The 1027131-nt window shown below is 47.4% G+C and overlaps 1 protein-coding gene and 1 long non-coding RNA gene across 3 annotated transcripts; both read right to left on the reverse strand.

The window, feature by feature from the left end:
* Positions 1-61869: 61869 nt before the first annotated feature.
* LOC138548087 (cytochrome P450 4B1-like) lies at positions 61870-942279 on the reverse strand. 2 transcript variants are annotated; one of them, XM_069642254.1, is made up of 12 exons: positions 942044-942279; positions 898893-899037; positions 735143-735187; positions 684907-685034; positions 640373-640497; positions 477509-477660; positions 454600-454709; positions 335237-335427; positions 281568-281701; positions 165955-166019; positions 160511-160593; positions 61870-62233 (listed from the first exon to the last, which is right to left on the reverse strand). In XM_069642254.1, the coding sequence occupies exons 1-12, from the start codon at positions 942236-942238 to the stop codon at positions 62065-62067; spliced, it is 1542 nt and encodes a 513-aa protein (XP_069498355.1). In that variant the 5' UTR covers positions 942239-942279; the 3' UTR covers positions 61870-62064. The 2 variants fall into 2 exon arrangements, with proteins under 2 accessions (XP_069498355.1, XP_069498356.1); XM_069642255.1 differs by lacking the exon at positions 61870-62233 and having other exon boundaries at positions 160510-160593; positions 165942-166019.
* On the reverse strand, positions 93045-93951 carry LOC138548113 (uncharacterized). The gene is made up of 2 exons (XR_011291933.1): positions 93870-93951; positions 93045-93508 (listed from the first exon to the last, which is right to left on the reverse strand). It is a non-coding gene; the product is annotated as an uncharacterized lncRNA (long non-coding RNA).
* Positions 942280-1027131: the final 84852 nt, after the last annotated feature.

Genomic DNA, 1027131 nt, shown 5'->3' on the forward strand with positions numbered 1-1027131 from the left:
CCTGCACTGCTGGGGGGTGGGGGTGCAAGGGGACTTGTGTGGGACATGAGTGGGGGTCTGCTGGCAGGTGCCCTGCACTGCTGGGGGAGGGGGTGCTGGGGGACATGTGTAGGGGCCTGCTGGCAGGTGCCCCTCACTGCTGGGGGGGTGGGGGGGCTGGGGACATGTGTAAGGGCCTGCTGGCAGGTGGCCCTCACTGCTGGGGGCGTGGGGGTGCTGGGGGACATGTGTCGGGGCCTGCTGGCAGGTGCCCCTCACTGCTGGGGGGGTGGGGGTGCTGGGGGACATGTGTCGGGGCCTGTGGGTGCTGGGGGACATGTGTCGGGGCCTGCTGGCAGGTGCCTGTCAATGATGGGGGGTGGAGGGGCTGGGGGACATGAGTGGGGGCCAGCTGGCAGGTGCCCCTACACTGCTGGGGGGTGGGGGTGCTGAGGGACATGTGTCGGGGTCTGCTGGCAGGTGCCCTGCACTGCTGGGGGGTGAGGTTGCTGGGGAAATGTGTCGGGGCCTGCTGGCAGGTGCCCTGCACTGCTGGGGGGTGGGGGTGCTGGGGGACAGGTGTCGGGGCCTGCTGGCAGGTGCCCCTCACTACTGGGGGGTGGGGGTGATGGGGGACATGTGTCGGGGCTTGCTGGCAGGTGCCCTGCACTTCTGGTGGGGTGGGGGTGCTGGGGGACATGTGTCGGGGCCTGCTGGCAGGTGCCCTGCACTGCTGGGGGGTGAGGGTGCAAGGGGACATGTGTGGGACATGAGTGGGGGCAGGCTGGCAGGTGCCATGCACTGCTAGTGGGTGGGGGTGCTGGGGGACATGTGTCGGGGGCTGCTGGCAGGTGCCCCTCACTGCTGGCGGGGGTGGGGGTGCTGGGGGACATGTGTCTGGGCCTGCTGGCAGGTGCCCTGCACTGCTGTGGGTTGGGGGTGCAAGGGGACATGTGTGGGACATGAGTGGGGGCCTGCTGGCAGGTGCCCCTCACTGCTGGGGGTTGGGGGTGCTGGGGGACATGAGTGGAGGCCTGCTGGCAGGTGCCCCTCACTGCTGGGGGGTGGGGGTGCTGGGGGACATGTGTCGGGCCTGCTGGCAGGTGCCTGTCAATGATGGGGGGTGGGGGTGCTGGGAGACATGAGTGGGGGCCTGCTGGCAGGTGCCCCTCATTGCTGGGGGGTGGGGGTGCTGGGGGACATGTGTCGGGGCCTGCTGCCAGGTGCCTGTCAATGATGGGGGCTGGGGGCTGGGGGAAATGTGTCGGGGCCTTCTGGCAGGTGCCTGTCGATGATGGGGGGGTTTGGGGGATGGGAGACATGTGTCAGGGCCTGCTGGCAGGTGCCCCTCACTGCTGGGGGGTGGGGGTGCTGGGGGACATGTGTCGGGGCCTGCTGGCAGGTGCCTGTCAATGATGGGGGGGTGGAGGGGATGGGGGACATGAGTGGGGGCCTGCTGGCAGGTGCCCCTCACTGCTGGGGGGTGGGGGTGCTGGGGGACATGTGTCGGGGCCTGCTGGCATTTGCCTGTCAATGATGGGGGGTGGGGGGGGTTGGGGGACAATAGTGGGGGCCTGCTGGCAGGTGCCCCTCACTGTTGGGTGGTGGTGGTCCTGGGGGACATGAGTGGGGGCCTGCTGGCAGGTGCCCTGCACTGCTGGGGGGTGGGGGTGCTGGGGGACATGTGTCGGGGCCTGCTGGCAGGTGTCCCTCACTGCTGGGGGGGTGGGAGTGCTGGGGGACATGTGTCGGGGCCTGCTGGCAGGTGCCTGTCAATGATGGGGGGTGGGGGAGCTGGGGGACATGAGTGGGGGCCTGCTGGCAGGTACCCTGCACTGCTGGGGGTTGGGGGTGCTGGGGGACATGTGTCGGGGCCTGCTGGCAGGTGCCCTGCACTGCTGGGGGGTGGGGGTGCTGGGGTACATGTGCCGGGGCCTGCTGGCAGGTGCCCTGCACTGCTGGGGGGTGGGGGTGCAAGGGGACATGTGTGGGACATGAGTGGGGGCCTGCTGGCAGGTGCCCCTCACTGCTGATGGGTGGGGGTGCTGGGGGACATGTGTCGGGGCCTGCTGGCAGGTGCCCTGCACTTCTGGGGGGTGGGGGTGCTGGGGGACATGTGTCAGGGCCTGCTGGCAGGTGCCTTGCACTGCTGGGGGGTGGGTGTGCAAGGGACATGTGTGGGACATGAGTGGGGGCCTGCTGGCAGGTGCCCTGCACTGCTGGGGCGTGGGGGTGCTGGGGGACATGTGTCGGGGCCTGCTGGTAGGTGCCCTCACTGCTGGGGGGTGGGGGTGCAGGGGACATGTGTCGGGGCCTGCTGGCAGGTGCTCTGCACTGCTGTGGGGTGGGGGTGCAAGGGGACATGTGTGGGACATGAATGGGGGCCTGCTGGCAGGTGCCCCTCACTGCTGGGGGGTGGGGGTGCTGGGGGACATGTGTCAGGGCCTGCTGGCAGGTGCCCCTCACTGCTGGGGGTGGGGGTGCTGGGGGACATGTGTCGGGGCCTGCTGGCAGGTGCCTGTCAATGATGGGGGGGTGGAGGGGATGGGGGACATGAGTGGGGGCCTGCTGGCAGGTGCCCCTCACTGTTGGGTGGTGGGGGTCCTGGGGGACATGAGTGGGGGCCTGCTGGCAGGTGCCCTGCACTGCTGGGGGTGGGGGTGCTGGAGGACATGTGTCGGAGCCTGCTGGCAGGTGCCTGTCAATGATGGGGGGTGGGGGAGCTGGGGGACATGAGTGGGGGCCTGCTGGCAGGTACCCTGCACTGCTGGGGGTTGGGGGTGCTGGGGGACATGTGTCGGGGCCTGCTGGCAGGTGCCCTGCACTGCTGGGGGGCGGGGGTGCTGGGGGACATGTGCCGGGGCCTGCTGGCAGGTGCCCTGCACTGCTGGGGGGTGGGGGTGGAAGGGGACATGTGTGGGACATGAGTGGGGGCCTGCTGGCAGGTGCCCCTCACTGCTGATGGGTGGGGGTGCTGGGGGACATGTGTCGGGGCCTGCTGGCAGGTGCCCTGCACTTCTGGGGGGTGGGGGTGCTGGGGGACAAGTGTCAGGGCCTGCTGGCAGGTGCCCTGTACTGCTGGGGGGTGGGTGTGCAAGGGACATGTGTGGGACATGAGTGGGGGCCTGCTGGCAGGTGCCCTGCACTGCTGGGGCGTGGGGGTGCTGGGGGACATGTGTCGGGGCCTGCTGGTAGGTGCCCTCACTGCTGGGGGGTGGGGGTGCTGGGGGACATGTGTCGGGGCCTGCTGGCAGGTGCTCTGCACTGCTGTGGGGTGGGGGTGCAAGGGGACATGTGTGGGACATGAGTGGGGGCCTGGTGGCAGGTGCCCCTCACTGCTGGGGGGTGGGGGTGCTGGGGGACATGTGTCGGGCCTGCTGGCAGGTGCCTGTCAATGATGGGGGGTGGGGGTGCTGGGAGACATGAGTGGGGGCCTGCTGGCAGGTGCCCCTCATTGCTGGGGGGTGGGGGTGCTGGGGGACATGTGTCGGGGCCTGCTGCCAGGTGCCTGTCAATGATGGGGGCTGGGGGCTGGGGTAAATGTGTCGGGGCCATCTGGCAGGTGCCTGTCGATGATGGGGGGGTTGGGGGGATGGGAGACATGTGTCAGGGCCTGCTGGCAGGTGCCCCTCACTGCTGGGGGGTGGGGGTGCTGGGGGACATGTGTCGGGGCCTGCTGGCAGGTGCCTGTCAATGATGGGGGGGTGGAGGGGATGGGGGACATGAGTGGGGGCCTGCTGGCAGGTGCCCCTCATTGCAGGGGGGTGGGGGTGCTGGGGTATATGTGTCGGGGCCTGCTGGCAGGTGCTCTGCACTGCTGGAGGGTGGGGGTGCTGGGGGACATGAGTGGGGGCCTGCTGGCAGGTGCCACTCACTGCTGGGGGGTGTGGGTGCTGGGGACATGTGTCGGGGCCTGCTGGCAGGTGCCCCTCACTGCTGGGGGGTGGGGGTGCTGGGGGACATGTGTCGGGGCCTGCTGGCATTTGCCTGTCAATGATGGGGGGTGGGGGGGTTGGGGAACATGAGTGGGGGCCTGCTGGCAGGTGCCCCTCACTGTTGGGTGGTGGTGGTCCTGGGGGACATGAGTGGGGGCCTGCTGGCAGGTGCCCTGCACTGCTGGGGGGTGGGGGTGCTGGGGGACATGTGTCGGGGCCTGCTGGCAGGTGTCCCTCACTGCTGGGGGGGTGGGAGTGCTGGGGGACATGTGTCGGGGCCTGCTGGCAGGTGCCTGTCAATGATGGGGGGTGGGGGAGCTGGGGGACATGAGTGGGGGCCTGCTGGCAGGTACCCTGCACTGCTGGGGGTTGGGGGTGCTGGGGGACATGTGTCGGGGCCTGCTGGCAGGTGCCCTGCACTGCTGGGGGGTGGGGGTGCTAGGGGACATGTGCCGGGGCCTGCTGGCAGGTGCCCTGGACTGCTGGGGGGTGGGGGTGCAAGGGGACATGTGTGGGACATGAGTGGGGGCCTGCTGGCAGGTGCCCCTCACTGCTGATGGGTGGGGGTGCTGGGGGACATGTGTCGGGGCCTGCTGGCAGGTGCCCTGCACTTCTGGGGGGTGGGGGTGCTGGGGGACATGTGTCGGGGCCTGCTGGCAGGTGTCCCTCACTGCTGGGGGGGTGGGAGTGCTGGGGGACATGTGTCGGGGCCTGCTGGCAGGTGCCTGTCAATGATGGGGGGTGGGGGAGCTGGGGGACATGAGTGGGGGCCTGCTGGCAGGTACCCTGCACTGCTGGGGGTTGGGGGTGCTGGGGGACATGTGTCGGGGCCTGCTGGCAGGTGCCCTGCACTGCTGGGGGGTGGGGGTGCTGGGGGACATGTGTAGGGGCCTGCTGGCAGGTGCCCTGCACTGCTGGGGGGTGGGGGTGCTGGGGGACAGGTGTCGGGGCCTGCTGGCAGGTGCCCTGCACTGCTGGGGCGTGGGGGTGCAAGGGGACATGTGTGGGACATGAGTGGGGGCCTGCTGGCAGGTGCCCCTCACTGCTGGGGGTGCGGGTGCTGGGGGACATGTGTCGGGGCCTGCTGGCAGGTGTCCCTCACTGCTGGGGGGGTGGTGGTGCTGGGGGGCATGTGTCAGGGCCTGCTGGCAGGTGCCTGTCAATGATGGCAGGTGGGGGGGCTGGGGGACATGAGTGGGGGCCTGCTGGCAGGTGCCCCTGCACTGCTGGGTAATGGGGTGCTGGGGGACATGTGTCGGGGCCTGCTGGCAGGTGCCCTGCACTGCTGGGGGGTGGGGGTGCTGGGGGACATGTGTCGGGGCCTGCTGGCAGGTGCCCTGCACTGCTGGGGGTTGGCAGTGCTGGGGGACATGTGTCGGGGCCTGCTGGCAGGTGCCTTGCACTGCTGGGGGGCGGGGGTGCAAGGGGACATGTGTGGGACATGAGTGGGGGCCGGCTGGCAGGTGCCCCTCACTGCTGGGGGGTGGGGGTGCTGGGGGACATGTGTCAGGGCCTGCTGGCAAGTGCCTGTCAATGATGGGGGGTGAGGGGGCTGGGGGACATGTGTCGGGGCCTGCTGGCAAGTGCCTGTCAATGATGGGGGGTGAGGGGGCTGGGGGACATGTGTCGGGGCCTGCTGGCAGGTGCCCCTCACTGCTGGGGGGGTGGGGGTGCCTGGGACATGTGTCAGGGCCTGCTGGCAGGTGCCTGTCAATGATGGGGGGTGGGGGGGCTGGGGGACATGAGTAAGGGCCTGCTGGCAGGTGCCCCTGCACTGCTGGGGGGTGGGGGTGCTGGGGGACATGTGTCGGGGCCTGCTGGCAGGTGCCCTGCACTGCTGGGGGTGGGGGTGCTGGGGGACATGTGTCGGGGCCTGCTGGCAGGTGCCCCTCACTGCTGGGGGGGTGGGGGTGCTGGGGGACATGTGTCGGGGCCTGCTGGCAGGTGTCTGTCAATGATGGGGGCGTGGGGTTGCTGGGGGACATGTGTCGGGGCCTGCTGGCAAGTGCCTGTCAATGATGGGGGGTGAGGGGGCTGGGGGACATGTGTCGGGGCCTGCTGGCAAGTGCCTGTCAATGATGGGGGGTGAGGGGGCTGGGGGACATGTGTCGGGGCCTGCTGGCAGGTGCCCCTCACTGCTGGGGGGGTGGGGGTGCCTGGGACATGTGTCAGGGCCTGCTGGCAGGTGCCTGTCAATGATGGGGGGTGGGGGGGCTGGGGGACATGAGTAAGGGCCTGTTGGCAGGTGCCCCTGCACTGCTGGGGAGTGGGGGTGCTGGGGGACATGTGTCGGGGCCTGCTGGCAGGTGCCCTGCACTGCTGGGGGTGGGGGTGCTGGGGGACATGTGTCGGGGCCTGCTGGCAGGTGTCCCTCACTGCTGGGGGGGTGGTGGTGCTGGGGGGCATGTGTCAGGGCCTGCTGGCAGGTGCCTGTCAATGATGGCAGGTGGGGGGGCTGGGGGACATGAGTAAGGGCCTGCTGGCAGGTGCCCCTGCACTGCTGGGGAGTGGGGGTGCTGGGGGACATGTGTCGGGGCCTGCTGGCAGGTGCCCTGCACTGCTGGGGGTGGGGGTGCTGGGGGACATGTGTCGGGGCCTGCTGGCAGGTGTCCCTCACTGCTGGGGGGGTGGTGGTGCTGGGGGGCATGTGTCAGGGCCTGCTGGCAGGTGCCTGTCAATGATGGCAGGTGGGGGGGGCTGGGCGACATGAGTGGGGGCCTGCTGGCAGGTGCCCCTGCACTGCTGGGTGATGGGGTGCTGGGGGACATGTGTCGGGGGCCTGCTGGCAGGTGCCCTGCACTGCTGGGGGGTGGGGGTGCTGGGGGACATGTGTCGGGGCCTGCTGGCAGGTGCCCTGCACTGCTGGGGGTTGGCAGTGCTGGGGGACATGTGTTGGGGCCTGCTGGCAGGTGCCTTGCACTGCTGGGGGGCGGGGGTGCAAGGGGACATGTGTGGGACATGAGTGGGGGCCGGCTGGCAGGTGCCCCTCACTGCTGGGGGGTGGGGGTGCTGGGGGACATGTGTCGGGGCCTGCTGGCAGGTGCCCTGCACTGCTGGGGGTTGGGGGTGCTGGGGGACATGTGTCGGGGCCTGCTGGCAGGTGCCCTGCACTGCTGGGGGGTGGGGGTGCAAGGGGACATGTGTGGGACATGAGTGGGGGCCTGCTGGCAGGTGCACTGCACTGCTGGGGGGTGGGGGTGCTGGGGGACATGTGTTGTGGCCTGCTGGCAGGTGCCCCTCACTGCTGGGGGGTGGGGGTGCTGGGGACATGTGTCGGGGCCTGCTGGCAGGTGGCCCTCACTGCTGGTGGTTGGGGGTGCTGGGGGACATGTGTCGGGGCCTGCTGGTAGGTGCCCCTCACTGCTGGCGGGGGTGGGGGTGCTGGGGGACATGTGTCGGGGCCTGTGGGTGCTGGGGGACATGTGTCGGGGCCTGCTCGCAGGTGCCTGTCAATGGTGGGGGTTGGAGGGGCTGGGGGACATGAGTGGGGGCCAGCTGGCAGGTGCCCCTGCACTGCTGGGGGGTGGGGGTGCTGAGGGACAAGTGTCGGGGCCTGCTGGCAGGTGCCCTGCACTGCTGGGGGGTGAGGGTGCTGGGGGACATGTGTAGGGGCCTACTGGCAGGTGCCCTGCACTGCTGGGGGGTGGGGGTGCTGGGGGACAGGTGTCGGGGCCTGCTGGCAGGTGCCCTGCACTGCTGGGGCGTGGGGGTGCAAGGGGACATGTGTGGGACATGAGTGGGGGTCACTGCTGGGGGGTGGGGGTTCTGGGGGACATGTGTCGGGGCCTGCTGGCAGGTGCCCTGCACTTCTGGGGGGTGGAGCTGCTGGGGGACATGTGTCGGGGCCTGCTGGCAGGTGCCCTGCACTGCTGGGGGTTGGGGGTGCAAGGGGACATGTGTGGGACATGAGTGGGGGCCTGCTGGCAGGTGCCCTGCACTGCTAGCGGGTGGGGGTGCTGGGGGACATGTGTCGGGGCCTGCTGGCAGGTGCCCTGCACTGCTGTGGGATGGGGGTGCAAGGGGACATGTGTGGGACATGAGTGGGGGCCTGCTGGCAGGTGCCCCTCACTGCTGGGGGTTGGGGGTACTGGGAGACATGTGTTTGGGCCTGCTGGCAGGTGCCCTGCACTGCTGTGGGGTGGGGGTGCAAGGGGACATGTGTGGGACATGAGTGGGGGCCTGCTGGCAGGTGCCCCTCACTGCTGGGGGTTGGGGGTGCTGGGGGACATGAGTGGGGGCCTGCTGGCAGGTGCCCCTCACTGCTGGGGGGTGGGGGTGCTGGGGGACATATGTTGGGGCCTGCTGGCAGGTGCCTGTCAATGATGGGGGGGTGGGGGTGCTGGGAGACATGAGTGGGGGCCTGCTGGCAGGTGCCCCTCACTGCTGGGGGGTGGGGGTGCTGGGGGACATATGTTGGGGCCTGCTGGCAAGTGCCTGTCAATGATGGGGGGTGAGGGGGCTGGGGGACATGTGTCGGGGCCTGCTGGCAAGTGCCTGTCAATGATGGGGGGTGAGGGGGCTGGGGGACATGTGTCGGGGCCTGCTGGCAGGTGCCCCTCACTGCTGGGGGGGTGGGGGTGCCTGGGACATGTGTCAGGGCCTGCTGGCAGGTGCCTGTCAATGATGGGGGGTGGGGGGGCTGGGGGACATGAGTAAGGGCCTGCTGGCAGGTGCCCCTGCACTGCTGGGGAGTGGGGGTGCTGGGGGACATGTGTCGGGGCCTGCTGGCAGGTGCCCTGCACTGCTGGGGGTGGGGGTGCTGGGGGACATGTGTCGGGGCCTGCTGGCAGGTGTCCCTCACTGCTGGGGGGGTGGTGGTGCTGGGGGGCATGTGTCAGGGCCTGCTGGCAGGTGCCTGTCAATGATGGCAGGTGGGGGGGCTGGGGGACATGAGTGGGGGCCTGCTGGCAGGTGCCCCTGCACTGCTGGGTGATGGGGTGCTGGGGGACATGTGTCGAGGCCTGCTGGCAGGTGCCCTGCACTGCTGGGGGGTGGGGGTGCTGGGGGACATGTGTCGGGGCCTGCTGGCAGGTGCCCTGCACTGCTGGGGGTTGGCAGTGCTGGGGGACATGTGTCGGGGCCTGCTGGCAGGTGCCTTGCACTGCTGGGGGGCGGGGGTGCAAGGGGACATGTGTGGGACATGAGTGGGGGCCGGCTGGCAGGTGCCCCTCACTGCTGGGGGGTGGGGGTGCTGGGGGACATGTGTCAGGGCCTGCTGGCAAGTGCCTGTCAATGATGGGGGGTGAGGGGGCTGGGGGACATGTGTCGGGGCCTGCTGGCAAGTGCCTGTCAATGATGGGGGTGAGGGGGCTGGGGGACATGTGTCGGGGCCTGCTGGCAGGTGCCCCTCACTGCTGGGGGGGTGGGGGTGCCTGGGACATGTGTCAGGGCCTGCTGGCAGGTGCCTGTCAATGATGGGGGGTGGGGGGGCTGGGGGACATGAGTAAGGGCCTGCTGGCAGGTGCCCCTGCACTGCTGGGGGGTGGGGGTGCTGGGGGACATGTGTCGGGGCCTGCTGGCGGGTGCCCTGCACTGCTGGGGGTGGGGGTGCTGGGGGACATGTGTCGGGGTCTGCTGGCAGGTGCCCCTCACTGCTGGGTGGTGGGGGTGCTGGGGGACATGTGTCGGGGACTGCTGGCAGGTGCCTGTCAATGATGGGGGGGTGGGGGGTTGGGGGACATGAGTGGGGGCCTGCTGGCAGGTGCCCCTTACTGCTGGGGGGGTGGGGGTGGTGGGGGACATGAGCGGGGGCCTGCTGGCAGGTGCCCCCACTGCTGAGGGGTGGGGGTGCTGGGGGACATGTGTCGGGGCCTGCTGGCAGGTGTCTGTCAATGATGGGGGCGTGGGGTTGCTGGGGGACATGTGTCGGGGCCTGCTGGCAAGTGCCTGTCAATGATGGGGGGTGAGGGGGCTGGGGGACATGTGTCGGGGCCTGCTGGCAAGTGCCTGTCAATGATGGGGGGTGAGGGGGCTGGGGGACATGTGTCGGGGCCTGCTGGCAGGTGCCTGTCAATGATGGCAGGTGGGGGGGCTGGGGGACATGAGTGGGGGCCTGCTGGCAGGTGCCCCTGCACTGCTGGGTGATGGGGTGCTGGGGGACATGTGTCGAGGCCTGCTGGCAGGTGCCCTGCACTGCTGGGGGGTGGGGGTGCTGGGGGACATGTGTCGGGGCCTGCTGGCAGGTGCCCTGCACTGCTGGGGGTTGGCAGTGCTGGGGGACATGTGTCGGGGCCTGCTGGCAGGTGCCTTGCACTGCTGGGGGGCGGGGGTGCAAGGGGACATGTGTGGGACATGAGTGGGGGCCGACTGGCAGGTGCCCCTCACTGCTGGGGGGTGGGGGTGCTGGGGGACATGTGTCAGGGCCTGCTGGCAAGTGCCTGTCAATGATGGGGGGTGAGGGGGCTGGGGGACATGTGTCGGGGCCTGCTGGCAAGTGCCTGTCAATGATGGGGGTGAGGGGGCTGGGGGACATGTGTCGGGGCCTGCTGGCAGGTGCCCCTCACTGCTGGGGGGGTGGGGGTGCCTGGGACATGTGTCAGGGCCTGCTGGCAGGTGCCTGTCAATGATGGGGGGTGGGGGGGCTGGGGGACATGAGTAAGGGCCTGCTGGCAGGTGCCCCTGCACTGCTGGGGGGTGGGGGTGCTGGGGGACATGTGTCGGGGCCTGCTGGCGGGTGCCCTGCACTGCTGGGGGTGGGGGTGCTGGGGGACATGTGTCGGGGTCTGCTGGCAGGTGCCCCTCACTGCTGGGTGGTGGGGGTGCTGGGGGACATGTGTCGGGGACTGCTGGCAGGTGCCTGTCAATGATGGGGGGGTGGGGGGTTGGGGGACATGAGTGGGGGCCTGCTGGCAGGTGCCCCTTACTGCTGGGGGGGTGGGGGTGGTGGGGGACATGAGCGGGGGCCTGCTGGCAGGTGCCCCCACTGCTGAGGGGTGGGGGTGCTGGGGGACATGTGTCGGGGCCTGCTGGCAGGTGTCTGTCAATGATGGGGGCGTGGGGTTGCTGGGGGACATGTGTCGGGGCCTGCTGGCAAGTGCCTGTCAATGATGGGGGGTGAGGGGGCTGGGGGACATGTGTCGGGGCCTGCTGGCAAGTGCCTGTCAATGATGGGGGGTGAGGGGGCTGGGGGACATGTGTCGGGGCCTGCTGGCAGGTGCCCCTCACTGCTGGGGGGGTGGGGGTGCCTGGGACATGTGTCAGGGCCTGCTGGCAGGTGCCTGTCAATGATGGGGGGTGGGGGGGCTGGGGGACATGAGTAAGGGCCTGCTGGCAGGTGCCTGTCAATGATGGGGGGTGGGGGGGCTGGGGGACATGAGTAAGGGCCTGCTGGCAGGTGCCCCTGCACTGCTGGGGAGTGGGGGTGCTGGGGGACATGTGTCGGGGCCTGCTGGCAGGTGCCCTGCACTGCTGGGGGTGGGGGTGCTGGGGGACATGTGTCGGGGCCTGCTGGCAGGTGTCCCTCACTGCTGGGGGGGTGGTGGTGCTGGGGGGCATGTGTCAGGGCCTGCTGGCAGGTGCCTGTCAATGATGGCAGGTGGTGGGGGCTGGGGGACATGAGTGGGGGCCTGCTGGCAGGTGCCCCTGCACTGCTGGGTGATGGGGTGCTGGGGGACATGTGTCGGGGGCCTGCTGGCAGGTGCCCTGCACTGCTGGGGGGTGGGGGTGCTGGGGGACATGTGTCGGGGCCTGCTGGCAGGTGCCCTGCACTGCTGGGGGTTGGCAGTGCTGGGGGACATGTGTCGGGGCCTGCTGGCAGGTGCCTTGCACTGCTGGGGGCGGGGGTGCAAGGGGACATGTGTGGGACATGAGTGGGGGCCGGCTGGCAGGTGCCCCTCACTGCTGGGGGGTGGGGGTGCTGGGGGACATGTGTCGGGGCCTGCTGGCAGGTGCCCTGCACTGCTGGGGGTTGGGGGTGCTGGGGGACATGTGTCGGGGCCTGCTGGCAGGTGCCCTGCACTGCTGGGGGGTGGGGGTGCAAGGGGACATGTGTGGGACATGAGTGGGGGCCTGCTGGCAGGTGCACTGCACTGCTGGGGGGTGGGGGTGCTGGGGGACATGTGTTGTGGCCTGCTGGCAGGTGCCCCTCACTGCTGGGGGGTGGGGGTGCTGGGGACATGTGTCGGGGCCTGCTGGCAGGTGGCCCTCACTGCTGGTGGTTGGGGGTGCTGGGGGACATGTGTCGGGGCCTGCTGGTAGGTGCCCCTCACTGCTGGCGGGGGTGGGGGTGCTGGGGGACATGTGTCGGGGCCTGTGGGTGCTGGGGGACATGTGTCGGGGCCTGCTCGCAGGTGCCTGTCAATGGTGGGGGTTGGAGGGGCTGGGGGACATGAGTGGGGGCCAGCTGGCAGGTGCCCCTGCACTGCTGGGGGGTGGGGGTGCTGAGGGACAAGTGTCGGGGCCTGCTGGCAGGTGCCCTGCACTGCTGGGGGGTGAGGGTGCTGGGGGACATGTGTAGGGGCCTGCTGGCAGGTGCCCTGCACTGCTGGGGGGTGGGGGTGCTGGGGGACAGGTGTCGGGGCCTGCTGGCAGGTGCCCTGCACTGCTGGGGCGTGGGGGTGCAAGGGGACATGTGTGGGACATGAGTGGGGGCCTGCTGGCAGGTGCCCCTCACTGCTGGGGGGTGGGGGTGCTGGGGGACATGTGTCGGGGCCTGCTGGCAGGTGCCCTGCACTTCTGGGGGGTGGAGCTGCTGGGGGACATGTGTCGGGGCCTGCTGGCAGGTGCCCTGCACTGCTGGGGGGTGGGGGTGCAAGGGGACATGTGTGGGACATGAGTGGGGGCCTGCTGGCAGGTGCCCTGCACTGCTAGCGGGTGGGGGTGCTGGGGGACATGTGTCGGGGCCTGCTGGCAGGTGCCCTGCACTGCTGTGGGATGGGGGTGCAAGGGGACATGTGTGGGACATGAGTGGGGGCCTGCTGGCAGGTGCCCCTCACTGCTGGGGGTTGGGGGTACTGGGAGACATGTGTTTGGGCCTGCTGGCAGGTGCCCTGCACTGCTGTGGGGTGGGGGTGCAAGGGGACATGTGTGGGACATGAGTGGGGGCCTGCTGGCAGGTGCCCCTCACTGCTGGGGGTTGGGGGTGCTGGGGGACATGAGTGGGGGCCTGCTGGCAGGTGCCCCTCACTGCTGGGGGGTGGGGGTGCTGGGGGACATATGTTGGGGCCTGCTGGCAGGTGCCTGTCAATGATGGGGGGGTGGGGGTGCTGGGAGACATGAGTGGGGGCCTGCTGGCAGGTGCCCCTCACTGCTGGGGGGTGGGGGTGCTGGGGGACATATGTTGGGGCCTGCTGGCAGGTGCCTGTCAATGATGGGGGGGTGGGGGTGCTGGGAGACATGAGTGGGGGCCTGCTGGCAGGTGCCCCTCATTGCTGGGGGGTGGGGGTGCTGAGGGACATGTGTCGGGGCTGCTGCCAGGTGTCTGTCAATGATGGGGGCGTGGGGTTGCTGGGGGACATGTGTCGGGGCCTGCTGGCAAGTGCCTGTCAATGATGGGGGGTGAGGGGGCTGGGGGACATGTGTCGGGGCCTGCTGGCAAGTGCCTGTCAATGATGGGGGGTGAGGGGGCTGGGGGACATGTGTCGGGGCCTGCTGGCAGGTGCCCCTCACTGCTGGGGGGGTGGGGGTGCCTGGGACATGTGTCAGGGCCTGCTGGCAGGTGCCTGTCAATGATGGGGGGTGGGGGGGCTGGGGGACATGAGTAAGGGCCTGCTGGCAGGTGCCCCTGCACTGCTGGGGAGTGGGGGTGCTGGGGGACATGTGTCGGGGCCTGCTGGCAGGTGCCCTGCACTGCTGGGGGTGGGGGTGCTGGGGGACATGTGTCGGGGCCTGCTGGCAGGTGTCCCTCACTGCTGGGGGGGGTGGTGGTGCTGGGGGGCATGTGTCAGGGCCTGCTGGCAGGTGCCTGTCAATGATGGCAGGTGGGGGGGCTGGGGGACATGAGTGGGGGCCTGCTGGCAGGTGCCCCTGCACTGCTGGGTGATGGGGTGCTGGGGGACATGTGTCGGGGCCTGCTGGCAGGTGCCCTGCACTGCTGGGGGTGGGGGTGCTGGGGGACATGTGTCGGGGCCTGCTGGCAGGTGCCCTGCACTGCTGGGGGTTGGCAGTGCTGGGGGACATGTGTCGGGGCCTGCTGGCAGGTGCCTTGCACTGCTGGGGGGCGGGGGTGCAAGGGGACATGTGTGGGACATGAGTGGGGGCCGGCTGGCAGGTGCCCCTCACTGCTGGGGGGTGGGGGTGCTGGGGGACATGTGTCGGGGCCTGCTGGCAGGTGCCCTGCACTGCTGGGGGTTGGGGGTGCTGGGGGACATGTGTCGGGGCCTGCTGGCAGGTGCCCTGCACTGCTGGGGGGTGGGGGTGCAAGGGGACATGTGTGGGACATGAGTGGGGGCCTGCTGGCAGGTGCACTGCACTGCTGGGGGGTGGGGGTGCTGGGGGACATGTGTTGTGGCCTGCTGGCAGGTGCCCCTCACTGCTGGGGGTTGGGGGTGCTGGGGACATGTGTCGGGGCCTGCTGGCAGGTGGCCCTCACTGCTGGTGGTTGGGGGTGCTGGGGGACATGTGTCGGGGCCTGCTGGTAGGTGCCCCTCACTGCTGGGGGGGGTGGGGGTGCTGGGGGACATGTGTCGGGGCCTGTGGGTGCTGGGGGACATGTGTCGGGGCCTGCTGGCAGGTGCCTGTCAATGGTGGGGGTTGGAGGGGCTGGGGGACATGAGTGGGGGCCAGCTGGCAGGTGCCCCTGCACTGCTGGGGGGTGGGGGTGCTGAGGGACAAGTGTCGGGGCCTGCTGGCAGGTGCCCTGCACTGCTGGGGGGTGAGGGTGCTGGGGGACATGTGTAGGGGCCTGCTGGCAGGTGCCCTGCACTGCTGGGGGGTGGGGGTGCTGGGGGACAGGTGTCGGGGCCTGCTGGCAGGTGCCCTGCACTGCTGGGGCGTGGGGGTGCAAGGGGACATGTGTGGGACATGAGTGGGGGCCTGCTGGCAGGTGCCCCTCACTGCTGGGGGGTGGGGGTGCTGGGGGACATGTGTCGGGGCCTGCTGGCAGGTGCCCTGCACTTCTGGGGGGTGGAGCTGCTGGGGGACATGTGTCGGGGCCTGCTGGCAGGTGCCCTGCACTGCTGGGGGGTGGGGGTGCAAGGGGACATGTGTGGGACATGAGTGGGGGCCTGCTGGCAGGTGCACTGCACTGCTAGCGGGTGGGGGTGCTGGGGGACATGTGTCGGGGCCTGCTGGCAGGTGCCCTGCACTGCTGTGGGATGGGGGTGCAAGGGGACATGTGTGGGACATGAGTGGGGGCCTGCTGGCAGGTGCCCCTCACTGCTGGGGGTTGGGGGTGCTGGGAGACATGTGTTTGGGCCTGCTGGCAGGTGCCCTGCACTGCTGTGGGGTGGGGGTGCAAGGGGACATGTGTGGGACATGAGTGGGGGCCTGCTGGCAGGTGCCCCTCACTGCTGGGGGTTGGGGATGCTGGGGGACATGAGTGGGGGCCTGCTGGCAGGTGCCCCTCACTGCTGGGGGGTGGGGGTGCTGGGGGACATATGTTGGGGCCTGCTGGCAGGTGCCTGTCAATGATGGGGGGGTGGGGGTGCTGGGAGACATGAGTGGGGGCCTGCTGGCAGGTGCCCCTCATTGCTGGGGGGTGGGGGTGCTGAGGGACATGTGTCGGGGCTGCTGCCAGGTGCCTGTCAAGGATGGGGGGTGGGGGGCTGGGGGACATGTGTCGGGGCCTGCTGGCAGGTGCCTGTCGATGATGGGGGGGTTGGGGGCTGGGAGACATGAGTGGGGGCCTGCTGGCAGGTGCCCCTCATTGCTGGGGGGTGGGGGTGCTGGGGGACATGTGTTGGGGCCTGCTGGCAGGTGCCTGTCAATGATGGGGGGTGGAGGGGATGGGGGACATGAGTGGGGGCCTGCTGGCAGGTGCCCCTCACTGCTGGGGGGTGGGGGTGCTGGGGGATATGTGTCGGGGCCTGCTGGCAGGTGCTCTGCACTGCTGGGTGGTGGGGGTGCAAGGGGACATGTGTGGGACATGAGTGGGAGCCTGCTGGCAGGTGCCCCTCAATGCTGGGGGGTGGGGGTTGCTGGGGGACATGAGAGGGGGCCTGCTGGCAGGTGCCCCTCACTGCTGGGGGGTGGGGGTGTTAGGGAGAATTCTCTGTTTAGGCTGAATTTCCTAACCTAGTGAGTCCCCCAGCGGCTTTGCTGGATTTCTGGAGTTTTTTTTCCATCCTGCCAAGAGTGAGACTCTTTTCCTCCCACTCTTGGACATGTATGTGTGTAATTCCTTTAAATGTCAATGTGTTCTATGGGCTATGGGGTCTTTTACTCCATAGGGTCTCATATGTTTTTCTATGTGTTACACCGCACCCTACGTGCCGTAACACTGGGGCGTCCTAGCGGACCTCCACCATAGACTCCATACCCGGGGACTGACTACTGTCTCCCCGGGCATGTAAAGTCACCATTGGCTTTACTAGACCTAAATTTACTAACAGAACTAGTACCAACCATCTTATTGTGGACGTGCTAGTAGGGGTAATTCGATAACTCCTGGGTCTGTTACTCGAGGGGGCACTGTCCCGTCCCCCCTCGTCGAGTTTTGGCTGGTGGCAGTGGAAACTACTTGTTATGTTCGACCCCGGACATAACGCTATGGGATTCGTCCCATTGTTGGAGATTGATACTTTTCCTCGTTAATCTCTAACGTACCACCGGTCTACTTATCTTAAATAAGTTTATCGGATGGTATTTTCTGCCAGAACTCGGTTTTTTAAAATGGCGTCTGTGTTCGTCTGTGTGACTCCTAAACCAAAGGTTGAGCCCTTTGTTCCACTTTTGGCGGGCCTCTGTACAGAGACCCTCCAAAGTGGGGCCATTCTGTCTGGGTTACCACAGGGGTGTGGGAGGGGGTTTAGGCACCCTGGACCGAGTTGCCTTGCCAACTCCGGTCACACTCTGAAGTGATTGGCCCAAGTGGTGAGCCTCCCCGCTCACCACTTAGCGAGTGTTGATTGACAGCTAGGCTGAATGAATGGGGGTTTTCTGCATAAAAGCAGGGTTTTTGGGACTGGATCTTCAGAAGTCGCCACAGGACCTAAGAATCCGACGAGGGTAACGCTGAGCCGACCTGCAACGACGACACCTCCGGTGGAGCCCTGCTGAACCGACTCACCACTTCCCGACGACAGAGGAGATCTCCCTGCCGGAGAGTCTCTTCCCCTGACTGGTGGGAACAACCAGTCCCCTTTGCTTTTTCTTCGCCTCAGGACGCGGTGGTCGAATTGCCCGTGCAGAGCTCCCCAGCAACCGGATAGCCACTACCCCTGTACCGCGACCAAAAGGTGGTGCCTTGTGACGGAGCACTCCGCGGCTGGTCTTTTCCCTGGTGGTGCACCGGACTTCACTTTTCTTCGACGACGAGATCATCTCTACTCTTGGCAAAGACCCGACGTGCATCCACCACCAGGAACAACTGCCCCCGCCGGAGCTGTCTCTCCACAACAAGGTACCGTGTCCGCCTGGCTTCCCTTTCGATCGGTTCGAGTGAGGTGTCTTAATCCTCGCCTTTCCGTTGGGTCGCCTCCAAGCTTTTTCTAGCGTGTTGTTCTGAACTGGTTCAATCTGCCGATAACAATTTGCTACAAAGACTCGAACGCATTTCCACTAGAGACTTTGTGGGACATATCGCCTTGCCCCTCTCCGAGTGGGCCTGGCCTCTGAACTTTATGATCTATTGTGGTTCTTGCCTTCTTGCCTTGCATTTTATCCGTGAAGTATTGAACTGTGTTGATTTCGTAACCTGCCTATTTTTCTCTCCCGTCCTAACTAATATTAGAGTGCCATCTAGGTTGAGGTATACACCTCTGTCTGAAAATAAGTAATACCGGTAGAACCTAGACTTGTCGAAATATTGTTGGGGGATTGATCGTTTTCTTCTGCGTAGAGGAATTGTAATTGAAGTGTTTGCCGTGATAGTGCCATAGTGTTTTCTATAGATGTTCCGTTATAAATAAATACCTTAATATCTTTACACTGAAGCCTTGTTGCGTGTTTGCTTGTCTTACTGTGAAGAATTGTCCTATATTGTATACTCCACATACTGCTCAACTTTTCTTGAGGGAAGTCTGACTGCTCAGCCACAGGTACCTATGTGAATCTGTGTGGTACAGACTGCTATCAAGTGGGTTCACCGCCAAACACCTGTAGTCCTAAATCTTTTGCAGTGGTCCCAGAGGGAACTGCACAGGTTTCTGCCTAACACTGGTGTACAGCGGTGGGATTTGTATTGAGTATTCAGTTTAGAGTGCTTTTCGACGCCTTAGGATAACTAACCACAAAGCTTAGCACTAAAAAGCAACTTTCACAAACATGTCTACGATGGAAACTTACAGTCAAGAATCCTTGTCAGGTGAAAATACTGAGAGTTTGCGAGCTCTCTGTAGGCAAGAGAATCTTTCTGTAAGAGGCAAGAAGTTAGAACTAATAGAGAGATTGCTGGCGAACCAAAGTCTGGGTACTGGTTCAGAGGAACCAATTTCTCCAGCAAATGTAGATAACAGTGATGGTGTTGATCTAAATCGTAATTTTGATGATAGCGATGAAGAGGCTGACGAGGACAGAGAGGCTAACTAAACTGTCTCCCCTGCTCCTCTACCTGCCTTACCAGCTGTACCCACGGGGCCCATACCAGGTCCCACAATTAACCCTGCTTATTTTGAACTTGAAAAAATGAAGCTCGAATTAGAATACAAATGGTTCTTGGCTCAATCTGAACGAAACCAAGAGCTCGAGTTCAGACGGATGAAGGCCCAGGCTGAGCAGAAGCAAGCTGAGTTAAGACTCAGGGAAATAGAACTTAATCACGAGTTAGAAATGAAAAAGCTGTCTATGGAAAATGCTTCTCTCTCCTCTGGTTCCTCTAGGAGCTCCAGTCCCTAAAGACCCCGGATGCCGAAGGAATTAGTGGGTATGTATGAACCGAGATTGGATGTGTTGGATTGGTTAAAACTGTTTGAGTACAATCATGGGCTCCAGGACATCACCGGGAATGCTTTACTTCCCTGGTTGTTCTCTAGGCTCCCTCCTATTGCGACTGATGTGGTAATGGAGTTGGGGGAGGCGGATAAGACGGACTACGAAAGTGTGAAACTAGCTTTGATAGCTAGATTCGGGAAGACCCCTTCCCAGTATCTTAAGAGGTTTAGAACCCTCAAAAAGCATGATGGTACCCCTTGGGCTACCTGGGTGAGTGAAGGGTTGAAAAACTTAGAGGGATGAATTAAGGGTTACAAAGTGAACACTTATGAGGGTATGAGGAATCTTTTTATGTTGGAGTCGATTTATGATGCCTGTTCTCCTGAGCTCAGACAGCACTTGGCTGATTCAAAGGAATTGGATTCCCGGACGCTAGCTAAGGCCGCTGACTTGTGGGTTGCCAACAGGGCTACTCATAAGGATTCTGGGGCAACTCAGAAAAAGGATGAGGGAAAACAGCCTAAAAAAGACTCAAAAGAGAATTCGAATAACTCAAATTCCAAAGAGGGCCCCAAACAAAACCAGAAGGGTAAGCCACCGAGAAAACCACAACAGAATAGTGTGTCTTCTGGTGCCAAACCAGAAGGAGGTCAGAACAAGCCACCATTCCAAAAAGCGTTCGGTAAATGCTTTGTTTGTGGCTCGACTGACCACGTGAAAGGAGATCCCAGATGTAAGGGTAAACCTTCAGGGGTCCAGCTTGTCTCCTTAGCCTTCGCTCCAGAGGAGGAAGTCCAAATGGCAAGTGGAAACTTTCTACTGCTAGCTGACGAACCCATGGGAGTCTCAGCCAGCGTTTCTTTAGTATCTCTGGGGTTGTGGGAACAACAGAATTTAGATGTCTATAATTCTATCCCCGATAATACTAAAGAGTATTATAAGGACAGTGTCCAGGTGAATGGCCAGGAGACTCCTGGCATTAGGGACACTGGGCCCAGCATAACTGTGGTGGATAAATCGCTTTTTCAGGCTGAGGATGTTGCTAAGGCACCCAAACGCCTCACCAAGTTAGCTGGAGGGCCTGTCAGATGCTTCCCCAATTACCAGTTCTCATCCAGTGTAACGACATGACTGTAAAGATACCTGTCAGCATACAGTGTGAGGTACCAGGATGCGTACTGTTGGGTAACGATTTGAAAACTCTCGGAGTTGTATCGCATACTCCCAGACCTCCTAGTAAACGGTTACAGGAGCTAACCAGACCCGCAAGAGAGAGGACCATGCGCGGTACTCTCCAGGAGATGATGAAGACAGAAATCACTCCTGCTCCACTAGAATTGTCGGCAGCTGTCTCCAAGAAATCAGAAGCGAAAGGGAAACCTAAGACTTCTATCCCGAAACCAGCAGCCAGCATTTCAGTGCAGCCAACACGGACTTCCCCGCGGTTGTCCAAACGTACACCCGTAACTCCACCTCCGGCTGAGGCTGAGAGGGAGGTACACCCCTGTGTGGTAGAATTAGACTCTGAGGAAGAGCTAATGGAAGGCCAGGAACTCATGAGATCTGGATCCTGTTGACCATCCTGAGCTGCAGTCTTTACTGGCAGAAGGTGGACCCAGCAGGGCAGACTTCAGTAAGGGACAGAGAGAATGTCCAACTCTGGAAGGTCTTCGCCACCAGGCAGAAGCTCAGGCTGAAGGGCAAGAGCCTGGGAAATACAGGTTGCACTTGGAAGATGGCCTCTTCTACAGTGAACCGACCGAGTCTGCCCCTGGAGACTACAAATGACTTGTAGTACCCCAAGAGAACAGACCACAGTTCTTGCAGTTAGCCCACGAGATTCCTTTGGCTGGTCACTTGAGTTTCAAGAAGACTAAGGAAAGGCTCTCTCTCTACTTCTGTTGGCCAAAGATGGGGGCCGAAGTATAAAAACACTGCAGGAGCTGCCACACCTGCCAGACCTCTGGTAAGGTTGGCTCCAAGAATGTGGCACCTTTAGTGCCTCTCCCAGTTGTGGGAGTCCCATTTGAGAGAGTAGGGATTGACATTGTTGGTCCCCTTAATCCTCCAACCTCCTCAGGCAACAGGTTTATACTTGTTGTAGTAGACCATGCTACTAGGTGTCCTGAGGCAATTCCTATGAGGACTGTTACAGCTCCGGCTGTGGCTAAGGCCCTCCTTGGTATTTTTACTAGGGTCGGGTTTCCTAAGGAAGTAATCTCTGACAGGGGGTCAAACTTTATGTCCCACTACATGAAAGCCATGTGGAAAACCTGTGGAGTTACTTACAAGTTCTCAACGGCTTACCACCCACAAACCAATGGGTTGGTAGAACGGTTCAACCGAACCATGAAGAGCATGATAGGTGCTTTAGAAGAACCCCTTAAGCGTAAGTGGGACCTTCTACTGCCATGCCTTCTCTTTGCTTATAAAGAAGTCCCTCAGGAGGGAGTAGGTTACTCTCCCTTCGAACTTCTCTATGGTCATCCCGTCAGAGGTCCATTGGCCCTGATTAAGTAGGGGTTGGAGAGTGCTCCTTCCCCCAAGCCAGTCAGAGTGACTGACTACGTGATAGGTCTCCGGAGGAGAATGTCGCACATGATGACGGAAGCAAGCGATAACTTGAAAGCTGGACAAGCATTGGTCAAGCACTGGCACGATCAAAAGGCTAACATGGTTGAGTTCGCTCAAGACCAGCTTGTTCTTGTTATGATCCCAACAAGGCAGAGGGCCTTGCAGGATGAGTGGATGGGACCCTTCCGAGTAGTGGGTAAACTCGGAGAGGTTAACTATCTGGTGGACTTGGGCAATCCCAAGGAGGCTCTGACAGTCTTTCACACCAACCGACTTAAAGAGTATGTCTCGCGACCTGATGTAGGAGCGTTGCTTCTAGCGTCATCCTAGGAAGAAGAAGAGAGTGAAGCTCTTCCGGATCTCCTCAGAGGCTTACCTTTAGATGAAAAAATTGAAGGAGTGAATCTCTCCTCCAATCTGACACCCAAGCAACAAGAAGAGTGCAAATCTATGTTGAATCAGTTTGCCTCTCTGTTCTCGCTTTCACCAGGCTTGACCCCTTGGGGCCAGCACGACATACTCACTGGTGACTGTCTGCCAGTCAAAAGCAGAGGATACCGCATGTCAGAAAACGTACGAACCCACATCAAAGGTGAGGTCAGCAAGATGCTCGATCTCGGGGTAATAGAGCCCTCTACTAGTCCATGGTCTAGCCCAGTTGTGTTAGTACCAAAGGCCGGATCTAAAGAGCGTAGATTCTGCGTTGACTATAGAGCACTTAATGCAGTCACCAAGACTGATGCCCACCCTTTGCCAAGAACAGATGAGTTGGTGGATAAACTTGGCGCCGCCAAGTTCCTCAGCACATTTGACTTGACGTCAGGCTATTGGCAAATAGCCCTGACAGACCATGCCAAGGAGAAAACTGCATTTTCTACCCCCGTTGGCTTATACCAGTTTAAGGTAATGCCTTTCTGACTGAAGAATGCGCCTGCTACGTTTCAACGGATGGTAAACCAGGTTCTAAATGGGATGGAGGACTTCTGCATGGCATACTTGGATGACATCGCAGTGTTCAGCAATTCCTGGAAAGAACATGTAACCCACCTGAGAGATGTTTTGCAGGCTCTTGGACGAGCCAATCTGACCATAAAGGCAAGCAAATGCCAAATTGGACAGAGTAAGGTAGTCTATCTTGGGCATGAGGTAGGCGGTGGAGAAATAAGGCCTTTGCTCAGTAAGATTGAATCTGTGAAAAATTGGACAACACCGACTACTCAAACCCAGGTGAGAGCCTTCCTAGGCCTCACTGGGTATTACAGGAATTTCATAGAGAACTATGGGACCATAGCTTCTCCACTGAATGTCATCTCCTCGCCCAAATTTCCTAAAAAGGTTAAATGGAACGAGGAGTGCAATCAGGCTTTTGAAAACCTGAAAAAGGCTCTTTGCCAAGCCCCAGTACTCAGAGCTCCTGATTACCGTCAACACTTCATTGTGAAGACGGATGCTTCAAATGTAGGAATAGGTGCCGTACTCAGTCAACTGGATGGGAAAGGTAGGGAGCACCCCGTTTGCTTCATCAGCCGCAAGCTGAAGGATCCTGAAACAAGGTGGGCAACAATTGAAAGAGAGTGCTTTGCTATCGTGTGGGCTCTGAAGAAGTTTAGGCCGTACTTGTATGGTTCTACTTTCCTCATTCAGACTGACCACCAACCCTTGAGATGGTTAATGCAAATGAAAGGGGAAAACCCAAAACTACTGAGATGGTCGATCTGCCTGCAAGGGTTTGATTTCACCATTGAGCACAGGTCAGGGTGTCACCACCAAAATGCTGATGGTCTCTCTAGGATGTATGTCATCGACTAGAAGTATGAGATTCATCCAGGAGTGGATTAAATCCTCCTGTCCCTTAGTCTGGGGGGGGCGAGTGTTAGGGAGAATTCTCTGTTTAGGCTGAATTTCCTAACCTAGTGAGTCCCCCAGCGGCTTTGCTGGATTTCTGGAGTTTGTTTTTTCCATACTGTCAAGAGTGAGACTCTTTTCTCCCACTCTTGGACATGTATGTGTGTAATTCCTTTTGAAATGTCAATGTGTTCGATGGGCTATGGGGTCTGTTACTCCATAGGGTCTCATATGTTTTTCTATGTGTGTTACACCGCACCCTACGTGCCGTAACACGGGGGCGCCCTAGCGGGTCCCCCACCATAGACTCCATACCCGGGGACTGATTACTGTCTCCCCAGACATGTAAAGTCACCATTGGCTTTACTAGACCTAAATTTACTAACAGAACTAGTACAAACCATCTTATTGTGGACGTACTAGTAGGGGTAATTCGATTACTCCTGGATCTGTTACTCGAGGGGGCACTGTCCCGTCCCCCTCGTCGAGTTTTGGCTGGCGGCAGTGGAAACTACTTGTTATGTTCGTCCCCGAGCATAACCCTATGGGATTCGTCCCATTGTTGGAGATTGATACTTTTTCTCATTAATCTCTGACGTACCACCGATCTACTTATCTTAAATAAGTTTATCGAGTGGTATTTTCTGCCAGAACTCGGTTTGTAAAATGGCGTCTGTGTTCGTCTCTGTGACTCCTAAACCAAAGGTTGAGCCCTTTGTTCCACTTTTGGCGGGCCTCTGTACAGAGACCCTCCAAAGTGCGGCGATTCTGTCTGGGTTACCACAGGGGTGTAGGAGGGGGTTTAGGCACCCTGGACCGAGTTGCCTTGCCAACTCCGGTCGCACTCTGGAGTGATTGGCCCAGGTGGTGAGCCGTCCCGCTCACCACTTAGCATGTGTTGATTGACAGCTAGGCTGAATGAATGGGGGTATTCTGCATAAAAGCAGGGCTTTTGGGACTGCATCTTCAGAAGTTGCCACAGGACCTAAGAATCTGACGAGGGTAATGCTGAGCCGACCTGCACGACGACACCTCCGGTGGAGCCCTGCGGAACCGACTCACCACTTCCTGACGACAGAGGAGATCTCCCTGCCAGAGAGTCTCTTCCCCTGACTGGTGGGAACAACCAGTCCCCTTTGCTTTTTATTCGCCTCAGGACACGGTGGTCGAATTGCCCGTGCAGAAGCACCTCGGCAACCAGATAGCCACTACCCCTGAACCGCGACCAAAAGGTGGTGCCTTGTGACGGAGCACTCCGCGGCTGGTCTCTTCCCTGGTGGTGCACCGGACTTCATTTTCTTCGACGACGAGATCATCTCTACTCTTGGCAAAGAACCAACGTGCATCCACCACCAGGAACAACTGCCCCCGCCGGAGCTGCCCTCCACAACAAGGTACCGTGTCCGCCTGGCTTCCCTTTCGATCGGTTCGAGTGAGGTGTCTTAATCCTCTCCGTCCCGTTGGGTCGCCTCCAAGCTTTTCTCATTCGTTGTTCTGAACTGGTTCAATCCACTGATAACAATTTGCAATACAGACTTGAATGCATCTCCACTAGAGACTTTTTGGGACATCGTGCCTTGCCTCTCTCCGAGTGGGCCTGGCCTCTGAACTTTACGATCTATTGTGATTCTTGCCTTCCTGCCTTGCATTTTATCCGATAGGATCAAACTGTGTTGATTTTGTAACCTGCCTATCTCTTTCTCTCCCGTCCTAACTAATATTCGAGTGTCATCTGGGTTGAGGTATACACCTCTGTCTGAAAATAAGTGGTACCAGTAGAACCTAGAGTTGTCAATATTGCTAGGGGGATTGACCGTCTACTCCGTAGAGTAATTGTGTTTGATTTGTTTGCCGTGATTTGCCTTAGTGTTTTGCATAGACATTTTGTTATAAATAAATACCTTAATATCTTTACACTAAGCCTCGTTGCGTGGTTGCTTGTCTTGCTGTGAAGAATTGCCCTATTTTGTATACCCCACATACTGCTCAACTTTTCTTGAGAGAAGTCTGACTGCTCAGCCACAGCTACCACGTGAATCTGTGTGGTGCAGACTGTTACCAAGTGGGTTCACCGCCAACGCCTGTAGTCCTAAATCTTTTGCAGTGGTCCCAGAGGGAACTGCACAGGTTTCCGCCTAACAGCTGGCAGGTGCCTTGCACTGCTGGGGGGTGGAGGTGCAAGGGGACATGTGTGGGACATGAGTAGGGGCCGGCTGGCAGGTGCCCCTCACCGCTGGGGGGTGGGGGTGCTGGGGGACATGTGTCGGGGACTGCTGGCAGGTGCCCTGCACTGCTGGGGGGTGGGGGTGCTGGGGGACATGTGTCGGGGCCTGCTGGCAGGTACCCTGCACTGCTGGGGGGTGGGGGTGCAAGGGGACTTGTGTGGGACATGAGTGGGGGTCTGCTGGCAGGTGCCCTGCACTGCTGGGGGAGGGGGTGCTGGGGGACATGTGTAGGGGCCTGCTGGCAGGTGCCCCTCACTGCTGGGGGAGTGGGGGGGCTGGGGACATGTGTAAGGGCCTGCTGGCAGGTGGCCCTCACTGCTGGGGGCGTGGGGGTGCTGGGGGACATGTGTCGGGGCCTGCTGGCAGGTGCCCCTCACTGCTGGGGGGGTGGGGGTGCTGGGGGACATGTGTCGGGGCCTGTGGGTGCTGGGGGACATGTGTCGGGGCCTGCTGGCAGGTGCCTGTCAATGATGGGGGGTGGAGGGGCTGGGGGACATGAGTGGGGGCCAGCTGGCAGGTGCCCCTACACTGCTGGGGGGTGGGGGTGCTGAGGGACATGTGTCGGGGTCTGCTGGCAGGTGCCCTGCACTGCTGGGGGGTGAGGTTGCTGGGGAAATGTGTCGGGGCCTGCTGGCAGGTGCCCTGCACTGCTGGGGGGTGGGGGTGCTGGGGGACAGGTGTCGGGGCCTGCTGGCAGGTGCCCCTCACTACTGGGGGGTGGGGGTGATGGGGGACATGTGTCGGGGCCTGCTGGCAGGTGCCCTGCACTTCTGGTGGGGTGGGGGTGCTGGGGGACATGTGTCGGGGCCTGCTGGCAGGTGCCCTGCACTGCTGGGGGGTGAGGGTGCAAGGGGACATGTGTGGGACATGAGTGGGGGCAGGCTGGCAGGTGCCATGCACTGCTAGTGGGTGGGGGTGCTGGGGGACATGTGTCGGGGGCTGCTGGCAGGTGCCCCTCACTGCTGGCGGGGGTGGGGGTGCTGGGGGACATGTGTCTGGGCCTGCTGGCAGGTGCCCTGCACTGCTGTGGGTTGGGGGTGCAAGGGGACATGTGTGGGACATGAGTGGGGGCCTGCTGGCAGGTGCCCCTCACTGCTGGGGGTTGGGGGTGCTGGGGGACATGAGTGGAGGCCTGCTGGCAGGTGCCCCTCACTGCTGGGGGGTGGGGGTGCTGGGGGACATGTGTCGGGCCTGCTGGCAGGTGCCTGTCAATGATGGGGGGTGGGGGTGCTGGGAGACATGAGTGGGGGCCTGCTGGCAGGTGCCCCTCATTGCTGGGGGGTGGGGGTGCTGGGGGACATGTGTCGGGGCCTGCTGCCAGGTGCCTGTCAATGATGGGGGCTGGGGGCTGGGGGAAATGTGTCGGGGCCTTCTGGCAGGTGCCTGTCGATGATGGGGGGGTTTGGGGGATGGGAGACATGTGTCAGGGCCTGCTGGCAGGTGCCCCTCACTGCTGGGGGGTGGGGGTGCTGGGGGACATGTGTCGGGGCCTGCTGGCAGGTGCCTGTCAATGATGGGGGGGTGGAGGGGATGGGGGACATGAGTGGGGGCCTGCTGGCAGGTGCCCCTCACTGCTGGGGGGTGGGGGTGCTGGGGGACATGTGTCGGGGCCTGCTGGCATTTGCCTGTCAATGATGGGGGGTGGGGGGGTTGGGGGACAATAGTGGGGGCCTGCTGGCAGGTGCCCCTCACTGTTGGGTGGTGGTGGTCCTGGGGGACATGAGTGGGGGCCTGCTGGCAGGTGCCCTGCACTGCTGGGGGGTGGGGGTGCTGGGGGACATGTGTCGGGGCCTGCTGGCAGGTGTCCCTCACTGCTGGGGGGGTGGGAGTGCTGGGGGACATGTGTCGGGGCCTGCTGGCAGGTGCCTGTCAATGATGGGGGGTGGGGGAGCTGGGGGACATGAGTGGGGGCCTGCTGGCAGGTACCCTGCACTGCTGGGGGTTGGGGGTGCTGGGGGACATGTGTCGGGGCCTGCTGGCAGGTGCCCTGCACTGCTGGGGGGTGGGGGTGCTGGGGTACATGTGCCGGGGCCTGCTGGCAGGTGCCCTGCACTGCTGGGGGGTGGGGGTGCAAGGGGACATGTGTGGGACATGAGTGGGGGCCTGCTGGCAGGTGCCCCTCACTGCTGATGGGTGGGGGTGCTGGGGGACATGTGTCGGGGCCTGCTGGCAGGTGCCCTGCACTTCTGGGGGGTGGGGGTGCTGGGGGACATGTGTCAGGGCCTGCTGGCAGGTGCCTTGCACTGCTGGGGGGTGGGTGTGCAAGGGACATGTGTGGGACATGAGTGGGGGCCTGCTGGCAGGTGCCCTGCACTGCTGGGGCGTGGGGGTGCTGGGGGACATGTGTCGGGGCCTGCTGGTAGGTGCCCTCACTGCTGGGGGGTGGGGGTGCAGGGGACATGTGTCGGGGCCTGCTGGCAGGTGCTCTGCACTGCTGTGGGGTGGGGGTGCAAGGGGACATGTGTGGGACATGAGTGGGGGCCTGCTGGCAGGTGCCCCTCACTGCTGGGGGGTGGGGGTGCTGGGGGACATGTGTCAGGGTCTGCTGGCAGGTGCCCCTCACTGCTGGGGGGTGGGGGTGCTGGGGGACATGTGTCGGGGCCTGCTGGCAGGTGCCTGTCAATGATGGGGGGGTGGAGGGGATGGGGGACATGAGTGGGGGCCTGCTGGCAGGTGCCCCTCACTGTTGGGTGGTGGGGGTCCTGGGGGACATGAGTGGGGGCCTGCTGGCAGGTGCCCTGCACTGCTGGGGGTGGGGGTGCTGGAGGACATGTGTCGGGGCCTGCTGGCAGGTGCCTGTCAATGATGGGGGGTGGGGGAGCTGGGGGACATGAGTGGGGGCCTGCTGGCAGGTACCCTGCACTGCTGGGGGTTGGGGGTGCTGGGGGACATGTGTCGGGGCCTGCTGGCAGGTGCCCTGCACTGCTGGGGGGCGGGGGTGCTGGGGGACATGTGCCGGGGCCTGCTGGCAGGTGCCCTGCACTGCTGGGGGGTGGGGGTGCAAGGGGACATGTGTGGGACATGAGTGGGGGCCTGCTGGCAGGTGCCCCTCACTGCTGATGGGTGGGGGTGCTGGGGGACATGTGTCGGGGCCTGCTGGCAGGTGCCCTGCACTTCTGGGGGGTGGGGGTGCTGGGGGACATGTGTCAGGGCCTGCTGGCAGGTGCCCTGTACTGCTGGGGGGTGGGTGTGCAAGGGACATGTGTGGGACATGAGTGGGGGCCTGCTGGCAGGTGCCCTGCACTGCTGGGGCGTGGGGGTGCTGGGGGACATGTGTCGGGGCCTGCTGGTAGGTGCCCTCACTGCTGGGGGGTGGGGGTGCTGGGGGACATGTGTCGGGGCCTGCTGGCAGGTGCTCTGCACTGCTGTGGGGTGGGGGTGCAAGGGGACATGTGTGGGACATGAGTGGGGGCCTGGTGGCAGGTGCCCCTCACTGCTGGGGGGTGGGGGTGCTGGGGGACATGTGTCGGGCCTGCTGGCAGGTGCCTGTCAATGATGGGGGGTGGGGGTGCTGGGAGACATGAGTGGGGGCCTGCTGGCAGGTGCCCCTCATTGCTGGGGGGTGGGGGTGCTGGGGGACATGTGTCGGGGCCTGCTGCCAGGTGCCTGTCAATGATGGGGGCTGGGGGCTGGGGTAAATGTGTCGGGGCCATCTGGCAGGTGCCTGTCGATGATGGGGGGGTTGGGGGGATGGGAGACATGTGTCAGGGCCTGCTGGCAGGTGCCCCTCACTGCTGGGGGGTGGGGGTGCTGGGGGACATGTGTCGGGGCCTGCTGGCAGGTGCCTGTCAATGATGGGGGGGTGGAGGGGATGGGGGACATGAGTGGGGGCCTGCTGGCAGGTGCCCCTCATTGCAGGGGGGTGGGGGTGCTGGGGTATATGTGTCGGGGCCTGCTGGCAGGTGCTCTGCACTGCTGGAGGGTGGGGGTGCTGGGGGACATGAGTGGGGGCCTGCTGGCAGGTGCCACTCACTGCTGGGGTGTGTGGGTGCTGGGGACATGTGTCGGGGCCTGCTGGCAGGTGCCCCTCACTGCTGGGGGGTGGGGGTGCTGGGGGACATGTGTCGGGGCCTGCTGGCATTTGCCTGTCAATGATGGGGGGTGGGGGGGGTTGGGGAACATGAGTGGGGGCCTGCTGGCAGGTGCCCTGCACTGCTGGGGGGTGGGGGTGCTGGGGGACATGTGTCGGGGCCTGCTGGCAGGTGTCCCTCACTGCTGGGGGGGTGGGAGTGCTGGGGGACATGTGTCGGGGCCTGCTGGCAGGTGCCTGTCAATGATGGGGGGTGGGGGAGCTGGGGGACATGAGTGGGGGCCTGCTGGCAGGTACCCTGCACTGCTGGGGGTTGGGGGTGCTGGGGGACATGTGTCGGGGCCTGCTGGCAGGTGCCCTGCACTGCTGGGGGGTGGGGGTGCTAGGGGACATGTGCCGGGGCCTGCTGGCAGGTGCCCTGCACTGCTGGGGGGTGGGGGTGCAAGGGGACATGTGTGGGACATGAGTGGGGGCCTGCTGGCAGGTGCCCCTCACTGCTGATGGGTGGGGGTGCTGGGGGACATGTGTCGGGGCCTGCTGGCAGGTGCCCTGCACTTCTGGGGGGTGGGGGTGCTGGGGGACATGTGTCGGGGCCTGCTGGCAGGTGTCCCTCACTGCTGGGGGGGTGGGAGTGCTGGGGGACATGTGTCGGGGCCTGCTGGCAGGTGCCTGTTAATGATGGGGGGTGGGGGAGCTGGGGGACATGAGTGGGGGCCTGCTGGCAGGTACCCTGCACTGCTGGGGGTTGGGGGTGCTGGGGGACATGTGTCGGGGCCTGCTGGCAGGTGCCCTGCACTGCTGGGGGGTGGGGGTGCTGGGGGACATGTGCCGGGGCCTGCTGGCAGGTGCCCTGCACTGCTGGGGGGTGGGGGTGCAAGGGGACATGTGTGGGACCTGAGTGGGGGCCTGCTGGCAGGTGCCCCTCACTGCTGATGGGTGGGGGTGCTGGGGGACATGTGTCGGGGCCTGCTGGCAGGTGCCCTGCACTTCTGGGGGGTGGGGGTGCTGGGGGACATGTGTCAGGGCCTGCTGGCAGGTGCCCTGCACTGCTGGGGGGTGGGTCTGCAAGGGACATGTGTGGGACATGAGTGGGGGCCTGCTGGCAGGTGCCCTGCACTGCTGGGGCGTGAGGGTGCTGGGGGACATGTGTCGGGGCCTGCTGGTAGGTGCCCTCACTGCTGGGGGGTGGGGGTGCTGGGGGACATGTGTCGGGGCCTACTGGCAGGTGCTCTGCACTGCTGTGGGGTGGGGGTGCAAGGGGACATGTGTGGGACATGAGTGGGGGCCTGCTGGCAGGTGCCCCTCACTGCTGGGGGGTGGGGGTGCTGGGGGACATGTGTCAGGGCCTGCTGGCAGGTGCCCCTCACTGCTGGGGGGTGGGGATGCTGGGGGACATGTGTCGGGGCCTGCAAGCAGGTGCCTGTCAATGATGGGGGGGTGGAGGGGATGGGGGACATGAGTGGGGGCCTGCTGGCAGGTGCCCCTCACTGTTGGGTGGTGGGGGTCCTGGGGGACATGAGTGGGGGCCTGCTGGCAGGTGCCCTGCACTGCTGGGGGGTGGGGGTGCTGGGGGACATGTGTCGGGGCCTGCTGGCAGGTGTCCCTCACTGCTGGGGGGGTGGGAGTGCTGGGGGACATGTGTCGGGGCCTGCTGGCAGGTGCCTGTCAATGATGGGGGGTGGGGGAGCTGGGGGACATGAGTGGGGGCCTGCTGGCAGGTACCCTGCACTGCTGGGGGTTGGGGGTGCTGGGGGACATGTGTCGGGGCCTGCTGGCAGGTGCCCTGCACTGCTGGGGGGCGGGGGTGCTGGGGGACATGTGCCGGGGCCTGCTGGCAGGTGCCCTGCACTGCTGGGGGGTGGGGGTGCAAGGGGACATGTGTGGGACATGAGTGGGGGCCTGCTGGCAGGTGCCCCTCACTGCTGATGGGTGGGGGTGCTGGGGGACATGTGTCGGGGCCTGCTGGCAGGTGCCCTGCACTTCTGGGGGGTGGGGGTGCTGGGGGACATGTGTCAGGGCCTGCTGGCAGGTGCCCTGTACTGCTGGGGGGTGGGTGTGCAAGGGACATGTGTGGGACATGAGTGGGGGCCTGCTGGCAGGTGCCCTGCACTGCTGGGGCGTGAGGGTGCTGGGGACATGTGTCGGGGCCTGCTGGTAGGTGCCCTCACTGCTGGGGGGTGGGGGTGCTGGGGGACATGTGTCGGGGCCTGCTGGCAGGTGCTCTGCACTGCTGTGGGGTGGGGGTGCAAGGGGACATGTGTGGGACATGAGTGGGGGCCTGGTGGCAGGTGCCCCTCACTGCTGGGGGGTGGGGGTGCTGGGGGACATGTGTCGGGCCTGCTGGCAGGTGCCTGTCAATGATGGGGGGTGGGGGTGCTGGGAGACATGAGTGGGGGCCTGCTGGCAGGTGCCCCTCATTGCTGGGGGGTGGGGGTGCTGGGGGACATGTGTCGGGGCCTGCTGCCAGGTGCCTGTCAATGATGGGGGCTGGGGGCTGGGGTAAATGTGTCGGGGCCATCTGGCAGGTGCCTGTCGATGATGGGGGGGTTGGGGGGATGGGAGACATGTGTCAGGGCCTGCTGGCAGGTGCCCCTCACTGCTGGGGGGTGGGGGTGCTGGGGGACATGTGTCGGGGCCTGCTGGCAGGTGCCTGTCAATGATGGGGGGGTGGAGGGGATGGGGGACATGAGTGGGGGCCTGCTGGCAGGTGCCCCTCATTGCAGGGGGGTGGGGGTGCTGGGGTATATGTGTCGGGGCCTGCTGGCAGGTGCTCTGCACTGCTGGAGGGTGGGGGTGCTGGGGGACATGAGTGGGGGCCTGCTGGCAGGTGCCACTCACTGCTGGGGGGTGTGGGTGCTGGGGACATGTGTCGGGGCCTGCCGGCAGGTGCCCCTCACTGCTGGGGGGTGGGGGTGCTGGGGGACATGTGTCGGGGCCTGCTGGCATTTGCCTGTCAATGATGGGGGGTGGGGGGGTTGGGGAACATGAGTGGGGGCCTGCTGGCAGGTGCCCCTCACTGTTGGGTGGTGGTGGTCCTGGGGGACATGAGTGGGGGCCTGCTGGCAGGTGCCCTGCACTGCTGGGGGGTGGGGGTGCTGGGGGACATGTGTCGGGGCCTGCTGGCAGGTGTCCCTCACTGCTGGGGGGGTGGGAGTGCTGGGGGACATGTGTCGGGGCCTGCTGGCAGGTGCCTGTCAATGATGGGGGGTGGGGGAGCTGGGGGACATGAGTGGGGGCCTGCTGGCAGGTACCCTGCACTGCTGGGGGTTGGGGGTGCTGGGGGACATGTGTCGGGGCCTGCTGGCAGGTGCCCTGCACTGCTGGGGGGTGGGGGTGCTAGGGGACATGTGCCGGGGCCTGCTGGCAGGTGCCCTGCACTGCTGGGGGGTGGGGGTGCAAGGGGACATGTGTGGGACATGAGTGGGGGCCTGCTGGCAGGTGCCCCTCACTGCTGATGGGTGGGGGTGCTGGGGGACATGTGTCGGGGCCTGCTGGCAGGTGCCCTGCACTTCTGGGGGGTGGGGGTGCTGGGGGACATGTGTCGGGGCCTGCTGGCAGGTGTCCCTCACTGCTGGGGGGGTGGGAGTGCTGGGGGACATGTGTCGGGGCCTGCTGGCAGGTGCCTGTCAATGATGGGGGGTGGGGGAGCTGGGGGACATGAGTGGGGGCCTGCTGGCAGGTACCCTGCACTGCTGGGGGTTGGGGGTGCTGGGGGACATGTGTCGGGGCCTGCTGGCAGGTGCCCTGCACTGCTGGGGGGTGGGGGTGCTGGGGGACATGTGCCGGGGCCTGCTGGCAGGTGCCCTGCACTGCTGGGGGGTGGGGGTGCAAGGGGACATGTGTGGGACCTGAGTGGGGGCCTGCTGGCAGGTGCCCCTCACTGCTGATGGGTGGGGGTGCTGGGGGACATGTGTCGGGGCCTGCTGGCAGGTGCCCTGCACTTCTGGGGGGTGGGGGTGCTGGGGGACATGTGTCAGGGCCTGCTGGCAGGTGCCCTGCACTGCTGGGGGGTGGGTGTGCAAGGGACATGTGTGGGACATGAGTGGGGGCCTGCTGGCAGGTGCCCTGCACTGCTGGGGCGTGAGGGTGCTGGGGGACATGTGTCGGGGCCTGCTGGTAGGTGCCCTCACTGCTGGGGGGTGGGGGTGCTGGGGGACATGTGTCGGGGCCTGCTGGCAGGTGCTCTGCACTGCTGTGGGGTGGGGGTGCAAGGGGACATGTGTGGGACATGAGTGGGGGCCTGCTGGCAGGTGCCCCTCACTGCTGGGGGGTGGGGGTGCTGGGGGACATGTGTCAGGGCCTGCTGGCAGGTGCCCCTCACTGCTGGGGGGTGGGGGTGCTGGGGGACATGTGTCGGGGCCTGCTGGCAGGTGCCTGTCAATGATGGGGGGGTGGAGGGGATGGGGGACATGAGTGGGGGCCTGCTGGCAGGTGCCCCTCACTGTTGGGTGGTGGGGGTCCTGGGGGACATGAGTGGGGGCCTGCTGGCAGGTGCCCTGCACTGCTGGGGGGTGGGGGTGCTGGGGGACATGTGTCGGGGCCTGCTGGCAGGTGTCCCTCACTGCTGGGGGGGTGGGAGTGCTGGGGGACATGTGTCGGGGCCTGCTGGCAGGTGCCTGTCAATGATGGGGGGTGGGGGAGCTGGGGGACATGAGTGGGGGCCTGCTGGCAGGTACCCTGCACTGCTGGGGGTTGGGGGTGCTGGGGGACATGTGTCGGGGCCTGCTGGCAGGTGCCCTGCACTGCTGGGGGGCGGGGGTGCTGGGGGACATGTGCCGGGGCCTGCTGGCAGGTGCCCTGCACTGCTGGGGGGTGGGGGTGCAAGGGGACATGTGTGGGACATGAGTGGGGGCCTGCTGGCAGGTGCCCCTCACTGCTGATGGGTGGGGGTGCTGGGGGACATGTGTCGGGGCCTGCTGGCAGGTGCCCTGCACTTGTGGGGGGTGGGGGTGCTGGGGGACATGTGTCAGGGCCTGCTGGCAGGTGCCCTGCACTGCTGGGGGGTGGGTGTGCAAGGGACATGTGTGGGACATGAGTGGGGGCCTGCTGGCAGGTGCCCTGCACTGCTGGGGCGTGGGGGTGCTGGGGGACATGTGTCGGGGCCTGCTGGTAGGTGCCCTCACTGCTGGGGGGTGGGGGTGCTGGGGGACATGTGTCGGGGCCTGCTGGCAGGTGCTCTGCACTGCTGTGGGGTGGGGGTGCAAGGGGACATGTGTGGGACATGAGTGGGGGCCTGCTGGCAGGTGCCCCTCACTGCTGGGGGGTGGGGGTGCTGGGGGACATGTGTCAGGGCCTGCTGGCAGGTGCCCCTCACTGCTGGGGGGTGGGGGTGCTGGGGGACATGTGTCGGGGCCTGCTGGCAGGTGCCTGTCAATGATGGGGGGCTGGAGGGGATGGGGGACATGAGTGGGGGCCTGCTGGCAGGTGCCCCTCACTGCAGGGGGTGGGGGTGCTGGGGTATATGTGTCGGGGCCTGCTGGCAGGTGCTCTGCACTGCTGGGGGGTGGGGGTGCTGGGGGACATGAGTGGGGGCCTGCTGGCAGGTGCCACTCACTGCTGGGGGGTGGGGGTGCTGGGGGACATGTGTCGGGGCCTGCTGGCAGGTGCCCCTCACTGCTGGGGGGTGGGGGTGCTGGGGGACATGTGTCGGGGCCTGCTGGCATTTGCCTGTCAATGATGGGGGGGTGGGGGGGTTGGGGGACATGAGTGGGGGCCTGCTGGCAGGTGCCCCTCACTGTTGGGTGGTGGGGGTCCTGGGGGACATGAGTGGGGGCCTGCTGGCAGGTGCCCTGCACTGCTGGGGGGTGGGGGTGCTGGGGGACATGTGTCGGGGCCTGCTGGCAGGTGTCCCTCACTGCTGGGGGGGGTGGGAGTGCTGGGGGACATGTGTCGGGCCTGCTGGCAGGTGCCTGTCAATGATGGGGGGTGGGGGAGCTGGGGGACATGAGTGGGGGCCTGCTGGCAGGTGCCCCTGCACTGCAGGGGGGTGGGGTGCTGGGGGACATGTGTCGGGGCCTGCTGGCAGGTACCCTGCACTGCTGGGGGTTGGGGGTGCTGGGGGACATGTGTCGGGGCCTGCTGGCAGGTGCCCTGCACTGCTGGGGGGTGGGGGTGCTGGGGGACATGTGCCGGGGCCTGCTGGCAGGTGCCCTGCACTGCTGGGGGGTGGGGGTGCAAGGGGACATGTGTGGGACATGAGTGGGGGCCTGCTGGCAGGTGCCCCTCACTGCTGATGGGTGGGGGTGCTGGGGGACATGTGTCGGGGCCTGCTGGCAGGTGCCCTGCACTTCTGGGGGGTGGGGGTGCTGGGGGACATGTGTCAGGGCCTGCTGGCAGGTGCCCTGCACTGCTGGGGGGTGGGTGTGCAAGGGACATGTGTGGGACATGAGTGGGGGCCTGCTGGCAGGTGCCCCTCACTGTTGGGTGGTGGGGGTCCTGGGGGACATGAGTGGGGGCCTGCTGGCAGGTGCCCTGCACTGCTGGGGGGTGGGGGTGCTGGGGGACATGTGTCGGGGCCTGCTGGCAGGTGTCCCTCACTGCTGGGGGGGGTGGGAGTGCTGGGGGACTTGTGTCGGGGCCTGCTGGCAGGTGCCTGTCAATGATGGGGGGTGGGGGAGCTGGGGGACATGAGTGGGGGCCTGCTGGCAGGTGCCCTGCACTGCTGGGGGGTGGGTGTGCAAGGGACATGTGTGGGACATGAGTGGGTACCTGCTGGCAGGTGGCCTGCACTGCTGGGGCGTGGGGGTGCTGGGGGACATGTGTCGGGGCCTGCTGGTAGGTGCCCTCACTGCTGGGGGGTGGGGGTGCTGGGGGACATGTGTCGGGGCCTGCTGGCAGGTGCCCTGCACTTCTGGGGGCTGGGGGTGCTGGGGGACATGTGTCAGGGCCTGCTGGCAGGTGCCCTGCACTGCTGGGGGGTCGGGGTGCTGGGGGACATGTGTCGGGGCCTGCTGGCAGGTGCCTGTCAATGATGGGGGGGTGGAGGGGATGGGGGACATGAGTGGGGGCCTGTGGCAGGTGCCCCTCACTGTTGGGTGGTGGGGGTCCTGGGGGACATGAGTGGGGGCCTGCTGACAGGTGCCCTGCACTGCTGGGGGGTGGGGGTGCTGGGGGACATGTGTCGGGGCCTGCTGGCAGGTGTCCCTCACTGCTGGGGGGGTGGGAGTGCTGGGGGACATGTGTCGGGGCCTGCTGGCAGGTGCCTGTCAATGATGGGGGGTGGGGGAGCTGGGGGACATGAGTGGGGCCCTGCTGGCAGGTACCCTGCACTGCTGGGGGTTGGGGCTGCTGGGGGACATGTGTCGGGGCCTGCTGGCAGGTGCCCTGCACTGCTGGGGGGTGGGGGTGCTGGGGGACATGTGCTGGGGCCTGCTGGCAGGTGCCCTGCACTGCTGGGGGGTGGGGGTGCAAGGGGACATGTGTGGGACATGAGTGGGGGCCTGCTGGCAGGTGCCCCTCACTGCTGATGGGTGGGGTTGCTGGGGGACATGTGTCGGGGCCTGCTGGCAGGTGCCCTGCACTTCTGGGGGGTGGGGGTGCTGGGGGACATGTGTCAGGGCCTGCTGGCAGGTGCCCTGCACTGCTGGGGGGTGGGTGTGCAAGGGACATGTGTGGGACATGAGTGGGGGCCTGCTGGCAGGTGCCCTGCACTGCTGGGGCGTGGGGGTGCTGGGGGACATGTGTCGGGGCCTGCTGGTAGGTGCCCTCACTGCTGGGGGGTGGGGGTGCTGGGGGACATGTGTCGGGGCCTGCTGGCAGGTGCTCTGCACTGCTGTGGGGTGGGGGTGCAAGGGGACATGTGTGGGACATGAGTGGGGGCCTGCTGGCAGGTGCCCCTCACTGCTGGGGGGTGGGGGTGCTGGGGGACATGTGTCAGGGCCTGCTGGCAGGTGCCCCTCACTGCTGGGGGGTGGGGGTGCTGGGGGACATGTGTCGGGGCCTGCTGGCAGGTGCCTGTCAATGATGGGGGGGTGGAGGGGATGGGGGACATGAGTGGGGGCCTGCTGGCAGGTGCCCCTCACGGCAGGGGGTGGGGGTGCTGGGGTATATGTGTCGGGGCCTGCTGGCAGGTGCTCTGCACTGCTGGGGGGTGGGGGTGCTGGGGGACATGAGTGGGGGCCTGCTGGCAGGTGCCACTCACTGCTGGGGTTGGGGGTGCTGGGGGACATGTGTCGGGGCCTGCTGGCAGGTGCCCCTCACTGCTGGGGGGTGGGGGTGCTGGGGGACATGTGTCGGGGCCTGCTGGCATTTGCCTGTCAATGATGGGGGGGTGGGGGGGTTGGGGGACATGAGTGGGGGCCTGCTGGCAGGTGCCCCTCACTGTTGGGTGGTGGGGGTCCTGGGGGACATGAGTGGGGGCCTGCTGGCAGGTGCCCTGCACTGCTGGGGGGTGGGGGTGCTGGGGGACATGTGTCGGGGCCTGCTGGCAGGTGTCCCTCACTGCTGGGGGGGGTGGGAGTGCTGGGGGACATGTGTCGGGGCCTGCTGGCAGGTGCCTGTCAATGATGGGGGGTGGGGGAGCTGGGGGACATGAGTGGGGGCCTGCTGGCAGGTGCCCCTGCACTGCAGGGGGGTGGGGGTGCTGGGGGACATGTGTCGGGGCCTGCTGGCAGGTACCCTGCACTGCTGGGGGTTGGGGGTGCTGGGGGACATGTGTCGGGGCCTGCTGGCAGGTGCCCTGCACTGCTGGGGGGTGGGGGTGCTGGGGGACATGTGCCGGGGCCTGCTGGCAGGTGCCCTGCACTGCTGGGGGGTGGGGGTGCAAGGGGACATGTGTGGGACATGAGTGGGGGCCTGCTGGCAGGTGCCCCTCACTGCTGATGGGTGGGGGTGCTGGGGGACATGTGTCGGGGCCTGCTGGCAGGTGCCCTGCACTTCTGGGGGGTGGGGGTGCTGGGGGACATGTGTCAGGGCCTGCTGGCAGGTGCCCTGCACTGCTGGGGGGTGGGTGTGCAAGGGACATGTGTGGGACATGAGTGGGTACCTGCTGGCAGGTGGCCTGCACTGCTGGGGCGTGGGGGTGCTGGGGGACATGTGTCGGGGCCTGCTGGTAGGTGCCCTCACTGCTGGGGGGTGGGGGTGCTGGGGGACATGTGTCAGGGCCTGCTGGCAGGTGCCCTGCACTTCTGGGGGCTGGGGGTGCTGGGGGACATGTGTCAGGGCCTGCTGGCAGGTGCCCTGCACTGCTGGGTGGTGGGTGTGCAAGGGACATGTGTGGGACATGAGTGGGGGCCTGCTGGCAGTTGCCCCTCACTGCTGGGGTGGGGGTGCTGGGGGACATGTGTCGGGGCCTGCTGGCAGGTGCCCCTCACTGCTGGGGGGTGGGGGTGCTGGGGGACATGTGTCGGGCCTGCTGGCAGGTGCCTGTCAATGATGGGGGGGTGGAGGGGATGGGGGACATGAGTGGGGGCCTGCTGGCAGGTGCCCCTCACTGCTGGGAGGTGGGAGTGCTGGGAGACATGTGTCGGGATGAAGTCATGCCGGAGGATAAGGGACGCCCTCGCCTGTATTTGTCTTTCTATGAGCGGGCAGATTGAACGTTGCAGCGGCGGAAGGAGGACATGCGCGGCTGCTATGGGCTACACAAGATTACGTCCGGGAAAGCTTGCGAGCTTCCTGGACGAAAGATAAGTGCGGGAGGGGCTTTGTTGAACTCAATGTTATGCGGGCAACATGCTGGTGATATTTTTAATTGAATTTGCATTGCTAATGGGACATACCAGTTGACGTGCAGTTCATGTGAGATCAGAGTATTATCAGTTATAAGCAAAATTGCCTGGAGAGAAAACGTTTCTCTCGCCACATGGTTTTCAGAGTACTAGTGCTTGGACACAGGTTGCGCTTGCACTGGGGAGAATCACAGGTTTTACTAGAGTATCAGTGATGTTAACTAGAGTACTCAGGGTGTGTCAAGAAAAAAACAGCACAGTGGTTGTGTTTGTTCCATGTCTATAACTCTTTATGTTTTATGTTTGTAATTGTTGCTAACCTTTGCCACTTGGACCACGTGTCATGTTCTTCATAGTGGGAAAACATCCCATGTGTATGTTTCATTTTGCTTGCTTTATATGTAATCCATGCAATCGTGTGACAACATGTGCCTGTATCAAGGGGTGCTATTGGTGTAATTGATCAAGGAAAAGTACATCAGTTGCCTGTATCAAGGGGTACTACTGGTGTGATCGAGTAAGGTATTCATGGCATATGTTATTTTCTAAGGTATTAGACAGAGTAGGGTTTTCCCTGTTACTTCCCCAGTCCTATCCAAAATAGGTATTCACCAACCCTCTACCTGGTGTTCCTAACATCCCCCCTCCCCGTCCACAACCTCTCCCTAACCCTCTTCCCCCCACTGGCTGCCATTTGGTATCCTGTTGTTTGCATATCAGGTACCTGTGCCAACCACGGGTGGAGGGTCAACTTCATTCAGCTTCTGTGGTTCGGGGGAGAGTGTCGACACACCTTCCCCCAATATTGTGTACTTGATTTTGACATAATAAGCCACCCCCAGATTGGGATACTTACAACCACCCAAGCCAAATGGAAGCAACGTCTCCGGCCTTGGCCGATGTGCTAAAGGTGCTTCAAGATATTCAGGTGGAGTTAGTACAAGCGAGACAGGAATCTGATCATTTAAAAACACAAGTACAGAGTTTAGTGGTCCAACGCACCCCGTTGGAGGGGGCTAGTGCAATGGGAGGTTCCACGAGTCAGAATTCCATAGTAATTGTTCAGCCTCCTAGTAGTGTACCTTTGGCAGTGCCAGAACGCTTTTCAGGGGATCCTCGAAAATACATGACATTCCTTACCCAATGTAGACTTCATTTTTTTTGTGTAAACCCACAGCGTTCGAGACAATTCAGGCCAGGACGGCCTTTGTAATTTCATATTTGACAGGAGATGCAGCTGCATGGGCTATGCCGCTGGTACAGAAAGATGACCCTTTATTATACAATTGGGAAGGTTTTCTAGCAGAATTTGGCAGGTTATTTGACCGCCGAGAGGTGTCATTAGCACAGGATAAAGAGTTGTTTGGATTAAGGCAGGGAGGCTGGGATTTGGTAACATATGTAACACAGTTTAACAGATTGGTAATTGAGACAGAGTGGCCAGTGGCTAAACAAACAGTGTTATTCTATCAGGGATTACGTGAGGAACTGAAAGATGCTATTGCCCAAGATGAGCCGCAACCAAGAACTTGCACTGCAATGATCGATTTAGCCTTAAGGTTGGATCATCGCACGAATTAGAGGAAGGGAGATAAAAATAGACCGGAAGCAGTGCCCTTTGTGCGGTTAGACAGGAGTAGAGGAGGACGGACTAGTGAAGTGGAACCAATGCAAATTGGTAGTGTACGAGGACCTTTGTCAGCAGCAGAGAAGGAACAGCGTAAGGTTAATAAATTGTGTCTCTATTGCGGACAAGCAGGACATTTTATACGTACATGCCCCAATACACCTCAGAAAAGTGTGGGAGGTGAGAGGAGTATGAAGGAGGCAGGAAAAGAGAAGGGCCGGCCTTAGGGGCAACACAGGTGCGAGGCCCGATTGATGTAGGGTTCCCCAGATAGGTGGCAAAAACAGTGGGGGTAAAACTTCTCACTTATACATTTTGGTGAAGTTATGTTTCACTTTAACTAAGCAGGAGGTCATGGCGATGGTGGATTCAGGCAATTCTGTGGATATTACCTTGGCTGCGCAGTTAGGATTACCCTTGTTGGACGAAACCAAGGTGGAAGGATTTCAACCGGTAGATGGTTCACCTTTGGTTTCAGGGCCCATACGAAAGCAGACAGAAAAATTGAACATGATTTGTCTAAATGGTCATAAAGAGGAAATCACATTTCACTTAATAGCAGCACCTCAGTTTGGATTGATTTTGGGAATGCCCTGGTTGGTTCTTCACAATCCTAGAATTGATTAGAATTGATTGGGAAAGGCAGACAGTGTGGTTTGATGAGCACAGGTGTCAGGAACACATTTTTTTCGGAGGTAGGACCAGCAGCATTGCTAGTTGAAAAGAGGCCAGTGGACCAGGTTGTGGGAGCGGTGGTGGAGGGAATTCCCTCACAGTACATGGAGTTTAGTAAAGTTTTTGACAAGATTATTGCTGAGCAATTACCCCCGCATAGACCCTATGATTGTGTTATTGACTTGGAGGAAGGAGCAAAATTGCCTTGTAGTAGAATTTATGCTCTCACAGAAAATGAAAATCAGTATCTACGGGAATATTTAGATGAGATGTTGGCTAAGGGGTTTATTAGACATTCCACATCCCCAGTCTCCTCACCTTTATTTTTTGTTCCCAAGAAAGAAGGGACTTTACGCACCTACATTGACTATTGTGCATTAAATAAGGTAACAATCAAGAACAGATTTCCGTTGCGCTTGATCTCAGTTCTGTTAGATCAAGTTGGATTTAAGGGGCGCTTACCATCTGATATGGTTAAAAGAGGGGGATGAGTGGAAGACAGCTTTAAGAACTAAGTTTTGTTTGTTTGAATATCTTGTAATGCCTTTTGGTTTATGTAACGCCCCAGCAGCCTTTCAGTTTTTTATGCAAGAAGTATTACACAATTTCATTGATATTTTTGTCATTGTCTATATTAACGACATTCTGATTTAATCAGAATCTCCCAAGCAGCATGTAAAACAAGTGAGGACTGTGTTGAAGCGGTTACAGGATTGTCAATTGTGTGTCAAATTGAAGAAATGTGCATTCCATGTGACGCGGGTGGAGTTTCTGGGATTTATATTGATTTATACAGGAATTGTGATGGATCCCAACAAAGTGCAGGCGGTTAGGGACTGGCCGTCTCCACAATGCATAAAAGACATACAATCTTTTCTAGGGTTCGCCAACTTTTATAGGAGCTTTATCAGCAATTTCTCTAAGATTGTCACTCCAATCACGCAACTATTCAAAAAGGCGGTGCGGTTTACTTTGAGTTCTGAAGCAGAGAAAGCCGTTCAAGAGTTGAAGGTAGCCTTCACTACTTCCCCTGTGCTAAGACATCCCAACACAGAGAGTGCATTTCAATTTGAAACAGATGCTAGTAATGTGGCGATTGGGGCCATTTTGTCGCAGAAAGATGAGAAGGGAGTATGGCATCCTTTAGCATTTTATTCTAGGAAACTGTCTGGGTCTGAACAGAATTACTCCATCAATGATAAAGAGTTGTTGAAGATTCGGTCTGCATTTCTTGAATGGAGACATTACTTGCTGGGGGCAAGGCATCAGGTGGTGGTGGTAACTGATCACAAGAATCTGCGGTATTTTAAAATGGGCCAAACCCTTAGCCCTAGACAACTATGATGGTCTCAGTACTTCAATGAATTTGATTTCGTGGTTACCTTTAGGCCGGGGAGTAAGAACGGAAAGGCTGATGCTCTATCAAAGCAACAAAATTTGGACAATTCAGTAGGTGAAGTGAAGGCCATCATCTCGCCAGAAAAAATTGTTGGGGCTATTACAAAACAGGTCATTGAACTGGTCAAGAAAGCCTTAACATCAAAACAATTGCTAGAGTGGCAGAACAGTCATCCGGCACGAACAATACAGGAAGTGCTGCCCTATCATCAGGATCGGTTGCATTTACCAACTAAAGAGTTACAAGACAAGGCTTTTTATTGGTGTCATAAGTCTCCCTTAGCAGGACACGCAGGTCTGAGAAAAATGCAGATTATGTTGGAAATTTTTTTCTGGTGGCCCACATTAAGACAGGATATGGAGAGATATGTGGAATTATGTGAGAATTGTGCATGTAACAAGGCACAGCATGTTAAGAAAAGAGGCTTACTACAACCATTACCAACTCCTGGGAAAGCATGGACGCACATTTCTATGGATTTTATCACAGATCTGCCCCCCGATAGTCAATTTGATACCATTTGGGTAGTGGTGGATTTTCTGTCAAAACAAGCCACTTCATTCCTTGTGTAGGGATACATGGGGCAGGTAAATTGGCTGAGTTATTTTTACAACATGTGGTGAGGCTGCATGGGTTGCCAAAGAGTATTGTCTCAGACAGGGTCTCGCAATTTACCTTCATATTTTGGCGTGCCTTTTGTCAAATGTTGGGAATCAACTGTGCTCTTTCCACCAGTTATCATCCTCAAACAGACGGCCAGACAGAAAGAGTGAACCAAACACTTGAGCAATATTTATGAGGTTATTTGGGTGACATCAGGGATTCTTGGGTGCAAGCTTTATGGTTGGAAGAATTTACCTATAACAACACATACCACACTTCTTTGGGAATGGCACCCAATGAAAGTTTGTATGGTCATGAACAGAATATGATACCAGAACATTTGCCAGAAATGGAAAACATGCCAATGTTACAGGAGCGCAAACAGTTGCTTCTCGAGGTTAGGCAGAAGGCACAAGCAAATTTGGAGAGAGCCAAGAGACGGTACAAGAACCAAGCTGATAAGCATCGACGTGAAGGTCCTAAATATCAAGTGGGGGACAGGGTTTGGTTGTCTACTTGGAATTTATCTTTGGTAGGCTCACGAAAATGTATACCTCAGTTCATTGGGCCATATGAGGTTATTAAATGTATCTCTGCAACTGCTATGAAATTGCGTTTGCCTAAATCATTACCTATACACCCGGTGTTCCATGTATGTTTACTTAAACCCGCAGCTCCGGGAATGACTACTAAGCGGCCTCCGGCGGTCATGAAAGAGGATCAGATGGAATATGAATATGAACGCATTCTGGATGTAAAGAAAAGGAATCATCACTTCTGGCATCTGATTCAATGGAAGGGTTATGGTCCTGAGGATTGTTCATGGGAACCGGCAGACGCAGTATATGCTCCAAGGTTGGTCACACAATTTCATCTGCGACATCCGGATAAACCAGGTCCTGGGAAGGGCCCTGGGAGAGGAGGTAATGTCAGGAGTATGGGGTGGGATAGGTGGAGAAGGTGCCTTGGACTCCGGAAAGGCTAGATACGGCAATACGGGAAATAAACTACATTTCCCAGCAGTCCTTGGGACAACTGGTAGTTCTTTGCCGTGCACGCATGTGGCCAGCTGACACTAATTAGCAATAGCTTATTAATAGCCAACGGCGCACGGCAGGTGTGGCTTATTTTGGTTTTCGGGACGAAGTCAAACTAGAGGAGTGAGGGACGCCCTTGCCTGTATTTGTCTTTCTATGAGCGGGCAGACTGAAGTTGCAGCAAGGAAGGAGGACACGCGCGGCTGCTACGGGCTACACAAGATTACTTCCAGGAAGGCTTGCGAGCTTCCCGGATGAAAGATAAGTGTGGGAGGGGCTTTGTTGAACTCAATGTTATGCAGGCAACACGCTGGTGATATTTTTCATTTAATTTGCATTGCTAATGGGACATAACAGTTGACGTGCAGTTCATGTGAGCTCAGAGTATTATCAGTTACAAGAAAAATTGCCGGAGAGGAAACGTTTCTCTTGCCACATGGTTTTCAGAGTACTAGTGCTTGGACGCAGGTTGCGCTCGCACTGGGGAGAATCACAGGTTTCACTAGAGTATCAGTGATGTTAACTAGAGTACTCCGGGTGTGTCAAGAAAAAAACAGCACAGTGGTTGTGTTTGTTCCATGTCTATAACTCTTTATGTTTTATGTTTGTAGTTGTTGCTAACACTTGCTAACACTTGCCCCTTGGACCACATGTTATGTTCTTCATAGTTAGAAAACATCCCACGTGTATTTTTCATTTTGCTTGCTTTATATGTAATCCATGCAATCGTGTGACAACATGTGCCTGTATCAAGGGGTGCTATTGGTGTAATTGATCAAGGAAAAGTATATCAGGTGCCTGTATCAAGGGGTACTACTGGTGTGATCGAGTAATTCATGGTATATGTTATTTTCTAAGGTATTAGACAGAGTAGGGTTTTTCCCTGTTACTTCCCCGGTCCTATCCAAAATAGGTATTCCCTAACCCTCTACCCAGTGTTCTTAACATCCTCCCTCCCCTCTCCCTAACTCTCTTCCCCCGACTGGCTCCCACATGGTATCCTGTTGTTTGTATATCAGGTACCTGTGCCAGCCACGGGTGGAGGGTCGACTTCATTCGGCTTCTGTGGTTCCGGGGAGAGTGTCGACACACCTTCCCCCTTTATTGTGTACTTGATTTTGACACGCGGGGAGTTTTCCACGTGTTTTCGCTGGAGTGAGCAGGGTACGCATATTCCGAGGGGTGCGCAGGGTGTTTTACACGTGATTTCGCTGGCACGAGCGGGGCACGCATATTCCGAGGGGTGCGCAGGGATTTTTCCACGGATTTTCGCTGGCGCGAGTTGGGTACATGTATTCTGAGGGGTGCGCAGGGTGTTTTACACGCGATTACGCTGGCGCAAGCGGGGTACGCGTATTCTGAGGGGTGCACAGTGGTTTCTCATGCGGTTTCGCTGGCGTGATTGGGATACGTGTATTCAGAGGGGTGTGCAGGGAGTTGTCCAAGAGATTGGGCAGTGTGGGCCCTCCCAATGCCCTTCACCCCTGACCATGCCCCGCAGGCAGCCCTTCACCCCTGATCATGCCCTGCAGGCAGGCCACATGTCACCATGTACTTGGTAGGCCCGATTCATGTCCTCCCAAATTGACGGGCACCTGCCAGCAGGCCCCGATTCATGTCCCCCCAGACACCCACCCACCGCCCATTGATGGGCACCTGCCAGCAGGCCCCAACTCATGCCCCCCATACACACCCACCCACCCACACCCCATTGTTGGGCACCTGCCAGCAGGCCCCAACTCATGTCCCCCCACCCACCCTCTATTGACGGGCACCTGCCAGCAGGCCCTGACTCATGTCCCCCCAAACACCCACCCCCCATTGACGGGCACCTGCCAGCAGGCCCTGACTCATGTCCCCCCACCCCCTATTGACAGGCACCGGCCAGCAGGCCCCGGCACATGTTCCTCACCCAACCACCCACCTCCCATTGCCGGACACTTGCCAGCAGGCCCCGACTCATGTCCCACACCCAACCACCCACCCCCCCATTGACGGGCACCAGCCAGCAGGCCCCGACTGATGTCCCGCCACCCACCCCCCATTGACGGGCACCTGTCAGCAGGCCCCGACTCATGTCCCCCCACCCACCCCACATTGACGGGCACCTGCCAGCAGGCCGCAACTAATGTCCCCCCAACCCACCTCCCACTGACGGGCACCTGCCAGCAGGCCCCGACACATGGCCCACCAAACAACATGTCCTAACAAAACAGACCCATGGCCCTAATGCCAACCCAAATCCCCCCTAACCCCCAGTACAAGCACGCAACCATCCACTGCACCCACTCCCATATTACCCATGCCATGAGAGTCTTAAAAGAACCACCATGGCCATGCATAAATGTACAACAGAGCCACACAGTGGCAACACATGACTGAGGCAATGTTCATTGAGACATGCACAAAACCAATGATAGTAAACAACACCAGTCATGAAGTAATATGAAATGTATTAAAAACCATAATAAACTAACATAATGAAAATCAAACTTGCAAATTAAGAAATAATGAAAGCAATTCCAAACAAAAGTATAATCCAATGAAAAATAAAAATCCACGACATGAAAAAAGAAAAGTAGTCCATCGCCAATATCAATATGAATTAAATCATCAAAAAAAATAAAACCATTGATCCATGGGAATTATAAAAAATGAAAGTATGTACAAGTCTTGAACTATATACAATGCAAGTCCAAAGGGTCCATGATCGCAAAACAAAATGAAACCTACAAAAAAGTCCTATGAATAAAAAACTATATACATAAAGTGGAGCAAAGTCCATGAACTCCAAAAAAAATATAAAAAGAAGGAAACCTAAGCCTAAAGAACTATGTACAAAGGTGGCGGGCAAGTCCTACGGCTCACTTTTTGATGTTCCGGGCCAGGGCATCATTGAACTCCACATCGAAGTTCCAGAGGCAGGCCTCTTCCCTGCCTCGAGGTCTCGCAGGGATGCAGCTATGGCCTCCTCCAACTCCCTGCGAGTTGCCTCGAGGCACTCAGCTCGCCTCAATGCTCTGCGCATAGAGTTCTCTGCCCTGACCATAGTGAGCCATGCCTCCTCTGCCCGCCGCCGCTCCGCATCTATCTGCTGGCCCAACTGCTGCCACACGGAAGACACTCCCAAGCCAGGGTCCTCCTGCCCTCCAGCCGATGCCTGTCCCTGTGATGTTGATGGCCCCGAGCCATCACCGCTCGCATCCTGAGCCTGCTGCTGCCTTCAATGCAAATGCCTCTGGCACCACGACGGCCTCCAGGCTGATGGAATCCGCTGGGGCCGCCGTGGACATGCCCTGCTCGATGATGCCTGTACGTTCTCCATCTGCTGGCTTCCAGTTGGTGGGGTGGCCACCCCTGCTGGACCTCCGACTCCCGACTGTAGCAGGGATGTGTCCTCCACCAGCCTGGCCGCTGGCTCAGGGGCAGCTCCACAGGGGGCCAAGGTGATACTTGGGCAGGAAGATGGCACGGAGGATGACTGACGCATAGGGGGTTCAGTTGAGGAGGGGGTCACAAGGAGTTCCAGCACACGGATGAACCCAGTGCCGACGACCTGTCCTAGTAGGTCGAGGCGGCAAATGAGGGATTCGAAATGACGTGCATTGTCCTGACGAGAACCCTGCACGTCATCCCGAGTCCCACATTGGCGCAACGCCACCCCAACTAGGACAGGCTCAATATGGTTACGGATTACAACGTCCGCAGGGAGAGGAAGGCCAGTTGTTGTACGCGGATCTCCTCCCTGAAAACGGGTCTGGACGGAGGCATCCCTGCTGGTGCCGAATGATGCAGTCACAGGATCGGGGACAGGATTACACACAGGCACCTCCGTGGCGACCTGTGCTGTCTCCTGTCCCTGCCCCTGGACTGCACCTCTAGCACCAGTGGAATCCCCCATCCAGGCCCTGTGCGTGGGCCTTTTGCGGCCTCCTCCTCAACCAAACCCACCACCAACCTGGATGACTCTGTGCCATCTTCCTCCATAGACCCCTATGGGGGCTCAGCTGCCCCTACTGCTGCGGCCACAGACGCGGCACCAGACTCCTCACTCCCCGAAGAGATGACAACCCGGGAGGGGATCTGGGCCCTGCATCTCAGGCTGGCGGTGGGATCCCTGCCGCTGTGCTCCACAGCACCGTCTCCGCCCTCTTCATCAGTTGACGCTGCAGACAGGGAGAAACAGAACACAGGCATCAGGGCACTGTACAATGTTCGTATACACACATAACAGTTGCACATGAGTGGCAGTGTCAAAATTCACAGATGGCATCACATTCCCCAGCACACATATCATTTGAACCCACACACATGCACAAATTAACAGGAATGGTGCATCAGGCAGCAGCATCCATACGCACACAACAGCATGAACATACAAAGGTCAGCCAGATGTCACAAGCAACACGGGGAGTGCCAAACACATGCACACACGCCACCAGACAGACATGCGTCACAATGCAATCACTGGCAACTATGTCACATCTGCCAATCAGCCTCACTACATCACTACATGTCTGTGTCACATGCATCCATGGCGTATCACAGTCACACACATGTCAAACACACACACACACACACACATGTACACCGTGCACGTGCATGAAGGTGGAACCAGCATCCATGTATCACACCCCAACCATGGCATAGTACATACACAGAAATGCTAACATGTGTGCATCTCTACGTGCATTTGTGCATCATTCTTTGGAACACATATACCATTGTTGTGCATCACACATGACTGGACTCACATGTGGCAGACTCATGTCCCTGCATATACACATCCATACATGGGCCTTTCCAGACATATGTCCATGCTGCACACTCCTGCACACCTCAACATGCACTGCGTCCAATCAGTACACATTGAAACTTACCGCTCGACTCCGGACGGGTCTGCCTCTCAAGGACCTGGAGGTGAAGCGCTGGGCGTATGCATTCCTGGACCCTCATCTGGTCGTCGGTAAGGCGGACCCGGTACCCTTCTGCATCCGCTGCGTCCAAGAGGTGCTGGGTCTTCCTGAGGGTCCTGGACCTGAAGTCCTCCCAGCACTTACGGCCGTGTCGTATGTCGCTGGTTGCCACCCCCTCCGCGTTGACGGCAACCATGATGTCCGTCCAGATCCTTCTCTGTCCATCCTTGTCGGCACGTGTTCTTCCGAAGAAGGCATCATGATGCACCAGGATTTGCTCCACCAGGATGCCAACCTCTCCTGCTGAGAAGCTGGCAGCCCTCTGCCTCTCTGGCTGGGGGTTGCCAGTGGTCTCAGATGTTGTTTCCCCCGACATGGCAACCCCCGAGGCAGGTGTGGGTGGGCAACTGGGTCCTGGTGCTGGGCTGTGGAGCGATGGAACTGCAGTTGGGAGTCTTCTGTTCCAGCAGGGGTGGTCACATCAACTGGACCCCTGCAGATGGCTGACATGCAGGCACCAAATAGCAGGGAACATGGCCAGCAGGCAGGCAGGCAGCACCAGATGGATGGTGGGAGTCGGCTCAGGGCTCTGGGGGGCAACATGGTCTTCCGTGTGTTGTCGCGTGGCCAGTTTGATACGGAGTGATTTGGCACGTGAAAAAACAGCACGTGAGTGTGTAATTCGAGGAAAGGCCCTTAGCGCGTAAGCACGTATGTGACGTAACGAGCACGGGCGTTTCCCTCCAATGTGTGCATAGTAATTCAGCATGTGAAAAAACTGCATGTCCGCGTGTTAATGCATGTAATTCGAGGAAAGGGCCTAAGGGCATATGTGACGTAACACAGGTGGGCGTTTTCCTCCCACGGGTGCTTAGTGATTCACCATGTAAAAAAACTGCACGTCCGCATGTTAATGCATGTAATTCGAGGAAAGGGCCTAAGCGCGTAAGTGATGTGACGCGCTGGGGCGTTTCCCTTGGCACGGGTTAAAGGTGAGTGGGGCCAGCAGTTCGCTGTATGTGCTTTTCGTGGAGACGACACGTGTGTTGCTACTTCTGGTTGTTTCACGCGCTATCACTACTTCACAGCGGATCAAGGACGTATCTCTTCTTTTGGTGGGGGTATTGGCTACGCGTGTTTTTCATTACCACGCTAGTCAGACAGTCAGTCACGCACGCTATTTTTCCCACTGCGGGTCCCTCTGTGTATTGCAGACCCATTTTTGAGGTCATAGTAGCCTGCGTGTCCCACGTGCAAGTGTTTTTCATGTCCCTGGGTGCCACTGCGTACTGCGGGAGGTTAATTCCACACACGTGGGCTACCGGGGATTGCCTGCACAGTTTTACTGCAGTTTTGGGGTGCCTATGCATTGCGTGACCCGTCACTTCATCACCGGGGTCACATACAGCCTTGAAGGTGCACACGGCTGCTGTTAACATCTAGTACCCCACCCCATTCACTCCAATTGCCCAGGACAATTGTTGTGTACACCTCCCATTGGCATTACGACTACATCTGTGCCGGCACTACTACATCTGTGCCATGGTTGGGAGGCCACGAAAGGTGAGGGGCGCCTCAGCTGGGCGTCCTCCACGTGGCAGGCGTGGTCAGGGACGTGGCCGGGATGACCAGGGAGTAAGGGTACTCCAGGGTGTCCTGGGGTGGCTGCAGAGGGGGAAGAGGCAGGGGTGCGCCACTTCGGCAGGATGTTCTGCCATGTGTTGGTGCAGTCATGCCACCACCCCCTGTGGTTCCGGGTGATGCAGCTCTTGCATCTGGCACTGGCACCCATGTGACCCGGCAGCCCATTTCATCGACTGCCACTGGCCCAAGGGTAGTGGTAGCTGCAGGTGCAGATGTGTCCACCACCACCCAGGCTCAGGGTCAGCCAGCGCATGTTGCGTTGGCACCTGAAGAGTCCCAGGATGATTTCCAGGAGGTCAGGAGGCACGTGGTAAGTGCACACAGGGCTGCCCTGACCGAGGCACATGTCCCTGGGGCAGTATTGTCATCTGCTGCCCTGAGCAGCCGGGTGTTGGCAAGTGCATGGGCAGATGCAGCGGACACCACCCCGGCTGTGTGTCTACCATGCAGAATAGTCCCAGTCAATGACCTTGGCACAGCAGATGTTGCTGCACAGGATCCAATCAAGGGCACCCAGCAGCCACTGATGCAAGTCAGGGCTTCCGTCCTAGTTCCACCTGCCACTCCCTCGGTTCAATCCACCAGCGCCACTGCCCATACTGATCAGGGTGGCATTTGCCAGTCAGGGTCTGGATCACTGCCCAAGAGGAGGAAGGTTGCACCTGCACAAGAGGCTGGGACCCCAGACATGGCTCCGGCCTCCGGCACGTTGAGGAAGAAGCCTTTCGGCAAGCAGGAACTGGACTTCCTTGTGGGCTACATGTTGGAACACGAACGTGATATGCTAGTGGGCCCAAATTGTCACACTACGGCTGCCCAGCGTTGGGACCACTGGAAGCGTGTTGCGGAGAGTGTTAGTGCATTCGGACATGAGGTGCACACAGCTCAGGAGTGCAAAAAGTGTTGGGATGACCTCCGATGCTGTGCTAAGCTAAAGCATGCCTCCAATTATGCCATGACTGTGGTGACTGGCTCACTCCGCACGAGTTGATCGCTGCAGAGTTCATACCGGCAGAATTGGTCGAAGGAGTGGGAGGGATGCTGGATTTTGACGCCCTGTCCAGTGAGTGTTTTGCGTGTTTGTCCAGGCCATGTGTGGTTTGCTTGTGCGATGTGTTGTGCTTGACTGTCAATACATGCTATGTGTACATGGTTCTCATGTGCAAGTCATGCAATGCTTCATTAATACGTGCCTGCTGTGCATCATGCTGGACATGTAGTGCAGACAGGGACTGTCCTCATCACCACACTTGCACCCTACTCACATGCTTATCACCTGGCTGCCCCTCTGGTCCATGTTCAAGCTCACCGGTCCTTCTGCATGTAGCATGGGGTGTCTTTCCACTCAGCACTCGGACTATGACATCACATGACTGACATGCATGTGTCTTCTGCCTACATGCTGATACTCCACATAGGCATGCTCCCTTGCCCCTCCACCCCCCTGCACCACTATTACACCATTGCACTGGTGGGTAACATGTTGGCCTACTGCAATGGCCTGTTCAAGGCTCCTATGTACATGCACACTTCCCCCTGCCAACCTGCCAGACACATACTGTGGGATACATCAAAAGTCCTTTATGCAGGGTGTCTCACTCGGACTGAGCAGATGGCAGATGCTCCGCAGGGACATGAGTGCCCATTCATGCTCCATGTGCATTACATGCATGCCCCTATGTGTCCTTTGCAGGATGATCATTGTAGTACATGTCCAGGATGACATACATTTAATGGCAGTTCATCATCCATTACATGCTCACTGTGACTCAGTCCGGCATCACGCACATGTTTAGGGTGTCATAGTCTGTGTGGGGCACAGGCCCCTCCCCCTGTGTCAGGCCCCCTGACTCTGTTAAACTGGTGTAGTGCCTTCTGCACAAATGGGTGTACTACAGAGGTGTCCTGCTCACTGTCCCATTCTCATCGGCTGTGTTGTCAGTTGACTCAGATGATGCGATTGACGCTACTCAACACTGTCTGCCAATACAGTTATCTGGTCAACCTTTCACTGCCATGCAATGCCTCCCTGTATTTCCACAAAGGGGGTGGGGGTGCCTGTATTCATGTAACCCATTGCATGCACATTGCACGTGATGCCTGACCTTGCACTTATACTGCCTTCTTGTTTATTGTTAGACATCATAATGTACTTGTTGATGTAGCTATTCGGTAACGTGCACATGCTCTGCACTGCACCAACCCACTTCTGAGCTATGTTACACCATTCTACATGCCTACTCACTGATGCAATGTCAAAGTGACCTGGCATGTATGGTCAGATTGTCATCCCTACACTGTCATGAAAGGCACAGCACAGGTGCATCCTGTGACACATGTACTCAGTATTGGAACACCCTAGTGGGTGTTTAGCAAAGTTGATAGGTCAATCTGTGGCCTATACTAACCGGTAGTAACCGAATGTAGCCTGACAATCGGGTTGTAATGACTGTGGATCTTCCTGCACGTGTGTATGTGTACACTTTCACATACATCAAAGCAAGCAACGTTGTAGCTGCTTGCTTTGCTGTATTGGTTGCTGTTCATGTTCACAATACGGGTGTATAGGGAAACAAGGTGTTTTTGAACACTTTCACATGTATATATGCAAGCAGCTTCAACGTTGTGTACTGCAACATTGCGGCTACTCACTTATGTGTGTGTGGAAGTGTTGATTTACACATGTGTCTTCTGCAGCTTTTTTGTTCACTGATTAATATGTAGTTGATTGATGTTAATGCTGGTGAGATTTCAGCTTTGCGCCCATTATGTGCAACGGGCATAATCCTGAAGGTGCACTGTTGTGCAGTATGTGTAAGCCTGGCCCCACTTAGCGAATCTGGTGGGGCCTGGCCGTGATGATTTGACACACTGAATAATGGTTTAGGGCACATTCATAGCACAATGAGCTCAACCAGGCCCTGAGGGGTGTTCTGGAGGGTTCATGGCCAGCAGCTCGGACCATACTGGGCGTTATTGTCCCTCATGCCTGTTTGCAGGCCCTTGCTTTGCTCGGGACATTCACTATGTCTACATGGCCCATGACACCCGGTACGGGCCGAGCTGCAGATGGATGAAGCAATATTGGTGATGATGATTTAGTGATGCATGTGTACATGCACATTACGTGAGTCATGGTGTGTTTGGAATCACTTGCAGCTGTGGCCATTTGGCAGTTCAGACATGCTTATGGTATGTGCCATCTCTTTGTTGCCATCTGTCATTTCTGCCTGTGACATGTGCCTGGCAGAGGTGGTGTGTGATGGAGGTGATATACTACATTCAGTACATGTGTAGGCTTCGCTATTTACACACATCCATTTCTGCTTTTGGGGTGTGTTTGCATATCGATGCCACTGGATGCATGCCGGAATTTCATTTGTGTGTGACATGTCTGCCTCATGTGTTGGCTGTCAATGTGATGTTTATGTGTGTGTGTGTTATGTGCATCTGACATGTGTACTCATGTTTGTTTTTTCAACATTACAGATGATGCAATGGAGCCAGAGGATGGTGATGTCAATCCTGACACAGGGATGCTATTGCATCGGCAACCCAGCACAAGTGGGGGTCGTGGGGTGGTAGGCCACGAGAACCCACTTGTGTTGCAGACCATCGTGTGCAGGGCTGGCAATGGGTCTAGCTTGGATGATCACTCTAACAACAATGTTGTGTTGGATGCGCGTCATGTCCATTCGTCGACGGTGAATGATTCTGATGTGGACGATCCTATGTCCACAACACCTGCACTGAGGGGCCAGACGATGTTGGAACCTCCGCCTGTGGTGGATCGGGACGCATGGTCACACTCCACACCAGTTGCTGATGTGCCTGGGGCATAACGTCAATGGAGGCCCCGCAGGTGTCAAGCCCAGCAACGCGGTGGCCGTGCACCACCAGGGTATACTGAGTGGGAGCAAGCCATGGTTGCCAATTTCAAACAACAGGGGGCTGCAATTTATAAGATTTATAAGATCACTCAGAGCATGGAACGTGTGGCCCAATCCGTGCTCCCCCCTGCTACGCAGGTCGATCTCCAGCAGCGGGCAGCACAGTCCGTGGCCCGTTCGCTCAGGCTGGGCATGGCGGCCTCAGACAGGGCAAGCCGGGCTGAAATGGTGTCTCTCCATAAAGCACTTACATCTCACGCAGAGGCACACAGGGAGGCCCTGAGGGATGACCATAAATCCCTCAGATCTACTCTGGGTGTGCTCAACATGTCCCAGAGGCAGCGGACAGAGGACAGGTTGGAGCAACTTCAGAATACCATCTCGGCTGAGCTACGTGCTTGCCGGGAGGTGCTCCAGATGTCATGCCAGGCCATGCAGGAAGAACTCCTTGTTACACGTGCTACCTTGCAAGAGAAGCACACGTATCACGTGAGGTGCTGCATGCTGACCTATGTGTCATCGCTGCACAGGACCAGGCCTACCAGTCCTGCAGACTTGCTGCCAACGAGGGGCAAGCTGCGCATAGGCGTGGTCAGGGTACTTTGCCACGTCCACCTTCTGCTTTCCATCCAGAGGGTGACTCGGACGACGATTTATCTCCCACACAGGTCAGGCAGTCCAGGCGTTGAGCCCATGGAGGTTTTTTATTTTTATCTCAACATCATCGCATATGGGTGTTGAGGTGCACCCTGTACCTTCCCCCTCCTGGGTGCCACCCCGCCCCGGTCGTATGTGGCCATTTTTTATTTTTATAGTTAGTTAATTCGTTAGTATAGTTTAGAATTGTTTGTCTATTGTGCATTCATGTGACGGTGTGGTGCTTTGAAAGCATCCACTGTCTGTTCCAGCTGGGCCCATTCAAGCTTGTCTCGTGTATGTGTTTGCAGCTTGGGACCCTGACTCACATATGCCACTCCTGCTTCCCCTATCCATGGGCTCGCAAGGATGGTTCGGTGTGACAACCATTTACACAAGGGCATTTGACTTTTGTCATATCTGTGGCCTGTCTGCTGCTGTACTACTTGTGTTAACACCCCTAGTGGGGATTATGGATGTTTTCTCCACGGCATGTCTGCAATCAATTTTGGTGAGTACATTATTGAACTGTCCATTTATTGATGTTGATTGTGATGTATATTCATTTCTTGCCTGTATACATGCTTGATGCACTTCATGCTGTAGACGGTAGCTTGCACGCTTTAGTAAATGGATAGGCATCGGTACATGGCCAATGTTCACATGTGATGTGTACAAGACACTGAGGGTCACTTGATTTCACATGCATGTATTGAGTGCATGTCCCTACTGACACACACACTTACACAATGCTCCACCACACATACAACCTTGCACCCAGATTGCCTTCTCTGGCATGCTATGTCCCTGCAACGCATGATCACTTACCATTTGGGGATCATGTACATGCGTCAATAGGTTATTTTTGTTGCTTGTCCTTTTTATATGATGCTCAATGTGTATCCCCAACACAATGGCTGCTCACTGTGCTGTGTGCTGAGCAGTTGTGTTGCAGGAGACACACACAGCACACGGGTTAGGGATTTGTGGATTTGGCTTGGCCAATGTGCATGCCAACAGGCATTCTGTCTTTTGTAGAAGGTACCACTGGTGGCATGCATTTGTGTATGACTTTGTATGTGTGGGAGGTTGTTGGTCAGTCATTTCATCTGATTCCATGTCAGGTGTGATTGTGTGAGGCCTCTTTCCATTTATCACGTGTCACTTCGTATCTAATTGGTCATGTGTTGTGCTTTTGGTTTGCACTTTTGCGGTTGCATGCCATGTCATGGTGTGGCGGACAAGGGTCCACCGGTACGCCCCGCCGTGTTGCAACATTGTGAAGGACACATGCTGCCACAACGATCCTGCACACTACTGGGGGTGCATATAGTAGCTGCCCGCCAGAGCAGTCAAGGGAGCAGAAGCGTGACTTGAGCACTCCGAATGTGCGTTCCACTATGCCCCTGGATGCAATATGGGCAGCGTTGTATCTTACCTGGGGTGGTGTGGATGGTTGTCATTAGTTGGGTTTGTGTATTTGTCTGTGTGTGACATGCATTCATGTGCACAGACATTTGTACTCACCAATGAGCCATGTGTCACCATGCTTCCCAGCTTCCAGGTCCCGGCTCAGGGCGGACATTCTGTATATGAAACTGTCATGGGTAGACCCAGGATAGTTTGCATAGACAGAGGTGATGATTCCATGGGCATCGCATACAACCTGTACGTTGATGGAATGCCAATGCTTGCGGTTTCGATAGATGTGCTCAGTGGCCCTAGGTGGACGTAGGGCCAGATGGGTGCAATCTATGGCACTGAGCACTTTGGGGAAAAGTGCCACCCTGAAAAAGTCCTGGAACACGGCCTGCCTTTGTGCGGGTGTTCTGGGCATGTATATGTGCCTGCGGACTGAGGGGCGCGCAGTCATGATTGCCAACACCTGGTGTAGGCAGCGTGACTGCGTGGCCTGTGAGACACCCCCAACTATGGCAGTTGTCCACTGAAATGACCCAGTGGCCAAAAGATGCAGGACATTGAGCACCTTTTCCAAGGGGCTCAGTGCTTGGGAGCACAAGGTGGGTGATGTGAGGTCATCCTCCCACTCAGTGACCAGGTCTAGGATGATACGAGGTGGAAACCTATACCTGCTATAGACCTGGTCATCAGGCATCCCAAAAAGGCTGGTCCTGGGCAATAAAATGCAGGGCCTGGCTATTCTCCTCCTCCTGCGGTGTACCACGATCAGTGCTGCGAGAAATGGGACATTCATCGTAGCTGTATATACGTGTTGGTTGTTTGCATGCACTTTTATACTGTGCGGGGACGCTTCCGCCTGCCTTCTTGTGGTGGACGTGTTTACGCCTGTGCATCTCTTTTGGCGTGCGTGGGTTTCCCGTATTTGAATCCATGAATACATGTTGTTAGTGCATGTTTTGTCTATTTCCCAGCAGTACTTCCCCAGTTACGCCTTCATTTTCACGCGTTGTTCCCCATTCTGCTTCTTCCGCCCCCTTTTTGGTGTGTGCGCTACATGTTGCGTGCTTTCAGCGTTTGGGATGTTGAAGTGATGTGTGCGCCAGTGTGCGTCACCCACAGATTTGGCGCACATCCTGGGGAAAATACGTGCAGGCACTTCCGTGAATCGCATGCGTGCACTTGCTTTTTCACGCTTACGCCACAAATTTCGGTGCACCTTTGTTCCATGAATCGGCCAATGGTTTTAACACACATTCATTATTTATTTGCTCATTTCCGAGTGTCATTTCATAACATTGCAAGGGGTTGAAAATCTCTTATTTGGGGAGGGAAAGTCAGATCTGTATTCTGTTTCCTGTTTCTTATTCCTGATTATCTGCTGCTTCTGTTTATCCACTCAGAATTGATTATTTGTGGGTTGAGGGAACATTACAGGGGGAAATTCTAACTTGGGTGCTATCTTTCCTAAATCAAAAAGTGCTCCTATTCCACTAGAAGGTTAAACCCAGTGCATTGCTCACATTCTCAATGTAATTATCACCCCATTGGTGATTGCTGCCCCATATTAAAAAGTGTATGATTTCTTTTGAATTTTAAAATAAATAAATAAATATTGCATTTTACCAACCAGCCTGGTTCATGGTCCATTGTGACCCGGGGTTTTTGAAAAGGGGGCGTGATATGAGTGGTGTGCCATCTCAAAATTACATCTGCATAAAATAAGAAGAAAATCATCTCTATTGTGCGCTACATACTAGGCTGAGACCAAGGTGTGTGTTGCTTGATTGAAATCCTTAACACTTTCACAGAATCTGAAACAGCTTGACTACTATCTAATAAGTCTAAAAAATTGTATATATTTGTATGCCTATATACATTTTCCTTTGAATTCAGAAAGGTCTTAGACACTGTTCGATCCAGGAGGCCTACGAGCAGGTAAGGAATCACTTCTGAAGGTCTGTGAGTGGTGAAGAACGTGATAAGTAACTGGAAACATGGTATGCTGGTAAATGCACCTTAATGTCACTTTGCTCGCAAGGAAACATTCCAGAAGTAAATGAAGACCTGATTTCAGGAGAGTTGATACCAAGTAAGAAGTGGAAAAAACTCTGTGATTGTGCCACGATCTGAGAATTAGAATTCATGGCAGCCAGGGAAATTCTATGATGACTCTGGAGTGAAGAAAACCTGTGGAAAATACAACTCTAGAGAGAGAGGTTATCAGAAATAGTCACATGTGCAGAATTTAAGCCAATGTAATATGGTATGGTAGAGAGCCAAGGCAGTATTGAGGTGTATATGGAGTGATTTAACTAGCATTAGCACTTTACACATTATTTAAAGGTCACTTTGAAAAAATGAACTGCTGAGTTGACCCAGCTGGGATTCAAACTTGTGACCACACGTCTGTTATATATAGTCTTGTACTTTGTCACTGGCCTGGAGTGATTGCCAATAGAATGTGATGTATGATGCAGCCAGGAGAATGTTGAGTGCATCAGTGTATGAATGTTCTTAGTGAGTCAGTTGGGGGCCTGAGCTGGAGTGAGTGGATGGCCGGTGGGTCTTCTCCTTCATGTGTACTGTACTACCTATCCCTGTCCTTGTCCTGTCATCCAGACTACTGTAAATACCTGAGAGTAACTGGAACTGTACATATTGTACCAATAAAGCATACCTGGAACAACATCAGTCTCCACAGCTGGTCTGTGTGTCCCTTGTGACTAATAAGAGACTTTATTACAACGTCAAACTCAACTCTCAGAAGCAATCTTTTAACTCTCACCAGCATTTATTTTCCACTGAGTGATTGGTCTGGATCAATTTACCTGATTTCGCTTTCTATTTTGCGGTATATCTGTCTGTTTTCTCTTACTGTACCTAGGGGCCGATGCTCTTTCATCCCGCCCTGGGGTCTCCGAGCTTCCACTCCTGCTTGGGGTTTGTTTTTACCCGCCTAGGGATTGGCGTTCTGTCACCTCACCTTGAGGGTCTGTGGTTTCCCTTAGCCCATCTTGGGATAGCAGGTTTCTCATCCGCCTTGGGGGTTGGCTTCTCTTAGCCCACCTTGGGATTTCAGCTTTTTTACCCCACCCAGGGGTTTGGTTTTTCGCAGCCCTCCTTGGGCTTTCAGGTGGCAGGGTCACTACCCCGCCGTAGTGTTTGAATTCTCTCACCCCGTCTTGGGCTTTCAGCATTCTTACCCAACCCAGGGGTTTGGTTTCCCTCAGCCAGCTTTGGGCTTTCAGGCTTTCTACCCGGCCATGGGGTTTGGCTTCTCTCAGCCCACCTTGGGTTTTCTCTTGGCATTGCCTCTCCCGATTTCCTGGAGTCACCACTTACCTCTTTTCCATGGGCAGTGTTCCTTGATTTAGCCTATGTGCCACCACTGCTTAGGTCTCTTAGGCTCCCATTGGAGTCTGGGTACACACGTCTCCATCCGCCGGAGTTACACCTTGTACGAAATGCAATTTGATTCTCTAAATGCCATAGTCTTTCCCTTTATTGCTATTCTGCTGTTTAATGTATGTTATACAGTCGTCTCTGCCAAGAGTCTGCTTTCTATCGCCATAGTGTTTGGTTTCCTTCAGATGGAATTCGTTGACTTGGTTCTCTCCTGGTACGCAGATTGTTCTTGTATCTTCTCTGTCTTTGTTTTGGGCTTCTTGGTAATCGTCGTGCTGTTTGGATCTCATGCCAAGATGTCTAGCTGTATGTATCATGTAACATTGTTCTGTTTTTTGTGGGGCCTATAAGCCTTCGGGTACCCTGTGCGCGGTTTAAATAATAAATCAAAAATCAAATCAAAATCAAATCAAATCAAATACGCGGTGGGTGTTCATGAGGGTCGGATGTTTCCGCTCTTGCTCCGGCAGTGTAGTGAGTGCTCCGTGGGATCTGCCACAGATCCCTTCACCATGCCCGGTGTACGTTCATGCGCTTCCTCCCACACCTCCCAGGAGGAGGTCTCACTCCTCTACAGCTCCGCGGGATACGCTGCTCCCCACCACCAATGCAGAGTGGACCTTTCTCTCTCTCTCTCTGGTCCTGGTGAATGTTGTGCACACAGAGGGTCAAAAACCACACCAACCATCCTTACAGGAAGCTTTAAGTCATTACACAAGTCAAGTACCATTTAGTCAACAAAAGATATTGGGGTCTTGAAAACAGAGATGATTACTGATGTCCCTTATATGGTATCTCCTGTACTCAAAAGCCCGGGGGTGGAGGGTCACCCACAGTGAGAAACCGCTTGTCCTATCACCTAAGGGCTGTTAAGCTTAGGTGGCACACCCCGCTGTAGTTCCAAATGGGGTGGCTCCAGGGGTCAAGTCCTAAACCAAAAAGTGGGGTAACTCATTAACATACCAATTGAATGTGGTATCACCAGAAATTAGCATATCAAGGTGCCCTCTGAAAAATGTGGGGGACTCCTGAAAAAGAGGGGTTTTCTGTCCACCCGCCTGTACCCTCGACTTGAGCCCTGGGTGGCTCCCAGTTGGGAGGAGGAAGCAAATTCTTTGGATTTGTCACTTATTGTATACTATGAATCATTTTGTCCCATTTTCCGACCTTACACCGAAAGGCACACAGGCACATCGGAGACTCATTAATCACTGTTTTGCATGAGATTAATCACACAATGCTTGGCACTTAATTAGTGGATGGAGCAAGTACCTGGTGGTCCAGGTCCTTTGCGTTCCATATACTCAAAACATGGACTTCTGTATCCTAAGCAGTTAAGTGGTTAATGTTGTCAATTTGATATGTTAGAGGTAAACAGTTGTAACCAATGCATTCTTGTTTTTATATATAATCTTTATTCATAGACGGTTCAATTTCTCAAATTAAATACAATTAAACAAAATTATGTTTTTAAACTGCAAGTCTGGGTCCTACCTCTTTTCCAATGATACACCTGGTTAACACATGTACAGATGTGAACAATTGGTAATCAACGATAAAAGAGTCAATGGTTTATGCATGAAATAATTAATTAATTTTCTTTAGATGCAAGTGTATTCCATTCTTTGATTTTAGGACTAGTAGAGGTAGTTTGATGGGCGGTTTTGTTGTATCCTGCGATAGTTCAAAATGGCGCAATGTGAGAGCGACAGCTACTTTTATCTCATTCATGGCGAAGATCTGTCCAATGCAGTTCCTGGAAAAGTTGAAGGGTGGAAATAAATATCGAGGAAATATCAGCAAGAAATATCAGCTTGGTGTTCATAAAAGATATATATCAGATTTCCTGTAATGTCTGGTCTGAAACTCCCCCCACCTACTTCATCATTGTTTTGTGGAACAAGTGACGCATCTGTAATACAAGATACCCAACAAAATTCACCTCAAAAAAAGTTACAAACTTACAATACCCCCAATGATAGGTATAAGATTGTCTATGAATACCTATTCGGAGATGCTTTGAGCACATGGGGCATGACATCTTAGAAAGGGTCTTTGTCATCAACCTACCAAACCAATCTCCACAAAGAGGTTATTTTAAATTGTTTAACTTAACTTTTCAGCTTTGCATATTTGCAAAGTTGGTAACTTTGCATAACTTCGCAGAGAGGATTTAATCATCACAAGCCCCTTGCAATGTGCAGTTTAGCCGACACATGTTTCAAGCCAACAAGAGTCTTTTTCAAGGCATAGGTGTGGGTGCAGGTAAGGTAGGCTTTACAAAATAATGCTCTTAATTCGAGCCTCCGAATGGGAGCTTTTGATGGCCCGGGGCGCCTCTGCAACCAGTTGAGCGGTCTTGGCACAATCACTTTGGCGAGATCGCTCAATTATTTGCACAGGCCCCTCCGGGCCTTAAAAACGATCCCATTCTGAGACTCGAATTAAGAGCATTATTCTTTAAAGCCTACCTCACCTGCACCCACACCTACACCTTGAAAAAGACACTTGTTGGGTCGAAACACTTGTTGGCTAAACTGTGCAAATTAAAAATGACTGCTATATACTACAACATTGAGTGTTTTTACTCAACACAGTTTCCTACAACATCACAAACACCATTAAAGCTTATGTTGACAATTCCACTGTACTCTTATGATGCCATGTTCTGTCTATGTGCAGACTTATCTCCCTGACAAATCTCAGACATGTATGTACACAGCAGCAATAGGGGTCAGTAAATCCCCCGAGATGAAGGCAGCTAAATGTTGGGACGCCAAATCAATTACCCTGTGGATTGGTAACTATGAGATGGACTGAAATGGGAAAATATCCACGTGTCTAGGTTTTAGCTGGGTGTCTGGTATGAGTGCTGAATAAGCATTGGTTTTGTATGTATACACATGATTTAGGATTGCAGGTCCCCACTTGATTAGGCCAAAGTTGAAATTCCTACTGTTACCATAAAAACTATTTCTTAAAAAAGTGTCATTCTTTTCCTTTTATTCTTCATCAATGCACCACCGAAAGAAGTTAGAAGATTATATTTGTCTCGTGGTGCACCCCAATATGTCTCAGTGGGCATTGTTTCCCTTCCCAACATTTTCACAAAAGTGTGGTTTCTACTCCTTTGATTACTGACATAGAGTTGTTGGGGGGTGAATCATCCATTACATGCTCTATCAGGTAAAAGGTAAGAAAAGCAGCTAGGTTGAAGGCTTGGCATGTATATTTGCAGTCACTACTGATTCAATGAATAAGCTTCCAGGAAGATTTCAGTGGGACCTTGGAATACAAGATGCTTGCGCCCTTTCCCCATCATAACCAACAACTCTTGTGGACTATGCCACTCCAACATGGCCACGTAGGAGATTTTCAACCAAGCAGTAAGAGGTTCATTGTACACACATGAACAATGTAGCTAGTGGCTTGCATCATTGCTTCTGTGCACATGTATATACATGCACTTTCAGCGCAAGATTTCATATTATTAAATTACGCACTGCCAGCTGCAGAAGCGAAATCTGTAAGATTTCTTTTATGCCCGAATCCTCCGTTCTGCCATCCCTGCATATTGAAAAGAGCGGCACAACGTTTCTCATGCCAGTTCATGAACCTGGCACAATTTGAAAAGAGTGGCACAACGTTTTGCATGCGCTGAGCGAACCTAGTACGAAACGAACCAAAAAGCTCTGGGAAGTTACTCAAGCCATTATGCAAAACTTGTACAAATCGAACAAAAAGCCTAGCATGGTTTGAAAAAAACAAGCAAAGTTTCACATGTCGCTGCGCGAAATTAGCACTGATCGAAAAAGACCTGCACACATTTTCTCATGTCACTGTGCAAAACTAGTAGGGATCGAAAAAAGACCTGCACAAACTTTCTTGTGTCACAAGCCTAGCACGGATCACAAAAAGACCTGCACAAAGTTTCTCGTGTTGCTGCGTAAACATGTCACGAATCGCAAAACGGGTGAAAAACGGGCAACGTTTCTCGTAGCACTGCACGATACTAGCACAGTTTGGACAAAAACATCTGTACGAAGTTTCTCGTTGTGCTACATGAAACAAACATGGGACCGAAACAGCACGTTTCACGTGAGACCGCTCAAAGCCGGGCGAAATTTCAGTGGCAGTGGAACCGCAGTGCTGATTTCATGGAATGTGCAAAAACGGATTCCAGTCCGTATTTGACACTTTTTACCTAATTGGGAAAAGTAGCTCACCCGTAGCATTCAGCTCCTCGCCCTGCATAAGTGTTCTGTTTTTTTACTCTCAGAGTCTGTCTGCTTAATGCACACAACCTCTCTGATGTTCCTAAGTCACTCCTTTCTTTGGATCTGCCAAAAGTCCTAGGACCCTTACTTTGGATCCTTAATCCCAATCATAAATGCCTCAACTACAAGGGTCTGCAGCCTTTTGCTCTCTAGTTTAGTTTAGTTGTTTGGTTATTATTAAACAAGTTTAGTTTATTTACTTATATAGCGCACCTAACCCAGGGGTATCTGGGTGCTTTTACTTCAGTATTCAGTATGTTTTCAACTTACAATACAGATATGAACATAATTACAATATACAACGTATCACATAATTACGATATATGATATAACAGACTTGCAAACTTATAATACAATCGGAATTCTGGGTACATGATATCATAACAAATAGTGTAAATGAAGGATTAGAGAACACTTGTCGGCAGCTGACTTGGGTTACAGAACAGAGTCAGGACATGCCTGGTACGACACTGAGGGAAAGATTGATACAATTATATACAGTATGCTATGTGAGTGAAGTGAGATCTTGGGAGACGACTGTGTTTAGGATGGTCGCTGAGCAAAGAGCCAAGTTTTTACTTTGGTTCTAAAGGCCCAGAAGCAAACTTCTGCTCTAATGGCTGAGGGGAGTGAGTCCCAGCATTTGGCTGCTAACACCGGGAAACTAGAACCTCCTGCAGTCTTTAGTTTGTATTTTGGTATGATGAGGCGATTGATGTAGAGGGATCTGGTGGGTTTGTCTGATTCCTTGAGAATTTGTCAGTCAGGTATTTTGGAGCCGTGTTTGAGAGGCATTTGTGCGTGATGACAAGCAAACGTAAGGTGATTTGGTCGCGCACAGGTAGCCAAAGAGCAACCCGTCTGAAGGCTGAGATATGACTAGAGCGTGGGATATTCAATGCTGATCTTAGGGCATTATTCTGAAGTAGCTGTAGTCTATTTAGATTCTGTGCCGAGGAGCCAAGGAATAGGGTGTTACAATAATCCAGCTTACAGAGAATCAGTGCTCTGGCTAGCGTAATGCAACTGTTGGTCGATACATAGGGTTTGCAGGCATTTATCAGTTTGTTAGTGTAGGCTGTAGTTGAGGCTGTGGCATTAACTTGTTTTTTGAGGGATAGAGTGGAATCTAAGCAAACCCCTAGTGTTTTTACCTTGCTCACAACTTTGATGGTATTCCCATCAATATTGAAGATCTTGTGGCATTTTTCCAAATTGTTTAGACAAGCTTGTGAACCGATGATGAGAAGTACGGTCTTATCGTCGTTTAAACAAAGGCTGTGGGTAGCCATCCAGGCTTGAAGTTCCAGGTAGATATCATTTAATTTTTTTGTTTATTTTTTTTTGTTTATTTGTTTTTAGTTTTACAGAAAAAACCTTTACAAACAGAATCATTGTCTAAAATTATCAGATGAACAGAAAAAATGATTACACCAAAATAAAACATGGATAAGCTTACAGAAGATGGTCCGAAGCACCAGGGGTTTATTATTGTTGAGTGTAGCGCTCACCTGGTATCCACGGGGACTCCACTCAGCCTGTTTGGACCTCCTACGACCTTGAACCCTTCCCTGGAATGTGTTCGATTGGTGACTGGGCCTGAAACACAGGATTGCCAGAGTTTAACTCTATTGTCTCTGCTTGCTTGACCCCCTCTTCCCTGGGGACCAAACCTTCCCCTTTGTCCACTCCTCATCTTGCTTTCTTGTGTAGCGCGCTCTCCGTCCTGCTCTTCGATGCAGGGGTGTATCGACTGATGCAGGCTCTATGCTGCCTAGTTGCTTCACTGGTGCGGTCCAACGGACTGGGCTTGCTGTAACTTCAGCCCGACCGGTAAATTGAATGATTTTTCTGAACTATCCTTTTGACTCTTGTCCCTTCTATAACATGTCTCTCCTCCCTTAGGTGTTGGAGGGGGTCAAAGATGGCGTCGTGCTGCTGAGGGGAGTTGAGCACTAACAGTGAGTGAGAGTGCAATACGCGAGGCTGCCCGCTCTTCCTTGTATTGACCAATGTTTGTCTCTGTGTCGCTTTCAGGTGCTGCAATATTCCAGCGTGGCTGCCGGCTGAGAGGACAAGGTACGGTGAGTAAGCGCGATGTGCAGCGCCTCCTTATGCTGTCCGTGCTAACCTGGAATGTCTTTTCCCCTTGCAGGTCGATGGGATGCCCCGGAGTTCAAGTTACCCCGAGCGGCTTAAGTTCAGGTAAGCGTTTGACTCATCTTACTGTTTTAGAGTAAGCTAAGATATGAAGAATGCTTACTAATGTCTTTTCTTCCATTCGTTTATCCTACCCTAGGATGCAGCGTGCTGAGATGGAAATGACACCGCCGTAGCTGCCCACAGGACCGGAGGAGCGATGGATGGAAGCTGGATGCTCTTCAAGGTAAGTATAATATTAATGCTGTTCTTGTTCTTGCAGGAGCGCGGATTGCAGAGGAAAGGCGAAGGCCTTCAGGAGATCGATCCGAGCACAGTGAGTGTCACGCTGCAGGTGCAGAGAAACGCAAAGCATGTTTCTCGGCCCGGGCGTGGTTTAAATAGCTTTCAGGTATCCCAGGTATCCCTGGGTTGAACCACACCCAAAAGGCTAGACCGCTTACTAGTTCAAGGAACTGGGTTATGTGGGGGCATCCATCTTGCCAACAATACATTACAAGTCCAATGCCAAGTGGTTCTTAGAGCTATGTGTGAGCCTGGCTAGGATGGAGAGGCCCTTAGGGGCCATATAGGGGATCATGGCCTGGCTCCAGCCAGATGTCTCAGGGGTTTGGGGGCAGGAATCATGACATTGAGTCATTATCATAGCAACCAGAGAGCGTGATGAGGACCTGGGGGTCATCAGCATAATTTGTGTAGGTGACACCCAGGTTGTCAAGACGATCAAAGAGGAGCTTAGTAAAAATGTTTTAGAGTCTAGGTGATACACAAGATGCTTGTGGGACTCCACAATGGATTGGTACAGGGAGAGGAGAAGCGGAAGGGGCAATGACCCTGGTTGTTCTGTTGAGTGGAAAGATTGGATCCAACTGGCAGCATTCGGAGAGAAGGCTGCAGCTGAGGTTAGATGTTTGGTCAGGATGTGATGGTCGACAAGATCAAATGCTGCTTAGAGGTCTAATAGTAAGAGAATGACCAACTTGCCCTTGTCTTTAGTTTCGGCCATCTGGATTTTAAGGTCTAGGAGAGCGGTTTCAGTGCCGTGTCTGGGTCTGAAGCCGGACTGACGAAGTCATAGTAGGTCATTATCTTCCAAATGTTTTTGTATTTGGAGATAGGCAGCGTGACCTAATATTTTTAAGAGAAATGGTGCAGTTGTTATGGGTCTGTAATTGGTTGGTACATTTGGGTCTAGATTGGGTTTTTTGAGAAGCAGCATGACCCAGGCCTCTTTTAGATTGCTAGGGAGTGAGCAGCTTTTGAAGGAGGAATTAATTAAGGCTGTTATAAACGGTGCTAATTCTCTTGCTCCATCCTTGATGATTGGGGCTGGGCAGATATCTCCCTGGCAATTGGAGGGTGATGTTTTCTACTTCTTTGGTGGTGACCGGAGAGAAGTGGAAAGGGGTACATGATGGACCTGCGTGAGGATCCGGTAGTGTGTGGGTGTTGGCACTCAAAGTTAGGCTGTTTTTTTTTTGTTTCAATTTTAGCTCGTAATAGGGCTATTTGTCTGACAAAGCCTTCTGAATATTGGCACACCAGGCATCATCTTTTGAGCAGGTTTCTGTGGGAGGTGCAGGGGACTCTAGTTCCCTTAGTATGGTAAAGAGTTCTTTTGTATTTGACTTGGCATTCTAAATTCTATTATTGAAGATTTCTCTTTTGGTGCGGGGAATAGCTAATCTGTAGGTAGTAGTGGCTGTGGAAAATGTCTCTTTGTTGTGGATTGAAGGAGTTTTTCTCCAGATAGTTTTTTTCATTGCGGAGCAGTTTTAGGTCTGATGTAAACCATTTGTTTAGGTGTGCTGAGGGTTTAGGCTTTCTAGGTTTTAGTGGTGCAATTTTGTTTAGTGCTCATTCTAGGGTATTATTATATATTTCAACCAGCGAGGAAGGGTCATTGTCTGAGTTGTATGGTATGCTGGCAATAGGCTGTAATAGGCTGTAATAGGGGCCATAGGTTGTCAAGAGTTATGTTGTGCTTATTTCTGGACAGGGTTTGAGGAGCGATGGATGAGCAGGCGTTGAGGCTGACCTTCTCTTGTATGGAGAAGGTGCTGCAGTGGTGATCCAACCAAGCACATTATACATTGTTGAGGATTGTGGTGGATCAATTGAGGTCTGCCAACCATTCCAAGGTTCTGCCTTTAATGTGGGTAGGTTCATTAATACAGTGTTTGAAACCTAATTGTGAAATAGTATTTTCAAGGATTGTGGCATTCACGTCTTTAGGGTCATGGAGGCCTAAGTTCAAATCTTCCAGCAGGATGATTTGTGAGCCAAGTCTAGTATTCTGAGTCAGGAGGAATGAAATGTCTTCGTCGAAGGAAGAGATGGGGCCGGAGGGCCTGTAGATAAGATGGATAAGTATCGTCCGGGTAGCAGAGAGCGAAAGTTTAACTGAGAGGAGTTCCGCTGATTGGAGGGGAGTGCTTGTGAATTCTTGAAGGTAGAGTTGAGATTTGGCTATAAAAGCCACACCGCCCCCTTTGCCAGAGACTCTGTCTTCTCTGATAATTGTATAGTTATCAGGGAGGGCTAGCCCTAGGGAAGGACCGGCAGCTGGGTATAACCAGGTTTCTGATATGGCCAGAAGGTCTAGTTGGTTGGTGGATATGAAATCTAAATGTCGAGAGCATGGGCAACCAAGGGCCGAGCATTGATAAGAGATCCTTTGATGGTTGGACTGTCTAATGGTAGAACTTGTGAGGGTAAGGTGGAGGCAATGCATGAGGATATGTTATCAATAAGGAGGGTGGGGCAGTGGTGGGGTTGACAGTCTGCGCAATGGTGGATTTGATGGTAGCCTGATGATTGACTGAGCTGATTGCTATTCTCTTATGTAGGACGCGCAAACCTAATCTTGCATTCCTCATAGTGACAGGGCAAGGGATAAGTGGCGTCGGTGGGGAGGCGAAATGATGGATTCATTCAGCTGAGGTAAATGGGCATAATGAACTAGGAGTTGCAGGCAAATAGGGACCAGCAGTTAGTAAGTCAAATTGGATAGAAGGTAGGAACGTTGTGGGTGTAATGGTGTGGAATAGGGGTAGAAGGGTAGCCATGTTGAGAGTTACTCTGCTACAAAAGGCCATTTGGGTAAAATAGGCAGTACTAGTAATCAGCACAGGGGCTGGGCATGATAGGTAGTACTAATAATCAACACACACTCTAGATGAATTGGACTACAACTGCCATCAGACCTAGCCAGCATAGTCAATGGTGAGGGATCATTGGAGCCGCAGCTCAAAACACGTGGAGATCCATATGTTGCAGACTCTTGCACTAAAACGTGATGAGAAATAGTTTCTTTGTCTGCAGATCACTTAATTTTCCTAGTTTAATTGGTGCTTTAAGTTCTCTTTTTCCAACATTGTAGAGCTAAATGTCCCTCCTACAGCCAACCACGCAGAGTAAACATAAATCTGATGTTAGCGTTGAGGCCAGCAGAAGTTTGTGTGCTGTTTATTGCATCATTAAATCCAGTTAAGCTCTATTTTAATGGTTCTCTGTTTACAGTGAAATGGTGAATGACATTTTAACTAAGGGCAATCAGGCCCTGAATGTGACAGTAATATTAGCTGCAGGCCGAAAGCAGTGTTGCCATGTTTGCCTCTTTATTGGTTACTGGTTTAATCCCAATGTTAACACAACACTTCTACCACACATTTAGATGATTGTATTATCCAATCATCAGTACTACCACACTCTATTGCAGGGGATAGGCCCCAACAATAATCAGGTGATATGTCATAACTCAAAGGGAGTTAACTGGAGCATCCTGAAGGCATCTCACAACTGGCTCCTCCTATATGCTGTTTAATATACAATCAATCAATATGTTTTTTCAGAATTCAAATATTACATACAACAAACAACAATTCATCTACAAAAATCCAATTATTTAAAGATCTATATATATATAAAACGCTTAGGTATGTTTCCATACTCAGCTGATGAAATGTATCATAGTTAGGTTGCCCTCTGCTGTCCAAATGGCAAAGTGCACCTCTGGGTGCCCTGCCAATTCAACAACAGCTATCATTTTAACAAACAGAATGAGCACGGTCCTAAGCAGTCACCTTCACTGTCCACTATCGCAAACATTCGGAATAATTTCAAGTTACTTCTCTCTACCCCCACTTCTCTTCACACGGGGCACAGCAGTTCCAGTGTGAATGAACAATGAATTACTGGCTCAAAGTTTCAGTCTCTAAAGAGCGAAATGCTGTAGGACAAATGCCTCCTCACGAGCTAAAACTGAAAGTAGGTGCTGTAATTATCCTACTACGCAATCTTATGCCATTACAGGGACTCTGCAATGGAACAAGGTTAGCAATTACACATCTACAAAGACACATCAAAGAGGCCCATGTAATCAACAGAATTTAGATACTGTTGTTATACCGCAACATTGCAACAGTTAACTAATGAAACACCAGGGCCAACAATGAAAGCAGAGCCCTCTTTAAAGCCATCTAGCACTGCATTAGCTCTCTGCCCAACCCACCCGTAGCACGCACCATTGAAAAATCCATCACCATAAACTCTTTCTGCGTCTTAGACAATGATGTCAGAACTGATAGCACACTACACATCCCTTCTCGCAAAACCACAACTACCTGGACAACTTTCAAGACACTAACCATAGAAGACCTTGCTGCTAAACAGGCATCCCTCCGCCCACATCCTATCCTCCCTGCCTCTGTATTCAAGACCCTTCCAAGTGAAGCACTCCTCCGTTCCCTGACAATCATCAACAGCTCCCTATCTCAAGGCACCTTTCCCTCGACCCTCAAGACTGGACAAATCCACTTGTTTCTTAGGAAATTAACACTGGACCACCCCCCACTCCCAATCACCCATCTTCTCATCCTAGGTAGGATCCTTGAGATAGCAATACCTGCACAATTACTCCAACACACATCAAAGCCAATAACCTCCTTCGGTAGTAGATCCAGATGCAGCACTGAAATTACTACCATCACGATGCTTGATGATGCCCTTAAAGTCCTCGTGATGGCCATCCTTGCCTCCTGGTTCTCCTTGACCTCCCAGTGGCATTTGACACAGTAGACCACCAGACACTCACCGACATTCTACATAGCTGCATGAGCACCAGTGAGATCGTCCTCAGCTGGTTCAAATCCTACCTTACTAATCGCTACAGTTCATAAAAATGGATTCCTATAGATCACCACTTCTACCCATCACTGTGGAGTCCCACAAGGATCCATCCTGCCTCCTGTGATGTTCAATCTTTACATAGTACCACTCAGTACCCTCTTTGCTTCACACAACATCCACATCCACCAATACGCAGATCCACCTCAAGATATCCTCCATCGAAGACATCCACAGGCTCAACGCCTGACTCACATTGATCCAGTCTTTGATATCCATTGCCTACCTGAAGCTCAACCCCTCTAAGAATGAATTCCTACTGCTGACCAACAACAACAAACACCCTGACATCCAGATCTGGCTATCTGCCATGAACCTCGAAGGCTTCACACCCCAGCTGGCCACCTATGCCAAGTCCTTTGGGTTTGACATTGACATTGACTGACACCTCATGTTCAAATAGCACATAGCAAGGAAGTCAAAATGGCTAAGTAGCACCTTTCTCTCCTGCGGAAAATGAAGCTCTTTATCCCAGAAAACAACTTCAGATCTGCTATCCAAGTCTTGGTCTTCTCCCACCTGGATGGTGGCAATGACCTTTTGGAAGAGCTTCCAGCGACTACCCTGACACCCCTGAGATGTGTCCTTCATCCTGCAGCATGACTCATCAAAGGAATCTGCAAATTCTTACATTACCCGGACCCACATCGAACTGCATTGGTTGCAGCTGCAAGCCTGTATCATATTCAAATCCTGTTGCATGATCTACAAGGGTGTCACCCTGAAGTGCCCAAGCTACCTCAATAAGAAACTCATCTCTGGACACCTACGAGTCACCAGAATTAAGGAAATGCGCAGACTTGAACTCAGACGGTGCAGGACGGAAAGAACCAGAAGGCAGGCCTTCTCTGTTTACGCTTCAGGACTCGGTAAACTACTCCCCATCAAAATCAGACATGCCCCTTCACTTCTACAGTTCGGCAAAGAGCTCAATACCATCATCTTCAAAGAATAGCTACTCCCTAACTCATAGGTAGACAACTCCCGTGCTCGCCTTTCTCTGTCAGCATCCTGCTCCCTTTTTCTCTGCTTCCCCTACTGTGTTCTTCCCCTTATGATGGTAAAACACTCTGTTGCTTCCTGAAGATAGGTCCATGCTCAATAAATACCCTGATAATAATAATAAGTATGGCATTGTAAAACACAGGAGTCTCTTAACACCGGGCAATAAAAAACAAGATGCAATAAATCTTCTAAATCACCAGTAAACAGAATACGTTTTTGGCAGAATTCAAAGCCAGGCCTGACCACCAAAAGAGCACCCACCAAACAATTAAAACACGCTCTGCTAATGAGGAATCTATCTGAGATATGATTGATCGCTAGGAGATAGTCTTGGATTTTAGTAAACAAAACAATCATATAACTATGATCAGAAACATTGGTCATTTCCAAACTCTTCCTAGGGTCATGCATAAAATACTTGAGGCTAAATATTTGCATAAAAGTGAGTAAGCAAAGTGAAATTAATGTAATAGGAACCAGCATTACTTTTGGTAAATTAACATTTATTGTTTCAGCCATGTTATTGCTATGGACCCTGTCTTAAATATAATGTTGTTTAGAAAGGATTGTGTCAAGTCCGCCTTAGGATTGGACCAGATGCGCAGCTAATGTAACCAGCATTACATGTCAATGTGCCACTTGTATCTCTTGATAGGTTCTTAGATCTTATTGTTTATTGCCTGTAATTCTTGTTCTAACACTTGTATCTTTCGCCCAGTTTTCTAGTAATTTCTTGCAAGTAAGATTCCAGAATGGACTAGGTGTGTCTGGAATGGAGGGGCTTACCTTTTTTCATTTTATTCCCTTGTGCAATCTCTTGGCTATTGTTGGCCTCCAGTTTACTCATTTCGCCAACTGACACAACGGCCATTAGTTCAAAGATATTGATTAAGTCATCAATCATAGGGCCAGGTCTACAGAGCTACCAGTGTTGAGCCACGAGGAATGGCCGGAGGACACAAAATGGGGCGTCAAGAAAAAGAGTGCAAAAGAACGGTCACCAGACATAGAGACCCAAATTCTCCAATGTATCGCAATCAGCGTTAGCCCGATAGACACAAGACGAAGACCTGAGCATTTATAGTTTCCAGAATGTCCCTTTTGTTGGTTCATATTACAGATACAACTCTCGAAGATGGGTCAAGGATTTTTATTAGATGTTTTAGTATAGTTTTACTAAAGGCTGTCCCTCTCTCTCTCGTCTTCCCTTAGGCTCGCTCCACCCTAGTCTGAATCTCAAGGTGGTCGCTAGAGATCCGTACCATCTCCTGTTTAAGATCTGGCTGGCTGTGTGAGGGCCTAGTGGCAAGCATATTATCTCTCTTACACCCCCTACAGGATCTCTAGTTAGGTCATAACCAGGAGCCCCACGAGTAAAACTATCTTGAGTATTCGTGCCATCCACTCACCCAAGCCTTACATGGTCTTTACTCCTCTCCGTGATGTTTCTTCCTTCCTTTCCATGCTTCCCCCTTCCTCCCACTAACTTCTCTCTCTCCCTCCAATGTTCTTCCGACTACTGCTACTTTCTCTCTCTATACTATTTTCCACCCCCTCTCTACTACTCTCCACTGCCCTCTACCTTCCACTACAGTGCACTCCACTACCTTCTACTACACTCTCCTCCTACTATCTACTGCAATCTCTCACCACTATTCTCTACTACACTCTCCTGCCACTACACTCCTCTACACCACACTGCACTCCAACCCCCTTTCTCTAACTGCCACCCTATTTTCACTCTCACAATCACCTTGTTCACTCACTCACTCTTCCTTACACCTCTGTCAGTCTCTTTGCTTCCCATACACACACTTTCACACCCAAGCAAAGCCTTCTCTCCCCAACAAATACATCACCTTGCCCACGCTCATTGTGATTCTCCCCACTTCCACTGCACCTTCCTTTCTCTCCCTGGTCTCTCAGTTCATCTTCTCATCCCTTGAACACACTTTAACAACCCACACTGTCCTGTTCCCTACACCCAATTTTATTCTCCTCTTCACCCTCCCATTGGTTTTAGCACCCACCTAACTCCCTCCACCAATCTCTGTCTTCCTCTTTCCCAGGGTCAGGTCACACAGGTGCTTACTTTTAAAGTGCCTCTTAAGCCTCTCCCCCTTCTAAAACGTGGGTCAGCAGTTTCATAATGGCACACAATCTAATTCTAGGTTCTTGTTTTGGTGGTCTAGAGCATCCTGTTAACCGGTCTGCAGTTTGTCTCACTCAGCAGGTTCAGGCTTAGTCACTGCTTCTCTCACTGGGGGCGATTACGCAGTTCCTCATCCACTGCACGGCAGGTATAGGGTGATGATAACTGGTACTCACCAACTGTAACCAGGTACGTGCAGAGGGGACAGAGACTGGGGCCCTCAAGTCCCTCATCACATACCTGTGGCAGGACTGGCTCTGGCAAATACCCTGCATAAACCTGCCCAGGAACCCTCAAGTCATTAATGTGGACATGCTAGATTGTGTTACTTAACCAAAATGGTGCTCTCTGCTGATCGAGTTTTTTTCCGTACAATTAAACATACATAGATGATTTTTGTACTCTGTGGACTTGTCCCCTTTTCCTTCTGCTGCACTTAACTAAACAACAATGCACCAGACTCTGAATGATCAGATTGTCCTTTCTCCCTGCAGACTGGCTCCTTCCTAGCCCCCCCTCTTTCCCTTGGGGCACCACAGGGTGAAAGTATCACAGTGGGGACACTACAAGTGATCAATACAAAAATTAATACATCAATAACCATATGAATAAATACATAACCAGATAAATAACAAGTTTACAATTGAATGTAAAACCAATCCTGAACAAGGTAATAGATTCACCAACTGCTTTTGCTTTCTGAGCTAAATTGATATTGCTGGTGGTGAAAGGAAGGCATGGTATCAACAGTAAGACAGACAGAAGTGACCACAGTTCAAGGGTGTTTATTGAACTTCAACAAGGGTATGACAAACTCCTATTAAATCGTAAATCAACAGATGGGAGCAAGCTACAACGGTCAAATAATAATTACACAGTCCTAGTGGTGTCTTTCCAAATAAAAGGCCCTATACAAAACTATTGCCAATCCCTACCTCTAAATACAAATACTGTGGGGAATAATGTTATGAAAATGAAAGAAGTGTTCAAAATTATATGTCAGGATGTTCAGGCCAGGCCGTTGGCCTCCCTTCCCCATGTTTTTAGCACTGGACAAGGCAGTTCACTCGAGTGTAGCACAGTCTTTGCCTTCTTCAGCACAAGGATACAGTTTGATCATTAGCATCAGGACCTTCTGTATGCAAGTCTCTTTACTTTCCCAAGTCTCTTCAATCAGAGGGCAACCAAACAAAAAAAGGATGATTCTTATCCTGTTTGGAATTTTCAAAGTGTTCACTTTTAGATGATTCACTAGTCACCCGGTTCCCCTCAATCGGGCTCAGATCTTTTTAATGCAATGTTCGTTCTCTTTGGATCACCCCCCATCCGGGCTCAGATCCCTTTCTTTCACAATGTTCGCAAGATATTCTTTTCGGGTGGCTCACGGTCCACCCGGTTCCCCCTCAGCCAAGCTGAGACACCTTGGTCTCGGACCAATTTCAATCAAATATTGAAGACTTTCGAATGTGCACAGGTTTTGGCTTGACCCGTCATAGGACCACTTCGATTTTTACAATTCCCTACCTTTACATTTGTCCCCTTTTGGATTAGATACCTAACATAGACTTTCGAATGAGCACCCACGTGGTGCCGGACTACTCTGTTTACAGTATCTGTCTTAGATTCAAACTTCCGTCACTCATTTAGTGCATTAATTATATTTGCATCACTTTCCACATACGCTTCATGCACTGTTCTCTTCAATTTCTTTCATACAATGTTGCCGCTTGCAACCTTGGGTTCCAGACAGAACGGGCTGTATCAGTCTCCCCAAATCACTGACTGTGCTGACTTCACTGGTGTTTCTTTGTCGTAGGAGCCAAGGACAGTACCACAGCAGCAAACACTTATCCCCGCCTTGACTATTGAGGCGGGAGAGCCCCAGGTACCTCTGACACACAATGCAGGACTCTTCAGCTTTGATTCCAGTACTTACATTTCCTATTCTCGAAGGCTCATAAAAGTTATGGTCTTTCGGTGAAAATGTCAAGGGCACTTCCCTCCTTGCAATCCTCTTCAGTCTCGCCGTTTTTCATCTTGTATTAAACTGCCATCTTGGAACTGCTGCTTCCTCGTGTGCTTTGCCTCACTCAGTGTGTGCCTTTATGCTCTGCCTTGTGGGGAAGTGTGATGGAAGTCAGGTGTGTGTAATGATCAGTAATTGCCTGACCCTGACTGACCATTGTATTGGGACATGTCAGGTATACGGCTCAGGTGTTAGTCCGTTTTCTCTCACAGTGAGTTGTCGTGAGAATGTGTTTGTGTCGGGAAAGAGGGGAGGGTTGAGTCCCTAAGTATCCTACCTGGTAGGGGAAGGGGAAACTGCTCTTTCGCCATCCGGTGTCCCACTTCCACTACCCAAGACCCCCCATACAGGTGATACTTCTGCACTGGCCCACCCCCAGGAACTGGATCCAATAGTGATGGCCGTGTCCTGGCCACCTGGATGACAGATCCCCAGGAACTAGTAGGTGAGCCACCTTCAGGTTTCTCACACCGGGTACAACCTAATGGTACAGTTGCTTATAGTTTCTATTGAAAGCAGTTACCCTCCTCCTTTTTAGGCGAGGCACGCATCACCCTTGAGTATTCCTTTGACCACTCTAGCACGTTAAGCTCCACAGTTTGAAGTCCACTGGTCTAGATGAAAGAAAGCTTGTTGTGCCCAAACGCCCCCAAGACAAGATCAGGATGTTTGGAGAGTTCATGAAAAACCTAGCACTGTTCCTCTGACCGAAGGAAGTGAAAAATCTGGAGTTTGACTTGTACCGAACTTTCACAGCAGACACTGCAACTGCCATCAAGAACACACACCTATAGCATATGATGCTGAAAGAGGTCCTCTCCCACCTGCACTGAACCTAATGAAATCAGTCATGAAAAAAAACTCTACTGGCTAACAATGGAGAAAATCATACTCACCTACAAATCCACTAATGGTTCCCTGAATAAAAATGGAATCTAGTTTCCCACTAAATTCCATGCCACCATCTAAGGTCATGCTCGCATGACCCAGTCCAAGCATCAATGGAAGAAACATGTTGTGAAAAAAACCCATCAAAGTACTAGGGCCACAACTGAGGAACGATATGAATCCTCTGCCTCCACAGCCTGCCAGACATCAAGAGAACAGAAACCTCTCAACTCCTAAAGAATGCTTCTGGAGACCAACCAACCAATACCATGACAACGCTTCCCTCCATATTGAAACCACTTTGGTAGCCAACCATGGATAGAGCCTAGTAACCCTCAAAGGCAGTCCACGAAGACATTGATGTAACCCACATCCCTTTCCAATGGATTTCTCAATCTACTGCTTAATGGTCAGATCTACATGTGCTAAGAAGTTGCAGTAAGGTGACATGCCAGAGACTTCTCTTTATAGGGAGTTCTATATTGAGTTAACAGTTGAAACAGAAGCTAAAACAACATCACCATATATCTTTCTGAATACAATATAACTTTAACTTTTAGAATCCTGTGCATGTGTGTGTAGCATCTTGATCCCAGCCAGCACAGTGCCTATGATGTAATATAGGGAATGTTGAGTAGTGAGGGATCGAGGTTGGAAGGATGACTCATAGATAGCGAGCCTGCTGGAAGGAGGCACACTGTTCTGCTGGTGGGACTTCAGATGATACTTGAAGAATAAACTAAAGTTTGTGAAACCTGCCTGGCTCCTGTATACTTCAATGTGTATCCTTCATTAATGCCTGCTGACAATTACAAAGTAGTCCACCAAGCTTGAGTTCGCTATCTATTGTGACCAGAAGAACCTATTATTCACAATAACCCAACCACTGTTCAAAAAGAACATCACACATTTTCGGAAAACAACTGCATGTCATCTCATGCCACACTTCACACATCTGTATCATCTTCAAAAACATCTTCCCCACTTTCTAACATGTTTCACTTAAACTATTGCCCCCTGGGTACTGCCTCTTGTTCCTAAATATTTTTTTCTTGAGTGTCTTTCCTCTGTCCCAGTCTCCTATTCACTTAACCCTTTTCCTTGGGAATTAAACCTACCCAATTGTGGAAGTTTAACATCCCTCTGTTTCAAGATCTTCAAATCTACACTCTTCAAAAACGTATTGTCTCCCCAATCCATAAAATAGGAATATTTTTGATATCTTCATTACTTCATCACCTGTAATTGGGGAATAGTTTAGTTGTACTACATTGCGTTTCCCAAAAGACCCTTTTACTGATTAACTAGTGGAACATTTTGCTGCAATAGCCATTTCCCCGCGGGCTACTTTAACCTGATTTACTGCGCAAGAGTGCGTCAATTAGTAGTGGAGTCCAGCTTCATAAAAATGAAAACCTCATGAAAGAACTTTTCTAATTTCTGGTGTGGGGAGCCATAGGGGCATGGAAGTGTTAGAGAAAGCTGAAGCAGAGATGTGCCGCCCAGAGGCTGGCCATGGCTCGGGATTAGAGGCATGGGATAAAGGAGGGAAGTGACAGGAAGAGGGGATGTGGGGGTCTCCCCAGACGCACATGAAAGAGCATTACGGTTGGGTGAGAGCTGGCACAAGAGTGGGGAAGGGTGGCGGGAGACTCTACACAGGCAGGAGACAGGGTGGGTGCAGCGTCAAATGGAGGTCTGAAGCCCTTCCGGACAATGTACTCTCTCTAATAAACACCATATATAAAATAAATAAAACCTGCCATCATTTCCTTGTTTTCTGCAATTAATGGTATTGTATTAGCATACAGTTCCATTATCTGGTATATTACCTATGGTTACCTACAGTTAAGGCAAGGCCTTTTTACACTGACTTTCCCCAACATTCTTTTGATAATACCTGTTAACTTTCTGAATGGATAATGATGAAATTGTCAAAAACGGAATGCATACAATGAGCAGCTTCAAAGTGTTCAAACGTTATTAATAGAACAAAAACATAGTTTTCAGCTTTCTCCCATTAATTTGTTCATAGCGAAAAGGGTGCTACCATTGAACACAGCTAGCACGAAAACAGCTGGACGTATTTGCACCAAAGAAGAAACAACTTGGGCACAAAAGGCTGCAGATGTGCTTTGTGTTGGTTTGTGTAAAACCATGCAGTAGTATTGAAATAATTTGATGGAGAAGGGGGTACAGCAGGTTCTAAAAAAAAAAAAAAAGTTTACATAGGTCCCACGGTGCATTGAATCAGTGAATCTTTTCAAAAATGAAAAGTCACCATTTTATTGGGTTTGAAACAAGCAAGTCTCACGGGAATCCTGAGGTAAGCCAGAAACAAAATGTGCTCAAAATTATATTTGGAGGAGGGCAATGGCGGTTTCATATTTGGGTAAAGGTGTGGAGTGGGAAAGTGGACCACATATGAAGTGGGAGAATTGGAAATAGACTTGGGAGCCCATTTCTTCCAGTTTTCGTCTTATCAGGGATATCCTGCAGGCTTTGGGAAGGCTTTCTCTGGGATTCCTGCAGAAATGTCACAAGTCGTGCTCGTAAAAAAATGCATCACATGGTTCTGCAAAAGAAAAATAAGAGCGGGGTCAGAGAGGGTTTGATCTATGGTGGGCTAGGAAGGAGCAGGTGGCACATGGAGAGTTGCAGTGTGATGGGGAAGGCTTTTAAATTGTCAAGGAATTTCCCATTCCAGCTAATTTTCCTTCCATGAAGGAGAGATTTTCTTTGTCGTAAAATCGGGCTCATTTTTCAGTAATTTCACTGAAAAATTACTTGGGAACTAAGGGAGGGTCAGAAAAATACTTTATAAAATGTATGCTGAAACATGCAGGCAACCCCAACATTAGTACAGCACCCAGGGCCAGTGATATTTGATCATTTAATTCTGAGGGGAATATGGGCCACGGCTTAAGACCTAGCCTATAGTTTCTTCACCTGTTTGGTGCAATGGGGGCACGTAGGAGCTGGTAAGTTTCTAGGCAGCTGGATAAGGGTTATGGCTGAGTGTTGGGATGCATGCTACGGGCAGGGAGATATGGGTCGTGCCCACAGGCAACACACTGCAGTCTTTTTGCCTTATTACTGCAATGTGGATAGTGAACACAGTAGGACACATGGAAGAAGGTCATGGATGGTGGGATCTGGTACTTTCTAGGCAGAAGGCTGTGGGCTGCTGCCATAGGCCGAGACTAATGACCATGTTAAGGCCATGTCTATTGGGCCATGGTCTTTTATAAAATTTGGCAGTAAAAGGACAATGGCCAGTGGGCCCTGGAGAAGATTTAGCATAACAAAACCCTTGAAAAGCAATGAAAAAACGTAACAGACTTGAGATTAATCGATTTATCAAAACAAAAACCAATACAATTCAGTGGGTGACAACCCTCTTAACTCATGTGCACAAAAATGACATCACTGCAGGAATTAACAATGAGCTGAAAAATAAACTCATGGAGAACATCTACGGACGGGTCTCAGAGTTAAGAAGGTCATCACTTTCCACACCCACTAAACTTCATAGGTTTGTGATAAATCATATCTTCTTAAATCTGGGTGAAGTCTATATATATATTTACTCTTCTGCAATTATACTTTTTTCCTTCTTATGAAATGTTACAGAATGCTAATTCTGTTTCTTAAGTGAGATCTGTGAAAACCTGCTCATCAGACCCCAATTTCATAATACTCCATGTCGAAAAGCACAGTGCAACTATGTACCTTGCTGTGACAGTCTACTGATGTCCCCAGAAGCTGCTCTGCACTGGCAAGAGGGCAGATTCAAAGGTCACATATGCATTTCTGAACACAACTGCTGCAACCCAATGTTTCAACAGGCAGATGTAGTTTTTTAACTGTGCACACCTCTGGTTCAAGATATCATAATTGTGCATCCCAGCAGCCTGGTTGTAGTTGATTAAAAAAATATATAAGCCATGTCTAGTTTTTACATGGTGGCTACTGAGATTACATAACTATAAAGCCACAAGCATCTGATGTCATATTATAGTCAGATTGGTGCACAGTGATTCATTCATGACAGGGCCCGGTAGGTGCATTAAGCTTCCTGGGTTGGCTGCACCCACAACAACAATGTGAGTTCCACTCAGAAAGCTGCCCCTATGATTGCCCTGAGAAAGCTTGTCACATCCTCCAGTCCAAGCAACAAGAACCCTCCCTCGGGGTTCATCTGGGACATGTACTTTAAAGGCAGGGTGCTGATTACTGGAGTCATTTTGGCGTAGAGAGACTGACAAAGAGGGTGGAGTTAGAGTAGCCAAGGAGAGAGGTCCAGTCCAGAAAGGGATACCACCATCTTGTATTTTGCATAGGCTCCCTTACTTTCTATCCACCTTCCCACTTCCTGCAGACAAAGCACTCTGAGAATGACTTCCTAAGGCAAAGGACAAGTCTTACAACTGTAGTCAATCCGTTGTCGCATTTTGCCTATAAAAGGGACACACCCACACCTTAGTTTATTTAGCTTTGGACACCACTTGGAGATGGTGTTTCTGGAACCTGATTTGGAGTATCGTATACCTCAAAGTCCTGTGCCAAACAGGTGAAGACAAGGAGTTCCCAGGAAGAGGTAAGCTCTTCTCCCTATCATCCAATGACCTATTCGGATGCCGAATTGGCTAGGCAAGGCCTACTACAACTGCAACCCTGATAAGCATTAGGATACTACTCACAGTATGTACATAACACTGGAAGTGCTCTCTATGAACCCTCCTTGTCCCAAAGATCAGAACAATAGACTAACCTTCCCCTGAGAGCCTGTGCTGGGTCCTTTAACAACCACGGAAGGAAGTGACTTCTGGCTGTCACTGCATTTCCAAAATGGTTCAACGCCAGTTTCGGCACCTTCAATGCCATCTAAACTGCTGCAAGAGAATCACCAGAGTCATTTTAGCTCACAACGCTCATCAGCCTCCACATTCCCCAAGTCTTTTTTGACACTGATGCCGAAGCACTGTTGTCTCGACATCAGAGAACCACTGAGAGTTCTAGTGTCCCCAACTCAACACCACCTGCTTGTTTACTACCTTCTTCGAGCTTCGAGCAGTCACTGCAGAAGTACCACTTTGCTGTCTTCAGCCAGTCAAACCCACTTGCTGCTGAAGATCAGTCTATTGTCCTGGGAGGATAGCTTAACAGCAACGTGCGCGCCTTGGGAGCAAGATGACACGAAGCAACACAGGTTTGATCCCCGGGTCCGCGCTTAGAAACCTCTGGGTGTTTAAGCGCGTTATAAATACGCAACTAAGACAAAAAAAAAAATCAATTACGCAATTGAAAAAAGAAACAATTCCTGTAACAGCACCTCGATGCCCGCGGGCTGTGTGAGCGCTTTAAAAATGCAAACTAAATAAAATAAAAATGCTTCTCCGCACCCAAGGCCACCAAGTGCTCCAGATTTAATAAGACAACAAGCCTCAACTGACACAAGCTTCATGGGCCAGATGACCGAGAAAGTGGGTGGCAGTGCTGGGTTTGGCTTCACTAGAGGGACAGAGAGCGACATGTGAGAGGAGGGAAGAAAGTGGTCAGTCAAGGAGAGAGGTGTGGTAAGAAGTCGAAAGACTTTGATCTACAAACAGGAAGAAAAAGGGAAGTGAACCCTGCTTGGTGAAAGTAAACGGGAAGTGAATCCCGCCAATATTGAAAGTACTGAAATGGCAAGAGTGAACCTGAAGGAGGGATGCCAGAGAAGAGGGGCAAAGTCTAAAATCCCAAGAAACAGTGTGTTGACAGACGTGAACCCAGCCGAGGGATGTCCACTATGAACTGTTTGAAAAGACATTGAAAAACCAAGGGAAGTGAATACTGCTAAAGAGAAGAGAAAGCCATACTGAACCCAGAGGAGGGAGGCTGAGATTCGAGAAGGGTCATCACCCAGAAGAGGGGGATTAAGTGGTTGAAGTTGTCACCCAATGTGTATGTGGAAAAGCCATAGTAACCCCGGCAGAAGGGTACTGGCAGTCAAGAGGGGTCCGAGCCAGGACGAGGGAGATCCAGGGTTGAAGCTATCACCCAAAGTTTATTGAGAAAAGAACTGTTATATAATTTGTGGAATATGATACGTGAGTTGTCGGCGCCTGGAAGATGGGGACCAAGGGCTGAAGACATCACCCAACGTGAACTGTGGCTAAGATTTGAGATGGGTCAGCGGCTGAAAGAGGAGGACCCAGGGGTGAACCATTATCACTGTAAGGAACTTTCATTTGGTTAAAGGAACTTTTTTTTTTACTATTTGAACACGTCAAGCCCTCAAAGGCAAGAGGCTTTCAAAGGAAACTAGACTTGACCATCGACGGCCCTGATAGCTGGAACGGAACAATCGGCTTGTGCTGAGACAGCTTGAGCGTGTACTTTGCTAGCTGAAACAGAACTGTTGGCTGGTGCTAAGAAAGACCCTGGCGTGTGCTGTGCTCCAAGATTCCACCTTACCCCGTGCTCAAAACGTGGGGCAGGGGGACCCAAACTGCTCCATCCTGACATTTATTTATGAACACTTCTTTCTTTCTTGAAAACTATCCCACCCCCTTTTTGTACTAGTTGTAAGGTTTGGCAGTATTTTTCTTAGTATAGCCCTTTTTTATTTGACACGACGCGCTAGGACTGCTTTATCTTTCATTTGATGGTTGTCACTTGCTCCCATCTTAGATTTAGGGTTAGATTAGGTGTTTTTCCAAACTGCATGCAGTTTAATAAACACCCTTGAATGTGATCACTTATGTCTGTCTTTATTGTTGTCACCATGAGTTTCTTACATGCCCGACCGAGGGAGATCTAGCTGTAAAATGCCATCACCCAAAGTCCATTTGGAAAGGAAATTGTTTTTTTTTTGTTTTGTTGAATACATCAGGCTCTCCAAGGAAAAATCATTTTTATTGAAAAGAGAGTTAATCATGGAAGAACCAGAAAATTGGTACGTAACTGTTGGCTCTTGCTGGGAAAGCTCGAGCATGTGCTTTGCTCAGGAGATCCACTTTGTCCCATGCTCAAACGTGCCCATCACTTTTTCCCCATCCTACCACATAGGATATTCCAAAACACTCCCCACACTTTTACAACACAAACACTTTCGTACAACACACAAGACAATGCACTAACACCAGAGTCGTTTACCTGACATGTCCCGGTACAAGGGTCAGTCAAAGTCGGTATTGACCAGAATCACACACACCTGAGGCCCTTTTCCCCTCCCCACAGGGATAAAAGGCAGAGCACGAGAGTACAGGACGAGCAAGAGAGACCGTACGACAAGAGAGTTAACTCAGCACAGCAGTTCAAGAGGAGGAGAAAGACGGCGCATACCGAGAAGGTGACAAGGAGAGAAGCAACCTTGCCCTTTCCGACCAAGGCCTGTGAAACCACAGCAGAAGGAATCATACGACCGCAAACAATAGCCAGCATGTGTTGCAGCAGATATCAGTTGTACACGAGACCCTCCTCCGCTGATTACCAAGCCGGGGAGAGATGCTTGTCTCTGTGGTACCAACTTTGATTCCAAAGAGAAAGAAAACCAAGCGGTGCATCACAGCCGGTGAGTCGAGGGGAGTGTCGATAAGAAACCGAACTGTGTTGAACGAAAAGTAGCAAATGGCTAATTTGAACTATAAAAGGCTTAAAGGGCTTTGATGGAAAAGGGGGAAAACCAGCAACAGAGGAGTCCAGCACCACATGGGTGCTCATGCAGGAATCTCTGGGCAATTACCCAATGATAGAAACTACCTTAACCAGAAGACCTTGCGAAAAGGTGAGAAGAGGTCAACGTGGTCACACAGGGGTCTTGTGAAATCCTCTGTACTCCCAAAAGTCTTTGACCGACAGATGATAGTGAAGTGAAGCAAAATGAATACCGCTTGGTGAAAGTAGTGCATGAACAGTGTGTTGAAAAGGTTGGTAAGAGTGAACCCGGTGGAGGGATGCTAACAAGAAGTGGCAAAGTCTAAAGTCCCGAAATAGAGTTTGCTGACAAGAGTGAACCTGACCGAGGGATGTCTACAGTGAAATGTTTAGTACAGGTTGGCAAGAGTGAGCCCGGCAGAGGGATGCTAACAAAAGGGGACGAGGCCTGAAGCCTGTATGAACAGTGTGCTGACAGGAGTGAACCCGACCGAGGGATGTCCACAGTGAACTGTTTAGAAAAATTTGGCAAGAGTGAACCTGGTAGAGGGTGGCTGACAAAAGGGGCAAAGCCTGAGGAGCTGTTTAAAAAGACATTAAGATTGGTGAGTGCAAGAAGTATTGTAAGACCAGGGGAAGTGGATTGGATCCAAGTCCAGCAGAGGGAGATCCCGAAAGAAAAATCTGAGCCTGATTGTAGGCAGCTTAGGGATCCGAGCCCAACCAAGAGAGATCCAGGGGTGAGAAGTCATCAACCAAAGTCTATTTGGAAAGGAACTTGTTGTTTGTTTGTTTTGTTGAATATATCAGGCCCTCATAGGCAAAATACATTTTATTGAAAAGAGACTTAACCATTGAAGAACCTGATAATTGGTACGTAACTGTCGGCTTGTGCTGGGAAAACTCAAGCATGCACTGTGCTCAGGAGAACCACTTTGTCCCATGCTCAAAACGTGGGGAAGGGGGACCCCTGGCAATCACAGTCTGACTTATTATGTGTGAGCACTTCTTTCTTTATTGAAAATACTATCCCACACTCTTTCTGTAATTAGTTGTAAGGATTTGGCAATATGTTTTTTCCTCATAGGCCTTTTACTTTGATAAGACGACGCCACAAGGACTGCCTTATTTTTCATTTGATGGGCAAAGCTTGTTCCCATCTTAGATTTAGGTTTAGGTTGGGCGTCTTTCTACCCTGCATTTACAGTTTAATAAACACCCTTGAACTCTGATCGCTTGTGTCTGGCTTTACTGTTGCCACCATGAGTTCCTTACATATGGTGTCAGCAGTAGGATATGATCCAATTGACGATAGTTGGAGAGCCCTCTTACATGTAGAGAATCCGATTAGAGATTTCTATGTCTTATCCTCAGAAATCTCAGAGTTGAGAAGCAAACCCTATTGAACCCCTTTTTCCATCGAAGGGGGGAAATCTATGGAAAGCATGTCACTACCCGTCCAGCCCTTGGAACAGAGAATGGGAGTCCAATTTCTTTCCCCTGATGTCTCTAACCATTTCACCCATCTGAAAGGATTTTGAGGGAAACACCTACTATCTTTTTTTAAACACATGATTATTTTCTACAATGAAGGGACAAGGCTCTAATTTCTTTACAAATAAGAATAACATATCCATGGGTTGGTCTTTTTTTTTATTTTGCCTTGCAAAGAAATTAAGGTAAAAATATTAGCTCTTATCTCCCACGAAGACGAATTAACCTTCGTTTTTCGGAACTTGTTGACAAGCCCTTTAAAAATCTAATGGGGAGACCGAATAGGGATCCTAGCATAGGAAACCCGGTGGAGAACACCTAGAGAGAACCTCCTATGTGAGATCTTAAGGGAAATATCACCTGAGAAAGCATTAGCGGAGACCTAGAGCAAACGTTTACAGGAAATAAAGCCCCAGAACCCCAACCTTATTCCTTAAAGAGAGAAAAAGAGGACGAACCAGGGAGAGAGATGATGAGAAACCCAAATGACAATACGCAAGAAGAACCCTATATTAACCAGGAGAGTAAAGACCTTGGGACCGGTGACGTCATCAAACTTATTTTAGCCCCTGAGTAAGGATAGGAGAAGATCTACATCCACTTGCTCTCTGAGTAATTCAGAAACCTCTCAAGATGAGCAATGAATATTTTGTGGGGAGTGGGGCCATGTTTTGGAAATCTGCCCCAACAAACTAGAGGAAGAGTTAATGGATGGCCAAGAGAGAGAAAAAGAAGTGAAAGAACTCCTAAAACCATCTCCTCTGCAAAACCTGAACAACCAGACAAGGGTGGAAAGCCCCAGCCATAAAAATCTTTGGATATTTGAGGGGAAGATCAATCCGTGTTCTATGCTGGAAAGCTTGGACCAACAATCTGGATGTTCCACAGAGAAATTTCTCGGTGAAACACCTCCACCCAACCAGCATAGGCATAGGGGAAACGTATGTCAGAAACCTGAGGGTATTCTTCCAATTAGATCCTAGGAATCCCTTATTCAGGTGGCCAGGAAAAAACTGGCCCTCTCTTACCCAAGCCCTAAAGGCAGACGAGTGGAGAAAGATCACCTAGGTAGGGGAACCCAGGGTTGTGCTTGGGGAAATAACCAAGTGGAGATGCGGTATTATACCGGATGAGAAGGGGAGGAGGGTGAAGTCCATGAAGCTTTTGTAGGCTGCTCTGGATCTACCCCCCCCTTGCTCCCAATGAATCTACCTTAGCCAAATCCAACAAACCAACCCTTTAAGAACCCAAACTCCAATGCCATGAGAAACTATACCTTCCAGAATCCCTGTCTTTCTGTTACATACCAAAATACTCCCAGTCATTCTTCTTCATGTCCCTTTGATTATTCTTTTCCAAAACCCCAGTATACTGCAATAACAACACATTACCATTTCTACAATCCCCCGAGTTCAGGTCACAATAAAAGCTCTGGTCATTTTTGATTCATTCCACACCCCCTACCAATCTCACTCTTCTGAATTTACCAAAACCCCTAGGACGAGAACTACAATCCCATAGAACACCTCTTCCTCTCTACATCCCGCAGGATACTTTAACACTCTAACCCCCCCTCTTCCGACAAGAACACTTTTCTGTGCCACGGAAAACAACAGACTAATTCCAGAGCTGTTCACCTGACGTGTCCAAACCCAAGGGCCAGGCAGAGTCAGGCAATTGACCAAAAACACACAAACCTGACAGCCCTTTCCTTTCCCCACAGGGATAAAAGGTGGAGCACGAGAGCACAGTACGAGCAAGGTAGACCACACAACGTAAGAGCTAACTCAGCACAGCAGTTCAAGAGGAGGGGGAAGATAGCACATACCGAATGGGCGACAAGGAGAGAAGCAACCTTGCCCTTTCCGACCAAGGCCTGTGAAACCTCTGTAGAAGGAATCATAAAACCACAAACAATAGCCAGTGTGTGTTGCAGCAGATGTCAACGGTACATGAGACACTCCTCTGCTGATTACCAAGCTCGGGAGAGACGCTTGTCTCTGTGGTACCAACCTTGACTCCCAAGAGAAAAAAAGCCAAGCGGTTCGTCACAGCCGGTAAATCGAGGGGAGAGTTGATAAGAAAACAAACTGTGTTGAACGAAAAGTAGCAAACGGCTAATTTGAACTGTGAAAGCTTAAAGAGCTATTGATGAAAAAGGGGTAAGCCAGCAACAGAGGAGTCCGGCACCACGTGCGTGCTCACGCAGGAAACTCTTGGTGATTACCCGATGGTAGAAACTACCGTAATCAGAAGGCCTTGGAAAAAGACGAGAAGAGGTCAAAGTGGTCATACAGTGGTCTTGAAAAATCCTCTGGACCGTCATAAGTCTTTGACTGACAGATGATAGTGAAGCAAATGGAAATAAATCCTGCTTGGTGAAAGTAGCGCATGAACAGTGTGTTCCAATGGTTGGCAAGAGTGAACCCAGCGGAGGGATGCTAACAAGAAGGTGGAATTCTAAAGTTCCGAAATAGAGTAGGTTGACAAGAGTGAACACGACCAAGGGATTCTAACAAAAGGGGGTGAGACCTGAAGTCCCTATGAACAGTGTGTTGACAGGAGTGAAACCGACCCAGGGATATCCAAAGCCTGAGGAGCTGTTTAAAAAGATATTAAGATTTTTGAGTGCAAGAAGTATTGTAAGACCAGGGGAAGTGGAATGTCACCCTTGGCATTTGGATCCGAGCCCCGCAGGGGGAGATCCCAAAAGAAAGGCCTGAGCCTTATCGAGGGAAGCCTAGGTGCCCGAGCACGACAGAGGGAGATCCAGTGGTGAAAAGTCATCAAACAAAGTCCATTTGGAAAATAACTTGTTTGTTTGTTTTGTTGAATACATCAGGCCCTCAAAGGCAAAAGACTTTCTATTCAAAAGAGATTTAACCATCAAAGAACCTGATAAGTAGGGAATTATCAGCCCGTGCTGGGAAACAAGAGCGTGTACTGTGCTGAGGAAATACTCTTTGTCCCGTGCTCAAAACGTGGAGAAGGGGGACCCCTGGCAATCACATTCTGACTTATTACTTGTCAACACCTCTTTCTTATTGTAAACCCTACCCCACACTCTTTCTATAATTAGTTGTAAGGATTTGCCAATATTTTTTTTTTAGTATAATCCTTTTACTTTGACAAGACGCCACAAGGACTGCCTTATTTTTCATTTGATGGTCGAACCTTGCTCCCATCTTAGATTTAGGTTTAGGTTAGGCGTTTTTCCACCCGGCATTTACAGTGTAATAACCACCCTTGAACTGTGATCACTTGTGTCTGTCTTTACTGTTGCCACCATGAGTTCCTTACACTCGCCCTTAGGGTACAAGCACTCTCATTCCCACAGGGTACTCCCTATGCAGGCTGCCTTATATTCATTGATGGGACTGCCTTCAGTAATGGAAAACATACCCTCCTATTGTTTTGCTCCAGGCAATGCCTAATTAAACAAGACACCTGAAGGAAAGGGGATATCACTTTATGTAACCAGGATATATGATATGATATGGAATGTATAACACCTACACACAAGTGTTTCAAGTGAAGTGGATGAGTGGAACACAAAGGAGGAGAGAGCACCATACACAGGGGAAGCCCTCTGACGTAGCTATGCCATGGAGCAGCAGAGCAGATTGGAGCTGCGGAGCCTGCAACAATCCAAGAAGCAGAGCATGCCAAATCGGGACACCAGAGATCCGGAAACTTGAACAACAGAACAACTGCTCTGAGGACAGAGAGTAGAGGACCGTCTGACATGGTGGTGTCACCACGGAAGCACTGTGGTGGGCCTTGGGCCTGCCCAATGACGATGACACTTGAAACATCGGAGAACCTTAACAGAGTATGGCAAGCTACATAAGTACTGAAAATGGAGTGGCTGGGGAGGCTGGAGTGCATAGAGGATCATCCGATGCAGGAGACTCGAACGAGTGCCAACACCTGAAATGGCACCTCTGACGAACAAAGGCATCGTTGTGGAACAAAGAAGGGGAAGGCTGTCTGGGGAGCCTGTCCTAAATAAAGGAACTTTAAAAAAACTACAATATTGAAGTTGGGACATTGAAAAAAACATAAAAATATATGTCCCAAGAAGCCAAGGAAAGTGAGTCATGATATTAAGCATGAGGCTTTAGGATGGCCTGAAAGAATATCCTTGAAAGGATGGAAGAAGTGGCTAAAGTTAAATGTTGAAGAGTGAGCTCATCCCTTAATTAAAGACTGTGAGAAGCTGTGTGAGTCAAGGTTATATGTTATGCCCAGGGCTCAGAGAACACGCCTAGCAGAGAGATCCCAGGAGTGGTGGTGTCTAACACATAATAAGAATATACCAAAGACCAGAACGATCAAGTGGAAAGAGCGTGATATAGTCAAAGTCAGAGGAAGGACTAGAAGAGACTATCTTAAGAAAAACATTAAGAAAAGTGTTGAGAATACAGATGAGCAATACACCAACAGGAAAAACAAACCTATGAATAGATGGCAGGAGCTACAGGAGCTCATAAATCAGACGGAGAACCAGAAGAGACAATCGTAATGAACATGTTTCTACAGGATGACCTTTTTTTCATCTGATGCATACATGAATTAAGTGAACCCTGAAGTAATAGCCTTGAGATCGATGGCCGACAGGAAGCAGAGAAGAAAGAGACATTCTTTCGGCAAACTTTAGTTAGTAGATTTAGTGGTAGGGTTAGGTTGATTAGGTTTTGGACGGAGGACATTTTTTTGAGTTGGACTTCCTGGTGACAAACGAGCACCTTAGTTTGGATAGGTAGGGAACATTCCTATAGCGATAGGGCAAGATAGGTAATATTCATTTTTTTGAAGAACCCTGATAGAAATGTTCAGTCTGTGTCCAACTCCTTCTTCCAGCCCACCACACCAGTTTATTAGGCCTTGATGAATCCCACTTCTGACGGCCTCAAGAACACACCAACTCTCAAAGGCAGTTAATGGGCTTATATTTGAGGTTTTGCAAAGGGTCTTGCTAATGGCAGTCCCTCTACCTCGTCTAGTGCTGGGTGTTCCATCTATTGCCCAGGTGTCACTCAACCCCAGGATGGTCTCTACAGATTGGTAACCACTACTGTCTAAAGGTCTGCCTGCTTGGCCTAATGGTAAACACCCTTTCTGACTGTTATCTTGGTAGTTTCCAACCAGGGTTCCACAATGCAATTCATTATAAGGAAGGATGTCTTCCAGACACACAGATCCCACTTGGTCCATCCAGTCTCCTTTACCTCTCCATCTCTAACACTCTTCCCTTCTATCCCTCTGATGTTCTCTCTCTTTATCTACTCCTCACTTCTCTCTACCACTCCTCTCTCCTCTCTGCACTATTAATATCCCCAGGCTACTTTTAAGACTGATTTCCTATACTCTGGCCTGGTGGACAGATGTATAGAAGGCCAACCTGTATTGTGACAGGGGCAACTTTGGGAAGCTGTAGCCAAACCAGTTTAAGGTAGCAGTGACAGGCGGTCTAGGCTAAGACCTTCAGAGGGGTGAGATTGTAAAGGGTCCACAATGAGGTCACACAATGGGAGTCACAAATTACCCTTAAACAGGATGTATAAAAATACAGTTATTTAATTATGGCCAAATATAATATAAGAAGAATGAACACAAGCATGTAGACTTATCAACCAATGCAAACACTGAAAAGAGCAGGGTAACTCTAGCCTCTGGACCAGAGTATTATAATAACATCAAGAAACAGAAAAGATATGTCCAGAGCAAAGTATATTTAGAAAAAATGTATCCAAATTTATTAAAGAAGATACAAAAATTGAAAACTGGTGAATAAATCACACAAAATTATTGTACACTAATCATTTTAACATAACAAAACAGCAGCAACAATATGCCGAAAATCGGCTAAAACTTCATCACTCATAATCAACATACCCAGTTCATTCATACGCACACAACTCATCATACCATGGCACTCATCCAAAGAACTAAAAAACACCAAAAAACATGCTAAAAACCAATGGGGAAGAGGAATTCATAACTAATCCCCATAATAACACACATTATTGCGGTGTTTTACAAACAATAGAAATAATTCACAACCAATCTATTGTCAGGGTGGATAGAAAAAACAGATGCAAAGATCACATCCCTGTAAAATTTTTTCTCTCGACCGGTTTCGACGTGTAGTAATGGTTAACTGAACGTCTTCTTCAGGAGGTGGATGTTACCATTCTGCAAAACAAATACGCAAAAGGGACTATAAGCTACTACATGAAAAGGTCTTTGCCGACTGCTTATAACATACAATTAAAAAAGAGAAACAGGACTGCTGGCTAGCAGCCTGAATTATTCAAAACAATTTAGGAACCGCGTATACCATAATACAAATAAGCATACACGGCCCCCGCTACAACAGCTGTGTAAACCAGAGCAAAAGGGTAAGTGACTCCCAGAAGAGAACCGTGCAAGATGAGAGGGAACCTTCAGGACCATGGTGAATCGGCAACAAGAATGTGTATATATAATATAATAATATATATCTGAATCTCACTGGCAATATCTGTGTCTAAAAAAGGACTAATAGTGGACTAACCTGATGAAAACCTTACTACTGCAACAATCTATGCAGTGTAGTGTGGCCAGTCACACGAAACAATTCAGGACTGAAACATAACCTGAAACAAGAAACAAGACCAGAATGCACTAGGTCAGGTGAATGAAAAACCTAAATTCAAAGTAGAGTGTCTATAACTGAGGCAAAAGTACTAATATCTCACCTGAAGGGTGCCCCATGCAGTTTAAGATGATCCAGCAATACATGTATTTGAAAAGTGAAGAGGCAGCGCCACTTAGCCTTAGCCTTCAACGCCGTCTGCAAATCACTGCAAAAAATTGTACAAGTGCTCCATTACAATGCTAAATGGCAAGCAGTGACCCACGGCTTACCAGAATGCAAGGGCACTGCATGGAATGCATCTAAAGAACACCAATAGAATGGGAGGCAGCCGACGGACAACCACACCATTCTAAGGAATCCAAAAGGTGTTTAAATATAAATATAAAAACACGAAAAGCCCAATAAATCAGATGGCACTACGAGCACAATTGAAATAAGAAGGTAAACTTAAAGGCAAATGACAGCAATCTAAGATAAACGGTGCTATATTTAAATATAAACACACGAAGTGCCAAATAAATCAATTAGAACGGCTCGTACGATTAAAATGTGATAGCGAGCTCAAAGGACAACAAACAGCAGTCTAAAGGGCGGCGCTGCAAAGTTAATTGTGCAGAAGGCTGTAGCTGAAGAGCTATTAACATTGCAGGAAAGCTAGCCACACGCTTACCTGCAAGACGGTTGTTATACAATGAAATTGTCCAGCAGAAAGAGAGACCAGATGGTAATCTCTTAGTTTCAAACTAATTGCAAATACGAAACGCTACGCATGCGTGTAGGGACCTGCAAGAAGTGACTGGCTACAGCCAATAGTACACAGAAGCCTTTTTTAAAGGCAAAGCTAAAAACTGACTGCGCATGTCAGCAAGTGCTGCCAGTAAAGACATTCCACAAGCAAAGCAAAGCGCAAATAATGCAGCCCAAATTAGAAAAGAATAATAATGAAGGGCGCCGCTGTTGATAAAAAAATAATAATAAGTAAACACTAAAAATAAATATATATCAGACAAAAAACAGCGTAAATAAATTTTGGGCTGCCGTCACCATACTAAGTGAATTCTGGGAGTTGTAGTCCAATATAGGCGTGGTGTACAATCCAATAGTTTACTAGTTGGTTCTAAATATTACAGAACCATGTAACGAGCACCATATCTCTAAGCAATTCTAGAGCTACTATGCAATAACAAAAAGAGTATTTATAGACCAGAGATAGGCAAGAAAGATGGTAAGAAAGCTTTGGCTGAAAGACGATAATCTAATATAAATGATGTTAAATTGTATCAATTAGACTAAATAGCTAAACAATCGTAATAGCCATAGAGGGCAAATAGAGAAATGCAGAACAAACTTGCTAACGACTATTGAAGTCCCACGACTCCAATGTGTTCAGGCCTTTGTGGAGTGTTTTTAAATTGAACATCCACATTTGTTCCTTGTAGGACAATTTATTAGCTAGTTGTATTGTGTTATTGGCAAAACATTTTTCCAGACAAAACCAAATTAAGGAGTCTGGGTTGTGTCCCATTTCTACGCAATGAATGACTAGTGGAGCCGAAAGGTTGCGTGTTCTAATTTTAGACCGGTGCTCATTGATACGTAGATGGACTTCCCTAGAAGTTTTACCTACGTACAAGAGCTGACACGGGCACTGGATAGCATAAATAACATTCTTACTTTTGCACGTAGTGAATGTACGTAGTGCCCAAGATCTACCATTATAAGAAAAGTCTGTAATTCTTTTAGAAAATTTACAAGCTGCACATGAAGTGCATGGATAGTGGCCTTTAACCTGATTCAGGTTAATATCTCTGACCTGGTTAATGCGTACAGGAAGTCTAGAGGCCCGGGTTAGTTTCTGCCCTAAATTTTTGCTTTTTTTAAAAGCAAATAAAGGTTTCTCTAACTGAAGATCTGTGGAATTCAGGATCCTCCAATTTTTCAAAATAATAGCTTTAATTGTCTCACTGTGTTGGCAGAAAGTGGACACACACACCAACTGTTCTTTGTCCACAGTTTTGTTTTTAGGTCTTAAAAGGGCATCCCGATTGGTATATCGCGCTCTTTTTCTTGAATGTTTGATAAGTTTACGCGGATAACCGCGATCTAGCAATCTAGTCTGTAATACGTCCGCATGAGTATTAAATTGTATAAGGTTGGAACAATTGCGGCGTAACCGTAAAAACATCCCATAAGGGAGATTACGTAAAAGACTTTTGGGGTGTTGGCTTTCAAACTGTAGTGTCATGTTCCTTTCTGTGGGTTTTCTATAGAGCTCAGTCTGCAGGAACCCATCTTCGCTGTAAATAGATAGATCTAGGAACGCGATACGGGAGGTAGAGTATTCCAGGGTAAATTTGATGTTAATATCTACTTGATTGAGCCACTGCACAAAAAGTTCAAGTGTGGTAATATCACCCTCCCATAGCAATAAGATGTCGTCAATATACCGACGGTATAACTTGATGTTAGTGATATAGGGATTACCATCATTTAGAACAAAATTCTCTTCAAACAAGGCCATGAAAATAATAGCCAAGTTGGGGGCAAACGCACAGCCCATTGACGTGCCTTTAGTTTGTGTGAAAAACTCATCCTTGAACTTAAAGAAACTGTTGCAAAGAACCAATTCCACATATGTGGTCAAAAAATTAGTGGGAACCACATGTGCAGATGGTCGGCGATCCAACATAATTTGTAAACACTGAATAGCCTTATCTTGGGGAATATTGGTATAGAGAGCCTCTATATCTAGGGCCACCAAGATCTGTTTGGAGGCATCAAATGGAAGGCCTTCCACCAAATTAATAACATCCCTAGAATCTAGCAGAAATGTAGGCGTCGCCATTGCCAAAGGTTTAATGAACACGTCTATATATTTGGATAGCGGCTCTAAAATAGAGCCGCAACCCGAGACTATTGGACGACCAGGCGGGTTAGATGTGTTTTTATGAATCTTAGGGATGATATAAAAAAGGGGAGTTCTTTCCTCTGAGAAATTAATAAACTCAAATTCTTTTTTAGACAATATTCCCTCTTCAAGTGCTTTTTCAGAAAGGCTAAAAATCTTCTTTTTGATCAAAGCAGTAGGATCGGCAATCATTTTACGGTAATGACCTGGAATGTTAAGAAGTCGAAAGACCTCTTGATCGTATGACCCCGAATCCCAAACAACTATACCTCCGCCTTTGTCAGCACTCTTTATCACAATGGATGGATCTTGTGAGAGAGATTCAATGGCGTGAAATTCAGCTAGTTGAAGATTGGGCCTCATGCTATTTCTGGGATTCTCGAGACATTTGGCAAGTTCCTTGAGCACAATCTTTTCAAAGACAAGGACTTCAGCCGGAAGTTCCGCTATAATAGGAGTGAAAAAAGAAGGCCAAATATACTATAAGAAGAAGAATGAACACAAGCATGTAGACTTATCAACCAATACCATCAAACTAAAATGCATATATACAATCACAGGTTCAAGTGCATAATACAAATCAGAATACTTCTGCAAGGGAATGAATAGGCAAGTATTACACACGAAAAGGTCCACAGAGAATTAACCCCTAACTAATCTTGTCCAACCCTAAGTTGCCTGGGGCCTTGTGCCCTATTGTTCAGGATACAAAGATACAGCACTCAGGAAAAAATGTAGGTAGGGTCTCTGGGGTACAGTGATGGATTCTTAGAGCCAGGGTTCAAGATAGACAGAGTCCAAAATTCCCCCAAACAGTTAGAAGTCTTGCCAAGGCAAGTATTGGCAAAGCCAATAGGTTTAATAAAAAGAGTATTGACTTACAATGGGAGTGTAGGGGTATGTTAAAAGCTCAATAACTTACCCCCCTCACTCGGAATCTTCCCATGGCTTTCCAGAACAAAGGAAGGGTGTCCTGGCTTGCTTGTCCCGCCGAATTTCGCGGCCCACGATTTTCACGGGTTGCAGGTTCGAGTGATACTCTGATTAGGATCTTTTGCTGGTGTAAGGACTCTTGATGAAGAAATGCAGAAACAAACGATGCAGCGCCCTTCTTGGGACTGGAGGCTGGTCAGAAAAGTAGGTTTCGGGCCGTGCACGCCGCGCACAGCAATGCAGCAGGACTCAGAAGCCACGGTCGGACTTTCTGCTATTTCTCGGGTCCCCTTGGTGCTAGGATGCCGAAATTTCGCAGAGGGTGTCATTGCAGTGGCAGCTGAGGGTGTGCAAAGTTTCAGGTGGAAACTTGGAATGGCAACGAAGACAACTTGGTAGCCCAAAAACAAAGCTGGTCAGCCACAGGACGATTCCAAGGCACTTCCGAAGGCGGTTTTTGCATTGGGCACCGGGTAGGCTTCGGGGATGTATGGTCCCTCCAATCCAGGGGTCGTAGCACCTTCACAGGCCTACTGGAGATCAAGAGACAGACAGGGCTCCAGCAGGACTGCAGCAGAAATTGTTTGCCAGGCCTCCTTCAAACAGGTTACAGGTTTCTTTGCGGGTCTTCTCAGCTGGACGGATTCTTGGCTCCTTCAGATTCTTCCAGGATCTTTGAGAATTGCATGCAGGGGCCCTCTTCTTATCCTAAAAACCTGGTAGTAGTCGAAACTCCCACTAGCCAATGGCAGAACTAGCCCACACACACAGTGGTCCAATCAGGATCACTCGCAGGAACACTCATGCATACCACTCAGACACACAGAAACCGGGATGTGTATTAGGGTCAGACTGACCCAGCCCACATCCTGCCTGCAACTACACAAAGCCCTCCAGTAGCCCGCCAAAAGCTGCTGCATTCCCACTCACTGGAAGTCCTTATAAGGATCTTTCTGACCTCTGAGGCCAGGAAGAAGGCAAAACAACAAGATGCAAAAAGAATGGGCGAAAAACCTCGTGGCACGGCCATGTTTGGCCAGTAGCCACAGTAAGTAGCCAAACGCGGTAAACGCGGTTAAGCTAATACAAAATTCCCCAAAAAGTGGGGAAAAGTCACTGCTGCCACCAGCCCATCTTCTAAGCACCTCAGAATAACCAAACAATCCTCTGAGTGTTAGTCTAGGGCAAAACAAAAACGAACCCCATTCCACTGCAGTGTAAGCTGCTGTGTGCAATGATTAAAAGTTACCACAGGTGATACAAAAGTAACCACAAGTAGCAACAGAGTCACAAGACTAAGGGAAACACTGTTTCCCAGTATTGATAGCCTTAAGGACATATCAGTTTCCCCATAACATGTGAGCAAAGGCCACTACAGTGAAGTTTAAGGCTTCACTGTACTGCAAAAAGTACAGGTCAGATTGAAACATCAAAGCAAAAGGTTTAGGGGTTCCATAAAGATGGAAGGAAAGGTGCAGTAAAGAGAATCTTTCCTAACAGCTACTACTTCTATTACTACTACACTCTCCACAATACACTACTATTGTACCTCTCTCTCCAGACTACACTACTACTGTTACACCCGTGATTTCACAATAATCATACACTCCCTTCTCCACACTACTACTCTCCACTATACTACACTCCACCCACCCCTTCTCCGACAGTCACTCTCCTCCACCCAGTCACCCTCTCATCCACTACCTACTCTCCCTCTATTAGCCCACTCACTAACCTTGCACAGACACAACACCAAGAACCACTTTCTTTCACCAACCAAAACCTTTTCTTGAGCAATTCTCCTAGATACTCCAATGTTCAGCCCTTCATCCACATGGTTTCTTGGTCCTCCTGCGGGATCTCCTTGGAGGACACTTGACCTCAACAGAATAGCCCACAACTTCCTATTTCCTGTTCCCCTTTTTTATCCTTTCTCCTGATTCCCCCTCCTCTGGCTGTCTCTCTTCATCTGATTCTCTGGGCCAAATGTTGTCTTCCTTTTGCCCAGGGGAGGTGCTACAGTTGAGATAAAACATAAAAGTGGTCTTATGCCCCTCCTTTCCCATACGCGGGTCTGCCGGCTGTAGCAATCACACTCAGTGTCCCAGTTTGTAAGACCTATTCTGAGCCTTGTGATGGCCACTTTGTGGTGCGGCCTGGTCGATGCTGAACAGAATGTCCATAGCACATAGAGCTCAGAGATGGTTGCCTTACTGTGCAGACCACTCTGCGGTCTCGTTGCAGGTAAGTGCAATGTCTTTGGCGCGTAGAGTGCAGGGCCCTCCTCCTCTCTGTTGTGCAGACCACTCTGCAGCTACGTTGATGATACACTGCCAGCCTGTGTCACGGTAAAGGCTAATTTGATTTGCAGAAAGGTTAACCACCTCTCTCTGTCTCCTTGGGTTGGTTTGCTTGTTTTTTCCTCCCCGATCGTGTATTCAGGGGACTGGAGTCGTAGGGGATAAGTAGAAAGAGAATGGCCAGCATTGTGCAGTACATGTATGGGGCAAGAAGACGTGGTAGTAATTTCAGACATGCAGGCACATGAAGAAGGGACAGGGATTGGGTCCTCCCAACTCCCACACCCTGCCTCTGTGGCAGGGCTTATTCTGATGAGAACATGGCATGCCTCCCACCCCTCAGTGAATGTGGACCCTACCCCCTCTTGACAGGAACACGTCTCTAACCCTGTGCCACTAATAATAAACACATACAAAGTTAATAAAAATGGATTCACAATTGTATCTTACCTAACATTTTGCACTGATCTAGACATAAAACCTTTCCTTTGTCTTCAAACTTGAGTAAAATTTTGCAGGTTGTAGTTGCTACCTTGGGTGGCTATCCATTCTAATCACGCAGTCCTGCTATTAAAGCAAGTGTCAATTTCACATCTTGATATTTTTGTTATTTAACATTACACTTAAACGACACAAGAGCTGGACTGAAAGTCGTAATGTGGATATTTAACCTTCCTCTGGTCTTATCTCACTGATTATGGTCTGCTTTATTGGGCTGCAATGAGCACTTGTTATGTCACTGCTTAGTACTTACCCCAGTGAACACAAGCTGTTTAGTTCATGTTTACACTTTAATGATCAAACAAATGCATGATAAGACAGGGTTATTTAGGCTGCTTCTTATCTTTAGTCATTGGGTGCTGTAGAATGTGAATTTATACCCATAAACAGCACCAACAAGGGCCTTGCGCTATCTCTTAAGCAAAGTAAGGGCGTTGTTGGTGGTGCAGCGCTAAAGCTTGTGGGAACTATCACTTATAGAAGAAAAGCCAGAGGACTTATATTTCAGGAAAGATTCCAGTGGCCAATTACTCCCTGATTATTACTGCACAACATTATCCAATTCTTGAAAGTAAATGCGGCGCAGCTGGAGCCACCTAAGGAAGGTCTACGTAACAAAGTGTATGATGGAAATGCTATCCTGCAACCTTAGTTGCATCACCCACATAGTCTTTATCATTTTGATGTGCCTGGTGCATGACTTACATCTTTCAAGCTCTGGTTCCAGACCACGATGGCCCCAAATATCCCATTGTGCAGCTTCCAGGACCGCACAATGTACCCCTAATCCCTCCAAGTATGTGTCCTGTCTAGTGACCTGCCAAGAGCATCCATGGATGCGGGGAAGCTTCTTAAAATCCATGGCATTAAGGACATATCTGTCAGAAGCCCTTTCTCAAATTAAGGGCAGGCACCGGCATTCGGACAAAGGGGCTACAAAATATGTGTGGAATAAGGATGCTGCCATATATGTTCATGGTTTGCCTGCCTAGGACTTACACAAGGCACAGTAAACCAAGACAACCACTGATTGGGTGCCCGTTGAGAGTATGAATGGCTGCAGCCCAGTTATTTGGTCCCTGGGCCTTAACTATGATTTGAATTTCCTATAAATATAGAAGACCTGCACCATTGCTTTGTCAATCTACAGAAGAAGATGCCTACTCAAATACGCATTGAAGAAGCTCTGCTAAAGAATCAGCAAGAATCTCCAAGACCACCCGACAGCACTGGTCTACACTGCACTTGGGGGTGGGGAGTTGCTACCTTCCAAGCGCTCATCTCTCTTGTAACTCACTGGGATTAGACTATGGGCATTATTACACGGACGGTGGTGAACCAAGGTGCTATTAGCACCTTGGTCTCATGCCGGTAAAATACCGGCACCGCCTTGGTGGAAAGGGGAATTACCGCCCTATTCCAAGGTTGGTGGGGCGGTAATTCCCCCTTCACCATTGCCCTTCCCCATTCCCATTTTTTCCCCATAGGGCTCTATGGGAACGGGGAAGGCGCTAATTACGGTACCGCAAATTGCGGTACCGTAATTAGCTCCCTGGTCCCTTTGCGGGTTGGTTTTTAATGCCTGCAAAAAGCAGGCATTAAATTCTCCAACCCGCAAAGGGACCTCGTAGTAAGGCGGTAAGGGTTTACCGGTACCGGTAAAATACCGGTACCGGTAAACCCTTACCGCCTACCGTGTAATGAGGCCCTATGTTTATGTATGTGTACCTGCACCTGATCTATGTCCTGCAACTATAATAAAGCTTGAATGGCTGTCATGATGAAGTGTAGAAGACTGGTATCCTGTCATATTTTCGAAAAAAGTTTCTACATACAAAAGTTTAGAAAACATTTTTCGGGAATGTTTTATTTTCATGTTACAGGTTTTATTTCAGTTTCGTATAGAAAAGAAAGTTTGCTTTAAAAAGAAAACGGGGAGTTTGGGGGGAATCCCCCATTAAACATTTAAAAAATGTAGAAACTTTGCCTGTCGAAAAAATCACTATAAACCTAGAAGACTATAAGGATGTCTATAAAGGTACAGAAGAAGGCAACTGACCAGGTGGCGTCATGGTTTTTGCAAAACCTAACTATCCGTAACTGTTAGAGGGGTTTCCCTGCCTCGAAATAAAAACGAAGGAACTGTCAGAAATGTTGTCAACTGAAAACCACCATCCTGTGTCAAAACCCTAATTCTGTCCTTTACACTACAACTAAGACTCCTCAGCAAAATTAAAGTTCTTTTGCCAGGAAAATGACTTCCTTTTCCTGGTGCATTAAAAGAAAGTCTCTGTAAATCAAAGAAGAGTACACATCACCTTCGCTCCTAGGGCACTGCACTGGCTCCCGTTAGAAGATTGCCTGAAATTTAGAATCCTTGCCATCACACATTAATGTATTTATGGCAAAAGTCCTATCTACCTGAAGAATAGGATCCAGGAGAGGCAATGCTCTAAATTGCTGAGATCTAGTCAAGGTATGCTGCTGCTGATACCACAAGCCAAACCTGAGAGAGCAGGGAGATGCTCCTCCAGCTTTCTAGCTCTGACACTCTGGAATAAATTACCTGTCAACCTGAGATTGGATTTCTCTCATCTTTTTAAAAGGCCTTGATGTCCTTCTTTTTTACTTAGCTGTACGGTCTGTTCTATTGCTTTTATCCTGCTAGTATCCTGCTGTATCATAACTTTCTCTGTTTGTAGTCCTGCGGCTTTAATCTGTTACTTTACTGTGTTTTATTGCTTTGTATCTCTGACCTGTATTTGTATTGATTCTGTGTATTTGTTTGGTATTTTGTGTGCACCCGCTTGCCTTCGGGCCTAAGTACTGAAACATAAACATAAACATTCATCTTCACCAGGGGGAATGACTCCCTACCCCTGGTCTTAACTCTCGCATAGTTCAAACAAAACATCACCAGGGGGAATGAATCCCTTCCCCTGGTATATGGAAAATGTCCTCTTGAAACAGAACTGTTATTATTTTATTCTTTACTGGGGATCGAACTTTTAGATTTAGCGAACCTAATCTGTTATATCCACAAAGTGGTGATGAAATATATCATATCCATATATGATATGATATGATATTTGTAACACGTTTAATACCCAGAGATTTCTAAGCGCAGACCTGGGGATCGAACCCGTGTTGCTTGGTGTCATCTTGTTTCCAAGGCGAGCACGCTGCCCCTGAGCTATCCTCCCGAGAATGTATTTTTTGTTTTTTGTTTTATGCTGAACTTGATGTATTGTTCTGAATACCTTATGATGAAATTGGAATGGTTTCCTGTCTGTTCAATGTTTGTTAAAGGTTTGAAAAATAACCAAAGGACAAGAAAAAAAAAAAGAAAGAACTGGTCATGGTGGATTGACTTCCTTCTGCTGGTTGATATCAAAAGAGTTCTCATAAAACAAAGCTGTCCAGGAGGAATGACGCCCTTCCTCTGAAGTACTGAAAAAGTTCTCCTGGGACAGTAGAATGGCTCCCTTCTCCTGCCTTTGATTAGTATTCTTTCACAACTCAGCGGGGAAATGACTCCTTTCCCCGGAAGCCCATATCTTATTCCTCAAAAATTCATGCAAAGTAAATAGATCCTGAACCAGGAGAATGACTCCCTGCTCCTGGAATGGGTTTGGACTTCCCCCATTCTTTGACAGGGACAGGGGGGATAGCTCTCTTCCTTTCATGTCCTTCGGTTGACCTGGTATGTTACATAGAAATAGAATGGATTTTCCCATTCTTTCCAAGTGTGTGCAAACTTACACTCTTTCTTATTTGTATTCTCTTTGTCTGGGTTCCAGACCCTTTTCACCCTTCCTTCATCGGGGTCCCAGACCCTTGTATTGCGTTTAGCGGGCTTCGCCTCCCCACTGAATCGTGGACGATTTTCTTCCTGACTCAGTTCTTTATTGTTGAGGTCCTTCACCCTTCTCTGGTGGTCAGTGGTTTTGGGTTTGTCACTGACGTGAGGAAGCTTTCCTCAGATGCACGTCACTTTGCTTTATGTTGGGGTCCTCGACCCCTCTCTTATGAGTACTGAGTGGGCATATGCCTGTCACAATGATGTGGATGGTCTCCTAGGTTGCTTATCTGGACTTGGTTGGGGTCCTTGACCCTTCCTTGGTGGTCAGTGGGCTTATAAATACAGTCACTGGGATGAGGAAGAATTCCTCGGGTGCAGTATTCTTGGTGATCGGGGTCACCGACCCTTCCCTGGTGGTCAGTGGACATATTGGTTCGGCCACTGTTATTATTATTATTATTATTATTATTATTATTATTATTATTATTATTATGGTATTTATTGAGCGCAGACCTTTTTTATAGAAGCAACAGAGCACTTTACAGAGGTATACACCAATACATATACATAACGGAAGTTGTAACAATAGAACAGATATACAGCAGGGGTACAACTGTACCGGGTGGCTGTGAGGAGAGGATCGGGCTGCGTCCAGTGAGTCAGGTGGCGCAACGCAATGGCCTAGGTGTTGAGGAGGAGAGACTCCTTGAAGAGGTGAGTCTTGAGTTCTTTTCTGAATTGTAAGAGTGTGCGGGCGAGTGTGATGCCGACGGGAGACCTTCGAGGAGTGCATTGCCCCCATCCAGGTGGGACGGGACCAGTGCTTGAACAGTGGATCTAAAGCTGTCCGGAGGGAGGAAGGGCTTGACTTTTCGCAGGAGGGAGAGCTGATATTAAGCAGTCTGAGTTTTCTTAGCTGTGTGTGTCTTGATGGAGAGGTGTTTGTCGATGTAGAACCCGAGAGACCTGGTGCACGAGGTGAGCTTGGGTGTGAAGCCTTCAGAGGTCAGGTTTGATAGCCAGGTCTGTATGTCTGAGTGTTTGGTGTTGTTGGTGAGGAGTAGGAATTCGGTCTTGGAGGGGTTGATCTTCAAGTATGCATGGACAGCCAAGAATGAATCAGTGTGAGGCAGTTTTGAGCCAATGGATTTCCTTGATGCAGTCGATCTTGAGGTATAGCTGTCTGTCGGCAGCATATTGGTGGATGTGGATGTTGTGTGTTGCTCAGAGAGCTACCAGCGGCTCCATGGATAGATTGAAGATCACTGGGGAGAGGATGGAACCCTGCATGACTCCACAGGTGACGGGTAGCATTGAAGATCTAGAGGAGTCCATCTGAACAAACTGCTTACGGTTGGCGAGGTAGGACTTGAACCAGCGTAGGACAAGGTTGCTGATCCCCATGAGCTCATGTAGGGTGTCTGTAAGCGCCTGGTGGTATACTGTGTCGAAAGAGGGAGAGAGGGCGAGTAGAACCATGAGGCAGCAGTGGGCTTTGTCAAGGATGTATGGTTGCTGTCTCTATGCTTCATGTGGGTCTGAATCTGGATTGGTAGGTTTGGAGGATATTGTTGGTGTCGATGTCTTGCTGCAGTTGTGCGGCTACCGCTTACTTGCTTTTACCTAGGAAGAGAAGAAGGGTGATGGGATGCGTCATGTTCATATTCATTCCAGTCCACATTGTTATGCGGAAGGGGGGGGGGTAGGGTGGGAGTGGGACCCAGGGACTGACGTGACGGGGAATGTGGGAGGAAGGGGAAGGTGAGACAGTTAATAAAAAGTTGGATTTGAGACCAGCGTATCATGGCGCTTCCGCTGCATAGAAAGCAGAGCCTATTCACTCTGTAACATTGGCGACAAGGGAAGCACGGACCCGGTGTGAAACTGTCAGACCAGGCATTCATCCTTGAAAGGAGCGGGAGGTGTGGTCTGCCTTGGCCGCTCACACCCACCAGGCCGCCAAGATGATTATGACCGAGGGGATGGGATACATGCACTCATCAATGTGGCTGAGACTGGGCGTGATGCTTGCACAATATGATCCGAGGACCCCACACCTCAAGAAAGTTGTGTCATATGCAAGCTGCAGCCTCACCGCTACTGAGCAGAAGTTTTTGCAGGCAGAAAAGGAAAGCCTGGTGGTCGTCTTGGCCTGCAAGCACTACCATCTATTTCTATTTGGCAAAGCATACCAAGCCCTTCTCACCATCTATGGCAAGCCCTATGCCACCACGGGTAGAAAGATGGGGAATCTGTCTCCAGAACAAATTCTCTATCCGCTGTAGACCTGGCAAAAACAAGTACACGGCAGACTACCTCTCACGCCACCCCACAGGACCCTTGCATCCATAACACTCAATCGCTGAGGCATAATTACAGTAGGTTATTCACCCTTTTAAACTGTTCCCAATAGCATGGAAGATGTTCCATGGAAGAAGCTCCAACAGAACGCTCCAACAGGAGTCGGCAAGCAATCCAGTGCTGGCCATCATATTGCAGTTCATCAGCCAAAGAAAAATGAGACATGCTAGGGAAAGAGCCAAACACCTAGGCAAGAGGTTGCAGGGTGAGATCAAAGCAGTGTTACTGGTCCAGGATGAATTCACCACCACTGAGGATCAAATCGTCATGAAGGGCTGCTGAATTGTGCTGCCCAACTCGTCACACCAACAAGTAGTTGACCTGGCCCATGAGGGACACCAAAGAAGATACTGCTGTAGAAAACCGGGTTCCCAGGATTAGACAAACAAGTGGAGGACACCCTAAAGAATTGTGCCATCTGCAGCACAATAGCTCCAACACCACGCCCAAACCCACTGCTGATATATGGGAAGAACTGGAAGTTGACTTCTTTGGACCCCTGCAGGACGGCACGTATGCCTTAGTCATGATCGACGATTACTCAAGGTACCCGGAGGAACAAATAGTGCTGTTCACAGCAGCGACAGCAGTCATCCCAGTTCTGGACCATATACTCACGGCCTATGGTGTCCCCAGATAATCAAGTCCGACAATGACCCACCCTTTACCAGCGTAGACTTTGCCAATTTTGCCCAATACATGGGGTTCAAGTTCAAGCACCTGAAAATGATGCCTCTCTGGCCCCAAGCCAAGGCCACAGTTCAGCGCTTCATTGTGAACATCATGAGGGCACTACAAGTGGCACAGCTGTCCCACAAACCTTTTGAACAGACACTGTACCAGCTCCTTTGCGATTATCTCCACACTCCCCACAGCGGCACTGGCAAATGTCATGCAGATCTCTTATTTGGCCACAGGTTACGGAGACGGCGGCCGCATGGACCCCCGGAAGGCAACACCATACCGGAGGATGAGGAGGTCCGAAACCAGAGATGCCCGAGAAAAGCGGAAAATTAAGATTGCAGCGGATGAGCGGAGAGGGACCCGAGAACACAGCTTTGAGATAGGTGACAGAGTACTAGTACGCCAGACCCAGAGAAGGAAAGAGGCCTCCCATTTCGCACCTAGACCTGGCACCATGATCACGGCCGCGGATGAGAAAGGACAGGAAATTACAAGGAATGTGTCACACTTCAAAGAATGTCGTGGCGAAGTGACACCCTGGGAAGCCTCAGAGGAGGAACCTGAGGACTGTGTGGACACATGGGTCAGGGAAGACTCTGATGACTCATACGGGGGAGACGAGGAAGTCTCAGGGGACGAGGCCTCAGATGATGATGGTGAGAGGGCGGCAGGCAGGTCCCCTCTTCCCAGTCCCAAGCTGACGAGGGAAAGCCACCGAGTGCGAGCTAAAAATTAAAACCCAGAAGACTTATTGATGAGATGGGTTAGTACCAGACTAACGACCTCATCACGAGTTTGTCAGTAACCCTTAAATGCGACAGTAACGCTATTACCGCCGCATTTAAGCATCCGCCAAATCACGCATTTGGCTGCATTTACCCACAGCTCTGAGCTGGGGATAAATGCGCTGTGAATTTGCCGATTTTTGGTGCAATTACTGCGCAGTAATACCGCTGGCGGTAATTGCGCTGAAAATTCACCATTCAGTCCAATGGGGAATGGGGAGTTCCTGAATGGGCCCAATGGGGAATGTTGAATTTCCGTTCCGCCAAACCCGTGATCCAGCGCTAATAGCACCGGTGGGTTTGGTGGTAACGCTATTAGCCCCAGCCGGGATACCGCCCAACTCATGATGAGGCCCTAAGTGTTTAAAGCGGAGGAAGGTTGTCATGCTCATATTCATTCCAGTCCACATCGTTATGTGGAAGGTGGGGCTAGGGTGTGGGTGGGACCCAGGGGAAGGACGCGACAGAGAATGTGCGAGGAAGGGGAAGTTGAAACAGTTCATAAAATGTTGGAGTTGAGACCGGCCGTGACTGTGTGGGCCTCCCTTTAGTTGTGAAGTGTGCAACATATCCCAGCGCCACTGCTGCTTAGAATAGAGAGCCTATTTACTCTCTAACAGGGTGATAGTTACCTAGGATGCCGGAATCCAGAGTGGGTTTCTTTAGTAGAGGGAGGATTTGTCCTGTATTTATAGAAGATGGGAAGGTTTGTTGAGTTAGGGCGCTGTTGATGATCTCCAGGTAGGGAAGGAGTGCTTCTGTGGGTAGGGTCTTGAGGATGGATGCTGGGAGGATGTGATCTGTATACGTTGTGGCTTTGAGGGCAGCCAGGGATAACACAGTATTCTTGATGGTAGTGGTCCACCACCTTTACCTGCTAATTACTGTGTTTATTAGTACGGCCATTGAGATGTGGAAGAACTCTTCAGATGAAGTATTCTTGATGGTAGGGCTCCTCGACCCTTCCCTGGTGGTTAGTGGTCTTATTGGTATGATATGATATATGATGTGATATTTTATTTATATCGCGCCCATACACAAGTGTTTCAGGGCGCGACGAGGCAAGGGAGGAGTACAAGGGAGGACAAAACAACAATCTTACTAGGCCCAGTGACATTGAGAACGCACAAGTGCAGGGGAGAGGGACGGGGAAAGTTGAAGAGGTACAGGGGAATGGACAGTGCTGAACACATGATCTAAACACAACAGGTAGTGCGGCCAGCTGGTGGCAAGTACAAAAATAAAGCGCAGACAAACGGTGTCTGAGAAGTGCAGGAAGGGCACTGTAGGGTTGTATTTAAAGACCAAAGTGCAAGGGTTGCCAGGAGGCAGTGCGTGTATGCGGCTGGGTGTACAGGGATCTGGGTCCGAAACCAGAGGGTAGCTAGATGCCCAATGCCGAAACAGGCAGAGATCATCAGGGGAGAGGAAGAGAGAAGGCAAAAGCAAAGGGGAAGTTCTTGAGGTGCTTCCAGAACCGAAGATGGTTCGCCTCAAGTTTTAGAGAGACTGGGAGGCTGTTCCAGAGGGATGCCCAAGTCGAAGAGAGAGATCTACCCCCAACTCATTGGATGGAGAAGCGACTGACCCTGAGGGAGTTAGAGGTGGAGGAGCGAAGAGCTCGAGTAGGAAGGTATTTCCGAAGGGAGAGTTGAAGGTAAAGCAGACCCAGGCCCCATAAAGCCTTGTGGACAATGCAAAGGGTCTTGAACTTAATCTTTGCAGCCACTGGGAGCCAATGACGAGATTTTAGGGAGGGATAGATACGATCCCAGGGCTTGAGGCCAAGGACAATTCTCACAGTCCTGTTCTGGATGAGTTGCAGACGGTGGAGAGTAGTAGCAGGCAGATTTAGAAAGAGGCTGTAGCAGTAGTCCAGCCCAGAGAGAAACAGAGCTCTAGAGACAGTGAGCTTCTGGAGGAAGGAGAGGAAAGGAAGAATACCTCTGAGAAGGTGCAGTTGGTAGTTTGGAGACATCACAGATGTGTGGAGAAAAGGAAAGCGTGGTGTTGAAGAGGACCCCAATGTTCTTAACCTCACAGGTGGGAGCATGGAGAGGGCCAAGGGAGGCCAGCCAGAGAGTGACAGGAAAGGAAGGTGTGGGCGTACCGATGAGGAGAATCTCGGTCTTACAAGCATTAAGGCAGAGGTCGTTGTCGACACACCATTCCTGGATTGCAGACAAACAATCAGAGATGAGAGAGGGAGAAGAGGTGACAGAGGAGAGCCTGAAAAACGAGCTAAGTGTCATCAGCGTAGCACTGAAAGTTAGATCAGAGCGCAGCAATGCGGTGGCCGAGGGGTGCCAGGTATTGGTTAAAGAGCTATGGGCACTGGGACGAGGAAGAGTTGTTGTGCTATACATTGGGCCTTTTGGGGTCCCCATGGCACTGTGGTTAGTAAGCGGTGAGTGGAATTAGCCTTAACGTGCTTTAATTGCGTCACCGCGTCCCGTCTGGGTCTCCCGCACCACCCGTTACCTTGATTTGGAGGTAGGTGCATCGCCTGGGTTTCCAGGGACAGCAGTCTTCCAGCTTGCTTCTCCAGGCTCTTCATGATGCTGTCTGCTGTCGGGTGGCACCTCCACTGACAACTCTCCTCCGCTCGCCTTCCCTCTGGCCAGTTGTATAGGCTCGTTCCCAGGGTCCTGTCTGTCTCATACGGCCGGCTGCCGGTGTCCTCCATACTCTCCTTCCTCTGTTCTGCCAAACGAGCTTGAAACTCCAGCGTCTGACGAGCTGCCCTCTCCACGCTTATCCCTGCGTGGCGTGACACATTTCTTAGTCCATTGTCCGTTTTTATAAAATGTAGCAAGATCTCATTCGACTCTGGTCCTAATCCTCCTGCCTCCGCAGGACTAACTCATACTAGTACTTTTATAAATATTGATCTTCATTGTTCCCATGCTCCTCTTATTCGTGGTACTCGGTGTCACACTGCGGTCTTCAGTATTTTAACAGTACAAGGGTCTACTGTCGAAAAAGAGGACAGCAGAGAAAAGAGGAGCTAGAGTTAGTATTGGTGCAATGGTGTTTACCGGGCCATACCCAAAGTGGCCGTTCTTGTCCCCAGGCGGTGATTTCCTCCCCATGAGGTCCTCCCACATTGAATCATCCGTAAGGGGAATATTTGGTAGCAGAAGCATCTCCCTAGCCTCATGGGAACGATCTCCCTCCTGGGGAGAAGTGATGGCACCTAGTGACCCACCACAGGTCCCAGGAAGGCAAAAGGATTTCCCCCCTAAATAGAACACCCCATTGACCAGACTCACTAGTGTTTAGTGGCGTCAAGTGAAGAGGTGCGAGGAATATTGCACAGCTGTCTCCCTGGCTATAAAGAAGTATCAATGACAAGTTATTAAAGATCAAGCAGAACAATTCTCCAGTCTCCCCCTTCTGGTTCCCAAACTAATCAGCAAACCTAAGAGAGAGCAGCAGACAGTGTACCTAATGTTCAAACAATGTAGGTAGAGGCCACAGACCAAGTAACCCACCCGTGGAGATTCATCTGCACCACAAGTCATCAAAAGGCCTACCCAAGCGGAATTAGTCTAACACTAAACAGGAATAATTTCCTAGCAGTGCCAGGATCCATAGTAGACTAAATGGTCCGGATGATCAAAGGTCCTATAAACGGTATCCCGTTGTGTCAAAAAAGAAAAAGAAATTATATTGTGCCTCCTATTGCAATAAATATATGTATATTAGCCTACGCCAAGCTGCTCGAAAGTCGTTTGCGAAAGAATCCGTGTTGCAAGGTCCTGACCTTAAAATCAATGTAAGCCGCCATTTTGGGTCAATCCGCCATTTTAGGATTCCTTTGTAAAAGTCACCCTGTGAGTTAAAATGGTGGACGATGTCATTCCAAAAATACAACATGGCCGTCTTGACCTCTGTACATAACTAATATGTAACTTGCCTGCAGGCCACTTGTTGAGGTCGTGAACTGAGACCTTGTCTTTCGTTGACCAGTGTGTAAGGGATTACTCGTGCAATGAAAATAATCCACGAGAATACTATAAAGACAATGTATTTAAATACTGAACGTAGAACACTTGTTTAACCACATTGTATTAATGTTTAAGAAGACTAACATGGAAAATCCCAGAATACAAAGTTGCTGTATAGGCTTGTTGATACATGTATTCAAAGCAAACCAGTTATATGCGGTTGTTCGAGACTTGGCATGAACCCTAGATCGATGATGTATTAATGGAATATTAACCCGAAGTGAGGCTGGACATCGTGCTCACGAAATGTATAAAAAGCCAATGCATTCTAATGCACAGCGTCTATCACTGAACACATTGAACCACGCTGGAGTTCGTTGTGTTGTACTGAGGGCCGATAGCTATCTGATTTTGCTCTGTTTTTGTAACTGGATTCAGTATAAAATAAAGTACTTTGTATGTTCTTTTATAACCCGTGTTCGGTGTACTTCCTTTTGGGGTACTCAGCCTCGATATTTTGATTTTGTTTTCACAGTTGTTTCCACAAAGTAAATTAGTTTGTTGTAATTTACATTGTGGGTATAACTTCGAAATACTTTGAATTTGTATATGGATTTGTAGGGTAAGGGGTAAAAGAGTGCTGGGGACGGGTTTGAGGTGGTGGTGGTAGTGAAGGTGAAGAGGTATGGGGGCAGCCTACCAAATAAAAAATAACAATATTTGTAGTGAAACTTCAAAATAATACCCACAAAGTCAATTACAATGAAGTAATTTTATTTGTATTGTTTATTTGTAATGCGCACTATACAGCAAAATTGTGTTCCGAGGCTCATCAAGACAAGGAGGGGGAGGAGGCATAGGGAAAAGGAACAATGTACAAAATAACAACAAAAACTTCTTAAAAGGTCTTGAAACATTTGGAACGGGCACGTGCTAACGCATGAGAGTAGGGGCGATGCAGGCAGGGTAGAGGAAAGGGAGAAAAACAAAAACATTTTGACTAGCTTGTGAGATGATTTGGAATGTGCAAGTGCTGAAATGAAAACGCGAAATGGGGGAAGAAAGTGAAAGGAGGGGAAAAGTGAGAGGTACAATACATGCATGTAAAAAGTGCAGCGAACGAGTAGGCAGATTGCGTTAGGAACCCATAATGCTATTATGAGAATCAGGTAATAATGAGTGCAGGCAGGGAAAACCCTACCTCATGGAATGAGGGGCTAAATCAGCCATGCAGACAAACAATTTAGACTAAGCAGGTAAGTGACCGATGACTGGAAAATCCTCATCTTGTGGAATGAGAGGATACATCAGGCATGTAGACAAACATTTAGACTAAGCAGGTAAGTGACTGATGACTGGACACGCCTTGCCTCATGGAAGGAGGGGCTACATCAGGCATGCAGACAAACAATTTAGACTAAGCAAGTAAGTGACTGAAGAGGTTACAGTAAAAGAACAGACGGTATAAGTGAAGGGTCAAGAAATGAAGGAAACAGTGAGCATATGGTTAACGATGCAGGATGTGGCATGAGAAATAGAAGAGTCAAGAGATTACTGGAGATAAGGGTTTGGGAGCTTACAGTCACATAATGATGTGTGCAAGAGAAAGTCACACCTACACGAAGGGTGGCTACATCAGATATGCAGCAAAAAGGCAAGAAAAACACTGTGCTGTGTGAGCAAGTGGGAAAGCTGAATGGGAGTAGACAGCAACAATAGGCAGGTAAACATTGAAGAAATCCCAAGGAGAAGGTGGAGGACAAAAGTGGTGATCTTGTCTCACTAAGCAAGATGCAGGTAGTGTTGCAGCAGGGGAAAAGGAACGACCCACATCAGAAGGAGTGCCGGTGTAGAAAAGGTGAAACGGGAGAATTAGGGTGGAAGGGGCATAGAGAACCACCGAGCTGCCGGAAGTCCCGGACAGGCCCAGACAGGCGTTAGGCCTTAAAAAGGGGCCTTGATAAGGGGACGTCGGCCAAGTCTGCCATCTTCCATTCACTGAAGGCATTTCTTCGTGCAACCTCCAATCCGAAACCAGAAAGGCTGCCATAGATGCAGCTGAGGAGGCAAGAGCTTCGCGGGCAGCCACCTGGGAGACTTGATGGAACAGAGTCATCATCAGGCGGCCATCTTGAAAGGAGCAAGTGCTCTGTTGTAGAAAAAGATCTGTCACGCTCACCTGGTCTCCACGGGGGCGTAGCACGTAGTCGTATGACCGGGAACTGCACTGGTGTAGTTTTGATGGTATAGCGGTGTCTTCTCCCTTGTTATCTCCCCAGAAGACGTTAGCCTGTAATGTTGAAACACGAAGTTAGCTATGAGTGGGTTGGATTGGCCCCACTACCTGCCACCTCCTGGTGCCCGACTCCTCTCCTGCTCACCTATGAGTTTGGTGAGGTTGGCGCTCCGTCCTGCTTGACCTTCAGCAGGGGCGCGGTAGGCTCAGTCTTTCTCTGGGCGCAGTTACTTCACTGTTCCAGAGTGCTGTTGCTGCTTTTTCGGAAATTCTTGGATAATCAGGTGAGTCTCTATCTCAATAACAGCTTGGTATAGATGCTCATATTGTCCCAAGGCTTTAAACGTGTTTATCTTTCTAACAGGTGCAGTTTCGTGCTTCGTCCGGGAGAAGATTCGGCCCTCCTCGGATGCTGAGCTGGTTGCCTCCAGGTGAGTATTGGTGCGAATGAGTGGCGCCGGATCACAGAGTAAATGTTCGTTTGTATGGTGCGCGACTAACCTGCTGTTTTCTGTTCCCCTTTTGCAGGCGCGACCCCAAGATGAAGAATGGAAGAACCGCTCCAAAGAAACCCAGAGGATGAGGAATCCTAGGTGAGTATCGGAATCTGCGTGGGAGTCCTTTTCCAACAGGGGCGCCGATCAGAGAACCCGCCGGAGATGAGACCGATGGCCGGAATTGCAGGTAAGGGCTTGTCGCTGTAGTACCTCCTGTTCTTCTCCTTGTCTTGTTCCAGGCACCGATGGATAGAAAGCACCAATGGGCGTGGCTGAAGAAGCTCGAGGGCAGAGCAGACACGGTGAGCGTTACGCTGCAGGAGTGCAGAATAACGCAAATCGTGTTCTGCTTGCAGGGTGTGGCTTATATAGCCTTGTAAGTAGTTCCAGGTAAAGTAGTCCCTTTACCACACCCTGTCTCTCAGGAAAAATAGTCCCTCTGCCACACCCTGGATTAAACAGAAGACTCAGCCCCACAGGCAGTTTAAATAGTTCCATAAATTCAGCCCATTTCATGAGCCTGGCGCCAACGGCGCCAGGACTGAGTCCATGAGACTCTGGGGCACTTCCTTGGGGCCTGCCAAGTCCTTCTGGTTGGCAGGGACTGGGATGGGCCCAACAGCTCCAGGGGTTTTGGAGCACACACCATGACAGCCTTCCCCCCCAAACGCCCCCTAAAGGCGGGGTCTCCCCTTGTTCCTGGTTTGTGCGGGTGACTATGATGAAACCTTTTCAACAATCGTGGTGCATGAATGTGTTCACTGGGTTCCCATGATCTTTCGTGTGGTCCATATCCTTTCCAGTCTATTAGATAAAACAGTTTTGATTTGACAATTTTCGAGTCCAGAATATCCTTGATTTCAAATTCGGGTTCTCTGTCGACCATGATCGTTTTTTGTGGTTTCAGATCTCGGGTTCCTGGTTGTACTGGTTTTAGAAGTGAGACATGAAACACGGGATGAATTTTCATGTGTGAGGGTAAATTCAACTTCAATGCTACTGGATTGATGATAGCCTTAATGGTGTATGGACCTATGTATCTGGGGTTGAAGGTTGGGGTTCCTTTCATGGGTATGTGCTTAGATGCCAGCCAGACTTCATCTCCAACTTGATACTTTGGAGCTTCACTCCTGTGGATGTCTGCTGACTTCTTGTACCTTTCCTTGGCTTGTTTCAGCTGATCCATTGCTTGTTTGAAGGCTTAGGTGATGGTAGAGTGCAAACTTTTTACTGCTGGCATTTCCAAAGGTTGAGGTGAGTCAAGATTGGAAGTTCATGGATGCAAACCGTAGATGGTGTAGAAGGGGGTCTGTCCGATGCTGGAGTGCAGAGAGCTGTTGTAGGCGTACTCGGTTATCCATAAAATGTCTTTCCAACCGTTTTCAGACTGGTATAACATACATCTGAGGTATTGTTCTAGAGTCTGGTTGGTCCTCTCAGTCTGACCATCAGTCTGGGGATGATGGCTGGTGGAAAGTCTTACATCGATTTGCGCTAATTTGCAACACTTTTTCCAAAGGCGCAAGATAAATTTGGCTGCCATGATCCGAAATTAGGATGGAAGGAAATCCATGTATTCGGACTATCTGCAGTAAGAATTCTTTAGCCAAGGTTGCGACTGAAGGTAGGCCCTTCAGTGGAATGAAATGAGCCATTTTCGAAAATAAGTCCACCACCACCAGAATTGTGTTGAACCCGTTACAAGGGGGAAGGTCAGTTATAAAATCAAGAGACAACGTATGCCAAGGCGTAGGCGGAATATCCAGTGGTTGCAGTTGACCTGGTGATCTTTTCTTCGAGGCCTTGTTTTGTGCGCAAATTCCACAGGATAATACAAATAGCTTGATGTCTTTATGCCATGTTGGCCACCAATAGTATCGCTTGATCTTGGCTTCGGTCTTAGCTATCCCAGGATGGCCTTCAACCAGTGATTTGTGGTAAATCGAGATGACCCTCTCCTGAAGTTCTTTACTGGGTAGGTAGAGACGTCCCTGAAAATATGGTAAGTGGTTTGAGACCGAATGATGAACACTTTTAGTAGACCAGTCTCTCAGAGTGTCTGTATCAATGAGATGTGTGATTTCTTTGTGGATGTCGTCTAAGGTTAGAGACGTTGTCACTCCTAATATTTTTTCTCCGGGAATGATGGGCACTGGGTCTGGGTTGGTGGATTCCTTGTCTACCCCAATGCGAGATAGGGCGTCAGCCTTGCCGTTTCAACAACCAGGTCGGTAAGTGATCATAAAGTCAAATTCGGCAAATAATAATGCCCATCGGAGTTGGCGGGATGATTGGGCCTTTGCCACCTTCAAATACTGTAGATTGCGATGGTCAGTGATTACTGTAATTGTATGTCTTGCTCCCACAAGGTAATGCCGCCAAGCTTTGAAGGCCGCCTTAATGGGCAGAAGTTCCTTGTCCGTAATGGAGTAATTGAATTCAGGTGCCGTTAATTTTCGTGACCAGAAGGCAACTGGATGGAGTTGACCCATTTCAGGATCTTTTTGGGAGAGGACCGATCCCATTGCTGAACTGGAAGCGTCGGCCTCAACCATGTACGGTAGGTCTGGACGTGGGTGTTTCAAGATAGGGGCTGAGATTAATTTTTGCTTCAAGTCCTGAAATGCCTTCTCGGCTTCCTCTGACCATTGTAAACGTTTGTTCTTTCGTAGTATAGAGGTAATGGGATGCACTAGCTGTGAGAAGCCTATAATGAAGCGGCGATAGAAGTTTGCAAATCCGAGCATACTTTGAACTCCTTTAATCGAGGTTGGGGAAGGCCAGTTGAGTATGGCGTTGACCTTCCGGGAATCCATGCGTACACCATGTGGGGTTAGGAAAAACCCAAGGAATTCGACCTCCGTAACATGGAAGAAGCATTTTTCCAGTTTTGCGAACAGTCTATGTTGCCGAAGTTTATCCAAAACTGCACGGACGTGTTTCACGTGTTCCAGTTCAGACGATGAATATACCAGGATGTCATCTATGTATACTATGACACAGACATCAATCAATTCACGCAGGACGTCATTCATGAAGTACTGGAACGCCGCTGGGGCGTTGCAAAGACCAAAGGGCATCACCTGGTATTTGAATAATCCATATTTGGTGCGGAAGGCGGTCTTCCATTCGTCCCCTTTTTTTATTCGCACCAGATGATATGCCCCTCTGAGATCGAGCTTGGTATAGATTCGGGCATCTTTAACTTGGACCAAAAGTTCAGGAATTAGCGGCAAGAGGTAACGGTTTTTAACTGTGACTTGGTTTAATGCACGGTAATCGATGCAAGTCCTAAGGTCTCCTTCCTTTTTAAGCACGAAGAACAAAGGCGAGGCTGCAGGGGACTTGGATGGGCGGATAAAGCCGATAGCCAGGTATTGGTCCAAATACTTTTTTTAATGCAGATTTTCAGGCTCTGTGAGTGCGTAGATTCGGCCACATGGAATCTGAGCACCAGGTATAAGGTCGATTTGACAATCGTATGATCTATGGGGAGAAAGGGTATTTGCTTGATCTTTCTGGAAAACGTCCTGATAGTCTTGGTATTCTGGAGGTAGCGGATTAGGCGGATTCGAGACAGTTGCGACTTTCTTAACCAAAGGTTCCTTTGTTTGGTAACAGGTACAAGCACATTCGACTGAGAAGGTCAGCCTCTTAGCACGCCAGTCGATGCAAGGATTGTGAGATTCTAACCATGGCATTCCCAGAATTATTTGAAATTGTGGAACTTTGATTAGATCGAATAGGATGTCTTCCCGATGTCCGTCTTGGCACAAAAGTGTCATTTCTGTTGTCGAGTGCGTTACTGGCCCTGACGTGATCTCAGTTCCATCGACAGTGGTGACTAAATCTGTAGTTGCCTTTTCGCACAGAGGAAGATTCATCCTTGTAGCCAAATCGTGATCCATATAATTTCCAATGGCTCCGCTATCAATATATACTCTGACCGCATGCATTTGAGAAGGCTGTTGGTGATTTATGAGGATCATTGGCAAGACAAAGTGCGAGGTCTGAGAGTCTTTCTTTTCGCTCGACAAGCGGACCTCTGCGCTTGTCGGACGAGGAAGTTTTCCGACTCCGGCTCCGTTTCCACTTTGCCGGCAACTCCGACTGCCTTCTTGGGTGGCTTTACAGGACAGTCTTGAAGAAACTGGCCAGCAGAGCCGCAGTACAAACATAGCTGTTGTTGTCTTCTTCTGTCTCTTTCTGCTTTGGTTAATGGCTCTCACACCCCCCAATTTGCATAGGTTCGGCCACGTCGGAAGTCTTGGATGCATTCTCCTTTGGGCACACAAACACCTGAGTGTCCATCCTAGCTCAATCCGCCTTACGGTTCTGTAGTCTATGATGAAGCTGAACCACCAGATCTATGTATTCCGCAAAATCACTAGGGGGGTTGACCACTTGGGCTAAAACGTCCTTCAGCTCCCCTCTTAAGCCCCGGTGAAACAGAGTTGTTCTCTTATCATCTGGGCAATCGGTTTCTACTATTAGTCTATTAAAGGTTGCAATGTATGACAACAGATCCTGGTTGCCTTGGCGCAGTGACAAGAGTTCATTATCCAATGCCTGACCCTGAGAGTGGCGGGCAAACAACTTCTCCATGTTCCTTTGGAACTCCTGGAAGTTTCGCAAGATGGGATCGTCCCGATTAACTAGAGGAACCGACCAGTCCGCAGCACTGCCACTGAGGTAAGACAATACAAAGGCTACCCTTGATTGGTCATTTGGAAAGGCCCCTGGCCTACATAGAAAATGAAGTCGGCACTGGTTCATAAAAACCGCATACCTTTTTGGGTCTCCTGCAAAGCGTTCTGGAGGTGCCAAAGGTACGGCCCCTGGAAGGACCACTTGAACTGGATTTCTGTGTGTAGTCGGAACCGTTGACCCCAATCCAGGCAACGGTGTTTGCCCCGCCTGGGATTGAAGCAATTGTTTAGCAAGCTTATCGGTTCGGTCTTTAGCCACGATCAATTCCTTCCTTAAAACATTGGTCTCCTGCTGGGCCGAATGGACCTCAGCCCTGAGTTCCCCCAAAAGTTGGGCCAGTTGGTCAGTCTCTGAGGTTTCCATGACGCCCAGGTAGAGAATTTGTAGAAGGCTTTGCGTTCTGTTATGCTCACCTGGTCTCCATGGGGGCGTAGCACGTAGTCGTATGACCGGGAACGGCACTGGTGTAGTTTTGATGGTATAGCGGTGTCCTCTCCCTTGTTATCTCCCCAGAAGGCGTTAGCCTGTAATGTTGAAACAAGAAGTTAGCTATGAGTGTGTTGGATTGGCCCAATACCTGCCACCTCCTGGTGCCCGACTCCTCTCCTGCTCACCTATGAGTTTGGTGAGGTTGGCGCTCCGTCCTGCTTGACCTTCAGCAGGGGCGCGGTAGGCTCAGTCTTTCTCTGGGCGCAGTTACTTCACTGTTCCAGAGTGCTGTTGCTGCTTTTTCGGAATGTTTGGATAATCAGGTGAGTCTCTATCTCAATAACAGCTTGGTATAGATGCTCATATTGTCCCAAGGCTTTAAACGTGTTTTGCTTTCTTACAGATGCAGTTTCGTGCGTCGTCCGGGAGAAGATTCGGCTCTCCTCGGATGCTGAGCTGGTTGCTTCCAGGTGAGTATAGGTGCGAATGAGTGGCGCCGGATGACAGAGTAAATGTTCGTTTGTATGGTGCGCGACTAACCTGCTGGTTTTCTGTTCCCCTTTTGCAGGTGCGGCCCCAAGATGAAGAATGGAAGAACCGCTCCGAAGAAACCTGGAGGATGCAGAATCCCAGGTGAGTATCTGTGGGAACTTTCAACCCACGCATCCAAGCCATACAACATCATTGTGCATTACTGACATGGGAAACATCATAATGGCTGCCGGAAAGCATGCTGCTGGCTCAAAACCAGCCAAAAATGCACAGTAAAAATCTAAAGAATAGGCTGCCACCCACTTTTGCCTATATTAGTGAGCACAGGAGGTCACTGCCTAAAACCACCATTGGACAACACACACAGTAGCCTGAAACCATTTGGGAATAGCAATACCGATTGCTGAAAGCAATCCAGAGCTGTGGGGAATTCATTTTTATGTCAAAAATTGCTAAAATTAGGGCTCACCAAAACCACTAAAAAGAGCCCACCTCCTTGTTGGGGGGGGGGTCAACATCATTCTCCCGCAAGAATCTACATGTATCTGAGGTCCACAGAAGTGCATCCATATTTGAACAAAGTATATTTTGAGGATTGGTTACTAGTAAGGCAGCTGTTAAAAATGGGTGCAATACCGGTGCTTGCCACTGACCGGCGCTGGTGATCTAAATTCCGACAGGAGACCTGTATTTCTGAAGCTAAACTGTAACTTGAGTTAGCTGAGACTTCAAAGGCTGGCTGTCCACGGGAAGCTTTCACACCTAGCCTTCCCAGCAACAGCACAGGAAATCACACCGTCATGTTAATCAGATGGAGAGTGGTACCCTGGTCTGCTGACCTCAATCAAGACAATAAACTCTTTCAATTGAACAGAATATGCTGATTTGGGTGTGCCTGAACAACTGCTCTGGGGGAAGCCAAGACATCTGATCTCTCTGAGTCAGAGCCAAGTTTCTAGGGGTGGGGACAAACAAATGGGTGTACTGCAGTGGAGGCAAATGTATGTTTTATTAAATTGCTTATAAAATATTGTATCAAGTTGACAGAAATGTACAATTTGGGGATTCTTAATATAAAAAATGCACCCACAATTTTAGACGAAGCTGGACGCTGTAGGTTGTTCTGAGGCCAAGCCCTATAATTATTAATATTGTAACATCTGTATTTGTGCTAGAGACCTCAAAACGTACTGTAATATGCCCAGAGAGGGTGTGTACCTCCGTGTCAGATTTGATGAAAAACCAATATTGTGAAACCCATCAAAAGATGTCTTAATTCATCTGTGATGTGTACATGTAATTTCAACAACTTGTGTATCTGGGAAGCATGTTTGGTTATGAAAAATTGTTTTTCTAAGTAAATGCTAAGGGGAGGGACTTCAGTCAAGCCATAAACATAGCATCACTCTGACTCATTCTGACTCACAACTCCATTCTCCAGTCAGGGCACAGAAAATCCTCTAACCTATCAGGATCCTCAGAGGGTTGGGCATAGAAAGTCAGCCTTCCCACCCACTTTCAAAAGACATAAAAAGAACCACTGAAACCCAGATAGGGACTGCTCTTTCCACTTTCTTGCACAGCACTTTGCCGGACCAGACAATATCCAGAAGGACCACAGGCTCCAGAACTTAGACCCCAGATTCCAGATAGATCCAGAGACCAGACTCTAGAACCCAGCTCTAGAACATAAAGCAGGGGCCCAACCCAAAAAGCTGAACTCTTCTCAGCAGGCCTCAGAATCCAGCAACCTAACCAAACTATTCAACAGCCGGGCGAGCTGTTTGATTCTGGCTAGAACCCCGTGCCAGAACCAGACCAGACCGCTGTGCAGTGCCGATAGCAGACCCAGACCAGACCGCTGTGAGCAGAACCAGTGCCAGAGACTGTCCGGAGAGAAAACCAAAGCCCAATCCTGACCAAATCCGTGACGAAGTCGCATTCCAGTCCAAAACTAGGAGTGAGTATCAACAACTGTACAGAACCAATCTCTTCGTTTAAAGTAATCTTATCCCATCCATTCAACCTGTCTAGTGTTTCCATAATCGCGATCGACACACTTGGAAAAAGTGCCGTAAATTGCAAACTAGCTCAATTTCAACGCTTGTAAAAAAAATAGCTGCTTCTTGCTTGCAACTGCTGAATTTCGTTTCAACCTGATAATCCCTTGTGAATCATTGCTAATGTTGACCTGAACTAATTCAAAGTAGCTGTCACCTATCCTGAATCTCCTATAGGGACTTAAATCATTTTTAGCATATTTTTCACTTCATTGCAAAACACATTTAAAAGTATTTTTGACTGTTTAAAAGCATACCGGTTGCTATCTAGGGGGGAACTGGAATGTGAACTGCATTTTCATTGTATTCCTGAAAACCTGTGTGCCCTCATTTCCATCTCTTCATATTGCAATGGGCGGGGGAGTGAGTTGTCACAAGGCAAAAAGTGATCATATTATCTCTTGTTGAATCCATATCGAGTTTTATTTCTGTGAATGCATTCTTTCTCATCATTGCTTTTCCTTGAAACCATACAAAGTATTCTCTGCTACCTTATCCTTTCTATACCAACTCCTAAGTAATAAAAGAATTGTGCTACTGTAGATTATCCATTGTTGATCACTGTTATATTCATAAGTGTGCTATCAAATATTAATTTATTCATAAAAGTGTGATATATATATATATTGTTTAATTTTTCCAATAAACCATTTAATTTGCAAAACAAGCTACATCTTGGCTCAGTGAGGTCAGGGGGATTCAAAGAGAGGGGAGTTATATAAGGGTTCATCATCCAGATTTAAGAACTTGACATAAAAATACATAAATAAGGGCTTCCATTGGACCTCCCAGTGTTACGCTCACCTGGACCCCACAGGGGTGTCGATCAGACCTGGACAGCTGCGGTCTCCTTCAACGTGATGCGTAGTGCAGAGATGACCGTCTGGACTGGCCCGCCTGGTCTTGTCTGCTGGACCCGAAGAAGGATTTTCCTGCAAGTGGAGACAGGGATTAACCACCTGTGGGTTTTAGTGATGGCCTCCCAACTCTTCTCGCTCTCCCCCACTAATCACCTCCGATATCCCCTTAGTAACCTCACCTTATGTTCGTAAAAGATGAGCTCTCCATCCTGCGTGTCTTTTAGGGGCGCGTAGATACCAGTTACTTCACTGGTTTGAAGGCGTTGGGAGAGTTCCGGTAAGTATTGACTCTGAAGTCCCTGGCGGGATTGATAAGTATCAAGTTCAAAGAGTTCAATGTGCCCGATGTTCACTCTTGTCCCCTTTCTTCCTTAAGTTGCAACTGAGTTCGTGAGAAGAAGGTCTCGTAGCTGCTGCTGGCGTTCAGGTAAGAGTCTGTGTTACCCAACGCTGTCCGGTAACTATTGCATGCGTTAACGTGTTGTTTTTCTCCCTCTTTACAGATGCGGCATATGAAAATGTGGAGACTTATGGAATAATATCGCCGGTGGTAAGTCTATGGTGGTAAGAGGTTGTATTTGTTGATTCCCTTGGCTCACCTTGTTTTTTCTTGTGTCCCCTAGGTGCCGGATTACGGCGAAGAAATGGTGGAGACAGTGCCAGATCGAAAGATGCTGTGAGAATTGGTGAGTATGGCGCCGTGCTGGAGCTGGCGAAGCGACGCGTGCCGGACTGATGTACTTTCCAGGTCTGGAGATGAAATGGTTCCGGAATTAGGTGAGGAATTTGAAATAAGTTTGTTTTCTAACCTTGTCCTTTTCTTCTTCTTTATTCTAGGAGCTCCGGATTAGAGGCGGGCGTGGCAGAAGACTGGATGCTGGCTGCAGGCAAGCGTGCGTGGCAGAAGACTGGATGCTGGCTGCAGGCATGGTGAGCATCACGCTGCTGGATGCAGAATAACGCGAAGCATGTGCTGCTGTTCGGGTGTGGTTTAAATAGCCTCCAAAGTAGTTCCAGGTAAGAAGTTCCCTAGAGACACGCCTGAGTAAAAAATAGTCCATGTAACAAAATAGTCCCAACCAGGCCTCATGTAGGCTTGGACTCTTTTGCAGCATGGTCTGCATCAGGTAAGTAAAGTCTACATAGGCGCCAGGACTGATTTCTATGATAAGCCTGGCGTCTAAGGCACCAGGACTGAACCAAGACAGCCCCTAGCCGGGGCTGCTGAGGTTTAAACAAATGTCTGGATGCCTGCTCCCGGAGCTGAGGGCCTTGGTCCTGATGCCCGGGGGTAGGCATCATGACACCCAGACTAGGCATTGACTTAGTTGGATTGCTGAATTGAAGTCACTTACAGAGTGGGGGCTCCTAACGGGACATCTCGATTAGATCTACCACTTGTGCAGCTTAATACAGTGTGCTAACTGACAGGATACATAAACCCTGTTGGATCACCACGCTGTGTTACGCTGTAAAAGCACTCCTCAAAGGAACGCTCTAAGTAAACGGTCTGTTTTGCAAAATAAAATACTAACTTCTGTAAGTCAGGAAGGAAATCAATTTCCAGAATGACGACACTAGTAGACATCAAAATAGCCAGAGAGCACCTCTTACATAAGCTATTTGTGAGAGGCGAATGGATGGAACAGGATCAGACGGTGTGATTGCAGGCAATCACACCTCAGATCACTGCAACAGGGTCAGATATATGGAGAAATCAGGGTCCCTTACATGTGGCCCTGAGTGAACTATACATGGCCCCTAAAGCCAAAGATGAGCACGACAAGATTGGCAGGATAGCGGCATATTTATATTTATATATGGGAGCCATACAGGACAAATGTGCTGAAGGCCAAGATCTGGCAAATAGGCAACTGATGGCATTAGAGAAGGCCCAATCTGACCTGGACTCTTCTGAGCAGAGGCTGCACAGGAGCCAGGAGTCAGAAGATAATAGTAGACAGTATCTCATTAAAATAAAAGAGGATATGGGTATCCTGCAACAGGAAAAGGCAGGCCAGGATACCAGATTTCTGGCCTTGCAGAAGGAGTACCAAGAAGGTTTGGACTCCCTACTGCAGAGCCAGAAAAAGCTGGAGCAACAACTGGACTTCAACAGGGCATGCGCAGAGCAGGTAGTCACCCTGCAAAGCCACCTAGATAGGGAAGAGGCAGAGAGCAATAAACTGATTTTGAAAGACCTGGATACCCAGGCAGAGTTTGATGAGGAGCGCCATAGAGCTGGTGCCCTTCAAAGGCAGAGGGACGACCTGGCGGCACAGATGCAGGCTCTTACTCAGGAAAGGGATACTGTAGGCCATGAAGTCTGCCACTTAAAAAAGAAAATGGAAGAAAATCACCTGGCCCTCCAGGGACTGGGTGAACTCTAAAACGAGCATCAGAACTTGTTAGAGCACACCAGGAGGGTGGAAGATGCTCTGGCAAGAAAGGAGTAGGCCAGTAGGGACGGTACTCAGGGGGTAACCCTCCTGCAGGAAAAACTGGCCCAGTACTCCAAGACTAACCAGGAAGCACAGAGAGAGAATGAGGCTCTCTGCCAGCACAATGATAGGCTCCAGCAACAGGTAGCCATGCAGGAGAGACTGATAGAGTCTAGTAAGGCCTTGATTGAGGAACTGAAAGCGCAGGTTCTGGCAGGGCAACAGGGAGCAGGGGCTGATAGAGATGAGGTTCGCTGGGAATGGGAAACACCTGAGCATAACCTCAGAAGCCCTAGTACCAGAGGCCTTCATCTCTCCCAGTCCTTGGACTCTGCCACCCCACAGGAGCCCAGGGCAGATTACTATCCAGCCAAAAGTATGGGGCTCATAGGCCAGTACCTCCCAGGAATGGATGGGTGGGCATCCGGGTATGGGCACCCAAGTACAGTGCAATTTAATGGGGAACCCCGAGAGAGTAGGCCCTCTAAGGGCATCCTAAAAACCTCTGCCCAGTTAGGTCAGTGGGGGGGGTACTCATCAAATCCTGGCAGCAAGGAGGAATCTGAAGACTCCTCTGAACGTAATAGGACACAGGAGACCAGGTCACCACATTCTGCCAGCCATACCCAGGCTCGCAGAATCCGGGAAAACCTGGAAGATCAGACGGGCACCTCTGGGAGCAGTGCTTCTGAGTCAGAGGATGAATGGACCAGGGTTACCCGAACCAAGAAGGCCAATAAGGCAAAAAAGGGCCTTGCTTAAGGACTCCTTAAAACAGATTAAGGCAATTAGGAGTGTCATCACGCCAAGTATTCTGTGTGGGAACACTTGAGCTCTTTCAGCAAATTTGAAAGACAGCAGTAGCTGCATGCAGTACGTCAAATGGACATTCTCCCCAGGGCGGCCATCTTAAAGCACTTTTCTATTCACAGAAATCCCCAAGAGGCTCGCAAGGCAGCCTACAATTTGCAATGTGGGGAGGTTCAGGCCCCACAAGAATTTGTGCAGGAGTTGAAGCATGCCTTTGCGCAGACTACCAAAAGGGTGCACAAGGACAGCAAAGAATTTGTTAACACTTTTTTCCATGCCTTGCCTAAATACATCATGACCCAGCTAGTGAGAGATTTTCATGAGAAAAGGTTGCTAGACTGGGTCATTGAACAGGCCACCCGAATCTATGAGGTGCAGAAGCCCATAGAAAATAAAAGTAATGCGCAGAAAAGCCCCAAACCGACCAGCACCCCTGCTGCTGCCAAGGTGGCAGAGGTAAAGGTTGCCCCTGTTTTAGATTTGGAGATGGTGGGGCCTAAAAACTTGCCTGCACAAAATAATTCCAAGCCAAGAAGGCCCTCGGGCCAGTCACAGACAGGGAGTCAAGGAGGTAGTCCCACAAATGGGATCCCTCACTCCCCTGATTATGTAAGTCCCCACTACAAGGGAAACCGACACATCCTGGATTATGTGTGGACTCCTCCAGCCCAAGGGGGGAATCCAGCCAAGCAGCTAACCCAGGGAACTTCCCTCCTAACTTCCCCCAGGAGGGCAGAAATTCCCCAAATCCTGGGCAGAACTTTTTCCCCAGGTATCCACCCAACTTCCAGCCCCAAAATCATCCATCCTTCTTTCTCCAATTCCCTGAGCCCAGACAACCTAATGCGGGAGAGGGGAGGCCAAGGGTGGAGGGGTACCCAAATCTTCCCAACCCGGGGTACTACCATAGAAGGGAAAGCTACCCTTCCCGGGATCAGCCCAGGGGAGAAAACAGAACCCCGTAGTATCAGCCTGAGTGGGTTTCACAGTTAGCGCGCCAGGTCCAAAATATGGCATAGGATCTGGGTTGCATGCTGAGGGCGCAGCAGAACCCTCAGATGGGCATGCTGGTGCAGAACGCCCCAAACTCGGGACCTGGTGCTCCAGAATAATGACCGGGGCAGCACCCCGATAACCCACCGGTTCACCGGGAGGAGGCACAAGGGGAAGGGGGTGTAAAACCTTGGAGGAAGCTTCCTTCCCACTTGTAAACAGCCCAGGAACCGGAAACAAAATCTCCTACCCCTGAAAGTCTGCCACCCAAGGAGCAGAGAGGAGGTCGGAGAAACAAAGGACCCAAACAGACCCATTTTGTGGAGGAGGTACAGATCTTCCAATTTGAGGGAGAGGGATCCTCAGAGGATCCTGGAAAAAGGATCTTCTCTTTCAGAGATGGGGGAACTCCTCCCAAGGAAAAATGGGTCCCAAGGGATTCACAGACAGACTTGGAAGATGTGGGGACTAAGCTAGCGCCGCCCATCATCTCATCCCAGAACCAACAGCATCAAAATCCCCTGGTTCAAACCCATTCTGGTGACTGCCTCCAAAAAGGGGGGTCGGCACAGAACCTGAACCAGGGGAACCCACAACATCTCCCATTTCTAGTTGCCAACTTTTTCTTTCAGATTCCCAAGACTCTTCACAGAATTCTGCCCAAATCTCTTCTCTTTCCTTGTCCAAATCCAGAAAATTGGCCCACCAGTTGTCCAAAATGTGCATTATCTGTGCCCCCTTGAGGAGATGGAGGGAAGATACTATGCTCCGGTAGAAGTACAGGGGCAAGGTACAATTTTGGCACTGGTGGACACTGGATCCCAAACTACCCTTCTGTCCAGAAGGGACTTTGACAAACTAAATGCAGGAAGGGGGGAGAATTACCGTATTCCTCTCACCTCTCTTCCTGGCCAACTTCAGAACTTTGACGGGAAGGAAATTCCCGTCGAGGAGACAGCAGATTTGGACATTAAAATTGAGCGACACAAGGTGAGACACCAGGTCATAGTAGTGACTCCAGAGGGCACCCCTTGTTTACTAGGGAATGACCTCCTGAGAAGGTTGTCACCCCTAATAGATTGCATAAACAAGGTCCTCTGGACCCAGACTAGCCGACCAATAAAATTAAAACAGAGTGTCAACCATGTTAGTTTAAACGGCACATGGTTGAACAAAAATCTGGCCAAGTAGAGTTTCACTTCCAGAACAACCAAATTCCAGATGTGACAGTAATAGCAGTAGGACAACAGACTGGTGATGGGGGGTCCTCTCTATTTCTGAAAACCAACCTTCCTTCCAGTTTAAGGTGGTATTCCACACTGGAAGGAAACACGCTGAAATTCTTTACCAATTCACAATCAGACATTCCCACTCCTATAGTCCAGAAAGATGTGAAATCAGCTCAGAGCCTGGCTGATATTCAACAAATTGGGGAGCAGTTGTCCATCCCTGTTCAGTTAAATGATGGGAAGGACTCTGTTCTCACCCGAGTGTGTGTGAACAACGGTAAGAGCTTCATCAGCGAAGCCATGTTCCGCCAACTCCCAAAAGATCCAGCCATTCCCACATTCAAACTGATTGACAAATGGGAAATGGATCTGGAAACACCCAATTCCAAACATCTCCTGCATAGCAGGTGTATGCTCAAAATCTCCGTTGGCAACAAGAGCATAGTCCATAATTGTTGGGTCGTGCGAGACGTCACTGCCGCCTTTTACTTATGCAGTGACATTCTCAATCGCTTTGCCATTAGTTTGGACCTAATAAACTTCAAAGTTTGGTCCCGGTTAGCGGATAATCCCATGGGCTTTGATGATCCAGAAAAAGCATTTAGGTCAGCTCAATTGCTAATTTATGCAGTTGAAATTCAGATTAAAGAGGAAGTCACCATCCCAGAAAGGACCCGACAATTCTCCCTGGAAGTGAAAGTTAAAAGAGGACAAAAATTGAAAAACCCTGATGCTTACATACATCTAAATGCTTCTCTCCAACAGCAATGGTTGGGGATAAACCCAACACTGTTAGCCAATATAGAACATGACACCATTCCAATAGAGGTGGATAACAGCAACTTAAAGAGTATTACTCTAGCCGCAGGCACCATTATTGGAATGGCGGTTGATGACCGACATTTTTTCATTGATTTAGGAAATTAACTGTTAGGACCAATCCCCAAGGACTGTTTTGACAGTGACAGTGATGACAATACAACACCAGACAGGATCTTTACTCGGCATGGGGGGAACTTCCTGATGTATACTTCCTGCCCTTATGGTAAGGAAGATGTGACTTGTGACTTCAGAGGGGATGAGGTGATTTTCCAGGTCCATGAGGACTGCCTTTTCCACCTGAAGCCACCAGTCCAAATCAGCACTCTGACCAGGGACTTCTCCACCCAGCTGGAGGAGGCCGCTGAGATAGCGAAACCAGAAGTCATTCCAGGCTTCAGGCAGATGGTTGAAGAGAGAGTCAACCTAGCTCATGCCTGTGTGACTCTGGAGCAGAAGCAAAAGTTGAAACAAGTTTTCTTGGATTTCAAGATCTCTTTGCGGTGGACTCAAATGACTGTGGGTGCACCGACATCCACACAACAACAATTCCCACGGACCCTGGCATGACTCCAGTGTTTGTGAAGCAATATCGCTTGCCTCTCGCATCCATGGAGTCCCTTACTGAAATAATTAAGAACCTTGAGTCCCGGGGGATAATCCGTCCAGTACACAGCACCTTCAATAATCTGGTGCTGGGAATATTGGTGCCAAATGGCCAGTGGAGACTCTGCGCTGACCTTATGGAGCTCAACAAACGGGTCCATACTTCCCGATGGCCTCTTCCCTACATTGACCAAGGGCTGGCCCAGATCCAAGGGTCACAGGTATTCACTGCAATAGACCTAACCAATGGATACTGGACTGTGCCTGTCAGTAGGGAGGACCAATACAAGCTGGCTTTTACCTTTGGGGGCCAGCAGTACACATGGACCCGGACTCCCTTCGGATACCTCAACTCCGGCAATGAATTCAAAATTTTCCTACACAAGGCCATGCCCGACCTGAGTGCAAGGGGTAACCTGTCTTATGTAGATGATGTCCTCATCAAAAGTTCATCTGTGGAGGAACACACAGCGGAGATCCGTTATGTTCTGACCCAGTTGAGGGCCGCCCGAGCAAAACTTTCCTTTCAGAAAGCACAGTGGTGTAGAACCCGTGTTAATTTCTTGGGGCATGAGATTACTCCTCAGGGTCTCTGTCCCCAGGAAAAGAAAGTGGAAGCACTCCAGAAACTGAAAGACCCCATAACTCTGCGGGAAATAAGGAGCCTCCTTGGACTGACTAATTACAGCAGAAAGTTCATTGAGGGCTGCGCAGAGATCACCAGACCCCTGATTCCTCTCTTGAAGGGGGGGTCAAGTGGGAATGGGGTCCAGAAAAATCCGAGGCAGTAAGACAGCTCAAAAGAAGCCTCTCACAAGCACCTTGCCTAGCTTACCCTGTCAGAAACAAGGAGTTTTTCTTGGAGACAGAGTTCTCTAATACATGCTTGACTGCAGTATTATATCAAAAGCCTGACAAGGTCAATAAAGAAATCTCCTATGCGAGCAAAGCTTTATACTCTGTGGAGGAAAAATTCAACGATTGTGAGAAGGCACTCCTGGCAACGGTGTGGGCATTGAAGAATTACCGCCCGTTTATCCAGGGGGAACACATCATAGTGGAGACTCCACACCAGCCTCTGCAATATCTCCAAAGTGACAGAATCCGGGCCGGAAATGTGAGTAATTCCCAAATTACTTCCTGGATTCTGTCAATGCAAGGCTTTCCTGTGGAGTTCAGATATGGCTAAAACAAGAAGAGTCCCCTCGCGCAAGGTCTGGCTGACTTGCATGATTGTGCCAGAGAAAACTGTCTCGAGGACGAAAGTCTAAAAATCAAGGACAACATGGAGGCATACCTTAATTCCCCACACAAAGTCTTTGAAGAAGACAAGTGTGAGGGAATGTCAACTGTCTATGTGGATGGATGCTCTTGCCATGTTGACAACAGCGGTGAAAAAGAACTTGTGGCCGGCGTAGGGAATGCATGGGTGAATGAGTCCCCAGAACCCTCCGCTGGGTACAAGATTGGTCCCCGAAGTAGTCAGGTGGCAGAGTTGATGGCTGTGCATCAAGCCATCCTCACTGCTGTCCAACATCAACTCCACGAACTGGTCATAATCACAGATTCGGATTATGTATGGAACGGGTTCGTGGAGCACCTGGTTAATTGGAAAACCAGAGGCATGTTATGTGCTAATAACAAACCCTTGAAATATGGGAAGTTAATCCAAAATATTGATGATCTGGTCACCTCGAATGGGATGACCATATACTGGAAAAAGATCAAGGGTCATTCCAAAGTAGAGGGACCAGACAAAACTGGAAATGACTTAGCTGATCAGCTGGCCAAAAACGGGGCCCTCCAAGGGAATCTAATAGAGATTGAGTCCCTGTTGGGGGAAATCCAGGTCACTGCGATCACTAGGTCCCAGACAAATGCTCACAATGATCTTTCAACTGCACAATGGAGTAAGGAGACTCCAGATGATGATTTGATTACGGCTCAGAAGGGGGATCCAATAATTGGTAAGTTTTACCAACACATTGAGGACCCTGAGAACTTTCCCCTGACGGATACCAATTACATTGGGAAAGAGGACCTTAGAGTGTTGATGAAATGTCCAAAAATGTTCCGAATCCAAGATGGTTCGTTGGTAAGGAAATCCCAAGCTGGCCATGATCAGTGGGTGGTTCCTACCTCATTCTGAAGCCTGATGTTAAGTCATGCCCATGATGCGGCCACAGCCGGTCATAGGGGGTTTCATACAACACTTCAGATCTTAAGAGAGGTTGCATACTGGCCACACATGAGGCAGGACTTCGACCAATACTTGAAGGGGTATCTTGTGTGTTAGGGAGAATTCTCTCTTTAGGCTGAATTTCCTAACCTAGTGAGTCCCCCAGCAGCTTTGCTGGATTTCTGGAGTTTGTTTTTAAATCCTGCCACGAGTGAGACTCTTTTTCTCCCACTCTTGGACATGATTTATGGTATTCCTTTGACTGGTAATGTGTTTTATGGGCTATGGGGTCCTTACTCCATAGGGTCTCATGTGTTTTTCCTATATGTGTTACACAGCACCCTCCGTGCCGTAACACAGGGGTGTCATAGAGACACCCCCCATAGACTCCATACCCTGGGACTGAATATTGTCTCCCAGGGCATGTAAAGTCACCATTGGCTTTACTAGTCCCAAATTATTAACAGAAACCAGTACAAACCATCATATTGTGGACGTACTGGTCGGGGCAATTCGATTGCCCCGGGGTCTGTTAGTCGAGGGGACACGTCTCCATCCCCCCTGATCGAGTTTTGGCTGGTGGCAGTGGAAACTACTTTTTATATTCGACCGCAAATATTTTCCTATGGGATTTTCCCATTGTTCGAGGCTACCAACTTTAATTATTTAATTCTCATAGCCTCGAACATACCGCCGGTTTATTTAATTAATATTAATTCTCCGGTTGGTATTTTTTGCCAAGACTCGATTCTAAAATGGCGTTTGTGTTCTCTTCTGTGACTTCAACCCAAGTCGAGCCCTTTGTTCCACATTTTGGCAGGCTTCTCCACAGAAGCCTCCAAAAGTGGTGCCACTCTGTCTGGGTACCACAGGGGGGGTGAGAGGGGGTTTAGGCACCCTGGACTGAGTTACCTTGGTAACTCAAGTCGCACTCTTGTGTGATTGGCCCAAGTGGTGAGCCGGCCGGCTCACCACTTAGCATGTTTGAGTGACAGCTAGGCTGAGTGAATGGGGGTTTTCTGCATAAAAGCAGAGCTTTGGGGACTGGAACTTCAGAAGTCGCCACAGGACCGGAGAATCTGATGAGGGAGAAGCTGAGCCGACCTACCATGACGACACCACCGGTGGGGCCCTGCTGAACCAACTCACCACTTCCCGACGACAGAGAAGATCTCCCGGCTGGAGAGGCTTCTTCCCCTGACTAGTGGGCACAACCAGTTTACCTTTCTTTCTTTGCACCCCAGCCCAGTTTGTGGTCGAACTGCCCGTGCCAAGCACCCCGGCAGCCGGATAGCCACTTACCACTGAACCGCAAATCACTGGACCGCTCCTTGTACCTGAGAAACTCTGCGGCTGTTTTCTTCCCTGGCAGTGCAACGGACTCCTGTCTTCCTCCACGACACGATCCTCTCTTCCCCCGGACGAAGCACCGACTTGCAACCGCTGCCAGGAACAACTGCCCCCGCTGGAGCGTTCTCACCACTTTAAGGTACCGTGTCCGCCAGGCCTCCCTTTCTAAAGATTGCTACAAGGTAATAATAACCCCTTAACCTTCTGGACTGGGCTGGCCGCCTTGACCCTCTAACTGGTCCCTTTCTTTGGTCCAACTCCTTTTTGAACCTTTACAAGACTTTTGTGCACTGCAACCGTGTGACCCTGGACACATTTCGTTTGGATCCTCTGAAAGTGGATCTGGCCTCTTGAACTCTAACTTCACGGTTTTACTTTGCCTTCCTCTCTTGTTATGTTCTGGTAAAAGTGTTGGGATCTGTTTCAACTTTTTCTCTGCTTTTCTCTCCCTTTTTTAAAAACAAATTATTAGAGTGCCATCTACGTTAAGCGCTCACCGCTGTCTGAAAATAAGTGGGGCTTTACTTAAGACTTGTCTAATATTCTTTTAAGGGAGTGTATATCTTTTAGTGACCGTGTTTTTGAATTGCTTATTATTAGTGCCTGTGTGTTTTTCTAGATGTGGTTTTAAATAAATAATTATATCTCTTTTACACCAAGTCCTGGTCAGTGTTTACTTGTTCTACTGTGTCCTCTTGACCTATTGTGAATACTCTGTATACTGCCTAACTCTTCTTGAGGGAAGTCTGACTGCTCAGCCACAGCTACCAAGTGAATCTGTGTTGTACAGACTGCTACCAAGTGGGTTTATTGCCAAATACCTGTAGTCCTAAATCTTTTGCAGTGGTCCCAGAGGGAACTGCACAGGTTTCTGCCTAACATTGTGTGTGCACAATTTCAGCCAACATCCCTCACACACCGTGCGCCTCTCCAAAAGAGGGGGATGACACTGCCATGGTCAGATTTACAAGTCGACTTTATCGGGCCCGTGATTCGCTCCTCTAGGGGGAATAAGTACATGTTGACAGTGACATGCTTATTTACTAAATGGGTGGAATGTCTCCCGGCCCCAAACTGCAAGGCAGAAACAGCAGCTGCCCTGATGATCAACCACATCTTTTCGCGTTTTGGACTACCCCAAAGGATTGAGTCAGACAGAGCTAGCCATTTCACCAGCGAAGTAATGACAAAGATGTGGGAGATACTGGGGGTTAAAATGAAGCTACACATTGCTTACCAGCCAGCCTCTTCGGGTGCAGTAGAACATTACAACAAAACCATTGTGAGCATCTTAAAAAAGTTTGTGGCAGATTCTGGGCCAAGTTGGGATATTCGATTACCTCTTGCCCTAATGGCCATCAGATCTACCCCTTCATCTGCAACTAAAATGTCAACGTTTGAGCTAATGACTGGATGCAGGATGGTGCTTCCCCAGCATTTGCTCTACAGGACCCAAAAGCAAACATTGATCAATGCCTCCACAACTCATGAGTATGTTAAAAATTTAAGGAAACACCTTCAACATGCTTTTGCCTATGCTCAGCGAAACCTAGAAAGATCAGCCGATAGCATGAAGACCCACTATGACTTGAAGACTACTAGTAAAGAATACAATGTAGGAGACCGGGTCTATCTATACAATTTCCAAAGGAACCAGGCCAAACAGCGGAAATTTCTGCCTACCTGGAAGGGACCTTTTGAAATTGTAGACAAGATCTCACCAGTCGCCTACAAGATCCGCATCCCCAACGGCAGTTCGGAGGGGGAAGACAAGTGGGTCCATATTAATCACCTAAAGTGTTGCCATCCCAGACACACTCTGCAGCAACTGGAGGAGTCCTCTGCAATCCCAGAGGGGGCCGCTCCAGAATAATACATTTCCAACCTAAATTATTTCACATATAGTCTCTAAAATATTATAATAAGAATGCAAATGTCTCCTGATTAAAGTGTGAAATACCATAATAAGAATGCAAATGCCTCCTGATTAAAAAAAAAAAAAAAGTATATGTTCACATCACTACATTAATAGTGGTGGGGAAATATCTACGAATATGTTTCTGCCGCTTTTGCTTTGTCATCCTAGGAGAGATAAACCACGGAGACTGACCAAGGAGGACGACCCGGGGACCGGGAGCAAAGATCCGAGAGGCCCGGGGTACCGGCCAATACTCCCATCAGGACCGGCGAGGAGAACCGATCGATCCACCCCTGATGGAGGAGAAGATACTGAACTTTGCCATCTGCAGAATCAGAAGAAGATGAGGCGAATATACCAGTCTTGCGAGTTCCATCAATGAAAGATCAGAATGGCCATCGCAAGAGGGGGGCTTGTGGGATGTTTCAACCCACGCATCCAAGCCATACAACATCATTGTGCATTACTGACATGGGAAACATCATAATGGCTGCCGGAAAGCATGCTGCCCGCTCAAAACCAGCCAAAAATGCACAGTAAAAATCTAAAGAATAGTCTGCCACCCACATTTGCCTATATTAGTGAGCACAGGAGGTCACTGCCTAAAACCACCATTGGGCTACACACACAGTAGCCTGAAACCATTTGGGAATAGCAATACTGATTGCTAAAAGCAACCCAGAGCTGTGGGGAATTCATTTTTATATCAAAAATTGCTAAAATTAGGGCTCACCAAAACCACTAAAAAGAGCCCACCTCCTTGTTGGGGGGGGGGCTCAACATCATTCTCCCGCAAGAATCTACATGAATCTGAGGTCCACAGAAGTGCATCCATATTTGAACAAAGTATATTTTGAGGATTGCTTACTGGTAAGGCAGCTGTTAAAAATGGGTGCAATACCGGTGCTTGCCACTGACCGGTGCTGGTGATCTAAATTCCGACAGGAGACCTGTATTTCTGAAGCTAAACTATAACTTGAGTTAGCTGAGAGTTCAAAGGCTGGCTGTCTTCAGGAAGCTTTCACACCTAGCCTTCCCAGCAACAGCACAGGAAATCACAGCGTCATGTTAATCAGATGGAGAGTGGCACCCTGGTCTGCTGACCTCAGTCAAGACAATAAACTCTTTCAATTGAACAGAATATGCTGATTTGGGTGTGCCTGAACAACTGCTCTGGGGAAAGGAAAGACATCTGATCTCTCTGAGTCAGAGCCAAGTTTCTAGGGGCGGGGACAAACAAATGGGTGTACTGCAGTGGAGGCAAATGTATGTTTTATTAAATTGCTTATAAAATATTGTATCAAGTTGACAGAAATGTACAATTTGGGGATTCTTAATATGAAAAATGCTCCCACAATTTGAGACGAAGCTGGACGCTGTAGGATGTTCTGAGGCTAAGCCCTGTAATTATTAATATTGTAACATCTGTGTTTATGCTAGAGACCTCAAAACTTACTGTAATATGCCCAGAGAGGGTATGTACCTCCGTGTCAGATTTGATGAAAAACCAATATTGCAAAACCCATCAAAAGCGCAAAATGTTGTCACTTCTACACCCAAGCTCTTAGAAAGATCAGGGTTGAACAGAGACCTGTCTTAATTCATCTGTGATGTGTACATGTAATTTCAACAACTTGTGTATCTGGGAAGCATGTTTGGTTATGAAAAATTGTTTTTCTAAGTAAATGCTAAGGGGAGGGACTTCAGTCAAGCCATAAACATAGCATCACTCTGACTCATTCTGACTCACAACTCCATTCTCCAGTCAGGGCACAGAAAATCCTCTAACCTATCAGGATCCCCAGAGGGTTGGGCATAGAAAGTCAGCCTTCCCACCCACTTTCAAAAGACATAAAAATAACCACTGAAACCCAGATAGGGACTGCTCTTTCCACTTTCTTGCGCAGCACTTTGCCGGCCCAGACAATATCCAGAAGGACCACAGGCTCCAGAACTTAGACTCCAGATTCCAGATAGATCCAGAGACCAGACTCTAGAACCCAGCTCTAGAACCTAAAGCAGGGACCTAACCCAAAAGGCTGAACTCTTCTCAGCAGGTCTCAGAATCCAGCAACCTAACCAAACTATTCAACAGCCGGGCGAGCTGTTTGATTCTGGCTAGAACCCTGTGCCAGATCCAGACCAGACCGCTGTGCAGTGCCAATAGCAGACCCAGACCAGACCGCTGTGAGCAGAACCAGTGCCAGAGACTGTCCGGAGAGAGAACCGCAGCCCAATCCTGACCAAATCCGTGACAAAGTCGCATTCCAGTCCAAAACTAGGAGTGAGTATCAAGAACTGTACAGAACCAATCTCTTAGTTTAAAGTAATCTTATCCCATCCATTCAACCTGTCTAGAACTGCATTTAGAATTTTGTGTCCATCCTGTGATTTCAACCCTGTAAAAACGCCACATGTCATTCTGAAAACTTGACATTATTTCTGAAAATCTACCTCCACAAAAACGTCCGTATCTTTTGAACCGCACGTCCTAGAAGCGAAATTTAACTGTCATCTTAAAGCTAGGAATATAAGCTTTCCAACAAACCCAGAACGTAGTTTTGCCTTAATCGCGATCGACGCACTCTGAAAAAGTGCCGCGAATTGCAAACTAGCTCAATTTCACCACTTGTAAAATAATAGCTGCTTCTTGCTTGCAACTGCTGAATTTTGTTTCAACCTGATAATCCCTCATGAATTATTGCTAGTGTTGACCTGAACTAATTCAAATTAGCTGTCACCTATCCTGAATCTCCTATAAGGAATTAAAATCATTTTTAGCATATTTTTCACTTCATTGCAAATCACATTTAAAAGTATTTTTGACTGTTTAAAAGCATACCGGTTGCTCTAAGCTTTCTAGGGGGGAACTGGAATTTGAAATGCATTTTGATTGTATTCCTGAAAACCTGTGTGCCCTCATTTCCATCTCTTCATATTGCATAGGGTGGGAGTGAGTTGTCACAAGGCAAAAAGTGATCATATTATCTCTTGTTGAATCCATATCGAGTTTTATTTCTGTGCATGCATTCTTTCTCATCATTGCTTTTCCTTGAAACCATACAAAATATTCTCTGCTACCTTATCCTTTCTATACCAACTCCTAAGTAATCAAAGAATTGTGCTACTGTAGATTATCCATTGTTGATCACTGTTATATTCATAAGTGTGCTATCAAATATGAATGTATTCATAAAAGTGTGATATATATATATTGTTTAATTTTTCCAATAAACCTTTTAATTCGCAAAACAACCTACTTCTTGGCTCAGTGAGGTCAGGGGGATTCAAAGAGAGGGGCGTTATATAAGGGTTCATCATCCAGATTTAAGAACTTGACATACAAATATATAAATAAGGGCTTCCATTGGGCCTCCCAGACTAGGCATTGACTTAGTTGGATTGCTGAATTGAAGTCACTTACATATCGGAATCTGCGTGGGAGTCCTTTTCGAACAGGGGCGGCGATCAGAGAACCAGCCAGAGATGAGACTGATGGCCGGGAATTGCAGGTAAGGGCTTGTTGCTGTAGTAACTCCTGTTCTTCTCCTTGTCTTGTTCCAGGCACCGATGGATGGAAAGCACCAATGGGCGTGGCTGAAGAAGCTCGAGGGCAGAGCAGACACGGTGAGCGTTACGCTGCAGGAGTGCAGAATAACGCGAAGCGTGTTCTGCTTGCAGGGTGTGGCTTATATAGCCTTCTAAGTAGTTCCAGGTAAAGTAGTCCCTTTACCACACCCTGTCTCTCAGGAAAAATAGTCCCTCTGCCACACCCTGGATTAAACAGAAGACTCAGCCTCACAGGCAGTTTAAATAGTTCCATAAGTTCAGCCCATTTCATGAGCCTGGTGCCAACGGCGTAACCCAATGCCTCACTCCCTGATGTTGCTGAGGGTATGCGAACTGCCCAGACAGGCACTCGGCCTTAAAAGAGGGTCTTGATAGGGTAACGCCGTCCAAGCCTGCCAGCTTCCATTCACTGGAGGCATTTCTTCATGAAACCTCCATTCCAAAACCAGAAAAGCTCCCATCGATTCAGTGTAGGAGGCAAGAGCAACCAGGGAGACTTAATAGAACATCCAGCGGCCATCATGAAAGGAGGAAGTGCTCCATTGTAGAAAAAGATCCTACAGTAATTTTGGCATTGGCCTCCCTCTGCTGCACAGAGTGCTGCAAGAGGAGTCCGATGCCTCACCACCTGATGTTGCTAGGGGTATGATAACAGCACAGATGGGTGCTGGGCCTTAAATGGGGTCTTGATAGGGGAACACCGGTCAAGCCTGCCGGCTTCCATTCACTGGAGGCATTTCTTCATGCAAACTCCAATCCAAAACCAGAAAGGCTTCCATAGATACAGCTGATGAGGGAAGAGCCTTGCGGGCAGCAACCCGGGAGACTTCATGGAACAGAGTCATCATCAGGTAGCCATCTTCAAAGGAGCAAGTCTGGCATTGTAGAAAAAGATCTTACAGTCATTTTGGCATCGGCCTCACTCTGCTGCGTGGAGTGCTTCAGGAGGAGGTGGATGCCGATCTCCCTTGATGTTGCTGGGTGTATGGTAACTGTCCAGACAGGCACTCAGCCTTAAAAGGGGGCCTTGAAAGAGGGGTGCCGCCCAAGCCTGCCGGCTTCCATTCACTGTAGGCATTTCTTCATGCAACCCCCAATCCAAAACCAGAAACGCTGCCATAGATGCAGATGAGGAGGCAAGATAGTCGCGGGCAGCAACCCAGGAGACTCGATGGAACAGAGTCATCATCAGGCATTCATCTTGAAAAGAGCAAGTGCTCCGTTGTAGAAAATGTTGGCTTCAGCATCCCTCTACTGCACAGAGTGCTGCAGGAGGAGGCCGATGCATCAGTCCCTGATGTTGCTGGTTGTATGGTAACTGCCCAGATAGGCTCTGGGCCTTAAAAGGGGGCCTTGATAGGGGGACACCAGTGAAGCCTGCCGGCCTCCATTCACTGGAGGCATTTCTTTGTGCAGCCTCCAATACAAAACCAGAAAGGCTGCCATAGATGCAGCTGAGGAGGCAAGAGCGTCACGGGCAGCAAAACGGGAACTCGATGGAACATAGTCATCATCAGGCAGCCATCTTGAAAGGAGTAAGTGCTCCGTTGTAGAAAAAGATCTTAGTCATTTCGGCATCGGCCTACCTCTGCCACACAGAGTGCTGCAGGAGGAGGCTGATGCCTCACTCCCTGATGTTGCTGGCTGTATGGTAACTACCCAGACAGGCGCTGGGCATTATAAGGGGTCCTTGGTAGGGGGACGCCGGCCAAGCCTTCCAGCTTCCATTCACGGGAAGCATTTCTTTGTGCAACCTCCATTCCAAAACCAGAAAGGCTGACATAGATGCAGTGTAGGAGATAAGAGCGTCGCGGGCAGCATTTCGGGAGACTTAATATAACAGGGTCATCATCAGGCAGCCACCATGAAAGGAGCAAGTGCTCCGTTGTAGAAAAAGATCTTACAGTCATTTCGGCATCGGCCTCCTTCTGCCGCGTGGACTGCGGCAGGAGGAGGCCGATGTCTCACTTCACTGTTCTTACCATACGTTTATGACACTTTAGCCCCCAATCATGTGGGTAGCGCTAACCCTGAGATAAGCGATCATCTAATGAAATACACTCAAATCTTTTCCACCTCAGCATTTTTCATTAATTTACTGAACACTCCCCCCAGCGTGTGATTTATTGCTATGTCACTGTTCTTAGATGTGCTCTCAGAGAAATCCACTGACCATGGTCAGGTGGTGTCAGTTCCAAAGCGTTTAGATCAAAGGCCATTGCCCTTGTATGTCCAGTATCCCCTTCACTCCTCCCTGGCTCTAAGGTACTTGGGGGCCGGAGGAGTTGACACTGTGCGGCTGCCAGCTTGGCTCAACTTCTTGGAATCCAACAGAAGGAGATACTTTGTGTGAAGACTGCGAAGGACTCAAGGGAACGATGTTGTGCTGGAGCTGGAGAGGCGCGATATTCCATCTGCTTATTCACACTGTGTGCATAGTCACAGTTGTGGTGCGAGTAAGGTAGTATGACCAGCCTATAAAGGTACCAGCCTGGGTGCCAGCTAATTAGAAAGAGGTGTATTCATCCCGGGGCACACTAGCCAGGAGAAATGCCTTAACCCATGGGAGACAGGTGTGTGTGAGGGGCACACTGAGACTGGCGTTGCTCATAATGGAGATGCCTACTGGTGTGTGCAAGCGGGCTTGGTCATGTGTTTGCAGGCCAGTGGCTCAACCTTTAGCCTAGTTCACGTTAGCCACTTGGCCAAAGCACACCCGAGCCCTATTTGCCTCGCTCCGAACAATACACATGTACACCAATGATGTAGATCTTTATACACAAGAGCCAGAGAAGAATGGCTTCAATGAAACAGCTGATCACTGCAAAGTCATTTCATGGGTTTCTGTACAGTAAAATGGATTATTGCCTAAAAAAGACAATCATTAAGGTCTGTAAAAACACACTGGATTACTGTTTCAAGCAGTGGTTGAAGTGTGTAAAGAAGTAGTGGAACTATGTTCCCTGCTGCCCTTCCCAGCTCCCCACAAACTCCATTGCTACGCCATGTCCCCTCGCACGCAAAATACAAACCCTAAACAAATGCACCTACTGTTTAAGGAAACGTTCAGTGCAGTGCAATGAAAGTGCAAGTTTCAACAGCTACAAACACTTTCATTTTAAAACAAAAGCCTTCCAGAACAGTTTCTTTTGAAAATAAAGGTGTAGGCACAGTAAACCTTAATTTTAATAAGTAGAGTAGCACCACTCCTAACCGCTCACGCCCACTTCGACCACTGGCTTCAAGAGACAATGACACAGGTCCGTAATGTACACTGGACTACTACTTTAAAAGAGACAGCAATGTGGGGTTGTAGAGCAACTCTAGATGATCACAAGATGTATCTTCTTAATTGGCAGATATGCAACAACCTCTGTTTGCCCCCTGACATGTCCTCGGACTGACTTTTGCTGTGCCACATACATGGCCAAAATGTAGCTTTTGCAAGATAACCGTTTGAAGAATTATTCAACCAAATTTAAAAAGGGCAAATATGGAAATGATGTTGTAATGCAATACATATCTTGTACTATTTAAAAAAAAGTTAAGACTGTGTAGGAAAGAAACAAATACAAGTATTCTTTACATTTTAGCGCCAATACTAAATGTTCTTGTACAACTCTTTCAAACACTTGTTTTAATTATTTTAAAAACAGGTGCGATTGAATGCCAAATCATTACAAAAGTAATTTATATTTTCAAACTATCCAAACAAATTTGTTTAAGATAGTACCCAAAAGTGTGTATACCATTCTGGGAAAAATGAATCAAAAATGATATAGGAATGTTTACAAACCATTCACATGTCAACTATGACTCTCAGATAATCGTATGCAAATTACTGTTTTGGTGAAATTAATTAACCACCATTTATTATGCTGAAATAATATTCCTATTTTTATTATTATATGAAAATACTGTGCATTTGTTTTTATATGTAATGTAATATTAACTTTTACCTTTTGTAGTAGAAGTTATTTGTATGCAATAATACATTGATGGGTTTCTTTTTTTAAATGGTATTTATTATTTTAGTTACTTTAGTTAATTACATACAATAACATGCTGACATTTCGCAGACAACTATGTTAAATTTCAACTGCGTGGTTATTTCGGCCAGTACTGTTTTAGAACTAAACCCAACTTCTTCACTACCATATATATCTAAAATCCTATCATTGAAAATACATGGCATTAGTCTAGGCTCTGACATTCCCAATATAATAGCTATCTTTACTAAATGCCAGGTGTCGTCAATAGACACTCTTCTCTACTACGCATCACATTTTAGGAATGTAGGGACTATTATTTATTTTCCCATACTACCAACTCTGATATAGTTAAGGAATTAAATATATCTTTTTTAGATAACTAATCCAATCTGTATATATCTATAAAATCTTTGTTTAGATATTTTTCAGATTGACAAACAGAAGTTAAGCTTATCTCCAAGATAATTAGAGATCAATACCAATCATCATATTTAAATGCAAAAATTAAATTGGGCTTGGTCCAGCTTCTAAACGCAGGTCCGGTTATCAATCCCATACTGCTCAGTGTTGTCTTGCTTCCAAGACGAGCAGGTTATCCATGAGCAATTTAGAATGTCTTCTTGTCTTGTTTGGAAAGAAAACAATTCTAATTATATTTTAATGTTAGAAAACAAGTTGTTTAACTTTTTAATGCCCATACACAAAACTCGCGAACTAGATCTATCTTTATCAGCAAAATATGCCAAGCTTCATAAATAAGCTACTTTGAATTTGTGACTTATTTTGCTGGGTAAGTAAATTGTCTCCAATCTACTTGAATGTTATAAGAGTTGTAAAGACACCTCTATTTAATTTTCTCAGAGAAAATATACAATAGGCCTCATTACGAGGTAGGTGGTAAGGGTTTACCGGTAAGGACACCGGTGCCGATAATCCCTTACCACCCTATTCCGAGGTCCCTTAGCGGGTCCTTTCCTTAACGCCTGGTCTGACCAGGTGTTAAGGATGGGACCCGTTTAGGGACTTCAGAGCTAATAACGGTACCGCAAATTGCGGTACTGTTATTAGCTCCATCCCCATTCCCATTGAGCCCTATGGGGGCTCGAATGGGAATGGGGAATATTTCCCGGAATGGGGATTTACCGGGTCCTCCAAGGTTGGAATCACCCGGTAAGTCCCTATTTGGGGAACCCGGAACCCCGGAATGTGGTAAGGGGTAGCCATGGTGCTAATAGCACCATGGCTACCTCCTACTTCGTAATGAGGCCCAATGTGTTATTTTGAAGCAAGGTTTTTATAGAAAAATATCCATGAGTTGCAATTTAACAGACATGTTCATAACTTTGACTGTTCAATAAATTCTTCCAATTCGCATTTGATTCTGTTTGTAGAGAGAGACTCTGGAACAAACCTGAGGCATAGGCCCTCATTACGACCCTGGCGGAAAGGGGTTTACGCCGGCGTAAAGCATGGCGTACCTTTCCGCCCGACTACGAGTTCCCGTAGCGCCATGGTGATTTTTACGCCTGCTTTTTGCAGGCGGAAAAATCCATGGCGCTACGGGACTTGGCGTTAATTACGCCACCGTAATTTACGGTGGCGTAATTAACGCCTTCCCCACTCCCATTATACCCTATGGGGCAAAAATGGGAATGGGGAAGGGTAAATGGGGATTGGGGACTTACCGCCCCGCCAAGGTCGGAATGGGGCGGTAAGTCCGCCAACCCCCATGGCGGAGTTGGCAGCTTTGCGCCATGGACCATGGTGCAAATTGCACCATGGTTCTCCGCCAGGGTCGTAATGAGGCCCATATGGTTTACAGGGTACTTTTTAAATTTGTTGAGGTTGCTCCACAGGGAACCAAGCATGCAGATCAGGCTTGATAGTGATCTAGCTTTAACAGACTCTGTCCGTACTTTTAAGGGGTTAAGGCAGGGGTACCTCTTGGTACCCCTGCTTTTTAATCCATATCTACCTGATCTGCCCTCTTATCTGAGATGGATCTCTAACAGGCCCCCCAAGGTTGACTCCCTGCACGTTGCTTGTTTGTCATATGCAGATGTCTTGGTGGTTCTCGATCATACTTTCTCTGGTCTTTCAGGCCAGCTAGAGAATTGTGGAAGTATGCTGAGGAGAACCACCTTGTCATCAATAGGAGTAAAATTCAGAGCATACTTTTTTCCCATGGGACTGTCAAAAGGCCTAAACCTGTGCTTCCAGCTGGAGCTATCGAATAGACTAGCTGCTGTAAATACTTGGGTATTTAAAATCAATGGTTGACATGGAAACAATGATTGCATCTGTTAGGGAGAATTCTCTGTAAAGGCTAATTTCCAAAACCTAGTGAGTCCCCCAGCAGCTTTGCTGGATTTTTGCGGTTTATTTTTTTCTCCTGCTAAGAGTGAGACTCTTTTTCTCCCACTCTTAGGCATGATTTAAGAATGTCCTTTGACTTTGTAATGTGTTTTATGGGCTATGGGGTCTTTTACTCCATAGGGCTTCATGTGTTTTTGGTATGTGTGTTACACAGCACCCTCCGCGCAGTAACACAGGGGTGTCATAGTGACCCCCAAACATAGACTCCATACCCTGGGACTGACTACTGTCTCCCAGGGCATGTAAAGTCACCATTGACTTTACTAGTCTTAAATTGTGAACAGAACCAGTACAAACCATCATATTGTGGAAGTACTGGTAGGGGTAATTGTTTGTTTGTTTGTTTAGTATTTATTATGCGCACCGGACCCTGGGGTATAAGGGCGCAGAAAGTAAGAAGATGTACAGCTTAGAGCATAAGTTACGGGTTACAGTTACATGTTACAGATAATTACCAGTTACAGATGCGAGTTTACAAATACAAGTTTACAATCATATGGTACAGATGCTGTGTAGCAAACAGGCGTGAGCATTTTCATATATTCATTTGGCAGTAGCTGTCGTCAGCCAGTTAATTACAATTTGCCTGAATTTGGATAAAGAATGTTCTAGCCTCGCGGTAGTAGGTAATTCGTTCCACAATTGAGCAGCTTTGACTGGGAAGCTAGCTCCGCCTATGGTGGTCAGTTTAAAACGAGGTACTTGGAGGCGATTGGAGTAAGCAAGTCTGGTTTGTCTTGTGGAGTATGATCTGGTGAATCTGTCCTTAAGGTATTGTGGGGCTTTGTTGTGTAGAGATTTGTATGTGAGAGATGCAGTTTTAAGTCTGATTTTCTCATGGGTGGAAAGCCATTTGTGTTTCCTTCTTGTTTCTGTAATGTGTTCTCTCCTGGGGATGTTCAATGCTGCTCGGAGGGCCTTGTTTTGCTGTATCTGGATTTTGTTGATGATGGATTTAGTGGCTCCTATGTACAGTGCGTTACAATAATCTAGTTTAGAGATGATAAGGGCTCTGGCTAGTGTTAGACAACTGTGCTGGGATAGGAATTGTTTTCCTGCTCTAATGAGCTTACATGTGTAGGCTGTTGAGGAAGCTAGGGAATTTACCTGTTTGGAGAATGATAAGGTAGAATCAAGGTAGATCCCTAATGTTTTAACTTCTTTAGCAACTTGTATGCAGTTCCCATCTATGATAAAGGAGGAGTAATTTGTGCTTAGTTTATTGATGAGGGGTGCGGTGCCTAGGATAAGAAGTTCAGTTTTATCATCGTTCAGGCATAGGCCATGGGTTGCCATCCATGCCTGAACGATGCTGTATATTTTGTTCACCAGTGCTAGATCCTTTTCGTAAACCCCCGTGAGTGGGAGGAGGATCTGGGTATCATCAGCGTAGTTAGTATACGTGATACCCAGATGGTCCAAATCATCAAACAGGGGCTTAGTGAATATGTTATATAGCGTTGGTGAAACGCATGATCCCTGTGGCACACCGCAGGTAATGGGGATGGTGTCTGCAGCTGCTGTAGGTGAGAAAACCCTCATGGTGCGGTCACTAAGGAAAGATTGTATCCATGCTATGGCCTCAGTGGAGAAGTGTGCTGCAGAAACTAGGTGGTTACATAGGACTTTATGGTCCACTAAATCAAAAGCGGCCGATAGGTCTAGTAGCAGGAGGAGTGCTGGTTTTCCAGAATCTCGTACTTTGTCTATTTGAGCTTTAAGGTCAATCAATGCAGTTTCTGTGCCGTGAAGAGGGCGGAAGCCAGATTGTCGGGAGCCTAATAGTTGGTTTTGTTCCAGGAAATTCTGGATTTGGATATATGCCACCTTGTCCAGGATCTTCAAAAGGAATGGTACCGTAGTAATAGGTCTATAATTGGTGGGTATAGTGGGGTCTAAAGTAGCCTTTTTTAAGAGTGGGAGCACCCAAGACTCTTTTAGGTTACTGGGGATAATGCCTGTGGTAAAGGAGGCATTAATTAACTTAGTGATAAATGGTGCTAGATCTCGTGCGGCATCTTTGATGAGTTGTGCTGGACATAGGTCTCCTTTGCAGTTGGAGGGTTTTAGACCGAGTATTACTTTCTCTGCTTCTAGTATGGAGACTTTGGAAAAGTAGAATTGCGTAGTGGGTTTGAAGTTAGAGAGTGTCTTAGTAGGCGGTAATATATTGGACGCTAATGTCTCACGTTTTAGTTCTATTTTCTTTTGAAGGTTTCGGACTTTGTTAGAGAGAGCGTGCTGGATTTCAGAGCACCATTTTTTATCTTTAAGACAGTTGTCTTGAGGTGTTATTGGGTTTTCCAGTTCTCTGAGTATGGCGAACAGTTCTTTTGTGCTTGAATTAGCTTGTGTAATTCTGTTATTGTAGGACTCTTGTTTAGCTAAAATGATTTCTTTTTTATAATGAGAAGAGATGTTAACTAGTTTCAGTTTGTTTTCTGGAGTGGGGTTAGTTTTCCACGCATTTTCCCATTTCCTTTTTTCTAATCTCAGATTTTTTAGGAGAGGGGTGAACCAGTTGTTGAGGTGGCTCTGTGGTTTGCTGTTTCTGAGCTTTAGTGGTGCGATGTCGTCAAGGGTTTTGTTCATGATGTTGTTAAATTCTTCCACTAGACTGTTCGGGTTAAGGTTGTCAGTTAAAGCGTCCAAAGTGGGCATGATGCCGGGAAGTAGTTTGTCTAGTGTCATGTTTTTTTTGTTTCTGGTAAGTGCAGGTGGTGCACACGGGTGTTGCAGTTTAGGGGTGACAGTGTCCAAGGAGAATGAGATTAGATGGTGATCTGACCAGATTTGGGGTGAGATGGTGAGAGTGGATATATTGCAGTTGTGGTCAGCAAACCAATCAAGGGTTCTCCCTTTGATATGGGTAGGCTCAAACACTCTTTGGGTGTATCCCAGTTCTGTTAGGGTGTTGGATGCTGCTGTGGCTTGTGAGTCGTTGATATCATTGAAGCCAATATTGAGGTCACCTAGTAGTATTGATTGAGTAGTATCTTTGAGGTTTTCTGATAGGATGGTAGTTAAGTCTTCTATGAAATTCTTGATAGGACCTGGAGGTCTGTATATCAAGTAAAGGTTAAGAGTTTGAGAGTTAGCTGTAGAGGTCTTGGTAGACATTATCTCACAGGATTCAAAGGTTGGTGAAGGGGTGAGTCTCATCCCAAGTTTAGTTTTGACGATGATGGCTAGTCCGCCACCTCGAGCTCCGCACCTATCCGTTCTGAGGATAGTATAATTGTTGGGCACAGCTAGGGATAGTGCTGGGCCTGATGCCTCATGCAGCCAAGTTTCTGTAATGGCTAGGAAGTCGTAGTCTTCAGTCGAGATGACTTCAGATATTTCTATGGCATGGGCGACTAAGGATCTAGCGTTTATTAAGGCTCCTTTGAGTTTAGGTGTGCGGTTTGGGTGTGTAGCAGTATTTATTGCTGCATTAGGAGTGGCACTTGTTTCTTTGTTTGCTTGGTAATTGTTGTGCATAATGTAGTTATGGGTGAGAGGTTTGGGAGTAGGTTCCTTTTTGGCTCGAATGGTGTTAGTTTCGTATTTGGTGAGAGGATCAAAGATTCTGGGTAGTCTTGCTCGTAGTCTTAGGTTTCTGTCGGCTATGTTACATTGTGTAGTGGATTGTTGTATTGTGGTTGCTATAAGAGGCGACATGGTGAGTCGTTCCAGTAGGGCGAGTGAGGTGGCCAGGTATACTAGATAGGATAGTATAAGGAACATTATATAATGTGTGAGAGTCCTGTATCTAGATGAATGGCTAGAGTTCTAGTTCTAGTTTCTGGGTAGTGCGCAGGCAGAGTAGCTGCTAAGTCTGCTGTGTTATTATCTAGTGAGTGAGGTCAAGCACACAGTGTTGAGTTGCAGTGACCATAGGGCGCAACACAATTACTGTAGTCTATAAGCGACCATAGGGCACAACACAATTACTGTGGTCTATAAGCGACCATATGGCACAACACAATTACTGTGGTCTATAAGCGACCATAGGGCACAACACAATTACTGTGGTCTATAAGCGACCATAGGGCACAACACAATTACTGCCGTCTATAAGCGACCATAGGGCACAACACAATTACTGTGGTCTATAAGCGACCATAGGGCACAACACAATTACTGTAGTCTATAAGCGACCATAGGGCACAACACAATTACTGTAGTCTATGAGCGACCACAAGGCACAACACAGTTGCAGTGGAATCAGTGAGGTGCAGCGCGATATGGCGCATAAGAGCAGTAGCAATAGCACCATGCACATGAGCAACAATCAGTTAGCAAAAGTGAATTAACCAAGTTTGTGTGTTTATGCTAGCAATTAGCAGTAGACATTCCCATGAGGACCGTAGGGTAGACTAAGGGTATTATGCTTTACTCACAGTGAGTTGAGTCCAGACAGTGCAGGTAAAGAGTACTGGTTCCACGGCTCCGGAGGCGAACAGGGGCAAACAAAAAGGGGCCTTACTCTCGAGGGCCTTCCTCGAGTGGGCCGGCTTCGATTGCCCCTGGGTCTGTTTTTCAAGGAGGCACTGTCCAGTCCCCCATTGTCGAGTTTCTGGCTGGTGGCAGTGGTTACCACGTGAAAATTTCTATGGGATTTTCCCATTCATTTTAAACGCACCACTTTTTTGGTGCAATGTTAAAGATACCGCTGGGTTATTTATTTAATATTTATTCCCCGGTTGGGTCCTTTTGAAAGGACTTTTAAAATGGCGTTTGTATTCGCCTCTGTAACTCCAACCCAAGTCAAGCCCTTTGTTCCACTTTTGGCGGGCTTCTCCACAGAAGCCTCCAAAAGTGGTGTCACTCTGTCTGGGTCCACAGGATGTGTGGGAAAGGGGAATAGGCACCCTGTACTGAGTTGCCTCTGCAACTCAAGTCGCACTCTTGTGTGATTGGCCCAGTGGTTAGCCGCCTGGCTCACCACTTAGCATGTTTGAGTGACAGCTAGGACTGATGAATGGGGGTTTTGCTGCATAAAATCAGGGCTTTGGGGACTGGAACTCCAGAAGTCGCCACAGGACCTAAAGAATCCGAAGAGGGAGAAGCTGAGCCAACCTGCAACGATGACACCACGGGTGGAGCCCTGCTGAACCGACTCACCACTTCCCAACGACAGAGAAGATCTTCTTCCAGGAGAGTCTTCTTCCTTTGAGCTGGTGGGGTTAACCAGTTCACCCTTTTTTTGCCTTCCTGGATCGTCTCGTGGTCGAATCACCCGTGCCAAGCACCCCGGTGGACGGATAGCCACGCTTCACCACTACCGCAAATAAAAGAGTAGTACCTTTTAACCGGGAAACTCTGCGGCTGGTTTCTTCCCTGGCAGTGCAACGACCTCCAGCTTTCCTCCACGTCGAGATCTTCTCTTTCTCTGGACGAAGCACTGACTTGCACCCGCTGCCAGGAACAACTGCTCCCGCTGGAGCTTTCTCACCATTTCAGGTACTGTGACCAGCCTGGTCTCCCTTGCAACAGACCGTCCAAGGTGTCCCGTAAATCCTTGACTCTCTATCCTGGGGTGACCTCAGACCTGTTAACTAACTTTTCTGAACTGATTTAACTCCTTTTTGAACTATCTGCAAAGGCTTTTAAAGTGTACCTCAACTGTGTGATCTTGGGCACATTCCGCCTTGCTCTCTCCAAGAGTGGCCTGGCCTATGAACTTTTTGCTCTACAGTAGACCCTGCCTTTCTTGACTTGCTGCGGTTCTTTAAAAGTGTTGGTATTGTGTGCTTTCCTATTTCTGCCTTTTCTCTCCCTTTTTAAATAATTATTGGAGTGCCATCTAGGTTAAGCGCTCACCTCTGTGTTGATAATAAGTGGTGTTCTCTTTCTAAGACATGTCGAATAATTAATCAGGGAGGTGTATATATTTCTAGTGACTGTGTTTGAACTTGCTTGACATATTAGTACCAGTGTATTTTTACAAGTGTGTTTTTAAATAAATAATTATATACTTTTATACCAAAGCTCTGGTCAGTGTTTGCTTGTGCTACTGTATTTTTGTACCTATTGTGTACACTCTATATACCGCCTAACTCTTCTTGAGAGAAGTCTGACTGCTCAGCCACAGCTACCAGGTAAATCTGGGTGGTACAGACTGCTACCAATTGGGTTTACTGCTAACACCTGTAGTCTTAAACTTTTTGCAGTGGCCCCTAAGGGAACTGCACAGGTTTCTGCCTAACAGCATCTATTCACAGGTACAAAATTTGGTCCAATTAATAATGTTAATTAGTAAATTCACACAACAGGTGGCAGGCTTCAGTTTGGAGGGCACTATCCAGTTGTACAAACAATGTTTCTGCGCAGCAATCCTATATAGCCTTGCAAGCCTGACTATGCATGATCTTACTTGGTTACGGGCCATCGAGGGTTGCCTTTGGAGGAGAGTTTTGGGATTACCTCAATGCATTCCAATGGAGATCTTGAGATTCGAACTTGGTCTCATCTGCTTGGAAGCTAGCATATTGTTGAAGCGTGGGCTTCTCTATCTCTAGATTACAGCATTATGTGCTGTCCTCTTCAGGTATGGAAATTAGGTCTCATGGCAATGATGCTCATGCTGAATCTGTTATAACGTTTTTTAAGATAATTGATTGGCTCCCTGATTTGGGCGTGGGTTTTATGAATTAAAGAGATCAATTGTATTGAAAACAGAAAAATGGGACTGGTGTCAGAATTTTGATCATCTGGCTAAATGGAAAAAAATACCCATGTTCCTCAAATGCTTTATACCTATACAAAGGCTCAACCCTATCTTTTATTTTGTCCTTCTCCGTTGTTACGTATATTTGTATTTTTACTGCACACTAATCGTCACCCTGTGATATCAGTAATTGGTCCAGCACTCAATCTACCTTCAGACAAGAGAGCCTGTCACATTTGTAAAGTGAATAACATAATGGAGACTGCTAAACATGTGCTGACTGAGTGCAATCGACTGGGGACCACTTACATGTGCCATCTGAGACCCTTTTTTATAATATAGACTCCATTAAAGAACCAAACCTTCTGGTTCTTTAACGTCTTGCCTCAACTCTAAAAGCACTGCTCTGCACCTTACACTTTATTGAAAATATGGATGATAGTGCGCAAAAGCTGCCATAACTAAAGAAACAATTAATTGATTTTAGTGAATTCTGAATTTTTTTCTATTCTTTTTTTATTATATTGTATTTACATTGTAATTGAATGGTATTTTGGATATGTTTTAACTTATTTATTGTAATTTGAGTTTTAATACATCATTTTTCCGGATATTCAGTCAAGTGAGACTTCACTTTCTTTGGATTTGGCCCATGAATCGTTCTGTTATTAAATAATCACCACATATCCGGCGGGCGCTGTTCAGCAGCCAAGCAAGATGGCTGCCTAGCCAGTGAGCTCCGTCCCTGCCCACCAAACTCCGTTTTGTATCGGAGCTAATCCTTTCCACCCCCTAAAACTACTGCCACGTTTCTGCTGCTGCTGCTCCCCTCACCCTGTGGCAGTGATCTGGGGATGAATCGGTGCCAGGATCCTGAGCACTCGGTGCCTGGGCCGGCTGTGGCGTCCGGTCTCCTTGTGTTGCAGTCCTCGCCCACTGAGCATCGGCCGAATGCTGCTTCCGCGCCCTGTCCCCGGGCGCCGTCATCAGCAAACTGCCTGCGTCCCCTCAGCTCTGCCGGGATCTCCTCGCCCGCTGGTGCCTGGCAGGGTGGAGCCTTATAACATCCCCCGCCCCAGTGGTGAGCTTACTTCTGCCTGCTTGCCGCGGCTGTTCCGACTGAGTCGGCGGCTGCTCCGCCAACTGCTTGCCGAGTGGGGCGCTGGGTTGTTCCTGCAGCCTTGGACTGTGCTGTGCCCCCGGCGCCCACTTGCATACATGCGTGGCCCCCCCCGCCTGGAGGAGCGGGGGCCGCTGGGGCTTTGCTGAGGAGCGGCGCGGCTTTCCCGCGTTGACTGGAGAAAGCATATGCGGGGTCGCCGTGTGAGCGTACCTGCTTCTCTGTCGCCTGTGCGGCTGCATCTTTGGCCTGCGGCGGCCGCGGGATGTGGGCGCTGCCCTCCCACAGCACTCCACGAGATTGGCTACACCGCCCCACCGAGGATCCACCAACACCACTTCCCCCTCCGTGGTGCACCCGTGCTGGGCTGCGGGTCACTTGTCTGCTGTGCAGCCCGTGGCGGCGCAGATCACACCACTATCCCCCGGCTGGCTGCGGCTCCTGTGCCTCGTGGCCCCTGGCTCTGGTGGCGGTCCCAGTGGCTCTACCGCCGCCCTATACTGTGGCAATCCCGCGCCAAGGAGCACACGGTTTGACCGCCCCAATGGCCATAAGGTGAGTGCTGTAAGCGGCTACTTGTCCTATGGTGGGACCTCCACCCACTACTGATACTTAGCCTAGTGTGTGTGATACACCCCAAGAGAGACTGCCTATACATAAGCCTGCTCTGCTTCCCTCTGGCGATCTGTGTCCATAGTGACTGTGGGCCCCGCGGTCCAGCCGTGGTGACCTTCCACCTTATCACCTCTATTGACACTTATGAAGAGGCGCCCGCTGGGCCACCTCGAGCGGCCCGCCTTGTTGCACTGCAAATACTCAAGTACTGGGGACAGCCCACCGCTGTTTCTGGGGGTCGCTGGGGCGGAGACCCATCCCAATATCTCACCGCATGTGGCTGTGAACAGTCTCACTCGCTCATCCCTGTACATCTCCGTCAGGGCCCTGCACTGCCCCCCCCCCCTATTTTGTTGTGGCAAAACCAGCCCCACCGACCTTGTATTGCCTACAAGCAGCAACCTCTGTCCTCCTACCATCCCCCCTGTGGGGACCCAACCTCTGGCCACCGCCATCCACACCAAGTCAATCATCTCTCCTCTCCATAGCAATGCCCAACAGGGCGCGAAGAACTAGCAAGGTGGGTGCCATGGACAAGTTTACCAAGGCGGCGCCGAGGGCAGATCAGGCATCCTCCTCGGCAGCGCAGGAGGAGGGTGAGATCCTTCCGGACCCCCCACAACCAGACTTGGCTGCTATGATTGAATCCATGGTCAAAAACTTTGCAGCCTTCCACGAAAAGCTGGATGACATCAACGCGAATGTAGCTTCATTAAGGGCTAAACTTGACCAACACGGGACCAGGATCACCGAGGTCGAGCAGAGAACAAGAACTAATGAAGACAATGTGCATACCCTAAAAAACACAGTCTCGGAGCTCGTCCGTGACATGAGACAGGTCAAGGCCAAGTGCGACGACCTTGAATCTAGGTCGCGAAGAAATAACATTCATATAGTGAGGGTCCCCGAATCCGCACTGAAGGGGCGTATGGAGCTCACAGTAGAAATACTCATCAAGGATCTCCTTGAGAATCCCGACCTTTCACCATTCTTCACAGTTGAAAGAGCCCACTGCTCACTTGCGACCTTCCCTAAACCAGGCGACTTCCCCAGACCAATAATTGCAAAACTACGCAGCTACAAGGACAGAGACCACATACTGCGGTTGGCCAGGGAGAAGTGGGAGCTTAGGCTGGATTCACAAACCATCAGGATCTTCCCTGACTTTTTGGTGGGGGTCCAGATGGAAAGACGTCGATTCGAGGGGGTGAAGAAAATGCTAAGAGAGAGGAAAATTGAATATGCAATGCTCTTTCCCGCTCGTCTAAAGTTCACCCATCGCAATAAGCTCTACTTTTGCACTGTCCCAGAGGAGGCCGTCAAATTCATTGAGGCACAGATCCCACTGGCAGATCCCCTGGAGGACCCGATGGAAGACGACTGACACCAGCATTCCCAAGCCCCTTTTACACATGCCAGTGGCCCTGCAGGTCGACCGTCTGCTCCCCCGGTGGGTGGATGTGCTTTCCCCCCCCGACACCCCACTCCGGACCTGACGTGGCTACCACCGCCACATTTTGAGTCATACTCCAGGAGGGGGATGCATCCTTAATCCATTAGAATATACCGCCATACTCCGGGCCTAACTTTTAAAGCTAAATTGTACTATCAAACACTGGCCTGGGCAGCATCGGCCTAGACCTTGCCACCCTTCATCATTTGTGTCCTCTCTTTGTAACCTAAGTGTCATATGCCGTTCAAAAATTGATGATGTAGTGTCATAAAATGTATCAACAAAGGTGGGTCGGCTGGCAGCGGCAGCCCCCACTGCAGCTGCAATGACGTATAAGTTGAAGTGTTTATGTTCAGGCCCCGGTTGGGCCATTACCCAAGAGGTGCCGAGTTGGGGATGGCACGCTTTGGTTCGTTCCGAGGGTGGGTACCATGGCACCGCCAGTGTTTTCCGGGTGGTGAAGTTGGGGAATGTTATATACAAAATGGCCGGATGGTTGTGACAGGCTTCAGAGAGAGGCGTTGTGACGCCACTAAAGCATACATTGCAATGTTCAGAGGCAGATTCTATGATAGGGATGTCCCATGAGCTATTTGCATGGCTATTAGAATGCTGATGTGGAATGTTCGTGGGTTGACCAACTTCACAATGGCACGTAAGATCACAGCATATGCACAACGGCATGGGATCAAGGTACTCCTACTCCAGGAGACACACGCTATGAAACACCTATCATCTAACCCTGCACAGTCATGGGGCCCCAACAGATACTATACCCAATACTCCACACAAGGCAGGGGGGTCCTTACTCTCATTCACAAGTCAGTGAAATTCGCCCTCCACACGTCTCACATTGACACAGAAGGAAGATATGTGATTCTACATTGTACCCTAGCCAACGAAGAATGCTTGCTTGTTAACTCATACGCGCCCAACACCGACTCCCCCGAATTTATGGACGCAATGTCCGCAATCCTCATGAGATATGTTGAAGTCCCCATTATATGGGGGGGCGACATGAATCTTATACTGAATAATGTCCTGGAAAGAACGACCACTACCCGCAGGACCAGATCTCGGGCTGCCAAACAACTCCATACACACATGCGCTCCCTGAATCTACATGATGTGTGGAGAACGCTCCATCCCCAGGAAAGGGACTATACTTTCTATTCAACGGTACACGACAGTTCCTCAAGAATAGATATGTTCCTCCTGTTTGGTAATCTGGTGGGCAGGGTTTCGGAGGTCGGGATCCTCCCGCACACTATTTTGGACCACTCCCCTGTGCTGCTGCAGATTCAGCTGGCCCCGCCTGGTGCTTCAAATCCAACGCCCTATCTGACATTGTCTTTAAAGCCGAGATCCTTTCGGACATAAACACATTTTTTGCAAATAACAACACGTCCGACACTCCTGAAGGGACCCGCTGGGAGGCATTTATAGTATACATCAGAGGGATGTGTATCTCCCGAAAGGCCGGGGTCCTCAAAGCCATTAGGCAGACCTTAAATGGCTCCGAATCCAGGCTCAAAACCCTGGAACAGGAGTACGTATTGACACCCGCCCCAGAAACCCTTGCTAAGATTAGAGCCGAACTTGAACAATTTGAGTGACACGCGCTAAGTGAGGTGCGATATCATGCCCATCCCATGGCCGCCCGAAAGTATGGGGAGGGGGACAGACCGAGCAGAACTCTGGCCAGGTTGGTACGTGCGGAGGGAGGGAGGACCCATATCGATAGCATCATTGATGAAAGGGGACATAGGTCGGACCAAAACATCCTGGATGCCTTTGCCAGCTTTTATGCCAACCTATATGATCCCCAGCCAGAGCACACGGCCCACGACCTGGATAACCTACTGGAATCCATCCCTATGACCCTTATCTCCCAGAACACCAAGGAGCAGCTCGATGCCCCTTTCTCCCTGGAGGAAATAGTTCAGGTAATTTTAGATCTACCTAAAAACAAGGCTCCGGGCCCCGATGCCAGGAGTATGTTGCCATCCTGGCACCCGTACTGCTTGGGGTCTGGACCGAATCACTCTGAATTAACACCCTCCCCCCCACCTTAAGAGAAGCCATAATAACAGTCCTCCCCAAACCAGGGAAACCCCCAGACAAATGCGGGTCCTATAGCCCCTGTCGCTCATAAACTCAGACATGAAAATCTTTGCCAAGATAATCGCCAATAGGTTCCTACCATTTATGCCCCATATGGTCCATGCCGACCAAAGTGGATTCATCCCTGGTCGCTCTACGGCACTTAACATCCGCCGCCTATTCAACGTACTGTCCCGGATTGACCCTAATGCTGACGCAGTTGCGGTCACGCTATACGCCCAAAAGCCATTTGACATGGTATCAAGGCAATATCTATGGGCCGTGTTGGGGAAAATGAGAGTAGGAGCAAACATGATCTCATATATAAAACTGCTATATACGGGACCTATGGCCAGGGTGCTGGTCAACTCTGTTTCCTCCTCCCCCTACGCGCTACATAGAGGAACCCGTCAGGGGTGTCCATTCTCCCCCATACTTTTTGCGCTCGCCATTGAGCCCATGGCCGACCACGTCAGAGATCGACACACCCACAAAGGCATTTGCCTACGGGACACGCCGGAGATCATCTCACTGTACGCAATGACGTACTTCTGTATGTCAGAAACCCCTCCTCATACCTTGACCCGATCATCCGAGATATAACCAAAAAAGGCACCTTTTCTGGCTTCACCATTAACTACTCTAAATCAGAAATGTTCCCCCTCACCACAGCAAGCCAACAACCGGCATGTGAATTCCCCCTGCAATGGTCCCCGAGTGGCATTCGGTATCTTGGGATACGGGTGTCTCTCACCAAAGTTTCCTTGCTGGCGGACAATTGCGAGACAACGGCACAATTTATTGTATCCAAGATGCTTAAATGGCGTAATCTCCCACTGTCCCTTGCAGGCAGACTCTCCTTAATAAAAATGATTGCGGTCCCCAAGCTCCTCTATATCTTTGCTAATGTACCGGTGTGGCCCGGGAGGCAATACTTCAAAAGGCTACATCTGGCGTGTGCCCAGTTTCTCTGGCATTCCGGTGCGGTCCGTAAGAAGTGGCAACATATGACTTTACCCTATGAGAAGGGGGGGTTTGGTGCCCCAGATCTAACACTGTACTGCAACGCGGCACAGGCCCAACATGCCACCCACTGGTACACACACCTGAACCCGCCCCCACATGTTAAAATAGAGAAACTACCTAGGAAAAGACTAATATCATGACCTTACTACTACACCGTACATTCCATACTGACGCCACGTCGGATCCGGTGGCCACTACGATCAAAGCATGGAACAATATCCTGTATTCCGAACAAGAGCAACGCCCATACTACAAGTGGCTTCCCATTTGGCAGTTCCCTGCACTCTCCACTACTTACGACCTACAGTTCTCGCGACACTGGGCAAGCCTGGGCTACCGAGCACTGACCGACCTGTACCCTAATGGTACGTTTATCACCCCTCAAATCTGGCGGCCGGGACATTCCAACTCTGCGCTCAAACTGCTACAATACGGCAGGCTGAGAGTGGCGGTATGGGTGATCTGGCCCTCGTTCCCAGATGAACCCCCAGACTCACCTGAGCTCCAATTCATAGCAAACTCCTCGGGCAGTAGGGGCATAGTATCCTCCCTATATAAAATGCAGCTGAGTAAACTAGTGGATATATCCTCCAAACCACGTGAGGCATGTGCCAAGGAGCTGGAAATAGATATTACTGATGAAATCTGGAACAAAATGTGCGCTCACACTCGCAAAGTCTCCCTTAATGCCAGATTCCGTTGCATACAATACAAGCTCCTCAACAGAATCTATTACACACCGCACAGAGTTGCGAAATTCACACATATTCCGACACACACATGCCCGAAGTGTAAGCATGATGAGGCCGATCACATACACATGTTTTGGTCCTGCACTGCGCTAAATACGTTTTGGATTGAAGTGACAAAAGCGCTCTCAGAGATAATTGGGTCCAAATTATATCTAGACCCACTGGCCTTGCTGTTCGGCGTCTGGGTGGGGGAGAGGGAACGGAAAATGTCAAAATTCTTAAATGTAACCGCTATTGTGGCCAAAAGATGCATATTACTATGCTGGAAGCGTCGCTTTCCCCCCACTGTCACAATGAGGTTGAAAGCCCTCACCTGGGTGCAAACGTGTGAAGAAGAATATGTCGGAGCATTGCCCATAGTATCTCGCCCCAAAAATGTGTGGTTGGAATTCTGCAGCTATCTGAACAATAGAGATGGAGCCGACTGGAGCTCCACCCCTCCGCCGGCCCAACTTGACTCACCATAAGTAATGTGTAAGCTGCGGTTCCCTTTGATTTTTGTCTTCCACAATGTCATCCCTCTCCAATCCAAGATGTTTGAAATGGTTATGATGCAATGCCTATTTGTACTATCATATTGTCGGTTTCTCTGCGTAATCTATGCTGTACTTGTCTCAACTTCCTGCCAATAAACAAAAGTTTTTAAAAAAATAATAATAATAATAATCACCACACATCCAAATGCAAATCATTATCTGCTCGGTTGATGTATTGTCTATAGCAGTTTTCACTCGTTCCCCTACAGAACCAATTGTTAATTGTATAGCTTTTTTTAGAATTTCACAAAAGTGTTCCATAGAAAACACCATTTCAATCTAATATTTAAAAATTATCTGGGGGGGGGGTAGAACTCCCTTGTCCCCCTTCATTGGCTTTGCCACTCTCCCTATGCTCTCTTGCACAACCCAATTAGGGGGAAATACGGCCTGCCACTACAAAAATGGGCATCCCCTGATTAGCTCCAGTACAAATCTAGGAGAATTTGGACTCTAGTCTTGATATCAATGTATCCTTAAGTAAATGAGCCTTTACTGTAGTATACCTTGGTCCAGCAGCAAAGGGCAGGAATGCATGCGAGTGTCTTTGGGCAGAGTTCTCTGGTGAAAATCTCAATGGATCAAACACCTGAAAGAGAAAACAAAAGGCCAACATTGAATAGAAATGTCACATATTTGTAAAGAAATAACGGAAGGCGAAAGAGCACTTCTTGTATTTACACCTATGCATGTTGCACTTATTGAGGTTTTATAGAGCTCTTCCTACTTATGGCCTGCAACGTCATCGCTCTGCTGGTTTTGCTATCATGATAGAAAGCAAATTTTCATGTTACTTTTTAGCTAACTACCGATCTTACTATATAAGTAAACTCTAACCCACTTATGGCAGCATTTGGTATTAGTTGCGGATGTGCCCAGTGCAATCTCTCCTCCCATCTTCCCCACCCTGGGAACTGTACCCGGGAAGAGAAGATCAAGAGGAACCACAGCCGTGACCCCAATGTGGGACTAATTGGCGGTATTGAAGTGCCAATAATGGTCAGCATTCCAGGATAGACGACACACGTGGAAGAAGTATGCTACAAAGAGTTGGGGAAAAAACATTAATCTATGTCCAGAACCAAACAAGGTCATAAAACCTAATTAATAAACCCTGAAGATGGTGCTGGGGGCGGTTGGGCTTTAATGCCTGGTATGGGCCCGGGGACCAAGCTACATGCCAGCGTAAAGTGAGGGCTTTAATGAGGTTACCGATGCAGATTCCAGATGGTAATACCTATCACTGAGGGCTTATACTGATTAGTAACCCGGGAGGGATTCTGTGAGGCACATCAGTCACGGCGTACTGTGAAGCGGGTGGCAGCTGTAGGTTGGGCCTTAGAGGAAATTCATATCACCAGCATAAGACAATGTGACGGAGGAGGTGGGCAATTGGTGGAATTATGAAGCCATGCAGGAGAACTGTGCCTTACTTCACCTCAGGTTCAGGTCAGAAGAGTCAGACAGTGGAGGGCAGCTGCTAGACAGGTGGATCGGGTAAGTGGAGGCTGAAGGAGGAAAGTGATGTTGGTGAAACTTCACCAAAAGATAAGCTCTGAGGTTCAGCAATCAGAAATTGACACATCCTAAACTCGGGTACCAACAAGAGACCGACACAACTAAATTGCAAACCAAAGGACAATATCAATGCTAGTCATAGCTGGGCAATGCAATTGGAAACACTAAAATGCAAAGCGAGACCCAGGGAGGAATAAATACAATGGGTGAATGAAAGAGCATAGCAGGGGGTGAAGCCGAAGGGGCAGGAGGTGGATGAAACAAACAACGGCATGTGGTTGGTGAGGAGGAGACAGTGAAGTTGTAGCAGAAAGATAATTGGGCCTCATTATGAGTTTGTCGGTCCCAGAACTACGGTACTGGTAAGCTTGCCGGTACCATAGTTCCCGGACCGGCAAACTCTGAGTTGTGCTCGCGGATGCCTTTCTGCCCGCCACGTTGGACCTGCACAGCATGCTGGATGCACCGGCACCATTATAAACGGTGCCAGTGCATCCGACCTCCCCATTCCCATTCAGCCCTATGGGGCCAAATGGGAATGGGGAGCAGCTTTTTTCCCACGCCCGCGAATGGGCAATTACCGGGTCCGCAAGGGCCGGAATGCCCCGGTAATTGCCCATTCACGGGCGTCGGAAAATATTGCAAGTTTGGCGGCAGCCTACCGGTTTTACCGGCAAGGCTACCGCCAAACTTGTAATGAGGCCCAATGAAAGTAGGTGTATGGGTGTTAGTATTGTGTTATTCCCTTTCATTATTGCTCCCATCCATTCTTCCTATCTGCCTTTGTATACCTCGTCTATCTTTAATCCCCTATTTTCAATTTCCCTCAGCAGACTAAGTTCTGGTTTTCCCTAAGTGGGAACACCATGCACCTTAACATCTCAGACAAGCATAGGCGCTTTGAGACCAGTACAACGGTAACTGAGCCGTGTATAAAAGCGTAATATTGAATTAATGCAGAAATAAAAAAGAAAATGCACCCTAAGCAAATTATGAAAACACATTTAACACAAAATAGAGTACTAATTTTATCCGAAAGAATTTCACTTGTACAGTAGGGTCTAGGAAAGGTTAGCTGGTTTGTGATCTATTTATAGCACCTGTAGGTTGTGTAGGTCAGCAATTAGGACACTTCTCCATTCCTAACAGGGTCCAGGAGAAATGTGAGGAAGGGTGCCCAAGATACGAAACGAACTGCAGAGGGTCCTATAGCCAGCGCGAACTATGAGCGAAATATGTGGCAGCGTAACACGGCTGGCAAGTGTTCCCATGATCCTTAATGTTTTCCCCGGCCATGTGGGCCTTCCAACTATGCGTAGACTCATACTCAGTCCACACTGCAATGTGCATTAGTTTATCTGCCCATGTGCAGACATGGCAATCATGATTCCAATGGATTCTGCTTGCTTTCTTATCGTGGTAGAATCCATACGGATTCCAGCCTCTCCACTTGCACCAAACTGTGTGTGGGAGGTGACTGTTGTTTCCCTGCATGGATAGGAGAAATGCACAGATCATGCAAATCGCCCTCATGCATTTGTTCTAACGATTCAAAATCTCAAAAGAAAGATGCGGTCCCAAATTCGATATGTGCTTACATCTTTACTGTCAAGTGTGTATAATTAAAAAACAAATATGTTTAATTCACCAAACTTATCAAAAATGATCTAAATGCCAATCAGGTTAACTTTTTGCAGGTGGTTGGGGAAAGAATGTTGAATGCAATTATAAAGAAATCGGACATACATTATTGGAAAATGGTTAACTTCCTGGGAGCATGACAATTAACCTCCCAAGAAAATCCTATTCTGGAATCCACTTGGGTGGAATATTACATTAATCTTTATTCCTCACCATCTAGGATGCCGATTGTATGTGACTCTAAGAGGGCCTGGTTTTTTACCTATGATGTGGAGGATATTGATTCCTTTATTTTAAAAAGTGTTAACTCTCGAGTACCTGGTCCCAATGGTCTTTGCAATAGGATTTGTAAGCATGATCCTCTGATATGGGCAAACATTTTAAACATATTATTTGCTCAAATTCTAAAACAAAGGTTAACCCAAAAACTGTGAAGACGTCTTATGTTGTCACTATTTTAAAAAAAATAGATACATTGGACCCTATGAACTGCAGGCTTAAAGTCTTGCCAGATGCCGATGCAAAGTTAATCTTGGCCCTGATCTTGAGCAAACTTGATACCTGGGCCATTGAAAAGGGTATCCTTAAAATCCATCAAACAGGGGTTCGTAGATGAATAGGCACTAATCTTAATGTCCGTGTGGTTGACCAAATACAACAATCGACCAGGGTGAAAAACGTGCCTTTGGTTTACATGGCCAGTATAGATTTCTTTATGGCCTTTTATAATGTTAACAGAAACCTACTTTGGGCCAAACTTAACCATTGGGGTCTTCCATTCCATTTACTCAACATTTTAGTACATTTACATCAAGAGATTACCCTTAAAAGTAGATTATATCTCTTAGGGAATTTTAGAAATCAAGAATATTAGGGGTCTCAAGATTGTATTTTATCTCAAGCCTTTTTAATTTATATTTAGCAGACTTGGGGAAGCCTTAGAAAACAAAGCATTCATTTTGCCTAAAGTGGATGCTGAAAAGATATCAGGGATTGCGTACTTGGATGATGTTATGCTATTTCAGTGCACCAAACTGGGATCACAGCGTCTGTTGATTACATTCCAGGAGTATACTTTGGAAAACAATTATTTATCAATTGCAACAAAACAAAAATCAGGTGCTGTGCATCAGGAAAGTAACATGTTAGAGACTATTGGTGATTAGGCAAGTACAAATTGAAGAGAGTTGATGATTTAAGATATCTAAGTTTCACCATAATGGCTAGACCGAATAAAGGGTCCATTGAAAAACAAAGCATGATCTTTAATAGCAGACTTGGGAACTTTTCCCTGTTACCTGTATTTAAGATGTATGAAGGGAAAATTATTCCCTCCCTTATTTATGATGTAGAATGAAATCATCTTTCAGAAGATCTTGATCTCTCACCCTTTAAAGTTATCATTTGTAGAAAAGTGCTCTCCTTGCCCAAATGGATTCCCATGTCTATCACTCATTTACAGTTGGGTATCTTTTGAGCCAACATGAGACTTTCTAGGAAACGTCTATTAATGTGAACAGATTTCTTATACCCACCTACTAATCACCTCCCAACCCTTTATTTGAAGAATGTTATGAAAATCTTAATGGAAAAGCAAATAGGTCTGTGGAAAAATGTGAGAAACTTAACAGATAAAGCCCTTTGTTTTGAAAACATCATGAGTAATTTAGAAGTATCTAAAAAATGCTAAGGCAGACTGATTGGTGTGAGACTTGCACACCTAATACGATATATACGTTGTTCCCTATTTTAAAAGAAACACATAAAGGGTTAAGGGTGCAACCCATTTATCTTATAAGGTTTCCTTGACCATACCTGCAAAATTCTGTCATGAGGTTCAGACTAAATCTCCATATGACTAGGGAGAACATATGTCGTTGGGAAAGATCTGATACATCAAATGCAATTTTTCGATTTTATCTTTCTCGTACTGAGACCCTAAAACACTTGTATTTATCGTGAGACTTTGAGAAATCTGTGTATATATATTTAGACGGATTTGTACATGATTGGGCATATGTTTTTAGCATATTCTTATGGGAACGGATTACCCAAGGTCATTTGTTAGCCTTAACTCTTGCCCTGTTGGGATTTCTATACAGATTGAATTTAATACATCTATAAAGCTACAACATGGTAACACAAGGGATCTCTTTCTCTGAGAATTATTGTTTTGAGAATCTCTATTTTAAGGTTACATCAATTTTAAGCATGTCTGATAGGCCCCTTTTATACACCGTGAATGACAGTTTCAAAATCCTATTGTACAAGCACTTTATGTTATAATATGATTAATTTGTTGAGTTGTATTTTAAGATGGTTACTGATAGGCATACGTTTAAGGAATTTTTAATATATTTTCTAAAATGTTATTTTTTATAGTGTGTTTTGGATGTTTTGTACTTTGAATTTATGAATTCATCTTAAAGTGTAATGTTATATTCTGTTTAATATTTTAAGAAAATAATTGTGTAAGCTTTGATTAAAACCAAAAGAAATGTGCACAGTGGATTTCCCAAATTACACCCTGCTGGTTCATCTAGGAAAACCATTTAAAAGTGGCAAGAGTGCAGAGAAAACTGCAGAAATTGTGCCCCAAGTGAGGGGGCATAAAAACCACCCAAGCTAGTTCACAAGGAACGGTTTGGCTCAGAAAATTGTATTCTGCTAAACGTCCCTGGGCTTGATCTCATAAAGGCAAAGTAGACTAATGTTTCTCGAATAAAGGTGTACTTCTGGCCTAAAATTCAACTTTTTAGGAATAAAGGTTTGAAATACTTGTGACTGGCACCTCTGGATCCTTCCATACGGTGGGGTTTCTGTGAAGAGCATAAATGCTTACTGATGCTAGACAACCTGTGAAAAATGGAAAGAAAAAGAATAAATTCACAGTTACATTTTTCATCTCTCATATGCAATCTGGTCTAAATGCATGATATACATATAACCAATGTTTACGAGAGGATGTGGGCAGTGCAGGTCCATTGGGGGGCTATGTTATCATATGTGACAGATTGGCATTTGCCAAGGGTGTAGAAGCCCTGGCTTTTTTGATTTTTATTAATTTAATAAAATAATGCGGGTAATTCCATCTCTAAAAGGGTAATCTGTTGATCAGATTCCCCTTTCATATGCTCCATGCCAACAGCATAGTGCATTTTTCCACCAATAGCCTGATTGCAAGGTTAGGTCACAGGTGCTCTCTTGACTGCTGAGGTGACATCTAAAGTCACTGCCCATAGGGCATTGGTACAAACAAAAATAACATACAATTGTACAATATCTATATGTGAAAAAGGAAAATTCAAAATTGTTTTCGGTCAGTATACAAATTATTGCTGGAGTGTTTTTTCTACATAAATTATTTTTTCAGAGGAAAATGTTGGTCGACTCACGTTTCAGCTAGATGGAGACTGCACGATGATCGGGCCAAGACTTTTTTAAGACAGGGTGGTTTTAGCTCTGCCACGTCTTGACCATGTTTTGGTTAAAGCTATAAGGTCAAATGAGTAAAACAAAGGTGCATATTTAGTTTGCACTTCAATATTGCAATGTTTTATATTTTCATAAAGTATAATTGGCAGAGCAACCTATGTGATGCGATTGAGACAGGTGTGATGAATCCAATGGAGTCATCATGGAAGCCTCCTCACATGTGGCCAGGGGATGGCAGCCGCTACCTGGTCCTGACCATGGGGGCGGCTATATAGGGAGGATCACATGGGAGCAGATAACCACCGGGGAGATGTCATGGCTTCATTGGATGAGGTGTGGTATCCCCCATGTTCCAATGAGGAAAACCTCTGTTGCCCAATACCCTAATGGCCTGTTGCTGTGCTAGTTTTCCATCATGTAAAACTGAGCTTCCATGTGGCATCTTTGAGAATGACCCTCCAGATTATGCATCAGAACCAAGACTGGACTTCAATGCCCACAACCACCTAAGTACTGAGACAAGGAGAATGAAGGAATTGATACAGAGCAGCAACCTTAATGAGCGTGCTAGTTGTTGGATGTAAGCATGTATGTGCAAGACCTTTAAAAATGGTAACCAAACTAAGAGAGAGAGCTCAGGAGAAGAAATGGCATCTCCATTGCAGGCAGATGGAGGCTGGAGGCACAAGCCGGTATGCGAAGGCTGGAGGCACGAGTCAGTAAGCAGAAGCTGGAGGTCCAACCAAGTGTGGTGGAATGGAAGAGATTGCTGGCAGAGAAATAAAGAAATGTGGTGCGAACAAGTCGTGCTGTGGAGATGCCTGGCACCGTGAAAGGGACCCTGGGCATACAGCAGCCAGGAAAAGCAGCATTGTCCTTACTGGGAGCTGAAGAGGAGCCAAAGTGCAGGAGTTTAGCCACAAGAGAAGCTGGAGAGACATCAGAGTTATCCAGAGTGGGAAGCAAGGGCCAAAGGAACACTGCGTAAGTGCAAGCAAGACCGAAGACACTACACAGAGCCAGTTAGTCTGGGACCCTGGGGTGTTTCAATGACCGTACCAAAGAGAATTTGAACATTGTGAAGTTACTTAAAGTTAAATAATAAGAGCATCGTTTGTAAATCGAAAGAGCAGAAGAACTTTAACATTATGAAATTACGGAAATTAAAGTGATAAGAAGATTGTTTGTGAATTGAAAGGGCAGAGTGCCAACCCGAACCCCAATAAGAAATCAATAAAAATGTGTTGTCAAACAAAGAAGGAACTTCTATTAAAAGAAGGAATATTTGTTAAAGAAGAACAGTTTTCATCCAACAGGATTGTTGTGGGCCAAGAAGGACACAGAGAACTGTTAAACCCAAATACATTTGTGATAACAGTAAAGAATCCATGGGAAGGAAATCGACCTCTGGAACAAAGGTGTTTTTCCATTTTGGATAACATTTATGTTGGGGCTATTCTATGTTTATATAAGAACACTTTTGCAAATACCAGGTTAAAGACATTTCCCTTGTCGCTTTATTATTCTGTTTGTAGTGTTAGGATAGAAAAGGACAGCTTTTAATTTATGACGTCCTGACAAAGATAGATCCTTTGTTTTTGGTTCATAGATAGGGAAACTCCTCTTAGAGAAGGGTCAGAGAGGCATTTTCCCAATCCGTTTAAGTTAATAAAAGTCTTTAATCAAAAACATGACAAATTTGTGTCCGGCTTTCATTTCTGATCCCTCACACAGGTGCTAGGGAAAAATCATAGGAGATACACAGAGCAACCCAAATCGGGGCTGACTGACGGGGAATGCCAAGTTTTCAACATTTCTGTGACTTCATATGGTAATCCTAAATGAAAAATGTAAGTAGCATTTGTGTCTGACACAAGGATTTAAAGGCATGAGGCATAGGTCTTAAGTGCAGACAGAGAGAAGGATTTACATATGTCATGGGTACACGGAATGGTTGAAGTTATGGAGACAGGCCATGAATGGCAGTTGCTTCATGTTATACAAGAGGGGGGGAGAAGGGGAGGAGAAGGAGAGGGATGAATCGAAAAATATATATAACTATGTTGGAAAAAAGCAATGGACATCGAAATAAAAAATGTTCCTTGGCAGCTAAACAAAAAAAGGACCCATAAACCAAGAAGCCCAAGTGTAAACAGTGGAGAATGCCTCGATCCGCGTATTATATTAATTCAGAAGCAACAGGGAACAAACTTTGGTCGAGTAGCATCCACCTTTGAGGAGGCTGCCATTGAATTTTTAAAAAGAAATTGGAGTTGGGGGGATGGGATGGGATGGCGTCATAACACTTAGGGGGATGTGATGTGGTGATAAGATTGCATAGGGCCTAACTCATCATGCATTCTATTATGGCACCCGCTGTCAATGTGGGAATACATCACATGGGTAAAGCAGCTAAGCCAACATATAATACTAAGCGCAACTGGATAATGTGACAATATTAGGCATTAACAGGCAGAAGCAATGACTAAGTTCTCTTTGCAGTCATTTACTGTGGTGACTTAAAGAAGCTCCCCATGTTTTGTATGAAGGGGCAGAGTAACAGGAGACTGAGTGGGTCCTGTAACGCTCACCTGATTCCCGCAGAGGCGCCGGTCTTGACTGGGTGAATGCCGTATCTTCAAAGGTGATGTGTGACACACGGTTGGCTCTTTGGGCTGGCCCTCTGTGCACTGTATGTCTGACTCGAAGAGTAAGATGTCTGCAGATAGAAAATATGGGATTAAAGAACTGGGGTTATTGGGTGCCTCTCTCCTCTTCCCTTTCTCTTCTCCTGTAGAACCCCAAAGGTTAACACCCTCACCTTAGGTAAGTGAACGCCAAGCTCTCCATCTGCCTCGGGGCATGGTGCCGTAAACAGTTTCTTCACTGGATAAGGGTGCAGGCCTCTTGACCTCAGAGGACTGCTGTCCGTCGTTAACTGCACGAACGGTAAGTTCTGGGCACTTCAAATGTCTTAAAAGTCTTTTGTAATGATATCTCTTGTTTTGCAGGGTTCCGGCGATGGCGGATGGCAGGCTGATGAGAGTTGAGGATCGAACCCGCGTGAGGAATAGAAGCGCCTGGAAGCACGTAAGTAAGCGCTTGTAGCCTGCTTCACGATGCGCACTAACTGTCCCTTTTATCTTGCAGGTACAAGTTCGGAGCTTTAGAGAAGCTGAAGGGTGCTGGAATACCCACTGGATTCGGCGTGGGAAGGAGTAATGGCACGTGATTAATAAAGTTGCCCAATGTCTTTAAACGCACCTTCTTTTGTCTTTCAGATGCGGGATGCAGCGCCGAAGGCCTCCGGAGCGTCCGAGGAGCTGGTAAGCTTTTGTCTTTCAGATGCCGGAATGCAGTGCGAAGACCTCCGGAGCAAGCGAAGAGTAGGTAAGCCTTTGTCTTTCAGATGCCGGAATGCAGCGCGAGGCGTTGGTGACAGCCGATGGACCAGGTAAGAGATGCACTGCCACTGAAGACCGTAGTGCTAACCTGTTCTTTCTTTGTCTTTACAGGTGCTGCTGAAGACTGGATTCCAGGATGGTAAGCCTTTGTTCCCTTAGGCCCAGGATCAGAAGCAGAAGACACGATGAGCGTTCTGCTGCAGAGAATGCAGAATAACGCAAAGCAAGATTCATCCATCGGGTGTTGTTTAAATAGCCTCCTGTAGTGCTTAGGTGTCTCCTTCCACAGCCACGCCTAGGTAAGAAAAGAGTTCCTGCTTTCCAGAAGAGTTCCAGTGTTCTGAACCTAGGGAGTGGCTCCTGCCCCACCCAACAGGAAAAGTAGTCCCAAACAGAAGAGGATCAGGGGTTCAACTGGCAGGTAAGTAAGCAGCATGGTCTGCTGCAGGTAAGTCCACCCAAGCATTATGAGCCCGGCGCTTCCAGCGCTGGGACTGGGCATCTTTATGAGCCTGGTGCCACTGGCGCCAGGACAGGGTCCAAAAGGTCCCAATTGGGACTGGCTGGCACTCTGAACCGGGGTTATGGGTCTGCTTCCAAGGGAGTCGGGCAAGTCCTGATCTTTTGGAAGCAGAGATCATGACAGCTCCAGCCGCTATCTGGTGCTCCTTCAAGAGAGTGGATGGAGAGCATATCTTGGGCCTCTCTTCCCCGGAGGGATGGTATCTATATGAAGTAAAAAGAATCAACTTTCTCTGTACGGAGGGTGCAGCATTCACTAGTAAAGAGGGTCTTCACAGAATGCAAGGTCTTGTTTCGACCCATGAGAAAACTGAGCAAGACCAAGGTTGTAGTGAGGCCTGAGAAGGACTTCAGAGATGTCTGAGAAAGCCCAATCTCGTGGAGAGACCTAGGAGAAGGTTGGCAAATTAGTGGTCATGAAAAAACCCAAGTGAGTCCTAAAATCCTAAATGTCATTGAAGAGACGTCTCTTCAAGACAAGAGAGAGGACTGTAAACATATCTAATATTGTGGAGAGACCTGGGATACAGAAACCAGGAAGAGAATCTCATGGATGATGTTGAGACAGAGACCTCTAAAGAGATGTGAGAGAACTTTGCTAAGAGATGTCTGAGCTAACTCAAAGTCGTTAACGAGAGAAAGCAACAAAAAGCACAGGTGAGGTCTAGCGGAGCTGTGTTGACTAAAGAGTTCCTGCAGAAGGCGGAACCGTGAATATCCCCAGGAGAGGACTGCATAGGGAGATATTTTGAAATGCGGTCCATGGAATAGGGATGGACTTTAAAGCATAGGTTTTTAATCCTTTTTGGTGACCAAACTTGGAGATCTCGTCTTTTGTAGATTAGGGCTGGCCTGGAAGGCATATAAGAATAGGTTTTGATGATTCTATTGGCCATCATTGATTGAACTTTGATTACTAGAACTGGACATCCCTAGAAAACCGGACACTTAAGAAAGTAGTAGTTAAGCTAGATGGACTGCTCTTCCAAATGTCAGAGTTTGCCGATGTGTTAAATGTACTTGCATGACACTCCATGGCACGTGTTATGCTTTTCACAATGGCTGGGCCAGTGTCCATCTTTTTGAAAAGAGTTGCAGCTGTTGTCTTTTCTTTTATCATATTTTCATTGTGAATGCCATGTTTTGTTGGATAACATTTATTCTGATAATTAGCCTCCTTCCTGTGGACCTCAAGTACATTTAAGTACAAACCTCTACAAGCTGCTTAGCAAATGATCTTCTGCTGCCTCTATTCGCTAGTTGTATTTACTAATTGTAAAAAAGACTAAACTTTCTGATATTTGGCGGGAAAAGGATTGTTCTGGATAAATATGTCAATATTTGATAAGTTGTTGCTTTATGTCACATGTGAGGAGAAAAAATGTTAGATGTCAGGGTTACCTCTGAAAGGCACGAGGTGCCACTACACACCGACATGGCTGGGATATGTCTCGGATATGGCTGGGATATGTTGTGAGGACTGGAAGAGTAGGGGAGGGGCCAGCCACATACCAGGCTCACCTCCGAAAGCATGGCATTGGTATGGCAGACTCGGGTATGCGCATACAACAGCACATTCTTTTATCAAGGCATTCAATGCCATTGAAAGTTGTTTGTTTCAAAAATATTTTTTTTAAAACATATGGCATGGTGGGTGTGTTGAAGGTTGCAGCACAAACCATAAGTGTGCGCAGCGGATGGGCAGATTGTAAGACAACTCAGGCTACAATGTTATTTTCAGGGAGAGCCACAGTTTGGAAAAACCTATCAACACATAAAAATGTTATTTAAAAAAAATGACTTTGGAAACTGCTAGTGCTGCAAACTTCCAGGCAGTGGGTGTTAGAGGTCCCATACCAACTAGCCTTAAAGGCATGGTCTAGCAGACATTTTTATTGTCCCTACGGGTCAGCCATGTTTTTTTAAGCCTAAGTGGCTCGATTTTAGAAAACTTTCCTATGGACCTTACCCGAGTTTTCGTCCATTAAACGCACGCGAAAACAAGCACCAGGGAGCCGCCATTTTCTGATAATCCTATCATTTCCCCCATCGCCCTGGCTGACCTGCTTTTGCAGCACTAAATCAAATCCCCCACCCCTGAGCCTGTCATCAGCAGACTCGTACCGCCCATTTCCCAACGCCAAAGCACGTCTTGTGTCAACATTCGCTGCGCTTCAGCTAATGACGTGTCGCCATGGAAATGGCAGGACGCCTCTTTCCTCAATAAGTATAAACAGACCGTTTCAGAACACACAGCAGCAGATTTTCGATTCCATTCCTCTCTCTGTGTTACTTTGAGTATTCTGTGACTCGTTTTAGTGCTCTGGTCAGCTACCTTCGCCGCTTGTAGCCCGTGTGAACAGATACCAGTACCACTGCTATAAATTCTTTTAGTTTGTTTAACACACAATGGCTACAATAATGCCCTACATGTATGAGCCCGAGTATACTGAGGAGGAACTACTGGAAAGGGAAGCACGCGAAAACGATGGGGATTCGGACGGCAGTTGGCAGGACGAATCAACAGATGAAGAGCCTGGGCCTAGTCGAATGGACGGCGTCTCCACCTGGTGCACATGCAATCGGTGCAAGCTAATGCCAACTGAGGACGAGAACTGCTGCTGCCGAGAAAACTCGGGATTCCTGGCCTACATTTCGGAAGGCGAGCCACGACCGCAATGCATCACCGAGCTGCCAGACTTCAGGGCAGCCTGCCTCACACGGGCCGTGTTGAGAATAATGATGGTGCTTATGCACGAACTTCGCGCAACTGTTCGTCCTCGTAATCCGAGTAACGAGTACGTATAGTCTGCTTGTCATGCCACTCCTATTTCATGTTCTTCTACTATATCCAAAATTAAATCTACATATCATTGTAACGCATGTAAGTCGTTCAATAGTGTGCATTGTCTAGATAGCATTTGTCCGTGCAGAATGCCATTAGTTACAAGAATTGTCATTGACAACAAACGTTTATTAAACTTATCTTGGTCATTTAAAAACAGTTTGTTTCATTCCTTTTCACAGGTGGTACAGGCTGGTGGCCTATCGTTCCTTTACATGGTGGCTCCACGGGAGGCTTGGACACCGCGTTCGAAGAGTGATACCCGCCTGTGCCGTTCGTGCCATTAGAGAAACGTTCCCGTGTGACAGCGGTCAGTACAGGGGATTTTCTCTCGCTATGCTGTAACCTGACCTGTATAATCTTTAAAGTCTTGTATTTTTGTGTCATGAAAATAAGATACAAAATAAAACACCACATATATTTTAACAACGGTTGTTTCGCTTTTTTAAATGAATCAAGTGTGTCTCCATTCAAGGATGGATGTCAGACATCAGTGCTCCGAATGGGTGAAGGTCTGGTTGCTGTGAAGCAGGGTGGTCACTATATATCTAAGCTAACATAACATATTCTCGATAATGCATGCACTAAATAACACTTGTTCAAAGTCTTTCAGTGGGTTATGTATCTATAAAAGTCACACATATATCTATACTAACAATTACCATTGGATTATACAGGCCTTAGGGTCTTGACCACTATAATACACCGGTTGAAGTGTGGGTCTGTGCTCACATGAATCTCCGGTATGTGGCATTTGTTATTGATAAGCAACGATATACTATCATTGATATAAAGACGATATACTATATATTGATATAAAGGCGGTTCGCGCCAGTGGATGAGTGCTGGCATGGGGGGATGTCAGGGGCGCGAAAGGCCAAGGTGCCAAAGTACATGTACACTTCAAAAGGTATCCCACGCCAAGGGGCCATCAATCACATGGCCTCCTCAGACCCCGTGTCTCCAGCCAGGCCTCCTCTTGAAGCAGGCCACCCCCTGCAATCCACATAAGTGTGTCTCCATTCAGCAGTCTTCCTGTGCCTTATCTGCACGCCCCAGGCCCATCCATCCCACCCCCCTCTATCAAAGGCGGTTCGTGCCAGTGGATGAGCGCTGGCATGAGGGGCTGTCAGGGGCGCGAAAAGGCCAAGGTGCCAAAGTACATGTACACTTCAAAAGGTATCCCACGCCAAGGGGCCATCGGTCACATGGCCTCCTCAGACCCTGTGTCTCCAGCCAGGCCTCCCCTTGAAGCAGGCCGCCCCCCTGCAAGCCACATAAGTGTGTCTCCATTCAGCAGTCTTCCTGTGCCTTATCTGCACGCCCCAGGCCCATCCATCCCACCCACCTCTATCAAAGGCGGTTCGTGCCAGTGGATGAGCGCTGGCATGAGGGGCTGTCAGGGGCGCGAAAAGGCCAAGGTGCCAAAGTACATGTACACTTCAAAAGGTATCCCACGCCAAGGGGCCATCGGTCACATGGCCTCCTCAGACCCCGTGTCTCCAGCCAGGCCTCCCCTTGAAGCAGGCCGCCTCCCTATGACCACGACATACATACGTCATTCATTCACAAACACACCCCTGTTTCTAATACTTTATAAACCACTTGATATGTCTCATGAGAACATCTTTGTGCTTTGCAAGTCAACTCCTGAACGTGTTACCTGGCAACCACTGAGATCTACGCTAATCTGCTCGTCGTCGTGCTATCCGTGAAATTCTGTGACCGCTTAGAGCAAACCCATCAGTGTGCTACCTGTGGCCACCCACCTATTCTCCTGCAACATACTGCTCTGCTTGCTGAATCCAACTGTTTGTTGGTCAAGGTAAGGCCATGTATCCTAGTCATATTTCACAGATTTTTAAATTTCTATCTATTTGCGAGTTGAGTACACAATAGTGCTAGGTTCATTGGTCTCATTGCTATTGACTTGAGTTTCCATTGCTATGCTATCAATAGATCTATTTATTTTCATCTGTGTCTATTGTCATCGAATTGCATCCTTCGGGTCCAGTCTATAATGTAAGCATGTTTCCTTCTCGTGCAATACAGAACATCCAAGGGATGAGTCACATGTTCAGTTTTTAGTCACATCATTTATACATTTCTGCAACTTATGCAAATACTAAGCCGCACATAATGAACTGGTATAGTTCCTGCGACCAAAACAAACATTGCATTGATCATTGTATGATTCATTTACTTTTGTATCAAATCTTTATTCTTGAAGATTGTATAATAATGTCGATATTTACTTTTCAGATTTATCAACAATGCCTGCCTGTTCGATTAGCGGTTGCCCTTCGAAGACCCATGCGAAATCTGAAGGCACTAAAATGCATGTATTCCCGAAAACTGTTGATCGAATAAGAGAATGGGTCAGACATTACGGATATCCACTGGATGAGCTGGAAAGTCTTAGAGGACAAGAGGGGTAATCGATACCGCATCTGCAGCCGGCACTTTTCCTTGGACATGTACACAACATCTTGGGTAACAAAGAAGAATAAACGGCGAACGACACGGAAATTGCTCGAAAACGCTATTCCCACTCTATTCGTCCCCATTCCGCCACCGGTGAGTCAAGTGTCGGGATTTAGCTTTAGTCCTTGCGGTAGTGTGTAGGTATCCGAATGGATTAATTGATATTGTAGGTGTTGTATCCCTTGTAATAATTTCGATATTGATATGAGTGTATAGTTTTTTGAATAATGACATTTATCAATATATTCTTTTTCGATTTCATAACCCATAAACGCAATGTATATATATGGGAACAGGGAACTGTGCTGTATTGAGCATTTTTCAATTATTCTGTCGCCTTACATGGCTATTTTTAATATTGGCATTTCATTATCAATCATTAATTTACCTTTACAACTTCTTGACTATCCCTTGAATCTGAAGCAAGAACATTCTACATCCTTGACGTGGTCGCAGTTATCAACCACTTCTAGCACATATCAGGTAATCTTACTATGCTAATCCGCTACAGACTTGTTTTAGGCATGTCAAGTAATAGTTTTATTTTATCGTGTCATTATTTTACCGAATGTTTGGTTAGTGCTTTCCAATTGATATACACCTTAGTTATCGTCCACTGGTGTTTGTTTTCAGTTATAATTAGTGTTATCCATACTAATGCAAGTACTGTCTTTCAAGGAGATGCTGAAGCGTCCGCCACATCTACAACATTTCTAGATGTTCTTCACCAGCAGGAGGTATGGATACTGACAGCTCCATCGAGCGTCATCATCAGAGCTGGAATTCTTGTTGTTTGATTGTTCTACACAATGTTTCATTTGTGGTTAGCCGTTGATATGTACCTGTGCTGTCGACCCCAGGTGTGTGTTATGTTTTCACTATTGTAATCCTCACTAATGCAAGTACTATGTTTCAGGCAGTTGATGGAGCGTCAAACCCTGCACTTGATACAGAGCCTGACATTCAAGTAATTCCAGGGGAAGTGGAAGCGGGACCATGCGTATACGAATCGGCGCAACAGCTTTCGGAAGTGCAACATCCATAGATATTCTTCAGCAGCACGAGGTATGGATAATGACAGCCCCATCATGCCTGATCATATAACGTGATTCCACTTGCTATACTTTCTTCCCTATTAACGCAAGTGCTGTGTTTCAGGGAGACAACGAAGCTTCCACTACAATCACAACATCCAATTTAGATGATGCAGATGTAAAGAAATCGGAGAAATAAGTCGATGAAATGTGATCATATTTAGATTTTCCTTGATTCTTTTGGACAATGCATCATTTGTGGTTATCTCTTTATATGTTCCTGTGCCGTCGACCTCAAGTGTGTGTTGTGTTTCCAATATTGAAAACCATACTAATCCAAGTACTGTGTTTCAGGTAGATGACGGAGCTTCCACCACAATCACAACATCTCATTTAGATGATGCAGATGTAAAGGAATCGGAGAAATAGGTCGATGAAATGTGATCATATTTAGATTTTCCTTGATTCTTTTGGACAGTGCATCATTTGTGGTTATCTCTTTATATGTTCCTGTGCCGTCGACCTCAAGTGTGTGTTGTGTTTCCAATATTGAAAAGCATACTAATACAAGTACTGTGTTTCAGAGAGATGCGGATGCCTCCTCTCCAATACAACCATTCATGGCAGTCCATGCAGAGCCTTAGGTATGGATACTGACAGTTCCATCGAAATAGATCATCACTGGTCGAATACTTCTCGTTTGATTGTTGCACACAATGTTTAAATCGTGTTTGGCTATTGAGAGGTACCTGTGTGTTAGTCCTCACGTGTGTTTTATGCTAACAATATTTTGATACATAGTAATGAAAGTACTATGTTTCAGGGAGACGATGGAGCCTCAGTCCGTGCTGTCTATGTGGATACAGAAAATATAGTCGTTGCAGCGCAAGAGGAAGGGAGGACATGTGGAAACGAATCGGAGCTACAGCGTGCAGATGTTGAAGGTCGAGTCAAAAAAGTTGCAATGAAAAAAAAACAAAAAAAGGTTAGTTACAAACAGTTCATAACTTTAAAAAAATGTTTGTGCTGGGGACTATTTTATGTTTTTTTCCAGTCAATTCTACTACACTCCATCTTGTGTTTAAACTGAACATCCCTTTTCCAATCTCTCCTCCAGTTACCCGTCAGTGTCAGAACTATACATACACAGACAGTGAAGCGAATGAGAGATGTGGCTTGCCAGACCATGTACACTATGGAGGAACTATTAATTGAGGCGAGGCGTGTTCAGGCTCGAGATGCTCATGTCCAATGGCCAGAACATGAATTAACTGTGTTTGGAGACTACAGCAAAGTTGCATTGGACCATAGCTACAGTTCGACTGCACCACCACAAGAAGATGGTATTGAATGTATTGAAGATAGCTCTGAAGTAATTGCAGATCAATTCACACAATCTACACCCGCCAAAAATTTGCCACCAAAAAACCTGTCGACATTGTTGTGTTCTCCCATCAATGTTGAAGTAATAGATGACGAAATGACAGAGAATGAACCAGCCGCAGCATCCATAGACGCATCAGAACTTGATATCAGCGATATTACTTTCCAATGTTGTGGGATGTTTTTACCCATGCATCCAAGCCCTACAATAAAACTGTGCAGTACTGGCATGGAAAACATCATGATGGCCAGAACTCTCCAGAGAGTGCACAGGGAAAACATGAAGAATAGGCTGCCACCCATTTTTGCCTATGTTGTGAGCACAGGAGGGCACTGCCTAACCACCATTGGGCTACACACACAGTAGTCTGAAACCATTGGGAATGGCAACGCTGATTGCCAAAAGCAACCCAGAACTGTGGGGAATTCATTTTCGAAATCCCAAAAATGGTTGCATTACCAGTACTCACCACTATCAGAAAGCCGGCGTTTTAAAACCACCAGACTTTTGTGTAAAACTCAACAAATGAAACAAAACCAATCCAAGGAAAGACTTGCTAAGAGGTGGATACAATGTAAAACTATATTCTGAAATGACTTGAAGGAAGTAATTATTTAATGTATAGGTAAAAATTGTCAGTTTGATTTGAATGTAGAAAACTGGGAACAAAAAGTGACATTTAGCTGAAACCTGGCTTAATGAAACTGAATTCTGCCTGACAACTACCCCCGACAGGAGTTGAAACTGGATGCACAGCCACTCTGCCCCTGGCCAAAAGGAGTTAACACCTCTCTGATTAGATTAGGGGTGGAGCAGCTGGGGACTACAGGGAGTTGAACAAAGGCCTGTCCTGGACTCAGGCAAATGTTATATTGGGGGCTTCGTAAAATAGCTTCCTCTTGGGAGAAACTGGGGGGCAGATGTGCCTCTTGAAACAAGCTGGCTTGGGGGAAGTGGATAAACCAGTTATTCCACCCTGTGATGTGGGAAGCCACACCCCTCTTTGACCAGAGCATAATTTTAAAAAGATAGATAACTCATAGGGCGTACTTGTCAGAATTATATAAGTAATGTCATTATTTTTGTGATTTTTCTGTGAACATTTTAAGAGGCGTTAGGACCCTGTGGTGTATTCTGGGGGGTTGCTAGTGGAAAATAGGGTCTTACTCCAAATGTCTGCATGTTAAAAATCTGACACTTCATCAATTAATGTCCATACTCCTTGAGCACATGTGTGTAATTTTGGGTAAATGTCCGATATTGCAAAACCAGTTAAAAAGCGTAAAATGTTGTCATTTTTGAATGCAAGCCCCCAGGAAGATCAGAGGCGGACAAGCATGGACCATAAGGAATATATAATGTGTACATGTAATTTCAACAAATTGTATATCTGGGAAAGATGTATTTGAATCAAATATTGTGGGCAAACTGACCAGGGGAGGATCCTCTGACCCATAAACAGACCTCATCATGATGACAATCCATTTCCTTCCCCCAATCATGGGAGAGGGGAGAATTGGGCCAGTGACAAGTAGAGAGGGGCAGGCTTAGCTAGGCCCAGGCACACACCCATTTTCAAAACACATAAAAAGAGACTGCTGGGACAGGTAGAGACATTCAATTCCATTTGCTGCGGAGCATGCTGACCGACGACTTCACATCCAGAGATCCAACACTTAGACTGCCAAGCTAAACAGAGACTACAGAACTTTGAACCAAGAAGGCCCACTGCAAGCAAAAGTATTTGTCAGCAGGCCTCAAAATCATTTGCAAACTATTCCACGGCAGGGCGAGCTGTCTGAATTCTTTTGCCAAGAACTCTTGCCAGTACCCAGAAAGCAGTGTTACATCCAGAATCCACTTGATCCGGACCGGAAAGCAGAGCAGTATCCAGAACCAGAGGCCGCTGAATCCAGAGAGGCTAGACCAGCAGAGCAGTGCTGACCCAGATCGTTGTGAGCAGAACCGGTGCCTGATTGACCCGCCGAGCAGACAGAACCGCAGCCAGACGTGTTGACCAGATCCGTGACGAGGCCTAGTTCAAATTTATATTGTGAGTACCTAGCAGAACTGTGCAGAACCAATCTCTTAGTTAAAATAATCTAATCCAAACTATTTTAACCTAAGTAGAACTACCTCTTAGAAATCGTGTCATCTGTCATTTTTAAAGCTGCACAACTGTCCCCTGTCAATTCTGCAGCTGCAAGCTGTCACCTGTCATTTTGAGTTTACTTTAAATCCGAAAAAACTACCTTTATTTAATCGTCCGTATCTCTGGAACCGTTCGGGCTAAATTCAACTTTCCTCTGAAAGCTTAGAATCTAGGCTTTCCAACGAACCTAGAACCGACTTCCTACTCCTTATACTTTTTCCGCAATCACGATTTACGCACTCGCGAAATTTACCGCGATTTGCGATTTTGGCTCAATTTCTCCACTTGTCAAAATAGCAGCTCCATTCTTTCTTTTGTTAAAATCCGTTGCAACTTGGTAATAAATCATAGAGCATTGCTAAAGTGAGCCTGAACTAATACCAACACGCATCTCCCACTTACCCTGAATCTCTAGAGGGAATTAAAATCAGTTGGCACATTTTCCCATCCATTGCCATCACATTTAAAAAGCATTTTGGGCCTGTGTTTCAAACTCCTACCTGTTTCCTCTAAGCTTGCTGGGGGGGAACTGAATTTCGTATTGTATTTGATTGCATTCCTGAGAACTGTGTGCTCCTCTTTCCATCTCCTTCCATTTCTTACATTGCATAGGGGAGGGAGGTGAATTGCCAGAGTAAAAGTGATTATCTTATCTTTTGCTAAATCATATCAAGTATTTCTGTACTGCATTTTTTTCCTCATTGCTTTTCCCTTGAAATCATAAAAGTATTTTTGCTACTTTATCCATCCTATACTAACCCCTCGTTGATTGTAAAGAAGTGTGCTAGTGCCAGATTACCCATTGTTGATCAACATCACATGTCTAAGTGTACTATCAGATATTAATTTATTTATAGAAGTGTGATATATATATTGTTTAAATTTTCAAATAAACCTTTTAATTTGCAAAACAAACCTACTTCTTGGCTCAGTGGGGTCAGGGGGATTCTAAGAGGGGGGTGTTATACAAGGGTTGTCATCCAGAGTACTGAACTGGATATAAAAATACATCAATAAGGGTTTTCCTCAGCATACCAGACTAGGCATTGACTTCAGTGTTGATTGAATATCGCTTACAAAAGTGGGGGCTCGGAGCCGGGATATTCTGGGTTAGATCTATCACTTGTGCAGATTAATACAGTGTGCTAACTGACGGGAGACATACATCCGGTCGGATCACCACGCTGTGTTACGCTGTAAAGCACTCCTCAAAGGAACGCTCTAAGGAAACGGCCTGTTTTGCAAAATAAAACACAAACCTCTGTAAGTCGGGAAGGAACTCAAATTCCAGAATGACGACCGTGGTAGACATGAAAATAGCGAGGGAGCACCACTTACATAAGCTATTTGTGAGAGGTGAGTGGACTCATCAGGACCAGGCGGTCTGGTTACAGGCAATCGTGCAACAGGTCACTGAAACAGGGTCAGATATCTGGAGAGATCAGGGCCCTCTACATGTGGCCCTGAGTGAACTAAATATGGCCCCCAAGGCAAAAGATGAACACAATAAGATTGCCAGGATAGCGGCATATTTGTATCTATATATGGAAGCCATGCAGGACAAATGTGCTGAAGGCCAAGATCTGGCAAATAGGTGTTAGAAAAGGCCCAATCTGACCTGGTCTCTTCTGAGCAGAGGCTGCAGAAGAGCCAGGAGTCAGAAAATGATAGCAGACAGTACATCACTAAAATAAAGGAGGATATGGATGTGCTGCAACAGGAAAAGTCTGACCAGGATATCAGATTTCTGGCCTTGCAGAAGGAGTACCAAGAAGGTTTGGACTCCCTACTGCAGAGCCAGAAAAAGCTGGAGCAACAATTAGATTTCAATAGGGCATGTGCTGAGCAGGTAGTCACCCTGCAAAGCCACCTAGATAGGGAAAAAGAGGAAAGCAATACATTGATTCTCAAGGACCTGGATACCCAGGCAGAGTTTGATCAGGAGCGCCAGAAAGCTGGTGCCTTCCAAAGGCAAAGGGACGACCTGGTGGCACAGATGCAGGCTCTTAGTCAGGAAAGGGATACCTTAGGCCAGGAAGTCTGCCACTTAAAAAGGAAAATGGAAGAAAATCACCTAGCCCTCCAGGGACTGGGTGACCTCCAAAAAGACCACCAGAACTTGTTAGAGCACACCAGAAGGGTGGAGGAGGCTCCGGCAAGAAAGGAGCAGGCCAGTAGGGATGGGACTGAGGAGGTCACCCTCCTGCAGCAGAGACTGGCCCAGTACTCCAGGACCAATCAGGAGGCACAGAGAGAAAATGAGGCTCTCTGTCAGCACAATGATAGGCTCCAGCAACAGGTAACCATGCAGGCAGGAGAGACTGATAGAGTCTAGTAAGGCCTTAACTGAGGAACTGAAAGTGCAGGCTCTTGCATTGCAACAGGAAGCAGGGGCGGATAGATATGAGGTTCGCTGGGAAAGAGAAACTCCTGAGCATAACCTCAGGAGCCCTAGTACCAGAGGCCTTCATCTCTCCCAGTCCCTGGACTCTGCCACCCCCATGTTCCCTCGCGCACATGAGCCCAGGGCCACGGGGATGGCAGATTACTATCCAGCTAGATGTATGGGGCTCATAGGCCAGTACCTCCCAGGAATGGATGGGTGGGCATCCGGGTATGGGCACCAAAGTACACTGCAATTTAGTGGGGAACCCCAGGAGAGTAGGCCCATTAAGGGCATCCTGAAAACCTCTGCCCAGTTAGGTCAGTGGGGAGGATACCCAGCAAATCCTGGTAGCAAGGAGGGATCTGAAGACTCCTCTGAGCGTCACAGGACAAGGGAGACCAGGTCCCCACATTCTGCCAGCCATTCCCAGACTCGCAGAATCCGGGAAAACCTGGAAGATCAGACGGGCACCTCTGGGAGCAGCGCTTCTGAGTCAGAGGATGAATGGCCCAGGGTTACCCGAACCAAAAAGGCCAATAAGGCAAAAAGGGCCTTGCTTAAGGACCCGTTGAAACAACTAAAGGCAATAAGGAGTGTCATCAGGCCTTATCATAAGAACGCCAAGTATTCTGTTTGGGAACACTTGGAGCTCTATGAGAAAATGATGGAGACTTTCCATTTGAAGGACAGCCAAAGCTGTATTCAATATGTAAAGTGGACCTTCTCACCAGAATACTCCAGTTTGTTTGCGGGGCTGGAGGATCAAAACCATTCAAGGTGGTCCACATACAGGGCGGCCATCTTGAAACATTTTTCTGTGCACAGAAATCCTCAAGAGGCTCGCAAGGCAGCCTACAATTTGCAATGTGGGGAGGATCAGGCCCCACAAGAGTTTGTGCAAGAATTAAAGAGTGCTTTTGCGCAGACCACCAGAAGGGTGCGCACGGATAGCAGAGAATTTATCAATACGTTTTTCCATGCCTTACCCAAATACATAATGACCCAGCTAGTGAGAGATTTTCATGAGAAAAGATCTTTAGACTGGGTCATTGAACAGGCTACCCGGATCTATGAGGTGCAGAAGCCCATCGAAAATAAAAATAACGCGCCGAAAAACCCCAAAACCAACAGCACCCCTGCTGCTGCCAAGGTGGCAGAGGTAAAGGTTGCCCCCGTTTTAGATTTCGGGATGGGGGGCCTAAAAACCTGCCTGCACCAAATAATTCACAGCCCAGAAGGCCCTCGGGCCAGTCACAGACAGGGAGTCGAGGAGGTAGTTCCACAAATGGGGTCCCCCGCCCCCCTGAATCCTGGGTTATGTGTGGACTCCTCCAGCCCAAGGGGGGGGGATCCAGCCAAGCACCTAACCCAGGAAACTTCCCTCCCAACTTCCCATCCTGGACAGAACTTTTTTCCCAGGTATCCACCCAATTTCCAACCCCAAAACCATCCATCCTTCTTTCCCCAATTCCCTGAGCCCAGACAACCTAATCCGGGAGAGGGGAGGCCAAGGGTGGAGGGGTACCCAAATCTTCCCAATCCGGGGTATTACCAAAGAAGGGATAGCTACCCTTCCTGGGATCAGCCCAGGGGAGAAAATAGAGCCCCGTATCAGCCTGAGCGGGTTTCACAACTTGACCGCCAGGTCCAAAATATGGCACGGGGTCTGGGTCACATACTGAGGGCTCAACAGAACCCTCAGATGAGCATGCCACCACAGAATGCCCCAAACTGTGGACCTGGTGCTCCAGAACAATGACGGGGGCAGCACCCCGATAACCCACTGGTTCCCAGGGAGGAGGCACAAGGGGAAGGGGGGTGTAAAGCCTTGGAGGAAGCTTCCTTCCCAACTTGTAAACAGCCCCTGGAAAACCAGGAACCGGAAACCAAATCTCCTGCCCCTGAATGCCAGCCTCCCAAGGAGCAGAGGGGGGGTAGGAGAAACAAAGGACCCACACAGGCCCACTTTGTGGAAGAAGTACAGGTCTTCCAATTTGAGGGAGAGGGATCCTCAGAGGATCCTGGGAAATGGATCTTCTCCTTCAGAGATGGGGGAACTCCTCCCAAAGAGAAATGGGTCCCAAGGGATTCCAATCCAGACTGGGGAGATATGGAGACTGAGCTACCACCGCCCATCATCTCATCCCAGAACCCACAATACCGAAATCCCCTGGTTCAAACCCATCCTGGTGACTGCCTCCAAAAGGGGTGGCGAGGGGGCGGCTCAGAACCGGAACCAGGAGAACCCACAATGGCTCTGATCTCCAGTTGCCAACTTTTTCTTTCAGATCCCCCAGGCTCTTCACAGAATTCTGCTCAAATCTCTTCGCTAGCAATGTCCAAAACCAGAAAGTTAGCCCACCAGTTGTCCAAAAATGTGCATTATCTGTGCCCCCTTGAGGAGAAGGAGGGAAGATACTATGCCCCGGTACAAGTACAGGGGCAGGGTACAATTTTGGCACTGGTGGACACTGGATCCCAAGCTACCCTTCTGTCCAAAAGGGCCTTTGAGGAACTAAATGCAGGAAGGGGGAAAATTACCGTATTCCTCTCACCTCTCTTCCTGGACAACTGCAGAACTTTGACGGGAAGGAAATTCCCGTTGAGGGGACTGCAGACTTGGACATTAAAATTGGGTGACACAAGGTGAAACACCCAGTCATAGTAGTGACTCCAGAGGACACCCCTTGTTTACTAGGGAATGATCTCCTGAGAAGGTTGTCACCCCTAATAGATTGTGTAAACAAGGTCCTCTGGACCCAGATTAGCCGACCAATAAAATTAAAACAGAGTGTCAACCATGTTAGTTTAAACGGCACCTGCCACATGGTTGAACAAAAATCTGACAAAGGAGAATTTCACTTCCAGAACAACCAAACTCCAGACGTGACAGTAATAGCAGTAGGACAACAGACTGGTGATGGGGGGTCCTCTCTATTTCTGAAAATCAACCTTCCTTCCAGTTTAAGGTGGTATTCCACACTGGAAGGAAACACCCTGAAATTCTTTACTAATCCACAATCATACACTCCCACTCCTATAGTCCAGAAAGATGTGAAATCAGCTCAGAGCCTGGCTGATATTCAGCAAATTGGAGAGCAGTTGTTCATCCCTGTCGCTCGAGTGTGTGTGAACAACGATAAGAACTTAATCAGCGAAGCCATGTTCCGCCAACTCCCACAAGATCCAGCCATTCCCACATTCAAACTGATAGACAAATGGAAAATGGACCTGGAAGCACCTAATTCCAAACATCTCCTGCCAAGCATGTGTATGCTCAAAATCTCCATTGGCAACAAGAGCATAGTCCATAATTGTTGGGTTGTGCGAGACGTCACTGCCGCCTTTTACTTAGGCAGTGACATTCTCAATCGCTTTGCCATTAGTTTGGACCTAATAAACTTCAAAGCTTGGTCCCGATTAGCGGATAATCCCATGGGCTTTGATGATCCAGAAAAAGCATTTAGGTCAGCTCAATTGCTACCTTATGCAGTTGAAATTCAGATCAAAGAGGAAGTCACCATCCCAGAAAGGACCCGACAATTCTCCCTGGAAGTGAAAGTTAAAAGAGGACAAAAATTGAAAAACCCTGATTCTTACATACATCTAAATGCTTCTCTCCAACAGCAAGGGTTAGGGGTAAACCCAACACCATTAGTCAACATAGAACATGACACCATTCCAATAGAGGTGGGTAACAGCGACTTAAAGAGTATTACTCTAGCTGCAGGCACCATTATTGGAATGGCGGTTGATGACCGACATTTCTCCATTGATTTAGGAAATGAACTGTTAGGACCAATCCCCAAGGACTGTTTTGACAGTGACAGTGATGACAATACGACACCAGACAGGATTTTCACCCGGCATGGGGGGAACTTCCTGGTGTACACTTCTTGCCCTTATGGTAAGGAAGATGTGACTTGTGACTTCAGGAGGGATGAGGTGATTTTCCAGGTCCATGAGGGCTGCCTTTCCCACCTGAAGCCTCCAGTCCAAATCAGCACTCTGACCAGGGACTTCTCTTCCCAGCTGGAGGAGGCCGCTGAGATAGCCAAACCAGAAGTCTTTCCAGGCTTCAGGCAGATGGTGGAAGAGAGAGTCAACGTAGCTGATGCCTGTGTGACTCTGGAACAGAAGCAAAAGTTGAAACAAGTTTACTTGGATTTCCAAGATCTCTTTGCGGTAGACTCATATGACTGTGGTCGCACCGACATCCACACCACAACAATTCCCACGGACCCTGGAATGACTCCAGTGTTTGTGAAGCAATATTGCTTGCCTCTCGCATCCATGGAGTCCCTTACTGAAATAATTAAGAACCTTGAGTCCCGGGGAATAATCCGTCCAGTCCACAGCACTTTCAATAATCCGGTGCTGGGAATATTGAAGCCAAACGGCCAGTGGAGACTCTGCGCCGACCTTAGGGAGCTCAACAAATGGGTCCATACTTCCCGATGGCCTCTGCCCTACATTGACCAAGGGCTGGCCCAGTTTCAGGGGTCACAGGTATTCACAGTAATAGACCTGACCAATGGATACTGGACTGTGCCTGTCAGTAGGGAGGACCAATGCAAACTGGCTTTTACCTTTGGGGGCCAGCAGTACACATGGACCCGGACTCCCTTCAGATACCTCAACTCCGGCAATGAATTCAACATTTTCCTACATAAGGCCATGCCCGAACTGGGTGCGAGGGGTAACCTGGCTTATGTAGATGATGTCCTCATCAAAAGGTCATCTGTGGAGGAACATATAGCGGCGATCCGTTATGTTCTGACACAGTTGAGGGCCGCCGGAGCAAAACTTTCCTTTCAGAAAGCACAGTGGTGTAGAACCCGTGTTAATTTCTTGGGGCATGAGATTACTCCTCAGGGTCTCTGTCCCCAGGAAAAGAAAGTGGAAGCACTTCAGAAACTGAAAGACCCCACAACTCTGCGGGAACTAAGGAGCCTCCTTGGACTGACTAATTACAGCAGAAAGTTCATTGAAGGCTACGCAGAGATCACCAGATCCCTGATTCGTCTCTTGAAGGGGGGGGTCAAGTGGGAATGGGGTCCAGAACAATCCGAGGCAGTAAGACAACTCAAAAGAAGCCTCTCACAAGCGCCTTGCCTAGCTTACCCTGTCAGAAACAAGGAGTTCTTCCTGGAGACAGGGTTCTCTAATACGTGCTTGACGGCAGTATTATAGCAAAAGCATGACAAGGTCAATAAAGTAATCTCCTATGCGAGCAAAACTTTATCCTCTGTGGAGGAAAAATTCAACGATTGTGAGAAGGCACTCCTGGCAACGGTGTGGGCATTGAAGAGTTACCACCCGTTTATCCAAGGGGAACACATCATAGTGGAGACCCCACACCAGCCTCTGCAATATCTCAAAAGTGACAGAATCCGGGCCGGAAATGTGAGTAATTCCCGAATTACTTCCTGGATTCTGTCAATGCAAGGCTTTCCTGTGGAGGTCAGATATGGCCAAAACAAGAAGAGTCCCCTCGCGCAAGGTCTGGTTGACTTGCATGATTGTGCCAGAGAAAACTGTCTCGAGGACGAAAGTCTAAAAATCAAGGACAACATGGAGGCATACCTTAATTGCCCACACAAAGTCTTTGAAGAAGACAAGTGTGAGGGAATGCCCACTGTCTATGTGGATGGATGCTCTTACCATGTTGACAACGAGAGAAAGAACTGGTGGCTGGCGTAGGGAATGCATGGGTGAAGGAGTTCCCAGAACCCTCCGCTGGATACAAAATTGGTCCCCGAAGTAGTCAGGTGGCAGAATTGATGGCTGTGCATCAGGCCATCCTCACTGCTGTCCAGCATCAACTCCAAGAACTGGTCATAATCACAGATTCGGATTATGTACGGAACGGGTTCGTGGAGCACCTGGTTAACTGGAAAACCAGAGGCATGTTATGTGCTAATAACAAACCCCTGAAACATGGGAAGCTAATCCAAAATATTGATGATCTGGTCACATCGAATGGGATGACCATCTACTGGAAAAAGATCAAGGACTTCGACCAATACTTAAAGGGGTGTCTTGTGTGTGCACAATTTCAGCCATCATCCCTCACACACCATGCGCCTCTCCAAAAGAGGGGGATGACACTGCCATGGTCAGATTTGCAAATCGACTTTGTAGGCCCTGTGATTCGCTCGTCTAGAGGAAACAAGTACATGTTGACCGTTACATGCTTGTTTACCAAGTGGGTTGAATGTCTCCCGGCCCCAAATTGCAAGGCAGAAACAGCAGCTGCCCTGATGATTAACCACATATTTTCCCGTGTTTGGTCTACCTCAAAGGCAGAGGTAGCCACTTCACCAGTGAAGTAATGACAAAGATGTGGGAGATACTGGGGGTTAAAAGGAAGCTACACATTGCTTACAGGCCAGCTTCTTCTGGAGCAGTGGAGAGATATAACCGAACCATTGTGAGCATCTTAAAAATGTTTGTGGCAGATTCTGGGCCAAGTTGGGATATCCGATTACCTCTGGTCCTAATGGCCATCCGATCTACCCCTTCATCTGCAACTAAAATGTCACCATTTGAGTTGATGACGGGACACAAGATGATGCTTCCCCAGCATTTGCTCTACAGAACCCAAGAGCAAACGTTGACAAATGCCTCCACAACTCATGAGTATGTGGAGAATTTAAGGAAACACCTTCAGCATGCTTTTGCCTATGCTCAGCGGAATCTAGAAAGATCAGCCGAGAGCATGAAGACCCACTATGATTTAAAAACTACCCGAAAGGAAAATAAGGTGGGTGATCGGGTCTATCTATACAATTTCCAAAGGAACCAGGCCAAACAGCGAAAATTCTTGCCTACATAGAAGGGACCGTTTGAAATTATAGACAAGATCTCCCCTGTTGTCTATAAGATCTGCATCCCCAAAGGCAGTCTAGCGGAAGGGGACGACAAGTGGGTACATATAAATCAGCTAAAGTGTTGCCATCCCAGGCACACTCTGCAACAACTGGAGGAATCCATTGGAATCCCAGAGGGGGCCGCTCCAGAGTAATTCAGTTCCAACTCTAAAATATTCCACATATAGCATATAAAATTCTGTGATCCTTGTATATATATATGTTCTTGTCTCCTAATTTAAAAAAGAAAATGTATATGTTCATATCTTCTGATTCATAAAATGTATATGTTCGCCACACCATTAATAGTGGTGAAGAAATGTCTACGAATAGGTATTGCCGCTTTGCTTTATCATCCTAGGAGAGATGAAACCATGGAGACTGACCAAGGAGGACGACCGGGGACCGGGAGCAGAGACCCGAGGGGCCCGGGGTACCGCCCAATCCTCCCATCAGGACCAGCAAGGAGAACTGATTGATCGACTGGAGGGAGGAAAAGATGCTGCACTGTGCCATCCATGGAATTGGAAGAAGAGGAGGCTAACATCCCAGATCTTGCGAGTTCCATCAGCGAAAGGACAGAATGGCCATCGCAAGAGGGGGGGCTTGTGGGATGTTTTTACCCATGCATCCAAGCCCTACAATAAAACTGTGCAGTACTGGCATGGAAAACATCATGATGGCCAGAACTCCCCAGAGAGTGCACAGGGAAAACATGAAGAATAGGCTGCCACCCATTTTTGCCTATGTTTTGAGCAAAGGAGGGCACTGCCTAACCACCATTGGGCTACACAGACAGTAGCCTGAAACCATTGGGAATGGCAATGCTGATTGCCAAAAGCAACCCAGAACTGTGGGGAATTCATTTTCTTAATCCCAAAAATGGTTGCATTACCAGTACTCACTGGTTTTAAAACCACCAGACTTTTGTGTAAAACTGAACAAATGAAACAAAACCAGACCAAGGAAAGACTTGCTAAGAGGTGGATACAATGTAAAACTATATTCTGAAATGACTTGAAGGAAGTAATTATTTAATGTATAGGTAAACATTGTCAGTTTGATTTGAATGTAGAAAACTGGGAACAAAAAGTGACATTTAGCTGAAACCTGGCTTAATGAAACTGAATTCTGCCTGCCAACTACCTCCGCTGGATGCTCAGCCACTCTGCCCCTGGCCAAAAGGAGTTAACACCTCTCTGATTAGATTAGGGGTGGAGCAGCTGGGGACTACAGGGAGTTGAACAAAGGCCTGTCCTGGACTCAGGCAAATGTTATATTGGGGGCGTCATAAAATAGCTTCCTCTTGGGAGAAAAGGGGGCAGCTGTGCCTCTGTGAACAAGCTGGCTTGGGGGAAGTGGATAAACCAGTTATTACACCCTGTGATGTGGGAAGCCACACCCCTTTTTGACCAGAGCATAATTTTAAAAAAGATAGATAACTCAGGGGGCGGACTTGTCAGAATTATATAAGTAATATCATTATTTTTGTGATTTTTCTGTGAACATTTTAAGAGGCGTTAGGACCCTGTGGTGAATTCTGGGGGGTTGCTAGCGAAAAATAGGGTCTTACTCCAAATGTCTGCATGTTAAAAATCTGACACTTCATCAATTAATGTCCATACTCCTTGCGCACATGTGTGTAATTTTGGGTAAATGTCCGATATTGCAAAACCAGTTAAAAAGCGCAAAATGTTGTCATTTTTTAATGCAACCCCCCCAGGAAGATCAAAGGCGGACAAGCATGGACCATAAGGAATAGCTCACTCGAGGAGAGGGCAGGAGCCCCTCCCCACGCGCAGCAGCATCCGCATCCAGCGCCAGCACTCCACGTGCTTCGACCTCATCTACGGCTCCGCGCACGCATCGATAGCCACGGAAGGGCTGAGCTGCTCGGGGTAAGGCCTAAACCCCCCTACCTCACCCTCCCTCCACCTGCATCACCGAAAATCTGTTGCCAACGGCAGAACCCCCTCGATCCTGCACTGCCTGACCCTCCTGCCTGACCTTATTATGCCGGGCGCCGTGCGGCATGAAAGCGAGGCTGAGGCCTCGTCGCTAGGATACTAGCACCTACAACTTCCCCACACATCCGCCGGCAGGCGGAAGCGCCGGCCACACGAAGGCCCATACAAAGGCCCCTGTTTGCCCCTGGAGCACAGTCACCTCGCCAGGAGCTCACTCGAGGAGAGGGCAGGAGCCCCTCCCCACGCGCAGCAGCATCCGCATCCAGCGCCAGCACTCCACGTGCTTCGACCTCATCTACGGCTCCGCGCACGCATCGATAGCCACGGAAGGGCTGAGCTGCTCGGGGTAAGGCCTAAACCCCCCTACCTCACCCTCCCTCCACCTGCATCACCGAAAATCTGTTGCCAACGGCAGAACCCCCTCGATCCTGCACTGCCTGACCCTCCTGCCTGACCTTATTATGCCGGGCGCCGTGCGGCATGAAAGCGAGGCTGAGGCCTCGTCGCTAGGATACTAGCACCTACAACTTCCCCACACATCCGCCGGCAGGCGGAAGCGCCGGCCACACGAAGGCCCATACAAAGGCCCCTGTTTGCTCCCTGTTCGCGCCGTGGAGCGTGAGGGAGTGCCTTCTGCTGAACCCACCACGGTGTTGGTCTCCGCCCCGCAACACACCTCATTCCCAGCTGCTGATGTACTGTCGTTCCCCAGAAATGCGGTAAGACTCTTCGTGGACCTGACCTAGCTGAACTTAGTATGACCAACTCACCCAGCCTATCGTCCACTGCTGCCCAGACTGGATATTAAGGCCCTTCCCCTCTTTCATTCGGGTGCACCCTTAATACGCAGTGCCACATCTATCATCACAACCCACATCACGAACCACCGCTTATTGTAATTCCTCTTATGTACGACTTGCACCCCCTTTATGTTCTATATTCGTATAGCGTATGTTGTTAAGCTAATTGCTCGTAACCTGCTACACTCAACTTGTCAGACTTGCTGAATTTTTGCCTTTTGAGTCACTGCTTGCATAACTGCACATGTACTTACCCATTAGCTGAACTTTGCCTTTGAGTAATTGAATGCATAACTGCACATGTACTTACCCATTAGCTGAACTTTGCCTTTGAGTAATTGAATGCATAACTGCACATGTACTTACCCATTAGCTGAACTTTGCCTTTGAGTAATTGAATGCATAACTGCACATGTACTCACCCATTAGCTGAACTTTGCCTTTGAGTAATTGAATGCATAATTGCACATGTACTCACCCAGCAAGCTGCACTTGGACGGCCACTTCCTGGCTGATCCAACCTCTGCCCAGCGCACAACTCCTCCACGTCCCCTCCAGTGCACGCCTACACTACCGCACAGACGGTTAGAGCACTTGGCTCACGATATGCGGCCACTGCCAACTGCCAGCCACCTTTCTCTCGCCATCATCGTAGGTCTCATCACTGCCACATCCCTTTATACCCCTACCCCTTCCAGCACTGTCAAGACCAACCCGCATCACCTTACTTCTCACCTTACCACAATGCCCTTTAGTAACCCATACCTCAATAACCCTGCCCTTTGGCTCCATCACTTTGCCACCAAACCCACACCTAATCAACCTTGCACACTCCAAGTCAGGAATCTTAGACTTGGATCCAGATTACCTCGTGCCCACTGCATTCAGCACACTCACGTCACCACTACTTCACAGAAGTTACCATCTTCCCACAGCACTATCTCCGCCAAAGAACTCAAGGGTGCCCTCATTAACGCCAGATCTATTACGGCCCACGCATTGGACATCTCTGACCTCATCACCACTCATAACCTCGATTTTCTGGCCATTACCGAAACATGGTTACACGCAGCCTCTGGCCCACTCCTCTCCCTCGCTATCCCCAACGGCTACTCTATCCTTAGAGCTGACCGTCAATCAACATCCAAAGGAGGTGGAGTCGCATTCATACATAGAAACAACATCATACTTAGAATCATCCCCAACACAGAGCTCAGCTCTGCAGAATCCCTCTCCGTGAAACTCACCTTATCTCCAACTAACACTGCTACCCTCCACCTCATCTATAGACCTCCAGGACCACTTAGCTCCTTCATAGATGAGATCACAGCCATTCTGACTGTCAATACGAAACCCAACTCTCAGGTACTACTTCTAGGTGACCTTAACCTTGGCCTACATGACACTAATGATCATCTGGCCTCGGAAGTCGCTATCACATTAGCTAACTTAGGATTCCAACAGCGCATCGACAAACCCACTCATATTAAAGGTAGAACGCTCGATTGGATTTCGGATCTCAATTGCAACACTACCGTAAGCTCCAACCACGCTTGTGCCTGGTCCGACCACCACATCATTATCTTCCACCTACCAGCGACCAACCCTCTCACCACTCCCACGATAGCTCCAGCCACTCCCACAAGGAACAAAAAAGACATCACCAGGGATAAACTCCTCCCACTCATCCTTCCTATCCTGAACAAATGTGTGTCCCAACACAATGACCCCACAGTCTTAGTAGATATCTTCAATCAAACACTGCTCAAAGCCATTGATAATATAGCTCCGCTTAAATTACGGAAAGCTAAACAACAAGCCCATTTGAATTCTTGGTTCACCCCGCAGTTACGAGCCTTACGCAAAGAAAAACGCAAGGCTGAATCACTCTGGAAGAGCCACCCATGCAACCCCAACAATGAACGCCTCATCATCGCCACCCACAACTACAAGGAAGCGATCTTACAAGCTAAAAAGGAGACCTATAACCAACGTATTATACAAGCAGAATCCAACACTAAGGAGTTGTTTAAAGTCCTTAAAGAACTGGAAGCCCCTTCCCCTGCCCCTGATACCTGCACTAAAGACAGGCAATGGTGCAATAACATACAAAACGCTCTCTTCAACAAAATCACCACCCTGCAATCAAAAATTAACGCCAAACAAACTACCCTACTCACCAACCCCCCCACTAAACCCTCCACCACGCCAACGGCCTCCTTTACTCACACCCCTTTCAGCTTCACCCCACTCACCATCCTCGAGGTCGAAAACATCATTCGCAACCTAAAACCCTCTAACTGCCAAGGTGACTCTTGCCCAGCACCTATCATTAAGGAAGCGGCACATGACCTTGCTCCGTTCATAACCACCTTCATCAACTCTTCATTCCTAACTGGAACAGTACCCAACAATTTAAAGGACGCCTGGGTTATCCCTCTCCTAAAAAAACCGAATCTAGACCCTGAAACACCAACGAACTATAGACCTATTACCACTGTACCGTTCCTACTTAAAATACTTGACAGAGCAGCATACCTGCAGATTCAGAATTACTTAGAAACTTATAACCTCCTCGGCTCAAGACAGTCTGGCTTCAGACCCAAGCACGGGACTGAAACAGCTCTTCTTGACCTAAAAACTCAAATTGAGGACCTTAAAGACAACGGTAAACTGTCCCTTCTACTACTACTGGACCTATCTGCTGCCTTCGACTTGGTAAACCACCAAATACTATGTCGGCACCTGAAATCTGCTGCCCACTTTTCTGACAATGCATCCAACTGGATCAGCTCATTCCTCGACAACAGACACATGAGAGATTTCTCACCCACCGCATCGGCCGACCCTACACCAGTCCCATGTGGAGTCCCGCAAGGGTCCTGTGTCTCCCCTACTCTCTATAATGTCTTCACCAAACCATTATTTGATGTGCTTGACTATCTGGGTGTCACCTACACGAACTACGCCGATGACACCCAGATACTCATACCCATCACTGGTGACTACATTGCTGATTCCAAAGCCCTCAATGACATTTACCTTGTCATTCAAGCTTGGATGGCCCAGCACGAGCTGTGCCTCAACGATGATAAGACTGAGCTTCTCATCTTAGGCACGCAACAGAGACTTAACAAACTAAGTCCCCTGTTCGGCTCCTTTAACATTGACGGTAATCTAATTAAAGTATCTAAAGATACCAAAACCCTGGGTATCTACCTGGACGCCTCCTTATCTCTCACCCGACAAACCAATGCAGTGGCTGCCGCGTCTGCCTACACCTGCAAATTGATCTCAGCCTGTCGCCCATTCCTCACCGCCAAGAACTGCATTACCCTGGCCAGGACCTTGGTTATGTCCAAATTGGACTATTGTAATGCATTGTACCAAGGCACTAACCAGGGCAATCTCAACAAACTTCAGACTACCCAAAACAATGCCATTAGAGCGGCCCTTAATATCCCTCGATCTGCCCACATCTCAGAAACAAGGAAGAACCTCAACTGGCTCTCCGTCGCCCAAAGGATCTCACTGAAAGCACTCACTCTTACATACAAATGTGTCAACCAACAGGCCCCCTCATATCTAGCCTCTCGATTCACTCAACATATACCAACGCGAGTACTCAGATCTGCACAGTCCCACGGTCTTGCAATCCCTAGATTCAAGCTTCACACAGCTGGTGGTGCCAGCTTCCCTGTCCTGGCAGCCAAGCTTTGGAACACTGTACCACTCACCATCAGAACCTTACCGTCATTCAACCTATTCAAACACAAAGCCAAGCTTTGGCTAGTTACATCTCACTGACTCTGACGGACCATCCGGCTTTGCTTTGCTCCGACATTACTGTCCCGCTCATTGCTTTGCTTTGTAAACGTCAATTGTATATTCTGTATATTCTGATCGCAATCTGTTGGTACCAGTGCGATGATTTGTCATACCTGTAACTTTCTGTCAAGATATGCGCCCGGTTGCCTTTGGGCCTGGTCTGCGCTATATAAATAAATAAATAAATAAATAAATAAATAAATAAAGTACATGTAATTTCAACAAATTGTATATCTGGGAAAGATGTATTTGAATCAAATATAGATTTGTGGGCAAACTGACCAGGGGAGGATCCTCTGACCCATAAACAGACCTCATCATGAAGACAATCCATTTCCTTCCCCCAATCATGGGAGAGGGGAGAATTGGGCCAATGACAAGTAGAGAGGGGCAGGCTTAGCTAGGCCCAGGCACACACCCATTTTCAAAACACATAAAAAGAGACTGCTGGGACAGGTAGAGACATTCAATTCCATTTGCTGCAGAGCATGCTGACCGACGACTTCACATCAAGAGATCCAACACTTAGACTTCCAAGCTAAACAGAGACTACAGAACTTTGAACCAAGAAGGCCCACTGCAAGCAAAAGTATTTGTCAGCAGGCCTCAAAATCATTTGCAAACTATTCCACAGCCGGGCGAGCTGTCTGAATTCTTTTGCCAAGAACTCTTGCCAGTACCCAGAAAGCAGTGGTACATCCAGAATCCACTTGATCCGGACCGGAAAGCAGCGCAGTATCCAGAACCAGAGGCCGCTGAATCCAGAAAGGCTAGACCAGCAGAGCAGAGCTGACCCAGATCGCTGTGAACAGAACCGGTGCCTGATTGACCCGCCGAGCAGACAGAACCACAGTCGGACGTGTTGACCAGATCCGTGATGAGGCCTAGCTCAAATTTATATTGTGAGTACCTAGCAGAACTGTGCAGAACCAATCTCTTAGTTAAAATAATCTAATCCAAACTATTTTAACCTAAGTAGAACTACCTCCTAGAAATCGTGTCATCTGTCATTTTTAAAGCTGCACAACTGTCCCCTGTCAATTCTGCAGCTGCAAGCTGTCACCTGTCATTTTGAGTTTACTTTAAATCCGAAAACTACCTTTATTTAATCGTCCGTATCTCTGGAACCGTTCGGGCTAGGAACGAAATTTCATCTGAAAGCTTAGAATCTAGGCTTTCCAACGAACCCAGAACCGACTTCCTACTCCTTATACTTTTTCCGCAATCACGATTTACGCACTCGCGAAATTTACCGCGATTTGCGATTTTGGCTCAATTTCTCCACTTGTCAAAATAGCAGCTCCATTCTTTCTTTTGTTAAAATACGTTGCAACTTGGTAATAAATCATAGAGCATTGCTAAAGTGAGCCTGAACTAATACCAACACGCATCTCCAACTCACCCTGAATCTCTAGACGGAATTAAAATCAGTTGGCACATTTTCCCATCCATTGCCATCACATTTAAAAAGCATTTTGGGCCTGTGTTTCAAACTCCTACCTGTTTCCTCTTAGCTTGATGGGGGGGAACTGAATTTCATATTGTATTTGATTGCATTCCTGAGAACTGTGTGCTCCTCTTTCCATCTCCTTACATTTCTTACATTGCATAGGGGAGGGGGATGAATTACCAGAGAAAAAGTGATTATCTTATCTTTTGCTAAAATCATATCAAGTATTTCTGTACTGCATTTTTTTCCTCATTGCTTTTCCCTTGAAATCATAAAATTATTTTTGCTACTTTATCCATCCTATACTAACCCCTCATTGATTGTAAAGAAGTGTGCTATTGCCAGATTACCCATTGTTGATCAACATCATATGTCTAAGTGTACTATCAGATATTAATTTATTTATAGAAGTGTGATATATATATTGTTTAAATTTTCAAATAAACCTTTTAATTTGCAAAACAAACCTACTTCTTGGCTCAGTGGGGTCAGGGGGATTCTATGAGGGGGGAGTTATACAAGGGTTGTCATCCAGAGTACTGAACTGGATATAAAAATACATCAATAAGGGTTTTCCTCAGCATCCCAGATTAGGCATTGACTTAGCTGTAGTGTTGATTGAATATCGCTTACAAAAGTGGGGGCTCGGAGCCGGGATATTCTGGGTTAGATCTATCACTTGTGCAGATTAATATAGTGTGCTAACTGACGGGAGACATACATCCGGTCGGATCACCACGCTGTGTTACGCTGTAAAGCACTCCTCAAAGGAACGCTCTAAGGAAACGGTCTGTTTTGCAAAATAAAATACAAACTTCTGTAAGTCAGGAAGGAACTCAAATTCCAGAATGACGACCGTGGTAGACATGAAAATAGCGAGGGAGCACCTCTTACATAAGCTATTTGTGAGAGGTGAGTGGACACATCAGGACCAGGCGGTCTGGTTGCAGGCAATCGCGCAACAGGTCACTGAAACAGGGTCAGATATCTGAAGGGATCAGGGTCCCCTACATGTGGCCCTGAGTGAACTATATATGGCCCCTAAGGCAAAAGATAAACACAATAAGATTGCCAGGATAGCGGCATATTTGTATCTATATATGGAAGCCATGCAGGACAAATGTGCTGAAGGCCAAGATCTGGCAAATAGGCAACAGATGGTGTTAGAAAAGGCCCAATCTGACCTGGTCTCTTCTGAGCAGAAGCTGCAGAGGAGCCAGGAGTCAGAAAACGATAGCAGACAGTACATCACTAAAATAAAGGAGGATATGGATGTGCTGCAACAGGAAAAGGCTGACCAGGATACCAGATTTCTGGCCTTGCAGAAGGAGTACCAAGAAGGTTTGGACTCCCTACTGCAGAGCCAGAAAAAGCTGGAGCAACAATTAGATTTCAATAGGGCATGTGCTGAGCAGGTAGTCACCCTGCAAAGCCATCTAGATAGGGAAAAAGAGGAAAGCAATAAATTGATTCTGAAGGACCTGGATATCCAGGCAGAGTTTGATCAGGAGCGCCAGAAAGCTGGTGCCTTCCAAAGGCAAAGGGATGACCTGGTGGCACAGATGCAGGCTCTTAGTCAGGAAAGGGATACCTTAGGCCAGGAAGTCTGCCACTTAAAAAGGAAAATGGAAGAAAATCACCTAGCACTCCAGGGACTGGGTGACCTCCAAAAAGAACACCAGAACTTGTTAGAGCACACCAGGAGGGTGGAGGAGGCTCTGGCAAGAAAGGAGCAGGCCAGTAGGGATGGGACTGAGGAGGTAACCCTCCTGCAGCAGAGACTGGCCCAGTACTCCAGGACCAATCAGGAGGCACAGAGAGAAAATGAGGATCTCTGTCAGCACAGTGATAGGCTCCAGCAACAGGTAACCATGCAGGCAGGAGAGACTGATGGAGTCTAGTAAGACCTTAACTGAGGAACTGAAAGCGCAGGCTCTTGCATTGCAACAGGAAGCAGGGGCGGATAGAGATGAGGTTCGCTGGGAAAGAGAAACTCCTGAGCATAACCTCAGGAGCCTTAGTACCAGAGGCCTTCATCTCTCCTAGTCCCTGGACTCTGCCACCCCCATGTCCCCTCGCGCACATGAGCCCAGGGCCACGGGGATGGCAGATTACTATCCAGCTAGAAGTATGAGGCTCATAGGCCAGTATCTCCCAGGAATGGATGGGCGGGCATCCGAGTATGGGAACAATGCAATTTAGTGGGGAACCCCAGGAGAGAAGGCCCATTAAGGGCATCCTGAAAACCTCTGCCCAGTTAGGTCAGTGGGGGGGATACCCAGCAAATCCTGGTAGCAAGGAGGGATCTGAAGACTCCTCTGAGCGTCACAGGACACAGGAGACCAGGTCCCCACATTCTGCCAGCCATTCCCAAGCTCGCAGAATCCGGGAAAACCTGGAAGATCAGACGGGCACCTCTGGGAGCAGTGCTTCTGAGACGGAGGATGAATGGCCCAGGGTTACCCGAACCAAAAAGGCCAATAAGGCAAAAAGGGCCTTGCTTAAGGACCCGTTGAAACAAATAAAGGCAATAAGGAGTGTCATCACGCCTTATCATAAGAACGCCAAGTATTCTGTTTGGGAACACTTGGAGCTCTATGAGCAAATGATGGAGACTTTCCATTTGAAGGACAGCCAAAGCTGTATTCAATATGTAAAGTGGACCTTCTCACCAGAATACTCCAGTTTGTTTGCGGGGCTGGAGTATCAAAACCATTCAAGGTGGTCCACATACAGGGCGGCCATCTTGAAACATTTTTCTGTGCACAGAAATCCTCAAGAGGCTCGCAAGGCAGCCTACAATTTGCAATGTGGGGAGGATCAGGCCCCACAAGAGTTTGTGCAAGAATTAAAGAGTGCTTTTGCGCAGACCACCAGAAGGGTGCGCACGGATAGCAGAGAATTTATCAATACGTTTTTCCATGCCTTACCCAAGTACATAATGACCCAGCTTGTGAGAGATTTTCATGAGAAAAGATCTTTAGATTGGGTCATTGAACAGGCTACCCGGATCTATGAGTTGCAGAAGCCCATCGAAAATAAAAATGACGCGCCGAAAAACCCCAAAACCAACAGTACCCCTGCTGCTGCCAAGGTGGCTAGGTAAAGGTTGCCCCCGTTTTAGATTTGGAGATGGGGGGGCCTAAAAACCTGCCTGCACCAAATAATTCACAGCCCAGAAGGCCCTCGGGCCAGTCACAGACAGGGAGTCGAGGAGGTAGTCCACAAATGGGGTCCCCCGCCCTCCTGACTATGTAAGTCCCCGCTACAAGGGAAACCGACCAATCCTGGGTTATGTGTGGACTCCTCCAGCCCAAGAGGGGGGATCTAGCCCCCTAACCCAGGGAACTTCCCTCCCAACTTCCCACAGGAGGGCAGAAATTCTCCAAATCCTGGGCAGAACTTTTTTCCCAGGTATCCACCCAATTTCCAACCCCAAAACCATCCATCCTTCTTTCCCCAATTCCCTGAGCCCAGACAACCTAATCCAGGAGAGGGGAGGCCAAGGGTGGAGGGATACCCAAATCTTCCCAATCCGGGGTATTACCAAAGAAGGGATAGCTACCCTTCCCGGGATCAGCGCAGGGGAGAAAATAGAGCCCCGTATAAGCCTGAGCGGGTTTCACAACTTGAGCGCCAGGTCCAAAATATGGCACGGGATCTGGGTCACATACTGAGGGCTCAACAGAACCCTCAGATGAGCATGCCACCGCAGAATGCCCCAAACTCTGGACCTGGTGCTCCAGAACAATGACGGGGGCAGCACCCCGATAACCCACCGGTTCCCAGGGAGGAGGCACAAGGGGAAGGGGGGTGTAAAGCCTTGGAGGAAGCTTCCTTCCCAACTTGTAAACAGCCCCTGGAAAACCAGGAAGCAGCAACCAAATCTCCTGCCCCTGAATGCTGGCCTCCCAAGGAGCAGAGGGGGGTAGGAGAAACAAAGGACCCAAACAGACCCACTTTGTGGAGGAAGTACAGGTCTTCCAATTTGAGGGAGAGGGATCCTCATAAGATCCTGGGAAATTGATCTTCTCCTTCAGAGATGGGGGAACTCCTCCCAAAGAAAAATGGGTCCCAAGGGATTCCAATCCAGACTGGGGAGATAGGGACACTGAGCTACCGCCGCCCATCATCTCATCCCAGAACCCACAATACCGAAATCCCCTGGTTCAAACCCATCCTGGTGACTGCCTCCAAAAAGGGGGGGGCGGCCCAGAACCGGAACCAGGAGAACCCACAATGGCTCTGATCTCCAGTTGCCAACTTTTTCTTTCAGATCCCCCAGGCTTTTCACAGAATTCTGCCCAAATTTCTTCGCTAGCAATGTCCAAAACCAGAAAGTTAGCCCACCAGTTGTCCAAAAATGTGCATTATCTGTGCCCCCTTGAGGAGAAGGAGGGAAGATACTATGCCCCGGTACAAGTACAGGGGCAGGGTACAATTTTGGCACTGGTGGACACTGGATCCCAAGCTACCCTTCTGTCCAAAAGGGCCTTTGAGGAACTAAATGCAGGAAGGGGGTTGAATTACCATATTCCTCTCACCTCTCTTCCTGGACAACTGCAGAACTTTGACGGGAAGGAAATTCCCATTGAGGGGACTGCAGACTTGGACATTAAAATTGGGCGACAAAAGGTGAAACACCCGGTCATAGTAGTGACTCCAGAGGGCACCCCTTGCTTACTAGGGAATGACCTCCTGAGAAGGTTGTCACCCCTAATAGATTGTGTAAACAAGGTCCTCTGGACCCAGACTAGCCGACCAATAAAATTAAAACAGAGTGTCAACCATGTTAGTTTAAACGGCACCTGCCACATGGTTGAACAAAAATCTGACCAAGTAGAATTTCACTTCCAGAACAACCAAACTTCAGACGTGACAGTAATAGCAGTAGTACAACAGACTGGTGATGGGGGGTCCTCTCTATTTCTGAAAATCAACCTTCCTTCCACTTTAAGGTGCTATTCCACACTGGAAGGAAACACCCTGAAATTCTTTACTAATCCACAATCAGACACTCCCACTCCTATAGTCCAGAAACATGTGAAATCAGCTCAGAGCCTGGCTGATATTCAGCAAATTGGAGAGCAGTTGTTCATCCCTGTTCAGTTAAATGATGGGAAGGACTCTGTTCTCGCTCGAGTGTGTGTGAACAACGGTAAGAGCTTCATCAGCGAAGCCATGTTCCACCAACTCCCACAAGATCCAGCCATTCCCACATTCAAACTGATAGACAAATGGGAAATGGACCTGGAAGCACCTAATTCCAAACATCTCCTGCCGAGCAGGTGTATGCTCAAAATCTCCATTGGCAACAAGAGCATAGTCCATAATTGTTGGGTCGTGCGAGACATCACTGCCGCCTTTTACTTAGGCAGTGACATTCTCAATCGCTTTGCCATTAGTTTGGACCTAATAAACTTCAAAGCTTGGTCCCGATTAGCGGATAATCCCATAGGCTTTGATGATCCAGAAAAAGCATTTAGGTCAGCTCAATTGCTACCTTATGCAGTTGAAATTCAGAGTAAAGAGGAAGTCACCATCCCAGAAAGGACCCGACAATTCTCCCTGGAAGTGAAAGTTAAAAGAGGACAAAAATTGAAAATCCCTGATGCTTACATACATCTAAATGCTTCTCTCCAACAGCAAGGGTTAGGGGTAAACCCAACACCATTAGTCAACATAGAACATGACACCATTCCAATAGAGGTGGATAACAGCGACTTAAAGAGTATTACTCTAGCCGCAGGCACCATTATTGGAATGACGGATGATGACTGACATTTCTCCATTGATTTAGGAAATGAACTGTTAGGACCAATCCCCAAGGACTGTTTTGACAGTGACAGTGATGACAATACAACACCAGACAGGATTTTCAGCCGGCATGGGGGGAACTTCCTGGTGTACACTTCTTGCCCTTATGGTAAGGAAGATGTGACTTGTGACTTCAGGAGGGATGAGGTGATTTTCCAGGTCCATGAGGCCTGCCTTTCCCACCTGAAGCCTCCAGTCCAAATCAGCACTCTGACCAGGGTCTTCTCCCCCCAGCTGGAGGAGGCCGCTGAGATAGCCAAACCAGAAGTCTTTCCAGGCTTCAGGCAGATGGTGGAAGAGAGAGTCAACCTAGCTGATGCCTGTATGACTCTGGAACAGAAGCAAAAGTTGAAACAAGTTTTCTTGGATTTGCAAGATCTCTTTGCGGTAGACTCATATGACTGTGGTCGCACCGACATCCACACCACAACAATTCCCACGGACCCTGGAATGACTCCAGTGTTTGTGAAGCAATATCGCTTGCCTCTCGCATCCATGGAGTCCCTTACTGAAATAATTAAGAACCTTGAGTCCCGGGGAATAATCCGTTCAGTCCACAGCACTTTCAATAATCCGGTGCTGGGAATATTGAAGCCAAACGGCCAGTGGAGACTCTGCGCCGACCTTAGGGAGCTCAACAAATGGGTCCATACTTCCGATGGCCTCTGCCCTACATTGACCAAGGGCTGGCCCAGATTCAGGGGTCACAGGTATTCACAGCAATAGACCTGACCAATGGATACTGGACCGTGTCTGTCAGTAGGGAGGACCAATACAAACTGGCTTTTACCTTTGGGGGCCAGCAGTACACATGGACCCGGACTCCCTTCGGATACCTCAACTCCGGCAATGAATTCAACATTTTCCTACATAAGGCCATGCCCGACCTGGGTACGAGGGGTAACCTGGCTCATGTAGATGATGTCCTCATCAAAAGTTCATCTGTGGAGGAACACATAGCGGAGATCCGTTATCTTCTGACACAGTTGAGGGCCGCCGGAGCAAAACTTTCCTTTCAGAAAGCACAGTGGTGTAGAACCCGTGTTAATTTCTTGGGGCATGAGATTACTCCTCAGGGTCTCTGTCCCCAGGAAAAGAAAGTGGAAGCACTTCAGAAACTGAAAGACCCCACAACTCTGCGGGAACTAAGGAGCCTCCTTGGACTGACTAATTACAGCAGAAAGTTCATTGAAGGCTACGCAGAGATCACCAGACCCCTGATTCATCTCTTGAAGGTGGCGGTCAACTGGGAATGGGGTCCAGAACAATCCGAGGCATTAAGACAACTCAAAAGAAGCCGCTCACAAGCGCCTTGCCTAGCTTACCATGTCAGAAACAAGGAGTTCTTCCTGGAGACAGGGTTCTCTAATACGTGCTTGACGGCAGTATTATACCAAAAGCATGACAAGGTCAATAAAGTAATCTCCTATGCGAGCAAAACTTTATCCTCTGTGGAGGAAAAATTCAACGATTGTGAGAAGGCACTCCTGGCAACTGTGTGGGCATTGAAGAATTACCGCCCATTTATCCAGGGTGAACACATCATAGTGGAGACTCCACACCAGCCTCTGCAATATCTCCAAAGTGACAGAATCCGGGCCGGAAATGTGAGTAATTCCCGAATTACTTCCTGGATTCTGTCAATGCAAGGCTTTCCTGTGGAGGTCAGATATGGCCAAAACAAGAAGAGTCCCCTCACGCAAGGTCTGGCTGGCTTGCATGATTGTGCCAGAGAAAAATGTCTCGAGGACGAAAGTCTAAAAATCAAGGACAACATGGAGGCATACCTTAATTCCCCACACAAAGTCTTTGAAGAAGACAAGTGTGAGGGAATGCCCACTGTCTATGTGGATGGATGCTCTTACCATGTTGACAACGATGGGGAGAAAGAACTGGTGGCTGGCGTAGGGAATGCATGGGTGAAGGAGTTCCCAGAACCCTCCACTGGATACAAAATTGGTCCCCGAAGTAGTCAGGTGGCAGAATTGATGGCTGTGCATCAGGCCATCCTCACTGCTGTCCAGCATCAACTCCAAGAACTGGTCATAATCACAGATTCGGATTATGTACGGAATGGGTTCGTGGAGCACCTGGTTAATTGGAAAACCAGAGGCATGTTATGTGCTAATAACAAACCCCTGAAACATGGGAAGCTAATCCAAAATATTGATGATCTGGTCACATCGAATGGGATGACCATCTACTGGAAAAAGATCAAGGGTCATTCCAAAGTAGAGGGACCAGACAAAACTGGAAATGACTTAGCTGATCAGCTGGCCAAAACCAGGGCCATCCAAGGGGATCTAATAGCAATAGAGTCCCTGATGGGGGAAATCCAGGTCACTGCTATCACTAGGTCCCAGACAAATGCTCACAATGATCTTTCAACTGCACAATGGAGTAAGGAGACCCCTGATGCTGATTTAATTACAGCTCAGAAGGGGGTCCAATTATTGGTAAGTTTTACCAACACCTTGAGGCCCCTGAGAACTTTCCCCTGACGGATACCGATTACATTGGGAAAGAGGACCTAAGAGTGTTGATGAAATGTCCAAAAATGTTCTGAATCCAAGACGGTTTGCTGGTAAGGAAATCCAAAGCTGGCCACGATCAGTGGGTGGTTCCTACCTCATTCCGAAGCCTGATGTTAAGTCACGCCCATGATGCGGCCACCGCCGGTCATAGGGGGTTTCACACAACACTGGAAATCTTAAGAGAGGTTGCATACTGGCCACACATGGGGTAGGACCTCGACCAATACTTGAAGGGGAGTCTTGTGTGTGCACAATTTCAGCCATCATCCCTCACACACCGTGCGCCTCTCCAAAAGAGATGGGATGACACTGCCATGGTCAGATTTGCAAATCGACTTTGTAGGCCCTGTGATTCGCTCGTCTAGAGGAAACAAGTACATGTTGACCGTTACATGCTTGTTTACCAAGTGGGTGGAATGTCTCCCGGCCCCAAATTGCAAGGCAGAAACAGCAGCTGCCCTGATGATTAACCACATCTTTTCCCGTTTTGGTGTACCTCAAAGGATTGAGTCAGACAGAGGTAGCCACTTCACCAGTGAAGTAATGACAAAGATGTGGGATATACTGGGGGTTAAAAGGAAGCTACACATTGCTTACAGGCCAGCTTCTTCTGGAGCAGTGGAGAGATGGGCATGGCACAGTCGCAATGTTTGGTGGCAATGGATCACTGCTCTGCACAGAAACATCCAAAATTCCATATATGTGCTTCTCTAACACAGCAACAATAAGGCCTTTCACAAAGTCGAACTGCATTTCATCACAGACTGGTTTGATCACCCATTGCTTACTTCGTTTTGAAAACACCTTAGTGTAGCGAAGCATCCTTACTTTACCCCTAGTCCTAGATTGTTCACGTCTGACATTGCTGTTATGGGCCCAGACCGCTAGTAGATTGCGATGTTTCATGCCCCGAAAGCTAAAATGCAAGCGCTTTGGCCTGTACTTTAGGCACATATTGTGGAACACCTCCAAATCTCCTGTGTGACAGAATTCTGTCAGTCCTCTCAAATCTCTTGATAGAGTTTTGTCAAAAACAATCTTCTCAATGGCTTTGTGTGTCGGTAAGATGGAATCAACCACTTCTTCTTCCGTGCCTCCTCTGGGGACAAAGGGCCATGTTCACATTGGTGGAAATGTTGATTTGCTGTCCAGCGGTGAACGTTGGTACAGTGGTGCATCAGTGACCGCCATTTTTCAAGTAGTATTTCCACTGACCCTTCACAAGTTTTTGAGCTCCACCAAAGATGGTTGGTGATAGAATGTGGCCACTGCAAAATACTTTCAAAACCTTTTTTTTTCCCTGCAGCCGAGATTTTCTTATTGATTGATTTAGCAAGATGCCATACGTCAAATTGATGTTTAATGTGTGGGAACTCCTCTCTCATTGTCTTTGCAATTGAAACGTGTCTATCCGTGGCTATGAGGTCGATGTGCATTCCCCTTGATTGTAGATATTCCACTGATTTTATAAATCCTAGTTTCTCCATGGCCACTGACAATGCACATTGTGTTACCTGCACAACCACCGAACTCACAATTTTCTTACTATCCATGTCCTGAAAGTGGTAGGTGCAGTACTTGGCAGAAAATCCAGGGCTGTCGCACTGTCCATCGCCGGCTAGCCTGAATCGTTTTCCTTCGAATGTACTTACTAGAGACAATTGTTCAATTTTCCAAGCATCACTAATGGCCGGAAACAGATAATCACGTTGGTATATGTAGTACAGCGCTTTAGAAATGAAATGGAGTCCCACAAACTGAAAGAAAGCCTCTAACTTTCTAAAACTGGAGCCACTAAAAAGTGATGCAGCTGCACGCAGTAGATTGCAGCATCGGTTGTGCAGACCATGAGAACCTATGATTTAATCTACAGGCGGCATTTAAACAGCTGATTGTGAAGTACAAATCCCGGTTTAAATAATTGCAATATGATTGTCTTTTTGTAAATAAATGTTATTGTACAGTGTACCTGTAAACCTAACCCCTACCTTCACCATCATGGGTGGCGAACAAGCTGGGTGTCATCTTTGAATTCTCTCTCTTCACCTCATATATGTGTATGTATATATTTTTCTCATGTCTCATCTCATGTAAATGTAAATGCTGCACACTGTTAATGGAGGGGAGGCTTGCGTATTGCAAATAATAAAACAAACAAACAAACAATAAATCTCACTTTTAACTCAACTCCTGTGGTACTTTATACTTTCCCTGACCTTCCGCCAAAAATTAAATGTCTCAATTTGGGTTGGAAAGCTCGCAGACAACGGGGACAAAATTGGGGCACTTAGAACGCGCCAGCCAAGTGGGCCGTGGCATTTGTGAGAGAAGCCAGTTCGCATTTGCACATTGAGGCGCACTACATAGACGGATTCTAAACTTCAAGTTCTCAAAGATGCCTATACTACGTGATGTTGCAAATAAAGAATGCGAAGGACAGCGGCTTTGATTTTCATCTCACGCCCAGGTGAAGCCCACAAGTCGCACTGGAAGTATAAGGGTTTATTGTTTTTTGACCTTGAGACAGGGACCATGCCGAAAGAACTACATTTGAAGGGGGTGTGCAATAACGTAAGAGACGATAAGGCAGAAAATTCAGAAACTAGACCGAGTTTCATTTTAGTTCAGTATACGAAAAATCGTTGTCAAGAGCACGGTCCGTTTTACAGACTGCATTACGAAGAGACACAATGGAAATTTCAAATATAATGTAAGTAAATCTTTACACGCTTTTATACCGGAATGAAGATTTAATGAATGGATGCATGAATAAATGAATGAATGAAGAGCTAGGAAAAGCAAGGAAAACATGTTCGTAGTGGGCACATGGGCATGCAGGTCTACTGGTCTCACTGATCTGGGTACTTGGCCCAGCCACTTTTCCCTGCACTGCCTACCTGCACTACGGGACTGTCTATGTATCCTTCAGCCCCTTCTCCTGGCATTTACCTTGCACTTGCCACCAGCTGGCCATATTATTTAATTTGTATTCAACTAACCATGTACAGCACTTTCCCCCCCTTCCCCATGCGCGATCAGAAAGACACCTGGCCTAGTAGGATCGTTGTCTGTCTGCCCTTGTTCCCCACCTGCCTCGTCGCGCCTAGAAACACTTGAGTATAGGCGCGTTACAAATGCCATATCATATATCATATCATTCCTCACGCATGTAGACTAACTGTCGTTTATCATTGTGTGTTGGCCTCGATTTATTTCGTTACTTTTCGCATTGATTTTAGAGCCGAACATACTCCATTGAACTATCCTTGCAAGCAAATAGTTTCTGATCTGCTGTAATAAATAAAATAAGTAATATTAATGAAGATCGGCTGGCGAGACTAATTATAATTTTTTGGTTTTCATAACAGGTATTTGCTCCCCTTCTGCTACTGCCATCGGTTTGAGACACCAGCAGATGGCTTTTGCAGTAGACACCTGCAGCTTCGTGTGAACAACTGGAGCACACTGACAATTTTATGGGACGATCGCCAAGGGCCCACATGCCCTTACGCTGTACTAGTGGCTAGAAGCAACATATCAACCTTTACGATGGACTAGTGCCTAGTTGATGGAACAGCCTTGCGGTTCACCGTGCTTCTAAAGTGCTTCTTTTAACGAAAAGCAACACCCTGTGTACCATGGCGGATACAGATAAAAGAAAATAAATGGCTTTCGGAGTTCATATGGCAATTGCTGAATATTCTCTAAACATTTAATGTAAAATAAATGTACTTTACCAAATGTACCGTGTTGCTGTTTGATTTTAAAGTACAGTTTCATATTCCGAATTGTGGCGCGCTGTGTTGTGAGATGGTCTGTGTTGGTTTCCGGGTTCTGTGTGGAGTCGCGTAGAAGACGACTGGGCGCGTTTGCCTACGCAGCACAGTAACGTCACGGAGAGAGGCGGGGAATATGAATGTTTTGATAATGTCAGGCTCAGGGGCAGGGGAATTGATTTAGTGCCACAAAAGCAGGTCAGCCAGGGTGATGGGGGAAATGATAGGATTATCAGAAAATGGTGGCACCCTGCTGCTTGTTTTCGCATGCGTTTAATGGACGAAAACTCGGGTAAGGTCCATAGGAAAGTTTTCTAAAATCGAGCCACTTAGGCTTAAAAAAACATGGCCGACCCGTAGGGACAATAAAATATTTTACTAGACCATGCCTTTAAGCATTTGTATTTGTATTTATTGAGTTTTATATAGCGCTTTTAACCAAAGCGCTTTACAGAGTCCCTTATCCGAGCCCCTCGGCCTTCATCCATAGTCTATCATCTTCATTCCAGTCCATAATCCCTAGGCATAGTCTCCCAAAGTCTCCTAGGCCCAATCGGATGTCTGAGTCCTTGTCTTGTATCCTAGTTTATTTTCTTAGTGCCTAGTCTTAGTTTCTCATACTAGCCTGTTATCTAAGTTCTAGTCCACCATCCTAATCGCTTGTCCGAGTACCTTGTTCCAGTTCTAGCCCCTCATTCTAGTCCCTCATTTCATCCCAGTCACTTATACCCATTTAAGTGCCTCATCCTAGTCCCTCATCGTGCTCTTATTCCCTCATCCCAGAACTAGAGCCACTTCCTACTTTTCATCCTAGTCCTAGACCCTCTGCCTATTCCCTAGTTTCTTCCCTCATTTCTAGTTCCAGGTATCTCATTTTAGTTATTCATCCCTCATTCTAGTCTCTCATCCTAGTTCTAGCCTCTCACCCTCTTCTAAGATTCTTATCCTAGTCCTTTTTTCTCACTGTGTCTTGTATTTTAGTGTATTTTAGTCTTAGTCCAGTTTTCCAGTCCCTTAGGTCTAGTCCTTCATCCTAGTCCCTCTTCCTAGATCCTTGTCCTAATCCTTAACTTACAAACTAGTCCAACATCCTAGCTTCCCTTTTGAAACACTTGTCCTAATTTCTTAGTTTAGACCCTGATCATAGACTCCATTCCTATACACTCGTATCAGTACTTATCTTTTCTCCTCCTAGTCTCTTGCATCCGGCTCCTCCTAATCCCTCATCTTCATCCTAGTCCTAATCTTATTGGCCTCCTAGTCCCTGAACCTAGTGCCTCATTCTAATTTCTTGTCCTAATCCCTCAGGTAGTCTATTATATGTGTCCCTTGGCCTAGTCTCTCATCATTGCATTTATCACTCATTCTAGTCCCTTGTCCCAGTCCCATTTCCAAATAGAGCATCCAGTATCATAGGCACTCCTCACTCATCTCATTTCCTAGGTCCTAGTATCTTACTCCTAGTCTCTCGTTCTAGTTCTAGTCTCTCATCCCTCAACCCTCATCTAGTTCACATTTCAAGGCTTAGTCTCTCATTCAAATCTTAGTTTCTTTGCATAAACCTAGTCTCCCATACTAGTCCAGGTCCATCAACTAGGAACTAATCCCTGTCCCAGTCTCTGTCCTAGTCCTAGTTAATGTTTCAGTGAGAGGCCTCAGTCAGTCACAGTATCTCTCTCTCTCTCTCTCTCTCTCCCCTCTGTGTTTCTTCATGTACTTTTGCCAGTTTTGCTCCTCCTTGTTGCCCTCTTTTTCTATCTTCCTCTCTCTCTCTCTCTCTGTTACTCTCTTGCTTCATCTCTCTTTACAGTCCTATTGAAGAATGTGGTTCTGATCAAAGAGAACAAAGCTCTAGAGAAGGAGATAAAAGTGTTGGTAAACTGGGGCTGATTCTTTGTACAGCAAACAAACTATCAAGCACTGCATACCCTCGTATGATCAGGGTCACACATGGTCTCATATATCATATAGACCTATATTCTATTTTGGAGTCATTCGTGTGTGACCATGCAGTAAATAAATTGTTTACAGCCCTGGCAATTTGGAGCCTGGGGGGGTTGTTTGTAACTTAATGATGATGCCTTGTCAGATTGCACATGGATCAAAAGTATGTCATTAGCCTCAGTAGCAGGCTGCGCTAACTGCAGGCTTCCAATGCCACACGTTAGAAGTGTTTAATCAGCCAGCAGGAGCTAACAGTAGTCACGTAATGACCAGCCCTTCAGGTGGATATTCATTGAGGTAGGACCGTTCCTACCGGGATGAGACAAATGAATGCCAATAAACATAAAATGCAATACACCACTGCCAAAGGTAAAACCGTGGCTTTGCCAATGGCTCTGTTTGTCACTGGAAAATGTTGCTATCAATTTGGCAACAACAGTAGCATCCATTCAAAACCTAATAGCAATCTGGAGACTAGGTAGAATATACAATGTGGTGGGCATGGAGATAATTGGTTATCTTTAATTTCCAAGTATATGTAGTTAGGTATGCATATATACATACTGCTAATATAAATGTAAATCTACAGCTGGAGACTAAGTGGAGTGGATTGTAGTGTTAAAGACAATTCACTGGGAAGAATGACTGGGTACCCTAAAAGAGTAAAGAGTGTGGAACCTCCATTTATCCCCTGCATTAAGTTCCCTTTACATGCACAATAAGAGAAATAAATTAAATATGATCTTGACTTATCACATGAGAAGCATGTAGACTTTACATACGATGGAACAGCTTCCACATGTGCTAAACTTGCATTGCATAGCCCGTGTGAGGACTTTCATGTACCGCTGTGATTGCTGGAACTACGTTGAATGCAGCACTCTTCAAGATCCTCCACCTTGACCTCCTGGTTATGCTTGTGACCCGTGGAAAGGGACAGGAGAAGGATACCTGAGGGGCGATGGAACAGCTTCCACACGTGCTAAACTGGCATTGCATAGCCAGCGTAAGGACTTTCATGTACCGCTGCGATTGCTGGAGCTACCAAGAATGCAGCACTCTTCAAGGTCCTCCACCCTGCCCTCCTGGTTGTGCTTGTGACCCGTGGAAAGGGGCAGGAGAAGGATACCTGAGGGGATATGGAACAGCTTCCACATGTCCTAAACTGGCATTGCATAGTCCGCATGAGGGCTTTCATGTACCGCTGCGATTGCTGGAACTACGTTGAATGCAGCACTCTTCAAGATCCTCCACCTTGACCTCCTGGCTATGCTTGTGACCCGTGGAAAGGGACAGGAGACGGATACCTGAGGGGCGATGAAACAGCTTCCACACATGCTAAACTGGCATTGCATAGCCAGCGTAAGGACTTTCATGTACCGCTGCGATTGCTGGAGCGCCGATGAATGCAGCACTCTTCAAGATCCTCCACCTTGAGCTCCTGGCTGTGCTTGTGACCCGTGGAATGGGACAGAACAAGGATACCTGAGGTGAGATGGAACAGCTTCCACATGTGCTAAACTGGCATTGCATAGCCCGCGGGAGGGCTTTCATGTACTGCTGCGATTGCTGGAGCCGCGATGAATGCAGCACTCTTCAAGATCCTCCACCTTGACCTCCTGGCTGTGCTTGTGACCTGTTGAAAGGGACATGAGAAGGATACCTGAGTGGAGACGGGCCAGCTGCCACATGTGCTAAACTGGCATTGCAGAGCCCGCGTAAGGACGGTCATGTACCGCTGCGATTACGGGAGCCCCGATGAATGCAGCACTGTTCAAGATCCTCCACCTTGACCTCCTGGCTGTGCTTGTGACCTGTTGAAAGGGACAGGAGAAGGATACCTGAGTGGAGACGGGCCAGCTGCCACATGTGCTAAACTGGCATTGCAGAGCCCGCGTAAGGACGTTCATGTACCGCTGAGATTGCTGGAGCCCCGATGAATGCAGCACTCTTCAAGTTCCCCCACCTTGACCACCTGGCTGTGCTTGTGACCTGTGGAAAGGGACAGGAGAAGGATCCCCGAGTGGAGACGGGCCAGCTGACAGAGTGAGCTGCATTTGCTTTGAAGAGTGGGAAAATTGAATTAAAAATCAAGCAAACGTAATTTGCAGCCATCTGGGTTTGCATTGGCGAGTGTGTGGTGATGCTGCATCATTTATGTATTACATGATGAAGATTAACTATACCATCGTTTTTTGTCACATTACACTGATTTTTCCAGCCCTGAATGTGTTCCTTTGTTTCCCTTCCAGGCATAGGCTCTCAAAGATAATAAGCTATACAGTATACATTGTGACCATGCTGGGCACGTGAAGGTCTTATCGGGCTTTGACATGTGACATCCGATACCTATTTGCATTGCCATAGATTATTTTAATAGAGTGCAGCTGGTTGATGTTCATACTATACATGTGAATGAATACTTGAAATTATATTTACAACGCTCAGAAAATGTTAATTTTAGGGAGTACGAATGCAGGTAGGATAGTTTAAATTGGATATAGGGCACCTGGCAGAACCCTGAAAAACCCAGGCGGGAATTCCTAGATAAACTAAACCAAAATTTCAGGGTGAGAGGTCAAACAATTCCAATCTAATACTGGAAGAAACAGTTAGTCGTACTGCATTCCATTCTTCACAAAATTTATTTTAATAACATCTGGATAGTATTAGTGGGGATAGAGCACCCAGGAATAGTAAGACACAACAATACAGATGAGTGTGATCCAGTGGACAACAACCGGATCTCAATGCAACAACAACAAAGAGGAACTGCTACTTTTGATGAGTCATTTCAATTATGCAGTCACTAGAATAAACATACACCCACATTAAGTGGACATATATACAAAAGACACATGAACAATGCTTCCAATGTGCATTGTTTGAATGGTGATATCGTCGACACAACAGTGTTTCGGCCTAAAGGAGCTGTGCAGTGCAGCTCTGTGAGAAGGCCTTCATCAGGACGTGTGATGACCTTACAGGTGGTCCTGGGTTCTCTATCTAAGAACAAAAGAAATGGGGGATTGTCAGTGGAAACGTGACCTCAAATTAAGATGATAATTCAAAAAGCTCCCATAGGATGCTTCAATAAAAGAAGTGGGGACTGCTTGGTGTAGGAGCCTAAACGCTTACCGGAGATTTATCCAGTGTAGGGGTAAACGAGAAAATCCATCACAGGTATAGATTTCTGGGGAGCACTGAGTGCATCGTGGAGGGACATAGACTTGTACTTGTAAAGACATTATTGGTACTCTGTAAGACTTCTAAACAGATAATGGTGCCATTTGGTTGTAGAATCAAATTAAAACATGGAACACTCTTACTTCGGGAGGTAAGATGAAACTTGCTGGAGAAAGTTGAAAAATCCACTGTAATTAGTGGTTCCTCAGCCCAGATTGTCCAAAGCATGACAGATCTGTGGGAGAGAGGACATCATGAAAAATATATAGCGTGCCACATGCACGTGTGTTAAGCCTAAAATAGCGGCTCGAAAAATGTTCAGAACGGAGTCTCAGTACGAACCATAAAAGGCAGGACTCTAGGTGATAGTTCAAGTTCGTGCGCTTAGGCAAGTACTTACAATGGTATTTCTAGGTCTGGGAACAGCAGAGTAACGCAGCGTCTCAGGACGCGAGCGTTGTGGAAATGGATGCATCTCCGGGACGACCGCGGGTAAACAAAACTCGTCAATTGTTCGCATTGGTTAGCAGGTGGTGCTCCCCTTGCGAAGCGTCACCGCCGGGAGGACCAATGGGAAACAGCCACGGATGCTCACGGGGACGTGAGCGCGGGCGGCGTCTATACGCCGAGGCTGAGTGAAGTGCCTGTCAAGGGGGCCTCAGGGGAACGTGACCTCTGGAGGAGTGAAAGCTGCGTTGTGAGTGGCTGGAAGCGTGATAACGCGTCGGCTGTCACATCGGAAAAAATGTGCCAAAGTAATGCTGGCTATGGCGGAGGACACTAGAGGAAAGGTGCAATCCTGAGGTCAGCCAGAATGGCGTCCGGGGTAGCATGAGAGGAGAACACTTGGTAGTGTGTGTGAATGCAGATTATGACAATGGACAAAACGTGTGTAGGTCGGCTGTTGGTCGATTTTGTGTGTGCAGAAACCCAGCAACACTGTTTGCATGGTCAAGGCACTTTTAAAATACAGTTTCGACACATACCATTATGGTATTATGTATGCTAGCGTACATATGTAAACATATCACATGGGATCACATGTTCAACAGAAATATGGACCATAGCAGTTCTGTTATATACGCCCCAGCATGATGTGAGCTTAGTCAAATGATGCAGTCATTCCATAGGATGAAAATGTCCAAACCCACCCGAGACTCCTCTACAGCTAGATCCCAATGCAAAGAGATCAATAGGGGTGGACTACACTATGTTGAATTTGCCTATGGCTATGTTGAGCTTGGGTAGAGCTAATGTCTAATACGTGGAAATCAATATGTATTACAAGGGTGCAGAAGTAAGAGATCAGCACAATTGTAGCAGGCTGATTGCTATAGACATTTATTAAAGAAAAATGAGGTTTGGGAAACTTCCATTACTAAGAGGGGTTTCCCTGCCTCAAAAGAATAGCAAAGGGATCTGTCAGGATGTCTAAAGAAAGAAAAGTCCACCATCATGTCAAAATCTATTTCCAACCCATACACTAGGAACTCAAACTAAAGCAAATGGCAATATTCCTCTTGGATGTGTGATTCAAAAGGTCTGTTCCAGTTTGTAAAATAAAGTTCAATAACTGGTGCAAAGAAAAACATCCGAAGGGCCAAGAGAATGGCTTTTTATAGTGTTCACAAACACCAGAGGGTATGACTCCCTTCCCCTGGTTTCTTTTCATGTGTCCACAGCCAACCTGGTTCACTTCTCTCCCAGGTACAGGGACCATGAAGTACACTCCCAAGGTCGTGATTGTCTTTATCCAATCCACCTGATAAACTTGCCTGCCAGGTACTGTGACTGTGATGATTACTTGGGAGGCCTTGGCGGCTCTTATGGGTGCAGTCCCAGACTCATACTTGCTTCTCTTTGTATTTAGTCCACCTGATATACTTGCCTGCCAGGTACTGTGACTGTGATGATTACTTGGGAGGCCTTGGCGGCTCTTATGGGTGCGGTCCCAGACTCACACGTTGTGGGATGTTTTTACCCATGCATCCAAGCCCTACAATAAAACTGTGCAGTACTGGCATGGAAAACATCATGATGGCCAGAACTCCCCAGAGAGTGCACAGGGAAAACATGAAGAATAGGCTGCCACCCATTTTTGCCTATGTTGTGAGCACAGGAGGGCACTGCCTAAAACCATCAGTGGGCTACACACACAGTAGCCTGAAACCATTGGGAATGGCAATGCTGATTGCCAAAAAAAAAGCAACTCAGAACTGTGGGGAATTCATTTTTTTAATCACAAAAATGGTTGCATTACCAGTACTCACCACTATCAGAAAGCCGGCGTTTTAAAATCACCAGACCTTTCTGTAAAACTGAACAAATGAAACAAAACCAATCCAAGGAAAGACTTGCTAAGAGGTGGATACAATGTAAAACTATATTCTGAAATGACTTGAAGGAAGTAATTATTTAATGTATATGTAAAATTTGTCAGTTTGATTTGAATGCAGAAAACTGGGAACAATAAGTGACATTTAGCTGAAACCTGGCTTAATGAAACTGGATTCTGCCTGACAACTACCCCCGATAGGAGTTGAAACCTGCTCAGCCACTCCCCTTGCCAAAAGGAGTTGTCACCTCTCTGATTAGATTAGGGGTGGAGCAGCTGGGGACTACAGGGAGTTGAACAAAGGCCTGTCCTGGACTCAGGCAAATGTTATATTGGGGGGCCGTAAAGTGGCTTCCTCTTAGGGGAAACTGGGAGGGGCAGTGCCTCTGCTAGCAGCTGAGCTTGGGGGAAGTGGATAAACCAGTTATTCCACCCTGTGATGTGGGAAGCCACACCCCTTTTTGACCAGGGCATAATTTTAAAATGATAGATAACTCATAGTGCGGACTTGTCAGAATTATATAAGTAATATCATTATTTTTGTGATTTTTCTGTGAACATTTTGAGAGGCGTTAGGACCCTGTGGTGTATTCTGGGGGGTTACTAACGGAAAATAGGGTCTCACTCCAAATGTCTGCATGTTAAAAATCTGACACTTCATCAATTAATGTCCATACTCCTTGCGCACATGTGTGTAATTTTGGGTAAATGTCCGATATCACAAAACCAGTTAAAAAGCGCAAAATGTTGTCATTTTTGAATGCAAGCCCCCAGGAAGATCAGAGGTGGACAAGCATGGACCATAAGGAATATATAATGTGCACATGTTATTTCAACAAATTGTATATCTGGGAAGGATGTATTTGAATCAAATATAGATTTGTGGGCAAACTGACCAGGGGAGGATCCTCTGATCCATAAACAGACTTCATCATGCTGACAATCCATTTCCTTCCCCCAATCATGGGAGAGGGGAGAATTGGGCCAATGACAAGTAGAGAGGGGCAGGCTTAGCTAGGCCCAGGCACACACCCATTTTCAAAACACATAAAAAGAGACTGCTGGGACAGGTAGAGACATTCAATTCCATTTGCTGCGGAGCATGCTGACTGACGATTTCACATCCAGAGATCCAGACTTCAAATCCATCAATCTCCAAAGACCAGAACTTTACTTCAGAACTTAAAGCAAGGGCCTAAACCCACAAAGTGAGAACTCTTCTCAGCAGGCCTCAGCAACCTTAAAATCATTTGCAAACTATTCCACAGCCGGGCAACTGTTTGAATTCTTTTGCCAAGAACAATTGCCAGAGACCAGACCAGAGATCCAGAGTGACCCAGACCGCTGTGAGCAGAACCAGAGAGCTGACCCAGATCACTGTGAAGTGCTGAGACCAGAACCGGAGTCCAGTCCAAAACCTGACCAGATCCGTGGCGAGGCCTATTTCAAATTTATATTGTGAGTACCTAGCCGAACTGTGCAGAACCAATCTCTTAGTTAAAATAATCTAATCCAACTATTTTAACCTAAGTAGAACTGCCTCCTAGAAATCGTGTCATCTGTCATTTTTAAAGCTGCAGAACTGTCACCTGTCAATTCTGCAGCTGCAAGCTGTCACCTGTCATTTTGAGTTTTACTTTAAATCCGAAAAACAACCTTTACAAAATCGTTCATATCTCTCGAACCGTTTGTCCTAGGTGGTTTAACTTTCCTCTGAAAGCTTAGAATCTCAGCTTTCCAACGAACCTAGAACCGACTTGCTACTCCTTATACTTTTGCCGTAATCACGATTCACGCACTCGCGAATTTTGCCGCGATTTGCGATTTGGTCTGATTTCTTTACCTGTAAAAAGATAGCAGCTTTTTGCTTTCCTTTGCTAAAAATTAATTTGCCTCTTAATAACCATCCCTGAATCATTGCTAAAGTGAGCCTGAGCTCATCCCAAGTATCTCTCACTCACCCTGAACCTCCTAAAGGGAATTAAAAGCATTTTCAGCATATTTCTCACTTCATTGCCACCACATTCAAAGCACTTGGGCCAGTGTTTTAAAACTCATACCGGTTTTCTCTAAGCTTGCTGGGGTGGGAATTGAATTTCGTATTGTATTTGATTGCATTCCTGAGAACTGTGTGTGTTACTTCCATCTCCTTCCATTTCTTACATTGCATAGGGGAGGGGGGTGAATTGCCAGAGAAAAAGTGATTATCTTATCTTTTGCTAAAATCATATCAAGTATTTCTGTACTGCATTTTATTCCTCATTGCTTTTCCCTTGAAATCATAAAAGTATTTAGCTACTTTATCCATCCTATACTAACTCCTCATTGATTATAAAGAAGTGTGCTAGTGTCAGATTACCCATTGTTGATTAACATTATATTTATAAGGGCGATATCGATTATTAATTTATTATAAAAGCGTGGTATCTATATTTTATTTTATTTCTCAAATAAACCTTTCAAACTTGCAAAACAGAACTACTTCTTGGCTCAGTGGGGTCAGGGGGATTCTAAGAGAGGGTTGTTATATAGGGGTAGTCATCCAGAACTCATGAACTGGACATAAAGATATATCACTAAGGGTTTCCATTCAGTATCCCAGACTAGGCATTGACTTAGCTGTAGTGTTGAATTGAATCCTCTTACAACGTGCTTCTCTTTGTATTTAGTCCACCTGATATATTAGCCTGCCAGGTATTGTGGCTGTGATGATTACTTGGGAGGCCTTGACGGCTCTTATGGGTGCCGTGCCAGACACACACTCTTTTCTTTTTGTATTTAGTCCACCTGGTATATTACCCTGCCAGGTACTGTGGCAGTGATGAATTGTTTGGATGCTTTCACGATATATGTTTTCCCAGTCGGGGTCCCAGACCTGTGACTCTTGTTTTCCTCCAGATTCCCAGCCTCTACACCATTGCCTTGGGCCCCTTTTGGTTCGGCTCGCACCCACTTACCTGTTTCTTATGGTCCACATGGTCTCGGGGTTCCTTCTGGCATGCTTCGGTTTTCTTCGCCGGTCAGCATCTCCCCTTTGCCTGCGGAGGCACCGTGAGGGAAAGTTTTTTGCGGCGGTCGTGCATCCCGTTCCGTGCGCTCGTCATGGGATGCCAGGAGCTTCTTCCTCCTGCTCCCTGGAGCGGCCCTCCACACCAGTCCCTCCTTGCAGTGGTGTGGTCTCGCTGCACCGTCCCGGTCTGCCTTCTCTCCACTTCCTTTTTTTCCGAACTCTCAGTTCCTTGAGGGAGGGCTCGAATCTGGTCTGAGTGCTCCCTCGGTTTATATACATAGATTAGGTCCATTTTGACTAGACTGTTCTTTCAGCTTCTGCTCCGTGACCTGCATCACTCCGCACCTCTTCCTCATTGCATTACCTTTGATGTTTTCTTACTTTAGGTAATCGTCACTCTTCCTCGATTCATTCTTACAGTATTGCAAGGAATGGGCATTATCTACCTTACATAGATACATGTAAAAGGGATGAAATGCGCTAGAGGGTGGGGGGGTGGGCAAATGGGTATTCACATCACTTGTTCTCCTTATAATGTCGTCCCTCATCCCACAAGGGACTTCCCCGCCCATGTAATCATCCCGCGGTGCACCAGCCCCAGGGGGACTATTGGACTCCTGCCGCACTACTTTGGCCCCATGGGAGGGATCCTCCCCTATGGGAGAAGGGACGAGATGTAAGGAATTAATTGATTCAGGGGAAGCTGCTATCGGTAAACTAATGTGTTGGTTGGGACTAGAGCACAACACGTTCAGATGAAATGAACTCTCAATAAATCTATGTGGGTCATGCGGCATCGCTGAAAAATTGGGTTGCAGACGTATGTTATGGTGTGCACTGCCTAGGAGGAAGCCAATCATTGGCTGGGATTCCAGCGTCATGACTTCCAATGGCCTGTGGCCAACATCTAGTGTTGACTATTCAACTTGAAATTAATAGTTAACCAGGCGAAAGGTCACTAGAACCACAGACTCAGTGCTACGGAAAGTGCATTTGAATGGGAACAAGCAGAAAACTACATTCCAACTGGGGTGTTTTTCAGATATTATCGTAGAGTCCAAAACTTGTATAAAGGTCTGAATGATTTCAATGAATTTCACTGTGTTTAAAACATGACTTGCAACCATGGTGTTTGAAAAGTATTCTTCCATAGGCTTAAAACGTGCATCATGATTAGACTTTGGAGCAGGGGTCCATAGTATACTTGCAGTGCTAATGAATGTACTTGAACAAATGTGTGTTAGCTGTCAATGGTATACTCATATAATGAGACAACCCCAACCTGTTTTCAGCATAGGCCGTCAGCAGAGAGAGATGATAGGGTTAATTAAATAGCATATTATACTACCAGCTCTGCTAAACATTGATACAGCACAAGCAAATGGAAGCAGCAGGTGAAAATTGGGGAGAGCCAGTCAATGTGTCTCTCTCGCAGACACAAACGACGCTGCTTGCCTTAAAGCAGAGGAGGCCACCACATCTCGGTGGCCTTGAAAACTTCACATTGATTAGTAATTTAAGAGCACATCAAGTCTATATCCAGAGCACTTGGTATGAAGCATTAGGGGGCACCGATGCTGACCATTTACGGAAGCCAGCCCCTCCTTCTAGATCATCTACGAAACTCTGGAACTCAATCATACTAGGCCAGGGGTACCTTTGGCTCACCAGATGTTTTGGACTACCAGTCCGACCAGGGGCACCACCAAGGAGTCGCCAAGGGGGGGGGGGGCACAGCCACCTTATAAAAAAAAACAAAGCCCCCCCACTCAATGAATGCAACTTCACCCGGGCCGGACAGGCCACCCCTATGAAAAATGTCTGGGGGTGTCAGCACAGTCAACCGTGAGGGATGTTGGGAGTCGTAGTCTAGAACATCTGGAGAGCCACAGGTTGCAAGCCCCTGACCTAGGCAAATTCTGCCAAAAGAATAATGGAGGAAAAACCAGTGCAGCACAGGCCTCCAGATTCAGGAGTGTGGTGGTGTCCCCAAGTAAGAACCCTATGCAGCCTATCCCCTTCAAAAAAGCTAGGGCCTCTTCATAGTGCATAAGCTTGACCACCAGAGAATAACGTACCCCTCCCCGTAGGTGGCAGGCTTCCTTGAGGGTCTGTGCCTCACCCTCAAACCTTCGGAAACGGCTAATTGTCACAATTGTCATCCCAGCAAGTTTTGACACTAGAACATCTTATTAAAATGTTTGCACAACATGTGCTTTGGCTAGAGCCTAACAAGCCCGTGCCATCACCAGTGCCACAAAGTGTTTGAAAATGACCAACTACAGCAAGTAGCAAAACAAATGAATGGACACAACCTTCAGTGTGTGCAGCTGCCTGTTCACGGAAGGAGTCTGGCTAAACAGGAAGAGATCCGCATCTTGCTATTGCTTCTATGCGATTTCTCGTCAATTTCAATATTGCCTGAGTCATTGTCACCATAGGAAGTGGAGGCAGGGCCTCTACTTACAGCCTTGCTTTTTTTGTGTGTATATGGTTGCTCAAACCAGTGTTACCGTTATCATACAATGAGTTAGTAATGTAATGAGTTAGTGTTTAGGCTCATGGAAATACTACTGGTTGCCAAAGCTCTAAGAACCAGCCCACTCGGCCATGCCATGGTGTGCTCAACCCAGAAGGATCCTGGTCTTTCTTCGTGTGTTATTATGGAAATGAAGCGCTGTGTGGAGGTGCAATATGTGGGATGCCTGCAACATTAATATATAGGGGTGGACTGGCCTATAGGGAACTCTGGAGATTTCCTAGCAGGCCTCTGGATCAAAGGCCTCTTTTGTGTGGTTGCCTATTTTATTTCCAAATTTTCTCAAGGGAAAGGGGTTGGGCTTCCTCAAAATGTGTAATATGGGACCACTTTGGCGAAACTTTGAAAATCATTTCCGGGGCCTCCTTTGGTTCACAGTCCACCCCAGATATTATATGGGTAGGGGGACACACTTATCTGATTCCCGGCAAGGGAAGATGGGGGCCTCCCGCTCTGAGGAAGCTCGGAACGGAGCATTTACCATGTGGCAAAGACCCTGTTCTGAATCTCCTAATTGGCTGGTAGACCGCCACACTCTTCTCACCGGTTACTAATAAGAATTATTTCCAGGCTTTTATATGGATATTGCAGGCCATCATATATAATGGGTGATATAAAAGTTAATTGAAGATGCAATATAAATAGGTCAAGTACAGTTTGCATACCTGTGTTTTCCATTTGCCCAAGGGCTATGTGGGGAGTGGCCCTGTTTGGTTAATTATCAATTCTGTATTTCCCTGGTTTCCGTGACCCTCCACTGGCTTCTCCTTTTGAAAGCACGTGCCATAATCTACCTTGCTGACAAGAACACATTTGCCATTTGTATATTTTGCAAGAATGCAAACATGGATGCCCTAGGTCGTTATTTACATGTTCAAAGGCTAAAACCCTGGCTCTCATTCGCAGTAGGTTTTTTTTTTAAAGCACATTTTCCAACTTGACAAATGTCCATCAGATAACGCTCACTAGAAAAAAAACAAGCATTGCCAATGCCAACCGTTTGAGCTTTTGTATAGGCATGGGTAAGGCACTTGCCAGGCACTGCCGGGCACTGCCATAGTGGTATTAACTGGCTATTGATGGCAGCAGGTGCAAAATGGTGCGAATACCTGGGCATCTGGCTAATGCCTAATACTTTGAACCAAGCCACAAATGTTGCCAATGCTTGTCTTTAACACAACTTCAGTGAAGGACACGCCTAGTGCTTATAAATCAAGTGCCTGAAGGCAGATCTAGCTAAGACATGTTTATTATATTAATAATGTGTTTGCAGCTCCAATTAAGTCATTAACGTTCAGAAAATTGCTTTGAAAAAACACCGTCAGCACTTCGAGTGCAACGTTTGATGGTAATACTTGATTACAGCGGGCTGAAAGAGTTCCCATTAGGAGGTGTTTTGGGCGGGGAGGGACCGGAACTTAGTGTGAGTGGACATAAGGATTGGCATGACCATGGGCCGTCAATGGGTGGGCAAAAAATCAAACATCTCCTACAAGCTGTGTGTCCCTCCTCATATGCCTTTTCTCCCTATCTGTACTTTAATGCAAAGGTTTCCACTTATAGGTGGCGCTAATGTGACACCTAATAGCCCAAACTAAAAATGGGCCATATAGAAAACATGCTTTGCTCCTTGCTTACATCCTGTATCACTGAACAAGTAACCACCCTCCCTCTAAAACAGGGGTCTGCAACCTGTGGCTTTTGAGCGGTGTAGGACTACGATAACCATGATCTCTCACCTTTGACTATTATGGCTGTCATCTGGAGATTAGGTTGCAGACTGTTCTATGACATATTACCGTATTTCTCGGTCCCATTTTACAGGGTGCCATTCCTCCATGTGCTCCATCTTGTCTCCAAGCCACACTTCATCCAAATACTCTTCCGTGTGTTGTGATGTAGTGCTCAGACCGCCCACCTCGCTTTGACCTGCATTCTGTAATTGTAATAGCGCTTAATATCCAGAGGTTTCTAATCGGGAACCCGGGGATCGAACCTGTGGTGCTCCGCGTAGAAGGCGAGCACGTTGTCGATGAGCTGTCCTCCCAAGACTCTGCAGGTCACTTGCCCTGATGCCCCTTTTCCTCTGCAAGTGCACTGGCCCAATTGCAGCACACACTCCCCATATTGTTAGACCCACTCCTTTTGCTCGTCCCTTCTTGTGTTTAGGACCATTACCCGTAGGGTTTTAAATCTGCCTTTCCTGGTACCTTTCCCAAAAATCTGCAGCTGAGCTCCAACTGTCTATCATCGCTGCTACACATGCTCTGCCAGCGTACATGGCAATGCAATGTTCCCATGGGCTCAACACGGCAGACCGTGGCAGTGCTTTAAGTGGCATGTGAAATCGAGAGGGGATCTGTGAGGGGGCGTGGCCTAGCAGGGGGCACGCCCTAACGGGCTGCAGGCAGCTTGGATAAGTGCCACCCACCCTCTGCCACGCATCCATTTAGCGATCATCACTCTCTCACCTGGGAGGTGAGGATGCTGATCTCTGCATCTCTTACCTAAAGGGATGTTGGCGTGGGTAGGCGCTACACCTTCCCGTCCTTCATTTTGGTGACAAACCCTGCAAGGTACCTGTGATGCTGGAAATGCATCGGAGGGACAGGGCCTCCGAATCCTTGTCCTTTATTGTTTTTTATCATGTGTTCTGACTTGTTTTCCGCGCGGGAGTTCATGTGGGACTCCTGGCGGTGCAGCTCTTCCTGTATTTGGTTTGGTGAACAGACCTTGGGATACCCTTATGGCACCCATGGGTGTGAGTATGACCCTGTACTCCTAGAGTATGTTTTTGGGGACCTGTGTGTGGCCCACAGAGCAGGGTACAGGCTGGTGGCAGCTCCGTGCTGAATTGACAGGTGCCCTGAGCGTCCTCCATTTTGGGATGTCCAGACCCTGTCATTGGAATCAGTGGATTCCTGATGGGAAGCAAGATTTCCCCTGTGGCCTCTTGCTTTCTATAGCCTGTTGCCTTACTTTTGCCAAAGTACCGGGAAGCCCTGACTCTGTCCCTGCCCCCTGACTGGCTGTTGGGTGGAAGTTCCGTATGGTGTTGTGGGGAAGTCCAGGTCAGACTGGCTGGAGCCTTCCCAATGACTGTATGTTGTGGGTACGCCCCTGGGGTGGGACCTGGGTGAAAGGATTGTGTGACAAATACGTATTCTGTGTTATGGGTGTCTAGTATCTGGTGTTTGACACAATGACTGAGACAGCCCTGCCCGAAAATGGTATGAATGCAGTGTGTAGTGCTGAATGGCAGAGTACTTGTCCGAATCCACATTCTGTATTGTGAGTGTCTGGATGGAGAAGAATGGCCTGAATGCACTGTGCACCTGATTGGCTGCCTGAATGCCCTTCTGAGTGATTAGTTGCCTGAGTGTGACCCAACAGAGTGAATGGGAGATCAACAGTATATCTGGGGGCCTCTCATTGCTAGAAATCGTTCAGAAGCTGAAGTTGATACTTGATGCTTATGCTCGAAGCTGAGCTGGAAGAAGAAGGTGAACCGCTGTTCCCTTCCTTGCAATCTGAAAGCTGCTGTGTCTTCAAGAACTGTTCCAAGAGAGGACCTGGCTAGGAGACCTCTTAACGAGCTGCAAGGGACCATCATGCACCAGCTGATCTTTGCCAAAGCTCCCTTTGTCGATAGACCTATGAAAGGCTGCCGACCAGAGAAGGGGACTACCAAGGAGAACGAAGAGAAGCACCGGACAGCCGTCCACCATCGATAACAGCCGTCGCTGATCGGAGCCACCATGCTCTCTTTGCCTAAGAACATTTGATCCAAGGCTCTATTGTTTATCATCGTCGACTGCTTTCATCCTATTGGGAAAAAGTCGAGGCCGCCGATTACTGAGGAGAATCCGCTGGTGGGTTTCCCGCCACCCGAAGACCTCAGAGACGCTGATGAAGCTACTGAAGACAGCCGTTGTCACGTCCCGTTTGCCGATGCCAGACGCCGATGACCCAACGCCCTTGCTGGGCCAAAGTTCTTCACTGACTCTTTGCGACAATGAACCATCGTCGTAGAGGTGCACCGCACACCTCCCCTGTTGCAGGACGTTTTTTCCCAATCGTCAACGAGCATCGCAAGGACCAAAGCTGCTTGCTCAATGTCAATGTTGACCCTTTTCTTCATCTCGGACGTTCGACGATCCGTGGCTCCTACCTGAAAGGGAGTGCAATCAAGAAGGGCCCATCAATTCCTAGACGAATGTCACGCTCACCTGGTCTCCATGGGGGCGTAGCACATAGCCGCACGAATGATGTCTGCTGGCGTTGCACAGCTTGAGTGATGATGCCTGCCCGCGTCTTCTCCCTCGATATCACCCCAGGAGGAATTTGTCTGCAATGTCAAAATAAGATATTAGCTAACTGAGTGGGGCTGGATTGGTTCCACCTCCTTTAACCTTCTGATGCTCCTTTTCCTCTTCTGTCTCACCTTGGAGTTCTTATTGGTAGGCTCTCCGACCTGCAATCTCTAGCAGGGGTGCGGTATGCACAGTCTTTCCCAGGACCAAGTTACTTCACTGATCCTGCAGGGCTGTTGCAGAGTTTTTGAATAGCTGGATTAAGCAGGCAAGTCTCTATGCCAACGCATGCTTGGTATAGGTGCTTAATGTCCTTATTGGCCAAGTTTTAACCGGTGTTTCTCTTTTCTTTCAGGCACGGTCTTGAGCAGTTTTCGGATGAAGATTAGACTCTTCCTAAGATGCTGAGAAGATTTCCTGCAGGTGAGTATTAGCGTGGGTGAGTGGCGCCGAATGTATGTATAGCAGTTTCTTTTCCGTGCAAGACTAACCTACTGTTTTCTTTTCCTTTTCTGCAAGCGTGGCGCGGCTCCAGGACGGCGAAGGGAAGAACCGCTTCAACGAAATTCCTGAAGAATGCAGACCCTGGGTGACTATTGGGTGTCTGTACAGATAGCTTCTTCTCTGCAGGTGTGTCGGCCCCGGAGAGCAGCTGACGGTGCGGCCGATTGGATGGAATACTGCAGGTAAGGCCTTTGTTGCTGTGCTAACTCCTGTTCTCTTCTTTTCCTTCTCTCAGGTGCTGCTGGATCGGGATCTGAGGACGGGCATGACTGTAGAAGTTCAAGTACTGAGCAGACACGGTGAGCGTTACGCTGCAGGAGTACAGAATAACGCGAAGCGTGTTCTGCCTGTAGGGTGTGGCTTAAATAGCCTTGTAAGTAGTTCCAGTAAAAATAGACCCTTAGCCACACCCTGCAGTCTCAGGTAAAGTAGTCCCTCAGCCACACCCACGGTATACAGACAGGCTCAGCCCTATCGGGCTGTGAATGTAGTCCCATGCAATTAGCACATGTTATGAGCCTGGCGCCAACGTCACCATGACTGCGTCCAGGAAATCCTAGGACACACTTTTGGGGCTTGATAAACCCCTAAGGGTGCCAGTGACTGGGGTAGGCCCATAAACTCCAGAGGTTTGGGAGTTTGTACCATGACAACGAAGAACTCTACAACACAAGGTACATTTGGGTTGCAGAACAATAGAAGAAGATAAGACTCTTATAGACAATAGATGGACTGGGCTTGTAGTGCATCTTCGTTTAAAGGTTGCCCAGGTGGGGGATCCTCATACAGAACTGTGTCTGGTTGGCAGGGACCCAGTATTCTGCCAATTGTCTAACCAACTTATTTTCCTCCTATGTCTATGTTTGATATTGTTTTACTGTGTTGATTCGTATGCTATTTGATCCTGAGTGCAGGAATGCATCTTAATGGAATCAAAGTAATCGTGGTACCACCTACAACTGTATATATTTACCATTTTAGAATTGTCGGAGCACAACATGTATTATCGTGATAGTGTATATAACATTGAAGCTTATTTATATAAAGTGTTGTGTTTTAACTAACATAGTGTGTGGACATTCCTTTGTGGGAGCTTGGGGACTACACTGTACTTAAGAACCAGCCCGCATCACCTCCTGAAAATCTAGGCCTTGATTGGTCGTCCATTGCTACCGTAATAGAGAATCTTGGCTGGGGTGCTCTGTGCCTCTCCTCTACCATATAGCGAGCAGGGGTACAGACACCCCTCTCTGGTCTTTCAGACTGGTGGCACTTACAAAATATCTAAACTTTGTTGAATTGAGGTTTAGTTGTGTACAAGATAACTACATTACAAGCAATGGAATCTACTGCAAATGGTAAATTGACTCGAATGAGCTTAGAGGCTCTCGAGAGTGCTTGTGAATTCAGAGAGTTAGACTTTTTAGATAAATCTAGGGCTGAGCTGATAGCTGCCCTGGTGGACTACCAGATTGACTGTGAAGCTCTTGAAGGGGGGGGTGTAACCAATGAGGGCCATACCCCTGGGAGTGTTGTTGTTTCTGGGAATGCCACCACTCCTGCTGCCTCTGTTCCAACTGCCAGTGATGTTTCTTCAGGGAATTCCGTGGAACTTGTGTTATTAAGGATAAAGTTAACCTTTGAATACAAAAAGTTGGAAATAGAAACTGAGCTTAAGAAAGAGGAGTTGGCACAGCAGAGTTCTGGAACTATAGGATAGGGATCTTGAACTCAAAGACAAGGACACTGAATGTCAACGAATCCAGCTAGAGAAAGCTAGAGTGCAGACTTCAGCGAAACCAGTTGAGAGTGTCAGGTCCCCAGCCACCAAGTTTATGAACGATTTGGTTGGTGTGTATGTGGAGGATTCTGATATCCTCCAATGGATTGAAGCATTTGAGATGGCTTGTGCAATTCATGATGTTGATAAGAGAGATTGGGCTAAGTGATTATTAAGTAGAGTGCCTCAGACTGGATATGACTGTGTTCTGAAACTGGGTGTGGAAGAAAGGAGTCAGTACGAGTGCATGAAGTCTGCTTTGATTGGCAAGTTTGGCAAGATATTGCCCCAATACCTTAAAAGATTCAGGGAATGTAAGAAAGAAGAGTATGTGTCTTGGGTTGACTGGGTGAGTCCTGCGCACATGAACATGATGGGGTGGATTGATGGTTACAAAGTGAAAACGTTTGTTGAATTGTCCCACCTTTTGTTTTTTGAGCATTTTTCGGAAGCCTGTTCACCGGAGCTGCGACAGTATGTTGCTGACCAGAACATTTTAGATCCTTTTAAACTGGCCAGGCTGGCTGACAAGTGGGTCTCCCACCGGGTGCCTCTAAGGACTCCAGTGGGAAGGACATGGACAAAGAAAAGGAGACCTCTCAGAAGGCTGAGGAGTCCCAGAAGCAGTCACAGTGGGGTAAACCAAAACCTTCCTCTCCTAAAACCCAAAAATCTAGTGTGGATAAGTCATATGTGGGTGGGAGTAAGAGTAGTGGTCCTCCTGCTGCAAAGCAGTTTCCCAGTGGTTCCAATACCGTACCCAGCATTCCTGGCACTTGTTGGGAATGTGGGGCTCTGGATCACAAAAAGGGTGACCACAAGTGTAAAGGTAAGGCACTTGGAGTCCAGGCTGTCAGCCTGACCTACCCTTACCCCATGCCTGAGGTGGAGGCCACTGTCCTCCCCTCCTCTATAGGAATCACATTTGGTGCTCCTGTAGAAATTTCCCAAGTGTCCCTTGGGGCCTGGGACCAGTACGCGGAAGTACTGGCGACAATCCCACAGAACACCCATAGGTTTTTGAGAAGTGTCCTCTTGAATGGCCAGCCTTCTAATGCTTTGAGAGACACTGGGGCGAGCATGACAGTGGTGGACAGGACCCTGCTGAAGCCAGAGGACTATGTAGGTGCTCCTCTGAGAACCACCAGGTTAGCTGGAGGGCCTCCCAAATTATCACCTGTAGCCTTAGTTAGCATTATGATTGGAGACAAGACAGCAAAGCTTCCTGTCGTGGTTCAGGACTACGAACCTGCTAACGTTTTGTTAAGAAATGATTTGGTGGAAATGGGCATGATCTCGTATGGTCTACCCATGGATGCTGTGGCGTTCACCCGATCACAGGTAACACCAGGTCCGGCTGCGAGTCTGGTACCCTCGCCAACAGGGAAACCCAAGGCACGAAGACAGAAGAGTAAGAAGGTCGCCTCTGCGAAAGGGACCCCTTCTCTTCCTGCTGCTTCAGCAGCACCCATTGAGATTCATGCTCCAGATGGGCTGGGTTCAGTGGAAAACCCAAACTCAACTCCTGAGGGAGAAGAGGCAGAAGACCCTCCTGCGGGAGAGGGGCTCAACCCGGAGGACCACCCCGACCTTCAATGCCTGTTGGCTGAAGGGGTACCCTCCCGGGCGGACTTCTGTAAGGATCAGAGAGAGTGCCACTCTCTCAAGGGTCTGAGGAAACAGGCCCTGCCCCAGGCACAGGGAGAAGTGCCTATGACATTACGGATATATTGAGAGTAGTGGCTCCTTGGCAGTGAGCCCACTAAGCCTGAACCTGGTGCCCTCAAGAGGTTGGTGGTACCCCAGGTTTACAAGCCCTTCCTACTGCATTTGGCACATGAGGTGCCCTTGGCTGGTAATCTTGGGACCAAGAAGACAAAGCAAAGCCTCTCTGCCCATTTCTACTGGTCCCGGATGAGAGTACAAGTGGAGTCCCACTGCAGGACCTGCCCAACTTGTCAGTTATCTGGCAAGACTGAAGGCAGTGTCATTGGCCCACTGCAGCCGTTGCCAGTGGTCGGCACACCGTTTGAGAGAGTGGGCATTGACATCGTCAGTCCCCTTGACCCTTCCACTTCAGGTGGACATCGGTTCATTCTGGTCTCGGGTGATCATGCCACCAGGTTGGACTATTACTGCCAAGGTGGTTGCCAGGACTCTCCTGGGCATTTTCTCCCGTGTTGGATTCCGTAAGGTGGTTGTCTCTGACAGAGGATCCAACTTCATGTCGAGTTACATGAAAGCCATGTGGAAAGAGTGCGGGGTAACCTACAGGTTCTCCACCTCTTACCATCCCCAGACGAATAGTCTGGTCGAGAGATTTAATAAAACTCTAAAGGGCATGCTAGGTGCTTTGGAAGAGCCCCTAAGGAGGAAATGGGATCTCCTCCTGACATCCCTGCTGTTTGCTTACAGAGAGGTACCTCAAGAGGGTATTGGTTTCAGTCCCTTTGAGTTACTCCTTGGCCATCCAGTGAGGAGGCCCCTTGCCTTGATCAGAGAAGGTTTAGAAGCCACCCCTCCAGGTGCTGCCAAGCAAGTGGGGGACTATGTGTTAGGCCTCAGACGGAGGATGGCTCACATGATGGGTCAGGCGACAGCGAATCTCAAGGCCAGCCAGGAATTGAATAAATACTGGGATGAACTTAAAGCCTCACAAGTGAATTCGACTCCAGGACAGGAGATCCTTGTGATGGAGCCTACCAAGCCTCGAGTTTTGGCAGATAAGTGGACTGGACCCTTCAGGATCATCTCCAAGATGGGAGAAGGCAATTATCTGGTTGACCTGGGAGTCCCTGGGGTAGCCCCTCAGGTATTCCATATTAACAGGCTTAAACCTTTCCACAGGCGAGCAGAAGTCTCATGCCTCTTGCTGGCTTCCGAGCAAGAAGAGGATGAGAGTGAGGCCCTTCCTGATTTGCTGCATAGCAACCCTCAGGGTGGCTCAGTGGAGGGAGTGCATCTCTCTCCAGATCTTATGACAGAGCAGCAGAGGGCCTGCAGAGCTTTACTCCGGCAGTATGCCTCTCTGTTCTCACTGACACCAGGCCTTACACCGCAGGAAATTGACACTGGTGACAGTGTGCCTGTCAAAAGCAGGTGCTACCGTATGTCAGATACAGTTAAGAACCACATCCAGTCTGATGTCACCAAGATGTTGGATCTGGGTGTTATTGAACCCTCAACTAGTCCCTGGTCCAGTCCAGTGTTCCTTGTCACCAAGGCAAGTTCCCAGGAAGGTACCAAGGATTGGCGGTTCTGTGTGGACTACAGAGGGGTCAATGCTGTCACCAAAAGTGACTCATTGCCCAGGGCTGATGAGCTTGTGGATACCATAGGTGCTGCCAAATTTATGAGCACCTTTGAGCTTACCTCAGGTTATTGGCAAATAGCTCTGACGGACCATGCCAAGGAAAAGACTGCATTCTCAACACCTGAGAGGCTCTACCAGTTTAGAGTCATGCCTTTTGAGTTGAAAAATGCACCTGTCACTTTATCAACCATGCACTCAGTGCCTGGAGGCCTTTTGTGTAGCCTACTTCGACGACATCACTGTCTACAGTTCCACTTGGGAGGAGCATTTGACTCACTTGGATAAAGTGTTGTAGATCTTGAAAAGGACTAACCTCACTATCAAGGCCACCAAGTACCAGATAGCTCAGGGGAAAGTCACATATTTTGGTGATGAGGTAGGAGGGGGTAAAATCCAACCCCTCCCCAGTAAAGTACAGGATATACATGGCTGTGAGACTCCCACTAGTCAACCCCAGGTGAAAGCCTTTTTGGGCCACACTGGGTATTATCGCAACCTCATGGCGGAATATGGAACCATAGCTGTGCCTCTGACAGCTCTGACTTCGATCAAACAACCAAGGTAGGTTAATTGGACAGAAGACTGTCAGATACCTTTGTTAGCTTGAATGAAAGTCTGTGTAGGACACCTGTGTTGTGTGCACCTGATTACAGCAAGACCTTTATCGTCCAGACGGATGCCTGCGACACCGGAATTGGAGCTGTCTTGTCCCAGTTAAATGACAAAAGGATGGAACAATCATATTCATCAGTAGACAACTCAAGGGTAGAGAAATTAGGTGGGCTACTGTTGAAAAGGAATGTTTCAGTATCGTTTGGAGCCTGTCATGATGCCTACCCCATGGGCGCCAGGCTCATAAAGGGAAGTGTTTGGTGCACTTACCTGAAGCAGTCCATGTTGCACACTCACCTGATGCAGACCATGCTGCATGAAGAACCAAGCCAAATGAGGCTTAGGAGGGACTATTTTCCTGAAGGAACTATTTTGTTACTTGGGTGGGGCTGTGGAAGAATGCTCACCTGGAACTTCTTCCAAGGCTATTTAAGCCACACCCGGACAGCCTCACGTGCTTTGCGTTGTTCTGCATCCCAGCAGCTGAACGCTCACCGTGTCTGCTCCTGCACCTGGACTCCAGCCACGCCCGCCTCGAACCTGGAACACCTGTAAGGGAATAAGAGAAGAGAAAGGTGAAAACCAAGAACTATTTCAACCTTCTTACCTGCATCCGGAATCTTCACACCAGCATACCTGAAGAAAGACTTCCATTTAAAAGCACTGCGTTGCTCGCTGCAGCGCCGCGCTTCACTCACCTGTTCCCAAGACGCCGCCCGGCTCCATCGCGGCTCTCCGTGCCGGTCGCCACATCTCTGCACCGCACCTAAGGAGAGAAGAAGAGACAAAAGGTGAGCAAGGGAACACAAGAGGAAAGCCGGATTTTCAGCCATATTACTTACCGGCTATTCTTGGTGAGCCATTCCACATCTCGGGTCGGTGCCACATCTCTGGCAGGTACCGCACTCCGGCCCCTATGGGGAAAGGACAAAAGACATTACTGGGGAATTATAAAGACATTTAGAGGGGTCGCCCTCTTCATTGACTCACCTGATTTTACCCCGGCAATTTAACCCTTCAACGCATCGCCTTAGTTCTGCACCTGAAATAAAGGACAGAAAAAGACAACATAAAAGGAGGCTCACACTTGAACTTTTGCATCTTCATACTTACGGCGTATCGCTCAGTAAAGTCAAGTGGATTTGCCAGCGCCATTCTGAAAACCAGTGAAGTAACTGGACGAACGCGCGCCCCTGCAGCAGAAGCAGGATGGAGAGTTCATCCTTCCAAACCATAAGGTGAGCTTAAACCGGGGGTTTTGGAGGAAGTCAGAGGAGAACGAAGGGGGAAATGGGGGAGCAAGCACATTATTCAGCAGACAGTTAATCCCCTTTCTCATCTGCATAAGAATATTCCTACGGGCCAGACAAGCAAGATTTGGGGGTCCTGTTCAATCGGTGGTCCGAATTCTGCGCATCACGCTTGAAGAGGCCACAGCAACCCAGACCAGACCAGCGCCTCCGTGGGAGCCAGGTGAGCGTTACAGAACGCAAAGCCTTCCTACAAATTCCCACCCAGGCGCTACGGAAACTTCCGAGACTGACCAGTTGGCCCAACTACTGGGGGAATTACGGGCCGAAGTACACGCCGCTCGTCAAGAGACTAATGCTCTCAGAAGGGAAGTGATTGTAACAAAGGAAAGAGCTGATGACCTGGCTAGACAGCTTTTGCAAGGTCAAGCTGGACAAACTCCTTTACCCGGTTCCGGAGTTTCCAGTAACCCGGTGCAGATTAATCTACCTGGAAACATGCCGCTTGCCCCACCCGAACGCTTTGCTGGGGACCCCAAACGATTTGCCGTATTCATGAATCAGTGTCGGTTGCATTTCCTGTGCAGACCTGGGGCCTTCCCTAATGACCAGACCAAGGTAGCCTTTGTATTGTCATATCTCAGCGGCAGTGCTGCCGATTGGTCAGTTCCACTGGTAACTCAAGATGACCCGATTCTTTGTGATTTTCAAAGATTTCAAGCAAGCATGGAAAGGTTATTTGCTCGTCACTCCCAGGGGCAGGCTCTAGATGACAAACTTCTATCTCTGCGACAGGGCAATCAAGACCTCCTTTCCTACATTGCAAACTTTAATAGACTAATTGTGGAAACTGGGTGGCCAGAGGATAAAAGAATCACGTTATTTTATCGAGGTCTACGCGGAGAACTTAAAGATTTCCTGGCTCAAGTTGTAAATCCGCCCCAAGAGTGCTCTGAATATATAGACTTAGTGGTCCAATTGGATCACAGACTGCAAAACAGAAAAGCAGATCGGTCCAAGTTTGAGACCCGGGTGTTAGTCAAGACCCACGCAAACCTCAAGGGGGCTGAAGCCTCAGAGCCAATGCAAATCGGAGGAGTTAAAGGACCTTTAACGCAAAAGGAATGTGAAAGAAGACGGCAGATGCACTTATGTCTTTATTGTGGATCCTCTGGACACTTTCTTCGAGATTGCCCGGCAAGGCCGCCCAGGGAGGTGGTAGGAGCCGCTGAAAAAATCCATGAAACCTCTGTATCGGGAAACGACCCCGCCCGACAAGCGTAGGGGTACGCTTGCCGAGCTTGAAAATGAACTCTCAGACCTCGCATTTCACTGTGCCAATGGTTCTCGTAGATCCGGAACAGCCTAAGCGGTTGCATGCAATAAAGGCATACATCGATAGTGGGGCTATAGGAAACTACGTGGATCGTGAATTGGTCTTCAGGATTAACCTCCCCCTGCGTCCTAAAACCAGCAAAGATGTCATCACCACAGTCGATGGAAACGAAATTGCCTCGGGACCGGTAACACATTCCACAGCTGAGGTAACACTTGTAGGTCCGGGCGGCCATCGGGAGGCAGTTGTGTTTGATGTAATCAAGGCTCCACAGTTTCAGGTTATACTCGGAATCCCTTGGTTAGAGACACATAATCCTCGAATTGATTGGCGAGCGAAGAGAATAACCTTTCCAGAGTGTGCACGAACCTGCTACCCAGAAAATCTGAAGGTCAGTCTAGCATCAGTAACCTCTGTCTCCATGCAACTACCTCCGGAATACCAAGACTTCCAGGACGTCTTCCAAAAGGAACAGGCCAACATGTTACCTCCTCACAGATCGTACGATTGCCAAATCGATCTGGTGCCCGGTGCACAACCCCCTTGTAGCAGGATTTATGCCCTTACTGAGCCAGAGAAACTGCATTTGAGTCAATATTTAGATCAATACCTAGCCAATGGTTTCATTCGCCCGTCAAAGTCTCCGGCATCCTCAGCTTTGTTCTTCGTGCCAAAAAAAGAAGGCGACCTTAGAACTTGTATCGATTACCGCGCATTGAACCAGATAACTGTTAAAAATTGTTACCCTCTGCCTTTGATCCCTGAACTCCTTGACCAGGTGAAGGACGCTTGCATATACACCAAGTTAGATCTCCGGGGGCTTATCATCTGGTCCGAGTTAAAGAAGGCGACGAATGGAAAACGGCCTTCCGTACAAAATATGGACTATTCGAATACCAGGTGATGCCTTTCGGGTTGTGCAACGCGCCTGCTGCCTTCCAATTCTTCATGAACGATGTCCTTCGGGAACTCATCGACGTCTGTGTTGTCATGTATATCGATGACATTCTGGTGTACTCCTCTTCGGAATCTGGAAAAAGTGTTGTCAACTGGCACAAATTGACGTAAGACTCTCAACCAGTCACCACCCACAGACCGATGGTCAGACAGAGAGAACGAACCAGACCCTTGAACAATATCTACGATGTATGTTGCACCAATAGGAGGCTAATTGGAAGGACATTTTATGGGTGGCTGAATATGCATACAATAACTCGATACACTCTGGAACTGGTCAGAGCCCCTTTTACACCCTATATGGACATCACCCTCGTACTTCAGACCTGGACTCACCTTTGAGCCTCGAAATGCCCGCAGTCGACCATTTGCATTCTACGATTACTCAAGCCTTCAAGGATGCTACTGCACACTTACAACATGTGAAAGAGAAATACAAAAAGAATGCGGATCTGCATCGCAAGGAGGCGCCTCCATACCAAATAGGGGATCAAGTATGGTTGGCTACCAAACACTTATCACTCAAGGGACCTCAGACTTTTAATCCAAGGTATTTAGGCCCTTACTCGATCAAAGCTATAATTAACCCAGTGGCAGTCAAGCTAGATCTACCAGCTAACATGCGGATTCATCCTGTCTTTCATGTGTCGCTTTTGAAACCAGTGCAACCAGGAACCAGATTAAAAAAGCCACCAGAACCAATCCAGATAGATGGGGAGCCTGAATTCGAGGTGAAGAACATTTTGGACTCTAAGATCTCAAAATCAAAACTTTTCTATCTAATTGATTGGAAGGGGTACGGCCTCAGGAAAGATCTTGGGAACCCAGCGACCACGTACATGCACCTCGGCTAGTAAAAAGGTTCCATCGGAATATCCCGAACAAACCGAAACCTCCTGGGGAAAAGGCCTTGGGAGGGGCCTTGGGGGGGAGTGCTGTCATGATGCCTACCCCCGGGGCACCAGGCTCATGTTGGACATCAGTCCTGGCGCCATAGGCGCCAGGCTCATAAAGGGAAGTGTTTGGTGCACTTACCTGAAGCAGACCATGCTGCACACTCACCTGATGCAGACCATGCTGCATGAAGAACCAAGCCAAATGAGGTTTAGGAGGGACTATTTTTCTGAAGGAACTATTTTGTTACTTGGGTGGGGCTGTGGAAGAATACTCACCTGGAACTTCTTCCAAGGCTATTTAAGCCACACCCGGACAGCCTCACGTGCTTCGCATTGTTCTGCATCCCAGCAGCTGAACGCTCACCGTGTCTGCTCCTGCACCTGGACTCCAGCCACGCCCGCCTCGAACCTGGAACACCTGTAAGGGAATAAGAGAAGAGAAAGGTGAAAACCAAGAACTATTTCAACCTTCTTACCTGCATCCGGAATCTTCACACCAGCATACCTGAAGGAAGACTTCCATTTAAAAGCACTGCGTTGCTCGCTGCAGCACCGCGCTTCACTCACCTGTTCCCGAGACGCCGCCCGGCTCCATCGCGGCTCTCAGTGCCGGTCGCCACATCTCTGCACCGCACCTAAGGAGAGAAGAAGAGACAAAAGGTGAGCAAGGGAACACAAGAGGAAAGCCGGATTTTCAGCCATATTACTTACCGGCTATTCTTGGTGAGCCATTCCACATCTCGGGTCGGCGCCACATCTCTGGCAGGTACCGCACCCCGGCCCCTATGGGGAAAGGACAAAAGACATTACTGGGGAATTATAAAGACATTTAGAGGGGTCGTCCTCTTCACTGACTCACCTGATTTTACCCCGGCAATTTAACCCTTCAACGCATCGCCTTAGTTCTGCACCTGAAATAAAGGACAGAAAAAGACAACATAAAAGGAGGCTCACACTTGAACTTTTGCATCTTCATACTTACGGCGTATCGCTCAGTAAAGTCAAGTGGATTTGCCAGCGCCATTCTGAAAACCAGTGAAGTAACTGGACGAACGCGCACCCCTGCACCAGAAGCAGGATGGAGAGTTCATCCTTCCAAACCATAAGGTGAGCTTAAACCGGGGGTTTTGGAGGAAGTCAGAGGAGAACGAAGGGGGAAAGAGGGGAGCAAGCACATTATTCAGCAGACAGTTAATCCCCTTTCTCATCTGCATAAGGATATTCCTACGGGCCAGACAAGCAAGATTTGGGGGTCCTGTTCAATCGGTGGTCCGAATTCTGCGCATCACGCTTGAAGAGGCTACAGCAACCCAGACCAGACCAGCGCCTCCGTGGGAGCCAGGTGAGCGTTACAGAGCCTTAGGCGTTTTAGGCCCTACTTTACAAGGTCTACCTTCAAGGTCCAAACAGACCATAAGCCCCTGAAGTGACTTATGCAGATGAAGGGTGAAAACCTGAAACTGCTCAAGTGGTCCATTAGCCTGCAAGGGCTAGACTTCACCATAGAGCATAGACCAGGGAAGTCATGACAATGCAGATGGTTTTCCAGAAGGTATGTTGACTGTCTAGATGAGAGTGTCTATCTCGTGGGAGATTAGGCACTCTAACCTCAGTCTGGGGCGGGGTGTGACTGTAATGCTGTAAATGAATCGGAGTGACAGGGCCTCTGAATCCTTGTCCTTTATTGATTTTTATCATGTGTTCTGACTTATTTTCCGTGCAGGAGTTCGTTCATGTGGTACTCCTGGTGGTGTGGCTCTTCCTGTATTTGGTTTGGTGAACAAACCCTTGTGATAGCCTTATGGCACCCATTGGTGGGAGTACAACCCAGTACTCCTAGTGTATGTTTTTGGGCACCTGTGTGTGGCCGACAGAGCAGGGTACCAGCTGGTGGCAGCTCTGTGCTGAATTGACAGGTGCCCTGAGCGTCCTCCATTTTGGGATGTCCAGACCCTGTCATTGGAATCAGTGGATTCGTGATAGGAAGCAAGATGGCCCCTGTGGCCTCTTGCTTTCTATTGTCTGTTACCTTACTTTTCCCGAAGTCCCGGGAAAACCTGACTTTGTCCCTTCCCCCTGACTGGCTATTGGGTGGGCGTTCCATATGGTGTTTTGGGGAAGTCCAGGGCAGAGTGGCTGGAGCCTTCCCAATGACTGTATGTTGTGGGTACGCCCGTGGGGTGGGACCTAGATGAATGGAATGTGTGCCGAATACGCATTTTGTGTGATGGGTGTCTAGTATTTGGTGTTTGACAAAATGATTGAGACAGCCCTGGCCGAAACTGGTATGAATGCAGTGTCTAGTGCTGAATGGCAGAGTGCTTGTCCGAATCCATCTTCTGTGTTGTGAGTGGATGGAGAAGAATGGCCTGAATGCACTGTGCGCCTGATTTGCTGCCTGACTGCCTGAATGCCCTTCTGAGTGATTGGTTGCCTGAGTGTGACACTGCATAGTGAATGGGAGATCAACAGTATATCTGGGGGCCTCTCACTGCTAGAAATCGTTCATAAGCTAAAGTTAATACTTGATGCTTACTCTCGAAGCCGAGCCAGAAGAAGAAGGTGAACCACTGTTCCCTTCTGTGCAATCTGAAGGCTGTTGTGTCTTCAAGAACTGATCCAAGAGAGGACCTGGCTAGGAGACCTCTTAACGAGCTACGAAGGACCATCATGCACCAGCTCATCTTTACTAAAGCTACCTGGTAGACAGACCTACGAAAGGCTGTCGACCGGAGAAGGGGACCGTCGTGGAGAACGAAGAGAAGCACCGGACAGCCGTCCACCGTCGACGACCACCGTCGCCAACCGGAGCAGCCGTGCTCCCTTTGCCTAAGAACATTTGATCCAAGGAGTCCCTTTTTCATCATCGTCGACTGCTTTCATCCTGCCGGAGAAAGTGAAGGCCGCCAACGACTGAGGAGAATCCACCGGTGGGTTTCCCGCCACCCGAAGACCTCAGAGACGCCGACAAAGCTACTGAAGCCAGCCGTGCTCACATCCCATTCGCCGACGCCAGACGCTGATGACCCGATGCCCTTGCTGAGCCAAAGTTCTTCACTGACTCTTTGGGGCAATGAACCATCATCGTCGAGGTGCACTGCACACCTCCCCTGTTGCAGGACATTTTCGACCGATCGTCAACGAGCAACGCAAGGACCGAAGCTGCTGCCTCAACCACAACATTCACCAGTTTCTTCATCTCGGAAGTTCGACGACCTGTGGCTCCTGCCTGAAAGGGAGTGCACTCAAGAAGGGCCTGTCAATTCCCCGACAAAGAACTCTACAACAAGGTACATTTGGGTTGCAGAACTATAGAAAAAGATAAAACTCTAATAGGCAATCGGCCTCCCGGATTACTACTACGTGGAGTCGGCCCTCGAGTATCAGGTTTCATGGCACTCCACGGCTTTGATCACCAGACGGGGTAAGCATCTGTTTCCCCCCTTTCGCTGCTCCTACTTTTGTTTATATGCATGGTATAACATATAACGTTGCCAGTGCTTTACCATACTCGACGAGTTAGAGTGAGAAAACGGATTAGAACGATTGATCATTTCATATATTCCTCACGCTTTGTGGGACACTGTGTGAATCAGCATCCTGGTGCATGGTGTATGGTGTGTTTCTTTACACCTGTCGGTTAATTAAGACCATCGGCCCACAGCAAGGCGGAAATTAAGAAGTGCAGCTTGATAAGCGCACCGGCTGGGACGCAGGTAGAAATAAATGCCACCCCTGGCCCAAGAGCGGTTCTTTTATGGACTGGAGTTGGATTAGCACCTGCTTCCCCTTTGTTTAACAGTGACCTTGTTTATGAGATCCTTGCTCTGGGCTCCCGTAGGAGACAGACTGCAAGGGAGAAAATCTACAGATTATAGTGAACAATTCAATATGCATAACTCCGCCAGTAAAAGCCTAAATAGGGACCTGGATGCAACATCAGCAATACCATATACTATGGGTCTACTTCCCCCTGATCGCTTAAAGAGAAGGAATCTTGTTGACCATATGGAGCCCAATTTCTCCCCAGCTGTGGCCTCATTAATGGGTGGAATAACGAAATACGCCAGTAGGGAGACTGGTTCTCCAACACCACCATTATCTGACTTAACAAAAGATAAATGCAGTCTACTCCCCTGACTGCTGATATTGCTTCCACTCAGTTTCTGCATCTTAAGGCTTGTATTTCTCAAGAGCTTCTCCAATGTTACTGCTTGTCGGATTTTTGCTCTTTGATGGACACATTAAATGAGCTTGGCTCTGTTACATGTTTGCACAGAGAAAACTTTGTAAATCAGACCGAATCTCAAGCCCTAGCAGTCAAGCCTAATCACCTGTTAAATCCGGGGAGTGGTGGCCTTGGCCAAGTCAACATTCAAGGGTAGAGAAGGAACCAAGCAACTCAAACTTGACCTATAACGTGTAGCCCCTCGATACTTGCCTGGACTACACCTGTTCCTAAAGAACAGGTCAATTTACTCATTTCTGACATTATGGGCCTCATTACACGGATGGCGGTAAGAATTTACCGGTACCGGTAAAATACTGGTACCGGTAAATCCTTACCGCCTTACTACGAGGTCCCTTTGCGGGTTGGGGGATTTAACGTCTGCTTTTTGCAGGCGTTAAAAACCAACCCGCAAAGGGACCCAGGGAGCTAATTACGGTACCGCAATTTGCGGTACCGTAATTAGCGCCTTCCCCATTCCCATTGAGCCCTATGGGTCAAAAATGGGAATGGGGAAGGGCAATGGTGGAAGGGGGAATTACCGCCCAGCCAACCTTGGAATGGGGCGGTAATTCCCCTTTCCGCCAAGGCGGTGCCGGTATTTTACCGGCATGAACCATGGCGCTAATAGCGCCATGGTTCTCCGCCATCCGTGTAATGAGGCCCTAAGAGTCATATTATGGAAACTCCGAGCTCAACCAAGGCCCTCAATCATAATCCTGAGCAAATCCTCACATTTCAAGATGTTGATCGCAATATTTACTCAAGCAGGGGTCAGCGCGAAATGTGAGATTATGGAAATCCAAAATGCCAGGTATTAAAGACTCTAGCAATCAAGCCTTTATCGTGGACCAACGAAACTTTGTCATATCCTATATCAGTAAGGCAGTAGGAAGAGAGACTAGAGAATCGTTGAGAAATAAGGTGCTTGCCATTGCATAATGATGGGAGTCCGTGTTGTCCGTTATAAAACCATAACTGAAATGGGAGCGGAGCTACCATCATATATCATCACGTTTTGCCAATAGAAGGGGACATTTCACCCACAGCATGCTTGTTTAAACTGCACCATATCGTCTCTATAATTGCATAACAATGCCCCTGGTAAATGTTCAGCTCAATTATAGTGCCACTGACCACAGTAATAGATTGAAATACCGACCCCACAAAACAATGTTACAACCCCTCTCACAAAAGCCCTTCACACCTAAGGCAATAAAGTGGCGCTCCATAGGTGAACACAGGAGTCCATGTTTATTGAAGCAGAGGGCCAGCCTGACATATCACCTGCTTATGCACGTTGTGTGTACTGTGCAAACAAGAGTGACTGTTATACCAAATAATAATAATGATGACATATAGGGTAAAATGCCCCTCGAAATATCCAATTATATTGCAAGCTCTGAGTATGCCATTCCTATAGTCGTACCATGCAATAGGGTGAGCTTTTATTCTTAAAAATATATGGGAACCTGTAGATCCCGTCCTTCCCCACTCATCTGTGATTAAGCCCTTGGTACCTGTGATGGCAGAGATGTATAAGCCACCAAGGAAATTTCTTATTCTCATACCATCAAAAAAAACCCCTAATAACAAACATTACGATAATGATAATAAAGACTGTGCCTTTGACGTGGCTGCACACAGCTGGTGCACTAAATTCCTAACGAATTGCCCGTAAGTAAGTGCCTAGGGAGTTAGTCTCTGGAATGTTTTTGTTGACTTTTTACACCGTATAATAGTTTAATTAAATGTTAATGGGGCTAACTGTACTAATAAGAGGAAAATGATTTAACAACAATTAGAAGAATTGGGGGCGGATGTTGCAATGCTCCAGGAGACACATTTGTTGGAAGTGGATGTAGATAAGTGGAAGAGAATGGGTTGGTTATGTTTATTGTTCATCCTTCACTTCTAGTTCTGGAGGGGTTTGCATTTTGATAAGGAAGAATCTTCTGGTTACAGAATTGAAGTGTGAAAAGGATCTGAACGGTAGAATTGTCTCTGCAAATATGAAAATTCAAAAATGTTGCCTACTGTATGTGTAATGTTTATGCTCCTAATGGTGGGGACGGGAGTTTTTTTAATTCCCTTACACAGTTTTTGCATAATGTAAATGTGAATGTGAGAAATGTTATAGTGGGGGGAGACTTTAATGTTACTCTAGATCCACAGATGGATAAAAGTGGAAAATACAACGAACAATGCGAATAATCTGAAAAGAGAAGCCTTGAAGAAATGTATGATCCAATGGAATCTTTCAGATGTGTGGAGACTAAAGAACCCTTTGGTAAAGCAATATACCTTCTTTTCTGCAAGACACAAAGTGTACTCATGGATTGACCTCCTTTTGACTTCGGGCTTGTGCACACAGTCATTCAAAAGGGGATACATTAAAGCCATCCTAAAGTCTGACCATACACTAATCAGTCTTGAAATGAAACTTACTTTTCCCCTACCTAAGTCAAACACTTGGAGGATGAATGTTACACTTCTTGATGACAATGCTATGGTGGATAAAATAGTAAAAGAAGCAAGGTTCTTTGTGGCTCAAAATTGGACTGGTGAAGTGAAAGTAGAATTTGTGTGGGAAGCCTTTAAGTCTGACATGAGAGGAATGTTGATTGGTATGTCGAGCAAAAAGAAAGACACTGAAATTAAGACGCGGAATGAGGAAATTGAGACTCTTGAAAAATAAAATATGCTGAAATTCTCTATGTGTTCTTTTGGTTCCATGCATAAGAAAAAAGAAAAGGTAGAAGATCTGCTTACGTCAAAGGCTGAAAGACTCCTATTTAGGACAAAATGCAAGTACTATGAAAAGGGCGAGAAATGTGATAGACTCCTTGCTTATCACTTAAGGTCTTTGGAGAATGAAAGAACGATCAATGATATAGAAAAGTGAATGGGATTATGACCTTTGAACTGGCTGAAATTAATGATACTTTCAAGGATTACTACACTAACCTGTATTCTTCATAGGTTCATATGCCCCAAGGGGAAGTGAAACATTTTGTTACTAATTGTCATTTGCAAAGTATTAAATCGAAATACAAAGATTCTCTTGGGAAAGACTTGGATGTAGAGAGCTGCTGCTGGCGCTTTAAATTCAGGGAAATGTCCGGGACCGCATGGTTTGCCAGCTGAACTGTATAACATTTTCCCGGAAGAGGTTTTTGATCTAATGTTGGCCATGTTACACTCATCTTTAATAGATGGTCGTCTCCAAGAATCTATGAGACATGCATTGATATCCGTTTTTTTGAAAGAAGGGAAATCTCCAGTCAAAACAAGTAGCTATCGGCCAATAAGCTTGTTGAACGCAGATAATAAAATCTTTGCAAAAGCATTGGCTCTGAGAATGGAGGCCTCTCTATCGGATATAATTGACCAAAGTCAGACTGACTTTGTAAAAGGGAGGCATGCCTCAGATAATATGAGAAGACTTTTGTTGACTTTGTTTGAGAGTAAGGAACATATGGAAGATGTGGTGGTGTTGTCACTGGATGCGGAAAAGGCTTTCGACCGGATAGAGTGGAAATATCTTCTGGCAGCCTTGGACGGTTTCGGATTTGAGAAAAACATGATAGATTGGATAAGGTTATTATATTCATTACCTACAGCCAATGTGAACACTAATGGTCTGGTCTCGGACAAATTTGAACTTGAAAGGGGGACAAGACGAGGCTGCCCCCTGTCGCCCATTTTATTTGTCATCGCAATGGAATTATTGGCTGTGAAGATACGAGAAGACATGGCAATTGAAGGTATTTCTTATGGAGAAGCATGTCAAAAAGTCTGGCTTTATGCAGATGATATGTTGCTGGTTGTCCAGAATGTGGAGTCCTCCATCCCAGCGCTAATTAACCAAATAGACATTTTTCATAAAGTTTCTGGTTATAAAATCAATTGGTCGAAATACGAGGCATCGTCAGCATCGAATTCATGCTCGACCTTGACATTGAAAAATGTTGCCTTTAATTGGTGTCCGGACAAGATGCACTACCTTGGAATTTGGCTGACTAAAGATGTAGCTAAAATGATGGAAATGAACATTACACACGTTATCCAAAATATGGAGTCAGACTTTAAAAGATGGAGTGAGTTAAGATTAAGTCTATGGGGAAGAGTGCATGCAATCAAAATGACGACAACTCCGAGAGTTAACTATGTCTTAAGCATGATTCCCTTGCAGCTTAAAAAGTGTTATTTGAAGAAAATGGAAAGCTTGATCCAGTCCTTCCTGTGGGAGGGAAAACAACCGCGTCTAAAACTATGGAAACTTCAACTTTCACAAGAATGTGATGGTCTCGGGGTCCCGGATTTTGAAAATTATCATTTGGCATGTGGGGCTTGCCACTTGGTGCCTTTAATAGAAGATTCTTCTGATGTCTGGACAATGGCGGAACCAAGTAGATCTTTGCCTCTTTCCCCAAGGGCAATTCTATCAACAGTGGATGGAACGGGATATAAATCATCTCCACTAATAGCTTTTGTGAGATCATGCTGGAAGAATCTTTGGAACAAGAGCTGAAAGAATGTTTCAGAGGATGGATTTACTTCGCTCTGGTTGAATCCAGCCATTGCGTTGAAGGGAAAACCTCTTTTCTGGTCAAACTGGCTATTGGGTGGTGTGCAGTGGCTAGAAGATCTTGTTGAAGAGGGAAAATGGATCATCTTTAAAAGACTGAAGCTAGTTAAAGATCTTAGAGATTGCACAATGGGGGAATATAGGAACTTGACAAAAGCTCTGGTGAACAAGATTCCAGATGGGTGCAAGAGGTGGCATGTTTGGCTGAAAGATTATAAATCAGAAGGTGGCATGGCTTCAAAAGTGTACAAGAATCTTGAACAGTATAAAGAACCAAACTATGGTCCTCATTCCGAGTTTGGAGGTAAGTACCGTCCCTTACCGGCATGGTGTAAATAGCGTGCCGAGCTGGCAGTAGCCTGCTAAAAGCACACTATTACGAGTTCGCGGGCACGAGCTTTGCGCCATGCCAGTAAGGGACCTAGCGCCATGTCGTAAAAGGCCCGAAAAACCCCCTACCGGCATGAATCGCACCGTAGACAACACTACCACCATAGACCAATGCAGCATTAGCGGTGACCGTAAATAGCGGCCACCGCTATTTACGATCACTGTTAAGTTGCGGAACCGGAAACAGCGTCATCGCACAGGAACGGGAAGGAGCACGGTGGCCATCTTTAAAAACACAATCCATTACCCAGGAATGCCCAAAGCACCAAAGATGGGAGATGACCACCTCTGAAAGGAGCGGTTCAGCCCAGATGAGCTGCAAATGCTTGTAGATACCCTACACGAGCATGCTGGGACTGTTTCTAGCAGCAACATGCGGAGGGAGGTGGCGCAGAAAAAAAAAGAAATCTGGGCGCTAGTATGCCAGAAGGTGAGCGCAGTGGGCAACACCATTAAGAATTGCCGCAAAAGGTGCGATGACCTGCGGCTGAGGGTGCAGAGCATCCTCTCTGGGAAAAGAAACCAGGCCTTGGAGACCGGACGAGGCCTAAATTCGCCAATAAAACTCATGCCGTGGGAGGAGACATGTCCGGCCATGATAGGGGCCGTATCCATTGAAGGGGTTGGAGAAATGGAGTGTGGCGCGACGTCATCCGCTGATGGAGGTGAGTGTCCAAAGTAAATACTGCTAACGCAAATGTTATGAAAGTCACTGCTAACGTCTGGCCAAAGAGTCACGGCATGGTCGGCCACTGTTACGCTCACCTGGCTCCCACCGGGGCGTAGATCTGAACTGGCCAGCTGTTGTTTCCACCAGTGAGATGCGTAGTGCCGAGATGATGGGCAAGACTGGCCCACCCAGCTTCGTCTTGTTTGGCTCGTAGGAATATCCTTCTGATGGTTTGGAAAGATGAGCTCTCCATCCTGCTTCGAGCACAGGGGCGCGTAGATGACCAGTTTCTTCACTGGCGTGGAGGAGTTGGGGAGTTCTAGAACGGTATTGACTCAAAGAATGCCGGCGAGACGCCGTAAGTTTGCAGTTCGTAAGAGTTCAAAAAACGTCTGACCTTCACTCTATCCAATTCCTTCTAGGTTGCTGAATTGCCCTTATGAAGAGTTCCACGTGGCAACCGGTAAGATGCAGGTAAGGGTTTATTTTATCCGGCTCAGTTCAATAAAATGGTGTCAATGTATAACATGTGGCTTTTCCCCCATTTAGGTGCTGAAGTGGTATGAAGTCTTGGGGATTGATGCCTCCTGCGGTAAAACGAGGTAAGTCTATTGGGAAAAAATCGGTTTCCCCTTATTGCGACTTGCTGTTCTATTGCTTCCCCATAGGGGCCGGGGCACGGCAGAGATGCAGCGGAGGCTGCGCCGACCCGAAATGAGGTAAGTACCCCCTGTGGTAAATCAGGTAAGTTTTGGGGGGTAGCTTGTACTGTCTTAGAGTATCCCCTTGGCTCACCTTGCTGTTTTTGTCTCCTTAGGTGTCGGAGAGCAGCCGCGAGATGGAGACGAGCGTGATGGAATGCTGAAGTGCTACAAGGCAGGTGAGTACAGCACGGCGTTGCAGGATGCGAAGTAAGGCGTCTTTAAAGACTTCTTCCCCAGCTCCGTGGCGTGATGGATCAGGATTCAGGTAAGGATTAAAGGTAAAACTCCTGTTCTGACCTTTCCTCCTTCTTTCTTCTTGTTTCCAGGAGCTCCGGACCCGAGGCGGGCGTGGCTGAAGACTGGAAGCTGCTGCAGGCACGGTGAGCGTTACGCTGCTGGATGCAGAATAACACGAAGCGTGTGCTGCTGTCCGGGCGTGGTTTAAATAGCCTTGGAAGTAGTCCCAGGTAAGTATTCTTCCGCAGCCCCACCCGAGTAAAAAGTAGTCCCTTAGGTAAAATAGTCCCTCCTAAGCCTCATTTGGCTTGTGGCATCTTGCAGCATGGTCTGCATCAGGTAAGTTTGCAGCATGGTCTGCATCATGTAGGTTTTCTACTATGAGCCTGGCGCCCATGGCGCCAGGACTGACTCTATTCTTATGAGCTTGGCGCCATAGGCGCCAGGACTGCACCCAAACAGCCCCTAGCTGGGGTTTTTGGGCTTGCTCCAAATGACATGATGCCTGCTTCTGGGGTTGCTGGGCCTGGTCTGGTTTCCCGGGGGCAGGCATCATGACAGCCACACACCCCCCCCCTGTAAATCATGCCGAAGCAAGTGAGACCCAAGCCAGTGCCAGGTGCAAAGCCGTAACGTACATGACACATACCACACAAAGTTGCCCATTCCATGAGGCACACAGGGTAGTTGATGTGCATGTTAGACAGCACAGTACTTGGCCAACATGAGTGACACCGTCATATGCATGCATTGACCACCCAAGTATGGAATGACGTGCCGTGCCCTACACAAATGCTGATTACCCACAATTGTCTGAAGGTGCTATCGTAGCCATGTATGAATGCTGGCTATGCAAACATCACTCATGCTGTCCCTCTCTTCCACCCCCACAGACAGTGAGCATGACAGTGAGGAGCAGGAGAGCAACCGTCCCAGCACATCCAGGGGCCAAGGCAGGGGCCGCCGTCTCCCAGCGACAAAGACAACACTGGGACGTACACCACCAGCACCAGCAAGGCCCGTGGAGGCTGCACCACCCCCACCCCTCCCTGCACTGGCTGCAGAGACCTGCCCAACGCCACGGTCCGAGGAGTCCAGTTTGGCTGGGGAGGTGGCAGCCACGGCCCCCCTTGAAGTTGAGGACAGCCCCAATGACATCTGGGGAGCGACTGAGGACAACACCGTGGAAGTCGTGCACACCCCTGAAGACTTCTCAAACCCCCAGGTATCCTTCAGTGACTCTGGTGAGAACGACACACTGGAGCAGTCTGGCCAAGGACAGACACAGGGACATGGTAGTCCTGTGTACAGTTCCCTTGAGGAAGCGCCGGCAGGACATGTCAGCCCGATCCCCAGCAGGGCCACTGCTTCATCCGTCGATGCACAGCGGGCTGACCAGCTCACAGCCCTGATAACAGAATTATTTCAGGACAATCGCCAGGCCAGGGAGGAGTGGCATGCCGATTTGAGGGCACTGGGCCAGTCCATAACGGAAAGCACCAACTGCCTCTGCGAGGTGCTCGGCCGCATAGCCGATGCTCTGGAGGCTGCTCATCCTGGCCAACAGCCTCAGCATGAGGACACACCTTCAACGAGCAACTCCACCCAGATCAGCCCACTCCGTTGGTCGCTCCGTGTGCTGCGCCACCGGGACATGCCTCCCCCTGGCTCCGGGAGTGCAGAGTGACTTTACTGCCAGCCACATGTGGGCTATGTGGACCCTATATGACTAGTGTGGGGTTGTTGTGGTGGGAGGGGGAGGGGGTGAGGATGTGTGGGGAGTTGTGGGGGAGGGTGAGGGGGTGAGGGTATGTTGGGGAGTTGTGGGTGAGGGGGTGGGGGGTGAGGGTGGTGGAGGGTTTGTTTTTCACGTTGATATTTTCACTTTTAATACACTGGTTGTGTTACAAAAAAATAACCAGAGTGGGCATGCATCATTGCGCATATGTCATTTAATCTTGCACAGTGCATAGTGTACATGGATCCCCACACCCAGTGCCCTACGTCCTAACATTATGTCACCCTCTGCTGACTTGTGTGTCAGAAATATTGTGCAATCAATGACTGCCACACGGCACGTCCCTCCTCTGCATCGGCACCGTGATGATGTCCTGCCACATCTTCCTCCTCCCCTTCATCATCATCAGGTGGTAGCAGTTCCATGTCAGGGGGCAGGGGCATGTTCTGGCGGATGCACATATTGTGCAGCATTACACATGCCATGGTAATCTTGGCCACCTTCTCATGGCTATATTGGAGTGCCCCATCCGACCGGCTGAGGCATCGAAATCGTGCCTTCAACAGGCCAAAGGTCTGCTCTATCACCACACGTGTACGGGTATGGGAACGATTGTAGTCCTCCTCGTGCCTGTTCTGTGGGTTTCGGTCATGAGCCACGGCTTCAAGGGATAGCCACCATCACCTGCATGAGAGTGGAATGAAGCTACGTTTTTGCACATTCATGTAGGACAACTGTACTGGTCTCACATGGAAGCAGGTAATTCGTGCCCACACGCACATGCCCCTGGATGCATTGACCCCATTTCTAGCCCCGCTATGTGTCCTGTGCAATGGACTAATGGTGTGGGTTCCATCTTCAAGATGGGTCATGGTATGCACTGACATCCTGTTGCACGTGCATCGTATATGCATACAGCAGTGTTGGTGTAAAATCAGTGATGAGTAGTGTTCTGTGGAATTTGGTAGTAGGGAGTGTTGGCTGTAGTCAGTTCTATATTGGGCATTCTGCACTGATCAGTTCCATGGTGACATGCAGCACTGCTATGGGTGTGCCGAACCAGTGACACACTGTGGTATACCTGGTCGACTCAGTTCAATGCACGGCCAGGGATGACTGTCCTGTGTGGTGATATGCTGGAGACAGCAACATAGTGCATATGCAGTGCATAGTGCAGGATGTCCTTATGGTGTGTGAGGGCCGCTGATGAGTGGTCATGCAGTGATAGGTGTCGGCCTTACTTCGTCACTATGGGATTTGGTTGTCATGCACCATTTCAGTTGCTTTGGGGCACAGTGTTCGGTGATGTGCACATTGTGCACTGACGTCAACATTCCCACCCAGGTAGAGTATTCGCCCCCCCATTCCCACCCAGGTGGAGCCTGCATCCCCCCCCCATTCCCACCCAGGTGGAGTATGCATCCCCCCCGATTCCCAACCAGGTGGAGTATGCATCCCCCCATTCCCAACCAGGTGGAGTATGCAGCCACCAACCTAACAACCCTGATGCACTGCCATGGCCCAGTCCAGCAACTCACCAAGCAGCCAAGCACGTCGTCCAGCATGTCGCTCCATGTAGCATGGTAGCGTGGAGTTCCGCAGTACCAAAGAGTCATGAGTTGATCCTGGATATCGGGCACAGCAATGTGTGATGATCTTGCTGGCGTTGCATACCATCTGCACATTGATGGAGTGGTATTGCTTGCGGTTGCGATACACCACCTCCATGGCATGCGGGACCACCAACTCCACGTGCGTGCAGTCGAGGGCACCTACACAATTTGGCATGCCTGCCAGTGCATGGAAGGCAACTTTTGTGTCGAATATCTCCTGGGGAGTCCATGGTAGGGATATGTAGTCCCTTGTGTGCTTGAGAAGGGCATCCAGCACTTGGTTCAGTATCTGGGAAAATAAGGGTTGTGATATGCCGTGCATGTGCCCCACTGTGTGCTGGTAGGTGCCTGTGGCAAGGAAGTGGAGCACAGACACTACCTTCAGTAAAGGGGGGATGGCAGTGCGTATTTCTATGAGGCTCACTATGTTGTTGTGTATCAGGTCCACTATGGTGGTGATGGTGTCACGGTCAAGCCGGTACAGGGTGTGGATCTCCTCAGGCATTAGGTTGAAGGGGGTGGCTCTGATGCGAGGGATTGGGGGCTGCCAGCGTGGTAATGGTGGCTGCACTGGTGGGACAAGCTGGGCCTGTCTCACCCTCCTTCTCCTCCTGCGTCTCCTGTGTTGTGGCGGCTGTTGTTGTGTTGAGGCATTGCAAGAAGGGCCTCCAGCTCCAGTAATGCTACTACTATTGGTATCATCTTGGTGTGGGAGGGGGTGTGGTGTGTGGGTGTGCTCCTTTTGTCCTGGCCCTGACTCCATTGCCTCCACCTGTGCTGATTGTGTGCACCTGTGGCTCTTGGAAACACTGCTCAGGGTTCTTAACGCCTGGTAGGCGATGCCGGTATTAGCAACATACCGGTAAGCACTTTTTCGGCCTTCAGGAGACCGTTATTTGCATGTCCGCATCACTTATGATCTTATCCTGTTTACGGCATGCCGCTAATGCAGGCATGGTGTGTCACATGCGCGCGCCCAGACCGCTATTAATGACATTGTACTTTACAATGCCGTTAATAGCGGTCTGGTTGGTCAGAATAGCCCGTAGCGGTAAGCGATGCCGGTAATCCTTTAAGGCATCGTTTTTCCCTTACCTCCAAGCTCGGAATGAGGGCCTATGACTTACTGGCAAAATGGTCAGACATATTAGACTCAGAGATGTCGGAGGGCAGATGGAGGAATCTGTGCAAGAATGTGGCTCTAACATCCTTGAATCTAGGAGAAAGGTGTAGACAGATCAAGATTCTGAACAGAGTTTTCTGGACGCCACAAAGATTGCGTGCAAGAGGTTTGGCAGATTCGAGTGCCTGTTGGAGGTGCAAACATGCTAATAGTTCTTTTGAGCATATGATTTTGGATTGTTATGAACTAAGGTCTTTCTGGAGTGAGGTCACTACGAGGTTGAATGAAGTTCTTCTGATACATCTGGACTTTGATTATACAACTGTAATTTTGGGTGGAGATGACATGGTGGAGGATCTCTCTTTTCCGCAGAGATGCTGGTTTTTCAGGGCATCAAATTCTGCCAAAAAAATTATATTGAGGAAATGGAAAGGTGATGACAGACCGACAATTTCAGAATGGATGGATGATCTGAAACAAGTATCCAGAATGGAAAGATTAATTTTATACAGGGATAAGAAAATGAATTTGTTTGATCAAATCTGGGGCAGATTTTGGGATTTATAAGACTGTTGTCTTCCTGGTTTAGATCAAATCCGTAATTTTCCTCTCTATAAGGAATGTGTAATCATAAATGTGATGATCCTGGCTTTTATGTTGTATTTTATGTGTTGTACAATATTTAAAATCAATAAACATGTACATAAAAAAAATTAAAAAATTAATATAGTGCTCGCCTGGCTGCGTCAATGTACAGGACCAGGTGTAGTTAGACTGTCCGACCTGAAGTTCACACACAGAATTGATTTGAGTGACTGACTGGTGCATTGTACCAAATAGTGACTGTGTCATTGTGGGCTGTGGGGCCAACACATTGCCATACTATTTAAGTAGATGCAAATATCTTCCCAGAGGGGCTTCAAGCTGTAAATTAATATTGTAAATTGCTTCTGTTAGAATGCCTTTTGGGTTAAGTGTACTGTTTTAGTATGGGACGATTAGCACCTCATATGGGTTACATAGTGTGGTTTTTAGGTTGTATTTTTATTATGCTATATGTTTTTTATGTTTATATGTTAATTGCGTTTTTGTTCATTTTGTACACGCCATCATGCCTGCGGGTCCATTGTGCGCTATATAAATAAATTTGAATGGAATTGAATTAAGAGTTGTGTTTTAACTAACATACAGGCCGATTCATGGAATAATTAGCGCGGCGCAAGTGGCCAAAAACGTGCGATTCGCAGTGGAATAGCGAAAATCACAGTGCAAGTGTGAAAATCGCACGAAAAGCAGCGCACATCGATTCATGGAAGGCCGTGCGCGAGAAAACCATCGGATGTGCGCTTAAAAGTGCGCGGCGCACGTTGGCGCACAGGCCATCTAACGGCGTGCGCCAGGTCACAGCGAAAATCGCACAGGCCACAGCAAAAATCGCACATAGCGCGGCGCACACAACAAAAGTAGGCGGAACACGGGGCGTAACACTCGGAATGGGGAACAACTTGCCAAAATGTGGGTGTCACGGGAGAAGTACAGGGTGCAAGTGCGCGGAACGCCCACACGCTCGCCTACAACACGTAGTCATGGAATCGAATAGGGCAAAAAAGCGCACGGTCAAACCAGCGCACAGGCACAAACACGACCGCCACAAGAAAGCAGGCGGTAGCGTCTCTGCGCCTGTAATAAATGTGCGCCAAAAGGTGCGCCAACAAATAGCACCTATATACAGCTATGATGAATGTCCTATACTGTGGCCCTCCAGGACAAATGACGTGCAAAGGGGTACCCACAAACACGGACACCCGCTGACTGAAAAATAATGTGTGCGTGTATTCCGGGGTGCGCGGGAAGTTTCACATGCGATTTGGCAGGGTACGTGGATATCAGGGGTCCGCGGGAAGTTCCACACGCGATTTGGCTGGGTACGTGCGTGGGAATTTCCACATGCGATTTGGCTGGGTACGTGGATCTCAGGGGTGCGCGGGAACTCTCACACGCGATTTGGCAGGGTACGTGGATTTCAGGGGTGTGCGGGAAGTTCCACACGCGATTTGGCCGGGTACGTGTGCGGGAATTTCCACACGCGATTTGGCTGGGTACGTGGATCTCAGGGGTGCGCGGGAAGTCTCACACGCGATTTGGCAGGGTACGTGGATTTCAGGGTCTGCGCCGGAAGTTCCACACGCGATTTGGCCGGGTACGTGCGCGGGAATTTCCACACGCGACTTGGCTGGGTACGTGGATCTCAGGGGTGCGTGGGAAGTTTCACACGCGATTTGGCAGGGTACGTGGATTTCAGGGGTGCGCGGGAAGTTCCACACGCGATTTGGCCGGGTACGTGCGTGGGAATTTCCACACGCGATTTGGCTGGGTACGTGTATTTCAGGGGTACGCGGGAAATTCTACACGCGATTTGGCTGTGTGCTCCCAGGTATTCCCTGTACACCCTCCACGGCCCCTGCAGGCAGCCAACACCACAGGGGACTACCCTGCACACCTGCTCATGTCACCCAGCACCCCCACCCCCCAGCACTGTGGGGTACCCTCCACCAGGCCCCCACTCATGTCCCCTATCACCCCCACCCCCCAGCAGTGCAGGGGCAGCCTCCACCAGGCCCCCACTCATGTCCCCTATCAACCCCACCCCCCAGCCACCAGGGGCACCCTCCACCAGGCCCCCACTCATGTCTCCCACCACCCCCACCCCCCAGCAGTGCAGGGGCAGCCTCCACCAGGCCCCCACTCATGTCTCCCACCACCCCCACCCCCCAGCCACCATGGGCAGCCTCCACCAGGCCCCCACTCATGTCTCCCACCACCCCCACCCCCCAGCAGTGCAGGGGCAGCCTCCACCAGGCCCCCACTCATGTCCCCTATCACCCCCACCCCCCAGCAGTGCAGGGGCAGCCTCCACCAGGCCCCCACTCATGTCCCCTATCACCCCCACCCCCCAGCAGTGCAGGGGCAGCCTCCACCAGGCCCCCACTCATGTCTCCCACCACCCCCACCCCCCAGCCACCATGGGCAGCCCCCACCAAGCTCCCACACATGTCTACCACCACCCCCACCCCCCAGCCACCGGGGGAAGCCTCCACCAGGCCCCCACTCATGTCCCCTATCACCCCCACCCCCCAGCAGTGCAGGGGCAGCCTCCACCAGGCCCCCACTCATGTCTCCCACCACCCCCACCCCCCAGCCACCGGGGGCAGCCTCCACCAGGCCCCCACTCATGTCTCCCACCACCCCCACCCCCCAGCAGTGCAGGGGCAGCACCACCAGGCCCCCACTCATGTCCCCTATCACCCCCACCCCCCAGCAGTGCAGGGGCAGCCTCCACCAGGCCCCCACTCATGTCTCCCACCACCCCCACCCCCCAGCCACCGGGGGCAGCCTCCACCAGGCCCCCACTCATGTCCCCTATCACCCCCACCCCCCAGCAGTGCAGGGGCAGCAGCACCAGGCCCCCACTCATGTCCCCTATCACCCCCACCCCCCAGCCACCATGGACACCCTCCACCAGGCCCCCACTCATGTCTCCCACCACCCCCACCCCCCAGCCACCATGGGCAGCCCCCACCAAGCTCCCACACATGTCTACCACCACCCCCACCCCCCAGCCACCGGGGGAAGCCTCCACCAGGCCCCCACTCATGTCCCCTATCACCCCCTCCCCCCAGCAGTGCAGGGGCAGCCTCCACCAGGCCCCCACTCATGTCTCCCACCACCCCCACCCCCCAGCCACCATGGGCAGCCCCCACCAGGCTCCCACCCATGTCTACCACCACCCCCACCCCCCAGCCACCGGGGGCAGCCTCCACCAGGCCCCCACTCATGTCTCCCACCACCCCCACCCCCCAGCAGTGCAGGGGCAGCACCACCAGGCCCCCACTCATGTCCCCTATCACCCCCACCCCACAGCAGTGCAGGGGCAGCCTCCACCAGGCCCCCACTCATGTCTCCAACCACCCCCACCCCCCAGCCACCGGGGGCAGCCTCCACCAGGCCCCCACTCATGTCCCCTATCACCCCCACCCCCCAGCAGTGCAGGGGCAGCAGCACCAGGCCCCCACTCATGTCCCCTATCACCCCCACCCCCCAGCCACCATGGACACCCTCCACCAGGCCCCCACTCATGTCTCCCACCACCCCCACCCCCCAGCCACCATGGACAGCCCCCACCAGGCACCCACCCATGTCTACCCCCACCCCCACCCCCCAGCCACCGGGGGCAGCCTCCACCAGGCCCCCACTCATGTCCCCTATCACCCCCACCCCCCAGCAGTGCAGGGGCAGCCTCCACCAGGCCCCCACTCATGTCTCCCACCACCCCCACCACCCAGCAGTGCAGGGGCAGCACCACCAGGCCCCCACTCATGTCCCCTATCACCCCACCCCCCATCCACCAGCGGCACCCTCCACCAGGCCCCCACTCATGTCTCCCACCACCCCCACCCCCCAGCAGTGCAGGGGCAGCCTCCACCAGGCCCCCACTCATGTCTCCCACCACCCCCACCCCCCAGCCACCATGGGCAGCCTCCACCAGGCCCCCACTCATGTCTCCCACCACCCCCACCCCCCAGCAGTGCAGGGGCAGCCTCCACCAGGCCCCCACTCATGTCCCCTATCACCCCCACCCCCCAGCAGTGCAGGGGCAGCCTCCACCAGGCCCCCACTCATGTCCCCTATCACCCCCACCCCCCAGCAGTGCAGGGGCAGCCTCCACCAGGCCCCCACTCATGTCTCCCACCACCCCCACCCCCCAGCCACCATGGGCAGCCCCCACCAAGCTCCCACACATGTCTACCACCACCCCCACCCCCCAGCCACCGGGGGAAGCCTCCACCAGGCCCCCACTCATGTCCCCTATCACCCCCACCCCCCAGCAGTGCAGGGGCAGCCTCCACCAGGCCCCCACTCATGTCTCCCACCACCCCCACCCCCCAGCCACCGGGGGCAGCCTCCACCAGGCCCCCACTCATGTCTCCCACCACCCCCACCCCCCAGCAGTGCAGGGGCAGCACCACCAGGCCCCCACTCATGTCCCCTATCACCCCCACCCCCCAGCAGTGCAGGGGCAGCCTCCACCAGGCCCCCACTCATGTCTCCCACCACCCCCACCCCCCAGCCACCGGGGGCAGCCTCCACCAGGCCCCCACTCATGTCCCCTATCACCCCCACCCCCCAGCAGTGCAGGGGCAGCAGCACCAGGCCCCCACTCATGTCCCCTATCACCCCCACCCCCCAGCCACCATGGACACCCTCCACCAGGCCCCCACTCATGTCTCCCACCACCCCCACCCCCCAGCCACCATGGGCAGCCCCCACCAAGCTCCCACACATGTCTACCACCACCCCCACCCCCCAGCCACCGGGGGAAGCCTCCACCAGGCCCCCACTCATGTCCCCTATCACCCCCTCCCCCCAGCAGTGCAGGGGCAGCCTCCACCAGGCCCCCACTCATGTCTCCCACCACCCCCACCCCCCAGCCACCATGGGCAGCCCCCACCAGGCTCCCACCCATGTCTACCACCACCCCCACCCCCCAGCCACCGGGGGCAGCCTCCACCAGGCCCCCACTCATGTCTCCCACCACCCCCACCCCCCAGCAGTGCAGGGGCAGCACCACCAGGCCCCCACTCATGTCCCCTATCACCCCCACCCCACAGCAGTGCAGGGGCAGCCTCCACCAGGCCCCCACTCATGTCTCCAACCACCCCCACCCCCCAGCCACCGGGGGCAGCCTCCACCAGGCCCCCACTCATGTCCCCTATCACCCCCACCCCCCAGCAGTGCAGGGGCAGCAGCACCAGGCCCCCACTCATGTCCCCTATCACCCCCACCCCCCAGCCACCATGGACACCCTCCACCAGGCCCCCACTCATGTCTCCCACCACCCCCACCCCCCAGCCACCATGGACAGCCCCCACCAGGCACCCACCCATGTCTACCACCACCCCCACCCCCCAGCCACCGGGGGCAGCCTCCACCAGGCCCCCACTCATGTCCCCTATCACCCCCACCCCCCAGCAGTGCAGGGGCAGCCTCCACCAGGCCCCCACTCATGTCTCCCACCACCCCCACCACCCAGCAGTGCAGGGGCAGCACCACCAGGCCCCCACTCATGTCCCCTATCACCCCACCCCCCATCCACCAGCGGCACCCTCCACCAGGCCCCCACTCATGTCTCCCACCACCCCCACCCCCCAGCCACCATGGGCAGCCCCCACCAGGCTCCCACCCATGTCTACCACCACCTCCACCCCCCAGCAGTGCAGGGGCAGCCTCCACCAGGCCCCCACTCATGTCTCCCACCGCCCCCACCCCCCAGCCACCATGGGCAGCCTCCACCAGGCTCCCACTCATGTCTACCACCACCCCCACCCCCCAGCAGTGCAGGGGCAGCACCACCAGGCCCCCACTCATGTCCCCTATCACCCCCATCCCCCAGCAGTGCAGGGGCAGCCTCCACCAGGCCCCCACTCATGTCTCCCACCACCCCCACCCCCCAGCCACCGGGGGCAGCCTCCACCAGGCCCCCACTCATGTCCCCTATCACCCCCACCCCCCAGCAGTGCAGGGGCAGCACCACCAGGCACCCACTCATGTCCCCTATCACCCGCACCCCCCAGCCACCATGGGCACCCTCCACCAGGCCCCCACTCATGTCTCCCACCACCCCACCCCCCAGCCACCATGGGCAGCCCCCACCAGGCTCCCACCCATGTCTACCACCACCCCCACCCCCCAGCAGTGCAGGGGCAGCCTCCACCAGGCCCCCACTCATGTCTCCCATCACTCCCACCCCCCAGCAGTGCAGGGGCAGCACCACCAGGCCCCCACTCATGTCCCCTATCACCCCCACCCCCCAGCCCCCAGGGGCACCATCCACCAGGCCCACACTCATGTCTCCCACCACCCCCACCCCCCAGCCACCATGGGCATCCCCCACGAGGCTCCCACCCATGTCTACCACCACCCCCACCCCCCAGCAGTGCAGGGGCAGCCTCCACCAGGCCCCCACTCATGTCTCCCACCACCCCCACCCCCCAGCCACCATAGGCAGCCCCCACCAGACTCCCACCCATGTCTACCACCACCCCCACCCCCCAGCAGTGCAGGGGCAGCACCACCAGGCACCCACTCATGTCCCCTATCACCCCCACCCCCCAGCCACCAGGGGCACCCTCCACCAGGCCCCCACTCATGTCTCCCACCACCCCCACCCCTCAGCAGTGCAGGGGCAGCCTCCACCAGGCCCCCACTCAAGTCTCCCACCACCCCCACCCCCCAGCCACCATGGGCAGCCTCCACCAGGCCCCCACTCATGTCTCCCACCACCCCCACCCCCCAGCAGTGCAGGGGAAGCCTCCACCAGGCCCCCACTCATGTCCCCTATCACCCCCACCCCCCAGCAGTGCAGGGGCAGCCTCCACCAGGCCCCACTCATGTCCCCTATCACCCCCACCCCCCAGCAGTGCAGGGGCAGCCTCCACCAGGCCCCCACTCATGTCTCCCACCACCCCCACCCCCCAGCCACCATGGGCAGCCCCCACCAGGCTCCCACCCATGTCTATCTCCACCCGCACCCCCCAGCCACCAGGGGGCAGCATCCACCAGGCCCCCACTCATGTCCCCTATCACCCCCACCCCCCAGCAGTGCAGGGGCAGCCTCCACCAGTGCAGGGGCAGCCTCCACCAGGCCCCCACTCATGTCTTCCACCACCCCCACCCCCCAGCCACCATGGGCAGCCTCCACCAGGCTCCCACCCATGTCTACCACCACCCCCACCCCCTAGCCACCAGGGGCAGCCTCCACCAGGCCCCCACTCATGTCTCCCACCACCCCCACCCCCCAGCAGTGCAGGGGCAGCACCACCAGGCCCCCACTCATGTCCCCTATCACCCCCACACCCCAGCAGTGCAGGGGCAGCACCACCAGGCCCCCACTCATGTCCCCTATCACCCCCACCCCCCAGCCACCATGGGCACCCTCCACCAGGCCCCCACTCATGTCTCCCACCACCCCCACCCCCCCAGCCACCATGGGCAGCCCCCACCAGGCTCCCACCCATGTCTACCACTACCCCCACCCCCCAGCCACCGGGAGCAGCCTCCACCAGGCCCCCACTCATGTCCCCTATCACCCCCACCCCCCAGCAGTGCAGGGGCAGCCTCCACCAGGCCCCCACTCATGTCTCCCACCACCCCCACCCCCCAGCAGTGCAGGGGCAGCACCACCAGGCCCCCACTCATGCCCCCTATCACCCCCACCCCCCAGCCACCAGGGGCACCCTCCAACAGGCCCCCACTCATGTCTCCCACCACCCCCACCCCCCAGCCACCATGGGCAGCCCCCACCAGGCTCCCACCCATGTCTACCACCACCCCCACCCCCCAGCAGTGCAGGGGCAGCCTCCACCAGGCCCCCACTCATGTCTCCCACCACCCCCACCCCCCAGCCACCATGGGCAGCCCCCACCAGGCTCTCACCCATGTCTACCACCACCCCCACCCCCCAGCAGTGCAGGGGCAGCATCACCAGGCCCCACTCATGTCCCCTATGACCCCCACCCCCTAGCCACCAGGGGCACCCTCCACCAGGCCCCCACTCATTTCTCCCACCACCCCCACCCCCCAGCAGTGCAGGGGCAGCCTCTACCAGGCCCCCACTCATGTCTCCCACCACCCCCACCACCCAGCAGTGCAGGGGCAGCCTCCACCAGGCCCCCACTCATGTCCCCTATCACCCCCACGCCCCAGCAGTGCAGGGGCAGCCTCCACCAGGCCCCCACTCATGTCCCCTATCACCCCCACCCCCCAGCAGTGCAGGGGCAGCACCACCAGGCCCCCACTCATGTCCCCTATCACCCCCACCCCCCAGCCACCAGGGGCACCCTCCACCAGGTCCCCACTCATTTCTCCCACCACCCCCACCCCCCAGCAGTGCAGGGGCAGCCTCCACCAGGCCCCCACTCATGTCCCCCTGCACCCAGGTCCTCACAATCCCCAATCATGTGCGTTATGGTCAGCCTCCACAGCCAAAAGGCCCTACCAAGTAACCCATTCACCCACATGGAAATGGAAATTACATGTTACACCCCCAATGTTCATAAAGCAAATGAACCCATGTCCGTCACACACAATGGTTGCAATTGAATGGGAAAACACCCAACATAACATGCATGAAACCTATGAGATGATACCACACAGTGAAGTATGAAAACAAAATTGTATTAAAAAAAATTGAATGCAAATTAAATGAAACAAACTACAATGGCAATGAAAAAAAGATAAGCTGCATGTCCGTCAAAAAAAATTAAAACTACAAATCCAAATTCAAAAAAATGTTGTCCAAAGTCACATTAAAAATAAAATCAATCCGAGAGAGAAAAATAAATGCAAAGACCATTGCTCCATGGTGAATAAATAAAAACAAAAAAAATAAAACAATCCAATGAAGAACTATGTACAAAACATCCAAGGGTCCATGAGCCCAACTGAACAAAGGAAACCTACAAAAAACCCTAACTAAAATATAACTATATACAAAAAGTGGAGCAGTGTCCGTCGACTCCAAATCATAAGAAGAAACAAAGGAAACCTAAAACTAAAGAACTGTATACAAAGGCGGCGGGCAAGTCCAGCGGCTCACTCCGTGGTGTTCCGGGCCAGGGCATCATCAAACTCCTCTTCCATGTCCCGGAGGCGGTCCTGTTCCATGGCCCCGAGGGTCCGCAGGGACGACGCCATCTGCTCCTCCAACCCCCTGCGGATTGCCTCGAGGCACTCGGCCCGCCTCAGGGCCCTCCGCATGGAGTTCTCCGCCCTGACCATCGTGAGCCGCGCCTCTTTTGCCCGCCGCCGCTCCGCACCTATCTGCTGGCCCAACCGCAGCCACACAGAAGACACTTCCCGTCCTGGGTCCTCCTGCCCTCCGGCCGATGCCTGCCCCTCCGATGTTGATGGCCCGAGCCATGATGCCTCCCACGTTGACTCTGCTGCTGCCTCCAACGTAACCGCCTCTGCCAGCACGACGGCATCCAGGCTGATGGAATCCACCGACGCCGTGTGCACGTGCCCTGCCTGATGATGCCGGCACATCCTCCATCTGCTGGGGTACAGTTGCTGTGGTGTCCACCCCTGCTGGACCTCCGACTCCCGACTGTGGCAGGGATGGGATCCCCACTGAGCTGGCTGCATTGGTCAGGGCAGGTCCACAGGGGGCCCTGGTGGCATCTGGGCCGGAAGACGGCAAGGAGAACGACCGGCGTATAGCCTCCACAGAGGAGGAGAGGGCCGCCAGATTGGCCGACACATGCAGGAAACCCCCGAACATGAAAGATCCCAATTGGGCCACGTCGGCACAGTGCTCTTCATGATGACGTGCATGCTCCTCCCGGGAAGCACGCACGTCATCACGAATTGCACCCGCGCGCATCACGACCCCAATCAGGACCTTCTCCATATGGCCACGGGTCCCCTCGTCCACAGGTGGAGGGGAGTCAGGTGACATGGACATCCCCTCTACCTGCGGACGGGCCTGGGACGGGGCATCCCTGCTGGTGCATGGTGGTGCACTCACAGGGTCAGGGACAGCGACATGCACAGGCCCCTCCACGGTGACCTGTGCTGCCTCCTGCCCCCGCCCCTGGACTGCACCACTTGCACCAGCAGGGATGCCCCCACCAGGCCCCATGTGTGCCTCAGTGGCGGCCTCCTCCTCCTCTGTGGAAACCACCAACCTGGATGGCTCCTCACCGTCTTCCGCTGTAGCAGGCCCCTGTGGGGGCTCACCCACCCCTTCCGCTGCAGCCGTGGGGGCATCCCCGCCGCCTTGCTCCACAGCGCCGTCTCCGCCCTCTTCTTCACTAGCCGCTGCGTAGAGGGAAACATAGAACACAAGCATCAGGGTACTGTACAATGGTCCCCTAGACAGGAAGCAATAGCAGATGAGTACCACTGTCAAAGTACACTTCCATCATGTCCCTCCACAACACATGGGTCAGTCCAGGCAAAACACACACAGTAACAGGCATGGTGCATGCCATGGACATTTCCATACATGTCCAATGGACTCTTGAAACATACAATGATATGGAACTCACATGCATCATGGTCATGCCTATCACATGCACACACTTCACCTCAGTCACATCCATCTGGCCTCATACACCCCAAACACAGCGGATACAAGGATAACTAGGCTGCATCAGTGAATCTGTGCATTGTCACACACATGTGTCATGCATCCATGGCATTCACAAGTCACAGACACGCAGGTTAGGCACACAGACATGGCTACCATATATGTACCTGGCATCAGCACCAATCCCTCACCCCCCACCCATGTCCAGGAACAGAGACTGGCATGCTCCCATGTGTAAAATCTGCATAGGGCTCCCCATGTCGCATTTAAACACATGCAACGACCATGTGGTTCACACATCACTGGTCGCACATGCATTACCATGATGTCCCTGCACACATACATGCGTACATGGCCTATGTCACACATACAGGCAAGTATCAGACAACCAGCACACCGCAACATGCCCTGTCTCACACAGCAATGCTTGGCCACTTACCGTTCAACTCCAGACGGGTCTCCCTCTCAAGGATCTGGGCGTGGAGCGCTGGGCGTACGCGTTCCAGGACCCTCATCTGGATGGAACTCATGCGGCCCCGGCCCCCCTCCACGAGGCGCCGGGCCTTCACGAGGGTCCTGGACCTCAAGTCCTCCCAGCGCTTCTTGATCTTCTGGACGTCGCGGGTTGCCACCCCCTCCGCGTTGATGGCAACCACACAGTCGGCCCAGATCCTCTCCCGTCCTTCCTTGCTGGCGCGGGACGATCCAAAGAGGGCATCATACTGCCCCAGGACATGCTCCACCAGGACACTAACTTCGGTGGCAGTGAAGCTGGTGCCCCTCTGCCCCTCTGGCCTGGGGTTGCCACTGGTGCCAGATGTCGAAGTGCCCGACATGGCAACCCCAGAGGCAGGAGTGGGTGGGCAACTGGGTCCTGGGGCTGGGCTGTGGAGCGATGTTGTGCCAGTCGGGAGTCTTCTGTTCCAGCAGGGGTGGACACAGCAACTGGACCCCTGCAGATGGCTGATGTGCAGGCACCAAATGGCAGGGCACGGTGGCAGCAGGCAGGCAGGCAGGCAGGCAGCAGCAGATGGCACGTGGGAAGCTGCTCGGGGCACTGGGGGGCAGTAATTCGGCCTTCTGGGCAGGAGCGTGGTCTTCCGTGTGTTTTCACGTGGCCAGCTTGATACGGAGTGATTTGGCACGTGAAAATCCTGCACGTCAGCGTGAAATTCGAGGAAAGGCCCTTAGCGCGTAAGCGCGTCAGCATGCATACGCGATTCTATTGGACCAAAGGCCCTCAGCGCGTAAGCGCATCTGTGACGTGACCCGCACGGGTGTTTCCCTCATAGCACGTGATGACGTAGCACACGTGGAAAGACTGCACGTCAGAGTGTCATCGCGTGTAATTGGACAAAAGTGCGTGTACACGCGATTGGCCTATGTACGTGTATTTCAGGGGTGCGCGGGCACTTACACACGCGAGTACATCAGCGCACGTGTATTCCGGGGTACGCAGGAATTTCCACACGCTATTGGCCTGGGTACTGGATTTCAGGGGTGCGCGGGAAGTTTCACACGCTTGCCTACAACACGCGCAAAGAAACACGTACGCCAGTAGGAAGCAGGCATACGTCGACCCGCGACGCATCCATTTTCGCACAAAAAACGAACAAGCTCAGACGCCAGGATGAATATACCGTTCCTAGCAGCAGTGGCCGTGGGCTACCAAAGGAGGAGGAGGAGGATAGTCAGGGCCAGAATTTTCACACCCAGAGCCAGCCTTTTCGGGATGCCTGATGACCAGGTGTATGGGAGGTACAGGTTTCCACCACACATAATACTGGACCTGGTGAGTGAGTGGGAGGATGACCTCACATCACCCACCCTGTGCTCCCAAGCACTCAGCCCCCTGGAGAAGGTCCTCAATGTACTGCACTTCTTAGCCACTGGATCATTTCAGCGGACAAGTGCCATAGTGGGTGGGGTGTCACAGGCCACGCAGTCACGCTGCCTACACCAGGTCTTGAACATCATCACTGCACGCCCATCAGTCTGCAGGCACATATACCTGCCCAGAACACCTGCAGAAAGGCATGCTGCCGCCCTGGATTTTTACGGTGTGGCACGATTCCCCAAAGTGCTAGGTGCCATCGACTGCACCCATGTGGCTCTACGTCCCCCAAGGGCATCTGAGCACATCTATAGGAACCGCAAGCACTGGCATTCCATCAACGTGCAGGTAGTATGTAATGCCAAGGGAATCATCACCTCAGTATATGCCAACTATCCCGGGTCCACCCACGACAGCTTCATTTACCGAATGTCCACCCTAAGCTGGGACCTAGAAGCTGGGCAGCATGGCGATACATGGCTGCTTGGTGAGTATGAATGCCACTGCACATGCATGCATGTCAGATACTGAGCAAGGTCACAACCCCACCAATGATACCCATCACCACCTCCACAGGGGACAGTGCCTACCCTCTCAGCCCCCACATGATGACGCCAATTCGGAACCCCACCACGCCACCCGAGGTAAGATATAACACAGCCCACATTGCAAATCGGGGCATAGTGGAGCGCACATTCGGAGTGCTTAAGTCACGCTTTCGCTCCCTTGACCTTTCTGGCGAGCAGCTGTTATACGCTCCCCCAGTAGTGTGCTGAATCATAGTGGCAGCATGTGTCCTGCACAACGTTGCAACACGCCGGGGCCTGGCCGTGGACATGGTGGTGCCCCCACATCCCCAACCACATGCACGCCCGCTGCGCATGGGAGGGGAAAGGGCATGGGGGGAGGCAGCCCGTATACAGCTAGTGGCTAATTACTTCACATAGAAATCACACCCCTGTGGACTGCACACTGCCCTGGCACATACCATCTGACAATCAATGATGACTCAACCTGACAATGATCCTGAATGTCTGGAGAATCAACCGTCAAAACCATATCAGCCTGAGATTGTTCACCTGGAAGTGTTACAATGTATGCATCCCTACCTACACATACACCACCAATGCAGTTTCGTGAAAAAACATATTCATGCAGCTAAAATGAATACCCACTTGCAAAATGCAACATGAGGACAGTGCCATGTCACCCAACCCATCCCCAGCACCGCCACACGACACACCATGCCTTGTCATGCAATGTGCGGGTAAACAAAGTAATCCCCACAACATGACACAAGTGTCACAAAGTACAGTGTCCCTAATTGAAACTCGCGACACATGAAATGCTCACAGTAATGCAGGACTAACAACACACTTGAGCAGGTATTTAGCAATAACACTTATCAGCTACTGACCCTCAAAACTACCATTAACATGACATTACGAATGTAAGGAATTAGTAGTGTCACCACCTGGAAATGCCTGCACTCCCACCACTTCCAACTGTACAGTGTTGCCGCCATGTAGAGTTGTAGGTGCACTGCTGCCAACATGGACTCCATCTCCAAAGTAGAGGGCCTTGTGTAGACATGAGGAAAGGACCTGCAAATTAGGAGGTAGACATGGATGATGAGTTACACATCAATGCAACATGCAGTGTACAACACAACAGCAATATGCACTAGGAATGTATACACAGTATTGACTAGACTACCCACACATGTAGTGGGAGTCCAATGTCACCATGTATGTCAATGTCACTTGGGCACACCCTTTGCAAGCCCATGGAAACGGGAAGCAGGAGGGGTGTGTGTGACAAAAACCCAAGCATCTGAACCAAATACATGCCAAGCCTGCATGTGCCCAGCCACAATGCAGCGTATGCCCACGGGAGCCACACAAGGCAACACACTGTCCCAAAAAAAAAAAAAAAAAAATCAAAAATGGCCATTAATGGGCCCGGGGGGGTTTGGGGAGGCCACCCAGGAGGTCCGAGGACAGGGTGCACACCAAAACCCACCTGTGTGGATCTTGCGAAAAAAAAACACCTCCATGGGCTCATGGCCCACACGGCTACCCTATTGTGGGAGTATCACTGCTGTCGCTATTCTCACCCTGTGCAGCTGCATCCGGAGGTGGTGGCACTATGGGAGGCAGCCCACGCAAGGCCCTAGTCTGTTCCTCCATGGCTGCAAGCATGCGGGTGTGGTAGGTCTCGTTCTGGAGGATGAGTGTGCGGAGGTCCCCATGCAACAACTCACGGGATGCCCGGACCTCCGCCCTAGTTGCCTGCATCTCAGCTGAGAGCGTACGGGTGAGACGCTCCAGCTGCTGTTCTGTCCTTCGGTTTGTTGAAGCCTCAAGCTCAACAAGAGTCGTCCTGAGGTGAAGGAGTTCCAGCCTCAGGGCTTCCCTGTGGCCCTGGGACTCTATGGAGATGGCTTCCTGCAGAGTCGCCAGTGCGCCCGCCTGTCCCTGTTGGACGCCAACATGTCCTCCCTGTGTGACTGGCAGATGGAGTCGGTTGCCTGCTGTAGTCGCTCCATCAGCCTTTCGGGGGGGACAATGGAAGTGGCCACCCTATCCATGGCCTGAGCCATCATCTCTGATGATGCTGCCTGTTGGGTTGCCATACCGTAAATGGATTGCTCCCATGCGGTATTGCCAGGTGGGATACGGCCACCACGTCGGCGGGCACCACACCTGTCTGGGGCAAGGCGAACTGCGCCTTGCTGTGCCGGCACTGCCTGAGGCTGCAGGACTGCATTCCCCCTCTGATCTGCTGGCCCAGGAACAGGATCAGATGTCGCAGAGTGTGACCCTGCATCCGTAACCACCAAAGGCGTAGCTGCTAACACTGACATCCCCATTGAGGGTTCTGACCCTGGTGCAGGTGGGTCGGACAGAACAGAATCCCTCCCAGGACCACTCACCTGCGACGGCACGTAGGTCTCATCATCCGAATCAACACCTGAGTACAGCTCGGGGGAGGTGCAGCCAGAGACACCCCTTGAGAGCACGACCTGCAGCAGTTGTGGGTTCTCAACCACCACCACACCACGTCCCTCACTGGTGGTCGGTCGGCCCTCAGACCCCTCCTGGGTCTGCACCATCTCCACAACCCCAGCACTATCAGGTGCGTCTTCCCCTGCAAAGACATAAAAGAAAACAAATGGAAACAGGCATTAGCACCATGGCACACAATGAGGGCTGAGAAGCAACAGAACCAGTACTTGATTGACACATGTCCCACATGACTAAAACCCTCCCATGCATGCACCCTCACTGCGTATGAAGGGGAGGCAAATGGCACACATTGATGACACCAAGATGGAAGATGAACACATTTGCTGCATGCTGCCTAGCAGTGGCATCACACATTGGCCTGTGATTGCCAGGTGAAATACACATGCCATCACACAGATGGCATGTACCATTGCTATTGAGTGAAGATGGAGAGGAGGGCAGCACTTATTCATTCAGTCCAGTTCCCTGATGTAATAGCTTTTCTAATTCAAACAGGTCTGATTTTTCACCTGGAGCTGCCAGTCCAAAATGGTCCGATTGCACAGGGACATGTCTAAACAAATGATATCCAGGTAACAAAGTCACTCCACTTTACCATAGCCATGTCAGACATGTGACTAGAGGACTGAAAAATGCCTAGTAAAAGTGGTGGAATGCAAACAATCTGCCTGAATGAACAGAGAAAAATAAGCAACAATGTTGTGGCAAGGTGACACTTCAAGGGCAACTGGCGTGCTGTTGGGCTACATGTCTACTGTTGGCAGAAGGGATACTGCTATGGCCAAATGCTGCTGCGCAGAATGTATTGCATGAAGCACATGGGTGACCCAAACAACTCAGGCGCACACACCCTCACCTGGCACACAAACAGAAGCCCTCACACACACACCATGCACATGGATGACACACACATGCATGTGCACTCACCGGACAATGCCTCATAATCAGGCAGATCTCCCACGCCTTGGATCTGTTCCTCCGTGACGTAGGTCCCAGCGACTGACTCATGTGGAGTGAGTTCCATGTCTTCTACTGGAGAGCCACCTCCAGTCACTAGAGTTGCGGCATGACTTGAGGCCAGCTTATTCTTTGCCCTGCGCTTTAGGTCATTCCAGCGCTTATAGCAATCATTGGCTGTGCGCCTCACGATTCCAAGGGCACTTACGATGTCCGCAACGGTCTGCCAGTGTGCCTGGCGTTGTGCAGGTGTGGTCTTGGATCCTGCAACAATGACCATTTCGTTATCATGTGCGGACACATACTCGACAAGTGCATTCAGTTCGGCATCCGTGAAGCTGGGCTTCCTCGACGGGCCGGACTGTGTAGCCGTGTCTGGGGCATCAGCCTGTGCCGGACGAGCACTCTTCCTCTTCCACTTGGAAGGTGGTGGTGATCCTGAGTGTTCTACGCCGCTCTGGACACTAGGGGCAGGAGCCCTGGTGGACTCTGTATCAGGAGTGTGGGATTGCACACTCAGCATGGGAGTTGGTGCAGGCATTGGCTCAAGTGTAATGGTGTCAGGGGGAATGTCAGCATGATGGACTAGGACCGACACTGTCCTGGCTGGGTGTGTGAGAGCTGGGGTGGATGGAGCCACAGCTGCCCCTGCAGCCTCTCCACCCTGCCTACTTGGGGCAGCAGATGACCTTGCTGCCCCTGATCCATGTGGCCTGATGACATCAACGTGCACCAGCGCACGTGTCATAGGCCTGCTGACCTGGAAGTCAGCCATGGAGTCAGCCAGGTCTGGTGCCACAATGGGCTGGTCCAACAAGGGCTGAGCATGGATGGTGTCAGCCACATCACCCTCAACCAGAGGGGGCGGGGGGGATTATGGGTGCCCTTGACTGGTCCTCCACACATGGGGGGACTGGGTCACCCTGCAAGTAACGACCACGTCCCCTACCGGATCCACCACGGCCACCACTTGTGGCTCGTCCACCTTTGCCATCCTTACGGATTCCTCGCCTCCCAAGCATGGCACTGATGTTAATGTGCGTATGGGAGTGGCTGTAAACTATTGTCCTGGGCAATTGGGGGTCAAAGGGGTTGGGTACCAGGTGGTAATCGTACCCTAGTGCTCTAGCAAGGCTGAATGTGACCCCTGGGGAAAGATGACGGGTCACGCAACGCACAGGAAGCCCAAAAAAGGGAGATAACGTGCACGCAACCCCTCCTAGACCACGTGTGCGGAAAAAAAAACCTGCACTACGCTGTGGCACCCAGTAACACAAGAATGAAGGTATGTGTGTCACACGCAGCCTAGAATGACCTCTGAAGGGGTAGGCTACACACGGGGCAAGCACAGATGTTAGATACGTGCGTGACTCACCGTCTGCCAGGAAAAAGAGCGTGAAAAAGAAGCGCGTGTGCGCGTTGGCAACACCCCCGCCAAAAGAAGAATTGTACGCTGTCTGAGGAGACAGGACAACAGTAGAAGGGAACGCTGTTTGAGGGAACAGGCCCAGGAAAACCAGAAAAAGAGAAAAAAGAGAAAAAGCTGTCAGAGGTAACAGGGAGTACGAACTTGAAACGCTCTGAAGTAAATCGCGTGTGAAACGACAAGAAGTACATATTTCACCCACTCGCTCTCCACGAAAAGCACGTAGAAGGAAATGGTGTTCTACACGTACCTTTTATGCAGGCCCACACGTCCAGCGTCACTTCCGCGTGTACGCGCTAGGGCCATTTCCACCAATTACACGCTTTGTCACTTCCGCGTATACGTGCTAAGGCCATTTCCACCAATTACACGCTTTGACACTAGGACGTGTCTTTCATTTTTTTAACACGCAACATTTCAAACGTGTGCCATATTCAACGTGCACGTGACTTCATAGACGCGCATACGCTGGTGGCCTTTGGGCCAATGAATGTACAGACGTGTGCTGACGCGCTTACGCGCTAAGGGCCTTTCCTCGAATTACACGCAGACGTGCTGGATTTTCACATGCAAAATCACTCCGTATCAAGCTGGCCACGCGTTCACACACGGAAGACCACGCTCCTGCCCAGAAGGCCGAATTACTGCCCCCCAGAGCCCTGAGCACGCTCCCACCTGCCATCTGCTGCTGCCTGACTGCCTGCTGCCCACGTGCCCTGACATTTGCTGCCTGCACATCAGCCAGGGGTGCTGTTGCTGTGACCACCCCTGCTGGAACCGAAGACTCCCGACTGCTTTTCCATCGCCCCACAGCCCAGCCCCAGGACCCAGTTGCCCACCCACTCCTGCCTCTGGGGTTGCCATGTCGGGCACTGCAACATCTGGCACCAGTGGTAACCCCCGGCCAAGGAGGCAGAGGGGCACCAGCTTCACTGCCACCGAAGTTGGTGTCCTGGTGGAGCATGTCCTGGGGCAGTATGATGCCCTCTTTGGAAGGTTGCGCGCCGACAAGGAAGCACAGACTCGGATCTGGATGGACATCGTGACTGCCATCAACGCGGAGGAGGTGGCAGTCCGCGACTACGAACGTGTCAGGAAGCGCTGGGAGGACTTCAGGTCCAGGACCCTCAACAAGGCCCGGCGCCTCCTGAAGGCAGCGGATGCTAATGGGCGCCAGGGCCACTTGTCGGAAGATCAGATGAGCGTCCTGGAACGCATATCCCCAGTGCTCCACGTCCAGGTCCTTGAGAGGCAGACCCGTCTGGAGTCGAGCGGTAAGTGTACATGCATACTGATTGTAAGCTGTGCGTGTGGTGTGCCAGGAGTGTGCAGGCTGAACATGTATTTTTATGTGGGCAAGTAGGGGGGGGCGTACAGGGCCGTGAGGGTGACACATGCGAGGGGTCTCATGTGTGACACATGGATGGTGCTTGTGTGTTTGGGCTTGCATGGCACAGGATGTGGAGGAATGATTGTCAGGTGTGACATGGATGTCGATCGGAACACTGCGACAGTTGGCGGAGGTGTACACATGCATGCAAGTTTGGTGGTGTGTGTGCATGTGTAGTGTACTCCCTATGTTGCATGTGATGTGTGGATGACCTTTGGCTGCTCATGCTGTTGTATGTGAATGGATGGTGCTGGCTGTTGCAATATGGCTGTGGTATGGCTCATGTGTGCAAGTTGAAATGACATGTGTGTTGGGGATTGTGATGCCATGTCTGAGGTTTACCAATGCCACTCATGTATGACTGTCATGTGTGTATGAGTCCATTGTACAGTGCCCTGATGTCTGTGTTTTCTTTCTCCCTGTCTGCAGCGTCAACTGATGAAGAGGGCGGGGAAGGAGCTGTGGAGCACAGCGGCAGGGGTCGCACCACCAGCCGGAGACGCAAGGCCCGGATCCCCTCCCAGGTTCTGATCTCGTCGGGGAGTGAGGAGTCCGGTGCCGTGTCCCAGGCCGCAGCTGCCGAGGGGAGGTCCAAGAGGCGGAGGTTGGAGTTGGACTCAGCAGAAGGGGCAGCTGGGACCCCACAGGGCCCAACGGAGGAAGATGGCACGGAGTCATCCAGGTTGGTGGGGAGTTTGGAGGAGGAGGAGGCCGTGCAAGCGACAGAGGCGGGGTCTGGAGGTGGGGATTCCACTGGTGCTAGTGGTGCAGTGCAGGATCAGGGACAGGAGGCAGCACAGGCCGCCGCGGAGGTGCCTGTGTGCAATCCTGTCCCTGCTCCTGTCACTGCATCATCTTGCACCAGCGGGGATGCCTACCTCCAGACCCGTTCTCAGGGAGGGGATTGGCTTACAACACCTGGCCTTCCTCTCCCTGCGGATGTGGCTATCCTGCACCAGGTTGAGCCTGTCCAGGGTGGGGTGGCGTTGCGTCAACGGGCCATGCGAGCTGACCTGCAGTCTTTTCATGATGAGTCTGCACGTCTTCTCGCATGGCTCGTTGACCGCGTTGACCCACTGGGACAGCTCAGCAGGGCTGGATTCCTCTGTTTCCTGGACCTTGTTCCGACCACCTCCTCCACGGAACCCCCTATGCCCCAGTCGTCCTCCATGCCATCTTCCCACCCATGTGTCACCTGGGTGCCCTGTGGAGCTGCCTCCGACCGTGCGGCAAGGCTGGTGGACAACAGATCCCTGCCACAGTCGGGAGTCGGACGTCCAGCAGGGGTGGCCACATCAACGACTGCACCCCAGCTGGAGGAGGATGTGCAGGCACCATCGGACAGGGCACATGGACAGCAGCAGCTGCAGCAGCAGGAGGCTGTAGGTGGGAGCCACGATAGCTCGGAGCCTTCAACATCGGAGGGGCAGGCATCAGCCGGAGGGCAGGGGGACCCTGGACGGGAAGTGTCTTCCGTGTGGCAGCGGTTGGGCCACGCCATAGATGCGGAGCGGCGGCGGGCGGAAGATGCGCGGCTCACGATGGTCAGGGCAGAGAACTCCATGCGGAGGGCCCTGAGGCGGGCCGAGTGCCTCGAGGCAATCCGCAGGGAGTTGGAGGTGAATATGTCGGCGTCCCTGCGGACCCTCGGGGCCATGGAACAGGACCGCCTCCGGGACATAGACGAGGAGTTCGATGATGCCCTGGCCCGGAACACCACTAAGTGAGCCGCTGCACTGGCCCGCCGCCATTATATATAGTTATTTAGTGATAGGTTTCCTTTATAGTTTATTTTTATTTGGAGTCGACGGACACTGCTCCACCTTTTGTATAAAGTTCCATTTTAGATAGGTTTTTTGGTAGGTTTCATTTCTTCTGTTGGGATGATGGACCCTGAATACTTTGTACATAGTTGGACTTTGGATTTGGATATTTTCTTTACTATGAATATTTTTTTCCATGGAGCTATGGTTTTCTATTTCTTTTTTCCCTTCATTTCCTTTTTATGGACTTGAACTTTGGAAGAAATTTTTTTGGATTATCATTTATTGATTTTAATTTGAAAAGGGACAGCCAGCTTAATTTTGTTATTTTTTTACTTGTGTATTTTGTTTAATTTTGATTGCCATTACTGTTGTTTTTAATACATTATTTTGATTTTTTCATTCTTCAATGTGTGGTTTCATCTCATTGTTTTCATGCATGTCATGATATGGGTTTTCAGGTTCACTTGCAACCATTGTGTGTGTGTGAGGCACATGTGTTGATTTACATTGCTTCCATTGGAGTAGTATCATGGGCGCATGTAATACTTGGTTGTGTCTTTGGGCTGTGGTGGCTGGCCATGAGGCCCATGCTTGAGGATTGTCAGGGCCTGTGGGCAGGGGGACATGAGTGGGGGCCTGGTGGAGGCTGCCCATGGTGGCTGGGGGGTGGGGGTGGTGGTAGACATGGGTGGGAGCCTGGTGGAGGGTGCCCCACAGTGCTGGGGGGTGGGGGTGGTGGTAGACATGGGTGGGAGTATGGTGGAGGCTGCCCATGGTGGCTGGGGGTGGGGTGGTGGGAGACATGAGTGGGGGCCTGGTGGAGGCTGCCCCACAGTGCTGGGGGGTGGGGGTGATAGGGGACATGAGTGGGGGCCTGGTGGGGGCTGCCCATGGTGGCTGGGGGGTGGGGGTGGTGGTAGACATGGGTGGGAGCCTGGTGGGGGCTGCCCATGGTGGCTGGGGGGTGGGGGTGGTGGGAGACATGAGTGGGGGCCTGGTGGAGGCTGCCCCACAGTGCTGGGGGGTGGGGGTGGTGGTAGACATGGGTGGGAGCCTGGTGGGGGCTGCCCATGGTGGCTGGGGGGTGGGAGACATGAGTGGGGGCCTGGTGGGGGCTGCCCATGGTGGCTGGGGGGTGGGGGTGGTGGTAGACATGGGTGGGAGCCTGGTGGGGGCTGCCCATGGTGGCTGGGGAGTGGGGGTGGGTGGGAGACATGAGTGGGGGCCTGGTGGAGGCTGCCCCTGCACTGCTGGGGGGTGGGGGTGGGTGGGAGACATGAGTGGGGGCCTGGTGGGGGCCGCCCATGGTGGCTGGGGGGTGGGGGTGGTGGTAGACATGGGTGGGAGCCTGGTGGAGGGTGCCCCACAGTGCTGGGGGGTGGGGTGGGTGGGAGACATGAGTGGGGGCCTGGCGGAAGCTGCCCATGGTGGCTGGGGGGTGGGGGTGGTGGGAGACATGAGTGGGGGCCTGGCGGAAGCTGCCCATGGTGGCTGGGGGGTGGGGGTGGTGGTAGACATGGGTGGGAGCCTGGTGGAGGGTGCCCCACAGTGCTGGGGGGTGGGGGTGGGTGGGAGACATGAGTGGGGGACTGGTGGGGGCTGCCCATGGTGGCTGGGGGGTGGGGGTGGTGGTAGACATGGGTGGGAGCCTGGTGGGGGCTGCACATGGTGGCTGGGGGGTGGGGGTGATGGTAGACATGGGTGGGAGCCTGGCGGGGGCTGCCCATGGTGGCTGGGGGGTGGGGGTGGTGGGAGACATGAGTGGGGGCCTGGTGGAGGCTGCCCATGGTGGCTGGGGGGTGGGGGTGATAGGGGACATGAGTGGGGGCCTGGTGGAGGCTGCCCCTGCACTGCTGGGGGGTGGGGGTGATAGTGGACATGAGTGGGGGCCTGGTGGAGGCTGCCCCTGCACTGCTGGGGGGTGGGGGTGGTGGGAGACATGAGTGGGGGGCCTGGTGGGGGCTGCCCATGGTGGCTGGGGGGTGGGGGTGGTGGGACACATGAGTGGGGGCCTGGTGGAGGGTGCCCCACAGTGCTGGGGGGTGGGGGTGATAGGGGACATGAGTGGGGGCCTGGTGGAGGCTGCCCCTGCACTGCTGGGGGGTGGGGGTGGTGGTAGACATGGGTGGGAGCCTGGTGGGGGCTGCCCATGGTGGCTGGGGGGTGGGGGTGGGTGGGAGACATGTGTGTGGGCCTGGTGGAGGCTGCCCCTGCACTTCTGGGGAGTGGGGGTGGGTGGGAGACATGAGTGGGGGCCTGGTGGGGGCTGCCCATGGTGGCTGGGGGGTGGGGGTGGTGGGAGACATGAGTGGGGGCCTGGTGGAGGGTGCCCCACAGTGCTGGGGGGTGGGGGTGATAGGGGACATGAGTGGGGGCCTGGTGGAGGCTGCCCCTGCACTGCTGGGGGGTGGGGGTGGTGGTAGACATGGGGGGGAGCCTGGTGGGGGCTGCCCATGCTGGCTGGGGGGTGGGGGTGGGTGGGAGACATGAGTGGGGGCCTGGTGGAGGGTGCCCCACAGTGCTGGGGGGTGGGGTGGGTGGGAGACATGAGTGGGGGCCTGGTGGAGGCTGCCCATGGTGGCTGGGGGGTGGGGGTGGTGGTAGACATGGGTGGGACCCAGGTGGAGGGTGCCCCACAGTGCTGGGGGTTGGGGTGGGTGGGAGACATGTGTGGGGGCCTGGTGGAGGCTGCCCATGGTGGCTGGGGGGTGCGGGTGGTGGGAGACATGGGTGGGGGCCTGGTGGAGGGTGCCCCACACTGCTGGGGGGGGTGGGAGACATGAGTGGGGGGCTGGTGGAGGCTGCCCCTGCACTGCTGGGGGGTGGGGGTGGTGGTAGACATGGGTGGGAGACATGAGTGGGGGCCTGGTGGAGGGTGCCCCACAGTGCTGGGGGGTGGGGGTGATAGGGGACATGAGTGGGGGCCTGGTGGAGGCTGCCCCTGCACTGCTGGGGGGTGGGGGTGGTGGTAGACATGGGGGGGAGCCTGGTGGGGGCTGCCCATGCTGGCTGGGGGGTGGGGGTGGGTGGGAGACATGAGTGGGGGCCTGGTGGAGGGTGCCCCACAGTGCTGGGGGGTGGGGTGGGTGGGAGACATGAGTGGGGGCCTGGTGGAGGCTGCCCATGGTGGCTGGGGGGTGGGGGTGGTGGTAGACATGGGTGGGAGCCTGGTGGAGGGTGCCCCACAGTGCTGGGGGGTGGGGTGGGTGGGAGACATGAGTGGGGGCCTGGTGGAGGCTGCCCATGGTGGCTGGGGGGTGCGGGTGGTGGGAGACATGGGTGGGGGCCTGGTGGAGGGTGCCCCACACTGCTGGGGGGGGGTGGGAGACATGAGTGGGGGGCTGGTGGAGGCTGCCCCTGCACTGCTGGGGGGTGGGGGTGGTGGTAGACATGGGTGGGAGCCTGGTGGGGGCTGCCCATGGTGGCTGGGGGGTGGGGGTGGTGGGAGACATGAGTGGGGGCCTGGTGGAGGCTGCCCCACAGTGCTGGGGGGTGGGGTTGGTGGTAGACATTGGTGGGAGCCTGGTGGGGGCTGCCCATGGTGGCTGGGGGGTGGGGGTGGTGGGAGACATGAGTGGGGGCCTGGTGGAGGCTGCCCCACAGTGCTGGGGGGTGGGGGTGGTGGTAGACATGGGTGGGAGCCTGGCGGGGGCTGCCCATGGTGGCTGGGGGGCGGGGGTGGGTGGGAGACATGAGTGGGGGCCTGGTGGGGGCTGCCCATGGTGGCTGGGGGGTGGGGGTGGTGGTAGACATGGGTGGGAGCCTGGTGGGGGCTGCCCATGGTGCCTGGGGGGTTGGGGTGGGTGGGAGACATGAGTGGGGGCCTGGTGGAGGCTGCCCCTGCACTGCTGGGGGGTGGGGGTGGGTGGGAGACATGAGTGGGGGCCTGGTGGGGGCTGCCCATGGTGGCTGGGGGGTGGGGGTGGTGGTAGACATGGGTGTGAGCCTGGTGGAGGGTGCCCCACAGTGCTGGGGGGTGGGGTGGGTGGGAGACATGAGTGGGGGCCTTGTGGAGGCTGCCCCACAGTGCTGGGGAGTGGGGGTGGTGGTAGACATGGGTGGGAGCCTGGTGGGGGCTGCCCATGGTGGCTGGGGGGTGGGGGTGATAGGGGTCATGAGTGGGGGCCTGGTGGAGGGTGCCCCACACTGCTGGGGGGGGGGGGTGGGAGACATGAGCAGGTGTGCAGGGTAGTCCCCTGTTTTGGGGGCTGCCTGCAGGGGCCGTGGAGGGTGTACAGGGAACACCTGTGAGGACCCACCCAGCCTAATCGCGTGTGTAACTTTCCGCGCACCCCTGTAATACACGTACCCAGCCAAATCGCGTGTGATTATTCCCGCGCACCCCTCTAATACACGTACCCAGCCAAATCGCGTGTGATTATTCCCCCGCACCCATGTAATACACGTACCCAGCCAAATCGCGTGTGATAATTCCCGCGTACCCCTGTAATACACGTACCCTGGCTAATCGCGTGTAAAACGTCACGCGTACCCCTGTCATACACGTACCCAGCCAAATCGCATGTGATAATTCCCGCGTACCCCTGTAATACACGTACCCTGGCTAATCGCATGTAAAACTTCACCCGTACCCCTGCAATACACTTACCCTGGCTAATCGCATGTAAAACTTCCCGCGTACCCCTGATATGAACGTTACCCGCTTTGCGTTCCTTGTTTGGCAGCCCTGTAAACTGGTCAAGGGTTAGCGCAGCCCTTTGCGATGATTTAGCGATTTTGATGGCTTTTCCTTGCGTGAGGGCGTTCTTGGGGGCGTTACTGGCGCTGCTGCAGGGTCGCTGCGATACTCTGCGCCACGGCTGGTTTGGGAGCCTAAAATCCATGAATACGCTGTGCGCGGAAATCGGTTTTGGCGCACGCGCCTGGCGCAGACAATCGCACGCGGACACTCTGCGCCAGCCGCTTGCGACACTTTTCTGCGAAATTCTATGAATTACCCTGATAGTGTGTGGACATTCCTTTGTGGGTGCTTGGGTACTACAGTGTACTTAGGCTCCAGCCTGCATCACCTCCTGAGACGCTAGGCCTTGGATGCTAGACTAGGCGTGCGGCATAACTTGAAACTGAGTTAATCAGTTCTATATGGTCATGCCCCTGTATTTGTCCCTCTGACCTCAACTGCGCTTTTTGCTGTGTTTCACCAAGAAACAGATACTACAATTATTTGGAGGTCACGGCACATCTCAGTCCCACTTGGTGCCCACAGAACCTATGAAAAGCCACCATCTGCAAACTAGCAGCCACCTCATGCTGTATACCTCTCAGAGTCATCTTAAATTCATCTCTACAGAGAGGGATGTTATAGAGCCATCATGAAGCATGCCATGCCTGCTCCCGGCTCATAGGGCAAAACACAGGCCTATTTCCAATCTGTCATAATCAGTTAAAGCCTTCGGGAAGGTTATGAACACCCACCTTTGAGCACATGCCAAAATCCAGTGACATTTCACTGCCTGACAATCAGATTTCCCCAACAGCTACTGCAAGATAGATTTAATTGAAGTCCAGCGCTAGTGGATAAAGGCGAACAAGCTATGAAAGTCTGGCCGCTTCCGTTCGCTGGTTGCTATGGTGGAGACTATCAAGTGCCCATGAAAGGCTAGAGAAGTGATTTCCTGTGCCTGATCGAGCATTCAGGCAGTGCCACTTCTTGCTGAACAGGCGAAGCACATAACCAGCCAGAAAAACTATCATTCCCGCCTTCTCCCCCTGGTGCTGCATGGCTGTTTTACCCTGGCTCTCTGCCAATCTGTGGGTCCTCAAAAGACTTCAGACTCTCCCTTAAACCATAGATAATACCCCTGGTAAAAAAAAAAAAACATGTTCTTTTCTCACACACCTTCAGTAATTTGAAACTCTTCTTCAGTAATGTGCATAGAGGTTCCTTTGTTCAAGTCATGGTGTTCTCATTAGGCGATGACTGCGGAGAGCTGTACAATCGGCTTTCTCGGATATCAGATTGCCAACAACACGGTGTCATTGAAACTTGATCTGAAATTCTTGCAGCATATCTCACCCACCCTGTAAAAGGCCCAAAGGCCTTGGTGCAATGTGCACCGGATGAGAATAGCAGATGCCTGCCCAATGGGGTGCTCCTTAGTCAGGGCCCATGAGATTGACAGACATCTATCTAACAATCAAACGGAAGAGTTAACTATATGGCAAAATCTGGATTGGTCACTGTAACTATTTTGTAAATCTTGTGCTTGGGTCAGTTTTAACTTAGCATAATATATAAAGACAAGCCATGTATATTGGTGCCCTAAGGCTGAACACTATAATAGTCCCATTTGGTGGTATGGTAAAAAGTGGCAAAAATTCTGTTACAGCTACTTTTTTGGGAAGTGATGGAATTACTGACAGATTTACTGCACCACCAAAATGTTGAGGTTGGCATTGAGGAGCAGCCATACAATAAATCTGCCGAATCCAGTGTGGGGTCCTAAGGGCACCGCCATGCCACCTGTCGTAATCCACAGGTTTTTCTGCTGGAGCGAGTAGCAGTAATGCATGGTGTCAGGGGGAAAGATCATGGATTGTAAATCTCATTGTTATGCTCAATCATTACATAGTGGGTTGCTGAAACGAGACGCTAAACAATGATGGAATTAGGGACATCCTCATTCTAAACAAGACAGCAAGAAAGGGATCTAGAATGGGTATTTAGAAGTGCCTGGAAACACTTGTCTATAGGCACGTTACAAATGCCATATCATATCATATCATACCTCCATTATAGAAAAATTGACAGCCGTTGCTGCTAGACCTGTGTGCATAGTATTGGAAACAAGGGTTGTTTTTTCGTGGAGAAATACACTTTGTCTACTGTTGCATAAGCTAAACGTATGGCTTCATGAGCCAGAGTAAACTGACCTTCTGGATATGTCCGTCCATCGAAGAACGTGATTGGTTTGCTAAGCTGTCGAGCGATCATAGGCACCGGTGGATAGAGACGGAGGCTCTCCTTAATGCACGTAGTGGTGTAGGTCATCTTACTTAAATCATCCCTGCAAAGAGTTTATGGTTTAAAAAGCATTGGAGCAAGCAACATACTCTTGCAAAAGTCAGTCATAATATCCTGCAGAAGTCTTCTAGGCTGCCTACAAATTCACCAAATATGTCTGCATCTCTGAATATCATCTGCTAAAGGCCTTTTCTCAGTACAAATACATTGAGTGCCACAAGTCATCAACTAACAACTTACTGCGTACCCAACAACATTTATAATACCCATAAAACGCTGTCATATCCCATAACAAATAAAGATCCTGTAACAAGCAAATAGATCAAGCAATCAGTGCAAATCCAAAATCCTCAACAATTGATGTTAAAGTCATACATGAATAAACATGAGCCTGCGTAGGTTAGCAGGCTACCATGATCCACCAGATGGGGCCAGAGGCTACATTCAGTAAACCTCACAGTCCTCTGATGAGGAATGCCCTCCCCACATGCAGTATTCTTCTATGACCCCAACTCTCCAGCTAAATTGGATATGCTAAACATTATTCCTGGGTCTGTTGTATATTTTTCTCAGGTGGGAGCTTCTTGTGTATTTTTTAGCAATGGTTTACACACTCGAGAAACAAGTCATCATGTTCAGCAACATGTAAATGGCTCTGATTTGTGCCATGAATCTGTTGCAGTCTTTGCAACGGGAATACCCAAGCTGAATTTGCAGTTCCTTACAGTTCAATATTTCCAGGCATCCACCCTAGGCTTCCTCTTGCTGTGTCAGAATTCTATTTGTTGAGACAGGGCAGTCTGCATTATTTTTGTAGGTAGGTTTCTAAAATGGAGGTCTGCTAATCAGATCCCTCTTTCATAATGCTCCATGCCAAAATCATAGTGCATTTGCGTCCCTCTGCTGTGACCGTCTCCAGCAACTGCCCTGCAGGAGAAGCAGGGAAGTTCAAAGGTAATGTGTGCCTTCCAGACAGCTGCTTGCTGGAACAAAAAGCTAAAACAGGCCAAGGTGGCTTTTTAATCATCTGCACCTTGATTCAAATATAATGATAGTGCATCTTAGTCAGCCTACTGACATGTAAAACTGTAAATGTTGATGATGGCTTGGTGGCTCCTGGGGTCACATAATTATATAGCTGCAGAATTTGGAGGTCTTATTAGTGTCAGCTTTGTTAGCAGTGCTCTAGTCATGATGGTGTTGTATATTTTCCTTCTGGCCTGGTTGACATCACAACCTCCATCTGTGACCCAGAAAGATGCTCTTTTGTATGCCCTCCGGAAAGTGACACCTTTCTTAAGGGCACAGCAACTCTTGCCAGGAGGTCCACTGGGAAAGAGTGATTTAAAGATAGTCCCAACATAACACTCTCACAACAGGATTCAGATCACTATAATCCTTTTGAAGTAGGTAGAGCTATAGTAGGCACTTCCTACCTCCCTCCATTTCTTGCAGACAAAGGACTCGGTATGACATTAGATAGCAAAGGACACTTGTTATAGTAGCCTGGATCTGACACCTGGCAAGAGGCTTATTCAGACCAAGCCGCCATAACAATTCGTCTTCATAATGAGAAGGAAATCCTACCCTTAGTTGATTCATCTCTTGACACTCAGGAGGATTCACTGGAGCTCTGTTGGGTATACAGTCCATTACAAAGCCCTCCAAAATAGAAGTGAAGACAGACATCTCTAAGACAGAGGCAAGCACTGCTCCCAACGCATCCCAGGGGAAGCTCTGGGGTGACCAGCTGGTTGTACCAGGCCTACTGCAACTAGAACATGGGTATCCAGAACCGTGCTCCCTGGAGGTGGCAGAATGCAGCAAGTATGCCCTGCCACCCTCCTGACTTGGAGGTGCAGAAAGAAAGTACTCACCTGCACCGCAGGGATCCTGGATTTGGTCACTCCAGAACCAGAATGTCAAGGGACAGCTCAAGGTGTGATTTCCTTTTTTAAATGTGTTTTCGATCCACTTCAAGACACCTTTCGAGCTGCTGAAAGCAATAGTATCTGCTGTTGACACTCACTGTTTCTGTACTGCTGTTGAGCTGCTGACTCACCCATCCTCTTCCTGTGCCACAGCACCTCCGAGCCAATTGCTGAAGAAGCACCACAGCTTGCCGTTCAACCTCCTTGATCTGACTTGACTGATTCAAGATGAAGATTCGGCCCATTGCTTGCCTGCTTCACCCAATCAAGCAGTTTATTACTACAGAGCCTGAACCGCACCTGTGGACCGCTTCAAAACGTTTTGACATGTGGCGATGTGCCTAGTCGACTGGCAACCACTGATTTGAAATGCTTTAACACCAACTCAACCCAGTAAAACCACCAAGAAGCTTGGATCAACAATGGTGAGACCTAAAAATAAGAGAAAAAGGTATTTGCAAAGGGCATGCCAAGAGTGGCAATGGAAGTATACTTATCGGGCTCTGCCGGTTTCACTTTATGATTGGAATCACTGCTGGATTAGTAGTAGTGTGGGACTGAGTAGACAATTTAGCCGCTACTCATCCCTGTACGTCTACAGAGCAGATACCAATTTGTCTCACTTGAAACATAAATCCAGTTCCATCCTATGGTTCTTGCTAATTGCGACCATCACTTCTGTTTCCTTTGTGCCCAAAGACATGACCTTCCTTCTCTATATCACTACTAAAGGAGAGCTATGAGTACTCCCATAACATTGCCCGGCTCAATGTCTCCAGCAATAGTTAAATATGACTAAGATTGGGCAGCCTAGTGGCTCCATCCAGGGCCTTTGGCTCCTGAATATTGCTGATTTAAAAGGGGGGTGGCTTGAAGTGACCCAAATATGGAGCTATAATAACATTGTTTTTAACTCTGCCTGTCCTATTATGCTTTTATCCTACATTCTTACTAGACTGGGATTCCATGGCATAAGGTCAGGATTGATTTCAATGTCTTCTTCTGGCAATCATCAGTGGTCTTCAATTCCATACAATTTGCTCCTCTATGGGGCACCGGCCAATGATTTGCCCTGCTATGCCCTGAATAGAGTGACGTGTGCATCAATCTGTCAATATTCGCCTGACCCTGCAGTTGACACTCAATGCCACAAGTTCAGGAGTGATTCCAATTTCCTACTTCTGGCAATCATCACTGGTCTTCCCTTCCACACAATTGTCTCCCATATTGGGCACCGCCAACGCTTTGCCCTGTTATGCTATGAATAGAGTGACGTGTGCATCTATCTGTCCATTTTCTGCTGACCCTGCAGATGACACTCAATGTCGTAAGTTCAGGAGTGATTTAAATGCCCTACTTCTTGCAGTCATCGGTGGTCTTCCCACCCATTCAATGTGCTCCTCTATGGGGCACCAGTCAATGCTTTGGCCTGTTATGTCCTGAACAGAGTGACGTGTGCATCAATCTGTCAATATTGGGCTGCCCCTGCATATGACACTCAATGCCGTAAGTTCAGGAGTGATTTAAATGCCCTACTTCTGGCAATCATCAGTGGTCTTCCCTTCCACACAATTTGCTCCAGCAACGCTTTTCCCTGTTATGCCCTGAAAAGAGTGACTTGTGCATCAATCTATCAATTTTCTGCTGACCATGCGGATGTCACTGTAAATGTCTTCAATATGTTAGAACTTAAAGCTTCCTGCTCTGTCTGATGATCCTATAATCGTATCAGGAAACTAGCGGTAAAGGCTCCCCTAAAAGCACTTTTGTCTTGGTAGAGGTGATCCTAAACTTTTCATAGTGATAGTATGCCTCAAAAACCCAGAAGGGTCTGATTAGGTCATCCTTTATCCTTCTCAAGATCAGTGCATTACTGGTCAGAAGGGAAAGAGGAACATCAACTCTTCCAATTTGGCGAACATCTATTCCAACCCTCATCAGATAAACACATGCATCGTTAGAAAAAGGCTGAAGAGTGTTGGCTCTAGTGAACAGTGGTGTCTGCAATCTCCCGGAATCTCAAAATCTCCATTAGCTTTGCCACTACCGACCCCAAACCAGAACAGCCAAATCGGGGGCGAAGCTTGCATCAGGTCTCCCACCCAGGGCTCAATCGTGATAAACCTCTTATTGAGCAAGCTGCATAGGTTCAGGCATTGGTACATTCAACCGCACCAACAAATGTAGATGATAGTGAATGAGTTCTTTACTGACAGAAACAAATGACCATACGTACAAATTGGTCGCACGTTCCGTTTTCGAATGTGGAAAAGGACCATGGGCCTCATTACGACCCAGGCGTTAACCATGGCGCTGTTAGCGCCATGGTTGATGCCGGATTCCGCCATGATGAATGGCGGAATTACCGCCCCATTCCAAGGTTGGCGGGGCGGTAATTCCCCATTCACCATAGGCCCTTCCCCATTCCTATTCTTGCCCCCATAGGGTTCAATGGGAATGAGGAAGGCGGTAATTACGGCACTGCAAATTGCGGCACCGTAATTACCTCCAAGGTCCCTTTGTGGGTTCCTTCCTTAACGGCTGGTAAAACCAGCTGTTATGGTAGGGACCCGCAAAGGGACCTCGTAATTGGCCGGTAAGGGATTACCGGCACCAGTGCCCTTACCGGTACCGGTAATCCCTTACCGCTCGGGTCGTAATGAGGCCCCATATGTACAACATGCACCAATTGCGAATTCCCACACAGGTCTAATGGTGTGTTCCCTAAGTTGAGTTTAGTGACAGCAACTGGACATGTCACAGACCTCAGGTCAGTCAGTCTGGTGTGACTGAAATAAGGTAATATGCTATTTTTAATCTCAGTGTTTGCAGTTAAAAATCCATTGAGCATGACCTGGTGTTAATATGAAACACTATTCATAAAAGAACCTTAAGCCAACAGCTGTTGCCATTATATTGGGCTGGTGTGAGATTTCGAGGTATCATGAGTTGTAGTCTCAAACCTGTGAGTGACAGAGGCCCTATACAACGCGCAGGATATCACGTTACACCTTAGATTCCCACTTAGGAGCTAGAAAAGGTCGATCCACGACTAAAGGTCACATGTGGTGGCTATGTCAAAGGGCTGCAAGTTACGAACAGCCTTGTGTTTACCCTGCACAAAAGACAAACTGCTCAGAGCATATCGAAAAGACAATTCCCACCGCTCACTCTCACCAATTCTGTAATTCCATTTCATTTTATTTAATGGGCCGGTGCCCCTTTAATTCCTCCCACCTCTCCACCTCTTTGTTGCCACTCTTCCCATATTTGCGCCCTTAGCCTTGCCTATCATGAGCAGTTGGTAAGATCATTTTTGATATTGATATTGAGCATTTGTACCCCAAGGAGTGCACCTCACCTTTTATTACAGGGTGCAGAAAACCAGAGGGAATTATTAAAGCCAACTAGGCTTTTGGCAGCGTTTACTTAGTTATAAATATAGGTCTTCAACAGATGTGAGTTTGGATTGGTTCCCCTATTTTGTATGTTGGGCTTTCTAAGGTGTTTGTGCCTGTAAGGTTCTGTTTGGGAAAAGCTCTCTGGCCGTGTTAACAAGGCCCCGTTTCCCATTTCCTCTGTGCAAGGGAAGAATACCTGGGTCCTCTTCACAGACACCTTGGACCAGTGCAAGTGTTATATACGAGGGCAACAATTACCATAGCGCAAAACATGTTCTTCCAATGCATGCTTGAACCAGGGAAATGTCTGCCGTTGTATTGATGCAGAATTGCATTATTAGTAGGTTGAAACCTACAAATAAATTAGATTTATCCATCGACATATCTGTGGCTGAATACATGGGTGATATAAGAGACACTTTATCCACCCCTTGCCACCTAGATATTGATACCTCTACCTTCTTTGATCAACAGATTGACAAAACACAAGGATAAGTGGATTGTCTTGTTGGTGATATGGTAGAATGTGAGCGCTAGAAAATGCATTTGGATGATAGTGCTGGTATAATCGAAGGTCCTGCCGGTACATTTGACATTCCCAATAAAAGTGTAAACAGCTCGGTTAGTATGACGTCAAATGATATGTTTTGGGCACTTGACAATGTGTAGTCACCTTTAGTCGCTAAATGCGAGCGACTTGAAAACAAATTGGATGTGCAATCTGTGCTCCTCCACAAGAGCTTTAATCGGAATCGTAAAACGATTAAAGATCAAAGCACAAATACGGCCCCGTTAGAAACTAGGGTCGACAAATTTGATGAACAGAAGACATCTTGTAACCTACATATCTCAGCGGATATGAGGATGAATATGGCAAATATTGGAAAGTAAATAAAGGCCATTTTGGAAAGTATGAAATAAAGCTACTTCCCAAGCATTTATGTATACACAACGCCTAAGATCACGTAAGAACGTAGGTGCGGTGGTTAATAAATCTCGCATGCGTAATGAGATTGTGCATGAACCTTTGAGTACTGAACAGGCCCCTCTGATCTCGGCTAGTCTGGTCAGTGATTTGCCTAAAAAGCTTGATACCCCTATCCCTTAGAGCGGCATACGGCATACGCACAACAGTGAATGCTATTTCTAATACTACGTCAGTAGCGGCATACGGCATACGCACAACAGCGAATGCTATTTCTAATACTACGTCAGTAGCGGCATACGGCATACGCACAACAGCGAATGCTATTTCTAATAATAGGTCAGTTAATGTGGAGCTGGTGGAATCTCACGCAATGTAACTGTAAATGTACAGTCAATACACGCCCGCAGATACAAGCTAAGTTATCAGATATGTGGGCAGCTAATATAGTGAACCCTATCATACCTATCCCCATACTAGCTGATACTGTAAATACTGGTTTATTTAAGGCATCGCAACTCAAACCGATGTCCCGCATTGATACTCTTCCGCCACACAAAAGGGCAGCAGTGCTGTCCATTTATCAGACAGTGCCTTCGAGGGGGATATCCTCTGAAGATATCAAGATTGTCGAACAGGCTGAACACACTCAAGAATATATCACTAATGTGTGGTTCAACCTTGAGGCCACTTTGGACTATGTACTTAGATATGAGGACGAACTTTATAGGCTGGGCTATACCTGCAAAATAGTGATGATTCCCCAAGTTAAGCCTAGGCATATCACTGCTGTTGCGCAGAATAGTATAAATCTCTCACTACGACTGCCACTGTAACTGGCCTTGGGGGAGTCCAGCGGAGTGGCAGTATAGTACTAAGTCAAGATGGCAATTTTATAGCTGAGGGCGAGTCTGGACGAAGTCCAAGCAAACCAACAGGCCTGACGAGGGGTGGTGTTGTGGATAACACAGGCACCGGCTTTTGGCAATGGTTGCCATTTGCGTTTAGACAACACTCTACCTCTCAGTCTCAATGATGTCAATGTAGTATGCTCTTGGAACACGCATGTTTTTGTCCATCTATTTGGTGACGATGGACTGGTAACACACATTGATACATTTACTGTCATCGTACTTCAGGAAACTTGGTGGTAGAGGATATCCAATTTGATGGTCATAATACGGTTCAACAACCGGCATCAAAGGGGCTGAGAGGCCGTCCTAAAGGTGGTCTCCTGATTTCTGTAAAGCAGCCATGGAATATCGAAGTCCTTAGGGAGACTACTAACACAATAGAGGCAGTGATTGTCTCCCATGCACGGCTGAGGGTGTTGTTGGTAAATATTTATGGTCCTTCAAATTATGTGACGACAGTAGCAAATGTGAAACTAGTGGGAAAAACCTTGAAATTATATTCTCATTGCCTTCCTATTTGGCTCATGGGCGACTTTAACACCGAATTTAGACCCTAATATGTGTGTGACATCAGCAGCGTCCAACCGTTTCACTACCAATCGCCAAGGTAAACCCTGGCCCAAGTTACTGGATTAGTATGGGTTTACCATATTAAATGGTATTTGCCCAGGCGATGCTCATGTGGCATATACACATGTCCATGGGAGAAGTGCATCGATGATAGACTATGGGCCTCATTACGACCCAGGCGGTAAGTTACCGCCTGGGTCGTACCTTTACCACCATGGCGTAAACTATGTTTACGCCATGGTGGTTGGCGGACTTACCGCCCCATTCCGAGGTGAGTGGGGCGGTAAGTCCCCATTAACCTATTTACCCTTCCCCATTCCCATGGGAGTGGGGAAGGCGTTAATTACGCCACCGTAAATTACGGTGGCGTAATTAACAACAAGGTCCCTTAGCGCCATGGATTTTAACACCTGCTAAAAGCAGGTGTTAAAACCTCCATGGCGCTAAGGGACCTCGGAATCAGGCGGTAAGGGCCGGCGCTGTTTACGCCGCCGTAAACCCCTTACCGCCTGGGTCCTAATGAGGCCATATGTGTTTGCAAACAGCTCTGGGCTCACATTGATTGCAGACATGGCCATTGTTCCATGGGAGGAAAGCGATCATCTCCCTTTTTGTGTCCTGCTTAAAACGTTTGACGTTCAAAGCAAACCTAATGAGTATGATGAAAATGGCAATATCTATCTCAACGAAGATAACAACTGTATACAATGGCATAGGCAGAATCTAACTAAAGCAAATCAGGCATTTAATGCCAATGTAGAGATTGAGATAGTGCAAGCTTTCTCCTTATTAATGTCTTCAATAAGAGAGATTTTTGCTACTAGACGATCCTATAAAACCCCTATCAAGCGTTCCAATAAGGTCATTAATCAAAGACATTCGCATGATAGAAGGATAGCTGCTGCGAAAAAACAGATGTGTCTTAAAATAGCTTCGATCTATCCTTCGTTTGGAAGTAAACAGGCCGATTCATGGAATTAATGTGCGCTGAAAATTCCGGCGCAGAGGTGCCAAAACGTGCGAATCGCAGTGCAAGAGCGAAAATCGCAGGGAAACCAGCGTACATCGATTCATGCGCGAGAAAAATATTGGATGTGCGCTGGAAAAGTGCGCGGCGCACGCCGGCGCACAGGTCATCCAACGGCGTGCGCCACGGCCACAGCGAAATCGCACATAGCGCGGCGCATATAACAAAAGTAGGCGTAACACGGGGCGTAACACTCGGAATGAGGAACAACGCATGAAAATATGGGCGTCCCGGGGGAAGTACAGGAGGCAAGTGCGCGGAACGCCCACACGCTCGCCTACAACTCGTATTCATGGAATTGAATAGGGCAAACCGGTGCACGGGCAAAGACGTGCACAGGGCCAAACAAGTCTGCCACAAGAAAGCAGGCGGTAGGGTCCCTGCACCTGAAATAAATGTGCGCCAAAATGTGCGCTAACAAAAAGCACCTATATACAGCTATGATGAATGATCCATACTGTGGCCCTCTAGGACAAATGAGGTGCAAAGGGGTACCGACAAACACGGACACCTGCTGTGTGAAAAATAGCGTGTGCGTGTATTTCGGGGTGCGCGGGAAGTTCCACACGCGATTGGCCTGGGTACGTGTATTTCGGGGTGCGCGGGAAGTTCCACACACGATTGTCCTTTGTACGTGTATTTCCCGGTGCGCGTGAAGTTTCACACGCAATTTCAGCAGGGTACGCGTACTCCGGGTGCGCGGAAAGTTCCACACGCGAATCCAGCAGCCTACGTGTATTTCGGGGGTGCCGGGGAGTATTACACGTGAATTGGCCGTGTGGGTCCTCCCAGGTGTTCCCTCTACAACCTCCATGGCCCCTGCAGGCGGCCCACACCACAGGGGACTACCCTGCACCCCTGCAAATGTCCCGCAGGCAGCCCATCCACCATGGCCATGCCCCCCAGCCAACCCACATGTCACCTTGCACTACTGCCTACCAACGCATGTCTCCCAGCACCCCCACCCCCCAGCATGCAGGGGCACCCTCCACCAGGCCCCCACTCATGTCTCCCTGCACCCCCAGCATCCAGGGGCACCCTCCACCAGGCCCCCACTCATGTCTCCCTGCACCCCCACGACTCAGCAGTGCGATTGGCCTGGGTACGTGTATTTCAGGGGTGCGCGGGTAGTCTTACACGCGATATCAGCAGGGTATGTGTATTACGGGTCCGCGTGAACTTCCACACGCGATATCAGCAGGGTACATGTATTATGGGTCCCCGGGAACTTCAACATGCGATATCAGCAGGGTACGTGTATTACGGGGTTCGCGTGAACTTCCACACACGACTGGGCCTGGGAGAGTGGGGTATGTGTATTCCTGGGGTGGGCGGGAATATTTATATGCGACTGGGCCTGGGAGAGCGTGTTACGTGTATTCCTGGGGTGGGCGGAAGATTTACACGGTCGCCTACAACACGCCAAAAAAAAAGTTCCAATCCGGAAACACGTACACCAGCATGAAGCAGGCGCACGTCCCGCGCAGCATAAAAGTGTGCGCAAACAACAAACAAGCTCAGACGCCAGGATGAATATACCGTTCCTAGCAGCAGTGGCCGTGGGATACCGCAGGAGGAGGAGGAGGATAGTCAGGGCCAGAATCTTTACACCCAGAACCAGCCTTTTTGGTATGCCTGATGACCAGGTGTATGGGAGGTAAAGGTTTCCACCTCACATAATACTCGACCTGGTCAGTGAGTGGGAGGATGACCTCACATCACCTACCCTGTGCTCCCAAGCACTCAGCCCCCTGGAGAAGGTCCTCAATGTACTGCACTTCTTGGCTACTGGATCATTTCAGCGGACAAGTGCCATAGTGGGGGGGTGTCACAGGCCATGCAGTCACGGTGCCTACACCAGGTGTTGGCCATCATCACTGCATGCCCATCAGTCCGCAGGCACATATACCTGCCCAGAACACCTGCAGAAAGGCAGGCTGTCAGCCAGGATTTCTACAGGGTGGCACAATTCCCCAAAGTGCTAGGTGCCATTGATTGCACCCATGTGGCTCTACGTCCCCCCAGGGCATCTGAGCACATCTATAGAAACCGCAAGCACTGGCATTCCATCAACGTCCAGGTAGTATGTGATACCAAGGGAATCATCACCTCAGTATATGCCAACTATCCAGGGTCCACCCACGACAGCTTCATTTACAAGATGTCAACCCTAAACCGGGACATGGAAGCTGGGCGGCATGGCGATGCATGGCTGCTTGGTGAGTATAAATGCCACAGCACACGCATGCATGACAGATAGAGAGTAATGTCACTACCCCACTAATGATCCCCATCACCACCTCCCCAGGGGACAGTGCCTACCCTCTGAGCATCCACATGATGACGCCAATTCGGAACCCCATCACGCCTCCCGAGGTAAGATACAACACAGCCCATATTGCAACCCGGGGCATAGTGGAGCGCACATTCGGAGTGCTCAAGTCACACTTTCACTCCCTTGACCGTTCTGGCGGGCAGCTGTTATACGCTCCCCCAGGAGTGTGCAGGATCATAGTGGCAGCATGTGTCCTGTAAAATGTTGCAACACGCCGGGGCCTGGCTGTGGGCATGGTGGTGCCCCCACATCCCCAACCACATGCACGCCTGCTGCGCATGGGAGGGGAAAGGGCACGGGTGAGGCAGCCCGTACGCAGCTGGTGGCTAATTACTTCACATAGAAATCACACCCCTGTGGAGTGCACACAGCCCTGGCACATACCATCTGACAATCAATGATGACTCAATCTGACAATTCTGATGAATTAAGGGACAGTCAACTGTCAGAACCATAGCAGCCTGAGATTGTTCACCTGGAAGTGTCACAATGTGTGCATCCCTACCTACACAAACACAACAATGCAGTGTCATCAAAAGACACACTTCTATGCAGCAAAAATGAATACCCACTTGCAAAATACAACATGAGAACAGCGCCATATCACCCAACCCCTCCCCGGCACCGCCACACAACACACCATGGCATGTCATGCTATGTGAGAGCAAACAAATTAATCCCCACAACATGACACAAGTGTCACAAAGTACAGTGTCCCTAATGGAAACTGGCCACACATGAAATGCTCACGGAAATGCAGGACCAACAACACACATTACCAAATATTTAGCAATAATACGAATCACCTACAGAACCTCCAACCTACCATAAACATGACAGTACGGATTTAAAAAATTGGTAGTCTCACTACCAGATAATGCCAGTACTTCGACCACTTCCAACTGTACAGTGTTAGCGCCACGCAAAAGTGTAGGTGCACTGCTTACAACATGGACTCCATTTCCAAAGTAGACCGCCATGTGAAGACATGAGGAATGGACCTGCAAATTAGGAGGATGAGATGGATGCAGAGGCACATATCAATACACCATGCAGTGTACAATACAACAAAATGCACTAGGAATGTATACACAGTATTGACTACAGACTGCCCACACATCAAATGGGAGTCCAACGTCACTGTGTAAGTCAATGTCACTTGGGCACACCCTTTGCAAGCCCATGGAAACGGGAAGCAGGAGGGGTGTGTGTCACACAAACCCAAGCATCTAACCCAAATTCAGGACAAGCCTGCATGTGCCCAGCCACAATACAGCATATGCCCACGGGAGCCACACAAGGCAACACACTGTAAAAAAAATCAAAAATCAAAAATCAAAAATCAAATCAAAAATCAAAAATGGCCATGTATGGGCCAGGGGGGTGGGGGAGGCCACTCAGGAGGTCCGAGGACAGGGTGCACACCAAAACCCACCTGTGTGGATTTTGGGAAATGGCCTTCACGGCTACCCTATTGTGAGAGAATCGCTGCTGTCGCTCTCCTCACCCTCTGCAGATGCATCAGGAGGTGGTGGCACTATGGGAGGCAGCCCACGCAAAGCCCTAGTCTGGACCTCCATGGCAGCAAGCATGCGGGTGTGGAAGGTCTGGTTCTGGAGGATAATCGTGCGGAGGTCCCCGTGCAACAACTCACGGGATGCCCGGACCTCCTCCCTAGTTGCCTGCATCTCAGCTGAGAGCGTACGTGTGATTCGCTCCAGCTGCTGTTCTGTCCTCGTGTCAGTTGAAGCCTCAAGCTCAACAAGAGTCACCCTGAACTGACAGAGTTCCACCCTCAGGGCATCCCTGTGGCCCTGGGACCCAATAGAAATGGCTTCCCGCAGAGTCTCCAGTGCTGCCCGTCTGTCCCTGTTGGACGCCAACATGTCCTCCCTGTGTGACTGGCAAATGGAGTCTGTTGCCTGCTGTAGTTGTTCCATCAGCCTTTCTCGGGGGACAATGGAAGTGGCCACCCTATCCATGGCCTGAGCCATCATCTCAGATGATGCTGCCTGTTGGTTTGCCATACCGTATATGGATTGCTCCCATGCGGTATTGGCAGGTGGCGTACGGCCACCGCATCGGCGGGCACCACACCTGTCTGGGGAAAGGCGAACTGCGCCTTGCTGTGCCGGCACTGCCTGAGGCTGCAGGACTGCATTTCCCCTCTGATCTGCTGGCCTAGGAACAGGATCAGATGTTGCGGAGTGTGACCATGCATCCGTAACCACCAAAGGCGGACCTACCAACACTGACATCCCCATTGAGGGTTCTACCCCTGGTGCAGGTGGGTTGGACAGTACAGAATCCCTCCCAGAAACACTTACCTGCGACCGCACATAGGTCTCATCATCCGAATCGACACCTGAATAGAGCTCGGGGGAGGTGCACCCAGAGACACCCCTTGAGATAATGGTCTGCAGCAAGTGTGGGTTCTCACCCACCACCACACCACGTCCCTCACTGCTGCCCGGTCGGGCCTGAGACCCCTCCTGGGTCTGCACCATCTCCACAACCCCAGCAGTATGAAGTGCGTCATCCCCTGCAAAGACATGAAAGAAAAGAAATGGGAACAGGCATTAGCACCATGGCACACAATTAGGGCTGAGAAGCAACAGAAACAGTACTTCATTGACACATGTCCCACATGACTATAACCCTCCCATGCATGCACCGTCACTGCGTATGAAGGGGAGGCAAATGGCACACATTGATGACACCAAGATGGAAGACCAACACATTTGCTGCATGCTGGCTAGCAGTGCCATCACACATTGGCCTGTGATTGGCATGTCCAATACACATACATGACACATGCCATCACACAGATGGCATGTACCATAGCCATGTCACACATGTGACAATAGGACTGAGAAATGCCTAGTGAAAGTGGTGGAATGAAACAATCAGCCTGAATGAACACAGAATAATACGCAACAATATTGTGGCAAGATGACACTTCAAGGGCAACTGGCGTGAGGTTGGGCTAAATGTCTACTGTTGCCAGAAGGGATACTGCAATACCCAAATCCTGGTGCGCAGAATGTATTGGATGAAGCACATGGGTGACCCAACCCACTCAGGCACACACACCCTCACCTGGCACTCAATCAGAAGCCCTCACACACACACCATGCACATGGATGACACACACATGCATGTGCACTCACCGGACAATGCCTCGTAATCTGCCAGTTCTCCCACGCCTTGGATCTGTTCCTCCGTGACGTAGGTCCCAGCAACATACTCATGTGTAGTGAGTTCAATGTCCTCTGCTGGAGACCCACCTCCAGTCACTAGAGTAGCGGCATGACTTGAGGCCAGCTTTTTCTTTGCCCTGCGCTTCAGGTCATTCCAGCGCTTGTAGCAATCATTAGCTGTGTTCCTCACGAATCCAAGGGCACTTATGATGTCCGCGATGGTCTGCCAGTGTGCCAGACGTTGTGCAGGTGTGGTCTTGCATCCTGCAGTAATCACCATTTCGCTGTCATGTGCGGACACATACTCCACATCAAGTTCGGCCTGATTGAAGCTGGGCTTCCTTGGTGGCCGGATTGTGTAGCCGTGTCTCGGGCATCAGCCTGTACTGGACGAGCACTCTTCCTCTTCCGCTTGGAAGGTGGTGGGGATCCTGAGTGTCCTAAGCCGCTCTGGACACTAGGGGCAGGAGCCCCGGTGGAATGTGGACTAGGAGTGTGGGAATGAACACTCACCATGGGACTTGGTGCAGGCATTAGCTGAAGTGTGATGTAGTCAGGGGGAAGTCAGCAGGATGGACTGGGACCGACACTGTCCTGGCTGGGAGACTCAGAGCTGGGGTGGATGGAGCCGCAGCTGCCCCTGCAGCCTCCCCACCCTGCCTACTCGGGGCAGCAGATGACATAGCTGCCCCTGATCCACTTGGCCTGGTGACACCGACGTCCACCGCCACACGTGGCCTAGACCTGCTGACCTGGAAGTCAGCCATGGAGTCACCCTGTGCCAGGTCTGGTGCCACACTGGGCTGGTCCACAAGGGCTGAGCAGGGATGGTGTCAGCCACGTTACCCTCAACCAGGGCGGGGGCATGGGTGTCCCTGACTGGTCACCCACACATGGGGGGCTAGGGCACCCTGCAAGTCTCGGTTACGTCCCCTACCATATCCACCACGGCAACCTCTTGAGGCTCGGCCACCTTTGCCACCCTTACCGCGTGCTCGCCTCCCAACCATGGCACTGATGTTGTGCGTATGGGAGTTGCAGTAAACTATTGTCCTGGGCAATTGGGGGTCAAAGGGGTAGGGTACTAGATGGAATTCGTACCCTAGTGCTCTAGCAAGGCTGTATGTGACCCCTGGGGGAAGATGACGGGTCAGGCAACGCACAGGCACCCCAGATAATGTGCACGCAACCCCTCCTAGGCCACGTGCATGGAAAAATAAACCTGCACTACGCTGTGGCACCCAGAAACACAAAAATGAACGTATGCATGTCACACGCAGCCTAGAATGACCTCTGAAGGGGACGTGACACACGATGCAAGCACAGATGTTAAATATGTGCGCGACTCACCGTCTTCCTGGAAAAGTAGTGTGAAAAAGACGCGCTTGTGCGCGTTGGCAACACCCCCGCCAAAAGAAGAATTGTACGCTGTCTGAGGCGACAGGACAACAGAAGAAGTGAACGCTGTTTGAGAAAACAGGCACAGGAAAAAGAGAAAAAGAGAAAAAGCTGTCAGAGGTAACAGGGAGTACGAACTTGGAACGCGTGTGAACCAACAAGAAGTACAGATTTCACCCACTTGCTCTCCACGAAAAGCACGTACAAGGAAATGGCGTTCTACACATACCTTGTACGCGCTAAGGCCCTATCCTCCAATTACACGAGCTGACACTCTTACGTGCAGTCATTGGACGTGTAACATGCACCCGTGTACAGGGAAATGCCCGCGCACGCACATCACAGACGCGCATACGCGCTGAGGCCCGTTCCACCAATTACACGCTATGACACTCTGACGTGCTTATTTTTTCTATGCGCCATGGAAAACGCACATGCGCGTAACCTCATAGACGCGCCTAAACGCTGGGGGCCTTTGGGCCAATGAATTCGCGTACGTGTGCTGATGCGCTTACGCGCTAAGGCCCTTTCCTCGAATTACACGCAGACGTGCAGGATTTTCACGTGCCAAATCACTCCATATCAAGCTGGCCACGCGTAAGCACACGGAAGACCACGCTCCTGCCCAGAAGGCCGAATTACTGCCCCCCAGAGCCCCGAGCACGCTCCCACCTGCTGCTGCCTGATTGCCTACTGCCCACGTGCCCTGCCATTTGCTGCCTGCACATCAGCCAGGGGTGCTGTTGCTGTGACCACCCCTGCTGGAACCGAAGACTCCCAACTGGGATTCCATCGCTCCACAGACCAGCCCCAGGACCCAGTTGCCCACCCACTCCTGCCTCTGGGGTTGTCATGTCGGGCACTGCAACATCTGGCACCACTGGCAACCCCCGGCCAGAGAGGCAGAGGGGGACCGGCTTCACTGCCACCGAAGTTGGTGTCCTGGTGGAGCAAGTCCTGGGGCAGTATGATGCCCTCTTCGGAAGTTTGCGTGCCGACAAGGAAGGACGGACTCGGATCTGGACGGACATCGTGACTGCCATCAACACGGAGGGGGTGGCAGTCCTACTATTCCATCATGTCAAGAAGCGCTGGGAGGACTTCAGGTCCAGGACCCTCAACAAGGCCCGGCGCTTCTTGAAGGCAGCGGATGCTAAGGGGCGCCGGGGCCACTTGTCGGAAGATCAGATGAGGGTCCTGGAACGCATATCTCCAGCGATCCACGTCCAGGTCCTTAAGAGGCAGACCCGTCTGGAGTCGAGCAGTAAGTGTACATGCATCCTGATTGTAAGCTGTGCGTGTGGTGGTGTGCCAGTAGTGTGCAGGTTGCACATGTGTTTTAATGGGGCCAAGTAGGGGGGGGTGTACAGGGCCATGAGGCTAACACATGCGAGGGCTCTCATGTGTGAGACATGGATGGTGCTTGTGTGTGTAGGCTTGCATGCCAAATGCAGATATGTGGGCACACATGTTCGAATGAATGTGTATATAAGTAGGCATGTTCGTGATGTCACACATGGATGTTGGTTTCAGCTACATGTATCTGCACTGTGTACATGTGCATGTGTGTGAATTTGACAAGGGGGCAACAGTGATGCAACATGGATGCAGTGATGCAACATGGATGCATGTGACACCGGGATGTGGAAGACTGATTGGCAGATGTGACATGGATGCCGATCTGAACACTGTAACAGTTGGCAGAGGTGTACACATGCATGCAAGTGTGGTGGTGTGTGTGCATGTGTAGTGTACTCCCTGTGTTGCATGTGATGTCTGGCTCACCTTTGACTGCTCATGCTGTTGTATGTGTATGGATGGTGCTGGCTGTTGCAATATGGCTGTGGTATGGCTCATGTGTGCGAGTTCAAATGAGGTGTGTTGGAGATTGTGATGCCATGTCTGAGGTTTGCCAATGCCACTCATGTACAACTGTCATGTGTGTATGTGTCCATTGTACAGTGCCCTGATGCCTGTGTTTTATTTCTCCCTGTCTGCAGCATCAACTGATGAAGCGGGCGGAGAAGGTGCTGTGGAGCACAGCGGCAGGGATTGCACCGCCAGCCGGAGACGCAAGGCCCGGCTCCCCTCCCAGGTTGTCATCTCGTCGGGGAGTGAGGAGTCCGGTACCGCGCCCCAGGCCGCAGCTGCCGGGGGGAGGTCCAAGAGGCGGTGGTTGGAGTTGGACTCCTCGGCAGCAGAAGGGGCAGCTGGGACCCCACAGGGCCCAACGGGGGAAGATGGCACAGAGTCATCTAGGTTGGTGGGGTGTTTGGTGGAGGAGGAGGCCGTGCAAGCGACAGAGACGGGGTCTGGAGGTAGGGATTCCACTGGTGCTAGTGGTGCAGTGCAGGACCAGGGACAGGAGGCAGCACAGGCCGCCGCGGAGGTGCCTGTGTGCAATCCTGTCCCTGATCCTGTCACTGCATCATCTTGCACCAGCAGGGATGCCTACGTCCAGACCTGTTTTCAGGCAGGGGATGAGCTTACAACAACTGGCCTTCCTCTGCCTGCGGACGTGGCTATCCAGGTACGGGTTGAGCCTGTCCTGACTGGTGTGGCGTTGCGTCAACGGGCCATGCGAGGTGTCCTGCAGTCTTTTCATGGGGAGACTGCACGTCATCTCGAATGGCTCGTTGACCGCGTCAGCCTACTGGGACAGGTCACCCAGGCCGGATTCCTCCGTTTGCTGGAGCTTGTTCCGACCCCCTCCTCAACTGAACACCCTATGCGCCAGTCGTCCTCTGTGCCATCTTTCCACCCATTTGTCACCTGGGTGCCCTGTGGAGCTGCCTCTGACGGTGCGGCCAGGCTGGTGGAGGACACATCCCTGCCACAGTCAGGAGTCGGACGTCCAGCAGGGGTGGCCACATCAACGACTGCACCCCGGCCGGTGGAGGATGTGCAGGCAGCAGGAGCCAGGGCACGGGCACAGGCAAAGCAGCAGCAGCAACGAGGTGGGAGCCATGATGGCTCGGGGCCTTCGACATCGGAGGGGCAGGCATCGGCCAGAGGACAGGAGGACCCAGGACGGGAAGTGTCTTCCGTGTGGCAGCGGTTGGGCCATGCCATAGATGCGGAGTGGCAGCGGGCGGAAGAGGAACGGCTCACGATGGTCAGGGCGGAGAACTCCATGCGGAGGGCCCTGAGGCGGGCCGAGTGCCTTGAGGCAATCCGCAGGGAGTTGGAGGAGAACATGTCGTCATCCCTGCGGACCCTCGGGGCCATGGAAGAGGACCGCCTCCGGGACATTGAGCAGGAGTTCGATGATGCCCTGGCACGGAACATGCAGAAGTGAGCCGTCGGACTAGCCCACTGCCCTTGTAAATAGTTCTTTAGTGTTAAGTTTCCTTTCGGTTTTGTTTTGTTTTGGGGCGCTTGGACAATGCCCCAACTTTTTGTATATATTTCTTCATTAGGTAGGATTTTATTTTATACGTTTCATTTAAAGGATTGGGCACATGGACCCTGGATGTTCACTTTGTACATAGTTTGACAATGGATTTGGATTGTTGATTTTTTTTTCGCATGGATCAATGGTTTTTTATTATTTTTGCACCTTGGATTTATTTTCTCAGACTGACACTTTGGAGACTTGCTTTTGGATTGCTTTTCATTTGGATTTCATGCGTCTTTTTCATTTATTGGACATGCTGGATTTCTTTTTTTATTTCCATTTTCTTCTGTTCCATTTCATTGCCTTGCTTTTCTGTTTAATACATTATTATTTGGTACTTCAATGTGTGGTATTCTCTCTTTGGTTTCATGCATGTCAGCCTACTGGGACAGGTCACCCAGGCCGGATTCCTCCGTTTGCTGGAGCTTGTTCCGACCCCCTCCTCAACTGAACACCCTATGCGCCAGTCGTTCTCTGTGCCATCTTTCCACCCATTTGTCACCTGGGTGCCCTGTGGAGCTGCCTCTGACGGTGCGGCCAGGCTGGTGGAGGACACATCCCTGCCACAGTCAGGAGTCGGACGTCCAGCAGGGGTGGCCACATCAACGACTGCACCCCGGCCGGTGGAGGATGTGCAGGCAGCAGGAGCCAGGGCACGGGCACAGGCAAAGCAGCAGCAGCAACGAGGTGGGAGCCATGATGGCTCGGGGCCTTCGACATCGGAAGGGCAGGCATCGGCCAGAGGGCAGGAGGACCCAGGACGGGAAGTGTCTTCCGTGTGGCAGCGGTTGGGCCATGCCATAGATGCGGAGTGGCAGTGGGCGGAAGAGGAACGGCTCACGATGGTCAGGGCGGAGAACTCCATGCGGAGGGCCCTGAGGCGGGCCGAGTGCCTTGAGGCAATCCGCAGGGAGTTGGAGGAGAACATGTCGTCATCCCTGCGGACCCTCGGGGCCATGGAAGAGGACCGCCTCCGGGACATTGAGCAGGAGTTCGATGATGCCCTGGCACGGAACATGCAGAAGTGAGCCGTCGGACTAGTCCACTGCCCTTGTAAATAGTTCTTTAGTGTTAAGTTTCCTTTCGGTTTTGTTTTGTTTTGGGGCGCTTGGACAATGCCCCAACTTTTTGTATATATTTCTTCATTAGGTAGGATTTTATTTTATACGTTTCATTTAAAGGATTGGGCACATGGACCCTGGATGTTCACTTTGTACATAGTTTGACAATGGATTTGGATTGTTGATTTTTTTTTCGCATGGATCAATGGTTTTTTATTATTTTTGCACCTTGGATTTATTTTCTCAGACTGACACTTTGGAGACTTGCTTTTGGATTGCTTTTCATTTGGATTTCATGCGTCTTTTTCATTTATTGGACATGCTGGATTTCTTTTTTTATTTCCATTTTCTTCTGTTCCATTTCATTGCCTTGCTTTTCTGTTTAATACATTATCATTTGGTACTTCAATGTGTGGTATTCTCTCTTTGGTTTCATGCATGTCGCAATGTGTGTTTTTTCATTCACATGCTGTCATTGTGTGGGTTTGACGGATATATGTTGATGTGCAGACTAGCCATTTGGGATGCATCATGTGCTGGTGATTTCTTTGTGGGGTGGATGTCATACCTGGTGGTGTGTTCGGACTGGGGTGGCGTGGGCAGTGTATTGAGGGGGTCTGGGGGCCATGATTATGAATCGTCATGAGGTGTTGGGGGGACATGTATGGGGGCCTGCTGGCAGCTGTCCTGCACTGCTGGGGGGTGGTGGTCCAGGGGGACATGTGTGGGGGCCTGGTGGAGGGTGCCCTGCACTGCTGGGGGGCGGGGGTGCAGGGGGACATGAGTGGGGGCCTGGTGGAGGGTGCCCCGCAATGGTGGGGGGTGAGGGTGCTGGGAGACATGTGTGGGGGCCTGGTGGAGGGTGCCCCTGGATGCTGGGGGGTGGGGGTGCTGGGAGACATGTGTGGGGGCATGGCGGAGGGTGCCCCGCAATGCTGGGGGGTGGGGGTGCAGGGGGACATGTGTGGGTGCCTGGTAGAGGATGCCCCTGACTGCTGGGGGGTGGGGGTGCTGAGAGACATGTGTGGGGGCCTGGTGGAGGGTGCCCTGCACTGCTGGGGGGTGGGGTGCAGGGAGACATCGTGGGGGGCCTGGTGGAGGGTGCCCTGCACTGCTGGGGGGTGGGGGTGCAGGGGGACATGAGTTGGACATGAGTGGGGGCCTGCTGGCAGGTGCCCCTCAGTGCTGGGGGTTGGGGGTGCTGGGAGACATGAGTGGGGGCCTGGTGGAGGGTGCCCCTGGATTCTGGGGGGGTGGTGCAGGGGGACATGAGTGGGGGCCTGCTGGCAGGTGCCCCACAGTGCTGGGGGGTGGGGGTGCTGGGAGACATGTGTTGTTGATCAGTAGTGCAAGGTGACATGTGGCTTGGCTGGGGGGCATGCCCATGATGGATGGGCAGCCCGCGGGACATGAGCAGGGGTGCAGGGTAGTCCCCTGTGGTGTGGGTTGCCTGCAGGGGCCATGGAGGGTGTAGAGGGAATACCTGGGAGGACCCACACGGCCAATTCACGTGTAGTACTCCCCGGAACCCTTGAAATACATGTACCCTGCTTAATTCGCGTGTGAAACTTCCCACGCACCCCTAAATGACGTGCAAAGGGGTACGTGACAAACACGGACACCCGCTGTGTGAATAATAGCGTGTGCGTGTATTTCGTGGGTGCGCGGGAAGTTTAACAGGCGATCGGGCCTGCGGGAGCGGGGTACGTGTATTTCAGGGGCTCGCAGGAAGTTTAACACGCGATCGGGCCTGGGGGAGCGGGGTATGTGTATTTCAGGGGCTCGCGGGAAGTTTAACACGCGATCGGGGCTGGGGGAGCGGGGTACGTGTATTTCAGGGGCTCGCGGGAAGTTTAACACGCAATCGGGGCTGGGGGAGCGGGGTACGTGTATTTCAGGGGCTCGCGGGAAGTTTAACACGCGATCGGGCCTGGGGGAGCAGGGTACCACTCACCGTCTGCCTTGCGTGCAGAAGAACGCGTAGCCAACACCCACCCGCTGTGAAGTAATAGCGTATGAACCCCAACGCCTGTAGAACACACGCACCGCACCCCACGAAAAGCACGTACAGAGCAATGGAAATCCACGTGAGATCTTCAAGCCCTGCCAGGGCAACGCCCGTGCGCGATACGTCACAGACGCGCTAAGGGTCTTTGGTCCAATGGAATCGCGTATGCGTGCTGACGCGCTTACACGCTAAGGGCCTTTCCTCGAATTACACGCTGACGTGCAGAATTTTCACGTGCCAAATCACTCCGTATCAAGCTGGCCACGCGTAAGCACACGGAAGACCATGCTCCTGCCCAAAAGGCTGAATTACTGCCCCCCAGAGCCCCGAGCAGCCTCCCACAAGCCATCTGCTGCTGCCTGCCTGCCTGCCTGCTGCCGCCGTGCCCTACCATTTGGTGTCTGCACATCAGCCATCTGCAGGGGTCCAGTTGCTGTGTCCACCCCTGCTGGAACAGAAGACTCCCGACTGGGATACCATTGCTCCACAGCCCAGCCCCAGGACCCAGTTGCCCATCCACGCCTGCCTCGGGGGTCACCATGTCGGGGCAAACACCATCCGAGACCACTGGCGACCCCCAGTCAGAGGGGCAGAGGGCCACCAGCTTCAGTCAGAAGGAAGTTGGTGTCCTGGTGGAGCTTGTCCTGGGGCATTATGATGCCCTCTTCGGATCATCACGCGCCGACAAGGAAGGACGGGACAGGATCTGGGACGACTTTGTGGTTGCCATCAACGTGGAGGGGGTGGCAACCCGCAACATCAAGCAAGTCAAGAAGCGCTGGGAGGACTTGAGGTCCAGGACCCTCATGAAGGCCCGGCGCCTCGTGGAGGGGGGCCGGGGCAGCATAAGTACCATCCAGCTGAGGGTCCTGGAATGCGTATGGCCAGCGCTCCATGCCCAGATCCTTGAGAGGCAGACCCGTCTGGAGTCGAGCGGTAAGTGGCCAAGCATTGCTGTGTGAGACAGTGTGCTGGTTGTCTAATACTTGCCTGTATGTGTGACATAGGCCATGTAAGCGTGTGTGTGTGCAGGGACATCATGGTCATGCATGTGAGACCAGTAATGTGTGAAGCACACGGTTGGTGTATGTGTTTAAATGCAACATGGGGAGCCCTCTGCGGAATGGACACATGAGAGCATGCCAGTGTCTGTTCCTGGACATGGGTGGGGGCGAGGGATGGGTGCTGATGCCATGTACATGTATGGTGTCCATGTCTGTGTGTCTGACCTGCGTGTCTGTGACTTGTGAATGCCATGGATGCATGACACATGTCTGTGACAATGTTCAGAATCACTGATGCAGCTTAGTTATCCTTGCATCCACTGTGTCTGGGGTGTACGAGTCCAGATGGATGAAAGTACGGTGAAGTGTGTGCATGTGATAGGCATGACCCATGATGCATGTGAGTTCAAAAACAACGTATGTTTCAAGAGTCCCTTGGACATGTTTGCTGATGTCCATAGCATGCGCCATGCCTGTTACTGCATGTGTTTTGCCTGCACTGACCCATGTGTTGTGGAGGGACATGATGGAAGTGATCTTTGACAGTGCCACTCATCTGCTATTGCTTCCTGTCTAGGGGACCATTGTACAGTACCCTGATGCTTGTGTTCTATGTTTCCCTCTACACAGCGCAAAGTGAAGAAGAGGGCGGAGACGGCGCTGTGGAGCAAAGCGGCGGGGATGCCCCCATGGCTGCAGCGGAAGGGGTGGGTGAGCCCCCACATGGGCTTGCAACGGCGGAAGACGGGGTGGAGATATCCAGGTTGGTGGTTTCCACAGAGGAGGAGGAGGCCGCTACTGAGCCGCACATGGGGCCTGGTGGGGGCATCCCTGCTGGTGCAAGTGGTGCAGTCCAGGGGCAGGGGCAGGAGGCAGCACAGGTCGCCGTGGAGGTGCCTGTGCATGCACTGTCCCTGACACTGTGACTGCACCACCATGCACCAGCAGGGATGCCCCATCCCAGGCCCGTCCGCAGGTAGGGGGGATGTCCATGTCATCTGACTCCCCTCCACCTGCGGACGAGGGGACCCCTGGCCATATGGAGAAGGTCCTGATTGGTGTCGCGCTGCACACGGGTGTCATTCGTGATGAGGTGCGTGCTTCCCGGGGGGAGCACGCACGTCATCACAAAGAGCACCGTGCCAACGTGTCCCAGTTGGGGGCGGCCATGGTCGGGGGTTTCGTACATGTGTCGGGCACTCTGGCGACCCTCTCCTCCTCTGTGGAGGCTATGCGCCAGTCGTTCTCCCTGCCGTCTTCTGGCCCAGATGCCACCAGGGCCCCCTGTGGACCTGCCCCGACCAATGCAGCCAACTCGGTGGGGATCCCATCCCTGCCACAGTCAGGAGTCGGAGGTCCAGCAGGGGTGGACACACCAGCAACTGGACCCCAGCAGATGGAGGATGTGACGGCATCATCGGGCAGGGCACGTGCACGACGGCGTCAGTGGATTCCATCAGCCTGGATGCCGTTGTGCTGGCACAGGCAGTTGCGTAGGAGGCAGCGGCAGGCTCAACGTGGGATGCATCATGGCTCGGGGCCATCAACATCAGGGGGGCAGGCATCGGCCGGAGGGCAGGAGAACCCTGGAATGGGAGTGTCTTCCGTGTGGGAGCGGTTGGGCCAGCAGAAAGGTGCGGAGCGGCAGCGGGCAGAGGAGGAACGGCTCACAATGGTCAGGGCGGAGAACTCCATGCGGAGGGCGCTGATGCGGGCTGAGTGCCTCGAGGGTATTCGCAAGGAGTTGGAGCTGGACACTGCATTATCCCTGCGAGACCTCGGGGCCAGGGAACATGCCCGCCTCAAAGCCATTGAACAGGAGTTCGATGATGCCCTGGCCCATGACAACAACCAGTGAGCCGTCGGACTAGCCCGCTGCCCTTGTAAATAGTTATGTAGTTAGTGTTAGGTTTCCTTTGCTTTTTTATTTTTTTGGACCTTTTGGACAATGGACCACATTTTTGTATATAGTTTTTTTATTAGGTAGTATTATTAGATAGGTTTCATTTCTTCCTTTGGGATCATGGACCCTGGATTGTTTATCTGTATATAGTTGACTGTTGGATTTAATTTTTTTATTTGGAATTTACTCATGAAGCAATGGTTTTCGGTTTTGATTTTCCATTGGATTTACTTTTTTGAACTGTGACTTTGGACACCTTTCCTTTGAATTATGATTTGTGGTTTTACATTATTTTACGGACATGCTGCTTTTGGTTTTTAATTCCCATTGTCGTTTGTTTATTTTTGATTCCATTTATGTTGGTTTTAATACATTTTCTTCATCAAACTTCAATGTGTAGTATCATCTCATTGGTTTCATGCATATCATGATATGGGTTTTGACATTTACTGACACCCATTGTGTGTATGTGAGGGACATGTGTTCATTTACATACTTGCCATTGGGGTTGTATCATGTAATTGGCATTTCTAAGTGGGTGGATGCAATACTTGGGTGGGTGTTTGGCATGTGGAAGCAGCCCATAAGGGCCAGGGATCTAGATTGTGATGACATGTTGGCTGGGGGACATGAGTCGGGGCCTGCTGGCAGGTGCCCCGCAATGCTGGGGGGTGGGGGTGCAGGGGGACATGAGTGGGACATGAGTGGGGGCCTGCTGGCAGGTGCCCCGCAATGCTGGGGGGTGGGGGTGCAGGGGGCCATGAGTGGGACATGAGTGGGGGCCTGCTGGCAGGTGCCCCGCAATGCTTGGGGGTGGGGGTGCAGGGGGACATGAGTTGGACATGAGTGGGGGCCTGGTAGAGGGTGCCCCTGGATGCTGGGGGTGGGGGTGCTTGGAGACATGTGTGGGGCCTGGTGGAGGGGGCCCCTGACTGCTGGGGGGTGGGGGTGCAGGGGGACATGAGTTGGACATGAGTGGGGGCCTGGTGGAGGGTGCCCCTGGATGCTGGGGGGTGGGGGTGCTGGGAGACATGAGTGGGGGCCTGGTGGAGGGTGACCCTGACTGCTGGGGTGTGGGGGTGCAGGGGGACATGAGTTGGACATGAGTGGGGGCCTGGTGGAGGGTGCCCCTGGATGCTGGGGGGTGGGGGTGCTGGGAGACATGTGTGGGGACCTGGTGGAGGGTGCCCTGCACTGCTGGGGGGTGGGGGTGCTGGGAGACATGTGTGGGGGCCTGTCGGAGGGTGCCCCTGGATGCTGGGGGGTGGGGGTGCTGGGAGACATGTGTGGGGGCATGGTGGAGGGTGCCCTGCACTGCCGTGGGGTGGGGTGCTGGGAGACATGAGTGGGGGCCTGGTGGAGGGTGCCCTGCTCTGCTGGGGGTTGGGGTGCAGGGGGACATGAGTTGGACATGAGTGGGTGCCTGGTGGATGGTGCCCCTGGATTCTGGGGGGTGGGGGTGCTGGGAGACATGTGTGGGCGCCTGGTGGAGGGTGCCCTGCACTGCTGGGGGGTGGGGGTGCTGGGAGACATGTGTGGGGGCCTGGTGGAGGGTGCCCCTGGATGCTGGGGGGTGGGGGTGCTGGGAGACATGTGTGGGGGCCTGGTGGAAGGTGCCCTGCACTGCTGGGGGGTGGGGGTGCTGGGAGACATGTGTGGGGGCCTGGTGGAGGGTGCCCCCGACTGCTGGGGGGTGGTGGTGCTGGGAGACATGAGTGGGGGCCTGGTGGAGGGTGACCCTGACTGCTGGCGGGTGGAGGTGCAGGGGGACATGAGTTGGAAATGAGTGGGGGCCTGGTGGAGGGTGCCCCTGGATACTGGGGGGTGGGGGTGCTGGGAGACATGAGTGGGGGCCTGGTGGAGGGTGCCCCTGACTGCTGGGGGGTGGGGGTGCAGGGGGACATGAGTTGGAAATGAGTGGGGGCCTGGTGGAGGGTGCCCCTGGATGCTGGGGGGTGGGGGTGCTGGGAGACATGTGTGGGGGCCTGGTGGAGGGTGCCCCTGACTGCTGGTGGGTGGGGGTGCAGGGGGACATGAGTTGGACATGAGTGGGGGCCTGGTGGAGGGTGCCCCTGGATGCTGGGGATGGGGGTGCTGGGAGACATGAGTGGGGGCCTGGTGGAGGGTGCCCCTGACTGCTGGGGGGTGGGGGTGCAGGGGGACATGAGTTGGACATGAGGGGTGGCCTGGTGGAGGGAGCCCCTGGATGCTGGGGAGTGGGGGTGCTGGGAGACATGTGTGGGGGCCTGGTGGAGGGTGCCCTGCACTGCTGGCTGGTGGGGGTGAAAGGGGACATGAGTTGGACATGAGTGGGGGCCTGGTAGAGGGTGCCCCTGGATGCTGGGGGGTGGGGGTGCTGGGAGACATGAGTGGGGGCCTGGTGGAGCGTGCCCCTGACTGCTGGGGGGTGGGGGTGCAGGGGGACATGAGTTGGACATGAGTGGGGGCCTGCTGGCAGGTGCCCCACAGTGCTGGGGGTTGGGGGTGCTGGGAGACATGCGTTGTTGATCAGTAGTGCAAGGTGACATGTGGCTTGGCTGGGGGGCATGCCCATGGTGGATGGGCTGCCTGCAGGACATGAGCAGGGGTGCAGGGTAGTCCCCTGTGGTGTGGGCTGCCTGCAGGGGCCTTGGAGGGTGTAGAGGGAACACCTGGGAGGACCCACACGGCCAATTCACGTGTAGTACTCCCCGGAACCCCTGAAATACACATACCCTGCTGAAATCGCGTGTGAGACTTCCCGCGCACCCCGAAATACACATACCCAGGATATTCGCGTGTGGAACTTCCCGCGCACCCCTGAAATACACGTACCCTGCTGAATTTGCGTGTGAAACTTCCCGCGCACCCCGAAATACACGTACCCAGGACATTCGCGTGTGGAACTTCACGCGCACCCCTGAAATACACGTGCCCTGATGGAATCGCGTGTGATAATTTCCGCGCACCCCTGAAATACACATACCCTGCTGAATTCGCGTGTGAAACTTCCCGCGCACCCCAGGAATACACGTACACAGGACAATCGCGTGTGGAACTTCCTGCGCACCCCTGAAATACACGTACCCTGCTGAATTCGCGTGTGAAACTTCCCGCGCACCCCTGGAACACACGTACCCAGGACAATCGTGTGTGGAACTTCCTGCGCACCCCTGAAATACACGTACCCTGCTGAATTCGCATGTGAAACTTCCCGCGCACCCCTGGAATACAAGTCAAGTACCCAGGACAATCGTGTGTGGAACTTCCCCCGCACCTCTGAAATACACGTACCCTGCTGAATTCGCGTGTGAAACTTCCCGCGCACCCCTGAAATACACGTGCCCTGATGGAATCGCAGGTGAAACTTCCCTTGCACCCCTGAAATACACGTACCCTGCTGAATTCGCGAGTGAAACTTCCCGCGCACCCCTGAAATACACATGCCCTGATGAAATCACGTGTGAAACTTCCCGCGCACCCCTGAAATACACGTGCCCTGATGAAATCGCGTGTGGAACTTCCCGCGCACCCCTGAAATACACGTACCCTGCTGAATTTGCGTGTGAAACTTCCCGCGCACCCCTGAAATGCACGTGCCCTGATGAAATCGCGTGTGAAACTTCACGCGCACCCCTGAAATACACGTACCCAGGACAATCGCGTGTGAAACTTCCCGCGAACCCCTGAAATACACGTTCCCCGCTTGGCGTTTGCTGTTTGGCAGCCCTGTGAACTGGTCCAGGGTTAGCGCAGACATTTGCGATGAATTGGGGATTTTGATGGCTTTTCCTTGCGCGAGGGCGTTCTTGGGGGCGTAACTGGCACTGCTGCAGGGTCGCTGTGCCACTCTGCGCCACGGCTGGTTTTGGAGGCTAAAATCCATCGCTGTGCGATGAAATGGATTTTATCGCACGCGGCTGGCGCAGTGTATCGCACGGGGACACTGTGCGCCAGCCGCGTGCGCTACTTTTGTGCGAAATTCTATGAATTACCCTGCATGTCTCTTGTGAAATTAATTCTTATATTAGAATTATCAAGAAAGCCTACCAAAAATGGTCAAAAGAACATAAATATAATCGTGATAAAGAGAATCGGCTAGGAATTTGCTAATTTAGCAGGATTGAATACTAACACCGAGCTATGGAATGTTATACGTGGTACAAAAAAAAGGGACCTGTCGATCAATTGTGTTTCTGAATTAGTATGGGCAAAACATATTGCATCGACATTGAGAGTATTTGACCCTAATGAAGCTGTGGTTACATTATCAACTAACACCTGTGAATGCAGGGCATCAATACTTGACATTGTTGTGATTATTGAGCATTTGAATAACTCACGGGTGGCGGGCCCAGATGGTATTTGTAACAATCTGCTCAAACTGTCACCACGCTCTTCATATTTTGTTCAATGAAATTGGCCGACATGGCAGGTTGCCAGAATCCTGGCGTATGAATAGGTTGTAGGTCAAAGGATCGAACCAAAAGGATCTAAATACAATAGGGTCGAATCAAAAGGACCAAAAACAAAAGGGTCAATTTTTTTGGGGGAGGGAAGCCCCCCCAAACCCTTGTTTTTGGTGTAAAGATCACTTTTGTTTCCTATTCGGAAACCCGAAAAAAATATACATTTAAAAAAAAAAATATTCGACCGTGTTGTTTTATGTGCTATTGCATTAGATCCTTTTGCATTCGATCCTTTGAACGGAGACCGTATGAATAACATCTTGCCAGTCTATAAAAAAGGAGCCTGGAACAATCCATCGAACTACCGCATGTTAGCGATGCTCCACATCCCGGCCAAAATCTTTGCTAGGGTTTTGCTAGTAGAATTAAATACATGGAATGCCACAAATAACATCCTCCCTTTAAACCAGACAGGATTTAGGCCAAAATCGAACACCTCACATAACATCTTAATACTTACATCGGCATTTGAATATGCATGGCAGCAACAACAAGCAAAAGTATATTGCGCATATATTGATTTCAGCGCAGCTTTCAACACCGTAAATCGACATAAGCTTTGGAAAAAATTGTTAGCATGGCACATGTCTTTAGGACTACTAAGAATGTTAATGCTCCTGTACACAGAAACATTGGTATGTGTCTGCCTTGATGGCAAAGGGAAACTATCTAAATCACTACCTACCCATCGTGGCGTGAAACAGGGGTGTATTGTAGCGGCAACCCTCTTCAATTTGAACTTAGCAGATCTGGACAAGCAGTTCAGGAATTTACACACTTGCCCGGTTAAAGTGGGATCTGATACTGTAAGTTGGTTAGCTTATGCGGACGATCTGCTGCTTCTTGATCACACCTCTTGATCACACCCGTAAGAGACTGCAAGCCATGCTCAACGCCTTGGGCGATTATGCAAGATCAAATGGGTTGACTGTGAATATTGATAAAAGCAAAATGATGGTCTTCTCTGTTAAACAGACAACTCCAAAACAGTTACGGTGGACCTTTGAGGGGTTCTCTCTCGAACAAGTGAAGGTTTTACAAATACCTTGGTGTTCATGTCGATGAAAAATGTAATTAGCAAAATCACTGGAGCAAAACCAAAATAAAATGCATGAAAGCAGGGAATGCAATAAGTGCATTTATAGGTAAAAATGTGGGTTATTCAGCTAAAACAATTTTGCTGCTATATACGGCAAACATATCGCTGCTGCTCCAATATGGTATTGAGAACTGGGGTCACAATTATTTGCCAGAGCTGAAGAAGTTTGAAGCAATGATCTTGAGTAAACTATTCAGAATGCCACACAATGTTGCTGTCAAATTCTTGTTATCAGAATTTGAACTAAATGGCATAGTGGCAGACTTCATCAACAGAACTGTGATGTGCTGTGAAAAACTGATGTAAGTTAGATAATGCAACCATCATTGTTATCTATATCCATGCATTAAAAAAGATTGATAAATGTAACAAGATGGACACCTTGGGCAACATTTTGTTTCTTCACAACAAATGGTCGGCAGTTTATGAACAAAATAATGTATTTAGGTTTGGTTATGGGTTTAAAAGATGGTTGAGACATAAAATCAATGATCTGAATGAAGAACAAAATGTGATCCATCTGTCGACTTCTAGTAATAGAGGTAGTTATCTTTGCTATAGAATGGAACGCAATCTGACTCTGCTATACATGACGGCATATCCATGGCCCCAGATATTCCGCCAGTATGTATTACTGAAATTTAATATATGTGACGTACTCGAGATTTAAGGAGCAAAGCTAGGCCTAACTCGCTTAGACAGAATGTGCTATGTGGCGAATCTAAAGTTGAAACACTTCAACATCTGTTAGTGAAATGTGTGAGCTTAACTGCCATAAGAACTTGCTTCCTGAAATCCTATGATAACCATTATGATTGTAATTATGTACCTACCTATCAGCTCCTGGCAAGATCTATTATGGAAAGAATGAAAACTGCACCATTTCTTTTTTATTTTGATATGGTTGATACAGTAAAACCTTACACAAGTCATTTATTTAACAATTCCAATTAAAACTGTTAATAAAATCAATGATTCTGCTTAAGATATTGGGCCTCATTCCAAGATTGGAGGTAGCCATGGCGCTATTTGCACCATGGCTGCCACCAATAGCGGGTCCGGCCCTGGTGTTGTTCAATGGGGACTTACTGGTGCAGTCCGACCCTGGCGGGACCGGTAAGTCCCCATTGAACAAACCATTTCCCATTCCCATTTCATCCTCCCTAGGGTTCAATGGGAAATGGGCCACGACATGCAAGCCCGTTATTAGCGCCCTGGTCCCTTAGCGGGACCCGTAAGGGACGTGTGGTCAGACCACATGTTCCTTACGGTCCCCGCCAAGGGACCTTGGAATAGGGCGGTAAGGGATTACCGGCACCGGTCTCCTTACCGGTGCCCGGTATCCCTTACCGCCCAAGTCGTAATGACCCCTATACTGTTATCTTACATTAAATCCACGATCGCACAAAATCGCTATAAAGTGCAAAACATATAATACTTATCTGATAAAAGAACTCATTAAATTTGAATTTGCAACATAGCAAACGTTTAGTTAATGCTATCGTTAGAACAATGTTGTTACCTTCCATCCAATGGCACTAAAGTGATTCACTGGCTTGCTCGAAATGGCTATATACATAAAAATTAAAGTGCAATTTTCTCATGTCAGTAGTTCGAAAACAGTATAAAACTAAATGTTTCATGGTTTCCAAAACGTCAGGCTTTTTGCATAGTCGGCAACATCTGTCGGTCCAAACTCATTCTAGGATAATTACCTTCAAGTGTAGATAGTTTATTCAACTTGGATCGGATGTGAATAGAACACATTCGACTACAGGGAAACAGAAAACATATATAGTCAATTTTGTCTATTTCTGATGAAGATGGCATATGCCTCATACATGGGATACAAGTCCAACTGCTCTCTAGTGTCTCTCCAATCTGCCTTATACAATTTAGTCCATGTCTTTCCTGGGTTGGTAATCAATTTGTCATGGATTGAACGTACCTCTTTCACCAAACATCGAGTTTTGGAGAAAATGGATCTATCCCTAGCAGAAGCCACTATGAACCAGTACTAGACAAAAACTGGGTGACTGTGAACCCCGAGAAATAACCAAGGAAAACCGTCACAGGGAAGAAACAACTTTTAGATTGACAAATACAGAATAGCAGACTTCCAGGAACCACATGTGTGAAGGCTCTTTTAGGATGTAAAACAGCACCCTTCCAGGAGAATATGAACATGATGTATCAAAATAACAGGGAGAAGGACAAAGGCAGGAATTCAAGAGAAAGCTGGAGGTAAGGAGCAGGAAGAATGTGGAAGGAAGAAGAGGGAACAGGCAGACAGACAAACTCCAGGAACAAGGCAAAAGGGAACGCCAGGAAGAATACAAGGAGCGTCCGCTAAGGCAAGTGTTGCAATGCAAAACTGCATCTGTCCTTACCGTATAAGTACGGGAGGATCTCCATTCCAGACGTACTGTCAGCATCCAATAAAGCATGTGAATCCCATGGTGGCTGCCATGTTGGAATGGGCAAAGAAGCCCCAAAATGCAGTGCGAACATAGTAGCCACTTCTTGCAAATAGACCAGCGTTGACGGGTCATGACACAATTCCCATCTATCAGATTCAATTTTGGTTACAATCCTACTCGATTTTTATCATTTAAATTACTAAGAGAGTTGACAGATCTCAACTTAATAGCCAGAATTAGGTCCACATAGAGAGTATTAAAAGGAGGAGCAATTATTTTTGCGTAAATGCATCCAGTTCACTATTGCCTCCAGGGAGATAAGGCCTAGTTCATGTCTAATGACAGAATTAGGCACTGCAAGAGTCAATCCCAAGGTGTTTTTCTAAATACTCTCTTCTACTGAATTCAGGTAGGATCCCAGTTCAGGCAAGTTAATATTCATTCCATCGATTATGGAAGGAACAACCTTTGCAGAATAAAAGCACAAAGCAGGCAATCAAGAAAAAGTACACAGCCTATAATAGATTCTTTTCATTTGAGCTTGCAGGGGTGTGGATGTTTTTCTCAATCTTTCTTTGATGCTACTTATAGGAATACTGTTGAATAAACTGCAACCCAGATATCATATAGAGAATACTCTTTCTAAGCTACAATCACCAACCGACCAATTCATTACCTTCGATGTCCTTTTGTTGCTATAAAGATTGACTACCAAATTATTTTCCGTGGTGTAAGCTGAAAATAGTGTCAATTTCCTCTGAAGGCCTTTTGGAGTAGGACCGATGAACAACAGGTCATCTGCTAACACTAACCAGTGCAATCTTAAACGCCCCAATTTAATTGGATATACTTTAGCAGATAGTCATAGGTCCTCAATGTCTGCTATATATATAGGTTGAAAATGAATGGTGTGAGAACGAACTCTTGTCTCAATCCCGCATGCATTTCAATTTAGATAAAATACCATCCTTAGACAATTTAATCTTATAAAAGTATTCTGATGCAATAGATATAAGATTTTTACCAAGGCATCCGGGATTTTTCAATCTAAATGTATTTGCCATAATTTATTACGATTCGCGCATCAAAAGCATAAGACATATCCATCGAAGCAATAGACGTGATACCCAATAAGCCTTTTTTGACTTCAACAAATATATGCAACATAATAGTGCCAATCTAAGTTGAACCTACTTTTTTCCAAAAGGCAACCCGAAACTTAGAAAAGATGTTGAGTTTGTCGACCCATATTTTTAGATCATTCAATAACAATGAGGCAAGTATTTTTCTTGCGTTGTCTAAGATCAACACGGGTCTATAGTAGGCTGGGTTTGGCTGGTCAATTTTTGTAAAAATAGGAATAAGGTGGGATACACTCCACGTTAGAGGTAGCTTATTAGTTTGTACAATTTACAAAAATAGAGGATAACAAATTGCAGACCAAAGGTCTGTGTAATTTTTCATTATGTATGGGGAGAGACAATCCAGCCCTGGCTGGATTTTACAAATAGCTTTTTGCGACTATGTGGACGAGACACCAACACCTGGAGACACCTTATTATGCAATGTGAAGCAGTGAGTTTACTTAAAGATAGGGGGATCAGGGATTTGGTTTCACACATAATAGTAGATCAATAACTAACCTTATGGCCTATGTTGTTTACAGGGAATAAACAAAATGCCACTATAGCATTGCTGCATTTTATCAGGGGAGTACTCCAGGTACTTGGTGAAAATATTGATTGATGGGAATGTAATTGGGACAGGCAGTAGAAATGGGAGTTTGACCAACTCAAGTGAAGTAGGGTAGCTCATTACTTTTCTCTTTTATATGACGTGAGCTATGAATTTTAATAATATTGTGTAAATGTGATAAATTAGTGGATATTGATTTGATTGCCTGATAGGGAACACAGTAGAATACTATGAATCTAAGAATATTGTGTAGAATGTGTTTTAGTAAATTAATAAGGAATTTTTTCAGGGGTAATGATGAAGCCTAACTGAAATTGTTTGTAATGAAATGTATTAGTTGTTTGAATGTTTTAATGTGTAAAGGTTTGATATAAACCATGTTTACAATTAAAACAAATAATCAAATAACTTTTCGAATGTCATCTTGTGACAATGAAAACTGAAATGGGGATACTTAGTTATCATTAGGGAGGGTAATGGTCAACTCATTCTCCAATTTCCCTTTTTAAAGAACTGTACTCAAGTATATTCTTCAATACAACAAGGATCTCCTGTATTATGATTTTCTATTTTTTTATTTATTTAGTTGATTTAATCAAATGAATGATTTTTACAAAACATTGTAGAAGAAGAAACTGTATATCAAAAACTGTATATCGAAAGAAGAAGCTGCATATCAAAGGAAAAGATTCATGTGAAGGGCGATCAATGCTTTCGAAGTGTAAAAGAAGAGAACCAAGGAAACCAAGAAGAAAAACGTTTTTGCAGAAGTCATTTCAGCGAACAACGCTCTCGTGGCTAAGTTTGTTGTTATAAGAGTCTGTGTTGTGGCGATTGTCCAAGTGTTCCTTTCTCCGCTCATTAAGCGGCTCCACCACAATTCCACTTCCTTGATATATGATGCAGAAAGGTGTGGTAGCAGGAATTTCTTGCCTATTTCTCTTGTTCCTGGACAGTTTAAGAGCAGGTGGCGTATGGTTTCCACCTTTGTGTCGTTCTTACAGAAACGGCATGTGTCTGAGTTACTCTGTCCTTTTTTTTAGTTTTAGGATCTTGTTGGTTTCCAGTAAATTTCGACGTGCTCTCAAGAACAAGTTTCTGGCTGCTTTGCTGGGGAACTTGCTCAAATAGTTTGGAACAATGTTCAATTTATTTTGATAGGGCGGGAGATGACTGACTGATTTTGCTTTTGCTGCATTGTCCAAGGTTTTGATCCAGTCAAGCTCGCCCATTTTTCTTTTTATTTTTGTCGGATTACAGATGAGATCTTGCTCTGAGGAGTGAATTTCCAGTAGTTTCGCTTTTCGCACTGTTTCCCAAGATTTTAACACACTACAACGTGCGGCCAGGGTTTCAGTACGTATAATGGCTAACAGGTGCGGACAGTCTGGGAGCAGCGTTTTCCTGTAAAGCATCATGGATTTTATCTCCGTAGTCCCTTCCAGGGATAGAAGGCCTAACTCTCTTCTGATGAGTGGCGCAGATGTTGATTTTGGGAGGCCTAATACCGTGCGCAAGAAATAGCCCTCTAACTTTAGCCACAGATGCGCTGGCGTGTGAGGAAGAGCTTCTGCTGCGTAGGTGAGTGACGGAACCACCTTCGCACGGTAACATTTGATAATTGGTAACAAGGAAAAACGTCCACATTTCTTATCAAGGGCGCGGGCTTGTGCCGCTAGTTTTTTTGCTTTGTTCATTAAACAGCTGTGGAGGGTTGCATTGATACTGGAACAGTCCAGTGTTACTCCCAAGTATTTGAAGCTCGAGACTTTTTCTAGTGCAACCCCCTCCAGGTACCAGGATAGTTTTTCTTGTGGTCGTTTGGTTTTTTCCATGATCATGATCTTGGTTTTGGATACATTGATGGTTAAGTCATTTGCTCGAGTATAAGCGGCCAAGTTATCAAGCTGGCGCTGGAGGCCAATCGGGGTCATGTCCATTAGAATTAAATCATCCGCGTATAGTAGCCTTGTGGTTTTCTGCTTCCCCATCAACGGCGGAAAGGAGCGAATAGGTAGTTCGGAATCCTTGAAATCGCCGAGATAAGCAATAAAGAGGGCCGGGGATAATGGGCCACCCTGCTTCATTATGATTTTCTATAGCTTGGTTCGTCAACTCCCAGAATTTAGATGCCCTTGTGTTCTTTAAACATTCTAGGATGTTCTGACTGTCTCTTATATTTAGCTGTATTTTCAAGCTTTTTGTATAGTTCTTGTATCGTTGACAGATCATATTTTTAAGAGCCAGTATTGTTTCGATGTCTAGATCTATCCTTCTTGAATGCCCCTAATTTGTTACGTCCTAACTCTTTTCACATTCACAAACTAGGCGATACCTCCTGAATTTGCACTTGAATACATATGGTAAATGTAACAATCGAATGATATGATAGGTTATTTTGATATGATAGGTTATTTATAACGTGCTTAATACCGAGAGGTTTCTAAGCACGGACCTGCGGACCGAACCTGTGTTGCTCCGTGTCGTCTTGCTTCGAAGGCGAGCACGTTGCCCCTGAGCTATCCTCCGAAACAGGGTCACTCAAACCCAAGTTATCTAAGTTTAGTAATGTACACGTTGATGACAAGTTCGGAGATACAAACATATGGTAAATCCAGGAAAATCGATGATTCCTTTTCCTGGTAAAGATTTCCTTAGGGGCACTTATATCTTTTAGGATCAAAAGATGAAAATCCCAAGGGTCCATATCGGACTTCCATAATTTTCCTCTGCTTTTTGTAGCCAACATTACAGTTGGTGCAGGATCAGTGAAACCAAGATTGACCAATAGAACTTCTGCACACGAGGAATTAAAATCTCCCCAAATAATTAAGTTGTTCATATAGGCCTTGCCCAGCTAATCCACAATCTGCTCATTCAATGCAGATTGTATTTCACATATTTGACATTTCTCAGGGTTCCAATACATGATGATTATGAGCATTTTAAATGCGAAATGTTCCCCAAAAATGACAATGGCAAGTAAACCCTCATTCAATGTTTCAACTAAAAAGACCTGCACTTTTAAATGTAGGTCTATTGCTATGGACATGCCTCCTGAAGAACGACCGGTATTGCGTCTAGTCACAGGTTTAGAGAAAGTTGTATATGCTTCTATGGTTAAGGGAACTGTCAACATTGTCTCTTGAAGCAGTAGGATTTCATGATTCAGGAACAAAGTTACAATTAGATACTTTCACAATGTTTAAGAAACCACAAGTCAGTATGTGTAAAGGTACATTGCTAAAGATTAGAAAAGAACCCCTTCTGTTTTGCATTCCTATTCAAGTTGGCAGTTAGCCATGACCAATCTTGATGCAACCCGCTTGATTTATCTTGGGCCCAGATGTTAGTAGCACATCTGGTAGTGTTAGTATAATCTCTCTTTATTATCAACTGGAGAAAATGGAGCAATAACAGGACCCCCTACTCTGTTATTAGAAAGAAAGTAAGTTACATAGGTCATATTGCCAAATAGTATTAATTCAAAGCCTATAGTCTTAAAAATGTCCATCTGTATTCATACCAACTGGGCCTCTACATTCAAATAAACATGAGAAACCAGTCTATCTGATCAATTTTCTGGGATTTTGACCCAATCAATGTCTTCTGAGTGCAACAATCGGAGCGCCGGAACTTTTAAGAAGATATGTAGCAACTTTCCTCTTAATTGAATTGAGCCATTCATTTGGATAATGTTTTCCAGTACCAGCACTCTGTAGTTGAACATCACGATTCAGGTCTGGTCCAAAAGATGAACTGCTATTTATGAGGATTTGGGAGATTCCTCCCTATCACTCATGTTACAGGAAGAAAAAAATACTTAACCACCCACATTGGTGATGGGTGACTGGAACCCATCATTTACTGTAGGGTTCAAGTAGAGACAAGCTATTGGCAATATATCTTGGCTGTCAATGACCCCTGATTGTGGTAAAGCCGCAACCTGATCCCCCTTGTCTAGAGGTAACAGAAATGCCGTCATCTTCTTTGTGATGTCAATTGGTTGGCTCGCTTCTTCTTTTTTGCCTTTGGGTTTGTTATAGTGCTCATTGGTGAAGCACGCTCAATTAACTCCTCCACTCTTGACACATTTGTGGGTTCATTATTTAAGTTGTGAATAGCATCCTCTACTGGTCTGGATCGTGGTTCGTAGGCATTTTCTTGACAATCTCCTCTGATTTATGTTGATGTAAGGTTGATTTATGGACTTTTCTAGTGGTTCTAAAGCTTGTATTTTCTGCATATTTTTCTTAGTAGGAATACATTCCTCCTCTTGATTACCTAATAGATCTTAAGTACCTACACTTGTAGGTGAAGTGCCCGAATCCACGATAGACACAAATAAATCAGCAGAAGAGCTTAACCTTGGTTTACTGACCATGAGTGGAGAAGGACCGTCTGCCATCATTGTTTTATCCAACTGCAGATGATCTTTGCTCGAGATACTTTCGTGTATATTCCTCGTAGGCTTGTTAAATGAATACAGCTTTTTTTCTACTGGAGACAGTTTTGAAGCGTTATCCTGTACTATGTCTTTGATATTAGCGTAAAGCCTCATTATGGATTCCAATACCAAGTCGGGCGCAGAAATCGATGATGGACCTAAAGAGTCTAAATTAGGCAGTACATTTGAGTCTCTACGTAATTGCAGGTTTCTTAGTGTAAAAAATCAAATTGTGGAGAATACCCCTGCTTAGCTTGCGGTCTGGGGGTCTGGTTGTGCGATATAGGAAGTTCATTGTAAGTTACAAGCAATCGTGCTTGTATCAAGGTACAGTATATCACTGTCAAATTAAAAGGAAAGTTATTTGAGTAAAGATAAAAAATCATAAAGCAGGAGACCTTTTTCCCCTTTATGATTCTTAATCTTTACTCAAATTAATTTCCTTTTCATTTGATTGCGATATACTATAGCTTGTAACTTACAATGAACTACGCATTTACTAATGTTAAGCCTTGAAAAAAACCTTATGGTCGAAACATGTGTTGGCTTAGTCATGACACCCCATGTCTTTGGGAGCACTGGAAAATTGTAATGAAACTTGAATATAAAATTCTAAAAAAGGACGTTGGGCTCAGCACAGTTTGATTGGTGTTCACACAAGCCTTACACTATTTCCTTAAGAGGTTAGGACATTTCCTCTTAAACACGACAATAAGCAAGGCCACCTCTAGTAATTTTCTATCACTCCTGCACCTCAGCGAGTAAGACAATTGGTTGCCCTAAAAATTGGCTATACACATTCTTACAAATGACTCATTCAATACTATTGAGTCTATGTTCTCCCTATGAACTTCCACTCATTCTGTATTCAAAGTCACACCTTTAAAAGGTATGTTCTCTTCATTATTCGAAGTCGAGTGGCAAATGTCAGTAATTTTGACTTGTTTACGGTTAGAATGATGGATAACCTCCATTGATGCGCTAGTTGAGGGTTGGTTGGCATATGAGTCTAAAGACTGGGAAACAGCCTGTATGTTCCGATCCATATTTACAGAATTAGCAATGCTTCTCAAATTATAAGTCGAGGTAGGCAGGGGAGACATAAGGGCTTTCAAATAGTTATTAGCAAGACTGCCGAGTAATAGACGGATATAGGTATCACAAACCGAATGTAACTACCGTTCAGAAAAACAGTTTGGTAGTTGGTAAATCACTGGTTGGGAAAGCCGACTTACTTTAATCACTGTCCGAAGGGTTCTCCTCACCTTCTCAACCCTCCACAGACCACAACACCTGCGCACACTTCTGCTAATACTGCACAATTTGTCTGCCTCTGCCTTAAAAGAACGTGTCCCCCCGGTCAGAGTCCAGTTAAAACACAGACATGCAAAGCAGAATTGTTAGCTCAAGGGCAGGTCTGTGGCAGGTTTATAAGTTCCTCTTTATTAATGGAGAAGAATGAGGAGGTTTTCTTAGGGCATTTGAAGTTTAGGACTTATAACTGTAATGTAACCCTAGTTGCCACAGGGATCAAGGTCAGAGAAGTTATAGGCTGGCAGCCAAGACAAAATTTCCTGAGCTCAAAAGGGACTTTAATGACGGGCTGGCTTCAGTTTGGACATTGGCTGTATAACCTAGAGAGCGAATTACTGTCGACTCTTGAGTTACAAGCAGTTCCGAAAGTAACGGCTCTGTACTCTCAAGAGAGTAATTGCATCCATTTCCTCAGTAGGAGCTACTGAAAAAGAAGACAGAGATCTGGTGTTCATTTTGCAGTAAAAAAAAAGATAATATAGATATTATTACACATCTGTCCTCCCGCTCTCCCTGCCTCCCTTGACTTCTGTTCCCTGTGATGCAACTAGCGCCTCGATGCCCACGGGCTTTGTGCGCTGATACACATGCAATAAATACATAAATAAATAAATATGAATGCCCTTGGTGAAGCATTTCCAGGAGGCCAAGGACAACACGCATCATGGGCCACCACTCCTTCGGTATGTGGATCAAGCAGAATCCTCTGCGGCAGTGGCACTGCAGAGTCTAATAAACCTAGATCTAGAGTTGACGCGCTGTAGAAGGCTGATGATTATTGTGGTGAATCTTTGCATAAAGGGATGCTTGTCCAATGTACTTCATAGGGATTCCGCAGCTACTGGCCTGGCGCAACGGACACCTTGGTGTCTAATCTACAGATTCTCTGTCATGGCCTCCTAGATGCTTAAGGAGTTAGAAGTTATTTACTAAGCAGGATTAGGTGATAATGAGATTTGCCGAGGCAGATCAGTGGCTGCTGATATATTTGCCTTTGACAGATGGTGGCCTCCCAACACTCATGATCTGGGTCAAGTCGACACCAAGTTCCCAAAGCAACTGATTGGGTTCCCCAAATGGCACCTGTAGAGTTCCTCTAGTGAGAACTTAGATTAGATAGAATAAAGGAATGGAAACTGAAACTACTGGATTGATGCACTCTAAAATGGGCAAATACTAGGGCATAGGGGTTCTGATATGGGCAAATTATGAGGCTTTTGTATTCTGATATGGTAAAATCCTGGGTCTTTCCTAATTAAGTTAATGCTCAGAGACATTTCTTCATGCACTTCTGCTCTGCATGTATATTCCCAGGATGGCTTACATTACAGATGAACTGGAAACAATTGGCAGTCTTTCAAACTGTGCCAGAAATCATTGATCAATTCCTTTAGGGAGCCCTTTAAGTAAGTTGTCTAGAAAATAATTTCCTTCTGTATGATTATCACTACGCTACTATGAAGGTGTATCTAAAGTGTAAGTAAGCTTGCAGCTGTGAATTCTATATCAAAGCAGTTAATGCATGCCATCTGGCATGACATAGGAGGTACCGTAATAATGTTTGCATTTGGGAAACTCTTTCCCCTGGAAACAATATCTACGTTCTATTGTTCTGTCCTCTGAAGCAAGCATTTCAACCTGTTCGTGATACAGGTTTGAAACACCTGTGTACAGGCGCGTTACAAATGCCATATCATATCATGCAATGTAGGCCATACGGTGTGAATCTTGTAATACAGGTTTATTCACATGTAGCATGCAAGTAATGTGCATACAGCCCCCAGCTTCACTGCCCAGCCCACTCTTCTTCCTCCTATAACTGTGTCTCTCCAGCCTTCTTTTGCAGCGCCCTTCTATATTGGAACTAAGACCCTTATACTATATATATGTTATGCCTACACAAACTCTAACGGTGGAATGCCTCATAAAGAAATAGTGCTGATAAATAAGTCTAGCACTGGTGCTAGCCTACTATATAACAGTCAGGTTTAGGCAATAAAGATCACAATAATGTTTTTTAATGCTAACAAAGGTTCCGGAATCACAGCGCTATTGCACTAACACATGTATCTTGAGTGCTGCAGAATTAGAACTTGCTAAGGGTGAGCCATTGCATTCTAGAGGGCACGTATGATACTGTTGTTGATACTGAATTCGATGTAGTAGTGTGACAGGGAACATGGGGTTGGATGCCTACCAGGGTCTTTACCAGAGCCAGTCCTGCCCCGGGGAAAGGGTGTATGAGTTGGTATGGTGCCAATCTCTATCCCTTCTAGTTGTGCCCTCATGCATTTACTAAGTGACACTTTTTCTTGCCCAATGCCTGTCGAGCACATTACTGGCATTCTTTTTATGTTTTTACAACAGAACTACCTCTCCCCGACGACCTGGCAGCAGAGGAGGGTGTGAGCAACAAGACCGAGAGCGAGCCGGTGAAGAACTACTAGACCACAGAGAAATCCTCACATCAAACCTGAACTGTAAACTTAGCTGTACTTGTAGCAGGACCAGGGAGTGGGCCACATATCAAACTGGCAATGCCAACGCTCCGGATAATCCTTACATGAACCATGGAATGTACTATGTCTTGCACACCCCACCACCAGCCGACATCGGCAAACAGACAAACTCCTTAATTGACTATATTTTGAGTGGGCCTCCATTTCCAAATGACAGTGGTCCTGCGGACAAGACATCCCATTATATGTGTTTGCATACATGTACCCAATCTGTGGAGAAAGAATCCAGTGGTTGGTCCCAGGAACGTGAAGATGAAAGGACCACAGGAAACAGAAAGTTGTTGGTTGCTAAGTTGCTAAGTTGCGGTCAAGGGTGGAGAAGGTAAGTGTTGAATCAAGAAGTCTCATTTTGTGGCCAGCAGTCTGAACAAAATTGCTATGTGTGGTCTGGCTTGAGAACAAGGACAATCGAAGAAAACCACTTGCTATGTGACTTCTTGATGACACCCAGAACGAGCATTTTCTTACGTTTTTTTTTTAACAATGTTTATTATTTTAACCAACAACAAACAACAAACAAGTCCAACAGTGCATGTTACAGATATTAAGCATCACATACATTGGTCACTGTTCTCCCTTTGCCCTCCCCCCTTAACTCAAGCTTACGCTCCATCGCTTTCCATTTTGGTTTCTTCTAGAGTTTCCTCCTCGTTTGTATTACCAGAGGAGTCCTGATCATCTAGGTGTCCTTGGGTAGACCCGTTCAGCGTGGCTACGAGGTGTCTCCAGGCCATTAGGGTTCTGTTTCCTCCTCCCCTCCTCTGTTGGCCACCTCACTCCACACAACTGTTTCCGTGTCCGCCCATTTCTGGAGATCACACCTCTATTTTGGGTCTATGGCTCGCCTTCCAGCCCATAGCAATTCTACACTTGCCCAGTATATAGGCCAGGTCCTTCAGTTTGCTCATGTGTCTCAGGTTGCAAGGCCTTACAAAACCGCCCACCATACAAGCCCATGCAGATTCCACATCCAAACGAATTCCTTTCTCGGTTAACCGGTGGGCGACTTCACCTCAGAATTTTCCAATCTCCGGGCATGCCGAGAACATGTGTACCATCTCCGTGTTCACCACCCCACATTTAGGACATGTTTTTGTTTCTGTGTTCCTAAATCTGGCAACTCTCTGAGGGGTCATGTACGCTCTATGAGTTACGTACAGCATTTTCTTGAGTTAATCTCTTATCATCTATTTTCAGGCTTTGGGGTGATATATACAATTTTAAACTGATTACTCTTCTTGGTGTGGTGTGCATCTTGTAGATGATGCCATACACTCCCCCGGGTTTGGAGGGAAAGACGTCAGCATAGCCCTCGATCTACTGGGCCGATACTTGATGTTTGGTAGTGGTTAAACCGACTTGAATGGCCACGCCCCTCACTTTAGTAGGCAATGGCGTTTTCTTGGTATGCTTGGTATAGAGAAGGAACAGTATAGGGTCACCATTTTCCTTTCACACCTTTAGCTTGTTGAAGTGGCTTAAGTGAGAGGGGTTACAGTGATCAGCATGCTGTACTTAATAAGGTAGTGGAGAGAGAACTTGGACTAAGACTCACTTTTTGAAAGGAGAGGATAGTCAAAGGTGTTGAACGTGGCAAAGAGGTCCAAAAAGACCTAAAAGACGGTCTATGTTATGTTAGTCTACTATCTTCTATCAATCAATGCAGACATTTAAACGTCACCAGAGGAGTTGTCAAAAAATAAATGATCCAACAACTAAGTTATTGTCCCCCAAAGAAATGAGCACTTAGGTGTAATGTGTAAGATGATTTACTGTTAGAAATGGATCATGTGGCAGAGTAACCGCTACAGATATAGAGCCAGGTCATTGGTCTTCTTGCGTGCAAATTATTAATGACTGCTTTTTGAGGTAAATTGTGGCTGTTTCCCACAAGCACCCTAACATGTCCTCCCACCGATTTCATCGCTAGATAATTTGCAGTGAAAACCTATGATGCTTCCTCAAATAGGCATCTCAAGCTTCAAGAGCACTCCTGGAACACTTGACATAGGCTTACTAATTTTATGATTTTGTTTTATTTTGTGCATATTTTCCTACCACTCAGTTGAATGAATTTCTCTATGTTAATAAAATTAATACATTTTACATAGCACACTTAATACCGGAGACTGGTCTATATACGCAGAACTGGGATTCAAACCTGTGCTTCTCCACTTTCTCTTGCTTCCAAGACAAACACATTGCCCCAGGTCTATTCTCCCTGCCTATGTTAACATAGATACAAAAAGTAAGTACTCTTCATTTGGATTGTAGGCAGAGGTCACAAATCTATGGGATAGTGCGATGGAAGAGGGGCACACTTAATCAGCCTATACTGTTCCGTAAATCCGATGAAATATTAAAAAGATGCCTGGTGGTAAGCCAATGGGATCAAATGGGCTTTTGGCAAAATTGTATAAAGCTTTTGGGGAACAGCGTGCCCCCTATCTGTTCAAAATATAAAATGAGGAATGTGCAAGAACCAGGTTGCTGAAAACAATGAGGGAGGCAATCCTGACAAATAAAGCCCCCTTACATTTCTCTTCAACCAGGCCTATCTTGCTCATAAATTGAAAAAGTAAGATTGTGGCAAGAATGTTGCCAGATCCACTTATAACATGCTGTGTTGCTTTGGATCAATCAGGAATTATCCCAGGTAGATCACTTATAACATGCTGCATTGGATCAATCAGGAATTAGCCCAGGTAGATCACTTGTAACATGCTGTGTTGCACTGGATCGATCAGAATCTATCCCAGGTAGATCACTTATAACATGCTGTGTAGCATTGGATCAATCAGAATTTATCCCAGGTAGTTCACTTATAAAATGCTGTGTTGCATTGGATCAATCAGGAATTATCCCAGATAGATCACTTATAGCATGCTGTGTTGGATTGGATCAATCAGGAATTATCCCGGGTAGATCACTTATAGCATGCTGTGTTGGATTGGATCAATCAGGAATTATCCCGGGTAGATCACTTATAGCATGCTGTGTTGCATTGGATCAATCAGGAATTATCCCGGGTAGATCACTTATAACATGCTTTGTTGCATTGGATCAATCAGGATTAATCTCAGGTAGATCTCTTCTAACATGCTGTGTTGCATTGGATCAATCAGGATTGATCTCAGGTAGATCTCTTATAACATGATGTGTTGCATTGGATCAATCAGGATTTATCTCAGGTAGATCTGTTATAACATGCTGTGTTGCATTGGATCAATCAGGAATTATCCCAGGTAGACGACTTATAGCATGCTGTGTTGCATTGGATCAATCAGGAATTATCCCGGGTAGATCACTTATAACATGCTGTGTTGCATTGGATCAATCAGGAATTATCCCGGGTAGATCACTTATAACATGCTGTGTTGCATCGGATCAATCAGAATTTATCCCAGGTAGTTCACTTATAAGATGCTGTGTTGCATCGGATCAATCAGGAATTATCCCAGGTAGATCACTTATAGAATGCTGTGTTGCATTGGATCAATCAGGAATTATCACGGGTAGATCACTTATAACATGCTGTGTTGCATTTGATCAATCAGGATTAATCTCAGGTAGATCTCTTATAACATGCTGTGTTGCATTGGATCAATCAGGATTTATCTCAGGTAGATCTCTTATAACATGCTGTGTTGCATTGGATCAATCAGGAATTATCCCGGGTAGATCACTTATAGCATGCTGTGTTGCATTGGATCAATCAGGAATTATCCCGGATAGATCACTTATAACATGCTGTGTTTCATTGGATCAATCAGGAATTATCCCGGGTAGATCACTTATAACATGCTGTGTTGCATTGGATCAATCACGATTAATCTCAGGTAGATCTCTTCTAACATGCTGTGTTGCATTGGATCTATCAGGATTAATCTCAGGTAGATCTCTTATAACATGCTGTGTTGCATTGGATCAATCAGGATTAATCTCAGGTAGATCACTTATTACATGCTGTGTTGCATTGGATCAATCAGGATTTATCCCAGGTAGATCAACGTTACGCAATCTCAGGAGCATATTTGGCCTACTGCGTCTTCTCCAGCATAACCTTCAAGCAGCAGCAGCGCTTCTCGAAGTGAGGAAGGCCATTGATTCATGGACTTTTCTTTTTGTAGCGTTACAAAAACTGATAGTCGGTTTAGATACCTTTTTATACAATCAGGCTACAGCTGGTATTAGCATGAATGGTCGGTCATCTGTCTGAGGAATCCTTAATGGATAAAGGTACAAGGCAAGCATGTCCACTATCGCCGATATTGTTTGCTTAAGATCGTGAGCCGCTAGCCCCATTTTACACAGATGCTTGTAGGTGTACATTCACACATAGTTTATATTGCTTTAAGTTGGGATACACTGAGTAAATCCTAGCACATGCACGCAGACTGATTGGACTGTTATTCATTCGAGCTTGCAGATGTGTGGTGAGTTTATGGGGCAAAGGCCCAGTACATCTGTAAAGACATGGCATCGTGATATAGAATTTTTTCATGACAACAAGGACATGTTTATTAGATGGATTTTCACATCCAGCCCTAAAGATATTTGTATACTGTACAACAACTACTTTTTAACAGAGACTATAACTTTGGCCTCCGAGATCGCGACTTCCACTGCTGCGCCCGTGAACGTGCTGTGGGGAACAGCTGAAGGTAGTAAACAGTCTGTATTTGGGTAAATCAATATCTTGTGGAACTGCTTGGATATGAAGATGTGGAGGGAAAAACTGATGGATGTAGTCAATGTAGGGTGATGTTGCCACATTGTACACAATTGCATGAATATTGGTAGACTGTTGTATTATGTACTCTTCCAGATCAATAAAAAGAGATTGTGGGAGGCTTGTGTTATTATATAGAAGTTAGGACAATATTAAGCCTTTGCAGACAGCTGTGTCAGTTCTGATAAGAATAACAATAGCGGTCCAATGTGTCAATCATTTGTAATGGATCCCATGTTGTGCACTTTTCGAGGTGGGCAAGTTTCTACACATAATCCTAGCTGTGTGGCCTGATTGTATAATTGGATTTACTTGTGAAATGTTTCCACTTTTATACTGCAAGCATATATGTTTCGTGCGCATTATATCTGGCTTTCAGCTGGGCCGTCTCTACTGCTTGTTGCCTTTGCTAACTTGAGCTTCTGTTCGTGGCCTTCGCTTCTTTTGCTATTCCTTGCTGCCTTTTGTATTTCTTTTTTTCACATTCTTTTTTATGCTGTTCCCCTTTTATGTATGTGGGTTTCCTGAGGATTAGTTTGCCCTTTTCTTGATGTTGGGGTTATCCTTATGCTTAGAAAAGGTTGGGCCCGGTGCTTACCTGGGTCATATCATGTTGGGCTTCGGTCTATGCTTAACTTTGCTTAATTTTGAGCAGTGGGAGTTTTCTGTTGCTTTCGGACTCATTTACTCATTCATTCCTTTCTCACGAGATTCTTTTGCCTTTTCTTTTTTGCAGTTTAAAATATATTTACGTGTTGTTTCATATTTGGGATGTGGGCAGTGACTGGTTGCTTCTTGGCCCTTCTTGCACCATGTTCCAGTTAGTCAGTGTGTGTGTGTCTTACCCCCTCTCCTCTCTCCTTTTATTTATGTATCCCCCTAACTCCCTCTTTTTTAATTTTTCTGAATTCTTTCTTTCTTTATTTTGTGTTACTTTGCTGGACTGGCCTCCTGTTCCTCATCCTATGTGCTATGGGTTTGTGTTGCTGCATGGATGGTTTTCTTGGTTGTGTTTATGGTTCGCCTCCTTCTAAGTTTCATGTGGTGGTGGCTGTGTGTGATTTTGGGGATGGCATATTCTCATTGCGGCACGCTGAATGTCTGGCAGCTTGACGTTTTTACGCTGGAATGTCAAAGGGTGTAAATGACCCTGTTAAGAGGAGAGAAATACTAAACCTCTTGAATAAGAGGAAGCCTTATGTCTTACTGCAGGAGACACATCTGAAATTTGAACATGGCGATTACATCCTGAAAAATACCTATATGATGGAATTCTCAAGTATGTTTGCGAGTAATTCTAGAGGTGTGACCATTTTATTTAGGAGGGACTTAAGGTACGCCGTGGATAAGGTGGATATAGACTCAGAGGGTAGATATGTTGGGATCAGGTTGTATGTGTATTGTTTCGCGCTTTTGAACGCCTGTGCGCCTAATGTGGGCCAGGTGGACTTTTTCAGAAAGATAGACGCAGCTATGCATACATCCAAAAGATTGCATTCTTACACAGAGGTGAAGGCAAAGGAAGTTTTAGAGAAACTTACGTTTAAATGGGACTGCATGATTGATATCTGGCGCAGTCTTAACCTGGGTTGTAGGACATATAACTTCCATTCTTCTCTGCACATGACTTCCTCACGCATTGATATGCTTTTGGTTAGTAGGGGCATTTGTGGTATGGTTCATGGTGCTTCAGTAGGCAATGGTGTGCTCTCCGATCATGCCTACATAGAGTTGGCCATGGACATATCGGCTGGTTGGTTGAATGGATTTAGGCATTGGTGATTGAATGCGTCTTTATTGTTGGACCCAGATTTTGTGAAACAGATCTAATCTAAGAACTCATTTTTTTTACAGGAACATTTTGATTCTGTGGGTAGACTATCTGTGGTTTGGGACGTTTTGAAAGCTTATTTACGGGGTGGAATGATTAGCTTTACATCTTAAAAGAAGAAACAGGGGTTGGAGGAACTTGTTCAATTGGGTAAGGCGTATAAGTTGGCGGAAGAGGTTTATAATCGTTCTCCGTCTGTTGTAAATATGTCTTCTATGTTTGGTGCTAAGTGAACTCTTGGTTTCGGCCCTACATTCTAGTGCCGAAAGAGACCTGTTTTTATTTTTACTAGGCAGGCTTTATGGGAGTGAGGTAATAAATTAGGTACGTGATTGGTCAACCAGCTTCAATTCAGGAAGAGGGGGAAGCAAGTTCTATTTATTGCTGGCGAAGATGGATCGATCTTGAGGAGGAATGAGGATATGTGTGGGGCTTTTCAGACGTTCTATGCCTCTATATAAAGTGATAAAGGTCATATTACATGGACTAGGGTATCTTGGCTACTTAGACCATGTTGATCTTCTGGAGCTGGAGGAACATGACAAGCTCAATCCTGATGCAGACATCTCTGGCAAGTGTCTAGGGCTTGATGACCTCCTGATTGAGTTCTATAAAACCTTTTGTGCTGTGCTTTCTCCGTTTTTGGTGCGGCTATACATGGAAATGATCAAGGATGGGGTGGTAGCGGAAACTATGCAGTCCGTACTTATCACTTTGATTCCTAAACCGGGCAAGAACCATTCTGTTTGCACTAATTTCCGGCCGATATCATTGCTAAATGCGGATGTCAAGCTCTTGGTGAAAATGTATGCAAGGAGACTTAATAACTTGCTGCTGAAGGTAGCCCACAAAAACCAGACAGGGTGTGTCTATGGTAGTGATAGCTAAAATAACCTGAGAGAGTTGTTGAACATTATTCATCTTAGGAAGGACTCTGCTGAAGCTTTTGTGGCTGTCTGTATTGATATAGAGAAGGCGGCAGATAGGGTTAACTGGACTTATCTAAGTTCTGCTTAAAATAAACCATGGACCTTTCTTTTAGCGATTCTTTAATGCCTTGTATAGTGGGGCTTAAGCTGCAGTGTCCATCAATGGTCTTACCTCTGACTTCTTTGCCATTAGAATGGTTACACGACAAGGCTGTCCTTTGTCGTCTTTGCTTTTGGACTTGTTCATAGAACTGTTGGCTGTTGTGCTCAGAGCGCATCAGGTGGTACGGGTGATTCCGTTTGGTGGGTGTATTTCTAAGATGCTTTTGTATTCTGACGATCTATTGGTGTTACTATCCGATCGGAAAGCTCTGATAGGGAGCTGATGTTATCTTTGCAGATGTTTGGCGAAATCTCTGACTATAGGGTTTACATTGATAATACGTTGATTTTCCCTATCTCGTATTTGTGTCACAGGGCCCTCTTTGATACCGGGCAAAGTCCTTGGGCCTCGAGCGGTTTTAGGTATTTAGGTATCCAGGTCACTCGGCATGAACATTCACTCCTTAATTTGAACATCAGGCTTGAGCTTGCAGAGATTGCAGTGTTATGTCATAAGTGGGATAGACTGAATTTGTCACTCTTGGGTAAAATGACTACAATTAAGATGAACCTGCTCCTGAAGCTGCTCTATGTATTTAGCATGCTTCCTCTTCCGCTATCAGGTAAGCTGGGCCGTGATATTAATTCATTATTTAGTCATTTTCTTTGGGGGGAGGGATGAATGCCAAGAATTCCAAAATATGTCCTTTTGAAACCAGTGCATTTAGGTGGCTTGGGCTTCCTATAGTTAGGCAATATCATGCAGCCTTCACACTGCGCAATCTAAATTACTGGTTACTGGGCCAAGATGATTTTCCAAACTGGTCAGTCATTGTGAAGGACTCTGTTTCTGCTATCCCCCTTGATAGTTTGCTTTACATGGACAGTAGACTTCAATGTGACTCGACCGCACCATTTATTAAGCATGTGTCATACCCCTGACCAACTGGTGGTTATTACCGCGTTGGCGGCTATACCGCCATTGATTGTTCCATCACGTTGCTTCAGAACGGCGAGCAACGCTCTAGTTGTTTTCCAAAAATGGCTGCCGCTGGGAAGTACTTAGCGTTTGCACTCCCAGCGGTCGGCACGATACCAACGTCCGGATTGCTCTCTTCGTTCTGGTGAATACGCTAGTTTTTACATTTTTCGCTTCATACCTAAGCTCTTTCTATCTTTGTCTTATCTGGCTCCTCGGTGCTGTTTTGTGGACTTACCTCTTTTTCCATTCTTTCGCCTTGGCGAATCCTCTCTCTCTATTTTCTTTTCCTTTCTTTTCCTTCCACCAGAGACCTTACGCTTACTCCGGAGGTTTACACCCTCCGGTCCAGTTTCTTTTGAGATCTATTCCCCACCACTCCTCTTTCGCGCTGCTCTCTCTTCCATTTCTCCTATTTTCTGTGGAGGTTCCGTTTTTCCCCTCTTGAGCTGGTACACTCACCTCTGTTGTTCCTCCATCCTGTTCTATATTTGCTCAGCCGGCTGGTGAACTGCTCAAAGTTTCTGTTCCTGGAGCTGGACATGTGCTCTTCATTCCGAATCACATTGCAAGGGTTTTTTTTTCTGCCCTTGGGCTTTTTCCCCCACACTTGACAGCCTGTCTCCGGGGCTGGAGCCATAGTGTTGGAAGTTAACGCCTTCACTGTGGCTTCTACCTGAGGCAGGCACATTCTGCAAAAGAAGGAGACGGACTACCTGGCACACCGACACGGACTTCAAGAAGACCCCAAGACAAACAACACAGGTGAGGAGAGTGGTGCAGGGAGTTGGTTGGATAAAATACATAGTGAGAAGAGTTTGGAGAAATCAAAAGCCATTGAGGACAGCATGTCATACTAGGGGAAAAGTAATGTGGCCCAAGGGAATACATTCTTGCTTTGTGCAGATTCTTGTTTGTGGAGGAACCTGGCTGTGCAGATTAATAATTGGACACTTTCCTGGGTTTCCTGGCAATGGGCTTGTATTTGGATAGTCATACTCTTCTTGATTTTGAGGTCTTGCGCTTCAAATACCAGTTGAAGTTGTCTGAGTTTAATCGTTATTCAACCTTGCAGAACCTATTTGGTGTGCTGCTCGCACCGCCTAATGCTAGTTTGCATGGTTTGCCCACAATTCTGTATTTGACTAAGAGTATGCTGCTCTCAGCTTCTTTGCTCTATATGCTTTGTACGCCTTGAGATTATAACTTGGAATCTTCGTGTGGCAGAGTCTACTGGGATTGGGACCAAGACTCTGAACTCTCTGATACTGAATCGTCTCCTATATGTGCTGGTCCATGCAGATTCAAGATTGGCTTGGATTTGCGCTTCATGCAGCAAAAGATTAATCATTACATCTATTGGTCACCTCAAAAGTTGGTGTCCCGTACATTGAGTCTAGATGGTTTATGTTGGAATTGTAAAAGTGTTGCAGGTACCATTTTGTGCATGTTCTGGTATTTCCAGAAGATCCAGTCATACTGTGGGGAGGTCCTCCAGCTTTTGGACCATCTGCTGGGCCTTTCCCTCCGCCACACTCCTAAAATGTTTTGGGGTTATTTCCAGCTGACTTAATTTGCCTGTTGGTAAACTCTCCTGCATTTATAAAGCTCTTGTGGTGGCTAATAAGCATATTTTGTTGCATAGGAAGAGCGACGCCATGACTACATTTGATGACTGGCTTCACAGTTTATAGTTGCTTTCTGGCAGGGAGAGAGTGTCCTTCAAGTATAAACAGCGACTTGATAAGTATGCAGCCGTTTTGGATGATTTTATTGACTTGTATGTTTAGCTCACACCCTCTCCCCAACCCCCTTTTTTTCCTCCTCCATTTTCCCCTTCTGGTTTTTTCCTATTTTACATTTCATATTAATGGGCCTGCTGCCGGTGTAATCTAGATGTGCTTTGAATTAGTTGCCCGTTATATATAGATTACTCATGTTCTACTAATTCAATAGTTTTTAAAAAAAGAAAGAAAGAAAGGCTCTCACCATTCCACCATCTCCCGGTCCCCCAAGATTCTGATAATCTCTTCCCTGCATTTTTCCTGGTGTTCTTGGTTCATGGCCATGGAGTATAAAATCCATGAGATGGCACTGGCTGTGGTGTCGTGTCCCTCAAACATGAAGGTGTCCACCTCGGCTCGCAGGTCTTCATCCGATAACCCTTCGCCGTTTTCATCCTGTTATGGCATAAATAATACAATTTAGTTTCTCCAATAGGACTCATCTATCCAACATGGTCCATACATCAACGACATACCACTGATTTCTGATACAAAATCTCCAGATCATAGCATCATATTTCTATTTCAAATATAGTCACAACCCAAACAACCCACAGTTTGTTTGTTGCATCGCCAATCAGATTTAAACCCTCTAAGAGTCTAAGCCACAGGTGCACAACTTACGGCCGCGGGCCAGTTGCGGCCCGCCATGCTATTTTGGCCGGCCCGCGCAGAACAAAGACTTTCCTAATGGAGGGTGGCCGATTTCATAATGGAGGGTGGCACGCAAACAGCATCGGCCACCCTCCATTAGGAAAGTCTTTGTTGTCTTCCGGGCCGGATAAAAGACTTGCCCTCATTGGTTCAATGCACATGCACCACGTCGCTCCTACGAGCCACGTAGTGCGTGTTGCACCAATGGAGGCATTTCAGCCTTGCCACGCCCACACCAGCCGTAGTGCCAGAAGCCTCGCCAGCGTTCCAGCACATCTGGTAAGTACATGGGGTGGGGTGGGGTGGGGAGGGCTGCATGTTTGTGTGTGTTCTCGGGTCTGTCCCGACTGTGTTTTTTGTTTTTGTATGAATGTTGAGATGCGGGGGAGGGGGTGTGTTGTGTCTGTATGGGTGTTTGTATTTGTATGTCTGTGCAGTGAATATTGAGATGGGGGGTTGGGGTGTGTGTCGGGTCTGTATGGGTGTTTGTATTTGTGTGTCTGTGTAGTGTATGTTGAGATGGGGGTGGGGTGTGTGTTAGGTCTGTATGGATGTTTGTATGTGTATGTCTGTGCAGTGTATGTTGAGATGGGGCCTGGGGGGTGTCTGGTCTGTATGGGTGTTTGTATTTGTATGTCTGTGCAGTGTATTTTTAGATGGGGTTGGGGTGTGTGTCGGGTCTGTATGGGTGTTTGTATTTGTATGTCTGCTGTATATGTTGTGATGGGGGTGGGGTGTGTGTCAGGTCTGTATGGGTGTTTGCATTTGTATGTTTGTGCAGTGAATGTTGCGATGGGGGTGGGGGGTGTGTCGGGTCTGTTTGGGTGTTTGTATTTGTATGTCTGCGCAGTGAATGTTGCGATGGGTGGGTGGGGTGTGTGTTGGGTCTGCATGGGTGTTTGTATTTGTATGTCTGTGCAGTGAATGTTGAGATGGGGGAGGGGTGTGTGTCGGGTCTGTATGGGTGTTTGTATTTGTATGTCTGTGCAGTGAATGTTGAGATGGGGGAGGGGTGTGTGTCGGGTCTGTATGGGTGTTTGTATTTGTGTGTCTGTGTAGTGTATGTAGAGATGGGGTGCGGTGTGTGTTAGGTCTGTATGGATGTTTGTATGTGTATGTCTGTGCAGTGTATGTTGAGATGGGGTCTCGGGGGTGTCTGGTCTGTATGGGTGTTTGTATTTGTATGTCTGCAGTGTATGTTGCGATGGGGGGGTGGGGTGTGTGTCGGGTCTGTATGGGTGTTTGTATTTGTATGTCTGTGAAGTGAATGTTGCGATGGGGGGTGGGGTGTGTGTCAGGTCTGTATGGGTGTTTGTATTTGTATGTCTGTGCAGTGAATGTTGAGATGGGGGAGAGGTGTGTGTCAGGTCTGTGTGGGTGTTTGTATTTGTATGTCTGTGCAGTGAATGTTGCAATGGAGGAGTGGGGTGTGTGGCGGGTCTGTATGGGTGTTTGTATTTGTATGTCTGTGCAGTGTATGTTGCGATGGGGGGTGGGGTGTGTGTCGGGTCTGTATGGGTGTTTGTATTTGTATGTCTGTGCAGTGTATGTTGAGATGGGGGGTGGGGTGTGTGTCGGGTCCGTATGGGTGTTTGTATTTGTATGTCTGTGCAGTGTATGTTGAGATGGGGGTGGGGTGTGTGTCGGCTCTGTATGGGTGTTTGTATTTGTATGTCTGTGCAGTGTATGTTGAGATGGGGGGGTGGGGTGTGTGTCGGGTCTATATGGGTGTTTGTATTTGTATGTCTGTACAGTGTATGTTGCGATGGGGGGTGGGGTGTGTGTCGGGTCTGTATGGGTGTTTGTATTTGTATGTCTGTGCAGTGTATGTTGAGATGGGGGGTGGGGTGTGTGTCGGGTCCGTATGGGTGGTTATATTTGTATGTCTGTGCAGTGTATGTTGAGATGGGGGTGGGGTGTGTGTCGGGTCTGTATGGGTGTTTGTATTTGTATGTCTGCAGTGTATGTTGCGATGGGGGTGTGGTGTGTGTCTGGTCTGTATGGGTGTTTGTATTTGTATGTCTGTGCAGTGTATGTTGCAATGGGGTGTGGGGGGTGTGGCGGGTCTGTATGGGTGTTTGTATTTGTATGTCTGTGCAGTGTATGTTGAGATGGGGCGGTGTGGTATTGTCGGGTCTGTATAGGTGTTTGTATTTGTATGTCTGTGCAGTGAATGTCGAGATGGGGGTGAGGGGTGTGTCGTGTCTGTATGGGTGTTTGTATTTGTATGTATGTGCAGTGTATGTTGAGATGTGGGGTGTGGGGTGTCGGTCTGTCAGTTTGTTGTTTTTGTGTGTATGGGCAGTGTATGCTGAGATGGGGGCGGGAGGGGTTCAGACCTATATGGTGTAATTGTATGTATGTGCAGTGTATGTTGAGATGTGGGGGTGGGGAGGTTCAGGTCTGTATGGGTGCATAGTGAATTGGTGTATGCTTGTGAGTTTGTGTGCTGAGTTAGGTGGTGGGGGGTTCGGGTCTTTATGGGCGCATGGTGTATTCTTTTGAGTTTGTGTCCTGAGTTGGGGGGGTTCGAGTCTGTATGGGTGCTTAGTGTATCGGTGTATGCTTGTGAGGTTGTGTGCTGAGTTGGGGGATGGGGGTTCGGGTTGGTCTGGGTGCATAGTGTATTGGTGTATGCTTGTGGTTTGTGTGCTGAGTTGGGGGTGGGGGGTTTGGGTCTGTATGGGTGCATGTGGTGGAAGCCATGGGGCCTAGAGTTTGGTTGGGGGTTGGGGGTGGGAGCCATGAGGCATAGTGGTTGGTTGAGGGGTGGGGCCATGGGGCATAGTGTTTGGTTTGGGAGGGGGCCATGGGGCAGAGTGTTTGTTTGGGGAGTGGGGGCCATGGAGCATAGTGTTTGGTTGGGGAGTGGGAGCCATGGGGCATAGTGTTTGGTTGGGGAGTGGGGGCCATGGGGCATAGTGTTTGGATGAGGGGTAGGAGCCATGGGGCATAGTGCTTGGTTGGGGGTGGGGTCCATGAGGCATAGTGTTTGGTTGAGGGGTGGGTGTCATGGGGCATGGTGTTTGGTTGAGGGGTGGGGGCCATGGGGCATAGTGTTTGGTTGAGGGGTGGGGGCCATGGGGCATAGTGTTTGGTTGGGGAGTGGGGGCCATGGAGCATAGTGTTTGGTTGGGGGTGGGAGCCATGGGACAGAGTGTTTGGTTGGGGGTGGGAGCCATGGGGCAGAGTGTTTGGTTGAGGGGTGGGGGCCATGGGGCAGAGTGTTTGGTTGGGGTGGGGGTCATGGGCATAGTGCTTGGTTGGGGTGGGGGCCATGGGGCATATTGTTTGGTTGACGGTTAGGAGCCATGGAGCATAGTGCTTGGTTGGGGGTGGGGTCCATGAGGCATAGTGTTTGGTTGAGGGGTGGGTGTCATGGGGCATAGTGTTTGGTTGAGGGGTGGGGGCCATGGGGCATAGTGTTTGGTTGAGGGGTGGAGGCCATGGGGCATAGTGTTTGATTGGGGAGTGGGGGCCATGGAGCATAGTGTTTGGTTGGGGGTGGGAGCCATGGGGCAGAGTGTTTGGTTGAGGGGTGGGGGCCATGGGGCAGAGTGTTTGGTTGGGGTGGGGGTCATGGGCATAGTGCTTGGTTGGGGTGGGGGCCATGGGGCATATTGTTTGGTTGACGGTTAGGAGCCATGGGGCATAGGGTTTGGCTGAGGGGTGGGAGCCATTGGGCATAATGATTGGTTGAGGGGTGGGGGCCATGGGGCATAGTGTTTGGATGGGGGTGGGAGCCATGGGGCATAGTGTTTGCTTGAGGGGTGGGTGTCATGGGGCATAGTGTTTGCTTGGGGAGCGGGGGCCATTGGGCATAGTGTTTGGTTGAGGGGTAGTAGCCATGGGGCTGAGGGTTTGGTTGAGGGGTGGGGGCCATGGGGCATGGTGTTTTGTTGAGGGGTGGGGGCCATGGGGCATAGTGTTTGGTTGGGGGTGGGTGTTATGGGGCATGGTGCATGGTTGAGGGGTGGGGCCTTGGGGCATAGTGTTTGGTTGAGGGGTGGGGACCATGGGGCATGTTGTTTGGTTGAGGGGTGGGGGCCATGGGGCATATTGTTTGGTTGGGGGTGGGAGTCATGGGGCATGGTGTTTGGTTGAGGGTGGGGGCCTTGGGACATAGTGTTTGTTTGAGGGGTGGGGGCCATGGGGCATAGTGTTTTTTTGGTTGGGGAGTGGGGGCCATGGGCATAGTGTTTGGTGAGGGGTAGGAGCCATGGGGCATAGTGTTTGGTTGGGGAGTGGGGGCCATGGGGCATAGTGTTTGGTTGGGGGCCATGGGGCATAGTGTTTGGTTGAGGGGTGGGGGCCATGAGGCATAGATGAGCACTCCAAGAGTGAACCCAATAATAAAGCTAAAACAGGCACAGTTAGGAGATGTACATCCTTTGCATTTTGTGGAAACCTGACTCAACGAAGGTCATACTCCTCTTGGGCAACCCAAACAGCAAAGTATAGCAGTTCAAAATAACGGAATGTCCAATCAAGGGTCAATAAAATATATATATCTTAATTAAACAGACGATATACAATAACTAAATAGAAATAAATGATAACAATGGAAAATGTGTAGTACAAAATGTAAGGTTGAAATACAAATAAAAATCGTTACTCTTCAAAAACGTATTCTTTTTCGATGTGTTTAATAAAAATTGGGGGTTGAAAAAGACTCCTGCCATGCCACACCCCGCCGCGCCTACCGCCCCACCCACATTTACTTTTTGACCCACTGTAGACATCATGTAACGTACTTTCGACCCTCTGTCAAAATCAGTTGTGCACCCCTGGTCTAAGCCGATTGACTTATCCACATTGTGCCGTGGCTGTCATGGCATTAGTGCTCTTTTTAAAAATAAATTCTGTGCATCATATTTCAAGTAATTCATGCTTTCGCATAAGTGACATTGTATCCTCATGTACAAGAATGCTCCTTCTGGAATGTGCTTATCTCTTTCTGTCTAGCCTGGAAAGACTTCAAGCGTCCACTTTTGGGACATTGGAGCTGTTTTCTTGATGTTTATGGATGAACTTGAACTTTCATTCGGGATTGATGTATCCCTGGCTTTGTATATTACTGTTATGTGTCATTACTTATGGTTTTATACAATGTTTTTGTGATATTCTTGTGTCTGTTGCATGGATTGTTGCTTTTGTAATTTGCAGTCTTTGGCTTTGTTGTTCTCTTTCTTTTTCCTTTCTTCCTTTTCTTCTTCTTTTCCCCCTTTATGAACCTCTATTCTTTTCTTATATAGGAGGTTTAGTGGTAGTTTATGATGAACTGATTCGTATGTTTTGACTTTGGTTGACAAGGAGTATGATTTAAAGATGAATGCCATATTTTGTTGTTATTTGCTGTTGTGAAATAAAAACTGTTGACCGAGAAAGCTTCCACAGAGATCTACAATCCAATGTATGTCTGCATGCTTTCAGTACAGGGATGTCCGGTAGCCTGATACTTTTATGACAAGCCACTTTCATCCAACTCCTGGAAAATCCATTCTCACGCAACAGCACACAGAGCAACAGCTCTTATAATACAAACATGAAGAAGCCAGGACAGTGGTTCAGCTGCAACCAAACCATAGAATCTAGCCCTGAGTCACCCTGTGACCTGGCTAGAGTACGATGACTCGGTTCAGGAGGACCCCTTGCTCCCTACCCCCTCAAGCGCTCTGACGCAGCTGTATACATTTTTATTAGGTGTTCTTATATAGCAGACCCTGACCCAGGACATCAAATCAATGAGGAGCAATGTGAGGGGGACCAGGGCATATCAAACTAGCATCATGAATTGAACCAAGAGACATACATCAAGATTGGAGGAGAAGGTCAGCCTGACATTGGATTTTATTGTTTATTTGAAAGAAAGCTCATTCACATTTTAAGAGTCATCTTGGCACTAAAAATTATTTGTACAGAAGTGTATCAAAAAGGAAATATAGAACAATAGGAAAGAAGGAAATAACAATAAGCAATTAGAGTCCATGCGGTCAGGGTGAGCAGAAAAAAACAATGTAGGCCGATCAGGAAGACGGGTCAAGCAGAGGAGGTTGCCATCAATTGTCTTGTCATATGAAGAAATTCATCTCGAGGAGAGTAAACCCCAATGTGCAGAACAGTCACTGCCTCTTGCTTCCAAACCCCTGGGTCCAGGAGAGGCAAAGCAATAGCAGACAGGTGGCTGAAAGAGTGTCCAGGGAGGCATGCTGTCCTAGTCCTGCCACAACCCTCCTTTGCACTCTCAATATAAGCAGCAGACCAGCAGGACAAAGGTAAAAGCGAGGGGTGGGAAGAGGGAAAGCTGAATAAGTAATTACAACCTTGCCACTGTTAGCTCCTGTGCTGCCCTGATTGTCCACAGGGTGCATCACTCCCTATCCATTCCAAAGACCACAGACAAATTACTTATCCTGCATAAGGCTTTCACTGAGCCAAACATGCCAGTTCTTAGTGATGTAAGGAAGAGCCAATAGTGTGAAGAGCACATGCAATTTCCTGCCTGAGAAACATTTCAACAGCATCCATGCCATTGTCCCGAGGGACAAATGAAGTAGCTGAAAGAGAGAGCAAGCAAGACAGAAAGAGGGACATATGAGGTGGGCAGAAGAAAAGAAAGATAAAGGTGGAACAAGAGAGAGACTGACTTACTGAGAGATTGTGCCTCAAAGACTGTGATGGAAGACTGAGTTGTACAGAGGCTGGGATTTGCAATAGGATGAGGAATGCAGACTAAAATAAGATGAGAGACTAGGATAGAGGATGAGGTAGTAGGACTGGGGACTGGGGCAAGGGACAGAGATGAGGGACCAAGATGAAGACAGGGGCGGGAGATTAGGGACAAACAAATACATCTAAGACAAGGAGCAAGAATGTAGCACAAGGATGAAGGACTACAAAATGCCTATGACTAGACTTGAGAGTAGGAAGAGCAATGAAGGACTAGGACACAGGACTAGAACAAGTGTCTAGGATGAGGATGAGGGACTTGGATGAGTGCAAGGCACTAGGCCGAGTACAACGGGCAAAGATGGGAGGTTAGAATAAGAAACATGGATTAGGACAAGTGCACATAACTAGTGCTAGACACTATGAGGGGAATGGGGGAAGAGGATGAGGGCGAGCACAAGTACTAATACAAGGACTAGGACCTGTATGAGGGACTAGGATAAGGATGAGGGACTAGAAGAAGGACTAGGATGGGGAACTAGGATAAGGGGCTAGGCACAGGTCTGAGATGAGGGTCAAAGATGGGGGCTAGGATGAGGGACTGAGATTACAACTAGTATGGGAGAGTAGGATGAGGGATTATGAATAGGACAAAAGACTAGGATTATAATGGGAGACTTATACTTAGACGAGAGACTTGCACTAAAACTAAGATGATGGTTTAGGATGACAGACGAGGATGAGAGGTTTGGACGAGGGAAGAGAGCAAGGTATTAGGACAGTGAACTAGAATGATGAATTCGATGAGAATGAGGGATTAGTGTAAGACACTATGACAGTTAGTTGAAAAGGATGAGGATAAGGGACTAGGGACTAGGGACTTGGATGAGGGACTGGGACTAGAGACTAGGGCGAGGTATTAGGACTAAGACAAGGGACAAGGATGTGGGACTAGGATTCGGATGAAAGACTGTCTCAGACCCTTAAATCACAGAACTCTGTAGTTTTCTTTTGGTTACTTGAGCCTGCACAGAGACATGCAGGGGAGGAAATTAGGGAAAACAGCAGGACACAAAAAAAGAGCAACCTGCTATGCAGCCAATGCATGCCAATGGCATCACAAGTTGTCATGTCAAACCTCTTATTCTGATTCTCTATCCTCTTTCCCTTCTCACCCCTCTCTCTCTCTCTCTCTCTCTCTCTCGTTCACGTAAAAGTCTCAACTTTTTTTTCTTTCCAGTCCAGGACAGTACAGTTCTGAACCAATCCTTGGGGTTCCCTTCCCCAAGGTTCAACACAATCAAAAAGCAAAAGGGGTCTTGAGATTCCATTCTCAAGACAACAAAGGTGGCTCTTGCCAGCCTCCGGGTCCTTTCCCCAAGACTTTAATTCTGCCACCCACATTTTTTATAGTTTTTCCAAAGGAAAAAGACCTAACAAAACAGTAGGTCAACCTGACCTTCTTTCTATTCCATTTTGCCAGCTCCGATGCAGTGGTTTCCTTAGGATGTTATTCAGAGTTATTATGGCTCACCATGCATGGCTCTCTGGTCTAGGTGCAGTTGTTAGACCACACGGTTCACCCATTACAGGTCACTCAACCAGGAACCCACGACACCTTGGGACATACACACAGGTTTACTTGGCACTTGCACCAGTGTACCAGGTCAACTTCATTTGGCTCCTTTTGTTGGCATCTTGGCTTTGGGGTTAGTTTTGCACTTCCTTGGCTTATTAGTTTCCTGGGCCTGTCACTATGTGTTCTCCCCACCTCCTGCCAAGCTCTGGCCTTGTCACACTGCATTCACTGTCAAAAGGTTCACTTGTCTTCAAATGTTCTAAAGTGCTGAGCATTGCAGTAGAAGTCCTGGGCTTCCTCAGAGGGCAGCCCCGGTGAAGAGCAGGAGGCTTGAAGTCCCAGGCAGTCTCGTCGGGGCCGCCTGGGTGAAGAAAAGCCCCAGGCTGCTACGAGGAGGCAGCCCGGGTGAAACTTCGGTTGCCGGCCACCAGCATCTCTGTGATGCCTTGCAGAGGGAGCGGGTCAGAAGAGGAGGTAGTAAATTTGTGGTTAAAGGGAACTCACGTCAGGGGAACTTTAGGAAGGGAATCAGGGATTTACTTTCAAAAAGAGAACTGTTTTTATAAATAAAGAGGGGTCCCCGTTTTGATCCCTAGAAGACGCACACTGGTGTATGTGTTTATTAGTAAGGTAAGAACTTGGGGAGTAGCCCATCTCCTGTTAACATCAATTTTATTTTCAGATGCAACGCTCGCTCCTTATCTAGCTGGCATGGGGTGGTTCCCATGGGGACTGTCCCTGCTCCAGGGAAGGGAACAATACACTGTTGCATGGACAAGGGCCGGGACACAGGGGCTACATAAAACAGATTTGTATATATTATTACCCAGAACCTTCAAGTTATTGTGAAGATTCACAAGGTGCTGTCAGTTCTCCCTAAGGGGAAGCTCCTTCTCATTAGGCTAAGGAGGTGAGGCCAGTACCCAAAAGTCCCCCTAGGGATGATTTAATGCAGGAAGACCTCATGGGGAGGGACTCCCTCCTTGAGGACAAGGACGACCATGTTGGTTTTATCCCAGAGAATATTAAGACTTCTCCACATTCTCTAGCCCATCCATCCCCAGTCTTCTTGTTGAAAGCAGAGCCATACTGCTCCCAATACAGGTACTAAGACAAGGTGGCCCCGATGAGGCATAGAGATAAACCTGTCAAGAGTAACAAGGGACTTTGACAGCCGGCCCCTCAAGAAAGAGTTACATTGTGTAAAAACTGACAATGGACTAGTTAAGTTGTCAACCCCAGTGTGTAGCTCATCTGCAGTGCCTGCTTGGAGAAGCAACAGACAAGGAGAGCTTTCGGCGTGGGAAAGCCAACATCTGGTTGCAGACCGGAGGAACTGAGGACACCGGTGGTCGGCCGCGTGAGTCCTCCCAGGGTTCTGCTGAGTGGACATGTGCACAACGCCAAGCAGAAGAATCAGGAGGCCCATCAGATGGAGATGCGGCAAAGCCGCAGAAGCAGATGGGGGAAGCCGAGCCAGCCGAGAACAAGGACCGTTATCCTGGGAAGCACCAGTGACGTACCAAAGCCCGAAAGCCGGCACGGGAGATTCGGAATGGATGTAGGGCCCCAGATAAGATGCGCGCAGGCAACTCATATACGGCTTCAGACAAGGCATACCTCTGGAAGAGTCCTGAAGGGTCGAGAGTGCATTCAACCGCCTCCTCCCCGTACCAGTGGGGAAGAAAAGCTCAGTGGCCACCAGAGAAGGGTCTGAGACCCTGGCCATCATATCAGTCGGGAAGAGGAGCCCACTGGCCAACAGGGAAGGGTCTGGGACCTTGTCCACCTTAACTGTGGGGAAGAGAACACCACTGGCTATAGAAGAAGGGTATGGAACCCCAATAAAAGTAAAGAAAAGCGTAGAGGAAGTCTTCATCAATTTACTGGCTGATGTAAGTCCACTATTTACAAGAGAAGGGTCTGGGCCCCAACTTGAATGAGAAAAACTCTTGAGGTACTGTTCCTCTTCACAATGGTCAAAAACCCAGAGAAGGACCAGGTATCCTATCAAGGTTTGGGACATTGTTCAAAACAAGTCACAGAGGCAAAGTGAATATCGAGCCAGACGCAGTAAGAGGGAACAGTATCAAGCTATACCTGGAGAAGGGAGTCATTCCCCTGGCAGCTAAGCTGAAGGTATTATATGATATGATAGGGCATTTATAACGCGCTTAATACCCAAAGGTTTCTAACCGCGGACCCGGGAATCGAACCTGTGGTGTTCCGTGTCGTCTTGTTTCCAAAGCGAGCACGTTGCCCCTGAGCTATCCTCCCGAGACATGTGATAGTAACACCAGGGGAAGGGAGTCATTCACCCTGGCTTTGTGTTGAACTGTGCCAAAGCAGACCAAGAGAAGGGAGGCATTCTCTTGGTCCTAAATCAAGAATTGAGCTAAAGAAGTCAGGGGAAGGGAGTCATTCCCCATGGCCTTGTAAATTGTGCCAAGCCATATCAGGGGAAGGGAGTCATTTCCCCTTGTTCCATTACAAACTGCGCAGGGCCACACCAGGAGAACATTGTGTAAAGACTGTCTGAAAACTTCAATCCCAGGGAAGGGAGTCTGTCACCTTGGTATATTTGTTTTGAAGAAACATTTGGTTGAACTCCATCCAAGAAGCAGGGGAAGGGAGCCATTTTCCATAAAGAAGGAACTTTCTGTTAGTAATCTTTTTAGTTGTAGTGTGAGGAACAGAAGTAGCTGTTGACACAGGACAGTGTTGTTTACTTTGATGGACATTCTGACAGACCCTTTTAGTATTAGTATTTTAGTATTAGTTTTGAGGCAGGGAAAAGCCTTCTTAGAAGTTAGGGATAGTAAGGATCCTTTTTACTTTACAATAAGTATATAACCAAAACCATGCCATCTTTGTTTCAAGGCCCTTCTTCGATACCCTTACATAATACATCTCTTAATCTCTCTTATCTTCAGATTATTTCTACTGTACTCACAGGCTGCCCTTGGCCATTGGGCTCTGTTTCACAGAGACTTACAAACCTTCAGCAATACAGTTCTTTGATTGATTCACCCAACCATGTACTCTTGGTTCCCTTGATTCTTCCGTGTACCTCAATCTCATAAGGGACTGTCAAAACCAAAACCCCAGTTACCAACAGGCATTGTACTTACACAGTCCCCGGCACTATACATTAAAATATCCAGATTACAGCTTTGCAATGGTAGCTAGCAGTGTCCTTGGTTCGTCAGTAAACAACTTCAATTGGTTTCCTCGCTGGTTATCAGCACTGCACCTCCCATCAAGCATTACACCTGGGTAGTCAATGTACCTCTACTCTGGACTTCCCTTATCGGGGAGCATGAGGACTATAACACCCATCAAGCAGTTCACTTGTCTGATGGCCATTTTACTTGGTAGGTCTGTTGGGTGCATGATGTCCAGGCTTCAGTGTTTCATTAACGTGACTGCCTGTTGACTCTTTACTTCCAGCTATTCTGTATCGCTGGCCCATCGTTCCATTCAGCATACTTCTGATGCCTCCTGTCCCCTCTCTGGACTCTTTCGTGACCTCTGCGACTCTCTCTCACTCACCATTCTCCCCTCTGGCCTGCCTCAATCTACAGGGCACACTCTTGATGTTCTGATCTCCTCTGACCTTCCCCTCTCTGTCCCTCTCTCCACTCCTCTCTCCTGGAGTGATCATTTTCTCCCATCCTCCCGCCTCACCCTCCCTACCCCCCAGGCCAAGCCACCTCCATCACTGCCACCCACCTTCTCGGTCATCTGACCCATGAAGGGCGTGTCAGTTGAGGCTTTCGCCATCACCTTCTCACCCCCTCGTCCCGCTTTGGCTGACTCTCACCCTGACAAAGCCCACTTCATGCTCCACTCTTCTATATCTGATACTCTTGATATCCTTGCCCCTGTCATGAGAATCCACCTGAAGCCCAAAGCGAAGTGTAACTCCTGGTATGACTCAGATCTTGTTACCCTAAAACGCAAATGCAGGGTGTCCGAGAGGATATGGCGTGCTTCATGTTCATCCTCTGACAAACTGGCCTGCCGCCTGCAGCAAAGGCAATACCGGCTCTCCGTCCTCACCAAGAAGAGAGCTCATATCCAAGCCTGTATCTCTGCAGCATCTAACAACTCGGCTGAACTCGTTAAAATCTGCAAGGAACTAGCCAATCCTGCGCAGTCTCTACCTCTCCTGTACCTTCCCAGGCCCTCTGCAGGGCACTGGCTTCTCACTTCATTTAAAAAACTCAGGACATCCTGTCCTCACTCTCCTCCTGTCGCGTCCCTCCCTCCATCCCCTGCTCTTCCTCTGGCCCTTCTGCAGCCACCCCCACTCCCTCCTTCTCTGCCTTTCCCCTTTTCTCTGCTGACGAGGTTTCTAGACAAGTCCGATCTATGAAAGTCTTGTCGAAAAAGGTTCACCCCTGTTCCTCCAAAACTATCAAGCATCACATTGACTCCTACCCTGGCTAATTTCTGCAATCACTCCTTCGCCACTGGAGTATTCCCATCCCCCTTGAAGCACTCCCTTGTGCACCCCCTTCTTAAGAAACCCTCTGCCGACCCCTCCTGCCTGGCTAACTATCGCCCAATCTCTATCACTCCCTTCCTGGGCAAGCGCCTGGAGAAACTGGCCATCTCCCAGCTTAATCTCCACACTGAATCTGTTGGTTGTCTTCATGACCATCAGTCTGGCTTCAGAGCTATTATACAAAAAAGGGGTGCCTGCTGATAGTCCCAAGTCCTTCAGGCGTTATATACTGAAAAGAGAGGGGTTGTACCTAACGGACAGCGAATAGCCACTTAGTACATTTATTTTTTCATGAATACCAATAAATGTTCAATTTTCGTTTCTAAAAACTTTTTATTCTCATAATAAATTCATATGCAAATGCTAAAACATTTCAATAAACAATTAAATGTAAATTCGACTCAGACTGATTCACTCCTACCTTTCATACTGTTATTATTTTTTTATAACACACTAGTGACATGTGTATATTTTGGCCTCATATATAGAAGGCCTCTTGTTCTATTGAGACAATTCCACAAAGGTCCTCCATCCACTGTTCTGATGGTTCCGTCTGTGCGTGCTTATCACACCGACATTCGTCTACACGTGTTTCAGTTGTCTATTTTCGGGACGTGAATATTCGTCGACCCTTAATTCATACAACCTTCTTCAGGACAAGCTTAATGGGAGTTTGTTTATTCCCACAGATATCAAGTAAGGTGAGTATCACCACCTAAAATACAATAAAAAACTTTAGAACGCTAAAAAACTAACAAAACATTTAAAACAAATTTCAAATTCATTCCCTGTAGGCTATTCCCTCTTATTTAGAACACATTTAATGTGAAGATATGATTCTAAAAAGTAATCATAGTACAACATCCATGAGTGATTACCTTTACACCCACACGTATTGCTACCTGGATAAATCCTATTTACATTTTCAATTAGTGGCCACCTCAATCTGCCCACCAACCTAGATGCAAACAAACAAGCCGTTCTTTTTTTATTTTTTTAGAACATGATACTTACTTAGAATAGAATCCAATTGATTCTCTCTATTTATACAATCTTTTGGCCCTTTTATTTCTTCAAGAGGGATTCTTCGCAACTCGGATAGTTACCTATGAGGGAAAAAGGAGAGTCTTACCGGGGAGTGAGTATTTAAATGTATCTCTAATTGGGCGATTAGAATGGGACTTACAACTGGGTTAAGTTCAATTCTGAATCCAGAGAATTTTTCATAGCAGGCCGCCTTTGGTAGCGACCATGAAGTAGATATTTTGATCAATTCTGTGGATGAATAGATAAAAAGATAAAAATGCGGACATAAAGGTAATCCTGTTAATTTAAATCATCCCGCATCGGGCTATTCATAGAGATTACTTCGTTATATCCCCCTACCTAGGACTTTATATTTTAGAAAAAGCCCCTTTGTGGTCTGTATCTTTTTCATATATTTACATTCTTTATGGCGCCCCCTTCGTCTACTTCCCCATGCCTTAATTTCCCCTATGCCTAACTCATCCACTCGTCGCGTTAATTTAACGTGTGGTAGATTCCTTTGTATGGGAACGGCTATCCCCGCTCGTACGCTTACCTGGTAGTTCGATTCGTTCGTTCTGGAAGCCCGCAGTGCTCTGTTTCGTTCTCTCTCTTCCGGCGCTGTTTGTTATTCTGCGGCATGTATCTATGAATGCTCGCCTCACAGTCGTGATCACGATAGAAAGGGGACTGAAATACCTAAATAATAGGTAAACACAAAGGACGGACAAGTTACTCCGTTCCTAGACATCAACGAGGGACTACTTACCTTTTTCTTGTTAGATCGTGTTCCTAAGTGCTAACGCTTTTTGTTAAATAGGGAAACAACTCAATTTTCTCTGAGATTACTAAACCTTGTGGGAGGACTACCCACATAGTTAATTGTACATATATTTATATATATACATGGTGTAGAGGTTACGTCTATTTATTTGTTTATTTATAAACTGCAAAATACAGTAAAGCCAAATTTTTGTACAGTTTGAAAAACCCTTGTTAACCCATCACTAGAATATATTAATATATTGCAAATGGATAATGGTCAGACTCTTCCCTTTAGTGTGTAATGAGGGCTCCCCATTCCACCGAAATATTGAGGCCATTTTTTACTGTGTCAAGGCGATATATCCATCGTTGTTCCAGTTTATGGAGCATAGTGGATATATCCTCTCCTCTTTTAGGTAATTTTATAGTCTGTAGCACAAACCATCTTAGGTCAATATCTTTGTGTTGTTTCAGACTGAAATGGTCCACAAGTGGCTTATCAGCCACTTTATTCCGTATACAGCTCTGGTGTTCGCCTATACGTTGGCGCACCTATCTAGTCGTTTTTCCTAGGTACATCAAATTGCAAGGGCAACTAATAATATGAATGGCATTCTTGGTACGGCAATTGGTATGCGTCTTAAATTTCCATTTTACCGACCCATGATTAAATTCATGTCTAGTCTCTGTCAATGGACAGGACACACAATTGCCACATTTATAGTGGCCAATAATGGGGGGTAACCCCCATTGGTTCAGTATAGTTTGCTCAGAATTTGAATCTCTGTAAGTGTGTACTAGACGTTGCCTAAGATTCTGATTCTTCTTAAAAGCAAAAAGAAGATTTGGAAATGGAAATTAAAAAGTTTAAACAACTGAACTTGGACCACAAAATTATAAAATTACAAAAAGATGTGCCCAACTATAAAGAAGAGAGGACTTATCCGTATTTGAGAGAGGGGTTCTTCGCAGACTTAGCCAAAACACAATCCAATAGAAGAAACAACAGATATGTATTGTTCTCCAACACCTCGGGATCCTCGAGTGGTTCTGATCCCGCTCTAAACAATCAGGGGGTTCCAATGCAGGAGGCAGAGGGGGTCCCTCTAACCAACAGGGTTTTTCCAGAGGCAACCAACGAGGACGCCCAAGACAAGGCCCAGGAATGCGTACCAGGCAGTGGTACATGAACCAGTGAGTCAAGATCTAATCCCTGTATTCAATCTATCTACTGAGACTCTGAATGCGGTGGAATTGAGTCATTTATCAAGAGGTCTGTCTTTTGTGCCATCAACAAGAGCAGACCTCTTTGATACTGAGGTGGAATTATACAGATTCTTTCGGAATATAAGACTCAAACATTATTTCGAAGTGTACCTACCCAGTCAGAAGAAAGATAACCAATCAGCTAATGCAACAGAATTAGTTCAGAATGTAACAGGTCTAAAAACCAAATCGGTGTTTAATCCACCTTTATATGCATGTCCACCTGAGATTATAACTTTTGAGAATCGGGTAACCAAGGAGGTCCTGAAAGCAATCCAGAGAAAGAATTATACTCCGGATAATCTGAATAAAAATGAGAGAGAAGCCCTAAAACATCTGTGTGATCGGAAAGATATCACGATCAAACCCGCCGACAAGGGGGGAGGGATAGTTATCCTCTCTACAGTGAATTATGATAACAAGTGTATGCGTCTGTTGGGCGATGAAAATGCCTATCTTAAATTATCTCAAGATCCTACATCGAGATTAGAAGACGAGATCAATAGCTTGACTAACCACGCAGAAAGAGAACAGTGGATCAGTAATGAGGAAGGTCGCTTCCTTAGAAAAAGTAATCCCAAAAAAGCGGCTTTTTACATCTTGCCTAAGATTCATAAGGGAATGACTAACCCACCAGGGAGACCTATAGTGGCGGCGATTGATTCACTTTTAGAACCCCTTTCGGTTTATGTAGAATTTTTTCTAAAACCTTTTGTAGGCCAGATGTCATCATATGTGAAGAATTCAGGTGATATGATAAGGATAACTCAGAACTTAACTGTAGATGACAATGATATTCTAGTCACTATGGACGTAGAGTCCCTGTATACTTCCATTCCACAGACAGAGTGTCTGGAAGTTCTAGGCACATTCTTGAATAAGAGATCAGAACCACATGTTCCACCTACTAAGTTTATACAAGAATGTGCATGAATAGCTATGACTGAGAACTTTCTTCTATTTAAACAAACCCTCTTCAAACAACGAAAAGGAGTTAGTATGGGGGCAACATTTGCCCCAGATGTGGCGAATCTGTTCATGGCTGAATATGAAGAGAAATACATCTCAGGTGAATCTGGCCAGTTAAAGCAACAAAGTGATCTGTGCAATGGTCTACGGGCTTGGTATAGATATATTGACGATGTATTTTTAATATGGAGGGGTACTAGTGAAACACTGAACCAATTCCATATATGGCTTAACACATGTAACAGTAATATCAAGTTCACTATGGAATGGCACAGAGATCAAGTAAGTTTTTTAGATCTACTTATCAAGAAGTCTAATACCAAGCTGGTTACCACTCTGTATCGGAAGCCAACTGACAAGAACACCCTCCTCCACTATTCGAGTTTTCACCCCGTGGGCCTACGCCAAAATTTACCCTATGGACAGTTTTTAAGGATACCGAGGAACAGCACAGAGAAGGATGAATATAGAAGACATGCAGAAGTTCTGAAAGCACGGTTATTGGAGAGAGGCTATCCGCATAAACTAGTTAAGAATAACCTAAAAAGGGCGCTGAATAGGAACAGAGATGAATGCCTGCTATTGAAAGAAAAGAAACAACGGGATAGATTAGTGTGTGTAACAACTTTCAATCCGGTTATTAATGAAATCAAAATGATTGTGAACCGTAATTGGGACCTAATCAAACAACCAGGAACTCTCTCTAAAAAAACTATTTTTGCTTTTAAGAAGAATCAGAATCTTAGGCAACGTCTAGTACACACTTACAGAGATTCAAATTCTGAGCAAACTATACTGAACCAATGGGGGTTACCCCCCATTATTGGCCACTATAAATGTGGCAATTGTGTGTCCTGTCCATTGACAGAGGCTAGACATGAATTTAATCATGGGTCGGTAAAATGGAAATTTAAGACACATACCAATTGCCGTACCAAGAATGCCATTTATATTATTAGTTGCCCTTGCAATTTGATGTACGTAGGAAAAACGACTAGACAGGTGCGCCAACGTATAGGCGAACACCAGAGCTGTATATGGAATAAAGTGGCTGATAAGCCAATTGTGGACCATTTCAGTCTGAAACAACACAAAGATATTGACCTAAAATGGTTTGTGCTACAGACTATAAAATTACCTAAAAGAGGAGGGGATATATCCACTATGCTCCATAAACTGGAACAACGATGGATATATCGCCTTGACACAGTAAAGAATGGCCTCAATATTTCGGTGGAATGGGGAGCCCTCATTACACACTAAAGGGAAGAGTCTGACCATTATCCACTTGCAATATATTAATATATTCTGGTGATGGGTTAACAAGGGTTTTTCAAACTGTACAAAAATTTGGCTTTACTGCATTTTGCAGTTTATAAATAAACAAATAAATAGACGTAACCTCTACACCATGTATATATATAAATATATGTACAATTAACTATGTGGGTAGTCCTCCCACAAGGTTTAGTAATCTCAGAGAAAATTGAGTTGTTTCCCTATTTAACAAAAAGCGTTAGCACTTAGGAACACGATCTAACAAGAAAAAGATAAGTAGTCCCTCGTTGATGTCTAGGAACGGAGTAACTTGTCCGTCCTTTGTGTTTACCTATTATTTAGGTAGTTCAGTCCCCTTTCTATTGCGATCACGACTGTGACGCGAGCATTCATAGATACATGCCGCAGAATAACAAACAGCCCGGAAGAGAGAGAACGAAACAGAGCACTGCGGCTTCCAGAACGAACGAATCGAACTACCAGGTCAGCGCACGAGCGGGGATAGCCGTTCCCATACAAAGGAATCTACCACACGTTGAATTAACGCGACGAGTGGATGGGTTAGGCATAGGGGAAATTAAGGCATGGGGAAGTAGACGAAGGGGGTGCCATAAAGAATGTAAATATATGAAAAAGATACAGACCACAAAGGGGCTTTTTCTAAAATATAAAGTCCTAGGTAGGGGGGATATAACGAAGTAATCTCTATGAATAGCCCGATGCAGGATGATTTAAATTAACAGGATTACGTTTATGTCCGCATTTTTATCTTTTTATCTATTCATCCACAGAATTGATCAAAATATCTACTTCATGGTCTCTACCAAAGGCGGCCTGCTATGAAAAATTCTCTGGATTCAGAATTGAACTTAACCCAGTTGTAAGTCCCATTCTAATTGCCCAATTAGAGATACATTTAAATACTCACTCCCCGGTAACACTCTCCCTTTTCCCTCATAGGTAACTATTCGAGTTGCGAAGAATCCCTCTTGAAGAAATAAAAGGGCCAAAAGATTGTATAAATAAAGCGAATCAATTGGATTCTATTCTAAGTAAGTATCACGTTCTAAAAAAATAAAAAAATAATGGTTTGTTTGTTTGCATCTAGGTTGGTGGGCAGATTGGGGTGGCCACTAATTGAAAATGCAAATAGGATTTATCCAGGTAACAACACGTGTGGGTGTAAAGGTAATCACTCATGGATGTTGTACTATGATTACTTTTTAGAATCATATCTTCACATTAAATGTGTTCTAAATAAGAGGGAATAGCCTACAGGGAATGAATTTGAAATTTGTTTTAAATGTTTTGTTAGTTTTTTAGCGTTCTAAAGTTTTTTATTGTATTTTAGGTGGTGATACTCACCCTACTTGATATCTGTGGGAATAAACAAACTCCCATTAAGCTTGTCCTAAAGAAGGTTGTATGAATTAAGGGTCGACGAATATTCACGTCCCGAAAATAGACAACTGAAACACGTGTAGACGAATGTCGATGTGATAAGCACGCACAGACGGAACCATCAGAACAGTGGATGGAGGACCTTTGTGGAATTGTCTCAATAGAACAAGAGGCCTTCTATATATGAGGCCAAAATATACACATGTCACTAGTGTGTTATAAAAAATAAGAACAGTATGAATGGTAGGAGTGAATCAGCCTGAGTCGAATTTACATTTAATTGTTTATTGAAATGTTTTAGCATTTGCATATGAATTTATTATGAGAATAAAAAGTTTTTAGAAACGAAAATTGAACATTTATTGGTATTCATGAAAAAATAAATGTACTAAGTGGCTATTCCCTGTCCGTTAGGTCCAACCCCTCTCTTTTCTGGCTTCAGAGCTGCCAGAAGCACGGAAACTGCTCTCCTGAACATCCGTGAAGACCTGCTCTCCAACCTTGACTCCAACACCATGTGTGTCCTCATCTTGCTTGATCTCTCTTCTGCCTTCGATACTGTTAACTATGCCATCCTGCTCAACCGTCTCCATGTTACACTCACCTGGTATCCACAGGGACGCCACATAGCCGGGTTACTCGCTGGTATGCTTCTCAGCTTTGCCCTGATGTGGTCTGCGGGGAAGGTTCTGCCTGAAAATACAGGAGGACTGTGTTCAAGACTGACCGACTGGGGTAAGTATCCCCCCCCCACCCCGTATGATTTCAGTCCCTCTGGTGCCCTCTCCTCACCTTGTGGTAGAATTAGGTGTGCTCTCCGTCCTGCCTTCTTTGCAGGGGCGCGTTGTCTTTCATGGGCGAGTGCGGTCCAGTTACTTCGCTGACGCCGGCCCGTTTGATATTGTTCAGGTAGGTCTTATTGCTGTTCTTTAGTTTTGTTGCTATCCTGCATGCGTTTCTTTGTTTAAAATGTCTCTTTTTTCTCCCTCAGGAATGAGCTTCAGTGCGGCGAACTGGCTTGGTTGAGCCCCGTTGGTAAATGTTGGCGCATTAAGAGCGCTATGATGCGGTAAGTAAGCGCTATGCGCAGGGCTGTAAAGTCCTGCCTTTGCTAACCTGTGTTTTCCTTCCTTGTAGGTCGCGGTGTTCTTCAGCGCGAGTGGGATGTCTGGAGTGGTGCCAGCCGAGAGGCGACCAGCCAGGTAAGCCTTTTGAGCAGTTCGTAATTTGTAAATGTCTCTACTGCTTTCTTTAATGTTGCCTCTATCTTCCTCTTTCAGGTCGTTCTGTCCGGGAGGCGTGCAGATTCGAGGAAGCTGTTCTCAGTAGCTGCGAGTGTTTAAAGATGAAGACTGCAGGTGAGATGCTGCTGCTAATGATGTTCCTTTTGTCTCCTTGCAGGTTCTGCTTCTCCAAGGTTCGAGGGAATAGCTGGACACGGTGAGCGTCACGTTGCAAGCTGCAAAGTAACGCAAAGTCTGTTGTCTTGCTCGGGTGTGGTTTAAATAGCCTCAATAAAATAGTCCAGGAAAAGTAGTCCCTAGGCTACCACACCCAAAATACTAGACCGCATAGCTTAGTTCTTAGGAACCAAGCTATGTGGATGCCTCCATTTTGGCTGACAATAATAAAGTAGTTCCCAAGCACATTGTTTATTCATGGTGTATGAGCCTGGTGACATGGGCGCCAGGACTGGCCCCATGAGGGCTTTTGAAGAGGATGCCAGGCTCTAGAGGCCCGAGTCCTGACTCCACCTGGCCAATGTTTTTGCCAGATGGGGTTTTGGGCGAGGGTCGTGACAGCACTCCCCCCTAAGGCCCCTCCCATGGTGTTCCTTCTGTCTGGCCCAGGTTTGGTTGGGAAGTTCCGATGGAATTTCCTGATTAGACGTGGTGCGTGGATATTCTCACTGGGCTCCCAGGATCTATCTTGTGGTCCAAATCCTTTCCAATTGATGAGATAATATAGCTTGGTCCTAGAGTATTTAGAGTCCAAGATATCTTTGACTTCGAATTCTGGTTCTCCGTCAACAAGTATGGGCTTAGGTGGTGTCCCAATCCGTGTGCCAGGTTGCATTGGTTTCAGGAGGGACACCTGGAATACCGGGTGAATGTGTAGATTAGGTGGTAAATCCAGTTTCTCGGCTGCTGGGTTGATAATTGCCTTAATGGTATAGGGTCCTAAGAATCTGGGATGAAAGGTCTGGGTTCCTTTGATGGGTACGAATTTAGAGACTAACCAAACTTTGTCTCCTACTTGATAATCAGGGGCCTTTTTCCGGTGTTGGTCGGCGAATCTCTTTTGTTTTTCTTTGGCATGAATAAGGTGTTCCTTTGCCCTTTTGAAAGCCTGAGTGATGGTTGTGTGTAGAGTCTTTACCGCTGGCATTACCAAGCTGGCTGGAGGTATAGTTCAGAGGTATGTGGATGTCTGCCATAAAGGGTATAGAAGGGCGTTTGTCCGGTGCTTGAATGCAAAGAATTGTTATATGCATATTCGGCTATCCATAGTAGGTCATTCCAATTCCTTTGTTGGTGGTGGAGCATGCACCGTAAATATTGCTTGAGTGTCTGATTGGTTCTCTCGGTTTGGCCGTCCGTTTGGGGATGGTGACTGGTAGATAGCCGAATGTCGATCTGCGCCATTTCACAACATTTTTTCCAGAAGTTTGAAACAAACTGGCTGCCTCGATCAGAGACCAGAACCGAAGGGAAGCCATGTAGCTTAACCACGCCCTCCAAGAACACTTTTGGTAAAGTGGCTGCATGTGGGAGACCTTTGAGAGGAATAAAATGGTCCATCTTCGAGAATAAGTCCACAACTACAAGGATGGTGTTGAACCTTTGGCTTGGAGGTAGATCAGTGATGAAGTCAAGGGAAAGAGTGTGCCATGGAACTTGAGGAATGTCCAATGGTTGTAGGAGACCAGATGGTTTTTGTTTCTGTGATTTATTTTGTGCGCAGACACCGCAGAACTGAATATACTGAATAATTTCCTTACGCCAGGTAGGCCTCCAAAAGTTCTCTTTCATCTTAGCTAGGGTTTTGGCGATCCCAGGATGCCCTTCGATCAGTGAATCGTGATAGTTTGAAATAATATGCTGTTGTAATTCCTTCTTGGGTACATATATGCAATCCCTAAAAAAGGGTAGATGGTCCTTGATGGTATATTGTTCTCCTTGAGTTTGCCATGCGAGGTAGGCATCAGGATTCATTATCCGTTGGATTTCTTTTCATAGTTCTGCTTGTGTTAAGGTTGTTGTCATACCCAAGAGTTTGTCTTCAGGTATAATAGGCACTGGGTCTGGAGTTGTATATACTATTTAATCTATGCCCATGCGAGATAAGGCATCCGCCTTTCTGTTTCAGACTCCTGGTCGAAATGTGATTACATAATCATATTTGGCGAAGAAAAAAGCCCAGCGTAATTGGCGCGAGGACTGGGCCTTGGCTGTTTTGAGATATTGCAGGTTCCGGTGGTCTGTGATGACTGTAATGGTGTGTCTGGCCCCCAGAAGGTAGTGCCTCCAGGCTTTAAAGGCGGATTTGGTAGCCAGGAGTTCCTTGTCCGTGATGGCATAATTAATCTCTGGAGGTGAGAACTTGTTTGACCAGAAGGCCACAGGATGTAGCTGGCCGGTTTCCGGGTCTCTCTGTGAAAGGACAGCCCCCATTGCGAGACTGGACGCATCAGTTTCAACGACATAAGGGAAGTCTGGACGAGGATATCTCATGATTGGAGTGGAGGTAAACCTTTGTTTAAGTTCCTGAAAGGCTTCTTCTGCTTCTTCGGTCCAAGCAAACTTTTTATTGTTTTTACGTAATAGTACTGTGATTGGGTGCACAACCTGAGAGAAGTCTGGGATGAACCGGAGGTAGAAGTTCGCAAAGCCCAGCATGCTTTTTACCCCTTTCAGAGACGTCGGTGAAGGCCATTGCAGAATGGCATCTATCTTGTGGACGTCCATTCTGATGCCTCCTGGAGTAAGGATAAAACCAAGAAATTGTACTTCAGTGATGTGAAAAAAGAATTTTTCAAGCTTTGCAAACAAACAATGTTGACGGAGCTTGGTGAGGACTGAACGAACGTGCCTGACATGATCTTGTTCCGAGGCTGAGTATACTATGATGTCGTCTATGTACACTAAGGTGCACACATCAATTAACTCCCTTAAGACGTCATTCATGAAATACTGGAATGCCGCAGGAGCGTTGCATAACCTGAAGGGCATGACTTGATATTCAAACAAGCCATACTTAGTACGGAAGGCGGTTTTCCATTCATCTCCTTTTCTGACTCGGACCAGGTGGTACGCTCCTCGAAGGTCCAATTTGGTATAAATCTGGGCATCTTTAACTTGGTCTAGCATCTCAGGGATAAGTGGCAAGGGGTAGCGGTTCTTCACGGTGATCTGGTTCAATGCGCGGTAGTCAATACAGGTTCTCAAGTCTCGTTCCGTTTTCGGTACGAAGAACAAAGGACTGGCTGCGGGGGACTTCGAAGGATGGATAAATCCATTTGCAAGGTACTGGTCTAAATAGGATTTCAAATGAAGTTTTACTGATTCTGTGAGAGCGTAGATCCTGCCGCAAGGGATTTGTGCACCAGGAACAAGGTCAATCTGACAGTCATAGGGCCTGTGCGGCGGCAATGTATTGGCTTGGTCCTTTCGGAAAACATCCTGGAAATCATGGTATTCACTTGGCAAGGCATTAGTTGCTCCCAAGGTTGATACTGTCTCTCCAGGAGTCATGGGGATACAGACATTGGGTTTCTCCTCTTGGTAATAGCAGGCAGGGGAGCAGTCACTGGAGGAGGTTAATTTTCGTGCCCGCCAGTCTATCAAAGGGTTGTGAGCAACCAACCATGCCATCCCTAGTATTAGCCTGAACTAAGGTGCCTTGATGAGATCGAATGAAATAGACTCCCGATGTCCGTCCTGGCACAGCAAGGTTACCCTGGCTGTGCACTGTGTTACTGGTCCGGAAGTGATTTCTGTCCCATCCACAGTGGTTATCTTGTCCATAGTTGGCTTAGAACACAAAGGAAGCCCCATCTCTGCTGCCAGTTCTTGATCAATATAATTTCCAACTGCTCCGCTATCGATGTATGCTTCAACGGCATGCATTCTTGACGACTGTTGGTGGTTAATTAAGATCACTGGTATTGCAAAGTGCGAGGTTAGCAGCTCTTTCTTCTAACTCGACAAACTGACCTCTACGTTGGTCGAGCTTGGTAGTTTTCCGATTCCTTAGCTTCATCCTTCTCTGTGGCCCCGGCTGTTCTTCTTGGGGGTTTTACTGGACAGTCCTTCAGGAAATGTCCTGTTTTCCCACAATACAAACAAAGCTGTTGTTGTCTTTTTTTGTCCCGCTCTTGTTTTGTTAATGGAGGCCGTATCCCTCCAATCTGCATGGGTTCTACAGCATTTTCAGGTACACGGGGTGTGTTTTCCCTTGGTTGAACATACACGGTCCGAGGGTCCGTCTTAGACCGGTCTGCCTTTCGGTCCTGCAACCGGTGGTCTAGTTGCACGACCAGATTTAAGAATTCTTCACAGTCTCTGGGTGGATCAAAAACCCGGGCTAAGACATCCTTTAATTCGCCTCGTAAGCCTCAATGGAATAACGTGGTTCTTTTTTTTTTCTGGCCATCTAGCTTCGGCAACCAGTCTGTTGAAGGTAGCAATGTACGTTAACAAGTCCTGATTCCCCTATTGGAGGGACAAGAGTTCATTGTTTACTGCTTGTTCCTGGGTATGGCGAGCAAAAAGTTTTTCCATTTCTATCTGGAACCCCCCAAAGTCATGTAATAGAGGATCGTCATGGGTTACCAACAGCACCGACCAATCTGCTGCACTACCACTCAGGTTTGATAAGACAAAAGCTACCCGAGCTTGGTCGTGTGGAAATGCTCCAGGCCTACAAAGAAAATGAAGGCGGCACTGATTGATGAATGCCGCATACTTCCGTGGGTCGCCTGAAAACCTTTCTGGTGGTGCCAGGGGCACTGTTCCAGGTAACGTGATCTGTACCGGAGTGGGTGGTATGGCGGTTCCATGTAATAATGTCGCCACAAAAATCTCGCCATGCAAAAATATCGCCGAAAAATGGGCATTTTTTGTGGCAACATTATTGCATGGAACATGCGGGGGACACCCCCGCAACCCCCAACATTTTTTTTTCTTTTTAAATTTTGTTTTTTGCCCATGTCCCCATATATATGGTCACCCATATAATATCGCCGCAACATTTTCCCGGCGATATTATTTACGGCGACCATATATATGGGGATAATATTACCTGATACCAGTATGGCAGGGTTTTGCATCATTGGATTGCTTCCAGGTAGAGGCGTCTGTCCTGCCTGTGATTGCAAGTATTGCCTGAAAATCTCTTCAGTGCGTTCTTTGGTCACTATTAGGTCTCTCCGGAGGGCATTAGTCTCTTGTCGGGCAGAATGAACCTCAGCACGAAGCTCTCCTAGTAATTGGGCCAATTGGTCCATTTCTGATGTCTCCATGGCGCCCAGGTGGATTTGTTATGGGAGGCTTCACGTTCTGTTACGCTCACCTGGTATCCACAGGGACGCCACATAGCCGGGTTACTCGCTGGTATGCTTCTCAGCTTTGCCCTGATGTGGTCTGCGGGGAAGGTTCTGCCTGAAAATACAGGAGGACTGTGTTCAAAACTGACTGACTGGGGTAAGTATCCTTCCCCCACCTCGTATGATTTCAGTCCCTCTGGCGCCCTCTCCTCACCTTGTGGTAGAATTAGGCGTGCTCTCCGTCCTGCCTTCTTTGCAGGGGCGCGTTGTCTTTCATGGGCGAGTTCGGTCCACTTCACTGACGCTGGCCCGTTTGATATTGTTCAGGTAGGTCTTAATGCTGTTCTTTAGTTGTGTTGCTATCCTGCAAGCCATTTTTTGTTTAAAATGTCTCTTTTTTCTCCCTTAGGTATGCGGAGCTTCAGCGCGGCGAACTGGCTTGGTTCAGCCCCGCAGGTAAATGTTGGCGCATTAAGAGCGCTATGATGCGGTAAGTAAGCGCTATGCACAGCGCTGCAAAGTCTTGCCTTTGCTAACCTGTGTTTTCCTTCCTTGTAGGTCGCAGTGTTCTTCAGCGCAAGTGGAATGTCCCGAGTGGTGCCAGCCGCGAGGCGACCAGCCAGGTAAGCCTTTTGAGCAGTTAGTAATTTGTAAATGTCTCTACTGCTTTCTTTAATGTTGCCTCTATCTTCCTCTTTCAGGTCGTTCTGTCCGGGAGGCGTGCAGATTCGAGGAAGCTGTTCTCAGTAGCTGTGAGTGTTTAAAGATGATGACTGCAGGTGAGATGCTGCTGCTAATGATGTTCCTTTTGTCTCCTTGCAGGTTCTACTTCTCCGAGGTTCGAGGGAATAGCTAGACACAGTGAGCGTCACGTGGAAAGCTGCAAAGTAACGCAAAGCGTTTTGTCTTGCTCGGGTGTGGTTTAAATAGCCCCAATAAAATAGTCCAGGAAAAGTAGTCCCTAGGCTACCACACCCAAAACACTAGAACACATAGCTTAGTTCTTAGGGACCAAGCTATGTGGAGGCCTCCATGTTGGCTGACAATAATAAAGTCGTTCCCAAGCACATTGTTTATTCATGGTGTATGAGCCTGGTGCCATAGGCGCCAGGACTGGCCCCATGAGGGCTTTTGAAGAGGATGCGAGGCTCTAGAGGCCCGAGTCCTGACTCCACCTGGCCAATGGGTTTGCCAGAGGGGGTTTTGGACGCGGGTCGTGACACTCCATGATAACCTGGGTATCACTGGTCAGGCTCTGGCGTGGCTGACCTCTTTCCACTCCGACCGACCCTCCCAGGTCCAACTTGTGTCCTTCCTCTCTGATATCTTTTTCTCTACCTGATGTCCCCCAGGGATCTAACCTCTCTCCCTGGCTGTTCAACCAATACCTGGCACTCCTAGCCCACCGCATCACCGCTCTCTGCCCGAATTTTCAGTGCTATGCATATGATACCTAGCTCATTTTCAGGCTACCCTCGCCTCCTCCTCTCCTTCCCTCATCTCTGACTGTCTGTCTGCTATCCAGGAGTGGTGTGCCGGCAATGACCTCTGCCTTAATGCCAGTAATACTGAGATTTTATTCATTGGCACACCCACTCCCTCCTTCCCTGCAGCTCTCTGGCCGGCCTCTCTTGGCCCTCTTCCTGTTCCCACCTGCAAGGCAAAAAACCTTGGGGTCATCTTCCACTCCACACTCTCCTTCTCTCCTCACATCTCTGATGTCTCTAAGAAGTCACACTATCAGCTACACCTCCTCAGAGGTATTCTTCCTTTCATCTCCTTCCCCCAGAAGCTCACCATCTCCAGAGCCCTGGTTCTCTCTAGACTGGACTATTGTAACAGCCTCTATCTAAATCTGCGTGCCTCTACTCTCCGCCCTCTGCAACTTATCCAGAACAGGACTGCAAGACTTGTCCTTGGCCTCAAGCCCAGGGAACAAATCTCTCCAGGACTGCAATCTCTGCACTGGCTCCCAGTGGCTGCGAGGATTAAGCTCAAAACCTTCTATATGTCCACAAGGCCGTCTGGGGCCTGGAGCCGCAATACCTTCAACTCTCTCTTCCCAAATATCTTCCTTCTTGAGCTCTTCACTCATCCGCCTCCAACTCCCTCAGGATCAGTCGCCTCTCCAAGCAACAAGTCCGTGCTAGATTTCTCTATTCGGCAGGTGCCTCCCTCTGGAACAGCCTTCCTGCCTCCCTGAAACTTGAGGAGAACCATCTCCGGTTCCAGAAGCACCTCAAAACCTTCCTCTTTGCTTCTGCTTTCTCTCCCCCTCTCCCCTGCTGAATTCCTGGTTGAAACTGCACTAGTTGCCTGGCCACCCTTTCTGATCTAGGGCCCAGGCCCTGCCAATTGCTCACCTGCACTGCCTCCCTGGCAACCCCCGCACCTGGGGACAGTTGTACTGTATCCCTACAGTCCCCCTACCAGCACTTATGTCTGCTCTTATCTGCACTTGGCACCATCTGGCCGTACTATTACCCTATTTATTCTACTATCCCATGTACTGCACTTTCCCCTCTCCCTTCCCCCACACACTTTTCCCTTTCCCCCCTTCCAATGCACTTGCGCGATCTGAAGGACACCTGGCCTAGTAAGATCGCTTTCTGTCTTCCCTCTGTTCCCTCTCCCTTGCCTCGTCGCGCCTCGAAACACTGTATAGGTGCGTTATAAATGCCATATCATATCATATCCAGTTGATTCTCTGATGCCTTCTCCAGTTCATCAGTTTGTGTTAACATGGCCAGCGTCTGTCCACCAAAATCTACATCTCGCAGCTCAACAGTCCTCCAAGTTCTCTGCATGGCTTTACACCTTCTGGGTTAACTCTAGTGCGAATCTTCAGCATGTTTACTTCTGCTTGTCTCTGTGGTTTGCAGCTTTATGACTCTCGTTGCTCCTAACTCAGAACTAAGTTCTCCGATCTGACAAGTGCAGGTATTCATAAAATGACAGTCCTTCTTCATAGCACCATCAGCTACTGTTGTCACCAGGCCACGCTCTCTCCCCAATGACTCCACTATTTGGTATCCGATCTCTATTTTCAAGACTATTTTCAAAACTTGTGACACTGCTCACATGGTCAGATGTCGGCAGAAACAAAATAAATCTATTTCCCCTGATGTCTATACTGAAAGGACCCATCCTATATAGTAGTATATAGTAGTAGTAGTTGCCGTCCAGTTTGTTCCTCAAAACAGATAGGAAGGGTAATGTACTCAGATTGGGTATCCTTAGAAATTACTGAGTGTTTTTGATCGAATTTGGTTGGGATTTTTGTATATTTTAAGTAAATAATAGGTGGGAGGTGGCGTATGGGTATTAGTTAAGGCAATGGGCTGAAGGGGAATGTGGGGGGTCTCCCCCTGCATTATCCAAAAAAAAGGTGCAAAAACCAAAAAGTAATTTCTGTTTTTCGACCAAAAATATTTGGTCATTTCTCCTTTCGTTTTTTGTATTTTTGGTTATTTCATACAACCCTCAGATAGTAGATACTGCTCAGGCGTACTTCGCAGTAGGAAGATGTTTGAAATTCCTCAGACCATATGAAATGGTTATACACATAATATACAACAGGCATAAGGGGGAGGGAACACCGGGTCTTGATTTCTATTGACAATGGGAAGTGTTTGGTTACGCAGACTAGTTCTACCTAGCAAGGCCACTGAAGGAATTTGGATTAGCAGAGACCTTTATATCATGTGGTGAGAAAGTTTCAGTTTTATGGGTCACCTGAGACTAGACATGCAGCAGAGATGTAGGTGATGAGCTGGTCTGGCGTCCCTGCCGAAAATGGGAGTCTTGAAGAAATGGACAGTACTCTCTGGATGACATCCTGCCTGGTAAGGATGACCACAGACTGGGTAGCATCTGGAGTAAATCTCCAGTAACAAGGGAAACATCCCCAATGGGGGGGGGGGAACCAAAGAGGTTGCAATAATGGCTAATCCCCCACACTAACGTGAGATGGGGATTTGGATTCTATTAAAGACAAGGAGGCAAGTATTATGCATTACAATCTTTACTCTGAAACCACAGCAGCAAAGAAAAAACTTTTACAAACAAAAAAAGTTGTAAAGAACAGAACTAAATAGAGTTCAATGTCAATGTAAGGAAGCTCCCCAATCCATCATGGAGGACAGGTCATGCCCTGCCGGAGACCAATGAGCAGGGACCCTTCCTTATATAAGTCCATTACTCTAAACCCAACTCCTCTTTCTATAGCTGTCTTGAACCAGACGTCCACTGCACAATGATGACGACAAATCCAGCGAATCTTTCGTACCACGCACTCCACATCTTGTAACTGTAATCCACACTCCTGATCAAAACCTCAACTCGTAGCTGTAAGAACAACAAGCAGGAATGGTGGGTGGGTGGCAAGAACAACAAACCAAAGAATGTTCTCTCTTGAAACACCTGTCTATATGCGTGTCATAACTGCCATATCATATCATATAAAGGTTGGTTGGTTGGCTTAATACTCGTCTCCTTATCTTTAATAGAATCAAAACCCCCATCTCACGTTAGTGTGGGGGATTAGCCATTCTATGACAAGACAGGAGGCTCATATTATGCAAGTTTGAAGCACTTGCATCCCATTAGTACAACATGATCAATACAATAGTGATAATATAATAAAAATAATAGGAGAAGAAAAGTTTTAAAATGTTTCCATTTGATCAATCAGCTGACCGCAAGAGTATTGCCCAAAGCTAGGCTGGCCGAATAACTGTCTTATAAGGCATAGCCAAACACACTGCAAGAAAAACAACTGGAAGATGTGCTAATTCCAGCGTTCCTTACAGGCCACCAAAACCAACTGGTTAAAAAGAGAGGGGGAAAAACACTGAACAAAGTTTTCCTATACTAATAGGTTAGGAAAAAACCCATCGGAGTAATAAACTCCCCTGTTGTCCAATCAAACATTTAAAACACTTAAATTCATACCATCTTTGGGGACCTAGATAGCAAACAAAAGAAGATAAACAATTAGCTCTCCTGGAGATAAAGAAAAATACCCCTTAGGGGGTGAAATCTTTGTAGGTTCCATCCCATGCGTTAAAGGAAGATATTATATTAGAAAGAGGACATGTCGCATAACTACACTGGGGAACCAAGTGGGAAAGACAAATCTTCATAAACAGGTAAAATGGGAGTAAAAGGTAATTTTATTAATCTGTAATAGGACGACCTATCCTGAGCAGAGCTGAAGCAATAGACTTAACACACAATTGTCCCCAGACATATGTGTATACTAAGAAAGATATGTCTTCTGGAGAAGCAGAATGGAAGAGAGGGGTCCCACCTGAAAAGTTAAACCTGCCAAACCGCCAAGACATGAGACCAACAGATCTCCTGAGCTCTTGAAGAAGGACTCTGCTACCCTGACAAAAGGAAGATATTTACAAAAACCTGACCCTTAAGAGACCGAACTTGGTAAGGAGAAAAAATGTATCTTACATCCAATCGCTACCATTATAGTGATATCTGAACCCCTTTGTAGATGTGCCCGTGCTTGAGCCTTATTCCCTCCTCCATGGTTGATAAATCCCCTAGAGGATCATAAACTAACCGAAGGAGGACCACTAAATTCCAGAGTCTTAGCAAAGACTCTAAACTGCAAAGAACTGATCACTAAACATTTAAAATGAAGTTGCACATCAGAAGAAGACTAACCTCTACCTTAGCCAATCTGAAGAACCTTGAAGCCCCCAGCACCCTGTGCTGGCACCTTATTGCAAAACAATCTCCTGTGAAAACCCAAATGGTCTACCTGCCATGCAGGTGACTAGGAGAAACAAGTCAATAACTAAATGTATATCCCAGCCCTCTGGAGATCGCACTGACAGACACCTTCTGAGATAGATAACGTAGAGACGTTGGAACGCCTTGTGATAGAGGGCCGTAATAACTTGGATGGGAGATTAGTAGCTCTCCCAAACCCCTCTATCCCACCAAGGAACATTGTGCCTTCCCAAAGGAGGAGAAAACCTCCCCCACTTATCTAAGGAAAAACCTTGCAACCCAGAAGAAGGCTACCCTGTGGACCACACTAAAGCCCTGCTTTACACCCTTAAAATAAATACACTCTTACACTTCTAACCAACCCCCTGACAGTGGAAGGGGGCTCCACTTAACTTAGTGAAATACCAGGAAGTAGCGCAAAGGAAAGTAAACTGACGGGAGGGAAATGCTCAGTGTGAGTCTGCACTGGTCATGAGCCAGAACTACTGTAAAAGGAAAAACGGAAACCTTCAGGAGTTACTCCAAGAGGTGTAATATTATGATGCAATCTCCCTCAAGGATGGCGGGAAGGGGAATGAGGGGGAAAAGGTCTTTGGGATAATTATCATGCCCCGTAAATGAAAGGCTGTGAAAGAATACTGGGACCACTGTCCCTTCAAACACTGAGGTCTGAGTCTCTGTATGCATGTGAGGCTGACTGGCCACTATGGGGATCAGAGGAAGGAAAAAATTAAGCACATTGCCCATAGCAAAATAGCACTTATATAGTGCTACGAACCCTCAGGTATACTAGTGTTGCTCATCACTACTAGCAACGGAGTGTGGTGTGAGGTGTTCACTTATCGATGTCAGCAGGATGAAAGACTGATTAAGACCCTCCCAAATTAGGAACCTGCATCAGTAGGCTCAGCACAGATCTGATAGCCAGCACTCTATTCGCTGCACTGTAGAAAAAATATATATATATATAAAGAAAGAGACTAAACAACTCTCTTGAAGGTACAGACGCCTGCTTGTACTCCTCGAGCAGAGGAGAAATTGTAACATACTGCTAGACGGATAGCTGAAAACAGGCCAAGCCTTGGGAGGAAAACCATGGGGCAGGCGCCAGAAAGTTATTATTTGGCAACTCGTCCCTCTGATACCAACACGTGTTTCCAAACACTCCATCCAATTAGAACATGGTTGCCCAACTTGCCTTGCAACAAAACTGAACAGATACCCCCGAGCTGACCTTGTCTCCACCAATAGTCCAAATAGTATAATGAATGTTATAATGGGACAAATAGTAAGGGAAACATGCCACCCAATAAAGAAAGCATCAAGCCCTGCAGACCTCAATAGGGGCATAATGCCTCATTTTTTCTTCCTCATGTCGAGAGAAAATTCTGCAGCTTAATCAGCACGGGTATTGGGTGGAGCAATTGTTATTGGGTAAAGCAAAACCTAAGGAAAGGACTGAGTTGTCCTGAAACTAACTAAGGTAAAAGGCGACAGAATTTTAACTAAAAGACGAAGGTTAACACCAGAGTGATGGCTAGAGAGGAAGGTACAACCCCCCCACATGGGTCTGTTTACAACTACCTCCACACACTCTTTTCTTTTAAGTACTTAATAAATAAATAAAATAATATAAAATAATATAAAATATAAAATATCCAAGGAAGAGGGGTTACACCCTCACAGGGGTCCACACCCTGACCCTTACAGAAGCTGATACCTACTGAGCTATCTGGGCTACTGACAATTCTGAAAACGCAAATGTGTTGCAGGCATCATTTAAACATATTGTTTAGCAAAAGAGTACACTGAGCAAGTGCACCTCAACCGCTCACCCTAGCAGGGTATGGAACCAGCAGTATACGAGGGGTTCACCTCCCAGAAGAACACAGACAAAGCCTGCCACAGAGCAGGTGACAGCACACCTACAGGGAAGATAATGACAACTGCCACATGCAGCACCTAAACAAAACAAAGCTGCCAACTTTAAGGGAGGAATACACTGAGCAAGTGTACCTCCAACTGCTCGCCCGAGCAGGGCGTGACAACCATCAGTACGCGAGGGGTTAACCTCGCATTAGAACTCAGGCAGAACCTGAAACCAAACAGGTTATGGCACCTACACTGAAGGCAAATCACCTATGCCCCGTGCAGCGCTTAAATAAATAAATAAATAAATAAAACAGCAGATTGGCAGCGTATGAGGCTCTTCAGTAGGCGAACTAGTGTCAATATAGCTGAAAATATCAATTTAAAAACAAAATAAAAAGTCAAATATATATATAAATACATATATATATATTCAGTGAAAAAACGTTGTTAAAGGGACGTTATGATTAAGTTGCGCTACTAAATACCTATGAAATTCAGTGAAAAAAACTTTGTTAAAGGGGATGTTATGGTTTCAAGTAAAACCGAAAAACCCTTGAAATTCGCTAGTTATGGTAAGGTAAGCAACCATAACTCACGCCACCACCGTGCACTGCTAAGACTAACACCCAGGACATCAAAAATGAAATCACAAATGTCATTGATGACATCACTGATGACATCACATGTCTGGCTCCCCCTTTTTTCCTTTACTGACATATCTAGGCCACATGGTTTTCTTCAGTAACAGTCAGGAATTAAAAGTGGAAAAGGTAGTATATTTGTAGACTTATCCTTCAAGTATGTTCTTACAATAATTCCCTTAGGGTCCAGTCATATCATATGAAACATATACATAGTGGAAGACACAAGCTTGAAAGACAGCAATCCTTTCTGTGCATTAAAATAATCAGTAGAGTTGTCAGCACTTTCTGATAGTTCTGTTGTTTTTTATTACTGTACTTTCCCTGTATATGCTCCTATTTTTATATCTTGTATTCACACTACTTTCCTTAGAGTCCAGGCACATCATGTGATATATATATACATAGGGTAAGTAGCAACTTTGAAACAGAGAAATCATTTCTCTGCATAAAGGTAATCAGTTAGGTTATGAACACTTTTTGCTACTACTGCTGTTTTTTTTCTTACTTCAATTTCCTTGTATATACTCAAATTTGTATGTGGTGTTCTCTCTTTGTGTTTTGTCTATAATAATGCAATTATGTAGTAAGTGGGTTTTATTATCTACTTATCACATGTTTCACAGTATGCAAAAGTCTAATAAGAAAACAGTTATCATTTCACTATTCAACATGGCAAGCTTATGAATATTGCACCTCCATCATGTATGCTGCACACAATGCCTATGTTTCTACATGAGCACCTTAGTATACTGGATGGACTAATTAGCACTTGATATTTATTACAATGATACTTGACACTTTTTTATTAACATTACAATAAGAAACCCTTGTACAGCCTTTTCATGAAAGGTAAATGCACATGTGATGTCATCAGTGATGTCATCAATGACATTTGTGATGTCATCTTTGATGTCCTGGGTTTTAGTCTTAGCAGTGCACGGTGGTGGCGCGAGTTATGGTTGCTTAGCTTACCATAACTGGCGAATTTCAAGGTTTTTTCGGTTTTACTTGGATCCATAACGTCCCTTTAACAAAGTTTTTTTCACTGAATTTCATAGGTTTGTAGTAGCGCAACTTAATCATAACGTCCCTTTAACAAAGTTTTTTCACTGAATTTCATAGGTTTTTAGTAGCGCAACTTAACCATAACGTCCCTTTAACAACGTTTTTCACTGAATTTCATAGGTTTTTAGAAGAGCAACTTAACCATAATGTCCCTTTAACAATGTTTTTTCACTGAATTTCATAGGTTTTTAGTAGCGCAACTTAACCATAACGTCCCTTTAACAAAGTTTTTTCACTGAATGTTATAGGTTTTTAGTAGCGCAACTTAACAATAATAACTTTGACTTTATGTACATGTAATATGGAACATACTGAACTTCTTCTACTGAACTTGATGTCCGCGAACTCTTTTAATGTCCCCGGACATGTTCGGAGGACAGTACCACTACCTAAAAACTCTGGGAGGGTATGTTTGTTTGTTATATCATAACATAGGAACATTTAACTAATTCAAAAAGCAGGATACATACACATTATATGTAGTAATACATAAGAAATGTAAGCCATATATGTAACACACTAACCATTCATTTAAATACAATATGTTCTAAAATGGAATATACCAGAAGAAGATAAATTGGCATCCAACATAATTACCTCACAGACACTACAGAACTAAGAACAAGACCAGACCTACAGAGTACTTTGAACATATCGTACCTGAAATAGTAAGTGTACTTCATTTTACTCATATATTTATAAACTCTCTGTATTAGATAAAAAAAATGTATTATCTTTTTTTTCTCACAGAAATGTCTAGTACTCTGGAATGGCTAGAGGAGCATTTCCCACATGAGGAAATGCCACAAGATAGTGAAACTAATGGTAAACACTTTACAATATAAACCATTTAATTATTATTATTTTATATACATTTAACATATATATATATTTTTTGTACACAGCATACCAAAATAGAAAATACCTCTGAAGAAACTGTTATGGATAACACGCTTGACAGCATAAAAGAAAAAATTGATTTATTGTTGACCAATTTTAATAATTTGAAAACTTTTGTTGAAGATCATTTTAAAACAAAAACCTCATACCATTGCCCCACATGTACTTGTCCCCCTCACCATATCCCAGAGTCAATATTCCTCTGGAACTCCTCCAGTACCTTCAAACCAGTGAAGTAACTGGTATCTGCGTGCCCCTGCAAGCCACGCAGGATGGAGAGTTCATCATTTAAAAACATAAGGTGAGGTTACTAAAAGGGGATATCGGAGGTGACTAGTGGGGAGAACGAGAACAGTGGGGAGGGGCCATCACTAAAATCCACAGGTGGATAAATCCCTTTCTCCACTTGCAGAAGAATACTTCTACGGGTCAAGCAGATGAGATTAGGGGGGCCAGTCCAGACTGTCATCTCTGCACTACGCATCACGTTGGTGGATACCGCAGCTGTCCGGGTCCGATCGACGCCCCTGTGGGAGCCAGGTGAGCGTAACAGAACGCGAAGCCTATCTACAAATCCCCACCCGGGCGTAATGGAAACCTCAGAAACCGACCAACTAGCCCAATTGTTAGGGGAACTTAGGGCAGAAGTGCACTCCACGCGCCAAGAAACTAATGCCCTCAGGAGAGAACTGATTATATCATAGGAACGCACTGATGATCTTGCTAGACAACTGCTGCAAAACCAAGCTGGCCAAACACCACTACCTGGACTCGGGGGGAATCCAACTCCCGTTTCATCGAGACATCCTGTGCAAGTGGTTCTACCAGGGAGCATTTCTTTAGCTCCACCCGAACGTTTTGCTGGGGACCCGAAAAGGTTTGCCATGTTCATGAACCAATGCCGCTTGCACTTTTTATGCAGACCTGGAGATTTCCCAAATGACTAAGCCAAAGTAGCCTTTGTACTATCATACCTTAGTGGCAGCGCAGCGGATTGGTCGATTCCACTAGTCAACCAGGATGACCCTCTTCTTCAGGATTTTCAGGGTTTTCAATTGAGCATGGAAAGACTATTCGCCAGACATTCACAGGGACAGGCCCTGGATAACGAACTTTTATCCCTACGACAAGGTAATCAGGATCTGCTAACCTATATCGCAACCTTCAATAGGTTGGTGGTGGAAACCGGATGGCCAGAGGAAACACGAGTTACATTATTTCATCGTGGACTTCGGGGTGAACTCAAAGATGTTTTGGCCCAAGTTGTGAACCCACCTCAGGATTGCGCAGAATATATAGACTTAGTGGTCCAGTTAGACCATCGACTTCAGAATAGAAAAGCTGATCGAGCTAGGTTCGAGAATCGGGTATTGGTTAAACCCAATGTTACCCCCAAAGGAACAGATGCATCAGAACCTATGCAGATCGGGGGGGTTAAGGGACCCTTAACTCAAAAGGAAAGAGAAAGGAGACGACAGATGCAATTGTGTCTGTACTGTGGGGCCTCAGGACATTTTCTACGGGATTGCCCTATAAAACCATCCAAGAAAGTAGTCGGAGTTGCTGATAGAAATCAAACAGAGCCTGATTCAGGAAACGACCACGCCCAACAAGCGTAGAGGTCCGCTTGCCGAGCTTGAAGAAGGACACTCAGACCTCGCACCTAATCATACCAATGGTCCTTATTGATCCAAGGCAGCCATCACGTATGCACGCAGTAAGGGCATACATCGATAGTGGGGCCGTAGGAAACTATATGGACCACAAATTGGCTTTGAGGATGAATCTACCTCCCTGCAAAAAGACCACTTCGGATGTCATCACCACAGTCGACGGAACTGAAATTGACTCTGGGCTTGTAACTCATTCCACCACAGAGATGACACTGTTGGGTCAAGATGGGCATCGAGAGACTATTGTGTTTGATTTAATCAAAGCCCCGCAGTTCCAAATAATACTGGGGATACCTTGGTTGGAAACACATAATCCTTGTATTGATTGGCAAGAGAAGAGAATAACCTTCCCGGATTGTGCACACACCTGTTACCCGGAAAAAACCTTGAACAAAGGTCTGGCCACAGTCACTAATCCAGTCGTGCAGTTACCTCAGGAATATCAAGAATTCCAGGATGTTTTCCAAAAAGAACAGGCAAACACCTTACCACCTCACAGATCATACAATTGTCAAATCGACCTCATACCCGGTGCACAACCTCCATGCAGTAGGATCTACGCCCTTACGGAACCCGAAAACCTTCACCTGCGACAATACTTGTACCAATACCTTGCTAATGGCTTCATTCGTCCATCCAAGTCCCCTGAATCCTCAGCTTTATTCTTCATACCTAAAAAGGAAGGTGACCTCAGAACGTGCATAGACTACCGCGCATTAAATCAGATTACGGTGAAGAACCGATACCCATTGCCTCTGACCCCAGAATTACTAGACCAAGTAACAGATGCTTGCATCTACACTAAATTAGATCTCCGAGGGGCATATCATCTGGTACGTGTAAAGAAAGGCGACGAATGGAAGACTGCCTTTCGTACCAAGTACGGATTATTCACATATCAGGTGATGCCATTCGGGTTGTACAATGCACCAGCAGCCTTCCAGTATTTTATGAATGATGTCCTTCGTGAACTCATTGACGTCTGTGTTGTCGTATACCTAGACGATATTCTAATGTACGCCTCCTCAGAATCAGACCATGTTAAGCACGTTCGTGCAGTCCTCGAGAAACTACGCCAGCACAAGTTATATGCAAAATTGGAAAAATGTGTTTTTCATACTACAGAAGTTGAATTCCTTGGATTTATCCTGACTCCAAAAGGAGTCCGAATGGACTCTCGAAAGGTGGATGCAATTCTCATGTGGCCATCACCCAGTTCAGTTAAAGGGGTATAGCATGCTTTGATTTGCTAATTTCTACCGCAGATTTATTCCTGACTTCTCACATGTTGTACACCCCATCACAGCACTTTTGCAAAAAAACAAATGCTTCTTGTGGACCGAAGAGGCTGAAAAAGCCTTCCAAGAGCTGAAATTGAAATTCACATCGGCCCCTGTCTTAAAGCATCCACGCCCCGAGCTCCCATACGTAGTTGAAACCGATGCATCCAGTTTAGCCATGGGAGCTGTCCTGTCCCAGAAAGATCCTGAAACTGGTCAACTTCATCCAGTAGCATTTTGGTCCAGAAAGTTCTCGCCCCCCGAGTTAAACTATGCGGTTACCGATAAAGAGTTGTTAGCCATCAAACCCGCCTTCAAGGCTTGGCGGCATTATCTTCTCGGTGCCAGGCACACCATTACTGTAATCACCGATCACAGGAACCTGCAGTATTTAAAAACAGCCAAGGCCCAATCATTGCGTCAACTTCGATGGGCATTATTCCTTACCGAATTCGATTATGTGATCACTTATCGACCAGGTTGCAAGAATGGTAAGGCAGATGCCTTATCCCGAAAAAGGGATGGGAGAAGCATATTCGAACCCAGAACCGGTGCCTATAATTCCAGAATAAAGAATTCATTCTTGGCATAACTACTCTACAGACTTTAGAAGATATTCATTTAAAAATCCAACAACTTTTCGATTCAACAGCCTTGCAGGACTGGGTGAAAAAGGGCCAAGATTATTCAGTCATCAATGACTTACCTTACTATCAAGGGCGTCTGTTTCTACCACACAAGGAACTACAAGAACTAGTCATCTCCAATTACCATGATGCTCTGATGGAAGAGCACCCAGATATTGCAAAGACTGAAGCTAAAATTAAAAGACAATTCTGGTGGCCCACCTGGTGAAAAGACGTAAAGTCATTTGTACTGTCTTGTGGAATCCGCGCCCAAAACAAAAGTCAGAAGAAAAAACCAGCTGGTCTTTTACAACCTTTGGATAGTCTACCCACACCATGGCACACTTTGTCTTTAGACTTTATCACAGATCTACCGCCATGTAATGGATTGAACACCATTCTAGTTATTGTGGATCTTTTTTCCAAGATGGCTCACATTATTCCTTTAAAAGGATAACCTTCCGCTTCAATTTTGGCCAAGGAATTTCTCGAAAACATTGTTCGAATACATGGATTTCCTTCCGTATTGATTTCTGACCACGGTAGTCAGTTCATTTCGCAATTTTGGAAAAAATGTTGTCAATTGGCGCAAATCGACGTAAGGTTATCGACCAGCCACCATCCTCAAACCGATGGTCAGACGGAGAGGACCAACCAAACTCTTGAACAATACCTACGTTGTATGCTTCACCAAACCGAAAGTAATTGGAAGGATATTTTATGGATTTCTGAATACGCATACAATAACTCTGTACATTCAGGAACTGGACAAAGCCCCTTTTATACCATATATGGACATCATCCTCGAACCTCAGAACTCGATTCGCCCCAGCATTTAGAAATTCCAGCGGTGACCCATCTGCACTCTACTATTACACAAGCCTTTAAGGAGGCAACTGAACATTTGAAACAAGCAAAAGAAAGATATAAGAAAAATGCTGATCAACATAGAAGTGAGACTCCACCATATCGGATTGGAGATCAAGTTTGGCTGGCTACAAGACACATACCTCTGAAAAGAACTCAGACTTTTAATCCTAGATACTTGGGACCTTACACCATTAAGGCCATTATCAACCCAGTGGCCGTCAAATTAGAATTACCCTCTAATATGCGAATTCATCCTGTCTTTCATGTTTCACTTCTAAAACCAGTTCAACCCGGAAAGAGATTAACCAAAACGCCTGACCCCATCCTAATAGATGGAGAACCTGAATTCGGGGTTAAGGACATCCTGGACTCTAAGATGGTTAAAGCAAGACTTTTTTATTTAATCGATTGGAAGGGTTACGGACCACAAGAAAGGTCAGGGGAACCTAGGGACCACGTTCATGCTCCTCGGTTGGTGAAGAAATTCCATTGGAACTTCCCAGACAAGCCAGGGCCAAGGGGAAGAACAACTTTAGGAGGGACCTTTGGGGGGAGTGCTGTCATGATGCCTACCCCCGGGCATCCGGATCGAGTCCATCAGCCCCGGGAGCAGGCATCCAGATACCTATTAAAACCCCAGCAGCCCCGGCTGGGGGCTGTTTGGGTTCAGTCCTGGTGCCTTAGGTGCCAGGCTCATCTTAGAAATCAGACCTGGTGCCATAGGCGCCAGGCTCATAGACATTACTTACCTCATGCAGACCATGCTGTAAATGCATCCAAGCCAACGTGAGGCCTGGATGGGACTATTTTATTGCAGGGACAATTTTTTACTCGGGTGTGGTTCTGGGGAACTTCTTACCTGGAACTACTTTGGAGGCTATTTAAACCACGCCCGAACAGCAGCACACGCTTCGCGTTATTCTACATTCTGCAGTGTAACGCTCACCGTGCCTGCAAGTCAGCATCCAGTCTTCTGCCACGGCCACCTCGAATCCGGAGCTCCTAGAAAAAGGGGAAAGAAGGAGAAAAGGTTAGATCACGGACATTATTTTAATTCCTTACCTGATTCCGGATCCAGCACGTCCCCGAGCCTGAAAGGACATTACTTCAGCACGCGTCGCATCGCCAGCAGCAGTGTCGCGTCATACTCACCAGTCTACAGCATCTTTCGACTCGGCGCTGCCTCCATCATTTTCTTCGGTGAACTCCAGCACCTGGGGGAATACAAAAGGAATAACAAGGCGAGCCGAGAGAGAGCCGACAAATACAATCACTTTTACCACCATAGACTTACCTGATTTACCACCGGAGGCATTACCCTTTAATACGCCACATCTTCTTATGCCGCACCTATAAAGGGAGAGAAAACAACCAGTTAAACTAATGCAACTTTTACCGGACAGTGTTGGGTAATACAGACTCTTACCTGAACGCCATCTGCAGCCTCCAGACAATATTTTTAGCTGCAATTCAACAAGGGAATGGAACAAGAGTGAACATCGGATATATTGAACTCTTTGAACTTTACCAACCCCAGAGTCAATATTCCTCCGGAACTCCTCCAGTACCTTCAAACCAGTGAAGTAACTGGTATCTACACGCCCCTGCAAGCCACGCAGGATGGAGAGCTCATCATTTAAAAACATAAGGTGAGGTTACTAAAAGGGGATATCGGAGGTGACTAGTGGGGAGAACGAGAACAGTGGGGAGGGGCCATCACTAAAATCCACGGATGGCTAAATCCCTTTCTCCACTTGCAGAAGAATACTTCTACGGGTCAAGCAGACGAGATTAGGCGGGCCAGTCCAGACTGTCATCTCTGCACTACGAATCACGTTGGTGGATACCGCAGCTGTCCGGGTCCGATCGACGCCCCTGTTGGAACCAGGTGAGCTAACAGATGGTTCCAGTTATAACAAAAGTGAAGATGTCGTTATTTCAACAGCACTTAGAACAGCCGGGCTTGTGTATGTGCGATTAGCCAAGGGGTGCTTTTAGGTTTGTTTATCTGCTGGAGATACCGTTAGCAGTGCATGTGCAATTTGCCAAGCTGTGATGTTGGCAATTAGAACAGCCAGGTGTGTCTGTTGTAAGTACATTTAGCAGTGCATGTGCAGTTAGCCAAGGTGTGCTGTTGGCACTTAGAACAGCAAGTTTTGTATGCTGTACAGTTAGCAGTGCATGTGCAGTTAGCGAAGGTGTGCTGTTGGCACTTAGAACTGCTAGGTTTGTTTATTTGCTGGAATTACAGCTAGCAGTGCATGTACAATTAGCCAAGGGGTGCTGTTGGCACTTAGAACAGCCGGGTTTGTGTGTTTGTTGGAGGTACAGCTAGCAGTGCATGTACAATTAGCCAAGGTGTGCTGTTAGCACTTAGAACAGCCAGGTGTGTGTATTTGCTGGAGGTACACCTAGCAGTGCATGTGCAATTAGCCAAGGTGTGCAGTTGGCACCTAGAACAGCCAGGTTTGTGTATTTGCTGGATGTACAGCTCGTGTTGCATGTGCAATTAGCCAAGGTGTGCTGTTCGCACTTAGAACAACCTGGTTTCTTTATTTGCTGGAAGTACAGTTAGCAGTGCATGTGCAGTTAGCCAAGGTGTGCTGTTGGCGCTTAGAACAGCCAGGTGGTTGTATTTGCTGGAGGTACACCTAGCAGTGCATGTGCAATTAGCCATGGTGTGCAGTTGGCACCTAGAACAGCCAGGTTTGTGTATTTGCTGGATGCACAGCTAGCGTTGCATGTGCAATTTGCCAAGGTGTGCTGTTCACACTTAGAACAACCTGGTTTCTTTAATTGCCAGAAGTACAGTTAGAAGTGCATGAGAAGCTAGCCAAGGTGTGCTGTTGGCACTTAGAACAGCCAGGTGTGTGTATTTGCTGGAGGTACAGCTAGCAGTGCATGTGCAATTAACCAAGGGGTGCAGTTGGCACTTAGAACAGCTAGGTTTGTCACCGATTCACACAGGTTCTTTACCCTGAGCTAAGAGATTCCTCTCCCTGCGCTGGCTCCGTATTTGGTATTGATGAAAGTTAATTGCTCCTGATGCAGTAACTGTATGCCTGTATTGTTTTAACTGTACCTACCTTGTAATTGCCCTGAGTTGTGTTCGCCTATGTTTTTGCTGCCAAGCTGATTAATAAAAAAAAGTTAAAAAAAAAAAAAAGAACAGCCAGGTTTGTGTATTTGCTGAAGGTACAGCTAGCGTTGCATGTCTAATTAGCCAAGGTGTGCTGTTGGCGCATAGAACAGCCAGGTTTCTTTATTTGCTGGAAGTACAGCTAGCAGTGCATGTGCAATAAACCGAGGGGTGCTTTGACACTCAGAACAGCCAGATTTGTTTATTTGCTGGAAGTACAGCTAGCGGTGCATGTGCAATTAGCCAAGGGTTTCTGTTGACACTTAGAACAGCCAGGTTTGTTTATTTGCTGGAAGTACAGCTAGCAGTGCATGTGCAATAAGGCTGTTGGCGCATAGAACAGCCAGGTTTCTTAATTTGCTGGAAGTACAGCTAGCAGTGCATGTGCAATAAGCCGAGGGGTGCTTTGACACTCAGAACAGCCAGATTTGTTTATTTGCTGGAAGTACAGCTAGCAGTGCATGTGCAATTAGCCACGGGGTGCTGTTGACACTCAGAACAGCTGAGGTCTGTTTATTTGCTGGACGTACAGCTAGCGATGTATGTGCAGTTAGCCAAGGGGTGCTGTTGACAGAACAGCCAGGTTTGTTTATTTGCTGATAGTACAGCTAGCAGTGTATGTGCAGTTAGCCAAGGGGGCTGTTGACACTTAGAACAGCCAGGGTTGTGTATTTGCTGAAAGTACAGCTAGCAGTGCATGTACACTTAGCCAAGGTGTGCTGTTGGCACTTAGAACAGCCAGGTTTCTTTATGTGCTGGAAGTACTGCTAGCGGTGCATGTGCAATTAGCCATGGTGTTCTGTTGGCACTTAGAACAGCCAGGTGTTTATGTTTGCTGGAAGTGCAGCTAGCAGTGCATGTACAATTAGCCAAGGTGTGCTGTTGGCACTTAGAACAGCCAGGTTTCTTTATGTGCTGGAAGTACTGCTAGCGGTGCATGTGCAATTAGCCATGGTGTTCTGTTGGCACTTAGAACAGCCAGGTGTTTATGTTTGCTGGAAGTACAGATAGCGTTGCACGTGCAATTAGCCAAGGTGTTCTGTTCGCATTTAGAACAGCCAGGTTTGTTTATTTGCTGGAAGTGCAGCTCGCAGTTCAAGTGCAATTAGCCAAGGGGTGCTGATGGCACTTATAAAAGCTGGGTTTGTTTATTTATTGGAAGTAAAGCTGGCAGTGCTTGTGCAATTAGCCATGGTGTACTGTTAGCATTTAGAAAAGCCAGGTGTTTGTATTTGCTGGAAGTACAGCTAGCGTTGCATGTGCAATTAGCCAAGGGGTGCGATTGGCACATGGAACAGCAAGGTGTTTGTATTTGCTGGAAGTACAGCTAGCGGTGCATGTGCAATTAGCCAAGGTGTGCCGTTGGCATTTACAACAGCCAGGTTTCTTTATGTGCTGGCAGTAGAGCCAGCAGTTCATGTGCAATTATCCAAGGGGTGCTGATGGCACTTAGAACAGCCAGGTTTCTCTATGTGCTGGAAGTACAGCTAGTGGTTCATTTGCCATTATCCAAGGGCTGCTGTTGGTACTTAGAACAGCCAGGTAGTTTTATTTGTTTGAAGTACAGCTCGCAGTGCATGTGCTATTAGCCAAGGTGTGCTCTTGGAACTTAGACACGCCAGATGTGTGTATTTGCTAGAAGTACAGGTGTGCTGGTCCAAACAGAAGCCCAGGCAAACAGAAGTACCCATATGTACCTGCTGTTGGTCTACAACTAACTGTCGCTGATTCCAATGTTCTCCAGTTGCTCACAAGCGGCAGATGGGATATTCTCACCACCCTACCTCTTTCTATCAGTCTGTTTCTAAAGCTTCTTAGCACTGCAACAATCCTGTGTCATAGCACTGGGATTGAGTAAGGTGTTTCACTGATTTCATTTCAATATATTTTACCTATTGTACTTTAGAATGCTATACCGTATTCATGCCATTGTGAAAACCTTGTATGTATTGTCACTGAGGCCAGATATAGAATACTATTATTAATTGTTGGGAGAAAATAGATTTTTACGATTTCAGATCGAGACTGAATAGGATCTATCTTCGTTCTTCAGATGTAGTTGGCACTTAGGGCCGAAAAGGTGGGGATGTGCCTGCCACATAGCGGCCGCATACTACGTGCATGCCTGTGGTACACCAGCGGCATGCCAAAGGCAATTCGGTCTGCAATCATCCACAGTCAGGATGGAGCAAGGACCCGTCCCACCTTCTATATCAATGCATAGAGTGCCTTTAGCGTTAATGGTGGCTTCAGTATATCTATGAATTATATAGTCTCACCATTTGAAAAATATATATCTGTAATGAGCCATTTCAGAACTCCGCGCCAGGTTCTCCAAGCAATCATAATGTGAAACAACTTGCCACAGTCAGCCACACCATCGACTCCTTTCTGCTTGAGAATGTATATTTGACTATTACAAATAATACAGAGTTCATATATTCTCACTGCTTAACTATTGTCTTTTTAACTGAAGCCTGGATTAGAGAAAATTCATCTCCTATCATTAGTAACTTAATGCCATAAAACTATAAAATCTCCATGGTAAAGAGGCACTGGAGGTAGCCTGATAACCTAGCCCAGGGCCCACACTAAAATATTACCCTGTAAAACTATTCTGGGTGCTGACTTATTATTATCCTCCTACTTGCTGTCACCTACTATTAGCTGGGGGAGGAGAGGCAAACAAGCAGGATGCTTGGATCACGGGCTGAATCCCACAGAACACACCTGCGTTCCAAGCAACCTGGCAGCTGCTACCCCCACCCCGCCATCAGCCCCCCCACCATCCCTTTGCCTTTGGTCCCTCCCACCTCCACTTTCCTGATGCCGTCAGTGAGCCCCTGACGCTGCTGCCACTCCGTCGTTTTGCTGCCCGTCATGGAAATGGAAGAGGGACTCTGCTTGGAGCCCCGTCTTCAAGCACTGTGGTGACCATCTTGGGTATGTATTTCGTATGAATGAACGGGACACCGCGAGGCATCCGGTTCACCATTACAAAAGACTTTAGTGTCTGCAATCCGGTTTCTCGCATTGGCACACCTGGGATTGCATGGGCTGGAACAGGTGGCAATGGTACTGGGTCCCTCGTTAAAGACCAGGGGCCATTACCACCTGTTCCAGCCCCTGGAATGGGTGGTTATGGCTTAATTACAAAATATTTTTTCATTGGTTTTAGACTGCCTGGCTATGATGCTGCCTTTCCCGGTCTGGCATACTTGCCAACATTCTGTGACCAAAAAGATGTAGGATTTTTGAAGTTTCAAAAATTAATAATTCACATAACAATGACATCACAGGAAAATACATAACATACATTAAAGGCACCATTGAAGTATTCTAAAATACACAACCTATCAAACAGTATGGAAAGATGTTTAAATGTTAAAAATGTATAATTCTGAATGGTAACTTAACACCAATTTCAATTACCTAACGTCACAGAAGGTAATTACACAGAGCTGGTAGGCAACGTTTGCCACTGCTCTGTAGCAGCAGCCCAGGCAGTACATATTTATTGCAAGTTGAACACTGAATGACATGGCGACTGATACCCCCCTTAGTCTGAATGGCAGATGTTGTGTGAAGGTGTTACGCTCTGCCACTTGCCTTCGCTGGTGATTCATCTAAGGGTTGTCCAGGCCAGAGTGCAGGACAGTCACATAGCTGTCAGGTCAGTGGATTGGTCTGATCCCAATCAAACTAATCACCTACCAGTCCACTGTACAGACAGATTAATTAATGTATTGCATGCTTTGTCCTGGAGCCTGCCTTAGTCACATAAATTACTTGCCACTATAAAAATCAGTAGGATCTGTCACTGAAATCTGTAGGCGGTAGGATTGCTTAAAAAGCAGTAGCCTACTGCCTAAATCTGTAGGATTGGCAAGTATGGTCTGGTCGTCAATCTCCTCACAAAACAGAATAATTGGACTGTTTTGTGGTGTCTGTACCTTTAAGGCAGACACACGCGGTGGACTGTCGCAACTCCGCCGCATGTGGATTAATAAAGGAGGCAGACCACGTGAGCGGCAGTGCGTCCGTGGAGCCCAGACAGAGAGCATCACGTCCAGTGTGCTCTGTTGGCCGAATGACTATAGCACATCACAACATTGGTGACCAGGTTGCTCTGATGCTTGGACCCGAAGGACCAATCCAGCTGTGATTTTGTTCAAGTGGATCTCGTTAGTTTCATGCTGCAGGATCGGCGTACACAGCGCAGACGCCCCCCTTTTTGGACAACATCTGGCGAAGGTTGCGGCTCCCTTGTGGAGTACTTGTGCGCCTCCCATGAATTTTGGGAAACCTCACATGGTGTGGGGGTGTTTATATTTCACCTACACTGATGACTTCCTTGTTCCTGGGCCCCTGACTCACCGGATGGCAAGGTGAGGAGGAGGGAGAGGCACACAAAGAAAAGAAAATACAGCAGATTTTCTTTTTTCTTTTTTTTCTTCTTCTTCTCCTCCAGTCTGTTTTTCTTCATCTGTGTTCTTTTGGCCAAAGTGGTCAGTTGGACTGGGGAGAGCACAACTACTAGACTGTGTTGGATGCTTTTTGGAAAATGGCTCTGGCAGCACGCTCAAATTTGTGTGGGAACTATTAGACTTTGTGGATCTCCTGTGTCATTTGCGGCCCCAGAGGCTATGTGGGGTGCTTGTGCGCTCACCAACATGAGTGACTAGAAGGAAGGTGGCGCAGCTGTCAGAAATGCGCAGCCAGGGCCTGCGCCCCCTGTGGGAGTCAGTGTTCCACGCCAGCAGGGGGCACTAACACTGATGGCCGAATTTGATGCATTTGGGGCCCCATCGTGCCTGGGTCCAAGATGGAAACAATGGATTGACCACCTAGACATTTACTTCAGGGCCACAGGTTGAGATGAGTTAAGAGAGCAAGGTTGCCACATTACTATACTCGGCAGGCCCGCGGTTCATCAAATTTTCCAGTCCCTGCAGCCGGTTAATGACTCTTATGCGGAGGCCAAGAATGCTTTGCGTGACTACTTTATGCCCCTCGCCAATGTGGATTATGAGTGTTTCCTCATGCGCAGTGCAAAACAAAAAGACGATGAATCCCTGGCCGCCTTTTATGTATGCCTACAGCACATGGCAGTCTTGTGTGCATAGGACAATGAAAAATCAATGAATAGGAAGCAGCTTATACAGGGCTGTTTGTCTGGGATGCTCAAGCGTCAGGTGCTGCATGAGCCTGGCTTCATGCTACCCTGCATACTGGAGCTGAGTCACTCCCATGAGGTGGCAGAAGTGAGGGTTTCAAAGATGGACGTGGCCATTCGGCCAGGAAAGGCAGTGGTGTGTACCATTGGCCAAGGTCAGTGGGAGAGAGGTGTACGTCGGACGACTGGTGCCCCGTGAGACAGAGAGAGCTGATCACCTGAGTCGTGCCTGAAATGTGGATATGACCTCCCGCATCCTGTGGAGTGTGCCACACAAGGAAAGGTGCGAAATAACAGATAACTATGCATGCATGTGCAGGGCACTAGTACCGGTGGTGGTACAGAGAGGACCAGTCCGGGCAGGATTTTCCCGACAACAACGCATGCCCAATATAGCCTTGGTGGACCAGGAGGAGGAGATGTTAGCACTAGATGTGGAAGAGGAGGACGGTGAGGAAAATATCTTTTTAATCTCCAGCGTAAGCACACTGCATACCAACACGCAGAGACAACTGAAATGGCTTGTCCGTGTAAATGAGTCGCTGGTGGTGTTGCTTGTGGACATGGGTGCATCGGTGAACATGATGGCCAGAGTGCACTATAATGTCATGACTATGGCATCCATGTTACACAAACCGAAGGCACACATCTTCACGTTTGGGGGTGAGCAGCCCATTCCACTGGCTGGAGCGTTCGTAGCAAGGTTGGGGCACGGTGGCACCTCAATCAAAGCCCACTTCTATATAACCGATGTGAGTAAGAACACTTTGCTGAGCTGTGTGGCGGCAGCAGAAGCCTTGGGCAATGTCAGTTTTGCCTACGGGGTCTATGTAGAGGATATACAAGGGATCCTCCAAAGGTATGGTCAGCTGTTTGAAGGAATTGGCCGAATGGCTAGCAAGCCAGTGAGGCTACACATAGACAAGTACATTCAACCGAAAGCCCTCAAGCACTGACGAGTCCTGTTCCACCTGCGAGACCTGGAAAACAAGAAGTTGGACAGTCATTTGGACATCATAAAGAAGGTTGATGGGCCCATGCCCTGGGTGTCGCCCATGGTCATTGCTCGCAAGCTAATGAAACCTGATTCGGTCAGGATATGTGTGGACATGAGGCTACCGAACAAGGCGATCACGACACTTCCTACCCACAACTGATGACATCATTGCAGAATTGCAAGGTGCCAAGTTCTCTTCAAAACTGGAAAAAGGGCCGAGTACCACCAGGTAGTATTGCACCCAGACTCGAGGTACATTGCATACTTTACTACACATCAAGGGTTGTACAGGTACAAGCGCCTGAGTTTTGGTGTGTCCTCGGTGGCAAAAGTCTTTCAGAACATCATCCGAGGAGCCCTGGTGGATCTGGACGGCTTTCTGAAAATCAGCAATGACATGCTGGTGTTCGCCAAAGCAGAGGTTGAACACATGGCATGCCTAGTGAAGACCTTAAAGCGTCTCCAGAACCTGGGGCTGACATTGCACAAGGACAAATGCGAATTCTTGAAGATCCTCGCAAGGTCAAAGACATTATAGAGGCGAAACCACAAGAGAATGTGACTGAGGTCTGCAGCTTCCTGGGGATGGTGACCTACTGTGGTCTGTTTATCAAGAATTTGGCATCCAGGTCAGAGCCACTGTGTCGCTTGGCAATGGGGCCCACTGGAGCATGCTGAGTTCGAGGACGTAAAAGGGGCTCTCACGGCTGAGGACACCATAGCCTTCTTTGACACCTCTCTCCCATCTGATGTGGTGCTGGACGCCAGTCCGTTCGGGTTAGGCACTGTCCTCGACAGACAGACACCCAAGGGGTGGTCAGGCCCATTGCCTATGTGAGCAGAGCCCTGTCATAGACTGAGCAACGTTATTCCCAGATAGAGCAGGAAGCCCTGGCAGTGCTGTGGGGATATCAGCATTTTCGGCTGTACATATTATTACGGCCGGTGACTGTCACGACGGACCACAACCTGCTGCTGTTGATCATGGCGAGATCCTCCTCGAAACTCCTGGCACGGATTGAAAGGTGGAAGCTGGCACTCCTTAAATACAGTGTGATGTTGGTTTATCATCCTAGAACCAATGCGGCTGACTACCTGTCACGACATCCGCAGTGCAAGGCTGAAGATGGGGAGAACATCAGTGTGGATAAGGCTGAAGAGCATGTGCAGCTGCTCGTTGAGTCGGCGGCCCCAAATGCCCTGCCCTTCCACGATTTGATGGGGGTGGCGGAGGCCGATGAGTGCTTCCAGCTGCTCAAGGGGGCTCTTCAAAAGGGCGAATGGCGGTCAGTGGTGGAGATCCTCGGGAGAAGAACCCAAGAGGCGCGGACAACATTGGAACACTGAGAGTAAACTAACGTTCGCGGAGTCATGGCTTCTTCTCCACGGAGAGCACATTGTGGTGCTGGCAAGCAAAGTCCAGCAGGTCATCGAGGTGGCACACCAGGGACAGCAGGGCATGGCCAAAACAAAAGCCAGACTGGGGCAGAAAGTGTGGTTCCCCGATCTCAGAAGAGGGTTGAAGATTTTGTCTCGCACTGTGTGTGATGCCAAGCAGCCTCCCCAGCACAGCGGGAGCCCATAATTGAAGCCATGCCCTGTGGACCACACCCCTGGAAAATCGTACATGGAGATTTTTCGTCCGCTGGCAGGGTTGTTCATTTGCTCGTGAGGATGTACGAGTGGTCTCGGTACCACAAAGGTGAGTTTGTTTAGTCAGTGTCGTTTGACAGGGTCGCAGTGGCTGTAACGCTCACCTGATTCCCGCAGAGGCGCCGGTCTTGACTGGGTGAATGCCGTATCTTCAAAGGTGATGTGTAACACACGGTTGGCTCTTTGGGCTGGACCTCCGTGCACTGTATGTCTGACTCGAAGAGTAAGATGTCTGCAGATAGAAAATATGGGATTAATGAACTGGGGTTATTGGGTGCCTCTCTCCTCTTCCCTTTCTCTTCTCCTGTAGAACCCCAAAGGTTAACGCCCTCACCTTAGGTAAGTGAACGCCAAGCTCTCCATCTGCCTCGGGCAGAGTGCCATAACCAGTTTCTTCACTGGATAAGGGTGCAGGCCTCTTGACCTCAGAGGACTGCTGTCCGTCGTTAACTGCATGAACGGTAAGTTCTGGGCACTTCAAATGTCTTAAAAGTCTTTTGTAATGATATCTCTTGTTTTGCAGGGTTCCGGCGATGGCGGATGGCGGGCTGATGAGAGTTGAGGATCGAACCCGCGTGAGGAATAGAAGCGCCTGGAAGCACGTAAGTAAGCGCTTGTAGCCTGCTTCACGATGCGCACTAACTGTCCCTTTTATCTTGCAGGTACAAGTTCGGAGCTTTAGAGAAGCTGAAGGGTGCTGGAATACCCACTGGATTCGGCGTGGGAAGGAGTAATGGCACGTGAGTAATAAAGTTGCCCAATGTCTTTAAACGCATCTTCTTTTGTCTTTCAGATGCGGGATGCAGCGCCGAAGGCCTCCGGAGCGTGCGAAGAGCTGGTAAGCTTTTGTCTTTCAGATGCCGGAATGCAGTGCGAAGACCTCCGGAGCCTGCGAAGAGTAGGTAAGCCTTTGTCTTTCAGATGCCGGAATGCAGCGCGAGGCGTTGGTGACAGCCGATGGACCAGGTAAGAGATGCGCTGCCACTGAAGACCGTAGTGCTAACCTGTTCTTTCTTTGTCTTTACAGGTGCTGCTGAAGACTGGATTCCAGGATGGTAAGCCTTTGTTCCCTTAGGCCCAGGATCAGAAGCAGAAGACACGATGAGCGTTCTGCTGCAGAGAATGCAGAATAACACAAAGCAAGATTCATCCATCGGGTGTGGTTTAAATAGCCTCCTGTAGTGCTTAGGTGTCTCCTTCCACAGCCACGCCTAGGTAAGAAAAGAGTTCCTGCTTTCCAGAAGAGTTCCAGTGTTCTGAACCTAGGGAGTGGCTCCTGCCCCACCCAACAGGAAAAGTAGTCCCAAAAAGAAGAGGATCAGGGGTTCAACTGGCAGGTAAGTAAGCAGCATGGTCTGCTGCAGGTAAGTCCACCCAAGCATTATGAGCCCGGCGCTTCCAGCGCTGGGACTGGGAATCTTTATGAGCCTGGTGCCACTGGCGCCAGGACAGGGTCCAAAAGGTCCCAATTGGGACTGGCTGGCACTCGGAACCGGGGTTATGGGTCTGCTTCCAAGGGAGTCGGGCAAGTCCTGATATTTTGGAAGCAGAGATCATAACAGTGGCTCTCAAGAAGATCTTTGCCACTCATGGGCTGCCCCAGATTCTGTGCTCAGAAAATAAATGGACCACCGTTCATGGAAGAATATGGGATCCGTCACTGAAAGATCACGCCCGTCTGGCCGCATGCGAACGGCGAGGCTGAGCGGTTTATGAGGACCCTCGATAAAGTCTTCAGAATTGCCCATGGACAGGGCCAGTTCCTTCAGTGGGCACTATACACTTCATGAGGGAGCATAGAGCTACCTCTCATGCGTCGACCAGAGTGGCACAGGTAGAGGCAATGTTTCAGTGATTCCTGAGGGGGCCCTGATACCTGATGCAAGTGTTCGGGAGCCAGCAGTGATCGACAATACTCATGTCGAACAGGAAAGAAGAGCACGGACGGACAGCAACAACGTGAGGAGGGGCCGGCGACAGCATCAGCTAGGCCCAAGAGATGAGGTACTGGTGAGAAACTGCCACCCTCAAGGAAAGCTGTCCCTGACCTATGAGCCTAACCCCCTGGATATGGTTGCAGTCTATGGTTCCATGGTGACAGCTGTTGGAATTGAAATAATATTATGCCTCCTATCGCAGTAATTGAATGTGTATTGGCCTACGCCAAGTTGTCTAAAATATCATGTGAATAGACTCAGCGGCAAGGTCTTGACCTTAACGAAAAGTAATGTAAATCGCCATCTTGGATTTAGCTGCCCTTTTAGGTTCTCTTGTAATGTGGAAGTCACCCTGAACATCAAAATGGAGGCTGAATGACATTCTGAGTGAGATTCTGGCCGTTGTGACCTCCGCACACACGAATAATTAATATGCCTGCAGGCCACTTGTCGGGGTCGCGAACTGAGACCTTGTCCTATTACTGACCTATGTGTAAATGAACAACTGTATCAGCGGAACTGATCAAAATGCATACATTATAGGATTGACCTGGCAAGGAACCCTAGGCCTGATCCCAAGAATGGTTAACCCGCGAGGGGGTTGGCCAAGGGCTGGATAAAGGATATAAAAACCCAAGTATTCCGAATGTACAGTCTCTCTACTTATGCATCGAACCTTCGTTGAAGTTCGTTACGTTACTCTGAGAGCCGAATAGCTATCCGTTTGTCAATTGACTTTGGTAATTGTTGTAGCTTTTAAATAAAGCACTTGTATGTCCCTTGTAACCTGTGTTGGTGTGTTTCTTTTGGGCTTCCCAGCCTCATATCAATTTTTATGTTTTCACAGTTGGCGCCCGAATAGTGACCCTCAAGATTGATGCCGGATCATTGAAGGTTGACGCAGACTATCGAACCGGGATCGGACGGTGTGATTCTGCGGGCCTGACCGAACGAGACGCGATACCTCGGCAGCGCTGCACGATCCGATCCTTGGACGATAGTCGTGTGGTCTGACACGGCATCTTGACGAGGGTCCATTTTTGAGGCGGGCAGATTTGTCGAAACCACCAAACACAAGGTAAAATTCGTTAGGTAAGTTCTTTGATAAACCGTACGGTCCTCCTTAGGTTTGGTCAGGTGCAGTCGTGACCCGGCTCTTAATTTAACCCTGACAATTTGAATTTGGCGTATTGTATCTGCAGACACAATTATTGACCAGGTAACACCAATTTTTTGTGAAATGCCTGAGAAATTGTCTAGCTGCTTTAGGGCTCTGTTCCGCAGCGATCGACAATCTTTGGAATTTTTGCCCCCGGCACCACAGGAGGGGTCGCCGGCATGTACTATGTACCGTAAGTATGGCATTGGTAGTATAGTATTTAATGATATTTGGCACAGACAGACCAGACATGCCTCCGAATTTCAGTGGCCAATCAATGGCAGTTTTGAGATCTCCCATATTGAATACCTAGAATCAGTCTTGCTAAAAAAGAAGGCTAGACCTGCAGCCTTTGATGTTTTACAGAATTGGAAAAAAGAAGCGTTACAGCAGCTTAAAAGTAGGGATAAACATACACGCCGTCATAAAACAAATGCCGAAAAAGCGTTGTTATATGATAAAGAAAAACATTCAGAATCAGTTAAAAATATGGATAGGGCTTTTTCACTTGGAATCCAGAAAATGTACCCCTCTAAAGATTTCCATGTTTCTGAAGAATGTATTGAAAAATTGTTAAACGAACGCAGGCCTGGTGCCTCTGCGCCACCTCCGTATGATCCTTCTTGGGCGCTCTGCCCATTCCTGCTGTTGTTCCTGCTGTTATTCCTGTTCCCCCTGTACAACCTATTGTTCCTATTCCTCTAGTCGTTGTCCCTCCACCTATCGCACCGCCCCTTCCTTCTGCGCCGATAGTTGCACCTTTATTAAATTTACCTGCACCTCCGCTCCCGATCAAAGATCGTCACTCGTAATATCGTTTCTGCAGATGAGAAACAGGAATTGTTTGCTCGGGCTAAACACTGTATGGAGAAAGGTGATCAAGTTAATGTTTTTTCCACATTATCTAATTTGAACAGTTTTCCCGAGAAAAATGTTTTTATCGAAGGTTTGGGGACTCATTTATGAGTGATGTGGGGTAGATTACAAAATTCGGATCTTCCACAAGGGGTGAGAGATCTAAATGCTTTGGCACTTTCGAGGGACACAGAGCAGAAAGTATATGGTCATGTTGAAAAATTGTTTGAGTATAGGAAGGACTTTGAAAAGTCACGAGATGAGGATGACGAAGACGATAGTATGTATGTACAGAAACGGTTCCTTCCGTGTCGTAGATCGGCACCTGAGGAAGTACGAATTTGTACCAAAGATGCGATTCGATGGATCTCGGATTCATCGATTCCGCCAGATGAAGTATATGACACGTATAGTCAGTATACAGTAGAAATGCAAAGAAAGGTAATTCAGGTAATGGTACAGTACCTGCAAGAAGAATGTGTAAGAAAGAAGGTTAGTTGCCCCATAGAATTGTTGGGGATTTGTAAAAGGGCTTTTTCGCCCGACACTTCTTCGGCCGCCTTAGCGCTCGACCTGGCTCTGTTGCTTAGTAAGCGGCCGGAGTTACCTATATCTCAGTTGCCTATGAGAGAGGTTCCTCCGACCTTTGTCCCAAAAGTTGAGATTCCCGCCAACGCTGGGACTGGTGCCCCCGCTGTGGATATCCCTGCACATTATGTATCGCAATTCGTTCACGTCCCGTTTTCACGACAGGAAGTGAACACTATTAGACAATCAGTTCCTGATATCAGGAAAAACCCGACGGGGTTTTACAAAGAGATAGAGTCCGTCTTGCAGTCCTCTGTGTTCACCTTAAGTGATATTGACTTGCTATTCCCTGTATCCTACCCGTAGATGTATGGAAGCAGGTTCAGACAATAGACGATGTGCCAGGGTTGGGAGATACGTGGGCTACTATGATTAGGATTGATGGGGAAAGACCAGCAGGTGAGAAACCACCTCAGGTAATACTTACTTTGCCTGATAGAATTGTCACAAAATTTAAAACTATAATTCCAGAGAAAAGAATTATTTGGGACAAGCTTACGGCCTGTGTTCAAGGGAAAACTGAAGGCGCCACCGAATTCTTTAACAGATTCGAGCAGATATTTTCTGACTTCAGTGGGCAGGATTTGGGTACAGAGTCTGGGAAAAGGTTGTTTGTGGACAAATTTGTACGTGGATTGTTGCCCGACATCCAGTCACAGATTTTGTCCTCTGAGAGCGCTTGGTAGGCAAAATCTCAATCTGAGGTTTTGCACATGGCTCAGTATTATGAGAACCGTGTTAATAATGAGAAGGAGAAAATAGAAAAGAGGAAAGGAGATTTGAAAACCAAAGTATTATTACAACAAATTGTTAGAAACCCCAGAGGAGGCACAACACAGACCAGAGGTCAGTATGTCCCAAAAGGAAATGCTCCTTTGGGTTCTGTGAATATTAATCAATGTGCTTATTGCCGCCAGGAAGGTCATTGGCCAGCACAGTGCCCCGTCCTTCGACAAAGGTCAAACAGTGCATTTGGGAGTATGGGTAGATGACCTAGGGGCCGCCCTGGAGCAGGGGGCCCTGATAGAGGTCAGTTTTTGCAAGATCCTCAGCAACCTTTTTCACGGGAAAATCAGACCTCGAGTGTGGACTCGAGGAACATATTTGATCACCCTTCTGCTGCCTACCTTTCTGAAGAGCTTCCTTCTGACGATACTCTATTTCATTAGGACTGCCCGAAGCAGGGTTTGGAACCTTCACCGATTCCCGTTAATCAGAGAGGCCCCTACGTTGAGTTATTAGTGGGGAATAGGAAACACCAGTTTTTGATAGGCACTGGAGCACAGAAGTGCTCCATTGATCATTCTCGGGTTCCAAACATTCCACTGTCAGGGCAAACAAATGTTTCCGTGGGGTTTTCTGGTATACCAATTGTCTGTCCGGTTTCTTCACCAGTGTCTGTTTCTTTGGGTCCCTTTACGGACCATTGCCCTTTTCTTCTGACTTCGAACTGTGGAGAGAATTTGCTGGGGTTGAATTTGTTAAAGAAATTGAATGCAGTAATTCATTGTTCCTCTGATGGAGTACGGCTGACGGTTTCACCACAGCAACTTCCTAATTCTCAGTTTCTGATTCGACCTTTACCTCCTGAGTTTAGCATTGTCCCGGAATGTTTATGGGCGGTTGACGACAATGATGTCGGGGTACTACAGATTGAGCCTGTTAAAATAGTTTTGAAACATGGAGTTAAACTACCACGCGTTCCGCAGTATAAAATATCAGTTGAGGGCGAGCGTGCTTTAAAATACATTGTCTCCGATTTTGTGCATCGTGGGGTGATCGAGGAGATTACAGGTAGTTTGTGTAACAGTCCGATCTTGCCTGTATATAAGAAAGGCGACAATGCAATCCCATACCGGTTCATAATTGATCTTCGTGCTATTAACAGAGTTGTCGCCCCACAATTCCCAATCGTGCCTGATGTAACGACGATATTGACAATGATCCCTGCTACGGCTACGCACTTCAGCGTTGTGGATCTAAAAAATGCTTTCTTTAGCATTCCTATACATAAGGAAAGTAGATATTTGTTTGTGTTCACCTTGGGGGGGCGCTCATTTACATTTACTAGGGCACCTCAAGGGTATACTGAAAGTCCAAGCATTTATAGTAGAGCTTTGAAAGAGCAGCTCGACACCCTTGAATTGCCACCTACTTGTACGCTGCTTCAATATGTTGATGATATGCTTTTGGCTGCAGACTCTGAAAGTGCTTGTAAAGAAGGCACTGTACTGTTGCTTGTTCATCTAGCTAAAAATGGTCATAAAGCTTTGCTAAAAAAATGTCAATATTGTTATCAGGAGGTCGCCTATTTAGGCTACCTCCTGTCAAAGGAGGGGAGAAGATAGACACCTGAAAGAATAAAACACATTTCTGGCATGTCTGTTCCAAATACACAGAAGGAAGTCAGAGCCTTAATAGGTATGGCTTCTTACTGTAGGTTGTGGATCCCGAACTTTTCGCTAGTGATAAAACCGATGTTGGCTTTGACGAAGAAGGGCATTTCTCTGCCACTGCCATGGGAATCGGAACATCAACGATCATTTGAGCTTCTCAAAACCGCGTTATGCTCTGCACCGGTTCTGGGTACTCCAAATTATGACAAGGCCTTTGTGTTGTTTGTGCATGAATGTGATGGATGTGCTTTGGCTGTGTTAAAACCGGAACATGGAGGGAAGAATAGGCCGTGCAGCTACTACTCCTCCGCCCTTGATCCTGTCGCATGCGCTTTGCCAAGATGTTTGCGAGCTGTCGCTGCTGCTGCCGCGTCTGTAAAACAGAGTGAGGGAATGGTCCTAGGCCATGATTTGATTTTGATGGTACCTCACTCTGTAGATATCCTATTGAACAAAACCCAAACGCAACACCTCACCTCTGCACGGTTAACAAGGTATGAATTAATTCTGTTTGCCCCTCACATTCAAATTAAGAGGTGTTGTGTTCTTAATCCGGCTGAACTCTTACCTTTCCCGCAAAACACTGTTTGCGGTGACGAAGAATTACATGACTGTCTGTATACCACTGAACAAGAAACGAAGGGAAGGATAGATCTTATAGATACTCCTTTGGACAATGCAGAAGGGGAGCTGTTTTGTGATGGCTCCTGCTTCAAACTTTCAGATGGTACATCTACAGCTGCTTACGCAGTTACTACATTGAGTAAAGTTGTTGAAACTAAGAGAATTTCGCATAACTCCGCGCAGGCCCGCAGAGATTATAGCATTGACCCGAGCTTGTGAACTCTCCAAAGGGCGTATAGTAAATATATATACTGATAGCCAGTATGCCTTTGGGGTGGCTCACAACTTTGGGAGGCTCTGGTCGGAAAGAGGGTTCCTGATCTCACATGGGACCAAGATTTAGCATGGCCCCTTGATAGTGCAATTGCTCTCGGCACTCTCGCTCCCTAGGCAGTTAGCGATCATGAAATGTGCAGCACATCGTAAGGTCATAGATGATATGGGAAAAGGGAACGCCTTTGCGGACCTGATAGCCAGGCAAACGGCCACAGACCTTAGCACAGACATGTACGCGCTAAGAAAAACAAAAGATGCCTATGTAATGGATGAAGGTATTGGGTCTGTGCGGGATATTCAAACTTATGCTACAGTAGAAGAATCTAAAAGGTGGGCCGAAGGAATGGGGAAACTAGATGATGATGGGTGTTGGGTGGATACATCTGAAGGAAAATGGTTGCTCCCTGATTCATATGTACTGGCAATGGTTACGCTGGCACACGGTCATACACATGTGTGTGCTCAGCAGATCACGAAAATGTTAGAACAAGTTTGGGTGAATAACAAGATTCTGGAGACTGCAAAACATCATGTTCGGAACTGCATGATCTGCTTACAGCACAATGTGGGTAAGGGGACAGTAACTCCAAGGGGAAGCTTTGGGCCCCCTTCTGTTCCCTTCGAGGTCATTCACTTTGATTTTATTGAGATGGAACGGTGTAACAATCTGAAATATGTTCTTGTAATTATTTGTGCCTTCAGTAAATGGGTCGAGGCTTTCCCCGTTAAAGATGCTACCGCCATGACCACTGCAAAGATTATGGTAAAATAATTCTTTCCTCGATTTGGGCTCCCAAGGGTAATTTGGTCGGACAATGGTCCTCATTTTGTTGCAGCAGTAATTTTGCAGATATGCACAGCATTACATATTTAGAAACGATTTCACTCAGCTAGACATCCTCAAAGTGCTGGGTTGGTGCAAAGACATAATGGTATCTTAAAGAATAAGCTTGCAAAAAAATGTGCCGATACCAAACTGAAATGGCCAGATGCCTTACCTATTGTATTATTGGCTATGCGTACCACACCTCAAACTAAGACTGGGCTTTCTCCATTTGAGGTAGTGATGGGGAGACCTGCTAACATTTGGGGTCTCCCAAAACCTAAAACCCTGAGAGAGGTGGAAAATGTATTGCTTGTAGACTACTGTAACCAGTTAACTAAAAACCTGTATTTCATTTATCACCAGGTGTATTCAGCTTTACCTGTACGGTTCACGGGCCCAGGACACGATATACAGCCTGGAAGTTGGGTCCTAGTGAAGGCCTACGAAAGGTCTTCCTGTCTCGCTCCTCGTTGGAAGGGACCCTACCAGGTGCTGTTGGTCACCCGGACAGCAGTGCGGGTGGCTGGGAAGAAACACTGGATCCACGCGACGCATGTCAAGAAACTTCCTCACCCGACGCCACACGTTACAGAAGAAGCAGATCCCCTCGCTGATGCTACAGTCCCTGATCTTGGAGTAGCAAACAGCGCTGTGAGTGCGTCGGAGAATTTCTCTGAGCCCGTGGAGCTTGGGGAACAGTCCATTTCGTCTCCTCACTCTTTTGAAAAATCACTTCCGGAAAACACTGTTTCAAGTTCTGCGACTTCCGTCGCCTCCGATACGTCGCTTCCCTCAGGAAGTGACGACACCTTATTTTCGGATAAAGCAATCTTGGGTACCACCAGGTACAACCTTCGACGAAGAAAATAGAACTACGGCACAGGTTTTTCCGTGCATTTGGGAAAGAGAAGTGATTGAAAGTTTTCTTTTGTATGAGAAAGTTTCTGTTGAACAACAGGAAGAAAAAGGGATTCTTCTGGCTAGGGTTGGGAAGGACTAAGAAATCACGCGACCGTAGCGTCGCCAGCAACAAACATTGGGGTCGTCGATTGAGGAACTACAATGCCTGCCGCCTCCACTGCTGCTCCCCGCACTGGACTTGTGAATAAGGGGGTGACCAACTTGGACAATGAACAATGTGCCTGGGCCCCGAAAACGTATTACTGTGTTTTGATAACGATAATTGTTATTTTTGCAATTACTGCTGTAGGACTTTGGTACTTTGAAGAAATCTATCCTCTAAAACCTCTACTACCGACCGAGATTGTACCAACTGCTTTGACTCCCTCTGTACACCTTCACACTCTATCCCCTAGAGACTCCCAACATAGACAAAAGTATCATAATAACACTCTAATGATAGTAATGAATGCAACGCATGCCATTTTTAATAAGAGTAATTGTTGGATTTGCACTCATTTACCGCAACATGGGAACAAGGGGCTAGGATGGTATATTCACCCTTTACCTTTAACGACTGCTTGCTATGCCTCTCTTAGAGCACTATTCTTTGGCCGTTGGAATGATAGCATCTCAGGGAACTTTGATGGAACTAATTTGAATGATTTCGAGAAACGTGAATTAACTCCCCTGGGATGCTCGCTTTTTGCAAATAGAAGTAAACCTAATGTCGCTTCTATTAGGCTGTCTGATAAACTGTCTCTTCCTTTTTCAAACTTTAATTTCCTTTAAAATGGCTCCGATAGGCAATAAGGACGCCGTGCCTCCTTCTTACTCTATAAATCATAGCCCTGACTCGGTCCCCTTTTGTGTCCAAAGAAATGGCACTCGGCCAATGGGAGATTTTGAAGGTTGTATGAACATTGTAAATTTGACGGGAGAAAACAGGCCTCTGTATGTAGGGGGGCCTGTTTATTTTGTTTGTGGTAGTTTAGCATTTCCCTGGTTGCCCAAGGATTGGCAGGGAACCTGTTATTTAGGAATCCTGTTACCCGGGGTATTTGTAGCTAGTACATTGTCGGTTTCTAAGGCTCGTCCACGGCGGGACAAGAACGGAGATACCCCTGGGCAAGTATTGGGAGATATAGCAAAATCAGTTGTGCCCTTTTGGGGACAAATAACAAACTCTGAGAACATTAGGGGATTAGCAAGGGTACTGGAGAGAACGATCAACCGGACCACGGACATACTCTACAATATGACACTAGAACAAAAAGCAATAAGATTGGTAGCACTCCAAAATCGGAGGGCATTAGATGTCATTTTGGCAGAACGAGGTGGAGTATGCAAATTGGTGGGGTCCGCTTCCTGTGTTTTCGTACCAGATTCCTCGCCGACAATTTTTAAAGCAATACAGAACTTGCATATCCTTAGTTCTGAAGTATATATCCCTGTAGGAGATTGGAATCTTAGCACCTGGTTCTGGGATTCTTTATGATCTTGGGGTTGGAAGGTGCTTTCTGTTATTCTGGTTATTTCGGGGATCCTGCTATTTCTTTGTTGCTGTTTTCAATGTCTTCCGAGTATATGTGGAATGCTAGGGGGATGTTGTGCCCAAGCAGTGAGCACAATAGGGCATAGAATGTATGCCCCAGATACAGCATCCAAAGAGTTTGTGTTACAAGAGGTTCTGATGAATGACCTAATGGCTATAGATATTACAGAAAATGATTCGGGATGTACGGATAACAATACATGGAGTTATTTGCAAAAGTATTAGAAATGATATTAGCACTTGGCATAGGCCAAAAGGAGGGTTTGTTGGAATTGAAATAATATTATGCCTCCTATCGCAGTAATTGAATGTGTATTGGCCTACGCCAAGTTGTCTAAAATATCATGTGAATAGACTCCGCGGCAAGGTCTTGACCTTAACGAAAAGTAATGTAAATCGCCATCTTGGATTTAGCCGCCATTTTAGGTTCTCTTGTAATGTGGAAGTCACCCTGAACATCAAAATGGAGGCTGAATGACATTCTGAGTGAGATTCTGGCCGTTGTGACCTCCGCACACACGAATAATTAATATGCCTGCAGGCCACTTGTCGGGGGGCGAACTGAGACCTTGTCCTATTACTGACCTATCTGTAAATGAACAACTGTATCAGCGGAACTGATCAAAATGCATACCTTATGGGATTGACCTGCCAAGGAACCCTAGGCCTGATCCCAAGAATGGTTAACCCGCGAGGGGGTTGGCCAAGGGCTGGATAAAGGATATAAAAACCCAAGTATTCCGAATGTACGGTCTCTCTACTAATGCATCGAACCTTCGTTGAAGTTCGTTACGTTACTCTGAGAGCCGAATAGCTATCCGTTTGTCAATTGACTTTGGTAATTGTTGTAGCTTTTAAATAAAGCACTTGTATGTCCCTTGTAACCTGTGTTGGTGTGTTTCTTTTGGGCTTCCCAGCCTCATATCAATTTTTATGTTTTCACAACAGCATCTGACGGAACTGCAACAGTCACACATAATGCCAGCTTCCTCAGGAAGGTGGGAGACCCCAGCCGAGCAGAAGTGACTGTGAATGCCAGGCCGGAGGTGACCCCGAGGAGAGACTGTCATGAGGTGCCCGACAAGGGCGGGGGGTCTGGCCACCCGCCAAGTTTCCTGGGTCGAGAGGACACAGGTGAGCAGAGTCTGAGCCAGGAAGGGGGCAGGAGATATACCTAGAGAGTAGGAAGGGCAGGGCTCAAGTCGAGGGTACACGCGGGTGGACAGTGTCCACCCACTATTTTCAGAGGGTGGACGCCGTCCGCCCTGGGTATTTTAGAGGCAATGGATGGATGCGTATAATAATAAACATTATAGTTAACACACTGATAGGTGCGGGTGGGTGCTGTCTGTGGAGTGCGGCAAGAGAGCCATATTCACCACTTCGGAAGCCCTTCTCACCCTGTGCCCTTTTCAACATTGACTGGGACATGCCTCTTGAAGTGTGCCAGGAAAACGTAGGACTGTCCTGCCAGCACCGTGCCTTTACTTTGTTTTTTTAACCTCACGGTACTGAGACCACAGGAGCAACTGTGCCTCCACTGGTGCAGGGGTCCCTAACTAAGGACAGGACTGACACCGTCCCGAGTAGGGCTGCCCGTTACACCTCCATGAGGTGAGGTAGAGCCTGCTGTTTGAACAATGATTAAATCACCACGCAACTGTGCGGATCTACGAGTGGCTGCAGGCTTCTTCACACCAAGTCCTGAGAGCTGTTCTTTCTCTGTTCTCCCAGTATAGTTACCGGGGCACGTGAACAAGAACTGCCCCGCACTGTAAGGTCGGACTCATACTGGGAAAGGGGGAGAGAAAATGTGGACTGTGAAAATGGACCATTTTAGATCATCCCAGAAATGGCGATCACTGGTTGTTGTGCCTGGGGATGCGACCCGAGGGCATATCGACCCAGAACTGGCTTGGTACACCGCCCCCTAGGACCCAACGTCCCCCCATTCTACCAGGTGCTAAGTATGCCCCCGACAGAGTGGATTCTGGAGTACCACACTTTGCCTTTCAAGGAAAGGAAAGGTCTGTGTGAGTCTTGGATGTAGTGAAGTGTATCCCAAGTACGGAAATGTTACCAGATGACTCAGTGTAATTTGGTGATGCACAACTGGGTCCTGGGCTTTAAGTAGTCGACAGTTGCATTCTGGGAGTTGTAGTGTTGTTGCCTGCACATTGAATACAATGAAACGAATTAAAGTAAGTTTAAAAAAAGGAGAAGTGGGCAAAAACTAAGCACAGGTTTGATGTAGATGGTTCCCGAGGACATGGGTCATCTCATCTGGTAGCCTCCTTCATTCTAGCAGCTATGGTGCTTCTGTTGTCCACTTTCCCCTGCCCAACTCGGCACACATCCTTTCTCTGCCCGCTGCATTATATTCGAGTTCTCAAATTGCCCCACGACTCTAGTTTTTACATCAATACCAGTTATGTGAAGGGGAAAACGGGAACTGGACGAGCACATTGTACTTGACCTGGGACACCCCTTGCTGCTCATCCACTCTTCCGCCGTCCCCTCCCAGGGGAGTATCCAGCATTGCAAGAGCCACGGTAAAAAGTCCTGCTACTTTCCCCCCAAATGCAGTGCCCACAATTCCTTACGGTCTCATTCACACCCACAAACAGACCACCCCTGCCCCAATCTACTTTATGGATAACATTAGTAGCAGATGTCATTTTAACACATAACAACAAAAATGAAACTCTAGAATCATTACAGATGCAGGAAACTCATCTATTAGAGCTCCGTCCAAAACATTGCACCAACAGAAATGACTTCACAGAAAAGGACATTGCATGGATCATCATCAGTCTTTGATACTTGGAGGCGCCATGGAAGTGACTTTAGAATAAATTGCCATAAGCAAGCCAAGTGGCAAATAACTTTGTGGTGCAAAATACCTACATTTGGACTATTGTTATATATGTTATGTTATGTTACTTTGCATTTATATAGCGCCTTATGTACCATTGGTATGGTCTGAAGGCGCTGGTAGGTTGAATGCCCTTGGGAACCGGAGTTCAGGTCAGTAGAGAGAGTAGAGAGAGTCAAAGGTGCGTGTGAGCACCGGATATGTGTGCAGCTGGTGTTGCATACGTGTAATAGCTGCTTCTTAGCAGTAGGTGTGGTGGTTGAGAGATCAGGAGTATGTGTTCGTTCTGGCAGGATTTATCCAGACCGAATGTGTCTGTGTTAGGCCTGAGGAGAACGCCTGGCTGGGGAGTGTGTAACCAGCAGTGTTTACTTAGAGTGATGGGGAGTATGCGGCAGAATGTTAGTATGAGAACAGTTATACCGAATGGTGACATAGTATCTCTTTGTTCTAGTTGAATGGTGGTGTAAAGAAGAGAGTAAGCGTGGTGATGTGATATGATGGGTTACGTGCTCTTTCAAACTTTTCATGCACTCCAAAACGTTCCATGTCAGTCACGCGCTCCATGCACTCCAGTCCGCTCTACGCACTTCAGTCTGCCCCACGCACTCAAGTCCACCCCACGCACTCCAGTCCGCCCCACGCACTCCAGTCTGCCCCACGCACTCCAGTCCGCTCCACGCACTCCAGTCCGCTCCATGCACTCAGTCCGCTTCACGCACTCAGTCCGCTCCACGCACTCCAATCTGCTCGACGTGCTCCAATCTGCTCCATGCACTCCAATCTGCTCTACGCACTCCAATCCATTCCACGCACTCCAATCTGTTCCGTGCACTCCAATCTGTTCCGTGCACTCCAATCCGTTTCATGCATACAAATCTGTTCTATTTACTCCGATCCATTCCGGGTATTTCAGGTTGTTTTATGCACTTTATCCACATATTTCACCAGTACCATCTACATACTTCATTCGTTCCATTGATATTTTTTACACGTTCCATCCATATACGCCACCCGTTTCATCCTTATATGTCGCCCGTTCCATCCACATACGTCACCTGTTCGATCCACATACATTGCCCGTTCCATCCACATACGTCACCTGTTTCATCCACATACGTCACCCGTTATATCCACATACATCATCCGTTCCGTCCTCTCTATGCATTCAGCGGCTCTACGTACTCGTCCGCTCTTCGCAATCATCCGTTCTACGCATTCTTTTGCTCTAGGCACTCATCCGCTCTACGCAACTCATCCGCTCTAGGCACTCGTTTGCACTAGGCACTCGTCCTCTTTTATGTCCTTGCACGCTCTATGTGTTCACATAGAGCGTGCTCTACTCACTCACCTGCTCTACATACTCACCAGCTCTACGCATTCATCCGCTCTATGCGCTCACTTGCTCTACGCATTCACTCGCTCTACGCACCCCTCCTTTCTTATGCACACAATCGGTCATACTTACTCGTCTGCTCCATACACTTGCTGGCTCTACCCACTAGTTTGTACTACGCAAGCATCTGCTCTACACACTCTTCCATTCTTACACACTCTTTCGCTCAGCGCACTCTTCTGCTCGGCGCACTCTTCCGTTCTGCTCACCCATCATGCTCTGCTCACCCATCACGCTCTGCGCACTCATCCGCTCCACGCACTCATCCACTCTCTGCACTCATCTACTCTCCACACGCATCCACTCTCCGCACTCATCCACTCCCTGCACTCATCCACTCCCTGCACTCATCCGCTCTAGGCATTCGTTCTTTCCATGCATTCATCTGCTATATCCACTCATCTGCTCCACCAAGTCGTTCGCTCATACGTAGTCATCTGCTCTGTACACTTACCGCTCTATACACTCCTCCGCTCTATACACTCATCCGCTCTATACACTCATTCGGTCTGCACATTAATTTGCTCCAGCGTTCTACACATTCTTCCACACTTCCGCACTCATTACCTCTGCACATTCATTTGCTCTGCGCATTCCTGCGTTCTACACACTTCTCTGTACTTACGCACTCATCCGCTCTACACTCGTCCGCTCTACACATTCATCCGCTCAAACATACTCATCCGTTCTACACACTTATCCCATCTACACACTCATCCCATTTACACACTCATCCAATCTACACACTCATCCAATCTACAACTCATCCTGTCTACTCACTCATCCCACCTACACACTCATCCCACCTACATACTCATCCCATCTACACACTCACCCGATCTACACACTCACCCAACCTACACACTCATCCGACCTACACACTCATCCATTCTACACACTCATCCGATCTACACACTCATCCGATCTATACACTCATCCGATCTACACACTCACCCGATCTACACACTCACCCAACCTACACACTCATCCGACCTACACACTCATCCATTCTACACACTCATCCAATCTACACACTCATCCGATCTATACACTCATCCGATCTACACACTCATCCGATCTACACACTCATCCAATCTACACTCTCATCCGATCTACACACTCATCCAATCTACACACTCATCTGCACAACGCATTCATCCGCTCAGCGCATTCATCCGTTCCGCACGTCATGCATTTTATCCATTTCATTAATTTAAATCTTGTTACTGTTTTTGTACGATTTATTCTTATTATCCACTTCACTGCTTTGATCTACATTACTCGTTCTATACTGTTTGTCCTTTTATTTTATATTAGTGGTTATTAGATGTTAATTTCTTGCATCTAGTAGATTGGTGTCTTTTGAGATGCTGTTATTCTGGTTGGGTTAGTTTGCATACGGGTTGGTTTTAGGGGAAGAGCCAGGTTTTCAGTAGTTTGCGGAAAGACATTAGATCTTCAGTTAGATGGATGTGAGGTGGGAGTGTGTTCCACAGCATGGGGGCCAAGGCTGAGAATGACGACCCTCCTAACCTGACTGAGTTTGTCTTAGGTGTGGGATGTTTTCACCCATGCATCCAAGCCCTACAACATCGCTGGCAGCAGAAACATTAAAGTGGCCACCGGAAAGCACTGCTCGCCAGAAATCATCCAAAAATGCACAGTAAAAATCTGAAAAATAGGCTGCCACCCACTTTTGCTTACATTAGTGAGCACAGGATGTCACTGCCTAAAACCACCATTGGGCTACACACACAGTAGCCTTAAACCATTTGGGAATAGCAATACTGATTGCCAAAAGCAACCCAGAGCTGTTGGGAATTCATTTTCTTGATGTAAAAAATTGCTAAAATCATGGCTCACCAAAACCACTAAAAAGGTCCCCCCTCCTTGTTGGGGGGTCAACATCATTCTTCTGCAAGAATCTACATGAATCTGAGGTCCACAGAAGTGTATCTATATTTGAACACAAAGTATATTTTGAGGATTGATTACTGGTAAAACAGCTGTCAAAAATAGGTGCAGTACCGGTGCTTGCCACTGACCGGCACTGGTGATCTAAATTCCGACAGGAGACCTGTATTTCAGAAGCTAAACAGTAACCTGAGTTAGCTGAGACTTCAAAATGCTTGCTTTTCTATGAGAACTCTTCACACCTAGTCTTCTCAGCAACAAGGCAGGAAATCGCATGGTCCTGTTAATCAGATGGAGAGTGGCACCCTGGTAATACAATTTTGAGATTCTTAAAATGACACCTTCACTCACAGTTGAAGACAAAGTTGGATGCTGTGGGATGTTCTGAGGCCAAGCCCCATAATTATTAATATTGTGGATGCGGTGTTTATGCTAGAAACTTACGAACTTACAGTAATATGCGCAGAGAGGGTGTGTACCTCCGTGAAAGATTTGGTGCAAAACCAATATTGCGAAATCCACTGAAATCACGAATACGTTGTCATTTCTGAACCCAAGCTCTTAGAAAGATCAGGGTTGAACAGAGACCTGGCTTCATTAATTTGCGTTGTGTACATGTAATTTCAACAACTTGCGTATCTGGGAAGCATGTTTGGTTAAATTGTTTTCTAAGTAAATGCAAGGGGGAGTGTTCTTTCCTTCAGCCATAAAGATGATACCTGATGACTCATTCTGACTCACTACTCCCTTCTCCAGTCAGAGGACAGTAAATCCTTTAACCTATCAGGATCCTCAGAGGGTTGGGCGTAGAAAGTCAGTCTCCACACCCCCTTTGAGAACACATAAAAAGAACCACTGAGACCCAGACAGAGACACTCACTTTTCCACTACTCATCGATTCCTGTGCAGCACGCTGCCCAACCATATCCAGACAAAAACTCCAGACTCCTGAGGCTCCAGGCTCCAGAACTTAGACTCCATATAGTCTCCAGAACCAAACTCTAGAACTAAACTCTAGAACCTTGGAGAAGAAGCCTAATCCACAAGCTGAATCCTTTTCAGAGGCCCCAGAATCCAGCAACCTAACCAAACTATTCAACAGCCTTGCCGTTCTGTTCGCTTCTGGCCTAGGACCCTGTGCCAGAACCGAGATCCAGAGAGAGCAGTACTGTATCCAGACCGACCAGACCACACCGCTGTGCAGTGCTGATAGCAGACCAGAAAGCGTGCTGTGAGCAGAACCAGTGCCTGACCGTCCGGTGGCGAGAGTGCAGTCCCAGGCCCATTCCAGTCCAAAACTAGGAGTGAGTATCCAGTTTAAGAACTGTACAGAACCAATCTCTTAGTCTAAAATAATCGTATTTAAACCATTTCAACCTGACCAGACTTGCATAGAAATCGTGTGTCCATTCTGTGATTTCAAATCTGTAAAAGCGCCATCTGTCATTCTGAAAGATTTACTTTATTTTTGAAAATCTACCTCCACAAAAACGTCCGTATCTTTTGTACCGCACGTCCTAGAAGCGAGGTTTAACTGTCATTTTATATCTAAGATCCTAAGCTGTCCAACAAAATGACATTCCAAATCCTTATAGTTTTTCGGTAATCGCGATTTACGCACTCAGAAAATAGCTGCGAATTGCCATTTGGCACAATTTCACCACATGTTAAAAATTGCTGTCTTTTGCTTGCAACTGCTGAATTTCGTTTTCAATCTGATAATCATTCATGAATCATTGCTAGTGTTGACCTGTACCAAGCTAAAGCAACTATCCCCTAACCTGAATCTCCTTTAGCGAATTAAAATCATTTTTAGCATATTTCTCACTTCATTGCAATCACATTTAAAAGTATTTTGCCTGTTTAAAATCATACCGGTTTTCTCTAAGCTTGCTGGGGGGAACTGGAACTGAACTGCATTTGATTGTCTTCTGGAAACCTGTGTGCCCTCCTTTCCATCTCTCCATATTGCATAGGGGGGGAGTGAGTTGTCACAAGGGAAAAAGTGATCATACTATCTCTTGTTGAAATCATATCAAGTTTATTTCTGTGTTGCATTCTTTCATACCTTACATTTCCTTGAAACCATAAAAGTATTCTCTGCTACCTTATCCTTTCTATACCAACTCCTCATTGATTAAAGAGAGCATGCTATTGTAATAATACCCATTGTTGATCACTATTATATTCATGTTTGCTATCAAATATTCATTTATTCATAAAAGTGTGATATATATATATTGTTTAATTCTTCAAATAAATCTTTTAATTTGCAAAACAAACCTTCTTCTTGGCTCAGTGAGGTCGGGGAGATTCAAAGAGAGGGGCGTTATATAAGGGTTCATCAGCCAGATTTAAGAACTTGACATAAAAATATATAAATAAGGGCTTCCATGGGCATCCCTGACTATGCATTGACTTAGTTGGATTGCTGGATTGAAGTCACTTACAGAGTGGGGGCTCGTAACGGGACTTCTGGATTAGATCTACCACTTGTGCAGCTTAATACAGTGTGCTAACTGATAGGATACATAAATCCTGTTGGATCACCATGCTGTGTTACGCTGTAAAAGCACCCCTCAAAACGGAACACTCTAAGGAAACGGTCTGTTTTGCAAAATAAAACACAAACTTCTGTAAGTCAGGAAGGAAATCAATTTCCAGAATGACGACATTGGTAGATATCAAAATAGCCAGCGAGCACCTCTTACATAAGCTGTTTGTGAGAGGCGAATGGACGGAACAGGATCAGAAGGTGTGGGTGCAGGCAATCACACAACAGGTCACTGCAACTGAGTTAGATATCTGGAGAGATCAGGGCCCCTTACACGTGGCCCTGCGTGAACTATACATGGCCCCTAAAGCCAAGGATGAGCACGACAAGATTGTCAGGATAGCAGCATATTTATATTTATATATGGGAGCCATACAGGACAAATGTGCTGAAGGCCATGATCTGGCAAGTAGGCAACTGATGGCATTAGAGAAGGCCCAATCTGACCTGGACTCTTCTGAGCAAAGGCTGCACAGGAACCAGGAGTCGGAAAATGACATTAGGCAGTATGTCATTAAAATCAAAGAGAGACTGAAGAAGGTGGGCAGACAAATATGAAGCTCAAATCGGTATATTCATTTTATTAAGATTTGTCTAAAAAAACATATAGACACATATTGATTTAATTCATTCTAAAAAGCATTGTACTAATCACACATTCATACATTCACTCTCTAATGCAATATTTAAATAATATATTGACATGCTAAGAAATTACAAAAGCTGATCATTTCATTAAACCACTTCTTTTCCATTGTGCTGTAAATCATTCACAATGTTATTAATCACAGTTCATTCCCAATATAATATCGACTATTGGTGCCTAAGACTATTGGTGCCTAACAATATCAATCTTCTTTACAATAAAAGGCTTCCCAGTTGGTTAATAGTTTCGACTCGACAAGTTATGTGTGTCTTCATCAGGATTGGATGAACAATAGCAACGTTCTGCGAACCTCATTAGGTTCGCCTAATAGCTTGTGTCCCAGTAGCTTCTGGTGTAAGTCCAGTAAGGCTGGGTTTTCACAAAAAACAAGATCTAAACTGATCCGTTCCAAACACAGGTCAGAAACACTGGAGACTAGGTCACTTCTTGCTCCAGCCGAACGGGAAGAAAAATAACTCTTCTCAAGTTTTCAAAAAACCGTCTTCGCTATAGTAACGCTATCCAAATGGAGTAGCACTTGTCTCCCTTCTATCCCGCAGCACAGTTTGTACGCTAACGGGCGTGTACGCTGATGCGTGAATCTTGTTTGCAGCAGTCGGAGCCCGCAGTCTAACGCCGTGTGTCTCTGAAAGCACTTGTTAGCTTGAGAAGAGTTATTTTTCTTCCCGTTCGGCTGGAGCAAGAAGTGACCTAGTCATCCAATCCTGATGAAGACACACATAACTTGTCGAGTCGAAACTATTAACCAACTGGGAAGCCTTTTATTGTAAAGAAGATTGATATTGTTAGGCACCAATAGCCTTAGGCACCAATAGTCGATATTATATTGGGAATGAACTGTGATTAATAACATTGTGAATGATTTACAGCACAATGGAAAAGAAGTGGTTTAATGAAATGATCAGCTTTTGTAATTTCTTAGCATGTCAATATATTATTTAAATATTGCATTAGAGAGTGAATGTATGAATGTGTGATTAGTACAATGCTTTTTAGAATGAATTAAATCAATATGTGTCTATATGTTTTTTTAGACAAATCTTAATAAAATGAATATACCGATTTGAGCTTCATATTTGTCTGCCCACCTTCTTCAGTCTCTCTTGTTCTCCTGGTACCATTTTTGTTCATATTACTTGGTGTTACCTCTAGGTATCAGTGAAAGTTGAGGTTCCCACTTTGGGTTTGTTATTAAAATCAAAGAGGACATGGGTATCCTGCAACAGGAAAGGGCAGACCAGGATACCAGAATTCTGGCATTGCAGAAGGAGTACCAAGAAGGTTTGGACTCCCTACTGCAGAGCCAGAAAAAGCTGGAGCAACAACTAGACTTCAACAGGGCATGCACAAAGCAGGTAGCCACCCTGCAAAGCCACCTGGATAGAGAAAAAGAGGAGAGCAATAAATTGATTTTGAAAGACCTGGATACCCAGGCAGAGTTTGATGAAGAGCGCCAGAAAGCTGGTGCCCTTCAAAGGCAGAGGGACGACCTGGCGGGACAGATGCAGACTTTTACTCAGGAAAGGGATACCTTAGGCCAGGAAGTCTGCCACTTACAAAGGAAAATGGAAGAAAATCACCTGGCCCTCCAGGGACTGGGTGACCTCCAAAAAGAGCATCAGAACTTGTTAGAGCACACCAGGAGGGTGGAAGATGCTCTGGCAAGAAAGGAGCAGGCCAGTAGGGATGGGACTCAGGGGGTAACCCTCCTGCAGCAAAGACGGGCCCAGTACTTCAAGACTAACCAGGAAGCACAGAGAGATAATGAGGTTCTCTGCCAGCACAATGATAGGCTCCAGCAACAGGTAGCCATGCAGGAGAGACTGATAGAGTCTAGTAAGGCCTTGATTGAGGAACTGAAAGCACAGGCTCTTGCAGGGCAACAGGGAGCAGGGGCTGATAGAGATGAGGTTCGCTGGGAAAGGGAAACACCTGAGCATAACCTCAGGAGCCCTAGTACCAGAGGCCTCCATCTCTCCCAGCCCCTGAACTCTGCCACCCCCATGTCCCCTGGCGCACATGAGCCCAGGGCCACAGGGATGGCAGATTACTATCCAGTTAGGAGTATGGGACTCATGAACCAGTGCCTCCCAGGAATGGATGGGCGGGCATCCGGGTATGGGCACCCAAGTACAGTGCAATTTAATGGGGTACCCCGAGACAGTAGGCCCTCTAAGGGCATTCTGAAAACCTCTGCCCAGTTAGGTCAGTGGGGGGGTACCCATCAAATCCGGGCAGCAAGGAGGAATCTGAAGACTCCTCTGCGTGTCCCAGGACACAAGAGACTAGGTCCCCACATTCTGCCGGCCATTCCCAGGCTCGCAGAATCCGGGAAAACCTGGAAGATCAGACGGGCACCTCTGGGAGCAGCGCTTCTGAGTCAGAGGATGAATGGACCAGGGTTACCCGAACCAAGAAGGCCAATAAGGCAAAAAGGGCCTTGCTTAAGGACCCCTTAAGACAGATCAAAGCAATAAGGAGCGTCATCACTCCTTATCATAAGAACTCCAAGTATTCTGTTTGGGAACACTTGGAGCTCTTTGAGCAAATGATGGAGACTTTCCATTTGAAAGACAGCAGTAGCTGCCTTCAGTACGTAAAATGGACATTCTCCCCAGAATACTCCAGTTTCTTTGCAGGGCTGGAGGACCAAATCCATTCAAGATGGTCCACATATAGGGTGGCTATCTTGAAACACTTTTCTGTTCACCGAAATCCCCAAGAGGCTCGCAAGGCAGCCTACAATTTGCAATGTGGGGAGGATCAGGCCCCACAAGAATTTGTGCAGGAGCTGAAGCGTGCCTTTGCGCAGACTACCAAAAGGGTGCGCACTGATAGCAAAGAATTTGTTAACACTTTTTTCCATGCCTTACCCAAATACATCATGACCCAGCTAGCGAGAGATTTTCATGAGAAAAGGTCACTAGACTGGGTCATTGAACAGGCCACCCGAATCTATGAGGTGCAGAAGCCCATATAAAATAAAAGTAATGCCCAGAAAAACTCCAAACCGACCAGCACCCCTGCTGCTGCTAAGGTGGCAGAGGTAAGGGTTGCCCCCTTTTTGGATTTGGAGATGGGGGGGCCTAAAAACTTGCCTGCACAGAATAATTCCAAGCCCAGAAGGCCCTCGGGCCAGTCACAGACAGGGAGTCAAGGATGTAGTCCCACAAATGTGGTCCCTCACTCCCCTGACTATGTAAGTCCCCCCTACAAGGGAAACTGAACCATCCTGGGTTATGTGTGGACTCCTCCAGCCCAAGGGGGGGGGGGATCAAGCCAAGCACCTAAACCAGGGAACTTCCCTCCTAACTTCCCACAGGAGGGCAGAAATTCACCAAATCCTGGGCGGAACTTTTTCCCCAGGTATCCACCCAATTTCCAACCCCAAAATCATCCATCCTTCTTTCCCCACTTCCCTGAGCCCAGTCCATCTAATTTGGGAGAGGGGAGGCCAAGGGTGGAGGGGTACCCAAATCTTCCCAACCCGGGGTACTACCAGAGAAGAGATAGCTACCCTTCCCGGGATCAGCCCAAGGGAGAAAACAGAACCCTGTAGCAACCTGAGCGGGTTTCACAGTTAGAGCACCAAGTCCAAAATATGGCACAGGATCTGGGTTGCATGCTGAGGGCTCAGCAGAACCCCCAGATGAGCATGCCGGTGCGGAATGCCCCAAACTCTGGACCTGGTGCTCCAGAACAATGACGGGGGCAGCACCCCGATAACCCAACAGTTCCCAGGGAGGAGGTACAAGGGGAAGGGGGGTGTAAAGCCTTGGAGGAAGCTTCCTTCCCCACTTGTAAACAGCCCCTGGAAACCCAGGAACCGGAAACAAAGTCTCCTACCCCTGAAAGTCTGCCACCCAAGGAGCAGAGAGGAGCTTGGAGAAACAAAGGACCCAAACAGACCCACTTTGAGGAGGAGGTACAGATCTTCCAATTTGAGGGAGAGGGATCCTCAGAGGATCCTGGGAAAAGGATCTTCTCCTTCAGAGATGGGGGAACTCCTCCCAAAGAAAAATGGGTCCCAAGGGATTCACATCCAGACTGGGTAGATGTGGGGACTGAGCTAGCACCGCCCATCATCCCATCCCAGAACCAACAGTCAGAAAATCCCCTGGTTCAAACCCATTCTGGTGACTGCCTCCAAAAAGGTGGTGGTGGCCCAGAACCGGAACCAGGGGAACCCAAAACATCTCCTATTTCTAGTTGCCAACTTTTTCTTTCAGATTCCCAAGACTCTCCACAGAATTCTGCCCAAATCTCTTCTCTTTGCATGTCCACAACCAGAAAATTGGCCCACCAGTTTTCCAAAAATGTGCATTATCTGTGCCCCCTTGAGGAGAAGGAGGGAAGATACTATGCCCCGGTACAAGTACAGGGGCAGGGTACAATTTTGGCACTGGTGGACACTGGATCCCAAGCTACCCTTCTGTCCAAAAAGGCTTTTGATGAGCTAAATTCAGGAAGGGGGGAGAAATACCAAATTCCTCTCACCTCTCTTCCTGGACAACTTCAGAACTTTGACGGGAAGGAAATTCCCATCGAGGGGACTGCAGATTTGGACATCAAAATCGGGCGACACAAGGTGAAACACCCGGTCATAGTAGTGACTCCAGAGGGCACCCCTTGTTTACTAGGGAATGCCCTCCTGAGAAGGTTGTCACCCCTAATAGAGTGTGTAAACAAGGTCCTCTGGACCCAGACTAGCCGACTAATAAAATTAAAACAGAGTGTTAACCATGTTAGTTTAAACGGCACATGCCACATGGTTGAACAAAAATCTGACCAAGTAGAATTTCACTTCCAGAACAACCAAACTCCAGACGTGACAGTAATAGCAGTAGGACAACAGACTGGTGATGGGGGGTCCTCTCAATTTCTGAGAATCAACCTTCCTTCCAGTTTAAGGTGGTATTCCACACTGGAAGGAAACACTCTGAAATTCTTTACCAATCCACAATCCAACATTCCCACTCCAATAGTCCAGAAAGAGGTCAAATCAGCTCAGAGCCAGGCGGATATTAAACAAATTGGAGAGCAGTTGTTCATCCCTGTTCAGTTAAATGATGGGAAGGACTCTGTTCTCGCCCGAGTGTGTGTGAACAACGGTAAGACCTTCATCAGCGAAGCCATGTTCCCCCAACTCCCAAAAGATCCAGCCATTCCCACATTCAAACTGATAGACAAATGGGAAATGGATCTGTGTTAAGATGGATTTCTGAACTCCGTCCTGGAGGGGCAGAGGTTCAGAAGGCCAGCCTAGTTTCTTGGAACAGGGTAACCTCTGGACAAGCCAGACCAATTAGGGTAGCGATGGTGGCGGTCAAGACTAGAGGCCTCATTACGACCCTGGCGGTAAGTTCCATAAATTACCGCCATGGCGTAAATTACGTTAACGCCGAGTAGCGAAGACGTAAATAGCACCTAATTCCGACCCATCGGGCACGTGCTTTACGCCATGGCGGTAATGTAAAGTACGCCATGGCGCTAATGGGCCAAAAACGGCCCTTACCGCCATCGCACACCGTCCATGGAGCACTACCGCCACGCACACCATAGCGGTCACCGTACTTAGCGGTCACCGCAGTTAGCGGTCACCGTAAATAGGCGGAAGCGGAAATAGCGCCATCGCGCAGGAACGGGAAATGGCATGGCGGCCATCTTTAAAAACACAATCCATCGCCATCCTCCACTACCATACCTCATCCGGCCCCCATAACCATCCACACCCATCACCCACCCCAAAACCACATCCAACATGCCCAAAGTTGTAAAAAATGCATGTGACAGGCAGCGCCAAGACCGCTTCACCAAGGAGGAACTTAACATGCTGGCAGAGACCCTGCAAGAGAATGCGGAAGTCGTATTCTCGACACAGATGACAAGGGCGGCTATCATGAAGAAGAAGGCGATATGGGCCCTAGTGGCACAGCGAGTGAGTGCAGTGGGGGCCGCACCCCGCACAGGCCAGCAGTGCCGGAAGCGCTGGGACGATCTGAGGCTCCGTGTCCGTAGCATCATTTCGGCTAACCGCAACCTAGCCATGTCAACTGGCGGAGGCTCAGAATCACCTATCAAGCTCCAGGCGTGGGAGGAAATATGCGCATCCACCATAGGGATGGAGAGCATTGAAGGTGTCGGAGCCATGGAGAGAGGAGTGCCGACCCCAGGAGACGCAGGTAGGTGGCCAGAGCTATGCATGCCACACTCAACAAAGCCCCACTGTGCGAAGTACCCAGTCGCCCCATAGTGCTCATGCAACACATCGACAGGTGAACGTGCACAGACACATCCCAACACCACCCTGCAAACAAGCAGCATGCACACCCTAACTGCTGGAACACACATAGCACCATGCTACCTCCACACAAAAGCCACCAAACCTGTATGAAATGCGCTGCATGCACCGACTGTATAGATGTCATCCCCTAATGCATGTCCAATGTCCGCGGATCCATCAATAACACATCCCTCCTTTGCTCCACCACAGATTCCGACACAGAGCCCCAGGAAGAGGGCAACACCGCATCCTGTTCCTCCAGAATGGCCAGGCCGCAGGCATCCACCCCAGCCGTCCGGAAGGGAACCCACCGGCAGCCACCAACCCTGCCTGGGGTAGAGGACAGGCAAGTGCCAGCCCCCACTACTGCTGACACAGACACAGCAGCAGCAGCAGCCATGCCACTAGTTGTGGCCACTGAGGGGACAGCCTCTGCCGCAAGCAGCACCCTTGGGGAGAGTGCAGCCATAGCGGCAGACTCTGACAGCGGGCCAGGCAGCATTGAGGACATTGATGTTGAAGGGCCCACTGCCCATCCACATTCCCCCGCAATTTCCCTAAGCCCCCTGCAGGCGGATGCCACACAGGGGCAGTCCGACTCCGACGAATGGCCAGCCACCCCCTCCCCCCAGCCTGAGGTGGGCATCGCACCGGAGATGCAAATGGCACTGGCCATAGGCCAGCAGAACCAGCAGGCACTACAGGACATTGCAACACGGCAGCAACAACTAACTGACCTCCTCAATGCACATGTGGCACAGTGTGGTGGGGCAAGGGATGCCATGGAGCGGTCAGCTGACCGTGTCACAGCTGCCATAGAGAACTCCACAAGGAGTATATGCACTGAGCTAGCGGCTGTGCGCAATGAACTCAGTGAACTTGTGCACACCATCAGGGACATGCGACCGGATGTGGGGCGTGGAGCCTCATCAACCACCAGCTCAGCACAGAGCAGCCCCGTCCGTAGATCTGGGCGCACTCTCCGCAGCACGGCCAGGGGTGCCCCAGGGGCCATGGGAGGGGATACACATCCTTGACTTGCCTGTTCAGCAGGACTACTCCGCACCTTGTAGCACGGACACTACTGCACCATTGTTGGGGTGTTCAGGGGGGAGGTGGGAGGGGGTTGGGGGTGTGTTGGGGTGTTCAGGGGGGAGGTGGGAGGGGGTTGGGGGTGTGTTGGGGTGTTCAGGGGGGAGGGGGGAGGGGGTGTGTCACAAGATTTCACTGTTGCAATACACATTTATCATTACCACAAACCAAATGTGTTGACATCTTTATTGCGTCCATGTGCTACATTGTTGTAGAGTCCACAGTGTGCATGTCCCACACACACACAGTGCGCCGAGTGCCGTCTCCATGTGACACGCATACGCTGTGTGTGCTAGAAGCATTGGTCAATGAGAGTCTGACGCATGACACGCCCCTCCTGTGCATCGCTGCCTCCTTGAGGTGGTGCCCCATCCCCACCCTCATCATCCTCATCGTCAGGTGGTAGCAATTCTACGTCAGGGGGCAGGGGCACATTTCTTCTGACGCACATATTGTGTAGCATGACACATGCCATGACGACCTTTGCAACCTTCTCATGCCGGTACAGGAGTGCCCCGCCAGACCTGCTGATGCAGCGGAAACGTGCCTTCAGTAGGCCAAAAGCTTGCTCGATCACTACACGCGTACGGGAATGGCCATGGTTGAAGTCCTCCTCATGCTGGTTCTGTGGGTTTCGGACTGGTGTAAGGAGCCACCTCTTCAGGGGATAGCCTGCATCACCTGTATGTGGGCAAGAATGTATGCGTCAGGGATGAGCTTGAGTGATGTACATGAAATGCCACCATGAATTGCATTGAACATTGATTTTGCACCAGTTTCTTCTGTGCTACTGGTTTCACACCGTGCAACCGCTATATTGTTATTGTTATTGTTATTTTGCACTTATATAGCGCCTTATATACCATTGGTATGGTCTGAAGGCGCTGGTAGGTTGAACGTCCTTGGGAACCGAAGTTCAGATCAGTAGAGAGAGTAGGGAGAGTCAAAAGGTGCGTGTGAGCACCGGGTATGTGTGCAGCTCGTGCGGAACTTGTGTAATAGCTGCTTCTTAGCGGTAGATGTGGTGGTTGAGAGATCAGGATAATGTGTTCGTTCTGGCAGGATTTATCCAGGACGGATGTGGCTGCGTTAGGCCTGAGGAAAACGCCTGGCTGGGGGTGTGAAACCAGCAGTGTTTACATAGATTGATGTGGAGTAAGCGGTGTTAGTATGGGAACAGTTATACCGAATGGTGTCATAGTATCTCTGTGTTCTAGTTGAGTGGTGATGTAAAGGAGAGAGTAAGCGTGGTGGTGTGATTTGATGGGTTATATGCTCTTTCAATGTGCACATTTATAAATGCAACTTTTCCCAGAGAGGGTACCGGGCAAACTACAAATTTCATTTTCCCATGAGAGGCTAATGGGCGGTTTTCTAAATACTATTTTCCATAGAGAGGCTATTGGGCACACTTCTAAATTGAGTTTTCCACAGAGAGGCAACTGGTCGCACTTGTAATATCAATATTCCAGAAAGGCAATTGGGAGCATTTCTAAATTCAGTTATCTAGAGGCTATTGGGTACATTTCTAGGTGCAACTTAATGGAGCGTCTATTGGATATACCTCTATAATCGACTTTCACAGAGTGTGCCACATGTCTCACATGTGCCGCTTTTGAATTCCAAGGCACGAGGTATGCAGGGGTGACATGTGCCTTGTGAGTGCCGATCCACTGTGTCCGTTCAGGCTGTTTCTGTAGGTGACCTGGCACGTGTCCCGTGAGGGTTGCATTCACATGATAGCGGGAATGCAGTCTGGCTCATCATTACCCCAGTGAACAAGACTGTTGCCCATGGGGACAGTCTGTGGGCCTTGCTGTCTGTGTTTTGGTGCATTGTTGTTCCAGTCCATCATGTGCCTCCTTTGGGCACAGTCATGGGGAACAGGCCTTTCAGTAGGAGCTGTTGGTGACGTGCATGGACGTACATTTCTTTGGAGTGTATGTGGTCACGGTATGGTCAATGCACTTGTAGGTGGTTGTGTCAGGGTTGGGTGACACCTTCATTGACATGTCAGGTCTTCTTAGGTCAGGCCTCATGTATGCAGGTGTCAGGTGACGTGAGTGCTGCCTCAGGGTGTGTTGTGGCTAATGCTAGTCGCAGCCTGATGGAGCATGCATCATTCCCCCCCCCCTTCCCGCCAGTTGGAGTATGCATCATTCCCCCCCTGCATTGGTATGTCAATTACCCACCCACTTCACATTTCAATGCCCATGACATTGGACTCACCGAGTAGCCAGGTTCTGGGCCCTGCCTGTTGCTCCATGTAGCGTGGTAATGTTGAGTTCCTCAGGACCATTGAATCATGGGTTGATCCGGGGAATCGGGCACAACAATGTGTGAAGATACTGTTGGAGTCACAGACCATTTGCACGTTGATTGAGTGAAATTGTTTGCGGTTCCGGTACGGTACCTCCTGGGCACATGGGACCGTCAATTCCACATGGGTGCAGTCGATGGCACCGATGCAACCAGGTATGCCAGCTAGTGCATGGAAACCCACTTTGGTGTTGGCAATCTCCTGGGCAGTCCGTGGTAGTGAGATGTGGTCATCTGTGTGCTTGAGGAGTGCATCCAGCACTTGCGTCAGTGTACGCGAAAACGATGGTTGTGATATGCCATGCAAGTGCCCTACTGTGTGCTGGTAGATGCCTGTGGCCAGGAAGTGGAGCACGGACACTACCTTCAGTAGGGGGGGGGTGGCGGTGGGTGTTTCAATCATGCTGGCGATGTCGTTGTGTATCATGTCCACGATGGTGGTGATGGTGTCCCGGTCCAGTCGATACAGGGTGTGGATCTGCTCAGCGGTGAGGTTGAATGGGTTGGGTCTGACGCGTGGGATTGGGGGCTGCCTGCGTGGTAGCACTGGCTGTGCTGGTGGGGCATGCTGGGCCTGCCTTGCCCTCCTTCTCCTCCTGCGTCTCCTCTGTGCAGCCTGTTGTTGTTGTTGTAGTTGTTGTTGTTGTTGTTGTTGTAGTTGTTGTTGTTGTTGTTGTAGTTGCTGTTGTAGCACTCGCATTGCTATCAGGTCCTCCAGCCCCAACATTGCTAGTCCTATCGGTAGCATTGTGGTGTGTGGCTGGGTGTGGGCAGGGGTGGGGTGTGCTCTTTTTGTGCTTCCTGTGTCTGTATTGCCTTCACCTGTGCTGTTTCTGTGCACCTGTGGCAGCTGCATTCACTTAACATGTCCCTTTGCGGTTGATTCGCGATGGCGTTGTTAGCGTCATGGCGGTAAGGTACTTTACGGGCTGGGTGATGGCGTAAGGTGCATGTCCGCTTGGGTCGGCATTCGCGTACCTTACCGCCATGGCGCTAGTTACGGTGTGGGTGGTCGCGTGCACGCGCCCTTGGCGCAGTTAGCGGCAGCGTTGACTACGATGCTGCTAATGGCATCGTAGTTAACGGTCAGGGGTCGTAATCGGCCCTAGCGGAAAACGATGGCGGTAATCGTTTACCGCCATCGTTTTACGCTTAGCGCCAGGGTCGTAATGAGGCCCTAGGTCTCAAGAGGGGTGAGGGTGACTGTAAGCCCACAATGAGCACACAAAGCAAGGACGCTTACAAATTACTCCAGACAGGTGTTATATTAAAAATATAGACACATTTATTACAAGGCCTTTGTAACATCGACCATAGTAAAGAATCACGGTAAAACTCCAATAAACCAACACATCACAAGCAATACAATATATATACAAGACCATATGCAAGTAATCGTTAGACCCAGATCGACATCAGAGGCCGCCTAACTAGAAGAAAGTCAGAGCCCTATGAAGAGTGGAGCCTTGTGCTCAAAAGTACCTGCACACGCGGGTGCCAACGGGCAAAGGAGAGTCTCTTCAGGGAGATCAGGCAGTTCAGAGAAGTGAACAAAACGATGATGAACAGTTCCCCGCTACTCAAACATGGCCTCCACTTGTGGGAGGAGGCAGGGCGCGAGTGCGGAAAAGGGTTGCAGTTTACGCCAGCGGTGGAGAGCCACAGGCTCCTGGGGGAGGGCAACCGGTTAGTATTTTGACTACTCACCGGTCCCCGATGCAGGCAGACCCAGGCTTCTCCGGTTCCGTTTCGGTACTGGCAGGTTCAGATGCGATCAGCAGGATGTCTCGATGCCGTGTAGATTCCGTGACAGCAGGAGTCAGGGTTGAGGGTGTCCCAAATGCAGCGAACACGCACAGGTTTGTTACCACAGCAGGGCAACTCGGAAACCGTAGGTATTCCGGTCCCAAAGCACACGTCTCACTTCAGACCTGGGAATGCCACGTGTACGAATCGTGTGAGAGTGCCGAGGACACGGGATTAGCAGTAACCAGACGGCGGTGACAGAGCAAGGTTCCTGTGTAGGCTGGTCAGTCCACTGTATGGCCTAGGGACGCTTCCGAAAGCTTACGTACAGGATTTGGTGAAGATGCCGAGAATAGCTGTTCCCACTATTCTAAAGGGTTGAAGCGCCTGTACAGGCCTTCTCGTTCAATCAGAGGCAGAGGGGTCTCACAGGACGACAGCAGTGCAGGGTGCCAAACCTTCAGCGGGTCACCAGCGATTCCTCGACTCAGCATCTTAGTTGCAGGATACTTGGCTCCTTATCCTTTGTTCGTGAGAACTCAGGAGATCGACATGGTAGTGGTGTTTCCAGCCTCCTCTTATCCAGAGTTCCCTTCACGCCAAAACGGAGAGAACCCAATGGGAGATCTGCTCACAAAACATTCACACCATACGTGGACCTATCACGGACCACGGTGGTCCCAGGCATTCAAGACACTCTAAATCTCTGGCACCCTGGATGTGTATTGGGAACAGACATCCCAGCACACATCCTGGAGGCACACACAAGGCATGCAGAAGCCCGCAAAAGCGTTGTGTTTCGTGGGAAAGTGCATGACCAAATAAGGACTGCCCCGGGTCGGCTCTACCTGGGGGAAGGTGAAGGGGCAAGACGGTCAGCGGACAGGACAAAGAACCTTGTGGCATGGCCATTTTGGAGGCCAGGCCACCCATTTGGGCCAAATGCGGGAAGCGCGGTTAACATGGCAAAAATGTGTTCAACATACAAAGAAATGATAGCTGCCACCAGTCCCGTCCGTGACACACTTGCACATTTCATGATAAGTCCAGCGAGAGTTTCTAGGGCCATTGGAATGACTAGAGACCCAGGAGCGCGGTAATGTAAGTTATGGTGCACTCTTGTTTCATGTTGCTCAACAGCTGCAACATGAGGAAAGGACAAAGGGAAACAAAGTCTCCCGGTACTGACTGTCTTAAGGGCATGTCAGTTTCCCCATAAGAATGGAGCGAAAGCCCAGAGGAGTGCGGCGGAAGGCTGCACTTCTCCGGCAAAGTCTAGATCAGGGTGTAAAACTCCAGCAAAAAGTTTGGGGGTTGCCACATGGAAGGAAAATTACCTACAATTATGAAATCTTTCCTAACAATCTGGAAACACCCAATTCCAAACATCTCCTGCCAAGCAGGTGTATGCTCAAAATCTCCATTGGCAACAAGAGCTTAGTCCATAATTGTTGGGTCGTGCGAGACGTCACTGCCGCCTTTTACTTAGGCAGTGACATTCTCAATCGCTTTGCCATTACTTTGGACCTAATAAACTTCAAAGCTTGGTCCCGATTAGCGGATAATCCCATGGGCTTTGATGACCAAGAAAAAGCATTTAGGTCTGCTCAACTGCTGCCTTATGCAGTTGAAATTCAGATTGGAGAGGAAGTCACCATCCCAGAAAGGACCCGACAATTCTCCCTGGAAGTGAAAGTTAAAAGAGGACAAAAATTGAAAAACCCTGATGCTTATATTCATCTAAATGCTTCTCTCCAACAGCAAGGGTTGGGGGTAAACCCAACACCATTAGTCAATATAGAACATGACACCATTCCAATAGAGGTGGATAACAGCGACTTATCAATCTCGCCGCAGGCACCATTATTGGAATGGCGGTTGATGACCGACATTTTTTATTGATTTAGGAAATTAACTGTCAGGACCAATCCCTAAGGACTGTTTTGACAGTGACAGTGATGACCACACAACACCAGACCGGATCTTCACCCGGCATGGGGGGAACTTCCTGGTGTACACTTCCTGCCCTTATGGTAAGGAAGATGTGACTTGAGACTTCAGGAGGGATGAGGTGATTTTTGTTAGGGAGAATTCTCTGTTTAGGCTGAATTTCCTAACCTAGTGAGTCCCCCAGCAGCTTTGCTGGATTTTTGGGGTTTAATTTTTCTCCTGCCAAGAGTGAGACTCTTTTACCCTCACTCTTGGACATGACATGAGAGTGTTTCTGTGACTTGCTATGTGCTTATGGGCTATGGGGTATTTTTTCCCCATAGGATATCATTGGTTTTTGAATGTGTGTTACACAGCACCCTCAGTGCAGTAACACATGGGTGTCATAGTGACCCCCAAACATAGACTCCACACCCGGGGACTGACTACTGTCTCCCTGGGTCTGTAAAGTCACCATTGACTTTACTAGTCTTAACTTAGGAACTTAACCAGTACAAACCATCATACTGTGGAAGTACTGGTAGGGGCAATTAGATTGCCCCTGGGTCTGTTGTCGAGGGGGTACTGTCCCGTCCCCACTCACCGAGTTTCTGGCTGGTGGCAGTGGATACCACGGAAATATTCCACCGGAATATTTCCCAATGGGATTTCCCATTGATTTTAATGCACCACTTTTTGGTGCAATGTTAAAGATACCGCCGGTTTATTTATTTAATATAAATTCACCGGTTGGGATTTTTTGCCAGAACTCGCCGCCAAAATGGCGTCTAGGTTCACTTCAGTAACCCTGAACCCGAGTCGAGCCTTTGTTCCACTTTTGGCGGGCTTCTGCACAGAAGCCCTCCAAAGTGGTGCCATTCTGTCTGGGTACCACAGGGGGTGTGGGAGGGGGTTTAGGCACCCTGGACTGAGTTGCCTTGCCAACTCATGTCGCACTCTGGTGTGATTGGCCCAAGTGGTGAGCCGCCCCGCTCACCACTTAGCATGTTTGAGTGACAGCTAGGCTGTATGAATGGGGGTTTGCTGCATAAAAGCAGGGTTTTTGGGACTGGTTGTTCAGAAGTCGCCACAGGACCTAAGAAGCCGAAGAGGGAGAAGCCGAGCCGACCTGCCAAGACGACACCACCGGTGGAGCCCTGCGGAACCGTCTCATCACTTTTCCCAACGACAGAGGAGATCTCCAGCCGGGAGAGTCTTCTTCCCTTGACTGGTGGGGACAACCAGTTTCTGCCTTCTTTTCGCCTCCCTGAAGCATCTCGTGGCTGCCTTGCCTGTGCCAAGCACCCCGGTAACCGGGATACCACTTTTTACCTCAACCGCTAAAGAGGGGTAACATCCTTTTAACCGGAAAAATCCACGGCTGGTTTCTTCCCTGGTAGTGCAACGACCTTCAGCTTTCCTCCACATCGAGATCTTCTCTTCCTCTGGACGACGCCGCAACTTGCACCCACTACCAGGAACAACTGCCACCGCTGGAGGATCCTTTCCATTCTAAAGGTACCGTGTTCCGCCCGGCTTCCCTTGCCACCGATTGTACGGGGTAGATTTAGCCCTCGGCTCTCGAACCTGGGTAAGCCTGGGACACCCTAACTAAACTTTTCTAATCTTAGTAAAACCTTTCCTACTCACCTGTAAAGACTTGTGCCATTGTGTGATCTTGGACATCTTTTCGCCTGGCTTTCCCTAGAGTGGGCCTGGCAACCGAACTTCCTTGCTCAACAATAGACTGCCTTTCTAAACTTACTGTGAATCTCTGAAAAGTGTTTTACCTTGCTGTTTTCATTACTTCTGCCTTTTCCCTCCCTTTTTAACTAACTTGTTGGAGTGTCATCTAACGTTAAGCGCTCACCTCTGTTTGGAAATAAGTGGTATTAACTTAGACTTGTCCAACAAATAACTAGGGATGTACATATAAGTAATAGTGACTGTGTTTTGACTTACTTACCTTTTCTGTGCTAGTGTAATTTATGAGTGTGTCTTTTAAATAAATAATTATATACTTTTACACCTAGCTCTGGTCAGTGTTTGCTTGTACTACTGTGCCTCTGTACCTATTATGTATGCTCTATATACTGCCTAACTCTTCTTGAGGGAAGTCTGACTGCTCAGCCACAGCTACCAGGTAAATCCGGGTGGTACAGACTGCTACCAAGTGGGCTTACTGCCAAACACCTGTAGTCTTAAATCTTTTGCAGTGGTCCCAGAGGGAACTGCACAGGTTTCTGCCTAACACTGGTGTACAGCGGTGGGATTTGTATTGAGTATACACTTTAGTGTCCTTTTGAGATACTTTAGTGCAACTAACTACAAAGCTTAAGCACAAAAAGAAAAAGTCATTTTCTAACATGTCTGCTATGGAAAGTTATAGTCAAGAGTCCCTTGCTACAAAAACTGCTGATTGTTTAAGAGTTCTCTGTAAGCATAAGAATCTCATGACTAAAGGCAAGAAAATAGAAAGGTTGTTAGGAAACCAAAGTCTGGATGATGGTTCAGAGGAACCTACCACTCCAGCAAATGTAGAGAACAGCAATGATATTGATATTGAACAAAGTATTGATGATCTTGGGTCAGAACCAGAAGAGGAAGATGAAACTGCTGTAGATGTTCTCTCTAGGCCTCTCTCTGCCTTACCAGCTGTACCTACTGGACCTTTGCCAGGTCCCACATTTAGTCCTCAATACTATGAACTAGAGAAAATGAAACTGGAATTAGAGTACAAGAAACTTAATACTCAAACTGACAAAGAACTAAGGCTAAGAGAAATGGAGCTCAAGTATGAGCTAGAAATGAAGAAATTGTCTGTTGAGAATGCTTCTCTCTCTGGCTCCTCTAGAAGTTCCAGTCCTAAAAGACCCCGGATGCCTAAAGAATTGATTGGTATGTATGAGCCTAAGTTGGATGTGTTGGATTGGTTGTCTATGTTTGAGTATAATCATGGGCTCCAGAACCTCACAGGTAATGAGTTACTCACCTGGTTGTTCTCTAGGCTCCCCGCTGTTGCAACTGATGCGGTAATGGAGTTGGGGGAGGAGGATAGGAAAGAGTAGAAATGTGTGAAACTAGCTTTGATAGCTAGGTTTGGGAAGACCCCTTCCCAGTATCTTAGGAGGTTTAGAAGCCTCAAAAAGCATGATGGTACCCCTTGGGCTACCTGGGTGTGTGAAGGGTTGAAAAACTTAGAGGGATGGATTAAGGGTTACAAAGTGAACACTTATGAAGGAATGAGAAATCTTGTAATGATGGAGTCAATTTATGATGCCTGCTCTCCTGAGCTCAGACAGAACTTGGCTGATTCACAGGAATTAGATCCTAGAAAGCTAGCTAAGGCTGCTGACTTGTGGGTTGCCAACAGGGCTACTCACAAGTCTTCTGGGGTAACTCAGAAGAAGGATGAGGGGAGACAGCCTAAGAAAGATTCCAAAGAGAATTCTAATAATTCCTATCCCAATGAGGGCCCCAAACCACAAAATAACCAGGGTAAGCCACATGGGAAACCCAGTCAGGCTAGTGTACCTTCTGGGCCCAAACCAGAAAGAGGTCAGAACCAGCCACCCTTTCAGAGGGCATTTGGACAATGCTATATCTGTCAGGGTACTGACCATATCAAAGGAGATCCCAGGTGCAAGGGTAAACCTGCAGGGATCAGCACAGTCTCCTTAGCTTTCACTCCTGAGGGGGAAGTACAGATGTCTAGTGCTCACTTTGAACTCTTTGCTGAAGATCCCTTGGGACTTCAAGCAACTGTATCTATAGAGTCCATGGATCTGGTTAGCTCCCAGAATAGGGTAGTGTATAACTCCCTACCTGCAAACTCTAAAGTGTACTATGTGGACAGTGTTCTTGTCAATGGCCAGGATACTCCTGCCAGGAGAGACACTGGGGCCAGCAGAACAGTAGTGGATGAAAGCTTCTTTCAACCTGAGGATGTGGCCAAAGCACCCAAAGGTCCCACTAAGATGTCTGGAGGCCCTGTCCAAATGGTTCCTATTCTACCCGCCCTCATTCAGTGTAACAACATGACAGTGAGGATCCCTGTCAGTATTCAGACTGAGGTACCTGGGAAAGTCCTGTTGGGGAATGACCTAAGACCTCTAGGAGTAGTGTCACATACCCCCAGGCCTCCCAGAATGGAGAAGCAGAACTTAACCAAATTGTCCAGAGAGGCTACCTTGAAGGACCCTTCTAAGCCTGTGGGACCCTCTACTGAGAACCCCACAACAAGCACTGGTGTTAGTAAGTTGACCTCTAACCCAGGCACCTTTCAGGCTAGTACAGTAGGGAAAGGGGAGCCCCAACCAAGCTCCATCATTGTTCCCCCAGTTGCAGAGTCTGTGACTCCCCCTGCTTCTGAGGAAGAGGAGGATAGACCAACTGGACCCCTACCTAGGCCTAGGAGAACTGGTAATTCTCAATGCTGGTGGAAAACCAGAAAAGAAGAGTCTAAGGCCAAAAGCCTTCAGACCGTTGGACCTTCCACTGAAGACCCCAACCCAAAGCCTAGTATTGGGAGTAAAACTCCTAAAGTAGGTAAGGTTAGATCTAAGAGGAAGGGGAAGCAGGTATATTGCCTAACCCCATCCCCTCCAACCAAGAGGCCTAGGACCCAACCTGCTCCCTCAAGAGAGGTGGTGAGGAACCTTGGAGGCCCCTCTAGATCTCAGGAAATCCTTTTTAAGGACCCTTTGAAAAAGCCTAACACAGGTTCAGGAGTTGTACCAACTTCTGAGGGACTAGTCAACCAGTTCCCCTATAACATTAAAAAGACTGATGTTCCTCAAAAGGTTTGTAGGACTTATAGCTTACAAAGGAAAGCCTTTGGGTTACCCATTGAGCACAGGTCAGGGTGTCACCATCAAAATGCTGATGGACTCTCTAGGATGTATGTCATCGACTAGAGGTATGAGGTTCATCCAGGAGTGGATTAAATCCTCCTGTCCCTTAGTCTAGGGGGGGCGAGTGTTAGGGAGAATTCTCTGTTTAGGCTGAATTTCCTAACCTAGTGAGTCCCCCAGCAGCTTTGCTGGATTTTTGAGGTTTAATTTTTCTCCTGCCAAGAGTGAGACTCTTTTACCCTCACTCTTGGACATGACTTGAGAGTGTTTCTGTGACTTGCTCAGTGCTTATGGGCTATGGGGTATTTTTCCCCATAGGCTATCATTGTTTTTTGAATGTGTGTTACACAGCACCCTCAGTGCAGTAACACAGGGGTGTCATAGTGACTCCCAAACATAGACTCCACACCCGGGGACTGACTACTGTCTCCCTGGGTCTGTAAAGTCACCATTGACTTTACTAGTCTTAACTTAGGAACTTAACCAGTACAAACCATCATACTGTGGAAGTACTGGTAGGGGCAATTAGATTGCCCCTGGGACTGTTGTTGAGGGGGTACTGTCCCGTCCCCCCTCGCCGAGTTTCTGGCTGGTGGCAGTGGATACCACGGAAATATTCCACTGGAATATTTCCCAATGGGATTTCCCATTGATTTTAATGCACCACTTTTTGGTGCAATGTTAAAGATACCGCCGGTTTAATTATTTAATATAAATTCACCGGTTGTGATTTTTTGCCAGAACTCGCCGCCAAAATGGCGTCTAGGTTCACTTCAGTAACCCTGAACCTGAGTCGAGCCTTTGTTCTACTTTTGGCGGGCTTCTGCACAGAAGCCCTCCAAAGTGGTGCCATTCTGTCTGGGTAGCACAGAGAGTGTGGGAGGGGGTTTAGGCACCCTGGACTGAGTTGCCTTGCCAACTCATGTCGCACTCTGGTGTGATTGGCCTAAGTGGTGAGCCGCCCCGCTCACCACTTAGCATGTTTGAGTGACAGCTAGGCTGTATGAATGGGGGTTTGCTGCATAAAAGCAGGGTTTTTGGGACTGGTTCTTCAGAAGTCGCCACAGGACCTAAGAAGCCGAAGAGGGAGAAGCCGAGCCGACCTGCCAAGACGACACCACCGGTGGAGCCCTGCGGAACCGTCTCACCACTTTTCCCAATGACAGAGGAGATCTCCAGCCGGGAGAGTCTTCTTCCCTTGACTGGTGGGGACAACCAATTTCTGCCTTCTTTTCGCCTCCCTGAAGCATCTCGTGGCCGCCTTGCCTGTGCCAAGCACCCCGGCAACCGGGATACCACTTTTTACCTCAACCACGAAAGAGGGGTAACATCCTTTTAACCGGAAACATCCACGGCTGGTTTCTTCCCTGGTAGTGCAACGACCTTCAGCTTTCCTCCACGTCGAGATCTTCTCTTCCTCTGGACGACGCCGTGACTTGCACCCACTACCAGGAACAACTGCCACCGCTGGAGGATCTTTTCCATTCTAAATGTACCGTGTTCCGCCCGGCTTCCCTTGCCACCGATTGTACGGGGTAGATTTAGCCCTCGGCTCTCGAACCTGGGTAAGCCTGGGACACCCTAACTAAACTTTTCTAAGCTTAGTAAAACCTTTCCTACTCACCTGTAAAGTCTTGTGACATTGTGTGATCTTGGACATCTTTTCGCCTGGCTTTCCCTAGAGTGGGCCTGGCAACCGAACTTCCTTGCTCCGCAATAGACTGCCTTTCTAAACTTACTGTGAATCTCTGAAAAGTGTTTTACCTTGCTGTTTTCATTACTTCTGCCTTTTCCCTCCCTTTTTAACTAACTTGTTGGAGTGCCATCTAACGTTAAGCACTCACCTTTGTTTGGAAATAAGTGGTGTTAACTTAGACTTGTCCAACAAATAACTAGGGATGTACATATAAGTAATTGTGACTGTGTTTTGACTTACTTACCTTTTCTGTGCTTGTGTAATTTATGAGTGTGTCTTTTAAATAAATAATTATATACTTTTACACCTAGCTCTGGTCAGTGTTTGCTTGTACTACTGTGCCTCTGTACCTATTATGTATGCTCTATATACTGCCTAACTCTTCTTGAGGGAAGTCTGACTGCTCAGCCACAGCTACCAGGTAAATCTGGGTGGTACAGACTGCTACCAAGTGGGTTTACTGCCAAACACCTGTAGTCTTAAATCTTTTGCAGTGGTCCCAGAGGGAACTGCACAGGTTTCTGCCTAATAATTTTCCAGGTCCATGAGGGCTGCCTCTCACCTGCAGCCACAAGTCCAAATCAGCACTCTGACCAGGGACTTCTCCACCCAGCTGGAGGAGGCCGCTGAGATAGCGAAACCAGAAGTCTTTCCAGGCTTCAGGAAGATGGTTGAAGAGAGAGTCAACCTAGCTGATGCCTGTGTGACTCTGGAGCAGAAGCAAAAGTTGAAAAAGTTTTCTTTGATTTTCAAGATCTCTTTGCGGTGGACTCATATGACTGTGGTCGCACCGACATCCACACAACAACAATTCCCACAGACCCTGGCATGACTCCAGTGTTTGTGAAGCAATATTGCTTGCCTCTCGCACCCATGGAGTCCCTTACTGAAATAATTAAGAACCTTGAGTCCCGGGGGATAATCTGTCCAGTCCACAGCACCTTCAATAATCTGGTGCTGGGAACCTTGAAGCCAAACGGCCAGTGGAGACTCTGAGGAGGCCTTAGGGAACTCAACAAACGGGTCCATACTTCCCAATGGCCTCTTCCCTACATTGACCAAGGGCTGGCCCAGATCCAGGGGTCACAGGTATTCACTGCAATAGACCTGACCAATGGATACTGGACCGTGCCTGTCAGTAGAAAGGACCAATAGAAGCTGGCTTTTACCTTTGGGTGCCAGCAGTACACATGGACCCGGACTCCCTTCGGATACCTCAACTCCGGCAATGAATTCAACATCTTCCTACACAAGGCCATGCCCGACCTGGGTGCGAGGGGTAACCTGGCTTATGTAGATGATGTCCTCATCAAAAGTTCATCTGTGGAGGAACACATAGCGGAGATCCGTTATGTTCTGACACAGTTGAGGGCCGCCGGAGCAAAACTTTCCTTTCAGAAAGCACAGTGGTGTAGAACCCGTGTTAATTTCTTGGGGCATGAGATTACTCCTCAGGGTCTCTGTCCCTAGGAAAAGAAAGTGGAAGCACTTCAGAAACTGAAATACCCCACAACTCTGCGGGAACTAAGGAGCCTCCTTGGACTGACTAATTACAGTAGAAAGTTCATTGAGGGCTACACAGAGATCACTAGACCCCTGATTCATCTCTTGAAGGGGGGGGGTCAAGTGGGAATGGGGTCCAGAACAAACCGAGGCAGTAAGACAGCTCAAAAGAAGCCTCTCACAAGCGCCGTGCCTAGCTTACCCTGTCAGAAACAAGGAGTTTTTCTTGGAGACAGGGTTCTCTAATACATGCTTGACTGCAGTATTATATCAAAAGCATGACAAGGTCAATAAAGTAATCTCCTATGCGAGTAAAATTGTATCCTCGGTGGAGGAAAAATTCAACGATTGTGAGAAGGCACTCCTGGCAACGGTGTGGGCATTGAAGAATTACCGCCCGTTTATCCAGGCGGAACACATCATAGTGGAGACTCCACACCAGCCTCTGCAATATCTCCAAAGTGACAGAATCCGGCCCGGAAATGTGAGTAATTCCCGAATTACTTCCTGGATTCTGTCAATGCAAGGCTTTCCTGAAGAGGTCAGATATGGCCAAAACAAGAAGAGTCCCCTCGTGCAAGGTCTGGCTGACTTGCATGATTGTGCCAGAGAAAACTGTGCGAGGACGAAAGTCTAAAAATCAAGGACAACATGGAGGCATACCTCAGTTCCCCACACAAAGTCTTTGAAGAAGATAAGTGTGAGGGAATGCCCACTGTCTATGTGGATGGATGCTCTTACCATGTTGACAACAACGGGGAGAAAAAAATTGTGGCCGGCATAGGGAATGCATGGGCAAATGAGTCCCCAGAACCCTCAGTTGGGTACAAGATTGGTCCCCGAAGTAGTCAGGTGGCAGAGTTGATGGCTGTGCATCAAGCCATCCTCACTGCTATCCAACATCAACTCCATGAACTGGTCATAATCACAGATTCGGATTATGTACGGAACGGGTTCGTGGAGCACCTGGTTAATTGGAAAACAAGAGGCATGTTATGTGCTAACAATAAACCCTTGAAACATGGGAAGTTAATTCAAAATATTGATGATCTGGTCACCGTGAATGGGATGACCATCTACTGGAAAAAGATCAGGGGTCATTCCAAAGTAGAGGGACCAGACAAAACTGGAAATGACTTAGCTGATCAGCTGGCCAAAACCGGGGCCATCCAAGGGGATCTAATAGAAATTGAGTCCCTGTTGGGGGAAGTCCAGGTCACTGCTATCACTAGCTCCCAGAGTAATGCTCACAATGATCTTTCAACTGCACAATGGAGTAAGGAGACCCCAGATGCTGATTTGATTATGGCTCAGAAGGGGGATCCAATAATTGGTAAGTTTTGCCAACACATTGAGGACCCTGAGAACTTTCCCCTGACGGATACCGATTACATTGCGAAAGAGGACCTCATAGTGTTGATGAAATGTCCAAAAATGTTCCGACTCCAAGACGGTTTGTTGGTAAGGAAATCCAAAGCTGGTCATAATCAGTGGGTGGTTCCTACCTCATTCTGAAGCCTGATGTTAAGTCACGCCCATGATGCGGCCACAGCCGGTCATAGGGGGTTTCAGACAACACTTGAAATCTTAAGAGAGGTTGCATACTGGCCACACATGGGGCAGGACCTCGACCAATACTTCAAGGGGTGTCTTTTGTGTGCACAATTTCAGCCAACATCCCTCACACACTGTGTGCCTCTCCAAAAGAGGGGGATGACACTGCCATGGTCAGATTTAGAAGTCGACTTTATCAGGCCCGTGATTCGCTTCTCTAGGGGGAATAAGTACATGTTGACGGTGACATGCTTATTTACTAAATGGGTGGAATGTCTCCCGACCCCAAACTGCAAGGCAGAAACAGCAGCTGTCCTGATGATCAACCACATCTTTTCACGTTTTGGACTACCCCAAAGGATTGAGTCAGACAGAGGTAGCCATTTCACCAGCGAAGTAATGAAAAAGATGTGGGAGATGCTGGGGGTTAAAAGGAAGCTACACATTGCTTACCGGCCAGCCTCTTCTGGTGCAGTAGAACGTTACAACAAAACCATTGTGAGCATCTTGAAAATGTTTGTGGCAGATTCTGGGCCAAGTTGGGATATTCACTTACCTCTTGTCCTAATGGCCATCAGATCTACCCCTTCATCTGCAACTAAAATGTCACCGTTTGAGTTGATGACTGGACGCAGGATGGTGCTTCCCCAGCATCTGTTATACAGGACCCAAGAGCAGACATTGATCAATGCCTCCACAACTCATGAGTATGTTGAGAATTTAAGAAAACACCTTCAACATGCTTTTGCCTATGCTCAGCGAAATCTAGAAAGATCAGCCGATAGCATGAAGATCCATTATGACCTGAAGACCACTAGAAAGGAATACAATGTAGGAGACCGGGTTTATCTGTACAATTTCCAAAGGAACCAGGCCAAACAGCAGAAATTTCTGCCTACCTGGAAGGGACCTTTTGAAATTGTAGACAAGATCTCACCAGTTGCCTACAAGATCCGCATCCCCAAAGGCAGTTTGGCGGAGGGGGAAGACAAGTGGGTCCACATTAATCAGCTAAAGTGTTGTCATCCCAGGCACACTCTGCAGCAACTGGAGCAGGCCTCTGGAACCCCAGAGGGGGCCGCTCAAGATTAATAAAGTTCCAACCCTAAAATATTCCACATATAGTGTATGAAATACCATAATAAGAATTCAAATGTCCCCTGATTAATAAAATGTATATGTTCACCCCACTACATTAATAGTGGTGGGGAAATGTCTACGAATATGTTTCTGCCGCTTTTGCTTTGTCATCCTAGGAGAGATGAAACCATGGAGACTGCCCAAGGAGGACGACCCGGGGACCGGGAGCAAAGATCTGAGGGGCCCAGATTACCGCCCAATACTCCCATCAGGACCGGCGAGGAGAACTGATTGATCCACCCTGATGGAGGAAAAGATGCTGAACTTTGCCATCTGAGGAATCAGAAGAAGATGAGGACATCCCAGTCTTTCGAAGTTCCATTGATGAGAGATCAGAATGGCCATTGCATGAGGGGGGCTTGTGGGATGTTTTCACCCACTCATCCAAGCCCTACAACATCGCTGGCAGCAGAAACATTAGAGTGGCCACCGGAAAGCATGCTGCTCACCAGAAATCATCCAAAAATGCACAGTAAAAATCTGAAAAATAGGCTGCCACCCACTTTTGCCTATATTAGTGAGCACAGAAGGTCACTGCCTAAAACCACCATTGGGCTACAGACATAGTAGCCTGAAACCATTTGGGAATGGCAATACTGACTGCCAAAAGCAACCCAGAGCTGTTGGGAATTCATTTTCTTGATTTCAAAAATTGCTAAAATCATGGCTCACCAAAACCACTAAAAAGGTCCTCCCTCCCTGTTGGGGGGTCAACATCATTCTCCCACAAGAATCTACATGAATCTGAGGTCCACAGAAGTGCATCTATATTTGAACAAAGTATATTTTGAGGATTGCTTACTGGTAAGACAGCTGTCAAAAATAGGTGCCGTACCGGTGCTTGCCACTGACCGGCGCTGGTGATCTAAATTCCGACAGGAGACCTGTATTTCAGAAGCTAAACAGTAACTTGAGTTAGCTGAGACTTCAAAAGGTTGCTTTTCTATGAGAACTCTTCACACCTAGTCTTCTCAGCAACAAAGCAGGAAATCGCATGGTCCTGTTAATCAGATGGAGATTGGCACCCTGGTATGCTAGCAGGAACACAAGACAATGGATTTTTTCAGCTGAATAGGATATGCTGATTTGGGTGTAACTGTCCACACTGGTCTAGGAAAAACAAGACATGTGACCTCCGAGTCAAGCCAAGCTTCTAGGGGTGGGGACAAACCAATGGGTGTACTGAAGTGAAGGCAAATATATGTTTTATAAGAATACTGATAACTAATTGTAACCAGCTGATAGAAATGTACAATTTTGAGATTCTTAAAATGACACCTTCACTCACAGTTTAAGACTAAGTTGGATGCTGTGGGATGTTCTGAGGCCAAGCCCCATAATTATTAATATTGTGGATGCAGTGTTTATGCTAGAAACCTAAGAACTTACAGTAATATGCGCAGAGAGGGTGTGTACCTCAGTGTAAGATTTGGTGCAAAACCAAAATTGCAAAATCCACTGAAATCGCGAATAAGTTGTCATTTCTGAACCCAAGATCTTAGAAAGATCAGGGTTGAACAGAGACCTGGCTTAATTAATTTGCGATGTGTACATGTAATTTCAACAACTTGCGTATCTGGGAAGCATGTTTGGTTATGAAAAAATGTTTTCTAAGTAAATGCAAGGGGGAGTGCTCTTTCCTTCAGCCATAAAGATGATACCTGATGACTCATTCTGACTCACTACTTCCTTCTCCAGTCAAAGGAGATAGGTTAAAATCCTTTAACCTATCAGGATCATCAGAGGGTTGGGCGTAGAAAATTAGCCTCCAAACCCCCTTTGAGAACACATAAAAAGAACCACTGAGACCCAGATAGAGACACTCATTTTTCCACTACTCATCGATTCCTGCGCAGCACGTTGCCCGACAAAAACTCCAGACTCCCGAGGCTCCAGGCTCCAGAACTTAGACTCCAGATAGACGCCAGAACCAAACTCTAGAACTAAACTCTAGAACCTTGGAGAAAAGAGGCCTAATCCACAAGCTGAATCATTTTCAGAGGCCCCAGAATCCAGCAACCTAACCAAACTATTCATTATTATTACATTCATAAGTGTACTATCAAATATTAATTTATTCATAAAAGTGTGATATATATATTGTTTAATTCTTCAAATAAATCTTTTAATTTGCAAAACAAACCTACTTCTTGGCTCAGTGAGGTCGGGGAGATTCAAAGAGAGGGGCGTTATATAAGGGTTCATCAGCCAGATTTAAGAACTTGAAATAAAAATATATAAATAAGGGCTTCCATTGGGCATCCCTGACTAGGCATTGACTTAGTTGGATTGCTGGATTGAAGTCACTTACATAGGTATGACTAGGAGGCCGGCTGAGCTTGATCTTAGAGTGCGTGGAGGGTGGTAGGGTTTTAGCTTATCTTGAAGAGATTGAGGTCTGGTCTTATGCAATGCTCAATGGGAGATGCATAAGGTTTTGAAAGTCACCCTTCGGGCCATTGGAAGCCAGTGCAGAGTCTTAAGGGCTGGGGAGATGTGGTCTCTTGGGCCGAGTGCAAGTAGCAGTTTGGCTGCGGCGTTTTGTGCCCTTTGAAGTTTATTCAGTTGGTAGGCGTGGACTCTGAGGTAGAGGGGGTTTGCGTAGTCCAGTCTTGATATAATAATTGATTGGACCGTGGAGAGTCTGTTGGGAAAGGAGAGATATGGAAAGATATGGAAAGATGTGTCTAAGGGTTTTAAGGTGGTAGTGGCAGGACTTTGAGACGTTGTTGACTTGGCGCGAGAGTGTTAGGTCAGAGTCTAGGGTGCATCCCAGGTTTTTCACTGAGTAAGAGGGGGTCAGTGAGTTGCCCATTGCGGATGGCCAGGGCAGTGGGTGTGGAAGAAGTTCGGAATTGACACATACCATGATTTCAGTTTTGGAGGGGTTTAACAGGAGGTAGCTTCGTCCTGATCTCTATTTCAAGGAGCCAGGCGGTGAGGTCAGGTCGGCAGTTGGGTTTTGAGTTCAGGAGTTTTAGAATTAGTTGATTGATTGTCATCAGCGTAGTTGTAAAACAGGATGTTGTGTGAACTAATTATTGGTGGGAGGGTGATCAAGTAGAGATTGAACAGGAGGGCAGATAGGCATGCTCCTTGTGGGACTCTCATGCCAACTGGTCAGGCTTGCGAGGAAAAGGTAGAGAGTATCGTTATTTGGTACCTATCTTTGAGGAATGAAGCTATCCATTTAAGAGCGGTTCCACAAATTCCTAGGGAGTGGAGGCGGTCAAGGAGGATTGAGTGATTGATTGTGTCGAAGCCGGCGGATAGGTCAAGAAGGATTGATGTGTCGCATCCCGCGGAGTCTGCGATCTTTTTAAGGTCATCCCAGATTGAGGTTAGGGTGGTTTCAGTTCCGTGACGGGCTCTGAAACCTGATTGTGCGGTGTCTAGGAGATTATTGGCTTCGACAAAGGAATTTAGTTGGGAGTAGGCGGTTCGCTCAATGAGTTTGGCAAGGAACTGTTGTTTGAGATGGGGCGGTAGTTTTTTGGGTTCAAGAGGGTCGAGGGAAGGTTTTTTTTATTAGAGGTTTGACATGAACCGTTTTGAAAGCGTCCGGAAAGATAATCGAGGAAAGGGAGTCATTTATGATGGATCTTGCGTGTTCTCCTGCGCAGGTGGAAGTGAAAATTTCTTTGAGGGTTGTGGCCGGGCAAGGGTCTAGAGGAGAGCCGGATGGTTTGCATTTGAGAAATTGGTCTGGTGATATTGGACTAAAGTATTTGAATGTTGGTTGCGTAGTTGTCGCAGGCAGTGGGTTGGTCGGTATGTGAGGAGGGTTCCCTGGTGGATGTATGAGAGCCAGTTTGGTGGTTAGAGCATTTGTTCTTTCGAGAGCCGTGGCGTAAAAGTGGAGAGAGAGAGAGTTGCACAGCGATTGTGAGGGGGTCGGGACGGTCGTAGTGCATGCCGGTTTGGTGAATTCGGAGATGATTTTGTGAAGTTCTTTGCTGGGGTTTTTGCAGTTTAGGATTCGGGAGTTGTAGTGGGCTTTTTTTGCTTTCCGGATTTCGGCCTTGTACTGATGAAGGTGTCGGGCCAAGGTGGCTCTGCTCTCATGGGTTTTGTCTTTCTGCCATTTGGGTTCAAGGTATTTATATAGTTGTTTAGTGGTCTTCAACTCAGGTGTGAACAATCTAGGGAACAGGCCATGGCGGGCTGATGGTTTGCAAGAGGGTGTGAGCCGCAATACTGAGGTGTTGAGCCATGAGTAAAAGGCGTCTGGGGTTAGTTGTTTATTGAGTTGGCAGGTAGGTGGTGGGGACTGGAGGAGTGCATCAGCTAGGTCAGGAACGATTATTAGTTTTTTCCAGCATTTGCATAGCTTCGGAGGTTTAGGTTTGAGTACGGGAGGGGGGTCGGGTGAGCGAATGGCGAAATTAACAATGAAGTGATCGGACCAGATGATAGGGGTTGAGGGGTTTAGATGTATCCGGTTGTGTGAGCTAAAGATGGCATCAAGAGTGTGTCCTTTGTAGTGAGTCGTGCCGTTTATGTGGGGTTGGAGGTTTATTGCGTCTAGACTCTCAACCAAAGAGTGTGTCATAGGGTTGGTGGGGATGTCGAGCCATATGTTGAAGTCTCCAAGGAGTGTGAGGTTGGGATGGTTTAGTTGAAGGATGGCAATAGAATCATAGAGGTTGTTTGAGAATTGTCTATCGTAGCCAGGGGGTCTGTAGATTATTAGGAAGCTGTGTGAGAATGACGGGGAGAGGGATAGTTTAATGAGGAGTGATTTGCAGGAAGGAATGGAAGGTTGGTTGTCGATGATTGAGGCGTAGAAGTGAGACTTGAAGACAAATTCTATTCCCCCATCTCTAGAGGGACGGTTCAGTGGGATGAGGGAGTAGTTAGAGGGGAAGGCTTCATTGGCAATTGGGGCAAAGTCGTCAGAGAACCAAGTTTCGGTGATGAAAACCAGGTCCGGTTTGTCAGATGCGAGGAGGTCAAAGATGCAGTGTCTGTTTTTTGCTACGGATCGGGAGTTAAATAGGATGCAGTTCACTTCGGTAGATGCGGTTGGTGTCAGAGCTGGAGTAGGAGGGGTGGAGGGGGAGTGGAAACTGGAGAGGAAGAGGGGTAGGTATTGATGATCGATGGGAAAAGTGGGCGAGCAGAAAAGTTGGGGGGTTTCAGGTGGGAGTGGGTGGATGCGTGTGTTAGGATGATTGGGTTTGGCCCTGGGGATTTGAAGGTGGGGTGTGGGCGGTTCGGAGTTTCAGTTGCAGTTGGTGAGAAATTGAGGGAGAGGGGTTTCATGAAAGGTGAGGGGAGGGGAGAAGGTGGTGATTGGGGGAAAGAAGTGGAGGGTCGAGACAGGGGAGGTGAAGAGTGCTGAGAGATTGAGGGGGACCAGGTACGTTTCCTCTTTAGTGTCTTTGTTGCGATTGGTGTGTGAGAGAGGGTAGGAGGGTCAGAGGGGGTGAGAGATGAGGCTTCTGTTCTTGCTAGGGCTAGGCGTGCAGTTTTTAGGGAGGGGAAAGGGTGTGGTCTGGGGGGATGATGGTGGGGGTTTATGGGAAAGGCGGGGGGTGGCTAATTGCAGGGCGGGGTGTGTCCGGTATGATGGTGAGAGGAGCGGGCATGATCAACGTAGGCTAGTCGGTGGTAGGGTTCGGGGAAGCAGTGGTTTTAGGGTGGTTGGCTCGCCATCGTGCCCCTCTGGCTTGGTGTTTGGAAAGGGGAAGGGTAGGCGATGTGAAAGGGGGTGGGATGATTTGGGAAGGGTGGGGCGGGAGGCGAGGCAGACCGGAGAGTGGGGGCGGTCCACGGTGGTCGTTTCTGGCAAACCCTGGTGGGGTGGGTGCACTCATGGTTAGTACGCGCTATTAGGTGTAGTTTCAGGTGCAGCTTACACTTTATTGGACTTTATAAGTTTGGCTATATCACTGGGAGAGATTAGTCTTGGTTTCAGGTTTCAGCTAAGCAGGGTGTTATTATTCACTTATTCTAGGTTTTAGTGTATTAGTTGTACTAGGCTGTAGATATTAGGTCGATATGAAGTGTAGCTAGACCCTAGGATATGTTGATTAGGTGGACTATTTAGTTGCAACTACAGCACAGTTACGCTATTGGGTAGGGTTTCTTCTAGTAAGCTGGAATACAGGTAAGCTATTAAGGAGAAATTGATGCAGCAACACCACGGGTATTGCTTTTAGGCACATTTCTAGATTTAGCTTTACATAGATGACATTAGACTATTAGGTACACTTCTAAATTCAACTGTACACAGAGATGATGTTAGGTTATTAGGTACGCTTCTAAGTTCAACTGTGCACAGAGATGATATTAGGCCTACTTCTAAATTCAGTTTTGTACAGAGAGGAATTAGACTATTAGGCAGACTTCAAAATTCTACATTACACTGAGGTGATATTAGGCATACTTCAAAGTTAAACTTTGCACAGAAGGGATATTTTAGGTATTTCAACTTTGAACAGGGAGATTATTAGTGGTACAAGTCAGTTCGACTAGGGAACACTATTGGGCACACTTCTAAATTCAACATTTCACAGAGGATATTGGGCACACTTCTTAAATTCAGGTTTTCACAGAGGATATTGGGCACACTTCTTAAATTCAACTTTTCACAGAGAGGCTATTGGGCGCACTTCTAAATTCAACTTTCACAGTGAGGCTATTGGGCGCCCTTCTAAATTCAACTTTCACATAGAAGCTATTGGGCACACTTCTAAATGCAACTTTTCACAGAGGCGATTGGGTGCACTTCTATGGAGAAACTCTATAGTCATTAGGCTTTTTAAAAAATAATATAATATATTAACATAAGCTATTAAGTGAATCAGAATCACTTACGGAGCCGCAGGCGAGACACAGTTCTATTAAAGGATTTGCCCAGGATCACACACTTTGGTTGGTGAAACCGGAATGTGGACAATTTAAGCAACTGAGCACATTTTCACTGGTTTAGTTGACATAGGGCCTCATTACGACCCTGGCACTAATGGGTTAGCGGCACCGTAAAAAGCTGCCGCGCCGTTAACCCATTAGCGCCTTACTACGAGGTCCCTTTGTGGGACCCGACCTTAACGGCTGGTCTACACCAGCCGTTAAAGTAGGGACCCGCAAAGGGACCTTGGTGCATAGTACGGTACCGCAATTTGCGGTACCGTACTTAGCGCCTTCCCCAGTCCCATTGAGCCCTATGGGGCAAAAATGGGAATGGGGAAGGGCCATGGTTCAATGGGGAATTACCTACCGCCCCCCAACCTTGGAATGGGGTGGTAATTCCCCATTGAACCATGGCGGACCTGTTACAACACCGGCACCAACCATGGTGCTAATAGCGCCATGGTTTAGCGCCGGTGTTGTAATGAGGGCCATAGACATTTATTAAAGTTTTTATGCTCCAAGGCTGGTTGTATTTTTGTACACATTAGGTTTCATTTTTTTAAAATTTGGTAAGCGCCCTATTGTTTAAACGGCAATCAGAGGTTAGCACAACAAAAGTAGACATTTAGAAAATTACAATGCCCATACAAAACCACGACAGTCAGAAACATTTACATAATTGCCCCCCATCTAAAGGCTCACTGAAGGGATCATTAGCCGGCAGCTTGTTTGGAAGAGTGTTTGCAACTGCTTTCCTACTGCAAGCAAGCGAATGCTACATCGCACGCCGGGCAATATATTCACTGCCCTAGGAGCCAAAGGGTAGAATCAGTGGGGAACACTTTTGCGGACACTAGTTTGAACAGCTTCATGTTAGGAAGACCAGGAGGGTCGGGGCATTAGCCACATATTTCAGATGTTGTATTCACCTGTCAATTCCCTCTATTAAAAGCCAGATTAATACTGTAATCTTCAGCAAGCAGAAATGTTTAAACTGACCCCTCCCTTTCATGCCACTCCTTCTCAAACCTGAAAAGGGAATATATGCATATAATCTGTCACCCTCATCACCAGACTGTAACTTCATCACAATAGCTTTGTCATTCTTTATCTGTCCTGATATGTACTTCAATAGGGCTCATAAGGTATTCTAAATATAGTCCTAGTGAATTTGAGGGCAAGAGTCATGTTAGGAAAGTCAAGCTGAAGATCAGGTCAATGTTAAGAGTGAAGAAGTTGGTGTGCTGAAGTTGTCTTACAGAGTAGTTAGTTGGGCAAAGCAATGGTATTTTCACATAAAAGTACTTAGCATCACCTTCCAAGACTTGGTTAAATGTACACTGATTCTCACAATCTCCATAATGCAATAGTTATTTTTTTCTCTTGGGGTGAGTGATTTTGTCTGCTGAACTGTAATACATGCCAGAGTCCCAATTCCTGCATAAAGCCTTTTTTGGTTTGGGTGAACCAAAACAGAGTCCGTGTCAACTGATGTTTTCTCTGGCTTGGATGCACCACAGAAAATGCAGTCTTCTGTGGCGAGGTGCGTGGAGAAATCCGTAACAAGCACACAGTGCAACTGATGTCACTTCCGCCGAAGTCACTTCCGGCGAGGTCACTTCCCGTTGGCTATGCTAATGAGTCCCCCCGCTTCTTTTTTTAGGACTTGACCCCTGAGGAAGGGGGAAGCCTGCACACCTCCAGGACTATATATTGGACCCCTGAACTTGCACAGCCTGTCCATCGAACCGAGTGGGGGACAATGAGTGCCTGATTGAATAAAACAATGGAGGGTGGGGGGAATGTTTGCAGTGAAATGATGTTATGGTTAAATGTGTTATACCCGGTTTGTACCTCCTGTTGTGTTTGTTGATATGAAAAAGGAGGAGTGTGGTGTCTGTACTTTTAAGGCAGACACACGCGGCAGGGTGACGCAACTCTGCTGCATGTGGATTAATAAAGGGGGCGGACCACGTGTGCAGCAGTGCGCCCGTGGAGCCCAGACAGAGAACATTGCGTCCAGTGTGCTCTGTTGGCTGGGGGGGCTCACGGGATGCCGGATGACTATGGCACATCACAACGGCCTTCATTACGACCCTGGCGGAAAGTGACTGACCGGACCGCCACAGCGTAAATAGCGTTTCCGCCATTGCACGACGGAGCAAAGTGCGGCTAATTCCGACCCATCGGGCACGAGCACTACTCCATGGCGGAAGTGCAATGTCCGCGATGGCGGAAATGTCCCCAAAACGCCCCCCACCGCCGTCGTACGGCGCCCTAGGTGCAATTCCGCCACCCATCTTAGCGGTCACCATAATGAGCGGCAATCGGAAAGTACGGTGACAGTAAATATACGGAAACGGAAGTAAAAACATGGTCCCGGAACGGGAAACAGCACGCCGTACACCTATAAAATCAGAATTCCCACACAACCATTAAAAATACTACCCTGAGACACATCACAACCCGTCATCCACCCTAGTGAAAACAATAACAATGGGAAAAGTAGCGAAAAAAGCGTGCGACCGCAAGCGGCAGGTCCACTTCTCCCGTGAGGAACTCACCGTGCTCACAGAGACCCTCCAGGAGAATGCTGCCGTCGTCTTCTCGACGCAAATGACCAGGACGGCACTTGCGAACAAGAAGGCCATATGGGCCCTGGTGGCACAGCGGGTAAGTGTGGTGGGGACCGCACCCCGCAACCCACAGCAATGCAGAAAGCGATGGGACGACCTGCGGATACGCGTCCGGAGCATACTTTCTGCCAACCGAAACATTGCCACAGCCACCGGGGGAGGATCGGAATCACCCATCAAGTTGACCCCCTGGGAAGAAATCTGTGCCTCCACCATTGGAATGGAGAGTATAGAGGGAGTCGGAGGGATGGAGAAAGGAGTGCAGACATCCGAAGAATCAGGTAGGTGGGCCAAATAAAACACTGCTAAAACCACAATGTCCAATCATGTGAAGTACCATGTGTCCACATAGTGCAACAGTAACACATGTCCATGAGAACGTCCACTTACATTGGCCTGATAGCGCACTTTAAAACTCACAATAAATACATAAATAATTAAAAACCCTAAAAACACCCTCTACACGTGCAGCATGCACACCCTAACTGCAGGCTGCAAAACAACTGCATCCTCAATCCACACAAAAATGAAACCACCTCCAAGGCCCCGACCCAAATCACCCTCAGGTACCACCCCAATGCATGTGATACATTGCCATTCCAATTTCAACAGACCCATTAATAACGCTCGCCCTCCTTTACTCCACCACAGGGTCCAATTCAAACGACGAGCTCCAGGACACCCCTACCAGCACACCTGCAAAGAGGGCCAAGACCAACGGCCAAAGACCCTCCACCTCAGCTGCACGCATCAAGACACGGCAGCAGCACAAATCATCAAGTGACAGCACACAGGAGGGAACTTCAACAGGCACCCCAGCAGCCAGCATGCCCACAACAGCACCACCACAGGTCCCCCCAATGGATGCCACAGAAGGCACTGCTTCTGGTGGCAGCAGCACCATAGGTGACACTGCATTAATGGCAGCATGCTCCGACACAGAAAACGGGGATGTCGAAGTAAGATCCATCCATGACCTGTCTCAATCCCCCTGTTTGTTCCATCCCATACACCATGAGGATACCACGCAGGGGCACCCACAAGACGACGACTGGCCATCCTCCACAAGCCCTGTGGCAAGGCAACATGAGGTCACCAGCCCCTCTGTGACACCACCGCAAATGGCCATGGCCCAGCAGAGGCCCTCGACCAGGTGATCGTGCAACAGCAGCAACTGGCCACGCTCCTCAAGGACCATGCTGATGAATGTGGGGGTACTAAGTCAGCCATAGAAACATCAACTGAGACACTTAGGGCAGAAATGGAGAGAAGTACAGAGACACTAAGGGCACAAATGGAGAGAAGCACCGAGAGCCTGAGAGTACAAATGGAGAGAAGCACCGAGAGCCTGAGGGGGAACTGCATGCGACGTCCAAAGACGTATGTGCTGAACTTGCCGCTGTGCGCCGTGTGCTCACTGAGCTCTCACAAACCCTCAGGGACATGCATGGACGTGAGCAGGCAGAGACATCATCCGTTGCAAGTTCCGTCCAGGGCAGCCCCCAACGTAGATCTGGGAGGAACCTGCGCTCCACAGGCAGGGGTGCCCCTGATACCCGGAGAGGGGGCTTGCAATAGCGTCTGCCCACTGACAATGAGCACCTTTGGACACTGGTGTTCGGGGGGGAGGTAGGAGGGTGGAGGGGGTATGTTGGGCTCACTTGGGTGGCGGGTAGATGGGGTGTGTAACATAATTTCACATATGCGATAAACATTTCACTATCATCCAATGAGATGTGTGGACATTGATCTTTGTGTACGAGGCCATTATAGGCGTACAGTCCATATTGTGCATGTTCCAGACACACACAGTGCCACAAGTCCCGTGTCCATGTATCAGCCACCAGGCGTGAGTGCTAGAAGCATGAATCTATGAGAATCTGACGAATGTCTCGGCCCTCCTGTGCCTCGCGGACTCCTTGAGGTGCTGCCACATCCCCACCCTCATCATGACCATCTACAGGTGCTTGCAGTTCTGCGTCAGGGGGCATGGGCACATTTCTACGTACGCACATGTTGTGTAGCATGACACATGCCATGACCATCTTTGCCACCTTCACATGGCGGTACAGGAGTGCCCCGCCAGACCTGCTGAGGCAGCGGAAACGAGTCTTCAGTAGGCCGAATGCCTGCTCTATGACTACACGGGTACGTGAGTGGGCATGGTTGTAGTCCTCCTCAGGCTGGTTCTGTGGGTTCCGGAGTGGTGTAAGGAGCCATCTCTTCAGTGGATACCCGGCATCACCTGTATGTGGACAATAAAGGATGTTTGTGGAATGACATTGCTACGTACGGCCCCCCCCCCCTTCCTGCCAGGTCATTGCCGCATCACATACCCCACATTATCATGCATGAAATGAGACTCACCGAGTAGCCAGGATCTGTTCCCTGCGTGTCGCTCCATGTAGCGTGGTATTGTAGAGTTCCTCAAAACCATAGAATCATGGGTTGATCCAGGAAATCGGGCACAACAATGGGTAATGATCCTGTTGGAGTCACACACCATTTGTACATTCAGAGAATGAAATTGTTTTCGGTTGCGGTACTGGGCCTCCATGGCATGCGGGACGACCAATTCCACATGGGTGCAGTCGATGGCACCAATGCAACCCGGTATGCCGCCAAGTGCATGGAATCCCACTTTTGTGTTCGTAATTTCCTGCTCCGAGCGTGGTAGAGAGATGTAGTCGTCTGCGTGCTTCAGGAGGGCATCGAGCACTTGCAATAGTGTCCGTGAGAACACTGGCTGTGAAATGCCATGCAACTGTCCGACTGTGTGCTGGTAGGTGCCTGTGGCCAGGAAGTGGAGTACAGACACCACCTTCAGTAGGGGTGGAATGGCGGTTGGGCTATCTATCATGCTGACAAGGTCAGCCTGTGTCATATCCACAATGGCGGTTATGGTGTCCCGGTCCAAACGGTAGAGGGTGTGGATCTGCTCATCCGTGAGGTTGAACGTATGTGCTCGGAGGCGTGGGATTGCGGGCTGCCTGCGTGGTGGTAGTGGCTGTGCTGGCGGGCCTTGCTGGCCCTGCCTTGCCCTCCTCCTCCTCCTGCGTCTCCTCTGTGCGGCCAGTTGTTGTAGTAGTTGCTGTTCGTCTTCTTCTTGAAGTTGGAGTACTTGCAGTGCAATCAGGTCCCCCAGGGCCAACATCGCTAGTCCTGCCGGTAGCATTTTGGTGTGGGTGTGGGAGGGGGTTGGGTGTGCAATTTATGTGTTTTCAAGCTCTATTGCCTCCACCTGTGGTGATTCATTCCACCTGTGCAAGCTGCAATCCCCTTTGGGCGAGCACGTCCCGCACACAACGCTGCAATTCGACGCATGGCATCTTGCTATTACAATCATGTATATGATCCCGATGGCAGTGAAATATTGGTTCATATGTTCATTCTGCTATGGTTCCATTGTTTCACATACTATCTTTGCAGTCGCGAACAAACTTGTGAAGGGTCAGTGGAATGTAGTGCTCGATTAACGGTGGACCCTCATGCAGCACTGTACCGCGGTTCACCGACGGGCGGGGCGTCCCATTTGTGAGTGAAGCCAGTTTGCATTTACACATAATGCCGCACTACATGGATGAATTTGTGATTTCGAGCGGTCACAGATGCCTTTCCGACGTGATGTTGCAAATGAGGTATTCGAAGGACGGCGCTTTCGGTCTTCAGCTAGCGGCGAGGAGACGCCCACAGGTCTGACTGCAAATATAACGTTCTATTGTTTAGTGTCCTTGGGACAGGGGCCATGGCGAGAATGCAATGATTGATATGAATAGTATGGGATGCGCAATAGCGTAGTGGACGATAAGGCAGGACGCTCCCAAATACATCTTACTTCACAACACTGGAATCCCGGCCTGGAGCACAGTGGATTTTGCAGACTGCATTACGCACAGACTCAATGGAAATTTCACATGTGATGTGAGTAAATAATCAGGCGTTTTCATACAGGGATGAGGAAATGATGTATGGATGCATGGACAGATGATTTAATGGAGAGTTTGCCATGTACAGGGCTTTTTGGAATCTATCCACCTCCCCTGCGCTATGTGATGCAGAGCTGCCATAGTGGGACCATCGTCTATCTGCCCTTGTTGTACCCTCCCTGTCTCGATGCGCCTTCATACACTTGTGTCTATGCACATTACTAATCCCATCGAATGGATTCTGTTTAGACAGACGCATGCACACAAGCACTCGTGTGTAATAGTGTTTCCAGCTCGATTTTCATAGTTATGATTCGCAAGTGATTTTTGGGTGGGAATAATCCTTTGGAGTGGGCTAGCATGCATATGGCTGTAGATTTAGTGTGATCATTGAAGTGAGTAATACGAATCAAGTTCTGATGGCCTACTATTCTTTTTCATTTCATTTGGGTGACAGGTATCTCCTCCCCTTTTGCCGCTGCCATCTGTATGCCACTCCTGCAGATGGCTTTTACTCCCGGCACCTGCTGCTTCGAGTTAATCAGTGGAGCACCATTACGATCTTATGGGACGATCGCCAATGGGCCACATGCCCTTACGCAGTACTAGTGGCTAGGAGCAACATTTCGAGCTTTCAGCTGGACTAGTGCCTACCTAATGGGACGGCCCTGCCGTTCTAGGCGCTTCCATGTTGCCTTTTTGAACGTGAATGTAGCCCCTGTGTACCATGAAGGAACAGGGTGTCACACAAGAAGAAGCTGGTCATTTATTGCGGATGCAGCCCACAATGATGAAATGTATTTTGGGGTTCATGTCCTAATGGCTGTATGGGCTTGGTGATTTTGTGGTGCATTAAATGTCTATTCTGGTTTTAACCGTGTAGCGTTCTTCTTTGCAAGTAATGTAGCATATTCCTATTTGTGGTGCAATGTTTTGTGAGAAGATCTGCATTGGGTTCCGGCTTCTGAGTATAGTTGCGTGGTACTGTACTGGCCGCGTTTGCCTACGAAGCCCAGTGTGGTCAGGGATAGGGGCTACCATTGTGACTGTTTTAATGATGTCCTGCTCATGGGCGGGGGATTTGCTTTTGTGTAACAGATGCCGGTCAGCCAGGTGGATTGGTGGAATGATGTGATTATCAGAATATGGCTGGTCACAGGTGCCTGTGTTTGCGTGCGTTTCTTGGAGGGAGACTGAGGTCATGTCCATTGGAATGGCTTCTGTATTCGTGCCATCTGTGCCCTGCAGCTCCCATTGGCCCCTCTTGAGATGTGCCTGGCTGCTCAGTCACTCTGCCAACTTGTGTGGTCCATGCTTATGCTGATGGTTGGTTGGTTTACTGGCAGGAGTACAGGGCTGGTGCAGTCTCCCTCAGGATACTGCTTTGTATGTTGCCTTACACTGGTGTCAGTCGATGGGGGGGCCTGTTTTTGTTTGTCTCATTTTTCTGCTCATGTTGCTGTACTTGAACCTTCACATGCCTGTGCTGCATCAGTGCGGCAATGGTGCCATGGCCTGAATGGATGGCCACTCACAAGGCACTTGGAGCCCCTAGATTCATTTGTTCGTTGGCATGCATGGGTGGCTTGTACATTTCACTGGTTGCATTTGTGTCTTCATTGCACCTACGAGGAGTTGTGCAATGTGGCCAGGGAGTGGTGTACAGGCACTCAGTAGGGCCGTTTACGGTTGATTTGCGAAGCCGTACTTCTCACCATGGCGGAATGGTACATTCCGCCATGCTTGATGGCGTTAGGTACATGTCCGCTTGGATCGGAATTCGCGTACCATTACGCCATGGTGGTAATTACGGTATGGCATGGCGCGCGTGCGCGTACTTGGTGCAGTTAGCGTTGGCGTTCACTACGGTGTCGCTAATGGCATCGTACTTTACGGTGACGGGTCATAATCGCACCGAGCGCTATTCGATGGCGGTATTGCATTTCCGCCATCGTTTTTCGATTTCCGCCAGGGTCGTAATGAGGGCCAACATGTTTTAGCAGTCCTGTATATGCATAACAACCTGGTGAATCCCCTCTATCACAAAGAGGGGATGGAAGACCTCTTATTGTTTAAAGAATTTAAAGACACCAACGCATACACCTGGACACATGCTGGCATCGGTTTATTGCTGTACAAACGTGTTCCCTTTGCACCTTTGACATGGCGAGAGCACTTTGCCATCAGATTTTACTGTTCAGCATTCTACTCCGGCAGCTACACCTGTTAAGCATATGAGCTAGTTATGAAAGAGTTAAGGCCTTTCTGCCAGGTTCACAGTTGTTATCACTACTGATAAAGGAATTGATCATGCTCAGCCCGACGCAGAGTATTAATACCTCAAGTTAGTTAATGAGTTGGAGATACATTTGGATATTCTAAGACCACTTAAAGATGTACCATAGTCTGGGATTGGGCAGGTTTCCATTCTTAGCTGGAATTAGCAGCAACACTGTGGTGTTGTCACTGTATTGTTGAGTAGAGGAACAGTCCTCTCTCTGTTGTCACTTGTCAAGTGGGCTGCGTCCCACGTATTAGGAAGGGGAGGGGTTACCGCGCAGAGCGGCAGTTGGTGTCTGAAGTTAATAAAGATAAGAGGTGTTGCACCCCAGCTCCTGCGTCGGCCCCTTCATTGAATGAAAGCGAGTGCAGCTGGAAGTGTAAGGAGGTCCACCTGCAATATACTACATTTGGCGATGTAGCGGACACGCGCCCCGCCGTGCCCGCCATCTCAGGTCATAGCACTCGTGGCGTGTGGATAAGAACCACCGTAGCCGCGAGTTTTCCATCACGGTCGGAAACCCCGAGGACAGCGGGGCGGAGCGAGAAGGCTCCCCGCTGCTAGAAGGGCCGCACGCGAGTGCGAAGAGGCACCGAAGCGCTCACTCCACGGGTGGAGCAGGCGTAGCAGCTCCCCGTGCAACAACACTCTGGGCGAGAGGGAGAGAAGACCTCTTCCCGCCAACGGCAACAACGCCGGCAGGCGTGACCCGAAACACCTGCGGGTGGAGCAGTGGCTCCCTGCATCAAACCACCGGGCGGTCGAGGAGCACTGGCCTCCCGCCAACGGCAACGCTGGGGAAAGAAATCCAGCATAGCTCCGGGCGGTTGAGGAGCACTGGCCTCCCGCCGACGGCAACGGCTAAAAGGACGGCCAGATAAACGACTGAGGCACAGTCCTTTTCACTCTGCGCCTGCACACAAAAGGGTAAGCACAAGCGCCCCATCGCCCCCAAAAAAAATCAGGCCCACAAATCTCCGCGCAGCTAATCCCCGGTTTCAGCAAGTGGAGCACGAACTTTGCAACACAGCGCCCCCTGGTGGCAGCCAGATACCACTGCACTCTTTAGAAATAAGAAAGCAAAGGTTATGTTAATGAGTGGCTCAGAAGAGGAGTCGTTCACAGCCACAGACTCCAGCGCGAAGGGAGTTACTCACAGTCCCAGTGACACCAGCACAAGAAGAGGCACCCTCAGCCCCAGTGACCCCGGGCAGACAAGAGTGCAGAAGAATGATGGACAGCCTTCTAGCCCAGCTACCAGCAAATTTTGACCTCACAGAGACACGCACCCTGGGGTCAAGGTGGAAAAGATGGCTGAGAGACTTTGAAGTATGCCTAAAAGCAGCCGGACCACTAGAGGATGAACAAAAGTTAAACCTTCTAAACCATGCGGTAAGTCCCAACGTGCGAGACATCCTTGAAGAAATGCCGGAAGACAACATAGACACTTACACCAAACTAAAGACAACGCTCACGGAATACTTCACACCCCACACAAACGTGGACTACGAACGACACATATTCCACACTACCAAGCAGAACAAAGGAGAAACCATAGACGCTTTTGTCATGAGACTAAGATCAAAAATGAAACACTGTGATTTCAACAATTACTCAAACGAGGAGGCCCTCAGATCACAGATCATAGGGGGGTGCGAAAGCGCAGACTTTCGGAAACGACTACTACAACAGCCGAGAAATCTAGAGGAAATCCTGCGTCTAGCGAGCATTGCCCTCGCAGCGCAAGTGGAAGGCCTGGATGACATAAAGATCACGCACGGCAAGCAAGAGATCATCAACAAGTTGGAGGGTACAGCGAGAACCAACACTGATCCTTTCTGCTACAGATGCGGCCATGAATACCCGCATGAAGGAACGTGCCCTGCCATGGGACAGACATGCTCTGCATGTGGCGGTGACAACCACTACAAGTCCGTGTACCTGATATTTCACAGCAAAATGAGGGGAGCCGGAAGAAGTGGAAAACCCACAATGGAACTGGAACAGAACCAGCCCACCCACCACAACAGGGCGGCGCACCAATTCCAGGAACAAGGACGGCACCGTCACCACGATGAACAACCGGAAAGAAGACAAGAGAGGAGAGAGTGGAGGGAGAACAAAACCACCCTGTTAAAAGCAAGAAGGCGACCCAGGAGATATGTAAGGTGCCTTATAGAACAGTCACAGTCAGACAGCGCGTCAAACGCATGATCAGAAGAGAGATCCCGCAGACCGGAAAAACAACAAGAAGCACAGCGAAGAAAGGGATATTTATACGCCCTTGGAAATAACACGGCAAAAGAACACAGCCCAATGTTAAGAATGCGAATCAATCAAACAGCTGCAGAATTCCTAATAGATACAGGAGCAACTGTGAACGTAATCAGTGAAGAAGTATATCAAAGCATACCAAACGCTCCTCGCCTACAGCCAGCACGAGCCCTCATCTACCCATATGGCTCAAAAACACCCCTAGCATGCAAAGGGTTCTTCATGGCATCATGCCAATACAAGGAACACGAGAAAAGCATCCCCATGCATGTGTTAGAAGCCGCCACTGAGAGCGGATGCATCTTAAGCTATCGGTCCGCCATAGAGATGGGACTCATTCACATATCATTCACATATTGTACCGCCTCATGGTGCACAAATACTTAGATCCAACGGCAAGCATCGATCAAATCTTCCCAGCACTGTTCAAAGGCCTCGGAAAACTGAAGGACAAACAAATTGAACTTCACATCAATGCCCGCATCACACCAGTAGCACAACACTACAGGGGTATCCCCATCAACATTCAACAGCAAGTTGAAAACGAACTGACCAAGCTACTAGAGGCAGACATCATTGAGCCCGCGGAAGGCCCTACACCATGGGTCTCCCCCATAGTGCCGGTACCTAAGAGAGACTCTCTTGACATCCTGATATGTGTAGACATGAGGAAACCAAATGAAGCCATCCTAAGAGAATGACATCAAGCTCCTCGAATAACGGACATGGTGCACCTCTTAAATGGAGTGACAGTATTCTCCAAGTTAGACTTAAACAAAGGCTACCATCAGCTGGAGCTCAGCAAGAACTCCCGATACATAACAACGTTTGCCACTCATCTAGGCTTATTCCGCTACAAGCGACTTAGTTTCGGAGTATCCTCAGCGGCAGACATTTTTCAAGCAGAAATTCACAATGTCATCAAACACGTGCCCAACTGCTTGAACTACAGCGACGACATCTTGGTATTCGGCCAGACTCAGGAACAACATGATGACACGTTAATGAGAGTCTGCATGGCCTTGGAAGAAGCTCAGCTAACACTCAACAAAGAAAAGTGTGAATTTCGCAAGAAGAAACTCAGATTCTTTGGACACATATTTTCAGAGAAGGGCATGACGACTGACCCTGAAAAGGTTAGCGCGCTCCGTGAAGCTGAGCCACCCACAACAACCTCAGACCTCAGATCATTCCTAGGACTTGCAAGTTATTGCACAAGGTACATACGGGACTTTGCGTCCATCAGTGAACCCCTGAGAGCTCTCACCAAACTCAACACCGAATTTGCCTGGTCACCCAAATGCCAAGAAGCATTCCAGATCATCAGATCATCAAAGACCGCATCTCCGATGCCCGAAACCTGGCGTATTTTGACCCCAAGAAGACAACAGAACTCGTCGTTGACTCCAGTCCCGTGGGACTAGGTGCCATTCTCACGCAATTGGACGACAAAGGGGGAGGTGGGAAGCACATAGTATCGTACGCCAGTCGAAGCCTCTCCAAAACTGAACAAGCCTATTCTCAAGCAGAAAGGGAAGGACTGGCGGTTGTCTGGACCTGCGAGCACTTTCATCTCTTCTTGTATGGAAAACCTTTCAGAGTCGTGACGGATCACAAGGCACTCACTTTCATCTATGGCAACCCTCAAGCAAAAATGCCACCAAGAATAGCCAGATGGGCACTTAGACTGCAAGACTATCGATTCATCATCATACACCGGCCAGGGAAGGAACAAAACCCTGCAGACTTCCTCTCCCGGCACCCAAGGGAAAAGAGCGGGCCAGAACAGTCCATTGCTGATCAATATATTAGATATGTCATCCACAGCAGCACACCACAAGGACTTGACATGGAACAAATAACAAGGCAATCCAACACAGACCAAGGAATACAAACCATTCTAAAGTGCCTAGAAACAGGGCGATGGAAACACGCAAAGCAGATCCGTGAAACAATGAACGAGGACACCAAACAAGACATCAGGTGCTTCTTAGCTGTAAAGGAAGAACTTGAGAAGTCAGAGGTAGGACTACTACTGAAAGGGACAAAACTAGTAATCCCGCGAAGCCTACGACAGAAGGTGCTAGAACTAGCACACGAAGAACACAGGGGAATTGTATCCACCAAGAGGATGTTAAGGCAAAAACTTTGGTTTCCCCAACTAGACATATCCGTGAAAGAGCTACTGCAGAACTGTCCCACCTGTGCCATCGTGAAGCCACACACGGTACCTGAACCACTAAGAATGACTGCAATACCCGAAGGAACATGGGAAGAAATAGCCATCAACCATTTTGGGCCCATGGAAGGGGGTGAATACATCTTGGTAGCTGTAGACGAATACTCAAGATATCCTGACCTACAGATTGTCCCATCCACCTCTGCACATCACACCATCCCAGCATTGGATCGGATGTTCGCAATCTATGGAATACCAAAAGTAGTCAAGTCTGACAACGGACCGCCATTCACGGGACAAGACTTCCAGAGATTCGCAGAATACATGGGTTTTCGTCACACGAAGGTAACACCGTTGTGGCCTCAAGCAAACCGTACAGTAGAAAGATTTATGAGCAACATCAAGCACATGACACAAATCGCGTGCCTCACAGGAGAACCCGTCGAGAAACTGTTGTACCAACTTATGCGAGATTATAGGAACACCCCACACAGCACCACTGGGAAGTCACCATCAGAGGTAATGTTCGGACGAATGATCAGAACGCGGCTACCTCATGCAGCAGACAATGAGGACCAATATGAAGACGACGCTGAGATGAGAACAAGAGACTCTCTCATGAAAGAACACATGAAACAAGCGGCCGACAACAAGCGCAGAGCCAAGGAGAGCGATCTGGCGCCAGGGGACATGGTAGTGGTCCGACAACCTCAACAGCGCAAAAACGTAGCTCCTTTCAATGAAGAACCACTCATCATCGTTAAGAGGAAAGGATCACTCGTCACCGCAGAAGGGGACCGCCGGTCCATAACAAGAAACTCTTCTCATTTCAGGAAAATGCCTGGCACCCAGCATGCAAGAGACTCAAACATGAGTGACACTTTCTATCAGTGGGACGCCCCCTATGAGGGAGACAGGGAAGACTCTGGAAATGACATGGCACCTGATGCCTGGGTGGAGCCATCTACAAGAGTGGACTATCGACCACAGAGAACAAGAAGAAAACCAAATCGCCTCATCGAAGAAATAGATTGAGGACGTAACTGAATGTTTAGTGACGGGAGGGTGTGGTGTCGTCACTGTATTGTTGAGGAGAGGAACAGTCCTCTCTCTGTTGTCACTTGTCAAGTGGGCTGCTTCCCACGTATTAGGAAGGGGAGGGGTTACCGCGCAGAGCGGCAGTTGGTGTCTGAAGTTAATAAAGATAAGAGGTGTTGCACCCCAGCTCCTGCGTCGGCCCCTTCATTGAATGAAAGCGAGTGCGGCTGGAAGTGTAAGGAGGTCCACCTGCAATATACTACAAACACCTTTGAGTCCTTGTGTCTTGGGGGTAAACTGCTGACAGTTCAGCTCGATGCATGAAGATATGTTTGCAGAAACAGTTGTTTTGAGCCTTTGCTCCAAGGGCTATTGTTTTATGCACAGTTTCATTTGGCAGGCTGGCTTCTATGTTGCTTGTATCGTGGGTCGATTGCCATTGGTGTCCTAGTGCCCAGCTAGAGCAGCAGCAATAACCACCAGTGGAAGCATATGTTGCTAGGGCAACAGGAGTTATTTACCTACATGGTGGTACTCATTTCATTGATGTCAGAAGGTTAAAAGGCTGATTCCTATCTGCCGGCATTATAGGGCTTGTACAGTAAATGTACTATTTACTAGACTACAGAGCCTGCTCAGAAAATTAATTATTGCACTGATAAATCACTCATTAAGCAAAGCATATCATGATCCTGAACTATGGCTTTCATTGCGGCAATTTCTTGTCACTTCTATTTTCACTGCGGTGTTATCACCCAGGACGTTTTTGGCTAATTTCTTTTTTTAATGGGGCTTTTCGCCCCTCATCCCCACAACAAACCCACCCCCACCACTCCCAAAACCCCTACAAAAACATACAACACAAATATTTCTTTTTAAAGGCCCAAAATGGGCGGGGATGAGGAGGTTACAGGGGAGGTACACTGCGGTGAAAATAGCCACAGTGAAAATTGACGCGATTAAAACACGGTAACCGTCAAATAGACCCCGCAGGTGTTTTTACCATGAATTTGTTGACAAAAAAAAATAATTTTTTATTTTTTGATGGGGTTCCCCTCTCTCAAGCACCCATCCCCTTTAATTGTTTTGCTAATCTAGAACAACCATACCGCATATATTTATTTGTCTAACCCCCCCTAAAAGTTCAATACCTTTCTTTCGTTAAAAAAACGCTCTAAAACCCCCTGTGAAAAAACATCCAGCGATGAAAGGACATTGTACCAAATTCAATACATTTAGCATACAGGTTCTAAATATTGTTATTATTATCAAAACTTATTCCTTTGAAAAACGTTTTCGTTACTGTCAGCTTCTTTTGCGAAGGTCTGCCCATGACTCATTTAAATGCTGCTAGCTCACTGGGACGCACGTGTGCCGCTGTCACGTGTCGCGTGTGCCGCTGTCACGTGCATGTCTGTCAGATACTCACTCTGGCGCATAAGAGAATATCCAGGAAATCCAAATGCCTCTTTGACCGCTCCTTTTCAGGATCTGCCACGCCTTCCTTCAATGATTCCTTCCTCTGTTTGATCACTTTTCCTACAATGGGAAAGAGGTGAAGAGATAATTGCCTCCGGATGGCTGTTCCAAATCACAAAAGCTGAAAGTTGTATGCTCTTCATCCATGATTGCTCTACTCGGGAACAATGGGCCTCATTACAACCCAGGCGTTAAGGGTTTAACGGCGCCGTCGGTGGCGTTAACCCTTAACGCCTGATTACCATTTTAACGCCTGCTTTTAGCAGGCGTTAAAATGCAAGGCGCTAACCCGCCTTGGTGCTAATTACGGCACCGTAATTTACGGTACCGTAATTAGCGCCTTCCCCACTCCCATTATGCCCTATGGGGCAAAAATGGGAATGGGGAAGGGTAAATGGGGAATGGGGATTTACCGCACCACTCACCTTGGAATGGGGCGGTAAATCCGCCATCCACCATGGTGTAAACAGAGTTTACACCATGGTGGTAAAGTAGGGAACTTACCGCCTGGGTTGTAATGAGGCCCAATGACAGGGGGCCTCATTACGACCCTGGCGCTAATGGGTTAACGGCGCCGTAAAAGGCTGCGGCGCCGTTAACCAATTAGCGCCTTACTACGAGGTCCCTTTGCTGGACCCGACCTTAACGGCATGTCTACACCAGCCGTTAAAGTAGGGACCCGCAAAGGAACCTTGGTGCTAAGTACGGTACTGCAATTTGCGGTACCGTACTTAACGCCTTCCCCATTCACATTTAGCCCTATGGGGCAAAAATGGGAATGGGGAAGGGCCATGGAGGAAGGGGGAATTACCGCCCCACCAACCTTGGAATGGGGTGGTAATTCCCCCTTTCTCCATGGCGGAGTCGGTAAGTTACCGGCATGGACCATGGTGCTATTAGCACCATGGTTTTCCGCCTGGGTCGTAATGAGGCCCAGGGCCACTTACAAAGTTTACTAGATGGGCTAACTGCAGGTACTTCATCTATTTGTTTATGTGTTTTAGTTTTTAGAACGTTTCACATTATAATTATTTAAATTTCAATTAATAACATTGTACACTTATTGTACCTATAAATATATCATACACTACAATAAAACAGATTTCATTACGCGCTGATAATATTCAATTAAAACAACAGATTCATATAAATAAGAAGATCACGTTAATCATCTCTCCTTGTCCATCGCAGGTAGCTTCTCCAATAGGATCTGCCGCATCCCAAACAGCGCCATATTTAGCGAAAGGCTTTTGCCATCTAGACACCAGAACGCTGTCCATTTAATCCAATCCGGGTTATACACAAATGTTCCCCTATAAGTCCTATAGACTGACCCAAGGGTTTGGCATCTCGTCATTATGTGCCGATTTGATTCTATCAAATGAGCATCTTTGCACAGCCGACAGGCTCTCTTTTCTAGAGTAAGGGCCATCCACGTACCAAGTACTCCTACTGTAGGGAGCTGATTTAGGCATTTGGTTATGTGTGATATTATCATTGGAGAAAACATTGAGGGTGTCTCGGCATTTTTTAAAGGCACTAAACACCCTCCCCAACATATTTTGGGACTGGTGCAATTATATAACCAAACTTCAGTCCTAGAATATTTGGGGAAAATTTGGGGAAAATAAAATCTTGTCACCCTCAATGTTATTTCCAGGGATAATATCACTATACATCATTTATAATACAAATCTCCTTAATTCAGGAGAAGGTCATTATAATGTGAACATTTCTAAGAACTAAATAAATATATTTTAAATATATTTCCTATATACTTCCATTTATAAACAAAAAACTACACTACCTTAATGCGTTCCTGAACCCATGACCCGACCGTGCATGCATAATAGTGCACAACAAAACCCATTCACACACTGAGGTATTTGTGCCCGTGGCAAATTATAGCCGAAACGAGATTGTGATTCACAAATTGGGCATATTTCCCAGGAGCAAGTGCCTAACTGGGATGTGGGAGCATAGGAATTATAGCATCTATGCCATGCCCAGTGCCCCTTGCCCCCCTTGCACAAGATTCCCACCCCTCTCTTCTCCTTTAGAGACGTTTCAGAAACAGAAGTCATAGGGCCTCATTACACGGATGGTAGAGAACTATGCTGCTATTAGCGCCATGGTTCAGGCCGGTAAAATACCGGCACCGCCTTGGCGGAAAGGGAATTACCGCCCCATTCCAAGGTTGGCGGGGTGGTAATTCCCCCTTCCACCATTGCCCTTCCCCATTCCCATTTTTGGCCCGTAGGGCTCAATGGGAATGGGGAAGGCGCTAATTACGGTACTGCAAATTGCGGTACCGTAATTAGCTCCCTGGGTCCCTTTGCGGGTTGGTTTTTAACGCCTGCAAAAAGCAGGCGTTAAATCCCCCAACCCGCAAAGGGACCTCGTAGTAAGGCGGTAAGGATTTATCGGTACCGGTATTTTACCGGTACCGGTAAATCCTTACCGCCATCCGTGTAATGATGCCCATAGAGTCATAGAGCCCCTCCAACCCCTTTAAACGATCCACGTGTAAAGGAGACATCTGCTCACCTAAAATCATCAAGGACTGCGCTGGCTCCCTGGCTCCTCTCATCACAGCTTTCATTAATGCCTCATTTACCACAGGTACTGTCCCGCCCAGCCTAAAAGAAACCTGGGTCCGCCCCCTTCTTAAAAAACCCTCCCTAGATCCATCATCCCCTAATAACTACCACCCTATCACCAACGTCCCTTTCCTTCTTAAAATCCTAGATAAAGCTGCCCTCAATCAGATCAAACACTTCCTTGAATCCAACACCATTCTGGGTAAAAGGCAATCCGGATTCCGCAAATGCCATGGCACCGAAACCGCCCTCCTAGACTAAACAATAACCAAATAACCGAGATAATGGACAAACATTGCTACTCGACTTGTCAGCCGCATTTGACCTCATGGATCACAAAATTCTTACCTCACACCTCACCAATGCAGCCCACTTTTCTAAACATGCCTCCATTTGGATAACTTCCTTCCTAGAAGGTAGAGCCATGAACGTTTTCTCGGACCTGGCAAACACAGATCCTATTACCATCCACTGCGGTGTTCCCCAGGGCTCGTGCACTGCGCCAACCCTCTTAAACCTGTTTACCAAGCCTATTTTCAACAAACCTACACCAACTATGCTGATGATACACAAGTTCTCCTCCCTCTCACTTGCTGGTACGACCAAGAGTCTGCAGCCCTTCTCCAAATATATTCCACCATCCAAGCCTGGATGGCAGCCAATGGACTATGCCTTAACGGAGATAAAACAGAGCTCATTCTCATAGGTCCCAAAGAAATACTGACTAAATTTAACCATAAATACACCAACTTCATCATCGACAATACCATCATCTGCCTGTCCTCCTCATTGAAGACCCTTGTCTATCAAGATTCCACCCTGTCTATGACCCGACAGGTCAATGCCATTGCCTCTGTCTCTGCCCACACCACTAAACCATTCCTTTCCAACCAAAATTGCCTCTCCATCACCCGAGCCACCATTGGCGCTAAATTAGATTACTGCAACGCTCTTCTTGCAGGTACCTCAGTCAAAAACCTAAACCGGCTCCAGGCAGTCCAGAATAACGCGCTCCGAGCAACACTCAACATTCCCAAAAGAGACCACATCACACAAGCCAGACGAGCTGCCCCTTGGCTCCCGGTTATCGAAACAATCACTTTTAAGACTCTCACCATAACACATAAATGCCTTAGCCTTTCGCCCCCCCCCCCGACCTATCCGAAACCATCATCAGGGATACCTCCTCCTGCCCCAAGAGGTCTCACTACTCCAACCAACTGCGCATCCCGACCGTCAAAAGGGCCAAAGCAGGGGGATTGGCTTTCATTTAACACCAAAACTTTCAAATGGTATCCCTACATATTATCCCCACCAAAAATATTGCCGTACATATGGTCGTTTGACTCGCCATAGGTGCTATTTTTGTGGGGGATAATTTGTGGGAGTGGGGTTGTGGGGGTGTCCCCCGCACATTTAAAAATAATGCTGGGGTTGCAGGGGTGAACCCCCGCAAGGTACATGGCTCAATATCGCCAAATAAATATTTTTGTATCACAATATTTTTGCAGGGATATTAACACATGGAACCTTTCAAATGCCCTGCCCAATGCCCACCGTGCTGAGACATCCCTCACAGTTTTCCGCAAAGGCCTTAAAACCACTTTGTTCAACTAACACTCCCCATCCCTGCTTCTCTGACGTCTGCATCGCCTATGTTTTGCCTGTAACTAAGTATGTATTGCCTAACACACTGTCATGTATTCTAGTATGCTTGTTTCTGTAAACAGTTATGTCTCTGCAACCAATTATGCTCACCTGTAACAGCGCCACGATGCCTCAGGGCTGCTGTGCGCTATACAAATGTTAATCTATGCATATAATGCTAAAATGAGTGTCAAACAGCTCATTAAGGGGGTAATTCATAGAATTCAGCGCACAAGTGGCGCACGCTGCTGGCGCACAGTGTGCGCGTGCGAATCCCTGTGCCAGCCGCGTGCGCTAAAATAGATTTCCGCGCACATCGCATTCATAGATTCCAGCCACCAAAACCAGCCGTGGCGCACAGTAGCGCAGAGACCCTGCAGCAGCGCCAGTTACGCCCCCAAGAACGCCCCTTGCGCAGGGAAAAGCCATCAAAATCCCCAATCCAGCGCAAAGGGCTGCGCTAACCCTGTACCAGCACGGCAACCGGGGAACGCGTATCACTGGGGATCGCGGGAAGTTTCACACGCGATTGGCCCTGTGCGAGCGGGGTACGTGTATTACTGGGGTGCACGGGAAGTTTCACACATGATTTCAGCAGGGTACGTGTATTACTGGGGTGCACGGGAAGTTTCACACGCGATTTCAGCTGGGTACGTGTATCACTGGGGATTGTGGGAAGTTTCACACGCGATTGGCCCTGTGCGAGGGGGGTACGTGTATTACTGGGGTGCGCGGGAAGTTTCACACGCGATTTCAGCAGGGTACGTGTATTACTGGGGAGAGCGCGAAGTTTCACACGCGATTTCAGCTGGGTACGTGTATCACTGGGGATCGCGGGAAGTTTCACACGCGATTGGCCCTGTGCGAGCGGGGTACGTGTATTACTGGGGTGTGCGGGAAGTTTCACATGCAATTTCAGCAGGGTACGTGTATTACTGGGGTGCGCGGGAAGTTTACACGCGATTTCAGCTGGGTATGTGTATTACTGGGGTGCGCGGGAAGTTTCACACACGATTGGCCCTGTGCGAGCGGGGTACGTGTATTACTGAGGTGCGCGGGAAGTTTCACACGCGATTTCAGCTGGGTACGTGTATTACTGGGGTGTGCGGGAAGTTTCACACGCGATTGGCCCTGTGCGAGCGGGGTACGTGTATTACTGGGGTGCGCGGGAAGTTTCACACGCGATTTCAGCTGGGTACGAGTATTACTGGGGTGCGTGGGAAGTTCCACATGCGATTGGCCCTGTGCGAGTGGGGTACGTGTATTACTGGGGTGCGCGGGAAGTTTCACACGCGATTTCAGCTGGGTACGTGTATTACTGGGGTGCGCGGGAAGTTTCACACGCGATTGGCCCTGTGCGAGCGGGGTACGTGTATCACTGGGGTGCGCGGGAAGTTTCACACGCGATTTCAGCTGGGTACGTGTATTACTGGGGTGCGCGGGAAGTTTCACACGCGATTGGCCCTGTGCGAGCGGGGTACGTGTATCACTGGGTGCGCGGGAAGTTTCACACGCAATTTCAGCTGGGTACGTGTATTACTGGGGTGTGCGCGAAGTTCCACACGCGATTGGCCCTGTGCGAGTGGGGTACGTGTATTACTGGGGTGTGCGGGAAGTTTCACACGTGATTTCAGCTGGGTACGTGTATTACTGGGGTGCGCGGGAAGTTTCACACGCGATTTCAGCTGGGTATGTGTATTACTGGGGTGCGCGGGAAGTTTCACACGCGATTGGCCCTGTGCGAGCGGGGTACGTGTATCACTGGGGTGCGCGGGAAGTTTCACACGCAATTTCAGCTGGGTACGTGTATTACTGGGGTGCGCGGGAAGTTCCACACGCGATTGGCCCTGTGCGAGCGGGGTACGTGTATTACTGGGGTGTGCGGCAAGTTTCACACGCAATTTCAGCTGGGTACGTGCATCACTGGGGTACGCGGGAAGTTTCACACGCGATTTCAGCTGGGTACGTGTATTACTGGGGTGCGCGGGAAGTTCCACACGCGATTGGCCCTGTGTGAGCGGGGTACGTGTATTACTGGGGTGCGTGGGAAGTTTCACACGCAATTTCAGCTGGGTACGTGTATTACTGGGGTGCGCGGGAAGTTTCACATGCAATTTCAGCTGGGTACGTGTATTACTGGGGTGCGCGGGAAGTTTCACACGCGATTTCAGCTGGGTATGTGTATTACTGGGGTGCGCAGGAAGTTTCACACGCAATTTCAGCTGGGTACGTGTATTACTGGGGTGCCAGGGAGTCCCACATGTGATTTGGCAGTGTGGGTCCTCCCAGGTGTTCCCTGTACACCCTCCACGGCCCCTGCAGGCAGCCCACACCACAGGGGACTACACTGCATCCCTGGTCATGTCCCGCAGGCAGCCCACCCAACATGGCCATGCCCCCCAGCAAAGACACATGTCTCCTTGCACTACTGAACACCAACTTATGCCCCCTTGCACCCCCACCCCCCAGCATTGCGAGGCATCTGCCAGCAGGCCCCCACTCATGTCCCACTCATGTCCCCCTGCACCCCCACCCCCCAGCATTGCGAGGCACCTGCCAGCAGGCCCCCACTCATTTCCCATTCATGTCCCCCTGCACCCCCACCCCCCAGCATTGCGAGGCACCTGCCAGCAGGCCCCCACTCATGTCCCACTCATGTCCCCCTGCACCCCCACCCCCCAGCATTGCGAGGCACCTGCCAGCAGGCCCCCACTCATGTCCCACTCATGTCCCCTTGCACCCTCACCCCCCAGCATTGCGAGGCACCTGCCAGCAGGCCCCCACTCATGTCCCACTCATGTCCCCCTGCACCCCCACCCCCAGCATTGCGAGGCACCTGCCAGCAGGCCCCCACTCATGTCCCACTCATGTCCCCCTGCACTCCCACCCCCCAGCATTGCGAGGCACCTGCCAGCAGGCCCCCACTCATGTCCCACTCATGTCCCCCTGCACCCCCACCCTCCAGCATTGCGAGGCACCTGCCAGCAGGCCCCCACTCATGTCCCACTCATGTCCCCCTGCACCCCCACCCCCCAGCATTGCGAGGCACCTGCCAGCAGGCCCCCACTCATGTCCCACTCATGTCCCCCTGCACTCCCACCCCCCAGCATTGCGAGGCACCTACCAGCAGGCCCCCACTCATGTCCCACTCATGTCCCCCTGCACTCATACCCCCCAGGATTGCGAGGCACCTGCCAGCAGGCCCCCACTCATGTCCCACTCATGTCCCCCTGCACTCCCACCCCCCAGCATTGCGAGGCACCTGCCACCAGGCCCCCACTCATGTCCCACTCATGTCCCCCTGCACCCCCACCCCCCAGCATTGCGAGGCACCTGCCAGCAGGCCCCCACTCATGTCCCACTCATGTCCCCCTGCACCCCCACCCCCCAGCATTGTGAGGCGCCTGCCAGCAGGCCCCCACTCATGTCCCACTCATGTCCCCCTGCACCCCCACCCCCCAGCATTGTGGGGCATCTGCCAGCAGGCCCTGACACATGTCCCCCAGCCAACACGCCATCACAATCTAGATCCCTGGCCCTTATGGGCAGCCTCCACATGCCAAACACCAACCCAAGTATTGCATCCACCCACTCAGAATTGCCAATTACATGATACAACCCCAATGGCAAGTATGTAAATGAACACATGTCCCTCACATACACACAATGGGTGCAAGTGAATGTCAAAACCCATATCATGACATGCATGAAACCAATGATATGATACTACACATTGAAGTTTGATTAAAAAAATGTATTAAAAGCAACATAAATGGGAATAAAAATAAACAAACGACAATGGGAATTAAAAACAAAAAAGCAGCATGTCCGTAAAATAATGAAAAACCACAAATCATAATCCAAAGGCAAGGTGTCCAAAGTCACAGTTCAAAAAAGTACATCCAAGGGAAAAACAAAACCAAAAACCATTGCTCCATGGGTAAATAAAAAAAAAACATAATCCAACTGTCAACTATATACAGATAAACAATCCAGGGTCCATGATCCCAACTGAAGAAATGAAACCTATCTAAAAATACTACCTAATAAAAAAACTATATGCAAAAATGTTGGCCATTGTCCAAAAGGTCCAAAATCAAGAAAAAAGCAAGGGGAACCTAACACTAACTATATAACTATTTACAAGGGCAGCGGGCTAGTCCAACGGCTCACTGGATGTTGTCATGGGCCAGGGCATCATCGAACTCCTGTTCAATGGCTTGGAGGCGGGCATGTTCCCTGGCCCCGAGGTCTCACAGGGATAAAGCAGTGACCAGCTCCAACTCCCTGCGAAGACCCTCAAGGCACTCAGCCCGCCTCAGCGCCCTCCGCATGGAGTTCTCCGCCCTGACCATTGTGAGCCATTCCTCCTCTGCCTGCTGCCGCTCCGCACCTATCTGCTGGCCCAACCGCTCCCACACGGAAGCGACTCCCATTCCAGGGTTCTCCTGCCCTCCGGAAGATGCCTGCACCCCTGATGTTGATGGCCCCGAGCCATGATGCCTCCCACGTCGAGCATGCCGCTGCCTCCGACGCAACTGCCTGTGCCAGCACGACGGCATCCAGGCTGATGGAATCCACCGACGCCGTTGTGCACGTGCCCTGCCCGATGATGCCGTCACATCCTCCATCTGCTGGGGTCCAGTTGCTGGTGTGTCCACCCCTGCTGGACCTCCGACTCCTGACTGTGGCAGGGATGGGATCCCCACCGAGTTGGCTGCATTGGTCGGGGCAGGTCCACAGGGGGCCCTGGTGGCATCTGGGCTGGAAGACGGCATGGAGAACGACTGGCGCATAGCCTCCACAGATGAGGAGAGGGTCGCCAAAGTGCCCGACACATGTACGAGACCCCCGACCACAACCGCTCCCAACTGGGCCACGTTGGCATGGTGCTCTTCGTGATGACTTGCGTGCTCCCCCTGGGAAGCATGCACCTCATCACGATTGACACCCGTGCGCAACGCGACACCAATCAGGACCTTCTCCATACGGCCAGGGGTCCCCTCGTCCGCAGGTGGAGGGGAGTCAGATGACACAGACATCCCCCCTACCTGCGGACGGGCCTGGGATGGGGCATCCCTGCTGGTGCATGGTGGTGCAGTCACAGTGTCAGGGACAGTGGCATGCACAGGCACCTCCACGGTGACCTGTGCTGCCTCCTGCCCCTGGACTGCACCACTTGCACCAGCAGGGATGCCCCCACCAGGCCCCATGTGTGGCTCAGTAGCGGCCTCCTCCTCCTCTGTGGAAACCACCAACCTGGATGGCTCCACACCATCTTCCGCCGTTGCAAGCCCCTGTGGGGGCTCACCCACCATTTCCGCTGCAGCCGTGGGGGCATCCCCGCCGCTTTGCTCCACAGCGCCGTCTCCACCCTCTTCTTCACTTTGCGCTGTGTAGAGGGAGACATAGAACACAAGCATCAGGGTACTGTACAATGGTCCCCTAGACAGGAAACAATAGCAGATGAGTGGCACTGTCAAAGATCACTTCCATCATGTCCCTCCACAACACATGGGTCAGTGCAGGCAAATCACATGCAGTAACAGGCATGGTGCATGCTATGGACATAAGCAAACATGTCCAAGGGACTCTTGAAACATGCAATGTTGTTTTTGAACTCACATGCATCATGGGTCATGCCTATCACATTCACACACTTCACCGTACTTTCATCCATCTGGACTCGTACACCCCAGACACAGTGGATGCAAGGATAGCTAGGCTACATCAGTGGATCTGAACATTGACACAGACATGTGTCATGCATCCATGGCATTCACAAGTCACAGACACGCAGGTCAGACACACAGACATGGACACCATACATGTACATGGCATCATCACCCATCCCTCACCCCCACCCATGTCCAGGAACAGAGACTGGCAGGCTCTCATGTGTCCATTCCGCATAGGGCTCCCCATGTAGCATTTAAACACATACACCAACCGTGTGCTTAACACATTACTGGTCTCACATGCATGACCATGATGTCCCTGCACACACACACGCGTACATGGCTTATGTCACACATACAGGCAAGTATCAGACAACCAGCACACTGCAACATGCCCTGTCTCACACAGCAATGCCTGGCCACTTACCGCTCGACTCCAGACGGGTCTGCCTCTCAAGGACCTGGACGTGGAGCGCTGGGGATATGTGTTCCAGGACCCTCATCTGATCTTCCAACAAGTGGCCCCGGTGCCCCTTAGCATCCGCTGCCTTCAAGAGGCGCCGGGCCTTGTTGAGGGTCCTGGACCTGAAGTCCTCCCAGCGCTTCTTGACATGATGTAATAGTCGGACTGCCACCCCCTCCGCGTTGATGGCAGTCACGATGTCCGTCCAGATCCTGTCCCGCCCATCCTTGTCGGCACGTGATGATCTGAAGAGGGCATCATAATGCCCCAGGACATGCTCCACCAGGACACCAACTTCCTTCTGACTGAAGCTGGTGGCCCTCTGCCCGGGGGTCATCAGTGGTCTCGGATGGTGTTTGCCCCGACATGGCGACCCCCGAGGCAGGCGTGGGTGGGCAACTGGGTCCTGGGGCTGGGCTGTGGAGCGATGGTATCCCATTCGGGAGTCTTCTGTTCCAGCAGGGGTGGACACAGCAACTGGACCCCTGCAGATGGCTGATGTGCAGGCACCAAATGGCAGGGCACGGTGGCAGCAGGCAGGCAGGCAGGCAGCAGCAGATGGCTCGTGGGAGGCTGCTCGGGGGTCTGTGAAAATTCTGCACGTCAGCGTGTAATTCGAGGAAAGGCCCTTAGCGCATAAGCGTGTCTGCACGCATACACGATTTCATTGGACAGAAGGCCCTTCAAGCGCAAGCGCCTCTGTGACGTGATGCGCGCAGGCGTGCATGGGCGTTTCAGCGCGCGTGAAAAACTGCACGTCCGCGTGGGAATGCGTGAAATCCGAGGAAAGGGCCAATGCGCGTAAGTGACGTGACGCACGGGCGTTTCCCTCAGCATGGGTTAAAGGTGAGCGGGGGCAGCAGTTCGCTGTACGTGCCTTTCGTGGAGACCGACGTGTGTTGCTGCTTCCTGTTGTTTCGTGTGCCATCACAACTTCACAGCTATCAAGGACGTATCTCTTCTTTTGGCGGGGGTATTGGCTACGCGTGTTTTTCTGCATCGCGCTAGTCAGACGGTGAGTCGCACACGCTATTTTTCCCACTGCGGGTGCCCCTGTGTATCGCACCCATTTTCGAGGTCATAGTAGCCTGGGTGTCCCACGCATACGCGTTATTCGTGTTACAGGGTGCCACCGCGTACTGCGGGAGGTTGATTCCACGCACGTAGGCTGCAGGGTTGCGTGCACCGTTTTACTGCAGTTTTGGGGTGCCTGAGCGTTGCGTGACCCGTCACTACATCACCGGGGTCACATACAGCCTTGCAGGTGCAGGGGGGCTGTTAACATCTTGCTTCCCACCCCCTTCACCCTAATTGCCCAGGTCAATTGTGGTGTACACCTCCCATTGGCACTACTCCATCTGTGCCGGCACTATTCCATCTGTGCCATGGTTGGGAGGACACCAAAGGTGAGGGGCGCCTCAGCTGGGCGTACTCCTCATGGAGTGGTCAGGGACGTGGCCGTGGTGACCAGGGAGTAGGGGGACTCCAGGGTGTCCAGGGCGGCCACAGAGGGGGAAGAGGCAGGGGTGCACCACTTGAGCACAATGTTGTGCCATGTGTCGGTGCAGTCATGCCACCACCCCCTGTGGTTCCGCGGGATGCAGCTTCTGCATCTGGCACTGTCGCCCGTGTGACCCGGCAGTCCGTTCCATCGACTGCCACGGGCCCAAGGGTAGTGGTAGCTACAGGTGCAGCTGTGGACACCGCCACCCAGGCTCAGGGTCTGCCAGCGCAGGCTGCCTTGGCACTTGAGGAGCGCTTGGTAGATTTCTAACAGGCCAGCAGGGAAACCATAGGGGCAGGCAGGGCTGCTCAGACCAAGACACGTGTCCCTGGGGCAGTTATGTCATCTGCTGCCCCGAACAGCCGGGTGTTGGCAAGTGCAGGGGGAGATGCACCGAACAACACCCCGGTTGTGAGTCTGCCAACCAGGACCGTTGCGGTCAATGACCCTGCCACAGCGGATGTTGCTGAGCAGGGTCCATTAGAGGGCACCCAGATGCCACTGACACAAGTCAGGCCTTTGGTCGTCCCTCCACCTGCCACTCCCTTGGCTCAATCCACCGAACCCACTGGCCATACTGGTCAGGGCGGCATTAGCCAGCCAGGGTCTGCGCCACAGTCCAAGAGGAGGAAGGTTGCACCTGCAGCACAGGCTGGGACCCCACACACAGCCACGACATCCTGCACGTCGAGGAAGAAGCCTTTCTGCAAGCAGGAACTGGACTTCCTCGTGGACTACGTGGGGGGCCACAGCCGTGACATGCTAGTGGGTACCAATAGTCAGACTACGGCTGCCCACCGTGACACCCACTGGAAGCATGTTGCGGTACATGTCAGTTCATTCGGCCATGAGGTGCGCACGGCGCAAGAGTGCAAAAAGCGTTGGCATGACCTCAAACGCAGCACTAAGGCTAAGCGTGCCTCTAATGACAACTTGACTCTGGTGACTGGCGGTGGGCCTGCACCAGAGGAGGAAGAGCTCACTCCGCATGAGGCACTCGTTGTGGAGTTCATACCACCTGAATTGGTCGAAGGAGTGGGAGAGATGCTGGACTTTGATGCCCAGTCCAGTGAGTGTTGATGCGTGTTTGTTGAGGACGTGTGTGTTTCACTTGTGGGATGTGTTGTGCATGATTGCCACTACATGTGACGTGTACATGGTTCTGATGTGTAAGTAATGCAATGCTTCCGTGATGCACGTCTGCTCTGCTGGATGGTGGACATGTGGAGCAGACGGGGACTGTCCGCATCACCACTATTGCACCCTACTGATATGCTGGTTACAAGTATGACCCTCCGGTCCATGTTCCAGCTCACTGGCCCTTCTGCATGTGGCGTGGGGTGACCTTCCTCTCAGCCCAGGCACAATATCATTGCATGACTGACGTGCATGTCTCCTCTGCCTGCATGCGGGGACTCCATGTAGGCATGCTCCCTTGCCCCTCCTCCGCCACTCTGCACCCCAGTTCCACCTTTGCAATGGTCTGCTTCAATCTTGCCAATGTGTACTTTCCTGTTCATGCCTCCTGTGTAGATGCTAACTTCCAGCGTACAATCTGCCAGACATATGCCGTGTGGTACAGCCTTAGTACTTGATGCAGGGTATCTCACTTGTACTGTGCATAGGTCAGATGTCCCGCAGGGACATGAGTGCCCATTCATGCTCCATGTGCATTGCACACATGCCCCTATGTGTCCTTGACTGGATGATCACTGTAATACAAGTCCTGGGTGACATACATTGCACAGCATCTCATCAGCCTTCCCATGTCAACTGTGGCTCAGTACTGCATTACACACATGTTTAGGGTCTGACAATCTGTGTGGCTCACAGGCCTCAGCCTGTTTAATGGCCAATGACTCTGTCCAACTGTTGTAGTGTCTTCTTCACACGTGGGCGGCCTCCAGAGTTTTCATCATGTGTCCTGCTTACTGTCCCATCATCATTTTCAGTGTTGTCACTTAAATCACATTAAGCTGTTGATGCCAGTCAACACTGCCTGTCAATACACAGGTGTATGGTCAGCCTTTTGATACCATGAAAGGCATCAATGCTTTTGTACTTGGGTGGAGGGGTGCTTGGCTTGTAGATATGCTACACATTGAATGCACAGTGCACGTGATGCCTGAATTTGACCTTGCACTGCCTTCACATTTCCTGACACACACCATGGAGTCCTTGTACATGTAGGTAGTGAGTGGCGTACATATTTTCTGTACTGCATAGACCCACTTCCATGGAAACTGCCACCTTTCAACAGGTCTGATCACAGAAGCAATTCAAAGTTGACCCAGCATGCATGCAAGGTTATATGTTGTGTGTCACATGTCTGCCTGATGTGTTTGTTGTCGGTGTGTGTGTGTGTTGTGTTCTTCTGACATGTGTAGTGACCTCTTTTCTCTCTATTTTTCAGGTGATGACGCAATGGAGGTGGAGGATGGTGTTGTTATGCCAGACACAGGGTTGTTACCACTACATCAACCCGGCACAAGTGGGGGTCGTGGGGTGGTAGGCCACGAAAACTCCCAAGTGCTACAGTCCATCTTGTCTCTGGCTGCCTATGAGTCCAGCCTTGATGACGACTCTGACGTCCATGTCGAGTTGGATGAGCATCAAGTCCATGTGTCAGGGGTGAGTGATTCTGATGTGGACACTCCTCTGTCCGCGACACCTGCACTGAGGGATCAGACAGTCTTGGTTCCTCCGCCCGTGGTGGATCGAGACGCAGGGTCACCCTCCACACCAGTCACTGATGTGCCTGGGACATCACGTCGACGGGGGCATGTAGTCGTGCAGCCGCGGGCGGTGCCAACACAGCGAGCACACCCGGTCCTTGGGTCCCGCAGGGGTCAAGCCCAGCAAAGCGGTCACCACGCGCAACCGCAGTATATACTGAGTGGGAGCAAGACATGACTGCCAATTCAGAACGGCAGGGGGCAGCAATGGAGAACATCGCTGAGAGCATGGAGCGTGTGGCCCGATCTGTGCTCCCCCCTGCTAGGCAGGTGCTTCTCCAGCAGCAGGCGGCACGGTCCATGGCCCGCTCGCACAGGCTGGGCATGGCGGCCTCAGACAGGGCACGCCAGGCTGAAATGTCGTCTCTGCGTCAAGCAATTGCTGATCACGCAGAGAACACTTTGGGTGTCCTTATGATGTCCCAGAGGCAGCGGGCAGAGGAGAGGTTTGCACAGCTTTAGCGTACCATCTCGGCTGAGCTACAGGCTTGCCGGGAGGTGCAGCGGTTGTCCAGCCAGGCCTTGCAGGAGGAACTCCGTGTTACATGTGCTACCTTGCAAGAGGAAGCACGTGTATCACGTGAGGTTCTGCATGCAGACCTACGTCACATCGCCACACAGAACCAGGCTCACCCGTCCAGCAGACTTGCTGCTGACGAGGGGCAAGCTGCGGCTAGGCGTGGCCAGGCTACTGTGCCACGTCCTCCTTTCCAGGATGAGCCAGACTCGGACGACCATCTATCTTCCACATAGGTCGGGCTGTGCAGGCGTTGAGCCCATGTAGGTTTTTTTTTTGGCTCAGCATCATCGATGTGGGTGTTGAGCAGCACCCTGTACCTCCCCCCTCTTGGGTGGCTCCCCCCCCGGGTCGTATGTGGCCATTTTTGATTTTTCTTTTAGTTTAGTTAGTTAAGTTTCTGTTTGATAGTTAGTTTAATTAGGTAATGTAGGTTTTTCATAGTTAGTGTAATTAGTTAGTTAGTCAGGCTTGTCTTGTGTATGTGTTTGCTGCTTGGGGTCCTTGACTCACATATGCCACTCCTGCCTCTCTTATCCATGGGCTCGCAAGGATGGTTTGGTGTGACAGCCTATTACACAAGGGCTTTGGACTGTCATATCTGTGGCATGTCTGGTGCTGTGTAACTTGTGTTGACACCCCTAGTGGGGATGATTGCGGTGTTATTGACCACTGTTCAGCTTTTGCTAGATGGGGTGTTTCATTATTAATGTGTACATTCATTGCTATGCATTGTGTAGTATGTTTCTTATCTTTACTGTACACGTGCTTGTTGCAATTCATGCCGTAGATAGTGTGTTCCACACTTTGGATGTGAAAGAGGACTAATGGTGTGATTTCTGATGTAAGTCTCTGACATGGTCCAGTAATGAGATGCCTGAAGAGACACACACAGATGACTTTAAAGCATTAATCATGTGTTTCATGCCCTTTCTGCAGGGGGGATGAGCCTCCAGACCACCTTTGCCAGCAGACATGGCCCATTGGACGTCTGAATTCTGGACAAGTTTGTTGGTGCCCACATGCACATGTGTGCACAAGCAGAGGCACAGGGATTGCAGACCTACATCCTAGAACTGCTGACGTGTTCCAAGGAACTCCAGGCAAGGTGAGCAGCACAGGGGGGCCACAACACAGCAAAGCTTGCACCAAGCCAGTTGCACATGCAGGCTTAGTAACAGCACTGAGGGTGAGCTTGGACGAATATTGGTGTTGAAGCACACAATACAGCTCAGATGTGTTGGTGGACTGATGGCTGTTGATTGTAAGGTTGTCTGGGGCACCTGCAGGGGCAGTGGCACATACCCTCCGGTACACCAAGGTCCATTGAGGCACTTGTATCAACCATGTAGCCTTCCGAGACATGGAAAGGGGCAGCTCACAGGGATATACAGCAAGGGACATACTCGGGTGCAGTGCATTTCATTTCCATGTACATTTTGAAACATGCACTGCCTACTTTGTTTTGGTCATGGTGGCACATGACTTGTTCTGAAGTCATGCCTTGCTATATGGGTCTGTCTGCTTACCCAGGGAACATTGTATGTTGTGTGAATTGTGACACATTGGTGTTCCATTTGCCACGCACCCACCGGCGGCTGACTTACTGCATTGACTGTGTATGACCCATCACAGGGGTAATGTTACATATGGGTACGAAGCATGTACACCAGATTGTCTGTTTGTAGAGTAGTTTGTTGCTATGGGGCATGTTTGGTGGTGTGTTTTTGTATTATTGGCACGTACAGGTTGTTGACTGTGGCTCTCTTTGCAGCATTGAAGTGCTCCTGTAACCGGACCTGAGAGTGCACAGGCAGGAGGCCACCACTCAAAACCAGAGCTAAGTGTCTTGTTGTTTTTCTTTCAAACTGCTCTGCATAGGCTTGCTGGGGGGTGCACTAATGCATGGATGAATGTGTAATTCAATTTGCTATGTTTTTTTTCCCCTAATCACCCGGAGTCCTATCCAATTTTAAACCCTGTACCCTCTACCCAGTGTTCCTGCTTCCCGTACCTATCCAAGCAAAGTTCCCTAACCCTCTTTCCCAGCTGGGGTTGCGGATGCCTGTGTTAGCCCCAAACTTGCAGACGCCAAAACCTAGAGGGGGTGGTTGGTTCGTGCCACTTCTAAGCCTGGACTACAGAAGGCCATGACAATGATGTCCAAGTTTGTTCGGATTGTGTATGTGTTCATGCAGGTAGTACATTTTCGTGCATTCCCTACTTTCATGTGTCATTCCTCCTCCACTCACCTGCCACTCATTCCAGTTATCCAGTGTGCCAACACCTGTCCCAACTGCATATCCCTGACCCTCCTTCCCCACCAGGGTCTCAGAGGCCTGTGTGAGTTTGACCTTGCAGGCACCCGGGCCACGGTGGGGGTGGTTGTTTCGTGCCACTCCTGCGCCTGTACACGGGACCTGTGACAGTACACATCCGTTCATGGTGCATCGTTCTATGTTATGTACCACACATGGTTCACATTCTGTTGTGACATTGTTTTACTGTGCTACCTTGGTTGTTGCATCATTGTGGTAGTACTTGGCCTTTGTGAGGTACTGCTACGTCAAGTCATCTACTGGAGGGTGGTCTGGTTCGTTTTTCTGGCTTGGATTTTGTGATTGTGCAAATGAGGGTGGACTCTGAGGGTGCAGGCACCATTTTACACACAAGGTGGGAGATGGTGACGAAGGGGAAGGGTGATCCTGTGGCCAGGTGAAATTGAGGGTTGAAGGCTCCATGACCCAGGTGCAGTTGTTCAGTGGGTCATGGTCCTTTGTGAGGGAGGGGGGGTGTTTTGTTGTTGATAGTTGCCTTGCCCTGCAGTGTGATGGGAACCCTGACATTGTAATTGTGGTATCCTATGTACATGTTGTGTTCTGCTGATCAATGCCTGTTCATGTGTTGTGTTTACCTTTCAGGTGTGAGGGGATAGTTGTGGTTTGACATGCTGGGGTGTACACATGGTGAATGTTCACATGTGATGTGTAGAGGACACTGATGGTCACTTGATTGCACATGCATATGTTGAGTGCATGTCCTTACTGACCCACACACTTGCACTATGATGCACTACATGTACAACCACCCTTGTATATCCACGTGTACACTCTGTTTGCCTTCTGGTGCCCACTGTGTCCCTGCAGCACATGTTCTGTGACCAATTATGGATCCTGTACATGCCTAATTTGCTTTTTGATGTGGTTTGTCGCTTAGATGTGATGCTCAGGGTGTGCATCACACACAATAGCTGTTCACTGTGCTGTGCGCTGAGCAGTGTGTTGCAGGAGTTGGACACAGCACACAGAAGCTGCAGTGTTGATTTTGCAATGCACAATGTGCATGTAGACAGGCATTCATTGTTATGTTACGTCTACAACTTTTGTAATGCATTTGGGAATTATTTATTTTGGGTGGGAGGTTGTTGGTCAGTCATTTCATCTGATTCCATGTCAGGCATCATTGTCTGATGCCACTGTACATTTTTGACATGGCAATGTGTACCTTATTGGTACTGTGTTGGTGTATGGCTATTGCTTGCCATGTTGTGGTTTGGGAGGGTTTGAGTGACATAACAGTGATGGTCATGGCCTGTTTTGCAGGTGTGTGTGATTCACACCTTGCATGTCAGGGTCATCCGCTTCTCAAAGCAACTAGCTGGGGGTAGATCTCTCTCCGTGGCAGGGGCCTCCCTCTGGAACAGCCTTCCTGCCTCCCTGGAACTTGAGGGGAACCATCTCCGGTTCCGGAAGCACCTCTAGACCTTCCTCTTTGCTTCTGCTTTCTCTCTCCCTCTCCCTTGCTAAATTCTTCACTGAAACTGCACTGGATCTGCAACTGGGCCACTCTCACCGACCTCGGTCCCTGGCCCAGCCCCTCTCAACTTGCACTGCCTCCCTGGCAACCCCTGCACTGCGGGACTGTCTCTCTATCCCTAAAGCCCCCCCTTCCCAGCACTTGTCTGCACTTACCTTTGCAGTTGCCACCAGCTGGCCTATTTATTTTTTTATTCTACTTACCCTGTACTGCACTCCCCCCTCCCCTTCCCCTTGGACTTTTCCCTTCCCCCTACCCCTGCACTTGCGTAATCTAAATGACACCTGGCCTAGTAGTATTGTTGTCTGTCTTCCCTTGTTCCCCCCTCCCTGCCTCGTCGCACCTTGAAACACTTGTGTATAGGCACGTTACAAATGCCATATCATGTCATGTCATATGTCATATGTGTGCCTTTTGGTCAAACAGGATAGCTTGGGTTTAAGTAGCTAGGGATGCAGACAATGTGGCACTTCCATGGCAACTATCTCAGGGTGGTAAGGTTGTGACAGTTGACTGTCTCTATGTCATCATCGATTGTCACCTGGTATGTGCCAGGCCTGTGTGCACTCCGCAGGGGTGGGAGTTTAGGTGAAAAATGTGGCCACAAGCTGGGTCCGGGCTTCCTCGCCATGTGCCCTGTCCCCTCCCATGGGCAGCGCCTGTGCCTGTGGTTGGGGATGTGGGGGCACCACCATGTCCACCGGTACGCCCTGCCGTGTTGCAACATTGTGCAGGACACATGCTGCCACAATGATCCTGCACACTACTGGGGGTGCATAGAGTAGCTGCCCGCCAGAGCGGTCAAGGGAGCGGAAACGTGACTTGAGCACTCCGAATGTGCGCTCCACTATGGCCCTGGTTGCAATATGGGCGGTGTTGTATCTTACCTGGGGTGGTGTGGTGGGGTTCCAGATTGGCGTCATCATGTGGATGCTCAGAGGGTAGGCACTGTCCCCTGGGGAGGTGTAAATGGTTGTGATTATTGGGGTTTGTGTATTTATGTGTGTGTGTGACATGCATGCATGTGCAAGGGCATTTGTACTCACCTAGGAGCCAGGTGTCGCCATGCTGTCCAGCTTCCAGGGTCCGGCTCAGGGCGGACATTCTGTACATGAAACTGTCATGGGTGGAGCCAGGGTAGTTTGCATAGACAGAGGTGATGATTCCCTTTGCATCGCATACCACCTGTACATTGATGGAATGCCAATGCTTGCGGTTTCGGTAGATGTGCTCAGTGGCCCTAGGTGGACGTAGGGCCACATGGGTGCAATCTATGGCACCGAGCACTTTGGGGAAGTGTGCCACCCTGTAAAAATCCAGGACAATGGCCTGCCTTTCTGCGGGTGTTCTGGGCATGTATATGTGCCTGCGGACTGAGGGGCGCGCTGTCATGATTGCCAGTACCTGTTGTAGGCAGCGTGACTGCGTGGCCTGTGAGACCCCCCCCACTATGGCAGTAGTCCGCTGAAATGACCCAGTGGCCAAGAAATGCAGGACATTGAGCACCTTCTCCAAGGGGCTCAATGCTTGGGAGCAAAGGGTGGGGGATGTAAGGTCATCTTCCCACTCCCTGACCAGGTCTAGAATGATATGGGGTGGAAACCTATACCTGCCGTAGACCTGGTCATCAGGCATCCCAAAAAGGCTTGTCCGTGGTGCGAAAATGCGTGCCCTGGCTATTCTCCTCCTCCTGCGGTGTCCCAAGATCAGTGCTGCGACAAATGGGGCATTCATCGTAGCTGTATATACGTGTTTGTTGTTTGCGCGCACTTTTATACTGTGCGCGGGGACGCTTCTGCCTGCCTTCGTGTGGCAGACACGTTGACGCCTGTGTGCGTCTTTTGCCGTGCGCGGGTTTCCCATATTCGAATCCCTGAATACGGATTGTTCGCGTGCGTGTGGGTGTTCCGTGTAGTTCCCTGCAGTACTTCCCCAGTTACGCCTTCTTTTTCACACGTTATTCCCCATTCCGTGTGTTACGCCCACTGTTCCGCCCACTTTGGTTGTGTGCGGCGCGCTATGTGCGCTTTTGCTGTGTGCGTAGCGCACGCCGTGTGAGCCCGCGTGTGCCATGGCAGGATTTGGTGCACGGACAGCGGGAAACACACGCAGCGTCTTCCTTGAATCGCACACGTGCGCGTGCGCTGGGTTTCTCACGCTTGCGCCACCTTGCGCCTGCTTGCGCTGGGATTTTCGGCACACGTTTGCTCCATGAATCGACCCCTAAGTTACATCCTTTCAAGAAAAATCGTAAAAAGTAAGAAAGTAGAATACGTGTCGGAAGATGCCTATGAAAACTCTATTACTGATCTGTGATCCTTCAGGTGCGGCTTGGCACATATTTTACGCTGTGTCTGGCATTCATAGGTTCTTTTGTCTGATTTTTTCCGCTTTGGAGCTGTGAGATATTGAAATCGATTGTGTGATTGGAACCAGGATCGGGACCAGGACCGGAAAGCAGCCGGGTGCAGTCTGGGCGGAGTGCTGTGTGCCGACAATATTTCTGTTACCGCGCAGCAGCGGGTCTGCAGTGGGTCTGCAGCTAAAACGGCAGGAGCGGCGTTTCTAGTATACAGACTACAACCACCTCTCCGACAGCCTCCCGTAGCCTCTCGCTGTCCACCACTGCCCACCAGCACCTCGGCTGTAGCTCCCTGTACTAGAGTTTGAGCCGAGAGCTAAGTTGTGGTAAGTTGGGATGTTGCTAGGTCTGGAAAAGATCCGGGGCTACACTAATGTCGGAATTGTCGGGACTCAGGGCTAGCTAGCCTTTTGGTTGTAGACCCTGATATTCTATCTGGGGCTACAACCAAAAGACCCGAGGCTATAGCCCCTTAAGCCCCCCTCCCACACCCACCCCAGCAACGGCTCTGTATGAGCTGCCTGCGTTCGGTGTAGATTCCTGGTCTGTCATTAGACTAGAGAGAAGAATGGGTTTGCTCTCAAACTGCGCTCACACATGAAGTAATAAGCAAATTGCAAATTAATTAAGTATTTTTAATCAGTGCCGATGCAGCCTGACACGTGTTTCGAGCTTCCAGCTCTTCTACTGAGGCTTAAACTTGGCTTATGTTAAATCTAGTTACAGCGGTGAGGCTAAATGTTTGGGTTAATTAACCGTGGGCTCCCATTACTTTGCAGTTGCACGAAAAACGTATCTGTAAATTATTATATTGCAGCGCGTTCACTGCTATGCGGGGAACTGGAGCCTCACCACTGTAACTAGATTTAACAGGGAAATAGCTTGGATGGATGACAGGGTAGCTTTCCAGTGGAGTGGGGCAAGAAAGTAAAAAGTATGAAAGCGGGAGAAGGCTCAGGGGAGCAGGTGATTGAGAGATTGTGGAGAGGCAAGGAGCAGAGAGTCAGAGTGGGCGAGTCTAGTGAGATACAGTCAGCGAGGTAGTGAGGGACAAGACTATGGGCACATTTAAAGACGAGGAGCAGGAACTTAAAAAGTGAGAAATTTTACACCTTCTTCCTGGCTACCAGACCCAGTCAAATATCCGTCCTAGAAAACACCCCTTCTTTGTTTGTAATTAAACTAATTTCCGCTACTGTCTGCATGACTTGAATTGGTGCTAAAGTAATCATACTTCAGAAGGGCAACCAGTAATTGAACATCTGAAATGGTAAATATCTTCTATGACGTAGCGGATAGCTCGAGATGAAAGTTCAGGGGCAACGCGCTCGTCTTGGAAGCAAGACGACGCGGAGCAACCCAGATTCGATCTGCAGTTCCGCGCTTAGAAACCTCTGGGTATTAAGCGCGTTATAAGTAACCAATTACAATTAAGAATGAGGGTCCTTTTAAGTTTGTCAAGTTGTTGTAAATCAGACTGGGCCGGAACATTACTGTGCTTTGAAGGCCCAACCCTTCAAAGCACAGGGCACAGTACCTGTGTGCTGGTGGGCAATCTCGCAGGCTCTTCGGAAGCGATATCCAGCTGGGCTGAGGTAGAAGAGAAAATCGTTGTGATACAGGAAACATTTGAGCTTGATGTTCGCCAGGGCCGAGAGATTGAAGACAGCTTGTGTATAGGCATTGTCACTGAAACAGGAAGCAACAAGTTAAACGTCAGCTGTCATACAGCTGTGGTCCAACCATGGACATTATCCTTTCATTATTTTCATACTATGTAGGGCTAGGCCAGTGCAAAGCACAACGCAGCCGATTCATGACATGAACTATTGCTTCAAAGCATACCAACTCCCAATTAAGGTGAATATGTTAGGGAGAAGTTAATTGTGCTGATTCACAACAGGGAAAGGAAGTGGACATTATGAGCAGAAAGGTGTCACTTATCATGCATAGCATATTTATGCTTCAAAACCAAAAATGTTGGAATATGTCAAAATGCCCATGGAGTGACCAAAGGTGGGCGATGGCCACCACGATTCTCTCCCACGGAGGATCAAGTACCAAAATATTTTGGGGATTCCTAAGGAGAAGCACAATATTTGCTGTTTTTTCATAGTAATTTATATAAGTTCCGAAAAAAATATTTTTTCAATTTGTATTCAGCAATGTTTACTGTGGCCAGAATGCTTGTTGTTTCTGTAAATCCCAGAAAGGTGGGTGATCAAATTACACCAATCATAATTTACAGAAAGGGGTCAATTACACAGTTGTATCCCCACATGTCTCTGAGCTGTTATGAATCTGCTACAATATGAATGTTGGACCAGGAGCTGATATTTAATGTATTTGTGCAAAAGAAGTCAATGGGGGTCATTACAAGTTTGCTGGTCCGGGAACTACGTAGCTTGCCGGTACCGTAGTTCCCAGACTGGCAAGCTACAAGTTCTGCTCGCGGGTGCCATTAAAGCCGCCAGGTCTGTCCTGGCGGCCGTACCGGCACTCGCGAGCAGAACTACATGGTAGCACCAGCACCGTTGCTCCCCATTCCCATTTGAGCCCTATGGGGCTCAAATGGGAATGGGGACTGACTCTGACGGCACCCGGCAATAAGTAATTACCGGGTGTGGCAAGGTCGGAATACCCCAGTAATTGCCCGTTGCCGGGTGCTAGTATTTTCACGAGTTTGGATTAGACTGGGATGGGGCGGTTTCAATGGAGCAGGGTAGGGGGAGTAGGCCTGCGGTACAGTGGAGAGAACGTATCCATCTATACACCTTAGACAACTCAATGAAAGCCATTTCAAAGACCCCCATCTCAAAGAAATCCCAACTTTTTTCAATGCCAAATTGCATGCATTGGTTTTAGTAGAAAACGCACTAAAATTTGAAACAAGCATTGGCAATGCCAACAGTGTGGCCTTTTCTGTCAGCAAAGGCACTTGCCAGGCAAACCTGTGGTGGCATTAACTGCCAATTAATGGTAGCAGGTGCAACATTGTGTGAGTACCTGGGCATCTAACAGCAGTGCCTGGCAAATGCCTAATACTTATACACAAACCAAAACTGCTGGCTTTGCCAATGCTTGTTTTTACCAGGACTTCAGTGAACGACACACACAGTGCTTATAAATCGAGCGGCTGAGCACCAACCTGGTTGTTTAAGACATTTTTATTACATCAATAGAGCATTAACTCTCAGAAGATTACTTTGAAAAAACAATGGTAGGCACTTCGAGCGCAAAGTGTGATGGTAAGGTTTGATTGAAGCGAGATCAAAGAGTTCCCTGTTATGTCCAAACCTTGCTTGTAAATCCCACAGCTTGAGCCTTTCACTTTGGAATTTCTGAAACACTTCATTAGAACCCGCTGATAGGTTCCTCTGACCTACAAGCACTTGGTATTTGGGGTATGGCTCCACACCCACTATGAACAAAACGGTGTCCTTTTTTTAAAGAAACCAGAATCTTTGCAGTTCTTGTGCACAAGTTCCAGCACGCACACATCTCCCCACCAGCTTATGTTAACTCGCAAACATTGCACTCTGGCACACCAGGCATAAAAACAGGACGAGTGCTGTACAAATACCTTAGGGGTTACATAACATCCTTGTTTACACAACCTGCTATGCGCAAATGCTACAGCAATTAAGCACCCTTAGGCGGCCTCCTGTTGAAGTGATGCTCAACCAACATAGCGCTATCTGCGCACAAAACCTGCGTCTGGGCACTTCCTTCTGCTAATCATCTTTGGATTTGCAGAGCACCCAGTGAAAATTGTAAACCCTCCTGGTGCCTGACAGCCCACACTTCTAAGGAAAAACCAATACATTTCACTGAAATAACTATTTAGACCCTAGGACCAGTGTGGTGAGTAACTTCACAGGGAGATAATGACACTTATTGATACATATATATAAATGGCAACTGCCCCACGTCAGGCTGTTCTGCACATTTCAGGCACAGTGCTGTGCATTCTGGAACTTGTAGTTTTGTTTATCACCATATCATGTATTTAAAAAAAAACGTGATCTGTGTCGCTTCTCTGCTAGACAACTCTGCCGCGAGAGCATTAACCTGCTGTGCTCTGTTGTCAGCATACTTTATTGAATTCCAATGTATTGCCCATAGATTGAAGGTTTTGTGGCACTATTAGCAAAAAGACCTATTTCAGATGTTAAGTGACAGAGTGAGACGGCAGGCAGCCATTGCGTAATGTGACCTTTCATAACTTGCGTTGCCCCCATAAAGACCAGATTTCCTGGTGAAAGCAGCGATTTGCTTATATTGAACAGGACTTCAGTGGTTTTGCCAATGCTTGTTTTTAATACCACTTCAGAGGATTCGGGGCAAAACAGGGGGTATCTAAACATTCTGACACAGTGAAAGTGATTGAAATGTCCCTTAGTGCCAAACACGAGCATCTGGAATTTGAATAGGCTGATAAGGTACGAAGCTGCTCCCCACAGTGCCGCGGGTGAAGAGCGTACCATCAGATGGGAGGCAGGGGCAGAGGGAATATGGTGAAGTAGGGAACCCGGCCCATTCTGAGGTGGCTATGCATTACAGGGCCTGGCAGCTGACAGCATCAGAGTCACCCAGGGAAAGGCGAACCCTCCAGGAACAATGTCCCCTCAGAATCGAAGGATGCCAGGGCACCTCCGAGATTACTGGTTGGATGGGAATTCTCTTAACTGACTTCTTAGAAGATGGTGCTGTTTTCTCAGCAGTTCCCATCTCACCATGACGTCATGTCGACCTCAACTCAGTCCAAATGTTGGGCCTCATTACGAGGTGGGCGCAAAGGGATACCGGGCACCGTTAAGGACATTGGTGCCGGTAATCCCTTTGCGCCTTATTCCGAGGTCCCTAAGCGGGTCCCTTCCTTTACCAGGCGTTATGGACGGGGCTCGTTAAGGGACTTCAGAGCTAATAACGGTACAGCAATTTGCGGTACCGTTATTAGCGCCTTCCCCCTTCCCTTTGAGCCCTATGGGGGCTGAAATGGGAACGGGGAATGGCTTTTTCAATGGGGACTTACCGGTCCCGCAAAGGTTGGAATAGACCGGCAAGTCCTCATTGAACGAGGGCGGAATCGGTACCGGTATTGGAGGTAGTCATGGCGCTAACAGCGCCATGACTACCTCCAACCTCGTAATGAGGCCCATTGGGCCTCATTACGACCCTGGCGGAAATCGAAAAACGATGGCGGAAATGCAATACCGCCATCGAATAGCGCTCGGTGCGACTATGACACGTCACCGCAAAGTACGATGCCATTAGCGACACCATAGTGAACGCCAACGCTAACTGCACCAAGTACGCGCGCGCGCGCCATGCCAAACCGTAATTACCACCATGGCGCAACGGTACGCGAATTCTGACCCTAGCGGACATGCACCTAACGCCATCAAGCACGGCGGAAAGTACCATTCCGCCATGGTGAGAAGTACGGCATCGCGAACCAACCGTAAACGGCCCCACTGAGTGCCTGTACACCGCTCCCTGGCCACATTGTACAACTCCCCGTAGGTGCAATGAAGTCACACAATGCAACCAGTGAAATGTACAAGTCATCCATGCCTGCCAACGAACAAATGAATCTCAAGAGGGGCCAATGGGAGCTGCAGGGCACAGATGGCACGAATACAGAAGCCATCCCAATGGACATGACCTCAGTCTCCCACCAAGAAACGCACGCAAACACAGGCACCTGTGACCAGCAATATTCCGAAAATCACATCATTCCACCAATCCACCTGGCTGACCGGCATCTGTTACACAAAAGCTAATCCCCCGCCCCTGAGCATGACATCATTAAAACAGTCATATTGGCAGCCCTCATCCCTGACCTCACTGGGCTTCGTAGGCAAACGCGCCCAGCACAGTACCACGCAACTATACTCCGAAGCTGGAACCCAATGCAGATCTCCTCACAATACATCGCTCCCCAAATAGGAATATGCCACATCACTTGCAAAGAAGAACGCTACACGGTCCATATCAGAATAGAAATTTAATGCACAACAAATTCACCAAGCCCATACAGCCATTAGGCCATGAACTCCAAAACACATTTCACCATTGTGGGCTGCATCCGCAATAAATGACCAGCTACTTCTTGTGTGACGCCCTGTTCCTTCATGGTACACAGGGGCTACATTCTCGTACGAAAAGGCAACATGGAAGCGCCTAGAACCGCAGGGCCGTCCCAATAGGGAGGCACTAGTCCAGCTGAAAGGCCGAAATGTTGCTCCTAGCCACTAGTACTGCGTAAGGGCATGTGGCCCATTGGCGATCGTCCCATAAGATCGTAATGCTGCTCCACTGATGAACACGAAGCAGCAGGTGTCGGGAGTAAAATCCATCTGCAGGAGTGGCATACAGATGGCAGTGGCAAAAGGGGAGGAGATACCTGTCAACCAAATGAAATGAAAAAGAACAGTATGGCCATCAGAACTACATTTGAATTACTCACTTCAATGATCACACCAAATCCACAGCCATATGCATGCTAGCCCACTCCAAAGGATCATCACCACCCAAAAACCACTTGCGAATCATAACTATCTATATCGAGGTGAAAACACCATCACAAACGAGTGTAACTGTGCATGCGTCTGTTAAAACAGAATCCATCAGATGGGATTGGTAACGTGCATAGACACAAGTGTCTGAAGGCGCGTCGAGACAGGGAGGGCTCAACAAGGCCAGATAGACGATGGTCCCACTATGGCAGCCCTGCATCACATAGCGCAGGGGAGGCGGACAGATTCCAAGAAGCCCTGTACATGGCAAACTCTGTATCAATTCATCTGTCCATGCATCCATTCATCATTCCCTCATCCCGTAATGAGAACGCCTGTTTCCATACTCACATAACATGTGAAATTTCCATTGAGTCTGTGCGTTATGCAGCCTGCAAAATTCACTGTGCCCCAGCCCGTAATTCCAGTGTTGTGAAGTAACATGTATTTGGGAACGTCCGGCCTCATCGTCCACTTCGCCATTGCGCATCCCAAACTATTCATATCAATCATTGCATCCTCGCCATGGCCCCTGTCCCAAGGACATTGAACAATAGAACGTTATATTTGCAGTCAGACCTGTGGGCATCTCCTCGCCGCTAGCTGAAAACCGAAAGCGCCGCCCTTCGAATTCCTCATTTGCAACATCACGTCGAAAAGGCATCTGTGGCCGCTTGAAATCACAAATTAATCCATCTAGTGCGGCTGTGTGTGAAAATGGCAACTGCCTTCACTCACAAATGGGACGCCCCACCCGTCGTTGAACCTCGGTGCAGTGATGCATGAGGGTCCACCGTTACTCGAGTACTACGTTCCACTGACCCTTCACAAGTCTGTTCGCGACTGCAAAGATAGTATGTGAAACAATGGGACCATAGCCGAATGAACATATCAACCAATGTAACACTGCCATCGGGTACAAATACATGATTGTAATAGCAAGATGCCATTCGTCGAATTGCAGCGTTGTGTGCGGGACGTGCTCGCCCAAAGGGGAGAGCAGCTTGCACAGGTGGAATGAATCACCACAGGTGGAGGCCATACAGCCTGAAAACACATAAATTGCACGCCCAGTCTCCTCCCACAACCACTCCGAAATGCTACCGGCAGGACTAGCTATGTTGGCCCTGGGGGACCTGATAGCACTGCAGGTACTCCAACTTCAAGAAGAAGACGAACACCAACTACAACCGGCCGCACGGAGGAGACGCAGGAGGAGGAGGAGGGCAAGGCAGGGCCAGCAAGGGCCGCCAGCACAGCCACTACCACCACGCAGGCAGCCCGCAATCCCACGCCTCCGAGCACATCCGTTCAACCTCACTGATGAGCAGATCCACACCCTCTACCGTTTGGACCGGGACACCATAACCGCCATTGTGGACATGACACAGGCTGACCTTGTCAGCATGATAGATAGCCCAACCGCCATCCCACCCCTACTGAAGGTGGTGTCAGTACTCCACTTCCTGGCCACAGGCACCTACCAGCACACAGTCGGACAGTTGCATGGCATTTCACAGCCACTGTTCTCACGGACACTATTGCAAGTGCTCGATGCCCTCCTGAAGCACGCAGACGACTACATCTCTCTGCCACGCTCGGAGCAGGAAATTACGAACACAAAAGTGGGATTCCATGCACTTGCCGGCACACCGGGTTGCATTGGTGCCATCGACTGCACCCATGTGGAATTGGTCGTCCCACATGCCATGGAGGCCCAGTACCGCAACCGGAAACAATTTCATTCTCTGAATGTACAAATGGTGTGTGACTACAACAGGATCATTACACATTGTTGTGCCCGATTCCCTGGATCAACCCATGATTCCATGATCTTGAGGAACTCTACAATACCACGCTACATGGAGCGACACGCAGGGAACAGATCCTGGCTACTCGGTGAGTCTCATTTCATGCATGATGATGTGGGGTATGTGATGCGGCAATGACCTGGCAGGAAGGGGGGGGTGCGTACGTAGCAATGGCATTCCACATGATTCGTTTATCGTCCACATACAGGTGATGCCGGATATCCACTGAAGAGATGGCTCCTCACACCAGTCCGGAACCCACGGGACCAGCATGAGGAGGACTACAACCATGCCCACTCACGTACCCGTGTAGTCATAGAACAGGCATTCGGCCTACTGAAGACTCGTTTCCGGTGCCTCAGCAGGTCTGGCGGGGCACTCCTGTACCGCCATGTGAAGGTTGCGAAGATGGTGATGGCATTTGTCATGCTACACAACATGTGCGTACGTAGAAATGTGCCCATGCCCCCTGACGCAGAACTGCAAGCACCTGAAGATGGTCATGATGAGGGTGGGGATGTGGCAGCACCTCAAGGAGTCTGCGAGGCACAGGAGGGCCGTGACATTCGTCAGCATCTCATAGATGCATGCTTCTAGCACTCACGCCTGGTGGCTGATACATGGACACGGGACTCGTGGCACTGTGTGTGTATGGTACATGCACAATATGGACTGTACGCCTATAATGGCCTCGTACACAAACATCAATGTCCACACATCTCATTGGTTGATCGTGCATTGTTTATGGCATATGTGATATCATGTTAAACACCCTATCGACCCGCCACCCAAGTGAGCCCAACAGCCCCCCCTCCACCCTCCTACCTCCCCCCCGAACACCAGTGTCCAGAGATGCTCATTGTCAGTGGGCAGTCGCTATTGCAAGCCCCCTCTGCGGGTATCAGGGGCACCCCTGCCTGTGGAGCGCAGGTTCCTCCCAGATCTACGTTGGGGGCTGCCCTGGACGGAACTTGCAACGGATGATGTCTCTGCCTGCTCACGTCCATGCATGTCCCTAAGGGTTTGTGAGAGCTCAGTGAGCACACGGCGCACTGCGGCAAGTTCGGCACATACGTCTTTGGACGTCGCATGCAGTTCCCCCCTCAGGCTCTCGGTGCTTCTCTCCATTTGGACTCTCAGGCTCTCGGTGCTACTCTCCATTTGGACTCTCTGGCACTCGGTGCTACTCTCCATTTGTGCCCTTAGTGTCTCTGTACTTCTCTCCATTTCTGCCCTAAGTGTCTCAGTTGATGTTTCTATGTCTGCCTTAGTGCCCCCACATTCATCGGCATGGTCCTTGAGGAGCGTGGCCAGTTGCTGCTGTTGCACGATTAACTGGTCGAGGGACTGCTGCCTCTGCTGGGCCATGGCCATTTGCGGTGGTGTCACAGAGTGGCTGTTCGCCTCATGTTGCCCTGCCACAGGGCTTGTGGGGGATGGCCAGTCATCGTCTTGTGGGTGCCCCTGCGTGGTATCCTCATGGTGTACGGGATGGAACAGACAGGGGGATTGGGACAGGTCATGGATGGATCTGACTTCGACATCCCCGTTTTCTGTGTCGGAGCATGCTGCCATTAATGCAGTGTCACCTATGGTGCTGCTGCCACCAGAAGCAGTGCCTACTGTGGCATCCATTGGGGGGACCTGTGGTGGTGGTGGTGTGGGCATGCTGGCTGCTGGGGTGCCTGTTGGAGTTCCCTCCTCTGTGCTGCCACTTGATTTGTGCTGCTGCCGTGTCTTGATGCGTGCAGCTGAGGTGGAGGGTCTTTGGCCGTTGGTCTTGGCCCTCTTTGCAGGTGTGCTGGTAGGGGTGTCCTGGAGCTCGTCGTTTGGATCAGACCCTGTGGTGGAGTAAAGGAGGGCGAGCGTTATTAATGGGTCTGTGGGAATTGGAATGGCAATGTATCACATGCATTGGGGTGGTACCTGAGGGTGATTTGGGTCGGGGCCTTGGAGGTGGTTTCATTTGTGTGTGGTGTGAGGGTGCAGTTGTTTGGCAGCCTGCAGTTAGGGTGTGCCTGCTGCACGTGTAGAGGGTGTTTTTAGGATTTTTAATTATTTATGTATTTGATGTGTGCTATCAGGCCTATGTATGTGGACGTTCTCCTGGGCATGTGTTACTGTTGCACTATGTGGGCACGTGGTACTTCACATGATTGGACATTGTGGTTTTGGCATTGTTTTATTTGGGCCACCTCCTGATTCTTCGGATGTCTGCACTCCTTTCTCCATCCCTCCGACTCCCTCTATGCTCTCCATTCCTATGGTGGAGGCACAGATTTCTTCCCAGGGGGTCAACTTGATGGGTGATTCCGATCCTCCCCCGGTGGCTGTGGCAATGTTGCGGTTGGCAGAAAGTATGCTACGGACGCGTATCCGCAGGTCGTCCCATCGCTTTCTGCATTGCTGTGGGGTGAGGGGTGCGGTCCCCACCGCACTTACCCGCTGTGCCACCAGGGCCCATATGGCCTTCTTGTTCGCAAGTGCCGTCCTGGTCATTTGCGTGGAGAAGACGGCGGCTGCATTCTCCTGGAGGGTCTCTGTGAGTACGGTGAGTTCCTCACGGGAGAAGTGGACCTGCCGCTTGCGGTCGCACGCTTTCTTCGCTACTTTTCCCATTTTTCTTGGTTTCACTAGGGTGGATGACGGGTTGGGATGTGTCTCAGGGTAGTATTTTTAATGGTTGTGTGGATTTAGTGGTTTTATAGGTGTACGGCGTGATGTTTCCCGTTCCGGGACCATGCTTTTACTTCCGTTTCCATATATTTACGGTCACCGTACTTTCCGGTTGGCGCTCACTGCGGTGTCCGCTGAGATGGGTGGCGGTATTGCACCTAGGGCGCCGTACGGCGGCGGTGTGGGCCGTTTTGGGGTCATTTCCGCCATCGCGGACTTTGCACTTCCGCCATGGCGTGGTGCTCGTGCCCGATGGGTCGGAATGAGCCGCACTTTGCTCCATCGTGCAATGGCGGAAACGCTATTTACGCTGTGGCGGTCCAGTCAGTCACTTTCCGCCAGGGTCGTAATGAGGGCCATTGTCTTGATATTAAATATAAGATGTATTATTGCATGTTATGTTTGCCTTTTTCTCCTTTTTTTCTTCAGAGTTATTGTTTGTGTTCTCATTAAGCTTAGTAATGATAGAGCTCCTCATAGTGACCTCATTCTCGCATCCATCCCTTTCCGGCACCACATCACAGATAGTAGATTTGTGGAAGTTGATTTAGGAGCTAAAAGTGTCGAAGAAAGAAAGTCAAAAGCACGCCTCTTTTCTTTTATCAAAGTAATGGAGGCTCCCTAGAAACTGGGACAAAACACAGGCGATCACGAGTGGCACAGGGTTTTACATCGATAATATATCCAAGAGGAAGGGGTGTTGCCTCAAAAAATGTGTTTACTTGCCAATCTCTTAATAATGAAACAATCACATAGAATACTTATACATTTTATTTATTTATTTGCATTTATTTCAGCGCACAAAACACTCAGGCATCTAGGCGCCAGTTACAGAAAGTGCATAGTACATTTAGCAAAATGCAAGAATACGCATATTAGTTAAAGATTGAATAGGCGTGCCTCACCTCATGGTATGGGGGCTACACCAGGCATGCAAACAAGCAAACGAGACATAGTAGGTATGAGTGCAAAAAGACAGGCCAAGCCTCACCTCATGGTACGGGGGCTACATCACCTCATGGTACGGGTGCTACACCAGACATGCAAACAAGCAAGTGAGATATGGTAGGTATGAGAGTATACAGACTGGCAGAGGCTCGCCTCAGGGTACGGGTGGCAAAACCTCACCCCATAGTACGGGGGCTACACCAGGCATGCAAACAAGCAAGTCATAGTATGTATGAGGGTATACAGACTGGCAGAGCCTCACCGCAGGGTACGGGTGGCAAAGCCTCACCTCATAGTACAGGGGGGGGACTACACCAGGCATGCGAACAAGCAGGTGAGACATAGTAGGTATGAGTGCAAAAAGAATGGCCAAGCCTCACCTCATGGTACAGGGGCTACACCAGGTATGCAAACAAGCAAGTGAGACATAGTAGGTATGCGTGTATACAGACTGGCAAAGTGTAACGCTCACCTTGTATCCACGGGGACGCCTTCTCGACTGGCCGGGATACTCTTTGCTCCCTTCCCCTTCCCTGGAGTTCGTGATGTCGAGGGTTGGCTCTAGAAGACAGGAGATGAGGCTTAACTGTTGTTCTTTCCCTGGGAACCCGCCTCTCAGGCTCCCGATTACCTTGCGGTTCCCCTGGGACGTCTCTCACCTTGGTTTCTATAAAGGTGTGCTCTCCATCCTGTCGCGCTGTGCAGGGGCGTGTCGTCAATGGCACCGTACAGCCGAGTTTCTTCACTGGCGAGGGCCGGAGTCCAGACCGGCTGCGACTCCGCACTTTCAGGTAAGTCTTTGAAGATGAAGTTGAGAGAATTTCTTTGGTGATGTAAGCACAAATAACCTTCTCCCCTTTTCTTGCAGGTGTTGGAGGCCGAGGCGGAGGCCACAGCTGGGAGTGAAAAGGTAAGATGAAACGCCAAGCGGCGCAGAGAGCGTCCTTGCAAATGGCTAACCTGTGCTATTGTTGTCTTGCAGGTCGAGAAGAATAACCAAGGGATTCGAGGGGGGCCGAACACAGTCTTTAGGGCCCTGTGGACACTTGGTGGGGACAAGGTCGTGACAGCACTCCCCCCCAAGGCCCCTCTCAAAATGGTCCTTAGACCTGGTCTTAGCTTGGAAGGAAATGTTCGATGGAAATGCTGAAGTAAGCGTGGAGCATGGATGTATTCACTGGGTTCCCATGTCCTGTCCTGTGGTCCATACCCCTTCCAATCCACAAGATAGTAGAGTTTAGTCCTTACATACTTAGAGTCCAGAATGTCCTTCACCTCGTATTCAGGTTCCCCTTGAATGATGACAGGCTCAGGAGGGGTAGTTATTCGGGTACCCGGCTTGACTGGTTTCAGGAGAGATACATGGAATACCGGGTGTATTCGCATGTGGGTTGATAGGGTCAACTTCACTGCGGCAGGGTTAATTATGGTCTCAACAGGGTATGGTCCCAAAAACCGCGGGCGAAACGTTTTCTTTCCTTTTATTGGTATGTGCTTGGAGGCTAGCCACACCATATCTCCAACCTGGTAAACAGGGGCCTCGGAGCGAAGCTGGTCCGCACACCTTTTCTGGCGCTGTTGTTCTTGTGCTTTAGTGAAGGCCTGAGTGATGGTTGAGTGCAGGTTCTCGACAGCCGGCATTTCCAGGGTTGCGGGGGCGTCTAATTCAGAAGTGTGTGGGTGTCTCCCATACACCGTAAAGAATGGTGTTTGTCCCGTACTACTATGTAGAGAATTATTATAGGCGTACTCGGCGACCCATAGAAGATCTTTCCAATTCCCTTCTCCCTGGTGAAGCATGCAGCGTAAGTACTGTTCGAGAGTCTGGTTTGTTCTCTCCATTTGTCCGTCGGTCTGGGGGTCGTGACCAGTGGACAGACAGATGTCTATCTGTGCCAATGAGCAGCATTTTTTCCAAAAGCTGGATACAAATTGGGTTCACCTGTCCGATATTAGGACTGAAGGGAATCCATGCAGGCGCACAAAGTATTCAAGGAAGACTTTGGCGAGGCCTAATGCAGTCGGAAGACCATTGAATGGAAAGAAATGAGCCATTTTGGAAAATAGTTCCACAATTACCAGAATGGTATTGTATCCTTGACACGGAGGGAGATCAGTGATGAAATCTAATGATAAATTATGCCACAGGGCTGGTGGAACGTCCAACTGCTGTAGGAGGCCGGCGGGTCTTTACTTGACGGACTTATTTTGGGCACAGATACCGCAAGATAACACAAACTCCATTACATCCTTGCGCCAAGTGTGCCACCAGTAATTCCTTTTGACCTTGGCCAAGGTTTTGGCGATTCCCGGATGTACTTCAATGAGGGAGTCGTGGTATTAGGAGATTACCTATTCTTGCAATTCCTTCACAGGTACGAATAGCCAGTTTTGGTAATACGGCAATTGATTCTTAACACAGTAATGCTCTACCCTTGAACCCCTCTCCTGCAGTTGTTCCTGGGTTAAGACCTGCCGAATTTCATATAGGAGCTCGTCCTGGGTCATGGTGGTTGTGATGCCTAGGATTCTATTCTCAGGAATGATGGCCACCGGATCCAGAGGCGTGTGTGTCATTTCGTCAGTGCCCATGCGGGACAGCGCATCAGCTTTGCCGTTTTTGACCCCAGGTCTGTACGTAATCACAAAGTCATATTCTGCAAAGAAGAGGGCCCAGCGCAGCTGTTGTGACGATTGAGCCTTAGCCCCCTTCAGATATTGGAAGTTTCGGTGGTCCGTAATCACGGTAACAGTGTGCCTGGCCCCCAGCAGATAGTGTTGCCAGGCTTTGAAGGCAGCTTTAATGGCCAATAGTTCCTTATCTGTAATGGCGTAATTGAGTTCTGCAGGCGTGAATTTTCATGACCAAAAGGCCACCGGGTGTAGCTGGCCAGTTAGCGGGTCTCTTTGAGACAGAACCGCCCCCATTGCCAGACTGGATGCATCAGTTTCCACAATATAAGGAAGGTCTGGACGTGGGTGTCGCAAAATGGGAGCGGTAGTGAACCTCATTTTGAGTTCCTGGAAAGCCTTCTCAGCTGCCTCAGTCTAGTTAAATGTCTTGTTGCATTTCCTTAACAAGGACGTAATCGGGTGTACAATTTGGGAGAATCCGGGGATAAATCGACGGTAGAAATTTGCAAACCACAACATGCTCTGGACGCCTTTGATTGAATTGGGCGCTGGCCAATTGAGGACAGCATCCACATTGTGAGTGTCCATCCGTATCCCCTTGGGAGAGAGGATAAAGCCCAGGGATTCCACCTCTGTAACATGAAACAAGCACTTTTCCAGCTTGGCATAAAGATGGTGTCCCAGGAGTGCCCGCACATGCTCAATGTGTTCTTGCTCAGATGTTGAATATACCAGGATGTCGTCTATGTATACCAGGGCGCAGACGTTGATGAGTTCTCGAAGGACATTGTTCATGAAATACTGGAATGCCGCGGGAGCGTTGCATAGGCCGAACGGCATTACTTGGTATTCAAACAGGCCGTACTTGGTACGAAATGCCGTCTTCCACTCGTCCCCTTCTTTTATGCGTACCAGATGATAGGCTCCTCTGAGGTACATCTTAGTATAGATCTGGGCTTCCTTAACCTGGTCCAGTAACTCCGGGATCAAAGGCAGAGGGTAGCGATTTTTGATAGTTACTTGGTTCAGTGCACGGTAGTCAATACATGTTCTCAAATCGCCTTCCTTTTTTGGCACGAAGAATAACAGCACCGCAGCCGATGACTTGGACGGGCGGATGAAACCATTGGCCAGGTACTGTTTCAGGTACGTTTTCAGGTGTTGGTTCTTAGGCTCAAGTGAGCTCATAAATGTGCCCACAAGGAATTTGAGCCCCAGGTAGCAGATCGATTTGGCAGTTGTAGGGTCTGTGGGGGGCAGCGTATTAGCCTGCTCCTTTTGGAATACATCTTGGAAGTCTTGGTAATGAATTGGTAGGGTAGCAATCCCTCCGTGGGCATGGGCCGTTCCCTCCAGAACTGGAGAACTTGCGTGTTTAGCCTTCCGACCCTCCGGGTAACAGGTGTACGTGCAGCTATGGGCAAAAACCAGTTCGCAAGTTTTCCAGTTGATTTGTGGATTATGAGTGACCAGCCATGGCATTCCCAGGATCAGACGGAATGGGGGCCTTTAATCAGATCGAAGGTGATGATTTCACGATGCCCATCTTCACACAGGAGGGTGAGCTCGGTGGTGCATTCTGACACAGGGCCCGAGGCAATCTCAGTGCCGTCGACGGTGGTTACAGTTTCCGTGGTTGGTTTAGGGCAAAGGACTAGCCCCATCTTTGCTGCAAGGTCTTGAGCTATGTGGTTTCCCACCGCACCGCTGTTGATGTAGGTTTCCAACGAGTGCATATCGGACAGCAGCTGATGGCGAATTAAGATCACCAGTAGCGCAAAATGGGAGGTCTGTAGCTGTCATGCCGCCGGCGTCTAGTCGCCGGTGGAGGCTATGGAACGCCTGGCGTTGGCGGCGCCATTAGGTCATCCATTGCTTTTCCCTGTTCCTTTCCCAGGTTGCCGCTCTAGTCTTTCCTTTTCATTTTCCCGGCTTCACTATTTAAGCACCGCCCACTTCCGGGTTCGGTGCGTTGCAACTTGTTTTCTTTCCGAGTTGCTTGCTCCGTTGTGTTTTTTCCTCGTTCCATATTTGCTACCCTTTGATCTCCAGTCGGCGTCACTTCGCTGTTCGCCTTCCTTGTTTCTTTCCCTTCCGTGGCGCTCCGCTACATACTGGTTTTCTCTGTTCCCCTTCTCCTTCATTTTTCACTACTGGATTCTTCCAAGGACCTGCCTCGCTTTCCATCGCCTGCTCAAGACCCTCGATCCAGCCATCTTGCTTCTTACATCGGGTCTACTGAATTGCTGCACTTCGCTCTCTAAAAGCTACAGGATCGTGACTTTGTTCTCCGAGGGTTTTTTTAGGCAGCCGCCTTTTTCCCTCTTTACCCGGTCCCTGCGGGAAGGAAGCCTCTTGCTTCCCTGCTTGGCAGGGAATCAGGGTGGCTTCCCACCGCGGACGACCATACCTCTTCTCTAAAAAGAAGAAGACTGGAAAAAAGGTATTCCGCCACGACACTTCGCCAGAAGACTCAGGTGAGGAGGAAGCCAAGGAGGTAGTTAATATCATTGATAAACCTACCGAGGTCCCGGAGGATGACAGTTTGCAACGCCCACAGTCAAGAACCATGGCCTCACCTGAGCAGGTGCAAGAACTGCTAACTGCTGTTCATAACCTCACTCAAGAGTTACAGGCAGTAAAGACGGAGAACACTACCCTTAGACAGAGGTTGGACCGCGTTGAGCAGTCACGCAGTGATCTCCCTCCTATGCCATTATCCTGTGGCAAATACGACGGAACACCTAACAAATTTAAGGAATTCATGGAGGCTTGCGTGATCTATTTCACATTTAGACCTCAGTCTTACGCCTCAGACCAAGCCCGCATAGGGTTCCTCATTTCCAATTTGACCGGGAATGCCCTGGCTTGGGCAGCCCCTCTGGTAACCAGTGCCAGTCCTCTTCTTCAGGATTATGCTGGATTTACCGCCCAGTTCAAACTTGCGTTTGAACAACAAGAGACTACCTTAGTAGCCAGCGAACAGCTACTGGACATCCGTCAGGGAAGCATGGACCTTTTGTCTTATATTTCCCGATTTAAAAGGGTGGCGGCTGATGCGGGTTGGCAAGAGAATGCCCAATACACAATCTTTCGTCGAGGCCTCAGAGAAGACCTTAAGGATGAACTTGCTAGGGTTAGCCGCCCTTCTACTCTCACGGAGCTTTGGGCCACTGTACTCCAGCTCGACTTTCGGTTATCGGAAAGACGGTCTGAGCGGCGGAGACAACGTGGTTTTACCTCTAACCCGGCGACGTCCTGTTCCGTTCCCTCGGGTTCGGTAAGAGACGAGCCCATGCAGATCGGTACTACCAGGGGACCGCTTGCCCCCGAAGAACGGAAGCGTGGCAGAGACCTCAATCTGAGCATGTACTGCGGTTCCAACACCCATGTTCTGAGGGACTGTTCGGACGTACCTCCCCGCAGGTCGGGAAACGCCATACCTCGGAACTAGTAGGGACCAGTTACCGAGGGGGCTATCCTGGTCCCTATGTCTCTTTGTCCATAACACCTACCATCAACTCCTCCGAAGACAATCGGCTCATGGTCATTGCAGTCCAGTTGAACCACCTACATCAGACATTCGAGGTCCTAGCTCTATTAGACTGCGGAGCAGCTGGATGTTTTATGGACGTCGTCTGGGCTGACAAGACTGGTATCAGTCGTCTGGAGAAGGAGGAAGATCAAAAGGTTGAGGGCGTTGATGGTACACCGCTAAGCTCCGGTCTTATCACTCATGCCACCGCACCCATGATCATGAAGGTTCTCCATCACACTGAGACCATCCAATTCGACTTGATTCGAGCTGCTCACTTCCCTGTCATCCTGGGGGTTTCCTGGCTCCGGAAACATAACCCTACGATTGATTGGACCAAGAACCAACTGTCTTTTTCTTCTAGCTTTTGCAAGAAGTCTTGCTCAATACAATCCGTGGCTGCAACTATCCATACTCTTCCGGACCCTCTTACTCTGACTGATGTTCGATCCGTGAACAATATTCCTAAGGAGTGTCTTTGTTATCCGGAGGTCTTTGAGGGAGAAGGACCTCAAGAACTACCCCCACATCGACCTGAAGATTGCCATATCACCTTGGTTCCCAATGCAGTGGTTCCATTTGGCCGCATGTTTTCTCTTTCACTCAAGGAGAAGAGAGTTCTCAAGGACTACCTGGACTCTAATTTACAACACGGTCTCATTCAACATTCCCATTCGCCTGCGGGGGCATCTTTGTTTTTTGTTCCGAAAAAAGGTACGGATGAATTAAGACCGTGTATTGATTACCGGGGCCTGAATCAAGTTACAGTAAGAGACCGTTATCCCATGCCTCTCATGAAGGATATCCTAGAGGCGGTGCAGGGAGCACGGATCTTCACTAAGATCGACCTTCGAAGAGCCTACCATCTTTTACGCATCCATCCTGGGGACGAATGGAAGACTGCGTTCCGGACTCCGTTCGGTCATTACGAGTATCGAGTAATGCCGTTCGGTTTGGTTAATGCTCCATCTATCTTTCAGCGTTTTATGGACAGAACATTCTCTGATCTTCTTTTTCATAGTGTCATAATCTACCTGGATGATATCTTGATATTCTCAAAAACCGCACAGATCCATAGCACTCATCTCACGCAAGTTCTTAAAAGGCTACAGGACCACCATCTCAAGGCCAATGTAGAGAAGTGTGTCTTTGGAGTTTCTCAGGTGATCTACCTTGGGTTTATCCTTTCTGCGGAAGGCATCCGCATGGATCCAACTAAGACCGAAGCTATTTTACATTGGCCTACTCCGGAATCTGTTAAGGACATCCAAAGGTTCCTTGGGCTTGCGAATTTCTATCGCAAATTCATTCAGGGATTCTCGGAGACGGTTCTCCCTATTACTAGGCTACTCAAGAAGACGTCCAAACCTTTTTCCTGGACTCAAGACGCTGATCAAGCCTTCTTATTGTTAAAGGAGAAGTTTTGTTCTGCACCCATCCTTCGGCAACCCGACCAAGGATTAAGATTCATTGTTGAGACCGATGCCTCGTCAGCTGACTTGGGTGCAGTCCTCTTACAGGAACATGCTGGTCTTGAATACCCAATAGCCTATCTTTCCAAAACTTTGAACGAAAGTCAATCACATTACTCTGTTATTGAGAAGGAACTTCTGGCCATGAAGACGGCTTGCGAAGAATGGCGTCATCTACTACAGGGAGGAACACACCCTTTTGAAATAAGGACGGATCACAAGAACCTCAAAGTCCTACAAAATATGGAGTGCGTCAATTCACGTCAGGCCCGTTGGGCCCATTTCTTCTCCCAGTACGACTTTCTGTTGACCTATCTCCCGGGATCTATTCTAGCAGATGCACTCTCTCGGAGGCCATGTTCCGGTGTAACGAACAGGGAACTTCCCAGTTTACTGCTAACTGACGTAAGTTTCATATATACCATAGATGCCTTTTTGGAGAAGGTACGTAAAGGCACACCATCTGAGGGAATTTCTCATACCATTCCTCACTCAGATGACATCTCCATACAGGATGGCCTGGGATTCAAGCAACATCGTCTCTACCTACCTGATTCCCAGACCCGACGCACCGCACTAGGATGGTGTCATGACGATCTTGTGGCTGGTCACCGAGGGGCGAGGAACACTCTGGAACTGCTTCAGCGGAGTTTTTGGTGGCCAGATATGTCGAAAGAGGTGGACTTGTATGTCCGCTCTTGCCCTGTATGCTGTAGATCCAAGCATTCTACCCAACGACCCATTGGTTACCTACAGCAGAGTGAGGTACCGAAGAGACCCTGGAGTATTATCTCCACAGATTTCATCGTAGAACTGCCCGCTTCAGAGGGATGTTCCTGTATCATGGTCACGGTCGATTGTTTCTCTAAAATGGCCCACTTTACACCCTTGGCTGGGTTACCCACGGCAGCAGAGATGGCAACCGTGTTTGCAAGAGAGATCTTCCGTTTACATGGAATCCCCAGTAAGATAATCTCAGACAGAGGATCCCAATATACGTCACACTTCTGGAGAGAACTTTGTAAGAGACTGGGGATTGAGCGTGCACTATCGTCTGGTTTCCATCCCCAGACTAATGGACAAACAGAAAGGACAAACGCTACTCTTGAGCAATATCTACGTTGCTTCACCAACAACCAGCAGGACAATTGGGTTAGTCTACTCTCGACTGCAGAGTTTGCCTACAATAACGCTGTTCACAGTGCCACTGGTCTTAGCCCTTTCTACTGTTCTTATGGGTATCATCCCAGTTTCACTCCTTTCTTTTCTCATGTCCCTTCTACGGTCCCTTCTGTAGACTCCCTTCTCCTCTCTTTGCAAGAAGCCCATACGTCCGCAATCAATAGTCTTCGGGCAAGCAGTCAGCGCTATTGTAACCAGACTAACCCCAAGCGCTTGCCTTCCCCCACTTGGCAGAAGGGAACCAAAGTGTGGTTATCCACTAAATACCTCCCACGTTGGCTTCACCCCTCTAAGTTGTCTCCCAGATTCCTGGGCCCGTTTCCCATCCTGCGTAGGATCAACCCAGTTGCCTATCGGCTTTCTTTGCCCAAACACATGAACCGCTTACACCCTGTTTTTCATTCCTCTCTCTTGAGGGAGTTTAGGCCAGATCCCTATCACCGCTCCATTCCGGCTGTTCCGTCTCCGGTTACCCTACCCCCGGAAGAGTACGAGGTGGCCTCCATATTGGACTCCCGCTTTCGGGGTGGGCGCCTGGAATACCTTATCCATTGGAAAGGTTACCCCCATTCTGAGGATTCCTGGGAACCTGTCTCCCATGTCCATGCCCCGTCTTTAGTTCAGAGGTTTCACCGTCTCTTCCCAGGCAAGCCGGGAAGGTATCCCATTGGAAGGGGGCATACTGTCATGCCGCCGGCGTCTAGTCGCCGGTGGAGGCTATGGAACGCCTGCCGTTGGCGGCGCCATTAGGTCATCCATTGCTTTTCCCTGTTCCTTTCCCAGGTTGCCGCTCTAGTCTTTCCTTTTCATTTTCCCGGCTTCACTATTTAAGCACTGCCCACTTCCGGGTTCGGTGCGTTGCAACTTGTTTTCTTTCCGAGTTGCTTGCTCCGTTGTGTTTTTCCCTCGTTCCATATTTGCTACCCTTTGATCTCCAGTCGGCGTCACTTCGCCGTTCGCCTTCCTTGTTTCTTTCCCTTCCGTGGCGCTCCGCCACATACTGGTTTTCTCTGTTCCCCTTCTCCTTCATTTTTCACTACTGGATTCTTCCAAGGACCTGCCTCGCTTTCCATCGCCTGCTCAAGACCCTCGATCCAGCCATTCTGCTTCTTACATCGGGTCTACTGAATTGCTGCACTTCGCTCTCTAAAAGCTACAGGATCGTGACTTTGTTCTCCGAGGGTTTTTTTAGGCAGCCGCCTTTTTCCCTCTTTACCCGGTCCCTGCGGGAAGGAAGCCTCTTGCTTCCCTGCTTGGCAGGGAATCAGGGTGGCTTCCCACCGCGGACGACCATACCTCTTCTCTAAAAAGAAGAAGACTGGAAAAAAGGTATTCCGCCACGACACTTCGCCAGAAGACTCAGGTGAGGAGGAAGCCAAGGAGGTAGTTAATATCATTGATAAACCTACCGAGGTCCCGGAGGATGACAGTAGCTGGACTTCTTCGCTCAACAATTGGACCCCTACAATTGCCGGGCTTGCACAATTCCCGATTCCTCGTCAGGGGTTTCTTTATCCGTGGCTCCCACAACCATTCGGGGCAGCTTGACCGGGCATTCCTTTAAGAAGTGACCTGCTTTTCCACAATACAGGCACAATTGTAAGTCCCTCCTTTTTTCTCGCTCTGCTTTGGTTAGGGGGGGCCTGACCCCCCCCCCCCATATCTGCATAAGTTTGCTGGTCCCGTCGGGTCCTCGTGGGGTTTGATCCTTAGGTCGCAGGACTAAGGAGCGCAAATCCGGCTTCCCACGGTCGTTCTTTCTGTCTTGCAGTCGACGGTCCAATTGTACCACCAGACTAATGAACTCAGCACAATCCCGGGGTGGATCCACTACTTGGGCCAAAATGTCTTTTAGCTCCCCGCGAATCCCCGGGTGGAATAGTGTGGTCCGTTTGTCCTCTGGCCAATTTGCCTCGACCACCAGTCTATTGAAAGTTGCGATGTAAGTCAATAGATCCTGGCTCCCTTGACGAAGAGACAAGAGTTCATTATCGAGAACCTGTCTATGGTGGCGTTGGGCGAAGAGCTTGTCCAATTCCCGTTGAAACCGATCGAAATCCTGTAACAGAGGGTCATTCCGACTAATGAATGGTACCGACCAATCTGCCGCACTTCCACTAAGATACGATAAAACGAAGGCCACACAAGCTTGGTCTGTGGGAACACCCCAGGCCTTCATAGAAAATGGAGACGACACTGGTTCATGAAGGTAGTATATCATCGGGGGTCCTCTGAAAAACATTCCGGAGGCACTGGAGGTACTGCCCCAGGGAGGTTGATCCGGACCGGGTTGCTTGCTGAGGCTGATGAGGACTGATTCATTCCGGGCAACGGGGCTTGGCCTGCTTGTGACTGGAGGAGTTGACTCCCGAGGTCATCTGTCCTTTCCTTGGCCACAATTAGTTCCCTTCGCAAGGAATTAGTTTCCTACCACGCAGAGTGGACCTCCGCGCGCAACTGCCCCAACAACTGGGCTAACTGGTCTGTTTCCGAAGTTTCCGTACTAGGCGCCCAGGTGAATAATTAAGTTTGGGCTTCGCGTTCTATAACGCTCATCTTGTATCCATGGGGACGCATTCTCGACTGGCCGGGATACTCTTCGGTGCCTTCCCCTCCCCTGGAGTTCGTGATGTCGAGGGTTGGCTCTAGGAGACAGGAGATGAAGCTTAACTGTTGTTCTTTCCCTGGCAACCCGCCTCCCAGGCTCCCGATTACCTTGCGGTTCCCCTTGGATGTCTCTCACCTTGGTTTATATAAAGGTGCGCTCTCCATCCTGCCATGCTGGGCAGGGGCGCGTCATCAATGGCACCTTACCGCCGAGTTTCTTCACTGGCGAGGACCGGAGTCCAGACCGGCTGCGACTCCGCACTTTCAGGTAAGTCTTTGTAGATGAAGTTGAGAGAATGTCTTTGGTGATGTAAGCACAAATAACCTTCTCCCCTTTTCTTGCAGGTGTTGTAGGCCGAGGCCGAGGCCACAGCTGGGAGTGAAAAGGTAAGATGAAACGCCAAGCGGCGCAGAGAGTGTCCTTGCAAATGGCTAACCTGTGCTATTGTTGTCTTGCAGGTCGAGAAGAATAACCGAGGAGTGGTTCTCTAGAAACCACGGGGGCGGAAATGTCTCGGAGAAGATGGCCCTACTGGCAGACTGGTAGGCTGCTAACAGGATGACAGGGATGGAGCCGGAGGAAGATGATGAGGGTTGGATGGTCTCAGCAGCCGGAGGATACCGTGGAACAGGTAAGTCGGAAATGCTTCTTGCCTTTTCAGGCCAGGATGCTGAGCAGGACCCGGTGAACGTCATGCTGCTAAAGCAGAATAACGCGAAGCGCATGCCCTCAATCGGGTCAATGATGATGGGCATTAGGGAGATACCGGTGCAGCAAGCTGAGATGCAAATCGAAAACAACCATACATATAATGCGCATCCGCAGAACCGCACCAGCGTGACTGGGGCTATGTTGGATGTGAGCACACTGAGAGATAGGTCCAGAGAGAAGCACTGCACTTTGACAAGTTAGAGGTGCCGAAACTGATGACAGTCGGTGGGCGATGTAGGTTATAGGAGATAGAGGGCTCCTTAACGTCACTGCAATGACTGCACAGTGATCGGATTGTATTGGCAGCGATTGCCAGCAGGAATGTCCTAAGGTTGAAGAGACATGGAGTATTGGATAACAAATGTAAGTAGATAGAGAAATTGATCCGAGGTGCTGTATGTGCCCAGACATGCCCAGATAGGGGTCTGTAGCTTTACTTGTCTGCCTTTCTTGTGTGCCAGCTGCAACATCTGACTGGCTGTGGCCACCTCCAATAAGGCAGTAAGGTGCTTCCCGGCCTATCACGTCAATCGGTATAGGTAGGTAGATCTGCTTACCATGGATGCTGTGCCCGGCAGGGTCCGACCTGCCCGGGCACAGCAACTTCAGCAAGCAGACCCGTAGTGTTCCGGTCCGCTAACAACGGTGCCGGTAGGGTTACCGACACCGTTGTTACCAGACCACCACACTTGTAATGAGGCCCAATGTCTTTGGTCTTAAGTTGTTCATAAATGTTCAAAAATGAAAATGCATGACTCCAACACAAACGTTCCAACAGGGTAGAGTTCCTTGTTCCAGAGGGTGATTCCCTTCCCCTGGATTTCTCTTCCTTTGGTTGCTTATTCAACAATGCCAGTTTCTTGTGGTTCCCTTGATCAATAACACAACTCGTATACAAAACAACTTGGATCTATTACTTTGTCTTGTTAGAATACCTGGTGTGCTCACATGCTAGGTTTTCAATCCTCTTCTCGTGATCAGCATAGCCTTTTTTGTAATCCTGATGTGTATCTCTCAGGACCTCTTTAAGTGATGTATTTACTATGTAATATTCGACTTGTCCTTTTACTGGTGTACTTCCTTACCAGGGCTTTTCTTAATGCACACACTTGCAACTTTGGCTTTCCCAAATATGTATCTTTCTTACACCTTTAATTTACCTGATATACTTCCCTGCCAGGGCTTTGCTCAAGTGAGCTCTGCGCACCCCTCCAAACTTGATAGTTTCTTGCTTTTGCTTTTTCTAATAGTATAACTGCCTGGCATTGTTATCCTGCCAGGACATTTTTAAAATGTGTATTCCTGTTAAGACTCACACAGGCCTGGCCTTCAGGAACCATGTAGGGAGTGCACCAAAGCCAGGAAGGAAAAGAGGTTATGATTTTAGACAACCAAAATCCCCTTTGCAATCCCTGCATTGGTGCAGAAAATGATTATTCTTAGGAGTGCAGGGAAGTGCAGGCGGGCAGCTCTTCAATGCAGAAGAACTGTAGAGAAGGGGAAACAATTGGAAAGATGTTAAGCCTCTCCCCTCTTCTTTACCTCCCTTTAGATGTGTATATTACCTGACTGGGAGGTCAATCCGCTGGGAAACAGGACCACACAATACTGCAGCAGCAGTGCTGTGTAAATTACTTGAAGGGTGAATCAAATTAGAGTTGGTTTACATGGATAGCACTCTGTAATAAATTGCCAACATAATCCAGCATAATCCACAAAACTGGTTGATCAATGGACTCAAATGCGATGAAAAGGTAATCAAAAGTTTTGCCGGATTACTGGCTTGGAAATTACACATGAGGAAATGTCAATTTTACTGGCGTGCCAGCGTGTGAATTAAAGGAAAAGGAACCTGACTAATTATCCATCACCCTCACCCCCCTCCCAATTCCCCCAAAACTCACCCACACATACTCACCCCACTCCCACTCCCCCAAAACTCCCCCACACACCATCACCCCCTCTGCCTGCCTCCAAAACTCCCCCACACACCATCACCCCCTCTGCCTGCCTCCAAAACTCCCCCACACACCCTCACCACCCTCCACCTCCTCCCACAACTCCCCCACACATGTCCCATCAGGTCTCTAATGCCTAGATCAGGCTGCCCAGACTATTAATTAGCACTCCCTGGACCGGGTGGCAGCATGTCTGGCCGGCGCAGGGTGCGCAATGACCTGCAGAGCGGGCTGGTCTGGGTAGAGCTCGAAGAGGATGGTGTGGCCGCCTGCTCAAATTTCCAGATGACTCCAAGGCATCAGCTATGCAGCTGAGTACCTGCCGCAGGGCGGATACCTCCTCACATAGGCGGCTAGTGTTCTCCGCAAATAGCTTGACCATGGAGGTGGAGTTGTCTGTGATTGTCCTGCCTAGAGAGGCAATGTTCTCCCGCCACTCCTGCCTTGCCTGGGCGTTGTCCTCCACGAACTGCCGCACAAGGGCAGTCAGCTGCTCAGCACGCTGCAGCCCTGTGGGTGCACCTGTGGAGGTGGACAGTTCCTGGGTGTCATGCTCGGCCTCACTACTCTCCACTATTGGACTAAAGTCCCCTTCAATTAACTCCTGCCTAGACTGCTCCGGGTGGTGGCTTGGTCTGACTCAAGGGATGAGATTTGGGGGGATGTCTGTGGACTGGGCGTGCAGGGCAGTTCTGAGGAATTGTCCTCCACGGGCACCCATACCTCATCCTGTGCCTCCTCCACAGCCTGGGGTGCTGTGGCTGCCACCTCCCCAGCCAAACTGGACTCCTCTTGGCAGCACCGGTGCACTGGCAACCTGGGGTGTTTTCACTGGTGGTGCACGGCGGCCCGTGGGTTGGCCCTTCGAGGTGGAAGGCGGGTGGCCTCATCCCGGGCCCTCTTCCGGGGTGTGGTTTTTGCAGGGATTGAGTCCTGGGCATCGCTGTCATGGTCAGAGCCTGTGGGGGTTGAAGAGAGGGACGGCATGAGTGATGTTTTGATAGGCATCATACATACATCTGGACAATTGATCGTCCACACACTCGAGGGTAATAGGCTTTTGAGTTGGGATGATCACGTTGTTTTATGCATGGGTGGGTTATGCAGGCACACGTCGGGGTCACTCATGTTGGCCAAAACCTATGGTATGTGACATGCATATTTATTGGGGCCTGCATGCTGTGTGACTTATGGCATTTACATTTTGTGTGGTATGTGTCAGGTACGGCATTGCCTTGCTGCAGGCATCTGCATGTGTCTGTGATGCGTCCGATAACTTTGCTGGGAGTGTGTGTGTGTTGTGCCATGGCTTGCCTCTTTGGACGGACATATAGGTTGACTTTCATCAGACTCTGCATTACAGTGTTTTCTTAGGACACTCACCTCCATCCGCCGAACCTGTGGCACCACACTCCATGTCACCGAAAACTTCTATCCCCTCAATGCCAATCATGTTAGCGCAGATGTCCTCCCATCGAGACAGCTTGATGGGGGAGCTGGCTCCTCCACCTGTTCCCATTGCCTGGCTCCTGTTTGCTGATAGTATGTTCCGTACTCGCAGCCACAAGTCGTCCCAAAGCTTCCTGTAGTCTTTTATGGTGCATGGGGTGTTCCCGACTGCGCTCACCTTCTGCGCCACAAGTGCCCAGATCTCTTTTTTTCTAATGATGGCCTCCCTCTTCATGCTGTGTACGAACCCGATGTCAGCATGTTCCTGCAGGGTCACAGCTAGGATCTCAAACTCGTCTTCGTTGAAGCGCTCCTTGCACTGGCGGGCGGCGCCCTTCTTGACGGCCTTGGCCATTGTGGTGTGTTAGATGAAGAGTTTCCAACAAACAGTAGAGTTGCACAGGCCCAGTGTGCTCAGAATGGCAATGGATTGTGTTTTTAAAGATGGCCGCTGTGCTCCTTCCCATTCCTGTACAATGACGCTACTTCCGGTTCCGCTTATTTATGGTGGCCATTAGCGGTCACCGCTAATGCCGCTTTGGTTCATGCCGGTAGTGCAATCTGCGCTATGCATGATGCCACAAAGGGCATTTTTCGTGCCTTTAACGGCATGGTGGTAATTACCTTACCAGCATGGCGCAAAGCTTGTGCCCGCAAAGTCGTAATAGCCCTCTATTAGCGGGCTATTGACTATGGGGCACGCTATTTGCGCCATGCCGGTAAGGACCGTTACTTACCTCCACCTCGGAATTACCCATGTGTCTCTTTTGATACCATGCCTGTCTCACACAGTATACAAGAACTATATCAGCAAAAGGGGCCCTGAGAAGGATATATTAGGACCTGCCAAAGGTTGTGTGATACCAAAGAAAAAAGAAGTGAAAACCTGGTAGGAGAGTACACCAGGTATACTAAACCGATAAGGATAAAGAACCAAGTTGCTTTTGTGGAACAGCTGCATTGCAGACTAAGAGAAATTCAAGGAACTGATATCTTTGAACATACAACAGAGGGAACAGAAATCCAGGGGAAGGGACCCACCCTCTGGAATAAGAAACTTTGTCCTTCTGGAACTTTTGTGTCACGAATCTTACGTGGAAGAAATGGAACCATTGGAATTTTCTCTTAAGCATTGACTCTCCACATTGGAACAGGTTTAACGGTCCACTGTTCCTCCAACATGGCTGCCGCCATGTATTTGCCAGCACCAGTACATTGCGCATGTGCATTGCAACCCTCGTTCTTCCTGGGCCAGATGCTGTGGAGTTCACTCTTGCTACCATTCTGAATTTTCTTTCTCTCCCCTTTGTGTACCGGTGCCCCCAGTACAAGCTGCTTTCTCTCTGCTTTCCCTGCACGCTTACACGCAGTCTTGGTCTCTTTCCCTCAGCGTCTTGCTGCTGCCTTGGTTTCTATTTTGCTGTCTCCGCTTACCCCTGTTGGCCACTGCTGAATTGTTGGACTACTGTGTCTTACTGTTGCTACGGCCCAGCTCCCTCTTCTTCCGCACTGTGTTGACATTCTCTCTTTCATTCCGTTTGTATTCCCTTCCTAGAACTGCCCTTGCTCTCGCTGTACTGGGCTCCTTCCGGTGCATTCTGGAACATGTTTGTCAACCTACATGCTTAGACTACTAGGAGCTGGATCCATTACCTCTTGGATACCCCGTTTGGTTCCTCATTTCCCAGAGCACCTGTACCTGCAAAGCAGAGTCGGATCTACTTACCCACATCAGTATATCAATACCAGGGTTTTTCTGCACTACAGCTTTTCCATGGACAGGCGTCGGCTCCCTGTGGTCCCCACTGCCTGACAGATTGTTCACAAGGCAAAGTGGCCTACAGGGGAGCTCGCCCTTTCCTCTTCCAAAAGAAGACGGTCAGTAAGACAACCACTCAAAGAAGGAAAAGAAATATGAGACCCCTGGCGTAATCTCAGAAGACGCAGGTGAGGAGACAGAGGAGGAAGGTGTGCGTGATTACACAGGATACAGCCTTAGATTCAGAGATTTTATGTTGGAGTTACGCATTCTTCTTTTGAACATTTATAAACCACTTAAGGACAAAGATATTACCCTTTTCACCTTAGAGTTTATTTTGTTAGAGTGTTAGGGCCAGAATAGTACTTTGGGCACGGGACAGTTTTACTTTTGACATTCTGACATTGACAGGCTCTTAGTTTTGGTTTTAGGTAGGGAAACACCTCCAGTGCAGGGACAGAGAGGCATTTTCCACCCCTATTATTTAAATAAAAGTCTTTAACTAAAACTATGAAACCCTTGTGTCGAGTCTCATTCCTGGCTCCTCATAGTAGAGAATCACATGGTATAGGAAAAGATAGGCATTTCTTCTTTAATTTAATAAAGTCTTCAGTGATATGGAGAGTCAGCGCCTGCATCCTTCTTCTGACCCGCCACCCACCCCTGAGATGTGCCCTGCATGCAGCTGCAGGACACAATGGACGACGCAAATTCAACCACATCAACTTGGCCCTAATCAATCTTCACTGGCTCCCACTGCAAGGCCGTATCATCTTATCGATAGAACACAAGTGTAATCCCATGTGTAATCCAAATATACGAACTGGTGGCAATCACAAGGTTTACATGATGGTTCATGCCTCACAGAGCCATGGGAGAGGACGTGTCTGTGGAGGAGCTCCTGATGATCCTGTATGCCGCGGACGAAAACGGGCAAGAAATGCGGCGCACGGCGCTAGAAAAGTACGAGCAGTCGTGTGAAGTTCCACCGCATACACGTGGAACGAATCGCGACGAATGCAGCCGGCACGCAGAAGATAAAAGCAAAAACATCAGCCCGCTTCTCGCCGGATTGGGATTTAAAATGGCGGCCCATCGGAACAAAGAAACGGGTAGGCGCCGAGGAGGCTTGGCGTCCGATCGGCGCTGATGTGGATGCCGACACCGTGGGCTGTGCGAGGCCAATCGTACATGCGATAGAGGCGCAGACGGGCGGAGATACTGCTGACCGGCATCTGTTGGATGTGAGATTGAATATAGCAATCGGCAACCGTGAAGTGCCCCCCATGCGGAGACGGCTTGAGGTGAGTGCGGGACGCGGACATGCTGATTCGCCGGCGCTGCGGATGAAGAGTGCGAAGATGATCGCACACGCTGGCAAAGATACATTGTTGCAGGCGCCGGCGGGATTCGGCAGTAACACGCCTTCCGCGTTCCGCGCTTAGACCCACGCGAGGTTGCAACGTTGTTGCCTCGAACTAACTTGCTCGAGCGGAGAGAAGTTAAGCTCCAGGAGCCCTGGAAAACATCGCGGAGGCACGCGCTACTTTCGTGCGCACCCGCACTACGCTGGGAATTACTTTATGGTAAAGGCAGGGGAGATGCCCTTTGTGCCATCTGTTTGACTCCATCGGAGTGGGAGCCCCATAACGGAGCCCACCTACAACACGTCGGGCGGTGGTCTGTTGGCTTGCTGATAATAAGGAAGAGCAGAGGAGCCCGCAGGACAGGCCACGTAAATGCTGCAGCATAGGGGGCCGCACCACCCCCCGAGATACACCGCCTGAGGGGATTGCGGCAAGGTAATACCGCATAAAATTGGCTCCAATCACGAGAAATGACCTGCACTGCAGACACTGGAAGTCACTCGCCCCGAGAAGGGTGAGAGAAGGTAGCGAAAGCTGGGACCTGCGAAGTCTATAACGAGGGGCAGAAAATAGCCGAGCTCCGTGCAGGCAATAGGCCGCAGGCGGAGACACGCTTAGGCACATCACCAAGAAACAGTGTCGGCGGGGGAGTGGCGCACTATCCGCTTGGGTCACACAGAGTGGATCGCCCCCGGAATTTCAAGCTTGAACGTTAGACTGTTGCTAACGGAAGAAATGGCCAGCAAGCCCCCGAGAGCGAAAGCTAAGCAGCCTACGCTAGATGAATACACCAGAACGCCGACTGGCCTAGAAGGAGCCAAGAGCAAGGATAAGACCCCAGTAGGTGGAATGACCGCCGTGAGTACAAATCAGGAGGTCCTGGAAGCAATTGCGGACTTGAAGGCGGCCTGGGAGTCCAAGCTTCAACAGGCTGTGTCGGAATTGAAAACAGTGATGGAGCGGCAAGTTGGGGCAGTACAGGAAGATGTGAACCTCCTCAGGCAAGATGTCAGGACTCTGGCGGAGCGCACGGAGACCCTGGAAAAGGAAATGGGCCCGACCGCTGCAGACTGTGCTGCACACAATAGGGAGCTACATGCCGTGGTGCAACGATTGGGCAATCTGGAGAGCAGAGCTGATGAGGCAGAAGGGCGCGCTCGGAGAAATAACATTCGTATTGTCGGACTGCCGGAAGGAGCCGAGGGCCACAATCCGACGGAGTATGTGGAAAATATGCTGCTGCAGGAAATCACCGGGGGGAACCTATCACAGGGATTCGCTGTGGAAAGGGCGCACAGGGCTTTGACCAGGAAGCCACCTCCGGGTAGCCCGCCCAGGCCATTGATTGCCAAGATTCTGAATTATCGAGATCGCGAACGAATCCTTGAACACTTCCGTAAGGGGGGAACGGGGTGCGGCGAATATAACTGCTTATCCGGATTACACCCTGCGGGTGCAGCGAAGTCGCATGAACGTCGGATCGGTTAAGAGGAGATTGTGGGAGGCGGGCTACAGATATATGCTGCTCTACCCGGCTAAATTAAAGGTGTTCCACGGAAGCAGGATGCTGTTCTTTGAAACTCCAGAAGACGCCATGGGGTGGCTAGACATGCAGAGCTGCCCCCAGGAGCCAGATATTCAAAAGCAAGATGCAGTTTGACGGAACGAGCAGAGGGATGTAGCTAGCTGGATTGAGATCTGTGGGACTTGATTATAGTCATTGATGTGGCTAGGCGGCTGGCACACTTCGGCTGGTAGAAAACATGAGCCGTGCGCATGAAGAATGCTATGTAAGGTAGGAGTCTCCCGAGACCGATCTCTCTACCCCCATTTAGAGGTTAGTTAGGTCACTGTTAGTGAGGTGACGCCCTGCTGGGTTCTCAATTGGGTAGTCAAGGGAGAGCCAAACGCGGGAATGCCTGAGATCCAGGGATGGAGCTGGGCAGTTAGTTGGGTTGGGGTGTTGGGGTGTTTAAAATATATATATGAGCCTGGTGGACGTTCTATTACAGGGAATCTGTTTGGTGTGAGGGGGAGGGCCGGGGGGGGAGGGGATGGGGAGCAATCGACAGACCATGGGTGATCTCAAAATATTAACTTGGAACATTAGAGGGCTCAACAGTTACCTGAAGCGCAATAAGGTTATGTTGTACTTGAGGCGACAGAAGATAGACATTGCCTTGCTGCAGGAGACACATCTGACGAAGGAGAGGTTGGAAGTGGTGAAGACGAAATGGAAAGGAATAGCGGTGGGCTCATCGTATTCTGCCTATGCAAGGGGAGTGCTTGTCTGGATAGCGCCGCATGTCCCATTTAAGATGATTGAAGAAACTGTAGATGCAGAAGGGAGGTTAGTCATAATCAAAGGGCTGTTAGAAAACAGAGAAGTATGTATAGTGAATACTTATGCCCCAAACCAAAATACGGCGGCATACTTTAAGACGTTGTGTACTAAGCTGAGTGCGGGGGCGGGGGCTGCGGTGGTGTGGGGAGGGGACTTCAATTGTGTCTTGAATCCAAAAATAGATAGGTCGGACGGGGGGGCGGCTAGGCTCAGCCCAGCGGTCAAGGTGTTGCAAGGATTGCTAACAGACTTTGGCTTGGCTGATGTGTGGAGAGTGAAACACCCCGAGGGGAGACAGTATTCGCACTACTCGGCTCCGCATCAGCTATACACGAGACTTGATTATATCTTTGCCACCCCGGACGTGGTTACTGAGAGTACCCACGCAGAATATAAAGCTAGGGTTCTCTCGGATCACTCGCCCCTGGTCCTGGGGTGGCAGTATTGCCCCCCCAGGGCGCGAATACCAACATGGCGCTTCCGTGCGGAGGCGCTCAAAGACTCTGTTTTCAGGGAGGATCTGAGAGAGGAGATCATTGCTTATTTTGAAATGAACACTGGCAGCGTGCAGTCAGCGGGCACTTTATGGGAGGCCTTCAAAGTGGTGATGCGAGGGGTTGCCATTGCTAAGTCAAAGGGGTTGCTAGGTGGGGTCATGGCTGAACTACAAGAGGCAGAGATTGAACTAGAGAAGAAGCTGGAGGGAGATGAGGCAGACACGAAGGAAATATTTAGACTACAGCGGAAGTGTGCGGAATGCTGGGACAGGCTCTGTAATTTAAACTACAAGAAATACATAGAAAGGCAACATTCGGGAGGAGATAAACGGGCCGGCTCCTGGCGTGGCTATATAAGAGCGAAGCCCTCAGATCCCCGATTCGGACTGTAACCGATGAGGAGGGTGAGACGGTGGATACTCAAGAGAGAGTAAACGGGGCATTTGCGATATATTATACTGCCTTATATGTGGATGATGGGGAGAGCAACCAAAATGAGATTGAGGAAGTATTGGAGGACATAGGCCTGCCCAAGGTGAGTGACGAGGAAAGGGAGGAACTTGATGCACCAATCACTCTCGAGGAACTGAAAGAGACGGTGAGGCAGTTACCTACTTGTAAAGCCCCGGGGGCAGATGGGTTCCCTAGCGAATTCTATAAAATGTATCAGGAAGAGGTGCTTCCACCCATGCTAGACATGCTTAACGAGGCGTTTGAAGTGGGACGGCTGCCGGAGTCGCTTAGGGAGGCGATTATTATACCGCTCCCCAAACCCAATAAACCAGGACATAGCTGTAGCTCTTATAGGCCTCTGTCGATGTTAAATCAGGACAGTAAGATCCTTACGGCGGTTTTGGCTAATAGAATGCGGAGAGTGATTGGGAAGTTGATTCACCCTGACCAAACAGGCTATGTCCCTAGCAGAAACATCACTCACAACCATAGACGACTCCACCGAGTGGTCGAATGGGGGTGTGGACAGGATAGCGAAATGGCGATTGTGACGCTGGACGCGGTCAAGGCGTTCGATTCCGTTAAGTGGCTGTGGCTGCTGGCGGCCCTGCGGGGGTATGGCATGGGGCCGGGTTACATTAAATGGGCTAGAATGCTATATAGCGAACCGCTAGCTAGGGTCCGTACGGGGGCAGTGGTGTCTGAGAGATGGCAGCTAGGCAAAGGCACTAGACAGGGATGCCCGTGGTCCCCGATGTTATACATCCTGGCCCTGGAGCCCCTAGCGATATACCTCAGGCAACAATATGAGCCGATTGGCATTGAGATAGGAAAGGAAAGGCATCTCATCTCCTTGTACGCGGATGATCTGTTGTTATATTTAATGTATCCGGAAGAGAATCTTCAGTATGTTTTGGAGGTGATGGAGCGGTACGCCAGACTGTCCGGTATAGCAGTGAACCCCCAAAAATCTAGCTTATTCCCGCTGGGGAGGTACGTGGGAAAGCCTGTGGAGAGGCTACCTGTGTTGCAGATCCTGTGGGTGGTGGGCTCCTTCCGCTATTTGGGGATAGATGTATATCACTCCGTTGAGGAGGAACACAGGCGCAACACTGAAATTGCTATAGGAAAAATTGGGAAGTGTATGAGGTTTTGGGAAAGGTTGCCCCTTGCGATGATGGGCAGGGGGGCTATGCTTAAAATGGTGGTCCTGCCCCGACTTTTACATTATTTCAACAATATCCCTTATATGATCCCTAGGAAGTTTTTTGCTAAACTACACAGCCTGTGCAGGGACTTTTTGTGGCATGGCACCCGACACAGAGTTGCATTATGGAAGCTGCAGAACATTTATGAGAAAGGCGGTATTAAACTGCCCAACTTCGAGGCTTATTATGTAGCGGCACAACTGCAGTACGTAGCTAGGTGGCTCTCTGATGAGGAGACCCCGGAACACAGATTGCTCGCGAGAGATTGTGCTCCTTTTTACTTGCGGGAAATAATTTGGGTGGCTAGCTCTGAGGTGAGGGGGCGCCCTAGGATGCTGTGGTTGGGATGGAGCATGTGGCGCCGAGCCTGCCGAATGATGGGGGACCCTTTCCCTTGTGTCCCGCAGGTGCCGCTGGTCGCACTGATGAAGGGAGATGGGCAATTGAGGGTAATCATTAGGACTTATTGGGAGTCGGTGGGACTAGTCACCTTGGGAGACATCTGGCAGAAAGGGGCTATCATGGAGTTGGGGGAGCTTGGGATGATGTCGGGACTGCACAGTGGTCAGTATGTAACTTACCACAGGATAGTACAGGAGATCCTGAGTAGGTGGACCGAAGCCAGGTTGGCGGAGGAACCGAACACCACCGTTGAGGTGATATACGACACTTCAGAGGGCGGACATGAAGTGTCCTGGTTGTACGAGATGCTGATGATTGGTATCGGGAAGGACCTGGGACATTTGAGAACAGAATGGGAAACAGAGATGGGAGCCCAGATGGAGGATGGGATGTGGAAACGGGCTATGGGATATCATAAGAAGGTGTCGAGAAATGCCAGGTTTAAGCAACTACAGCTGTACATGACGCACAGGGCCTACCTGACCCCTCGGAGAATATCAAGGTTTAGAAATGTTGGACGCCAGGCTTGCCCTAAGTGCGACGAGGAGGATGTAGACATGATACATATGTTCTGGGCATGCCCGGTAATTGAAGCCTATTGGGGGGAAGTGGCTCTGAAGTTAGCGGAAAAAGGGATCACACTAGCAATAGACTCGGCCTGGGCCTGCCTGTTGGGGGGGTATCCCAGAACGCGGAAGCACAGACATATTGAAAAATTAAAAGACCTAGCATACGTGCTTGCGAAGCGCAGGATCGCCATGGGGTGGAAGAAGTGTCACGGGCCGCGAGTGGAGGTGTGGTGGAAAGACCTGCAAAAATGGGCGGAGGCAGAAACAATTGTGTGGCAAGAAGCCAGGGGCGCTGGGGGTGAAGAGGAAACGGGTTCTCTAATGGCATGGAAACTGCTGATAGCCGAAATGTTTGGAGCGGCAGTGGCCCCAGCAGGATCTGAAAGCAGTGAAACCCTGACACATGAAACAGATATCGAGAGCAAGGAATAAACAGGCTCATATGGGGGGAGGTGGGGGGAGTGCAGTGTTTATGTTGTTTCTGGTTTTATGCTTATTTGCTGTTTAATGTATTGTTTGATCAAAATAATACAATTATTTAAAAAAAAAAAGGTTAACATGATAAGCAGTAAATTACCCCAAAAAACTGAAGTTCACATAGTCTTTGATATGGAGTGCATGCAGGAAAGCATTTGTCATGAGCCCAATTATATTGTTGCATAACATTTAACTTTTGAAGGAAAGTAGGAGTTTGAAGGTTCAGACTGTGAGTGTGAGTTTGTTTGAACTTTTGCGAAAAGAAATTTCATAGCTCACAACTGTAAGGGATATCATGATTATTTTGTTTTAAAACAGCTACACAAAGTGTTAACAGAGGCAAGTCTCATAACCCAAAGATCTAAACGGATGCTCCTTATGGTAGATTAATTGATTCACTGAATTTTTTACCCACAAAGCTAAATAAACTACCAAACGCTTTTGGATTTCCTGGTTTTAAAGGATATTGCCCCCACTTTTTAACACTTCTGAAAATCAGCTTTATAACGCATTTATATCCTTTGCTGAACAATACGGTGGGATAATGATAATAGATAAAACCATTTGATTTCAATGGAGAGCTGTGCATGTGTGGCCAAGAATATGTTCATAATTTAAGAAGGGACTGCAAAACCTTTAGGGATGGCATCATACAAATGACTAGCAGGGATATAAATGAACCTTTTGATACACCTGAGATGTAAACATATACAGAGTTTTGTTGGGGTGGTTAGAAAAAGGTCCCAATGAAAAAGAGGGGTTCACACTGAATGTGCCGTATTGGCCTCTGGGGGAGCGGTGAAGGTGGCGCGATGTTGCAATTTTACATGTATCTAGCGTAGTTAATGAGAATGGGATATGTGTTACATTTAGTGTTACATTGTATTTAATTTAATACATTTTGATTTGCTCGCGGGCAGCAAGATAAATGTAAAAACCGCTGGTGACATATAAATGCAATATAGGTGTGATGTGCCATGAAGTGTCTAGAAAATGGACAATGAGGAGCTTCATAATGCATATGCGAGAAAACAGATTTGTATGAAGGAACAACTGTGAAGAGGATGCAGTAGTTTTAAAACAAGCATGCTTACATGGGGGTCTCAAGGGATATATGTTTTAGGATATTTTGGGGTACATGAGGAATGTACAAATCTATATGCTGCATGCTTTTCATAGTTTGGCCAAGCCAAGTCAGGGTTTTGCAAGGTGAACTCGGTATAAATGGGAAAACAGTTTTTTGCAATGTTGGAGGCCGAGTGAAGGCCATTAGTAGCCGTGACATTATCAGATGTATAGTTAAAGCCAGGTTGGATTTGTATGACTTGGCATTCTTGCAATAAGGAGATGCAGTCTTTTGAAGTACATGTGAGCCTGTTATTCATTGTTCAGATAGGTCTGGCCATCTGTTCATGGCTGAGCAATAAACCTGTGGTGAAGAGACACCTAAGGGCAGTGATAACAGATTCTTTATGGGTGCAATTATTTTCGCAGGTTGTGTCCAGAGGTCATGCATTTTGAATTGGTAGTCATTTAGATTATAATGAAACACGGATGCCAGCAAGTCTGGGTGGGTGCGATAGTTATCACCAGTTCAAAGGGCACTTATTTATTCTCCCCCCTACCCACATTGTTTGAAGTGTCCTTGCAAACCATGTGCAATTATGTCTGGGGTTAGAAGGTCCCAGGCCAGCTAGAACTTGTAATGAATTATGTTTATGTTTAAATATGAAACTATGTGATGATGTCACTGCCTACCATGGAAGACTCCAGGAAAGGGGTGTGCTATAAATATTAGCTGATGATGGTAGATAAATGAATGTGACCAATAAAAATGTGGGAATTAGAGAAGATTGGATTTCTCTTGTATAGGTTTGACCAATCATGTGTGTGTCGTTAGAGGCCCACCCACACATTTGGTGAGAAAGCGAAGGAGCCAGGCTGTTCCGAGATGATGGGGGTTGGCTGTCCACACAACTCAGCCCCAGTGTTTCTCTGAGGTCACCAGTCTTTTGTGTAGGATAACAGGAAAAGTCCACAGACGCTATATTGGTTAGAGGTCTGACTGTTCCCGGAGGCATGGTACCGTGGTTCAGCTGTGCAGGGTGAATTCAAGGAGCACCACTTTGGAGTGCTTCGTGTTCATGTGAGGGTACTTTAGGGGGGTAAAGCAAGAGGGAAATAGCGGATAAAGGTTTTTTTCTTTGATTTTAGGGGTTTGGTAAGGGTAGAATTGGTGTGCATGTGAGGAGTTGACCATTTTATTGGGACTTAAAGAATGAATGCTTTCAAGGAGTTAGTGAACAGTTTTTTGTTTTTATTGTTACCTAGTTTCTTATTTTAGAGGTGTGAGGTCCATTGTGAATTTTGCCCTAATACCCTTCAATTTGCTCATCTGGGTTACTTGGAGACTTTGCCTAGGTGTGAGGTGGCATCTTATGGTAAATCCACCCATAGATACCTTTCTGAAGTATACCCGTGGCACCCTTCATTTTGTATTGACTGTGCGGACCAATCATGTGTGGGATGGATGACTTGTATTTAAATATGTAGGAGTGATTTAACTGTTGCAAAAATGAATATAAGGTGTCAACTTGTGTTGTTCAGGTAGAATCAGGTTAGTTTGACTCTACAGCATTACCTAGCTCCTCCCGGCTGATTGTACAATAAACTTACTTTACATACAAACGTGCACGCGCTTCTTAAGTGATGGGCCTGCTTTGGGTTAAGGTAATTATAGGCCCATCCACAGTTTATAGGTCCCTTTCAATATGTTACACTAGCTTCAGTATGTATGAGTATTGCAAACACAAATTTCTGAACTTGAAACCACAGCTTACATTCCCCCCGATTTGTATAATGGCAAAATGAAACACTTTCCATCATCCTCTAGTCAATGGCTAATGTACATATGTGAAAAAGAAGGCAGCATTCTGCAGTATTTTGGCTTGATGAATTGTCAGGTTTACCCACCTAGAAATCTTTATCTTCCATTGCTAACCCTACAGATTTCTGGAAAGCTAACAATCCAGCTTTGTAGAAGCTGTGCTGAAGCTAAAATAATTACACGCTGTTCACATGATGATGAAGAACGGGAAACTACCAGTACCTAATGTACCGTTGAGTTGGAAGCAGCTTTTCAAAAAGGTTACAAGGTTGGAAAACAAGTTAAATCTGGCATATTGAACAAGCTTCTCTAGAACTGTTTTGTGAATATATCAAATTATTTCTAACAATAAAACCAAAGGCCTCTGGGTGCCCCAAATAATGATATGCTGTGATATGGCATTTATAACGCGCCTATACACAAATGCCTAGATGATGATGCTAAACATAAATACATTTATGATTATTATAGGTAGTCAGTTAAGGGCGGACCAAATGGAATATAATCCTGCAAGACGACAGCTTGCAAAACTCTGTCTTAAAAACCTTTGGGGGAAGATCATACAGCAAACAAACCTGCCAACCACAAAAATAATAACAGACTCCGATGAACTATTCAAATATCATTTGGGTCCTGTTATGATGTATGTAGTTGCGAGTTAATTTGTGATGGCATTGCCCATTCGTGCAAGAAATACACAAAGGATTACCCAACAACATTGAGCAATGCAAATATTTGTATAGCATGTTTCACAATAGCTCATGTAGGATTATAACTTTACTAAGTTATGGTCAAACTTCAGGAGCATTACCTATACCATGTTGCTGACTCATGAGTAGCCCCAAGGACATGAAGCCTCCGTTAGGGGATTATTCGGGGGATTTGACCAGTAAATCAGCACCCAGACAGCACAATGTACAATATGTATGAGCGAGACCCAAAACATATCCCTAGTGAACATCCTGAGGCAAGGTCTGCATGAAGGTAAAAGGCATTACTTTCAATGTAAATAACAGTATGCAAATTTATTTTGAAAATTTAAAAGGGCTGGAAAAAATGAACAAACACAGGTCAGAAGTCTTGTGGTAGAACATCCCAGCAGAGTGAGATTCAAAAATAAAACAGTGGGAGATGACTACTAGAACTCTGCATAAAATGCTACAATTAGTGTTTAATAACCGGTTGCTGACACACAATTATAAAACACTGCCTTATGGTTATTAATGCCCTCAAAAACCTCTGGGACTCGCCATGGACTAGATTACAACATACATTTTTCTACATTTTAGCAGATCCTTCTAACTGCGGTAAAAGCTATTTCATTCAAAAGCTTTTGGTAAAGGCTTCCAGTATTTTGACACACGCACCCACCAACATCGTCTGGCTATATTCCTGCTGGCAAAATATATATATACAGAATTATCCTGCAGTTTACCACACCTGCGTTTTATAGAAGGATCGCTGGCTAGTGTTCATGATGATATCTTGTTTCCTATCGACCGTGCAAACACGATCATTGTAGATGACCTGATGGGTGAAACTGGAGACAGTGAATAGATAGGTGTAAGCTTTTACACAGTACTCACACCACAGCAATCTAAGTATCTGTTACATTGTACAGAATTTGCTCAAAAGGGGTAACAGCAGCCAATCTATAACACTCAATGCATCCTAAATAGTTCTTTTTAGGAAGCTTAGAGATAAACAGTGGTTATCAGTTATAGCAAAACAAATGTATCCTGAGAAACGTACATTCTTCCGGGAAGCTTTTGAAGATGCTACCAGAAAACCCTATGATATTTGTTGGTGGATTTAAAAAAACTCTACCCTGGAGGATTATAGATTGCGCACAGATATTTTCCCACCAGATGTCTACACAAACAAAAGTAGTTCAAAGACCTATAGAAAGAAAGAGCAAGAGGTTTTATTTTCATTTTCAGTGAAGACCCTTAAACATAAGGACATCGTGTTGGCAAGGCTCAAGAGGAATCTAGCTCTTTTAAAAATGGCAGTCTATGACATGCATCAGCGAAAGGCTGTGGGCGGCCTCTGATGATTTAGTGGCAGCCATTTCAGAAATGGCCCTAAACGACCTTAAAGGCAGCATTCCCTTATCACAGCGCAGTTACAGTTGTTAAAAAAAAAGTGCAATTAAATCAAAAACTCAGTAATAAAAGAACAACTCTGACATCGAAAAGAAAGATTGTTAAACAGTCTGGCAGCTTCATAGGTTCACTCCTTTCATCTCAAGCCTTTTAGGTGGGAATTAATGAAGTATGCCCAAAAAATAGATCTCACAACCCGCCAACAACTGGAGCAATTGGGACTCCTCATAATGAAAAAGGGGACATTAGAAAAACAGCTAAGCTACTCCTAGACTGCGTAAAGAAAGACATTTTAAACAGACAAAATGTAAATGAATATGACAAAGCTAATCACTACTCAAAAGGTTGTTAAAAATACTTAACATACGTTTGTCACGGGGAAAATGATCAAAAATAAAATGTCCGTAAATACACCACATTCTGAACCTGCAAAAATGCAATTACCCTAAGAAACTTTACCAAGCAAGGATCCCAATGTTGAAGAGGTTTCGGGTGCTGTGAGTCATTGTTACAGAGAAAATGCGGAGCATCTAATTAGTAAAATGGGGGTTAATGAAAATGTTGCTTTCCGGAAGGTGAGTTTGCCTAAAAAGCACAGGCTATTAAAGGATACCCTCTACATAACCTACTCCATGGCATAACACATCCCAAGGCCATGGTGTGCCAAAATACAACCTTTCCATGCAGGTCACTGCAGAGTTAAACATTCCTGCTGGTAAAAGAGAATTATTAAAGACTTTAAAATATTCTGGATCAAACCCTTTCTCTACCCTGAAGCTTGCAACATCTCTGCCGTTTAATCTGCATTCAATAACACCAACATCTAATTTCTGGACTCAAATGGCCCCCTTTAGAGGATCATTGAAACCTACTGATGGTGCCACATAAAATGAGACACTATAAAATGGCAACGTGACAACCTCTACTATAGTCAAGGCTTTTTAAAATTACAACCTGTCTTTTTTGTTGTTGTTGTTTGTATCTTATTATTTCCTGTAAAGCATGATACATTTGTAAATCAGAATCTGTTTTTATTACTATAAAGTTTTAGTAATCATGTGATTTTTTTAATGTGAATTAATACACATTTGCAATAACAATGTGGATTTTATTTGTCCCGTGAAATATTCTCTGTTTGTAATAAAAAAGTGTTTTTATTCCTGTAACGTTCTATGAAAGTATGTAAATACAATAGTTTTTTTATTCCTGTAAAGTGTGTAGGTTTTGTAAATAATACAAATGTGTTTTTGTACTTCTAACAATCTCATTCTAGGTTACTTTTAAAGTTGGGTACTGTTCTTGCTGGGCACAGTTCTTTTTTTCCTATTCTTGAAAACATGCCTGGGAACTACTTGACAGGTCAGGGACTTATGGGTTCTGGGTTCAGGGTCAGAAATCATTGATGGGGGCTGGCACTTCCAAGATCAGAGGTCACAATGGGCTTAGGGTGGGGACCTCTGGGGGTCAGAAATCATAGAGGGTGGGGAGGGGCTTCATGCGACTACTAGACCGGATTCCTCCAAAATTATGTTCCACTCATGCAAATGATGAGGGACGTATGCTGAATGTTGAACCTATAAGAATTATTATGAGCCAAGCCAAACCTCTACCATGCGTTCCTCAGTACCCCATTTCCAAACAAGCTGAAGAAGGCATTAGGGCTCGACAGTGAATCACTACTTAAGCAAGGCAATATTGCCGGTCAAGAAACCTGATAAAGATGCTGATCACTTTGAGCAATACAAGCGAGCCGTTAATGCTGCAGTACTGTCTAATTTTCCTTTAGGTTCTAAGAAACCTGAAACCATTTTGTTTTGCATTCTCACGTCCGCTACACACTTTCCTGTGGTAGATCTGTATCTGCTCTACATTCTTCTCTGTACCTGTACACCCAATAGTCAATATTTGTTCTCATGTGTGATTTTGTTTTAAAAGGTTGCCCCAAGGGTATGTAAAAAGTCTGACTCTTTTCCCAAATCCTGAAGACAGATCTAGAATCGTTGTTCACAGGGGTCTGTTTTGGTTCAGTTTGTGATGACCTTCAATTGGCATCTCCCTCATTGAAAGCCCTTGAACAAGATTCTATTGACAGTTCTCACTCAGGAAAGACATAAAACCTTCAAAGAAAAGCTTCAATTGTGTCAAACCAGAGGCCATTATTTGGTTCATGATATTTCCGCTGGGGAGAGACACCTGTCTGAACACCATATTGATTTGATTTTGCCCAGACCCGATCTTGAAAGCAAATGAGAGGATTTTTCTGGATGGCTGCCTTCTGCCGCAAATTAATCTTTGGATTTAATACAATTGTTAAGCCCCTTCCAAAGCTTACCCTTGATTTGGTTTCTTAACTCTAACCCTGGTACCCTGAAGCCGGAGCGTCCTGTGTTAAAGTTGAGCAGACATCGTCAAAAGCTTCAGCCATGGGTTTGCATGATTATCCAACATCTTCTACATGGTTCATTATGTGCATTCGGCTTCAATATTGCTTTCGGTATGTAAATAACCGAAAAGAAATTCTATAAAATCATGCTGGCTTGTGGCAGCAATAAAGAACACGGATAAATGAAGAAACCCATAATCTGGATCACAATATCCTTATTGTTCTTGAGACACTGTTGTGGTAAGTAGCCATTTCATCCAGTCGTCCCCATGGTACAAGACTGCAGTTTGAATGGTCAACATTTCATCTTGCATCCTGCTGTGACTACAAACTATTTAAGCAATACTATAGAACACTGAACTATTAACACAGAAGTAGCATTACAATCAATTGTTCTCTCTAAGAATATTAGTGAATCTCTGTGATTTAAAGTCATTGGAAAGAGTAAGCAATTCCTAGGAGTTAGTCTTTATATTCTACAGATCTATTACTTTCATGATCCAAAAATAAATCTTTTCTCTCCCTTTACCCAAACAAATATTGTATTACAACATGACTTAAAAATCAAGCATTGCTGCACTTCTTGTTCTCAAATAAAAAGTCTCTTAAATCAAAACAACAAGCAACTTTGGGGTTCTGTAGTTGCCTTACCAAGCACATGTCCAAATAGCTGAATAAATACGTGTCCCACAAAGGAATGAGACCTAGGCTAGATAAGAACCTTGGCACGCAAGAACTACTGACTGTAAACAAAACAACGCATGAAAGGGGGTTGTTGGTGAGAAATAGGTGCACTTTGACCTATATTTTTATGTGGCGATGTGTTTGGGGTCATTGCTATCAGATGCCTTATCAGAGCGGCCGATCTTTCATTTGCGGCCTTTGGAGTCTTACGATTTCAAATGCAGTGGGGATAGGTGTCAGTGTTACCAAAATATATGACCACTCCTGATTAGGTATATAGGAGGTGAATTTGAGGTGGTGCGGGGGTAGGGTCTGGGGACCAGATGCATTCAAGGGGAACGGGGTCATGGGTTCAGGGGACCGTGGCCAGGCAGGTGGGGGTTGGAGATGGCATGAGTCAGTGAGCAGAGACGGATTGTGCACTAAGGTTGAAGCAGGGCTTGCTCTGACATTCTTGTACGAGAACATTTTGTCAGGGCTCGAGACTCGCTACTTGCAGAAATTATTAGCTGCATTGCCATGAGAACAGGAGACGGGCTGAGCTGACAGGTGGTGGGGGCTGGCTGTGCGAGGCGCTGGGTGAGCAAGCAGTTCAACAGAGGGACAGAGGGACTCTAAAAATAAGGCATTTGGAAGTAAACTAACTTTAACTGTTTTCATTAAAAAAAGTAAGTCACTAGAAATTTCGCATAGGATTGGCCGATGCCAGCAAACAATTTATTTGTTTTTCATAAATATTTCTAATGCCACCTTAGTCTGAAGGGCTATTCACTCCCATGAAGGTCACCGCGTTTGAATTTTGCTTGTGAGCTGTGCACATCCACGCATCCTACACAGTATAAGGTTCAGTTGTTTTTCGTCCTTGGAAGCAAGGGAGGATTTGGAATGGAATGAATGAAGGGAGGTGTGTAATACTGTCAAATATGATAAGGTTCACCATCCCAAAACTGGACAAAGGAACATGTAATTTCATTTTATGAAAATGTGTTGATCTGAACGGACACTCTGAGTTACGCGGAGAAAATGGAAATGCTGAATATTATGTAAGTTTTACTGTAGACAAGTTTATAGATGAACGAGTGAAGGTTTCATTTTCTGACCGGTATTGCTGGCTTACATTGTAATGGATTGATGTTTGTGGCATATTGCAACGACACGTAAAAACAACCTGTGTGTACTTGTCTTTGTCCAAGGCACATGGGCAGTCCAGCACCGAAATGCATGTAGTCCACATCTGGATTACCCCAGGTTCCACCAATGCCAAATTCTACGCTAATATTCTGTTAAAATGCCGTCTATGTGTTCTTCGAATTCTTCCGTCAGCTTCTGCATCCCATTGCGAGCTAAACATACTCCATAGCACTAACCTCTGAAGCACAACATAGACTCCAACTTTCCACAATGTTTTCTCTGTGTTTCCATTGTTTCGCATTTGTGTTCATCATTAGTTTTCACACGGTGCAGAATTAATGCATAAATTGATAAATTAGAATAAAGAACGGTTACCGAGACACATTTCTGTTATGTTTTCTACACAGCTACATCCTGCCATTCTGCGAATGTCATTGTTTCCAGATACCAATTGATGGTTTCTTTAGCCAGCAGCTGCAGATACACTTAAATGGCCGGATTACAATCATGCTGTTTTGGGACGATCGCCCCGGCCGATATGCCCTTTCGCGGTACCAGCAATTAGGAGCAACTTGACATTGTTTACAGTGGTCTAGCGCCAAGCTGATGCCAAAGTCTTGCAATTCAAAGTGTGTCCAATGGCTTCTTATACACAAAGGAACACTGTGTGACTCGCGATAAACATTTGTGGATTGAGAACAAAGAAAGAAATTACCAATGTGGTTGAATATGGAAATCGGCGGATGTGGTGCGTTTATTGTAAAATAAAAGCACATTATAAATTGCAGAGTATTGTGGTTTCCTTTAAAAATAATGTTTTGTATTAAAAATGGGGACGCGCTGTGTTTTGAGATGATGTGTGTTGATATTCCAGGTTCTGCGTCACCTAACGTCAACACGTAGGTGATGACTGGGAGCGTTTGGCTACGCTGCCCAGTAACGTCATGGAGATAGGCGGAGAATATTGCTAGGAATGGTGAGGTTAGCTTCAGGGGTGGGGATATGATTTAGTGCCTCCAGGGCAGTTCACTTTAGGGCGATGCGGCAACGGATAGGATTAGCACAAGATAGCCACGCCCTGCTGCCTGATTTTGCATGTGTAAAAGTGAGGAAAACTACGGTAAGAGCGCACTATTCCTTTAAGTTAATTTACATAGGCAGGGCGATCCCTTTAGTAATAGGGAAACATAGGCCTTTTTCTTTTATTTTGATCAAAGAAAGGTAACATTTCTTCCATGTGTCCGACCCCTTCATCCCCACCCGCCACACAAGCCTACCTCGTTCATCACTGGGTCCACAGGCTGGACTATATCTGGTACATAATGCAAAGTGGTGTTGTATAGCACTCCTTTTCCATTTAAGCAGCAGCTAGGAACTACCGTCTGTCACCCACGGATGAAGATGGACATGGACCTCTGACCTAGAAAGGAATTTCCTTTGACTTATGCATGATCCCGCTACATATTATATGGCATAACATTTTGAGTCAAAGATCATAGAAGACAAATCAGAAGTATACGTGTCTTTTTGGAAATAACTGTGTAAACATGTCTCATTGCAGTCTCTTTAAAAAACACTGAAATATAGTTGTAAGCAACCAAAAGAGGTAGTACCCATCCGACAATTGATAACCATCTCCACTGGGGTCAATAAAACGCCATGAGAAAGGGCTTAATGTTGACCTTCTCAAATGGTAACTGTATGCTAGTAACATGACAACAGTGTACACACTTAGTTGGACAAAATATTTGCTGGGTCTTTCTATCAGCAGACTAATATATCCACCACAGAAATCTGGGTTTGACCTTATGGTCACAGGTACGAATCCAGGCAGATCTACTCTTCATCCAGCTCTTCGTCCTCGCGGTATTGACTGAGTTGGGCACTAATAAACATTTATTATCAGTGCTAAAATGCCCTACTGTGGTGATAGCACACTCTCTAAGTACACCTGTCATGTTATCTGCGGAACCTGTGCAGTGCAGTCTCTCCCTCTCTGCCTTTCAGTTTAAACATCTTGAGTCATGGGATTTCAATGCTACACATACACTCTACCCTTTAAAGATTTTATGATGATAATATGCATCCATTAATGAATACTGGCAGAGCTAATTTGATATTATGTAACTGTCTGGCATCAGAAGTGTGTAAGTGTTGGCACACACACATGCCTAGAGCAACAAATCAACATGACAAAGGGAATTGGTCTGACAGCGCATAATCCCTTAAAGCAATGAAAAATAACCACAGACATCTCAGAGCAATGTTTAATGTGTTAATCAAGAAGAGGTGTTGTGGAGAGGGTTCCTGCCGAGCAAGTGAATTAACGTGTGATGAGACTTAACAGCTTTGTTGATTGTGCTGTCACTTATTTGACAGGGCTCAAAGGATCCGGCAGACTCAGAAAGCTAAGTTTAAAGTGATTTATTAAGGAATCCTTACATTGGGCCTCATTATTACCCTGCCGATCTGGAATGAAGGGTGGCGGTAAAACCGCTGCCACCGTTCTTTCCGGACCGGCTGATTAAGAGCCCTGCAGGCAGGAGGAGTCACTCCCGCCAGGTCTGACCTGGCGGATTTTACACCACCCGCCTGCAGGCGGACATGGAAACACCGGCTCCGTCATAGATGGAACCAGCGTTTCCATGGTTCCCATCCCCATGGAGTCCTAGTGGACTCCATGGGAATGGGGACTTACAGAATTCTGCCTCCGGAATTCCTGGGTCGCCAGGCTCGTAATGCCCCGGTGATTCTGAGAATCACGGAGGCGGAATGGTAATACAGGTCCGGTGGTAACCTGCTGGTTTTTAGGGCACGGTTACCGCTGGACTTGTAATGAGGCCCTTGAGTGGGCAAAATAGTGAACTGGCATGGCATAAAGTCCAATGGGAATTTGCCTGATGTCTTTGGGCCTCATCACAAGTTGGTGCAGAGCGGTAAAATGCGGAAATAATGCTATTACTGACACATTTACTGCTGAGCCCAATCATGAGTCAAGTGAAAAGTGGGTCTTTTACCTCCAGTGTTTTGCTGGAGATAAAAATGACCTCTTTCCCCATTTTATGGCACTATTACGCCCGGCGGCAATTGCGCCATCCAGTGGACCCTTTGGAGAATGGGGATTTACCACCAGACCACTACACATTATCCGGCGCAAATTGTGCCGGACCGAGTCGGTAACGCAAATTGCATTGGGCAATATCCCGGCGCAATTAGGAAACTAAAAGTTCAAAATGTTTCTCCCCTGCCTCACAGTGTTCTGTTGTTCCCTTCTTAGAAACACATCATGCAATTATAAAAGTGTTTTAACCAAGTCTGTGGTTTTCCCGGTGCTAGGACTCGTCTGCTTGTGGGGTTCATTGATGACCCTCAGCCATCACTGGCTTCATAGGGAAATCTCCCCTTTACTTCTCCTTATCTGTTATGAGGTCTTTCTGGTTTGTGATCTGTTATTCTTCTCCAGGATGCTCTCCATCTTCGGAGCTTAACATGGTAAGGGTGGACAATGACTGCAATCTCCTCCCTAACCTACAGTGCCAGCCAATATTCCCAGTATCCAGGCCTATCCCTTACTATCCTCAAGCTTCTTCAGGCACTCTTTTCATCAGTAACCCTCTACACTTTCCCTGGCATTGGGCAATACTTCCTACTCTAGATTCTCTGCCTCCTGATCACATCCTTTCTCCCTGTTTTGATATCCCATTGAGAACATCTTTCCTTCTGGCTACATTTACCCTCTGTGTCTTCTATTCTTTGGAAACTGTCTTCATTCCAACAGTTCCCAATCACAACTCCTTTACCCACTCTCAACAACTCCTGTCTAACTTCTTTCTCTGATAACTGTACCCCTGCTCTTCAGCCTTCTATATCCTTTAAAAATTCTTGCACCAACTCGTAGCCCTTGCTTCCAGTTCCTTCTCCCTCCTTAACCACCTCTCATTGATATGTACTCATCCAAACTCCTTTGATCTACTTTTCCACCACAGTGGCAAGCAATCATCTCCTAATCTCCATTCTCTGTACTCAGAACAATCTCCCATTTCTGCCACTTTTTTCACCTTCACCTTTTTTCACCTTCTTCACCCCTCTGGACGCCACGGTTACTTGTCAAGTGTCGCTATTGGCACCTCCTTCAGCTGTTTGAATACTATTGTCACAACTCTCCAGGTTTCTTGTCACTCTCCCGCCTTCCTTACCCATCTGGGCACATTCTTTGTTTCTCTGACCAGCACCCTCTCCTTGCTTTCACACATGAATTTCTAAATCTCTCTGACATTCTCCCACCAGGCATCTTATTTACTCCTCTGAGCTCCACCCTACTTCTTATTAATGTTACTATGTTTGCCATCACTCGCCCACTCTTTTACGCTTCCTCCAGATTTCTTGATTCCTTGGTCACGTCTCCTAGGTTTCTACTTTAGTTCTCGGGTTGCGGCAGTACCCAGTCTCCTGGACTTCTGCTCAATTCCCCTGGGTCTTCCTTAATCTCTTCCTCTCTTTCCTGTTTTTTCCAAACAACCTCATGTCTCCTCTCCAGCTCTTATTCTCATCACCCACCACAGCAGATTGAGTTTTTGGGCTTTTATAGCCCTATGTTCCCTCCCCTGGTCTGGGCTCTTGTGAGGGTTTACCCATGTGACCTGGAATTTGCTGCTCCTCGTAGGCTACCCCGAGCTTACTTTGAATTTTTGAGCTGGACCAATACTTTATCTTGCCCATCCGCCATCCTGGAATTCACTTCACTTTTTCCTGTTAATGCTGAACATTGGTTGAAAAGGACACAGCTCCCTCGCTACTCCAGAGTTTGCACTCAATGCAGGTAAATCCTTTGACTATCTCCTTAATCTCTCTGAGTGTAAAAGGAACATTTCTCTTCTGTAAAATTGCAATTTTGTATCACCAGTGAAGGAAAACTCTGCCTCAGACAATGTATTGATAAGATTATATTTGTGTGTGGAAATGCTGCTGATGAACATCAAACTGGCAGCACCGGATCATGTGCGGTAACACAGGGCTTGAAGAGTATATGTGTGTGTGGAAATGCTGCTGATAAACATCAAACTGGCAGCACCAGATCATGTGCTGTAACACAGGGCTTGAAGATGATATTTGTGTGTGGAAATGCTGCTGATGAACATCAAACTGGCAGCACCAGATCATGAGCTGTAACACAGGGCTTGAAGAGTATATGTGTGTGTGGAAATGCTGCTGATAAACATCAAACTGGCAGCACCGGATCATGTGCTGTAACACAGGGCTTGAAGAGTATATTTGTGTGTGGAAATGCTGCCGATAAACATCAAACTGGCAGCACCAGATCATGTGCTGTAACACAGGGCTTGAAGAGACTTTTAGGCTAATGGGACCTTCAGGTTGTTCAGTCTGGGGAGAGAGTCTGTATAGATTTCTCCTGGGACTGTCCTCTGTCCAGAGACAGAGACCAGGGCATCCTCTCTATGCCCCTCGGACCACGATCACTAAATTGTAGAGGCCCTTGCCCTCCTTGATCTCTCCACCGGAGATCCACAAGATTAGTCAGGGAACTTTCTTATAGCTGCAAAATGCCGTTTGCTAAATTCTTACCAATTTGTTGAAGATTCAACATACTGAGCTATTTTATTAGTATTTCTTCCTAGAGATGACGTAGAACAGCTGCACATTGCACAGTGAATGCAAGCCCACGGGCAGAATCACTTTAAGTATCAAAGAAAGTTGCATATGCAGATGTGCGATGTAGTGGAACCCAGAAGTACAAACAGTGAATGTATGGTGAGTGCAAAAGAGCAATGCAATCAATTCTAGGAGACCTATGATTCTAGTTGCAGCCTGTAACTTTTCAGAGAAACACAGAATCCAAATCGCCTGTTCTTCTGTTCCTGTCAAGCTCAGTTCCCAGTAATAATACTTGCTTTTGTTTTTCCAGCTTCCTGAAACCATCGCTACCAGTTCACAAGAGTCTACTTCTGTTTCAGATTTGGGCTGCTTTTGGTGTGTCTGCAGCCAGGAGAAGCCCATAGTGTTCTCTTTTGCCTATTTCTTGTGATCCCCAGATTCTTTTTCCCTGTGCACTTGACAAGGTCATCCTACGTGTTTAGTTAATTTTTTTATTAGGTCTGTCTACACCGTTCTAAGGAATACAAGCAACAGCAGTCTAGAGGTGGTATATAAAAGGTATTTGTTGATAGGTCAGTGACAGGTAGCAAATCCCACCAATCATGGTAGCCAGAAGCTAATTTGCAGTGCATTGCGATAGGCTTTCTCCAACCTGATATTCCGGATAAGAAAAAGTCAGTGTGATTAAAACTATCATTTATTTAAAGAAAGATTTAAGTCAAATCCAGACAAAGTTGGTCTCTGCCGGTATGCCAGGGAAGCCACCACAATATTGCACTCCCATAAACAGCTGGCCTACAAAAATGAAATGCAACTTCCTGCATACATCTCACTACTTCACACCCAAGCACTCATTTCCATAAAAAGTTTTATATATATATACATTAAATGGACGCGGTAGCGTCCATGTAGTTATGGTTAAGTTGGTGTTTCCATAGGAAGAGCACTTTTTGGATGGCTTATAACTTCGCTCCCTCTGGACGAATCCTCACCAAACATTGCAAAAAAAGTATATGGCCCAGTCTGAATTTTTTTGAAAAGTTTGGAGAGGTTTGGACCAGGGGGGGCAAATTTATAGGGGGGGTCCCAAAACTTTTGTTTTTCCTATAGACATAATGGGAAAAAACTTTGCGCACGGCTACAGCCCGAACCGCTGGATGGATTTACACCAAATTTGCGGCAGGAGCGGCGGCTTGGTCCCGAAAGGGTGCTTTTGCAAATTTGGTGTAAATCCGTCCAGTAGTTTTTTTAAAAATGACCAAAATGTAAGGCAAAAAAATTTTGTGATATCTGTGTTCGCTTCGCGGACGGACTTCCCTGTTCGCTCCGCGGACTGCACTCCGATTGGCCCATGGGCTTGCGTCATGTCCGCGGACATGCGACGTGTTCGCTGATTGGACGGCGTGGGGCGTGGAGCGCGTCAGATTTTCTGTGGCACCCGCCATCTTGTATTTGCCGTCAACCGCGTACAGCGCGGTGAAACTTGGATTAAAAATTGTATTTAGTGGAGTGTGTTGGTGGGTAAGAGTGTTTGGGGCGGGTGGGGGAGTATGAGATAGGTTCAATGTTTTGTTTCTTATGTGATATATGCTTTTGTTGTGTTCGATTTGTCCGCAGAGAACACGGCTGTTCTGACATTTTGTAAATAAACTAAATGGTGGGGTGTTCAGAGGACGGAGTATGTGCCCTTTTTGTTTGCAAGGAAGGTAAAATTGAGCTAAAAACACTTGCAGTGTATTTAAATGTTCCTAAATACACAAACTGGGGGTGTCCTGAGGACACTGTCCATATTGTAATCTGTCAAGTTGAATGTGTTCTAAGAACACTCGCGGTGTCCCGAAATGGTTGCAATTACACAAAATGGGGGTGTTCTGAGAACGTTGTTTGTATTGTTCGTTGTCAAGTTGAAAGTGTTCTATGAACCCTCCTTTTGTCCACTGATAGTACAATTTCCTATGGGCCTCACCTGAATTTTTGTCCACTAAAGAAACGATAAATCAGGCTGGTGTGCGCCGACATTATGTGATAATCCTATGACTGGCGCTATTGACCTGGCTGACTTGTTTTTGCGACACTAAATCATATCTCCCGCCCCTAAGCCTGACATTATGAAAGCATTCATATTCCCCGCCTCTCTCCGTGACGTTACAGGGGGCGTCATCAAACGCGCCCAGTCGTCTCCAGTCCTACGCGACTTTACACAGAACCCGGAAGACAACACACATTATGTCACAACACAGCGCGCCACAATTCGGAATATGAAACTGTGATTTGAAAGCAAACAGCAAGATTGTAAATTTTGTAAAGTACATTTATTTGATATGAAATGTTTAGAGAATATTCAGCGATTTGCATTTGTCTTTGTTGTTGATCCGCAAAAGTTCATGTTGAGCCACGCGATGTTCCTTTGCGGTACAGAGGGTGTTAGATCAGCTTAGAACACAGTGCGCCACAATTCGGAATATGAAACTGTGGTTTAAAAGTAAACAGCAGGATTGTACATTTGGTAAAGTACATTTATTTCACATGAAATGTTTAGTGAATATTCAGCCATTTGCAATTGTCTCTGCTGTCGATCAGCAAAAGTTTATTTTGAGCCACGCGCTGTTCCTTTGCAGTAGATAGGCTGTTGGTTTATGATAAAAGCAGTAAATGGTCGCACTGATAATCAGAAGGTTGCTCCAACAACGAGGCATTAGACCACCATAATGGTTGGTATGTTGCTTCTAGCCGCTAGTACTGCGTAAGGGCATATTGGTCCTTGGCGATTGTCCCATAAGATGGTGAGGGTCATGAAGTTGCTTACATGGAGCTGCACCTGGCAGTTGAAAAATCCATCCGCTGGAGTCTGAAAATCGTGAAATTGGCAAAATGGGGCAACATACCTGTTTTAAAAAACATAAATTAGTCTCACCAGCCGATCTTTATTAAAAATATTCATTTTATTTATTAGGGTGTGAAACTATTTGCTAGCGAAGATAGTGCAACTGAGTATGTTAATAATAAAATAATAACATTTTCGCATTTATATAGCGCTAAGAACCGTCAGGTGTGTGGTGCTCATTTATCGACCACGGAAGGATGAAAGGCTGAGTTTGGCCGTGCCGGGATTCGAACCTGCGTTAGCAAGCTGTGCATGGATGTCAAAGCGAGCGCTCTACTCGCTGTGCCACTTGATCAGCTACAGTGAAGTGGCACAGCGAGTAGAGCGCTTGACCGGCTACAGACCGGTTAAATTATTTCTATTAACCCACCCTGTGTCGTCTGCCTTTTTCAGAGCCCTCTAAACGACAGGGGATCAATTCGGCAGTGATAGTGCGCGGTAGAAAACAATATGCTACATTGAACGAACAAGTACAACTTGACCGGGCTTTAATGCCACGCTATTGTTATTATATTCCGGTATAAAATAATCTAAAGGGTTAGTGTGCCAACGATCTTTCTCAAAGTGATATAATATACAAAAGTGGTTTCGTTTCAGAAATTTCATCTTTATCGTGTCTTACGTTTTTGCTACACTTCTTCAAAAGAAGTCTTTCAGCACAATCTCTGTCTGTCAAGGTAAAAAAAAATAGAACCTTATACTGGGAGTCGTGGGCCTCTCTGGGCCCCGAGAAAAAAATGGAAGCAGCTGACCTTCACTGTGAACGTGCATAAATGCTTACTTTGCAACATTCCGTGTAAAGCCATCTGTGAGAACTTGCTGTTTACACTACATCTTTGTATATTGTGTGCGTGCTAATAAAAAAAGTTTGTTTAAGGGACGTTATGGTTCCAAGTAAAGCCGAAAAACCCCTGAAATTCACCAGTTATGGTAAGCTAAGCAACCATAACTTGCGCCACCACCATGCACTGCTAAAACTAACACCCAGGACATCAAAGATGACATTGCAAATGTCATTGATGACATCACTGATGACATCACATGTGCATTTACTTTTCATAAAATTTGTGTACTGGGGATTTTTATTATAATGTTTCGAAAAAAGTGTCAAGGATCATTGCAATAAATATCATACTGTAATTAGTGCTTTGAACGATGCATTGATATAAATAGCATTGTATTATGGGGTTCTACCTAGTATACTGAGCTACTAATGGAGAAACATAGCATTGTGTGCAGCGTACAAGATGAAAGTATAATATTTGTAATGTTAATATGTTGAATAATGAAATGATAATTATCCTGAAATGTTCGAAAATAAACAAAATGGGGGTGTTATGAGGACGTTCTTTCTATTGTGTGACTGCTTAGCTGTATGCAATTAGGGAATGGCACAGAGAGTAAAGTGGAAATGGTAGAAGGGGTGTCGAAGAGTTACGCGGTCCGCGGACACCACGGCTGTCCGTGTACAGGGCGTGCTACATCCAGGGTTTTCCAGCAAATCCAACATGGAAAGAAGACTGTACGGATTAGCCAATCAGATGTCGAGGTTGTGGATTTGTGTTGAAAGAGACTGTGTGTGGTGAAGATGGCAGAAGTAGAGAAAGTCAGGGTGTTGGTGCTTGGAGATATGTTTGTGCATGGTTTACAACAGTATGCTCGATGCAGGCATGTTGAAAAGAACTTTGATGTGAAAGGAGTGGAGGTGGTGTGGAGCACTGTGCCTGATTGCAATGTACAGGGAATTGTACAAGTTTGTGAGGATATGGCCACGATGAACAGTCCGCATGTAGTAGTTTTGCACTATGGTGCTTTCCATTTGGGCAACGTCAGTGCCCCTACTTTGTTGGCTGATTTGGAACGCTTAGTTCAAGCCGTAATGAAGATCCTTCCAAATGCGAAAGTAATTTTTTCTGGATTACTACCTAGGGCAATATGGGACAATAGTTCAGTTTTTTGTCCTCAGCAAAACATTGCTAGGTGTGTCATCAACCGACGCATGTGTGCCTTCACGCTTAGAGCTGGTATGTTCTTCTGTAATAATGAGAATATTGATGCCAGTAATACTGTTAATTTTAAAGAAGATGGCATCTCTTTATCTTTTACAGGAAATGCCTTTCTATTTTGGAATGTAAGGGTTGCTTTGGAGAAGGTTATGTGAAGATTTTAGGAGTAAAGTAAGAAAAAAAAAACAAGAAAAAAAATACAAAATAACAGGTGTTTGTCGAGCATCTGTAAAAAAACAAAAAAAAGGCTCTTTTCAGAGCCAACTTCAAAGGGGAAATGGGGCACACTATTTAAATTTACATTCACCACGCTCAGATTCTCGATATGTCCGCGGACATGGCGGTAGTCCGCGGACATCAAAATCATTACGTGGGGGTTCAGTATGTTCTATGTTACATGTATATGAAGTCAGGGATGTTAGGGTTAAGTTGTGCTACTAAAAACCTATGAAATTCAGTGAAAAAACGTTGTTAAAAGGACATTATGGTTAAGTTGCGCTACGAAAAACCTATGAAATTCAGTGAAAAAACTTTGTTAAAGGGACGTTATGGTTAAGTTGCGCTACTAAAAACCTATGAAATTCAGTGAAAAAACGTTGTTAAAGGGACGTCATAGTTAAGTTGCACTACGAAAAACCTATGAAATTCAGTAAAAAAAGTTGTTAAAGGGACGTTATGGTTCAAAGTTAAACCGAAAAACCCCTGAAATTCGGCACTTATGGTAAGATAAGCAACCATAACTCACGCCACCATGCACTGCTAACACTAACACCCAGGACATCAAAGATGACATCACAAATGTCATTGATGACATCACTGATGACCTCACATGTCTGGCTCTCCCTTTTTTCCCTTTACTGACATATCTAGGCCACATAGTTTTCTTCAGTAACAGTCAGGAAGTAAAAATTGAAAAGGTACTATATTTGTAGACTTAGGGTCAAGTCACATCATATGAAACATATACATAGCGGAAGACACAGGCTTGAAAGAGAGCAATCCTTTCTGTGCATGAAGATAATCATTAGGGTTATCAGCACTTTCTCATAGTTTTATTTTTATTACTCTACCTTCCCTGCATATGCTCATATTTGTATACATTGTACTCACTCTCCTTTCCTTTGGGTGCAGTCACATCATGTGATACACATACATATGGTAAGTAGCAGCTTTGAAACAGAGCAATAGTTTCTCTGCATAAAGACAAACAGTTAGGTTATGAACTCTTTCTGCTACTACTTCTGCTTTTTTGTTTACTTCAGTGTCCCTGTATATACTCATATTTGTATGTGTTGTTGTCTCTTTGTGTTTTGTCTGTAATAATTATGTATTAAGTGGGTTTTATTATCTACTTATTACATGTTTCACAGTACACAAAACTCTAATAAGAAAGCAGTTATCATTTCACTATTCAACATGACAAGATTATGAATATTGCACCTTCATCATGTATGCTGCACACACTGCCTATGTTTCTGCATGAGTAGCTTAGTATACTGTATAGAACTTCATAACAGAATGCTATTTATATCAATGCATTGCTTAATGCACTAATTAGCTCATGATATTTATCCCAATGATCCTTGACAGTTTTTGGTCAGCATTATAAGAATCCCTTGTACAGAGTTTTCATGAAAAGTAAATGCACATGTGATGTCGTCAGTGATGTCATCAATGACATTTGTGATGTCATCTTTGATGTCCTGGGTGTTAGTGTTAGCAGTGCACGATGGCGCGAGTTATGGTTGCTTATCTTACCATAACTGCCGAATTTCAGGGGTTTTTCAGTTTTACTTTGAACCATAACGTCCCTTTAACAACGTTTTTTTACTGAATTTCATAGGTTTTTCGTAGTGCAACTTAACCATAACGTCCCTTTAACAAAGTTTTTTCACTGAATTTCATAGGTTTTTAGTAGCGCAACTTAACCATAACGTCCCTTTAACAAAGTTTTTTCATTGAATATATATATATATTTAACTTGGAAATAATACTGGACATTCTACTTTCATCTTCTATCACTTGTCGATATATATCTCTCACTATGCTTAACATTTCAACATGAGGTATAAAACCACATTTCCAAATGCATCAAAATACAGTTTTGATTTTCCCCAATAACAAGATCATTTACAGAATCAGAAAACTGTCATACAATTCACAGCTTCTCAAATAAATGTTGTGCTGGGGTTTCCCAAAATGTCTACACAATTTACACTATCCTTACAATAACTTGGATCTGCTGATTTTGTATTTGGTTAGTACTTCTCTTAATTCCAATGTATGCACAATTTCAGTTCCCCATATTCAACCTGGAAGAGTGTTCAGATTATTTTAAATGCATCTAAGCACACCTGCCTTTTCACTCCAGAAAGGAATCAACCTGTCCATTTCAGAATAAGGGGGTTGCATGTGATTTGCACTTTGCACTATTTTCTGGGAATAGGATAAACCCTATTAGCTACTTTCCTTTGCAAGTATCTGTTTAATGATTATGGCCCCCATTGGTGTCAATTATTAATAATATTCTGTCGACAGCAATGGCCCAAATCAACAACTATGTATGCCATATATTCTATTTTAATTTAGCTTAATTTTACAAAAAAACAAACGTGCACTGACACTCATCACAAAATGCAATGGGTTTTATAGAAACACCTGAGTAAGAAGGAAAATCACACCGTTTTTTTTCTTGCACAGCCCCTGTGTCACATTTTGTACGTAGACCACCCTCACTCCAGAGAATTACCATGAATAGGAAACAATCTGGATTTGCATTGGGGCTTAGTACTTACTTTTAAATGTTACTTTCTATTTTGGGAAGCAGGCTGGACACTCTCAGTTGGGATTTACTCAATCAACAAGACTCAGGCTGTTCTGAACCGGCTCACAAATGGACTGCTTGCTCATCTCCTTTAGACTAACACTCTTCCACTGCCTTTATGAAAACCCAGCACTTCTGTTGGTATCACTCTTCCATCCACCCTTCTCCTTCCAGTAATATGAGTGGTCTCTTTCCTCCTATGTGTGCGCAGTCTCTTTTATAATCAAAAACCCTACTGGAGGATATAACCCTAATGTTGTGATCTAACAGGTGAGGGCCATTCACTCCTCATGCAAAAACTGCAACTTTATTTTTTCATAGTAACTTTTGACACCAATTTGGCAATTTAATACAACAAAAAACATCAGTAACTATGTGTTGGCAGGCAAAATGTGATACTGGGCACAAGTTAGTAGCATATTTCTTTCGGGAGTTATTTATTTTATTAATTGTTCTTCTTTTATAATTGTAAACCAATGCAAATTTGATGCTGACTAAACAAATATGTGTTATCTACAAAACACAATTGATTTCAGGTTCTTAGTATTCTCCACTATAAATTATTGTTTTTTAATTAATTATATATTTTGCGTTAAGTGGCAAAACATGTACATTTTGGCTCTTTTTGTCCTTAATGCATCTAAATAAATTGTTGTTTCTGGCCACAAGATGACTTCTGTGTTACAGTACAAACAAGCTCTTTCCCATGATACTGATTTATTCAAGCTCAGATATGTGATTTTTACTATGGAAAATTATGGGTTTTATGACATATAACTCTTGACTTTTTGTATTCCTGTGGTCGGGGTAAACTGCTCCAAGTTGAATTCAAGTTCACATATATTCAAAAGCATTCCAAACTAAACAGAATGCAGTTTTAGTCAAAATAATAGAACTTATGGAAATGTACGTAGTGTTTCTTTTTGCCATTTATGATTACAGCATTCAAGGGTCGAAATTAAGATTGGACGAAAACCAGCTCAAGCATAAACCGATAGGCAGAGGCTACTAAAGCTAGGGAAACAGGAGTGACTGAACAATGCACTGGAAATATAAAATCCACATGAGACAATTTAACTTGTTGCCCATTATGTAAAATCCAATTAAATGTGCCCTAGATGTATATTCTCAACACTCAAAGATAATGCCACATATGCATATTTGTATATGTACATGTATATTATTTAATTTATAAAACACTTTTTGCCAAAAGCACTAATACAAGAATAACTAAATGAGTACAATCAAAATAAGCAATACTCAGAATCATATCAGAGGAGGGGAAGAGGATAAAGCTTAGTTGTTAGAAAGAGCAGATAGAAGATGAGCTTTAAGATTAGACTGAAAAAATATGAAGGGAAGGGGAGGAACAAATAGAGAGGGGAAGGGAGTTCCAATGTTTAGAGGCAAGAAGAACAAAGGAACGAAGGTGAAAAGATGTGCATAGTGGTTTAGGGACAGAAAGGGGATTTCTGATTCCGGGACTGGAGGGGCCAGGAAGGGGAATAGAGTGAGATAAGCAAAGAGAGGTATAGAAGAGCGAGACCATGGATGCACTTGAAGACAACCAAAAGAAAACTATAGAGAAACCGAACTTCAAAAGGGAGAAGAGATATAGAAAGGAAAGAAGGTGTGATCGAAGATTGAGGAGAAAGAGTGAAATGGAGACAATCAGAGGAGTTGTAGACTGTTACGCTCACCTGCGATCCACAGGGACCCCACCCAGCTGGGTTACTCGCTGGTGTGCTTCTCAGCTTTGCCCTGATGTGGTCTGCGGGGAAGGTTCTGCCTGAAAATACAGGAGGACTGTGTTCAAGACTGACCGACTGGGGTAAGTATCCTCCCTCCACCCCGTATGCTTTCAGTCCCTCTGGCGCCCTCTCCTCACCTTGTGATAGAATTAGGCCTGCTCTCTGTCCTGCCTTCTTTGCAGGGGCGCGTTGTCTTTCATGGGCGAGTGCGGTCCAGTTACTTCACTGATGCCGGCCCGTATGATATTGTTCAGGTAGGTCTTATTGCTGTTCTTTAGTTTTGTTGCTATCCTGCATGCCTTTCTTTGTTTAAAATGTCTCTTTTTTCTCCCTTAGGTATGCAGAGCTTCAGCGCGGTGAACTGGCTTGGTTGAGCCCTGCTGGTAAATGATGGCGCATTAAGAGCGCTATGATGCGGTAAGTAAGTGCTATGCGCAGCGCTGCAAAGTCTTCCCTTTGCGAAACTGTGTTTCCATCCTTGTAGGTCGCGGTGTGCTTCAGCGCGATTGGAATGTCCGGAGTGGTGCCAGCCGAGAGGCGACCAGCCAGGTAAGCCTTTTGAGCAGTTTGTAATTTGTAAATGTATCTACAGCTTTCCTTAATGTTGCCTCTTTCTCCCTCTTTCAGGTCGTTCTGCCGGGGAGGCGTGCAGATTCGAGGAAGCTGTTCTCAGTAGCTGCGAGTGTTTAAAGATGAAGACTGCAGGTAAGATGCTGCTGCTAATGATGTTCCTTTTGTCTCCTTGCAGGTTCTGCTTCTCCAAGGGGGAATAGCTAGACACGGTGAGCGTCACGTTGCAAGCTTCAAAGTAACATGAAGCATGTTCTGCAGTCAGGGTGTGGTTTATATAGCCCAGGTAAAGTAGTACCAGGGAAAGTAGTTCCAGGCATGCCACACCCAAAAGACTAGACAGCATAGCTTGTTTCTTAGGAACCAAGCTATGTGGATGTCTCCATGTTGGCTGACAATACAATAAAGTAGGTCCCAAGCACATTGTTGTTCATGATGTATGAACCTGGCGCCATAGGCGCCAGGACTGGCCCCATGAGGGCTTTTGAAGAGGATGCCAGGCTCCAGAGGCCCGAGTCCTGACTCCACCTGGCCAATGGGTTTGCCAGAGGGGGTTTTGGGCGAGGGTCGTGACATAGACAGAGCGAACAGGGAGAAGATGTGAAACAGGAAGGCCAAAGAGGACAGCTGAACAATAATCAATATGAGAAAAAACAGACAGTAAAGAAGACGCTTAGTAGCATGAAAAGAAATATAAGATTGGGCACAGCAAATATAAAAAAATGCATAGCAACAGGATCAAGCAGAACAATAACTATGTAGAGACAAGGAAAGAGAAGGTTCGAAGATTACACACAAGCAGAAGAAGAAAAAGAAAGGGAAGAGGGGGTAAAAGACAGGAAGGGAGGAGAAACAGTAGGAGGCTTCATAGTGGGAAGAAAGAATATAACCTCGATTTTCAAAGGATTAAGATGATGAAAATGTGAAGACATCCAACTTCGGACTGTAGGAGTACCGAGACAGTAGTGTGTAAAGCCTCATTAAAAAAAGAGAAAGAAAAGATAACGCGAGTGTCATCAATATAAAGATGAAAAGAAAGATTAAAAGACAAAATAAGAGCAGAAAAAGGGTCAGTGTAAAGTGAGAAAAGAAGGGGTCAAGGACAGACCCTTGGGAGACATAAAGAAGAGGATGGGAGGGTGAAGTCTGTCCAGCCCATGAATGCTGGGGAAGATAAGAGTGGAACATATTTTTAAATCACCAGTTGGCCTGGGGAACCAAAGGTAGCTCCTGGTAACTGCTAGCTTTAAGCTAACAAGGCTTTCCTAAGGAATATAACCACAAAAGTGGTGGGTGGAAGGCTTTGAATGAATCTGATCCAATGGCATTGCTCTGAGCAACCTTACACGCCACCGTTTTTTAGCCCATCTGCACCATTGCAAAAGGGGTCCAGCCATATGCAAATCAGTCAAGTACTGCCACCAATGGTAGAAACTCAGCCCGAAACTGCTAGGCCAGGTCCCCTCTGCACGGAAACACAAGCAAGCCTAGACATGTGTTCAGCCTTGTTGGGCCTCCTTGCCAATGGTTCAGATTAATTTAAAAACTTCCACCCATCAGTTTTGTGGTTATAGTTTCCTAAGGAAGAAGCAGGAACTAAATAGCTATCAGCACATTTTACACCCAGCATACTTTTTCTTTTAACACTATTTCACATGAAGAAATCAAAAGTGTATCTATCTACATGACAACAGGAATATGATAACATGGTGAACATCCTGGGGTATCCTTGTAGGTTTCAGAAATTGAGAGTAGATGTTCTGAGGCCCGAGTTGAGTTCTGTTGCCTGTAATGGCATTCCAAATTACAGGGCGTTAACACTTTTGGGTGTGAAATGTTCCTATTTTAACAGAGATAGTTCTCATGATCCCAGTGTTGTCTGTCAAGGAATTAAATGGTGGATAGAAATGTATTTTTATTTATCATGACATGGTCCTTCAGCACCTCTAGCATTACATTGAGGCAGTCAAATAGTGGAAACGTATGTGCTACATCACAAAGAAGCAGAACAGTTTTTCAGATCAGTTTGCTTTGGTGAGATAGTCTCATGTTCCATTATTATTAGAGTGAGAGAATATGGGTCTCTGTATGGACTTATGGAGAAGTCTAAATCAATTCTATTTGGCTTGGAGACCTCCAATGTTGATTTTACTGTTAATACTCTTGCTGAAAAACAAACTTTTGGAGACGGATCGGATTGACACCAGGGCAATAATTCTCGATTATCAATTATACATGGGGGTTGCACTATAGGAAAAAAAGCAGAACCAACTTTGTGCATCCCTAGTGCACGATATTGAGAAACATTTCTGAGATTTTGCTTTAATCTCTTACCGATAGGTGAAATAAGGGGCATCAGGGAAGGACATAATATGGAGAATGAGTATGGCAGGTATTGTAAAACACTGTAGAAGGAAACCTGAAAACACATATTTCTGGAATGTCCCAGTGTCACTGATCTCTGGCTTCACTTTAGATCATTCATACATATTAAGGGATTTCAGAATTCTGGAATATTGGTTCAGCTTGACAGTAGGTAACCAGAATTCCCTCAAGCTGGCCGCAGTGAGATTCATTGACTTGGTTCTAACTGTACACGCTACACAGGAAATCACACGTAAATACTGAATTATGTAAGCACTTTAAAAAAGTTATGTAATGCAAATGCATGAGAATAGGACAGGTACGTTTTTATCTTTATTTTTTCCATTTAATCAATTGGGACTCTTAAAGCTTTTTGTTTTAAAACCAATGCACAATAAATAAAAAACAAACAAATACTTCCAAATTCTCCTGCACAATTCCACAATCATTTCACTCATTTTGAGATATGTTTAATAAATGTTTTCAGCACAAACAATACAAAATGTTTGTGATCATAAATTGATATGTATCCACTGTAGCATAACATGTTTTATGACTATATCTAGTCCTTTGGTCAGGTGATCTATTTGTCAATAAAAAAAACTGTATTAATAAAAGCTATATACAAAATCGTAAAGAAAGCAAGAACCATTAAAACCAAATAGATAAAATACATACCTAAAAAACACACACACAGCTTTTAATTCAAAGCATCCAATGCATATGTGTATTGACTCTAGGACCACATTTGGGTCATCATAAGTGAGGCAGCGTCAATCCATCATCGCTCACACCAACAAATAGCAGCCTCCCTCCCCACCTGCTCTTGCTCAGCCCTCCTGCCGTGATCCTGTCCTTGTGACCTCTTGTATCTTTATGGAACACTGGGCCCGCTGGCCAGATTATTTGGTGTGATGAAAGCTGGAAAAGGCACTGAATAGCAGTCAAGGCAGACCAATTTACCAGGTCTTAGCAGGTCTTCCACGTGTAACCCAGGGCAGTTTCTTTGCATATCTGCTCAAGCTTTTATTACTGTGCCATAAATGATTTGCAGATTCTCAAGCCGTTGGATAATGGCACTTTTCTGTTAGTTATCTCCTGCCGTGGACACATCACATCCTAAGCACATTGCGAGGTGGTTCTTAATCATGTACTGCTGGTCTGCAGTACAGTCTGTTACTGTGTGGACATGATGATTGCTTCTTTACTGTAGAATCAAGCGGTACACAAAACACCTCCCTGCAGTGTTTGTAAGTAAAACCATGGGCCTCATTACAAGGTTGGAGGTATCCTTCCCGGTAAAAGCGGCAATGCTACCTCCATACAGCAAGAAAGTCTGGCAAATGGGCAATTACCGGGGTATTCTGACCCCGCCGGACCCGGTAATTGCCCTTTCGCGGGTGCCGGTGGTCCTAGATCCACATTACCATTTCAGCCCCATCGTTCATGACGGAGCCGGTGCTACAGGCATACTGTACTCGCGGGTGCCTTTAATTCCGCCAGGGCAGACCTGGTGGAATGAAAGGCACCCGCGGCACAACTCGAAGTTTGCCGGTCCCGATACAACGGTACCGGTAAGGTTACTGGTACTGTTGTGTCCGGACCGGCAACCTTGTAATGAGGCCCCATCTCTTCTATTGTGAAACTTAGAGGTCTATGATCGTAAACTGATGCACAAATCAAGCAATTGTCCGAGTTCCTGAAATTGTGCTTAATTGTCTTTTGCGTTTTTTTCTGTTTAATATATAAATGCTTCAGTCTTTAGGACCCAGCACATACAATGCTTTTTTGTTAAGAATTCTAATCAGGATGGAGTATCTCACAGGATACCTGTTCACCTGAGAGCTGTGCAATAGTAGGCATCCTCAGTTCTAAGAATGTTCCCGTGCCACACTACCTGAGATCCCTTTGTGATATTGGCAGGTTGTTTGAAGTATTACCATGCTGTATCAACAGGTCTCCTACCGCTTCTGGTATGCGGCATCCTATTCGGACCCACAGGAGCTCTGCTCTATCCTGCTTCACTGAATCATCTTTCCCTGTCCCAAGGGTCTGACTGTTACCTGTCATGATATGATATGATATGATAGGTTATTTATAACATGCTTAATACCCACAGGTTTCTGAGCGCTGACCCGGTGATCGAACCTGTGTTGCTCTGTGTCGTCTTGCTTCCAAGGCAAGCACGTTGCCAATGTTGTCCCTATGAACAGCTGCTCTGTAATTTGCAATGTGCTTATGCCACTGCCAGGTATACACAGCACGTACTGCACAAAAAGGTCATATGCGTAGCCTTGCCACTCTCTGGCGTAATATTTGTTGGGTGGTGGCTTTGAGATAGAAATTCAAGAATACCTCCGCAGTATAGAAGGCCTCCTTCTCTTCATTTGACAGTACTAGCCATTATGACCCTGGATCCTCAAATACAGAGGGACTCAAAATGGCAGAATGTTGTCACATCTTTTATAAGCATGGGTCAGAGGAGTAGTGCATCAGGACTCCTTTCCTTTTGCAAATGGTTTAGTTGGCTCAAGTCGGCATCAAACCTACTCTTGCTTTGTGGCGGCGCATGCAAACCAAAACATGGACACTCTTGTTCGCAAAATACAATCCCAAGGCATGTCCCATGCACGTGCACACACTAGAGTTATTATATTTGCTCAACCTTTGGCACATGGGAATGTGGGGCCAGAATGTTATAGCAGCCTATGGCACCTACGGCAAATGGACACAGCATTGTGACAATCACATAAACAAGAAACAGGACTAGTTCCTTGCACGGGAAACTGGTGCAGAAACATTATTGTGCACGGAAATAGAACGCGAAACAGGCTCTGTTCGTTTATCAAAGTTCTTATTTTTAATCGGGCTGGGGTCATTTTGGCTCTATGAGAGTCCAAAAGGTCCAACCTGGATGAGTTATTTTTGCCGGATGACAGTCCTAAAGGTCCAACCTGGATTGAATTATTTTGGCCGGATGACAGTCCTGAAGGTCCAACCTGGATTGAGCTATTTTGGCCGGATGACAGTCCTAAAGGTCCAACCTGGATGAGTTATTTTGGCAGGATGACAGTCCTAAAGGTCCAACCTGGATTGAGTAATTTTGGCCGGATGACAGTCCTAAAGGTCCAACCTGGATTGAGTTATTTTGGCCGGATGACAGTCCTAAAGGTCCAACCTGGATTGAGTTATTTTGGCCGGATGACAGTCCTAAAGGTCCAACCTGGATTGAGTTATTTTGGCCGGATGACAGTCCTAAAGGTCCAACCTGGATTGAGTTATTTTGGCCGGATGACAGTCCTAAAGGTCCAACCTGGATTAAGTTACACTACCAAATAACCAAGAAAGGTAGGTTTGGTGAATTTTAGACAAGGATGTCGGGAAAGTCAGGCAACAGGATGGACTAGGTTAGAGCCGGTGCTTAATTTGTTGGGGCTCAAATGTTTTGTAGTGCACGTGGGACACATCGGAGGCAACTTCTAGCCCACTGCTGCCAACACTCATGATTGTCCCCCCACAGTGCCTGCATAGTAAGCGTTAGCGCTGCAACTCGCACTGGCTATTTTGAGTGATGGAGGCACTAGCAATGGCAGATGTGCAAATTATAGATAACATAACATTCTGGTTTAAGAACATTTTTTAAGTGCTTCTTTAAACACATGATCATTGCCAACATTTTACCCGGATTGTATAGGTGACAATTGGAACATCTTGACCATCTATCCACAGAAAAATGTGCACAACTGTATTCCTTCTAAGTTTAATTCATTGACAAATGCAGGACAAATGATTACTGAACTGTTAACCTTTTCTGTCAAACATTGCAGCCAAACCTTTGTGTATAGGTTGACATTCATGAAAGGCACTGCTCTAAGGCAATTGCTTTTTCACTGGCCTTTCCCATGTATTGGTGATGCTGGCTGGTGACTGTCTTCTTGTAGTGTTGCTGCATATTGCAATAGTAGAGGAGCTCCAATGTTATGCAGGAGGACTGGAGAAGTGTGTGGGTGTGGCCAGCAAAAGCACCCAGCAATGTCACCTTCCAACTCATTATTATCAATGTAAATGGATAACTACCACTCTGCTGTCTACGTCGGTCATCGGGTTTATGAATAATGATGCACCGACACAGGGTGAGGAGTATGTGGCCAGTACGCACTGTTGTTACTTGTTGTGCGACAACTGCTGAATGAGGTTTAAGAATAAAGTTGCCAAAACACAACATCATATTTAGCCTGAGTCTGAAAAAATAAGTGCTGGGGCTCAGAAATAAGTCCTGAGGTTAAGCCCCGGAAAACACCCCCACACATTAAGCACTGGCCACTGGTTAGAGCAAACAAAAGCCTGGGCAAGTACATGTGAAAAACAATCTGAATAGGCGAGCATTTCAAGTAGAGAAACATGAGGAATTTCAGATTGGGGTTCTTTCACAATGGGGCATTATCAGAAAAGTCAATGTTTTCAGCTTGGGGCTTGATTTGAAGATGGGTGATGTTTTCAGCTAGAGAGATTTATTTTCAACACGGGGACAAGATATTCAGGGTATGTGTAGAATTGTGGCAGAGTTTGCATCAGAGAGAACATCTTAGGGGGTTCCTTGGGCAATGATCAAGCTGAAAAAGCAGAAAGATGAGGCAAAAGGGTATCTGGTCTATATATCTAATGCCTTTTCATCGAATTCATTTGCATCGAGGCATTTGCATCGAATAAAATGAATTGAATGCATTTTTTTGGATGGTAAAGGGTTGATTTGTTTTGTGGTGGGTTTTAAAGGGTAAAAATCGGGGGTGGGTGGGGGACACCCCCTCCCGAAAAAGGAAAAATAATGCGTTCAATGCTATTTTTTTAGATGCAAATGTTTTAGATTGAAAGGTATTAGATGTAAAGAATTCGATGTAATGACTATAAACCATGCAAAAGTACTCTGTATGCTCAGACGAAATTTTCTTCTGGCTGATGACCTTTAATTCTAGGATATTGGGCTTGAGTCAAAATGGTAGGGACAGAGCTCATGAGCAAAGTGGATCTGTGCCAGTTTTCATCAGACTTGATTGTGGGTATTGTCGGTACTGGCCCACATTCAACATCATGCAAAAATAGTGCTTAGAATCTGTTTTCCAATTGAAAATGTGCAGAGCAACTCATTGGGATTCACAGGTTGTAAGCCAAGTTATACACCTTTCTGCTCATTGTTGCATATACCTGAGATGTTTCAGAGTGCCACTCTCCCAAGGCCTTGGCTCAGAAAAAAAGAGGACCTTACAAAGAGAGTGAAAGAGAAGGTGACACATAAGTGGAAGGGGCGGGAGTGAGTGGTGATGTAGTGAAAATAGAGGAAAGTGCAGAAGTGCAAACAGCAAACTATACAGCAGAGAGGACACAGGGCATCATTACGAGTATGGAGGTAGCCATCGTGCTATTAGCGCCATGGCTGCCTACATACCGGGCTCCAATACCGGGTTCCTGCAATGAGGACTTACCGGGTCATTCCGACATAGGAGGACCCGGTAATTCCTCCTTGCAGGAACCCATCCCCATTCCCATTGAGCCCCCAAAGGGCTCAATGGGAATTGGGAGGGAGGTAATAACGGGCACATTAGAACTGGCCCGTTATTACCTCCCTCTTCCCCTCGCGGGACCCGGAAAGGGTGCCTGGTTTTACCAGGCGTCCTACAGGGTCCCGCAGAGGGAACCTCGTAATTGCGCGTAATTGAATGAAGGGTGCCGATCCCCATCCGGCATCCTTCATTACGGGAGCGCAAGCTTCGTAATGAGGCCCACAGAGTGGGATTCATAGAAATATGGGGGAGCGAGCGCTCTGTTAGGGCTCGTGCACGAGAGCAATTTTCGGGCCTGGCGTGGTTGCGCCTGGGCCCCGTTAAACCTAGAGCTGGGAGTACCTGCACTTCTTTGTTTTTCCATTTCAAGCACTGGTAAGGAATGCGGGTCTGTGTCCTCGCATGTTGGCTGAATGGATATCCTGATCCACCAGTAAGGGAAAGGGCACCCTTCTGCACATCTTAAGTTAACCAAGAAGTGGGCAGGGGGGAAAGGTTCTTTTATCAAGTGCCACATATATTGTATTTTCAACGAGTGGACATATTTCGATGCTTAATTGAGAAGGCATCATCGTTCATGTGATCGCTATGGTGTAATGCTCACTGAAGAGGGCCCTCGGTGATTAATTCAATAAAACGGTACTGTAAAAAAATGTCATTGGTTTTTCATAATGCGCTTCATGCTAGACTCTACCCTCTAAGCCAAGACTGGAAATCAAACCTGTGCTGCTCTGAGCTAGCCTGTTTCCAACACTGTCGCATTGTACAGGCTTGTCAAAGGCGGATTAGCTTCCAAAATCATACATTTTTAACTGATGTCGCTATTTAGCACAGATTTAGGCAGCTTGGCTAGTCCGCCACTTGCAACAGTGTTGCGTGGATGTTTTATTTGAGGGACAGGGATGCGGCACAACGGTTCCTAGTCATTGCATCGACTGCCAAATCGTTGAATGCCAAAACATGCATCGAAAAACAGCATCGAATGCATTTTTTTCTTCATTTTTTTAAATGGGGTGCCCCTATCCCCCTTTTTTAACCTTTAAAAGCCATTAAAATTAAACTAAATCCTTTACCATTCAAAAAAATGCATTTGATGCTTTTTTTTCTCGATGGTATGGCATTCCACGGTTTGGCAGTCTATGCAATGACCGGATCCCGGTACAACAGCATGCTTGGATTCTGACACATATTGAATGTAAATATAAGTAAGGTGTGAGTGTTTGAATACAGTGGGCCTCATTCTGACTTTGCCGGTACCCTGGCATTGTCGCTGGATTAGGGGTCCCGGAGTGACTGTGTAAATAAATGCCCATTCATGGGAGTCCCATAGGACTCCATGAGTGGATTTGTCATCATTACCAGCACCAGCAATGCCGGTAATGAGGGCTTTTTTTGCCAGTAGGGCGCCTGGCTTACCTCCAGCTTTTTCCAACTTTTTTACCAGACCGGCCGACTCAGAATGAGGCCCAGTGTCTGGTCAGTAATGCGGGTATGCTGTTATGAGTCAATGGTTCTATAATAACATTAGAAAACAGGACAGAGCTTGCTGTTCAGATGGGAGTTTAACTGCAGCGAATGAACCAAGGAGTATTTTAATTGCTTGCTGATATATGTAGCTACTATGGTTTCAGTTTAGAGTTTCAGGGGTGTTTGCATTGTGAGACGGAATGTAGCGCAGTGGGCCAAGTTACACTTAAAGGCATGGTCTAGTAAAACATTTTATTTAAAAAATAGATAGGCAACATAAAAAAAAAAAATACTAGCATTCTCTTTTTTATAACTTCCTATGTAAATTTTTGAGCTATTCAAGCTCAAAATTCGCAAAAGCAAGCACATGGGCGCATCCATTTTGTGAAATGGATGCCCTCCTGTGCTGGCTTTTGATTTTGCGGCACTAATGAAGGAAAAGCCAGCCAGCTGTAGTAAACAAAAGCTACCGCTGGGTGGCTTTCCCTTCATTAGTGCTGTAGGCGTAGGACGGGGACCGGAGACCAGAGCAGGAAAGCTGCAGCTGAATCTCGGTAAGTGCTATTTATTTTAAAAAAGCACCGGAGACCCAAAGTGAAAGCCACATCAGGCAGAAACGCAGCGCGGTTGTGTTTACATGCCGCGTAGTGTTTCTGCCTACAGCTGATTTCCCATTTGGGGCTCTCGGGCTCCCCGTGGGAAGCCCGAGAGCCCCAAATGGGAAAGCAGATTCAGGCAGAAACACAACGCGGTTGTGTTGGAAAACGCTGCGGTTTTTCTTTCCGAGTTTCTCAGGCTCCTCCCAGCCGGAGGAGCCTGAGAAACTTGGAAAGAAAAAACGCAGCGTTTTCCAACACAATAAAGTTGTATTTATGTTTGCGGTCGCTTCAAAAGCGACCGCAAACATAAATACGTTTTTAAAGCTGCGGTTTTATTTCTAAGTTTTCCGGGCTCCTCCAGCCTGGAAAACTTAGAAAAAAAAACGCAGCTAGCTTGAATAGCTCAAAATTTTACATAGGAAGTTTTAAAAAAGAGAATGCTAGTATTTTTTTTTTATGTTGCCTATCTATTTTTTAAATAAAAATGTTTACTAGACCATGCCTTTAAGACTTCAGTGGGTAGCACTGGTATTGTGAACATGAGTAGCTCAGGGGGTTGTGCTAATGAGGCTGTGATGCCGCATAAGGTCGAAGGAGCTGCTTCAAACGGTTCCATGTTCTTTTGCCGATAGAAATTACTTTGTGGTACTTCACCACAAAGTAAGTACTTGAAATCTTTTCATCACTTTTTTTCAAATTTGAGGTTTCCCTCCCATCATGACCTCACTTCCTATTTGTTACTGCCCGTACCTCAAACCTCTCCCCCTCTTTTAACCCATTACCCCACAATTCCCTAGAAAGTGTTATGAACATTCTAAGTATTACTTTGTGGTAAAGTACCAAGAAGTAATTACTGACTGCAAAAGGATGCAATATCCTTCTAACAATTAAGATTTGACAACACACCAGTGGCTGCGACAGAGTATAAACATAATTAGAGTCCTCATTGTTTCCCTAGAAACATACCAGTTCTAGCAATTAAATTATCACTATGTGGTTGGAAAATGGAGCTGCGAAGAGTTTGGATGAATAACTCTATATCTTCATATAGTAGAAGGAATGGGGTCCTATTTTAATCGAAACATTGATTATCACACACGTAAAGGTGGGAGTGGGAGGGCACAGGATCAGAATGATCAAGAACGCTGTATATATCAGGGGGTTGAGTAAATGCAGTAATTCCACAGGATACCTGGGTCAGTCCCGAAGCTTCCGGCATTGAGCGTTAATGCATTAGGAATTTTGCACTCGCACTGGTTGGTGGACGCAAGCTTTGTCTCTTGCTCTAGGTTAACAGAGTAGTGATTATTTAATTAGGGCAGTGTATGGTTAAAGGTGGGTTATTGTTATTTGGAATCCAGCAACTGTGCAATGTTGTCATACCCATGCCATGTTGACAAGAGTTTGTGATGTACAGAAATGTGTGATTCTTCTACCCTGCTCCCCCCGCCCCCTGTAGCCTACTTCTGCAGGAGCATATCCTGATACGTTCAGTTTTCACCATCACCATCTTGTGGCCAATGCTGGATTTGACTTTTATGGACTTCACTGATTCACGGTGCGTCACCCTTTCTCAACTCTCATGCTGGACCTCCTTTGAATCTTGTACTCATGGTGGCCCTGAATCATGCTGTTCCCATCTTCATCTTGTAACCTTGCTTGCAACATTATATGTTACTACTGACTTATGCAATTGTATTCGCTCTCACCTCTTGCTTCTCCACTCTTTTTGACTGCTTACTTTCTGTTCTCTCCTCCTCTACCCCCTTTTCCTATCTCCTTCCCTCCTCCCCTTCCTTTCTTCTATGCACTTACTCTATCAGAATTGTCCCTTGACCTAGTATGATAACAACTTCGTCTGTCTCCTCCCCCCTCCACTTACTTGTCCTCCCCCCCTTCAACACTATCTGAAATGTCATCAGGCCTAGTACGATAGTCGCTTGTTTTGTTCCTCCCCTCCCTTTCTGCACCCCTCTCCATCACCTTTTGTTTTTCTCTGGCTCTACCAGAAATGTTGTTGTCAGGCCTAGTACGATAGTCGCCTGTCTGTTTCCATTTCCTTCCCACTCTCCCCCTCCCTTCCTTATCAATATCTTAGCTCTTGCACTATCTGAAATGTCGTCAGGCCGAGTGTGATAGTTAATTTCATATCCTTAGTGTTCATGGCCTGTAAGAATGTCATTGTATTTTTCCTTGTTCCCTCCCTTGCCTTGAAGAGCTTTGAAACACATTGTGTAGAGGTGCTATATAAATAAACTATCATATCATATCATATCACTCTTTCAATCTGTGATGTGCAGCCTACTTCAGGATGTGATCTTGTATATTGCTCACATATAAATAAGTTTGTGCTTGCAGGATCATGCTATTTAAATGCAATGCTTTGCTTTTACTGTTCTTCTGGCTGCTTTGTCATGTGTTGAGGTTGGCGGATCGGATGTTTTGTTCATAATACGTACATTTCCTCCTAGTCCCGTCTTCTTCGTCCCAGTCAATAATAAATGAGGGCTCCTTGCCACAGGCATACCCCTTTTAAGCCAAAACCTATTTTTCTGGCTTTGTGTCTTATATGCCCTGCCCCTTCTGGTGTGTGAGCAGTTTACCTCTGCTGTCCACAATGAATTCCAAATATGTTTTTCTCCTTAAGCAGATCCAGCTGAAGCTGCCCTGGAACAGACTTGCGTTTCAGTATCAGGGTCAGGAGGGTAAGCAGGTTGGGGTAAGGCAGCCTGCGTAGCAAATGTGCTCACAAAACATGCCACACTTCGGAGCAGGTGCACTGCCAGGCAAGTAACAAGGGGGGTCCTGGTAGACTCTCTGCCAGACATGAGTCCTGGTTACAAGAGCCTTACCCAGAGTCTTTATCTCACTATCTTTCACAGAGGAGAAATATCCTAAACATATCAGTCTTTATCCTGACCTGGGGCAGTCCAGCACCGATATCCTAGGCAATTCTCCTCTGAACAAGAGTACCAACAGCAAACACAGATGTAACGCTCACCTGATTCTCGCAGAGGCGCCGGTCTTGACTGGGCGACTACCGTATCTTCAAAGGTGATGTGCAGCACCCGGTTGGCTCTTTGGGCTGGACCTCTGTGCCCTGTATGCCTGACGTGCAGAGTAAGATGTCTGCAGATAGAAAATACGGGGTTAATGAACTGGGGTTATTGGGGTGTCCCTATCTCTTTCCTCTTCTCCTCTCCTGTAGACCCCCACAGGTTAACGCTCTCACCTTAGGTAAGTGAATGCCGAGCTCTCCATCTGCCTCGGGGCAGGGTGCTGTAACCAGTTTCTTCACTGGATAGGTAGCGCAGGCCTCTTGACTTCAGAGGACTGCTGTCCGTCGTTTACTGCACGAACGGTAAGTTTCGAGTAACTCAAATGTCTTTAAAGTCTTTAATAATGATGTCTCTAATTTTGCAGGGTTCCGGCGATGGCGGATGACGGGCTGAAGTGAGTTGAAGATGGAGCCCGTGTGATGAATAGAAGCGCCTGGAAGCACGTAAGTAAGCGCTTGTTGCCAGCTTCACGAAGCGCTCTAACTGTCTTTTTATTTTGCATGTACAAGTTCGGAGCGGCTGCAGGGTGCCGGGATACCCACTGGGTTAGATGTGGAAAGGAGTAATGGCACCTGAGTATTAAAGTTCCCCAATGTCTTTAAACGCACCTTGTTTTGTCTTTCAGATGTGGGATGCAGCGCTGACGGCCTCCGGAGCGTGCGAAGAGTTGGTAAGCTTTTGTCTTTCAGATGCCGGAATGCAGTGTGAAGACCTCCGGAGCGCACGAAGAGTAGGTAAGCCTTTGCCTTTCAGATGCCGGAATGCTAACCTGTTCTTTCTTGTCTTTATAGGTGTTGCTGAAGACTGGATTCAGGATGGTAAGCCTTTTTCCTTAGGCCCAGGACCGGATGCAGAAGACACGATGAGCGTTCTGCTGCAGAGGGTGCAGAATAACGCAAAGCAAGATTCATCCACCGGGTGTGGTTTAAATAGCCTCCTGTAGTGCTTAGGTGCCTCCTTCCACAGCCACGCCTAAGTAAGAAAAGAGTTCCTGGTAAAAAAAGAGTTCCTGCCTTCCAGAAGAGTTCCAGTGTTCTGAATCTAGGGAGTGGCTCCAGCCCCACCCAACAGGAAAAGTAGTTCCAAACAGAAGAGGATCAGAGGCTCAACTGCCAGGCAAGTAAGCAGCATGGTCTGCTGCAGGTAAGTCCACCCAAGCATTATGAGCCCGGCGCTTCCAGCGCTGGGACTGGGCATATTTATGAGCCTGGTGCCACTGGCGCCAGGACTGGGTCCAAAAGGTCCCAATTGGGACTGGTTGGCACTCGGAACCTGGGTTATGGATCTGCTTCCAAGGGAGTTGGGAAAACCCTGACCTTTTGGAAGCAGAGATCATGACAGTACCCCCCCTCAAGGCCCCTCCCAAACCGGGCTTCTCCGGGGGTTTTGGCTTGTCAGGAAATGTTCGGTGAAATCTGTTGATTAGGCGAGGAGCGTGGACATATTCAGCAGGTTCCCAGGATCTCCCTTGGGGGCCGTAGCCTTTCCAGTCAATTAGGTAGAATAGTTTAGATTTGGAGATCTTGGAGTCCAGAATGCTTTTGACTTCAAACTCGAGTTCTCCATCAACTAGGATAGGTTTTGGAGATTTGGTTAGTCGGGTTTGAGGTTGCACGGGTTTTAATAGAGAGACGTGGAAGACCGGATGTATCTTCATGTGCGGGGGCAAGTCCAACTTGACCGCTACTGGGTTTACTATGGTAGTGATGGAATAGGGACCAAGGTATCTTGGGTTGAATGTGCGTGGCCCTTTTAGAGATAGATATTTGGTGGATAACCAGACTTGATCCCCTACTTGATAGTGAGGGGCTTCCTTCCGATGTTGATCTGCTCCTTTCTTGTATTGTTCTTTAGCCCTTTGAAGGTGAGAAACAGCTTCCTTAAAGGCTTGGGTGATTGTAGAATGCAGGTAGTCTACTGCTGGTGTTTCAAGATCTTGGAGGGGATCCAACTCCGAGGTTCGAGGGTGACTGCCGTACAAAAGAAAAAACGGGGTTTTCCCAGTTCCCGAATGGACAGAGTTATTGTAGGCATACTCGGCTATCCAAAGGATATCTTTCCAAGTTTTTTCAGTTTGTTGCAGCATGCAGCGTAAATACTGTTCCAGAGTTTGATTGGTCCTCTCGGTTTGTCCGTCGGTCTGAGGGTGGTGACTGGTCGATAGTCTCACATCAATTTGGGCCGACCGACAGCAACTTCGCCAAAAATGAGAAATAAATTGACTACCTCGATCCGAAATTAGAACCGAAGGAAAACCGTGCAGTCGGACGATGTTTTCGAGAAATTCTCGGGCCAGAGTTGCTGCTGTTGGCAAGCCTTTGAGCGGAATGAAATGCGCCATCTTGGAGAATAAGTCCACGATTACTAGAATCGTATTGTATCCGGAGCATGGAGGTAGATCGGTGATGAAGTCGATAGAAAGCGTATGCCAAGGGCGAGGTGGGATGTCAATAGGGCGTAAGAGGCCTGCTGGTCTTTCCTTTTGACTCTTGTTTTGGGCGCATACTCCACAGGACATTATAAAGTCTCTGATATCTTTTTTCCAAGACGGCCACCAGAAGTAGCGCTTGATCTTTTCTGAGGTCTTGGCTATACCTGGATGACCTTCCATTAAAGAGTCGTGATAACAAGAGATTACTTTTTTCTGTAAATCTGTGCTGGGTAGGTATAATCGTTCTTGGAAATACAATAAGTTGTCCTTTACTGCAAAGTCCTTTCCCTGCAGATGCCAATTCTGTATGTCTGCTGGAGTTACAAGTTGCCTGGCTTTATCCTTAACTTCCTCTATGGATTCTGTGGTGATTACACCCAGAATTCTTTGTTCGGGAATGATTGGTACAGGTTTAGGGTTGATCAAGTGTTCTTCCACTCCCATCCGAGAAAGGGCATCGGCTTTACTGTTCTTGGTACCAGGTCGATAGGTAATTATGAAGTCAAACTCGGCAAAGAATAATGCCCAACGGAGTTGTCTAGAGGATTGGGCTTTTGCGGTTTTCAAATATTGCAGGTTTCGGTGATCCGTAATCACAGTAATGGTGTGTCGGGCCCCCAGCAGATAATGCCGCCAAACCTTAAAGGCAGACTTGATAGCCAGAAGTTCCTTGTCAGTAATCGTGTAATTGACTTCAGGAGGAGAGAATTTGCGGGACCAAAATGCCACGGGATGCAACTGATTGGTTACCGGTTCCTTTTGTGATAGAACTGCCCCCATGGCAAGGCTTGAAGCATCAGTTTCCACGATGTAGGGGAGTTCGGGGCGAGGGTGTTTTAAGATTGGTGCAGAGATAAATTTAGTCTTCAAATCCTGGAAAGCTTGTTCCGCCTCGCTAGACCATTCAAAACGTTTGTTTTTCTTTAACAAGGCAGTGATGGGCTGGACTATTCGAGAGAACTCGGGGATAAACCTGCGGTAAAAGTTAGCGAAGCCTAACATGCTTTGCACACCTTTTACGGAGGATGGTGATGGCCATTTGAGAACTGCATCGACCTTCTTTGAATCCATACGCACTCCGCCAGGTGATAATATGAATCCCAAGAATTCAACTTCAGTCACGTTGAAAACACATTTTTCCAACTTAGCGAAAAGTTTGTGTTGACGCAATCTTTCGAGGACCATTTTCACGTGTTTCCGATGTTCAGATTCCGATGACGAATAAACGAGAATGTCGTCGATGTAAACAACAACACACACATCTATGAGCTCTCTGAGGACATCGTTCATAAAATATTGAAAGGCGGCCGGGGCATTGCAAAGTCCGAAGGGCATGACCTGATATTCAAATAGCCCATACTTGGTGCGGAAGGCCGTCTTCCATTCATCGCCCTCTTTTACTCGTACCAAGTGGTAAGCTCCTCTAAGATCTAGATTTGTATATATGCATGCTTTTCTGACTTGGTCCAGGAGTTCAGGGATCAAAGGTAACGGATATCTATTCTTAACGGTGATCTGGTTCAGGGAGCGATAATCGATACAAGTTCTAAGGTCTCCTTCCTTTTTTGGAACGAAGAACAAAGCTGAAGAGGCAGGGGACTTGGAGGGACGAATAAACCCATTTGCCAGGTATTGATCCAGGTATTGTCGAAGGTGAAGGTTCTCAGGCTCGGTGAGGGCATAAATTCTACTACAAGGAGGAGTAGATCCAGGTATCAGGTCTATCTGGCAGTCATAAGACCTATGAGGAGGTAGAGAGTTAGCCTGCTCCTTCCGGAAAACATCTTGGTATTCTAGGTATTCGGGAGGTAACTGGGGAGTCTCTGAAGAAATTGCTGCCAGTGCAACACCAGGTGGAGGGTGACACGTAGAGACACATTCTGGAAACTGGACCGTTCTTGCTCGCCAATCGATCAGAGGATTGTGTTTCTCTAACCAAGGTATTCCTAGAATAATCTGGAACTGAGGGGCCTTGATCACATCGAACACGATCTTCTCCTGGTGTCCATCTTGACTTACTAGCGTCACCTCTTGAGTGGTATGCGTTACTGGCCCGGAGGCTATCTCCGTACCATCCACCGTAGTAATGACGTCCCTTACAGCCTTGGGACAAAGAGTTAGATTCATCCTCAAAACCATTTCATGATCCACATAATTGCCGATGGCACCGCTGTCGACGTAAGCTTCAATTGCATGTAATCGACTCGGATTATCAGGGCTAATGAGGACCATAGGTATCACGAAATGCGAGGTCACGGAACTGGTTTTCACGCTCGGCAAGAGGACCTCTATTCTTGTCGGGCGAGGTCGTTTCCCTGCTCAGAGTTTGTAACTGTGGTAACTGCTGCTCCTACTGCCTTCTTGGCAGGTTTCACCGGACAGTCTCGAAGAAAGTGCCCTGAGTTTCCGCAATATAGGCATAATTGCAACTGTTTTCTCCTTTCCCGCTCCTTTTGTGTTAGAGGACCTTTCAGACCCCCTATTTGCATGGGTTCCCCGGAGTCTACTCCTTTGGAAGGAGTTGGCGGTTTGGAAAATACTCGAGCATCAAACTTGGAACGATCGGCTTTCCTGTTCTGCAGTCTGTGATCTATTTGAACGACCAAGTCTATGTAATCCGAACAGTCTTGTGGGGGATTCACTACTTGGGCTAAAACGTCTTTGAGCTCTCCACGTAGACCTCTATAAAACAGCGTAATCCTTTTGTCCTCAGGCCATTGAGTTTCCACTATTAGTCTATTGAAAGATGCAATATAAGCCAAAAGGTCTTGATTACCCTGTCGCAACGAAAGAAGCTCATTGTCCAAGGCCTGCCCCTGTGCATGTCTTGCGAACAGTTTTTCCATACTAAGCTGAAAGGCTTGAAAATCATGGAGAACCGGATCATCTTGATTAACTAGAGGGATCGACCAGTCTGCCGCATTGCCACTAAGGTACGAAAGTACAAAAGCTACTTTAGCTTGATCAGTTGGAAAGGCTGCTGGCCGGCATAAGAAGTGCAACCGGCACTGATTGATAAATACCGCAAACCTCTTTGGGTCACCAGAAAATCGTTCGGGCGGAGCCAGAGGTACATTCCCAGGTAGGTTGATCTGCACTGGATTCATAGAGGATGTTGAAGGAAGATTTGCCCCTGATGCGGGTAGCGGGTCTTTTCGGCTTGTGACTGTAGCAATTGTCTAGCAAGATCATCCGTTCTCTCCTTGGAAATAATTAGTTCCCTTCTTAGAGCGTTTGTTTCCTGACGAGCTGCATGCACTTCTGCCCTTAGTTCCCCAAGTAACCGGGCTAGGTGCTCAGTATCCGAGGTTTCCATAGCGCCTGGGCGAGAGTTTTGCGGTAGGCTTTGCGTTCTGTAACGCTCACCTGATTCTCGCAGAGGCGCCGGTCTTGACTGGGCGACTACCGTATCTTCAAAGGTGATGTGCAGCACCCGGTTGGCTCTTTGGGCTGGACCTCTGTGCCCTGTATGCCTGACGTGCAGAGTAAGATGTCTGCAGATAGAAAATACGGGGTTAATGAACTGGGGTTATTGGGGTGTCCCTATCTCTTTCCTCTTCTCGTCTCCTGTAGACCCCCACAGGTTAACGCTCTCACCTTAGGTAAGTGAATGCCGAGCTCTCCATCTGCCTCGGGGCAGGGTGCTGTAACCAGTTTCTTCACTGGATAGGTAGCGCAGGCCTCTTGACTTCAGAGGACTGCTGTCCGTCGTTTACTGCACGAACGGTAAGTTTCGAGTAACTCAAATGTCTTTAAAGTCTTTAATAATGATGTCTCTAATTTTGCAGGGTTCCGGCGATGGCGGATGACGGGCTGAAGTGAGTTGAAGATGGAGCCCGTGTGATGAATAGAAGCGCCTGGAAGCACGTAAGTAAGCGCTTGTTGCCAGCTTCACGAAGCGCTCTAACTGTCTTTTTATTTTGCATGTACAAGTTCGGAGCGGCTGCAGGGTGCCGGGATACCCACTGGGTTAGATGTGGAAAGGAGTAATGGCACCTGAATATTAAAGTTCCCCAATGTCTTTAAACGCACCTTGTTTTCAGATGCGGGATGCAGCGCTGACGGCCTCCGGAGCGTGCGAAGAGTTGGTAAGCTTTTGTCTTTCAGATGCCGGAATGCAGTGTGAAGACCTCCGGAGCGCACGAAGAGTAGGTAAGCCTTTGCCTTTCAGATGCCGGAATGCTAACCTGTTCTTTCTTGTCTTTATAGGTGTTGCTGAAGACTGGATTCAGGATGGTAAGCCTTTTTCCTTAGGCCCAGGACCGGATGCAGAAGACACGATGAGCGTTCTGCTGCAGAGGGTGCAGAATAACGCAAAGCAAGATTCATCCACCGGGTGTGGTTTAAATAGCCTCCTGTAGTGCTTAGGTGCCTCCTTCCACAGCCACGCCTAAGTAAGAAAAGAGTTCCTGGTAAAAAAAGAGTTCCTGCCTTCCAGAAGAGTTCCAGTGTTCTGAATCTAGGGAGTGGCTCCAGCCCCACCCAACAGGAAAAGTAGTTCCAAACAGAAGAGGATCAGAGGCTCAACTGCCAGGCAAGTAAGCAGCATGGTCTGCTGCAGGTAAGTCCACCCAAGCATTATGAGCCCGGCGCTTCCAGCGCTGGGACTGGGCATATTTATGAGCCTGGTGCCACTGGCGCCAGGACTGGGTCCAAAAGGTCCCAATTGGGACTGGTTGGCACTTGGAACCTGGGTTATGGATCTGCTTCCAAGGGAGTTGGGAAAACCCTGACCTTTTGGAAGCAGAGATCATGACAACAGACACGTGTTTCAGTCTGGTTGAACCTCATCAGTAGGGTGTAGCTGTACCTCTGTAAGAATAGTGAGCAAGGGGTCCACTGCCAGGCAAGGTCAGCGCCTGTTAGGCGGTGTCTGACCACACAGGAAGGACGCTGCAAAGAGACGGCGCATAGGCACACATACTGTCGGCACAGTTGCTAGGAAACATCAGTTCCCACAGCAGAATAAAGAAAGGCAAGACATGCTGTGCGCCGAAGGTTAGGGAGCGGTGGGTGAAGTGTGCATACTTGAATGAAGCCTGCTACATCTGAGAGGGGTCACTCTAGGTTCCCAAATCGACAAACGAAGCACAAGGGGAGACATTGCTTTCGGCCCGTCTCTGCTACAGCTACTGATATCCTATGGGACAGGATTCAGGCCATGATGGAGGAGACCACAGTGGATTCAGCCTTCAGCCAAGCATTGTCCCCAGCCATCAGGGGGACGTCAGCCTCCCACTAAGAATCAAGTACTGGAGGAGGGACTGAGGGTGTACCTAGGGATCCAGGAGGAGGATGTCATTGAAGTGGGGAATTTATTTATTTTTGCATTTATTACGCGCTCTAAACCGAGAGGCATCAAGTCGCTGACTACAGACAGTAGTAGCAAGTAAATTCTGTACATAGACACAGCAACTGGCTCAGACAACGGGTGAGTTTGGAGAGAAGAGTAATGTCTTAGAAAGTTTTCGAAAGGTCCAGTAAGATTGTTCAAATCTCAGTGTCAGGGGCAGAGAGTTCCAATTCTTGGAGGCCATGACCAGTAAGCTCATCCCCCAGATCTCTTTCACCTGAATCTTGGGGTGATAAGTTGGTAAGAATAGGAGTACCTGGTGTGTCTTGATGATTGTGCTTTTATATGTTTTTGAGATAGATACCTCGGGGCCGTGTTTGAGAGGCATTTTAGAGTGATGGCTAAAGTTTTTGAGATAAAGCTCTCAAATCGATACGCAGTGCGCACATATTCTGGTGGCTGAAATATGCTCATGCCTCGGGATATTTAGTGCGGCTCTGAGTGTATTGTTTTGAATGATCTGGAGTTTAATAATTTTGCGCGTGGAGGTGCCTGCAAATAAAGCATTGTAATAATCCAATTTAAAGCCAATAAGCGCCCAGGCAATAGTAAGGTAGCGGTCAGTAGTTAGAAAGTTTATGCAGGAGTTAATTAATTTGGTAGTATGTGCCGTAGAGGAAGCAATAGCATTGATCTGCCTTGTTAGGGACATGGTGGCATCTAGTTACACGCCCGGAGGTTTGACATTGCTGGATACAGGGATGGCGATATCCTCAATGGTGAACGATTTGTAGGCTCGGTCAAGTAAGGGGTGTGATGCACCCATCAGGGTTTTGATCTTGTCCAAGTCCAGCTCAATACTCTGTGAGAAGAATATGTGACCCTAGAATGTCAATGTGCATTTGGTAAAGGCGCGCTTGTCTTGGTTTAGTGTAAGGTTTGGGTTCTCTAAAGCCTTGCACACTTGGAACAGCGTGGCATTGTGCGTTTCCTGCAACGTTCCAAACATCAGGATAACTTTGCTGTAATCCGAGCGATGTGGCGATCTCCGCCTGGAATATTTCTACCGCTGATGATATGCTGAAGTTGAAGCGTTTATAGCAGAATAGGCCGAGATGTGTTGTAAATGTTGTAATGTATCTAGAGTCTTCACTGATTTTGAGCTGGCAATACCCTTTGTTCAGGTCCAATCCCGAGAAGATATTGGCGTCCTTGAGACTGTGATGTATGTGATGCAAGGGGCCTGGTGGTGTTCTCTCAAGATTGCTAGGTTCAGCACCCTCAGGCCAATGCAGAGATAGATTTGTTGTTCAGTTCCTTTCTACAGTAACAGGACACCTGTTGACACCCAGGGAGTGGACCCTGTCGCTGGCTGAATTATGTCTGCTTTCATCAGGGCATGAAGTTCCTTTTAAACCTGATGTTGAATGTTGAACGGAATTCCACTATAGTGTTGTGCCACTGGTTTGAATGTGGGGTCTATGTGGAGCTTGATGTGCCAGTGCTTTTGAACAGCGAGGGGAATGTGGCTTCCATCTTAGCAGCCATTGTTATGTATTTGTTGGCCATTAGTCTGTAAAATATGTGGCTGTCTGATTTAAAGCTTTAGATGCACCCACGGGCTACTTCCACTTGTATGACATGAAATAGTATGCGGTCTGGTTTGTTTTTGTAGGTGCTCTTTGTGATGATCGCACCTTTGCGTTTCAGAGAGTGTTTCGCCACACATGCATAAATGTCAACTTGTGTTTTCTTCAATTTGGGGGTGTGATGCACGGTTCGGAATTCTGTTTCAGACATTACATTAACTGTTGCACCCGAGTGGATGAGGAAGTCATACGTCTGTCCATTAATTTGTAGTGGTAGCACAGGTATGTGGGCTATGGCCGTTGGGTTTCCGATAGCATGTGCATATCCCTTTCATCTCTCCAGACTTGATGCTGACTCTGATTCGCTCGTGGAAGGTGTCGTTGTCCGTAGGTGATGGATTTGTCATCTGCTCTTTTGTCTTATGGCTGGTGATTCTGACCGCCTGGCTTGAGTTTCCCTGAATTCAGGGGTCAACCGGCATCTACCCAATGCTCTTCTGCCATCATCACGTGGTTTGGGTAGGGGCGAGTTGTTCCCAAATGCGGATGCATCTTGACTGTGGGGGCCATGATGCATCCTTATTATTGATCCCGGACTGTCTCTGTACTGTGTTTCTTCCTTGCTAGCATTGTACTCATCTGAGCCATGTGCCTCCTCTACTCAGAAGCTCAAAGCCCTGGCGGACTGAGCATTGGCATGGTTATATGTTTGCCCCCCTAACCTTATGGTGCTCCCTTGGGTGTTCTTGCTGCATTGCTACATTGAAGACTTTTTCTATTTGCTTAGCTGCTTGCATTGCTACAGTCTGCATTTATGCTGACCTGCCGTGGACTTCAGGAAACATCATCAACTCTCTACCAGCACCGCTCTGAGAACATCCCTTTCTTCTCCCTCTGTGATGGCCTTCTCTGCTTTAATGTTTCGCACCAGAGCTATCATCATCATCTCCCTGAGGTCCATCCTTGTGATTTTGAGTATCTCCCTGACAGTTTCTGGCGTCCTCTTTCACCTAAAGACCTAGTAATCATATTGACAATGGGCCTAGGCTTTCATAGAGAAGGCTGACATATCAAATAACCACTTAGGTCTCCAGTCTATTGTTTACCAGTCTAAGGCATTTCTGACATTGCTTAGGTATAATAGTGAGTCTTGAGAATGGTAGTTATATCCTTCCACCGTGCTCCTCCCCACCATGACTTAGCTCGCTGACTGATTGGTCGGGAGGCTGGGCAGTTTGGGCGTCCCTGCAGAAGATACCAATCCTGACACAGGGACAGTACTATCCCATTGAAACGAATAACAACAATCGATTTCAGCACGTAATTCTATGCAGTACCTCATCCTGTTTCTAAGCTCTTAAAAGGTGCTTGATCCTTTACGCAGCTTTATGTTACTAATTAATGGAGATGGGAAGCGCTGGGGCAGTCCTGCTTTGATTGAAACCTATGAATTTGGATCTCTTTTGGGGTGTCTTCATGATATTTGAAAAATTATCGGTTTTGGTCAGCAGAAGCAAATCCCAAATTACTACTCAAATATGCCATGCTGTCAATAGCTCCGCATCCAAGACCAGTGTGCGGGCCATTTATTGTATTAAAACAAAATTCAATTGAACAACATTAATACATGCAGAAACATCTGCTCCCAAAAAGCATGCTGGCAGAAATGGACCAGTAGGATCACCTAGGTTGGCCGATCCTCTAACAACTGCAGACCATTTATCTAGTGCCTATTTATCTAAGGTTTTATTATGCTTGTTCCCTAATCGTGAAACCTTCTGAATACTGATCTATTTTTAAGAATTATTTTGCTTTGCTTTACTTCTGTCCACATGTTTTAGAATCGAATTTGCGAATGTTCATGCTGTAAATGGCTTTTTAAGGCATGCTTAAATAAATACTGATAAATATTTCTTCCTTACAATGTAATCCTTTTATTATAATTTTTTCTTGCCATGAGCTGTCTCACCTACAGTGACTCGGGAGAGGTTGCCACATGCCGCTGTCTGTAAAAGAGTCAATAGCATCACATGTGTTTGATTATATACCGGTGTTCCAGAGCACCAGCAAGTGACAAACATCACTCAATTCCACTAACCGGCCCTGCCGGGACAAGATCATCCAAGCCAGCCACAGCGATTCAGACTCCAGCACAGAGCTCAGCCACTGCCACAGAGGTTAGATCTATATGAAGGACAGCCCCATCCGCAGGGGTCAAAATTCAATTTGCAAGCTACTAGCCAGCCTAAAAAAGCTACTCGGCACCTCTATTCTATACATACACACAGCACACCGTTTCTAAATCTCCAAGAGTCAAATATAATTAGCCAGTGGCTAGTGGCGAGTGCACACTTTGCAGCCTGGGCATCCGTGCAATGGTCGAGGAGCTCCACCACAGCGAACACAAAGGTGAGTATGAGGGGGGCTGTGCTGTGTGTGTGTCACTAGGGTAAAGCAAATGAATGAAGTCCATTACCATTTGAGTGTGTGCATGTAAAAGGCCCACATTGATGTGGTGCTGTGTGCTTGGCAGTTGTTTGCTCTTATTTGTCCCCCCATTTACAGATGAGAACTGACAGCAGCCCAGGGACACTAAATCAGGATTGTAAGGCAAGTTGCACGTGGAGACTGCAACGCCCACATTTGTATGTTTTAAGAAGTTACGCTCATGTACCCTGCCCTCACTGTGCATATCTTTTCTAGGTTTCTCCAAAAAGAGCTTTAGCTCTCTGCCAGAGCTCTTGATGGTACTTACTAGAGCAGGGACCTGGTGGTAGTCAGCTGCTCCATGATGCATTCTGATGAAAGCTCTGCTACAGTGGCTGCCATTTTGTGGGAACAAGTGGCATTTTCTAAGTTGGGAATAGATTTAAGGATGATGCTTTTAAGAGCATGTTTATTTACCAGCTGCTTGGTCCATTGCTTTGTTTTCCGCATTCGTAGGGCACTGCACTGTTATAGCATTTTTTTCGTTGTTTCCTATAGACTGTCCTGCATGACAGGACAAAAGAAACCTACATTCACAAAGCCAGAAATATTGGCATTATGAATGCGTGTTTCCATATGTGAGGACCGTAGCTTGGCATAGCTGACTGTGAAGCACACCTGTGGTTGCTGAAGCTTTTTTTGATTGAGTACAGCTCTGCTTTTCTTCAGGGATGAGCTTATTGGTTATCCCTGCATAAAGTCCACAACAGGGTCCTACAACCACGCCATGCCTATATAAATGAATGCGTGAGCTACAGACACATCTGTTGCCTTGACTCTACACACCTAGGAATTCCAGAGCTGCTATATTCAAGGTCGGATAAGTCTACTGTGAATGGCTATCTGGACTCTGTCCCGGAAGAAGCTCATGTTTTGAAAATGGGGCCCCTGATTGTGACCATCCAAATGCTAAAAAAGTTAAGAAAGTGCCATACTTTGAGACTTAGGACATTTACCATTGCTCTGATTCTCAATAAAAGTATCAGGTTTGTGAGTATTAACTGGTAGAAGAACAGGGACCATGAGTTAATATTGGCCAGAATAGTGGAGATGAGCAGACTGCGCTTGACCATTGTTACGCTCACCTGACTCCCACAGAGGCGCTGGCCTGGTTCGCGCTGCTTTGACCTCTTCTAAGGTGATGCGCAGGGTTCGGAAGACGGACTGGACCGGACCCCCAAATCTGGCTTGCCTGGCTCGCAGAAGTATCCTTCTGTAGGCGAAAATAGGGGATTAACTGTCTGCGGGGTAATGCAATCGGCCTCCCACTTTCCCCTCTCACCCTCCTCGAAACCCTTCTGTGATTTCTCGTAGCGTCTCACCCTAGGGTCTGGAAGGGCAAGCTCTCCATCCTGCTTCTGATGCAGGGGCGCGTTGGTATCCAGTTACTTAACTGGATTTTCGGATTGGTGAGAACCAAACTTGCTTGGCTTCCAGGTAAGTTTTTTGATAAGAGGTTCCCCTTGTGTCCATGCATTAATGTACTAATGCTAGTGTCTTATTCCCCATAGGGGCCGGGGTACGGAATGCCGGGGAACAGGCACCGACCCGAGATGAGAGGTGAAATCCTTGTAGAAATCAAGTAAGTCTTTAATGAGCGTTTTTTTGGTAATGTCTTTTCATTCGCTCAATAACGCTGATGTCTCTTTTTCCCCTTAGGGGCCGGGGTCCGGAAATGCCAGGATGCGGCGCGGACCCGAAATGAAGAGGGAATGAATCAACAGGTAAGTCTTAACATGGAGATTTAGCTTTCCTTATTCCCTTCTCTCCCTCCGAATCCGGATGATCGCTGCTGAACATGGAGGCGCCCTGTAAAGGTGAGTGGAATGCGGCGCTGCAGCGATCGACGCAATGAGCTTTTAAATTAAAATCTTCCTTTTCAGGATTGTCGGCGAGATGTCTCCGGGATGCGGATTTAGCAGGTAAGGACTTTTCCTTCTTATGTTCTCTTCTTCTCTTCCTTTGCAGGTGATCCAGGATGCTGGCAGGCGTGGCAGAAGTCAGGATGCAGGAGCAGACACGGTGAGCGTCCAGCTGCTAGATGCAGAACAACGCAAAGCACGTGTGGCTGTTCGGGGGGGGGTTTAAATAGCCTTGGAAGAAGTTCCAGGTATGTATCCTACCTCCAATCAGGTATGTATCCTTCCCCGACCACGCCCGGATTGTAAATTAGTCCTACAGGTAAAGTAGTTCCTTTCAGGCCTCAAGGAGGCCGGGATCCTGCAGTATGGTCTGCATCTGGTAAGTGCACCCAAGCACTCCCATAAAATGAGCCTGGCGCCTATGGCGCCAGGACTGATGTCTTTTATGAGCCTGGCGCCATAGGCGCCAGGACACTGTCCAAAGGGCCCCAATATGGGGTTGCTGGGTCCTTCCTTGGGGACTGGATGTCCGCTTTCGGGGACGCAGGGCTTCAACTGGCTCCCCGGGAGCGGGCATCATGACAGCACTCCCCCCCAAGGCCCCTCCCAAGGTTGTTTCCTCCGGGGGTTTTGGTTTGTCTGGGAAGAGTCGGTGGAATTTCCTGACTAATCGAGGTGCATGCACATGGTCGCTGGGTTCCCACGACCTCTCCTGAGGTCCGTACCCCTTCCAATTAATTAGGTAAAACAGTTTTGACCTAAACATTTTTGAGTCTAAAATGTTCTTCACTTCGAATTCGGGCTCCCCATCTATTAGAATAGGTTCTGGAGGTTTGAGTAGTCGGGTTCCGGGTACCACTGGTTTCAGAAGTGACACATGAAAAACAGGGTGAATTAGCATACAAGCTGGTAAATCAAGTTTAACAGCCACTGGATTAATTATTGCCGTAATACAATAAGGTCCCAGATATTTTGGGTTAAAAGTTCGAGGCCCTTTGAGTGGTAAATGTCTGGTAGCTAACCACACTTGATCCCCAATCTGATACAGAGGTGCTTCACTCCGATGTAGATCAGCATTCTCCTTGTATTTTCTCTTGGCTTGTTGTAAATGCGTAGTTGCCTCTTTGAAGGCTTGGGTAATTGTAAAATGCAGATGTTCTACTGCAGGCATTCCGAGGTTCTGAGGTGAGTCAAAGTTTGAGGTTCGAGGGTGATGCCCAAACAAAGTATAAAAAGGACTGTGGCTAGTTCCAGAGTGTACCAAATTATTATATGCGTATTCGGCTATCCAAAGAATGTCTTTCCAGTTGCTTTCAGATTGCTGTAACATACACCGTAAGTACTGTTCAAGGGTCTGATTTGTCCTCTCGGTCTGACCATCGGTCTGAGGGTGGTGACTGGTCGATAATCTTACGTCGATCTGCGCCATTTGACAACATTTGCGCCAGAAGTGGGAAATGAATTGGCTTCCCCGGTCAGAGATTAGTATAGATGGGAATCCATGTAGCCGAACAATATTTTTCAAGGAATTCTTTGGCTAGGACAGAAGCTGAAGGTAAACCTTTCAAAGGAATAAAGTGGGCTATTTTGGAAAACAAATCCACAATTACCAGAATAGTATTGTACCCCGAACAAGGAGGCAGGTACGTAATAAAATCCATTGATAGGGTGTGCCAGGGTGCTGGTGGTATGTCTAGAGGTTGAAGGAGACCGGCTGGTCTTTTCTTTTGACTTTTATTTTGAGCGCAAACACCACAGGACATCACAAAAGATTTAACATCTTTTCGCCAAGAGGGCCACCAAAATTGTCGTTTCACCTTTTCCTCTGTCTTGGCAATACCGGGGTGTCCCTCTATTAATGTATCATGATAACCGGAAATAACTAGTTCGTGTAATTCCTTATGTGGCAGGAATAAGCGTCCTTGGAAATAAGGTAAACCATTATCTATGGTAAAGTCTGATCCCTTTTGTATCCATTCCTGTAAGGTTGTAGGGTCCAGGAGTTGTTTCACTCTGGCTTGAATGTCTTCAAGCGTCTGTAACGAAGTCATGCCTAGAATCCTCTGTTCGGGAATTATTGGTACTGGTTCTGAGTTTGTATCAGATTCTCCCATTCCAATTCGGGATAAGGCGTCTGCTTTGCCATTCTTGCAGCCAGGTCGATAGGTAATCACCAAATCAAATTCAGCGAAAAATATGGCCCATCGGAGCTGCCGTGGTAACTGAGCCTTGGCGGTTTTCAAATACTGTAAATTCCGGTGATCAGTGATCACTGTGATGGTATGTCGAGCGCCAAGCAGATAATGCCACCAGGCTTTAAAAGCAGACTTAATGGCTTACAGTTCTTTGTCCGTGACTGCATAATTAACCTCGGGTGCCGAGAATTTTCTGGACCAAAATGCTACGGGATGCAGTTGGTTGGTTTCGGGATCTCTTTGGGACAGGACAGCTCCCATGGCTAGGCTGGATGCGTCAGTCTCGACGACCTAAGGGAGATCTGGACGCGGGTGTTTCAATATAGGTGCGGAGGTAAACTTAGCTTTTAAATCCTGAAAGGCCTGCTCGGCTTCTTCAGACCATTCAAAACGTTTATTTTTCCTCAAGAGTGCAGTAATGGGTTGTACCACGCGTGAAAATTCCGGGATAAACCTGCGATAGAAATTGGCAAAGCCGAGCATGCTTTGAACCCCTTTTACAGAGCTAGGTGATGGCCATTTGAGGATGGCATCCACTTTTCTTGAGTCCATTCGGACTCCTTTGGGTGTCAGGATGAAACCTAGAAACTCGACTTCTGTGGTATGGAAAACACATTTCTCCAACTTAGCAAATAGTTTGTGTTGGCGCAGTTTTTCAAGTACTGCCCTGACGTGTTTTCTGTGATCAGATTCCGAAGAGGAGTACACCAGAATGTCATCGATATATACGACAACACAAACCTCGATGAGTTCCCGAAGGACATCATTCATGAAGTATTGGACGGCAGCCGGCGCGTTACATAATCCAAAAGGCATCACCTGGTACTCGAATAATCCGTATTTAGTACGGAAGGCAGTTTTCCATTCGTCGCCTTCTTTAACTCGTACCAGATGATAAGCCCCCCGGAGATCTAACTTGGTGTATATGCAAGCGTCCTTCACCTGGTCAAGGAGTTCAGGGATCAGAGGCAGAGGATAACGGTTTTTAAGCGTTATCTGGTTCAATGCGCGGTAATCGATACAAGTTCTAAGGTCGCCTTCTTTTTTGGGCACGAAGAACAAAGCCGAGGATGCCGGGGACTTTGACTGGCGAATAAAACCATTAGCTAGGTATTGATCCAAATATTGTCTCAAATGCAGATTCTCAGGTTCAGTAAGGGCATAAATCCTGCTACAAGGGGGTTGTGCACCGGGCACCAGATCGATTTGGCAATCGTACGATCTGTGAGGAGGTAACGTGTTGGCCTGTTCCTTTTGGAAGACGTCCTGAAAGTCTTGGTATTCCGGAGGTAGTTGCATGGAGGCAGAGGTTACAGATGCTAGATTAATCTTCAGGTTTTCTGGGTAGCAGGTTTGTGTACAATCCGGGAAGGTTATTCTCTTAGCTCGCCAATCAATTCGAGGATTATGTGTCTCTAACCAAGGGATTCCAAGAATAACCTGAAACTGTGGAGCCTTGATTACATCAAACACAACACCCTCCCGATGGCCGTCGGGACCAATAAGAGTCACCTCAGTAGTGGAATGTGTTACCGGTCCAGAGGCAATTTCAGTTCCATCGACTATGGTGATGCATCTTTGCTGGTTTTAGGACGGAGAGGGAGGTTAATCCTAGAGACCAATTCACTATCCACATAGTTTCCAATAGCCCCACTATCGATGTATGCCTTTATTGCATGCAACCGCTTAGGCTGTTCTGGATCTACGAGAACCATTGGCACAATGAAATGCGAGGTCTGAGAGTTAGTTTTCAAGCTCGGCAAGCGGACCCCTACACTTGTCGGGCGGAGTCGTTTCCCGAAACTGAGTCTTCATGGTTTTTATCAGCGGCTCCTACCGCCTTTCGGGGCGGTTTTGCCGGGCAATCTCGTAGAAAGTGTCCAGAATTCCCACAATAAAGACATAATTTTAACTGCCGCCTCCTTTCACGTTCCTTTTGAGTTAAGGGTCCTTTAACCCCTCCAATTTGCATAGGCTCAGAGACATCAACTCCCTTGGGATTAGCATGGGTCTTGAACAACACCCGGGTCTCAAACCTGGACCGGTCTTCTTTTCTGTTTTGAAGTCTGTGATCCAATTGGACCACTAAGTCTATATACTCTGTGCATTTTTGGGGCGCATTTACAACTTGGGCCAAGACATCTTTAAGTTCTCCGTGAAGGCCTCGATAAAACAACGTGACTCTTTTATCCTCTGGCCATCCCGTTTCCACAATTAGTCTATTAAAGGTTGCAATATAGGATAGGAGGTCCTGATTGCCCTGTCGCAGGGATAGAAGTTCGTCATCGAGAGCCTGCCCCTGAGAGTGTCGAGCAAATAACGTTTCCATGCTTGCTTGAAACCTTTGAAAATCACGGAGAATCGGGTCATCTTGAGTAACCAGTGGAACTGACCAATCGGCAGCGCAGCCGCTGAGATATGACAATACAAAGGCTACCTTGGTCTGATCATTAGTGAAGGCCCCAGGTCTGCATAGGAAGTGCAAACGACACTGATTCATGAATACGGCAAATCGTTTGGGGTCCCCAGCAAAGCGTTCGGGTGGGGCCAGCGGCATGTTTCCAGGTAGATTAATCTGCACAGGGTTACTGGAAACCACAGGAGCGGGGTTCCCTCCGGAGCCGGGTAGAGGGGTTTGCCCAGCTTGACCTTGCAAAAGCTGTCTGGCCAGGTCATCAGTTCTTTCCTTTGATATTATTAATTCCCTCCTGAGGGCATTAGTCTCTTGACGAGCGGCATGTACTTCGGCCCGTCATTCCCCCAGTAATTGGGCCAACTGATCAGTCTCAGAACTTTCCATAGCGCCTGGGTGGGAATATGTAGGAAGGCTTCGCGTTCTGTTACGCTCACCTGACTCCCACGGAGGCGCTGGCCTGGTTCGCGCTGCTGTGACCTCTTCTAAGGTGATGCGCAGGGTTCGGAAGACGGACTGGACCGGACCCCCAAATCTGGCTTGCCTGGCTCGCAGAAGTATCCTTCTGTAGGCGAAAATAGGGAATTAACTGTCTGCGGGGTAATGCAATCGGCCTCCCACTTTCCCCTCTCACCCTCCTCGAAACCCTTCTGTGATTTCTCGTAGCGTCTCACCTTAGGGTCTGGAAGGACAAGCTCTCCATCCTGCTTCTGATGCAGGGGCGCCTTGGTATCCAGTTACTTCACTGGATTTTCGGATTGGTGAGAACCAAACTTGCTTGGCTTCCAGGTAAGTTTTTGGATAAGAGGTTCCCCTTGTGTCCATGCATTAATGTACTAATGCTAGTGTTTTTTTCTCCATAGGAGCCGGGGTACGGAATGCCGGGGAGCAGGCACCGACCCGAGATGAGAGGTGAAATCCTTGTAGAAATCAGGTAAGTCTTTAATGAGCGTTTTTTTGGTAATGTCTTTTCATTCGCTCATTAACGCTGATGTCTCTTTTTCCCCTTAGGGGTCGGGGTCCGGAAATGCCAGGATGCGGCGCGGACCCGAAATGAAGAGGGAATGAATCAACAGGTAAGTCTTAACATGGAGATTTAGCTTTCCTTATTCCCTTCTCTCCCTCACCTTTTGTTCTGGTCTTTTTCTCCCTAGGCGCTGGGGCGTGACTGCGAATCCGGATGATCGCTGCTGAACATGGAGGCGCCCTGTAAAGGTGAGTGGAATGCGGCGCTGCAGCGATCGACGCGATGAGCTTTTAAATTAAAATCTTCCTTTTCAGGATTGTCGGCGAGATGTCTCCGGGATGCGGATTTAGCAGGTAAGGACTTTTCCTTCTTCTGTTCTCTTCTTCTCTTCCTTTGCAGGTGATCCAGGATGCTGGCAGGCGTGGCAGAAGTCAGGATGCAGGAGCAGACACGGTGAGCGTCCAGCTGCTAGATGCAGAACAACGCGAAGCACGTGTGGCTGTTTGGGTGGGGTTTAAATAGCCTTGGAAGAAGTTCCAGGTATGTATCCTTCCTCCAATCAGGTATGTATCCTTCCCCGACCACGCCCGGATTGTAAATTAGTCCTACAGGTAAAGTAGTTCCTTTCAGGCCTCAAGGAGGCCGGGATCCTGCAGCATGGTCTGCATCTGGTAAGTGCACCCAAGCACTCCCATAAAATGAGCCTGGCGCCTATGGCGCCAGGACTGATGTCTTTTATGAGCCTGGCGCCATAGGCGCCAGGACACTGTCCAAAGGGCCCCAATATGGGGTTGCTGGGTCCTTCCTTGGGGACTGGATGTCCGCTTTCGGGGACGCAGGGTTTGAACCGGCTCCCCGGGAGCGGGCATCATGACAGCACTCCCCCCCAAGGCCCCTCCCAAGGTTGTTCCCTCTGGGGGTTTTGGTTTGTCTGGGAAGAGTCGGTGGAATTTCCTGACTAATCGAGGTGCATGCACATGGTCGCTGGGTTCCCACGACCTCTCCTGAGGTCCGTACCCCTTCCAATCAATAAGGTAAAACAGTTTTGACCTAAACATTTTTGAGTCTAAAATGTTCTTCACTTCGAATTCGGGCTCCCCATCTATTAGAATAGGTTCTGGATGTTTGAGTAGCCGGTTCCGGGTACCACTGGTTTCAGAAGTGACACATGAAAAACAGGGTGAATTCGCATACAAGCTGGTAAATCAAGTTTAACAGCCACTGGGTTAATTATTGCCGTAATAGAATAAGGTCCCAGATATTTTGGGTTAAAAGTTCGAGGCCCTTTGAGTAGTAAATGTCTGGTAGCTAACCACACTTGATCCCCAATCTGATACAGAGGTGCTTCACTCCGATGTAGATCAGCATTCTCCTTGTATTTTCTCTTGGCTTGTTGTAAATGCGTAGTTGCCTCTTTGAAGGCTTGGGTAATTGTAAAATGCAGATGTTCTACTGCAGGCATTCCGAGGTTCTGAGGTGAGTCAAGGTTTGAGGTTCGAGGGTGATGCCCAAACAAAGTATAAAAAGGACTGTGGCCAGTTCCAGAGTGTACCGAATTATTATATGCGTATTCGGCTATCCAAAGAATGTCTTTCCAGTTGCTTTCAGATTGCTGTAACATACATCGTAAGTACTGTTCAAGGGTCTGATTTGTCCTCTCGGTCTGACCATCGGTCTGAGGGTGGTGACTGGTCGATAATCTTACGTCGATCTGCGCCATTTGACAACATTTGCGCCAGAAATGGGAAATGAATTGGCTTCCCCGGTCAGAGATTAGTATAGATGGGAATCCATGTAGCCGAACAATATTTTCGAGGAATTCTTTGGCTAGGACAGAAGCTGAAGGTAAACCTTTCAAAGGAATAAAGTGGGCTATTTTGGAAAACAAATCCACAATTACCAGAATAGTATTGTACCCCGAACAAGGAGGCAGGTCCGTAATAAAATCCATTGATAGGGTGTGCCAGGGTGCTGGTGGTATGTCTAGAGGTTGAAGGAGACCGGCTGGTCTTTTCTTTTGACTTTTATTTTGGGCGCAAACACCACAGGACATCACAAAAGATTTAACATCTTTTCGCCAAGAGGGCCACCAAAATTGTCGTTTCACCTTTTCCTCTGTCTTGGCAATACCAGGGTGTCCCTCTATTAATGTATCATGATAACCGGAAATAACTAGTTTGTGTAATTCCTTATGTGGCAGGAATAAGCGTCCTTGGAAATAAGGTAAACCATTATCTATGGTAAAGTCTGATCCCTTTTGTATCCATTCCTGTAAAGGTTATAGGGTCCAGGAGTTGTTTCACTCTGGCTTGAATGTCTTCAAGCGTCTGTAACGAAGTCATGCCTAGAATCCTCTGTTCGGGAATTATTGGTACTGGTTCTGCGTTTGTATCAGATTCTCCCATTCCAATTCGGGATAAGGCGTCTGCTTTGCCATTCTTGCAGCCAGGTCGATAGGTAATCACAAAATCAAATTCAGCGAAAAATAAGGCCCATCGGAGCTGCCGTGATAACTGAGCCTTGGCGGTTTTCAAATACTGTAAATTCCGGTGATCAGTGATCACTGTGATGGTATGTCGAGCGCCAAGCAGATAATGCCGCCAGGCTTTAAAAGCAGACTTAATGGCTTACAGTTCTTTGTCCGTGATTGCTTAATTAACCTCGGGTGCCGAGAATTTTCTGGACCAAAATGCTACGGGATGCAGTTGGTTGGTTTTGGGATCTCTTTGGGACAGGGCAGCTCCCATGGCTAGGCTGGATGCGTCAGTCTCGACGACCTAAGGGAGATCTAGACACAGGTGTTTCAATATAGGTGTGGAGGTAAACTTAGCTTTTAAATCCTGAAAGGCCTGCTTGGCTTCTTCAGGCCATTCAAAACGTTTATTTTTCCTCAAGAGTGTAGTAATGGGTTGTACCACGCGTGGAAATTCCTGGATAAACCTGCGATAGAAATTGGCAAAGCCGAGCATGCTTTGAACCCCTTTTACAGAGCTAGGTGATGGCCATTTGAGGATGGCATCCACTTTTCTTGAGTCCATTCGGACTCCTTTGGGTGTCAGGATGAAACCTAGAAACTCGACTTCTGTGGTATGGAAAACACATTTCTCCAACTTAGCAAATAGTTTGTGTTGGCGCAGTTTTTCAAGTACTGCCCTGACGTGTTTTCTGTGATCAGATTCCGAAGAGGAGTACACCAGAATGTCATCGATATATACGACAACACAAACCTCGATGAGTTCCCGAAGGACATCATTCATGAAGTATTGGACGGCAGCCGGCGCGTTACATAATCCAAAAGGCATTACCTGGTACTCGAATAATCCGTATTTAGTACGGAAGGCAGTTTTCCATTCGTCGCCTTCTTTAACTCGTACCAGATGATAAGCCCCCCGGAGATCTAACTTGGTGTATATGCAAGCGTCCTTCACCTGGTCAAGGAGTTCAGGGATCAGAGGCAGAGGATAACGGTTTTTAAGCGTTATCTGGTTCAATGCGCGGTAATCGATACAAGTTCTAAGGTCGCCTTCTTTTTTGGGCACGAAGAACAAAGCCGAGGATGCCGGGGACTTTGACGGGCGAATAAAACCATTAGCTAGGTATTGATCCAAATATTGTCTCAAATGCAGATTCTCAGGTTCGGTAAGGGCATAAATCCTGCTACAAGGGGGTTGTGCACCGGGCACCAGATCGATTTGGCAATCGTACGATCTGTGAGGAGGTAACGTGTTGGCCTGTTCCTTTTGGAACCGTCCTGAAACTCTTGGTATTCCGGAGGTAGTTGCATGGAGGCAGAGGTTACAGATGCTAGATTAATCTTCAGGTTTTCTGGGTAGCAGGTTTGTGAACAATCCGGGAAGGTTATTCTCTTAGCTCGCCAATCAATTCGAGGATTATGTGTCTCTAACCAAGGGATTCCAAGAATAACCTGAAACTGTGGAGCCTTGATTACATCAAACACAACACCCTCCCGATGGCCGTCGGGACCAATAAGAGTCACCTCAGTAGTGGAATGTGTTACCGGTCCAGAGGCAATTTCAGTTCCATCGACTATGGTGATGACATCTTTGCTGGTTTTAGGACAGAGAGGGAGGTTAATCCTAGAGACCAATTCACTATCCACATAGTTTCCAATAGCCCCACTATCGATGTATGCCTTTATTGCATGCAACCGCTTAGGCTGTTCTGGATCTACGAGAACCATTGGCACAATGAAATGCGAGGTCTGAGAGTTAGTTTTCAAGCTCGGCAAGCGGACCCCTACACTTGTCGGGCGGAGTCGTTTCCCGAAACTGAGTCTTCATGGTTTTTATCAGCAGCTCCTACCGCCTTTCGGGGTGGTTTTGCCGGGCAATCTCGTAGAAAGTGTCCAGAATTCCCACAATAAAGACATAATTTTAATTGCAGCCTCCTTTCACGTTCCTTTTGAGTTAAGGGTCCTTTAGCCCCTCCAATTTGCATAGGCTCAGAGACATCAACTCCCTTGGGATTAGCATGGGTCTTGACCAACACCCGGGTCTCAAACCTGGACCGATCTGCTTTTCTGTTTTGAAGTCTGTGATCCAATTGGACCACTAAGTCTATATACTCTGTGCATTCTTGGGGCGGATTTACAACTTGGGCCAAGACATCTTTAAGTTCTCCGCGAAGGCCTCGATAAAACAACGTGACTCTTTTATCCTCTGGCCATCCCGTTTCCACAATTAGTCTATTAAAGGTTGCAATATAGGATAGGAGGTCCTGATTGCCCTGTCGCAGGGATAGAAGTTCGTCATCCAGAGCCTGCCCCTGAGAGTGTCGAGCAAATAACCTTTCCATGCTTGCTTGAAACCTTTGAAAATCACGGAGAATCGGGTCATCTTGAGTAACCAGTGGAACTGACCAATCGGCAGCGCAGCCGCTGAGATATGACAATACAAAGGCTACCTTGGTCTGATCATTAGGGAAGGCCCCAGGTCTGCATAGGAAGTGCAAACGACACTGATTCATGAATACGGCGAATCGTTTGGGGTCCCAGGCAAAGCGTTCGGGTGGGGCCAGCGGCATGTTTCCAGGTAGATTAATCTGCACAGGGTTACTGGAAACCACAGGAGCGGGGTTCCCTCCGGAGCCGGGTAGAGGGGTTTGCCCAGCTTGACCTTGCAAAAGCTGTCTGGCCAGGTCATCAGTTCTTTCCTTTGATATTATTAATTCCCTCCTGAGGGCATTAGTCTCTTGACGAGCGGTATGTACTTCGGCCCGTAATTCCCCCAGTAATTGGGCCAACTGATCAGTCTCAGAACTTTCCATAGCGCCTGGGTGGGAATATGTAGGAAGGCTTCACGTTCTGTTACGCTCACCTGACTCCCACGGAGGCGCTGGCCTGGTTCGCGCTGCTGTGACCTCTTCTAAGGTGATGCGCAGGGTTCGGAAGACGGACTGGACCGGACCCCCAAATCTGGCTTGCCTGGCTCGCAGAAGTATCCTTCTGTAGGCGAAAATAGGGAATTAACTGTCTGCGGGGTAATGCAATCGGCCTCCCACTTTCCCCTCTCACCCTCCTCGAAACCCTTCTGTGATTTCTCGTAGCGTCTCACCTTAGGGTCTGGAAGGACGAGCTCTCCATCCTGCTTCTGATGCAGGGGCGCGTTGGTATCCAGTTACTTCACTGGATTTTCGGATTGGTGATAACCAAACTTGCTTGGCTTCCAGGTAAATTTTTTGATAAGAGGTTCCCCTTGTGTCCATGCATTAATGTACTAATGCTAGTGTCTTTTTCCCCATAGGGGCCGGGGTACGGAATGCCGGGGAACAGGCACCGACCCGAGATGAGAGGTGAAATCCTTGAAGAAATCAGGTAAGTCTTTAATGAGCGTTTTTTTGGTAATGTCTTTTCATTCGCTCATTAACGCTGATGTCTCTTTTTCCACTTAGGGGCCGGGGTCCGGAAATGCCAGGATGCGGCGCAGACCCGAAATGAAGAGGGAATGAATCAACAGGTGGACACTGTCCAAAGGGCCCCAATATGGGGTTGCTGGGTCCTTCCTTGGGGACTGGATGTCCGCTTTCGGGGACGCAGGGCTTGAACCGGCTCCCCGGGAGCGGGCATCATGACAACCATTCAATGCAACATTTTACTAACTTCCTGATGGAAAAGTTCTGTCCGAAACATTTGAGAACCAGATGCCCAGTAAAAAGGGTAAGACCAAGATGGTGCGGACTTTCATCAGACCTCAGACACCTATAGCTGCAATTTCACTTACCCTGGTCCTGACCAAAGACGAGCACCTGATAACTAAAATAATTGATGACAACCACATTGTCATGGCCACAGGCCCTGGAACACAAAAACCACACTGGTTGGTCTCAGTCCTGGCGCCTTTGAAGCCAGGCTCATATGGAGATGTGAGCAGGAACACTTTATTTCAGTGCAGGAGTGCTTTTACTTTATTTCAGTGCAGGAGTGCTTTTATTTTACATAAACTTTCCAGGAGCTGATACATCCTCATATGCTGACTCATCGGGTGTGGCTCTGTAGGCTGGGTCTTCATGTGCTGACTCATCAGGTGTGGCAGGGTGTGGCAGGCAGGCTGAACCTGGTGGGCGTGGCTTCAGAAGCTCAGCTACATAAGCTGCTCCATCCTTAAGGCCGGTGCTTCGCGTTACTGTGCACTTGCGTGCAACATGACCCTCAACGCTGCTTGGACCAGTTTACTTACCTTTACCTGGCGTTCACCTGCATACTCACCTCCAGGAAACCGGTGCTTCATCGCTTCATCTGCAGACTCATCTCCTGACATCCTGTGATCTTGATCCCGATGCCGCAGCACAGCACTCCGCATCCACGAACTTGGACCCTGTGAAGAAGAAGAAAGACAAGGTTAGAACATCCTATGGCCGTGCCACATTTGAACCCCACGCGTCCCCTAGTTAACAACTTACCAGCTACTGTACCGCTGCAGCTTCGTTCCTCGTTCCCTCCGGCTGCCACCTCAAACTCCCCAGCTTCTGCCGGGCCGACAACCTCACCTGCAAGGGTAGAAAGCAAAAGAGCAAACATCAAAAGTGGAACGGACAGCAATACAAGACAACAAACTTTACAGTACAACAAAAACAGACAAGATAAGACAAAGGCAAACAGGAGCACTTACCTGAAGTATAATGGCTTAGTCGCAGCAGGACTGGACTACCATGTGCAAGCTACCAGCGAAGGAACTCAGTCCAGATCATACAAGCGCCCCTGCCAGAAGCAGCAGGATGGGGTGCTTGCCAAAAATAATCAACAGGTGAGCTTTATAGGGACAGTGCATCCCACGGGTACCACGGTTTGGGAGAAGGGGATCAGGCGCACAAGCTGGCATACTCATGCCCCCTATTCTCCACGCAGGAGCAGTCCCGAGCAGCATCACCTATTACCACCAGTCACCACACAAGCGCAGAGGGTGAAGTCGGACCCGAGCAGCCTCACCCCTGGGAGGGCTGCAACCGTGCCCGGTGCCTCAACAGAGACCAGGTGAGCGTAACACACCTTGTTGGCAGTGTTTTTGACCTCAACTCTGCTCTGGTGATCCAAAACCTACCTATAAGCATCTTACTCTCAAAGAATATGTATAAGAAAGTTGACCATGAGGGCTGCAGCATCTAGAAATCAAAGAGAGAACCTTTTTTACTAATACAATCAACACCAATACCCCTCAACAACGGCCACCTCAGTATCTCAATCATCTATCAAGGATCCACTTTGTCATTCCCAGGGTGCAGCATCAAATTTGACTGGAGCGTAATCCCTCATCTGCCCCGCCTGCTCCTGGAGCACTACATCATCTAACACATACTCTTCCAAGCACCAGTAATCATTCCCGCAACTCACTGTTTACTGTCACCCAAATGGTAAGAACTTGAATGAATCAACTTGGGTCTTCTGACAAATACCGACATTTTAAAATGAGATAGAGATTTCAGATACAATCATGTGTGAACATTCAACGGGATAATTGTTTTACCCTGTATCCTCAATTGCCTCACCCTCTTCCTAAGAGTGCGGGCTTGATTGCGCACCCACCACTTTGAACAAATAAGTGAATGAGAGGCAAGGATGCTTTGTCTTGCCTACATCAAAAGCATACTCAGTCAACGACTCATATGATCTGGGAAAAATGCTTAATATTTTCTACATTGCCCCAGAATAGTACTATCACAGGTTCGCATTGACACCAGAGGATGGTCACACAGTGGTAATAACAAGTTTTTGAGTTGTGCTGGTGAATTTAAAAACATAACTTTAATCATGAGTAAAGTAAATTGAGAAAATGTGATAGTAACTGCAATGTTTTATTTTGTAGTTTTTATGTAAAAGTTGTCCTTGTAAAGGTAAGCATTTCGTTGTAAGATGTGTTAAATTAGAGTTCTTTAACATGAGCACACATTGGAGGAAAAAATAAACAGTTTCTCTATATGAAAGGGAAATCATTTTTCTATGTTTTAGTTTTCACTTAGATGTTACATATTGGAAGTTGCCTCTCACATTGAAGGTGCAGGTAAGAAAAATACACGAAGAGGGAGTTTATTGTTGAAAGAAACCTTGATGTGAAAATGCTTGGGTCTTAACATATTAACAATCTTTTTCTTAGGCTAGCTACCTAACATAAAACTGTAAATGAATTTGGGCACCAAATGTATGTCAACAAATTCTCTGGATTTTAGAAGCACACATGTTATTTCTAATGTAACTGCTCAATACATACATGTAATTCATTAGTACTTTCTTTTTATATGCATAGATCTTATTTTAAATGAACCTTTTCTTCCATTGTAGACAACTTGATAGAAATATAAACATATTACATATTACCAGCTACAAGCATTTTGGGTAGGACCACTACAATTATGAATTGGTCAATACCTGTTAAAAATATATATGTATTGGGTTTTATGGGCAACAATTATTTTCTTTTTTGCTTTGCTCCACTTTTTTCAAATTCAGAATGTCGGCTTTTTCAAAATTATTAATCTAATGTCATATATCAAATTATCCTTCATAAAGTGCAAAAGCGTGAAATGTGTTCCGTGTGTCGGCTGTTAGTCAATGTTCTTCATACATTTAAAATGGCACATTTGTTTTCCTCAAAAGCTGATGTATTTATTTGTATATTCCTAATAGATATTAATATTTCATGTACTTGGAAAAATTGCAAATTCAAGGTAACATTTAAAACATGTAATGTTTGATGCTTTTTTATGAAAACAGGTCTATATAAATCAATAAAGCATTAATCTATTTCATATTTCATGTGTGTGTTTAACTTTTATTTGGCATAAAGACCATACAAGTACATTGCAGCAAACATATAAAAAAGATAAAAAATTAAATACAATGTGGATTCTAAATTCATAATAAAAGACACAGAAATGTATAAAATTACAGATTGAAAAGTACAGGTTAAATATCAAATTAATTAATGATGAGAAAAAGACATATATAATAATATTCCGTAATGTACATCTTTTTCACAGTTTCAAAAAGAAAAAATAATCCTAAAAAAAAATCACAACCACTTTCCTCATATAAAAGGGCAGGGGAGAGTATTTACTCGCAACCCCCGACTATACTTATATTTTTATGGTATAGGATTCTAATCATCATGCAGATTCTTTAACCATTATTCTCTGGTGGGATTCAATAACTGCACAGCCCCATGTTATGAAAACGAACCTGGGATAAGCTCACATCACCCATAAATAAATACATCAATAACAGATTTTACATGTTTGGATTTATTCGTCGTACAATTGATTTTTTTCCTCTTTATCCATGCTCGGTGGATATATTAGACACCATAAAAAGCATGTCCATATCGTTCGATCTTTTACACAGATCTAACACTTCGGATATAGTATGATTGTTAGCAGTTAGTAACAAAGGTTTAAGATAAAGTGATCTCAATCCCTGTGTTGTGGTACATTAGAACATGAAGTGAGCTACTGTTACTGTCTCCTCACATATACAACAATGTGGGCACAATCGTGAGTTCCTTTCTCCCCATGATGCTGTAAATGAGGCCAACTTCAATATGCCCAAACGGAAATTCATGTATAGGGCCTGTGCATATGGCGGGTTAACAAAGTCAAGATATTTCTCGTAGACAAACTCTCTTTTAATCCTCAAATAACTAGTAGCAGATTTCATTTTGCTGCAACGTTCCATCATACTCTCTCAATAATGACTGGTGCAGAACTTTATTTTGATTCTAATAAACACTATATTATTAATCTGGCAGGACATGACCACAGTTAATGCTCATTCACGTCACTCTAACCTTTTCTGACATACACAATCCATGGCAAGTTCATACTACCTTACAAGCTCATAAAAAATAATTCAGAAAATCCACAAATCCTGGAGCCTTATAGAGCCGCTCCCAATATAATATAGGTTTTGTTGCTGCAGTTATATCAATAGGGCACAAGGAACAAGTTGCTTACCTTTAACTGTTGTTCTCCAGCATGGGTCTGGCATGGATTCACATGCTCATGAATATTCCCCGTCGTCAGGCTGGGAATCCTCGGTAAAGAAAAAATCAGTATCAGTTTAATTTCTGATCTGTCTTTCTTAGTAGTAATCAATCACTGGTCTCTGGGTCATAATACCCCCAGCCAATGACTGCCCTCTCCCTAAGCCCCACCCCTGGCAGCCATCCTCAGATTTGGTAGCACGTGAAGTGGCATTATGACCAAGTGAAGAGCCGCAGAGGGGAAGGAGGGAGGGTTCACATGTGAATCCATGCCAGACCCATGCTGGAGAACAACAGTTACAGGTAAATAATTTGTTCCTTCTCCAGCATGGGGTCTGGCATGGATTCACATGCTCATGAATATAAGAATACATAGCAGTACACACATGCACAACCACGGGAGGTGGCAAGGCTCAACATTAAGCATTACATAAAAACTCAACATTAAGCATCTCTTACCTCCTCACCAGGCTCACCTTAAGCGAACAGGTTGCGTAGCACTGCCTGGCCGACTCTGGACTCCTCTCTGGAATCCCGGTCGACGCAGTAGAATCTCGTGAAGGTGTGCGTCGACCTCCACGTAGCAGCCCTGCAGATGTCCAGCAGGGGCCACCAGACAAGAACGCTGTGGTAGCAGCGATCGCTCTGGTCGAATGGGCTCTCGGATGGCCGGGCAACAGTCTGTTTGCTAACCGATGACAGTGCATGATGCAGCCGGAGAGCCATCTGGAAATGGAAGCCTTTGAGGGAGCCTTCCCTTGGTTCACAGGTCCAAAGTCCACAAATAGAAGTGATGTCTTCCGAAAACTCTTTGTTCGGTTCACGTAGAACTTCAGCGCTCTAGCTACATCCAGCGAGTGCAAAGTCCTCTCGGCTAGCGATGAAGGCGACGGGAAAAAGACTGGTAACACCAAGGGCTCGTTGAGATGGAAGTCCGACGGCACCTTGGGCATGAAGGAGGGGTGCGTCCTCAGCACCACCCTCATCTCGTGGAAAGTAAAGTATGGAGGCTTGCATGTGCAGAGGTGATGCCCACAAGAAACGCTGTCTTCCACGACAGGAACTTCAACGGAGCCGAATGCAAGGGCTCGAATGGCAGGCCCATGAGCCTGGTCAGCACCACGTTGAGCTCCCACGCCGGGGCTGGGGCCTTCACCGGCCGTAACGATCGGAATAGTCCTTTCATAAACTCCTTCACCAGGCGATGAGACCACAGGGACGACCATCCTGCAGTTCTGGTGTATCGGGAAATCGTTGCCAGATGTATCTTGATGCATGCATGAGCTAGTCCAGTTTTGGCCAGTGACAGTAAGTACGGTAGCACTTGAGGGGCTGTAATCCGTAGAGGGTTAATCCTCTGTGCACGGCACCAGACAGAGAACCTCTTCCAATTGTGTCTGTAGCACTTGAGAGTTCAGGACGCCCTGGCCTTTGCAAGAACCTCTCTGCAGTCAGCCGGGATATCGTACCCTCCAAACTCTAGTGCTGCAGGAGCCAGGCCTGCAAGTTCAGTGACTCCGGGTCGTGATGAAGAATGGCGCCTCCTTCTCTGGAGAGAAGATCTGCGTCCGTCAACAGTTTGACTGTTGGGGACGCTGACAAGTCCAGAAGGTCCGGGAACCATATCTGTCTCATCCACCTCAGTGCAACGAGGGTCATCCTGCACCGGGACCTCTAGAGTTAGTTGATGAGCCTGAGCAGCAACAGCAACGGAGGGAACGCATACAGGTACAGGCTGTCCCAGGGGGACGAGAAGGCATCGCCCATGCTCCTCGGCTGGGGGAACCTGCTGGCAAACCTCTGGCACTTGGAGTTCGTCACCGTCGCAAACAGGTCGATTTGGGATTTGCCCCATCACCGGAAGAGTTGATCCACTTGATCCTGGCGTAGTTCCCACTCGTGGCACGAGCGCAGCTCCCTGCTGAGTGAGTCGGCAATGGTGTTTTTTATCCCTGCTAGATGAAAAGGTACCAGGAACATCCCCTGGGCAACGGCCCAGTGCCACAGATCCTGGGCTTCCTTGGACAGGGCTGGGGATCTGGTTCCTCCCTGCTTCCGGATGTAGAACATTGTGGTGGTGTTGTCGGTGAAGGTCCTCACCACCTTGCCCTTGAGGGACTGGAGGAATGACTTGAGGGCCCGGACCTGCCTGGAGCTCCAGTGTGTTGATGTGGAGTAGCCTCTCCTCCGAGAGCCACAGGCCTCTCGCGTGAAGATGTCCGGTGTGCGGCCCCCACCCCTCCAGGGAGGCATCCGTCGTCACCGTCGCCTGGTATGCTGGGGTCTGAAAGTCTGTGCCCGCTGCAAGATGCGCGCGGGTGCCCCACCATCTAATTGCTTGGCGGAATACTTTGTTGAGCGAGATCTTGTCCTCAAAGCTGCCCGTCGCTTGCATCCAACAGGCGTCGAGTAACTCCTGCAGAGGACGCATCCGGAGCCTGCACAGGCGCACCAGATAGATGCAAGAGGACATCATCCCGAGCAGGGACTTGATGGACCTCACTCTGGCCATGTCTGTGGCCAGCTGGCGCTGTACCTTGCCCAGGATGGCCTTCGTTCTTTCCGACGGCGAGGCCAGCTGCACTACTGTATCGAGCTTTGCTCCCAGAAACAGCACGACCTGCGACGGAACCAGGTGGGATTTGGGGAAGTTGATGGAGAATCCCAGGTCCGTGAGCAGCCAGACGGTCTTTGCTGTGTGATTGACGGCGAGTTCCCTTGTCCCTGATCGGAAGAGCCAGTCGTCCAGGTAGGGGTAGACGTGGATCCACTATAGACGCAGCAGCGCTTGGTGAACACCCTGGGCGACGACTTCAATCCGAATGGGAAAGCCTTGAACTGGTAGTGCCGCCCTTGGACTACGAACCTGAGAAACTTTCGGTGTCCTTTCAGGATGGGGATGTGAAAGTACGCATCCTCCAAATCCTTCCTCCAGCTGGCCCAGCACGTGCTGGAGGGTGACCATCCGGAACTTCTGTGCTTTGATGTATTTGTTCAGCCGACGCAAGTCCAGGATGGGCGCCAACCTCCTGTCTTCTTCCTGACGAGGAAGTATCGTGAGTATACTCCGGAGCCCCGGAGCCTCTTTGGGACGTCCAGAGTGGATAAACCAGACGTCCAGAGCGGGTCCCGGAGGAGATCTCGTAATAGTGCGGAATGCGTTTAACGGCGCCTGCACCATTACCGGCGCTGTTAAACGCATTCCGCACTACTTGTAATGAGGCCCATGGTCTTGGTTTTCTCTGTTTTCAGGGTGATGCCCATCTACCCACACTTTTTCTTGAACGACGCCAGGAACGGTCTCATCCGCATTGGCGTAGTGGACAGAATCACAGGGTCATCTGTGAAACAAGCGAGCGGGAGACCTGTTTTGGCCCCGTTTTGGAGGGTCCATACCTTCTGCAAGGAGAGTGATAATGACCTCCTCGATATTCATACAAAATAATAGATAGGCCAAAACACACCCTTGGCGGAATCCCTTGGTAACTTCAAACTGGGCTGTGACTTCTCCTCCCAAACCAACTCGTACAACTGCCTTATTATTATAGTATAAGGACTGGACAATACTAATCAGGCTCTTTGGCAAATATCTTTTAGCAGGTACCTGCAATAGAAGTTTTTTTAGGACAGCATACTTCTGGCTAAGTACAAAATGGTCGGAAGCTCTGATCAATTGGTCCATTACCTGACTGAAAGTCAGCGTGTCAAGTACTAATTATCTAATTTTCCCTAACCCAGACCTGGATATGCTCCAAAACTAATTTCGCCAAAAAGATTACAGAGCTGTCCAGGAGAGATATAGGGAGATAATTCACTGGGCATACTTTCCCCCACTTCTTATAGATGGGCACTATCTTGGCTAGATGCCTAGATTGGTTGTATACGAATTGATCGTTTTACAACTGCTCGAATGACAATTGACCTTTTCACAATTGACCGAATTGTGAAGGTCAATAATACCATATATGTGGGGGGAAACCCCCCACAACCCCCCACCCAACGCCAAACCCCCCAAAACCCATATATATATATATATATATATATATATATATATATATATATATATATATATATATATATATATATATATATATATTACCAAACCATTATATATATATATATATATATATATTCGGTCAATTGTGAAAAGGTCAATTGTGACCCTTTAAATTCGGTCAATTGTTCATTCGAACAACTGTAAACGACCAATTTGGGTAATACCCCTAGATTCTGGGACAGAACTATGTTTGATACATGCATTAAAGAGACTCCAAAGGACCAGTGCCCAGACCATTGATTCTTCTCTGAAGATGTCTATCAGCACCTTATCAGGTCCCGCCACCTTGCCTGCCCTCTGTGCTTTAATGGGCAGTTCCACTTCGGCCCTTGCTGTAACAGTGCATTGCCTACTGGCATCCCCCTTGACCTCATTGCCAGTCACCAGCTTCCAAAAAGCAACACTATTCCCACTATCCAGCGCTCGTGCTGGGCAGTCCCATTTGTGTTTGAGGTAGTATTCTTTTTTTGTTTTATAATCCTCTTATAATGGGATTTCTTAATATGGAGTAAATTTCTATCAATCGGTGGTCCCTGATCCAATACAGCAACCAGGGCTTGTTTAACAGAAATACATTCCTGGCCATACCACTGAGCCCTGTTCATAACCCTATGGTTGGCTTGGCTGCTGGTATAAGTGAAAAAGAGGGTGATTTTCTCAGATATTCCATGATCATTGTAGATTATTTTCCTACCTTGAACTCCCTCCTGGCACATAATCGCAATATTTGGCAATATTGCCTCATAAACACAAGGCCTAAAGTCACTTTCACTCAATCTCTCCCATCTGATGCCTCTCTGAGCATGGGCAGTAATCAACAAGATCTGATTTGGGGTAACAAATGCCTCTGTTGGTCTGGTCATAGGGCCAATCATAAGAGCAACAGTCAAGGCCTGATGATCAATTTCCCAGTCCCCTGCTGTTATAAATATACAGTCAATCAGTGATGATCCCCTTGATCCAATAAATGTATTGCTTGCTGGTTTATCACTTACAATACACCCATTATATGCTCTTAACTCAAGGTCATATCAAATTCTAATAGTACCTAGTGCACATTTATGGGCTTTCTTTGGGTGGGAGGCTACTAGGGTCGGGATCTTCCAGGCCTCATCCTGGTCCTCCCATATCTCCCCAGACTCCAGCAAAGGTTTGAGTTGCATATTAAAGTCCCCTGCGACTATTACAAGAGCGTTTTTTAATTTGGGGTTTTTCGCGGTTAACACAAGGTCATAAATTTGCCTTATTATGGAGCTGGAATTCGGTCTATTATATACATTAAATAATAGAATACATTGGCCATCTGGGGTGGTGGACAACATATATTGGAGGTTGTTATTGTTGGTAACTCCTGGCTCCATTTTCCAATTAAGGGCTGAGTCGATCCAAATAAGCAACCCATCACTTGAGCGTCCTCTAGGACCTTTTCGGTCAGGAGTATGGGAAGGCCTGGAAGCCTTGCCTTTCTACCAATTGCATGGCCCATATTTCCTGTAGGGGTATAAGCTGGTGTTGTCTGATAAAGCTTGTACTAAGCAATGAGGAACTATGCTTTTAGATACCTGCTATATTGCAAGAAAGGACAATCACAGGATATGGCTGGTTTACCATCATTCTATCCCTTAAATGTCAATCTACACCCTTGCACCCTTTACCTTCTTGTGCCACAGTAAATTCACTTGTTGAAAATATACTCAACATGGTTGGCTTGGATGGGGCCACTTTTCTACCACCCCGTTTATCCACAGTGTTTCCCACTTGACCACAACCTGACAAATATGCCCTCAGATGAATGACAGAGCCCCTTGGTGGGTAAATTGGTAAGTTCTATAGTCACTGGACAATAGTCCTTCGGCCAAGCGACTATCGAAAAAAAAGGATTTGTATACAGTCTGTAGTGCCATCCATCCCACGTTTTCCTACACATCTGGCTATATATTCCCATATTATAGAAACACACCCTTTCACACTTCTAATCCAGTGTGTATCAAGAACAGATGGGTTTCATAAGAATCCTCAGATAACCTTGGGGCACTATGCATCACCACAAGTGAGTGGCCCATGTTGAGTTGTGTGGTACTAGTGGATTCAGAGTGCCTCCCGAGCACTGGACACATAGTAATTCCATCACAATTCGGCTGACCAGATCTTTGCGGGTACCGGGCAACATGGGAATCGATTACATCAACATAGGTACAGCTGGTCTAGTTGACCTATCATGCATGCAATCGTATCAAATTTGAGACATCAGACGGGTTGTTAAATTTTCCATCCTGTGTCTATGTTTTTTTTAATAATATGTGGTTGTCCAAAAATGATGCTTTTCCCCTCCTCATTCCTCATCATTGTTGGTGTTAGCTTCTGTTATGGCTCTGCCACACCTTCCAGTTTCTTACAAAGTTCCTTAATGCTATTGCATAGAGATCTAACTTGTACCACTAGTTCTTGAATTACGCTAACCAGCTCTCCCAAACTAAGATCTATCTTGGTGTCATTCAAGAAATGTAATACTCCTGGTTCCTCACTTACGGGATCATACTTATAGAACTAGGAATGGATAGACTCTTATGTTGGCTCTACTTACCCTGGAGTACATTCTCTTGAAACTCTGGGCAGCCAGGATTCCTAATATGCATTAATGTAGGCTTCTTAGAGGCTGTACTAATGGCATCTTTTGTTTTTCCATTGCAGGGTTCCACCTTGCATGATCACTGTTCCCTCTAGTGCCGAGATGAGGGCCCACTGATGCTACGAGCGCCAATGACAGCCGTGCTGGTCATATCTAAAGGTTGATTTTGTAAGCCTTGGGGACCCAGTAGGTAAAATCTATTTGAAGGGCTTGTGGTATCTTATCTAATTGACTGTTAGCTCCCACGCATCCCAATTTGGCTGCCTCAACAGCCACTACCTCAACCTTCTACGAATAAATCTCAATAATATCGCAGCCAGTCAACCTTATCTGTCCCTGAATGTTAACTGCATCCTTTCTACCAATCTCAAAGGGATTTAACTGGTCCTTGGATTCATGTAATGGTCTATCTCTTCCTGCTGTGTTCTTATGATTATACTTACCTGTAGAATGTACCTGAAGGATAGGGGCACAGACTAAAATGTCTGTCCCAGCCCCAACCGAGGCACAATTTGAAGAAACATGACCTAGATCGATAAAATAGTTTTTCCCAGCCACCCTTCCTCCACCCCTCCCATTGGTATCTAAACAACCAAAGTCTTGTATGAGGTCTTTGATTTCTGTAATCAAAGCATCATCATCCTTTATGGGGCCAAACGTTTTGGAACATTTGATCAGTCTATTTTCTGTTGAAATGGCAGAGGTTGCTTTCCTCTTAGACATACTTCATTTTGAGGGATACAAGTAACCTAATATCAGGCCTAATATCAGGCCCCTGATGCAAAATGCAGGTGCAGACTAATTGCCGAATACGAAGTACCAAATGCCTGGTACAAAATAATTGAGAATATATATATCACTTGCTATTTAACATTAATACTATTATTATTTTTTAATTTTTAATTTATTTTTAAATTAGCTGCAATGGGACCGTTTTTGTTAACACTTTATGCCAAATTTTAAACATTTATAACTATTTCAATGCAGCGAAATAAAAAATGGCAGACCAATATGTCCACTGGCAGGTAAACAAGGCAAATCAGTCCAAACCATCTTAGTTGGTAGTCCAACTGTAAACAGAATATATCAATAAGGAATAGGGCAACCTAGCTAGGTAAGGATATGATATGATAAGGCATTTATAACGTGCCTATACACAAGTGTTTCAAATGCCCAAGAGAGCACACAATTGCAAAGTCACAAACCTAAATAGTGCAAGAGGATGGGCACACCCGACTGATTAAAGGGGTTGCCTGAGTCCGTCTAACCTCCCCTGCTACATGCGCAATCCAAAGAAGGAGGTTATAGGCCAGAGCAGGCCAAATACTCTGTTTAGCTGTACAGTAGTGCACCAGTTGCTGTGGTCAGCCAATCACTACAGCTTCTCCTTTAGCACAGCCCAGTGACTGTTACCAGTGTTGATGAAAAAATATGCTGGTGTTGGCAGTTGTCATAATCAGATAGTCAGGTATTCAGATGAAGAATATGTATAATCAGTCATATAAATAGTGTGTATGACGTAGTTGATGGGGATAACTGGAGCTGGACTCTAAAGGCGGCATGCTGCTCCTAAGCGTTCAGTTCCGCTTTAATCAGTTCTGTATGTAATGTTTTTGCGCAAGAGATACCTGAAATGAGTCTCTGAAACAAAACTACAAAGCTGTGATACTACCTTTCTTCACAGGCAGAGCAGGACTTACACAGTTTAGGGCCGTGTTAGTCGCTCCTGCTTCAAATGATCCCATCTGAACTGCTGTTTTCCAAACACTAAGCTAAGCTTCACAGCAGCAGTGACATTATCCCTTCCACCTTTAGGACAATTGAACATTGGACCCTCTATGCCCCAAGGACAATTGTTTAAGGCCCTATACTTTGGAGCTTGTTTTACACCTAGCTGGGCCTCTGAGTAATTCAAGCCACTGTAACCTTGCTGCATTAAACCATTTCCAACCCTCACATGTTCACTACACAACATAATTGGCGACAAGGGTTTAGGGAAGAAGCTACGCACCCAGCCATGCAAAAAGCTACGCCACAGCCCCCGGTTCTCCAGTCCCCAGGTAGGCCAGCGATCCCATGGCCGCAATGGGTACCACTATTCAACACGTACTTGGAGGCGGTGGGCAGTTTAGGCTACGCTGCAGGAAGGGAGCAAGCAATGCTATTGACTGCAATGGGCGTAGAAGGACAACAAATATTGGCAGGACTGAAGCCAGATTAAACCGCTGAGGCTGACGACGATGCATTTAAAGAGGCAGTGCGCAAGATTGCAAAAAGATTTGCCAGCAAAGAAAACACAGTTCTACACTGCCTGAAATTTTACACGAGATAACAAGAGAGTGTGGAGCCGGGTTGATTATTGCGTCACTCACATACGAGAACTGGCAGAGCAATACAACTTTCGGGACAACACTGAGAGCATGATATGTGATATGTGACATGCTAGTATTCCAACAGAAGGAAAATTCAGAACAAATGTATCATCGAAAAAGAACTTACACTTGACAAGGTCATTCAAATTGCCTGGGAGGAAGAGGAAACCTCCACCAGATGCAAAGAAATGGTGGACGCCCCATCAAATGCTGATGTGCACGTGGTGCATTGGAGGGGACAGCGCGACAAAAGGAGGGTTCGGAAAAGTGAAAGGCATGAGAAGGAAAGAACCCTCAAAGTGTTATAGATGCACCAGCACACACCATCTGGCTAATGATAGAGAATGCCCTGCAAGAACCAAAGAGTACAAAAATTCCAGAAAAAAAGGTCACGTTGCCATAGCCTGCACATGGAAGAGGAGGAGAGTTACAAACATCGAAGGCGTGAATCACACGAGTGAGTAAGAAGAAGCTGATGACAACAGACCCACCAACATAATGGTTAACAGCACCAATGGTAGAAGGGAAAAAACACATTTCATCATTAACATTGATAAAACCCGCATATTGGCAGACATGGGGTCACATCTAACCATTGTGCTCTAGAGTCATACAAAGGTATGGTGGATCAACAGTCTATATTAGTAAGAAGAACCAAACACATGCCCACAATATTCAGATGAGCATCAGTGGACTTACTGGGATACCTCAACACATGCATTGAGTTCAAGGGCAGGCGGGCGAGCACCAGAGTGTATTTCTGAGAACATGGCCCAGCAGTCTTGGGGTGGGACGACCAGCACAATCTCAATATAAAGTTGATTCCCAGCGCCACTGACCAGGTACTTTCGATTTCAGGTGGAGGGGTATCAGCCCTGAAGGAAGAAATCCCAGTACTATTCTCACAGACTCTGGGAAAGATTAAAAAAACGACATACATAAAATCAGGCTAAGATCTAACACTGTGCCTGTCAAACACAGAGTCAGACCCGTCTCGGGGACTGCAAGAGAAGCCTTAAAAAGTCTGTTTGAAAAGATGATCAGAGAAGGGACCATCTAGAGTGTAGTGTCGTCCGAATGGCTCAGCACGGTCATGCTAATCAAAAAAACAACACTTCAACGACATCAGGATATGCATTGCCTTACACAGTTTAAACTTAGAAGTAATCACTGACAGCTATCCTTTGTCCAGAATTAATTAACTGTTCTTAATGATGAAAGAGGCTAAACATTTCTCCAAGTTGGACATGCGAGATGCATACCACCAAATCAACCTACACAAGGAGACCCCTCTGCTAACGGCTTTCATCACGCCATTCGGCAAATACCAATACACAAGGATGACTTTCGCACTATCATCTGCCGCCTAGTCCTTCCAAAGAATTGACGGACTCGCTACTGAGCAAAGTAGGGAATGAATCATACTTTCAAGATGATATCCTCATATATGCCAGTGATACTGAGACGCATGACAGGACGCTAAGAAAGGTACTTGAGAAACTTCAGGAAGCAGGAGTATGATTAAGATACGATAAGTGCGTGATCGGAGCAGAAGAAGGGAAATATTTAAGATACAAGATTTCGAGAAATGGCGTCAGTCCGAAGAAAAACCTCCTCCAAGCAATAGTGAAATTCCCGGCACCTGAATCGAAGGACGAGTTATGTTCGTTCCTCCGGCTAGCAGAATACTATGCAATGTTTGTCCCTCCATGTTCAGAAACCACAGCGCCAATGCAAGGGTTATTAAGGAAGGGTGCAAGCTACAAATTGGGTTCAGAGCAGAAAACAGCATTCGATGAGGTCAAACACAGAATAGTGAATGCCCTAGGCATAAAGCCATTCAAACCCAAATGGGATACCTACATTACAACAGATGCCAGTGCGTGGGAGCCACCTTAACACAGAAAAGAGGCGATGTTGAACACATGGTTGCCTTTGCCTCTAAAGCTCTTTCTAATACTGAAAGAAACTACTCTATAGTGGAGAAAGAAATGCTTGCCTGCGCCTCGGTAGTGGCGTACTTTCGGTCATATGTATGGGGCACACATTTTCAGCTGGTCATAGGCCATAAGCCGTTAGTTCACATGCTGAGCCCAGGAGGCATAAAGACGTCCACCCCATATTCGGCGCAGATAGTTGCATACGAAATACGTCACATACCATGCTGGAAGAACGTGCAAGCGGACTGCATGTGGCGCCGATTGAGAAATGAAGAACCGGTGACCATGTTCCTACAATAGGAATGCGTGGTAGCGACGGTAAATGACTTGGGGAACAGCAAGTGTTTGGAAATGAGTGAAAACCACTGGAAAGAGGAATCCGGAAAGGACACTGCGTTAAACAAAATCACAAAATGGGTTCACGAAGGGTGGCCCAGTGAAAAAACCATACCCGAAGGACTGAGACCGTATTGGAAAGTAAGTGAGGATATATACGAAGCCGAAGAATTACTCATGTGAGGGGACCAGATCATACCACCTGCAGGAATGCGCAAAGTGATTCTATGCCGGGTGCATGCAGGCCACTTGGGTGGCAACATGACTAGACGCAGAGTGAGAGAAATATAGTGGTGGCCGGGTATGGATCAGGACATAAAAGATCACGGTAGAAAGATGCATGAGTGTGAAGACAGTAATAAAAGGCTATAGAATCGCCAATCACTGTTAATTCCCACAGAAGGAATCTGGCAAGAAGTGGGAGTGGATTTCATAGGGCCATTGGATGGTATGCAGCTTGACCACAAGTACGGCATAGGGTTGGTGGGCTACTTATCCAAATGGGCTAAGGTAGAATTTGTACAAAATATTACCTCCTCTACAGTCATTAAAGTACTCAACGCCATATTCCAGAGAGAGGGGTTACCCAAAGAGCTTTGTAACAAATAATGGCGTGCAACTAGTATCCCAACAAATGTAGTCTTTTCTACGAGCACACAATATCAGACAGATCAAGGCAAGCCTTTACCACACCCAAGCCAATGGGCTTGTGGAAAGGATAAAATAGATTTGTTAAAAGAGCTCAGCAACTGGCAGCAGCATCATGGCTGAAACCCTACAGGGCAGCAAGAGAGGCCATAGCGGCGCATCGCCTGACTGCAAACGCTGTCACTAATGTTATCGCCGCCCAAAATATTCCCATCTCGAGGTTCTCTTGCCCCTGTTCCTTGCTGTTGAACTGTCTCAGTGTCTGCCGAAATGGGTTCCTCTTCAGGGATTCTTTCTGCTCCGGGATTCCGCCTTTTGAATATAGCAACTTGTTCTAGGTTCCATTTCTTTCCATCCTTGGTACATATGTAGTTGATTCCTTTAAGAGATACTTCTATCGGTTGGCTGTACTTGGAGCCCGTTGTCTGATCTCTCTGAGGCAACTTTATTTTCAACATGTCCCCTTCATTTACTTCTGTTCTCTTGGTCGCCCTGCGGCCATCACTGAGCATCTTCATGTGGTCCATATTTTTCTGGATTCTCGATGCTAGCTCCTTCATTTCTATTCTTTCATCTTGTCTCACTTTGGACAGCCATGGAGGAACTGAGGTGGATGCAGCTCTTCTCCCCCTCAACATCTGAAACAGTGATATTAGCTTTAATAGTGTTGGCTGGAAGCTATATAGATGAGGAACTAAATAAGAACCAGGGAAACCAGCAGGAATACAATGCCGCCACATACCGAAAACAGCAAGAAACAGCAACTAGGGCTTTTCCACCCAGCCTTTCGTTCCGATGTGAAAATGTATTATAAATCCTTGTTATGTTTATACAATGCAAAGTTGAAGTTTAAGTGGCGCAGTACAGAAACAGGAGTTAAATGTCTATTGTACTTTCTGAGTGTATGGCCTGGGAACCTGCTTTAGCACTGTGTTTAACATACAAAGACATCTTACAGCATTAATTTTATTGATGCTGACATAATACCCTTTTTAGACACCTGGCTTCAGGCATATTTTAGGGAGGCTGTGTCCACCCTCTGGAAATGTAAGCAACACCATCCACACGCATGTACCATCAACAGGTGCCCTGATCTGTTTACAAATGTTTTACTGCCAAGTTATGTCAAAACCTCTGAGAGCTGTTTTCGGAATAGTAGAAAACTTTCACTGACCTCTCCTTTAATTAAAACATGGTGGAGGGAATAACCGCTGGGTTCTAATTAGTGTACTGCTCATCTACTCTTTCTGATAAAACAGGGAGAGACCATACATTCAAAGTGTAACATATAATGAGAAAACACACCTAAAAACGAATCCAATATATGATGATCTACAACAAACCATTCATCTACATGTAACATGTACATTTATATATTCCCCACTTTCAAACATGTGCATCTTTGGGACCATTGTTGTGATGTGGCCAACATTTGTCAGCCTCATAAAAATGCAGGCACTGCTACATAATGTGTAAAGGTGCAGTAGGGAATACAAGGCTGCCCCTTATCTCTCCTGATCTTTGATGTATCAGCCAAGCCACTAGCTTAAGTCATTAGGCAAAGGCAAGATATACTTGGTATCACAAGTGCAGAAGTTACCTTACTACATACTGCTGACCCGGTTGTCTTATTTTCGGACCCAGAGGTGTCAGGATCCCCACTCACTGCCCTGAGGTAATGGAGGTTTTCGGTAAAGTAGCGACAAGATAAATCAGGAAAATCAAAGGGTGTGCTTCTTTCCATCAACTGCTTTAGATCATACTTTGAAAATGGGGTATTACGTTTTCTATGGTGTTTACACAATGAATGACCTATAAAAGGCAATGACATATAACTTGAACTAACTACATTCAGTGCAAGAAAGGAATTCCAGCTATGGGATAAGCCAGGGGTGTTGGTAGGTCTGGAAAAGACACGCTAATGTCTGAACTGTTGGGACTGGGGGCTAGCTAGCCTTTTGGTTGTAGCTCCTGAGATTTCAGGGCTACAATCAAAAGACCAGGGGCTATAGCTCCCCTAGCCCCCCCCAGCAACGCCTCTGAGATAGGCTAAACCTCTCATCTTCTGGGGAAATGTAACGCCATTAAGAAGTGTATCCTCCCAAGGCTCTTTAAATACTACAAATGCTTCCGAATACGGTCACCCACAAAGCCTTGAACAGCCTTTATAAACTGTTGTAAAACTTTTTTGGGTGGTAGGGCAAGAAGCTTTGTATTCCCTGGCACATCATGATCAGAGGCGTTAATAAGGGTGGATTTGTGTTTGCTGAATTGGTGTGTTACCATCAGGGTTTCACACTGCCTGGCTCATCATCTTCTGCAACTAGGTGTGGAGGGGGACCCAACTTAGTTGCTTTTGGAAAGACAAGCAATGAGACCATACGATGTGTATCAGTGAATGTCGCGGGGCCTTCCAGCATTTCCAAAGAATATACTCTTGCCGCTTATGCATACTTTGACTACCCTGAAGGATTGGCTGATGTCTAATGTGGATAATATATACCTGCATGGCAGGGCTTCGCTGTTGGGCAACCCAGCTATCCAGGTATATAACTGGTGCCTACACAGTTAGTGTGGGAACGATGCTGCCATTCATCTATACTCTGTGCCAGAATTACAGAAGGACATGATGCAGAGATTGGGGTGTCTGATAAAAAGAATGATTAAAATGCAATCACAAACCTCCAAGGCAGGATCAGGGATGGGTTCTCTGATACTGCAGTCAGGATTGAAGGCCCTGGACATTGGCAAGCTCATTCCGGGCACGATTTGGGAGGAAAGTGACTTAGAAAAGACCCAGAGATTTTGGTGTGAGGATCTTAACGGAGCACTATTGGACGAAGATTGGATGCTCACTTAGATTGACAGCAGTACAGCTAATAAATGATGGCAGGGGCAAGGATGTGGCTGCTGAGGGTCAAACCATGGCTAACAAGCAAATCCTATGGGTGTGGAACACATGGAAAATAATGAAGGTCAAGGAGTGGGTGGAGGAGATGCTCAGGCTGACCACATTCACTACAATCAAATTTGGTTAAAATTCCTGGATCTCCAAGCCTAGGGATTCTGACTCATCCATCTATCTGACACATTATTTAAGTTGTATTTAGTTTCCCCTTGTTTTGTATTACAGTTGTATCCCTTCTGATAGTCATGCGTGTGTAGTAAGTGTCTTCCATCTGTTTGTCTCCATGCAGACTCAAATCAATTACTTGCCTATCTGATTGTAATTGGCAGATTCAGGGGCCGGATTTATCTTTTCTGTTCTAGGAGCTATTATGTGAGATAGTTAAAACTAACTGCTCTGTTCATTTTATTTATTTATGAAGCAACAGAGCTCGTAAGCATCAAGAAGGTTGTAAAGTGATCAAAGAAAGATCAGTCAAATAAGTGTGGTTTTAAGTGCTTCCGGCACACTAAATAGTGTGCTTCCAAACGAAGCACCAAAGGTAAAGTGTTCCAAGCTTGGGCAGTAAAGACAGGTTTTGTTGGTCCTGCGAACAGTCAACAGTCCACTCAAACTGGAACAAAGTTACCTAGAGGGAATGAAAGGTTTAATGTGTTCCTTTAGGCAATCAGGGGGATTTCCGTAAGTGCATTTAAATGCCAAGGAAAGGGCCTTGAAACGTATTCTTGCCAATACAGTCAGCCAATGGAGTTTCTTCCTAGCATGTGAAACGTGCTCTCTCTTAGGGATAACATAAATGAGGCGCACAGCTTCATTCTGGAGTACTTGCAGTCTCCTTACACTGCTATTACTTCCAACCAGGAGGGCATTGCAGTAATCTAGGAGAGGCATTATGATTGCCCTAACCAGCGTGGCTTGAATTTTAAGGAACAGAATCGATTTTACATGCCTTGACAGCTCCAGGTGGTACTTTGAACTTCCAACTACACCATTAACATGCGCATCAGAGTCATTGATGCATTCATATGCACACCCAACGTTTTTACTTTGTCCTTCATCTGGATGCAAACGTTTTCAATGCTCATGTGTGAATATTCAGAGCCTAACTTGGCTCTGGCTTGTGTCGAACCGAAAATCATTAGTTCTGTCTGTCTTGGTTGAATTCATGCACATCCAATTACGGGACAATCAACCTTTTCCAAGGCCATAGATGTTATTAAGCTAGGCTGAATCGGACTGGTAATCTCTGCTCAACTCCATGAGGAGTTGAGCGTAGGCATAGTTAGTGAAATGGATGTCCAAGGTGGCGAGAAGGTCAGAGAGGGGCTTGATGTACAGATTGAACAATGTTGGTGATTTGCATGCTCCCTGTGGAATGCTGCTGTATATTTGCTAGGTATCTGAAGAAGCGTCCCCCCAACACACTCGTGATTTCCTATTGCTCAGAAAGTAGCCATTACAATTTGTCGCTTCTCTGGAACATTTGCCAAAAAAAGATAAGAAGTCCAGTAAATGCTTGTGATCGAACAAATCAAACGCGGCAGACAAATCTAAAAGTATCAGGAGCCGTGATTTACTATCATCCAAGATGTTGAGCATGTATGCCTGGAGATCTGGTAGAGCACTTTCGGAGCCGTGGTGTGCCTGAAAGCCTGATTGATTTGAATGGAAAATATTCGAGTTGTCCAAATGTTGTTGAAGATGTAGCGCTGCGATTTTGGCAATGATTTTCAATAGAAAGAGCGTGGTGGTAATGGGGTGCAAAATGCTCGGATCATTTGGGCTGGGGCCAGATTCTTTTGGCAAGGGAGTGACCCCCTTTTTTTTTTATTACATTTGTTATACGCCCAGACCCAGGGGTATCATGGCATAGTTACAGACAGTGGGAGAATGCAATCTTAAAGTGAACACAGAAGTACACAGGAATAACAGTCATTAATATATACAACAATATACAAAATAGTCAGATATGTACAGTTAATTGGAGCGGATTAGTGCTCTGGTTCAGTTAGTACTTGTTGAAAAGCCAAGTCTTCAAAAAACTTTTGAATTTTGGGAAGGATGTTTAGTTCATAATGTGGGTGGGTAGAGCTTTCCAATGTCCGGGGGCCAGTGTTTTGAAGCTACTACCGCCTGCTTTCTCTCTTTTGTATTTGGTGGTTTCAAGGTATGTGTTTTTATTGTACCTGAGGAGTCTGGTCTGGGGCTTCTTCATGACTGTGTTGTTGATGTATTTGGGTGCTTTGTTGGCCCAGCATTTGTGAGTGATACTCAGGGTTTTAAATAGAATTCTAGCTTGGATGGGGAGCCAGTGGTGGTCTCTTCTGGTGTTAGAGATATGTTCAGATTTTTTGATGCCTAGGGCTGCTCTGAGGGCTTTGTTCTGCATGAGTTGAAGTTTGGCTATGTTGGCTTTGGAGGTGCCAAGGAAGAGGATATTACAATAGTCTAGCTTAGACAGTATGAGTGCTCTGGCTAGAGTAACGCAGTTATTGGCTGAGAGGAATTTACGGCTAAGGGAGATGAGTTTGGAGGTGTAGGAGGTGGACGAAGCTAATGTGTTTACTTGTTTAGACATGGATAGTGTTGCATCTAAGTAGACGCCAAGGGTCTTGACTTGTTTAAGAACAGGGATTATGGTGCCATCGATGGTGAATGATTTGAAAGCGGGCTCAAGGGTATTGATTTTGCTGGAGGAGCCTAGTATGAGGAGTTCGGTTTTGTCGTTGTTGAGACAAAGGCTATTATTAGCCATCCAGTTTTGAATGAGTGAGTAGATTTGGTTAACTAGGAGTGAGTCTTGTTCGTGATTGCCTGAGAGTGGAATGAGGATTTGGGTGTCATCGGCGAAGTTAGTATAGATGACACCCATGGCATCCAAAGCTGCGAATAGTAGCTTGGTATAGGCATTATACAGAGTGGGGGATAGGCAGGAGCCTTGCGGCACACCTGCAGGGACAGGCACCGGGTCTGCTGATTCTTTGCTGATGGATACTCTGGAGGTCCTATCTGCCAAGAATGATTTGATCCAGTTGGTGGTGTTCCGAGCTAGGTTGAAGTTGTTTGCTAGAGTGTTACAGAGTTTATCGTGGTCGACCAGATCAAAGGCCGCTGAGAGGTCCAGGAGCATCAGTAGACAGAGTTTACCTGCTTCTCTAGTGGCATCCATTTGGATCTTCAGATCAAGGAGGGCTGTCTCTGTGCTATGGTTGGGGCGGAATCCTGACTGACGGTCTCCTAATAGTTGATGGTGTTCCAAATGGTTCTGAATTTGGCAGTAGGCTATTTTATCAATTATTTTTAGGAGAAATGGGACCGTTGTAATAGGTCGGTAGTTGGTGGGTATTGACGGGTCCAGGGATGTTTTTTTTAGAAGTGGTGTCAACCAAGCTTTTTTGATACTGGTGGGGACTGTGTTTGTGAGGAAAGAGGCATTGATGAATTCGGTGATGATGGGTGTAAGGGTGGGGGCGCAGAGTTTCACTAGGTGGGAAGGGAATTGGTCTTCTTTACAGTTGGAGGCTTTAAGTTTCGTTATGGTGTCAAATACTTCTTTGTTAGAAACGTGTGAATTGAAATGGGGGGCCAGTAGTGGTATTTGATGTGGTCATTGATATGGTGGGTGGAGTTTTGTCAGCTAGGAGTGTTTTTTTACTATTGATTTTATTTTGCAGTAGGAGGATTTTAGATGAGAGGGCGTTTTGTATAGTGGTGCACCAGTCTTTACTAGAGTTGGTAGGTGCTGAGGTTTGAAAGGGGTTTTCAAGCTCTCTAAGGATGGTAAACAGTTTTTTGTTGTCTGAGGACGCATTAGTAATACAAAGGTTAAAGGCATTGGGCCTCATTCCGAGTACGGCGCTAACCAATGGCGCTATTAACGCCTTGGTTGACGCCGTACCCGGACCGGCAGCGCCTTGGTGGATGGCGGAATTACCGCCCCATTCCAAGGTTGGCGGGGCGGTAATTCCCCATTCACCAAGGCTCTTCCCCATTCCCAAATGAGCCCCCATAGGGCTCAATGGGAATGGGGAAGATGCAAATAACGGTGACCGTTCATTACGGTCACCGTTATTGGCTTGGAGGCCCCTTTGCGCCCTCGACTTTAACACCTGCTCAAAGCAGGCGTTAAGGGCAAGGGCGCAAAGGGAACTCGGAGTATGGCGGTAAGGGATCACCGCCACCGGTCTCGTTACTGGTGGCCGCTATCCCTTAACGCCATACTCGGAATGAGGCCCATTGGCTTTTTGGGTGATTATTGCTGATTTATATGTTTTGTTGGCTTCAGCAAAGGCTAATGCCGATTCTGGGGTATTGTTTTTCTTATGGAGGTGTTCAAGTGATCTTTTTGTGCGCCTTAAGGCTACAAGTTCCTCATTAAACCTAAAACAGGATTGTTTGTCAGGTCTGCGGGTTTTAGTGGTGATGAGAGCAAGTAGATCAATAGTTTGGGTGAGGCATTGTTGGTATTGTTCTGCTAGATAGGAAGGGTTGTTGGTGCCTAGAACCATGTGGGCAAGAGCAGCACTCAAGGCTGGAGTGAGTTTGTCGGATGAGAGCTTTTTGATATTTCTAGTTTTGAAGGTTTCTGGTTTTTTGGGCGTGATGTGATCTGTACTAGCATTATCTATAGTGAAGTTAATTACATGGTGATCTGACCATTTGACTGGGAGGATGGAGTCAAATGTGACTTGAGAGTTAAGAGTGAGAAGCCAGTCCAGGGTTCTTCCTTTTGAATGGGTGGGTTTGTCTATCAGTTGTACGAAATTCATTTCTGACATAGCTGTATAGAAGGTAGATGATTCAGAGTCCAGGGGGTCATTGTATCCTAGGTTAAAGACACCGAGGACTATGCATTTAGTTTTAGGCTTGATGAGGGGAGTTAGGAGTAGCGGGATGTCCAAATCGGGGTGTGTATTTTTATTGGGTGAGCTGTACACCACTAGGAAGTTGGTAGTGGTTTTGGAAGTATACTTTACTAGTAGGAGTTCATAACCTTGTATCTGTTCTATTGGGCAGTCTCTGATTTCCAGGGTGGTTTTGGCTATTAAGGAAGCTCCAGCTCCTTGGGTGTTTGTCCTATCTGTTCTAAAGATGCTGAATCCCGGGGGAATGGCAAGGGCTAGAAGTGGTCCTGCCGCTGGGTGAAGCCAGGTTTCAGTGACTACCAGCATATCAAGATGTTGGTCCTCGATAAGGTCATGGATATCTATTGCATGGGCACCTAGTGAACGGGCATTGATGAGTGCACTTTTGAGGGTGGAGGTGTGGGCAGGCGGTGGTGTGTTACTTAAGATAGGGGAAAAATCAGCGGTTTTGTTCTTGATTTGGTGTTTGGGAGGTGCGTTTTGGAGGCTTTTGTGTTGGAAATTAATGGGCGTGGTGTTTAGTTTGGTCAGTGTGTTGGGTGTGGTGGTGAATGAGGTAGCTAATAGGGACATTTTAGTTCTAGACGTGAGTCTATTGAGTCTTTCAATACCCAGGATGGGTGTGGTCCTATCGTTAATGCTAATAGGTTTGGTGTGTTTGTATGTGGGCAGGTTGGGACTGAGGCACGGGATGTCTGAGGTTGCTGCGTTCTTGATGGTGGTAGGTGTAATGTGGGAGTGAGAAGATGGTATGGGGAAGGGGGGGTGTGTGGGGAGGAGAAGGGTGGGGCAGGGGATTTGGAAGTGACGTTGACAACCTAGTCTGGCTAATCCTTGGCCAACCTTCATGTATTGTCCTCTTGTGCATGGTGTAGCATTAGGAACTATACAAAAAGGGAACATGATAGTGGTAAGGAGAGCCAGCATTATATTGGTATGAGCTGAGTGGGCAGAAATAGAGTTCAATAAACCATTTAGGCACATGGGTTAAATTCAACAATCCAGCACGGGTAGGCAATGCACTAATGGAGTCACAACATCAAGCATAGGTCGCTAGCAGGAAGCACAGGCAATGGGTCACCTAAATTCGACTTTTAGCAATCAGGGCAAAAGCATAGGTTGCTAGCAGGAAGCACAGGCAATGGGTCACCTAAATTCGACTTTTAGTAATCAGGGCAAAAGCATAGGTCGCTAGCAGGATGCACAGGCTTGGGTCACCTAAATTCGACTTTTAGCAATCAGGGCAAAAGCATAGGTCGCTAGCAGGATGCACAGGCAATGGGTCACCTAAATTCGACTTTTAGCAATCAGGGCAAAAGCATAGGTCGCTAGCAGGAAGCACAGGCAATGGGTCACCTAAATTCGACTTTTAGCAATCAGGGCAAAAGCATAGGTCGCTAGCAGGATGCACAGGAAATGGGTCACCTAAATTCGACTTTCAGCAATCAGGGCAAAAGCATAGGTCGCTAGCAGGAAGCACAGGCAATGGGTAACCTAAATTCGACTTTTAGCAATCAGGGCAAACGCATAGGTCGCTAGCAGGATGCACAGGCAATGGGTCACCTAAATTCGACTTTTAGCAATCAGGGCAAACGCATAGGTCGCTAGCAGGATGCACAGGCAATGGGTCACCTAAATTCGACTTTTAGCAATCAGGGCAAAAGCATAGGTCGCTAGCAGGAAGCACAGGCAATGGGTCACCTAAATTCGACTTTTAGCAATCAGGGCAAAAGCATAGGTCGCTAGCAGGATGCACAGGAAATGGGTCACCTAAATTCGACTTTTAGCAATCAGGGCAAAAGCATAGGTCGCTAGCAGGAAGCACAGGCAATGGGTCACCTAAATTCGACTTTTAGCAATCAGGGCAAAAGCATAGGTCGCTAGCAGGAAGCACAGGCAATGGGTCACCTAAATTTGACTTTTAGCAATCAGGGCTACAGGTGATAGGTATGCAGTAAGGAGGCAGTGGACAGACAGGTTTAAGGCAGTTTAGATGCAGTTACTGAGAGGCAGTCTAAAGTCAATTTATCTAGTTATAAAAGCAATAGTTAGTATGGCCAAAAGGCAAACTCAGTAATCTAGATGCAGTTGTGATGCTGCTAGGCAAAGTCATGGTTGCAGGTTTATAGGTTACCTGGTATGTGACAGACAGGGGGTCTGGCAGACGGCAGACACAGGCACAAACAGGAATCAAACAGGTGCTGGCCTTGTAGAAATGGGCCTTGGTGAATGTGGGCCGGCTTCGCCTGCCGGTGATCAGGGATTGGTTAAGGCTCTAGGCCAGCCAATCCGGTTGCAGGCAGGTGCCTGGTTGGGTGAGGACAGTCAGGCAAAAACAAGGGCGGACATCTTTGATTATGCCAGGAACATTATCATGACTAAAGGAGGAATTTAGAGGGCATACAAAAAAGGGAACAAAGATGTGGGGATTTTGTAGGATGAATTTGGGAGGTAGGATCTCACCAAGGTAGGATGTAGGGCACATAGATTTGTTCTCCCCAGATGAGGTTTCTAGACAAGTCCGATCTATGAAATCTCGTCAAAACAGGTTCACCCCTGTTCTTGCAAAACCATCAAGGACCACATTGGAACGTTGGCCCCTGCTCTGGCTGACATCTGCAACCACTCCTTCGCCACTGGTGTCTTCCCTTCCCCCCTGAAGCACCTTGTGCACTCTCTTAAGAAACTCACTGCTGACCCTTCCTGCCCGGCTAACTGTCGCCCAATCTACATCACTCCTTTCCTGGGCAAACTCCTGGAAAAGCTGACCATCTCCCAGCTTAATCTTCACACTGAATCTGTTGGTTGTCTCCATGACCATCAGTCTGGCTTCAGAGCTGCCAGAAGCACGGAAACTGCTCTCCTGAAAATCCGTGAAGACCTGCTCTCCAACCTCGACACTAACACCTTCTGTGTCCTCATTTTACGTGATCTCTCTTCTGCCTTTGACACAGTCAACCATGCCATCCTTCTCAACCGTCTCTGTGATAACCTGGGTATCACTGATCAGGCCCTGGCTTGACTGACCTCTATCCTCTCTGATCGACCCTCTAAGATCCAACTTGGGTTCTTCCTCTCCTCTATCTCTAGCTTTACCTGTGGTGTTCCACAGGGGTCTAACCTCTCTCCCTGGCTGTTCAACCAATACCTGGCACTTCTTGCCCACCGCTTTGCCTCTCTCTTCCCCAACTTTCAGTGCTATGCAAATGACACTCAACTCATTTTCAGGCTCCCTTCCGCCACTTCTTCTCCTTCGCTCATCTCTGACTGTCTGTCTGCTATCCAGGAGTGGTCTGCCGCCAATGATATCTGCCTTAATGCCAGAAAGACTGAGATTCTCCTCATTGGCACACCTGCTTCCTCCTTTCCTGTCACTCTCTGGCTGGCGTCTCTTGGCCCTCTTCCTGCTCCCACCTGTGAGGCTAAAAACCTCAGGGTCATCTTCGATTCCACACTCTCCTTCTCTCCTCACATCTCTGGCGTCTTTAAGAAGTCACACTACCAGCTGCACCTCCTCAGGGGTATTCTTCCTTTCCTCACCTTCTGCATTGTCTGCAGAGCTCTGGTTCTCTCTAGGCTGGACTACTGCAACCGCCTCTTTCTAAATCTGGCTGCTTCTACTATCTGCCCTCTGCAACTCATTAAGAACAGGACTGCAAGACTTATCCTTGGCCTCAAGCCCAGGGATTCTATCTCTCCAGGACTGAAGTCTCTGCATTGGCTCCCAGTGGCTGCAAGGATTAAGTTCAAAACCCTCTGCATTGTCCACAAGGCCTTCTGGGGGCTGGGGCTTCAATACCTTCAACTCTCTCTTCCTAAATATCTTTCTTCTTGAGCTCTTCGCTCAACCGCCTCCAACTCCCTCAGGGTCAGTCGTTTCTCCAAGCAACGAGTTGGTGGTGGATCTCTTTCTTTGAATGGGGCCTTCCTCTGGAACAGCCTCCCTGAAACTTAAAGAGAACCATCTCCGGTTCCGGAAGCACCTCGAAACCTTCCTCTTTGCTTCTGCTTTCTCTCCTCCTATCCCCTGCTAAATGCCTGGTTGAAACTGCACTGGTTACCTGGCTACCCTCTGCTCTCGGGCCCAGGTGCCTTCCCCTGCCAGTTGCATCCCTGCACTGCCTCCCTGGCATTCCCCACACTTGGGGACTGTTTGCTGTATCCCTACAGCCCCTTACCAGCACTTGGCACCTGATGTCTGCACGTACCCTTGCGCTTGCCACCAGCTGGCCGCACTATTACTTATTGCTTATTTATTCTATTGATTTTACTGTTGTTCCCATGCAATGCCCTGCCCCCTCCCTCTTCCCCCTGCCCTTTTCCTCTTCCACCTTCCCCTGCACTTGCGCAATCTCAATGTCACTGGACCTAATAAGATCGTTGTCACTGTCTTTCCCCTCTGTTCCCCCCTCCCTTGCCTTGTCACGCCTTGAAACACTTATGTATAGGCGCGTTATAAATGCCATATCATATCACATCATATCATAATCTCCCTCTGTCCTCATTCTCGTTGATCTATCCTCTGCTTTTGACACGGTCAACCATGCCATCCTGCTCAATCGTCTCCGGAACAACCTGGGTATCACTGATCAGGCCTTGGCGTGGTGGACCTCCTTTCTCACTGAACGGCCCTCTCAGGTCCAACTGGGGTCTTTCCTCTCATCTATCTCTTTCTCTACTTGTGGCTTTCCGCATGGGTCTAGCCTCTCTCCCTGGCTCTTCAACAACTACCTGGCACCTCTTGCCCACCGCATAGCTACTTTCTGCTCCAATTCCCAATGTTATGCGGATGACACTCAGCTCTCTTTCAGGCTCCCCTCAGCCACCTCTGCTTCTTCTCTCATACCAGACTGTCTGGCCGCAATTCAGGAATGGTGTGCTGCCAATGATCTCTGCCTTAATGCCAGTAAGACTGAGATCCTCCTCACTGAGACACCCGCTCCCTCCTTTCCTCTCTCTCTCTGGCCGTCCACTCTAGGCCCTCTTCCTGCTCCTTCCTGTGAGGCTAAGAACCTTGGTGTCATCTTCGACTCCACCCTCTCCTTCTCTCCTTACATCTCTGACATCTCTAAGAAGTCAAACTATCAGCTGCACCTCCTCAAAGGTATTCTTCCTTTTCTCACTTTCCCTCAGAAGCTCACTGTCTCCAGAGCTCTGGTCCTCTCTAGGCTGGACTATTGCAACAGCCTCTTTCGAAATCTTCCTGCTTCTACTCTTCGACCTTTACAACATATCCAGAACAGGACTGCGAAACTTGTCCTTGGCCTCAAACCCAGGGATCGTATCTCTTCAGCTCTGAAATCACTGCACTTGCTCCCTGTGGCTGCAAGGATCACATTCAAGACCTTCTGCATCGTCCACAAGGATTTCTGTGGCCTGGGGCCACTCTACCTCCAACTTTCTCTTCCAAAACATCTTCCTTCTCGAGCTCTCTGCTCATCCATCTTCAACTCTCTGAGGGCCAGACACTTCTCCAAGCAGAGAGTTGGGGGCAGATCTATCTCCTCGGATGGGGCCTCCCTCTGGAACAGCCTCTCTGCCTCTCTCAAACTTGAGCAGATCCACCTCCGGTTCCGGAAGCAACTCAAGACCTTCCTTTTCGCTTCCACTTTCTCTCTTCCTCCCCCTGCTGATGCCCCCGACTGCTCTGCGCACTGGTAACCTGGGCACCCTCTGAACTCGGGAACAGGCTCTTGCATGTCCAGTTGCCTTTGCACTGCCTACGGGCTCCCCAGCACTTAAGGGTCTGTAGCTGCAACCCTACAGTCCCTTCGCTCTGCACTTATGAGCCACCCACTGGCTGCACTTGTGAGTTAACTGCACTTCCCCTTCCCCTCCCCACTGACACTTCTTCCCTTCCCTCTTCCCTGCACTTGCGTGACCTGAATTACACAAGGCCTAGTAAGATCGTTATTTTGTCCTCCCTTGTTTCCCCCCTCCTTGTCTTGTCGCTCCTAGAAATACTTGTGTATAGGTGCATTATAAACGCCACATCATATCATATCATGAGAGGGCCGGATAGTCCTGAATATTTGCCCAGGATGTGGCAAGAGAGGTTGCAATACTGGAGACTGGTACAGTTATTTTTCCCTGATTGTGGTAATGTGCTGCTATTCACGGCACAAGTAATGAATACATGTGGGTGGACAATGCAATATTTTTCAGCACATGTTGCCACAGAAATAGGAAAGAAGACACATGATCTACATGAAGGTCTAAACGTATTGTCTCGGGAGGATAGCCCAGGAGCAACGTGATCACCTTGGAATCAAGATGATACGGAACAACACAGGTTTGATCCACAGGTCTGCGCTTAGAAACCTCTGTGTATTAAGCATGTTATAAATAACCTATCATATCATATCATATTACATTTTAGCAACCGTCTCCTAACCAGCTCAGTTGCCTTTGCAACTTTCTGCTGTAGGATCCCCTGCTATTCCACACCGGCAAACAGTTTTGGCCGGTTAATCCCCTCCAATCAAGGCTTCGGGGGTACATTAATGAGGCTCTCTTCTCATTTTGTAGTGAGCAGCGCTTGATAAACATGGTTATTATTGGCTATTTTTTTTTTATATCAAAATAATCCTTATCTGTAGTTTATGAAATAAAAGCATATTGCTAATTTGGAAAAAATGTATTTATTTTTTGTATATTTTTTTTCATATTTTTAGCCCGTAAACATCTAGGTGCTACTATTGCCAAAATACACACATAATAAAAATAAAACTAATTGTGGAACTTCTGTAAAAACGGCAGTTAGTTTCAGTTAGCAAAACACAATCACCATATTTTTGCAATGCCTTCCACAGATAGTGTTTTCAAATCATTGCAGACAGTATTTCTACCAATTACATCTGGGAAGAGATGTGTTCAAGTTCCTGAATTGAAGACTGGTCTCAAATCCTGGCTTCTCCACTTAACCAAAGTGTGTGCTCCTGGACCAAATTCTTTTATCACACTTTGCCTTATCTGCCAAAATTAGATGTTTGCTACTTAAAAAGAAATGCCTTACTCCTGGTATTGCCCATAGGTAAATATTAATAATTGACAATTCATATACTGGATGTCACAGTGTATTTGTCTACTTACTACCTTACGCATGGCAACATGTTTCTAATGTAACTTCCCATGATACCTTTGCATACTAAAGCGAAATACTGTGATATCACTGATGTCACTATTTATGCAAATTAAGCGGACCCATACATCTTTTGCTGCCCAGGGCACCGCCTATCCTAGGGCCGGCTCAGCTCTTTGGGACATGGTCCTGACAGCGAGACACGTTTGCCCGTTGGGCACCCTCAATGAGGTGCCCGTTCAGAAGTGTCCCACTAACAATTGTCCCAGTCTGGCTCTTAAACGAGCCACAGGGGGGCAGCTTGCCCCCCCTTTTCCACCCTGCTCTGTATGCCATTGCCTTTGCCCTAGTGTGGTTAGCCGGATGACGACTTGATACTACTGGAAGGGGGGATGAAGGGGCGATGTGGGGGACTGCAAGAACTCACATGGAGGTGTTCAGAGTCATAGGCCCCTTATTCACAAAAGCGTTTTATAATGGTGCAATCCCACTGGAAAACGGTCTGTGAATCGGGCCCTTACTGTTTGATGTGGCAGTTACAATCACGATAAGCAATCTAGTTTCTATCTATCTATCTATTATAGTTTTTATATTGCGCCCTATCGCCCATAGGCCTCAAGGCGCTCACAAGAAACAAACAACATGGAACAAAAATCTCAAGCAGAGGAAAGGGAACCAGTGCTATTAGGTTTTCCCTTCGTCAAACAGGTGCATCTTGAGTAGTTTTTTAAAAGTGGTGAGAGAGACTCTATCTTTAATCAAAGAGGGCATCGGATTCCAGATCGTAGGAGCCCAATCAACAAAATTAGTGCCACTTACTCTTTCCAAGGTTTTGGTGATTGTTGTAAGTTATGTTTCCCGTTAGATTGAAGATTTCTTCCAATGGAAACCTTGGTTAATCTCTTTCCAAGGTAGCATGGAGCGGAGCCAGTCAGGCACATATAAATCATAACCGAGCATTTGAATTTTAGGCGCTGTTGGACAGGTAGCCAATGAAGTTTTTTTCTGGCTACCGAGATTTTCTCTCATCTATTTAATCCAAAGACTGTGGGATGTATCGACCCACTTTGCTGTGCTATTTGGAATCACTCTGATAGTTATGGTGCAAGAAGCAGCAACAATAGCGGCAAAACTCTTGTGCGTGCCAAAAACCTATAAAAACTGCGTCCTGCAAAAGAATGGATGCACAACCTGCCACCCATGGTGCATGTGTGGTGGGATAGAGCACACACTGCAGAAAATATGCCAGTGGGCTCCATGACCAGCAAACAGAGTGCAGACATAGAAGCAGCACTTTGCAATTGAAACTCAAAAATGTGCCTACAAATTACATTTGCTTTGGTGCTAAAAACTCCAAAATGTCTATAACACAACACCTCTCAACATCCAAAATCTTGCTCGGCGCTAAAATTCATGTAATCTTATGAAGCATTGCGAACATACAAAGTCCTAAATGTGAAGAGCAAAACATTTCTTCAGAAAACCGGATTGTCTGTAACTGACAGCCCCTGTCAAAATCTGTGTGCAGTACCTTGGGCTACCTGTGGATGACAGCTGTCAGAGGAGCCCTTGATGAAACTTCAAAGTATTAAACTAAAAGTCTGCCGGTTAGCAAACATAAAAGGACTGTTGCTAAAAGGAATACAGATCTTAGTTGTGTTTTTGATCCCATAGATTGAAAGCTAAGAAAGTAATGTATTTATGTGATTTGATGCAAGAAGTTTGGTTTTTGCTGGATTTTAATTAATAATAAATTAGCATGGCTGAGCTGCAAGAACTGGAAAAGCAGGTTTCTACCAGGGGGAGGGAAGATCCTATCAGCAGAAACTCACTGGGAGATGCTATTCGCGGATTAGCCCAGACTTCTGTCTACAGAAAGAGAATGAACAATGGCAGAGCTTCAGCCCAGGAAACGGAGGTGTGAAAGGGGTCGTAAACTGCTCCTGGAAGGGACTCACAAAGGAGCGGGCTGACCTGGACTGCAGGGAGACACAGATGGGTGGACCATTTGCTGTTAAGCATGAACAAAGAACAATGTTTAAAGACTCATAACTTGTGATTCAAAGTGGTGAAAAATATACCAAGGACATAGCTGTTAGTCAAATTTTGGCTGCACGTTTCGAGAGTCGGCAGAACCGTGTAACATGTTCTGGACAGGAATGGCAATATAAGTGGTTTTATGTGAAATATATTAATATTAGAATTGTGAAAATGTACACACACATCCCCATGTTGAACACGCACATTTGTGGTAATTTGCAGAAAAGTTGGAAAATGTGTTCATGGTGAAAAGGACAAAATTCTGTAAAAAGGTGAAACAAGATCCTAGAGCTGCGGGATTTTGATGAGCAGATGCTACATAAAATATGGAATCGTTGAGTGTGATTTGTGTAAAGGTGACCAATAAAGAAATATGTATTTAGGATGAAATCCGGTTTTGAGACTAGTGGCTAAAGGGAGGTTTCTAAGGACTGTAAAGCAAACTATAAAATGTGACATCATCCGGCCTTGATCCAATCACTCAGTTGCAAAGCGGAGATGAGGTTTTGATCCAATCCCAGCTCACAGGGGCAATCTTAGTTAAGCCGGCCCATACACTCATTTTGTGTTGTAATTTTAAAGGATAAATACAGACAGCTGACAACACATAGGGACTCACTGATCCACTCACTATCCTGATTCCGGCAAAGCACCCTGATCCAGCATTCTATCCAGCTTTAACATCTTTCCAGATCCAGATTCCAAGACTCTTGCAAAGCAGTAGAGAACTATTGATTTCAGCAAGGCCTAAAACCTCAAACATATTCTTGCAACCCAGTGAAGCGCTGTGGTGTGAGAAGGCCTTTTGAACTAGTATCCTGAAATTCTCTGGATTGCTACCACAAGGCGTGCCTGAGGAACTTGCTATCCAGCTGATTGAAATATCCACAAACAAGGAGGGCAGATCCTGTGCAAATCCGGGACCGGCCTAGCTGATCCAATCCCGTGCCTGATGTGCTGTTCTTCCTAGACCAGATCCAATCCATGACCATAACTGACGGTCCAAATTAATAACTTATTTTGTAAGTACTAATAGGAAGAAAAGTGACCATAATATATCTGCATTGTATGATCCCAATCTCAAACCCATCCCACCTGTAATTCAGATCCACAGTATTGCTAGAACTATCTTTGCGCTGACTCTTCTCTCATATGTGCTCCTAAACCCTAACTTCTTATTGATTGATTAAGAAAAGTAATTCCCAAACCAAACAGAAACTAGAGTATCACACATGAATTGTTATGAGTGGCTGTGAATGACCTTCCTGTGTGGCAGTCTCCTTTTTGTAGTCTTTAATATAGCATAAGAAAACCTACCTGTCATTTCTAAACCCGAATTTCTGTGTTTCATTCTCGCACCTATTTTACAAAAACAACCTTTACTAAAATGTCTATAACACCCTCAGTTTTTATGATAGAAGTGAAATTTCAATTCACCCGTTACAGCGAATATCGCATAAGGAAAAGTTTGCTGCGAATTGAAATTCTGAAAGGTTTTTACACGTGTGAATTAGCTTTAAACTGCTTCCAATTTGGACTTTGAGATTTCAAATGATTTCTTTTGACTAAATCATTTATGTGATTGTGTGCAACTGTTCAAAGCAGCTCCCATTGGAATTGATAATAATTTAAGTATTTTGGACCACACTTGGTGTTTTGCTCAGTCAATTCCAAAGACAATTTCAAAGCCAATCTGCAGCTGAAAAGTCAATTCCGTTTTTATCTTATGTTTGAACGGGGAGGGTGGGAGTGATATTCTGTTTGATTTGTGCTATTCCTGAATACCTGCTCTCTCCTCACATCTGTTTAATTGCCTATTGGGGGGTTGAAGGGTGTTGCAGGGGGAACCGCTAACTATAGTGCCATCTATACCAAACCAACTCCAAAGTATTCTTTTCTGTGCTGCCATTGTTTTTGTGCTCATTATTTGATTCCTAGTGTATTAAAGATATTATTTAGTGTTGTGTCACCCCATTGGTGATTGTTGTTTACCTATTAAAATATATTATGATTTGAATTCTATATACATAAATAAATATTTACCTTTGCAAACTAGCCTGATTCCTGGTTCAGTGTGACCGGGGGGGGAGAAGGCTGTGATACGAGTGGTATGTCGTTCAGAATATTGAACTTATAGATAAAAATAAATAAGGGTTTCAATTGTGCACTACACGCTGGGCATGACTTGGGTGTGTGCCAGATTGAAATCACTTACAAGACGCCCCTAACCGCACAATTCTGTACGGTCTGCAATTTTGTAATGTTGCCTTTGGATGTGCCCATTAGAAGACTATTGCAATATTCTAATTTTGAATTAATTATGGCTCCTGCAATCAACGCTAGGTTTTGGTCAGATAAGTATGGCCGAATTTGCCAAATGAGATTAGTGTAAAACGTGCATGATGATTTTAGATGAGAGACATGTCTTTTGTATGAAAGGTGAGAGTCCATAAAAATTCCCAAAGTCTTGACATGCTCTGAAACTTCAATGAAACTGTTGTTAATCTTACATTTTTTGTATTATTGGTTTAACTTTCCTATTTTCGGAGATATACCAAGAATTAGGAGTTCGGTTTTTGCCTTGTTGAGTGCAAGAGAGTTATTTGCCATCCATTTTTGTATGGCGTTAAACACTTCATTAACTCTTTGCGCGTCCTTCTCATAAGAGCCTGTCAGTTCGAAAACCAACTGGATGTCATCAGCGTAGTTTGTAAACTGGACACCCATGTTTTTGAGCATGTCACATAGGAGTTTTGAAAAGATATTAAAAAGTAACGGTGATAAGCACGATCCCTGCGGGACGCCACAAGTCAACAACGTTTTCAGGGAGCTAAAGCTTCCCTTCATGACAGCGGCCATTCTTGGGCCAAGGAACGATTTAAAGCAATGTATGGCTAATGGAGAGCATTTGCCCGTTGTTCTCAGTCTCTCGGCTAAGAGATCATGATCTATAAGATCAAACGCTGAATAAAGATCGAGCAGCATAAGTAAGGCGGGATTTCCTTTTTCAATAATACTAGCGATATTGGCCTAGAGATCCACGAGCGCTGTCTCTGTTCCATGTTTGGCCCTGAATCCGAATTGCTCCTTTGCCAATAGTTTGTTAGTATCCACAAACTTATGATCCTGTAGATAAGCAATCCTATCAATGATTTCGAGGTGGAACGGCACATTGGTTATATGCCTAAAATTGCCCGGTATTGATGGATCTAAATTTTCCTTTTTTGATAAGAGGCGTCATCCAGGCTTCCTTAAGGTCTGCAGGAACATAAGCTTCTTCAAAGGATTGGTTAACAAATTGTACTACCCAAGGTGCTAAAGTGTCTGCATACTCTTTAAATAGATTAGCGGGGAAGATATCCCCCTGACAGGAAGATGAGCTTAATTTGCGGATAACCTCCATAACCTCTGCAACAGTAACTTTTTCAAAGAACAAATTTGGGTGGCGGTCCAAGGGGTCACTCTTAATAGTCAGTGTTTATTTCCTTAATAGAGGCTGATTTCGCCCCATAAAATATGTCAGCATTTTTTAGCTGTCAGGGCCACTCATTTTGTTTCCCGTGCTAGGTTAAGTATTAGGAAGTTAGGTAGGTGGAAGATTTTGGGTACATATCAGGTCGGGTGCGCAGGGGGGGGGGGTTGAACCAGCATCGTCATCCGTTTTCATTACCCACCAATCGTTACTCATAGACAGTAAATGTGAGAATTAATTTTCTAGGTCAGAGAGACGGTTTGTGGGATGTTTCAACCCACTGGTCCAGGCCCTGCAACATTACTGTGCATTGCTGGCAGCAGAAACCTCAGAAATGGCCACTGGAAAGCATGCTACTTGCTAAAAAATCACCCAAAGTTGCGCAGTAAAAATCTGAAAAATAGGCCGCCATCCACCTTTGCCTATCTCAGTGGAGACAGGAGACCACTGCCAAAACCCACCATTGGGCTACCCGCAAAGTAGCCTGAAACCACTTGAAAAAGCAATGCTGATTGCCAAAAGAAACACAGAGCTGTTTGGAAATCTGTTTTCTTGGTTGTCAAATTTACAAATTCATGGCTCACAAACCACCCAAAAGATCCAACCTCCTTGGTGGGTGTTCCACATCATGCTACTTCAAGAACCCATACAATTACAATGTCAGCAAAAATCATATGTTATCAGAACAAAATCCACTTTTAAAGCTACTTGATGGAAAGATATCTGTCAAAAATGGGTGCAGTACCGTTACTCGCCTCCGACAGGCGCTGACGATCTCTAAATCTGGCAGGAGAAACTTGTGTTTTCAAAGCTAAACATGTCAAAGAAGGGATTTCCATCAAATGCATATACAGTGCCACATATTGATTTCATGTTGTAAAAGACTGGAAGTAAAGATATGTTTGCTTATTTTAAATGTATAAATGTAATGTTTTACAAGGAACTATGTTACAATTGACCACAAGGTAACCTGATTTAGCTAAAACTCCCAAGAGGCTTTCTTTCCCTGAGAATCTCCCACCTTGTTCATTCCCATCAAAAGGAGAGGATTTCGCATTGGCATGTTAATCAGAAGGGGGGGAGATTTCCTCTGCTGCCCTGAGCAAGAAACAATGGCTTCCTTGAACTGAATAGAAAATGCTAATTCGGGTGTGACTGACCACAACAGCTCTCGCAGGAAGGCAAGCCATGTGACCCTCTTACTCAGCCCAGATTTGGGGGCGGGCCAGACTGAAAATGTGGTTTGAAGTGGAAGTAAATGTATGTTTTAGAAAAATGCTTATAGCAAATTGTAATGAACTGACAAAAATATGAAACTTATAGGTTGTTAAAATAAAAAAATTCGCTCACAGTTTAAAACTAATCTGGAATCTGTGAGACATTCAGAGACTGAACCATGAAATTGTTCATATTCTAGCAATTGTGATTATGTTAGGAACATGAAAAATTACAGGAATATGCCCAGAGGGTATGTGCATGTATGTGTCATAAATCGTACAGATCCGAAAATGTGTAACCAACCAAAAGCTCAAAAATTGTCATTTATGAACCAGAACTCGTAGGAAGATAAGATTTTGACAGAAACGTACCTTAGGCAATCTGTGATGTGTATATGTATTATTAACAAGTTGTTCATATTGAAAATATGTTTTTTGGGGAAAAAAAGGATTTTCTGGGTAATAGCAAAGGGGAGGTTCTTCCCTAGATTATAAATGGCAGCATCACTCTGACACATGATGACACCTCATGACACACTGTTCCTTTCTCAAATCAGGAGAGGGGAAATTCTCTGACCTATCAGATGCTTAGAGGGTTGGGCATAGATAATCAGCCTCCCCACCCACTTTGGAAATGGATAAATAGGGACTGTTGAGGACCCAGAAACACACACACTTTCCACTCATCAACTGATTCCTTGGCGAAGCACCATGCAGGAAGATCCAGGCTCCAGACATAGACTCTTCTCAGCTGGCCTTCAGAATCTTAAGTAACCTGATTCTAATCACTAAACTTCCAAGGGGCACCACAAAATCCAACAGCCTAGCTGAGCTATTTTGTTGTTCTAGCTAAGAACTCCGAGCTAGAACCAAGATCCAGACCCGCAGAGCAGAGCTGTAACCCAGAACACGTCAGATCCAGTCAAGAGGTGTCAAGGTGCCCTGAATCCTGTCCGGTGGCGAGTGAAGTCCAAACCTTTGACCAGATCTTTGACGGGCCCATTCCATTTCAAAGCCATAGGGCCTCATTACACGGTAGGCGGTGAGCCATGGCGCTATTAGCGCCATGGCTCATGCCGGTAAAATACCAGCACCGCCTTGGCGGAAAGGGGATTTACCGCCACATCCCAAGGTTGGAGGGGCGGTGAGTCCCCCTTCCGCCATTGCCCTTCCCCATTCCCATTCCTGCCCCATAGGGCTCTATGGGAATGGGGAAGGCGCTAATTACGGCACCGCAATTTTGCGGTGCCGTAATTAGCTCCGGGGTCCCTTAGCGGGTTGGTATTTAACGCCTGCAAAAAGCAGGCGTTAAAACTCCAACCCGCTAAGGGACCTCGTAGTAAGGCGGCAGGGATTTACCGGTACCGGTATTTTACCGGTGCCGGTAAATCCCTACCACCTACCGTGTAATGAGGCCCATAGTATTTAGTGTAGAACCGTCCATAACCAACCTCTTAGTTCAAAGTAATCCTATTCAATCCATTTCGACCTATCCAGAACTGCATTATAGAATCTTGTGTCCATCCTGAATTCTACTCATTATATAATCTGTGATAATTGTAGCGATAATCATCTGTGCGCTGATATTTTTGAAGAAAGTCAAGTGTCCTGGCGCACAACAATCAGAGTGGAAGGCGCCCTGTTCTGGTGGTTGTCCCGTTGGGTATCTTGTACTTTCATAGCTCCTTAGTATAAATCCATCTTGGTTCTAATCTTTAATCTGAAATCTTGACTCTGTTTCTGAAAAATTTACCTTGTTTAAAACCTTTGTAACATTTGAACCGTACGTCCTAGAGACGACATTTATGTCATTTTGAAGCTAACATCCTCAGCTTTCCAACAAACCCAAGACATTCCTTATGTCATTTTGAAGCTAACATCCTCAGCTTTCCAACAAACCCAAGACATTCCTTATAGTAGTGCTGTAATCGTGTTTCGCGCACGCGGAAAAGTTGTAGTGAATTTGCAATTTGGCTCAATTTCACCCCATGTAAAATAGCTATTTCTTGGTTTCAACTTCTGAATTCCGTTTTCTATCTGCTAACCATTTTATAATCATTGCTAGTGTTGACCTTAACCAATCCAAAGCAACTCTCACTAGCTCTGAATCCATTTAGCGAATTAAAATCATTTATAGCATTTTTCCCATTTAATGCAAACCACATTCAAAAGCATTTTGACCTGTTTTTAAAAGCATTCCTTTTCTCTCTAAGCTTGCTGGGGGGAAGTGGGATTGAAACTGCAATTGTTGATTGTGATTCCTGATACCTGTGTGCACTCATTCCATCTCTTCATATTGCATATTGGGGGGAGTGAGTAGTAACAGGGGAAAGAGTGATCATATTGCCTTTTGATTGAAGTCATATCAAGTTTTATTTCTGTGTTGCATTTCTTCCTATCATTGCATTTCCTTGAACCATACAAAGTATTCTCTACTACATTAATCTTCCTATTCCTACTCCTAATTGCTTGAAGAGGTTGTTGATATTGTAATATTACCCATTGCTGATCATTGTTCATATTCATAAGTGTGATATTCAAATATTGTTCATATTCATGAAAGTGTGATATATATATTCAATTCTTCAAATAAATCTTTTAATTTGCAAAACAAACCTATTTCTTGGTTCAGTGAGACCGGGGGAATTCAAAGAGAGGGGTGTTATATAAGGGTAAATCAACCAGAATTAAACAAACTTTTGACATAAAAATATATAAATAAGGGTTTCCATTGGGCATCCCATACTAGGCATTGACTTAGTTGGAGTGCTGGATTGAAATCACTTACAGGTTTAGAAAAGGCAAGTTGCGGCTCGGGACAAACATAGGTCAAAGTGGGCGGGAACTAAAGGGCACGACGTTCCCTTTTCAGGGAAAACCCGTCATTGTTTCCTTACTTTATGCGTCCCTAACTACCGCTCCAGGACGGCATCATTTTTCATAACACTTTTTTCATTTTTTTTTTCCAACAGTGGGATTCAAACCTGAGTCCATATAATATCAGGCCAGTGCAACATTGCACTGCGCTATCTCTCAGGTGGTGGGAAGAGATTATGTATTTCAATAGGCTGCGATCTGCGTCTGAATGGCTGTACACTCAGACTTGTTAGCAGGCAATGGGAGGGGTGTGTCTGTGGCTGGCCATGTTCTTCAAGTGGTAGGGACGTGGGTGCTGAAGGGGAGGATGCATGAAGGTGCACACTGAGTGTGGCAATGACACACTAATGGCAATCATTTAAATCCATGTTCTTTCGGTGTCTTACTAGAACTCTTGTAAAACACAATGTTGCAGAGTGGAGTGGTGGAAAGGAAGGATCCAGGTATGGGGTTTGAATGGGGGTGAGGGGGTGACAGTGAGTATCAAGGGAGTGGGCAGAAAAGGGGGTGCGGCAGAGGGAAAATAGTTCCACTACTTCTTTTGTTTAGACTTCGACCACTGGGGAGTATTGTTCCACAAATAAACATTTTAAGGTTTACATTCAATGGTCTCATTAGTTTACTTTTGTTTCCCAGTTGCTGTCAGCATTAGCAGCACTGCTATAAACAGTCACGCATGTATAATGCTAACGTGACGCTTGTATACAGGTCGCAAGGGGCTTCACCCTCCCCTAATTGGACGGTGCCGGTTCCAAGGGCGTTATGCTTAGATGTTTTCACTCCTGGAGGGGGAGGGGCTTTGGCGCAAAAATTCACACTCTGGTACTGAGTTGCGCCATTCTGCCTCCCTAGTTGCAATCATGACGTTGCAGCCTAGTTTACACGAGTTAATTGCTCGGCATAGCCTGGTTTCGACAGGGTTTCGGACAGGTGGATAGTTTGCCTGCTACTTTAGGCTATATGGGGTTCTTTCCACCTCTCCGCCATTACATAGCTTCCCGATTGGTTATACGACTTTAAATGTTGTTAAATCCTTTGCAAAGCCCAAGTAACCACTTTTCGCACTCACTTCGAATTCAGTAGAGAGAGCGGTTTGCTGCAAGAGTAAAGTGCAAAGGACACTACTCCAGGGGCCACGTCACAGGATCTGGGCACTGAAAAAGTGCAAAGTTGCATCATATTAGCACTGGGGCAAAGTGTGTCCTGGTTCAAAAAACATTGAGGCAATCTTTGAAAGCATGTGCACCATGAAAATTGCACTGGTGAAAAAAAGAAATGCACTTTCAATACATTTTGGAAACACGGCAACGCTTGCCCTAGTGCGGGTACCGTTCTTGATTAGCACTTAGCCAAATTTTGCCCTGGTTGAAAATGCTTTAAGATAGTATGTTTTTTTGCACTAGGGAAATGTTTGCCCTAGTGCTTCTACCATGAACAATGGAACTTGTCACAGCAGGGGTGCCGAGTACGGGGGGCTGCGGGGCCCGTCCCCCCCAGAATGAAGTCGGGGCTGAGCCCCCGGCCCTCCGGCCGGAGAGAAGAGATGCAGTATGGATGGCCCTTTGTTCCATCCATACCGTGTCTCTATCTGCCGGCCAGGATACAAGCTGGGGAAAACGACGTTTATAAATTGTGGGACAGATGCAAAGCAAGAGGCTCTTTTTCTCAATTTCTAAAAATCGTTTTGGGTTGGTTATACTTCTACATCTGTGCCCGGGGTGCACAGATTTAGAAGTACACGCAGCACAAAACGATTTTTAGAAATGGAGGCACGGATGCAAAACAAGTCTGTCCCTCAATTTCTAAAAATCGTTTTGGGTTGGGTGTATTTGTACATCTGTGCACCCCTGTTGGCAAGAGGGGGGCACAGATGTATATTGTTTTTTAAATCAATATGTTTTCGTTGTAAATGATTTCGCTGTAAATTCATGGTCTGTTTTTTATTCTTTACAATTACTGGATACCACAAAAACAAGGTGGAATGGAATGGTCCATTCGTGCCTTTTGGGTCTTACTTCGCTGTCGCTTGCTCCAGTAGCATGGAGGACACATCTTCAGGGGGGGGGGGAGGGGCAAGGGGGCAGCTCGTGATAATGAGTGAAGGGTGGCCACGAAGGAAGGAACGCAAACTGCTGAGTGTGGTTGCTTTTGGGATGCGAGGCCAGTTTTAAGAAACCATATGGAATTAATAAACGAGTCTATTTGAAGAAATATGGGTCACGAAGAAAAATGGAGGACAATTAAGCACACCAGAGAGAATCAGAGCAACGGTGCACAGGCAAATGGGTATTAATGCAATGGCGGGGCGGAGGAGACATAATGGAGGAAAAAGGATGGCACAGCTCCTCAGCACCTGAGGCCACGCATTGCCCCCACAGCCAGCACAACACTCATACAAAGCTCATCATTCACCGGGTCGCTACAGTTTTTATAAAGGCATGCCGCTGTCGTAAAAAGATCATGCTTTTATATTGTCCACCTTTCCAAAGGATTGGTGACAGGCGTCCCCCACACTCGGACCTCGCAACATGGAGAGGACAACTAGCGCCACTGCAGGGGAAAAGTTGCATTGCTTTGCTTTCGCCTGCTGCCCTGGGTTTCAACACTGGAAACAGATACCTAATTACAAACATTGTACTCCCCGCGGCCTTTCCTGCTCACAATTGGGTTTGTCTGAAGTGGTCCTATCCATTTCTCTTTCTGCAATGCCTGCCACCTGGCAGTGATTACCCCCTGCAGCTGGAATAAAGTGAGCGTTAATGGAAGGACAGGGCTTGTTGAAACTGACACATAGGTTGCTGAACTGCATTTTTAAGAGTGCTTCTTTGTTTTTGATTGAAATGACCAGGTCAGTAAATTGTAATTACTTTACGAACATCCACTGACGTGTGCAAAAAGAAAGCTATTTTGATGGTTCTTGAGCTCTTCATTCATTCATCCATTCGGCCATCTAAAGGACCTTTCCTGGACTCTCAATAGGGGGTCATTCAAGGCATTCTTTTTACGCAAATGTCAAGTTGATCATCCTAACAGTGAGTTGCGAAATGCTCCATTTTACTTTTGGTGACTGGCATCTACTGGAGCTTTTATTCATGCTCTTTCTCGCACCCTCATGCTGTCTCACCTGCACCCTTGCATGTATCCACTCTTGCCTTCTCATCCCATCTTCTCCTTTCCTTGCGGCCCTATTTTCTCCCCGATTCTACCACTTTCACACCCACAGTTTATTTTACAATGCCGCTATCAGCATCTCCCTGTCACAGCTTCACTCTCTCTCACTGGCATCTTCACTTGCTCACAATGTATCTCTCTCTTTCTCTCTATCCCAAACTCTCATCCCTGTATCCCTTCTTGCATCCTTCCCCGAACCTTTGTTCTCCTCTTGCTTCCAATGCCTATAAATGCAATCTGCAATGGCATTAGCAAACGCCAAAGCTATTGGCTTAGCAAATGCTTGTTTAATATGTATGGGTCATTTACTTTGAGGATAGAGGTAGCAAGTGAGCAGGCCAACTTGACAACAGGGTTGCTTCCTGGGGGGAGGACGCACGAGGTTGGTGACAATGTTGAAGAGAACATTTGTCGCCATAAAGATATGGTAAAATTTGGTATGGATTTCCCAGTATTATCCAGGATTCTGGATGTTCTTGACAAGGGCCATGAGTTGACGCACCTTGAGCTAGGGAATGTAAAAGATTCTATGACTGAGATTTTATGCAAGATGAATACAATTGAGGGAATGTTATTTACTTGCCAAGCGGTATCCGCTTTGGTGGGTGAGCACAAGAAAACTACCAAGTTAGTCAACGAGAGCATGCAAACTCCAGCTGACCTCAGAATGGTCGATGTTAATATGAAATCCTTTGCAGAAATGGCAGCCATGCCAGAACTTAACAATAAAACATTATCTCCCAAGTCTAGACCCAATTATGGGGGAGGTGAGGTGAATCTTGAATCCATAATTGAGTAAATTAAAACTGACATTATGGAAATCAAACTGATCATTACTAAAGGGCAAGGGGAAAATGTAGAAACACCGACTGCATCGAAACAAGCTCCCACCCCTACTGAGCAAGGAGAAGATAGTCCTTCAGCACTGCTTGATTTAATTGACCTCTCAGAAGGAGACATGCAAGAACTGGGAGAAGCGTTTGACCCTCCTCCTCCGGATGAGCAAATGATAAAAGAGAAGGTTGTATTAACCCGTAGAGAAAAAATAACTATTGCTAGAGCACAAAAAAGTAACACGCGCAATAAAAAAATGATTATTGCATTAAAGAAAAAGAAAAATATGACGGCTGAATCTGATGCTCAGTTAAATGAAGCTCTTGGTAGCCAAGACGATGGAAATGGTTTCGATCTTCATCAACTTAATGACGAATCAAAAAAACATTGGCCATGCTACATGATGAGGCTGCAAGCACCTCCAAGATGCCAATAAAATGTGTAAAGAAGTTGAAACATATGATGACATCAGACAATCAAGATGTATTAACTGAGGCAGACGAAATCAAGTTTCAACCCAAAGAAAAAAGGTGTACTGCTCTCACTAGTATGGGTCCTCCAGGTGCACAAATGGCACTCTCGCAGTTCTACCAAATGACAAATAAAAAGACTAATGCCCATAAAGGTACTAAGTCGATAAAGGTGGAGGGTCATGGGCTAGATAGCGCACAGCCACATGAAGAAAAGCTAGCTGAACATAGCGCATGTGACAAAACAACTAAGGAGGCACAGCATGCAAATAGTGAGAACGAGGATGAAGTTCCTCAGACAGCTGATCTCCAATCCACGTGTTCAAACCAAAATACTCCCTTTGTTGGTATCCACAATGAAAAAATGTCCATAGAGCCACAAATCCCAACTATTTCAAACATTAAGAGTAAAATCAGACATAAAAAAGTAACAATTACAGAGAAACAAATGTCCTTAGAAAATTTGGCAACAGGGATGCCAATTATAATGGGGTGGGAGAGTTATGTGGCGATTAATGGAAGAATAAGTTTGAACAGAACGTTTATTTTAAAAGCATTTCAGGCAATTCCATCACTGAGAACTTTACGCTCTGATGATATAGAATGGATACGGTTAGCCACCAACTACAATCACCGTATGATTTGTGGCTTCCAATCAACAATTATTGCTAGGATGGTTTGGGAACAAAGAGAGAACTTTGCAGTAATCGGTTTAGAACCATTCTTATTTCAGTGTGAGAGAGATCCCGAGACCTTCCTTGTAACACCACTCAATAAGGAGGGGGAGAACAATATGCTAATACAATCTGGCCCGTTGTCCAACCTTAATGAAGAAACTATAAAGCAAATCCTTACCTTGGCAGCATCACTTAACCAGATTACTACTGCTGCTCAAAGTAACGATACACGGCCATCCAAGGGTAAAGGGGAATGCTAGCACACAGATAATCCTTTGCGAATCATGTCATGGAATAGCTGTGGCCTGGCAAACGTTTTAAGATGGGTCAACAAGAATGAGTTTAACGACTTGCCAGAAATTATTATGCTTCAGGAAACTATGCACACTGAAGTTTTTGATGTGGCAGGATATGAATGCTTTGTACACCCAGCATCCAAAGGTCTAAAGGGATGACCCTCGGGGGGCATAGTAATACTTGTGAAGAATACATGTAGATTCGAAGTGGAAATTATTCACCGAGATACTGCTGTGCTGGCCCTACAATTAAATCCCTATCTTCCCACTGATATCAAAATTGTAATCATATGTATTTATTGGAACAGATCAACAATGGGTTGAAAAGTTATGGAAAATACACTTGACATTATACTTGAAGGAATCTTTGTGAGAAATAATAATGTCGGTGTGTTAATTGTGGGGGACCTCAATTCATCCTGTTTTATTCCGAATCTGGAAATTGTTGACATAAGCAACACTAAAACTCTGCCCTCCATAAAATATGGATTAAAGTGGGTCAATTTCTTATTAGGATGAGACATGCAATTGGTACCCCCTTTGGATACGAACAAGCCTATCACCTGGAAACGAGGTAAAATTAAGTCATACATTGATAACTTTTTTATCTCTTCTTCTTGGTGTCATGGTGTGAGAAAGTAAACATCATCAATATGGGATGTAGTGATCATGCTGCAATCACTATGGAAATGGGAATCTCATACTGGTGTTATCATTTTAATACCGTGCTCAAACTTGTTGAGATGGATAGACCAGGTAGAACTGTAAGATGGAATCCTCCGACCTGTAAAAAACGTATTATTATGATCAGAGAAGATCCAGTCTTCAGAAGATATATCCACTTCCATATTGGAGCTAACACAGAGATGGAACAAGAATTGCATACCTGCATTAAAAACCATGTCCAAACTATATCTGTGCGTGCCTGTTCAGACCATACTCTGATTCAGCACAAGCACGCATTTAACTTGCACATTCACCAGCTTAAAATAATGAAAAATTTAAAACTATGACAGTTGGCAAAAATTGAGCTAAATGTGGAAATGTATAAGTATGAATAAAACGTATTATTTTAAAACATAAAAATCGCATGAAGGAACTAAAATATGCAACTGCACTAAAAGATAATCAGTGCATGATGCATAATATCCTTAATGATACACGCAATATTTGGACATTGTTAAGAACTATCACTAGTCCTAAACAGATTATGCAGGATCCACCCATTTTGGCTGCCACCTAGAAAAAATTCCGTAAAGCTAAATTTGAATTACCTTTGGCTCATAAAAAAGATGGTTTGAAAGATTACTCTGAATTTATTCTTGAGTGCTGTCCTTGGTCGATTGATGACATAATATTGGCTATCGCGAGATTAAAAGATTCAAAAGCAGCAGGGCCGGATGGGATCCCTCCATGTTTGATTAAGATGGATCCTTATCTATGGTCTATAATTCTGAAAAACAAATTTGACAATATCTTTATAACTAAACAGATTCCCATCTCTTGGGGATCAGCAATTATTGTGCCTATTTATAAAAAGGGTAGCACCATGGAACCTAACAACTATAGGCCAATTGCGCTTACTGATGCCTCATATAAGGTCTTTACACAGCTAGTCTTCTTTGACCTACAGAAATTTCTAGCTGAAAATGACATTTTGCCCAAATTCCAAATTGGTTTTAGAAAATCTATGGGGTGTTCACTCAATGCTACGATTGTATCTCTCTTACAGCGTCAGACCAAGGAGGAACGCACAGGGGCAACCTACATGGCGGCATTAGACCTGTGTGCAGCATTTGACACTGTTACCAGAGAAACACTTTGGAGTAAAATGACTCTTCTGGGTATCCCAATCCATCTCACTGCACTTATAGCACTCCTTCATAGTCAGACAAATTATAGGGTCTGAGTAAACAGCAGGGGTACCCTCTCTGATCCGATCACTACTGCAATTGGGCTCAAACAGGGCTGTTCACTTGCAGCCGTTTTGTTTCATTTATATCTCATTGATTTAGAGTGGAATTGGAGAGACATAATTAAATATCCAGCTAGACTTACTAGACTTAATCATCTAAAAATTAATGCGATCAGTTTCGCTGACAACATACTCCTGATTGATAGAACTCCCTTTGGCCTCCAGAATAAATTTACCAGTACCTTTGAATATGCCCAATCTAATAATTTGAAGATAAATGAATCTAAATCACAGATCATTATCTTCACAGATGGGAAATTGAGGACCAAAAAATGTAACTGGTCTATTGGTTTAGTTAATCTACAAGAGGTAATGGAAATAAGGTATTTAGGTTATTGCCTCACAGGCCAATATTCTATTAAATGGTGGAGGAATGTGCTAGAAGAAAAATGCAGACCACTCATGTTCCAGATGGGTCTCATTCATAAAAAATATTGCAACTTTTCTCTGATTCCGCTGGTTCAGTTTTACTTATTAAAAATTGAACCAATTATTCTTTATAGTCTTGATATCTGTACATCTGAGATTGATGATTTTCTCGACATACTGCAAGGTAAAATCTGGAAAAAAACATTGGAACTAGCTTGGCCTATCCCCAAAGATATTATTCGGCACAAATTTGGCCTATTACCTTTATCAGTAAAGAGAAATTGGAGATTGCTTAATAATTACACCAAAATGCTATCTCCTCCGGAAAAATTCTTTGTATGAGGATTTATCAATTGTGATAGCTGCTAGATCCCCCAAGGCTCTTAATGAATATGTCGAGAAAATGGGTACGGTTCTAGATCTCATCAATGTTACCAAGGCTGTGCTTATAGCATGTCGTCCTTCCAACAAAAGAAAATGTCAACGTTTTTTCTGGTGCATACGGTCTGATAGGATAGGAAACTACAAATCGTATTATGAATACGCTTTATTCAGAAGGAAAATGGGTGATTTACCGAACTATATCCTAAATTTTCCGGGTCTAAAGGAAAGAAATGTGTACATTCGACTTAGGCTCAACCAATTCACCACATTCGAACGTACCAAGCATTGGCCAACACACAGAGCAAAACTCTTGGCAAAAGTGGTTCAGTGTTGGTTTTGTGGTATTATTAACACTGAAGAGTCTTTAAAACACCTAGTAATCTTTTGCTCAAAATTTGAAGTACTTCGAATGCATGAATTTGGAAAATATTGGTATTCTGGGACAAATGAGGCCAGAATGCTGTTATGGAATAGATGTATGTGGAGTAAGAGCACTGGTTTGATTTTAAGGTTAACCAAATGTCTAGAGGTAATCAACAAGCATTTATTGGAAATCTGACCATAACGGATGCACAATAATGATTTTGTTTTATATACTTTATATGTTATTTATTTGTAAGAAGTTTTAGAGAGATGAATTGAATAAATAAATAAATAAATAAAAAATAAAAATGTGTTGATACTAGTGCTTAAATAACTGTAAATGTGTTTTTATTTAATGAAATTAGCGGAATATGTGTTTTGATTAAGTAAAGGTTATTTGATTAACCAAGAACAATAAAACAAATAAAAGAAATTTGGAACCTAATTTCAACTGCATTTCAATTCTAAAATTCATGTTGCATAAGTTGGGTTACTTTAAAAGTTCCTGGTTTCTATGATTGTTTAATATATTCTATTTGTTTTAATGGATTTGAAATCTATATGTATATGTATGTACAAAGACTAAATATTTGAATTTAAAAAAAAAGAAATTGTAAGCAAATATCATTGATAGTGGCCAAAGTAAGACCTGGTCCCAGATAAAATAGCTGGTATAGTTAATTTAAAGAAATTAAACAAATAGTCATCGTTATATCTCAGAGTCTTCTAACAAAACTAGAGCTCTAGTACAGAGCGTGGGTGTACGATCCTAGAATTCAGCAAGAAATTCACCATACCATTTCATTAACAAAATAGGTAACGTGCAACCCTATTTGCTGCTATGTCCGGCCCCTGAAGTTAGACAGTTCCTTTTAAAACTCGGTATAAACCAACTATCGGTGATGGCTGTCTTGGGCCCCCATTTGGAGGTTCCTCTGGAACATAGGACATGTCGAATTTGTGGCAAACCTGGTCAACTGGAGACAGCCAGGCATGTTTTATCTCAATGTGCTAACTTGGGGCCTTTATACATGTGTATGCTAGGTAGACTGGTCCAATCTTATGAGGTAGTCACTGCAGACTCTTTTTGGGACTACTGTCTGAACTAATGTACCGTCTCAGTGCAGCTTGCCTTATTTAGGGTATGGAAGCATGTTCAGGCCTTATTACCTGAATAAGCACACTGCGACTCATTCCCCTGGGAGTGGTTCCTTTTGGCATAATTTGGTACCCTTTGGTGCTGAGAATGTCACAGTACCCTTGGCCTTTGCCTTCTACCTGAGTTGCCTGTGGCTTTCCAATGAATTATTTCGAGAAATGCCTGATGTATTGTTCTGAGAAATGTCAGATGAATTTGAGTATTGAGCACTTGGAGCTAAATTGTGTTGTGTCGGAAGCGTCCTCTTACAACGCAGTTTCGCTTACGTTGCATTGAGGTGCGGCTTGACACGAGCGTATCCACGCCGTAGGGTCCATTCCTCTGACGGACCGAACGGCGGATTGAATGCAGGTCAGTTTTTGCTGTAACCGCCGTAACTCGGAGGCCGCCTCTAGCCGGCGTGTCCCTCTGTGTCATCGGATGCTCACGAGGGGCAAGGCTTGGGGACGACCGCGATCGCGGACCTGACTAGTGCGGCCCCATGCACGGACTCGTTATAATATGGCACAACACGGCACCGGCTCAACATTGAAGTGTGCCTCTTCACCTGCACGGGGACCGCTTGCCGCTGTTTGGGAGGTGAGTGGAGAGCTGGAGCGACCTCCCTTGGGCTGCTTCTCATCCTCTCTGCTTTTTGCCCTACTTCTCACTCCTAGTTTACTGTGGCTCTGTGGACGTTGTGCATTAACCCATTAGCATAGAACAATCATAGTGTCAAGTTTGACAACACTTCATACTTGTCAAGAGCCCTGATTTCCTATTGTCCCTCTGCTGTGTATAAACATCATTAGCTTTGGCTTGAGTGGGAGGAGTGTGGGACCCTGTACCTGCATCATGGTTCCATGCTACTGCACTAGAGCAAGTGGATATTACAGTTAAACTGGTCTCAAAGCTATATGCCCAGGAGACTGCGGGCTTAGGCCTTTAATCCTGGGCACCTTGGCATTTTGTTTCTCCAGTAACCCTCTGGCCCCCAGGAGAGAGGAACTACCTAGACAGCGTGTGAGGATTGTGGTTCATCCCCCTATACCCTATTGGGGGTCTAAGGGAATAACAACTTTATTACTTATCATCCTTCTCAGTATTGGAGAGTTTTTCATCTTTTGAGTATATAACTCTGGTGGACCTTGACTATTTACCTTTCGCTGAGATGCAGGAGGGGAAAAGGTCCTCCCATTCGAACTACAACCTGTGGAAAACGAAGACCCTACCCTCTAATGAGAACATGGAGACTTATATGAAGGTTGTTAAACCTAAGAAGAATGCAAAATATGCCAAGCCAGTGGACCAAGCTGCTATCACTGAGTTATTTCCAGTAAACCCACCTCTGGAAATAAACTTAACCACCATTGAGGAGACCGTAGTCCCTGGCCCTAGCGGTAGAATTACATTGAATACTACCAATTTTGATGATATTGACAACAATTCTCTCTTGGATCTGTGCCTAAATATTCAGAGAGGGATGTCATCACAAACAACACTGACGATAGATAGTGGCTCATTACCCCACAGCATTAGTAACATGAGCACTCCTCCTGGCCTACATAACTCCATCGTAAGCAGTGGACGATTGTCTGCTTCCCCTAATTTAGCAATGGCATCTATGGAGGATGCACCAGACAAACAGGATGATGATTTGGATTGTCAACACTCCGGCTCAACTGAGATTGCTGAGCTCCAATCATCAGTTGCTGCTCTACAATTTGCGCTTAAGATCTTGCTGCAAATGTCAGGCCACATTCTGACTAATACTAATATCCTTACCATGGCGTTAGAACAGAAGGACCATCTCCGTGAAGAGGCGGAAGCTAACCTTTCTGACGCCCTGCACATTGTTGAAGAAAGCGATGACCAGGATAATGTGGAAGAAGTTTAGCTGAGCCACCAGGACCTGTCATCAGTACTGGAACCCATGAAGTAACCCAGGAGAATGGTGGGGACCTTGAGATGGTACAAAGTCCCTACGTTTTCTTCTCACGGAAGCAACGTAGATTGGGGAGGAAGGCGCTTATAAATAAAAAATCCAAAGCAAGCGCCCTACCGCCTATTGCTGTGCCACAGACAGGGCTGGATACACGTATGAAAAAAGCCAAGAAGAGACTAGCTAGATCAGCAGCACGGGTGCCAGCGACTAAAGGTTCCCTCTCTGGCTGGCTCGTGCCGGAAGAAAAAGCCACTAGTCCGGTCTCTGATGAGGATCTTCTGAAAGACTTGGACCCGGATCTAGAACTTAGCTTGCCAGTATGCACTGAGCAACCATCAGCATCTGCACAGGAGGGAAATTTACTGGCCCCTGTGCTTCTGGAACTGGGGAATGACTTTAAAGACATCAACGAGAATCGCATCTGCTTTATTAAGAACTTATATCAGAGCAGTAAAAATACTTGGCTTGCGCGATCTGAGTTATTAGTCAGATTTCATCGCATTCCCCAACTTCGAGTATTGAAATCTGACGATTTTTTGTTCATAGAGCCTTTAATTGGCCCTAATTCCAACGTCTCTGCCTTACATTGTACCTTTCTGTCAACAGCGCGGTTGATCAGGAAATACAAAGAGGAACTCAAGACAGTTGACGTCGACATTGATGTGGACATAAATGAAATGGATACGAACATTGGCTCTGATGTTATTGCAGCTCCAGTCCCCGTGTCTAATTGTTTTAAGCCAATTGAAGTGAAAAATCTTGAAGTCCTAAAATGGCTGATGGAATCCCTCCCGGGGGTTTTACACAATCATTGAGCCTTTTCCCTTCTTACGTGGAACCGCAGAGGCTTTGCCCATTTACTGAGATTGGATGGTTCTGTTGTTCTTTTGTCCAAACATAGTTGTATTTGTCTTCAAGAGACCTGGGCAATGTATCCTCTGCTATGGGATGGATTTGTTCTGTATCAATCTTTTGCAAACCGGGGTACAAGGGGCCGCCCCTTTGGTGGTCTACTCACTGGGGTGGTAAACACGGTGTTCTCTCGTAGGGTCCATTGTAATGTTGAGGATTACCTCATGGCAGTAGAGGTTGAATATGAAGAGGAAAATTGCTCTATTAGGTTTCTCCTTGTTAACCTTTATAATCCACCAGGAGCAGTCATTAGAGAACCCTTACAAGAAGCACTTCAGGACCTAATGTCAACTTGGACAATGAAACCTGGTAATGTGGCAGTGGTGGTCATGGGGGACTTCAACTGCCACATGACAGGCGAGGGTTACACATCGTTTAATCCGAATCTTAGCACAACATGCCTAATGATCCATGAGAAAAGGGAGGCTGAGGGGCTGGGCTGGTTACAATTGTTCACCTATTGAGATCTTGAGATGATTAATGGCCGCACGGTTGGTGATAGGCCGGGGAAACATACCTGGACAAATGGGTTAGTTTCCAGCACTTTGGATCACATATTTATGTGCCCCGAAATGCAATCGAAAGTTGCCGATATGAAAGTGATCAATAACAACTGGAGTGACCATGCGATGCTCCAATGTTCCTTACGATTACCTAGCCGCACCACTCCCACATTGAATATTGGTAGTATCAACATCAATAGTTCAGGGTCAAGAATTATATGGTCGGAAAAAAATATCCGGTCAGCGACGGAAGCCCTCAAATGCTCCTCTTTTGTCGGATCTCTGGACTTTAACATCATGACCATTAATGCCATTGAATAATGGATTCTGGTATTCTCGGGAAAACATGCTGTGGCCAAAATGGGCTACATGATAAGAACAGAGGGCCTTAGTCGCCCCTATAACAAAGGAATTAGAGATGCCAAGAGAGGGTTGAGAGCTGAAATTTGTAGCATTAAGACATTGAACCTAACAGCAGCCTTTTACTGCGAGAGAGTCAGAAAAGCCAAAAATTGTTACAGAACCAGCATTAAGCATATAAGAAAGGCTGATAGAAATAGCGCCTATCAAAGGCTAGTGCAGACTATCTGTTCTAGGAACTCTCGTAGTATCTGGTCTCTACTGAATGAGACTAGGGAAAATGGCAAAGCCCAATTAGCCAATCCTATTAGTGTGGAGGTTTGGATAAAATTCTTGGAAGGACGTAATGCACGGGAACCCAAGTTGCTTAATACATCCTTGAATAAGGCTCCTATTCTTTCGCCTTTTGAAGTATCCCCTGAGATCATTCTGAAAAAAATAAAAGTTCTTAAGTCCTCAAGAGCCCCTGGCCCTAATGGGCTGGCTAATGTGATAATCATGAACTACCCTGAATTTTGGGCGGAGTTATTCTCCGTTCTTTTTTAAAAGATCTTAGCACAGGGGAGAGAGAATCCCTCAATCTTGGCAAACAGCTATTCTTATTCCTATTTTCAAAAAGGGTAACCCTACCAATCCCAACAACTATAGGCTTCTCTCTATGCTGGATGTAACAGGTAAACCTTTTGCTTCATTATTGTTAGATGAAGTCCAGAAATGGGTAGACGGGGCCAACATACTCAGCAAATTTCAGTGTGGATTTCGGCGGGATTTCTCTACATCACACAATCTCATGGTGATGGACATATTTCGCACACGGGCTCTCACCAAGGGCAGCCCCCCCTGTATGCACTATACATCGACTTTAAGTCTGCATTTGATTCCATCCCTAGAGACAGACTGTGGCTGAAACTTGAATCAATGGGATGTCCGGGAGGTCTCTTGTACTATCTGAGACTCTTGCACCAAAACACTACGGCCCGTCTTAAGCTAAATCAGGAGGGCAACATGACCAAAAAGGTGTCCCAAAATAGAGGGGTAAAACAGGGATGTGTCACCGCACCCCTGATTTACAACCTCTATGTATATGACATTCCAACAGTATTAGCTGAAATTGACAATTGTCCACCGAAAATTGGTGAGGCACCCTGTACTGTACTAGCATACGCCGATGATCTGGTAATATTTGATAACACCATTAGTGGGCTTCGGCGCTCCGCTACCACTTTATGGGAATATGCTAGTCTTAATGGACTAACTATCAACCTAGGCAAGACCAAAGTGCTCAGATTCACGGGGAAAAGAGCATCCCGAGTTAACTTGATGGTGGGTAAAATCAATATATCTTATGCACCCTCCTATCGTTACCTCGGAATTGAAATTGAGCCTAAGTGTGATTACCGCTACTGCAGACAAGGACGCAAAATCAGGGCAGCACAAGTTACTGCACTGATTGCTGCATTCTCAAACAAGCAGGGCGGCTATACGCTTTGGGGGGCACGGCATCTTTACATCCAAGTGTCTGTACCCATGATTATCTATGGTCTTGAGGCCCTTCTCTCTTTTGACTTATCTTGGCTCCAAGTGCTGGAAGGCAAATTTTGGCGTCGGATATTAGGTTTGTCCCCAGGAGTGCCAATGGCTCTGATAAGACTAGAAATGGGTCTTCCATCATTAAAAGCAATTGTACTCAAAAAGAGAGCCGGATTCTACCTTAAGATGACTAGTGGTTGCTCAAATCCCTTATTGTCTGTGATACATCAGGAAATGGTCAAAAATCATACCACTTCACCCCTATTCAAATTAATGTCAACATTTCTTGCTGATATAGGTTGGATACATAGAGGGGCAGCCTATACTAAGGAAGTTCAAAATGCACTTGGGAAAAGGGTGGACCTATGGGATTGGCTTGAGAACTTTGCACATCTGAGTACTCTAAAGAGCTATCAATTTATTAAATATAGATTGTGTGGTATCTTGGATGTTATGTGAGTGCATGTGTGTGTGATGATGCTTGTGGAATGTTCCTGTGGAGCATAGAGTGTTTGTTTGGTTTGTGCTCAAGTGTGGCAGACTTGAGGCCAGGAGTGGCAGGCCTGGCGGAAGGTGTTTCTGTTTAGGAGGGTTTTGCCTTGTTGTATTGTTGTTTGTCTTTTTGTGGCAAAGTTTGTGCTTGGTGGTGGCGGCACCAAGACCCTAGTGTGGCAGGCCAGGAAGGAGTAGTAGTATCATTTTGTTTGTTAGTCCTAGCATGATTGTGCAGTGATACATTTTCTTGTGGTTGTTTTAAAGGGGGAGATGTGTGGTATCTTGGATGTTATGTGAGTGCATGTGTGTGTGATGATGCTTGTGGAATGTTCCTGTGGAGCATAGAGTATTGGGACACCTGGGGGTTCTACAAGTGACAGTTAAGGACTTGGAGCTGGGCAGGGAACCAGGGTGGAGGCCTATTACCATCTCTCCTACTTACCACCTATTCCAACTTAAGAAGAGAATAAAACCTGTTTCCATTTGTACTTACCTGGGTCAGCCTGGTTCTTGCTCCTTGTTGTTACTGGCCCAGGGCAGATCCTGCAGGAGGCAGGATACATCAGATTGTACACCTTTATGAAGCCCCAAGCATATTTGAACCTCTGTCCTATGAAAAGACTCAGACGTTTTATCATTCTGTTTAGGTTGGAACAACTACCTACTCTGAGGAATTTGGGAGCTGTTATGATGGCAAGTAGACCGCCGACACTTGGTGCTTTACCACAAAGACCTTTATTAAGAAGGTAAAGCTGCCTACATAAGACGACCCCCAGCAGGAGGCTTACAACCGTCCTCCTTCAGTCAACCTTCTCATCTCCCCCACACACCAGAACCCTCACCATGCAATACAGTTCTGATGTAGCTATGGGTGACAGAAGGCAATGTGATGTAAATACTAGCACTACAAAGGCTGACACTCATGACATGTAAATACCTAGAACAGGCTGTAAGAGTGAAATATACACAGAGATGCCTATCCTAACACCTCTCCTCCTTAAACATGAACAAGTAACTGCTGTGGGTAGTTGCCCAATAATTTAAAACCTGCAAGGAAAAATACAGATAAATATGCAACCACCATAACTTGATTAGAAACCAATGAATAAAAATTGGCTGTAAGAAGAGCTGAGAGAGAGGTATATTTGATGGGCGGCAAGTGAGAAGTGAGAACCTTCACCTGGTTCCATGATACTCCTCTCCCCTCATCCTGGTTGACTGAAACGAGCCACCCTTTCTTTATTCCAAATACCTCCTCCCCTGACTAATACTGATGAACCCAAATCCTTCATGACCTGTTTGGGTTCAGAAAACAAAGATGCTCCCTTGCGAACTTTGGTAGGAAGCTTGACTTTAATCCAGTCACCCTCCTCAACTTTGAGCTTCCTACAACAATTTTTCTGATCATACCTCTCCTTGGATTTAACTCCAGAATCAAAAAATTTCCTTTTCACAATCTCTACATCCACACCAACCATTTTTGATTTGCCCATCCACCCTGGACACAAGTGAGAATTTGGCTTCCTTCCTCTCAAAATCTCAAAAGGAGTCACACCTGTGACACTGTGGGGAGTTAACCTATACTGGAAGGTTCGTTCCATTACCGTCCTCACCCAATCCCCTCCAGTAGCTACCGCAATTCTGAGAGCTTCCATTAAAGTCCTGTTAAACCGTTCTACACATCCATTACTCTGGGGATGATATAAGGAAGTATTCACTCGTTCTATTCCATACCTATCCAAGAATTCTCTGAATTCTCTAGAAACAAATTGCGAACCATTGTCAGACAAACACTTCCTTGGAAACCCTTCTCTCCAGAACAGTTGTTCCATGAATTTCATTATGCTACTGCTGGAAATGTCCTTAAGTACACAAACCTATGGCCATTTCGACAATAAATCCATAACCACCAATAGGTAGCTATCCCTTCCACCACCAATGTTAAATGGACCTAAGAGGTCCAAAGCAATATCATCCCAAGGAACGCGCGGACAATCCCTCACTATCATGGGAACCTTCTGTATTCTCAGCCCTTTGTTCCCTTGAACACATTCCGCACATTCTTTGACCTGCTCCTCAGTGTCCTTGTCAATACCAGGCCACCAGAATTCAGATCTCACCAAACCCTTTGTTCTTGCAAGACCTAAATGTCCAACATGGGCCAAATCCAAAACTGATTTCCTCATTCCAACTGGAACGACCATTTGATGTCCTTTGTGCAAATAGCCATCCTGAGCCCACAGCTCTTCCTTTACCTTGGCAAAACTACTCATCTCACCTCTGTAATTCCTTATTTTGCTTTCCATCACCAGTGTCAGCAACCTCAGCAACCTCTGATAAACATCGTCTTCACTGCAAGCAATGTCCCAATCATTCTTCCTGAGCGTTTCATGTACTTGGAATATCTCTGCACTCTCCCCTGGACCCGAGTGATCCTCAACATCACCACTTGACAATTCTCTCTTAACCAATCTAGACAATGCATCTGCAACTACATTGACCTCCCCCTTGACATGGAGCATGGTATATTGTAAACCTTGTAATGCTGTGACCCATTTCATAATGTGCCTTGACACTCCCTCCAGACCACCCTTTGTGAAAATTCCAACCAAAGGTTTGTGGTCCGTGCAAATGGTGAATTTCCTTCCCCACAAAAACCTTTTAAACTTTTCAACTCCCCAAACACACGCCAAGGCCAAGGCCAAGGTCTGGTCCCTTTAAAGACCTGGATGCAAATGCCACGGTATGCAAACCAGCTTGATCCTCTTGCATCAGAACCGCCCCAACACCATAATCACTGGCATCAACAAAAAGCAAAGTAGGCCTACCTTCTTCAAATATCTTCAATATGGGTGCATTGACAATGGCTTCTTTTATCAATTTAAATTGTTTCCTACAATGGTCATCCCACTTAAAGGTCACACCCTTGCGGGTAAGCAATCTCATGTTCCTTGACATTTCTGATAATCCTCTGACAAATTTGCCATAGAACTCAGCTAGTCCCAAAAATGACAGTATGTCCCCCTTACACTTGGGCTCCTCCATTGTTTTTATGGCCTCAATGGCCTCCTCTTTGGGCTTGACCCCCTCGCCTGTGATCTCGTGGCCTAAATAAACCACTTTGTTAGCTTTGAAAGTACATTTTTCCATGGCAACATTAAGTCCTGCTTCCTTCAATATGTCCAACACTCTCTTCAACCGATGATCATGTTCCTTCTCATCACTCCCACACACCAGGACATCATCCTGATAACACATCACCCCTTTCTCTCCCCCAAGTAATCTGTGCATTATGCTTTGAAACACACTTGCCGCTGAGACTAGCCCAAACGGCATACGCACACACCTGAACAAACCAATTGGAGTGATGAAGGCAGTAAGGTCTCTGGAATTGGGGTGTAACAGAACCTGATGGTAAGCCGACTTCAAATCTAATATAGAAAATACCTTAGAGCCGGATAACCCCACCATCAAATCATCTATTCTGGGCAGAGGGAACCTGTCTGCCACAACCATACTATTCAAATGCCTAAGGTCAATGCAAAGTTTCAGAGATCCATTACCCTTCCTGACCACCACTATGGGGCTAACCCACTCTGGTGCATCTATCCTTTCAATAACTCCATCACTTTCCAATTCTTTTGAGTTCTTCATCTACATCCTGTCTAAGGGCAAGAGGAATGGTTCGCAGTTCTGAAATTTTTGGTACCGCACCCCTCTTTAGACGAATCACATGAACAAACCCTTTCAAACACCCCAATTTCCCAGATGAATTTGCTTGCACCTCTGTGGCGTCTCCCCCCACCACAGACAGTACCTTCTCAGGGTGACCTGCCTCAAGCCTTATCTTCAAATCGGCCTGATCACTCCATGATAGCAACTCTCCCCCTTTTTTTCTAACATATACATACCCTGTGGACTTTCTACCCTTAAATTGTAAATCAGCATCAAAACATCCTATAATGTCTATGGGAACATCACCATATGCATTTGCTCTGACAGTGTTCTCCCACAAGGTACAAGAATTGAACTTATCTTTCCACACCTGCACACTTATTAATGTGTAATCAGCCCCACTATCCATGAGCATGCGTATGGGTACAACCCGAATTACAACATCAGCATAGGGCTTCTGCTTCTTCACCCTGCCTTCAATGGCATTCACTGTGAATACCACTTCTCTACCATCCTCACAGTATGATTCATCTTCATAACTCGCACTTATTTCATGCACATAGTTTGTCCCAGAATTGAAGTTTCTACAACACCGAGCAATGTGCCCTCTTACACCACATTCATTGCATATAATATGTATAGCAAAACATTCCTTATCAGACGATATATGTGATAAACTACCACATCTAAAACACTGTCTCCCTGGAAAACCCCTTGGAGTTCCAGAATCCTTAACAGTCTTAGAAGAACTCAATTCTCTGGTCATTCCTCTGCTGTCCTTTGTGGGAACCCATTGTCGATTCCACCCTCTGCCAGTTGCCGGCTTATTTTCCTCAATTATCTTGCCAGACTGCATGGGACGCCTTGGGTTTCCTGTATTCTGTCTCTGAACAACTTTTGACACTTTTTGTATTGCCCCTTCGCTCTCTTCCAACTTGGGCCGCCCATTGTTACCAGTATCTGTCTGAAGCTCTTCAATGCATTTATCAGTGTGTTCCACCATTTTCGCTATCTCAATTGCTCGATCCAAAGTGGGGTTCCTCTCTTTCCATAGCTCTTTCCTGATACTGTAATTGGAACACTTGATCATTAATTGATCTCTTAGGTGCTCATCCTGACAGTGAGTAAACTTGCATTTCACCACCAAACCCCTCAGAGCCGTAACAAAATCTTCAATGCTTTCACCACTCTTCTGTTCCCTCGTGGCGAATATATATCTCTCCAGTATGATATTCTCCTCCACTCTATAGTGCCTGTCTAATTTTGCTAATGTTTTCTCACATGGACCTGCATCCAACAAATCAGTGGGTTCCGGTAATCTCTTTAAAACTTCTTGCCCTGCAGTTCCTAAGCAATGGAACAATAATGCTTCCTTGCGCTCATTGGAGTAATTGCCACCAAATACTGCCAATGCATACTTGTTGAAGCCCTCTTTCCAGACTACCCACCGCACCCTGGGCTCACCTGGTGCAGGAAGGAAAAACACAGGCGCCGGCACGTTCGCCATACCTTACTCCACAATATGTAATAATGAAAGTGCGCAAGAAAATATGTGTCCGAGTGCCCAGCAGTTTCAAATGCACAGTAATGTCTCTGACCCACTCACCGTAAGTCTCCTCAGATCGATCGTTCAATGGCAATGCCAATGATCCAACATAGGCTCGATTGCGGCCACCACCTCCACTCAGCCTGCAGTCGAATCGTGGCTCCCTGCACCCTGCCGAACCAAGAATCAGCTGATTTCCGACTCCCGGCTGCGGCTCAAATCACCATAGAAACAAAGTCAAGCCAAGATGGCTGCCACGTCTTTGGGTCCTTTACTCTGGGACGTGAGAACGTCACTCAGTAGACGCCGGGCTGCGCAGAGGCCAGTCGCCCAGGGAATCCTCAACGATGACGTGAGGGGATGACAGCATCCGTCCGCACACGGTAAGCGAACGCGAAGACTATTTGAAAGTAAATCCAACAGTACTGTAATGGTGTTAATGGGCCAACTGCCGCCGTCCAACCATCCAAATTATACAAACTCTGGGAATAGTACGGCCATAGGGAAAGTGTCTCCCGTAAACTCCCCAGGATCCCGCTCTGCTCACCTCGCGAGCACTTCCTTGTCGCTCTGCTGGGTGTTCGTTAGACAGCACGGCCAAAAATGTCCTGGGCCCCCTCCACCTTGCGAGCACTTCCCGCCGCACTGCTGGGAACACGAATGGCTGCCCAGCCGAAAAACAAGATCCTCACAGGCAATGAGCGCTCGCCGCCACCGGTGGCCCCGTTCCAGAGCTGCACAACAGCAGGATCCTAGTCACGCCGGGGGTCGTCTCCAGGAGTCCGCTCCTCTTAGACCTCGTCGCCAAATGTTATGATGGCAAGTAGACCGCCGACACTTGGTGCTTTACCACAAAGACCTTTATTAAGAAGGTAAAGCTGCCTACATAAGACGACCCCCAGCAGGAGGCTTACAACCGTCCTCCTTCAGTCAACCTTCTCATCTCCCCCACACACCAGAACCCTCACCATGCAATACAGTTCTGATGTAGCTATGGGTGACAGAAGGCAATGTGATGTAAATACTAGCATTACAAAGGCTGACACTCATGACATGTAAATACCTAGAACAGGCTGTAAGAGTGAAATATACACAGAGATGCCTATCCTAACAGGAGCCAGGGAAAACATTCCTGTCCCTGAGCGAATCTGTCGTTTGTGTACGTTATCTGAATGCTTGGAGACAGCCAACCATCTTCTTACGGAATGTCAGACATTAATTATCACAATAACACTATACCTTGGCGAGTTTGTTCATAATCCTCTAACCATCTGTGAAATGTCATTTTGGCTATACTGCACAAACACATGTAACATGCATTTGTTTATAGCCCTCTATAATATATGGTTAAAAATTGAATTAAAACTGGGCCTATTAATTTGAATAATTTGTGCACCGTAATGTGAAGAAAAATTATGCCATCATGGGATACTTTAAATTTTGTTCAATACATGATTTTGTTGTGAGTATTCCTGTAAATGTGTACATTTTGCACAATATGTATAAGTTCGTCCAGCATTTGGGGTAAAGATGATAATAATACTGCTTATTCTTAATTCGACATTTGATATATGATTATCTGTTTATTTAAATTTTAAATTTATTTTGTTGAATATGTTTCGCCTATTGCTCTTATTGTTATTAATTAATAATTGTCTATTATGTGTAAAGTTTGAATTTACTTTCATTCTATATCACATTAAAATATAAATAAATAAATAAATTGTGTTGTATCCTATTTTATCTTAGTTTTATTGTATTCTACTGTATTTCATTTTATTAATTCATTATATTGTATCTACTTTGGTTCCGTTTTGTTTATATGCTTTCACATGTTGTGTACAGTCCAAATTATGGATTTTATCACAATAAAATTATTATTTACACTGGCTCCCTGTGGAGGCCAGAATCAGCTTCCGTCTCATCATGATTACTTGCAAGTGTCTTAAGGGGACCATGCCAAGCTACTTGAGGGATCTGTTAGTGTATAAGATCCCCTCTAGTTTGCTTAGATTCAACAAACTTCAAGTGTTGACCATTCCAAGAAGTAGAACACAAAAGGCAGAAAATGGAGCCTTTGGAGCGGCGGCTCCCGCCGCCTGGAACAACCTTCCGTTGGACTTAAGGCTTGAACAGCAACTCGAGCCATTTAAGAAAAAGCTAAAGACCTGGCTGTTTGCCTAAATTCTGCTTCCTGACGCTCACTTCTTATGGCTCTTTCTGTTCTGGCTATTTATTTATAAGTATCTGTTTGTGTCTAGTCCGCGCGGTTATGCCTCCGGGTCCATTGAAGCGCATTACAAGTTTATAAAGTAAAGTATTATTATTATTATTAACAAAATAGAAAGCATCCTACTTAACATCAAAGTGCAAGTTCAACACATAAAGATAGGACCATACTTGTCGCAATGCAGTCCCTAAATATTTAGCCTTTCGCCATATCTATTGTAAGCATTTGCCACTAGCAATGTAGATACACACTCTGTCATGGATTATGTTGGTAAAGGAGCTGCACATTTCTAGCACTGATCCCCTGGAAACATTTCAAACAACAGCATGCAGAGGCAACTTTGAAGCAAAATCAATGGCACAAATCGATTGAATGACTTTAGAAAATGTGGGAGAAGAAAAAAAGTAAGGATGTTCATGGACTGCAAGGTGGAGCAAACCAACTGGAAGAACATTAGGATTGTACCGACTGTATGAATTATGTCCACCTGATCAAAAAGAATCTGTCAAAACGGTGACAAATTAAAAAAAGACAACACTGAAAGGTTTGCCAACAATCATTTTGACAAGCAAAGGAAATCAGCAGATGAGTGACCACCAAACCAAGCAGTGAGACAGGAGATTGGGGAGTTAGGAAAGGACCAAGAAAGTGTTAAATGAAAGGTGCAGGGTGGCATTTTTGCCCAATCTAAATAGGAACAGACTGATGCAGAAAACCCACAAATGAGAATCAACCCATTGATTACCAAAGGTCTTCTCACCTGTAGCAGGTCTGTCACAGGCAAGATGACGGTTTGTATTGAGGGCAACGCCAACAGCGGATTTCTTTAAATCCACCCCACAAATGTCTACACGAGAACACACTGTTCTAGTGAACAGAAGAACCCAATGACCCACCTGTCTGTCTGGCAGTTGCTCTCATAGCTGAAGGCGCATTTCATGATGCTGTCGAGGGTCATCAGGCTAACATGAGAGTAAACATCCACAGACTGTTGCTCATTGACAAGTGATTCCCATTTATACTAAAAATGGAGAGAAAGACATAGAAGTTAAACATATATTTAGCAAAAATTGTGGAGGAAACAGTTGAGAATCAACAAAAACACATTTGGATTTTCCCTTCATACTGTAATGTGAGGAGCTACTACTTAATTAGTCAAGCTTTACATTGTGCATCAAACCAGTCATCTACATAGGGCGATGTCTGGCAACCATGAAAGACACACAGACAAACAGACCAGACTTCCCTCCCAATTTGTTACAAGAACACAAGTGTGTGCATTTAGCATTTTAAGTTTCACTTCTTTACTAGAGTCCAAGAAATTAGGATAGCAGGTAGTACAAAAGTATTCCCTCAGATTGCCACTAGCGAGAACAAATGTATAATTGAAAAAAACAAAATTTGAGTAACAGTTAAGGTTAAAGGGTTATTATAGGATATACACTTAAGGCCAAAAGGCTGATATGGTGTCAGCTTAGAATTTAAAAACTATAGAAATTATCCAATTATGGTAAGATACACAGCCATAACTCTCACCCCTCATGTACTGCTCATACCAGCTATGGAGCACCACAGATCTTCATGGGTGCCTAGGCTAAAAAGTGTCCAAGTCGTGTCTCAACTTGTGTATTATTAGCACAAAGACAACACTTCAAAGAAAACAGAGATGTAAGAACCATTTCCTTTAAAAAAAACAAATACATAAAATTGAAATAAATGACATCTAAAAAAAATGTAAAGTTATATCTACAAGCAATGGAAATAGGAACGCTAATGTTTGCAGAACATTCCCACTAGAAACAATGTACAACAGGATACCAAGAATCGGACCAAATTCTACTTTTGAAGCACCATCATTATAACAATAACTCACTCTACATTTTATTTATATTGTTGATGGTAGAAGTGTGTTCATTTGTTGGCTCATTATTTTATGTATGATTTTGTGTGCGTATGAAGTCTTTGTATGGTTATGTTCAATTAACAACAATTATAATGTAACATTTGAGATAACATTTTTTGTGTGGAACTATGAAACTATTTAATTCTATGCATATAGTTCAATGGTGTGATTATTTTGATTTTGTTTATTCGGTGAGAATTGAAGTGTTCAACATTGCTAGGATTGCTTATTTGACGGGACTTTAAAGCAGTACAAGGACTGTGTGTTTTTGTTGCTTTATATGATAAATGGTGTTTAAACATCTATGTTGGACCATTGTTTGTATGTTTCTTTCTTTTTTCTTTTTTACTGCTTTATTCGATATATGTCTTACACCAAAATATACATTCTCGTCCATAATGAATTCACTGAAAATTCTGATTCATTAATGATAAAATTGTTTAGTGTTGAGTCTAATATTTCTAAAATGAGGACACACCAAGACAAAATGTTTCAGTGTTTCCTTTGGTTCTTCACAATAAGAGAAACGACATAGAGGTTGGAAATTTAATTTTACTTGTGAACGCTGCTTGCCATCCGCACGTGCTAAGCAGCATTCACAGTTGCAATTAAACGTTGGCCGATATGCTCACGTATGAGGCAGCATTTAATTGTAATTGTACATGCTGCCTGCAATGGGAGCATAGCAGGAAGAATGTACAATGTTTCTCTGTGTGATCTGCCTGCTTTATGCTGGTACATAAAGCTTGGGAACCTCATTGGGATGACCAGCATTTGTGCCAGCATGAAAAGCCATGCCGGAGAAATGCTGCAGCATTTGTATGGGGAGAGAAAGGAAGGCGGCGGAAACACATGTTGTGTTCTGCTCCTCTTCTCCGCCATTGAAATCAGAGAAAATGTTGTGTGGTGTGAATGAAAGGCGAAATCAGTCAACTTTTAAAAAGCTCAGTTTACAAGCTTTTGTAGCTCATTTTGTATCCATACCTAATTTGATGGCAGGGACCTGGTACATTTGCATTCTAGCATAGTCAAGTTTAGTCATGTGCACGATGGAGAGTAAATGGCCAGGGTAAAAGGTGGCGTATGCATGTGTACACTCCCTTTCGCTCTGCAGTTTTGTACTCCACCGTGCACAGTGAGTAAACGCTGCCTGCCATGCACACATGGCAGGCAGCATGTACAATTACAATTAAATGCTGCCGACATGCTCAAATGTCGGGCGAAGTTTAATTTTAGTTGTGAATGCTGCTTGCCATGCGCACATGCTAAGCAGTGTTCACGGTTGCAATTAAACATTGCCCGACATCCTCACATATTGATTCCCTGATCCTTACATTTATCATTCCCCTGTTTACCATAAGGGTTTTCACCACTGACAATTTGGGTAATTTTGGGAAGGGAAGCCTTACTGTGACAAGCCATTAGGTATTCTGGTATTATGGAAATCTCACCCTGCGAAGAAGTTGAATACTGTTGTAAATGAGGCTCCAGACATGACCTGCACCCCCCCTGCTCTGCAGTTCGAGCTACCAAGAGGGTATTCACCAAGGTATGTGACGACGTATGAGGAGCAAATGAACCGAGAGAGCCGCACTGGGACTCTGCCCTGTGTACATAAGAAGATCCGTACCGGTTGAAGCAACCATAACTCGACAACCCTGGGCAGCACAGTACCCTATCAGACAGCCATACCAGCCGCTGATACGAAATGAGGAGTACCTACACACAGTCCACGAAGAGACCCCAAATGCCTTAATGGAAGGCCAGTGGAAATGACACAAGGGCCTGAACAGATCCGAGAATGAACAAGAGCAGCTATCGGAGATAACACGCCAGTGCGAGTAACTACAAAATTGAATGGAATGTACGCAGAGAAGAGACAATGTTAAAACGTAAGGAAATGGTGCTACGAGACAAGATGGAAGCAACTGTCATGTTAAATGTGTGTAAATAGGCTTGAAACGCAAGATGCTAAGAAATCAATACTGCCTGCAATGCTTAGTAGAAGATAGAGCGGCAAGCGCCAACCATATAACTACCTCAATAAGGCACATTATACAAGTGCGACTCCATTTTGTAAAGGCAGAAAGGTACCCAGGCGGCCAGAGGCCTGACAGGCCAAGTTTCGAAACCCAGCCAAAGGCAGGAGAAGGAGCAGAATCAAAACTCAGCAAAGAGTGGCTCATGCTTAGGAAATCGAGGTCAACCATAGAAGGGGAGGAGAGCATGAGCTCACAAGACTTCAACTACAGAGCATACCAGCCCATCCGTGAAGGTCAAGATAAGAGAGGCCCATGCAGATGGCTAGGCTGACACAGAATTAAATGCACAAAAGGCTAGAAAGTGAAGCAGATTCACGGTGAACCAACACGTGACCAGCCAGGCGCGAAGAGGTACCACCGCCTGATGTCATCCAGAACCCGAGAATGCCATAACTTTTCCTGATAAGAGGCTACAGTTCCGAGGCCATACCCAGCCAACTAATTGACACATAGCCCTAAAACACTGATTGATGGAAAGGAGGAAGGGTGAATCTTGGGGCACTAGGCACCTGGGTGTCTATTCTGCATGCTGCTAATTAAAGTGGAGATTTATGTTTAGGGGTGTAATTTACCCAATCACAATGAACCATGTAATCTAAGGTCCTATAGACACTGTAACCAATGAGACATCATACTTTTAGTGACGCCGATCACGTGTGTTGTAGAGGGATGGGCGTAGACGCCCACCCGATAAGAGTCATCCAATCCATGCTTTATTTCTATATACAGATATAGCACCTATACTTAAGTTACCTTTCCTAACCAATTATATTGCATGATGATTTTTTATAGAAATTAGACATCAGTAATGACGATTTTAGCCTATAAGAATTGCTGTTCTACCAAAGTTCGTGGAAGTCGGAGCGAGACCGGTGATCGCACTACAGCTGATTTCCATTTGTTTCCCTGTTTGATGTATGTATCATTAAACGGACTTCCCTTTGCCAAACTACTGAGTCCTCGTTATTGAGTCGTGTCGGAGTAAGTGAATCTTGCACCCCATGTCCTCACATGGTGCAGCTATCTTGTCTTACAAGTTCTAGAGGTGAGTGCTGACAAATGGGCCTGTCAGCGAATTCCTCTCCTCGTGAACACTGTGTCTCACCTAACGGAGCCATGCTATTCCCTTGGTGGCCTTCTTCTCCCAGGTGATCCACCCGGCTTATACCAACCAAAGGTTTGGATCAGGTAGAAGCTGCCTTCCACTGGCCACCTGGGAGGGGACCTTAGGCTGGGATTCTGCAATACTCTGCAGGATTCATCACACTATTCATTTAGTTTCTTAACTTACAACTTGATCAGTTTCTGGACTGTCATTGCATTTTCTCTTTATGGTTTTCCTTGTCTTTTTTCTCTCTTTTCTAGTGTGTTATATTTATTTAATAATTTCTGAAAATATTACCAATTCACTAAGTTTTGTAAAGCGCCTTGGCAAAGGCGCGCTAGAAATAAAATAAAATACAAATACACAATCTGCGGCATTTTATTATAGGGTGAGTTAAGGGTACATCATTGGTGGTTTTGAAGTAAAATTGTACGTATTTTTGGTATCCTTTTATGCTTGTATTTATGTGAGAAGTTTAATTACATCTTAATAATATGTTCAATGTTATTAGGTCTTACATTTTTGTAGATACATCGTAACAGTTTTTTTTAAATATATATTTTTATTGTGATCAACAGGAGCATCAGCCGTGAGGCTCAACAATGAACAATCGTCAAATTAAGCAATGCGATCATTAAAATTTCAAATTTCACTTTAGAGTAATAGATGTGAAAAGAGATCCCCCCAGCCACGAAAAGGGTTTAAGTCAGACGGTGGAGGGGGGATAGTAGAGTAGAGATAGAGAGTACGAGGCGGCAAAGGTAAGAAATAAGAGACAGAATACCCACCCCCTCCCTGTTGTGGGCCTGACCACACAGGGTGACAATCGGCTGGTTAGCTTCATTGATGATCGATGTTTGCCTGGGGAACTAGAAAAGGACTGTGAGGAGACACCTGGCAAAACTGTTGAGAGGGTGATGCAAAGGGGCACATCTGTGCGGAGATATCCTTGAGTTCATTTTCTTGAGCGGGCTAGAGTACACTTGGGGGGCAGAGTTTTGAGCAACAGCATATTTTTGCTTTGCCACCCAGGTATGGGAGCGCATGCTAATGCAGGTCTGCTTGCACCTCTCTGTAGAACTGCAAGAATGGAAGCCATTGCTGGTCAATGTATGAGTGTGTTTCCAGTAGGAGGGTGGTCAGGCTTTCCATCTCGTAGATTTCTTTCGCTTTTCTCAACCATTCCGATTTTGTAGGGAGTGAGGAGGCTCTCCATTTCCTTGTGACACATACCCGAGCTGCTAGTAGCAAGTTTCTTGGCATATGTGGGAGGAGTGTGTATTTGTCCTCAGTATGTTCAACTCCAAAGAGAGTTAGAAGGGGGGGGGGGGAACTCTGTCGATGCCTTTGATCTTGTGGATCCACCCCAGGATCTCCTTCCAGAACAATTGTATCCGGGGTCAACCCCACCATTGGTGCCAAAATGTGCACACCGGCACACACCATCTCCAGCAATATGGGGCGATGCCCTGCTACATTTTGGCCAAACGTTGTGTAGTAAAGTACCATTGCATAAGTATTCTACAGTTGTGCATCTTGTACTGCATCGCTATGGAGGAATTCCATACCGCTCTGTATATGGCATCTCAGCCTGCTTGGTTATCCTCCCAACCCAATTCTATGTCCCACTTAGCTTTAGTGTTGTGGGGGAGGGATGACCTCTGTCAATGAGAGCTTTATACATGCAGGTCATAAGACCTTTTTGCCTGAGTGAGTGTTTAGTATTTTTTCGAATGCAGTGAGGGGGCGCCGAAGCTGGTCTTTACACTTACGGTCTGTGAGGATCCCTTTAACTTGTAAATAAGGCAAAGACTTAATAATCAGGCCCTGCTGCGCAGCTTCCAGATCCACCTTGGACAACAACAAGCCCTCTTTCCACATTTGCTCCACTCTAACCAGGCCTTGCTCGTATTGGGGTTGGCATCAGAGGGGTTCTATAATAGAGTCTTTGATCGGGGGGGGCCCAAATACAGCTAAGCGGCGAAGGCCAATTGGTAATTCCCTTCATGCCCGGGTTCCTCTTGTTCCATAGAGCCCAAAGTGCTGTCAAAAACGGGTGTTCCCTTGCTCTATGTGGAATAGCATTTCAGGGGCCCCAGAGCCACTCCCCCATAGTAACCGGGGCAAACAACCCATTTTCTAGTGCTTCCCACTGCTTGCTCTAGACTCCCTAATATGGTCCACTAGGACGTGGAGCATGGCTGCCGCATAATAGCTATGGATATCAGGATACGAGAGACCCCCTTTCTCCTTCGCCAAGATAAGAGTTTTGTATGCAATGCAAGGCTTGCCCCCGTCCCAAAGGAAGGATAGCAGAGTCTCCCTGACTGTGTTCAGGAATGTGCTGGGGAGTGCAATCAGAAGAGATTGGAAAAGGAAGAGGAGTCGTGGCAGAACGTTCATTTTGATTGCTGTCAATTTCCGGGCCCAGGAGAGATTGAGTTTGCTCAACTGGCCTAGGTCCTGTTGGATCACAGCCCATAGCGGTTTATAGTTGGATTGCAACAGATCATGGAGGTCTCTTGTTATTGTTATCCCTAAATACTTTATACTGGTTTGTGAGACTAGGAAACCCCATGACTGTGAGGTAGTTGCCTGGGGCAGGTATGGGTCTTTTAGAGGGAGGATAATTGTTTTATTTCGGTTTATACGAAACCCGTATTGCGGCCCATACTCCTCTATTTCCCGAAGGATGGCTGGAATCGATTGCACGGGGTGGGTGACATAGGCCATCACGTCATCAGCAAACAGTTCTAGTTTGTATTCGATGCCATACCGATGGAGACCCTTGATCTCGGGGTTCTGCCTGATGTTTTGGGCCAGCGGTTTCATGACCAATACGTATACCAACGGCGAGAGGGGGCACCCCTGCCTAGTACCCCTGGTCAGTCTGAACTGAGGAGATGCAACCCCATTTACTACGACTTTGGCCTGGGTGTTTTAGTAGAGTGCACTGGCACCCCTGATCCAGTCCGGCCCCAAACCCGCCTTATGTAGGACGTCTAACATGAACCTCCATTCCACGCCGTCGAAGGCCTTTTACGCATCGACAGAGATCAAAGTGGGCTCTACTTCCGACGCCGGGATGGAGACCATGAGGTCCAGGGTCTTACAGACGTTGTCTGCCCCCTGCCTTTCTGAGACATACCCTGCCTGGTCACTATGTATTAGTTTGGGAAGGACTCTGCTCAGTTGTTTGGCCAGAATGCTAACATATACTTTAGCATCGACATTTAATAGCGAGATTGGCCTGTAAGAGCCACAGTCTAACTTGTCTTTCCTTTCCTTGGGTATGACTATGATCCTAGCTTCCGTGAAGGAGGGCAGGGCCAAGCCTGACTCGAGAATGCTATTAAAAAGTAGCGTGAGAAATGGGGCAAGAGCGCCTTTGAATCTCTTATAGAAGGCTGGGGTGAACCGGTCTGCACCCGGCGCTGATCCTGCTTTCAGGCGGGAAATGGCATGATCAACTTCTTCTGTGGTTACTGGGCTGTTTAGCTGGTCCAGACTCGATAGGGGTGGGAATTTTACTTTTGACATATATTCTTCTGTGCTTTCGGGAGAGGCGGGCATGTCTGATGTATATAGCTGCTCATAGAACTGAGCAAAACGGGTTCTGATGTCTGTGGGTTTTGTAAGCACCGTGTTGGAAGAGGACCTAATTTTCATGACAGCCCTGTCCACCCTTTCCTTTTGGAGTCTTGCTGCAAGCAAAGTGTGGGCTCTATCTCCCTTTTCGAAGTATTACTGCTTAACAAATTGGAGACTTGTCAGTGCTTTTCCTTCCCATATTTCTTTTAACTCTTATCTGAGGGATCTAATTTCTGTTCTGAGCCCATGTGTATCCCCTATCTCTTCTACCAGGATCTGCTCTTTCTCCTGTATCAGTTGCCTAACCTGGGTTTCCCTTAATTGTTTCAATCTTTTGGCCGAGGAGCCTTGTGCTATCTGTAGTCCTCTTATGGTGGCTTTTGAAGCTTCACAGACAGTCGGAGACGGCCCTCACTGTTGTTATTCCTTTTGAAGAAGTCAAGTATCTCCTCGTCTAGTCCCTCACGATAGAGCTTGTCTTTGAACAGCGTATCGTTGCACATCTAATGTTTATCTACTCGTGTGGTATGTCATAGGTCAAGGTTGACCACAACCATATCATGATCTGACCATCCCACCACCTCAATGGCTGCCCCTGTGATCAAATGTTCCAGACTCCCCTCCAAGAATACGTAGTCTATTCACGTTTATGTTTGGAGTGGAGGGATTTAAAATGTGTAGGCTTTCGTGGCTGGGTGAGTTATGCGCCAAGCGTCTATTAGGTGGAGAGCCGTAATCAGGTGTTGGAAAGCCTTGTTGTCTGGGGGGATGGGCATCTGAGCGGTAGGAGCGCCAGTCCAGCGATTAAGCCATTATTTGGTTAAAGTCTACCCCACAGATAAGCAGGCCCACCCTTTCCTGTTCTAGAGTCGCCAGCAGGTCCCTGCAAAAAGTTAGTTGCAGAGTATTTGGAGCGTATACTGAGCTCAATGTAACCATGGTAGACCCCACCGAGACATGCACAACTAGAAATGCACCACCTTGGTCTCTGCGTACGTGGGTTATTTGGAGCCTCAAGGAGGAACAGTATGGTATGCCTACGCCTCCCTTTTTTTCTGGCCCGAGGCCCATAACGATCCTTCTATGCTACCCCCTTTACCTCAAACTCCCCCGTTTGTTTGAATTTTGTTTCCTGGACAAAAGGATATCAGGATTGGCTTGTTTGAAGGCTCGCCTCAACATGGATCTTTTATGTGGCGAATTTAGTCCCTTCATGTTGAGTGAACCTATTTTGATTGTGTCAACCCCCATCATCGCTAACATTGAAGCATGCTGTCTGTTTCCGGAGAGATCTCACAGGCGTCCATTCCCCAGGTTTGTCAAAGGGCGTTGTCGCGTCCAGTGTGGCTTGCTTGGTTTGGTCAGGCCATGACATTCCCTCGCCCCACCCAGCCCCGATAGAGAGCAAAGGACAGAGAAGGAATAAAAGAGACAGAGGAGAGTGAAAACTTTCTCGCCGTATCTGAAGAGACACCCCTGGTGTGAACATGGGGCCACACGATGGGTGCTACTCCTGGAACTTTTCGGTGAACATCCATTCTACGACTACTGAATGTCTGCAAATGCTTAACATCAACTATCAACAGTGCCCAGCCCGGCTATGGATTTCGGATTCTTACTGACTCGCGTCATCTTCATTTGTGGCTCTGGTCATGGGGTATTTAGTCTCTGGAACTTTTTGCCCCCTTTAGACTTGCTTTTTTGCATCCAGGGGCCTGTGGGTTTTCGTGCTGATTCTGAAGACGATGGTACCTCTTCTACTTCTCCTGCGTTTGAGCTTGTCTGCAGGATATTGAGAACACCCTCGGCCTCATCTCCTGAGGTGACTCTGTATTCCTTGTTCCCATGTGTGAAGACCAGGGCAAATGGGTGGTACCATCAGTATATTGTGCTCTTTTCTCAGAGACATAGGGTGAGGGGGCAGGACGCCCTTCTCTGAGCTAGGGTGGTGGCGGAAAGGTCTTGGTAAATTTTAATCTTAGAAACCTCAAAGTTGATTGAGTTCAGTTCCCTCGCTCTCTGGAGGATTTTGACTTTATCTTTATAATGGTGGCATCTCGCCAGCATGGATTTTGGGCCACCTGGAGGGCCTCCAGCTCAGTACACTCTCTCAAACTCTAGTTGAGGTGTTATCGGGGAGTGGAGAATAGAGGCTATGAGGACTTTAACTTTTCTTTCGAATGAAGCCGGCGTCTCGCCTGGGGATTCTCCAAGGCCTTGTATTCTAATGTGCGCTCTTCTCTCTCTATTCTCTAAATCATCAACCTTGGCCACTAGATCTCAGTTTTTCTGTTCTAGTTCTTGCAATCGGCCCTCCGTCGTCATCTCGATTATGTCCACTGACTGTTGGTAATTTTCAAGTGCTTCAACTTTGTTCTCTATTTTGTGAATCTTGTTCTGAAGGACACTGACCGTTGTGGTCATGCTGGTTCTGAATGCCCTGATCTTGATTGGCGTACAGAAAGTAATTACAAAGCAGAATTACCTGAATCATAGTGTGTTACCATGACGATTAAGGGAAGATTCGGGTGTTAGAACCCCTCCATTGGGTCCATAAGTGGATACTTGGGGCTTATCCTCCCGCATGTAAAGGCTCTTACCTGTATGTACAGGCCCTGGGGACAACAGACAGGACCAGATTGGGTAGGGAAAGATGGCCAATGAGTACAAGGGAAGAGATACTTAAACTGGGGAAAAGACAGGAAGTGAGGGTTATTAAGAGTGAGGTCAGCAGTGGAGGTGGGGAACAGCCAAGAGACCTGCAGGCAGAGGGAAAGAGTATTGGAATTACATGTATTTTCAGTTTCATCCATATTTAGCCAGGTTTAGAATTTGGGGTCTGAGTGTAATTCCAAGTCGTGTAGACATATTTTATAAAACGCGAGAATTGTTTGAAAATACATTTGAATGCTATTCAGTCAAACAGGTGCAAAAGGGCTCATAATGCACTGTGAAGAACAGAGAATTATGTTTAGTTTCATTGTCTGGGATGAGCGCCAATGTTTTGGAACACTTCTAAGAAAACATAAGCAATATGACTGGATACACTCTGGACAATCTGTGAAGAGCGCCAAGTGCCTCCAGTAATTATGGTAAACAAAAATGACATGTACTAATTGATAATAACAATCTTTTCAAAGAACTACGTTATGGGCATAGCCAAAAGGGAAGATAATGAATACATGTAGGCTAAAGATTATGTAGCAAACAATCGTGGGGCAATGAGGAAGCATTTTATCTTGTAAATTAGGTGACAGATTCAAGCAACGTACTCTTGTAAAATGCTAACTGTATAGGGATGACCTCAGCAGCATTCTTCTCTTGACATTGATTCGTAGAAAGTGATCTCAGTTGCCTCTTGCTCCTAATGCTAATTGGTAGAAAGTGGCAGTGACCTCAGCAGCATATTGTTCTAAATGCTAATTGGTAGGCATTGCCAGTGACCTCAGCAGCATTTAGCTCCTAATGCTAATTGGTAGAAAATTACCTCTGCAGCGTTTTACTCCTTACACTGACTGGTAGGAAGTAAGCTGGGCAGTGGGCTGTGACTATATAAAGGCTAGCTTCAGAAGGAGGAAGCAAGAGATGAGCAATTTGCAGACCCGAAGAGGCTGGCTGATGAGTCAGAAGGGGAAGACCTGAGACTCGAGGACCAGAAACAGACTGGAAGTTTCCTTCATGCAAACACTTTGAAGGGGGGAACGCTAAATACCTCTTTCTTCCTGACTGGTTTTTTTAACCCACTAAATTGCATTTTGGTGCTTTTTTGAGTCTCAGAAAGACTTTGCTATTTGCTTTTTGAGCAGACCTATTATTATTTATAAAGAACTATTATTTTTTGACTGAGATGCATGGGTAGTATTTCTACATTTTTACCCATGGCAAAGCAGCCAACCCTATGAACAAATCTGGGACCGTGGTTGATCTCAATTGACAGTGACTCTTTATGAAGCAATTGTTCCTATTTTTGCTGCTTTTTAATAAAAGAGACAATGACGATTTGATAGGTGATTTTTTTTAATTGTTTGGATAGGGAAGACCACAGGCTTCTGGGCTCCCGCGTCCATTCATCTTCCTAGCGTCTACCTTCTAAAGAGTAGTGAGTATGAATTGGGTTTTCCCCATCTTTTCATATTGCATTGGAAAAATAAAAGTGGAGAAGTATTGAGTATTGAGAGGGTAGATTATTCGATGAGTTTGCCTAATGAGATCTAATGAGGCAGGAAGTTACTTTTGAAGTGGCTAGCATGCCCCTGAAAGGATTGATCTTGAGATGATTCAGAGGCAGTGACAATGATAGCTGCTTACTCATTAAAGACTTTTAGCATATTAAGTGTGTTATGTTTAGGGACTATAATGGTAGCAATGTTTCATCATTACTTATTTCTCATAATTAAAATATTTATTTTATACATGAGAGTTTAAGAAGCATTCATTGAGTGTTTATCACTGAGGGGTTTATCAGAAGCATTTGAACAAGAATATTAAGTGTGGGGCTATTTGAAGTACTGTGTGCATGTCTTTAATACACACACAAATGATTACTGGAAGGTTGGAGCAGTAAACCATCAATAAAATATATGTGACATCAGTAAGCCACTCCTCTGCAGACGAATGAGAACAGACACCCACTGCAGGTGGTTGATTGCCTGCTCTCTTTACTGCTGCACAGTGACAGGTATGTGGTTTTCCCTACCTCTTTTCCTACCACAGCCCCTGCTGTGCGATCATGTACACTCCCCCAGGGGTGGAGGAAAGGCTCCGTGGGTAGGGGTGAAAGGAATCACATCAGGATTGTGGAGATTTCTTGAGCAGGTGAGGTATTGGTTGAAGAGGGAGTGTAGTTTGGCTGTGTGAGCGTTCATGTTTGGGTGATTAGTGAGTAGAAGTTAGTGTAAGGAGTCAATGTGAAGTGAATGGTACAGAGTGGAAGAAGGGTGTTTGAGTAGTTTGCAGGGAGAAGAGGAGTAGTGGGAGGAGGAGATTAGTAGTTGGAGGGGGAAGGTACAATGGAGTAGGAGGGGTGGTGTTATCAAAGGGTGGAGGCAAAGGTAGGCTGGAATGAAGCACTTTAGGAATGGGAAACTGGTGGAAGAAGTAATACGGGTGAGTGGTAGTAAGTGTCGAGGATAAGAGATTAGTAGCCTTGACTGAAGTAATATAAATACCACAGAGAAAGTGCAAGACACTAGCCCAACTCCTTTTAGAACATTAACCCCTGGGTAGAGAAAGGAAAGCTAGGAAGGCCCTGGGGGAGTTTATAGAGCCTGCACATAGGGAACCATCAGTAGCAGAAGACAGTGGGCCTCATTACGCCCAGGCGGTAAGGGGTTAATGGCACCGTAAAAGGTGGCGGCGCCGTTAACCCCTTACCGCCTAATTATGAGGTCCCTTTGCGGGTCCCTACCTTAACGGCTAGTTGTTACCAGCCGTTAAGGATTGGACCCGCAAAGGGACCTTGGAGGTATTTACGGTACTGCAATTTGCGGTACCGTAACTACCGCCTTCCCCATTTCCATTGAGCCCTATGGGGGCAAAAATGGGAATGGGGAAGGGCCAATGGTGAATGGGGAATTACTGCCCCGCCAACCTTGGAATGGGGCGGTAATTCCGCCATTCACCATGGCGCAATCGGTAAAATACCGGCGGCAACCATGGCGCTACTAGCTCCATAGTTACCGCCTGGGTCGTAATGACCCCAATAGTCTTTAGACATTAGAGCTTACAGTTCGGTAGAACTCACTGGAGGCACAAGCGCCTGGGTTAGGGTGGATATCCCATGGGAGACGAGAGAGTGAGGGATGGCCATAGGGCCTACAGAAATTAATATAAAAACTCTTGGACTTTCTTAAAGACTCTGTGTTTTTGTGTCTTCTGTTACAACAGGCAGAGAAACAGGCACAGGGGGGAAGCCGTCGGTATGTTCAGTGTGTACTCGGATAATTGACTCCAGTGACTCCAAGAATACTGAGGCATGGCACAACTGGAGGTTAGTGGTCCCAATGCCTCAGGATGTTCTTACTGGACTTGGCTCATGACATTCTTTTGGCAGGTCACTTAGGTGCGACCACGATAGCTGATAAGCTGTCTGCCCAGTTTTACTGGCCCCAAATGGGAGTACAAATAAAAGTGTTTGTCCTGCCACACTTGCCAAGCATCGGGAGCCACATAGTCCTCCTTTATTCCACCAACAGTGGTTTGGAGGCCTATCAAGAGAATAGGCATGGGCATTATGGTCCCTTTGGATTCTGAGAACACCTATCTTCAATTTAGAAAAAATTTCAACATCGTTTTTTTATTAACATAATAGAAAAGATCATACTTCGCATCAAAGTGAAAGTTCAAGAAATAAGGATAGGACCGTTCATGTGACAATGCAGACAGAAAGCCTGCACACTTCCTAAATATTCAGCCGTTCTCCATGACTATTGTAAGCATAGGCCACTAGCAATGTACATAAATACTCTGTCATGGATTATGTTGGCAAAGGAGCTTCACATTTCTAGCACTGATCGCTTGGAAAAACATCAAACAACACCATGCAAAGGCAACCTTGAATCAAGAAAAGCACACATCTATTGATTGACTTTAGGAAATGTGGGAGAAGGAAAAAAGTGAGAATGTTCATGAAAACCTGCAATGTGGAGCAAATGGAATTGGAAACGCATTACAATTGTACAGCCTGAACAAATGATATACACCTGATTCAAAAGAATCCGGCAAAACTGAGACTAATGAAAAAACGACAAAATTCAAAAGTTTGCAAAACCTTATTCTCCATACAACTATATTGACAAGCAAAGGAAATTAGCAGATGAGTAACCACCAAACGAAACAGTGAAGAAACAGATTGGGCATAGAAGGAAATACGGCAGAGTTGGGAATGGAAAACCAATGGGCTTGTTGGGTGGTTGTTCAAAAAAGACCCCAAATGGCACGATAGGTGACTTGAAAGCCTTGAGGAGAAAATGAGATATTCTCCTGTCATGCTAGCTGTTTGCCTACCGGTAGGTACCACCGAGTGGTATAGGGATCCGTGACTTTGAGCAGCTACTGAGGCCATATCAAATGTTGGGTTAGGGTTGGGTGTCCTACCAGGGAGGGATCCAGAGCCAGTGCTACCCCTGATGTGGACGTGGCAGCTGAGAGAGTACCAATCCCTGTCCCCCACACCTTTGTGCCAATCTGCATCTGAGCAGAACCATGTGCCAAGCCTTGCCTCTAAGCATCAATGCTAGCTATTGCCCTTTTTCCATTAAGACTCAGGCACTGAAACAGAAGGAGAAGAGAAGCTGGAAAATACAAGAGTCAACAGCACAAACAGAGCTCCAGCATCGTGGAGACCCAATCACCAATGCAAAATATATGGCGAGAAAGAGATGCTGAATACAGCTGCACAGCTGCACAGGGCAGCCTTACAGTGATTAGGACCAACAAAAAACACTGGTAATCCTGCAACTAAGGACAATCCATTAGAATACCATGGACTCAAAAGGGGAAGGTTCCCTGTACTTAGCAAATGTGTCCCCGACAATGGGACCCAGAAAACAACCCCTGATTCAGTTTTTCCAGTGCCACAAAATCTCCTGGGCTACAAGCCTGTGCGGATGAAGTGGGCTTGGCAAAGACCCATTTTTAAGACTTTTGCTACACATACATGTCTGGGCAGGGAAAGGAAGAAAAGAGAATGGATAGGGACAACTGGCCATCCCAAAACAAGAGAGGGATATATTTTTTTTTTTTTTTTTTTTTTTGATGCTGTAGTTTATTTGAAAACTTTTTCATCGTATAGTTAAGTTGGATCCTCTTTTTTTTTTTTTTTTTTTTTTTTTTTAATTGTTTGTCCAGTTCGAGTATAGAAGATAAAAAGAGCGCAATTGTGTAAGTGTACTTGTTGTTGTGGCCGCTGAGTAGAGCGGTCCATCTTTCTTGCGTACACATTTGTATCGATGAGAGTTGATAAAAGGCACCAAATTCTTTGCGTTGTGGCGCAAGTGCGTTACATTCCATGACGAGGTGGAATATGGTTTCCTCGATTTTTTGGTCTTTGCAGAACCTGCAGTAGTTGTCTTCCTGCTTGATCTGTCTTCTTGTAGCTAGGTGTGCTTTTGTAGGGAGAATGTTTAGGCGGATTTTTAAAAATGTTGTTCGAATGGTTGGGTCTGGAAAGGTTTGCAGGTAGGCCGGTGGTTCATGGATTCTCCTGTTGTCTTTTGTACAGTGTAGGTTCTGTTTGTAGGTATTTTTTTGTTGAATGGTCTTTATCCAATCATTGTGTAGCAGTTTTGTTTTTGCGTGTTGTGGACGAAGTGTAAGTAATTCTTCTGTGATATTTTCACTAACCATTTCTTTTCTCATTGTGGCTTTCCATTTTTGCAGTATTGTCGTGTTGAAGGTGTTTTCTTTATGTCGCAGTATTTGAATTGCTGGGGTTTTCCCGTCTGTCAATATTTTGCGAAAGATGTCTAGTCTTTTCCACTGTACGACTGATTCAATTGATTGAGTTGCCAATTCATAACGTATTCTTGGCATTGGAAATGTTTGTGGGAGGCGAAGGACTTTGCGCCAGAAAGTCGCTTCATATTTTGTCCAGTTGACTCTCTGAGCGTTTAGCATTGCTTCGGTACCATAGGTGAGAATCGGGATGTACTTGTGTCTGTAGTAGGAGATAATTGGCTTGAAGGAGAATTTGCCGTATTTTCTGTGAAGGAGGCAGCCTTGTCTTGATAGCGTTTGGGATGTTTGTTCGATTTTGTCCAGCCACTGCTCTTCTGATTTAGACTGGTTTATTATGATCCCAAGGTATTTAAACTCAGTAACATTTTCTAGTTCGACGTTGTCGATCATAAAGGTACGTTGGTTTATTCTTTTTTTTAGTGATTTGGTTAGGGTCATTATCTTTGTTTTTCCCGTATTGATCGTTAATTCATTTTTTTTCATGTACTGGCTTAAGTCTGCCAGTGTTGTTTGTAACCCAGTCGGTGTTTTGTCTAGTAGCACGATGTCATCGGCGTATGCCATGACTGGGACTGGGATCGAGTTGATTTTGGGGGGATTAGTTTTGTCTGATTTTAGATGGTCTTCAATGTCAGCAGTGTAGAGGTTGTAGAGTGTCGCTGCAAGTGGACAACCTTGTTTGAGTCCGTTTTCTGTTGGTATGGCAGGTGTTGTAGTTCCTTGTCTCGACAATCTGACTTTTATCGTGGTTTTTGAATATAGTAGAATGATCGGTTCTAGGATGTCGGTTGGGCAGTTCCATGTTCTAAGTTTCGACCATAGTTTTTCTCGCGAGATTGAGTCAAAGGCCATTTTTAGGTCAATGAATGCTGCGTAAATTGCCGAGTTGGAGTTGATAGCTTCATGTTTAATTACTTGGAGTAATACCAGGTTGAGGTTTGTTCCAACATTGGCTGTAAATCCTGTTTGTCTGGTCGAGAATTTGTTGTTTTTTGTGGCCCACGCAGTGAGTTGGTTTAAAAGTATTGTTGCAAATAGTTTTCCTAGCGGATCGAGCAGGGCGATCGGACGGAAGTTTTGAGGGTCTTCTCTAGGGCCTTGTTTATGGATTGGTACGATTACTGCTGTTCTCCAGGAGTTAGGTATTCTATGCAGTTTATTGATCAGGGTTGTAATGTGGCATAGGAGGGTTGCCCAAGCGGTTGGGTCTTCCTTGATCATGGCATTAGATAGTCCATCTGGGCCTGGTGCTCTAGAAGTATTGAGTTTGTTAATCAGGCAGATGAAGTCTTCAAATTCTGCTTGTACTTTCCATGTTGAGTCTGCTATAGTCTGTGTATTCTGATGAGCTGTTTCTCGTGGTGCGTAAATGGTGGTAAAATGCGTTATCCATTTTTCTTGGGTTACATTAGCTATAAGCTTATGCTGTTTTTGTTGATTGTCATTGAGTAGGTTCCAAAGTTCTTTGGTATTGTGGGATTTGTGGCTTTTCAGTATTTGTTCAGCATCCGCTTGTTGAATGAGACTTTTTTGCGATTTAATCCAGTTTCGATGGTTGTTTTTCAGAGTTTTGATCTGGTGTGAAGTGTCGGGAGCTGGAGTTTTCTTTAGCTGTCGTATTGTTCGGTTTAGGTCTTTTTTCCTTTCGGCAATTTCTTGATTGTAGAAATGTCGATGGTCTTTCTGCGGGCGATTTTTTCTGGTTTGTTGGAATGGGATTAGAATCCATTCATAGTCGATTTTTATATCATTTGCCAGTCTTGCCTGTTGGAATTGTTCCGGCAATGAGGTTGAGGAAGCTTGCGGGATTCTCAGTCTTGTAGTTGTTCCATTTAGTTCTAATGGAGGAGGTGGTAGTGCTGTCATTGTTTTTTCTGGTTTCGCTTCTGAGTGTGCGGTAAGTTGGTTGTGATCGCTCCTGTCCGTTAATATCGTCTGTACGTTTGTAACTGAATGGTGAAGGTTTTCAGATAAGAATATATAATCGATGATTGCATGGGACAAACCTCTGCTCCATGTGGGTGTATAGGAATTCGAAGTGTTCCCTTGGCTTAGAAGGAGTAGGTTGCGCGTTGTGTTTTCTTTTATCCATCTCTTTGCATTTGGCGATAATTGTGAGTGATTTAAGAGGCCACCGTTTTTATCGTATAACTTGATGTTCAGATCGCCACAGATTATTGTTTCTGATAACGGGTATTTAGCTAAGGCCTCATCAATCGAGATGAAAACTCCGTCTAGGAACGTGTTTGTTGATATTGCTAGCGGGTTCCAGTAGAGGTTTAGAATTAGGATTGTTGAGTTGTTTTTGTCTTCTCGCTTTTGCTGGTGTTTTGTGGATGTTATTATGGTCAGTTGCGTCCAAGGGTTTATATTCTCGGAGAGTATTACTGTGATGTATGGGTTTATCTTGATCAGGGTGAGTAAGCCTGAAGCAGGTCTTCCTTGTTTTTGTACGATAGCTGGGTTTAGGAATGTGATAAAGCCATCGCATGCCGGTGGGTCACTGAGCCAGGTTTCTTGAAGGCATATGAAATGATATTGCTCTAGTTCAGCGGTTGTGTCCGTGAATAGATGTAAATTGCCTCTGGTGTTCCACGAGCACAATGACCAATTGAATCTATAGTTCATTAATTGTTATGAGTTTGAGCTCATTGAGTATTCTGTAGATTCTGTATCTAAGAGGGTGTTTTCGTAGTCATAGATTCTTCTGATTGCATCGGCATATCTGTCTGGATGTTGGCTTCTTATAGAGTATTCTGTAGATGCAGTATCTGATGAGGGAGTTTCAAAGCTAGTTCTGTTGAGTTTGTTAATTCTATCTGAGTCTGCTTCTTTTGAGGCACGATTTGAGTATCTATCGTCAGTTGTCTGTTTTTGATTCCTCTGTTCAATGTGTAGTCCTTCGTACCTTGTGGTTGCTTTGTAGTTTGGTTTGCTTGGTATTCTTGAGGATGTTGATGCCCAGCATGAGAAGCCTAATTTGTGTAGTTGTCTTCTTGTTGATATGATGAGTTCTTGGTTATTTGGGTCTGGGAGCTCTATGACGATCTTGTCCAGGTTCCGGTCGTCTTTAAAGGTTATCAGAGCAATATCTTTTGTTGTGAGTTTGTTCAGGCGAGGTATTACGCCAAAGAGGCGTAGTAGGTTTGTTCTATTTAGAATTACCGGTTCTTGGTTTTTATTTGCATTTTCAATATGAATTTCATATGTTTCGTTTTGTCGTAGTGGGTTGACGAATATTGGTCTGGTCTGTCTGTGTTGACTGTGATCTTGTGGTGTTGTTGTTATCGAGGTCGACGAGATTGGATCGTACGGTTCATCTCTGGTTGTGAGTGTTGAGATGTTTTCCATCGAGATCATTGAGATTTCTTCTAGGGAGATTTCAGTAGAGTTGTCTTGATTTTGGTTCGATTGTTGTTCGAGTATTGAGGCGTATTCGTCGATTATTATGTAGCTTGTCTGGATTAGTGGTTGTGAAGATTGTTGATTGTTTTCTAGTGGTTGTTCTTCATGGGTGGTGGTGTCGAGCAATTCCTCGTCAATCAGCGATTGTGGCAGGGTAGGTTGCGCTAGTTTGGGTTTTATCTGGGTTAGCTGAACTTGAATGCTTTGTGTGTTGACAGCTGTTTGTTTCTTCTTTGGTTGATGCGCAATTTGGGTATTCTGGGTTATATTTCTTAGAAACGCTCGCGAGCCCGTTTGTCGTTTTTTGTTATTTTTCTGTTGGGTTCCTTTTATTTCGTTCGTTGTTTTTTCTTTTTCGAAAATTTGAAAGTTTTCCTTTGGATTCTTTGTTATGTTGCTTGAGATAATGGTTTCTGTTTTTTTGTTGGTATTATTTTGAGGTGGTTCTTTCAGTGTTTGTTGGGCGAAATCTGCAGTTGTTTCAGGTAGTGGTTGTATCTGAATTGGGGGTTGTGATGTTTTTGAAAGCGGCGAGGTTTGTAGTCGTTGGTCGCTGGGTCTGGTTGCTTGTTGCTGATGGTGTTCTTTAAGCATCTGTAGTAGTTCTCCTGTAAGTTTTGTTTTTTCTTGTCGGTCTCCTCTTGCGATCTCTGCTAATCTTTGTTGCCACCGGTATGTCTCGTCTGCTTCTATTGTCAGTCTTGATTCCACTGTCGAGACAAAATGTTCGATGTGTATCTGTTTTGAATGGATTAGTGCTAGAAGGGTCGCTTGATCTTTTATTGAATCTTTCAGGTCTTCTTGTAGTTTCAAGAAGGGGATCATTGACTGGGAGAGTATTGCGATTAGCATATTTTGTAAGTCTAACATTGTTGTTGGGATTCTTGGGTGCGTATCTTCTTCATCTTGTACATGATTATCGTTTTTCTGTTGTGGGTCTTTTGGTTTTTGGTTCTTGATTATTGGGTCTGGGGTATAGTAGGATTCATCTGAGTCATAGTTGAATCGTGATGGGACAGTTTTACGTTCATCCAGTTCTGGTTGTCGTTCCTTTTTCATCTGTTTGTTTTGGTTTCCATAGGGGATGCATGGGGTTGAGGTTGATTGTATTTGATTTGTTTCTGTTCGTTCTCCAAGTACTTCTTTTGTTTTTTCTGCAGTAGACATGATTGATTCGATTTCGGTGATGTCCAGTGATAGTTTTGGTAGTTTATTTCTTGTTTTGGATGTTGTTGGTTCCACTGTGCTGGCGGATTTAGCAGAGTTGTGGGTTTTAAGCCATGCAAGGCGGGCTAATCTTGCTTTTTCTTTTTGCTTCAGTTGGTCTGGTGTTGGGATTGCTGGTTTTGTGGTTAGGTCTTGTGTTCGTTCTATTTGTTGACTGGTTGCGGTTAGCTTGAAGGCGACAGGGTCAGCTGTGAGTTTTGGTTCTTGATTATTAGTTATTTCCTGAGGATTGCTGTGTATTTCGTGTAGTTTCTTCGATTTCATGGATTGTTGATTCTGGATTTGTTTGTCTGGTGTTAAGTCCTGCTTTGTGGTCGTCTGCAGCTGTTTGGTTGTAAATTCGATGAGTTCTTTGTTGCTGGTTGCAAGGTTTGTCAAGGTGTCTTGTATCCCGTTGTTTAAGGGATCTTGTTTTGTGAGCTGGTGGTTTGCGTTCGGATCAGTTAATGAGTTGGTCAGTTGTTGTTCTAATTCGAGTTGGGGGGGCGGTAATGATGGCGCGGACATAATAGGTTGTCCAGGTTTTGTAGTGTCTGGGCTGTTTAGTTCAGATGAGATTATTTGGTGATTTTCTACTGTACTGTGTGAGTCTACTGATAGTTGGGGTTCCACTGTGCCGGCGGATTTAACGAAGTTGTTGGTTTTAAGCCATGCAGTGGGATTGACAGTTTCTAGGGTTTGGACTCTGGAGTCTTCTGAGTTCTGTTTATAGTCTGAACACTGTGTCAGGGACTTTGGAATTTCTTTGTACAGTGTCACTTTCTTGAAGGATTGTTCCAATGTTAGCTGTAGTTGGTCTCGCTCCGTGGTGTTATCGATCGCGGTCTTGGTTGTTTGTCTTGTTTTTGGACGTTGAGTTGGGTTTTGTTTATTGGTGCGAGTTGTAGCCATTGTTTCCCGATTGTAGATTGCTAGGCTTAGGTTTTGCAAGGTTTCTGTTTGGTTTCTCAGAGTGCTGGCCTCCTTTTTTTTATAGGATTCGCTTTTAGGATTCAAGGGACGAACCCTTTCGGTCTCCTGGTCAGCAGTGGCTGCGTAGGTGTATCCTTGTTTCGGTTTTCTCTAGTGGATCAGATTGCGCTTTCAGGATCCAAGGGTCGAACCCTTTCGGTCTCCTGATCAGTTATTTTGCGCAGGTGAGTGTTTGTTTCGTCCTTCTGTAGTGGCTCGAGTTGCGCTTTCAGGATCCAAGGGGCAAGCCCTTTCGGTCTCCTGGTCAGCGAGGCTGCACTGGTGAATCTTCGTTTCGGTTTACTGTAGAAAGTCAGGTACGCTTTCAGGATCCAAGGGCGGACCCCTTTCAGTTTCCTGATCAACGAATGGAACGAGATTGTATGATTGTTTTGTTTCTCTGGAGCGGTTGGGGTTGAGGTATTAGGATCCAAGGGCGATTCCCTTTCCGTCTCCTGATCAACGAGGGTAACTGGAGATGCCGGAAGTTAGAACGTTGAGTAGCAGGGGCGAGGCCGCAAAAGCACGGGCGGTAGAGGATTCTATTCGGTGTGAGGTGGGGTGAAGACGCGTGTACAGTAGGCACAGGCAGGCTCCGGCGTCAAAGATGAATCGCGTGGCTCCAGGCCAGCTGGTGCGAGCACACGAGGGGACAGCGGAGCTGTCAGCGGTCGCGACTGGGCTCAAGACGATCAACAAGTTCGGGGTCAGTGATGCAGAGCGTGGGTGGGTGGTAGGCGAGGAGCATGTAACGGGTTGGAGATCCTGCGGAGCGGGGAGCGATGCTTTGAGTGTATGTAGCGTGATGAGAAGTAGGTCACTTACACGATTTTGGATGTCTTTGGGTGATTCGGTAGGTGGATTTTTCTGGGGGAGGCGCCGCGGAGCCTGCAGAGCCTAAAGACCAAAAGAATCTGCAGCAGACTCCGCGGCCGCTCCGCGGTGTTCTGGGTATTTTAAAGTCACAAGGTGGAAGCAGGTGAAACAAAGGTAGGACAAGAAGCAGGTCCTCACTGGGTTCAGGAGCAAAAAGCTGTAGAGTCCTCTCACAACCGCAACCAAAAGACTCTGCAGCAGACTCCGCGGCCGCTCCGCGGTGTTCTGGGTATTTTAAAGTCACCAGGTGGAAGCAGGTGAAACAAAGGTAGGACAAGAAGCAGGTCCTCACTGGGTTCAGGAGCAAAAAGCTGTAGAGTCCTCTCACAACCGCAACCAAAAGACTCTGCAGCAGACTCCGCGGCCGCTCCGCGGTGTTCTGGGTATTTTAAAGTCACCAGGTGGAAGCAGGTGAAACAAAGGTAGGACAAGAAGCAGGTCCTCACTGGGTTCAGGAGCAAAAAGCTGTAGAGTCCTCTCACAACCGCAACCAAAAGACTCTGCAGCAGACTCCGCGGCCGCTCCGCGGTGTTCTGGGTATTTTAAAGTCACCAGGTGGAAGCAGGTGAAACAAAGGTAGGACAAGAAGCAGGTCCTCACTGGGTTCAGGAGCAAAAAGCTGTAGAGTCCTCTCACAACCGCAACCAAAAGACTCTGCAGCAGACTCCGCCAGAGGGATATATAAGTAATTGACAGATAACCAGAAGTATGGTTCTATCAGGTGAAGTCAAAGGAGGAGGTGGACGTCGACCAATACAACAGCGGGAGGAAGGAGGGAGCAGCGACTGGCGGAGAAGGGTTTTCAAGCAGGTGATGCTTTGGAATATGAGTAATGGTGGTTGTACAGTGTGTGTGTTTGTGTGTAAGACAAGTGTGTGAGATGAGTGTGTAGAAAGAATAGTACACAGAGTAAATGTGAGAAGGCTTGTACAGAGTGAAAGGAGGGTGGGTGAGTAGTGGTGTAGAAGGAGTGGTAGAGTAGAGGAGGAAGACTAGTAGTGTGGGAGGAGTAGTAGTGTGGGAGGAGTAGGAGTAGTATGGAAGGAGAAGTAGTAGTACTGTGGGAGGAGGAGAAGTAGTAGTGCGGGAGGAGGAGAGGAGACATGTAGAGTAGAAATGGAAGGTAACATTGATTGTGACTGAAATGTGATAATTCTTACCAAGCATCTAGAAAACCCTTTCCCCATTAGAACACTAACCTGTGGTGAGAGTAGGGAAATTTAGGAAGTCCCTCAGGAAGCCAATACGCCTGTGTTTAGGGAAACCATCATCAGACTAAGGCAGAAGTTAGACAGTCGGGGGGGAGGAGGTTTGTGACAAGGCGAGAGAGGGATGGCCATAGGCCCAACAGAGAATTCAATGAAGACCCTTGAATTGTCCTTGAGACTTGGAGTGTTTTCTGTGCCATCTGTAACACATTGTGACAGAAGTGTGATGCAGTCAGACCCCAACACAGGGGTCGGCACGACACCAAGATTTGAGAATGGAAAGGTTACTGAGGATGGCCCATCTACCTATCCGAGTAACCCTAAGAGTGTGACGTGTATGCAGACAAAGAGATCACCACTCCACCTAAGGCTCAAGCCATGATTTGGATTGGCTTGAAGATGGAAGTTCCGGAGAGAACTGAAGCAAGAATATCCACAAAGTTTGGATTGGCCTGAAAACATAGAGTTTGAAGCAGGTGTGATTGACCAAGACTTTAGAGAGGAGATCAAGGGACTCCTGTTAAACCTAGTCCTGAAGAAGGGGCAAGTGATATCACAGACGAAATGCAAACATATTCTAATTCTGACTATTGAAGACATAGAAACACAGAATAACATGGACAGAGATGAGACAGGATTCATGTATATGTTGGAAGCCTAAAATAGGGATAATATCCTCATCCAGGTGTGTGGAAGTTGCCACAGTTCCGAGAACAGATCCCCTCTTTGACCAGACACAGAAGTCTATGGTGTCAGAAGCTGACAGTAGAATGTTAACGATTCTGCATTTCACTGAGAAAGGAGGGCTACTTTACAGAATGAGTGGCAATCGAAGGGGCTAAATGTCAGCGGTAACTGGTGCCCAAATCGTTCAGAAAGGCAGTAATGGAAGTTGCACCCTCAAACCTGACAGCTGAGCATCTGGGCCTTGAGAAACCTCAACAGACCCTGTTGATCAGATTCTACTGGGCAGATGTATACAATGAGGTGAAACAATTCTCTGCTTTCTGTCACATCTGTCAGAACCCCAATCATGTACCCGAACCCCCACTAGAACCTCTACCCATCACCGTAATTCCTTCCACGGATTGGAATGGGCATAGTTGCCAACATGCTCATACTGGCATTAGATACTTTTTGATCATTCGCCGCTGTACCCTGGAATGGGAGAGAAGATCTATCTGCCGCACTGGGCACCTCATTTCGTAAATCTTTATCCGAGATTATGGTATCCGGTATAAATTGAGTGTCCTGCATAAAAAGTGTGTTACATATCCCCGGTGACATGCTCAATCTTTCTGTCACACCCTCCAATGCCTGAATTTGATTTTCCAACCTGATGCAATCGTTCGTTAGCGTCATATTGTCATGATGCCTACCCCCGGGGACCCAGACCAAGTCCAGCAACCCCAGAAGCAGGCATCAAGTTATCCTAAGCAAGCCCGACAACACCTGCTAGGGGCTATTTGGGTCCAGTCTTGGCACCTATGGCGCCAGACTCATATGGACAGTCAGTCCTGGCACCATAGGCGCCAGGCTCATAGATTAAAACTTACCTGATGCAGACCATGCTGCAAACTTACCTGATGCAGACCATGCTGCAAGAGCTCCAAGCCAAAAGAGGCTTGGAAGGGACTATTTTTTTACTCGGGTGGGGCTGGGGAGGAATACTTACCTGGGACTACTTTGGTCGCTATTTAAACCACGCCCGAAGAGCAGCACCATCCAGCAGCGTAACGCTCACTGTGCCTGCAAGTCTGCATCCAGCCTTCTGCCACGCCCGGCTCGAGTTTGGAGCTCCTAGAAAAAGGGAGAAAGAAGGAGAAAAGGTTAGACAAGAGCAATGCCTTTGATCCTTACCTGAATTCCCGATCCATCACGCCTTCGAGCTGGAAGAAAGAAGTTATTTTATGCGCGTCGCCTCGCCTGCGGCAGCGCCGCGCTGAACTCACCGGCCTTCGCAGCATCTTCACATTCCACCGCATCCTCCTGCATGTTCCCACCGCACTCTGGCACCTAAGGAGAAGACAAGAACAGTAAGGTGAGCCAAGGGAATACACATAGGAATATTAGTTACCCCCCAATAGACTTACCTGATTTTACCACCGGGGGTACTATTCCTCTTCACGGGTCGACGCAGCTTCCACTGCATCTTTGCCGAACCCCGGCCCCTAAGGGGAAACAAAAGGACAGCAAGGTGAAAGAAAGGGACTAACAAGGGGAACCCTCCTCACCACAATAGACTTACCTGATTTTACCGCCAGAGGTATTATTCCCTGAGACTTCATACTTTCTCTCAGCGCCTGAATAAGGGAGAAAGCAACAGGTTACATATTGACATTATTTTATCGAACTGCATTGGAAAATTCAAATCCTTACCAGAATAGTACCGGTTGCCACGAGGAACTCTTCATTAGGGTCAAGCTGCAACCTGCAAGGAATCGGACAAGAGTGAAAGTCAGGCATTTGAACTCTTACGAACTTTATACTTACGGTGTCTTGCCGGGAATCTCGGAGTCAATATTGTTCTGGGACTCACCAATTCCTTTGAGCCAGTGAAGCAACTGGTTATCAACGCGCCCCTGCGCTCAAAGCAGGATGGAGAGCTCATCTTTTCAAACCATCAGGTGAGACTATAAGAGGGGACCTCAAAGGTGATCTGTGGGGAGAACAGCGGGGGTCGGGGGATTTACGCTCAACTCCACGGGTGGTTAATTCCCGTTCTCCATTTGCAGAAGAATATTCCTACGAGCCAAGCAAACGAAGCTAGGTGGGCCAGTCCAGTCCGTCATCTCGGCCCTATGGGTCACATTGGTGGAGACTGCAGCTGTCAAGTTCCGATCGACACCTCTGTGGGAGCCAGGTGAGCGTAACAGAATGCGAAGCCTACCCACAAATTCCCACCCGGGCGTTATGGATACCTCGGAAACTGACCAATTGGCACAATTACTAGGGGAACTGAGGGCTGAAGTGCATTCCTCCCGTTAAGAAACCAATGCTCTTAGGAGAGAACTGATTTTGTCAAAGGAGCGAACTGATGACCTTGCTAGGCAACTATTGCAAAGCCAGGCTGGACAAGCACCCCTACCTGGTTCCAGGGGAAATCCAGCTCCTGAGTTATTGAATAACCCTGTGCAAATAAACCTACCAGGAAATATTCCATTAGCTCCACCCGAACGCTTTGCCGGAGATCCCAAAAGGTTCGCCTTGTTTATGAACCAATGTCGCTTGCACTTTTTATGCAGACCTGGAGCCTTCCCAAACGATCAAGCCAAGGTAGCCTTTGTATTGTCATATCTCAACGGCAGTGCAGCTGATTGGTCAATTCCACTAGTTACTCAGGATAACCCAATTCTTCGGGATTTTCAGGGCTTTCAAATGAGCATGGAAAGACTATTTGCCCGGCACTCCCAAGGACAGGCCATGGATAACGAACTTTTGTCCCTACGACAGGGTAACCAGGACCTTCTATCCTACATCGCAACCTTTAATAGGTTGATAGTGGAAACTGGATGGCCTGAGGTAAAACAAATCATGTTATTTCATCGAGGGCTTCGAGGAGAACTCAAGGATGTCTTGGCTCAAGTTGTGAACCCACCTCAAGACTGAACTGAATATATAGACTTAGTGGTCCAGTTAGATCACAGACTTCAGAACAGAAAGGCTGATCGAGCCAAGTTTGAGAATCGGGTGTTGGTCAAAACCCACGCTAACCCCAAAGGAGCAGATGCTTCAGAACCCATGCAAATCGGAGGGGTTAAAGGATCCTTAACCCAGAAGGAAAGAGAAAGGAGATGGCAAATGCAATTGTGTCTATATTGTGGAACTTCTGGGCATTTTCTACGGGATTGCCCTGTAAAACTACCCAAGAAGGTGGTAGGAGCTGCTGATAAAAGCCATATCGAGTCAGACTTGGGAAACGACCACGCCCGACAAGCGTAGAGGTCGGCAAGCTTGAAGAAGAGTATCCTTCTTCAAGCTTGCCAAGCTAGAAGAAGGATACTCAGACCTCGCATTTCATCATACTAATGGTCCTCGTAGATCCATGGCAGCCCTCATGTATGCACGCAGTAAGGGCATACATTGATAGTGGGGCCAAAGGAAACTATGTGGACTATGAATTGGCTTTCAGGATGAATCTACCTCTCTGCCGAAAAACCACCTCAGATGTCATCACCACAGTCGATAGAACTGAAATTGCCTCTGGGCCTGTAACTCATTCCACCGCAGAGATGACACTATTGGGTCAGGATGGGCATCGAGAGACTATTGTGTTTGATCTAATCAAAGCCCTACAGTTCCAAATAATACTGGGGATACCTTGGTTGGAAACACATAATCCTTGTATTGATTGGCGAGAGAAGAGAATAACCTTCCCAGATTGTGCACAAACCTGTTACCCAAAGAAAAGTCAGAACGCAGGCCTGGCCACAGTAACCACAGCAGTCATGCAACTACCTCCAGAATACCAAGAATTCCAGGATGTCTTCCAAAAAGAACAGGCAAACACCTTACCTCCTCACAGATCGTACAATTGTCAAATCGATCTCATGCCCGGTGGACAACCCCCTTGTAGCAGGATCTATGCCCTTACGGAACCTGAGAACCTTCACCTACGACAATACTTAGACCATTACCTTGCCAATGGCTTTATTCGCCCATCCAAGTCCCCTGCATCTTCAGCTTTGTTCTTCGTGCCCAAAAAGGAAGGTGACCTCAGAACGTGCATAGACTACCACGCATTGAACCAGATAACTGTTAAGAACCGATACCCATTGCCTCCGATCCCTGAACTACTAGACCAAGTGAAGGACGCTTGTATATACACTAAATTAGATCTGCGGGGGGCATACCATCTGGTACGTGTAAAAGAAGGCGATGAATGGAAGACTGCTTTCCACACTAAGTATGGGTTATTCGAATACCAGGTGATGCCTTTCGGGTTGTGCAATGCACCAGCAGCCTTCCAATACTTCATGAACGATGTCCTTCCTGAACTCATTGAACTCATTGACGTTTGTGTTGTCGTATATATCGATGATATTCTAGTATACTCCTCTTCAGAATCTGACCATGTGAAGCACGTCCGAGCAGTCCTTGGGAAATTGCGCCAGCACAAACTATATGCAAAACTGGAAAAATGCATTTTTCATGCCACAGAAGTTGAATTCCTTGGGTTTATCCTGACCCCAAAGGGAGTCCGAATGGACTCACGAAAGGTGGACGCAATCCTTAAGTGGCCATCACCAAGTTCAGTTAAAGGAGTACAAAGCATGCCCGGCTTTGCCAATTTCTACCGCAGATTCATCCCGGATTTTTCACATGTTGTACATCCCATCACAGCACTCTTGCGAAAAAATAAATGCTTTATGTGGACTGAAGAAGCTGAAAATGCCTTCCAAGAGCTGAAAGTGAAACTCACGTCTGCACCTGTATTAAAGCAGCCGTGCCCTGAACTTCCATACATAGTGGAAACTGATGCATCCAGTCTAGCCATGGGAGCTGTCCTGTCTCAAAGGACCCTGAAACTGGCCAGCTTCATCCAGTAGCATTTTGGTCCAGAAAGTTCTCGGCACCCGAGTTAAACTATGCAGTTACCGACAAGGAGTTATTAGCCATTAAATCTGCCTTCAAGGCTTGGCGGCACTATCTTCTCGGTGCCAGGCATACCATTACTGTGATCACTGATCATCGGAACTTACAGTATTTAAAGACAGCCAAGGCCCAATCATCACATCAACTCCGATGGGCATTGTTCTTTGCCGAGTTCGATTTTGTAATAACCTATCGACCAGGTTGTAAGAATGGTAAAGCAGACGCCTTATCCCAAATAGGGATGGGAGAGGCAGAAGTGAACCCAGAACCAGTACCTATAATTCCCAAAGAAAGAATTCTTGGCATGACTACTCTACAGACACTAGAGGACATTCAGGTAAAGATCCAGCAACTCTTTGATCTTACAGCCCTGCAGGACTGGGTTAAGAAAGACCCGGACTACTCTGTCACCAATGATCTGCCTTATTACAAAGGGCGGCTATTTCTGCCGCACAAGGAACTACAAGAGCTAGTCATTTCCCGTTATCATGATACCCTAATGGAGGGACACCCAGGTATTGCAAAAACTGAAGATAAAATTAAAAGACAATTCTGGTGGCCCACCTGGCGAAAGGATATTAAATCATTTGTGATGTCTTGTGACATTTGCGCCCAAACCAAAAGTCAAAAGAAAAAACCAGCTGGATTCTTACAACCTTTAGACATTTCGCCTACACCATGGCACACCTTATCGTTAGACCTTATTACTGATCTACCCCCATGCAATGGATTTAACACCATTCTAGTTATTGTGGATCTTTTTTCCAAGATGGCCAACTTTATTCCTTTAAAGGGATTACCTTCAGCTTCAATCCTGGCCAAGGAGTTCCTCGAAAACATTGTTTGCATACACGGATTTCCGTCCATATTGGTCTCTGACCGGGGCAGTCAATTCATTTCACATTTTTGGAAGAAATGCTGTCAATCGGCGTAAATCAATGTGAGGTTATCGACCAGTCACCACCCCCAGACCGATGGTCAAATGGAGAGGACCAACCAGACTCTCGAACAATACCTGCGTTGTATGTTACATCAGACTGAGAGTAATTGGAAAGACATTCTTTGGATCGCCGAATATGCATACAATAATTCAGTACACTCTGGAACTGGACAAAGCCCCTTTTATACCTTATATGGGCACCATCCTCGAACCTCAGACCTTGACTCACCCCAACACTTAGAAATGCCCGCAGTGGACCATCTGCACGCTACGATTACACAAGCCTTTAAGGAAGCAACTACACATTTAAAACAGGCGAAAGAAAAATACAAGAAATATGCTGATCGGCATAGAAGTGATACTCCACAATACCAGATAGGGGACCAAGTATGGTTAGCCACAAAACATATACCCCTAAAGGGAACACGGACCTTTAACCCCAGATATTTGGGACCTTACTCTATTAAGGCCATTAGCAACCCGGTGGCTGTCAAGTTGGACTTACCTGCTAATATGCAAAATCACCCCGTCTTTCATGTGTCACTTTTGAAGCCAGTGCAACCAGGGACAAGACTAACCAAGCCACCAGACCCTATCCTTGTAGACGGAGAACCCGAATTTGAAGTTAAGAACATCCTGGACTCCAAGCTGATAAAGTCAAAATTCTTTTATTTAATCGACTGGAAAGGTTACGGACCACAGGAAAGGTCATGGGAACCTAGTGACCATGTTCATGCACCCCGATTGGTGAAAAAATTCCACCAAAATTTCCCAGACAAACAGAAACCACTGGGAAGAACGACTTTAGGAGGGGCCTTGGGGGGGAGTGCTGTCATGATGCCTACCCCCGGGGACCCAGACCAAGTCCAGCAACCCCGGAAGCAGGCATCAAGTTATCCTAAGCAAGCCCAACAACCCCTGCTAGGGGCTATTTGGGTCCAGTCCTGGCGCCTATGGCGCCAGGTTCATATGGAGAGTCAGTCCTAGCGCCATAGGCACCAGGCTCATAGATTAAAATTTACCTGATGCAGACCATGCTGCAAACTTATCTGATGCAGACCATGCTGCAAGAGCTCCAAGCCAAAAGAGGCTTGGACGGGACTACTTTACATAGGGACTATTTTTTTACTTGGGCGGGGCTGGGGAGGAATACTTACCTGGGACTACTTTGGAGGCTATTTAAACCACGCCCGAAGAGCAGCACACGCTTCGTGTTATTCTGCATCCAGCAGCGTAACGTTCACTGTGCCTGCAAATCTGCATCCAGCCTCCTGCCACGCCCGCCTCGTGTTTGGAGCTCCTAGAAAAAGGGAGAAAGAAGGAAAAAAGGTTAGAACAAGAGCAATACCTTTGATCCTTACCTGAATTCCCAATCGATCGCGCCTTTGAGCTGGACGAAAGAAGTTATTTTATGCGCATCGCCTCGCCTGCTGCAGCGCCGCGCTGAACTCACCGGCCTTCGCAGCATCTTCACATTCCACCGCATCCTCCTGCATGTTCCCGCCGCACTCCGGCACCGAAGGAGAAGAAAAGAACAGCAAGGTGAGTCAAGGGAATACATAGAGGAATATTAGTTACCCCCCCATAGACTTACCTGATTTTACCACCGGGGGTACTATTCCTCTTCACGGGTTGGCGCAGCTTCCACTGCATCTTTGCCGAACCCCGGCCCCTAAGGGGAAAAAAAAGGACAGCAAGGTGAAACAAAGGGACTAACAAGGGGAACCCTCCTCACCACAACAGACTTACCTGATTTTACCGCCAGAGGTATTATTCCCCGAGACTTCATACTTTCTCTCAGCGCCTGAATAAGGGAGAAAGCAACAGGTTACATATTGACATTATTTTATCGAACTGCGTTGGAAAATACAAATCCTTACCAGAATACTACCGGTTGCCACAAGGAACTCTTCATTAAGGTCAAGCTGCAACCTGCAAGGAATCGGACAAGAGTGAAAGTCAGGCATTTGAACTCTTACGAACTTTATACTTACAGCGTCTTGCTGGGAATCTCATTGTCAATATTGTTCTGGAACTCACCAATTCCTTTGAGCCAGTGAAGCAACTGGTTATCAATGCGCCCCTGCGCTCAAAGCAGGATAGAGAGCTCATCTTTTCAAACCATCAGGTGAGACTATAAGAAGGGACATCAAAGGTGATCTGTGGGGAGAACAGCGCGGGTGGGGGGATTTACGCTCAACTCCATGGGTGGTTTTTTCCCTTTCTTCATTTGCAGAAGAATATTCCTACGGGCCAAGCAAACGAAGCTAGGTGGGCCAGTCCAGTCCGTCATCTCGGCCCTACGCGTCACATTGGTGGAGACCGCAACTGTCCAGTTCCGATCGACGCCTCTGTGGGAGCCAGGTGAGCATAACACATATTAGCATGATGTTCCACCTCCGTCAATACCGGCCTGGAGACATCACAGTCCCAGCTCCCCTGCCTCCTCCCATGCCAGTAGAGCCCCCAAAATGGTAGAGTCCGATTGAAGGACTCAACTATACAGTTTATTTTGCTGTATGGGAAAAAAGGTGATGATTTCACCTTGTTTATAACCACTCGATGGAGTCTCTTGCTGGGTCAGCGTTCTCTCCATTTCGTCGTCCAGGGGAGTGAACTCGACACTTCTCAGATTGTATCTGTTGTATTTGCCTCTCATGCTCTTCCCTTGAAGGTCATTCGTGAGTAAGTAAGTAATTATAACAATGCTTGGTACTTTGTCTTTGAAAAGAAGCTGTGCACTGATTGAGTGGCTCAAAGGGAATTCCCCTCAGTCACCTCGCACACCCGCTTAAGTCACACCCGGAATAAGTCACACCTGCAATAAATCACACCCACTTAATAGTAAAAGTGAATCCCAAGTAAAATCTCAATCCTGTTATGTTGCAGAAGAAGGGTGGGTGAACTTTTTTACCAACATATTCAAATGCAATCCAACCCTATTAGTATCGCATAATAAGTACATCAACTGTGTGCGCCTTCAAATTTCAGAGGTCGGCTATTGTGACGGTCATCAACAATTTGAAGAACTCACAAGCTTGTGGGCCGGATGGTCTGGTGAATGGTATCTACAAAACAGCCCCAGGCTTTGATCGGACATTCTGTTTAGATTGTTCTCACACATTGTGGCAGATGGGCAATGTCCTGAATATTGGCCTGAATGAGACCTTATTACCCATAGTTAAGAAAGGCAGCCGAGACGACACTATGAGCTACCGCCCAATTTCTCTAATTGATTGCTCCTCATAAAATGTTGCCACGTTGCTATTGAATGAGCTTACGTTTTGGGCATATAAGACCCACAGATTTAACATGTTGCAAATGGGTTTTTAGAAAAGGGGCGGGAACGCTTCTGAGTGGGTTGGCTATATCGGCCTGCATCTCTGTCATGGGAGGGAACTTTGTTTGGTCAATATATGTTGCAGCAATAGACTTATTGGTAGCTTTCGATAATGTTAACATAATACTACTATGGAACAAACTAAAACGGTCGGGGATAGACTCAGGCCTGCTACACATGACACATATGCTTTACTACGGCAACTCTGCTTAAGTCCGACTAAACACCCTGGGTGACCTGTCATGTAGTTTTCGTTTAGAGAAGGACCTGTACCAGGGGTGCGTGTACCAGGGGTGCGGCCTCGCTCCAAAGTTGTTCAACTTATACTTGGCAGACTTGTGGGTGGTGACTGGGACCTGTTAGGGATATTCACTCAAGTGGTCAAATTTGATGGTCAACTGCATTGCTTATGTGGACAACATCATTTTAATGGACTACACCCTGGTGGGACTCCAACGACTGCTAGGTGGTATTGAGATTTACTTTCAAACTGATCAACTGGTCATTAACTTGAGTAAATCTTATATCAGGACCTGTTTGAATCAAAGAAAAATCAATCAAATCAATCAAAGAAAAAGTAAGTCTCTTGTGTGGAAGTTGAACAATGTAAAAATATCAAGAGTCGATTAATTGTGTTATTTGGGGTTTTTTATTGCCTGAAAAAAAAAGACAGAAAATGTAAATTTAGGATGGAGGATAAGACGCGGTCATGTATATCCCTGATGAAGATGGTAAAAAGTAAGTTGTGTGCGTACTCTTTGAAACCTCTGACCGAAATCTATAAATTAAAGGTGACAGCCATAGTCTTATATCAGATTGAACTAGTGAATCTTAAAATTAGAACATTTTGGGACACGCTAGAGAGATGAATTTCAAAATACACCTAAGGGATAGCAAAATCAGTCCCAATCAGTGTTATTAGGCTAGAGTTGGAGCTGACCTCATGGTGGGTACAATATGTCAAGAAGAGTGTCTTACTATGGAATAAGTTAATGAAGGCAGAAGGCATCAGTTTGGGCTCCCATCTAAAACATATTTTACTGAGGGGTTTTCTCTTCTTTTTTTCTTTCTGCTTGCCCCTTCCCTGTGCCGTCTTCCGTTGGAATTTTGATAAGTGAGTTGACTGTTTAAGAAATATTTGCATTGATGATTTTGGGAATAATTTTATTGTAGTGTTTGGATTTTATGATTACATTGGTGGAAGGTACCATGTGTACTAAAAACACACAAAAAACAACCCGCTACAGGACTCCCCTATTTGAGTGTATGGACGGAATATCCAAGAAGTGTTGGACATTTTGAGAGAAGTGTGGGAAGGCCCTACAATTAGATGGTGCAACTGCATACTTTTGAAGAAGGAGACCAAGTAATGGTCCTGTTGCTAACCACACAAAACAAACTACTCGCCCGGTGGCATGGCCAATGTGTGGTCACAGAACAGGTCCGCCCTCTAATGTACAAGGTACAGCAGGCCAACCGAATAAAATGGTCCCACTTGTAACACATCAATAAGCTTAAAGCATGTAGGGAGAATAACAAACCCCAACTCCTGGTGTTATATGACAACACATGCCTGTGTCCATTACCTACAGAGGTATGAGGGGTTGCCATCCCTGCCAGGCTCAGCATCCAAGAGCACCAGGAGTTGGTGAGCTAGGTAAACAGATATGCAGCTATCTGTTTGGCAAAGCCTAGACGAGTACAAGGTATTGTACACCAGATCATCACATCCCCAGGAAGAGTCATCTGCCTTAAGCGATACAGATTTTCAGAAGCCAGGAAGATCATCGAACATGAAGAGCAGAATAAAAATGCTCGGCTTAAGAGTGATCAAAAAAACATATAGTAACTGATACCCAAGCATGACCAAAGATGGGGGTTTTGCAAAAACTTCCAACTTCCAACAGTTGAATGAAATCTCCCAATGTAATGCATACCCGATGCTTCAGATCGATGAGCTGGTATTGAAGCTGGGCCTCACTAAATATATTTCTACATTGGATCTTACCAAAGTGTATTAGCAAGTGCCACTCGATGACGCCAAACCCAAAACAGCCTTCTCCGCACCCAAAGGATACAGTTTCAAAGTACTACCTTTTGGACTCCCTGGAGCTGTAGCCCTGCCAGAAGTTTGCAGGATCCTATTTAGATAACATTATTGTATATATGTCTAGCTGGGAAGAACACTTTAAATATCTGTCTACTGTTCGCATACAATTCAGGAAGACTGAATTAACCAAAAATCCAGCCAAAAGTCATCTGGCCCAATCAACCATAAAATAATTGGGATTCGAAGTAGAAAATAGAAAAGTTCTTCTGCAGAGCATCAGGCCATGCAGTTGGTACCATGACCAATCATGAAGGAGGACATTCAAGCCTTTTGGGTCTAGTGGGATATTACCAGCAGTTCATACCTCGTTTATCAGCACCCCCTGACTGATGAGATTTAAAAAGGACCACCCTAGCATCCTTCTCTGGGATGAACAACCACAGAGAGCCTTTTAACACTTGAAGGAGGTGTTATGAAGATGTCCTGTTGTCATTATGCCAAATTTTACAAAATAATTCATATTGCAACCCGATGTCTCAACCATGGGATTAGGGGCAGTATTTTCCCAGGTAGCGAATGGAGAGGAGAAACCAATCATTTATATAGGCTGGAAGCAAGAATCAATCACACTAATTGTGGAAAACAGATCTGGAACAAAACAAACCAACTTAACATGTCTGCCATGTTATCCACAGTCAGACAGACTCCAGGGAGAGGGGCTAGAAGAGGAAGACTCTGAAGAAAGGGTGTAGGTGCATGACGAGGCTAATAATTGGGCCTTGTCAAAGAGGGCAGCGGGTACCCCTCTCAGCCAGAGGTGGGATACAGCATAAGTCCTACTACTAAGGTGGACGGTCACAGCAAAGAGGTTCTCAATCCCTATGCCCCTTTTGTGCCATTCAGTATCTGAGCAGAACCATGTCTCCAGCCTTGCCTCTAAGCGTGTATACTCGCCAGTGCTCTCTTTCCCTTTCAGATGCAGACACTGGGCCTCATCACAAGTTTGGCGATATCCGTGCGCATATACCACCATGCGGCCCGGGCATTAACGCAAATAGCGATTGGCGAAATAGTAGCTGAAAACCCGAAAACTCAGCGAGCATTGCATTACCGCCAGCGTTTCGTGCTATTAGCGTGTGCTACTAGCGCGTGCTAATAGCGCCTCAGGAAATGTGTCACTGCCGGAACGGGAAACAAAGCAGTGGAGATTTTGGATATCATAATCCACCCAAAATCGGAGCCATCCACTCATACAAACCTCCATAAAAGTCTGCCCTGGTCAGGGTGTGCAAACCTAAGTTATCAGATTCAGAACTCACAATACTGGTGGAGGAGCTCATTTCCCACCAGGATGAACTTTATGGTCCCCAACAAAAAAAGACGGGCTCACAGCCGCGTAACCACATCTGGGCAAACATCAGCCAGAAGGTCACTGGGCCGGACCGTGTCCCCAGGGATGGAGAGGACGGCGCAAGCGATTTAACGACCTGCAGGTCCGTGTCCGGGGTCTCCTGGTACAGCACAGGAGTGAGACCATGGCGACTGGTGGAAGGCCTCCACCACCGGAGCTGGACCCATAGGAGGATCAGTGCACCACCCTCATTGACATGGCATCCATTGAGGGAGTGGGAGGAGGGGAGGCAGGCACCGGTACCCAGGAGGCTGGAGGTGAGTCGTCCTCCCCTTGCAAATTGCATTGTAAATAGGCCACCACTCCATCCCCACTGTGAATGTCCGACAGCCAGACACTGTGAGTGGGTGCAGTGCGTGTGATTGACCACAGCCACCCACGGCAGCATCGTTGTACCAGTGCACGTAGGCAACCCCAGGAATCCCGAGTTGTGAGTAGGGCAACCAATGGACACATGCAAGCACCCTGGCACACACATCCATGGCGGGGGCACAGCAACGTCAGGTGGGCATGTGTAGTACCTACCCCCCTCGCTGACTGTGGCATGCCAGCTGTGAATTTGCATCACATGCATGAAAAGGCCATCCCAACAATTCCAAACTGTGTTCCCCCACACGTAGTATGCCCCAGTAATACCAACATTGTGAATACTAAACAGGTCAGGCCCAAGCATCATTGAAACTGTCCTGTACAACCCCCAACCCGCTGTAAGCCTACAAATCCAGGAAAATAATTTGAGGTGCCCTGTACTCATGCCATACTCTATGTCCCCTACAGGCACGCAGGCATCATCCGAGTTCAACGTGGATGACGAGGAGGCAGGCCAGAAGCGTCTCCACCCGCACCACCAGGGGGTGAAGAACCCGGCAGTGTATGCCAAGGTGAAGGACCCACCCCACCGCACCAGGGGCTCACCACTTCAGCACCCACAAGCCACGAGGGCTGCCAAACCAAGCCCATCTCAAGCTACTGGGGGCGCACAGGATGTTGAAGTTGCCATGAGGGCAACCACCCCAGAGGAGGGTGTGTCATCCTGTGAAGAGCAGCATGCTGTACTAGTCATAATGCCTATACACAGTCCAGTGCAGCAAATTGATACACCCAAAGGGATCCCTGAGCATGTGGAGAGTCCCAGCCACAGTCTGCATGTCTGTGCACGCCTCCACCGTGCACACACACCAGTGGCGGATGAGGACACACCCTCATATGGGTCACCTGCTGCCAGCCCCTCCATCCACAGCAGCCCCACCCGACAGCCCAGCACCACAAGCAACAGCAGCCCCACTACACCACAGAGAACTGCCAGTCAGTCACAGCAGCCCCACTACCCCGTGTAGACCTGCCAGGTACAGCAGCCCCACTACCCCACGTAGACCTGCCAGGCACAGCAGCCCTGCATGGGACACAGGAACAGGTCCGGCCAATGCAGTCATGGCATGCCTGGATGTGATGGAGGCACGCCGGATGAGGATAGAGGGCATAGCCAGTGAACACAACCGCCACATAAAGCCCATTAGCAATGCAATTAGGGGGGCTGCCAAAACCATGGCCCGTGACAATGCCCGCACACGTAAGGTTGTAGAGGAAAAACTGCAGCACTCACAGGGTTTGACCAGCGAGTACGTGAATTATGCGAGGTGCAATCTGCGCATGCAGAACAGATGCGTGAGGCAAATCTCCTCCGGCAGCAGCTGCAGTTGGCTGCATCCGTCCCATCCACCCCAACAACCCCCACAGAGGGCTCCCTACAGGGGTCACCCAGGCATCGGTCACTGCAGCATTTACAACGATGCTCACCTGAAGGCGGAGCACATGGAAAGCGACAACGTCCATGTTAGATGGACAATGCACTGTTGACCTCAGGGCTGGGCACATGGACTCATATGCACTGTGTTGGGGGAGGGGGGGATGTGTGCTTGGAAGTTGGTGGGGGGAGAGAGGTATGTGTGCTGGGGAGTTGGTGGGGGAGGAGGGTGTGTGTGCTGGGGAGTTGGTGGGGGAGGGAGGTATGTGTGCTGGGGAGTTGGTGGGGGGTGGGGGTTAGTTCAACTTTAATTAAAGCCTGTTCAAACATGACAGAAAGCTCCGATATTCATGATTGTGTAGTAGTGTTATTTATTTTACAAGTGTTCTTCGTGACATGTGCCCATCCACCAATTTAGAACAAATTCTCAATCAACACCTGTATGGCCAACCCCCTCCTCCCTCACCCCATCCCTGTGTTTACCCCAGCAACAGGCACGTGGTCATCGTCACTCCCATGGGGGGATACAGCACAAGTCCTACCACTCAGGTGGACGGTCACAGCAAAGAGGGTCTCAATCGAGTAGAGAGCTCGCTTTGACATCCGTGCAGAGCCTCCTGATGCAGGTTCAAATCGCAGCAGGGCCAAACTCAGTCTTTCATCCTTCCGAGGTCGATAAATGAGCACCACACACCGTGGGTAATAATAAGCAGCGCTCAGATACCTGAGGGTTTGTAGCGCTATATAAATGCTAAATTATTTTAATAATAATAATAATAATAATAATAATAATAATAATAATAATAATAATAATAATAATAATAATATCCCCTGGCTGTTGCCCGTCAGTTCAAGGGGTAGTGGCACATTCCTATGGCAGCAGATGTTGTGCAGCATGGCACAGGTGAGTACAATTTTGCCAACCTTTTCTGGCACATACATCTGTGCCCCTCCAGTACGGTCAATGCACTGGAACAGTGCCTTCAACAAACCAAATGTCCTTTCTACACATATGCAGGTCCTACTGTGGGCATTGTTATGCTCTGCCGGAGTTTGTGGATTCCGCTCAGGGGTCCTCAGCCAGGCGAGCTACGGGTATCCTGAACTCCTGCATGGGATGAAATGTGTACATGAGGACTAGGTCGCTTCACTGGGTGTGCAAGGAATAAGCATCAATACACTATGCACTGTGGTCATCTTTGTGTGCAACTGGGACATGCAATGTGATTGGCTGATTGGTATACATCCATCATCTTTGAGGACATGCATCATCTGACCCGTACATGCACCCTGTGTGATTAAGTGGGCTGTCCTGTGGCAGATTACATTTGACTGCACGTGGGATTACTGGACTCACACCAGTGGAGGATGACCTATGTGTGTGGGATTGTGTGGGACACTCATGCTCGACAATTACTGTCATGTAACCACTTGTCCTTTGAGTATGGTGTATTCATGTTCCACGGATTTGCTCTGCAATGTGCGCTATGTCCCTTGTAGCCCTCTTTCTACAAGCAACGCTCCCTGGGTTTGATTGGCACAGGGTGCATCCATGCCGTCAGGATGAGTCTACTGTCATGGTAACCTGTTCAGGGCCAGTGTTCATTTGTATTTGGTTGTGGCTGTCTCAGTGGATGTTTTGTTTTGTTCCACATGCATATAAATGTGCATTCATGGGTCACTCTCTCTGGGATGTTCATGTTCGGGTTTGATCCTGATTATCTACAGAGGTTTTGTGGATGGTTATTAAATTCCTCTCACTTTGTATTCCTGCGGGGGTGCTCTGGGTGTGTTTCAGGGTGTAAAGCAGCAGTGCAACACAGAAAAGGTTCATTCTGGTTGTTGTGGTCCCATGTGTTATGGTGTTATAGTGTTTTGAGAAGTGTGTGCCCATCCCCTTTTGTGGGTGCAGGTGTGGTTGCCATGTGCAGGTGTCCTTTTGTGCCGCATGTATAAGTTACTGGTGCTGTGAAGGTGCTTGCTTTGGCTTCTCCTGGCATGCAAGGCTTCCAGTGGCTCTGCCCCCCTACATGTGTACTTTGGCATGCATTTCAGGCAGGGTTTGCACTCACCCACTATCCATGTGCGTTGGGCTCTGTGCCTCCCCATGTAAGTTGGCAGTGTGCTGTTGCACAGCACCATGGAGTCGTGGGTGGATCCAGGGTTGCGAGCACAGCAGTGGCTGATGGTCAGGTCTGGGCTACAGGTCATCTGAACGTTCAATGAATGGAAATGCTTCCGATTCATGTCGGCTGCCTCATGGTCCTGGGGTGCAACCAGTGCAACATGTGTGCAGTCTAGGGCTGCAATCACGTTCGGCACTTGGCAATGCCTTCAGTTCATTCACCTGTGCCTGAGTGGTGGGCAATGCAATGTGTTTGTTCACATGGCGCAACAGTGCATCCAGCACCTGGCCCAGGACCGGCACTGAATGTGGACTGGGCCATGCCATGCATTATGGCAACTGTCTGCTGGGAGCTGCCTGTCCCAAGGTATTGTAGGACTGACACCAGCTTCACGAGTGGGGGCACAGCGGTGCTGATGGCAATCCTACTTCCAATGTCACCTTGGCTTGTGTCCAGCAACTGGGTGATGGTAGCCCTGCCCAGCCTGTACTCGGATACCAACTGACCATCAGTCAGGGACCAGGGTGCGAGCCTGACCCTGGGGATGGCTGCCTGCCTTTCTGTGGCAGGTCTCCTGCTCCTCATCACCCCCCGGGCTGATTGTCAGGCCTCTGTAGCTCCTGGCGCAGCATGTAGAGGTCCATGTCAAGGCTCCCAGCTCCAAATGGCAACATGGTGTTGGGAAGGGTGTGTGGGGCCTGGGTGTGTCTTTTGTAGGTCTCTTGTGTGCATTGTTTGCACCTGTGCCTTTATTACACTCACCTCCTGGCTCCAAATGGCAACATGATATGATATGATATGATATGATAGTTTATTTATATAGCGCCTATACACAATGTGTTTCAAAGCGCTTCAAGGCAAGGGAGGGAACAAGAGAAAATACAATGACATTCTTACAGGCCATGAACAGTAAGGATGTGAAATTAACTTTCATACTCAGCCTGACGACATTTCAGATAGTGCAAGAGCTATGCCATAGAAAAGGAAGGGAGGGGGAGAGTGGGAAGGAAATGAAAACAGACAGGCGACTACCGTACTAGGTCTGATGACATTTCTGGTAGAGCCGGAGAAAAAAAAAGGTGAGGGAGAGCGGTGCAGAAAGGGAGGGGAGGAACAAAACAAGCGACTATCATACTAGGCCTGACGACATTTCAGATAGTGCTGGAAGGAGCGTGGGGAGGAAAAAACTGTAATGGGAGGGTGGAGGAGAATATGGTGTTGGGAAGGGTGTTTGGGGCCTGGGTGGGTCTGTGTGCATTGTTTGCACCTGTGCCTTTATTACTCTCACCTCCCTGCTCTTAATGGCAACATGGTGTTGGGAAGGGTGTGTGGGGTTGGGTGGGTCTTTTGTAGGCCTCTTGTGTGCATTGTCTGCACCTGTGGCTTTGTTACTGTAACCTGCGTTCTTCTACCTCCAGCATTTGGCCGGGGATATTTTCAGCGCTATTAATGCTGGTTTTCCAGCGCTAGGAGTGCCGATACTGTACTTGTTATAGGTCTATGATAGCGCATTGGGTTGTCGGCGCTATTACAGCCGGCGCTATTACAGCTGGCTGTAATAGTGCACGACTGGAATAGCGCCGGCTGGATTGCAGTCGTGATCCGGTGGAGCAGTATTGGCGGTGCTAATACCGTTACCGCCGGATTTAAAGGCTACCGCCCAACTCATGTTGAGGCCCACTGAATCAGAAGGGAAGTCAGGAAAGCCAAGAAGAATCAACTGCACGAAAAGTGCTCCAGTGCAACAGAGACTTGATCACCCATGTTGAGCCACTGGCGATAAGAGCAATACCAACTGCAGGTGCAGCAGCAGAAATAATCCACTAGACCACCATGAACTTATAAGGGCGAGGTTCTCCATACTTACCAAAGGGGTCCCCACCTATAGTCCTTGTATCCACGTATCCACGTTCTTCTTGGGGTCCAATTTCTACAGTCCCTTCTATCTAGTAATCAATTGTTGTGTTGTCAAGCGTTTTTACTTCACCAATACTGTAATTAAACCACATTAGACTTTAAGAAAGGTAACTGGATGGAAGATGTGCTTCAACAGCTACACTATTGGTTCTGAAACAAGCTAATCTGAGTTCTAATGATGTATTTTCCCATTTGCCAAGTTTGTGATGCTGCACTCTAGTTGCCTTATCTGCCAAAAATAGAGGTGTATAAAGCAGTAGCAAACATTAAATAAATGGGTTTACTCACTTCAGTCGAAGAGGGATTCACTGAGTCCCTTTAAGCTGAACACACGTCACTGGATTTCAGGCATGTCAAATCCACCGCTGCAAACACTGAGACATAGAAAGTGTGGTCTGCATTCTATGTCTGGTGTGCACCATGAATAATCAGGAAGTGGATTGGGGACTGAACTTTGAAGGGGCATTTTCAGAACAGTTAAGGAGAATACTAGGGTTTATGCTGCAGCCGGGGGTTAGTTGCATAAAGGTTGGCGCCCCCCATTCAGTGAGGCAGATGTGAATAGGGTGCATATAGGCATATGGGATAGGGTCAGGCAGGGGGTTCAGTGAATGTGGTGCAGGTGGAAGAGGGTTCCGGGGTGGACAACTGTGGTATGCGGGTTGTAACCCCCTTTATGGAACAGAGGTATTGTGATGGACAATAGGTGGAAGGGATGGCAAAGATTTAGTGGGTGGGATTCAGCGGGTGGGAGAATTGTACCGGGGGGGAGTCAGTAGACCAACATAGATCCAAATAAATACATGTTAGCAAAGTCAAAACCAACCATTGAAAACCTCCAAATAACCCTTGAACGCTGCTCATGAAAATTTGGCACTGAAAATGATACAGCATTTTAGTCATTTGAGCTACACTCAATAGCTCAGTCAAGGATAGTATCCTATTTAATGTCCTAGATCTTCTTCATTAGGTCATCAGTGTTCTGCGCCGAAATATGTTAGAGAAAATTCTGAGATAATTACAATCTAGATTGCAGAGAGCTCCTGATGCTGCCGCTCTTGAATCCCTTCAGGTCAGATCTGCTACTCATGTTAGTAAAGACCTTCTAGATGATGGAATATCCCGCTTTCTAAGCCTCAAAAGATATGCTTTTGCTGCCACTCTTGAATCCCTTCAGGTAAGATCTGCTACTCATGTTAGCAGAGACCTTCTAGATGATGGAATATCCCGCTTTCTAAGCCTCATAAGATATGCTTTTGCTGCCACTCTTGAAACCCTTCAGGTCAGATCTGCTACTCATGTTAGTAAAGACCTTCTAGATGATGGAATATCCCGCTTTCTAAGCCTCATAATATATGCTTTAGGCTGCTGCACAAATGCTGTATATTCAGATGGTAGACCATCTATGTGGGCCTGTGTAGTTCTTCTTTCAACAATCAAGACCACTACCAAGTGAATGCTCAGTCCATAGTAAGAACTACATAAACTATCCCACTGATGTAAATAAAGGGTTGGGAAAAGAAAACAGAAAATATGTCCTACCAGCATCACTTTAGTAGAATCAGCAATCAATTTTACGTAAGGCTTCAAGACATCATAGTGGAATCCTGGAGTCAGCAGCCGGCGATGCTGGAACCACTTTTGCCCAGACAGAACCAATAATCCTTTGCCTGTAGGATACCAAGAAAAACACCAAAACACATTAAATTTGCCAAACATTAAATCACTGCATCTTGATAGACAGAAAAGAGAAAAAAGGGAGTGTTGGTGGAGAAAGGTGAGGTGTCTGAGAATATTCTTTACTTGCAGGTGATTAGGTAATATTGGTTCTGTGTGGTCTGGGGATTTCAAAATGTATGATTTAGAACGTGGATTGATGCCTGCCTTTAAACATGGAGGCTCGAAAGATCGATACTGTTTTAACGAGAGTGGAATTCTGGCAAAACGAAGACAGCAGAAGGCACCTTGAGAGCAAGGATAATGAATTTAAAGTTAAAGTGTTATTTCACAACCAATTCATAGGTAAAGTTAGTTCTCTCCTTCACAATTACCAACCCAAAAACGACACCATAAGATTATAAGTAACAAAAACATGCACAACACAACCCACCTTTTAACGCTGATTTTACCTGAGCTTTGTTACAGTACATATGCATTAATATATACATTATTACAATGTTTTCCAATCTGAATGAAAGATTCGAAATAGTATGTGGCATGTCAATTTTTATGGACAATGGGCCTCATTTTGAGTCTGGCGGTAAGCGTGCCGGTGATAATGGCGGCTTGCTGCCAGATGCAAAAAAACCCCGGTGGCTGGGAAGTCAGGCGCTGGTAATTTTGCAATGGTGCCAGTGCTTCCGTGAAACTCTGCGAACGCGTGCCGTTCTGCCCACCGGAGCTGACCCTGGCGGGCGGGAAGGCACCCGCCCGCAGAGTTATAGTGCGCCGGTCAAGTAACAACAGTGCGGGTAGGCTTAGCGGCACTGTTGTTACCGAACCGGCACACTTGTGATGAGGCCCAATGTGTTACAGAGAAGAGAAAGAGAGGCCACAGCACCCTGGAAAACAGCCAGCAGACATTCTGGTGAACTGCAGTAAAGAGAAAGCGAGCAACAAATCACGTTCATACGAGGCAGGTAGAGGAGCCGCTCGTTATGGCCGGGAAGCACCAGAAAGTACACACAGGGACCTACAAATTCCCTAGGCCACCAGGGACAGTTGGGGGGAATGCAACCCTTCCTTTCCCATGGAACATACCTCATGGGCACCCACAAGAGGGCCCTGAAACACAACCATGTGTACTTGCCTTTCCAGGTTGCCATAACCATTCCACAGTGAACCTGTATTAAAAAAGTAGGTGGGGCTTAGCTCAATATTTATGAGCTTTTGTTCTCCTCACACATCCCAGGTGGGGAAGACAGGGCCAGAGTGGCCAGTGAAGGAGGACCAATCCCAGGAGGGAGTGAAGACTAGAAGAAAGCAACAGGAACGGTGGGTTATTTGGGTGAAGTAAGCTGTTGAGGGGAAGGAAGGAAGGAAGGAAGGAAGGAAGGAAGGAAGGAAGGAAGGAAGGAAGGAAGGAAGGAAGGAAGGAAGGAAGGAAGGAAGGAAGGAAGGAAGGAAGGAAGGAAGGCTGCGGAGAGGATTATTGGAGGAGGAGGGTGCATGGCTGTGTGGCGATTGCGGTTAGGAAGATTAGTGTAAGGAGTGATAATGAAGGGGATGGTACTGAATGAATGGAGTGCGTTTGCACAGTGTAAAGGAAGGAGTAATAGTATGGAGGAGAATGTAGTAGTGTAGAGGCGGAAGTATTAATGTAAACTAAGAGAGTAGTAGTGCAGATGCTGTAATAGTTGGAGGGGGAATAGTAGTGTGGAGGATGGAGTAGTACAGCAGAGAAGGGAGTACTAGTGTGGAAGAGTGAGTACTAGTGCAAAGGAGGGAGTAGTAGTACAGAGGAGGGAGTAGTAGTGGGTAGTAGGGAGGAATAACATCCAAGGTTGAAGGCAGGATATAGAAAGAGTGAGAGATATGGTAGGGGCAGAGGTTTAGAGGGAGGTGCAAGGAGAAGTGGATAGAGTAGAAAGGGAGAGTGGAAGAGTAGGCGGGAGAGATGACCGTGGTAAAGGAATGATTAAATGCAACATGGTATCTGTAAGGCACAAGTCACAAGAATCCCATTAGTACAGTAACATTTAGATATAGTACGGACAGCTACAAGCTGAGGGAGCTTTAGTTAGAGAAGGCAGTTCTGCCTTTATGTCTTCACTGCTAGTATAAGGCAGACATTAGAGAGAAGAAGTCAATATTCTGTATGTATTAACCTGGGGTTAGGGACGCCTGGGTTAGGGAGAAGGTGCTTTAACAGATGAGAGACAGAAGGACGGCCCTTTATGTCTTCACTGCTAGTAAAAGGCAGACTTTAGAGAGTAGGAATCAATATTCTGTATTTATTAACCTGGGGGTTAGGGATGCCTGGGTTAGGGAGAAGGTGCTTTAACAGATGAGAGACAGAGGGACGGCCCTTTATGTCTTCACTGCTAGTACAAGGCGGACTTCAGAGAGTAAGAGTTAATATTCTCTATCTACTAACCTGGAGGTTAGGGATGCCTTGGTGAGGGAGAAGGTGCTTTATGTGAGAAATCTGAAGGTGTCTCACTTACTAGTCCCCGATGATCTGTCATCCAGGTGTCCAGGACACGGCCATCACTAATGGATCCACTTCATGTGGTGGACCAGTGCGGGAGGATCACGTGGATGGGGGGTCTTCGGGGAGTGGAAGTGGGACACCAAAGTGTGAGACGAGGTATTCCCCTTCATTATGAAACCTTTTCCCCATCCTGTCCTGTGGGATACTTAAAAACTCTACCCCAACTTTTCCAACACAAACACTTTCTCGAGCGACAATGGACTAACATCAGAGCTGTTTACCTGACATGTCCCAACACAAAAGTCGGGCAATTGCCGACAACTACACACACCTGAGTGCTCTTTCCCTTCCCAACTGGGATAAAAGGCAGAACAGAAGAGCACACTTTGAGCAAGGCAGAATGCACAAGGGCACCACTATTCCAGGACGGCAGTTCAAACGGAAGAGAAAGGCGGCGAGACCTGAAAGGAGTCAAGGAGGGAATTGCCCTTGCCATTTTCAACCCAGACGCGCAAAGCCTCCGATGAAAGAAATATAAGAGCGCCAATCGCAGCTGGTGAGTGTTGTGACTGACGTCAGCGGGACATGGAAACGTCCCGCACTGATAGCCAGGGCGGGAAGACGCGGTTGCCATTGTCGTACCGTCCTTGACTCCAGCGGCAAAAGAAAAGCAAACGAGTTCATCACAGCCAGTGAGTCAGACGAACCTGATAGTAGGCCTGGTCTGTATTAGACTCAAGGTTGCAGTGGTAACATTAAGAAGATTGAGAGACAGAGATCTTTTGTGAATGCACTTGATACCCCTCTCCTGAATGAAGCGACTGTGTTGAACAAAAAGCGGTAAAGAAACTACAGATAGCAAGAGGCCTTAGAGTAGGCCGACGTGAGGTGTCAAGGTGCTCATAAACGGCTCAAGCAAAACCCCCTTGAACAATCGAAAGTCCTTGACACTTTGTAGACATTTTTATGACAATAGAATTGAGAAACTGACATTTACACCCGATTGAGGGAATTGCAAGTCAGGCGTTTTCACCGGGCGGAACGGAACGATGTGTGAAATGATTATTGTGAATAAATACATCCTTGACATAGGGTAACAAAGTGACCCAGCGAGACGAGATCGCCCTTTCGGAAGTCTTTGTTTAAGGTTGGCAAGTGCTGTGGAAGGTCTGAGCCCGGGGTCTAAGGGTGAAGAGTAATCACCCAATGAGAAACTTATCCAAAGGAACCTTTGTTTTGTTGTTTTGACATATCAGGCCTCTAAAGCAAGAGACTTTGCATGAGAAGAGACTTGGGTACAGAAGGTCCTGATATAGAGAAAAGGAACTGTGAGCTTGTGCCAGAGAAGCACAGGAGTGTGATGTGCTCAAGAGTCCTGCCTTGGCTTGTGCTTAAAACGTGCGGGAGACCCCAGCCGTAACATCCTGACTTATCCTTTTGTGAACACGTCTTTCTTTTCTTGTGAACATTATCCCACACTACTTTTTGTAACATAGCAGTAAGGATTGGCAATAGGTTTTCTTAGTGTAGGCTCTTTTTATTTGACTAGACTCCACTAGGACTGTATTCTTATTATTTGATGGTCGTAGCTTGCTCCCATCTTAGATTTAGGTTTAGATTTGGCGTTTATCTCACCCACTTTACAGTTTAATAAACACGCTTGAACTGTGATCACTTGTGTCTGTCTTACTTTGATACCATGCCTTCTTACATTTAACAGATGAGAGACAGAGGGACGACCCCAAGTCCCACAAAGGTTCTAAACAAACCTTTAAAAGTCTCTGAGACTCTGAAGGATTTTTGTGCAATCAGTGAGATGATGTAAAAACAGCAACTGCCATTGAAACATTTAATCAAATAGATTGTGTATGGTTTTTGCAAGTGTTGAGAATGATAGCATACTTGATTTGAATCAACTGGCATGAGGAGTTCCTGTATGGATACAGGAAGCCCAGATGGGAAATCCTTACCCTTTGGTGTTCTCCCTGTTTAGTTCTGTGTTCTCTAAATTCACAATGGAAGGCTTTGGGTTCAATCTGATGATGTGACCTCAAAATCATTGTCATGTGGACATCAGAGAGTAATCTCCAGGTCCCAAAATGAAGCTACTACCTCCAAGAGGTGGGGGTACCAGTCTCAGGCAGGAAGAGGGAGGAGAGGCTCCAGGCCATCCTCTAGAGAGAACATTCTAGAAAGAAATCCAAGATGGCAGCTGACCTATTCGAATATGTCCTCCAAAGAGTTGGGACTGCAGAGCATCACAGTCACAGAGGTCCAGACATGACATATACATTCTCTACTCACTATGTGTGAAGCTATTCAACCCCAATCCTGTATAAGGGCAAGTCCCCAGGACATCAGTAGAAGGGAGTTTTGGAGTCTAGATCTGACAAGTTGCTATGTGGGAGTTTGAAGGTTGCGAGGGAGGAGCAGCAATTGGGGAGGACAGAGGCTGGAGGCAATTGAGGTGGCAGAGGAGGAAGGCTTGGAAAAAGTAACTGAAGGAGGAGAGGTGATTGTTTAAGTGCCAAGAAAGTGGTTGGGTACAACATCAGGTGGAAGGAGAAGGAAGAGAAACATTTTAAGAAGAGCTGGTGAGGTTGATTCAAAGAGAGGTTGAAGCGAACGGCAGCACAGAGGATGTGAAAGGTTTTAAAGGGGTATTTTGTTCAGAATGTTTATTGGCCCAATCGATCGGGCATGTATTTTTGAGCATTAATCGATCAATCTTAAAAAAAAATCCAATATATCTTACCTTTATTTTTCTCACTTTTACACATGCGAGAACGATGTGTTGGGTACCGCCATCTTGTACTAATCTTATCCGCGGATCCATCGCCCTAAGTTCAAGTGCCTTCATGGCAGTAATTCAGATCACCCGCCCATAAAGCTGACATCACTAGACGCTCACGCCCCTAATCACAACGCCAATGCACATCTCATGTCAACGTCCTCTGTGTGAAATCTATTGATGTGTCTCCTCTTTCCTCGACAAGTATAAAGAAACCCTTTATGATGTCAGTGTATTTCATTTCGAGCCTCCTTGACTTGTTTCTGCCCTGCTCAACTATCTTCCAAGTATGACGCACTGAGAACATCTACTTACACTGCCTAAATTGTATCAACTCAGTAGTCGCGTTTTATTTAAACATTACTTATATTATGGACAAGTGTCTTTACCAAACCATATTTAAATTGTACTTTAACATGCCATGCTCGTTATATGTGTCCTTGCGAACCTTCAATGTTTTTGCCTATTAATCTTGTCTTTGCACAATGGGTTTTTGTAACATAGCTGTTTCTTCTCTTGACTTTCTTTAACATTGAATTTTAATGAAAAACCTAATTTCATTACTGCATACAAACAGAAACATTTTTATTTTTCTCTACCTGTACAAGCCTGAATATTCAGAAGAAGAAATCCTTCAAAGAGAAAGAAGTCGAGACGATGGGGAATCAGATGAAACCTGTGACGATCAATCACCAGAGCCTGAACCCAGCCACTTATAAGACGTTTCCACCTGGTGTACCTGCCATCGGTGTGAGGTTATGCCAACTATGTTGCAGAACTGCTGTTGCAGAGAAAACTCTGGCTGCTTGGCCTGCATTGCCGAAGAAGACACACCACTGCTATGCATTACTGAGCTGCCTGACTTCAGGGCAGCCTGCCTTACAAGATCCGCGCTGCGAATGATGATGGTCCTTTTGCACGAACTTTGAGTTACAGATCTCCCTCATAATCCAAATAGCGAGTTACGTTTACTCTATATATGTTGTATGTTTGACAACTGAGACGGCTAACATTTTATGTTGTTCTCCTACATCATTATAACTTTGATGGATCACTGATGAAAGATATTTTCTTTAAATTGAATACATTTCTCTTTCTAATATCAAACTAAAGTATTCATCATTAGAATTAACGTCTGAACAATTACGTTTCTTTCACTTAGAAGTTAAAAACAATATTTCCCTATCACCCAAACTGTTTTTGCTGGAATGGGCATTCACTTTTCTAATTGATCCCTACTTGAAATCAAAAGTACTTGGCACGAAAAGGTACTTTTTAACACATTACAATGCCATCCATTTTAGAAGTTAGTGCAAACAAAATAAATGGAATTATTGGGTTCATTCAAGTAAACTATTTCTTTATCTCTTAGACAGGTGGTACAGGCTTGTGGCCTAGTATGCGTTTACATGGTGAATTCCTGAAAGACTCAACTTCTGTGTTCGACAATTAATACCTTCCTGTGCGATTCGAGACATTCTTGAGAAATTCCCCAGTTACTGCGGACAAAATACAGGGATTTATAAAGACAGTACCTCGACCGCAGCAGTACAATTTGCAGTTTGTCATTGCCATCCACTTTACCAAACTAGATTTTTTTTAAAATGAGTTAATATGAAAAGTAGTTAGAAATGTTTTGTAAGTCCACAACACATCCAAACATTTAAAAGGATCCTGAAAGATCGGTGTGCTTTAACAAGTTTGCTGGCTGATGGTGCCCGCCTCATCCACATCCATCCACCCTCCGGTATCAATGGCAGTTGGCACCCATGGCCATGGGCTCACAAGGGGGCTTGGTGGATGGAAATGCTGAAGGCACCGAATACCATGTACACCTCAGAGTTCTTTCGCACGGGGACCAAAGGCTGCATAGCCACACCATACTCCGTGTCTCCAGTCTCGCCTTTGATGACCCTGTCCCTTCAATCTATACATCTCTGTGTCCTTTGACTATGTACCAGGCCTATTACGCTCCCCTCATCCATCCTCCCTCCGATATCAATGGCAGTTCGCACCTGTGACCGTGCGCTCACAAGGGGGCTGAGTGGATAGGAATGCTCAAGGTGACGAATACCATATAGACCTCAAAGGGTTCTTTTGCACAGGGACCATTGCCCACATGGCCACCCCAGACCCTGTGTCTCCAGACTCCCCTTTAAAGAGCCTATGCCTGCAATCTACATATCTCTGTTCTTTTGACTATGTACCAGACCTATTACGCTCCCCTCATCCGAATCCATCCCACCTCCAGTATCAATGGCAGTTCGCACCTGTGGCCGTGCGCTCGCTAGGGGGCTGGGTGGATGGGAACAGTGAAGGTGCCAAATACCATGTACACTCAAAGGGTTCTTTAGCACCACAGGGACCATAGGCCACATGGCCACCCCAGATCCAGTGTCTCCAGACTCCCCTTTGAAGATCCCATCCCTGCAATCCACATTTCTCTGTTCTTTTGACTATGTACCAGACCTATTAAGCTCCCCTCATCCGCATCCATACCCCCTTCCTTATGAATAGCAGTTCACACCTGTGTCGGTGAGCTCGCAAGGGGGCTTCACTGGCAGGATTGAGGAGGTCAAACATTGTTCTAGAGGCCTGATGAGTGTGAACGAACATGTCAGACATTCACATACACACCCACTTCTGTAAGCCTTTATTAACACTGTGGAGGTTACCAAGAAAACATCTCTGAAATCTACAATGGAAAGAAGTTGTGGCCGGGCATTTGATGGTGATTGTAGCTATGGGGACTGCTCATGGACAACACAGTAAAGACGCTGAGTGAACTTGACATTTATTTTGCAGACATAGTGCACCTGATTCATGGAATTCTTGGCACAGTGCTAAGTTTCTTTTGAAGTGCAAAGTGAGTGCAAAGTGCAAAGTCACTTGGCATTGCAAAAATACACTCTGCACTGTTCTGTGAATTAGGGTGCACGCCTTTTATAGTGTAAAGTGGAGTCAGGTGTAAATGGTCACTATTACCTGCCTGACCCTGCCTGGCTCTATTAGTCGGGCAAGTTAAGTTATTTCTAGGGTAGGTTGCACTTACTTTCCCCATTTTATTCTTATGGGTAATCTGTACTGATCTTAGTTGCCTCTTACTCGTCTCCTTATTTGTTAGAAATGGGCAAGGGGAGATGGGTGAGGTTGAAGATAATCTTTATGGGTGTAATACTTATAGGATGACTGACAGAGTAAAGAGGGGAATCTCCTGGCCCAGATTTTATAGCACTGAGGTGATTCCTTTTTTATTAAGTTATCTCTCACTCCTGACTGTAAGGGAGGCATGGTATCACAAGTGAATACAGACACAAGAGATGCAATTCAAGGGCAGTGGTCGAAGTGAGCGGGAGCGGTCGGGAGCGGTGCACCTCTACTTTTTTAAATTACCTTTTAGAGCTCCTATACTTTTATTTTAAAAAGAAACCTTTCCAGAATGGTTTCGTTTTAAAATAAAAGTGTAGGAAGAAGTTGAAACTTGCCCTTTCAGTGCACTGCACTGAACGTTGCCTTAAACAGCAGGTACAAGTGTTTGGTGGTGTGTATTGTGTGTGGGAGGGGACGTGATGATGGGGTTTGTGGGGAGTGGGTGCAGGCCAGCAGGGAACATAGTTCCACTACTTCTTTTCGTACACTTCGACCACTGTTCAAGGGTGTTTATTACACATCAAGGGTTGGGAAAACACCTATCTAGCCTAATATCTAAAGATGGGAGCAAGCTCGACCATCAAATAATAAATATAACAGTCCTAGTAATGTCCTTCAAAATAAAATGGCCTATACTAAAGAAACATATTGCCTGCCCTTAAACTACTACCATAAATGAGTGTATGGGAAAATGTATATGTAATAGAAAACATTGTCCGAAATAATATGTCAAAATGGCTGAGCAGACTAACTCCCTTCCCCTCGTTTCTAGCATGGGAAAAAGGAGCACACTCAGACTCTAGAACCCTCTCTGGCGTTCGTGGTATGAGTATGCAGCTCAGAACACAGGCCAAGGAGGTCCACGAAAGGTCTCTTGCTTATCCAAGTCTCTCATTCGCAGGATGCCTTGGGCTTTTCCAACAAAGTAAACCTCCTCCAAAGGTTCAATTAAAACCAATTTCTTCAGGATTTCTCAGTTCACAAAACTTCCAGTGTTACAAATTTCACACACTAGGGGGTCATTACGACCCTGGAGGTAGCCATGCCGCTATTTGCAGCATGGCTACCCCATTCCGGGTACCAGGTCCGGGTTCCTGGAATGGGAAAATACCAGGCCATTCCGACCTTGGAGGGCCCGGTATTTCCCCATTCCAGGAACCCAGACCCTGTACATCCCCATTACCATTTGGGGAGGATGCAAACGATGGGCCCGTTAATGACGGGCCCATTGTTTGCATCCTGGTCTGCTCGCGGGACCCGCTAAGAACGCCTGGTGAAACCAGGCATCCTTAGCGGGTCCCACGAGGAGACATTGTAATGAGGTGGTAGGGGGTTAACGGGGCTGGCAGCTCTACCGGCTCCGTTAACCCCCTACCGCCAGGGTCGTAATGACCCACTAGGTCTCTCTCAGTCAGGCTTGGACCTTTTGCTAACACTTTTCTCACGGTTTACAATTCCATAGTTCCCAATTTCTTAAAGGTCTCCCTTGGTCGGGCTCAGACCATTCACTCACAGCCTTCCCATCAAAAATGTTCGAATGTGCGAGGGGTTTCAAAATGATCTCAACATGACTACTTTCATATCTTAGCAAATTACACTTTGCCTCAATGCTTTCTGGTATGGGTAGTTCCTTCAAAATAACGTCACCTTGCATTTGTAACAGTTCACCGTTCAACAAACATTTCATGAAGCCTGGGCATCTTTCTCTTGCCGGACCACTCGGTTACTTTGTTTCACAAGATTGCTTTTTGTAACATTTGCCATACATCTTCAAGTACGTTTGTTATGTCTCTTTCAACTTGCTCTTGCAACAGTTACAAACACACAGCCAGGCTTTTGTCTTCTTTCCTTTTGAGAACTCACCGGCTGTGGTTTTACTATGCTTCTCGGTTCACCTTTCAAGTCTCTGGAATCCTCCCCAAGTCTGTCCTTCCCAGGAAGGGGAACAGGCATCCCTTCTGAGGCCTCAATGAGGGACAATGTACACTTCTCAGCTTGCCATGCTATTGCAGCTTTGCAGAAGTCGTCCTTCCTTGCATCCAGCCTTTCCTCCCGTGTGTCTCTGCGTAGCAAGACATGGATCCCCTGCAGGAAATAGCCTCGCAGGCTCCCACTTGCCTTCCCAACAGCAGGTCTCTGTTCTGAACACAGCCACTCCTTTTATACCCTGGATAGTGCCAATTGGTTGCAGGTGTACGTGATTGAGGTGGTGTGCTTGATTCTGTCTGGCAACAGTAGTGTAACAATATGGTGGGTTGCCATAGAAAACATGATCTGCTATTCCTATGGGAAATCTTCATTCATCTTTCTTTGTTCTTTTTCATCTCAGTATTTGGGGAGGAGGAGACGGAATGTGTGTATGAATATCTCGTGACTAAGGAAGAGGGGCTAGATGGAAAATAGGTAAGGGGGGAATGCAGCGTCTCTACCCGAGGCACTCTTCCTCTAATCCCCTGAGAATCCTTATCTAGGTAATTCTTCTTCACCTGCCCACTGTAAGGAACTCATGGTGGCAACAGTAAAGACAGACACAAGTGGTCACAGTTCAAGGGTGTTTATTAAACTATATAAATGGGTCAGAAAAAAGCCTAATCTAAACCTAAATCTAAAATGGGAGCAAGCTCCGACCATAAGGAAGTCATAGTGGTGTCTTGTCAAATAAAAGGGCCTATACTAAAAAAAGAAATGATTGCCAATCCTTATCGCTAAGTTACAAAAGAGTGTGGGATAATTTTCACAAGAAAAGAAAGAAGTGTTCACAAATAATAAGTCAGGATGTTATAGCCGGGTTCTCCTGCCTGACTCTGCTTGACCCTGGTGTCGGGGCATTTCAGGTAAACGCCTCTTGGGAAAGTCAGTTGTCTTTCATGGTGTAAGAAAGTATTTGTGTTAGAAATGGGGGGGTGTGGTAGGGTTTGTGAAATGAATAGGGGGGAATGTGTAGGAGGGTAATGTGCACCATTGATCGCTGTTGTACAACACACTGGCTGTTGTTCCCGGCCTTGTGATTCCTTTCTCTGAAACTTCATGGGTCTGGGTCGAAAAGGACAAGGGCACTTCCCTCCTTGTCGTCCTTTCGGTTCTCACCACCTTTCTCCTCCACTTGAACTGCCGTCGTGGAGCAGCTGCCTCATTGTACGGTCTAACTTGCTCAAAGTGTGCTCTCGTGCTCTACCTTTTATCCCTGTGGGGAAGAGAAAGGGCCACCAGGTGTGCGTAGTTATTGTCAATTGCCTGACTCTACCTGACCATGGTGTCGGGACATGTCAGGTAAACGTCTGTTGTCTTACATGGTGTAAGAAAGTATTTATGTTGGAAAGGGCGGGTTGGTAGAGTTTGTGAAACGAATAGGGGGGATTATGGGGACAGTGGTGTTTTGTCAAAGTAGATTGGGAATTTGGGAAATAATAATCAGTGGAACGTGGAGAAAAATGACTGGGAGAATTCGGATACACAACAGGAAGACAGGGATTCTGGGAGATGTAGTTTCCTAGTTCAGCAGGGTGTGAGTTCCTATTGGATTTACCAGATGCGGACGGGGTTTCTGGATTTGGGTAAGGGAGATTCCTTGTGTGGGAAGGAGGTTAAGTTGGGACAGCCTATAAAGACCTCAAGGACTTTGTCCTCTTCCCCATGGAATACCGCAGCTCACCTGGGGTTTTCCCCCAAGCACAACCTCGGCCTCCCCTACCCAGGTGATCCTCCCTTGCTCATCCACCCCCAGGGCTGGGATCTGAGAGCGCCATTCCTTCCCTGGCCACCTGAATAAGGGAAACTCGAGGTCTACTCGGGAGAATACCCTCAGGTTTCTCACACCACCACCAGGGCCGGTATCTAGCAGTGATGGTTCTCCCCTAATTCCCTGAATAAGGAGTTCCCTAGAAGGGGGCAGTGAAATACCCTCAGGTTTTTCACACTGAACCCCTGTCATAAAGGTACGGATCTTGACGACCTCTCCTTGGGTCTGAAAGGTGGGTAGATAAATAGGTGTTAGGTTTAAAGTCTTCAACTAAGCTCTCCCCCTGTGTCCGTCCCACCGTTCCCCCTTCTGACTGTAACCAGCGCTATGTTGCCCTTGGACTTGGTGCGCTCCTATAAATGCTAAAAATAAACAAATAAATAAATAAAGTCCTATTGTTTTTCCTCTGACCAACCTGCCTACCTGCTTTTGGTCTAACCTAGTATTCCCGCCTCTCTCTTGTATCAGGGACAATGGGGCCTGCATACCCCATAAAGGCTTCAGGGTCCTCTTCCATCGTGCCTATTATCCTTTTGGGATACAGTGTCTCACCTGGGGTATTTCCATCATCATAACACCGGGTCCCCTACCCAGGTAATCCTCCCTCACTCGTTCACCCCCAGGGTTCGGATTCAAAGGTGATGGCCCTTCCCTGGCCACCTGAATAGAAGATTCTCTGAGTCTACATGGGAGAATTCCCCTAGGTTTCTCACAGTGCACTGAGTAATGTTGCAATAGGTTGCAGAGTCCCAACGGTGAAATTATTTAACCAATGGGTAGAATTTCAAAAGTCATTGTAATGGCGATGTGAGGGGTCAGAAATGTGAGGCGGAAAATTTTGTAAAGGTTTTCCATAAGATGCCATTTTATTAACTTAAAAGGAATTAATAGACGCCTCACTATCACTACACTAAAGAAAATGTGCCTGCCTATCAAAATAACTAAAATAAACACTCTAACAAAAGGAATCTAACCTTCACATAACACATACAACAAACATACAACAAACATATGAAGAAAATGTATGGCAATATAACAAAACCACAGTTATATCAAACATATACTTAATAACTGTTTCTCCTTGTGACCGGGGTAATGACCGGGGTAATGAACTGTATCCACAGCTCAAAATGGGAAAGTTCAGTTTTATAACACAGTTCTGTAAAACAGTGTTATTCTTGCTCCAGCAAGTCTCTTAATGGGACTTCCCAGCAGTTCCAACAGAAAAACCACTCCACTGGTAGCAAAAAGTTCAACACAACTTCTTCTTCAGAACCAAGAGCACTTTCACAGTTCCTTATCGGCAATAGAACTAGTTTGTAAGGATGATTCCACAATGATTAAAAAAATAATGTAGTGGCCATAACATCTCTTTTTTTCAACAGTCTCCACAGTCTTTAACCACAACACAGTACTTTAATATCTTCCACCTGGTCCACTCACCTGCTAGGTCTAACACTACAACGTCCTTTGCCTGGTAAACCCACCTGCCAGGACCATCATGTAAGTCCAGAAATGGCCCTAGCCAGGAATATAAGGTATGTTATGTTTGCCGAATTCCAATAGCATCGTATGACCAACAACGCAAACACAGAATCGTCAGTATAACCATAGGGCGTCCATCTTGTGTAACATCCGCCATTTGCTTTTTTCCTTTCTGTAAAACTGCTTTGCAAAACATATTATATTCTGAAAAGCTCATACACAGTACGAGGCCACAGCTTGCATGTTGAAAGATCAGCCCAGACAGGAATGCCAAACAGTACAGAAATACATTGTTTTCCTCCCTCACTGAGTCCTTGAAAGCAAGCAGAAATGGCATTTAATCAACGGACCAGGTGCCGGCCTGTCTCACTAAAGCAGCAGAAACCGGCAGTTAAAGCATGATTTAGACTTTTCTAGCAGTCCTCCTTTGCAGATCTTTCTTAGAACAGGCTGACCCTTAGTTTACGAATAGAAACTGGTAGATAACGTGCTTTGGAATGTGTCTCTCTCGTGAGCATGATGTCCTTGCTGAATAAGTGCTTTATGTGCTGTATAACAAAGAACTATGACTGCAACTGTTGCTAAGTATAATAGATTGGGTAAGAAACTTGTCATAATGTGTCATATTTGTCGTAATTGTCAATCACTGAACCCTAGCTGAAGAAGATACATTATGGGCGGTTCTGATGTGCCTTGAAGGCTTGTTTTTGCTCTATATGTAACTGTTTGAATGATGTTCACTCTCTTGCGTCTCACGAGGTCTGGGTGACACACATTGTGAGAAGTTAGACCCAGTTGGCCGACTTAGCATATTTTTGCAATAAACCATAGTACTTGGAAAATCGAACCTCGTGTCTGTCGTATCACTAGTATATGGTGATTGTGCCTTAGTTTCCATATGCGGAGGGTCTTCAGGGCCTAGCAAAAAATGGTGCCCGAATAGGGACCCTCCCCCTTTTGCTCCATCATATATGTTAAGTTTGAAGAAGGCGAAAACAAATCAAGGACGAGGCCATCGAACCAGGATCGAAAGGTGTTCGGGCACCCCTGTAAAAGTGATGAGAGACTCCTTTGGAGATCTGTAAACAGCCGGTCCATGATCGATGAGCAGCGTCCAGAGAGCATCGAGGCAAGGGTCCCGAAACGAGGCAGATTGAGCCAGATACGCAGTCACGACAATTCTTGGTTGCGTCTGTACATGGACGAATTGCATCTTAAGTGACAAACTAATTGATAAGGTGAGTCGTGCCCCGATTCTTAATAGCCCTGATATGGATTGAGTGTTGCTCTTGCAAGATCAAACGCCCAGGGTAAGGTACGAGTTAAGATAAATTATGCCTGGCCATTGTCTTCCTGTCTAGTGGGATCTTTCCACTGCGGTAGACAATCGTTGGAAACTGGCCAAGTTGCGCCACCCGTAGGGTCGCCAGCGTTTGAAATGTATGTGAAGCATGGAATAGGGGCAATAATGTTTAATGCAATTTGGCATAAGCAGACCAGACATGTATCAGATTTGCAGTGGCCTAACGATGGGACTTTTGAATTGGCACGTATAGAACACTTAGAATCAGTATTTCTACGCAAAAAAGCACACCCAGCGGCATTCGATGTCGTGAGAGACTGGAGGAAGGAAGCTAATCTCCGTTTGAGAAGTAGGGAGAAACATGCATGTAGACACAGAAAGCACTAGAACTTGATGAGTTTAAATTAATAGAGGATCTAAGAAGAATGGACAGGGCCTTTCAAATAGGCATACAAAAAATATATCCACAACAAGATTTGCATACATCAGATGAGCTAACAAACAAACCTTTGAATGAACGAAGAAATTAACGTCCTCAAAATAGTATTGACCCTATTGCACCTCTTCCCTTTGCTCCTCCACCTCAGTTGCCACCCCCCACTCCAGTTGTTCCATCTGCGCCATCTCCCCCTGTGCATGTGACACCATTTCGTCCATTGGCGACAGTTGCTGCAAGAGGCAGTTCTACGGAGGTGGGGCCGGCACTGAAAGGAAGCACTATAGTAACTCGTAGTATGGTTAGCAAAGAGAGAAAAGCGCAGCTCAAAGAATGGGCAGAAACGTATATTGAAGGCAATGATGAGGGATCCGTGCAGAGTTCCATGTATGACTATAAGAAGCTTGGCGAACAACAGATATTGTTAGAATGCATGGGGGAGTATCTTGTGGAGGAATGGAAAACATTGACTGGTATATTGGCACCGCAGGAGTTCCGGGATCTAAATGTTTTTTCTCGTATGCAGGATGGTGTGTTGGAAATACAAGAACATGTAGGCCGCTATTTGTGTTTAAAAGTGAGCTTGATCAATTGACTGAAGAGATGAAAAGAGGGAAACAACAGGTAGTGCCATATGTCCAGCAATGATTTTTGCCGCCGTTAAAACCTGTTAGTGAAGAGATGAAAATGTGTACGTGAGAGGCGCTTAGATGGATTACAGATATCACCATGACCCCAATAGAAGTGCATTTAGTCAGTATACACTAGAGATGCAGAGGAAGGTATTGCAGGTAATGGTTGAGTATTTGCAAGATGAGTGTTTGAAAAAAAATGTGTGCTGCCCCCCTGATTTAATGACAATATACAAAAGAGCATTTTTGCCTGAAACTGGAAAGGCTGCCCTCTCTCTCGATTTAGCTTTATTGCTTAGCAAGCGAACAGCAGAGGAAACACCTAGTTTACAATTACCAATGAGAGAAGTGCCCCCTACGTTTGTCCCGAAAGTAGAGATTGCTGCCGCTGGTGGAATTCCAGCGCAGGTAATAGAAGCCCATTATACTGCACAGTTCGTGCATGTCCCTTTTTCTAGACAGGAGGTAAATAATATTAAGCAAACGATCCCTGAGGAAATTGAGTCTGTTTTGAATTCGGCAGTTTTTACAATGAGTGATATTGATATATTATTTCCCGTGATTCTTCCTGCATACATATGGAAACAGATTAGGGATACAGATGACATTGATATTCTGGGTGATAAGTGGCAAAATTTGATTATAAGTGATGCAAACAGAAAAGCTGGCGAGAAACCGCCACCGGTTATGTTGGTCGTACCGGTGCGAATAGTACAGAAATTGAAAATTTTAATAACTGAGAGAAGAATTGTTTGGGACAAGTTAACGGCTTGCATACAGGGTAAAGATGACGTCTCGACAGATTATTTTAATCGATTTGAATAAGTATTTGCAGATTTCAGTGGCCAAGATTTGAGTACTGAACCCGGGAAGAGGTTGTTTGTTGATAAGTATGTACGAGTATTATTACCGAAAATTCAAAATTTAATGATGACATCTGATAGTGCATGGCAAGCAAAATCACAGAGTGAAGTGTTACACATGGCCCAATATTATGAGAATAGAATAAATGGAGAGAAGGAGAAAGAAATAAGGGACAAAGGGAATTTAAAAACAAGTGTATTGATGCAACAAGTAGCGAACAATAACAGAGGTGGGGGGAACGCACAAACCAGAACTAATTTTTCAAACCTGCATGGTGGTCCAATTGGACTTAATCAATGTGCCTATTGTAGACAAGAAGGCCAATGGCGAGCACAGTGCCCGCAGATACAGAATCGGAATGGGAATTTCCCGAGAAGACAGAATAGAGGTCGCCCGGGAACACAAGGACAGAATAGAAACCCAAGAGCGCCACAAAGTCAGAACAACCAGGGGAATCACAACCAGAACCAGAATCAGAACCAAACCCAGTAGCAGCAGAATAATACGAGAGATGGAAATGTTTTCGATAATCAGGCCAATGCATACTACTCAGGCGACTTTACATCTGATGATGTATTATTTTACTAGGACAGGGGTTGGAACCAGTATCTATTCCCGTAGACCAGAAAGGGCCCTGTGTAGAAATGAAGGTTGGGAATAGGGAGCACACTTTTCTAGTGGACACCGGTACACAGAAATGTTCAATTGATCATCACTTGGATCCAGATATACCACTGTCAGGGAAAAATAATGTCTCATTAGGGTTCACAGGGCCACCAGTAATTAGTCCAGTGTCACAGTCAGTTCCTACACCACTAGGTCCATTCACTGAGTCTTGCCCATTTCTTTTGACACAAAACTGCGGCAAAAAGTATTGGTTTTAAATTTGTTGAAGAAATTGAGTGCGGTCATTCATTGTTCTCCTGATGGAGTGTATCTGACAATATCACCACAAAAAGCTCCAGTATCACAATATTTGTCTAAACCATTACCGACTGAATTGAGTAGAGTACCAACTTGTATATGGGCAATGAATGATAGCGATGTTGGCTGTTTAAAGGTAGAGCCAGTAAGAATTGTTTTAAAGGAGGGAATTACATTACCACGCATTCCACAATATAAGATCTCGGTGGAAGGAGAGAAAGCATTGAAATGCATTGTTTCTGATTTGAATAAACGGAACGTAATTGAAGAGATTTCAGGTAGCACTTGCAACTGTCCGATTCTTCCAGTATATAAGAAAGGGGGTAATGATATAACTTACCGTTTCATAATTGATTTGCGTGGATTGAATAAAGTAGTTGATCCCCAATTTCCATTGGTCCCAGATGTGACTACCATTTTAACTATGATTCCAGCATCTGCATCGTATTTTAGTGTTGTAGATTTGAAGAATGCGTTTTTCAGCATTCAGGTACATCCAGATAGCAGATATTTATTTGCTTTTATTCTAGGAGGACGTTCATTTACATTTACACAAATTCCACAAGGATACACTGAAAGCCTGAGTATTTATAGTAGAGCATTAGAAGAACAACTAGACATGCTAGTGCTACCAACAGGCTGTGTATTATTACAGTACATTGATGATTTACTAATTGCTGCAGACACAGAAGACATATGCAAAGAGAGTACAGTTACAATGATGACACATTTAGCGGCGCATGGGCACAAAGCTTCATGAAAAAATTCCAGTATTGTCGAAAAGGAGGTGTCCTATTTGTGCTACCTACTTTCGAAGAATGGAAGGAGACTGACACCAGAAAGGATAGAAAGCATCTCTGGTATGCCTATTCCAAAAACGCAGAAGGAAGTCAGAGCTATAATAGGCATGGCTTCATATCGTAGGCAGTGGATCGCGAACTTCGCCATAATTGTGAAACTAATGGTGGCATTGACAAAAAAGGATGTTGCTTTGCCTTTGCCATGGAGCATGGAATGTCAAGAAGCATTTGATCTGCTTAAAGCTGCACTGTGCTCAGCTGCAGTTTTGGACACACCAAATTATGAAAAGAATTTTAAGTTATTTGTGCATGAGAACAATGGTTGTGCTTTGGCTGTCTTGACCCAGGAACAAGGAGGGAGAAATAGACCATGTGGTTATTTTTATTCTGCGTTGGATCCTGTTGCATGCACTTTGCCGCGCTGTTTGCGAGCTGTTGCTGCAGCTGCCACGTCAGTAAAGCAAACCGAGGGGATGGTTTTGGCTCACGCCTTAACCATAGTGGTGCCTCACGCAGTAGACGTTCTTTTAAATAGAACGCAGACGCAACACCTTACATCAGCCAGGATGACGAGATATGAAATAGTTCTATTTGCACCGCATATTCAAATAATGAGGTGTTGCGCTTTGAATCTGGCTGAGTTAATTCCCCCTCCCAATGAAAGAACGGATGAAAAAGAAGTCCCCGATGATTGTTTAATGGTTACTGAGCAAGAAACGAAAGGAAGAATTGATCTAATAGATACCCCACAGAAAGAGGCAGATGGAGAACTGTTTTGTGACGGTTCTTGTTCTTGGTACATCAACTGCTGCATATGCCATCACGACACTAAAGAGTATTGTAGAGAGCAAAAGAATTCCATACAATTCAGCACAGGCTGCAGAGATAACAGCGTTAACCAGAGCATGTGAAATTTCTGAAAACCTAAATGTAAACATATATAATGACAGTCAGTATGCATTTGGGGGGTACACAATTTTGGTCGACAATGGGCTGAGAGGGGTTTCCTGACATCACATGGAACCAAGATTTAACATGGCACTTTGATAGTAAGACTGTTGTCTGCTCTTGCACTTCCTAAACGATTAGCAATAATGAAATGCGAAGCGCATACAAAGTAACATGTAATGTTGGAAAAGGAAAGGCATTTGCAGACAAAATTACGAAACAAACTGCCACTGATTTACATACGAAAATGTGCATTGAGTGGTCAAAAGAGGTGCCCTGCATGATAGAAAATGGAATTTCTACAGTTAAAGAGATGCAAACAGAAGCAACTGCAGACGAAATAAAAGCTTGGTCTGAGGGTACAGCAGAATTAGACTTAGAGGGTTGCTGGGTGGACAAAACGAGTAAAAAATTGATGTTGCACAATGCCTATGTAACAGCGATGGTCACTATGGGCCCTAGCTACACACACATATGTGCTAAAAAAATGATTCAGCATCTATACACAGTATGGCAGAATCCACACATTAGAAAAACTGCCGACAGACTAGTCCAAAACTGCATGACATGTTCGCAACATAACATTGGAAAAGGAACATTGACTCCAGTAGGTAGTTTTGGCCCCCCCCTCTATGCCATTTGAAGTGATCCCTTTTGATTTCATAGAAATGGAAAGGTGTCTGAATTTCAAGTAGGTCCTTGTAGTGGTCTGTGCATTTAGCAAATGGGTGGAGGCTTATCCGCTTAAAGATTGCACAACAATGAGCACAGCGAAGGTGATGCTAAAGGAGTGCTTTTCCCGTTTTGGCCTGCCACGTGTTATATGGTCAGATAACGGCCTGCATTTTATTGCAGCCGTGATACTATAAATTTGTGAAGGCCTCCAGATTGATAAACGATTCCATTTGGCCAGACACCCGATGAGGGCCGGTCTTGTTGAATGCCAAAATGGCATTTTGAAGAATAAACTTAGCAAAATATGCTCAGGGAGTCAGTTGAAGTGGCCTGATGCGTTGCCATTAGCTTTATTGTGTATGAGAACGTCTGTGCAGGCAAGGACTGGACTCTGCCCATACGAGATTGTTATGGGGAGACCCGCAAATGTTTGGAGCGCTCCGCAGCCTAAACGTTTAAGTGAGATTGAATACCCTTTGCTCAGCACTTATTGTAAACTGTTAACTCAGAACTTGCGTTTGATTCATCAGCAGGTTCAGGAGGCTCTTCCTGTCAGATATACCAGCCCGGGGCATTGTCTGCAGCCATGAGATTGGGTGCTGATGAAAAATTTCAAACGGATTCCTCACTGGCACCGAGGTGGAAGGGCCCTTACCAGGTCCTCCTGGCAACACAGACTGCAGTCCGAGTGGATGGTCGCAAGGATTGTGTTATGGAGAATTCTCAGTTTAGGCTGAATTTCCTAACCTAGTGAGTCCCCCAGCAGCTTTGCTGTCTTTCTGGAGTTTGTTTTTTTCCATCCTGCCAAGAGTGAGACTCTTTTTCTCCCACTCTTGGACATGAATGTGTGTAATTCCTTTGAATGTCAATGTGTTCTATGGGCTATGGGGTCTTTTACTCCATAGGGTCTCATATGTTTTGCTATGTGTTTTACACCGCACCCTCCGTGCCGTAGCACTGGGGCGTCCTAGCGGACCTCCATCATAGACTCCATACCCGGGGACTGACTACTGTCTCCCCGGGCATGTAAAGTCACCATTGGCTTTACTAGACCTAAATTTACTAACAGAACTAGTACAAACCATCCTATTGTGGACGTACTAGTAGGGGTCATTCGATTACTCCTGGGTCTGTTATTCGAGGGGGCACTGTGCCGTCCCCCCCTCGTCGTCGAGTTTTGGCTGGTGGCAGTGGAAACTACTTGTTATATTCGACCCCGAATGTAACCCTATGGGATTCGTCCCGTTGTTGGAGATTGATACTTTTTCTCGTTAATCTCGTTAATCTCTAACATACCACCGGTCTACTTATCTTAAATAAGTCTATCGGATGGTATTTTCTGCCAGAACTCGGCTTTTAAAATGGCGTCTGTGTTCGTCTCTGTGACTCCTAAACCAAAGGTTGAGCCCTTTTGGCGGGCTTCTGTACAGAGACCCTCCAAAGTGGTGCCATTCTGTCTGGGTTACCACAGGGGTGTGGGAGGGGGTTTAGGCACCCTGGACCGAGTTGCCTTGCCAACTCCGGTCGCACTCTGGTGTGATTGGCCCAAGTGGTGAGCCTCCCAGCTCACCACTTAGCGTGTTTGAGTGACAGCTAGGCTGAATGAATGGGGGTTTTCTGCATAAAAGCAGGGCTTTTGGGACTGGATCTTCAGAAGTCGCAACAGGACCTAAGAATCCGACGAGGGTAAAGCTGAGCCGACCTGCAACGACGACACCTCCGGTGGAGCCCTGCTGAACCGACTCACCACTTCCCGACGACAGAGGAGATCTCCCTGCCGGAGAGTCTCTTCCCCTGACTGGTGGGAACAACCAGTCCCCTTTGCTTTTTCTTCGCCCCAGGACGCAGTGGTCGAATTGCCCGTGCAGAGCACATCGGCAACCGGATAGCCACTACCCCTACACCGTGACCAAAAGGTGGTGCCTTGTGACGGAGCACCACGCGGCTGGTCTCTTCCATGGTGGTGCAACGATCTTCAACTTTCCTTCGACGACGAGATCATCTCTTCTCTTGGCAAAGACCGGACGTGCATCCACCACCAGGAACAACTGCCCCCGCCGGAGCTGTCTCTCCACAAAAAAGGTACTGTGTCCGCCTGGCTTCCCTTGTTGCCGGATAGAGTGAGGTGTCTTAATCCTCGCCTCTCCACAGGGTCGCCTCCAAGCTTTCTCTAGCGTGTTGTTCTGAACTGGTCCAATCTGCTGATAACAATTTGCTACAAAGACTCGAACGCATTTCCACTAAGATACATTTTGGGACATATCGCCTTGCCTCTCTCCGAGGGGGCCTGGCCTCTGAACTTTTGGAATCTACGGTGGTCCGTGTCTTCTTGCCTTGCACCTTTGTTCTTACAAGTATTGGTATCGAGTTGATTTCTTAACCCGCCTTTTCTCTCCCATCCTAACGAATACTAGAGTGCCATCTAGGTTAAAGCATGCACCTCTGTCTGCAAATAAGTGATGCCGTTGAACCTAGACTTGTCGAACTATTGTTAGGGGGATTGATCTTTTTCTAATAGTAATTGCGATTGAAGTTGTTTGCCGTATTAGTGCCAGAGTGTTTTACATAGATGTGTCGTTATAAATAAATACCTTTATATCTTTAAGCCTTGTTCCGTGTTTGCTTGTTCTACTGTGTAAATTGCCCTATATTGTATACTCCACATACTGCCTAACTTTTCTTGAGGGAAGTCTGACTGCTCAGCCACAGCTACCAAGTGAATCTGTATGGTACAGACTGCTACCAAGTGGGTTTACTGCCAAACACTTGTAGTCCTAAATCTTTTGCAGTGGTCCCAGAGAGAACTGCACAGGTTTCCGCCTGGTGTACAGCGGTGGGATTTGTATCGAGTATACAGTTTAGAGTGCTTTTCGACACTTTAGGATAACTAACCACAAAGCTTAGCACTAAAAAGCAACTTTCAAAAACATGTCTACTATGGAAGCTTACAGTCAAGAATCCTTGTCAGGTGAAAATACTGAGAGTTTACGAGCTCTCTGTAGACAAGAGAATCTTTCTGTAAGGGGCAAGAAGTTAGAACTAATAGAGAGATTGCTGGCGAACCAAAGTCTGGGTACTGGTTCAGAGGAACCAATTTCTCCAGCAAATGTAGATAACAGTGATGGTGTTGATCTAAATCATAATTCTGATGATAGTGATGAAGAGGCTGAAGAGGAAGGAGAGGCTAACGAAACTGTCTCCCCTGCTCCTCTACCTGCCTTACCAGCTGTACCTACGGGGCCCATACCAGGTCCCACATGTAACCCTGCTTATTTTGAACTTGAAAAAATGAAGCTCGAATTAGAATACAAACGGTTCTTGGCTCAATCTGAACGAAACCAAGAGCTCGAGTTCAGACGGATGAATGCCCAGGCTGAGCAGAAGCAAGCTGAGTTAAGACTCAGGGAAATAGAACTTAATCACGAGTTAGAGATGAAAAAGTTGTCCATAGAAAATGCTTCTCTCTCCTCTGGTTCCTCTAGGAGCTCCAGTCCCAAAAGACCCCGGATGCCGAAGGAATTAGTGGGTATGTATGAACCGAGATTGGATGTGTTGGATTGATTAAAACTGTTTGAGTACAATCATGGGCTCCAGAACATCACCGGGAACGATTTACTTCCCTGGTTGTTCTCTAGGCTCCCCCCTGTTGCGACTGATGTGGTAATGGAGTTGGGGGAGGCGGATAAGACGGATTACGAAAGTGTGAAACTAGCTTTGATAGCTAGATTCGGGAAGACCCCTTCCCAGTATCTTAAGAGGTTTAGAACCCTCAAAAAGCATGATGGTACCCCTTGGGCTACCTGGGTGAGTGAAGGGTTGAAAAACTTAGAGGGATGGATTAAGGGTTACAAAGTGAACAGTTATGAGGGTATGAAGAATCTTTTCATGTTGGAGTCTATTTATGATGCCTGTTCTCCTGAGCTCAGACAGCACTTGGCTGATTCGAAGGAATTGGATTCCCGGAAGCTGGCTCAGGCTGCTGACTTATGGGTTGCCAACCGGGCTACTCATAAGGATTCTGGGGCAACTCAGAAAAAGGATGAGGGAAAACAGCCTAAAAAAGACTCAAAAGAGAATTCGAATAACTCAAATTCCAAAGAGGGTCCCAAACAAAACCAGAAGGGTAAGCGACAAGGAAAACCGCAGCAGAATAGTGTGTCTTCTGGTGCCAAACCAGAAGGAGGCCAGAACAAGCCACCATTCCAGAAAGCATTCGGTAAATGCTTTGTTTGTGGCTCGACTGACCACGTGAAAGGAGATCCCAGATGTAAGGGTAAACCTTCAGGGGTCCAGCTTGTCTCCTTAGCCTTCGCTCCAGAGGAGGAAGTCCAAATGGCAAGTGGAAACTTTCTACTGCTAGCTGATGAACCCATCGGAGTCTCAGCCAGCGTTTCTTTAGTATCTCTGGAGTTGCGGGAACAACAGAATTTAGATGTCTATAATTCTATCCCCGATAATACTAAAGAGTATCATAAGAACAGTGTCCAGGTGAATGGTCAGGAGACTCCTGCCATTAGGGACACTGGGGCCAGCATAACTGTGGTGGATAAATCGTTTTTTCAGGCTGAGGATGTTGCTAAGGCACCCAAACGCCTCACCAAGTTAGCTGGAGGGCCTGTGCAGATGCTTCCCCAATTACCAGTTCTCATCCAGTGTAACGACATGACTGTGAAGATACCTGTCAGCATACAGAGTGAGGTACCAGGACGCGTACTGTTGGGTAACGATTTGAAAACTCTCGGAGTTGTATCGCATACCCCCAGACCTCCTAGTAAACGGTTACAGGAGCTAACCAGACCCGCAAGGGAGAGGACCATGCGCGGTACTCTCCAGGAGATGAAGAAGGAAATCACTCCTGCTCCACTGGAATTGTCGGCAGATGTCTCGAAGAAATCAGAAGCGAAAGGGAAACCTAAAACTTCTACCCCGAAACCAGCAGCCAGCACTTCAGTGCAGCCAACGAGGACTTCCCCGCGGTTGTCCAACGTTACACCCGTAACTCCACCTCCAGCTGAGGCTGAGAGGGAGGTACAACCCTGTGTGGTAGAGTTAGACTCTGAGGAAGAGCTAATGGAAGGCCAGGAACTCATTGGAGATCTGGATCCTGTTGACCATTCTGAGCTGCAGTCTTTACTGGCAGAAGGTGGACCCAGCAGGGCAGACTTCAGTAAGGGACAGAGAGAATGTCCAACTCTGGAAGGTCTTCGCCACCAGGCAGAAGCTCAGGCTGAAGGGCAAGAGCCTGGGAAATACAGGTTGCACTGGGAAGATGGCCTCTTCTACAGTGAACCGACCAAGTCTGCACCTGGAGACTACAAACGACTTGTAGTACCCCAAGAGAACAGACCACAGTTCTTGCAGTTAGCCCACGAGATTCCTTTGGCTGGTCACTTGAGTTTCAAGAAGACTAAGGAAAGGCTCTCTCTCTACTTCTATTGGCCGAAGATGGGGGCCCAAGTGGAAAAACACTTTAGGAGCTGCCACACCTGTAAGACCTCTGGTAAGGTTGGCTCCAAGAATGTGGCACCTTTAGTGCCTCTCCCAGTTGTGGGAGTCCCATTTGAGAGAGTAGGGATTGACATTGTTGGTCCCCTTGATCCTCCAATCTCCTCAGGCAACAGGTTTATACTTGTTGTAGTAGACCATGCTACTAGGTATCCTGAGGCAATTCCTATGAGGACTGTTACAGCTCCGGCTGTGGCTAAGGCCCTCCTTGATATTTTTACTAGGGTCGGGTTTCCTAAGGAATTAATCTCTGACAGGGGGTAAAACTTAATGTCCCACTACGTGAAAGCCATGTGGAAAACCTGTGGGGTTACTTACAAGTTCTCGACAGCTTACCACCCACAAACCAGTGGGTTGGTAGAACGGTTCAACCGAACCATGAAGAGCATGATAGGTGCTTTAGAGGAACCCCTTATTGTAAGTGGGACCTTCTACTGCCATGCCTTCTCTTTGCTTATAGAGAAGTCCCTGAGGAGGGAGTAGGTTATTCTCCCTTCGAGCTTCTCTATGGTCATCCCGACAGAGGTCCATTGGCCCTGATTAAGGAGGGGTTGGAGAGTGCTCCTTCCCCCAAGCCAGTCAGAGTGACTGACTACGTGATAGGTCTCCGGAGGAGAATGTCGCACATGATGGCGGAAGCAAGCGATAACTTGAAAGCTGGACAAGCATTGGTCAAGCACTGGCACGATCAAAAGGCTAACATGGTTGAGTTCGCTCAAGACCAGCTCGTTCTCGTTATGATCCCAACAAGGCAGAGGGCCTTGCAAGACAAATGGATGGGACCCTTCAGAGTTGTGGGTAAACTCGGAGAGGTCAACTATCTGGTGGACTTGGGCAATCCCAAGGAGGCTCTGACCGTCTTCCACACCAACCGACTCAAAGCGTATGTCTCAAGACCTGATGTAGGAGTGTTGCTTCTAGCATCATCCGAGGAAGAAGAAGAGAGTGAATCTCTTACGGATCTCCTCAGAGGCTTACTTTTGGACGAAAAAGTTGAAGGAGTAAAACTCTCTTCAAATCTGACACCCGAGCAACAAGAAGAGTGCAAGTCTATGTTAAATCAGTTTGCCTCTCTGTTCTCGCTTTCACCAGGCTTGACCCCTTGGGGCCAGCATGACATTCTGGTGACTGTCTGCCCGTCAAAAGCAGAGGATACCGAATGTCAGAGATCGTATGAACCCACATCAAAGGTGAGGTCAGCAAGATGCTCGATCTCGGGGTAATAGAGCCCTCTACCAGTCCATGGTCTAGCCCAGTTGTGTTAGTACCAAAGGCCGGATCTAAAGAGCTTAGATTCTGCGTGAATTATAGAGCTCTTAATGCAGTCACCAAGACTGATGCCCACCCTTTGCCAAGAACAAATGATTTGGTGGATAAACTTGGCGCCGCCAAGTTCCTCAGCACATTTGACTTGACGTCAGGCTAGCACATTTGACTTGACGTCAGGCTATTGGCAAATAGCCCTGACAGACCATGCCAAGGAGAAGACTGCATTTTCTACCCCCGTTGGCTTATACCAGTTTAAGGTAATGCCTTTCGAATTGAAGAATGCACCTGCTACGTTTCAAAGGATGGTAAACCAGGTTCTGAATGGGATGGAGGACTTCTTCATGGCATACCTGGATGACATAGCAGTGTTCAGCAATTCCTGGGAGGAACATGTAACCCACCTGAGAGATGTTTTGCAGTCTCTTGGACGAGCCAATCTGACTATAAAGGCGAGTAAATGCCAAATTGGACAGAGTAAGGTAGTCTATCTTGGACATGAGGTAGGAGGTGGAGAAATAAGGCCTTTGCTCAGTAAGATTGAAGCTGTGCAAAATTGGACAACACCTACTACTCAAACCCAAGTGAGAGCCTTCCTAGGCCTCACTGGGTATTACAGGAATTTCACAGAGAACTATGGGGCCATAGCTTCTCCACTGAATGTCATCTCCTCGCCCAAATTTCCTAAAAAGGTTAGATGGAACGAGGAGTGCAATCAGGCTTTTGAAAACCTGAAAAAGGCTCTTTGCCAAGCCCCAGTACTCAAAGCTCCTGATTACCGCCAACACTTCATTGTGCAGACAGATGCTTCGAATGTAGAGATAGGTGCCGTACTCAGTCAACTGGATGGGAAAGGTAGGGAGCACCCTGTTTGCTTCATCAGCTGCAAGCTGAAGGATCCTGAAACAAGGTGGGCAACAATCGAAAGAGAGTGCTTTGCTATCGTGTGGGCTCTGAAGAAGTTTAGGCCGTACTTGTATGGTTCTACTTTTGTCATTCAGACTGTCCACCAACCCTTGAGATGGTTAATGCAAATGAAAGGGGAAAACCCAAAACTATTGAGATGGTCAATCTGCCTGCAAGGGTTTGATTTCACCATTGAGCACAGGTCAGGGTGTCACCACCAAAATGCTTATGGTCTCTCTAGGATGTATGTCATCGACTAGAGGTATGAGATTCATCCAGGAGTGGATTTAATCCTCCTGTCCATTAGTCTGGGGGGGGCGAGTGTTAGGGAGAATTCTCTGTTTAGGCTGAATTTCCTAACCTAGTGAGTCCCCCAGCAGCTTTGCTGGATTTCTGGAGTTTGTTTTTTTCCATCCTGCCAAGAGTGAGACTCTTTTTCTCCCACTCTTGGACATGAATGTGTGTAATTCCTTTGAATGTCAATGTGTTCTATGGGCTATGGGGTCTTTTACTCCATAGGGTCTCATATGTTTTGCTATGTGTGTTACACCGCACCCTCCGTGCCGTAGCACTGGGGCTTCCTAGCGGACCTCCATCATAGACTCCATACCCGGGGACTGACTACTGTCTTCCCGGGCATGTAAAGTCACCATTGGCTTTACTAGACCTAAATTTACTAACAGAACTAGTACAAACCATTCTATTGTGGACGTACTAGTAGGGGTAATTCGATTACTCCTGGGTCTGTTATTCGAGGGGGCACTGTCCCGTCCCCCCCTCGTCGAGTTTTGGCTGGTGGCAGTGGAAACTACTTGTTATATTCGACCCCGAATGTAACCCTATGGGATTCGTCCCATTGTTGGAGATTGATACTTTTTCTCGTTAATCTCTAACATACCACCAGTCTACTTATCTTAAATAAGTCTATCGGATGGTATTTTCTGCCAGAACTCAGCTTTTAAAATGGCGTCTGTGTTCGTCTCTGTGACTCCTAAACCAAAGGTTGAGCCCTTTGTTCCACTTTTGGCAGGCTTCTGTACAGAGACCCTCCAAAGTGGTGCCATTCTGTCTGGGTTACCACAGGGGTGTGGGAAGGGGTTTAGGCACCCTGGACCGAGTTGCCTTGCCAACTCCGGTCGCACTCTGGTGTGATTGGCCCAAGTGGTGAGCCTCCCAGCTCACCACTTAGCGTGTTTGAGTGACAGCTAGGCTGAATGAATGGGGGTTTTCTGCATAAAAGCAGGGCTTTTGGGACTGGATCTTCAGAAGTCACCACAGGACCTAAGAATCCGACGAGGGTAAAGCTGAGCCGACCTGCAATGACGACACCTCCGGTGGAGCCCTGCTGAACCGACTCACCACTTCCCGACGACAGAGGAGATCTCCCTGCCGGAGAGTCTCTTCCCCTGACTGGTGGGAACAACCAGTCCCCTTTGCTTTTTCTTCGCCCCAGGACGCAGTGGTCGAATTGCCCGTGCAGAGCACATCAGCAACCGGATAGCCACTACCCCTGCACCGTGACCAAAAGGTGGTGACTTGTGACGGAGCACTCCGCGGCTGGTCTCTTCCATGGTGGTGCAACGATCTTCAACTTTCCTTCGACGACGAGATCATCTCTTCTCTTGGCAAAGACCGGACGTGCATCCACCACCAGGAACAACTGCCCCCGCCGGAGCTGTCTCTCCACAAAAAAGGTACTGTGTCCGCCTGGCTTCCCTTGTTGCCGGATAGAGTGAGGTGTCTTAATCCTCGCCTCTCCATAGGGTTGCCTCCAAGCTTTCTCTAGCGTGTTGTTCTGAACTGGTCCAATCTGCCGATAACAATTTGCTACAAAGACTCGAACGCATTTCCAATAAGATACTTTTTGGGACATATCGCCTTGCCTCTCTCCGAGGGGGCCTGGCCTCTGAACTTTTGGAATCTTTGGTGGTCCGTGTCTTCTTGCCTTGCACCTTTGTTCTTACAAGTATTGGTATCGAGTTGATTTCTTAACCTGCCTTTTCTCTCCCGTCCTAACGAATACTAGAGTGCCATCTAGGTTAAAGCATGCACCTCTGTCTGCAAATAAGTGATGCCGTTGAACCTAGACTTGTCGAACTATTGTTAGGGGGATTGATCTTTTTCTAATAGTAATTGCGATTGAAGTTGTTTGCCGTATTAGTGCCAGAGTGTTTTACATAGATGTGTCGTTATAAATAAATACCTTTATATCTTTACACCGAAGCATTGTTCCGTATTTGCTTGTTCTACTGTGTAAATTGCCCTATATTGTATACTCCACATACTGCCTAACTCTTCTTGAGGGAAGTCTGACTGCTCAGCCACAGCTACCAAGTGAATCTGTGTGGTACAGACTGCTACCAAGTGGGTTTACTGCCAAACACCTGTAGTCCTAATTCTTTTGCAGTGGTCCCAGAGGGAACTGCACAGGTTTCCGCCTAACAGATTGGATCCATGTTACGCACACAAAAAGAATTCCATTCCCTTTGAAAGAGTTGCCTGATACAAACACCGAAAGTGAAACAGCTGCACTCGATCACAAAGACACCATTGCCAGTTCTCTGCCAGAAGTGCTTCCTAAGCCCGGGAAAGGGCCCGGGGAGATTGCAACAAGGATCAAAGGGCCAGAGGTGTCTCAGCCTTGCCCGACCACTGCTGCATCATCACTCATTGCATCACAGGCTGACACTAAGCCTGCCTCCGGAAAAAGAAAATGCATTATTCATTGATCACACAGTAACTGGAGCAATAAAGTACAACCTACGTTCACAAAACTGGAAGTGATCTGATCTGTGTGTTTGTTTTGCCAATGTTCCCAACACGGATGAATTGGGAATCGGAGGCCTAGGGAAGAGGAGCGTATGAGCTGTATCAATCTGCATCAAATTGAAAGCTCTGAAATGCGGCTTCCCGGTGCTACCCTTAGAAAGTGAATGGCCAATGCGAGCCCGTGGGGACAAGTGGGGAGGCATATGCTACCAACACAACTGATGCTTGCTCTAACATTTTTGGAGCACTGTGCATAATTACTCATTTATCAAGCAGGCTAACGAGAACTGGCCTGAACGCTTTGCTGCTTAACGTGTGCTGGTGTGAAGAGATTATTCGCGACGAACATTGCCGAGATAAAGATTGCAGACAATGCCTATACTTAATCCTGTCCCCTGCGGCACCAACTTTTATGATTTTATAAAGATAGAGACTAAAGGAATACCTAGAAGAACATATGTTAATAATTATAACACTACTTTGCATTTTGATTACACTGATCTCAATATTTTGGTATTTGGAAACTGTGCATCCTTTAAGCTCGTTCTTGCCTACTACCAATGCTCCTGCCATAAACAGTCCAGTACATGTGCTCTCCTATACACTCTCTCCTATAGAAGAGAGACAAAGAAGATGGTATGACAATAACACATTGCTTTTGATTATGAATATGACTCACACTATCCTGAATAGAACAAATTGTTGGGTCTGCTCCCATTTACCCCAGCATGGCGGAAAAGGAATGGGTTGGTACGTACAACCATTGCCACTTAATACGGCATGTTATGCATCATTGAGTGCACTATGTTATGGGAAATGGAATAAGAGTGATACGGGTCAGTTGGATGGAACAAATATAGATGAGTTTGAAAGAGTGGTAATGGAACCAGTAGGTTGTTCCATATTTAACAGGGCAAGAATAATAAAACCAATGGTAAGACCAGTAGATAGACTCTTTGTGCCTCATAAATCATCTGTAATCACTTTCCACATGAATCCTGTAGGGAATAATGATGTGGTGCCTCCCTCCTATACTATCAATTACAGTCCACGTACTGTCCCATTTTGCCTACGAAAAAAGGGTTCCTATTCAGTAGGAACATTCACTAGATGCATGAATATTGCAGTACTTGAGAAAGAAGAAGAACCCATATATGTAGATGATCCTGTTTATTTTATATGTGGAGAGCAGGCTTATCCCTGGTTACCTAGAAATTGGGAGGGACGTGTTACTTAGGGATCAATTTTCCTGGTGTATTCCTATCCAAAACTTCAGACATATCCAAATTATCCAGATCTAGGCCACGGCGGGATGATACAGGATTAATTGCGGAGGACGTAGCAAAATCATTTATACCATTCTGGGGGCAAGCAATAAATTAATGGAATATAAGAAAACTGTCCAGGGTGTTAGAAAAAATGATAAATGGAACAACCAATATATTATATAATATGACATTAGAAGAGAAGACAGTTAGATTAATGATACTTCAGAATAGAATGGCTCTGGATATAATTTTGGCTGACCGTGGAGGTGTGTGCAAAATCGTGGGGTCAGCGTGCTGTGTATTTGAAAGTGACTCCTCCCATACGATTTTTGAAGCAATCCAGAAATTGCACATCCTGAGTTCTGACATTCATACCCCGAAACGTGGTTGGGATCTGAATCTAAGTTCATGGTTTTGGGAACTAATGCGTTCATGGGGATGGAAACTAATTGCAATCTTAGTAACATTACTTGGAATCCTCATGTTCTGCTGTTGTTGCATACACTGCCTGAGAATCTTTTGCTCTGAAATGACAAATGAATGTGTACATGTGATGACGGAAAAACAAACTCCCAGATTGAATAAGGACGTAAATAATGAAATGGAAACAATTAAGCAATTTATGTCAATTAATAATAATAAAGATGACGATTACAGTAGCATGCATAGTTCATAATTAGATACATGGTCAGATGAAAATGAGATATGGATGATGCTCTTGGCTTACGGCCAAAAGGAGGGTTTGTAAGTCCGGAAACGGCCCTAGCCAGGTATAGAAGGTATATTATGTTGGCAGAAAGCCAATAGCATTGTTTGATCAACATCGCAAACACAGAATCGTCAGTATAACCATAGGGCGTCCATCTTGTGTAACATCCGCCATTTGCTTTTTTCCTTTCTGTAAAAGTGCTTTGCAAAACGTATTATATTCTGAAAAGCTCATACACAGTACGAGGCCACAGCTTGCATGTTGAAAGATCAGCCCAGACAGGAATGCCAAACAGTACAGAAATACATTGTTTTCCTCCCTCACTGAGTCCTTGAAAGCAAGCAGAAACGGCATTTAATCAACGGACCAGGTGCCAGCCTGTCTCACTAAAGCTGCAGAAACAGGCAGTTAAAGCATGATTTAGACTTTTCTAGCGGTCCTCCTTCGCGGATCTTCCTTAGAACAGGCTGACACTTAGTTCACAAATAGAAACTGGTAGATAACGTGCTTTGGAATGTGTCTCTCTCGCGAACACGATGTCCTTGCTGAATAAGTGCTTTATGTTCTGTATAACAAAGAACTATGACTGCAACTGTTGCTAAGTATAATAGATTGGGTAAGAAACTTGTCATAATGTTTCATATTTGTCATAATTGTCAATCACCGAACCCTATCTGAAGAAAATACATTATGGGCAGTTCTGATGTGCCTTGAAGGCTTGTTTTTGCTATATATGTAACTGTTTGAATGATGTTCGCTCTCTTGCGTCTCACGAGGTCTTGGTGACACATGTTGCGAGACGTTAGACCCAGTCGGCCGATATTTTTGCAATAAACCATAGTACTTGGATAATCGAACCTCGTGTCTGTCGTATCACTAGTATATGCTGATTGTGCCTTAGTTTCCATATGCAGAGGGTCTTCAGGGCCTAGCAATCAGCTTCTATCCCTACTGCAAAAACTTCTGTGGTAAAGTTCATTTAGCAACTGCTTAGCAAAGTCTTTTGATGCTCAACAACTTCATTAACAACAGATTTGTAAAGTCGTTTGGCTTTCAACAGCTTCAGAAATTAATAGTTCTTCTAAAAAGACATGAACTATATTAGTGCTGTTTATGCCACCTGTATCGCAGACTATGCTCCTCTCCTCCTGAATGTTGTCTATCAGTAGGGCAGCTCTTCTCCTACAACAAAGTCTTTATAGTTTCAACAACTTCAGTATGGGCTACTTCTGCTGGGCAAACATAAAACACATTGATGTTGCCAGTTCCACCCTTGGGATTGCCAACTGCGATGCAGATTCCACTTCTCTCCTCCTGAATACTGACTATCAGGAGGGCAGCTCTTCTGGCACACTTGTTTTCCCACTTTTGCATTAATCAAATGCCGACAATGACCTTTTATCCCCCTCACTCTTCTTGGGTCTGGACAATGCTTGTTTGGGTTTGGGTCTCTTAATTATTTCCTCTTCCTCTTGGTGACGGTAGAATTTGCAATTGATCTTCTTAACTGCCCTGTTTGGGTTGGGGCAATATTGGCTGCTGTAAATGTCTTTTACTATTGCCTTCTTTTGGCTTTGGCAATGGTGGTTTTTATCATCTTTAGAATTACAATGTTCTTATTCTGCCACCTTAGATGATAAGCATTATTTTGGTATGCAAAGTTATGCCCAATTATCCACTTCTGCCTCTTAACTTTAGCTCAGTATTCAATATTAGTAACATGGGCCAGCGGCCGATCAGAAAGCGTTTCCGGGGTCACATTCAACTAGTGAATTCATCAGATGCTGGTTATGCATCCGATCGCACCCCTGCTTTCGTGTCTTCTGCTTTCTCTGCTTCATGTTCCAAGGTAGGTTGCTTCCTCCTGCTCCCTGCAGTCCGTGCCGGTCAGGGAAAGAGCGGCCCTTGCTCCGGTGCTCACCTGCCACTGGAGCACACTTCACTTTCGGAAAAGCATTCAAAATGAATGCTTCCCGCCGTGCAGCCTTTGCACACAAGATCTTCAGTGGGAAAGCCTTCAGCAATAAAGCTTTCTGTCGTGCAATCTCTGCAGACACAGAGCTTGAGAGCAGAGACCCTCTCGAAACCGGCATCCCCTTCCCACTTCGCAGTGGCTCCAGCGTCTCTGCTGCCGCTCAATCTCAGCTGCTGCTGCAATGTGGAGTCACGCACAGTACTCCACCCTCTGCTTCTCTTGCTACTACTTCTGCAACTCATGTCCTACACCTGAAGGAGCCCTTTATACTCCTTAGCCCCTCTCAGGTGTGAGTCATTAACATCATAAGACTGCATCTTGCAATCTAATGCCGCCAGATCCCTCTGCCTCGTCCCTGTACTTTGGGCATTGTGGAACTTGAAGTCCCCAAAGTTACAATTAGCTTTTACTCCATGCATATCATGTTTAAATTAATTAACTTCACTTTTCAGGAGAACATTTAGAAATAATCTATGCTGTTTTGAAATCAAAGGAATGCTATCTCTAGCAGAACATCGGATAGTAATGTCCTGATGTTCACATTTAACTTCCTCTTGTTGACTACAGGAGTTCTTCCCATTATAAATGTGAACAGAGTCTCAGTGGACATAGAATCTGGATTGGGAGCTACCAGTGGAGCTTTTTTCTTGCACTCACCAGCAAGAAGAACCTCAGGGCCTACAGAACTTTTAAGAAAAGGAGTAGATGAAAGGCTGAATGCCTGTGGGGAGAAGGTTATGGTCGAAGGAGGTACAGGCACCTTGAGGAGGCATTGTGGAAGCACAGAAAAAAGAGAAGAAAAATAAGTTGAGGGAGAAATCCCCTTAGGCACAAAATTACTCAGGATTGTCCAGGGAGAAAGTGAGGAAAGGGTGTCTGGTACGAAAGTCGGAAATCTGTTTACAGGGAGGTGGCAGGAGTAACCAAAATAAACTCAGAGAGAAAGTGAAATTTTTGGTCTTTTGGTGGTCGGTCTTGGCAGTTTGTCCACCATCACCCAATCCCATAAACAGCATTTGCCTAGGCCAAACCTGCAAAGGCATGAGGGGCCAAGGGTACCAGAAGGAAGAAGCTGAGTTCTTTAATCTATCAACGGAGAAGCCAAGAAAAGAAGTGCAGGGACATTCAAACGGCCAAGACTTTGAGTGATAGACGATATATAATATGATATTTATATAACGCTTGTACACAAGTGTTTCTAGGGATGACAAGATGAGGAATGGAAGACAGAGGGAGGACAAGACAAACAATCTTACTAGGACTTGTTTCATTCAGATCGTGAAAGTGCATCAACGCAAAGTGCAGGGGGAAGTGCAAGGGGGGAAGAGGGAAGGGGGAAGTGCAATCAGGGCAGCATTGCTCTGAGTAAGTGCAGCCAGAGCGGTGCAGTTCTGGGTAAGTGCAAGGAGGCAGGGGACTGTAGAGGTTACAGTTACAGCCCCTAAGTGCACGGTAGGCCCGGAGGCAGTGCGGGGAGACAGATCATGGAGGTGTCTGGTACCCAGTGAGACTCTGAGGGTAGGCAAGCAACCAGTCGGCAGGGGAGGCAGAGAGAGAAAGCAGATGAGAAAAGGAAGGTCTTGGGCTGCTTCCGGAATGTCAGATGATCGGGCTCAAGTTTGAGAGGGGCAGGGAGGCCATTCCAAAGGGAAAGCCTGGGAAAGGATACCTGGAGTCAGGAAAGTGACACCCGGAATCCTTTGTTGAACAGAGAGACTTTGTTGAACACAGAGATGTATTTGAGGACATAATGTTTATTGATTTGGAACTCAATGAGAAGCTATCACATTGCTGCATTCCATTTTGCTGTGCTTTAATTGCATTTCGGTGACGAGAGGTTTTCTGGGCAAATTCATCCTGCACAGATTGACACCAGTCTTGATGTATTTCTACATCATATTTACAGGGAGATCTTGCACCCTGAATTCGCTCTGAGTATTTAGCTTGCTTAGCTTCTAAAATAGCCTACAGTAGCTAATAGTTTACAAATTAACAACACGGAAAAAGACTGCAGATACCACACAACAACTCAGAAGGGGATAGCACTGCTTCGGTGTTACTACTTGGGACACTGGGCCCAAGAGCAGCGAACATTTTACAATGTGAAGCTATTTGCTTGGTGCCTGCACCCCTACCTGAGTCAAGAGTGCCTGACAAGCACCGCAGGGGTAAGGCCAAACAGACAGTCATGGAGGCTCTCACAAGAATAAACAGAGGGACCATTGTCCAGCTGCCCACAATCGCAGCAGAGGGTGAACCAGCAGGAAGAGTGACAAATCCTAGCTGCAATTGCTGCATTGCAGATCACCCTTGAATATAAAATTGATGTGGTCATTGTAGATGCAGGTCTACTATGACAAGATGTGCGGGCACTGACAGATCCTCTAGGCGCTGCAGAAACGCAAGTACAGGACAACACAACCAATATTGCTAGTACTCAATCTCAGGTAACCATACTGATTGACAAGGTACAGGTGTTGGAGCATCGGGCCAAGGATGTGGATGGAAGGGCTAGGAGGAATAAAATCTGGATCCTTGGCCTGCCTGAAGGAGAGTGGGCCAATGACTGTGTGGTATATGTTTATTTATCCTGCCAGACTTAAAGTGCTCCACAACTGCATGTCGCACTTTTTGGAGGACACAGCAGAAGCACACTTCTACACATACGCGCAAGGAACAGTGCAGCTTCCAGACAGAAGGACTAATGCACAGTACCACCTGGACGTCATGAGACAGTGATATCTTTCCTGTTTTTGTCTTACATGTGAGAGTGGGCAAGGAAGGAGTTGCAGATTGCAGGTGTCAGAAACATTGAGATATAATGACTAGGGCTTCACCCTGACGGCAGCCTGCACCGGCTGCTGTAACACAGCATTTAACATTGTATCTTAGAATGCCTTTTTTACAGCATCATGCTGCTGTACGCTACCCGATAGGAGGGATGTGAGAACGGGAGAAGCATCTGGGTCAATGTTATATGGTTTAGGAGATCGTGTTTGTTTTATTTCATTTTCATTCCATTTTTTCCCCTTTTTGGTATATTCTCTGCTTGGTATGTTTGACCTGTCCTTTGGTGGCTCTGGATGGCAGCAATGTTATACACATAGTCAAAACACAGTATGGGTCACATCTCAGAATATAGTGTCTCCCCTAATATAGCTGGGTCTTTCTCACTTCTCCAATTTTTGTATTTTAAATATTTCTTTGGTTTGTTTGTCCTGCTTGTCGGAGAGTCTGTACCATTTCAATGTTTGAGGGTGGGGGATTGACAATGAAAGGGAATATCTATGCTGGCACATGCCTGCACACACTGGTCGGAGCTTGCTGCATCAGCAGGAAAGTTGGGGTCATGGATGGGCTGAAGTTGGGGGCCTGCGGGGATAGGTAGTACTCAAGGATGATAGCGAATGGCTAGCAGCGTTAAGGTAGTCACCTTGAAATTCTGTGGCCTCAACAGCTATGTCAAAAGGCTCAGCGTGCACATTTACTTGCGCAGGAAAGGGGTTGGGATAGCACTATTGCAGAAGACACATCTTACGATGGACAGAAACAATTTGATTGCTAGGAAATGGGGGGTAAATTATATGGCTCTCCCTACTCTGCATATTCAAGAGGGGTCCTCGTTTGGATAGCGACTACCATACCTTTTAAACTGATTTAAATTAAACCGAATGACGACGGCAGAATTGTGCATGCTTATGGGTTCCTCGAAGGCAGAAAGGTGTGCATTATAAACTCATATGCCCCCAATCATAATGTGGCAGCCTATTTTACTTTTCTTATTTGAGACTGAGGGCCCACAGTGCTCTGTAGCTCTGGGGTGGGGACTTTAATTGGACCCTTGACCCGACAGTAGATAGATCGGATAACAAATACTGGAGACCTGCACCGCTGACTAAAGCTCTGACTGCTCTGTTGAAGAACCTCGAGCCAGTGGATTTATGGAGATGGTCACACAGGAGTGACCGAAGCTACACGTAATACTCGGCTCTGCATAAGGTGTGTACTCACATTGACTATTTTCTTACTGGGCAGGACCCCTTGGGGGAATTCCTAAATGCTGATTACAGAGCTAGCATGCTCTCGGACCATTCCCCTTTGTTGGTCACTTGGCAGAGGAAATCAGACAAAACCCCGATTCCCACTTGGAGATTATGTGTAGAGGCACGGCTGGATGATACTTTTAGGAAATATTTGGGTGATAAGATAGAAGATCATTTTGAGACTAACACTGGAAGTGTGGAGAGAACCAGCACTCTTTTGGAGGCTTTTAAGATAGTTTTGCATGGGTGTGCGATATGTAGGATGGTTGGGTTGTGGACATACTTGCTAGACTCCCTCACAAGGACTGAAGCTGCAATTGAGTTAGCTGAATGTGGAGATGCAGGAAGTGGTGGAGAGGCAGAGGACTTACTTAAATTGCACTAACAGTGCATTGCTGACTGGGACAGGTTGGGCAAGTTTGACTTTACAAAATACACGCAGAAATCGGGAGACAAGCCAGGAAGACTCTTGGCATGGTTATGCAGCAGGAGAATCGGAGGGAGATGATTAGTGCCATTAGAGAGAAGCACCGGGTTAAGGGACACATGCAAGGGGAGATTAATGGTGTTTTTTCTGAGTATTACAGTACTCTGGTTGAGGGGTGTGACCTTGACATTGGGGAAACCCTGTCTGAAATGAATTTGCCTTGGCTGGATGAGGAACAGAGTATATGTTAGAGGGCCTGCTTTTATTGGAGGAATTACAGGCTACCATAAGGGTGCTGCAATCACGAAAAGCTCCTGTGGCAGATGGACTGACGGAAGAATTCTCCAATGAGTATGTGGAAGCGCTTGTGCCTAAACTTTTAGAACTGCTAGTGAAGCCTTATGAGATGGGAGAGTTGCCTCAAAGCCTAATGGAATCAATTATTGTACCAGACGTCAAACCCAATACATCCCTGCTAGATTGTGGTTCCTGAGGAGAATCAAGATTGTAAGGTCCTTTCAGCTTTGTTGGCTAACAGGCTAAAGGGGATAATTGGCCTCTTGATACATGCAGATCAGACTGGATATGTGTCTGACATGAACGGAGACTTCATCACGTTATTGACAGCACTAGGCACTATGAGGAATAATGTCTGGTTGCATCCTTAATTCTGTCAAATGCGACTGGATATATGCAACCTTGTAACTTTTTGGGATCGGTGCAGGTTTTCTCAGGAAGGTACAATTTATCTATATGAAACGAATGGCTACAGTGCAGACTGAGAAACAGATTTCTAAAAATTGGGAGCTACGTAAGGGAATTAAACAGGTTTGTCCACTGTCCCAGATGTTGTTCATTCTTCTTCTTCTTCTTTTTCTTCTTGATTATCGGATGCATGGGCGGACCCACGCAGGTGCTTCCCCATCCTAAAGGGTGGTGTGCACCAGACCCACCAATCGATACTTCATTCTCGCTCTAGTCCCGCGTGCAGTATTCTAGAGAGCGGAATATATGGAAGCAGGCATCCGGACAGATAGGGTCAGGCACGTGATCTCATTGTATGCGGATGATATGCTTCTTTATGTCACTCACACACCCTAGTCCCAACTTACAACACTTCCTCGAGGTGATGGACCTCTTTGCTGACCTTTCAGGTATACGGATTAGTCACCAGAAGTCCTGCTTGTTCCTGCTGGCTGGGCTGGTGAGCCTTCATAGACATCTGTTGCCCAATCTAGAGTTGAAATGGGAAATTGTCATTTTTCGATACCTCAATGTCAATGTACAGCATGACTTTGAAGCATTGCATACACATAACACAAAGGAGGCCTTCAACAAGATGGTGAAATCTGTGATGTTCTGGGGAAAGCTCCCTCTGTCCATGATAGGGAGAGTCGCACTTTTGAAGATGGTAGTGCTCCCTCATCTTCTTTATCATTTCGATAACATACCGTTTAATATTCCTAGAATGTCCTTTAGCAAATTAGATTTGATGGCTAAGGAACCTATTTGGGGAGGTGGAAAGAAATAGGATCACATTAGCTACTCTACAATGAGACTATAGGGACAGGGGGTCAGATTACCCCATTTTGAACTGTTTTATCCGGCTGGATAGTTACAGTTTGTTGTGAGCTGGCTGGCGAATGAGGATTCACCAAACACGGTGCTATTATAGACTTCGATTAGACAGTACTTGTTTAAAAGAAGTGCTGTGGGTACCGAAGGATTACTTCCCTGCTTGCCCCACCTTGTGGCACTGAGCAATGTTCGGTGGTGCAGGGCCGATATATGATATGATATTTTATTTGTATTGCGCTCATACACAATTGTTTCAGAGAGTGACGAGGCAGGGGAGGGGGAAAAGGGAGAACAAAAACAACAATCTTACTAGGCCCAGTGACATTGAGAACGCGCAAGTGCAGAGGAGAGGGAAGGGGGAAGTGTCCGGTCGGAGAAGGGAGAAGTGGAAAGTGCTGAGCAAAGGATTAAAAAAAAAATGGTAGTGCAGCCAGCAAGTGGCAAGTGCTAGGTTTAAGGCACAGGCAGGGGATGTCTGGTGAGTGCAGAAAAAAGGGGGGGACTGTAGGGTTACAGATACAGACCCAAGTGCAAGGGTTGCCAGGAGGCAGTGCGGGTGCGTGGCAGGGTGGGAAAGTACCTGGGCCGGAAATCAGATGCCAAGAAGAACAGATCAGCTGGGGAGAGGAGGAGAAAAGGCAGAAGCAAAGAGGAAGGTCTTGAGGAGCTTCCGGAACCGGAGATGGTTCTCCTCTAGTTTCAGAGTGGCAGGGAGGCTGTGCCAGATTGAGTGCCCAACCAAAGACAGAGATCTACCCCCAGCTCGTTTCTTTGAGAAACGACTGACCCTGAGGGAATTGGAAGTGGAGGAGCGAAGAGCTTGAAAGGGAAGGTAATAGAGAATATTGGGAGCTGGGGATCCCTATTCCCATAACATTCTCCTGGCTGCGATACTCAATAAGAAACCGGACTCTGTAAGTGAGGTTAGGAAGCACTGGGAAATCCATGGGGTTGCCACCCTAGGTGATGTATTGTCGGAAGGGAAGTTGATGGATTTCGAGTCCCTAATGCAACACTCTGGAATGCATGGAGGCCACATTTTGTTACACTTGGGGCTGATTAGAGACATAAAGCCCAGATGGCCTGACCTTCATGAGGGTACTGTGGGTGATCCTGTACTTGAAGCCTTGTATCATATGACAGAGGGAGGTCACGTTGTTTCTAGTCTGTACGAGCTGTTCTTGAACAAACTGAGTGAGCCTGAGCATACGGACCCCTAATGGGCACAGATGTTGAGGTACTGTTATGCTCACCTGGCTCCCACAGAGGCGTCGATCTGAACTGGACAGCTGCGGTCTCCACCAATGTGACACGTAGGGCCGAGATGACAGACTGGACTGGCCCACCTAACTTCGTTTGCTTGGCCCGTAGGAATATTCTTCTGCAAATGGAGAAAGGGAATTAACCACCCGTGGAGTTGAGTGTAAATACCCCCACCCCCGCTGTTCTCCCCACTGATCACCTTTGATGTCCCCTCTTGTAGTCTCACCTGATGGTTTGAAAAGATGAGCTCTCCATCCTGCATTGAGCGCAGGGGCGTGTAGATAACCAGTTGCTTCACTAGCTCGAAGGAATTGGTGAGTTCCAGAACAACAGTGACTCCGAGATTCCCGGCAAGACACCGTAAGTATGAAGTTCGTAAGAGTTCAAATGCCTGACTTTCACTCTTGTCCGATTCCTTGCAGGTTGCAGCTTGACCCTAGTGAAGAGTTCCTCGTGGCAACCGGTAATATTCTGGTAAGGATTTGTATTATCCAACACAGTTCGATAAAATAATGTCAATATGTAACCTGTTGCTTTCTCCCTTATTCAGGCGCTGAGAGAAAGTATGAAGTCTGGGGAATAATACCTCCTGCGGTTAAATCAGGTAAGTCTATTGTGGTGAGGAGGGTTCCCCTTGTTAGTCCCTTTGTTTCACCTTGCTGTCCTTTTGTTTCCCCTTAGGGGCTGGGGTTCGGCGAAGATGCAGTGGAAGCTGTGCTGACCCGTGAAGAGGAATAGTACCCCCGGTGGTAAAATCAGGTAAGTCTATGGGGGGTAACTAATATTCCTCTGTGTATTCCCTTGGCTCACCTTGCTGTTCTTGTCTTCTCCTTAGGTGCCGGAGTGCGGCGGGAACATGCAGGAGGATGCAGTGGAATGTGAAGATGCTGCGAAGGCCGGTGAGTTTAGCGCGGCGCAGCAGCAGGCGAGGCGACGCACATAAAATAACTTCTTTCTTCCAGCTCGAAGGCGTGATGGATCGGTAATTCAGGTAAGGATCAAAGGTATTTCTCTTGTTCTAACCTTTTCTCCTTCTTTCTCCCTTTTTCTAGGAGCTCCAAACTCGAGGCGGGCGTGGCAGAAGGCTAGATGCAGACTTGCAGGCACGGTGAGCGTTACGCTGGCGGATGTAGAATAACGCGAAGCGTGTGCTGCTCTTCGGGCGTGATTTAAATAGCCCCCAAAGTAGTCCCAGGTAAGTATTCCTCCCCAGCACCACCCGAGTAAAAAAATAGTCCCTAGGTAAAGTAGTCCCTTCCAAGCCTCTTTTGGCTTGGAGCTCTTGCAGCATGGTCTGCATCAGGTAAGTTTTAATCTATAAGCCTGGCACCTATGGTGCCAGGACTGACTCTCCATATGAGCCTGGCGCCATAGGCGCCAGGACTGCACCCAAATAGCCCCTAGCAGGGGTTGTTGGGCTTGCTTGGGATAACTTGATGCCTGCCTCCGGGGTTGCTGGACTTGGCCTGGGTCCCCGGGGGTAGGCATCATGACAGGTACACCTAAAAGGTCCCCACAAATGCCAGATTCAAGCTATTGCAACTGTATGTTAAGCAAAAGGCGTACATGACTCCTCACAAGATACGTCAGTTCCCCGGGGCTGAAAGACAGTGTGCCAGAGATGCGCTGGTGATAGAGCAGACATGACCGGTGGTTCAGCGGTTTTGGCAGTCAATTGCAGAGCGAGTGTCTAAGGGGTTATTGAGATGCATGAGTGGCCCCCAGAGGCGTGCTTATTGGGAATGCTCCGGAAGAGGGGAAAAACACACGACTCGCCTTACCAGGAAAGAAAACCTAATTCATGTACTAGCCAAATGCAAGATAGTGATGTCCTGGACATCTGTGGATGGCCCCAACTTTATAGCAAGGTGGAAGGATCTGCAGAGATGGGCTATGGCAGAAACTGCTGTCTGCTATAGGGCAGTGTATTGGGATGAGGGAGATGAGTGAGGATGTAGCGACATGAAATGTTTTCCCCCTCAGATGAAATGCCCTTGTAAATTCTTACACCTAAATAGAAATCAGTGCGTGTTATGTGAAATTATCGGGACATTTTAGTTTTGGCAGCCTCTAAAGGATTATGCACCGAATGGAACCAAATTGTACAAGCAGGAACTTTTGTTGGTTACATTTGTTTTTTTTATTGTGTTTTGTTTCATGTTTTTCTGTGGAGTGTATTGACATGCACTTCAGTAAGAGGTGTGAACAATACAAGACTGCATGATATGTTTGATGTATGTGTCAGAACCACTAGGAGATCCTTATTGATGCAGTGGAAGAAGCATCATCCCACGTATTCTCAGAAGAAACCAAGATGGCGCCTTTTTTGTTCCGTTCTCCCAACTCCTGTGCAGCGGTCTAGTTCTTTTCAAGATGGCGACCGCCATCTATCTGGAGCTACTTAGTTCCTTCTGCAGCTTCGCGTAGGTGCGTCGCTACTTGCTACTTTGCTTGCTCCTACGCTACGCTCCACTGATGACTTCTTTTCTTACTTAGTCTCCTCCGTTATATCATCCCCTTTTCCTGCACTCCCCTCTGCGCTCCCTGCTCTTCCCTCTCGGTGCTCCGGTACCGCGCTACTCCTGTTTCTCCTTTGCTGACTTCTGCTTGTCTTCTTGCGGTTCTAATTTAGAAGCTACCTTCCCCCTTCCTTGTTGCGGATTGCTGCCACGAAGTACGGAAAGGAATTCGGCTACTCTCCATTGCTGCCGGGGCGGCTACTGCAGAATCGATACTAACGGAAGTCTTACCTGCATATCCACAGAAAGTCCTGGGACTCTGTGACGGCATCTCAGCGGTCTTTGCAAGTGATTTTGTTCAGCCCTCTACGTAAATTACGGTACCATTATTAGCACTAAAGAGCCTTTGCGGGTCCCGTCCTTAACGCCGGCTAAAAGCAGGCATAAAGGAAGGACCCGCAAAGGGAACTCGTAGTAGGGCGGTAAGGGTTTAACGGCACCGGTCTCGTTACCGGTGACCGTTAACCCTTACCGCCCTACTCGGAATGAAGCCCAATGTCCTGAATGTGAGGGATGAAGGAAAGGGAGGAGTAGAAGATGACTCAGAGATTCCTAGCTGCAGCAGAGGGGCAGGGGGCCATGGTGGAACGCCAGATTGCAGGGAAGAAGTATGGTGCAGGGGACACAATGGGGAGAATCTCTGTTTTCTGGGAATTGAGGCAGAGGTCATTGGCAGTGCACCATGCCTGGATGGTAGAGAGGCAGTCACGAAGGAAGGAGGGTGCAAGGGCGTCCGTGGGAAGTTTGAAGAAAAGTAGTGTATTGTTAGCGTAGCATTGGAAGTTGGGGTAAAAGGAGGAAATAAGTCATGCCGGTAGAGAAAGGTATATGTTAAAGAGCCAGGGCGAAATAATGGAGCCCTGGGGGATGCCACAGGTAGTGGAGGAAGAAGGGGAGGAGAAAGTGCACCAAATTGTTTTGGAGGAATGGTCAGATAGGAAGGAGGTAAGCCAGTCTAGTGCCCGCTCTGAGATGCTAAGGGTGTCATGGAGCCTTTTTTATGAGGATGGAATGGTTCACTTTGTCAAATGCTAATAGTAGAGGAAGCTCACAATATTTGCGTGACCAGAGCATGTAGCAATAAGGATTGTGTTTTATCTGCTCATAAATTATGATGCACTACATCCTAAAGATAAGTCTTTCCATATGCTTTCCATTCGGACCATGAAATAGTCGGCTCTCCTGGATTTGTGGATTTGGTAGGACATTATCTGGAGAGTGGACTGTTATTGCTTGTATTGTTTAATTTAAACTCACTGAAAATCTCATTTAATTTTCTTTCTGTGCAGTACAGAAGCCTGTACATCATGTCAACTTCACTGTTTCATTTTCCCTTTTCCTTTTGTCAATCACAGAATGACAGGTATAGAATGGTTTACAGAGTTCTTCTTTGATTTCCATGCCGTCGATGGCACGTCATTTGGCACTTTCCTCTATGATCGAAGAATGGGAGGATCAAGTGCTCACAGCAGTGTTCCCGCTCTATTCTTCACGGTGAAGCCTGCTTCCTCACTCTAACACAAATCCAATTATGACAATGTCAACAAAAGACACTAAAACTTGTGTAACTGGCTCTTCTTGTTGCTGACTTTGCATATGCATCATACCTTCTCCGTCGTGCAACAGAACCGCCTCGTTCCATGGGATCGATCTGCAGGTGTTGCCCACTCGTCGCCAAAAAGATAGTAAGGAACAAGCACTTTTAATTGTTGAAAGTTTTTTCGTAGTTTAATTCCTAGGCAAGAACATCTGTAGCATTTCTCCAACCTCCAGCTTTCCAACAGTCTCCCACTAACCCTTGTTTTGGGTTTCTCTAATGTATTAACCTGACCTCTATCAAAGGTTTGAGACCTTTGTAATCTACTGTAAACCCACTACCGCTCCATATCTTTATGCAGCATGGCACTGTGGCAGGCCATTTACATCTTCTTTGGTATTCTTGCCATATATGAGCAGAGATAGTTGCCTCTAGCATTGATTCACTATCCCTATTGATTCCTTTGTAGGTTGTTTTCAAATGCTCAATCCCTGACATTCATAAAATCTTCTTCTCATTCGTAAAATTCATTCTCCCATATAATTACACTTTACCTGTCTTTTATTTCCATAAAATATACTATTTTATTAATGCTGGAAGGGTGAGGGGGATGAACATTAGTGAAACAAAACAGGCTCAGCGGTCCAGTCTGTAAAACAATAGAGAATCAATATATAGTTCATGTCAAACAACACCAACATCTAGTGCTTCATAGATCGCACTGCATAAGAAGCGATTGCAGAGCATCAGCTAGGCCAATAAGATTAATTCATATCTTTTTCTAATAGCAAGGCCAGATTTAAGTGCCAGTTGTGCCTTTTCCTGCATGGAGCTGACCAGTGAACAGGGTCATTATCTGATATTGACCGACAACCAATGTCTTAGGCCTAAGATCCAATCCTTGCTAAGAAGAACATAGTAAATGCATGAGTGAATGCGGTGTAGATTAAAAAAAGAAGGTAAATTCCATTTAACTGTGGTGATGCGTTATCCATGCATCAATGTATCCAAAGTAATTTAAAGCAGACTGCATGATCATATGGCTTCTTGCTTTAGCGAACTTTGAGGCGGATTTCTGCCTACGTGGGGATCTGGAGGCACGTTCAATTAGAGTCTATAATTACTGTATTTAAATCCAACCTTTTCTACTAATTCCCAAAAGGATGGCTCATCTGCTGTTGGACCATGTAAATTTAAAAGTGTGACATCTATATATTTTGATTAGGGTCAATACCCATCTGCCATCCATGCCCGCCTCTGTACACTGTAGTTTAATTGACAGTCACTTATGAAAGAGAAATGAACCACCTAGTTTCCTACTAACAGCTGGGGCACAACCTTCTTGACCAACCCAGTCTTGTAGCATTTTAGATGCCTTTGCGTCAGTATGGCGAGGGGCAATACGACCAAGAAAATAGCCTACGGGAAAGGGAAAACAGAAGTGTTCCCAGCGCGTCCGCTCCTGGGAACAAAAAGGTAAGTGGGGTTGGGAGGGTTTAAGGGGGGGAGCGAAAAAAACATACCTGAGTCCCCGGCGAGGGACAATGGAAGCCTCCAGCCGTGTCGAGACTCAGAGGCTGCCATCGGCCCCCACCAGGGAAAAAGCAGGCTGAAGGTAAGTGGGGTGGAGAGGGCGGGGAGGTGTGAGGGAAGGGAATACAACAAAAAAACATACCTGAGTCCCCGGCGGGCGGCGGAGGCAGCTTCTCAGCCATGGGGAGGCTCAGAGCGGGGATGGCCCCGCTTCAAGCCTCCTCATTGGCTGAGGGGCTGCCACACCCCTGCCGTGGAAAAGGCGGCTGGAAGCCCAGCTGAGAATCGATGGATTCTCGGCCGGGTAAAGCCTTGGCGAGGGCCAATCAGAATGCTTGTTTCATTCTGATTGCACCCTCGACGGGTACTAATTGGGTTTACACACTGCAAGAAACAATCTTAAGACATGACATTTAGATACATTTGAACATACAGACTTGGACATGCTATATCAACATGGAGACCACGAATGCTGTATATATCTGCCTGTCTAGTGGAGCAGAGTGTTCTAAAGGTGTGAAGTGCTGTAGTAGTGGCATACAGTTAAGTAAGGAGAGTGGTGAGTCCGGAGGTTTTAGATGTCTATTGATATCTTTTTCAAACTAATCATAGTTATATGAACGTTAGACACAAATCTGTGACGATCCCACAACATCAGCCACAAGTTTGTCTATGGTCTCTGAAGCAAAGTCTTGATTAATGTACATGTAATGGCTATCCCACTTGAGATGGTTAATACCTCTGACAGAGCGAACCATATCTCGGCCCAGCATCATGTATCTAAGTAGAGGCATAATACCCACAGATTGTGGGTAGTGGGTGCATTATTTTTCTAGACAAGCTATGATATTGTATAATATGATATGGCATTTGTAACGCGCCTATACACAAGTGTTTCAAGGCGCGACGAGGCAGGGAGGGGGGAACAAGGGGAGACAGACAAACGATCCTACTAGGCCAGGTGTCATTCAGATCGCGCAAGTGCATGGGTAGAGGGGACGGGAAAAAGTGCAAGGGGGAAAGGGAGAGGGGAAAGTGCAGTACAAAGTGATTAGTAAAATACAAGATAAATAGTAAGGGCCAGCTGGTGGCAAGTGCAGTATATGTGCAGACAAGTGCTTGGAAGGGGGCTATAGGGATACAGAGACAGTCCCGCAGTGCAGGGGTTGCCAGGGAGGCAGTGCAGGGGAGAGTGGCTGGGCCAAGGACCGAGATTGGTGAGTGGCCCAGTTGCTGATTCAGTACAGTTTCAGTGATTTAGCAGGGGAGAGGGGGAGAGAAAGCAGAAGCAAAGAGGAAGGTTTTGAGGTGCTTCAGGAACCGCAGATGGTTCTCCTCAAGTTTCAGGGAGGCAGGAAGGCTGTTCCAGAGGGAGGCCCCTGCTGCGGAGAGAGATCTCCCCCCAACTCATTGCTTGGAGAAGCGGCTGACCCTGAGGGAGTTGGAGGCGGATGAGCGAAGAGCTTGAGAAGGAAGATATTTAGGAAAAGAGAGTTGAAGGTATTTTGGCCCAAGGCCCGGGAAGGCCTTGTGGACAATGCAGAGGGTTTTGAACTTTATCCTCGCAGCCACAGGGAGCCAGTGTAGCGATTTCAGTCCTGGAGAGATACGGTCCCTGGGCTTGAGGCCAAGGACAAGTCTCGCAGTCCTGTTCTGGATGATTTGCAGCGGGCGGAGAGTAGAGGCAGGCAGATTTAGATAGAGGCTGTTGCAGTAGTCCAGCTTCGAGAGAACCAGGGCTCTGGAGACAGTGAGCTTCTGGGGGAAGGAGAGGAAAGCAAGGATACCTCTGAGGAGATGCAGCTGGTAGTGTGACTTCTTAGAAACGTCAGAAATGTGAGGAGAGAAGGAGAGTGTGGAGTTGAAGATGACCCCGAGGTTTTTTGCCTTGCAGGTAGGAGCAGGAAGAGGGCCAAGTGAGGCCGGCCAGAGTGCTGCAGGGAAGGAGGGAGTGGGTGTGCCGATGAGTAGAATCTCAGTCTTACTGCCATTAAGGCAGAGGTCGTTGGCGGCACACCATTCCTGGATAGCAGAAAGACAGTCAGAAATGAGGGAAGGAGAAGAGGAGGCCGAGGCCGAGGGTAGCTATAATCTTCAATGTGCAGTTCTTCCAAAAAAATGAAGCATTCTGGTGTTAACTCTCATTTCTCTTCCTTCTCTCACTTTGCCAATGTCACCGGGACTTCAAATTCCTGACATTAAAAATACCTCCAACATCCAGATTGTGAAACCAACATTTAAGCACATCTCCTCCACCTGGAAAACGAGCCCCATCTAAACACACTCTGCCATCCATATGATGATACTACCTCATCCCAATCTACATTTCATGAGACCATTGTCTGTCATGCCCCTGATATCTATCCCAGGTTTACCCAGTCAACGACTGGTTACTCACGGCTCATAATATGTTGCTTTGTAAGGTACCTGGTCTGAGTATTGTCCTCTTCACTGCATGCAGCTAATGTAAGTGTTCCTGGTAAAAGTGAAGTGCTCCTTTAATCACATATTATAAATAATAAATATACAATCAATGCATTTAGCTAAAATGTAATAGTGAGGAAATACAGAAATGCTTACCGATCCATGGAATTAAACTCGAGTAGATGACATTGTCTTTTGGATCTGGAGAAGGCAACAGAAAGGTAGGATTAGCAGTTCGCCTGATTAACCTGCTGAAGGCATCTCTCAGCTAATGGTCATAAACAAGTGAAACGCAGGACAGATTGCACTTTAGAATTTGGCACAGTTGGAGCAAACACTACTTTTTACAATATCAGAACACTGATTTGTTCCTTGATCATTTACAAGCCCATAAATGTTTTCTACATAAAATGCATATTAAACAAAATGAGTGAACCCATGTTTGCATGTGAGGTGAGATTCACATTAGCCTAATTAGCAACTGTAAGAAGCATACAAGGCTCATTGGACTTGCTAAGCTCTTAAGTTTTCTGTGGCCGTGCGTGAGAACGCCATTCAGTTCTGGCTTTGTTCATTTTGTATTATGGGATTGTAGTTTTTTCTTTGCCAGCATCTATCACTAGCCCTGCCCTCCTAAACAAGTATCGTTCTCGCCCTCATGTGACCCATGAACCCGCCACAATCGCATTTGTTGAAACTGTCTGCTTATCTTTTCTGATGCATCTGTGTCAATGTAATCCCTCAACCTCCACAAACACTGTGACTAACTTAACCACTCTTGTGTACTCCTTACCTGTAAGTTGACTAAGGAAGCTTGTAACAGCGCCTCCAGCGCCTCGATGCCCCCGGACCGTTTGTGCGCAATATAAATACATATAAATAAATCACGAGAACGAAGCGTAAATAGTGTAGAATTTCTATTTACCAGGAACACACACTTTCTACTATTTACCAGGGCACCATCAAAGTAGCTCAGAGATGGTCTTAAAGGGCAGCTTGTCAGCAGTGCCCAATAACCTGGTTAAAAATGTAGTTTTGCTTTAGCTTACCAGGACGAAGAGTAAACAGTACACACTATCTATTATTTACCCGAACAGCATGGCAACAGCCCAGAGATTGTTTTAGAAGATAGCTCATCATAACCATCCCTGTCCTGGTAAATAGTCTAGTTTATTTTGACAAATGCCAAGATGAAGGGTAAATGATGCAAATGACCTACTATTTCGTAGGAGAGAATAACAGTTGACCGACAACCAATGTCTTAGGCCCAAGAGTCTAAAGCAGGGTTTTAATTTGATGGTGATAGGATGTTTGATATGCTAAGTGAAATGTATTGCAGAAGCTCACCATGTCTACACCCTTTTAGTACAGAAACATCATCAGATTTGTTTTACTTTGCAGGGCAGCTCCAGGGCTTTGCACCAGGTGTGCCAACATTCTCATAGAACATCACATCAGAAAGGATCATCTCAATGCGCTGGTGCTTATTTGGGCACTGCTGTCTATTCCAATATTTGATCTTCTTTCATCAACAGTACCACTAAACATAAAAGAATGTAGGCCTTATAAAATATCTCTCACAGAGATTGATGGTGCTGTCTTCCCACTACTTTTTGATGAGTTCAAGATCCCCAGTCGAAAGCACGTGAAATGTTTATGTTTGGTAAAATTGTAATAGGTTTCTGTATTACTGCTTTGTTCAAATAATAAGTCAGAAAATGATTATTTTCTGTTCCTTGTTTAGGTTTGGCATGGATCAGTTGTCCAGAGGTGTTTGTGATATACAATTCTTGTTTATCAAACATATATTGCTAACAACAGTAAATCACACAACCAGATACCCCCAACTCTCTCGCCTGGTACACTCCTAAATACCTCCATCCCTACACCATACCAGACCTGCACCCAGATGACTTTCCCACCCTCCAGTCACACACCCAGATGGCCCATTCCTCACACCAGATACATGCCCAGATGGGTCCTTTCACCCCCCAGAGCCTCTCTAGTCACCCTATTCTACCCACATATTTGGCAGCAGCTCACTGAATCAGGGCACCTTCCCCATGACCCTCGAAACTAGACAAATAATCCTGACACTTTTCCAGAAACCAACACTGGACCCTGACGACCCCAGCAACTACCGCCCCATCATCCATCTTCCCTTCCTAGGTAATATCCTAGAGAAATTGGTAGCTACGCAATTTCTCCAACACATTGAGGCCAACAACGGTTAAATGTGATTTTAACTAATAGAAAATAACAATTATCTGGGGGGTCCCCTCCAAGTCCCTCATGTCCCTTCCTGTATAAACCCACTCCAAACCCCTCCCACTCATTTTAAATCCTTATCCCCATATATATAAATTTTTAAAAATTCAGTATTTTATTGTTATAAATGTTTAGATATTAATGTTATTAGTTATTTTCTATTTGTTTAAATCAATGCATACTGCCAACAACCTCCTTCAGTCCTACCAATCTGGCTTCAGACCCAGAGCAGCACAGAAATGGCTACCATCAAGGTGTTGGGGTGGTCAGGAAGGGTCCCCATGATTACGAGGGATACATGTTGCATGTGCCATATCAATGACTACTGTGGCAGTGAACTGGGGGCGATGTTGCAATGTCGTATGTATCGAGCGTAGTTAATTACGGATGGGAAATTTTACTTTTAGTGTTATTGTTTCTCTAGAATTGATACATATTAGAGTTGCACGTGAATAGAAAGATACAATGTTAAAACCGCAAATGTAACATGAACAAGATCTACAACCTGGGGGCTCTGAAGTACATGGAAATTAGGAGGCGGAGAGGGGTTCAATACGGAGGGGGAATTTTCTTAGAACCCGCGGTAAACAATGTGAGGGGTCAGAAATGTGAGGTGGTCAACTTTGTGAAGGTTTTTCAAAAGATGCCATTTTATTAAATAAAAATATTGGATAATTGCCTTCCTATCCCTACCCTGACAGGTATTTCCCTGCCTAAGATAAACTAAAGGAAACACTGTAAAAAAGGATATCTGTCCCTCACACTTAAACATATAATACATCAATATGGTAATACATGGCAGTTCACAGGCAATAACAATAATATAACAATTGAATTCGTAATATGACAACAGTCTCTCCTTATAACCTAGGTGAATTCCCCTTCCCCAGACTCAAGCAGTTTTCTGCTAGGAATCCTAGTGTGTAACAAAGTTCCAATACAGTTCTTTGTGACTCCAACTTGACAAAACAAAGATCCAACATTCCAGTGATTCAACAAAGAAAATGGATGGCTCTTTCTCTTAAAAGAATATTTTCTTAGTTTGTCAATAGCAACAATAATTGTCTTTGTCAGGATGATTTGCTATAACTGAGTATTTCTGAAGAAATATAACTACTCTATAGCAGTAGTTTCATACAGTTCTTTCTTCAGCACCACAAGCAACATAAATTGTCTTAGTCCACACCACTTTATAGCACTTCATCAACTTCAACCTGGTTTACTCCCCTGCCACGCCTACTACTTAAGGTTTGCCATCTGGGTATAATCTCCTGCCCGAACAGCGTTTTACAACAGCAAGTGCTTCTGTTGTTAAGATCAAATTATAATAGTTTTACAACAGCTTTTACAGCAGTTATTTTGTAACATCAACATTTTAGCAACTTTTCAGGGAAACTAAGATTCTCATTGGTGCTCTTTCATACTCATATGCAAATTATTCTCCTCTCATTCTAAATAACCTTTTCCAGAAGGGCAGCCTTCTCACCACTTTCATTTGCCCACTGCATAAGTAACCAAATACTGATAAGGATAGGATCTTATCCTGCTTTTTTTCTTGGCGTTGGCAATGTGGGTATTTACCAGCTTTTGATATATGCTTCTCAAAATATGGCCAACAAGCTTCACAACCTTTGGACCTTTCATTAGTCCCCTTCTGCCTTTGGCAATATCTGTTGGATTTGAATTGCCTTGTTTTTGGTTTCTCTTCACTTGAGCAGTGGTTGTATGGATCAGCTTTAATAATATTGCCGCTTCGGGTTGCTGGGTTCTCCACAAACTCCCACGCTTAAAGTTACAGTCATTTGATTTTGACAAATACGGCTTTCACTGCTTTCTAATAGTTTGGTATTCAAAGTAACTTTTAGTATCACTTTGCTATTGGGTAAAAGCTCAGGGGTCACTATCAGCTGGTGAACTCACTGGGTAAGGTGTGAGCTGCCGATCCCCTTACTGCTCGCAGGTGTTCTGCTTCAGTGGCTCCTCGTTATCCGGCAAACTGGTACTCCCGGTCCGCCGTCATCCGCACCACTTGCAACATGAGCTCCCTTTGCTCTGGAGGCTCTCTGGTGCTTGTCAGCCACCGAAGACAGCGTCTCTGGGAGAAGAGCTTCCCTCACTTTCGCTTCCCACCGCGCAACCTTTACAAAACAGGTCTCCAGAGGGCAAGTGTCCCTCTTTCATGCTTCACGCTGTGCGACCTCTGTACTTAAGACTTCTGGAGGCACAGACCCACTCAGGACCGGCTACTGTTTTATGCTTAACAGTGGTCCCGTCGTCTTCTCTCTCCTCCAGTTTCTGCGTCGGCTGCATACATGAATCACACAGCTCTTCCTGCTTGTTTTGCTCGACAATGGCCTGCACCTGAGGAAGCCTTTTACGCCTACCAGTCTCCCTCAGATGTGGGTCATGTCTATTAACAATCTGACCACTCCTGCAGCATTGTACCTTTTTAGCCCTCTTCTTCGTCCCATTACTTTGGGAATTATGGGTCATGAAGTCCCTAATGAAGGAGTTAGTTTTTCAGGTTTGATTTTCATTTTTAAACTCATTTCTGTTCCCCATAATATTCTTTTAAGAAATATCATAAGGATCAGTCACCAAACTTGATTGAAAAACGGAATAAAGTTCTTTAGACTTTAAACCAATATTATTCACAGATTTCTTTTGACTGTACATTTGGGAGTTAGGGAAGTTTTAGCTTTATAAGTCTCCAGAATTTTGGAAGGGTTTTTATTTCTCCCAATGCCTAGGAATTTCTGATTGTTTTCACCCACATTTATGTTTATTTTGTGGAACAAAAAGATTGTCATGACAACAAGCCATTAGATACTTTGGTATTGATGAGATGTCCTCCGTAGAGGAAGACAAATACTTCGTCCCACACCACAAAGTCCTCTCATTCCCCTGGGCCCTTTCTCCTCGCCAGAGATCCTCCTGCTGAACACCACCCCCAAGGTCAGGATCAGAAAGCATCTGTCTTTCCCTGGCCACCTGGGAGGAGAATGTAGGCAGGGGTTAGTGAGGAGTCTGTAGGATTCATCACAAGAAGGAATAACATTTATAAGACATACACGCTGAGAAATATATAGAAGGAGTCTTTTGATCACCCAGAGAAACACATCAAAGAAGATTAATAAAGAGTTTATATAAATCTGCATGTAGTGTGTTTGTGAGTTTATTCAGACTTTGCAGTTAGCAGTTGCACAATGAATTTTAGGTAGCCGGGTTTTTTGGGTTTGGGGGTTTACGAATGAGCCATCCAGTAGAAGGTCAGCCTGCAAACAGGACGAAGGTTGATGGTTTGAAAGTTCTGCATGGAACAGATGTAATCTTTCTCATTGCATTGAAGTCACGTAGAGGGGGCAGGCCATTTGTAGGGGCCGCCGATAAAGATGGGGCACAAGGCCTGGGTGTCCGGTGTTCAATTGATTTCACAGGGTGAAACTAGAGGCTGTACGTGTTGGAGTAGTGGTCGCAAAAATTAGAATGTCTAAAGATGAGCCAGGAGCCTGAGGTGGACGAGATGGCAATTGATAGTTCAAAGACAACGTGTTTGTTCATCCCTTCCTTGTATTGCTAAAACATCTGAGCGCAACATGTGCAATCACGCATAAGGTTAAAAGGCTATAGGCCAGGGTTTACTAAGTAATGATTTATGTTACATATGGATGTTTCATTGTACCATACCATGATGTCATGACCTACCACGGACCAATCTCCACCAAAGGGGGACTTCCAATATGATCTGAAGATAGTCGTAAAGATTGTCGATGACCAATGAGAAAGAATGAATTTGGAAAAGATGGAACTTCTTTATAAATGTTTTGTCCAATCATGGTTGAGGGCTGGGTGGTAAAAGAAATTCTGGTAGAGTTTGAACTGTTGCTAAAATGTATAAAAATGTATCAACTGATGTAGTTCATTGAGACTTGAGTTAGTTTGGTCCAATAGTACCGAATAACTGCTTGCCAGATTTTTGTACAATAAACCTTGCTTTGCGTACAAAACATGCACTCGTTCCTCTGGTGGTGAACCCAGTTCGGGCTGAGGTAATTAGGGATCTAATTAAATTAAAAGGATGCCCTTTAAATCCTCGATGATGGTAATCCGTGCTATTCTTGACCTTTCAGCAGCATTCCACACACTGGACCACCAGACACTCACCAACAATCTACATCGCCACATAGGATTCAGCAAGATCGTCCTCAGCTGCATTCAAATCCTATCTTGCTAATTGCCATCAGTTCGTACAAATGGATTCCGCCAGATCACCAGCTCTACATTTCACATCTGAAGTCCCGCAAGGATCCATCCTCTCCCCCTCATCTTCCATCTTTACATGGAACAACTCCAAACCCTCCTCTCCCCACACAACATCCACATCACCCAATATGTAGATGACACATAGCTCTACCACACGATATCCCACTATCAAAGACACCCACAGGCTCAAGGCCTGCCTCAAATTGAGCCAGTCATGTATGTCCAATGCTTAACTGAAACTCAACCCGTTAGAAGACTAAATTCCTAAAGCTGAACAACACTGACCACCCTGACTGTGACGAATTGACTGCTTCTCTGCAAGAGTACAAGGACGAGTAGAGGCTAAAAACACCCACACAGCCCTCGCACTTCTACAAACCATGAGCCAACACTATCATAAAGGTAATACAGTCACTGTTAAGGGATCTAACCCCTTTACCTTTTATGGTAACGTGGGCAGAGGGAAGGCTATGCTCTTAAGAGGGGTGTGAATGTTATTCAGTAGCAACCCAAACAGCAAAATATTTAACAGTCCAAAACAAAAGGAATGCCAAATCAAACTTCTATAAAAATATATATTTTAATCAAACACTCCACGAACAATAATATCATACTAGAAGACACTGTAAAAATTCACTCCCGTAGAAAGGACACAGAATATGCAAAGATAGAATAAATACAGCACTCTGGGTAATGAGACAGAGGGAGAAAAGGCACTCAAAGACCACAATGTTCAAATGATGTGTTCTTGAGGTTGCAAAAATAATTCAAATGACCTATCTAGTCTCTAGGGCATAAAGATGAACAGCAGGGGCAGATATTAGTTAAGAGTACCTTTCTGCAGTTCTTGGTTGTCCGGCAGCACTAAACCAGACAGGGAGAGTGCAAAAGGCAGCAACGGGAGAGTGCAAAAGGCAGCAACGGAGAGTGCAAAAGGCAACAACGGAGGGTCCTGGTGGTTCAAATGTGCCGAACGGTTCTTAAAACAAAGCTCCAAGCAGTTCAACAGTGAAAAGCTTTAGGATCCCAGCTGTCTTGGGTCTCAGGGTGCTGTGAGCCACAATCCAGGGTCTAAGGGATAAGATGAGTCCTTTTCACGTGCACCCAAACACTGGGAGGTTGGCACAGAACTGAAGGTGTCCTTCAACATGGTGAGGTCCTGGGTACCAATGTGGCTGGCAGAGAGGCAAGTTTTGCTTTAGCAAGCAGGTCAATTATGAGGTTGCTGTGAGTCCCACACTACAGGTCTTTCTGTCAGCAGCAGGTTCACTCCCAATGGTCCCTGGGTATAGTTAAGAGACAGAGTTCACGTCTGCATTGGAACACCTACCTTCACCCCACAACTGGGGACTCTGGAAAGGAACTGCTCTCCCAGCAGGGACCAACAAAATCTTCTTTCAGGATTGGAGTCTAAAGATGATTCTAAAAAGTGGTGTGAGACCCCTTTCTTTAAAGACAAAAGTCCACAAGTGATTGGACTAAAGCTGGTCCAATTCACTGCTCTTGAAATGAGCGGACTTTGCCCTTCTGATATCACACCCAGAGTTCCTAAAGGAAGTTGAGGATATAGGAAAGAGAAATAGAGGCCAAGAAAAACAAGACAGTTTTCAAAACGTGCACATATCTCTGTCTGGCTACGCTAGCCCTGCCCCTTCCATTCTGAATAGACTCACAAGCCTTGAGATATGCAGCACCCTGGTGTGAGGCCTAGCCCTTGCTGAATGGTGTGCCCTTTGATCCCTGTTCCCAGGCCAACTCCCTGTGGAGAGGATGTCTCTGGGGAAAGGGCATTAGCTGCCCTTCCAAAGGAACAAAGAGAGGCAATCCCACAAGGCTATAGTCCTGCTGGTGGACAGAGGGGAGGCTTGTCTGGAATGAATACACATAACCCCTTAACAGATGAACTGGGCCCTCAGCACTACTGACACATGCGCAATATCAAATTGGATGTGGCTGCAATGATCAAAAGTACTGCCATGCACTACGCCTTAACTCAGGCATAGCTTTATTATTAGAGTTTATCCTGCCACCATCAGAGGCTATTTATGATCATCATAGTTGTGGCAAAGGGGTACACATCTTAAATGCAGCCCCTGCACTGCAGAGACTTGGCTATCACTGCAGCTGCCAAATGAATCACCAACTTTGACCTCTGAACCTGCTCTGTGCCACTGGTAGAGTAGGTGCTGCAAGTCAGAACACTGATGCAGAGGACACTGATACACATTATGCTTTTAGTATGGAGCTTATGAAAGGGGATCGGATCAGAAGATTGCCCTTTCAGAGATGGAATTACCTGCATTGTTTTATTATTTAATACAAATAAAAAAATCCAGGGCTTTCACACTTATGCCAGATGGCAATTCATCACACTGACATCCAGACCTGACTCTCTGCTATGAACCTGAAGGATTTCATACCCCAGCTGGCCATGTGTGCCAAGTCCTGTGGGTTCGCATCGAAAGACACCTCTTGTTCAAACCAAAGATAGCAAGAAAGACACAGATTGGTACCAACTTTCTCTCCAGCGGAAAATCAAGCCCTTCATCCTGGAAAACAACTTCACCTTTGCTGTCCAAGTCTTGTTCCTCTCCCACCTGGAAGGTGGCAATGCCCTTATGGGAAGCCTTCCGGTGACTACCTTGACACCCTTGAGATGCGTCCTGCATGCTGCACCACGATTCATCAAATGACTGCAAATTCAACCACATCAACCTGGCCCTCCACAAACTGCACTGGCTCCCGGTGCAAGTCTGTATAATCTTTATATCCTGATGTATTATCTAAAAAGCTGTCACAATGAAGTCCCCAAGCTACCTCAATAAGAAACTCAGCATCTCCGAAGGGCTGAGATCCACCAGAAATAAGGACATGTGCAAACTTGAACTCTGCCGGTGCACGAAGGAAAGAACCAAAATCCAGGCCTTCTCTGTCTATGACAAAAGACTCTGGTAGATCCTCCCCGTAAACATCAGACTCACCCCCTTACTTTTACAGTTCAAGAAGGAGCTAAAGACCTTCCTCTTCAAGGAATGGCTACTTGCTAACACCTAGGTCCACACACCCTCCACTCCCCACCCTACCTGAGACTGAATGATCTGCTCCCCACTCTTTCCATTCAAAGTTGCTCGTTGATCCATTGCTACCAATTGCCCACCATGCTCCACCATGTTCTTCCCCCCAGTATTGCAAAGTGCTCCGTTGCTTCCCAAAACTAGGTTTGCGCTCAATAAATACCTTAATAATAATAATGAACATAAGCACAACTAATATGTGTTAGGCCCCAAGTATACCCCAAGAAGGGACACAGGAGCCCTAGGGTTTCTCAACGTTTCTCTGTATTCCTCCCGTAACAACTGCCCCTCTTTCCCCTGGCCCCACCCCTTCCTTCCTCCTCCCGCCTTCCTCCCCTTGTCCTCAGCATGTCCTCTTTAAAGGAGCCCTCCCCCATTTCTCCACCACAACACCTCCCTTTTGCTTAGCATGGAAGTTGATCAGGCGTAGGAGACTCCTTGTGGTTCGTTGAGAGCGCTCAGGTGATTTGCGGTTCTCCCCTGAACTTTACACACCTGGTGGTTCGCTTACTTCTTCACTTCTTGATTCCGCCTCTTCTGCCACTGTCTCCTTCATTGGTTCAGGCTCCTCGAGGTATAACGAAGAACAAGGCATTCCGTGTTATCTCACCACCAGATCCGGTTGCGGTCACCATTGGCTCTTTTACCTCCATCACTAGGAGTGTTTCTAGGTTGTACCTTCGGCCGGTCTTCTTTTGCTGTCTTTGTCTCACTAGAACAGTCTCACTGACTGGGAATTGGTGTTCCTTTGCTATCCTCCTTTGGTCTGGCCACTCTTACGCCTTCCTTTTCTTTTCTGCGTCTCATTCTCGGATTTCTGAGTCTTGTTCTGGCGTGTAGTCTTCTACTTGTGGAAGGCGGGTTTGAAGTTTGTACTTTATCATTAGTTCTAGTGACATCCATCCTGTTGCTTTGTGTGCTGTATTTCTGTAGCTTCTCAGCATTTGGCATATTGCTTGGGGTAGCGACATGTGATCAGCGGTGGCCTATTGTCGGGTTTGCTTAACGGTGGACATGAACCATTCCACCATGCCATTGGTTTGTGGCCACAACGGTGTGATTCTCCGGTGGTAGGATCCTAGGTGGGAGCGAGTTTTTGAAAGTCTTGTCCCTGGAACTGTGGGCCGTTATCTGTCTTTACGGTGTTTCGGGATCCCCATTCACTGAATAGTTCATTGATCACCAGAGGTGTTGCTAGGTCTGAAAAAGATCTGGGGCTACTCTAATGTTGGGACTGTTGGGACTCGGGGCTAACCAGCCTTTTGGTTGTAGTCCCTGAGATTCTATCCAGGGCTACAACTAAAAGACCCGAGGCTATAGCCCCCTGAGCCACCCCCTTGCAATGGCCCTGTTGATCACTCCTGCTACCTGGTGGAACGCAGTGGATTATACATATTTTATTATTGGGAATCGGGAGTACTCATCCATTATTACAAGTAGGTAGCCTTATTCCTTTAGTGGGTCATAAAGGTCCATGGCTAGTCTTTGCCAGGGTCCGTCTGCTAGTGGTACTATCTGAAGCAGGCATGGAGGACTGTTCGCCGCTGTCTTTTGGCAGGGCAGGCAGTGGGTCAAGGTGTCTTCAACAATTGCGTCCATGTACGGGAACCACACTTCGTTTCGCAGTATCTTCTTTGTATTTGAGACCCCTCAGTGACCTTCATGGGCTATGGTCACAAGTGATTTCCTCAGTCCTTTGGGGACCACTAGCATACATGCCAACATTCGGTGACCAAAAATCTGTAGGAATCTTAAAGTTTCAAAAATAGTAAGTAGCATAATGATGACATCACTGGAAATGATGTCACATTAATTTTACCCACTGAAATGGCAAAGAAATACATCTGGGGGTTAACAGTGAAAGATTATCAAGAGATGGCCAGGCGGCAGGGAGCTGTAACAGGAAATACCCACTGAAAAGCTATACATCATGCTTTGTCAGCAAGTGCCGGCTGTGGAGGAACCACTATGAAAAGGCAATGAGGTGATAACACTTCTGTGGATCCCAAAAGAAGTGATGGCTGTAAGAGCTCCCGCAAATGATGCTTGTAAGGCAAGCCCCAGAACAAAATTAATCTAGAGAGAAATACATTGCTGTGTTGTAAGACTAACTGGCAACATGTGCCAGTTGCTGGGGGCATCCCCGAGGCTCATGGCCCCTTTCACCGGAAAAGTTGAAAGGCCCTGATGCCGTAGCTGCCCTTGACAAATGAGCTTCTTGTTCCTCCCTTCCTGGACCCGTTCTTTAGTTTAACTTCTTTTTGTGCACTGACCTACAAACACAGTACCAGAGAGACACTTCTTTGATGAGTGGGGAGCATGAAAGAGGCCCAGGAACAGGTCTACAGTAGGCCTGACTAATGGGGAACAAATAGTTAGGAAGCAGCTGCCCCCCTTATTTGAGGGACACTCTGCTCTCTTCAATGTATTAGTGGGCTTGGGGTATTCATGAACCACCTGATGATGCACCAGATTTGGTATCACCAGGGTAGGGTTAAAAGTAAATGTTTTGCAGTCTCCTCCAGTTAGGTGCAATGTTCACCTGCTCAGACACACCAAGGGAAGCCATTTGATGGGAAATGGCCAACAGAGTGGGTATTAGTTTTAAAAAATAGTGTTCAGTGTATTTCTTTCACGGGACGAAGTGTTTACATTAAAACCGAGTAATGGACTACAGTTAAATAACGCTATATCAAATACCTGAAATGTCGGATTATCTTATCTTAATTGTGTGAGAATTATGATCTAGTGGAAATTGTAACATTATACATGAAGATGAAACCCAGACTCTGCCCAACTCCAAACTAAAAGGAGAAAAAAAGCACACACAACCTCCCGTTACATTTCCAAATGGTGCTACTCGATTTAGAAGCACACACCCCAAACAACCTACTACACCCACAGTGCCCATGATCCATCAAATGAATGAGCCATTTAACACACCCACCTTCTGCATGCTGGGGAAGATGCTCTGCTTACGCTGGGCTAGGCAGACAGACAGGCCTGGAAATCGGTAGGATTGGACACTGACATCTGTAGGCGTAAGGACTGCGTAAAAATCAGTAGGCTACAGCAGAAATCGGTAGGATTAGCAAGCATGCACTGGGTGGTTGCCAATAATGAAATGATGAAATTTCTCACTTGCACATACCGCTGCTAGGCTCTCTCGTTCAGCTTGGTAATACGCCTGTTCAGTGGGCGACAAGACTTTGCTGGCGTATGCGACGATGTTGCACTTGTGGTACCTGCTGGGGCCTGGCTGGGCAAGTATGGCTCCCAGACCAACAGTACTGGCATCAACTGTGAGTTCAGTCTCCCACCCCAGGTTAAAGTAAGCAAGCTGGCGATTATTGGCAAGTTCCTCCTTTTTGGTGTGGAATTCTTCTTGGCAGCAGGTGTCTCATTCATACAGGGTGTCTTTTTTGAGAAGTCTTCGAAGCGGGTCTGTGAGGGTGGCATAATTCGGCAGATAGCAGGTGCAGTAGCCTGCCATTCCCAGAAATAATTATGGCTCAGCGACTCCAGTGGGAGGGTCTAGGCCAACGTTGGCACTGATTCTGTCGGGGTCGGCTGTGACGCCCTGATCTGAAAAGTTGTGGCCAAAGAAACGTAGGCTCTGTTTGTTGATGGCGCACTTTGGGCCATTGAGGGTGAGCCCAGCCTTGTGTAGGATGTCGCACACTGCTTTTAGTGCCTGATCGTGCTGCTCTTGTGTGGTGCCAAAGATCAGGATTTCGTTGCTGTAGTTAAGGGCGCTGAGCACCAGGGATATCAGTCTGCGGATCGTCTCTTGAAATATCTCTGCGGAGGATATCCCAAAATTGAGCCACTTGTAGCAGAACAGTCCTTTGTGAGTTGCAAAATTGGTTATTGGTCTGGAGGCGGGGTCAGTCACCAGCTGGTGATACCCTTGATTTAGGTCTAGTTTGGAGAAGTGAGTGGAACTGGTTGAGCTTCACTAGCATGTGCTCAATGTTGGTTCCTGGGTGTCTCTCTCTTTGAATTGCAGTGTTTGGTATGCACATGTCTACGCATAGGTGCAGGCGACCGTTGTCCTTTGGAACGATGACTAGAGGGGGACACCCAGGGAGTGGGGCCATCCACCCTCTCCATGATGTCGTTGTCGAGGAGTAGTTGCAGTTTGTGCGTGACTTGGGCCTGTAAGTGGAATCCGGCCCTGCAAGGGTGCTGAGACACCATGTTGACTCTTGGGTCAATGTGGAGGGATATGACGGTGTCTTTTAAAATGCCCACCCGTTTGAATAGCTTTGGAAATAGGGATTTAAGTTCCTTGATATTCTTTTCTTGACAGGATATTGAGCTCAGGATCTGTGCCCCTGGCGGGAGGCCCTGGGCAACTTTTGATTGATCATATTGGATGTCAATCAAGGCTAGAGCCTTGGTGGTCTGGTAGCTGAATAGACATTGCCTTGTTGTAGGGCTATGGACGACGTGAATGGTGGTGGGCGCCCTTCAACCTTTGTGGGGTAAGACGCATTGGAATTGACCTTTTGACTGGAGCGGGTGGGCTGTGTCCCGCTGGAAAATGCAAGCTTGGGATGGACATACTGGGCTGTCGTCTGCTATGGTGTGGTGGAGGCACTCATTTGTGACGTTAACTGTTGCTCCGGTGTCCACGATGAATTGGTTGCTAAGGCCACCTATTTGGATGGCGACCTTCGGTGCCATACTGTCACCCGAAGTGTCACTGATGAGTATGACATATTCTTTGCTGTACCTGTCATGAGTGTAGTATTGGTCTTCTGCTTGTTCATTCGCTCCATTCGGTGCTGGGGTCTCGTATGGGTCGTGGCCGTAGTATGGTGCTGGGTACGTGTTCACATCATGATCAGACTGAGTCCTTGGTCAAGGGCGTTGCCTGCCGGTGGGTTGGGTGAGTAGTCATAAGCGTTCGAGTAACGCGCCAGCGGGTCCATGTTGAAATCTTCCATCTCCCGTATTAATCCTGTTTGGGCTGGAACTATCGGCATGCTTCTGTCTTGGAATGTTCTTGTGATGTCTCGGTCATGGTATGCTCTGGGACCGGTCTATATTTGGCAAGCGTTGGGGATTTCTCCCTGCACATCACCTGAAAATGGTTCTCCTGCCCACACCTCTTAAACATTTGCCCTATGGCTGGGCATTGGCCCCTGTTGGTAAATTCAAATCTGCGCCTATAGCATTGCTTCTCTCCTTGGGGTCGTCGATGCAGGTTTCAGGGATCTTGTCTGCCTGGCAGCCTTGGGTTGCGGGCATACCCGTGAGGGCCAGTGGCCATTGCTGCCTTGGTGTCACCTTTCTTTGGGTTCTCCATGGCTGCCGCCTGCACGTCCACTCGTTCGTATAACCTCGCTAGGTCAACGATCTCTATGAGAGGGGTTTCTTTAGCAGGTGCTTCCTAAACAGTGAGGCGGTGCATCCTTCAATTATCTCGAGTTTGATCAATTCATCGTCGTTGAAATTGGCAGAGTCGCAGTATGTGATTTTCCTCTGGAGCCTGATGACTAATTCCCCTACAGTCTTTTGTGGTAGTTGTGCGCATTGATAAAATGCATAACCCTCATAGTCTCTGTTAGGGAGTACGATTAGTTTTGTGTTGACGGTGGAGATTAGGCGTTGATAGGTGATTTTTCTTGTGTGCTGGGATTGTCTTCAGGATCCCCTTGATCGTCTTCCCAGCTAGGTTGGCAAAAATATCTATTTTGTTGGGTGAGTCTTGGTCTCTTATGGCCCTCATAAAATCCTCAAATTCCTCCATCCATTCTTCCCACCACTGTCCCTGGTCATAATGTGGTTGTAATGTGAACGGGTTTGGGTTGCCTTAGGAAGGCCGCCCTGGAGGCCGGTCCTGTTCCAATGACTATCTGGGCTCCTTCGACTGAACCTGCAGCTGGTCGTGCCTCTTCTGTCATTGTCGCAGTTTATGGGTGTGCTTACTTGGACAATATACTTGTACCGTCTGTGGTCTGTCGCCTGTCAGCAGGACTGGGCTTCCTTGGGGTCTCCTACTCTTTCCTGGTTCTTGCAGCTTGAGCGTGAAGGGGCTTGTCCCTGTGCCCCACACCCTGTCTCTGTTTGGCCTCTCCTCTGCGGCCACCTGGTTGCGCCCTGAAAAGTATCTTGCTTTGCCTGTATGGCCTTTCTTCTGATGTGTCTGTGTTCACTTGTTTGTCCTTGTTATATTTATTTTAGTTTTTTCGCTTCCCTGTTAGCTTAGTTTAGGGGCCACGTGCGTCTTTGCAGCTAAAATGGAATGCTTCTGCTTTCCCTGCTGCCCTCAATGCGGCTGAGTCCTCTGTGACTGCACGCACTGCTCTCCTACTACAGCCACAAGCGTTTTATCAGTTCCTTTGATGTGCGCGCACTGTGTGTGTCCCTCTGCCTCCTTCCACTGTCAAGCACAGCTTACCTTTGTTCGTGCCGGGTCCTCCTCACCCTCCTGTGTTCCTCTTCCGTCTCTTGCCGGCTGCTCCCTCTCCGGTCAGCCACCACCGTGTGCTGGGTCTTCCTCTCCTTCTTGCTGCTTCCCCGGGACTCCAGGCCGCTCTGCCTTTTCGGATCGGCTGTCTCCTGCACCGGTCCTTCCGCAGGGCTCTCCACGCTCGCACATCCTACTTGACGGCTCTCCTCGCCTGCTGCAGCGTCCCGCTGGGTACTCCTCACCCAGGTTTGTAGTTATTCAGCAGCATGGGGACGTGACGCTTCATCGCCAGTTGTTAGGCCCCAAGTATACCCCCAAAAAGGGAAACGGGACCCATGGGGTTTCTCAACCTTTCTCTTTATTCCTATGGCAACGACTGCCTCTTCTTCCCTGTCCCCTCCCCTTCCTCCCTCCTCCCGCCTCCCTCCCCTTGTCCTCAGTCTGTCCTCCTTAAAGGAACCCTCCTCCATTTCTCCACCACAACAATAAGCCCCAAGGCTGTACATGCAATGTTCAGCTGACTGTGAGCACACACAGTTGCTGTGTTGAACCTGGGATCAGGGAATTGAAATGTGCAGTTTCACACAATACATTGCAGATGTGACCCTTTCCTTTTATGCAGCCAGTACCATGAGAATCAAATACAAGCTGTGCCACTGAATAGCAAAAATCTTATTTAATAGATTCCTGGATGTTGCGTACGTTTTGAATATAAAATCAAAATGCCTTGTGTCACATATAGAAGTGGTGCTCCTGAAAACGTTAGGGAACAACATGAGCACTGGCCTAGCGCTCCTCCCTCACCCCTCGCCCGTTCATCCCTCCTATCTTTATTGCAGCACCACACCGCTTTTATCTCCCACCTGCTGATAAACCTGTAAATGTATGCATAATCTAAGGTAACCTTTTACAGCCAGTGATTGCCTCACCCATCCCTAGGGTATAGCTTGCAGCAAGCACAACAATGTCCAATGCGGACGAGCTAGAGCAGGAAGCCATGATATTGAAAAATAAAGGGCCCGTTTCAAGTCATTTTGTACTGCAAAAGTGACTATGCAAGGACTTTGCACTGTAAAAAAATACACTTTGCACATTTCCATGAATCAGGGTTTGTGTCGGCTGTGCAAAGTCACTTTTCAGCAGTGCAAGGTCACTTTGAACCGGGCCCAAAGTCTTAACATCAGAATAGTTCAGAGCATGCTGTTCCCTGCGCTTGCTCCAGGCGCCTTCTGAACCTTTGTTTTTTGCTGTCTGCTTTATGTGACAGTTCTAGAAGCCTAGGGTGTCATTCAGCGGTAACCAGTTGTGCCAGCTGTCCCCTGCCCCTGGGATTGCTCGAACGACCCCTGGTTGTGTTTAATTGCGCCAGAGACCAGATTAAGAACACTGTTGAGCCATTTTATAAAAAAAATCAGTTCCCAATAGCCCGCAACAAACATTATCCCAGGGATAAACTATGAACCGAAGTGTGCATTTTCTGCAAAATAATGAAACGTTCTACTTTGCTAATATAGAAGCATGAGGGATTTGAGGCTGTGCTTGGCATTTGATTGCAGGAACTATATATATATATATATTCAGTAAAAAAATTTTGTTAAAGGGACGTTATGGTTAAGTTCTTTACTTTGAACCATAACGTCCCTTTAACAAAGTTTGTTCACTGAATTTCATAGGTTTTTAGTAGCACAACTTAACTATAATATCCCTGACTTCATATACATAGAACATACTAACCCCCTCGTAGTGATTTTCATGTCCGCGGACTACCGCCATGTCCGCGGACATATCGAAAATCTGAGCGTGGTGAATGTAAATTTAAATAGTGTGCCCCATTTCCCCTTTGAAGTTGGCTCTGAAAAGAGCCGTTTTTTTTTTTACAGATGCTTGACAGACACCTGTTATTTTGTATTTTTTTTCTTGTTTTTTTTCTTACTTTACTCCTAAAATCTTCACATAACCTTCTCCAAAGCAACCCTTACATTCCAAAATAGAAAGGCATTTCCCGTAAAAGAAATGCCATCTTCTTTAAAATTAACAGCATTACTGGCATCAATATTCTCATTGTTACAGAAGAAAATACCAGCTCTAAGCATGAAGGCACACATGCCTCGGTTGATGACACACCTAGCAATGTTTTGCTGAGGACAAAAAACTGAACTATTGTCCCATTTTCCCCTAGGTAGTAATCCAGAAAAAATTACTTTCGCATTTGGAAGGATCTTCATTACGGCTTGAACCAAGCGTTCCAAATCAGCCAACAAAGTAGGGGCACTGACGTTGCCCAAATGGAAAGCACCATAGTGCAAAACTACCACATGCGGACTGTTCATCGTGGCCATATCCTCACAAACTTGTACAATTCCCTGTACATTGCAATCAGGCACAGTGCTCCACACCACCTCCACTCCTTTCACATCAAAGTTCTTTGCAACATGCCTGCATTCAGTGTACTGCTGTAAACCATGCACAAACATATCTCCGAGCACCAACACGCTGACTTTCTCCACTTCTGCCATCTTCACTACACACAGTCTCTTTCAACACAAATCCACAACCTCGACATCTGATTGGCTGATCCGTACAGTCTTCTTTCCATGTTGGATTTCCTGGAAAAACCCAGATGTAGCACGCCCTGTCCACGAACAGCCGCGGTGTCCGCGGACGGCGTCACTTTACTCTCTGTGCCATTCCCTCATTGCATACAGCTAAGAAATCACACAATACGAATAACGTCCTCAGAACACATTTTGTGAATTTTCGAACATTTCAGGACAATTATCATTTCATTATTCAACATATTAACATTACAAATATTATACTTTCATCTTGTACTCTGCACACAATGCTATGTTTCTCCATTAGTAGCTCAGTATACTAGATAGAATCCCATAATACAATGCTATTTATATCAATGCATCGTTCAAAGCACTAATAACGGTATGATATTTATTGCAATATCCTTGACACTTTTTTCGCAACATTATAATAAAAATCCCTAGTACACAAATTCCATGAAAAGTACATACACATGTGATGTCATCAGTGATTTCATCAATGACATTTGCGATGTCATCTTTGATGTCCTGGGTGTTAGTCTTAGCAGTGCACGGTAGTGGCGCGAGTTATTTTTCATAGCTTACCATAACTTGCGATTTTCAGGGGTCTTTCGGCTGTACTTAGAACCATAACGTCCCTTAAACAAACTTTTTTTAATATCACGCAAACAATATACAAACATGGCATGCAAAAACCAACTTCTACAGATGGCTTTACACAGAATGTTGCAAAGTAAGAATTTATGCTTGTTCACAGTGAAGGTCAGCTGCTTCCATTTTTTTCTCGGGCCCCGGAGAGGCTCACGAAGCAGACTATAAGGTTGTATTGTGTTTTGACCTTGACAGACAGAGATTGTGATGAAAGACTTCTCATGAAGGAGTGTTGCTAAAACGTAAGAGAAGATAAAGATGAAATTTCTGAAACGAAACCACTTTTATATATTATATCACTATGCGAAAGATCGTTGGCACACGCGGAGTCGTATTTTGGGACTGCACCACTCGTAAACAATAATATAATTACAATAGCGTAGCATTAAAGACCGCTCAAGTTGAACTTGTTCGTTGAAAGTGGCATAATGTTTTCTACCGCGCACTATCACCGCCAAATTGATACCCTGTCGTTTAGAGGGCTCTGAAAAAGGCAGACGACACAGGGTGGGTTAATAGAAATAATGTAACCGGTCTATAGGCGGTCAAGCGCTCTACTCGCTGTGCCACTTCACTGTACCCTGTCAAGTGGCACAGCGAGTACAACGCTCGCTTTGACATCCGTGCACAGCTTGCTAACGCAAGTTCGAATCCCGGCAAGGCCAAACTCAGCCTTTCATCCTTCCGTGGTCGATAAATGAGCACCACACACGGTGGTTTATAATAAGCACCGCTTAGATACCTCACGGTTCTTAGCGTTATATGAATGGGAAAATATTATTATTTAATTATTAACATACTCCGTTGCGCTATCTTCGATAGCAAATAGTTTCACGCCCTAATAAATAAAATGATGATTTTTAATGAAGATCGGCTGGTGAGACTAATTTATGTTTTTTAAAACAGGCATGTGGCCCCATTTTGCCTATGTCACAATTTACAGACTCCAGCGGATGGGGTCTTCAACTGCCAGGTGCAGGTACAAATATGCAACTTCATGACCTCACCATTTTATGGGACAATCGCCAAGGACCAATATGCTCTTACGCAGTACTAGCGGCTACAAACAACATACCAACCAATAGGGTGGTCTAATGGCTCGTTGTTGGAGCAACCTTCCGATTATCAGAGCGACCATTTACTGCTTTTATCATAAACCAACAGCCTATCTACCGCAAAGGAACAACGCGTGGCTCCAAATAAACTTTTGCTGATCGACAGCAGAGACAATAGCAAATCGCTGAATATTCACTAAACATTTCATGTGAAATAAATGTACTTTACCAAATGTACAATCCTGCTGTTTACTTTTAAACCACAGTTTCATATTCCGAATTGTGGCGCACTGAGTTGTAAGCTGATCTAACACACTCTGTACCGCAAAGGAACATCGCGTGCCTCAACATGAACTTTGCGGATCGACAACAAAGACAAATCCAAATTGCTGAATATTCTCTAAACATTTGGTGTCAAATAAATGTACTTTACAAAATGTACAATCTTGCTGTTTGCTTTTAAATCACTGTTTCATATTCTGAATTGTGGCGTGCTGTGTTGTGACATAATATGTGTTGTCTTCCGGGTTCTGTGTAAAGTCACTTAGGACTGCAGAGAACTGGGCGCGTTTGATGACGCACCCTGTAACGTCACGGAGAGAGGCGGGGAATATGAATGCTTTGATAATATCAGGCTTAGGGGCGGGAGATATGATTTAGTGTCGCAAAAGCAAGTCAGCCATGTCAATAGCGCCAGTCATAGGATTATCACATAATGTCGGCGCACACCAGCCGGATTTATCGTTTCTTTAGTGGACAAAAAGTCGGTTGACGCCCATAGGAAATTGTACTATTAGCGGACAGAAGGAGTGGTCTTAAAACACTTTCACCCTGACAACGAACAATACAAACAACGTTCTCAGAACACCCCCATTTTGTGTAATTGCAACCATTTCGGGACACCGCGAGTGTCCTTAGAACACATTCAACTAGACAGATTGCAATAGGGACAGCGTCCTGAGGACACCCCCAGTTTGTGTATTTACGAACAATTAAGTACACCACAAGTGTTCATAGCTCATTTTTACCTTCCTTGCGAACAAAAATGACACATACTCTGTCCTCTAAACACCCCACCATTTAGTTTATTTACAAAATGTCAGAACAGCCGTGTTCTCCGCGGACAAATCGAACGAAACAAAAACGTCTAGCACATAAAAAAACAAAACATTGAACCTATCTCATACTCCCCCACCCTCCCCAAACACTCTTACACACCAACACACGGCACTAAATACAATTTTTTATCCACGTTTCACAGCGCTGTACGCGGTCGACGGCGAATACAAGATGACGGGCGCCACAGAAAATCTGACGCGCTCCACGCCCCTCGCCGTCCAATCAGCGAACACGTTGCATGTCCGCGGACATGACGCAAGGCCATGGGCCAATCGGGGTGCTGTCCGCGGAGCGAACAGGGAAGTCCGTCCGCGAAGCGAACAAAGATATCACTAATTGTTTTGCCTTACATTTTGGTCATTTTTTAAAAAACTACTGGGCGGATTTACACCAATTTTGCAAAAGCACGCTTTCGGGACCAGGCCGCCGCTCCTGCCGCAAACTTGGTGTAAATCCGTCCAGCGGTTCGGGCGTTCAGTCTATGGGAAAAAAAAGTTTTGGGACCCCCTCCTATAACTTTTCCCCCCCTGGACGAATCCTCACCAGACTTTGCAAAAAAATTCAGAGTGGGCCATATACTTTTTTGCAAAGTTTGGTGAGGATTCGTCCAGGTGGAGCGAAGTTATAAGCCGCCCAAAAAGTGCTCTTCCTATGGAAACAGCAATTTAACCATAACTACATGGCCACTACCCTGGCCATGTAATATATATCACTTCTGGTGAATTTACAATGCATAATGTCAAGGCGGATAGCTCAAAATGGTAAGTGCTCAGTATTGACATGGGCCCAGTCCAGGAGCGTAGGAGACACAATCTGGTGGGATAGGGGACATCTTGGGGACTTTTCAACAGACACAAACCACTGCCAATTTTTCTTTTTTGGACTAGGCATTACCTCCTTTAATGCCCCCGTCCAGGACGCACCCTTTCCAGTGAACAAACCGTTGCTGTGCTTTCTGCCCGCATACGGAAATACTCCAACCTCCATTTAATACCCTCTCTTACCCGGATGAGCCTTTTGCTGCTGGTTCCTAAGCAAAGTATCATCATCCAAGTACCTACCTATCAGGAAAGTGCCCTGCACAGAACTGTTCCCTATCGAGTAGTGTCCCTGACCGCAGTCCAAAAGGAGACCCTCTCCTCGAACCCTCTGCACAAAGGGGTCTTCAGGAAAATTATTCTCTGATACATGGAATGATCTGCAACCATTAGGGATGAGAAGGAGTATGGTTATTAAGGACGCACCTCCTAGCATATCCCGATACGTAATTACGGCCGGAGACGTGCCCATGGTGTTGCTAAGCAATGCCAGCAGACACCGTCTCCAAACCACCAGATACGATTTGTGAGTAGGAGTTTTCCTTAGTACAAGGTTCGAAAATTATATGGAACATAGTAATATATGCATTATGCCCGATCCAGTAAAATATGTAATCAGCACGATTGGACACATCGGCATGCGGTGAGACGCATGCACCGTGTATCCTAGCAACGCACTGAAACACAGTTATCAGGGACTTGTGAACTGAATGCCGGCTTCTCAAATCTGTGTGATATGGAACTTGTCAGCCTGACACTAGGTAATGAGAGGATGAATACACGCAACACAGAGCGAATCTCAGTACATGACATAGGGCCTCATTACACGGACGGCGGTAAGGGTTAACGGTCACCGTTAATGGTACCGGTGACCGTTAACACTTACCGCCTTACTACGAGGTCCCTTTGCGGGTTAGAGACTTTAACGCCTGCTTTTTGCAGGCGTTAAAAACCAACCCGCAAAGGGACCAGGGAGCTAATTACGGTACTGCAATTTGCAGTGCCGTAATTAGCACCTTCCCCATTCCCATTATGCCCTATGGGGCAAAAATGGGAATGGGGAAGGGCAATGGGGGAAGGGGGAATTACCGCCCCACCAACCTTGGAATAGGGCTGTAATTCACCTTTCCTCCAAGGTAGCACCTTGGTCCACCGCCGTCCGTGTAATGAGGCCCATAGTATTCTATGGTCTATATTTGATACAGCGCTCATGCATAGATAGGTAGGCAACGACTATGTTTCTACAAATGCAACAGTTATATAAAATGCACATATTTGCTGGAGCAATGAATATTAGTAAAAGTAGTTCTGGTAATTTCATATCCATGATGCTCTGAGATCCACATGCCCACCACATAATACATAGCCAACACGCTCAGGTACAGATGTGCTCAGCAGCTTATGTTCAGGAGAGTCTCATTACCATATGCAAGATGTTACTATATGTCTCTAACGTTATGTTGTGCAATTTTAATTTTCTTTCCCTTCTTTAATGACCCTTCATTTTCAAAAGCTATGTATATTTTCCATTTCTTGGACATTGGTTGCTTTTTGATTTTATTCTGTTATTTTTGACGATGTACTGACTAATCGCTATTTGTCGCTGCCATCACTATGATGGTTACAACACGTATTTGATATGAACAGTGCCTAAGCCCTGAAGACGTACATAGTCCGAAATACATTGGCATCAATCGCACTGGCACTGAATAATTGGGCATGCCTCAAGTCACACAATTAAAATTTTGAATTTGGCTGAAAAATTCTCTTTGTTCATTGTACCTGGAATACTTATGAGAATTAACAACCTATTTGCAACCCCATAGGAGAGCATTTTTGTGAGCACACCTGGAACCAGATTAAATTCTGGATCTTTCTTTTTTCAGTTATTGTAACCTTCTGCCAAGGCTTTAAGGTGTGCTCCAATACACACAATTTCGAGATTTAAATAATTATAATTAACTCAGCGCTGCTCGCCTACAATCACCCAATTAAAAAGGTAGTGACAACAAAAATAACCCTCTCTTTTTTATATCAAAGAGACAGGCATCGTCGAACTGTACCAGCCAGATTTGTGAAGTTTAAACAAACCCAGTGTGCACCTGTATCTTGAAAGAATGCAAAGGCTGAATGGGTAACTGGAGCTGTCCAGGGAGTTTGATAATTTAGAGGGCGGTGGGACTAGGCCAATGCATGCCAATGACATAAAACACTATCATATCCAGAATTTATCAGAAAAGGGATTCTCTTAATCTACTCCTCACTCATTGCCAATTATTTTGCAGCCCTGCCATTTATTCTGCAGCCATGGTTATAAAAGGTGCAAATTACAAGTGCACTGCACGATACAAAGGGTTGAAATAGCAACTGGAAGGTCAGCGTGATGGCCTGCTGCACAAACACCGATTGCAATAGTTTTGCGATTTTTTAAGGCATATTTTGCAAAATGACATTGCCTCACACACTTCATTCAGATCATGCACACATCTGTATACTCGGCCTCCTTAGGTAGTGGGAAGCAATTCCTCGTTTTCTAAATGGGATCAAATTAAATTGCAATGACATTGCTTTTAATTCTTCATGCCATGAGCATCCAGATTCTAGGCACTGTACTAAAATGTGTTTTACCAAATGTAGTAGTTCCCCATAATACTGGGCTTCACAAATGGCCAGCAGCACACAAGAGAGCCACAATGCTGAAATGGTGTAGCATGGCAAATCCCACGTTCAAACGATTTCAGAGCCACGTGTGAAATCTGTAAAGTGGTGCATGCAGGCTTGGCTGTCTAACAAGTGCCGTTCCTTAGAGGTCATGGATGTAAGGAGCATCACATGGTAAGAAGCGTGCTATGCTACAGATTATGCAAGGCTCTAGCCCCACCCTGTACACCACAGGGGAAATATCCTCATTTCAATGGCAGCGACCCACCAAAGACATTAACGCAATTCTTGGCGGACATTGTCACACTCCCTTTAATGGAAACAACACAGCGACCTGACCCGCTGCAAGTTGACCCCAGACTCTTTTTATGAGATAAAACCCACAGTTGGGCACCCAACCCCTTCCTGCTAAAATGAGAAGCTGGGCCTTTTCCCGGGCTGTGGGCAGCAGAAGAAGCAGGCTCGCAGGTGGCTGGAGGAGGTGGGCATGGTGTCCTGTGTGTTTTGCAGTTGGCGCAGAACTCGGCCGCTTCGGCCTGACACAGCCCACAGGTGCTGCTAAAACTAATTAGCAACACGAATTAGCCAGCCCTTTGGCTTGGCTGGAAATAACCAAACCAGCCTTCATTTCTTTGGCATAATTAAAGAGGCAGGGCAGTTTCAGCAGGTCGACCTGAAGGTAGACAGGGTTAGGGTATGTTCACAATAACTTGCTTACAAGCTGTGCTGCACTGGGCCTCATTACACGGATGGCGTTAAGGGATTACCGGTACCGGTAAGGGTACCGGTACCGGTAATCCCTTACCGCCTTACTACGAGGTCCCCTCACGGGTCCGTACCTTAACGGCTGGTTTTACCAGCCGTTAAAGGCATCGTCCAGTAAAAAATGTATTGTCCCTACGGGTCCGCCATGTTTTTTTAAGCCTAAGTGGCTCGATTTTAGAAAACTTTCCTATGGACCTTACCCAAGTTTTCGTCCATTAAACGCACGCGAAAACAGGAACCAGGGAGCCGCCATTTTGTGATAATCCTATCACTTGCCCCATCGCCCTGGCTGACCTGCTTCTGCGGCACTAAATCAATTCCCCCGCCCCTGAGCCTGTCATCAGAAGACTCGTACCGCCCATTTACCAACGCCAAAGCACGTCTTGTGTCAACATTTGCTGCGCTTCAGCTAATGACGTGTCGCCATAGAAATGGCAGGACGCCTCTTTCCTCAATAAGTATAAACAGACCGTTTCGCAACAAACAGCAGCAGATTTTCGCTTCCATTCCTCTCTCTGTGTTACTTAGTGTATTTTGTGACTCGTTTCTGTGCTCTGGTCAGCTAGCTTCGCCGCTTGTAGCCCGTGTGAACACCTGTACCATCTCGGTAAATTATTTTACTTTGTTTACCACACAATGGCTACAATAATGCCCTACATGTACGAGCCCGAGTATACCGAGGAGGAACTACTGGAAAGGGAAGCACGCGAAAACGATGGGGATTCGGACGGCAGTTGGGAGGACGATTCAACAGATGAAGAGCCTGGGCCTTGTCGCATGGACGGCGTCTCCACCTGGTGCACATGCAATCGGTGCGAGCTAATGCCAACCGAGGAGGAGAACTGCTGCTGCCGAGAAAACTCGGGATGCCTGGCCTACATTTCGGAAGGCGAGCCACGACCGCAATGCATCACTGAGCTGCCAGACTTCAGGGCAGCCTGCCTCACACGGGCCGTGTTGAGAATAATGATGGTGCTTATGCACAAACTTCGCGCAACTGTTCGTCCTCGTAATCCGAGTAACGAGTAAGTATACTCTGCTTGTCATGCCACTCCTATTTCATGTTCTTCTACTATATCCAAAATTACATCTACATATCATTGTAACGCATGTAAGTCGCTCAATAGTGTGCATTGTCTAGATAGCATTTGTCCGTGCAGAATGCCATTAGTTACAAGAATTGTCATTGACAACAAACGTTTATTAAACTTATCTTGGTCATTTAAAAACAGTTTGTTTCATTCCTTTTCACAGGTGGTACAGGCTGGTGGCCTATCGTTCCTTTACATGGTGGCTCCACGGGAGGCTTGGACACCGCGTTCGAAGAGTGATACCCGCCTGTGTCGTTCGTGCCATAAGAGAAACGTTCCCGAGTGACAGCGGTCAGTACAGGGGATTTTCTCTCGCTGTGCTGCAACCTGACCTGTATAATCTTTAAAGTCTTGTATTTTTGTGTCATGAAAATAAGATACAAAATAAAATACCACATATATTTTAACAACGGTTGTTTCGATTTTTTAAATGAATCAAGTGTGTCTCCATTCAAGGATGGACGTCAGACATCTGTGCTCCGAATGGGTGAAGGTCTGGTCGCTGTGAAGCAGGGTGGTCACTATCTATCTAAGCTAACATAACATATTCTTGATAATGCATGCACTAAATAACACTTGTTCAAAGTCTTTCAGTAGGTTATGTCTCTATAAAAGTCACACATATATCTATACTAGCAATTACCATTGGATTATACAGGCCTTAGGTTAAGGGTCTTGACCACTATAATACACTGGTTGAAGTGTGGTTCTGTGCTCACAAGAATCTCCGGTATGTGGCATTTGTTATTGATAAGCAACGATATACTATCAAAGGCAGTTCGCACCCATGGATGAGCGCTGGCATGTGGGGCTGTCTGGGGCGCGAACGGCCAAGGTGCCAAACAGCATGTACACTTCAAAAGGTATCCCTCGCCAAGGGGCCATTGCTCACATGGCCTCCTCAGACCCCGGGTCTCCAGCCAGGCCTCCCCTTGAAGCAGGCTGCCCCCCTGCAATCCACATAAGTGTGTCTCCATTCAGCAGTCTTCCTGTGCCTTATCTGCACACCCCAGGCCCATCCATCCCAACTCCTCTATCAAAGGCGGTTCGCACCCGGGGATGAGCGCTGGCATGGGGCGCGAAAGGCCTAGGTGCCAAACTACATGTACACTTCAAAAGGTATCCCACGCTAAGGGGCCATCGGTCACATGTCATCCTCAGACCCTGTGTCTCCAGTCAGGCCTCCCCTTGAAGCAGGCCGCCCCCCTAATACGACGACATACATACGTCATTCATTCACAAACACACCCCTGCTTCTAATACTTCATAAACCATTTGATATGTCTCATGAGAACATCTTTGTGCTTTGCAAGTCAACTCCTGAACGTGCTACCTGGCAACCACTGAGATCTACGCTAATCTGCTCGTCGTCGTGCTATCTGTGAACTTTTGTGACCGCTTAGAGCAAACCCATCAGTGTGCTACCTGTGGCCACCCACCTATTCTCCTGCAACATACTGCTCTGCTTGCTGAATCCAACTGTTTGTTGGTCAAAGTAAGGCCATGTATCCTAGTCATGTTTCGCAGATTTTTAAATTTCTATCTATTTGTGAGTAGAGTACACAATAGTGCTATGTCCATTGGTCTCATTGCTATTGACTTGAGTTTCCATTGCTATGCTATCAATAGATCTATTTATTTTCATCTGTGTCTATTGTCATCGAATTGCATCCTTCGGGGGTCCAGTCTATAATGTAAGCATGTTTCCTTCTCGTGCAAGACAGAACATCCAAGGGACGAGTCACATGTTGAGATTTTAGTCACATCATTTATACATTTCTACAATTTATGCAAATACTAAGCCGCACATAATGAACTGGTATAGTTCCTGCGACCAAAACAAACCTTGCATTGATCATTGTATGATTCATTTACTTTTGTATCAAATCTTTATTCTTGAAGATTGTATAATAATGTTGATATTTACTTTTCAGATTTATCAACAATGCCTGCCTGTTCGATTAGCGGTTGCCCTTCGAAGACCCATGCGAAATCTGAAGGCACTACAATGCATGTATTCCCGAAAACTGTTGATCGAATAAGATAATGGATCAGACATTGCGGATATCCACTGGATGAGCTGGAAAGTAGAGTCCACCAAGTCTTACAGGACAAGAGGGGTGATCGATACCGCATCTGCAGCCGGCACTTTTCCTTGGACATGTACACAACATCTTGGGTAACAAAGAAGAATAAACGGCGAACGACACGAAAATTGCTCGAAAACGCTATTCCCACTCTATTTGTCCAAATTCCGCCACCGGTGAGTCAAGTGTCCAGATTTAGCTTTAGGCCTTGCGGTAGTGTGTAGGTAGCCGAATGGATTAATTGATATTGTAGGTGTTCTATCCCTTGTAATAATTTCGATATTGAGTGTATAGTTTTTTGAATAATGACATTTATCAATATATTCTTTTTCGATTTCATCACCCACAAACGCAATGTATATATATGGGAACAGTGCTGTATTGAGCATTTTTCAAGTATTCTGTCGCCTTACATGGCTATTTTTAATATTGGCATTTCATTATCAATCATTAATTTACCTTTACAACTTCTTGACCATCCCTTGAATCTGAAGCAAGAACATTCTACATCCTTGACGTGGTCGCAGTTATCAACCACTTCTAGCGCATATCAGGTAATCTTACTAGGCTAATCCGCTACAGACTTGTTTTATGCATGTCAAGTAATAGTTTTATTCTATCGTGTAATTATTTTACCGAATGTTTGGTTAGTTCTTTCCAATTGATATACTAATGCAAGTACTGTCTTTCAGGGAGATGCTGAAGCGTCCGCCACATCTACAACATTTCTAGATGTTCTTCACCAGCAGGAGGTATGGATACTGACAGATCCATCGAGCATCATCATCAGAGCTGGAATTCTTGTCGTTTGATTGTTCTACACAATGTTTCATTCGTGGTTAGCCGTTGATATGTATCTGCGCTGTCGACCCCAGGTGTGTGTTATGTTTTCACTATTGTAATCCTCACTAATGCAATGTTATTATGTTTCAGGCAGTTGATGGAGCGTCAACCCCTGCACTTGATGCACAGCCTGACATTCAAGTAATTCCAGGGGAAGTGGAAGCGGGACCATGCATATACGAATCGGCGCAACAGCTTTCGGAAGTGCGCACTACATTTGCAACATCCATAGATATTCTTCAGCAGCACGAGGTATGGATACTGACAGCTCCATCATGCGTGATCATATAACGTGATTCCATTTGCTATACTTTCTTCCCTATTAACGCAAGTGCTGTGTTTCAGGGAGACGACAGAGCTTCCACTACAATCACAACATCCAATTTAGATGATGCAGATGTAAATAAATCGGAGATATAAGTAGATGAAATGTGATCATATTTAGATTTTCCTTGATTCTTTTAGACAATGCATCATTTGTGGTTATCTCTTTATATGTACCTGTGCGTTCGATCCCAAGTGTGTGTTATGTTTCCAATATTGAAAACCATACTAATGCAAGTACTGTGTTTCAGGGAGACGACGGAGCTTCCACTACAATCACAACATCCCATTTTGATGATGCAGATGTAAAGGAATCGGAGAAATAAGTCGATGAAATATGCATACTTATATTTTCCTTGATTGTTTTAGACAATGCATCATTTGTGGTTATCTCTTTATATGTACCTGTGCCGTCGACCCCAAGTGTGTGTTATGTTTCCAATATTGAAAACCATACTAATGCAAGTACTGTGTTTCAGGGAGATGCTGATGCCTCCTCTCCAATACAACCATTCATGGCAGTCCATGCAGAGCCAGAGGTATGGATACTGACAGCTCCATCAAAATAGATCATCACTGGTCGAATACTTGTCGTTTGATTGTTGCACACAATGTTTAAATCGTGTTTGGCTATTGAGATGTACCTGTGTGTTCGTCCTCATGTGTGTTTTATGCTAACAATATTTTGATGCATAGTAATGAAAGTACTATGTTTCAGGGAGACGATGGAGCCTCATTCCGTGCTGTCTATGTGGATACAGAAAATATAGTCTGGAGGACGGGAGGACATGCGGAAACAAATCGGAGCTACAGCGTGCAGATGTTGATGGTCGAGTCAAAAAAGTTGCAAAGAAAAAAACCCAAAAAAAGGTTAGTTACAAACAGTTCATAACTTTAAAAAAATGTTTGTACTGGGGACTATTTTATGTTTGTTTCCAGTCAATTGGACTACACTTTATCTTGTGTTTAAACTGAACATCCCTTTTCCAATCTCTCCTCCAGTTACCCGTGGGTGTCAGAACTATACATACACAGACAGTGAAGCGAATGAGAGATGTTGCTTGCCAGACCATGTACACTATGGAGGAACTATTAATTGAGGCGAGGCGTGTTCAGGCTCGAGATGCTCATGTCTAATGGCCAGAACATGAATTAACTGTGTTTGGAGAATACAGCAAAGTTGCATTGGACCATTGCTACAGTGCGACTGCACCACCACAAGAAGATGATATTGAATGTATTGAATATAGCTCTGAAGTAGTTGCAGATCAATTCACACAATCTACACCCGCCAAAAATTGCCACCCAAAAACCTGTCGACATTGTTGTGTTCTCCCATCAATGTTGAAGTAATAGATGTCGAAATGACAGAGAATGAACCAGCCGCAGCATCCATAGACGCATCAGAACTTGATATCAGCGATATCACTTTCCAATGTGTTGAAATCTCCACAACGTCACAGGCCGAAAAAACGTTGACGCAGGATGACAGTCTAATGAAAGAGAGCAAATACATTATATTTGACAGTTGTTTGATGGAAATTATAAGTATGCTGAAATGTGTGCATTCCGTTAGAGGGAAAGTATGTGGGAAGCCATTGATTAATGTGACTCGTCAAATAAAAGGCAGTAACCTCAAAATAAATGCTGCCTGTAGATTAAATCATAGGTTCTCATGGTCTGCACAAATGATGCTGGGGAAAATGCCAGCAGGCAATCTACTGTGTGCAGCGGCATCTCTTTTTAGTGGCTCCAGTTTTAGAAAGTTAGAGGCTTTGTTTGTGGGACTCCATTTCATTTCTAAATCGCTGTACTACATATACCAACGTGATTATCTGTTTCCGGCCATTAGTGATGCTTGGAAAATTGAACAATTGTCTCTAGTAAGTACATTCGAAGGGAAACGTTTCAGGCTAGCCGGCGATGGACAGTGCGACAGCCCTGGATTTTCTGCCAAGTACTGCACCTACCACTTTCAGGACACAGATAGTAAGAAAATTGTGAGTTCGGTGGTCGTGCAGGTAACACAATGTACATCCTCAGTGGCCATGGAGAAACTAGGATTGATAAAATCAGTGGAATATCTACAATCAAGGGGAATGCTCATCGACCTCATAGCCACGGACAGACACGTTTCAATTGCCAAGACAATGAGAGAGCAGTTCCCACATATTAATCATCAATTTGACATATGGCATCTTGCTAAATCAATCAGTAAGAAAATCTCGGCTGCAGGAAAAAAAAAAGGTTTTGAAAGTATTCTGCAGTGGTCCCAGTCTATCACCAACCATCCTTGGTGGAGCTCAAAAACTTGTGAAGGTCAGTGGAAATACTACTTGAAAAATGGCAGTCACTGATAAACCACTGTACCAACGTTCACCGCTGGACAGAAAACCTACATTTCCACCAATGTGAACATGACCCTTTGTCTCCAGAGGAGGCACGGAAGAAGAAGTGGTTGATTCCATCTTCACCGACACACAAAGCCATTGAGAAGATTGTTTTCAACAAAACTCTATCAAGAGATTTGAGAGGACTGACAGAATTCTGTCACACAGGAGATTTGGAGGTGTTCCACAATATGTGCCTGAAGTACAGGCCAAAGCGCTTGCATTTTAGCTTTTGGGGCATGAAACATCGCACTCTACTAGCGGTCTTGGCCCATAACAGCAATGCCGGACGTGAACAATCTAGGACTAGGGGTAAAGTAAGGATGCCTCGCTACACTAAGGTGTTTTCAAAACGAAGTAAGCAATGGGTGATCAAACCAGTCTATGATGAAATGCAGTTCGACTTTGTGAAAGGCCTTATTGTTGCTGTGTTAGAGAAGCACAGATATGGAATTTTGGACGTTTCTGTGCAGAGCAGTGATCCATTGCCACCGAACATTGCAACTGTGCCATATCCACCCGAAGCACAGCTGGTTGTGAAGTACAAATCCCGGTTTAAATAATTGCAATACAATTGTCTTTTTGTAAATAAATGTTATTGTACAGTGTACCTGTAACCCTAACCCCTACCTTCACCATCATGGGTGGCGAACAAGCTGGGTGTCATCTTTGAATTCTCTCTATTCACCTCATATATGTGTATGTATATATTTTTCTCATGTCTCATCTCATGTAACTGTAAATTCTGCGCACTGTTAACGGAGGGGAGGCTTGCGTATTGCAAATAATAAAACAAACAAACAATAAATCTCACTTTTAACTCAACTCCTGTGGTACTTTATACTATCCCTGACCTTCCGCCAAAAATTAAATGTCTCCATAGTTATGATTTTTTGGGGCTGCAAAGCTTGCAGACAACGGGGACAAAATTGGGGGCCTTAGAGCGCGCCAAGCGGGCCGTGGCATTTGGGAGAGAAGCCAGTTTGCATTTGCACATTGAGGCGCACTACATAGAGGGATTCTAAACTTCAAGCTCTCACAGATGCCTTTACTACGTGATGTTGCAAATAAAGAATGCGAAGGACAGCGGCTTTGATTTTCAGCTCGCGCCCAGAAGAGGCCCACAAGTCGCAATGGAAGTATAAGGGTCTATTGTTTTTTGACCTTGAGACAGGGACCATGCAGAAAGAACTACATTTGAAGGGGGTGCGCAATAACGTAAGAGACGATAAGGCAGAAAATTCAGAAACTAGACCGAGTTTCATTTTAGTTCAGTATACGAAAAATCGTTGTCAAGAGCACGGTCCGTTTTACAGACTGCATTACGAAGAGACACAATGGAAATTTCAAATATAATGTGAGTAAATCTTTAGACGCTTTTATACCGGAATGAAGAATTAATGAATGGATGCATGAATAAATGAATGAATGAAGAGCTAGGAAAAGCAAGGAAAAGGTGTTCGTAGTGGGCACATGGGCATGCAGGTCCACTGGTCTCACCGATCTCGGTCCTTGGCCCAGCCACTTTTCCCTGCACTGCCTACCTGTACTACGGGACTGTCTCTGTATCCTTCAGCCCCTTCTCCTGGCATTTACCTTGCAATTTATCTTGTATTCGACTAACCATGTACAGCACTTTTACCCCACTACCCCCTTCCCATGCGCGATATGAAAGACACCTGGCCTAGTAGGATCGTTGTCTGTCTGCCCTTGTTCCCCCCTGCCTCGTCACGCCTTGAAACACTTGTGTATAGGCGCATTACAAATGCCATATCATATATCATATCATTCCACACGCATGTAGACTAACTGTCGTTTATCATTGTGTGTTGGCCTCGATTTATTTCGTTACTTTTCGCATTGATTTTAGAGCCGAACATACTCTATTGAACTATCCTTGCAAGCAAATAGTTTCTGATCGGCCGTAATGAATAAAATGAGTAATATTAATGAAGATCGGATTTTGTTTTCATAACAGGTATTTGCTCCCCTTCTGCTACTGTCATCGGTTTGAGACACCAGCAGACGTTTTTTTCGTGAGACACCTGCAGCTTCGTGCAAACAACTGGAGCACACTGACAATTTTATGGGACGATCGCCAAGGGCCCACATGCCCTTACGCTGTACTAGTGGCTTCAAGCAACATATCAACCTTTACGATGGACTAGTGCATAGTTGATGGAACAGCCTTGCGGTTCACCGTGCTTCAAAAGTGCTTCTTTTAACGAAAAGCAACACCCTGTGTACCATTGCGGATACAGATAAAAGAAAATAGATGTCTTTCGGAGTTCATATGGCAATTGCTGAATATTCTCTAAACATTTAATGTCAAATAAATGTACTTTACCAAATGTACCCTGTTGCTGTTTGATTTTAAAGTACAGTTTCATATTCCGAATTGTGGTGCGCCGTGTTGTGAGATGGTCTGTGTTAGCTTCCGGGTTCTGTGTGGAGTTGCGTAGAAGACGACTGGGCGCGTTTGCCTACGCAGCACAGTAACGTCATGGAGAGAGGCAGGGAATATGAATGTTTTGATAATGTCAGGCTCAGGGGCGGGGGAATTGATTTAGTGCCACAGAAGCAGGTCAGCCAGGGCGATGCGGCAAGTGATAGGATTATCACAAAATGGCGGCTCCCTGGTGCCTGTTTTCACGTGCGTTTAATGGACGAAAACTCGGGTAAGGTCCATAGGAAAGTTTTCTAAAAGCGAGCCACTTAGGCTTAAAAAAACATGGCCGTCCCGTAGGGACAATAAACATTTTTACTGGACCATGCCTTTAAGGACAAGACCCGCAAAGGGACCTTGGAGGTAATTACGGTACTGCAATTTGCAGTACCGTAATTACTGCCTTCCCCATTCCCATTGAGCCCTATGGGGGCAAAAATGGGCATGGGGAAGTGCCATGGTGAATGGGGAATTACCGCCCCCGCACACCTTGGAATGGGGCGGTAATTCCGCCATTCACCATGGCGGACTCGGTAAAATACCGGCGGCAACCATGGCGCTAATAGCGCCATGGCTACCGCCTTCTGTGTAATGAGGCCCACTGACTGCGGCATGACACATTATAGGGGAGAAGAGCCGCAAGCATATCATCATGCAGCATTATATATATGGAATTTTCTTTCTGCCCAGTGAGACACTTTCGTATTTTTAAAGTCTCAAAGTTGGAAACCCATGTTACTGTTATGACGATTATGTATATATGACCTTCTGATATGAACTGCAGATAACATCAGACACTGCAAGATGGCCGTCACCGTATATGGGCCATAAGAAGAAGAACTGTATGACTTCCGTTACTACTAATCACATGATATGTTAAAGATTAACAGTGACAAAGAACAACCGAAGCATGACCCTTGGTGTTTGTACCTCCCCTTCTTTGACTGTTATTTAAATGAATTAATGCAAGTGGGAAAACGATGTGGTCAAGAAACGGGATCGTTGGGAAACATGTCTTTTTGACGCTGCTTTCCCTGGCGTCTTTAGGGAGTTATGGATTTTATGCAAACTTTAATAACATTATCTTTTAACCCCTAATTTGGACTCTGGCGAGAATTACATTTTTTCTATAGATCGAGCTTACTGGGAGTGCGACTCAACTTTGCCTGTGTGACCACATCGGCAGGAGCGGGATATATATATAAATATTCACTGAAAAAACATTGTTAAAGGGACGTTATGGTTAAGTTGCACTAATAAAAACCTATGAAATTCAATGAAATAACTTTGTTAAAAGTGTGTTATGGTTATGTTGCACTAATAAAATGAAAGATGACATACCAAATGTCACTCATGACATCACTTATGACATCACATATCTGGGCCACTTGTTTATGTTTACTGACATGATTAGGGTAGTTTTTTGTTTTTACTGAGAATGAGACTTTCCAAAAATGTATAAGGTGCTATATATCTACACAATAACCTTTTTATATGCTCTTAAAGTACGTTCCTTAGAGTTTAATCTGAGCACATAGTGCACATACATGGGGCAATAAGCAGGCCTCAAACACACAATAAAATTGTGTACATGATGTTTCTTTCTTCCTTACTTTAATTTCCCTGTATGTGCCTCTAATTTGTATGCATTGTGTGTGGTTATATGTATTTATTCTACTAACACAAGTGGGTGGTAAGTTCTCAATTGTTACATATTTATTCCATGTTTAACATGACTCAAAACTCTCATAAGGTAGCATTTATTATTTACTATCGGAAATTATCAGATTAAAAATACTGTACTTCTATGGTATATGCTGCAACCATTGCCTGTATGTATGTATGATTAGGTTCCTCTACTAACAATAACACTAGAATATAATAATTTGTTTACATGAATACATTCTTTAATACATTAAGTAGTTCATGATAGGTCTCCCAATTACCCCTAACATATTGTTTCTAACATTATAAACACAACCCCTTGTAGGGAATGTTTATTAAAATTAATTTAATATGTGATGTCATCAGTGAATGTCATCAAGGGCATTTGTGATGTCATCTTTCATGTACTGGGTGTTGGTCTTAGCAGTGCACGGTGGTGATGCGAGTTATGGTTGCTTAGCTTATCATAACTGGTGAATTTCTGGGGTTTTCTGTTTTACTTGTAAACATAACGTCCCTTTAACAACGTTTTTTCACTGAATTTCATTGGTTTTCATTAGTGCAACGTAACCATAATGTCCTTTTAACAACGTTTTTTCAGTGAATTTCATAGGTTTTTATTAGTGCAACTTAACCATAACATCCTAGCTCAGTGTTTACTGTACCCTAATAATGTAACCAGCCATGGCCAGTCTCTAAATCCATGAGGCATGGGCTTCGGCCGTGCCGCATTCCCCAATAAGCAAATCATAATACACATTTGAGTTTGCCGAGGGCCAGTCCCACTACCCAGACACCAAATGTATACCAGCACCACCGTGCCCAGCAAACTATTGTCCATTACGCTTGGATTAAAAATCAAGACTTAATACACATTCTGTGTCTTGATCTCTAATTTTTCCAGCATAACCGGTGTGGAGTTAATATGTTCGTACCTAGTAAAGAAGAATTAGAAAGCAAGCATGGGTGCTGGTTGCCTATTAACCAGACTAGCATATCATGGTGAAAAGGATTCATGGTTAGATTAGATTATATTCTGGTATCTAAAGACATGTATGAATTTATTAGTGAATAAAGACAAACTTATTCTTGCCTTACTGTCCATGGCCTCATTCAATTCACTCTACAATGTAATACTAAGAGGTGTAATAATAGGTTAGTTGGTAATGATCTTATTATTAATGGAATGGGTAATAAAGTGAGTGGCTTTGTCTGAACATAATTTCCTTGCATTTAATTAATGTGTTTTAGATAAGCGTTTATGCGATGTTATCTCCAACTGTAAATGTATTAATGAGTTTGAATCTTGGATTGATAGTATTTTACTCTATGTTAGTAAGCGATAGAAATAATGGGGGTCATTCCGAGGTTGGAGGTAAGGGATAAACGATGCCGGTAAAGGATTACCGGTATCTCTTAACGCTCCGAGCTATTCCGACCAGCCAAACTGCTATTAGCGGCACCGTAAATAACAGTGCCTCAAATAGTAGCATGGGCGCGGGCTCGCGGGCCTTCATACCGGCAATAGCGGCATGCCGTAAACTGGAGGACATCACAAGTCAAGCGGACATGCAAATACCGGCATCATGAAGCCGCTAAAAGTGGAATCTGGCATGCCATAAATACCGGCATTGCTGACCAACCGTAAAATGCCATGTGCAGTGTTCCCAACTGCCACAGGTGCACACCATCAGCACAGGTAGAGGCAATGGAGTCTGGAACTGAACAAAAGGAGCACACCCACACACCACACCCCTTTCCACACCACACCAAGATCAATCCAAAAGTAGCATCAACACTTCAGCTGGAGGACATGCATGCATTGCAACACCAGCAACAACACCAACACCAACAACAGGCACCACAGAGGAGACGCAGCAGGAGAAGGAGGGTGAGACAGGCCTAGCATGCCCCACCAGTGCAGCCAGCATAACCACGCATGCAGCCCCCAATCCCAAACATGAGAGCCAGTCCTTCCAACCCAACCCCGGAGCACAACCACACCCTGTACTGTCTGGACCGGGACACCATCAACATCATTGTGGATATGATACACGATTGTCCGCCTCATTGAAATGCACACTGCCATTCCCCTTCTACTGAAGGTAGCTCCACTTCCTTTCCACAGCCACCTACCAGCACACAGTGGGGCACATGCATGGCATATCACCACCCTTATTCACTCGCATCCTGAAGCAAGTGCTGGATGCCCTCCTCAAGCACACAACGGAATACATATCCCTACCATGGACTCCCCAGGAGATTATTGAAACAAAAGGTGGCCTCCAAGCCATGGAGGTGGTTTACCACAATCGTAAGCAATACCACTCCAACCAGGTGCAGATGGGAGGCGACGCAAGCAAGATCATCACAAATTGTTGTACCCGATATCCCGGATCAACCACAGGAATGCCGAATGGCAAAATGGCAAAAATCAGCGCAGAATGCCTAACATTGTAGAGCCTACTGCCAACACTCCCCATCAGAAAATCCTACATAATGCTACACATCACTAAATGGACACAGACACAGCTGTATGCGTACACAATGCATGAGCAACAACACGGCAAAGCACACCGTCTATCATCTTGAAGATGCAACCCACAACATTATTCCAAGGCACAGGACAAATGGAGGGCCTAAAAATGGCGTGCATACATCTAGGGACATGTGCATGTGGCCAACGATAATCTGGTGGCATTTGTATATGAAGCAACATGCCCCTGCCCCTTCACATTGACCTGCAACCACCTGGTGATGATGAAGGGGATAAAGAAGGATTGGATGCACATCATTGCGGTGCCGATGCACAGGAGGGACGTGCTGTGCGTCAGTCAGTGATTGCACAATGTTACTGACACACATGGCTGCAGAGGGTGACATGATAGTTTGACAGAGGGCACTGGGTGTGGGGGTACATGCATACTATGCACTGTATAGGAATAAATGACACATGCGCAATGATGAATATCCACTCAGGTCTTGCTTTTGACACAATGGGTGTATTGAATTTAACAATGAAAACAATAGTGCAATAACCCTCCACTCCCTGACCCCCTCACCCTCCCCCCACAACACCCCCACACTCCCTCACCCCTCTCCCACTCCCCCCGCAACTCACCCACACACCCTCACCCCTCTCTCCCTCCCCCCACACATGTCCCATCAAGTCTCTAATGCCTACATCATGCTGCCCAGAATATTAATTAGCACTCCCTGGACCTGGTGGCGGCATGTCTGGCTGGCGCAGGGTGTGTGATGACCTGCGGAGCGGGCTGGTCTGGGTAGAGCTCGACAAGGATGGTGTGGCCGCCTGCTCAAATTGGGTTGCCGGACACCCTGACTCCATGGCATCGGCTGTGCGGCTGAGTACCTGCTGCAGGGCGATACCTCCTCGCACAGGCGGCTAGTGTTCTCTGCAAATATCTTGCCCATGGAGGCGGTATTGTCTGAGATGGTCCTGCCTAGAGAGGCAATGTTCTCCCGCCACTCCTGCCTTGCCTGTGCGTTGTCCTCCATGAACTGCTGCACAAGGGCAGTCAGCTGCTCAGCATGCTGCGGCCCTGCGGGTGCACCTGTGGAGGTGGACGGTTCCTGGGTGTCATGCTTGGCCTCACTACTCGCCACTATCGGACTAAAGGGCCCTTCAATTAACTCCCACATAGACTGCTCCGGGGTGGTGGCGTGGTCTGTCTCAAGGGATGAGATTTGGGGGGATGCCTGTGGACTGGGAATGCGGGGCAGTTCTGAGGAATCATCCTCCATGGGCACCCATACCTGATCCTGTGCCTGCCCCACAGCCTGGGGTGCTGTGGTTGCCACCTCCCCAGCCAAACTTGACTCCTCCGAGTGTAGTGCCTCGGCTGTTTCCCCTGGCTGTGCAATAGGTGTTGGCGCTTCCGCCTCTACAGCCCCTGGCAGCACCGGTGCACTGGTAACCTGGGGTGTCTTCACTGGTGGCCCTTGTGTTGGCCCTTCGAGGTGGAAGGCCATTTGGCCTCATCCCTGGCCCTCTTCCGGGGTGTGGTTTTTGTGGGGGTTGAGCCCTGGGCATCGCTGTCATGGTCAGAGCCTGTGGGGGTCGAAGAGAGGGACGGCATGAGTGATGTTTTGATAGACATCATACATACATTTGGACAATTTATCATCCACACACTTGAGGGTAATAGGCATTTGAGTTTGGATGATCACGTTGTTTGATACATGGGTGGGTTATGCAGGCATACGTCGGGGTCACTCATGTTGGCCAAGACCTATGCTATGTTGGGGCTTGCATGCTGTGTGACTTATGGCATTTACATATTGGCCCTCATTACGAGTTTGGCGGTAACCATGCCGCTATTGGCGGCATGGCTGCCGCCGAAATCACGTTGGGGTCCGGGTCCTCCGAATGAGGATTTACCGGGCCATTCCGAGTTCGGAAGGCCCTGTAATTACTCCCTCCAAGGACCCGGACACGGTCCTTCCCCATTCCCATTTCAGCCCCCATATAACCTACAAAGACCCCTGTTGTAAGGAAGAACCAAACAAGAGTGAACACTAAAGTGTTAATTCAGAAGCTTTGTCTCAAAACTGTTAAAGAAGTTAAGATTCTTAAGTGAAAATCATAGAATAAAGTTATTGTTGACACAATAAACAAGAATTTGCCCTTATTGGCTGGTGAAGAAGCTGACAGTAATATTTAACGATTTAAGGAGACGGATATGCACTTGAGTTAAACAGTGACATAAATACTCATCCCAGCCTAGAAAAAGACCAAGTATTGGTCGAAACACATGTTGGCATAATGGGCATGTGCAAAGTGGCACTCTAAAAGATGAGATATTTGAATAAACTAGCTATTTGAGAACCAATTGATCGTTGCTTGTTGCTTGAATTACTAAATGGGAGTCATGACCCATCTGATTCAATAGGACATATTAGAAAACTTTTGCACCATGATAAGTGCAGTTTGGCATGGTATAAGCATCGAGCAGAGGTTGAATGGACGTCCTACACCACATGGGATACTGACACAATTTGTATTGAACTTACTAGAGATTGCTCTGTGTAACAAACTTTTTCAATTTCTAGACGATATCTACATCCAAAAACATGTTACCACCATGGGGGGAGTTTTTGCCCCAGTCTTGCAAACATCTATAGAGAGCTATTTGAAGATCAGTTTATATAACAACAACCCATTTTGCAAATACGTTTCCCATTGGAAATGATATATCGATGATATATTTTTTATCTGGACAGGTTCTGAAGAACAACTGAAGGCTTTTCTATCTTGGTTAAACAAGTTCAAACCCAATTTTACCTTTACAGGTCATTGGGACCCCGTGCAGTTCTTAGAATTGATCATTGCATAGAAACAAGGCTGTATATTTACATCTTTATACAGAAAGGAGACCGATCGTAACAACTTGCTTGAATATTCTAGTCAACATCCGCACTCCCAAAAGGATAATTTACCTTATGGGCAATTCCTTCGGCTCTGATAGAATTGCACGAACTTGGCCGACCACGAACAACATGCAGACATTTTGTGGACTAGACTCTTGGAGAGGGGTTATCCTTATAAATTGATCAAGAGTTCGGCAAAAAGGGCTCGTTGGACACTGAGGGAACATCTTTTGAGTCCAAGGGAGAAAAAAACTGAAAAGGACCGTCTGGTATGTTTAACAATTTTTTCACCACAAACAGAGCAAATTAAAAAACTAATCAAGAAACATTGGAACTTGGTCACTAGCATGGGATGCACCAGTGGTTTACCTCTATTTGCGTTAAAACAATCTAAGAACCTGCAGGACCATTTAGTTCAATCTAGGCTGCAAACCGTTGGGACTAACTTCTCACCGAACAGCCTGAGAGCTGCCTGGAGCCATGATAAAGAACACATTATGGGCCATTTTCCAATGCTGCAACTGCAGTGTCTGTCATCTAACCTCTAAAACCACTAGGTTCAGACACGGCACATTCAATTGGCAACTTCGACAATTTACAAATTGTCTATCCAGTAATGTCATCTATGCTATATGGTGTCCGTGTAACCTATTATATGTGCGTATGACGACAAGGAAAGTCTCGGTCCGGATAAGTGAACATAGGTCACATATCCGCACCAAATGTGTGGCCGCTCCCTTGGTCCAATATTAAATAACAGAAAATCACACGGAAGAAGACATACAGTGGGTGATAATAGATCAACTGGTGCCTGATAGGAGTCAATATTTGATGCAATATAGACTAACTAAATTAGAGCAAAAATGGATCTATGGACTCAGGACTCATGGAATTGGCCTCAATGAGGACATTCAATGGCCTTTTCTACTGCAACGTTAATGGGATCCTTATTGTCTCTCTCACTGTTGGTTTTGTGCCTGCTATCTCCATTAGATACATCAGAGATTGTTATGCCTGAGCTAAAACATGCCGCTGGTGCGCAGTGTATTCTGGGAGCACTCAGAGCCATAATGGATATTTACTTCATGCCGCAGTGAAAAGCTGTACTCATTTTGCTGAGAGCTGGATTACTATGCTGAAGAAAACATGCTTTCCAAACCTGGTATGCAGTCAAGGATATTCTGCTGGGAAAGCTGGCTTTGTTATGTCTTTTTATGAGTTATGGGACTGTTTTCCGTGGCGCTTGTTTTTAGAGGAGGGATACACTTTGCTCCTTGAGGTTACTGTCGGTTGCCTATCAATGCGCAAGTGCGTTGCCAGAAGGTTCGAGAAATTACCACCCCTTTTTGAGGAGTGCATATATGCGGAACCCCTTAACGGTCAGACGGGACCTCAGTCGGAGGGGGGACGCTTCCGTCCGGCATACCTGTGGGCTGTTGTGCTCTCGGCCTGGCTGTTATCGGGGTCTTCCAGCCGCTTCTGGCGAGATGAGGGATTCAGTTACGCCCACTGTGATGTATTTTCTTTTGAATTCTCTGTTTTTTCTGTGATTTATTTCTGTGTTATCACTTGTTGCTTCCAAGCTTTGAATAAATAGCCGTATAAGTGCTCATTATTTTCTAAGAGTGTGTGTGGTTGTAAGTCATTGCGTTGTCTACCAGCGTTTAAAGTATTGGCTTCGTAATTGCACTGGTGATTAATGACTGTCTGTGCACTCTGGGCGAGCAATACATTTTGGCGTCACAAACAGGATATTTGGGATGAATTGTTCCAAATATGAAAGAATCTGTTTGAACGCAGATAGGCTTTGTTTACATTGCAAGCGAAAGTAATTTGGCAGTGAGTGTTGAACTGTGTTAAGCTGTTTTTTTTTTTCCTTGTTGGTGGGTGCGTGCCTATGCGAGTGACCGCAGTGTGGAAAGAAAAGAAATATATAGATATAAAGAGGTTTTGTACAGTATTGCAATGATCAAAAGTTTGTTCAGGAAAAATGGCGTTCCCGCTGGCGGTGAATGTTCTGATGTTATCATTCCAGGCTGGACTAAGAGCCCATATGATAAATTGGCCCAGGTCTGGGCATGCGGCGCGGGGCTAAGTGAAACATGGGATCAGGGATTGGGAGATGCTGATCCATCTGATGTAATGTTGTGCTTACAACAAGTTTCAGTGGAACGGGGTAGGGAATGCACTGCGCTGGGTTTTGCGATTGGAAAGAGAGCTGGCTGCAGAAAGGGAGACTGCGTTAATGCAGCAGATTCAAATGAAACTTTTTAAAGATAAGGCTGACACATACCAGGCTGTGGCCGAGGGGGGAGCAGTCAGAGTAGCCAGGTATAAGTATAGGAAAAGACAAAGAAAGGTGGCAGCTGTAATCGCTACCGCGGGTGTGGACTGGGATCCGGATAATTGGGATGGTGACATATTTGACTCAACCAGTCCAGAGAGTAGTTCAGCAAATGAGTCAGACCCCAAAATGGAAATTAAGCAGAAGACAGTGGTTGCTAAGCCAGTTAGAAGACGGCGAGCCGGGCCCCACCCGCAGAATCCTGCAGGCGGGGTTGTGGATTTAACCACGCTGGAGGATTACACGCAGTAGGGGGTTGGAGAAATTATTACCCGTTTGAGGCAAAAATCAGGGGAACCTTTATTGACATGGCTGGTGAGGTTGCTAGATGGGGCGCTGCAGGGTTGTTGGTAGATTCCACGGACTCACCGCATTTTCTACCCTTGTCAACTGACACCAATGTACAGGAGGTCTTAAGGGCAGGGCCGCTCCCTGATGAGAATGGTCACGATTCACAGGTGTCTTTGTTGCACCTAGCAGCCCAAGCATGTAACCGTAAATACCCCATTACCACAGATTGGCCTAACGAGGAAACAAAGTGGTATACTTTGAAAGAGGCAATTCAAAAGGTCAGAGAGCATGCTATGAAAGAGGCAATTCACGCAGATGCTCCAGGACACATGGGGGCCGTGCCGCTCTCAGTTTCAACTAGAAACATGGTGATCAGAACTGCACCACCCGCATACAAAAATGTCATTATGACTTTGCTCGTAGGTATGAAGGGTAAACCCACTGATGAGGTGGTGGATGCCATTCGGCAACTGGCAGATTTAGGGGAGTGGGACAAGATTGATGACAAGCCCCGGGAGAGAGAGGGCCGTAGTGAGAGAAGAACTGAAGGCAGGAGGCAAGATAATAGAGACTCCCGAGTGTCCAGAAAGGACATGTTTTTGGCTTTGTTAAAAGATGGTGTGCCACGAGAAGAAATTGATGGCATTGAAACTAGGGTGATGTATGAATTATACAAAAAGAGAGGGCTTGCAGCCAAAGAGCGCTATAAACAGGTTAAGAAACAGGTAGTAACCAAGCCACAGGGGGGCACCTCACCTTCCGCTCCTCCTGAGGGAGAACAAGAAGAAGGGTCTATGGGGACACCTTCCCCGTACCAGCCAAAATACGCTGATTTGAGGAAGGTGGTGAGTGCAATGCTAGAGGCAGAGTCAAGTCACACTCATTCGAAATTTGACTAGGGTTACGGCCAAGCTCCGGCAGCATCTGCTCGCATAAAAGTTGATAGGCGGCCCCATGTTAATGTTAAGATTTTTTGGGGGCCAGGAAATACCCAAGGGGTGCGAGCATTGATAGACAATGGGGCGGAGGCCGCTATGATTCATGGCAGTCCAGCACGATTCAAAGGCAGACAATTTACTATTACAGGTCTCGGGGGAAAGGAGACCCCCGCAGTACAAACGGAAGTGGAGATGAAAATAGGCAATTTGAATAGGCAGAAATACCAAGTGTTGATTGTCCCTATACCTGAGTACATAATTGGCTTTGACATTCTGGAAGGGTTGACTTTGGGACTTGGAGGTAAAACGTACCAGTTTGGGGTGAGTGCATTGATCTGCACACCCATTACCGTAGGCAAATTGAAGATGCCCCCAGTGCAAGTGCCTGTGGCAACCAAGCGGGTAGCAATTAAACAATACCGCATTCCTGGGGGGCACAAGGAAATTTCAGACACCATCAAAGGGTATGTGGAGGCGGGTGTGTTACGCCCTATCACCACCGCATGGAACAATCCTCTCTGGCCTATTAAAAAAGGGGATGGGTCTTGGAGGATGATGGTGGATTACCGTGAGTTGAATAAACACACTCCTCCCTTAGTGCCCATGGTCCCAGATGCCATTACCTTGATTGAGAATATCCAAAAGTTTGAGGAGACTTGGTATGCAGTGGTAGATTTAGCCAATGCATTTTTCTCTCTGCCAATTCCTGAAGAGTGCCAAGAGCAGTTTTCATTTTCTTGGAGCGGGCGTCAGTACAAGGTTACCTATGGGGTACATACATAGCCCGACTATCTGTCACCTGCTGGTGGCAGAGCACTTAGACAAGATCCCGTGTAAACCTGACATACAAATCTCTCACTACATTGATGATATTTTGATTCAGGGCAAGGATGAGCACAGTGTGCAAAACCAGTTAGAAGTCATTATGGAAGGATTGAAGAAGGAAGGGTGGGAGATTAACCCGAATAAAATTCAAGGCCCAGCTGAAACAGTGATATTCCTAGGGATTCAGTGGCATAATGGGCATCGAGAAATGGTGCCGAAGGCCCGACAGAAAATACTTGAGTTCACCACTCCAATGAACAAAAAGCAAGCTCAGCAGTTTATAGGGCTGTTTGGGTTCTGGAGACAGCACATTCCCCATTTAGGGCAGATACTGGCCCCCCTCTACAAAGTGACATGAACGAAATATGAGTTTCAGTGGGGGGAAGAGCAGCAGAAAGCATTGGATTTGGCGAATGACACCGTGAAGCAGGTGCTTGATTTATGGCCATTGAAGGAAGGCGAAGTGGAATTGAATGTGTCTGTACAAGACAATTATGCTAACTGGAGTGTGTGGCAGAAACAGGACAGGAAACGTGTGCCATTGGGGTTCTGGAGTCGTAAGTTACCCGATGCTGGTAACTCATACACTCCGTTTGAGAAGCAGTTGCTGGCATGTTATTGGGCCTTTGTTGATACCGAGCAAATGACGGTGGGCCATGATGTATTGATGAGTCCAGAAATACCGATCATGCAATGGGTACTGAGCTCTCCTAAAACACATAGAATAGGACATGCTCAAGAAGCCAGCATAATTAAATGGAAATGGTACATTCAAGACAGAGCCAAATCAGGGAAGGGTGGAGTTGAGAAATTACATGAGCAAGTAGCCAACATACCGCCCTCAGATTACATACCACCGGAAGTGCCTAAAAAACGCGATTCTCCCGTGAAATGGGGAGTACCTTATGGCGATTTGACCGTGGAGCAGACAGAGCATGCCTGGATCACGGATAGCTCAGCCCGATATGTGGGAACTGAGCAATACTGGAAAGCAGTGTCGTACAATCCCAAGACAAAAAAGATTTTGACAACGTCAGGGAAAGGGAAGAGCAGTCAGTTTGCAGAGCTTTACGCAGTTTACCAGGCTATGAAACAAGAGACCCCTGGTCGATGTCGTGTGTACACGGATTCATGGTCAGTGGTGAATGGGTTGGTGGTGTGGTTGCCAACCTGGCAAAAGAATGGGTGGAAGATTCATTCAAAAGAGTTGTGGGGAAAAGAACTGTGGCAAGATATTGCAGAAATGTTATCACAAAGTGAAGTCACTGTGTATCATGTGGACGCGCGTTGTGCTACAGACTCATTAGAACGTTGGTTTAATTCTGTTGCAGATGAACACACCAAGATTTCATCTGTGGATGCGGAGGCTCAGGAAGACGATTTGGAGGGTTTGGCCAAGTGGGCTCACCAGAAATGTGGGCACCTTGGAGAAAAGGCTACTATCAGGTGGGCACAAGCTCGAGGAATCAGAATTCCTTAAGAGGTAGTGAAAACTATCATTTTGCAATGTCCAGTGTGCCAACACCAACAGCATAGGCCTATCCCTCAGATTGTTCGGGGTACAATACGAAGAGGAAAACTACCAGGTCAAATTTGGCAGATTGATTATATCGGTCCCCTGCCAATCAGTAAAGGTTGTCAGTATGCATGCACTATTGTGGATACATACTCAGGATACATGATGGTTTTACGTGCAAACGTGCCACACAACTTAACACCATTAGGTTGTTAGATCAGATCATATTGCATTACGGAGTGCCTTTGCAGATTCTAAAAGGGACAATGGGTCACACTTCAAAGGCAAATTGATACAGGAATATTGTCAGGAAAAGAGCATTGAGTGGCTCTACCATGTACCTTATTACCCTGCCGCTTCAGGGCTGATTGAACGAATGAATGGGTTGTTGAAAGAACAGCTGCACAAATCTGGAGATGGCAATTTGGCAGGCTGGCGTGATCGTGTGTTTGATGCGGTGCAAGTATTAAACAATAGACCTGTGAATGAGCATGAAACTCCTTTGATACGGCTAATGACTCCTGCTTTACAGATTCAACCCAATTCAGTCAGAGAAACCCTATTGTACTGGGAAATTACCCCGGGTTCTTTAGCTCCCTATCGGGCGACTCCAGAGTCAGCAGGGGTAGACTTGCATTCCCATGAGGAAATCAGATTACACCCAAGAGGGATTGTTGTAATTGAAACAGGGATTGGAGTACAAATTCCCCCAGAGCATATGGGATGGATTGCCCCGAGACCTGGCCTAGCATTGAAGGGAGTTCACGTGTTGGGAGGGGTAATTGATGCCGATTACCAAGGCGAGATTAAAGTCATCCTGATGAATAATGGGGACCAATTGTTACCGATCCAAAAGGGCGATCGGGTGGCACAACTGATTATTATCCCCGTTAAGTTGTCCATGATTAAGAAGGGGGAGCCTCCTACAGTGTTAACTACCCGTGGGGTTGGCTCTTCAGACAGTATGGTACCGGGTGCGAAGGTGTGGGTAGAAAGGCCAAGTGGCCCACCAGTGCCCGCAGATGTCATTGCATCAGGCAAAGACCAAGTAGTTTTAGTAATGGAGCCCGGTAGAAAGAAATGGCAATATGTGCCCACAGACAAATGTTACCTGAGAGAGTGATGTACAACACTGATATCTCTTTTCTGGGTTTGCCTTGTAGATCCTGTGTCTGGCTGGTGTAATTGTGGGACTAAATGGACTCAGTTCGGGAGAGTTAAACAGCATGCTGCTACCAATGAAAAATGTCACATCTGTGCCAGCAATCAAGGAGAAGCTGATAATGATGAGTAATGATGTCCAAAAGCAGCCCTATGCCGATGCCGAAAAGCCAGCCAGACTGAAGACATGGATTCATGAAATGCGGCAAACACGTCAGGCGCAAGTGAAAACAACATTGATGCTAGTTATGCGAGAGGCGTCTTCAGGACGGCGAAAACATTCTCCCATAATCACCCAAACGGTGAATATGTGGATATACCTGGCACAACAGGCGCTGAACATTACGCACTTTTGCCTTACTGACGTGCCCAATTCTGAAGCCTTACTGACTACGTGCTTAGTAGCAGTGCCGACGCCAGTTCCGGTTCTAAAGCATATTTTCGGCGTCACGCACAATGATTCTTTGGTTCAAGATTCCGATATCAGGCAATCCTTTTCCGTCTATGAGTACTGCAGGTTTTGTTAGGAAACGGATCGCAAATGGAGAAATTTGACACGTATTATAACCTATAATATAACTCAAGGTGATGTGTGTTACCTTATGACATGCAATGCAAAAGAAATTGGCAAATGCCAACAGCTCAATTTAACCAAACAGCAAAATCAAACTGTGTTCGAGAAACAATTGTGTTCGCGAGTTCCATGCACATGTACCAGTGTGAATAACACTATGTCTTGTAATCATACATTGATAGCTGCTAGTCATTTGAATCATGTGAAACTTCCAACAGGATGGCTCTTTTCATGTGGCAACATCACATACACTGATATTCCAGCTAACATTTCCAGAGGTCCATTAGGACTAATGATGTTCCCTTTACACCCAGCAATATCTCGAGGCAAAAGGTTAACTTTTGAGTCTGTGGGTCTGTCCCCAAATTGTGAGTCACATGTGCTATCAAAAGCTGAGGTTCTAGCATTAACCCTTTCATTAGTGGGAGTTTGGGGTTTAGCTGCTGGGGGTTACAAATCTTTTATCAAATTAGCATGTTTAGTAGTCAAAGGACTCAATCATACTTCTCAGGCTTTAGAAGAGTTACTCCTTTTAACAGCAAAGTTATTAGAAAAGCAACTTTGCAAAACAGGGCTGCTGTTGATTATCTATTGCTAAAGCATAATTTAGGTTGTAACGCAGTTGAATGTATGTGTTGTTTCAATCTAAGTGACCATTCACGATTCATTGAAAGTCATATTCGAGGTTTGAGGGATCTCATTTCTCAGGTGTCCCAAGATCATACTGGGAATTGGTGGGATGGGTTATTTTCATGGATTCCTGATTTTGGGGGTACACTGCGTTACGCTTTTGCTTGTATTTGCATTATTTTAGCTTTAGCTATCATAATAGCTTGTTGTTGTTGTATTCAATGCATTCCCAACTTAGTTTTAATATTTCGTCGGTTTCAGAGATCGGCTTCTCTGTCACTGGGCTATGGAAGATAAATATCCAAGGGTGGAATTGTTATACTTCAGCTAAAACATGGCGCTGGTGCGCAGTGTATTCTGGGAGCACTCAGAACCATAATGGATATTTACTTCATGCCACAGTGAAAAGCTGTACTCATTTTGCTGAGAGCTGGATTTACTATGCTGAAGAAAACATGCTTACAAACCTGGTATGCAGTCAAGGACATTCTGCTGGGAAAGCTGGCTTTGTTATGTCTTGTTATGAGTTATGGGACTGTTTTCCGTGGTGCTTGTTTTTAGAGGAGGGAAGCACTTTGCTCCTTGAGGTTACTGTCGGTTGACCCAGCTGGCAACCAATGGTTGCCCATCAATGCGCAAGTGCATTGCCAGAAGGTTCGAGAAATTACCACCCCTTTTTGAGGAGTGCATATATGCGGAACCCCTTAACGGTCAGACGGGACCTCAGTCGGAGGGGGGACGCTTCCGTCCGGCATACCTGTGGGCTGTTGTGCTCTCGGCCTGGCTATTATCGGGGTCTTCCAGCCGCTTCTGGCGAGATGAGGGATTCAGTTACGCTGTCATGCCTGCGCCATGGGCGCATACATTTGCGAACAATATGGACCTTATTTCCCATTTGCGAGGCTTTAACTACACTTACCACAATGCACTTGGCTATAATCATCTTTTCCTGGCCATTCCTATTCGCCATCTTCAGAACTACAATTCCCATAAGCCCTAGGGATCTCCTCTGATTCCACCAGCTCAGGAACAGAGAGGGAGGTGGCTGATTGTCTACAGGTGTGCTTAGCCAGGTGCGACCAATTAGCCTGCCTCTGTGCTGGGCTGGGCGGTATAAATGCTGCTGCCTGCAGGAGCTCAGTCTCTTGCATTAGGAGTCTTCCCGGCACCTTGTTGCTTTGAGCTACGGATCTTGTTTGCGGTTCCTCCTTACTCCGGCTTTGGATCCAGTGCCCTGCCGGCCTCTCTACATTGCAGCTGATCACGCTCTGCTGCCTTTCAGCCTCAGCCCTTGCCCTGCCGGGCTCTCTACATTGCAGCTGATCACTCTCTGCTGCCTTCCAACCTCCGCCCTTGCCCTGCCGGGCTCTCTACATTGCAGCCGATCGCGCTCTGCTGCCTTCCAGCCTCCGCCCTTGTCTTGCCGGGTTCTCTACATTACAGCTGATCACGCTCTGCTGCTTTCCAGCCTCAGCCCTTGTCCTCTGGGCTCCCTGCTCTACAGCCTGCCTCACTCCGGCTGCCTACAGCCCTTGTCCTCTGGGCTCCCTGCTCTACAGCCTGCCTCACTCTGGCTGCCTACAGCCCTTGTCCTCTGGGCTCCCTGCTCTGCAGCCTGCCTCACTCCGGCTGCCTACAGCCCTTGTCCTCTGGGCTTCCTACTTTGCAGCTTATCACGCTCCGCTGCTTACTACCTACCTTTTTCGGCTGGGTTCTCGGCCTAGCAGCCCTCTACAGTCCTCTGCAACCTTCTACGGTCAGCGGCCCTGCCCCTCAGGGCTCACTCCTTGCTGCCCGGCCCTTCTGGGTTCCTTGCCGTGCAGCCTGCTTTACTCTGCTGCCCTAAGCCCTTTCCCTCTGGGCTCTCTACCTTACAGCCCTGCTCCTGTGGGCTTGCTCATTGCTTTCCTGCTCCTGAGCTCTCAACCTTGTTCCTTACTATCCTCTGCTATCCAATCCTGTTACATGACTTTCCCTTAATTTCCTTCTGCAGGTTTGCTATCAACCTCCTTTTCCTGGATTTGTCTGTAAGTATTTTCTCTTGTACTGTTCGTAGACCCTTTTTGTACAGAGCTTGTCTGTTGGTTCCCATCAGTCAACCTCTGCCCCTTCCCTTGTCTCGTTTCTACATTACAGACACCCTTAGCTGCTGTTCCAAGCCATGAGCAAACAGCGTGGGCCTCTGTTATAGCAAACTGTGCAGAAGGCTAGAGTTTTTCCTAAGGTTCGTGGAATACTCTTTTCCTATATCTGCATACACCCCTAGAGGGAATCCATTCTGTTGTATCTTATTCCTTGCTACACTGGACTACTCTTCGTTCTCATTACTTTCAACTGTGTGTGTACTATTCTGTCCACCTTACTTCGGCACAACCACCCGAAACCCTTCCTGGGTGTTCTGTGCCTCTCCTTTCAGGGTGTCATCTCGTGACAAAATGCAAGAGCAAAAAATTCCTTGTTCATTAGGCAGGAAAGGCACACACAGTCCAAGGATGCTTTCCTTTCGGGTTAAGAAACCTTTACAAAAATCTAATGTTTCCCTTAAGACATCAAACAAACATATTAGTCTAAAAGACAGTCTCGCCTTAGTTAACAGAGATTTACAAGCACTGTACTACACTCACTGGCTAGCTGACCCTTCTTCCATGTATAATTATTATGACATTTGCGACTATGATCCGTAGTCCTTATCTGTTGAAGAGCTACAGCAAGACAATGAATTCTTACAGATCTTGTTAGCCCAAACAGGGAATAACACCCCTGTGTCTTCTGACAATTCTTCTAACACAGCTACAGCCAAGGATATAGCACTCATTGCGGGAAACTCTAAACCAGAGTACGCTGTTGCTAGTGTGTTATGCTCAAGATCAGCTTGGCAAGCTCCCCAGACTGCTGGAAACCCTCATTTGACAGTACAAGGCACTAAGTATCCTGAGGTTAGTCCACCTGGTCCTGGGTACAAAAGACCAATACTGACTATCGGTTGTCTTAATACTTCCCCAGTATCTACCAATCATAATAACCTTAAGGTCAGTCTTCCTATTGCTACAACCAAATTTTCTGCTACACCAGATTCTGAAGCTTTAGATCAGGCTAATGGTACATACCTGCTTCAAGAACAACTCCTACGCCTTAGAAGACAGACCAAAGATCTCTATGATGACTTTGTTTATTTACATAGTAAACATTTTATGAAGGGACACAATATTCCAGACCTTCTGACACTATGTCCTACACCTGATATTCTGTCTTTATAGATCGACATGATAAGGCCTGGAATTGCCACGGAGAAAAGGATACAGACTTATACCAAGCAGATGGAAGACCTAAATTTAGCATATGCGTCGCTTCTAAAGTCTGACACAGCTCCTTTATCTTCAAACCACAGCAACTCAGGTTGTTGTTCAGACAGTAAAGAATTAACTCCTTCGGTGGGCCAAATCACTCACACTGCCATTACACCACAAGACAAGTGTAATCTTCTGATTAGAGATCCTTCTGAGTCAAAGGATTGTTCCACTCTTACCCCTGACTACTGTCCTTTACTCTCACTTACAGCCTCTTCTTAAGTGCTCAATTCAGAAATGTACACTGCTTCTAAGGGTTCTTATACCTCAGACCCACTTAGTAATCTGAGCACACCAGACTTTGAAGTTCAGCCTTCAGAACTCCTACCCTATCCTGACCCCACATCTGTCATACTGCCTGTTACTGTATCAGCTAACCCAATCTCTGATGCTCCTCCTGTTAACACTTCAAATTCTGCTACTGTTACAGCATCTCACATCATTCTTTCTGCAGCAGAAGCACCCCCTTCCTCTCTGCCTGCGAGGACAGAACCTGTTGCTGAGTCCGATAATAACTTTTCCTTTAGGACTACAGCTCCGGTTGTTCCTGCTGGTGCCTCTGCAGCACTAAAACTACCAGACTGTTATACATGAATAAAAAAGGACACTGTCCCTTTAAGGGCAGCCAAGGAGAAAGAGCGGGAGGAAAGACGGAAAGGGAGGGGCTGGAGGGAGGAGACGGCAGTTGGAGTTTGGAGGTGAATAAAGTTGGTTCACCATAGATTTGGCTCTGCGTCATTTGTAGGCCTGAGTGTGTACGTATGAGCGGGGTCCAACACTGGCGACGAAGCCGATACGACCCTTTGCGTGCCGGCAGCAGTGCGAGGAGGGCCCGCGCGCCCAGCAGCGTTCAAGGAGGGCCCGTGTGCCCAGCAGTTAAGGAGGACTCGAGAGCCCAGCAGACCCGGTGGGCCCGTGTGCCCTGCAGCGTATCAGGACCGGAGAGCCCAGCAGAGTGGTGCTCAGCAGTGGTGGCCTGCCAGCAGCAGACCAGCCGACCAGAAGATTGGAGGGGCCCGTGCGCCCAAGACTGGAGAGCCCGGCAGTGAAGACCAGCCGACCAGAAGATCGGAGGGCCCGTGCGCCCAAGACTGAAGAGCCCAGCAGAGTAGAGCCCAGCAGCGGAGGCCTACCAGCAGCTGACCAGCCGACCAGGTGATCGAAGGGCCCGTGCGCCCGAGACCGAAGTGCCCGACGGCAGAAGCCCGCCGACAGCAGCCCAGCCGACCGGGAGATCGGAGGGCCCGTGAGCCCAGGACCGCAGCGCCCAGCAGAGGAGGTCCCGCGACCGGGAGATCGTAGGGCCTGTGAGCCCAGGACCGCAGCGCCCAGCAGAAGAGGTCCCGCGCCCCCCCTCGGCAGGAAGAGGACCGCGGACGCCAACAACGAGAAGAGCCCGCGAGCCGGAAGAGGCCCACAAGAAGAAGGAGACCACGAGGGAATGCAGCAGGCCCACACGTCACGGAAGAGGAGACCCGCAGGCTCGCGGCTTCCACCCCTCAAGTAAGGTGTCGGAAAGGGGTAGCAAAAGGGGAACCCCGAGTCTCCCACCCACGTGACACATCAGTAAAAGCACACAAAGGGGAACCCCGAGTCTCCCACCCACGTGACACATCAGTAAACACATCTAAAGGTGACATTTGCAAAGAGGAACCCCGAGTCTCCCACCACGTGACACATCAATAAAACACACCTAAAGGTGGCATTTACCACATCAGTAAACAGTAAAACACACCTAAAAGTGACATTTACCACATCAGTAAACACACCTAAAGGTGACAGTTGCAAAGAGGAACCCCGAGTCTCCCACCCACGTGACACGTCAGTAAAACACACCTAAAGGTGACATTTACCAGAGCGCCGGTCTGCACACAAGAAGCAGAAGGTGAACAGCGTGCCCCAACACGCGAACTTACACCGCAGCAGAACAAAAGAGCCATTGTGCAAAGCCTACTAGGGCACCCTGAGCACCTGCGACGCAGCACTCCACGCTGCACATCAAGAAAACCCACAACCAGGTGATAACATACGCACACCACCTCAGTGGACGTAGGACCACCAAGCGACACCACCATGTCATCTGCAGACGCGCCAAACCCTAATGCACCACCACCACCAGGAGCTCCCTCCTCTCACGCAAGCCTCATGAGGAGACCTGCCCCGTTCACGCTATACCCACACCATGACCAGGGGCAAAGATGGAAAGAATGGATGGAGGAATTTGATGACTTTGTAGGTGCCATTGGCACGCAAGAACCTCCCAACATACTGAGCATATTTGCAAATGTCGCAGGGAGAGAAATAAAAAACATCATACGCACAATCCTTCCACAAGATCGCACCACGTATGCAAGACTCCTGCAAGCCATTAACGAAAAGCTGGTCATCACACCTAACCGAGACTATGAAAGATACACTTTCAACCAATGTGGCCAGCTACCTCACGAATCAATAGGGGAGTTCGTAATACGTCTCCAAAGGAAAATATCCAAATGTGACTTTGCTAACTTTAATGATGAAGAAGCCATTAGATTACGCATCATAGAGGGGTGTGTATCCTCGATGTTCCGGAAGCACCTCCTCAAGAAACCCTTATCTCTAAAAGAAGTGCTAGACCTAGCCAGGGTCTACGAAAGAGTGGACATTCAGGCAGCAGCCATTGAGAATCCAAAAAAGGGAGAAACTATAGCCGCAATACATCCCTATGCCCGCCAGCCAAACCCCCAACCAAGGACCAACCAGAGGTACCCGACACAACGAGCACAGGGTGACCGCCAATGCTATCGCTGTGGATTCGAATATCCACACAGAGGACCGTGCCCCGCCATCGGGCAACGGTGCATGAGATGCGGAATGGAGAACCACTTCCAAGTGATGTGCAAGGAGCCACTACCGGAAGGGGGATCAACACGCCCACGACCTGCCCCTCACGTGATGGACGCGCATAAAGAACAGCACCACCAAGTGGCCCTGGAGGGACTTCAGATTGAACCGGACAGGAAAGACCACGAACTATATGATGCCTATCAGGATGACTTCATGCGGGAACTAGAACGCGAAGACAACCGCAAAGCGGAAGCACCAGACATCCGGGAGCGTGACAGGGAGCCATACCCCTATGCCCCACCACATTATCCACCAGGAGGAAATGAACAACCTCAATACCTGCAAGACGGCTACGACCGAGAGTATGTATGCCTTCTCAGTGTGGAGGAAGAGGACACTGCGGCTCCCAGAGTAACAATTCAAATGGGAAGAGCCCAAAACAGATTTATCATTGACACAGGAGCAACGGTAAACGTCATGAATGAAGACATTTATCGTGAAATAGCCTCGGCATACCCCATCCAAGAGTCTAAGACACACATCTTCCAATGGGGAGCAGCCCAACACATGACATCTAAAGGGAAATTTCAATGCGATCTACGGCACAGAGACATCACAACAACCGCCACGATACATGTGATAAGAAGCCCAGCTATTGGCCGCTGCCTTCTCAGTTACAGGACAGCTAACGCACTTGCCCTGATTGACCTACATTATGACCAGTCGGAGGTCATTGAAGGACTACCACTACCACGCGAATCCGTCAGGGCAATGATAGACAGACCATTGGAAAAAAGGGAACTCAAGAACACTTTCCCCAAACTGTTCGAAGGAGTAGGAATGCTAAAAGGACCATGCATCAAACTACACATAGACAAAAATGTCAGGCCAGTTCCACAACACCCACGGAAAGTGGGTTTCCACCTCCAGGAGCAGGTATCAAAGGAAATACAACTTCTCCTCCAGAATGACATCATAGAGAAAGCGGAGGGGCCAACACCCTGGGTGTCACCAATAGTAATTGTCCCCAAGGACAATGGTCGCCTTCGTATATGCGTAGACATGCGCATCCCAAATACCGCCATCCAGAGAGAAAGGCATCCGGGACCAGGACTGGAGGACATGCTAATCAGGTTAAACCAGGCGAGATTCTTCTCAAAACTCGACCTCAACCAGGGCTACCATCAACTCGTCCTGGATCCAGAATCACGGCCCATAACCACATTTGCGACACATGACGGCCTGTTCCGATATAAAAGATTAAATTTCGGCATCTCATCTGCCGCGGAAATATTCCAAGAGACCATCAGGCGTCTCATAGCATCAGAGACGAATGCATTAAACTACAGTGATGACATCCTGATATTTGGGAAAGATCAAGACCAGCACGATAGGGCTCTCAGAAACATCTGCTCCATCCTACAAGATGCAGGGCTAACACTGAATGAGTGCAAGTGCGTCATTAACAGAACAAGTCTCACATTTTTCGGACACACATTCTCAAACAACGGAATATCCGCAGACCCGGACAAAATAAAGGCCATCACTGAGCTTCAAGCGCCGACGAACACAGCAGAGTTACGCTCGCTATTGGGAATGGCAGGATATTGTGCGCGATACCTTCTGAACTACGCCACAACGACTGACCCGCTCCGCAACCTCCTGAAGAAGAACCAACCGTTCATATGGGACGCACCCTGCCAGGAGGCATTCATAGCGATAAAAGAGGGACTTACCAACAACAAACAACTGGCATATTTTGATCCTAACTGGCACACCATCATCACAGTTGATGCGAGCCCGGTGGGGCTGGGAGCCATCCTAGCACAAACTGACTCTGCAGACAACGGCCACCATGCTATAGTTGCCTACGCCAGCCGAGCCCTGTCACACACGGAAAAAGCCTACTCTCAAGCAGAGAGAGAAAGCCTGGCCGCGGTATGGGCGTGTGAAAAGTACCATCACTTCATCATTGGCCGGACATTTACCCTAGTGACAGACCACCAAGCCCTCTTATCTATCTTTGGGAACCCCAGGACGAAGATGCCACCCCGCATAGAGCGATGGGGGATAAGACTACAGGAATACGATTACACCATTATCCATAAACCAGGAGGAGACGCAAACCCAGCGGACTATTTATCCAGACACCCCCTACAGGACAAAGATGACACTTTGGCACATGAGGCCACTGAATATGTCCTGTACCTATCGTCAAATGCCATGCCGCCCACCATCTCGACCACGACGTTCGAGGAAAGGAGCAAAGCCGACCCAACGATCAGGGCCGCTATCACACTTACCCGCTCCAACAAATGGAGAGAACGCCACTCAAGCAGAACTGAAGAAGGAGATGTAGACCAGAAAGAATTGGACCGGCTAGCCAAAGTAAAAGATGAGCTTATAGCAACTGACCAAGGGCTGCTACTACGAGGAAAGAGGTTAGTAGCACCAAAAGACCTAAGAAAGACACTAGCAACGCTGGCACACGAAGGACACAGGGGAATCGACAACACAAAAAGGTTCCTCAGGAACTATGTCTGGTTCCCATATATGGACATGATAGTGGAGGACATGCTCAAACACTGCAGACCCTGCCAACTGGCAGCCCAAGGACCAAACCCAAACCCCCTCCAACTCACCACGCTCCCAACGAGACCCTGGCAAAAGGTCGCAATGGACTTTTATGGACCCGTAGAAGAGGGAGGGTATCTATTAGTAATAATAGATGAGTACTCAAGATTCCCGTTTGTTAAGCAAACACCCTCGACATCCTTCACTGACAATGCACCCATAGTGGATGAACTTTTCAGCGAATGGGGCATCCCCAATGTCGTGAAGACTGACAACGGGTCCCCTTTCCAGGGACGGGAATTCGCAAACTTTGCAAAGCACCTAGGCTTCTCCCATCAAAAAATCACACCACTCTGGTCCCAAGCCAATGGGATGGTCGAACGGTTTATGGCCACAATCAAATTGACCCGACAAAAGGCAGTAGCGGAACAGACACCCCATCCGAAAGCCATCTGCAGCATGCTCCGAAGCTACCGGAACACTCAACATGACGCAACTGCAAAACCACCCGCTGAACTCATGGTGAGATACCAACCCAGGACGCGTATCCCACGATGGGAGGACTACACACCGGAAGAAGACCTAGCCATCAGGGAACGCGACGCGGAGAAACGAAGGAAAGCCAAGCAATGGGCTGACGCAAGGAGGAGAGCAAAGGAACAACAGCTGGAAGTTGGACAAACAGTACTGGTCCGACAAACACAGCGCAAGAAAACGGACACTCGATACCATCCAGAGCAAAGAATCATCACAGCCATCAAGGGGCCCATGGTCACGGCAACCGGAGAACTAGGGGACATTACCCGCAACTCCTCATTCTTCAAGAAGCTATATCTGGAAGAACCTGAACCACCAGAGATACCCGACGAGAGCCTCAATGAGGAAGAGGAAACGGAACCCCCAATAGAGTCAAGCGGCGAGAGCCGAGAATCACCAGGGAGACCCCCTAGGACAATAAAGAAACCGGTGAGGCTCATCGAACAGATGTAGCTGGACTGTCATGATAAGTACGGGGGAGGTGTTATACATGAATAAAAAAGGACACTGTCCCTTTAAGGGCAGCCAAGGAGAAAGAGCGGGAGGAAAGACGGAAAGGGAGGGGCTGGAGGGAGGAGACGGCAGTTGGAGTTTGGAGGTGAATAAAGTTGGTTCACCATAGATTTGGCTCCGCGTCATTTGTAGGCCTGAGTGTGTACGTATGAGCGGGGTCCAACACAGACTCAACTCTATCAGTCTCAGTTGTGTCACTGCCCACTGGTTCTTCTACGGCACCTACACTCTCAGTTGCTACAGCATCGGAACCATCTACAGCCATTCATGTTCTCCCTGCTGCTGTGGTTTCTGAACTTCCTACAAATCATGGAGAACCCTCCAATGTGACTCCTGAAATTTCTGTGGCTAATCTCGACTTAGCCATTGCTGCTTCTGATGCCTTGGAAAATCTTCCTAAAGCAACCAACTCTGCAGTACCTCTGCCTCCACCTTCCAACACCTTACTGTTGCCTTTCAAAGTAAGATTTGCCATGGAGCCTGCAGCAGTCTTTCACAGTTCCTCTGAACACACTGTTGAGATTTATGCTCCAAAGACTTTGTCTTTTCGGAATTCTACCTCAAAGGTTCAGAACATCAATACTGTCTCCGTCCTTCAAGACTCCCACCTAACAACCTTAAACAGTATTTGGTTCCTCATGATGTGCCTTTTTGGAATAAGACTCTTTCACGGTGTGACAGACATTCTTCTTGTTGGTCAACTTTCAGGGAGCCTGGAGAGGGGCCTGGAGAGGGGCATACTGTCATGCCTGCGCCATGGGCGCATACATTTACGAACAATATGGACCTTATTTCCCATTTGCGAGGCTTTAACTACACTTACCACAATGCACTTGGCTATAACCATCTTTTCCTGGCCATTCCTATTCGCCATCTTCGGAACTACAATCCCCACAAGCCCTAGGTATCTCCTCTGCTTCCACCAGCTCAGGGACAGAGAGGGAGGTGGCCGATTGTCTACAGGTGTGCTTAGCCAGGTGCGACCAATTAGCCTGCCTCTGTGCTGGGCTGGGCGGTATAAATGCTGCTGCCTGCAGGAGCTCAGTCTCTTGCATTAGGAGTCTTCCCGGCACCTTGTTGCTTTGAGCTACGGATCTTGTTTGCGGTTCCTCCTTACTCCGGCTTTGGATCCAGTGCCCTGCCGGGCTCTCTACATTGCAGCTGATCACGCTCTGCTGCCTTCCAGCCTCAGCCCTTGCCCTGCCGGGCTCTCTACATTGCAGCTGATCACGCTCTGCTGCCTTCCAGCCTACGCCCTTGCCCTGCCGGGCTCTCTACATTGCAGCCGATCACGCTCTGCTGCCTTCCAGCCTCCGCCCTTGCCTTGCCGGGTTCTCTACATTGCAGCTGATCACGCTCTGCTGCTTTCCAGCCTCAGCCCTTGTCCTCTGGGCTCCCTGCTCTACAGCCTGCCTCACTCCGGCTGCCTACAGCCCTTGTCCTCTGGGCTCCCTGCTCTGCAGCCTGCCTCACTCTGGCTGCCTACAGCCCTTGTCCTCTGGGCTCCCTGCTCTGCAGCCTGCCTCACTCCGGCTGCCTACAGCCCTTGTCCTCTGGGCTTCCTACTTTGCAGCTTATCACGCTCCGCTGCTTACTACCTACCTTTTTCCGCTGGGTTCTCGGCCTAGCAGCCCTCTACAGTCCTCTGCAACCTTCTACGGTCAGCGGCCCTGCCCCTCAGGGCTCACTCCTTGCTGCCCGGCCCTTCTGGGTTCCTTGCCGTGCAGCCTGCTTTACTCTGCTGCCCTAAGCCCTTTCCCTCTGGGCTCTCTACCTTACAGCCCTGCTCCTGTGGGCTTGCTCATTGCTTTCCTGCTCCTGAGCTCTCAACCTTGTTCCTTACTGTCCTCTGCTATCCAATCCTGTTACACGACTTTCCCTTCATTTCCTTCTGCTAGTTTGCTATCAACCTCCTTTTCCTGGATTTGTCTGTAAGTATCTTCTCTTGTACTGTTCGTAGACCCTTTTTGTACAGAGCTTGTCTGTTGGTTCCCATCAGTCAACCTCTGCCCCTTCCCTTGTCTCGTTTCTACATTACAGACACCCATAGCTGCTGTTCCAAGCCATGAGCAAACAGCGTGGGCCTCTGTTATAGCAAACTGTGCAGAAGGCTAGAGGTTCGTGGAATACTCTTTTCCTATATCTGCATACACCCCTAGAGGGAATCCATTCTGTTGTATCTTATTCCTTGCTACACTGGACTACTCTTCGTTCTCATTACTTTCAACTGTGTGTGTACTATTCTGTCCACCTTACTTCGGCACAACCACCCGAAACCCTTCCTGGGTGTTCTGTGCCTCTCCTTTCAGGGTGTCATCTCGTGACAGAATGCAAGAGCAAAAAATTCCTTGTTCATTAGGCAGGAAAGGCACACACAGTCCAAGGATGCTTTCCTTTCGGGTTAAGAAACCTTTACAAAAATCTAATGTTTCCCTTAAGACATCAAACAAAAATATTAGTCTAAAAGACAGTCTCGCCTTAGTTAACAGAGATTTACAAGCACTGTACTACACTCACTGGCTAGCTGACCCTTCTTCCATGTATAATTATTATGACATTTGCGACTATGATCCGTAGTCCTTATCTGTTGAAGAGCTACAGCAAGACAATGAATTCTTACAGATCTTGTTAGCCCAAACAGGGAATAACACCCCTGTGTCTTCTGACAATTCTTCTAACACAGCTACAGCCAAGGATATAGCACTCATTGCGGGAAACTCTAAACCAGAGTACGCTGTTGCTAGTGTGTTATGCTCAAGATCAGCTTGGCAAGCTCCCCAGACTGCTGGAAACCTCATTTGACAGTACAAGGCACTAAGTATCCTGAGGTTAGTCCACCTGGTCCTGGGTACAAAAGACCAATACTGACTATCGGTTGTCTTAATACTTCCCCAGTATCTACCAATCATAATAACCTTAAGGTCAGTCTTCCTATTGCTACAACCAAATTTTCTGCTACACCAGATTCTGAAGCTTTAGATCAGGCTAATGGTACATACCTGCTTCAAGAACAACTCCTACGCCTTAGAAGACAGACCAAAGATCTCTATGATGACTTTGTTTATTTACATAGTAAAAATTTAATGAAGGGACACAATATTCCAGACCTTCTGACACTATGTCCTACACCTGATATTCTGTCTTTATAGATCGACATGATAAGGCCTGGAATTGCCACGGAGAAAAGGATACAGACTTATACCAAGCAGATGGAAGACCTAAATTTAGCATATGCGTCGCTTCTAAAGTCTGACACAGCTCCTTTATCTTCAAACCACAGCAACTCAGGTTGTTGTTCAGACAGTAAAGAATTAACTCCTTCGGTGGGCCAAATCACTCACACTGCCATTACACCACAAGACAAGTGTAATCTTCTGATTAGAGATCCTTCTGAGTCAAAGGATTGTTCCGCTCTTACCCCTGACTACTGTCCTTTACTCTCACTTACAGCCTCTTCTGAAGTGCTCAATTCAGAAATGTACACTGCTTCTAAGGGTTCTTATACCTCAGACCCACTTAGTAATCTGAACACACCAGACTTTGAAGTTCAGCCTTCAGAACTCCTACCCTATCCTGACCCCACATCTGTCATACTGCCTGTTACTGTATCAGCTAACCCAATCTCTGATGCTCCTCCTGTTAACACTTCAAATTCTGCTACTGTTACAGCATCTCACATCATTCTTTCTGCAGCAGAAGCACCCCCTTCCTCTCTGCCTGCGAGGACAGAACCTGTTGCTGAGTCCGATAATAACTTTTCCTTTAGGACTACAGCTCCAGTTGTTCCTGCTGGTGCCTCTGCAGCACTAAAACTACCAGACTCAACTCTATCAGTCTAAGTTGTGTCACTGCCCACTGGTTCTTCTACGGCACCTACACTCTCAGTTGCTACAGCATCGGAACCATCTACAGCCATTCATGTTCTCCCTGCTGCTGTGGTTTCTGAACTTCCTACAAATCATGGAGAACCCTCCAATGTGACTCCTGAAATTTCTGCAGCTAATCTCGACTTAGCCATTGCTGCTTCTGATGCCTTGGAAAATCTTCCCAAAGCAACCAACTCTGCAGTACCTCTGCCTCCACCTTCCAACACCTTACTGTTGCCTTTCAAAGTAAGATTTGCCATGGAGCCTGCAGCAGTCTTTCACAGTTCCTCTGAACACACTGTTGAGATTTATGCTCCAAAGACTTTGTCTTTTTGGAATTCTACCTCAAAGGTTCAGAACATCAATACTGTCTCCGTCCTTCAAGACTCCCACCTAACAACCTTAAACAGTATTTGGTGCCTCATGATGTGCCTTTTTGGAATAAGACTCTTTCACGGTGTGACAGACATTCTTCTTGTTGGTCAACTTTCAGGGAGCCTGGAGAGGGGCCTGGAGAGGGGCATACTGTCATGCCTGCGCCATGGGCGCATACATTTACGAACAATATGGACCTTATTTCCCATTTGCGAGGCTTTAACTACACTTACCACAATGCACTTGGCTATAACCATCTTTTCCTGGCCATTCCTATTCGCCATCTTCGGAACTACAATCCCCACAAGCCCTAGGTATCTCCTCTGCTTCCACCAGCTCAGGGACAGAGAGGGAGGTGGCCGATTGTCTACAGGTGTGCTTAGCCAGGTGCGACCAATTAGCCTGCCTCTGTGCTGGGCTGGGCGGTATTAATGCTGCTGCCTGCAGGAGCTCAGTCTCTTGCATTAGGAGTCTTCCCGGCACCTTGTTGCTTTGAGCTACGGATCTTGTTTGCGGTTCCTCCTTACTCCGGCTTTGGATCCAGTGCCCTGCCGGGCTCTCTACATTGCAGCTGATCACGCTCTGCTGCCTTCCAGCCTCAGCCCTTGCCCTGCCGGGCTCTCTACATTGCAGCTGATCACGCTCTGCTGCCTTCCAGCCTCCACCCTTGCCCTGCCGGGCTCTCTACATTGCAGCCGATCACGCTCTGCTGCCTTCCAGCCTCCGCCCTTGCCTTGCCGGGTTCTCTACATTGCAGCTGATCACGCTCTGCTGCTTTCCAGCCTCAGCCCTTGTCCTCTGGGCTCCCTACTCTACAGCCTGCCTCACTCCGGCTGCCTACAGCCCTTGTCCTCTGGGCTCCCTGCTCTGCAGCCTGCCTCACTCTGGCTGCCTACAGCCCTTGTCCTCTGGGCTCCCTGCTCTGCAGCCTGCCTCACTCCGGCTGCCTACAGCCCTTGTCCTCTGGGCTTCCTACTTTGCAGCTTATCACGCTCCGCTGCTTACTACCTACCTTTTTCCGCTGGGTTCTCGGCCTAGCAGCCCTCTACAGTCCTCTGCAACCTTCTACGGTCAGCGGCCCTGCCCCTCAGGGCTCACTCCTTGCTGCCCGGCCCTTCTGGGTTCCTTGCCGTGCAGCCTGCTTTACTCTGCTGCCCTAAGCCCTTTCCCTCTGGGCTCTCTACCTTACAGCCCTGCTCCTGTGGGCTTGCTCATTGCTTTCCTGCTCCTGAGCTCTCAACCTTGTTCCTTACTGTCCTCTGCTATCCAATCCTGTTACACGACTTTCCCTTCATTTCCTTCTGCTAGTTTGCTATCAACCTCCTTTTCCTGGATTTGTCTGTAAGTATCTTCTCGTGTACTGTTCGTAGACCCTTTTTGTACAGAGCTTGTCTGTTGGTTCCCATCAGTCAACCTCTGCCCCTTCCCTTGTCTCGTTTCTACATTACAGACACCCATAGCTGCTGTTCCAAGCCATGAGCAAACAGCGTGGGCCTCTGTTATAGCAAACTGTGCAGAAGGCTAGAGTTTTTCCTAAGGTTCGTGGAATACTCTTTTCCTATATCTGCATACACCCCTAGAGGGAATCCATTCTGTTGTATCTTATTCCTTGCTACACTGGACTACTCTTCGTTCTCATTACTTTCAACTGTGTGTGTACTATTCTGTCCACCTTACTTCGGCACAACCACCCGAAACCCTTCCTGGGTGTTCTGTGCCTCTCCTTTCAGGGTGTCATCTCGTGACAGAATGCAAGAGCAAAGAATTCCTTGTTCATTAGGCAGGAAAGGCACACACAGTCCAAGGATGCTTTCCTTTCGGGTTAAGAAACCTTTACAAAAATCTAATGTTTCCCTTAAGACATCAAACAAAAATATTAGTCTAAAAGACAGTCTCGCCTTAGTTAACAGAGATTTACAAGCACTGTACTACACTCACTGGCTAGCTGACCCTTCTTCCATGTATAATTATTATGACATTTGCGACTATGATCCGTAGTCCTTATCTGTTGAAGAGCTACAGCAAGACAATGAATTCTTACAGATCTTGTTAGCCCAAACAGGGAATAACACCCCTGTGTCTTCTGACAATTCTTCTAACACAGCTACAGCCAAGGATATAGCACTCATTGCGGGAAACTCTAAACCAGAGTACGCTGTTGCTAGTGTGTTATGCTCAAGATCAGCTTGGCAAGCTCCCCAGACTGCTGGAAACCCTCATTTGACAGTACAAGGCACTAAGTATCCTGAGGTTAGTCCACCTGGTCCTGGGTACAAAAGACCAATACTGACTATCGGTTGTCTTAATACTTCCCCAGTATCTACCAATCATAATAACCTTAAGGTCAGTCTTCCTATTGCTACAACCAAATTTTCTGCTACACCAGATTCTGAAGCTTTAGATCAGGCTAATGGTACATACCTGCTTCAAGAACAACTCCTACGCCTTAGAAGACAGACCAAAGATCTCTATGATGACTTTGTTTATTTACATAGTAAAAATTTAATGAAGGGGCACAATATTCCAGACCTTCTGACACTATGTCCTACACCTGATATTCTGTCTTTATAGATCGACATGATAAGGCCTGGAATTGCCACGGAGAAAAGGATACAGACTTATACCAAGCAGATGGAAGACCTAAATTTAGCATATCCGTCGCTTCTAAAGTCTGACACAGCTCCTTTATCTTCAAACCACAGCAACTCAGGTTGTTGTTCAGACAGTAAAGAATTAACTCCTTCGGTGGGCCAAATCACTCACACTGCCATTACACCACAAGACAAGTGTAATCTTCTGATTAGAGATCCTTCTGAGTCAAAGGATTGTTCCGCTCTTACCCCTGACTACTGTCCTTTACTCTCACTTACAGCCTCTTCTGAAGTGCTCAATTCAGAAATGTACACTGCTTCTAAGGGTTCTTATACCTCAGACCCACTTAGTAATCTGAACACACCAGACTTTGAAGTTCAGCCTTCAGAACTCCTACCCTATCCTGACCCCACATCTGTCATACTGCCTGTTACTGTATCAGCTAACCCAATCTCTGATGCTCCTCCTGTTAACACTTCAAATTCTGCTACTGTTACAGCATCTCACATCATTCTTTCTGCAGCAGAAGCACCCCCTTCCTCTCTGCCTGCAAGGACAGAACCTGTTGCTGAGTCCGATAATAACTTTTCCTTTAGGACTACAGCTCCAGTTGTTCCTGCTGGTGCCTCTGCAGCACTAAAACTACCAGACTCAACTCTATCAGTCTAAGTTGTGTCACTGCCCACTGGTTCTTCTACGGCACCTACACTCTCAGTTGCTACAGCATCGGAACCATCTACAGCCATTCATGTTCTCCCTGCTGCTGTGGTTTCTGAACTTCCTACAAATCATGGAGAACCCTCCAATGTGACTCCTGAAATTTCTGCCGCTAATCTCGACTTAGCCATTGCTGCTTCTGATGCCTTGGAAAATCTTCCTAAAGCAACCAACTCTGCAGTACCTCTGCCTCCACCTTCCAACACCTTACTGTTGCCTTTCAAAGTAAGATTTGCCATGGAGCCTGCAGCAGTCTTTCACAGTTCCTCTGAACACACTGTTGAGATTTATGCTCCAAAGACTTTGTCTTTTCGGAATTCTACCTCAAAGGTTCAGAACATCAATACTGTCTCCGTCCTTCAAGACTCCCACCTAACAACCTTAAACAGTATTTGGTGCCTCATGATGTGCCTTTTTGGAATAAGACTCTTTCACGGTGTGACAGACATTCTTCTTGTTGGTCAACTTTCAGGGAGCCTGGAGAGGGGCCTGGAGAGGGGCATACTGTCATGCCTGCGCCATGGGCGCATACATTTACGAACAATATGGACCTTATTTCCCATTTGCGAGGCTTTAACTACACTTACCACAATGCACTTGGCTATAACCATCTTTTCCTGGCCATTCCTATTCGCCATCTTCGGAACTACAATCCCCATAAGCCCTAGGTATCTCCTCTGCTTCCACCAGCTCAGGGACAGAGAGGGAGGTGGCCGATTGTCTACAGGTGTGCTTAGCCAGGTGCGACCAATTAGCCTGCCTCTGTGCTGGGCTGGGCGGTATAAATGCTGCTGCCTGCAGGAGCTCAGTCTCTTGCATTAGGAGTCTTCCTGGCACCTTGTTGCTTTGAGCTACGGATCTTGTTTGCGGTTCCTCCTTACTCCGGCTTTGGATCCAGTGCCCTGCCGGGCTCTCTACATTGCAGCTGATCACGCTCTGCTGCCTTCCAGCCTCAGCCCTTGCCCTGCCGGGCTCTCTACATTGCAGCTGATCACGCTCTGCTGCCTTCCAGCCTCCGCCCTTGCCCTGCCGGGCTCTCTACATTGCAGCCGATCACGCTCTGCTGCCTTCCAGCCTCCGCCCTTGCCTTGCCGGGTTCTCTACATTGCAGCTGATCACGCTCTGCTGCTTTCCAGCCTCAGCCCTTGTCCTCTGGGCTCCCTGCTCTACAGCCTGCCTCACTCCGGCTGCCTACAGCCCTTGTCCTCTGGGCTCCCTGCTCTGCAGCCTGCCTCACTCTGGCTGCCTACAGCCCTTGTCCTCTGGGCTCCCTGCTCTGCAGCCTGCCTCACTCCGGCTGCCTACAGCCCTTGTCCTCTGGGCTTCCTACTTTGCAGCTTATCACGCTCCGCTGCTTACTACCTACCTTTTTCCGCTGGGTTCTCGGCCTAGCAGCCCTCTACAGTCCTCTGCAACCTTCTACGGTCAGCGGCCCTGCCCCTCAGCGCTCACTCCTTGCTGCCCGGCCCTTCTGGGTTCCTTGCCGTGCAGCCTGCTTTACTCTGCTGCCCTAAGCCCTTTCCCTCTGGGCTCTCTACCTTACAGCCCTGCTCCTGTGGGCTTGCTCATTGCTTTCCTGCTCCTGAGCTCTCAACCTTGTTCCTTACTGTCCTCTGCTATCCAATCCTGTTACACGACTTTCCCTTCATTTCCTTCTGCTAATTTGCTATCAACCTCCTTTTCCTGGATTTGTCTGTAAGTATCTTCTCTTGTACTGTTCGTAGACCCTTTTTTTACAGAGCTTGTCTGTTGGTTCCCATCAGTCAACCTCTGCCCCTTCCCTTGTCTCGTTTCTACATTACAGACACCCAGAGCTGCTGTTCCAAGCCATGAGCAAACAGCGTGGGCCTCTGTTATAGCAAACTGTGCAGAAGGCTAGAGTTTTTCCTAAGGTTCGTGGAATACTCTTTTCCTATATCTGCATACACCCCTAGAGGGAATCCATTCTGTTGTATCTTATTCCTTGCTACACTGGACTACTCTTCGTTCTCATTACTTTCAGCTGTGTGTGTACTATTCTGTCCACCTTACTTCGGCACAACCACCCGAAACCCTTCCTGGGTGTTCTGTGCTTCTCCTTTCGGGGTGTCATCTCGTGACATACGCCCACGGTGATGTATTTTCTTTTGAATTCTCTGTTTTTTCTGTGATTTATTTCTGTGTTATCACTTGTTGCTTCCAAGCTTTGAATAAATAGCCGTATAAGTGCTCATTATTTTCTAAGAGTGTGTGTGGTTGTAAGTCATTGCATCGTCTACCAGCGTTTAAAGTATTGGCTTCGTAATTGCACTGGTGATTAATGACTGTCCGTGCACTCTGGGCGAGCAATACAGAGATGCAATCAACCACAAGAATTAGTCCAATGGGCTTTACCATTATCTATTTAGGTTGGGCGTCACAACATTTAGGTAATTTTCCTTGTAGGTGCGCACCGTTTAGTGGGTCTCCAATTCTAGGAACATTCCCCATCATCGTTTGTGACATGGACAGAGGTTTGTTGGTGCACCGGGCGATGAACCATTCTTATACACACGGGCCCTTTAACAAATCTCTAAAGGAAGACATGCATTATGAGGTGTGGTCGGGATGGAGACAATGGCCTCTCCCTGGCAACCCTCAGCGTGACCACGCAGGAAGTCATGGTCTGCGAATGTGGTAAAATGGCAAATATTCAGCTTCCACTTTAAACACAGTAAAGTGGCACCACAGCAGGACACATGGTGCCTGGACGTGACACAGCAAAGCAAAATCTGTGAGGTAGGTACCTATTGCGTCATCCTGGTGCAGCGGTCACACTGCAATCTGACCGAGAGAACTTGTGTTTCTCTCTTTCACTCGGGAGATACTCGGGTCCCTGCGCCAGCCCGTGTTCCTCTGGCCCCAACCACGCGCTGTGGCGGCCTTGTGGGCGAGACTCCCCGGGTGACAACAACCTGTTCACTGACTCCATGGGAATCTTGCGGATGAGCGTACCTCGGCCGGCGAGTCTAGGGTTACCGGCAGGAATTACTCGGCGGGACACGATGAGTTGTGTAGGAACCTGGAACCATGTAAACCTAAAGACTTTCCTCTAGTTCTCTTCCCTTTACCTTTGTCCTCATGTAAACAGATAGAACAACAACACAGGGAGTTGGACAGAGGGCTCGTTTGGCAGACCACATTGGAGTGAGCAGCCGACTACCCTCTTGTGCCATCAGGTTTTGGCCACTGGGTGGGCAAAGCGACTACAGCTTCAAGCACACTAGACATCACTTCAAGATAAATAACAGGAAAATGCATTACGGTTGTTATACCATTTGGCAATTTAACAAAATAGCCAACCTTAGCAAAGGTCATAGTAATAGTGCAAAATATGTACAGCACCCTCACACCACAAGTGTATGCTTATCTTGTAGACGAAAACAGAGTCCCAAACCAAGGAAGTACTAATTGCCGCTATGCCCTGGATTGAACAACGGCATGGAGTTTCTTTTTAAGAATTTCGACTAAAGTTGGGATGCATCCGTGATGGTACATCTACAAGTCAATGGGTAAGATGTTTTCAACTATTTACCCAGAACACCATGCAACATACACATGTGACTGGTGTGAATCATTGGAGTCACAAATTCACAAATACACATTGGGCTGGTTAATCAGTGTTTGATGCAGAGAGTGGATCTCTGTCTGAGAGGCGGTATTCTCAAATCATTTGTGTGCCTGGGACGAGGGGGGTTTGATGTCAGCAATGGTTAGTTACACCACTCTTCTGTAAATTATAAGGAGAGGACAGTTTCTCTCTTTCTTTTAGCATAGGTTTAATGACTCAGATCAGACGATGCTTAAAGATTTCTATGGTCATTGATAAGACAAAACACAGTGTTATGTTTTTAAGAAATAATACCTGTTTAGAATATGGAGGATGTTGTAGAGAATGATTGTAAATACTTTGTTTTGTTTCTATCTCCTTCCTGTCAGGTTCATTTGACCTCTTCAGTAATACTTCTGACTCACAGAAGCAGGGGAGTTGCTAGGTGTGGAAAAGACCCGGGGCTAAGCTGATGTCGGAACTGTTGACTGGGGGCTAGCTAGTCTTTTGGCTGTAGCTCCTGAGATTCTATCCGGGGCTACAACCAAAAGATCAGGGGCTATAGACCCCTTAGCCCCCCCCTAGCAACGCCCCTGCACAGAAGCATTGGAATTTGTAAACTGGAAGAATTTACACGTTGAGCATTGGACACGATTTAATACACACCAACTTGAATCATTGTTACAAAACTGTCTTTTTTAAATGTATATGTCCTGATGAGGTGCACTAGATGGAAATTGTATAATTCTGTCTAGCTGCCTGAAACTCGAGTAGGCATAACCGTAGAACCCACTCCAACAGGAGTTGGCTCTGACTTGGGTTTGCACAGAGAAATGTGGTAATGAATATATGTTAAAAGTAATCTTTGTTAACATATTCCATTTCTAAAATTGACATTTATGCACTTTAGTAGACAATGAATAAGTCCTAGCAGTAAAAATCTAAGACATAGATAGAATTTCTGGTTATAGAACAGATTTATCAACATTGCGGTCATTGCACAAGTACAAATGGTTGTTTGTATGAATGGGGGCGAATGTAAGTGTGAGGAATGATGTGTGATATGTGATCACTGGTGTGTGTGATATGTGTCTTTTTCATAATTGGTTTTTATAGTTGGCTTTTAATATATGATTAGTCAATGTGTCTCATGTTATATTTTGTAGATGTATTTTTATAATGATGATATTCAGGTGATGAACAAAATAATACAAAATGAACTTTAACAAACACACTGTCCTTTGTTTAGAATGCATATCCTTTAAATAGGGTTGTTTTGGAAGGGACTGTGTGGCGTTTTAACACGTCAATTGCATTAGTAATGGTTGGAGGGTGTGCATTTGTCCACCGATAACTGCAACTTTGTATGGTGGCATGGTATGAGCAGCAGGGAAAATATTGCCATAGTGCAAAAAAGATACATTTTCACTGTTCTATTGCAGCAGGGCAGAGTTTGCCCTAGTGCTAATATGGAAAGGTATATTATATCATGCCAAATTGGACTTGTAATGGGGAAATATTTTGGGGCAATATTTTTCTAATATGTCCCAGAGTTTTAAAAAATAGGGCAAACTTTGCCTTAGTGCTAATGTCATGCAACTTTGCACTTGCAAAGTTTTGTAATCTGGCCCCAGGTGTGCAACTAACAAATGTATACTTGAAGAATCGTATGTATTGTGGATTGAGGTATTGTATGGTCCGGATGAGGTGTTTTTTTTAAATTGCGCCCTCTAGGTTCCCTTCCCGTTGAAAGGCTTTTAAATGTTATATCATGCTTTTTTTTCCCATCTTTCTTTTTCTCTTTTAAAATATTGTCATTTTAAATGTATGAAAACGGTGTGTTAACTATGTCTACTTTGCATTACAAATACTGCAAGGCTCACCTGTAATAGGAACCCACACAAATTTGAAACGACTTAACCCACACATTTGTATTAAAAAATGAAAGCCTTACCGTCAAAATACCGATCACCCAATCCTCCTCAGATATCTCCCAGGTGGCTTGATTGCAAGCCACGAGTCGTATGATAAAGGAACGAACAACTAGGTTGCCCAAAACACAGTCTAACAAACTGGGCTGTTAAACTCTATGGGGCTAATTTTCATCAGAGCAGTAACGTCAATGGAAAGTGTAAAAGCATTGTGCAAGGCTCATTTTCATTCATTTGTATGGCAGAGAGGTGGGGCAGAACGCAACTTACGTTTCCACCGCCTGCCTTCCTCTCCTCCATAAAAATGCCCCATAATCTGCACCGACATGCATTTTCATGCCGGCACAAATGCTGGGGATCCCTATAGAGCTCCCCGGCCCCATTTTTAACAGAATAAATGGTAACGTTTAAACGTTTGCTGATAGGCAGGCATGGCAGGCAGAATGTACTCATTTTGCACAGCGGAGTGCAAAAGTACATGGAAAAAGGTGGCATAAACTAAATTAAACTCAAGGCTTCACCACTTCATTAGAGTGTGTGATCCTGTGAAACTCATAGTATCTATGTGACTTATTTGCCAATTTTAGAAGTCTCTTGAAAAGATACCATTCACATTGCAACTATTTAAAAAAAAAAATAACTTCACGTATGTTATCATCCCACATACCCTAGTAATAATATATTTCACATGGCCCTAGGGCACAGGACAAGGTTGCAACACAACCATGCATCCAACGCTGCCTGTATGCCCCTTCCTTGCTTTCCGCCTAAGACATTAAAGTACATTTACAAAAACCCTACTAAATTACAATCATACTCCTTTTGTTTGAATTATTTCTAAAATTATTTATATATTTATCTGGTTGGTTTGCTACATTCCGTAACTTGCAAGGGTATCCGCCCACTTCGTTGCGGCCATTTCATTGCATTTTGTGAAACAGCCGTTTTACTGCATTTTTTGTGGTGTTTTCTATTTAAGTTGGGCCTGTCAGTGCAGGGGCATAGACTTGTAAAGTGCAACATATAGGGAATTCCACGCAAGTGGCCTTTTCTTGGTGGGGCCCGGGCCCCACAGCACCACATGCTTGGCACCCGGCGGCAGGGTACAGTTAAGCCTTATTTTTGTGGTAGTGAGTGGGTGGAGGAGGGGTATAGGTGATGGGGGGATCATCTGGAGTGCTTTCACCATAAAGAAAGCAACAACTAATGCAGCTAAAAGGTGGGTCAGATCCCTTTTTTAAGTCATCGTTATAGAACAGAATATTCAACATTATACACATTGGGCCTCATTAAGTTGTTTCCGGACCGGCTGATTCCCAGTCCTGCTGGCGGGAGGTGTCTCTCCCACCAGGTCTGACCTGGCTGACTAACGCCACCCGCCTGTAGGCGTAAATGGAAACACCGGCTCCGTCAGGGAATGGGGATTTGCAGAATTACACCTCCGGAATTACCGGGTCACCGGGGTTGTAGTGCCTCGTTGATTCTGGCAAACACAGAGGCAGAATGGTATTTCGGGTCCGGCAGCAGCCTGCCGTTTTTTCCGGCGTGGCTACCGCCGGACTCGTAATGATTGTCTCCAAATCGACCTAGAAATGTATGTAGTGTAGTGCATGGTTTGAAATCTAAACTTAAATCATGCCTTCACCAATTCACTAACGTGTGTGATCCTGGGCAAATCACAATAGATCACTCTGTCCATAGCTGTCAAAATTTGAAAAAGTGAAAGAGTTGACATTCTACGATATTAATAAAATCTTCACCCACTGTATTGTGCGATATACACTTATAACATTGACGATTCATGTATGGCACAATAAAATGATAATGACTTCTCCAAGCCCAGAGGGGTAGTTGCTAAAATGACCGCAGCATCAGCATAAATTAATACTGCATATTTCATTGATGCCATTTTTGGACAATCTAAGCAATCCCATTCAAGGCTGTCTTTTATCTCCTGGATGTAGATGCTAAAGAGCAGGGGTGACAATATGCACCCTGTCTCACCCCTTTGGTGTCAGAAAATGGGTGAGTCTTCTGGAGGCAGGTGGCAGACCTCGAGAGGGAGACCAACGTGACCAAGTGAAGTGGCCATGTGAATCCTTAGCTGCAGTAGAAGCATTGCTAGGTGAGTGTAGCAACAGAGAGCCGCTTGGAAACTAAGCGAGGAACCGCGTGAGGAACCGCACGAGAAAGAGAGTACTCTTGGCGGCAGAAGATTTCACGGGAAAGCAATACGCTCAGACCGGCGAGTGTGCCAAGCAAGGAGAACACCGGGATGGTAGGCAAGCACGCAAAGCGAACAATTATTTGTATTTGAATTTAATGTACAAGGAAGTTTGTGGGGAGGACAAGAATCGCTCATAAATCTGCAGGACCTTCTAGTCAACTTGAGCTCCGAAAGAGATCATGCCCAGGTTGTGTCTCACTCCTGCACGATTTAGGTAGTGTGAGAAACCTGAGGGTGTTCTCACCTCTACTCCTCAGGGATCTTTTATTCAGGTGGCCAGGGAAGGGCTTTTGGATCCCAACGCTGTGGGTGGTCAAGCAAGGGAGGATTGTGATGCCGAAAATGCATTGGAGGGACAGGGCCTCCCTGTCCTTGTCCTGTAGTCCTTTTTCATTTGTGTTCTGTATTGTTTTCTGCCCAGGAGTCCATATGGGACTCCTGGCAGTGCAGCTCTTGCTGTTTTTGGTTAGGTGTACAGACCCATGGGATACCCTTATGGCACCCAGGGGTGGGGGTACAACCCTGTGCCCCTAGTGTATGTTTTTGGGCACCTGTGTGTGGCCCACCGAGCTGGGTATAGGCTGTTGGCAGCTCCATGCTGAATATGACAGGTGTTCTGAGTATCCTCCATTTTGGGATACCCAGGCCCTGCCATTGGAAGCAGTTGACTCCTGATAGGAAACAAGATGGCCCCTGTGGCCTCGTGCTTTCTATTGCCTGTTGCATTGTTTCCCAAAGTCCTGGGAAGCCCTGACTCTGTCCCTTCCCCCTAACTAGCTGTTGGGTGGAAGTTCCATATATGGTGTTGTTGTGAAGTCCACTTGACACTTGAAGAGTAACTGGAACGGCTTATCCTTGACACCCAGCTGGAAGAAGAAGAACTGTTGCTACATTTGCTTCGACCCAATCCGAAAGCTGTCGAGTTCATCAAGGACTGATCCGAGAGAGGACCTGGTTAGGCGCCCTCTTCCCGTGCTCCGAGGGACCATCGAGCACCACTAACCTTCACCAAAGCTCCCTGGAAGTCAGCCCCTCAACAGGCTGCCGACCAGAGACGGGGACCACTGAGGAGAACGAAGTAAAGCACCCGGACATCGAAGCCATCGAAGTCCATTGCCGTCGACCAGGGTTCGGAATATCGCCGTAACCGCTGGAGGCCCGTCAAAGCCGTGTTGCCCAGAAGAGGGAACTGCTTGATGCCGTGCCGCCGACAACCAGAGCCACATGCTCCTTTGCCTAAGACTTTTGATTCACGGACACGCTCGTCCGCACTGCTGCCCGCCTTATCCCGCCGGAGAAGGCCAGGCCGTCGAAGCGCCGAGGAGCATCAGCCGGTGGGTGTCCGGCCACCCGAAGACCACAAAGACTTTGACGACTCGATGCCCTTGTTGGGCCACAGTACGCCGAGGTGCCACGCACACCTCATCCTCGCAGTACGTCGCAGACGAGCACAGCCTGCATGGTCTCGGCACCATCAAACTTTTCATCAACACCGTCAATGCCAAGTTCACCTTCTTCGACGCCTCTCCACGATCCGTGGCTCCTGCTTTAAAGGGAGTCACTCAAGAAGGATCCATCGATGCCTCCACTAAGGACTCTGCTCTACCAGGTACATTGGGGTGCGGGGGTAGAAACCTTGTATAAGTAAATAAGACTTATAGAACAATATATGGACTGGGCTTGTGATATGTCTTTAATTTGCAGGTTGCCCAGGTGGGGGGATCTCCACAGAGTATTGTGCCTAGTTGGTAGGGGTCAATATTCTGCCCATTGTTCTAACCAACTGCTTTCCTCCTATATCTATTGTTGGTTACTTTTATTCCTTGATCTGTGTGACATTTGACCAGAGTATAGTTGATGCACTTTAATGAGATCTGATAATAATTGTGGTACCACTTTAGAACTGTATATATTTGCCATTGTAGATTTTCTGAGCACAAAGTGAGTTCTTGTGATAGTGTACATAACCTTGAATATTAATTATATAAAGGCTGTGTTTTAACTAATATGGTGTGTGGACATTCCTTTGTGGGGGATTGGGGACTACACTGTACTTAAGAACCAGCCTGCATCACCGCCTGAGAAGCTAGGCCTTGATTGCTCGACTAAGTTACCAATAATAGAGAATCGTGGTTGGGGTCGTCTGTGCCTCTCCTCTACCATATAGAGAGCAGAAGTACAGACCCCCCCTCCAGACTTTACAAGGATCAACTGGGTGGAGGGTCCTTGGGGATTGGGGAGAGGGTGCCAGAAGGCGAGACAAGGTATTCCCCCTTTTCTGACACTGACCTTACCTACCCTCCCTCAGCCTTTGTAGGATTTTGCTGTTCACATCCTAAAATTGCCCTTGAATTTTCACCAAGTACTGAGAGGAGGAAGAAGCCTACAAAATGAATGCAGCTTTCCTATAGGAAACACCACTATAGTACTCGGACGAAGAAGTGAATTCCTGAAGAATACAGGACTGAAGGTCAGGCTTGTCACACTAATTTGTATAAGTGGATCCAGGCAAACCAGGCAAAGGTGTCACACCTGAAACCCCTTGATAGGGTTGAGGTGTATAAAAGGAGCAGTACACGTGAGCAAGAGGAGAGAGCAGCAGGAAGGCCAACCCAACCCACAATGCGCCAAGGGAAAACGGAACACTGATACGCTGAAGAACTGCAAGGTCAAGCAGGGTTTAAATGTGTGGCGTGGGAGCCGTGTCTCCAGGGAGCTGGTGGAAGCGGAAGAAGGGAACCATGGAGTGTTTCAGTCCTTTCATGTTGGCAGAATAGTGCTCGTTCCCATGAGTGAAGAAAGCAACCCAAGGGTGTTTGAAGGGCAAGTGGTGAGACTCTGACCTCGGAAAGCTGAAGCGGTGTGTGCAGAGAAACAGCAGAAACCAGCAATGCGACAGGTGAGTTTCAGAGAATGCAAGAAACCTGGTACGCCTATTAAGGTTGACAGGCTACATTGTATCAGAGTGGTCGCGTGAAACCAGCACGTTCTCGGAGGTCTCAGATGAAAGAGGAATGAGGAAATGAACAAAGGCAGTGAAATACAATGAATAGTCTAGAACTTAAGTATCAGAGTGGTCACGTGTGAGAAAGTTTTACGTATTCAAAAGTCTCTAATTAATTAAGGACAATAGGAAAGCTGCAAAAACTACCAGAGTTATAAAAGAGAGATGATAAAAACTATGAGTGAGCTGCCGAGAGGAGCAGTGAAGTAGGAGCAAGAAATGTTGCACTGCCAAACCAAAGCTGAATAACCAATGAACTTTTGAATTGCTGTAAAGTAATTCTGCATCAACTCAAATCAAGAAGATACAGAGCTTGGGCGAGGGCCACTGGTTGCGTAAACTGTAATGTGTAGACTGTGCGGGCTAACAACTGCGCCTAGACCAGGAAGCCCCAACTGAACATTTTGAAGTTGTTTTGTGAACCAGCACTTCAAGATTGGGGAAAGGAATCCGAAGCTCCGAATGAACATTGAGAGACTGCTTTTGGCAACCACTATTTTGAGCTTGGGGAGGGAACCCCAAACTCCCATTGGAACAGTGTGAACCCAGTTGAACATTGTACACTGAATCCAAGTCCTGGTGGAGTATTTTTAAATCTACATCTTTGAGAACTATATCCTGAACTTGGGGAAGGGAGCCAGAAGCCGCTCCAGACTTTATTTTGAACAATGAGTTAATTTTAAGTAACCCTACACATTTTGTATTAGACGTGAGGGCAAGCATAGGTTTTGACTCAGACAGACCTTTTACTTGGATTTATGGACATAGGGCCTCATTACACGGATGGCGGTAAGGGTTAACGGTCACCGTTAATGGTACCGGTGACCGTTAACCCTTACCGCCTTACTACGAGGTCCCTTTGCGGGTTGGAGACTTTAACGCCTGCTTTTTGCAGGCGTTAAAAACCAACCCGCAAAGGGACCAGGGTGCTAATTACGGTACCGCAATTTACGGCATCGTAATTAGCGCCTTCCCCATTCCCATAGAGCCCTATGGGGCAAAAATGGGAATGGGGAAGGGCAATGGGGGAAAGGGGAATTACCGCCCCACCAACCTTGGAATAGGGCGGTAATTCCCCTTTCCACCAAGGTGGTGCCGATATTTTACTGGCATGGACCAAGGTGCTTATAGCTTATAGCACCTTGGTCCTCCGCCTACCGTGTAATGAGGCCCATAGACTTTCTTAGTTTCCTTAGGTACGGAAAATCACACCATAGTTAGAGGGTAAGTTAGGCATTACACCATCCTGATTATCAATAAAACATTTACTGTTGAATTTAAGAACTGTTGTCTGTGTCATCTTTTTATACCATGCCTGTCTCACAGTAGCGATAACGTTTTTCTCCAGACAACAGCTTCTAATTTGGACCAAGCTATACCATTGTCAACGGTTATCAACGGTTTATGCGCCAAATATTAGGCAATTGAGTTATTTCTGCGGTAAAACAAAAAAAAATGTAGAATCAAATTGTAACTGGGTAGTGTTAAGAACCTTCTTTTCCCCATGTATCCTCCTCTCTGGTGGCCAGGATAGGCCATCGCTCTTGGACTCTGATCTTGGGGATGGATATGCGAGGGAGGATTACCTGGGTGGAGAAGACCTGGGAAGTGGGGAGCAGATGTCCTTAGTTGAGACATGATATCCCCCATTTCCCTTGCGTAACGAGTTCTCTGGCCCTCAAGCCTTTATTGGCAACGTTAGTCCTTTCCTTGTTCTCCCCTTAATACATTCCCCAAGAAACATCAGTTGGGTAATGGGATGATAAAGAGACCAACTAGAGAAACACATCCTCATTTTATTAACACACATACATACAAACACCAGTTCGGTACTGGGACGAGGAAGAGACCAACTAGAGAAACACATCCTCATTTTATTAACACACACACATACAGACATCAGTTGTGTACTGAGACGAGGAGGAGACCAACATGAGTAATGCAGTACTACAGTTTCAACAATGAGCTGTCTAGTCCTTTTTGGACCAATCATGGTAGCGGGAACTTTAAAATCAGGAAGTACAGAGGAATTGAAGTCAGCTGTGGAAGCAGGGCTACAGACTGTTAGGCAAAAACAGACAAGCAGCGTGGCAAGTGGAGCGCTCGAGACCCTTTGGAAGATGCAAAGTGTATGCAGCGGAAAGTGAAGCTCAATGACACTGAAGGCCGGTGGCAGACCGCGAGAGGGAGAGCAGCATCACCAAGCCAAGCAGTCATGTGATTCCTAAACTGCAGGAGAAACATCGCTGGGTGAGCAAATCCACATAGAGCCACTGGGAGACCGCACGAGAAAGAGAACTCATGGCAGCAGAGACCTTGCAGGAAAGCCGTAAGCTCTGACCAGTGGGTGTGCCAAGCAGGGGGAACACAGGGATAGCCGGCAAGCACCCAAAGCGAGCAATGAATACTGATTTGAATGGAGGCAAGCATTTCTGTGAATATCGATTTGAGTGAAAGCAACTTTGAGCACTTTTTTTTTTATCAAAAACTTTATTGGTTTTGAAAACATGCATGTAACATTACAAGTATCCCAACATTACAAAGAAGGGGATGGGAGGAGGGGGCGGGGGGGGGGGGTAAACAGCTCCAGGGAAGAGGGGAAAGGGAAGGGAAAACAAAGAAAGCAAAGAAAGGGGCTTTAGCTCTCGCTGTCATGAGGTCTGCAGTGAGGAAGCTCGTGAGGCAGTTCGTGCGTTCCAGGCTGCCAACCCGGCGTCGCCCACCCATATGGCACGTTTCACTCGATACATCTCGTCTGGGACTCAGCTATCCTCTTCCCATCTCTGCCATATCTTCTCTGCTTTCTGCGGGCACCCCCTTGCAGCGTACACCCTGCGTTCCGTTATCACGCAAATGTCTACATCTGTAACCCACTGGTCATAGCAGGGTGTTCTCTCGGATCCCCATAGCTGCGCAATGTTCCTTCTGAGGACTGCTGTTGCGGTCGACCATAGCAATTTCTCGTAGCGTGTCAGATCGCTTTCGTCGGAGATTCCTAATAGGAGCTGTTTTGGACCCCTTTGCACTGGTTTGCCCATGACTCTGGAAAGCTTGTCGCAGCATTTCCTCCAAAATTGCTGTATTTTGTCACATTCCCATATAATGTGGAAGAAAGTACCCTCTTCCCGTTTACAACGCAAGCAACGCGCGTCCGAGGTTCTGCCCCAGCGGAAAAGTGCCACTCTGGCATAGTAGATGCGGTGTAGGATTTTAAGTTGCACTAGCCGAAGTCTCGATGAGATGGCCAATTCCCGGGGATACATCAATGCTTCTGCCCAGTCCTCAGGCTGGAACGAGCCCACGTCGCGCTCCCATCTGGCTTTCAGGCTGAGCAGTTCAGGTGTAGCAAAGGATGTGATTACATTGTACATGGTTGAGGTGACTTTGCGCTGTATTCGGTCCTGGACAATATTGCGTTCTAACGGGGTGCACTCCGGAATATCGCTGATTGTTTGACGGTGGACATGCAGTGCGTGTTTCAGTTGGGTGTAGTGGTATTCCTCAGAGGGTGGGAGGGCGAATTCAGAGCATAATGTTTCAAAGGTGACCAGTGTCTCCTCCCTCATAACGTCTCCAATTCTGGCAATACCTCTACTGGCCCATACGGGCCATTTGGGGAGCTTCAACATTTCGGGGAGGAGTCTGTTCTGCCACAGAGGTTGGGCTAGAGTCAGCTTCGCGTCCCAGCCTATGTGGCGATGCGCTTCGGTCCAGATGCATGTGATGCTAGTATCCATATCTAGAGCTGGTCTGCGGCACCGGCCGCGATACAGGAGTTCCAAGGGGGCAGCTCCACTCTGTGAGTTGATCCTTTTGATGTGTGGCAAATTCCTGTCCCCATGGAGCATGTCGTTCACCACCGCCATCTGGCTGGCCCAGTAATAAGTTTGCACTCTGGGCAGTCCAATCCCACCCTCCCAGATGGACCTTTGCAGGGTAGAGAGGGCAATCCGCGGGTGACCCCCGCTCCACAACAGCTTTCTAAGGATACGGTCTATCTTCAGGAATTCCTGATGTGGGATGTGTAGTGGAGCGTTTTGCAGAATGTACAGAAACTTTGGGAGTGCAATCATCTTGAATAGGGCTGCTCTGCCCATCAGTGTTAGTGGCAGGGCAGACCAGTGGCGAGTGTCCTCCGCAAACCTTGTGACAACCGGGTGTAGGTTCAGCAATGTATAGTCCATCAGGTTCTTCGTGATGATGACCCCCAGGTATTTAAACTGCTCTGTCACGACTTGGTAGGGGCAGTCCGCGGGGCTAGCAGCTGCTACGTTGCCTATGGGAAATAGGGTGGATTTTGACCAGTTTACTCGTAATCCACTGAAGTCTCCGTATTCCTTCAACATCTGTGTGACGCGGTGGCAGGAGTTGCACGGGTCTTTCAGATATATAAGCAGATCATCCGCGTAGAGAGACACTCTGTCCTCCCATGTCTCCGACCAGCGGAACCCTTCCCAGAGCCGTGTATTACGTAGGAGGATAGCCAGGGGTTCTATGGCTATTGCGAAGATCATTGCGGACAGGGGGCAACCCTGTCTGGTGCCTCTGCCCAGGCCAAACGGCTCTGATTGCCAACCGTTAACCTTAGTCCTGGCCATCGGCCCGCTGTACAGCAAAAGCACCCAGCTCAAAAAGTTTTCTCCAAACCCCATGCGTCTCATTATGTCCCAGATGGCCTCCCATCTCACTGAATCGAAGGCCTTCTCAAAGTCGATTGCCAGCAAGGCCAGCGGCCCTTGAATGCTGTCGGATTTTTCCAGTGCCGCATGTAGTCTGTGAAGGTTCATACGCGTCGATCTCTGGGGCATGAACCCGCATTGGTCTGGATGGATCAGCGCGGGTATCACCTGCTGCAAACGGTCTGCCAGCAGCTTAGCTAGAATTTTCGTTTCGCTGTTTATGAGCGAGATGGGCCGGTACGAATTGCAATTGTCAGGGTGCTTGTCCGGTTTGGGCAATACGATTATCGTGGCTTCTCTCAGGTCTGGGGATAGAATGCCCCGTTCTTTTGCATGCTGGTACATTCTCAGTAGTTGTGGGGCAATTACGTTGGTCCCCACCTTCCGCCACAGTTCGATCGGGAAGCCATTTGGGCCTGGGGATTTGCCAGATTGGAGGGCAGACATCGCACCTGCCACTTCCTCTTCCGTTATATCCCTGTCCAATAGTTCTTGTTGGGTCTCGTCCAGAGTGGGGAGGTTAATTTCATCTATTATTGATGTGTTCATGCGGGTTGCGGGCTCTTTATAGAGATCAGCGTAGTAGTCTGCGAAACCTTGTGAAATGTCTTGATCCGATACTAGTGGCCCTGCGCTCCCCCCCTGTAGCTGATGCACATGTCTGCTTCCCTGCTCCTTACGCTCCAGCCACGCTAGCAATTTGCCAGCTTTATCGCCTGTTTCATAAACACGCGCCCTCATTGCCATGTGTGCTTGTTTGGCGTTATCAAGTGCTGTGTTCTGGAGCAGCTTCTGTGCTCGGATTAAGGCCCGGTTCGTCTCAGGCGTGTCCTGGGCAATATGGGCTTCCTCTGCCAGTTTAACTTGTTGTTCTGCCTCATGTATTTTAAGGAGGTGTTGCTTCTTATGTGCGGATGTCCATGAGATGAGTTCCCCCCTTAGAACTGCTTTATATGCCTCCCACAGTGACCCAGGGTCCGCTGCAGACTCCGTGTTTAGCTCAAAATACGTTTCGGTCGCCTCTTGGAGTTTTTCTATCAGGTCTGGGTTAACCAAGTAATAATTATTCAGGCGCCAACTTGGCGGGGGGGTCGGTCTAGAGGTCGTGATTTTCAGCACCACTGGGGAGTGGTCAGAGATACCCCTAGGTAATAGGTATGCTTCTTGTGCTCTATATAGGTCAGTTGAAGGGATGAAGAAGTAATCCAGTCTGGAGAGCGAGGCGTGCGCCCCAGAATGGAAGGAATATTCCCTGGAGTCGGGGTGGAGCTCTCTCCACACGTCACACAAGCCTAGGGCGTTCGTGAACGTGGCAAGTTTGGTGCGTGCCTCGGGGTTTCTATTGCGCAGGTGTGAGCGGTCTAGGGTTGGGTCCATGACTTCATTAAAGTCCCCTCCAATTATCGTGATGTCAGAGTTATCTTCCGTACTTATGGGGGAAATGTCGGTGAGTAATGGCGTTAGCAAAGTTGGTGGTGCGTAGACAACAAGCAGTGTGATGGAGTTTCCCCAGAGCGTGCCTGTCGCGTGTATGTACCTGCCTCCGGTGTCCTGAGACACCGTGTTCAAATGGAAGGGGAGGTTTTTATGTATCAGAATCAGGACACCACGTGAACCCATTGTGAAGCCCGCATGGAGTGCGAGCCTGTAGTTTGTGCGTTTAAAGAAGGAACATTCTGTGCCTGCAAGGTGTGTTTCTACCAGAAAAACTATATCTGGGGCGTGCCTTTTCAAGTATTGCCCTACCAATCGGCGTTTGATTGCATTGCCGAGCCCGTTGACATTCCAGGTCATGAAGTTAAGTGACTGGCCTTGCTGGTCCTGATGCTACTGGGGGCCATAACTATTTGTGGACGAGAAAGTATGTGCTACTGGCGGCGGCGCCTGGCGCCGGGTTTCTGTGTGTTTATTTAATGCTGCCTCTATCTTGGACTTTAGTGTATACCCTGCTTGTCTGGCCCCTTTCATAACTAAACATAACAAACCCATAACTACCCACCCTATACTCCTCCCAACTAGAAGCATCTGTAGCCCGAACATGAGAAACCAAGTTGTCAACCGGACAACTCACATGAAACAAACTGACTTAGAGGTACAGGTGTCTACCTGTAACGCAAGTGCGGCTTAACTTTAAGCTCTAAGCGAAACTCCAAGAGAGGACCTACCCAGGGGGCTCTCCTTCTTGTGCCGTATGTTGGTGTTCACCTGGTGGGACGTCTCCCGTGGCTCAGTCGGGAGTATGGTTTGATTACGCCTGTATGCTGCGCTAGGGCACCCTTTCACACCGCTACTGGGTTGAGCATTTTCAGTGTGCGTCCTGCTCCGCTAGTCGCTCCGGAGCCTCCTGTTCCCCACGTTCCGGGGCTCTCCTTGGGGAGACTTGTTGTGACCCGGGTCGAACCCTGCCTCTATGCCTTTGTGCCCTCGTGGACCAATCCCCTTCAATATGAGCCTCGGCCCATCTCCAGGCTTCCTGTGGGTCTGTAAAGTGCACCGTCATCCCCTTGTGGTGAATCTTTAGTTGGGCCAGAAAGAGAAGGCCGTAATTCACCTTTAACTGCGCCAGCTGTCTTTTGAGAGGCTCGAAGGATTGCCTTGCACGTTGCACCTCACGGGTGTAGTCTGGGAAAAAGGCTATTCGCGACCCATTGTGTGTGATCGACCCTTGGGAGCGAGACATTTGCAGGAGCGCATCTCTGTCACGATAGTTCAGCAGTCTGGCGATTATTGTTCGGGGCGGAGCGCCCGGTATCGGTCTGCCCGAGGGCATTCTGTGTGCCCTCTCTACGGAGAAAAACTTCGAGAAAGGGTAGGGTTCGAAGATGTCAGCGAGCCATTGTTCTAGAAACAGTTCCATGCACTGCCCTTCCTCCCCCTCCGGGAGGCCCAGGATGCGAACATTATTGCGGCGAGACCTTCCCTCTCCCTCATCGACTTTGGCCTCTAGGGTCTTCAGGCGGGCCAGTGCCTGGGTCATCTGCCTGTTAATCCCAGTGACGTTATCCTCTACTGCGGAGATACGGTGTTCGGCCTCGCTCGTTCTGGAGGTTAACTTTTGTAGGTCGTGCCGCAGGAAGGAGACATCTGCAGCGATGCTATCCATCTTGATCTCCATGGAGGAGCGTGAGCTAGCGATAGCCGCCATGATGTCCCGCAAGGAGAGAGGTTCATCCTCTGGTTGAGGGAGCGCTCGTGTTGTTGACGCTGCGGGAGCCGGGGCCGTGGCTACCGCAAACTGATCCATACTGCTTTGAGTGGATGTTTTTCTCTGCCTGTCCTTCCCCATCGTGCCGTGCGTCGAAGGTCACGGTGGTGGAAATCCGCGTCTTCCACTAGGCCCAACGGCAGCAGCAAAATTCCGGCGGGGCGGGGCGCCGGCGTTTCTCCCTGGTGGTTCCACCCCAGCTATGCCCTGTGCCGTGACTCCGCCGGGATGGGCCCGTGCCTTGGGGTTCCCCGCGGAGAGTACTCGGAGTAGTCCCCGGAGTCCACTGGGACCCCTCCCCTTTGTTGGCTTGTGAGACCCTCTTGCGTTCCCCGCGTCATGCGTTCCCCGGGATTGTTGGGGTGGCTGGGGTGGGATGCTCCCACTTACTTGCTTGCTGCTCCAGGGGGCGCTTCTGATGCAGGCACACTCTTCTTCCAGGGTCTTCTCCGCACGGGTCCACGGCAAGAAGCCTCTGGGCGGGGAAAGACAGTTCGTCCGCCCGGCCCGTCACCGGGCACCGTAGGCCGTCCTGGACCAGGGCCGCCAATCGTCCGCAATGACCACTCCCCCAAAGTTCGTGGGTCTGCAGCCACACAAACACCGGCTGCCTACCCAGTCAGAGGCACCCGATATGCTGGGGTGCCTGTGTGTAGGAGTTCAGCCAGGAAGTGCCTGCTCACCTCTGCTACGGAGGGGGGGGGAACTCCGGTCGATTTGCCAGGGGACCGGCTCACTCCGTCCTCGTGCGCCCTGGCCCCGTGGGTCTTCCTCGCCGGTGCGCGCGGACAGCGCCGCTCCTTTCATCCACCTCCGCCCGCACCACTGGGGGCCGCACCGTGGACTGCGGGAATAAGGCCGAGAGTCCCAACCCGACCTCCGTCAGGCGAGCACCTTTTCTGCTCACTGGGGCGCTACAGGGTCCCTTCGCTCTCGGGGACAGCTCGAGCGGGCTCACAACACTCCTTTTCCTTGCGATCGGGCATCGGGTCGCAACGCGGCGCACTGCTCCGGCCGAGGCAGCCGAGGGGTCCTCCCCCTCCAGGAGGTTCGGTCTAACACAGGGATCGGACCGCAGCGGCCATTTTGGATTTGGCAACTCGCGCCCAGCGCGCCGCAACTTCTTTGCTTTTTTCCTTCACCCAGAGCAGGATTCTCGGGGTGAAAATGCACACGGAGCTTCTTCCAGCATTCATGCGGCTAATCTTGAAGTTGCAAGTCGTATCGTCCCACCAAACAGGATAATTTCCTCAGGATGTTGTCGGCGGCAAGAGGAGCTCACGGAGCTCACGTCCTCTGCGCTTGCATGCTGGCCACGCCCCCTAACTTTGAGCACTTTTGAATACCTAACTGGGTGAAAGAAAGTTTATGAACCGTCCTACTACAAGGAACTGTATGATATGAGAAAAAAAGGATTTGCAAAAGCCAAGAGAATACAAGAAACTGTATTATAGGAGAAAACATGCATTGACAAAAGCTAAGACAATACCAGGAACTGTATGATATGAGAAAACAAGCATTGGCAAAAGCCAAGAGAATACAAGAAACTGTATATGAGAAAACATGCATTGACAAAAGCCAAGACAATACCAGGAACTGTATGATATAAGAAACAAGCATTGGCAAAAGCCAAGGGAATTCAAGGAACTGTATATTATGAGAAACCAAGCATGGGTAAAAGCCACAAGAATTATTGGTGAACAATCATTGGCCACAGCCAAGGGAATTTAAGGAGCTGTATGATCAGAGAACCAAGCATTGGTAAGTGCCAGGAGAATATAAGACAGCACAACAAATGCATAGTGGCAAACTAAACCACCATACAATGTCAAGAGGGTGTGATGTATGTGAATGAATCTAGCACTACTGTCAAGCTGAAGCAGTGGCCATGTGTTGATAGAAAAGCAGTAAGTAAGGTGTATCGGTTCTGTGACCTGTAATGGGTGGACCGTGTGGTTTGACAACTGCGCCTAGACCGAGTGCACCACTATATGGAAAGCCACTAAAAGCACCCACAAAGAAGCTTGTGTTTGAACTGCAGAGAGCCTTTATATGATTTGAAGTCAAGGAACTGAACTACATATGTGATTTGAAAAAAGGTAACCATATCATAAGAGCTGGGAAGTGTGTTGTTTTGGAAAGCAGAAAGATCTGAACTCTTGAGGAAGGGAATCCTTACGCCTATTGAACTATATGTAACTCTTGGGGAAGGGAATCCCTGTGCCTTATGAACTATTTTGAACTTGGGGAAGGGAAGGCTGGCTACAAGCCAGGAGCTGGAAATAGCTCTGAAGTTTTATTCGAACGCTACTTATTTTGATGCTGACATCCCTACACATTGAATACGGTTAGACGTGAGGACAAGTCTAGGTTTTGGACACAGACAGTTGCTTTGGACTTCCTGACAGAGACTATCCTTAGTTTTCTTTAGGTAGGGAAATTCCATCTTAGCATAGTGCAAGTCAGGCCTTATTCCCATCCTGCATTTTCAGTTGATAAAAGTTTGTAGAACACATTTGAACCTGTTGTCTGTGTCTGCTTTGTGATGCCTTCACAGTAGCTGCTGCTAAAAACACTGACGTTAAAAACGTATACAATACAGTTTGACCCTTTCTTGCATATTTACAATTTCCAAGTTATTTAAAACGCTCAACAACTTCCAGGTGTTGCCACGCTTCATTCCAATGAAAATTTCTCCTTTTCGACATCTCCACATTAAGAAATAAGAATTTAGATTTTCCAATATTCAAATGCAAGTCAACAATATTAAACATTCTACTTTGAACATTTGTTTTAAATGCATAAGTTCACACGGCAAAAATAGCATTGCACCAAATTATGATACACAAGAAAAACAAACACAAAGGAAGTTTTAAAGGAGGATGCGATAAGGGGCACAGGTGTGCAAGAGAAGGATAAGAAAGGAGAATAGAGCAATAACTGTAGCTGGGAAATGGAAAGCTGGGCGCCTGACTTACTTTTTACAAAGCTGCTGGTGGAGCAAATATTGTTAGGGAACCTCTCATTGGGTAGTACCCTTTGCTGTGCCAACCAGATATTCCGAGTTCAGAACTCCCATTCCCTCTCCCTCTCTCTTCTGTAACAATGGTTTCAGCAATTTTGTGGCACAGTACCACAAAACATTGCCAAAACCAAAAATAGACATACACATCAGTGGCTGGAAAACTGAGCATAAATAACACTGCATGCCTGGGAATATGCTTCAGAGGGAAGTCCATTAGGTAACAAACTTACACAACTTGAAAGCTTCTGCGTAAATGTGTTTTCCCTGAGGGTACCAAGGTAGTTGCCGTACGTATTGGCAATATGCCACCCCGAAAGCCTAGTGGCAGTCTTTTAACCCAGAAGTCCATGCTAGGAGACCCCTTTTGACGCTCTCCTCCTGATTTTTCCAAATCTTCCCACACACCGATTAGATGGTCTAGAGATAATTTAGGTTATAGGGAGTTATAGGGAATACATCACAGCTAAATAACAGCATGCCACCTCCTCGCTATCTTTTATTACAGTCTTTGGGTGCACCATGATGCTGGACTATCATCGATTTTGTGGTAACTCAGATGTACCTTTGTTTGTTTTGGGTCCTTGGGGCCTGTCTACTATTTACAAAATGTATATGTATAGCTACTTGCCCTGTTGATTGAGGAATAGTCTGAAATGTATTGTCAGATTGCCATTTTGGAATAAACTGTTCATAGTGGTTGTTTTAACTTAATACAATTTGGTCTTTTTTGAACAAAGGTCTGGATCAAATCTTTTTAGGTTATCATAAACTGACTAAGAATGAAGGAACATTACTAGCAAATTAATTCCTATCTGTTTAGTTAGACATAGGGAGTGCAACCCTCACTGCCGGCTATCAAGCCTAGATACATTGTTTTTCAATTTTTTCTAATGTCCCATGTGGAGACATTCTTGAGAGGATATGCGCCCCAAACTCGATCAAAAATAGTGTCTACTCACACTTAAATTGTGACAGAGAATTTTAATTAAGTGGTGACCATTCACCTACATCTATAACAACAGATATGTTCCATTCCCATGCTAATAAAGTCTTTCAAACATCCCACTGCAGATAAGGATGGGTTTTCGAACAGGTAAAGCAAACCAGACTGCGCAATATAGTTGTATAAGTGTTGAATTGTATTACTTTCCCTGTGAGTCTGTTCGGGCTGAACATTTAAAAACAATCATTTAAATTCAGATGAATCGGTGGTCCTCTTCAGTTTAATCTATTAACACCATCTGACAGCTCTGCGTGAAGGGAAGAATTTAACAGCTGACAGGGCTACAAGTCTGGAAATGTCTCGAGAGGAGAGTAGGCTAGGCATGGTATCACAAGTATGACACTGACTCAATGGATACAATTTGTAAAACCTTTATTGAAAATGTTGGGGTCAGAAAAACTCCTAATTTGCCCTATAACTGAGATGGGAGTAGACTCGACCATCAAATGATAAACAAAACACTCCTAGTGGCGTCAGTAAAATCAAAATGGCCTATGGTAAGAAAACCTAATGCCTGCCCTATTTCTCATACAAAATGTGTAAAAAGGAGAAATGTATTCAAAAGGAGAAATTTATGCAAAAGGAAAAATCAGTATCCAGAAAAATAAAGGGAATAAGGCTGTCCCTGTAGGCAGGATGACACACTCTGGCTCGGTTTCTAACATTCTAAGCAGTTCCAAACCGTGGATTGAGGCCCACCTGGCCTTCCATGTTAACGTCTTTTTCTTGACTTTCCAAAATTGTATTTCCAACATAAAGTTCACAAAGGTCCTCTCTGCCGGGCTCAGACCTTACAGCACACAGTTCATGAAGGTCCCCCTCGCCGGGCTAAGACCTTACAGCACACAGTTCACAAAGGTCTCCCTCGGCCGGGCTCAGGCCTCTCACGTCACAGTTCAACACAAACTTGCAAGGGGGCTCCCTTCTCCAACTTTATTGTACTTAAGGTCCACCTCAATCGGGCTTGAACCCAAGACTTTCGAATGTGCATGGCCCTTTTACCAGACCACCGTAGGACCACTTCGACTCAAAATTCACCATTACTATTTGCTGTCACTGTCTGTTTGCTTTAAACTTTAAACATTGTACCTTTCACAAAGACTTTCGAATGGGCTTGCTTCCTTTTGCTGGACCACTCCATTATTTAGTATCGCTGGTCTCACAGCTGCTTTTTACTTCAAAGTTCATTCACAGGTCTTCCTTTCTTCGCGTCTCATCCACACACGTGCAGCCTTCACTTGTGATATAACGTTACTACCTCATTCGCTACACACCAGCCTCTCAGGTCGCTTGCCAACTCACAGGCTGTGTGCGCGTCTTTCTTGTTTTGTTATTTTCAATTCACGAGTCAAGGGTAGTACCACAGGCTTGACCTCGCCTCCCCAACTCTGCTGTTCTCCTGGGAGGGTCGCTGGCATTCTTAGAACACAATGCAATCTTCACTTATGGGATCTGGCCTTCTACACTTGTCTTTCATGGCCTGTCGGAGGCAACAATCTCAAGTAGGGAACCCTTGTGGTTTTCGGGCCTCTGCACTCGTCCCTTGGTCTGTTGCTCTGCTTCAGTAGGTGTGCCCTCGTCCCAGAAAGTCTGCTCGTGCTCGCCTTCTGCCTTGCTCAGAGTGTTGTTAGGTGTTGCCTTTTATTCGTGTAAGGAGAGCTAACAGGTATCAGGTGCATGCATTGAGAGTTTATTAGAATTAATTCCCCATAGCCCATAGAGATAAAATAATTGTTTCTTAAAACAAGGCAAAAGGTAAAAAATAATCAACACTCTAGTCAATTTAGTTTTCAATGCCACATATATGGAAATATAAACTTTAGTAACACACACTTCACCATAAGTATCTATGCATTTAATTCACCCTGAGCACACAGGCACCATACATTGGATGCGTGATAGTTCAGGAGGAATCTTTAATTTGTGAAAACTACAAATTAGTTGAAATATCCCTGCCTATCCACTTTTCATTACTTCCCCTTTATTCAAAATACCACCCCCTTTACTCCATAGAGAGGTCAGAGTTTCAATTCAATTGTAACAAGCTATTGGACCTTCGGTTTATGTGAAGGCTTCTAAACAAAGAAAACATATGTTCAGCAGTACGTTGACAACATTCCTTTCATTGATGTATCTATTCAAAAAGGCTGACAAAGGGGGAAACATTGTCCTGATGAAAACTGAAGATTACTTAAAAACCAACAGGACTGCTATGAAAAACTCAACTCTAATCCCCTTTCCAAACTAGTCAAAGACTGGAAATTGATGATTCCTCATTGACTGTTAATTGGATTACTGACTGAAGATGAACATTATTTTCTATATAATCCATATCCAATATTAGTTACAATATACTTCATCCCAAAAATACATAAACCCTTTGTTAACTTTCCATCATGCAGACCAATAATAAACAGCATTGGTTCTGTCACAGAACCAATTTCACAATACATTGGTATACATTTGCAACCTTTGGTATCAGGTCTGGCCTCGTATATAAATTATACAAAACACATAATCCAACAGTTAGAATCAATTACCTGGGAGGAAAATTATTGACTCATCACGGTAGACTTGTCTTCACTATACACAAGCATTCTGCATTTTAAAGGGTTATAGGCAACCAACTACTTTTTGAAAACAATATCAATGTCCTACCATAGACAAAATGAGATGATATTAGAAATGTTGGATTTCACACTGAACAACATCTTTACGTTCAATGGACAATTATACAAACAAAAACAAGGAACGGCCATGGGTGCAAAATTTGCACCAGCTTCTGCTAATCTATATATGGTCCATTACAAAATAAAACAGGCTTGGCAACACATTGCATTTATGGAAAAAACGACATTGATTATTTGGGCCGCTATATACGTGATGTGGAATAGAGATAGAAAAGCATTACAAGACTACTATGAATATTTGAATACCAATGAATATTACCTCGAATTCACCCTTACAGAAAGCACATAATCAATCCATTTTCTGGACTTGGAACTGTACATCAAAAACAACATGATACACACAACCTTATTCGTCAAGCCAACTACAGGAAACACAATTTTACATGCAAACAGTAATCATCCAGAACATTTAATCCAAAATATTCCATACAGTGAATTATTACGCATCAAGTGGAACTGTACTGAGAACGATCAATATGAAAAACATGCTAAAGAATCAATTAACAAATTTGTAGTAAGAAGCTACAAATATCGCAACTCTTTGTGTTTCTTGTCACAAAAGAGGAGGGAAGATTTGGGGAATTAATTGTAATAAATTGGGGCCCAGGATTCATAAAAGGAACTTTATTAAATAAAGGAGAATTTTGTGTACCTAGTTTCAGGTGGGTTGAAATTCCCCTGAATTAGATATTGCTCAGTTAAAACATCCTGCAGTTTCAGCCTGTACATTGATGTAGATGTGTTCAGGCAGTAAGGCACCCGTTCAAGTTCCTTTGGCCATATGGATACAGACAATGTTCCCCATCACCTTTGGAACACCGGTTTTCTAATAGAATTTTGCTTTAATGTGGGATGAGGAAGCTGACCCCAAGGGAAATGAGATGGGGATTTAGACATGTTACAACACCAATATAAGTCTCTATGAAGCGATATTAAATAGGATAATTACCCTTTAAGTAAATACAGTTATGAGGTATGGTGAATTTGTCATCATATAACCAGTTGGGGTATGAAATGAATCATTAAGTTGACTACATATGTTTACTTGACATTGCTGTTTTCAAATCATTAAATTTAAACTATTAAAATGTGGCCTTTTTTAAATTAGCCCTTGATTTAACTAAAAGTATGTTAATAAAGAAACAGGTGAAAGGGGGAGTTTGATGCTACTTCTTCAATATAATGGCAGGGATATTTACAGCCATAACACATCAGTTAGTAACTCATTTGTAAAGGACCTACATTAAAGCTTACCTATTCAAATACATTTACTGAGACACATTCATTAACTAATCTTTACATTATTTTACCTTCACTTTAACTGAAATGTGCAAGTCTTTCCACATACCTTTCCAGTTAATGAGCCTATCTATGAATGAACACAGCAGCTTGTAGCAGTGAGGATTTACTTAATGATTTCTTCCATCCTAGGAGACTACCAACGTATTCTAAACGACATCCCTCCTTTCACACATAACATTATGGAAAGGATTGTTAACAGCCTGGGAAAACCAAAATTACACAGAGGTTCTGGAGCCAGATCACACTGAACTCAATACATGAAATAGACAAAGTGCAAAGCAAAACCCAGCTTTATTATCATCAAAATAAAGCAGGAACAGCATTCAAGCATTAAAATTTCATTGCTGTTGATTACTTCAATACAATGGATTAGCTACTCGTAAATTGCTGATATCACATCATAATGTCTCAGTACAAAACCTACAGGGAATAAGGATTGCTTAAGAGGATTGGCTTCATATGTATTCTATAAGTGTAGAATATTTCATTGGGTTATGGCAATCTGATTGTCATGATGCCTACCCCCGGGGATCCAGACCAGGTCCAGCAACCCCGGAAGCAGGCATCATGTTATTTTGGGCAAGCCCAAAAACCCCTACTAGGGGCTGTTTGGGTGCGGTCCTGGCGCCTATAGAACTTACCTGATGCAGACCATGCTGCAAGCTTACCTGATGCAGACCATGCTGCAAGAGCTCCAAGCCAAATAAGGCTTGGAAGGGACTATTTTACCTAGGGACTATTTTTTACTCGGGCGGGGCTGGGGAGGAATACTTACCTGGGACTACTTTGGGGGCTATTTAAACCAAGCTCAAAGAGCAGCACATGCTTCGTGTTCTTCTGCATCCAGTAGCGTAATGCTCACTGTGCCTGCAAGTCTGCATCCAGCCTTCTGCCACGGCCGCCTCGAGTTTGGAGCTCCTAGAAAAAAGGGAGAAAGAAGGAGAAAAGGTTAGAACAAGAGCAATACCTTTGATCCTTACCTGAATTCCCAATCCATCGCGCCTTCGAGCTGGAATAAAGAAGTTATTTTATGCGCATCACCTCGCCTGCTGCAGCGCCACGAGAATAACCTTCCCGGATTGTGCACAAACCTGTTACCCAAAGAAAAATCAGAATGCAGGCCTGGCCACAGTAACCACAGCAGTCATGCAACTACCTCCAGAATACCAAGAATTCCAGGATTTCTTCCAAAAAGAACAGGCAAACACCTTACCTCCTCACAGATCGTACGATTGTCAAATCGATCTCATACCCGGTGCACAACCCCCTTGTAGCAGGATTTATGCCCTTACGGGACCTGAGAACCTTCACCTACGACAATACTTAGACCAGTACCTTGCCAATGGCTTTATTCGCCCATCCAAGTCCCCTGCATCTTCAGCTTTGTTCTTCGTGCCCAAAAAGGAAGATGATCTCAGAACGTGCATAGACTATCGCGCATTGAACCAGATAACTGTTAAAAACTGATACCCATTGCCTCTGATCCCTGAACTACTAGACCAAGTGAAGGACGCTTGTATATACACTAAATTAGATCTCCGGGGGGGGGGGCATACCATCTGGTACGTGTAAAAGAGGGCGATGAATGGAAGACTGCTTTTCGCACAAGTATGGGTTATTCGAATACCAGGCGATGCCTTTCGGGTTGTGCAATGCACCAGCAGCCTTCCAATACTTCATGAACGATGTCCTTCGTGAACTCATTGATGTTTGTGTTGTCGTATATATCGATGATATTCTAGTATATATACTCCTTCAGAATCTGACCATGTGAAGCAAGTCCGAGCAGTCCTTGAGAAAGTGCTCCAGCAGAAACTATATGCAAAACTAGAAAAATGTGTTTTCCATACCACAGAAGTTGAATTCCTTGGGTTTATCCTGACCCCAAAGGGAGTCCGAATGGACTCACGAAAGGTGGACGCAATCCTTAAGTGGCCATCACCAAGTTCAGTTAAAGGAGTACAAAGCATGCTCGGCTTTGCCAATTTCTACCGCAGATTCATCCCAGATTTTTCACATGTCGTACATCCCATCACAGCACTCTTGCGAAAAAATAAACGCTTTATGTGGACTGAAGAAGCTGAAAATGCCTTCCAAGAGCTGAAAGCAAAATACACGTCTGCACCTGTATTAAAGCACCCGCGCCCTGACCTTCCATACATAGTGGAAACTGATGCATCCAGTCTAGCCATGGGAGCTGTCCTATCTCAAAAGGACCCTGAAACTGGCCAGCTTCACCCAGTAGCATTTTGGTCCAGAAAGTTCTCGGCACCCGAGTTAAACTATGCAGTTACCGACAATGAGCTATTAGTCATTAAATCCGCCTTCAAGGCTTGGCGGCACTATCTTCTCGGTGCCAGGCATACCATTACTGTGATCACCGGTCACCGGAACTTACAGTATTTAAAAACAGCCAAGGCCCAATCGTCACGTCAACTCCGATGGGCATTGTTCTTTGCCGAGTTCGATTTCGTGAAAACCTAGAGACCAGGTTGTAAGAATGGTAAAGCAGACGCCTTATCCCGAATAGGGATGGGAGAGGCAGAAGTGAACCCAGAACCAGTACCTATAATTTCCGAACAAAGGATTCTTGGCATGACTACTCTACAGACTCTAGAGGACATTCAGGTAAAGATCCAGCAACTCTTTGATCCTACAGCCCTGCAGGACTGGGTAAAGAAAGGCCCGGACTACTCTGTCACCAATGATCTGCCTTATTACCAAGGGCGGCTATTTCTGCCACACAAGGAACTACAAGAGCTAGTCATTTCCCGTTATCATGATACCCTAATGGAGGGGCACCCAGGTATTACAAAAACTGAAGCTAAAATTAAAAGACAATTCTGGTGGCCCACCTGGTGAAAGGATATTAAATCATTTGTGATGTCTTGTGGCATTTGCGCCCAAAACAAAAGTCAAAAGAAAAAACCAGCTGGACTCTTACAACCTTTAGACATTCCGCCTAAACCATGGCACACCTTATCGTTAGACTTTATTACTGATCTATCTCTTTGTAATGGATTTAACACCATTCTAGTTATTGTGGATCTTTTTTCCAAGATTGCCCACTTTATTACCTTCAGCCTCAATCCTGGCCAAAGAATTCCTCGAAAACATTGTTCGCATACATGGATTTCCGTCCGTGTTGGTCTTTGACCGGGGTAGTCAATTCATTTCACATTTTTGGAAGAAATGTTGTCAATTGGCGCAAATCGACGTGAGATTATCGACCAGTCACCACCCCCAGACCGATGGTCAAACGGAGAGGACCAACCAGACTCTTGAACAATACCTGCGTTGTATGTTACATCAAACAAACTGAGAGTAATTGGAAGGACATTCTTTGGATCGCAGAAGATGCATATAATAATTCAGTACATTCTGGAACTGGACAAAGCCCCTTTTATACCATATATGGGCACCATCCTTAAACCTCAGACCTTGACTCACCCCAACACTTAGAAATGCCCGCAGTGGACCATCTATACGCTACGATTACACAAGCCTTTAAGGAGGCAACTGCACATTTAAAACAAGTAAAGGAGAAATATAAGAAAGATGCTGATCGGCAAAGAAGTGATACTCCACAGTACCAGATAGGGGATCAAGTATGGTTGGCCACAAAACAAATACCTCTCAAGGGAACGCGGACCTTTAACCCTAGATATTTGGGACCTTACTCTATTAAGGCCATTATCAACCCGGTGGCCGTCAAGTTGGACTTACCTGCTAATATGCGAATTCACCCCGTCTTTCATGTGTCACTTTTGAAGCCAGTGCAACCAGGGACAAGACTAACCAAGCCACCAGACCCCATCCTTATAGACGCGGAAACCGAATTTGAGGTTAAAGACATCCTGGACTCCAAGATGGTGAAGTCAAAACTTTTTTATCTAATCGACTGGAAAGGTTACGGACCACAGGAAAGTCTTGGGTACCTAGTGACCACGTGCATGCACCTCGATTGGTGAAAAGATTCCACCGAAATTTCCCAGACAAACCAAAACCACGGGGAAGAACGACTTTAGGAGGGTCCTTGGGGGGGAGTGCTGTCATGATGCCTACCCCCGGAGATCCAGACCAGGTCCAGCAACCCCGGAAGCAGGCATCAAGTTATTTTGGGCAAGCCCAAAAACCCCTGCTAGGGGCTGTTTGGGTGCGGTCCTGGTGCCCATGGCACCAGGCTCATATGGAGAGTCAGTCCTGGTGCCTATGGCGCCAGGCTCATAGAGTAGAACTTTCCTGATGCAGACCATGCTGCAAGCTTACCTGATGCAGACCATGCTGCAAGAGCTCCAAGCCAAATAAGGCTTGGAAGGGACTAGTTTACCTAGGGACTATTTTTTACTCGGGCGGGACTGGGGAGGAATACTTACCTGGGACTACTTTGGAGGCTATTTAAACCACGCCCAAAGAGCAGCACATGCTTCGTGTTATTCTGTATCCAGCAGCGTAACGCTCACTGTGCCTGCAAGTCTGCATCCAGCCTTCTGCAACGCCCGCCTCGAGTTTGGAGCTCCTAGAAAAAAGGGAGAAAGAAGGAGAAAAGGTTAGAACAAGAGTAACACCTTTGATCCTTACCTGAATTCCTGATCCATCGCGCCTTCGAGCTGGAAGAAAGAAGTTATTTTATGCGCGTTGCCTCGCCTGCTGCAGCGCCGCACTGAACTCACCTGCTTTCGCAGCATCTTCACATTCCACCGCATCCTCCTGCATGTTCCCGCGCATTCCGGCACCTAAGGAGTAGGCAAGGTGAGCCAAGGGAATACACAGAGGAATATTAGTAACCCCCCCATAGACTTACCTGATTTTACCACCGGGGTACTATTCCTCTTCACAGGTCGGCGCAGCTTCCACTGCATCTTCGCCGAACCCCGGCCCCTAAGGGGAAACAAAAGGACAGCAAGGTGAAACAAAGGGACTATCAAGGGGAACCCTCCTCACCACATTAGACTTACCTGATTTTACCGCCGGAGGTATTATTCCCCGAGACTTCATACTTTCTCTCAGTGCCTGAATAAGGGAGAAAGCAACAGGTTTCATATTGACATTATTTATCGAACTGTGTTGGAAATACAAATCCTTACCAGAATGTTACCGGTTGCCACGAGGAACTCTTCACTAGGGTCAAGCTGCAATCTGCAAGGAATCGGACAAGAGTGAAAGTCAGGCATTTGAACTCTTACGAACTACATACTTTTCGGAGTCAATATTGTTCTGGAACTCACTAATTCCTTCGAGCCAGTGAAGCAACTGGTTATCAACGCGCCACTGCGCTCAATGCAGGATGGAGAGCTCATCTTTTCAAACCAGCAGAAGAATATTCCTACAGGCCAAGCAAACGAAGCTAGGTGGGCCAGTCCAGTCCGTCATCTCGGCCCTACGGGTCACATTGGTGGAGACCGCAGCTGTTCAGTTCAGATCGTCGCCCCTGTGGGAGCCAGGTGAGCGTAACACTGATGTCTCCTCTTGAGACCACCTCCAAATTGATAATAGTATAAAGACATCCCCTCTACAATATGTAATTGGTTGGCATGATACGTAATGGGTACCCTAACTATAAGGATTCTTATTGGTTAGTTCGGACCAACCTTGGACAATTGACAGGTCATCGAGACATGCGCCAGCAGGAGTAGTGGGAGAGAGGTCCACGGACTGCTATCTTTCAATTTAAAGAAGATACCATCCCTCATTTCTAGGCAAAGAGCCACAGGGATCTCTTTGTATTTGGCCGTGCATGACGGCTTGTGTCTGGAGATATGTGTAAGAGTAAGGCAGGTTTCTAATCTGTATTCATTGCTAATGAATAGGCAGTGTTATTCCATTATGGGTCACGTGCGATGGGATTGTGTTTGGAATTATTTCATCCTGGATTTATTAGGATTTTAGTTTATAATAAGGTGAGTGTTATGGTTTCTCTTGCCACTGGGGACACTCTTGAGCTACTTCTCATGGAGTCTTTTGGGTTCTATTTGTCTTTCTCCTGATTCACAAAGGCTAGTTGTGCTCTTAATTAATCTAAGAATATATGGCTTTCATGCTGGGAATCGTTATATTGTACCTTCACTGCAATGTTCCTATCCTCCCTTATTCGGATCTTGAGCTGGCGCAAATACCACAGACTGTAAAATCAGCTGGTGCTATTACCGTCGCTATTACAGCCGGTGGTATCTGCGTCGCAATTACAGCTGCATCACAAGTCCATGTACGGAGGTATTAGCGCTGAAAACTGGTGCTAATACTACAGAAAACATGGCGCGATTACCTTCAGCATCCAGCTGGAGGTAAATGGACAGATAAATGAAGCCACAGGTACTCCCAATGCACTCCAGAGGGCTACATAAGGCACACCTGTACCGCAAACACAGTTCCTAACACCATGCTGCCACTAGCTACTGTGAGCTGGGACAGGCAGCTGCTCATGCTGTGCCTGGATGTCGAGATGCAGGGAAACCAGGCCAGGGCACAGTCAGTACAGGGGCGTGGGGGAGGAGCAAGAGGGCACCAGGACTGACTCTCCATATGAGCCTGGTGCCATGGGCACCAGGACCGCACCCAAACAGCCCCTAGCAGGGGTTTTTGGGCTTGCCCAAAATAACTTGATGCCTGCTTCCGGGGTTGCTGGACCTGGTCTGGATCTCCGGGGGTAGGCATCATGACAGCACTCCCCCCCAAGGACCCTCCTAAAGTCGTTCTTCCCCGTGGTTTTGGTTTGTCTGGGAAATTTCGGTGGAATCTTTTCACCAATCGAGGTGCATGCACGTGGTCACTAGGTACCCAAGACCTTTCCTGTGGTCCGTAACCTTTCCAGTCGATTAAATAAAAAAGTTTTGACTTCACCATCTTGGAGTCCAGGACCACATCCCCAGGGTCAGGTCCTCACTCTGGACTCTCTCTGAGAGCTAGTTGGTAAGCCTGTACCGTCTCAACAGGGAGACCATAACTGAGCTGCTCACCACAATACAGGATGACATAGTGAGCAGGATCAAAATTCAGACAGCAGTGCCCCCAATGCTGAAGCTAGTGTCCATCCTACAATTCCTCAGAACTGGCACCTTCAGCACTCCCTGGCCATGATTGATGCACGGCATACCACAGCCCACATATTGTGCAGTGTTGGCTTATGTGCTTGAAGCCCTCCTGTGGGATGCCACATCTCCCTGTCTACCACTCCAGCCGAGGTCAATGCCATGAAGGCACAGTTCCATGCTGTTGCCCAAATGCAAATGTGATTGCAGCCCTGGACTGTGCCCATGTTGTGTTGGTGGCCCCCCTAGGCCCATGAAGCAGTGTACCGTAAACGGAAGCACTACCACTCCCTGAATGTGCAGGTGACCTGCGACACCAACCTGTAAATCACCCACTGCTGTGCCCGCTATCCTGGCTCCACCCACGATTCCATGTTCCTACGGAACAGCACACTGCCAGGATACATGGAGAGGGACAGAGGACAATGACTGTGGATAGTGGGTGAGTAAAATTGCCTGCCTACATGCATGCGCAGCTAAGCAAATGGCCAAATGGGGGGAATGCCAATGATTACACAAAGCATGACATGACAAGCAAATGCCAAAGTCACAAAGTCATACCTGACCACCTCTTGCACCAACGTCACAGTACAGCCCAGAGAGCATGCACATGTCGGACATATCTGGATGGAGAAGCTGGTGAACACATACAGTAGTACCTCCTAACACAAACATGACTACAGGTACCACAATGCAAAATGTACAATCCAAAGCAATGTTGACAAATGGCCACATCGCATCACACAACAGCAACCCTGCCAGTATCACAGCCATGCACCCATGTGCGCCCAGCCTGCAATGCTGACCCAGTGTCCCCAGAAGCCTAGTGAGGGCCAATTGCAAACCCAGCATTCCCAATGCACAGGAGAAATACACTGCCACAAGACAGCCACATGTCACTGACAGACACCTTACGGAACATCTGCTGCAAGGAAACAGAGTGCATGTGAAGTGAAAATAATGCCGGATACAAGTTACACAGATGCACAGACATTGTACAGACACATACCACAGAATTAAGCTCCATAAGCATGCACATAATGTCCATTGTCCTGATAATGTGTAAGGCCACCCCCACGCATTGCACTGTAACTGATGTCTGTGCCTCCCCCCATGCAGGTGACTCCGGATACCCACAGCTGCCCTGCATAATGACCCCTGTGTGTGATTCACAAACACTGCAGGATATTGCCTGCAACCACGCTCCCAGCAGGACCTGCGTGTGCATCTAGCGTACCTTCGGCCTCCTGAAGGCACGATTCCACCGCCACAACCATACCGGTGGAGCCCTGATGTACACTCCAGAGAAAGTGGGTAGAATTGTGATTTTGTGTGCCATGCTGCACAATATCTGCCTGAAGAGAAATGTTCTGCTACCCCATGAAGTAGACATACCCCCCCTGAAGATGAGGATGCTGTCATGATGCCTGCCCCCGGGAAGCCAGACCAGGCCCAGCAACCCCGGAAGCAGGCATCATGCCATTTAGAGCATGCCCAAAAACCCCAGTTAGGGGTTGTTTGGGTGCAGTCCTGGCGCCTATGGCGCCAGGCTCATAAGGATAAAGTCAGTCCTGGCGCCATGGGCGCCAGGCTCATTTCAGAAAACTTACCTAATGCAGACCATGCTGCATACTCACCTGGTGCAGACCATGCTGCACGAAGCCACCAGCCAAATGGGGCTTAGGAGGGACTATTTACTTAAGGGACTACTTTTTTCTCGGGTGGGGGCTGTGGAAGAATACTTACCTGGGACTTCTTCCTATGCTATTTATACCACGCCCAGACAGCCACACGTGCTTCGCGTTATTCTGCATCCAGCAGCGTAACGCTCACCGTGCCTGCAGCAGCTTCCAGTCTTCTGCCACGCCCGCTTCAAGCCCAGAGCTTCTAGAAATAAGAAGAAAGAAGGAGAAGAGGTTAGAACAGGAGCATCACAGTAATCCTTACCTGAATCCTTGATCCATCACGCACTCGAGCTGGAAGCAAGAAGTCACACGTGCGTCGCCTCGCATCTCGCGGCGCCGCGCTGAACTCACCGGTCTTCACTGCATCTCCGCATTCCATCGCGATCTTCAGCATCTCCCGGCCGCTCGCCTACACCTAGGGAGACAAGAACAACAAGGTGAGCTAAGGGAAAACCAAAGGACAAGTAAGCAAGCTACCCCCAAAGACTTACCGGATTACCACGGGGGATACTCACCTCATCTCGGGTCAGCGCAGTTAACTCTGCATCACCGCCGCACCCCGGCGCCTAAGGGGAAACCACTGAACATTACAAAGCTACCCCCAAAGACTTACCTGATTTACCGCATGGGGAACTCACCTCATATCGGGTCGGCGCAGTAAACTCTGCATCATCGCCGTACCCCGGCCCCTAAGGGGAAAACCGCTATAGACTTACCTGACTCTCACCAACTGCCCTTTGGACTCTCCGTGGTGGTTAAGTTGGCAAGCTACAAGGAATCGGAAAGAGTGAAGATCAGACATTTGAACTCTTACAAACTATTGGATCCAAGAGTCAATACTGGAACTCACCAATTCCTCCACGCCAGTGAAGTAACTGGTCATCTACGTGCCCCTGCGCTCGATGCAGGATGGAGAGCCCACCTTTCTAAACCATCAGGTGAGAACAAGAGGGAACATCGGGAGTGGTCAGTGGGCAGACAACGGGAGTGGAAGGTGGGTTAACGCTCGAATTACGGGAGGTTAATTCCCTTTCTCCTTTGCAGAAAGATATTCATTCGAGCTGACAAACGAAGTAAGTGGGGGTGTCCAGTCAGTCATCTCGGCTCTACGTGGCACCAGGCCTGTCCAGATCGACGTCCCCGTGGGAACCAGGTGAGCGTAACAGAACGCGAAGACTACCCACAAATACCCACCTGGGCGTCATGGAGACCTCAGAAATGGATCAGTTGGCCCAATTATTAGGGGAATTAAGGGCCGAAGTGCATTCCGCCCGTCAAGAAACTAATGCCCTCAGGAGAGAACTGATAGTATCAAAAGAACGAACCGATGATTTGGCCAGACAATTATTGCAAATCCAGGCTGGACAAACTCCTCTACCAGGACTTGGGGCAAGTCCATCTCCTGTACCACTGAGTAACGTGGTGCAGATAAATCTACCTGGAGCCGTTCCCTTGGCTCCGCTTGAGCACTTTGCCGGAGACCCAAAAAGGTTTGCTATATTCATGAATCAATGCCGCTTGCACTTTTTATGTAGACCTGGAGCCTTCCCGAACGACCAGGCCAAGGTGGCCTTTGTGCTGTCATATCTCAGCGGCAGTGCGGCGGATTGGTCCATTCCACTAGTCAATCAGAATGACCCGATTCTTCGAGATTTCCAGGGTTTTCAAACAAGCATGGAAAGACTGTTCCGCCGACACTCCCAAGGACAGGCTTTGGATAACGAACTCTTATCCTTACGGCAAGGCAATCAGGACCTTTTATCTTACATTGCAACCTTTAACAGATTAGTAGTGGAAACCGAATGGCCTGAAGCCAAGCGAATCACATTATTCCATCGAGGGCTTCGAGGAGAACTCAAAAATGTTTTAGCTCAAATAGTGAGCCCGCCTCTGGACTGTGCTGAATATATAGATTAAGTGGTCCAGTTGGATCACAGACATCAAACCAGAAAGGCTGACCGAACCAAGTTCGAGAACAGGGTGTTGAATAAAACCCACGTAAGCTCCAAGGGAGTAGATGCCCCAGAACCTATGCAACTTGGGGGGGTTAGAGGACCCCTAACGCAGAAGGAAAGAGAAAGAAGACGACAACTGCAATTATGTCTTTATTGCGGAGCTACCGGTCATTTCCTTTGGAACTGCCCATTAAAACCACCCAAGAAAACTATAGGAGCAGCAGACGAAAGCCATTTATAACCTGACTCGGGAAACGATCAAGCCCGGCAAGTGTAGAGGTCCGCTTGCCGAGCCTAAAGAAGGACACTCTGACCTCGCATTTCACTATACCCATGGTCCTTGTAGATCCAGAGCAACCATCACGCATGCACGCGGTAAAGGCATACGTTGATAGTGGAGCCATAGGTAACTATTTGCACTGTGAATTGGCTTCCAGGATGAATCTATCTCTCACCCGAAAGACCACTGCCGATGTCGTCACCACAGTGGATGGAACGGAAATTGTCTCTGGGCCCGTAACTCATTCCACTGCAGAAATGACATTGCTGGGTCAAGATGGGCACTGAGAGGTTATTGTGTTTGATTTGATCAAGGCCCCACAGTTCCAACTAATACTGGGAATACCTTGGTTAGAAAAACATAATCCCTGCATTGATTGGCGAGAGAAGAGACTAACCTTCCCAGAATGTGCTCACACCTGCTACCCTAAGAAAACTCAAAACCCAGTCCTGGCCCCAGTAATCCCAGCTGCCACGCAGTTACCAGCTGAATACCAAGACTTTCAGGATGTCTTCCAGAAGGAACAGGCAAACACTTTACCACCTCACAGATCGTATGATTGTCAAATAGATCTTGTACCGGGAGCACAACCACCTTGCAGCAGAATCTATGCCCTTACGGAACCCGAAAACCTCCACTTGCGTCAGTACCTTGACCAGTACCTTGCTAATGGTTTCATTCGCCCGTCCAAGTCCCCTGCATCTTCAGCTTTGTTCTTCGTACCAAAAAAGGAAGGCAACCTTAGAACATGCATAGACTACCGCGCTCTGAATCAGATAACCATCAAGAATTGATACCCATTGCCTTTGATACCTGAACTACTAGACCAGGTGAAGGATGCTTGTATATACACTAAACTAGACCTTCGGGGGGCATATCATCTGGTACGTGTCAAAGAGGGCGACGAATGGAAGACTGCTTTTTGCACCAAGTACAGATTATTTGAGTACCAGGTGATGCCTTTCGGACTATGCAATGCACCAGCAGCCTTCCAATTCTTCATGAACAATGTCTTCCGAGAGCTCATCGATGTTTGTGTGGTCGTTTACATCGACGATATCTTAGTATACTCCTTATTAGAATCTGATTATGTAAAACACGTCCGAGCAGTCCTAGAGAAGTTACGCCAGCATAAACTATATGCTAAACTGGAAAAATGCGTCTTTCACACTACGGAAGTGGAATTCCTTGGATTTATTCTGACCCCGAGAGGAATCAGGATGGATACACGTAAGGTGGACGCAATTCTTAATTGGCCTTCGCCAACTTCAGTCAAAGGCGTCCAAAGCATGCTTGGCTTTGCCAATTTCTACCGCAGATTTATCCTGGACTTCTCACACATTGTGCATCCCATTACGCTATTGCGAAAGAATAAACGCTTTGTGTGGACAGAGGAAGCCGAAAACTCCTTCCAAGAGTTAAATTGACCACTTCGACTCAAAATTCACCATTACTATTTGCTTTCACTGTCTGTTTGCTTTAAACTTTAAACATTGTACCTTTCACAAAGACTTTCGAATGGGCTTGCTTCCTTTTGCTGGACCACTCCATTATTTAGTATTGCTTGTCTCACAGCTGCTTTTTACTTCAAAGTTCATTCACAGGTCTTCCTTTCTTCGCGTCTCATCCACACACGTGCAGCCTTCACTTGTGATATAACGTTACTACCTCATTCGCTACACACCAGCCTCTCAGGTCGCTTGCCAACTCACAGGCTGTGTGCGCGTCTTTCTTGTTTTGTTATTTTCAATTCACGAGTCAAGGGTAGTACCACAGGCTTGACCTCGCCTCCCCAACTCTGCTGTTCTCCTGGGAGGGTCGCTGGCATTCTTAGAACACAATGCAATCTTCACTTATGGGATCTGGCCTTCTACACTTGTCTTTCATGGCCTGTCGGAGGCAACAATCTCAAGTAGGGAACCCTTGTGGTTTTCGGGCCTCTGCACTCGTCCCTTGGTCTGTTGCTCTGCTTCAGTAGGTGTGCCCTCGTCCCAGAAAGTCTGCTCGTGCTCGCCTTCTGCCTTGCTCAGAGTGTTGTTAGGTGTTGCCTTTTATTCGTGTAAGGAGAGCTAACAGGTATCAGGTGCATGCATTGAGAGTTTATTAGAATTAATTCCCCATAGCCCATAGAGATAAAATAATTGTTTCTTAAAACAAGGCAAAAGGTAAAAAATAATCAACACTCTAGTCAATTTAGTTTTCAATGCTACATATATGGAAATATAAACTTTAGTAACACACACTTCACCATAAGTATCTATGCATTTAATTCACCCTGAGCACACAGGCACCATACATTGGATGCGTGATAGTTCAGGAGGAATCTTTAATTTGTGAAAACAACAAATTAGTTGAAATATCCCTGCCTATCCACTTTTCATTACTTCCCCTTTATTAAAAATACCACCCCCTTTACTCCATAGAGAGGTCAGAGTTTCAATTCAATTGTAACAAGCTATTGGACCTTCGGTTTATGTGAAGGCTTCTAAACAAAGAAAACATATGTTCAGCAGTACGTTGACAACATTCCTTTCATTGATGTTTCTATTCAAAAAGGCTGACAAAGGGGGAAACATTGTCCTGATGAAAACTGAAGATTACTTAAAAACCAACAGGACTGCTATGAAAAACTCAACTCTAATCCCCTTTCCAAACTAGTCAAAGACTGGAAATTGATGATCCCTCATTGACTGGAAATTGGATTACTGACTGAAGATGAACATTATTTTCTATATAATCCATATCCAATATTAGTTACAATATACTTCATCCCAAAAATACATAAACCCTTTGTTAACTTTCCATCATGCAGACCAATAATAAACAGCATTGGTTCTGTCACAGAACCAATTTCACAATACATTGGTATACATTTGCAACCTTTGGTATCAGGTATGGCCTCGTATATAAAATATACAAAACACATAATCCAACAGTTAGAATCAATTACCTGGGAGGAAAATTATTGACTCATCACGGTAGACTTGTCTTCACTATACACAAGCATTCTGCATTTTAAAGGGTTATAGGCAACCAACTATTTTTTGAAAACAATATCAATGTCCTACCATAGACAAAATGAGATGATATTAGAAATGTTGGATTTCACACTGAACAACATCTTTACGTTCAATGGACAATTATACAAACAAAAACAAGGAACGGCCATGGGTGCAAAATTTGAACCAGCTTCTGCTAATCTATATATGGTCCATTACAAAATAAAACAGACTTGGCAACACATTGCATTTATGGAAAAAACAACATTGATTATTTGGGCCGCTATATACGTGATGTGGAATAGAGATAGAAAAGCATTACAAGACTATTATGAATATTTGAATACCAATGAATATTACCTCAAATTCACCCTTACAGAAAGCACATAATCAATCCATTTTCTGGACTTGGAATTGTACATCAAAAACAACATGATACACACAACCTTATTCGTCAAGCCAACTGCAGGAAACACAATTTTACATGCAAACAGTAATCATCCAGAACATTTAATCCAAAATATTCCATACAGTGAATTATTACGCATCAAGTGGAACTGTACTGAGAACGATCAATATGAAAAACATGCTAAAGAATCAATTAACAAATTTGTAGTAAGAAGCTACAAATATCGCAACTCTTTGTGTTTCTTGTCACAAAAGAGGAGGGAAGATTTGGGGAATTAATTGTAATAAATTGGGGCCCAGGATTCATAAAAGGAACTTTATTAAATAAAGGAGAATTTTGTGTACCTAGTTTCAGGTGGGTTGAAATTCCCCTGAATTAGATATTGCTCAGTTAAAACATCCTGCAGTTTCAGCCTGTACATTGATGTAGATGTGTTCAGGCAGTAAGGCACCCGTTCAAGTTCCTTTGGCCATATGGATACAGACAATGTTCCCCATCACCTTTGGAACACCGGTTTTCTAATAGAATTTTGCTTTAATGTGGGATGAGGAAGCTGACCCCAAGGGAAATGAGATGGGGATTTAGACATGTTACAACACCAATATAAGTCTCTATGAAGCGATATTAAATAGGATAATTACCCTTTAAGTAAATACAGTTATGAGGTATGGTGAATTTGTCATCATATAACCAGTTGGGGTATGAAATGAATCATTAAGTTGACTACATATGTTTACTTGACATTGCTGTTTTCAAATCATTAAATTTAAACTATTAAAATGTGGCCTTTTTTAAATTAGCCCTTGATTTAACTAAAAGTATGTTAATAAAGAAACAGGTGAAAGGGGGAGTTTGATGCTACTTCTTCAATATAATGGCAGGGATATTTACAGCCATAACACATCAGTTAGTAACTCATTTGTAAAGGACCTACATTAAAGCTTACCTATTCAAATACATTTACTGAGACACATTCATTAACTAATCTTTACATTATTTTACCTTCACTTTAACTGAAATGTGCAAGTCTTTCCACATACCTTTCCAGTTAATGAGCCTATCTATGAATGAACACAGCAGCTTGTAGCAGTGAGGATTTACTTAATGATTTCTTCCATCCTAGGAGACTACCAACGTATTCTAAACGACATCCCTCCTTTCACACATAACATTATGGAAAGGATTGTTAACAGCCTGGGAAAACCAAAATTACACAGAGGTTCTGGAGCCAGATCACACTGAACTCAATACATGAAATAGACAAAGTGCAAAGCAAAACCCAGCTTTATTATCATCAAAATAAAGCAGGAACAGCATTCAAGCATTAAAATGTCATTGCTGTTGATTACTTCAATACAATGGATTAGCTACTCGTAAATTGCTGATATCACATCATAATGTCTCAGTACAAAACCTACAGGGAATAAGGATTGCTTAAGAGGATTGGCTACATATGTACTCTATAAGTGTAGAATATTTCATTGGGTTATGGAAATCTGATTGTCATGATGCCTACCCCCGGGGATCCAGACCAGGTCCAGCAACCCCGGAAGCAGGCATCAAGTTATTTTGGGCAAGCCCAAAAACCCCTGCTAGGGGCTGTTTGGGTGCGGTCCTGGCGCCTATGGCACCAGGCTCATCTGGAGAGTCAGTCCTGGTGCCTATGGCGCCAGGCTCATAGAGTAGAACTTACCTGATGCAGACCATGCTGCAAGCTTACCTGATGCAGACCATGCTGCAAGAGCTCCAAGCCAAATAAGGCTTGGAAGGGACTATTTTACCTAGGGACTATTTTTTACTCGGGCGGGGCTGGGGAGGAATACTTACCTGGGACTACTTTGGGGGCTATTTAAACCACGCCCAAAGAGCAGCACATGCTTCGTGTTCTTCTGCATCCAGTAGCGTAATGCTCACTGTGCCTGCAAGTCTGCATCCAGCCTTCTGCCACGGCCGCCTCGAGTTTGGAGCTCCTAGAAAAAAGGGAGAAAGAAGGAGAAAAGGTTAGAACAAGAGCAATACCTTTGATCCTTACCTGAATTCCCGATCCATCGCGCCTTCGAGCTGGAATAAAGAAGTTATTTTATGCGCATCACCTCGCCTGCTGCAGCGCCACGCTGAACTTACCTGCCTTTGCAGCATCTTTACATTCCACCGCATCCTCCTGCATGTTCCCGCGCATTCCGGCACCTAAGGAGTAGACAAGAACAGCAAGGTGAGCCAAGGGAATACACAGAGGAATATTAGTAACCCCCCATAGACTTACCTGATTTTACTACCGGGGGTACTATTCCTCTTCACGGGTCGGCGCAGCTTCCACTGCATCTTCGCCGAACCCCGGCCCCTAAGGGGAAACAAAAGGACAGCAAGGTGAAACAAAGGGACTATCAAGGGGAACCCTCCTCACCACATTAGACTTACCTGATTTTATCGCCGAAGGTATTATTCCCCGAGACTTCATACTTTCTCTCAGTGCCTGAATAAGGGAGAAAGCACCAGGTTACATATTGACATTATTTATCGAACTGTGTTGGAAATACAAATCCTTACCAGAATATTACCGGTTGCCACGAGGAACTCTTCACTAGGGTCAAGCTGCAATCTGCAAAGAATCGGACAAGAGTGAAAGTCAGGCATTTGAACTCTTACGAACTACATACTTTTCGGAGTCAATATTGTTCTGGAACTCAATTCCTTCGAGCCAGTGAAGCAACTGGTTATCAACGCGCCCCTGCGCCCAATGCAGGATGGAGAGCTCATCTTTTCAAACCAGCAGAAGAATATTCCTACAGGCCAAGCAAACGAAGCTAGGTGGGCCAGACCAGTCCGTCATCTCGGCCCTACGGGTCACATTGGTGGAGACCGCAGCTGTTCAGTTCAGATCGACGCCTCTGTGGGAGCCAGGTGAGCGTAACAGAACACGAAGCCTACCCACAAATTCCCACCCGGGCGTTATGGATACCTCAGAGACTGACCCATTGGCCCAATTACTAGGGGAATTGAGGGCTGAAGTGCATTCCGCCCGTCAAGAAACCAATGCTCTTAGGAGAGAACTGATTTTGTCAAAGGAGCGAACTGATGACCTTGCTAGGCAACTATTGCAAAGCCAGGCTGGACAGGCACCCCTACCTGGTTCTGGGGGAAATCCAGCTCCTGTGTTATCGGGTAACCCTGTGCAAATAAACCTACCAGGAAATATTCCATTAGCTCCACCCGAACGCTTTGCCGGAGATCCCAAAAGGTTCGCCGTGTTTAAGAACCAATGCCGCTTGCACATTTTATGCAGACCTGGAGCCTTCCCAAACGATCAAGCCAAGGTAGCCTTTGTATTGTCATATCTCAGCGGCAGTACAGCTGATTGGTCAATTCCACTAGTTACTCAAGATGACACAATTCTTCGGGATTTTCAGGGCTTTCAAACGAGCATCGAAAGACTATTTGCCACGCACTCCCAAGGACAGGCCCTGGATAACAAACTTTTGTCCCTACGACAGGGTAACCAGGACCTTCTATACTACATCGCAACTTTCAATAGGTTGATAGTGGAAACTGGATGGCCGGAGGTAAAACGAATCACGTTATGTCATCGAGGGCTTCGAGGAGAACTCAAGGATGTCTTGGCTCAAGTCGTAAACCCACCTCAAGACTGCGCTGAATATATTGACTTAGTGGTCCAGTTAGATAACAAACTTCAGAACAGAAAGGCTGATCGAGCCAAGTTTGAGAATCGGGTGTTGGTCAAAACCCACGCTAACCCCAAAGGAGCATGCTTCAGAACCCATGCAAATCGGAGGGGTTAAAAGACCCTTAACCCGGAAGGAAAGAGAAAGGAGACATCAAATGCAATTGTGTCTATATTGTGGAACTTCTGGGCATTTTCTACGGGATTGCCCTGTAAAACCACCCAAGAAGGTGGTAGGAGCTGCTGATAAAAGCTATATGGCGTCAGACTCGGGAAACGACCACGCCCGACATGCGTAGAGGTCCGCTTGCCGAGCTTGAAGAAGGATACTCAGACCTTGCATTTCATCATACCAATGGTCCTCGTAGATCCAGGGCAGCCATCGCGTATGCACGCAGTAAGGGCATACATTGATAATGGGGCCATAGGAAACTATGTGGACTATGAATTGGCTTCCAGGATGAATCTACCTCTCTGACGAAAAACCACCTCAAATGTCATCCCCACAGTCGATGGAACTGAAATTGCCTCTGGGCCTGTAACTCATTCCACCGCAGAGATGACACTATTGGGTCAGGATGGGCATCGAGAGACTATTGTGTTTGATCTAATCAAAGCCCCACAGTTCCAAATAATACTGGGGATACCTTGGTTGGAAACACATAATCCTTGTATTAATTGGCGAGAGAAGAGAATAACCTTCCCGGATTGTGCACAAACCTGTTACCCAAAGAAAAATCAGAATGCAGGCCTGGCCACAGTAACCACAGCAGTCATGCAACTACCTCCAGAATACCAAGAATTCCAGGATTTCTTCCAAAAAGAACAGGCAAACACCTTACCTCCTCACAGATCGTACGATTGTCAAATCGATCTCATACCCGGTGCACAACCCCCTTGTAGCAGGATTTATGCCCTTACGGAACCTGAGAACCTTCACCTACGACAATACTTAGACCAGTACCTTGCCAATGGCTTTATTCGCCCATCCAAGTCCCCTGCATCTTCAGCTTTGTTCTTCGTGCCCAAAAAGGAAGGTGATCTCAGAACGTGCATAGACTACCGCACATTGAACCAGATAACTGTTAAAAACTGATACCCATTGCCTCTGATCCCTGAACTACTAGACCAAGTGAAGGACGCTTGTATATACACTAAATTAGATCTCCGGGGGGGGCATACCATCTGGTACATGTAAAAAAGGGCGACGAATGGAAGACTGCTTTTCGCACTAAGTATGGGTTATTCGAATACCAGGTGATGCCTTTCGGGTTGTGCAATGCACCAGCAGCCTTCCAATACTTCATGAACGATGTCCTTCGTGAACTCATTGATGTTTGTGTTGTCGTATATATCGATGATATTCTAGTATACTCCTCTTCAGAATCTGACCATGTGAAGCAAGTCCGAGCAGTCCTTGAAAAAATGCTCCAGCAGAAACTATATGCAAAACTAGAAAAATGTGTTTTTCATACCACAGAAGTTGAATTCCTTGGGTTTATCCTGACCCCAAAGGGAGTCCGAATGGACTCACGAAAGGTGGACGCAATCCTTAAGTGGCCATCACCAAGTTCAGTTAAAGGAGTACAAAGCATGCTCGGCTTTGCCAATTTCTACCGCAGATTCATCCCAGATTTGTCACATGTCGTACATCCCATCACAGCACTCTTGCGAAAAAATAAACGCTTTATGTGGACTGAAGAAGCTGAAAATGCCTTCCAAGAGCTGAAAGCAAAATACACGTCTGCACCTGCATTAAAGCACCCGCGCCCTGACCTTCCATACATAGTGGAAACTGATGCATCCAGTCTAGCCATGGGAGCTGTCCTATCTCAAAAGGACCCTGAAACTGGCCAGCTTCACCCAGTAGCATTTTGGTTCAGAAAGTTCTCGGCACCCGAGTTAAACTATGCAGTTACCGACAACGAGCTATTAGTCATTAAATCCGCCTTCAAGGCTTGGCGGCACTATCTTCTCGGTGCCAGGCATACCATTACTGTGATCACCGATCACCGGAACTTACAGTATTTAAAAACAGCCAAGGCCCAATCGTCACGTCAACTCCGATGGGCATTGTTCTTTGCCGAGTTCGATTTTGTGAAAACCTAGAGACCAGGTTGTAAGAATGGTAAAGCAGACGCCTTATCCTGAATAGGGATGGGAGAGGCAGAAGTGAACCCAGAACCAGTACCTATAATTTCCGAACAAAGGATTCTTGGCATGACTACTCTACAGACTCTAGAGGACATTCAGGTAAAGATCCAGCAACTCTTTGATCCTACAGCCCTGCAGGACTGGGTAAAGAAAGGCCCGGACTACTCTGTCACCAATGATCTGCCTTATTACCAAGGGCGGCTATTTCTGCCACACAAGGAACTACAAGAGCTAGTCATTTCCCGTTATCATGATACCCTAATGGAGGGGCACCCAGGTATTACAAAAACTGAAGCTAAAATTAAAAGACAATTCTGGTGGCCCACCTGGTGAAAGGATATTAAATCATTTGTGATGTCTTGTGGCATTTGCGCCCAAAACAAAAGTCAAAAGAAAAAACCAGCTGGACTCTTACAACCTTTAGACATTCCGCCTAAACCATGGCACACCTTATCGTTAGACTTTATTACTGATCTATCTCTTTGTAATGGATTTAACACCATTCTAGTTATTGTGGATCTTTTTTCCAAGATTGCCCACTTTATTACCTTCAGCCTCAATCCTGGCCAAAGAATTCCTCGAAAACATTGTTCGCATACATGGATTTCCGTCCGTATTGGTCTCTGACCGGGGTAGTCAATTCATTTCACATTTTTGGAAGAAATGTTGTCAATTGGCGCAAATCGACGTGAGATTATCGACCAGTCACCACCCCCAGACCGATGGTCAAACGGAGAGGACCAACCAGACTCTTGAACAATACCTGCGTTGTATGTTACATCAAACAAACTGAGAGTAATTGGAAGGACATTCTTTGGATCGCAGAATATGCATATAATAATTCAGTACATTCTGGAACTGGACAAAGCCCCTTTTATACCATATATGGGCACCATCCTTAAACCTCAGACCTTGACTCACCCCAACACTTAGAAATGCCCGCAGTGGACCATCTATACGCTACGATTACACAAGCCTTTAAGGAGGCAACTGCACATTTAAAACAAGTAAAGGAGAAATATAAGAAAGATGCTGATCGGCAAAGAAGTGATACTCCACAGTACCAGATAGGGGATCAAGTATGGTTGGCCACAAAACAAATACCTCTCAAGGGAACGCGGACATTTAACCCTAGATATTTGGGACCTTACTCTATTAAGGCCATTATCAACCCGGTGGCCGTCAAGTTGGACTTACCTGCTAATATGCGAATTCACCCCGTCTTTCTTGTGTCACTTTTGAAGCCAGTGCAACCAGGGACAAGACTAACCAAGCCACCAGACCCCATCCTTATAGACGGGGAAACCGAATTTGAGGTTAAAGACATCCTGGACTCCAAGATGGTGAAGTCAAAACTTTTTTATTTAATCGACTGGAAAGGTTACGGACCACAGGAAAGGTCTTGGGTACCTAGTGACCACGTGCATGCACCTCGATTGGTGAAAAGATTCCACCGAAATTTCCCAGACAAACCAAAACCACGGGGAAGAACGACTTTAGGAGGGTCCTTGGGGGGGAGTGCTGTCATGATGCCTACCCCCGGAGATCCAGACCAGGTCCAGCAACCCCGGAAGCAGGCATCAAGTTATTTTGGGCAAGCCCAAAAACCCCTGCTAGGGGCTGTTTGGGTGCGGTCCTGGTGCCCATGGCACCAGGCTCATATGGAGAGTCAGTCCTGGCGCCTATGGCGCCAGGCTCATAGAGTAGAACTTTCCTGATGCAGACCATGCTGCAAGCTTACCTGATGCAGACCATGCTGCAAGAGCTCCAAGCCAAATAAGGCTTGGAAGGGACTAGTTTACCTAGGGACTATTTTTTACTCGGGCGGGACTGGGGAGGAATACTTACCTGGGACTACTTTGGAGGCTATTTAAACCACGCCCAAAGAGCAGCACATGCTTCGTGTTATTCTGTATCCAGCAGCGTAACGCTCACTGTGCCTGCAAGTCTGCATCCAGCCTTCTGCAACGCCCGCCTCGAGTTTGGAGCTCCTAGAAAAAAGGGAGAAAGAAGGAGAAAAGGTTAGAACAAGAGTAACACCTTTGATCCTTACCTGAATTTCTGATCCATCGCGCCTTCGAGCTGGAAGAAAGAAGTTATTTTATGCGCGTCGCCTCGCCTGCTGCAGCGCTGCACTGAACTCATCTGCTTTCGCAGCATCTTCACATTCCACCGCATCCTCCTGCATGTTCCTGCGCATTCCGGCACCTAAGGAGTAGACAAGAACAGCAAGGTGAGCCAGGGAAATACACAGAGGAATATTAGTAACCCCCCCATAGACTTACCTGATTTTACCACCGGGGTACTATTCCTCTTCACGGGTCGGCGCAGCTTCCACTGCATCTTCACCGAACCCCGGCCCCTAAGGGGAAACAAAAGGACAGCAAGGTGAAACAAAGGGACTATCAAGGGGAACCCTCCTCACCACATTAGACTTACCTGATTTTACCGCCGGAGGTATTATTCCCCGAGACTTCATACTTTCTCTCAGTGCCTGAATAAGGGAGAAAGCACCAGGTTACATATTGACATTATTTATCGAACTGTGTTGGAAATACAAATCCTTACCAGAATATTACCGGTTGCCACGAGGAACTCTTCACTAGGGTCAAGCTGCAATCTGCAAAGAATCGGACAAGAGTGAAAGTCAGGCATTTGAACTCTTACGAACTACATACTTTTCGGAGTCAATATTGTTCTGGAACTCAATTCCTTCGAGCCAGTGAAGCAACTGGTTATCAACGCGCCCCTGCGCCCAATGCAGGATGGAGAGCTCATCTTTTCAAACCAGCAGAAGAATATTCCTACAGGCCAAGCAAACGAAGCTAGGTGGGCCAGACCAGTCCGTCATCTCGGCCCTACGGGTCACATTGGTGGAGACCGCAGCTGTTCAGTTCAGATCGACGCCTCTGTGGGAGCCAGGTGAGCGTAACAGAACACGAAGCCTACCCACAAATTCCCACCCGGGCGTTATGGATACCTCAGAGACTGACCAATTGGCCCAATTACTAGGGGAATTGAGGGCTGAAGTGCATTCCGCCCGTCAAGAAACCAATGCTCTTAGGAGAGAACTGATTTTGTCAAAGGAGCGAACTGATGACCTTGCTAGGCAACTATTGCAAAGCCAGGCTGGACAGGCACCCCTACCTGGTTCTGGGGGAAATCCAGCTCCTGTGTTATCGGGTAACCCTGTGCAAATAAACCTACCAGGAAATATTCCATTAGCTCCACCCGAACGCTTTGCCGGAGATCCCAAAAGGTTCGCCGTGTTTAAGAACCAATGCCGCTTGCACTTTTTATGCAGACCTGGAGCCTTCCCAAACGATCAAGCCAAGGTAGCCTTTGTATTGTCATATCTCAGCGGCAGTACAGCTGATTGGTCAATTCCACTAGTTACTCAAGATGACACAATTCTTCGGGATTTTCAGGGCTTTCAAACGAGCATCGAAAGACTATTTGCCACGCACTCCCAAGGACAGGCCCTGGATAACAAACTTTTGTCCCTACGACAGGGTAACCAGGACCTTCTATACTACATCGCAACTTTCAATAGGTTGATAGTGGAAACTGGATGGCCGGAGGTAAAACGAATCACGTTATGTCATCGAGGGCTTCGAGGAGAACTCAAGGATGTCTTGGCTCAAGTCGTAAACCCACCTCAAGACTGCGCTGAATATATTGACTTAGTGGTCCAGTTAGATAACAAACTTCAGAACAGAAAGGCTGATCGAGCCAAGTTTGAGAATCGGGTGTTGGTCAAAACCCACGCTAACCCCAAAGGAGCATGCTTCAGAACCCATGCAAATCGGAGGGGTTAAAAGACCCTTAACCCGGAAGGAAAGAGAAAGGAGACATCAAATGCAATTGTGTCTATATTGTGGAACTTCTGGGCATTTTCTACGGGATTGCCCTGTAAAACAACCCAAGAAGGTGGTAGGAGCTGCTGATAAAAGCTATATGGCGTCAGACTCGGGAAACGACCACGCCCGACATGCGTAGAGGTCCGCTTGCCGAGCTTGAAGAAGGATACTCAGACCTTGCATTTCATCATACCAATGGTCCTCGTAGATCCAGGGCAGCCATCGCGTATGCACGCAGTAAGGGCATACATTGATAATGGGGCCATAGGAAACTATGTGGACTATGAATTGGCTTCCAGGATGAATCTACCTCTCTGACGAAAAACCACCTCAAATGTCATCCCCACAGTCGATGGAACTGAAATTGCCTCTGGGCCTGTAACTCATTCCACCGCAGAGATGACACTATTGGGTCAGGATGGGCATCGAGAGACTATTGTGTTTGATCTAATCAAAGCCCCACAGTTCCAAATAATACTGGGGATACCTTGGTTGGAAACACATAATCCTTGTATTAATTGGCGAGAGAAGAGAATAACCTTCCCGGATTGTGCACAAACCTGTTACCCAAAGAAAAATCAGAATGCAGGCCTGGCCACAGTAACCACAGCAGTCATGCAACTACCTCCAGAATACCAAGAATTCCAGGATTTCTTCCAAAAAGAACAGGCAAACACCTTACCTCCTCACAGATCGTACGATTGTCAAATCGATCTCATACCCGGTGCACAACCCCCTTGTAGCAGGATTTATGCCCTTACGGAACCTGAGAACCTTCACCTACGACAATACTTAGACCAGTACCTTGCCAATGGCTTTATTCGCCCATCCAAGTCCCCTGCATCTTCAGCTTTGTTCTTCGTGCCCAAAAAGGAAGGTGATCTCAGAACGTGCATAGACTACCGCACATTGAACCAGATAACTGTTAAAAACTGATACCCATTGCCTCTGATCCCTGAACTACTAGACCAAGTGAAGGACGCTTGTATATACACTAAATTAGATCTCCGGGGGGGGCATACCATCTGGTACATGTAAAAAAGGGCGACGAATGGAAGACTGCTTTTCGCACTAAGTATGGGTTATTCGAATACCAGGTGATGCCTTTCGGGTTGTGCAATGCACCAGCAGCCTTCCAATACTTCATGAACGATGTCCTTCGTGAACTCATTGATGTTTGTGTTGTCGTATATATCGATGATATTCTAGTATACTCCTCTTCAGAATCTGACCATGTGAAGCAAGTCCGAGCAGTCCTTGAAAAAATGCTCCAGCAGAAACTATATGCAAAACTAGAAAAATGTGTTTTTCATACCACAGAAGTTGAATTCCTTGGGTTTATCCTGACCCCAAAGGGAGTCCGAATGGACTCACGAAAGGTGGACGCAATCCTTAAGTGGCCATCACCAAGTTCAGTTAAAGGAGTACAAAGCATGCTCGGCTTTGCCAATTTCTACCGCAGATTCATCCCAGATTTGTCACATGTCGTACATCCCATCACAGCACTCTTGCGAAAAAATAAACGCTTTATGTGGACTGAAGAAGCTGAAAATGCCTTCCAAGAGCTGAAAGCAAAATACACGTCTGCACCTGCATTAAAGCACCCGCGCCCTGACCTTCCATACATAGTGGAAACTGATGCATCCAGTCTAGCCATGGGAGCTGTCCTATCTCAAAAGGACCCTGAAACTGGCCAGCTTCACCCAGTAGCATTTTGGTTCAGAAAGTTCTCGGCACCCGAGTTAAACTATGCAGTTACCGACAACGAGCTATTAGTCATTAAATCCGCCTTCAAGGCTTGGCGGCACTATCTTCTCGGTGCCAGGCATACCATTACTGTGATCACCGATCACCGGAACTTACAGTATTTAAAAACAGCCAAGGCCCAATCGTCACGTCAACTCCGATGGGCATTGTTCTTTGCCGAGTTCGATTTTGTGAAAACCTAGAGACCAGGTTGTAAGAATGGTAAAGCAGACGCCTTATCCTGAATAGGGATGGGAGAGGCAGAAGTGAACCCAGAACCAGTACCTATAATTTCCGAACAAAGGATTCTTGGCATGACTACTCTACAGACTCTAGAGGACATTCAGGTAAAGATCCAGCAACTCTTTGATCCTACAGCCCTGCAGGACTGGGTAAAGAAAGGCCCGGACTACTCTGTCACCAATGATCTGCCTTATTACCAAGGGCGGCTATTTCTGCCACACAAGGAACTACAAGAGCTAGTCATTTCCCGTTATCATGATACCCTAATGGAGGGGCACCCAGGTATTACAAAAACTGAAGCTAAAATTAAAAGACAATTCTGGTGGCCCACCTGGTGAAAGGATATTAAATCATTTGTGATGTCTTGTGGCATTTGCGCCCAAAACAAAAGTCAAAAGAAAAAACCAGCTGGACTCTTACAACCTTTAGACATTCCGCCTAAACCATGGCACACCTTATCGTTAGACTTTATTACTGATCTATCTCTTTGTAATGGATTTAACACCATTCTAGTTATTGTGGATCTTTTTTCCAAGATTGCCCACTTTATTACCTTCAGCCTCAATCCTGGCCAAAGAATTCCTCGAAAACATTGTTCGCATACATGGATTTCCGTCCGTATTGGTCTCTGACCGGGGTAGTCAATTCATTTCACATTTTTGGAAGAAATGTTGTCAATTGGCGCAAATCGACGTGAGATTATCGACCAGTCACCACCCCCAGACCGATGGTCAAACGGAGAGGACCAACCAGACTCTTGAACAATACCTGCGTTGTATGTTACATCAAACAAACTGAGAGTAATTGGAAGGACATTCTTTGGATCGCAGAATATGCATATAATAATTCAGTACATTCTGGAACTGGACAAAGCCCCTTTTATACCATATATGGGCACCATCCTTAAACCTCAGACCTTGACTCACCCCAACACTTAGAAATGCCCGCAGTGGACCATCTATACGCTACGATTACACAAGCCTTTAAGGAGGCAACTGCACATTTAAAACAAGTAAAGGAGAAATATAAGAAAGATGCTGATCGGCAAAGAAGTGATACTCCACAGTACCAGATAGGGGATCAAGTATGGTTGGCCACAAAACAAATACCTCTCAAGGGAACGCGGACATTTAACCCTAGATATTTGGGACCTTACTCTATTAAGGCCATTATCAACCCGGTGGCCGTCAAGTTGGACTTACCTGCTAATATGCGAATTCACCCCGTCTTTCTTGTGTCACTTTTGAAGCCAGTGCAACCAGGGACAAGACTAACCAAGCCACCAGACCCCATCCTTATAGACGGGGAAACCGAATTTGAGGTTAAAGACATCCTGGACTCCAAGATGGTGAAGTCAAAACTTTTTTATTTAATCGACTGGAAAGGTTACGGACCACAGGAAAGGTCTTGGGTACCTAGTGACCACGTGCATGCACCTCGATTGGTGAAAAGATTCCACCGAAATTTCCCAGACAAACCAAAACCACGGGGAAGAACGACTTTAGGAGGGTCCTTGGGGGGGAGTGCTGTCATGATGCCTACCCCCGGAGATCCAGACCAGGTCCAGCAACCCCGGAAGCAGGCATCAAGTTATTTTGGGCAAGCCCAAAAACCCCTGCTAGGGGCTGTTTGGGTGCGGTCCTGGTGCCCATGGCACCAGGCTCATATGGAGAGTCAGTCCTGGCGCCTATGGCGCCAGGCTCATAGAGTAGAACTTTCCTGATGCAGACCATGCTGCAAGCTTACCTGATGCAGACCATGCTGCAAGAGCTCCAAGCCAAATAAGGCTTGGAAGGGACTAGTTTACCTAGGGACTATTTTTTACTCGGGCGGGACTGGGGAGGAATACTTACCTGGGACTACTTTGGAGGCTATTTAAACCACGCCCAAAGAGCAGCACATGCTTCGTGTTATTCTGTATCCAGCAGCGTAACGCTCACTGTGCCTGCAAGTCTGCATCCAGCCTTCTGCAACGCCCGCCTCGAGTTTGGAGCTCCTAGAAAAAAGGGAGAAAGAAGGAGAAAAGGTTAGAACAAGAGTAACACCTTTGATCCTTACCTGAATTTCTGATCCATCGCGCCTTCGAGCTGGAAGAAAGAAGTTATTTTATGCGCGTCGCCTCGCCTGCTGCAGCGCTGCACTGAACTCATCTGCTTTCGCAGCATCTTCACATTCCACCGCATCCTCCTGCATGTTCCTGCGCATTCCGGCACCTAAGGAGTAGACAAGAACAGCAAGGTGAGCCAGGGAAATACACAGAGGAATATTAGTAACCCCCCCATAGACTTACCTGATTTTACCACCGGGGTACTATTCCTCTTCACGGGTCGGCGCAGCTTCCACTGCATCTTCACCGAACCCCGGCCCCTAAGGGGAAACAAAAGGACAGCAAGGTGAAACAAAGGGACTATCAAGGGGAACCCTCCTCACCACATTAGACTTACCTGATTTTACCGCCGGAGGTATTATTCCCCGAGACTTCATACTTTCTCTCAGTGCCTGAATAAGGGAGAAAGCACCAGGTTACATATTGACATTATTTATCGAACTGTGTTGGAAATACAAATCCTTACCAGAATATTACCGGTTGCCACGAGGAACTCTTCACTAGGGTCAAGCTGCAATCTGCAAAGAATCGGACAAGAGTGAAAGTCAGGCATTTGAACTCTTACGAACTACATACTTTTCGGAGTCAATATTGTTCTGGAACTCAATTCCTTCGAGCCAGTGAAGCAACTGGTTATCAACGCGCCCCTGCGCCCAATGCAGGATGGAGAGCTCATCTTTTCAAACCAGCAGAAGAATATTCCTACAGGCCAAGCAAACGAAGCTAGGTGGGCCAGACCAGTCCGTCATCTCGGCCCTACGGGTCACATTGGTGGAGACCGCAGCTGTTCAGTTCAGATCGACGCCTCTGTGGGAGCCAGGTGAGCGTAACAGAACACGAAGCCTACCCACAAATTCCCACCCGGGCGTTATGGATACCTCAGAGACTGACCAATTGGCCCAATTACTAGGGGAATTGAGGGCTGAAGTGCATTCCGCCCGTCAAGAAACCAATGCTCTTAGGAGAGAACTGATTTTGTCAAAGGAGCGAACTGATGACCTTGCTAGGCAACTATTGCAAAGCCAGGCTGGACAGGCACCCCTACCTGGTTCTGGGGGAAATCCAGCTCCTGTGTTATCGGGTAACCCTGTGCAAATAAACCTACCAGGAAATATTCCATTAGCTCCACCCGAACGCTTTGCCGGAGATCCCAAAAGGTTCGCCGTGTTTAAGAACCAATGCCGCTTGCACTTTTTATGCAGACCTGGAGCCTTCCCAAACGATCAAGCCAAGGTAGCCTTTGTATTGTCATATCTCAGCGGCAGTACAGCTGATTGGTCAATTCCACTAGTTACTCAAGATGACACAATTCTTCGGGATTTTCAGGGCTTTCAAACGAGCATCGAAAGACTATTTGCCACGCACTCCCAAGGACAGGCCCTGGATAACAAACTTTTGTCCCTACGACAGGGTAACCAGGACCTTCTATACTACATCGCAACTTTCAATAGGTTGATAGTGGAAACTGGATGGCCGGAGGTAAAACGAATCACGTTATGTCATCGAGGGCTTCGAGGAGAACTCAAGGATGTCTTGGCTCAAGTCGTAAACCCACCTCAAGACTGCGCTGAATATATTGACTTAGTGGTCCAGTTAGATAACAAACTTCAGAACAGAAAGGCTGATCGAGCCAAGTTTGAGAATCGGGTGTTGGTCAAAACCCACGCTAACCCCAAAGGAGCATGCTTCAGAACCCATGCAAATCGGAGGGGTTAAAAGACCCTTAACCCGGAAGGAAAGAGAAAGGAGACATCAAATGCAATTGTGTCTATATTGTGGAACTTCTGGGCATTTTCTACGGGATTGCCCTGTAAAACCACCCAAGAAGGTGGTAGGAGCTGCTGATAAAAGCTATATGGCGTCAGACTCGGGAAACGACCACGCCCGACATGCGTAGAGGTCCGCTTGCCGAGCTTGAAGAAGGATACTCAGACCTTGCATTTCATCATACCAATGGTCCTCGTAGATCCAGGGCAGCCATCGCGTATGCACGCAGTAAGGGCATACATTGATAATGGGGCCATAGGAAACTATGTGGACTATGAATTGGCTTCCAGGATGAATCTACCTCTCTGACGAAAAACCACCTCAAATGTCATCCCCACAGTCGATGGAACTGAAATTGCCTCTGGGCCTGTAACTCATTCCACCGCAGAGATGACACTATTGGGTCAGGATGGGCATCGAGAGACTATTGTGTTTGATCTAATCAAAGCCCCACAGTTCCAAATAATACTGGGGATACCTTGGTTGGAAACACATAATCCTTGTATTAATTGGCGAGAGAAGAGAATAACCTTCCCGGATTGTGCACAAACCTGTTACCCAAAGAAAAATCAGAATGCAGGCCTGGCCACAGTAACCACAGCAGTCATGCAACTACCTCCAGAATACCAAGAATTCCAGGATTTCTTCCAAAAAGAACAGGCAAACACCTTACCTCCTCACAGATCGTACGATTGTCAAATCGATCTCATACCCGGTGCACAACCCCCTTGTAGCAGGATTTATGCCCTTACGGAACCTGAGAACCTTCACCTACGACAATACTTAGACCAGTACCTTGCCAATGGCTTTATTCGCCCATCCAAGTCCCCTGCATCTTCAGCTTTGTTCTTCGTGCCCAAAAAGGAAGGTGATCTCAGAACGTGCATAGACTACCGCACATTGAACCAGATAACTGTTAAAAACTGATACCCATTGCCTCTGATCCCTGAACTACTAGACCAAGTGAAGGACGCTTGTATATACACTAAATTAGATCTCCGGGGGGGGCATACCATCTGGTACATGTAAAAAAGGGCGACGAATGGAAGACTGCTTTTCGCACTAAGTATGGGTTATTCGAATACCAGGTGATGCCTTTCGGGTTGTGCAATGCACCAGCAGCCTTCCAATACTTCATGAACGATGTCCTTCGTGAACTCATTGATGTTTGTGTTGTCGTATATATCGATGATATTCTAGTATACTCCTCTTCAGAATCTGACCATGTGAAGCAAGTCCGAGCAGTCCTTGAAAAAATGCTCCAGCAGAAACTATATGCAAAACTAGAAAAATGTGTTTTTCATACCACAGAAGTTGAATTCCTTGGGTTTATCCTGACCCCAAAGGGAGTCCGAATGGACTCACGAAAGGTGGACGCAATCCTTAAGTGGCCATCACCAAGTTCAGTTAAAGGAGTACAAAGCATGCTCGGCTTTGCCAATTTCTACCGCAGATTCATCCCAGATTTGTCACATGTCGTACATCCCATCACAGCACTCTTGCGAAAAAATAAACGCTTTATGTGGACTGAAGAAGCTGAAAATGCCTTCCAAGAGCTGAAAGCAAAATACACGTCTGCACCTGCATTAAAGCACCCGCGCCCTGACCTTCCATACATAGTGGAAACTGATGCATCCAGTCTAGCCATGGGAGCTGTCCTATCTCAAAAGGACCCTGAAACTGGCCAGCTTCACCCAGTAGCATTTTGGTTCAGAAAGTTCTCGGCACCCGAGTTAAACTATGCAGTTACCGACAACGAGCTATTAGTCATTAAATCCGCCTTCAAGGCTTGGCGGCACTATCTTCTCGGTGCCAGGCATACCATTACTGTGATCACCGATCACCGGAACTTACAGTATTTAAAAACAGCCAAGGCCCAATCGTCACGTCAACTCCGATGGGCATTGTTCTTTGCCGAGTTCGATTTTGTGAAAACCTAGAGACCAGGTTGTAAGAATGGTAAAGCAGACGCCTTATCCTGAATAGGGATGGGAGAGGCAGAAGTGAACCCAGAACCAGTACCTATAATTTCCGAACAAAGGATTCTTGGCATGACTACTCTACAGACTCTAGAGGACATTCAGGTAAAGATCCAGCAACTCTTTGATCCTACAGCCCTGCAGGACTGGGTAAAGAAAGGCCCGGACTACTCTGTCACCAATGATCTGCCTTATTACCAAGGGCGGCTATTTCTGCCACACAAGGAACTACAAGAGCTAGTCATTTCCCGTTATCATGATACCCTAATGGAGGGGCACCCAGGTATTACAAAAACTGAAGCTAAAATTAAAAGACAATTCTGGTGGCCCACCTGGTGAAAGGATATTAAATCATTTGTGATGTCTTGTGGCATTTGCGCCCAAAACAAAAGTCAAAAGAAAAAACCAGCTGGACTCTTACAACCTTTAGACATTCCGCCTAAACCATGGCACACCTTATCGTTAGACTTTATTACTGATCTATCTCTTTGTAATGGATTTAACACCATTCTAGTTATTGTGGATCTTTTTTCCAAGATTGCCCACTTTATTACCTTCAGCCTCAATCCTGGCCAAAGAATTCCTCGAAAACATTGTTCGCATACATGGATTTCCGTCCGTATTGGTCTCTGACCGGGGTAGTCAATTCATTTCACATTTTTGGAAGAAATGTTGTCAATTGGCGCAAATCGACGTGAGATTATCGACCAGTCACCACCCCCAGACCGATGGTCAAACGGAGAGGACCAACCAGACTCTTGAACAATACCTGCGTTGTATGTTACATCAAACAAACTGAGAGTAATTGGAAGGACATTCTTTGGATCGCAGAATATGCATATAATAATTCAGTACATTCTGGAACTGGACAAAGCCCCTTTTATACCATATATGGGCACCATCCTTAAACCTCAGACCTTGACTCACCCCAACACTTAGAAATGCCCGCAGTGGACCATCTATACGCTACGATTACACAAGCCTTTAAGGAGGCAACTGCACATTTAAAACAAGTAAAGGAGAAATATAAGAAAGATGCTGATCGGCAAAGAAGTGATACTCCACAGTACCAGATAGGGGATCAAGTATGGTTGGCCACAAAACAAATACCTCTCAAGGGAACGCGGACATTTAACCCTAGATATTTGGGACCTTACTCTATTAAGGCCATTATCAACCCGGTGGCCGTCAAGTTGGACTTACCTGCTAATATGCGAATTCACCCCGTCTTTCTTGTGTCACTTTTGAAGCCAGTGCAACCAGGGACAAGACTAACCAAGCCACCAGACCCCATCCTTATAGACGGGGAAACCGAATTTGAGGTTAAAGACATCCTGGACTCCAAGATGGTGAAGTCAAAACTTTTTTATTTAATCGACTGGAAAGGTTACGGACCACAGGAAAGGTCTTGGGTACCTAGTGACCACGTGCATGCACCTCGATTGGTGAAAAGATTCCACCGAAATTTCCCAGACAAACCAAAACCACGGGGAAGAACGACTTTAGGAGGGTCCTTGGGGGGGAGTGCTGTCATGATGCCTACCCCCGGAGATCCAGACCAGGTCCAGCAACCCCGGAAGCAGGCATCAAGTTATTTTGGGCAAGCCCAAAAACCCCTGCTAGGGGCTGTTTGGGTGCGGTCCTGGTGCCCATGGCACCAGGCTCATATGGAGAGTCAGTCCTGGCGCCTATGGCGCCAGGCTCATAGAGTAGAACTTTCCTGATGCAGACCATGCTGCAAGCTTACCTGATGCAGACCATGCTGCAAGAGCTCCAAGCCAAATAAGGCTTGGAAGGGACTAGTTTACCTAGGGACTATTTTTTACTCGGGCGGGACTGGGGAGGAATACTTACCTGGGACTACTTTGGAGGCTATTTAAACCACGCCCAAAGAGCAGCACATGCTTCGTGTTATTCTGTATCCAGCAGCGTAACGCTCACTGTGCCTGCAAGTCTGCATCCAGCCTTCTGCAACGCCCGCCTCGAGTTTGGAGCTCCTAGAAAAAAGGGAGAAAGAAGGAGAAAAGGTTAGAACAAGAGTAACACCTTTGATCCTTACCTGAATTCCTGATCCATCGCGCCTTCGAGCTGGAAGAAAGAAGTTATTTTATGCGCGTCGCCTCGCCTGCTGCAGCGCTGCACTGAACTCATCTGCTTTCGCAGCATCTTCACATTCCACCGCATCCTCCTGCATGTTCCTGCGCATTCCGGCACCTAAGGAGTAGACAAGAACAGCAAGGTGAGCCAGGGAAATACACAGAGGAATATTAGTAACCCCCCCATAGACTTACCTGATTTTACCACCGGGGTACTATTCCTCTTCACGGGTCGGCGCAGCTTCCACTGCATCTTCACCGAACCCCGGCCCCTAAGGGGAAACAAAAGGACAGCAAGGTGAAACAAAGGGACTATCAAGGGGAACCCTCCTCACCACATTAGACTTACCTGATTTTACCGCCGGAGGTATTATTCCCCGAGACTTCATACTTTCTCTCAGTGCCTGAATAAGGGAGAAAGCAACAGGTTTCATATTGACATTATTTATCGAACTGTGTTGGAAATACAAATCCTTACCAGAATATTACCGGTTGCCACGAGGAACTCTTCACTAGGGTCAAGTTGCAATCTGCAAGGAATCGGACAAGAGTGAAAGTCAGGCATTCGAACTCTTACGAACTACATACTTTTCGGAGTCAATATTGTTCTGGAACTCACCAATTCCTTCGAGCCAGTGAAGCAACTGGTTATCAACGCGCCACTGCGCTCAATGCAGGATGGAGAGCTTATCTTTTCAAACCAGCAGAAGAATATTCCTACAGGCCAAGCAAACGAAGCTAGGTGGGCCAGTCCAGTCCATCATCTCGGCCCTACAGGTCACATTGGTGGAGACCGCAGCTGTTCAGTTCAGATCGTCGCCCCTGTGGGAGCCAGGTGAGCGTAACACTGATGTCTCCTCTTGAGACCACCTCCAAATTGATAATAGTATAAAGACATCCCCTCTACAATATGTAATTGGTTGGCATGATACGTAATGGGTACCCTAACTATAAGGATTCTTATTGGTTGGTTCGGACCAACCTTGGACAATTGACAGGTCATCGAGACATGCGCCAGCAGGAGTAGTGGGAGAGAGGTCCACGGACTGCTATCTTTCAATTTAAAGAAGATACCATCCCTCATATCTAGGCAAAGAGCCACAGGGATCTCTTTGTATTTGGCCGTGCATGACGGCTTGTGTCTGGAGATATGTGTAAGAGCAAGGCAGGTTTCTAATCTGTATTCATTGCTAATGAATAGGCAGTGTAATTCCATTATGGGTCACGTGCGATGGGATTGTGTTTGGAATTATTTCATCCTGGATTTATTAGGATTTTAGTTTATAATAAGGTGAGTGTTATGGTTTCTCTTGCCACTGGGGACACTCTTGAGCTACTTCTCATGGAGTCTTGTGGGTTCTATTTGTCTTTCTCCTGATTCACAAAGGCTAGTTGTGCTCTTAATTAATCTAAGAATATATGGCTTTCATGCTGGGAATCGTTATCTCGTACCTTCACTGCAATGTTCCTATCCCCCTTATTCGGATCTTGAGCTGGCGCAAATACCACAGACTGTAAAATCAGCTGGTGCTATTACCGTCGCTATTACAGCCGGTGGTATCTGCGTCGCAATTACAGCTGCATCACAAGTCCATGTACTGAGGTATTAGCGCTGAAAACTGGTGCTAATACTACAGAAAACATGGCGCGATTACCTTCAGCATCCAGCTGGAGGTAAATGGACAGATAAATGAAGCCACAGGTACTCCCAATGCACTCCAGAGGGCTACATAAGGCACACCTGTACCGCAAACACAGTTCCTAACACCATGCTGCCACTAGCTACTGTGAGCTGGGACAGGCAGCTGCTCATGCTGTGCCTGGATGTCGAGATGCAGGGAAACCAGGCCAGGGCACAGTCAGTACAGGGGCGTGGGGGAGGAGCAGGAGGATAGCCCAAGCAAGGCATGACCACATCCCCAGGGTCAGGTCCTCACTCTGGACTCTCTCTGAGAGCTAGTTGGTAAGCCTGTACCGTCTCAACAGGGAGACCATAACTGAGCTGCTCACCACAATACAGGATGACATAGTGAGCAGGATCAAAATTCAGACAGCAGTGCCCCCAATGCTGAAGCTAGTGTCCATCCTACAATTCCTCAGAACTGGCACCTTCAGCACTCCCTGGCCATGATTGATGCACGGCATACCACAGCCCACATATTGTGCAGTGTTGGCTTATGTGCTTGAAGCCCTCCTGTGGGATGCCACATCTCCCTGTCTACCACTCCAGCCGAGGTCAATGCCATGAAGGCACAGTTCCATGCTGTTGCCCAAATGCAAATGTGATTGCAGCCCTGGACTGTGCCCATGTTGTGTTGGTGGCCTCCCTAGGCCCATGAAGCAGTGTACCGTAAACGGAAGCACTACCACTCCCTGAATGTGCAGGTGACCTGCGACACCAACCTGTAAATCACCCACTGCTGTGCCCGCTATCCTGGCTCCCCCCACGATTCCATGTTCCTACGGAACAGCACACTGCCAGGATACATGGAGAGGCACAGAGGACAATGACTGTGGATAGTGGGTGAGTAAAATTGCCTGCCTACATGCATGCGCAGCTAAGCAAATGGCCAAATGGGGGGAATGCCAATGATTACACAAAGCATGACATGACAAGCAAATGCCAAAGTCACAAAGTCATACCTGACCACCTCTTGCACCAACGTCACAGTACAGCCCAGAGAGCATGCACATGTCGGACATATCTGGATGGAGAAGCTGGTGAACACATACAGTAGTACCTCCTAACACAAACATGACTACAGGTACCACAATGCAAAATGTACAATCCAAAGCAATGTTGACAAATGGCCACATCGCATCACACAACAGCAACCCTGCCAGTATCACAGCCATGCACCCATGTGCGCCCAGCCTGCAATGCTGACCCAGTGTCCCCAGAAGCCTAGTGAGGGCCAATTGCAAACCCAGCATTCCCAATGCACAGGAGAAATACACTGCCACAAGACAGCCACATGTCACTGACAGACACCTTACGGAACATCTGCTGCAAGGAAACAGAGTGCATGTGAAGTGAAAATAATGCCGGATACAAGTTACACAGATGCACAGACATTGTACAGACACATACCACAGAATTAAGCTCCATAAGCAGGTGACTCCGGATACCCACAGCTGCCCTGCATAATGACCCCTGTGTGTGATTCACAAACACTGCAGGATATTGCCTGCAACCACGCTCCCAGCAGGACCTGCGTGTGCATCTAGCGTACCTTCGGCCTCCTGAAGGCACGATTCCACCGCCACAACCATACCGGTGGAGCCCTGATGTGCACTCCAGAGAAAGTGGGTAGAATTGTGATTTTGTGTGCCATGCTGCACAATATCTGCCTGAAGAGAAATGTTCTGCTACCCCATGAAGTAGACATACCCCCCCTGAAGATGAGGATGCTGTCATGATGCCTGCCCCCGGGAAGCCAGACCAGGCCCAGCAACCCCGGAAGCAGGCATCATGCCATTTAGAGCATGCCCAAAAACCCCAGTTAGGGGCTGTTTGGGTGCAGTCCTGGCGCCTATGGCGCCAGGCTCATAAGGATAAAGTCAGTCCTGGCGCCATGGGCGCCAGGCTCATTTCAGAAAACTTACCTAATGCAGACCATGCTGCATACTCACCTGGTGCAGACCATGCGGCACGAAGCCACCAGCCAAATGGGGCTTAGGAGGGACTATTTACTTAAGGGACTACTTTTTTCTCGGGTGGGGGCTGTGGAAGAATACTTACCTGGGACTTCTTCCTATGCTATTTATACCACGCCCGGACAGCCACACGTGCTTCGCGTTATTCTGCATCCAGCAGCGTAACGCTCACCGTGCCTGCAGCAGCTTCCAGTCTTCTGCCACGCCCGCTTCAAGCCCGGAGCTTCTAGAAATAAGAAGAAAGAAGGAGAAGAGGTTAGTACAGGAGCATCACAGTTATCCTTACCTGAATCCTTGATCCATCACGCACTCGAGCTGGAAGCAAGAAGTCACACGTCGTCGCCTCGCATCTCGCGGCGCCGCGCTGAACTCACCGGTCTTCACTGCATCTCCGCATTCCATCGCGATCTTCAGCATCTCCCGGCCGCTCGCCTACACCTAGGGAGACAAGAACAACAAGGTGAGCTAAGGGAAAACCAAAGGACAAGTAAGCAAGCTACCCCCAAAGACTTACCGGATTACCACGGGGGATACTCACCTCATCTCGGGTCGGCGCAGTTAACTCTGCATCACCGCCGCACCCCGGCCCCTAAGGGGAAACCACTGAACATTACAAAGCTACCCCCAAAGACTTACCTGATTTACCGCATGGGGAACTCACCTCATATCGGGTCGGCGCAGTAAACTCTGCATCATCGCCGTACCCCGGCCCCTAAGGGGAAAACCGCTATAGACTTACCTGACTCTCACCAACTGCCCTTTGGACTCTCCGTGGTGGTTAAATTGGCAACCTACAAGGAATCGGAAAGAGTGAAGATCAGACATTTGAACTCTTACAAACTATTGGATCCAAGAGTCAATACTGGAACTCACCAATTCCTCCACGCCAGTGAAGTAACTGGTCATCTACGCGCCCCTGCGCTCGATGCAGGATGGAGAGCCCACCTTTCTAAACCATCAGGTGAGAACAAGAGGGAACATCGGGAGTGGTCAGTGGGCAGACAACGGGAGTGGAAGGTGGGTTAACGCTCGAATTACGGGAGGTTAATTCCCTTTCTCCTTTGCAGAAAGATATTCATTCGAGCTGACAAACGAAGTAAGTGGGGGTGTCCAGTCAGTCATCTCGGCTCTACGTGGCACCAGGCCTGTCCAGATCGACGTCCCCGTGGGAACCAGGTGAGCGTAACAGAACGCGAAGACTACCCACAAATACCCACCTTGGCGTCATGGAGACCTCAGAAATGGATCAGTTGGCCCAATTATTAGGGGAATTAAGGGCCGAAGTGCATTCCGCCCGTCAAGAAACTAATGCCCTCAGGAGAGAACTGATAGTATCAAAAGAACGAACCAATGATTTGGCCAGACAATTATTGCAAAGCCAGGCTGGACAAACTCCTTTACCAGGACTTGGGGCAAGTCCAGCTCCTGTACCACTGAGTAACTTGGTGCAGATAAATCTACCTGGAGCCGTTCCCTTGGCTCCGCCTGAGCACTTTGCCGGAGATCCAAAAAGGTTTGCTATATTCATGAATCAATGCCGCTTGCACTTTTTATGTAGACCTGGAGCCTTCCCGAACGACCAGGCCAAGGTGGCCTTTGTGCTGTCATATCTCAGCGGCAGTGCGGCGGATTGGTCCATTCCACTAGTCAATCAGAATGACCCGATTCTTCGAGATTTCCAGGGTTTTCAAACAAGCATGGAAAGACTGTTCCGCCGACACTCCCAAGGACAGGCTTTGGATAACGAACTCTTATCCTTACGGCAAGGCAATCAGGACCTTTTATCTTACATTGCAACCTTTAACAGATTAGTAGTGGAAACCGAATGGCCTGAAGTCAAGCGAATCACATTATTCCATCGAGGGCTTCGAGGAGAACTCAAAAATGTTTTAGCTCAAATAGTGAGCCCGCCTCTGGACTGTGCTGAATATATAGATTTAGTGGTCCAGTTGGATCACAGACATCAAACCAGAAAGGCTGACCGAACCAAGTTCGAGAACAGGGTGTTGAATAAAACCCACGTAAGCTCCAAGGGAGTAGATGCCCCAGAACCTATGCAACTTGGGGGGGTTAGAGGACCCCTAACGCAGAAGGAAAGAGAAAGAAGACGACAACTGCAATTATGTCTTTATTGCGGAGCTACCGGTCATTTCCTTTGGAACTGCCCAGTAAAACTACCCAAGAAAACTATAGGAGCAGCAGACGAAAGCCATTTAGAACCTGACTCGGGAAACGATCAAGCCCGGCAAGTGTAGAGGTCCGCTTGCCGAGCCTAAAGAAGGACACTCTGACCTCGCATTTCACCATACCCATGGTCCTTGTAGATCCAGAGCAACCATCACGCATGCACGCGGTAAAGGCATACGTTGATAGTGGAGCCATAGGTAACTATTTGGACTGTGAATTGGCTTCCAGGATGAATCTATCTCTCACCCGAAAGACCACTGCCGATGTCGTCACCACAGTGGATGGAACGGAAATTGTCTCTGGGCCCGTAACTCATTCCACTGCAGAAATGACATTGCTGGGTCAAGATGGGCACTGAGAGGTTATTGTGTTTGATTTGATCAAGGCCCCACAGTTCCAACTAATACTGGGAATACCTTGGTTAGAAAAACATAATCCCTGCATTGATTGGCGAGAGAAGAGACTAACCTTCCCAGAATGTGCTCACACCTGCTACCCTAAGAAAACTCAAAACCCAGTCCTGGCCCCAGTAATCCCAGCTGCCACGCAATTACTAGCTGAATACCAAGACTTTCAGGATGTCTTCCAGAAGGAACAGGCAAACACTTTACCACCTCAGAGATCGTATGATTGTCAAATAGATCTTGTACCGGGAGCACAACCACCTTGCAGCAGAATCTATGCCCTTACGGAACCCGAAAACCTCCACTTGCGTCAGTACCTTGACCAGTACCTTGCTAATGGTTTCATTCGCCCGTCCAAGTCCCCTGCATCTTCAGCTTTGTTCTTCGTACCAAAAAAGGAAGGCAACCTTAGAACATGCATAGACTACCGCGCTCTGAATCAGATAACCATCAAGAATCGATACCCATTGCCTTTGATACCTGAACTACTAGACCAGGTGAAGGACGCTTGTATATACACTAAACTAGACCTTCGGGAGGCATATCATCTGGTACGTGTCAAAGAGGGCGACGAATGGAAGACTGCTTTTCGCACCAAGTACAGATTATTTGAGTACCAGGTGATGCCTTTCGGACTATGCAATGCACCAGCAGCCTTCCAATTCTTCATGAACAATGTCTTCCGAGAGCTCATCGATGTTTGTGTGGTCGTTTACATCGACGATATCTTAGTATACTCCTTATCAGAATCTGATCATGTAAAACACGTCCGAGCAGTCCTAGAGAAGTTACGCCAGCATAAACTATATGCTAAACTGGAAAAATGCGTCTTTCACACTACGGAAGTGGAATTCCTTGGATTTATTCTGACCCCGAGAGGAATCAGGATGGATACACGTAAGGTGGACGCAATTCTTAATTGGCCTTCGCCAACTTCAGTCAAAGGCGTCCAAAGCATGCTTGGCTTTGCCAATTTCTACCGCAGATTTATCCTGGACTTCTCACACATTGTGCATCCCATTACGCTATTGCGAAAGAATAAACGCTTTGTGTGGACAGAGGAAGCCGAAAACGCCTTCCAAGAGTTAAAAGCAAAATTCACATCTACCCCTGTATTAAGACACCCGCGCCCTGAGCTTCCATACATAGTGGAAACGGATGCATCCAGTTCAGCCATGGGAGCAGTGCTCTCCCAAAGGGATCCCGAAACCAACCAGCTTCATCCAGTGGCATTCTGGTCAAGGAAGTTTTCGGCTCCCGAATTAAACTATGACATTACCGACAAGGAGCTATTAGCCATCAAGTCCGCCTTCAAGGCTTGGCGGCACTATCTGCTGGGTGCCAGACATACCATCACGGTCGTCACTGATCACCGAAACTTGCAATACCTAAAGACGGCTAAGGCCCAGTGTTCGCGCCAACTCCGTTGGGCATTATTCTTCACTGAGTTTGATTTTGTAATAACCTATCGACCAGGTTGTAAAAATGGTAAAGCAGACGCCTTGTCCCGAATTGGAATGGGAGAAACAGAAATAGCCTTAGAACCAGTACCCATAATTCCCGAACAAAGGATCCTTGGACTGACGTCCATACATTCACTGGAGGACATTCAAGAAAAGATCCACCAGCTCTTTGATTCAGTTGCCTTACAGGACTGGGCCAAGAAAGGTCCAGAGTATTCTGTCACCGATGAGTTACCTTATTACCAAGGCCGGCTATTTCTGCCACAAAAGGAACTACAAGAACTTGTCATTTCCCGGTACCATGACGCCTTACTGGAAGGACATCCTGGTATTGCAAAAACTGAAGCCAAAATTAAGAAACAATTCTGGTGGCCCACCTGGTGCAAAGACATTAAATTGTTTGTCATGTCTTGTGGCATTTGCGCCCAAAATAAAAGTCAAAAGAAAAACCCGCTGGACTATTACAACCTTTGGATATCCCACCCACTCCTTGGCATACCTTGTCATTAGACTTTTTAACAGATCTACCCCCGTGCAATGGCTTTAACACCATTTTAGTTATTGTAGACCTTTTTTCCAAAATGGCTCACTTTATTCCTTTAAAAGGGATACCTTCAGCTTTAGTCCTGGCCAAAGAGTTCCTTGAAAACATTGTTCGCCTACACGGCTTTCCATCCGTGTTGATTTCGGACCGGGGCAGTCAATTCATTTCGCATTTCTGGAGAAAATGTTGCCAATTGACGCAGATAGATGTTAGGCTTTCCACCAGTCACCACCCTCAGACCGACGGTCAAACAGAGAGGACCAACCAGACTCTTGAGCAGTACTTGCGTTGCATGCTACATCAGTCTGAGGGTACTTGGAAAGACATTCTTTGGGTTGCCGAGTATGCGTACAATAATTCCGTACACTCGGGAAACGGACAAAGTCCTTTTTTTACCATCTATGGACACCATCCTCGAACCTCGGACCTTGATTCGCCCCAACACTTGGAGATGCCTGAGGTGGACCATCTCCACACTGTTATTACTCAAGCCTTTAAGGAAGCAACTGCACATTTGCGAAAGGCTAAGGAAAAATACAAGAAAGAAGCGGATCTGCACATGAGTGAAGCACCGCAATACCAGATAGGGGACCAAATATGGTTGGCCACTAAGCACATCCCACTCAATGGAACACGGACCTTTAACCCTAGGTATTTAGGACCGTACTCCATCAAGGCCATCATTAACCTGGTGCCTGTCAAGTTGGACCTACCTGCTCATATGCGGATTCATCCCGTTTTTCACGTATCCCTTTTGAAGCCAGTACAACCAGGAACAAGACTAACCAAACCTCCGGACCCCATCCTCATAGACGGTGAGCCCGAATTTGAGGTTAAGAGCATCTTGGACTCAAAAAAAAGTGAGAGCAAAAATCTTTTATCTAATCGACTGGAAAGGCTACGGTCCTCAGGAAAGGTCTTGGGGACCTAGTGACCACGTGCATGCACCTCAATTAGTGAAGAGCTTCCAAAGAGAATTTCCTAACAAACCAAGGCCAGGGGGAAGAACAACTTTAGTAGGGGCCTTGAGGGGGAGTGCTGTCATGATGCCTGCCCCCGGGAAGCCAGACCAGGCCCAGCAACCCCGGAAGCAGGCATCATGCCATTTAGAGCATGCCCAAAAACCCCAGTTAGGGGCTGTTTGGGTGCAGTCCTGGCGCCTAAGGCGCCAGGCTCATAAGGATAAAGTCAGTCCTGGCGCCATGGGCGCCAGGCTCATTTCAGAAAACTTACCTAATGCAGACCATGCTGCATACTCACCTGGTGCAGACCACGAAGCCACCAGCCAAATGGGGCTTAGGAGGGACTATTTACTTAAGGGACTACTTTTTTCTCGGGTGGGGGCTGTGGAAGAATACTTACCTGGGACTTCTTCCTAGGCTATTTAAACCACGCCCGGACAGCCACACGTGCTTCGCGTTATTCTGCATTCAGCAGCGTAATGCTCACCGTGGCTGCAGCAGCTTCCAGTCTTCTGCCACGCCCACTTCAAGCCCGGAGCTTCTAGAAATAAGAAGAAAGAAGGAGAAGAGGTTAGAACAGGAGCATCACAGTAATCCTTACCTGAATCCTTGATCCATCACGCACTCGAGCTGGAAGCAAAAAGTCACATGTGCGTCGCCTCGCACCTCGCGGCGCCGCGCTGAACTCACCAGTCTTTGCTGCATCTCTGCATTCCATCGCGAACTTCAGCATCTCCCGGCCGCTCGCCTACACCTAGGGAGACAAGAACAACAAGGTGAGCTAAGGGAAAACCAAAGGAAAAGTAAGCAAGCTACCCCCAAAGACTTACCGGATTACCACGGGGGATAGTCACCTCATCTCGGGTCGGCGCAGTTAACTCTGCATCACCGCCGCACCCCAGCCCCTAAGGGGAAACCACTGAACATCACAAAGCTACCCCCCAAAGACTTACCTGATTTACCGCAGGGGGAACTCACCTCATATCGGGTCGGCGCAGTAAACTCTGCATCATCGCCGTACCCCGGTCCCTAAGGGGAAAACCGCTATAGACTTACCTGATTCTCACCAACTGCCCTTTGGACTCTCCGTGGTGGTTAAGTTGGCAACCTACGAGGAATCGGAAAGAGTGAAGATCAGACATTTGAACTCTTACAAACTACTGGATCCAAGAGTCAATACTGGAACTCACCAATTCCTCCACGCCAGTGAAGTAACTGGTCATCTACGCGCCCCTGCGCTCGATGCAGGATGGAGAGCCCACCTTTCTAAACCATCAGGTGAGAACAGTGGGCAGACAACGGGAGTGGAAGGTGGGTTAACGCTCGAATTACGGGAGGTTAATTCCCTTTCTCCTTTGCAGAAAGATATTCATTTGAGCCGACAAACAAAGTAAGTGGGGGTGTCCAGTCAGTCATCTCGGCTCTACGTGGCACCAGGCTGGTCCAGATCGACGTCCCCATGGGAACCAGGTGAGCGTAACAGATGCAGAGCCTGTGGCAGAGGCAAATGTACGCATTGCCAGAGATTACATAAGGGATGGGAGACTGGCTAGCCAGGGACTGATAGACAATTTCCTCTGACACATTGACATAGCACAAGCCTTGCACCACTGTGTGACACTCACCTCTACTAATGCCCTCAGGAGAGAACTGATAGTATCAAAAGAACGAACCGATGATTTGGCCAGACAATTATTGCAAATCCAGGCTGGACAAACTCCTCTACCAGGACTTGGGGCAAGTCCAGTTCCTGTACCACTGAGTAACGCGGTGCAGATAAATCTACCTGGAGCCGTTCCCTTGGCTCCGCCTGAGCACTTTGCCGGAGACCCAAAAAGGTTTGCCTTATTCATGAATCAATGCCGCTTGCACTTTTTATGTAGACCTGGAGCCTTCCCGAACGACCAGGCCAAGGTGGCCTTTGTGCTGTCATATCTCAGCGGCAGTGCGGCGGATTGGTCCATTCCACTAGTCAATCAGGATGACCCGATTCTTCGAGATTTCCAGGGTTTTCAAACAAGCATGGAAAGACTGTTCCGCCGACACTCCCAAGGACAGGCTTTGGATAACGAACTCTTATCCTTACGGCAAGGCAATCAGGACCTTTAATCTTACATTGCAACCTTTAACAGATTAGTAGTGGAAACCGAATGGCCTGAAGCCAAGCGAATCACATTATTCCATCGAGGGCTTCGAGGAGAACTCAAAGATGTTTTAGCTCAAATAGTGAGCCCGCCTCTGGACTGTGCTGAATATATAGATTTAGTGGTCCAGTTGGATCACAGACATCAAACCAGAAAGGCTGACCGAACCAAGTTCGAGAATAGGATGTTGATTAAAACCCACGTAAGCTCCAAGGGAGTAGATGCCCCAGAACCTATGCAACTTGGGGGGGTTAGAGGACCCCTAACGCAGAAGGAAAGAGAAAGAAGACGACAACTGCAATTATGTCTTTATTGCGGAGCTACCGGTCATTTCCTTCGGAACTGCCCAGTAAAACCACCCAAGAAAACTATAGGAGCAGCAGACGAAAGCCATTTAGAACCTGACTCGGGAAACGTCAAGCCCGGCAAGTGTAGAGGTCCGCTTGCCGAGCCTAAAGAAGGACACTCTGACCTCGCATTTCACCATACCCATGGTCCTTGTAGATCCAGAGCAACCATCACGCATGCACGCGGTAAAGGCATACGTTGATAGTGGAGCCATAGGTAACTATTTGGACTGTGAATTGGCTTCCAGGATGAATCTATCTCTCACCCGGAAGACCACTGCCGATGTCGTCACCACAGTGGATGGAACGGAAATTGTCTCTGGGCCCGTAACTCATTCCACTGCAGAAATGACATTGCTGGGTCAAGATGGGCACTGAGAGGTTATTGTGTTTGATTTGATCAAGGTCCCAAAGTTCCAACTAATAATGGGAATACCTTGGTTAGAAAAAAATAATCCCTGCATTGATTGGCGAGAGAAGAGACTAACCTTCCCAGAATGTGCTCACACCTGCTACCCTAAGAAAACTCAAAACTCAGTCCTGGCCCCAGTAGCCCCAGCTGCCACGCAATTACCAGCTGAATACCAAGACTTTCAGGATGTCTTCCAGAAGGAACAGGCAAACACTTTACCACCTCACAGATCGTATGATTGTCAAAAAGATCTTGTACCGGGAGCACAACCACCTTGCAGCAGAATCTATGCGCTTACGGAACCCGAAAACCTCCACTTGCGTCAGTACCTTGACCAGTACCTTGCTAATGGTTTCATTCACCCGTCCAAGTCCCCTGCATCTTCAGCTTTGTTCTTCGTACCAAAAAAGGAAGGCGACCTTAGAACATGCATAGACTACCGCGCTCTGAATCAGATAACCATCAAGAATCGATACCCATTGCCTTTGATACCTGAACTACTAGACCAGGTGAAGGACGCTTGTATATACACTAAACTAGACCTTCGGGGGGCATATCATCTGGTACGTGTCAAAGAGGGCGACGAATGGAAGACTGCTTTTCGCACCAAGTACAGATTATTTGAGTACCAGGTGATGCCTTTCGGACTATGCAATGCACCAGCAGCCTTCCAATTCTTCATGAACGATGTCCTCCGAGAGCTCATCGATGTTTGTGTGGTCGTTTACATCGACGATATCTTAGTATACTCCTTATCAGAATCTGATCATGTAAAACACGTCCGAGCAGTCCTAGAGAAGTTACGCCAGCAGAAACTATATGCTAAACTGGAAAAATGCGTCTTTCACACTACGGAAGTGGAATTCCTTGGATTTATTCTGACCCCGAGAAGAATCAGGATGGATACACGTAAGGTGGACGCAATTCTTAATTGGCCTTCGCCAACTTCAGTCAAAGGCGTCCAAAGCATGCTTGGCTTTGCCAATTTCTACCGCAGATTTATCCTGGACTTCTCACACATTGTGCATCCCATTACGCTATTGCGAAAGAATAAACGCTTTGTGTGGACAGAGGAAGCCGAAAACGCCTTCCAAGAGTTAAAAGCAAAATTCACATCTGCCCCTGTATTAAGACACCCGCGCCCTGAGCTTCCATACATAGTGGAAACGGATGCATCCAGTTCACCCATGGGAGCAGTGCTCTCCCAAAGGGATCCCGAAACCAACCAGCTTCATCCAGTGGCATTCTGGTCAAGGAAGTTTTCGGCTCCCGAATTAAACTATGCCATTACCGACAAGGAGCTATTAGCCATCAAGTCCGCCTTCAAGGCTTGGCGGCACTTTCTGCTGGGTGCCAGACATACCATCACGGTCGTCACTGATCACCGAAACTTGCAATACCTAAAGACGGCTAAGGCCCAGTGTTCGCGCCAACTCCGTTGGGCATTATTCTTCGCCGAGTAGTAAAAATGGTAAAGCAGACGCCTTGTCCCGAATTGGAATGGGAGAAACAGAAATAGCCTTAGAACCAGTACCCATAATTCCCGAACAAAGGATCCTTGGCCTGACGTCCATACATTCACTGGAGGACATTCAAGAAAAGATCCACCAGCTCTTTGATTCACTATCCCCCCTTCCACCTCCCACCACCAACTCCCTCCCCAACACACTATCCCGCTCCCCCTCCCACCACCAACTCCCCAGCACGGCCACTCTGGGAAAAAAGTGTCAATGTTATTTCCGTGGCCTCTTTCCCATCATGCCAGCCCCCGGTGATCTGGGACACAATTGGCACTGGGACCGGCACCTGGGTGTACTCTATTTCAACTCCTCAGTGGGTGTAGTAGAAGTGGAGGTTATTGAGTCTGGCCCCCCAGATGTGCTGAAGTGTGACTTCTGTGCTCTGGCGGATGGCCTTTGCAAAGGCCCAGACCACTTCGGTCATCTCCCTGACCCTCTGTCCATGCCCAACCCAGTTAGGGTGGCAGTACTGGCAGCTGCCTCTGCCCAGTTCCTTAACATCACCCGGACAATCCTCGAATGTGGCCCCTTGCAGGGAGTCATGGATCGCCTGAAGGTGTTCATAATGCGTGTGCCCAATTGCCTCCATCTCCCTCTGTCACATCTTCATCTCCTCCAGCCATTGAAGCATGGCGTTGCTTGGTGGTGTGTGCTGTGTGGGAGGGGAGCTGTGTAGCAGCTCTGGGCTGTGGTTCGGGGAAACATAGGATGGCATGTTGATGTCCAAATCAGGTGTCTGGGCACGCTGGCAGTAGTGAAGGCTCTCAGGGGATTGTGGTTCTCTGCAGGCAGTGACACTGAGCTGATGTCCCCTTGTGTGTCAACAGTTGCCATGCCAGGAGGTGTGCACGCAGTGTCAGTCACTGCTGCAGATGCAGGGATGCGTGCAGGGGGCTTTGGGGTGCTCCTGGTGGCCTGGCGTGTTACCGTAGGCTTGGCCTTGATGGGTTGTGTCATCTTATGGGGGTCCATCGGCCAAGGGATAGTCTGTGTGCACCTTTGTGGGGTGGTGGCGGTGGCTGACCTTGAGAGCCTGGAGGGGCCACTTCCAGCAGGCCCTGTCCCCTTGTCCTCCTACGATGACTCTGGTGATGAGTGAGTGCCTGTAGGGAACATATGAAATTTAGTCAGGTATGGTTCTTCCACATGTGTTGGCATGCAAGGCACATTTGAAATGATACAGAGTGGGACCCCATACATTTGGGCAGATGGTCATGGTTGATGGGGGGACATTGCTTGTGGGCACAGCATTGTGGGAATGGTTGCAGCAATAGCTGTGTGACACATGGCCAGTTGGCCTTTGGAATGTGTGTGGGGAGGGCAGTGTGCCCATGCTGGGGCAACTGATGTATCGCTTTCATGCTTGTGGTCCTTCAAGCCTCCACATCCTCTCTGCAGGTGGCACACACCTTGTGGGAGTGGGTGTGGTGGCTTCCTCTTTGGCACTGCCATGGCTCTATGGGGCCCTGCTTTGCAGCCAGCAGTGTTGGGCTGTGGTTACAGTGATTGGCACCTGCGCCCATGTCAGTGTAGGGGGACATGTACTTGCATGTGGCTCGTCTGCCATGCCAAAATGGGGCAGGCCTACTGAGGCCGCAACATGTTGGTGTGACTGCTAAACGGTGTTATGATTGCTCACGCACCACAATCCTGCTGGCACAGGGTGCACTGACAGGGGTGTGGTGTACACATATAGGTCACTTGCCACCCCTTCCCACTGCTGTTATGCTTAGGGGTGCCCTGGTGCACTGTCCCATGACTGCTTTGGAGGGTGGCTGGTGTGGCACCCCGTCACTACAGCCTGATTGTTCTGTCCAGCTTCTGGGACTGCTGACATGTGTCCCTGTCCACTGAGGGGTTCTGTGCTAGGCTGACATTTGTGCATGGAGCTGTGCTGAGGGGTTGACTCACTTCCTGGCACCCGCCTCTGCACCTCTAACCCCCTTAATGCCCTCGATGTGCAGGACCGTGCTGCACTTCTCCCAGGATGTGAAATGCAGTGGTTCTACGGAACCACCTCCGGTCACCAGGGACCCCTGGCGGTGTTGGAACAGGATTCCATGGACCCTGACCCATAGGTCATTCCGTCGCTTCCTACAGTGTTCCGCCTCACTGGGTATGCTGGCCACGGCAGTCACTTTCTAGCTGAGGGCATGCCAGATGGGTGCCCTGCACTGGCCAGAGGTTTTTCGCTGCCTACTGCCATACATTCCTCACAGCTCCTCACAGTGGGCCGCAAACTCATCACAACCTCAACAGTAAGGGCACTGAACTTTGGTTTCCTCAAACGATTTCCAGGCACCTTGCCTCTGGTTCTCTCCTGTGACATTTTGGCTTGTTTCCAGGACCGGATGACTGCAGGAGGTGGGAGATTGTGGATGGATTGAGTTTTTCAAGATGGACGCCATCTTCCAGTTCTGGTGGTGACACAATTTCTGGCGGTGCCAATAGCGCTGGGGTCAGCGGTGGCAGCGCTATTATCGCAGATTGTTCAGCGGTAACCCTTAATTTGGCGCAATTTCCACCAGGCGGTAACACTGGTGCACGTTCATGCCAGGTTGTGATGCAGCACTAATACTGCTGCACGACCCAGCGGTAGCGCAAATTCCGCTCTGCAGAAATTGCACCTTAATACTGCCGGTCTCATGATGAGGCCCTAAGTCCCTTGTCTGGCATTGGGAACGATATGGGGATTCACCAAAGAGGTGGGCGCCTCCCCAAGCCAGTGGTAGAAGAAGTACTCACTGATCCCTCTCCATCGCTGTCCTTTCAAAACTGCACCAACTAAACCCCTTTCTACATTGTGAGAGTTTATACTCAGCATAGCCAAAGTCCCTGAGTGGAAACGTAACTCCGGACTTTGTGTTGTGCGGAATCTGAGGTCATCCTCACTTCTTTCCCCAATATATCCTCCTCCAAGGTGGCCAGGGAAAGGCCGTTGCTATCGGATCCTGACTCTGGGAGTGGATATGCGAGGAAGGATCGTCCGGGTGGAGGATACTTGAGGAGTGTGGATTAGGCACCCTTAAGGGGAGACATGGTATCTCACATTTCCCTTTCACCATGAGTCAAACGTCCCTCAAACCTTTATAGGCTGCTGTCAATCCCTTCCCTTCTTTTCCTGTAAATCAAACCCTAAACCACACTAGTTATGTACTGGGATGAGGAGGAGGCAACCAAGAGTACTACCCAAATCCCAAACCAGCAATGAACGGTCTAGTCTTTGTTTGACCAATCAGCCTTGTGGGTGGTTTAAAAGCAGGAAGATTAAAGAACAAAGAGGCAGCTGTGGAAGCAGGTATCCAGACTGCAGGACGAGTGCTGACCTCTCCAGGAAGGCGGCGTGGCAGATGGAGTGCTAAAGGAACCAGAGAAGATTCAGAGTGTATGTAGCGGGAAGCACCGCTAAAGGAATCTGGAGGCTGGTGGCACAGTGTGGAAAATGAACCGGCAAAAGCAGGAGAAGCTGGCGAGTGAGACCCGAGCTGTGAGGGATGCATCATTGGGGGGAGCGAAGCCACAGAGAGCCACTGTGGAGCTGGAGCGAGGAGCTGCATGAGAGAGAGAGGACGCGTAACACCCGGGAGCCTCGCTGGAACGCCATCAGAACTGACCGGTGAGTTAGCCTAGAGAAGAGGACAATGGGCCGGCAGACGAGAATGCAAGATTGATAAGAAAGTTAATGAATGCTGTTTTAAATGAAAGTAAGCACTTTGATGAAAATATGTATCTTGAATACTGATTTAAACTAAAACAATTACTTCGAGGAAAACAACTATTTTGAATAATGATGTACATGAAAGCAAGTACTTTGGAACTTTGAATACCGATTCGAATGAAAGCACGCACGGTTGAAAACCGTTGTGATGGAAAGATGTTTTATGGAAACATACAAGTTAAAGGAACCGTACAACCATTGGCAAGAGCCACAAGGATATCATTGTGACCTATGCAGATTAAGAGAACAAGCATTGGCAAGAGCCATAAAAGGAACTGTGTAAATTGAGAAAACAAGCATTGGCAAGAGCCATGAGCGTATGTGAAAGTTGAAAAAGTGAATGGTGGCAAAACAAGTAATGGTAAAGCATTATAAGGGTGTGGAATGAGAATAGGCCAAGCGCCACTGTAAAGATAAGACAGCGGCAACATGCATATGAAGAAGGAGCAAGTAATGTGTATAGGTTGCATGACCTGTAATGGGTGGACTGTGTGGCATGACAACTGCACCTAGACTGAGTACACCCCTTTTTTAAAAGCCTGTTAAAGCACCACTAAGAAGCTTGTGATTGATTCTAAAAGGAAAGCTTATGTGATTTGAAAGTAAGGCATTTAACTCTTTCACATTGGGGAAGGATAACCAAGATAGAAGAGCTGGGAAGGATCCCAAGGAATTGTGTTGTGTTGGAACTGTTAAAAGACTTGAAATCTTGGGGAAGGAACCCCCTTTTTGGTACCGTGAACTAATTGAATCTTGGAAAAGGGAAATCTTTTGACCATGGGCTGTACGAAGCTATGAAACTTTTATTTGAACATCATTTTGAGGCTGACATCCCTACACATTGAATACAAATAGATGTGAGGGCAAGTATAGGTTTTGGACACAGACATTTGCTTTGGACTTCCCGACACAGACTAGTATTAGCTTTATTTAGGTAGGGAACTCCAACTTCAGCATAGGGCAAGTTAGGCTGTTTTCCAACCTTCTTTATGTTAAATAAAGGTTTGACGCCCAAACTTTAAGTGCATTGTCTGTGTGTCATTCATGATGCCTTCACAATGTGCAATTCAGTTATTAACCAACATCTTATTGTTATTGCTGACCTGATGTCCTGGGATTGACTTAGATGTGATAGCAAGGTTAAAAGGAAAGCCCCTCCTACATCGCACCTTAGAGCGGAGTCACAAATCTTTTGGAATATATCCTAACTCATCTGTTAACGCAACATCTCAGAGCACTGATGATATTCCACAGCATAGCCTGCAATCCTTGAATCACTAGAAAACTCTTAACAAACAACTGTTTCATTTGCGCTCTTTGGGTTAAAGACTGATGCACATAAAAGCATCCTGCATGAGCCAACAATGTCGGCCTTCAGATGGCAAACGGAGGACACAGTAAGTGTTGGGAAGGGGGAAGCAGTGGGAGGGGGAGAAAGGAGGCCAGGGGACAGTGGCGAGGTTGCCATGCAGTGGGAAAAGAGGAAGCAGGGGGGACATCAAAAAGTGAAATTGCGGGTGAGCAGTCATCTGTTGGCAGCATTCCGTAATATTGCGCATCATTTAGACATAGACTAATTGTTTACTAGACACAGGTTTCACTACAAGGGACACCAATTTACAGGTCTACTGCAGGCAGGAGCCACTTGTAGAATTTAGTATGGCCAGCAAGTTCAAGCACACCCAAGTGCCAAAAACACATGTTGATGAACCAAATGGGCTGTATCCACCAAACACATACCATAAAGCCCAACGAACACTGAGAGTGGAATCCAAGATGGCGGACAGTCCTATGAAATGATTGGTCCTTCCCCCTCTCAGACAAATGAACCCATGTAAATTCAGTGAGAGTAATCAATCACAGATAACCACTAATTTACAGACAAGTGTGCAGAACCTCACTCAACGTCCAGGCCAGGGTGAGGGGTTGCCACCTTAGATAAACTCTTGGCTCCCAGTGAGTTTGTACAAGAGTTAGGAGAAGGAGGTTGGAGCAGTTGTTTTGAGAAAGCTAGAGGAGGTGGTGAGACCAACTGTGGAGCAATGTCAGGAACGTTTGGAAACCAGAGGAGAAGAAAGAAGTGAAAGGAGAGTGTGGCGGAGGTTAGAGACTAGAGGGGGAGAATGAGGTGGTAGTATAGCTAGAGAATGGTGGTAGAGAACATCAGAAGGCAGAAGTTGGGAGGAAATAGGTGGTTGTGGAGGAGAGCATTTAAAAGGAGTAGGCTATGAGAGAGAGAGGAGCTTGAGTGAAGAGATACAGAGATTGGTTGGCATCACCTTTGGGAAGTAGAATCAAGTGACTTGGTAGAAAGTATGAATAGGATGTACAAGAAAGGTCTAGTCAGTCAAAGATAGGTGCCTGTGGTGGGAGGAGGAAGGAGCAACAAACAGGTACTGTACTGCCAGTTGGTGGAAAGACCAGAAGATGTGTATGGGGTGCATGCAGAGAAAGGTCAGCCAGCAGGTTTGGGGAACCATTGAAACACCTGCAACAAATAAACAAGAAAGGTGAGGGACACCCATAAACCTGGGATTAGGACTAAGAGATACACAGGGTTCTGGAACTCTTAGAAAACCTCAACAAGGTGAGCCTATCTCTTGAGACTTTATTTTAGATGATCTTCTTTTGGTGTTTTTCCAAATTGACTTTCTTGATCTTCGTGTAAATAAAACATTGTTTAAAGACATTCTCCATGTCCTGTCGAGTTGTGCCTACCTCTCAGCACATGACTAATTTCATTCTGGCTTCAGAAAAACAATGGAGTCTTTCACTGATCGCATCGAGCCAGGTGTTGCAGGTATCAATCTAGTCAGCTTCCCATAGTCTCTGCTTAACCCAATTGAGATTCTCTATTAATTGACCCATAGAGCAATGCAGTTTTTCCACGAGCTCCCTATATCTTGATACTCATTTACTCACATAATAACAGCTACCACCTGTTCAAAGTACCTTGAGGTCACAGGAAAAGGACAAGGTGGGGGGATTCAAGACTTTCCTCAAGAATAACAAAAGCATTCCAAAAAAAGTTTACTTTTTAGGGACAACAAGCCAATCCCGAAATGGATAACCACCAGTGTCACACAGTTCTGAAGTTGCAAGATCTTGCGTCATAGCCTGGCAACCAGTTTATTCATGACCTCCCAATCTAGCGCAAGCTTGGACTCCCACCAACAAATCACTTGGTGACCACTTTGAAGTTTCAAAATTTCATGATGGGCCTCAACAAAAATATCCTGTATTTAATGTGTATCCCTTTCATTATCAGGGTGAGATTATCCACTTTTGCATAGAAGAGGGTCCAAAGTAGTTGGCTTGCTTTCTTCACTCAGAAAGGGAATAGCTAAGTACATGAAACTATTAATGGTTTCCATCAGTGTGATTTGTAAGAACCGTTTGTGCCCTAACTTGACCTTACCTTGTGAAAACATAATTGTCTTGGTCTTACTTGTATTTTTAATTAAATAGTTTACTACTGCATAGTTGTGTAAGGTATCTAACATCCTCTGCAACCTGTCGCGAAACCAGAAGGACTCGGACTACAATGAGTCATGGTGCAGATTGGTTTATTCAAATAAAAGGAAAAATGCCTAAATGGCCTTATCGCTATGAGGAAAGTTCCCTACCTTCTTAAACAAAAACTAAGGGTGCTTGATGTAGTACAAATTGAAGAGTCCTGAGTCTAAATTCCTAGTTACTAACTGCCGTCCACTTTAGAAAATCTAACTAAAAAGAAAAAGATGCTTGCAATCTTCGGAGTGGGCTTCTGCTGCCTGGTCCGGCTCATAGAGGACTTCTTATCAATCTCAGAGTTCCTTTTGAATGTCTTTACATAAAGCACATTCTTCATAGGTAGTTTGTCAGTTAAAATGATGGATGCTTTCTAGATTGGTTTCTCCTTTGGGAAAAGATTAATTCTTTGTCCTATTTTTTTCCAGCTGTTTATCACTGGTTAAATCCCTCCAGGATCACTTCATCTTTTTAGCAGTAGGTAAATTACCCCAGGATCACTTTGCATATACTTTCTGTATACCACCTTTTTTGGCACTGGGGCACCCCAAAGTCTTGAGGCTCTTTGGTAAGGTTATTGGTTCTTAGTCCAATTAATCTCATAAATGTGTTGGCTTACCCCAGCCTTGATAGAAAACACATGGATCTCTTTGACTCTGTTTTACCTGGGTCTTGTGTCTGTTCCGGTTTCACAGCTTCTCGTACTGTGAACGACTTTGGCAGTCTTTGACCCCAAGGTTTACTGCCCTTGCTGGCGTCCTCAAGTTGGGAGCATTCATGCTGGTCTTGTTGGTACCAGAACTTGCCATGGGGGGCTTGGAGACTTGGGCTCCTTTCTTTTTCCTGGACTCAGTGTCTGTTGGTGGGTGCCCAGCCCACCACTGTTCTCTAGTGGTCATGCCACTAGGGAAGACTGTTTGTTTCCGGTCTTGGGTCGGTTGCAGAACGGAGCCTCTTGCTCGGTCAGCATACCCGCCTTATAGCCTCCCGCTAGCGTGTCGCACTCCAGCTGCACTACGGTTGGCTCTGAGGCTTCCCGTACCTCCGCCCATCCAGGGTGTAGCCACAGAGGCTTGCCTCTGCGTATGGCGGATTCTCCTCTCTTCGTAGGAGTCACTCATGGCGTAGGAGGACTCTCTCCATTCACAGTTCTGTGTTTAAATACGTCATCACAATCGAAAAAAAGTGGGTCCCTCTTCCATGATGGTGGTGTTAAGATGAAGCACATAATTTCCTGAAGCCAACAGGGTGAAAGAAGGATTACTAATACTCATAGTCAAAATCTGAGAACAAATTGTTTTTTCAAGTCCCATATAGGCAGATAATGTAGTCCATTCAGTAAGGTCCTCATTGGACTGGTCGTCCTTGTCCTTGTGAGGCGAGTCCCTCCCAGTGAGGTCCCACGTGCCCAGACCCCTATGGAGGGTCTTGCTTAGCGAGCTAATATCCCTGGCCTGAAAGGAGGTGGCTCAACTCTGGTGAGAAGGGACGAATAGTTCAAATTCATCACAAACCCCCATTGGGTCTGGTCCACGAAGACTAGATCATCTGCATAAGCAAGCCAATTCAGAAGTTTTCTACCCAAACCGGGTGAACCCTTGGCTACTTCGTCTATACAATCTATACAATCTCCCAAGTCTGAAATATACATATTTAATAGGCAGGGAGCCAACACGAAACCCTGCCTAAGTCCCTTCTTTGTTTTTAATATACAGCCGGACCTGAATGTAGGTGTCTGTAAAAAGGTATTCCAAAATGCTTAACAGACTGAGGAAAAGTCAATGGGCCTCATTACGAGAATCGCGGTAAAAACCGGCATGGAGGCAATACCACATCTGGGTAGCACTGACGCTGCTAACATCGGCCGATTACAAGAATGCGAGCACGCATGTAGCGGCATGCCAGTATTGTCTGTACCGGCATGCCGTAAATGACCCTAAAATCGATGTTAGCGGCATCATGGAAAGCGCTGACACCTCCTCCGCCTTCGTTCACCCCTAAATAACCCGCACCAGCAATAATGGGTCCGGCAATAGCCCAAAAGGTCAGTACGGTCGGCACCACCACCTGCACCGTCAAGGATGTCAAAAAAAGGTGGGATGACCTGCGCCTCTGTGTGTGCAATATCCTATCAGCAAATCGGAGCCAGGGTCTGGCTACAGGCAGCAGGTCCAACTCCCCCATGAAGCTCACCCGATGGGAGGAAACATGTGCCAGCACGATTGGCATGGAGGCCATTGAGGGAGTGGGAGACATGAAGCGCAGAGTCCCGTCATCAGCAGATGGAGGTGAGTGTCCACACAAACCATTGGAATGCAAAGCATGATGATGGGCCACAAATGTGACAGTGACATATGCCAATGCATGGGCCATAACACACACATGGACACACCCCTGCCTAGATGCTGTCCCCAGCACCATCACATCAACATGCATGCAGCATGCCAATGCCATACCTGCGACACACCACACCAACAACGAAACGCCATGTGTCACACTGCACGCAGTCCACAACACAAAGGCATGTCACACAGCATACAACACCTTGCACATGTGTGAACCAGATGTATTCCTGAATAACCCCCCATATAGCAAGCAACCTGTATGTCACAACTCCAAGACAGCAAATCATCACATGCGTACAACTGCACTAATACCAATGTATGCATGATGCATGTACAACCATCACTGATGCCGTCCGTCTCTTGGTCCCCCACAGGCTCAGATTCCGACAGTGATGCCGAGGACACAGCTGCACAGGCCACGACACCAACCAAAAAGGCCAGGGGCAGGGATGGCAGCAACAGGCCATCCACATCTAAGGGCCTAGGCCAGCAACAACAGCCACCCAAGGCAAGGCCAACACTGGATCCCAAGACACAGGGGCGGCAAAGTACTGCCGCAAAACCAAAAGTGGCTAAAGTGGTGGAATCCACTGATCCCGAACCAGTGGCAGATGGGACCCTGTCTGCTGCAAACAGCTCCGTAGGGGAGGCAGCTGCCACAGCGCCCCAGAGTGGTGATGAAGGACAGTGCCAGGCTGAGGTATGTGTCCCCGAGGAGGAGAACCTGTCCATGGATGTGGCAGGCACACTCAGCCCTGGGTAAACACCCCAGCACACCCCACAGAGCACCCCAACAGCACCACACTCGACCAGTCAGGAGGAGAGGCAATACCAGAGGCCTGGAGCCCCACCGAGGACACACCTGTATTGGGCCCCTCGGCAGATGTCCCATCCATCCCCCACCGGGCATCAAGGATGGAGAGTGGGGCATGGCACAAATGGAGAGGCGTCAGCAGGAGCTCACAGGGCTTGTGAAACAGTATGTTTCTGATGGTGCCATTACAAGGCAGGAGGCCCATGAGAACACTGCGGCCATGGAGGCAAGCACCATGAGCATTTGTGAGGAGCTGTCAGTGGCGAGGCAGGTCCTGGCCAGGATTAGAGATAATAATAATAATAATTAATAATAATAATTTGGAATTTATATAGCGCTACGAACCCTCAGGTATCTGAGCCCCGCTTATTATTACCCACGGTGTGTGGTGCTCATTTATCGACCTCGGAAGGATGAAAGGCTGAGTATGGCCCCGCCGGGATTCGAACCTGCGTTAGAAGGCTCTGCACGGATGTCAAAGCAAGCGCTCTACTCGCTGTGCCACTTCACCGGCTTATGCCTTGGAGGCTCAGCATCCTGCCCCCGACAGTGGAGCGTGCGGGCACAGCGTCATCGGCCAGCTCCACCCAGATGAGCCCCCTGCGTCGGTCTTCACGCACCACGCAGCACACTGACATGCAACCACTGGAGGCCAACAGAGGACACAAGTAGCAGGGGCAGCCTGATTAAGACCCATGTTGCATATGCCTATTGCACACCATGTGTGGGGGAGTTGTGGGGGAGGGAGAGGGTAGAGGGGGTGTGTGGGGGAGTTGTGGGGGCAGGGGGAGGGTGGAGGGGGTATGTGGGGGAGTTGTGGGGGGAGAGAGGGGAGAGGGAGCGTGTGGGGGAGTTGTGGGGGGAGGGGGAGTGAGGAGGTGGTGTGTGGGGGTGTGTGGGGGAGTTGTGAGGGGAGGGGGGTGGTGGAGGGGGTGTGTGGGGGAGTTGGAGGGAAATTGCACTTTTTATATATTACATGTTTAATACACCCGTTGTGCACACAAATCAAATGACTGGACATTGCTTATTGTGTATGTGTGCTTGATTGGTTTACAGTGCACAGTGTCCATGTACCCCCAAACCCAATGCATCCATGTGTCTTAGAAATATTGGCCTATCACAGACTGGGGCACAAAATGTCCATTCTGTGCATCGTCACCTGGCTGATGTGCAAACCCTTCTTCATCATCTTCATCCTCACCTGGTGGTTGCTGTTCAATGTCAGGGGGTAGAGGCACGTTCTGTCAGATGCACATGTTGTGCAGCATGGCACATGCCATGATGATCTTGGCCACCTTCTCATGCCCGTACAGGAGTGCCCCACCCAACCTGCTGAGGCAGCGAAACCGTGCCTTCAACAGGCCAAAGGTCTGCTCGATCACCACACGGGTACGGGTATGGGCACGATTGTAGTCCTCTTCGTGCCGGTTCTGCGGGTTCCGGACAATTACTACTGTGACACCTGTACTTATCACTCTCATGCCTGCAGATATTTGTAGTGCACATGCACATGTCCCTGGATGTATGCACACATTTTAATTTGCCCCAATGTGTGCTGTTCCATGGTCTACAGGTGTGGGTTGCATCGTCCAGATGATGCAGGGTGTCCATTTCCTTGCTGGTGTTCATGCACTGTGGATGCCTACTGCTGTTTTTGCTATCATCTATGTGATGTGGAGTGAATCGTAAGTATGTTTACTAGCAGCATTGGCATCATCATGATTTCTCATTCATCGCTTAATATTCCCATGGTGACATGCAGCGCTACTGTGGTGGTGGGCCAGTGACAATCAGTGTATTCCCTTGGTGGGATTGATTTGTGCGCACTCATGGATGCATGTCCTGTGTTGTGTTTTGCTGCGGTCATGTACAATGTGCATACTCACAGCATGTTGCTGCATTGTGTTACAGAGGGTACGGTCGGATGATGTGGACGTGTTGAGGGATGTGGGCTGGTTGCAAGTCTGGCATATTGGCATATTGGCATTGGTGTGCAGCTTCCATCATTTCTATGAGGTTTAGGTGTCATGTTCAGTTTCGGATGCTTTGGGGCACTGTGTTTTGCAGTATGGGCATTGTCCAGTCACCACCCCAATCTCACCCGGGTGGTGTGTGAATCTCCCCCGCCCCATTACACTGCCATGTGCCTGTCATGAAACTTACCAAGCAGCCAGGCACGTCGTCCAGCATGTCGCTCCATGTAATGTTGTATCGTGGAGTTCTGCAGGACCACTGAATCATGAGTTGATCCGGGATATTGGGCACAACAATGTGTGATGAACTTGCTGGAGTCACATACCATCTGCACATTGACAAAGTGGTATAGCTTACGATTGTGGTACGCCACCTCCATGGCATGTGGGACCACCAATTCCACATGAGTGCAGTCGAGTGCTCCGAAACAATTTGGGAGGCCTGCCAGTGCATGGAAGCCAATTTTAGTGTCAAAGATCTCTTGGGCAGTCCGTGGTAGAGAAATGTAGTCGCTTGAGTGCTTCAGGAGGGCATCCAGCACTTGGATCAGCATGCGTGAAAAAAAAGGTTGTGATATGCCATGCATCTGCCCCACTGTGTGCTGGTAGGTGCCTGTGGCTAGGAAGTGGAGCACAGACACTACCTTCAGTAGAGGGGGAATGGCAGTGCGGATTTCAATCAGGCTGACAATGTTGTCGTTTATCATGTCCACAATGGTGGTGATGGTTTCCCGGTCCAGGCGGTACAGGGTGTAGATCTGCTCAAGGGTCAGGTTGAAAGGACTGGCTTTGAAGCGAGGGATTGGAGGCTGCCTGCATGGTACCACTGGCTGCACTGGTGGGACTTGCTGGGCATGTCTCACACTCCTTCTCCTCCTGCGTCTCCTCTGTAGTGCCTGTTGTTGTTGTTGCTCATGGTGTAGCAATGCAAGCATATCCTCCAGCCCCAATATCGCAATTACAAGTGGCATCATTTTGGTGTGGAAAGGGGTGTGGTGTGTGGGTGTGCTCCTTTTGTGCTGGGCCAGACTCCATTGCCTCCAGCTGTGCTGATTGTGTGCACCTGTGGCAGTTGGGAATACAGCACATTGCTATTAGCGGGTGATCCGCGATGCCGGTGATGACGGCATCACGGTATCCCTTATTACCGCCTTCGGGATGCCGGTAGTTGCATGTCGTCGTCACTTGTGATGTCCTCCTGTTAGCAGCATCCCGGTATTGCTGGCCCCAAGGGCAGCGTGCCCGCGTTCATGCCATTACAGAGGAGCACGGTCTCAGCGGTGGCGCTGATACCGGGTTGTCAACTCGTAATATGCCGAAGCGGTATGCGGTGCCGGTATTCCCTTACCGGCATCGTTTTTCCATTACCGCGAATCTTGTAATGAGGCCCAATGAAGCTTAGGTAGATTCTTGATGAGAAAGGTCCTGCTTCTTTATGCTGGAGGATGTTAAGAATTGTGGCATTTAAGTTAGTCCTCATCATTTTTCAAAAACGAGATTGGAATGTACTAATACGTCCAGTTTGTGTAGCTCATTTTTCAACCTCTCAAAGAATCAAGGCAGAGAACATTTTGCTTTCCACATCTAGCAATGTGATCGGGAGATAGTTATAATTGATCGAGTCAATTGCCTTTTTTGTAGATTGGAAACACATGTACCAGTTTCCAGGAGTCGGGAGTCCTTCAGCGATGGACCACGATATTGAATAATGAAAATAATATAGGAGACCACAGACTGGATTTCTGTATTAATTCTTGTTGTTGATACTCAACAATAATTAAAAAAAAGAGTTCAAAAAAAATATCGGACCTCAGAGCGGGGGATTATTTTAAACAATTAGAAAGGCCATTTGGTCCCGGGGCAAGAGAATTACCAGCTCTCTTAAAGAATATCGATATAATCAAACTGAAACTCCCATTTAATTTGCTCCACAGAAGCCGCCACTTCCGTGCACTGACTCCCAGCATAGAGCTCCTCACGTTACTTACCCTACGACTCCTGAGAGAATGGATTGATTTGTGATTCTATATCGTCCCTCTCTATGCTGTTAATTAGTGACCAAAAATCATTCTATTGTTTCTTTCCTATTATTTTCAGCATTGCTTCAGTGTTTCTCTGTGCCATAACAGGACACTGCTGCATTACAAATTTTAAGATTTCTGCTTACGTAGACAGACAAATAGTATTGCTATTATTTTACTGCTTTACCTAATTTTTATATGGTAAATCAATGCGCCTCATTACAAGTATGCCGGTCCAGAAATAGTGGTGCCAGTAGCAGCATACCGGCACTGTTTTCCGTACCGGCACATTCCGACGCACAAGTGCGGAAATACTGTCACCGTAAAGTGACCCCCCCCACGGTGCTATCGCACCCGTTGGCACTGTGACGGCAAACAGCAGAAAGAGTCGCCGGACGTCCCTGAATAACTGGCACAGCGGTAGTACAGGCACATTCAGAGTTTCGCCTACACAGAAACACTAACATAAAAATGGCAGTGGCACCGTGACCACCGCGCCTGTAAAACCGGCACCACAGATCGGGTGAGCCGCAACAGGCCCTAGGTGTAGTAAATCAGCCCAGCTGCACAACATTTAACACTGGGACAAAAGGACCACACCCACACACAACCCACATCCCAACACAACCATGCTGGCAGTCGCTGTAGTAGCAATTGCGCTGGGGAACCTGCAAGGAGCTATTGAGGAGGTGGCGTAGGCGCAGGAGGCAAATGGCGAACCAGTTGGCCATGCCTAACATCAATGTCCAGCAGGTAACACCCCACAGGCAGTCACCAATAACCTGCATCAAGGCCTCGCCCTGGGACCTGACCCCAAGCCAAATCCACACCTTGTACCGGCTTGACAGGGAGACCATAATATCGATAGTCACCCTCATTAATGACGACATCAGCAGCATGATAAACATACGGACTGCAATCCCACCTTTGCTGAAGGTAGTGTCGGTACTGCACTTCCTTGCAACCAGCACATTCCAGCACATGGTGGGTGAGCTGCACAGCCTGTCACAACCCTGTTTTTCCAGAATTGTGTTCCAGGTACTGGATGCACTGCTGCGCCATGTAGCAGACCACATTGCCCCACCCAAAACCCTTCCTAGGTTAATGCCACCAAAGTGGCCTTCCATGCCCTTGCACTCATGTGGAGTTGGTTGCCAGACATGTCATTGAGGCAGTGTATAGAAATCGCAAACAACTTCACTCCCTCAACTTGCAGTTGGTCTGTGATGCTGAACACCTCATCGCCCATTGTTATGCATGATTTCTGGGATCCACACACAACTCAATGGTCTTGCGGAACTCCACGTTGCCAGGGTACATGGCACGTCACATCGGAGAGAGCACATGGCTGTTGGGTGAGTAGAATGACCAATGCTTGACCTCTGTGTAGTGCGGGGGTGGGGGTAAATAGGCGTTCATCGGAGTGCACCTTGCTGTTGGGTGAGTAGAATGACCAAAACTTGACTTCTGTGTAGTGGGGGTAGGGGGGTAAATAAGCACTCACCAAAGTGCACCTGGCTTACCGCTGCATGAGGTCCATGCCAGTTTTCCATATCACAGGAATCCATGTATTGGGAAATTGAAAGTCCCCCTAACCATGGAGTGGCACACTATGCAATGGTAACATGTACATGGGAGTATTGCCACCGGTGAGAAAGTAGCAGGTGCTTGCATGGGCACATTACCTATTTGTTCCGCTTCGCGCAGCAGTGTCTTGCCTCTTGTGCGCTGCGGGTGCAGAACACAGATTGTTAGCACCATACAAAACATGAGGCTCCTAGTAGGCAAACACGCATCATTTTGTACATTGAAAGGAATAAGACATGTAGTAGCATTGAAGGCCATATCATGACTGCAGACAGTGAGCAGGCCAAACAGTCTCAGTAGGAACGAGTGACCAAACATTGGAATATATAAAAGTTGTCACATTCAAATTTTTGAAAATCCATTGGTTCATGTGTGGCATGTTCTATGTTGTGTGCTAACAAAATCCTGGAAAAGTGTACATAATACCATCACTGACAAGACATTTCCACTACAAACTTCCAATCACCTTTCTGTCACTCCCATGCAGGTGATGCCGGATACCCCCTCACGCCATTGCTGAAGAGACAACCGATAGACGGCAGGCTTGAGGAGACCTACAACCAGGCACAGGGTACATGGGGCATCATAGAATGGACTTTTGGACTGCTCAAGGCAAGGTTCCACTGCCTCAGCCGATTCGGCGGAGCACTAATGTACAGGCCCATCAAGGTTGGCAAAATTGTCCTGGCATCTGCCATGCTGCACAATATGTGTATTCGACGGAATATTGCCCCCAGCAGAAGAGGAGGATGGGGATGACGACGATGATGGGATGGGTGTGCGAACCCAGCGGGATGGCATGGATGGTCAACATGAACGGGCTGCACTGATTAACAATTTCTTTTGAGCAATCCTCATAAGCACACGAAGCACAATTTTTGACACGTAATTTGTAACACTTTCATTAAATAATTGATACTCACACAGAAAGAGAACGTCCACTCATGATTCAGATGCACAACCCAGTGCATTATGGTCAAGAGAAATGAAAACGAGCTACAACAATACCCTCTCAAACGTACCCTCCCAGGCTTCAACTTTCTATCCCAATTATGGAAACCCCTCCCGCTCCCAAACATACCCGCCCACCTCCCAAACCCCAACTGTCTATCCCAACTATGGACCCCTCCACCCCTTCCCAAACGTATCCTCCTACCTCCCAGGCTCTAAATATCAGCATGTGGAGCAAGTGTCAATGATTCGGCACTACTTCCTGCCACACTTGGTGCCATGGTTGTCCCTCTGAGATGAGCCAGGCAGGTGCATTGATCTTCTCCTGGGGCTGCCTGCTTGGGAGCTTGTATGCGTGGTGCTGGTGGAGAGCACTGGCGTGTTTTGCGGTGGTAGGCGTGACATGATAGCCTGTATGGCCAGTGCCATTGTCTCGGCTATGTTAGATTGAACACTACTGCCCTCACTGACCCTCCGAGACATGAGGACTGTGGCACAGACCGAACACCCAATGGCACGGGCAACCCGGTGGCCAATAGCCTGACTGCTCTCCCTCTGAAGCTGTGACTCCTTTAAGTGCTGCTGCACCAGTGTGGTTTGTGTGTCCTGGCGTTCCTCCATCCATTGGAGACACACATTGAGCTCCTGGAGTGATGGGTTGGGCAAGCGCACGGGACCTCTGGGGCTCATGGGACTGAATGTGCCCAGAACATCTGGGGTGTGCTCAGTGTCCTCGCCGCTGCTTCCGCCTGCCTCAACAGCCCCATCCCCAGCACTGCTGTCTGTGCCATAAGACTCAGCCTGGTGGGGAGGTGGTGCTGCATATCCCAGTGGGAACGCGTGTGTCACGTGGGCAGCAGATGGGACAGGCAGAGGGGCTGCCTGTGTCACAGAGGCAGCAGGTGGGACAGCAATAGGGGCTGCCTGTGTCACAGGGGCAGCAGGTGGAACAAGCAGAGGGTTGCCTGGGTCACAAGGCAGCAGTTGGGACAGGCGGAAGGGCTGCCTGTGTCACAGGGGCAGCAGGGGCGTCTGCCAGTTCGGAAAGGTGTACCATAGCAATTGAGGGACGTGGTGCTGTGGGCATTGCACGTCCGCTGTCCCTTGAGGTTTGTGATTGATGATGTCCGTGTCAGATGATGTTCCTGCAGGAGAATGAAAGGCATGCTTTTAGGGAACTGACTGTATGAGTATTGTACAATTACATGCAACATGGACATCCTGCTATGTTACATTGTGGGGGCAGGCAATGCTGCATGGCATGCCTACCTCATGCATGGGTTGCATTGACTCAGCTGCAGGCACTGTGCAGACTGCACATGTGACACAGCTGTGCTGGGTATGCTCACATACCCCCACATTGGGCTGTGTGTAGTGCCATGCGTGTCTGCCCTTGTGCGGATATTTTGGATGTGTTGCAAAGGTTGTTGGGGGGATGCATGCCTGGAGTCGATGTGTGACCTGGTTGCATGGCCAGGATGTGTGTGGTGTATTCACAGTAGGGCTTCCAGGGTGATATGAGTAACATGCACTCCACAATCAGTGTATGTCCGTGCAGGTGAGGGCGTACCAGTGTTGTGATGTGCTGTCAGTGGCAGCACAGCAGGCACACATGCAATACTCGTGACCAGAAAGCACATTGTCACCTTCATGGGTTATGTTTTCTTCTTTTGTCATTTGAGCCTGCTTAAGAGTTGTTAATCTGTGTATCCATGTGCGGGTTGGGAGTGGGTGTGCCTGAGTACATGGCCAACGCTGTAGCCGTGCTCTACATGCAGCTGTGTATGGGTGTCCCTGAATGGGTGGGTGTGCTGCAGTGTGCAGGTGACACTGTGACTCATTCTGGGTCCTGTATTAACCACGCCAGTAGGTTGCTAATGGAGCCAGTGGCGAATGTACATATGCTGACTTAATAGTGGAACTGGACTAATCAAAGTCCAGGGATGAGGAAGTCAGGTGGCAGGATGTTCTTGAATCACATTCCCATTTAGTCCCATACGGTCCCATATGGGTGGGTAGGCATTTTTCAGTGATTAAAAGTCCACTGAGCATGCCAGGCCCGCAGCACATGACACAGACAGGCCTGTTGGCCATTGCAGCACTGCCAGCCACTGTAATTGGCTGCCCTCATGTGTTTGCTGGACCTGGCACATGTCTGGCGGTGTACTTACAGGAACCATAGTGTCAGTTCACACGCAGTCATGTATGGTGCTTTATCATGTGGTTGTGTATGGGTCATACTTGGGGGCAGGGCATGTGACTTGCTTTGCACTATATTCAGTGAGGGGTGCATGGGAGTGCTGGGTGTGGTTGGGGTGATGTGGACAATGCTACAGGCATTTATGTGCATTGATGGTAGAGGGTGGCAGGATATGCTTGATTGAGATTTATATTTGTGCATTTTCTGTACTCACCAGCCTCGACAGGTGTGCCAGCTCCTGTCTCTGCTGCACCGACTACCTCGATGTCCTCCAGATACAGCACACTGCTTCACTTCTCCCATACAAGCAGCTTCAGGGGTGAGGGTGGTCAGCCACCTGTGGCTGTGCATTTGTGGCGGTGTGAAGTCTGAAGGTTCTGCACACTTAGCCAGAGGTCATCCCACTGCTTGTGGCAGTCTTTTATGCTCCATGCTGTCACACCCACTGCTGTCACCTTCCATGCTGCTTCTGCCCATATTGCCTTGCGCCGGGACTGTGTGCTTTGCTGCTGGTCTGCGTAAAGAAACTCCCCTGTATTTTCCACTATGTGCTCCACCAGCATGGTGAGCTCTACCTCACTGAAGTGTGGCTTCCGCTGGGGGGTTTAAGGAATCCTTGATGTCATGTCCCTGTATGTGTTGGGCACTCATTAAGGGTGGCTGGCTTCTGGTACAAGGAGACTGCAGTGGATTGTGATTTTTGTAATGGCCGCCGGGCTCTTTCTGGTTCCGGCGATCACGTTATTTACGGTTCTGGTGTTTATGGCTCTGTGTATGCAGTGCCGCTATGCACCATTGGTGGCGGTACGTCCCGTCTACACCGGTATTGCCATGATGACGGTGTCACTGGTTCCAGGGATGAGGGATACGTGCGGCTGCCAATCCGTAATCCTACCTTGTTCCGGAACCAGGCGGTAGCGGACCCGGTAGGACCGCCATTAAGGTAACACTGGATTTTTAACGCAAAACTCGTGTCGTAGGACTCATAAGAGATGGAAATATTGGTTACGTTTGTTTAAGGAGCCTAGGTCAGGGTATGCCAAGTACCCTCTGTGTCCTATACAGCAACCTTGCATAGCTGGTTGTGAGGGCCAGACATATGGAACGCTGAATTCAAAATTGAATCCTCATAAGGGGAGTTTGTCTGAGAAAAATCCTGAAAGATTGAATATGGTAGACCCCAATGACGCCAGGTTGTTAAAGTATTACAAACTCAGTGATTGAGGTGTGGGATACTTTCCCTCTCACCAGTTTCCTAGAAAGAATTGGAGGGCCTGCTTCTTGATAGAACAGAAGGACTATAAGAAGATGCTGACATGGACACTGGAGAAAAAGCTCTACTAAAAAGTGCAAACTTCAAGACAATCAGGATGATGAAGGGCACACCCTATATGCTGCGACCAAGATAATACACACTCCTCTTGAAGCCTTGTTGCATCCAGTCACTGAGCTAATCCCAGCTACAAAGATGCAAGAGCACCATCCATGCGATGCAGCAGCAGATGGCAGAGGATGTGCAGCTGCCTTAAACACTCTGGTCCTCAAACTAACTACCCAAGGCACAAATACTGGGAGGAGTGCCTTCTTACATGAAGTCACTTAGCAAGGAATCTCCTTTGTGTCTCCACCACCGGAACCGTTCATTCGATGGAAACGACCAGTCTGCAAAGTACTTAAGCTGTGGGCACCTCATTTCCAGTGACTAACAGCTGCTCCTTCTATCAGAGGTTACACCCACAACTGCTACTAGACACACTAACCTGCAACTCTGAATTGCCTGCCCCTAACTGGAGCCAAGAATAGGACAGCTCTGGTTGGAAACACCCAAAGTATGCATGGTACCATCCATGTGACCTCAACTCCTCTTCAAAGTGCTCAAGTCTGACATCAAAGGTCCTGTCAATCAGCCTGTCTACTAACCTCTCTTCTGAGGTAACCTCACATTGTGGATGAGAGGATAGTAGGCCACTATCTCCACAGGTATATAATTCTGAACAATGGCTATACCATGCCACAGTAATCACAGCAACAGCCAAAGACCACCGTAGAATGCTTTATTTTGCCTTTTCCTGTACTTGAAGATTTTAGTTACTTATAAAAGTGGTAACTATTTTATGTATCTACCTGGGTAGACAGTCATTTCTTTTAACATGATAAAAAGTTACCCTGTATTCTTGCTACCTTTATCTCCTTAAAGCTTAGCCTTCACTTCTCCGCTCAGCTACTAATAGCTCAGCCAGTTGAAGACTAGGTATCCCCTCCCAATTGCACTCAACACGAACAATGCACTGCCTTCACTAATTCGAGCAGCACAGACCACCTGGTGAGCTGGTGGTAGGCCCTCTCCCAACCCACTGCCATGCCCCAGGGAACTCATATGGAGTTCTTAGGCCCCAGATCACATGTCCGTCTGATTGTGGAAAATCCCTTTTGGATCTCCATGGCCAGGTGGGGTGAATAATGGAGCTATCTTCGCCCTACCAGCTCCGAGCTGGCAGATCGCCACCCGGGCACTGCCAGGTAGCCACTACCAATAGTTTGGTGGTGCCAGTAATCTGACTGATAAAGGCGCTTACATCAGTGGGTAGCCATTGGCACAGTGGTTGCTTAATCAGGTGGCACCACCACCTACTGACCAGAAGACAGAGGGTCTGTGAATACCCTCTAACAATATATGAGTACGGTGGCACCAAATACCAAACCATCAATTCCCTGTTTGTTCACCTGGATCGGACAAGACACACAAACGCATGTGTACCTCCTCCATAGGTACAAGAGCTCAATGAGACACTCCTCGAAAATATGAGAGTCTCTGGGTAGGGATATGAACGGGTACATCATGATGAGTGATGGCAATAGGTGATACCCTTGCGCCATCACCTAGGGTAATGCTGTTGCCACTTAACCACTTTCCTCATTTTTCAGACATTTGTACACTGAGTTTGAACTTTCAGATGAACTTAATACAATATTTATAGTATAACGTACAAAAATGTAACATAAAAGGGCTTACCTCCTCTTGCCATCAGGGTTTTAGCATAATCCGGGTGAGTGATGTTTAAGTAGGCCACAAATCTCCCAAACCACACTGGGTAAGCATATGGGTATTGTATGCCCCAAGCAACCAGTTTGTCCAAATCATATCCATCTTCAACAAACTAAAATAAAAGGAGTGAAATGAGGATGCAGTGAGTCTTGTATCCTCAAGGAAACCATATTATGAACCAGGTCATGCTTTCATAAAAATCACACAACAGTCTCTTTGTCATCAGATCAGTTCTTTTAAGAATTTGTATGGGTGTTTCTGTCTCTATGACAGTGCGTCTCTGTCTTTCTCTCTCTCACTTATTTGACTGGCATTCTATCCATTGTATTTGAGTCTTTTAGACAGCCCAGACTCGTTCAGAGAACACAAGACTAGTGCTATGCCAGCTCTGACAATACAGCTCCGCCCGCTTACTCTTCCCAACCACTATCGACCAACCCACCTCTCTCACCTCCCTCCCAGATTCCGCTCACTCCCCTCACTCCCCTCCACCCCCCACCCTTGCCACCCTTCGCAGCCACTCACCCACTCCTCCCTACCACCACCCCTACAACCTCCATAACTCCCCCCTGTGTCGAAGTAAGATGCATCCTTCTTAATGCCAGATCTGTAGCAAAAAACAGACACATCATCTTTGACCTCCTCGCCTCGGACAAACCAGACCTAGGGCCTCATTACGACCCAGGCGGTAAGTTACCGCCTGGGTCGTACCTTTACCACCATGGCGTAAACTACGTTTACGCCATGGTGGTTGGCGGACTTACCGCCCCATTCCGAGGGTTGGCGGGGCGGTAAATCCCCAATCCCCATTTACCCTTCCCCATTCCCATTTTTGCCCCATAGGGCATAATGGGAGTGGGGAAGGCGTTAAAACCTCCATGGCGCTATAAAAGCAGGTGTTAAAACCTCCATGGCGCTAAGGGACCTCGGAATCAGGCGGTAAGGGTCGGCGCTGTTTACGCCGCCGTAAAACCCTTACCGCCTGAGTCGTAATGAGGCCCCTAGTCTTTATCATGGAAACCTGGTTCTCCGACGACTTTGCCCCCATCGCCCATGAAGCCTTCCCCCCGGACCTACTCCCTCATCCCATTCAACCGTCCCTCTTGAGGAGGAGGAGGAGCAATCGTTTTCCAAGTCACACTTATCTGCCTCAAATCATCGACTGCCAGACAATCATCCCTTCCTGTGAATCGCTTCTCGGCAAACTATCCCTCCCCCCCCAACATTCTCCCACAGCTTCCTAATCATCTTCAGACCCCCTGGTTATGACAGACAATTCTCAAGCTACCTCTATGATGCAATAGCCACCATCCAAATAAACCTACCCACCCTCACTCTTCTAGGGGACTTCAATACGTGGCTAGACATTCCCACCAACCCCATGACCGACTCACTGGTCGACTGCCTAGATGCGCTTAACCTCCACCTTCAAATGAACGGCCCAACTCACTCTAAATGACACACCCTGGATGCCATCTTTAGCTCCCACGACCAGATACATCTAAGCTCCTCTACACCTATCATCTGGTCTGATCACTTCATTGTGCCTTTCATCATTCGCTCGCCCGCCCCCCCCCCATAATTGAACCAGAAGCCTGAAATCAACGCAAATGCTGGAAGAAACTAAAAATCCTCCCTGACCTAGGTGATGCGCTACTTCAAACTCCTCCCTCAACCAACCCCACCCTTAACCATCGACTCCTTTGACTCGTGGCTCAATATCTCATTAATCCCGCTCACCCCCACTTGCCAATCCTCCACTAGCTGTGGCCCTTATCCCAATGGTTTACACCAGAACTGAAGACTGCAAAACGACTGTATAAATCCCTCAAAAGCAAATGGCGGAAAGATAAAACCAACCTGAGTAGATCCACCCTGGTCCGGCACCATCGCCGAAATCTGAAAAGCAAAAAAAGTCCACTACAACTCTCGAATTCTCAACTGTGAAAACCCCAGCAAGGAACTCCACAAAATTATTTCTGAATTCACCAAACCAACCTGTACCACTACCCAATCGACCCCTTTCTTAGTCACTCTGTGACGCACTCTATCTCCACTTCTACTTTGCTGCGCTCGACAGAACAAATTCTCTTAACAACAAACTTGCCCTCTTGTCCCAGCCACGTAATCCACCCGCACCACCAGTAACCCCCCGGCCTGCCACAGCAACTACAACCCATCCCACCTTCGACTCGTTCACACCAATATCAAGAGACCAATTTCTAAAACTTCTCTCTGCCCGGAAACCATCTGGCTCCCCCCTAGACCCCTGCACCGCCTCAATCCTCAAAGAAATATTCTCATCCACCTGCGCAGGAGAGTACACACGAACCATCATAAATGACTCCCTCTCCTCTGGAATCTTCCCCGATGCCTTCAAAACTGCTTATGGCAAGCCTCTTCTAAAAAAAACTTCCTTCGACCCCAAAAACGACCACCCCATCTCAAACACCAGGTTCCTTACTAAACTCATTGATTGAACTGCATACTCCCAAATAAATGCCTTTGTCGAATCAGCAATCTGCTAGACCCTGCACAATCAGGATTCAGATCTCGACACAGAACCGAAACCACTCTGACCTCAATCTGGGACGACCTTAAGATCACTGCAGACTCTGCAGGATGCGCTGCACTAATCCTTCTAGACCTGTCAACACCGGAGTTCCACAAGGAGCATGCCTATCAGCCCTCCTGTTCAATCTCTATTTGTCCACCCTACCGGGAATAATCCGCCCGCACAATATCCTGTGCTATGACTACACCGATAACACCTAATTAATCCTAAAACTGCTCAACTCAAACCCCAACTGTCAGCCCAACCTCACAGCCTGCCTCCTTGACATTGATCGCTGGATGACCACAACCCACCTCCTCCTAAACCCCACTAAACCCAAATTATTGGTGTGCGGCAACACCAATCTTCTCCCCCATCCCCTACCATGGCCATCAGCCATGGGTGTCCCACCCACCACCTCGACCACAGTAAAAAAGCTTGGATGCACTCTCGACTCTGACCTAAGCCACTCTCGCCAAATCAACAATGTCTCTAAGTCCTGCCATTACCACATCAAAATTCATAGACGCATTTACCCGTACCTCTCCTTTCCCAACAGACTTACCGCTGTCCAATCTATTGTAATGTCGAGACTGGACTACGCCAACTCCCTCTACCTCGGGGTACAAGCATACCACCTCATTAAACTACAAAGAGCACAAAACACTTCAGCCAAATTGCTTCTAGCGCTTGGCCCAAGAGACCACACCTCTCCAGCTCTCAAAACTCTCCACTGGCTCCCGGTTGCACGAAGAGTGACTTTCAAAGCCCTATGCATCTCCCACCGAGCAGTGAATAAAACCGGCCCTCTATACTATAGATGGTGCAGATCGAGAAGATGAAATGGATAGAGTAGATGGAACGGATAGAGTGGATGGAACGGATAGAGTAGATGGGACTGATAGAGTAGATGGGACGGATAGAGTGGATGAAACAGATAGAGCGGATGAAACGGGCAGAGCATATGAAACGGATAGAGTAGATGAAACAGATAGAGTGGATGGAACAGATAGAGTGGACAGAACGGATAAGGGATGGAAGGATGAGAGATGGAACGGATGAGGGGATAGAACCGATGAAGTGAGTGAATGGATGGAGTAGAGGGAATAGACGAAGAGAATAGAAAGGATGAAGTGGATAAATCGGACGAAGTGGATGGAAAGGATAGAGTATTTGTATTTGTATTTATTGTGTTTATATAGCGCTTTAATCCAAAACGCTTTAAATTTTAACAACAGAATACATACAACATTATAACAGTAGAAGCAATTACAATTCTGAATCAAACCAGTAGAGCAATTAAACTGGGAGGGAAGAGAGAAGGGTGAGGAAGGGACGAAGGAGGGAAACAGAAGGGGTATAAGGGTGAGAATGAGGGAGGGTAGGAGGAAGGGGAAGATAGAGGATCATAGGGAAGATTCAAGGGAAGGAGAGGGAATGAGAGGAGGGGAAGGTTTCATGGCGGGGAATGGAGAGGGAGAGATTTCAGGGAAGAGCGGAAGGAGGAGAAGGTAGGTATAGAGCGGATTGAGAGAGGTAAGGAATTCCACTGCAGGGGACCTAGGAGCTGAAAGCTGAAAGGAGCAGAAACGGGAGGAGGCACATGGGAAAGGTAGATGGAACGGATAGAATGGACGGAACGGATGAAGTGAATTGAACAGATGGAGTGGATAGAACGGATTAAGTGGATGGAACAGATGAAGTGGATGAAACGGATGAAGTGGACGGAACGGATAAAGCGGATGGAACGAACGAAATGGATGAAATGGATGGAACGGATGAAGTGGATGGAACGGATGAAGTGGATGGAACGGAAGAAATGGATGAAACGGATGAAGTGGATGGAACAGATGAGGTGGATTGAACGGACGAAATGGATGGAACGGACGGAGTGGATGGAATGGATAAGAGATGGAACAGATGAGGGGATAGAAAGGATGAAGTGAATGGAATAGATGGAACAGATAGAATGGACAGAACGGATGAAGTGAATTGAACGGATGAAGTGGATGGAATAGATGAAGAGACTGGAAAGAATGAAGTGGATGGAACAGACAAAATGGATGGATAGGACGAAGTGGATGGAATGGACGAAGTGGATGGAACGGACAAAGTGGATGGAACAGACGGAGTGGATGGAAAGGATAGAACAGATGGAACGGATGGAGTGGATGGACCAGATGGAGTGGATGGAGTAGATGGACTGGATGGAAAAGATGGAGTGCAAGAAACGGATAGAGTGGATGGAACGGACAAAGTGGATGGAACGGATGAGTAGAAGAACGGATGGAGTGGATGGAAAAGATAGAACGGATGGAACGGATGGAGTGGATGGAAGGGATGCAGTGGATGGAGTAGATGGACTGGATGGAAAGAATGGAGTGGATGGAATGGATAGACTGGATGGAATGGATGGAGTGGATGGAACGGATGGAATGAATGGAATGGATGGAGTGGACAGAATGGATGGAGTGGACGGAATGGATGAAGTGGATGGAACGGATGAAGTCGATGGAACAGATGAAGTGGAGAGAACAGATAGAGTGGGTAGAACTGATAGACGAGATGGAACGGATAGAGTGGATGGAATGGATAGAGTGGATAGAACGGATAGAGTGTATGGAACGGATGTAGTGGATGGAACGGATGGAATGAATGGAATGGATGGAGTGGACGGAACGGATGGAGTGGACGGAATGTATGAAATGGACGGAACGGATAAAGTGGACAGAACAGATGAAGTCGATCGAATGGATGAAGTGGACGAACGGATGAAATGGACAGAACAGATAGAGTGGGTAGAACTGATAGAGGAGATGGAACGGATAGAGTGGATGGAACGGATAGAGTGGATAGAACGGATAGAGTGGATGAACAGATAGAGTGGATGGAACGATTAGAGTGGATGGAACGGATATAGCGGCTGGAACGGACGGAGTGGATGGAATAGATGAAGAGAATGGAACAGATGAAGTGGATGGAAGGATGGAAAGGATGGAAAGGACGGCCTGGATGGAGTGGATGGATGGAGTGGATGGAGTGGATGGAGTCAATGGAGTGGATGAAGTGGATGGAACGGATGAGGGCATGGAACGGATGGAAATGATGGAGTAGATGGAGTGGACAGATGGATTGGATAGAACAGACGGAGTGGCTAGAACGGACAGAGGCGATAGAACGGACGGAGAGGATAGAACAGACAGAACGGATAGAACGGACGGAGTGGATGGAACGGATGGAGTGGATGGAAAGGATGGAGTAGATGGAGCGGATGAAGTGGATGGAACGGATGAAGTGGATGGAACAGATGAAGTGGATGGAACGGATGAAGTGGATGGAATTGATGAAATGGATGGAACAGATGAAATGGATGGAACGGATTGGAGTGGATGGAGTGGAAGGAAAAGATAGAGTGGATGAAGGATGGAGTGGATGGAAAAAGAAGGGAAAGGATGGAAATGATGGAAACAATATAAAGTATGGAAAGGATGGAAAGTATAGAAAGGATGGAAAGGATGAAATGGATAGAAAAAATGAAACGGATGGAACCGATGAAACAGATTAATCGGATTGAACGGATGGAACGGACAGAACGGATGGAATAGATGGAACGGAAGGAGTGGATGGAGTGGATGAAAATGATGTAGTGGATGGAGCAGATGCAACGGATGGAGCAGATGGAGTCGATGGAATGGATAGAGTGGTTTGAAAGGATGGAGTGGACGGAAAGGATGGAACAGATGGAACAGATGGAAAAGGTGGATGGAGTGGATAGAAAGGATAGAGTGATTAGAGTGGATGGAAAGGACATAGTGGATGGAGTGGATGGAGTGGATGGAAAAAGAAGGGAAAAAATGGAAATGATGGAAAGGGTGGAAAGGATAGAAAGTATGGAAAGGATGAAAAGTATAGAAAGGATGGAAAGGAAGAAACAGATAGAAAGGATGAAACGGATGGAACGGTGAAACGGATGAATCAGAAGGAACGGACGGAATGGATGGAACGGACGGAACAGATGGAATGGATGGAATAGATGGAGTGGTTTTAAAGGATGGAGTGCGTGGAAAGGATGGAATGGATGGAAATGATGGAGTGGATGGAAAGGAAAGAGCAGATGTAACGGATGTAGTGGATGGAATGGATGGAGTGGATGGAAAGGATGGAGTGGACGGAAAGGATTTAACGGATGGAAAAGGTGGATAGAAAGGATAGAGTGAATAGAGTGGATGGAAAGGACAGAGTGGATGGAGTGGATGCAGTGGATATATCTCTGTACGTCTCTGTATCTCCTATTTATGCTATGTATATGCTATGTACCTGTATACCCATGTTATATGTATCACATGTTTACCCTATCCATCCTGTCACTTTATATACGTATGCCGCTGTCTACGCCCCCTGCCCTCCTCTCTTGCTTGGTCGCAAGCGCTTTACTGATAACCACCATATCACACTACTACACGTACTCTCTCCTATACACCATCATTCAACTAGAACAGAACACAGCTATACTATGACACATTCGGCCTAGCTGTTCTCATACTATCATGACCCCACAAACACCTCATCATCCTAATAAAACACAGCTAGCTGAGCACATACCGGCTAGCTTAGGCATCTCCTCAGGCCTAACACAGCCAGAACTCAGTCTGGGTGTCCACCCTCCAGACTGAGCACATCCAACTGATTTACTCAGCACCACACCTACCGCTAAGAAGCAGCTATCATGCAACAACCACACCAGCTGCACACATATCTGGTGCGCCCGCGCACCCTATGACACTCTCTCTCTCTACTGACTTGAACTGCGGTTCCCGAGGGCGTTCAACTTACGAGCGCTTTGAGGTCATACCAATGATAGATAAGGCGATATATAAATGCCAAATAACATAACATAACATAACATAACATAACATAACATAACATAACATAACATAACAGATACATGGTTTAATTTTTCCAGATATCTATTTAGATTTGAATGTTCCAGCTGTAATGCTTCAGGTCGTAAAACAGTGATTCAGGTTAGTTGGGATCACCAGACCTTTTGCATGATATGCTGATTCATTTGTATTTGTATTTGTATTTGTATTTGTTTTAGTTATAACGCGCAAAACCATCAGGCCCGGAGGCATCAGGGCGTAATTTGTGCAAAGTTACAGGAATGCATATATACAGACATAAAATTACAGAAATTAACAATAATAGAAATATTGACAAGGTTCCTATCTACAAATATTACAGTGGTTTCAGTGGCGCTAAGGCTTAGCAGTGGATATACCCATAGGGTGTACAGAAAAAATAGAAAGGAGGTCAGCATGTCAGAGCATGTAAGACATGGGTGCTTAGCATGTCTAAAGTTGGTTGAAAACCCAGAATTTGGTTTTGGCCTTGAATTTGTTGAATGAGTCTTCTTTTGTTGATGATAGCCTCTTTGTAGGTAAGTGAGGCGAGAAGGAACCCCTCGTTATGCTCATCAGAGGGGTAGCTTTTCCATCGATTTTCAGTACAGCGTTTAGCTTTGCGGAGCATTCTTAACTGTGGGGTAAACCATGAGTTGAGATGTGCTTGTGGTTTAGCCTTCCTGAGTTTGAAAGGTGCTATAGAGTCTATGGCTGTAAGCATAGCTTGGTTATAGGTGTCTGCTAGGGAGGTGGGGTCTGAGCAGGTGTAGGTGGCTGCATTGAGGGAAGGGAGTAACAGTGGGAGGGGTTTCTCCTTAGTTATGTCCTTTTTACTTCTATCAGGGAGTGCTGGGGCTATCGGTGTCGGAATTCGCAGGGTTGCTTCGATATGAAAAGTTATGATGTGATGGTCAGACCATAGGCAAGGGGTATTGTCAAGAACCTTAATATTGCAGTTAGAGCCGGCTAACCAGTCAAGAGTTCTGCCTTTGATATGTGTGGGTTCTTGAATGTACAAGGTGAGGCCGAGGTCAGTTAGGACATTCTCCAGATCTAATGCAACAGGATCTTTGGGGTCACCAAGACCTAAGTTAAGGTCACCTAGGATGATGGTTTGTGAATTATTTTTAGTTTTATTAAGGAGGAGAGTGGATATTTCACCGACAAAGGTCGGTGCTGGACCTGGGGGCCTATAGATAAGGTGGAGGGCGGCTGTTTGGTTCGGTGTTAGTGATAGTTTGACAGACAACGACTTGGCTGATTCAAGTTTGGAGTCAGGTACCACTCTTATGTCAAGAGCGTTTTTATGGATGAAGGCCACACCACCACCTCTGGAGTGGGGAGTGGTACGGATAGATGTTTGTAAACATTTTGAATACAAATAATTGTGGTACTTAAAACCCTGCAAGAGGGGTGGGGGCATTCCTCCACTGCACAGTATAGCATCCCTTAAATGTTGATGGCCTCCACTCCCCACCTTGTGGCTGACATGCCTATGGAATGATTAAAGAGGCTAAAACCATAGCACAGCCTAAGGTACAAGATGTGACAATCTTGGTTACAGGTGAGTAAAGGTATAGTAGCACTCACATCGTGGGGCACCTTATGTGGCAGGTGTGGCTATCATTTACCAACCACTGTTAGTATCATTGCATGCTCCATTGTTGGCAGTCATTGCAATTGTGAGCCAGGCCACCACACCCTTGTAATCAGAATGACACAGGAAGTATTCATGTACATTACAATGTGAGCTTGGTGCAGTGGGACAACGGCATGTATCTATTTGTACAGGGTAGGCCCCCAATTTCTCATTAACAGGTTTAGTCACATATATGAAACATGCTGAAGAGTTAAAGAGTTAAAGCTAACTGTTCACCGAGTGTGAATGCAAAATAGGTATTTTATTGATTATGGGAGCAAAGAAAACAAAAACAAACAAAATAAATCGCTGGAATGTGCTACCATAGATGGACATCTCATCTTTTGTGGACACCATAAGACATGGCTGTTTCCAAAGTAAAGAATTGCCATAACAGCTTAATAAGAATATTGCAGAGGCCAAAACTGCCACCAGAAGTTGCTTTTAGAATGGAGCCTCCCTTACCCCCAGCAGTGTTATCACAGAGGGCAGTGCCGGGAGGCACCTTTGGCAGTATTTGAGCACAGTATACACATAAAAGCAAAAATCAACCAATAAGCTACTCAGCAGGGAGGATCCCCTCCACCAGTTTGTAATCTCCCACCATTCTTAGCTTCTGCCCCAAAGCAATTCCTCTTGGTGCAAGGTACTCTGGGTTTTGCTGAAAGAGGGAGGGCCCTCCATCTGGAGTGGTCCCCAATGGATCCTAGCAAGAGGTTTGGAAGAAATCAATCCTCTGCTATTATTTAACTTTTCCTTTCAACTCCCCTTCTCTGATTAAGAGGGTGCAGAAGGAAATTCACTCACACTTTGGGCTTTGCCTGCCCTGAAGGTCGGAGACACCTAAGTACCCAATGGATTGGCACTGTGCTTACTGGTGCATCAGCATAGGAAATCAGGGGTAGGTAGGTTCCCATCTAAATAGAAAGCATTCCCAGTGGAACGTCTCCTGTCCCAGTCATGCCAATGGCACGTGTTGCCATTGTTCTATTCTGGGATAGCTTAGGAAATGTTTTAGACAATCAGACACACAACACTAATTGAGAGACTCTGCTTTACAATGGCTAAAATCTTTCCTCACTAACCGATCTGAAAGAACTTACTTACTGCCATTTACCTCTAACACCAAAAACATATCCTGTGGCGTACCTCAAGGCTCTAGACTCTCCCCAATCATTTTCTCAACATCTACAAGCCCCCCCTTAATGAAAATCATTCAAAGCGACGGACTGACCGCCTACAACTACACAGATGATACCCAACTCATCGTCAAGATAGCCACAACCCAACACCCAAATAACACCCTTAACAATTGCCTTTTCAACATATACAGCTGGATGACAACCCTCAATCTCAAACCCGACCAAAATGGAAATAATGATCTTGCCGACAAAGGAAAACACAACAGACACACAACTGAGCTGGCCACCTGGCATGGAAACCCAACCAGAAGCATCGTCCGTGATGCAAAATCTGGGAATACTCATGGAAAACAGACTCACACTAGAACAAGTCAACGCTATAGCACAGAAATCTTGCAACTACTGAGCAAGGTAGACAGATTTTCTCACAATCTATTTCCAATAAAATAGTGTATATTAAGTCACAGAATAACCACTCATCTTCCCCTCCTGAATTCAAGCTCAAAACAGTCTCTGAGGTTGAATTGATGGAAGGTTTGAAACCATCAATCCATATTGGAAACATATGTTCACCCAGTGTAATACAATCCACTATTAAATATCTTGCAACACTTGTAACAGAGATCGTGAACTCCTCATTTAAAACTTCCTATGTGCCATCATGCATAAAAGAAGTGTGGATTTCTCCCATCCTTTAAAAAGACAATGCTAATCCTGAGAAAGCAGATAGTTACTGTCATAATAGAAAGGTTACATTATTATGAATGATTTTGGATAGGGTGGCCTATCTGCAGTTGCAGACACACATTGAAAAATACAATGGGTCTCATTACGAGTCTGGTGGTAGCCGTGCCGGTAAAACCGGCAGGCTGCCGCCAGACTCGTGCATTATTCCGGCGCCTGGCTCCACAGAAACACCGGGGGATTACGACACTGGTGTTCCTGGAAGTCAGGGGCCGAACAAATGTAAATTCCCCATTCCCACTTGAGTCCGACAGGACTCAATGGGAATGGGAATGAGGGAAGCACTGGTAGCGTTAATAACGGTGCCGGTGCTTCCCGGAAAGTCTGCGGGCGGGTGCCGTCCCGCCCACCAGGTCAAGTTGCCCACAGACTCGGAGTGTGCCGCTCCAGTAACAACGGTGCCGGTAGGCTTACCGGCACCGTTGTTTCCGGACCGGCACACTCGTAATGAGTGTTCAACAGTCTGGTTTCCAGACCTCTCATGGGACGGAAACTGCTATCCTTGACCTAAAAACAAGTCTTTTAAAAATTGTTGTTGATAAGAGAATTGCATTGCTGATGCTTCACGACCTCTCTGAAGCATTTGATCTTAGTGATCACAAATTGCTACTCGAGAGAGAGCGGCGTAGAGGGTTTTCAGGCACCCCGAGACTTATTGACATGTCATGTGCCGCAAGGCGCATGCCTCTCCACCACATTATTTAATGTGTATACAAGCCCCCTTTTTGACCTCCTCGATAGCGTCGGCATTGGTTATACAAACTATGTCGACAATACACAGGTGGTCTTGGAACTTACTGGGGACTATTAAGAGGATGCTCTCAGGATAAGTGGAGTATAGAATCTAATTCAGGAATGGATGACTTCAAAGTCATTGGCCCTAAATTAAAGTAAGACCGAGCTATTGGTTGTGGGAACAAATCAGAGAGAAAGAAATTGGAAGACAGATATGCTCAATTCAAAATATCGAATTGTACTATCAAAGTTAGTTCATGGGTGAAGACCTTGGGAGTCTATTTAGACTCAGGACTCACCATGACAAAGTATGCTCTACAAACTAAAGCTGTATGTGCATACAACATAATAATAAATAAGACAAATGAAACCCTACCTGTCTCCCAAAAACATATCTTCAGTAGCAACAGCACTTGTAAACTCAAAACTTGAATATGTTAACAGTCTACTAGATGTAACATGAAAAGGTAACATGAAAATTCTCCAAACAGCACAGAATGGAGCTATTAGAACTGTCTGTGGACTGGTGAGGACTGAGCATGTGATACAGGCAAGAAAATCTCTGCACTGGTTACCAGTGCATCACTGTGTTAGTCACAGAGTTCTTTCAATGACATACAAGAGCATTCACGGCATTGCACCCATCTACTTACAGCAGTTCCTGAAGCAGAACTTGAATTCACGTCGTCTTCTATCTAATACATTGGCAAACTTGAAGGTGTCCCGTTTCAAACTTAAGAAAATCAGAGGTGCCTGCTTTGACACCTGTGTGCCGAATCTTTTGAACTCAATACACCTAGACCCAAAAAACATCTCTAATCTTACCACCTTTAAAAAAGCTATGAAAACCTTCCTGTTTAACTCTAAGGACTAGTTCTCTAACTTTTTATATCGACCACAGCTTGGCCTCAGCACCCCTTATCATAACGTCTTGTTATGTTCATCCCTTGTCTCTTGTTATGCTGGCGCACTGAGGTCTATGTGCTGGTTGCGTATTATAAAAAACAAATAATAATACAAATAATGATAATAATAATAATAAATGCTTCTACCTCCTGCAACTATTTAGAGGGATCCTCACCTTCCTCTCCTTCAAACACAGACCCTCACAATCATCTCCCTAGTATTATCATGAATCGACTATGCAAACAGCCACAACCTTTGCATGCCAGAACAGATCACTAGAAAACTCCATCACATCAAGAATACTGCAGCAATGAAACTCCTGAGACAAAACAGAAGAGACCACATCACACCAGCCAGCCCGGAGAAGCCTACAGTGGCTGCCAGTTAAAAACCGCACTGACTTCAAAGCCCTCTGCTTCGCTCACAAATCAGTAAACGGACAAAGACCCAAATTCCTCCAAGCCAAGATCAACCGCTACCAACCAGGAAGTAACCTAAGATGATACAACAACCTCCAAATCAAAACGAAACAATACAAAAAACGGAAATTCTGAGGTACTGCATACTCACGTCCAATTGCCAGTCTATGGAACTCAATCCCGAAGGAGATAAGAACAACAGGAGGCCACCTCACCTTTAGAACATGACTGAAAACCAGGTTATTCAACTCGCAGTGACTAGCATAAAACTGGCGCGGCCAGCACTATCACCAGGGAACTGAGATAATCCAATGACAACAGGTATTCTGAAATCAACTATAAAACAAACACATCATACCAACCACTAACCTCCCATTCTACTCGCTCCTCCCCAGTATACCCCGCACATGCCTCACACGATCTAACGGATGAGTCTCACCTCACACAAACACACAGCCCACACATCCACCATATAAACTAACTGCTGCAAATAAACATCCCAGTCGCTGGAGGTTTCCCTTCCAGACACAACAACCGCAGAGCAAACAACCCAAAAACATCTAGAAAGCCGACTCGCCCAGACACCAGTTTCTCCTGGCTCTACACACAACAATAGAAAAACACAACCTCTAATGTACTCCCTCTTCCCCCACTAACCTACCCAACCCACTGTCTTAGAGAACCACATGAGTGTCTGGAGACCATGCGATTGGTTTTTGGTGTGCCATGGATGTGATTTTAGGGAGGGACAAGGGTGTTTGCCCCCTCCCAACTTTTTGTGGCACACCATTTTGTACCACTTTTTTTATTTATTTTTTTAATTTTATATATTTACACCACTTACACACAGGTGAAGTCCTTCAAATCGTTTCAAGGCAGGAAGAAGAATACTGTAATCATTCTTAGGCCTTGAAGATTCCGAATGATCAAAATAGTGATCATTATTTGGCAGGGGCCGCATTCGTTTAGCTGGAATGTCCCCCACCATATTTTCTGCAAAGTTACTCCACTGTGGTGCGCGGTATAAGTCAACTTAACATGTATTACTGTAATAAGATGGAATTCATTGGGTGGAATGATATTGCTAATATCCTTTTCACTAAAAATATGTCAACAACATAAAGCTGAAACACTTTGCCAGGTTACAGTCATTTGAGTGGGCAAAATATAGGGTTGTTGTTGTGACTTGTGTAATTCACTTGGAATGTGCTTAACCTAAAATGAGAACTTACCCATCCTTTTCCAGATACATTATAGTGTGGCAGTCGCAGCACTATAGTTAAGATCTCTAGCAAGTTCGATAAGAAATCTGAACATTTTATTTCTTATAACATTTGACTTGCATTTGGCTGATATTGTGAAACTCCCAGGATGTCGTCACTTCTTCCAAAGGGGGTGTGGGCCTTTTCCATGAGGCCAGGGTGGTGAGGCTGCTGCCCAATAGTCCCCCTGGGGGTGGTACTCAGTGGGTGGATCTAATGGAAGGAGAAACCCCCTTTGTGGCTAGTGACGACTATATCAGGAGAACATGGTATCCCCGCCAATCACCTGACCTTAGACCCCTTCCCTACCACAACCCCACCTCTCCTTCACCTCTTCCATCTCCACCCCAACCCTCATATAGCATGTACTTTTGTAGCCCAGCAAAAGTAGAGAGTACTTAGATGAGGAAGTTCTATAGTGAGTTACAACATCATGCCTCACTCAGTTCTGGGATGACGAGGAGGCACAGAGCAGTACAGACTACTTACCAGAACCACTTTGTGCATTGTAGTGGTTATCAACTGCCAAGTGGAAGAAGCTGCGTTAAAACTAAAGAAGGACTTGATGAAGTGACAAACCCTCCCTGGAGGAACTGCAAGAGCAAGCACGGACCTGAAGTGAAGCCGGAAGCTGACCGGAATGCCGAGAACTGAGAGAGTCGAGTCAAGTCCAGCACGTGAGGACCACACGGTCAGAAGGCGGGCTGAAACTCTGGGCATCACTGAGACCGAGGGAGTATGCAGGGAAGGAACCGCACTGCCGGGAACGCCAAACATAATGGGGAGCCACCGCAGAATGGGAGAGGCTCCAGAAAGATACCAGAGCCCTGTGACAGAGCCCAGCTGCTCCAGAGGAGCAGACACTTGTACAGCCTGCACAGTAAGGTATGCAGGTGACCGGAGAGGTGCTGAAAGCCTAAGGAGGTGGTGGCATGAGCTGAAAAGACTGGGAATTGAGGTTCTGGGACCCTACAGCCATGGGAGAAATGCTTGATTGGGCATGGGCTTGTACTAAGGCTTGTATTAGATATCCTGCCAGCTGTTGGTCCCTCTGGCAACGGTGGAGGAAACAACATCCTTGCAGGGTTTTTAGCCCTTCAAGATGGTGGCCCATTGGGCTCCTATTCAGAAGCTATCTCAGAACACCAGTCTATTCCAAGATGGTGCTCAGAATCCGTTCCGTTTCTATGGACGCCAATACTGGGGGAGACGACATAGAAAGCACTGCAATGGTGAGCTCATTGCATCGCTTTGTGTTTTACTAAGCTAAGACGCTTATTCTGTCTTACCCATATTTGCTTCTGTTTTACTTCTGGCTCCTGCCACTCCGGGCTGCTTCCCTCTCGCTCGTACTTCTGTTGTTTTATTTCCTTCTGTTTTTACCTTGCTGGTGAGAACTGGAATTCTTCTTTTCTAAATTTGCTTTTTATCTGCTCCTTCGCCTTGACTCCAGCCTTACCTCTCCCATCGCCTCTTGCATCCTCATTCTGATTTTGGCTCCAGAGCAATTTACCCTCCTTTGCTGTTGCAACTCAGCCGTTACGCATCTCTACAAAGACGAGCTTAGATTATCTGCTCACCTACTGCGAAAGATTCCATCTTTTGTACGTTTTGTTTTCCCTTCTGGGGTTTCACTTGGGCTCTGCCCATAGGGCACACATGGCCGCCCTACTACGTTCAGGGCTAAGTGGATGCCTATGTGGTGCAGTCTACCAGCATCTTCCTTCAAAAGAACCATCGTTGGGACCACTGGAGACTTATAAGGTGGGTCCAAAATATCTAAACCTTACAGCTTTGCAGGAGAGTGAACCAAGCCTACAAAGTGGAAAACAACAGTCAGAAGTGCGAGTCTGGGACCTGTAAAGAGAACTGGGACACTCAATAATAGACAGTACATACAGAATATGACAGGCGAGTAAACCGAGTCTCTATGTGACCCCACAGCTGTTCTTCTTTATCACAGTACCTGGTGGGAGGAAACCAAATCTGTCAACCAGGGTCAGGTACCACCACAGCTTAGGAGTGCATCCAGGCTGTTCTTCTTCATCATAGTACCTGGTGGGCGGAAAGTAGGTCTGCCAACTAGGTTCAGGAACCCACCACAGCTTGGGGGAGATCATCCACATTGTTCTTCTTCAACGCAGTGCCTGGTGAGAGGAAACCAGGTCTGCCAAACAGGGTCAAGGACCCACTCCAGTTTGAAAACACATCCATGCTCCTTTTGGGTATGCAATTGTGCCTGGTGAAAAAGAACCAGCTCTACCAATCAGAGTCAGGGACCAAAGGACAGGAAAGAAGCCTGAGCTGAGCCAATCAGGAGACGGGATTTCCCCCAACAGTTGTTGAACTTTGCGAGGTGGACAAGGCCCAACTCTTAAAGGACTGAATATTCCAGAACTGTTTTTTGTCCAGGGGAAGGGTAACACTCCCTTTGGGCTGGAAAGACCAAAGTTTTACTTTAGTTTAAACTTAGATGTGAGGGACAGAGTTTGTGTTCTGAAATTGGAAATTGGCACTTGTGCCTTGGACATTCTGAAACTAGTTATTTCAGTTAAGGCAGGGAAACCCCTCTTAGAGTTAGGGCAAGATAGGATTTTCTTTTCCTTTTTATCTTTGAATAAAAGTTTCTAATAAACACAATGACCTCTCCATGTCAGAGTCTTCTGCACCCATACATATGTGTCAGGCTTGGGATCTGGCCTGGTTGATACAAACCGGGGAATCTTAGAATTCATCAAGTTACCAGACAGAGCCACGGCCTCAACTATAGTCACCTGGGAGTCCATTGAGTTCGACCTCTGAAGTAGTCAAGACCTGACCATAGCCCCAGGAGAAAGCCAGATAATACCAACTGGCCCAATTCTAATCCCACCTCTCGATATATATATCCAGCTATTGTCCAAATCTGAGTTTGCCTGGAGATATGGGTTAGACAAAATAGCAGGAGTGGTGGACCCTGATTATGGAGGGGACGTAAAAGTACTCCTGCAGAACAATGGGAAACACTCCTACCTGGTTAAAGTTGGTGATAAAGTGGCCCAAGGGATTTTGGAAACTGCAGTATTCCCTGATATTATAGAAGTCCCAAGCCAGGATCACACTGAGAGAGGGACAAGGGGGTTTGGTAAGGCTGACCAAGCTCCAAATCCCAGACTTAGCCTTTGTGCAATGGAACAATCCGATATTAGCCAAGGCATAATATCAGAAGAGGAAGCAAGGCTTTCTATATAGATGGGTCAGAACTAATCAGGATGCAATTCGGTCCCAGACAGTAGTTCCAATAAGTCATTGCAGGGTGGTTCTGGCTATCAACAATTTTGTTTTGACTTGTACACTGTTTCAAAGACTGATCCACGAAAACCCACTCCAGCCCCCCTTACAACCACTACCTATTATAAATGATCCATTTTCAAGAATAGGGATGGATATTGTAGGACCCTTATAACCTTCCAAACTTGGGAATTGATATATACTTGTCATACTAGACTATGCCACCCATTATCTGGAGCCTTTTCCCATGAGAAGCAACACCCCACAGCAGATCTTGAAACATCTTATTCCATTCTTATCAAGGTAGGCTTACCAAGGGAAGTTCTTACTGATCAAGGTACGACATTCATGAGCAAAATCATGGCTGAGGTGAAGAAGATCTTTCAAATTAAAACCTTCAGAACATCTGTTTATCGCCCACAGACAGACAGTCTGGTTAAATGATTTAACCAAACCCTTAAAAGAATCCTTAAAAAACGAGTCAAAGCAGATGGAAGAAACTGGGACATGATGGTACCATGGGCCCTCTTCGCCATTAGAAAAGCACTGCAAAGTTCTCTGGGATTTTCACCCTTTGAACGTTTGTATGGGCAAGATCCCAGTGATGTGTTGGATATGCTTAGGGAGACCTTGGGAGGGAGGAGGCCATATTACCCTAACTTAAACTGCACAGAGAATCAAAGAACATAATGCACTTGTTAGGGATATAGTGAATTCTAATTTAAACAAAGCCCAATAAAATGAAAAGAGCCTCTATGATAAAAAGACAACCACCTGCTCTTTCTCAATTGGGCAAAAGGTCTCTGTCCTCCTTCCCATATCAGACCAGAAAATGTTGTCCCCTTGGTATGGTGCTTATGAGATCTAAGAACAGACAGGACCATGTAATTACCAAGTCTCTTAACCTGACAGACCCCTTAAATCCCAAGTCTACACCATAAATCTCTTAAAGGAGTGAAGACAGGATCCTGTACTGTCATTCTCAGTGGTTATGGCTATTCTGTAAACTGAAGAGAATGACAACCTGAATTAAATACCTAATGACCTTTGTGTAAAGCAACAGAGAAATCTACAAGATCTGTTGAATCACTTTACCGATGTACATAAAGTCGAACTCAATGTCATTTCCACAAAGTAAGTTACGACGAAGGAATTTATCTTGTTGAAATTACATGGAACCGATTCAACCATAAAGTCCTCAAATATGAAGATCTGTGGTCATTCCTATGTTCCCAAAATGTTATTTGATTGTATGCAAATGAGCCAGGAACACTCAGTGGTGTTCCTGGTTCCCACCTATCCTTTTTCTTACAAGGGTATTTAGAAATAATAATAGTGCACCAGTCCATCAATCTTTGAATGATAACCTACCAGAAAATAATGTATATCATTACTCTAGATTTTGTCCATGTGCTTTGTTCATTGAGACAAGTGTAGCACTCTTATTATCACTACAATAAATACTGGAAGAGGTCATTAGAAATGAACCTTGTAAACATTTTAAAAGTTCCAGATGGCAACATTAGTACGATTTTATTATAGTTTTTGTTAGCTTCCTTTTGCAACAATACATACCATTTTGTCTCTCAAAATGATGACCTTCCTTCTGGGAAAGGGATATACTAATTAAAAACAATGATCTGTGTCTTTTGTGAGTACCAAGGCAAAGTTTAATTTTGCTGATCACCGATTGGTGAGTAGCCCTGCTGAAACTGTACATTTGTTACGCTGTAAGAGGATTCAATTCAACACTACAGCTAAGTCAATGCCTAGTCTGGGATACTGAATGGAAACCCTTATTGATATATCTTTATGTCCAGTTCATGAGTTCTGGATGACTACCCCTATATAACACCCCTCTCTTAGAATCCCCCTGACCCCACTGAGCCAAGAAGTAGTTCTGTTTTGCAAGTTTAAAAGGTTTATTTGAGAAATAAAACAAAATATAGATACCACGCTTTTATAATAAATTAATAATCGATATCGCCCTTATAAATATAATGTTAATCAACAATGGGTAATCTGACACTAGCACACTTCTTTATAATCAATGAGGAGTTAGTATAGGATGGATAAAGTAGCAAAAATACTTTTATGATTTCAAGGGAAAAGCAATGAGGAATAAAATGCAGTACAGAAATACTTGATATGATTTTAGCAAAAGATAAGATAATCACTTTTTCTCTGGCAATTCACCCCCCTCCCCTATGCAATGTAAGAAATGGAAGGAGATGGAAGTAACACACACGGTTCTCAGGTATGCAATCAAATACAATACGAAATTCAATTCCCACCCCAGCAAGCTTAGAGAAAACCGGTATGAGTTTTAAAACACAGGCCCAAGTGCTTTGAATGTGGTGGCAATGAAGTGAGAAATATGCTGAAAATGCTTTTAATTCCCTTTAGGAGGTTCAGGGTGAGTGAGAGATACTTGGGATGAGTTCAGGCTCACTTTAGCAATGATGGTGATTAAGAGGCAAACGAATTTTTAGCAAGGAAAGAAATGACTGCTGATGGTTACATGTGGCTGGATTTTTAACCAAATCGCAAATCGCGGTAAAATTCGCGAGTGCGTGAATTGCGATTACGGCAAAAGTATAAGGAGTGGCAAGTCGGTTTCGGGTTCATTGGAAAGCTGAGATCCTAAGCTTTCAGAGGAAAGTTAAACCAAGTTCCTAGAACGAACGGTTCCAGAGATATGAATGATTTTGTAAGGGTCGTTTTTCAGATTTAAAGTAACTCAAATTGACAAGTGACAGCTATGCAGCTGCAGAATTGACAAGTGACAGTGGTGCAGCTTTACAAAATGACAAGTGACAACTTCTAGGAGGCAGTTCTGGTTAGATTAAAATAGTTTGGATTAGATTATTTTAAACTAAGATCTTATTTCTGTCACAATCTGACATAAGTAGTCACAATATATTTTGGAAGGACTGGACCTCGTCATGGATCTGATCAATCAGGCTAGCGGCACTTCACAGCGATCTGGTCTCTGGGTCTGTGGTTCTGCACGGTCTGGTCTGGTCTGGTCTGGCACTGGTCTGGTCTGTCCGGATACAGCGGTCTCTGCACGGCTCCTGGATCTCTGCACTGGTCCTGGCAAAGGTTCTTGACAAGGGATTCAAGCAGCTCACCCGGCTGTGAGTAGCTTGCAATGATTTGAGGCCTGCTGCAGAGAACTCAGCTTGTGGTTTTAGGCCTCTGATTTAGGTTCTAAAGTATAAGTTCTAGGTTCTGGAGTATGTAGATGGAGTCAGTCTGGAACTGGTATCTTCTGGATGTTGTGTGGTCCGGCAAAACGCTCCGCAGCAACTGGATTTGAATGTCCTCACTAGCTTCCAGTGGCTCTTTTTATGTCTTTTGAAAGTGGGTGTGTGCGCAGCATCACTAAGCCAGCCCCTCTCTCAACTGATCATTGGTCAAGCTTTTCTCTCTTCCTTGATAGGGGAAAGGAAATGTGAGTCATGGGGATGCTGTTTTATGGCCTGCAGAAAGGACACTCCCCTGTCAAATTGCACACAAATCTATATTTGACCCAAATACATATTCCACAGATACACAGTTGTTTGTTATTGCATACACACATCATGCATTACTGATGGGAGGCACTGTTCCGACCCTGGCGTTTCTAGGAGCTTGGGTAAAGAAATGGCAACTTTTTGCGCTTTTTAGTAGCTTTCCCCATATCGGATTTTTCTCCAAATTTATACAATTGTGTGCAAGGCATGTGTGCATTTAGATAAGGGAGTGTCAGATTTTTAACATGCATACATTTAGAGTAACAGCCTCTTTTCCGCTCGTAAACCCCCAGATCATACCACCGGGTCCTAAAACCTCTTAAAATGTGGGCAGAAAAATCACAAGAATTATGGTATCATTTAGATAATTTTGACAAGTCCGCACCATGAGTTATACATCTTTCTTAAAATCATATTCTGGCCAACAGGGGTGCGTCTTCCCAGGTCACATGGTGGAGAAACCAGTCTATCCACTTTCTTTAAGCTCAGCCTGTCCTCAGAGGGGGCTGCCCTCCCCGTTTCTGCCAAGAGGAAGCCACTTTAGGACCCCCCCAATAAACCATCTGCCTGAGTCAAGGAAGGGCTTTGTTCAAAAGGAAGCCATTTACGACCCCCCCCAATAAACCATCTGCCTGGGCCCTTTGTTTAGTTTCCTGCAGTCCCCAGGTAACTCAATCAGAGAGTGTGTGACCTCCTTTTGGCAGGGGCAACAGAATGCAGCCAGGCCTGGGAACCTGCTGATCAGTTTCAACTCCTGTGGGGGTAGATGTCAGGCAGAATTGGAATCTCTTTAAGCCAGTTTTTAGCTACATGTCATTTTGGGTTCCCAGTTTAAATCAAACTTACAATTTTTACACATGCAGCTAGAATGCTGATTCTAAGTTCAAAACTATGGCATGTCAACAGTGACAAACTATGTGACACTCAAAAGTAGGTCAATCATTTATTCTAAACATTTCAATTTTAGTGTCTTTCAGTTCAGTTTAGCACTCAGCCAGTCTTGTTATCAACATTATTTTGGGCTCTTCATCTTCCCAGATTTTGTAGGCACACAGAACTTCATTCTGCCAGATGTCTGCTGGTGTTCAGTGAGATTTTTGGATGTGTTGCAATGTTTGAAAATAGGCATTTTGAGCTGGCATTCAGAGAAACCAAAGGTAATTTTAAAGCGTTTTTTTTTTGCTAACAGGTGCTGCTGTTTTACCTTAGGCACCCATTCCACTCATGGCACCCTGGCCCATCATGCTCGCACTGGTGGGTGGCAAGTTAGGCAACCATTTTGGTGTGCGCACAAACTGCGTGGTTCTCCTGGATTCTGGCGCACATGTGGGCTTTTTGGCCATCTTGGATTTTCTAAGCCCACAGCACCAAATGTTGCAGCATGATAGCTCAAACGTGGGTCAGGACACCCAACAATGCTAATTACACACTGGCAACTAACAAACATAACAATTGACAAACACCATTGCAGACCCTACAGCCCAGTCCTCTGGTCCCTTACAAGCTCTGTCCGAAGCCCAGCAACCTCAGTAGATCCTATCAGCATACCCATTCCTACCCCTATATCCATGCCTCAACGGTTTTATGTTACGTGAGGTGGTATTTGGATAGCGCCTGCTGCCATTGGAATTGGCCTTGAGGCGCTGTGAGGATGAATTCCCTTTAGAATACTGTTGTCTGTGTTGGAAAGTGATGAAAGGAGTGGTAAAATGCATGTGTGCATTTATTGCCAATTTGATGGTAGGTAGAGAATAATCTGATTTGATAGGTTATTTTTGACGTGCTTAATACCCAGAGGTTTCTAAGCGTGGACCCGGGGATCGAACCTGTGTTACTTTGTGTTGCCTTGCTTCCTAGGCGAGAACGTTGCCTCTGAGCTATCCTCCTGCACTATCCTCCGCTAGGTCTCCAAAAGCAGCTCATATTGTAAAGGTGCGAGGAACGGATGCTGTGTCAAAATATCAAGCCATATCAATAGCTGGACCGAATTTTGTGTGGGACTCTGTATTCTATCGGTCATAGTGCTGTATGTTTAGGGTAAGGTATAAGTCAAATAGCATACATCTCATAGGTGTGAGGCTGTGTGAACAGCTGGACCGCCTCTTTTTGTGGGGCTCATCTGTATTCTGTGGGTGAAATGAGAGTGCAGTGAAATATCACAGAGGTGATGCAAAATGTAAGTGTGACAGAGCGTCACGATGACAAGACACAATGGAGCAAACCTAAGCTGGGCACACTCAGGAGGAAAAAGCAGGTGAGGAAAAACAGCACAATGGAAGGATTCAAACCCACATTTAGAACTGTGATGAATCTAAGGATGTCATCACTCCTTTTCCAGGGGAAGCCTCTCCTCGTGGGGCCGGGGGATGAACGCAGTTACCGGATCCTGACCCAGGGGTTGAATTTTTGATACATGAGGGGAGGTAATCTTGGAGGGAGTGACAAGATATCATTAGTTGAGACATGCTATTCCCCCACTTCTCTAACCCCACTTGAACCCCTTGTAGGCCCCAAAACCTAATGGCATACTGTCAAACTACAGGAAAGACTGTAAGTAAAGTAGGTTCACAGATAGTTTTTCCAATACATATTTATTCCACGAACCTTCCCCTTTGTACTGAGAAGAGGGGGAGGGAAGGAGTGAGAAATATATTCAATACCGGAAAATCAATGCAGCAGTCTAGCTTTTGGAGAGCGAATCATCCATCTGGGAAGTTTAAATCCCCACCAGCTAAAGGTATGGGAAAAGAAGCCGTGTGGGCAACATTTCTTCCTGTCTGCGTCTGGGGATTTGGAGAGCTGTGTGGAGAGAGGAACGCGTTGGCCAGAGCAGTCGCAGCATAGACCGGAGGGTGTTGTCCGAAGACGTGAACCCAAGAGCAAAGACGGGTGATAAAAACCAGTGAGGAAGAGAACCAGCGAAGGGAGCCGCGACCTAGATGCTGCAGTACCGTGCCTTCAGTGAGACGTCAAGCTGAGTGGACTGCTGACAGTCCTGCGAGGGAGCTGAAGAGCCAGGAGGAAGTCATACAACTGGTGAGCCCACTGTCGATGGGTTGGAACACCGGGAGAAGAGCGGGACATCTTGGAAAAGCTTGAATAGGTGGTGAACTCCTTGGGAGAAGGGTTGCACACTGAGAGAAGTACCCGGGAGCATGAAAAGGTGGAAATCAGGAGACCCCTTAGGTGTTCTAATATTAACTATATGAGAAGGAAACTTGTGAATTTCTGTACCGTATGCCCTTGGAATTGTAAATAAAGTTAACTTTACCATAGAGTGCTGGCAGGAGAGTATACCAGGTGAAGTCAAGTGTGCAAAAGAACCCTAAGAACCCTAAGGAACACCCATGCCTTTGGGATTGTGCATTGTGTAAACTTTATCAAGTCCTGGCAGGGACGTATATCAGGCAAAGTCAAGTCTGTAAAGTAAATTGCAAACAACAAGAGGAGGGATGGGTCCTCTTGAGTTGCACGCCATTCACTTATACTGTTGAACTTTGTTTTACTGAAAAGAAACCGGGGGAAGGGAGACATTCTCAGGAACTGTGAACACTACATTTTAAAAGAGTGTTCCCTTTTGTTAAACTTGAACATTTGTGCAATTTTCAAGGCCAATGATATTACCTTTAGCACCTTAGAGTTACTTTTTATAATGTGAGGGCCAGGATAGGGCTTTGGACAAAGGACATCTTGTTTTTGGACATCTTGACACTGGACAGACCCTTAGTTTTGGTTGAGGTAGGGAAGTACCTCAGAGCAGGGAGAGCGAGGCATGTTCCCACCTTTTTATGAGTTGAGTAAAAGTCTGTAACAACCACCATGAGTTCTCTGTGTCCGAGTCTCATTCCTGGTTGATCACAGAACCCTATGGGAAGCGAAATGCAAGTGTGGCTAAATACAACCGCAAAATGCCAGTGGTGAGCATGGTGGTGGCAGTTCTGCAGGACACTACATTCACAATGTATGTCTCCTAATACTGGGCCAGCCCCTACCTCGGGAATGCCTCTGCCCCTGCGGCTCTCATTCTACTCTTAAGCATAAAAACGAAGCACTCTCTTTGAAGACATCTGTGTTTGTTCTCTGAGTCAGTCATTGCTGGGGTGGCTCTAGTGGGTGTGTACCTGACAACGTGACTCTTCCCAGAGACAGAAACAATGTTAGGCAGGTGGGACAGAGAGAAAGCTAGTGCAGAGAGAGAAAGGAGTAAAAGGGCGAAAGAGATATGATACGCTGAGCACAGCTCGTATTAAACATATGTTACTCTATTGCTAACAACACTCCATCTGACAGAAACCTTGGATTTAATTATATACACTTTACATGTGCTTTGTTTTCTGAAATCTTGGATGGATCTGTCTCCCAAATTCAATTGCTGGGAGTGAGGGGGGATGCTTTACATGAGTGATAGCAAACGTAACTGTTTGCAACCAATCAATATGTGGAGTGTTATCTTTTGGTAGCATGAAACATTTCAGGATATACATTCAGCTGATGTTCCAGCAAGAACATCTATAACAGCATGAACATATTCATATAATAGCAGAAGGCCATCTTCCACGTGCACACATCCATGCAGTCAGTAGACAAAATGCCTTCTCCTTGAGGCTGCATTAATTATCTATAGATCCGCATCCACTCCACGCTAACCATTTCTCTGCACCCTTCTCCGCCTCCACCACCATCTTCACTGATGCATCCACCTACCGAATCACCACCCACATATCACACAGAACACCTCACAAACTGGTTGACAATCTCCAGCACAGACTACATCTGCTGACGGGCCGCCTAATATTCAGACACACACATTCACTCTGCACCATCTCTGTAGAGGGGAAATCACTGTACAACCTGGAGTCAGCGGTTAAAGTTCTGGCAGGACCAACCTAGCCATTTATCCTTCTAAGGTCCATGAAATTAATACTATAGAATTCTGTAAAAAATATACACCACTGAACTGATGATTAAAAGAGCGATATATCCGACTTGAAGTGCTACATAATATGTGATATTCTTATTATTAGAAAATCAGTTCCTCAGGAGAGCTGTGTTTCTCATTCATGACAAGCCATCTCAGCATTTGCAAGGTACCTACCATGGTCCACAGACCCTGCCAGCCAGAACTTGAATGTAGGTAGAAGTCTGGATGCCGACAATAGGGTAAGGACCACACTGAGTGGGCGCCCTTGCATCACTATCCTCATATCGATCACTAGATTTGCATGAGGCAACGCTGGTTTTTCAGAGAACTTGCACTTGCCACCGGTGAGGTTCCATCAGAGAAATCTGTTGGTCTTGGACAGATATGATTGCTACCATCAGTGAATGCTCTTTGGGTAGTCCAACCAAAGGAAGACAAGCCGGAGGCTGGGCCTGGGTTTCGCACCTATCCTTCCAAGAGCCATGAGCGCAGAGAAGGGCAACCAACGAGTACAGCTTTGGGGCCATTTCAGTAGATTATTTCTACCAGACTCCTCGTTTGACCCTGCGCCAACGAGTTCCCAAGGCTAAGTCTAAGCCAAACCTGAGTGCATCCTGAGTGGGGCTCAATCAGCTGGCATCATGTGTGGACCCCATGAGCGGTCAAGCAGCTTGATTCTTCTTGGCCTGGCTCTAGAGTCGAACATGGCACAAATCAGAATCCACCCAGTGGAAGCCCACCAGTGTGTACCTCAAAAGAACTGCTTGCACTTTACTGACCACAAGTGTATAACCTGCTCCATGTTCTTAAAAACTGTTAATTTTTCAGCTATTTTCAAATCTTGCTTCCATCCTGGATAAAGCTGCTGGGTGTATCGTTGCTTTTCAGGAACAGATTTTGTGTTCTTTTATCATCTATCTGTGTTCGCTTGCATCGATTTTATTTCAGGTCCATGCTTCTCCTGTAGGTTGGGATCCTGCTCGGTCTGCTAATTCATTCATTTTGTCATTTCTTATAGCACCTTCCACCATAATTATGGTCTCAATGCGCTTTTGGTTGTAGGCCCTCAGAGGGACCTGAGTCTAAAGATTTGGGAGAATTTGGGAGGTGTTATGATGCGTGTGTGATTTCAGCCATTATAGTTATGTGAGGGTGGCCAAGACCCTGGTAGTCACCCCTGTCTAATACAGTATGCATGGGCACAGCGGAGGTATACAATGGACTAAAGAGGGGGATTGTGTTTAAAGAGATAGAGTTCTGTGGGAAGCTACAGTTGAAATTTTTGACATTAAAAGTAACTTCATTCTTGTGGCAGAGGTGATGTGCAATAGTGTTTGTGTTGTATGTGAGTGCAGGGTGTGTGGAGTGAGACTGTGTCTTCTGCTAAGTTGCGAAGGTGCGGTGTGCGAGAGGAGAAATGGGTTAGCTGTATAAACAACAATGTCTACTTCCTGGGTTCCGTCTATGTACAAGGAGCAGTGCTATGTTTCACAGGCGATCTAAGCGCCCGATGAACGGATACCGTCTATGCAGACCGATATCATTAAAGTAACTTGTTCGGCTGTTGGGAAGATATTGCATGGATCTTGTCTTCTCGGGCAGGTGCCTTCTGCTTTAAACAAGTTGTTCTTTATTTTACCACAAAGTGCTGCAAGCCTTAGAGACCTTGGAAGGGGTTATCATTTGGGATAGTTGCCAATGTATTGCTCAAGGTGAACTTGGAGGCGGGTGCTTATCCTGTGATATTGGCCCTTCACAGGTCTATGAGGCAAAAGCAATATCCCATGGCTAGTTGCAGCGGTCAATGACATTAGTAATGCTCTACATGAAAACAATATTATTCTTCTGCCGGTATTATGAAAATTCTTACCATGGTCCATATTTTCCACCTATCAAACATCTTCATATACATAATGTTCTAAGGGTTTTCAGCCGCCTCCTGCACTATTAGGGTGATCAGATGGCTCAATAACACTTTCTTTTAAATGCAGCTAACATGTGCATTCTGGGAGGTCTAGTTTGAGTTTACTTGTTTGCACTAAATTAGACTAGAGCTCCTGTAACCAATGATTTGGTAAAGCAAAGCTCAAGGTGTCATTGAGTCAGCTAGATGCTGCATGCACGTTTACAAATATTTACACAATAAATGCACACAAATTACCCACCCAATCATCTCCACAACAACTACTGCAGAATCTTAGAGGATAGGCTATCAGTTTTTCGTTTCTTAATATATATAGCGCAGGGGTCTACAATCTGCGGCACCCACAATGTTTTGGACTATGACACCCCCTCTGATCCCCCATCATTGGCTACACTGGGTAGGGGTGATAGCAGGTGCAGTCCAAAACATCTGGAGAGCCAAAGGTAGTTTAGACCCCTGACACAGTGCTTCTAAACGCTATTCCCAGATCTAATGGTACTCATTTCATTGACCCCTGAAGGAATGGACCAAAGACATTTTTGCCATCTTCAGGGAGTTGGAACCCCCCCCCCCCAACCCCAACCAATCCTCCAAAAAGATGAAGACTGGTGTAACATTATCCAATCTGCTATGCCGGACAAACTTAACACGCTTCAAAATAAAATCCTAGCCCATCAACAGGCACTCAGCCACCAAATATCTAAACTACGAAATAGCATGGCTGGTGACTCCCCTCCCTTTGCTTTCAAGGAAATGAGCGAACAAGAAGTCATCGCGCAGCTGAAATCAATTAAACCATCCTTCTGTAAGGGGACGCCTGCCCGGATCAACTTATCAAAGATTGTGCCCTTGCCCCGTTCCTTTCAGCATTCATTAATGCCTCCTTTCAGTGAGGCCTTGTCCCTACTGGTCTCAAGGAAGCATGGGTAAGTCCTCTCCTCAAAAAGCCAACACTTGACCCAATTGTCCCAGGGAACTATAGACCCATTACGATGGTCCCATTCCTTTTAAAAATTACTTGACAAGGCACCTTATCAGCAAATCCAAAAATTCCTCAAAGCAAACAACCTGCTCGGCCTCCAGCAAGCGGGATTCGTTCCAGGACACGGCACCGAAACTGCACTCCTAGACCTAAAAAATTAAATGGACGATTTCAGAGATGCAGGCAAACCTGCCCTCCTTCTGCTCCTAGATGTATCCACAGCTTTTGATTTGGTGTATCATAATACCCTTTGCCACCATCTCTCCTCCGCCACCAACATTTCCCCTAAGGCCATTGCTTGGATCACCTCGTTTCACCAGGAAAGCGGTATGAAAGTCTTTTCTGACCTCAGCCTGTGCCCACGCAAGCTTCATTAAAGCATCTCCTGCATCTCACCCACCCTTTATAACCTGTTTACTAGGCCTCTCTTCCACATTCTGGACGCCTTGGGCATCACATACACTAACTATGCTGATGACACGGAGGTCCTCATCCCCCTCATCGGCGACTATGAGATGGATATGGCCACCCTTAAGTCCATATATTCCACCATCCAAACCATGCATCGCAGAAAACTGGTTATGCTTTAACGGTGAAAAAAACAAACTTCTGCTAATTGGATCTCCTGCCACCCTCAAGAAACTAGACAAACAATACAGCTCTTTTACGATTGACAACATACCAATCCCTATATCACAAGCTGGAAAGACCCTGACCTTTCTATGAACAGGCAGGTCAATGCCATTGCATCGGCCTCAGCCTAACACTCTAAACTTATTAACGCAGCCAGACCCTTTCTGTCAGAACAGAGCTGTCTCACTATTGCAAGAGCAATAATTGGATCTCGGCTGGATTATAGCAATGCCCTCTTTTTGGAGACATCTGCTAAAAACATCACCAAATTCCAGACTGTCCAGAATAATGCCCTTAGGGCTGCCAAGAGGGAACATATTTCTGAAACCAGGAAGCAGGTTCACTGGCCATTAAAGAGAGGATAGTCTTTAAAAGTCTTGCCTTAACGCACAAATGTGTTCATAACCTGGCACCACTGTAGCTGGCTCGAAGTGTTGTCAAGCCTGTTTCAGCCACACCCACAAGAATTGCCTATTCTTGTGATGCTGGAAATGAATCGGAGGGACAGGGCCTCCGTATCCTTGTCCTTTACTGCCTTTTATCATGTGTTCTGTCGTGTTTTCCACGCAGGAGTTCATGTGGGACTCCTGGCGGTGCAGCTCTCTCTTTTGGTTTTGGTGAAAAGACCCATGGGTTACCCTCATGGCACCCATGGATGGAGGTACAACCCTGTGCCCCTAGTGTATGTTTATGGCCACCTGTGTGTGGCCCACAGAGCAGTGTATGGGCTGGTGGCACCTCTGTGCTGAATTGACTGGTGCCCTGAGCGTCCTCCATTTTGGGATGCCCAGGCCCCGTCATTGGAATCAGTAGATTCCTGATGGAGACAAGATGGCCCCGGTGGCCTCTTGCCATCGATCGCCTATTACCTTGATCTTCCCGAAGTCCCGGGAAGCCCTGACTCTGTCCCTTCCCCCTGACTGGCTGTTTGGTGGAAGTTCCATATATGGTAGTGTGGGGAAGTGCCGACCATACTGGCTGGAGCCTTCCCAACGACCGTATGTTGTGGGTACGCCTGTGGGTGGGACCTGGGTGAATGGAGTGTGTGACGAATATGCACTTCTTGTTGTGGATGTCTAGTTTATGGTGTTTGACACAATGACTGAGACAGCCCTGCCCGAAACTGGTATGAATGCAGTGTGGAGTGTTAAATGGCTGGGTACTTGTCCCAATATACATAACTTGTTGTGAGTGTCTGGAGAGAAGTGAGTGGCCTGAATGCACTATACACCTGATTGTCTGCCTGCCTGCATGAATGCCTGTTAGGCAGATACCTGTGCAGTTCCCTTAGGGACCACTGCAAAAAGTTTAAGACTACAGGTGTTTGCAGTTAACCCAACTGGTAGCAGTCTGTACCACCCAGATTTACCTGGTAGCTGTGGCTGAGCAGTCAGACTTCTCTCAAGAAGAGTTAGGCAGTATACAGAGTATACACAATAGGGCTAAAAATAAAGTAGCACAAGCAAACACTGACCAGAGCTTTGGTATAAAAGTATATAACTATTTATTTAAAAACACACTTGTAAAAATACACTGGCACTAATATGTCAAGCAAGTTCAAACACAGTCACTAGAAATATACACCTCCCTAATTAATTATCTGACAAGTCTAGGTTAATACACCACTTATTTAGCAAAACAGAGGTGAGCGCGTAACCATAGATGGCACTCCAATAATTATTTAAAAAGGGAGAGAAAAGGCAGAAATAAGAAAAAAACACAACACCAACACTTTTAAAGAACCACAACAAGTCAAGAAAGGCAGGGTCTACTGTAGAGCAAAAAGTTCATAGGCCAGGCCCACTCTTGGAGAGAGCAAGGCAGAATGTGCCCAAGATCACACAGTGGAAATGCACTAAATGTCTTTGAAGGAAAGTCAAAAAGAGGTTGGATCAAGTTAGAAAGGTAATGTTAACAGGTCCGAGGTCACCCCAGGATAGAGAGTCAAGGATTTACGGGACACCTTGGACAGTCTGTTGCAAGGGAGACCAGGCAGGACACAGTACCTGAAATGGTGAGAAAGCTCCAGCGGGGGCAGTTGTTCCTGGCAGTGGGTGCAAGTCGGTGCTTCGTCCAGGGGAAGAGAAGATCTCGACATGGAGGAAAGCTGGAGATCGTTGCACTGCCAGGGAAGAAACCAGCCGCGGAGTTTTCCGGTTAAAAAGGTACTACCCTTTTATTCGCGGGAGTGGTGAAGCGTGGCTATTCGGCCGCCGGGGTGCTTGGCACGGCGATTCGACCACGAGACGATCCAGGAAGGCGAAAAGGACGAACTGGTTGGTCCCACCAGCTCAAGGGGAAGAAGACTCTCCTGGAAGAAGATGTTCTTTGTCGTCGGGAAAGTGGTGAGTTTTGTACAGCAGCGCTCCACCGGTGGTGTCGTCGTTGTAGATGGCTCAACTTCTCCCCTCTTCAGATTCTTTAGGTCCTGTGGCGACCTCTGAAGTTCCAGTCCCCAAAGCCCTGCTTTTATGCAGCAAAACCCCCATTCATCAGCCTAGCTGTCAATCAAACATGCTAAGTGGTGAGCCGGGCGGCTCACCACTGGGCCAATCATACAAGAGTGCGACTTGAGTTGCCAAGGCAACTCAGTCCAGGGTGCCTATTCCCCCCTCCCACACATCCTGTAGACACAGACAGAGTGGCACCACTTTTGGAGGCTTCTGTGCAGAAGCCCGCCAAAAGTGGAAGAAAGGGCTCGATTGGGTTAGGGTTTCAGAGGCAAAAACAAACGCCATTTTAAAACCGAGTCCTGGCAAAAAGACCCAACCGGGGAATGAATATTAAATAAATAACCCGGCGGTATCTTTAACATTGCACCAAAAAAGTGGTGCGTTTAAAATGAATGGGAAAATCCCATAGGAAATATTCCAGTGGAATATTTTGTGTGGTAACCACTGCCACCAGCCAGAAACTCGACAAGGGGGGACTGGACAGTGCCCCCTTGAAAAACAGACCCAGGGGCAATCAAATTACCCCTACCAGTACTTCCACAATATGATGGTTTGTACTGGTTCTGTTTACAATTTAAGACTAATAAAGTCAATGGTGACTTTACATGCCCTGGGAGACAGTAGTCAGTCCCAGGGTATGGAGTCTATGTTTGGGGGTCACTATGACACCCCTGTGTTACTGCACTGAGGGTGCTGTGGAACACACATACCAAAAACACATGAAGCCCTATGGAGTAAAAGACCCCATAGCCCATAAAACACATTACAAAGTCAAAGGAAATTCTCAAACCATGCCTAAGAGTGGGAGAAAAAGAGTCTCACTCTTAGCAGGAGAAAAAAATAAACCCCAAAAATCTAGCAAATCTGCTGGGGGACTCACTAGGTTTGGTGAAATTAGCCTAAACAGAGAATTCTCCCTAACAATGCCCTTCACAGTGATTGGATGGTTTAGTATGAGCCAGCGGAATGAATGGGAGATCAACAGTATATCTGGGGGCCTGTTCACTGCTAGAATTTGTGTTCAGAAGCTTTAGTCCACTACAAGTAACTGGAGTAAAACTGAAGCTTAACCTTCAAGACCTACTGGAAGAGAAGAATTGCTGTTGCCCTTCTTCATCAATCAGAAAGCTGCTGTGTCTCCAAGGACTGACCCAGAGAGGACCTGATAAGGTGCCCTCTTCCCGAGCTACGAGGGACCATCGTGCACCAGCTGATCTTTGCCAAATCTCCCTGGTAGACAGACCTATGACAGGCTGCCGACCAGGGACGGGGACTGCTGCGGAAACCCAAAGAGAAGCGCCCGGACTGTTGTCCGCCATCATCGACGACCGGCGTGGCTGACCGGAGCTGCCGTGCTCCCGTTGCCTAAGAACTTTCGATTCACGGACACGCTCGGATGCACCGCCGCCCGCCTTATCCTGCCGGAGAAGGCCAGGCCATCGACACGCCGAGGAGCATCCGCCGGTGGGTTTCCCGCCACCCCAAGACCACAGAGACGCAGACGACTCAACTCCCCTTGCTGGGCCACAGTTCTTCAAACTGTTTGCAGTCCTGAACTATCACCACAGAGATGCCCAGCACGCTTCTTCCTTGCAGGACGTTTACGCTTCCTCGTCGACGAGCACCGCTAGGAAAGAAACTGCTACTTCACCGTCGTAGCTCACCCTGTTCTCCGTCGGACGTTCGATGACCCTTGACTCCTGCCTTAAAGGGAGGGCCCTCAAGAAGGGCCATCGATTCCCCGACAAGGAACGCTACAACGCCAGGTACTTTGGGGTTGCAGAATTATTGGAAAGTCTCTTGTGAAAAATATATGGACTGGGCTTGTGATATATATTTATCCTACAGGTTGCCCAGGTGGGGCGATCTCCACACAGAACTGTGTCTAGGTATCGGGTCCAGTATTCTGCCAATTGTTCTAAACAACTGCTTTCCTCTTACATCTATTGTTGGTTTCCATTACAAACTGATTTGTGTGCTATTTAACCGTACAGTTGATGCACTTTAAAGAGATCTAATAGTAATTGTGGTACCACGTAGAACTGTATATTTGCCATTATAGATAACCGAGTACAAAGTGAGTTATCGTGATATTGTACATAACCTTGAATATTAAAAACTGTGTTTTAACTAATACAGTGTACGGACATTCCTTTGTGGGTGCTTGGGGACTACACTATACTTAAGAACCAGCCTGTGTCACCTCCTGAGAAGCTAAAAGCTTTTTTCTTCTATAAAAAAGAAATGATCCTTGCTAAACAAACTTCCTACAACCTCTGCATCTCCCAAGCTAAATCCAACACCAAAGAGCTTTTTGCTATTCTGAAAGAGGTAGAATCCCCTATCCCAACTCCAGACTCCTGCCTCAAGGACAAAAACTGGTGCACGGGCATACAAAATGCTCTGGCCAATAAAATTACAACCTTACAAACTAAGATCAATAACAAAAAAGACACTCTTCTTAACACCTCGAAATCCAGCTACAATAAATACAATAGCACCGCTACCAATCTTGACTCCAACCTATGAAGCCATCCTCCACTTTAACTTTCACAAAGTATCCACTAAAGAGGTTGAAAAAGTCATCCTTACTCTTAAAACTTCAAACTGCCATGGTGACTTATGCCCAGCGCAACTCATAAAAGATGCAGCTCGTGAACTCTCCCCTTTCATTACCAAACTTATAAATGCATCCTTCACCTCAGGTATCATACCCAATAACCTGAAACAATCCTGGGTCCTCCCACTCCTCAAAAAACAAAACTTAGATCCCTCCATCCCCACCAACTACCGTCCTATCACCACAGTGCCATTCCAACTTAAAATCCTTGATAAAATAGCATACCTACAAATCCAACACTACCATGAATACAATAACCTCCTAGGAGTCCGACAGTCAGGTTTCAGACCCCAACATGGAACTGAGACCACGCTTGTAGCCCTCAAGGCACAAATTGATGAGTTGAGAGACGAGGGCAAGACGGCACTACTGCTGCTCCTTGATCTCTCAGCAGCATTCGATTTGATCGACCATGAGATCCTCTGCAAGCACTTAGAGACGGCAGCCCATTTCTCCCAAGAGGCAATTGACTGGATTCAGTCCTTTCTCAACAACAGAACAATGTGAGTCTTGTCCCCGTTAGCAGCTGTGGACCCAATACCTATAACTTGCGGTGTGCCACAGGGCTCCTGCGTCTCGCCCACTTTGTACATCTTTACAAAGCCCCTTTTCGATGATCTTGACGGTCTGGGTATCACCGACACGAACTATGCCGATGATACCCAGATCCTCATCCCGTTGATGGGGGATTATGACAAGGATTTGGCCTTTGTAAAGAGAGTGTACCTCATCATCCAGGCATGGATGGCCTCCCATCGTCAATGCCTGAATTATGACAAAACGAACTCCTCATCTTGGGCACAACAGCTAACCTCAACAAACTTGGCCAGAACTACTCTTCATTCGAAATTGAAATAATACCATTGCCGTGGCTAAGGAGGTAAAAACCCTTGGCTTCCAGTTAGACTCTACACTAACATTCAAAAAGCAAGTAAACGCTATGGCTTCCGCCACATCCTATACTTGCAAACTCATCAGAGCAGCCAAACCTTTCCTCTCCTCCAATAATTGCATTACCCTAGCTAGACCTTTGATCCTGTCCAAGTTGGACTATTGCAATGCCCTATACGTAGGCAGTAACAAATACATCACAAACTAGATTCAAATCTTGCAAAATAATGCCTTAGGAGCAGCCCTCAGTCTCCCAAAGAAAGCCAGAAGATCTGTCAACTGGCTCTCCACGACAGACAAGATCTTCCTTAAATCTGTCTCTCTGATCCACAAATGTCTCCACCTCTCTGCTCCTCTTTACCTGACAAAGAGATTTACCAGACAAGTTTCCTGCCGCCCCTCCAGAAAGGTCAACTCAAACCTCCTATTGGTGCTGAGATTCAAACGGGGAGTAGCTTTCCCGTCAAAGCAGCACAACATTGGAACTCTCTACCGCCACCCCTAAGGGAAGACCTTCCTTACATATAATTTAGATCCAATCTTATCCACTGATCAAGGAACACGACAACTAACGTACTTGCTCTTCTCACCTACTCTATATGCTTAGCTATAATTTGTAAATTTTGTATATTATACTTTCTGTAAATATGTTTTATTGTATCTGTTCTCAATGATGCGGATGTGTCTAGTACTGTAACCAAAGCTGGACTTCATCCATTTCGCCATGTGTAACCTAAACTATACAATCCTCTTGTTGCTCTTGCGCCCTGCAACCCCTGGGTTAGGTGTGCATTACAAATAATAAAAACAAACAAAAGCAAACTAGGCCGTGATTGCTCGTCCATTGCTACCACAATAGAGAATCTTGGCTGGGGTCCTCTGTGCCTCGCCTCTACCAAATAGAGAGCAGAAGTACAGACACCCCCCTCCGGTCTTTACACTGGTGGCAGCGGTGGGATGCTTGTGGTTTTAAGAATCAGTGCATAACCGTGCCACTTACAAGGATATCTGCACTTTGTTAAATTGAGGTTAGTTGTGTACAAGATAACTGCATTACAAGCAATGGAATCTATTGCGAATGGTAAACCAGAACATTATGGTCCCCTTTAAGCTGGCTAGGTTGGCTGACAAGTGGGTCTCCCACCGGGTGTCCCCTAAGGACTCCAGTGGCAAGGACAAGGACAAAGAAAAGGGGACCTCTCAGAAAGCTGAGGAGGCCCAGAAGCAATCACAGTCGGGTAGACCAAAACCTTCCTCTCCTAAAACCCACACACCTAGTGGGGATAAGTCTGTTGTGGGTGGGAGTATGGGTAGTGGTCCGCCTGTTGCAAAGCAGGGTCCCAGTGGTTCCAGTACCATACCCCACATTCCCGGCACTTGTTGGGATAGTGGGACTCTGGATCACTGAAGGGGTGACCCCAAGTGTAAGGGTAAGGCACTTGGAGTCCAGGCTGTCAGCCTGACCTACCCCTACTCCATACCTGAAGTGGAGGCCACTGTCCTCCCCTCCTCTACTGCGATCAGCTTTGGTCCTCCTGTAGAGATTTCCTTAGTGTCCCTTGGGGCCTGGGACCAGTACGCAGAAGTACTGGCAACTATCCCACAGAACACCCGTAGGTTTTTGAGAAGTGTCCCTTGAATGGCCAGTCTTCTACTAGTTTGAGAGACACTGGGGCAAGCATGACAGAGGTGGACAGGACCCTGCTCAAGCCAGAGGACTATTTAGGTGCTCCTCTGAGAACCACCAGGTTAGCTGGTGGGCCTCCGAAATTATCGCCTGTAGCCTTAGTCAACATTACGATTGGAGACAAAACAGCAAAGCTTCCGGTCCTGGTTCAGGACAACATGCCTGCGAACCAATTGTTAGGAAACGATTTGGTCGAGTTGGGGATGATCACGGTTGGTCTACCCATGCCTGCTGGGGCGGTCACCCGATCGCAGGTCACACAGGATTTGGCTGCGAGCCCGGTATCCTTGCCGACGGGGAAACCCAAGGCACGAAGGAAACGGAAGAGTAAGAAGGCCACCTCTGTGGAGTGGACTCCTGCTCTTCCTGCTGTGCCGACAGCACCGAATGGGATCCATGCTCCAGACGTTGGTGGTACCCCAGGTTTACAGGCCCTTCCTGCTGCAGTTGGCGAATGAGGTGCCCTTAGCTGGTCATCTTTGTGCCAAGTAGGCTAAGCAGAGGCTCTCTGCCCATTTCTACTGGCCCCGGATGGGAGTAGAAGTGGAGTCCACCTGCAGGACTTGCGCAACTTGTCAGTTGTCTGGCAAGACTGGAGGCAGCGTCATTGCCCCACTGCAGCCATTGCCAGTGGTTGGCACCCTGTTTGAGATGGTGGGCATTGAAATTGTCGGTCCCCTTGACCCTCCCACTTCAGGAGGACATTGGTTCATCCTCGTCTTGGTTGAGCATGCCACCAGGTACCCTGAGGCTATACCCCTTCGGACTGTTACTGCCAAGGTGGTTGCCAGGGCTCTCCTGGGCATTTTTACCCATGAGGGATTCCCTAAGGAGGTTGTCTCTGACAGAGGATCCAACTTCATGTCTAGTTACATGAATCCATGTGGAAAGAGTGCGGGGTAACCTACAAGTTCTCCACTTCTTGCCAAGTGCAGACCAACAGTCGGGTTGAGAGATTTAATAAAACTCTCAAGGGCATGCTAGGCGCTTTGGAAGAGCCCCTAAGGAGGAAATGGGATCTCCTCATGCCATGGCTGCTGTTCGCTTACAGAGAGATACCTCACGAGGGTGTTGGTTTCAGCCCCTTTGAGTTACTCTTTGGACATCCCGTGAGGGGGGCCCCTGGCCTTGAACAGAGAAGGTTTGGAGGCCACCACTCCAGGTCCCGCCAAACAAGTGGGGGACTATGTTTTAGGCCTCAGATAGAGGATGACACAGATGATGTGTCGGGCAACAGAAAATGTCACGGACAGCCAGGAATTGAACAAGTATTGGCATGACCTTAAAGCCTCACAAGTGGATTGGACTACGGGACAGGAAATCCTTGTGATGGAGCCTACCAAGCCTAGAGCTTTGGCAGACAAGTAGACTGGACACTTCAGGATCATCTCCAAGATGGGCGAAGTCAATTATCTGGTTACATGGGAGTCCCTGGGGGTAGCCCCTCAGGTATTCCATGTTAACAGGCTCAAGACTTTCCACAGGCGAGCAGAAGTCTCATGTCTCTTTCTAGCTTCAGAGCAAGAAGAGGATGAGAGTGAGCCCCTTCCTGATTTGCTGCATTGCAACCCTCAGGATGGCAAAGTGGAGGGAGTTCATCCCTCTCCCGATCTGACGACAGAGCAGCGGAGGGACTGCAGGACTTTGCTCTGGCAGTATGCCTCTCTGTTTTCACTGACACCAGGCCTTACACTGTGGTGTAGGCACGAAATTGACACTGGTGACAGTGTGCCTGTCAAAAGCAGGTGCTACCGTATGTCAGATACCGTTAAGAACCACATCCATGCTGAGGTCGCCAAGATGTTGGATCTGGGTTTTATTGAACCCTCAACCAGTCCCTGGTCCAGTCCAGTGATCCTTGTCCCCAATCCGAGTAGTTCCCAGGCAGCTACCAATGATTGGAGGTTCTGTGTTGACTACCGAGGAGTCAATGCCGTCACCAAAACTGACGCGCACCCATTGCCCAGGGCTGATGAGCATGTGGACGCCATAGGTGCTGCATAATTTGTAAGCACCTTTGACCTTACCTCAGGCTATTGGAAAATAGCTCTGACGGACCATGCCAAGGAAAAGATGGCATTCTCAACACCTGAGGGACTCTACCAGTTTAGGGACATGCCTTTTGGGTTGAAGAATGCCTCTGCCACCTTCCAAAGATTGGTCAATCATGCGCTCAGTGGGCTGGAGGCCTTTTGTGTGGCCTACTTAGACGACATTGCCATCTACAGTTCCACCTGGGAAGAGCATCTGACACATCTGGATATGGTGTTGCAGGCCTTGAAAAGGGCTAACCTCACTATCAAGGCCACCAAGTGCCAGATAGCTCAGGAAAAAGTCACATATCTTGGTCATGAGGTAGGAGGGGGTCAAATCCACCCTCTCCCCAGTAAAGTACAGGATGTACATGACTGGGACACTCCCACTACTCAAACCCAGGTGAGAGCCTTTTTGGGCCTCAATGGGTATTATCACAATTTCATGGCGGACTATGGAACCATATTTGCATCTCTGACAGCTCTGACTTCACCCAAAAATCCTAGGAAGGTTAATTTGACTGAAGACTGTCAGAGGGCCTTTGATGGCTTGAAAGAAAGTCTGTGTCGGGCACCTGTGTTGTGTGTGCCTGACCACAGCAAACCCTTTATCGTCCAGACGGATGCCAGCAACACCGGAATTGGAGCTGTCTTGTCCCAGTTAGATGACAAAGGGAGGGAACATCCTATCATATTCATCAGTAGACAACTCAAGGGTAGAGAACTTAGGTGGGCTACTGTTAAAAAGGAATGTTTTAGCATAGTTTGGAACCTTAGGCGTTTTAGGCCCTACCTTCAAGGTTCAAACAGATCATAAGCCCCTGAAGTGGCTTATGCAGATAAAGCGTGAGAACCCGAAACTGCTCAGGTGGTCCATTAGCTTGCAAGGGCTAGACTTCACCACAGATCACAGACCAGGGAAGAGTCACAGTAATGCAGATGGCCTTTCCAGAAGGTTTGTTGACCGACTGGATGCGGGTGTCTATCTCATGGGAGATTAGGCACCCTAACCTCAGTCTGGGGGGGAGGGGCAACTGTGATGCTGGAAATGCATCGGTGGGACAGGGCCTCCGTATCCTTGTCCTTTACTGCCTTTTATCGTGTGTTCTGTCGTGTTTCCTGCGCAGAAGTTCATGTGGGACTCCTGGCAGTGCAGCTCTCTCTTTTGGTTTTGGTGAACAGACCCATGGGATACCCTTATGGCACCCATGGGTGGAGGTACAACCCTGTGCCCCTAGTGTATGTTTTTGGGCACCTGTGTGTGGCCCGGCCCACATAGCAGGGTACGGGCAGGTGGCCGCTCCGTGCTGAATTGACTGGTGCCCTGAGTGTCCTCCATTTTGGGATGCGCAGGCCCTGTCATTGGAATCAGTAGATTCCTGATGGAGACAAGATGGCCCCGGTGGCCTCTTGCCTTCCATCACCTGTTACCTTGATCTTCCCGGAGTCCCGGGAAGCCCTGACTCTGTCCCTTCCCCCTAACTGGCTGTTGGGTGGAAGTTCCATATATGGTAGTGTGGGAAAGTGCCAACCAGACTGGCTGGAGCCTTCCCAACAACCGTATGTTGTGGGTACGCCTGTGGGTGGGACCTGGGTGAATGGAGGGTGTGACGAATATGCACTTGTTGATGTGGATGTCTAGTTTCTGGTGTTTGACACAATGACTGAGACAGGCCTGCACGAAACTGGTATGAATGCAGTGTGGAGTGTTGAATGGCTGGGTACTTGTCCCAATACACATAACTTGTTGTGAGTGTCTGGAGAGAAGTGAGTGGCCTGAATGCACTATGCACCTGATTGGCTGCCTGCCTGCATGAATGCCCTTCGCAGTGATTGGATGCTTGAGTATGACCCAGCGGAATGAATGGGAGATCAACAGTATATCTGGGGGCCTCTCACTGCTAGGATTCGTGTTCAGAAGCTGAAGTCTACTACGACGAGTAACTGGAGTAAAACTGAAGCTTAACCTTGAAGCCCTGCTGGACGAGAAGAATTGCTGTTGCCCTTCTTCATCAATCTTAAAGCTGCTGTGTCTCCAAGGACTGACCCAGAGAGGACCTGGTAATGCGCCCTCTTCCCGAGCTACGAGGGACCATCGTGCACCAGCAGATCTTTGCCAAAGCTCCCTGGTAGACAGACCTATGATAGGCTACCGACCAGAGATGAGGACTGCTGCAGAATCCCAAGGAGATCTGCCCGGACTGTTGTCTGCCATCGTCGACGACCGCCATCGCCGACCGGAGCCGCCGTGCTCCCATTGCCTAAGAACTTTCGATTCACGGATGCGCTCATCCACACCGCCGCCCACCTTATCCTGCTGGAGAAGGCCAGGCCATCGACGCGCCGAGGAGAATCCTCCGGGTGGTTTCACACCACCCCAAGATCACAGAGACCCTGACGACTCGACGCCCTTGCTGGGCCACAGTTCTTCAAACTCTTTTCGGTCCTGAACTATCGACACCGAGGTTCCCTGCACGCCTCTTCCTTGCAGGACGTTTACGTTTCCCCGTCAATGAGCACCGCTAGGAAAGAAGCTGCCACTTCACCATCGTAGCACACCCTGTTCTCCGTCAGACGTTCGATGACCTGTGACTCCTGCCTTAAAGGGAGAGCACTCAAGAAGGGCCGTCGATTCCCCGACGAGGAACGCTACAACGCCAGGTACTTTGGGGTTGCAGAACTATTGAAAAGTCTCTTGTGAACAATATATGGACTGGGCTTGTGATATATCTTTATTCAACAGGTTGCCCAGGTGGGGGGATCGCCACACAGAACTGTGTCTAGGTATCAGGGCCAGTATTCTGCCAATTGTTCTAACCAACTCCTTTTTCTTATATCTATTGTTGTTTTCCGTTACAAACTGATTTGTGTGCCATTTAACCATACAGTTGATGCACTTTAAAGAGATCTAAAAGTAATTGTGGCACCACGTAGAAATGTATATTTGCCATTATAGATAACCAAGTACAAAGTGAGTTATCATGGTATTGTACATAACTTTGAATATTAATTATATAAAGACTGTGTTTTCAGTAATACAGTGTGTGGACATTCCTTTGTGGGGGCTTGGGGACTACGCTGTACTTAAGAACCAGCCTGCATCACCTCCTGAGAAGCTAGGCCTTCATTGTTTGTCCATTGCTAGCACAATAGAGAATCTTGGCTAGGGTCCTCTGTGCCTCGCCTCTACCATATAGAGAGTAGAAGTACAGACACCCCCCTCCGGTCATTACAATACTAACAGGATATCCATTCCTAAGACCCTGAGAATGCGTGCAGGGGGATCCAGATTCCCAGTCATAGCAGCGACACATTGGAACACACTACCCACTTACGTTAGAAGTATTGAGTCGCATTTAGCCTTCAGGAAAGCAACAAAAACCATGCTGTTTGTCTAAGTAAGTATATTTGGCGTCACTGTCCTATGAAGACTGCATACTCCAGTCTTCTTGCTTTGTAGCTTTCACAGTAACCGTAATGCAAACGAAATGTAACCACCCTTGCGAGGCTACATGTTCATTGTAACAAAGAGCCAAGTATCCCTCTGTAACTATGACAATTTTGTGAAACAGTGCCTTGATGCCCTTGGGCTGCAAGTGCGCTTTACAAATCCAAACAAATAAATAAATAAAGAGGTTTTTCAGTCCTGTCAGATATTCAGATGTGTGAAATACATCCTTGCCATATGTCAGTAGGTATGACTTAACCAGAGAACTTCAAACTCCACCCAGTGGTCATTCAAGCAATTACACAACATACCCCCTTGTCCACGCCCATAGCCCTAGGCTTCAAATGCCATGCACCTGTCCCTACTGCTGCATATCAAGACCCCACCTCCTATGCTTCAAAGGTACGGCCTCTACATACCCCTCCCCTCTCACCTCGTGCACTTGCCCATACAGCCAGTGGCAGGGAGGGCCGGGGAAGCACTGCAGGGCTTTCAGCAGTTCCTTCCTTCTGTGGTGCAGCTGGATGGCCTTGAGAAGCAGGAAGGCCAAGCAGAACACTGCAGCCAGGTGCAAGAGCCTGTACACGTCCACCGCCAGTAGCGTCTCCAGAATCGAGGGCTCCTCCATCACGGCACTTTGCCACTGCGTGTGGGATTCTCTGCTAACATTTCCTTTTTGTTATTGAAACTGTAGTGGAATGTATGCGAAAACTGAGCCTGTATCGCCACCGTGTGGGCAAAAAACAGAGTCACTACGCAGGCTATCTTAGAAAGGAAAGTTCGATTTCTGCTTCGTGCCCAAGAGCCAGGGGAGTACTTATCGTGGCGAGAGTGGGTGGGCTAACTATGCAAAAAGTGATGATATTTTAGTATAGGCGCTAAGAATCACATATTTTATTAGAGTACAGCTAGGGAGAAATGGCATATGAGGAGCGACATAGAGCTTGTAGGTGTTGTTGGGTTAAAAACAAGCATTGGCATAGCCAATAGTTTTGGCTATTGGATAAGTATTAGGCCTTTGCCAAGCACTGCTATTTTCTGATTCAATGAAAAAATTTAATCGAAAAGGAAATCCATGGAAGGAAATGCATCGAATATAAATGCATCGAATTGCTATCTTTTACATGTAAAAGTACATATCCATCGAAACTTGTCCATCGAATGTAGGAATGGACAAGTTTCGATGGATATGTACTTTTAAATGTTAAAGATAGCTTTTCCATTCATTTTTTTTACACGTTAAAACGTTACATGGAGCTGTCCAGTGCTGAAAACCTCAAAGTATTTTGGCACTGGCCAGCTTCATTTAACGTTTTAGTGTGTATTATTTAATGGGGGTTTCCCTCTACAACCCCCCCCCAACCCCAAGGGCACCCCCTTACCCTAACCCTAATCCAAACCCTAACCCTAACCTTAATTCTAACCCTTGCCCCAACCTTAACTCGATTTCTAACCCTTGCCCTAACCCTAAGCCTAAAATCCACCGGAATCCATCAAATTGTATTCAATGAAAATGCATTTCGATGGAGAGTATTTTCAATGAATAAAATTCAATGTAAATTAATTTGATTCATTAATTTTCGATGGAAAGTCCAGATACCCTGCTATTAAATGCCCAGCTACTTGCATCATTGTTCACCTGCTAACTTCAATCGCTAATTAATACCACTACAGCAGTGCCTGGCAAGTGCCTTCCTAAATGCCTACACAAAACTGTTGGCATTGCCAATGCTTGTTTATTATGGAAGAAATCGGGGTTCTCCCAATGTGTTGTGAGAAGCTAGACCTAACTAGCCATCTGCATGGGCTTTCATACCCAAATCCTGTAATTCAGTACAGTTCAGCTGTGAATTTTTCAAATGTTGGTACGTACATGTTTTTCTTGATTTGAACCAAGTGAGTATGCCCAAACATAGCACAGTAAGGTTGTGGGCGGTGCTTCCCCATAAGATTTGTTGGTAAACAATCATTGCCCCACTTCCAAACAGCTTCTGCCCAAACCAGATCATGAGGTATGTTAAGGGGCTGTTTGGCCCTTTTCTCTGGTGGGTTGCTCTCTCGTGGATTCTCTGCCTTCTTGTAGGGGGGAGGTCAGCCACTGGTAATCCCTTCTTTTGCCTCGCCCCAGGAATGGGTAGCTGGTTCCACCGCGTCTGCCTTGCCTGTGGGGTGGTGGGTGGGGAGGGAGGGGGGTAGGTCCTCTCACCATTCTTCTCCAGCCTGTGCCTGGTCTCCTGGGCTTCAGCTAGTTCGGACCCTTCAAAGTGAATGCGCTGCTTGCCTGTGGCCTACTCACTTTAATTCCTGTTGGGCCACGTGTACTGGCTGGGGGACGGATTTACTTTTTTACTGGATTAGTTGATGTACCCAGGGAACTTCGTTTTGCTAGTCAGGGGGCGGGGGGTCACGTCTTTCTCCTCTTTAGTTAGATCTTCCAAACCCGCATTCCCTTAGCAGACCCTTAGAGTAGATACCGCATATGCCATTAAAAAAAAAGCCTATATGAGCTAGAGGAAGTCCCTCCAAAAAACTTTAGCACCACAGTAGAGACGAGGAAGATCAGAGAAACATGCCCACAGATCCAGGTACCCAAGAACAAGAAAAGGAATGCCAACTGGCCACCAAAGGTGGCAGAAGGTCCATCCTGGATGAAAAAAGGCCATGAGGAGAGACGTTGGCCATCAAATGCATCAATGAAAAGAAAGAGTTCACCCAGGGATGAACGGGTATAGACGTTAGAGGTGATTCAAACATCCGTGGGCATACTGGAAGCACAAATGATGTCAGAATATCAGCACTGGAGAGGCTCGAAGAAGGACTACTCCTTAATGAGACTGAAAAGTGAGAAAGGCCTTGCAATCTATTGTCCTTTGCACTCCCTCAAAAAAAGAATGAAACTTGGCCCTCCTCGAGGAACAGTACCAGAGCAAGGAAGGTTCTTGGATTGGGGAGGAAAGGGGGAGGGAAAGTAGGGGGATGGGGAAAATATATTCGGGGTAACTGTTGTTGGTTGAAAATGCAAATGAAAATGTATTGAAAAAAAAAGAATGAAACAACTAAATAAGTGAAGGAAAAGGTGCTGGAAATTGTCAATGCTCTCTTTGCGCATGAAGGTTGTATGAATGTTACCCTAGACAGAGCGCATAGAGGCCGAAGCAGAGCAGGAAAACACACAGCATTAGTGGAGAGGTTCCTCTATTATCCAGAGAAGGTCAAGATTATGAATAAAGCCAAGAGCAACACGCAACTTGAGGACGAAAACTCAAAAACAAGAATCTTCCAAGACCTCTCCACTCACACCCTGTAGAGCCATGAAATGTGCAAAGAACATATGGCAGGGTCATAAATCTCAAAGAAGGTGACCTGGGAGTGAAAGAAGCCCAGGAGTTCCAAATCAGCTGTGGGCGCGAAGCCGAAGGAAACGGGAGCACGGCGAAGGATGCACGGCTTCCGATGTTGGGAGGAAGCTGGCATGTGAATCCTAGCATGTTGCAATCAAGAAAACCTGAAGCCAGAGAAGCTGAAGGACTGGTACCAATGAATGAGCGACCAATTAAGAAGTATTGGCGTGGTCAAAACCCGGTGGACTTGGGAGTCCCTAAATGAGAAGCCAACCAGACAATCAACGAAGAAAGTCCTGTCTGGACCGCATGCCTGGTGACGCGATCCCTGAAACATAAAGGTAACGGGGTGCGCAGGAGACCCAGGTGCGAGACCGAAAATAACCAATGGAACATTCACACTCGTGTTAAGATCTGCAGCAGCAGCACTTCCAAATCGTGTTGATCACGAGACAATGCCCCAGGCGATGTTCTATAGCCACAATTAAACTGCCGGCTATGAGCGTTTCAAAGGTGAAAACCCATAAGTTTGAGAAAAAAACGTTCTACGCATGTAGAATGCTGGATAAGGTTGCAAGTCGAGATGGTCCCAGTGAGAAGTAGACTGCAGGAATACAAGTATTGTAGAAGGAGAATCCGTCTGATAGATGAAGCCAAACAAGTTGGAGCTCACAGGCAGAAAACGTATTAATGAGGGAAGAATGTCCAGTGCAAGAGAAAGTACTGAGAATCCAGTAAAACAGAAGGCAGAGGAAAGTAACAGCAGGCAGCGAGCGGGTAGGTCTGCGAGGAACAGCCAAGAAGAGAAAAGCAGGATAATGAACAAATGAAAGAAAACTCAGTGACAAGGAATGAAGGAGAGAACAAACTATGGAGCATCTGTATTCAAAGGATTGAAGCGACAGAGCAAACGTATCGGTTTCTTCCATAATATGAAGCCGGTCTGCTCAGTTCCTTCCGCAGAACGTTAGACTGGGCATGGCAGCCCTGAAAAAATGGAGCCACGTCCAGAGGTTCCACAAATGGCATGAACCGAACGCCATCTTGTGGGAGAAAGCATACTTGTGGATGCCTACGTCTACAGCATTGCCAAAGAGACCAGGAGGTAGTGGGAGTCCTGACCACTCATCCCAGTAAGGACCAAGTGTTGGAGAAGAGTGAGAATCATTACTGGAACACTCATACACATCCCAGTAAAGACCAAATGTTATAAAAGAGTGAAAATCAATACTGCAGCACTATTAGTCATCTCAGTAAAGACCTAGTATTGAAAAAAGTGGGAATCAATACCCGAGATACAGACGTTGTTAACTTGGTAATAATGCTGCAGATAAGGCCGCCAAAAGAAGCAGTGTATCTAGAAGACCCAGACGATACAGCATATCCACAGGTAGATCAGCAGCAATTGCAGCCTACAATACCTTACACATCAATTCCTTTCACTCAGATAATTGAATTACAGGGTCAGGCACCCCAGGAGGAAAATGGTTTGTGGGCTAAACGTGGGTGCGCTCTTTCACAGACAGATCTCATCCGGAGACAAAATATTACAGCTAAAGTATTAATGTCATGTGAATTGCTTGAGCAACTGCATTACCCGACTCATGTCTAAATCGTATGTTGCAGCGGACATACAGGAGTACTGGTTTGGCCCCATCCTTCTAGAGTACATTGCTAAGTTTGTGGCAAATTGTACTACATGTCATCTTTACAGCACTGGGCACACTCTCAGGACATTGCATAGCACAACAGGACCCTTTCAAGAGCCCCACATCGATTATGTGGACATGGCTTATTGTTATTGTGTGTCCATTTTCATGTTGGATTGAGTCGGGCTATTGCACACAACCAGATGAAAAATCAGCGGCCACATTTCTAGTACATGAGGTCTTTCCTCGCTGGGGGTCATGTGACGTCCTAAAATCAGACAATGGGACACACCTTTTCAATATATATTTGAGATTACACCCCTACTACGGAGTAAACATAACTTCTGCTCGATTTACCACCCTCCAGCCAATGGATTGTAGATCATCTTAACGGCCTCTTGAAACAAAAGCTGTCAAAATATGTCATACGTTAGGGAGGAACTGGCTGCATTGTCTCCCTCTGGCCCTGTTCAGCCTGAGAAACAAGCCAGGTAAGGACCACCACTTGACCCCACACAAGATAGTGATGGGGAGAAGGTTGCACGCACCAATTACACCTGAACGCACTGCATCAGACTCACACAGGGCAGCTGGGATTTTAAGGGAAGGGGTTCAGGTGTATTGGAGGGATTTAATCAAATGAATAAAAGTTGTTTCAACAGCTTGCTCTAAGGAGAGAAGAAACAGCCGCCATGCCGACAGTTGACCCAATGTGTCTACGGGCGCCTCAGCTATATCCAGGAGATTTCATCTACGTTCGCTCCTTTGTGAAGAAATGGAACGATAATAGTTACAAGTGCCCATAACAGGTTATTTACTGTACCCCATCTGCAGTGCGAGTGAAGGTGTTGAAATATTGGGTTCTCCTCCCTGATGTGATAAAAGCATCTGGGGAAGCACCACCTCCTTCATGCTCTAGAGAAGATTGACATTAAAAAATGAAGGTGGTTACTTTTATGGTGACATTCTTGCAACAGTTGCGCCTCCGTGGGCACTATGCCACTGCGTTTTCATTTTCCCATAGCGTTCAGGATTCACAACTAATGCAATGTATGTAGTATTGTATGTAGGAAGCTTCTGTCTCTGTCTTCACCTTTCTTTTATCATATGTATTTGGATATGGGGTGTGCATATAAAAGGGGGGTAGTAGTAATAACAGATGATACAGAACCATTAACATTAAGCCTAGGGATGTCACGAAACAAAAGTAGAAACAGAAAACAAAATAGAATACAATCAGTATAAGGGGGTCATTTTAGATACAGTTGCAGATGTGCACCACCCCGAGACAGACAATATGTTGTACAATCATATGAAGGAATTGGGAAGGGCACAGTCAAATGAGAGCTGCTATATTTGTGCCCTTATACCCCATGCAACAGGCACGCCCAAACAGTTTATCCCTCAGGAAATGCCACCTCTTTTATCCCAATTCTTAGTGTACCTAGCACTTTATAGAGTACAAAGCCTGTTCCAAGGACACTGTAACGCTTACCTGAACTCTACGGGGACGCCCCTAGAGCTCCTGACAATTCTTTCAGTGAACAGTGTATTTCTGTAAAGACAATAAACGATAACCTTCCTTAACAATGGCCCCCTAATGATTTCCACTCCACTAAAACAATATGGAAAATGTACTCTAGTAGTTCCTCAGGCTCACCTTATATTTTATTTTTTAGAGCTCTCCATCCTGTTTTCACACAGGGGGGCTAGTCCTGAAGAATGGTGATGTAATTGAGGCAGAACAAATTAAAAGGGGAAAATGATGACTAAGCTGGTTCGTGGTGAATAAAAAAAATAAGGAAAAAAACTTAATTAGTTGACTTGCAGTGGAAAACACATAAGAAGGAAAAAGTTCCTAGAACATGAGGAAACAACCGTAATGCACCTTACTTAATTCCTATTTAATGAATGAATGCGTGAATGACCAAAGGGAAATACAATACTAACGGTAGGTCATAAAATAACAATATTCAACTCTAAACCCCCTCAAGAAAACTATAAGGACTAACTACTGGTTAGCATGCATGTGTACAGCATTGGCCTAATAAGACAGAGGAGAAAACCGTTAATATCAGAAGCGCGGTAACACTAAATGTGCACCAGCTGAGATGGTCTATCAAAGAAATAGCAACTATTGAATAGCGGATGGAAGCGCCGCTAACGGTGACAACAAAACTCACGATGCTTTCACCTGAATATAGTAATTATTAACTCTCGAAGCAAACCATAAACAGTACTTGCGTGTGAGTGTAGCCAACTCTCTCCGGCAACTCTGAGGGAAAACTTTACTGTGATGGGAAATACAACAGAAATGAAAATGAGGGGTAACGTAAGGGGAAACAGAGACTACAGAAGGGGCAACAGGGACAAAATAACCTGCAGAGGCTAAGGGGGCAGAAAGGGCTTACTGGAAAAACTGTTGTGAGGAAAAATTCCGGAGGAACCGCAGTAAGCGTTAATACTGCAGAGCAGTCAACGACGCGAAGTGCGAGTATCCAGGTGGGCTGGCCTAATAAAGGAAAACACTGCCAAAGGCTAGACCTGTAAGGTTAGTCTTTCAGTGGCACAAAAAGGCGGCCATTAAGGGAAAAAAGGAAGTCCTATTCATTCTATAGGAATCTATCTGTCTACCCTAGGGCAACACCCATTTCCAACCCAGATTAACCCTTAAAGGTTTTTTCTACTAAACTTAACCTGAGAACTGGCCGGTGGTCATGACAGTACCCCCCCTCAAAGACTTCCTTCCCGGTTTGGTAGGGTGGTTTCGATGGAACTTTTTTAACAGTATAGAGGCATCAATGTTCTCTAAGGGTTCCCAAGACCTGTCTAGCGGACCATAACCTTTCCAATCGACCAGGTAAAATAACTTGCGCCGCACCATTTTGGAGTCCGAAATTTCCTTAACTTCGAATTCTGGTTGATCGTATTTGATTTCAACTGGAGTTGGTGCTTGTAGTAAACAGATCTCTGGTTCAAATAGTTTTAATAGGGACACATGAAAAACTGGATGGATTCGCATTTTCTTAGGAAGTGTCAAACTCATTGCCACTGGGTTAATGACAGCTTCTATGATAAATGGGCCCAAATACCTGGGAAGAAACTTCTTGGAACCCTTCAGAGCCAGGTTTCTGGAGGACAACTCGAAAACTTGGAGCAGCACTTCGATGTCGATCAGCAAACTTCTTTTGAGATTCTTTAGCTGCAGCTAAACTAGCTTGAGCCTTACTTGATGCTGTTAAAATATTGTCATGGAGATTTTTGACCGCTGGCATCTCTAATGGATCGGGAGGATCTAATGCGGAGGTTCGAGGATGCCGACCGTGCAGGGTGTAGAACGGCGTGAGTCCAGTAGATTAATGAATTAGACGATTAGTGCGCTCCGTTTGACCATCGGTCTATGGGTGATGACTCGTGGATCAATCTTGGCCAACTCACAGCATTTCCTCCAAAATTTTGAGACAAATTGACTACCTCTGTCGGGAATTACAATGGAAAGAAAACCGTGTAGTTTTACGATGTTTTCTAAAAAGGCCTTAGCTAAGCTGAAGCAGTTGGAAGTCCTTGTAGTGCCACAAAATGAGCCATTTTAGAAAATAAATCTACTACTGAAAGGGGCCCCTAGGGGTCCCTAACGTCTATGGAAACAAGGCGAGTCACCACACACGATAGATACGCCAGACACAAGGTTGTTTTCCCAAAGCTAGGGTTTATTGCAAAGCAAAAGTCTCAGTTGGCTAAATCGGTCTCACGCCCCGCGACGTGCATCTCTAGACGCAAGAGAGTGAATTACGTACATCAGTTACATATATACAAAATGCATATCAAACAATCAGCTGTGACTTGTTTAACAGCCCCTTTATTGGGTTTCTTTGAACTTGGTGTGATGATGGACATCTCCGACAACTATGACACCTTCAAACATCTATTCTAGTAACAATTTGCAATTTGTGAGTGCGGAGGCATCTTTCAGTTGTTGAACAGAACACAGCGCTTCTGTTCTTGGAAGCGAGCTACATACAGGGGGAGAGTTGCATTCCAGACCTTGCTATCTATGAGGTGCTATTCGTGTCCTGGGAGCCGACACGCTCTAACAGGGCTCAGTAAAGGGGGGCCGTAAGAAAAGCATAATTCAAGCCTTTAGCTGTATTATTCTAACATATTCTACCATATTAGTCCCGGGAGGATACCATATTAGTCCCGGGAGGATAGCACAGCGGCAGCGTGCGCGTCTTGGAAGCAAGACGACACAAAGCAACAACAGGTTCGATCCCCGGGTCCGCGCTTAAAAACCTCTGAGTGTTTAAGCGCGTTATAAATACGTAACTAAGACAAAGAAAAAAAAAAAACACAATTGCACAACTAAGAAAAACTAACAATTCCTGTAACAGCGCCTCGATGCCTGCGGGCTGTGTGAGCGCTTTATAAATGTAAATAAATAAATAAATAAATAAATATAACGAGACTGGCTGGCAGCTGCGAAATGATTAAATGCCCTGCAGCTCTGCTTCAAGGCTACATTCGGGAGGGAGCCGGGCATTCTTCCTGGCGCTGCCTACATTGTGTTTCAACAAACTCTTGTTATCCTCACGGCCCTGCGGCCTTGTCCTTTTTACGTGCAGACAACAATGTTTTACAGTCGAGCAGTGTAAGCAGAAAATATACTGCGAAGCAATAGGAACAGAAAGCAATGAGCAATGGTAAGAAAACAAAATGGCGATTCTTGTTACATCAAAATGGCCGTTAATTGGAAAACTCGAAAAAACCTATATTCTGTCATATCGTGCATGAGACGGTTGGCCCACGGCCACCAAAATACATTTGCGGTCACAAAGTAGAGGTATCCATTTTTCTAGACTGGCAAACCCTCCTTTGTCCGTATGCCAAACGTCTCATCTATTTATTGAAACCTCCTCTAGTGATGATGAGTCTGAAGTACTTATGTCTGAATTTTGCATGCTATCGTAAACATCAATATCTATTGCCATCAACTCTTTTACTGTTTTCATCTCATTTGGGTCTTGGTCAGCTCGACCATGAGGTTGTTTTTCCTTTGTCATCATATGCATACATCCTTCCGTACACCCCTCAGTTACCTCAGCGCAAACTATTGGTAGGCAATGTATGCAACAACAGCACGTTAGGAATATTCCAAACACCACTACTAATATTGAAATCGACTTCTATCCCCAAGAACGTAGTATTCCCCAAAACCAAGATCCTATTCCCCAGCCTCCTTCTTCAGTAGGCAGTTCAGAGCTTAGGACATGCATTTTCTTTATCGCTTCAAAGATCGTAGGGGAATAGTCATCGACATCAACGCAACACGCTAATCCCACTATTTTGCAAATTCCCCCACGATCAACCAGGATTACATCGAGAGCCATTCTATTTTGCAGCGTCATTAACCTGATTCCTCTTTCTTCCAACGTCATGTTAAATAGTATATCTGTTGTTATGTTTATGGTATTTATTAGTATTCTGGACAGCTGCCTTATATTATAGGAGTTCACTATCTACCCTAAGAATGGAATGAATGATTTTGCTACATCAGTTGCTATCAAAACACCCTCGTCAGTCCTATTGACTCTAGTTCTGGATAGTCTGGCCATGTCTGCTGTTTCTAAGAGGAATACTCCTGGGAACAGTAGTCCTAGGTAACATGTACCTCCCCAGTTTCTGGGCAACCAAGGATATGCTTTCTCTCCACATATAAAATAAACTGGATCACCTACATATACTGGTTCTATTTCCCATTTTAATACCACTGTAGCCATGCATCCAGTATATGTTTCGACTGAAAAAGAGCCTTTCTTTTTTAGACAAAAAGGGACAGTTCTTGGGCTATAATTTACTGTGTAAGATGGGGGGATTGAATCTTTGTCCCCTTCTGTTCTTAAACAAAACTTCATTACAGATGTCTTTTCTGGTGGGTCAATCTATCTCATCTATTTTGTCGTGTTATCTTTCGTGTACTTTTCCTCGTGGGCTCTGGAGCCATTACTTGTGCTTTATGGAAAATGGAACAACCCACAGGCTTTATTATTATCTCCTCAAACTCATTCATGTTGGTTCTGTCTAATTGACCCGCACTACTCTCATTCCATTTCCCATAAAACATTGCACCTAAAGATGCACTACATGCAGAACTTAATGGTAATGGCTGTACATACCACCCTATTCCTTTCCCAGCATGCTGTGGTAAATGGGCACATACCCAGCAATTTGTTTTCTTCAGAATTGCATGTGTCATGTTCATGATTAATAACAACGTATTATTCCCAAACCCTTCCCTGTGTCTTTCTTCCATTGGGGGCAGGGTATAAGTAATCACCTGAACTGGGCTTTCAGTAGTGGATATATTAACTATTGGTAAAAACATTTCTAATGGGTGGATCGCTTCCACATACCATAATATTAGGGCTGTCGATATTGGTGCTACCACACTCATAAAGCACATTATTATTGTCAGTGCCAGCATACAATTCGTTTTACCATGCGTTTTTCTTAAGCTTACAGTCTTTATAATTGACTCATTCTCAGCAGTGGTGGTGCAGGAGGAGGCTGGAGCCGGTCCCGACATGTTTCTCGTCGTCCTTCTTCTTCCTTATCACAGTTCGTCATGGATATCTCTCTTCGTCGGGCTTGCTCTGATGTCAATAAGTTCAACAGAATTGTCACAGTTCAGTCTGCCAGTCCTTAATAGCCTGGATTGGTTTATTCGTTTTTAGGCAAGATCACTTGTCCTTTCTCATACTGCTCAGAGGACCTTTGATCAGTTATCTTATTGCCTTGGTACCATGTGCGCCCAGCTTGTCCGCTCTGGTTCCTGACACATGTACTTTTTATGATCGCACCGAGGAGCCGCGAGTCTTGAATTGTCCGACTTGCACAATTCTCACGCTTCTCTCCTCTACACCTCTAGTTCCTTCTCCGTCCATGAGCTGAACCAGAGGTTGACATAAACACCAAAAAAGAACTGCGGATCACTTTGTCTTTTGTGGCCGCAAGTGCTGGTGGGTGCCAAAAGGGTACACGATTTGTTTCTGCTGGTATTTGCAAGGCAGATTTTGTGTCGGCCAGCAGTGATGTCGATTCTGCTGGGCAACGTTGGGGCACTCTTTGCCCTTCCCCCTCTTTGGCAATCATCTCAGGCTTTGTTTTGAGTTTCACTTCTCGTTTTGGCAGATTTGGTGGCTGCTTACTGGCAATAGTTTCTTCCGTTTCTGGGACCGCTGTCTCTTTCCGGTCATCTGGGTCAGGCAAGTCTTTCAGTGAAGTTGGAATCTTTTTGGCATGGGTGGCATGGATCCACGACTTACTTCCATCCACCCGTATTGCCGTCTGCGTTGCCAAGAGTACTTGATAGGGCCCGCGCCACCTGGGTGCTAACGATGACTTTCTTTCAAAATTCTTTAGCAGCACCCAGTTTCCTGGCTCCAGCGCGTGCCCCGGACCGGTGTATCTCACTGGTAATGCCTCCTGCACCTGCTGATGAATCAAACGCAATTACTGCATTAAAAGGCCACAATAAGTACTAAGAACAGGATATTCTACTTCACTAAGTCGTTTTGGCTGTGGTGCGCACCATACATTTGCCGGCCTCCCCATTACTATCTCGTACGGGGAGAGCCAAGTTTTAGCCTGTACAGACGTACGCATGCATAATAGTGCTATTGGTAATGCATCCACTCAACTCAACTTGCTTCCCTCGCAAATCTTACTAATCTTTGATTTGAGAATCCCGTTGTGCCTCTCCACAAGACCAGCTGAACTCGGATGCCTTGAACTATGGAATCTGTTATCAATCTGAAGACCCGCACATATCTGTAACACCACTGCGCCCACAAAATGTGGTCCATTATCGGACCATAGGACACGGGGCAAGCCAAATCTGGAAAAGTATTCCTTAAGCATTACTTTTGCCGTGCTCATTGCTGTGCAGTCCTTCAAGGGATATGCCTCCACCAACTTACTGAATGCACAGATCACCACTAAGACTTATTTTAAGTTTTGACATCTCTCCATCTCTATGAAATCAAAAATGGATCACCTCAAATGGCATAGAGGGCGGGCCAAAACTTCCCATTGGAGTCACTGTTCCCTTTTCTACATTGTGTTGCAAACATGTGATACAGTTCTGCACCAACCTCTCTGCATTCTGTTTTATGTTTACATACTGCCATACTGTAGAAAGGTGCTGTATTATCTTTTTCGCACAGATGTGAGTAGGGCTGTGGGCCATTGTGACCATTGCAGTCACATACGAATTTGGCAACGTCCAGTTTCTAGTTCCCTTGTCCACCCAACAACCTTCCAGATCTAACTCAGCAGAGCCCTCTGCCCACCCTTGTATTTCATCCGCCGTAGCTTCGGCCTGCATTTCTTTGACAGTGGCAACTCCATTTTCTATCATACAGGGTACTTCCTCAGTCTGAACTGTCATCATTTTGGTATTTAAATCAGTGGAAGTTTATTTCGCAATTCTGTCTGCAAACGCGTTTCCCTCTCCTACTTTGCATGTTATCTTTTTGTGTGCCTCGCATTTCACTATTGCTAGGCGCTTTGGAAGCGTGAGTGCAGACAGCAAGCATACAATCAGGGCCATGTTGAATTCTGGCACCATGTGATGTCAAAAACCCTCTCTCAGCCCAGAGTCGACCAAAGTTATGAACCACCCCAAAAGCATACTGGCTATCAGTATATATATTCACATTAAAATTTTCAGAAATCTCGCAGGCTCTGGTTAATGCTATTATCTCTGCAGCTTGTGCCGAATTGTAGGGAATTCTTTTGCTTTCTACAACACTCTCTAGGGTAGTGATAGCATATGCGGCAGTTGTCGTGCCATCTGGTAATTTAAAACATGAGCCGTCACAAAATAACTCTCCATCTGGCTCTTTCAGTGGGGTATCACTTAAATCAACTCTCCCCTTGGTTTCTTCCTCAGTGACCATTAAGCAATTGTAGGGGGGTGATTCATCCTCCCCAATTTCTTTTATGGGTAGTGGCATTAATTCTGCAGGATTCAAAGCGCTACACCTCATAATTTGGATATGGGGCGCAAACAAGATAATCTCATATCTTGTCAATCTAGCAGAGGTTAGGTGTTGCGTCTGTGTCCTATTTAATAGAACGTCTATGGCATGTGGCACCATCAAAATTAAAGTGTGCCCCAATACCATCCCTTCCGTTTGTTTCACTGACGCAGCAGATCGCAAACATCGGGGTAGTGCATGCGCTACAGGGTCCAGTGCAGAAGAAAAACAGCGCATGGCCTATTTCTTCCACTTTGTTCCTGTGTCAAAACCGCCAATGCACATCCTTCACTTTCACACACAAACCGTCTAAAAACCTTCTCATAATTCGGCATACCCAAAACTGGAGCCGAGCATAATGCAGTTTTCAATTCATCAAATGCTTTCTGACATTCCTCATCCCACTGTAACGGCATAACCGCATCTTTTTTAGTCAGATTCAACATCGGTTTCACAATTAACGCAAAATTACCAATCCATTGTCGGCAATATCAAGCCATGCCTATTATGGCTCTGACACCTTTTTGTGTCTTTGGAATAGGCATACAAGAAATACTTTCTATGCGTTCTGGCGTTAGCCTTCTCCCTTCTTTCAAAAGTAGGTAGCCTAAATAGGGCACCTCCTTTCGATTATATTGAAATTTCTTCAAACTAGCTTTATGGCCATGTGCCGCTAGGTGTGACAGTAGTAATACAGTGCTTTCTTTACTAATCTCCTCTGTGTCTGCAGCTAACAATAGATCGTCTACGTATTGCAAGAGTACACAACCCACTGGTAATTCTAGCATGTCTAGCTGCTCTTTTAATGCTCTACTGTGAATACTTGGACTTTCCGTGTAACCTTGCGGAATCCGCGTGAATGTAAATGATCATCCTCCTAATGCGAACGCGAACAAACATCTGCTGTCCTTGTCCACTGGAATGCTGAAGAACACGTTTTTCAAATCCAATACACTAAAATATTCCGCTGAAACAGGTATCATTGTCAATATTGTTGTGACATCTGGCACTAAAGGAAATTGTGGATCTACTACCTTGTTTAATGCGCGCAAATCAATTATAAAATGGTATGGTACTTCATTGCCTCCTTTTTTATAAACTGGAAGAATCGGGCTGTTGCATGTACTGCCTGTAATTTCCTCGATTACCCCTAATTTCACCAAATCTGTAACAATACTCTTCAATCCTTTCTCATCTTCAGCCGAAATTCTGTATTGGGGAATTCGCGGTAGAGTAACACCTTCTTTCAAAATGATTTTTACTGGCTCTATCTTTAAGCATCGTACATCATTGTCATGCATTGCCCATATACAGGTTGGCACTTTACTTAGTTCTCCTGGTAAAGTTTCTGACATGAATTCTGACACAGGGGCATCATGGGGCCAAATCGTTAGGAGCACCCCGTCTGCCGTGCAATGTATAACGGAACCTAATTTTTTCAACAAATTTAATCCCAACAAGTTCTCCCCACAATTTTCTGTTAAAAGGAAAGGGCAATGTTAAATAAATGGTCCTATTGTAACTGGGACTGGTTTGGACACTGGGTTTATGACTGGTGTACCTGCGAACCATATGGAAACATTCTTTTGCCCTGAGAGTGGTATATCCGGAACCAAGTGGTGGTCTATTGAACACTTCTGGGCTCTTGTATCTACAAGAAAGCGGTGCTCCTCATTCCCGAATCTCATTTCTACGTAGGGTCCTCTCTGATTCACGGGAATAGACACTGTCCTGGGCTGTCCTATTGAGGAAATAACACGTCCGATGTGTAATCATTGCTGTTACTGTAATACGTGTTTGGATGTGTATCGAAAACATTCCCACTCTTTCCTCTATTTCCCCCACTCTGGTTTCCATACTGTTGGTTTTGCTGTCCCTGACTCTGGTTTGGGGCATTTTGGTTTTGGCCTTGGTTTTGATTACCTCCGTTATTGTGATGCTGCTGCATACTATTCCTATTTGCTCCATTCGCTCCTTGGTGTCCTCCATGCTGTCTCCTCTGACCAGACCCATTTCTATTCTGTAGATGCGGACATTGCGCTCGCCAATGTCCTTCCTCCTTACAATACGCACACTGATTTGGTCCCACTGTACCCCCATGCATATTCGAATTACTCCTTCCTTGTGCATTCCCTCTCCCTCTATTGTGTCCTACTACTTGCTGCAGTAGTACCCGTGTTTTCAAATTTACCCTATCCTTGTCCTCTTTCTCTTTCGCCGCAGTCACTCTGTGCTCATAATATTGGGCCATGTGTAATACCTCGCCCAGCGTTTTTGCTTGCCATGCACTCTCTGATATCATTATTAGATCCTGGATTGGAAGTTTTAACCCCCTCACATTTTTGTCAACAAATAACCTTTTTCACGCTTCCGAGCCCACATCCTACCCACTGAAGTCTGTGAATACTTCTTCAAATCTGTTGAAATAATCTGTAGCTAACTCATCCTTGCCCTGTACACATGCAGTCAATTTGTCCCATTGAACTTTTTTCTCTGGGACAATTTCTTTTAATTTCTGCACTATATGTGCTGGTAATGCTACCAGGTTCGGTCCCGGTGTTCCTCCAACCGCTTTATTCCTGTCTTCTATTATCAAGTCCGCTCATGTGGCGCCAAAGGCCGTTGAGTCATCTACCTTCCTTATTTGTTTCCATATGTCTGCTGGCAGAATCACCGGGAATATTAGGTTTATGTCACCCATGGTAAGCACGGATGATTGCAGGCAGGACTCTACTTCCTTGTAAAACCCTGCAGGATTCTTTCTTACATCAGGAATCGTCTGCTTTATGTTGTTCACCTCCTGTCTGGAAAAGGGGACATGCACATACTGGGCGGTATAATGGGCTGGTGTTACATGCGCCGCTATATTGCCCGCTGCTGGAACCTCTACTTTGGGCACAAAGGTAGGTGGGACCTCTCTCATTGGAAATGCCCCACTTACTGTCCCTCCTCCTTTTCTCAGGTGCAACAATATTCCCAGATCCAGCGATAGGGCTGTTTCTCCTGTCCCTCGCTCTAGTGCTCTTCTATATACTGCCATTATTTCAGGTGGGATGGCCTTATCCTTTTTTATATCTTTGTCTAATAAATGTTCAGCCATCGACTGCAGTGCTTTTCTTTTCATGGGCATGGAATATTCATCAAATATCTCATGTATCTCCATTGTGGGGATACTGGGATCCGACATCCATCTAAACGCTTCTCGTATACATACTTTCAATTAGTCGCCCCTCTGCACTGATGACATGAAATGCCGTTGTTGTATATACGGCTCTACAGTTTCCTTCCTATGTCTCCCGATATCCCTGCTCCTGTACCCAGGTGTAGTAAACATTTCGGCATAATCACTATCCAATTCATCTTTAAGTTCAAAAAGTCCATATACATGTTCTCTCACTTCTTCATCCCTCTCCCTACAGCCCGCTAATGCATTCAAATCTAACAATCACTGCTGTGGTAATTTCCCAATTAACTGTTTCCATTTCTCCACCAAATATTCACCCATGCATTCCAACACTACCTGTCTTTCGTTGCTTCTTCGGAAGTCATATATCAAAGCCAATGTTGTCGTCCCATCATTCCCGTCTATATACATCTCTGCCTGTTGCTGCAATTCCACCTTCCTTTCTTTGCTGATCGCGCTGCGAGTTACCCTCGTGCATCCCCGTTGGTCAGTCCCGCCTCTTGCCCCCGCGGTTTCAACTTCAACCCCGGGAGGAACGGACGGTACCGAGTCTGTGTCTGAGGCGGGAGGTGCGGATGGGACAATGGGAACAGGGAGTGTCTGTTGTGGGCCTGGTTGGCTAATAGGAAGTGCCAAGTGCGCAGTCTGTGGCTGTGGGAGGGCTTGAGCTACCGGAGGGAGAGCTTGGGCTATGGGTGGGGTTTGGGCAATAGCTACTGACGTGTCTGGCCTCACTTCTGATCTTGGGCCTTGTTTTGTATGGGTCAATATGTTTTCTATCAATTCATCTGCTATGTGTAATTCTCGTTGTGGATATATTTTTTCTATATTCAACTGGTCACGCCTACCTGCCCTTCTTAGACTCTCAGTCCACTCCTCCTCTTCTTTCTCTTCCGCTACTTCACCTTTCAATTTATGCCTGCACGCATGCTTCGCTCTGCTTTTAAATCAGAGCATTGCTTACCTTCTCCAGTCTTTAATAGTCTCAAATGCTGCAGGATGCGCTTTCTTTCTTATCAATACCCTTTCCAAGTTATCTATTGTCGCTATCTCAAAACTACCATTAATCGGCCACTGATGGTCTTGTTGCTTTCTGGTTTGCCTATGCCAAGTCTCACAGAATATTATCGCACCCACTCCATACTTCACATACATCTCATACGCCGGCGTTCCCCCAGGTGGCACAATTTGGCCATCTTCCAAAGACTGTCTACCACAGCGGAAAAACCCTGCTAGGGTGGACAATACCCCAGGCATGTTTCAACCTTCCCCCTTGTTAATCAACCTTACCTAGGGCGTTTGATTTTGCAAAGTCAACTCTCAACCAATATCAGGATTATTTTGAATCGGGGAATGACTCACCTGATAGATCAAGTCGTCTGTATACAGACGCACCAAATGACGTTGTGTCTGCGTTTCTTGGCTTCCGCCTCGTTTCGGGACCCTCGCCTCCTTGTTCTCTAGCCAGGCACGTTGATCAGGGATCAGATGTGTGCAGATCTGCAAAGGAGTCTCTCATCACTTCTACAGGGCGCCCCGAACACCTCTTGATCCTGGCTCGATCGTCCCGTCCTCGCCGTTCTCCGCCTTACTCAATAACAACATTATGCGATGGAACAAGTGGGAGAGGGTTCCTATTCGGGCACCATCTTGAAAGGGGCCCCTAGGGGTCCCTAACGTCTGTGGAAACAAGGCGAGTCACCACACACGATAGATACCCCAGACACAAGGTTGTTTTCCCAAAGCTAGGGTTTATTGCAAAGCAAAAGTCTCAGTTGGCCAACTCCGTCTCGCGCCCCGCGATGTGTATCTCTAGACCTCGAGGGACGCAAGAGAGTGAATTACGTACATCTGTTACATATATACAAAATGCATATCAAACAATCAGCTGTGACATGTTTAACACCTCCCCTTTGTTGGGTTTCTTTGAACTTGGTGTGGTGATGGACATCTCCGACAACTATGACACCTTCAAACATCTATTCTAGTAACAATTTGCAATTTGTGAGTGTGGAGGCATCTTTCAGTTGTTGAACAGAACACAGCACTTCTGTTCTTGGAAGCGAACTACATATTGGGGGAGAGTTGCATTCCAGACCCTGCTATCTAAGAGGTGCTATTCGTGTCCTGGGAGCCGACACGCTCTAACGGGGCTCAGTAAAGGGGGGCCGTAAGAAAAGCATAATCCAAGCCTTTAGCTGTATTATTGTAACATATTCTACCATATAACTGGCAGCTGCGACATGATTAAATGCCCTGCAGTGCTGCTTCAAGGCTACATTCGGGAGGGAGCCGGGCATTCTTCCTGGTGCTGCCTACGTTGTGTTTCAACAAACTCTTGTTAACCTCATGGCCCTGTGGCCTTGTGCAGACAACAATGTTTTACAGTGGAGCAGTGTAAGCAGAAAATATACTGCGAAGCTATAGGAACAGAAAGCAATGAGCAATGGTTAGAAAACAAAATGGCGATTCTTGTTACATCAAAATGGCCGTTAATTGGCAAACTCGAAAACCTATATTCTGTCATATCGTGCATGAGACGGGTGGCCCACGGCCACCAAAATAGGTTTGCGGTCACCAAGTAGAGGTACCCATTTTTCTAGACTGACACTACCACCAAAATGGTGTCATAACCTTCACATGGAGGGAGGTCAGTGATAAAATCCATGGATTAGGTGTGCCACGGATTTTGCGGAACATTCAAGGGTTGAAGAAGACCTGCCAGCTTTTTCTTGGAGTTCTTATTTTGTGCACAATTTCCACAGGTCTGAATAAAACAAATCACATCCTTACGCCAAGTAGGCCACCAATAGTATCTTTTTCATTTTTTCCAAGGTTTTGGTCACCCCTGGATGACCTTCAATCAAGGAGCCATGGTAGTTTGAAATTACTTGATTTCTAATCGCCTCAGTAGGTAAATACAGACGGTCTTGATAGGCATTTCCTCTTGGATACAGAATTGAGCTCCTCGATTAACCCATGCTTGCAGTTCTTCCTGAGTTAAGGTCCTTTTTACTTCATTCTGCAGGTCTTCGAAAAATGGGTCTAGAGTGTGCACAAAACCCAGAACTCTTTCTCCTGCGATGATATTAGTGGGAACTGGGGAAACAAATGCCCCCTCTCCCTTGCCAATTTGAGATAGTGTGTCAGCCTTACCATTACGTACTGCAGGTCGAAAGGTAATGATGAAATCACATTCAGCAGGAAAACAGGGCCAATCGCAGCTGTCGAGCAGATTGAGCCTTGACGGAGCGTAGATACTGTAAATTTCAGTGGTCAGTGAGAATGGTAAATGTGTGTTGAGCCCCTAATAAGTAGTGTCTCCATTATTTTAATGCACACTTGATGGCCAAAAACTCTTTGTCAGTGATAGTGTAATTGCGTTCTGTGGGAGAGAACTTCTTAGACTAGAATGCCACCGGGTGTAAGACCTGAGTCTCTGGATTGCGTTGCGACAAGACAGCACCCATCGCAACATTAGATGCATTGGTTTCCACGATGAAGGGTAGATCAGGTTGAGGATGTTGTAATACAGGAGCCTCAGTAAACTTGACCTTTAAACTCTTAAAGGCGACATCTGCTTCCTTGGTCCATTCAAATCTCTTGTTCTTTCTAAGCAGTGACGTGATGGGGTGTACCAATTGCGAGAAGTTTTCCACAAAACGTCGATAGAAATTTGCAAAACCCAAAAAGCTTTGGACCCCTTTTACAGACGTAGGGGCCGGCCAAGTGAGTATTGCATCCACCTTCCGAATATCCATCTTGACTCCCTGAGAGGATAATACAAAACCCAAAAATTCAACCTCAGAAACATGAAATTAAAATGTTTCCAGCTTTACAAAAAGTGAATTCTCTCGCAGCTTCTGGAGAACCGCCGTAACATGCTTCACATGTTCCTGGGGATAAGCCAAAAAAATTAAAATGTCGTCAATGTAAACTACTGTGCAAATATCCAGTAGATCTCTTAAGACATCATTCATAAAGCATTGAAATGCTGCCGGTGCATTACACCATCCAAAGGGCATCACCTGGTACTCAAAAAGGCCATATCTAGTGTGAAAAGCGGTTTTCCATTTGTCGCCCTCCTTTATGCGAATTAGATGGTAAGCGCCTCTGAGATCTAGTTTGGTAAAAATCTGAGCTCCTTTAATTTGATCCAACAAATTGGAAATGAGAGGAATGGGATATCGGTTATTGGCAGTAATTTGATTTAAAGCACAATAATTGCAGGTCCTGAGATCTCCTTCCTTCTTCCATACAAAAAAAAGAGGGGAGGCAGCGGGAGATTTTGAAGGTCGAATGAAACCATTAGCTAAGTACTGGTCTAAATATTTTTTCAGGTGAGCGTCTTCCTTCTCAGTTAACAAATATATCCGATTACAAGGAATTTGTCCCCTGGAAGAAGATCAATCTGGCAATCGTAAGGTCGATGTTGTTGGAAGGACCTCAGCCAGTCTTTCTTCAAAGACCTCCTGGAATTCCTTATACTCAGGAGGTAAGATACCAATTAATCCAAGTGTGGAGTCAGTAATTCTCTTGTTTTGACCGGAACTCTTCAGGTTATTCATTAGACAGCATGAGTCTTCACATTCTATGTCAAAGGTCAAAGATCTAGACCGCAAATCAATAGTCGGGTTGTGTTTCTTGAGCCAGGGCATACCAAGAATGATCTGAAATTGTGGAGCACTTATAAGGTCAAACGTAATCCTCTCTCTGTGTCTCTCCTGGCAAAGCATGGTAAGATTATCCGTGCGTTGTGTGACAGGACCAGAAGCTAAGGGAGTACCATCGACTGCAGATACATTTTCAGCTTCATACTTGTCCACGAGGGGAAATCCCATCTTGTATGCCAGCTTTGAATCCATGTAGTTACCGACAGCACCGCAATCAATGTAAGCTTGTAAAGCATGCATTTTAGTGGGCTGCTCTTGACTAAATAGGATGATGGGAAAAACAAAGTGTGAGGTCACTGAACCTTTTTCCATGCTCGACAAGCTGACCTCTAAACTTGTCGGGCACTGGCGTTTTTCCGAAATCTGGTCCTTCTTTTCCTGGTTGACACCTCCAATGGGTCTTCGTGATGGTTTAACAGGACAATCCTTGAGGACATGGCCAGGTTTTCCGCAGTAAAGACACAATTGCTGTTGACGTCTCTTGTCTCTTTCGGCCTGTGAAATGGGTCCTCTGACAACTCCTAGCTGCATTGGTTCCGTGTGACTTTAAGTTCAGTTCTTATTAGATTTTCTTTTGGGCGAACAAAATAGGTCCTGTTCTCGGAACGGGAACGATCCACTCTTCGGTCTTGTAAACGCTGATCTAATTGGATAGTTAGGTCAATAAATTCAGCAATACCCTCCGGAGGATTGACTACCTGTGCCAACACATCCTTTAATTCACTGCGCAACCCTCTATGGAATAAGGTTGTCCTTTTTTCGGTGGGCCAATTGGTCTCTGCCACTAATCTATTGAAGGTTGCGACATAAGCCAACAATTCTTGGTTACCCTGCCGGAGTGAAAGCAACTCATTATCCAGGGCCTGCCCTTGGGTATGGCGCGCAAATAGTTTTGCCATCTCTTTCTGGAATTCTTGAAGATTCCTTAAGATTGGGTCATCCCTATTGGCTAACGGAATAGACCAATCTGCAGCATAACTGCCCAAGTAGGATAGTATAAAGGCCACCTTAGCCTGATCTGTGGGAAATACTCCTGGGCAGCAGAGAAAATGTAGCCGGCAGTGATTCATAAAAACAGCAAACTTTTTAGGATCCCACAAAAAGCGTTCAGGAGGTGCTAAAGGAATATTCCCCGGAACTATTATTTGAACTGGAGTAGGGGGTGCAGCTGGAAGGGAGGCTGGTGGATTGGCTGAGGGCAGGGAACTTGGCCAGCCTGTGTCTGCAGTAGTTGGCGTGCTAATTCTTCAGTCCGATCCCTATTAACTAGTAGCTCCCTGTGCAGTGCACTAGTCTCAGAGCGAGCGGTATAGACTTCCACTCTAAACTCCCCTAATAACTGAGCCAACCGATCCACCTCAGGAGTCTCCATGGCGCCCAGACAGAGTGAATTAAAAATGTGGCTTCGGGTTCTGTAACGCTTACCTGAACTCTGCGGGGACGTCCCTGGAGCTCCTGACAATTCTTTCAGTGAACAGTGAATTTCTGTAAAGACAATAAACGATAACATTCCTTAACAATGGCCCCATAATGATTTCCACTACACTAAAACACTTGCAGTTAGCTTTGACACATATTGGAAACATCATGTAGCTACACAGAATAAGCAACAAATATACTTACATTACGGTTGCAGAGGTTAAAGATAGGGTGGTGTAGCTTGCATCTAGTGGTAGTGTACGAGGTAGTGTTCTCAGAGTTGTGCTTGTAGGTAGCTAATAGATGTAGACGTGTGAGTTGGAGTCAGGGAAGCATTGGAATGCAGACGAGGCCCGGGTGCTAGGGTAGCAAAAGTTCCACCATGTTGGTGTTGGAGGCTTGCCACAGGGTGTGCTCACAAAAGGATGCAAACTAGGCCTCGCATGGACCTGTGGCTCTGTTTAGTTGATTCAGAGATGAGTCCCCTTCCATACCCCAGAGTGAAGCTATGCTGGTAAGGTCACTGGCAGCTGAGCTGTGGCGATAACAGTTAATTGGGCCCAGCTGCAGTGCTCCACAGCGCTGAGTCGAGGGGAGGAAGGGCTGGGATGTGCCTTTGTAGTTTAAAATTCATGTGAACAGGGCATGGGGTTTTGTGAGGCCTGATGAATATTTAGAGCACTACTGCCATCGCCCTAAGGGTGGTCATCATGTTTGAACTGCAGACACTGCACTTGAGGTTTTAATAAATACGTGCAATTCAGACAGAACAGTAGTACCTTAATAGCGTCATCCCTCAGCACCTGGGTTCTCAGAGAGATAAGGGAGGGGACGTGCTAGGGATATACTGTGATTTGGGAGGGGAGGAGCAGAGGTGATGCCAATTTACGAGGTCAAGAGGCTGTCTGTGTGTGCCTCAGTGTCTGGTATAATGAGGAGACCCACTGTATTATCATAGCCAAGTTGCCTTGCTCTTCCCCATTTGATCAGGTTCCGATGGAGAGATGCACATTACGTGGTGGTAAAGAATGTTTATTTAGACACAAAATGTATTATGGCAACAATGTACCTGGTAGTCATTCAACTCATTAAGTTTCATAGTGACGACATAGTAAGTCATGTGTTTAGAGGAATGCGTTTTAGATAATATGTGACTAATCGGGTATTGGACTATAGGGGATAATTAGACTTCTGTATAGGTTTTAGCCAATGGGGAGTACAGGATTATGTTGTGCTCATTATTATGCATAGTTCTGTTCAACCTGTTCAATATCACCAGAGGCTATCAGCCTAAGCGAGGGGATCTTGTGCAAGAGTGACAGAATATTTCTCCAGTTAAAGATTTTGTGTACTTCTAGCGGCAAAACTGATTAAATAAAAATGGCAGAATGTGCAAGAGCTCTCTTATTGTTTGAAGAAATCTCTTCCCTAGGTGGAAAAATGCAGGGTGGCGCAGCCACCAATCCCCCTCCATTTTCATTTTCATCAGGTTGGGTGAGTTAGAACAATTTAGCATTTGGAAATGAGCTAGATGCTCCCTCCACAAACTTGGGTTTTCCAAAATGGGTGCCTTTCCACTACCAAAAGAAGAAGCTCCCATTTGTGCGCTGAAGTGGTTCTGAATGCTAGGAGGTAAAGATGTATGACCAGAAGATTGAACTTGTTTGTCTTATTCTTTTTTGCATTTTCTAGAGCATTTTGGTCGCATGAAAAGTGGAAAAAACCTCATGAGAGGCCATAGCCATATTTATAGCCCTCCCACAGATGCCGTAGCATAGAGTTGGACTGAAGAGCACTGCATCACAGACATCAGAGATTGTTCCTTCAATGATAAAGATTTAATGCATTTTCAGATCGTTCTTTCAATGAGAAAGATTTAATGCATTTTCACAAAGAACTGTTATTTATGTTCTTCTTTTTTAATTTTTTTTATTTCTTTACATTCTGTTTTGATTGGATAGGTCTCTTTTCTGTTTCAAAGTTTTGTGATCATATGGAGATTACTGTCTCTGGAATAGGTATTAAAGAATCTTCAGCCTCCGGAAGGGAACTAAGGGCCTCATTACGACTCAGGCGGTAAGGGGTTTACGGCAGCGTAAACAGCACCGACCCTTACTGCCTGATTCCGAGGTCCCTTAGCGCCATGGCGGATTTAACACCTGCTTTTAGCAGGTGTTAAAATCCATGGCGCTAAGGGACCATGTTGTTAATTACGCCACCGTAATTTACGGTGGCGTAATTAACGCCTTCCCCACTCCCATTATGCCCTATGGGGCAAAAATGGGAATGGGGAAGGGTAAATGGGGATTGGGGACTTACCGCCCCGCCGACCTCGGAATATGGCGGTAAGTCCGCCAACCACCATGGCGTAAATGTAGTTTACGCCATGTTGGTAAAGGTACGACCCAGGCAGTAACTTACCGCCTGGGTCGTAATGAGGCCCTAAGTCTGAAGAATTCTTCCATAAATTCTTCAGAAGGAGGGGTGTTGGAATAGAAATCTGAATTATGGTTTTCACGACAGGGGACAAAACAATTCTTTATTAGAACATTGGAAAGTGCTGTATTCAAATCAGTATTGTGTTCAATAGATTCACAACATGTGTTAATTTTCATTTGTAAAGAGAACAAAGATAGCATAAGAGAGTTTACCTCTACAATTAGGCCATATACCTTGACCAACTAATTCAGTACAAAATTAAGCAGTGAGGAGGTAAGATTCATTATGTTTCATTAGGGCTCCATGGTTGGGGGCTGGAAATTCCATGTTGAAGAAGAAGAAGAGGACTCAAAATATGAGTTCAACTGAGCATTCACAGGGGATGCAAACCAGGCTTGAGTATCAGACAAAGAGCCCAATGTGATGAGTCAGGAATGAAACCAGGACATAAGTTAGCCATGATTTTGGACTTTTATTGAAAATAAAAGGGGTTGGGAAAATGCCTCTCTGACTCTAAGAGGAATTTCCCTACCTAAACCAAATACTAAGGATCTGTCTGTGTCAGAATGTCCAAACAAAACTGTTCGGTGCCCAAAGTTCCATTCTGGCCCTCACACTATAAATGTAAGGTGAAGCTGGAAATGTCTTTAACCTTGGGTGTTTTAGAGAAGTGTTCATAAAAAAAGAATAAATGCTTCCACCACACAAAGTTCAAGAATAAAGGACCTTGTTCCAGAGGGTGGTTCCTTTCCCCTGGATTCTTCTTTCCACTCTGAGGTTTTTCAAAAATCAGTTCTGTGGGCCTTTCTTGGCCTACAACAACACTTGCAAACAAAACTGTCTGGCTTTGTAAGTGTGTCTCTTTCAGTAAACCTGGTATACTTTTCTGCCAGGTGGTGTTTCTCCTCTCTTGGTTAATATAATCCCTTTTCTCATTCCTGATACTTCTTCTCAGGACTTCTTTGAATCTAATCAACACAATCTTGTAATTGCCTGGTGAACTCTCCTGCCAGAAATTCTAGCTTGAATTTGTCTGGTATACTCTTCTGCCAGGGCATCTTGTCCTGACACACTTGCAATTGCCTGGTATACGCTTCTTCAAGGAATTCAGTTCATTCAGGGATCTTTGCCCGCAGTGAGAAACCTAAAGGTGTCTCACCTGCTAGTTCCCAGAGATATGTCGTCCAGGTGGTCAGGACATGGCCATTGCTATTGGATCCAGTTCCTGGGGGTGAACTAGTGGGTGATGATCACCTGGGCGAGGGGTCTTTGGGGAGGGGCAATGGGACACTTAAGGTTGAGACGCAGTATTCCGTTCACTGTAACACCTTTTCCCCATCCTACCATGTAGGATATTTATGAGCTCTACGCCCCCCTTTTCCAACACAAACACTTTCTTACATTATAACAAACAACGGACTAACACCGTTTACCTGACATGTCCCAACACTCGGGTCAGGCAGAGTCAGGCAATTGACCCTGACCACGCACACAGGACAGCCCTTTACCTACCCATAGGGATAAAAGGCGGAGCACGACAGCACACTTCGAGCAAGGCGGAATGCACAAGGAGACATCTACACCAAAAATGGCAGTACAAAGGGAGGTGAAAAGCAGTGAGACCTGGAAAGACGACGAAAGGGGAATTGCCTTTGCCCTTTTCAACCCAGAACCGAGAAGCCTCCGAATGGGATATCAAAAGACTGGGAGTTACAGCTGGCGTGCAAAGCAGCAGATGTCAATGATAATGCAGGCGGAGAGGCAAGCTGGCTACTGTGGTACTATCCTTTACTCGAGAGAACAAAGAAGCCAACGGGTTCAGCACAGCCAGTGATTCAGAGGAAACTGATAGAAAACCGAACTGTGTTGAGCCCAAGGTTGCAAGAAGCAACATTTTTGAATGCAAGGAATTTACAAGAAGAGGAAGTTGTGTGTGTATTTTGAACTTTAAAGAAAGCCCAGTTGAGGTTCAGGTGCAGAAGGGCCCAGCACCATGTGGGCGCTCATTCTAAAGACTCTGACCGGGACCAGTTTTGAAACCACAAGAACCAGAAGGCCCTAGGAAAGGGTGGTGTGAGGCATCAGAGTGGTCCTACAAGGGTCACATCAAATCCATTGTACTATCGAAAGTCTCTGAATCATTGAAAGAGGAAAGCTAGGGGAAGGTAACCCCGGTTTCCACTACGATTGTGAACTGGGATAATTGGCAAATGTGAACCCGACAGAGGGATGCCGAAAGAAAGCTAGGAGAAGGAAACCCTGCTTTCTGATCAAAATGAACAATACATGAACAGTATTAGGAATGCATGAACTGTGGATTGTGCAAACATCCTTCCAGCTTCCTTTGCGGCTCAGCTGCCACACACCTGCTTCCCTTCAGGTATAGGTATGGAGAACGCTGCCTCTGTGAACTGATGAGTGCCCAGGAACTCTGTCACGGCTCCCAGCATCTCCACGACACATCTTGCACCACCACTCCGGGACATGTCTCCCGCTCTTGAAAGCCTCTGCATAGAAGTCAACACCTTCTCCTGTACTGCCACACACCTTCCCCTCAGTAGTGTGGTTGCCTTCTTTAAATGTCCCGTGCACAGGTAATTCTGTAGAACAACTAGTCTGCACTTTGAGCTTTGGGTTCCTGTTACCTTGCACCAAATCCTTCATCATCCTCGTCTCAGTACTTTGGTGAGTATGGGAGTTGGAGTGCATGGGTGTCATCTGACATATAGGGCCTCATTACACGGTAGGCGGTGGACCAAGGTGCTAACAGCACCTTGGTCCATGCCGGTAAAATACCAGCACCGCCTTGGTGGAAAGGGGAATTACCGCCCTATTCCAAGGTTGGCGGGGTGGTATTTCCCCCTTCCACCATTGCCCTTCCCCATTCCCATTTTTGCCCCATAGGGCATAATGGGAATGGGGAAGGTGCTAATTACGGTACCACAAATTTGCGGTGCCGTAATTAGCACCAAGGTCCCTTAGCGGGTTGGTTTTTAACACCTGCTAAAAGCAGGCGTTATAGTACCAACCCGCTAAGGGACCTCGTAGTAAGGCGGTATGGGTTAACGGTCACCGGTACCATTACCGGTGACCGTTAACCCTTACCGCCTACCGTGTAATGAGGCCCATAGTGTTTCTCAGAGAGAACATCTTCACATAAAGGTTTATCAGAAGCAAAAAGGGTTTTGTTGGAGATGTGTGTGTTTAGGTCATAGGTGGAGGTTTGACCTAAAGAATATGGGGAAGAGGTTTTTAAACTTCCTCTACAGGGGAACAAACAGTCGACAATAGGCCATCAATGTCTTAGGTCTTCCTCACAGGAAATGGGGGGATACCGCATCTAGTCCAATGAAGTCATGACATCTACCCAGTAGTTGTCTCCCATGCGATCCTCCCTCCTATAGCCGGCCCCCCAGGGACAGGATCAGGTAGCAGCTGCGGTCTCCTGGCCACATGGGAGGAGGTCACCGCCAGGGAATCCGGGATAACTCCACTGAATTTATCAAAACATTCACACATTTGTAAAGGGTTTGTTTGTAGTTTAATTCCCACTTTAACAATATGTCAGTTTGTTTTTTCTCCTTCAGTTACGTTGTTCACAATTATTTTCCTTCTGCATGGTCGCTGATACACCCTGGTATCCCATCTGCCTCTGGGTGGACTCACCAGCTTTTGTTGCCGTTCCTGGACTCTCTTGCGGTCAACTATTGAAGGGTTTCTGCATGCGTCCTACTTTCGACTGCCTTTACTTCGTTCTTCCATCTCTCGCAGCTTCCACTTCACACGTCTGATTTCTTCTTGGCTTCGGGAAGTGAAATGCTACCTTTGGTCACCTGCAAATGCCCAGGAGTCTCTAACCGGCTTCTGGTGTTCCTGCGGTGTGTCCTGGTACAGCAGCTTCTTTCTTCTTTGTCCATGAGCCGCCTGGCTCCACCACACCGGTCCCAGCCATCCCATCTCTCGTTCCTAGCAGAGAAGTGCAGCTCTCTCCTGCCCGTGGCCGTAGCAGCAGATGTCGACTCGCTGCGTCTGCTACTTACATTTCCTGGGCAAAGGTGTATGCGACCAACAACTAGAGTGCTCGCTGGGCTTGTGGCCTCTTGTGCTCTGCTTTGCTCGATCCCTCTGCCTCGTCCCAGTATCTTGAGGATTCTGGGAAAGGAAGTCCTTTGTTGACAATTGACTCAAAGATCTTGGATAAACATTTTTAAAGATTTCCAATGGCAAGTCAGTTCTGGGTGCTTGATAGGTGGAACTGGAAAAGGTGGTTTCATACGTTTTACAAGGAAGACCAAAGTTGGATGGTTGGTCTATAGGCTTGTTAAAAAGGTGTTCTCTATTCTTCATAAGAGTAGGATGAGATGTATGAATTTTTGGATTTTGGACATAGGACGGTCGTTTTCAGGGGAAAATAGGGGATACCATGTCTCACCCGATGAAGCCAAGACATCTTCCCGGAGGTTGTCCCCTCCCATGAGATACTCCCTCATATAGCCGCCCCCAGGCTGAGGCTCAGGTAGCAGCTTCCGTCCCCTGGCCCCATGGGAGGAGGTCACAGCTGGGAAATCAGGGTTGGCTCCACCAGAATCATTGCATACCTTTCCCCTAATGCTGCTGGTTCTCTCAGTGCCTGTTGTAAAACAGGAAGTCTACATTGCAGTGTTCTCTTCCTTTTCTGTGTTCTACCTTAAAACAATAGGGCTGCAGGTTTGAGAACCAGCACATGATTTGTGCATTGGCATCCTTGCGTAGGCTCATCTAGCTCAATGAAGCACGATCTGTGACCATGCAAAACTTTCTACCAGTAAGGTAATACCCACTTTATTGCCAAGGCTTCCAATTCAATAGTGGCGTAGTTCTTTTCCTGGAGAATCAATTTTCTACTAATGTCAAGAATAGGGTGTTCAATACCATTGTAATCTTGTGAAAGAACTGCCCCTAATTCAACGTGCCGAGCATCAATCTGTAAATTAATCCCCCCGTTGAAATCTGCAATCTTCAACACGGGTTCACTACGCAAAATGTGCTGAAGATTATCAAAGCAAAGTCTTTCCGGTTTTGAGGCAGATTGGGTGGAATCAGACTGTTCTTATTTGATTTGTTGGACAACAAACTAGTCAGTACCACAGAGGTATTTTCGACAGGGTTTTCCTTCTGCCCCTTGAAGAGGTTTATAGGACAGATATGGGTCTTAATTCTTCGGTTGTTTGTGATACTCGATAATCATATGGCCTTGTTTGTTATATCACTTCATAGGGACCATGCCCTTTGGGCAACATCTTATTCTCAGATGAATGAAGGAGAACAAGGACTTTTTGTCCAATAGAAAAGGATCTAAGCAACACTTTCCTATAATGGTAACCTTTCTGTTGTTCTTAGGCCTTGACCATATGGGTTTGAACTATTGTCCTTACCATAGCCATGTGTTCTTTTAATCACTGGGTGGTGTGGGAACGGGGCAACATGGCTTTCTCCTGCTCTTCCCAAGTTTCCTGCAACATGTCAAGGACATCCCGTGGCCATATAACAGTTAAAATCAAGAAAATGCTGTAGAGGATTGTGGGGTCTTTCAAACAGAATAAATGCCCCAGTTGTCATGATATCCCAGTATTGGCCGCCCGCTTCAACTAACATTTTCAAAATATGTTTTAGGGTCCTGGAGTAAGACACAGACAATAGATTCAGAATTAATAATAAAACGTTATTAACTTAAAAGTCAGGATGGAAAAACGCCTATCTTCAACCATACAATGGTGGGATTTCCCTACAAAACCAAGGAAAGTCAAAGTCCAAATGTTCAACTTAGGAATCTGTCTGTGTCCAAAACCTATACTTGCCGTCATAACTAATCTTCTTATACAATGTGTAGGGATGTCAGCAACCAACAAAACAGTGTTGAACACAATGTTCGAAGCTCTGGCCAACTCGCAGCTTTCTTCCAGCTCCCTCCGCCAAGTATATAGCAGTTCCAATAAAAGTCTCAGGATTGCCTTAAGTTCAAAACAATATAGAGTTTACCAACACTCGGGGTTCTCTTCCCCAAGTTTCAAAACATAGTTCCAAACACAAAATATCTTGAGACTTGTTCTCAAGTCAAAAGGCAGGTTAAACCTCAGGGTTCCCTTCCCAAGATTCACCTTCAATGTAAAAGGATATTTTCCACCTTTTTTAAATGTCTGTGCCACACTTGCGCCCCCTCGGTATGGTGGGTCTTTGGACAAGAATGTCTTGACTGAAAGCTGCAGTTTATTCACTTGTTAAAGTTCACCTCCAAAGTTCCATTCACTCTGGAGTCCTGTATATATTTGCCACACTTGTATTGCTGAAGTTCTGTTCACTTTAAGGTTAAAAAAAGAATGGTTTATTTTGTTTGAAGCTTTGGTTACTTGCAAGTTCAACATATAAAAATTTGACATGTATTTAAAGTTGTATTCCCTTTTGAAAATTGATGAATTTAAAGGTTCTTTCTTTTATGATCTTCATAGATGTCAGTTGAAGGTTTGATAAGCTTTTCACTTAGTTCGAAATTTAAATAGTGTTAAACATTTTCACTTGATTCACTTCATTGTTATATATTGTAGAATGTCTGCAATACTCTGCTCAGCACTCAAACACTTTTGTAACAATTGGAAAATGTTTCATTCATTTCAGTTGAAAAAAGTTTTCATTTGTTTCATTCCGTTGTTATAAGTCTTTGTAAAATGCCTTTGTAATTCGGTAGTTATAAGTCTTTGTAAATTGCCTTTGTAATGTGTCCAGCACTCTGAGACTTTTTCAAAAACATGTCTTTAAGTACACACGATAACTCTGCTACAAAGTATTTTCATGTATTCAAATGTTAATGAGGATTACACCGGCGGGAGACCTTTGAAAACGTGGTTTAATATGCTTACAATTGCTCCGATACAAAGTCATCCTCAGCAAAATGTTCAAACACTTGCATACCGGATTTCCTTTCACATAGAAGCTCACTGGTTGCGTCTTTCGGCATTCCTGATCTCTTGGCCTTTGATTCTCAACCTGTGCGCTGCACCTTCTGTCCCTGAGGAACTCCTGTGTCTGCTTCTGGACCCAGGAGAACATACACTGTGAACTCAACGAAAAGGGGCAACCTCCAGGCCCTTTCAGAGTTCCCTTGGTTCCACGGAGCCCCAGCTCCAGGGCTGCACTCCTTTGAACCACTGGCGTGCTGCGCACCTTCAGCTCCACGCTGCATCTCTTGGCCTCTATGCAGCTGCTCCTCCATAAACGGTTCATGACCTGTAAGAATGTTCTGTATTTTCCCTTGCTTCTTCCCTTGTCGTGAAGCACTTTGAAACACATTGTGTATAAACGCTATATAAATAAACTATCATATCATAACGCCATGGCTTCCCTCGTGACTGCTTCTCTGGCTGACATTATCTGATTGGGCCTTTTATACACAGGCAGCCTTTTAACAGGCTGCAGGTGCCTATGCCCAATTAGCCCTGCCTGACCATTATTAAGGAGACATGTGTTGGGAAGGAGAGAGTGTCTTCCCAGACCCATAGGCGATTCCGAATGAGAAACAAACAATAAATCACACCACGAAAGAGCAGGGGAGGGGGGTGGTAGTGTGCACCCAGAAGTGTGCACAATTGCATAGTGCATGCATTAGGAGCTACATAGTAGAGACGAGTGTAAACACCATTTTAGTTATTAGCAGCCATTTGGAACATAGGCCAAGCACAGCAGAAGCACCAAATGTGTTAGTATTTGGCCTGCATGAATAGCACAGACATAACTCACACCTCGAGTGAGCTTCAGAGAGTTACAAGCCTTTCATTGTTTCGAAGATTGCAGACCTTCACGCCCCAGGGAAAATGTACTGTGCTAGGCCACGAAAGGGGGCTCAGTGCCTCTTGGCACTCACTATCCCGCGATACAGTTAGCATGGCTCTTAGCCCAACACCCCCTCTACATCAGAACTACACCCCTCCTATGCTTTCATACTAAGACCTCGACATACCGCAGTGCCAGCTTGGCCCAGAGCACCGACTATAAAGTTGTAAGACACCCAATCGATCAAAAAGATCACAAAGCAAGGCTATTTTGCCATCACATTTGGGTCATGTGATTTGTGCTGCAAGGTGCCTGGGAGGGATGACATTATAGCTGAAAATGAGGGTGGAGGACCTTGGAGGCTGCTGGTGCATCTGGGATTGAGTGAAGTATGCAAGTTGGTATGGCTTTGGCTCTTCCCCTGGGCCCATCTCTGTGACTGCCAAGTGCACCATTACAATGATAAAATAGCATTGTTTTTAAAGTAACTAATTGCTTGTTAGGCCCTGTTCTTCTGTGGATGACAAGCCCAGCATCACCCACGTGGATGACGGTGGACGAGAATGCTGAGAGCAATGGCCTAGCATCCCCTATGGAGTGGGCCACCCATGTATAGGGTCACCCCAACCAGCCTTGCAGGTTTTCACTGTATGTAATGATGACACTGATGACGCCAGGCATCTTTTTAACTTGCGGTACATCCCCAATTTGCAAGGACGTTCGGCGGAAGCAGAATTTTTTACTGATGCATTTCTTTTGTGTATGAATTAAAACTTGTTATCCTTGCAAGCAGCAACTTGGGTTTATTCCCCTGGCGGGTTGTATTTTTTTTGGTGTGAGCATGTAGGGGCATGGCTTCATTTGGTGACCCTGATGTGATCCCAGCTACACCCACGTCGACGTAAGCTTCCAGGCCGCTTCTCTGAATCGGCTGCGCCCACCTGCAGCAACTAGTCCCAGGCGTGGCATTCCCAGGGGTGCGCAGGAGCCATTTTACAGAATTCCTTTCTGCTCTTAGAAGAGTGGAGCGGCTCTGGGGTAGTTCAGGCCCTTGTTGGGACCTGTGAGAAACCTAAGGCGTTTCTCTCCCAGGTTATTCCCAGGGATACGTGGAAAACGCATGCGGGGAAAACACAGGCAACCTTTCCCCTCAACCTTTCCGGAAACCAATAATAAATGCATTCTTTCCATTTACATTATACAACAATAATCCTGTGACAGACCTCCAAACTATTATTTTACAAATTTCTCTAATGCATTCTACAAACACTACAAGCTTTCTCAACCTTCCGAATGGGGATACGCAGGCTATTACTCACTATTAGAGCCCGCCATGTTGCCCCGATTTTGAGGCCAGACAAGATGAGGCAATCAACTTTGATTACACACACCTGACTTTCTCTTCCCCACAGGGATAAAAGGTGGAGCACGAAAGCATGCAGAGAGCAAGGCAAAACACACGACGAAGCAGCAGTTCTGAGTTGGCAGTTTAATACGAGGAGAAAGACAGCAATACCAGAAAGGGTTGCAAGGAGGGAATTGCCCATGGCCTTTTCAGAGGAAGAAAACTGCTACTTTCACAAGCCCTCGAGAATAAGAAACATACGACTGGTTATTAAAGCGGTTATAGGTGAAAGGATCGAATACAAAGGATCGAAGTGCAAATGTTTCGAGTCAAAAGGATCCAAAAAAAAGGTCAAATTTTTCTTTTATTTTTTTGCCCTCCCGTAACCCCCGTTTTTGATATAAAAACAACTTTTTTTTCGGTCCTTTTGACTCTCAACTATTGAATTCGATCCTTCTGTTTTTGATCCTTTGGCTGGACACCAATTAAAGCTGAAGAAAGGTGCATTGTGTGTCAAAGGTCCTCGGGGCTCTCACACATTGATAGCCATTGAAAGCCGCTACAGTAAAGTCAGCACAGCCGGAAAGTCGGGGAGACTGAAAGCAGACGGGTCTGTGTTAGAGCCAAGGTTGCAAGCTGGAACATTGTATGAAGAAATCTGCAAATAACAGAGTGTAAGGCGTATGTGATGAGTGACGCAAATATAATTGAATATCCAAGGAGTGACTGAACCTTTGAAACCAAGATAGATGCCATATACAGATAGATCTGGCGCCATGTGGGTGCTCATTCAAAGGTCTCTGTTAGGTATCCAACTGAGAGTGTAACATTTTGAACTGTGAAATTGAAGTGGTACTGCAACCGGTCAAGCCAACCCCTGTGCACATTAAAAAGTCTTTGATAGCTAATACGAACTGCAATTAGTCCGAACGCAGCTGATGGAGACTAATTGTGTGAAAGGGATCTGAGCCTAGCCGAGGGGGACCCAGGGTGAACCGCGAGTAACCCTAGAAAAGATATTCTATAAGCACTGAAAAAGAGGATCTGAACCTGGCTGAGGGGGAGCCGGGGTGAACCGCGAGTCACCCTAGAAAATATATTCTATAAGCATTGGAGAAAGAGATCTGAGCCCGGCTGAGGGGGATCCAGAGTGAACTGTGAGTCACCCAAGAAAATATATTTATAAGCATTGGAGAATAGGATCTGAGCCCATAAGAGGGGGATTCAAACTAAAGATTGTGATAGAAAAGGGATCTGAGCCCGGCTGAGGGGGATCCAGGGTGAAGACTGAATCGTCCAACTTTAAGATTTGTAAAGGAACTTTTTGTTGTTTTGGTACATCAGGCCCTCTGAATCAGGAGACTTTGATGACTTAAGAGACTTGGTCACAGAAGACACTGATGTTGGTAATGGTACTGTGTCCTTATGTCGAAGAAGCCCAAGACACTTGTGTCGGTCTTACTTTAATACCATGCCTTCCTTACAGTACATCCAGGCAAAGGAGGGTGAGCGAGCATGGAGCCTAGGATATGGAACAGTGAGGTCTGATATGGAAAAGGACAGAGAGTTGAGAGAAGAAGAATGGGACACAGAAGACAAGTGTGTGGGTGCTGAAGTAGACGGACAGCAGGCACGAGAAATAACACTGAGGGTAGAGAGCATGTGGAATGAGAGGCTAAGGAGCAGGTATGGCCGAGTGGCAGTGCAGGATGGAAAAAGGGGAAAAGGGCGGGCATGCAGATGCCTCTATTACACAGGGGCCAGGGGAGAGCACATTACGTGCCCTGGGAATAAATGGATAAAAATAACTTGATCAAGGCGCTCCTGCCTCTCACTGCAGGTGCTGGGAAATGGATTTACGCATTAGAAAAACAGACGGCAGGTGTCCTTTTAGCGGTGGGAGATATGAAAGGTTTGTTGGTAGTAATTGTTGGTGAACAGGACGGGGACATATGGGTCAAGATGCACACAATGGGGAACCTTTCAACAACCGTAGGGCACAAGTGTGGGATACGCTATGGCGAGCATATCCCGACACCCCAGACTTACAGTCTATAATGCAATACACTATGGGAAAGGATGATGTCCCTGCACAGTACATTATTAAACTTCAAGAGATGTGGAGGGCGGGGACGGGAAACCAGTGGGACCGATCAGTTCCACTTTTTTATTTCGTTATAACAATGGGGCTTACCCAAGGTATTTTGCAGAAAGCGCTCTGCAAAATAGGGGTATTGAAGCAAAAGGGTGGGCAGAGATAGATTCAGATGATAATAACACACCATTGTAAAAGAATTTGGAGCTGCGGGAAACGGGGACAATTTGCAAGAGGATGTAGGAGCAGGCAAGGGGTGGGGTACAACCCACTTAGCAACTATTGTCCACAGCCACAGCCACAAGGGCAGCTCCAAATTCCAACTTATGTACCATACAAGATACATCAGGCATACACCCAGTTGCCCCTCATCCCCAAGGGGCATACATGCAAAACCCATAAATAGTAAATGGAGTTGCAGGGTGGCTTCAAGAACAACAAGGGCACCTGATGATCTGAGGTTAGGAGGCTGTGCGCTTCACCCCTCCAGTGCATGCTGTGGACCTGAGCAGCTCACCGCTGGCCCTTGACTGCAGCAAAATACATTCTGCTACAAGACCAGGAGTTCTTCATGCAACCAACCTGCTATCTCTCATTCACATACTTTACTTCTTCTTTCATTTACCAATAAATAATGAGAACGAGCGAACGCAGCTGGAGGAGATCGGCCTTTCTGCTCACAGATTCTCCCCTCACCCACTGCCAGGTAAGTACGAGTTTCATGCTTAAGGCAGGGGCTCAGCCTGTCCTGGAAGCCCCGCTAAGCAAGGGTGAGAAGGCATGCATTGACCCAGTCCCACTACTCCTGGTAGCCCTGAGCCTCTTCAGAGCTGTATGGTTATGCATAGAAGAAGCTTTGGCAGGCAGATCCTAACAGAAGAGGCACATTGTAGCACCGTTCCTTTCTCCCATTAGGCTTGGCTCTTCCTGGGATTTGCATAAATTCAGGCCTGGCCACCAGCCAGCAGGCCCAGCTTGTTGGCCCCAGACAGGCCCATGGCCCTCTGAACCCCAGGATGCTCTGCCTAACAAAAGCATCTCAGGCGGGGTACCGCCGAGCCAGGCACGGCAACGCTGTGAAGGCAAGACCCAATCGTGCACCATCAGTGCTTGGATGGGGCCAACGGCTTCAAAAACAACACAAGTCTGAGGTTAGGAGCCAGTGCGCTTAACCGCTCCAGTGAATGCTGTGGACCTGGCTAGCTCTGTGCTGGCCCTTTGACTGTAGCAAAATTAATTCTGCTACAAGATCAGGGGCTGTGCGTGCAACCAACTTGCTTTCTCTATCTCTTGCACACTTTACTTTTTCTTTCTTTTGCCAATAAATCAGGGGAAAGCAGAATGCAGTCTCCCATTACCAGAAATAATGAAGTCTGTATCACGCATTTGGGGACATCGCAGTCACAGCTGGGGGAGATCAGCCTTTCTGATCACAGATTCTCCCCTCTGTCATTGCAAGATAAGTATGAGTTGCAAGTATAAGGGCAGGGGCTGGGCCTGTCCTGGAAGCCCCGCTAAGCAAGGGTGAGAAGGCAGGCACTGACCTAGCCCCAGCCCTCCCGGAAGCCCTGAGCCTCTGCTGAGCTGCCTGGCCCACGTATAGGGGAAGCTTCGGAAGGCAGAGCCAAGCAGAAGAGGCACATCGTAGCACAGTTCCTTTCTCCCATCAGGCCCTGCTCATTCCGAGATTTGCATACATTTGGGCCTGGTCGCCAGCCGGCAGGCCCGGAAGCAGGAGGGCTTGAACAGGTCTGTTGCAGTCTGCCCAATGGCCTGTTGGCCCCAGACGGGTCCATGGCCCTCCTGAGCCCCTTGTCACCCCGCTTAACAAGAGTGTCTCAAGCAGGGTGCACCCCTGCCGGACACGGCATTGCTGTGAAGTTAAGGCCCGATCGTGCCCCATCAGTGCTCATACGGGGCCGGTGGCAGCCTCCCCCGGTCCTGGCAGGGCTTTCTCCAAGCTGTATGTCATGGGGCACACAAGTCTGAGGTTAGGAGGTGTGCGCTCCACAACTCCAGTGAATGCTGTGTACCTCAACAGCTCTTTGCTGGCCCTTGAATGCAGCCAAATAAATTCTGCTACAAGACATGGAGCTTTGCGTGCAACCAACTTGCTTTATCTCTCTCTCACACGCGTTAGTTTTACTTTCCTTTCCCAATAAATCAGGGGAAAGCCTCTATTTTACTCACCACTGCCACCGTGTAAGGGCCTGAATAAATGCTGGGAGTGGAACACGACGAATCACTCGACCGCACCACCACCGGTGAGCGCCTCCAACCAAGATGGCTGCTGCCACTTCTCATGCACGAGGTCTCACTGTCAGAGAGAGTGGGAGGCGGGAGAAACCGTGGGCAACCGTGTTAAATTGGCTGTGGCAGCGCAGCACTTGCATCTAAGCTCTGCCACAGCCAATCACATTAAAAGCAACTGTGTGCAACTGTGTTTTATTGGCTGTAGCAGCACAGCATGTGCACCCAAGCGCTGCTACAGCCAATCATATTTCAAGCATGTGACTCCATCAATAGAGTGACTGCAGATGTCAGTGCCATGCCTGCCCTCATTGGATGAAGTGTTGAAAAAAAATCAAATAACTGATGATTGAAGGGAGCGCACATGCGAGGTAAAGAAAACAATATGCACGGCCTTAAAATCAAAGATGCGTGACTATACAGGCGCGCACCTCACATGGAACGTTGTTCAAGGAACTGTTTCTTCTTGCTTCAGCTTCGACTTCAACTTCTCAACAAATTGGTAGGTTAGAGGTCCCCAGATATACAAATCTGTTCTCCATTCACTCTAGCTGAGCCAGGCTCAGTCAGCCAATCACGCAATGGGCATTCGTGCAAGCAGACAGCCAATCAGGCTCACAGGCATTCAATCCATTCACTCCACCCAGACACCCCTAACAGAATGTGGATAGGTGTAAGTACCTAGCCTTTCAGCACAGTACACTGCATTCATGTCAATTTTAGCCAGCGCTGTCTCATTCATTGTGTCACACACACAGAAACCAGACACCCATAACAGAGAATATGAGTTCATTTCAGACTCCATTCATACAGGTCCCACCCCTAGGTTGTACCCAAAACACCCAGGCTCTGGGAAGACTTCATTCAGTCTGATAGGAGGCAGACCCAGAGCAATATATGGTATTTCCACCCAACAGCCAGTTAAGAAGAAAGGGAACAGAGACATATATGTTGTTTCCACCCAACAGCCACTCAGAAGGAAGGGACAGAGTCAGGGATTCCCAGGACTTTGGGAAACAAGGTCAAAGGCAATAGAAACCAAGAGGCCAGAGTGTCCATCTAACCTTCTATCAGGAATCCATTGATTCTTATGGCAGGGCATGGGTGTCCCAAAAATGGAGGACACTCAGAACTACTACCAAGTCATCATGTAGCTGCCAGCCGCCCTTAAAATGCTCGGTGGGCAACACACTGGTGCCGGAAAACACACATAAAGGGTACAAGGGAGTACCCCCACCCATGGCAGTCATAAGGGTATCTAATGGGTGTAGTTTACCAAAAGGAAAACATGAAGAGCTGTACTGTCAGAGGCCCAGTCTGGTCCTCAGTGGTAGAAAACAGATAAAACACACACAGAGAAGTGGTAGGACAAGGACTAGGAGGTCATTTCCCTCCTTAAGGCATTTCCAGGCATTAAGGCATACGTCCTCCCCTCCCCCCCACTGAGGTTAGGGCAACTGATCTCCCATGAGATTGTTACGCTAATCTAGACGGTCAACATACCTTCTGGAAAGGCAATCTGCATTGTTATGACTCTTCTCTGGTCTATGCTAAATGGTGAAGTATAACCCTTGCAGACTAATGGACCACCCTTCATCTGTATAAGCCACTTTAAGGGGTTATGGTAAGTTTGGACCTTAAAGGCAGAGCCTGTAGGGTAAGGTATAAAACGCCTAAGTGCCCAAATTATACTAAAACACTCCTTTGTAACAGGGGCCCACCTAAGCTTCTGACCCTTGAGTTGCCTTCTGATAATAATTATAGGGTGTTCTCTCGTTTTGACGTCTAATTGAAACAAGACAGCTTCAACTCCAGTGTCTCAGGCATCAGTTTGCACAATAAAGAGCTTACTGTAGTCATGGGTACACAAGACAGGTGCCATGCACAGACTTTCCTTTGACAGTCTTCACTCCAATTAACCTTCTTATGCTGCTTGGGTGATGTCAGATCTGTCGGTGGGGCAGCTATGGTGCCATAGTCTGCCATGATGTTTATGTTGTACCCAGTGAGGCCCACAAAGCTCTAATCTGGGTTTGAGTAGAAGGAGTCTCCCAGTCCTGTACAGCTTATACTTTACTGGGGAGAGGTTGGATTTGACCCCCTGCTACCTCCTGACCAGAGTAGGTAATCTTCCCCTGTGCTGTCTTGCACTTGGTTGCCATGATAGTGAGGTCGGCCCTTTTCATGGTCTGCAACACCTTATACAAGTGTGTCAAATTCTCTTCCCAGTGTAAGGAAGGTATGATATCGAGCAGTAGACACAGACACAATGGATACAAGTTTCAAAAATATTTATTTATTTATGAATTTGCTTGGGATGGTAGAATTCCTGACTGGCTCTAACTCTAAAATGGGAGTAATCCAGACCATTAAACAATATCAAATACGTCCAGGTCAGTCTGGTCAAAATCAAAAGGCCTATACTAAGAAAACCTAACCTGCCCCTCCTTATCTATATAACAAAATGTGTTAAGGGAATACAAAAAGGAAAATAGTGAGTCAAAAAGAAATGTCAGAATTGATTGATTGATTGATTGATTTATTTATAGAACGCTTTACACCAAGGCGCTGTACAGTGGAACAACATAATACAAGATGGCTTCAGCATCAAGTCTCTTCCCCAGGTTCAACCCCAATGGGTCTATAGAGCCTCTTATTAAACAAAGAATAGGTGGATGGCACAGTTCTATCAGCCTTGCACACTTTGGCTTACTGGTACAATTCTTTAGGCTTTTAGTTTCGGTAGTTCAATCTTTTCCTTAGGCTTCATGTGCCTTGTCATCAATACTCAGTTCATATGCTCTCAATGTCTCACAGTTCTGCACAGGCTTCCCTCTGCCAGGCTCAAGCCTGTCTTGTTCTTTGTGGGGTTCCCTTCCCCACGTTTTTATCTTAGCTCTTTTTCACTGTTGAAGACTTTCGAAACTGCAACGAATTTGCATAGACCTCTGCATGATCACTTCAACCTCTCTTTTAATCTTCCTTCTATTCACAATATTCTTTTACAGCACCAATGATTCTTGGTACTTGTAGTTCTTTCACTTGCCTTCAAGGGATTTCACCTAATTGCTTTACATTTTACATATGCCAATGTTCTCTTATTTAACTTTCTTCCTTTGATATTAACTTGTTATATCCTTCAAAATTTCATAACATTTCACAAAGACTTTTGAATGTGCGACTTCCTCTCGCAGGACCACTCTCCTATTCTGTATCCTTTCCCTTCTAACACTTGCTCTCTTCATTCATGTTTTATCGGCACATGCGCAACCTTCAACTTTCAAATCACAGTCACTTTCCCTTAAAATCAACCAGACTTTTGTTGGGCTTGATAACTCACCGTTTGAGTTAAATTAATGTCCTTCATCTTTTTCTCGTAGCTCAAGACTGTTACCAATGTTTCTTCTGCTCCTTCCCAACTCTGCCGTTCACCCGGGGAGGGTTGTGGGCCAATTCCTGGCACCATGAAGGTTTCTTTCCTCCGCTCGCTCGGCTCTGCCTTTCGAACACTCACAGCTTCCTGAAAGCTTGAAAATCTTGCCTGGCTTTCTCTCGATCCTTTCACTTGCTGATCAGCCCATTGGCCTTCCACCTCGCACAGCCTGGTTCGCATCAGCCTCAGAAGAACTGATCCTTCTTGTAGCCAGCCTCGCGCAACGTTTGTCTGTGTGCGCCACCTTTTGTTTTTACAGGGAGACTTAATAAGTGGCAGGTGTACATTATTAGAACTACGTTCCTGACTCTGCCTAGCCTCATTACAGGGACAGGGGCAATGCACGTCAGACGAGGTAATCCTTCTGACCTCATTCCTCATCTTCTTTGGTGCAGTACTTCTGTCAAGACAAGGTGGGGAGGAATTATGGGAGTTGTAGTTTCCCATTAAATAAACAGGGGTAGGGATTAGATGGGTTGTGGAAAAAGGGGGATACCATGTCTCACCATTGGGTACTTCTCCCCCACTCCCTAAGGACCCCCTACCCAGGTGATGCTCCCTCGCTTGTCCACCCCCAGGGTCAGGATCCAAAAGCGATGGCCTTTCCCTGGCCACCTGAGTAAGGGATCTCCGGGGACTAGGTTGTGAAACACCCTCTGGATTTTCACATACCCTTCCCCTATGCAATGTGGACAAATTGGTTTCACAGGGGAACCGAGAAAGGAAATCCACATTGCTCTGATCTTTGCCTTTCCGATGTTCCCCTGTGAAATAGATTGGCTGTGAGTCCAGAAACCATTGCATAACATGTGGGTTAGATTATTTTCGCTGACTTATCCAGACCAGAGGAGAATGATCAGTAATTAGAATTCATTTTCTTCCCAGGAGGTAAAATTTAAGGTAAAGGATGGGCCACTTGATGGCTAATGCTTCTAACTCTAACACTGAATCGTTTCTCTCTCTGGGAAATAGGTTGCGACTGGCAAATATTATAGGGTGTTCTAAGGCATCATGTACTTGGGATAATACGGCCTCATGTCCAATCAGAGACCTTTCAGTAAGGGATTTTACATAAAGTGAGTTTTAAGTTATTTTAACAAACTTAATCCTCATCAGTCAGTCCAACAAATCTTTTGTGGTTCAGCGTGTTTTAGCTTGTCAGTCAATTAAGCAGTTTTTTTCTGAGAAATTAGGGATAAATCTGTGATAGAATCCAACTAAAACCAAAAATGCTCTAAGGTCTGGTCTGGTCTTGGGTGTTGGTGCATTTAGGACAGCTCTTACTTTTTCTTGCTGCGGCTGTAGAGTACCATTTCCTACAAAGAAACCTAGATATTTTACAGCTGATTGAGCTAATCTACATTTTTTTAGGTTAGCTGTCAGCCCGGCTTTTCATAGGGTTCTCATAATGGTATAAAGATGATAAAGATGGCCCTCCAATGTTGGGCTATAAATAATATCATCAATGTGCGCCCCGCAGAAATCAGAATAGGGCTGTAAAATCCCACCCATTAGTCTTTGGAAAGTCGCTGGTGCACCGTGTACACCAAAGGGCAGGACCTTAAATTGGAAAAGTCCCATCAATGTTGGAAAGGCTGTTTTTTTCTTTGGCTGGGCCATGTAAAGGAACGTGCCAGTACCCCTTAGTTAAAAACTAATGTTGAACAGAAAACTGCATTTCCTAGTTTGTCTATCAGGTCATCTATACGAGGCATGGGATATGCATCAAAGGCTGAGATAGCATTGATTTGCATGAAATCTATGTAAAATCTCCAGGTTTGGTCAGGTACAGTTACCAGTACAATGGGGGATGAGCAAGGACTTGAAGAAGGCTCAATGACATTAGATCTGAGCATATTCTCCACTTCATCAATAATGATCCTTTTCCTTGCCTCTGGGAGTCTTTAAGACTTTACATGAACTACTTTCCCCGGTGGTATCCATGTATAACGGTATGTTGTGTGTACCCTCCCTGGTGCCTGGTGCATCACAAAAGACATCGGAAAATGCAGAAACAAGATCATTCAAATGTTCTTGTTTTCCATGGGGGAGTTCTTGGGGTATTAATTCTACATTATCAATTTCTTGAGGTGCCAAACAAGAAAATATTAAAGTGTGGGAGAAATCTCATTTTCCTTCCACTCTTTCAGAAGGTTGACATGATAGATATGGGTCTTTTGGCGCCTGTCTGATTGGGATATTCTGTAGTTCCTACCTGTTCCAATATCTCGTAAGGTCTGTGCCATTTCAAGATTTATTTATTCTCTGAAGTTGGCAAGAAAACCAGAACTTTTTGACCCAATGAAAAGGTTCATAGGTTTACTTTCTTATCATATGAAAGCTTCTGTTGGCTTTGAGCTTTCTCCGTGTGGGTATGTACTGAAGACCTAACTAGGTTCATGTGCTCTCGTAATCGATTTGCAGTTTGAGACAGTGGTATTGGGGTCTGCTCCCTCTCTTCCCATGTTTCCCCGAGCATGTCCAAGACAGCCCTTGGCTCTCTGCCATACAATATCTCAAAGGGTAAAAATCTGGTAGATGCTTGAGGGGTTTTCCTTACAGCAAACAAGGCCCATGGAATCATGCAATCTCAATCCTTCCCGCCTTCATCAACTAACTTTCTTAGAATGGTCTTCAGGGTCTTATTAAATTGTTCTACCAATCCATCTGTTTGAGGATGATAAAATGAGGTTCTTAACGAATAGATTTGTAATAGCTCTTTAACTTCTGCCATGAGACTACTCATAAAATTGGTTCCTTGATGCGTTAGTATTTCTTTCGGGAAGCTGAACCGGGAGAAAATGGTAGCAGATGTTTTAATATTTGCTGGGTCGTACTATTCCTCATGGGGAAGGCCTCGGGATACCTGGTAGCGTAACCAACAATCACTAAGAGAAATGTATTGCCCAGTTTAGCGTTTTCTAAGGGCCCAATGATGTCTATCCCTATTCGGGAGAATGGGACATCTATTATCAGCAGTGAATTTAATGGGGCCGGTGGAAGAATATATGTGCTGGTCTTTTGACATATATCACATGTCTGTACGAAGTTTTTAATATTGGCATATATTGCCGGCCAATGTTCCCTGTAAGGTGCGCGCCTGTGTTCCATCCCTTCATCTTCCACCAGGGTTGTTTGGCATTTAGGAGCCAAGCTGGTGTGAAAGCGATGGCGGTTAATTGCTGGCTGTCACTGTATTCCTGATGTTTCTGTCATGTTCTTTCAACAGGTTTGTCAGGGATTGTGGGTCCAGCTGCTCCTCTCATGGATTTCTTTTGTAATGTAAACAATTTGTCATCTTTAACACTTTAGCAGCTACCCATTGTAACGATCCAGGCGGGAAATGACCACTCTGGACACAAGTTATAGGGAAATGAGGTTAACTTTATTCTCCTTAAAGATCGGGAACTGACGGTTAGTGCATAAATGGGTCGTGCATTACACCATTTCCACCAAGCAGCCTCTCAAGTCTCTTTCTGAATGTCCTTTGCTCTGTGGAACACTTTAAACTTTCTTTCAAGGCGAGTTTCCGGAGAAGAGATTTTTCCCTTCCCCGATCTTGATTCCCTTTCCAGAATGAAACATAAACATAAGTCTTAAGTAGAGCCAGATTGAAGGTGGCCGTCTTCTCCTGTCATCTAGCTCTATATTTCTTCGCTTTTCTTTATGCCCCTTTTAAAAGAAGGTTGTTTGTTCGTGACCCATAGGCTCCCCTGGGTCCCATCTTACATGTAGCTGTTCAATCCTAAATGTTTTGTAAGGCCAGTATTGTTCACGCCTTCGATTTCTCGTTCGCCTCCGTATCTCCAAGGATTTCCGCTTCGGCCTTGAACACGCTTCGAACCTCTGTTCCGTGTCTGTTCCAGGCAACTGACAGCTCATATACGAGGTCGGCCCGCGGCTCTCCCTTGCTTTCGGTAGCCACGCTGAATCAGCTGTTCTCAGAGCCTCTGTCGATCGCTGGGCAGGCTCCTTTTCCACGACGGTGGGGGCCGGTGCAGGGAGCGAGTTCTTCGCGGCTCATCTGCCAGGGCAACACGTTGCGATCAGCTGTGCTCACCTCCCCACTCGTAATTTCAGCTCCCTCACAGTTCGTTGTAGTGACGCACACGCTCACAGGTCAGAATCCTCGTCCGCTAGGTTCTGAATGTTTCTCAATTTGGGAACGTCTTTCAGGCTTCTTATGTCGACTAACTTGGGTAAACATTTAACATCAGAGCTCAACAGGAGCACAATCACTCATAGCAGATGAACATCCTCTGCTAATAAGCCAACTGGTATACGGGCTCGCCTTCATGGGAGATTCCTTCTTCTTCCTCCTCCTCCAGCGGCTGCTCACCCGAACCCACACACAAGGAAAAACAACAGAGAGAGCATTCTATTACTAGAGAGAAGTACCTCATAAGGAATTCTTTCACTTCTCATTGGACCGGGAGCATGTCTTTTCTTCATAGACCCTCCCCTCTAGAGGCATGATGACATCATAATACCATTCAGTCTTCATGGCTGAGTGAACAGTTGTCTAATTGGCTCTGGCTTGTGCTCTGATCTGGATCTTTCCCCACTTCATCACATATCCTCCCCCTTAAGCCCTTACGTTCGGGAAGGGCATGTATTCTTGAGAGAAAATCCGCTTGAGCCATCTTTCGTCCAGGCTGGTGGACAGTTTGGAATGAATATGGCTGCAATGATAAAAACCACCTCAGGACCCTGGGGTTCGTCTCCTTGTTCCTGGACAGCCATATCAGCAGTGCATGATCCGTCACCTACGTAAACCTCCTGCCCAACAAGTAGTATCTCAAGGACTCTACTGCCCACTTCACAGTTAGACACCCTTTCTCTATCGTCGCATATTTTAGCTTGTGAGGCATCAATTTCCTGCTGATGAATAAATTGGGTCTTTCATCTTTTCCTTTGTTTTGGAACAGCACCGCCCCCAGACCCGTTCCGGAAGCATCTGTGTGTAGAAAAAAAGGTGCCTTAAAGTCAGGGCAGTGAAGGACAGCCTTGTCTGAGAGAGCTGTCTTCACGACCTCAAATGCTTCCTCCGTCTTAGTGTTTCTCCACTCCCTCTTCGGTGGGGCATCAGATTTTAGTAGATTAGTCAGGGGAGTTGCAAGAGTCAAAAAATGTGGTATTAAACGACGATAGTATCCAACAAACCCAAGGAACGCTCTAACCTGTCTGGTATTGGCAAGGAATTGAAGCTGTCTTATGGCTTCCACCTTCTCTTGTTGGGGCCGTATTGTCCCTTGTCCTACAAAATATCCCAGGTACTTGGTGTGTGGATTTGCTAGGTTCGTTTTCTTTGGGTTAACATGTAGGCCTGTCCCTTTCAGGGTTTGGAAAATTGCTGCTAGGTGATTCAAATGATCAGACCAATTCTGGCTATATACCACAATATCATCCGAATATGCCCCCACGTAGCCTTCATGGCCCCTTATCAGGTGGTTCATTAGGCTTTGAAAGGTGGCTGGAGCACCATGAAGTCCGAACGGGAGAACAGTAAACTGAAACAAATCTCTAGGGGTGGCAAAAGCAGTTTTTTCTTTGTCCTCCGGAAACAACGGAATCTGCCAGTATCCCTTGGTCAAATCAATGGTTGATAAGTATTTAGCTTCACCCAGCCTCTCCAGAAGGTCGTCGATTCTGGGCATGGGATACGCATCAAATTTGGATACTTCATTCAACTTTCGGAAATCCATGCAAAAGCAAATGCTCCCGTCAGGCTTCAGTACCATCACAAGAGGTGAATACCAATCGCTATGCGAGGGTTCAACCACCCGTAAGCAAAGCATCTCTTGTACCTCTTTCTCCACCGCCTGTAGTCTGGCCTCCGGAATTCTTTATGGTCTCAATCTTACTTTTGTCCCTGGGTTGGTCTGAATGCAATGACTAGTTAGTGACGTCCTTCCTGGTATTGATGAAAACAAGTCTGCATACTGTTCCAACAACTTGTACAGGCCTTCTTTCTGATCTGTGTTCAGTCCCGGGATTGATATTGAGAGCTTCTTTTCCAAGCGGAGACTCAGTCGTCGGCAGGTATTCTGCTGATCCCTTCTCCAGGTTAACCACTGCTATTGTCGCTTCTGGTTCTGTCAATTTTTTTAGCAAGTTGACATGATAGGTTTGAAGAGGTATTTTACTTTCTGGTTGGCGAACTCTATAGGTGTCACGCACGGCAGCCGCGGCCGCTGGCGGTTGTGGAGACGCTGGCGCTGGGGCGGCCATTAATATGGCCGCTATGCAGCTGCACGTTCTCCAGCCGCGGTCTAGCTGCTGCCGCGGCCGCTGGCGGTGGTGGAGACGCTGGCGCTGGAGCGGCCATTGTTTTGGCCGCTACGCAGCTGCACGTTCTCCAGCCGCGGTCTAGCTTTCCGCCGTCGGATCAGCGGCGCACTTCATTACGAGCGCCAACCCGGAAGCCCGCGCGTTGCAACCTATTCGCGTTAGGCTTCCGGGTTGGTACGCTCTAGTGCCTTTCTCCGTGTTCTGTTCCTCTCTCGTTTCTTTCTCCTGAGTACGTTCTGCATTGCCCTTTCGTCCTCTCCCTTACCTCTCAGGCTCCCCTTTTCTTCAGCAGTGCTTCTGTCTTGGCTACCATATTGGCTTCAGCAGTTCTCCTTTTCTCTTCTGTCTGTTGGGTTCCATCACCCCCATCCTACCTTTGTTCTGGAAGGAAGTTCGTTCCGTGTGGGAATCCTTCAAATCATTTCTGACCTGGCATCCTGTTATCCAATCCAATCGGAAGGGGTTTTTTGTGCCTTATGGCTTTTTCCCCTTCATTGGTCTGCCCCGGTTCGGGGGCCCCCCTAGGCCCCGAGTCAGAGGGGCAGATGGCTTCCTCTCGAGGCAGACCCCATCTGCATTCCCGAGAAGAGGCCCTGAGAAGAAGGAGATTTGGACTCCAAACAGAAGAAGAGACAGCAGGTGAGCAGGAGGGCATAAGGGTCACTGTGGATAGTGGTGAGGAGTCGAGTAAACCAGGGAGCCATTGTGACAGTTTGCAACGCCAAGAAAGAAGTATGGCCTCCCCCGAGCAAATACAAGATTTAGTAGCCGCGGTTCAGGCCATGAATATGGAACTACAGAATGTAAAGGCAGACAATGCAGTTCTGAGGCAGATGATCTCTAATCGAGAAGCTAGAGATTCCGACTTACCGCCTATGACCTTGTCCACAGGCAAATATGACGGCACCCCAAAGCGCTTAAAAGAATTTTTGGAAGCATGTTCCGTTTACTTTGCATTCAGACCACTGATGTTCTCTAACGATCAAGCTAAGGTGGGGTACATGATATCTAATATGATGGGAAATGCCTTGGCTTGGGCCACCCCATTTGTGACCAACAATAACCCTATTATCAGAGATTATGGGGGTTTTCTGACCTTATTGCGCCAGCAGTTCGAACAACCGGAGATAGCACATGTGGCTGCAGAGGAACTTTTGGATGTGCAACAGGGTTCCAAGGACCTGCTGACATACATCTCCACCTTTAAACGGTTGGCCTCTGAGGCAGGTTGGCCAGAAAGGGCCCAGTATACAATTTTCCGTCGAGGATTGAAGGAGGAGATAAAGGATGAGCTGGTCCGAATAGCCCGTCCTACTACCCTGTCGGACTTATTCTCCATAGTAACACAGATTGACTGCCGCCTTAGCGAACGCAAGGCAGAAAAGAAGAAACAAAGGGTGTCGGTCACCCCTCTACCTAGTGCCTACCCTATGCCCTCACTGTCTCACTCCAGTAACAAGGAGGAACCCATGCAAGTTGGGTCCGCACGGTCCCCGTTGACCCCCGAAGAAAGAAGACGCCGGAGGGAAGCGGGCCTCTGCATGTATTGTGGATCCGGTTCCCACTTACTGCGAAGTTGTACTGAAGTCCCACCAAGACGCTCGGGAAACGATCGACCTCGGAACTGAAGGGGACGAGTAACCGAGGTTCGACCACAAGTCCCTATGTTACGGTGACCGTAGCGTCTCATTCAACCACCATGGACTCTCGCCTTATGGCTGTTCCCATCCGGTTGGAAACCCCGACAAAAGTCTTCACCACTATGGCGCTTTTGGATTGTGGCGCCGCAGGAGTATTTATGGACACTGAGTGGGCACACAAACATGGTCTCCCACTGCAGAAACTGGAAGAAGTCCAGAAGGTAGAAGGAGTTGATGGCTCTCCTCTGTCATCGGGGCCCATCACCCATTCCACTATTTTTTTGAAGGCGTGCATTCTCCAACATTCAGAACAGATACAATTCGACTTAATTCGAGCAGCCCATTTTCCGGTTATCCTTGGAATCCCTTGGTTAAGGAAGCATAACCCGCTAATCGACTGGGCTCAGAACAACCTGGCTTTTACATCCTCGTATTGTAAACAAAACTGTTTACTCCATACCTCAGAAGAATTTGTACAAGTCCTAACCCCCCAACAAGAAGGAGTACATGAAGTTTGTAAGATTCCCTCAGAATTGGTTAAGTTCAAAGAAGTCTTCAAAGACAATCCGGTCTTGGATCTCCCTCCACACCGTCCGGAAGACTGCGCCATCGAGCTGGTACCAGATGCCCTGGTTCCGTTTAGTCGCATGTTTTCATTATCTCTATTGGAGAAGAAGGCGCTTCGGATTTACTTGGACTCTCATCTGACCAATGGCCTTATTCGACCCTCCAAATCACCGGCTGGAGCATCTTTATTTTTCATACCTAAAAAGGATTCCTCGGAATTAAGGCCATGTATCGACTATCGGGGTCTAAATAAGGTCACAGTACGTGACCGTTATCCAATGCCTTTGATAGCAGACATACTGGAAGCTGTACAGGGTTCAACCGTCTTCTCAAAATTAGATCTCCGGAGTGCCTACCACCTTCTCCGGATTAGAGATGGAGATGAATGGAAGACAGCCTTTCGGACACCTTTTGGCCTTTTTGAATATCGAGTAATGCCATTCGACTTGGTTAATGCTCCGGCAATATTCCAACGTTTCATGGATCGCTTGTTTTCTGACCTGTTATTTATCAATGTCATAGTCTACCTCGATGACATCTTGGTTTTTTCAGAATCCTCCTCAGCACATGCGTCGCATCTTCAGACAGTGTTTCACCGACTACAATCCCAACACCTATTAGTCAAACCCGAGAAGTGCTTTTTTTACATATCTTCTGTTCCTTATTTGGGTTATATCTTATCCCATGAAGGCATAACCATGGATCCCAGGAAGGTGTCTGCCATCTTGGACTGGCCCGCACCCATGTCTTTGAAGGATGTCCAACGGTTCTTGGGACTAGCCAACTTCTATAGAAAGTTTATTGAACATTTTTCGCAGATAGTGCTGCCCATTACTTCACTACTTAAGAAGGAGGCTAAGCCGTTTCTATGGTCGGAAACGGCCAATCAAGCCTTTATTAGTTTAAAGAGGAGATTCTGTTCCGCACCTATACTATCCCAACCTGATCAGAATCAGCCCTTTATAGTAGAGGCTGATGCTTCCGCAAGCGCATTAGGAGCAGCACTTCTTCAACTCAAAGATGGACTGGAACATCCTATCGCATACCTTTCTAAGACTCTATCCACCAGTCAACAAAATTATTCAGTCATTGAAAAGGAACTTCTAGCGCTCAAGGTGGCATGTGAAGAGTGGAGACACCTGCTACAAGGCGGTTCACATCCATTCACTTTACGTACAGATCATAAGAACCTAAAGATCCTTCGAAATATGGAATGCGTCAACTCCAGGCAGGTTCGTTGGGCTCATTTCTTCAGCCAATATGACTTTTCTATAACCTATATTCCAGGCACTCAAAACAGCTTGGCTGACGCTCTGTCAAGATGTCAGACTTCCGAAAATCACTCTTCTTCATTTAGTCACATGATGTTTCCCCGAAACCGAATAGTGGGGATAATCTTGTCATTCCTTCAAGAAGTTAAGACAGCAACCCAACCAAATTTAGCAACCACTGTGCCGGGTGGCTTACAACCTCAACTTCGCTGGTCTGAAGGCCTTTTACAGGTGGGGCAGCGTTTGTACATTCCCTCTAGACCCCTACAACTGAAAGTTCTGGAATGGGGTCACAACCATGTTACCGCCGGACATAGGGGTGTCAAGGGTACTGTGGAGTTGATCTCTCGCTCTTTCTTCTGGCCTTCTCTTTCTCACGATGTAATGCAACACTGTAAGTCGTGTATGGTGTGCGCCCAAAATAAGAACTCCACTCACAAGCCCTATGGGTTGTTGATGCAACCGGAATTGCCAAGCCAGCCATGGTCCCAAATATCCACAGACTTTATAGTAGACCTGCCCCGATCCCAGGGGCTGACATGTCTTATGGTTACCATTGATTCATTTACCAAGCTGGCCCATTTCTCAGCGCTGAAAGGAGTTCCATCCGCTACAGAAATGGCTGAAGTATTCCTTAGGGACATATTCAGGCTCCACGGGCTGCCTGATAAGATTATCTCGGACCGGGGCTCTCAATATACCTCTCGATTTTGGGGCGCACTATGTCAATGGTTAGGTATAGAGAGGGCCTTGTCATCCGGTTTCCATCCTCAGACTAATGGCCAGACAGAACGCCTTAATGCCTCCCTGGAACAATACCTCCGATGTTATGTCAACAAGTATCAGGACAATTGGGTGAGTCTTCTGCCCACCGCCGAATTCGCATATAACAACGCTGTTCACTCGGCGACGGGACTCAGCCCTTTCTTTTGTTCTTATGGTTTCCACCCTCGAGGTATACTACCAATTTTCTCTTCACCCTCTAATATACCCACCATCGAATCCACATTAGATCAAATAACCTCAGCCCACACTACCGCTCAACAAAGTCTGATATCTACCAGACGCCGGTATAAGGAGGTGGCTGATAGAAGACGTTTATCCGGTCCTGATTGGAGGGAGGGAGAGCGGGTCTGGTTGTCCACCAGATATTTGCCGAGATGGGTACACCCAACCAAACTAACCCCCTGGTTTATCGGACCTTTCAAAATAATCAAGAAGATTAACCCAGTGGCTTATAGATTACAACTTCCCAAGTCCATGTCTCGAATACACCCAGTCTTTCACTCCTCCCTCTTCCGGCTAGTCGATTCAAGCACTCCTGTTAGAAAGGCTACCGGAACAGCGAGTTATCCCCAGGCTATACCCGAAGAATATGAGGTATCTGTCATATTAGATTCCAGATATCGTAGAGGCAGATTGGAATACCTTGTGTCATGGAAGAACTATCCCAGTTCGGAGGATTCTTGGGAACCCAGGTCATATGTACATGCTCCTAGACTGTTAAGATGTTTTCACCGAACACATCCGGGGAAACCCGGAGGGGTAGGATCTGGAGGGGGGCATACTGTCACGCACGGCAGCCGCGGCCGCTGGCGGTTGTGGAGACGCTGGCGCTGGGGCGGCCATTGATATGGCCGCTACGCAGCTGCACGTTCTCCAGCCGCGGTCTAGCTGCTGCCGCGGCCGCTGGCGGTGGTGGAGACGCTGGCGCTGGAGCGGCCATTGTTTTGGCCGCTACGCAGCTGCACGTTCTCCAGCCGCGGTCTAGCTTTCCGCCGTCGGATCAGCGGCGCACTTCATTATGAGCGCCAACCCGGAAGCCCGCGCGTTGCAACCTATTCGCGTTAGGCTTCCGGGTTGGTACGCTCTAGTGCCTTTCTCCGTGTTCTGTTCCTCTCTCGTTTCTTTCTCCTGAGTACGTTCTGCATTGCCCTTTCGTCCTCTCCCTTACCTCTCAGGCTCCCCTTTTCTTCAGCAGTCCTTCTGTCTTGGCTACCATATTGGCTTCAGCAGTTCTCCTTTTCTCTTCTGTCTGTTGGGTTCCATCACCCCCATCCTACCTTCGTTCTGGAAGGAAGTTCGTTCCGTGTGGGAATCCTTCAAATCATTTCTGACCTGGCATCCTGTTATCCAATCCAATCGGAAGGGGTTTTTTGTGCCTTGTGGCTTTTTCCCCTTCATTGGTCTGCCCCGGTTCGGGGGCCCCCCTAGGCCCCGAGTCAGAGGGGCAGGGTGGCTTCCTCTCGAGGCAGACCCCATCTGCATTCCCGAGAAGTGGCCCTGAGAAGAAGGAGATTTGGACTCCAAACAGAAGAAGAGACAGCAGGTGAGCAGGAGGGCATAAGGGTCACTGTGGATAGTGGTGAGGAGTCGAGTAAACCAGGGAGCCATTGTGACAATAGGTTACTGGCCCCAGGACTTCCTCGATGGTATACGGACCCTTCCAGGATGCCAAAATGTATTCTCTGTCGTGGGTAAGAGCACAAGAACTTGTTCTCCAACATGGAAAGTTCGCACTCTCGACTTTTGATTGAAATATTGGTCTTGTTTTCCGGCAGCTTGTAACAGGTGGCTCTGTGCTAGTGACTGAAGCTTTTCCACTTTTGCTTTTAGCTCTGAAGCATATTCTGTCAACGTGATCTCCGATGTGGGCTGTTTTTAAGGATATCCAACAGTGTTCTCACTGGTCTCCCAAACAACAGTTCAAATGGGGCATACCCTGTCGATGATTGGGGGGTATTCCTTAGTGTCATTAAAATCCACAGTAAGACTCTGTCCCAATTTCGCTCCCCTGGTTGTATCGTCTTCCTTAGCATCTGTTTTATTGTCTGGTTATATCTCTCAACGAGTCCGTCTGTTTGTGGGTGGTAGACTGCCGTAAGCTGTTGGATGTGCAGGGTTTCACAAACCTGTCTGAGTATCGCTGACATGAAGTTACTGCCTCTGTCCGTCACTATCTCTTTAGGAATACCTACTCTTGAAATGAATGGGACCAGGACATCACATATGTGTTGCGCAGTTGTAGAATGCAAAGGAAAAGCCTCCGGATATCTGGTTGCATAATCCACGATCACTAGTAGGTATTTATGTACTCTACTAGTGGGGTCTAATGCTCCCACTATGTACATCCCAATCCGTTGGAAAGGCTCTAATATCAGAGGCATTGATTGAAGTGGAGCTTTTGACACATTCGGTCGATTTTTCTTTTGACACTCAGGACATTGTTGCAGAATCTTGTTACCTGTCTGAAAACTCCCGGCCAATAAAATCTGGCCAGAATCTTCTGCGTGGTCTTTTCAACCCCTAGATGACCTTCCCCTATTTGAAGGTGCGCAACTTCAAGAACTGGCCGGTAATATTTGCTGGGAACTAATAATCGCCGGATGGTTTCTTTGTCTGATGCCTCTGTCACCCTGTAATACAAACCATTCTCCTTGACTAAATAGGGGTTTTTCCCGTTTGGCTCTATTCCCACTGAATCTCTGGCATTTTTCAGAAGGGGGTCAAGTTCTTGGGCCATGCGGAAGCTGTCCCCTTGTTTGTCTATTTTCCAGTCCACTGCTACGGGACACATATTTTTCTCGACCCAGACCTGTTTCTCCCTCCTCTTCTGACTTTTACGTTTTCTTGACTTACTCGGCAGGTTTTCAACCTCACAATTGTACAAAGGAGCCTCCATTAACCACTGACCCTCCAGCTTTTGTATCAGACTAGGAAGATCAGGCACATCCGAGCCAATTAGCAAAGGTTCAGGTAGCATAGGCATAATTGCTGCCTTCACAGTCATTCTTTCACCTGCTAATCTTTTCCGAATATCTTTGATTGGATAGCTCTTTACATCACCATGCACACATCTGATGGCCATTCTTTCCTCCATTTCCCCCAGATCACCTACCAGCTCCAGTTTCACCGCCGTTTGCAAGCTTCCCGAATCCAGCATGGCTCTGGTGGCTCGACCCTCTACCTCCGCCTCACAAACATAGGGATATGTGTTTCTCCGACTTGGACAAGGACCACTTATATTAATCTCTTTCACTGGTTTGAGAACTCCCACCTCCATAGGTTCTGCTTTGGTCATCCTTGGACACATCCTTGCCAGGTGGCCCCATTCGCTGCACTCAAAGCACTGGGGCCCTCTTGCCGCAAGGCTGGGTGGTCTAGTCAGCTGTGTCACCCCAGTACTCTCAATTGCTGGTCTGAATCTTGCTTCTTCCCCTTTCGGCTTCCTTACCATTGAATCGGTGACGGTAAAGCCTCTACAAACTGCTCCAATATGACTTTCTCAGCCACCTCCTGTATAGTGGAGATACTTGTCTGCAACCATTTTTCCCCTAACTCTTTTACTCAGTAAAAAAGCTGGCAAGGAGTCTCTTCGGGCATAAGTGTCTCTGAATTTGATCCGGTACGCCTCTTCGTCGTGGCCTAGGCGCTCCAGTACCACCCGCTTCATGTCGGTACAAGCGGTGTCTCCTGCCAGCTTCGCTGCTTCATACGCGCTCTGCATCTCTCCGGTCATCAATGGTACGATGTAATGGCACCACCTCTCGGGGGGCCACTGCGCATTCCTGGCGACCCTTTCAAAATTGACAAAGAAGTGCGCAGGGTCTTCACCGGCAGAGAACTTTTGTAGTATTGAGGTTGGTACGGGTGTGTGGTTCCTCATGTTCGTGGCCTCCAACAACTGGGCCTGTTGGACCTGCAAAGCCTGTTGGAAAGCCTGTCTATCGGCTTGCGCCTGCTGGCTTTGTAGTTGCAGGGCCTGCTGTAGTAATTGTTGACCCTCGCTCAGAGTCTTTATCAACTCCTCCATCATGGATCAGTCAAATCCCACCACTGCCACCAAATGCAACGAGCCGGGCGGGAAATGACCACTCTGGACACAAGTTATAGGGAACTGAGGTTAACTTTATTCTCCTTAAAGATCAGGAACTGACGGTTAGTGCATAAATGGGTCGTGCATTAGACCATTTCCACAAAGCAGCCTCTCAAGTCTCTTTCTGAATGTCCTTTGCTCTGTGGAACACTTTAAACTTTCTTTCAAGGTGAGTTTCCGGAGAAGAGATTTTTCCCTTCCCCGATCTTGATTCCCTTTCCAGAATGAAACATAAACATAAGTCTTAAGCAGAGCCAGACTGAAGGTGGCCGTCTTCTCCTGTCATCTAGCTCTATATTTCTTCGCTTTTTTTTATGCCCCTTTTAAAAGAAGGTGGTTTGTTTGTTCATGACCCATAGGCTCCCCTGGGTCCCATTTTACATGTAGCAGTTCAATCCTAAACGTTTTGTAAAGCCAGTATTGTTCACGCCTTCTGGATGTGTGAGTGAGTAATTAACTTTTCTCACCTTCGATTCCTCGTTCGCCTCCATATCTCCAAGGATTTCCGCCTCGGCCTTGAGCATGCTTCGAACCTCTCTTCTGTGTCTGTTCCAGGCAACTGACAGCTCGTATGCCAGGTCGGCCCGCGGCTCTACCTTGCTTTCGGGAGCCACGCTGAATCAGCTGTTCTCAGAGCCTCTGTCGATTGCCGGGCAGGCTCCTTCCCCACGACGGTGGGGGACGGTGCAGCGAGCAAGTTCTTTGCGGCTCATCTGCCAGGGCAACACGTTGTGATCAGCTGTGCTCACCTCGCCACTCGTAATTTCAGCTCCCTCACAGTTCATTGTAGCGGCGCACACGCTCACAGGTCAGAACCCTCGTCCGTTAGGTTCCGAATGTTTCTCAATTTGGGAAAGTCTTTCAGGCTTCTTATGTCGACTAACTTGGGTAAACTTTTAACATCAGAGCTCAACAGGAGCACAATCACTCATAGCAGACGAACATCCTCTGCTAATAAGCCCACTCGTATACGGGCTCGCCTTCATGGGAGATTCCTTCTTCTTCCTCCTCCTCCAACGGCTGCTCAACCGAACCCACACACAGGGAAAAACAACAGAGGGAGCATTCTATTACTAGAGAGAAGTACCTCATAAGGAATTCTTTCACTTCTCATTGGACCGGGAGCATGTCTTTTCTTCATAGACCCTCCCCTCTAGAGGCATGATGACATCATAATACCATTCAGTCTTCATGGCTGAGTGAACAGTTGTCTAATTGGCTCTGGCTTGTGCTCTGATCTGGCTCTTCTTTCCCCACTTCATCACACCCATTGCATAGAATAGCAGTAAGGGAGGTGGTGTAATTTGTGACAGAAATGAAATAGAAACATCTACATAGTAAAGATGACACAAGGATAATGAAATTAAAATCAAAGTAAAAAAAATGGTGAGAGCGTGAGACAGTGGGCGCATTCTCCATTGTTCTGTCTGTCTGCTGTATTAATTTGTGAGGCAGAATCTGTGTTCCACTAGAAGAACCAGGCTCCCTTCTTGTACCAATCCATCATAAAACAAAAGATCTTGCTAATGTTTAGAGATTTAAAATGACACAATTTCAGATGAGTTAAAGACTTAGGGGGAGAATGGAGCACCCAAATGTCCCTTGAAGTAGAGCTTGTTGTGGCGCAAATTAGCATTCCTCACTTGCACAGTGTGGATCACTAAGCCCTTGCTCACTTGCAAGCTGCCAGCACTGACTGCCACCGGCGCATCAATCAGTTACTCACATGACTGAAAAACAGCACGTACACAACTATTCTTTAGCACACACAGCCTAAAACAATTAGAGGGGCCATTGTTCCTGGCCAATAAAACTTTCCACTAATATGGGCTTCAGTTGTAACTTGTTCTAGATGTCCCCCTGTTAAATTTGAGTGGGCAATTTCCACAACTATTTTCGGATGGGTTTTGAAAATTACTATTTGGGTTTTACATGCCCTTCCGCTGAGGTTTCCCTCTGATATAGTAATCCTTATTTTAAGAAATAGAAGGGACCTCCTTCATCACTGCCTTCAGGCTACGGGATTACCTGTAGGAAGGCTTCTGATAGTAATGGATCATTTCTCTGAGCAAAAGCTAGATCTGGCAGGACAGTTGGTTCATCATCATGGCTAGTATTGATGTTAGGTCTCTCCGAAACCTGGATTTCCTCTCTGCGTCACCTTTTGTTCTGTCTCTTCTTTTAGCGGGGGTAGTGAAGCCCTTTCAAAAATCACTTGTGCTATTTCATCCCCAGGATGTATGTCAAACAATGTCACCCAATGATTATGCAATAGGAATACTTTCACATCTCTCCTGAAATCTCAATCAATAACCCCTGGGAGTAAATCCAGTCTGAATTTCCCAGCTAAACCAGATTTTGGGGCTAGTCTGATGTAGCATGCAGGGGGTAGGGGTATAAGAACTAAATCAGTGGGAATCATACTCATTTTCCCTTGAGGGATGGATATTTCCCTACTACTGCACATGTTAAATCCAATAGAAACCTCTGTGGCTACACTGGGGTTTGAGGCTCTACCACTTAATTTCTGAAGTTCTAGGTTTCCCCAATTAGTTCCAATTGAGTCACATTCCACTCCTGACACCATATGTAAGGAAGGCATGGTATCGAGCAATAGACACAGACATAATCGATACAAGTTTCAAAAACCTTTATTTATGAATTTGCTTGGGATAGTAGAATTCCTGACTGGCCCTAACGCTAAAACGGGACTAATATCGACCATAAATAATATCAAATACGTCCAAGTCAGTTTGGTCAAAATAAAAAGGCCTATGCTAAAATAAAACGAACCATGCCCTCGTTCTCTAGATAACAAAATGTGTTAAGGGAATACAAAAAGGAAAATAGAGTGTCAAAAAGAAATGTCAGAATGGCATCAGCATCAACTCCCTTCCCAGGTTCAACCCCATTGGGTCTAGAAAGTCTCTTAATAAACAAGTCCTATGAATCTTTCACACTTTGGCTTCCTGGTACAGTTTAGCTTTTAGTTTCTGGTGGTTCCATCCTTTCCTCAGGCTTTACGCGACTTGTCATCAATAATCAGTTCATATGCTCTCAATGTCTCACAGTTCAGCACAGGCTTCCATCTGTCGGGATCAAGCCTGCCTTGTTCTTTGTGGGGGTTCCCCTGCCCACGTTTTATCTTAGCTCTTTTTCACTGTCCCCAGAAAGATTTCCCTGTGTATGTACATTGCAGGACCAGAGTAGGATTCAGGAGGCTTTCCATAATCATCATTTCCAAGTGCTTCAAACACAGCTGAGTGTCCATTGTTTGGGTATAGATGAACACTTTGTGATATTGACAAAATTGACAAAATAGAAATAAATTGACAGATAAGGTAAGGGAATACATCATAACAATAATGTATTGACCTCTTGCAACAGTTGCATGACAGCACTATCAGAGAGCAATCATTGTCTGTTACCGGCTTCACCAACCTTGGACATTTTGGCAGGTCATCAGCACAGGAGCAGAATATAGTGGTAGGGTGAGAGACACCACAGAGCCGCTTCTTTCAATTAACTAAGATACCATCCCTGATTTCCTAGGCCACAGGCCAGGGCTTCTGACTTTGAACCTAGCCTTAACCGGCGTCTTTCCTCTGAGACTTTTTAGGGAGTTGAGGAACGTGCGTCTCCATATCTGGCTATAATGAATGGACACTGTTCGTTATTTATGAGTCACCTGTGAGGAGACCTGTTTAGAATTATCCTGCTCTGCTTTTCCCCATGAATGTATCTCTTATTAATGTTGGTGCTATTGCTTTCTTCAGCCTCCAGAGACTTGGTCGAGCAACTCTTCATGTGGTTTTATGCTTATAATTAATTAGCACCTGGAATCCGAAGGTCATTTGTTCTTTTGCCTATTCTAAGAGAAATATGTCTTGCACTTGGGAACTCTTATCTTTTGTTCTACTTTACTGCTAGCCAACCCTTCCTTTCCTGCATTAACCTTGGACGGGGCTGTTTAGTTCTTGTCTGATCCATGCAAATCTGTGTTTCAACTAATCTTTGTTCACTTTAAGGTGGCTGCGCCATCCATTTCCCCCAAAATGGCCACGTGTTATCGTTACATTTCTGCATTGAGCAAGCATTATGTATATTCTTATGCATCTTGTGTTTCAGCGTATATATTGAGTATATGTGTCCTAGTGCCTATTGAATGCAGGTAACATTTTTAATGTCTAAATGCAGTTTTACCTTGTGTCCGTGTGACTTCATGTTGAGTGCGTATCTGCTTTGTGTCTAATGCATCCATGTGTGTCCGTTTTGGCGATAGTTTCATATGCTTTTGTCATTTTTGGTTACATGTCCATGCCTGATAGAGCTTGCAGATTCATCTCTTGTTCTATCATCCTGGGGTAAGGTTGGTAGGGTTGTCTCAGCGAGTATCATCTCCCATGCTTGCGGTATGGCAGCAGAGAAAGGACAGGTTCCATATATTTAGCATGTCTTCCATCCCTACAATATTGAGGTTGTGGAGGGGCCTACGCTATGGATGACGCATTTATCTTCCTCTTGACATTTCCAATACAGCATCACTAAGCACCAGGCAATATTCCTGGTTCCATGTGAAAATGTCCACAAGAAAATGTCACCATGCAAGAACCGAGCGGTTTTTTTGCAGAGACATTTTCATAAGGAACATGCGGAGGATGCCCCTGCAACCCTGGCCTTTTTTATTTTTTTAAAGGAGCAGGAGAAACCCTTACAACTCCCGCTCCCATTTACCCCATATATTGTCCCCATATATAATGTCGCCTAAGCTGTTTCCCAGCGACTATATGTATGGCAACATTATATACAGGGACAATATAACCCGATACCATATTTTTATGTTGTCTTCGCATTTATTCTCTCGCATTTGCACTTGACCTGTCCTGGCCAACAATGCAGTCATCAATTGTTACTCACCACTCCGAAATAGGCCCAAGATGTGGATGAACGACCTTGGAGATGATGGTTGTACAAGAATCAATATTCAGCCTTCCATCCCAGATCCCCTGAGTACAACACTCAGGCTTCCTCAAAGAGGGGCTCTTTTCTACAATGTACATCTCTGCTGTTTCGATTGGGACAGATAGAGGTGTCAATTGAATAAAAGAGCGGGGAGAACACACACTGCCAATAGCAATGCTGCAAAGGAATACAAAGATATTAGACAGTGCTGAAAATAAACCAAGTAATCAGAACAGCAGTATTTTACAGGAAAATACCTAGGTAAGTATTGGAGTGGAGCTTCCCCGGGGTGAATCTACAAAAATATGAATAAGCACAATGAGTGGGAATAATTCTAAAGAGACTTCCTAAAGTATCGAACCAATAACAACTAACCTGAATATGGATATTTTGAGGATGGAAAGTAGTCCATGAAACAGAAGACAACGAAAGGAGAAAATAACAAACAGGAATGTTAGTATAGGGAAATAGTCCAAAACGGCACAAGGGTCGCACTAGTGCCGGGTTGGTGCTGTATCAGCAAAGCGTTTATATGCACTTGAAGACAAGTTCACAAAATAGTCACTCAATGTCCCAGAATCCAACAAAAGGCAAAGATCCAAACAAGGCCGTGGAGAAAATTAATAGCAGGGGTGGAATTGCCAATTACAAATATGTACCTGAGCACACACGCATCCAGATAAGGTGTAGGAAAATTCTGGATGGTTGATATCAAGTCACCTGCGAGGAAGGCAAAGTGATTGCGCGTCTAGTAGCAGCTAGCTGGAATAAAGTACCGCAAGAGACAGCAGGAAGCAGAATCCAATAACGTTCCGGGTCAGAAGCCAGATGAGCGCGACAGGAATAAAGGAGGCGGCGAGCCAATCCAGAAACCAGGCAAGGGTCAAAACCAGGTAAGCAGATTAGGAATTCATGCAGAAAAGACACAAAGGAGTAAACGGACGTACCCGCTGTAGCTTGTAACGCTAATTAGCAGCAACGAGCCCCTTGAAAGACGGTGGTTTTAAAGCCGTATGGGGGCGTGTCTTGCCGTACGTCTTCCACGTACAGGACATGTCAGCTGACACGGAGTCCGTCGTTGTTTGTACAGGCGCCATGGCAACCTGAATCTGATCCACAGAGGAGCTTGTAAAGGAGTCGTATTCTGCAAGGAAGCCCGAAGTGTAACAGCATCCTCCCCCAAAGACACCGGCAACCCCCTTGCGGAATTGAAACTCTTCAGAAGCTCCGGACAATGTAAGTTGGACAAAGGCTCCCAGGTACGGTCCTCAGGCCCATAACCTTTCCAATTCACAAGGTAGAACAACGTACCCCTAGACACCCTGCTTTCCAGGATGCGTGAAACCTCGTACTCCTCCTCTCCATCCACCAAGATCGGCGAGGGACGAGTAGGTAGACGAGTTCCCTGGATGAAAGGCTTGATCAGGGAGACGTGAAAAACTGGATGTATACGCCATGAGCGCGGAAGGGAAAGCTGGACCACCACAGGATTTCTAACATCAGTAATGGCATAGGGTCCCACGTATTTAGGCAAAAGCGAACGTTTGCCCACAATTCGTAAATTACGGGACAACAACCACACCTTCATGCCGCTCCGATAGACCGGTGCCGGGGATCGATGCACATCGGCATATTTTTTGGCACGTTCTTGAGCTCGGAGCAAATGACAGCGTACATCCCGATGAATCTTATCGAGATCTCTCACGCAGTCTCTAGCTGCTGGGTTGACAGCCGGCAATACCGGATCAAGTGAGAGTGCCGTATGATGACCACCATACAGGGCAAAAAAGGGAGAAACCTCTGTTGATGTATGCATAGAGTTGTTATATGCAAACTCCGCGTAAGGCAGAGAAGTAAACCAGGACTGTTGGAACTGAAGGAATAAACAGTGTAGGTACTGTTCGATAGTAGCGTTGGTTCTCTCAGTCTGCCCATCCGTCTGAGGATGGTATGCCAAGGAATACATGTCCTCGATGCCCAGGGAAGCTGTAAGTGGAATTGACAATTACAAATATGTACCTGGGCACACACGCATCCAGATAAGGCGTAGAAAAGTTCTGGATGGTTGATATCAAGTCACCTGCGAGGAAGGCAAAGTGATTCCGCGTCTAGTAGCAGCTAGCTGGAATAAAGTACCGCAAGAGACAGCAGGAAGAATCCAATAACGTTCCTGGTCAGAAGCCAGACGAGCACGACAGGAATAAAAGGAGGAGGCGAGCCAATCCAGAAACCAGGCAAGGGTCGAAACCAGGTAAGCAGATTAGGAATTTGTGCAGAAAAGACATGAAGGAGTAAACGGACGTAACCGCTGTAGCTTGTAATGCTAATTAGCAGCAACGAGGCCCTTGAAAGATGGTGGTTTTAAAGCCGTATGGGGGCGTGTCTTGCCGAACGTCTTCCACGTACAGGACGTGTCAGCTGACACGGAGTCCGTCGTAGTTTGTACAGGCGCCATGGCAACCTGTATCTGGTCCAGAGAGGAGCTTGTAAAGGAGTCGTATTCTGCAAGGTTTTCTGCAAGGAAGCCCGAAGTGTAACATCAATCAATCCTGGGTTCCGTTCACCCGCCTCAAGTATTAGGTCTTGGGGACACCTCTGAAATAGAGCTTCAGCTGGTGGTACTCCGGTTAAGCAGTGCGGAGTGGTGCAGTATTCCATGAGGAATTGATGTAAGCCCTCTAGAGGTACTTTCCCTGGCCCTGAACTATTCGGAATACTTTGTTTAGGGATCTCTTGAGTCTCTCAGCATCGCTGTTGACCCGTGGCCACACTGGTGTTATTTTCCTGTGGCGTGACTCTGCATGACAGCAGCAAGTCCTCCACTTTAAAATGGATCCCCAGAGTTCGAGCAGATCACTTCAGGTAGACCGTGGGTGGAGAAAATATTTTCCATGACTGGAATGATGTTGCAGAGTGGTGTTGAGGGCACACATTCCACTTCCGGGTGCCTGGAACACTGATTAGTTTAGTTTGTTTATTTGTATAGCACAGCCCAACCCTGAGGTTACCGGGCGCTTTTGAGCTTAATGAGAAAACATGGGTTACAGAGAGTTGCACATATGGGTAAAGCACAGGATGATACAGTGCAATAAATAAGGTACGGGACCGGGTTACAGAGAGGTCTGTGAAAAAACGGTAAAGAATGTTATAGGGACCAGGTTACAAGTTGGTCCGTGGTTGTTGCAATAAACAATTTAGCAGTGAGCATAATTAGCTAAGTGCGGTTGACGTTTTATTGCCGAGATGTGAGCAGTTCCTTCACCTTGGCTCTAAACGACCAGAACGAGGTATCAGCTGATTGCCGTAGGTAGTGCCTACCAGCGTTTCGCTGCTAGCACAGGAAAGCTTGCTCCACCTGCTGTTTTCAGGTTGAATTTCGGGATGTTGAGTTGTGTAAGTATGGGGCCCTAGTGGGTCTGGTAGAGTTTTGTCTAGTATATTTCTCAGATAGGTAGCATGGGGCTGTCAGATAGAGGCATTTGTGTGTGATGACGAGAGCTCGTAATTTAATTCTCACACGGACAGGGAGCCAATGTGACTCCTTTCTGATAGAGGAGAGGTGGGCCTTGCGGGGGAGATTGAGGGCGCACCCGAGGGCGTTGTTTTAAAGTATCTGTAGTCTGTTCAAATTGTGCTTGGTAGAGCCAGGGAAGAGCATATTGCAGTAGTCTGGTTTCGATAATATCAGGGCTCTGGCCAATGTTAGGCAAATGTTGGTGGATAGGAACGGTTTACAGGTGTTAATAGGTTTATTCGTATAAGCCATGGATGAGATGGTGGCGTTGATTTGTTTTTGGAGTGAGAGTGTAGAGTGAAGATCCATGCCCAACGTTTTGACTTCTTTTGAGACTTTTATGATTTTGCCATCAATGGTGAAGGATTGGTATCTAGAGTCAAGTTTGTTGAGACGGGCCTGGGAGCCGACGATGAGCAGTTACGTCTTGTTGTTGTTTAAGCAGAGGCTATGGGTGGCCATCCCTGCTTGGACTTCATGGTAGATCTCATTTAGTTTTGCGACATCGTCCTCATAGCACCCAGTGGGCGCGATGAGGACCTCGGTGTCGTCAGCGTAGTTTGTATATGTAACACCCAGATCGTCCAGGCGGTCAAAAAGGAGCTTAGTGAAGATGTTGTAAAGCGTGGGGGAGATACAAGAACCTTGGGGGACTCCACATTGGATTGGGACAGGGGCCGCCTCAGCTCCGCCTGATAGGGCGAAGACCCTGGTTGTTCTGTCCGATAGGAAAGACTGAATACAATTGGTGGCATTCTGGGAGAATGCAGCAGCCGAGGAGAGGTGTTTGGTAAGTATATGGTGGTCGACAAGGTTGAAGGCTGCAGACAGGCCCAACAAGAGCAGGATGGCCAGATTACCCTTGTCTTTGGCTTCATCCATTTGGATTTTTAGGTCCAGGAGGGCTGTTTCGTTCCCATGCCTGGGTCTAAAGCCAGATTGTCGCAGGCCTAGGAGGTTGTTGTCTTTCAAATGTCATTGTATTTGGAGGTAAACTACTCTGTCTAGTATTTTAAAGAGAAAGGGGACAGTCGTTATGGGCATATAGTTGGTCGGTGTATTGTGGTCTAGGTTGTTTTTCTTTTTAGAAGAGGTAGGACCCAGGCCTCTTTGAGGTTATTAGGGCCAGAGGAGTTCTTGAATGAGGAGTTGATCGGTGTGGTGATGAAGGGAGCTAGGTCTTCAGCCCCATCCTTAATGATTGATCTACCATGACAAAGAAATGGTCATCACGGCAGGTGGATCCAAAGTCAATATGAACCACTTGCCAGGACGTGTTTTGTGAGGGATCAGAAATGTGAAGCAGACAACATTTAGATTTCTCAAATTGTGCTATTTTATTAAATTGTAAGTTTCAACAAATGCCTCATTTTCCCTAACTTGATGAGGATTTCCCTGCCTATCCAGAACTAAAGGAAACACTCTAATAAAGAAAATCTGACTCTCAGACTTACACATAGAATACACAAAGAAAATATATGGCAACAGAAATGTTGTACTTCCAGTATATTCACGGTCTCGCTCTGTAACCTGGGCGAGATCCCCTTCGCAGGTTAGAAGTTAATTTTAGTTCCAGTGTTCAACAACAAAAAGAAACAAGGAAATCTGGGTTCACAATAAAGTTCTCGGTTTAGTTCTTGGCTCCTTCACAGAGTCAAAAGAAAACTCAGTAAACCAATGTTTAACCAATAGAAAGGTTTTCTCCTCTTCCTTCAACAATGATTTTTCCACTTCAGTGAATAGCATCAAGGATGTTCCAGGTCAAGATGCTTTGCCACAATATACAAATGTCAAAGAAGAACTATAGTAACTTGTCAGATTTAATGAGACCCAATTTCCGGCAAGTTTGAAGAATCACAGCTGTTGGCAATACTTCTTAAGCTTCTTTATAATGATATAAGCCACAGTTTATATCTTTGTCAGAATGACTTCACAGCAGTACTGCTTTATGTTCACCGTGAGTACGCCTGCTCCGTAGTGTTCCTCATTCAATTGTGCTTCTGAAGCATTAAATCTACTGACAACACAACATATTGCCACAACTTCAGCAATGTGTATCTTTGTGACTTTGAACAACTTTTGAGCAAAGACAAAAGTCACTTTAGGGCGCCTCAACACCTTCAAGTAATAAAGACACTCTTCTTCTGACCATTCACTTTCAGAAGGGCAGCCTCTTTGCCATTCTTGTCTTTCTGCAACTACAACAACCACAATGCCTTTAAGGATGGAAGTCTACCTTTTGTCTTTTTGGTTTTGGTTTTGTGCGTTATACCAACTTTCAGAGAATAGTCCCAATCAACAAGCTTCCCTTTTCCCAACCTTGCATTGGTCTTTTTGCTTCCTGCCAACAGGAATAGTTAAACCATAAACCGTGTTATCAGTTTCTTTTGGCTTTAGGCAATGGTTATACACCTGTGGATAGGGTAATGTTTATATCCTTTTTGATTTAGGACAATGCTTGCACCACTCTTTGGCTTGGGGAAGGTTTGATTCACTCTTGGATTGGGCAACACTTGTTTCACTCTTGGCTTTGGTAATGCTTGCTCTCCATAACTCAGTATTACTTTGTATGTCAACTACTATGTAGTTGATTCTTAGGTTCACCTTCACTTTAGAATCACTTTTAGGTAGAGGCAAACCTTTTTCATCTGTTTTTAAAGGTGTGAATGTTAATTAACACGTTTCAAGACTTATTACTCTTACACGAGAAAAGGAAATAAAATTCACTCACGTGCAAGTGCTACTTTTCACTCTTCCGATTGTCAAGCAATCAATGGCTGCTTGAAGAGAGATTTCACTCCTTCAGGAGTGATTTTACTGGCTACATGTCATGGTCATGAAGTCAGGGGTACAGGCATGCAGGGGTCGCATGCACAGGAGACCTGGGTGGACACTGTCCTGGCGCCTTTGGCACCATGCTCAGGAATAAAAGTAAACAAGACCATCCATTTAACACCAAAAAGCTTTTATTATGGACATAGCACTTCAGATGCATTAACCTTGAACATTCCATCCATTAAGCAGGATGCATTAACCTTGAACATTCCATCCATTAAGCAGCCCCAAGTGTATTCTTGCGTGTGGCTGCTAATGGATTTCCTTTGCACGTGCTCACTCTCTAGGAGTGGCAGGGTGTGGCTGGTAAGCCGGCCCTAATGGGCGTGCCCACGATCTCAGCTATATAAGCTGCCCCAAACCTCATGACATACGCTTCGCGTTATTCTGCACTTGCAAGCAGCGTTAACGCTCACCGCCGTCTGAGGTCAGATTTACCTTTGAAGATCCTGCTTCCTGGACATCCTGCTTCCTGCCACCATACTTACCAACTGGGGGAAGCTATTCTTACCTGCACATCTCTTCGGCGAACCAAGTATTCATCTTTACACTTTCCGGAACGCCAAAATCTTCATCTTGGCACCACAGCACGACACGCTCCATCGTCGACAGCAGCGCATGGAAAACAGAAGACAAGGTTAGACATCGAAAAATCAGTTAGTTTAAGGTTGCGCTTCGCCATACTTCACGCTTTTCCTTAAACCATCATTTACCTGCTGTCGAACATTGCGGTAGCATCCATCTTCAATATGGCCGTGTCTCGAAGCTGCATTGAAGCCGCATTTCCATCTAAGGGAAGAAAACAAAAGAGAGACATTATTGCGGGCATAAATAGGAGCAACATATAAAGGCATTAAACAGAACGAACAGCATCACAAGAGCTCAAGCAAGACTTACCAATCATAAGGAGAAGCATAGTCGCAGCTGGACTAATCCTTATCAGGGATCAGTGAAGGAACTAGATCGCATTCGACGCATCCCTGCCAGAAGAAGCAGAGCTTATCTTCCATAATTCACAGGTGAGCTTTATGGGCTGGCGTATGCTCACAGAAACCGTACTTTGGGATGAAGGGTTCGAGAGGTACAACAATCACAGATTGGCGCACTCACACACTGTTATCTCCATGCAGGAGCAGTATCACCACGTACCACCGCTCACAGCTTTTCTACTGAGGGAGAGGCCTGAAGGGGTAATTCAAGTTCAGGGAGGGCTGCAACCGTGCCCCAACGGCTCTGCAGAGACCAGGTGAGCATAACATTACAGTTGCCTACAGTTGCCTGCCTTTGTTTGTGCAAGGGATCAGAATGCTCAGTAACACTCACCGGCTTCTGTCTTGCTCCCTACGCATGCCACAGGGCTGGGCTGCTTCTGACTTCCCTTGGACACACAGCCCTCTTTGATAACAGTGATTCTGTCTCTGCCACACCTTTAAGGAGCTCCTCTCGCTCCTGAGACCCTCAGCTGCATAACTCCTTTCCACGGTCTCCAGCATGTTTCCTACTGTGTAATCTCTGCAATCAGGTTCACATCGGGAAAAGCAATCTTCCTTTATGCATTCTGCACTTCAGATTTTGAGATAACAAGACCCTCTCAGAAGAGGCAGTTGAAATATGATTGGTTAAGTCCCAGCATCACTTCGGTTCACTCAATTGTTCTTGGATTGCCAGCACTGTGCTCTGCTTCTGCTCCTACTGCAACCACTGACTTCACAGCCCCATCTCCATCTACAACTAATGGCCTGCACCCGAGGGAGCCTTTCAAGCATCTCGGATTCCTCAGGTGTGGGTCATTAAGCTTAACAGGCTGATCTGTACTGCAACATTGCTCTTCAGCCCTCTTCCTCATCCCAGTACTCATGGGATTAAGGGACTTGTAGTCCTAAACAACAAAATTAAATTTTCTTGTCAACTTCTCATTTCTAAATGCATAGTTATTTTTCTTACATGCATTTAAAGAGGAAGAATTTACATTTACTTCAAAAGTGGTAGGCAGTTTGTTTAAACCAATATGTATAAGTTACCTTTCACTATACCTTTGGGAGTAAGGAGGATTTTTGATCTTGAAGTTTCAAATGATCTTTCTTTTCTTGGGCTATGTACCAGCTTTACCAACTTCCACAGGTTTAATAGTGTTCCAATCCTTCATAACAACAATAAGCCATTACATGCTTTGGCACCTTTAAAGGTGCTTTCCTTTCAAGGATAAATACTGTGTCTCATCCCACTGGATCTCCTCACTTACCTGGGCCTTGTCTTCTCCCAGGTGATCCTCCCGCAGTACACCATCCCCAAGGGCAGGATCAGGAAATGTCTGCCTTTCCCTGGTCACCTGGGAGGAGACTTTAGGCAGGGTGTTAGTGAGGGATACGCAGGATTCATCACAGTTTCTGCTCTGTGTTTATTCTATGGCAGGTCCAAAGTGCGCTGGGCTTGCTGCATGACACCATACACATCCTTGGATGTATTTGTCCACCCTGTCTTTCAGCCCAGTGAACCACACCTTCATACATAGTCATGCCTTTGTTTTTGCAGATCCTTAAAGTCCCTGGGTGGCCAGCGCTATGACCTTGGGGAGAAGCTGTGTTGGAATAACTGTCCGGGACCCTCTCGACAATAGCCCATCATCGGTAAAAAAGTGAGCTCCCATTTTACATGCCATAGCTGTTCTAGCAATTTCTTGCTGCGTTTGGTGCACCGGTCCAGCTTCGTTAAGGTCCATTTTCATTCACCTCTGGTGATCGCCTCCTGCTTCATCTCAAAGAACTCATCTTCTGAGAAGGCTAGCTGTATCTCTTCTTAATGGACATGGAGTTGGGGACATTGTTCTCAGACACCATTCTAATGAAATCGCCATGCTGTCTTTGGGTGCGGGTTGCTGGGAGAGTTAGTCAGCGGCATTGTCCACTCCGGGCTGGTATGTCAGGCTGATGTATTCCTGCAACGCTTGATCCACCTCTCCATGCGGCCGATGTTTTTTCTGATGATGCCACTAGAATTGGAACCAATGGCTTGTGGTCCGTAATAATAGTCACCTGGTTGCCGAAAATGTACAGGTGAAAATGCTGTCAACCCCAGAGGACGGCCAGCCCCTCCTGCTCTATCTGAAAATAACGCTGCTCAGTTTTCGAAAAGGGCCCTACTGGCATAGGAAAATGGTCTCACTTATCCTTTGCTGTCATCGTGGGTGAGCACTGTGCCCAATCCAAATGGACTCACATCCACAACGACTTCAGACGGCAACCCAGGGTTGCAGAATGCCATTGTGGTATCTGCAGTTAATGCTTTTTTCATGGTGTCAAATGAAGCCTATTCGACTGGTGTACATTGTCACGGCATGACCTCTTTGTGACTCTGCAGAGAGGTTCTGATCAAGTTGCCAGGCCCTTGATGAATCTGCCGTAATATGTGATCATGCCCAGGAAACTGCGGACTTTGGACACGTTATCCGGTGGTCTTGCGTTCGTAATGTCCCAGACTTTTGCAGGATCGGCCAATACTTCACTCACCTGGAAAATGAAGCCAAAGAACTCAATCTTCTGCTGTAAGTAACTACATTGGTCTCTGTGGAGAGTAAGGACCAACTGCCGTATCCTGGTTGTGACCTTCTCCAATCTTTCCAAGTGTTCAGTCTCTGAGCATGCGAAGACCCGGATGTCATCGATAATATTCAGCAGCCTTTATACTCCTGCCAGTGCACCTCAAATCGCATTTTGAAAGACCTTGGTGGCAGAGGAAATGCCAAAGTTAAGTCGCTTATAGAAGTACAGGCCTTTGTGTGTGGTGAAAGTCGTTATGTATCTCGACTCGGGGTGCAATACCAACTGGCGACACCCAGCCAATAATTCATGTTTTGAAAAGAATACAGCACTTTATAGGCCTGCTACAATTGGTGTCAGATGGTGCTCCCTCTTTACGGCCTTGTTCGGCAGGTGCATATCCACGCAGATGCGCACAGCGTCGGGTTGTTTTAGTTTTCAGCAAATATGGGGTAGGTCCCTCCACAGGTTCGATGAAATCTAGTTGGACAAGCTTCTCAAGCTCCAGACATGGAACAAGACACGTTGATGCCTTAGTGTTAAAGATTGGATGGTCTTGTCAATATGGGGATTGTAAGGTTATTTAGCATTTTTTTCATGCAGCACCACTGCATGGGTTTGGTGCATTGCTATAATGCAGTACAGCAAGGCATTGTGACATGGACATGTAAATGAAAACAGGCTATTCAGTCAAAAACGATGTCTACATCTAAAATGCAAATAATTTGTTTTCACAGTTAAAAGCATATATATTTTTTCTCACCTGAAATTCCTCTGTTGCAGGAGACACATTTGAGGATTAATGAACTAACCTCATTAACAATACTAACATGATTCTAACTCATTAATAATATAATGTGTTCTCTAGTGCAAAATGAGATGGAAAAGACATGCTCTGAAAGTCATTTTAAATGTGCATCCAGATTTTTTTCTCCTTGTTTCTATCTGTGCTCTGTCCACAGTATTTGCAGGAAGCAAAGACTCGAATAAGCAGGAAATCAGTTTTGTTACAGTTGCAACTGTATAAGCCAAGCCATTGTTGAAAGTAGGAGTATAGGACATGATGGATTTTTATTGGATGCACGTCACATTAAGGGAGGTAACAAGAGTTTTCCTGTAGAATCTCAGGGAAGAAGAGAGTTAGAAGACATTTTTACACAGCTCGGAGAAAGACTTGGCTGGTGGCTGGGGAGATTCCTGATTGAAAAAGCAGATCCCAGTGCACTGCTGCAGAGACTGGGAATTCCAGTCAATAAGCCCCGGTTTGAGTGACGGCAGATGCTCGTCCTTGCTGGGGTGCTTTAAGAGGGAGCATTGAGCCACTTCCAGAAGGCGACCAGCCGAAGAATTTCACATGCTGGACAGGCTTGGTAATTATATTGCAGAGTGCAGGGTCAGTGTGCATGTGTGCAAAACTATTCAGTCAAGAGGGAATTCCAGTGTTTTATCAACATGTTTAATGTTGCAAAGTGAATATGTTCTCGTCGCTCTCTTCTCATTTTATTACAGATAATGTTGTACAGTGCAATTTCCATTTATTTCTGTAAAAAGAGTAAGATCGTGTTGAAATGCAATTTTTTGTAATACACAAAAATATCGGAAAGCAGACAGGTAGTGTATTTTTCTTTTTTTCTCTTTTCTTTGTGCATCTACCATTATAGCACTGATAATATGGGAAGATGTTTAGACAGAGCAATTGGCATTTTTAAGGTAGCTAAAAATAAGACTTGGCGGTAGCTGTGTGCACGATTCCATTCAGTATATAAGTCTGTGTGTTTTCTGAACTGAACATAATAATAACATAATGAAATAGCCTGCTGCTGGAGGTACATGAGTCAGCAGAAAGAGAGGCCCTGGACATAGTTCACTGATGTAGATAAATTGGTGATGAATACCACATGTTAGCTAGCTGTCGTAGATATGTCAGTGAGAACAGCCCATGGTGGCACTCCAAATGAAAATGTGGTGTTCCTGAAATGTAAGCCTGGGGCCTCTCTAGTGATCACACGAACAAACTAAACAAAAATAAGGGGTTCTGGATATTGGGGCCACATATAAAACAAAGGAATTATGCTCACCAGAAATACCACCAATAACGCCTACCAACATAATGTATACCACTAAATGTATCTGTGTGCTGAAATGATGTATGTATACTGTAGTACTATATACCAAATCTAATCTGAATGCAAAGAGTGATTATTACTGAATTATTTTCATTTTGGCAGTAAGAAAATACAGCTAGGCCCCAAATCTATACAAAATACCCAACATATTTATGGTGCATTGCAGGCCGGGAACGTGATCATAGAGCACCTACTGGGCGTGGCAATTGTGCCTCACACTGCCATCTGTACATAAAAGGGAATCCATTTCATAATAGCAGTGTGTCACTAAAAACGAATTTCAGAATGTCACAAAGGGAAACCACATTCTCAGACCTAGGGCAATATTTAGAGGCAAAATTGTTTGCACATGGGACGTGGTCATCAAACAGTACCTCAGAATGGCATGACCGCATCCAGAGTGAGGTGCAGAAAGAAAAACTAGACAATATTTTTGCAGAAGGCATCATAATTCAGTTCTGCCTTACAAGGTTATTGAATGCAGCCGATAAAAGTGCAGAGAAAGACTGTTTAATACGGCTATGCGCCAAGATATGGTTTATTTGAATAGGTCCCTGCGAATGCAAGAAAATGATACCCAGCTAATTAACAGGTTAAAGACTGACTTAGATGGGGCAAGCAAAAAAGAGGCGATGTTAAGAAGAGAATTAGAAGGATGCCAAAAAGACATGCAAATAAAATGCAGAGATTTTGATATTCAGTTGTCCAAAAGCAAGAAACAGTTTGAAGACAGTGAGCAAGAATTGGTACACTTAAAAGCCTTAGTGGACCACATTAGACAGGATAAAGATGAGATTGTTTCAGAAATGCAGATTTTACAAAAAAGAACATTTTGAAAAAGAAAGTGATCTCCAAGGTGCAGAGCAAGAAATGGTTAAAATGATTCAAGAAAGAGACAAGAGAAACAAAGAATTCAATGAATGCCAAATGCAAATGTGCGACATGCAGGAGGTAATAAATTAAATGAGTGATGAAAACAACTATCTGCAAAATGAAGCAGACAGGCTCCTTAAAAAGTGTAAGGACTTAGAACAGAAAGGTCCCAGGAGAGGCGGCAGGGTACTACATTCAATGGAATGGAGGTGAATTCTATTTCTACCCAAAGAACTAGTGCTCCAGTGACTGGGCCGGTGACTGAACTTGGTTGCAGCGCCCTTGGGGGATTTGATACTCCCATTGGGGGCCGCCACCAATCCCATACACCTGGAACAAGGATTGAGTCACCAAGTAGTGCAATTCCATGCATTGCAACAAGTAGCCCCATAAAAATAATGAAATCTATTAAAGCTCTGATCAAACCATTTAAAAAAGGAGGGGAATGCTGCATTGAGGATCACTTAGAAGCGGTTCATGACATTTTTAAAGCACTCCAGACAGGAACAGTACAGGCAGTATTTTCATTTAACTTTAGATGCTCCGACGCCCAGCATCATAAGAGGATTAAATGAACAGCAGAATATGACATGGGTGGAGTTTGAAAAAGAAATTAGGCGTCATTTTTCTCCTTTCCAGTCATTACAGGAGGCAAAGAAAGTTGCTTACACACTTACTGCTGGGCCTAATTCACCCCCTCGCCAGTTTTTACAAGACTTAAAAAGAGCATTTTCTCGCTTTGATGTATCTTTTGACCCCAATTCTAATGAATTTAAAACCGCCTACTTCTATGGGCTACAGAAAGACATCATATCCCAATTAGTCCGTGAATTTGATCGTGACAAGTCCCTTGAGTGGATTGTGCATCAAAGCACAAAACTATATGAGGTCTTCTATTGCCAGTGTAGAGAAAGTGATAAAATGAAAGATACTAGACCTAAATCTAAAGAACCCTCAGCAACAGTGATGGAAATCAGGTCAGCCAAGATGTCCCTTGAGTCTGCTCAAAGTCCAGGTAAAAATAATTCGGCACCTGAACAAAGGGTTAATCAACAAAGGTCATCACACTCTGCACCAATGTTCAATCACATGATCCTAGTAATAGGGAGAGCTACATCAGTCCTAGGTATTTATGAGATAGCCTGCCCGGGGCCTATCCCCCTGATATGTCAAGTATGAACCATAATCAGAGACAAAATCAAGATCAAAGAAATGATGGTCCCTACCAGACATTGGGGACACAGAGCAAATTTGATCCCAACACCATGATATATGGTAATCAGGATAGACCCCGATTTGTGGATCGATTTGCTGATAATGGGAATCAACATAGGGGCCAGTACCCACAACATGAGAGACAGGACATGAGAAAGAACATGAATTATACTCCACGTCAGTACAATGATTCCCCACCAGGGGACTACAACCAAAGGATGGGTGCACCCCGCTCTCCTCCACAAATGAATCAAGAGTTCAGAAACGATCCCAATATAAATCACTCCCCTGAGAGGTATCAGAATAGATCCAATCAGGGAGAAAGCAATCAATATCGATCTAGGCCACAGAGAGAGGATTCTAGAGAGATGGAAAGGTTCCAGTGCCTTGAGGCCCAAGTGAAAATGTTAGCTGAACAAATAGGGAAGCTTTGTACAGCACACAAACAGTCATCAAAGGAGGGGGCTGATGGCCATAGCAATGACAGGGGGGCTTCTTCTGAAAAGTGACTAAGTACTCAGGATACCTACAGCGCCGAAAAGACAGATTGCTCTGATGTAATTTCGCATAATGACTCTGAGATGTCTAATGATTTAAAAGTAAAGATGCCAGTAAGTGAACATGTAACAGAAAGTGCAAATACTTCTAAAAGGGAGGTACGGTTTAACCTAGAGTTAAATCAAACATTGGAGATTTGTACAAATGAAATAAGAAAACCTGAAATTCCAAAAGAACAAAGAGACAGATTTAAGAAAAATGACTCATGCTTGGGGAATACCAGTAAACAGGGAGTAAGTGGGGATGGTATAATTTCTTTCCTGGGCAGTCAAAACAATGACCGAACACAGGCAGAAAAAGGAAATACTCCAAAGGAGGGTACATGCCAATCACCTGAAGTATTCTTTGAGCCACATATTTTTGAAGACGTTAAGAGGGCCGATACCATACTAAACGATCACAAAGGCACAGAATTAAACAATGACCAATTGCTGAATGATGTTGTTACACATGTTCAGTTGGAAGATTGTAATGTTGTCCCTGATGATACCTGGATGGATAGGAGAACAGTGGCCACACTCCAAAAAACCTCTGAACATGGAGAAATGAATAAAGTCTCTCACGCAGAAATGGGTAAAAAGGAGGGAAAAATGTCTTTCCATTTACCAATGTGCTTAGCCAAAAGTGAAAAAGGCCTAAGAAAGGTGAGTCCTGAAATCAGTAAAAATTCACACTTCTTATGTGTAGTAGAGGAAGTTGAGGACAGGTATTATGCTCCCATCACTGTAGAATAAAAATTCCAAACATTTGCAATGATTGACACTGGCGCACAGGCCACAATTATGTCCACGGAGCTGGTAAAGAGTGTCAATGAAGGGAGATCCCCACAGAATCAGATCACAGTGAAGGAAAATCAAGGTCCAGTGCATAACTTTAATGGGGAGGAGGTGCCCATCATAGGTGTAACTGAGGTTGACATAAAAATAGGAAAGCACAGAATGAAACAAGAGGTATTGATCACATCTATTTGTGAAATTCCATTTCTGATGGGGACAGATTGCCTGAAAAGATTGTCTCCTCTCATAGATGGGGTGAATGGAGTTCTGTGGTCCTTAACCAAAAAACCATTGAGACCTAAGAAAAGAAAATCACAAAACAGCAACATAAATGAATGTCACACCGTTGCCCAAACAAATGGTGCTGTGGAGGTATATCTCCAGAATAGTTGCATACCTAGTGTCACTGTTATATTAATGTGTCAAGACAAAATGCAGAGTGACAATGAAAAACTACCTGTACAAATATACTTGGACCCAAGGAAAAAATGGCAGACTGCCATTGATGAGCACACTTTACGTTTTTATTTAAAAGAGAAGACATGCAAACAGAATATTGCTCCTAAAACAGATTCAGAAAAACACATTACCACTCTTGCTGAAATACACATAGAAGATAAGCAACCATGGGTTCATGTTGGTATAAATGACTGTTTTAAAACAATAAAAGCCACTTTAGCGCTTGAACAGGAGAGGAGCTTCATTAATGAGAAATTGTTGCAAAAAATAATGGAGAGGGAGGAGATCCCGAAATTTAGGATTAAAAACCAATATGTTTCTGGGTTGGACAGTCCAGACTTTGAAAACCGAATTGCAGGCAGATGCATGCTGAAAATCAGTATTGGGCAGAAAGCAATTTACCATAATGTCTGGATAGTGAGTGGAGCACAAAATGACTTTTACATGGGCAATGACATCATGCATAGAATGTGTATGGTGTTAGATTTCCTTAATCAAAAGATATGGTCACGCCTGGGTGGGCCTGCACCTGAATTTGAGGACAAAAGAAGGGCTTATCACTGTGCACAACTGGTCCCTTATGCAATTGAACTACAAATAAGGAAAGATACTATTATTCCTGCATTTATAAAACAGTTTGCAATAACACTGAAATGCAAAAATGGACAGCAGATGAAAGACTCTGATGCATTTGTGTGCCTGAATGAATCCATAAAACAGCAAGGCCTGGATATTAAATAACATGGTGATTGGAAATATCCCTGAAAAGTATGTAGATGCCAAGGGTGAGTTGCCAGAATACCTGGACTCTCAGCCCAAAGGAATATTTAAAATTCATTCTGTGTACCCTTATGATTCAAGTGAGACAGTGTGCTGTTATCATGAGAGTTGTATAACATTTGATTTAAGTGAAAATGAAATGGAAAATCAGCCCATTGAAATGGAAGCTGACATGCCAAAACATTTAAAAGTGTCAGCTTTACAAAGAGACACAGCCACACAGCTAGGGGAAAGCGCCGAGATTCCACTACCAGAACATTTTCCAGAATTTTCCAAAATGGTAGAAGAGCAGATCTCCTTAGCGGATGCGTGTGACAACGATGAGGATAGAAATGAATTGAGGAAGATATTTATGGAATTTAAAGATGTATTTGCAAAAGATGCTTATGATTGCAGGCTAACTAATTTACATGTGGCCACACTTCCGGTAGGGTGTAGCAGAAGTCCAGTATTTGTACGCCAGTATAGACTACCGCTGGCATGTTTAGAATCATTGGCAGAGATTATTAAAAATATAGAATCGCGAGGAATCATCAGGCCTATCCATAGCACATCCAACACGGCCATTTTAGGTGTGTTAAAGCCAAATGGTCAATGGCGGCTATGTGCAGATTTGAGGGCGCTAAATAAAAGAGTACCAGTGTCCAGATGGCCACTGCCATTCATTGATCAGGGCCTAGCTCAGGTACATGGTTCAAAGGTGTTTACCACATTAGATCTCACCTCTGGATATTGGTGCGTCCCATTGGCAGAGGAGATACAGAATTTATTTTCCTTTACATTTGACAGGACTCAATACGCATTGGTTAGAACTCTCTTCGGGTACGTTAACATTGGTAGTCAATTTGGAATATTTTTGAGGAAGGCCATGCCTGATGCGGCAGAAAGAGGAACCATAGTTTATGTGGATGATGTCCTGATAAAAAATGAAAGTTTAAAAAACCATTTTGATGAAATAAGACCTGTGCTTGGCCAATTGCAGAAAGCAGGCGCCAAAGTGTCTTTACAAAAAGCACAATGGTGCAAGAAAAAAGAGAATTATCTAGGCCATGAAGTAACTGAATATGGGCTAAATCCACAAAAGAAGAAAATAGAGGCCATACAAAAACTAAAAGACCCTAAAAATGTGAAAGGGGTAAAAGGTTTATTAGGAATGACAGCATATAACAGGAAGTTCATTGAAAATTATGCTGAAATCACTCAACCATTAACTAAACTGCTAAAAATTAATACACCCTGGAAGTGGGAAAAAGAGCAGTCTGAGGCTGTGGCAAAATTAAAAGAATGTCTTGTAAAGGCACCATGTTTAGCATATCCCATAAAGAACAGGGATTTCTTTATAGAAATAGGTTTCTCTGAACATTGTATGTCAGCAGTGTTATCACAAAAACATGATGTGAATCACAAAACCATTGCCTATGCAAGTAAAGCATTTTCCCAAGTTGAAATGAAATTCAATGAATGTGAAAAGGCCCTATTAAACACTGTGTGGGCGCTACAACATTTCCGCCCCATTGTTCAGGGAGAAAAGGTGATTATTGAAACAAATCATCAACCTTTGCAATTCTTAGAGAGTAAAAGAATTAGGTTAGGTAATCTAGCGCAGTCCAGAATCACTTCATGGATGCTAGCATTACAAGGTTTTCCTGTAGAAGTGAGATATGGCCAAAATAAAAAGAGCCCAATTGCTCAAGGTTTAGCAGATTTACATGACTGTGCAGCTGAACAAGCATCAAACGAAATGGAAATAGAACCTAATTTACAGGAGTTTGAACAATCACCACACAAAGCTTTTGATGAAAAAACATGCAAGGACTTGCCAACTGTATATGTTGATGGTTGTGCTTTTCACATTGAAAATGACAGCAATAAACAATTAGTGTCAGGAATAGGAAATATCTGGTTGAAATGTGAAGGTATCCCCAGCATAGGGATGAGAAGTGAAGCTAGGAGCAGTCAAGTAGCGGAATTGGCAGCCATTTATAAAGCAATTGCTACTGCAATTGATAATAAATTCAGTGAAATTGTCCTGGTGACTGATTCTGACTATGCACGAAATAGCTTTGTGGAATATCTACCTGGCTGGAAAGCGAGAGGCATGATTACATACAACAAAAAGCCACTTAAGCATGGAAAAATAATACAAGCCATATACAAATTGGTGTCAGAAAATAATTTGACAATATACTGGAGAAAAATTTGTGGGCATTTAAAAACTCCGGGAGAGGATAAAGAGGGGAATGATAAGGAAGACCACCTGGCTAAAATTGGGGCTGTGATGGGAGAATTGCTACCTATTGAACATTTACTGGGTGAAATACAGATTGATGCAGTAACACGTTCTAAAGCACCAAAGGAGACAGAACAATCAGTGGTACAATGGAGTTACAACACCCCAGACCAAGATATGATTGAGGCACAAAAGAATGATCGAATTTTGGGAATCTATTATAAATATTTGATAGATCCTGGACAAAACCTTTTAACAGAAAATGATTGTGTGGGAAAAGAGGAATTGAGGGTGCTATTAAAGAATAAAAAACGAATTAGACTACAGGATGGACTCATGGTTAGAGAGTCCATAACAGGACAGATACAATGGATGGTACCCCTTTCATTTAGAGGGCTAATGCTACACCATGCACATGATGCCATAACTGCAGGCCACAGAGGTTCACAAAAAACATTGGAAATACTAAAAGAGTATGCTTATTGGCTACATATGTTCCAAGATGTGGAACTGTATACTAGAGGATGTCTAGTATGTGCCCAATTTAAACCTGCTTCACCAATGCGCAGAGCTCCACTAATGAAAAGAGGCCTAACCATTCCATGGTCAGATTTGCAAATAGACTATGTAGGGCCTTTAAAAAGGTCGAGCAGAGGAAACCGTTATATTTTGAGTGTGGTATGTTTGATGTCGAAGTGGATTGAATGTATTCCTGCACCAGATTGTAGTGCGCAAACAGCAGCCACATTGCTATTGAATCATGTGTTCTCAAGGTTTGGGTTGCCACAAAGAATTGAGTCAGACATAGGAAGTCATTTCACAAGTGCTGTAATGAGTAAAGTATGGCAAATACTGGGTGTGAAAAGGAAACTACATATTGCATATCGGGCGGCTTCTTCATGTGGAGTTGAACGGGGTAATAGGTCTGTTGTGGACATTTTAAAAAAATTTGTAGCTGAAGCAGGTTCAAGCTGGGATTTACTTTTACCATTGGTTTTGATGGCAATCAGATCAACTCCTGCCAAAGCAACAGGTATTAGCCCACATGAGGTCTTGACAGGTAGGAAAATGGTGTTGCCGCAACACCTGCTATACAGAACACATGAGCAAACACTTGTAAGCTCATCTACAGTTCATGAATACATTGATGAGCTGAGACAGCATTTACAACATACATTTGCTTTTGTACAGAGAAATCTGGAAAGGGCTGCTGACAGTGCTAAAACATATTATGATTAAAAAGTCAACAGTAAAGGAATATTGTGTAGGGGATCAGGTGTATAAATTTCATTTTGGAAAAAGTAAACAGAAAAATTCCAAATTCCTAGCAGCCTGGCAGGGGCCATTCTGAATTATAGATAAAGTCTCTCCTGTAGTTTATACAATTTTAAAGACTGAAGGTGAAACAGCAACAGAACAGTTTGTGCATGTAAACCAAATCAAGCCATGTCATCCAAGACATGAGATAAAAAATCGGGAGCGTGTAGAAACAGATAAAGTCCCTTGAACATAAAAAAAGTGAAGTAAGTGGGTCCAGACAGAAGTTAGTGACAGAGAAGTTAAATAAAGATGGTTGATTATAATGGCACATAAACACTGTAATATATGTAAATATATATATAATATAAAAAAATAGAAGCTGAAGTTTATGGAGTTGGTGTGCAGAATGAAAATGCATTGAATATTGAATTTTGTTTTATGTATGCTTGTTCTCTATAACCTGTGCTTTATTTCAGAAGGCGAAAGAAAAAAGAGCGAAATGTTTTACAAAGCATGTTTTATTTTTGGCAAAAGGGTGAAGTTAGTATTGTGCTATATACTTAATCTGTTTCTTTTCTATTTGATTTAGAATATTAACATATTTGTACCGGAGGTCACGGGAGACGATGGAGTCCTGGAGTCCCCTGGATGAAGATCGAATGATGCCTGCCTCCGGGCGGAGGTGAAGACAAAATAACCGGAATGGCAAAGAAAAGATGACTTCTATAGAAAAGGATCCAAGAGTACCAAGCTGGAAGAACACCCGAATGAACCAAATGATGTGACATCGCTGATCGGGACATATCAGAGGCAGACAAGTGTCCTGGCGTATGGAGTTCCACGTATTTATTATTTTAATTAATTATTTGAATCTGTTATGTTAATTCTTTGTTTTAGTTATTTGTTTTATCTTATTGTTTTTGATTGACTTCAAGTATAAAATTGAAGCACTGGACTATGGACACTTCCATTGGTAAGGAACAAATGGACCCAAAGATGAATTTTGATATTATGTTGATTGGACAGTGGTTTTTCAACTTTTTCGTTTTTGCATGTGAATATTCATTTTGTTGGATTGCTATATTTTAAAAGAAGGAAGGGAGCAAGTTGATTTTCCTCTAACTATGGCTTGGACTGCCAAATTCCCAGAAAAAAGGAGGGAATATGTAAGGTTATTTAGCATTTTTTTTCATGCAGCACCACTGCATGGGTTTGGTGCATTGCTATAATGCGGTACAGCAAGGCATGTGTTGCCAGTGTAACATGGACATGTAAATGAAAACAGGCTATTCAGTCAAAAACGATTTCTACATCTAAAATGCAAATATTCTTTTTTCACAGTTAAAAGCATATATTTTTTTCTCACCTGAAATTCCTCTGTTGCAGGAGACACATTTGAGGATTAATGAACTAACCTCATTAACAATACTAACATGATTCTAACTCATTAATAATATAATGTGTTCTCCAGTGCAAAATGAGATGGAAAAGACAGGCTCTGAAAGTCATTTTAAACGTGCATCCAGATGTTTTTCTCTTTGCTTCTATCTGTGCTCTGTCCACAGTATTTGCAGGAAGCAAAGACTCGAATAAGCAGGAAATCAGTTTTGTTACAGTTGCAACTGTATAAGCCAAGCCATTGTTGAAAGTAGGAGTATAGGACATGATGGATTTTTATTGGATGCACGTCACATTAAGGGAGGTAACAAGAGTTTTCCTGTAGAATCTCGGGGAAGAAGAGAGTTAGAAGACATTTTTACACAGCTCGGAGAAAGACCTGGCTGGTGGCTGGGAAGTTTCCTGATTGAAAAAGCAGATCCCAGTGCACTGCTGCAGAGACTGGGAATTCCAGTCAATAAGCCACGGTTTGAGTGACAGCAGATGCTCGTCCTTGCTGGGGTGCTTTAAGAGGGAGCATTGAGCCACTTCCAGAAGGCGACCAGCCGAAGAATTTCACAAGCTGGATAGGCTTCGTAATTATATTGCAGAGTGCGGGGGCAGTGTGCATGTGTGCGAAACTATTCAGTCAGAGTAGAAGAGGGTATTCCAGTGTTTTATCGACATGTTTAATGTTGCAAATTGAATATGTTCTCGCCGCTCTCTCCTTATTTTGTTACAGATAATGTTGTTACTGTGCAATTTCCATTTATTTCTGTAAAAAGAGTAAGATCGTGTTGAAATGCAATTTTTTATAATACACAAAAATATCTGAAAGCAGACGGGTAGTGTGTTTTATTTTTCTCTTTTCTTGTGCATCTACCATTATAGCACTGATAATATGGGAAGATGTTTAGACTGTGCAATTGTCATTTTTAAGGTAGCTAAAAATAAGACTTGGCGGTAGCTGTGTGCACGATTCCAGTCAGTTTATAAGTGTGTGTGTTTTCTGAACGGAACATAATAATAACATAATAGCCTGCTGCTGGAGGTACATGAGTCAGCAGAAAGAGAGGCCCTGGACATAGTTCACTGATGTAGATAAATTGGTGATGAATACCACATGTTAGCTCGCTGTCGTAGATAAGTCAGTGAGAACAGCCCATGGTGGCACTCCAAATAAAAATGCGGTGTTCCTGAAATGTACGCCTGAGGCCTCTCTAGTGATCACACGAACAAACTAAACAAAAATAAGGGGTTCTGGATATTGTGGCCACATATAAAACAAAGGAATTATGCTCACCAGAAATACCACCAATAACGCCTACCAACATAATGTATACCACTAAATGTATCTGTGTGCTGAAATAATGTATGTATACTGTAGTACTATATACCAAATCTAATCTGAATGCAAAGAGTGATTATTGCTGAATTATTTTCAGTTTGGCAGTAAGAAAATACCGCTAGGCCCCAAATCTATACAAAATACCCAACAGGATGCACTGGGTCGACCTTCATTTTTCTAATGCTGGCAAATACGTCCTAGAAATGAATGATGAGTGAATGCACATCTAATACTCGAAACGCAAGATTCAATATCTGCAGGGCTTCAACCGCAGCACACGCGAGCCTGTGAACTGGCCAGTGGGTGCCGCATCACCAGGAGAGTGATGCGACACGCCGGTCAGCTGTAAGTCGGAGAG

The sequence above is a fragment of the Ambystoma mexicanum genome, chromosome 1q (assembly GCF_040938575.1).
Source record: "Ambystoma mexicanum isolate Mex_15411 chromosome 1q, UKY_AmexF1_1, whole genome shotgun sequence".
Classification (NCBI taxonomy): domain Eukaryota; kingdom Metazoa; phylum Chordata; class Amphibia; order Caudata; family Ambystomatidae; genus Ambystoma; species Ambystoma mexicanum.

Coding starts and splice junctions, on each gene's coding strand:
- LOC138548087 (XM_069642254.1), bottom strand. CDS start 942,238: ATGGAGGAGCCCTCGATTCTGGAGACGCTACTGGCGGTGGACGTGTAC. Junction 166,020..281,567: donor TGGACGGACATATCCAGAAG/GTCAGTTTACTC, acceptor CATTTTTCACAG/GTTGTCTAGCATCAGTAAGC. Junction 62,234..160,510: donor CCCTTTGCTGCTGGACCAAG/GTATACTACAGT, acceptor CAACTTTTCCAG/GAACTGCATTGGACAGATCT.